The following is a 1,153,433-nucleotide window of genomic DNA, read 5'->3' as shown; positions in this document are numbered from 1 at the left end:
AATAAATAGAAATTAGAGCCAGGAAATGAAAAAGTCGTGACCTTATTCATTCTGAGGTGACATGAGTTTTAAGATAACTGAAATTAGAGTTTAATAGAGCATTGTGTGTGGAGAAAGGCCTGCATGTTGCTGTGTTGGTGGAGGGACCTCAAAATTAAACACTAAAAAATATTCTTGCCTGTACAGCTATATTCTTTAAGCTAAATTAAGTGAGTCAACCACACTTCCCTTTAAGCAATGTTGATTTATGAGGAGGGTACATTTTGTTTTTAAGATTTTTATTGAAACTACAGTATGTTTGACGATGGTTGAGTCCTTAAAATCACTGAACTATTAAACTTAACATTCAACTTGCACAATGGCATGTAGTAAGTCTCCAGCCAACCCCATAGATAGTTAGAAGTGTTCAGGTTTCTCTGTGCTTTAATAATAAACTGTGACTGCAGCGACTATGTTAGAAGGTTTGTTTTTGTGATTCGTTCGATTTAATTTTTCCTATAATTTTGTTATAGATAAAATGGTATTCCCACTAGTTTTTTGTGCCAGCAGTAAATAGGCAAATGTTAACATAGCAAAATTTACATTCATGGTTAATGCTATGTTTATTTATCTCATTTATTAATGGGGTTGTTTTCTATTTATTTCTTTGTGAGCCAATTCCCTCTGGCACAAAAATGGAAATAATAATAAAAACAACATTTACATGCAAACAGTGGCACTGACAAATTAATAAATGACACAGAGCTAACTGAGAGTTAGCTTGGCATAACACTGACAGTTGTAAAATTCAAAGGCTTGCACTGTGAATCACCACAAGCTTGCATCTGTGAAATGCTAACATTGTATAGCATGCCATAGGATTGCATTTAAGCAACACAATAATGTAAATATAGTCAGATCTTCTTGTGCTTGAATGGCAGGGTTGTGAGATTGATAAGGCTGTTAAGTGACACAGGTAGCATCTTTTCCCAGCTTTTCACCCTGGCTTTAAATCAATTTCATATGTATATTTTCCTTCAGAGAATTACTAACAACTTAATGTACACACAACACACAACATATTCATACTTACTTTTTAATACTACATACAGCACTTTTTCCATCACACAGACTCCACCACACACACACACACACACACACACACACACACACATGCAGCTGCAACTCTGTTCTGTGGACTTGTATTTTGGACCTAACATGGCTAACAACTGTCCATGTTAACAATTTGTTATTTGCTACCAACACCATGTCTTATACATGAACCCACTAGTTTGACTTACCTAGTGGATAACCTCTTCTGTGTGCCTGCTTAGCCTGATTGCAAAGGTTAAGGTAAGAAAACCCAGATAATGAAGATATACTGTGTATGCTGAACATGCTTCATTGTAAGAACCCAGGTGATTAGGATAAGCAGCAATGGAAGTGATCTCAGGAGAAACGGGAGGTGGGGAGGTAGAACCAACAGAACCAACAACTGACTCCCCCCGCGCCAACCCCCCCCCCCCCCCCCTCCCATAAACAACAGAAAAAAATGCATGCTGGTTAAAATAAGGGCATGTTATATATACAGTATCAGATCAAATCCAGCTAAGATAATGGTGTCCTGGCCAGATAATGGCGTCTCCCTCATCTTATCAAGCCCTAATGCTGATTGCTGATTGGAGTCATCAGCACACAAACAAACAGAAGAAGAAGAACCTGAGACAGAGCGAGAGCAACAACATACCCTCACAACAACCCACAGCAGGCCTAATTAGCTAAAATAATATTAAATAATAAACATATTCAGCACAATAGAAGGAGAAAATGTTGTAATATATCCTTTGAAATTTTAAATGTTGTTACTTTTCTTTCACACTATTGGGATGGACCACAAACTGGTAAGAGATGTGTACATGTAAAAAACTGAACAAGTAAAGTGAAATGTATAACAACCAGTGATGGGAATAACGGCGTTACTAATTGTTACTTTTTTCAGTAACAATTAATCTAACTAATTACTATTTCTATTGTTACAACGTTACCGTTACTAACAAGAACATGCGGTGCGCTCGCGTTACTATTTTTCAACAAACAGACGGTTGAAGCTGTGTTCAGCTTACCACATCTTATATTAGTTGCATGGAAGTAGCTGTAAGTAATCTGGGCGCTACAGCTTTAAGCAGCTGCGCGCGCAGACGATCACTTTTTGGCACAAAACCTGGAGCTAAGGGGACAAAACAATCGCAGGAGTGCTGCTGTTGACTGAGGAACAGTCGTGGTAAGCCAATCACATGACCACTTTAAGATGACAAAGCAACAAGGTGATAAATACCAGTTTTTAAATTGTGCTGATAGGCCAGAGTCATGATAAACAATATATACGGGTGTTTTTTCCTCAATAGTTTCGTCACTATTAACGTCTAAGGACAGCGGTAGGAAGCACTCTCTGCCTATGACCAAAATGAAAAAACAATACAAAATAAAAAAAACCAGCCCTTTGGTGTTGGTGGAAAAATGTACCATGTCGACCAATCAAAAAATGAGATGGCAAAATGACATTTGGTTGTCTAGGAAAATGGGGGAGTTTTAGGAGTGATGGCGAAAGAGAGAGAGAGAGCAGAAAGAGAGAGAGAGTTTTGAGATGTGAGAGATTTGTGACGCGTGTTTGTAGTGTGTAGTTAATGTGTTGTCTTGTGTGGTTCGTGTGTAGTGTTGTGGATAGCTTTGTGTTGTGTGTCAGAACAATGGGGCGACTGCTGTCTCCAGGTAGAGAACAGGAGTGATACACCTGCTGCTGTCAGACCTGCAGGTATCAGGCTGTGAAGTTCTCCTTTATAGTGGACAGAATTGTTTTTTTTTTTTTTTTTTTTTTGGAGTGGCACAAATAATTTGTGTAGCATCTTATTGGATGCAGAACAGCTGATTGTTCCATAAATAGTTTGAAATGGTTATTTAAAAAAGGGTAAAAGTTAAATGGCTGCAAATAACTTTGTTGTTTGCAAAACTTGTGCAAATAATTTTAAAATTGACAATTTATATTTGCATTTAAAGTTATGAAATACGATTCAATAAACATGTTTGTGGTTGTTACAGTAAAAAATATAATAACCTACTCAGATTTAATGTTTTTTGTCTGATTTTAGATCAATTGTGTTATACAGTATGTAAAAATGAAAACATAACTGTAAATTCAGACATGTGAGGTTGTGCTGAAAAGAATGATACCAAACAAGGCAAAGTAAATAGTCTTTAAAGGTAAAATGTGGAGGGAAAATCAAAAGTAGTTAAAAATGGCCATTTATACCCTGGACCCCAGAGGGTTAAACATTTTCTTTAAAGTAATGCAATAGTTACTTTTCAAGTAATTAATTACTTTTAGAATTTTGTAACTCAGTTACTAACTCAATTACTTTTTTGAAGAAGTAACTAGTAACTATAATTAATTACTTTTTCAAAGTAACTTGCCCAACACTGATAACGACCAAACATTAGTATATTAGATAGTATGCTGGCTTGGCAATTGAGCTATAAGTGCTATTGATGTATTGAATACAGTTACTCAGATTTTGTATTTTAACCACTGTGTGTGCTGTGAGAAATGATCAGGTGTGCCGTGGAAGATTATCTGGTTCCACCTGATTAGTACGCTAAGCGAACCGGGCAGAAAATTACATTCTCTTCCACCAGAGGGCAGTACAACTACCTGCTCTAATGGAATGGGTTGCCAACTGCCAGTAAAACAGAAGAAGACAAAGACGAAATTACATAATAGCCATGCTGTGAGTGAGACAACGCAGCGCATGATAGCAACAGATAAATATTTGAAAAGAAAAAATAGTCAGTCTGACCTGAGTCTAGGAGAAAATTCTCACCCAGATGAAGGCCCTAGCATGAGTAGTGGTCAGAAGAAAGCAAAAAAGGTATACTGGGGACCAATTCTGCTATACCTGGTGCACGGGGAAAATGAGCAATATGCTTTTTGTGACATTTTTGTTTGGTGGTGTGCCGTGTGATTTTCTAATGTGAAATATGTGCCGTGGCTCTAGAAGGTTGGGAAACACTGATCTAAGCAAAAACAGCTTATATGATTTTTGTGCGTGTTGCAGAATTTCATGGGCATGAACAACTTTTGGTTTACTATATTTTCAAAAGGTGGACAGTTGACAGTAGCCAGTTGTAGTCTGATCTGTACTGGATCAAACTACATGGAGTAAAATTATGTTGAAACTATTTCTGTTATAGTCGCATGTTAATTGGAATTAAACCACAATTACAGTTTGGCATATGTATTCAAAATAAATGGTTAAAGTAGGGAAGCTGTAAAGGAAAATATAGAGTTATCTAACATACAGAAAGGCATTTCTCAAACACTGGGTTGGTAGCAGAGGTTAGAGCAGAGAAATCTATACACTACAGCAAATGGAACATGCACATTTCCACCACACACATTTTAATTTCCAGCTTGAAAGCAGAGGTTTAACATATTACTGCCAATTTCAGCAAACATAATTATATTTTTAGAAAAAAGACAAACAAGGACTAAATCCAAAACACCTTTCCCATAAAGCCTCCTGTGTGTAAAAAGATGCTGTTTCCTCATTTGCACTGCAGTGCCCATCCAAGAGAGATGCTTGTTCAGCAAGAAGATGAGGCAGCAATTGGAGTGCGACATGCAGACAAGCAGACAAGGTGTAATCCATAGATAAACACTGACAAGGAGCAGGCAAACAGGAAGCCTGCAGGAGTAAAAGATGGCTGAACCTACAACACACAGCGCTGGCCAGCCAAGTCAAACAAGCCAGCTGGAGATTGCTACCACGGGTCCATTTACACTACATTTTACATTCACAGTTTGACTGACATTGAAGGGCTCTGTCAAGGATAGCATACAAGCTCACTTTTTGTGAGCAGCAACTGCCTGTTTTTATACCAACAAATATGTTATTAAATATCACGTGACTAGCTCCCAGTCATGCAAAGAAAGACAGAAACAAAGAAAATGTTTTGTATTAGTGTTGTTCTTTCAATACTTTGATCGCAGTGATGTATCACTGTCTCATTGACACATCATTATAATGCCATTAACATCCCATCCAATCAAACTCAGAAAGCAGTCTCAGTGGAGCCCAGTCTGCTGTAGGTCGAGTCACAGTGGCGATGCTCTCTTCCTAAACCCGGAAACCATAGAAGATTAAATAAGAGACATTGATTGCATATTTGCAGGCTCAAATCTGCTGTGCTTTGAGAAGAGAAGCCAGGTAAAATTACTTTAGGCAATAAGGAATTAGTAATGAATTATCATTCAGTTCACATCTGTCTTACTCTCTGTCCATGAAAGCACAAAATTATTTTTTGTCAAGACTTTAAATAACAGATTTTTTTCCCAAGACGGTAGCCATTTTCATTCTGCACTAGCTGTGACTCTGACTGGATAAGCTAATCAGCTCTCGCCTCAGGGATTACATTCCTTATCATATCTCTGCCACCAGTCAGGTTAAGCATGCTGCCACATTGTAACTCTTTTTAATAAAGCTCCATTTTGTATCAAGATTTGGGTAAAGCCACCCACTCAGTTAATTGGTTTCTATTATATTAGAAGGGATTGTATGGCAGCCAACTCTGTAGGACTGGCTTGGGCTAAAGTGCATGCAGCACTGCTGACTCACACATACGGATCTCACAACTTCAATTTGCTCCATCATAGCAAAGCACTTGGAAAATACTTTAATACATGCCTGATAAGTGTGGGGACAGAGGGCTTGGCTTTTTGTGAATGTCATTACTTGGGTCAGGGTGACTATGTAAATGGATGTTATCAGCTCGGTTGCTAATATCCAGCTCAAAGGATTTCACTGCTCACGAAGGGCATTTGTGTCAAGGCTGGAACGGTTTGAATATCCAAAAAGCTGCAAGTCTGTGTTTCATGGAAGCCACACGTTTGTGAGAGAAGAGGTGCTTTAACACATGTTAGAGCCCCTTCACATTCAAATTACACTTTGCGAGTACTGGGCTGAACCTTCAGAGCTTTTTTTTGCCTTCAGAGCTGCCGTAGTTTTTGCGGCATAGATTCAAGGTTGCTGCAGATTTGCTCCTCACAGTTTCTGTGAAATTGTCAGTTGTACAGCCATGACACAAATCTCCCAGTTTTCTAGCCTTCTGCTTTTTAGTTTTGTGCAAATCGCTTCAGTTTCCTGCACGTAGCTGACAGGAATGGTCATTTGCTGCTGTAACCCACCTGCTTTAAGGTTTAACATGTTGTGCATTTAGAGATGCTTTCCCTGCATGCCTCAGTTTGGAACAAGTGGTTGAGTTTCTCTGCCTTCCTATCAGCATGAAGCAGTCTGGCCATTCTCCTTTGACCTCTGGTATCAACAAGGCATTTTCCCCCAGAAAACTGACGCTCACTGAATATTTTCCGTTTTTCTGACCATTTTCTGTAAACTCTCTAGATAGTTGTTCGGCAAAATCCCAGTAGATTAGCAATTTCTAAAAGACTCACATTTTCACTCACGTGTGGCAACAGCCATGCCATGTTCATAGTCACTTAAATACTTACCTTTCTTCCTCATTCTGATGCTCAGTTTAAACTTCGGCAGGTTATCTTGATCACGTCTACTTGCCTAAATGCACTGAGTTGCTGCCATGTGATTGGTTGATTAGATATTTGCAATAACAAACAGTTGATCAGATGTACCTAACAAAGTGGTCGGTGAGTGTACATTTCAGCATACTACTCTGAACACGAAATCAGACGTTATAAATTTGAGTTCGGGTCTTAACCTCCTAAGACCCGATCATCCATGGCATGCATTTTTAATTTTTCTTTGCTATTTGGGTTGATTGGGACCTAAAGAATGTAAAAACAAAGAATTACCAGATATTTTTTTTACCTAATTTTTGTTTTTGAGAAAAATGAGATCCATATATGAGGACATTTGTTTCACATTTTGATAGAACAGTGGCAGCATAATGTCCTTGTAAGTGCATATCAGGCCCTTGTAGAGAAAAATTAAGTATTTTGGTCTAGACGTCCCAAAATGTGATGTCCACATATGTGGACGCCAGGTCCTAGGAGGTTAAGGTTTTTGCAGATTTTTGATACAGTGATAAATAGACTTCGAAAAGCTTTTATGGCCTGTTTTGTTTTGTGATATGCTGTTCTTTAGCTGAGAACATGAAATATAGAATATTAACCTACAACAAATAAGTCTTTGTGTATCATACTAAGCATGTGTTCAACTAAACTTTGCAGAACAATAAGGCGAAAACAAAAATCCAAACAGGGGAAAAAGGTAATGTTGGTTAAGGAAAGAATAAAAGCTACATTCTAAACAATAAGCCTGATGTCACAAATATGTAAGCAGGGAGGTGTTGACAAATGAAAAACAACTGAGACAAAGGAGAAAAGCATGGATATACATACACAGAACTAATTGAGCATAAGTGAAACTCATGAGGGAAAAAATCACAGAGCCAACAGAGACACACAAGGTAAGTGAAACTTATGAAAGATGAGCAAGCCAAACAACTGGTGAACAGTCATGGCTTTTCCAAAACTCCTTTCCTGTTAGAAAACTCACTATAAAAAGCACTGTATCTTACCAGGATCAAAAAGGTAAAATTAATTTTTTCCAGTCACCTTTCTCACTCACTATGTGTTAATAGACCTTTCTGCATTGAATCATATCTGTTATTAACCTCTGTCTCTCTTCCACAGCATGTCTTTTATCCTGTCTTCCTTCTCTCACCCCAACCGGTCGCAGCAGATGGCCCCGCCCCTCCCTGAGCCTGGTTCTGCCGGAGGTTTCTTCCTGTTAAAAGGGAGTTTTTCCTTCCCACTGTCGCCAAAGTGCTTGCTCATATGATTGTTGGGTTTTTCTCTGTATCTATGAAGCGCCTTGAGGCGACTTTTGTTGTGATTTGGCGCTATATAAATAAAATTGAATTGAATTGAATTGAATTGACTGGATTTAAAAATGCTGCTCACCCCGCTGTCTACTGATATTGTCTCCTCCTACGGAAGACATTATAAAGTTCAACGTTTCATTTATTCAGTCTTTCAAAATCTGTAAATGGCGTAAAATTAAATAATGATAATCCTAAGGGCTGGCAATATCCTCAAAATGAGGGCATATCTGTAATGCGTTGAGATCATTTCAACATAGCATTGTTTTTGTTTATAGAGCACTTTTCAAAATCCACATTACAAAGTTCTAACAACAATAATTTCATAATGAGCTGATTTCACACAAGAAACATTACTTTCACATTTTGCCTGTGGGTTTAACATACAGTTGAAGGCCCAATATTAGCAAGCTATGGCATAAAATGGAAATCTCAGAAGTAATTTACCTGATGATCTGTGTCCCTTGTTAGTCATTTTTGATCATTTCTTTTCGTGAATCATTGACAGATAAAAGGTTTAATCTCCTTTCCTTTCATATGTGTATCCTACGCTACAGGAGGCAATAAAGGAAAAGCACATTTCTTCTGTATTAGGAGAATTTGATGTGCTCTCATTATGGCTACCACTCACATAACATTAAATAAGTTAGAACACACATTTTTCTTTCTTTCTTCTCAGTTTGCTGAAAACATTATAGCTGTTATGTCATGCAATCGGAGAATAGGTTTGATTCCTGAATTGTGTAAAACTAGTGTCAACTTTCAAGTTTTAAAATGAGATTTCACTGCTGCTCAGGTACACAGTGCAGTTTCACATGTTCTGGGTGCAGCTACTTGTTTCATTATGCTGTTCCTCTGAGATGTGAAGTGGGAGGAAAAATCCCAACATTAAGAAGTTCCAGCTTAAATTAAAAGAGACTTGTCACTGAATCTGATCTGGACCTGATCAATTTCCAACTGAAGAAATTAAATGTAACAAAATCTAAGAGGAAGCAAAGTAAATCTGCTGTTTCGGTACAATGCTGTTTTTTCTTCCAATAAACCCTTATTAAGGTATCATTAGGTATGAAGAGTGGATGTACTAGAGCTTGGCAGGTTTAAGGCAGCATCACTGCAGTGGGCTGAAGTGCCTTGAAGTGGTGAGGGATATTGAGCTGAGCTGATTGCTCTCAGGAAATGAGAGCTCTACCCCAATGCCTCCTACTACTGGTCACCCACACCTCTTTTCCTCGGCCCGCTCAGCATTTCTGAAGGAGATTAATTGTTTTGCCTACAGCCGTTTTACAGTATACAACCTGGCATTCACCACAACATTTAAGCTGAATATCCGCAACCTCTTCCTGTGCTGTGTTAAAATGCAGTCATATAAAAGCCACACATACCAGCCTCTGGACCATAACATGATCCATGATAATACATTACAGACTTCCTTGAGGGCCTCAGGGAAGATTTACAGTATACAGTACTAGACTGGGTTGTTGCAATAACTTCCAACTGAGGCTTCACTGTACATCTTGAAAAATGTATCAACAGAGATGAAGGATCTTGGTACGTTTGTGTGTTTCCTATAGCATGCTTTTGGCCAGCCAGTGTTTGCTGACAGCAAGGGCTGCATACACCAAGGTGAATAAGTTCATTAATATTAATATTCTGTATAATGCCACATGCAACATTAAACACTACTGTATTTACATATTCAGGGTCATAGCTACTATTTCAAATACACTTGCATTATGAGACTAAATCTTTTACATTTTTAACAAGCCAAAACAAAGTTATTTTCTTACATTTATTTTGAGCTTAACTGAGCCTTTTATGAACACATATGATTTCATTTTGATTTAAAAAAAACAGTTACTAAATCAAAATATACATACATATCAGGTTAATATACATTTTCTGCAATCATAAAACACCCTAGCCTCCCAGAAATTAAGCAATTTAATTTCTACTGCAAATATCACTGTGCTCAACGCTCTGTGTCCCAAAGTAATAAAAAATGGAAACGTAAAAGTTCCTTGATTAAATCTTATATTAAACTCGACTTTTTCAAACTAAGCCAATATCCTCTGTCAAAATCAACATTCCATACCAGATATTCTTGCTGGGAACACTAACATAGTTTCAGGCTTCCCGAATTCTCCCACACTTCTGCTCTGCATGCTTAGTTCAACTCAGTGAACAATGTGCAGTTGCAGGGGCTTGATGCATTTCATGTTGTTTATCTGGACATAGCATTTTCAGTGGGAGAAATGTTTTGTCACTCATCCAAGTGACTTCTTCAGTCTGAGCTTTCCTCCAACCTTTTAAGCAGTATGTGGGGGACAGGGTGTCCTACGTGGCTCAAATGTGGAAGGAGATGGGGGCCGTGCCGTTCAGGGTAAGTAATAAGGCAGGCAGTGTGGAACAGTCACTACGTATCGTCTAATCAGTCTCATCTTCTTATGTAGTAGCACTTTGGGACCTGAAGATGAGGAGTTTTGAGTGAGAAGAAGAGCTGTGAGCTGGTGAGAAGACATGCCACACTCACCAGGCAGAACATAGACTCACATGAAGTGAGAATTGTAAAAACAAATTCAAAGGATACCAAACTGTGCAATTACAGGCAAAGATGGTGCCCATGTGTGATGTCAGTGCGAGAGCAGGCCTACTTGTTGTTCCTAGAGTATTTAAAAGTAGAATGGGAGGCAGAGCCTTCAGTTTTCAGGCCCCTTTTCTGTGGAACCAGCTTCTGGTTTGGATTCGGGAGACAGACACTATCTCTACTTTCAAGATTAGGCTTAAAATTTTCCTTTTTGCTAAAGCATATAGTTAGGGCTGGACCAGGTGATCTTGAATCCTCCCTTAGTTATGCTGCAATAGACGTAGGCTGCCGGGGGATTCCCATGATGCATTGAGTTTTTCCTTTGCAGTCACCTTTCTCACTCACTATGTGTTAATAGACCTTTCTGCATTGAATCATATCTGTTATTAACCTCTGTCTCTCTTCCACAGCATGTCTTTTATCCTGTCTTCCTTCTCTCACCCCAACCACTCGCAGCAGATGGCCCCGCCTCTCCCTGAGCCTGGTTCTGCCGGAGGTTTCTTCCTGTTAAAAGGGAGTTTTTCCTTCCCACTGTCGCCAAAGTGCTTGCTCATAGGGGGTCATATGATTGTTGGGTTTTTCTCTGTATCTATGAAGCGCCTTGAGGCAACTTTTGTTGTGATTTGGCGCTATATAAATAAAATATAGCGCTATGGTGGTTCTTGCTTTGAAAAAAAGAAAATTTACATAATGACTGAAACTAGCACCATAATAATTCAATTCAATTTTATTTATATAGTGTCAAATCACAACAAGCTGCCTCCAGGTGCTTTTTATATTGTAAAGTAAAGACCCTACAATAACACATAGAAGGCCATAGCTATCACATGACCCCCTATGAGCAAGCACTGGGCGACAGAACTCCCTTTTGACAGAAGGAAACCTTCATCAGAACCAGGCTCAGGGAGGAGTGGCCATCTGCCACTAGCTGTTGAGGGTGAATGAAGGCATCACAGATGAACACCACATCAAAAAGGCCCTGAGTAAATGTGATTATCCCAGCTGAACATCAGGCCTAAAGAATCATCCAGGACAGTGCCAAGAGGAATGCCATGAATCATCAGGGAAACCAAACAACCTGTGACAAAGCAGATACCACTACCCAGAAGAACTAAAACTCCACAGTCTACACCTACACCTACAGGCCAGTGGCTACTCTTTCAATGATGGGAACGTACACATCCTGGACAGGGAAGAACACTGGCTATTGTCAGGACACAAGGAACCAATTTATTTGACACAAGAATGACCATCTCTGAACCAAGAAGGGGGCTTCAGAGTACACCGTTCACCCTCTTACAACCTTGTGATTGCAGTGATTGCTGTCTGGGAATGGTACTCATGCCAATTGATCAATTTTCCTGACAATTTGCATATTAATAATCATGAAACTGAGCTTGCAACCCATGTTAGACAATGGTGCTTGTTTTGGTCATTATGCAAATGTACTGTTTATAAGGTTAGTGAAAGCTGCAGGCAGCTGAGACTGAAGAACTCACTTGGATGAGTGATGAAACGATTCCCATAGGATACATCAAGATGAAAATAAACAATGTTCTGGGACAAGCTGAATGTGCTTTTATCAATGTGTGTATATCTGCACTAAGTGGAATCTGTAGGAGTGAAAAATATCTTTCAGTCAGCAAAGATGGACAACAGGACACTACTGCAGACAATAAAAGTCATTGGCCTTTAATGTCTGCCATGAAAAAGTTTGTCCCAAACGTGTTTTTATTGTTGTGCTCCTAAAGTTCAGAGAAAATAATTTAAATATCTGAACAAAAATATCTGTAACACTGGTGGCACCTCTTTGCAAAAAAAACCTTTTGGAAATAAGCAACTCCCAGCCTCAGAGGAAACACTATTGCAGTGAGATTGAGTTGTGCAGGTAAGGAAAAATAAGTGCTGGAATATGGCTTCTATTATATACAATATATAATATGAATATTATAAGCAGAAAAAGTGATCAAAAACTTTTGTAACCTAAACCCCGCTGTCAATCATATTTCATATGCTTAAATGTATTTTAAAAACTATGCCAAAAATGAACCCTTGTTTAAATATCTTTTTAAATCTCACACTTCCTCTTGTAGTAACTAACAGTAAGAGTAGTGTTCATTAGCAATGTCAACTTTTCTAAACATTTCTAAATTGTCTAGACAGTGATGTCACAAGCAAGGGAGGGTTTGGAACCAAATTAACACTGTACGATGTATTTAGTCATCATAGGACAATAATTTAAAAAACAAAATAGGTCGTTAAGGACTTAACTTTTCAAATTAGTAACTCAGACCATGACATCACCAGAAAAGTGTTTACTGGTTTCATACACCAACTGATTATTAAAATAATTGGAAAGCAATTAAAGCTGCCCTCCACTGGCCATTAGAATGAATGCAGGTTTAAGGTAATTCTAGCTACGTCCTTCTTTTATATACAGTAGTCTATTCATTTATCATACTGTCCTGCCCCAAAGTGTGCAGAAATAGTTACTAAAAGTTTAATTTAAGGAAAACTGTGTCCCATACATGAGCACACCATCTTTGACTTCCCTGTGTGATGTTTGATCTTAGGCTTTGAACTTTTAATGTCAATGTATTGTTGTTCTAGATTCCAAGAAGATGTTCAACAAAAGGAAGACAGAGAGATGTGAAAATATAATTCTTGTTAATTCATAAGATTTATAATGGGTCAGACTCACCATTTCCTTTGAATTTTTCAAATTTTTTTGGAGTGCCACTGGACCATCTGGTGGCAACATCTTGGAAAGGTGATTCATGGGAAAAGCCATCTGCCCCTTCGGCACCTTAGTCAGACAGTGTATGACTGCTATTTCTGAAATCGGTGCTAAGTATGACAGATTCCTCAGGAACATGCGAGTTTCCCACCACCTCCTCACTTAAAGTCCTGAGCTCTGCTGATGACAATTCTGACAGCCATCATGTCCACAGCAACATTACAAAGCAGCACAGAAGCCAGCACGCTATGTGTTGGATGTACAAATCTTTGTCTCAAAGACATGTATATAATGGAACAGTACTACATGATCATAAAACAAAAGTCAGCACAATTACAATTGTTAGTACCAAGGTAAGTTTGGAATTTTTTTGGGTCAGATGGATAAGACCCAGATTTGCAACAAATGTGTTTTTTTAAATTATGTTTATCATTGAAGGTAAGCAACAGTTTGTTTGTATCAATAGAAGTGCCATAGAAAAAAGTAACGGGTTAATCAAAGAAAGTATGCTGAAAGGAGACTCCTAGTGCCAGTTCCCAGTAGTGTTATGTGAATGTAAGCCATTTTCACATATGTATTTCAACCCTGAACGTCTCTGGACATACGTGAGCCTGAATTTGAGATCACATTAGTGTCATTATTCCTGTGATGCAACTGGTTAGTCAGGTCAGTATGGACCCCAAAGTAAATCTTGCGTTTGAATCATCTCTGAGGTTTGTCTGGTTTTCCTCGACTTTCCTCGACAATGTTTTGTTTATTTTGTGGGCGACCGTGGCTCAGGGGGTTGGGAAGCGCATCTGTAACCGGAAGGTTGCCGGTTCGATCTCCGGGCTCTCTGTCCTGGTCGTTGTGTCCTTGGGCAAGACAAGGACACAACGACCGCCTACTGGTGCTGGCCGATATGGCAGCCTCGCTTCTGTCAGTCTGCCCCAGGGCAGCTGTGGCTACAACTGTAGCTTGCCTCCACCAGTGTGTGTGTGTGAATGAATAGTGGCATTGTAAAGCGCTTTGGGTGCCTTGAAAAGCGCTATATAAATCCAATCCATTATTATTATTATTTTGTTTCATTCTAATCAATAAAGTGATAATTGAAAACAATTCTTGCATTATACAGAATTAACCTTTATCACATCCAGGTGTCATTGAAGAAGCACCTTGATGTGACATCAGGTCATGTCTCTGACGTTTACGCCTTTGATTTTTATGAGTGTGTGTGTGTGTGTGTGTGTGTGTGTGTGTGTGTGTGTGTGTGTGTAATATTATGTATATATATATATTTTAATTAATTAATTTGACAGGTGATTGGATCACCTGACAGGTGATTGGATTTACTCAAGTAGATTGTTTAATGTAGGACATTTACCTATTATTGGGTATTTTCCATGAGTTATGTTGGAAGATAACATATATTTTTTATTTATTTCACCCCAAGCCTTTACTTTGTGAAGCCATGGGCATTCATTTTCATGCAAACTATTTAGTTCTTCTCCAGTTTGCTGTCTCTTTGCATCTGCTCTGCAAAAATAAAAAAAAGTCATTACTTGGACTACAAAACACAGGTAAAGAATGTTGTTAGCCACATTCAATTTGAGGATGTTTACATATTTGACATTGGCTTTAAATTTATGCATAATGTGCACGTCCTTGTCCTTGCTGCTGATAGGGACATGAAGCAAACACAATGATAACAGCCCAAGTTTACAATGTCTTATTTTTGTTTTCTGTTTGCTGAGCCACTGAAAAATCTTCACGCTGCTTCCTTATCGCAGCCTTTCCTTGTTGAGAGGGAGGACATTCAGCAGAGGAACTTCGAGGCTCTGTAACCGATGCCCGGGGCGGAGGAGGAATAATGGAGCGGTAGGCCGCGTCTTCATCACAGCAACAGTCAAGGTTCTTCCTAAGTTCTTTGATGTGGGCGGCTCTGAATAAGCATGTGGGTGGACTGGAAATATGTTCATTAAACAGCACTGAAATGACTACAGCAACTACTTTGATCTGGAAAGAGTGTGAGGCAATGAAAGAGTGAGACAGTGGTACAGGATCCTCTTGATCATTAAAAAAAGGTTCACATTGTTTTTGTAGTTTTAGCCATTAATTTTATTTTTTATTTAGTTCAGTCACTTAAACATTTCCAATTCTTTAAATCTTAAACACACATCACAGTTTTATGGTGTCATCACATCCCTCTCTGCTGAAGCCTCTTTCATCCTTCCCTGTAAAAAGCTGAAGACACGTCAAAGAATAAAAAGTGACTTTGATATAAACTTGGTGGATTAGACAAGTAAATTAGATCTGAACAAAAGTGTTGTATAACAAGTATTATCTTTTCTCATGTTTTTTTTTTAGGTTTAACACACAATGAGATTCATGTCTTTCCTTGCTTCCTTACTATCACAGACTAAACTGACCATGTCTTTGACAATAATAAACTGCATAAAAAGATGTCCCACATTTATTTTTTAACTTCAGTATTATGGCCATTGCCTATTTTTCTGGATTCACAAATGTCTGTCACGGCAAAACAGGGAGGACTCAGGCGCAGACTGAAATCACAGAGAACTGAACTTTATTTACACACTCCCGGTGCACTATATACAGGTGAGGGGGAAAGGGTCCAAGGTTCCCAGGGTTCCACGGAAGAATCAGGAAAATGTCCTCTCTTGCACAGCTCCACACGAACAGCACAATTCATTCGAAAAGGTCCTTTTCTCACACATGCTACTCTCACTGCCACACTCATGAACAGGCTTGGGTGACCAAACTTCCAAACGGGGCACGAAAGATCTGTACACAGAGATCAGGAATTCACACTGAGAAATAACACGAAGAGTACTCAGATTTGGCTTAGGCTAAAGTAGCGCTGACAAGCATTACTCAACAGTCCAGCGACGAGGTGCTCTCAGTCACTGCCTCAAGTAGCACACGATTATAAGTCAGTTAGAATGGAAACTAGCAAGCTAACTTCCTGCTTTCTAGCTGCATCAAACTTCATAAATCCTGTTTTTCATGGATGCCTCGATGTTAAACTTTATTGTAACACCTGGGAGAGGAGAGCCTCCTGGTGATGGGCCTACAGAAAGGGCCAATGTCACCTCTCCAGGCTGTGTCCAACCAGGCCCCATGGGCTAAGGCCTGGCTCCAGAGTGGGGCCCGGTAACCACATCCCAAGCAGGCTGAACTAGTTCTTGATTGTTTCTTCAGTTGGGTTTTGTGAATAGCTCTTTATATGGCTCCTCACCCAGTACCACTTTCCCTTGGGAGACCCTATAAGGTGCAACAACCAAAACAAGTCTTGCCCCTGGGATCACTGGGACAAATAAATGCCTCCACTGCAGTGAAATGGAAATATATGCAGGGATGAAAATTATGACTGGTTTAAAAAAGTGAAGTAAAAAAGTGGTTGGCCCAATAAGACTCATTGTCTTATGCAAAACAGTCATTAGATATAATAAACAGCATTGCATTTCCACCATATTTTCTGCTGCTTTTGTACTGTACATTGTGTGTTCAGTTAGTATATGAGACTGCAGATGCAGCAAAGTTTGTATTGATTGTGTATGGTTGAACTGGATTTAGAATTTCATGAATCAGTGATCAAGGAAACATCCAGAATAATGTAGAAATAAATAATATATACTTTTCCATCTGGTTAACCTTCAGTAGGGAAGAACTTCCTCTAACTTTTAGGAAAAAGGAGAATCAGAAGACTTTTTTTAAGTGACTTTTAAATTCAAAGGTCAATGTCTCTATCTGTAAGAAGATATCCACCAGAGAGCCCAACAGCCTCAAAAAGAATGAAGCAAAACATTAAATAAAACTAGCAGTTAGGCCGCTGTCAGACAAAGAGAGAAGGAGATGTGACAGACTGAAAAGTGACTTTGACATGGAAAGACACAGACAGAGAGAGGGCAATGTAGTGTCTGGCAACGCCTGCATACCCTGAGCTCCAATTAGAGTAATGCAGGACAGAGGAGAGGTTCATATGTGAGTGTGTGTTTGGGGGAGATCAGGTGGAAACGAGGTCACAGTCTCCTCCCTAAGATATTTACAATCCAGCATGAATGCCCTGACTAAAAAACGGACAATGGCATTGGCCCAAAAAAAAAAAAAATGCATCATCCTGGTTTGGGGCCTGCTGACTTGACAAAATGAAAAAGTCAGTCCCTGTCCCTTTTCAATGTCAGAGAGCAGCAGAACCTGGATCTATCATCACCTGAGCAGGGGAGATAATAAGAAGCCTCATCTGCCCTTTTCCCATCCTCCAGATCATTATCATAATTCAGTATTAATCAGCACCGCCACCACTACTCAGCAGCAGCCATCTAAAACTGACCCAAAACTTTGACTTTGCCTCCTCCTGCTCCCAGAAAGGGAGATGTGAAGGTTTGGGGACGGAGTAGGTGCTGAAATATCCCAAGGATTGTGATCCCACTCCTGGTATAAAAAGGGAAGCCTTTGATGTGGCGAAGGAGTTGTGTTATAATGAGGCTTGTTACACAGCGATCTGTCCCTGCCAGACTAGAGGTGGCATCACAGAGCGGCAGCCAGGCTGCTAAAACGCTCCTGCTGTTCTCGGTTTGTTCAGCCAGGCTCCATCACAGCCAGCCCAGTGCTGTGGCTGTACATCCACAGTTTCAATTATTCAGCGGCCTTCAGCCCCTTGCAAACAGAAATGAGCTGTACATCAGCTGCCGATAGCGCTCAAAATCTCATTTTTTTACCGTTTTAAATCTACAGTGTAACCTGTTTGCAAGTGTATAATGCTTAAAAATAATAATAGTAGTGGTAAATAGTAAATAATAGTACTGTAGTTAACAAATTAAAACTACTACACAGTGTTATATTTTACCATATGCTATCCATGTACAATGTAAAATACATCTTTAGATAAAAGGAAAATGCTGTTTAGAATTTTGTTGTTTCACAGGACTTGTTAACAGCATTTATTTGGAAGGTTTGGTGTGGGAGTATAGTATTTTCTAAACTTTATAGTTCAGCTAAAGGGTTAGGATTTACTGATCAAAAATGGTTTTTATCCCCCCCAAATTGTGGTAAAAAAAAAACAAAAATACAAAATATCTGGGCCTTTAAAAGAGGTCAGTCAAACAGAAAATTTAAAAAAGCAAATGAAACAAGACATAACTCACTTAGCTGGTCTAACAAAATGAAAAACAAGGGACCATTACAAAGGCAAACAGAAAAACAGAGCTCTTACTGATGTGGTTTATAAAAAAAAAAAGGATTCAAATCCAAGATGTAATAGTTGGGTAAAAAAGAAAAAAAATAGAAGCTGTAATCGGAAGCTAGTAAAACCTTGAAGTCCCCCAAAACACACATTTCTGCACAGAAGAAATGAGAAGATATCCTTAAACAGGCATTAGAAAGAACACTAGAAAAGAACACAGGCCAGCAAACAGGTGGGTGAACAGACAGAGTGAAAAAAGGAATGTTGGGTTATAAATGCAATAAACTAATGAGAGAAAGGTGAAACAAGCAAAAGTGGGACAGATAATCTCAATCCATCAATCCATTTTTTTAACAGCTTATTCAGTTTAGGGTTGTGCAGAGCTATAGCCAAGCCAAGCTGACATAGGGCAAAAGGCGAGGAACACCGTGGACAGTTTGCCATGCCTTCACCAGGCTAACACAAAAAATTTCCTACCTTGCTTTCTAATCACCCTTCCTTCACTTTCAATGGAAATCACAAGGTCAAAGAAAGAACTGAAGCAGCACTTCTTCAGAGGAAATTATTTTCTGACTTAAGAAGCACACAAAAAAGAGGAAGACACACAGATAACAACATACAAGGAACACAAGGTGAATTTAACTTTAAAGACTAAACATGCAGAGAAATTCAAGAACTTGACTGATGCAAATGAACATATAACTGAAGGCTTGCAAGCAAAGCTGCAAAAGCAAGGAGTTTTTACCTGGTCTTACGCATCCATGGATGGCGCAGTCGAGACAAGATTTGCGCTATTACACAGAATTCTGAAAAAACAGTAAGCCAATCTCAAGATGGATTGAGGACATGTAGCTAAAATAGCACTTCATTATGGCAAGTGCATCGAATCACATTCAGTTTGTTGTATTTTTGGTAGAGCACAAGACTGAACATGGTGACATAGGCCACAAATATGTCAGGTAGATCAGCCTGGGCAAAGTACTAAATAGTGTTTGACCTGAGATCAGAAATGTAAGAGTTTTGTGAGAAAAAAGACCTGGACATGGAGCTCTCAAATGCAGAATGGAAGGCAGAGCTTACATCTGCTGTTGATGTGGCTGTCTGTTGCATTTCCATCTCAGATAGTGTAACCTGATCTTTTTTTTTTTTTTTTTTACATTGGTTCAAGCTCCAGAGAAACTAGATTTCTATTACTGTACAAGAAAAAAGAACATAAACTGCAGATTAAGTAATTAAATTACAAACACGATAACAATAGCACTTTGTATAAAGTTAAAAGAATTTTTGCAAAATCATACACATTTTGTTCAGAGCTGTTTTGGGGAAATTTTGATTAAAGAATTATAAAAGCATTGGCCTTTTCACGATGCTGGTGTCAAAACTACTCTTGACAATAGCAATTTAAAAAGAGATAAAATTCATACTGAGCAGAATTGAGTTCAACTTATTGGTGTGGTCCAAAACAGTCCCAGTTTCTCATCTACCCCTTGGAAAAATTTATTGCTCACCCCAATACTAAATAAATAAAAATGACTTGACTAGTGACTATTTGTATCTGAAGCCTTAATTATTGGACCTGCTACTGAATGTCCTTTTTTATCCAATGGTCACTTTCAACATTTTATTCAGTATTATATTTTTTATAAAGTGTCACCAGTGCAACCCTGCTGTGGGTTTCATACTACTACACTGATGACTTCCTATTTAAAAAAAAAAATTCTAAATGGCCAAAGCTTTTGCACGAAGAAATATACTGGACATGCACTTCATTTCAGTGACAAGCAGAAAAAGTAAACTTTTGCTGACAAGACAACTCAACAGGGTATTTTTAATTTTTTTCTTCTTCCAGCTGCTCTTTTCAGGAGGTGCCACAGCGGATCATCTTCCTCCATCTCAGCCTATCCCCAGTGTCCTCCTCTGTCACAGCCCTGTGCATGCCCTCCTTCATGATATGCATGAACCTTCACTGTGGTCTTCCTCTTTTCATCCTGCTTGGCAGATCCATATTCATCATACTTTGTCCAGTATGTGTCTATTTACTGTATGTCTAAACCATCTCAGCCTTGCTTCCCTAACTTTGTTTCCAAAACACTGAACCTGAGTTGTCCCTCTGAGATACTAATTGCTTTGATATATTAAGTGATTCAGGACTTAGAGTTGGGAGTTCGCCTTGTAATCGGAAGGTTGCCAGTTCGAGCCCCGGCTCCGACAGTCTCGATCGTTGTGTCCTTGGGCAAGACACTTCACCTGTTGCCTACTGGTGGTGGTCAGAGGGCCCGGTGGCGCCAGTGTCCGGCAGCCTCGCCTCTGTCAGTGCGCCCCAGGGTGGCTGTGGCTACAATGTAGCTTGCCATCACCAGTGTGTGTGAATGGGTGGATGACTGGATGTGTAAAGCGCTTTGGGGTCCTTAGGGACTAGTAAAGCGCTATACAAATACAGGCCATTTACCATTTGTGCAAATGTCATGGCTAACCAGATGTATATAGCCACACCATTCACAACATAGCAGCTTTAATGTGGAAAATAAAACTATTTATTCATGATAGAAAGACCATTGTTTGATACATAAATGTTGTTAAGATTACTCTGTAGCCTTTAACCAGTAAAGTACATTTGTTGTTAATTTTCCAATTGCATCTTGACTAATACATTTATTATAGCCTGAAAATACAACACATATCTAGTGTGAGTTAACATGATCTGATGTAAACAGGCATCTGGTGTATGGAAGTGCTCACTGACCATTCCATATAAAGTATTTAACAAACTGCCACAAACTTGGACATTGACCTGCTGTTTACCACTCTTGTTTCTTAGTTCTCAAAGTCTGCACTTTCTAATTCAGAATTGATTGGTTCTGGCTTTAAGCCTGTTTGAGTTTCCCTCCCTTATTTTCTGTTTCTTCACAGCCCCCCTGAGGTTAGTTTACAGTATTTTCAACAAGAAAAACTGTGCTAATAATACCTCATTACTCAAGTAAAAAAAACAACAACCCACTGACACTGCAGTTGGGACTCTCACTACATTAAGTTCAGCAGAAAGCCTTATCAAGCCGTCGCTAGAAATTCAGCACCCCCTGATGACATGTCAGTTGGGACCCGGGAACAGTAAATGTGTGTGATGTCTGATCCAAGGCACCAGTTGGGTCCAGAGTGTGCTGAATTATTTAGTTTACATAACACAATCCTTTGCCTCTGATTCTTGATCTAATATTTCCCAGGTCAAACATTTTCAAACACAGTAAGCTTAACTGAGAATTCTGCTGGTATGAGATAATGCACATATAATGCTTAACGATAGCAATTAATTATCCTTGCATTGCCAAATCCAGCCCATCCAGTGTTTTCTACATCCACAAGAATTTCTCCCGAAGACAAACAAGATCATCTCCAATTTTTGAAATCTTACATTTAATAATGTTGCATTTTTGTGACTGTGCCATTTTACGCTCCAAAGTAAATGCTTTTGCCAAATGCATGCATCATAAAAAGCGACTGCGTCATATTTGCTAAGTTTTCTTTTTATATCACTCTACTAGTGATTGATGGTATCAATTTTACACTCAAATAACACCCCCCCCCATCTGTTGACTAATAGATGTAGATGATTTATTATGTAAATTCCCCGTTTATGTATTAAATCTAATTATGCAACACACGATGAAACATGATATAGAGCACTGTAACATGTTCAATTAACCACATTATTAGGCTTCCAGAAAACCCACATCTGAAGTGGAGTGCAGAAATTTGTACAGCAGTTTTCTTGAAGCAAGTCCCATAGCAATATTTTCCTCTTGTGCACACCTTGGTTCAAATAAAAGTGTTCATACTTGACTAAATATACTCAGCTCTGTGTCAGTATATATCACTATCTGTCTGTGTTTGAGCTTGGCTCATTTCTACTGTTACACAGCTGACAACACAGATTTCTCAGTTCTGTGAGGCCCAATCTAATTGCCCACCAGTTTCCCCAAGCACAGAGACAACACAAGATTCAATTGACGTGTTTGATGAGAAGATACAAAATGGTTGTTGTCTACAAGAGTTTTCTGGGGTTTTGAAGACAGCATGAGTAATCAGAAAGCAGTATGTGACATCAAATATGACCTTAAATGGTTTGTGATTCATTCGCACTTGTGATGAACTCAAACCTGCCGCACATCCACATCATTAAGGAAAGCAACACCTTTTAGCATACCATCCCATCGTGTGGAAACCACTTGTGCTATATTCGTGTTGCAGGCTGTGATCCACACTGGTCACACCTCTGAGTGGGTGTAAGCCTTAGAAATGCAATGTCCAGAGTCAGATGGTTGTTGTTGACATATAGCTTAGAATTGATGCAAAACTGGTTTTTAATTTTCACTTGTGTCTCAGCCAGCAGCATCATGGATTCAACACAGCATCATAGCTGTTCTTGAAGTAGTCAAAATATTTAACCTATTGATTTGCATTCATGGACACAGAATTAGATTTTTTTTCCGTGTGCATGCACAAAAACAACACTTTTCCTCCCACAATTTCGCCCTCAATGTGTGTCTTCCTAGTCTTGTCTCTGTCTCCTCCCACTGTTCCCTGTATTTAGTCAACGTGTGTTTCCCATGTTTTCCTGTGGCTGGTCTCTGTCGGTTTCCTGTTTTATTCTGACATTCTCTTGTCCCGTGTGCATTATGTTTAGTTTTGCTTCCCCTGTCTCGTTATGTGTAATTTGTTCCTGCTGGGTTCCCATGTGTTTCCACCTCCCTTATGACCCCTCAGTGTATACAGTGTCTCTCTTCCTCTGTCTTTTGTTGTTGTTTACACACCCTGTGCCTTTCCAGGGTCCAGATCTGTCTGGTCTTCCCTGGTGTTCTCAGACTGTTAGTTTTAAAAATGATCTCTCCGAGACCTGTGCAGTGGAGCATGGGGTGCCTCAGGGCTCTGTACTTGGCCCATTGCCGTTTTCTCCATATCTGCTGCCTCCTGGTGTTCTTTTACATTATTTTAATGTAGCTTTTCATTGTTACGCTGACGACCTGCAGCAATATGTTTCATTAACCATTGGGAATTGTGCTGACGTGTCTAAATTAGAATCGTGTCTATCTGCAATTAGGGGCTGGTTATCGGATAATTTCCTGCTTCTTAATACTGATAAGACACAATTGATGGTCACTGGACCCCAAAAATTTCAATACTTGTCCCAAAATTTCATCTTGAAAATATCATAAATTGCAGCGACAAGGTTAAAAATTTGGGTGTGTGGTTCGATATGGTGATCTCTTTCGAGTCTCATGTAAAAGAGACAACAAAGACCGCCTTTTATCATTTAAGGAACATAGTCAAAATCAGACAAGTTTTATCAAGCGACACTGCAAAGGTTCTTCTCCATGCATTTGTGTCTTCACGTATCGATTATTGTATCGCTCTCCTTTCTGGGCTACCAAAGAAAAGTTTTAGAAGTTTACAGATGGTGCAAAATGCAGCTGCTCGCATTTTAACTAAAACTGGAAAATTTGAGCACATTACCCCTGTATTGAAATCTCTTCATTGGCTACCTTGTCAGGTTCGAGCAGATTTTAAGGTCCTGCTGCTCACCTACAAGGCTTTAAATCAGGGGTGTCAAACTCATTTTCACTGAGGGTCACGTGAGCGTAATGGTTGTCCTCAGAGGGCCAGATGTAACTGTAAAATAGTATAAATGTAATTCAATGCAACCAAATATAATGTAAAATAAATGTAACTACTTCATAACATATTGACAAATGTATTTATTACTCATTCAAGTTATGAATATTACTATGCATTTAAAAAGTGTTTGCTTGTTGTTCTGTTACTGTAACATACATCTAATCTAATTTGTCAAGTTAAGAAACCCACATTACTCCACTGCTCAACAATCAAACTATTTAAGTAAATAAAGAAACATATTTAAACAAGTTATGATAATAACTTATCAAAATTGTTTGGTCTCAAATGAGAGGGTCAGAATAACATACAGCTACAAAGCTACAAAGAACATGTGACAGATGTAGAATTTTACAAAAACAAAGGCTGCCCACAGCCTTCAGGAGTAAACATTTGTCTTCATAAACCTGTAAACAACAAAAACATTGTTGCACATAAAGTAGTATAATATAACTCAAAATAACAAATAAACATTGTCTCAGCTCACAACTAAGAGTTCGAAATGACATGCTGCCTGTCCTTGAACACATCAAGTGGATCCGCTCTCCACCAACCTTATCCATTGATCATGTTCTGAAAACAACAAACACAAAACAACATGTAAGTATCATTAAATTGCACTCGGTTGAAATACATTTTATTATATTTTAAATAGGTTTTTAAAATTACTTACCTATGTGTTTTCTGGCTTGATGTCTGACATCGTTTTCCTTTGGTCAGCGTGTCAATGTCTGGTTTTAGTTCTTGTGCTGTTGCAATCCGCAAAACAGCGCGTTTTGCTCTCAAATCACAGGATTCTTGCCTTTTAAAAGTTCCTAGAGCCAGAAAAAAAAATATTGGGGAGCGTGCTTTTTCTTTTCGTGCCCCATTTTTGGGGAACAACCTCCCTCAAGATATTAGGCAGGCATACTCTCTGGAGGTTTTTTTTTTTTTTTTTTTTTTTGCCTGTCCCGTTTGGTTCTTTTGCCATCAGAATTGTTGTCTAAAGGCAAAGAAAGATGCCCAACGGATTTACTTTACCAAATTGACCATCCCAGCCTTGCCGTAATGGTCCATTTGATTCACCTTTTATTGTTTATTTTATTTTCACTTACTGAATACGGGACAGACTTGACTGGGGGAAAGAAGGGGAGAAAGAAAGAGGGAAAGAGAAACAGCTGAGAAGAGGGACGGGGGAGAAGGGCAAAAGACAAAAACCAACAGAATGAGAGGGAAATTTTTTTTAAAAAAAATGCATATATCAATCACCTGGATCACCTGCTGAGAAAGAAAAAAGAAAACAAGCAGAAGAAAACAAGAGTAATAGAATAAACAACATCACAATGATATATGGGAATATGACAGTAAATACTAAATATTAAACATTATTGTGCAGCACATAAGATCAACAGAACACAGTGTGCTTTGAGGTAGGAGCCAAAAAGGGTGTAGTTTGTGGGTGTGATCGCCCGTGTGTACACCTGTGAGCATGGACGCGCTTGTTTTTTTGTTTTTTAAAAGGGTCCTTCATGTAATGATCTGCTAGAGGGTGTGGGGGGGCCACAGCCCCGTCCTCCAGGGCATGAAGCAGGTATGGAGGAGATCAAAACTCCAGACATCCAGAGGCCCCCAGAACACAAGAGACCAAGGAAGACCAACAGAGGGGCAGCCGCGCCACTGTCCCAGAAAGAGCTGAGGAGAGTCCCAGATGAGGGCTCTCTGGAGGTTTTTAAAGCTAAGTTAGCCTTTTAGGTTTTTTTTAAATTGTTATTGTTTTTAACTTTTATGTTTTTTTAACTTGTATTGCTGTGTAACACTTTTATTTATTTATCTCTTTATTTTAAAATAGCTTTATAGCACTTTGTCTGAAAGCGCTTTATAAAGTAGTTGTTGTTGTTGTTGTTGTTGTTGTTATTATTATTATATTATATTATATTATTATTATTATAAATACTGCCTTGTTGATTAGCTGATTGGACTGTGTTAATGTGTAGTTGGCCAGTGAGTGTAAATTGGCTAATAATGTGTTTAATGAATAATATGTAGGTAGGTGGAGGATGAGAATGTCAGACAACCTGGGCTCATTAGAGTCGTTTCAGCAGCTTAAATTAGAAAAGAGTTGTACACCAATGAGACTTCCACCATTATATACAAGTTATGCAAAGGTTTCAATGCCTGCCATATGCAATGTCAAACAAAAACTTTTGGAACATGTGTCACAAGGAGTGTTAGGCTAATCCATTTTATCAATGGAAATTCCTCAGCAGCATCAGAGGACTTTAATAACAGAGATTGAGTAATAACTTAATATTATTCCATGTGAAAACCAGTTAGTTAGTTTCAGCATGTTAAATGGGTAACCTAAAGTCTCCAGTTTTAAAACTCTGGGTGTCTTTGTGGTCTTATTATGCTACTAATATGTTGGAACAGAGTGGGTTAGCACTTGTTAGAAACTAATTTACCATAATCGTTCAAGAGATAGAGAAATCGCATCAGTGTAGACGTACATTAAATAAAGCCCTACAAACTGAAAGAAATTATGTTAAACTTCACACTTGAGGATCACACAGTAATTACACTGTGTTGAAAAGAAGGTTAAAATATGCTGAGGGTTCAGAATGTGCAAAAAATTCAGCTGTCGTCTCACAGTGGGAAGATTGTTGTGAGGCGACAGTGACCTGCTGGTCACTCCTGCTGGTCAGCTGGAGCCTGTTTTTGAGTTTGCATGTCCTCCCTGTGGTTATGTGGGTGCTTTGGTTTCCTCCCACAGTACAAAAACATGCATGCTAGGCTGACAGGTGATCCTAAATTAGTCATGGTTTAATTTGTGAGTATGAAGCGTCACTTGGCATAGACTCCAGCCCCTGCAGCACTGTTTCAATAACAGGTTAAAAAAAATATTTTTAAAAAAAGAGATTGTGTTTCTGATTATACACATAAGTAAATCAATCTATTTTAATGAGATTTGCTCAGAAGGCATTGTTCCATTGAGAGGTCAGTAAGACTGAGAGCAAGATAGTCTTCATTTGATTCTCCGTTGGCTGACTGAAACAGTGAGTTCTTGCCGTGTAAGGACACAGCCAGAATAAAAAATTCTTTATACTAACTGGAAAACAGTAAATGTTTTCTCCCGTGTTATCTCATTGAAGATGCCAGCATTGTTGACCAGGATGTCAATTCCCATTAGCTACTTAAATTAGCTACCTAACACCTCTAACCCATTAAAACATCTGAAGTTCCTCGCCACAGGATGTACACTGGCAGTGGTTCCCTGTTGGTGGAGATATTGGCGCCTCTGTGGATTCAGCTTGTTCAGCATCCCCTGGATACTCAATTAGTTTGGGATCTTGGAACTTTAGAGTCATCACCTTGGGATGTTTTGTTGTGTTCCGCCAGACTGACGTGCGCTTGATCTACAACAATATAGGTGGTTATGTGCTGAAGTAACATCCTTATTCATGTGAGGACCCAAGGTTTCCCAAAGGAGTGTTGCACTCTAAAGAGATGATCAATGCTTTACACTTCATTTGTCAGTGTTTTTATTGCTGGAATATATGTGACAGGATATGAAACAAAACACACATTTACCACCTTTCAGTACGGGCATGTATCAGACTACATTAGCTTATTGTGAATAGTGTCGTGAAAGCGTAATATATTCTCTAATCCTCTCCATATGTCAACAAATTATTAATGTTTTATTGGAGCACTGCTTTTAGTGCTCAGGCTCTTTGGTATCCACATATGAAACTATCAACAAGATGTTTCTTCTTTGTGAAATAACACCTTCCTAAAATAATGAATCAAGCTTGCACACTATCAAATGATTTGACCCAATTTCAGCTTGGCTTCTGCTAGATGTTTTTTACTCTTATTATTTGTTTTGTGATAAATTCACTGTCAGAGACAGTAGCATTTTGAGCCTGAAAGTGGGTCCAGCTATTTGGGTTAAAAATAGACTCACGCAAACAATGCATGTATAACAAAATAGATTAAAACACATCATACATGCAAGGTCTTTAATATATTTCATCTATGTCTACATCTTTGCACTTTCTTCCTACTATTGCAATGTGTGTGTATGGGTACACAATATACTGTGACATGTGTGTGTGTGACATTTTCTCGCTACAGATGGGGAAGTAGGAGTGATATAGTGAGGTGTGTGTATGTGTTAGAGGGGTGATAGTGGGGCTAATCATCAGCCTGCTGGTAAATTCTGCTCTGTATAACCTCTCACTTCCACCTATGTCATCACTTCTCAGCTTCCAGCTAAGCTTGTACATGTGTTTTACTGGGTACAGTATGTGTCTGATAGGTTTGAATTTATTCATACAATATGTGCACCAGGATGTCTGGGTTGCCAGGTCTGCTTTATAAAACTAGGCCAATAGCTAATCAAAACTAGCTCAAAAGCAGCCCAATACTCAGAGTTGGCATTGAGACGTAGGTGGTGAAGAGCGTAGGTTGCATGTTTATGTGTGTGTACCTGCTGATGTGGTGCAGGATGTGGGTTTAAATAATTTAATTGCAAATATGGATTTTTATTTATAGATATTCATGTAATTTTCATGCAAAAATGGGTCTACATTCAAGCATGTGGACAAAACTTTAACCCACAGCAACTCCACTCTGAAAGACAATGACATCCACCCCCTCAAACCAAACAAACACACACAACGGTGTGTTCAAAAATGTCATGTGGTGGGCAGACAAACCTGAGGCTGGTTTTACTGATAGACCAGTTATATTTTTAGTGACTTACGTTGAGTTATAATTAACAAAAGTTTGTTTCTCAAATTAGACGGTGTTATATGGATCATTATGGGCCTGGATGGCCTGTGATTTCCTTCTTGTTGAAGGCGTTGTGGGCGCTGTACCCTGAAACCTTCAGAGGTTTTCCCCATCGGAATATTATGTGGGAAACAGGTTCCTGTGTGTGTTGTGGCTAACTGTTGACGTCTCAGAAAGTCATCATTAAACGTCCTGATTAAGGCTGTTATGTTCTGAGCATCATTATCCTGAGGTTATAACACTTCATATAAGTTCAGACAAAATCAAGGTTATTGTAACATGTCATCCAACCAGAAACTTAATATGGATGGCTTACTTTTGACCAGGATATGTCCTTCAGTGTGTACATTAAACAAATACCTATGACTGCTTTCTTTCATCTGCGCAATGCTGCACAGCGACAAAAAAAGAGAGATCATATTTCCCCAATACTGGACTGTTTTTATTGGCTCCCAATTAAATCTAGAATTGAATTTAAGATCCTTCTTTTACAAACAACATCTTGAATGATCAGGCCCTATCATAGCTGAAAGATCTATATTATTCCAACTGAGCATTTTTGTCACAATCAGCGGGGCTGACTGTGTGTAGAGTGAAAGGTGGACCCAAATACAGACGAAACAAAACATGAAACGTGACTTGAATAACCAAAAACGAGCCGTTTATTGAGGCTGGCAAAATAACTGCAAACAAAAGGCAAAAGGCAAGAATAACAATAAACTACACTGGGTGAGCTAAATTAAACAAAACCTACAACAGGAACATGGACCTGATATGAGAAAACGTGACACAACCTCTTGGCCTGGAAATAAAGCAAACGATATGACAATGACACACTGAAAACAGAGGACTTAAATACACAGTAGGTGATTAGAGGAAGTGGGAACACATGGGGGAACAGCTGACTGACATAAGCCTAATGACAGGACAGGGGAAGTGAAGCTAAATACAATGAACAAAGAACACACGATTCCTTCAAAATAAAACAGGAAACACTGAAACTAGACATGACAACACAAGCTTAACAGACCTAACACGCGATGAACGATACAAGAACCCAAACACAGAAACCAAGGAAACAATAAATAATGACTGCCTTTAACCTCAACTAAAAGCTAAATAGGAATGACACATGAACTGATCACAAATCAAAAATGAGACAAATACAAAATGTACTCGGAGCACTGGGTCAGAGACCCAGCCTGTGACAATTTTGCTCTCAGACTTTAAGCTTAATTATGGTTCTTAGAGTTTCTAAAAATAGAATGGGAGGTAGAACCTCCAACTGCCAGGTCCCTTTCCTGTTGAACTAGCTCCCAGTTTGGATTTGGGAGACAGACATCCTGGAGACTTTAAAGATTAGAGTCAAAACTTTACTTTTTGATCAGTTTTATCGTTAGGGTAGATCAGATAACTCTGAATCATCCTTTAGTTATGCTGCTATAGATTAAGACTGCTCCAGGACTTCATGTGATACTCTGAGCATTCACTCACCTCTCTTCATTCCCCAGGTGTTTTAAACTTTGAATCAAACTTTGTCTTCACCCTCCCGTAGTTTGTGTTTTGTGTTGTCTCCCTGGGCTCTCCTTTTTCTTGTCTCTTTCCCCTCACCCCACAACCAGTTGGGGGCAGATGGCTGCTACTTCCCGAGGCCTGTCTGAGTTTTCTTCCTGTTAAAAGGGAGGTAAAAGTGCTTGGAGGTAGGGGTTATCTACTTGTTTGAGTTTTCTTCTGAAAACTGTCTCTCTGTTGCAGTATGAGGTTTCTTGAAGTGGCTGTTGTTGTGTTTGTTCCTATATAAATAAACCTGAATTGAATTTAACTGAATTATTAGAAGTTAAATTAACGGAATTATGTGTATAAAAGGTATACGCACGGCTTTCTTGTGTAATGCAATTTGGTTCACAAATGAAATTTTTCTTTCAATGAATGTAAATCAACAGTAAATCGTTTTTTTCCAAATCAGATTGAAATAAATTCTTCTACAAAGAATACAGTGACAGCCATTTCCTGAAAAGAAAGCGGTCTTTGTAAATTTGTTTTTCCACTTCTGAGATGCCAAAATTGTATTTACTTGCAGCAGATACACTCCTCTGTGGCAATCAATTTGAATTGACTCTGACACTGGGGACATGTCTTTGCATAGGATATTAGTAGGTAATATAGATCCTGCTGGTGACAAGTTGCAATATCTTAGGAGAAAACATTTAGCAATGCTTTTCTCTGTAGGTCTGAAGTTGGTAGTGCTAGGTGGCCTTGGCCTAAAGCTCAGGTGTGAAAAGCTCGGTAGATTTTTTAAAGCTGATATTTTGTCTTTCTTTTGAAGGTAGAAAATCTTTCTTTTTTCCCTTTTACACTTATGTAAAAGTGCTTGTCAGATTGTTGGAACTGCATCCAAATCCCCGTCCACCCACACATTTATAATGTCAGAAATCAAAGGGATTTATCAAGAGAGATCATATTTCTCCCATATCAGCCAAACAATATTTTAAATTCCTTCTTCTCACGTACATAGCACTGTGTGATCACACTCCATTATATCTTAAAGACCTCATGGCACCATATTATCCCAGTATAGTACTTTTGTCAAAGTTCAGCTTTGCTTGTGGTTTCCAGAGTTTTGTGGGTGCCATTGTTTGGCTATCAGGCTAAACTGCTGTTGAACCAGCTCCCAGTCTGGTTTTAGGACGTGTGTTTCTACTTTTAAGAATAATATTTAAAGTTTTCTTCTTTGTAAAGCTTATAATTAGAGATGGGATAGGTGACCCTGAATAACCCCTCAGTTATACTGCCATCGGCTCAGGGTACTAGGGGACTTCCCATGATGCACTAAACTCCAGTCCTCGCTTTCACTCTCCAAGAATTTTTATGCCACCATTGCATGTCATTAACTTTGTTTCTTCTCTGTTCTGTAGATAATTCTTTTTGTGCTAACCCCCTCTGCAGGTTTTCTGCAGGTATCTGGGATTCCACAGTTGCATGTTAATGATCAGCGGTTACTGTTGTCTTCGTTTTATGCCTTTCTCTCTTTGCTTTCCCCTCACCCCAACCAGTCAAGGCCACCCTTCGTGAGCCTGGTTTTTTGAAGTTTCTTCATATTTAAAAAGACTTTTTCTACAAGCTCACACCAAGTGCTTGCTTATAAGGATTGTTCAGTTTTTTCTCTTATACTGGTTCTCTTCAGTATGTACACTGTTCAAAAGAAAGAAAGAAAAAAGAAAGAAAAGAGCAGTTTGAAAATACACCAGATCTCAATGGGGGGAAAAATAATGTTGGATATCTATAATGATATGGACTGGGTAATGTGTGGAAGACAGGATCCTACATTGTTTGACAAAATTAGCAACCTATAGAGGGCTGAACTAAAAGCCAACCAAAAAATAAAGTGAAAAAATGATGTAACAGGTCAGTCCATTTGGACAAAATGTTTGTCAAAAAGTTTGTGTGGCCTCCATGTGCCTTTATGAGTGCCTGACAATGTGAGGGGATTCTCCTAATGGTGTCTTGGATCTCTTCCCACAGCTGAACCAAGGCATTACTGATCTCCTGGAAGGTCTAAGGTGTGACCTGGAGGTATTGATTGGATGGAAACGTCCCAGATTTTTGGTTTGGATTTTGGTCAGGTGGGACTGGTAAGTGGTATTTATTCCTTTATTTCTGAAGAACATATGAAGTTTGTTGGTCATGGTTTGGTCAGAGACATTCACACCAGCGACCTGCCGGAGGTCATTTTGACTGAATCAAAAGAGTAGATGTCCAGTGGTGGTCCAGTGTTCATGGGTGTTGGTGATGTCGGTCCACTGTATGTGGGCAACATAGCTATCTACCAGGAAACTTTAGAGCATGCTTTATGAAGATGCTAATTTTAGGATTTAACACCTGCCAACAGTGCCAAAACTACTACCATATTGTTTGTTGAACGTATTATCACTGTGTTTGACTGGCGAGCCAACTTACATGACCTAGTGAAAGCTGCTGAGTGAAAATGTAAAAAACTGTTCACTCAGCTACTTCCACATTTTTTGCATGTGAACAGCTGGGTTCTGCTGCTGGAAACAAGTATGAATGTCTTTACTGGTTCAACAACATTTATGAAGTGTTGTGTTTCAGCCACCTTCTGGCATACAAAAGCAGAGTGGGTGACAGACAGACGTATAATTATTACAATATAACATTATTTATTTATTGTTTGCTTGACTTAAAAAAAAAGTTGGTTATTATAGCTTTTAATGAGGGGCCTTTCAGCATTTCCCCATTATACTGAAAACACCAAGTTGAACAACTTGAACAACCTTTAAGCTTTTAACCCATTCTGAATATAGAGCTGTTCTAAACTCATAAATAATGCAGAATGTGTAAAGCAGATGCATTACGTAGAGCTCTATTGTTCAGACACTCACTTTAATGAATAGGCAGCGCTAAGAGCCATTACCTGAAAGCAAAGCCTTCCCCAATGTCTTCCCTCCCCTGTGCATTAGTTGACCAGAGTTGTTGTGTTGGGAGGCAGGGGTTCTGGCCTGGATCTGACAGTCTAATGTTCATGCTCAGTAAATTGTGTTGGAATTGCTCCCCTGGGAGACATGAATGCGACAATGGTCTGTGGGTTACTTGTTCTCAGACAACATTGTGAGTCTGCTTGCCCTTTCCCTTTGAATGAGGAATTAATTATTCATCTACCAATGGCAGATAAAGGATGCGGAGGATAGAAGAGGAGGTGTATTTGTACACATTAGATTGTGAAATCTTTTCAGGTGTCAGTAAATCTGGAATTAAGTAACCAGAATAAATGGGAATAGTGGAAACAGACAGGGGAGCATCTTTTGTCTGAATGAAATGTCCTTGTATAAGTGACTTCAGGACCCCAATCAATGCCAGCTACGGAAATTAAAAAATGATCAGTGATGGCATTCTTGCAATTTTCCCAGTCTTACTTCAAATTGGAAATAATCAGTGCCAGATTGGTTAAATTACCACTCTGTGTGGGGCACCCAGTGATGTTAATTCTCAGAGATTCTTGAGTCACATGTTAAATACGTTGACTATGAAATCATCAGAACTTATCCAACTTAGGGATATTAGGTAGATACCATAACAATCCACTTAAAGTGGGGGACAAGATACACGAGGGACATGTCATGTTGTGGAAATCAGATATAAATGAAAATACAGTCGATCATGTTGTCTTTAATGTTTTTTGACAAAGAGGGATTTTATGGCTAGAATATTTTTAGAACCAATCTATCTGTTATGGTTACAGAATATGGTGAGAACACTGTGTGACCATAAGACAATATACAGCCTTTTATTTAGAGAAATAGCATAGTCTCAAAATTTCTATTTTACAGTAAGCAGTATGTCGCATGGCTAAAGCAGAGACACAGACAACTATACACATTCTCACATCCATCAGTTCAACACAATCATCAGTTAACCTAACAAGTATGTCTTTGGACTGAGGGAGAAAACTCATGCAGGCCAAGGGAGAACATGCAAAGTCAGCATGTACATGCCTCCGCTGAACTTAACGATTGAACCAAAAACCTGACCCCTGTGTTTACTAATGATATCCTAATAATACTTAAACATTAGGTGATATTTATTGTCCACTTGGAGGCAGAAATGTGTTTGACATGTGAGTTTGACGTGCTATCTTATAATGAAGTTAAACTTACAATTGTGTCATTTATTAATTCTAGTGTGCAGTTGTAGCAGCTAAAGATTCTTTAGTGACCAATGTTCGGTGCCCTGATTACCAATAATACCTTGCTGTGATCATATTACATCTACAATATTGTGGAAATGTGGAGATTGAGAGGTGTGGACCCAGGCGCAGACAATAATGCAATAGAAAGAGTTTCAAACTGAAAATGAGCCTTTATTGTAGCTGTAAGAATTACTACAAAACCACTAACAAAAACCTAAACTGGGGACAGCTAAACATGAAACTAGAAACATAAAACTAAACAACCTGAAACATGGAAATGTAGCTGGAGAGACACTGGGGAAGATGAGCAGGATGACCAACAGGCATAATACACAGAATGATATGCAGATGCTCCGACGAAACACAGCGGAAACCACACACGCAATATACACACAAGGTAACAAGGATATGGCATACAGGAGGGAGAAACAGCTGAACCTTATTAGACAAGACAACGGGGAAGCAAAAGCCAAAACACTGAACACCGGACATGGGACTCTCCAAAGTAAAACAGGAAATACAAGACAGAAAACCACAATTCCCAGAATAAAACTCAAATCAAAAACACGAGACCAGGACCATGAAAGGAAAAGTCTAGAACCACTACTCATTTTGTTAGATTTGTATTGTTGATTGTCATTTATGCTTAGAAATATTTACTCATATATGCTTAGAAGTGTATATAATCATTGGTGGATTGAAAGGATGTTTCATCCTAAAGTAACAGCTCTGTGTAGCATGAAGGGGGAGTGCGTTCACTCCCTCTACAGAGTGTTCCGGCATAGATTACACACCTCCTAGGAAAGGCCGTATCTTCTCTTGCTGATATATGGTATAGCAAACACACGTATATCTGTTTAAGTATAAGAGCCTTTTGTTCAGATGGACCGCTAGACTCCTGGCACCAGCTTTGGGGAGTCTTCACAGGGTCACATCTGGACCTCACACACACACACACACACACACACACACACACACAGACAGTATTCTTTGTTCACATGTATACCTATGTAAGATGTCATATGTTAATGACCCTATGCATATTCATGTAACCACAATAAAAGGAGTGCTATGGGGAGCCTGGCTGAGAGTCTGACGGAGGCTAGGTGGTGGGACGACACTCGGCCCCAGCCAGATTTCCCTCATGCATGAGTAAACCAGCCTGCTTGTGTCTTGCTTTGCAGTGTAATTATATTGTCTTCAACGTTCCAGCGGATAGGTACAAGCTACAAACCTATCATTAATTGGTCCTTCGATGCCGGAGCCCTGGGATCGCATTCACCGAGGGGGGGGAGAGGCACGCTGAAAGACTGACGTCAGCCAGGAAGTTCCTGTGGATTCGCTGTCTGTCCTTTCTCCTCGATGAATGACGATCGGCGGGATTCGAGGCTACATTACACGCTAAGCAACACCGAGTAAGTTTAAGTCTTTGCCGCTGTGTGCAGCAAAGCACGCGGTCACTGTGTGAGACTGCGTTGTAAGTCTTTGCCGCTGTGTGCAGCAAAGCACGCATCCACTGTGTGAGGTTGCGTTGAAAGTCTTTATCACTGTGTGCGATAAAGCGCGTGATCACTGCTATGTAAGTCTTTGCCACTGTGTGTGGCAGAGCACGTGGTCACTGTGTGAGACTGCGTTGAGACAATAGGCCTAATTTTTGTTGGTTGTGAGTGAGGATATTTGTTGTTGTTGTTGTTGTTGTGTGAGTGTGTGCGGAGTAGAACACGTGGTCTGCGACACCGACTGTTGTTGTTATCATGGTTTCCTAAGCAGCCAGGAGTGTGTGGAAAAGGCCAGCCCACATCAGCAGCTGTGCTCTGGTGGGTGGCTTTCCCCCCACCCCTTGCTGACACAAAATGTTAACTCTTTAGCTTGCCCTGTTCGACAACAGCCTGTGTGCCAAACCATTGAGGTGGATAGTTGTTAAAAGTAACCTACATTAAGCTTGTGGTTGCTCAAATTCAGTACAATGACATGTGAGGTGAAGTGATATAGGTAAATATTTAAACTCATGAAGTGCATAGAGGCACTTGACCTGTGTGGAAGACTGTCGTCTTATTATGAGCCATTGTTGAGATATAGAGCACATCTGTGAAAACAACTAATATGCTGCAACTACTGTGTGATGTCGCGTTGCAGTTTTGTTTTTGTTTTTTGAGCTGATGAGCAAGCTACACATTATCAGCTCAAGAGCTATCTGAGAACTACTCAAAGAGAGGGGAAACAGAGAGTGTGCAGCGTTTCCATGAGCAGTTTTTCTGCACCTTGACTAGTGTGTGTGTAGCATCAGCATCATGTTTTTGTTTATTTGTTTTGTTGGATTAAAAATAATTAAATAAACTGGTGATCATGCCTATGGATCACCATGGCACATATCTCCAGCCATATGATTTATTTATGCAGATGAAAAAGTGAGTGTGAATGTGTCTGACATCACAGTGTTTTTGTGCACTGTGCAAAAGTAATTGCCTTTGATTGTGAGTGAGAGCAGTGATTTTGCGGATCACAAGCTATTGTAAAGGAAAAAAAAAAAAAAGAGTGAAAAAGAGACAAATTACATTGTAGACGAAGAAAAATAATCATAGGAAAAAGGTTTTGTGTTGATCAGCCAAAAAACAACTACAATGTCATTTTCTGCTTTAAGAAAGGATTGTTCACACAAACACGGACAGAGAGAGAGAGAGAGAGAGAGATGTGTGTTGATTAAGCAGTGATGATAATGAACATGTCTTAGTTTGTCACTTTCAGGTGAAAAGCAGACCTGTATCAATTTTCCACATGCAGCGGTCGGACGGAAGAAATTTATAGTTAAACATCATTGGAAACATGCAGGCCAAGTTCTGGCTGACTTATATACAGCGCAATGTGTTTCTCAACCTCACAAACTCACAAGCAAGCTCACTCCTCCCTGAAGAATGCAGCTCCAAAGCAATAACATGGCAGATAAAGAGACAGCATCAAGTCCTGAGCAAAAAGTCTCAGCAAGCAGCAGCAATGTGGACAAACAGCATCAGAGAAGAGCAAACCCATCATCCTGACTGATCGGATGAATGGCACTGTGTTTACAACAAGCTGCAACTTCACTATGCATGTGAAGAAAACTTTTGAGGAGAACTGAGGAGACTGTTGGAGTTTGACATTTGCCACCTGTGGAGTAAAATGGCAAGAAGAGACAGTGGAACACAGGACAAAGCTGAAGGAGAACTGCCGGCTGGGGACTGTTGCAAGTGGGAGAGGACAACAGAGTGAGATGACAACAGAGTGAGAGTAAGTGGAAACACAGAGGAATGCTGTTATTAAATGTGGGAAATCAAAATTTGGGTTAGCAAATCTGGGGAAAAGAAAACTGACTGCTTAAGTTGGAAAATTGTGAAGGAGTCTGAAACAAATAGAAACATACAAAATCACACAAACAAGCAGAACATGAATTAACTTTACTAACAATTCCAAACACAAAATGACTCATGAAGACTCATAGCACATTAGTTAAGAAATGATCAAATAATAGCAGAGAAGTGTGTAGGAAAGGCAGCTTTAAGAACATGCTCTGCTGGATATGCAGCTCCACAGACATGCATTAGACCTGTCTAATTACACAAACCTGCAATGAAAATTAGTTTGTTATCTTTCATCAGTGTTAAAATAGTGTCAATTTAGCAGACACTTGTTATCAAATACTGAATTTATCCTAAAAAAAATTGACTCTCCAAGTTGCAGGACAACAATTTAACCTTTGTGGGGAAAAAAAAAAAATCCTGGTTTGATAAATCAATGATCAGGCAATAAATTTAGTGTTAAAATGGTAAATTGGGAGAAGCTTCCTGCTTGATTGATGCAGCAAGTAATTTACTGTATGAGGGAAATTGTCTTTTGTGATACTATTTTGAACATGCTTTCCTGTTGTCCTGTCAACTTAGTGGGTTAATGGCTGATATGCAAATTAGTTGATCGGTTTTAGATTAATGAAAGGTGACTGAATTCTAGCACGAGTGGATGAGATGTGTTTGAGTGGAAACTCTAAAACACTGAGTTCCCTGCTTTGATGTGCGAGTGAATTCTGTATCTAGATATACAACTCTGAATACGTCAGAACAAACGTCTTTTGTGAAGTGCATGACAGCATGTCACATGTTTTATGATGAAGGGAAAAAGGAAAATTGAATAAAATAGATCTGTGGCCTAAATGAGTGAAGAGCACAGACCTGGTGATTAAACTCATAAGTTAATAAGACATTAGACTGTTGTGTGTTGTGCAGCTGATGGTTGGTTTGGAGTGAATCTAGCTGATGATTCTTCTCCTGTTGTGAAGTTGATGAGGAGCTTGTGTCATGACTTAACAAGGCCTTTTTATTTTGATACTTTCACAGTGCACTGAAAGTTTGGTTTGATAATTTGTTATTTTTCATTTTTTATCTTTTGAACAGGCACTGATTTTGTTTGTTTATTTCTTTTCTTTAAGCAGATCTGCACGTCGGGAATTGAAAGTGCTATACGACCGATCGAGAAAGCCACTTATTTGGGACAATTATGTCCCAGCCTAAAAAAAAAAAGGATTCAGCGAGCATTACAGTTCTTCATGTGGTTTGCTCACATGATTTATGCCAGGACACCTGGTTGATGTTTTTCCTACTACAGGATTTTTGGGTTTATGTGTGAGGAAAACTGTGTTTACAGGTTATGAGTGGTGATGCTGTTACACTGTGTTTTGGGAAAATGTGACGTTACTTTGATGGTTGATTTTATGGTGTTTTTATGGCACCTCTGGAACCTGTTGACCTGTGTCTGACCTCCATCTGACCACAGTCAATGTGTATTGCTAATGTTTGTTTCTTTGAGAATGCTGTGGAAGATTCAGCTGAAACGGACAAGTGACATGAGTAAAACAAATAAGAGATTACGGTATTTATGGAATAGTTTATTATGGGCTCTTTGCTGGCCACTTTGAGCCCATAATAATAATAATATGTGAGTGGAGTGACTTTGCTTAAGAGAAGTCACCGATTACATTAATGTTAACTGAGCACATGGGATGATCCATGTTTGAGGCGAATTATGGTAACAATAGTGATTTAATGATTTGAGAAAACCTGCACATGACACTTGTCTTGCCCGTGCTGAATGCTTATTACTCTTTTGATATAATTGTTTATACGTGTGAAGTTTGATTTTATTTCCAGATCTTATGTATGCAGGCTCCTGGTGGAGCCAGTTTTTAAGACAGGGATCCAGGTTTGGTGAGTTGACGCATGAGAGTGTCCATGCGTCAAGAGGTGGGGTCCAGAATTAACATTAAACAATGTTTACTATTATTGTTGCAGTGATTTGTGTGATTAGCCGTTTATTTACAAGTATTAAACCTATGCAAGTGGTGCATCCATGTTCAGATGAGGCTTTGATGGCCTATAAGTGAAGTTCACTGAACTAAAGAATGTGGTTTGATGATTGTTGACATGCTCTCCAAATAGAAGTTTTTCTGAAATACAGGTGCAGCAGTGAGAAGCAAGAAACATTCCAGGCATAGCCCAGGCAGTGGTTGAGGTCAAAGGTCAAGCTGGTTGGGGCCCATCATGAGATCAGACCTTGGAGCCACTGCAAAGAGGTCGAGGTCCCAGGAAACCCCAGCACCCCCAAGACAGCACAATAGAGAAATCTCACACTTGGTTGTTTCAGTGGTGAGGGGGGAGTGCTGATTGAGCCCCCGTAGGGTAAGCTCGCACTTCAACCTCCAGCCTCTGATCAACTCTAAGGCAACCAAGTGCGAGGCGTGACGGCTGAATCAGCTGAACCAGGAGGAAGGCGGAGAAGCTGAGTGTTTTGAGACAGATCCAGCAGGCCCAAAATCAGGACTATGCGTGACGAAAAGGAGTGCCTGAGAGGATCGTCCACAAGATGGGAGCTGAGGCCAGGAGAGAGGCTTCAGGAGGATCAGAGATCATCTTCAGCACAGCAGACATGACACAGAGAGCTGTGCTACTGAGCTTCCAGGAGATTTTAAATAAAATGAAAGATTCAATATTGACGCTGAGGAAGACAACTAAGGTGTACGACGTGCTCTGCCTTAAACCTTCAGCAGCGTTGGAACATGAAAACTCGAGGGATGAGGAGCGTGCCAAGCTCCATCGACAGCGCAGAAGGAGGTCGAGGATGACATCATGATTCTGTGAAAGCACAGGAACCAGAAGCTATGGTGGTGATGACAGCAATTTCCTATGAACATCACCTAATGCGGTGCCACTATACTGTACATACGATGACACTCTGAAGGCTGCTGGGATCATAACAGCAGTAAGACAACTGAACCCTGCACCCTTTCCACAGAGGTGTTTCTCTGCAGAGCGTGGACAATGAAGGAGTCATAAATATCCCCCTCACAGGACGAAGGCCTGAAGTGAGGTAATGGGAGGCCATAAAACTAGAGTGCTGAGAGGTCTGCAGCTCTGGAAATAGCTGAGACCCATGTTGACAAACAACAAAACCAACTGGTATGTTTGAATGTTTATTCTACATACATTTGGACTCTGGTCCTATGGACAATGATGGAAACATCTGGAAGAGACATTCATGACGCCCTGCAGAGCTCAAACCACCCTGCAGAGAGACATGTGATTTGCACACCCGCAGGAAGCATCACCAAGCTGAGATGTTTTTGAAAATGTTACTTTCTTATTTTCACTATTAAATTAACAATTTCTTTGTTTGCTTGTAGGATGCAGTTTGCCATGAGATGAGATCAATGAGGAATGAGATAACTGCTAATACATTTGTTAAACTGTGTATTTTTTCAGTAATTTAGGGTGGTTTGACATATGCTGAATATAACAATGTTTGCATTGAAACTGTCAGACATGAGGTATTCATAACTGGGAACTTTTCAAGCATAAAGGTCAAAAAGGGGGGAAATGTTAGATTTGTATTGTTGATTGTCATTTATGCTTAGAAATATTTACTCATATATGCTTAGAAGTGTATATAATCATTGGTGGATTGAAAGGATGTTTCATCCTAAAGTAACAGCTCTGTGTAGCATGAAGGGGGAGTGCGTTCACTCCCTCTACAGAGTGTTCCGGCATAGATTACACACCTCCTAGGAAAGGCCGTATCTTCTCTTGCTGATATATGGTATAGCAAACACACGTATATCTGTTTAAGTATAAGAGCCTTTTGTTCAGATGGACCGCTAGACTCCTGGCACCAGCTTTGGGGAGTCTTCACAGGGTCACATCTGGACCTCACACACACACACACACACACACACACACACACACACACACACACACACACACACACACACACACACACACACACACACACACACACACAGACAGTATTCTTTGTTCACATGTATACCTATGTAAGATGTCATATGTTAATGACCCTATGCATATTCATGTAACCACAATAAAAGGAGTGCTATGGGGAGCCTGGCTGAGAGTCTGATGGAGGCTAGGTGGTGGGACGACACTTGGCTCCAGCCAGATTTCCCTCATGCATGAGTAAACCAGCCTGCTTGTGTCTTGCTTTGCAGTGTAATTATATTGTCTTCAACGTTCCAGCGGATAGGTACAAGCTACAAACCTATCACATTTCTTGGTATCTTTCATTTCCCAAGAACATGAAATAGGTGCACTGATTGGATTTATAGAGTTCTAATGAGCCTGAAAGTCAATATTTGGTATGACCACCTTTATTCTTCAACACAGCCTAAACTCTCTTATTTAACCTTTCTTTACATTTCTTTAAGTGGTCTTGAGGAATAGTTCTCCAGGCTTCTTGAAGGATATTCCAAATGTCTTTTTTTTTGGATGTTGGCTGCCTTCTGATCCATTCTCTGTGAAGATGACTCCAAATTTCTTCAGCAATTTTGGGGTCCAGGCTTTAGAGAGACCAATGACAGTGTTCCATTGTTTGTTTTCTTATTCTTGTTTTTCAAATGATATTGGATGGTGAATCAAAATCCAACTTTATTTTAACAAGATCCCAGTACCACTGACTGAAATGTAGCCCCATGACATTCACCATCTCTTAGAGGTAGCAGTAGACACTCAGTGTAGTGGCGAATTTCTGTCCCATTGGACAGAAATGGGACAGAAATTGGCTCTAACACTCAGTGTTGTACCTCTCTCCTGATGACAAAGAAGACCTGTTGCCACTGATTTTCATTCCAGGTTAATTAAATTGGCATACATCCACCTTTGTTCCCTTTTTCCCTTCCTTTAAAATGGTTTCTTGACAGGCGCCCTTCCTCGAAGATGTTTTGGGGTTTTTTTGGCGAGGGGGCTCAGAGAAGAAAGGTTATATGTAATTCTGAAACAGCATTACCCCCACCCCTTTGTTTGTGTGTGTGTCTATATCAAGGGTCGGCAACCCTGGGCATGCGTGCCACAGCTGGCACGTGTGCCCACAGCTGGCACGTGAAGGGTTAACTGATGGCACGACCATAACTGGGCTGGCCATTTGGCATACTGGGCATGTGCCCAATGGCCGATGGTGATTTTTCGTTTTCATGGGCCGATGATTTTTTTTTTTTTTACTAACGGTATAAACAGTGAAAGATGGTGAATTGGCCAGGTGCTGGAAGATGTGTAAAAATAACTCTGGCGGTGGCTATGGCTGAGCTTCCACAGAGGCCAGCAGGTGGATGAGGGAAAGGGGAGACAGGAGGAGACCCGAGGCGGCCGCCGGTCCAAGTGTCAGGTGAAGAGGTTCAGGTAAGAAGTTATAACCTACAGTCTATCTGGGTCAGATATAAACCAAGTTTAGGTGTAGCTTATTGTGGGGGAAATCTGTGAGTTTGTGCCCATGACCGTTATATCCACACCTCTAAAGGGCCAACAAAGTACACCATGATAAGACCCGGAAACCAAACATTCAAGGAAAGGTGAATACAGATAACACCAGGCAGTGTGGTAAATTGACTGATTCTTATATAGTGCTTTTCTACTCTGCTGGAGCACTCAAAGCTCTTTATACAAGATGCCACATTGACCCATTCACTGTTTTCTATGCCTTTCAGTGCCTTCTAACTATAATTTTGGGATATTTGGCATGCAGACTGAGGAGCCAGGGAACAAACCACCAACCTTCCACTCAGCAGATGACTTGCCCAACCTCCTGAGCTACAGCCACCCCAAGAAAAAGTGTGATAAATTGTGCTGTGGGAACACCTCCACAAAGAGAGCTGATGAGGTGATGATGAGATGTGGTGATGAGAACCCTGGAGCCCAGAATCACCAGTTGGTTGCAACCAATGGGAAAAACCAAGAAGCCAAGGACACCGGGATGCTGTGTGAGAAACATTCATGAAAGCCTGCACCAATGTCCAGAGCTCAAATGGAGATCTAGTATAAGTCAACCAGTGGCCTCACCGACATAGCAAGGACACCAAGAGAGAAGGACCCATGATATCGCAGAAGACGAAGGACAGCGAACAGACACAAAATCCAAGTGGGACATCAGCCAACACTGACCTTTGCTGATGGTGCTTCAGCTAAAGGTAGATTGATGAAATGAAGGGCCAAATGCATCTCTCAGTTCCTATGTCAGGTTTTTGCTGTATTTTTTCCTATTTATTAAGGACATGCCTTTCAGAGACTGTAATGTAGGTGGTTTTCTTAGGCCTGTCACTTCTTTTGGCCTCCACTCATCCAGCTTCCTTAACTTTTAAAGGAGATAGCACACACCATGTCAAGGTATTCCAAATTTGGCTAAAGATACAATCTAAACTTGTTTTTTGACTAAGTTGTCTGTTATGTGTAGACACTATACATGAATCCCATAAGTTATGTGCCTTTTTATGCTCGAATGAGTCATAGGTCAGTGTTAAGTCGCTTTACAAACAAGCAAACAAATAAACAAACAAACAAAAACTATTTTTTTCTGAAAATGGTCTGGTAAAAGATTTCAATGTCAAAAGATAGGTAGATGTAGACTGTAAGGCCAGAAAGAGTATCCACTGCTGTGAGTACAAGGTCAAATCTCGCCAAGCAGTCCCCAAACCAGAGTTGTAATCAAGCTGAGGGTTTGCAGACCCAACCAAGCAGTCTGAATAAATTTTCAACAGGAAAGAAATGCAGAGATTTACAGGGTTGTGACGTGATAATATATTGCCCATACCTAACTGTTTAAGACTTCATGTTTCTGTAAAGTGATTCTTGGGCTGGTCTTTACCTTGGCTTTTGTTACTTGAATAGTTCAATAGCTGAACAGTTCAAGTAAAATCTAATAGGACAGGGATTTCTGTTATGTTTTAAGACTTGGTATTATTTTGTTATTCGGCAGCTGCTTGACCATACATTTCAGGTGATCTTGCAGGAGTAGAACTATAAGAAATTAAATTTTTCATGGGGTAAATATGTAATTCATTAGGTTATTCTAAAAATAGTGAGCAATGTGTGATATATTACTTTTTTTGAGCAAGAACTCAATGCTGCTACTGCAAGTAGCCATTTGTTGCACAGCAGGATGTATGCATTGGGTTTTCCAGAGCATTTTTCAACAAAAAGACCGCTGTGGTGGCCTGCAGCAAGAAACCGAAGGAAGCAATGCGACTGTGTTAAAACAGAAAAGCTGCAAGCTAAGGGCAGGTTCTGAAATAATTGTCGTTTCAGGGATTTGCAACTATGAGTAACCCTTTCTACATGTTTTGTAGGCTAATATAGGGATTATTATTGTACATATATTTATGTGCAATGCTTAAGTTGTCCAATTAAGCCCTCTTCTCCAAGAGAAATTGAAATTACTCCTTTAAGCAGTAATTTCAATTTCTGTTTAAAGGAGACAGTTATGATTGTGCCAGATATTAGGGTATTATGTACAGCTGTGGAGTTGTGAGTCTTTTGTGAACCCCAAGAGAGCAAAGCTGAGTGTAGGGTACTTCTGTTTTGGTGGTAATTAAAGAACACTACACAAAGAAAAACTGTAGCCGACTTATTACTCACTGGAGAATGTTGACCCCCTATGAATAAAGGTTACATTAGAATAAAATATTAAATAGAGCAGCTAATTACCATAACAGCCAGCTAGTGGTGAGATCTAACTAATCACTTATTAATAAGCCATTAATAAAATAAGTAATTATATCTGTCTTGGGCACAAATTTGCCTCAGCGCTTAACACAATCTTGAATTGTTTGATCTTCAGTTTGCTTCTCTACTCCTGAGCTCCCCAGGCGACACTTAGTCCACCAGCAGGTCATTTCTTGCACTGTCAGGAAGTGGCTAGTCACCAACAGTGCCGTCCTGGAACCAGCTGCAGGAAGGCAAAGGGGCCGCTGGGTATGTGGGTGGCAAGATATCAGATGTAGGGTCACTGAAACCAGGGGAGGTAAAGAAGGGTAGAGAAGACGTCGCTGGAGAAGGGTGGGGGGAGGAGGTGGTGCTGTGTCCATGTGACGCTGGCGGTAGGATGTCAGAGAAATTGCACAGTGAGGTGCAAGAGAGGACTATAAATACAAACCTGCTGCCAGCACGGTGGGCAACCTCCAGCCAGATTGGAGTCGTTTCCATAGCAGTAAATGCCATTTATCTAATGTATTGGCCTATTACAACCTCTCCTTTATGTGTTCCCACTGAGGGATCCCCTGCAGTCTCACAGCAGGGCCACCGACGCACAATTGATTGGGGAGTCGTTCTATTTCTGCAAGCAGACCCCCACTCATGCTTCTGCCTCTTCCTCTTCCTTTATCGCAACCCCCTCCTCCCATCTGCCTATTCTTCTCCTTCCCTCCCTCTATCTATCTGTCTTCCTGTGCCTGGTTCTCTTTATCTCACTCGCTCTCTGCCACCCTCCATCCCTTGGCCTTTTTCTGCTTCTGTCTCTTCACTCTCTGTGGACTGCCTAAAGGCGCATTGTCATTCCGCTCTTGCGAAAATCAATAATATCATTCTAATTCAAACTGATATCAAAAGGCAAAGGGCCAGCAAGCCATTTCTCTGTAGACTTATCATGAGCCCATGTTTTTCCACGCCATTTATTTTCAGCCGTTTGGTCCCTTCGATCTTCTCTTTAGAGGACTCCTCTGGGTTTCAGTTGCCCGGCATGTCTGAGCAGAGTTTAGATGTTACATTTGACGCTGACAAATTTGGCAGAGTAGCCGTGTGTCCACGAGCACCCGTTTCAGACATATCGAGACTCTGTGATAAGTACCTCAGATATTGGCACACAAAAGTACTTCTGCTACAACATGGGGAGAAGCATGCCTTAAACGTAATTTTAATCTTTCATAAGCTAAGCCAAGAATAAAACAAGTAATTACAAATTCTCAGAAGCACAATTTCTTAAGAACAATGCAGATGGGATGAGGAATATAATGCAGGGGTACATTAAGCACTCATGTTTATTCCATTTTAAACCAGTTTCACTCACGTTCTTAATGTAGTTATTGCAAAATACCGCTTCCCCTCCCTACTTCTGGCTATATGAAACCACTAATGTTATTCTACACTCCTTCCCAAAACTGCATGTCAGCATGTTTTGCTCAATCACAGAGTCATTTGTGAAGCTAAAATGGTGTACAGGCATATGAGGAGATGTTCAAGGCCTCGAGGTGCTGTTACAGTTCAATATTAATGAGATCATTTGAGCAAGGTAACTGAAGTGCAGACATTTTGTGGTTGGATAACTCACAGTCCATATGGCTTGTAGTTGGTTTACCAGAAACTTTTTGCAAATGCAGTAAGCTGTTAGTAAGTAATGGACAAACAAAGCAAGAGAGCACTCTAAACAGTTTATGCTTGTGTTACATCCACAATATTTTATCTTCTAAATAGATTTAGGAGACAATTTGAGACAATTTTGTGTGAACCTGATAACAAGATTATCTACAGTTAACTGCCTAGTTTCTGTTATCCAATGAATAGCTCTAAAGTCCATAGGAACGTCATACGTAGTATATGACATGGCTGCATTAAGAGTGTGCCACCTACATGTCATGATTTATATGCAATAAGACACCCCAACAGTGGGTCTGTACCAGTTTGTCACACTGAGAAAAAGTAAGGCTTAAAAGACAGTTTAATCAGGAGGAACTAGTCTGCTTGTAGAAAGTGTTACTGATAAAAGGAAGATTGGATTTTGGCACAGACTCCTTGTGGGGATAATGACCAGTTTGTGAGGCGAGCAACAAAACACCTACTTTAATTTGAGATAGTCTCAATTCTAGTGGTTGTGTAGAAGTTTGCACACTTGTAGATAATAATTTATAAAGGGCACTGCAAATTAATGAGTGGTTGCTACCTTTATTAGATAAACCATCAATCCAAACTGAACTTGGATTTTTAATATAAGGGTGTGGGGTAAACACAAAAAGGTTACTTAAGGCCTTAATACAGGAAATGTGGCTATTTAAAAAAAAAAACCCAAAAAAAACATGTTTAGATAATTAATTTACATTTAGCTGGTGAGTAATGAGATTTTTTCACTATCCTTTTACATTTTGAAACCAATGCAGTCTTTTTCAGTGTATTAATCATGATATAAATCTGAGGGTATTTGCTGGACAGTTCAGTGAGAGGACAGACTGTGTAGTGGCAGTTTTCCTTACGCTTGACATGAATTCTGATTGTATCCATTTTCTCAAGCCAAAGCAAATAGCTGATTTTGATGTATTTAATTTCAGTTGTTGACCAGTGTTCAAGTGATTATTTTTGAAGAAAGTCTGCTATGAATGATCAACATTTAATTCCTATTACAAGTGTGCAAGTGAAAACTAGCTCTGCTAACTTGGGTTTTCTACTATGTAAATGTCTATCCCTTTAAAAACTGTCTTTAACTCAATTGATACTATTTTTAAGATTACGCACTTCTATTGAGTTTCAATCGTCTTTCATACTGACAATTATACATCATAACACTTCTTTGATTTATAATTTATACATAGCCTTTCTTAAGAATAAGAAAGAAGAAGAATTATTCAGTGGCAAGTGCAAAGCTTAATGGTACTAACAGTATTTCGATTCTAATCCTTAAATTAATAGTGTCATCAAGCTCATCATTATCTCTCTTATGTTGTTTTAGATTTAGATTTTTGTGACTGTGTTAAGTAGTTTTCATTGTGGGTGTGTATAAAGGTTTAGCTGCCTTTATACTAAGAGTCCTGAAATGACGAATGACCTTTTATCAGTTTGTATTGTAAACCATCTCTTTGTCCACTCATTCACCACTCAACTTTCCTGACATCCCCCCCTTCAGAAGACATAAGGTTCAAATTGCAAACCTGTCGATGTTTTAATGATTAAAAGGTACATATTATGCTTTTCTGTTGCATTTATGGGGCATACACTCATATCAGCATGGCTAAAATTTTGAATTATGTGTAAGTACTGTAGTATCTGTGAGACTTCAAACTGCTCTACAGGTTCAGATTCTGGGGTGTTGTTTTGTTTTTTTCTTTGTTATGATTCCTTACAGGACTGATATCCTATTATGGTCATCTCAGGGACACAACTGTTGGTCAAACCTTTCTTTCTGAGGGACCTCCTTAAAAAGAGACGCAGTAAAACAAGTTGCCTGTTTGTCTGTCTCACCCGGTAGTTGAGTTGGACTGAGAAAAGATTAGATTTTCATCATTTGTTTGGAACCAGACTGAGACAACCTCCTACAGTTTAGGGTGTAGCTGGTTTGGTCTCAGTTTGACTACCAGATATATATATATCTGCTCAACTGAACCATCTCGGCCCCAGTATTAAACTACTTAGTTTGGTAACTAATCATCTTTTTTTAACTTTAGAACCCATCAACTAAGCTAAAATAGTAAACTTGGTAACTATCATATTTCAGTCTTAGGAGTCTAAATGTTAACGCCAGCATGCTAACATGCTCAAACAATGTTAGCATGCCAGTATTAGCATTTAGCTTGTTTAGCTTAGACACCAAACATAGACAATACTTACCCATAATGCATCAGTGTGCAGAGACAAAAACCATGATATGGCAGGAAGAAGACACCAAAAACAAAACAAACTCAGGCCGAGAGAACATCTGAGATGATACATCCACAACAGGAAGTTACTCATTAATATGCTGCTGGATCATTTAGATTTCTCACTGTGAAGAAATCCTGATCCTAAACTTAATGAACACATATTCAACCAGAGAGCGATTCTTTTCTGATGTGTTCAAATATTTGTATTGGACACCACAAGCCCACCGACTATAGTGTATATTGTTTTCCTTTAAATTAAGCTTAAAGATATGCCGTTCATGAATAGTGCCAGTAAAAAGTAAGAGACGCTGTGAATGCTGATTATTTTGAGGAGGCTCATATCTATTGAATAAAACTACAAAGAATTACAACACATTAAAATGATAACAACCTCAACACTCAAAACAGATGCTTGGACCAATAAATAGGGTTGGTTAGTCATGACTTAACAAGTGGATTTCCTTTAGCATACATTAAAACTACCTTTAATCAATGTAGAATCAATCAATTTGAGACTGATTATTTACACTGTTTGTGATTCAGGGACAGCATATTTAAAACCTCATGAAGTACAGTGTATCCCAGTGAATAATATTATAGACCACAGCAAGGTTTCTACGTGCCCAGTAATTTTATTTAAATAAGCCTAAATGCAGTCCATTCTATTACATTCAATTCCTCTAATGAGCACTCAGCGGTAAAAGGTTAAATAAGAGGTGAGGGAGCATTTACTCAGTAGTAAACAAGTAATTAATCATCCACCTCCCTACAGGTCCTCATATCTGTATAAACTGCAGGAAAAGATGCCCATTTTCGTTATTTTCCAGTGTTGAGAACATCGCCCACGCACCACATGAGATTTTATAGTATTGGGTCTAATTCAACCAATCATCCTTCATCTGAGCTTCCCAGCTGGTAAGACCAATGGGAAAACAGCATCCCCTGCTTTTACCATGCAAGCCAAGTTTCTAAACAGACACCTACTCTAGTATAGTTTTGATGAAGAAAAAAATGGTTGTTGCATTGCTCCACATAGATTAGTAAATTGACTGTTTTTCAGAGAGGTTGTCTAGAATGAGAGCAGTCAGACTAAAATAAACCATAACCCAAGAACCTGCCTATTTCTCAGATGAGCCCCAGAGAGACTTGAGGCAAATTAAAAACAGGTTGTCAATTATATTGGAATATGAAAAGAAAATATCAAATAAAAAAAGTTGGGAAACGAAGTAAAAGACTGGATAAACAAGTTGTCAGACTTTAGTCCACTCATCACCAGCATGAAAATTGGTTGCTTATGTGGGTCATTTTCACTTCAGTCCTGATGAATATTATTTTCAGCCAAAGTAATAGAATAGACAGGTGTTTGAGAAAAATCAGGACCATCTTTAATACACAAATTTACTTTGCTGACTGTCAGGACTAATTAAGAGTGGCTACATTTTAGGCTTAAAATGTTTCTGAAACAATCAGTATTTCTTTGATGCATCAATGTGAAGCCAGAGCCACACTGACAGAGTGGACCAATGAATCAGTATTCACAGCAGCTCAGTCACACAAGGTGAAGCTGAAAATAAATGCATTATTTTGAAATAAAAAATGTATTTACTTGGTATGATACTTTTAACTTTTGCATTTATTTGTTTTTATCTTAAGGGTATTCCATTAAGACAGAAATTTTGTAAACAATACATTTGCCAGTACCATGAAGCAGAAGACATAGATGAGACTATACAAAACAGTAAGAGCAGGAGTCCCAATGCTAGGAGTGAATATAGTAACTTAAATCGACTATAGAAAGTTGTTATCCATCCATTTTCTTCCACTTATTGAATTCAAGGTCACGGGGGCACTGGAGCCTATCTAACTTGTTATAGGGTGGGAGGTGTAGTACACGCTGGACAGGTCGCCAAAAGTAAAAACGGGGTAAAACTTTTCCCTAAAGGGAATTACACCTATGTCTCTCCAAGATGTCACACAAGATGTCTGGACTGATAACTGGCAAGTCAGAGATTCCAGTGTCATTTCACAGAACTAAAAAGTCCACACCGGCTAGGAGAACAAAATGTATTTGGTGTTTCGGCACAAAGAACTGTTTGGCTAAAGTCAGGAAAAGTGGTTTATGATCATATGCCTCTTCACAACTGCAACACCACATGTAAAAAAAAAAAAAAAAGACAACTTGCATAGGAAAGACCTATGCCACTAATGCCATAACAACCTGTGTCATACTCCAAAGGCTACCTTGCATGTGACTAAGATGCCAGCAACTCTGACTTCTGCTTCTTCTTTTCACAGCTCCTTTTAAATGAGTCATCTATACTAGTGGGTCATCTGCCTCCATCTCACATCCTCAGCATTCTTCTCTGTCACACCCACCCCGTGTGTGTCCTCCTTCACTAAATCCATGCTCTGTAAGCAAACTGGTGGGGGTTGAGGGAGGGGGGTAGACAGTCTCTGGTGTGCTACAGATGTGATAGCTGCTGGTCTGTAGTCACTGAGGCTGTCTATACCAGTCTTTTTGAAAATGGGGATGATGGTGTAGGCCTGACAGAATGTCACTACTTTCACTCTTGAGAAAGCTCCATAAAATCTTTTTTTGCAAGTTTCTGTATAGTTCAACAACACTCCTAACACTGAGTTATAATGATTAAATTAAATCAATGAGTACAATTAAGGGAATCATATAGCTAAAGGCGTGATTACTTCAGAAATTTAACTCTGTCTTGCCTGTCTGTCCCAAGGATTTCTATTGGGCTTGCTCAGCTTATTCAACACCCCTCACCGAAGGTGGCTAACAGGTGCACGAGGAGTATGACTCTAGTAGCTGAAGCAAAAACTCAGGTGGACGATGACTTCCATGAAGCCACTGAACAAGACTTTCCCATCAGAAGAGCTGAAGGAAGTGGCTGGGGAGACAGAGGTCTGGGCTTCTCCGCCTACACTGCTGCCCCCAGAAGTAGTAGTAGTTGATGGATGGATGGATGGATGGATGGATAGATACATTAAGTGGAGGAACCTCTATATCAAGTACAAGGTTTAAGGGAAAAAAAAAACCAAGATGACTTTCAGCTGGACACCTGATGCAATGCAGCTTGTATCAAAGGCAGACCGTTCCATCCAGATGGATTTCCACAAAATCAAACCACTTCAGATTTAGGTTCAGAGAGCCAAGTTTAATATTTCAAGCTGCAGCCAGGGATCCTAAATGTAAACATTTAGTCATTTGTCTGACCAGTTTGGGGTGTTGAGGAGGCATGTGTGTGAAAAAAATGATGCCAACACACATGCCCTGAACTCCTCATCCATCTTCAGGGGGTCTGTTGGATTATCTCTGCTTGCAGCCGCCTCAAATCGCAAGTTAAGAAAATACATATTTCTTTCAAGCAATTCTCTTCCATTTCATGAATGACAGCATAAGTTTGTCAACATTTTGATGCTCTCTTCAGGCCGGGATTAAACCAAGGGATTAGATATTACATTCACTTGCTGTGACTTTAACTTCATCTTACCTTAAGGTTAAAATGAAGAGCTTCATCATGTTTTGGACTAGAAACAAGTTTCACATTACCACCTGTGCTATCAAGTGCGCACTGACATGAGAATGTATGTTTACGTGATATTTTAGGCAATTACAAGAAAGACGAATTTTAGGGTTGTTGCACAGCATCTAAAAAAAAGTGCCCTGAAATGTTTCATTCGTTTACATTTTTTAATCCAGAGCGGGATGTTACAAGAAGTAGTTTGAGATATTTGAGTTTAATGTTACAAAATTTAATTCAGCCTGCAAAATCTGATAAAAAGCAGACTGCAGTGACGGATGTTTGTCTCTACCCTGCCATCCCTATCAGGAATATTAAGAGCATTAACATGATGAAAGACTCCCATCTGCACAACAAAGTGTGCTCACAATATTGTGAGGTACACATACACACACATTTGATCAAAGATGCCAAACTGAAATAGATTTAGCCCATGTGAGGAAGGTTTTTCTGTTATTTAGTACTGATTTATTAATCATGTTTCTTAAAAATCCTTTCTAGATCAACCACACATGTTCTGAAAGAAACTAAAGGTGGTGCTTTGGGCCACTGGGCTCAGCCGTTGCCATCTGTTTGGTTTCTTTTTAACCTCCCTGCAATTTATTCAATGAAATAAGTCTGTGGCCTTTACAGTGACAGTGTAATATCTGTCCGTGTAAAGCTCTGTTCATACTTACAGATTAACACAGATGGCCTAGAGCTGTAAACAAAAAAGAACACTGAGTGAAAAAAGCATGCTGCTTTGAAAACCATCTGCCTGATTTAGAGGCCAGTGGCATTGACTAACCACTATTTATGACCACTAGTTACCCATCAGTGTTGAACTGATTGCTTAACTGAGATCAGGCTTGTCAATGAAAACCTGGCAGACAAATAAAGTGAGGCAGACGTTTAGATTCTTTACTGTTCATTTATTGTGAGCAGCTTTTAAATTGGTGTGATCATAGCCCCCCCCAAAAAAAGAAAACAGCCTGCAGATTATAGCCATCCTAATGGGCACAAATGTTTGAGGCTACTGTCCATTCCTACAAGCTGTATCATCTGTACAAGCGAGAGAACGGGTATGAGCCTGTACTGTATGTGCTGTAGATGAGCTTCCTTTATTTGTTTCAGTGCGGTGGTTCATCTATCATCCACAGCCCTGCTTCAAAGCCCTGACAGGCTCCAGAGTGAGGTTGCTGTTTAACCTGCAGACCTGCTGTTTAAAACTACCAGTGGATGTAATTAGCAGGCCCGACCCCCTCCTCTTCATCTACTTCACCTTTCTTCCTGTTCCGTTTATTCCCAAACCTTCCTTTTCTTAAACCACTGTTAAGTATAACGCTGAAGTGCTCTGTCCTTTTTAAAGGACTGTGTATTCACTACTCAAAATTTTATATAACAATATGTATTTGACACCTAGTAGTTTGTTCTACAGAGCACGAGATAGAGGTTTTACGACTCTCTTAGGATTCAAAATAACTGAATGTACTGTACATCGCATGGACATTTTCTACTTTTACTTTTTAAATTTTTTCACTAGAAATTTGGGCGGTCATTAACGTGCTTTAATAACACACAAACTTGGTCAGTTTTGCAAATAAAACAATTTTGTGTAAGTCCATTTCTCCATGTTTTAAAGATTTCCTGTTCTACTTGCAGCTCGTAGTCCCCAGCCTATTTGTTCCTGCTAAACAAATAAGCTGGGGACTCTTTAAACTCTTTAAAATCTGCTCACATATCTATATTCATTTAAAACAAAATACTAAAAACACTCGGGAATTGCAGGTTTTAGACAACAGAACTAAAATGTGTATTAGTTATTGTTATAAAGAAAAACAAATATGAAAATACTATCTCACATATTTTGTGAGGTAGTATTTCTCCCATAGTCCCTCAAAACTGAAGATAATATTTTGCACTCTTTGTTATGGAGCCGATGTTAATTGGATAAACTGACACTTTCCCTGTCTATGTACACTTAGTTACCATAATGAATCCAAACATGTTTTTCCCCTAAATTTAGTTTCAGAATTGCTGTCCTGAGTTCTCTAAAGATATTCTATCTGGATTAAGTCTTAGCTTTTTCTTGAGAAGCCACACCGCTGTTGTCTCATCTGCGTTTTGTATGCAAGGCTATTGTCGTGCATATGTGTCACTCTGGAATGAAGTGAGTCAGAAAGGGCTCACTCCAAAGTGTCACTCTGTAACTCTAAAGTGAGCCCTTTCTGATTTTGCCTTTATCTTTCCCTTAATTCTGACCAGTCTTCCTGTTCCTGTCACGATCTTGATGCTGCCACTGTCATGTTTTACTGCAAAGATGTAATCCAGACTGTGTTCAACAGACGTAGTGCTTGGAGTTTTGCCAAAATCTGTCAACTTTTGTTTCATCTTTTTCCTCATGCTCAGTGTTTTTAAATGCCATTTGGCGGACTCCATGCAGGCTGTCATATGCCTTTACCTTTACCTTACTCAGAGTGGCTTCTGTCCAGATGCATAAGGGTGTGACTCATGAAGTACTACTGCAATGGTCATTCTTCTGGCAGGTTCTCCCTGGAGAGAACTTCATTTAGACTGACTGATGTGTTCTTGGGCCATCATCATATTCAAGGAGTCCTGGTTCCTCCAAACATTCTTTTCAAAATTATTTAGACTTCTGTGCTCTTGGAAACACAAAGCAATGAAATGTGTAGCTTGTCTAATCTCTGTTGAGCTACATTTATTTGTTTCTTTTTCTCTGACAAAAGTTTGGACTTCCTCTCTTGGAATATGAATTGCAGCTTTAGACCTCACATATATACACTGGCGCATGTCTTTCTAAACTATGCCCAGTTCATTCAGTTTGCCACAGGCAGACTCCAGTCAAGCTTTAGACACATTTCAAGGTAAATTAACAGAAATGGGATACACCTACAAAGGTTCTGAATTCTTTTACTAGGCAATACATATTTTATAATATTTATTTAAAAAATCTAAAAGCTTGTATTCACTTTTCTATTGTGTTATTGAGTTGTTGGGTGAAGATAACGACCAAAAATGTAATTTATATGCATTCAAAATTAAATGCACTAAAGTTGTAAAACATGAAGTGGTCTGAATATTTCCTGTTATAAATTCCAATTTATAGCAACTTGGTTTTGATAGCAGTGCTTGTATCTATAGTTTGGTCTTTCCATGGTATTTATTTAACAGATATAGAGAATAAAATGCTATCCCCAACATGTGAAACCACACAAAAAAATAGCAAATGAGGAGATTGTCCAACATTTTCAACCACGTCTACTCTTCTTCACTACCAGTCATAGTGACACAGTAACAATAGTGTCACCTGCAGAAGTCGGTCCAAGCAAAATCCACTAATAGGCCTCACAATACAACCCACACTGCTCATTTGATTTTTGATCTCTGGGATATGTCAGATTATACTGCTGAGTGTAACATTCCAATAAAACAGAAGGAAGCAGGAAAAAGAACAGCTCTTAAATTGAATCGTGCATAAAAAGTAGAGCCGAGTGCAAAGATTCAAATTAGCAATTTGGTTTAAAACAATTAAACCAATTAATTAAAACTTGTCCTCTGGGCTGCACTTCTTACTGTTATCATGTAGCTCATACAATCAATTAATTTGATCTAATACTACTGTTTGTCACTTTTGTTATCCATTAACACTACTTCACTGTCACTGCATTGGGATCATGAACCTGACCACCTTACTATCGCTTGCTTGGAATTATAGAGACAATTTTTTCAGCTGACGTACTGTTGCTCGGGTTAAGAGATGTAGCTGAATATTTTACATGTGAATGTAAAAATGAAGGAACACAGCAAAGCGCTGGCTCACAGGGGATGAAACAAGCAACATGCTCAGTGGATTTTAAGGCAAGCCACAATTTAGTGTGCATGTAATTGCTGTGATTATGTGGTGATTGCATTATGTAGATTACACACCTGTTATGCACCCCGCCACCCCCAACCCCTCTTCCCCAAAGGCAATTTGTATTTGACTTTAATTCAGGTTTAGTGAAACTTTTGTTACACACTTTCGGATAAGCAGTTAGAGCCTTCAGGGTAATTGAAAACTACATAAATAAAACCGAAAGAGGAGGGCTTAGTCTTCTCCCGATTTCGCCTCACTTGTCTGAAAGTCTTACTGCTAGAGCCGTGAGTTTGTGTTTGGGAATTATGCATTTAGCCCTTATTGAATTACAATGAGTACAAAACAGAATAAGTTTCAAAGTTAAAATCAACAAATGTTACAAGTAGTAAGAAATGCAGCACATTAGTGGTCTGACAATACTTTCTGTGACAGATGTTCTATAAATACATAAAGAAACAGAGTAATAGAGAAAGGTAGTTAGGCTATTTCTTCAGCGAGTTAGAACAAGGAGGAAGATGTGGGTGGGGGGATGAGATGCGCTGTAGTGATTCACTGGTTTGCTGACCCAGTTTGGAAGAACTTCAGCATGTGTTTCAACAATTCACCCTGACAGCCCACAATATGACCAGCTCCAAAATGGTCATACTTTAGAGCTGGTTGTCAGGATTGTGAGAATAATAACGTTCTGTGTCTCTGGGATATGATGGATGGCGCAAAGCACACAAAAAGTATATACACATCCTCACACACGCTTTTATTAGCAGTCATTAAACAGTCAATCGGGAAAATCTGAAAGTCCAGTTTTTTGTTAGTAACACTCTTGTCAGTCCAATAAGAATTGACTTTTCTGTCACGCTGCGTTTGCTGTAGCAAAAATCCAGCAAGGGAGCAGAATGTTGTTATCAACTGCTTGACTGTGTATTAGTGAATCCCACTGCTTAGAGTTTTAAGTCTGCTAATCTAAACAATAAAAGTTGTTAGTTTCTACCTTCTGAATATACAGATCAGGTTGATAATTTGTTGGACAAAGATGGATTTTTTTGCAGTTTTGCTCCTGTACACAACTGCAGGGAATTTTTAAATGAAACAATCAATATGTAATTGTGAAGTGCAGACTTTCATCTTCATGACAAGGGATTTTGTTTTAAAAATCTTATTAACTGTTTGACTATTACAGTGATTGCTATACATAAGCCCCATTTTTCTGAGGTACTAGGACTAACTAACATAAATATAATGGTTTAATACTTTTAGCAAAATCTTTTGACCTCAATGACTGCGTGAAATCTAGAAACCATGGACATCACCTAAATGGGTTAGCACTTTCTACATTCAGGTTTGTATTTAATAACTAAAAATGATGTTCTATTGGGCTGAGATGAGGTGAATGATTTGGTCATTGAAGAAAATCCCCTCTTTGCCTTTGATTGCTTGTGCAGTATGCTTTGGGTCATTATTAATTTGCACTGTGAAGCTCAATCAGATCCGTTTTGCAGCATTTATATGACTCTAAGCAGAAAGCCTTCACAATTCATCTTGCTGCTTCTATCAGCAGTCATGTCATCAATAAACACTAGTGACTCGGTTCTTTTGGCAGTCATACATAATACTGCCACCATCATGTTTAACAAATGATGCACTATGCTTCAGATCATGAGCTGTTTCTCTTCTTCCCCATACATATTCTCGTTTTTGTCATTCCGGTACAAGTTAAACTTGGTTTCATCTTCCTAAAGATTTTCTTTTAGAATGTGTGTCACGGATCTGTCTCTCTAATAGGTTTATTTTGTTTTTGTTTGTTCATTTTTTGTTATTTTGTTTTGTTTTTTCAGCCTAATAAGGCATTCAGTGCATGCTTGTCCATGATTGGCAGTTGTTACCATATGAATTCAGTTCAGTTAAATTTTATTTATATTATATTTATTAACAACAGTCAAGGCACTTTGTATTGTAAGGTAAACCCTACAATAATACATACAGAGAAAACTCAACAAAGGAAAAACTCCCTTCTAACAAGCCAGAGATTAATAACCAGTATAATTCAGTGCAGAGAGGTCTGTTAACACATAGCGAGTGTAAAAGGTGAATCAAGAAGAAATACTCAATGCATCATGGGAATCCCCCAGCAGCCCACATCTATTGCAGCATGGAGAGGATTCAGGGTCACCATGCTTTAGCAAAAAGTAAAGTTTTACCCTGAAAGGTCATCAGTGTCTCAGTCAGAGTTCTCAGTTGAGTTATGAACCATCCTTACACTTATTTGCTTATTTCCGTTTGACCAGTGAAAATGTTTACCAAATTGTTGTGCACCAACAGAAATATGTGGAACAAGAGCAAAACATATTCTAATTGAAATACATTTTTTAAAATAAGGTTTTTGTTCATTTATCTGAACAAATGGATAAAATTTTGTCATGATTTTAAAAATTGTCACAGGGCAAACTGTTCTGCAGCACACAGTAGATCTACAGTAAAAGGATTATAAATATGCACACATCAGCCCTAATTCTAATTTTTAGGAGGTTGTTTTTGCAAATGATGAGCAGTTAAAGGAGGCTTAAGTTTGCTAAATTATTCCCAGAAAATCAAAAACTATCAGAAGACTGTCTTCCCCTTAAAATTGTAAAAAGTGGGATGTTTTCTCAAAGTGTCCTTGTTTTAAATGCTGGTGTCACTACTCCAGCCTTCACTTTGTAAATGTTCCAGCTGTTGAAATACACTGCATGCAGATCTACAGGATCTATGAAGGTGTAGTAAAAGGAAATTAAAAAGATGAGCTTCTAATTGAAAGAAAAATGTAAAAGTAAAAGTAAATTAGACAACTTAAAGTTAATATGGCTTAAAAATAGAGCATTATTTTTAAGCAACGAAGCAAGTAAGAGTTTTTGTTTATAGATATATCTGTTAGATTGAAGATCCATGTCTTTTGTTACTTAAAGGGTAACTTATCTGATATTCAGATCAAGAAATATATGTAAAGGATGTTTAAGCTGGAGTCATTGATATAGCAGATAAACAGACTATTAGATTTTAAACGCCCTGATTTCAACCACAAAGAAAAAGGAAAGAAACAAAGCAACATAAGGAGAGAAATATTAGATGAGACCAAATGGGACAAAATACAGATATGCGAATATAGAAAAAGAAACAGAGATTGAGCATTGAAGTTCTGGGGAATTGCAGGGTGCTGTTTATTCTCTCTGCCGTAAGGGTATGATAAAATATTGAAATATTGAACCAGATATTTTGCATAGCCGAAAGGCTTTTAACTGGTGCAAAATCTGTTCCCTGTAATGAGGCAAGAACTAGTTCTCCTATGGAGAGATGAAGACAGGAACACAAGACATATGGAGCTACACTGATTATAGGAGAGTTCTGTATTGTAAGCTAGCTGCTCCTGCTCTTTGCAGGTGTTCATCTTCACTAACTCTTGTGCTGTGTTGCTGAAACTCTCTGTAGTGTTCTGAAATAGTGTCCACTAATTCAGGTTGAATTTTGTTCCATTATAGCAACAGTTCTTATCATTATTATTTCATGATTGTGATCAAATCGATTCATTAGCTTAAATCCTTCAGTTAACCTTTACACACCACAACCAAACTTGAAGCTACTCTGACGTGGACGTCTTTGGATATACTACACCTGTCCGCCCCATGCCCTGACCCTGTCCCACTAGGTCTGAATATGATAATGGTCATTGTGAATTTATTTGCTGAGGCAGCCTTTGCAGGCAACAGTGCATAATCATGTCTGATTATAGGCAGAGAGCAGTGAGGTCTGCTAGCCAGGGGATTGCACATTTGCATAATGTCCCAGAGCGTGTAGCACAGGTGAAGAAGCCAGTCATTTAAAATGGACAGAGTAGCAGTTCGTTCCTTTGGATGCCATGGTTCCAGGCTGCATAGCATGAACGATAGATGAAGCTTCATTAAGAGCTCAGCTTTTATATGCCAGCTACCATAATAAATAAACCATTTTCCTGTCATAACACAAACAAAAGTACTTGGGCCCAATAATTCCCCCACAGCCATTCCCTTTCTTTCAGTGTTGGCTTGAGTTAATGGAGTACATTTTACATACAGTATATGTGTATAAATTCAAAGAACTCAAAAGGGTGTCTTTTGGCTTGGAAACGCATGGATGGATTTGAAAAACTGTCATTTTCTGTCAAGAACAAGAAATTGTGTTACTTCACAGGTTTACAGTTTGGCAGGCTTTCTGTGAGCACCCAAACAAATCTAAAGAAAGTGGTCGTTTAGGCAGGGGTTATTATAGGATTCTGACCTAAAATGGCTTATTTTAACTACAGGATACATGAAAGCATTTATAAGTATTTGTTTTAACTGTGAGAATCATGCAAAGCTACTACAGGGGAATACTAGAATGAAAGTATAGAACTGAAACTAAACATAATAGGTTCCCATTAAGATAACAACGAAACTATTTATGAAATAATACTTAGCAGGGCAGAAGAAATAATAAAATGTAATTTTATATACAGAGTGTAACTTCACAACAACAGTTAGAGGGACACTGTGAAATAACCTGGTTTTTAAAGTAATACTAGGTCTAAAGATGTCAGCAGCCAAAGAAAGACTGAAAACAAGAATAAGCTTATTGGAATCGTCATTTTATACAAACTAATTTCTAGCACTAACAAGATCAAATAAAAGTATGGATAAATGACTCCAAAGACATTATTTCATCAATACCTCCAGATGCAGAAAATAAGGCTGAACAATCGTGTTTACTTGAAAGAGGAGCTGATATGTGTATTTTCTTTTTATCACAAGGACACTTTTGTTGAGACACTATGGTGTTAAAAGACGGTTTGTTCCATTTCTTGTTTTTTGTATGCTTGCTTACTTGTCCACTGCAAAGAAGATGATGATATGTTTACAAATGTTGCTGCCACAGGAAGTCTGTTATGCAGTACAGAAAGAAATGGGGTCATGAATTGTTTCTTAGGGAATTGCTTTTAGAAAGTAAAGATGAAGAAGCATTTTCTAAAGCTAAAGAAAAAGTTATTTTTGCAAGGTAAGAATGAAAAAGTACTTTCGGTGTTATGTGGAATGACGAGGTTTTAAAACCTAGGCTACCTAAAACCCCCTTTTCGGGAAATTTTCCCCAAAGCTTTGATTTAAAATGTGAAGAATTGACTTTCAATTGATGTGATCAAGGAAGTATTTAAATTTGAACAAGAGTGCAGGGATGTTAATAATGGTACAGTATTACTAGCTGTAACAGCATGGTTGGCACCATTTTCACCATGTTAAATCTTTGTGTGTGTCATCATGACAAAATATAGTCCCAGTGACACAGAAGCTATTTCAAAAATGGTTTTTAAGTATAATAAAATATGTTTATGTCTGTCTGCACAGATTTCATCAGTGCAATCATTTCAATACAATATAAGACAAATACACAAAGCTTTACAGGTACAGATTTGGAGATAAAAAGGTTGAGCTCTAAGGTGTGATCCAATGCAGGAACACTAAGTAAAGCTGAGTAAACAGTTTACAGTAATCCTTGTGATATCATGAGATTGCTTCAAGTCCCGACCAGATCCAAGCTCGCCAAGGCTGGGGAACAGAACAAGGTCTCCTCCAACCAGCTGCTGTCCAGCAGGATGGAGTTGAAACCCACAGTCAGAACAAAATACTCGCTGGAAAGGAAGCTGAACAACACAGAGGAAAACTAGAACACTGACCTAGCCTGTGAGCAGATAGGGAAACAGAACATCAAATGGGTTGGAGCTCATTAGCAGAGACGTAACGTTCAAAACAAATACTGTCATAGCACTTTTAAAGTAATGAAACAAATCAAAGAGCATTACTGTTTGACTTCTGGCAACTCACAAAAAAAGAAGAAAATCACTAGTCATAAAAGAAAGTGAACTTCAACACAAATATCGAGCTAGAGCTGGTAAAAGAAGCGACATAGGCTCTAAATGATCATTATGGGAGTCCGTGACTATTAATCAGACCAGCTTGACCTCACATAAGCAAAGATGTTCTTCGATACCAATACTAATACAATAACCTCATTTCTAAAGGTTTAGTAGACATTTTAGACTCATTTGAACCAGGTTCCATTCCATCAGGTTCTTCATCTCATCAGGAATGTGCTATAAGAGAACTGTGCCATCTGCATCACTTGCATCTTTGACCAGTTTGAAAGGTAAAACAAAGGGCAGTGCTGCAAGATGGGAGCATTTGGCAAAAAGCCTTAATGCACTTAAATCCATGACTAGAGTCAGGGGACTAATTACGCTTGGCTTTTGGGGTTAACAGTTCAGGCAATGGAGCAGCAACAGCTGAGACTTCCTAACTAAGAGATTCAGGACTTATCTGCCATCACCAGAAGGATATAAAGCTCACATGAATAGGTAGATAAGGAAACAATAGAGTTATCTCAGCTTTGATTTAACTGTGATTTACTGCCAAATGTGCTCATCCAAAGGGCTTGACTAAACAGTTTTTACACACCAAAATCCCAACCAGATCTGTTTGCTAACTTTGAAATGTAGCAGGTACATTACAAAAAGGAAAGATGGTTTATAGCAGAACTGCAATGGGAGTCAGTGGGAAATGTCAGTAACCTTTTAGAAGGTCCAATTTTCCATAAATCCAGCACAATTACTCTTACTAGAAAGAGCTATCGTGTATCATCGTTTGACAGGAAAACAAAGCCAATGGTTTAGGTAGGGATTGTAATTTTTTTTTTTTTTAAATAGATACGATCAGGTTGATGATCAGAGATCTGACAAATGCACAAAGTCAAAGTCAATATGGAGCAGCAGTATACCTGCTGGGGAGCTAATGACGTGAGTAGGAAAAGGTGAGACAAAATATACCAAAATGTTTTGTTAAATATAAAATGTGATGCACTAAACACTCTGTTATATTACTCAAGCATTGTGCCTACAGCAGCTGATCCTTTTGGTGAGACAGAGCAGCACATTTAATTCCACCCACATTGGAGTAGAAAATAATTAATTGCTCTCTTTCACTCTGTGTTGCATGAAGACACATCTATATCATTTCTATCTACCAGCAAAAACACTATCAATACCTAAAAAAACTGCAATGTAATGGGATGCACCAAGAGGGCAAAATCCAGAGCTAAGTTCAGTAAGGACCACTATCGTTGAAAAGAAGACTGGTTCATCTACACTCCCTGGATATTTTTTTCGGTCAACTACTCATTAATGCAAATAGGTAATCAGTCAATCACATGGCAGAAACAATTAATTCAGGCATGTAGACATGATCAAAATGATGAGCAGAAATTCAAACAGAGCATCTGAATGGCACAAAGAGGTGATTTAAGTGACTTTGAACATGGCATAGTTATTGCTGCCAGACAACCTGTTGTGAGTATTTCAGAAAGTGATGATCTACTAGGATTTTCCCACAAAACCATCTCTAGGGTTTATAGACAGTTCTCTGAGCAAAAATGCCTTGTTGATGTCACAGGTCAGGTTGACCAGACTGCCTCAAACTGATAGGAAGGTAACAGTAACCCAAATAATGACTTATACTCCCAGTAATAATAGCTGGGGAGTATATTTCCAAATTTTATTTGGCAGTATGACTCTGTTCTGATCTGTTCTGCTTGTAAGTGTAAAACCAAAGGCAGAGAAGGCAGCAGATAGACCACCAGCACAGAAACGAACAGGTCTCAATGACAATAGATAAGAATATCGGTTAATTTAGATACACCATGAAAGGAGGTGCTGGGGTAGAAACAGCTTGTAAAGCATCTTACACATGCGCACAGGATGTGAGCTGGCTAAAGCAGATTAAATAGCATAACTATGGACCAGCTGAACTACTAGGATTCCAGCTGAGCTTGCCTAAATCAGTGGTCTGCTAGACCTTTTTAAACTGGTCTTCATAAGCACAATAAGTACCAACAAACTGAGCCTTACAGAAGACAAAAGCGGAACCAGACAAGACAAAACTACACCTCAAAGCTTGTTGCATACACACTGTTGCACACAGTTTCAAGCAACCCATTCAGCCTAGAAACCATTGTCAAATGGTGCACACTATTTTTACATTGAACATTCCTCATGTGATCTGACTGCCAGGAATGCGGGGCAGGTGAGAGTGCCAAGACAGGAAAGATAACTGAAGAAAAACAGGCAGAGCAGAGAGAATGCATAAAAATTGTGCCACTGCCCTGGGGTCTTTTTTTAAATCAAACCCTACTGACTAGTGATGTACATTTAGTCACAGTTTAGTAGGTGACTAAACTATGACTAAACATGACTAAAAAAAGCTGTATGGCATACCAAATCAATTTACTGATACGTAGAGAGTGAATTTAGAAGTAAAGTTCAGATTTTTTATTCAACTTGAAAGGCCTGCCTAGAATGCAGTGTCAGCCAAATGTCAAAATAGGGAAATAAAAGAAAAAACAAGTTAAATGATATTGGGAAAGGAGTGGTTTAATAGTGCAGCACAATGATTGATGGTTCGATATATCAAATGAAACAAAAAACCACAAGCATCATGGGGCCATTAGTATACAATCTTCCCCTATGTTCCTCAGCCCTGTGGCACTAACAACTTTCAGGATTTGTGAGTGCAATAAAGAGACCATAGATTCAAGGTAATTTGCTCCACAATGAGGTGAGACCCAGAGTGCTCGCAGAAGGCTTGCTACAATGCCGGAACAGTTAACCTATTCATCGGTCAAAACAAACAAGCCTCACCGTCAGCTTTTATCAGCCCTTTATTTCATAACCTTGACACAGAAATGAGAGCCTCTCTGAGCGGTTTATAGGGAGAACGTGTTGAACGCTAGTAGATGGTAGGCCGCCTGAGCAGCGGTCGCTCTGATCTACAGCAATCTATTGATCCGCCGAGCTTGTCCAATCAATACAAAAGAAGAGAAACGGGGAAACAACATTAGAGGAGAAAATAGCCTATTTAAGGAACCTGAAGAGTGGGAAAGGGGGGCTGCATGCACATTTTCATAGAATAGTAACTGTATGTGAAGTCTACACGCACAACATGTGCGCGCACACACACTCACACTGGGCTAGATGAAAGGAAATGCATTTTTCCACGGAGACCAATAGTAAAGCTCTGTATTATTTCCTTGGGAGTGCCAGGAATGTAATGAGAAAACTAGCAGAGGGAGGAAAAAAAGCAGTGGAAGGGCTGGTTGGGATGAGATATGAGATGAGGCAATGAAGCAGAGCCGGCATGCTGCGATTGAGTCGTCTGAGTTAGGTGGACATTCCCAAATACGTTACTGCACCGGAAAGTTTAAAAAAAGTGCTCTGTCAGTTCTGCACACTGATATCTTCATTTTGGCTAAAGGATGACCAAATGGATATAATTGTGATATCACAGGTCTGACCAGCAGCCAGTGTTTCTGTAAACAGACATGTGCTATGTTTATGGAACCCTAGGCAAGAAACAAATCCCCTTCTTGTCTCTCCACTCTCATTCCTCTGGGAAGAAATGTTGGACCATGGCTAAACTGTAACTGACAGATGCTGAAGATGGATGAGATATTACGCCAAGAAATAAGTGGCGAAATAAGAGGATTTTCATGCATCTGGAGGTGGGCAAATCAGATACATACATACATTATATGAATGGTGCACAGCATGAGAAAAAAAATGGAGAATGTATGCTGATGTAACCTCAAAAAAATAAACTCTGGCAATAGTAAATACTCATTGGACATGAAAAAGATGGGAAAAGCAACAATTGTTTGGGATCCACAATAGCCTTTTAACATATGAGTATTCAAGTGATTTGAAAGGGCTAAGCTACTGCAACTAATCTGGGCTCTGTTTTTAGGCTTTAAAAGTCTAAATTCTCACAGGAGACTTCTAATCTCCAATCTTTTCAGGGCACATTAGGTGAGTAGTATGAAAGTAGGAATGCAACAATCAAACATATCCAGAGTGGAGTGGACATGAGACAAGTAAAGTGAAAATAAAAACCTTGCTTGTGTTAAGTTGGCTCAGACAGCATCATTATCAGTACTTTTCAGTCTTTCCAAAGATTTTGATCACAGTCAGGTTAACTCAGAAACTACTGCAAACGTGCAAAAAAACAAACAAACCCAAAACCCAAAAATAAGCAGTTGGAGGCGCAGGTGTGAAATACCTGCAACCTGCTGACTCTTTGCTGTTGCGCTCACCATGCCATGTTTTCTGTACCACTACTGACTGATGCATCACTGCTGACCTGTAGTGTTCTAAACATAGTAGAACATAGAATAATATTGACAGCCTGGCTTCACTGACAGCCAGTCTAATTTAGTGAGTGACTATTGGACCCATATCGAATCCGAAAAACAGTTCAGGAATCATTAGTATGAAGTAATATAGACCATGGAAAAGTATTGTAATGAAGTAAAAAGATTTGACCATTCTTTCAGAAGAGCATTTGTGAGGTCAGAAACTGACGTTAGACGAGAAGTCCTAGCTCGGAGTCTCCGCTCTCATTGCTCCCAAAGGTGTTTTTTGGGTTGAGTTCAGAACTTGACTGTGTGCCAGTCAAGTTCTTCCACTCAGTCATGTCTTTATGGACCTTCCATTGTGCACTGGTGCATAGTCAGGAAGAGGCCATCCCTTCAATGTTTTCAGAAAGTTGGGATTATGAAATTGTCTAAAACAATGTCTTGGCTGAACTTCATTCAACCATGGCCTGCAATGACTTTGCCAAATTATTCGCAGAAAAAATCCAAAAGATCAGACAAGCAATTGGTACATCAACAGCAGATCCAGACTATGTACTGTGTCCACTGAAAAACTGTTTAAACACCATGAAACAGTTTCACCCTATTAACAGCAAAGACCTGGAGGACATCTTAGGTCAACTGAACTCCTCCTCTTGCTGTTTAGATGTCCTGCCAACAAGTTTTTTCAAAAAGGTCTCAAAGACTTTAGAGTCAGACCTGTTACAGATCGTCAACTTTTCTTTAATGTCAGGTGTGTTTCCGGAACCACTAAAAACTGCTGTAATAAAACCTGTACTGAAAAAGGACAATCTTGACAAGACACAAATGAACAACGACAGGCCGATCTCAAATCTCCCATTTTTAAGTAAGATCATTGAAAAAGCAGTTTCTCAACAGCTCAATTACTTCTTAAAACAGAATAACTGCTATGATACCTTCCAGTCAGGTTTTAGACAGAACCACAGCACTGAAACCGCTCTGACCAAAGTGTTTAATGACATATGTCTGAACACAGACAGTGGAAAAATGTCAGTCTTAGTTTTACTGGATCTCAGTGCAGCATTTGATACAGTTGACCACAACATATTACTGAAACGACTGGAGAACTGGACAGGTCTTTCAGGAACTGTACTAAACTGGTTCAAAACATACTTAGAAAACAGGAAATACTTTGTATCAATAGGTAACTTCACATCTGAGCAGACAAGTATCACATGTGGAGTTCCCCAAGGTTCCATCTTGGGACCCTTTCTGTTTAACATTTACATGCTCCCACTGGCACAGATTATAAAGAACAACAAAATAAACTACCACAGCTATGCAGATGACACACAAATATATATCACAATGTCACCAGGAGACCGAGGCCCTGTACAGGCTCTTGGTAAATGCATTGAGGAAATTAATGACTGGTTGTGCCACAATTTTCTCCAGCTAAACAAAAACAAAACTGAGGTAATAGTCTTTGGCGCCAAAGAAAAACGATTACAGGTCACCAGAGAACTTCAATCTATACACCTAAAAACCACAAACCAGGCGAGAAATTTGGGTGTAGTGATGGATGCAGACCTAAACTTAGAAAAACACATTAGGACAATAACAAAATCAGCTTACTACCACCTCAAGAATATATCAAGGATAAAAGATCTGATGTCTCAACAGGACCTGGAAAAACTAGTCCATGCATTCATCTTTAGTAGGCTTGATTACTGTAACAGCATCTTTACAGGTCTACCTAAAAAAATCAGTCAGACAACTACAGCTCATTCAGAACTCTGCTGCTCGAGTCCTCACTAAGACCAAAAAAGTGGACCACATCAGTCCAGCTCTGAGGTCTTTACACTGGCTGGCTGTCCATCAGAGGATAGATTTTAAAGTTCTGATGCTGGTCTATAAAGCTCTGAATGGTTTAGGACCAAAATACATCAGTGACCTCCTGACCCAGTATGAACCTTCCAGATCCCTCAGGTCATCTGGATCCGGTCTTTTATCAGTTCCCAGAGTCAGAACCAGACACGGAGAAGCTGCATTCAGCTTTTATGCTCCTTATATCTGGAACAAACTCCAAGAAAGCCTCAGATCAGCTGAAACACTCAGTTTATTTAAATCCAGGTTGAAGACTCACCTGTTCTCAGCTGCATTTGAATAAAGCACCAAATCCACACTTTTAAGCTTAAATTTCAAAACTAACATTTTAACTACTGATTTTATCTATTGTTCTGATTTTATCTGTTTTGATTTTATATACTGTTTTGTTTGTTTGTTTGTTTGTTAATTAGTTAGTTTGTTTTAATCAATTTTAAATCATGCTTTTTATTTGTTTTTGTTTCTAATGTCTCTGTAAAGCACTTTGAATCACCTTGTTGTTGAATTGTGCTATACAAATAAACTTGCCTTGCCTTGGTATGTTGAAGCATTGAGAGTTCTTCTCACTGGAACTGAGGAGCCAGGTCCAACTCCTGAGAAAAAACCCACACGATAAAAACCCACACGATAAAAACCCCTCCACCAAACTTTATACTTGGCACAATGCAATCAGAAAAGTACTGTTTTTCTTTCTTGGAAACCATCAAACCCACACTTGTCCATCAGATTACATTTTACACCATTACATCTGGCACTTTGCTTTGCACTTGGTAATATAAGGCTTGGATGCATCTGCTTGGCCATGGAAGCCTATTCCATGAACTTCTCTACACACTGTTCTTGAGCTTATCTGAAGGACACATGAAGTCTGCAGATCTGCAGCAACTAAGCATGCAAAATGTTGGTCATCTCTGCGCACTATGCACCTATTGATCCGGCTCTGATTTTATATGGCCTACCACTTCATGGCTTACTTTTATAAAGTGTTATACTTTGTTGTATTGACACTAACAGTTGTTTATTTATATTTAGTAATGAGGAAATTTAATGACTGGACTTGTTGCATAGTTGGGCATCCAATTACGGTACCACGCTGGAGCTGTGCTCTTTGAACTCTTTATGTGTGAGGTCTTCTTTCACAAATGTATGCAGAAGCAATCTGCATGCCAAAGTGTTTGATTTTATACACCTGTGGCCATGGATCAAACACCTAAATTCAAAGATTTGCGTGGATGAGTGAATACTTTTTACAGAACAGTTTATATGAAGCTCGTGTTGTGTTTTATTTTTCCTTTTCTAGATTTCTTGAAGTCCATTCTATAATTAACAGTATGTGGAAATATCAATATTGTCAGTACAGACCTAAAGCAGATTAGATTTCTTCTCTAGACCATGCAGTGCTTTCAAACTGTTGGTGTTCAGCTTCATTCTGACAGCAGTTTAAAATACCCCAAGACCTAATTTTGCTAATAATGTCTTGGGGGTTTCCAATGATGTCGTATCTATTTGTTTTAAAGGGAAACTTTTTTCTATTACCCTGACACTCATGTCATTATAATTTCTCCTTGTAGAATTGTCACAATTTAGGTGAACAAAGAAATTGTTTAAGGTTCAAAAGTGTAAAAAGGCATCTACTTATTTTAATCTTGTTGGGAGCACTAAAGCATTTGCAGGTTCAGTCCTAGGCCTAAGATAAGGTCAGACTGACCTTTTCATTTCAATTTACACTGACCTCACTCTAAGCTATATAAAGTAGAAAGTTATTACTACCATGACGCTTCCAGCCAGTAATACCCAATGCTTCCCAGATTACTTATTTTCAAAGTAAATGTGCTAAACATTCATGTCAAGTAAAAATGTATTTTTGCCAAATGGTGTGATGTGTTGACCTGCTTTATGTGTGAACCACTGATGTAGCAGACCTTTTTAGGAAGAGAGTCAAAGTGATACAACTTCAGTGGTATTGAAATGGGCATAGCTTTACGATGCCATGGAGTCAACCTCAGCCACTGATCCGGGCAGATACTGATGCTCTTTTGTGTATTCTATTGACAAATTGCATACAGGGCACACTACTGAAGCTGATTCAACCTTCTCGCAGTTACTTCCTCCTCTGTAAGCTGTGTTTCATACCCACACCATTTCCTTTGTGCTATTAGTTCATTTCTGCCATGACATCACTGTGATGTCAGTAGTCACTGATACATGCTCTAATCAGTGCTCTGTGTAAAATGTTAACATAGCAAACTGAGAACACTTCATGCTTTCTGGCTAATGACTTGTGACTGACAAGTTGTTAGCTAACCATAATTTCTAAAATGCACTTTGTGTTTTATGGAATATGAAATGAAAGTAGCAATCAAGCCCAAACACTGAAGTGTTTGCTTTGACAGAGAGCAAAGGAGCTAAGGGCCATTTTCAAATGAATTTCCATACAACAGGAAGAATTTTTGTGATCAAAATAACAGAGAAGGGAATCAAGAACTGGTTCTTGTGGAGAAACCAGTTCGTAGTAGTTCAATTCCCTCGAATTTCTAGTCTTCTTGCCTATCGATTCTGCTTATTGGCTCTATGTGGATTTGCGCAACAGACAACTGATTTCAGTTTGTGTGCTGGAGGAAGTGAAAAGCGATGCGGTCGAAACCACGGAGATTACTTTCATTTTTATTGCACAAAACCAGAAGAGCGGGAAGGTGGGAAGGTGTGGAATAGAGCCAGAAATTAATAATAACTATTGATTAATACAAAATCGTTTATAAACACATAGCGAGTGAAAAAGTGCGAGTGAAGAAGAAACACTGCGTATCATGGGACGCTGCCAGCATCCTAGGCCTATTGCAGTGTAACTATAAGGGAGGATTCAGGGTCAACTGATGCAGCCCCAAATATATGCTTTGTCAAAAAAGAAAGTTAGAGTCTTAAAAGTAGAGAGGGTGTCTGTCTCCCAACAAGGAGCACGTTCCACAGAAGAGAGGCTGGAAAGTTGAAAGCTCTACTTCTACTTTTAAATATTCTAGGAACAACAACTAAGCCAGGAGTCTGAGATTAAAGTGCTCTATTGGGGTGATATCTTTCCACTCCCTGTCAACAAGCAGTCAGCAACCTGATGAGATTTTGGATCAACTGAAGGTTTTCAGGGAATTTTTAGGAGAAATGTCCAAAGCACATTGTTCCAGAAGTCTTGTTTTTTTTCAGATCCAATTTCGCTAACTGAAGCTGTGCTTCTATGTTCTTTTTAGCTAGAAGAGGCTTTCTTCTGGCAACCCTTCCAAAACAAGTTGTACAGGGTTTTTTTTCTGACTGTGTTGCAATGAACTTGCTTGAACATCCTAAATGAGGCTGGTGGTATCTGGAATGAAGTTCTTGGGTTTTTTGTTTTGTTTTGTTTTTTGTGCAGATTCTCTAAGCACCGCACAGCCTGACCTTGGGGTGAATTTACTTGGACACCCACTCTTGGAAAACCTTTTTTTCCCCACATGTGACTGAGTCTTGCTGCTTACCTTTGCCTGTGGCCACTTATTGCAATGACAAAACATCTATATTCCTAGACATCTACAAAACATTTGTCAGGACACCAACAGCTAATGGCAAATGGCTTGCTCGCTTCTAACCTGAACCAGAAGTGAAGTGTAGTCATTAACTGTCACCGGGTTACACCCTACAGCCAATATCCCCTCAAACTTTAAAGAAGGGTTAAACATTAGGCACTGCACTAAAAGAGTTGTTCAACCATATCATTGTATTTGATCCCTGTACTATTATGCAGTAGTTCTTTTCTTTACAGTGGCTATTTTCTCATCATTTCCCAGATATAAATGTGTTTTTTGCAGTCCTGCAGCTCAGTACCAAGAAGTTTAAAAAGTTACGAGGCGTTACGAGCTTAAATAATTGAAATTGCTATATAATTAAAAAAAACTATGCTGAAAATCTTAACAGAGAATACTTACTACATGTCACACCAGTGCTGCTGAGCCAGGAATCTGTGGGACTAGCGCACTAAGGCAATATACTATGAAATCATAAGCAGCATGTTTTCTGTCAGGAGGCCGTTGTCACTTTCAATTTTCCCATATTCCTCTCTCTGTGGCAAGCAGCAGCGTGTGCAAGAGACCACATTTTCTCTATCTGCATCACATAAAGGAGTCTTTTCTACCAGCAAGTCTCTGAGTTAGATTACATAGAGTTCAGGGTTGAAAAGGTATTTCAAATTGAGGTTTGTCAGACAAAAGAACAGATTTCTGCTTCACTTCAGCTCATTTTAAATGCACTGGATATGACAGCAGTATTTCTAAATCTTGTTTGTATTTGTCTTTGCATGGTAGAATTTAAACATGCATTTATGGATGCAACTGCAAACTGTGTTGAATGACAATGCTTTTCAGAAGTGTCTGTGGTCCTGTGCAGTGATTGTGACTGTGTCTTTTATCATTCTATGCCACCTCAGGGCTCAAAGATCACTGGTTTTTATTTTTGGGTTTCAGTCTATTGTAGACGAAAATTTCTTTTTGACATTATGCACTGCAGATGGATATATTTCTATATATTTTTTTAGTCTTTCTTAATTCTTTAAGAACTATTATTGAGTTGTTTCACCACATTCAGTCACAGAAATGTGAAGGGTTTTCAACCCTTAGGTTTGCCAATTTTGAAAAGCCATGTGGCCTAATCATCTTGGAGCAGTTGAAAAATGTAATCTTTAAGTTTATTATCACACATGTCAACAATCAAAAAGTAAAAACTGCTGCTGAAGCTTTGACAGATGACTATATGTCGACACATAAGTATGATTTGGGGGAATTTTTGTACCCGTAGTCAGTGTTGGTCAAGTCACTTGAAAAAAGTAATCAGTAACTAATTACTGATTACTCCCCCCAAAAAGTAATCCCATTACTTTACTGATTACTTATTTTCAAAAGTAATTAATTACTTAGTTACTTAGTTACTTTTTAAAAACACGATTTACAACCTGATGTCACGGTTCTGGGTCCGTTGGACCCAGTATTTTGAGTTTATTATGTTTTGGTTCACTTTTGCATCATGGATTATTCTTTGTTTCTCTGGTACTTGGTGTTTCAGTTATCTTGGTGTTTTGGATTGTTTCTCATTCTCTTGTTGTGATGTTTATTATTATTATTATTATCATTATTAGAGTTTCATGTTTCTATTATCCATGTTTTAGGAATGGTGGTTTCATGTATAGTTCAGTTCCATGTTTCATTTTCTGTCTCTGTGTTGAGTCCATGTCTCTGAGTTGTGATTCATGTTTCCTGTTTTATTGTGAAAGACTTTGTCTTATGTTAGTGTGTGCAGCTTTGTTCCCCATGTCTCGTTAGCCCTGATCTCTCCCAGCTGTGTCTCCCTTCTGTGGCCCATTTCCTCATTACTACCCTGTGTATTTAAGCCCTGTGTTTTCCCATGCCCAGTGTCGCGTCGTACCCTCAGAATTATGCCTGTGTGTCCTTGGTCTCAGTGTTCCATCCTCACTCCATGTTTGTTTTTCTGCCAGCAATAAAGCTGAGGTTTTTTGAGTTTCAATTCTGTGTTCGAGTCCTGCATTTGGATCCTCATCTCTGCCTGCCCGCACACAGAGCCCTGACACCTGAAGAGGTGATAAAGCTTTCAGCCCAATTCTACTTTTTCTACATAATCCATCATACAAAATGTAATCAAATGGGAAAAGTCCCTTTTTTTTTTTTTTGTTAACTTGTTTTATCAGTTTTAATCTTTTAACTTTATGCATCAAGCAAAAATTTAATTATATGCAACATTCTCTGACTTGAATAAATTAGTTTAACATTTAAACCTATTTTCTACACATTCCAGCTCATAAAATAAAATAAATTTGTTTACACTCACTCTTTCAAATAGATGCAAGTAAAACACAGCAGAAAATAAATAAAGTCAAAGACTCAGCAGTCCTGTTGCTCTATTTTCACCTGTAAAGCAGGACTAGGGGTAGGCGGAGGTTTACCCTGGTGCAGGTGTGCTGCGGTCAGTTGAAGAATCCGCGAGTTTCTCTGAGTTTCCCATTACGTCGTTGCGCACTCGGTGCTTGCTTGGAAGTTTAGGGGTTTTTTCGCTGTAAAAAGAAGTTTTCTTCCCACGCACAACGGACACTAATGTGCACGCTCATACTCTCTCCCACAATCAATATGTGATCCATTGTTGATCTGCACACAGCTGTTGTCACCAACGGCGCACTTGCTTACGTCACTGTCATGAGACATTCTCGCAAAAAAATCACGGTTTTAGTAAGGCAGTAACGCAGCATTCCTACGGGAAAGTAACGGTAATCTAATTACCGATTTTGCAATAGTAATCCCTTACTTTACTCGTTACTTGAAAAAGTAATCAGATTACAGTAACGCGTTACAAGTAACGCGTTACTGCCCATCTCTGCCCGTAGTACATTGGGGATACTGGAATGTTAAAAACAAAACAAACTTGTGATCAGATTCTGCATATTTTTTTCTGGCCACAGTTGAAAAAGAATAATGTTGTTTATATTAAGACATATCACATGTGCCAACTCACTCATAAGTCTAAACAGAACCTCAGAAGTTCTCCGTACATAGCTTGTACTCACTACAGCCTGTACATACTTATAGTTATAGAATATTCACAACATACTTCATACCGTGTACATTATAACATACCATACAGGGCTCTAGAGTGCGACCAATTTGGTCGCAAATGCGACCAAATTTTTCAGTGGTGCGACTAAAAATAAATATTTGGTCGCACAGGTGCGACCAACTGTTCCGGTAACAAAAAAAAAATCTCTGTAACTCTCCGTGTGGTCAACAACAGACACACATTATGCCCCTATCGTGGACTAAACCAATCAGAGATAGTCAGGGGCGGGACCTCTCTGATTGGCCGTGGCCCAGTTGAAAGTGCAGGTGGAAGAGAGAGGTGAGTAGCTTGAATAAAGCGATATCAATTCATTAACGGATTCCACACAAAGACCTAAACACGGAGCGGACCCAACACATCAGAATCAGCTTCGTCTTTCTCGGCTTTCTCACCCGACGGCCTGAACACGGACACGCTGTCGGAGCTTAGCGATTCTTCGGGTCCGCGCTGTGTTTACGTCTTTTTGCGCTGATTCTGAGCTGCAGGTTTTGCCTCTCTCCAACCAAAATTCACCGAGCCTGCAGCAAAAGAAGCAGCAAACTGCGCTTCACATTTGATCAATGTCGTCATGAATTCCCTCTGACTTTTGCTGTTTTGCTTCCACCACGATAAAAATCACACTTCCTGCACAGCTCTCTCTCTCTCTGTACTTCAGGAACAGTTTCCCGTCTCAAATCTGTTTTCTGCATTATTCATTCGCTTATTACCCACCAGTCTAGCGTTGTTTACAGCGCTTTTTCTTTTTTCACTTAAATGACCTCGGACAAGAAAGCCTAATTTCTGCTGTTCAATACTGAAGAAATTTAAATTTCTTAAAATTATGCAAAATTGCAGAATATTTTTAAGGTTATCTGCTATAAAAAGCCAGACCAGGAAAATCTCCTTCATGTTTTCCTGTGTTTTATTCTCAGTTACTTTCACACAAAGGCATCTGCTGTGATTTTCACAATTCTGATGAAGTCTCATGTGTATCAGTACTGATAAATGATCAGAATTATAATATTTCTGACTGTCTGAGGCTAAATTGAATCAAATCAGGACTTTGAGAACCGGAATTGAATGGATTATAGAAATCAGTGATGATACTCAGCCCTAGTGAGCAGCCTAGGCCTGAGAGAAGTGGATGTACTGTAGCTGTGGGTAATAAGAAAAGATGAAAAGAACTATTGATAACTTTTTTGTTAAGTTAAGGCCTGATCTGTCTGAAATTCATAGCCAGTGCTCTGACACGGTGCCATCAATATTTGAATGCTGAAAAAGCACAGTGTATCCAGAAAACACATTATATGCTGCAGTAAATGCACTGCCCAAGTGTCCCCTCTCCCCACGGCCTTTCAGCAGCAGACAGCAGCAAACAGGTCGTCAGAGGAGGCCAAGATGATGATTAAGTTTTTAACATTTTCTACAATATTGACAAAGCACTTTAAGCACAAGTTTGTTAGTTAATAATTTAGAAATTAATATTGTCTGTATGGACTTCCCCCCCCCAAAGAAAGTGCACATGTAAAACTGCGGTGTTAAGCGATGCGGTTGAAAAATTTGAGTGCGCCTAACTTTTGTGCCGGTACGCCTAACTTTAAAAAGTTAGGCGTACCGGTGCGCCCATGTCAAAAAGTTAGTCTAGAGCCCTGCCATAATAGACCCATTTCTGTAATATACTTACATATCTATATTATTGCTAATATATATTGTAATATATCTATATCACTAAAGCACTTCTGGATGGATGCAAACTGCATTTCGTTGCCCTGTACCTGTGCATGTGCAATGACAACAAAGTTTAATTCTATTCTATTCTATTCTATTGGTTTCCCATATCATCGAGTAGTGTTAGCCTTTTGAACAGCTGATAATTGATTGTATAGGTCTGGTGCTACTTATCTCCTCAGAGTACGGGTTTTCCAGCTGCGTACCTGTTGCACACAGTAACTGCTAGATCTATCATGTCTGGTCCTACACAGTTCATTTCCATTTTTTTAGTAAAAGTCCTGAAATCATCTAGATTGACCAAGGTTCAAACTTTCTTCTGATCTGATTTCAATTAAACAACTTCACGTCCAGCAATACACGGCTTCAGGCTGTTATGCTCAGGGGGCTTAGGAGCATTTCCATCAAACACAGAAGTCCTATGCTTATTGCACTCAAATCGAGGGAGACTGGGGGGAGGGTTTGCTGTGGTTGATGCTGGCTGCTGGGGAGGTCAAAGAGGAGAGAGCTATATTCGTTCCTAATGAGTTAGGGTTTGGGCATACAATGCGTAGGCCACTGAGCAGTTGAAAGGACCGGAATCTCATAAAAACCTTATTCAATAGCTTTAAGTATAGACTGTTTGCAGCCTGGGAAATGGTGAAGGAAAACTTATCTTCTGCTAGAGTAAGATGGATAGGCTGTTTGATCAACATGCTCAGTACTAAAATATTTACTGCTCGAGACCAAATCTTACCATTACTGCCAGCAAAGTTTCAGAGGCTCATGACTAAAGTACTGGGGATCTGGAGTGATATATATAGTCTATGTAGATAATGATGTGGTTTATTCAAGTCCCTGATCCACACATTTAGAGCATATCCATGTTGATATCAGTTATCTGGTGGATGCACATCTCACAGTTCCATACCTGGGTTAGGTGGTTTGGAAAGGTACAGTTTCTCCAATGTAAGAAAAGTTGAAATTATAGAACACTGCCCTAAAAAAGGAGCTCATGCAGTTCCTAGTTTTAGTGGCACCACCACTAACTGATTGTTAACTAAAAAGAAAGATGACTTTTGTCTCCTGCTTGTTAGCAAGCTTTTGAAAGAAGCTGTTGTGCACTATTATAGTATTGGCAGCCCCACAGTTTGATCGACCCTTTGGGAGCAGGAGATATCCTTGAGTAAGCTCATGACATTTGTGTTGATAGACCAGTATGCTTCTTCTCCAAAATAATTAGCACTTAACACTTAAATTATTGAAGCAAATAAAAAGAAGTGCTGGCATTGATATTGAGCCTAAGACATTTTGATGTTTATATAAGTGCGGGTATTGCATCTGCCATGGTCTACACGATCCACAATTTTTTAATTTTCTAAACTCTCTGCATTGTCAGAACGCAATGACCATCTTACCAAACTCTGGTAAGATGGTCATTGTAGTTGTATTGATAATGGATAAATCAAAGGTTCACATCTATTGTCTAGCACTCCTAATCAGTAATGGTGCCAAACGTTTATGCGCGTTACCTATTTGGTTCCAGCTTTGTCTCATTTTCCCTCTTAATTTGATTCTTTTACTTCCAGGTTACTCAAGGGGTGGAGGCAAAGCAGCAATGGAGGTGGGTAACAGAATATATTGTGTTTGCAAATAATTTCCCAGTTGAGCAAGGTATTTTTGCAATGAATATAGTAACATTTCAATGTCTATTATACTTATACAACCTACTGTATTTAAGATCGCTGATTTGTGGTTAGAACTCTGTTTTTTGGAAGGAAGTGTGAGCAGCAAGCACCACATACCTCTTTTCAAACTCTTTTCTATTGACTACCAGCAGCCTTGTTACCACCTGCAAAATGCACACTTTTACTTAGCAACTGGTTTCCAAGAGTCATTGATCCATCTCTAGACCTGCAGCAACCGCTTGCCAACTGGTTGGTATCAAATCGCTTTTCCTTGAAACTACTGGTTGCCATTTGGTCACGAACCACTGTCTAGTTCTGTGTGACTACATCCTAAGGCTTACTGTACAGTTAAAAAAGTAAAACCAAAAAGAAAACACTTAAGAATAAACACTAAAGCAACTCAAAACACTGAGACCAGACCACGGGCCATGACAGCAGGTTTTAAATTTTTCATTACATTGCTGTAGAAGATACAGGACGGACCACGTTTCACCACTTTTCAGCATTTTTATTTCTGGTTGTCATCTTAAAACACAGGTTTTCAGCAGTGTCCTGCACATAACAACAACCACAACAACAGTACCCTGTACAGACTTTTGTGCCGTGGAGGCGTGATGAGCTGATGCTGCTCAGGTGTGTCCACCTCCCCCCACAGCCGGGCCATAGACCACGCCCTACCACAGTTGCATTTCATTTTTGTAATATGCACATTTAGCAAAGAAAATTGTTTTTTGGTAAAGCATACAGAAAAATAAATGTGTTTTACTGTAAAAAGTAAAACTCCAGCTGTACCAGACACAGGGTCTAGTAAAAAGAAAAAAAATCCCATTAGCAACTTGAAATGTCAGTGAGCATGTTGGGTGGTAGCAATTTGCTCAATGACACATTGCTGTCAAGTGATTTGCATTATACCTCAAAGGGGACTTTATTTTTTTTTTGTTTCTTTGGTGCCAAAGCTTATTTTACATGCCATCCACTGTAAAACTTATAGTAATGCTCCAGTTTCACCCTGCCCCCCTTTTTTAAATAATTTATTAAATGTTCTAAAAGCACTCTATTTTTGACATTTTTACCTTGTTAGACAAAATAATACAGAGCCTGAAAATGTCTCACATAAAAGCTTAAAATATTACATATAAATCTACAGCAATTAGCTCTAATTTTGTGATGAGGGCCTCCATATTTAACATAGACCTGGACAGTTGAGATGCAAAGCAGGCCATTGTATGAGGATCTCATTACGCTACTAAGAGTTTCTCTCCATCTAAATCATTCCACTGACGCGCCTAATAGGGTCCAAATAAAGTCAGCTCATTTATGAAGTAGTTAATGTTCAGCAGAACTCCAGTAGAAGGCCTGTGTTTATAGCCATTATGCTGTTCAAGACAATGTTTCTCATTTTTCAACATGCTACAGGGAAAATCTTCTTCACTCCACTTTGCGGGAGTCTATGGAGCAAAGTGGATATCTGAGCACAGCTCAACATGAGTTGGGAAAAATATTGGTGGCAACTATTTATTTGGAGGATAGGGCATTAAATGCATTTGCATAATCTGAGCAGTGCTGCAGATGGCCCGCAATGGTATCAACTCATACGGCCCTAATTTCACTCTCATCATTTTCTTTACTAACAGAGGAGCAGCAGCAAAAATCAGCTATTCGTCTCTTTCACATTTATTAGCATGACTGAGTCTCTCAGCTGTCACTGTTCATTTGGACAAAGTGTCTTCTGGGAGAGATATCATATGTTGTTTTATGAGTGCGTTAAAAAGAAGCAACCGTGAAAATACACAGACATATACTGTAGAGGTTTCCATTTAGATAAGGTGAGACAGGGCCCTCACGAGTGCTTGTGTTTTTACAGACGCGTCTTATCTTTCAGAGACACATTAACACAAGGTATACACAAGGAAAAAAGGAAGTGATCTCGATGACCTAAGGCAGTTATTTTGTGTGTAAAGATCTGTGTATATGCTGGCATTTGGAAATGCAGATGCAATAAAAGTACAGATGGTAAATAATCTACACTTGTGTAGTGCCTTTTAATCTACTAATCGTTTTGCAATGTGTTTTTTCGCACACCTGTCATCAGCAGCTCCTGTGTGCATTTTTTTTGATCTGTTCTTTGTATTCTTTAATTGATTAATGTGCACAAAAATGCACATTTGATGCACATTTGACACCAGTAATTGGTGTTAACTCAATATAGTCATCTGCATGGCACGTTATTTATTTATTTTACTTATATGGTGTGTAAGGGCAGAGTAACATCATAGCAAGAAGGTGCTGTTTCAGATTGGTTGGTTTGGGGCTTTCTCTGTGGAGTCTGCATGTTTTCCTGGATGTTTGTGTTTGCATAGATTTTCTCTGGCTTCTTCCCACTGTCCAAAAACATGTGTGCTAGGTTTACTTGTGATTCTGAATTGGCTGTAGGTGTGATTCTGAGTGTGAATGGTTGGCTGTCTCTCTATAATAAACTGGAAACCCATCCAGGGTTGTCCAGAGCGAGAGGCAGGGTACACCTCTGCCTCTTGCTCCCAAACAGTTGGGATAGGCTCCAGCACCTCCGTGACCCTTGGATAAGTGGAAGAAAATGGATAGATGTGTGTTAGTAAGAGAATGAATAACTTAGAAATTAATAATGCAGAAATATACAGAAATAAATCTTCATTTTTAAGCGTCTAAAATCAGAAAGAAAACTATCCTCATCAGTCAAGACCCTGTTTATAAAAAGTTAGTGCTGCCAGCAATGTAATATGCACATCTGCCACTCTCTTAATGGTGCCCATATCTACTTTCAGAACTGAGAGCTCCTTCAGCTGTTTATGACACTTCAATGCATATCTCAAGAATATCATGACTGACAAAGAACTAAGGGATGAATATCTATCCTGACATTGGAAATAATGTCGAGGCCATTTTACTAGTTTGACAATGGGGAGAGCAGAATGAAATTCAAATTGGTATGAATGCTATTTCACTTTTTTTCTCATCTCCCTGATTTTGTATTATAGAAGCTCGGTTTGGTCTTGCTGTTGCATTTAGTTGATACTGTCTTTGTGCCTACTTGATTTTTATGATGCATGCCTTTGCTAAATGAGGTTATGTGCGTACTGTTATTTATCCTGCCAGCACCACTGCGGGATGTAGAGGCTTAGGGGAGTGAACTGTCAACTCTGCGTTTAGTGGGCTATCTGGATAAGGTAAGGCAGAGATTTATTATACATCCACTGATATTTGGAAATGCAGATGGGTCATTCCTACTTCTCGGTCCCATTAACATCGTTGTTAACAAAAAATTAACAATGTTTTTACTCCCCTTAGCTTGGCAAAGCCACCTCCCTATTTAAAGCAAGCTAATGGCTCAGTCTTACATGAGCAAAAATTCAGTTCGATTTCAATTCAGCTTTATGTACAGTGTGAAACCATAACAGCAGTCACCTCAAGGCACTGTATATTGTAAGGTAGAGACCCTACAGTAATAGATAGTTCCTCTTCACTGTGGTGGCAAACTGAATTGATGAAGGTAACAGTGGAGAAATTATATCCTTAAATTTAATTATAGCATAAATGTAAAAGTTATAGCAATCTCAGAAAGACATCTACTGTAATGAAATGTATTTTTCACTGCTGTCTAATCCATTATTGTAAATTTAACCCTGTAAGACCCAACCCATCAAAAAATAACCAGAAAATTCAGATTTTTTGGGGAACTGAGATGTTTATTAACCCTTATTAAAAAAAACAAACACCATTTTGTCTGTTTGTTTGTTTTTTGTTATATCATGTTGTGTATGATATATTTTTATCATATATTTATTATATAGTTTTTGTATCACATTTGATACATTAGGTGTTTTTGGCAACTTTTTGTTAACAACGATGTTAATTATAGACAAAAGAGTTTTGTCCATAACATTTTGAAATGATAGCAAGTATTGATCATGTTGATGAGATAGAGGTCTCAGAAACTCATGTATCAAATATAATGCAAAGGGCATTAAAGGGTTAAATAGGGCAGCAATTTCCTCAAAACATTGCTTAATACATATGTGATTTGAGGATTTATCACAGTTATTTGCTGCATTATCAGAAACAGATCCCATGTAATTGCCAACTTTCCTCCATTCAACTGCTGACTAATATCAGACTGACTTCATCTTATGATGACATTAATGGCAGCCTTTAGTGATGGTGTTGGTATGTTTCACAATCTCATTTGGCAGCAAAAACAATTGAAGTGAGAACATTTTATCTTATTGGATATAACTGACATTGACAAAGTCTAACTTTGAAGACACAATTTGAAGATGAAGATGGAGAAAATTTGCAATGTGTTATTGCAATAGTCAGAATTTCGCAAAACCTTATAAAAATTGCAATAGTGTTGTACTTTGGGTGAAATATTGTGATAATATCATATCATCAGGTATCTGGTGATTCCCACCTGTACCTGATTAAGAAAATTATAATCTTGTAAAAATTAAAGAAAATTGAAACTATGAAATCAAAAGAATAGCTATTTTAGAAAATAGATGTATATTTTGAGAGGTTTTTAATATCATTCAGTTCATGAAGTGACATTTCCTGCAGCAGTACCACATGACTTTTGTAACTGAGAGGACACAGTAAAAAATGCAAACACACACAATTTTGAAATGAAATAAAGTTTTTTTTTATGATAAGCTAACATTTTTCCTAGTTTTACAGTTATTTTACTACTGGACATGGAAAGTATGGAACTCGAATGGCACTAAATATTAGGAAAGACCCCAGATATAATAAAAGAGAAGGTGGTAAATGTCACCATTTAATTATAACTAGGTTCTACAAATGGCTTTACTATCTGTTCTTCCTTTTACCTTGCGCACACCTAGAGTGTTGGAGTTGCCATGCAAGATGCTGACCCGGCTTTGTGAGGACATTTGGGGCTCCCTGTGTTCTCTAAAACACCTATGCATGTAAGTTGTCTTGTCTCCAGGAAAAACTAAAACTAAACCAAAATGAATGTGCTCCTGCAGGGTATAGAAAATAAAGCTATTACCTTTTAGAACTGGCTTTGCCTACCTCCTACACACAAACAGGAAAACAAAGGAAGGAACAAACATACAGAGAGGAAGGGGTCAGCACAATATTGGACAACGCCCCACAATGCAACAGTTCAGCCTGAGATTCTGGTGTGATTTGCTCCTTGTTGCTGAAATAGTATTGAGTCACTTGCACTGACCAGAGACAAGCAATAAATGACCTCATCCACTTTTGCCAGACTGGTTGTCCTGCCCTTGCTATAGTAAACATCTTCTGATCCAAGTCGCAGAGCTCATATTCCTCCCAATAAATGAGGCGTGTTCAGCTTTTACTCACAGGTTTCAGTTTGAAATGGTGGAACTGTTTGTAGTAATGCAGCCTGGATAAATCCTCGGATCCATTAGAGCTGTCTGGATGGGTTTATTAAGATAAGACTGTCGTTAAGCACAAAATTAAATTTCAGTGTTACAATTGTTATGAGACTAGAGTTTTTCGTGGCAAGAGAGAATGGAAATCCCAGAGGAACATCCAAGCAACAGTGCTAAGAACTGAGCCGCTGTGGGTTTCCTTAACTAGGAGATTGATTATTTGAAAGAACCAAAGCAGTAAACTATAAAGCTGAATTTGTGTTTTAAAGACTAAATCAATTAGGAAGTTGATGTTAATATTATAGTTAGCAAAGCCTGGGAATAAAAACAATTTAAAAGGCAAATAATTTTGCTAACTTATGTAAAAAATACTACGCATACAGAAAGCTTACATGACAGACCTGGGGCAACTTAGAGGATGTTGTCACATTTGGGCCATTTCTGCACACACCCTGGTTAAAAATCAGCTCACAAGCCACAGGTCTGGTTATACAAGTCCACAGTTATGACAGTAATATTGTTGGCCTCTTCAATTTGAACCATCAATGATGGACTATTTTCTGTTGTTGGTATATCTACAGGGAGTGCAGAATTATTAGGCAAATGAGTATTTTGTCCACATCATCCTCTTCATGCATGTTGTCCTACTCCAAGCTGTATAGGCTCGAAAGCCTACTACCAATTAAGCATATTAGGTGATGTGCATCTCTGTAATGAGAAGGGGTGTGGTCTAATGACATCAACACCCTATATCAGGTGTGCATAATTATTAGGCAACGTCCTTTCCTTTGGCAAAATGGGTCAAAAGAAGGACTTGACAGGCTCAGAAAAGTCAAAAATAGGCAAGGCAAGTTTATTTGTATAGCACAATTCAACAACAAGGTGATTCAAAGTGCTTTACAGAGACATTAGAAACAAGAACAAATAAAAAGCATGATTTAAAATTGATTAACACAAGCAAATAAACTAACTAACTAATTAACAAACAAACAAACAACAGTATATAAAATCAAAACAGATAAAATCAGGACAGTAGATAAAATCAGTAGTTAAATGTAAGTTTTGAAATTTAAGCTTAAAGTGTGGATTTGGTGCTTTATTCAAATGCAGCTGAGAACAGGTGAGTCTTCAACCTGGATTTAAATAAACTGAGTGTTTCAGCTGATCTGAGGCTTTCTGGGAGTTTGTTCCAGATATAAGGAGCATAAAAGCTGAATGCAGCTTCTCCGTGTCTGGTTCTGACTCTGGGAACTGATAAAAGACCGGATCCAGATGACCTGAGGGATCTGGATGGTTCATGCTGGGTCAGGAGGTCACTGATGTATTTTGGTCCTAAACCATTCAGAGCTTTATAGGCCAGCATCAGAACTTTAAAGTCTATCCTCTGACGGACAGGCAGCCAGTGTAAAGACCTCAGAGCTGGACTGATGTGGTCCACTTTTTTGGTCTTAGTGAGGACTCGAGCAGCAGAATTCTGAATGAGCTGTAGTTGTCTGACTGATTTTTTAGGTAGACCTGTAAAGATGCTGTTACAGTAATCAAGCCTACTAAAGATGAATGCATGGACTAGTTTTTCCAGGTCCTGTTGAGACATCAGATCTTTTATCCTTGATATATTCTTGAGGTGGTAGTAAGCTGACTTTGTTATTGTCTTAATGTGTTTTTCTAAGTTTAGGTCTGCATCCATCACTACACCCAAACTTCTCGCCTGGTTTGTGGTTTTTAGGTGTATAGATTGAAGTTCTCTGGTGACCTGTAATCGTTTTTCTTTGGCGCCAAAGACTATTACCTCAGTTTTGTTTTTGTTTAGCTGGAGAAAATTGTGGCACAACCAGTCATTGATTTCCTCAATGCATTTACCAAGAGCCTGTACAGGGCCTCGGTCTCCTGGTGACATTGTGATATATATTTGTGTGTCATCTGCATAGCTGTGATAGTTTATTTTGTTGTTGTTTATAATCTGTGCCAGTGGGAGCATGTAGATGTTAAACAGAAGGGGTCCCAAGATGGAACCTTGGGGAACTCCACATGTGATACTTGTCTGCTCAGATGTGAAGTTACCTATTGATACAAAGTATTTCCTGTTTTCTACGTATGTTTTGAACCAGTTTAGTACAGTTCCTGAAAGACCTGTCCAGTTCTCCAGTCGTTTGAGTAATATGTTGTGGTCAACTGTATCAAATGCTGCACTGAGATCCAGTAAAACTAGGACTGACAATAGTGAGATATCTTGCAGAGGGATGCAGCAGTCTCAAAATTGCAAAGCTTCTGAAGCGTGATCATCAAACAATCAAGCGTTTCATTCAAGATAGCCAACAGGGTCGCAAGAAGCGTGTGGAAAAACCAAGGTGCAAAATAACTGCCCATGAACTGAGAAAAGTCAAGCGTGCAGCTGCCAAGATGCCACTTGCCACCAGTTTGGCCATATTTCAGAGCTGCAACATCACTGGAGTGCCCAAAAGCACAAGGTGTGCAATACTCAGAGACATGGCCAAGGTAAGAAAGGCTGAAAGACGACCACCACTGAACAAGACACACAAGCTGAAACGTCAAGACTGGGCCAAGAAATATCTCAAGACTGATTTTTCTAAGGTTTTATGGACTGATGAAATGAGAGTGAGTCTTGATGGGCCAGATGGATGGGCCCGTGGCTGGATTGGTAAAGGGCAGAGAGCTCCAGTCCGACTCAGACGCCAGCAAGGTGGAGGTGGAGTACTGGTTTGGGCTGGTATCATCAAAGATGAGCTTGTGGGGCCTTTTCGGGTTGAGGATGGAGTCAAGCTCAACTCCCAGTCCTACTGCCAGTTTCTGGAAGACACCTTCTTCAAGCAGTGGTACAGGAAGAAGTCTGCATCCTTCAAGAAAAACATGATTTTCATGCAGGACAGTGCTCCATCACACGCGTCCAAGTACTCCACAGCATGGCTGGCAAGAAAGGGTATAAAAGAAGAAAAACTAATGACATGGCCACCTTGTTCACCTGATCTGAACCCCATTGAGAACCTGTGGTCCATCATCAAATGTGAGATTTGTGTGAGGGAAAACAGTACACCTCTCTGAACAGTGTCTGGGAGGCTGTGGTTGCTGCTGCACGCAATGTTGATGGTGAACAGATCAAAACACTGACAGAATCCATGGATGGCAGGCTTTTGAGTGTCCTTGCAAAGAAAGGTGGCTATATTGGTCGCTGATTTCTTTTTGTTTTGTTTTTGAATGTCAGAAATGTATATTTGTGAATGTGGAGATGTTATATTGGTGTCACTGGTAAAAATAAATAATTGAAATGGATATATTTGTTTTTTGTTAAGTTGCCTAATAATTATGCACAGTAATAGTCACCTGCACACACAGATATCCCCCTAAAACAGCTAAAACTAAAAACAAACTTAAAAACTACTTCCAAAAACATTCAGCTTTGATATTAATGAGTTTTTTGGGTTCATTGAGAACATGGTTGTTGTTCAATAATAAAATTATTCCTCAAAAATACGACTCGCCTAATAATTCTGCACTCCCTGTATGGTATACACTGCATTATTCTATGATCAGCCAACATAATGCAATGTTGTCCTAAAAAACCATGGGAACTGGCTTTTGCTTTTAACGAAACGGAGGACGTGGAAAGGAATACGTCCTCCTTTCCACGTCCTCCGTTTCGTTAAAAGCAAAAACCAGGCCAGGCTAAAGAAAAATCCTTTCTATTAAAAATGCGCACACTTTGTCCTGGATCTCCGGGGCTCTCGTGCTTCACCGAGGTCCTACTAAAAACAACAACAACACTTCCTGCTTCCTCTCCCCTTTATAAAGAGGAACTCCAATCAGCCGCTCCCTGTATTCAACTCCGCCTCACTGGCAGCTGGGCTAGAGTAAAATCTCCCCTCCCACACAGGTGCAACAACCGTAAATAAACACAAAAACATGCAATTAATCCAAAACAAACTCAAAAACAAAACCAACAAAACTTAGGGGGGGGGGGTTTCTCTCCGTCCTTTCCCACCATGCTATACTCCGTAACACCCACCCCAACTTTTTCCTAGCCCGTCCTCGGGCACTCTACTAAGTATATCGAGGTGGGGGCTTCCCGAGATTTTCACGGGCAGATCTCCTTAAACCCTCCTGAGTTGCAGGGGCGGACTTGTTGGAGGACGGATAGTGACCTGGCCCTGGCATCTGCTGTGCCATACTCCATAGAAGTAACCACTGGTCTGAGGCTGTCGCTATATCATGCGCAGCTGCCGTTACTGGTTCTAAGGCGCCACCTCCTGTTTTATCATTGACGGAAGGCAAGAAAGTACATATGCGCAGGCGATTACGATGGACCACTCTAACAGGCCCATCTTTACCTTCTGGCCGAACTCTGTAGACTGGGTTCATAGGGTTTGGCTGGCCAACTACAATTTGGATCTCTTCCTCCCAGTGTGCTGCCAGTTTACCCTGTCCGTCCCTTCTTGTCGTATGGACTAGAACCCTTTCCCCCGGGAGCAATGGTGCTGCCCTAGCCCCAACATCATACCTGTCCTTCATCCGGCCTGCAGCCTTCTGGCTGCTCTTTTCCACCATCTGGTATGCCAGCCTCAAGCGCTCATGATGTCTCCTCACCCACTCCTGCGTCGTGGTTGACTCCATGGGTCTCTTCGTCCCCATAAACAGCTCGCCTGGCAGACGAGCATTCCATCCAAACATCAGGTAATGGGGGGTGTAACCTTTTCAGGCTTTAACTTTGTTCGAGGCTGGGTCTCCACATTACCTCCCGGCAGTTAAACTTCCCCGAGCTGGTCCAGTTCTTCTTATCGGGGCGCAGGAGGTCTCCAGTCTAGTGCTCGTTTTCCTCTTTTCCAACACGTCCCTTTTTTTTCCAGCACGTCCTCTCTTTTCCAGCACGTCCTCTCACAGCTCCATAGGAATACGTCCTCCTTTCCACGTCCTCCGTTTCGTTAAAAGCAAAAACCAGGCCAGGCTAAAAAAAAATCCTTTCTATTAAAAATGCGCACACTTTGTCCTGGATCTCCGGGGCTCTCCTGCTTCACCGAGGTCCTACTAAAAACAACAACAACACTTCCTGCTTCCTCTCCCCTTTATAAAGAGGAACTCCAATCAGCCGCTCCCTGTATTCAACTCCGCCTCACTGGCAGCTGGGCTAGAGTAAAATCTCCCCTCCCACACAGGTGCAACAACCGTAAATAAACACAAAAACATGCAATTAATCCAAAACAAACTCAAAAACAAAACCAACAAAACTTAGGGGGGGGGGGGGGGTTTCTCTCCGTCCTTTCCCACCATGCTATACTCCGTAACAGTCACACCTTCAAACTTGCTCAGAAACAGCTCATTTACTGAGGATTTTACCCAGTCTCCCCTGATCCTAGTGCAGCTGAGCGTTTGTGAGATACAGTGATCCACAGAGGCCCCAACCTTCTTCCATCCAACAGGACCCAAAGGATCTACTGTCAACATACTGGTGCCAGACACCACACCCATAGGTTCTATGTCTGGTTCAAAGCTATTTCAGTGGCACAGGAACTCCCAGAGGAAGTATTAGGGATGTACTCTTTATGTTGTGTGTATTTATTAAGTATTCTTTTCACATTTCTGAATTTAGTTGGTTGTTTTGTTCTCTTGAGCACAGTATATTTTCTCTCTCTCGCTCTCTGATATTAAAAGTCAAACTTGGAACGGCCTTCAACCATTCATATTAAAGGCACCAAAGTGCTGTGTCACAGCTGGTGGTGGACTTCTACACTGGTTACTACTGTGCTGCACCTTTATCCTCTTTTTTCTCATCCTAGTTAGAGACAGCCTTGTTATGTAAACTTTCCATCTCCTACTGTCTCCTCTCATTTGAGTTTTTTTTCTCCCTCAAACAAGTGAAATAAACTTGACATAGTGGATTTTTTTTTCATTGTAGCACTGCTGCTAATATCACACTCTGAGGCATTTTTCAATTATTTTGACAAATCTGATTTTCAAGGCTTACAATAAGATTCAATTTGTTCTTTAGTAACTTCTCCCTGGGTTCCTTCTTCTGCTCACTTCTATCTCCATGCTGCTTCACACTCCATAGAGTCCTAGCCTTTAGGGCCCAGTGCTCCATCCTCATTCATCATCCTGAAGGGGGAAAAAGGCGATTCACGTTTCCTTAGGGTGGGAGCCATAGCCGGGACTGTCAGCCTGTGTTGATTGATGGTCGGGGTTATGACAGGGCACCTGGGCCAGTGCACACGCCTCGTCCAGGGAGCGCATGTTGGCTCCTCAGTGCCAGCTGGGCACTGCTATTCCCTCCGCAGTATCGGCAGTATAGAGCAGAATACGTAGCAAGGTGGTCGGGCGCCTATACGTACGAACTGCTGGGGGTGAAAATTGTCTGCCAGCAGACTGATTCTTGTTAACAGCTGTAAAGTTTCAAAGCAGCAGACCTGGCGGAAGCAGTGGGAGAGTCGTGCAGACACCCACCACTGGGAGGATGACACATACAAACACAGACACTGGTGCTGCTGTTGCAATACAGTAACTTAGCAACAGGAAACCTCACACACTGACCACTGACACCACATCGTGATAGAAATATGGGTTAGCATCGCACTCTCTCTCTTTTTCCTTTTCCTGTCTCTTCCTCTCCCCTATTTTTTCTGTCAGACGTGACTCTATTCCAGACTCAAATACAGCTGAATGAGCTTCCTCTGCAGCACTCTTCCTCCACCTACTCCTGCTCTGCAACACTATTATACATCTCCTCCTTTCTTCTGTATTCTGTACCTCCCTCTCCCTTATTCTCTCTAGTATTGTACACACTATCCTCTTTCTCTGCAGACACTTACACCTTCTTTTGAACTGATTTTCCTTTGTTTCCACGGCATTCTGCTCTCCTCCATTTTGCACCTCCTGCTTTAAAGCACCTTCTGTGATGCATCCTTCACCACCTAGTCTTCCTTTGGCCTTTGCAACTCCTTGTCCTCCTCCTCTAGAGTGCAGCACACCTTCTCGTCCATCTTAATAGTATTCACCTTCTCCCTCACCTCTACCTCTGAGGCTCATGTCAGTACAGCAGACAGGTGTGCATTTCACACGCTATTTGTTCCCTTGTTTTGTCATTCTACCAAGCTCCAGCGGTCATCATTAATAACCCTAGTCCCTCTTGCTGCCTGTGTTCTGTGTCTCTAAGCTGATGTTTCCTCCAGTCTTCTGGCAGTGCTGCCAGGCTCAGGCTCCAGTACGCAGAGAGAGTGAGGACTTGGCTCAGCCCAGACACACAGGTAGCCGAATTCAGACAGAAAACTGCACAATGCAACACATCATGTATGTTCTGAGATTACTGAAGAAGACGATAAAGATCAGACAGAAAGCACACATGTAAGTAACAGTTTTACATTATGTTATGGTTTTTAAACAATAAAAAAAAAAAAAATTGGTATCAACTACCAAAAGGCAGTAAATACATGACCTGAATGAGACACTTTTCAAGTGTCTCATTAGAAATCAAACACTGCCTGTCACTATTAATAGAAAGACAGTATCTGCTCTTCCTGTTGTTTTCATCATTGGTTTAAACTTGTTGTCAATTACTATATGTTGCCACTGAATAGTTCAGGCAAAACTCCATTAGTTATACTGCAGTTTTATGAAACGAGCTGTAGGCGAGGGATCCACAAAATAATTTGCTATGAATCATAAATTTGTAATGTGCTGTTAAAAAGTCCATATATCCAGTTGCAGACCATTTATACTAATACATCATACATATGGTCCCCGTTACTCCGTCCTTTATTATCTCTAGGTCAATAGAAACGCTGATATTATTATGACAGCTTTTATGGTGGTAAACATTTTTTGACCAATGCAAATAAAAAAAACAAAAACAAAAAGTCTAGAAGGCAAGTAAGGGCACACGAGACAAAATAAGCTCAAACAGAATCAAAACAGATAAACCCTGTTGGGGCTAGCACACATGGAAAGGAAACACAGGTGGAAACAATAACACACAGGTAAAACTGATGAGGGTGGAAAATACAGGAAGTAAGACATGAGCCAAAACTAACTTTTAATGTAAAATAGAAGGTAACAAAAAGACAAATAACTAGCTAAAGACTAACAACAAACATGATCTTCTTGTTCTTCTTTCAGTTTCTCACCACACCAGATAGTCACCATCCCACCCTATCTCTAGCATTTCCCTCCTCCGTCACACAAACCCTCTGCATGACCTCCTTCTAAATGAATCTCCTCTGTGGTCATTCTTCGTTCCTCCTGCCTGGCAGCACCCTCTTTGACATCCTTTGTGCAATATATTCACTATCCCCAAACATAATAATAGAAACAAACAAATGTTGCTGACCAAAATACAGCAAATACACAAAAGTATTGTGTCGCACCTTTTAATCTTTGAATTCAGGTGTTTTCAGGTTCAATTCCACACATTTATACCTATGCAGTCTGGTTTTCCATTTGTGAAAGAATGGGTTGTTCTAAAGAGCTCACTGAATTTACAGGTGCTATTGTAACACAATGCAACAAGTCAGACATTCTTTAGCATTAACACCAGCATAAAAGCTGTGCACAAGGAGCTTCATGGCATGAGTTTCCACAGCTGAGCAGCACAGTCACACATTTGTGTCATTGTCACCTGGTATCTCTGTGCTGGTCTGCCTTTCCCTCTCTCTCTATCATGTGCTCTCTCTTTCTCCCTCTACTCTGTCTATATGCATGTGTGTGTGTTCCAAAGTTGGGCCTTCTTTTTGTTGCGCTGCCCTTCTGATGAGACATACCTGGGAGCTGTTAACTGATTAACTCACCTGTGATTCATACCGCAATCACCTGCTGCTATGGCTTAAGAAATCCCTCAGTCACTGCCGGATCATTGCGTCAAGAGCCCTTGTGTCCAGCGAGTGTCCTTATGTCAAACAGAAAAACGTGAAAAGTTCAATATATCAAAGTCTTAATGTAACACAATAAAAGGTAAAATATAACAAATAAATGCAGGTTTTATGATATCCTTGTGGAGCAGAGCTGAAACCAAAATTTCACAAAGTCTTCCACCTATCTTATTGTCCAAGGACCTCACATTCCCCATGATGATGACTGGAATACACAGTGAACACTTTTTTTCTTTTCACCCTGCTCTTTGCTCCAGGTCTGCAACACTGAAATCTCTGTAGCTCCTCTAAGATTACTTCACTCTGGGCTGTAAAACTGCAAGCTGTAGATCAGTTTGGGAAGATTCTCTGGTGCCAAGAGTGTAATGCAAAGAAAAGGAGAGGAGAAGACTTCAAGATTTGACTTGAACAAACAAGACTTGGAAAAACAAAAGCAACTTTGCATACAACACAGGGAGCAAGGAAAATCATCTTTATTGGTTCAACAGAAGCTGCCACTCAGCACACCACCAGGAAGTGTATGAGGGAGCCCTTGAAAAGGTTTCCCCGGCCCCCTCAAAGTTTTGACAATATCTGATTGTGACTATATTACCATGTAAAACAAATACATAAATCCTGATAGTGAGTGTAAACTTGATTGCTAGTGGGCTGTCTTCAACTGTATGCACGGACTGGGTTGGTTTAAGCATCTTTATCTTTGTGTGCTTTTCCCATTTGTCTTATTTTCCTTTGAGTCTCTTTTGCTGTACACACTGGGGCTCTGAGTGTGATGACTATTTTCATTGTTGGATTTTTGTATCCCTTTCTCAGCTGCCAAACAGTCGGAAATTTTTAAAAACCACAGTTTGTCATGGCAGACCCAGCACTGTGAGTCCATCCAAGATGATCTTCCTTCATTGTGTCCCCTTTACTTGCTACCTATTAAAAAGGGATCTTATTTAGTCAGGAAGGGCAACTGATGTAAAACTCCCATGGCTACCTATACTACCCACTGTGGGGACCCCTTGTGACAAGGTAGCAGCCAAAAGTATCTTTTATATTATTTATATTTATTAGCTGGTTGGCAATCAGTCAGGGAACCTATTGGCTATTGTCTGCTGGTATGGCAGATAGTATTTCAGACCTGTGTCTGGGCAATTTCTGGGACTCCGTTAACTGTTATGGTTATTTCAATGTTTTAAGACATCAACCTCATACATGTGAATCAGAAGCAAATACTGGACAAACACTGGCGCTGACTACCTGAATTTGGGTTGCAGTTATAGCAAAGTACATTAATTTGTTGAGCACTGTAGCAGAACTGTAGTGCCATCTAAACCAATAACAGCTGATTACACTTCATCGAGTTTGAGTTATTGGCTCTTTAGTTGCTTGCAAATTCTGAATTAATTGGATTCAATAAGTGATTGGACTTCAAATTTGATCTACTCAAATACCAGCTCCATGGTGGACAGTGAAATTTAAATATGCATGGATTTATCTCTGTTAGCTTCATAAAGGACTGACAGGTCATCACAGCTTCTTTTATTTCCTCTAAACAATGTGCAGTCAGCAGTCAATAGTGTGGGCTAACACTGTGATTTGTTGCCAACCTTTGATTGTTTTTTTTCCTCCTAATATCATTTCCTGTGCTGGGCAACTGTTCCCCTATGGCCACAAAAACAAATACAATCAACAGCCGTAAGTAGTTTATTTAAGGTACCCAACAGTATATTCACTTGTGGCAATTCTGCACACAAGGATGTTAGCTTCCTTTCAAGAGAAGCATTTGTGATGCTCTGGATGATTACATCATACAATTTTCTAAGTATCAAAGGAAGAAAAGTACTTATCTGATTGGTCATGACTGATGCCAGACCCACAGATAATGTGTTTCTCTAAATCCAAACCAATTTCCGGCTATACTGTTTGCCTCTGGCCTCAAAATTACCAAAATCACTCGCCACTCCCTGTACATTCACTGATTCACCGAAACAGAACCCACAGTCAGACACTAAGGAAATATTGTTCCTTTTTTTATTATCTATTTTTGACAGCAGCCTTTCTTCACAGTTAAGCTGCACTAAAACAGGGTCACATCTTTATTTTTCCATTTCATGAAACCCTCCTCATTTCCTTCTGCTTCTTTCACTTCCTCTATCTTTCCAATACTTCCCTACAGGCCTGCTTCCCTCCATCTTTTTGAGTTTTCATTCTTCACACCTTCTCTCTTTTTATACATTTGTTCCTTCTTTTCCTTCCCCCTATAACCTAACACTCTGGTTCAGTGAGGTCATGGAGGGATCTGTGTCCCTTGGCCTCTGTGAAGCAGTGTCCAGTTGGTGTAATTATGATGGATGGAGTAATTTCCAGAGGCGCCTTTCGCCAAGAGGGTTGAGCCCACCATGCTTTCTCTCAGCTTTAATGACTTTTTAATAGAGCTCACTCCCAAACCAACATCACGGTGTGCCTGTGAGAGTCACCGACAAATCACTGCTGTTAAAGCAGGTAATGGCACAGCAGGACATGGGTGGCCCGGCCTCTTTAAAAGCAACTGCCCCCCTTAGGTAGCAGCAGCTCTCTGCACATGGGATTTGGGCTATCTGCTATTCTCTGCTGCTGGGTCCACAACCAGTTGGTCTCCTTTAAAACAACCAACCCGAGGAGCTTTTTTTGTATTAAGTCTTTTTAAATTAAAGTGAAAGCAGTCTGAATTATCACATGAAACCTGAGCCAATGTGTTTTTTAAGTACTGCATTTTACAGTCCTCAGGCTAACTAGGGATGGGATCTTCAAAAATCAATAAAGATTTCTGGAGAAGAACTTTATAAAAAAAAAAATACACTGATAATGATGAACTCTTGTCAAAGAAAGGGGGTGGCAAGGCTTCTCCTAAGCACTGGTCCTTTTTTCTATGAATATATCCAAAATAAATGAAGGTCCAGGTGGCAGATATGAGCTAGAGTGAAGACCGCTGCATGTCAGTGATGTGCCTTTTCTTGGATATGGGCACGCAGGTTTTGTCTCTCCAAATTATTCCATGATTTTTTACTGGATTATTACCCCATAACCACATAGTATGGATATCTTTCTCATGCAAAGCACAGATCTGCAGTAGATATCAGTAAAATTGAGTTTGGCGACTCTGAAAAATCAACCTTGGCATTTCGTCAACATTCAAAAAACTGTCATTTCCACCGGAAAGGTTTCTTGAGAAGATAATAATGTGAATATATATGTAAGAAATGAAATGGGCTGGCATTGAAACTCAACCTTATGCCTCCATTTATATTTCAGGCATTGAGAGTGGTCGTGTTCACATACAGTAATAAATACATTGGCTGTTCAACAACAGCTGCAAGAGTCAACGGGATGGTTTACAAGATGTACGATTTAGAGACGGTAGCACTAACAAACAGGAGGCAAGGCTACAGGTAGCGAAGATGAAGATGCTAAGATTTTTCATGGAAGTGAACAGGATGCACAAGATTAAACCACTCAGGATGAGTCATACAAGGCTTGTATGGTTTAGATGTGCAGAGGAAGGAGAGTGGATATACTGGACAAACAATGTTGAATATGAATCTCCCAGGCAGGAGGAAAAGAGGAACTGAATGTTCATGGATGTAATGGTGTAGGACGTGTAGAGGATTGATGTGAGAGAAGAGGATGCTAAGGACTGGGTGAGATGGAGGTAGAAGTTCCACTGTGTTGACATCTAAAGGGAGAAGTCAAAAGAAGAAGAAGACAACGTTAACTGTGTGTTTGAAGGTGTTTGTTTTTGTCTATGTTGAAATATTCTAATAAAATTTCTCTACAGTTCCACACTTTACTTATACATTCAGTCAACTCTAGTCACACAAATAACTACTTACTATTTTGAAATAAGGAACATTAAAATGCAGCAAGACATTCAAGTTGAAGTAAACTTGTTCACGTACGAGAAACAAAATTAAATAATTTATTTACACAGTCACTTGCAGTGTTGAAAACTCAGTAGAATAAAAAAAAGTAACTTAATGTCCCAAAGTAACTTTTGAATTTATTCACTACTTTACTTTAATGTGCCGCACTCACACACACTCACACGCAGGCCTGGATTGCTGTTTGTGATTGCTAAAAAAAAAAAAAGGCGCCTCTCTTCTATGGAGAAGCCTGGTCAAGTGCAAGAGGAGTCCTTCTCTGCCCCATCGAACTGTCAAGAGCAGCAAGTATACTCCAACGGAGCTGCAATCTAACTGGCCAAGTCTCCAGCCTCGCCAGTCCTATGCAGTCCTTGCTAAAATCCGTGAAGTTCGCAGCCGGAACTAACTCTGATTGCTTAGTTAGCTAGCCGGTAACTGGTTTTCTAGGCAGAGATGTAATGACTAGTCTGAGCTGCACTAACCCACACTGGATGTCTTATCCAAGCAGTCCCTTACCAATGTCCTGGTTAATGCTAGCCACATCCAACCACATGCTCTTCCATCTCCATCCTTTCCCTTGTGCCTCAGCTTTCTCCTTCCTCCCTCGCTTGACCTCTCCCTCCAAAATAAATAAGCACTTTTGCAAATAACCTTTATCTCCACTAATATGGATATACAGAGAATAAGTAAACAGAGCCATTCATCTATACATGTACACTGGAAATAAAATTCAGCCCCTAAATATCTCTGGGCTACACCATGCATTAATATGTGACACCAGGGGGTCCTAGCCAACTGTCTGTTTTTAACAACTTGATAATTCGACTATTGTGTGTAAGAGCACATGTGCCTGACATGTTAAGTGGATTTAAAATTTAGAAATTTTACTGGCACAGTTTGTGTTAGATATGGTTTTTGGCATAAAATCTGTGCCAAATCCAACATGAGATCTATCTACAGTGGCAATCCCTTGCCGTGTTAACATGCAAATTGGAATATTTAGAGCTAATAAGCCCAGTCTGATTAAACAAAAAAACAAAATCATTAGTTTGCTTTGTTTTTTTAGGATTCATCCTATCTATACTACAAACACACCCAAATTTCATGACAATTTGTCTAGTACTTGTTAAAATATTCAGCTTGTCAAACTGATGATCACACGAGAGAAAAACAGACCAGAAAATAATAAAATCAGTTAACAACAAAAATAGTTGACAGTGCATCAAGTATATGGAAGTGTGCTAGTGAACATACTCTACGTAATCGAAATCTGAAAGAATATCTCAAAAGATAAATCTCAGTTTTAACTCAGAAGTTGAAATGAGTCAAAGTGTCCTATGACAAGTGCATTTACATCCACACTGACTGTTTATTGCCTACCAGAGATTAATGATCATCACCACCAATGTGTGAGTAGGCAGCATCAATAAGCTCAGCTAAAACAAATCTACACAAGGATATTTGTCATGCAGTACAGGTGTAATGTATTTTGTCAAGTAAAGATGATTTTTATTCTTACATATTCAAAATGTTCACGCAATAGCATAAAATGAAATTGAGACACGATTAGAGCTTGTCACCAACACTTTTTCATTACCAGTAGGAGACAGCAGGGCAGTGAATAAAGTGACACCGAGATTTGAGTATCTGTGAACTCATTTTCAGTCCCTGTGAGAGCCAATACGTCTCTCAGTAAACTGTTCCAGTGCAGTCTCAACCTTGTCACTCTTGATATTTTTCTTCAGTAGAAAAATAAAAATGTCGATTGCCTGCATTGCTGACTAAGGTTTCTATTGCAGCAGCCTTTGAAAATCTGTAATTGTATAGAGTGAATTAGGCTGAGACTACAACATCAGCTATTTTTCCAAATGTGCAAAAAAAAACTTTTCACAAAAACTCCATATAAAATGTACTTTGCACAATATGTTTTTCATTGTGTTTTATTTGATTCTCTATTAAACAGAACAACTCGGAGTATGTGGCAGGGACTAAACACGATCACAGACTTTAGAGGGAAAACCAGCACACCGCAGACCACGGCCTCTCTGTGTGAGGATCTAAACGTATTCTACGCTAGATTCGACACAGCGAACACCATGAGACCGGACAGTGTGCGCACCGCGGATGACGTCAGTGCGCACACTGTGTCTGAGGAGGATGTGCGGAAGTGCTTCAGGAAGGTGAACGCACGCAAAGCTACTGGTCCGGACGGGATTCCCGGCCGCGTCCTCAAGTCATGCGCGGCTCAGCTGGCTGGAGTGTTCACACACATCTTCAACCTTTCCCTCTCTCTGTCTGTAGTCCCAGCCTGCTTCAAAATGGCCACCATCGTCCCTGTACCCAAATCCTCCACCATCTCCTCATTGAACGACTGGCGACCTGTAGCCCTGACCCCCATCGTAAGCAAATGCTTCGAGAAGCTGGTCAGGGACTTCATCTGCTCTGCACTACCCGACTCACTGGACCCTCTACAGTTTGCATACCGCCACAACAGGTCCACTGATGATGCCATAGCCCTGACACTACACACTGCCCTGTCACACCTGGAGAAGAGAGACATGTATGTGAGAATGCTGTTTGTAGATTACAGCTCAGCATTCAATACCATCGTTCCCTCGAAGCTGGACAGGAAACTGCAGGATCTAGGACTGAGCAGCTCCCTCTGCAGCTGGATCCTTAGCTTCCTGTCTGACAGACGCCAGGTGGTCAGACTGGGCAGCATCACCTCATCCCCCATCACACTGAACACTGGTGCTCCACAGGGGTGTGTACTGAGCCCTCTCCTGTACTCACTCTACACCTACGACTGCACAGCCACTAACAGCTCCAACATCATTGTGAAGTTTGCGGACGACACTACAGTGGTGGGTCTTATCACCAACGGTGATGAGACGGCTTACAGGGAGGAGGTCAGCGCCCTGACCCACTGGTGTCAAGACAACCATCTCACCCTCAACGTCGCAAAGACAAAGGAGTTGATAGTGGACTTCCGGAGGTGCAGAGAAGTACACACCCCCATCACCATCAACGGCGCTGCTGTGGAGAGAGGGAGCAGCTTCCGGTTCCTTGGAGTACATCTGGCTGAGGATCTTACGTGGTCAGTACACACAAACAAAACAGTGAAGAAGGCGCAGCAGCGCCTCTTCTTTCTCAGGAGACTGAAAAGATTCGGCATGAGCCCCCGCATCCTCAGGACCTTCTATCGCTGTGCCATTGAGAGCATCCTCACTGGATGCATCACCACCTGGTATGGCAACAGCACCGCCTACAACTGCAAAGCTCTCCAGCGAGTAGTGCGGTGCTCTGAACGGATAATTGGAGGTGAGCTTCCCTCCCTCCAAGACATCTACAGGAAGCGGTGCCTGAGGAAAGCGGGGAGGATCATCAAGGACTCCAGTCACCCCAGCCATAAACTGTTCAGACTGCTTCCATCAGGAAGGAGGTTCTGCAGCATCCGGTCCCGAACCAGCAGACTGAGAGACAGCTTCTTCCATCAGGCCATCAGACTGCTGAACACGTCATAGACACCTCAGCTTCACTACTGGAACTTCAACATTATGCACTCCACACTGTATATAAATGCCACTTGTTTTGCACATATTCAACTCTGTATATTTTATATATTTTATTATTATTATTATTATTTTTTTTTTTTTTTTTTTTTTTTTTTTTTTTTTTACTATTTAATTTGTAAAAATGTGTGTATACACACACACACACACACACACACACACACACACACACACACACACACACACACAGGAAAATATTTAGTATACACATCCAGAAATGCATACACTATTATATATTGTACATATATTTATTAGTTTCAGGTTGGCCATTCTTGTATTTTGCTCGTTTGTGTTGTTGTGTTTGCACATTTCTGTTGCTTGTGGGGCTCGCACACAAGAATTTCACTCGCATGTGCTGTGCCAGTGTGCCTGCACATGTGATGTGACAATAAAAAGTGATTTGATTTGATTTGAACTCAACACAAGCTGTACTGCAGATGGTGTTGTCTGATTAAATTATAGAAAGAAAAAGGCTGTTAGAGAAACTTGGTTCATAGCTGTGTTGAGGGTCCATCTGAGTGTTGTAAACACAATGTGTTGCACCAAAAGCCATTCAGGCACAGACAGGTACAAAATATGTGGGCATTTAGCTGGAGATTACAGATAACTGTTGCAATGCATGATTGTGATTTTTAAACTTTTGAACGGCTATTAAAAGATATTTTAAAATGGAACAGTTTGCGTGAGTGCTTCTTGTCTTCAAGTATTAATTCTCTCTCATTTTCAACTGCACATTTAACTGTTTGGCAATTGTCATTCACAAGAATTGATTAAGAGCACCTAACTCCTAGGCATCGAATAGCTAAAATTTGTTTGGTAGTTGGACACTGAAATTAAATGCTAGCATAAACCAAAGAGCCAAAGACTAAGCCAAAAACTACTGAATCCATTTCAAAGATCTGAGTTGAACAGCAGTAGTTTTCAGTTAATATCAAAATTTATTTTTTTGCATCAATTTTTTTTTTGCATCAAGCAAAAATCATTTTTACAGACATCATCCTTATCAGAAAATACCCCTGCATATTTAGCAGTGGGATCTTGAGCGAGCTAGTGCAAAAATTATATAAGTAGGAACAGACAGCCAAACTTAGCATATGCCAGTAATGACTGCACTGGGCACAGTGTGTCACTCCACTGATCATTTGGGATGGAAGCTCCCAAGTCATGCACCCCACAGAATTTAGAGGTATAGTGCAGGCTGAATTTAGTTTACCACAAATAAGCATTAGCACTTGCTCTCTGATGTAAAAATCAAAATGAAACCTTTGTTAGTTTTGGAATTAAAAGAACAGAAGAGGAGACAGCAATAAGGCAAATAATCAAAAAGAAAGTAAGTAATAAATAGACTCTAAAACAGAACCTGCAAGACCAAACCAAGTTCAAATTGCTTTTATTTTGATAGGGTTCAAAGGGAAGGAGACAGGTAGGTTTAACTCGGGTAAATTGCTTGTGAAATATTTGACTTGAATCTTTACTTTTGTTTCCTTTATGATTTTGAAAGTGGGGGAGGTAAGAGAAGGTTCCAGAAGGCAGTGTTAGTGGAAAATTGGCAGGCAGGTGAGTAATGGCAAGAGATGGCTAGCTTTGATTTGCAGGTCAGTCTTTCCTTTACAGGTGAACAACAAACGAAATCTTTCAAGTTGCAGATAACTTGAAACAAACCAAGGCATGTGCTACAAGACAGCTATAAGTGGAGACAAGACATTGAGATCAGGGTCAGGTAACAGAAGGCACAGGCTGAGAGCCTTATTTCCACCATAAAGGTAACTACAATTTGGCAAAGAGTGGAGGTTTCAGCTGGCCTTTTATTCCTGGGAAGTAATGAGCTAGTGGCAAACCAGTGTGTTGGCTGGATCAAAGGCAAGGAAGTACCACCCAAAGGCGGGGCGAGGCACCAACCCTGTCCAAATCCACCTGAGAGCAGACAGAAAGTGAGAGAAGGAGGGAGGTAGAAAGGAGAAGGCCTGCTGGGATCGTGATATTTAGGAATGGTTTTCCGATTTAGTCTCTATGTAAACGTATGTGTAGTTTCACTAGACGAAAACCTAAACTTAATAGCAATAATGATTCTCAGCTTGGTTGTTGGAGATTTTCAAGGCTTCTGTGGAACGTGGGAACAAATGCAATGACTCTGAAAAAAATATTCAAGCTTAAAGTAGATATTAGCTTGTAGTTGACCCCGTACAGAAATTTGGGGATGTTCAGACAGGTAATGGTGTGAATCTGAAAGCCTGAAACCTGTGCCCCTGTGTAGAAGCATTTAGAATAATTGTGTTTCTCCCCCGCATTTATTCAAATTTTTCATTTGATTTTTCACCTGTTTCTATGTTAGGCTTTTAAACGTTTTCTATTTGGATAAAAAGATCCTTCAGCATTTATTTGATCAAAAACTCTGCCAATTGATGCATTGTATATGATGCTGTTTCTTGCGGTTAGTGGTTTAAAATAAGTGTAGGGGACTGTGCAGTGACTGATCTCCTGTTCAGTGTGCTTAGTGTTGAAACAGTTCAATTCTGATTGAATCCTATGAGGTGAGGATGCCTTGTTTAGCCTCCATATTTTCGGTGACTGCTCTTGTTTTGCTGGCCTCTGTGTTATCTGAGCTGATGTATTGTGTCTTAAATTGTGGATCGCCCCTTGTTGCAACACCAAGAGGGCTGTGCTTTCGCGGGTCACAGCATCGAGATATGCTGTGACTGATGTCTTTGTTATTTTGTTTGTTTGTTTTGTGTGTGTGTGTGCGTGTGTTGTACACAACAGGAGTCTGTGTTTTAAAGAGATTTGCTCTGGCTTGAGGTTAGTACACACCACTTAGGTCTGATTCACCAGACAGAGAACAGTGAACTCCAGCCATAGATTCAAGGGCTCTTGTCAACACTGACTGAGGTGGCCTTGTGTTGTGTTTATGTTGTCCTTTTGATGAGTGTCCCACCTAGTTGGTGATCTGCCACGTGCGTGAGAAGGAGCATGTGAAGTTCTTCCTGAGCTTCAGCCAGATCTGTCTTCTCTTTCTAGGAAAAAGGCAAACATTTTTAAAACAAAAACTATTGTCATCCTTTTATCTTTGCATGTTCCTTGAAAAAGAGAGTTCAGTAAAAATACAAAATAACATTAAGTCAAAATTATTAAAATGAAAATAATTTGGAGATTACACTTTAAATGGCATTTAATATGCCCACTGAACTGTACTTAGTTTTTAAAGACTGCACTGTTTCCTTGTTATAGATTTGATTATTGTTTCTCCACATTTGGTAAACAGGCAATTAAACAGTAAAACGGGAAACAAATTACCAGCTGTGGAGTTTGGCCACTTCCTAAAGCACTGAACTTGGGTTCAGTTGTTTAGTTAAGTGTTCTTCATAGTATTTGTAGAACTGTCAACTACACTGCAGACTAATGTGTCGAGACCCAGCCGCGGGATGTCAGTGCCTCAGTCAGGCCTTGGGCAACAACCTCGCCTATGTGGCCTTGAAGGTAGCTGGAGGCATTTATTCTGAGACAAGTGGATGCTAAGGGTCAGGTTTTTCCTCAGATTTGACAAGGTGCTTATGTAATTGGCTTTTTCATTAATGTCTGTATATGTATATGTGTATATGTATATATATATGTGTGTGTGTGTCTATGTATATATGTGCATATATATGTATATATATTACACTATTGCATTGCATATATTGCATTATATGTTTTTTTTCTGTTGGACGGCCTCATTAGGATACAGAATTCTGACTCAGAAGGGTTTAGTTTTTTTTCTAAGCCTTGATTTGTTTGTACCCAACTATGAGCTTCCTCCATAACCTTCTTCACAAAATGCCCTTCTCTTCCCGATGTTTCTCACCCTCCTCTCATACTCCACAGGTACAGGTTGAATACTGTGCGACAGACTGAGGCTTTCCCTCACATTAACTCATTCTTCTACCTGTTGGCCTTGTCAAGATGCTCCTTAAACCACCTCAAACCTCAGTGTGGTCAAGATGTGAAAGGCGACCCGAGACATAGAAGTGACTGGTCAGCAAACTGACTCAACCCCCCCACCTCGCTGTCTCCTCCTCACCACATTGCTGAGCTGTGGACTTGTGGCCTGTAAAGAGGTTTAGGTGCAAACAAACAGCCCATTTAGTAGCATCTCTCCTCCATTTAGGCCGTCATTATGGCCCTCAAGGCCCTGGCTCAGCACTGAATTATGAATTAAGTTGTCAGGAGAGCCTCTGCTTATGAGCTGAGGGGGTCATTTAAATTTAATTTGAAAAGGGATTCTGTTAGGAATGTAAGCTCAGCAACCTCCTGTGGAACTTCTCCATCAGAGTAAGAAGGAGTAAGTACTGACAAGACTAAATGAAATAAAAATGACTGGAGAAGTATTGACTAGGTATAATAATGCACAGAGCATGATAGGATGGAAGCTAAAAGACACTGACATCACCACAAAGGGGATTTGAAACCCTTATCAAAGTGTAAAGTTGATGTCTTGAGTTGGTCCAGGCTGTTTTTCCTGGCAGAGGTGTTGCAAAAGGTGTTGCTTCACCTCAGAGCATTTAAAGTTCTGCGAAGCCGAGAAACACGTATTAATCCCTTCAGGATCTCACAAAGGAGTTTCGTGATGATGCCCAGAGTGAGGGAATTTATAGCATTTTTTTTGGTTATAAAATACTATCATAATATTTAAAAACTGTAATGCCAGGCAAACAATTATAGATCTTAGAAGACTATTATCTAGTATTATTATAACTAACTGTATTGTATTATGGTTAGCTCAAATATGTGGAACTTGGTCTCTAAGGTAACTTTGTAATTTCATGCCGTGCAATTTTACAAATAATGTGAATAAAGATGGTTAGTTTAGATATTAAATTAGAACTGGTTAACTTGTCATCACTTGAAATTAAGTCAACTGAGATACATAGCTTGCGGGCAAAAAAAGAAAAATCTCAATCTTTTCCACACCAGTTCAAAAATCATTTGATTTGTGCTTGATTTTTATTTGGCTTTAGCTGCTGAAATGCTTTCGATTTTCTGTGATGTAACAATCCAATTAAACATTTATATCCCGAGTTTAATGGCCTACATTTTAAGAAAACATGCCAATAGACAAAACGCTTGTGAATGGCAAGTCTCCACTGGTTACACTAATAGAAAGTAAATTAAAAACTAAAGAAAAATTGAGGCATGTATTCACTAAATTAAACCATCCATCGATCCATTTTCTGCTACTTATCTCGATCAGGGTCATGGAGACAGCATCTAAGACAGTCTAAGACAGCAGTGTTCTTCACACTAAAGAAGTCACTTTGATGAGTGACAAAACGTTCTTCCCACTGAAAATCCGATGTCCAGATGAACAGAACCTTCAATTTGATTCTGAATTTAACAGGGAGTCAATAAAGAGAACCAAATATGATCTCTCCTTTTAGTCCCTGTCCAATGTGAAGATTAAGCAATGTTAACTGTCATAATTCCATTATAAATGCTACAAAAGGCACCTGCATCACAAACAAAAGGTGGACAGGTTCTGCTCAGTGCTCAATGACTCCAGTTACCTAAGGTGAAGCTCAGAGGCTTGCATTAGACCACTCAAATCATAATATGAGTTAATGTTATGTTTGTTTTTGAACTCCTGAAGTTCCCACTTCAGCTATTACTGAAGAAATGATGTTGTTCTATTTTAAGTTAGTTCTATGCATGACCTGCAGCATTTTACTCATTGCATTTCTGTCGCTGTGTAAGTGTTCTCAAAGCTCTGTTCTACATGTAGTTGTATTTGAACTACCAGCTTGTGTGTTTGCTTATTGTCTCACACTTTATGTTTGATTTGAAAAATTGCAGTATTTTGTAGAAATGGAAAGATTCAGGCAGATATTGTGAGGACAAGCTGGATTAGCATGCATCCTAATCAAAACTCCTCAAGGGACTGAATCACAATCAGAGACTGTGCTTCTCTCAACGATCAAGTGTATCATAAAAGTCCTCTTTCATGCCATCACAGGTTTTGTTCACAACAAATCACGCCTTTCTTCTTGTAACTGTGATGAGTCTCACGTGACCTAATTGACTCGGAAAGGATCTGAAAGGCATAGATGCCTTACTGAAGTTAAAACATATGAATAGTACATAACTGTTCTTCCTCATTACCTGATTACTCTTGGGAAAGAAACTGAGAAACGGTATTGTAGCTCAAGTGCAGCAGACAGACAGACAGTTTAAAAAATGGGTCTTATACACCGGCTGCCACTATGCATGCACTATGCAATGCAGTCCAACATTGTCCCTCAGGCCTTCCTATCAAATCTGCTGTGTCTTTCATCATTGCAGAAATGTTCAACAGCACTTTGAAGGAAAGATGCAGATGACTCCTCCGTCTGGGGAGTAGTGCGCCTTGCTGTTTGCAGTCTATGTTAACAATGACAGCTCCATTTTACATGATCCGCAGTGCCACCAACTCTCCTAACAACCTTTGGGACAAGGCTTTGACTTTCCTACCTTTCTCTGCCAGATGTTTGGCCCTGCTGCAACAGCTGTTGTCCCCCCAATCTCAAGGGACTTGGGATGGTTGCTGCTGCCAAATAAGATTGGCTCAGAAATTCCTCAGGGACCATTGATCGTCATCAGAAAGGTCTTTAGAAGGGGACTCGCCCCTTCACAGGCCACTGCCAGCAAAATACCCACACAAATCAATGAACATAGTGCATGTCGGTGTATGTGTGAAAACCTTCAGATATGCAATACACATATTAATATTTAAACTGTAAACCACTTATCTGATTGGGTTTCATTTGATTTTGTTTTGGCAGTTGTTCTACATTTGTAGCATTTTGATCAACTGCCGTCTCCTCCTCTCGTTATACACTATTATACAGCACCGAACCCATGAACTTGTTCCAGCCTTCTTTCCATATGCTACCAGTGACCTGGGTGTGAGATGACACTCATCCAGCTGGTGGGTGGTAGTGAACCACTAACCCGACCAGCCAATCAAAGGGCCTGCAGGCTGGAAAAGGGGAGGAGGACATGTGCTGTGAGCGGATGATGTGATGGAGGAAGTCAGCGAAAGGGGTCATCCTCCCTGACACGATGCCATCTTTACCGAACAGCAGGATGTGACCTTAAACCTCCTGCTGTCCATTCACACTCTCTTTTTCCTCACCCCGCCTCCAAACCCAACACCCCATTTGTCATCCGTCCATCCATCCTCTACTGCCACCCCCACACTACCAAAACTACTCTACAGTCTGTTTTGGAGTGACAGCTCCCAGGAAGAAGGGGAAGGATCTGGGCAATACGAAGGAGGCGGCAGATCCAGACAGTCGGAAGAGGGGAGGAGGACTCGCCCTGCGGGCCGGAGGTCTGCCTGCCAGACACAGTTTGAACGGATCTCTGTGTATGTGTATAGGGGATGAGGCAGAGAGGGATAAGAGGGAAGAAATGAATAAGGAATCACAGAAGAAAAAAATGGAAAGTGGAAAAGATGCTAATATTTTAGCAAATATGTATCCATTTTACAGTGACAGTTGTTCAGATGCATGAATGGCAACATATACATGAAAGGACAAATGACATGACATGTGCAGGGTTAACAAAGTCACGTCAGAGGAGACAATATTTGTATTGCAAATAAGGGACAAAAACACAGCTTCAGATGAAGGCATGGGAAGAGGGAGGGTGAGAAGGAAAGAGAGACGAAGGTGTAGAGGACTAAAGCTTCCTCCTGCAGAGTGGAGACTGGGACAGGAGGAAGCAGGAGGAGCGTCTGCCGTCTCCAACTGTTCCATTCCGACAATCTCTCACTCTTTCCTGATACATGCAGACTCACTCGAGCTGGACTTATACAAAGCAGGAACAGCCAAAAGTGAAATATGAAACATTTAATCTGATGATTTAATGCATTGCTTCAACTAGAGGAAAGGCATCACAGTACACTAACTCTGTGGCATTTAAATCGGTTCTCATAAATTTATGTTCGCACATTTGCATTTTTCAACATTAAGCTCACCTCATTTAAAAAAACAAGCACTTTATAGCTTAAGAAATATGGTCTGGAAGAAAACCTAATTTATGCTTATTTTTGATCCTCATATGATCTATGATTATAGAGACTGAACCGGAACCACATTAAAACCAGTGACAGTTAAGGTGAACAACACTGGGCACCTAGTTGCAGTGTTGCAATGTTCTTCTGAGAAACAAAGATTTTACATTGACATTTACCACCCACCCAAACATCGTTGGCAATGACACAGACTAAAGTAGCATCCAACACCCTGCAAAAACTGCTCAGAACTGGCTTGAGGAAGACAACAAACACCTACAACAAAGTGATTTAGCCTCCAAACTCTGTGAATCCCAAATCATTCAAGCATCTGATGCAGCAGAACAACCCCTGTCCACAGAGGTCCCACCTGCTGAGCTCTTCCTTTTTTGGACCCTTAGGCATAAAACAAACCTCTTTACTGTTTCCTACATCGAATGCTGAGATGTGCCTGCTGAACCCTAGGAAGGCTGAGTTGGTGTTAATTATTTCTGAGGCCCCTAATTCTGATTAACTTCTGAAACTCTTGGTCTTCCTTTCCTGCGGCGGTTTCATCACATAGTTTTACTTTTTTTGCAACTACACTTGAAGAAACTTCAAATGTAGAGCTAAAGTTATTGAATATTTTCAACTGGCTTTTCATTTTACTCAGCTGAGCACCACTATTATGTCTTATTACAGCATCGGGGTGTTTTTGCTCCATGCCAACAATACCTCGGCACACTTCCAGCTGTGTACTTTCGACTAGAGTGTGCAAAGCTGTCGTAAAGGCACACAGTGGCTACTTTGCCAAATTTAAAATATAAAACATACTTTGTCTTTTCCCGAAACATATTTCTACTTAAGCTGTTTCATAGTTCTAGTGTCCTCTGTACTTTTTTACAATGAAGAACATAACTGCAGCCAGATTCTGTTTACTATCAACATAATGATACGTGTAAATACACAGATACTGATTCAGCAGTGATCACTAACAATTATGTTTTCTTGCAAAACTGTAATGACCTCAGTATTACCTTGATTGTTATTGTCTAAGCCAAACCGTAAAAAGAACTATGGCTGCAAACACCAGCCTCTGGTGTGAGAATCATTGTGTTCTTACACCCACCATCCAATCCGCCTCCTGTTGACTCAGATGCCTCTCATAAATGTAGCTTTTCATTCATTTATTCTTTATTTTTTCCAACAATTTTCCTTACACCTGGAAAAGCAACTGTTCCTATTGCGAAAGATACAGCTGTATCATGGTACCTGTGTAATTTGTGTTTTCTGTGTCCACCTGTATATTTTTCATAAAGCTGGCTTAGTAAGCTGAACAAATAATGATGCAGAAGGGACGCGCATATTCGTAATCTTGTACATGCCCATCTATTAATGTCACTGCATGCATTCAGACTTGCATTGTGCTGAAAGTGATATGTAATTGTTGCTTGGTCTGACCTGGGGAGATTTTCCACTGCGAAAAGTAACAAAGGTGCACGTTCAGGCGCAAACCTGACAGGATCAGATGCTGTCACATTAACAAAAGGTGTGCATGTATGAAAAGGGATTTTGTTAGCTTTCAGGAATTTGTAGGGTGAGCTGCCATTTCTTTTTAATTTTATGCAGAGAGACAAGTTGTATTTTTCATGATTTTGGTTGGGGTTATATTTGCTCTGCTTCTTAGGGGAGGCGGGTTACTTTCATGTTGAATCTCAGCCACTCTAGGAAGAGGCATAAGAGTTACAAATGAATGAAATCTCTGTGCGGTTGCATTGATTAATGTCAGTTACACACTATCTAGCTAACATTATTAAACATAAATGGTGCACATGTTAGCAAAAACCTGTTTTTTGGTTTGGATGCATGATCCTTTCCAGTCCCTGATCTGGAATCTGATATTATAAAATATGAAAATATAAATCTCTTTTCGTAGGAAGATTATGTTGTCCCAGTATCAAACAGTTCATTTTATTGAATACTATTCTAAAATGCATTTGCTTTGTACTATTGCAAAATGGGGATATAATTTACACAGAACAAAGAAGATAGGGCTTCAGTGTGTTATTCAAATATACATCAAACCCTGTAAAGGTCTATTTCAGGGATGAAAGCTGTGACAAGCCGCAGAATCACTTATGCCACACTGAAGAACACCACGACTTTTCATCCAGGAAAGCATACTCTACTTTGACGGCATGTGTGTGATTGGAGATGAAGATGCTTTCCCAGCCACTGGATGGAGAGAAATCACATCTCTGCGTCAGGACAGACCGTAGAGAGAGCAATGGGTCGCCGCACAATACATTTCTTTGTTTATCTCTGTTTGCTTGCCCTTGTTGGTGTCTCTCTGGCTCTGATGGATGGTAGACTAAAGGTTCAGATGGCTCACATCACCTCCCGCTCGCTCACAGATTCTAGCCATCACAGTCTACAACACCCCGCCCCACCTCTTCCTCCTCCTCCCCCAGTCTGCCATCCTGGCAGTTAAAAAAGTACAGTGCTTACTGCATTCGTTTCATATTGTCTAAATCGAGCTGCAGTCGGTAGCTGAGTCTGACAGCTGAAGTACAAACACCTGACAAAAATGACCGTTTAAAATGGGAAAAAAAGAGGAAATTAAAGCATGCCATCTCATAATTTTCATGACACAAGTGCTTTAAAGTATTTGTCTTTTATCAAGGTTGTCTAAACCTTTAGTCCAGATTTATGGTGTTCCTACATACTCTCTTAATCAACTTCATACTGTAAGCTATGACATGACATTTTCTGCCAAAGTTAGACCAGCTTCACTTCTTTCACAGGAAAGATTTAAGCCTTCACTCACTGGTTTGAAGTGGATGGATTACAGGTAGAAGAACAGAGATGTCACGTAATCCCAAAGTCACTGTCAATCAAGTCTGATCAAACTATACCTGCAAGTGTTTTTCTTTTATTAACAAATAGATGAATTCATTTTAATTTGTAAAGGGTTGGAATATGCAATGTGATCAAAGAAAAATAGGGTCCTCAAAGTGTGACCTGGAGGCCAGTGAAGGCCCCTAGAAACATGTTGTGGCCTGCAAACACAACAAGGGAAAAAAGTGTTCAACCAATTTTTTCATTTATCAACAGTTTATGAGCAGCATGATAACAGGATAAGAGGAGCAATTCTCTTCAATTCCATGTCTTTTGTTCTGGTTAGAACAGCTTATTAAACCTTTCCAACACTGATAAATATTGCTGCTGCTAGAAATCTGCACTGTGTAAATACGCCAACCTCTGATCAGACACATTACAAGCACAGACTAAAACTGCTTGATTCATGCTGCCCTAAATCATACGCCAGCTTGCTAAACTGGTTCTGCATCATCAAAACTTTGAAACCCAGTCTCCTTTTTACCATCCTTCTTTTAGTGCAGCTCCATGAATTTTCATTCATGGATTTTCACCTCATTTGAAATGAGGTGATGAGAGGATCCACATGCAGGACAAAGAGGCAGGCAAAGTAAATTTAAAAAATGAGCTTTTACTGGCCTGTAGCAAAAAAACAAAATAAAATAAAATTCCACAAACAGGTAAACAAACAGGGAATAAGGAAGCAATGTACTAGTATGCCTGTACTACGAAGCAGGATTTCATCTTGTCCAGGTAACTTCAGGGTTAACCCTGGGTTTTCAGGATGACGAAGTTGAATCACTTTTTACCAGCGTAGATCGCCATGGTAACTGCTCCAGAGCAGGTTATGTTCACGGCATAAGTTACCATGGCATTTTTTTAATAACATTTTCTAATAACATCTAATGTCTTTGTGTTTCCCCAGTGAGCAACAGTAATATATATAGATTCTTAAATGTACCTTTATTTCGGTTGGCTGCAAACAAGTTTCACAAGGGTTGTAATTACCCCAAGGCAGGACACCTTTTTGAACTTGTGGACTTCAAATTAGCATGTAGCTTAGTCCAAGGCTATGTTTTGAGTTTGTTTTTAAGTTTCTTCTCTACTCTGAGATCATTAAACATTACTGAGGTTAAAGCTGAAGGAATAAATGTTTAAAACTGTCTTTTAAACATTTATTTAATGACATTCTTGTTTAAATTATCTTCCAGTCTCTCCTTTGTCTGAATGGGAAAGCTGTGATATTGACAAGTCTGTCAACTTACAGTCAGCATTTTTGCTGGCTTTTCTTGCTAGCTTCAAATACACTGAACTATTAATATGGTGGCTTGTCTCTTATCTTACTGACTAAAACATTTCAAGCTCAAGCTTTTATAAAGCGTTTTTAATGCACACTCCTTTGTTTGTAGTGTTGCTGCTTTGTTGCTTTTAGTCTGTGTGTTTAACTTGTTCATATTTCTGTAATATTATAGTTATTGTATCTTTGAAAAATTAGCTGCAGTATTTTCATTAATGCCTGTGATTGGTTAGATGCTGTTAACACCACCCCTTTAATGGGAACACACAGGGAAAACCCTGGGTTGACTTATCAAGTTGATATCCAATGTTAAGATTATCACAGATAATGAAAAGATACCCAGGGTATGTTGAATTTGTTTCATAGTACAGGGCTCTGGAATCCAGATCCCACATAGGGAGAATAAACAGACATCTTGACAAAGTAGAAGACAGAACTATTATAACAGAAAGGACTGATAACAGGAGGGGAGACAGGCATGAACGGGGCCCAGTTGGATACAATTAATGCAGGAAAAGCAATCACAAAGGAGAGGAGATAAAGACAGAGTGCACAGGAAGTGCAGGAAGATGAAAACACATAAACAACACAGAGAGTAGAATCGGAGGATGCTGGAAGCACAAGAAGGAATAAGAATAAAATCAAAACAGGAACCAGAACTTCACAAACCCTAAACAAGAAGCTGGGACCTTGACACTTGTTAGTTTCAAGGTCAGATATTGTTTTACCCTGACCACGTTTCATACTGGCTTCAAGAAATGTTATCAGGTCATTTTTCTCTCCACCTGGAAGGTTTTTTAGTTCAAGTTTTAGTGTATTTCTTTAAATTACACATTATCGCACTTGTTCATAGTGGATTGTTCTCAGGGCAGTAAGTGGCCTGGCTGGCTCCAGTGGAGGACTAATGCATAAGTTCAATCAGTTTATTTATCTTTATATGTTTCTATGCTTGCACCACTCAATAAGATGCTTAGGTAAGCAGTGGTGAGTGAATGCACTTTAATGGTGGTTAACAAAAAGGAAAAACTCCCTCAGCAGACGCCTGATTCACTGTTTGCAGCTGCATAAAGGCAAAGCAGGATGGGGCTAGAAGTGTGTGCTTAGCTGACTGTCACTTAATGATTAAGGGTAAGAAATACAGTGCAGTGCTGGTAGAGGTGCATGCTGGGAGAGTGGAATGAAGGAGGGTGGTGGTTAAGGCGCTTAAGGTGGTCCATCTCAGATCCAGAAGCCCTGCTCAGGGCAACACTCCTTTACCTTCATGTTTCTGTGCCTTTATTGTGTGTTAAATAAAGAGTCTTAATAAGCTTCTTTATCAAATGTTTTGGTAAGCTGCTGTGAATGACTGGTCTGCTTACATCCCACTCAGTCACAAGAGATTTGCATAAAATAGAAAAAAGGCAGCAGTGTGTAAACACAGCTGAGGGTTGCTGTTATTCTATTTGAGTGGAGATGTGAAGCTGCCCTTTATCCTCACTAAGTCAGGTTGACTCCAGAGCTGCTCTGTTTTCCGCAGATGGCTGCTGTCTTCTGGAGCCAGGCATTGTTTATAACTAGAGATGACACTGACGAGTCAGAGTGGAGAAGTTTGACTGTGTGCTATTTGCTGTGAGCACATTTTTACTGCCCTGCCAAACTGCTGGCAGTTTATCTGCACATGTTTTTTTTTTTCCACAGTTATTTAAATAAGTATTGTTTTGCAACACGTAAGCATAATGTCACATCCAATCTGCCACGGGTGTCACTGAAGATGAAGATGAAGTATGCCATTTTGTGGAGGCTTTTACCCCTGATAGTGCCTGAAAGTGCCACAAGTGAGTGTACTATTATTAGACCAGGTCACCCCAATGGATCTGAGCCCCTCAGCCTGGCAGTGCTTCGCTCTGTGCATTGAACTTCAAAGGACCAAAAGAATAAGGTTAAAAAATTCAGTGGCTGCTTTGGAATCAGTTTGAAATCCCCAGTCAGAACGAGGCCAGTGTGAATATAACAGTGTAGCGGCAGTAGTAACATCTCCTGCTCTGTGTGCAGCAGTTTCAAAACCTGCAGCAGGGGTTGAAAAGCTGCCATCGGCCACCTCTGAGATACGAACCTCACCCGCTACATTTTCTGCTTCTCTTTTTCCGTTTCCAGTGGTGAAAAACTGCAAGACCTTTTCTTTGATTTTTGTTATCCCAGTGCTATCTTTGTGTCTGGATGAAGAGCAAGACTGTTGACTCGCCTCTGGCAAGATGAGGAAGTGAGACTCTTTAGTGGAGGAAAGTTATGATCCTCCACCTCTGCCTCTCCAGGTGTTCTGACGTTTGCATGTCTCATACGATACAAGACAATTAACTAATGTGGAAACTACTACACTCACTTCCTTAGAAAGCAGTTATATAATGTCTCTTTTCTGTCTGGAGGAATATTTAAGTGATGCTGGTGATCAGGATTGTAAAATTTGTTTTAAAGATTACAAATTAGAACAAGTAACCTACGAACTGAGGTGTGGCAGGTGAGAAAAATGGTTATTAACCAGGCAAGGAAAATGTGCAAGTGGGAATATAAAAGTTTTGGGAAACCTAATGTACTGTTAAAAATCATTTTCTTCATTGTTTATCAGTTTGAAATCTGGTGACATGAATAACATTGGTCATCAGTATTCATGTGGATCTGATCTATCAGTTAAACATTTTTCATCAACCACACATACACACGGCAGCTTTCTCCTCGAGCTGGACAACGTGCCATTCACCCTTCAAAGACTAATCAGGAATGGCTCAAGAAACCTGACTACAGCCAAAAATGTTGAGTGACCCTCGACACCCCAGTTCTTAGTTCATCCCCATCTGCTTGATGCACCAGGTGGACCCACAGAGGGCCCACATCATAACCTGCAGGCCCCAAAGTATCCACTACCAACTTAACAGTGTTACAAATTTATATGATAGCCTCAGAGGGTCAGTGTCCATAGCATGACAGGGCTCAACACAATACTGGCAGCTTCAATGTTACATATTGGAGTACCCTTTTAATAATACCTGTGAGAGGTTGGAAGATGTATTATTAATCATTCCTTTTATTTATTAATTATTGATCAATATTCAAATCCTTTTCCTGAAGCTCCCAAGCTTTTTTATGCTTCCATAAAGATTCTGCGAGGTGGAAATTCTTTTATTTGTACACTTTAAATAATGCACCTCTGTTCTACATTTCAGTTAGATCCTCCCAGACCCTCCTAATTCAGCAATCACCCTAATTCCAGTGATTGCTCCAGTAACATGGAAGACATCGTGCAGCTGTTTTCACTGTGCTCAGTAGCACTTTGCAAACTCAGGCTAGTGTAAAATAAAAGAAGTGCCCCCTAGAAGTGTTCTTCTACATCTCCATACAGCTGGGGATCTCTAAAATTGAAGGAGAAGGCACATCCTGGTTTTCTGTCCTACGGTTACGGTTACAAACCGATGGGCTGGCCCTTTATTCCCAACTTGTTTTGAATTCAGAGTTCATCCATGTCCCAGACTGCCTCAACAGCAAGTGGTAGTTTACTGCTTTAGTCTGGGGGCACCTTGACATTGTTTGGGGAACAAAAATGACTCATAAGTGATTAAAAGATTTCTATGGTTACTAGCAATGCTTTGATGGTTTCTGGATTCAGACTGGCAATTTCTGATTCCCAAGTCAGCTTTTCCTGATCTCTAAGGGCTTTTCAATACAAAAAGCATAACGATCTTTCATGTGACTCCCCTTAGAGATTAAAGCATCCACTGTTTCTCTTTTTGTGCCTGTGATTGATATGACTACAACTGGGCTGAGGGTAGCAGTGGGCTAATGTCAGTCCTTCAGAACACTAAGGTTCTGTGTGCAAACTGAATTGTCCAACAGTTAGAAACGGCCTTGTTTAGCGTGCCCTGACCTTCGCATCCCTCATCTCGACTGTCAGAGCGGGTTCACATAGCACTCAGGCACTCTCACAAACAGCTCAGGCTGCTGACTTTCAACAAATCCTGAAAATAAAGATGGAAAAATCTAATGGCAATGTCTACAACATTAATAACATCCCGTCCTAGTAGACACAAATAGACAGAACAGGCTGGTTGCAGGCAGTGAATGGGTCGGGAACATCAGAATGCTCTTACCTAAGACGAATTGTTCTAGCTATTCCAAAGGAACATTAGCCTGATATGATGGATATTTTCAGTATGTGTTAGAGGAAGCCAAACTGATCAGAAAAACTCTGCAGTCCCCCTCTGAGGTCACCACACAGGCCTAATTACACTGCTTCTCACAGTCATCTCAGAGGCTGATGTGCAAATACTGCCATCTACTGCTAGACAGAACAGCCTGGTTGCATCTGAAGCTCATCAGTTTATCTCCAGCGGGCCTTTCAGACCCACACAGTTCAGCATCAAGAGTGCACTCAACACTGCAGCAACACAAATCAGTGCTCAATTTTCAAGGACCCGTTTTTAAGCATTTATGAAACATATGAGTGAATTTCTGAATGATGGCTGGGCCTGACAAAAAAAGGTCTAAAAAATACTGTGAACGCAGCAGGACTAAATTATGAATCATACCCTGTAATTAAGTAATGTTTCTGTGCTCAATTCAACTTGCAATGAAACAGCTCTTCAAGTCAGACCCCAATAATTAAAGGCCAATTTGATGCATCTGCACTTTTTCAAAAAGCAGACAACATCCACATGCAAAACATGAACTTTTGCTAAGCTTTATAGGAATACTGCATATCTGAAACAAATATGGTGCTTGCAGTGTGTTACAGCCTCTTAGAGCTATTATATAATCTCTTCTGTTTTGTTGATGCATAAAATCTACTGATGTAGCTCGACTAATATTAAGCTGCTCGCAGTTAATTTTTTTTTTTTTTTTTTGCATTTTTTCATCTGGCATAATTAGCGATGAAAAGCTTTGAGCTCAAAATTTGGCATGTCTAACTTTGGAATTTGGGACCTCTGAGTTGAATTGAACACAGCATGAGTCAGCCAGTAGCAGGTCTTTAGTGTGTCATGTCAAACCCTTTTTTAAAAATAGGTGCCACGAATGCAGTAAAAGTGAACATTAGAACAAATTACTGATGTGAGTGGGCACTGGGTTGTATTTAAACTGTTGTGTCATGGCTTTTTTGTGTTGTGTGGGTGTTTTGATCATATCTTTCCAAAACATTTTGTCTTTGTTGGGAAATGTGTGTCCACCTCTGCAAAACGGCCAACTGCAAGTCATTCCCACCAGCTTTTACACTTATTTTTACAACTTAGAATGTGGAATCCTTAAGGGACTTAGAACCTGATGTGATATTGCTCCAGTAGCTTCCTAACAAAGTTAGGATACCCAGCTGAGAGAGAAGCTACTCACAGTTCAATAATATGGGATTGGCACCAAAACCCCAGCCTAATCAAATTACGCTCACTGGCCACTTTCTTAAGTGGAGACATCGTGGAGATGACCTGTTAAAGTTCAAACTGAGTATCAAAAATGGGGAAGAAAGGTGATTTAAGTGACTTTGAACATGGCATGGTTGATGGTGCCATAAAGACTGGTCTGAGTATTTCAGGACCTGCTGATCTGTGGGATTTCCCACATAACCATCTCTATAGTTTACAGAGAACGGCAAAAAAAAAAAGAAAAGAAAAAGAAAAGAGAGACAAAATACCTAGGGATAGGCACTTCTCTATGCTCTCATTGCTTTGTTGATGTCAGAGGTCAAAAGAGAATCCCCAAACTGCTTCAAGCTGAAAGGGTTACAATGAAGGCATGCAGAACAGCACTGAACCTTGAAGCAGATGGGCTGCAGCAATAGAAGGCCAAACCTGATTGTCACTCTTTTCACCTAAAGACCAAAAACCAAGGCTACAGTTTGCACAGGCTTTTTAAAAAATGGATAAGAGAAGATTGTAAAAAAAAGTTGCTCTTTCTGATCAGTTTAATTTCTGTTGCAACATTCAGATTGTAGAGTTAGAATTTGACATAAACAACAAGAAAGCATGGATCCACCCTGCTTTGTATCAATGGTTCAGGTTGCTGGTGGGGACATAATAGTGTGGGGGGACATTTTCTTGACACACTTTGGGCCCCACAGAACCAATTAAACATAATTTTTTATTGGCCATGCCCATCCTTTCCTGACAACAGTGTGCACATCTTCTGATGGCTATTTGAAGATGACAGTTCCCTGTACTTATAAGGCACCACCTTTTGGGTGTAGTGAAGGAGACACTAATGCAGCAACTGTGTGACGCTATCATGTCAATAAGGATCAAAATCACTGAGGAGTGTTTCCAGAATCTTGTTGAGTCAATGCCATGAAGAATTAAAGCCATTCTGAAGGCAAAACTTTATTTATATGGCGCCAAATCTGTGACAAAGACAGGACAAAAGAACGCTGTGGGACACTGAGGGCCTCAAGTGCCAAAATTAATCAATCAGTGCAGACACGACCAAAAAGACAACTATGTAATTATTAGTTTGAATGGGATTGCAACAATACATCATCCCTAGAACACAAAGACACAGGAACCAAGTACAGACAAATGAGGAATTAAAGGAAAGAGCAGCATAAAGTGTCCTAATAAGGTTTTGGACCTCCATGTGCTACATAAGTAAGTTTTGGCACTGATTCTCCAAGACGATTCTTCCCAAACATATTCCCTCATGTGGTGTTTTCATGATGATGATGATGATGATGGTGAAGAGTGCTGTCTATAATATCAATCCAAAATTTCTTGATGTTCAGCTGAGTTGAGATCTAGTGACTTTGAAGAACAAAGCATGTGCTTTTATCGTGTTTATATTCATCAGTGGATCTATGACTGAGCGTATGGTTGTCCTGGAAACCACTCGCAGCAGGATAGAAATGCTTCATTATAAGATAAAGGTAATCAGTCTGAACCACTTTGTATTGATTTGCAGCCCCTTTCCCTTTCCTCTCAGGGGATGGGTGAACCAAAACCATGACAGCATAACAGAGCCCCCTCACAGAGTTTAGGTTTTCCCTTTTAATGTCATTTTAACTAGTCATTGTCTATTATCAACATTCAAGATTACATTACAGATATCTGGAGAAATGTTTCGTTTTTGATATATGAAGTAAAATGTCAAGTGGAACTTTGTAGATATCTGAAATGAGAGTTGTTCCCATTAATGATGAGTCAGAATGAACATTCTGGATATCAAAAATGAAATTATGGATATCTGAAATTGAAAGCTGAACACACGTGAATGACAAAGTGTCAGGTTTTGTACAAGGAAGATTTCTTTGTGGCTATCTTGAATGTTTGTCTTGCCCATTTGAAGGAGGAAGGAATTGAATTACAGTCAACTGTGACTACTAAATGTTGAAAATAGCACTTGTACAGTTAAGGGGTTTGGGGCATCTTAAATTTAGGTTTGACCATTAAAACTAAACTCATGCGTAACCTAAAATAAAACTAGATGCAATGCAAAAAATGTCATGATTTGAATATTGTCCTATATCAGTGTTCAATATCAGTATGCTTATATACAGAATAAGTTATGATACGCACTGGGTAAAGTTGATTAAAGTCAAACTTTAAGTGAGTATGTATAATGTATATATGAATATGTATATATAATATATGAAATATTAAAATTATGTTTTAAATGGTTTTACATGTTATAATCAAAGGCTGAATCTTAGCTATAGCACTGCCCAGATTGATGGAAGTTGGTGAGTAGTAAAATTCACAATTGGAAAATAACAATGAGTCTAAATATTTTAATACTGTAGTCTGTATAAAAACAAATGGAAAAAGAATTCATAGACTACTTGGACTACGACGACATTCTCAATGAAAGGAAAGTTTTCACTTGGAAGAGTTGGCTTAGGTTTCTTTTTAAACATTAGGTGGAAACATAAGTGGAGCGCCTGAGAAACCTTCTGCAAGGAAATTCATTTCAGTTTGTGCATCCTGGTAAATTTTGTGGTGCAAACGTTATCATTTATGTAAAGCAGGCATGTCCAACTCCAGTCCTCGAGAGCTACTGTCCTGCAGCTTTTAGATGCATCCCTGTTCCGACACACCTGAATCAAATGAACTGCTTGTTACAAGGCCTTTACCAGATGGCATGCTGAAGAAGTAATCCAGTCATTTGATTCAGCTGTGTTGGAGTAGGGATGCATCTAAAATCTGCAGGACAGTAGCTCTCGAGGACTGGAGTTACACACCCCTGTTGTAAAGGAATATATTAAAGAAAAGCTCCTGTTTTGCTCTCTTTTTCAAATATTTGTTCTCTTGCTGATTAAAAAAAATCTCATTTAATACTCTCACTAATGAGTCAACACACATGCATGCATGATTTAATCTTCTGTCCTCTTTTGTGTCTTTTGTCTAGAGAAGTCACCTCTTTAAATATGCATGGGGCACATGTTCACACTATTGATAAATTAATTTTAATTAATTTATAACCCTCTGGACTTAAATAGCTCAGATGTGTTTCAGCATTACTTCTGCTCTCACGTTCAAAACTTTCTGCACAAGACTGAATCCCACGAGTGTGTTTTGGGATGAATTTTGAAAGAAAAAAAATCCAAACTGTGTTATTGAGAAAGCTCTAAACTAGAAAAAGAGGCAAGCTTGCATTGAAAGGATTTAGCAACCAAGCAAACAACACTTCTAAAGTTGAAAATTTCACCCAATGGTTGGAAGAAATTATTGGTTTGAGACTGTTTGAGATAAATGTCCTTCTTGAACTCCATTTATTTTTTTCCACACACCTGTCTACATTTGCACAGCACTATGTGTGCATGCATGTCTGTGTATTTGTAGCGGGGATAATTACATTTGCCCCAAAAGATTTAGTGGTTGTATGAAATCGTATTTTATATTCAAGTTTAAAAATAATAAACACATTGCTGAAAAAAAGGAATGGGCCCCATGTGAGATTTTCTTGCTTCTTTGACAAACTTTGTGGCAGTGTGAAAATTAAATACTTTCTACCAAGTCTTCTACTGCATTCATGCTTATTTATTAGACAAATGTTTGGGCTCTAAATATTCCCTGCAGCACCCACGAAATCCGTGTCTATCCTCTTCTTCATATTGAATGACGGGCAATCTTAATTAGGACCGTCTGTAGCTGTGTAGGCTATCAAGCTGTGATAAATGATATGACACATCATCTCTGGAGGCCTACTATTGGCTGATATAGTACTTGAGGGAGGACACTGTGGGTAGATCATAGCCCTCATTTTAATACTTGCATCAGCATTGAAGAATTGCACTTTGTTTTGAAAGTTGCTTTCAGGTGTTACTTTCAAGCTTTTTTTTTTATTGTTTTTTTCCCCTAAGTTTCATTTTTGCCTTGATTTCATAGTATTACTTAGAGGGATGGTTAGAGGGTTGTGATCTGTAGGGCAGGAATCAAACCAAGAAAAGGATATCTTCATCTCATTGGTCTATGTTTAGGTCCGTTCTTAAGAGCATTTCTTTGTGCACAAAATGAGCCAATCCAGGACATCTCACCATGTTCTGCCAGAAAACACGTTCAGATTTGTCTGGGGCATACATGATTTACTTTTATGAGAATGACCAGTACAAGGAAAAAAACATTGTTGGTGATGGCATGATGTGTAGGCACAGATGATGCTAGTGTGCAGCGAGGTGGAACCTTGAAGACAGCCAATATCACACACTTAGCGTCCGTTTCCATGCTTGTAAATTTACATTACTTTTTCAGTAAATTGCCACTTAGCACCTCCATTCCCATGACATACCTGATCAGGTAGTATATCTAGTGAAAATTAACTTAAGTAACATCTACCCTAAACCTTTTGAAACTTGTCCCAGGCAGATACTCCTAACAGACAAAAATATCACATAGTCTCAGGACAACATTACAATCAAGTAGATATTACTTTGGTTCAAGTGTGAAAAAACACTTTATTTGTAGAATGAAATATACAGACATGTCACAAGATATTCTGAGATACAAGATGACAGATAAGCAATAAAGGTAACTTTCTGGGGCTCATAAATGTAAGTCAATGTCCCTGTATAACTTTAAGTGTCACAAGTCTAGGATGAAGCGTTCGACCTTCATCATGTACGCTGGTTTGAGGTATTTCTGCAGTTCACTCTTCTTCACCCACAGAAAAGGAGCTTTTTTGGTTTTGGGAGGGGCACCATCTGCCAGGATGGCTTTGAAGAAGAATACTTTTGTCCCGATTGAGTTCTCTGTCCGAATGGCTTTGGGCAGTTTGTACTTGTACACTCCGCAGGGGGCATTGCCAAGGAAAGTCGCCTTGAAACCAGCTGCTGCAGGTAGGAAAACAGGCTGTGAGTTCATGCAGATGGAAACAAAAGTGCAGATGTTGCTAACCTTTATGCAGCTTTTAACACTTTCTAATGGTGCCGCTTTATGTTGTCGCATTCCTGTGGATCATCAGTGTTTGACTCCTCTAATTAAAGTGTTACATCACCCTCATATTCTGTTTCTCTTCTGTGCTGCGACAACAACCCACTTTTTAATCTAATGTCATGTCGTGTAAATCCCCACGGTCGCTGCTGGCTCAATGTGCAGAGTGAGGCACAACACGGCCATGTTAGATTCTCACCGAGTCCAGCTATATTAAAAATGGATCAACTTCTGCTCCTCTAAGACACCTTAAATAAAACCCTCTACCAAATGTTATTGTCAGGGGAATGGCTTAGGAAGTGATTGATGGAGCTGACACATTAATAGCTTGAGAAATGTTGTGAAATGGTTTAGTACAGTCAGTCTGTGGACTCTTATTTAAATGCTTTAAAGCTTGGATACATGTTGAGAATCAGACAGTTAATATATTTAATGTGAGGGATCATTACTGGGTGACTGGGAATATTTCTGCCATTAGTCATCAGCTTCACCTCTCACCCTTAACTTTGGTCAAATCGTCTGCTTATTATTTCTGAAACAGACTCTAATCTACGGCTGAGATCAGTGGACGTCTTAGCGGAGATGACAGCTCGGGGCCAAGCACTGCTCTATGAGGTGTATGCAAATGAGTTTTCAGAGGGGATTTACAGTAAACCTCTTGTTGTGGATAATGAATTTATGAATGATCACATCAGACTTTAAAGATCCTTAGGATAAAGCTGGATCATTATAACAAAAGAGATCAGGATGCTAATACAGTAAGAATGCAGCAAATGAAGCATGTGGACAATAATTTTGGATATTAACAGTACCTCAAATCCTGCCCTTAACACTTATTTTAAAATGTGCTTAAATATCCAACACACACTTGCACTTTGGGGTACTTGTTTAAATGTGGGAAGTTCTTAACTGATAAAAACATATTTAACAAATATCAGCAGATTAATTTGTTTTTGCTTCACCTGCTACATAAGGCTGTCCAAAGACTGGATCCGTCTTAATACCCATGTACAATGCTATGAAAAAGTATTTGCCTCCTTCCTGACAAAGTCATCAGTCTATAAAATCTTACAAACCCATTTCAGAGATGTTAGGACTGCAGTGAACCACTGTGAGTGCCATTATCCACAAATGGAGAAACCCTAAAACAATGGTGAACCTTCCCAGGATTCATCCAGGGGATCAGTTTATGCCATGAAGCTCAACCCCACTTGGATTATGTAGCAGCACAGTGATTGGGAACACTTCAGCAGGTCCACCTCTAAATGCCTCAAAAAAAATAAAGGTTTTAGAGCAGTCCAGTCAAAGTCCAGAGTAAAAACAGACTGAGATGCTTTGGCATAATTAAGGCTTTGACCTTGAAATCAGAAATGGGGCAAAGCCTTGTTCACAGCATTTTTTGAATAAAATATGATTTAAAAAATTCTTTTCATCCTTCTTGACATGAGAATACTACTAAAGAGACAAATGTTTCAAATCCCAGAAAACTGAACAAGGAATAATGAATTAGACAGGATGTGGGTACTGGGACATGCTCTATGTATAATTAGTGTAGTTTTATTGGGCTGTACAAAATCTGAAAATATTTGGGGTTTAAAATAAATATGTTCAGATATTTAGATTTTACAATTCATTTCATATTAAAGTGGGCTGCAATTAGCCAAAATATGAAGGCTTTCCAAAAATCATGAAAATAAAGTATTTTCCATCATAAAGCATCAAATATGAAGGGAATTAACTGCAATTTACATCCCCGTTTATTAATGGGAGGTTTATCTACTAACACTGTGTTCGTAGTGCTGATGCCTTAGTAATTCTCTGATTTAAACCAGCACTAATTACAGTTTAGAGAAAAATGATTTAATCAGGAAAATAAGGGCAGATTAATCAAAAAAAAAGTAGTCACAGACCCATTCAAGTTTGAAGTACACCTGAATTAATGTATAAAATCCATAAGAAGCTGTTAGGAAACTAAATTTGTTAAATAATTCTGGTGCTTAGCAGCCTGAAAACTTAAGTTACCTGGCAGGGAGGTGAGAGCTCTCTCAGCCGTCTGTCGCAGCGTTTCCCCCTCCTGCCACCGAGTCTGAGGCAGCAGCCAGAGCTTCTCATCACCCACTTCCTGCTCAGCCAGAAGAACCAGGGAGTCGGCCAAGCAGCGCTCTGCTGAGGTCAAGTCTTTATCTACATCAGCTAAACCAGAGACAGGAGGCAGTCAGCAGCTTCACAACAGCTCTGTCGTTGTCTGCAAAACTCACACTAACTTTTCAAATGTCACAGGGAGCAAAATGCTAATTTAGAATTCCAGAGCAAATAGATTTTCTGAATATCAAAAAATACATTAAAGGCTATTCGCTCTCTGGTAATTTCATTTAAATCCAGCTCTGTGAGACTCCTTCAGATAATCTAATTTTCATTCTCATTCTGTTTTACTTGATTAATGATTGGAGCACCACTAAAGGCTGAATACTACAATACATCACATTAAATTACAGACATTTCATCAGGCACATTTGCAGTGCTTGAGTATGTTTTCATACTGTGTGCATGCTGGTCTACTCCTTTACTGATCATACACTGCCTAAACTGACCTCTGACCCTTAGCGCTGGTTGAAAGTTCTTCATTTTCTGCTCCCAGATGTCTTCCAAGTCCTGAGCCATCATTATCTCCTTGTCCCCGTGGCTGTCCTCTTCATCTGAATCGTAGTCGTCCGCCTGCTTACGACTCATCTTCTCTGCATCTTCCAGCAGGCGCAGCTCGTGGTCCGACAGAACGCTCTTTTCCAGCTCGATCTGAAAGAATCCAGAAGAGGCCTGTGTCTCAAAAGGACATCTTTCAGTCTGGGCATTGCTGCCGAGTCTCATGTTGTCACTGTGTCAGCTAACAACATCAAACTGAAGCTACAATTTGTACATGCTCACCAAAATTGCCTGGTCTTCAAAAATGCAACATTCGGATTGCAGGGTCAAAATTTGGCAAACACAACATCAAATATGGATCCATGCAGCTTTGAATCAGCAGTTCAGGGTCATAGTCGTGGTGCAATAGTGTGGGAGCATTGTTTTTGAGCATTGCTGCTGACTACATCCATCCCATTATAACAACAATATAGCCATCTTCTGATGGCTGCTTCCAGCAGGATAACACATCATCACAAAGCTCAAATCATCTCAACCTTGTTTCTTGAACTTCACAATGAATTTTCTTTACTCAAATGAGCTGCACAGTCACCAGACATCAATCCAATACAGCACCTCAGGGATGTAGAGGAATTTTGGAATAAGGCACCTTTGTTGCCACAAAGAATTTAAGCAGCTCTGAAGGGGGAAAAAAAAAAAGAGTACCAGTAAAGTAAACTGCCTGGTGCGTGTATATAATATTACAAAGCTGAAGGTTCACATCAAATTTGGCCAAAGTTTGAAATAATAAAGTAAATCTGAGTTGAAATAATCTCAGCAGCCCAAAGGTTAGCCCAAAGGAGTTAGACTACTCTGAACATTTTTTCCAACATTTCTTTATAAAACCATCTGTTATTCAGGCAGCACACAACACCACACAGTAAACCTCCATCTGCATCTCTGCTTTATCGTGCATTTGATAGCAAACAAAGTGAGAAGAATTTTGAGGTCAGGACTTCTTGAGTTGGTTTGAACTGATTAACCACTGATCGACAAGTTACATTACTTCTGCTTAAAACTTTGTCATTGCCTCTGTTTTAATTCTATACTTGACACATAACTTTGTTTTTAAATGAGAGCTGTGCAGCTCTTTGATTTGTCTAGATATAATTTGGCCTCCAACTATTATTACAGCAAGATAATAGAGATAAAAATGAATACCACCATGTTCTGCAATAATTTTCTTGCTTTGTGCATACATTTCAAGTAATTCACACAACTGTGGCAGATCTGAATATTAGTTATCAGTTAAAATTCCAGAAAGGACACTTAAATAAACATACATTATATATATATACACATACATATATATATATATATATATATATATATATATATATACACATATATATATATATACACATATATATATATACACATATATATATATATATACATGCAGCATCATTAGAAGACATAGCATACATTTTCACTGCTATGCAGATGACACCCAGCTCTGTCTGTCCATGAAGCCAGATAACACACACCAATTAGTTAAACTGCAGGAATGTCTTAAAGACATAAAGACCTGGATGGCCAAGCGTACAGTTTGGGCGATTATGGTGTGGGGCTTGGCTTCAGCATACCAAGATATTTGGGGCAATTTCACACTCCCAACTTTGTAACAACAGTTTGGGGATGCCCACTTACTGTTCCAACATGACTGTGCACCAGTGCACAAAGCAAGGTCCATAAAGACATAGAATATGGCTGGTGTGGAAAAACTTGACTGGCCTGCACAGAGTCCAGATATAAAATGAAAACTTCAGGCTTTTACCTTTAATAGTTTTTGAGATACTCATGTTCAAATATTGCCTCGGATTTCAAAATGCCAAATAACATGTGAGTGAGTGGCCTGACCATTTTTCAGATTTTTATATCCATACATCCATTTTATTTTCCTCATCCAATTTATCCAATATTTTTATTTTGTTCTTTCAGCTGCTGCCTTCAGGGGTTGCCACAATGGATCATCAGCTCCCATCTCACCCAATCCCTTGCAGCCTCCTCTGTCACACCAGCCATCTATATGTCTGTCCTCTTTCACTACATTCATGAACCTCCTCTGAGTTCTTCCTCTTTCCCTCCTGCCTGCCAGCTCCGTCGTCAAAATCCTTTACCCATAATACCCACTATTCCTCCTCTGAAAATGGCTAAACCATCCCCACCTTACCTTTCTATCTTTTGCCTCCAAACTCCTCAGCCTGAGCTGTCCCTCTGATGTATTCATTTCTAATCTTGTCCATCCTGTTCAATCCCAATGAAAATCCACCACCTCCAAAACATACATCATATCAGGTCTCACCTTCCCTTTCACTCTTGCTGCTAACTTATTATAAATCACCCCCTGACACTCGTCTCCATCCAATCCACCCTGCCTGCACTCTCTTCTCCAAACACTTATTTTCTGATATCCACAAACATATTTATATAAATCTTTTGTTGGGACATCCCAGTTTTCATCTTGGAGGACTGTCTTGCACCGCATCGTGTATCACAAAATCACTGGACTCTATATTCTAACTGTTAGCCTTGATATAGTGATAGCTGTGAAATATAAATTGTAACATCCCCCAAGCGTCATATATTTCTGCCTAGAACCAACATGTGTGTTTTCTTTTCAAATGACCGCATGTACTTTGTGAACGCTAAGAAAAACAAAACAAAAACAGTTTATTCTTTTCACTCATAGTCTTCAGCCCTTCCATGATACGGAGACTCACCTGGTGAAGCATCTGTTTGAACTGTTGCTCGATAGGACTGCAGTCCGCTGAGATGACCGGCAGCCTTTGCAGACACACCGCTGCCATCAGAGTCCACGGAGAATTCGCTCTTTCCGCCGCTTCATTGATCTGAAAAGCCGCACGGCAAACAGTAGCGCTGGAAAACTGACGGAAGCCCGTGTTTCCGACGGGAGATCTGCTGAAACGAGACAGAAACTGCAGGAGAGGCCGACTTGCCATTCTTCCACAGGGCGCAGCCATCTTTTTCTGTTGCATTCAATGTACAAGCAAAAAAAATAAAATAAATCCTAACATTAGAAAATGCTAAATAAAACAAAATGGAAGTAAGATTCTTTACATAATTTCTCTGCGGATAGTAGTTTATAGAGTAATTATATTATTTATTGTGTTTTAAGTAAAACGCTACAATGTTTGGTTGACGAAGATACGTTTTTATTAAACACAAAATGGCATAATGTCGAGGGGTTTTTTAAGTACTTGAAAGCACCATTTCCGTTCTCGACCCACAATTCTATGCGGGAAAACGGACAATCTATTTAACCATAACCGTGGGTGTGAAATGAAATTAATATATTTAAAAAACAATAATACGCCACTTATACACCCATACTAAATATTATCATTATATTTTAATTAAATGAAAACGGATTATAAGCAATGTATAAGTGAAGCTTCTACATATATTATTTTTTGAACGTGACGCCACCCCCGCACACCTCCGGGGGTATTACTGGTCTGGTCTGGTCTGGATCGCTTCCTCAATGTCACGTTTGTTGTGTGTAAAATTATTTAACGTCTGGCTGCAAGATTGTGTATAAGTGTGTGGAACATGAATAAATTTAGCTGTATATTGTTTAGCTCACTGAGTACCGTATGTCGACAGCTGTCTGCCCCTCTGAACGGAAATACGGCCTCTCTGTAAGTGCTTTATGGCTATGTTTTCTTAGCATTTATGTTAGCTGGCGGCTAGTTCTAGGCTGTAGCATTTGGATAACAAATAGTATTTTAGATGACACCTTTATAATTATGATTACAATATCAACAGAAGATTATGTTTAATATGACAGGTTCATAAAGTTGTTGCTAATTAAATTGCGTGTGTACAGATGTGGAAGCAGAGCGTTGCAGCGGACAATATGCAGCAGTGCTATCAGGCATCAGGAGAAAGAAGCATCCTCCAGCGCAGAGACTGCGAAGGACTTCAGGTCAGGCACAAATGTACATGCAAATGAAATGAAACAACATAAAGCAAGGTGTGCCAAAATGTACAGCTCAAACCGCCCCAACGCGGTTCTTGAACTCTTCTGGAGGGATGCACCATCATTTTCCAGAAAGATATTGCACAATTAGTTTATTTGAGAGCAACGAAGAACGCCCGAAAAGTTCACAGGCGTCTGGGTTGACTGCAAAATATATTGTGGATGGGGCATTTTGACATCCTGGAAGAAACTGGTTCCATTAGGATGGAAAGAAGCTTATATACTGATTTGCAGTAACTCTGTCTCCAGGTGGCCCATCCAGGTAGCCCTCAGGGGTACCCCTGAGCAAGGTACCGGTCCTACACACTGCTCCACGGGCGCCCAATGGCTGCCCACTGCTTCACAGAGTGAATGGGTTAAATGCACAGAGGAATTTCCCCACGAGGATCAATACATTAAATAACTGACCACAATATTATTTTCTGAAATTTTTGGTATTGAACCCATTTGTATGTATGTATGTATGAGAGTATCTATCTATCTATCTATCTATCTATCTATCTATCTATCTATACACTGCACACACATATACATCTGTTCTTCTACCACGGTCAGCTCATTGTGTCTGTACTGCATTGTGCTATGGCCTCTGGGTCTCCAATTGAATTGATGGAATGCACTCTTGGTCTCGCTATATACATAAAACATTTTTAAATGTAACTGGTAGCAAATAGCACAGTGGTCACACTTACTCCTTTCCCCCTATGCTGCTGAGGCTTTTAGGCTCTCCCAAATTCAGCTGGGTATCCTTGCTAAAGTACTTCCAAAATGAAGTAAACAAATGGAAGTTTGCTTAGCAAATGGTACATTCAGCTGCTCCCTTATTTCCCAAGGAGTCGCTACGGCAGATGGATCCACAAATTTGATTTGGCACAGATTTCTATGCTGGATGCCCTTTATGACACAACCCTGCCATTTATGCAAACTTTTGGTCTCCTGAAGCACAACATGCGTCTCCTCATGGAGTTGAACCGGGGAGCTTTCACGTGTAAGGTGAATGTGTTAATGGAATGGGGCCAGTTGGAAATTGGTTTGGCAAATGAAAGAGGAAAAAATGAGAGGGAGACATTCCTCACCTGTCACTTAATGGAAACTGCCATCTGAAAGTTATTTTGTTAGTTGGTTATAAAATATAAAATCAGTTTCGATTACCTTTTTTTATTTTTTGTGTCACACTGTTTTCCGGGGTCTGTAATTTGACAATCTGAGCAAAAGGAGAGTTAAATCAAATCGTGATAATATAACAAAGCCCCCCTGGATGTCCTCACTGTTCAGCAGTCAGCAGTTCAGGTTTTATCTTTAATTTGAATTTATTTATTTAAAAGGGACAGTGCAGTTTAACATAGTTCAAGTGCAAGACATGAAACTGATGTACTGCACATAGGTTTATAGCTACTGCTAATTTTCAACAATTGTCCCTTGTTGGGCTTACAATCTAAATAGATACATTTTACAATAAAACATACATTTTCATAAAACCAAATTACATCATAAATACAATTACAATTAATAGACAATTTAAAATAAAATTTAAATCATTAGTTAAAATGACCACAACTTTGATTTCCCTTTAACCTTCAATGTAAAGGATCTAATGTCTGTAATCAATTTGATATCGGTTGGAAGTGTGTTCCACAGATGACAAGCCTTTATAGAAAAAGCTGACTGACCGAATGTAGATCTGCAATATAATATCTTGCAGTTGCCGTTCACCTTACTCCTAGTAATACGATTACTATCTTGTCTCTGGATGTATCTATTGAGACACTCTGTGGCCATCCTATTTATACATTTAAAAACGAATTTAAGAAAACACAAACGATTAAAACTCTTAAAACTAAGTAGATTATATTTCTTTAAAATGTGACAGTGATGCCACCGAACAGATTTTTTTATCCATTATTTTTAAAGATTGGTTATATAAGGATACCACAGGCTGAATTGTAGATGGTGCTGCTTGGGTCCAAACTGTCATACAATATGAAAAATGAGAAAATATAGAATGCATAAATATCTGAGCTGCTGAAGTGGGTATATAGTGCAAAATTAACTTAAAACAATTCAGATTAGCCTTGACCATCTTAGAAATCTTCTTTACATGCTTGTCAAATTTAAGATGTGAATCTAAGATTATTCCTAAAAACTTAAAATCTTTGACCTCCTTTATTTCTTCGTTCCCTAGGTTGATTTTAAAATCATCAGATGAACTTGAAAGTTGGCAGTTAGCTTTTAATATCCCAGTGTCACAAAATAGATTGTGACTAGTAAAATATCACAATCTATTTTGAATACTCAGTAATATATTATGGATATATGTAATCATTTTTCAGTTTGAATATTTGACATCAAAATAAGAACTTGTAAAATCCTAAACTTACTGCTAATGGGGTATGGATGAATGGGCACAAACCATGTATAGCGGGGGGTGGAGGGGGCACAGCTGTAAGAGGCTGATGGGGTGTTGTTTGTGAATGTCATCATTCAAAAAGAAAGTCACCTAGGAATTTCAACCTGATACCATAAGGCATAGCTGCTAAGGTCCAAATCTCCATGACCTTGAACTCAAGGTCAAAGGTCAAGTTTTCTGAAAATCTTATGAACACAATAAATTGAGAAGGATGTTACCTAGGATTTTCATAGCTGCATCTATTAGGAGGTTCAGTGGTATGTTTTTGTTTTATTTTTTTAATGCATTCACTACTTTATTTCCTGCAGCACTAAAAAATATCAGCTGCTTGTTCTTGCTAATGTGGCCTGTATTGACATTTTCAGTCACATAAAAAAAGTTGTCTTAATTTTTTTCCCTTTCTCATTGCTATTCCTAACACATGTGCACCACAGTCATCAAATCTGCGCCCTGTCAACCACAATTTCCACCACTGTTTACTGATGGCTTTCATGTAGATTTAAATGTTCATTGTCTGCTTGAGCAGTCTTTCTGACTAAAGCTTCAGTGATGTGTACTTAATCTTTTCCTTCCACCATCTTAATACAAACCCCGAATTAACAGGGTTTTCATACATGTCCCACAGCATGACTGTATTGCTTACCTTTATCATGTGGTGCATTGATGTGAAAGGATGCTTGTCTTCATTCATTTATTCATGTTTTCTCTTTAATTTAACACCTGCCAGCATCATGTTTCACTGTCTACTGTCAGCAGACTAAGCTCCATTAAATAGAAGCACAGCCTGCTGCAGTATTATCATTAATGGCTAATCTTTGTTTCAATCCTACAGCTATTTACCTCCACTGCCTGGACATGACAGCACACTGAGATGGGGTGGGAAGAAGTTTGAAGACTTACCAATTGTTCACATTAAAGCCACATACAACAAGTAAGTGAAAGCAAACTCTTACATTTGTACTTACAATGTAAGTGTCAGAAAATATCTCTTAAAGAATATTCAAGATTCAGTCAGCACTTTCATTATTTTAGTCTTTCCTCTTTGTAATTTCAGACCCATTTGCCGTAGTGTTCTGATTTTATTAAGTAACCATGAAACCTGCTTTCAGAGGGAAAATTGCTGCTTGGATCTGTTATCATAATTCAGTGAAATCAGATGTTCTGCTGTGATTTAAATTTCCTATTAACAGTCATGGTGGCCATTGCTAAAAGCCACATATTAGTTAGAGTTCACGACTGCTGATTTGTCCTCACTGTAAAAATGCCCGGCAGTTTGCGACCCAGTAACTCGCTGTTCTCTCTACCAGCACTCACATCCAGCTGACAGACAGCGCAGGGCAGTCCGTGGTGAGGACATCCTGCGGAACAGAAGGTTTCAAAAATATCAAGAAGTCGACGCCGATCGCTGCTCAGACTGCGGGCATCTCTGCTGCTGCGGTGAGTTCGATACAACACAACGCTGGGCCACCTCATTATCCCTGCAGAAGATTGTTCCAATTAAATTAAAATTAGAGACTACAGCATCTGCTGCTTCTCCACTTTGTGCAGCAACACTTAATTCATGAATATTAAATGTTTGCTGTAAACAAACTGGCTTCTCTGAGGATTTTATAAAGGCTGCAGGCTAACAAAGTTATGGTCAGACAGATTTTCTTTTTCATTTGTTGTAATCAGCATAGTTGATAAATTAAGTTTTATTATAATGCTGCCATATTCAGTAGAGTTAAATTATACTTTCCTCTTATCAGTTTTTAAATGTTTTTGCTACAATTGAAAATTAAAAGTAGCTGTACACTTTTATTATCAGAATCAGAATCAGAATACTTTATTGATCCCTGGGGGAAATTATTTTTTGTTACAGTGCTCCATTTTAAACCAACATTAAGACAAGACAGACAATACACTAACTAAGAATAGTACAATATATACATATATATACATACATACATACATACATAAGTCACTTATAAATAAATAGTTGGAAAAGAAACATGTGTAGCTGTAGCAGCAAACAGTGTGTTAAGTGGATGGTTTGTACAGGGAGATGGCCACAGGCAGGAATGATTTCCTGTGTCGTTCAGTGGTGCTTTTCGGTAATCTCAGTCTCTCACTGAACGAGCTCCTGTGACTGACCAGCATGTCATGGAGTGGGTGGGAGGTGTTATCCAACATTGTCTTTATCTTGGACAGCATCCGCCTCTCCGACACCACCTTGAGGGAGTCCAGCTCCATCCCCACAACATTACTGGCCTTACGGATTAGTTTATTAAGTCTGTTGGCATCTGCGACCCTCAGCCTGCTCCCCCAGCATGCAACAGCATAGAGGATCGCACTGGCCACCACAGACTCATAGAAAATCCTCAGCATTTTCTGGCAGATGTTGAAGGACCTCAGTCGCCTCAAAAAATAGAGACGACTCTGGCCCTTCCTGTAAAGTGCTGTGGTGTTTTTAGCCCAGTCCAGTTTATTGTCAATGTGTACTCCAAGGTATTTATAGTCCTCCACAATGTCAACACTGACCCCCTGGATTGAAACAGGGGTCAAGTGTTTCCTGGTCTTCCTGAAGTCCACGATCAGTTCCTTGGTCTTTGCCACGTTGAGCTGCAGATGATTCTGCTCACACCACGTGACAAAGGAGTCGACCACAGCCCGGTACTCTGTCTCATCATCCCTGCTGATGCATCCAACCACCGCAGAGTCATCAGAAAACTTCTGAAGATGGCAGGTCTCTGTGCAGTGGCTGAAGTCTGTGGTGTAGAGGGTGAAGAGGAAGGGGGAGAGGACAGTCCCCTGTGGTGCCCCTGTGTTGCTAATCACCTTGTCAGACACACACTGTGGGAGACGTACATATTGTGGTCTTCCTGTCAGGTAATCAACAATCCAGGACACCAGAGAAGCATCCACCTGCATCGCTGCTAACTTATCACCCAGGAGGGTCGGCCTGATGGTGTTGAAAGCACTGGAAAAGTCAAAAAACATGACCCTCACAGTGCTCGCCGGCTGGTCCAGATGGGTGTAGACACGATTGAGCAGGTAGATGATGGCGTCCTCTGTTCCGAGACGAGGCTGATAAGCGAACTGAAGGGGATCCAGATGTGGTCTTACTATGGGTCGCAGCTGGTCCAGGATGAGCCTTTCCAGGGTCTTCATGATGTGGGAGGTCAGTGCCACGGGCCTGTAATCCTGGGGGCCACTGGGACGAGGCGTCTTTGGTACAGGGACGAGGCATGATGTCTTCCACATCACCGGGACCCTCTGCAGACTCAGACTCAGCATAAACAGTTTATGAAAGACTCCACACAGCTGGGGGGCACAGGCCTTGAGGACAAGGGGACTCACTCCGTCTGGTCCAGCAGACTTGCCTGAGTGAAGTCTCCTCATTTGCATCTCAACCTGGTATTGAGTGAAGGTGATGGGTGGGGGAGGGGTGTCAGGAATCTCACAGGAGGCAACATGTGAAGAGAGAGGCTGGCACAGTGGTGTGGCTCTGGATTCCAGGCTGACTGCAGGTGAGGTTGTGGGGGTGGGAGCAGACACTGTGGTGTCGAATCTATTGAAAAACAGATTCAACTCGTCGGCTCTATTCTCACCTCCCTCAGCTCCCCTGCTGTTGGTTGGCCTGAATCCAGTGATGGTCTTCATGCCCCTCCACACCTCTCTCATGCTGTTCTGCTGGAGTTTCCACTCCAGCTTCCTCCTGTAATTGTCCTTAGCCTCTCTGATCTTGTCCTTTAGTAACACCTGGACCTTCCTCACCTCCTCTTTGTTGCCCCCTCTGAAAGCCCTCTTCTTGTTGTTGAGGAGGGCTTTGATGTCCTTAGTCACCCACGGCTTGTTATTTGGGTAACAATGAACAGTCTGAGCTGGAACAATGGAGTCGGTGCAGAAAGTTATGTAGCCTGTGATACACTCAGTAAGCCCATTGATGTCCTCGGCGTGAGGCTCACAGAGTGTTTCCCAGTCGGTCACCTCGAAACAGCCCTGTAGTTCCGCTATTGCCTCCTCTGACCACCTCCTAACAGTCCTGGTGGTCACAGGTTCCCTCCTCACAATTGGCACATAGCGGGGGGTGAGGTGAATCAGGTTATGATCTGACCTACCAAGTGGGGGGAGGGAGGAGGAGCTGTATGCATCCTTGACGTTAGCATACAGTAAGTCTAAAGTTTTCTCTCCCCTGGTGGGACAGTCCACATATTGTTTGAATGTTGGTAGTGTATTGTCCAGTGATACATGGTTGAAGTCACCCGAGATCACAATAAAGGCACTCGGGTGCTGAGTCTGTAGCCGAGCTATGGCAGAGTGGATAGTGTCACATGCAGCTGTGGGGTTAGCAGAGGGGGGAACATAAACAGCCACCAAGATGACGTGAGAGAATTCCCTGGGTAAATAATACGGCCTGAGTCCAACAGCACACAGTTCAGTGTCCGGGCAACAAATCCTTTCTTTGATTGTTATGTTGGCAGGGTTACACCACCGGTTGTTAACTAAAACAGCAAGCCCACCTCCTTTCCGCTTACCGCTAGCGATGCTGTCCCTGTCCGCCCGAACAGTGTGGAAGCCTTCCACGGAAGCATTCTCATCGGGAATGTCCTGGTGCAGCCATGATTCGGTGAAACACATCAGGCTACACTCTCGGTATTCCCTCTGACTCCGTACCAGTGCTGAGAGCTCGTCGATTTTAATTGCCAACGATCGCACATTTCCCATCACAATAGACGGCAGACACGGTTTAAACCTCCTCCTCGCTTCGAGCCTCCGCTGTCTCACCGTCACCTTTTTTCTTCTCTTCTGTCCTTGACCTCTGCATCCCCGATGTGTTTTCCTCCAAATTTCAGCTGGTACTTCTGCGGGCCTGGCCAGCGAGCCGGCCGGCATCAGGGCGATCAGCTGATCTCTGGAGTAAACAGTCCGTGCGTGTAGGAGATGTGCCGCGGTCCCGTTCCTTCATAAAAGTAACAGTTCCACGGCCACCAGAAGAACAAAAACTCTCTCAATCCACATGATTGAGTAAGAGATAGAAAACGGAGGAAAATACAAGTCAGAAAAAAAAAAAATTTATTTAATTAATTAATTAATTAATTAAAATTAAGAGTCTTTTCTACTGGTTTTGAGGGGTGGAAATCTTAAAGAATAATTCTTGTTTACCTCTTTGTCAATTAAGCCTCTTTGTATACATACCTAAAACTAACAGTTGAATACCTCTGGTTACTTTCTCTTGTAATGGCTGCTAAGCCGCGAAACTGTCACAAAGTAATGAAAGCTGCAGTTACTGTTTGTTGAAGTCGATCTTAAGACTCTAGTGAATGACATTAATTGGAGACCTGCTTATTCTGAACATGTTAGAAGTGGCAAAGCAGAGAAAAAGCCATAGACTCAGAGCAATGGTGTGTCTAAAGCTCCTCAACTGTGTTTTTAGTCAAGATTACTAATCACATCTATTAGCCTCAGAACCAGGAGAGGATTTCATTTGTTGGCTTTATTGGACTTTTCTGAACACCGGAGTCAAAGGGATGCTGCTCATCTCAGATTTTTCTTCTGTCCTTCTGCACAGAAAGCTACAGCCAAAGGAGTTAGCTTTGTGCGTGTTGTGGTCAAAGGTCTTGGTCCTGGGCGTTTGGTGAGTAGTTTCTATAAAGAAATCTTTAAAGCTATTCCAGATAAAACTACGATTTATTTTTAATTAGTGTTATTATTTTTGTATCTTGTTGTTTGGTCTGTCTTCAGACTGAAGACAGTTAACAGGGATGGAAGCCTCATTAAAACAGCCTATTAAAAGAATTGTTTTGGCTTAGTAGATGATAAACTTGTACTCGTACTTTTATTTGGTATCGAAATTTGTCATATTTCTGTTAAAGGCAAGCATACAGTCATAACCCAATAAGACAACCAATGAAAAGCGTTGGCTTATTTTCAGACGACTGGACAGGCAAACATGTGAAACTGAAACTTCTTAATATTATATGTAATTTTACCAACATACTGTTACAACATTACATAGATCCTTAACCTCTGAAGCAAATTCTCTGATGGCTGTACTCTGGGAAAACATTGATTGTTTGGTCAGTATGCTCCCATCTGTCTTTCTCATTGGGGTGAGAAATTGCTGATGTTATTTTCACAAGTAGAAAAATGCTACACTGACAGCTCACCAGGACCCATCTATTGTTTTTTGCAATCGGAGGAGCAGCCTTTAGTACAGCAGCCTTCAAAGACATCATGTTAAAGTTATTGGTACGAGTGCATTTTGCTTAAATGTGCACAAGATTGACTTTTTCCTTTTGATTAATCTCATTTTAAAATAAAATGTATTTTATTTGTGTTACCTGTTTATTATGTTACCCTATCTGCACTGTTTGAAGAAGGATTAAAAAAAAAAAAAATCTAAAAAAAAAAATCAAGGAACCATTTGTATGAAGAAGGAAAATTTACTGCAGGATAACAGGATGAAAATGAAACTAGTTTTGTTCCGCTGACCCTGCTCTGTGCCGATATGCAAGTGGGCGGGCAATACCAGCAAACCTGTCACAGCATGAAGAAGTGGTCCTCTAATTATTTCCAGACTTGTCATAATGAGGATAATTTAAGGAGCGGCAGACATGTTGATCTGTTCCCATTAGCTTTCTTAATGAATGAATGCATTTTTCTCTGCTCTGCAGTCTGCAATCAAAGGTCTGACAATGGGAGGTCTGGAGGTGGTATCTATCACTGACAACACCCCCGTGCCACACAATGGATGCCGCCCACGGAAAGCCAGAAGGACGTGATCTTTGTGTGCCAGAATGCACTGCAACAGGAGGAAGCTTTTGTGTTGAATTATGCTAATAAAGAGTTTTGTTGTGTAGCTTTTCTGGCTCTGAGCTGACCTTACAAAAAGCGTTTTGGGGAAATAATTGCAGATGGGTGTTATTAATGAGCAGAGAACAGGCTTCTCAGTCCTCTGCTGCTACTGTTGGCAGATGAATAAACCTTCATTCTCACTGCAGGCGCTTTTATGTTCATTAGTAGACTGATGTTTGTACACAGCACAGAAACGGCTCTGCGTGGGAACCACTAGTAGCCACAGGAACCCTTGATCCTGACTATGCTACACAGCTGAACCTACAGGACTGCAGATTGATGCAAGATTGCCCAAGTTTAACCTTCTTGTGTGCCTTTTTATATTTTCAACTTTCAGCACATTAGACAGCCACACATCTATTTAACATGATATCAGTACAAAAGTCTCCTCTCTTCCCCCCCTCCATTCTTCTTTTCTTTACATTTTGATAGGAAAATGGGAAAGAAATGCATGGATTTTTTTTTTTTAAACATGCAAGTATACATGTGAATGTAGGATTTAAGGCACAAACAGTTTCTATCATTCTAATGAGCTTGAAAGTCAATATTTGATATGACGACCTTTATTCTTCAACCTAACCTGAACTCCAAGCAAACCTTGTCATTTCTTTAAACAGCCGTCAGGAACAGTTCCCCAGGCATCTTGAATGACAGCCAACATTTTTCCTTTGATGATGGCTGCCTTTTGTTTCCTTCTCTGTCAAGACGATCCCACATTGCTTGAACAGCGTTGAGACCCAGGCTCTGGGAGGCCAGTCCATGACTCATAGTTCTCTACTGTGTTTTTTCCATGCATGTATGGCGTTTACTGGCAGTGTGTTTGAGGTCATTATCATTCTGCAAAAATGGAGCCGTTGCCAGTCAGATGCTTTCCAGATGGCTTAAATGCTGGATAGAAATCTAACCGTAGCATTCTGCATACATGCTGACAGTGATTTGAACCAAAAATTTCAAATTTATTTTGGTCATTCCATAAGACCTGCTGTCAGTCCAGTTCTTGTGTATTTTGGCATACCTCTGCCTTTTTGTATCTGTTTCCATTTCCTTTAGAATGGCTCTGTAACATCCACACGCTCACTGAGACCATGATGAGACTTCAGCGAACAGTAGATGGATCAATTCGAGGCCAGATACACGTCTTTGGTCCTGTGTCAGGTCTTTGCTGAACTTTGTCGTATTTCTTAAGGGATTCACTTTCAGATCTGTTCATTTGCTCTACATCAGAGGTAGGCAACCCCAGGCCTCAAGTGCCGGTGTCCTGGAGGTTTTAGATGTGTCCATGACCCATCACAGCTGATTTAAAGGACTAAATGACTCCTCAGCATTTCTTGAAGTTCTCCAGAGGTCTGGTAATGAACTAATCATTTGATTCAGGTGTGTTAACCCAGGGTGGGATCTAAAACCTGCAGGACACCGGCACTCGAGGCCTGGAGTTGCCTACCCCTGCTCTACATAGTATTTTAACTCCTCCCACTTCATCTTTAGTCCAGTTCATCTTAAAGTACAAATATTATTTTTACTCCTGTTAAACAGTCTTTGGCATTTTTTTGTAGATTTTGATAAATAAATGGGAACAAATTATGTTTTTGCAACAAGCTGCTAGCAACAAAGTGCCTAAATATGCAATTAATTTCTTTTTCTGAGTTATGCTTAGATAGAACACTGGTTCACCCTTGAATTAGGTGCATTTTTATGCTTGAATTATTCATAGATCAGTGTTAGGTGCCTTAACAAAATAAAAAATTGATCTGAAAATGTTCAAATACAAGGACTGGACTTAAAATGAATGAAAAGGCACCCAATGTTCAAAGAAAATTCTTTAGAGCAGGGGTAGGCAGCTCCAGGCCTCGAGTGCCGGTGTCCTGCAGGTTTTAGATCCCACCCTGGGTTAACACACCTGAATCAAATGATTAGTTCATTACCAGACCTTGAAAGATCAATCCTGAGTGGGGAAATGTGGAAATGGAAGCAAGTATATACCAAGTACCATCAATTTTATTGTGTTTCAACATCTCTTCAAGATTTTCTTTGACCCTTTCTGGATATTTTTAACATTTGAGACACCCAGAAAATTTTTTACACCTTAACAGGTGCAAATGTTTTTAACCTAGTCAGTTAGTCAGTTTTACCATATAAGTGCACATCTAGTCAGTGCACGGTTTGGACAAAAATAGATTGCAACAGATGAAATGACTTACAGGGTCATGTGTTTGTGGGTTTCCAGTCTAAATGCTTCAGAGCTTTTTAAAAGCCTCACTGATACAGTGGTGATGAAAAAAAATACAGTATCACAAATAAAATACACGAAGACTAATCTGATGCTTTTGACCTACAAATATTGTATTTCATTAAAAGAACGACTACTATAACATGTGGCTTCCTGCCTGTTATGCCACCTCTGACCCCTGGTGACCCTGAATTGGGTACGTATTTAAGAAAATAGATGGATGAAGAAAAGTAGTTTTACCAACAATCTCCCGCTCTGCCTCAGGTTAAAAGCCTCATCGCTGCATATTTCAAACAACACAATGGGAGCCATTTTGTAAAATGTGGAACAGAACTGAGACTTATTGTCCTGCTGTTAATACAGACTCCACTGAGAGGTCTCATAAAATGCCATCTGCAAGCTAAATATTTTATTCATCTGCGTTCACATGGTATTTCATACACGCTAGAGGTGTTACCAAACTGATAAAACATGACTTTCTAGATTATTCTTTTATAAAGAGAGCAGCTGCAGTATCCAAACTGGAACGTACTGCAAGAGCCCCCAACTGTATTACACTGCATGTATTTTAGAACGCATAAATGAATAAATCTTGTAATTAGGCTGATCTTCCAAAAACAACACATTACCAAATCTATTAATAAAATTAGGGATACATATGCTTGTTATCGCACATTTTCTAATTTGATTAAAATAATTTTGTGACACAAAGGAAAGAAAGGAAAATTTGAGTCCAGCAGTGGATTTTGTCTCTACGGGCTCCGCTTGCATGACCTCGGATTTTAGCTCTGCTGAATACCAGAAACAACAGTGTAAATTTTTTATTCTATTCATCTTTATTTATGACACCAAATCATAACATTTGCCTCGAAGTGTTTTTTCCTCAAGGCATCACCTGACCTACCCCTGACTATATGCTTTTTTAAAAGTAGAGTAGAGAGGTTGTCTGCCTCCTGAATCCAAACTGGGAGCTGGTTCCAGTGAAGAGGGGCCTGAAAGCTAAAGGCTCTGCCTCCCATTCTACTTTTAAACCACAAGCTCTCTATTGGGGTGATACAGAACTATGAGTTCTTTAACTCATTCACTGCCATTGACGTCTATAGACGTCAATTACGTTTCCAATGGGAGGGGCTAGAATACAACCTCGGGCAGCTTGTCAGTGAACATCAGACTGCTTGAAATGTATTTTTCACAAAAAGCTCGTTTTCTCCCTTTTTGTGGTCAAAACAGGCATTTTTGGTGGAACCCACCTCTCTTCTACAGCTGATTACTAAAGAATGGCAAATGGTAGAAACAAGCTTTTTTTTTTGGATGGAAGAAGAGAGTCTGTTCTTCATTTTGGTAGGTTCAGCGTTTATATGATCATAACACACAGTTTTCTGTGGCTCTTCAAAAATGAGTAAAAATGCTCAAAAACCCTGGCAGTGAATGAGTTAAGATAAAATGAGGCCTGATTATTCAAGACTTTGTATGCGATCAAATAAAAAGTTTAAAAAGGTTGTATTCACCATGATGTCATCAGTTGATTAACAAAGTTTTGAGCCTATGAGCTGTTGCTCATAGGCTCAAAACCCCAAGCTGTTGAAAATAGAGATGGGAATTTTGACTGAGAAACAAAGGACACTGGATGCTCACACAGCAATGACGTGTCAGTTAGGCCCACTCTAAAGCATACCCTACCTTACTTTCTGTTTTACCCTACAAGAGACAATAATTTACATAATGAATGCCATGCTGTACTAAAGGTGAGTCCATAAATGCTTTGCTTTCCTTTTTACAATCAACACTGCAGGGAGTGCAGAATTATTAGGCAAATGAGTATTTTGTCCACATCATCCTCTTCATGCATGTTGTCTTACTCCAAGCTGGCTCGAAAGCCTACTACCAATTAAGCATATTAGGTGATGTGCATCTCTGTAATGAGAAGGGGTGTGGTCTAATGACATCAACACCCTATATCAGGTGTGCATAATTATTAGGCAACGTCCTTTCCTTTGGCAAAATGGGTCAAAAGAAGGACTTGACAGGCTCAGAAAAGTCAAAAATAGTGAGATATCTTGCAGAGGGATGCAGCAGTCTCAAAATTGCAAAGCTTCTGAAGCGTGATCATCGACCAATCAAGCGTTTCATTCAAGATAGCCAACAGGGTCACAAGAAGCGTGTGGAAAAACCAAGGAGCAAAATAACTGCCCATGAACTGAGAAAAGTCAAGCGTGCAGCTGCCAAGATGCCACTTGCCACCAGTTTGGCCATATTTCAGAGCTGCAACATCACTGGAGTGCCCAAAAGCACAAAGTATGCAGAGAGCTCCAGTCCGACTCAGACGCCAGCAAGGTGGAGGTGGAGTACTGGTTTGGGCTGGTATCATCAAAGATGAGCTTGTGGGGCCTTTTCGGGTTGAGGATGGAGTCAAGCTCAACTCCCAGTCCTACTGCCAGTTTCTGGAAGACACCTTCTTCAAGCAGTGGTACAGGAAGAAGTCTGCATCCTTCAAGAAAAACATGATTTTCATGCAGGACAATGCTCCATCACACGCGTCCAAGTACTCCACAGCGTGGCTGGCAAGAAAGGGTATAAAAGAAGAAAAACTAATGACATGGCCTCCTTGTTCACCTGATCTGAACCCCATTGAGAACCTGTGGTCCATCATCAAATGTGAGATTTACAAGGAGGGAAAACAGTACACCTCTCTGAACAGTGTCTGGGAGGCTGTGGTTGCTGCTGCACGCAATGTTGATGGTGAACAGATCAAAACACTGACAGAATCCATGGATGGCAGGCTTTTGAGTGTCCTTGCAAAGAAAGGTGGCTATATTGGTCGCTGATTTGTTTTTGAACGTCAGAAACGTATATTTGTGAATGTGGAGATGTTATATTGGTGTCACTGGTAAAAAAATAATTGAAATGGGGATATATTTGTTTTTTGTTAAGTTGCCTAATAATTATGCACAGTAATAGTCACCTGCACACACAGATATCCCCCTAAAATAGCTAAAACTAAAAACAAACTAAAAACTACTTCCAACAACATTCAGCTTTGATATTAATGAGTTTTTTGGGTTCATTGAGAACATGGTTGTTGTTCAATAATAAAATTATTCCCTAATTCTGCACTCCCTGTACAGGTGAAGTATCACTGAACTAAATCCCTATTAGCCCTGGACCTGGTGCTTTATAGTTCTGAGTAACGAAAGAAAGAAATACGGTTTTGGAAAAACATCTGAAATTATGTCTCAGAAGGTCAGATTTAGAAATCAAATATTTAATTATAAATCATATTTTTAAAAAGCATGACTGAAAATAGAGATTTTGTACACACTAGTTATACAAAAATACAATTTATTTTGAGTCGCAGTTTCTTTACACAAACATCTAAACTCTGAACCAGGCAAAAGTCAAACCACAAATGTAAGATATTAGATATTGTAGACTCCAGTCACAGAGTTCCTGTCCCATCTTGGCTTCTCTCACCAGCCACACATTCAGCAAAACATCAACAAAACAAAGCATAAACATCGAGTGCAACAATGCTTCATAACGACAGAACATAAATAACAAATTGAAAGTACATTACAACAGGTTCCACACACACCGCAAAATAAGCTCACAACTGACAATGACACTTTCAAGGGAAATGATGGAATTCTGGGAAATCCTGGGAATCCTTTTAACAGGAGTGGAAGTTTAGTAATGGGCAAAAGACTAATGATTATCCCAGGATTTTTTATGCTTCCCAGGGCTTTCCTCTATTCAGGAAAATACCATTTCCTTCATCATCAGGTGTAATGCTGACAAAGTTGTAAAGTGTCTGAATTAAGCCACTCTTTACATCACATCACTCATATCTTTACAGCAGCAAATATATGGTTTGTAAAATGACAATAGAGTCAACAACTACATGGACTGTAGCCATCTGCAGAGTGGGAAGTTTACAACAGTACTGGAGAAGATTGTCAGTCAAATCCCTTCTGGATAGGTTACAGAGAACAAATTGGAAAAAGTCTTCAGCATCTTCTGCTGATGTTGCCTTAACAAAGGCACTTAACCAGAGAGTGTCTCAGACAGCCATGAGACTGTGTTTAAGAGTGAAGCTGGGCAGGGCTGAGAAACAACGGCAGAATTTGATGAGACAAGAGCTTTGTATTTAATGCAGCAAAAGCATCTGGAGCGTATTAAATATTGCACTTTGAAAGAGGGAGATGCAACAAGGAGATTAAATATTAGAGTTACGAGGAGTGATTGTGCATAAAGCCCTCTCATTAGGAGACATAAAAGGAAAGAAAGGTTGGCACTGCAAGGTAAGAGCAGGAGTGGATTTGGTGGAGGAGTGTCACGGGAAAGTTTTGCGTTACTCTGCATCACTTCCCCTGCAGGTTGCTGAGCTCAATGTCATCCTTGCGGCGCTTTTGTTGGGTGAAGAGGGAGCTGAACGGGTAGAGCTTGGCTTTGGCCGGATAGCGCTGACCAGCAATGTCCACCTCGTAGTCCCCGCGGTTGATGAAGTCAGGAGTGATGGCTGTAGGGAGCCCCTCAGGGCCAAGGGGTGGAGACACAAAGCCCAGGCAAACATGGCGCTCCAGGGTGTAGCTGTAGGCGCTGCTGGTGGTTGTCCCCGCTAGTTGATCATTACGATAGACGGGCTCACCCCACCACGGCCACAAGTCGAGCTCGGTGTCATGGTCCTCCAGAACCAGCATGACAAACCGTCGTGTCACACCGTCCTGACGCTGCTGAAGCAATGCCTCACGGCCGATGAAATCTGTGTCCTGATGGAGAGAAAAAGGCAGGGGGTGTGAAGAAGATGACGATAAATAGAGGAAATTAGGCCCTAAGAACCTTCACTAAGTTAGTGAAGATCAACTTGAGTAAACAACACAATGGCCCTGCTATGTGCAGCTCTGCTGGAGTAGCATAAGACCACCATGTTTTAAAGTCACCCACCTTTTTTTTAACAACACCATAAAACTTAAAACAGTCTGTGAAACCAGCGTTAAACTGTAGATGCCTTTAATCAGCACCGCGCTGACACTGCTCTAAGCAGCAGACAGCTCACCTGATGTTCCACCCTTTCAAAATGAGACAGACAGTAAACTTTACACCTGCTACTTTAAAGTGCCACCTGTTGTGCCTGCGGGTGCAGCCCGGTGACAAATTCCCTGCTGCATCATGACAAAGACTGCACCAAGATGTTGAGTGCTTTAATTATTCTACTCTTCATCTCTCATCTTTCAACCATTTTAAAGCAAAAGAGGGAAAGTTTGAAACTTAATAAGTAGAGTCAAATAAAGCATCTTATGCATTTCTATCATATTGGCAAAGTAAAAATGTAGCTGACTAACTGATCAGTCTATTAGGATGAGGCAGTTCGATGTACAAAGAAAAACAGTCTCCAATATGGGTAGGATCAGATATTATATGTTTAAAACTGTCAACAGACCTTGTCAAACTTGACCCTGAACTCTCGTCCACACTCCAGCGGGGTCGTGAAGGCGTCGAGGTCTTGACCCCAGAAGGCGAAGAATTTCTCTATGCGTAGACTTCGCAATGCGTAGTACCCTGCGTTACGGATCCCGTACTTCTGACCCACTGACATCACCTCGTTGTACACGTGCAGTGCGTACTGTGGAGAGCAGAGGAACGGGTGTCTTATACTCTATATGGCATTTCCGGTACACTGAAATGTGAGAGTGTTTTTTGTTTTTTTAAACACCATCATACATGCCAGGTTCTCAGTAATCAGACAGAATAAGCCATGCAAAAATCATATCACTTTTAACCATTAACAATAAAAACACAACAACACATGTGTGACACTGAATTATCACAATTTTAAGTCCTAGAGTCCTGGTGACTCTTTCCTACATTTGCTACAAGAAACTGGATATTTTCTAGGATTTTCCTCTGGAAGTTTGTCTTGTGAAGATACTTGTATTTTATAACAACAGAGTCAAGGCAGCTAAGGACACTTTGATTCTCTTGGGACCTTAATTGGACATAATTTGACAGTATAATTGTGTAATAAATGTTTTATCCATCCTTACACCATTTTCTGCTTTTAAATGATCGTTGTAGTATAAAAAAATAAAAAAAAACCTCCTCTTTCAGCCATTCCTGAACTTCACACTGCAATCATCCATTTTGAAATTTGAAAATCTTCTCTGGTCCACCAAAACCTTCAACCACAACTCTGATCCTCATAAAAGGACAAGTTAAACCCTTGATTGTTTGTGTTTTTCACTCATTCATCCTTATCTTCTCACAGTCTCAGGTTGATTCCTTATTAATACACTTTTACTTCTACCACCTAATAAAGCTTTTTTTCAGTTCTTTCCCAGTAACGATGAATTACAAGAAAAAGATCAGAATCAAAAGATATTGTCAGAAATTTTTGAATAATGTTTCATTTTTTTAATCCTATGGCTATGCTTAACTCATTCACTGCCATTGACGTCTATAGACGTCAATTACGTTTTTCAATGGGAGGGGCTAGAATACAACCTCGGGCAGCTTGTCAGTGAATTTTATTTTTTCATATATTTGTAAATAAATTGTTTTGATAAAACATAACCTTTCTCAGTGTTATTTCTGTTTTATAGAAGTGAAAAACTATTTTATATGTTAGAGGTGTCACAGGCACTTTTCTGCTTGAAATGTATTTTTCACAAAAAGCTCGTTTTCTCCCTTTTTTTGGTCAAAACAGGCATTTTTGGTGGAACCCACCTCTCTTCTACAGCTGATTACTAAAGAATGGAAAATGGTAGAAACAAGCTTTTTTTTTTGGATGAAAGAAGAGAGTCTGTTCTTCATTTTGGTAGGTTCAGCGTTTATATGATCATAACACACAGTTTTCTGTGGCTCTTCAAAAATGAGTAAAAATGCTCAAAAACCCTGGCAGTGGGGAGTTACCTGATTTGAAAATGGCTGGCAGTGAATGAGTTAATTAATTTCCTGTGAAAGTAAAAAACAAAACAAGAAGTGTTGTTTTTTTGTAAATGACTTGTTGTCACCCACACTTTGGAAAACAACAATAGAAAAACAATACTTATTTCCATCTTTGGCATTTCAAGATAAAACCCAAGTTATAGAAAAACTAAATGTTGAAGAATAACGGGGAGTTGTGTGATTAACTGTAAAAAAAAAAAAAAAAAAAAATTATATATATATAAAAAAATAACAACTCATGTAACATACTCATGGGTTGATGTCACTTTATCAACCATCCTGTGACGAGGTATCTATTAAATATCTGTGTGTGTGTAGGACTGCACCTCAATGGGGATGTAGAGCATGAAACCTGGTTCCCCAGTGTGAGTCATGCTCATGACTCTGATCCCGTTGGCATAGCCCACACTCATCTCCTGTAAACACACATGCACATAAACATGGTCAGTTTACTCCTCTTGGCAGGGTGAAGAGACAGACTGATGAAACAGTCATTTAAAAAAAACAAGCCATCAGCTTTGCTGTATCTAGCTTTCCCTACCTTACAGAACATGGAGGGGAAATGGTCAGGTGTCATGGAAACATATGACAGTTCAGCAAGAACATCCATAGCTCGAGGTCCAATCAGATTTAAAGCTGAGAAGAATAAGAGTTATAAACACTTAACAGACTTTCTGGTTAACAAAGCCCACATCTGATGTTATATTACACATGCAAAAACAGAATCTGGTACAACTGTTGCTCACATTTTACACAATTAAGATGACTGCATTAAAAATACACAAGATCTACTTTCAGACATGTAATTAATGCCATCCCTCCACAGACTTCATCCCTCTGGTGTCTGATTTTTAAGGTTATTTAAATAACTGGGTTGCAAGTCGACAGTGGATTGTTTTGACTTTTTGCATTGTTTCTCCTTTTAAATGTTATATGAGCACTAGATGGCGATATCAGAGCAGAAACCCCAGTTGCTGCATGCGTACCAGTGTACTTCCAGCTGACATCCTCTAGGTGGAGGTGTGGGTCATTAGGCATGTGCTTCTTTATCCAGGACCAACAGTGGACCTGCTGGTCCGTTGGAGAGATGATGAAGAAGCTGGACAGCAAATGAGAAAGTAAGCAATTTTTAAAAAATCTGTCATGTACTAGTATCTACAGTGCCACTGCACAGATGTTTCAAACCTGTTCTTGCTGAGGCGGACCACACTGCAGTCGTTCTCATAGCCACCTCTCTCATTCAGCATGCCGGTGTGGACAATGTGTCCAACGGGAACATCCAGGTCATTGGCACAGAGATGTTGCAGCAGTTCCAAGGCTTGGTCACCTGTTGACTGAGCCATCAGGACAGAGCAGAGGATTTAACCTGAATACTTTTAAAGCTACAGTGGGGCAAAAAAGTATTTGTGCAAGTTCCCCCACCTAAAATGATGACAGAGGTCAGTAATTTGCACCAGAGGTACACTTCAACTGTGAGAGACAGAATGTGAAAAAAAAATCCATGAATCCACATGGTAGGATTTGTAAAGAATTTATTCGTAAATCAGGGTGGAAAATAAGTATTTGGTCAATAACAAAAATACAACTCAATACTTTGTAACATAACCTTTGTTGGCAATAACAGAGGTCAAACGTTTACTATAGGTCTTTACCAGGTTTGCACACACAGTAGCTGGTATTTTGGCCCATTCCTCCATGCAGATCTTCTCGAGAGCAGTGATGTTTTGGGGCTGTCGCCGAGCAACACGGACTTTCAACTCCCGCCACAGATTTTCTATGGGGTTGAGGTCTGGAGACTGGCTAGGCCACTCCAGGACTTTCAAATGCTTCTTACAGAGCCACTCCTTTGTTGCCCGGGCGGTGTGTTTTGGATCATTGTCATGTTGGAAGACCCAGCCTCGTTTCATCTTCAAAGTTCTCACTGATGGAAGGAGGTTTTGGCTCAAAATCTCACGATACATGGCCCCATTCATTCTGTCCTTAACACGGATCAGTCGTCCTGTCCCCTTGGCAGAAAAACAGCCCCATAGCATGATGTTTCCACCCCCATGCTTCACAGTAGGTATGGTGTTCTTGGGATGCAACTCAGTATTCTTCTTCCTCCAAACACGACGAGTTGAGTTTATACCAAAAAGTTCTACTTTGGTTTCATCTGACCACATGACATTCTCCCAATCCTCTGCTGTATCATCCATGTGCTCTCTGGCAAACTTCAGACGGGCCTGGACATGCACTGGCTTCAGCAGCGGAACACGTCTGGCACTGTGGGATTTGATTCCCTGCCGTTGTAGTGTGTTACTGATGGTGACCTTTGTTACTTTGGTCCCAGCTCTCTGCAGGTCATTCACCAGGTCCCCCCGTGTGGTTCTGGGATCTTTGCTCACCGTTCTCATGATCATTTTGACCCCACGGGATGAGATCTTGCGTGGAGCCCCAGATCGAGGGAGATTATCAGTGGTCTTGTATGTCTTCCATTTTCTGATGATTGCTCCCACAGTTGATTTTTTCACACCAAGCTGCTTGCCTATTGTAGATTCACTCTTCCCAGTCTGGTGCAGGTCTACAATACTTTTCCTGGTGTCCTTCGAAAGCTCTTTGGTCTTGGCCATGGCGGAGTTTGGAGTCTGACTGTTTGAGGCTGTGGACAGGTGTCTTTTATACAGACGATGAGTTCAAACAGGTGCCATTCATACAGGTAACGAGTGGGGGACAGAAAAGCTTCTTACAGAAGACGTTACAGGTCTGTGAGAGCCAGAGATTTTCCTTGTTTGAGGTGACCAAATACTTATTTTCCACCCTGATTTACGAATAAATTCTTTACAAATCCTACCATGTGGATTCATGGATTTTTTTTTTTCACATTCTGTCTCTCACAGTTGAAGTGTACCTCTGGTGCAAATTACTGACCTCTGTCATCATTTTAAGTGGGGGAACTTGCACAATCGGTGGCTGACTAAATACTTTTTTGCCCCACTGTAAATGCATTAATTAAAATTGCCTGCATAATTTAAAGAGAAAAAAAACCCCCAACAACAACAAAAATTTTTTTGAGTAGCTAGTACAAACATACATACATAACACTGATAAATATCATATGCTAGCTGGGTATGACCACATAGACAACAGTAGGTAGCACAGCAGCAGTTTTTCCCCTCTCTGCAACCCAGTTCTAATTCTAAGTTTTCCAAAGTGATTCATGACTCACAGTGAGTTCGAATTTGGTGAAGGAGGACATGTCGATGACACAGACGGCCTCTTTGCAGCATTTCACTTCTGCTCCAACTATGTCAAACCAGTCTGGCTTATAAAAAGTCTTACTCTGGTCCAGGGACAGCAGATCTACAGAGAGAAACAGTCCAATTCAACCAAGTAATTTAATTCATTAGACAAAACTGCCTTAAAATCCGTCAAAATCATTTGCAGTCCAAGACTTTGACTAAAGTATTTTTGTACCACTGCTTCTCACTGAGACAAACCTTTTCCTGGAGGAACAAAGTACTTGGGCCTTTCAAAGCCATGTTTCTCCATCCACCGAGCCCCCTGAGTGTCCAGGCGGTCGTACAGAGGACTGGTCCTCAGCTGGCGTCCGGTCTGGAAGTCCCACCGGGGAACCTTCAGCTCATACAGCAGGGCTGAACATTGACACACAAATATTAGAAGGAGAGATAGCAGAGCAAGAATTAGAATATACTGCACATTATAATAAATATCCAACACCTATAGGATTTATAATAATTTAGCTAAAGCAACAGCAGAAATTAATTATTTAAACAGTACACCAAGGTTCAGATGACTATACAGCCTTTGTCTACTTAAAAGCATGAACCAAACACCCAACAAGGCTCACTACTCACGCATGACTTCCATCACTCTGTGTCTCAGGAAGGTTCGGCTGCTCTGCAGGTTGCCAAAGCGTTTGATGTCCAGTGGCCAGACATTGGCGGTGGGGTAGCCATAGGTCATCCACTCTGCCAGGTACCTGGATACCAAACCACACAACAGGCCATTTATCCCTTCTTGTAATGCAAAAAAGGCACGTCCACAACACAGTCTTGATCGCTGCAACTGATAAACCATGGCTGAATTATTTCAGGTGACCCAGTATTGATCACGTGCTTACGTCTAGTCTTAACAGATACAATATATATATATATATATATATATATATTTGTTCTTACTTTCCAGCCCCTCCAGCAAAGGCCAGGCCTGAGGAGTTCATCCCTGCCAGCACATAGTACCCAGACACACCTGGGGTCTCACCCATCAGACAGCGCATATCAGGTGTGAAGGACTCCGGACAGTTGACCAGCTGATGGATCTCAGCTGACTCGAGACTGGGCATTCTCCTCAGCAGGGCACTGAGCATCGGCTCTGAAGGCGGAAAACAAAAAGTGCTCTAAAATGTAGCAAATGCAGATGATAATTTAATACAGTTCACTCTAATTAACTTAAACAACCAACCACACCATAACCAAGAAATATTAGTGCTGCTTCTTGTTCTTTTGCTCACCTCTATTGTTGTACAATTACTGAAAAACCCTGAACCACCTCTCACCATAAATCATCTAAGAGTCTAAAGGTTCCAGCTGCAACCTTAACCCATGTTGTTCCATCAACAGTCCAACATGTTATTCCAAAATAAATGCTGAAAATGAAAATTAAAAAAAAAAAAAAAAATCTAAACCTAAAGACATCCAGGTTAGTATCACATAAGAAAAAAGAAGGCAGCAAATCTTCATATATTCGAGAATCCATAACCAAGGTGTTTTTGCCCATTAAGATGACATATTTTTAAAAATTTAATAATGGATTAACAAAATAATCAAATGAATTGCAGTTCTAACAATATCTATTACAATACATTAATATAATATACATTCATAAAATACAGTACATTCTAACATTATATATTGTGATGGATTCTTTCAACAACCTTTTCAACCCCTACACTTATAAGATAAAATAAATGGAAAAATAACGGCTTCAGAGCGGTCGATCACAGACTGGTTTGGTGATGTGTGCTGCTATAATAAACTCTTGTTTTTATGGCAGCCTGGTATGAGAAATATCACATTACTGGTTTAAGGCCAAGGCAAACAGTCAGGTGTATTTTTACATGTGTACAGAGAGGTGGGTCAAAATCATTTAAGGTAGCCTTAAACAGAGGTGGATAAAAATAGATATGCCCAGTCTTGCTTGCTTCCTCAGTCTTCTGTAGCTGTTAAATGAAACCAATGAAGGTCTGACTTTGTGTTGTTATTTGAGAGGCAAACCTCATATATAATTTTCAACATTTTAAGACGCAGTCTACAACTGTGGCTATTTTACAGCTAAGAAAAACTAAACACACCTTGCCTTTGTGCTACATTAATGACAGGAGAGTTGATCAAGTGTTCTTCCTATTCAGTTACTCCAGCCATTAACATTATACAATTCAGTGCTGCGGGCAAGACTATTTCAGCTGTCACTGGGCAAGCAGCAGAGTATTGTAAAGTGCCCGACTAGTATTGTAAGGTTAAAGTCCTGCAATATTAGACAGAAAACACCAACAATCTAGTAACTCAATTTGCGCAAGTATTCAGTAAAGATTGGTAGGAAAACGTCCAATTGACAGGCTGAGACCCCCAGCAGAGCCAGGCTCATAGTGGGTCAGCAATCTACATGAAAGTGGTAGATACAGCTGTTACTAGAACCTGACATTCAACATAGGTCGATAAACCATGTTCCTAAAGCTGGGGTTATTTATTTGGAACAATTTTTAATGAATAAAAATACAACATTAATACTTTTTTTTTTTTTTTTACCAAAGTGATCCCAGTCCTCCTGCATGTTCTGGATCTCCAGCTGGTTGCGACCCTCAGTGAAGATGGGTTTGGGGTTTTTCTCAAAGCCTCCTGACAGAAGGCCTCCCTGCCACGGCCGTGCATATATCCTGCCATCCATATCAATCACCACTAGCAAAGAGACACATAGTTAGAAACATCTCCTGGCTGGACTTGTTTTTAGCCTTTCAGCAGGCATTACCATATTGCATATTGCTAAGCACATTATTTGGCTAAGTAAAAAGGTACAGCCTGTGCCCTAGTTTTTTCTTTTTACTATGGGACTAAAAAAAAAGGACTAGACATAATTGTCGATCTGATATAAATTGCAATTCGTTAATTAATTTGCCAAAAAACAGGAAAAAAAAAATCATGAAGTGAATGTTCTTTAATACAGACACGATTTCAGCTGGCTACACAAATTGGACTTTAAAATTCAATAGTGTCTACTGCAAAGGTTACTTCCTAGCTTTTTAATATGTGAGACCTGGTGTCTTGGGTGGAAGTGGCTCCTGGAGAGGTTTGGTGAGGAGGTAGAAGTGTTCACATCCATGGAGGGGAACTGACACCTTCGTCTCACTAGCCTGGCCCAGCTCATAAGCCCACTGGAGCAGAAACAGTCAGAGCAACCAAATACAATCAGAACAATGTGTAGAAACAAGATACTTATAGTCACCATAGGAAACAACTGCTTCAACTAGTTTCAGAGGGAAAAAAGATTATGAAATAGAATTAAATTATTATTATTATTATTATTATGATGAAGGAGAAGGAAAAAATTGCTGCCTGTCCTGCTTACATATTTTTGACCAAGCATGACACTGAATTTCCACAGAAACAAAAGTAATTCCAAAATGTTTACAGAGGGGTTTTTCTTTTTTGTCACAGATTCCATTTCTCATAGTTTCAGTCTTATTAATGCATCTCCCATAGAGCAATCTACCTGTCCAGCACAGCTGACAAAATATTCACATTTAATGGAACCACGGTCAGTCTCTACAGCTGTTACACATCCCTTCTCTACCAGAACCTGCTGAACACTGGTTCGCTCCATGATCTGAACCCCTGAAGGAGAAGAAAGAGGAAACAAAGGACAAAAGAGGAGGTTACAATTATAGGGTGGGCCAGCAACAGCAGAATACACGATTTATGGTCTACCAAACCAAACTGCAAGTTTGTGTTACCTTGTCCAGCTGAAGCCACAGCAAGGGCATGGTTAACATCTGGTGGAGACACGACAGCATCTTCAGGAAGGTGGAGTGCGCCTACCAGGTCATGAATGTTAACAAGGGGGTGGAGTTTGGCCACCTCTTTAGGTTTAATAATATTACAATTGATCCCCATTACCCTGTGAATGAAGTGAAAGGGTCAAAAGTCATTTATGTTTTTAAATCAGTGAAAGGGGACAATCAGCTGACACTATTATTATTTTAAACAAAAACTTTTGAGTCCCCAAAAGCTTGTCCTCACAAAGCCACTAGAGCTTTACAGCTTAATCCACATAGCTGTGGTCTAAAAACTAACTACAGGACTTACTTCAGCCTTGATGCGAGGCGCTTAAGAGAAATGAAGCGATCCTGATTTTGAGCCAGACACAAAGACCCTGTCTTCACATAACCTGCAACACATACCACACACCACATATGACTCAGTCTATAATTAGTATTCTAGCTTTGCAGCTTGTTTATTGCTGGTGCACATCAAATGATATCTCGGACTTCAACAAATCTGAAATGTTTCTAAATGCATTGAGACAGAAGGCAGTATGTCACAATTTGCTCCCTTGTCTGTTTTATGCTTTAGAAGCTATAATCTGGGAAGATACAAATGCAAACTGTTCTATAATCTAAATTAATAATTAACATTTTAAAAAATATGTGGTGATGTGCATGTGGGAACTGTTAACTATCAGCACCAATAGTAAAATGGTGAAAAAGCAAACCCTTCTAAGAATAAAATAGTTTTAAAAAATTAAAAAAGTTAAATATGACAAAAGCCAAATTCTGTAAATCATCCCACCTGTTTTAACCCCCGTCTCCTCCTCCAGCTGCTGGTAAAGACTACTGGAGTAGTTGGCCATTTGACACTCGATGGAAATGGGCTTGGCCACGCTGACAATACCAGCACATAGTCTTGTTGTTCCTGCACCAAGTCTGGTTAGGATAATAATGGCCAAGAAAGTATTAACACAACAATATCAAATCTAACATTTCTTTCCACTATCACCTCCTAATGTTAAAGCTATCCCTACTCTCATATAATATCAGTGGTCTGAGTCAATAACATAAAGAACATCTCTCTCTTCGTGCTAATTTTAAGACAACAAACACAATGGCTTATCTGTAATTTGTTGAGCTGAAACACTCACCTGCCCTGCTCAAGTAGTACAATATCAGTCCAGCCCAGTCTAGCCAGGTGGTAGGCCACTGATGTTCCCACAATACCTCCTCCACAGATGACAACCCGGGCCTGCCTGGGCAATGGAAGCAGCTGGGAGTCTCCACTGACAGTCAAACACCGAGGGGAAGTCCAGAGACCCCTGCCTACCAATCTATACCCCGTCTGGTGAAGCAGCCGCAGCCGGGGGAGCATAACAGGGGACAGAGCCCTGTAGCTCCGCACACAGCTGGACATAGCTGTGCTTTCTGCAATAAGAGACACGGGATCTAAAGTTACTCTATAACCTTAAATAGAGGACAGTACCACAGTGAATACAGCAACAATGACCCTAACTTTACAAATATCATGATATAATTTTAGTAACATATGATCCGTTTTCTACAGTTTGCAGGGTGTGATATAGACCTCTTGTATTATTTTAAGTTGCTGTATTTTTTTTAATCTGAAATAATTTGATATTTGCTGTAGATAGGGTTGTGTCAATGTCACAGTTTCATTTTAATTTGGCTAGGTAGATACTAATAAAATTATTACTACACCACAATCTATACATCTCTGACAGTACTGCTGACCTTTTCTGCTAACAGCATGGATTAGTTTGCGTTCTAAAGTTGCTATGTCAGGGCCTTTGAAAGTGTCTACTATAAACCAGATTAAATTGTCAACACTGGAAGTCGCTAGTTTCCATAAGGTTACAAAGATGCACTGCTGTTCCTAAACTTAAGTTGCTACATTTAGCTTAACCAGACATAATCGAAAGTAAATACAACATTAAACACTTTGAATAGGGCCTGGGAAATCAGCAAGGTGAATTTACAACAGTCCTTCAAATGTCTTGCTTGTATTATAAAGACTGCTGTTAGCCTTGAAGCACTGCTTTAGCTTTACTTGTATTCTTAGCAGCACAGCTAGCTTTAGCTAACAGCATGTCGGTATCTTTGTGATTTTTTGTGATATTTAGATTAGTGGTAGATACCTAGCAGACGTGTAGATGACCAAAGTCACGCACAAAGTTCCTAACATTTGGGGGGTATGTGTTGGTACTACTAAAGTTAGCACTACTGATAATGTTAGTCACATAGCACAGCTTAGGCTATCGAAAAGCTAGCCAATGTTTATTATTTTTGCTAACACGACGGCTAAACCAGGCAGAAAATCTTCTCTAATCATAACACTTATTTTTCACAACTACATTAAACTTACCGATTTAGTTAAGTCCAGTGATTATGATATTTCAACAGAAGGATAGTCACTAAGGTGTAACTGAAAGCCAAATTCAGAGACTCCCGTTAGTTAAGTGGTACCTCTTCCGGTATAACCCTTCAAAATAAATTACGTCTGCGTCTTTTTAGAATGGCTTCAGTAGCGGTGGAGCGGTTATCAGCGAAAACATTGAACTCATCCAACTCAAATGCTTAGGGTATATCTAGAAAGTTGCAAACCTACTTATTGTTAATCTAATTATTTTTTCTAAAAATTTTATTTTTTTTCTATTTTTATTGTTTGTTTGTTTTTTTATTGTTTGTTTGTTTTGTTTTGTTTATCTCGAATTTACCTTTTCTTCCTGCCCCTTGTGCTGCTGTAACAAATTAATTTCCCCAATATGAGATTAATACTAAATTTCGCAGTGTGACTTTTAAAATATGTTAGGTTGCTGAATTGTTGCTGCAATGGACTACTTGCACTAGGGCATGTGACGTATTTCCGTTTCCAAATACTACCGCTTGGGTATTTCCGGTATGTTTGTTTATCTATCGTTTGCTATGCTAATGTCGCTTCAGAATGAGTATAAAAAGGAAAGTATTTAAAACAGAATATTTTCAAAAACAAGAGAAGAAATACTCCGAGCATTGCTGTGTCCCACTTTGTTCGGCTTCAGCCAAATTTAACGGCATACTAAGTTTTCATGGCTTTCCGACCCTTTCCGACTTGAGAAGACAATGGCTGGTAAACATACGACGGGATCATTTCACGATTACCTCTCACACCAGGGTCTGCTGCAGACACTTTGCCAGTGATCAACTCATAGAGCCAACAACCCTCGGTGGTCGAAGGCGGCTTATTAAAGGTGCTGTACCAACACTTTTTGAGTGGAATGGCTATAAAGTTGAACCACCGCGGCCTGGTGTTTGGGAGAGAACGGAGCGACGCCCAGAACTAGTTCCTCCTGACGATCAAGAAGACCACAGTCTTACAAGAGATCATGACTACTGCTCAGTCCCTGAGCCGTCTGCATTGGACATATCTGCATCAGCTGCAGAAGACCTGTCCAAAGACGTGGAGACTCTGAGGAAGGAAATACAGGAGTTACGTGTCCAGCGAGAATTTGGGTTACAGCGTTTTGCTGGCTCCGACACTGACATCCGATTCTATACCAGGTACACCTAAGTTCTATCCAAGCTAACTGTTTAAAATATACCAAGGTCACCATCAGTTAAATTTAGAAAGTTTTTCCAGTCTTAATGAAAACAAAATAGATATTTACTTTTTCTCTGCTGACTGTATGTTTCATCTAGATGCTTTAGTATTTAAACGATATTCTAATGCTACAGATAAAATACAACACCAAATACTCTTAATCAAACTATTTTATACAGCATGTCATTAGCATATTTGTCACAGTTTACATTATTTTTATGTCAGTGTGTAATGTTAATTAATGATTGACACGATGTATGTCTCTCTCGTGAATAGATTTCCAAGCTATGATCATTTGATGGCATTTTGGTTTTTGATTGAGCCTTGTATCTATAAAATGATCCGGGTTTCAAGAGCCAAGTCAGCTGCCAATCGGAACGAAGAAGTGTTGACACCTGCACGCACATCAACGGTAGGTTATGGGTTTGTTGGTAGTTAGAACTAGAGGTGTAATGTTATTGTATTTATGTACAATAACATTACATTATGTACAATAGCGCTAGACTCAGTATCCTACATACATACACCTGTGTACTACAGCACCTCATTGTTTACCCCATGGTACAGTGTAGTATGCATAACCATTACAAAACATTTAGCCAAGAAAAGCATAATTTTACTAGTTCATAGCTTAAGGAGTAACATTTTCCCTTTTGTTTTCACCTTCCAGAGGCAGCTGCTACAGCCAATTGACGAGTTTTTTCTTTTCCTGGTTTTCCTGTCAGTTGGTTTGAAGGAGAGGGACCTGGCACACCGATTTACCATACACCAGTCCACAGTGAGCCGCATTATTGCAAAATGGACAAATTTTCTTGCCACTGTACTGGGGTCTCAATGCATTTGGCTTACACGTGAAGAAGTGCAAGCTTACCTCCCTGAGGAATTCAAAGATTTCTCAGACACCCAGATGATCCTTGACTGTACAGAGCTGAGGTGTCAGACACCATCCTCACCACTTCTCCAAAGTGAAATGTACTCTTCGTACAAATCCCACTGTACGATGAAAGCCCTGGTTGGCATAGCTCCACATGGTCCAGTGACATTCATCTCTAATCTGTATGCTGGTTCGGTTAGTGACAAGGAACTATTCAAACAATCAGGCATTGCTGAGAAGTTGACTGAAGACATGGCAGTGATGGTAGATAAGGGCTTCCTAATCACCGATTGTTGTAAATGCAAAGTGTACTGCCCACCTTTTCTATCTAAGCAGAAGCAGATGCCAGCATACCAGGTTAAGGAGACGCAGGCCATAGCCAGACTCAGGGTACATGTGGAGCGAGTCATTATGAGGATAAAACAGAACAAACTTTTTGATAGCATCATTACCATGTCACATGTTTACAATATCAACCAACTGTTTGCAGTAGCATGTATGCTGTCAAATTACCAGAACACAGCATTAGTTAAAAAAATGGGTTAAGTGAGACAAGATGGTTTTTTCCCAAGACACCGGTGCCAGTACAAGTAACTTATGGAAAATGACCTGCAGCTGAGGCCACTACAGTTGCATTTCTTCCTTCTCAGCTGACAATACTTGATTACAGAAATAGTACTTGAGTGCTGATAGTTGAGTTTCAGTTATTAATAATTCAAATTCATTGCAAATGTTGAATGTTAATAATACTGTTTAATTATACTACTATATTACTATTCAGATTCAACAAAATTGTTTATCAAAATTATAAAGTAAATCACTAAATCGTTTTAAAATCATCATACCATTTGTCATTTTCTTCATTCAGTTGTGTTATTGTCTAAATGTATATCAGTATGCTAGGCATGGAGTTTTAAATACTTACCATGTAAGTAAGTATTTAATCTTTTAATGTGTGTTTTTAAAAAATGAAATTGATGCCATTGCTTAAATAACTGTTTATTGATTTCACATAAAAGTAACATGTAACAACAAAAGAATTCATGAAATATATTGCAAATAAAACCTCAGTTATTTTGTTCCAGCCAGCCTGAAGGATCTGTTTTCCTTTTTGCTATGTTTTCACTGTTCATTTTTCCCCAAACACGGGTATCTTGGCATATATATGTGAAAAAATAAGTAGTCAGCCTTTTCTCTGATTGCATTGTGCACATCTGTATCCATGTATATTCTTTGCACTAGGTAGTCCTCTTGTGCTCACACAACAAAGTCACACCACTGCATCCCACTGATGAGCAGTTGTCCTTGCACTTGCCAATAATATGCGTGGCTCTTTTTTAGTTTAGGGGTACCACATTCCATTTGCACATATTTGCAGTCAAAGTTTTGCACATTGGGACATTTGCATTTGACGAGGCCAAACTGGGGGTATTCATTGGGGTCAAAAACAACACCATCAGGAGATGCAGCAAGCCAGGGGGCAATGGGGTGAATGACCAGACCACAGGGTGAGTAGTTAACATTCATTAGCCTACTATACTCTGCTGCTATTGCAAGCTCCATCTCAATTCCCCTCCTCATGTCTGCTGTCTGCCTTGTTCCCTTCAATATACGCTCTGCTAGTGACTGCAGAGCTCTGGCCTCTGACGTGACACACCTCCCGAAACCTAGAGGCAGTCACTCTGGGCCTGCAGAGCTGATGCCACTCAGACGAAGAGCTTTGCTCACGTGTAGCTTCCTCTATTTTGTGAGCCATTTCCAGAGTTACAGACAAGCTTTTCAGATGCAGAAGCTCTTCTTCTGAGCACACAAACACACAATCTGATGGCAAGATGTCATACCCCTCCAGAGGCAAGTGCGGTGTTGGTGGTGCATCACGGTGTAGTGTGATGTACCGGGTTGTCAAAACCAGCTGCTGATATGACAGAACACTGCCCTCCTGCACCAGCCCAAAGGCACTTTCCACAAGGGGCTTGTCAGGTCTCATGTTCATTGTGGTCACAAGTGGCCTGTCCTCAATATTAAATTTTGCATATGCCTCCGTTATTCTGAACAAGCAGGGATCTGGTAACGGACCCACCATGCCTCTGTAGAAGCCACTCCTAAAGAAAACATCAATGACAATAATGTAAGAAAGAAGGTTATTATACTGAACAACAACTAAACTAAAAAGGTGTAAAACAGTGGTGCATAAGTTAGAGACTGGGATGTATATGTACATGACTGAGTTAGCAGTCTTCAGAAAGTGTAATGTTGTATGTAAATTAATACCTATTCTGACACATGTATGTATGAACAAATAGCAACATACATTTGTAACACATGAAACCAAATTTTACAAATCTAATTACCGTACTCCAGTCTGGGCCACCCTATTTGGTACCGGCTTAGTGAAGATCATGGAGTTGATGGGTCCTGGCTTCACACCCTAACAGAAGACACATTTACTATGGATGGTGTTGCTGTTCATATGTAAACATGGACTAATTCAAAAACTTTAACCTCATTTAAATTACCACTGTCCGTGGCTTGTGCCATTGCTGTTCAGATTCCATGCAGCTATGCACAGGGGGGACAACTGGCACTCTGAGTTGTGAGTAGTGTGCTGTTTGGAAGAGCAATGCCACTGTGTGATTGCACATAACAGCGCCTGCCACACAGGAGCACTCGCTATGTGTCAGTACCACCGGCGATGAATCCAGAAGCTTAATCTAAGAAGAAAGAACGAAAATTAAAAATGTAACATCTTCATGGAAGAGCCGAACAGGAACATAGTTCAGTGTTATGGTTACTACAGGCTTACCCTCTTGAATGCTTAGTGTTTCTTTCTCTCCCTATTAAAACAACTTAGCCATCCTTGATAACTGTAATAACTTAGATTGTGTATATTTGCAGTATTAATTTGGTGTCAAATGTTTCTGATCACCCACACACGTTGAGTAAACTATCCGACTAGTCAAATTAGGAGTGATAAAGCAGGGAGACAAGGAAAACATTCAAGTTGATGGGCCTTTAGGAATGAACTTAACTAATGCTTAAATAAACTGAACCCCACTGAACGGGGATTAACAACTTTACACAGCTTCCTGCCTGTGTGGTGCCTCACTCTTCCTCATTGACTTGTAGCACAGGGCTCTCACACCGACCTCCCCTGACAACCTGTCTTTATTGGACACTGAATAAAGATACAAGTACCATTAGCATTATTTCTGTATTACTCATGTCAGCACGTCTTAAACATATATACTTTACACTTAGCAAGAGTAGCATTAGGTAGTTAACTACCTCCTTAGTTAGCCAACTACATAACGCTATTATAACAGTGTCTAACAACAAAAGTGACATTAGTTAAGAAAACCTCAACTATAGTTTCGGACGACATAAAACACCGTTTAAGAAAACATGTAATGTAGAGAACTGACATCAAATGAAGGACATAGCGGAGTAACGTAGTGTTTGCATTTGACGTTAGCTAGCGTTTCTTTGTCGGTTAATTTACGTTTTCTTACCTTCGTAGTTGTGTATATATGATGCAGCATATAACTTAAATCCTTTATCTAATTGCTGGCCGGGGTAGTCGTCAATCTGCAAATCCGATGAACATCAGTGATGTTCAATTTTGGGAGCTCTTGTAGGCAGCGAGTGTGGAACGTCGCCATGGTTTAACCACACCGGAAGCACTGGGGCAGGACTACATAGAACGCGGAAGTGATTGTGCAAGTTATTCTTCTCTTAAAAATATCAGCTAGGTTTGCACATCTGGAATATTTAAACATGTCTTTGGTTACATGGGGCTATGTACCTCATTATCGAAGTTTTTTTCTTTCTTTCAACTTCTCAAAGTCAGATTTATCAACACAACTGTCTATGCATACTTACAGTGTTAGGTATTCTGTACAGGGTTGGACACTCCTTTGCCTTGAAAACAACCTTAAATTATCTTATTATTGGTTTAATAAGGTGCTGGAAACATTCCTCAGAGATTTTGGTCCATTTTGACATGATGGCATCACGTAGTTGCTGTAGCTCTGTCAGCTGCACATTCTTGATCTAAATCTTCAGTTCCACCACATCCCAAAGGTGCTCTATTGCATTGAGATCTGAGACTGTGTGGAGGCTATTTGAGTAAAGTGAACTCACTCCAACAGGTAATACACTAGATGTTTCTTAAATGTGATGTTCAAGAAACATCAAGTGCATTAACTTTTTGAAGCCGCCTCTACTCTAAAGGAATATGAACATGGCCACCAGCAATACGCAGAAAGGCTGTAGGGTTTAAACAATGCTCAGGTGTTAAGGGGTCCAAACTGTGCAAAGAAAATACCCCCAATATGATTACACCAGCAGCAGCAGCCTGAACTGTTACAAGACAAGGTAGGTTCATGCTTTCATGTTGTTTAAGCCTAACAGAATGTTGCACTTCTATATTCATTGGACCAAGGCAGTTTTTCTAGTCTTCTATTGTCAAATGTTTCTGAGCCCATGTGAATTGTAGCCTCAGCTTCCTGTTCTTCGCTGACAGGAGTGGCACCCAGTGTGGTCTTATGCTAGTGTAGTTCTGCTTCAAGAGTTGACTTGTGTGCCCAGAATGGCCAGAGGTCGACCATTCTTCTCCGACTTCTGATATCAACAATAAGCATTCTAGAGATGGTTGCGTGGGAACATCTCAGTAGATCAACAGTTTCTAAAATGTTCAGACTAGCCTGCCCGGCACTAATGACCATGCCAAATTCAAAGTCACGTAAATCACTTTTCTGACACATTCTGATGCTTAGTTTGAACTTCAGCAGGTCATCTTGACCGTGTCTGCATGCTTAAATGGATGACTGAGTTGCTGCCATGTGATTGGCTAATTACACATTTGTGTTGATAAGCAGTTGAATTGGGAAACTTAAGAAGGGGCTGGCAAGTGTGTATTGCAATAGCATAGAGCTGGGCCTGCACAGAGGTAACCACTGAGGGGAGCCAAAAACCTTCTGTATAGGATTTGTAAGTATTGTCTGCATGCTTCTGTGGCTGCAGTGTTCTAGTAAAACAAAGGGTACTAAATATGCGTTCCAGTCTATTTCTAGTTCTAATTAATATTCATGTTCACAAAAGGTAGAAATATAACTTACTCTCAGGAAGCGCTCCCTCATGTTAGTGAAATTAACTCCCAGAGGGTTAGTAACCCTGTTACTACTGCTACCCTATTTTCAAGAAGGTCAAAATGCAATATTATAATGCAATTAAGAATATTCTATAAGTAATTCAACTTTTTCAGCAGGTTTAATTTTACTGTTAATTTTGTTTTTACCTTAAATTGTCTGTACAATAGTCCAGCCTTCTCATTCAGTTTCACATTTTTTCACACAAACAAGGGAGAGAAAAATTAAATACATAGCAACAAAGTTCTTTTGAGATTTCACACGTAATCAGGTTAAACTGGGATTTGTAAAGAGGTGAACCCATGTCCACTGTGTATGGGGGTCACACAGAATAATCATTCTTGTAATCAGCTTTTCTAAATGTATTTTTAACATGTTGCACTGCAAAGTAAAATAAGTACGCAAATTTTATTTGTGTACTTATCTTTTAAATTTTAAAAGGAAGGAACCTTTTTTGAGTTTTTAGTGGAAAATAACTGACTACATTACTCCCATTAATTGTTAATAGTATATTTACATGTAATCTTTTCTTCATAAAACACATTCATGCTTATCTCTGTGTGTTTCCTTGTTTTTAATTCACTTAATAATTAGATAAGTTGCATATTTTAAATACTACTTAGTTTAAGTAGCAAAACTTTGTGTAATAATCCATTTAATATGCTAGGGGGAAAGTGCCGTGATTGACCGAGGAGAGAATCAAAAAACTGTTCCTAAAAATAAAAATGTAGCAATAGCAGATTCATCCTGAATATGGGGCTTTTATTCCAGTTTGATTTTATGAAAAGCTCACAATGAAACTCTGGAAGGTCTAAATCATTTCCGTCCATCTATATTGTTTACAGCTCCTCTCTCATTGGATCAGTATAAAGATTCTATTATTAAAGCTTATGGGTTAAAGCCATGGGCTACCACTAGATTACTTACATGTATGCCTACTTGATAATTTAATAGAGAGACCAAATAATTTTTTCTGCTCTTCCAAAAAAAATGTCGTTTCAAATAGTCATCTGTCTTATAAAAACAAAGGAAAAAACACTTCAAGACACAGAATCAGTTGCTCCATGACAAGCCACGAAGGAAATATTAAACTATATTTATTGACATGTTTAAATCCAGCTATTTACAAGTTATAATAATGAGCAAGAAAAATATTCCACACTAGCACAGTTCAAGAACCCAACACTTTTTGTACACACTGGCGCTTCAAGAGCCAGTTATGTATGTTGCTCACTTGTACATGAAATAGCAATAGCCCTGTCTCAGGTGTATTTTGGCACAGTGATAAATCAACAGATTTGAGCTGATTTTTTTTTCCATTTATTTTCCACAAGTTACATACAGATTACTTTACATTACTGCTGACATTACCCAAACCATAAATTAAAAGAAAAATGATGTTGTCATTTTAAAGAGACTGACTTTTGCATTCTGCTCCAAGATAGTGGTATATTTAAGAGAGAGGAACTTACACATATTCAACATTAAGGATGCATGTACGCGTTTTAAGCATTACTGAAATAATACTAAAATTATTGGTTAAAATAATCATATAATACCTGGTAGCAGAACAGCAAGGATTATGCTACCTTTGTTGGTAATCTGACTGCCAGATTGTATAAAACAGTAAAATAAATCTACATTTTACTGTAAATCATTGCAGGACTACTATGGATTTTAAAAGTAAAAGCTTCCTTCAAAAGTAAAATGCCAATCAAATGAAACTGTTACATTTGATCAAGGGAACAGAATGGGAAGTCTGAAAAATGAAGAGTTTCAAGAGGTGGGAAACATGCCAGGTTATATGCAGTTTCAAAGGGCCTAAAACCTCCACTGGAGCATCAAACTATATGAGTGTTCAAAGGAGAGTTTGATAACATAAATACAAGGAATGGGAAAATAGAATCAGCACTTCAAATATCTCAGAACATCAAGGAACTCCAACAGAAGTCTCCGATTATGGGCTTCATTTTGGTTACTTAGATTTAATAGGTTTGATGATGTCAGACAAACATTGACATGTTAGTGACCGGACTACAAAACAGATCAATGAAAAGACTTCAGACCTCATTCTGTTGAGTGAGGTCTTCTGACACACTGTTGAACTCAGTGGCCCGAGTGCTCATCCCCAGATACTGCTTCAGGAACTCACTGAAACGTTTTTGGTTGTTCCACTTGCGGGCTGACTTCCGAATACCAACAAAGCCCCCATACCTCTTCTGGTAGGATCTTCCTGGAGACATGAGTCTCCTGTGGCCGTGCCTCCCTTTTACAAAGCCACCAAACCTTTTGGAGATTAGCGCTGCATCTCCCTGCCCTGCTGCCACATCAGGGTCTCCTCCTTCCTGACCTTCCTCCTCCTCTGCATACTCATCCTCCAGGGACATCGCATTCTGGGAATTATAGGCAGTGTTGAGGTGATTTCCCTTCCCACCCAGATCCCTCTCCTCTGCATCAAGTCCATGGGTCACATGATCAACCCTCTGTAGTGCAATAGGAAGAAACAAATGTCCATTCATCTGCTCGTCCTCCCCAGGAAACAGAGCCTCCACCTCCTCCTGAGATCGTTTCCACACTGAACCACTTGGGGACAAGATTGGTGACAGCAGTGCTTCACGACAGAGGTCCCATGAGGAGGATGGGGAAACGCTGCTTTCGCACTCAATGAAACACACCTGACAAAGACAAAGACAGGAGATAATCTTATTTCCCAGCTCCCAACAGAGGAGATCTTTGTAACAGACAAAAGTTTGCACATAAGGTAATCTCTCAGATAAAAACACCAAAATAAATAATGCTGCTGCATTTAAAAAAAATGATAAATAGAAGCATGCACATCACTAAATTCGTATTTGTTTTGATGGTAATGTAATATCAACCAAAGATGAATTACAGTGAAGACTGAAGGCATTCTCACAGTATTCTTGGCTGACAGTCACACACTTACATCATTTTACCAGTTTCCACTTGATATCTGAGTTTACTGATGCTGATTCCCAGACATACAACTGACAACACAGCTGAAGTCCACAAAATGAAAGGACAAGGTTTATGACCAGATCTGTTTATTTTTGGCAGAGCTGTTTATATCATCTCTTAACAAATATTAAAATGAATCATAGTCATTGGTTTGCGCCATACAAAACCATACACCTACTCATGCTGACACGCTAATGACACTGACTAACATAGACTATTTGATTACTAAATTGATACATTTTGGATGAAGCTGTGTCTCTCCCATTATGGCTCCTGAGAAATCCATGACACACAAAATTAGGAAATATAACTATTACATACAACTGAGAAACTGGAAAATGCAATCATTGTTAGATGATTGGGTAATCTGAGTCCTGAACACGTCTATGCATTAAAAGCGTAGACATTTACACATGTGCTGCAGTATTAAAGCACCTGATCTGCTAGGGCTGCTTGAGTGGAAAGTCCTTAACTTGAAAAATGCCAAAATCAATAAGACAAAAGGACATTGATTAGATTTCTGCCCTTGTTATCACCTCTTTCTTCCACTTCAGCTGTTCAGTGGGCATTTGTGATATGTCTACATGTCTGCCTGCCTGCCTGCCTGCCTGCCTGCCTGCCTGCCTGCCTGCCTGGGTGTCTGTCTCTCAAAGAACACTGACATACACTAATTTCGAAGATACTACATGTCAACTACTACATGTCAAGCACTAATGCTAACCTCAGCCCAAACCCTAAGCCTTAAATCACATCTTCACCGTTAAATAGGGAACCTGTTTTTCATCACCGAAGATGACATGTGTTGATGCAGTATGGATGCGGATCCATTCTGTAACTGGTATGGTGGTTTGTGTTACTGGACTGCATCTGTCAAAATAAGATTGAGGATTCGAACATGTAATGCATGAAATACTGAGGTGCTTGGAGGGCTGCAAGATTTCCAAGTGAAATTGAAAGAAATTGAACATTTAAATTAGCAAAGGAGTAAAAGGTGGTCAGCATAGCTTTAAATAACAATTTGTCTTTAAGCACTAGGCTCACTTGAGGTCCCTTTAAATACCACACCTGAGCTAAGTACCTAACACTAACAGTTTAAAAGGTTATGTTTTAAGCCATGTGGACTTGAATGTCTTCTAGTGTGCTCCCTGCCAAAATTGACTTAGAAGCAGACATGCCATTAAGTAGAGAAAAACAACCACCAGGCATAAACACGAAGAGAAACATACATCTATCCCCAGGAATCAATTAGCCACAACAAATTAAAACTCAAATGCCAAAAGGGTAGTTTGTTGAGTCAGTCAGTGAGGGAGCTGTTGAGAGGATGAGATAAATACAGGGAGGTGGAGTGAGGAGTTTCCACTTTATATTCACTAAATGAAAATAATACAAGTGAAGAGATTTATTTAGCGCTATATGTTAGCTGATTTATTAATGTGAGAGAAGACCAGTTTTGCCTTCATGACATATCTGCTGTGCATTATTATGTTATTAATATTTCATAGCTGATGTGTAGCAAAACTGAGCTTCATAGTAGTTTCATAATAAGATATTGTTGAAAAATTATTATGCATAATACCATCAACTACTGATTATATGGTTGATGGCAAATAATTAATAATTATTGATGTGAAAGTGAAGAATAGCAGCTACCTTTTAACTGCTCCCAGTTGACTCTTCTGTTGCCTTCACCTTTGTGACTATGGGTCACTCTCATAACCACAAGCGTGTGTGTGTGTTGATGTGTGTTGATGTGTGTTGAGCCCTTACCATGGTGTTAAAACTGAGCTGTTTGGGCAGGATGTTGTTGCAAGACAAGCAGTCAGCCTGGCAGTCACTCTGTCCAGGATCACAGAGACAGAGCAGAAGCAGAGCCACCACAGTCTTCATGGTCCCACCTTCTGTTGCACAACAGGACAGAGGAAAGGCAAGTGTTCAGTCCAACACTTTGATACTGAACTAACTACATCTCGGGTAACTTACATTCTGTAGTGTTTGGTGAGTGTGTAATTTTCAAACACTATCTGTCTTTGCAGAATAGCAGAGTAATATACTTCTATGTAATATAATATCAAATTGCTATGAAAAGTAGTTTCAGCTAAATGTGCAGTGATTAAGTCCGTATCTTCTGATATGTCATGGTTTGCCTTATTTTCTTGACACCAATAATAATTTCTGCGAGCCAAATAAAAATTGAAGAAAGGGACAAGGAAACAAATCCCTGCTGAAATCATAACTGTATGTCTATCAACGAAGTTTTGTTTATTTGTGGTGTCCTGCTACATTACCTATCAGGGTATCCAAAATCAAGCATGCAGTGTAGTCTTTAAAAAGCACTTTGTGCTTGTTAAGCCCACAATGTCATTTTCAATTAGCAGCATATTGTGTAGGCAGTATGAACACATGTTTTAAGCTAATGTGACAAGCTTGTTACAGAGTCCTTACTGTAACAGTTAGGGAGCAACATTGTCATAAATTTGGACTCGTGTTTCTGGCCACGAGGCAAATGTAATTGTAATATTCTGTCTCATTTAGCTCTGTTTTTTGTTTCAATAGTAGTTTTTTTTTTCTTACAAAGTCCTTGGGGAAATATAGCTCTGAAATTTCCCTCTAACTTCAGGTGCTAACTGTGTCTCTCTGACGCAGATATTGTACAAAGTATCCAACACATTTTTACAGGGTTTTCTATGGAAATATCTGCTATAGTTGATAATAGTATAATAAGAGAAGTTAGCATGAGACAAAGCTGTTTATTACTGTCATATTTATCAATTAGATTGAGTTTTAGGTTGGGTTTTTTTTACTTTCAAATATATTTTTGATGAGACCTTGGACTGAGCTTGCCAAGCTCATTATTCTAAATTCAGCTAAATACATTGACAAAAACCTCAGTAGGCAGTTGATGAGGGATGAGGGAGCACTGACTGCATCCCTCAGTCAATCTGCCTTCACCTCTGCCCATCCCCGAAAAAGTACAGGAGAAGTGGTTTTGTTTAGTTGAACAAGTTAGCCTGCCTCACTGACTCACTGACTCTTTAAGTTAGGATGTGTAGTTCCCATCATAGCTCTAAAATACCAGTCAATATAAAGCAATAGAGCTGAAGTAGCAGACAGATTTATGCACCTTTTCTTGCAGTCCCACACATTTCACTTGGTCTGTTCTATATTACAATCTGTGTTCTTTCTAATAGTGACACTTCTTTCTATGTATTATATCAATAATAATGTTGGTATTTCTTCTCAGTTTGGCATTATGGTAATGACAGTATTGATTTTTGAGCTGGAACTGATCATATTTGGATGAGAGGATAGTTATCTCCTGTAAGGACTGAAAGGTGCATTCACAGACTGCATGGATGCATTACATTTGACAATTAGTTTTAAAATAAACATTCAAGAATGTTCTGCATGTTCTCCCTGTGTTTGCGTGGGTTCACCCCAGGCACTCCAGTTAGTTAGCAGTTAGTGGGGTTGGGTTAATTGGAAATAGGGGTGAATGTGAGCACAATTACTTGTCTTTGTCTATGTGTTAGCCCTGCGACAGACTGGCGACCTGTCCAGGGTGTACCCTGCCTCTCGCCCTAAGCCAGCTGGGATAGGCTCCAGCACCCCCGGGACCCCGAAAAAGGATAAGCGAATGGATGGCTGTTTTAAACTTTTACTAGCTTCTCATCAATGTGTGATTTGCACTAAATACTGTGTAGGGCAGACAAGAGTTTAAGAGGAAAAACAGCACATCCACATGGAAAAAAAAGAAATACTGAATGAGTGTAAGCGATAAATGAAACAGCATACAGACAGGGACAAAAACAAAATAAAACAGTTTGACCTTATTTTGGTAGGAAGAGTCTGGCAAGTCTGACGTCAGAAACACAATTACGGTTTTCGTCTCATTAAACAAACTCGTTAACTCCTTTAATTGATGCCTCAATAATGCCTCCGGCAACAAACTGAGTCATTGTTTCTTGATGACAAACAAATTTGAACTCATATGCACAAAACAGTGGAACACACACACTTACACGGCACACAAGCATATGTCCACACTGTATCTGTACTTCAATACATTAAAACAGACAGTACTAAAATGCAACTTTAACGGCTGGTTTAAATTATCTATTAAAACAGCTTAAAAAATTTTTAGAACTAATTTGTCTTCAGTGAAAAACTTTTTTAATATCTTAGAAATCTGGAATTTATTCAGGGTAATTAAAAAACGATAGAAATGTAATTGCAGTACAGTTCAGTCCAGTCTCTGACAACTCATGAAAAACAATAGCTCTGCAAAATTAATCAGCCTTCTCGTGTGCAAACAATAAAAGTGTGTGTCAAGTCTTTAATCTGATGGGAAAGAGGGTGGGTTTGCCAGTGAAGGACAAAAGAACATCACAGCTGTTTTAGGCAGGAATGTAAGACAGATGGCACTGGATTTAGACAAACAGCTTGTGCGCATTCATGTGGCCACAATACATCTCGTTCTCCATCCTCCTGTCATTGAATCTGTCCCTGCTTGTTTTCCAAGAGCAAGAGGATAATGTGCAAAGATGGCCACATTTCTCTACTGAGATGTGGTCAGAAGAGGAAAACACAGGTGAGCCACATATCCTTAATTTAGCAGTGAGTGAAGATAATTAAAGACGTACTCTTTGTTAGATAAACTGGTTTTATCTAATTACTTGGTTTTATCTCAGTTATCTCATTTATTCAGCCATTTGCATGGCAGCAACTCAGTGCATTTAGGCATGTAGACATGATCGGTGCAACCCGTTGAAGTTCAAACTGATCATCAGAAAGGGAAAGTAAAGTGATCTTGAACGTGGCATGGTTGTTGGTTTATTTCCCAAGTGTTTGATCTACTGACATTTGACACAGCTATCTCTGGGGTTTACAGAGAATGGTCAGGAAAGAAAACCTATCCAGTGAGCAGCGGTTCTCTGGACAAAAAGGCTTTGTTGATGCCAGAGGCCAGTGCAAGAACATCTCAGAGTGTGTCCAACTTGAAGCAGATGAGCTACAGCAGAAGACCACACAGAACTGGCATCCTATCATATAGGAACAAGAAACTGTGGCTGCAAGTGACATGACCTCACCAAATCTGTACAATAGAAAATTCTTAAAAGGTTCTGATGAGTCTCGATTTCTGTTGTGGTATTCAGATGGCAGGGTCATAGTTTTGTATAAACAACATGAAGGTATGGATACATCCTGCCAACTGCTGGCGGTGGTGTAACGGTGTGGCGGATATGTTCTTACCTCAAACAGGTAAAAAGCTTTCTTCATCTTTCAACATCTAGCCTCTGTTTTAGGAATACAAATGCATGTCCCTCTGTATGCTGGATTTTAAATTATGTTTTATTTGCTTGTAAAATGGTTGCATTCAGACAAATCCATCTTCTCTACCACACAGATTAATGTTACGAGATGGAATAATTTAAATAAGAAAACAGTGAGCTTTTACCTTTAAACAAATCACATCTGGTTAAATCATGTTCATCAGGGTGAAATCATGCTGCTGCTTTTTGAGCTGAGCCTTTACTATCTCAGTTTTAATATTTTAGTATACTATACCGCTATACTACTACTAAAGTAGTTATGCTTGCACCAAATGACTGCATTGCTTTTCAAGCCAATTTTCCATGTTTTAATTAAGGATTAATATTACTGTAATTTTATTTTATTTATGAATCACAACTTTCTGATTTTGTTAAATTGAAAGTCAGAGGGTGAGCTTCCAGCCGTCCATGCCTCAGTCTATTTTATTCCACCTTACCGTATTCTAGGTTGGGCAATGGTGGTAACAGGCTAAGTAAATATCCTTCAACCAGAAGGACCTAGAAACCATTTTCCAGGTCCTTCTGGATGATTCTCACACATTCAGTCTAGATTAGATACATAATCCCTCCAGTGAGTTTTTGGCCTGCCCCGGTGCCTCTTCTGGGCTCTAGATAGACAAGATTTTTTTCAGTTTGACGTGCCTGGAAAACTTCCAAAGGCATTCAAAAGGCATTCTGATGAGAAGCCTGAATCAGATCAATTGGATCCTTAGCAGCAGCTTTACTTTAGGCTCTAGATGTCTCAGCTCCTCACCATACTGTATCTCTCAGGCTGAGTCAAGTCACACTAAAGGAAACTCCTTTTGCCCATTTAAATCTGCCACTTCATTCGTTTGGTCACTTCTTAGAGCCTATGACCACAGTTGAGGGTTTAAACATAGATCGATCAATTTAATGTTTTTATCACAATTTCCAGTTACTGGTAGAATATTTCACTTTAGACTGACTGACCAACAGAACAGTCGCAGAGTTATACATCTATACATTACTACTTCAACTAAGTCAAATGTTTTGGAAAGGTCTAAAAGCTTTTTGTTCAGATGATTCCCTCTTTCACAAGTTTCAGACAAAATAAGGCAACTGGCTAACCCTGTCAGAATAATATGATAAGTATTCTTAATTTTGTAAAAATTCAAATATGCTTGGGCAGCTGTCATTGGAGATGTAACGAGCAACCAGTGCTACACTTTAGGGAACAGATGACTATCCTATCTGGGCTAACTCTCTCACTGGCAAAGAACTAAGGCCCGATTTGCTATCCAGAATATACCAGAAGAGAACGAATACAGCCTGATAGCACTCACTGAGGATATTGGAGTACAGATATGTGTGCAAACAGAGGAGCCCTGAAGGTAGTGTTTATCTATATTTGACGTCTTTTCTAAATTGTTCAAAGCTCTGTAAAAATGAAGCACAGTGTGGATTTATTCTCAAGTCTGCCATGTTCTCTTGAGTGCCTGTAAGACTCAATTATTCTGCTTTTAATTAACTGATTAACCACTAAATAAACCAGTTAATTAAGTCATTACTGTGTGGCACTGTGCTGAGGCGCTACTGATGGATGTCTGCAGTCAAAATGAATAAGTCCAGCCCCCCGATGAAAGGAAATGCATTTCTCATTAGTGTCCAAACCAGTTATTTCTCACTGATTCTCAAATTGTGGGTCATAAAGTCAATGAAGGTTGGGGTGTGGCGAGCTAGGAGTAATATGAAGTGAAGCTAAAACATTTTTAAGAGGAAATAAACACTGAATGGTTGTTTCAGCAACCTCTATGTGATTAAAAATGTAATGGTATGCATTTTCTTTCATTTTCTATAATAAAAAAATATATTTTGACACAGGAACATAAGTTTGTACTTTGAAAATATGTGTGTACATTTATTTAACTCTATAATCTTCAGAATCTTCTAAATTACATCAAGGAAACTAGAAATAAGTGCTGTTAAGGTTAAAGAAGGTTAAAGAAAGGCTTATATTCCAGTCTAATTTCTGGTCTTGTCATCCAGCCACATACACCTCACTATAAGGACAGCCCTCAGAAATTCTCAAACTATCTCACATCGTATTATCGACTGTTTCCACCAGTGTTTCTCCCCATTATTGCCATTTTCTCATCAAGAATAGGAAATAAAAACTAAATTACTCCCAGCCTGAAGTACGGCTTAAAGCCGGATTATTTACGCGTGGCTGATCGGGGAGCAATGTGCATCCGTCTTGGAGTGCATCTTTTTTTAAAAGCAAAGCTGCAGATTATCGGGTAACTTATGTAAAGACCACAGTATTGCCAAATTTGCGTCAGTGCACCACGTCAGGGTCTCCGCTCGGCTGTAACTTTCCTCACTTTTTGTTTCCTCTGTGATGCCAGACACACTGTAGATGTGCATATGCACAAATGGCATTACAAGGCTGTGTGAGTTTAACTGTTGTCTGCCAAATGATGATGCAATGCTGATGATATGATTGCAATGACTCTGTTGTGTGGTAATGACTGGCTCTGAGTCTCTACTACAGACAATGCTCACTTTATGAACTGATGTGACAACCGCCACTTGATTTTAAACGTGAAAATTTGACTTGAGGAAGATGATGGACCATAAGTATAAAGGGGCAGCAAAATTGTATGAGTATAAAACAGATTACTATCCTCAGTGCATAGAGAGTTCGTGCAAATCCAAGTGTCACAAGCTACCTCTCTAATATAATTTTCTTAGCCTGCCTTGAATTTCCCCGTCTTATCTTTCTTTAACTTACTCTGCTACTTCACCGGCTGCTTTTATTGTAAGAAAAAAAAAAGGAAAAAAAAGCGCACAGGCGCAAAACAAAGTGGTAGTGAATAGTTTCATCATGTTTTATTATTTCATTCTACATATGTACATTTATTATATTTATGTTTATAAACAGTGTTGGTCAAGTTACTTGAAAAAAGTAATCAGTAACTAATTACTGATTACTTCCTCCAAAAAGTAATCCTGTTACTTTACTGATTACTTATTTTCAAAAGTAATTAATTACTTAGTTACTTAGTTACTTTTTAAAAACACGATTTACAACCTGAATAGGTGATAAAGCGATAGATCTTTCAGCCCAATTCTACTTTTTCTACATAATCCATCATACAAAATGTAATCAAATGGAAAAGTCCCTTTTTAAAACTTGTTTTATTAGTTTTAATCTTTTAACTTTATGCATCAAGCAAAAAATTAATTATATGCACCATTCTCTGACTGGAAGAAATTTGTTTAATATTTAAACCTATTTTCTGCACATTCCAGCACATAAAATATTGTTTTTGTGTGCGTTTACACTCACTCTTTCAAATAGATGCAAGTAAAACACAGCAGAAAATAAATAAAATCAAAGACTAGCGGTCCTTTTGCTCTATTTTCACCTGTAAAGCAGGAGTCGGGTAGGCGGAGGTTTACCCTGGTGCAGGTGTGCCGCAGCGGTCAGTGGAAGAATCCGCGAGTTTCTCTTTGAATTTCCCATTACGTTGTAGCGCACTCGGTGCTTGCTTGGAAGTTTAGGGGGGTTTTTTCGCTGTAAAAAGAAGTTTTCTTCCCACGCACAACGGACACTAATGTTTTTGTCACTTTTTATGGAATCAAACTCAAAGTAAGGTCAGTACTTCCACGCTTTAAACGCCGCACGCTCATACTCTCTCCTGCACTCGATATATTATCCATTGTTGATCTGCACACAGCTGTTTTCACGAACGTCGCACTCGCTTACGTCACTGTTATGAGACATTCTCGCAAAAAAATCACAGTTTTAGTAACGCAGTAACGCAGCGTTCCTACGGGAAAGTAACGGTAATCTAATTGCCGTTTTTGCAATAGTAATCCCTTACTTTACTCGTTACTTGAAAAAAGTAATCTGATTACAGTAACGCGTTACTGCCCATCTCTGTTTATAAATATATGAATCTTAGGCATGTAGACATAGTGAAAATAACCTGATGAATTTTAAGCTCTTGTTAAGAATGAGGAAAAAGGATTATTCTGTATGTGCTGAACTTAGAACTGCTGATCTACTGAGAAAATGGTGTGAAAAGGCAAAACTGTCCAGTGAGCAGCAATTCTCTGGGTGAAATTGCATTGATGATGTCAGAGGAGAATGGCCAGACTGCTTTGAGCTGAGATGAAGGCAATACAAACTCAAATAACTTGCCATTACAACCAAGCACAAGAGCAAAAGAGCATCTCTAAGCCCACAACACATCAAGCTTTGAAGCTGAGAGCAACAGAAGACCACAGCAGGTACCATTACTGTCAGCTGAGAAGAGGCAACTGAGGCTACAGTTCATACAGGCAAAGCTGGAGAACAGAAGACTGGAAGAATGTTAGCTGGGCTGATAAATCTCAAACTCTGCTGCAACATTTGGATTGTACGGTCAGAATTTGGAGTAAGCGTGGAACCATCCTGCCTTGTATCAGGTTCATCCCTTTACAGCCACAGTGTACCCATCTTCTGATGGCTGCTTCCAGCAGGATAACGTGCCATGTCACGAGGCTTAATTCATGGATGGATGGCTTATCACATCATCGATGTGAAGCTGACGAATCTACAGCAACTGTGTGACACTATTATGTCAATATAGACCAAAATCTCAGAGGAATGTTGAATTTCTCCTAAGGGACAATAAAGTATATTTTAAAAATAGTAACTGGTGTAATATGTCACGTAAAATTTTAATGCAACGCGTGCTTAAAGCATTTTTTTTTACACTCTTCTGAATCCTTAGTTATGTACAGATTATTTTATGGGCTAATTCAGCTCAGACAACTTCTTCATAAGGAGTAAAATCCTTCCAACTCTTGCAGGAGTGAGGACGAGCAATTTTAAAGAAATATTAAATAACTGGAGTGAAATCACGATGTTGGTTTTATAAGCTGATGAGTCGATTTGACAGGTAATTAAATGTTATTTAGTCTTCTGCCTGCAGCCAGAGTACATTTTCTGTCAGAAAAGAGACTGTGAGTGACAACCTGTCCCAGGCCCACTCAAAATACATTGTGCTCTTTGTTGTAATATTGATGTCTAACTGGCAAAATGGCAGTGTGGTCATTGACGTGACACGTTTCAGGAGAGCAAATAAATCTTGGACATCAATACATGATTCTTCCTTATGCCTACGAGCACTCTTATACTCCCCTGTTATCAACTCTTCTTTTCTTTTAAGACGCCGTTTCAGTGTCTTTTGTTCTTTTCACACTTTATGCTGCTATTTTTTTTCACTTGCACTGTTTTGTTTCCCACCAAAACAAGATAACATTTCTACTACAACCTCTACTTTTTCTGCATGTATGTCTCAGTATCAATGTTCCAAAAGCTATAACTCATCTGTGTGAAAAACAAGGTTTAACACTAAGTTATTTCTTTAAACTTTCTCTTTCGTGGTCAGAGGTCATGTCAGTTGCACCATTACTCATATAGTTTTGTGATTGATGCATCTGTGATTCGATAAATCTCAGATTTGAGGAAACATTTAGAAAAAGACCTCAAGTTTTGTTTTATTTGGTTTCTGGGGGGGAGGGGGTCATGTTCCCTGTCAGTCAGACTGAGTGTGACGTAGCAGCTAAAGCCATTAACAGCAGACACGCTAAGCTAAATCAATTTCCTTTCTCAATGCATCTAATCACCTGAAGTCAATTGACGTTGTAGAGGTGACTGACACATACTTACACAGAGGTCACACCAGACTGGTTTCCCAATGGTTTTTCTTGTTATTATTGCACTTTTTTCAAGTTATTACAGAGATTCACTGACAGATGACTGAAATGAACAGGTCAAGTTGTGGCTCAGACTGCACGCCCTATCACCAAATTTCCTCAGTAAATTACTAACTCCTGATTTGGAACATGGATATGCCAGACATAATTTCCCTTGAACTTAATTTACACTTTGATCTGTAAAGTCAAAGCTGTAGATCAAGTTCCTTCAAAACCAGATTTTTTCCCTCTTTCACTGCCTACCGATTTACTACAGCATGATGTCTTTCACAGTAATTTGTAGTAGTAGTTTGAAAAGTTTTAAAAATCTAAATGTTAAAATGATTTGTTAATAAGTTTAACAAATGTTTATCATTTGTTAATAATAAAAAAAATTACTGTATAGTGTTTACCTGTTCATTTATTCATTTTTAATCTTTTCTTGTTCTATATTATTATGACTATGTTAATTTAATTACAAGATTAATTAAAATCTGACAGATTCAAAAGGTATAACAGGCTGCAGGAGGTGATTGAGGTGGATATGAGACATACAAAGCACTCAGCTTTCTTGTAAAAAAACATTTTTCACATCCTGCCTCCCATCACTGGCTAGTATTAGGCAACAAATATAAAAATAAATAATTTTGCCTGAGGCTTGTACGTCATGCATAATAGCATAGAAACGTATCATGTTTCAAATCTTCCCCATATCAAAATGTAGCAGCAACAGATGTAGCAGGAACTACAAGTAAATATTGCAATGCAAGATTGAATAGTAAATATATTAACAATTATTTGTTGCTTGCCAAATGCACTAATGATCAAAGCTTTGTCGTTGCCGTAATAGATATAAAAAAAAATCTAATTGCATTTATGTCTTTCTGCTCTTGCAATTTAGTTTGAGGAAGCATGCAATTTCAAGGGAGTAGGCTCATCATTTGCCACTAAGAAGGTCACATCCAGGTCTTTTAATATATCCACGTGTTAAGACAGAGGGAAAGTATGGAGACTGTATCTAGACAGCAATAATCATGACTTCTAGTTTTTTTCTTGAGTAGATATCGAAGAAATTAAGTAACCTTAAGTAGGGTTTTCTTCCTCAACAGACTGTATCTGACATGAATCATTTCTATTTGGTGTTGAAACAGAGGGGAAAAGTGGAACACAGCAAGACGATAAGGAGAGGGGTCTGTGAAAGGATAGATAAGCATAAAAGGATGGCTGGAGATCCTGCTGTGTTAGGAACATTGCATCTTTGGATTAAGTCCACACGTTCACAGGCAGTTCAATGCTGCTGTCAGAGATGTGTACCCCGCCACTATGCCGTGTGACCTGTGATCCAGCAATCATTTCCTCATTCCATTTTCCCCTTCTACCCTAAATGAGAATGTTTTGTGAGTGTTAACGACGTGTATCCATATAGAATAGAATAGAATAGAATAGAATAGAATAGAATAGAATAGAATAGAAAAGAAAAGAATTAGAAAATAACATGTACAACAAAATTGTAGGTTCTTCACACAAACTGTGCTGGAATAAAATATATATATCTCACTATATAAAATAATGATATTGTGGAATGTATTTAGTGATAGGAAGAGAACTGTGGATTAGAAGGGATTTACAAGCCAGGAGAAGCATTATATTTGATGCATTTGGCTGAAGGCGTGAGTTGAAAATATTTCCAATAGGGATAAGAAATGTAAGAAATTTTCTTGTCTGAATAAAAACTGAGAAATTAAACTTGCAAGACAAGCTATGTCATGAACAAAAAAGCTCAGAGCTCCGTGAGTGAGCCTTCTTTTGTCTCTTTGGATTGATTCTACAATGTTTAAGATAGCTGTCTTAGATATTTCAAACATTTTGTTTGCAATTACAGTTTGTTTTGAAATCCCATCTCTCTCACTATCTCTCATTGTCACTTTGGCAGTGTTTGTCAGGTTGTCTGCAGGTACACAATGAAATCGCCCACAAAATGAAAGGATGTTCATCACTACAAGATTATGTGTTTCACAATGGTACAACTGAGCTACAATATAAACCTCATTTTGCATACATCAGTATCTCTGAATACAAAAGCGTGTTTACCTAAAACCACCCACACCAAATCCTCAACTTCTTTTCAAAGTATTCCTCAAAATGTAAGCATTACATTTTTATAGTGTTATTTAGTGTTCATGCAGCCTCACCAAAGACATTCCTTATCTGGTTTTATTCAGTCAACGCAAAAAACCTGCAACGAGACAGCTATAGGAACATCTTCTACCCTGATCTGTTGTACCCACAGGAAATTTTGCTGTGAAGTGTAAGAAAGCAGACGCTTCTTTATTATTATTTTTATTCTTTTTAATAGCACTGTCTGTAAACATATTCCTGAAGATGAATATAAACTGACACAAGACCAAGGATTAACAGTTGTTAAAAAGGTCTTTAAACAAAAGTTTACTACAGAAAATTCAATCATCAGTGTTGCCTTTGTTTAAACAATTTCTTTGAAGGTCAAAGGAAAAGTGTGCCCCAGGCTAAATATAACCTTAGGCTAATTATTAATATGAAAAAAGATATATTCAAATTTGTTATTGACTTTATAAAGATTTTTTTTAAGAGATTGAATAAATGCAGCTCTTAGTAATCAGTTTATTAAATGCCTAAAGGCACAGGAAGAATAATATTAATAAACTATGTAAGAAGGAGGCTGCTGCTATTTTAGTACTACTAATGCAAATAAATGACAGAAAAATAAGATTCATGTTTAAAATTGATTGATTAATAATTAGTTACAATGATTAATAGTAAATTAATTATTACATTTGTTAGTTAGACAACATGATTCATTAATTAAAGAAAATTAAAAACTATAATGGATGATGTATGTGTCATCAAATTGTCATTTGATAAATCTGATAAAAGATCCAACCATTTTAATCAATCCTATTAGCTTGATTCATTACTCCAGCTCTTGAACGGGGTAATAAAGAGCATTGAAGTCTGGAGCAAAACGATGGGCCAGATGTGTCCAGGTGCCTTAGATGTCAATAAAATCTATTTATATTACTTAATTGAACCTTTTAGTCTCTATATTTTATAAAGGGAGCTGAACAGCTGGTTCTGAATGACAACAACAAAACAAGCTTGAGACTTATTCACAGTTGTTGTCAGTAAAACCCTTGATTTCTGAGCCGCTACCTTTTAAAGTAGCAATGTTCATTCCAAATTACACCAGTGACTCAAAATAAGCTGAGAGCAGTCTATAAGTACTACATGAGAGCTCATACTGGTTAATGTTCATGTAATTGTTTTGGTCATAATTAACCCAAAGTATTTTTACTTTAATGAAGAATGTGGCAGAAGCTGTCATTAAAAACAACATAACCTTCAGGCAACTGCGTCAAAAAAAATCGAAAAATATTCCTCTGATGAAGGGAGTTCTGCAAAATCTTACCCTCATTAGGCAACATGAGCTCATCCAAATTACCTTTCATTACTTCAGATGAACCCAAACAACATATCCCTGCAAAGAGTCCCCTTTCATTCCTGGATCCTATCAGCTGTGAATCAGAGCTTGATGATTAATGACAAATCATGACCAGCAATTTATGACCTTTCTATCTGCTACCTGCCAATGTGCTTACAAATTAAAATGCATGTGTACTCCTCAGATGCAGCCTCTTCACGTCATGCTCTGTGTTCTGTACATAACTTTCTGCTTTTTAATCAACACTAATAGCTAACTTCTTAATCATACATATTAAGGAACATTGAGGTCTGTAGCTGCTCTTTAAGAGCAGATGCATTGACTCTATTGAACACAAAGTGTTTAACCTGAGGTACTGTGTTAACTCACACTGTCACTTACAGTTTGAGATATTTTTTATATTTTTTTTTTCAGTGAGATTAAGCTCAAATGTCAGAAGGTAACGACCCAGAAGTAATTATTACTCAGTAATTATTAAAGTAATTATCCTGGGAGACTCCAGCAGGTGTGGGTGACAGAGTAGCAATGAAGACACGTACTGACTGGGATAATAAAGCTTTACTCTTAAAAAGGACTCACTGGTTTCTTCTTTCTCCTGTTTATCTTGTATTTTCTGCTAAATTTAGATTTCATTGTTATCTTTTGGGCTGTCTAAACAGGGCTTGCAATGCAACATCACTCACCCTTAAAGGAACTAAGACGAGTCAAATGAATGTAAATGTATAGTTTCTATGGGGTTTCTTCAACAATACACACAACAAACGGTTAGTGCATGACAATACTGAGAAAACTACAAAGGAAAAAATTCTTTATATAAAGGTCAGAGGTCAAGCAGTTTCTTTTCCTCCTGTACTACTCCCTCCTGCTCGCCAAGGATTCCTTACCTGTTCTGGGGCTGCCAATAGGAGGTCCCTTGGGTGAATGCAGTTTGTCAGCGTATGATTCCTTTCTTCTGTCTCAGTGTGGTGTTTCTGGCTACGTGGAGGCTGGAGGCAGCTGCTCTTATAGGGACCCACCCCTCCACTTCAACCTCCTCCTTCTGCTGTCTCTCTTTCTCTCTCACTCTCTTTCTTTCAAAAATCCCTCTTTCATTACTTAGAGAGAGAGAGGGATGGACAAGGGAGGAGGAGGCAGAAGATGGGGGAGCAAGGAGGAGTCAGGAGGTAGAAGCAGGGCTGCAAGGAGAAGACGAAGATAGACGAGAGATGGTAGATTAAAAAAAAACAAATGGACAACGTGTGTGGAAAGATGGAGAGGCAAATAAAGCTGAGAAGAAGGGAGAAAGACGTAAAGAGGAAGGACGGAAGACATATGTCTGCTGTGTTGTCATTTTCAGAAAATTGACGTCAATACATTTAAATACTAATAAAACAGAAAATACTAATACATTTAACTCAAAGATTAAAAAGATATAATATTCTTCTTTCAAAAGGTATTCTACAGTTATTTGATACTATAATTACAACTACTACTGCTTCATTAAAAAAATACATAAATAAAAAGTTAATTTCAAAAGTTTAATTGCTGGATGCTTGAGGCATCTTGTGTGACAGAGGGCTCATCCTTGGTATATGTAAACGTGACCCTTCCCATGCCTGCATCACACTTCTGCAAGATGAATTCCATAAATGGTGACTTCAGATAAAAAATCTTTTTTACATACTCTATGTATATTTAGCTCTTAAACAAATGAAATAATGTGGACACAGCCCCCAAGTCTCTTATTCTGATGTCTTTGCACATACGTATTCAGCTGGTTCAGATTATTTTAGTCATTTTGTGTTTCTTTTAGGACACAGATGCCGATCACACTGTGCAACAGGTTGCACTTCATCCTCCGATATAGTTGTTACTATTAACTGATTCTCGTATTAAACATAGTCACAGTTTCAAATAACATATGTAAAAGTAATCTCTGTGAACCAACAGCTCAGGCTGCTTTAAACACTGTGTTTCAAACGTTTTTTTCTCCATAGACTTGGATCTATCTGATATTAATTAACCAATTAGATCTATTTTAACCCAGCTACAACAGCTGCAGGGATCAGAGGTCTCATTTTCTGACTAACAAGCTATCTCATTTCAATGCTGCAAAGATCACAGTAGGTTCCTAACACACTGCTTGACAGACGAATGAATGAGTCTAATCAGCGTCATCACCCTAAATTTATATTGCTGTTTGCTACCGCTGAGTAACCTAAAGTGAACACCACAGTCCAGGATAGTGCATCACTGTTCTCTCCCAGATCCATCTTAACCTCTGTCCATATCCCACAATATTCCTGGTGTTTATTTTAATACATGGTAAAAATATATAGCACTATAATTACTTTGGCTTAAATATAATATTTAAGCCAAAGACAAAAATCTGTAACATGTTACTATTTCTGTAACATAAAATACAAAGAAAGTAATTCACAGGGAAATAGTGATCCAAACAGTCTTGCTTAATATTTCATTTGAGCTGTTTGTTGTTTATTATCATTATATGAATGAACTCCACCACCTAAGTACTCTTATTTTCTTATAAAAAGAGATAAAACGTCATATTTAATGTGCAGAGTTGCTTTGAGGAGAGGTTGGAGGACATGTGACTGTCACTCCTCCACTATGTTGTGGGAGTGACAGTCAGATGTCCTCCAACCTCTCTTCAGGCAGTGGCAGGACTGCATTACTGTCACTCTGCTGAAAAAAAGAAAAAAATATTCTGGGCTGAAAACAAAAGAATCACGACAAGCGTGTATTTGAGAGCTACTTATTATGTGTCTGTCCGGCCTTCATTATGGGGAGGATGTGTCCTGTTTCTCTCTGATTAGGGCTGCTCTGCTTTGGCCATGCGTTCGCCTGTCGATGGAGGATGGAACACAATGAAACACAGTATCGCAATAAAGAAATAAACAAGTGAGGAAACAAGATACTGTTAGGGTTACTGTTCTGAAAGGACCAATCAAATGCAGGACACGGAAAGAGGCAGGTTGCAGTACCGAAGCTGTGCTTTACCTTTAAGCTAATATGAAATCAAAATCTTACATTAGCATAGGGAGTGAGGATGTACATTAACACAGGAAGCCAAATTAGAGGAAATTAGAAATGTCAATTTAAGACCTAAAAAAATGTAGTAAAAAGCACTTTGAGAAAATTGCTATATGAGTTCAGATCTAATTACCAAAGCACATTTTACTTTAGGCTGGGCCTATCTTGTGACTGATAGGCTGCTACAGTATGGGCTGTCCCTAACATTTTAGCGAGTTGGCGCTCTAAGAATCCTGAATATTAACCCACTGAGGGTATTGTGTGTCGCCCCTCAAAGAGACCAGCAGCAGCTAATTTGTGAAAAACCTGAGCCGGTTGTGTGTTGTGCGGTAGAGGTTAATGATTATTTTCAACATACTCATCATTTTAGTAAAGATGTAGGTAATTGTACTTACAGCTGTAAAGTGAATTAGCATTGTCCAGTGTACTGCTGGGCCAAGCCCAGGGCTGGACATGCTGATCATCAAGTATAACTTTACAGGTGAAAAACGTTTCGTTTTCAACCATATTTTTCAGGGAAAAGCAATTTTTTTAAGTAGTTTTATCAGAATGGACTGGACCATCTACATTACGTGCAGAAATTAAAATGTGGCTCTCTGTCATCATCCCTGGGTTTTGTACCCAGGACTTTTTATGGGTTCATGATTCCTATTTGATTTTGATTTGTATTTTTGTATTTGTATATAAGTTTTGTTCCTTGTTTCTCTTGTAATAACTTGTAATGAATAACTGGATGAGGCAGTCGTCCCTTGAAGAACTTTAGACGACACACAGACGCACACAAATATACTGTGGACGTTTGAGTTTCTTCGCCCTGATAGGGATTTTCCTATAAGATTGTGGTTGTGTGTGAACCAAAAGCCTGTGAAATACTTATATACCTTAACACAGCCCTAGTGTTCCCTCTAATGTGAGGTGGTTCATGGACCTTTTCTTCCTTTGAGACACTACCACACAGCCTCTTCTTTTCTCAGTACTCGAAGTCTTGTGTTCTTAATTTATCAAATTCTGTACCTGTGATGAAGCTGCTTTTCTATCTCTGAGAGAACAAAGCTTGACGTATTGATCTTCCAGTAGTGTGTTACTTTTGCACTGCCTGATCGTGCTTTGGATGCAACTGATCCAGTTTCTGCAAAGCATTTTAGTGTGCCATGCGCTGCCCTGTAGGAAACCTTTAATCTAGCCAATATTTGATGCTGAGAAAGCATCTCCTTACTTACAATAAAACTTTTACTTCTTTCACTTTCTCTGATGCCTGGTTTCCCAATATCACAGTGTTACTTAGTCAGCAATGTTCTGCTGGAAACCTCAGGTACAGAAATAATTTTAAGTAATAATAATAATTCTTTAAGTAAACACACCCTTAAAGCCTACAACAATACAGGAGATAAAACCAATTAAAACTGCCAAAAATCTTACAGAGTCCCAATAGTAAATAGAGCTTTTGGATAAATAAAAAAGGGCCTTTCTCAAAATGTAGGCTATCAAGAACATGTAGTGCTGTGGCTTTCACTGTCATGATACATTGTAGATTTTCATGGATTCCACGCTGGACATGCTTCCACGGCACACTTAATTCTGCCAGATGCTTGGAAAAACATCTATGTGGCTTCCAAGACATTTCTTCTGGTTCAACCTCTTTTATTGTCCTCCAAACTACATTTGCTTTTCACAATCTCTTTTCACTTGTGGTTAAAAAAGCATATTAGTCTACCACCAAATATAATGTGTATGCCAGTGTTGCCCTAAATTAACAATCTAGGTAGTTTAAAAACTCATTTTTCATGCTTCTGTAATGGTTGCTCTACCAGCATGAACACGCTCTTTAATCAAAATGGTATTTTTAAATCTAAAATAAAATTATTGTTGTTATTCATGAATTTTGAATAAAAAAAAATCAGAAATAATAGTGCTGCACATTTGTATTTTTTAATTAAAATTACCATAATTTATTTGAATTCTTGTTTAAAAAACAATGTTTTTTGAATGATGTGTTTGAATTATTTCTTACATTTCAGACAAGTCCAGTGTGCTGGCTTAAATTTGGATATAATTTTTTTATTATTATTATAATGTTTTTCAAATAATTTTAAATTATAAACAAGATTTTGATAGATTCCAAAATATTTGTGTTTTTTTTGTTTTTATAACAGGCAATCTAACAAATGTGGACAGGTAAATGTCTTCTATGCTAATGGTCCTAGCCTAAGGGAAGCTTTCCTTGATTGGCTGGAAATCACATTATGTTGTGGGACTGAACCAAGCAGATGTAAAGTGTCACGAGTAGGAAGTAAAGCAATATCAAAACAAGAAATTTGTACAATAAAGGAATGCATGGAATACATTCATTAATATCATGCAAAATATAAAATATTTAACCAAAAAGCAAATGATAATAATAAATATGCCAAACATAAAATACAGTATAACTGCTTCCACTGGATGACAATTACAAATGCAAAACCAGCATCGGGAAAAAGAAAAGCTGCATGCTTCAAATATTTCGAGTTTAAAAAATACGCAATTTACCAGAAACCAACAAAAAGCAGACAGCAGCCATCAAAAATACACTCTTTATGATCAGCATGATTACAGGAAGAACAGAACAGAACTGGTATCACACCCCTGCTGATTCAATTACACTGACTCTCTGAACTGCAACAAATTAACTTTAAATTATCATTAACATTTAAGGCTCTTCTTTGTGCTACATATCTCCCTGACCTCCTCCAGACTTACCTTCCCTCCTGCTCCCTGCAGTCTGTATCGATAGATCAAGTGGCAGCCTCAGAGCTATGAGTGCTAGGACCTTCTTCTGTGATGTATTGACACTCTCATTCACACACTGGACTCCTTAACAGAAAAAAACTGCCTTATAATCCTGTCTTTTTAAACTATCTTAATCCCTTTTCTGTTTGACTTTTTTAATTAACAATACTACTTTTAACTCAGTGCTGAGCCATGCTCACTATTATTGTTATTAATAAAAATAAGGATTTCAAATAAGGTATTTTTTCTAAGTTGCCACAAAAGCTTAAAGAGCAGACAATTAAGGTCCTTTCCAAATTTTTAGTTGAGTTTCAACAATATGTGTACTTTCAAGTACCATAAAGCATATGCCTACCGGTCCTTTTAAGGGGTCATGAAAGGATACAGTGTACTCCATCTAACACTGGACAAAAGCTGGGGTCAATCATGGAACTGAATAGGAGCTCAGGTCAATTTGGGTGGAAGCAACTTAAATAGGTTTTGTCAAGTGATCATTTCTTATGAGGATCCATGTCAACCTAGTGAGTTGGTTTACTGTTTCTGGAACGTTTCCTGCCTCCGGTCCATCGTGTTTGGTTTCCTTGAGTCAACAAATGCCCTGTGAGATGGAATCTAAAAGCTGCAGCAGGGTGTGTTTCGTCAATCCTTGTATGCATCCAGACTTTGCAGCACACAATCTCCGCTTTTCTGATGGATAGACATTTCTGTTTGTTATTAAAGGGACAGCTTAAAAGGCAGAAAATACCCTTCAATTCATTCATTTTTGAGTTTAGCTTAGCATAAAGAATGATGAAACAGCCAAGCCAAATCTGCCCAAATGCAAAAAAGTCTTTAAGTACAGCTAAAACTCAACAATAAACATACTATAGCATCTCATTTATTTATTAATATGAATGGCAAGGCATTATACCATAAAATGCAGATTTTCTGGAGGCTCAAAAAGAAACAGTCTGAGGTGAAAAAAAGGTTTATACGGATTAAGTAGATGTGGTCTAATGTATTGGTCAAAGTTGCCAGAGAGATAACTGAGTCTTGGATCCAGCTTCCGTCTCTAATTAACTAGTTTTCATCCCCAATTGTGACATTTCATCAGAAGCTACAGGCGTCACGCAGGCATGCACTGATGCACCAGCTGACACAATGTTGGACAGCAACAGCAGCTACAAAGTACGCGTAAAGGGTGAATCACAAGTTTAGGAGGCTTCTATTTTGCATTTTGTTTTCACTCAGGGATCACTTTAACTTTCACGCACTGCTTAATTATGTTCCTTCAAGGAGCTGGTTGTTAACGCCACATTTTAAAAGGCTTAATTCATTTGACAGTGGGATCACTTGGGAATGACGCTGTTTCGCTACTGCTAGGCTGATGCAAGAATCCCAGCTCTGTGGCATGAAGTCAAAACTCTGAGTACCAACAAACCAACAGACAGACAGAGGTTGTTGTGGGAGTAAATGCAGTCTTCTGGAGGTCAATAGGCCATTATTGTGTTTGTCTCTTCTACTCAAAGGTTCATTAGTAGATAGCCATCAGAGGAGAGAGAGCAGCTTGGTCAAAGACTTTTCTCTTATCAAAACACAAATTACAGTGCCAACTCCCCTAATGTTTCCATCCACTGTACTGCATTGTATCATGACACACTTGAAAGTGCCAAATAACCATTTTTATTTCTGTAATATTATTTTTCTTCTTTCATTCATATAAATCGTGATCATCTAAAGTTCACTGTAGATTACTGACATGACTTCACTGCAAAATACTGCACTTTTTAATGCCTTGTCATTACCTGCATAATTACTTTTTGAAGTAATCACAGAGAAGGGAATGAAATTTTCCCCAGATGGTCTTAAAAAACTGACAGAGTGGTAATTAGTGCTGACGCAGGCTGCGGTGCTAGCTATGTTGTCAGAAAAATGCCAGAAAGAATGACATAATTTCACTTGATTCAACTCGGCCAAGCTTAGCTCAAATCAAATCAATACTGAATCAGCTCACACACAAATCACATTAACAGAGGGCAGAGAGCATGTAATAATGAGAGCAGACAGAGTCAACAGATACATATCTCCTTCACTTCAAAGTCACACTCTTGTCCATCTTCGTTTAACCTAAATGGAGGAAATAAACCTCTGCGACACAGTGATGGTCTACATTGCCGACTTATTTGCCCACCCTTGATTACACACTCTGGCATTCTGACAATCTGAAAGGTGACACAAAACGCTAAATGAGCAATTGGATTGGTTTGCGGAGCCAAGTTCCTCTAGTTGACCGCTAATTAAACCAAACCGGATGAAAGGTAACAAATGAATCTGTGCGGAAGAAATCTGAGAGATTTAAAGAAAGGTAGTATTGTCAAACACAAGGTGGCAAATGAAGACAACGACTGAGAAACAATTAAAGTCACTATTGTGTCTGATCTCAGTGTCCAATTCATGAAGCACATTTTCCTCCACCAAATGAATCAATGTCATTAATTAAATACTCGTTAAGACTTTTCCTGAGGGAAATGGCTGATAGCTAAACAGTAAATTAGACAGAACCACAACAGATGCTTATTTTAGCCTACTACAAAACAACAAGAGGGAAGGAATCATTTAAAGTACAACAGTCACTTACATTAGCATGTCTTGCTGTGACTGAAATGAAATGATTATTTATTGACCAGTTCCTGTGCTAAGCTCACTTGCATTTCTTCGACAGGACGTGTGAGGTCATATAGAGCATACCTAATAGGCTAATCACCTGTAAGCATGCCCGCAGTAACACATAATTATTTGTAAAAAAAAAACAAAACCTTGTGTGCCTCACCTGTCTATGTTATAGGATTTTATGAAAATTTAAATAATGTATTTATCTACTGGAGATAGTGATTTTTTATTTTAATGCCGCAAATAAACAGATTTAAATCTAGATCAATACAGTGTGTTAGTAGTATCAAGTTTGGTATTTTATCTTTTTATTACTTCTATGTTAGATAATAGACCAATTGCTTCCCCCACCATTGCCCTTCCAAAGAAAATCAATGCATGTGATGTTTTCTGCCATGTAAGTAATGATACGTGTCCACAGGTGTGTTTTGCACTCTATGGACTGTACTGCTTCCCTCCATTGGAGAGGCTTATGATAGGTGATTGACAGACGGCTTCTCCGTCGCATTGTTGCACTTGGACAAATGCCTCTCATAGGCTTTCTGCTCCTGGATTTCAGATCAACTCCAAGATAGAAGCTTCTTTCTAAACTTTGTCTTACATTAAGTCCCGCTATTCAAACTCCAACCTCCTTCTGAAAACAAAAGGTGAGGCTAGATGAACTGTGCAACTGCTAAATCTGTTTTCATTCTGTTTTCACAGGCTTCAAGTCACACCTGATAACTCTGATTTGCCTAAAACTCCACTTTATGCAAGCAAACCACTTAAGTAGGCAACTAGACTATCCAGTTCTCAAAATAAAATACAACAGTACTAGAATGCACTGCAAGGCTAGTTACATCATCAGCAAAAAAGAATGGCATTGACACATCAAGGAGAACCTGCAGTGTTGGTATGACAGAGAAAAATGCTTGGGATAAATTATTAAATGTCCATTTTTGGAATGAATTTTCTGACCTCTTGCAGGAAGTGGCAACAGGAAGTCTTGGTAACAACGTTGTCTGCATTCTTGTTCACTTATACTGAGTAGGCCACTAAAAAGCACAATCTTAACTTCAGCCAGTGGAGCTCTCATAAGACCGGGAGCTTTTTAATATTAAGACCATTATTAACTACATCTCTGTTGATTTTGTCTTCCATCTCTTTTATTCACTTTCCCCCATCTACCTGTCCACTCATGGGGAGGACAGAGAGAGGTTGCAGAAAGAGATAACGGGTCTTATCTTCTCCCCGCCAGACGCTCAGAGACCCAATCCAATCAAGACCTGGTTAAAACAATTCATCGACTTTTACGCAAAAAGCCTCAGTGGGAAATAGGTTCATGAGGGAGGGGAGACATTCTTTTGTTAAAAATTTGTGTCTTGAAGGAACAATGCATCGATTAGGTGAAGGGTGAACAGGGCATCAGCGTATAGAATGAGCAAAGTTTTAAATCTATTTAAAAGAGATTAAAACCAACCAAATGAAAACAACACGTGTGCGCATGTTCTTTTAGGCCCCACATATTAGCCATAAAATGACACTTTACTGATTTTTCCTGGCAACGCAGCTCAGTTTCAGTTTGTGCTGCGCTAGGGAATTGGTTAGCATGTTGTTCATCAATAGGAAAATGTTTAGCTAAGACAGTAGCTAAGTAGCTACTTGAATACCATTTCATAACACCAGGCTGCACATGGATTTTATGCTCCCAAACCAGGTAAAGTAGCAAAAAGTAAAATATGTTGCTGTTGTGTTTTAGGAGGTTAAAAACAATCTTAAAATTTTTCTTCTTTTCTTTTCCGAGCCATGATTTTGTTTGGTTGCCGCTCTGGGGGCGTTTCACAGCACATGTAAAAACCTCTCTGTGGACCAAATGTCACAGAGGTGATTCATTCTGCAAGACGTCAGACCATGTCATTTTCCTACCCTCCAATGTGTCAGAAAGGTTACCGAGACTGCCCCTTTCCTGTCCACTGCAGACCACAGTTATTCTTTCATGTCTAATTTAGACACTTTCTATTAGGCCTAATGGTCCTCTTGCCACTACCAGCATTACACCTGATCAAGTGTTCACTGCAAAAACCTCTGGTGTACATAATTTATTAAATAACTCTTAGTAGAAAACAACCATTGCTTAGCTAAAATAATTCCAGTGTCATGATCGTTTTTTGTCTGGATTTGTATTTTTTTGAAAGGAGGAGATCATCGTGTCTGAATGTTATTTTTTAGGTTATCATGAGTTTTGTGATTGAGCCTCACTCATCTGTTAATGTTCTTTATGGCTGGTTTCTCTGAGTGTTCTCTCCGCTTCATTTCTTTGTCTCTCCAGTCTGTCGTTTGTCTCCATGTCTCTATATCCCTGTGTACGCCCTGTCTTACTTTCATAGTCTCTCGTCCTGTGCACGTTGTGTTCAGTTTTCTCATCAGTCAGACTAGTTTCAGACCTGTGGTCTGTTCCCTCATATCCTCTGTGTATTTATGTTGTCAGTCTCCCTCTGCTCATTGTCTTGTCGTCCACTCACGCTGTGTGTTTTCTAGTGTGAGTTCTGCCTAACCTGCCACATAGCCAAATCGTGGCATCTAGACTTATTTCAGCTGCTTTCAGTGAAATTTTGCAAATTTCTGAGTAATTCTGAACTAAAAGGATGCTCTGACAGTGCCTCTGCTAGTGAGCTCCGCCTCTCTACTAACTTTCACCAACCGTGTCGTGGTAATTTTGCCTGACAGACAGATAAAAAAAACAAACAGACAAGCGGACAAATGATAATGAAAACTCCACCTACAGCTTTGGTGACTGGCTTTTATTTAGCAGAAGATATTAGGGTTGGGGCCAATTAGAGTTCAATTTCACTTCTCTGCAATGGCTGATTTATCAGCCTTTAAAAGCCACACCGTAATGGCCACATCGGGTTGAACTCACGAGCAGATGGTTGAATAAATATATTTCTCCATCATTGTCTTGTGATGGCCCATTGCATCTAAGAAATTAAAGATGACTGAGAGCTGTGATAGCGCTGTAAACAAAATGCAAGACCCATAATTCATTGCAAAAAGTCATCTGCTGGTCAATGGTCAGAGTGTCAATTATCTAGCCAGAGGTTGTTCATTTAAGGAGTAATGCAGAAAATAAGGTGAATAAAAGGAGGAAGCTTAGTCAGAGAAAGAGAAGGAATTTAACACACACCTCAGTTCCGAGATAAATCGGCTTGAGGGACCCAACCGGGAAATTTACGTCAAATGGTTTGATTTGCTCCCTCCCCGGCCAAAGAGCTCCTTATCTGGATGGAGACAGATCAGTGATAGAGCTGAAGGTCTCTATTAATAGGCTGAGGTGGAAGTTTGAGGTGGCATGCTTACCAGCAACAGTTCTCAACCCAGGAGGCAAGTCTAAGCAAGAGAGTGAGGAAATAACTAAATAATATGTCCTCTTAAACAACTGGAAATGATTCATTTTAGTTTATTTGGTCATATTTACTAATTTCACCATAAATATAAATGTAAAAAGGAGAAGAAAGAAGAAAACATGATTTCTGTACATGAATGCACAATTTGGAAGGAATAAAAGATACGTTTTTTTAAAAATTGACTTCTTTTTTTTTTTATGGTAAAAGTTACAGTACAGCACTTTGCATTCTTAATATATGATACAAAAAGTGAAATGAAGTATCCATTGACAGAAGCAGTAGTTGTTTTTCAATGAACTACAAAAATTCTCAGGTTTGATCTTTTCATTTTATGCATTTTCAGATCAGGATGTATAGCAAGTCATTTACTGAGGCAATTCATTACCCATCAGTTCTTGGATCCTTTCACACTTATGTTTTGGTTCATGTTCCCACAGTCATTGATTGGGTCAGAGCTTTGGGGAGCATGTTTCTCTCTCTCTGGTCTGATTTCACTGAGCCCTTCACACATTCAAAACAGTCTTTCGAGCTACCTCCATAGTATTTCATGTTGAGGGCAATGTTCCTTTCTTTGAAAGCTGTCTCCCAGAAGCATTGTGACTTGTCAAGATGCATTTCAGCAAACTCCAGTCAGGCTTTGTCATGTGTGTCTCTCAAAAATGGGGTCTTCTCGAGTCCAGTTTCTCCACAGTGCCCAATTTTGTTCAGAAAGCAAAAATCCTACCATGATCCACTGTTATTCCTCCATTTTTTGCCACTTTGGATCAGTTTCTGGCTTTTGGCCATACACAGAGACGTTAGGAAGGGTACCATGAAGATAAGATAAGATAAGATAAGATAACCTTTATTAGTCCCACACGTGGGAAATTTGTTTTGTCACAGCAGGAAGTGGACAGTGCAAAAGTTATGACGCAAAAATTAGAATACAATAAGAATAAATACAGTACACAGCTGTACAGAATAGAATAAAATAATATACTATATACAGTAGAATAAAATAGAATAAAAATATACAATAAGATAAAAATAGAATACGAATGCTATATACAACTGAGTAAAAATACAACGATGCCAGAAAAGATTATTGCACTTAGTGTTATTGCACATGTATGGATGTGTGTGTTTGTTCAGTTAAAGTCTTTGTTGTGGAGTCTGACAGCAGTGGGGAGGAAAGACCTGCGAAATCTCTCCGTCCCACACCGTGGGTGCCGCAGTCTCCCACTGAAGGAGCTGCTCAGTGCTGTCACAGTCTGCTGCATGGGGTGGGAGACGTTGTCCAACAGGGATGACAGCTTAGCCGCCGTTCTCCTGTCACTCACCACCTCCACTGGGTCCAGAGGGCATCCTAGAACAGAGCTGGCCCTTCGGATCACCCTGTTCAGTCTCTTCCTGTCCCCAGCAGAGATGCTGCCGCCCCAGCAGACCACACCATAAAAGATAGCAGAAACCACCACAGAGTCATAGAAGGTCTTCAGGAGTGGGCCCTCCACCCCAAACGACCTGAGTCTCCGCAGCAGGTACAGCCTGCTCTGCCCTTTCCTGTAGAGGGCGTCTGAGTTATGAGTCCAGTCCAGTCTGTTGTTCAGATGAACACCAAGGTACCTGTAGCTGTCCACAGCCTCAATGTCCATACCCTGGATGTTCAGTGGTTGCAGTGGAGAATGCTTGTGCCTGCGGAAGTCTACCACCAGCTCCTTGGTTTTACTGGCGTTGATCTGGAGGTAGTTCAGCTGGCACCAGTCCACAAAGTCTTGAGTCAGTCCTCTGTACTCCTTGTCGTCCCCATCAGTGATGAGGCCGACTATTGCAGAGTCATCAGAGAACTTCTGCAGGAAGCACTGGGTGGAATTGTGGGAGAAGTCTGCAGTGTAGATGGTGAAGAGGAACGGAGCCAGAACCGTTCCCTGTGGGGCCCCCGTACTGCAGACGACCCTGTCCGACACACAGCCCTGAGTCCTCACATACTGTGGTCGGTCGGTGAGGTAGTCCAAAATCCAGGTAGTGAGGTGATGGTCCACTCCAGAGTTCACCAGCTTGTCCTTCAGAACCGAGGGAAGAATAGTGTTGAAGGCACTGGAGAAATCAAAGAACATGATTCTCACAGTGCTTCCAGCGGTCTCCAGGTGAGCGAGGGAACGATGTAGGAGGTGAATGACGGCATCATCCGCTCCAATGCCAGGCTGGTAGGCAAACTGAAGTGGGTCCAGTGATGAGCTTGTTAGGCGCCGAAGCTGAGCCAGGACCAACCGCTCCAGGGTCTTCATCAGGTGGGATGTCAGAGCCACCGGCCTGTAGCTGTTGAGGTCCTTGGGGCGTGAAGTCTTTGGCACTGGTACAACACAGGAGGTTTTCCAGAGCTGTGGGACTCTTCCCAACCTCAGGCTCAGGTTGAAGAGGTGCTCCATCACCCCACACAGTTGGTCCGCGCAGGACCTGACGACCCTCGAGCTGATGCCATCTGGGCCCGCTGCCTTCTTGCCATTAATCCTCCTCAGTTCCCTCCTAACCTGAGTGGTTGAGAGAGACAGGCTGGAGCCTTGTGTTGAGTGTGTATTGGATGCTGTTGTTGGGGGTGGGGAGGAGTGAGCAGGGTGAATAGAGGAGGTGTGAAGTGTCTGAGGTGTCAGAGGTGGAACAGCAGCAGTGGGGGTGGGTGAGTCTGCAGCCGATGTTGTAGACTGTCTCATGGTTGAATCAAATCTGTTGAAGAAATGATTCAGTTCATTTGCCCATCTCACATCCCTCCCAGGCAGAGAACCCTGCAGAATTGGCAATAGGGACTTGAGGCTGTTTCAGAGTGATCTTGTAGTCATTTCCTTGACCATATCTACAAATTACTTTTTTCCTCTCTTCTAGTTTTCTTTTTCTCTTTCACACCAAACAGTATAATGTTCAAGTTTAGATATGTTAACTGATAGAACTGGGGAAGATTTGGGTTCAGTAAATTAATCAAATCAATTTTAATCATAACAGTAAGGCTTCTAATTGACCTCTGTCTTTCTGTTAAAAACATGCTCTTACATGAATTATTTGCCAGGAGGAACAATTCTAGAGTCTTACACATTATTCTTTCTATTATTCCCAGCCATTATCATAATATTATATAAGTATTGTAAATTATTTTTCCTACTAGATGACATCTTGTGGACTTTACAGCTTTACAGATACAGCTAAAGAAAGTAAAAGCGTATTTCTTGTAGCAACATCATGATATGCTGCAATCTTTTAAGTTATATCTACAAAATCTTATGTGCCATTTGTCACCTCACTGTTGTGTCATAAGCTCTCGATGCTGTGTTGATGTTGGCAAAATGAGGTTCAGGAGGAGCAGATAGCTGAAAAGAAAGTGTTCGTTCAAGAAGCAGGAAGAGCCGGGAACAGAACAGGAGGAGAGCGAAACGTGAAGAAGGACGGAAGAGGTGAGTCTGTGAGGAAAAGGGGCACTAATAGAGGTCATAACCATTAGCTAAGAAATCTGGATGTGGACAGAAGGCCAAAGCATCAGGGACTTAGAGATACACAACCTAGTGGTTTGCAGGGTTTTACTTCTACCTGAGGGTCAATCCAAATAAAAATGAGAAAAGTGACTCAAGGACAGCTGGTTCAGCAATACTTTAGAAATATTTAATACTTTTAAAATAGTAAATGCTTCTTTGTCACACAGCCCTTCATGGAGTTATAAGCGCACACACACACATTCACACATTCTCCAGTCTGTTTTCATTCCTCTGGGTTTTATCTGAAAGGGAAAGTGATTGGTATTCAGTAGAGCGGAGAACAGAAACACTCTGTTATCTACCAGTGTTCCCTGGAAGCTTCACTTCTGTCATGTCTCTGCTGTCTAACACACTCACGCACGCAAAACACTCACTGACTTGCAATCATGCACAGATTCAAGTACGCACACTCCCACATGCACGCACACATAGCGGCCACAGCCTGAGTTTGGTAAGCGGCACTGAGCACCTAATCTACAGTTAAAGCCTCTTTAAAGCATGAAAACAGTCTAAAAATGAAAAACTGACTTGGATTTTAAAGCTCAAACAATGTCTTCAAGTAATTGTAGTAAAAATCATTAATTTGGACAATAGTGCAACGGTTAGCACCTTTTCTTCACAGCAGAAATATTCTGGGTTTAAAAGTCTGCGTCAGAATTTGTTTTTTGCACATTACATTGGTGATCATGAGGGTTTACTCCAGTTTTGTACCAAAACAAACCTGCAAAAACATTCATCTTGGGATAATTGGAGGTTCGAAATTGGTGGTGGGTGTGGATGACTGAGGATAAAGCTAGTCCATTTGTGTCTCTGTGTCTATTTCCAAGGTGTGCCCATTCTCTTTCCCTGTGACAGCTCATCAAGGCGCCATCCCCCGCAACCCAAAGTTAGATACACAATCAAGAAAACTGACAAAAAATCTCTGTGTTTTTAGCCAGCTGTAACTGCCTCATTATAGAAAATGTTGTATGAGATGTTGTGGCTTTCCAACTTCTCACTAGAGTATAAAAGTGAAATTTAGCAAGTAATACATGAAGACAACATTATCGATAAATTATTAATGACTACTGCCCTTAAACTAACAGTGACAAATCAGTCAAATTACTATAAACGTTACAACAGTACTGTAAACACCTTTGCTTATGCTGTTCAAACTCACGCAGCCTTCAAATATTGCGCATATGTTCCACAATATGAAGTTACTGCTAAAATATTTATAAATTTACATGTGACAGCAAGTCAAGTATATGAAAGATTAATGTAGACAACATGGTATCACCCACTGGTTCATGGACTCGTTTTAAAGCCTCAGTGTTAGCGTTTTAGCCATCAGCATGTTCATTTTTTTTCTTTCAAAAGTGACTATTTGACTATTTGAATTGCAAAGTAGAATCCATGAGCTGCATGCACATGCACATAATTTGTGGGAAATAGAATGCAAAAAAAGTGAAACTGTAAATGCTAGAAATAGGATGCACAGTGATGTAGAGGTTAGCACTTTTCACTCACAGCTTTAAGGTCACTGATTTAAATTCATCAACCAGCTGGGGGCTTTGTTCCGTGCATGTTTGGTTTACTTCTACAGTCCAAAGACGTGTGTTTTTTAACTACAAATTAAACAAATGTCTAAATGTGACTGTGAACGCTGTCTTTCTTTTTGTGTGTTAATCTTTTATTGTCATTTGTGATTCCTCTTGGATGTGAGTGGCATAAATTTCATCATTACATGAGGGCAAATATCTGTGCAGATGTTTGCATGTCTGGCTGTTTTTGTGAAGATACAGACACATCATCTAGGCAATGGGCTTAAAAGAAACTTCAAATAAGTATAAGGGGAAAGACTACTTAATCTCCACGTCTCGCTGTTTGTGTCCATGTCCACAACAGAGTAGGATCGAAGCTTTATACTGGTGACCTGCCGATGGTGTACCCTACCTCTTGACCTATGACCACTGGTATGGGTTTCAGCTCCCTATGACCCTGAACTGTATAAAGCAGACTTTTTTGGATGGACTGCTAGTGAAATTAACCTCACAGCAGTCTTAATAGTTTGTCACATAACTCCAGGTAAAAGCTATAAACACAACAAACACAAGTGAGAGGTCCGGCTCAGTCGTGATTGTGCTGAGGTGAAGTTTGATAGACAATCACCACAGCCATCATTCACAGCTGACATCCCCCTAATGATTTATAACTTTAAGCTCTGAAAAAAGGTAACTGACTCAAAAAAACCCCAAACAAACGTCATCCTTATTGAGCTTTTTTTGTATATGGTTGCAAAAAGGTTTTGTTTGTTTTCTTGCTTGTTTTTTGGCTCTAAAGTTAATAATTTTAACATGGAAGTGGTGATGGACTCGATTCCAGAACTAGCCTCTTGTCAGGGACCCTGGGTCTGAGCGACCCAGGGTCCCTGAGCAGTTATGGACATGTGTGTTTTTGGAGTGCTGTCCCTCGTTCTCCCTGCTTGCAAGTATGTGTGTGTGTGTGTGTGTGTGTGTGTGTGTGTGTGTGTGTGTGTGTGTGTGTGTGTGTGTGTGTGTGTGTGGATGCCGGTGTTTCTGAGAGCACCTGGTCTACAACTTAAGAGTGCGGTGGAGCTCTCTCCAACGCTGGATCATTGCGTGACTTCACTTTAGTCTCTTGGCCATTCAGTACGGTTAGTCTGCCGCATTGTGTGTGTCTTACGGCTGCCTGTTTGTTATCTCCCACAGGAGAAGCGTGGAGACGAGAGGTCAGCGAGCACGGGGTGCTCAGACACTGAGGAGCGGGGACAAGAAACACTGACACTGGGAAGAGGACACGTCACGGGAGTCGGAAACGCAGTGAGGATTTATTGTTATTTTCCATTTCACTGTAAATAAACGCATTGCTAAGCACACAGAGTCCAGCATTTGGGTCCTCCTTCCTCACATCCCCACGGTTGGCCAGCGTCAACCGTGACACCTCTTGCCACCATTCAATCAACTGTAGTTTTTGATACTGATGCATTAGCACAATTTGTCAAGCCGCCACTTTGTATTTCTATGGCATCAGCTGGAAAGAACAACAGGCTGCAGCCTAAGAAACAACAGAACATTCTGCCAATTACATTTATTAATTACTTTTTAATGCAAGTTGCCAAAGCGCTAAATGACCCACTTTATGTGGTTCTAGATTAAATCAGTTGCTGTGACGCTCTGCTCCTACCCTGACCACCACATGCCTGTTCCGTAACTTCTAGACCACTGTGTACCATCAAACCGTGGGTTTAAAATAACCCTGTCAGTGGTTGATGTGTGAGATGAACCAAACAAACTCCTGCAGCTCCCTATTGAACACTGCAGACCCAGGAAGCATCGGCCTGATGAGTCAATGCAGGAAGAGCTGATCATGATACTGCTGCTGTTTTTCATCACTGTCTGCCTGCCTGTTCATGGGCATCTACGCAAAACACATCCACTCACAATTATAGACATGTATACATCCAAAAGGTCCGCAAAGCCAGTGCATATAAACCAATTTTTTATTTTTTTTTTTGAATTGTCTAAAATGCAAATTGAATCAAATTTATATTTAGACGGTACTCCAGAGACACTCTTAACTGAAATAATTGTAAAATATATAAAAAAAATGTAATACTTGGGTGAAAATCATTTACAGTTAAAGGTACCTGAAGCCCAGGGCTCAGCAACACCACCAAATGCTGTACTGATGCTTTTTACTGTGGCCACCTTCAGTTGCTGCTTCTTTGTGGGTCTCCAGTAACTCATGAGCATCTTTTGTTGGTTAGAGATCAGGTGACTGACTTGGCTGTTGACCAATGTCGTATTTCTTTGCCTTGATTGTAGACTTTGGCAATGCCGTACTTACCTCATTAACAGCTTTTTTCATTTTGCAAGATGAACCAAAGAAAGAAATTCCTTTCAGGTCTTTCTGTGTTGCAGAGCTGGCCAGTGCATTCAGTTTTAAGGCGGTACCAGACTGCTGATTTGGGAACTCCTAGAGGATTTACTATTTCTCATATTTATTTATTCATTTATTTATGTTTTCCAGCTAAATGACGGCCTCCTTCACTTGCATTGACATTCCCTTGGAACTTTAAGATTCCCAGCGAACAACAACAAAACACAAATTGTAACAGTTGCTATCGTAATGCAGTGTATCACCACATGGCGGCGCCTCCTGTCTCACGACTGGTGTCACCCCCTTTTTGTTCTTCTTCGCACTCCTCCTGTAATGGATGCTCCCGTGTGTACGCGGACTAGTGTGCTCTTCAGTAATGTGTGGTAGAGGTAGCACTTATTTTTGATATTGTAAATAAATGAGTACTTTTTGGAAAGTCAGAAGCTGTTGCTCATTCGCTATCCACCTGCACACCTCCGCGGCTGGCTTCATCTCCACCGCACGTTACAAAATTCAACATTTGAAATCAATTGGAGATCTTTTATCTGCTTAATTTGTGGTGGAATAATGAGCAAACAGCCCTCCCCTGAACATGAAACTGCATATCTAATAACTTTTGAGCCTCAGAAAATGTCCTAAACAATGTCCCCAAACAGTTAATGCAATACATTTATTAAATCCCTTTAATTTAATCTATATTCTGGTCTCCCATCACATCCGCTGTAATGGACAACAGAGGAAAAATGGTTTTATTGTCCAAATACTTACTGACCTCAGTGTATTGGAATAAAACTATTGGGTAGCTTAATCTGGTTCTGAGTTGATCAAAATTAGAATGCAGGTATCAAAGATATTATAAAGCCTCATACAAGTACAATGCAGTACAGGATGTACAGTGGGGCAAAAAAGTATTTAGTCAGCCACCGATTGTGCAAGTTCCTCCAGCTAAAATGATGACAGAGGTCAGTAATTTGCACCAGAGGTACACTTCAACTGTGAGAGACAGAATGTGAAAAAAAAATCCATGAATCCACATGGTAGGATTTGTAAAGAATTTATTGGTAAATCAGGGTGGAAAATAAGTATTTGGTCAATAACAAAAATACAACTCAATACTTTGTAACATAACCTTTGTTGGCAATAACAGAGGTCAAACGTTTACTATAGGTCTTTACCAGGTTTGCACACACAGTAGCTGGTATTTTGGCCCATTCCTCCATGCAGATCTTCTCGAGAGCAGTGATGTTTTGGGGCTGTCGCCGAGCAACACGGACTTTCAACTCCCGCCACAGATTTTCTATGGGGTTGAGGTCTGGAGACTGGCTAGGCCACTCCAGGACTTACAAATGCTTCTTACGGAGCCACTCCTTTGTTGCCCGGGCGGTGTGTTGTGGATCATTGTCATGTTGGAAGACCCAGCCTCGTTTCATCTTCAAAGTTCTCACTGATGGAAGGAGGTTTTGGCTCAAAATCTCACGATACATGGCCCCATTCATTCTGTCCTTAACACGGATCAGTCGTCCTGTCCCCTTGGCAGAAAAACAGCCCCATAGCATGATGTTTCCACCCCCATGCTTTACAGTAGGTATGGTGTTCTTGGGATGCAACTCAGTATTCTTCTTCCTCCAAACACGACGAGTTGAGTTTATACCAAAAAGTTCTACTTTGGTTTCATCTGACCACATGACATTCTCCCAATCCTCTGCTGTATCATCCATGTGCTCTCTGGCAAACTTCAGACGGGCCTGGACATGCACTGGCTTCAGCAGCGGAACACGTCTGGCACTGCGGGATTTGATTCCCTGCCGTTGTAGTGTGTTACTGATGGTGACCTTTGTTACTTTGGTCCCAGCTCTCTGCAGGTCATTCACCAGGTCCCCCCGTGTGGTTCTGGGATCTTTGCTCACCGTTCTCATGATCATTTTGACCCCACGGGATGAGATCTTGCGTGGAGCCCCAGATCGAGGGAGATTATCAGTGGTCTTGTATGTCTTCCATTTTCTGATGATTGCTCCCACAGTTGATTTTTTCACACCAAGCTGCTTGCCTATTGTAGATTCACTCTTCCCAGTCTGGTGCAGGTCTACAATACTTTTCCTGGTGTCCTTCGAAAGCTCTTTGGTCTTGGCCATGGCGGAGTTTGGAGTCTGACTGTTTGAGGCTGTGGACAGGTGTCTTTCATACAGATGATGAGTTCAAACAGGTGCCATTCATACAGGTAACGAGTGGGGGACAGAAAAGCTTCTTACAGAAGACGTTACAGGTCTGTGAGAGCCAGAGATTTTCCTTGTTTGAGGTGACCAAATACTTATTTTCCACCCTAATTTACGAATAAATTCTTTACAAATCCTACCATGTGAATTCATGGATTTTTTTTTCACATTCTGTCTCTCACAGTTGAAGTGTACCTCTGGTGCAAATTACTGACCTCTGTCATCATTTTAGGTGGGGGAACTTGCACAATCGGTGGCTGACTAAATACTTTTTTGCCCCACTGTATGTATGAATGTACAGGTGAATCAACTTAATTATGGCTAGAGCTACAACACAGAAACCACAATATCTCCCAGGCTGTACAGGGAACACCCTCGGGTCCATTTTTACCCACAAACCAGTTTGCTATGTCCATGGTCATTGGTGCGGCTGATGATTAGATTGGCCTGTCTAAGTAATGAGCTCATGCCCATAAAACCGCTAAAGTCATTAACCTAATAGAGCTCACTGTAATGGACGGCCATCTTCTGCCATGGATCCCCGCCACCAAGGCCATAAAGTGCAATCTCTGATGTCTCCTGCCAGAACTCGGCTTTTAGCTTCATACCTCTACCCACCCCACCCATTAGGTCACATCCAGCAATAACTGCATCCCTACCATCCACCGTGGCTTCCACAGAGGCAATAAAGACAATTATATTAAGCGACCATTGAGATCCTATTAAGTTTTGGTTGGTTAGAGTCTTTTGGTGTGGGTTTGCAAAGTGTGGGAGGCTCTGATGCACTGCCACGTGTAACTGACATCACATCTCTCAGGTCGTGACTGTCTGCAGATGGACATACTCCAGGTCAGGTCGTGTCCGGATGTTAAACGTCACTGAATGCTCTTCCTGAGCTTCCTGAGCTTGGGAGTGACAGCCAAAACTGGTTTGTGTCAGAATAATGTGGACTTAAAGCCCTTTATGTAAGGACGTCTGAGACCATCCACTCGTTCACTCTCTATATGCTATATTCTCTATATAATCCACTCTCACTAGTTCACTGAATGGAGTTAACCAAAATGTCAGATGATTCAGACATTTATCAACACTGACCACATAGTGTACATAGCTATATCCAAAATTATTCCTTTTCATCTATTCTTACTTTCTTTATAACAACACTAAACAGTCTTCTAGCAAATTTATCATTCATTATCACTGAAAGTTGGTGCTGTCATTTTTGAGGACCGTATAACATTCACAGAAAGTAGGACATGACGTGATTTTTAATAGTTTAATTTTTAAGGCATTATATAGCGGATGACTGACACATAAATGATCCAGACACTGAAATAAAATCGATAAACGCAGTGCACTTTAACGAGGGAGTGGTTTTTGACGCAGCAAGAGTCTCACACAGCCTTTATTTCGGCCTTAATTGAGTGAGTCTAGAGATCGCCTCGGGGCTAAAAAGTACAAACAGTTTTCAATGTGAAACATCATTTAACAAAAGCTCTGAAGAGAGTGCGTGCTCATGTGTGTGGTTCACTGCTGGAGGGTAGCACCACTCAATGATGTCTCTATCCCGCCTGGACTTCCCGGATTCTTTTGGGAATTCAACCCAGCAGCACTCCAATCACCAGCTGGCTCCTGTAACCTGCTGCGAGTGCTAGATGTCTGCTGCAGACAGCCCAGGAAACAAGGATTACTGGTTAATGTCCAGAGTATGTGAACCATTTAATACATCACATTATCACACCCTGCACAGGGAGAAAGAATGTGTAATGCCCTCCTGATTTTTAGTAACAACTATCACCATGCCCATGAGCAACCTAAGCAACCGACTAAAATCTAAAAACATTTAAAACAGGGTGTCTCTCTATGGGAGCTGTAGGCCAGAGCAGTGCATCTAAATGAAGACAACAACCCCACCAGTGTTATATTAGGTACAATCCTATATACACCGATGTGCAGGGTTGAACCTTCAATTGCTTTCAGACCTGCCTTATTTATTTGTGGCATAGATGCAATAAGATGCTTGAAACATTCTTCAGATATTTTGATCCATATTAACATGATTGCTGCTGACTTGTTGACTCCACATTTATGATGCAAAACTCCCGTTCCACCTCATCCAAAAGTTCCTCTATGAGAATTTGTGACTGTGAGAGGCCATTTGAGGACACTGGGTTCACTGTCATGTTTAACAAACGAGTTTGAGATGATTTGTACTTTTTGACATGGCAGGTTATCCTGCAGCCATCAGAAGATGGGTGCACTGAGGTCATCAGAGGATGGGCTTGATCACCAACAATACTCGGGCTACTCAGGTAGGCTGTGATATTTAAATGATCAGTTGGTACTAAGAAGCCCAGTTTGTGCCAAGAAAATATCTCCGTAAATGCACTGGGTTCCTGACATGTGATTGGCTGCTTAAATATTTGTGTTAACAAACAACAGAACAGGTGTACCTAACAAAGTGGCTGGTAACTGTATGTTCCCAAGCAGTAAAAGGCACATCAGGTGAACTGTTTCTTCTTGAGTCTGAGGTGCTATATCAGAACACTACACTCAAAAAATAACTTTTGAATGAACATTAAAAAAAATCATGGAACGGATTTCCATACAATTAAATTGCTTAATTTTAGCATTATGCAGCTCTGTTATTTCAACTTAATGTATTTGAGTTGGAGCTGATCCAACTCATGCAAATTACGTTAGTCCAATAAAAATACTTAATGCTAATAGAAAGCCATTTGTTAATGTGGAAATCCTTTCCATTATTATTTTAAGTTCATTTAAAGAGTTCTTTTTTTTTGAGTTTTCAATAAAGTCTGGTTAACATAAAACTTTAATAGATTTATAACAACTTTCACATAGTTGTCACTCCAACCATCCTCTTGTCTTTATCAAGGTTTATCAAGGTTGTTTGTGGTTTAACCTCATCTTTGGCAGGTTAAACCATAATAAATAGCAATAGTATACACATGTGTATGCTTTTCTGCCTCTTATATCCCCAGTGATTCTGCTGTGGTTTGAAATCTCACGTGATCTTGGACTCTCACGAGTCCAGGCAACCACTCTAACCACTCTTGCTACATTGTATCATGTAATCTCAACAAGAATAAATAAAGATAAGTTGTTTAATTTCATGCAGATCCTACATGATTTAATTACGTTCACCATAGAAACATGAAATTATTTTTGTTCAAATTACTTGTTAAGAGTCTTGTAAATGTAACAACCACCCATTTTTTGGAGTGTAGGCCAAGCACACTTGGACTAATTCATGAACCATTTGAAAAAAATTTTAACGTTAAAAAACAAAAAAAGGAGCTTTTTTAAAACATAAATAAAAGAACAGTTTTCACCACAATTCAGCGCTACTGCCAATAAGGTACAAAGCATAAGAATAAAAATACCTGATATTGGTGTACCCTTAAATGTACAAAAACTACTTTATTTATTATTATTGCACAATTGGAAATCATGACCCAATCAGGTTCCTCGAATACCTATTGTGTACGCCAAAATACAACAGGTATGCTTGTGAGAATCTCCAACACCCATCTCTCAACTAATCATCACGCACAATGAAAACACACACAAAGCAGGAACATACAAACAAACACACACACAAACCATCTCCTGCACTGGCCTGATTAGTGGCCGGAACAATTACTGCAATCATGTCATCTTAACAAAGGAACAGATAAGGAGTCAGTCCTTCCCCCTCCACCCTCCTCTCTTATCACTCAAATCACCACGCTCATGTTTACCCAGGCACACACACACACAAAGCCAAAGAAACACTGGTGAAAGCATCATTTCCTACAGATGTCCATCATCCTTTTCAGGTTGCTTTGGACATTTCAAGCGATTTCACCTAAAGCTGGGAGAAGAAACAATGAAACAGTTTGACAAAATCTACCTCACACAGTGAATTAATGCAGGACACAAATGTGTCAATCTAATATCTGTAGTCCCAAGATGATATTGTACTTCCTGTTGATGATAGGCGGCTGACTTCTTCTGTAGCATTTGTTTTTGGTGATATATGACAGACTGGTGTGAAAGTAAGTTGAGACATTCATATCGTTCTCAGCAATAAAAGAAACAAGATTACTGTGAAAAAGCTTGCGTTTAGGTTAAAACAGGAGTGTGACTGTGTAGCCTACAGTTTCAGAGTTGATAACATGGCATCTTGGATGTTATAGTTAACATTTTGCCCTTAATAACTCTGTCAATTTGTACCGGGTTTACAGAAAAAGGTTATAACTACAGTAAATGCTAAAAGAAGTGAGACAACACAAAACACAAAGGAAGCTTATAAGTAAATTTCAAGGGAGACAGGAAAGCTCAAAAACTACATACAGTATGCTGCCATAATTTCTGCTGTGAACTTTGACTAGCTTGCCTTAAGAGCCTTTTCTTTATTGAAGAACCAGCAGTAGAAATAACCAAACAAACCTCTGAAAACTCAGTTATAAAATGTGAATTATTTTTCTCTGTGGTCTCTTCCCAGCTGACAGGAAGTCAGCTGACCCCTGACCTTTCATTCCTCATTGCCCTAAATGGAAGGTGTTGATTTGAACTGAAAAATGTACACAGTAGGAGTGTTTTAATATTCTTTAAAACTCCTGCCCTTTGCCTAAGAAAACCCCTTAGTGGTCTTAATCATTCTTGGCCCTCCTAGTTTCTTTCTGTAAAATAAGTAAGTAAATAAGTAAACAGACGGGTAGGACATTAAGTAGGGTCCTTGTCCTTGTCCATCCTTGTCTCCTCTTCTCCTCTGACTCCCACCTCTTCTGTTTCTTGTGTCTGCTATTTCCAGTTCTCCTACGTATAAGAGGAGGGGTTTGTTTCGGTAATCATTTGACATCTACTCAGTCACTCCTGCTTAGCATTTACGTAGACACATACGTCATATGAGTGGCAAAGTGAACGGATGGAATAGTGGAGCAGAGTGCTAAAAATGAAACATACGCACGCCTTTTAACTGAGAATAATAAACAATAAGTCCTGTGTTTTCTTATACTTATTTATCAATTGATTTTCTATTATACATCACAATTATAAAAGGTCACAATGAATTCTGTGTAACGCATGCTTCCTGGGCTAGCATGTTATTGGAGAGTCAATTAAATGATGACAGAGGGATTCAGAAAAACTGCAGAGAGATACAAAATGATGAGACAGTGAAGCAAAACAATTACAAATGGACATAAAGAGACCACCATAACATTAACAATTACAAAGAAGCGCAAAACAACTACAAAAGATTAGACAATGATGAGACACAAGAAAAGGAAAAAAGAAACACAAAATTGCCAAAGACAATAAAAAAAAAAATTAAAAAGAGACACAAAATTACCACAGTGATAAAAACACAACAAATAAAGCCGAATAATCAAACAACTAGCAATTAAGATGGTTATGCAGACAAAATATGACTTGAGAAAAACAGAGAAGAGACACAAAAATACCAAAGCCATACAAAAATCAATAACAGACAAAAAATAGGATAAAAAAAAAAAAAAAAAAAAAAAAAAAAAAAGCAAAACAACCTTTTCGTATCATTTTGTGTTCATTGTTGTGTTAGCATTCATATGATTTATAAAACATAATGAAACCTCAGGCAGCTAATGAGAAAGAGGGGAGAGAGGAGATCATCATCAGAAGGTCATATAAATGCCCTTCAGCAAGTTTCCCATTTTACCAGTCTGATCACGCAACTTTGGCTTTGCTGAGTTTTATGGTAAAATAGTTGGTGTAATAAAATGTTTCCTGTACATCTGATTTATTTCATTATGATTAAAGTGTTACAAGTGTCAAAATGATCATAGTGGTTGTCAATCAATATAACATTTCAGCCTCATGGCCTTCATCAGAGCATAAGACAAGTTGGAGGTCCTGTCACTTCCATGCACTTACTTACATTTGACAGGTAGTTGGCTGAAAGAGTCACCTGGTAATTCACAATCTTTGAGAACTCAGCATTGGAGTTACATAATCTCCATTTAGTACAGCATCTTTTTCACAGATTTCATTTCTAAATGTCATTTTTAGCGATGCTTTAGGTGTGTGTTTCCTTCAGCACCATGGTACATGTATTCTATGAGGCATTAACAACAAGGAAAAAAGAAAAGTCTTTGAGATGCTAGTAACGACAACAGATGATGGTCGTCCTAGTAAAAATTGTCAGTATTGCTACTTACAATTTTGCATTTACTCTGACCTTCTGATAGCTGCAGACCAACAGATCTTGTTAGCTTATTCTGATTGTGAAGGTCATATAATTTAAAAATTTTCTCATACAAAGTTAGAGTTAGTAGAGACAAAAGAAACCATAAAATCAGCTCAGCAAGGTCTTGTCTGTTCTCCAGTGCCTCACCTTTAGTGCTGCCACATCTTGAGGCAGGGCATCCTCTAGTGGTCTGAACCACACACCACTGATTTATGTTGAACGACCATAAACAAGAAATGAAACCCCAGACTTCACTTTTTATTGTTGTTTTTTTGTTGTTGTTTTCTTGTTTGATTTTGTCATTAAAAGGCATGAAGCCTGAGCCATCTTAAGCTACTTTTAAAATATATTATAAGGCAGACACATTGTGAGAAATTTGGTTGGAAGAACATATGAAGATACAGCTTTCTTTCCAAAAAGTAAAATGATTGTTCTTAGGAAGGCTCAAATCCAGAATTGTATTTAAAAGTCTTTTACAGTCCTCACTATAGCCGGTGTCCTTTATCTCATTTTGCAAACTTTAGCTCCACCTAGATTCAACTCCAGAAACTTCCTAGCAGCCACAGTGGAAGCAGATCAACCAAATTTCTTTGTATAAACACATCTCACCCTTTGGCAGCCATGTTCAAATGACCATTCTGTAATAGTGTGATCCCAAACAGAATGGGGACACACAATCACCCCCACTATTTCTACCACTATCTTTGCTGTTCCACATTTCTCCCTCAGATTCAGTATTAATTTAAGTGCCTTATGATGTCTCTGGATCAAAGGTTTCAACTTTATCCTTTCAGTTTCACAGACCGAATGTAAAAATGAAATTATTCACTTACAGGATGATGTAATATAGTGTCATATTATGCATATCATTGTACAGTAATTAAACTATGGTGTCATGAATAAACAAATAGCTGTTGTTAATATAAGTTTGACTTTTTAAAAATTGATAATAATAATTTGACACAGATTATTATTACCAACAGTTCAGGCGTCCTTTTTTTGCTTGCAGCTCCACCTGTGGCCACTAGGTGTCAGGAATCTTCCAGCACGTTCAAAATCAAAACTGACAGTCCTTTGTTCATTTATGGATGTGAACTGACTTCCGTTATAAGTTTTTAAAATTAATAGTCAATCAACCTCGTTTTTTTGTTTTTTCTTTTTTGCAGATTTTTTTCTTGAGGCATTACACACTAATAATATGCATAGGCCTTTCTGTATATCTAATATAAACTATTCACGTTGATGAAATTTGTTACTTGTTACTGGTTCTGCCTGTTCAGTATTTTCCACGGACGTACTCAGATAATTACCACCGAATTATTTCTCATTAAGGTTATTAATTATGAAGTGCTGTTTGCTCAGTGTTTGGACAGGCCATCTATTGAGCAGGTTCTTACAGAAAAGCTGATCGCTACACTGATATTTGGGTACAACTGTAAAATTATTAACTGTACTGCATAGCTAATATTTGAAGACATTGCTTTCTGTGTTAGCTCTTAAATGTTAACTGTATTTATTGATTTTGCTTTGTTCATTTGTCGCGCCTGAATTTAGAATTTGATTTTGTAACGTTATGTTATGATGTGACTTAGGAACATGACCCGAAATTGCAATGAGTGTCAAAAGGAGTTGTCGTGTTATATTTTGGAAGAAAAAAAATCGGAAGTATTCCGTATGCTGCGTTTAACTTGACGGTGACCACCGGAAGTGTCGCGTGACTGACTGAGTGGCCGGGGTATTGAACCGTTTTGGTAAAAAGTACTTTTTTTTGTCAACAATTTATCCAAAAGATTGTGGCATTTGCTGGTATCTGCTGTATTCACGCTGGTTATAGTTTAAAGTCACAAGTTAGTATCTTAAGAAGGGAGCTTGTTGTGTGGCTAGCGTGCTGTTAACGGACCCGGCTGGGCGTTTTGATGACGTACTCATGGCTGAGCGAGGAATGAACTTTAAATGATGAATAAAATTAAATTGAAGCCCACTGATGAATTTGTTAAAATCCGGCGCAACTAAAATGAGTTTGTAAAGTTTATACGTAAAGGTAATTGGCATAAAATCATGAAAGCAGGCGTAAACTGAAGCAGCTGAAATTTAGTTGTCAATGTGTTTGGTATTTTTCCTTATTTGACCTTTACTGTCAGTTCGTTATTTTAAGATAATTCAGTGTACTTAGTCGATGTTTGATAGCGGCGGGATAGAACAACACTTCGGGGCTTTTATTATGAAGGGAAAATAATTAAGCGGAAGGGCGGATGCTGCTCGGTGTTTGCAACTCGACGCAAAGGGAGGACAGCGGATTCCGTTGGGAAGCTGCATATCATCGGCAGGCAGTTCTCATCGGATCATTTCGCTTTAACTGACAGGTTAACGGTGTCACATCTGGGATGAATTCCATTAGGTGTGTAGCTCGTAGACTGGGTGTTGTTTTGGCATGTTATGGAGTAAAATGGTAGGAAAGATTCAAAACTTGCTCTTTTCCTGCCGCTGCTCCCCTTCAGTTTGCCTGGCAAATTAGCTGGTTAGCCCCCCTTTTTCTGGCTTTGGAGATAGCATATGTTTGCTCAGTCACAAACCCCAGCTACTGTAATATCTTGCTTGATTTACATTTCTCCTTCCTCTTCCAGCCTCCACGCCCCGGCGGATTTAAATTAGCCTGGAATATGAACAGAAGAAGAAAATAAGCAGCAGCGGCGGTGGTGGTAGTGGAGGTGGCTGTCTTCCTGCAGGATTTCACCCAGGCTTTTTGTTTTTTCCCGTGGACATGCCTGGTCTGTGGAGCAAAGCTGAGAGAGGCTAGCCGGCCCAGAGTCCGGCTAGCGGAGCATTTCCCGAGTTTTGGATGATTGTTCAGCTGAAAGGCGGATTTATTTTGGACAAGCGCTGCTTTCCCTCCCCGGGTAAAGAGACAGCATGGGGGAGCCGAGCCTGGACGACTCCAATGTCAAGGTGGCTGTTCGTGTACGGCCCATGAACAGGAGAGGTGAGAGGGTGGCTTCAGTCTGCTATGACTGGGGTTGATATCCATACAAAAAACTTTTATTTCATTTCTCACATTGTTGTCCATCCCAGAGATATAATCAGTTGCTCCAGTGTTTCTAGAAAGAGTGGGTAGAATCAGTTGGCTGACACATCAATTTCAAACATTTGGTGTGCACTTGTGTCTTTGAGGCTTCATCAGAATCTTGAATGCATCTCTGTGTGCCACCTGAGTCTTTTTCAGCTGCAACACATGTTCTCTAAAAGGAGGGCTTTTGACATCTCTGTACACATACAGCATGATTGCTTGTGCAGAGAAATTAAAACACTGACACTGCACATGATTCCTAGTTCTTCTTGACATACAGTAATGTCATGTTGGCAGTCTCACACTTTTATGCTGTATGGATTATTCACAGGAACCTGGGCTGACTTAACTGTTCCCCTTTTTCTGTTTTTTTTTTTTTTTTTTTTTTTTTTTTTTTTTTTTTCCCCTTAGGAGTAGGATGGCAGTCAGAGATTAGCACCCATTAGTGAAATGAGCTGGATGGCACATGTTTGTACAGTGCTGCCATAGGGCTTCCCTGATGGCTGCCTGCCATCCAGCCAGATTTAAAGCTGAGCTGCTGTGTGAAGATCTACTGTTTGGAAGTCTAGACGCTTTGTCTCCTTTACTGGCTGATACAGATGTCCGTAGCTTTTTGGCTTCAACTGTCATATGCTGAGGAGGCATGTTTTTGGTTCATTTAATGTAAATAACCCAAGAAGGCTGACCTAATGATGTTGGAGCAGAAATTTAGGCTTTTGTCTTTGCATCTCTCACTGTCTCTCCTGGGCTGCTAACATCTTAACATCTACATCTTGTTACATCTCTAATTTTAGAAAAGCCCAGATAACAAAAGCACAGTATTGCACAAATCTTTTGTGCATGCTCGAATGCGCCGGTCAAATGCATTCCAGATTTTTTTTTTTTCCCTGCACTGCAGGAAGGAAGACACAGATGACATTTCCTGGTCAATTTCCAATTTGTGTTTGTGCCGTGGGATACCATGTGTCCCATAAAAGGAGGAGAAAGAGGAAAGCTGCTGAGGTAGAGTGGTTGACCAACAACCGGCAAAATGAATCACGTGTGTCCTCCCCCTCATTTGAACTGGAGATGTCGGTCACAAGATCAAGGCAGTGGATCACCACACTGATCTCACTGTGAACTCTGATGTAGAGTAAACTCTGCAGGGAGAAAGATGATTTTTTTTTTTTTTCTTCACTGATGGCTCTCTGTAAAATTAGAAGTAAGTTTTCCACTTTAAAAAGTCCAGTTTTTCACCAACAGCTGCAAGGTAGTTGACAGGGAGTGAGGGGAATTTACTTGAAGTTCATTTGTCCTGTTTTGTCTTAGATTTCTTCAGTTTGTCCTCATTCAAGTTATCCCTTTTCAGTGTGATATCTGACCTAACGGGTACAGCTGATATCTATGAGGGGATTTTATTGATACTTGGAGCACATTCTTTAATGCTCTTATTATTGATTCCATAAATAATAAAGGCTTGTGCAGCATTTTGCTGAGAATGGAGAAAGGCTTACATGTGAGTCAGGTGTGGAAAAAACATAGTTTCTAAAGTCACAGTTACTTTACATGATTGCTTGTAGACTTGTGAATTTGTTACACTTAACAAAGTGAATTTTAATTCAGTGGATTTCCTGAACTTTGACAACATGCCCATCAGCCACAGCCACTTTAGATACACCTGTTCAGTTGGTGGTTAACATAAATAACTAATTAGCCAGCCAAGACAGCAGAAGATTGGAAAAAGATTCCCTGGTCTGATGAGACTTGATGTTTGTGGTGACATTTGCATGGTAGGCTCATAATTTGGCATACACAACATAAACATGGAAGCATGGCTCCATCCCGAGTCATGTTAATGGTTCAGACTGGTGGTTGTGGCTGCTTCCAGCTGGATAATGTAATATGCCAGGTCATAAAGCTTAAATGATCTCAAATTAGTTTCTTGACTATACTCAAATGGGCTTATATTTTCAAACCACTAAAAGCAACTTTCAGAAGCAGATTTAAAACTAGATCAAAGCCAGCATCCAGGTCTAGTAGTTAGTTAATGTTGTACATAAACCAGTTCCTGTATGCATCCTCTATCTTCCAGCAAGTTGAACCAATTATTATTTTGGCAAAAAAAGGAACAGGCAGGAAAATTGAGAGTTTGCTAAATGCAGTGGGAATAGGTTTGGAACTGGCAGTGCCACGTTTCCATAAGGGCCTTTTTGATGGTTTCTCTGTCTGAATGGAGTTTCTGTCCACATCTACCAGCATTCAAGTAGTATTTTTTTGATTTCATAAAAAGCAGTGGGCAAGAGTCACTCCAGGAGAAGTGCACTCACAAATCCTCTCAGATCTCAGAAAAATTGCTCTGTGTGGTTTTCCAGTTCACACATTCGCACCTTTGATCTGTTCAGCCACAGCTCTTACTCTGTTCTCCACCATCACACAGCTGTTTCTGGAAACAGTCATGGTAGTTAAGGGAGAGCACTTTCCTCTCAGCTTTCCCTAGCTGGTGTGGTGATTCAGAGTCTGAAATAATAAGCAGGCCCCTTTAACCCAAGGCCACTGTCCCCATGTATCCCAGGTTGAGGAGGAGAGGTGCTGTAGCTGCCTAGCTGGACAAAGGCAGGAAGGGAGTGAGTCTGAATGAGTATTTGCTAACGTTGCATAATCCTCCATGTTCCCATGGCTGTGGACTTCGAAGAACAGAGCAACCTCAGGCGTAGCAACGGCAACACCGCGGCCAATCAGCTTCCTGGCTGATGTCAGTGCTGTGGTGCCAAACCTCAGCACCGGTAGCCCAGGGAAGGCCAGTGGAAAGTGGGAGCTGGTTATGGAGCAACGAGAGGCAGATAACAATGGGTACATTTATCCTCTCAACCATGCTACATCACACTTTCCTCTCTGCTGAGCAGAAAGTACAGCTGCTGCACATGGGGCACATGGGTAATGTAGGCTGCAGTAACAGAAGGAAAAAGTAGAACAGAAAGTTTGCATTCTAAAAGCTGTATGTCTGTGTCAGCCCCCTTGTTTAACGTTTGCTCTTTCTGTCTGTTATGGGCTCTCTGTTGAATCAACCTGCCGTTTTTTCTTGCTTTCCTTTTTTTTGCTTTGTACTGCCCTTGACAGCAGAAGAATTGGAGCGTGATTCAGGTTCTCTGACCTTTGACATTAAGTTTCCATGGCTCTACCCTCATGCCTGAAACAGTAGTGCAAGCTCCACAAAGCAGACAGTTCAGCTTAAAATACATAATATTTCTAATTTGAATGACCACACTTGGCCTCCCCATCGGACGTCAGTTTTTCCAGCATACAGTAAACTTTGGTGCCGACCAGACAAGTTTTGCCCTTCCACCCACGGAAAATCACAAGACCTTTGATTTTGAACATCTTTGTAAGTTAGACTGATTTTGCTCAAGCATAAAGTACACGTTATTTGTCAAATTAACAAAAAATTCTGTAAAATGCGCTGACTTCTTTTAAGTCGAGCAATACAGCCTTCTTGTGCCTATGTGCCTTGGACCACAACTGTATGTGGTCCAATCATGCTCGCATCCATAACCCTGTCCGCTTAAGCCAGAAAAGCCTGGAGATGTACAACTACACACATTGGGATTCCCATTTGTATTGTATGTAAGAAATTGTACCAGCTAGATGAAGTGACTATTTGCATCTTGTTTGTTAGGCAAAGGCAGCTATGCTAATAATTCAGCATGTAAAACCACATACAACCTATTCACCAGCTACACAGCAATTGGAAATGCCCTTTGCTAAAGCGTGTTTTATTGCTTTATTTAACAATAAAGCTAACTTTTCATACTTTGTCACCAAACCATGAGAAAGGCTACTAATGTCTTCTGTGCACTAGGGTTATAAATATTCTCAAACTGTCTTACCCTCCCAGCTTTTAATTCTGTGAAATTAATTAATGTTTAAAGGCCATTCAGGTACCAATTTACCTAGAAATGGATTAGAATAAGCAAGTTTATTGCTTTGTGATCCAATCAAGTGGATTAATTGTGCAACTGTGGTTCAAAAATTATTTTATGGAATTTGGGAGATATTGTTGCACTCCTCTCATAGTGATATTGAATTGTTGGTTGTGAAGCTATGATTTGGCACATGGTGAGCGAGTGTATGCGTCACCCTGACTTGTTGATTATACCAGCAGTCATGACTTGGTTACAAAAAAAAAAGAAACGACTGAAGAAACAGCACTTCTGTAACGCTACTTTAGACAGTTCTTGTTGCAGAAAGGAATTGAAACCACAAACTGTTTTTCCTGTCCTAACACATTTGCTGATGATCGAAACATCCCTACATGTTCTTGCAAGCCTACTGCACAGTTGAGAGGTTATTGACAGTCGTCTATTTCATATACTGTTTGTTTAATAAAAAGTCTAACAGCCCATATCTAAAGATTTGGCTGAAGTATTTACTGAATATGGTGGTAATTTGCACAGCAACAATGTAATAAAACTGCTACTCATGCATATGTACACATGGCCTGAACAAGGTCATATGGTGGTGGTGGAAGGATGGTATTTATTATCAATAAAAATGACCTTGAGCAAATACTGATTTGCATTTTAAGGAACCCCATTGTGACCTCTGATCACAGGGTAATTTTATGATACTTTAAAGAGGCTATCGTTACCAGGGAGAACACAATTCCCAGCCATATATTTATGGTCTTAACAAATATGCTTCCCGCTGACACAGAAAGACATCCTATTGATGTGGTATGTAGCTGTGTTATTATTATGATTAAACATTAATTTATAACAAACTGACTAATTATGTTTATTCAGTATTTTGTGGCATGTAACCACAGTCTTAACTATAGTAATAATGTATAATTGTACACACTTGTGATTTTTTTTTTTTAATTCCAGTGACTCTAATGTTATATTCTCCTATGAGTACATGTTTTTTTTTTTAATTCAAATAAACAAGCAGTTCTGTCAGATGTTGGAAGCCCAGGATATGCTGGCAGCACCTACCATGCGAGTATGCAGACAACTATTATTAGGTCTCCTAAGGACGGCAGATGAATGGAGAGACATACCAGTCTCAATTATTTATTGTTATTTTCCAGTTTGGTTACTTTTACAGCTAGCTTTTTTCTTTTTTATAAATGAAAAAGGCATCAAGATCAGTCCTTATGCATGCTTTTAATTTAATCTATATAGTGTCAAATCATAACAAGTCCCCTCAAGTTGTTTTATATTATAAAGTTATGGATCTTACAGTAATAGCGAGACAATCAAACGCCAAGAATCGACCCACTTTTACTATAGTGTGTCATCTGATCTAGATTTAAGTATAGCCTTTATCAAACATGTCTAATCTTAAAAATAGAGAGAGTGTCTGTCTCCCGACAGACATGCTGAGTTGGAAGTGGGCAGTGGGTGGTCTGAAGGCCAAGTGTTACGTCACTGCACGAACAGGCCACGGTCAGAATGGAACGTCCTTAGTTCTGTATGTGTTTGTGTGCCCAAAATAACCAGGGTATTGATTAGCCAAATGCTTACTCTAAAGTAAAAGGTCATTTTTTTCTGAGTCTGTGATTGCTTTTCTGCACACACAATTGTTTAAACATAACGTTTGTTCCACAGGAAATTACGGCTAATATCTAATGCAGTTTAACTCCTGCTTGTTATGCAGGGAGGACGTGGCTATCAGAGCAGTGTTAATAAAAGTTACTTGGTGTCAGCCATGTATATAACACTAAGGATTCTGGGTCCAAATATTATGTTTGCTTGTGAATGGTTGCATTGACTGGGATGTGTGAGGTTTTGAGCTTCAGTCGTTTAGTAATAACACTTTGTGTTTTCTGATCCACAGAAAAGGAATTAAACACTAAATGTGTTGTGGAAATGGTGAAAAACCAGACGATCCTCCATCCTGCAGGAGGTAACCTTGGAAAAGGAGACTCTAGGTAAGTCTGTTTAGAGTGTGACTCATGTCAACAGCTGATGTATTTTCTTCACTGGCACCTAATTCCTCCCCCCCCCCCCCCCTTTTTTTTTTTTTTTCTTTCTCAATGAGGGCTGCAATGCATGTCTTGTGCAGCAGTGAATGAAAACAGTCATTTTGCATTGTTATGTGTTGACACAATTCAAGAGGATGTGGGTGGAACAGACTTGAGAAATTCTCAGAAAATGTTCTGAGGACATTACCTACTATGACCATTACAGATGTACATCCATAAATGATTTTAGTAATCAATGGAAAAAAGTTGGCTCTTACAACTCTAGAACCTGCTTGAGAATACCCCTATTTGACTTTTATTTTGACAAAACTATCCAGGGGTATTTAAAAGAAAGGAGCAATTTTTAGCCTGGGTTTTTACCAGGAAGTGAAAGTTTTTTGAGTGTCCTAGGCCAAAATAGGCAGCATGTTTTTTTTTGGTTTTTTTTTGGTATTGTGGCAGAGAGTGGAACTCCCAAAGAAATCCCGTACAGGCATAATGTTAACTCCACTCCAGTGGTGTCACACATGTGACCTAGTCATTACCTACTGTAAATTCATCAGTTAAAGTGCAGTATCATGCCTTTTGTGGTGATGTCAGCCTTACTAAATATGTTTAGATCTAGAAAAGTTTAAATCATTAACACTTAAAAACTATTGGTGTTTAGGGTATAGGTTTCAGCACTCACACCAGGGACCCAAGTTCAAGTCATACACTTTATTTGTCATTTTAGAAGGTTTCAAGCTCTGCTGTCTTGACTGCAACAGCTACCTGTCCACACTTTGTCCATTCTAAACAAAATACATGTTGCGGACATGAAAATTAAATACCTCCGTTACAAAGTTGCACGAACTGTAATGTAATTTTGTGTTTTTTCACTTGAACAGATTGTTGTTTTGTGATATTTATTTTCTCTCTTCTTTATAAGTGAGTTAACTCTACACAGAAGGGTCCTGCCTGTATTTGAACCTTTAGCTATGAGGCAACATTGATAACCACTGAGACACCATGCTGATACGGGCTGAATAGACATACTTTTAATGGTTAAGCCAAATTGTAAGAAAATAAAGGATAAAATAATATTGATGTGCTTTCAGTGTCTTACTTTTAACGGCCTTAATAGTCACACATCTCATGAGCTGCCAGTAGCCCTCTTTTATTGCCCTCATACAGATTTATAGTTGGCTTTTTTTCTTATTCTTTTTTTTGCCCTTTTGTCTTCTGAGAGGTTTGCAGTGCTTTGGGAATTTTCTTATATCCTCCCTCTAATTGCTGTTTCTCAAGAGGTCTTGTCTCAGATTTGTCTGGAATGTCCTCATGATGTAGTTTTTGGCAGGAAGCAGACCAGCCACCTGTTGGGCCTCTTCAAGGCAGGTGGATTTTAACTCACGCCACTTGTCTCTTGTTTTCCACTCTTGGCTTTCCCTCCCATCTTGTTAACCAGCTGCTGTTGGTGGTAATGGCATAACTGTGCTCGGGGTGTCTGAGTTCCTGTACTGAAGGAATTAAGATGTGTTAGATTTGGTTGTAAAACACAGAACAGGATTGTGTGTGTGCTGTTAATTTGTGTCCAAGTTGTTCCAGACTAATGGTGAGATCGCTCAAACTGCGTCTCAAATTGATGGGAAGTAAGCGATTTTAATTAACCTTTTTTTCGTCTAGTCTGATGGTTTGAGATCATCTATTAATCATTCTTGACTACGGATTCTGACTACTGACCATATTGGTGGAAGCCAGCTGTGTCAGAAGAAAGACCTCCTTGTGACTGCTGAAGCCGACTGCAGACTGCCAGATCAGACGCGGTGAATAATGGCTTCAGGCTGACGTTCATGAGCAGACAGCAGCACTGTGTGTGTGTGTGTGTGTGTGTGTGTGTGTGAGATATGCCTAGAAGAAAGACTTCACCATCGAGATGCACGGAGACAGAGAGAGTTGTATATATAAAAAGACAGACTTGACTCCTGCTCAACTCCTTGTGCCTGGGCTTCCTCCCTTTTTCTCAACTCTTCTGTTTCCTTAGCAACGCACGAGGAGGTTAACTCTGGGTCACTGCCAGTGACCGTAAAGCCCCTTCCTTGATTGAGGAGAAGATGGAAGAGGGGGGGAAAGCCTCATTTACACGAGCATCTGTCGCCCATAAACTTCCTAGAGGTGACTTTTATGGTGGCCTGAACAAGAGCAGCGCTGCCGCTTCTCCCACTGTCTGTCAGTGACAAAGGACTAACGAAGTGACAGAAGGATGGGCTGAGTGTTGTTTGCAGATGCTGTTTTTATTTTGTTTGCTTGGGTCCAGGTTTCATTGACATGGTGTTTACATTTGAGGATTATCTTTTACTCACCAAGTTTCCTGGTTGTTAAGGTTTCGAAAGACTGGAGTGGGTGCAATAAAGGTTAGGGTGTTGCAGGTGCACACTATTTGTTTAAGTTACTGAGTTATAAAGGTCCTCTGTTTAAAGCTGGGCAGAAGATAACGTCATCTTTACTGATAGCTTTATCTGCACAAACTAGCTTTATTATTATTATTATTATTAGACTCTCATTTAAATTTATTTACTTTAATTGGCATTAAGTAGAGTCTTATTACTGCACTTGTTAATATAATTCAAACAATAATAACAATGTTAAACAAATCACTACAGACTGTCAGAACTGTGGCTTACACTGTGTAAAGGCACTTAGTGTGGAACAATAGGCAGCTTGAAAATTGGACAGGACATTTGCTATACAAATGAGCTCAAGGAAGGAAGTTTTAAGTCAGAGGTCATGTGACATGTGGCCTTCACAAAAGGATTGGGATCATTTTGCTGGGCATCTACAGAGCAGTGACAGGTTTATTTAACTTTAGGGTAGCTCAATATGCATTTATATACAGCCCACTAGTACAATATATAATCAGCATAGTGTTGGTGGGCTGAAGGATGAAGGCTGGTGTATAAGATAAGATAAGATACCTTTATTAGTCCCATGAGTGGGAAATTTCATGTTAAGGCTGCTGACCTATTGCACGCTATGGCGGCGCCATCTTACCCTCCGACCATACATACATTACACAAAAACATCACATGGGGAAGACAGGTCAGACAGGTCTAACAATGCAAAATGCACCACATGAGGAAAGATAAGGAGAAAAAAAAAAAACTCCCCCCCCCAGACTGAGCTTCAATAGGGAGATCAGTTTGAGAACAGAAACACCTCTGCACATAGCACATGAAAAAACTCTTAATACATCAAAGAAACACATGACAAGCAACAGGGATGGGTAAAGGGTGAGAGACAGCCAATGTAGACAGTACATCCGGGCCTGCAGCAGCGCTGGTCTCCTTGATCCACCATCGGCATGGAAGGGAATAAGCGTCGAAGGCGTTTGGAGGGGGAGGGGGGATGTGTGTGTGTGTGTGTGTGTGTGTGTGTGTGTCCAGAGTTATTCTCAGTTTCCTTAACCTAAGGTTGCTTTCTGACATACCGTTAGCTGTGCAAGAAAACACACTGCCTTGTTATTAATTAAAAAAGAAGCTGAAAACTTCACCTGTGGAAATGTTCACCTTCTAATGTAGTAGACCCCTAATCTCTGCCGTGAGATAGTTTTCAGTAATGTCTCCAGAAGTGTTTTTGTTGGGGGTTGTTGCCGAAACTCAGGATTAGTTCTGTTTAAATACAAATGAAGGATTTTCTTCTCTTAGGTTGTCAGGACCTGTGTTTCTAACCAGGCAGATAGGGGAAAGTCATGGCCACTGATCTGATTACTTGATCTGATATCTAATGGTAGCTTGGGAGCACAACTTTCATTTAAAAGGTATCTGCTCTCAAGCTTACTCCTGATTAGTAAATGCATGCATCCAGATGGACTTGGTGCTGAATGCCTTACAGCTGATGCACAAGCACCTGTCGGTTGTTTCAGTTTAGACATATACCTCCAGTTTAATGTGGGTCAAAACAGAGGACACTTTTTTTTTTTTTTCAAGGCTAAATGACGATTACTTTTTGAAGACTTGTAGCTTATTGTGTAAACCGATACAGACATCAGCATATAGAAATATAAGGATTAGGACTTTTCCAAATGTAACTTATGTTCTCATTCCTGACTGTCTTGTTCAATGTGGAAGGAAAGAAAGGCAGCCAGCAGACGAGGTTGTGTACAGGATGGGTGAATAATAATAATAATAATAATAATAATAATGGATTGCATTTATATAGCGCTTTTCGAGACCCTCAAAGCGCTTTACAATTCCACTATTCATTCACTCTCACATTCACACACTGGTGGAGGCAAGCTACAGTTGTAGCCACAGCTGCCCTGGGGCAGACTGACAGAAGCGAGGCTGCCATATCGCGCCATCGGCCCCTCTGGCCATCACCAGTAGGCGGTAGGTGAAGTGTCTTGCCCAAGAACACAACAACCGAGACTGTCCAAGCCGGGGTTCGAACCGGCAACCTTCCGATTACAAGACGAACTGCAAACTCTTGAGCCACGATCGCCCTAAACCTGAAACAAAATTAACACAACAGAGCTTGTCCTTTCTATTTAGGCTTACTTGCAGCCTCTTTACGACAGCCTGTACTACAATAAAATTATTAAATAATAAAATTATTAAAGCACAAGTTTTCTCTGCTAGCCGTTTTTCAACATTGGACTGAAAAGATGCACCTCAGCACTAAGACGGTTCATTTACAGGGTGTTCACTTGCCCGTTAATGACTGTGTATTGTATTATTATTGTAATTATATTTTAAGTTAAAAATATTTTATTACACTACTGGTGATTTTCTTTCTCCCCTGGGTAAAACCTTTGAGGGAGGAAACAAAAACAACTAACAAAAATAACCAAAAAACAACTTTGCAGTGCGGATACCAACTACAAGTATTTGAAAGGACTCAGCAGGCATTTCCTTATTTTTTCCCTTTCAGTTGTGTGTCCTGTGTGTGGGTCTGATTCAGTTCTTCCTGGGCAGACCACTTTAGTTGTTCAGGGGACCACTCTATGACTCATATGTCTGTGAAGGTTCTCAGTCATCCAGGTCATCGTAGTCAAAGGAGCTTGCAAAGAAAAGCGTCTGGACTTCTTTAAGTTGCTTGAAGACGTTTCTCGGATGAGAGGTGAAACGTCTTCAAGCCAACTTAAAGAAGTCCAGACGCTTTTCTTTGCAAGCTCCTTTGACTCTATGACTCACTATAATGGTGATACATTTTTGATTGAAGTTGGAAATTTCTTGACCATCAAAGATACATTAATGATGTAATTATCTACCTCCCTATTCACTCTGTCAACCAAGGTTAATGAGTTTTTTGTGGGGGATTTTTTTGGTCTTTTTTTCGTCTTATATTAAATCTCTCATTAAACTTAGTATCCTTGGTGTTTTTCCATGTGTCCTTTCTCACCAGAGATGTCCTTACCTCCAGGATCTGCATTGCTTTGCCAGGGTACTTTGCACTTGTGTGTCTGATAAGCAGGCAGCTAACTTCCCTACAGCCACGTCATCAGTCGCTGCAGTTTGCATGATGACCTGAGGCTGTTTGCTTTGGACTCGTGAAGCTGAATGTTGACACACTCTGACAAAGATCTGTCTCCCATCAGATGTCAACGAGGCAAATACAGGCGGCTTGGTTTCCAAGGCGATACACAAAAGTGGCTATGTGGCCCCTTATCTTGAATTGATGCTGGATGAGGTGTGTGTAACACCATATGTCTGAGGGCAGTATACATTGTGCTTGTAAGAGTGGTTTTATTGTGCTCACTAAGATTTGTGTTGGGAGTGAATGCTCTACAGTGTTTGTGTTAATGTCGAAAAGATGGCACTTGAATGTAAAGTAAGGGCGGGTGCTTAACTTGTTCAGTGTGAACCAACCATGTGTTGGGGGTCCACTAATAAAATGTCTGCATTAGAATCAAGATGGAAAAGACTGACACACTGGCTTATGACTCCACATTATTCCTGCTCTTGCAAGTAGAGGTGATACTGATGCATTGGCTTTGTGAATTGGAAGGAAAATGTTATATAGTGTTCATTTTCTTTTTCCAAATAACAATCTAAAAAGTCTGGTGTATTCAACCCCCTTTACTCAGACAACCCTAAATAAAATCCAGTGCAACCGGTTGCCTTCAGAAGTCACCTGATTAGTAAATAGTCCACCTGTCATACTTGAATCTCAGTATAAATACAGCTGTTCTGTGACAGCCTCAAAGGCTTGTTTGAGAATTCAGAATTGATTCAGTTTTTCATTTATATAGCACCAAATCACAACAACAGTTGCCTCAAGGCTCTTTATTTTATAAAGAAGCCAACAATCTGATGATCCCCTATGAGCGAGCACCTGGCAACAGTGGGAAGGAAAAACTCCCTTTTAACAGAAGGAAGCCTCTGACAGAACCAGACTCAGGAAGGGGCAGCCATCTGCTGCAACTGGACGAGGGTGATGTGTGGAAGGCTGGACAAAAGGCATGCTGTGGGGGAACCCCCCCAAAAAAAGATTAATAATAACTAATGATTAATAGCAAATGGCATCATGAAGACCAAGTAACACACCACACAGTTCAGGGATGAAGTTGTGGAGGTTTTAAAAACGTATTCCAAGCTTTGAAAATCTCGCAGAGCATTGTGCAGTCCATTAAAGCAAACCTACCAAGATATGGTCATCCACCTAAACTGACAGTCCAGGCAAGGAGCACAAAGTAGAATTTCCAGTAGTACAACCACACCAAGCCTACAGTCAGAACTACAATGTTGCATATTACAAGCATATTTGTGTTAGAATGGCCCAAAGTCCAATAAATCCTATTGAGAATCTGTGGCAAGACTTGAAAATGGCTTTTCACAGACGCTGTCCCTCCAATCTGACTGCACTAGAGCTATTTTCACAAAGAGAATTTGGGGTGGAGCTTGTGTTGTCGTTGTTGTTATTTTGTTTTTGTTTTTTTGTTTTTATAGGAGGGACAATGTACATTAATAAACATTGCTGTAAATGTATCAGATTTAGCCATATGCTAATTTTTATCTATAGTCACTGCCCAAATCTTAAAAGTAGATACTTAGCAGTTGAGAACTACCCCCAAAAGACTTGTAATTGCCAAAAATTAAAGGTTCAAAAAAGAATTGGCTGAGGAGGGCTAAATACAAAAATTTTATTTTCTTTCCACTTCACAGTTATGGGCTACTTTGTGTCTATCACATAAAATACATCCGTTTGTGGATGTAACAAGAGAAAATGTTGAAATGTTCATCATCATCACTTTATTTCCAAAGCGCTTTAAAAACAACATAACAACTGACCAAAGTGTCAATGTAACAATTAATCAGCTATAACTTAATTCATAGAAGATGGCCAAACATTTGAAATGGTAACGGTACATACTAAGGGTAAAAATTTAAGATGGATAACAACTTACTCTTGGTTGAAAGCCAAGGAGAAAAGATGTGTTTTTCAATAAGTTTTAAAAGCAGCAAGAGATGGAACCTGTCTGACCTCCAATGGCAGGGCATTCCATATCTTAGGAGCCAAAACTGCAAAGACTGTCTCCTCTGGATGTATAAAATATCTTTGGGACAGTCAAAAGCATCTAGTTAGCTGAACTAAGAGCATGGGATGGTGTGCAAGGGTGAAGCAACTCAGAGAAATAACAAGGGGCAAGACTATTAAGAGATTTAAAAAAAATAAATAAATAAAATTGAGGTCAAAGCTTCATCTCATTGGAGATTTACATTCCTATCAGATCATTTTAGTCATCTTTTGCAGTTAAATGAAAACCTTTACCAAACACACAAACAAAAGGTGTTGGTAAAGGTGGTGTTAAATACCTCCAAACTGTTTCTTCTTCACTGTTAGCTTCCTACATTAGCTCTCCTGCTAGCTCCTGTTGTCACATGTAATATAAAAACAGAATACATCAGTGCAAAAATAAGTACGTTGTGACCAGTATTCCATCAGCTTTTGAATTTGGGTCGAGCTGATCTTTTATCCGAATGTCAGATAGGATTTAACCAATAACAGCGAAGTCCAAGCTAACACGTTCATTTGCTTTTAGCTTTAATATTTGAGAAGAGAATACAGAGTTGGGTCCACAGCAATCTTTAATCCATAAGTTTTGTTGTCTGAAAGTGACAGCCATAAAAACTAAAATTAAAATGTGTGAGAAATTGAATTGTTTTGGTGTACTGTGAGCAGTCGATTGAATATTTGACTTTTCCATGAACATCTTGGAGATAAATGGACTTTGTTTGGCCTGTAGTGCAGCGATAAGAAGAGAGCTTAAATGTAAGCACATCAATAAATTGAGCATACTTTACCTGCTTAGCACCAGAGGGAAGCAGGAGAGCACTGGCTGATCGCACAAATATATAAATAGGCTGCGATAGTCACTGCCACCTTTACTATATCCTCTCCCAGCTGTGGATTTTAGTAGTAGTGGTAAACTAACCCTGAGTGTATGAGATGGTGGAACTTAAAAAAAAAAAAAATCTGCAGCCTTAATTTCAGTGTTCATATCAAAGCCAAGCCGCATAAACAGCTTGGTCTGTCTTATTTGTGTACAAATTGCTCTACTGTTCAGTTGCCTGATAATACAAATGATGCAATCTATTTATATTTTGTAGGTCAAGTTTTCTGTCATATTGCTGCAAAGGGTTGAATGCAGGCAGGGAAAGTAACCATCCAGAACTCCGCTGAAAGTGCATCACAGGGATTGAGAAACTGAACTAGATTTACTTGGGCTTCAATTTGGTTTGGGGCTTAATGTCAGCAGTACTTACATGATCACTGCAGACACACTTAAACTACAGTGAGTCTTGATTTTTTCTGGCTTTATTTTTTTTGGGGGGGGGGGGGGGGACTTGATACATCTAACTGGTTAATTAATTACTCATTCAGAACATCGAGCAGTAAGAACTAGGACAGAAAAAGCAGACTCTCTATATTATTTGACTTTTGCTCATCGGAAGAATAGCAGGTTGCTGTTGCACATATACAGTGAATGTGCAGAGGTTTAAAATGTGCTATGTATAAAACATTGTATGCTGTCTGGAGAGTACAGTTTGTTAATATAGGAGGATAAATTCAGGTCATTTAATCATTTACACACCATGTGAGGGCCAATTGTTCTATAACATACCAACCTGTGTAAACTGTACTAAAACTGTTGTCATGTGCCATCAGTATGTGCCGTGTTGCTCTTATGCTCTTTGTGCTTCAGCTTAACATTCCAGTCTCAGACTCAGGCTCTTTCCTCCTTAAACCCCTTGGCTACCTTCAGCCTTCTTTCCATCATCCACTCCTGTTCCTCCCTACATCGCCATGGATGGTACAGTCCGAGAGAGAGAGAGATAGTGAGAGAGAGAGAGAGAGAGAAAGCAGGAATGCAAGAACAGAAGAGAGAGAGAGAGAGAGGAGGGGGGGAAAGCAGCCATGCATTAAGTTATTTTTTTAAATGACGGCGATCAGAGCAGAGGAGTAGGCCGAAGCAGGGAGGGACTAATAGAAGTGCACGAGGCGGGTTCACAGCTCTCCTGACCGTCTCATTCTCCTCGCTCATTGGTCAGGGGGGGTCCCTAGCTTCATATCACGCAAAACATGGGTGACCCTTTTTGCCAGCAGCCTTTGAAGCAATTGTGACAGCTGTCATCACTGTGTATGTCAAAACCTGTCAAGTTAGCTTCATCCTTGAATTGGAGATGCATCTGCAGGGAGACTTCTGAAAAGCCCCCAAGAATAGGATTTAAAAAAAATAAAAATCTGAAAATAAGGGTGTGGATGACAACTATAGTGTATAAAATTACTCCTACCTCATCCCCTTTTTTGTGCTTTAAGAGAGTAAATGTTATTAATGAATTTTAACTTGGGAACTTAAATAAACTTCACTTTTTAGCACTGACAAAACCCTCTAAAACATTTGTAGGAAGTCCTGATTGGATACTTATTGAAGAATAGCTACTGGTATCAATTACACAGCAGATAGGAATCGGTCTGCGTGCATCTGCTCTCTGAATGCAACACATCAGCAGTGGAACGTCTGTGAAATATGAAGTGTTACAGATTGCTGGCTGGTTTGTGCAAGAACTGCAGCTATAGTGGTTTATAAAGAATGTGCATGGGTAAAAGGAAACAGGTGTGAGGATGTCTTTGTGCAAGTGTGTTTTCTCGTGATGCCATCTTTATGAGGGCCTAAATGTGTTTCAGATATTTAGACAAAGGATTAATGCTAATGGGAACAGTTCGGTTAAGCAAGGTTTTCATTGCCGAATGTTAAGCTGTACAGTAATGTGTTTTAGAAGGAAGCCGGTGAAAGGTTGTAGGCCTTGGTGGCAGAAGTATTTCTGAGTGTGGGTTTTTAAACCGCTAGAAATCTCTTTCCTCAAGCCATCGAGTCAGATGATGATCTGACTTGATGCAGCTCTTTGGCTGACAGCTGCCCTCACCCTTTGGGCAGCACCACCACTGCACTAATGGAGGAAGAAGGTGACAGGAGAGGAGAGTTAGGATGAATAGAATAAAGGACAACAGACAAAACCTTATTGCATTTGAAGTGAATATGAACTATGGTAGAAGGAGTCACAGGCACTGCCAGAGACTCCCTCTCTCAGGGAACACCAATCTAATCAGTGCTTGTGGCTTCACACTGAACAATCTTGATCTTGAAAAGAATCTGCAGGCCTGGGTCACACTAGTATGCTTTGAGAGTTCGGCCTGACCCTAACCACAGATTGGTAGTCCTGTGTAGCACTGTGAGAGGTTCAGGGTAGGACATTTTAATAGATAAATCCTGGGACAAAATTCAGACAGTGTCAAATTTAGGATGACTGTCTCATGCTGTGAGCCCTGGTTTGACCCGTGTCGACTAACAAACCAATAGGAATGCAGCGTGAAGTGCAATGCTGATCAAAAGAGATTGGCACTTAGAACGGGTGTGAGTAAACCATATAAAACAAAATGATTGCAAAATCCAGTTGAGTTGCTGCAGTAGAATGTTTTGTGTATGGCCTCCAGCTCTTTTTCTTTCTCACTAAGTAATAACGGCGTCTTGGCACCAATTCAGCAAATGCGTCAAATGCGATCGCTTGCCTAAGTTTAAATGATCCATCTTGTAAAATGTGGCCTGAAGTGAACTTGCATAATTATTGTGCTTAAGCACCTTAGGAGATTTGACAGTTAAGCTGGCTGCTAGTAACCTTACACCAGGCTTGATTTACCAGTATTCAGTCATACTTCATATTGTAATGACAATTCTAAAATGGTTGGTTTTCTCTGCACACTCAGATTCACACATTTTGTTGTGTTTTTTGTGGGAAGTAAGAATTATTGAATTGATTGAACAGTCCACTTTTACTCCAAGATGTGGAAACTGGAATCACATATGTGTCTGCACATATTTACAGACACATACTCATTTACTTCATGCATATAATAATGTAAAACCATGCTCTAATTTATGTATTTCTTATAATCTGTGGAGCAGGTTGATGTCAAATGTTTATGCTTCTGTAACTTAGTTATTGATTTGCCAGCTTAAGAGCTTATAATTCATTTTCAGCACATACTATTTAAAATTAGGTTAGCCTGTACTGACATTTCCTCATATGCAGAGAAAACCAGATGGAGTTCCCGTCTGTTTACTGGAGGAAACCATTTTGAAGGACATAGCTGTTGGCTAAAAGCTCATGATGTCTGTCGTGTGTATGACTGAGGCTGCTTGTGTATATATTTCCTTAGTTTTTCTGTAAAAGCTTGCACAGATATACAGAGCTGTTCCACTTCTTTTTAAAGGTTAACACACTGCCAGCTTCAGTACCCCTCTATCTCACACATCTAGTGCTATTCTCACACACGCATTCCTGAAACGATTTACTACGCCCTCAGAGATGAATGCAGCGCCCACCCTAACACCCAGATACACACCCAAATCCCCCGAGAGGCTGTTTTTGACATGTGACACAGAAGCTGTAAACAACTACAACAATGGCTATGTTTTAAAGTAAATGTTAAAACAAGGAAAGCCTAAAGCAAATGACATTAATCCAGTCTGCCTGTCTGTCCACCCACATATAAATTTCTTTCTCTTTTTATCTCTGCATGCTACACATTAGGGTCAAAATTAGCCTTGAAAGCCCATCCTACTGCATCCTTTTAATTTGCACTAAATGCCGTCTTTCTGTCTTTCCACATGTTCCCGTTGACCTCGATCCTCCCAACATCATCAGGAGTCAGTCCAAGGTAACGGCACACAAATACACACACAGACATTTTCAACACTAATTCCATGGTTGTGAATCATCTGTTTTAAACAAAGGCACCGCTGTACTACTTCAGCTCAGTTTCTGAGCTGTGTGCAACCATACAGGCAGCGATATAAAGTAATGATTTGTAAAACCATTATTGCCAAAATGGTTTGTTTAATTTATGAACCTTTATTTTAATCCTGAGGCAATACTTGTTCCCTAGAAACTGAATGTTTTTTCCCACTGGTTCTCTTTGCTGTGTGTGATTATTTTTATCGTCGTTTGAGACTTGATGGTCGCTATGATTACACATTTTGAGCATTTGAGCATTTAAAAACACAATATACACCTTTTTTTTTACTGTGGTGGCTTGTGCGACTACATATTCCAGTATAACATGTCATGGTGGTGCTGTTTTGTCTGTGTGTTTACAGGTTTTTGCCTATGATTATTGTTTCTGGTCCATGGATGAGACAGATAAGGAAAAATTTGCAGGTATGTAAATTTTTATTTTAATCATTCAAAAAGAAATTGCATTAAAATATCACTAGCAGATGTGTTAACTAAATATATACTTCAGTTATACAGACTATGTCTGTTTGTGCCACTTAACTGCAGGTCAGGAGGTGGTGTTCCAGTGCCTTGGGGAAAGTCTTCTCCACAATGCCTTCCAGGGCTACAATGCCTGTATATTTGCCTATGGACAAACTGGTAATTTACACTTGGACAACTCACATATTTATGGTGAATCTTATTTTATGACAGAGCGTCTAACTTAACAAGATAAGATAAGATAAGATAAGATAAGATAAGATAAGATAGAACTTTATTAATCCCTCGGGTGGGTTCCTCTGGGAAATTCGACTTCCAAAAAGCACAGCAACGACCGAAGTTACAGTTACAGAATTGTTATTTATATATATATATATATATATATATATATATATATATATATATAAAAATAAATACAGAGACAAATATAAATAAAATATACAAAGGGGATAAATAGAATAAATAGGAATAAAAAATAAAAATACAAGTGAATTGCACATTTCAAGTATTGAGTCTCAGGGGTTGGTTACAGTATGTGGCAGATTTCTATCTATATTTTATTGCCTTAAAGCTTTTTTAGGAGTGTCTTTGTGGACTACTACTTGTACCGACTTGCATTTCTTCAGTACAAATAAGACACAGAAGTTAAAATACATGCACATGTTTCAGATATCTCATGTCCCATAATGTGTAGAGCGCTTATCATACTCTTACTTTACATATAATCTTGACCCTGCGACAGCAAGTTGGAGCTCATAAATTGATCCACTGTCTACACATGAGTCATAATGAGTCGAACCTTTTACTTGTTTGTCAGGTGAAATCATTCTTTAATAATTTCACAATCGTACCATCATTACTTTGTGTGTTAGTGGCAGTGTTTTGTATCAGCTGCCACAAAGACAAGAAATTATTTTACATTTAACTATACCTGCTGCAGTCAGTCTCCTGAAACTGGAGTATTTGTCTCCGTGTTTGCAGGCTCGGGAAAGTCGTACACTATGATGGGCTCAGTGGATCAGCCAGGGCTGATACCTCGACTGTGCAGTGCTTTGTTTGAACGGACACAGAAGGAACAGCGGGAGGAGGAGAGTTTCACTGTTGAGGTCTCCTACATGGAGATCTACAATGAGAAGGTCCGAGATCTGCTCGATCCCAAAGGGTATGATTTCATTCCTCAATCAGCCCTTTTACAAATGTGTGGGTGGTTTCGTTTTTCATTTGAAAGGTGTGGCAGCTCTGATAAATCCTAAACAATTCAGTAGTTGCCTTTGGTTGAGTTCCCTTCCACGAGCCAAATTTAAATCAATAGAGTATTAGATTTACAGAACGTTTGTCTTTCGTCTCATATCCTTATAATGCAGATTCTGCCTTTCTAATATTAGTATCCTATTAAACTAGATTCAGCATCTTAGAGCTGACTCACTGTAAAACCCACAAAGGTTGTAACAGCACCAGCAGGTGTAGAATTACATCAGTCTTCGGTGTATTTTCAAATGCAAACTCATTTTTACATATTTAAAAGACTGTAAACACAGGCACTGAAGAATAAGAACACATTTAAATTTATTGTTCAGTTTATTAATAAGTTGATTCTTAGAAAATGCATGTGAAACTGTTTTGAAAGTGTAGAATTGTTCAAGGCATTCTTCAAGCAAAAATGATTGAAGATATTCTGCATTTGACTTTATTGTATATTGAATATCTGGAGAGTTTGACCTGCATGTCAGGCACAACCCCTGAAATTGTTCTTGGAGAAACATTGATAGAAAATGTTTTATATTTCTAATATTTTAGACGCTAAATGTTTTATTTCCAAATAATTTGAAAAAAAAAATGCACATTAATAATGATAATGACAATTCCAATAAACTAAAATACATCTGCTGTAAGTCTACTTTTCTGGTTAATGACCAGCTTGCAGCTCTGCTCTAACATAAACTCAGATTAGCTGATAAATCAGTGAAAGTCTGTCATTTGTTCTGGATCCACCAGCTGCTGTGGTCAGTGCATAAAAAGATTAGCATTCTGCCCTGCAGTCACTGTTTTTGTCCGGTTCGTGTCCAGCAGGTCAGCTGTAAATCAGGACCCCAGGCCTGTGCCTGCTGTCCCAGACACTATAACCTTTGACCTTCACTCACTGCATGACTTTTAACCTCAATAAAACGGACCAAAGACTAGCAGACCATCTGACTGCCATATGCGCTCTGCTGTGGGTCAGATAATGATGAAGTTCTTAGATCTGCGGCAAGTTAGAATTGGGGTCAGAGAGCCAAGTGCTCACAAAGTGTGAACTGTGCACTGTGGACTTCTATTGGTTACCAGAGCAAGCCTAGCCTCTACTGCCTCCCCTGCTTGGACATCATTGTTCAAGCATTGGATGCAATTAGTCACGAGTGACCATGTTGCGTGTCTTTGTTTTAAACCTCATTTTCTTCTATGCCCAGGGGTAGGCAAACACTGCGGGTGAGAGAACATAAAGTTTTGGGTCCATACGTGGATGGCCTGTCTCGACTAGCAGTGGCCAGCTACAAGGTAAAAACAATTCACTGAACAAAAAAACCTTTCATGCATTTATGTCACCTACTACCCCAAACATCCACCATGCAGCACTGCACCACACATCCTGTCTGATCAGTTCTTCAGATTTTCTGTGACACCTGAACAGAGTTTCTTGCTGCCATTTCTTCTCACCGTCCTCTTTGAGTATTTATATCACTTGAAGTACCAAATGTTAGTAGTCTCACCAACCAAATCAAAAATGGTGATAACATTTTGTTTTTTTATATTGTGATTTTTCAGGCGATTCAACCACACTAGTTATAAATTATAATCATTATAAAATATAAAAATAGGCGAAGAATGTGCCGTGTAATTTATGGCCATGTTGACAACTATTCTTTGGAGTGAGGTAAAGCACGTTCAAATAAAAGTGAAACAAACAATTTTATAATTTACAGCTAAATGTCATGGTTACAGTATCTCTGCATCCATCCATCCTCACTCATGAACTTGTCGCTGCATAAGTATTAAAGGTTGGAGTTTGAGCTTTGTAATGATGCTTGTCACATTTTCTCTTTTATGTGACAAAATAGTGGTTTTTAAGAAGGCATGGCAAAATATTTTAGCATTTTCTTTTTTTAGTAAAATACTGTCATGTAATCTGTTTTTGAAATTAAAGCAAAATGGGAAACTATGAAAATGATTGTATTGTTTGTTTATTGTGTCTTCTTCCTTCAGGACATCGAGTCTCTAATGTCAGAGGGCAATAAGTCACGCACTGTCGCTGCTACCAACATGAATGAGGAGAGCAGTCGATCGCATGCAGTCTTCAACATTATTCTCACACACACACTCAAAGATTTAAAGTCTGGGGTAAGATATAACAACACAAACACACACATGCTCACACAAGACTGGTCTGTTATTTATAAAGATGACTAGTTAACATCTGTTCCAACTTGGATTCAAACCATGTTCCCTCAGTCCCCATGCCATAATCTCATCCCTGCACCATCAAGCTGCTGCATCATCCACCCACTTCTAAGCTCTCAAATATGCTCTACACTGTCTAGCCACATCAATCACACATAGATTTTCTTCAAAAGGCCTGCAAGGATTTGCTGGGCACGAGAAATCTAAAGCTTTAGAAATGATTGAGACTTTACTTTTTAATCATTATGATTGCTGAACTTTTTTGGGGTGCGATAATGTTTCTGCTATTTTTAATAATATCTAAACCACAAGAAAAAAGAAAGCTACCAAAAGGGATGATGTCAGCTCCGCCATGTGACCAGGCACTCTTAAGAAAAGACTTAAATGACTAATTCTCCGTCCTGACTGACCCACTTAGTCTCTCCTGATCCTTGCTCTTATTTCCAGCTAGAGTTGCTACCAGCAAGTCCTGTTAATAATTCACAGACATGACTGTGAGTTTGTCAGTTGATACAGCCTGCTCTCCTTTCAAGTCACGCCCAGAGTCAGTCACTGAGTTGGCCAGACAATTCGCCGGTAGGTTCATCAAGCTGAACAAAGTCTAACAGACAGCAAACGCATAAACTGTGTAGTCAGTGAGTGAATCACTTAGCTGACACATCCTTCTGCTACTTTTAACACTATAGTTTATTTTATTATCCCGTCATAAGTGAACATCAGATTAAAAATCTCTACTGGTTTGTGTTATTCCAAAGAACACAATTTTGACCATTCAGTGCAATTTGAGTAATTTTATTTCTGTTTTTGCCGTGGTGACTGCAATATTTAGGTTGCTTTGTGATCCTCTGACTAGCAGAGCATTAGTCATTAGGGAGTTGGACTCGTTTCATGGCACTGAAACCCTGTTAGGCAGTGGTAAGCAGTATTTCTGAGACCCTGAGAACACCATTTAAGGTAGTCAACTTCAATATTCAACACGTATTTAAGCTTCCAAGTTTCTTCAATCTAAATATATAATCTGTCCCCAGTTTTAAAGAAATAGTGACCGTTGATCTTTGAATTGGAGCTCATCTCCGCCCTCAAATGACGCAGCCTGTGTTGGGGGCAGGTTAATAAGAGGCAACCTTTGACAAGTAGCAGAATCACCTGTTGCTGGATGAGTCATTCTGACACTCAGAATCTTGTCACTGGTTTTCCTTTCAGTATCCTGTCCTGTTTGGACTTTTCAGCCACGCTTTCAACTCAAAGGTCAAATTTGTTTGCGCTTTGGCCATGTGTACCTATCTATATCTCAATGGTTTCCTGATGTTTCTCTGTGTCATAAAACACTTTGCAGGCTGTGTAGTATAATGCAGAGTTTTTAAAATGTATTCCAGCAGTTGTTTTCTGCACTGCAGAGTTGACCCTATTTCTTACCATGTGTATCTGTGTGTTGATGCCCCGACACTCGTTTTATGAGCAGACACATTACAGCATTACATTTGTTACTGACTCGAGTATCAACTCCCCTGCTTTAATAATAAAGTATTTTCCTCTTTTTACTATTCGAATAGCTAGTTAGATGTTAAGACTCGAACAAGACAAAAGTGTCAGGGTACTGTAGACTTTTGTGTTTATCTCCAAGTCTTATATTTCCGGGCTACAGATCCTATCGTTGATGATGTAGTAAGGAGCTAAAATTACTGAATTACAAAAGGTTGTGGCTTCTCATGTGGTAGTGCTATTCAGTCATCAGCTTTGCCTCCCCGCTCTCTGTAGCTGTCTAACATGACTTCTCAGTTCAGGGCATTATTTAAAAAAGGTCTAGTTTTCTGTTACGGATAAACATCTCTTGTTTGTTTTAACAATTTGCTCAGTCCTGGGGGATCTACACTTGTGCTGGTGTGAGGCTGATCTGTATCACTTGTCCCTGAGGGTGAGCTTTATCTCATAAGCGAGTCTTTTCAGAATTCAAGTTTGAGTTTACTTTACCTGAGATTTCAAGGTGACAATGCAATGCAGCTGTTTAAGATTGAACTTATCCGCTTCTCAAGATAAGGTTGCTTTGCTTTCCAAGCACAATGAAAACCCCTTTAACAAATGTTTATTTTATAGTAACACATACACATTCTCACAACTACAAACAAACTGCTGCGAAATGTAGTGTAGAAAAAATGTAGAAAAGCTTTTCTGTATGTAATAAAAGAAAAACATGTAACAGAACACATGGCTAAAGTTAGCTTATTATGATTTTCCTTATTTTCTTTCATTTATATATCCTGATAAAATAGGTTACAATAGTGTATTCTCATATTAGTCATGGTTGTATTTCTAACCATGACATCACCTTATATGCTCGAAATCCTTCTTAGCCGAGATTTCAGATTGCCCTAAACTCTGTTTCAGAGGGTTTTTTCCTGCTCAGGTGCAGCTTGGCCAGTGAGCATAGCAGCCCCTACGGCAGGGGTGGGCAACTCCAGGCCTCAAGGGCTGGTGTCCTGCAGGTTTTGGATGTCATTGATCCAACACAGCTGATTTGAATGGCTTGAAGTTCTCCAGACGCCTGGTAATGAACTAATCATTTGATTCAGGTGTGTTGACCCAGGGTGAGATCTAAAACCTGCAGGACACTGGCCCTTGAGGTCTGGAGTTGCCCACCCCTTAACTATGGCCTGTTGTTCAGACTTTGGTTGTTTTTTGTTCTTGGTTTTTCTTTTGTTTTTTGGGGGGGGAAGGGGGGGGTGTGGGGTTTTTTTTTTGTTTTTTTTTTTTTGTTTTTTTTTTTTTTGCTTTTTGTTTTTTTGAGAGTCAGCCATTCAGAAAAGACAGAAACACAAATAACAATATTGGTAATACTGTCAGATATATAGAGCATCAGTTTTTTTGTTTTTCAGCTTCTAAGTTGCTTCTAATGGCTTAAAGCAACGGTCCCCAACCCCCAGGCCACGGACCGGTACTGGTCCGTGAGTCGTTTGGTACCGGGCCGCGAGAGTTGAGGCTTGGGTGTGAAATTTATGGTTTTCAAGGTTGCTATTGTTTTTTAGCATTATTTTTTTTTAAATCTTTTTTTATCATTCTGTTAACCCTGGGTCTTTTCCTCTATGTTATGAATAAATCTTCTGTTTTTTTTGGCACCAGTACTGGTTTTAGTTTGTTGTATTTATCCGCGACACCTTAAAGACTGGTCTGTGAAAATATTGTCGGATATAAAGCGGTCCGTGGTGTAAAGAAGGTTGGGGACCGCTGGCTTAAAGGATGCTAAAGTCGCTTGTTTCAGACAGTAGGCGAACCAGATTCAATAAATCTCCAAGAATAAAAGCTAAAAATCCTCATAGTAGGTCAGCTTTAAGTCTCAATAGTCAAGCTTGTTGAAATGTTGAACAACTTGTAAAGATTTTGATGAAAGTTTAGAATCAGAAAAATGATGAATATACACTAAAAAGAAAGAGCTTGTTTTTGTTTTAATTAAAACCAGTGATGTCAAAGAATAGTTAGGATGGTGTTTGCTGAAATGTTTCTTTGCAGTCCAGAAGAGCCTAAAGGTCACAACACTGAAACTAAAGCAGTAGAAGGTTAAGTATATTCGGCTTCACCCGTAGCACAGTGTGAATCATGTAATGAATTTGGCGTTTTGTGTACTGGGGTTACTCTTCTGGTAAGGGAGCAGGTAGTCTCATCTTGTGAAGTTGGCTTGTTGAGTCTGCAAGGCTGCAACTGAAGTGGAGCAGTGTGGACTTGATAGAGATTTATGGAGTTATGTGGGAGTGGGAGTGAACCAGTTCTTTTACAAGAACACCATTATCATTGTATCTGTGTGCACATTCAGCCAAAACCTTTTGGAGGCTCGACATAAGAACACCTGGTAAAGTTCAGACATGTCACACCACAGATCATCAGCCGCTTAGCTGATCAGTAATTGCATGACATTGTATGCGACTTTGTTAAAACATTGATGTGTGCAGAAAAGCAAGGTGGCTTGACAAGTGCACAGTTGACACACACGGAGGACTGCATCTGCTGATATTTAGCTGATGGGCTGCTTTGGCTTGTCAGCAGGTGTTGATCAGGTGTTAGATTCAGCCTTGTCAGCTGCTGACCTGTCACAATCAGGAGTGGATGTGGCATACAGATAGAGATGTGATATCCACCTCTTCAACAGCCCTTGGGAAGACACAGAGGGAAACTGTCATCAAGACACTGAAAGATAACGGTGTGCTCTGGTTGGTAGAATTACAAGAATCAGAAGTATAGAAGACAAGAATGGATATTGCTCAGTTAAACTTCAAAGCATACAGAAATGTGTTCAGGTAGTAGCTGCTTAAAAATCAGCCTCCTTAAGGGTTATTAGAGATTTGTCAGACCCCTTGTGGGTCAGTGTTACAGCTTTCTGAAGTAAGTGAAGTTAATTCAGATGTGCCTAATCATCTTTACTGCAACCCCTGGATATGTTTTAAACCAGCCTAGGAACACCGTGGCTTTTTGTTCCATTGCTTGTTACACTGGGGAAAAAAACATCAGTGGAAAGTCAGAGAAAGGAGGGAAAAAAATACATTTACAAATACATTTTACAGTGGACAGAAACACCAACGCAGGTTGCAGGACCCTGCTAGAGCATCTCTAGTGCATAAGGCATCATGGATGCAGCAACAAATGGGACAGTAATCAGACTTTATTTTCCTTTTTGCTCTTTCTGTATCTCTGTAGACGAGTGGGGAAAAGGTGAGTCGGCTGAGCCTAGTAGACTTGGCTGGAAGTGAGCGAGCAGCAAAGACTGGAGCAGCAGGAGAGCGCCTGAAGGAAGGAAGCAACATCAACAAGTAATGAAGCAATTAAAACATGGATACAGAGAAACAGTACATAAACAGTTTTTTAAATGTTTTCCCAATAAAGGTTATATTTCTTCCAAGGTCATTCAAGCCTGACGTTAAAGTATCTCAACACACAAGCAGACAGAGCTACATGATTGCTATCAGTCCATCAGCTGGTCTCTTCTCTTTGTGTTTGCAAGGTCCCTCACTACTCTGGGTCTAGTGATCTCAGCTCTGGCTGAACAAGGAACTGCCAAGAACAAGACCAAGTTTGTTCCTTACAGAGACTCTGTTTTGACATGGTTACTGAAGGTATGATAAACATAAACGACCACCTGAGCAAAAAACATTTTATAGCATTTTTTCCTCTATATTTTACTTTTTTCTTTTTTTTCCCCCCTTATGAATTCTCCAGGACTGCCTGGGAGGTAACAGTCGGACAGCAATGGTTGCTACTGTGAGTCCAGCGGCAGACAACTACGAGGAGACGCTGTCGACACTACGTTATGCCGACCGAGCAAAGAACATAGTTAACCATGCTGTTGTTAATGAAGATCCCAACGCTCGCATCATCAGGGAGCTCCGAGAGGAAGTCGAAAAACTACGAGTGCAACTGACACAGGCAGAGGTGAGAGATCTTCACAATCTAAGCAATCACCGTGTTGAAGTATTTGCCTCACCTGCTTGTCATGTGCTTTATTATCGCCAGTCTTTGAAAGCTCCAGAGCTCAAAGACCGTCTGGAGGAGTCCGAAAAGTTGATTCAAGAGATGACGGTCACGTGGGAGGAGAAGCTTCGCAAAACTGAGGAGATTGCACAGGTGAGACGCACAAGAAACATCAAATGTAATTGATTTTGTTTTTATTCAGTGTAATAATTACAGTGCACAGTGTCTTTATTTTCTCAAACTGCATCATTCAGATACTTTAAAAGCTGAAAGTCTGATGTTTTTTGTGTGTGTGCGTGCGCAGGAGCGTCAGAAGCAGCTGGAGAGTCTGGGTATTTCTCTTCAGTCTTCAGGGATTAAAGTTGGAGACGATAAGAGTTTTCTTGTCAACCTTAATGCTGATCCTGCACTCAATGAACTGCTTGTGTACTACCTGAAGGTTTGCATGAACACACAGACACATACAGAGTCCCCATCATGCTTTACCTAATGCCTTCTAAAGTATTATTCCTGACTTTTTTTTTTTTTTTTAAACCAGAGTTGTGTAACTGCAGCTTAATGAGCGATCAGTCTTTGTCCTCTAAAAACTAAATTTGATCAGATGTGTAAGAGATTTTTTTTTTTTTTTTTTACACAGTTTGAATCATAGAAACTGAAGTTTCATTTTTCTTAATAGCAAGCTGAAGAAGAACCAGTTGTCATGTGACTTGCACTGGGTTTTGAAAACGCTTAAGAGGAAATTTCATTCATTTATACGAAACCTGAAAGGCAACCAGCTGTTATGGAAACATAATAATGTTGCTGTTTGATGGGCTCGATTAGAACAGATAAAGTTTAAGGAGTAAAATTTAGATCAGTTGTGATTGTAATTATAACTGGAACATCCCATAGATTTGTGATGTGTTCCTCTAGACAGGCTCTTTATTCCCCTTTTGTTTGGGTCAGCTGATTGTAACATGTTGAACATCTCAGGAACACACAAAAGTGGGCTCAGCAGACTCCCAGGACATTCAGCTGTGCGGGATGGGTATCCAGGCAGAGCACTGTGTCATTGACATCACAGCAGAGGCAGCTGTGATTCTCGCCCCCTACCGCAACGCTAGGTAAGGAACGCAAACGTAACACAAACAAAGTTCAGAGAATTACACTGCAAGGTTTTAATTGGGTAACTTTGGATTAAAATTAGGGTTTTTAAAGTTCTAAAGGTGGTTTATTTCTCAGCAGGTTATATTCAAGATAAGAGATCAGCACACACAAAACCACTGCCCACTGGCCAGCTGGCTTCTCTCACCAGCCTCAGTGCACAGAGAGAGAGTCAGTAGCTTTCAGCAATCATTCTAAACCTTGTATTTTTCCCTTATTAACTTGTGACCAGTGGAGTGAAATTTATATCCTGATTCTTTTTTCCCCCCTTCCTGCTGGCTACAGAAACACATAGTCCTTTTTCTGGTTGACCTTTATGTGGAATTTACAGGTCAGCCTACTTACCTGTTGCTCTCAAATAGTTTGGCACCATCAGTTGAGAAAAGGTGCTAAAAGAGTTCTAAATTGCATAAGGATATCTTTATGCTACACAAACCTATATACATACTTTTTTTCTCCTGTCTCACACTGACTGCTTTATATCTAGTAAGACTGCAGCAAATATGTTGCTAAACTGCTTGTAATATGCATTTGGCTTCTTTTTATTTTACTAAAGTTATAGCTGTCTTTTCTAAAATATACAATTTGTCACCCTTGTGCAAAAATGCCTAGTTTATGTGAACACACTTGTAACTACACTGGGAAACATTAGGTTGACTTATTTAGTTAATAAACGCCTTCGTGTGAGCGTTGCTTATGTTAGAGTAGTTAAGTTTAGTTTTACTCTGTATTTGTCAGGGACCGTTCACAAAAACATTCTCATGAGAGAAACAATCCCTTGTGCTAGATTTAGCTACTACCTAATTGTATGTGCAGTTCCTGGCTGGTACATCGGTGTTAAATAAGCTATAAAATACAAATACACGTCCAACATGTAAGATTACAAAGTAAAGCCAGATAAGAAAAAGATGTCCTGGTTATTTGGAACTTGCTACATTATACAGGCCCTATGCTGATGAGGCTAAACATAGTGTAGTTAACCCCACCAGGGTTAAAGTCCTCTTACCAAAAGAGATGTTTTCTTCAGTCGGTTGCTTCAGCTTCTGTTTGAGGTTCTTTAAAAATATAAATGCAACTCCCAACTATTGTCACCATTTTTTTTTAAACAGGACGTGTGTTAATGGCTCTCCAGTAACCAGTGCTCTGCAACTCCACCATGGGGACCGAATCCTCTGGGGAAACAACCACTTCTTTAGGTAACCGCTGTTCTTTCTATTTAATTTATATTTTAAGTCTTTAAAAAACCTCCCATCAATCGGTTTGGGCTATTTGTTAAAGTTACATAAAATATTTTTGAGTCATGGATGAATGCATTTAACTCACTTTCAGGATCAACCTGCCTAAGCGGCGCTCTCGGGCTGCTGATGATGAAGAGGGTGAAGGTGGCGTGATGAAGAACAGTGGTAGCAGTGAACAGCTGGATGCAGATGGTGATACAGCCAGTGAAGTGTCCAGTGAAGTCAGCTTCTCGTATGAGTTTGCCCAGACAGAGGTCATGATGAAAGCCCTGGGCAGCAATGGTAAGATGTGTTAGGACACTATTATGGAAAACAGCATGTCTTTTTCACTTCCTGTCTGACTTCTCAACGTTGTGTCAATTCAGACCCCATGCAGGCAGTCCTCCAGTCTCTGGAGAGGCAGCACGAAGAGGAGAAGCGGTCTGCTTTGGAGCGACAGAGGCAGATGTACGAGCAGGAGCTCCAGCAGTTGCGTAAGAAGCTCAACCCAGAACGCCTGTCCACAGGTCAGTCTGGAGGGCCAACAATTGGGCAGCAAGGTCCAGGACAGCAATCTCACTATCGCAGCATGGAGAGGCTCAGTATAGGAGGGATGAGCCATTCAAGCAGTGCTCAGAGCAGACTGAGGCAGTGGAGTGAGGACAGGTGAGTTTCTTTGAATTTTAGGAATATGCATAATGTGCTGATTAATACCAACTTGGTTTTCCTAATCCATCCGTTCGCCTGTCTCCCTTCATGTTGTTTTCCACCTGTTGTCCTTCTGCAGGGAGGCTGTGTTGGTGAGGAGTCTTCGGAGATTGAGGGAGCAGATAGTCAGGGCGAACCTCCTGGTACAAGAAGCCTGTTTCATTGCAGATGAGCTGGAACGTCACACAGAGTACCGAGTCACTCTGCAGATCCCATCAGACAACCTTAATGCAAACCGCAAGGTCGTAAACACAAACATGAAGACCTTACATGTGGGTGACCTGTCCTCTGGTGTTCCCAAAAGCTTATAAGTATGTCTGTGTGTAGAGGGATGCAGTGCTCAGTGAACCAGCGATCCAGGTTCGAAGACGGGGTCGGGGCAAACAGATCTGGAGTTTGGAGAAGATGGAGAACCGTCTGGTTGACATGAGAGAGCTGTACCAGGAATGGCAGGACTACCACTTAAATAATCCAGACGACCAGGTGAGTTAACAGCCATTTGCCACCATGATAGCTTCATTGTAAACTTATTGGGAATCTTATGAAGTCACACATAATAAGCACATCTCTAACATCTACCTATTAAAATTTTCCTTGTCCAGGCAATGTGTCCATATTTACGCCGAGCGGACCCGTTTTTTGATGAGCAAGAAAACCACAGTCTGATCGGCGTCGCCAACGTCTTCCTTTCCTGTCTTTTCTATGACGTCAAACTGCAGTACGCTGTTCCCATCATCAACCAGAAAGGAGAGGTAGAACACAATTTGTCACCAGTTTAATTCCTTAATTTCTTCTTATAGAAGTAGCCCTGACTTACAGAAACAGTCTCTAGACTTGGTATGGTATTACGCTTTTCACTGTGACTCAGGAAGAGTTTCACTGAGATCAGAATTTAAAAGTAAAAGTTTGCATGATATTCAGGGAATTGTGTTGGTAAAATGTTAAAAGATTGATAGCAAAAATTGACTCCAGGAAGCTGATGTAAACTTTCAGCTGATTTTCATGATTGCATTTGAAATCTGAGTGGTGAATGAGCAGCTATAGAATAGAACAGCCAGAGATACAGGAAGTCTTTGGGGACAAGGAACAAATTCTGGGAAAAATTGACATGCTTTTCTCATTTTCAAGTCTGTACTTTTATTCATGAAGTCTATTAAAACAGCTTTGCATCTTTCCCCGTTAAAAAAAAAGTATTTTTCTTATACTAAAGGCTAAAGGATGTTTTCTTGCTGTGTTTAGGTTGCAGGTCGCCTGCATGTGGAGGTGGTAAGAGTTGGAGGGGGCTTAGAGGATAACATGGCTGGAGGAGATGAGCCTGACAACAACCAGGACATTGAAGTTCAGGATCGCAAACTGGTCTGCATGGTAAGACTCATAGCTCATCAGAAAATTTAGTGCATTCAGACCATCTGAATCTTCCCAATACTTCCTGGACTATTAGGTATGTTTAGTTGGCATCTCATTTTTCCCGTTTGTCATCCACAGATTAAAATCCTGCAGGCTACTGGTCTTCCTCAGTACCTGTCCAACTTCGTCTTCTGTCAGTATTCTTTCTGGGACCAGCCTGAGCCTATCATCGTGGCTCCCGAAGTTGACACGTCATCCTCATCACCCAGCAACAAGGACCCACACTGCATGGTGGTGTTTGACAGCTGCAAGGTAAACATGGGAGGGAAGACGAGAATTTCAAGTCTTGCAACAAATCAAGAAGCTTTCCTGAGCGGTGTCTATTTTGATTTCTAGTTGTGTGAAAATGTGTTGTGGATTGGTCTGAATGGCACTTGTTTTTTGGGGGCTTATGTAGGAGCTGGCTGTGTCCGTAACTGAGGAATTTATCGAGCACCTTACAGAAGGGGCAGTCGCCATTGAGGTGTACGGACACAGACAGGCTGATGCTGGAAGAAACCCCGCACTGTGGGACCTCAGCATCATCCAAGCTAAGACACGCACATTACGAGACAGGTAGATATAACAGAAAGAGTACATATAGATTCTTGTTCTGCAAGGAGCACAGGTGTGCAAACAGTGTCTGATTTTGTAGATGGAGTGAGGTAACACGTAAGCTCGAGCTGTGGATTCAAATCCTGGAGATAAACGAGAATGGAGACTTTGTTCCAGTGGAAGTGGTACCTGCCAGAGATGTGCGGACCGGAGGAATCTTCCAGCTTCGGCAGGTGAGGATGACACATCACAACAAAAACAGTCAACCTGTTTGAATCAGAAAACTGGAAAAGCGGGCTTCTAAATATTCTAACTAGTGTCTTGTCTTCTTAATCCTCCTCAACCTTCTCCTCATGCTCCTTTAGGGTCAGTCGAGAAGAATCCAGGTGGACGTGCGCTCAGTTCAGGATTCTGGCACTATGCCCCTGATCGCAGAGATTGTGCTCGCTGTATCAGTGGGCTGTGTGGAGATCAGAAACACCACAGCAAACCAGGAAGCAGATGAGATGGACAGTTATCAGGTAGACCACTCTGTCTACAGTGTGATTTACACTTTCATTGAGTCATAAATTACCTTTGAAGTAGCTGACTTGAAGAAGAAGATGGAGTGATTAACTGAGTTGTTTGGTGGACAGGAAAGAGACCTGGAACGGTTACGGCGGCAGTGGTTAGGTGCTCTCACCAAGAGACAGGAATACCTTGATCAGCACCTACAGAGCCTGGTTAGCAAAGCAGGTAAAAATACGTAGATTAGTATGCAAAATATTGATGTGCACAGGTATTTAACAACTGTTTCTGATCCTAATTCACAGTTACAGCAATTTACACTTTGCAAGTGGAGTAAGGTGAATGAAATGTTTAATGCATGCATGTTTTGTACAGAAAAAACAGAAGATGACATGGAGAGAGAGGCGCAGCTCCTTGAATGGCGTTTGACTCTAACTGAGGAGAGAAATGCTGTAATGGTGCCCTCTGCTGGCAGCGGCATTCCTGGAGCACCTGCTGAATGGTACAGCCCATTAAATGATGTTCTTATTGAAAACAGCTGAAGCCCCTGTGAGCCTAAAGCTGCAGCTTCAGACTGCTTTAAACGCTCTGTATCAAACCGCTTTAAAATTTTAAACGGCTCTTTGTGATGTCAGTGAGCGCAGATATCCCTAATATGGTCATATAAGGCACACACTCTGGTTTAAACACAGAAGTCTCATCAAACCTTCTGTTTGCAGTTTGTAATAACTTGGCTTGAATGGAGCTAAAGTATCTTGTTTGAACTGAGGAGGTGCATGTAGGCCAATTGCAAAGGATTACTGTCTGAGAACAGAAATATTGAGCTGGAAATTAGCATTCATTATAACATTTTAAGACACAGAGGTTTAAGCAACATTTTTTTTTTTTTTTTTATAAAAAGGGTTCCTCTGCCTGGCATGGAGACTCACATCCCCGTCCTCTTCCTCAATCTCAAACGTAAGTCAGTCATTTGCAAAATTGTGCAGAATCTCACAAAGTGTTTATCTTTTTATATAAGTTAATTTGAAATATCTTTGATTCCCCAGCTGATGACCTCAGCTCTCAAGACCAGTTTGAAGTTCCAGAGGCTGGAGGCTGGGATGCTATCTTGAATGGAGAGGATGAGGATGACTTTTTTGATCTACAGATTGTCAGACACTACGATGGAGAGGTGAGGATAAACCTGTAATTCTCATAAAGGAGGCCTTTTCATTAGAAACCCTTGTAGTAACTGAGCTGTTCACTCCACAGGTTAAAGCAGAGGCATCCTGGGACTCCACTGTCCATGAGTGTCCTCAGCTCAGTCGAGGGGGATCATATCCTGAGCAGCGTGTCTATCTGACCATACGGGTGGTGGTCCAGCTCAGTCACCCTGCTGACATGCAGCTGGTGCTGAGAAAAAGGATCTGCGTCAATGTTAACCCGGGCCGCCAGGGATTTGCCCACAACTTTCTCAGAAGGATGTCAACCCGCAGCACCGTACCTGGCTGTGGGGTCACCTTTGAGGTGGTTTCCAACATACCTGGGGTAAGGCCAATGGGAAGAAGCATTGTTTTGCCAAGCATATTATTAAACATGTTGTTAATCTTTATGATGCTTTGTCTCCTTAGGATGCTCCTGGTTCAGAGGACAGGGAGATGCTGGCCCGACTCGCTGCAAGCGCACACAACAGCCAGTCAGGCGATGATGAAGCTGCCATTGAGAAATACCTCCGGAGTGTCCTGAGTCTGGAGAACATTCTGACACTGGATAGACTCAGACAGGTAGGTGGAGATAAATAATAGAGCTGTAGATTGAATTTAAACCCACATTATGAATAGGCAAGCATTCATCCAGTCACACAGCTTTTTTTTTTTTTTTAATTGATGATCTTCTAATATTTTCTTCTAATATATACATTAAAATACTGTGTTTTAGGAAGTGGCCGTGAAGGAGCAGTTGACTAGCAGAGGGAAGAGTAACAGACGGAGCATAAGCTCTCCTTCTGTTAACAGGGTAAAGCATGAAATATAGTGGCAGACCATCATAGCACAGATGGCATTACATTTTATTGCAATAAGATGTGATGTTTCTCAATATATATATATATTTTCTTGGCTGTCCCTTCTGTCAGCTGTCTGGAAGTAGACAAGACCTGTCCACAACCTGCCTGCTGGACGATAAGGTAATACCCACTGTTCAACAGCACAAAATCATGTGTTTCTGTTTGTGTAACTGCTGGAGTGTTGCCTGTGCAACGTTGGAAGCTCTCTTCATTAGCGTGCATAAAGAGAGCTAGGAGAGCTGTGTTATTATTGCATGAAATCAAAAACTTTACCTCTTTGTATTTAACACTGCATTCAGTTATTAAATAGACCCGATAATTATGTGGTCATTTAATTTACTTAGTTTAATTAATAAAAGAAGAACTTTTTTCTAGTTAAATGTATCTACTAGGGGTGCAACGATATTCGTATCGATATTGAACCGTTCATACAGTGCTTTCGGTTCAGTACGCATATGTATCAAACAATACAAAATTTGTAATTTATTTTATCAACTTTCCTTCTGACAATGCTGTCTGTGTTGAGCGCTCAGTGAATCTGCGTTTGACTACTCCGCCTAGGCTGCACTGTCGAGCGCAGATCCACTGAGCGTTCAACACAGACAGCATTGCCAGAAGGAAGAGCGCAGGGGAGACAGAAGTTAAGCTCTCCTTGCAACATGGCAAATTGAACCTCCCCCACCCTCATTCAGATCTTGCGTTTGGAATTATTTTGGTTTTCATGTGACGTATGACCCTGAAGGTAAGCACGTCATGGACTAAAGTGAAACAGTATGTTGGATGTGCCACGCAATGCTCAATTACATGGGTGGGAACTAGTGTGTTAGCGCAGTTAGCTCGTTAACGTGTTGGCCGTCTAGCCCCACGCACGGGCGATCAGGGGTAGCTCGTTAACGGAGATTTGCCGTGTTGTGGCCTTAACATCATTTCAACGAGATTAACGCTAACAGCACTAGTGGGAACACAACGAATATGACTGTGCATTTGACATCATCCTAGTGCAAAGACAAGTGGAAGCAGACAAAAACAACAAGCATGCATGCTACAAACTTTACCCGAGTCATTTAGACAGCCGTTAGCACATGATTCTCCTTATGGGGACCTGATATGTTTAATATTGTGGCGAGCTCAGACAAGGAGGAGACGGAGGTGTCGTTTGGTCTTGCTTCCCGTGAGCTAGCCAGGGAGCACAGCCGTTTATTGACATCTGCAGAAGAACACTGCCGCTAGCTAACTGCTCAGCGCGGCAACCGCACAGCAACAACAACAACAACACACAGGGCGCCCTCTGACCCCGGAAGGACACACCGTCGCAGCGAGAGGGCGTCACCCGTCACTATGGCAACATAAACAAAACATAACTGTACAAACAGAACCCCGACCAAGCCCTGACCCCTACATAGCCCCCACCTAAGGGGTCAGTCGTCCCCGACGACCCCATTACCCCACACAAAGTCCTGCAAATGTCCAAGTGCCTTCTTTTGGCGCACCAGCCGGTCACGACCGGCGGGGGAAAAGTCACTTGGGTCAGAACATGGGGTGCCACCATCATCCCACTTCTGACACCAATGTGGCGAGCTCAGACAAGGAGGAGACGGAGGTGTCGTTTGGTCTTGCTTCCCGTGAGCTAGCCAGGGAGCACAGCCGTTTATTGACATCTGCAGAAGAACACTGCCGCTAGCTAACTGCTCAGCGCGGCAACCGCACAGCAACAACTACAACACACAGGGCGCCCTCTGACCCCGGAAGGACACACCGTCGCAGCGAGAGGGCGTCACCCGTCACTATGGCAACATAAACAAAACATAACTGTACAAACAGAACCCCGAACAGCCCTGACCCGCTACAATATGCTGCTGAGAATATAGCCCAGAAGAAGTGTATAGTATTGCTTTTATTTTGGAAAGAGCCATTTCTCTGTAATAAACTCTCTTTTCCAATGATGAGTGATTCCTCAATCAGATACAGGGCTTACAAAATCGGTAGCCCGACGTCCCGGGGCTAGCGATTTTTCCAGTCGGGCTACCAAAATCTATCTCTGCCCTGCCCGTCGGGCTATTGTAGGAAGAAAAATATATTGTAGCATCCCTGGCTGAATGATGGTCTTTTATACTGATGCTTCACAGAGGTTTTATTGGAAATGTTTTTATTGAAACATTCAGTGAAGACACCGTAAGAGCTAGGAGCAAAACAAAACCAGCAATATTAATACCATAAGATCAAAGGAAACAAATTTCTCCTGCTCACATATAGCATATACATCAAATTTACATCACTCAATTCATTATATCACCTCACTAACTTACAACTACACATAAAGGTCAAGGTTAACAACATAAACTCTATTAAATGACATTTTGATTGCATGTAACTTATTCCGTTAAAGGAAACATTAACAAACCTTGTGCCACTGTCAGCCAGGTACTAATTGGCAAAGTAAACGTACATATTTTTCACTTTAAGGCACACTATTTTACCATATCCTAAAAGAAACGTTACTAACAGCCCTTTAACGGTTTTGTGCCAGTTTCCTGTTTCAAAATAAAAGCATTGATTTCAAAATAAAACCGAAGTGCCTTTCAAACAAACGTAAAAATATTTACCAAATTTAAAGGTCATTTACATATATGTCAATGCTTTTCTCATTCTTTCGGAAATGTAGCTGGGTAATTATGTCATTGGCATCGGTGAGCCACTGTCAATATGTGACATATTGAAATCGCGTTTGAATTTGCGCTTGTTTTTTGCTTTCACTTTGCAATCGCGCGAACTGTGTATAGAGAGCGACAGTACTGATTGGTGAGTGATGATAATTTGCGCACCAATTCCTCTGACATTGTCTTATCAATCGTTAGCTTACTATGCAAACATGACAAGTGAAATCTCCCGCAGCAAGCTTAAACATGTAAGAGGTTGATCGTGCAGAGAATCGCTGTGTGTGTGTGTGTGTGTGTGTGTGTGTGTGTGTATGTGTGTAAAAGTAGCAGGATATATATTTTAGTTCTGCTGAGCCAAATAAGACGGGTCAGGGTGAAGAAGTGACAGCCAAAGAAAAGTTTACCACAAAACGGAAAAGTTATGACAAATCAGACTATAAGGCAAAAAGAAAGTGCAGCTTTATGGTTTCATGGACAAAAGAATTTCTGTGGCTGCAATATGAGCTATATAACCGGGGCTGCACATAAGTGGTCCGCAGGTGCGCATTCGCTGTCAAAATAAAGAAAAAAAAAACGCGCACAAGATATGAAGTTGCAACGCGTGTTTGCATACATAAGATTTTCTGGAGGAGGACAGACATTTGTTTAGAACTCTTAAAGATGTCGAAGAAGCTCCTTTAAGCAATTACTTTGGTCTTCCTCCACCTCCAAGTCCGAACCACAAAAGAAGCACGTATTCTCGGAAAAGTGTTTGCAGGAGGTGAGCTGGCTTCAAACAAATGATGAACGCACAGAGATGTGGTGCGGAATGTGCCGTGAAAATCCCACTTTAACGGACAAAAACAGTGCCTTTTATATGGACGCAAACGCGCGTTGCAACTTCTTATCTGGTGGGCGTCTTTTATTTTGACAGCGAATGCGGACCACTTATGTGCACCCGTGTAAATAACATAATGTTCTGCCGGGTGTGTTGTTGGTTTTCTCTCGATTTCTGAGTCGACAAGCGCCTTTGTTACTGGGACCAGTCATTTTAAGAAAGGCCCCCATTAGAACCCATGAGAAATGCAAGAAATGCATTATTGCTCAGTCTGCAATATCTTTCCCAGAACAAACACCAATTGCAAATAACATACTAAAATAAACCTGAAAAAATCTGTTTAGAACAGCGTACTATGTTGCAAAGAGTGAACTACCACTGGCAAAATTTAGCAGTCTTTGCAAACTTCAAAAAGCAAATGGCCTAGATCTTGGTTCCACTTGTCTCTTACCCGTTGACTTCAGTGGAAATTTCAAATTCAGGATCTGACACAGACTGATTCATGTCCTACACAGTTCTTACAAGTTCATAGAAATTTCTGTTCAATTAGAACCAAGTATTTGAGTTGATGATTGTAATTTTTATACAATGTTGTAATTTGTTTTTCAACAGTTTTTTGATTTATGTTTTTTTGTTTCCTTTACAATATTATACTTTAATGTATAATATTGTAAAGGAAACAAAACATCAATCAAAAAATTGCTCTCTTTTTTATTTGGGCTACTTAAATTTATTTTGGGCTACCAAAAACTGAAGAGTCTACCAGGGATTTTGAAATTTTGAGAGCCCAGAGATATATTTATTTTTTTAATTACTTTTGTTTCAGCAACATTAAATTTAAAAACTGTACTTTTGAGTTAAAATATATATTTATAAGTTTAATAAATGACAAATTAAAAAGGCATGAACATTTTTTTGTATCGAAAAAATATCGAACCGTGACACCAAAGTATCGAACCGAACCGTGAATTTTGTGTATCGTTGCACCCCTAGTTATCTACGTAATACTAGTCAGATTAATCTCAGCACCAAACACTATAGAGTTCAGCACTGAACCAAAGTAACCAACCTTAATCATTTAAATAAGTTTATAATTGAAATAAGTTTATAATTGAAATAAGTTTATAATTTATTGACAGTGAGTTTTGAGAAAGTGACACAATTTTTCTTTTTCTTAGTCTGCTTATGCTTTATGCTTCAGCCAACATGCTTCAAAAGGCCCAACTTTAATGTCATATTGTAAGGTGCATTAGCACACTGGAACACAAACCATGTTGAAAGACCAAAAAACAATATTTCGAAAGGTTTAGGAACCCTGTTTGAAGTTTTTCAGTTTAAATCAACAGAAAGACCTGTTTGCTTTTACCCTATATTTGCATAAAAAATTTATGATTTGTTTACATATGGGTTACCATGTATATCTGAAAAAGGGGTATTTTCCTGTTGTTGTTTTTTTGGGGTTTTTTTTTCTTGTTTTTGCTGTTGTTGTTTTTTTTTTTTTTTAAGTTAATATGCTTATTTATTATTTAAAAATAATGTGCATTAGCACAGGTAGTACATTGAAAGTAGAAACTAACCAACTTGCATCTTTTAGTTGACAAGAACAGCTATACATAAATTATACTTTGTGCTTGGAGCAGTAATTTGTGTGCTTTTACTTGTGGATGCTGTACGACTCAGATATTTCATCCTTTTAAATCCAACATTATCTCTGTCTGCTCCCTCAGGGTCGATGGGAGAGTCAGCAGGATATCTACATGCCCTCTCAGTTTCCTCGCACCCTGCCCCGCCCAGCCTCCTCCCCTTCCACCTACTCTACCTCCCCGTCTTCATCAACTACTCCCTTCGGCACTCCTCCTCCACAGAACCAGGAACCAGAGCAAGGTAAACCCCTCCTTCTTTTCCCATCTCCTTTCTCTCTTCAATAAAACACTTTGGGCTCTGCTCATTGCTCCATCTTACTCCCCCAGCCATTCTTTTCTCCTCCTTTTTCTTCTGCCTGGATTCATCCACTTGAGCTGCTCACAGATTTCACCTTACTTTCTCTTCCACCTTGTCCTCTTTTGTCTGATGTTCCAAAGATATTTAACCACACCATCTGATGTTTCATTGTTCACATTATTAAATGCTAGATCCTCCATGTCCAGTGTGTTATCACACTATCTACCTGCTCTCTTTGTATTCATTTCTAGTGTAAAGGTCTCCATTCTCTCCTCATCTCCTTGAACAGAGCTTTTTTGTTTTTTAATATCTGCTGTGATTAATCTGAATATTGTCTGTCAGTTAGTTGATTCATAGTGATTTCATGTTAATGTCAGTTTGAATCATTGTCACTGTGATGTCCTTCAGCGTAATTCTGTTTTGAAAATAAACAGAATTAATGATGTTTAAATAATTTCTCTTTCACAGTCCAGTAATTTAGAGTGTTTATGAAATCATATCCTAATGGCTGAAATCATCTTTGTGTTAGTTTTTTTGTTTAGTTTTTTTTTTTTTTTTTGCCAGCTTCCTCTGTTAGTCTATCCCAGTATTGGGGTTTTTGCCATTTTCTGGACTCACTTTCAACTTCCAATCTTAATCTTTCATGCCTCCTCTACCTCCCGGACCTCCTCTTGCTTCCTTCTCTCTCTTCTGCCTCCTCCCTTCTCGCCTCGTCTTCCTCCTTCTCGCCTTCTTCCCTTCTTCCCCCCCTCCAGGTCGTTCAGGACTTGCTGCCTCTTATCTTTCAGTTAAGGCGCTGGTTCCCCAGATGCCCAAACTGCTCAAGTCTCTGTTTCCAGTGCGAGATGAGAAGAAGGAGCTGAGACCTTCGCCGCAAAACCAGCAGGTCAGCAGATGGTCCAGTGCAATTCCCTGGAAGCCTTGTATTGAGTTTGTTACATATCTGTAATAGATATAATATCACTTTTTTATTTTTCAACTTTTATTTTTAAATATTTGAACCATTATTCTAGGATCCTTACCTTACAATATAAAGCGCCTTGAGGTGACTGTTGTTATTTGGCAATTTCAATAAAACTGAAATGACCTGAACTAAATTGTAGACGGGTTAATCAGAATTGATTTCTACTCTTTCTGCCCATTGAAATAGTTTATTGATTGCAGGTGACATTTTTCACTCCATGTTATGAGTTCACACATAACCATACAGATGGTTACGTGTGGTTACACCACTAAGCAGTTTTTACCTGCGTTCCACACACTCACGCTGCAATCGGTGCATCGGTAGCAATTTGGGGTTCAACATCTTGCCCAGGACATTTCAGCATGCGTTAATAAGCTGTAATGCTGTAGCTGCACTCATGACCAGAGGTTTTCGCAGGCACAAGTTTGTTTTTTTTATTCTTTCTTCAGGGTTTCAGGGTTTCATGGTTTCAGTAAAATATTGATGAATTATAATTGACAAATTAATGACTAAAAGAAAGTGTGCATTGTGCTGTTCTGTGTGGCATGCTGGCTATCAACTTATTGGTCAGATTTAGACTACTGGTGATCGATTCCTGCCATATCAGTGGTCCTAGCTGATCAGTTTGAGGATTTCTACTTACCCCCCACTTTTTAGAACTTCAAGTTATGAAAAGGAAGGCTCGAAAATGTAAATACTGACTCTTCATGTGCCAGTAGAAGTCGTTGTTTTTCACTATATCATAGAAACATCCATCCATTTTCTTCCACTTATTGGCTGCTTTCCAAGTCCCACAGTCTAACCAAGCCTGATAGGACTGCTCCTTCAGGCTGGGAGTTGAAGATTTCGTGGACGGTAGCCTCTGTCATACATTCCCAGTGCAACCTCACAGGTCCAACTCGCCACCAGCTGGTGATCAGTTGACAGCTCAGCACCTCTCTTCACCCGAGTGTCCAGAATGTATGGCTGGAGGAGCTAACCCCTAACCCCATTATGACACAATTACAAAATTGATCATCGAGCTGCCTGGGATGTCCTGGTGCCCTTATGGACACCCTTATGTTCAAACATGGTTTTCTGTGGACAAACTGTGGTTTGTACAGAAGTCCAGTAGTAGAACACCACTCAGGTGTGGCAGGCCAGTCACACCCCTCCAGGTCTCACTGACAGAATCCCCAGGTGGAGCACTGCCAAAGATAACTCCAGAGCTGTGTGTTGAGTTGAGCCTCACTATCTCTATCCAGTACTTCTCAACCTTACACATTAGCTCAGGCTCCTTCCCCACTGCTAGCCTTGGTAGCCAGGAATCGGCCCAGCACACACTGCATCCAGCCCTTCCTGTGGGTGGTGGACTTACGAAAGGGTGGGCCCATGGACTAAGGCCAGGCCACCAGGTGCTCGCCCTATGGCACACTTCCGGGGCAGGAAAATGAAGGAACAAAGTGTATGAAATACACATTTTAGCAGTCTGAAAACTTTTGGCCATGACTGTAGTAAACGATCCTAATAATCATAATGTTGCATATGCAGCATGACATGATGTTAAATACATAGCATTGATTCAGTGCCATTAGCCTGCCACAGCCTGTTTATTTGCATTTCTTTTTTCTCTGTTGTGTCCTTGTCACTCAGCAGCACGTGCCTCGTATAGTGACCTCATCAGGAGGGGACGACAACAAAGGCAAGACCGAGACGGTGAGATTAAATCTCGTCTTATCCTTTACATGCTGTTTGGTTTATCGGTAACTTAATTTTAATCAGGTTTTTTAAGATTTTGTTTGAGATCAAAATAACATGAATACTTTTGATTAGTAATTTTTATTTGTAGTTTAATCCACTTGGTTCTTTGAGGAAAAACGGCATTAGGTAACCACAGTCTCTGTTTGTTTTCAGTTTGCAGCATTAGAGGATGATTTCACTTTTTTTCCCAAGTGTATTGCAAAAAACAAAAGTTGCCTCCATTAATCCCTGCTGTCCAATTTATCAACTAACAAGGGTCATTGCAACAGTCTGATAATGCACTTTTATAAATTCAGGGATACTAAAAGCAACTGAAGATCTAGTACCCAAATCACGCAGTCCCATAATACAGTTCTGTAGTTCTGTTTATTCTCTTCTTTCTCTGTAAGATGCATCCTTACTAGATTCCAATTCCACATCGGTTCTTAATGTGGTCCCATTGTAAGTTTTAATGAATTGCTCTTTATGTGCAGTTTAAGACCTTTTCAGCGATTCACTCATTAGCGTAATTGCATTGTGCTTGATTTATAGAACTGCACTAAATCTGTGCCGTAGCTCACCCTGTACACAGTAACGTATGCTTTAGCCTGATATGCACCTTGGGGCTCTATAGGGAGTCAACGCAGTCAAAAGATGAGATTCGCAGACCCTAGACTTCTTCCTGTCAAGTTTTATTTTGAAGGTTGATTACTGTTGTTGATTACTCTTTTGTTTTGCCTTGTCTGCATGCTCTTATCTGTCCCCCCGGTTTCCTGTAGACTGCTATTCTACGGCCCCCAGCCAAAGACAGACGGGCGGAGCTCCCAGAAGTCTCTCCTCTTCCTGTGCATGACCCGCATGACACCACCCCTCTCAGCCCCCTCAGCCAGTCGTCAAGCGGCTACTTCTCTGCTAGTGTTTCTACAGCTACCCTGTGTGACGTTCTCCAACCCTCCTCCTCATCCTCCTCCCTCCTGGCTGTCGAGACCACGTTACCCACAAACCCCCAGCAGCAGGGCGCTGACAGGAACGATATTGTGACCTCTCCTTCTCAGTTTGGTGCCAAGGTGTCAGTCGTCGCTTCGCCTGCTTCTCACAACTCAGCCAATCACAATAGCATCACGTCCGACGTCTCCTCCGAACAGAAGCTGATAAACTCCGGAGGAAATGAAGGCTTTGAGAGACTAGAGATCTTTGTGGATGATGATGAGCGAGGTGGTGAAGACGTGCTGCCTGATTGGCTGACAGAAGGAGCATATGTTACAGTAGGGAACAATAAGGCGGGGACGGTGCGCTACATTGGGGTGACACAGTTTGCTGAAGGAGTTTGGGTGGGGGTGGAGCTGGACACTCCTGTAGGTATGTATCCAGTTAAAAGGATCAGCGCAGTCCACCATAGTCCTAAATGTCTGTCGATTGATGGAGATGACCTTATGTTTGCAGGTAAGAACGACGGCTCCGTCGGAGGTCAGCGGTATTTCCACTGTAAGCCGGGTTACGGGGTGCTGGTCCGCCCAAACCGGCTGTCCTCCCGCGAGCGGACCAATCGGCAGACAGGGGAGTTTACCCCTTCTGCCCACGTCCCCATCCTGCGAGGAGAGGCCATTGTTGCACGCCGAGGGGAGAATCGCAAATCCTGGAGCAGCTGAGACATGAAAACTAGGAGCCCACAATCGTCGTCGTCCTCCTCTCAGCTATGCAACAGGCTCATACTCTACAACTGACCTACTGCCTAACCTCCTACAGTTAGATTCTACACTCACTGCATCCATTCATAGAGTCTGGATGGATATAGAATAAACACGGTAAAGAGAACTTTCAAGAACAATTCAAGTAAGATAATGAAAGACTATGCAGGATATTTGGAAGTACGTGGGAGGACCAGTTGTCATGCGGGAAGATGATTAGCAGTCAGTGGGAAGACTGCTGAGACTGAATGAAAAGCAGAACTATTTGGACCAGGAGTGAGGACTGAACCCCGCAGGCTGGATGATGCTTTCTTAGCTGATATACAGGGATGCAAACATGTGGCTTTTTTGTGGTCACACTGGGGTAATTTGGTTGGGAGCAAGGTATTTTTACAGTGGGATGGAAGACTTTCAAAGGACGAGGCTAATGGATTTACTGGCCCCATCTTATTTTATTTTTTTTTGTTGTCGTTCATCTTTCACGATTAATTGTCAGCCTATAATAGTTGTTAAAAGAAGTCAAATGATCCTATTTGACCATAAAGATTTTATAAAGCTGACTATTAGGCAGTGAAGATTGGCGTCACTTTTCTTTGACATTTTATTTATTTATCTCAGTTCCTGAGTACCACAAACCTCAAATCATATTGTGGCAGTAGATATTTGCTGCGTTTTCACACTTGACATGTTTGTATCCCTGCATATGATGCCTCTACTTGATAGTCCAGAATTTAACGCTACGGTTGCCACCTTCCTGAACTCTCCAGGTCCAATTTGCAGACTGACACTTTGACTCTCCCTCTCGGACTCCTTTTTTTCCCATTTTCTTTTGAAGATTGATCCTCCCAGAATGTGCCTTCACCATGGCTTGGTTTGCATTTGTCTGTATATTTAACTCCTTGTAGCCGTGTTTGTGTTGAAGAGAATGCCTTGTGCTAAGTGTGAGGTGATCTCAGGGACTGCAGAGGGGAAAGCACAGTGTGCGTGTGTGTGTAAATGTTGTACAGTGTTGCTCTGTGTGTACGTTAATGTTGTAGTCGTGATGGTGTTAAAGATTAGCTTCGTACAGCAGGAATAGTCGTGACAAAGCCACTATGAAACTGGGAGGCTTTAAAAGTTGATTTTTGCACTGGAGACGTTGGATAAGGAGCTTCTGTACGTGAACAGAACATGTCTGTGGTTATGATGCAGCGACCAGATAAGGTAACGAGAACAGGTTGGCTTTCTTTGGTGTCGTCTTTGTTTTGTTTGTTTTATTCTTTTGTTTGTTTGGATTTTTAATCCCAGTCAGGATATTCCCATGTCCCTGAAAGTGACTGATGATATCCGGACACCAGGAGGCGCTGTTTGGGCAGCACCTTAGTGCTGTGGAGGTGGAAATGGGCAGAGTATGTGCTGAGGAAAAGAAAGTGACTTAAGCTTGAGAGAAGGGTGAATTTGCTTCTATGCATTTGATCTTTTTAAAAGTAAGTTTTTAGTCCTTGTTTCTTTATACTGACACAAATGGGAGAACGAGCTATGAGTACATTTTGGGAAAGTGTTAAACCCAGAGGCAGTCCTGACTGATCTGTGGAAGAAAATTTAAAAGATATCGTAGACATGTGGATTATTACTTTTTTTAAATTAGGTTTTATGAAACATTCCAGAGGGATGATGACATTTTTACACTGAATTTTATTCTTGTGATTTAATGTGATTTAAATTGTTTCAGTGCACCAAAGCACTATTAGGAGTGAAGATGGTATATGTGTTTGCAGTGCTTTTACAAGTTAAAGGACATCTATTATGCTTTTACTCATTTCCTGTACTGTATGTACTTTTACAGTGGTGAACGATCATATCTAAAATAAATGTTTGCACAAGTAATCCCTATAAGCCAAAATCTAAGGCTTTAAGCTTCTCAAAATGCTCTGTTTCAGACAGTTTTTATATTCTTGGCTCTATATGACCTAATCATCTCAGGTTAATCTCAGGAGCCAATCAGGAAAGGCATCCTGAAGCGAGGGGAATGGAGCTAAAATAGCTTATTTCATTCTATGAATTGAGGGGCTCCACTGAGTCCAACTATAATATAAATATGGGTTATTTTGAGTAAGTTGTCATTTAATCTGTTACATGATGGAAGTCCAAGGAGAAAGGCAAAAATTTGAAACATGTTAAATCTGTTTAAAGAGTTAAAGTGTCAGCCTTTCTTTTTAATTGTGACTCTCCCCCGAGTTTATGCAGCTTTCACAAGAGGCCTGACAAAAGGATGATATTCCAACATAAGTGATACAAAGCAAACTGTATTCAGTCACATGGGAAAGAATGAAAATCCTGGAAATGAGCATAATAGGTCTTCTTTAAAGGGCCAATCCAGTTCAGTTCACATTGAAAATTTTACTGCCTGTGAAAATGTCCTGTAGCTCTGAGGAGGAGCTCTGTACACCTGAGCAAATGACACTTTTCTATAAATTTATACCATGAAGCCACAGATGCATTAATCTCGTGGTGAGACTCTAATAAAAGCTGCTACTGAGTTGCATAATGGGAGATGTTTTTTGGAGGGTTCTGGAGTTTTGTTGGATTTTCCTTTTTAAATTCGGCGGTCCTTTTTGAAAAGGCAACACTAAATCTCTGGAGTAATGTCGAGACTGAGGTGAGGAAGTGTTCGGTTTGTCTCAGAGAGGGAGGATGAAGCACGGCCAGATGGCTTTAAAGGTGGAAAATAATTAATTTTGAACGTTCTTGGGGTATTTTAGCTCTATGGTTCCTTTAAAAGAGCCTCCCAATGAACTGAATAAGTTTTATTGAAGGATGAGGCAGGTTTTTGGTGTCTGTAATGGTTTTCAGGTTCCTGATGTTGATGATGGAACGGTTATCTGGATTACTGTGTGCTTATACTGTAAACACACTATGTCTGAACACTATCGTCTTTATGGATCCATCAGTGAAGTTACTATTTATGCTTAAATGCTTGTGTGCACGCAGTGATCGCACACAAGCTGGTAAAGCCTTTTTATTTGAATAAATAAATGTTGCACAAATGATTTAATTAAAATCGCTGCTATTAGCGTTGTAAATTTACCTGTAAATGAATCAGTTGATTACTCGTGTCTCATACTGTATGATAGATTGGATCTCAGTAGTAGTGTTTAATTCCCGAATTGACAAACAAAACTAAAGTCCGTGCTCCTGGTTCAGTGGCCCATATATTTTTATGACTTAGTAAAATTCTTCTGAATGAGGCACTTTGTCGTATGAGCCTTGAAGAAGCGATGGGCAGGATATTTTCTGGGTGAAGAATCACTTCTGTACAGGAAACTGATTGAAATATAAGATGAGGCTCCACAGTCTATTTTATTATCTGTGTATTTATTGTCTGGCCATAAAGTCCAGACCTCTGGAGTCCTCTTATTGGCTAGTTTCTGCCTGTTGTGTCATTAGTTAGCAGGTTGTGAAGTGCTCTGTCGGTTAGTTTTCAATAATGTGGTCTGTAACGGTTCGGTGGTAATAAAGGAAGTGTTCCTGTGTGCGTTTGTGTGTGTGGGTGAGTGTCGAGTGCACCTGTCTCTGATTCAGTTGTGTCTTTGAGTCGTTGCCAAGATGGGAAAATAACCGTCAGCGGCCGTTTCACGTACATTTCCTGGGACTTCAGCATAGAGCGGCAAGCCTTCGCCCTCGCTGCTCTACTGGCAAAAAATACTAATTCCCGTCCTGGTGTCTGCTCTGCTTTGTGTGTTTGAGATCACTTCAGGCTTCTGGATGTTCTTTTATGTTGTTGTGCCTCAGAAACCATGTGACCATGTATCTTTCACACACTTTTTTCATATCAACGCTTCAATTCATTTGCACAAACGCCTCCAGATGGAATTGAAGACTTAATTTCTGGAATTATTGTACATGTAAGAAGAAAAATACAAACTGTTTTTTTGTTTGTTTGCTTTTTAGAGATGAAGTGGGTTTTTTCTTGTTTCAGATTACCTGTTTTTCTTCTCCTTCTCCTAGTATGATTATTTAAGATTACTCACTGTTTTCCTCCCAGAAGTTAAACTGTAAAATGTAGAGCTAAGCTCCAATGTAGATGGACTTCTCTTCCAGCACAATCTCCTGTTTAGCTCCCCATAGCAGTGGATCAAGTGTGATGAGGGCATAAAGCAGATAAGAATATAGCTCTGTAGACTGCATGCTCAAGATCCACACGTCAACAAGGGTCGATTTATTTTTCTTTTTTTTTTAAAGAAGAACTGAACAAAAGGAAGTGTAGCGTTAGTAATTGCTGTTTGGATGAGTTTAATATTCTAGCTTCAATTCAATAGGCTCCATCTCTGCTGCAGTAGTTATAAAGATTAGAGGTAGAGATTGTTTCCATGACACTACCATCAGGACCACATTTAATTCTACTTGTATTCCTGTGATATGGATCCAAGCGTATGTCGGTCTGGACGAATCTTTTGTCCCTCGCAGTTTCTTTTTTTTAAGGTTTTTTGCTTTTATTTTGCTCATTTTCAATCCCATGTCTTTGCATCGTCTGTCGTACTGCCTGCAGCTGCATGCTGAGTATAGGATCACTGGTTTTGAGCAAACCCCCGCCTGCCTTAATGTGGCCTTCAACCTGGAGCCAGACTAGTTTCAGCAGCAACAATTTCAGCTCTGCTCTGTACTAAACTCAGCAGTATTCAAAAGGGTCATTCCAAAACCACAGAAAGCCAGTCTGGTTAAATTTTTAATGGTTTGGTCCACAGGAGCTGTCAGGTTTATTACTCTCTTCCAGTTAAAGGAAGGCTAATGTGTCGCCCCCTAGTGGGTACCATGCCTGACTTCCTCACAGGGAATTTTCTATATAGCTAGACAGTGAAATCTAACCTACCACTGCCCTGCAGCAGCAACCTAACAGCTACTTGGGATGAAATCTTATCTCCGAAATTGTATTTTCTTGGATTTGTGTTGGACAAAAGCATATTTTCCTGCCTGGGTAGTTAGTTTTCACCTTGAAACTACCTCTGGCCTTGCTTATGCCACCTCCTGCTCCGTGGCCCTTTTATAGTTTTTTTTTTTTTTTTTTTTTTTTTTTTTACAGCCTTTCACTGCTGGCAGCAAGTTCCTGTTTTCTGTGCTAGTATAAACTGCACAAATGAGCAATATGAGGGCATCGGGTGATGCATTGCCACCTTGTTGCATGTGCATCATTTAAGATACAATGTCTGCTGGTGTATTTTAAAGGCTGTTATCAATATTCCTCTGAGGTACCAGCTGCCATATTTTTACCGAGCTGAGCGATTGGTGCTTGCCGAGTCAGAGAGTTTACTCCTCTTGTTACTCCTGCAAAAAACGACAACAAAAAAATATTTTCAGTCGTGTATCTTTTAACCCATTCAGCTGAAAATATTTAAATATTCAAGTGTTTGTTTATTGGGCTTCAGCCTGGTCAGCAGTATTAATAAAGCCCATCTATCATCTTAACTAGTCATTATCAGTCACTGCTACTATTGATCCCTTAGGGCAGGTTTGTCCTGATGTGTCATTTGTATGTGTGAGTGCACCATCCAAGTGCTTGTTCGATGTATGTATGTGTGTGTATATATATGCTCATATTAAGAATTATAAAAGAAAAAATCTGAGCACAAGTTTGGGTTTTGATTAATTTAATTGTTTTATGTAATTATATGCTGCAATCCAAAGAATAAACATGTATTATAATAAGTTTTTTCTTTTTTTAAAACCATCTGAAGGGTAATCTGATAAGATTAAATAAAATTTAAAAAAAGAGGAATATTAACAGAGTATTTGTTTGTGCCTAGAAGATCTGATGCTTGAAGTTTTTAGAAATAACTGCATTTTGTTTGTTTCATTTGTTATCTCAAAACACAGCTGGCACCACTGGAACTTTTTTCCATTTTCTGGAACTTTACCTGTAATTTTACAGATTTCCTGTTGTGTTTCTTTCATGTGGAGAAACGGGTGTAATGTTGAAACAGCACTTATATAGTATACATAAATTCTTAATACTGGAAGACACCACAACTTTTTTGGGGGGTTGATTATGGACTTGTTTTACTGGTCAGCCCATTTAAGTTCAAATAAGGTCAAATGAATTGAAGTGAGTCAGTCTTGCTGCCAAGTTTTCATTAGACTGTGTAATTTGCTCAGATTATAGCACAGAATTAATCGTGCGTCCTCCGACGAACACTCCTCTGATTTAAAAATGTCACAGCTGAAAACTCAAATATACAAGTTAAGGCGGGATTGTTTACACCACTCAAGGCCAAGACAAAAAGTTATTAGGTACTTTAAAATCACTTTAATTCCAGTCAGATTCATTACAAAACTCATTTAAAGGATACCTCAGCCTTCAACTTGGTGTATTAATTGATGTGGCTCAAACTGCTTTAACTACAACTAAGTCGAGTTTAAAACAGATTTATTTCTTCATGTAGAAAATATCTATTTTCTTAAGACTTCAGAGCTTCTGCTTTTTCCAAATTGGTAACTGAGCCACATTAACAGGAAATACAGAAGCTTAAACTGGAATTATTTTGTTAATACTGTGGAACATATATTCCTTTAACCCAATACACGTCTCTGCATTTAATATCTGGCTTTCTTCCTCTTCATGGCTTTTGTCTCGTCTCCTTCATCAATCCAACCAGTAGCTGCAGATGGCTGCTCCATCCTGAGCCTAGAGGTTTCTTCCTGTTAAAAGAGTGTTTGTCTTTCCCACTGTCACCAAATCTCTTGCTCATATGGGGTGTGATTGTTAGGGTTTCTCAGTATTTTAGGGTTTTACCTTAACCTCCTAGGACCTGGTGTCCACATATGTGGACATCACATTTTGGGTTATTTACTCAAGTTTGCTCTACAAGGGCCTGATATCCACTTACGAGGACATTATACTGCTACTGTTCTACCAAAATTTTAAACGAATATCCTCATATGTGGCCCTGATTTTTCATAAAAACAAAAATAAGGTAAAAAAAAAAAATCTGGTAATTCTTTGTTTTTACATTCATCGGGCCCCAATCAGCCCAAATATCAAAGAAATTAAAAATGCATGCCGTGGAAGAGTTTGGGTCTTAGGAGGTTAAAGTACAACATGCTTTGAGACCATTGCTGTTGTGATTTGGAGCTATAAAGAAATTCAACTGAACTCCGAATTATTTATTTATTATTAAAGCAGTAAGACTACAGAACTGAACAGTTTGCATATTTCGTGTCACTGGGCAGGGCTCAAGTGGGAAAACACATACTTCAAGAGTAAAATGCTTAAATCATAATGGTATGAGTGTTTCACGCTAGTTTCATTGAACTGGGAAAAGGGAAAAAGCTTATGGACAAACAAGTTTTCCTATTTTCTGGTTTCTTTTCTTGTTGTCCAGCCCACTGCACATACTCATTAGTTTTCTCCCATGGTTCCAGGCACAGATCACACTGTACGCATAATGCAATTGCGCAAAGCTGTTTTACAGATCTTTTATATCGGTGGGGTTATTTCTTTTTCCCCAGTTCCAGTACCACAAATGACTACTTTGGAAATTAGGCAGAAATCTAATCACAACCTCTTGGCCCTCAGGAAGCAGATGACCTTATTTGGATGTCAAATTCTTTTACTTGTGCTGGTTTTATTTTCAGACTGTATAGTGACAAGAGCAGGCACTCAGGTCAAACCTGATGACTTGAACGCATTTATATCTTAGTTTGCTCACTAGTTACCGGAGATTTCATCCAAAGTCTCAAATGCCTTAAATATTCTGTAGTGAGATGTGCAGGTAAAGAAAGCACAGCAGCACACTGATGGAGTCTGATCAGTTTTTATTCCCTTGTAAATAGAATATCAATAAAAACACACCTTAAATATAACATAAGGTTTATCCAACAGATGAAAAAGTAACAAAAGGCCTATGTAGAGTTTCTACATAGCGATTACAGAACAGTCTACTGTCCAAAAAAGGCACTAAATCCTGAAATAGAAAAGAAGCAAATAAACAAAGAAAAATCAATTTAAACTGATACAACAAAGATCCTGCTGAGGTTTGATATTTTTCATTTTACAGAGATTTATTGAAGAGCTTATTGCCACAGTGAAATGGCAACCACTGCTTGTTTTCCTCCTGGCTGATTACATGAGAACATCAACACCGGAGCGTCTCCATTTCACGTTGACCACATGGATGATAGATGTGTTTTTCACCTTAATTTAAAAAAAAAAAAACCCAAAAAACAGATTTATTTTTTTTTAACTCTTTAAACGTGAAACTGCATATCACAACACTGAGCAATGAAGGAGGAATGAAAGCACCTCACATGAGAGGCATCAGTCTCAACCTTAACATGCACCCTGATTTTGTTAAAGGAAGCATCGCACATCCAAACTTTCCTGTTGAATAAAGTATTTGCTGTACTATGTGGACCACCGGCCAAAGTGACGGCGGGATATGGCACAGGTAAAGACGAGTCAAGGTGTAGTCAGTGCCAAACATATGCACAGGTAGATGTTCCAAAAAACAAACAAACAAAGAAAAACAGTTCAACAAGGCAACAGAGGACTGAAGGCAGATGGAAACACGCAGCACGAGCAAAGGCTTTTCTGTTTCTGTCCTACTGCTTTTTATTTTATGAGAACTTTAACTGTATTAGGCAGTTTCTGGCACAAAAAGAGTCCATTTAGATCAAAACAGACAAACAAAAGCACAGTAAACACCAGAAAAGACTGAGGTTTCTGTTATTAGAAGCAAATATGGGTTCTTTATGTAAGAAGGTTTAGCTTATTTCTTAACGTTTAAATCAGTGTTTACTCTCACTTTTGTAAGGTCTCCTGGTGGTGCTTAACAAATTATTGACACAGATCCACCTCAGATTTATCTATCCAATCGTTTTAATAGACCGCGATGGGTAATCAAACTAAGACTGTGACCTTGCCTTTATTTTTCATTTGCAGTTTTCTTTCCCTTTTTCTTATGTACAAAATAGCTAAAATGACACAAACTCACACTAACTGGCTGCTTCAGACCTCCAAAATGCAATGTCATGAGAAGACCATGAAGGCAAAAAAGAATAATCTCAAAATAGCACAATGGCCTAAATGAATCCATAGATTCATTTCAGAAAGGCTTCTGCTTAGCAGATTAAAAAGAAAAAAACTAAATAAAAAACGATCTGTAACCCTTTGATGGGTTTGTAAATTTTGGTGTAAATCATTAAATGACAGAAAGCTACATAACTGACTAATAAAGTCTCAAATGCTTAAAGCAAAGACACCCAGGACAGCTCTGCTGCCGCACAATTAAAGAAATCCTCCACCATGCAACAAAGTTTCTCAGACATTTAGCCCGAAACACTGAAATCCACCAGAATGACAGAGAGACTATTTCGTATTTTATGGACCCTGGTGGACGTTGGAGCTCATAAATGAGTAAATTCCCTTTAAACGTGATATTTACTGGCTCTAGTTTGAGGAGAAATTTCCCTTTTGAAAAGCCGCTGACGCTTCTGTTGTCAGCCAGCGTGAATCATCTTTATGGCCTTGTCACAGTTTGATCCAGACGGGACTGACACAAATCAGCTCGACAGTTAGTTTGAAGCTTTGATTCACATTGAAGCAGCTGTGAACAAACCTGCGGGGAGTAGCTTATAGCTGAATGGGAGGGAGCGAGGTATATATGTTGAGTTTTTAAACTCTGAACTAGTAGCTTAGCCTGTAAAGCACCTGGTGACGATGAACCGGTTTGAATGAAGCCGCTTTAGTGTAACAGAACATCATGTTATTAACTCGCCTGCATTAGTACGGTTAAAAATGTACAGCCATTGTAGAAGTCTTCTTCATGCACTGATCCTCTGTTAGTGCGCTGAGAAAAATGAGGCACTTAAGCATGAAGCTGAGGTGTGCTGCACCTTCATAAGCATTTAGGTTTCTATCAAGTGTTACACTGCACTGTAGTATTATTAATGTTTTAGCCTTTGAGAAGGTTTTAGTGTCAGCTGTAAAAGGTAAGCAAATGTAAGAGCTGGACTGATAGTGTTGAATGATAGTGTCAGCAGTGATCCCCCACTGAGCTGCACTCACTTTTTTTTATTTTGTTTTAAAGGTTAGTAAGTGTCTGTCTGTGTGCGTGTTGCTCATACTGGAGACTGCAGTCATCCTTACTTTTTTTTTAGCGTGTTTTAACCCATTGTTTTGCTTTTCTCGCCTACAAACTTGAGCTCATTTTCAGCCAAAGCCAGAGTCAAAATTTTGTCAAAATCTTCAGTTAAAATCCTGGATCCTTCAGACATACTTGTGACCGTATATCTTTCAATTATCTTAATGTTCATCAGCGGAACATTAAGCAGCTGAGGAGCCATGTCTCCTCCTTGACTCTGGTGGAACAGGACGTACGTACAAAGCTTGGATCACTATGACATTTCTGTTAGTGTAGTTGAAACGCTCCGAGCACGGTGCTTAGTGTGCAGAACATTTTGGGAGTGCATGACTAGGACGGCGTTTAAACCAAAAGCCCCAGAGCCCTTACTCACTTTTGACCGGTGGATGATTTTGTATTCACTACAAAACTGATCTGGAAATTATTTTAGGGTTCTGGAGCTTTAACAATATGAACCACGAGCAGTTTAGTAAAGACGGCATCGCTGTGACGTCACCCACATCTGGACTTCTTCGCCATTATTGTCTTGGGTGTTTTGAACCCACATGTGAAGACCAAGGAGTGTATCTGACTTAGACAGTTAAATTATGGCTTATTAGACGCTTCCATGCCTTCAGCTTTTAAAAATACTTCTACAATGGCTGTACTAACCTTAAATATCCTCAATTTTACCTCAAATATTTACTTGGTTTTTTAATTATTAAAGGAGATTTCTTCTTATGGTGATTTCAAAAGAAATAACCTCCTCTGGCCTGTCAGTCAGTCTTAGTGACTAGTGAAATATATCAACAAGGACTCAAAGCACCATAAACAAATTAAGTGTCATTCAAAATGAAAATACAGCTTAAAAGTGACAGTGTGTGTTTTGAACACATGGCATATCGAGCACAAACACAGATATACCTGAAAAAGAATATAAAAATGATGCATTTGCTTGAAATAGTTTTTAACACATCTGATGCGTCTTTGATTAGCATATCTCAAACACACAGTTTCATCCATGATTATCATACACTCAGAAAATACACAAAATTTTAAAACTTAATACTTTGGCTAATGTTTCACTCGTCTTTCACCAACATGATAAGACTCATACTGATAGTTTCTCTCATTTGAAGCTAATATGTCTATATAGTGTACAAAGAAATGGATTTGGATAGATATACTGTATTTAAGTATAGTCTGTGTGTCTACGCACACACACACACATATTAGAAAGATGGGTAACAAATTAAAGGAAAAACCCAATGTCGTGTCAAGGTGTTGGCCCTTCATGCACTGGAAATTCAGTGATTCTCCAAATTTCTAAAACTCTACTACAGGGATGAACAGCATTCCTCCAGAACATATTCCCTCATTTGGTGTTTTCAGTCCTCTCTAACTAGCCCACATTCTCCCATAGGTGCCCAAGTGAGTGTAATTCTGGTGACAGTCTGGTGACTTCACAGCTTACAAGAGTCTGCTTTCTGTTTTCAAAAGTTGTTTTCTTGGCTCATTTTTTTCTGTTCATCGGCTCACACAAAATAAGCACAACCCAACACTGCCAAACTGGTGAACGTTAAATAGACCTGTATTCATATAGTGCTTGCATACTATGGGCCTTTAAGAATATGGTGCAAACACTCGCGCTCTGATAGATACATCGGGGGCAATGATATTAGCCACTTACCGATCTATTGCATCAGCACTTACAACAGCAAACACGTTTCAAATGTCTACGTTTGGTACAATGCAAACACAAAAACCAGAGTGTAAACAAGTAAATAAATAGCTACACAACAAATGTTAGAGAAAGAAAAAACATATGGGCCAATATAGTCGGAATATCAGGTTTTTTACATTACTAACTATCATATCAGCACCCGTATTGAACATCTCAAATGTGTTAATATGGGGTTCAGCATCTTGCCCAAGGACAATTCAACGTGCAAACTGAACCACTAATCTTCCAATCAGTTTATGAATGGCTCTCTCAGCCACAGCTGCTTTCCAAGCACCAAATGTTTACCAATCAATGGCCTCCAGCCAGTGACATTAACACCAAACATACTTGCTTTTTCACCTCAAAAGATAACCATTTAAAAAAAAAATGAAAATCAAAAGATAGACCATGTTTAGAAAAACTTAAAGCACGTCTGAAAGCTATATGCAGACTGCATGCCTAAAGATACAATGCACTGCCAGCCTGGAAGAGAACGCCCTTATTAGGAAAGTAGAGTTATTGTGACCTTTCCCTCTACAGGGACAAACAGGCCCAAACTGGATCCTAACACTGTAGGTTCAGTTTCAGTTAAGTGGTTCAGTTTCCTTTAATTTATCACCCATCTGTATTTATTCACTTTACATTTTAATCTTTAGTATTTAAACAGCTTTTTGACACTACTGACTTCCTCTCAGCTGAATGATATGTGTTGATTATTAATTATATAATCCAGCAGGTAACTGGGTACGAATGAATAAATGTCACCCGGTCACAAGGACGCCCAGGTTTCTAGTTTTCATACAACTCTCTCAAAACAAAACAAAAAAATGAAAAAAAAACAAAAAAACAAACTTGTTATTGATTTGGAAGCAAAGTAAAGCCATACAGGATTTAAATTCTCACTGGAAACTGAGGCCCTAATTAGTTTAAACGCTACTAAATTCACAGTATTTAAATATTTATAAAGGGTAATTTCACTATTGTAAATAGAAATAAATCACATTTAAGTCCAAATTAGTGCCTGAAAACCTTAGGCGGCTGAATTTTCAATATAAACTTGCAGCATATAAGTAACCACACGAATACAAGTAAAATCTGAATACAAGTAAAAACAATAAATTCTGAAAGATTTAGTAATGATAAAATTGCATTATCGGTGTTTCAATCATTATGGCCTTTGCTGCTTCTACACATTGAGTTGATCTTATCAGGCAGGGGAGGCTCATACTGTTTTTCTCTCTTTTTTTTCTTAAACATTTTTCAGACATTTTGGGCCCAGAGACAGATTACTTATATGCTGTTACCCTAAGATTAAATATAAAATTTTAAATATAAAGAACTGTGATGAAATGTGCTGCAACACTTTATAACTATCAGTTAATATAAACTAAAATGAACGCATTTATCTTTTGAGGCTGTTAAGTTGTGTTGTGATCACAGTGCAAGACCCTGAAATGTTTGGAATTCCATGTCAAATACAGTGTTGTCCTGCTGTGAAAAAAAAAAGCAGTTTTCCAAGAAAATCTGCACAATGCATGAAAGTCCTGTTTATCAGCCTTCTATGGAAGATTTAAAATGCCTCAACATAAACAATCAACAAAGAAAACGGACAGCTACAGCATGTGTTCCCTTATAGGTGCGTCCTATTTCACTTTCTTTGCTGAATTTGTTTTTAGGTACATTTTAAATTTTCCACAGGTTGCTGGGGAACACTAACAAATAAAAGCTTATTGTTAATATTATAATTATAATACAATAATAATGCCTATACGAGCGTAGCAGAGCAGGTTGGTGGTTGGAGGTAGGGTTGGGAGGTATCTCAGGGTTGGACTTTACACGACTTTTGGTCATTTTTTTTCCACTTATTATTACATTCCTATAAAATCTGCTTGCATATAATGACACCTGTTTATCGCTCTGACAGCTGTGATATCTGCCCCTCCTTTCAGTCGTCCTCCAGAGTCTCCGTCTTGATGTCATTCCCCACGCTGCACCCTGCGCCATCCCCCTGATTGGTTACCACCGGGCTGCTGTCACTCACTGCCGCCGCCTTCTCCAAACTGACTGGATCCTGGGCCTCGGACAGGGCACTGTGAACTGTGGGCTCGTCCTGGAGAGATGGGGAAGGAGGGGACCAGGAAACACCTGTTAGTCTGGAACCTTCCATCTGAGGAACCGCGCCTGATATTAGGGAGCGACCAATAAGAGATGCGGCCCTCTGTCCAGACACGCCCCCTCTACCCAGGGCAGAAAACCAGCTCGGAAGCAGTGTGGGAACCTGAGTGAGGGGATAAGAAAAAAGAAGGTTGAGTGGATCTGTAGCTCCGTGTGGAATCGCTGATAAATGTAAGGCGGGTGTAGATGTGCTCCAGCTGTACCTGGGTTGGAGAGGACAGGTCAGCTCGACTGAAACTGAACTGCCTTGCTGAAGGTCTCTTATCAAATAAGGACACCTCACAGCCCTGTGAAAAACCAGCAAACAAGTTATACAAGGCAGAGGCAAGTTATCGGTGTCACCATATATTCCTGTGATTTTGATCATTCACACACTGGGGCCAAACATTAATTTTTATTAAACATACAAGCACTATGAACAAATTCCCACGCTAAGTCGACTTATCGGAGAGATTTCTCCTCATATTGGAGCAATACGAGCGAGTTACATTTGTGTTTTGCTATTTTTTCATGTGTCAAACACTTTTTATTCCCTAAGTATTGACCGACTGTAAATAAAGAAGATCGTCAACACTCTGTTGTCTCTAACAATCTGTGGAGTGATTTCTGTTCGAAGGACTGTGACAAACATTTCAGTTTTCAAGACCAAATCCGACCCTGAACTTTCTTTCTTCTGCAAATACTTGCTAAATGTAGTGTCCCTGTAGCACTGATTACATGCAATTGGTTTCATGTGGGAGAACACTGCCTTGAAAGGATCAGGTAGACCATTTGATCCAAAGGCTTTGGGCTGATCAAGTAATTTGCTAACGTTACAAACTAATCATCCACAGATTTACAGAGCAAAGACGCAGAACTGCTACATGCTTTCTACATAAATAGTCAACATTGTGACAGTTGTCATTGTAGTGATACAGAGTTGTTGAAGGCACAAGATATATGGTACATACAACAGTCCAACACAAGTGTTGAGAAGCAAAAATCTAGCACAAACACAAGCTGTGCACAAGTGAGCAACATAATCACAACAGCAACAGCTGTGGGTGTCATTAATAACAATGGCTTATTGAGGTTATGCCGAGCCCCTTGAAAAACAATTATGGAGACCAGGACAGTTCTCATGGGGAAAATCAGAGAGGCAATTAACTTTAAAAATACAGAGTTCCTGCTTTGTTCTTTTTAGGGGGTTTGTGTTTCTATGTTCAGACATTAAGATGTAGGAATTCACGTATATAGTTTACCTGGTCAGGGAAGTCGTTGCCATCCACGTCGTCGCTGTTGGACTGACCTCCTGGACTCTGAACCTCGATGCCATGACTCTCCAAGATGGCTGCTTCTTCAAAAACACAAACGTCATCATAGCATATCGACTCAGCTACAAAACAGCAACACACTCAAAATAAGGACAACAGTGATTCAACTATTCAGAAGCTGCTCTTCTCGGAAAGAAAACAACATCCTGTTTCCTCTTCAGGTGTGCGAGAAATTTAACACTGTCTATTGTGATGACCAGCAATACTAGTGTGAACTGGGTGACACAGAAAAAGAACCTCACACAATTAGGATTTCTGTTAAAGTGAAACACAAGCTCTTGTGCGTGCTACTTGCACATAATGCTCTTAAGCACATAGATACAGCACAAGTGATTTCCTGTGGGTTCTTTATTTATTTACACCAAACCATAGTGTAGTATACAACATCTAATGTGTATCTCTCTTTCACTCCCACACACACACACACACACACACACAAATACAGACGTAGACATTACCAATATTAGCACGCCTCTTGATATCTTTGCGGCGGTTCGCAAACCAGTTGTAGACCTTCAGGGATGTTACCCTCTCCAAATCAGACAGCTTCTTTCCTGTAAAACACACACACACACACAGTCTAGGACATAACTAGCTTTACAATGCAGTTAGAAAAATTAAGTTTGGGATCCTGCAGTTCTTCTAATTAATAAATACATATTAAGCCAAAGAAGTAGTTAACATATTTATACTAAATAGCAAATCTAATAATTTGTTTCCCCAATCACTAATACTTAATTTGGGATGCAATTCACAACCTTTCGCCAGTAAGACTGTACCTGGTTTCTGTATGACAGCATTGCAGGCAGTGGCAATCTCCTCTCTCTTGGCTTCATCGGGATACTGGTTATCATTGAAATAGCTGCAGATACACATTGCACTTTGTTACTTTCAATTCTTCTTACATCAGTTCTACAATTCTACATCAGTACCCCTCCTCATCCTTACCCCTCCATGACAGCCAGACACTCCTTCCTCCAGGTAAATCTGCTCCCTCGTCGCAGACGGAAGCCCCCGGTGGCCGAACCAAATGTAGGAGGAGCTTGATTCCAGTCCATCACCTCCTCCAGTGGTATGGGGGTGGCTCGCATTGCCAGAGTAGCACCTGGAGCATCAAACATGACAAAAGATCAATGAGATTTACTAGGTTCTGTAAATTAGTAGGTTCTGGAAGTCAGTTTCGTGCCATTGGAAGCATTTACTGTACATTACCACAGCAATCCTTGTCTAAATCAAACTTTTGTCTCTGTATAAATCTTTAGACACATAATACACTGATTAATGATCACTAACTTATATGTCATAGTTGGTCACATTGATAGAAAAATGTCAGTCAGAGGTGGTGATGATGTGAATAACTAATTTCTAACTTAGACGAGGCTGAAAGGACTTTAACATTCTGAACTAAATATATTTTAAAGCATTTATTTTTCAATATGCAGCTGCAGAGAGGAACATGGATTCAAGCCGCTCCAGGATCTGTATCCAATTTAGATCCAGTCATCTGATCTGTTTGAAATATCTAAAATCTAGCTGATTAGCATGTAGATAGCTCTATAAAACTTACACATTTCTTTTAATATGTTTACATTAATGTTAACATATGTTATAACTTGAAACAGCTACTATCGCTTAACACTTAGTAATTGTAACTCCTTACAAAGATCTCTGCTATGGTTGTAAGAGTGCCCAAATTATAAATGTTTATACTGAAAAACATTAAAGAAGACTTTTTGTAAATCTTATTAGGCATTTCTTACCCAGTAATGGCAGAAATAATGAACTCCACCATAAAACATAACTTTGTTTCAGCCCACTGCTGGTCAGAAACTATTCAAAAAACATTTTTTCATTCAATAAAAACTTCCTTTTGACAGCGGAAATGTGCCAGAGTCTGTTGTTTTACTGTGTAACTAATAGCACAGGCAAATAAGTAACCTGTGTCCATTTTCCCAGAATTTTATCTCCAGTTTCTGTCACAGACATTTTATCCCTGTCAGGTTACACCTGATTAGATTAGGTAAGAAAAACTTGATATAAAAGTCAAATGTAAAATTCCAGTTTCATCCAATGAAAATTCAAGTTGGGTGATGATGACCAGAAACCGTTTAAACAAAATGTATATTGTGGGCCAAACTAATTAAAATGTTTCCTTTCTCCTGTCTTGTATTTATAAAGATAAACATCATGGCCCACACTGAAACATAATCATATTCCTCCACCGGATTAAAATGAAAGCTCCGCTCTGTATTTACCCGTTGCCATGGTGAATCCTGGTATTGGCACATTGATGATGGCTTACTGTCTCTACTCACGCACACGCTTAACTGACGGTGGACAGGCTCAGAGTTACTTACTGTGATCAGCCTTTCTGGAATGGGAAACTGAGTTGATGACAGAGTTTGTTGAACCTGCTTTCAGGGACAGGTCAACTACATTCTTAATTCTTAAGTTGTATTTTTTTTCAGACCGACTGGGAATCAGTACTTTATAGAGTAACAAGCTAATAAGGCAGATAAGAGTCATAATATCTGGAAGAAGCACCACGACAGTTTGTTTTCCCTATAGGGAGGTCACGTGCTAACTAGAAGTAGACTCCACTGTTTTTCCATTCTGTACATTCCAATATGCTGATCCCATGTTTAACACAATGTAGCCATTGTTTATTCCACACTTTGTTTCCATAACTGTAGCCTTCTCAAGATTCCTAAAATGTAAAAAAACAACAAAAAAAAAACAAGTTTTCTTTTCTTACAAAAGAATTTACACGGATACTATCTATCAATGCAAGTCCCACAAGCTGTCTGAGCTTGGCAGAACTCTTCTATGCTTAGACCACCTGGAATTCATTACAATGCTCCCTTTAGAGTGAATGCTTTAGTAATTGTTCAATTTAAATTTGTCGTCTTCTGTCTTTACCAGTTTTGTCTCTCAATTAATTGTATTTGTCAATTTTTTTGTTTTTGCTGTGAACCTTTTAATCCAAAGTCTTATTATTTATTATTGATCTATTACAGGCTGTAAGCTTCTTTTGTAATTTTAAATATTCAATATTAGTTGTTGACTCGTGTCTAAACATCTCTGATTCTGATTAAGCCTAAAAAAAAAAAAAAAATCTTTCGCTCTTGCTATAAAAAAAATAAAAAAAAAGACAACACAGTGAGTCACACACTCAAAGCAGCACACTAGTTATTAAAAAACTCCCTCCTACTGTTTTATTTTACAGTATTTTTTCCACAGGTGGAAAAGTTACAGAAAAGTTTTATGAGAAATGTGGAGCTGTTGGAGAAATTAGCTGTTACCAGGATTGGTCTTCTCCAGCTGGTACCAGCGGAAGAACGCTCGCTTCTTCTGCTCGCTGAGGTCCGATCCCTGCTGTAGGAGCCAGTGGGAGATCCGGCTCTGACTGATCCCTGGAGGAGCGGGACCAGAGTCACACTTGTGGGGGTCTGGTGCTTGTTCACACACCAACATTTCTGCTTGTGTTTTACCAAACAGATTCAATTTATACTCACCTGTTACCTGAGCAACCACAGCCTGGGATATACGTCGGTTCGCCAGGAAGGATTTAATCTCTTCCTTGATCACAGCACTGTCCCTCCTACAAGAAGGGAGAAGAAAAAGGTACAACACATTTAAATTTTCAACATTACAAGCCTGATATTAATTAACACACGGCAACACAACAATCACTATTCTTATACCAGATATAACTGTCTGCAGTTCAAATATACATTACAGGCTGTTGTACCTGAATGTGTGCTGCTGTAATATTCCTTGCTCTCCTTCTCCTTTGATTTCATTTTCACACATCTTCAAATCAATACTGCTGATTGCTGCCGTCTGGCTGCAGACTACAGATGAGAGGCACTAGACTGGATGTGTGTACTTGTGTTCATTTTGTATGTGTGAGTATTTGTTTGGCAGCAATCATCGCATCATATTCATATTCAGAGTGAGCTACAAGCAGCCTTGTCAGGAATCAGGACCCTCTGTATTAACACATACCCTCTGCTGCTGCAAATTACTGTACATGTGTCTTTAAAAGCAACATGCACCTATCTGAATTCCAAATTATTATTGTTTTTGCAGTAAACTAAAGAAAATAGTGTTATAATCTTTGTAGCACTAAATGCAGTTGGTTGGCAAGAGTCCCTTTTCCGTCACTCATTACCAGGGCTGACTATCAAAATATCATACATGCAGGTTCCTCCTATGCTGACTTTTCCAATTGAGTGTACATGCAAGTATTACATGTATGTATTTCAAAAATACCGGTAAAACTATTTTATAAAAAAAAAAAAATTTCTAGGTGTTATATTATTGAATCAAGGGAAGGCTGGTCTACTGGCATTTACGGCATGGAGTACCAGACTAAAACACTTGACAAAGCACTTGTCTGCTGTGCTTTATGATTGCTAGATGTAGATCTGGCAAACTAGCCAGTTTCTCCTCAGCCTTGAAGTCTTTCATTCAAACTAACCCTTCCAATAAACCAGAAATATCACCTTTGTGAGTCCTGTAAAGGGAAATAAAATCATTGCTGTCTCTTGTAGTCAACATTTAATACAAATTAAAACAATAAAAAAAAGCTGTTTCCTAATCTTGTTGTCTGAATGCACACCCTGAAAAACAACCTCCAAAATAACTTTCTAGAACATCTAATCTGCTCTTAGCTGGTGTGCCCTCGTTTTACCTGCCATTTAAAGGGCTGTTCTTACCTCATCAAGTCCTCCACCTTTTCATCAACGTCTATGTCCTCTTCACTAGCTTCAAACGCATACCCTGGTGTGGTTACAGTAGCGCTAACCACCCCAAGAGGAAACCGGGGTGGTGAAAGCTTCCCATTGGTAACGGCAACCAAACCGTTTGGCACTACTGCTGTTATGGTATTAGGTGAGGCTACCGGAACAGGCAGAGGTGGGGAGGTGGTGTCAAAGTTGTTATTAGGGGACAATGAGAGGCGGTTGTTGGGAAAACTTGTCTGAGTGGCGGTAGAAGTCATAGAAGAAGAGGCGGCGACAGTGCTGGAAGACGAAGGTGGCATATAGGAAGGTTTATGGGTCAACTTGTGCCCATGCTGCCGATCCAGGTGATCCAGGGTGTCCAGAGCATGGAGAACCTCTGCCTGGGTGATGCCCGTCCTCCGTAGCCTCTGGAGGAGGTCAATTTGCTCGATGGTGAAGCGAGGCTCCTCACACTGCTGGAACATCCTGTACGAGATTATTTTAAAACTGTTTAGTAGAGTTGTCTGAGCTAACACTGGTATAAATTTTAACATAATATAAAAGTGTCATATTGCAATACCTTTGCTATAGCAACGCCATGCATTTACAGTCCCTTATTTCAACAACCTCCAACAAAAGCAAGAAAACTGTTTCAGCTGAAGGTGAAAACAACAAACAAACAACCAGTCTAGGAAGGAGAGATGCTGGTAGTCCGTGATGTGCAATCCAAATGTAAACAAATGAATTAACCAAGCATTGCCAGTTGAACTCCATATGACGGGAAGAGCAAATGGCAGATGGAAATAACTGATGCAGTTCTGGTTAAACTAAAGTGTTAAGCATTTAGTTTATATTTAAAATCTCCAGAGAAAACACTAAAAAAGAAAAGAAAAAACACTGGCTTACATTTGACTTATGCCATGTCACTGCATATAATGCTGTGTCATCACTATTGCACTATAATGCCCTGCTGCTGCTGGTAGCTTGCTTCAATAGATTCACACTTTGGATTAGGTAGTGTGTCATCAGTGATAGCAGCTCACTGGATAAGAGAGATTGAAAACGCCCTTTATTTGGGTACACTTCTATATGCTGTTGCCAGCAAGCTACAAGCATCAACAAAACACTGTTCAGTATTTTTTAACATGATGAAAAACACCATTATTGCACATTTTCACGAAATATTGTGACATAATTTTGAGGCTATATCGCCCACCTCTAGCTGACAGTAATCAGTGCCCACTGCACAGTAACACTATCCTCATGACTGCTGTGAAGTGTTTGCAATGCAGGCATGCGTAGTGCTTCTATGTACTGACAACAGAACTAAACACTTTAGAGGTGTTTAAAAAATGCATACCTTGAAATGACTAGTCAGAAAAATAAATGCTTTCCATAAATAGTGCAAGTTTTATGAAACAAAATGAAAATCACTAGTTTTTAGCTCATTGCAGACTTTTTTCTGCACAATGAGCTTCACATCTGAAAGAATCACAGAAAAAAAATGCCAGTATAGTCACATCTGGTAACTTCCTGCCTGCAGATTTACAACACACACACACACACACACACACACACACACACACACACACACACACTAAGACGTCACCACTCAGCAGCTGCTGTCCAGATATGAAGCGCATTCCTACACATTTAATAAGCATTTTATTACAGCTGATGAGCTTTTGGTTCCTCTAATCATTTTAAAGTTACACAAATATGTTATTCACCCAATTCACTGTGTGCTATTGTATGATTTTTAAATCAAATGCATTCCCCCCTCAATGCAGCCCTGGCGCATTAAATTTTAATTCTTATCTATAACTGCACAGTGAATTTGTCACTTCTGAAAAAAACTGTCATAACAGTCACAAGGCTGAACCGAGGGAGGAAAGCGGGAGAGCAAGCGAGGAAGATAAACAGAGAAATAAGAGATAAAACATCTGTCTCAGTGCTTTTCTTTCTGGCGCAGAGAAGAAAAACAGGCCACAGCAGAAAATCAAAGTCAGCAGGCATATCAACACGTACAGATATAAGAGAGGGAGGTTGCGGGTGAGTGTGTGTTTGCATCTTGGGAAGAATGCCAAGAAAAATTTACATTTCAGGCAGCAAAGCTTCATACTTTCCCTCCCTGCTGCAGAGGATGACTCATACTGAAGTTAGACTGATACACAAGATCAATAAAGAAAACGTTACCACAAAAATGATTATCTAAACTATTTATATACTTCATTTAATTTGATAATCACTGATCGCGATCACCTGTGCAACATTTTGTTATGCGTATTCAAAAATCAAACATATCTTCAGTTGTTTCACAGTCTGTTTGCTTTACTTGGCTGTTTTTTTTTTATTTATTTTTTTACTTCTAACACAAATTCAACACAAAAGGAAACATCTGTATTCTTTACAATATGCCTTAACACCAAGTACCACTGGTAAATCAGTTGATCTTTGTGCATACTAAAAATAGATGTTTATTTTGAGGGGAACTGTCTTTCACACATTCACTGCAGCGCTGCACTTGTTCTCCTCATTACTCAGCGGAGCTGTAAGTGAGAACGTAAATGTCCGACTCAATCAAATTGAGCATTAAAAACTCTTTAACTTGCCAGCTCCCTAGTGCAAAGTCCTTGCGACATCCCATTGCGCCTGTATGAGAAATTAAAAAGAGTAATTGTCTGGAGAATTTGGAGAGAGCGAGTGGGCGCCCTCCTACACGCTCCACCCAGGCATCACCTGAACCAGGACTGCCAGTAGTGACAACGCTTCTGGAGCAACTATATAGTGCCACGTGCCCCATGTGAGAAAGGACAATTAAGGACAGATAAAGTCCAGCATTTAAGAGTGAAAAATTTTTAGGTGTAATATCACTAATCCACATGAAACTGGAGGAGACGTGGGGTCCAACCGAGGAAGACATGCTGACTAAAACAGCTTTAAAAGAAAAAGGTTGAAGAAGCTTCTAACTAAAAACATCTGAACCTTCACATTCTGGAGATTCAACCTCAGTTTGTAACCTAAGATTAACATTAACAATGGAAGATTACCAAAAAAATGAAGCCAAGGACTGACTTTAGATTTTTATATTTATTCCACTTTTAAACAAAGAAAGATCCAGTCAAGGCATTTTCAAAGATTTCATGTACTGTAAGTGCAAACTAGAAGAACTCATCAAAGTCTGGCTTTAAAGTCTCAAACTGAACCTCTCTTAACATCCAGCGGGTCAACAGTGAACTGCTCAGGTGCAGCACCAGGGTTGGCATTGCATTTTAGTTACATAACAAAGAAGCATAATTTCAGGAAGAATAGAAGACTCTTGCATTGACTATAGCTTTTCTTTTCTAATTAAAGTTACAAAATGCAAAGAGCAGCTCTGAATCTAACCCTAACCTGATCACTGGTTGCCAGCGGGACTTTAAGAGGTTTAAAAAAAAAAAAAAGAAACCTCACAAAAAGTTTTAGCTAACACAGATTTTTTTCTACTTGTTGTATTACTTCTCTGCAAAGTCAGGAACAGACAGACAGAATTTTAAACATGTGACAACATGTGATGAGGAGGCAAATGAGAAAGTAATCAGATAGAGGTCAATTAACAATGCCTAGCAGACATGAGTGAATGCCACCAAAAATCCACCTTTCCTTTCAGCAGAGAACACTAACAGTAAACCATATTAAGGCAGGAAACCAACATTTATTCGCTGTATTTGAAACTGTAGCTTCCATATCAGGTTTTCATCCAGCCAGCTGAGGTTTGCCATTAAAATGTTAACACCGTCTGGCAACCACACTAACTTTGGTAAAAGGATAACACAGATAAAGCACAGACAGACAAGGTACCTTGTTAAAGCAGTCCAAATGTAATCTTCAACAGTTGTAATCATTGTTAAAATAAGGAAATAGCAGATGTATCCAGTAAATGTACACTAGCACTTTACTGAAGTGGATTTTAATGTACTTGTACTTTAAGTATTTTTTGCGCTTCTACTCAATATGATGCTCTTTGCCACATTTTGTACTCCATACAATTTATTTTAAAGCTGCATTACTTAATATTCTGGAGCTTTTAAAAATATAAATTACGTGATATTATGCTGTATTATTATCGATAAAGCTACTCAGTGGCATATAAAGTATTTAAAAGCATCTCCAGCTAAAGCATTAAAATTATATACACATCAAAGAATCAATAATTGTAATGTGATAATATAGCGTCTACGATTCTGCCGGTATATTTTGATGGTAAACCTTTAATACCTTTGTGTTACTTAAATAATACTCATAACCCTACTTAAATAAAGGGTCGGTTTAATACAAAACAACGCCCATTGAAACACTGAAAAATCTTTCCCAGTGTTTTCTGCACCAAGTTCCCGCACTGTATTTACTTTTTATCAAATATTCTGATTTTCTGTGGGCCCCTCCTGCCTTGTTCTTCTTTTGTGCCACCCCATTTAAACAAAATCAGAGAAACGCCCTTCATAAGATGCCACAATGTCAGTAAAATAATATCCCTCTGTCTAGCTTTTAAATGGATGTGTGTAGCTTTGATAGTCTTTGTCACAAAACCAGCAGATAAATAACAGGATATGTGTGCAAGCACAGACAGATTTACCGATAATTGAATAGTATTTGGCACTGGCTCATGCCTGCTAAGCACTGTATGGAGTACATGAAAACACACATATGCACACACTTCCTTTTTGAGGTGCAGACAAGAACAGTGCCTAATATGATTGATTCATGCTGTATGTAAAAAAACAAAAAAAAAGGAAATCAACGGTTGCTCTTTTTAAGGAAGTTCCTCGTTTTCATCATCTATAATTTGCCACTCTCCTTGTGTTAAAAACAGAAGCAAGCGTGGCAAATCTGTCAAGGTGTGCTCCAAGATTGCTGGTGTCACCCTTAGTGACCTTCAGCATCTGGAACAAATGTTACGGACCATTTTGAACCCTTAGCATCCTTTGAGTTGCAAATGCTACCTCCAAGGTGAAGGTTTGCTCTCTCTCTCCAAACTTAGCTTCAGAGAATGAATTCATATTCTTACTGATTCCATCTGCTATTTCTTAAAAAAAAAATTGAACGTTTCCCTCTTGAGACTGTAGGATACCTGTCTCTTTGGGGCATTAAAGTTTTACTCTACAGATCTTTTTAACTAATAATCAGTCAAAAATAAATAAATAAATCCAGCTGTCTCCCTGAAAAAAACCAAAAACAAAACTTCACACTGTGGGTTATGACTTTTCTTTCTTCAAGTAGAGCAAATAAAGTCAAAGACATTAGGAAAGCTATTACCATTCCTGAACCCAGTGACCTACTTAAAGTCCTATCCAGACGTGGCATGAACTGGTAGCAGACATGTGCCAGCTGTGCACATGCACAAAGTCCTTAAATTACAGTAGGAAACTTTTTAACTGGACTCTAAACCTGAAACGCAAGACAAACTAGTCGACTGTTGTCACCAGATGTTATACTGTAACAGCCAATCTTAAGGTAAATCCGATGCAGAGGTCCGTCTTTAGATCGTCAACTTCAACGCCGAATCGCGTTAAAGAAAACTGGATTTTATTTTCCTCCTGCTTCGAGGAAAACACTGACTTCTCGATAGAAAATGTCCTAATACGTTTTACATATAATGGATAACAATACATGAATTCGGCATACATCTTATAAACTAACTCCTAGTAAACACAGTAGAATAGGGCAATTATTATGACTTTCATTATTCAGCGTAATTACGACGCTCTGCTGGAATACATAGTGCACCGCATTAGCGAGCATTGTACAGCAACTGGAAAAGTTGACATTATTTTTTATTAAGTGACTCTTGGAGAACTACACACCCGCCGAATGAGAGCCCGAGTCGTTATTTTTCAGACAAAACCGCTAATATCAGTTTTGATAGTGTGAAACTTAACCGCCGCGGGAAAACACCGCTGCGGTGGCACTGGGGATTTTTTAAGGAGTTTGCAGTTATCAGACAGAAAAAAGGAAATGCATCGGGCTCCTGGCAGGACCGTTTGAAGACAGCAGTAGTTGGAGCTGGAGGACTTAACTTACCTTATTATTCCAGTCCAAGAGCCTCCGCGGATGTTTGTTTTACCATATATCTATCGCCTCGGGGCGCAGGGACACACAGACACTGACAGTTTTCCCAAAATGTCTCCTCTGCTTCTAATTGGGCTTCAATCCGCCGTCAGACAGATTCGCCTTTTGTCCGGCAGACAGGCGCCATGTTGACACACCGACGCAAAGAACGACGGGAGTCGCAGTTTACTGAACGTACAGTAAATAGAGTTGCCAGTTTATTAGAGACACCTGGCTGCAGTTATGATTCAGTACAGTGGCAGAGGGCTGTTGCTTGGAAGCAGTGCTGTGGGATGTTTCTAATAATTTGGTCTGACATATATTTTTGGTTATACTTCTAAACAGGTTCAGAGCCAGTTTACCCATTTGTTCTACTTTTTTTATGCTCACTAAATGTATTAATTTTCATTGCAGTTTGTGTAGTTTTAGATTCCTTTTTTCTCACACTGCATTTCTTTGCTTTCCCTCCCTCCCCTTTCCCTTCCCATTGCAGTATGTCTCACACCTTATTTAAGAACTGCACTCACATTTGTTCTTGTTCACCTTCACACGGGTGAGAAGTTATGCTATATTTCCCCCTATGTTATGTAGTTTAACCAGTACCTTTTTTAATCTTTCTAAACATAAAACCAAGCAACACAAAGCAACAGATAATCCACAAGATGGGTGAAGAAGAGAGTGCAGGCAGGGTGGAGTGGGTGTGACAGAAGAATAACAGCAAGAGTGAAAGGGAAGGTTTACAAGTTGGTAATGAGAGCTGCTATGATGTATGGTTTGGAGACAGTACCACTAACAAAAGACAGGAGGTGGCAGGAGTTGAAGATGCTAAGGTTTTCCCTTGGCGTGATCGGGAGGGACAAAATTAGAAATGAGTATGTCAGACTGACAGGTTGAGCTGCTTGGAGACAAAGTTAAAGAGGCAAGGCTGAGATGCCTTGAACATGCGCAGAGCAGGAAGAGTGAATAAACTGGTTATAAGAGATGTTGAAGGTGGAGCTGCCAGGCAGCAGGAGAAAGAAAAGAGGATGACTAGAGGGCAGGTTCATGGATGTAGTAAAGGATGTAGTCTGATGTGACAGAGGAGAATGCTACGGATAGGGTGGAGGTAGCTGATCCACTGTGGCGACCCCTAAAGGAAGCAGACAAAAAATGAAGAAGAAATTTGAAACCCAGTAGAAGCTGAAAGTATAATCTTGCTTCTTGTTCTGTTTACACACTAGGGAGTACATCCCAATGTTTACATTCCCAATTGCAATTATTTCTAAGCTGTAAAATAACTTTTTATACACCGAATCCTAATTTAACTCCTAATTCAGACCAGATGCTCATTGTGTGAATTTACAGGTGTAGCGTACGCATTAACTCGTTTAGGAAACTACAAATATAACAAATATAAAGAACATGGATCTACAGACTAAGCAGAAAGATTGAATTGGAAAGGATGTGCAGCCTAATAGAGATGGAAATGTACTAACAAATGGAGAGCGCGTCTTGAGAAGATGGAAGGAGTACTCTGAGGAGCTTATGAATGAAGAAATCGAGAAAGAGAAGCCTGGACAAAGGATCGGGAATTATAGAGAATTAGAAAGAAGGGCAGATATTAAGAGGATGAAGAGTAGAAAGGCACTTGGTCCAGGTGACATACCTGTGGAGGTATTGAGATGTCTTGAAGAGAGAGCAGACATCTTTGACTAGATCACTTAACGCAATCTTGGAGCATGAGGAGATGCCTTACTCCCCAAGACACTTCTTCCCCAGGAATGGAGAGGAAGCGTCCGATGCTGGAGAAGATGTGCAAAGCTGTAGTATTTACTGTGGGATGAAGATGATGAGACGATGTTGGAAAGAGCTGTTGAAGCTAGATTAAGAAAAAAAAAAAGGGTATTCAGACAGCAATGGACAGTTGCTTTTTAATGCACCCTGGGTTTTTAAAGATCTAGGGAAAAAACATACTGTATTTGTATAGGTGCTAATTTGAGGTTTCTGGTAAATATGTTTAATTCTAACCAGTGTAAATATGTAGTGAGCTAACATTAAAACACGTAAAAAAAAAAGCCATCTTGCTGAGATGAACTTACCCAAGTTAAAGAGAGAAAACGTGGTTGTGGCTCTTTCAAACTGCTTAATCAGTAATGAATTTACCCCAAGGGGTACATATACGGATATAATCATTAACCTGATAGTAAAAAAAAAAACAAAGTGCTGTAAATCCCAACCACCAAAAATAGGAATGCGTGCAGATCGGCGATTAAAAACAAAAAAATGAGCCATTAATGTTCTCCCCAAATCCTATACAAGCTTTATCCTTTATGATATTAAGAAGCAAACAAGCTTATATCGTGAACATTTATGAATCTGTGCAACAGGTTTCACTTAAAAGGGATGTTTCATACAGAGCTGTCACTTTAAATTAAGTAAATTTACACAGAACCTCCCCCATTATGCCAAAATAAGACCACATCAGACCTCTCCTGGGATTCTAAATTGGAATTACATATGAAGATTTATAACTCAAGCTATTTGAGTGCAACCTCTTATGTTTAAATCTTATTCTAATGCTGAAAAACAACAACTGACATTGCAAATACACAAATCTAACAATATTTTATTTATTGGTAGAAATCATATGAGTATATGGTACAGTATAAAAGTATTCAGAAAAATGTTAATACCACTAACAACTAAACACAGTAACTAACAGGTACAGACAGCAGACTTTCAAATGAGACGTGTGTGCGTGTGATCAGGAGGGAACCCAGATGTTGCCGTGTGTGTCGGGAGCCTGGCTGTAAGGAATGTTCCAGATCCAAGGCTGATCTGAGAGCAAAGAAGGAAAAGAGTGAAGTAAAATTCAAAGTGTTGATACTTTGATTTACCAGATAAAAAGGAACATTATGCAGGACATAGAGTCAGGACTGGTGGGTGCTAGATCCACACTGATAGGGTTTTCAGAAACTATTAATGTGGATGAAAACACGCAAAAACCTCTAGGACTAAAAAAAAAAAAAAAAAGTCAACGTTGAAGTATTGAAAACTACAGTTCCTGGAGTCTAGTTCCAAAGCAAGAAAACACCCAATACCTTTAGTAGTGTAGGATGTAGGGGGGAGATCGAACGGCACTGGGAAACCCGAGAAGGACGCAGAGACCGGAAATGGATTTTTGTCAACAGAGAATGTCTTCATGCCCTGTAGGGAGACATCCATCATGTAACTACACATCGGGTCTTTTATAATAATGATAAAAGGTAATAGAAATTTTTTTCTTCACAATTAAATTGTATGTTGCTCTTACAAAGGCGGACGGCAGATAGAGGACTCCCAGCTCATATGAACGCACCATCATCTGAGTGTTGTTCTTCTCTAGCGCACCCCATGCTGCCTTGGAGAGATTCGCACTGAAACCCACCAAAGAGACAAAGTGAAATTTTTTATTACAGCTCAGGCGACCAGGAAATGATCAGACTAATGGCAAATACAATGATACAACACAAGATGCAACCATTACACAAGAATATGCTATCACTGATTATAGAAAACAGAACAACTAATTTTATCAACCACATCGTTGTATTACTATTTATATAAACACAGGAAAAGATAACTATAAACGCATACAACTCTTAATTCTGCAACCCACAAGAAAAGCGTATTTCTAGTCTAGCATGAAAATGTAATTCTGCCTGTTTTAGCAGTAAATGCTATATGAGAAATAAAAGAACAGATGCAAAGACACACACTAACACAAACCTTGTGACAAGGAACCAGGCAAGCTGAGAGTAATCTTGAGATGCCCTCATGTATGTCTTGATATGTGGCATGGCGTGACTCCTCCCCGTTGCTTCTGCCTTCCAGCGGCTAAAAACAACCACACACAAGAATCCGCGGATCACTTAAAAGATGTGTGCAAACTGTACCAAACTTTTTTGGGTGCAGGAACTGGTTTTATTTTGTTGTATATATCCATATTGTTGGACATAAACTGGTTTGTGGCACAAAAAAGGTTGGGGACTGCTGTTCCAAAACATACAGAGAACGCAAAAAGCAAAAGTCAAGGCCTAGTTACGGCCCACCTCATGCATGGAATAACTCGGACACCTGGATGTCAAATATAACCCAGAAGATAACAGAGCAAACCATATGTGGCCATCAGTTCAATGTTTTTCCTGTTTTTGGGAATGTTACGTTATGGCTAATCTAAATACATTTTCTCATATCTCAATAATTGCCTCAATAGGCAAATCCCAGTGTTTCTGCTAGACCTGAAAAACCATTATAACTCTGGTCATTTAGCTGTGTTAGCTGATCACTGCTCTTAAAGTACAGCTGCTCAGCAGCAGCTCTGAAACTTCCAGACTTCAGGCTTTCCACCTCATTAAAATCTCAACTAAAAAACTTTTCCACTACCAAATTTCAGACTAGCCCCAACTTCGAGATTATGATTTATGTGCAGTATTGACCACCTCTTCAGATCAAATATTGGGTTTAAATGTTTCTCATTTGTTTAAAGCGTTTAGTAATGTTACATTATTAAAACTGTTTTTAAGCACCTCAGTCAGTTCATCTGTTTTAATTTCTCCCCGATGTTCTTCAACACTTTAGTTGCCATCTGTTGTGTTTGTGCTACAGTAATAAATTGTGGTCCCATATGCACACTGAAATTAGATACAAGCTAATAATCTTAGATAATTCAATAGTCCAACTCAACTGTTTATTTAAACTGGTATGTGCAGTGAGTTATTTGGAATCAGCCGCACTATTTGCTTTCCTTCTGGTGCTCCTGAACTTCTCTGATTCTTCTGAGCTGAGTTTGTTTTTTTGCTTTTATTTACTGATTTGTTCTGATTTGTGATCAACCTGAAAGATTCTGTGTTAAAAACAGATGTGACAATAAACAAAAAAAAAAAAAGGGCTGGAGACTGCAATCATACTTGCACACTAGAAGTGACTGATTACTGCTGCGCCCTAACAGCAGGACTGAATTTTGCTTTGGTAGAACTTACTGAAAGTAAGAATGGAGCCAAAGTTGTTTCTGAGCTGTCTGGATACTGTAGGGAAGAGAGCCTCCAGCTGGAGGACAAAAATGTTTAGATTACAAGTAAATTCACAATAATAAAAACAGAAATATTTAAAAGCGCAAATTGAAAATACTAAAATTAAAAGTATTCTGAAGAAGTTTAGTTTTTATATGAGTTATACTGTATTTGAAATGTGAGTAAAAAGAATATTTACCTGGATATCCCTCTAAACTTGTCCTCACATTTTCTACTGATGGATAAAGCTGCAAAAGAAGGTCCCATTAAAAACTTGTTTTAGAAATATAGAGCTTTGTAACTTTTAATAAACTGTGGTCAAACATAGCAATTGCCTAGTAATTATTAATGCTAAAGAACACAAAAGTCATAAAATGAGCTAAGTGGCTCAATAATGCAAGCTGGAGAAATATCTTCTCAAAGTTTTCTAACAAAAGGAATGACCGGAAGTAAGAGTGGAACAACAAAACCCTGACTATATACGAAGTGGGCAACTGCTTGATTGATTATTTAGTGCTAAAGTTTTCAAATATATAAGAAAAAAAAAGTCTGAAAACCTGAGTGAAAAAGTTTCCTGTCTTAATAAACTCAGTGACTACAGCAGACAGTTCTTTTAAATCTGATCATGCAGCAAACAGCATTATCTTTGCTGTAGTTGGACAGACCAAGTGCATAGGAGGGTCTGGGCGAAGAGAGGATTTTCCTAGTGTGGTCAGGGTGCGCTGAAATTCCCCCGCCAACCACTTAGATTTATCCAATCCCATAGAGCCGATGCTGGAAAACTGGCCAATCACTGGCCACCTTTCCTCGCCAGGAATAGGATTTGTATGCTCGTACAACAGCTTAAAAACAAACAAACAAAAAAACAGAACAAGGGAAAATCCAGTCATATGTTTTGCATATTATAGCCATTTTCCTTCTAATCACTTGCATTTTGCAGAAAATTATCTATTCTATAAACATTATAACCCAACTTTTTAAGAGCAACACCTCAGTGGTGATATAGTTACACAGTAAAGTTGAAGGGAAATCGTTACCTTCCTCAGCCTCAGGTGGCCCCAGCGCTCCATATCTGAACCTACATATCTTCCTGGGGTTGAGCCAACTAAATATACCCTGATAACAGAAGACAAAGGTAGAACAAACTGTAATCTGGGCATTATTGCACTGATTATATTGTTCTGTCTCTTTGCATCTCAAAAAATAAGATAATAGGATATAAGATAAGATTGGATACATTGTCAGAGCTGGGAAGCTTCTTCGTTACAGAAACCAAAACTTAAACTACTTATAATAAAAGTTAGACTTATACTCTAAGCCACTTCATTTCATTTATTTCACAAACTGCTGCTCTACTGGGATTTTCCCTCACAGCCATATCTTTCAGCTTTATAGAGAATGATCCAAAAATGAAAAAAAAAATCCAGTGACTGGCAGTTTGAAAAAAAAAAAAAAAAGAAAAAAAAAAGCCTTGTTGGTGCTAGAGGTCAGAGCAGAAAGACCCCAGACTGCTTTGAGTTGGTAAAAAGGCATCAGTAACTCAAATAGCCACTTGTTACAACCACGAAATACAGAAGAGCATCTTGTGTATACCTGGTCTCTGACAGGTCATGCTCTTTGATTCTCTGGATCCACTCTTCAAGTTCTGGAGCGCGGTACGATGCCAGATACTCCAGCAGGTCCCTCTTAAAGAAGGTGGGCGACTCACCAGCGCTTGCACTGCTTTCCTTTGGTAACCGAGGGAACAGAGGGCTCATCCACATCCTAGGTTGGGAAAAACTGATTTGAGGACATTTTCACAACCAAGCGACACATTTAATCACAATATGATTATTATTTATAAGTCTCTATACTTTTAAAGTGGCTCATAAGAAGTAGGGCTAGTAGTCCAACTTGCAGACTCCAAACCCTTCTTGAACTAGAAGGGCTCTTTTTCTCTGGTGATAAACCACATTGCTACCAAGCGGCATCAAATTTGGCTTGGTAGTCTTCCCATGTCCTTGATAACAGACAAATAAACCACAACAACAACAACAATAAATAAAGAATAGACGTACCCTTGTGTTTTCTGGTACCAGTCAGCTCTGATGAGATTAGAGGTCAAAATGATGACTCTGAAGCCTTCCTCATACCACAGCAACATCATTTTCCTGATGACACACAGCAATACAATACAACAAAGAGCAAGCTAAAAGGCCTATAATATCTGCAATGTGGATCATATAAACGTAAACATATTTTCAATGGACTGTTTGCAGTCTTGTGAAAAGTCACGCCCTGATTAAGTAGCTTGTAAAACCACTTCCAGTAGCAATGACTTAAAGCATTTTTTTTCTGTATGACTTTATCGGTCTTTCACATCATCATATCTCACACCATCTTTACTATAGTGTTTATCGAAGAGCTTTTAATGCCACATAGAATAGAATTTAATACAATTTCTGACAAGAAAACAGCCAAAATGACAACAATGATGCAAAGCCTGATATGGTTACATAACAGTCGTGCTAGTTTGTAGTCAATAAATTTAGATTGACTTTTTATGCTCATTTACATCTGTATTTTTATGCTTTTTTTTTTTTATTATTCTTCTGGGGTAGCTTTGCATGACCAGGGTAGCTTTGCATGACTCACATTCACTTTGTGTATGAAACAAACAGTTTTAGCTCTTTCCTCTTTAAAACAACTTTCTTCTTATTGATTTTTCCTCACAAACAAAAGCACAGCAGGTGTGTTGGGCTTCTGTGCTTACAACCTGGATCTGTACAATGTCATAGACATTGGAAAAAAACAGTCTAAAATGGAGTTGATATGTGAACCAAAGCCTAAGGCTTTAGATTGCTCTCAGCACCCCTTTTAGACATCAACAATGCTTACGTATGGTGAGTTCCAAAAGCAATGTCCAGCTTGGCCTGCAAAAATTAAAAAATGATTACAAATAAAAACATTAGCTCAACCTAAACGGCAATCCAAAGTGGAAATAATATCAACCATTTCCCTTTGATAAACAGCTGTTTCCTGTGTGGGCCAGCCTGTACCTGGCAGAAGCGCACATGTGGAAAGGGCTGAGCCTGCTGGATGAGTCGAGCTTTGGCCTCCCTCTTATCACCATGTACGATCAGAACTGGGCGATCCCTGAAAACATAAACACAGAGTTTAGCTTTCCCTGCACCATTACCTTCCTCCACCCCAGTGTACTTTTCACCGCTCAATGGTCTGACTCATTTCTCTCATTTTACTGTAATTTTTAATTTAATAACGTTTTTTTTATATGAATATCATCAGACCTGAGATCTGGGAGTTATAGTACAGTGACAGGAAAGAAGAAGCAGAACTTACCTAAACTCTGATGGGTACTGCTTCACCATCCAGGCAATATCAAAGCAATAGTTAAACTATAAAGAAAGAGAGTGGAGTTTATAGCCATACTTTTACTTCTTTGCAATGTCCCAAGTTTTTCACCTGACACATGAAAAGTAAAGTCATCAAATTCATCCTTAGGGATCTGTCGCATGTTTCATTGTAACCCATCCAACAGCTGCTGTTTACCACATATTTCCGCATATTACCGCATACACAGTATGGAGACCAGGGCTGTGGTTGGCTAATCGGGTTTGTTTAGGAAGGATCCTAACTGAGTTATACATCTGAAGGCATTAAGAGCCAGTTGCATTTTCTAAGAGCTTAAGAAATGTGTGTCAACACCACCTTTATCAGCTCCTTAGGCAAAGAACACACTGGACCATCGCTTATGAAAGGATTGAGGATAGAGGATAATAAGGTCATTTCACAATTTACCATCAGTCACCAGCGTGACTGATAAGTTATGTTGGTGACCTAGATAGAAATTAATAGTGTGTTTTCAGTTTTGTTCATAAACTGCTGATATATTTTAAGCCTTTAACGGCAGCCTGTTAAACCCACAGGTGAGCTATGAACATTAAGCTGCTGTAATAAAATCTGCTTCTCAAGAAGTTATGATCTTGCGTCAAGAGCGTAGATTTTTATATATAATAATAAGATATTTTCTATTATATTTAAAGTGCATTAGTTCTGCCCTCAGCTAAGGCAGTGCAGTATTTTGACTTCAGACTTCAGTCACAGGAAGCTTTAATAAAAACAGGAGCTACACTGGAACCATTCCACTGGGATGTGAAAACATGAGTGGACAGGATGAGCAAATAATCTCAACGTGGCAAACATTTCATTTCACTTTATAGCCTGTTTCTTCCACAACACCTACTGTCATATTATTAAGCAGGTTTTTGTAAGCACAGTTGGATTCTCTGATCACCACAGTTGTTTTTCCCCCCAACTCCTTATGAATTCTCCTCCACACATCTTCCCTGGACTTCATTTTCCACTGAGGTCAAGGAAAAGTGATTTGGAAAATACACAGGGGTAAATTTTTTCAGAAGCCCAGTAATCGCTGTTTCGGTCTGAACACAGTGGATGAGAGAAACGATTTCCAACCTTTCACTAGAAAGAATAACATATGTACAGAAAGGTAAACATTTTTTTTTAATGTTTTGGGGCTTTTTTGGAGTTTTGTAGGAGATGTGACTTTAACAGGAAGTCAAGCAGACATGCATTTTTTTGATTTGCTGCCCTTTTTTCTGAGTGGACTTTTTCTTTTGAGAAAGTGGATTGCCATGTGTGAACTATCAGGGATAGATGGTTGTTGCTTTTTGATTGTTTGTTTTATCACTGTTGTTTAAAATGAAAACATCTGTGGAAAGAAAAAGAAGGCATAATTATTTTTACTCACCTGAACCGATTCTTTCAAGGTGCCAAATAATGGGGAAAGAATGTCTAAATAAAAGGAAAAAAAAGTTTGGATTATGAGTTAAAGCCAAACCATTAAGCCTGAGGAGTTTGCAGCAGAGACATGTCCAAGGGGAAATCACAAAAACAGCGGAAGTGAAACTAAAACCAAGATTTCAAGAGCTGAGCCGCAAATGGCAAATATAACTGCCAGTTTCCCTTTTTTGTTGTTTTTCTTTGCTCGTCGCATTGTTCGCTGTGCCTTTGACAAAGAATTTGTCACTTAGCAGATGGCTGCTCTCTTGGGTCTGCCAGATGTTGCTTCCTTTGATGTTTTATCTCCCTGATGTCTGCAAATGACTGCTGAAATGGGATAACTAAACTTCTCGCTACATTACTCTAAGGTCTTCACCACAAAGGATAAAGGGCTTTAAAATGGTCATTTTTGTGAACTGGTACAATGGTTGTACCATTGTACCAATTCACAAAAATGGAGACAATGGTTTTTAACTTTTCCTATTTCCATTTGATATGTATATGAAAAAAATGCCATCTCACCATGGTAAAGAAAGGTTCAAAAAGTTATCGCATCCACTCCTAAACTTTTTCAAATAAATCCATAACTGTGAGTAAACCTGCTAACAAACAGAGAGGAAAAACAAACCAATCACATAAGCTCTTTGGTGAAGGTAATAAAATGAAATAAAAAAAAACTTTCCCTGCTAGTTTGAAAGCTCTAACCGGTAACCTGTCTCTTCACCAGTGTCTGAAGCTTTGTTCTCTCTAAACTCACCCCGGATATGCAGAGCGCCATTGTTGTACTTCTTTTCCAGTCCTGTGACTTTGTTGAGGTAAAACCTGTAGGTGTCATTTAGTGGAGGAAGACGGGATTCAAAGAAGTCATCGGGCTCATCGATGTAGTAAAGTCGGCCGTGAGGACTTGGAGGACGCTCGCTCTCCACCTTTGGCTTCTTTGTTTTGGGGTTTGGAGGCGCCTTCTTTGGCAAGTCACTCAAACTCTTTCCCTTCACCTCTCCATCATCTTCATCACTATCAGAGAGAGCCCAGCCCGTGCTATCTGACGCCACTTTCTTGCGTTTTCCAGCCAGTGAAGGGCTGGTTTCATACTTCACTTGGTTTAACTGGTTCTTAGCGGCTGACTGCCTGGCTTCTGAGCCAACAGCGAGAGAGGACACCGGTGGTTTGGCTGGCTCTGGTTTCACCTCCACGGGTGGTGATGGAGTAGCAGATCGGTAGGAACTGTGACTGGACTCAGTGGGTTGACGGGAACCAGATGTTGCAGTCCCTGAAGGAGGAAGAGCCTCATCGTCATCATCATCACTGCTGGAGATGGTCCACTTGCCGTGCTGACTGTCCTGAGACATGCCTGAATCATAAAAACAGAGAAGCCAAGTCTATGTCACACACAGAGACACAAATAGCTGAAACATCCACTTTGAGCTTCCATTATAAACATATAATCTATGAAATTGGCAGTAAATATACAATTTCAAGTGAAGCTTAAAGAATTTTAGAAATCTAGTGGGAATCATTACTGACAATGAGAATGGTTTGCAACTGAGCAAAAGTCTTTATTTTGCCTTATCTACACTACTGGGCAAAATTCTTGAGCCAGCCCTCATTTCTTTATATTTTGCTTCCAGTGGAGCCAAACTCCCTTGTAATTCTTTTACAAATTGAGCAATACTTCTCCAGACTCTCTAAAGGTGTTTTAAAGTTTTTCTTTTTCACTCTTCTTCATCCAGTCTTTGTACCTGACCATGTTTAGAGGAATGGTTAAGCCACTGATCCATGAGTCACTTAATCACATAAGAGCACATAATTTAAGGAATTACAAACAACTTAGCAGTAGAACAAATATTAAACTGTATCTTTCAGCACTTTGTTACTGACACCTATTCACAAAAACACAGAATTTACTCCCATTTCTTTAGTTTCATCTATAAAAAATGCCAAAGATAGCAGCTTGACAGGGATGAAATAGTATTATTTCATGAACAAGAACTATTCCAAAGAACTATTACCCAAAAACCTGGGAAATCTCAGCATAGTGTGCAGTGTTCTTAAAGAAAAATGAGGAAACTGGACAAGGGGAGGATAAAAGAAGAAGTAGCAGGTCTATAATTCTATTTGCAGTAGACGAACATTATCTAAAAATAAATCCCTTAAAAAAAACAGAAAAAGGCCAGACACAGGCCCCGAGAAATGTATCTGGACCCTCGGGTGATCCATCTATTCACTGTGTTCACTCAAGCCTCATCATAAATGGTCTCAGCCTAAGGGTGGCTGTCAGGAAGCCATTCTTGAGGAAGGGAAATGGGAATAAAATAAAAATACACAGGAACTGTAGTGAAAATCAGTGGCAACAGGTCTGTGTAGAGAAGTCAGTGAGTATCTACAGCCATCTGTAAAACACAGTGGAGGCTCTGCAGTGGTTTGAGGCAGCATTTCAGTAGTGTCGGGTATCTTGTCAACACGGATGGAATTATGAATGGAGAAAAATACCATCAGATTTCGATCCAGCATGCAATACCATCTGGAAATCATCTGATTGACATCAGCTTCTTTTTGTTCTGCGTGACAATGATCCTAAACACTGTCAGTATACTAGAGTAAAGGTATACCTGGATATGAAAACACACAATAAAGGACATTAATTGGCCTTCCTAGAGCCTGGACCTCAACATTATTGAAGCAGTGTGGGATCAATTTGAGAGAAAATAGGACAAAATGCAGCCAACATCAAAAGAAGAGCTTTGAGTGTTTGTTTCTGAAGACTGCTTAAAGAAAAGACAAGAACGCTTCCCGAAAGAGTTCAGGGTGTGCTGAAGAATTAAGATAGAAGAATAAAAAATATTGACTTTCACGCTCATTAGATTTTACAAACTCCACCGTTGCCTTATACGCTGCATTTACATCCAGCTGTTTCAATTAATCGCTCTACCTATTTCCCATTTCACTAGCAACATATATAAATAATATTAATAATAATGAAGATAAAAAAAACAAGGGGTGGGTCCAAAATTGATATACAGTACTGTAAATAAAGACAAATTTAAAAAACAAAACAAAAATAAATAACAGTACAGAGAGCGCATTTCCTGTGATCACACTGTTGTATTAAAAACAGGTAAAAGCAGGCCTCATGCAGTCGTGCAAAACACCACGATCAGACTACATATTTGGCTGGCATAAGAATGAATAAGTGCATAAATTCACACAGCAGAGAAAGCAAGACGGCATTTATGAATCAACAGTGCAGAGGTGTGCAGACTGTGGCTGAAAGCGGCACTGCTGTACTGAACGAATGCACTCTTTGTTTTACCGGATCAGATCAATGCGCAGTGGCGCGGGTTGTTTCTGCTGGAAGAACAGACTCTTATCAATCCACCGCTACCAAACTTTACACAAAACATTCATAAAGAGAAACCACGGTGCAGGAGAATCACAAGCAGTGCGAGTCCGTGTGGGAACTTGCGCTCTGTCATTTAGTTCCGCTATAACGACACCGGATCCAGATGCAAAAGAGTTACAGGTAATGCATGTTGTAGGCACCAAAGATTGTATGAGGTTCATTAATCTTTCTTAGTTAACAATAAAAACCTGTCTGAATACGTTTCTCACCTGTGACTGTGTATAGATGGTTCTGTTTTGTTTGAAGTGGCAAAATTACTGTTACTGCTATCCAGAAATCCAAAAGTCACTTATGCCTATTATATGCCTATTAAGTGCAGATAAAACACGACAGAAATACACTAATATTTCAGTGAGATATAAAGTTAAAGCTAAATGATCAAGGATTAGCCAGTTAATGCAATCTTGAAGCACTGTTTAAGTATTGTAATTATTCTTTGACAACATCGTTAGTCGGCATGTTAGAAAAGACAGACCCTACACAGGCCTAGAGCTGAAAGATGAAACAGAAAAACATTGTATTGAACAGAAACTATTATACATATTAACATCAATATAACATTAAAATAATTTTATGGGTCATATTTCCTGCAAAAATACCAATTTTCTTTATCTTCTTGACCTTATAGTTATTAATGAAAGCCAAGAGAATCGCAAAAGGGTTGATAAGATACAAACTGTAAAGGTGCGACTTTTGACTCTTGGTAAATCTTCATAGATTTTAACTAATCTAAGTTGGTAAAAATGGAATTATGTGAAATAATTTGATTTGAACAACTGCATAGCAGACGATTGACCATTACAACCAGAAGAGGGCAGTAGTGTAACTCAAAGGGATGTCAGCTGCCGTAAATCGCAAAGAAAGGCGAAGAAGAACGACTCGGCTCGTTCTCTCTCCTGTGTCTGGAGTAGTGTTTTCTGTGCTGTGGACCTCTTGTACATGCCAGTTAACTTCAGCTGGGTCTCGTAACCACCTGTGTGGAAGCCGGATTTTGCAGTATGGCGTTAAATCTCACCATCAACACAAGCAATCCTCCTCTCGGTGAGTTACACCCTGAGATCCCCAAATAACGTGACTTTCTGCTATTAGCCGTGTGTGTGCATGAAAGGTTGCGAGTGACATCAGCTTTCTTACACCTGTGTGTCATACTAAACTGGAAAATATATAATTATAATATCAAAAATCAGTCGTTGTGATGAATCTTGTTAAGACAGACATGAAGATGTGAAAAAAATAAGTTGGAGTTTTATTTTGTAATTAAAACGACTTATATTTGATCATTGTACACGACCCGAATTTAATAGCAGATGATATAAAGTGTTAAAATATCGTGAAATGAGTAGTAGCTCTTGTTTCAAATAAAATATGAAGTTAAGAGTGTGACTTCATCCATAAATCAATGGAGATTGGTGATCTGTAGATGCATACAAATACTAGCTAAGGCTAGCTAGCCAGTAGGCACTTCTGAAACCAAAACCACAACACGTGAACAGTTCACGAAATGTTCTTTTTGTTCAAAACAGCGGTTCTAACTCTTATCCACCTGCTTCCACTGTAACATCTACATATCATGAGTACACTACACATAAAAAGTCTTTTTGAACTTGGAAATGAAACACGTTGGTTGACACGTTGACATTAGCTAAAGACCGGCCGGTTAGCTCAGCTGGGCAGCTTTCGGTTTTTATAAGCTGCTGAAACTGAATGCATTGTGGCAGACCACTCTGACACGTTCAATCAACTGTGGAAAATAATTTATAGGGATTATTTTTGTGAAGTTATTTCCAAAAGCAAGCTAATGAAATGAATAGCGTTCATAATTGCTGAACAGCGCCCCTGTGTAGCTATTTTTTTTACTGAGCACAGCAGGCTGATGCAAGCCTCCTGAAACGTAGTAGAACTGGATGGGGATGATCACTCCTGCACTGTGTTCTTTCGGTTTTTTAGAAATGCAGGTGCTTGGAATGTATGCGAGGGCACAACAAATTCAGAGAGAAGCTTTCCTTTATAATGGTGATATGCCGGAATGCACCTGTAAACATACAGTTACAGCTGTACATACATGCATATTTATACAGAGCATGTATACACCAGCTGTAGACAGGCCAATATATGACTATATAAACCTTACAATAAAATCTGTAGGTATTTAGATACTTTCTTTACAGCTTTGCCTCTGTACATGAAAAAAATCAAGATTGTGATTGAAGTTCAGACTTTCAGCTTTAGTTCAGGAGGTTTAACAAAAGCACTGGTTTGGGTTTATTGCTGTTTTTATACATAGTCCTCCATTTCTCAAAATTAGTTGGACAGGCACTTTTCATGGCCAGGTGAGGTCTGCTCTTTCATTATTCTATGACAAAGATAAGTACACAGTAAGTATCACTTATTTGTACTTCAAGAAGTTGGACTCTGTTGCCTTATCTAAAATCTGGAGGAAAGGGAGTACTATTTATATTTTACTGTATATACAGCGGACAATTAAGCTCTAAACCCTGCTCTTCTTTTGGTCTTTACAACTTACATCATTTTTAAGGACTTGTGTTCCACAGTATGAGCAGACACCCACCACACAGCTTTAGATTTTCTATGAATGTTAAGCCATTTTCCAAGGGAACCATGACTTTACAATATTCTACGAAACGGCGAGGGTCCGCTTTCTGAATCACTCCGGTCAAACTGGCAGTAGGAATTGTATGTTGCAGTCACTAGTGAAGTGTGGTAAAAATCCTTAGAAAATATTCACGGTAGCTCTATGAATGTTTGGCATGCTCATCAAAAGATTACATCAGTTATTCAAAGGAACGTCACCTCTGTGTATGAAATGTTCAGCAACTCTGTCTCATGGGCTTGTTCAGTGTAGCAGATTACAGAATTTTGGGGGTTATCTATTTGAGTTCTTTACCAAGGCTTGTTATGAGCTCAGAAATAAAAATGAATTTTTATTGGCCTCCTAGATTAACTGTGGCATACTGTTACAATATTAATGTGAAATTGTGAGACCTGTAACACAACTAATAATGTAATTTTGTCTGTATGTGAGCTTATGCCATTGTTCGGTTTGTTTAGTTTGAAAACAAATGAAAAGAAATAAGCAGATAAAAGGTCTGGAGTTGAATGTGGATTCAGTACAAAAAGCGTTTGAAGCAGACTGAACTTAAGGTAGGTGTTGTGCAGAGTTACGGGAAAGATTGCAGCTTGCGTGCTTTGTGTCACTGGACCAGTTCACCTGGTTGTCAGATTTCATATCTGTTTGAGTGTGCAGGTATGCAGTGATCAAATTTGACTGTTTTTTGGAGCTGTGCTTTGGAGTGTGAGAGTAAAAACACTAAAAACACTGTGTTGTCTTGTCTGTCTTGCAGGGGCACTTCTGACAGCTGAACATGTGAAGAGCAGTGTGCAGGTATCAGTGGAGGAAGGCAAAGACACGCGGCTTCACATCTCAGAGTAGGTGCCACAATTATCGAGCTGCAGGTCGAGTTTAATTTACATGCTGTACAAAATAAGAGATGTGGAGTTTACATTAGTTTATCTCAACTGTCTCTTCTCATTTTCCTTCTCTCAGTTCAGTCCAGTTCAGCGATGACAACTCTATCTGTCGCTACTTGGCTCGGGTTGCTCCTGCTCTTGGCCTGTATGGATCCAACATGATGGAGCAGACTGAGGTGTGTATGTTTGTGCATATCTGTGATGTTTTGCAATTGTTCTGAATGCTCATTTAATTTTTTCTTCATGATGTCTTCAGGTTGACCACTGGCTGGAGTTTAGTGCTCGCAGTCTGTGTAATCAGCCAGATTTGACTGTGGCACTGGCTGAACTGGACAAGGCTCTCTCACTGCGGACCTTCCTGGTTGGGCATGCCCTCACCCTGGCTGATCTGTCTGTCTGGGCTGCTCTCAAAGGTCAGTAACATCCAGGATATAACAGCTTTTTTCTCTGACTGATTTTAGTGTGAAATATATGTAACTAAACATTTTAAAATCAGCACTACAGATTGTGACTCTTTATCCACAGATCATGGGGAATGGCCAAAGCAGGGCAAATCCTTTTCCCATGTCAGCCGCTGGTTCTTCTTCCTGAGCTCACAAGTTCCTTTCACTGCTGTAGGCAACAAGTACACCAGTAAGAAGGCTTCAATGAACAAAAACAAAGTAAGTGTTATTTTGTCAGTGTTCATTGTGGCAAACTATGATTGTAAAACTGGGTGAGCATGACCCGAATCCTTAACCTGAAGATGCAAAGAAAAAAGAATAGATGTTAATGTTTATAAAGCCACCAAACATGTTGTTTTTATCTCTTTAAACTAAACTGGTACATTAAACTTTGATGTTTGAATGTTTAATGCTTGATTATTATGTTTGTGACCCATGTAAGATTAAGATATAAATGCACTTTTTAATTCCATTCTTGACTGATTGGGTCATTTTCACAGTTGGAAGGGAAAAAGGCAGATGTCGGGAAGTTTGTGGAATTGCCAGGAGCTGAGATGGGCAAGGTGGTGGTTCGGTTCCCTCCTGAGGCCAGCGGGTACGACTTGAATCTGGAGTTTAGAAGAAACGTTTGTTAATTTACTAGCTTCCCTAACTTTTTCTCTGCCTCCCTTGGACAGATACCTGCACATCGGACATGCCAAGGCTGCCCTGCTCAACCAGCACTACCAGGTCACATTTAAAGGCAAGCTCATCATGCGCTTCGATGACACCAACCCTGAGAAGGAGAAGGAGGACTTTGAGAAGGTAAGATATTATTTATTTATTTATTTTGTTGTTACTTGGATAAATAAATATAATAACAAAAAAAACCATGAAGTGTAAGTTTTGTGTTCACATTTCTTTGCTGTGCTGCTCTTTAGGTGATCCTGGAAGATGTTGCCATGCTCCAGATCCGTCCAGACCAGTTCACTTACACCAGTGACCACTTTCCCACTATAATGAAGTTTGCAGAGAAGCTGCTTGCTGAGGGCAAAGCTTACATCGACAACACCCCACCTGAGCAGATGAAGCAGGAGAGGGAGCAGCGTGTTGAGTCCACCTGCAGAAACAATTGTACGGCTTAGGACGGGACGATGATGATGACCTGTCAGTGAATGCTGAAGCCTAGCAACATGTGATTTTTCTATACAACTCCTCTCTGTGTCTCTCTCTTGCAGCCGTGGAGCAGAACATGAAGATGTGGTCGGAGATGAAAGCGGGAACAGAGTACGGTCAGACATGCTGCATGAGGGCAAAGATTGACATGAACTCCAACAATGGCTGCATGAGAGACCCCACCCTCTACCGCTGCAAGAACGCAGCCCACCCTCGCACAGGAAACACCTACAAGTATGTGGCTTTATTCTATTATTAGTCTGAATTGTAGCATTTATATACACAGAATAAAAAGAAAAGCGTAGAAAGCAGAAATTAGCATTAACACGAACAGAGGAAGTCATGTTATTCAAAAACTGCTCTGGTATTAATAACAATTTTTATTTATTCCAGTAATCAAAATCCTAAAATTGATGAGGAATTAATCTCTAGTTTCTGTGGCATCCAAAATGTTGACTATAATTTGCACTTTTTCAGTTTGTATTAAAGAAAATGTGTGTTGCATACTTGTCCTGTGATTTTGCATATTGTGTTGTAGGTTTATTTTAGTTGGTCAAATTGATCACTTTTGTTCTTTTTTTTTTCATTTTGCATTAACAAAAGAGAACAGCATGAAACCAAGGTTGTTGTTTTTTGTTTTTTTTGTTTGTTTGTTTTTTTTTAATTTAAATACGTGGAAATTTCTGAGCTTTATTCACAGCCTTTGTAGTGGCTCTTCACATTTATCACTTATCTCATGAGGTCTGTCTAGATGTTAACTGTCCACCTGGTAAAAATGGAGACGCATGTTTTTTTTTTTGTTTGTTTGTTTTTTAGATGCATGCTAAAGTAACCAGCAATGCGCACTGACAAAAAACAAGCAATCATATAGAACTTGGCAATAAACGTAATCCATGCAGGGGTTTAACCCTTTTCATGCATGAATTCTGACAACCTCAATCAGGATTTTTTTTCTTAAGTATTTTTATTCATCTTTAGGCATGAAACAAAGATTTTTGAACTTCATTTTTTAAACATGTACTTTTCAAAGAGTTTTTTTTTACATATCCACTTAGGTGGATAACTGATGTGTATGGAGTGACACATCAGTGTCCAATGCAATGGTTTATGTGCAAGTATACCATCAACACTGACACAAATACAAGGAAAAAGCCTTTGAATAGCTGTCCACTGTAGTGACCGCTATGCGTGAAAAGGTTAAAATGTTTTCTAAAGTTGACTGGACCACTCAAGTTGAGTTAACGGGTTGGTCATTACAGCAGCAGTCGGTCAGTGAAGGCTTTATTGTTGAGCATAACAGAAGTCACTCTGAATTTGCTGTGTTTTTGTGTACCTTGGAACAAATCACGGCGTGTGTGTGTGGTAAAAATTGAGCACATTCAGATAATTAAGTTTGATAATACATCTCATCTTCTTTGCTTTCAGCATCTACCCAACATATGACTTTGCCTGCCCCATTGTGGACAGCTTAGAGGGCGTTACCCATGCTCTCAGGACCACTGAGTATCATGATCGTGATGAGCAGTTCTACTGGATAATCAATGCTCTGGGCCTCAGGAAGCCCTACGTCTGGGAGTACGCCAGACTCAACCTCAACAACACGGTGCTCTCCAAGAGGAAGCTCACCTGGTTTGTTGATCAGGGATATGTTGATGGATGGTGAGTTTGGCTTAGTTTGTTTTGCTTTTTATCTCTCTCTCCCTTTAAGTGCTCTTTTGACTTTTTTGGGGGTCTTGTCCTTCAGGGATGATCCTCGGTTCCCCACTGTCAGAGGAGTGCTGAGAAGAGGAATGACTGTGGAGGGTCTGAAGCAGTTCATAGCAGCCCAGGTGCATTTTAAAGAAGATGCAATAATCTGTGCTAAGTGAAAACCACAATGTTGATGCAAATGAGTACATTCTTAAATAAAAATGTGCTTTTTTTTTTCTATTTATTAATCCCTGTTTTTTTCCCTAGGGTGGATCAAGGTCTGTGGTTAACATGGAGTGGGACAAGATCTGGGCCTTCAATAAGAAGGTACATTTAAAATTTTGTTATATTTCATCTGTGTCGAAATTTTTGTCAGTAGAACATTTAAAATGTTTCTGATCATGAATTTTAATCAGTTGTTGTTAAAGCCTGTTTAGCTTTGCTGCAGCAACACAAATAAATGTATTTATTGGGCTTATATGAGCACAGTGAACATAAGTTTGATATATTAAATTGCACACAAAATAACTTTATTTCCTGCTTTGTGAATTAGTTTTGGATTTTTCTTCAGTCAAAACCTGACTTATATGTTAGAGATGTCACGTGTGAGCATAGAGGTATAAGTGTAAATCTACCAGCGTTCAAGTATATGTAATGAATCTGTAGTAAAAAAACAGGCTCTGCAAATTCACTGCTGGCATGGCTTTGCTCTTTTCATTCTCTTAAATGCTTTCATTTGCCACCTCCTCTTCTGCCTCATTACCCCCAATCTCAGCCTGCTTATTAACCCCAATAACACAGAAAACCTGAAAAACCAAACTAGTTGCTTCATTTCACGTCCCACATATGTTGGTATTCATGATTTGATGTCCTCATTTTCAACTGTGGACGTCAGTGTTGCTTCCTCTGTGTGGTCTTCCTTGCTGGCACTTGCTGCTTCATCCCAGAGTCAGGAAGAAGGTGTGAACCATCAGTTTAAATGTAAAGAAAGTGAAAGCAGTTTTTTTTCTCTCAAAAAATAAACAAAAAACAAAGTCTGTTTTAAACGTATGACCTATACAAGGATTTATATTCAAGGGTGGTTAAATTCAACAGCTACCAATTGGCAGTGATCATGTCGCAGTGAGGTCGATTTAAAGACAGCTGTCTCTGTTTTTGCAAAGGTCTCATGTGCATGTTCAACTAACCAGCTGCTCCTTGCAGTTGTCAGATAGTTACATTATTCTCATAAACTTTCTTCATGCTAGCAAGGGGATGTTTTAAGGTGGCTGTTTTTTTTTGTTGTTTTTTTTTGTTTTTTTTAACAGGTATTTAAGAGATGAGTTTTGTCTAATTCTATTCTGCTAATCAAGACTTTGTAACTGTGAGCAGCTGTCTGCTTTTAAGTCACCTTTTATTTTCCTTTTATTATATAAATCTTCAAATATGGAGCTTTTTAACAGACAGTTTACTCACCAGTGCCTCGTACTGTTCCTACCATTCCATCCTAGTGTCTTTGCAGGCATTTGGGTTTGAAAGCATTTGATTTAGCTTTACTTATTTACTTATGTTTTAAGCTCAACCAAAATCAAGTTAGAAATAGGGCATTAATGGCCAACACAATAATGAGTTGTAATGATAATGATAATAGTAATAATAATAATTGTTACCTGTTACATATTTGTTAATGATCACTTTCATTTTTGTTTTGGACCACATGAATCTCAGTGAATGTGATTCCACTGTGTGCTTTAGTCTTATGTGCCAGAACAGGTTAGGTCAGTTTTTAGGAACTTTACACTGTTGGTCTGTTTGACAAGGCTAAAATATTTTCCTGTTGTTGAAGTAATATACCTGCCATTTTTAGGCGTTTTTGAATAGTAGCCATTTTTCCACATTGTGTAAAATCAAAACATGACTTCAAAGCTGATTTCTAGGTGTGTATTGTATCTTTGGACTGTACTGCAGTGGTTTTAAAGGGTTAATAATCCAATATAATCCTTATTCATCTTAAACTCGACCATTATGTAGCTAATCAATTCACCCACGGTAGCTCTTGACCCTCCATTAAATAAGCTTTATTCTGATTTCTGTTAATAAGGGCAGCCAGAATTTAACAGCATGTGGGAGGAGCTTTTATGCTGACAGCAAACTGATGACCATATTAGCAATATCCACAATTACTGACATCATAGAGACACATGCTTAATGGCTCATGCACCACTGGTAGATAAAACAAGGCAGAATAAGTCTTCTTTTATTGAATGTAATGGATAATTACACCAAGCTTAGTGAAATAAAGTAGGCTCCATATTAGTTTATTCTTTAGTTGCTTAATTACTCTCATCACTCAGCTTTCACTTCCTCTTCTGCTTCCCCTGTTTTGATTTCCCTGTCGTCCATTTGAAAAAATTATAATTCACTATTTTATTCATACATGCATTTGTGGTCAGGGCGTTGGACGTTGACATAAGACACAAACCAAATCAGGAGAGTGTAACAAAGCAGCAAGGATAAGTTCTGTGAATGGATCATTCTGTGTAAATGTGTCTGTCTCTTCCTCTCTCTCTTCCTCTATCGTATCTGACATTAAACAGCATCTCACTCTTCTGTTTCCAAGCTGCCCGTTAGCTGTCTGAAGGTACTCCTCCACCTCCTGCTCCTCCTGCTCTTCCTCATTGTCACTCTCCCTGCTTCCATCATGTGCTGGTTAATCTGAAAGCCCGCCAATGGCTTGCGCTATTTTACCAGCCCAAACAATAGGATTCCAAACAATAGGTTGGCACAATGCAACAGACAATTTTAAGTCAATACAAAATAAGGTTTTTAAAATAGTGGTTATTTAGGGTCACGTGACTGTTGGCTTCCCTTCCCAAACATTCTGAGTAAAGTAAATATGGTTGTTTTTATTCTATACATGTTTACACAGATTGAACAAATGTCAAATCTAAAGCATATTCACTGAAGATACAGGAAATGCTTCAATATATTCCATATTAACTGCCCTGAAAGGCAGTTTGTCTTTATCTTCCTATGAATCTGTTGTCTCTTTTTCATCCTTTACGCCACTTCAGTTTTATTTATGTATTTTTTGTGATGAAGAAGTTGCCCTTTCATATAGTTAATCATGCATTACTGAGTGAGAACACCCAAGTCTTTAATTTGTGAACAGGTCACAGGTCTTCCAGTGGCAGATTCATAAAATGGTACATATTGGTAAGACAATTTGTAAAGGGCTTCATACAGAATGTGTATGAGATCTTAATTTTTATGAAAATAATATGTGAATTGTTACCCTGACAACTTTCAAAACCATGTTTTGTTTTGGTTTTTTTTGCTTTTTTCTCCCCATTTTAAGATTACATTCAAGCCCACAAGGGCTGATATTCTAATCAACCAAAGTTGTTGATCTTTAACATAGTAAACTTGCATCAGAGAAACCCGTGTGCCACTGAAGCACATCAGTGATGGTTGCAACTTTTCTGAATGTTTTTGTTATATTAAAAAAGATTTTTTTAAATAGACAAAATGACTTGAAACTTTTTAGCAGTAGTATCTGTGAGAAATGGTGACTTTTATGACTAGATCTTCAATAAATAACTTTGTGGAACAACATGAAAAGTGTGTGTACGATACGTTATAATCAGTTATGAAAACGTTTTTTCAAATCCTTCAGTTGTCATTTACATCCAGGCTGGCTGGTAAAATAGTGGAAGCGGATAGCGACTAAGTAAGCAGCTGAATAAAAGCTTGTTTCCCAACTTGCATACAGTCATTATTCACTCTTGAAATCATCTTTTTTTTTCCTCCTCTGGCTTAGTTTTATTTATCGCTTACTGAGCTGAAGCGTCTCTGTCCAGATTTTTGTTTCTTTTTGGAGAAGCCTTCAAAGTTGCATCATATTTTGCTTTTTTCTTGCATTACTCAGCTTTTTGTATGTGAAGTGCAGATTTTTCTTTTACTGACCTCTGCGTGTGTGTATGTGTCTCTCTCTGTTGGTGTTTTAGGTTATAGACCCGGTAGCTCCCAGGTACACAGCTCTATCCAGCTCCTATGTGGTGCCAGTGTCTGTCCCAGAGGCTACAGAGGAGATGAAGGAAATTGCCAAACATCCCAAGGTTTGAGGGGATTTTTTTGTTTTGTTTTTAACAGCTTGCCGCCAATTTTGATTACTTACATATTTTTGTCCAGTTTGTCCCATCAAAACAGCTGTCATTTAAATCTCATTGTAACTGATTTTTAGGGGTGCAACGATATTCGTATCGATATTGAACCGTTCGATACAGTGCTTTCGGTTCAGTACGGCTATGTATCGAACAATACAACATTTGTAATTTATTTTATCAACTTTCCTTCCGACGATGCTGTCTGTGTTGAGCGCTCAGTGAATCTGCGTTAGACTACTCCGCCTAGGCTGCACTGTCCAGCGCAGATCCACTGAGCGCTCAACACAGACAGCATAGTCAGAAGGAAGAGCGCAGGGCAAGCTAGCAAGACACATGGACCTCCCCCACCCTCATTCAGATCTGGCGTTTGGAATTATTTTGGTTTTCATGTGTATGACCCTGAAGGTAAGCGAGTCATGGACTAAAGTAAAACAGTATGTTGGATGTGCCATGCAATGCTCAATTACATGGGTGGGAACTAGTGTGTTAGCGCAGTTAGCTCGTTAACGTGTTGGCCGTCTAGCCCCACACACGGGGCGATCGGCGGTAGCTCGTTAACGGAGATTTGCCGTGTTGTGGCTTAAGGTAATTTCAACGAGATTAACCTGAAAGCACTAGTGGGAACACAACGAATATGACTGCACATTTACGCAGACATCATCCTAGTGCAAAGACAAAAACAACAAGCATGCTACTAACTTTAGCCGAGTCATTTAGACAGCTGTTAGCACATGATTCTCCTTATGCTGCTGAGAATATAGCCCAGAAGAAGCGGATAGTATAGCTTTTATTTTGGAAAGAGCCATTTCTCTGTAATAAACTCTCTTTTCCAAAGATGAGTGATTCCTCAATCAGATACAGGGCTTGCAATATCGCTAGCCCGACGTCCTGGAGCTAGCGATTTTTTTCAGTCGGGCTACCAAAATCTATCTCTGCCCTGCCCGTCGGGCTATTGTAGGAAGGAAAAATATATGTCAATGCTTTTGCATTCTTTCAGAAATGTAGCTGGGTAATTATGTCATTGGCATCTGTGAGCCACTGTCAATATGTGACATATTGAAATCGCGTTTGAATTTGCGCTTGTTTTTTTGCTTTCACTTTGCAATCGCGCGACAGTACTGATTGGTGAGTGATGATAATTTGTGCACCAATTCCTCTGACATCGTCTTATTAATCGTTAGCTTACTATGCAAACATGACAAGTGAAATCTCCTGCAGCTTAAACATGTGAGAGGTTGATCGCGCAGAGAATCGCTGAGCTTATGTGAGTCCGTGTGTAAAAGCATTTCAGTTCTGCTGAGCCAAATAAGACAGGTCAGGGCAGGGCCGGCCCGTGGCATAGGCAGTATAGGCAAATGCTAAGGGCGCCGTCCATCAGGGGGCGCCACGCCAGTGCCACAAATGTTGAAAAAAAAAAAAAGTTGGTACTATTATTTCTAAATACAAAAAATAATCCCACGTTAATTAAAATGCAAAGTAAAGCTTATTTAATAGAAATATTATTTGTTACAACATTACACTACACTGCTGATGTAGGGGGGCGCCACCTAAAATCTTGCCTAGGGCGCCAGATTGGTTAGGGCCGTTTCTGGGTCAGGGTGAAGAAGTGACAGCCAAAGAAAAGCTTACCACAAAACGGAGAAGTTATGACAAATCAGACTATAAGGCAAAAAGAAAGTGCAGCTTTATGGTTTCATGGACAAAAGAATTTCTGTGGCTGCAATATGACGAGCTATATAACCAGGGCTGCACATAAGTGGTCCGCAGGTGTGCATTCGCTGTCAAAATAAAAAACACGCACAAGGGTTAGGGTTAAATTTAAAAACTGTACTTTTGAGTTAAAATATATATTTATAATTTTAATAAATGACAAATTAAAAAGGCATGAACATTTTTTTTGTATCGAAAAAATATCGAACCGTGACACCAAAGTATCGAACCGAACCGAACCGTGAATTTTGTGTATCGTTGCACCCGTACTGATTTTATTCCTAAAAATCTTTTTAGCTCTAACATGTCTTGTGTTACTCTCTTTTGGGAAGAGCACCTTGGTTTTTAGCTGAAACATCTCCGTTAATAGCATTCAGCATCTTTTGCTATAAGGACTGACTCTCCCTTACTTGAAAACCAGCCACTCCAGGAACTGCAGTTTATGTCACTTGACTATAGCATGAGTCAGTTCACTGATGCATACTTACCAATGTAGCTTTGCTGCAGTGCTACTGAGCTGATGCCATTTCTGTGCCTATCTAGAATGCCGAGGTTGGGATGAAGGAGGTTTGGTATGGTCCTAGAGTTCTGATTGAAGGAGCCGATGCTGAGACTTTCACAGAGGGAGAGACGGTTACTTTTATCAACTGGGGCAACCTCATCATCACCAAGATCAACAAGTATGACCATCGTTTAGATGATCTGTATTTCTTTTAAGAATCAGAATTCCCTCTGATCTGTTCATGCTGTCGCCCTTTCTTATCACTTAGAGGGGCTGATGGAAAGGTTTTGTCCATGAAGGCAAGCTTGAATCTGGACAACAAAGACTACAAGAAGACAACAAAGATCACTTGGCTGGCTGAAACAAACAATTCCCTCCCGGTGCCAGCCATCTGCGTCAACTATCAACCACTCATCTCCAAAGCTGTCATCACCAAAGACGACAACTTCAAGGACTACATTAATAAACATAGCAAGGTCAGTTATTTGCTCTGTGTGTGCATTATACTGCATGGATGTGGTTATTTTATTATCTGTTTTTGATCTCAGTTGGAAGAAAAGATGCTTGGTGACCCCTGTTTGAAGAACCTGAAGAAAGGTGACATCATCCAGCTCCAGAGGCGGGGCTTCTACATCTGTGACCAGCCTTATGAGCCACTCAGGTAAAGAAGTGGAAACCCGAATCTGCTCAGTACCAAAACACCTTTTGGGCATGTATCCATTTTTTTGTATTACTGTTTTATTAACTGGGGTTGTGTCTGCAGTCCCAACAGCTGTAAGGAGAGTCCTTGTGTGCTCATCTACATTCCAGATGGCCACACTAAGGAGATGCCAACAGCTGGATCCAAGGAAAAGAGCAAGACTCAGGCTTCTGACAACACAGTGAGTATTCAGTAAGGGGTTTGCAATTATACGCCTAATGGTCCTGTATGAAAGACATAAAGTCATCTGAATTACTTAAAGTTTGCTCTGATGTTTGCGTTGGATGTACTAAGACGGAAACAAAAAGCACAGTACAATTAGTGGCAGTAGCAGGAACCTACCCTGTGAATCCTAACTGGTTTAACCAGTAAAGCAAATGCTAGACTAATAATAGGTGAAAACTAAACAAGGTTCAGGCCCAGTTTGAAAGCTACCAGTCGGCCTTTTATATTATTATTTGTTATTGCCTGAAAACCGACAGCTTCTAGCTTAAAAGTTGAATATTAGTGAAAAGCTAGCCTCCTTCTATTATACTTGTTGGTCACACAGCGTGTGAAGGATTTTATTCTGGGAATTTTATGTGGATTTTATTCATTCCTACTTTTGAAGAGAATGTATTGTGTGTGTGTGTTTATGTCCTAGTGTGTATATACACCAAAGGAAAGTCAAACCTACCTGTCTTAATTATTATGGATAAAAGATAAATGGATGGTTATCTGCTAAAACTATTAAGTCATAATACTTTTCTGGTTCTTTACTTCTTCAGAGTTTTATCACGTGTTCTTTTTTTATTGTTAGCAACAGTAGGCTAACGATATTTATGTTTGTAGCGTCTTTCTAAAAATAAAAGTAAATAAATAAAATTCCCTGGCATCTAGGGCCTTCAGGGCATCAGCTTAGCATGCAAGCTTGGAATAAAATGGGATAAAAATGTGAGACATCTTGGATAAACTGGTAACTGACAGTTTCTTCATCTTCATCTCTGTTGTATAAGCCTGCCAGCCCTGCCAAGGCTCCTAAAACCTCTGTGCCAGCCCCAGCAGCTGACCTGTTCTCAAGCATTGTAGCACAGGGCGAAGCTGTCCGCCTGCTCAAAGCTGCCAAAGCTCCCAAGGATGAAGTGGACAAGGCTGTTAAGCAGCTGCTTTCTCTAAAGGTATGCTGGCTTTAAATAAAAGTATTATAAAGATAAAGACATGTGCTGAAGTGATCCTTCTGGCAAATATTAAATCCAAATTCTCTTGAAATTGTCAGGAGTTGATGTTCAAAAAGGGCTTTGCTTGAAAAAAAAAATACTGACAGTCTCATCTGTTCTTTATCTGCAGGAGCAGTTTAAGCAGCAAACCGGTGTGGAATACAAGCCAGGCATGGCTCCTCCAGCCTCAACGCCAGCCCCATCTACCTCTTCCTCAGACTCAACGTCCTGTCCATACAGTCGTGTTGTCCAGCAGGGTGAGCTGGTCAGGAAATTGAAAGCAGAGCAAGCACCAAAGGTAAAGGGCATTTTCCAATCCATAGTCACATCCTCATCTGTTTGTCAGATCTTCGTTTTATGCCCCACGTTGTTTGTCCGCTCGTTTTTTGTGTCCCATCTCATATCCGCTGAATTCATGCGTCAAAAATCACTTGTCTGGTCCTTCCCTTGTGATGTCCCACAACATTTGTCCAGTGACCGTTCCACCTCCTCGTGCCATTTGCATGACAGTCAAGCTTATTCTGAAATACCCATTACTATAAGATCACTTTTAATGGTACCAGGACCAGATTGACGCTGCAGTAAAGCAGCTCCTCGCTCTCAAGGCAGAGTTTAAAAAGCTCACCGGTCAGGATTATAAACCAGGGATGGCCACACCCGCCCCCTCTGCTTCATCTCCCGTGACTGCCACCTCTTCTTCCTCGCCACCTTCTTCTTCTTCGGGCCTGTATGAACATGTTGCACAGCAAGGAGAAGTAGTGAGGAAACTGAAGTCGGAAAAAGCCCCCAAGGTATTCAAATGCATGATGAATACAGACAGTAGAAAAATTCCTGCCTTATTCATATGCCACATTCCGGTCACCTCGGAAATCGGATGTCAGAAATTTGGAGTTACTTAGTCTGAAACCACTAATACTTATTAATGTTACTCAGACACACACACAAGTGTTAAAATAAACAATCCATCCTATCATGGCTTCAGTGCCGAACCAGTTAGATTTATTCTTGGAAACATTACGTGGTTCCTGGTAACAGGGCTGGTACAGATAATTGTACGTTTGATTATTTCTTATTTTGGCATGAATTATGTGTCACCACTTAAAAAAAGAAAGAAAGAAAGAAAGAAAGAAAGAAAAAAATTACTTCTCTGACTCTTCTTACAAATACCCTAGTTGAAAGTGCTTTGTCTTTATTTGCACACATTTTCTGCACTACTTTAACTTTGTTTTAGGGTTTTAAATTAATTTTGCAGTAAATGTTCCGTATCGGCATGTGCTTAACATACTTGTTTCACACAATTATAACAGTGCTTATATTAAAAATGTGTGTGTATTTGCTTTATTACTATTACCAAATTATCTATTTTCTCTAACTGCTGTCTGCGAGAGGGTAATCCAGAGGGATTGTACTGATCAGAGTGATAGCTGAACACAAGGCTATAGGCAAAAACTGCTAAATGTCTGAATTAACATCAAAAATGCATGACCAATCTTAGGTAATACAATGATCTGACACCTGATAGGAAAAAAAAAAACTGATTGCTGTCGCCAGCATGTAAATTGTGGGAAAACAATATTCACCATGCACTGGAATGGGAATATTTTTACCCACAAAAATCCTAAACATCGTAATAAATTGGGTTACAGTTTCCTTGTTTCATCTTCTTCAGGACCAGCTTGATGCAGCAGTGAAACAGCTGCTTGCTTTGAAGGAAGAGTACAAACGTATCACAGGCCAGGAGTATAAGCCTGGAGCGGCCCCACCTCAGAAAGCACCCGCTCCAGTCCAGAATGGCTCCACCAATGACCTCTATGAGAAGGTCGCTGAACAAGGAGAACTGGTCAGAAAACTGAAGGCTGAAAAAGCTCCTAAGGTGAGATTTTACCATTTGCCTAAATTTTTGAGGCTCTGTAGCTTTCAGTAGTCCTTGAGGTGTTGACTTTGACTTGATGTTTCTCCTTCCATTGGTTCTTTTTCAGGATCAAGTAGATGCTGCAGTGAAGCAGTTGCTGGCTCTGAAGGCAGAGTACAAACAGAATACTGGAAAAGATTACAAACCGGGATTACAAGCCCCAGCTACCCCTGCCCAGACCCAAACCCAGGCCAGCTCAGCCTCCACTCAGTCTAACTCCTCTCTTCAGGCTCAGGAGCTGTTCTCACAGGTGTCCCAGCAGGGAGACCTGGTGAGGAAGCTAAAGTCTGAGAAGGCCCCCAAGGTAAGAACTTACAGAGTGGTATTAAATACAACTAAAATTGCACAGACATAAACATAAACAATCACATCTCCTTTTTAGGACCAGGTGGACGAAGCTGTGAAGACTCTACTGGACCTGAAGAGCAAGTACAAGACTCTCACTGGACAAGACTACAAACCAGTGGCTGCTGCTGGTGGTACAGGAGGAGAGGACAAAAACCGCAAGGAGAAGGAGAACAAGTCTGAGAAACAGGGTGGAGGAGGAGGAGGGAAGAAGGGTAAAGGAGACAAAGGAGGCCAGAGCAAGGAGTCCTCCGGAGGAGCAGGAGGTGCAGGAGAGGGTCAAGGACCCAAGAAACAGACACGGTGAGAGACTGGAAGTACTCCTTCACCCATCTCTCTTCACATATTTCCAAATGCAGATGAACTAGCTCGGGCTTAAATTTAGATTTCAATTTTCAGCTAACACAGTTTTTGGTTTAAAATGGGTCTCCATAACAACAACTCTGATATGATTTCAGCTAAAATGATAATCCTTTTTACATGCAATACCATGAACATTGAATATTGAGGAACATAGTAGTATTTTACTGTTTGCATTGCATACAAGTTATTGTTTGTCTTTGGGTTTTCAACACATTAAAATGTGTTCTTTGGGTACATCTGACTGTGATGAATGGGGGAAACATTTATTGGGGAAGAAAGCAGATTATTGTAAAAGAAATAGCACAGCTGTCTGTAGTTGGTTGTCCTTGAATTTGCTGAAAATTGACAATAAATGGAGAGTTAAATTAAAGCATTTACACCTGGTCACATTCTCATACATCTGATTTGAGCTCATTAGAATATGCACGGTTTGGTAAACATATATTTGAATGTTTAACATGAAACCCCCAGCAGGTGATGGAGGTTGTACTCCAATGAGTAGTACATTTTAAGCAGGACTGTTGTTGGTATGAACACCACCAGCTTCCTGTCAGGTGTCTTGTCTTAGAACAATAAACACACACACACACACTCACACACACTCACAGGTATTTGGGTGTGTTGATTTGGAAACCGAAGATGGTTGAAGCACAAGCCTATGCTGCTGTTTCTTACCGACTGAGGAGGGTTTTTGAAATCAGATTTGGTGAGTCTGACGTGGTTGCTTTTTCCTGCATATTCAGTGCCTGTTGTGTGCTAAAATTACTGGCTTTAAGATGGTGCTACATTACTAATTTTTTTAATATTCATGATTTAGCCGTTTGTCAAGAGAGGGCACTGTTGCCATGGTTGGTCCAGATTGAAATATCTGTTTTCTATGATCACCACAGCATCAAGAGGTTGATATTTTTGGCTTTTAGTGAATCATCTTGACAACTACCGGATGTATAGTGATGGAATTTGTTGTAATAATATAATAATTATAGGTTCTGTCTGAATTTGCGCCTTGTTTACTGTATAATACACTACATTTAATGTGCCTAAAAGTTATCCAATAAAACAAATGGTACATGTCTAAATATAGGGAGTGGTAAATAAGGGGCTAGGGCAGGGGTCTGCAACCTTTTACACCCAAAGAGCCACTTGGACCCGGTTTCCACGCAAAAGAAAACACTGGGAGCCGCAAATACTTTTTGAAATCTAAAGTGAAGATAACGCTGTATATATTGTTTTGGTTTTTTTTGTCCTTTATGCTTTGTGTGAACAACTAAAGTAAGTAAAGTTTATTTATTAAGCGCTTTTCACAGACAGGCAGTCACAAAGCGCTGTACACAAATATTAAAATAAACAATACAATCAATAGGCATTATACACAATGTAAAAGATCAAATGTACATAATGTAAAGAATATAAAATACGTAGATCAACAAAAGGCTTGTATGAACAGAAAAGTTTTTAACTGCTTTTTAAAAGAATCCACAGAGCAACTAAGGTGTGTTGCTTATGAAATTCATGAAGTGCTACAGAGAAAATTACATTTATTTATGTAATTAACACATTTTGAACTCTTAAAGAAAGATAACAAAAGGAAAGATGCCCAGCTGAACTAAAATGATCCATGTAGGAAACAAACTGTTGTGAGCCGCCACCCTTATATCGCCTTTGGGCTTTTGGAGCCTTGACCTGACTTTTAAAAAGTAATTGGGGAAAAAAAGCACTATGCTGCTAAAAAAAAATTAGATATTTGCAAAATTCTGCCTAAATATGTATTTTACCTGGTTAATGTGTGTGGCGGGGCGTGGTCTGCAGCGCCGCTGCAGGGGAGGCGGACGCACCTGAGCGGCACCCGCAATCGCGCCTCACTGCCTTAAAGTCTGTGCTCTCTCTGCTGTTGTGTTGGTGTGTGTCGGGCTGTGAGCTGAAAAGCTACAGCCGGCTGTATGCGTACAGCAGCCGTGTGTGAAAAGTGGTCAATAAAGAGATGCTGAAAAGCGTGTTCATGCAAACATCGTCGGGTCTGCGTGATATGTTTACAATAAGACTTCTGGTCCCGAACCTCTGCGCACAGCGTCTGCTGTCATCTGTGAGGCGTGAGCGGTGTTTGTTTTTAACGTAGTTCACGGTGAAGAACAACATAATGTGGATCCGAAGATCCATAACTGGCCTACTTGGTGTTGAAAGTCTCGATAAATGCACAGCGTTTTGGCGGGTATATCGGCTTCCGCGAGTGTGACGCTTATTTTGAGCGATGAAAAAATAATAAGATATAATTTTATTTTTATATTTCAAAATCACAATAATCTTCCAATTTAGAACTACAAGTTAAAAAAAGAACTAAACACAAATAAAATACACTTCAGCTAAATACTTCTAATTTATTTTCCCAAACCACCCGGAGCCGCAGGTTGCCGACCCCTGGGCTAGGGGGAGAGTTAACTCCTTAACGCCTGGTGCATCATTTTTGATGCACCCAAACAATACATATTTACAATACATATTACTTAAAAATGTAATAAATGGCAAACATGATACAAATAAAAATGTTTAAAATTCTCCTGTATGTAAAATATTGTCTTTTTTTTTTTTTAATTGCCATATGGTTCAATAAAAGCTACATTTTTAAATAAGTTGCATTTTCTAGCAATTGTTTCCTGACAGTCGCTCTGACACTCCCCTCAGCCTGAGCAGTGTTTTGTGTTTAGGATTACTAAATGCTAACCCACTGAATTAATGCTTACCATGTTGGCATGCTAAAGTTCTAGACTGTGAGTACAAAGCCTTGATACTAACATGGTTTTAGACTCGTAGTCTTGTTTTTGGCACTTTTGTTTTTGCACACTTGAAGCTGTCAGTTGGAGACCTGCTGGGAGAGAAAAGGGTTTATATACGTCTATATGGATATATAGAAAGTAGATTTTGTTCCTCAGGCAGTAAAAGTGTCATTGTGCCAAAAAAAAAGGATTATCATTTTGCCCTCATGCTCCAGCTCTGTTTTGTCAGTTAGCTTTAGAAATACAGTTTGCTTTAAGCAGCATGATGGACTTGACTTGAAATTGCAGTCATTACTCTTGTGTTTGTGCACTCAGGAGCAGTGATCACTAACCAAGAATTACCCGATTGTTGTGTTCGTGTTTCTCTGTCAGTGCTTCATCACCGCTTTCTCAAATTTGTGAAGAAAATAAATGAAATTCTGTCGAAGAAACACATGATTAACAATAAATTGTGCTTAAAAGACCTATGAAATGTTTCTATAACTCTTACTCATTTGTATATCTCCTGTCAGGTTGGGTCTGGAAGCCAAAAAAGAGGAGAACCTGGCTGACTGGTACTCTCAGGTGAGTATCACCCTTTACTCCAACAGCACAATTTGCTATGTCAGTCAAAATCTTCTGTTAATATTCCTCTCTTGTCCTCCTCAGGTCATCACTAAAGCTGAGATGATTGAGTACTATGACGTCAGCGGTTGCTATGTGCTGCGACCCTGGGCTTTCTCAATCTGGGAGTCTATTAAAGACTTCTTTGACAAGGAAATTAAGAAACTGGGTGTGGAGAACTGCTACTTCCCTATGTTTGTCTCTCAGGCAGCTTTGGAGAAGGAGAAGTCCCACATTGCAGACTTTGCTCCAGAGGTAAATGAGACTTTGCACGGACATCTTCTGATGTTTACAAAAAGCAAACTGGGTAACATAAATTAAAGAAATAGGCAACTACAAGAAATCATAATGATATGCTCGCGCATGCATTTATGGATCAAGCACAGTCTTGATCCATAAATGGGACTCTGCCATTATTTTTATGGTCTTCCGTCATTTATATCCTAGTGATGTCAGGAGGTTAATTGAAAGGTTCAAGTCCTAACATTTAAGGTGGCTGTCGTAAAAATTCTCTCAGCAGGTCAAAACAGTCAGTCCTAGCTGCCCAAACAGACGAGTGCTCTTTACAGAAAGAGCGTGTATGAGATAATCATACAAATAAAACTAGTAGTAAAAATATAGAACTGTAAATGTGCAATATCCTGTTATTACAGTTTTGGTTTCCCCTTTTTTAAGGTTGCTTGGGTAACTCGGTCAGGAAAGACTGAGCTTGCAGAGCCCATCGCTGTCAGACCCACCAGTGAAACAGGTCTGAACCACAGCTCTTTGGCTAACATAAAGCTATGCAGACTCACATTCAGCATATCAATTTGAAAACATTTAACATTGTTCCTAACCCCATTTATCTCTCTTTATTCACCTCAGTGATGTATCCAGCCTATGCAAAGTGGGTCCAGTCTCACAGAGACCTGCCAATCAAACTCAACCAGTGGTGTAACGTTGTGGTCAGTGTTCCCTTCTTTTCTTTAGTTAATGGTTGCAAGATTGCTCATGGAAGAGCACCCAGTTTAGTGTGCATCTCTTCTCCATTGTATAGAGATGGGAGTTCAAACATCCCCAGCCTTTCCTGAGGACAAGAGAGTTCCTGTGGCAAGAGGGACACACAGCATTTGCCACAAAGGAGGAGGCAGCTGAGGAGGTAATATACATGACAGAATGTAAAACAGTCGTACCTAGGCAGACATGTTCGAGTACAGTTTTTCTGGAAGGCTGTTTATGCGTCATCTGTATGCAGGTTCTGCAAATCCTGGATCTATATGCCAGGGTGTATGAGGAGCTAATGGCCATCCCTGTGGTAAAAGGGAGGAAGACTGAGAAGGAGAAATTTGCAGGAGGAGATTACACAACAACCGTGGAGGCATTCATCTCTGCCAGCGGCCGAGCCATTCAGGTAACACACTGGCTTTATTCTCTCAATCCTCTTACTCAAGTAAGCAAGTAAACATTGCATTGAAGCAAGAGTCCCCTTTTCCTCAGGGTGCTACGTCCCACCATCTGGGCCAGAACTTCTCCAAGATGTTTGAGATTGTGTTTGAGGACCCCAAGAGGCCGGGCGAGAAGCAGCTGGCTTTCCAGAACTCGTGGGGAATCACAACCAGGACCATCGGTGTTCTCGCCATGGTCCACGGAGATAACATGGGACTCGTGCTGCCACCCAGAGTGGCTTGCCTCCAGGTGAACACTCAGTCACATGTACACATGGGATTTTATTTTTGTAACAGATGAAGATGTTAAGGTCCTTTTTTAAATTCTATTATATTGATGTAAATGATGCTGCAACAGCCAGTCTAAGATTTCTCTTTCCTTTCCCAGGTTGTCATCATTCCTTGTGGGATCACCGCAACCTTGCCAGAGCAGGAGAAGGAGGTGCTGTTGGCTCAGTGCACCAAATACCTGAAAAGGCTGCAGGAGGCTGGTATCAGGGTGAAGTCTGACCTCCGAGACAATTACTCACCTGGCTGGAAGTTCAACCACTGGGAACTCAAGGTCATTAACAACATGATCATAATCCTTATTATAGTTTTAACCTGATGCAGAGGATATTAATTGGAAAAAAACAGATGTCAGTTTGGTTTCTGACTCCTTGTTCTGTATGCTGGGGTCTCTCATCCAGGGAGTGCCTATCCGACTGGAAGTGGGCCCTAAAGACATGCAGCAGAAGCAGTGTGTCGCAGCGAGGAGAGACTCAGGAGCAAAGGTGACAATACCAGAGGCTGAAGTGGAGAAGAATCTGCTCAACATGCTGGAGGACATCCAGAACAGCCTGTTCAAAAAGTATGTTATACTTACTACACTGAGGTTTTGTTACAAATGGACACATCCCCAGTCGAGGACAGTTCTACCACAGGGCTTTTTGTTAGAGGATTTAATAATTGATACAAGTGTCAAAGTTAAAATATAAATAAGTGTACACAGATTCTGTGAGATTACATGGTGTCTGTAAACACTTGGTTAATGTCTATTTGTCAGAGCTTCAGATGATCTGAAGAGTCACATGGTGGCTGCAGACACAATGGAGCAGTTCCAGAAAGAGTTGGACCAGGGCAAGGTGAGTAACACAAACAAGCCACAACAGCTCAGACATCTCACCGTCTTTCCTCATCAGAATAAATAATTGATCTCATATATTTTCCTTTGCTTGATAGATTGTCCAGATCCCATTCTGTGGAGGAATTGAATGCGAGGACTGGATCAAGAAAATCACTGCTAAGTAAGTCTGACATATTGGTATTGTATACATAATGTTTCCTGTGATTTCCCCCACAGTTTGCTTGTTGTGCTCAGAGTGCTTAATTTCCACCACTGAAGGACTATTTGCTTGATCTTTTTTTTAGGGACCAGGACCTGGAGCCTGGTGCTCCGTCCATGGGAGCCAAGAGTCTCTGTATCCCATTCACTCCTCTGAAGACCCTCCAACCTGGACAAAAGTGTGTCAGCGGCAAGGAGCCGGCCCAGTACTACACTCTGTTTGGACGTAGTTACTGAGCACCTGCTCTTCTGGGGCAAGAGAATAAGCATCTTAGTAGAAAAGGGCTTTCCCACCTTCTCTGTAACTGTTTTTCCTTCTTGGTGTTTAACTTAAGTGAGGTGACTAAACTTTGGGATTCAGGAAGGGAACATGCTCTCTTTGTTTTGTTTTGGGTTTTTAAAAAAAAACAAAAACATGTCATCATTGTTACAACACTTTGGAAATGGAGCGGAGACAAGAGATGTTTACTCTTATAGCCGTTAATATCTAAATTGTTGATTATCCTCTAAAGGGCCTGTCAGAAAGAGACTCGCTGTCCAGAGGGGGACACAAGAATGGAAATGGCCAGGAGTTAGGCAGGTGTGTCAGCATCAAACATCTGATGAGTGAAAGCAGCAATTGTACTTTAAAACCACTTTCTTGAATACTTTTCAAACTCCATACCTAAAATGCAAGATTTTCTGTACTTGAAAATTGATGAATTAAGGATGTTTGGCCTTTTTGTAAAACTCTCAAAGGAGAATGTTACTGATGGGGAGGGGAAATCCTGAGAACTACAATGTCTCTTTGCCTGGCAACAGCCCCATCTCCCTCACAGCCAGACTATCTCAGGAACTCTGCAAGCACTCTTGCGGTTTTGCAGTTTTGTCAGCCCTGCTCTGTCTGTATGGTTACAGTATGTGGCTTTATATTTAACGGCTTAAAAAAAATCTCTTATCCCCCTGAGCCAAATGGTGCAGCTGTGATGAACCATGTGTATTGTCAATATCGCCTTCTGTCTCTTCTCTCACATGAAAGATCTCTGCTGCCTGTCTAAAATAAAGTAATTTCCATGGCAAACTATCCAGTGTATGTGTGTGGTTATGTTTTGTTATTGTTTTTTTAAGCCTGGGTAAAATAGGGGGAGATAATCAAGTCCAAGATGATCTTTTTCTATTTTTGGAAAGCTGCATGGGAAAATAATAGTAACTAAAAACAAAACCCAGAAATATTACATCGGTGCCAGTTTTATGCATATCAAAGCTTGCAATCTAAATGTGCTGGAGAAGTACTTCAACAAACATGCCATCAATAAACTACAATCAAACAGAACTGAGTAAACTTGCATAATATTTACACTGGGTTTTAAATTATTGTGCGTGAGCTGTTTACAGAGCATAAGGAAGTATGTAAGGTAATTACAATATTCACATGATACTCACATATCTATATTATTGCTAATATATATTGTAATATATCTATATCACTAAAGCACTTCTGGATGGATGCAAACTGCATTTCGTTGCCCTGTACCTGTGCATGTGCAATGACAATAAAGTTGAATTCTATTCTATTCTATTCTATGATAAACCTTATCTGTTACGTAACGAGGAACTTCAGTCAAGATTAAAAGATTACACTAATTGTCTGTTTTCAGAATAAAAGTGTGTTATATGTTCACTTACAGTTATTTGAGTAATTATACTTCATACTGTGAGCTTGCTTTTCTTGCACATTCTGTGTTATTTAATAATTAAGAAATCCTTTGAGTTTGCAGAGATATTTTTCCTGCAAAAAAGCAGAGAATAAATCGCTGAATCAAAACGAAAGGGAAAATGGTTGCCACTCTTGTCTTTGTGTAATTTTGGCAGAAATTACTTGGCTTTTCCTTAGTTTCTAGCATATACACCATTAAAGTGGTGGATGATGATGTGAAATGTCTCTAAAGTTTAAAATCATAAACACATCTTTATGAACAAAAACAACAGCCTGAAAATCCCACTCACGGTTTTAGGTATGGGTAAATATTCTGTTTTTAATCGGGACCACATTTAAAAATTCCTGGAAGCACTCCTGGTGCTGGGTTTCAGTCAGTCAGTCAAATATCTACAAGTATCTTTAATATGGCCATCTTAGAAACACACTTCTGGTCCCACCCACTTTCCATTCACATCTTCTTTTTGTCAGTGGAAGCCAGTCGGAAAAACCACTAAGAAGCACCGAGTCACGGTTTAAAGATGAGTAAAGTATATTTTGAGCTGTGAATCCTGCAAAGCTTTAAGAAAAAGACTGTGGAGCAGGAAACGAGCGATCCTCTGCATTTTCCTCTCGGTTACTGTGCCTTTTATGTTGAAATCTTGTGCCGGAAGTATATTTTTCTGGAACTCCCTCTGCTTAGTCCCTTTCCCTGCCAGTCAGTCTCTGCCGAACTGCACTCCAGCTTCTTGTAGCAAAAATGAGCAATAAAGGTTTGTCAGACGAGGCTGTGGCAGCAGTGTGTAAAGATGGAGACCCGATCACTAAGGTAAGACCATCGTAGCCCCTCATGGAGGTGATCTAAATTTACATATTGGCAATAATTCAAACCCAACAGGATAGCAGCTCCCAAACAGGTTAACCCGCTTTTAATGCTACGTCCATTATCGGACACATTCCTCCACAAAATTCGCGGTGGTTTTGCTCTCGTTTAGGGGGGATTCGTTTCTCTTCCACACGGTTTAAGTTGCTTTAGTTAATGATGTACCAAAAAAAAGAAAGAAAGAAAAAAACCAAAACCCCATGTGGTTTCATGGCAGGCGGATGTGAGTTCACCTTTCTAGGTGAACCTTCCAGTGGCTGCTGCCGTATGAACATAAAACTCGTCATCCAAGGCGTGCGTAAAACAAGTCTGTGCGTAATGGGAGAGCCGCCTGTACTGTTTAGAAAAGCTGCTATTTAGGTGCGGTGAGACCAGAATATACTCCGCATCCTGTTGCGAAAGGTCGGCAGGAATGGAAATACCTAACGTGGTCAGCATGTATCGCAAGATATGGAAGTTGTCCAACAAGTAGGCTCACCAGGCGTCCCACTCATGTTTCGTAGTTCCACGTTTAGATTTTGGTTGTAAATCACAGAAATGACACACATTTGAGTCTTAAAAAGAGCTCCACTGTTGAGCCTGTGGTTCCCAAACAGCGTGCATTTATAAGGAGTAGGTGTGAGGTGGAATTGAGGAGTGGTTTGAGGTGTGGCTTGGGGTTTTATGTCAACCACATATTATTACTATAGCTGTACAAAAAGCAGTGAATGAAGTTTACAATGTAAGTACACGTAAAAGGCTCTGATTTGTAGTGAGGAAAAAAAAAACCCTGTTTGCTTTCTCATGAAGAGAAAACCTCTTAAAGAAAAACTGTTAGGAGAAACTGCAAACTAAGTTACCTGTATTAAGGTTTCAGCCAGGCTAGAGATTTCAGCAGCCTTCAGCCACAGTGCATCTTTGGTTGGCAAGAGTGAAATAATGCCAGCATGGTGCCATGCAAGTTTAATCGGCACCTGGAAACCAGAGAAAAGTTACAGACTTAGAGAAGCGTAAAGATGGTTAACAGACAGAACAGCATAGGAAATAATATATAAATAGTTAATGATAAGCTCTTGATAGTTAAGGGCTTATTATTAACATAATGACAATAGTCTTGATTGAGTCCAAAGGCCGTCAAATGAACTTTATGTTGAATCTATGCATATAAGAAGTAGCAAAAAATGCATTCAGTTGAACACAGCTTATTCATCCTTCACAGGTTTCATTCCCAGACCTTTGTGAGGGTCATCATTCGTATGTTTATTCTTTAAGATGCTTTAAGATTTATAAAAATGTGCCTTTCAGCAGTAGCAATGCATCCCACATTGCCCTGCATTTCATTTATTGAGTTCTTAGTAACTTACTGTTCATGTTATTCACTGGATAGATGCTGTTTGCTCCACTCAGTCTGTTTTTGAAGTCACTACGTTAACGTGCTGCAGCCCACTTACCTTCCTGTTTGTATGGCTTCAAGTGCCAGTAAATACACCTACAAACAGAAACAAACCTAATTGTGTAGCGGAACTAAGTGGTTCCCTCTATTTTTCTTTAGCTGTTTCTGACTTTTTTGCTCTGGCTGGCACTCACATGCTTTGAAATTGAAGTTTAGGGTTTGCTCCCACGTGTAAAATATGAGGTTTGACCTGAGAAATAAAAGGCACTTTCATTTTTCAGGGGCTTTCCACTTTTGCTTTGTTGGTTTAATGTGTGCTGTATGAGTGATGAACTACTAGTCGGAAATATGAATGCAGCTGTGATGCTATCTGGGGAAATATATTGCAGCTGCGGTGTTTGTAGAGTTTCTATAGATATGAAACATTAACACAGAAGGAGGAAGGGCACAGGAAGGACAACGCACAGAGATAGGACTTAACTGTGAAATGCAGTCAAAGAGCAAAGTTTGGTTTTCATACACTTCAAACACAGAAATACGGAGGGTAAAAACCAGACGCCCACTTTACCACATTTTTCTTTTCTTATATTAACTCTGATAATTTCACTAATCAGGTGGCACACGATTGTTTGAACCACTGCATATCCATATGTTAAACACCTGCAGCCTGATGTCCCATTTGGAACTGAAAATGTGTAACACATAGTGGCAGTTTGTTTGACTGATAGGCGAGGCTGCCATATCGCACCATCGGCCCCTCTGGCCATCACCAGTAGGTGAAGTGTCTTGCCCAAGGACAAAACGACCGAGACTGTCCGAGCCAGGGCTCGAACCGGCAACCTTCCGATTACAAGACGAACACCCAACTCTTGAGCCACGATCGACTACTGTCACTGTCTAAATCTAACTGAACACAGGCAAATCTGGCACGTTCAGCCCTATGATGCTGACCGCCTGTGTTTGTGCGCTCAGTAACACAGAGGTACAGTTCGACTGAAGGTGTTTTTCGCCGCTTAGTGCCAGGATACAAATTTTTCTCAGTCACGTTGCTAAACGGAGCCAGAGGTGAGGCTGACTGTCTCACACAAGAATGAAATGTACAGTGCTTAACATCATAAAGAAATATAAAATGATTGTCTTGTACTCTGCTCACTGAAGTCCCGCCACTCTTGAGCAACTAAATGTAACGTGACAATTTGTGTTTGTTTTTTTGTTGAATGAATCTGAATTCCTCTGCAGTTTAAGGAAACATTAATTTTCATCCCTGTCATATTTGTAATTTAGTTATACTGTTACTTACCTCGAAGACTTGTCCTTAATCTATTATTATGTTTTTGTGTTAGGATTTCATGATGCAGCAGACGATGCTGAGGGTTAAAGATCCAAATAAATCCTTAGATTTCTACACCAGAATCCTCGGAATGACGTGAGTATCCGTGCGGGCTTCGGTTTACTCAGCTCTTGAACCGAGTTATATTTGTTTACATCTTTTTATTTGTCACTGCAAAGAGAGACATAAAATCGTTAAATGTGTTTTCAAAGTTTGTGTGGACGTTTCCTGACTATGTAAAATGTTTTCTCTGCGATTGATATTTTGCAGGCTCCTGCAAAAGTTTGACTTTCCCTCGATGCGTTTCTCTCTCTTCTTCTTGGGCTATGAGGACAAGAAGGAGATCCCTGCAGATGTGAAGGAAAAAACGGCCTGGACTTTCTCAAGAAGAGCCACCCTCGAGCTGACACAGTAAGGGTGGATGTTAGATACTACCAGGAACAAATTCATTTTATTGCATTGTGTGCATCTTCTTCAACTGTTATCTCCCTCATCCAGTAAAAAATGATCCTCTGTTGTTAAAATGTAGTCAAAAACCTAAAGTTAGTGTTGTAAGCAATCAAAAAGCAAACCAAGCTCAAGTTGGAATATTTACTTGAATCTGTTCTTCCAGTAACTGGGGTTCTGAGTCCGATGACAGTCAGACTTATCACAATGGAAACTCGGATCCACGTGGCTTTGGTAAAACTGCTTTCTTGTTGTGTTGAGTTGATAATGTATGTTTGTGTTGGGTCTGCTGCTTTTTGTGGATACTTGTGTGTCTGTCTGAGCACTGTCTCCGTTACTCTTGACAGGACACATCGGAATTGCAGTTCCTGATGTCTATGCAGCCTGCAAATTGTTTGAGGAGCAAGGAGTCACTTTTGTTAAAAAGCCTGATGATGGTAAGATGTGACATATTTGTTCAGGGTTATGATACTTTAATCATAGTTATTTATGTAGTAAATCAATATTTTTTCCACATAATAATTCCTAAAGTAGCTACATCTTCCGCACAGGGTTACTTTAATTACTTTTAATTTAATGACATGTTGATAGCCGGTTTCTGTAAACCTTTAATAGCTAATATTTAATATTTGTACTAATATGAAATTGAATTATCTTGTATTCAGCCTGTCTTTGTTGCACATGTCTTTTTTTTTTTTTCTTTTCTTTTTTCTTTGTTCTCTTTAAGCAAAAATGCTTATTGTTGCACAAAAACCACTTATTGCTGCAACAGAGACCAAGCAACACAGCAACATGGCTGTAACACAAGCACCATGCACTGTCACATTTTTCATTAAAATTCGCTAACATCCAATCCACCTTGAATATGCAAATTCAAATATTTTCCTATTAACACATTCAGAGTTGCTAGGTAGATAAACACATTAACTATGGAATTTTTTAAAAAATAGAAACAGAAACATACTTTTAAATGATGTAAATAACAAAACTGTGCAGTTTTACTCGCTACATGTGTTTCACATGTTTAGCATATAAAGCTTAAGGTTAAAGTCGACCTATTGTGCTCATTACCAGCTTTATTTCAAACTCTTCTAGAGTAGCTCCACATGTTTCATGGTTCAAAACAACCCTCATTCATTTCAAACTAGGCCTTGGTGCAGCCACATTGGTCACCCTCTGTTTGAAGCAGCTCCTCCCTTTTTAACACCTTCCTCCCTTTAAGAAAACTTTCTAATGCTTAACTCATCCTTGCAAGAAGAAGATTTGAAAAGCAGGTGGGAGCTGGTGTGCTCACTACCAGAGCAGTGTATTTCCTTCCTATGACATCATACAGATCTAATAGCAGAGCAGTTTAGAGAGCTCTGCTTACATGTACATATGGTGACCTCGGTATTTGAAACCATGACCATGTACCGAGGCAAAAAGTAAAGCATAGTAGGTCCACTTTAATTTCACACATAACATATACTATAAGGTATATAAAGTGTATTAAAAAAAGAGTCAGGTAAGAAAAATTATCACAACATGTGAAATGAATAATCCTGTTATTCATGTCATAACAGCACAGCAGTCAGATATGTTACAGTCGGTAACGTATCGCTTAGTTCTGTGAAGAAAAATCTTTGTGAAAAAAAGAAGATTTAGCCCATTTCGAGAATACACAACAAAAAGTTGCACATGTCTGAATCTGAAGTTGAACTTTTATCCACTCAGTACTTACAGTTTATATTCACCCTCTCGTTCTCTGTTATGTTTTCCCCCCCTGCAGGCAAAATGAAAGGCTTAGCCTTCATTCAGGACCCCGATGGTTATTGGATTGAGATCCTAAGTCCCAACAATATGGTGTCCATCACCTCCTAAAAATGAACCCATGCAACCTTCTTCAGTGTGAAAGCTCAGGCTTGCTGTGGGTTCAGGGGTTCAGTGGGAGAAGAAAAGATTTTTTGGGGGGAGTGGGGGGAATGAAGAATTTATCAACATCTGCCGGAGCACTCAAGAGCATACGGAGTGGGATTACTTGCACAATGGCACAAAATGGACTGTTCTCACACAGCTGATCAGCATTTTGGTTACCTTTGTTACCCCAGCAACTATTTTCCTGACTTTGTCATGTCATCATATTCTATTTTTTCAAAAAGTGATGTGCAAGAAAAACGGTAATACTTTGCAATAAACATGAAAGTCACATTTGATACGGATTTCTGATTATTTTTCTTTCTAAAGGTGAAGTAATGAGTAATTTTTCATAACCAATTTACATTTAGGTCAGTCACACTCACGATTTCACCAAGGAGCAACAAGATAATCTGGGTATTTTATCCATACTTATCAAAGTTAAAAAAGGATGTTTTTTCATGCAGCAATTGTTTTCTTGAGAAAATTAAAATGACGTCTTAAGGGGACTAAGGCTGCTGTTACTAAATAATGATTGGTGGAAGCATTTTTTGTAATTTTGTTTTTAATTTATATTACTATTATTAATGCCGTAGTGTGGTTGAGGAATGGTGGGCCTCTTGCACCCTCCGTTGTCCAGCCATATTTTTTATGTTCTGTTTCTATTTGTTATTTTTTTAACCACATGGTTTCATTAGATTGTATTCTTCACAAATTGTCAGATATCGACGGCTGTTGGATCTATGATGGGTTAGATTCCCCCTGTGACACCTTTATATTCTTCATTTTATTTAACCAGTTGGAAGAGATCTGAAGAGAGTGATAACCTGGAGGTCATCACCTACAAACAACCTTTTCACGCTTGGAGTTTTTCTTGGGAAAAGGTAGTGTTATCCTAAAACTGAGGGCTAATAGATAAGTCACAAAATGAACCTTTCCTTATTTATTTGAATATGGCCTCCTTTACTTATTTTAAAACTCCATTAACCTTTGCGAAAATTTTCCAATCAATACCATATTCTAAGATTTATCTCATAAAAAGTGAATATCAAGAGAAAAATATATATTTTGTATGGTTTCTGGGTTTCTTCATTATTTACCCTTAAATCATATGTATGTGAACTAGGGTGAGTACGTCCTAAAACATGATGTTGAGATGGAAGGTGATGATTTGTTATGACAAAGGGACCAACAAGAAGAAGAGTAAGAAAAAGGTTTTGTTGCAAACTATAGAAGTAAATATTTATGTTTTTGTAAATTGCTTTTCCCAACAAAGCAGGGAAAAGCTGTGGAGAAGGAAAATTTGGATCCTACCTGTGGTTGTACAATTTAATCTCTCATATCATAATCCATAATTTTAATCCAGTAGTGTTTATGGGGGGGATCTGTCTACGCACTTCTTTTTATTTTCCTCTTTGACTTTCATAGTGTGGAATTTGGAATCCATCAGTAGGGGGAGTCAACACTAGCCATGTATAATGTAGGTGTGCTTTAGGTTCAAGGAAGGCCCTGTTTGAGCTTGTGTGCCACTAGAGGGTGTTCTAGTACTAAATTAATTGGACATTCAACCTCCTACTGTGCTTTAGAGAAATCTAATACTCTTGAATATATCCTAATTTTTACATATCATTTTAAGATCTTCATTTACATAAATGTGCCTCCCTGGTTTGCTTAAATATGCAAAACTAAACATTTTTTTTGTCAATGTAATTTCAGGCACATTACAGTGAATAGCTATTCTTCAAGAGTCAGAGCCTCAGAGCTTCCTCTGCACATCTTGTGTTTTTAACATTATATGAAGAATTTGTTATTGAAAATGGTCAGAATCTACACTGTGATTGTAAGTATAAAAACATTTAGAATGTTTTTAAAAATGTCAGTTACAAGGACAATACCGTTTACAATACAGGACATCTTAAACTCAAAGAATCATCTTCTCTGACAGGCATGTCAAACTTAAATTAAAAGGAACGATAAGTTCTGCGGCTAAGTAATCTTAATTGGAGATGTAAAAAAAATAAAATAAAATAAAAAATCTTTACGGACAACATCTCACATCCTCTGCACAGTGTTGTGGTTACCCGGCAGAATGCTCTAAGCCTGAAACTAAATGATTGGTTCAATGCCACAAGTGGTCCATCCTTCTTTATTGCATCTATATGAATCAACTTTCTGCTAAGTTGTATAATTTCAGAACTTCCACAAAAACGAATTCAAAGCAATTTTGTTCTTATTTTGAAATTAATATTGCATTATAGGAACCATCTTAACCAGAGACTGACTCAAATTAGGATGCAGATGTAAAGGTGCTAAAATTTCCTGACTGCATGTCAGGATAAAAACCAAACCGTAAAATCAAAGAACGTCTCGGAAGCCCCAAGTAGCAATCATGCAGTAAGACACTGATCAAACATAAGTTAAAAAAAAATCACCTCCAAAGCTTTGTTTCAAGGCTTTATGGAGGTTTTTTAACCACAAGAAGACCTCCACATTGTTTCCCTGCTTTTTCAGTAGCCACCTGTTTGTGCATTTATGCAGTGATTTGGGTGGGGTCTCTGTTATTCTGGCTCTTGGCTCCACTCATCCTGCACAGTTGCTTGCAGTTAGCTCATTATCTCCTCATCCTGCTCACCTGCCTCTCAGCTCATCGCTATGCAGTGCTCCTACTCCTCAACTGTTCTCTGGTAGATTGTTGTTTGTTAGACTGACTAAAACTTTTTTTTCTCCTAGTAATTTAGCTTTTGATGTTTTCCAGTGTTTATCTTCCTTTAATTTCATCACCTATTTGCTTTCTCTCTGCTCAGCTTCATGACTGTTTGTTTACAACCTCACTGTGCTGTGCCGATCCCTCGTTCCACACACAGTCCGACCTCCAGTGCCGTCCTTCCTAGCAGCTACTTTGCCATCTGAGGCTGTTGTGCTCCTGGGAATACTCAGAGTGAGAGATTCAAGTGCAAGCTACAAACACAGCAGAGAAAACTTTAATTGAAGAGTTAATAAGGTGGAGAGTCCAAACCGGGGGAGTAAGAAAGCCAAGATTTGAAACCAATTGTTCTCTTCTGAGAGCTGGCTGTCTCTCTAAAGTCTAAACTGAGCAGCCAGACTTTTTTCTGAATTTAAAAAAAACTTTTTTAAATGAATTATTATGTCCATTTTTGATATGTTTTTTGGACAACAGATGGAAATTAGCCTTTGGCTATAATCTGGTATGTTTACATTCATGTAATTTCTTTTTTTTACATGTATGTTCATCAACATGCACCATCCCAAATAAAGAGAAAAGGACCCCAGACAAAAACAACCTTGGTTGAGGAGGTTGGGTAGAGCTAAAAACCAGTGACTGAGTTCTGTAGCAATTTGCAAAGCACTCAGCAAAGACTAGAGAACCTGCTAGATGCATTAGCCAGAGGCATTTTCAGGATTTTTTTTTAAAAGGTGACGTGTGGCAAGAGGTGGAATAAGCAAAGCTGATTGAACAGGTCTTTGTGGACTTTAACTAAAGAATGAAATTGTAAAAGTAAAAATGAAAAGTAAAAGTAATTTTAAAAAGATCAAGATTTTCTGATGAGAGAAGTTAACATTTTTATTAACTTGCTTCTTCTCTTGCTATCGGATATTTTTATAGTTTAAAAAAATGAATGAAAACAATTCTAGCTGAACTTAACTGACAACAACAAACATTATATGCTGTGCCACAGTTATTTACTCTTCCCTGCCCTCTTTACTGAACCTAGACCATCCCTGTGTCATATCAAAGTTGACTTGAACTTCTTGAGCGTTTTATGACCAAACAACACGATGACGAAGTGAGTCAGTGCTCCAAATCCTGTGACTCAGCTCAACACATGAGACATCCAGCTCAGCTATTTCTGTGTTGTCTGTTAAGATGTGATAACTCACCTGTTTTTTCAGTGTCCTCTCAGGGTGCTTGGGGAAATGTTTCCCAGGGGGGTTGTGACAAAGTGGATGAGCAGTTGTAATGCTCTCCATTTGTCCCAGATGTGTTGACCTTTTCTTTTGCACATTATTCTGTCTCTGTATTTATTTGCTATGATTTTCCATTTGTCAAAGTAACATTGCTGCACTAACTATCCCGGGTTTGTTTATGTAAGCATTCTGTTGCCGGCAAATCAAACATTCTGCAAATTAAGGCAAATACTCAGTTACATGTTTCTTTATATTTTATTATGTTACAGATTAAGCCATTTGTTCATGCTTACTTTGTTCTTTCTTTTCAGTCTTCATGTAGGTCAGGTGTGGGGAAAGGCCCGCCTAGCATTTCCTAATTTTAAAGTGCTGATGACATCACACATGACATCAGCAGGTTGAACCGAGAGGAGGGGTTTCTTTTACCATAGAAATGCTTCCTTTTGTTTGTTTCCAGGTCCGAAGGGATTTGTTGAATCTTTTTTTTTTTTTTTTTGTCAATACAGCCATTTAGTTGTGTAAATGTGCTAATTAGAAGTGTGAGAATGTTTTTGTCATTTTTAGTCAACTATGTAGAGTTTTAGATCTCTCAGCTCAAATGAGTGGTACTGGCTGGAATAATTGAAGGGAGATTGATGGCCCTATATATAGTCAGTCTCTGCCAGACTCTGATGAGAGAGGAGAGGTGAGCTGTGTTACCAACCCAATGTATGGCTGAGTTTTGCTAATTACGTTACTTTGGGGGGTTGTTAAGTTTCGTGCAGGATGGGGTCCACTGTAAATAAATTGCTCACCTCTGAAAACCCAAAATGTCTGCAGAGTCTGCTTCCCTACCACCTTCCTTGACATTTGAATCTGACCACTTCACAGAGGTCCAGACACCATTTAAAGGTTCCAGGAGAGGCCAGTTGTTAAGGGAGTGTGGGGAATTGTTGTGCATGGGGTTTGGGGCATTTTTATAATGATTATTGAGCTTTAAGGGTAAAATATTTAATCATGTGAAAATGGTAAAATGTTGGTGGAAAGTTAAAATTTGAAAAACCCAACTGACAGTAAAATAATGGTTTAGTCCTTAACAGATGAGAGTATTTAAGGCAGCTAATTGTCATTAGACAGGAGAGTGATTGTTTGTGCTGTGAGAAGGCTTGACATGCCAGTGATTGTCATGGCCTTAGAGCTATATGTTGAAATAAATGCCTCTTGCTTCCACTGTACTGTCTTAGTCTTCTTCACTGTAAATCCAGCTGCTAAATATCGCCCTGTTACAGGTGATCAACTTCAGAAGGAAGAGGACAGCTACACAGCCTGTATCTGTCATGGGATAATACACTATATTAATGTGGCGGAGGGGTAGAAGTACCTGGGTGTTCACATTGACAGTCTACAGAGGCTGTACACATAAATGGGATGAGCAACAAACATTTCTTAAGTAAGTTGAGATTTTTGTTTTTACATGTGCAGCAAAATAATGGAGAGTTTCTATCACTCAGCAGCAGCAAGTTCAGTTTACTTTAGCGATATTACAGTCACTTCAAAGATCAGTAACAGCCTGATTCTACTTTACTGCTCTCTCTTTCATACCACATGTAGAAACTATTTATATTACTACTTCAGCTGCTGTAACAAAAGAACTCCCCAAATATGGGATAAAATATCTCTTATTATTAAATAGCCCACTCCTGAATGCTTTTAAGTGAACCAGAGATTATATTAATTTAGTAACAAGTAGTTAAATGAGATTTGTGATGTCGTTTATTTATAGCCTGAAGTTAACGATTTACTTTTAGCAACAATATCTTGCTGAACATAAACATTTGGAGATTATTTTCTACAACAATAAAAGAAAAAGGTAATGCTAACTTAATAAAATAAAACCAGGGCTGTGACGGCACCACATGACATCAACATGTGACTGGCTCTGCCACCGATTGCCTAGCAACAGGGAGGAGAAAATGGAACCACTCCTCATTCACTGCACTCACTCAGGCCACAGCAATACACCTGCCAGGTTTAAATGTAGATCACATGAATGATTGTTCAGACGAGATGAACCAGCAGATAGTGGTTTTTATATGTTTCCCCTCTTTGCTTTAAGTGTTACAAATGTCCACATTGCAAACACTGTGATGTTCACAATCACTCTACCCCCCCTCAAATGTGGCAGCAGAGTGCACTTCTTGCCATCATCTTAGATTAATTTTGACTTTGCCAACCTCACATGATTCTTGCTCAGCTTGATTGAAACACAACTTTCTGGACCTGCTGCTGCCAGCAGAAAAAAGCCACACTCCAGACAATATTCCATATTCCTGAGGATTTTTTACATAATGTCCACTGAGGTCTGTAGACCACAGCTTATGTTCAAACGGACATGTTAATTATTTTCTGTCATTGTACATCTGAGTGGTAATTGGAATGGATGGCATAAAGCTTTCTCCCTGGCTTGGAGATAATATGATATGGACAGCATATGTGAGCTATGAAGGTGGGCTAGTTGAAGCATGTCATTTAAATTAGGTTAAATAGAACAGCTTAAACTGCAGTTTGTTAAATAATCAGAAACACGGCTGAAATAAAATTACTGAATAAAGATAAGGAGGATATTTAAATAAGGTCACAGAGTGAGGAGGCATAAAATAGATGCAAATTTACATTGCATCTCGGTTATGTTGTAATGCAGGACAACATCTCTGAAAGCCACTCATGCTATTATTCTGTTCTGTTTAAGACTTCTTACTGAAACATACATATCCTGCAGGGGTTGTCCTGGGGTTTGGTAAAACAGCCCTGCAGAAATGGTCTGATATTTAATAGGGGAAAAGTAGACAACCGTACAAAATCTTATATATTTTATTCATTTTTTTTATCTGGAATTTTTATTTCTGTTGGTAAATTTTGAATTCAAGAGTGATTAGTTAGCACGACAGCTACTTAAATTAATATTACCAAAGCATTTAAATACTTGTATAATAAAATTGAAGAGCAGGACTATAAAAGGAGAGTTTACTCAGTGTGCAGTGACAGACCAAGACAATTTTATAGAGGTGGCCAGGCTGAGAGCATTAAGTACACTGGAGGACGAAGGATAGGCTCCACCTTGTGCTTCTAACTTGATTAACTGGTTAACGAAATTAATTGGTGCTACTTGAGTTTTAATGAGAATGTTGTTAGCTTTGTATTGGACTTTACAAATGGTTATGTTGGGTGAACAAAAGGATAATCAGTCTGTAGTTTGTAGTGTTCGGCCCTTGGCTCCTCTTCTGCTGCTATACCCACCATCCTTTACATTTAGCTAGCATAGGAAATCAAATATTTGTTTGTTGATTGTTTTGTTCAGTTCAGTTCAGTTCAAAGAAGCTATTCTGTAGGTACTACTGTATTTTGTTAATTTATTCATTAAATGCTAACTGGTTGGTTTTAGTACCATCACTTCAAAGATCAAAGATCCTGCATCACAAACAACAAAGCCACATTTTTACATTTTACATATCTGTAACTTTTACTGTCAGGAGTTTTGTTAAGGTTCTTTTAGCCCATTGGTTGTTTGTTTCCACCACAGTTTAAAGACCTTCATGGTAAACACTCCTTGCACTGATTAAGTCTTTTCATGCTTCCACTTGTCTTGAGAGACCATTAACTTGAAAGTTACTCCCCTAGACCCTGTAGACCCAGGTCTCTGGGGCTCAAGCACAGCTTTCTTTTATACTTTTGTGGGAGAAATGGAAATTATGCACTATTCTCTTGAGAACCTTAAAGAAAGGGACCTCAGATCTGAGGGACCCAAGAATGTCATCCTATTGGTTTGGAGTATAATACTGCATACATGTACTAGTATCATACTTTCAGTTGAACATAAACATTGATTATAAATAACATTTTCCCATCTATTTCCTTCATTTATCTGAGTCTGATTGCTCCTCCTCAGCTAATACCACCTTAAACACAATCAGATTATGTTTTTGTTATTTGGTATAGTTTATATCTGATTATTGTACTGGCACTGGCATGGTTAGAACATTTTTCTGCTATTTCCTGCCATTTGTTAAATAATTTGATTATCCATTTTGTCTTATGGATAATATGTGGATTATCTAGAAGTCTCAGAGGTAACACTGCAACACTTGTTTCCCCATCATTACATTATGAATACAAGAATAATCTAAAGCTACTGTAAATCACTGGCTTCATAACACATAGTAGTAAAATGTCAGCTGAGCTACGAACTAAAGACCGTCTCTAATTAGTGTACGTTACGATGGGCTGTGAAGCTGCAGTTTCACTTAGTTGGCTGTCTTCTCCTGGCAAGCCTTATCTTCAATGTGATTACTCTGCAGTGTGAAGAAAATCTTTTTACATGGTGTATGCTGCCAACTCAGCACTTAATCAAGGCTCATGCCTATTCTTCAAGTTAACTACATCACTCAATAAAACCGTTTGATTTAGGTGACCTTCAGGTAAAGAAAATGATGGTACTGAAGGAAAGATGCTCATATGCCGATGTTTATTTTTTGTATCATTTTAGTATCTTATTTTATAGCAGCAGTAGATTACTGGAAAAAAAAATCCTATGTTTGGCAATTCTGAGGGTAGAAAAAATTAAATTGCTGATGAGAGCGGTCAAAAGACTACAGCTGGCCTTGTTTGCACTGACAGAGAAGCTATGATAAGTCAGGTAACTGGTCTTCACAGCTGTGATAAGTAGGAAAACAAAGTCTCAGTGTATCAGAAAGCACAACACGTCTGACCTTGAGGGGGGATGGGCAACAACAGCAGAAAACGATGTCGCATTGCACTCCTGTCAGCTCAGAACAGAAATCTGAGGCTGACATGGTTGGCTTTGTATTTGGTGTGAATATTTGGTGTGAACAGCTTTAATGCATGAAGCCAGCCTGTCTTATGTTATGTCCAGGTTGCCAACCGTGATGTAATTCTGTGGAGCGTGTTTTCTTTTCGCTTTGGGTGCCTAAATGCCATTTTATAAAGATTTTAAAGCCAAATCCTCCTTGAGAATTGTTCTTGCATGTGTGTCCCCTTATGGCCACAGTTTTCAGCATCCTCTAGTGGCTACTTACCATGAAAATGAACCACATCAAAGCAAAAATCTTCTCAAGCTAGTTTCATAAACATGAAAATGAGTTTTCATGTTTTACATCAGTGGATTTCAGTGACCTCCCCAGTTGAGAGATCGGAATCCAATAAAATACCTTTGGGATGTGGGATAATGGTGCTTGAAAGTTTATTTAGCAGAAAGTTTGATTTTTCAAGTAGTGAAGTTTTTGAGTATGCACACCTGTTTAAGGAGAGTTGTCTCAGGGTTGTGAAAGCAGCAGGTGCAATTACATGTTGTGGATTGCTGAAGTGGAAGGATTCATAATGAAGCAATGAATGATCTCTTTTTTTAAAAAATGCCCAGGATTCACCTGTTATCCATTCATCCCATTCTTTATATTCTGGCTGAATCTGACTCTTCCATTGACAAACTTTAATTCTGACCACAATTATGAAGCCGATCAGTGTAAGACCTCAGTTTTCTCTCTATATTTCTGGAGATGACACCTATCTGTGTCACAGCAGACATAGTCATGGAGATACAGAAAAGTTTTACCAAGCAAAACCGTTTTTACCAGCCAAGATTTCAATGACTTCTTTCCAAAAAGGACTTAATCTAACTTGTGATAATACTTGAGTTCAGGACAAGCACAAAGGTCACTGTGGATTAAAGTGAAAATGAGTTTAATTTCTGTGGAGCTGAAAAGATTGTGGCTTGTTTGGACAGTAGCCCAGAGTGTGTCAACATAAGCCAACAGCAAGCACCAATCAGCTTCTCCGTTGCTTTGAAAAATGGATAATCCTCCGCTGCAAATTATTAGAAAGTCAGGGATATCATGACATTAAGTCTTTCTTTTCCTGTGCCTTTTTGTTCAAAACAGCACCAATAATTAAAATGCATCATCCAGCCTTTCGGTAATTATTTGATTTCCCCTGCATGAACAGACATGCTTCTAATTGAATCTTTTATTTGACTTTCTCTCTGGTAGAAGACAGAACAGCTGGTGTTTTCATAAAAGTTTTTTATAGGAAAACTATGTTCCTTTCTGGCGCTTAGTAAAGCTGCAGCAAATAATTCAGACTTCATGTCTTCATATATAAATTAACATCTGCTTCTACAGGTCTTTACAACTGAAGTGCATCTTATTATAGCTCACATTTTCTGCTCAGGTGCAACTCGTAAGGGGATAAATAGATGCTTTTCTCTCCTCTGGTAAAACCAGATGCCTTATCGCATTGTTAAAACAATCGTCGCAAAGTGGAAAAAATGAAAACAGGCTTAAACAGCTTTCCCACAATTTCATTCTGTCTCATCATCATTTCCATCACTTTTTGCTCAATGCAAAGGAGTCAGATATTTTTACATGCAACGCTTTTGGTTAAATTGCAGATTTTCAATTTTGCAAAGCCATTCTGCTGCTAAATCTTCAAGCAGTATCGAAAAGAAGGCACTTCCCCCCAAGATTTGACACTGAATGTATTCTTGAGTGCTTTTATTACTTCATAAAAAGAGCAGAAATTAAGGCCTTTTTCATAGTAGCTATAATTAACCTCCTAAGACCCGAACTCTTCCACAGCATGCATTTTTTTATTTCTCTTTGATATTTGGGCATATTGGGGCCCGATGAATGTAAAAACAAAGAATGACCAGATTTTTTTTTCTTTCCCTTATTTTGTTTTTAAGAAAAATAAGAGCCACATATGAGGATATTGGTTTAGAATTTTGATAGAACAGTAGCAGTATAATGTCCTTGTAAGTGGATATCAGGCCCATGTAGAGCAAAATTGAGTATTTTAGTCTAAATAACCCAAAATGTGATGTCCACATATGTGGACGCCAGGTCCTGGGAGGTTAAAATAAAGAAAAAAAGAAAAGACATATACATTTTGCAAGACTGCGGGATGTGTTTGTTCTCACATTAATGTGCTGAGAAACTGTCGTGCGAGGAAGAAGCCAGCTATGAGTGAGGCAAAAAAGACTTCTAGCTAGAGGGTTTATGTAGTAAATAGATGTATACTATATAGTATTTTTGTCATCTCTCTGCAGTGGAAACACTACACCGACAGGCTGACATTTCTATTAAAAATGGATCAGCATTTTGGGAAATATGTGTATTGATGTTTTTGCTGATACTGAGGAGAACTTTACTCAACTTTTTTGTAAAAATGAAGGTGCTTTCTAATGCTAATGACAGGGCTAAAGGCAGTTACTGCTCTCAATCTAGAAATAGTCACAACACCTTTTGCACTCTAAATATGTCAGTTTACCCGATCGCTGGTTGTTGGTTACTGTGAGCAAGAATTTGCTGACAGTGTGAAGGAAAAACTCCCTTTTAACAGGAAGAAATGCCCAGAAAATCCAGCCTCAAGGAAATCCATCTGCCATGATGACCTTTTGGAGACGAAAGAACTGACACAAGACAAAAGACACACTAATGGAGCAGAGTTTAATGATAACATTGATTAAATGCAAAATGGTGTATTCACACATAGAGAGCGAAAAGAGATGAATGACGAAGAATAATTTAGGGCACCGTGGGAAACTGAGCAACCTAAGCCTAATGCAGTGTTACTGAGAAAGGGTTCAGGGTCTGAACTATATGCTTAATGGTAATATGCAGTTTTGAAGATAAGATTGTGCCTGATTATTCAAGACCTTGAAAGTGAGGAAAAGGATTTTAAATTTCCTTCTTGATTTAATAGTGAGCCAAAGAATAGAAGCCTATATGAGAGAAATGTGGTCTCACTGTCAGTTCTCTCACTGCAGCATTTTCAGGAATTTCTGATTTGTTTCCTTCTTTTTTTAGAAGAGCCAAAGTATGCAGGGTCGTGCACAGTGAGGATATCACACTATTAACAAGATATTCGACCTCTGTTGGAGCAGAGTTTAAGTAACTGCTCTGCACAGTGTTGCCACATGCCACTGAAAAAATAACAGTGGAAGATTTACACATTTTTAGTGTAGCTAAGTTAACTAGCTGGGACCACATCCTCATTTTAACTTTGACAGCATTTCTAGTAGATGTGTATGTATGGAGGTGTGGACCCGCTCCTGAAATTCAGATAAATTAATTTTAATCACAGCACTTTCAGATAGACATCTACTGTAGTGAAATTTATTCCCCACTGCCATATAATCCGTTATTATAAATTTAAATGTTATTTACAAACAGGAGGCATTGTGCATTAGTAACATTCATGTGGAATCTTATCTTCAGTTTTCTTTTAGTGTCCGTTTAGTCTTAGCCCTAGCTTTTTGGTCAAACAGCATACAACATGCATCTTGCAGCGTAGAAGTCTGTGGATTTATTTATATGTAAGTGCACCGAGGCCTATTCCAGGAAGAAGGTTTAGCAAATAACTCTGAGTTTGTTGACCCTAAAATGAGAGAAACTCATTTCCAGTGTTTGCTTGCAGGTTTTCTTCAATCATTATTTTGTGCCTTGTTCAAAATAACTCAAACTACAAAAAATTATACTCAACTGTCTAAACTCTAGCTGACCACCATAACTCTACAAAAGCTTGGACCATGTGTAGATTATGGAATTTAGGAAAATGAAACCCAGTTTTGAGTTAGCTTTACTTGTGGAAATAGATTAAACCATATAATAAATTATTTAAGGTAATTTTTTTAAAATTTAACTCTTGAGTCATTTGGGTGAGAAATACCCTCTGATTAGTACATAAGTTAAAGCAACTTTTTAGCTACAAAACATTGCTGAGTGGGTGTGCTTTACATCAGCACAAATGCTTTGATGAAAACGGTATCTAAAAGCTAATTTATATGTATTTTAACAGTCTGAATTGGGCTACAGTAGGCCTGCTGCATCCAGGAGCAAGATGCTGAAATCAACCTCATGAGTAAGGTGTTTGCCTTCAGCTCAACACTGAAGTTTTATTTTTTAGTATTTTCCAGTTTCGTAATTAGTAATCGACTAATTACGTAATACTAGAATAGATTTGTGGGCTTCTTACCTGACAGGGAACATTAAAAAAAAACAACAAAACAAAAAGAAAACAAAAGGAAACAAACAAATAAACCTGTGTAGGCCATCAAAAGAGACAATTGCTTTATGGAAGTTAATCAGTAAACATTAAGCTTTAGGGGGATGAAACAATAAAGCTTCACCAGCTCAACAAGAAAACATTATGCTTGTTATAGTAACAATCTCACGTCGTTAACAAGAGCTGGTTTGGGATGCTGTGGATAATAGCGATGCTAATAGGGGCTGTAGTGCCTCATTGAATTAATTCAGCCAGAGATAAAATTAGAAACTTCGCCGGAGCTCGGGCTTCATTGAAACTGACGCCCCTGGATCAGATGCGGGGACCCTGGTGTAGCCGCGCCCACAGAGCGGCTGACGCGCTCACCGGAGGGAGTAATAAAAACCGAGATGAGCTCCTCAGAAGGGGTACGGAGATAAAACTGTGAGGGAACATTTGAGATTCTTCAGTTATTATTCAGAAGCTCAGCACTGCACTGTGCCTGCTGCAGGGACATGGAGCCGCACCGGAATCTCGGACTTCCATAAAACGAGTGGGCTTCGATTTGGTCACCGTCTGGAAAGTACAGTGATCTGCAACACCAAAATGTGAGGGTTTATTTTATTTTATTTTATTGTACTTTAGTACTTATAAATGTATTTTTAATTGTTTTTGTTTTCAGGCACAGTGCTGTTTTTGACGCTGACTACGACTTCTAATTGTTGATTTACATTTTAAATGACACACATATTATTAGACGCATAAAAGCCACAGCTAAGTTGCATTTTTTTTCACAAGTGAGAGATGCTAAACTTTGTCTCATAAATATAATAAACTTAGTATTAGTATTATAGTAAGTATTTTTGACTCATAAAATTGATGCCATTGGGGTGTAATTATCTTGACTGGTTGTTGTTGATGCTGCTTCTATTCAGAGAAGATGGGTTGTTAGAAGAAGTCAGCGTCTTTCCACCTCAGTGAGCACATCCGAGAGATGTGCTCTATGCAGCAGACTGCTCCCTCTCTGTCACCGACTGTATTAATCACAGAACTAATATTTTTTAGTCCTATTATGCAAATCAATGCAGATAAATCTTGTGCATCAACTTCATGCGTAAGCTCATGTATATTATATTTATGCTTGATCTCACTTTAGCAACTGCAGCCTCCACATGTAGCTGAGCAAAATGCTGGGTTCTTGGTGAGGGTCAGAAAATGAACGGCTCCTCCTGCTGTGATCCTGCAGCTGTCATGTACCAGCAGAGATCAGGACTTGACCTCAACGCCAGCTGTGAATGGCCAGATCCTCACTGTAACTGGACATCAGTGGACGGTGCTCTGCAGCTGCCTACTTTTTCCACTGCAGCGAAGATCAGAGTGATTGTTACCTTTATCCTGTGTGGCATATCCACTTTTTGCAATTTGGCTGTGCTTTGGGCTGCCAATGGGCACAAGCGTAAGTCCCATGTTAGAGTTCTGATAATCAACTTGACTGCAGCTGATCTCTTGGTTACCTTCATCGTGATGCCTGTAGATGCAGTGTGGAATATCACAGTTCAATGGCTGGCCGGCGACCTGGCCTGCAGATTCCTCATGTTCCTCAAGCTTCAGGCCATGTACTCCTGTGCCTTTGTCACAGTGGTGATTAGTCTGGACAGACAGTCGGCTATCCTCAACCCTCTGGGCATCGCTATGGTCCGGAAAAGGAACAGGGTCATGCTAATGGTGGCTTGGATCATGAGCGCCTTGCTCTCAATCCCACAGGTGAGACCAGAAGCCAAGACACATGATTATAGTTTGACAGACCATTTTTTAAGTAATTCAGAGAAGGTCTGAGTCATAGTAGTTACTTTAGTGCTGACCTTTTCTTCTGCAGATTCCTCATGCACTTCCTGTGCAAGTGCAACCTTCCTTGAGTGATCCATAATCTATCGCAGTGGGCTGGCTATAGATCAGCTTTATAACTGGCTTTAGATGAAGATGAATATTGTGTCTCAGTCTTATAAAACTGTAAAACTGTGGGCAAACAAATGTAAGAGAACATGAGATTGTGTTTTTACATTATTAATACATGATTAATCATTCTGTGTCCCAGGGTGTATTTACATCAGATGTGGTATTTTCTAGACACTGATGCATGAACTTCTGCTGTGGGCTTTAGGGGGACATAAACCTTGGGGATTAATAGCTCTATCATTCAGATTTCTAAAAGATCAGGACCTGTTACCCTGGCTGTATGGCTTTTACCCTGTAAACAGCGTGGTAGTGAGTGCAGCCTGTAACACTTTTTCATTGTGGTGTAATGATAAACACAAATATAGCCCATCTTCTCTTCAAGCATGCTAGATGATTCTGCACAGGATTGCAAACATTTTGAAATGTGCAAGAATTCCTAAATTAAATAATAATTAATTGTAGAAAAGAAAGGATTACTTGCTTTATTGATTAGTTATTTTCCCAAACATTTACTGCTCACATGTTCTTAAACATGGACAGCTTTTCTTTCTCATATATGAATATAAGTGCAATATCTTTCGGTTTTGGGGCTTAAAGTAAGCTATGAAAATATTGTATTGTGTTGTCTGGAATGATATAGTTGGATATTTCACATTTTTAACTGATAGCGTTGGAACAAAAATGAGTAATTTTCAAAAATGAAATGATTAATTATCTGTAGACTTCAACTTCAAAGGGGCAATAATTATCATTTAGGTATTCTTAATGTAAATTCAACCCCTGTAAAAGTCTCAAGTAATTTTTGAAACTGTGACAAAGAGAGGTAGACGAAAGCAGTCTTCCCATTTATAGCAAGCAACTGTTTATTTTGCCACCAGATATGAAAACTGCTGCTATCAGACTTTACAAGCTGGTGGATAAAATAACATGTTGCTGACTTTACACTCCAAGCTGACCCATTTTAAAACATCTCTGCATAGGCACTTAAATGTGCTCTTGATAACTCATATAATGCTTTAAAAGTGTATCAGGCGTCTGTGTTTTTAGGCAGAGAAGTACTAGTACGCCTTACTAGCTAATGATCAATGTGCAGCTGTAAAATACTTTGAAATAAAAATACCTAGTTTTTATAGGGATGTGTAGGTTGAATTTACACACTGTTTCCCATATTTTCAGAATAGCTTTTTGCTTTTATTGATATAAGAGAAACTACTTTTAGGTTGAGGACTGTGTGGTAAATCTTACATTCTTGTAATGTCTTTAAAGTAAATCGTTGTTTAGCTTCTACACAGGGTTAAAGTACTTAACACTGGGTGTTAAGTACTTTAACCCTGTGCAGTATTTTTAAATATTAAAGTAATAATAACCACTGCTTGGGTTTTCTGAACTTTTAAACTGATTCACATTTCAATCCTCTCCCCAAACCTAAAAATCTCTGGTACACTACTAATTGTCATTTCACGCTTACTGACTGAGGCATACTGGTCCATTTGGTCTAATCATTTGGATAATATTTTAATCTTCAAGCCAACGTTCAAATAAAAAAATATGTTGGGTGACAGCTACTGCCTGCAAAATTCTAATTTTGTTTTGAATTTTTAATCCAACAGATGTTCATTTTCCATAATGTGACCATTACCTATCCAGCAAACTTCACTCAGTGCACCACCAGGGGAAGCTTCGTTACGCACTGGCAAGAAACTGCTTACAACATGTTTACCTTCTGTTGTCTCTTCCTGCTGCCGCTGGTTATTATGATTATTTGCTACACCAGGATCTTTATTCAGATCTCCAAACAGATGACAAAAAAGAACAGTAAGTGTCCAAGTAAATGGTAGTTGATCCAAACACAGGCAAAACTACAAGAACTAAAAAATATGTTCAAGCTAAAAGGTGCTCGCAACATTTAACTTCAGTATCACCAACTTCTGTTCAGGTTATGTTTTTCTTGTTTCATCGTATTCTTGTCATTTTGACCCATCAGCACACTCTCCCACCTTTTCTCGCTTGACCATTCCTACTTGCCATGCAGTCACCTTAACATCTCCGCCACCAGCAAAGATTATCTTTCTACTACCAGAGTAAATGTGAGAAAACACTGAAAATTTGACAAATGTGCATGTGAGAATGCAAATGTCCAATGTAGTGGAGCAGACGTTGGCTGGTCTCCCCAGTACAAAGTCTGTGTGATGTTAGTTGTGCTGGATAGACTGATGTATAAACGGTTGCAGTTAAAGAAAGAACGTGATTCACAGCAGAAACGTATAAATGAAATGATAAAAGTGTGTTCTAAATGTACTTCTTCAAAGAAATGCTCGATGTATTTATTTGACATCAAATGTGTTCCTTTCTCTCCTATAGTGCCCTCCAGTGAGCCACATCTCCGCTGCTCAAAGAACAACATCCCAAAAGCAAGAATGAGAACTCTGAAAATGAGCATTGTTATTGTGATCTGCTTCATTGTGTGCTGGACTCCGTACTACCTGTTGGGTCTATGGTACTGGTTCTTCCCAGATGACCTGGAGGGAAAAGTCTCTCACTCTCTGACCCACATCCTATTCATCTTTGGTCTTTTTAATGCCTGCCTGGACCCCATCATATATGGCCTGTTCACCATACGCTTCCAGAAGGGGCTGAGAAACTGCTATCGCAAAGCCGCTGTAATGTCCAGCTTGGAGACTAATGCAGTAATAATGGAGTCCTTGAAATGTACTGGATCTGTCTTACCATCTAAAAGAGGCATGACCAGTGGTGAAAAGGACTTCAGCTCTGAACAGGCTGAGGCAAAATCCACTGACAACAGCGTCTGATAGTGTTTAGTCGCAGGGAGAGGGGCAACATTGGCATTTCATTGTTTGGGCTGTTTGTTTACTGAACTTATTGGTTTTTACAATTACAACATGCATGTGTAGAATAAGTCTAAAGACACAATCTATCTATCACTTGTAGACAAATTATGTCCATGTGTCTGTGTAGCCTGTGTGATGCTTGAGGTTGTCCATATTAATTTAAGGTTACATATCTTCATTACCCAGTAAAACACGTTTACCGCTACATGATATGTTTAACTGGTTTTGAGCCTGCTATGTGAGCTATACATTCACCAAGATGTGCTAAAGGATACAACATTGAATAAATGATAGAAGATGCTGATTGGTTACTGAAGAGTGCTTCCTGAGTTCTGATGTAAAGGGTTTGTCGGAGCTTAAAAGTAATCGGAAGAGTCCTTCATGTGCAGATACAACTAAAGAAAGAGCTACAGATGCATACCAAATGTCAGTCGTGGTCTGAAATACGATGATTTCATTATGTATGTCACATGACATTTTCGCTTGTCATTATAAGTAACACGCATGATAGCTATGACAGACTTTTAATATCAGATGCCTGAAACTTACCAGAAAGCACTATTATAGGACTATTTTAAAACAATTAGGTTTTGTCTCTTTATTTTTCTGCTAGAATTATTTTCACATCATATATTTAGGACATCATGTATAATGGTATCGTTGTGTAGTGGTTTTCACATTTGCCTAATGAGCAAAATATTCAGAGTTGATTCTGGGCGGCATCAGAAAGGGGATCCAGTGCAAAACTCAGACATGTGGAGCTACTCACTGCGGTGACCCATTGTGAATAAGGGAGCAGCTGAAACTAGTTTTCTATGCAGGACTATTACATGCACTTTTAATGAAGATTGTTAGGTTCCTTTGCATGAATAAGTTGGCTCAATTGGCTGGACTACGAAAAAGTTGATGAAACGGATCAACTGTTTCAACTTAAAGTTGTCAGAAATTGGCAGGAAAAATTTTTTTTCCTTGTCTGTGGGTCCAAGAAATGTTTCAAAATGACTGCTTATCAAATATGTCAAGATATTTTTAAAAAAAAAGGAAAAATCAGTTTAGAAAGAAATCTGTCACTGAAAATGTTTACTGAACATTAGCATTTTGTTTCATTAGACAAAAATATATTTGATTGACTTTCCTAACAAGCCTCCATTTCATAAAGGCAATAATTAAAATGCAATGGATCTAATGATTAGCATACAGTTTTTTCTGCTAATTATATAATTAATAAACTTATTCAAATTATTCTATGTTGTGTAATCACTAAGATTATTTCATGTAGCATCAGGTGGCTTCAACAGCTCAAACCCCGTCTCATAATATTCTGTTAAATGAGCCCTGAATACCAAACACAGTAGAGACAAAGCATTTTGACCATGCAATAGACAGGGCCACAAATCACAGCATGTTATTTTCCCCCTGCACAACAGAATGAGTGTCTCAAAAAATTGAATATGACACAACCTTCACACAAAATGTGATACTGTAGGACTGGCTAACAATTACGTTAAAGCAAGACAATAAATCTAAGCTAGGCTCCTAGTAAATCTTCTGAGTTACACTTCAGAAAGGGCAGTGGGGTTTTCACCCATTCATTGATTCTTCTTTTCATGTCTTTATGATCGCAGGGAACACAGTGGTGACCATAGAAGCGTTAGTATTTTGCCTAACTTCTGGGACTCACTGGCCTCTGAGAACGTCAGCGGCAAGGAGTGTGAGCCATGAGTATGGGACAGTGAATAAAAACATGAGATGGTGTATTCAGACAGTCAACATGATGTGTCACAGAAGATTAGTGAAAAGCTTCTTAATTAAAAAAACAAAAAAACAAATGTCTATCGGTTCTGGTGCAGATGAAGGAGACCACCTGGATACCTTCCTGTGGGCAGAACAGAAGCTACCAGTGAAGGTAATCTAAGTAGACATGTCAAAGACTGCCGCTCCAGCTGGCAAGGGAGAATTTAGAATATGCAAAGCATGATGAATAGATACAATGTAAGTGTATGTAACTACATTATGTGAAATTTAAATTCACTTTGTCAGAAAAGGACTAGAAAAACCAACCCTAGAGTTGCCTATGTGGGAAAATACCAGTAAGATCAGTAGCTGGTCTGAAATATTCAGCTGGTCTGAAATATTCAGACCAGCTACATTTGAACAGGAACAACTAATGAATATTGCTTTTGTAGACAATTTAAAAGGTGGACAGAGCTACTGACACATCTCACAGTTTTCTGAAGTCCCTTTTTGAAATCTTAAGATACGCGAATCAGCTGTCACCATCTTGGTTGCAAAAACTATATGTGATGAGGAGGTCTGCACACTCATTGGCTAAAGACTTGTGGTTAACTAATTAGCCTACAATTTTGAAACATGATGTGACCAATTTATACAAAAGAACCTTAATTTTATATATTAGGACCCAAAACAAATGGCTGAGCCCATAAACTTGGCAGGATAGAATGTAAATTGTTAGACATTGAGACAGTGATCCACGCCTTTGTTAGCACTCGGCTGGATTACTGTAATGCACTTTATATTGGGGTCAGCACATCATGTATTACTCATCTACAGAGGGTGCAAAATGCCGCAGCTCATCTTTTAACTGGCACTCGAAAGTTTGAGCACATTTCCCCTATTTTAGCTTCACTTCACTGGCTGCCCATTTCTTTTAGGATTCATTTTAAAATTCTCTTATTTGCTTTTAAAGCTCTCCATGGCTTTAAAAGCAAACCATATCCCCATCTTATCTCTCTGGACTGCTACAGCCTTATACACCCACCCGCTCTCTTAGGTCAGCTGATCAGCTGCTCCTGAAGATATCCAGGACTGGGCGTAAACTTAGAGGAGATTGTGCTTTTGCTGTAGCAGCTCCAAAACTGTGGAACGAGCTTCCTTTAGAGATTAGACAGGCCACTTCTTTACCTGTTTTTAAGTCACTCTTGAAAACCCACCTCTTTACCCTGGCCTTTGACACCACTTGAGATGTTGGTTTTTATTTTTATTTTTTATTTTTATTTTGTATTTTAGTTGTTTTTAGTTGATTCGATGCTGTTTTATCTTGTTTTTGTTTTTCTTTTAATATAGGGCTGTTTATTATGAATTATATTTTTATTTATTTTTATTTTTGCTGTTTTCTGTTATTCTATTGTTTTTAACTTATTTTCTGTACAGCACTTTGTTCCTGTGCTGGGTATTTTAAAGTGCTTTATAAATAAAATTGGATTGGATTGGACATTCCACACTGGCTTCATATTTCCAACCAAGTATGTCCGTGTTTTAAACAATCCATGATTACATCTGAAATATTTGTATTCTTAAAATGGTCAAACTATTCCTTTAACCTGCTTCTATATTTCTGGTAGTACATTACAATACAAATATGTCAGAGCCTCTATTTGTGATACGTGTTATGTGTTTTGATTTCTTTCTCTCTTTTCTTTTTTTGGGATCTAACACTCTTTTTCCAGCTTTGCTTTTAGTGGCTTCCACTATCCAAAGTCTCTGTCAGTGATGTAGTAATTTTCCAACCAGTCTCACTAAAGCCTCTGGATACCATAAAGCCATGTCCCTACTTCCATGCAAGTCAGCAAATCTGGTCAAGGACAAACTAAATGACTGAACTGCCACTGGCTTAATGAAAAGGGGAAAAAGCAGCACACACAGCTCTAGTGACCCATATGTGTGCTGATATTTTAATCTGGTTAGTCTTGCAATGACTGACAGATACTGTGTGTTTGAGGACTCTTTCTTGTTGTGGCGGAACCAGTTAGTACATCATTTTGGACTTGGACCAGGTTATTCTCTCATATCTTGCAGGCTGGAGAGTGCCAACTCATTCATTGCTCACTGATCTTTCCCAGGCCTGTCCACCTCTATTAGATTTCATCTAGTGTGAGAGGGGCACATCACGTGCTGAACACATCAGTACATAGGCTTCATTGTGCCACTCAGAAAACAGATGCACATACCTGTAGTTCAACAGCTGCTGCAGTCCTTGAATATTTTATATTTAAAATCTACCAAGATCTGCCTTTGTTTATGTCGTCATGCCACATATAGATTTAATCTAAACTTATGTTATTCAAAGCAGTAAGTCAGCCAGCTGCTCTGCTCATCTCACTCTTCCTGTGAACTTACAGTTCAATGACCTTCCTCACATTATGGCATCTGGGTAAGATAGAAACATCAGCCTGAATACATTCTCTGGCTTACTGTAGCAGCTGTAAGCCTCAATGGTGTTTGTGGACAGTAGCTAAATTTAGCTGCCGTCCAAGCTAAATTTATGGCTAGTTGAAGAGTTTATTTTTTTAAACAAAGATACTTAAATGGCTTGGTGTGCCTGGTGGTTGTTAATCCAGCATGGCAGACAGTGGACAACAGGGAGAGAGCAATTTTGACTGACTTTTCAAATGTTGAATTACAAGTTTAAAATATCATATTTGTGTTGATATCCTTCTACATATTTGTGATTGTTTTTTGTATGACTGTAAATTTAAAAAGCAGAAGTGTGTAGAACACAAGTGAAAATTTCAAAATTCAAATTATTTTTTTCCTACACACATATTTTTCAAGTTCTCATATTTCACAACACACACACACACACACAGACAGGTTGAAAATGATGCAGAACATATGAGGATAGTCACATAATGGTTATGTCACAGAACACGGAGTGTTCAAGTAACAGGACCCCAAAAGCAGACTCAGCACACCGCAGCTCAGAACTATGTACAAGTTTTATTTAACTGAGGAATCTTTTAACAAAGCTAAGGAAACGTGGCTCATGCCACGGGGGGAAACGAGGAGCGTGGAGCCCAGGAGCGCCGTAATCGGGACCGTGGGGAAACTGAAACAGAAAGGGGAGACACAGTTAACAGTAGGCAGGTTGTCAAGAAACGAACAGCTAGACTTCATAAGTTGCCGAGGCTTACAGGTAGAGCAGGACCGTGGAGCTTGGAGGGGAGAGGTGCCCGTGAAGGGAATCCTAGGGAGGGAGGGAGGGAGGCAGGCAGGCAGTCAGTCAGTCAGGCAGGCAGGCAGGCAGGCAGGCAGGCAGGCAGGCAGGCAGACCACAGGCTTCCACGCCAAATGCTGGTCACACTGGGAGGAGACTTACGGACTGGCGAGGAGAAGCCGTCAGAGCTGGCTGAGGTAGTCCTCCGGTGATTGCCTCAGATGAGACGCAGGTGGTTTGGAGGCGGCCCAGCCCGAGGGTGTGGCCACCGCAGCCTCCCACGGCTCCCTGGATGCCGAGCCACGGGCCGTGACAGGTTAAGTGTGTCGAAGGATTGACAGAAAGGTTCAAGGTGGGGGGGACATTACACCAAGAATTAGATCTGAGCCCTTCCTTGTTCTCAGTGGTGATGGACAGGCTGACAGATGAGGTCTGGACTCTCTGTGGACTATAATGTTGGCAGATTACATTGTGATCTGCACTGAGAGTAGTGAGCAGGTGGAAGAGAGCCTGGAGAGGTGGATGTATGCTCTGCAAAAGAGAAATGAAAGACAAATGAGATGGAAGCTGATGCTCTGCCATGGCGACCCTTAGGGGGTCTAGCTTTAAAAAAGATTTACCTTCATATAAATCTGCTTTCCTGGTTGTCACAGCAACACATAAATTCAGGTAATACTGATTAAGACAGGGACAAATGAGTACATTCAGGACTCTGGCCTGAATTAAAGGATAGGGAGCACGACTATCTGGCTAGTTTGGTGGGAATGGCTACACAGCACTAAAGAGCAGGGCAGGCTGGTGCCAATCGGGGCTGAGAGATGCTCCCTGAGTTTAGTTGTAAAAGACACGAAGGAGATCAGAGGCAACCGATGAGGAGTGGAGAAGCCAGGGAAGATATCCAACTAGGTTTGAAGAGTGAATGGACATCAGGTGACAGGTTGATTGGCACTGGGAGTGAGAACAGAGCACCTGGCCTTGACACACATGTGCAAGCACACTCATACATACACACAAGCACAAGGTAGGGGGAGGAATACAAGGAATGAGGGAGGAGAAATGCTGCCAGGTTCATGAAAGTTTGATTGATTCTGAATCCTGCGGGCATCAAAGAAGGTTGAAAAGATAAGGTGAAGATTGTCCATGAAGAGACCTTCTGTTTACTTTCAATAACACATGGCTTAAAGCTTAAAGTGAATCATTAAAATGTAATTATCATGTGTTTTGTATTCACTATATTTTCACAAGATTGCATGAGCTTAAACCAATTACATATTTACATTATAGATTAACAAGAATCCTGTTCAAAAGAGGACTCATTGATATAACAACACAGCTGGATGCATTGCTTGAATATCATTTTATGTAATCGAGCACAGAAATATGACTTTATTCTCTTTACATCAGTTGAAGTTCTGTTAAAACTGTTGATTTATTCACATTTGTTGTCTCTTTAATGAAGAATCTGACAGCTAGTGTTAAGCCTTTGTATTTGCTTACCAAACACAGAAGCATGATCAATGAGATTGTCAGACAGAAGCAGTAACTGCAAATCTTGCAGTATATTCAGGGAGGCATATAAAGTGATTATTTATTTATGGGGTTTATTCTTCTGCCCTGAAGATCTGTTTTTTTGTTGTTGCAATTATCAGTATAACACAGAAGGAGGACATGAGGTTGCTGACCATGCCCCTTTTAAAACAGCATATATTCTCAAAGGTTGTTGGATATTACACTGTTTTGCTCAGCCAACTTGCTGCATTAGCAGAACATGAGAAAATGAAAAGGCTTGCTCATATTTTGACTTAAGAAAAGCTCTTTGTGCTTCTCCTGCCGACAACCCCCACTGAAGATTTAAATATCTCAAGAAAAGATCCAAGAGCCGGTGGAAGTTTCACTTGATGTCTTAAGTTGCCATTCTTTACCAAACAAAAAATGAAGACAGATGTTAGTTTTCCTACGGTGGAAATAATATTTCAGGAGTTACAACTAATATAAAAGTGCATAAGTACAAAGTTAAGAAATATTGACTATGGAAATACTTGATGAGAGATCATCCTATTATGAAGATTATCCCTCACAGAATGGTAAATGACCTGTATTTATATAGCGCTTTACTAGTCCCTAAGGACCCCAAAGCGCTTTACATATCCAGTCATCCACACATTCACACACTGGTGATGGCAGCTACATTGTAGCCACAGCCACCCTGGGGCGCACTGACAGAGGCGAGGCTGCCGGACACTGGCGCCACCGGGCCCTCTGACCACCACCAGTAGGCAACGGGTGAAGTGTCTTGCCCAAGGACACAACGACCGAGACTGTCCAAGCCGGGGCTCGAACTGGCAACCTTCCGATTACAAGGCGAACTCCCAACTCTTGAGCCACGATCGCCACAGAAGGCTGCACTGAGCTTATATCAGCTCCCATATTACACAACAATCAGCCAGGTTCTTGAGACAACTTGAGGCCTCCACAGACAAACCAGCCTGGCCATACAACCTGCATGGAAAAGAAAACTTATACTTGTTCACAGCATAGCAACCCCAGACCATCACACTACCAGCAGCACATATGTGAGATGAGCCTTTCCGTTCTTTTTGGTCAGCAGTCAGTTTCTCCTTGGAAATCCCGCATGGATGCCATTTTTGCCCAGTCCATTTCTCATTGTTTAACCATGATTGCTGATCTTAAGTGAGCTTTTTAGCTGTTGTCCTGGGTTTCTTTCTCCTTGTGGATGAGTTGTCAGTGCATTCTTGGGGTAATTTTGTTATTCCTGCCAGTCCTAACAAGATACACCTGTGTTACAAATGATCTCATTTATGTATAATACTTCTCACTATTACTTGTTGGAGTCCAGGAGTCTTAGAAATGGCTTTATAACACTTTCTAGACTAATAGAAGCAGGTTTGGATAGCTTTTTCCCTTAATAAATGAAATCATCATTTAAAAACTGCATTTTCTATTTACTTAGGTTATATTAGATATTAAAAATTATTTGAACTGAAACATGTGTGACAAATATACAGAAAAAAAGAACAGTTACAATATGTAAATATCTGGTGTTGGAATTTTGCTTCAGTTTTAATTTATGTGAACAAATGTCAATGAGCTGGTGTTTGAAATTTACTTCAGTCTCATGCATTTTTGTCCAAAACAAACTAAAAGGTAACCACATTCCATGTCACGGAGCCTGACGCTTTAATACTTTCAGTCTTTAATAGATGGACCCTCAGAAATCTCTCTGAAAAGAAACATGAGCCTCAGTTATCTATTAGCCACTTTGAAATCACAGTCTGCAAAATCTCATTTGATATGTCAGCAAATGTAGTGTGTTTTTATCCAAAAAGGGAAGATGACATTTTGGACTCAAGTCTCATTTCTTTTTAAAGGTTAGTTTCATTTAATGGCAGATTTGATGCATTAAAGACTCTGCATTCTAGCTGGTGTTCAACCACTTTGTCATACAGCCTAATGCAATTTCTGTGTCAGAGCTGAGCGTCATTAAGAGCAAACTAGACACTCAGCCCACATTTTCTAGATTCAGAGAGCTGTGATCATTGGTAAATAGTTTTGTCATTTCAAGGTGCTAAACATTAGTGATCTTTTCAAATATGCCGACGCTGTCAGGAAGTTGACTGTACTTTGAAAGCTTCAGCAAATTTAACCTGGAAACACTCAGATCCCCCATAATTAACATCAGTTCCGCATTTTAACGCATTTGCGTATTTTTTCTCTTTATAGTAAATATAAATAATTAAACTAATTATGAATATTTTAGCAGTATATGACTTTATTTCAGCTCTTCTTCGGCTTCTTTATTTGGTAATTTGAGAATTTCCTTGAAGTGTCTTTTATCCTTTAATGTTCCTGCTCATCTTACCTCAGAAAGGCCACAACTTGTCTGGACTTCATCCTCCTCTCAACACAAGGACCAGATAAAGTGTTGTTTTTCTCTTTTAATCTGACCTGTTTCTTTACATTGCCCAGCACATCAGCAATAGGGGCTTGTTTAGTAACTCAAGCCTTTACGAGGTTTGTCTTAACCTACTCTGGAAGTGGTTGACACTTAAATGATCCTGCTGATAACCTCCTGGTGGACACCTTCTGAGGTAACCTTCCAGCTTTCCCCTTAGCCACCAGAGGTCCAGATGAATGATGTTAACTCACTAAACACATACATCCCTACGGTTGTTTATACTTTGTGAATTTTCCAAATCACATATTGTATGTGACTGTGGTAAATGACACAAATGTTTTCCATAGCTCTTCTGTCTACAGATAACATAAGAAACTTGACAATATCATTAGGCAAGGCAAGGCAAGTTTATTTGTATAGCACAATTCAACAACAAGGTGATTCAAAGTGCTTTACAGAGACATTAGAAACAAGAACAAATAAAAAGCATGATTTAAAATTGATTAAAACAAACTAACTAACTAATTAACAAACAAACAAACAAAACAGTATATAAAATCAAAACAGATAAAATCAGAACAGTAGATAAAATCAGTAGTTAAAATGTTAGTTTTGAAATTTAAGCTTAAAAGTGTGGATTTGGTGCTTTATTCAAATGCAGCTGAGAACAGGTGAGTCTTCAACCTGGATTTAAATAAACTGAGTGTTTCAGCTGATCTGAGGCTTTCTGGGAGTTTGTTCCAGATATAAGGAGCATAAAAGCTGAATGCAGCTTCTCCGTGTCTGGTTCTGACTCTGGGAACTGATAAAAGACCGGATCCAGATGACCTGAGGGATCTGGATGGTTCATACTGGGTCAGGAGGTCATTGATGTATTTTGGTCCTAAACCATTCAGAGCTTTATAGGCCAGCATCAGAACTTTAAAGTCTATCCTCTGACGGACAGGCAGCCAGTGTAAGGACCTCAGAGCTGGACTGATGTGGTCCACTTTTTTGGTCTTAGTGAGGACTCGAGCAGCAGAGTTCTGAATGAGCTGTAGTTGTCTGACTGATTTTTTAGGTAGACCTGTAAAGATGCTGTTACAGTAATCAAGCCTACTAAAGATGAATGCATGGACTAGTTTTTCCAGGTCCTGTTGAGACATCAGATCTTTTATCCTTGAAATATTCTTGAGGTGATAGTAAGCTGACTTTGTTATTGTCTTAATGTGTTTTTCTAAGTTTAGGTCTGCATCCATCACTACACCCAAATTTCTCGCCTGGTTTGTGGTTTTTAGATGTATAGATTGAAGTTCTCTGGTGACCTGTAATCGTTTTTCTTTGGCGCCAAAGACTATTACCTCAGTTTTGTTTTTGTTTAGCTGGAGAAAATTGTGGCACAACCAGTCATTGATTTCCTCAATGCATTTACCAAGAGCCTGTACAGGGCCTCGGTCTCCTGGTGACATTGTGATATATATTTGTGTGTCATCTGCATAGCTGTGATAGTTTATTTTGTTGTTGTTTATAATCTGTGCCAGTGGGAGCATGTAGATGTTAAACAGAAGGGGTCCCAAGATGGAACCTTGGGGAACTCCACATGTGATACTTGTCTGCTCAGATGTGAAGTTACCTATTGATACAAAGTATTTCCTGTTTTCTACGTATGTTTTGAACCAGTTTAGTACAGTTCCTGAAAGACCTGTCCAGTTCTCCAGTCATTTGAGTAATATGTTGTGGTCAACTGTATCAAATGCTGCACTGAGATCCAGTAAAACTAGGACTGACATTTTTCCACTGTCTGTATTCAGACATATGTCATTAAACACTTTGGTCAGAGCGGTTTCAGTGCTGTGGTTCTGTCTAAAACCTGACTGGAAGGCATCGTAGCAATTATTCTGTTTTAAGAAGTAACTGAGCTGTTGAGAAACTGCTTTTTCAATGATCTTACTTAAAAACGGGAGATTTGAGATCGGCCTGTAGTTGTTCATTTGTGTCTTGTCAAGATTGTCCTTTTTCAGTATAGGTTTGATTACAGCAGTTTTTAGTGATTCTGGAAACACACCTGATAATAAAGAAAAGTTGACGATCTGTAACAGGTCTGACTCTAAAGTCTTTGAGACCTTTTTGAAAAAACTTGTTGGCAGGACATCTAAACAGCAGGAGGAGGAGTTCAGTTGACCTAAGATGTCCTCCAGGTCTTTGCTGTTAATAGGTTGAAACTGTTTCATGGTGTTTAAACAGTTTTTTGGTGGACACAGTACATATCCTGGATCTGCTGTTGATGTACCAATTGCTTGTCTAATTTTTTGGATTTTTTCAGTGAAGAATTTGGCAAAGTCATTGCAGGCCATGGTCGAATGAAGTTCAGCTGCCACTGACACAGGGGGGTTTGTTAGCCTGTCAACTGTAGAAAATAAGACCCGAGCATTATGGCTGTTTTTAGTGATGATGTCAGAGAAGTAGGACCTCCTTGCACTCCTCAGTTGTAAATTATAATTGTGAAGTTTCTCTTTATAGATGTCATAATGAACCTGGAGGTTTGTTTTTCTCCATCTGCGCTCAGCTTTCCTACACTCTCTTTTTTCATTTTTCACCAGTGTGGAGTTTCTCCATGGAGACTTTTTCCTTCCAGAGATAACCTTCACCTTAATGGGAGCAAGAGTGTCCATTACATTTAACATGTTAGCATTGAAGCTATTGACGAGCTCATTGACTGACCCTCTGGACAGGTCAGGTGTTAATGGGAAGACCTGGTTAAAAATTGCACTACTGTGTTCAGTTATACACCGTTTTGTGATCACTGTTGTTGATATATTTGTGTGGGCTGAGATTTTACTTTCAAAGAAAACACAGTAATGATCAGACAGGCCCACATCAGACACAGTAACCTTTGAAATGCTCAGGCCTTTGGAGATCAGTAGGTCAAGAGTGTGTCCTCTATTATGTGTGGCCTCTGTTACATGCTGAGTCAGCCCAAAGTTGCCCAGAGTGTTACTCAGGTCTTTAGTCCCTTTGTCCTGAGGGTTGTCCACATGAATGTTAAAATCCCCAGCAATAATTACACAGTCAAAATCAACACAGATCACAGACAGCAGTTCACTGAGGTCATTAAAAAAGTCTGTGCAGTATTTGGGAGGCCTGTAAACATTAAGAAACACAACTTTGGATGGGGCCTTCAGCTGTAAAGCCACATATTCAAAAGACTGAAAACTTCCAGGAGATAGCTGCTTACATTGAAATGATTCATTAAATAAGACAGCAACCCCTCCTCCTCTCCTGCTCGCCCTGACCTCACTGATAAAACTGTAGTTAGGAGGGGTCGTCTCGATGAGAACAGCTCCACTGTTACTTTGGTCCAACCAAGTTTCAGTTAAAAACATAAAATCAAGGCTGTGCTCAGTGATTAAATCATTAATTAAAAATGTTTTCCCAGCTAGAGATCTAATATTTAATAAAGCCAACTTAAGTGTTTTAGAGGTATTACTTGTCCCCTCGTGTTTGGGAGCAGTCTGTGGCACACAAGGTATGTTTACTATGTTTAAAGATCTTTTAGAGTGCAGCTCTCTGTGTTTTGACCAGGCCACATGTCTCCTTCTGTCACCTAAAAGTACAGAGATTTTAAAACCTTCTAGTAAACAGGGTCCCAGCTTCTCCTGGGAAAAGTCACCACTGCCATAATCCTCACAGCCCGGACCCTTCACACATCACGCATCAGACTGCGGAGACAGGGCATGAAGAGGAACTAAGGGGGGCGAGGCTGGGCAATGTGACTTCGATTGCTCTGTTGAGGGTGGGGCTCGATGGCGAACCTTTGGCCGCTCTGGTGGGGGGTTTATGGGGGACAAAAAGGGATTGGGACGGGGGGTAGATCTGAGCCCAGCATTGACCCGCTCCATCATCTCCTCAGTGAATTTCAGGTGTGGGGAGGAGGGAGAAAGGGAGGGGGAGGAGGGTGATGGCCTGTCAGGGGTTTGGGGGACTGGGGAAGGTCGTGGTCCCTTGTCCTGGTCGTTGGTGTTGTTGAGAGAGTTGGAGGCAAATAGGGACCCCTCTTCTTGCCTTAGATGTCTCTCCTTTCTGAGGCTCTTCCTCAGATGCCAAATTGCGCGATCCTGGTTAAACGACTGTGCATAAAAGCTAAACATACTCATTGTGATGTCACATATTGATTTGTTAAGTTCACCATTTTGTTGACATGTTGAGGTGAACATTTTGCTGCTTTAAAACTAGATGCTCTGAGAAACTGGGGAATGCTGTACCCTCATGGTGTCTTGTTAACTACGATGTGACCTCTATTTTAAATGCACCCAACATTATCGCTCCTTTTGAATCCAATGGGTGTCATAATGTACAAAATAAATATCATATTGTTTTCATTTGGTCTAATGATTCCTAATGATCCTGCCCAGAAAACACACCATGAAATTGAATGCTGAGGCCATAGATTACGCATGGCATACACTATGGGCGCTTGACAACTGGACTTGTCTGAGCGCCATTTTCCACTGGCTACAAGTTACATAACTCAAAGCTAAATGCATGTTTTAAACACTTTAATAATAAATATTTTGACCCATTTGGTTACAATAAACACTCCAAGCAGTGTTGATCACGTGCTCTCTGGTTGGTCAGTTGACACATTGTACTAGAATGTAAACACTTGTACAAAACCCACGTGTAAAATAACAATAGCAAATATAGCAACCTTCCTTAACTGGTGACCAGTCTGTATCCTGGTAGCCACTAAAAATGTGGGCTGAAATCACCGAACAGTTTTAGTGAGTTTTTCTTAGCATTTACTTGTGAATGCACAAAAGAAATTCAAAGGCTGGTAGTGTGCTTTAGATGCTGATGCATCACAGAAGTGTAGGAAGGGATATACATATAATATTCTTTAGTGCAGCTTAGCTGAATCAGTGTGTTTTTTGCATACTTGCAGAAATCTTAGTACCTCAGAAAAAAAAACCCAGCTTGAATTTGGAGATCATGCTGGTGCATATAAAGAAATCATTTCCATATTATCTGATGATGTTGTTCAGTGGCTTCAGTTTAGACTTTCCATGTTTAAACCAGTTAAACTGTTATACTGAATATAAGCAGTAAGTACACTAAAAATAACAGGTTAAGAGAGGCATGTTTATTTTTCAGCTTTAGTGGCAATGTTATTGATATTATCAATAAAGTGAATGTGCATCACCAGATGTGAGGTGACCTGAAGCAGAATAAAAGGGAAAATCGATTTATTTCCAGTAAGGGTTTTCGTGTTATTGTTTGTCAGGTCTAATTAACCAATAACAATAAACATGATAAAGGTCTCTCCTTAGCACCAGATTGATTTTTTTGTTTATCCAGATCCTGTCTTAGCACACACCTGAATCCAGACAAAAAAGGGACACAGTATGACTTCAGTGCTTCACTCATGGTCAATTTCCCACGAGGATTGTGTTTGTCTGCTCGAACACTTGATGTAAACATTCGGATCAATTACTCACGTGGAGTATTTTGCTGCACGACAACAACAAAATGAATGCAGTATTTCAGAAAGTAGAAAATGTTTTCTTCTTTTAAATATGATAAATACACATATAATATTTGAGATTGCTCACTTGAACTAAAAACAAAACCCCAAACAAAAAAGAAACAAGGAGGCTTTTTTTTAGTTAAGACAACTTCAAGCACTTATTTGGAATTTTGGGAAATATCCCTGATCTCCTTCTTTTTGAAGGATGGGAAGAAAGAAAGCCACTTTCATTTATTGACACAACAGCAAAGTTTTAGGAAAAATGCTGGAAACAAGATAACAACATAACTCCCACTGACACCTCAAAAGATTGCTAAATATGTTTTATAAGAGCCATGATGTAATTTTGTTTGGTAAAATCTGCCATCACTAGGGAGAGGAGAGCTGCTGCCAATTACACCACAGCAATTAAATCAATCGCCTGACATCATGTGAGCTATTCAGGACAGACTGGACTCTCAGTTTTGTGTTTTGGATTATTATTGGATTATTAAGCATCTTTTTAAATAATAATTATTATTAAGTTTAGTCATTTAGGATAGGAACAATAGGAGAAATATTTGCTATTTTATGTTCATGTATTCTTTTGGTTCTGCCTTTGTTTATTTTATGATCTATAATTTTGATTAGTATTCCAGGGGTTTTGAATTCCTTCATATTTCATGTCTTTAATTTTTTCCGGTTCTTTATTGCTTTGTCTTTAATGTTTAGAAATGTCAATTTTTCTGCAATTTTGTATTTTGATGTCTCTTAATATTTAAAGTTGTTAGTTATATTTGGTACTTTGTTAAAATAAAAAAATATGATTTCAGTATCTCCTTTACGAGGCAGTAGATACATAATAGTGCAATGTTAGGATAGAGCCACAGGGCAATCCAGGGATGTTTTGAATATGAGCCCCTTAAGTGATGCCACATTATAATAATGATGTAAACTTTCCTGTGGTGATATTCTAAACAGTATGTCTATAAACCATAGTATTGCAATATAATCCAGTAAAATATATGCTAAAGGATGAAAGGGATGAGTTTATAATTTCCTTCCCCCCAGTCCTAAATCTACCTTAGAAGCTATGGCCTCCTGTGATCTCTAGACCAGGATATGACAAAACGAAATTAAAGTTTAATGATCTCGGTGGGGGCATCGTGCCATTACAGAGACAGATAACAACAGACAGGAGAGAAAAATGTATGGAGTGCATACAAATGGCAACAAGCAACAGCTGAAGGCAGGTTCAGCAGGGAATCCACGGACAGCTTGTTAGGAACTACTGCCATCTAGTGGCATTAGGTCCACAAACACATACACATCGAGCAAAACAAGGACCAGTGTCAGCACTACTGCATTACTGATGGCTCTATTCTCTCTACATTCTCTCTACATGCAGTGACAGTATAAAAGCATCCACAGTACTGAGGACCTGAGCAAAGCAGCAATCGATAATTTTATTAACTACAACCTTTAATTTGCCATTTGCACCAGTTTGGTTACATTTGATGGTTTACTGGTGCACCATGTTTTGAGTAAATTTCTGGCATTTTCAGGAATAATCACAGATTTGGACATACCTATTTATTTAAGGGTTTTTATTTACATTGATTATTTTCTATAATAAATAGTATAGTGGTTTACACAGACAAAAGACCTGCGTTGATCCTACGGGGAGACACAAATCCCTGAAGGGTTGTGTGTAGTATAAAAGTCTGCGAAATTAAATACGCACAGCTAAGAAGAAAACAAACAAAATTAAAACAGGTTAAAACCCCAGTATGAATGCTTTCTAGCACAGGAATGTATATTTCCTACAGGATTTCTATTTACTATTACTATTTACTGAGGAAGTAGTTCATTAGATTAACCAGCTGATGGATGGCACCTCAGATTAATGGTTTAAAATAAAGAGGGTCTCTTCTTCATTGTTGCTACTGTAATCGTACTGGATCACTAAGACAAGTGATGAAGTTCTCCATCACGTTACCTGGACTCCACAAACATTTGATGAAGCCCTTTTATTTGTCACTTGCAGTTGCCTGCAGCGAATTTGGACAAACATTTGACGCAAACCTGAGTTGGCCTGGAGACAGGCGCATTTCAAGTTGTCCTATTACAAATTTATGTTAAAACTGGTGCTGCACAGGACTTTAAACATGATGTGTTATCATTTTGCAAGGTGGGGGAAAAACTGTTTAAACATTTTTTTTTACTTATGTAAAAATCTGTATATAATATAGTGCATGTACTAATTGTAAAATCAAAGTACCTAAAGTAAATATACTCACAGAATGACGCTTTCAGAATGATATACATTATGCTACTTAATTGGATGCCATCATGAATATTATTTGATTGATGTGTATACCATATACATTTTGCAGTTGTTCATATATACTGATGATATACAGTACTTACCTGATGGGTAACTTAATCCATAATAATGCAATTTATCTGAAAAATAATAAGTAGCTAAAGTGTTAAAATAAATTTAATGAGTACTAATTACAATATTTGCATAACAAATATTGTGGAGTAGAAGCAGAAAGTATCATAACATAGAAATCCTAGTCTTTGAGTGAACGTTACATTCCTAATAGTAGGATCTATGCTGTTATCCTGTTGTGTTGAGAACTTATAGTACTCTAGTCCAATAGCATACACATACAAGACATGGTTTCATGCACTGATCACGTCAGAGAATTGGATCAAATTTCCACTGACATCAACTGCAATGGCCTCTAGATGGCACTACAGAACGCTATAAAATCTGAACTCACTGACTTTTATATTGAACACACTTCTCAACAGACTAAAATATGACGGCAGTGATAGACCGTGCAATTCGATATTTGATATAATTTTTTGTAATAATTAATAACAGAGAAGGTCTGCTTCATTTTGGGTATTTCAGTACATCAGGCAGTAGAAAAAAGTAAATAATACAGTAAATCCAATTTAACTCGCCTATTTTGCCATCAAACACTGAGTAATCCCACAAAGTGCATGGTGTTAAGAATAAAAACAAAGCTCTTGTGCTTGACATTTTATTTTGACCTATATCTGTAATGGCACAAAACTGTTGTTTTACAGATAATTTTCTGTAAAGAGCATTATATTGCTGTTCAGCAGAGCTAGAGGCAGCTTTTGGCTTATATATTGTATGTTAGAAGAGGGCTCTCCATATGCATTGCAAAGCCTGTCGGAAACATCCCCACTTCATGGCAGAAATGGTTGGCAGGCAGGCAGCCGAGATGAGAGATACCACAGGAAGACGAAAACAGATGGGACGAATATGCAAACGGCTCCTCTCACTGTGGAAAAGGGCCAAAAAAAAAGTGTTACAACAGCAAAGCTCATCCATGATCCTTAAAACAAAGAAAAACTATAATGGTCAATAATACTCGTGTTATTATTAAGAGAATAGCTCACAGTTTGTATCCATTATCTATACAGCTGACATTTACTGTCCCATATTTTCAAACAGCAGATGAAGCCCCCCCACTTTCTCCCACCCACTCAAATCACACCCCTACTGGGCTATAGGATCTGAACACCTGTTTCATTGTGGAGCTAAACGAGGGCTGGTTATTCAGATGTCGCGCTGAGAGACGTGTGTTCCTCTTTGCAGCCACTTCCACCAAGAGACACAGTGACAGGAGCCAGTTTTGCTTTCTTGTGACAAACTTCTTCGATTTGCTAATGTGTGTGAATGTGTGGTTTTTTACAAGCATGTACGGAAATGGGTAAAATGTGTAGTGGTAGTTTACTTTTGGACACAAAAGTACTGATGAAAAGCCAGTAACGAAAATGTAATTTAAAATCGTAACCAAACTCTGTGAGGAAATCCACTAGTTATTTTAGCTCTTCAATCATTATAGACTGTGGGAAAAGTCTGTAGATCAATTTACACTTCCTCCCTCTGGCTGAAGTGGTCACAGAAGTTCCGGATGTAGGGTGATGAGTCCTATTTGTAGTGATGGAGAATGTTACTCTTCCATAGTGTGCGATGGAGCAGTCATCTCTCCAGAGTATTACCATGCAAACGTTAGCTATAAACAAAAAATAGAGCTGAACCTTTGGCAGCCACTTGGTCAGAAACCAAAAATTTAAACAAAGTCAGTGGATCACTAAGGTAACTGTTATTCAAACACACTGTGGAAATGAAAAGGTCAGGGTACTTCATGGTCATTGAGGTCATTTTTATAATGCATTATAAGGATATTTATGAGTCACTATATCACATTTATGATGCTATTTAAAAATCGTTCTGCATTGTATAGTCCATTGGTGGGCAACTCCAGGCCTTGAGGGCTGGTGTCCTGCAGGTTTTAGATGTGTCCTTGATCCAACACAGCTGATTTAAATGGCTAAATGACCTCCTCAACATGTCTTGAAGTTCTCCAGGCGCCTGGTAATGAACTAATTATTTGATTCAGGTGTGTTGGGCCAGGTTGAGATCTAAAACCTGCAGGACACCAGCCCTCGAGACCTGGAGTTGCCCACCCCTGGTATAGTCATGTGATAACCTGATGTAAGGTTTATCAAGTATTATAAAGGTAAGTTATAATGTTTCATTGCTTTCATACTGCTTTAGCTCAACACCAATGTGATATTTTATTTATTTATTTTTAATTTTGGTATGTTCTTAGCTTTAAAAAGCAAGTAAAATACACAAGTGCAGATTCAAAATGATTTTTTTTCTCTTGGTCTCTTGAAATACAAGTAGATGTTTCTTTAGAGCCACTCTACAAAAATATTCAATATTCGCTGAGAATCCAAACAACAGCAAGGACAAATATGTAACAGATATAATGCCAAAATAAAATACCTGAGTGAAGCCAGATTCTTCAAAGGGCATCAAGAGAACACATCTCTGTTCAGGCGACGTGTTTGTTTGCCACTGGATAAATGCATAAAATCATTCTTTCAGCGGACCTTGTGATTAAGATGCGTCCTGAAATAATGCCTTCAGTGGTCATGCACCGCATCAGCAGGCACTGTGGTTGATCTTAAATCACCCCGGGTGCTCAGGGTGACTCCATGAGAAATGGATGTTCTCCCTGCTGAGTCCACATTTCGCCTGATGGATTGCGCTCCTTCAGATGCTATTGAATTGGTCCTGATAGAGCATCCGAACTGTCCGAGGAATATTGCGAGCCAAAAGCTGAGGGGAGCGTGGTAAGTGACATTGGCACTCACTCCTTTTTTATTTTAGAGTTATAATAGAAGAACCTTTTAGAGCTGTCTCTGTGCTGCTGTGTCCTGCCAGTCTCTTTTCATTTCTTCTGCTTAAAAATGTCAGAATGAATAAGTCATCAGTCAAATCCCTGCAGCCAGACAGTGATTTGATTTAGAGTAAAACATGCTTCATGATGTTTGGTTTTTCATTGAAGAAAAAGAAAACAAGTAGCTGGCTTCAGTTCTCAATGGAAATGATTGAACATGATACACTGTGTCTGAGCTAGGTACGTTAAGGATGGCAATATAATACATTTTTGTGACCACCAGATATATTTTGGTCTATTCAAACAGTGGTTGTAGATAATATAACCCTTTGTGAGGAGAACAGCCGAACAGCTGGTGAGCTGTCCGGGGTATAGCCAGTATATATACACCTGGATGGGCTTCATCCTGAACAGGATCAGCATTAAAGAAAATTTATGGATGCACTATATTCAGGTTTTTGCAATCTGTGTTATTTTATTGCACTTTTTCTTTTTACCTTACGGTGCAATCTTGCTTTGCTGTGTTTTATTTTGAGCTATTCTACATTATTTAAGCTATTTTTTGCTCTAAATTGATTATAATATTTTGGCTCCTACAACACAGGGCTTTCCCAACTTTTGGATGTAAGAAGTATATCTTGTACCTAAAAGCACTAAGGGAGAAAGATGTGACTGTACCTCTCACAAAAAATCAATAAGATGCTATACCCAGGGATTTGAACTACTCTTCTGATTGTGCGAGGTACAAAGCTATAAGACAGGATATGATAAGATAGCCTTTATTAGTCCCAGAGATGGGAAATTCACATGACAGGGCATAAATAGATGCCGCATACCTAACAATAATATTATGCAAATATAGAAGAAAACACACACTATACAGTGCAGATGAAGATTAGCTAAACTATTACCCCACACAAATGAAAATTCACAAAATAAACTTTAATGCTTCAGATAGTGTCTGTACTTGGTTCAGTTCTGGTACAGATAATATAATTTTTTGGTTAATGTAAAGATTTCTTCTGCGCTATTTGAATAGGAGAAATTGTTTTAGTATGGACAGCTAGTTCACAAATTATTCAAGATCTAAGCAATGCCGACACAAATTATTTAATTATAATAATTTCAGCTTTGAACAGGAGCCCACAAGAACAATTATACAAGCATATGCTGCTGTGTAGATTTTTTTTGTTCCTATTGTGAACCTTGACAATGATGGCACTCATTGTGACACAAAAGTCTGGGACGGTCCCAACCTTCAGGATATAAAAAATTGTAAAAACAAAAGAGAAGACACTGTCCACCTTCTCAATCTTAAAAAACTTAAAGTGAATAAAACAAAGTAAATTAAAGCTAAAAACGCTTAAATCATCAAACAATCATGGTGTACACTCACTAGCCTCTTAGATAGTGCTTTTACCGCTACCGCTTTTGCCTTAAGAATTGTCTGAATTCTTCATGGCATAGATTCAACAAGGTGCTGGAAACATTCCTGAGACTTTTTTGTCCACACTGACATGATAGCATCACACAGTTGCTGCATAGTTGTTAGCTGCACATCTGGGATGTGAATCTTCTGTTCCACCACATCCCAAAGGCGCTCTATTGGCTTGGTTGGTATCATTTGAGCACAGTGACCTCATTGTTCAAGAACCCAGATTGAGACAATTTGCAATTTGTGACATGGTTCCTTATCTGGGTGGAAGCAGCCATCAGAAGATGGTTATAAAGCCATGAACATGGTCAACAACAATACTCCAATAGGCTGTGGTGTTTAAAAAAGCTCAGCTGGCACTAAAGGACTCAAAGTCTGCCAAGAATATATCCCCCATGCCATTACACCACCACTGCCTTGAAAGCTGATACAAGGGAGGATGGGTCCTTGCTTTCATGTTGTCTACTTAAAATCTGTTACTCTACTATGCAAATGTCATAGATTAGAACCAGACAAAACATAATTTTTCCAATTCCCTGACCAATTCTGATTAAAACCGCATGCTCAGGCTCCTGCTATTAGCTTGTAAGCCAGCAAACTTACAAGCTTGTAAGCTAGAACCTGAACACCCAGTGTGATTCTGCCTCTGTAGCCACCTGCTTCAAGGTCCAATGTGTTGCATTCTGGGCATTGTCCTCTGACATCTTGCATCAAAAAGGCATTTTTCCCTATAGAACTGCTGTTAACTTTATGTTTTCACTTTTTCCGGCCCAAATCTGTAAATCGTAGAGAGGCTTGTGCAGGAAAATCCTATTTTTTCTGAAACATTCAGACTGGCCAATTTGGCACTAACAATCACGCTATGGTTAAAGTCACGTAAATAATTTTTTTTCTCTGTTATGAAGCTTGGTTTGAATTTCAGGCAGTCATCTTGACCATGTCTTCATGCCTCACATGTGATTGGCTGATTAGATATTTGTAATTACTAATCAGCAACAAGTGTGTATAGGTGTATTAAGTGTCCTGTGAGGTTATATGTGTATAGTGTATATATTCCCACAATAAACTTTCTTGCTGCCAGGATCTTTTTTGAAGAGTGCATCATTATAACACTGTCCTGTTCATCCACCGTTTCTTTATTTGTTATCATCCATAGTTTGTCACAGTGACGCAGCTTAGGACCTAAAATCTAACTTAACACATCTAAATATCAGCTACTCTATACAGCGACTCGCCAGAAGTTGTTGAGGAGTCAGAGATCTTCTCAGAATGGAATATAATGCGAATAGTTGAATTAATCTGCAATGCAAGGATGAAAATTACCAGCGAAGTGCAGAGAAAACGCCATGATGAAGTTACGGGAATGCTTTATCGAAGCTTACTGATGCAGTGTTCTGTGGAAATGATTCAATCTGTAATGGATGATGCGTATATCGAAAAAGAAAGGGAGGAACTGGGAGGAGAGATGGGGTTGGCAGTGAGGTAAGAGCGCTGTGGTCCATGGATGGGAGGAGCATCATAACATTGCTTACGGGACGCAGAGCTGCGTCTCGGAACCGGACTGGGAAACCAGAACCAGTCGGCTTGGGGAAATTTTGAGTAAAAAAACAAAAAACAAAACCCGGATGTGGGGAAGCAGAGCGTACTGTAGTTCTACGCTTAAGCCGTCATATATAACACTAGCGTAAGTTACGTATTTAAATGTGATGTAGCCGATAGGCACTGACTGGACAGGCGGTGAAGAGAGGTCGCTGACGGACTGTGCGCACTGCTGAGTGGACAGCAGGGTTTCTTGCTGTATATTTAAGCTTGGACGGGCTCCTGACAGCAGGTTCGCACTTCTTCTGCAGTGCAGCTCGTCATCACCATCATAACCAGATGCCCTCCGCCGGACCGGACCCGTTCAGTTTCATGCCGTCCAACCTGACCGGAGCTTGAGCCGAAGGATGCAGGTTAAAAACCAGATCTGCACAGAGCGGAGCAGCAACGACGACCCGGAGCAAGATGACAATCAGAAGAAGACTTCGTGTTTTTCCAACATTAAGATATTCCTGGTGTCGGAATGTGCTCTCATGTTGGCACAGGGCACCGTGGGCGCCTATCTGGTGAGTTTGGGGGACACAGTGTTGGTCTGAAGGAACGTCATGTTTCTCAGGTAACATGGGGTTAACGCAGCGCCCTTCAGACCGGCGCGGGCAGACAGTGAAAAAACGCTGCGCTGCTTCGGGTGCTCAGCTGCTGCGTTTAATAGCCATATTATTTTGATCACATTACTAAAATTACATCCTCCAGGAGCCACTGACTGATGACTTGCTGCGTATTATCCATCAGGCCTATGCGCCATCTGCATGTCACAAAGCGCGTCACAGCGGCAGTAGACTCTACGATATATGGAAAATTTTACTTGCTCATATGGATGGTCTGTTAGAGAGCAGCTTACGAAACACTGGTCAGGAGGTCCATACTGCTACACGCTCTGCACCCATATGTCTCAATAATGCAGGAGGCCTTTGACACCGGAGGATATAGGCCTAGGAGATGACGTGATCTCCACAACACAGGAGACAGCAGCTTTTTTTCTCCCCCTCATTAACCAGACTGCATTTCCTGTGACAGCTTGATCAGAGTTATAAGCTGTTACTGCACTGTTATGATTAGATGTATGTCAACATAAGAGATCAAGTTTATGTTGCAAGAGCACGGGAGAAAAATGTGTTTCTGACTCAATAAATAAAGATTTCATCAGCCATCGCTAATGCAGGAGTGAAATGAATGACAAAGCCTTGAACTCAGCATTTAGAATAACTGTCAGCACTGGTTTTGGCTCAGCCACTTACTGGAAATCAGTTTTTTTTGTTTTGTTTTTTAAGAACAAATACGCTATTGTAATCAGCATTATTTTATTTATTTTTATCAAAGCCAATTCCTTGATAAATGTCAGCACAGTCTTGATACCATAAATAACTTTGTAACAGGAAGGGAATGGAAGTTATTTTTAATGAGCTTAGGAAGACAGGATCTTTTTTACCTGTCTGCTAAACACACTCTGAAAGGTGCAGATGATTAGAAGCACTTCTTTGATATTAGTCAAAACAGCAAGGTTAATTTAAAAATGGTGAGTTCAAACATTTCATTAGAGCCAACTTTTTGGTTTAGCTTTTGTCCTTGAAGCCTGTTGTGGAGCTTTCTCTTTTAAACATCCCAAACCAAAGATGCACCTTTAGCAAATATCTGCAAATAAAAGCATCACAGAACCAACATCTCTCCTGTCCTATGAAATAGTTTGCTATCACTATTTAATACTGTTTTATTGATTCACAGTGGGCTGCTAAATGTACTACAACAGACTTGTCTCAACCTTGTCATCCAAATCTTGGAATGTTATTGAATGGAATTGTTTAATAAGTTGAGCATTCGGTGAATTTAAACAAATCTGAATAATAATCAGATGCATATGGTAGCAGATCTTGTTACTTAGTTTGCCACAGTTGAAATACATCAGTGTTTGACTCAGATCTTTTCATGTTAGTAGTCAGACAGCGACTGTACACTTTTTATGGAAGGGTGACTGTTTTCTAGCCTTCTCCAAGGACAACACCAGTACAGCATGACTAGGCTGAGGTCTTGGTACATGGATCCATCAGCAGATATATGATCCAGTTTTTGACTCTGCAGTGGAGCTCTGTGTGACAGGATAAACAATACAGCACAGGATGAAAAGCCGTTATGCATAATTCACCTGAGCTCACTTCTGTTGTGGGAATGAACATGATTCATTCGCTTTTTTTATTCGGACCTGCTCTGGGCTTATTCTTTAGTTTTGCTGTGGATGAAGGATTACTAAAATAACTTCTAGCTAGCTGTTTACCTTCAGTCTTGTAGATGATCCAATACATTTGATGCAAGGAGCCACTTTAACACTTAGGCACCTTGAACACAGCTGGCACATGTTTGTGTCCATTTAATTAGAACAGCTACGTGAAGCTTCTTGCCTTGAGCCACACATATGCACATATTCCCTTTTCCCAGGTTTGTATCAGGTTAAGCCTTGGGGACCTTCTTGGCAGCTATATAGCAGGAGGATGGAGATAGGCACATTTGCAGCTTGTGTGTTATCAACAGGTTGATATGAGCTCTGAGGTAGTGACAGATGGCTGATAGCACCTGAAGCTAAATACTCGTATTATTGTAAACAGATTTAAAATGGAAAATATATAAACTTTATACTCCCATAACTTTAATTGCAGCAATTTATAGCACAGAAACTAAACTCAAGTATATAAACTCACTTTAAACGAGTTGCTGTGATACCATTGGCTGCTAGTTGTAGCACTTGTCCTTCATCTCTCTTCCTTTTCTCTCTTTTTCTGCCAGGTAAGTGTTCTGACCACTCTGGAGAGACGCTTCAACCTCCAGAGTGCAGATGTGGGTGTCATTGCCAGCAGCTTTGAAATCGGCAACCTGGCCCTCATCCTCTTTGTCAGCTACTTTGGCGCCAAGGCTCACCGGCCCCGGCTGATTGGCTGCGGTGGCATTGTCATGGCGTTGGGGGCCTTGCTGTCAGCCCTGCCAGAGTTCCTGACTCATCAGTATGAGTACGAGGCCGGTGACTCGTGGCATGCCGAGGATGGCAGGGATGTCTGCTCCAACATCTCCAGGTCAGAGAACAGAGACTCTGGGTTTAAATGCGGTAATCGAGCCAACACCAACATGATGTACCTTCTGCTCATCGGAGCCCAGGTCCTGCTGGGCATCGGGGCAACACCTGTTCAGCCCTTAGGAGTGTCCTACATTGATGACCATGTCCACAGAAAAGACTCCTCACTGTATATAGGTGAGTCAATGCAGAGGTAAAACACAGAACATGACTATCAAGTGTGTATTTTTTTATAGCTATAATTTTTATTCAGTACATGAACAATGTAACTGTGGATTCTCAGGCTAATTACTGCTAGTGGCCAGATGAAGAGCTCTTTTCACTGATGCTTTGATCACAAACACCACCTCTCAGCTTCAAGCAGTCTGCTTTTTGTCCTCAGACCTCTCAAGGTGTTTTCATGCATCTCGCTTGTTGTTGTTTTTTGTTTTGCTTTTCATACCATGTTTCTAATGCTTGATGTGAACAAAGATTGATGCTCCCAGCCGGTATCTGCTGTACATGCAAAAGTTTCACGTGACAGACTCATTGCATAGTTGCATTAAAAAAATGTGTACAAGCTCATTTGCAATCCAAGGGTGTCAAATGCTGACATTTTTATCAGAGTCAGTGGCATCTCACAGATATACATGGTGTCCTTTGGCACCTTGGCACGAAGCATCTGAGTTATGCAATAGTAAGACGGGGCTGTCACTCCAAATTTTTGTTGAACTGTTTTAACCCAAACCGCATTATTTTCCTCAACTGAACCAAGTCATATTTGTGCCTAAACCTCAATAGCGAGGCAAGGAAAATAAGGCCACACACGAGGTTTCAAAGAGGACATGAACCTCCTCTTCAATGACAAACTTGCAGCTTAATGGTGGATGGGATAAAAAATGGATGCAGCCAGCGTGAAGTCTCCCACAGGTTTTGGACTCTGCATTTTCATGCCTCAGTGTTAGTGATTTGGCTTCTACCATGCTGTTTTATTTTTAAGCCAGAATTTAATCAGTGTAGTTGGATGAAATGCTGACTTATAAAATTAACAATAACAACATTGTTTGGTAAACAGTATCGTTACAGTGTATAAAGAAAATACTAGAATTTCACTCACCAGAATAGATGGACAAACTTGGATGGGCTGTTCCACACAGTAAACCATATAATATAGTTCCATTAAAAATGCCAATAGTACAAACACAGTGGAGAGATCTAGTTCAGTGACTCAACTTTGCAGAGGAGAGGGCTGGCAGACAAGATTCAGCTGCCTGTGTCAGGACAGCTGTCAGTCAAAACAGACACACCCCTAACTCCAGTATCCTAACGAATGAGGAACAAAAAAATTCATGCCCTGAGTCCAGTACCATTTCCTTCTACCAGTCTGTAAACATATTTTTAATGCTATTAGTTAGGCATTTTAACATTAGCGTCTATGGGGACTAATTCAAGTGGCTATAAGAAGAACTGCAGATTTCGGCACTTTTTTTTTTTTTTTTTTTGCCCTGAGGGTTTTTGCTTGGTCTTAATCTGCTGTTATCCCTTGAGTCACGTAATGTGGACTGTGTAGCACTTTACAACAAGGCATTTATCTCACAGCATCCAAAATTGCTATGGCTCCAAAGAACAACGCCAAAGGAGACCTTGTACGCAGTTCCGTGACACTGGCACGATTTGATTTTCTGAGATGAGAATGCTGCTAGTAAATTTTATTAATTAAATGCTCAGTAATGGTACATTGCACTGTTGCTAAGTGTGAATTGGGCATTTGCAAAAATAGATGAGGAATATTGATTTTTTTTAGATTAAATTCTGGGTCTGATGTTGCCCTCTTTCATATCTGCAGGGGTTCTTTGGCAAAGCACGCGTTCCCAACTTTAGTAAGCATTTGAAGGTCAGCAGCAAAAGGCTGTGGTTTTAGTTACAGCAGCAACCGAGAGGTCGAAATAACCCTGTGTGCCAAAGTTGCCAAGGCAACAGTTCAAAGGCAGTGACTGAAGCTATGTGCCATCTGTGTGACCTGCTAGCAGCAGAGCTCTATCTGGGCAGATGGAGAGAAAGAGAACTTAAGAAACATACATATCACTTGCTACAAAATTTAGAAATATATATGTAAAGGGCAATTTTGGTGTTTTTTTCCCCCCAGTTTTTTTCCTCTGTTTAGAGCCCACAGTCAAGTTTAATACAACTTTTATTTTGAAAGCTATGTCTTTTCATAATCTGGAGTCAAAACCATGCCACAGACACCTTTAAGCTGGTCGGAGTAAGCTGGTCAGCTTTCCACTCTTGTGGGTAACAGGGGCCCTTATAATTATATCAGAGAGATTCAGCAGGCACATGCCACCTAACTGGACTCTCAGCATCTTTTTATGTAGTAAGTTTAAATTGCTTCCATCAACGCTGAGGTTCTATCGCTAGACAGATCTGTCCTGTTATTAGCTGTGGTTGTTTGCTGATATAGTGATGGCATTAGGGTTGTTAACCTGTATATTAATGTATGCACATATTGCATAGGTACATTTAACATTTTGTTAAATGTATGTGATATACCTGGTGTCTGCAAGCAAGACTCCCCCTTGGTGATATTCAAACTACTCTGCTTAAATAGGTAGGTGGGCAAAACTGCCAATGTAGTGTATATAGCCATCATACGTGGGGGCTATCCAGGCATTTAAATTATTTTCTTATATTGATCTTAATCACTTTCCTCATGTACAAATTAGAGCTCTTATAGGTTAACCACACTTCATTTCAGGAACCTGTAACAACAGTAGGTAAATATAATAGCTAGTATTTAAAAATACAAGTTATTATCAGTTGATATCAGTTAATATATATTGTTATCGTTTTATATTTGGCATTAGTGTATCAAGAAGTATTGAAAAATTACAACTTTTTTCAGCTAGATGTGGTGTTTAGTCTGATGCAGGCATCACCAACACATTAAAGCTTTGTGATTCAATAAGGCAAAGCCGGCGGCATATGGGTTTGTTGCTTTAATGGAAACAAAGGTACTGAGAAATAAACATATGCTGTTCAGTTTTCATTTCCCTGAAGCTACAGTAGTTGCTCCTCCTCACAAGCTCCTTGGTTTGTTGCATTTTTTTTCTGCTTACATCTCAGCACAGACCTCTTTGCAGGATGAGTAGGCCTGCGGATTCTGTGCCTGCTTTGATCTGCACAGTCTCTGCCAGCAGACCTCGGTGTAGGGGAGGGAGGTAAGGATGGACAGAGGGTGGAGGAAAGGAAGAGAGAACGCAGCATCAAGTAATCCACCCTTGAGTTACCCTCCTGCTTGGTCAGAGGCCTATTCATACCAGATACCTGATGTTTTTCAGTGTAAATGTAATTTATTAGCCAGATAATATCCCACTATGAACACATGATCCATGTGAACAATCACAGTCATATTTAACATCTGTGAAATATTGTAATACCCCCTGTAAAGAAACTATAGCAATTACCAAACATTTTAGATACATTATATGTATTAACTGGACAGCACAAATCAGTATTGTCTCACAATGCTTCATGGTTACTATTCTTGTTTATTTAAATTTCTTTTAATTTGACAAAATGATGAATTTGCACACATTCATATTAAAGACGAACAAAAATGCTGTTAGCCCAATACTAATGCCAACATAATAACATTTTGATGTTTAACAGGGCTGATATAATAAACACCACCTTAGTTTATCATGTTATATGGCTAACATTTACTAATTAGCGTTAAACACAAAGGACAGCAATGGCTGGCAATGAGCCAAAGTATTTCATCTGTTGATGGCACAGTTCATGGTGAAAGAAATTGTTGAGACATTTGGTCAAAACCACAAATGTCTGCCTCAGGGTGTTGCTAGAGAAAACGTCAAGAGGTTACTAAAGCCATTCATAATCATCGTTTTTATTATAACCATTTCTTGCAATCAATCCAGTCATGACTAAGTGCCAAAACTGGTCCAATTTGCTAGCTCAGACTTTGGACGTCACGCTAAACTCATTGATTTGTGAAATCTATGGCTTGACTTTTTCACTGTCATCTTTGCAAATTTTGAAAGACAATAAACTGGATAAGTGACTTTACATTGTAGTGGTTTACAGATTTACAAAACAAGTTTGAGCTTCCTGGTTTGATTCCAGGAGATAAAAATCCCTTGGGCATCAGGAAAGGCATCTAGTCTAAAAATCTGCCAATTGAAATATGCGGAGGTACCTGCTGTGGCGACCCCTTCTAACTGAAGGAGCAGCCAACAATAGGTTTAGACAATAAACTAAAGGCACCCAATTTTTTTGGCTTTAAGCTTTACTGTATGTTTTAAGTCTGCAATTTCTAAAAGTGAAACAGAAAATTCTATTGGAAATACACCATTGAATTTTGATGCCACCAACGGTCCCCCTCTTTGGAAATATCTCGATCGTTAGATGAGAGCTATGGCTAAATATCATTTTTGGAAAATAACGGATAATAATTAGTCCCGAGATATAATGAAAAATGCATTATTATTATTGTTTATTTTATTGGTTGCTTACAGAAAGCATTTGAATTACTGCTAATTTGGACATCACTTGGCATAGCAGTGGTTTAAGCTTAGATTTCTCCTGAATGGGGTTAGCTCTAATAAATCGCACTGCAGACTAAAATTGAGCCTGATTTGGTATGAAGTCTACTTTTATGTGCCCCAGCCTTTTCTCTTTCATAACATCCCCCAAGCTTCTTCCTTTGACACTTACAGATAGTACTCTTATATTAGTCTTTTCTATCCACCACCCCCTCTCTGTTCTGTCTCTGTTCTCCATTTTTTGACAATCCAGGCATGTTGATTGCCATGGTTACCTCCTACAATGTGACTGCTGTTGTGTTATTGGTATTTACACAGTACGTATGTGTTCTGTGCTCCTTTGTATTTCCTTCTTCTAGTCTCAGGGCGGTGGTGTTGTTTGACAAGACTGACGTGTGAAGGCACATTTAGACTGTAAGAAAACCTCCTGAATAATGCAGTGTGACAGAGAAGCAGTTAGGTGTAGTTTAGCAAACATCTAACCAAATGATTAAATATTAAAGCGGCAGCTCTCCACAGGCTTGCTAACAAAGCAGAGGATTGAAGGAGAGGCTGCTCTTTTGTGGCCACATCTTCACCCTAAATAGATCAATACTGCCTGGAAGAGAAGGGCACGAAAGAATACTCAAGTGTAATGCAGGAAACATTAAACACTTGTCATAGGATATATCTGCTCCATGTGCCTGTTCTTCTTCAAATGTTATGTGGCCTTTCTCTTGTGTGTGTCTTGTACTTCACTCTGTTTGTTTTCCTCTATGAGTGTGCCTGTCCTAATCATTGTGAGCAACAGTTCAGGCAGCAGGCAGCTAAAAAAAATCAGAGACTGCTGCTAACTGTTCAGTTAGTTGCCCATCAGACCACAATGATCAGACCATCAAATCATTGTGCTTTCTGGCAGTTTATGGGGGGGGGGGGATGGCGGCAATGCAGCCATGATGACCTGCAGTAGTAGAGTGAGATCTGTGTGATGAAAAGTGTTTCTGTGAGGCAGCACTCTGGCACTAGCAATGCTTTGAACTAAGTGCCAAAGCCTGCGTGCCAACATTAGCACAATGTATAATGTTTGGAGTTGTTGCCGTCATGATCTATGATGGCTGAAGGAAAAAAGAACAGATATGGCTGATGGGAAAGTTTGACTAACAGTGAGGCAAATGAAATGCCAATCACATGGCAGTGCTTTATTATAAAATAGATTAGGATTCATCTTGTGGTACCCATGAATATCTGTATCCATCCAGCAGTTGTTAAGATTGATTTGGCTGTAAAAATTTGCTCTTTTCTGCCGGCACTGCTTTCAGTGCACCACCATCGCTGGTAACACTTCATAGCAGTTTAGCCATTAATTATCATACAGACGTATTGGTGAGCTTACAACTCACTGAAGCTGTTGTATATGCATAATATTTTGCGTGCGTGTGTGCGTACTATAGCTATAACTCACATTAAAGTCTTGAACTGTATTAGAGAAGCTTTTCATGATTCACAGGTCAGTATAATCCTCATTTATCTTTTACTGGGCCTTAGTGCAGCATTTTTGCTCCCTTCCTTCTTCCTATGAGCCAACTTTCTTCTGATCATAAGATCTGAAAAGCTAAAGTTTTGAAAAGTTGGACAGAACTGTGCGCGTACGATTGTCTTATTAAGTATAACCCTTACCACTGACATCACACTGAGCCAAGAGTAGAAAAAGAGCAGAGCCACAAGGAATCTGAAACAGTCTGAAGAGTTTTTGTCTCACAGCGATCTTTGTATATACACGGGCCTTTTTATCTGAAACTTTGACCATGTTTAAAATAGTTATCCGCCACTGTTACAGAATAAATGTGATAAAGCACAAAATATATTCCCTTCAATGTCAAACTATTATTTAAAGTTTGGATGTGTGTGGGCAGCTGTGAAAGATTCCTCAAAAAAGGAGAAAATGGCTTCTTTCAGAAAGACCAGCCTGCTGCTCAGCGCTGTGGACTGTGAGTCCAAGCCAGATTGTAATTGTATAATTGATTGCTGTCAGCTGCTTGACAGATACCCCATGTGAAGGCAGCTAACCCTCCTATCAATTGTATCCACCACAGAGGGTCTTAGAGTAAAGCAGCTATTCAGTTAGAAGCCTTCATGCTGTGTGCATTTTTTAACAAGTATGTAGCATCAAATCGCTTCTGCACTACATCTTAACACGATGCAGTAAATGTTTCTGCGTCCATAATGAAATCTTTAAAAAAAAAACACTGTGAGTTACAAAGCTAGCCAAAGACCCTCCTGCTTTATTTAGTTTCTATGCATTCGCATTTTATTTTTCAAGTTAAAATTCAATGCTATGACCATTATTACTCATTTTAGGCCACAGTAGAAGGATGGAGTTAGCTTACCACTTTAGATCCACACTGAAATACTGTATCTCTGAAGACTTACTATGAAGTTTTGTACAAATGTTCCCAGAGAAAAAATATTCTACTGATTTTGGTGATCCTCTGACTTTTTTGAGTCATGCCATTTGTGAGTTTTAATAAAATGTCTGAGCAAAATTCGGATTTGGAGCATTTATTCATCTGGACCTCAGGATAAATTGTGATAATCCCGTACTTTAGCCAGCACACTTAGGTCAAAATGTTACTTTGTGCAGCATTGTGGTTTATGACTCAATTGTTCTACAACTCACTACATTATCATCAGTCCCAGCTGTAGGTTTGTACAACTGAACTAGTATTATCCACATAACAGGACGGTATATATAAGATGATCATAGTGACCTTGATACTACTATTTTGTGAACTAACCATTTAAGTACTTGGCTGTTGATTGTAAGCCCTCAGCGCACTTGATCCATGATGATCATCATGGATTTCTTAACATCAGGTCAAGAGAAGATTGCAAATATTCAGACAAACCAACAATCTTGATTACGCTTTCTGAATATCAAGCGAATGTACAAGCAACTCAGAGTAAGCTGGACTACAGGAATATTACAAGCATGCAGCAGAGAATTGCATTGGTTGTATTGGTGACAAAAATACAACAAATTACAGCACATTGCTTTAAAGCACCGTACAGAACAATAAATGAAAGTACAGTAAAAGAGCAGCCTAGGAGGAGCATGGAGTCCAGTTCTATAGCTGCAGGGTCAGCTTCTCTTATCTTAGCCTCTATTCATCGCTTTAATGTGTGTAATGAAGCAGTGTGAGGCTGCAAGTTTAGAGTCCACTGCAGCAAAAATGTTTTTATTCCACTGGAGTTATTACTCCTCCACTGTAGGACAGCAGAGGAAGGGAATGGGCGCTGACTCAGCACACACTGTCCGCTCAGATCGGCACAGGTTGTTTTATATGAGCACCTTTTAAGAGCACCTTGGCCAAGATACAAAGTGCCAGTGATTGAACTGTGCCATAATGTGAGCCTGAGTGTGAAATTATTCATGCGCTGGCAGTGTGACCAGGTAGAAGAGCCTTGTCTAACACAGTATGACCTTGCATCTGCTGCATTCATTACTGCTAGGCACAAAAGGCACAATATGGAGCTAGACCTACCATGAGGTTGAGTATAATTTTTTATCACTTTTTTCTTTGTTTTTTGCACAAGGGTTACAGGATTAAAAAAGAACTATAATCTGTATTTACTTACATTACTGTCCCCCCAAAAAGCTACATATCTATATTTAAATCGGTTTAGTACTGCTTTTACTGCTGCTTCCATCTACATGCATCAGCTACTTGTGCCATATGTTGTCATATCCATGGTTACGTGCTTATTGATCAATCTCACCCCAGTAGATTGCAGTTTTTTAATGTAACTGATCACTGACTAAATTACACAAATAACAAAATGTGAAAAATAAAAAGGACTGATATGGCGTGTGTCAAAATAATATGGAGATCTGGACTCGATTGTCTGGTGAAAACCTAAACTGTGGCAAATATGAAACCTGCTCTGTTTAAGAATTGTGATACTTTTAAGGCTGTTATAGTCCACTTAAGGCTATTATATCTGTGTGTAATGGATTCAATTAATTTTAAACATCAAAATTCTACACACAATATCCCATGATGACAATGTAAATAGAGTTTGCTTGAAATTCTTGCAAATTTCTTTAAAAAAATAAAACTCTAGAGTCCATCTGTGGTAAATATAGTTGATTAATATGTGTTGGAAAGGCACACAGTTGTCTGTATAAGGTCCCATAGTTAACAGTGCATGTGGTTGTTTTTAAAGAACAACTGAAAGAAAAACGTACCTAATTTGGTATATGTATACAATATAGTTATACTAATTGAATAATTTACTATTAATTCTAATATTTATCTCAATATTTTAAACACAAACCTGTGTTCAGTGGTGCCATATTGCAGACTTGTGATAAATGAAAATGGTACCTCTTGCTGAGTATTCATGGTCTCCACTAAGGAGGTTGTTGTTCTGCAAAAGCTTGACTTAAGTGGAGTGCCTCTATTGCCAGGATGGTCATCTTCATTTATGTGACACAAAGTTACAGCTCTATGTAAAATAAATAAGTGTACTGTAGATAATAAATTGACATTCTGTTAGTATTGGCCATCAGGTTTGTATTACCTTTAGCTTCACGTCTAGCTCATCTCAGCAGGTGGTGTTCAGAAGGAAGGAACAACAGCTTTACGTCAAACAATAGAAGTAAATTAAGGTTGTCACCATAGGACACTGTAGCCAGTGTAAATTAGAAGGGACTGAGACATTTTAGTGTAAGGTTATATTTATTATTTGTGTGGGCTATATTTGGAAAGGAATCCCTGACAAATATTCTGTTTTAAGTGTATGAAAACACTATAATATATATACATATATTAGTATGATTGCTCTCAAAGAGCCCCACTTTATAGTGGCGACAGTCTTCCTGTACCTCACTTTCCGCTCCCGTTCCAAAGCTATCAGTGCTTTGATGCTTGCAGGTACACTGCAGATACTAAGAGCATCTTCCATCCCTCTACAATTACTGCAAAGTCAATAAGTCATGAAAGATTTACATTCCATCTATAATGAGCAATCAGAACTTATACCAATCCTGTGAAAGTTAATCTACTGTATGTCAGAAGAATAATTATTTTTAAGAGCGTAGTTAAAAATGTGTGCACATCATCAATATCTGCGGAGGAACATAAGTCTGGCAACTGCTGATTTTTCTAGTAGTTCACATATTGCATTGCAGCAACTCAGTGTAAATTACAAGGGGGAAAAACCATGTCGGATCAGCTGGTTTAAGATTGGGTTTGAAACATGAATTGTGCAATGCTGCTCTACTAGTCTAAAAGTACAAAATAAATTGCAATATATATGCATATATTTGTTATATAAATGTAAAATCCCACAAATGATTCCACATAAAGATCATTTAGTCTTTCTGTAGTAAAGTCCACTTGCTATCGGATGTGAGTCAAATAAATAACATGGGAATAGAGCAGATGACTAAACAGTAGTGAATGATATACTGTAAGGTAAAGGTTGCTATGTTTATTATTGCTTCAGTACTACTCCTCATTCTTTCACTGGGTTTTCAGTCATGTCTCCATGGATATGGTCTCGGAAGTACCAACTGTTGAGTTCAGACAGCAGACTGGCATCACACATCTCTGTCTTCATGCTTATTGCTGCTATTGTCATCAGCACTTTCACTTTGACGACCACTCTCCGGCTCTTTGTCTCATGTAACTGGAAACACTGAGGTTTTTGTACCCACACTAGTTTTCAAAGTATTGAGCGTTGGTGTACTGTAGATCAGATTGGCAGGGGCCCAATATTTTCTGCTGGTTCACTGCCATGTTTGTGTGTGTTTGCCAGCCTCACTACATCACATACATTATAGATTAATTGCCCTTTGTGTGTCTGTGATTGGAACCCAGAGGAAGGCAGAAGAGGATATCGGAGGTCATTATTTGGTTGCTTGTTGAGCTGGCCCTGCTCTTACCCCTGACCTCCTCTATTACCTGACTTAAGCCCCGGCGGTATCAATGGCTCTGGTCAAATAAAAATAGCACACAGGGAAAGTTAGAGCTGGCAAGACTGACTCCTCGCCAGAATCAGTAAGCACACGATAGCCTGTCTCTCTTCATAAACAATTATGCAAAGATAAAAACAAAATTTATATTTGAAATTGTCTTTTTGACATTAGTGGGCAGGGAGACATTTGATTTTCTTTGAAACAGTGCCAAAAGTTTCAAGAATGATTGAACTGTTTTACAAATGGAGCTGAACAACACCACAAGGGGAAAAAAAGTGAAATTACAGTGTGTAAAAGTGTCGTAGAAAAAGTAAATTGAGTTAAAAGAAGGCCTCAGATCCTAGTATTGCACCTCTTAAAACTGAAGCTGTGTTTGCATACCTTTGCACAATTCTCTGAAATCGGCTTTGTGAACTCTCATTTCTTATAAAATTCAGTTCAATTATTTATATAGTGCCAAATCACAGCAACAGTAACCTCCAGGTGCTTTATTTATAATGAAATTCCTTCACTGCAAGATGTTTGTGGTTTTTCAAGGGTGTTCTCTTGAGATTCAGATTTGGGCCTTTGTTTTGGTAGATTTGTTACTGCACTTGGCGTCATTATCCTGGCTCGGCCTGGTTCAGGCTAGTTCAGACTCATGGCTTCACCGTTAAGAAATCTCCAGAATTCAGATTAATCAGTGATTGCATTTAATCACCAAGCTGTCTTTGTTCTGCAACAAGCATACTGCTTTTGTAGCCATTTGACTGGTCTGTGCAGAGCACATAATTCCAGAGAGCCCAGTCCTTACCTTGATGTCCAACGCTGGCAAACTAGTTTCCAAACTATGGACAGAACAGACTTTCTTTAGTATGCCTGCTACGTGGGTTAAATTTGTGCTCTTTCTGATTACAGGTGCATGCACTTTAATGACAACAGTTGCAAGACTTTTTGCAGGTCCCGTGAGGAAAGTTTGATGTAGTATCTTGCCAGACTAATAAGCATCCACAACCTTTACTCTGAAGGCCTGAATTTACATCTTAGCATGACGATAACATTATACACTTCATAAGCAAAGGAAATACCAGACCCTAGTTTGATCTGGAACCTCTGATCCCAATCTTATAGACTTGAAACTGTAATAAATGCTTTCTTATTTTCTTGTGATTGATCTATATTTTTTATTATTTGCACTTATACCTCTAAATATGAGCCTATAATACTACTCTGTTCTCACAAACAATAACTGGTGATGTCCAGAGGAGTAATCATTAAATCGCCTACAGAGAAATTGACTGGCCCTCTCATCCTGTCAGGAGTGAGCAGCGCTTCCTCTGCTTTGGGATCCATTATTAGCAGTCAGGCTACTGGAACTCACTCCTATTGTTCCACTTACCACCAGCATGGGTAACAGATTAAGTGCCACACACACAGACACACACAAACAGTCCAGCACAGTGTGATGCTTTATAGAGAGCTCTCAGCCTCTGTGCCAAAAGCGGGCCGCTTTTTACATTCAGGGGAATGTCAATCAGAAAGTGCATCAGTCACTCCCCACTGCTCTTACAGTAAGAACCCATTTCCTGCTTGATTATTTATGATGCTGCTGGATAATCTAGCCTTGGATCAATTACACTGTGCAACCTATGGGCTGCATATTACAGTGATGGTGAATAAATCTGTCGCTGGAAGACTTCGGATGAAATTATAAAATCTCTTGGCATGGATTTCATACTTAATCTTTAATCTTTAAACAACATACCTTTGATTCCTAATCACAAAGTGCAATTAACAAGTATACTTTATAATAGGAAGCATCATATCTAATAGAATAGAAGGTGCTGGTAATAAACAGCTTGATGCAAGGCTGCCCTCTGCTGAACAATGAAGTGAAATGCATGTGTCCTCTTGGCTTGGGTCATTTTATGGTGCAAACACTGAAATGTGTTGGTGTTTTTTGTTTTTTGGGGTTTTGCTGCATACTGTCATTTTCTGACAGACTTGTTGTTCTATACCTTTGTTTTGTCTTGCAGGTATCCTATTTTCAACTTTAGTGTTCGGCCCAGCTTGTGGCTTCATCTTAGGATCTGTCTGTACCAAAGTTTATGTTGATGCTGTTTTCATTGATACCAGTAAGTTGGGAAATAAATGGTTAAAAATATTGCAAAATTATACCACACTGAAACAGAGGTAATTTTATTGTGACCTCTACTAGTACACCAATACTCATCCTTCCCTCTATGACTGCTGTGAATTTTCTTACCCTCCAACCAAGGTAAGCTGGACATCACCCCAGATGACCCTCGCTGGATCGGGGCGTGGTGGGGCGGCTTCCTCCTGTGTGGTGCCTTACTCTTCCTGTCCGCCCTCTTCATGTTCGGTTTCCCCCAGGCGCTGGATGAGCAGGACATGGACAGTGGAGCTGAGAGTGAGCAGGCCATGCTGCCTTCTTCCCTGAGCCTGGAGTTCCAGGGCTCTAAACCCAATGGAGCCATTCATGGCTTTGATATAAACAGCGGACTCTCAGTCTGTCAGCATCTGAGAGGTGAGGAAGTCAAGAGAAGAGTGGAGGGGGTTTAATAAGTGACAAGATTGTTTAATAGAATATTTAAATTCATACGCATGCTTCTGCTCTTTTCTCTCAATCCTTCTTCATCCTTTCTACTTTTTACTTAATTTTCTTCTCCTTTGACCCAGTGATCCCCCGGGTTACCAGGCACCTTCTCTCCAATCCAGTGTTCAGCTGCATCACGCTGGCAGCCTGCATGGAGATCGCTGTGGTTGCTGGCTTTGCTGCCTTTCTGGGCAAATACTTAGAGCAGCAATTCAACCTTACAACATCCTCAGCTAATCAGCTGCTAGGTAGGCAGTAGGGATGGATATTGATAAGAATTTATTGATACCAGGGCCATTATCGGTTCTGCTTACAGCTCACATTCGTAGATTCCATCACAATTTCTTGTGTGGGAGAAAGAGTACACCCAAGAGGTTTTAAGCATCAACACAGCTACATAATTATCACTGAGTGGGAACATATTGTAAAGCAGAGGAAAAAGGCTTGTAAAGCTGTGCTGCCAAGAGTTTGACTTTATTGTTTTGCAATAGGCTGATGTCAGAAAACCTTGCCAGGATTGATGAGCGGGGTAAACTGAGAATTTTAAATAACTTTTTAATATCTCTTTAAACAAAACTCAGGACTAAACTTGCGAGTAGTAACATAACCAAAAGTAAAAATGTGTCGTAACTAAAGATAATAATATGGTGGATTTATGCTTCGAAAACTGGAAAACAATAGATAACTAAAGTGTTAAAATAAGTGAAGTAAAAGTAGAAAGTAGCATAAGACAATAACACTTAACTCCATTAAAACTGTATTGAAATAAAGTACTTAAATGAAGATATTCATTTACATTCTCTCATCTCAATGATATTGGGCTCTGTAGCATTAACAGTACTCTAGCAAAATACTTACCATCATGGTTACCATGGTGAGGCAGGTTTCCTTTCTCTCCTAGAGGGGTCCCACTCTTATCTCAATAAAAGGAAATTATTTATGTTTTTTTTTTACTGTCAAATCATGAGGAATGTTGCTCTATAAATATAGAATTTACTTGTTTTTCCCTCTCCAGGTATGACGGCCATCCCCTGTGCCTGTCTGGGAATCTTCCTCGGGGGACTCCTGGTTAAGAAATTGAACCTGTCAGCTCTGGGTGCTGTCCGCATGGCCATGCTGGTCAACCTGGTGTCCACTGCCTGCTATGTCTCTTTTCTCTTCCTAGGCTGTGACACTGGACCTGTCGCTGGGGTCACAGTGGCCTACGGCAATGAGTAAGAGTGATGACTTACTGATGTGAATGAAGAGTCTTTCCAGGAACTTTTAGTTCTGTATAGTACTTTTCCCCACAGGGATATACTGTAGGTCCATGCAAACAAAAAATTAAACAAATCCCAGAATTAAAAAAATCCTTCAGAAAAATTGCATTAGATTTTCAAATTGTACATATGCAGCATTATCCCTAACGTGACCTTTGACTTCCTCTATAGGACGTTGCAGTCTTGGCAGCAGCCTGAGTCAGCATGCATTAGTAACTGTAACTGTTACACTGCATCGGTGAGCCCTGTCTGTGGCTCCAATGGAGTCACCTACCTCTCAGCCTGTTTCGCTGGCTGTACCAAACCAGTGAGTTGGGACATTACTGCTGATAATCATTGCTCCCCGGTGCCTGAAGGGCTCACAATAAATATAAATACTGCAGATTTACTTGATATATCATTATTACATTATCACCTCATTTCTTTTTGTTTGTCAGAACCTGACCAACTGTGCGTGTATACCCAGCAACAGCGAAGAAGCAGTGGCTTTACCAGGAAAGTGTCCCAGCCCAGGCTGTCAGCAAGCCTTCCTCACCTTCCTGTGTGTTATATGTGTGTGCAGCATGATTGGAGCTATGGCCCAGACACCCTCTGTCATCATCCTTATCAGGTATGAGCACGTCCCCCCCCCCCACTTGCTATTCATCAACTGCTCACAAGAGGGAGCTGGCGACATTTCAAAATACCGGTGGTTCTTCAATGGAAAGGATTGATTTATCAAGCTGACAGTGATACGGACAAATACAGACACACGCAAGTGTATATTAACTCATATATAATGACAAATAACACTAAAGGCATTATATGCACATTGTGTGTGTGTGTGTGTATACATCATGCTTGTAATCTAGATAGGTAAGATAGAGAGATATGTACAAAATAATGTAATTTAAAACTCAATAGGTCTACCAATTAAAACAGTTTTCCACCACAGTACTTAAAGGGTTGAAGTATTCTCTTAATTTTCAGAACTGTCAGTCCAGAGCTTAAATCCTACGCCCTTGGTGTTCTGTTCCTGCTTCTAAGATTAATAGGTAAGAAACACTTCACTACTATTGGCACTCTGTATTGTGTTTGTGCAACAGCTGTTGGTCTGTAGTTTTACTCTGTGACTTAAACGTCAGGGCAATTTTTCACCTTGCTTGAAATGAACTTCATCAGTCTGTCTGCCTGGATACATTAGGAACATGAACTCAAACTGGTGTTCTTCTTGACCTTGTGACCTGCTGTCTCTCCGCAATCCCCACCTGCTCCAGGCTTCATCCCTCCCCCTCTGATCTTCGGCATGGGCATCGACTCCACCTGTCTGTTCTGGAGCTCCGTCTGCGGCGAGAAGGGAGCCTGCATGCTGTACGACAATGTGGCCTACAGGCATTTGTATGTCAGCATCGCCATCGTTCTCAAGTCATCAGCTTTCCTCCTGTACACCACCACATGGCAGTGTCTGAGAAAGAACTACAGGAAATACATCAAAAACAACGAGGGGTACCTCACGCCAACCGAACTCTTCGCCTCCAACGTGACTCTGGACAATTTGGGAAAAGATATCACGCAGAACCCAACCAACAGGACAAAATTCATATACAACCTGGAGGACCGTGAGACATGTGACAACATGGAGTCTGTTTTATAGTGCTGGTCTGCACTGGGGCTGCAAACCGGAGCCATTAATGTGCAACAGACCTGAAGCGTGATGTTTCTGAGTTCAGAGAAATGTCCTCAGTAAAGTTCCAGTCTTCTTATCATCCAAAACATGACACATATTGAAAAAGAGAAGATTCCCCAAATTTGCCACGCCCACGTTTTTGTCAGCTGAAATTAAGCTGGCTTTAAGAAAATTGCTTTTATGTTTTCTTTGCAAAGTTGGAATAGAAAGTGACGAGGAAAGAGGGGAAAAATCACATGCAATAGATTACTGCTGACGAAAGTTTAGTTCAAAGTTTTGGATTTACTATACCAGAGTTTATGAAATGGTTTATTTTCCTTTAGTATTTCTCAGGTATGGTATATCAGAAAATGCAAAAAGGGTGACAGTAATCAATTTTCAGTCCATCTGCAGTGCATCTGGGGATCCCTACAGGAGACTTCTTAACACATTTGTTGTAAAGCCTTTATTAGGTTTCGACTCCATCCAAAACCAGTTATCAAGCCCTTTTCACTGCAGTCATTTTGATATTGAGCATGCACAATACCAGAGCCTCTGCCCATGTATACGTATGGAACAGAGCCACTATTGTTGTGATTAATCACATCCGTGTTTACCCTGCAATAACATTTCAGTGTGGCTGCTATGAAAAGGGCCCATTTCAAAGCCAGTATACAATTACTGTACGTTTCTTCAACCTTAACCCCCGGCAGTGACTCAAACAGACATACAACAAGCAATGAAAAAGGAATCAAATGGTTCAAAAGGTGCAGAAGTTTACAGCAATATAGAAAACTGATTTATTTATTTAGCTCCTGCCACCAATTATTGCAGGTCACATTTTCCACAAAACATGGATTATCCCACTTTGAAATGGTTAAAATGTGGAAGAGGTTTCTAACATTTTTCAGAGAATTAAGAAACAAATTCTTTCATCATAGCTTTCAGTGTTTACTTTAGTCGAGAAAGTTGTTGGAAATATGTGAAGTTTTGGCACTGATACTCGACCAAAGTCTGAGATTATATTTTAGTTTTGGAGCCACAAAACGTTTCAGTTTTTTGTTTTTTTTACTTGACATTTATGAAAATTAGATGCAGCTTCTGACAGGTAATCAGAATAAAAGCTTAACTGTTAAAGTTTAAATAATAGCCTGACTCAAAGGAACAGAGTAAGATGGCTTTTTCATTAATGTTTAGACGAGATGCACATGATCAGATTCAGTAAATGAACCTGTAACCTTTCCTAAATCACTGATTCAACAATGCTCATGCCAACTGCAAACAGATGCAGAATAAGAGTTTGTAATGTAATTTCACTCTTGGGGACATCGTTTACAGCATTGATGCATGAAATACAAAGCAACAAATATAACAAGCAGGAGACACTGCAAATAAGACACTCCAGGTACATTATTTAGGAGGGCCATAGCAGGTGGCAGCTGTGGGGAAGGAAGCTTTTACCAAGAGCACCAGTATGACTAGTGAGCTCACACTGGGTGAAAGTGAGAGTGTGAAGGCCTTTATGTGGAATACCAAGTCATTGTATTGAGACTGTTGATTGTAGTGGCTAGCTGTCAACAGACACAGCATAGCATGACGCACAGTGTCCAGCCAGAATGAGTTCATTAAAAAGCATGCTGGTAATGCATGCACATAAAAATAAAATATGTTCAGAATGATGTCACTATATTGCACAGACTCTGTGGTTTGTTGGCCATTGTAATGGTTAAATATACATTTAACTCGAATGGCCTCCAAATTCTATTTTTGACCATGGAACAGCTTTATAATGCATACTGCATTGTGATGATGACTTTTTTTCTTCTTCTTTTAAATCAAACCTCAGCTGTCACAATCACTCACACTGAAGTGATTGTCTACATGCAGATACAATACAGCTTTTTGTTAAAGAATTCAGCTGGATTCAGATTTTTGACATATCCACTTTATATATAGTGTTTTTCTTCTGGCTTACTCTGTAAGTATTTAATATGTTTTGCATCAAAAATCCAGAGAGCAATCATCACAATACGTTTCATTTTTAAAATGCATATACCCTTTGAGGCTTTGGGAAATACGCTTTTGGGAAATTCTTTTCCTAGCCAGAGTTAGAAAGACAGGGTTGATAATACTCTGGCCAGCTGTACAGTAAGTACAAAGGTAGAGCTAGCTGTCAGTTAGCTTGGCTTTTTTATAAAACTGAGTACCAGGCTCAGTCCAAACATCGAAACAATCAGTCTATTCAAGTCATCTTATTATACTAACATGTTAGACCTACATTGTCTTTGTATACTTTGTATACAGAAACTGAAATGTCAAAATTGGGGTTTATTTTCTCAGGTTTGGGCCTGGAAATCAACCAAAAAAATGCCCATGAAATTAGAACTTGTTAGTTTTATGCCTTAGTTGTTGCATATATGAAACAAAAATGTTAATAGGTTATCTTTAAAGGTGCTGGTCAGTAGATTATGTCATCATAGCCCAGTTAGCTGCTCTGCTTTATCTGTTTGTGCTAAATTAAGCTAACTACTGGTTATAGATTCACATAAGAAAATCTGTATGTTTAGCTTGTTTCCCAAAATTTCAAACTGTTCCTTTAAGCTAGCTTTGAAAAGGTTCACAAATTCTTTTTGCCACCACCAGTGTCTCAAGAGTCATTTATTAAGAGTAAATACATGCACATTACTTGTAGGTCTACAGCATTTTAAGTTTCATATGCAATGAACCAAAAGAACAAGATTTAAACTCTACATATAAACTCTACACTAATAAATACTTTTATTTTGGATGCGCATTACTTGTAGGTCTGCAATATATTGAGTTTCATAAATAATTAACCAAAAGAATAAGATTTAAACTCTACATTGATGCTGCTATAGCTTCAAAAATCCTAAAATCACAGTGGGAAAATAAAACAACAGATCAGTGCTTTATGAACCTATGTTGACCACAGAGACACGCTAAACCACATCACATCATTGTCTTTGTGGATTTTCTTAGAATAGACTATAAACAAGTTGAGATTTTTTTATATATATATAGTGAGAGAACTTTTCGGCACTGATTAGTCAGTGCCTGTTTTCAAGCTCAAAATCTAACGACGATGGAAATATTGGCTCCAAACGGGATATTTGGGATAATGCTGAGCTGTACAAATAATTCAAAAGAAACAGGGTGGGGCACCTTCTGGCCACCATCTCCTCATCAGCAATCCCAAACAGGTGGCGCTGTCTTTGATATTTATAGCACCCCAGTGTGTCTAGTGTTGACTCCTCTGTACATAATAGTGCCATAAAAGTGCCGAAGTGACACCATAGAAGTGTTCTGTGACGTCCTGCAGAGAACTTTGTCTGAACACGCTGGAGCTCAAAGCAGATCCTCCGGTTGTATGTAGCCTTTTTGTGATATCCCTCAACTTACTTTCACCACATCATCCTAAAGTGTCCCAAAAATATATTGCCTATAGAATATTGTACATTGGTCTAGAAAACAGTAACACTTAGGATGTAATAACTGTTAATATGTAGAAGTTTTCTACTAGTGAAGGTATTGTCGAATTTAGATTGAATTCTCTTTCCATCAGTGACAAAGCTGATACTGTTGCTTTGGTACAATTGAAAACAATACTTTGCTTGAACGTATTGTTTTTATTACTGTGGCACCGATGTTGAGCTGTAGTCTGAATTTGTACAGTAGATGAGGCTGACTGTAGAAGATCAGCCAAACTTCACTGATAGCGGTCCTGCAACTGTGCCTGGATGCGAAGCTCTACTCTAAGACTTTATGATCGGAGCTCATGTTGTGCCATATCAACCTGTGCACTGTAACATTCAACACTTGCAAAGAAGAAAACAACATATTTTAGATCTGTCCGACAAGTGCAAGGGCAGCAGCATTTGCTTGACCTTGCATTGACCTGTGGCAACAGGACTGTTTTCTTTTAGCACCTCAATGTGCTCAAGACGTTTTGCCTTGTGATGGAAAATAACTTTAAAGCTTAAATGTTTTTTTTCATCCTATTATTTTCATTCATCTCTTTTGATGGCCTTGCCGTGTGGTAACAACAGTTTGACTTTTATAAAGGACTTTTAGTGGCAGGAGTATTGACCTATGAAGAGTTCACTACCAAAATATGACATCTGCAAAGAAAAATTATTATTATCTATGGTGGTTAAAGACACATTTCGCCAACAATAAATAGGTTTCCTGTTTAAAAAAAAGAAGATATAATTTGTTTAAAATTTTTGTTGCTATTATGTATTTTGGAATTTTTTTTTTGACATTTTGGAAGACAACTCTTCATATACGGATTGATAATCCTTTGTTTTGAGCCTTTAGGCAGCATGTTGCCTTTGATTTGAGAGAAACATTATGCTAACAGTGACGGCTTTAAAATGACATGTCTGCTTATGCTGTTGGTGGTAGTCAAAATGAGAATTGTAGGATTCTTTGTAAGGGACCTTTGCAAAAGAAAAGGGTAATGAAATAAGAATATATCACCTATATTTTCAAAGATTTTTTAGATATGCTCTGTTGCTTCTTGGTATTTGTTTTCAATTTTTTTCTGATAAATTTATATTTAAAAGCTTTAGTTCTGTATATTTCTTGGAAATTACATGATTGTATGTTTATTGTAAATACATTAAATATACTATTTTTGTTTGTAATACGAACTTGTCTGATGAGTTAGCAAAGGATTATTAATTAATAACACTTACAGCTAATTTAGAATCAACAATTGCCTAGCATGAATGTTTTCGGACTGTATGAGGAAACACTGGCAGGCACAGGGAGAGCATGCAAACTCCACACATAAGGGCTACAGAACGGTATGAGCTGTTAACTTTCTTATTCAGTGTGAGAGTGGTGGTGCACCAGCATGCCGCCACTTAATCCAGCCAGAGATATTGCACTTATTAAAAGATGCCTTGACTGAGAATTCACTACAGCAATGCTAGCAGCTCTTTTAGACTTCAAGGTTTTCTTTAAGATGTCAACCCTGCAGAAATGGTGTCTTTATTTTAAGCACAAATAATGATCTTCTGTGCAGACATTCCATAAGTAGAATTTTTTTCTTTTTTGTTATTTGAAAGAAAAGAAAAGAAACGTCTGAAGGCATATTTTCCCCACTGGCTGATGGAAACGTTGTATTCTTCAGGTCATGTGGTCTTTGAACAGATATTGTTCAGGGGTGAACTGATAAAAGAAAACTTCATGGAAATACATCTAATAGTTGTTGAGGAATTCCTTTTGAACAAAAGCAGTGGTAGATTTATCCATGTGTAAACTAAATATGGTTACTGAAACAGAAAGAGCCACATTGCTATGATGCTACAGCAGTGGTCTAAAGATTGAGCATTGTTGTGGTGCTGGTTTCCAGCCTGGCCCATGATAAATCTAATTTATCATATTATGATTAAAAACATAGAAGTGATTTTTTTTTAGCACTGTTAATTGGATGAAAAATAAGCAATGCTCTATAAACATGCAGCCTGTGAAGAGAACACGTTTGTATTGTTTAAATGTCACAAATAGAATGTTGCTAAAGGCAGCACTAGATAATGATGCAGCATACAAGATATGTATTTTTTTATTCACTCTTCTCACACGCAGACAAAATGATGTAGTTTGTTACATTGCATGTAACGCTATTCTTGTGATAAAGGGCTATTCACTCGGTCAGTGCTTGATCAGCCGGGGTTAAAGGTTACATTTTCTTTTCCCATCTAAATGCACTGACGGAAGAAGATAAATCCTGACATCAGTTTAATCGAAATGTGCTGGTGCTTTGCCATGATCTAATTTCCTTTCATCCAAGCCCTCTGGTTATCCACAGGCATCTCGCCGCGCTACAGCAGCCAGTGGAGATAATAGCCGGGGTTATGGATTGACCGGTGAATCATCTTGTACTGCTGCTGTGAGCGAGCCAGGTACGTGTTCGGGGCCAGGTTGCTGCGTTGCTTTTATGCGAGAGCCTGGGCTGAGAGCTCTCCTGTTTCTCGAGTGCAGACGAGGTCTCGCCAGGGCCACGGTGCAGTGAAATGGAAAGCATGCCATTCCCTGTTCCGCTTGATGCCGTGTGACTGTGAGAGGTTGTGTCATGTTCCTTGGCTATTGACTCAATGACTTGGGACTTCACGACAAAAGCCTGAACCCGTGCGGGCTCTCTGCGTGCTGACAGAGAAATGTGTCTTCCACTTGTCTTCACATTGACCTGCGGACTCTGCAAGACTGACGTGTCCACGTCCCCAAAGTCTCACCTCCTGAACCTAAAAAATAACCTTTCCACGACCTCGCCTGTCTCTCATGCTCTTAGCCTTGGGTCTGGCTGCCATCGAAACAATTCAGTGAACTGGTGTTTTTTTCCCTGATACAGCTATGGATTACCTGTCTGCGGCAGCTTCCGCTACATGGATGACATGGTTGAGAATTCACCCTTATGTGAATCATATTATTCTCTGTCACAGTGGGTTGAAAAGTCAAAGCACAGAGTAAGCATAAGCCATTAGCTGGTACTCAAATGACAGCACACAGAGCCAGACCTTCAAGGCTGCCTCTGCCCTGGGGTTCATCCAAGAGACAAAAATCACCATATGTCCTTCGTTTGTTGGAAGAATTAGGAGATGTGGGCTTGCAACTGTGCTCGTAAATGATGATGAATTCTTTTTACATTGTATGCAAAGAGAACATTCTGCATATCTGACTAATGCCTTGTCCAGTGACGTGGCTCAGACAGCTGACCTGATTTATTGCAAGGTTTCCTGCATTGTTAAAAAACAATCTCTGACTCAATGACAGAGGCCCAATTAGGGCCATTCCTTTGATGCAGAAAAGGTCCATATACAAAAGAGACTCTGAATTGCAAATCCAGTTGTAGCCCGTCCTTGCTTTCCCCTAATCTAATAATGTGATCCATCATTTCTACGGCGACAGCTCTACAGCCCAGGCATAGGACAGAATCCCACAGAGGATTAGTAAGATGTTTGAATATCCATATATTTAGCCCTATTTAGAGAGAAAAAATGCATATTTAGAATAATGCACTGGGCTATTCTTTTACATTTCACCCAATTATACCTCACGAGATACTTCAATTTCATTTTTCCAGATTTAACTGTTACTGGTTGTTGGTAACCTTCTAAAAAGCACTTGACATCCATATACCTTCAAGACTCAAGGTTTTTTTTTGTCGACTAAAAAAAGAGGCCCGTTTCCTGCTCAGTGGTGGCGCTGTTGTTTGAGGGATGGCTCTGTTGCAGAATCATCCATTACCCTGATGAGCTCGCAGCCCCAGAGCTATGACAGCACAGCCACACGATGAGCGAGACAGCCGACTGCCACTATTTGTTCCACTAAAGCATTCATCACACTAATTACCCATGGTGCCAAACAGCTCCAGCAGCCCAGTGAAGCTTTGGCTGCTCGTTTGGAGACGAGGTGAGGTAGGGAAACCTCAGATGAGTCTAAACAGGAGGCTGTCCTCTTTTTTCTGGCTTTCCTGCACATAATTAACTTGGCACACCAGCAACTTGACAAATTGGAATGATGAATCTGGCCTCTATGAATAGATACAAATACATGATCAATCAAAATACCGGACAGTGTTCTCAGTCTGAGGAAATGTGGTGCTGTGAAGGACAAAAGAAATGTCTTTGCTGTGAATGACATTTGGTCTTCTGGTAGAAAAGTGAGAGGGAGGGTTTGTGTCTGGTGTGTTTGAGCTGCGAAAATGTAGAAGCAAGTCAGTGCTAAGTGGGTGGTGGAGAAAAAAGTGGTTGCAAAATCTCACCATTTCACAATTCAAGTGCCAATTTAAAAAAAAAAAAAACATTATACTTTATCCAATTTTCAATACATAATGCCTTTTTTCTAAAGGACTACACTTTCAGCCTGCTTTCGATAACTTTTCCTTCGATGCAGACAGATGCAAAAGCACAGTCTCTCTGAATTATAGTCATGTATGCCACCTGACCTTGGAAAGTACCAAGAAAGACTCTTTGGTTTCTTTAAATTTCTGTCTCATTCACACTTAGCCCCCAACTGTCCATCTCCCTTCTGGCCTTCACACTGCCGTCTGAACTAATGTAGCATCCAGTACATCAAAACATCCCAGCATTACCTCCCCGCAGTGGCCACAGATCAACTGATCAAGCACAAAGAAACTTCCTAGAGACAGCAAATCCTCCCAGCCTGCCTCACAGCTGCATTTTAAGAATATTACTGCATCTCACTAACTAGGGCAAGAAAAACCACCAGCATAAATGACACATGGCCAGCCACATGACAGCTGTTAAAACACTCAACTAATTCTTTGATGCCATGTTGAAAAAAAAAAAGCCTGTCATGAAAAGTGAGTGTGTTTGAAACTCTTCATTTCCTGATAAATAATAATAATAATAATAATAATAATAAAATCACACCTGTAATATTTTTTGCATTGTTTGTTATGTTAATCATAAATATTGCTCTCTATATATTTGTATTCTTAACTTCACTATTTATTGTTAGTTACTGTGATTCAGCTTCTTGTACATTACAGTTAAAAACTATAGTAATGTACTATAGTAATGCACAAAAAAATCACACTTAAGTATATTATCTTAAAGTAAAGTTTGAATTATGTCTTTATCCTCTTCCATTCCACTTAATTAACCACTTAGTGCCTCCACCCGGACGGTAAGGTGTGCACAGCGCCCCCCTGGGAATTTATTTGGCCTTAACACCTGAAAAACAAAACACAACAATGTAAGAAACTCATCATGTTATTGCCCTCATTATCCATGACTTTAGAGACTGGACAATAAAAATATTTTGTAATGGCATAAACAAACCTGTCAAACTAATTATGCGATCCTTTCATTCGAAAGACCTCTATCAGCATCAACTGAAAGGCTACCAGCAAATATGCCTCAAATTTTGCACTTAAATATTAAAATACTGCAAAATGTTACAATAATAATACAGTCATCTTTAGTTCTCTTATGCATAAACAGGTCAGAAATGTGTGCAGTCCACATTAAAAGGTTTGACTAAAGCATATGTCTTGTTTAAAATGTTATCTTATTTGATCAGTTTCAAAACTGTTTACAGTTCAAAGCTGAGTTGAGTTGATTCTATCATTTACAAAGCAATGTGGGTTAATCTCATACGAGATAATGAGTGCTAGTCTGAGTGAGGTCAAAGGTTAAGTAGGATTTTGTACAATTCCTAATGAGGATCCCAACATTTCGCCAGGATGAATCTGTTCATGAGTGAGACGAGCGTTAGCGGTGCGTTATAACTGCACACTGACCTGTAGCACAAAGTGTCTCTCAAGCGTGAAATCCACCTCATGAAGAATTCTGCAGTTGGCCTGAAGGAGTCAGAGGTCAGCTGTCTGGGGTTAATAAAAGGTGAGAGATGGTTCAGCGGTCACAGGTGAAGCAAAAGCTGTGCCGTGTTAATCTAACTCACTAACTATTGTTGCTCTCTGACCAGGATGTGAACCGGCTAAAGAGCCGGCTAAAGAGCCTAAGAGGTACCAGCTTTGTTTCAGTGGCTGCCAAGGTTCACAGCAGGGTGACAATCTACAGGCTCTCTTTACTGTCCAGCATCTATTACCAGAGACATAAACATGAAAAGGTTTTAGTCACTAGTTACTGTAAAAATTACAATTGCTATAAATGATAATGTAAGATACTGATTTTAATATTAATTGTTGCTCCGGTTCAACAATCTGTAGCAGAAACTTCCTTGTTCTTTAACTGTAAAATGCATGAAAATCAACTTTTGCTCATTTTTTAAATGTCTTGTTTTAATAAGTAAAACTTTGTTGTTAACACTTCTTATTATAGTTTAATTTAACATGTAAAATTCAGTAAATGTCTAGTGTACATCTGCTTATTCACAGAAACTTGATTCCCACTGTATTCAGGTTAAAAACTCTAGAAATTTTATTCAAGATGAAGTTGTTCTGTGTGTCAGAAAAGTTGGATGTATTCTCAAAAATAAAATTTAAAGCAAACTAATTGTGACAGGCTTGCACTTTAGACACTTCCCACACAATTGCAGTCAGAAGAGTCACGGGGATCATATTCTCTGTATTCTCCGGAGCTTACTGTGATTTTTTGGTGTTAATTGTTTTTTTTAACAAAAGCACATTGAGCTTATTTTGCAAGATTGTAAGTAAGTTATCAGATATAAAATTCTAGGTTGTTGATAAGTTTGATAAATATAAGGTTGAAACTTGTGTAACTGGATTAGGTTTCTTTTCAGAAAAATCTGGTTAGACACAAACTGTGATTAATTCTTCATTAGTATTTAAACAATCGAAATATCACAGGGATATAGGGACTATCCTTTGAAATAAAAGTGGATGCACATTTATTCCACATAATTAAATAACTGGTAGAAGCTAGATGTAATAATTAATTTGCTTTCCGCTCACAAAATGGCAAATGTTTCTTTCTTTTCCAGAAATCATGCTAATGCTCATGTATATTTCACTTTTGAACTTAGGACTGGTTATATGCTGACCATAACCTTTTCTCCACATGCACAATCCCTTTGTTTTTATTTTATTCTGATTATTTTTTTAAAATATTGATGTATTTTGCCTCGCCCAACCACATCCAGACACTACATATTTCACTTTGCTGTGGGTACAGTTCAGATATTGAGTTGTTATTTTGCAGGTAAATTGGACAATTTGATTTGCAATGGTTTGTTTCTACATCATGGCCTCTGGGTCAGGTCATGACATTTCGGAATCTGCACACTTACACACAGTCACTGCTAAAACACAAACAGAAGACATCCACTGCAGGATCTGAAAGGCTACCGTGCACTTTTAGCTCACAACCATTAATCTTGTTACCGTAATGACTTTACACCACACCCATTCACTGCCAAAGCTGAGAATACTACCGGATATTCCTAGAAGACTATAATGTGTGCTTTTCTAAAAGCTCTTTTGGTCAAGTAATTCCTTGACAATACGCTTCATCATATTACCTGTTGAACGTAGTTTTCTCATGTCATATAAACTCATCAACCACCTTCACACTATATTTTTTTCAGATTTTAGCTTGACCAATGTTTGTCATGTTCAGAATTATAAGAGCAAATTTTCAGTAAAGTGACATCAAGCTTGCATTAGAAACATTCTGCAGATTTCTGAGCAGGAAGCCAGAGCTGCCTCCCACTGCACTGCAAACAGTCATATCCTGGTGGTTTTGCCCACACAGCAGGTCTCTCCTGGCCAAACTCTCCCTCATTTTGTTTCCAATTAGCTCGCTTTCAGCTCCCCCACTGGTGATAAGTCATAAAGGGCACCAGATCACCAAAAACAGGAGGGATTTATCATCTGTAAACTCCTAAATCTGTGATTAATATTAACCGGACCCATCATGAGGGAGAGCGGGGGAGGGGAGAGGTCAGTGAAATAAACAGTGTGAAGGAATGCATCATCCACATTCAGTGTGGTAAACACTTTAGCCTTGACCTTCCACTGCTGATTGGTATTGGACATCAGCCGTGTGTTTTGTTAGCAGGCGGGGCAAGGCTTGTTTTGTGTGCGAGCAGTCGCTGGATGACTGCAGCTCTGGCCGTCTGGAAGAACGTGACAGCACACTCAGCCTCAGGACTCATGGAGCATGAGTCAACAGTGAAATGGCCATACAGACATTTTTACATGGCACTGACTTGCCATCAAAGACATCCATGGACATCAGACTGATTCCATTTGAGAAATCCACAACAAATGAAAAGAATGGTTGTGCTACACGTAAATACACCAAAATCAAACAATGCAACTGTATGGAGACACACAGCAACACTGAGTTTAATACCATAATCAAAGTCACCAAATCTACTCTGAAAAATGCAGTAGCTTTATGGATATCAAGTAGCGTATGCGCCAATGCAGCTGCTCTGAGTGAAATTCAATAGATCATGAACATGAGAGACAGAAAGGGCAGAGGCGCATGTGAAGGTGTCATCTCTTCAGCTAGACATGTAGCCACTGGTTTTCTTGTATATATTTAATTCCCATATATCTTTGTATTATTGCTATTTGAGGAGGGATAACATCAGTTTATTTATTCGGTTTGTTTAATTTATATTTAGAATAGATTTTACAGCCTGTGCTAAAATAATAATTTTTGTGTGTTTATACTGAGCATTTCACAACAATCTTTTTACAGTAAATCTGCACTGGAAGTGAGGATGTTTGGCAAGTTTACTGATGAAAGCTAAAAGTCCAATATGTATCTCATCTAACTTGTAAACGTTCTCTCTCAAGAAAGAAAGAAAGAAAAAAAGAAAAGGTTTTAGTAATTTCTAAAAATGTCTTCTTATCTGATTAGTCATTTGGTGTGAGTGGATGATTACGTGATTACAAAGTCCACAAAGTGACTGCAGCTAAGACAGGGCAGAGGAGAGGTGCATTAAATGTATTGTTTATAAAAGAAATGTATAAAATCTATCTCTTTTTGTGAGTGAAGTGGATCTAAAAAAGGGAATTTTTCTGCGTAATTTACTGACGACACTAGGTGGCATCAAATAACTGCATTTAGAATCTGAATTGGCCCCTTCGGGGTCTTCGCGGTCTGCCCGCGAAGACCCCGAAGGTCATGTTATACTGTTATACTGGTACATAAAGCAGTCTCTTTATGTACCAGTATAACATGAGTACTCATAATATACATTATGGGTGATATGATGCAAACTGTGGTTTGACTGATTCACGGCAAGTAAGTAGTCATAGTGCAAAAAACAAAATAAAAAAAACAAACAGAAAAAACCCGTTCGTGTGCGCACACATGAGAGAGAGAGAGAGAGAGAGAGAGAGAGAGAGAGAGAGAGAGAGAGAGAGAGAGCGAGCGATTGGACAGGGAGGGAAAGCAGAAAACATAACAGGGAGGATGTGAACTCTTACCCTCTTTAAAGTCAGCTGAACCCCCGCACTGCTGCTCCGAGACCAGCTTCTCCACGCGTTAACTCCGCCCCAAACCCGCGTCACCGATTCACAGCCGGTGACGTGCGGGCGCATCACTCTCCTCCTCCGTCCCGGAGCAAAGCATCGTCAAAATCAACATCCATCACTCCCCCTCTTTGACTCTCTCTCTCTCTCTCTCTCTCTCTCTCTCTCTCTCCCTGATGTCTTTTTAATGTAACTTCTTACTGATCGGGAGAGCAGGGAGCGTCTGGAAAGCCTGGTCGCGTGACTCCATCCCTAATGAAGGATCTGCTCGCACGGCATTCTGTTTAAAGCTGGACACACAGAACAGAAAGGATCAGATTGTATATTTTGGGGATAACGTTTCCTCCCTGTGTGGATGGCTCCGTCTTTATTTCCCCCCCTCTGTGGATGCTATAGCGCACTATGACGGTTTGAATGAAGCTGTCTTTTTGGATTTTGTCCGCGCCAGCAGCTGCTTCTGGGTGACTGCTCAATCTTCACTTGTGAACTCGTTTTAATTTTCTGCCGTTATCCTATGAGCTCGCTTTTATTTATTTTATTTGAAATTGTATTTCGTTTCGTCAAACAATGCCGCAGTTTCCCATGACTGTGTATTAGCTATTGATGCCGACAGTACGTGTGAGTTAATTATCGCGTAAAAACGAAGTTGGGCGCAAAAAAAGTTTTGGAGAAAGTCGAAATGGCGATGGTAGCGTGGAGAAACACCGAGGCGGTCGGGGACTCTCAGGGGACTCTTTCCTCCCCGGTGTCTCAGGTTGCACCTCTGTCTCTGCCCGGAGAGCTGACGGGACACATGAACCCGGCGCCTTCTCTGGAAATACCCCAAACAGCAGCTGCACCTCAGGGAGCACCGCCGTCCAATCCGTCCGGCAACACCGTCGCGACCACCACCAACAATAACAACAGCACCTCCTCTTCCTCCTCCTCCTCCTTGTCCATGGACAAACAGCAGAGCCAGCAGATCGAGTGCATCGTGTGCGGGGATAAATCCAGCGGGAAGCACTATGGACAGTTCACATGCGAAGGATGTAAGAGCTTCTTTAAACGCAGCGTCAGGAGAAACCTGACCTACACCTGCAGGGCCAACAGGAACTGTCCCATAGACCAGCACCACCGCAACCAGTGCCAGTACTGTCGCCTCAAGAAATGCCTCAAAGTCGGCATGAGGAGAGAAGGTACGCGCTGGCATCAAACTGTTATTACTGGTACTATCACATCCATAACACTTTCACATGCAGCACTCTTTTATGTTTGAACGCATATCTGCCCCATATCTAGTTGTGTGGATGCTACATATGTGTAGCCTAGCTTATGTTTACATATTTCTTTGTGGACCCAGGAGCCTTACCATCGCCACATGTTGCCTTTGTTTGACACTAGGGATATTTTATTCATTTAATAATGTCTATATTTTTTTTTTTAAAATACGCGGTGTATAATTATTTATTTTGTCTCGGGTACTATAGCTTTATATTGTGTAGACCTCAGTGTGTAATATTACACATTATTACAGATGTTCCCGCTAGCATCCTGTAGCATGTTAGGTGCACTATTGTTGCTCCCCTTCCGCTTTATGTCCATCATCCCCGGTGAGTGTGAGTCTGCAGAAGCTTTAAATGTCAGGAGTTCACATTCGGCAGTAGATATATTTAACTTTAGTTTCAGTGCCTTTTTTTCGTTTAAATTGTAGCCATAAAAATGTAAAATACATTTTTAAATGATGTGCTCGTGCGGACCATGTGTGTCTGCTCTTATTCATTATGCATGCTTTTCATATACAGCACTAGGCCCAGACCGCAGCCTACACTAGTCTACTAAGAGTCTGCTTTGTTGTCTAAATGTGAAAGTTTATTAAAGTTTAGGCTATTAGAGATTTCACAGCCAAAAAATAAATAATTAAGTTACAATAAGCCTACTCACTTGATGATATTAGAGAGCATTAACTGAAAACGGAATCTGGGCTGTGAACTGGAGCAATTATACATTTGAAACAAAAAAAATGCAACGCTACTGAATACCCAGAAACACGCTGAGAAAAAGAAAAGAGGGGGGGAAAGGAAAAAAAATCTCACACGCCATTATCTGCAGGTTGTGCTCTAGATCTCCCAACACCGAGCTGAATGTGACATTTCTTTCCAGGAGCTGTCCACAACACTTATCCATGTCCACTTCTGAAGAGCCAGCCAACCATAAGCTAGCTCACTACTGACATTAGAAAGGAATCCCAGCCTAATCTGACTAAAATAAGCGCGAGGTTTTAATTCACATATGCTGTTGTAAATGACGTCCCGTGCGTGATGTCTAGTTTTAGGGTTCTTTAAATGTCATCTTCGTTGTTTTAATCGCCTTCTAGCGTGATGTGGCATTTCTGCCGTTTCTTTCTTCCAGCTGTCCAGAGAGGCAGAATACCAACCCAGTCATATCACGGCCAGTTTGCTCTGACAAACGGGGATCCTCTGCAGTGTCACTCCTATCTGTCGGGGTACATCTCTCTGCTGCTGCGGGCCGAACCCTACCCGACCTCCAGGTTTGGCTCTCAGTGCCTGCAGAACAACAACATCCTGGGCATTGAGAACATCTGCGAGCTGGCGGCTCGGATGCTCTTCAGCGCTGTGGAGTGGGCCCGCAACATCCCTTTTTTCCCGGACCTGCAGGTGCCGGACCAGGTGGCCCTTCTTCGCCTCACCTGGAGCGAACTGTTCGTCCTGAACGCCGCCCAGTGCTCCATGCCCGTCCACGCCGCCCCGCTACTGGCCGCTGCTGGTCTCCACGCATCCCCAATGTCTGCTGACCGGGTGGTGGCCTTCATGGACCACATCCGGGTCTTCCAGGAGCAGGTGGAGAAGCTGAAGGTGCTGCACGTGGATTCGGCGGAGTACAGCTGCATTAAGGCCATCGTGCTGTTCACCACAGGTAAACTTTACCTTTTCACCCCCACACACGCTGTGGCTGACATTTTAGCGAAATCACGCAAGCTTAAAATCTAAGGAGAATTGTGCCGCCACCATCACGAAGAAAACAACCGCTATCAAAATTAAAATCCTAATTTAATTAAATAAATTATTTTCCAAATGTAGCGAAAACAAAATTAATGCGAGCGGACGAGAACGTTACTTAAAAATCGCCCGAAAAACGTAGGAATAAATATTTCCAAAAAAAACGACAGAAAATCTTATAAAAATAATTTTACAGATTTTTTTTTATTGCTCGTGGCATAATAGTTTGCATAACACTCGGTAACTGTGCGTTCGGGGTTGGGGAGGGGGGCTAAAAAGAAAAATCAATAATTTGTATTAAAAGCAAAATCTATATAAAATAATTCTTTTGCAGATTTTAGTATGATCATAAGTCTGATGATCCTCTGATATCGTTATAAACGGTCATTAAAAAAGGAATACAAATCATATATGTTGGATTTGCTCTAGAAAAGTACTCCCTTTAAACCTGAGCCAGCTGCTTTACCTCTGATAGAATTCATAGTGAACTTAAGTGACCTCATACAGTTGTCAGATCTTGAAGCAACAGTTTATCTGCATTAAAATAATACTGAAGAGGAAGTGTGAGTGAGTGAGTTTGATGGTCTTAAAACGGCATCAAATCCTTACAGCCCTTAAAATATGAAATACTCTGCCTGAATAGGTTATGCAAATGGGTTTGAGTTAAACATTTGACAGCATCTATATTCCACTGCTGCTTCACATAAAAGGTGCCTCAGCAGAGTGATTTATTACATACATACATATATATATATATATATATATATATATATATATATATATATATATAATTTCAAGTGAAAAAAACTTGTTTTCAGGCTTAAAATTTAGAGGTTTTTTTTTTATTTTAAAAAGAAAATTTTTATATTTAAATCTTGCCACTGTTTTAAAAACGATCATAGCATGTAAATGTAACTGCATAATACATTTTATTCTTTACATCTTTAAATTTGAAAATATCTTCATAAAGAAGCTTTTTTTGTACTGTTCATAAAGCAATGGGAACTATTAGTTGACTTTGCAATGCAAAATGTATGCCAGTTTCTTCACAGCCTTTTAGATGACAGAGGGATGTTTGGTTGTTAGATTGTGAGTGGGTTCAAAAGGACAAGTAGCAGCAGAGTAAAAAAATAAACAAAGAAGGTTTCCTATTGGTCTATTTTAGTCCCCGTGAGCATGTGAGCACATGTGAGCACGTGCCTTTTAAACTGGGACAGTCCTGCTTTAACCCCTGTTTCCAGCCGGCCTGCAGTTTTACAGTACAGACAGAAGAGTCTGGTGTGCGTTGAAATGCAAATGACTCAGAGCAATCAATGCTCTTGCCGTGCTTCCTTCCTTTTGTCTGGGCCCTGAGTATTCTTTTTTTTTGATTGGATGAGAGCAGTGGCACCATTGTTGATCCCAGATGGCATCAGATTGACAAACCTCAACTATTTGCCTATATGTTTTATTTTCAACCTGCCACTGCGCTCTTACAGTATCCAATTTTACATTTTTAAACCTCTACATTTACCCAACCATGTCTGACTAACTAGTTTATTGGGTGTTCTGTGTTTATGGTTGATGGTTCTGATACCATCTTAGTGAGGTTCACTCAAATCTGTTTACAAAGTAATAAAATATTTAAATGCATCCACTAATATTTGGCATTCTGCTGCCCTGACCTCTTCTTTAATGTCTTACCCAGGGATTTAAATAATATCTGTAAATAGTAATACCTACAGATTTTTGTTTTTTCTGGTGCTTTTTTGACTTTCGATCACTGTAACTTTTCATCTAACTCCACATTCAGACTGTACCATCGCGAGTTTTGGTGATTTTGTATTAACACTGAATAAACGTGAAACTGAAGTATTTTTCAGATGCCCAGTTGAACCACTGGTCCTGACCTCTTCTCTTCTGCCTATTTGTTTCTGTGTTACATTCTCTCTGTAGATGCTTGTGGTCTATCAGATGTGGCCCATGTGGAGGGTCTCCAGGAGAAATCGCAGTGTGCTTTAGAAGAGTATGTGAGGAGCCAGTATCCCAACCAGCCTAACAGGTTTGGGAAGCTGCTGCTTCGCTTGCCTTCCCTCCGCAGCGTCTCTTCTTCTGTCATAGAGCAGCTTTTCTTCGTCCGTCTGGTGGGGAAAACACCCATAGAAACTCTGATAAGGGACATGCTGCTTTCTGGTAGCAGCTTCAACTGGCCTTACATGGCTATTCAATAGAGAATAAAAGCTGCTGTGGTGCTACTAAGGTCAGGAAGGGTCCCACTTTTCAAATCAAGTCATTTCAAATAGTAAAATCTCTGTTGATTTAAACAAGAGAAAAAACTGCCAGTGGAATTAAATTCTCTAAAGTATCTTAAGGGTAAAAATGTAATTTAATTTGCTTTTTTCATCATACCGGAGGTATTAGCTGCCTTATTTTCCATTATGCCACTTTTAGAGGGGTCCATAAAATACAGGAAATCTACCAATGACGAAATGATCTGACCGCACTGGCAGAAATTTTCACTTGTTTAAAGGGAACTAATGTCAGTAAACGAAATGACTGGTTAAGATGGACATCTTTTTGCAGTGTGGTGACCTCTCACAGTCTATGGTTTTTGGGATAACAAACAATATTTATTGGACCTGTGTGTATATTTATCGTGCTTGTAAATTATGTTTTGGATCCTTTTTGTTTTCTTTTTTTTCCCTTTTTCTTTTTTTTTATGTTTTACATATTTTTACCCCAGCTAGTGAGAAAACTGCAGGGATCGTCTTGTGTTGATCTGTTTTTTGTTGTTGTTGTTGTTGTTGTTTTCATACCTTCCAGACATAGCACTTTGGACTAAAGGAACATTTCAGAAAGATTTAATATGATTGTTTGAAACCCGACTTCTTCTGACTTCAACCTTTTTGCTCGGTTGCATAGAGACAGAAAGGTGAGATTGATGCTTTGTTTTAGTTACTTTGTTTTCTTATTCTGGTTTTCTTATTGACATGCAAAGAATGAGAACAGCAAAAACATTTCAGAACTGCACTTCTCATGCTCAGTGTTCGGTTGCGCCAAGCGTTAGTCATTTCTTCGTTATACTTCTTGGCTAATACGATTATTTCCCTTTTGCCATAATGTTCCAGTTAAACTCTTTAAAATCCTATTTCAAAGCAATTTGTCTCTCCCGGATTTTTGTCACACTTCAACTTTTCTGTTTTTTTCCTCATCTGAACTGAGAGGCTAATCATGGCGGTGAGCTGACTGTTGGATAGCTTAATCCAATGTTTTTTATATTTAGAGGGGTTAAAGTCCAAATCATATTCCTGTGACAGGTAAGAAGAACACGAATGACACTACGAGATTAAGGACAAATGCATTACCAAATACTTCTAATGAATTTATGTTTCCTGGACTTTTACACTGACTTCCTCAGAGATTTTAAGAGCACTGGGTCTATAATAACTACAATCTCTTAATTTCCCAGGCCAAGAAACAAATTTATTTCAGTATAACTCATGCATTAATGAGCCCAGGCCACTTAATGGCACAACAGACCACTGCAGGGTATTGCTGAATTTAGAGTGTATGTGCATGTGTGTGTGTGTGGGTGTGGGTGTGAGTGTATTTGTGTTTACTTCTTTTTGACAACCACTCTGATGTACTGTGAAAGCATATTGGTTAACATATTGGTACCGTATTAAATTATAACTCAAGATTTATAAATAAAGTGTATTTGCTTTATTTCGTCATTTCAGCTCAACAGTGTTCATGTTTGTCACCTTCCAACAGGAATCAAGTGTGTTTACACAAGGGAGCGCATCCGTTATAATTTTGATTTTTTTGTACTGCAATGGAGTAAGGAAACGTAAGCCAAGTGGAGTCTGTCTGGTGTTCTGGAGCCCATTTCTTACTATAATATTGTCACTAATTGGGCGTTTTAATCAAACTAATTGCTTCCACTGACAGTGAAAGCTTTATGTGAATGTCAGGTTGTATTTACATTTGCCTTATTTAACAACCTGCAGGAAAACAGTTAACTTTTCTCCTGCACTTATCTTATATTGGGCTTGATCACTCAGTTTTAACATCTTTACAACTTAAGAAAACACCTAAAGGGAGGGAACAAAGAGTGTCACGTTACATCCTTTTCTTGTAGCTTGCAGCTTGTAGCCTGTAGCTGTGCTTTTTTTTTTTTTTTTATAACTTATTAATAGTTTTAAATTAACTATTAAGACAAAACCTAGTATGATCTTGTAGTATGGCTGTATCAGTACATCCACACATGCAAAAGAAAACTGTATGATATAAAAACATTTTCTTTTTAGAATACTACAATAAAAGTCTGTCTTCAAATAAGGTAAAGCTGCTTTTCCAACTTGTCAGTAGCACCCGCTGACAGCTCTTTTTGCTATTAAATCTTCTATTAGTTAAAAAAAAAAAAGCTGGTTAAACTCTTCATAAGAGAATGAAAATGGAGTTAAAACCGTGACTGTGGTGCCAGATTGAGGAGGACAGAGAAGATTAAATCAGCTTCTTTGCTTCTAATGAACACAGAGCTAATGAGGGGGCCCTGCGTGCTCTGTCACTACAGTTTACCCTGAGGAGGCCGAAGCTGGGTGCCCGTCGGCCCCTGGGTGTTCTGGGCCCAAGGGCCAACATAAAACAATGGAGCATTTTCCCACACACGTACAGCTCCAAAGAGACGATAATGAGAAAAGAGTGTCCAGGCTTTATGTGGTGGTGGAAAAAAGAGTTCAGCCTGAGATCAATACGCGACACTACTCAAATGGACTTTCCTTCGCGGCCACGTTTTTGCCTTTTTTCTTGACCGGAGTAATAAATAAGGGGGGAAACATCTCTCTGCTGTTTTCTACGAGCACAGGAGCTGGATCAGTTATCAAGCAGCGTGGTTTGTACCTAGCCAATCAGCTTTCGAGGATGAAAGCGTGCAGCCAGTCATATCGCTTGAGATCTTTTTTTTTTTTAAATATTAATATTCATCGTCAAGTGAGAAGTAGTGAACCATGATGCTCAAGCCCTCAGGAAGCATTACTGTCGGAGTGTTTATAGCTTTTTAAGAAATGCAGCGCAAATGCTTATAAATAGTTTACTGAACAAATGAAATAACACTGACCTACCTGTTGTCCGGGTTCCTGCGCGGTGCTGTGATTAATGTAGTTCACGAAGCTTTTGCGCAGTTCTTCTCGAATAGAAACCTCCTGAAATGCTTGATTTAAAAAAAAAAAAAAATCAAGATGTGGACGCTGTTAGAAAGTTCTGAAACTGAGTTTATATATATATATATATATATATATATATATATATATATATATATATATATATATATATATATATATATATATATAAATATATATGTATATATATATGTGTGTTAAAAACATGTTTCCAGAAAAATAAGATTTAAGAAGCGAAGCGAAGAAAAATAAATTGCATAACATCTCATGTATTTCCCGTTTGTTGGAATGATCGATAATTCCACATACACGTACATACTGTTTCTTATATGGTACATTTAAACACGCGGTAACTCAATGTGCATAAAATATAAAAAGATTAAAAAACTGTATTGTTGCAAGTTTTCCACCCGCTCTGTGTTATTTAAAGAAAAGACCAAGACTGACTTTTTTTCCTCTCACATTTTATTTATTTATTTATTTATTTATTTTTAGAACGCCTGGTGGACAAAACGGTTGATTTAATAAAAGTACAAAACACAACTCTTGAGAAATTCAGTTGAGTTGCTGGAACGTTGCGCCTTTATTTTCTAAATAAAAGCGCTTTAAATTAATTATCTTTCTAATCAACTATGATTTTGAAGGGATTCTTATTTTAAATTTCACTTTCAAAGCTACCATGTTGTTTTGAATTTTATAAGTTAAACATTTAAATGTATCTCTTAACTTTTATATAATATCGATATATTATTAACATTATAGAAATCCAGAAAATATTTGAAATATTATTTCTTTTAAAGAAAATTTGTCACCTGTGTTTTCTCGCCAGAAACAAACAATTAATATATTCAGTTTTGTATTTTTTCCTCTTCTTCTTTGGTGGCAATGCACCTTTAAAGTGGTTTTACTTTGAAAAACGGAAAGCTGTCAATATATTATGGAATGCGCCTTTCTGTTGGATCCCTAATATTTTTCTTTTATGTCTCTCTGCGTTGGTTGAATTGAACCGCTTACTGTGGGACTTCAGTGGGTTCTTACGCCGAACGGGAAGAAACTGCGACACTTAAATTAACTATTGGAATGATTTGATAATTCAAATATTTCTTGAAACGGAGCCCAGTTAATAACTGTTATCTCTGTGCATTTAAACATTTTACAGGTGAATGTGTTGACAAGTTTTACAGCACACTTTATATTATATATTTCCTCTACATATTTATGTTAAAATTTCACATCAAAACCTTCAGTTCTCAAATCAACTTCCACCGACTTTTTTAGCCACATAAAAACAAAACAATTTTGACCATTCCTTAAATTTTATTTTAATAATAATGTGAAAATAAAATACAAGACTTTTGAACGTGTCTGCTTAAAATTCTCTTTTGGAAAAATATCCTAATAAAAAAAATTTATTGTGTATTTGTGATAACGCTGTAAACAACAAAGCAAAATACTAGATGAAACGAAAAAGGGAGCAGAAGAAGTTTCAGAGCAGGAAAACAACAAGAAAAATAAAGAAACAAATGCTCCCACAGTGAGGCAGGGTTTATGTGCGAGTAAAGGAAGCTTGGTCTTTTAATCGATCTTTCGATCTTTACTGTATATTTACTTCAGTCGTTCATTTTATTTATTTATGGGCGCCTGAACTTTTTATCTTATTTTCTGTAAGAGATATATCCATTTTCCCCCTAATATTTAGTGTAACTTTGTGCTTTTATTGTGAAGCATTTTAAAGAACTGCAGCCTTGAACTTTGTCCCGTTGAGGAAAGAGTTGTTTTCAGCGTACATACAGTGGCTGCATTTGATACCGCCAAAGAGACTCAGAGTGAAGGTAAACAGTTCCTCTTCTCTGAGGACATTTTTATATTCTACTGAGAGCAAGGTGTTTAATTCTAAATACAAACGTCTTCCCATACAGTGGGCTAACAGAACATAAATGATTGTACAAGTCAGTAAAGAGTCCATTGGCTTGGTACAGAGATTAAGTGTGATCGGAAGACTTAAAAGCACGTTTGTTTCCGAAATGGGGCTCCATCTGTCTGGAAACTGGCATTAAAGGGACCTGAAACATCTGAGAACAAGTTTCACATTTTGCGCGGAAAAGCTGTTCAAAAGCGAAGTTTCTGGGACACATTTAACACGGAAGCCCCGTCGGATCAAAGAAACATATTTTTAAATCTTTTGCAAGTGATCAAAAGCAGCAGTTTAGAATTGCTGCTACTTTTGTTTGTAATAAAGTCCCAGAAATACGTTATACTGTGAAAAACGCCTTGTTTCAGATATGTTTGTTCCCTCTGGTCAGTAAATTAGGTCAAACTAAAGCACAGTTTTGTCATCATTTTGTGCTTCTACACATGGAAATGGGTGAACTTTGCTTACTGTACTCATTTGTTTATCTGTGGGCAAACCTAAGCTGTGGGAAGAAGGGGCCAAGTTCTGGCTTTCCTTCTTATTTCCTTTCCTTGTCCCCGAATTGCCCTACTAATCCTGTTCAGACTGACATCATGCCACTCCAGCTCCCTGCTTAGATGCCTTGAAGCTGATGGCAAGATTCAAGAGGTTCCCCTGGATCCATTCAATGACCTTTGACCCCGGTCTGCCCTTTCACCTTATACCAGCTAAAGAGAAGGCAGACATGACAACATCAAACCACCAAACTTTAGCCGTGCAGCCATATCATTTAACACCGTTTGCCAAAACTTATGCCGGCAAAGGTTATTAAGATTCACAGCACAATCATCATTAAAGGAGCATTGGTCTCAAATGCTCACTGAAAAAATTCAATTTCTGTCTTTTTTTTTCACCCTCACTTGAGAAATGCAAATGTAAACCCGTGGAGGTGAAGATACAGCAAGCGCCACGCCTCAGCGAGCCCATCTGACGCTCATGGAAACAAAATCTTAAAAGCACTGAATATGCGAGGAAGCCTGTCTGCTGAGGAGCCCCCCTCGCAAAACATTTCAGCGACCAAGGAGGGAAAAAAAATACACACACACACACACCAATCAACTCAAGGACTGTACAAAGAGCGGTCTGTCGTTGCTAAGAGACAGATGCAGAATAACCTCCATGAGAAACCTGACCATGACCCTTCCGCCTCCTCCTCCTCCCAAACAGTCTCTCCCTCTCCCACCCAATTACTACCAAACATTAAAGCCCACCTCTGTCACATTAAAGCTGAAAAGCAGGGATGTTGAGGGAGGGGCGGGATTCATGGGGTTTGTTTTAATAAGAAGCTGCATAGAAGATTTTGGATTATTCCTTAAAGCAAAAAGAAACCAATTTTCTTTATTTTTACACATGAGACTGAATGTTGTTTGGGAGCAGCAGGCATGGAGGATTGGTGTTGGTGTGTTTTATACAGGCAGGCGGATGGGCGGAGTTTGCGTTGGATAAGAAGAGGATGGGGGTGGGCAGAGGGAAGTCATCAGACGAATGAGATGATGAAGATTTGACAGAGAGGTGACAGAGAGTTCAGCTTATAGGAAGCCTGTCGATTAGTGCCTGTGTGGCTGACAGGTGGAATCCCAGGGGCGCGTCTGTCACCGCAGTCTGCTGCCAGGCCCAGCCCCAGCACCTCCGCCACCACAGGAAACACCCATGTGCGGGGATATTCTGCAGACACGGCAGCGTCTCATTGGCCCAACCGGCAGCCCTGCCTCACAAGCAGAGCCTAGATTAAAGCTTTATTGTGCACAGAAACCAGGGTGAAAGTCATGTTAATCCTCCACTAATACATTGCTATCAGTGATCTCTTTTTACAACCCGATCCAAACAAGCTTCCTGGAATGGGTTTTAATCTGACTGAGGGCAGAAGAAATTTTAGGGCCATGTGAAATACTACTTTTTTGTTTGTTTTTATTATGTACTGTTGCAGCAGAGCATGGGAAACTGAAAAGCACAGTGCTGAGAGGGCCTCTGCTGTTGCTAAGATCCATTAACATGCAAATCTTCCTTTTAAAAAGTTTTTTTTTCCTTTTTACTGGAAAGGCAACAGGGGCAAAAGAAAAAATCATACTGGGATGAAGAAAGCAGATATTATGGCACAAAGACGAAGCCAAACACAAATGAAAGTCTTAGAGGATTTACATAGGATCAGGAAACTTCAAATATCTCAATTTTGTTTTGTCTCTCAGATTTTTCAGTCTGCATAGTTCAGTCTTGCAAGGTTGTACAGAAGAGATGAAATAAAGATAAAGACGAACTGTTTTACGTCGAGAGTGATGAAGGAAATATTCAGCTACAGCAGTTTTAATTAATAGTGTAAAAAAATGTATGTCAGTGTAAAAATAGTTGCATTAAGCAGATCCTCTGAGCTTTACAAAGCTTTAGTGAGATCATTGGTTTGCTGGCTGGGCTGCAACTTCACTATTTTGGTTAATTGCTTTCTTAGCATCATTTTCAGCTGTTTTCACTGAGGGAGTACAGTGTCTTAGTAAAAATAACCAAGTAAAGTAAATGCACTTCACGTGTACTTTGTTTAAAAAAAAACTGGTTTCTTTGAACTAGAACTGCATAAACAAAATACATGCCACACTGCTGAACGCACAGTCCAATCTGTAAAATATAGATCTATATCTGTGATAATGGCATTACAGAATCAAGAATAATCATAAAGCTAGGTCTCAAAAAGGACAGACATATCATATAGTATGAATGACAGATCTGAGCAATTACATAACATGCCTACATACTGCCTACGCTAACAAGAAAGTACCTACTGTTTTTCTGTTTTATTGAAAATTGTTTACATACCCATAAACACACACATTTAAAGCATCGGATATATCTAAAATATCCTATTTATCTGGCATCTCAAGCACACATCAGGCATGTTGGCATTTTGACAAAAAGAGCATTTTTTCATTAATCCAGATTCCATTAAAATTGCGCTGGTACATGCAGAAGGTTGGTGTGGCCGAGGAGGATGCTAGGGATAGGATAAGATGCAGGTAGATGGTCCACTATAGCGATTATTGTTTGAAAATTGTGAAAATTCAAAACAAAGCTGAGAACACTTTTACAGCACTGCACATTTTAGACATATCTACAAGTTGGTCATAGAGGTTTCGATCATTCCTATGGTGATGAGTCAAAAGTGCTTTAACAACTCGCTACTGCTCACACTGTGCACAGTACAGTACCATCAACAATAAGGCACCTGAGTATAAATTCCCCAGTCATCTCAATGTTCTACATTTGTATGTCATTCAGCATTCTTTAAATGTTATGTACTTCACATATAGCGCTTTGCTGAAAGCTTCAGAAAAAAGTACAACAAATAGAAGTCCATAGATTTTGAGACAAGGCGCTGCCTGATGATTAACTTCTCTATTTTTAACACCTGTCCTAAACGCATTTGCTTCCCCAAGAGGAGTCTAATAATCTTATTATTTCAGTTATTTATTTTTATTTTATTATTCATATTATTATCTGTGTGCCTGACAACTCACTAGCTACATAAAGCTGCGTAATTAAACATTGATAATTTGTTAAATACTACTATACATCCCTCCCATGCTTTTCCTTCTGCCTATTTGTTGTATGGCTGTTAACAAAGATAAGAGGACTTTGATTTCTCTCTTAGCACTTCTTAATCATCATTCACAGGTCACTGGAATATTGTCCGTGTGCTGTGACCTTTGACCTCTTGATCTCCTGACTGCTGTTTGTTTGTAATCTGCTGATCTAGGAAATTGGATGACAGCGGATTATGAAATCATTGGAATTCCTAAAATTTTGCTTGTTTTAATACAAATGTTTTTGCACCCTGCCATGTTCTGTATCCATTGCTCATAAGATTATATGAAGTCTTTATCCAGTTTCAGTTCAATGAAATGTAGACAAAATGTTTTACCACTGGTTTATCATTCACAATTTTGGAAGACAAAACTGTCTGATTGTTGCTGGATTTGTTCCCTATGTTACAGTTATATAACTCAAAAAAGTTATCCATTATTTCAAAGGGTACGAGTCTATAGTGTGTATTAGACATGTCCATATGGGGGATGGGTAGAGAGAAAAAACTTGTAAATGTTAATGTTACAGTACGATTTTCTCATGAAAGTGGCCTCTTGACATAATTATTGGTTTGAATAAACATTGTTTAAACATGGCTTTTTGAGAAACGTGAAAGTAGCTGGTTTCACGAGTAAACACATTAGAGTTGTACACGCACTTGCAGTGTAAGAGAACCCAGAGGGGATAATGGTCACTTGAGTGAGACAGATTAGCTCAAGACTCACATGTTGCATCTTTGCAATGCCAGTTGATGCATTAGTCCTCTGAGCTGAGCTGTGTAATTCCATTACATAGTTAACGTACATTACATTAGCTTGGTATAGGTCTTATTTAATGTGCTATCAGGGTTACTTTAACAACAGTATGCGTTATAGTTAAAACATGACACATAAAGAGTTTAAGTTTAAAAATGTGAAAATGAAAAAAGTTTTTAAAAAGTCAGAAAACTGTAGATTTATTTTGTGTTTGCAAAGTCTTCATTGATCGTTTGTGTTTAAAGTACATTTAGAGATTTAGAGTCCCATAGGTAACTTTTCATTTACAGTGGTTTTCTAGGTATTGCCAACAAAGTCTTAATGTCAAACACACACACAATTTAAATTAATGAATTAAATCTTAATCAATAAACTATCATCAGTTTTGCATGTGACTGCATGCAAAGAGGGTTCTTGCATTTTAGATGTGTTATGCAATGGGGATTGGGGGGGTTATAATCTGTTATATAACAATAGAGAAAGTGAAATGTAACACTCTTAAATTGGAAGATTCCAGCATTTGATTTTTACCTCTGACAGAATTCTTGTTCTTTCCAACATCTGTAAGATTTTGAATATTTAAAACTTGAAATATTGCTTAAATATCGTTAACCTTTGCGCTTGGAATGTGGTTTATACCTAAAGCAAAGGGTGTAGTGGGAATCACTGGGATTGATTGTGCTGGATTTTGATCCATCTCTTTGTTGAAGGAAGGTCTTGTAGAGAAAACAAACTTAAATGTTGGGTTTTTGCAGTCAGGGAATTTAGTCTTGGGATGATTACATTTAAGAAAAAACTGCACTAAATTTTTCCTTCATCATAATGTATAAGCATTTATTACAGACACTTAAAAAGCTAGAGTCGAACCTACTTTGAGAGCTCAATAATTTGATGGAAACATATTTGAAGGGGAAATTTTCTATTTTTTTTAAGTTTGATACTGACAATTATTGATTAACCTGCTGAATTTTTCCTCTTATTTTATAAACCATATACTCAAAAAATTCCTTTAAAACGGCTGATTATATTCCAAAAGTAACATCATGAAACTTCTTGTTCTGTTTAACCAAAAGTCTATAAAAAGCAAAGATATTCAGTTGATTGTAGAAGCTGGACGAAGGCAGCTGCAAGCCCCAAATATGTTAGAATTTTCAAATTAAAAAGGCCTCAAGCTATAGTTCAGTGTTTAGAAATAAACATAACTGGACATAACTATAGCAAACTTTCATGATGTAATACAAACAATATGAAGCTGTTCTAAATGTAAATATAAGCGTGAACAGTTTTACAAAACAGCTCGACACAACGAAGCGAGCTGACAAGATGATGATCATTATATTCAAGCAAAAAAAAAAAAAAAGGAGAAGAGTGGCGAAAGATTCAGAAGGTCCCATACAGCAGATCTGTCAACTCCATTCAAGCAGCAGAACACAAAACAGCATTTCTATCTTACCTGTATGTTGCCCCTATTATGACATTTTGACTTTATCGTCAAGGGAAACGTTTTGAATAAATATTTCTTTTCACCCTGATTGACTGAGGAGTCGTTTCATCTTCATCAGACTGACTCACACTCTGTCATGAATGGTTTGAACTGTTTGGTACACTCTTGATTTCTCGCAGTGGAGGATATTTTTGGCACTCTGCTGTGGCAAACAGAGTGATGCACAGAGAGAGAAAAGAGAGAGAGGCTCACAGGACTCTCTCGGTAGGCAGTGTGTGAGATCTGGGGCCCTGGGGCCCTTTGGATGGCTCACGCTGAATGGGTGCCCTGGAGAGGTGACCAAGCTCATTGAGAACAGGTTACGAGGGGAAGGGAATGCTTTTGCTCTGCGTTTGGCCCCCTGACCCACTGTCCAACGTCTGCCTTGGCAGCTTTGAAACCCAACATATTTATTTGCAACGCTCTGAAGAGAGAGGGTGGAGCAGCTGTCAGAATAAAGTCATCGTCCTGCTGACAGCTTCATCTGCTGTTGAAGGGCAGCTATGACAGGCGCACAATGTCGCTGCGTCGGCCAGCCGTGGGTAAAGGCCTGTCATATGTGGACATGCTGGGAACCTCCCCTCCTTCCCCTCTCTCAAGCTCCCTTGATATGCCAGAATTATTTCTTTGGCCCAGTTAGAGACATTTTTCATCTCAGAGTATAGTACAAAGATGTCAGCTGCGTAACATGTGGGAACACTCCACGTTTATGCTTTACTGAGCCTCGGTTATCATTATGAGACATAAAGCATCAAAGAGGAATAAATCTGTAATGCCTGTCCAGATATACAATGTCATGATATTGCAGAATCATCAGTTTCACTTTTAAGTACTCTAAAGATTGATAAAGAATGTAAATTAAATCATTATACTGACCAATTTTTTATTTGTAACTTATTTATTTGGTGACATATAACATATTACACCTTGCTTTTGTCTTAGATTATATGCAGTCGATGTCTATTTTAAAAATTTGGTGGGGGGTGGGGGAGATCTAACCATACCACCATAACACTGCATGACACAATTTTATAGAAACAGATAATAACATCAAAGCTACCTTCGTATGCAGACCATCCACAGGTAATTACATTAGCAATGCTCTGGGTGATGAAAGCAGCAGCAGCAGCACCGCGACCAGCTGGCGTCATGCTAATATGCACAGGGCACCCAGCATCCTTTCCTATCAATAAGTCATTATCTAAGCCATTCCACTGATGGGCGTCCAGCAGCCCTCTCTGCAGTTCCGACAAAGAGGGTGGAGAGGGCACAAGCAGGTTTGAGTGCTGGAATGCTGCCCGTGTATGAGGAGTCATTCATGCCAAAGAAAAGCAGCAAGCAGCACCACTGCAGCCATAAGAGAGCTTGTCAGACTAAAATTAGCACTCCATTTAAAAATGGAATGTGTTGGTGTGTTCTTGCACGCTCTGGTCTGAAGAGGAAGCACGATCCAAGACAAAGGTATAATTTCTAACAGGGATGGGGGACAGGTCCCTCTCATTTTCAAAAGCCTACTTTTGTGCCTTTGCCCACTTTTAAAGCTTCAGTTTTGTTTGCTCAGCCAGATCTCTCTAAACACTGTGACTATAATCAAGAGAAGCTCTGAGTTTATGAAAATGTTGACACACTCGTCTGAGTCACTTTTGGTTATTACTGACAATAAACCTTTATGAGCAGCAGCAAGTGGCTTCTTTCTTTTTCAAAATGAGCTCTCATGCACATGAATGCTCTCTCAGCTTCTTGGTGGAGACTGTTGGCTATATGCACAAGGTAGATATGCAATGTTAAATTTATATCTGGAGATGAGATGCAGTCTGCTGGTTTTTGTATATTTTTATAAAGCGTCTTTAATACAAGGTGTCGTGTGAATTTAAGTTTCTGGCAGATTTGCAGTTTTGGACTTTGTGAGTGCATAATTTTGGACCAGATCCAACAGGAACCTGTACAAATTCAATAAAAGGAGAAAATAAAGTACAAGCAATCTGGGGAGGGCCTGAACACATCTAAAGAGAAGACACACACAGACTGGAAGCATTGTGATGCACATCAGTTAAGATTTTAGTTAATTGTTCTTTCCCACCATGGCATCTTGAACAGCACTGAAGTAACCGGACCTAAAACAATTAGTTTAAAATTAGTATATTAAATTTATAAAATTTGCATTAAAAAAATAAGAAAAATGTAATAATTTTTTAAAATAACCTTCTGAACTAACACAAGGTAATATGAAAGAAGTATGCTCTGGTCTATCCTGATCAACTCGAGTATCGGACATACTGGCAAAATGACCCCAGACCTGCTGCAATTAACGGAGATGCTACTCCACATGGGGCAATTAGTTTTCCCAAGGGGCCACATGAAAAACTAGGACTGTTGTAGAGGGCCACATTAATACATTTATAGAGATAAAAATTAAGTGAGTTTAGCTAATTGGTAATGCCCCTCACAGCAATCCCAGGTTCACATGTGCCTAACTGAGCTGGATGAAATGGACTTTACATGATCTGCTAGAGAAAAGTTGGTCTTGGGATTACTGGGATTCCAAATGTACACTAAGGAGGTTCTTGCCTAATAAATCAGCAGGCAAACCCAACAGTTGACCAGCTTTGTTCACTCAAGTTACTGAGTTATTGTTTATTAGGCATTTGTCAATTTTCACAATTCACTTTATTCAAATCTGAAAACAAAGCCTGATATAGATGGATGAGCACAGCACGCGACCCACAGAGGTCCTGGTTTAAATTGATTGTGCTGTGTGCTGTGGGTCTTCCCCTGGTCTCTCTGAGCTTTCCTGTATTCTCAACTGTCCTGTTATAGCAAGGGCTAAAAAAGGCCCCAAAATATTTTGAAAAATCTGACAATATTATCTTCTAACTGAATGTTTTTAATAATGTCCCAGCTGACCGTCCAATTAGATGAACCACAAATATGAATTTTATTGAATATAGTTATGCTACAAAGTATCTCTCTTGTTACAAATTTACCAAGGAAGAACTAAGTGCATGATTCCAGAGGTCAAAGCAGTGTGTGGACCTTAGATAACTGTGGTTATCTACATGGTGCACTGCCTCCAAAAACAGCCAAGACAGGAAGAAAAAAACACTGAGGAATGTTTCTGAGCTCCACATGCTGCCACAAACTAGCTGAACAAAAGATGGACTTTGTTGCGGCACTAATTGCCCCCCATACACCCACAACATCAGCACTAAATCACTCAGCACTGTCTCCACCATCAGCTCAAATTACCATCCACCTCTAATTGATATGAACAATAACAGAAGAAAGCTTGTTAATGGTGAACATAATTGTCCTAGACAAAAAGGCCAAACACCACAAATCACACTTTACAGCAGGAGCGAGCAGAAGGCGACGTCTGGGCTGCAGCCAGTGAGCCGGGAGAGATATTTCACTATAGATATCCATCTACCACCTGAATCACATTTCATTACTGGGTCACCCACTGACGCCAGAAGCTCCACTTAAACCTAATACACAACATGGCATTGTAAGTAGATTTAACGTTTATGAGTGGATATGACATAGGTAACAACTTGACTGTTCGTGTGCATATTGAAAGGGCAACAGTGTGTGTATAACTAAGCGTATAAGTATGCTCTGTAAAATGTATTTGCAGAATATATTTAATTCATAGATAAGTAAGAAATCCATGTTCATTATTTTTAAGGATCGCCTAAGGACTTTCCATTAGTGCGCGTACTTTTGCTTTTATTACATTTGGCACAACAGTAAATAAGTGCAGTCTGTTGGAGATGTTAAATGAGGTAGACAAGGCTTAAATCCTTCACTGTGCTGATAACTGGCACACTACCCTTTCTCTTTCTAACACACTGCTGAGAGGAGGCGGGTTAACCATCAGCTATGATGTGTAACTGAAGATCCAACCCCCCGGCTTTACTCCTCACACCCTCCCAACCCCCCCGTCACTGCCGCCACCACTACACCCACCTCCCCCATATCCCAGCCCTCCTCTCCCCTCCCCTCCTAGCTTCCCCTGCTGCTGTTGTTGGGGTGGTCTCTGCTTCTACTGTCACCAAGCTGCTGGTCTTTCAGCTGTCCCGATCGCTTCCCTCCCGGCTTTTTTTTTTGCCGCTCTCTTGCGCGTCACAAGATTACTGAAGCAGTGCTGACATCTCTATCAACCTGACCTAATACTCTGCCCTTTTCCCTCTCCTCCTCCTCCTCCTCCTCCTCCAGCACTCCAGAATCCATCACACACTGGCTTGAGCCAAACATAAAAAAATGAACAATGAGCAGAAAATTAAAAAAGAAAATATATTGCAGAAAACCAGACATTGTATAAACATTTTACTTCCTCCAGCCTTTAAAAGTAATTTAGATAAAACTGCTCTATCACATCTCTGAAAGGCATTTCCAGGAGGTAGGTAGTGGTTTGACTGGCTAAGGTATTATCTACTGTGTAGCCATGATTTTTAAAATTAAATACGTTCATTCTCACTAATCCATCCTTTTTTTTTTCTTTTTTTTTTTTTGTTTCGGCTGTATAGCAAAGCAGCTTTTTGTTCCACTACATTGATTTGAGAACTATGCGATGACACAAATGTATCAGAATTAATCAATAGTATGTACTGGGTGCTTCTGATTTGGAGATTTTAAGATTGCCAAGTGATACTTGATCTTTCTGTGATTACTGGAGTAAAATATTGTATTACTTCTCACTTCTGCAGAGAGGCATTTTCCCCTTGTTTAACACAGGAATCATTAATTCAACAAGATGCAGCGCAGGTCCAAATACAGATATGCTACAGTTCTATGGCTTGAAATTATACCCTACTTTCATAACCTGTGTAAAATACGTGAAAGAAATGAAGGAGAGATACAGTATAAAGAAAGACAATGTTCCTGTGTTTTTAATGCCAAGGATAAAAACACTGATATATCCTGGGCATTGCTTGTAACCACAGACATTACCGAGGGTAATGAGTAAAGCACTCTGCTTATACAGGGAGTGCAGAATTATTAGGCAAATGAGTATTTTGTCCACTTCATCCTCTTCATGTATGTTGTCTTACTCCAAGCTGTATAGGCTCGAAAGCCTACTACCAATTAAGCATATTAGGTGATGTGCATCTCTGTAATGAGAAGGGGTGTGGTCTAATGACATCAACACCCTATATCAGGTGTGCATAATTATTAGGCAACGTCCTTTCCTTTGGCAAAATGGGTCAAAAGAAGGACTTGACAGGCTCAGAAAAGTCAAAAATAGTGAGATATCTTGCAGAGGGATGCAGCAGTCTCAAAATTGCAAAGCTTCTGAAGCGTGATCATCGAACAATCAAGCGTTTCATTCAAAATAGTCAACAGGGTCTCAAGAAGCGTGTGGAAAAACCAAGGCACAAAATAACTGCCCATGAACTGAGAAAAGTCAAGCGTGCAGCTGCCAGGATGCCACTTGCCACCAGTTTGGCCATATTTCAGAGCTGCAACATCACTGGAGTGCCCAAAAGCACAAGGTGTGCAATACTCAGAGACATGGCCAAGGTAAGAAAGGCTGAAAGACGACCACCACTGAACAAGACACACAAGCTGAAACGTCAAGACTGGGCCAAGAAATATCTCAAGACTGGTTTTTCTAAGGTTTTATGGACTGATGAAATGAGAGTGAGTCTTGATGGGCCAGATGGATGGGCCCGTGGCTGGATTGGTAAAGGGCAGAGAGCTCCAGTCCGACTCAGATGCCAGCAAGGTGGAGGTGGAGTACTGGTTTGGGCTGGTATCATCAAAGATGAGCTTGTGGGGCCTTTTCGGGTTGAGGATGGAGTCAAGCTCAACTCCCAGTCCTACTGCCAGTTTCTGGAAGACACCTTCTTCAAGCAGTGGCACAAGAAGAAGTCTGCATCCTTCAAGAAAACATGATTTCCATGCAGGACAATGCTCCATCACACGTGTTCAAGTACTCCACAGCGTGGCTGGCAAGAAAGGGTATAAAAGAAGAAAAACTAATGACATGGCCACCTTGTTCACCTGATCTGAACCCCATTGAGAACCTGTGGTCCATCATCAAATGTGAGATTTACAAGGAGGGAAAACAGTACACCTCTCTGAACAGTGTCTGGGAGGCTGTGGTTGCTGCTGCACGCAATGTTGATGGTGAACAGATCAAAACACTGACAGAATCCATGGATGGCAGGCTTTTGAGTGTCCTTGCAAAGAAAGGTGGCTATATTGGTCGCTGATTTGTTTTTGTTTTGTTTTTGAATGTCAGAAATGTATATTTGTGAATGTGGAGATGTTACATTGGTTTCACTGGTAAAAAATAAATAATTGAAATGAATATATTTGTTTTTTGTTAAGTTGCCTAATAATTATGCACAGTAATAGTCACCTGCACACACAGATATCCCCCTAAAATAGCTAAAACTAAAAACTACTTCCAAAAACATTCAGCTTTGATATTAATGAGTTTTTTGGGTTCATTGAGAACATGGTTGTTGTTCAATAATAAAATTATTCCTCAAAAATACAACTTGCCTAATAATTCTGCACTCCCTGTACATACTGACATCGACTGGAAAAGTTTGAATGTGCCCGGGGTTGTTTTGGCTACAAATTTGCCCTTCAGATTTAATATAAGTCCCTTTCACCTCACCGCCGCTGAGTGTTAATGATAAGCAGTCTGAAAATCAAACCAAGGACAACTATGTCCACACCTTTGTTAGGATTAGGCAGGACCACTGTGAAAGTGTACTGCCTGTAAAACAAAATCAATATGAAATGTGGACAAGTGTATGAATTGTATTATGTGCAAGTACGTTTAATTGAAATAAAGGTACTCATGTCTCTATTACGCCACTACATCAGCTAACAGAGCGAGGACAGTCATTATAGTGTATCTACAACGTATTCAACTAGTGCCAAAAACAACATCACAAGATCAGTGTAGATACAGGGTGCTATGCATAGTCTTTCATGGCTGAAGTCTAGTATTGTCCTGCATCTTCTTTCTTAGCATGTCTGACACAATTATCACCTGTCTGTATCTCTCTGCTATGGATAAAAAAGGAGTGCCTGTAATTTTAATGTTCTGCTGAATGAAGAGATTCCAATTCTGTTCTCTTTTCACAAGTTATATTGAATTTAATCCACTGAATGCCGTCTTTGCTTGCTGGCTTCATTCATCCAATCACCCCCCCAGTGTTAGCTTTTGAGATTTGAGAGGGGAATGATTTTCATCTGCAAACAAACTGCAGTTCTCGATAGAATTCCTCTGTCGGTCAAAACTGAGTGTTGTTATTAAGCAACTTAAAATGACACAGTCTGCAGAGGGGCCTGCCAGTGGAAAGATGCTGTCCATTAGCTGTCAACAATGACCACTGGGTCTACCCTCCCATGGGACTGGCAAGCAAGGCATCGTCTCATCCTGAGTCTGGCTGAGAGATCACACAGGCTCCATTGTCTCAAGCAGCCTGGGGTCTTATTGTAGCAGCGCCTCTGGGAAAGGACGAGCCTTCACGTACGTGGTCTGTTAAAGAATGGGCTTTCTCCAGGCTAAGGCCATGAAAACTGTAAGGGATGAATTTAGGGGAACACAGAGAGGCTACGGAGTAGATTTGGAATAGGGGCACCCCTCCTTAGAGGAGTTTGGAGTCCCCTTCCAGACCTCCCTCTCCCTCTCCCGGTGCTGACCTCTCTTCTCCACCTCAGTTTAATAATGCCTGGGCCTTGGTCATTATTTTGGGCAGATGGAGACGGGGGCAGGCAGTGAAAGGAGTTGGTGTCACTCCTGAGGAGAGGATGGTAGGGATGACAGAGAAGAAAAAGCGAATCAGAGAAAAGATCAAAAGCAGAAGCTCGCCTTTCACTCGCCTGAAAGCGCTAAAGAGGATAAGGAACGATCAGGCCTGGGGTCTCCTGTCCTCTCTGGCAATTAGACTCAGCTGATGGAGAGAAAGGCGTGAATGGCAGGGTTCAAGGCCCTCTCTAGGACTCACACAACGGGAAGGAGTTTTTTCCCCAACGCCTCCTTTATCTTCCTCTCCTTTCAGAGTGTCAGAAATGCAGCTGAAATATCTCTCCAAAAAGACAGCACAATCCCCAATGCCAAACCTTAATCACGGTGGCTGATGAGATTGAGGGGGGGAGCATTTGAGAGAAAACACACATTCTTTTCACAATTCATCTTTACACTTTATATGAGACCAGGATTCAAGGGCAGTATAGTAGGTTTTTATGCGATAATTAAATAGAACAAATAAGGGTACACATTTTTATGACAAGAAGAGGACATATTAACTACCAATAAATCACGAGATCTGATTATGTTTAAAAAGTTTCTTAAGGGCTGGAGATGTGGACAAAAACTGGACCAAAATCCATTTATTCCACATTCATTTTCAAGCAAAAAATGGATTACTTAAAAAATAGAAAACCTAAATGTTTAAACCATGATGCAACCATAAAAGAAAGTGAACTCAGTGAGAAAGCTTAACAAATTAGTATTCATGCATCAGTAAATAAATGTAACTTGAGGGGCAGGAATGAAGGGTTTGTACAATGACTTGGTCTGTTTCATACAATTTAGTATTCATTTTTTGACTAGAGAGCTGTCTTGGGCACGGGCACGGCAACATTTCCCACAGGAACCTATTACCATCTTCTACATATGCAAGAGTTTCAATAAGCCGTCTATCATCCTCACAGAGGGACACGCAGCTTTTCCTACAACTTTAACAGCTTGTCATAAAAGGCGCACAGGGGATTTCAATTACTCAGGTCATCAGAGAGTGAAGAAACAGTATTTGGGTCACATGTATTGTATCTGAGCATATACTTTTTGGTAACGGTTCTGAAAAATCCATTTGTAAAACAAGGAAAAATGAAATGGCTAAGGTTAGTGTAGTTAAACAGCACGAAACAAAAAGAAAACATTTGGGGGATTAGATGCTTTTAAAAAGTAGCTTTTTCTTGGGCTCATTCTTTCAGAAGGGTATTTTGGCCTTGCAGTCCAGACCCCAGATCTCTGTAGATACACCTGCAGCGGAGAATAGAAAGGCTCTGGACAGAACTGAGTCAGACATCAATTTTCAGTATGGCCTGCAGACAGAAGATGACTCCCCCTGCCAGTCTGCTGCTCCTACTTGGCCTCTCATAGGCAAATCCTCCCTGGGAGGAAAGCTGAGAAGAGTCCCACACACCATTAGCATCACCGGCAGCATTTCTGTACACCAACAACAGCTCCTGTGAGAATCTGCTTGAAAGAGACCAGCTGCAGTGACTTGGAGGTCATAGAACTGCCTGTGCAGGAAAGCATTCCACAGCTGAACCTGGATTTGCTAGGTCTCTGTCAGAACAGAACAGAGTCAGATGTTTCTTATGCTCTGGGCAGCGAGGGAGGCAGACGGATGCTCCCTCTCAAAGCAGTCAGGGCTGTAGTTCCACTTGCAATCATCCAACATTTTCAGCAAAGGCAGACTGGGAGTGACCCTGTCTACTGCCAGGATCAACTGGACGCACACTGACCCACAGATGGCCTACAACTTCAAACAGGCTAATAACAACCTGAGCACTCCTACGATTAATCCTCCATCATGCATTATGGAAAAGTAGTCTCATTCTTCCAGTACAGAAAGGACTCTATCAATTCCACATCTGACCCCAGTGGCCAGAACAGCCAGATGCAAGACCTAACATGATAATTCTCAACATGCTTTGCACCTGCTTCAAACAATACTTATCATGAGCACTATCAATAATTAACTTTCTGATTCACCAGCCAAAGGAACATATTCATCTGCCAAGTATGATTTTACTAGATAAAATAATGCACTTTGTGTCCCAAACACTTCTTTCAATAACCTGCTCTGATGCAGCAGTTGCTATGGATCCTGTTTGCTTCTTTGCCTAGTTTTCCTTTGCATTTATGCCAGAGGGACATCAAAACAACTTGTGTCTCTTTCTACCATCACCAGATACAAATTATCCAACAACCTACCTGTGTGATGACCTGCTGGAAGCTGCATAATCTCTGCCTGTTGTGGCACAAATTAGGCTTCTAGTCCTTGGTTACACCTGATGCCCATGGCCCCGGGCCTGTGGGAGGTGATGATCTAAGCAGTGTGCCAGGAAGCGTAAGTTCTGCAAAAAGAGTATTGTTAGGCTAAAACACACACCCTGGCCATCTTTCCCTTTAATATAGAGAGTTTGAGCCATTGTTGCATTTTTTAAAATAACTGACTGTGTCAGAAAATACACTCTCCTAGCAGTGCCACATTTTCCTCCTCTCATTTTAGACTGAGCAAAGACTAGGAATAACAGTGACTCATTATTCCATCCTGAGGGTCAAAGTGCCATTACATGGGATATAAGCAAGTGTTAGTATGCAAATGTTAGCACCTATATATTGTAGGTGGTAATTTAGGGTTAGGGTTCATGTTTTTGTCAATTTTTATTTATTAATTCCTTTAAAACAATTCTATATTTTGTTTTGATGAAAATAAAACCTCTAATCTCACAAGATTTAAATCTATAAGATAAATCTGATGATTACAGATTACAGAATTATTATAATCAATAAATTGTGTAAATGCCTTAGACTGGCTTCAGTGAGCACTGACCTATAGCTCACACTCGGTTAGCTTGAAGCTCAGTTTGAGGCGGTGGAAGGTATGATTATCAGCCACAAAATTTGGGGTTGGGGAGGAGATATTGCTCCAAGAGATGGAGGTAACTTGTGGCTTTATTCACAGGTTGGGTGAGGGTGGAGTGGGAGACTGACAACATTTACTGGTGGTGACAAAACAATAAGACTGAGAATACAAGAGGCAGACATTAGCTTTCTCTCAAGGCTGCCTCCGTCCGTCCTTAGATGGGGTGCGGAGCTCAGTCATTCAGGACATATTCAGAATAGAGCCACTTCTCCTTCATATTTAAAGGAGCAAGTTGAGGTGTTTTGTGCATCATCTGGAATGCTTCCCGGACATCTCAAAGGAGACATGTAACAGGCATGTCCAAAAACAAAACCTTGGGACAAAACTGCGACACATCGATGGACAGAAACGATATCTCTTGACTGTTTTGTTAATGACTCGGTATCCTCTTAAGCTGAAGAAGTGGTGGGGGAGAGATAGGGGAGATTATGGCATCTCTGCTTAGTCCACAACCCCCCCACAACCTGGACAAGCAAGAGAAAATGGATTGATTGATGTTAAATTGTAACCTTTAACATATAAGAGTTGATTACTTTGAAATTAGGGTTTCATTGTTTAAACCCTTTGAACAGTGTACCAGTGCAGTCGGGTGGGTTCCTCTGGGAAATTCAGCTGACCTTAAGGAGCAGTGGGCAGGCAGCATGCAATACCTGGAGACCAAATCTCCAGTGCTAAAAATCCTTAATCTTAAAAGAGACTTAGGCTGCAGTTAAACGTTTTTTAAAAAAAACTAAAAAGAAAACTACAGGATAACTATTCTAGTATTACAGGGAATTTATGACATACTGAGCAACAACTTAGACATCTGAAGGAAATCTGGAAATAATTTGTACTTCAAATATCATTAACCACTGGGAACATCTTCTGTTATTAAAAGGTACAGCATGGGCATACAACTAGCCAAAAATAGCTTCCAGGAAGATGGTTGATGACTTCTGCTTCACATACAAGTTGTAATGTGATTTTAGTTGCCCATTTGTTGTTCATTTTCAAACTTGGTTGTTTCTTTTAAATTTTAGGCTTCTTAAATAATTATGTCGGTCAACAATGTTGGCCTCAGCTGTTGTTCACCTCACCAACTATGCTGCATGTGGGGGAAATAATTATTTGATCCACTGCTGAATTTATAAGTTTGCTCACTTACAAAGAAATGAACATTCTCTATTTTTTATGGCTAGTTTCATTTTAATGGTGAGAGACAATTCAATTCAATTGTATTTATACAACACCAAATCATAACATCAATCGACTCAAGGCGACAGAAGAGAGAATATCAAACAAATTTTTTAAAAAAAGTTATAAATTGATTTGATTTGAAATGTTTACAGAAATTCCTTTTTTGGCTACTGCTTGGCAACTTAAAGCATCAACTCTTTTCATGGATTTCCTATAGTCTGGAGACTGGGGTATACATGTGACTTCTTGAGCATGGGGGACCTCACGGTTTTGCAAGACTTCAGTTCATTACAGCAGTGTGTTACAAGTAGTGTTCTTTGTGACTGTGGTCCCAACAGCCCAAAACTCCACAGATCGTCCTGTCTAGTTTTGGGCCGATCCACCACCTTTCTCATAATCTTGCCTCACTCTAGGATATCTGTGTCCTAGATGGCTTCTACAACAATAAGGATAAGAAAAATGAATATGACTGAGCAGAAATCAGGATTTGATTACGAAGACTGATTCTCATCCCAGACTTTGCAAAACTGTTGTAAAAGGAAAGAAATGAGGTTGCAATAGCTTACTAAATGTAATTTCTAAACAATTGCAATGCCTCAAAAGAAAGGATAAATTGCTGAAATGGACAAACTGTTAAACGTAATGGCTAAATAAGTGAAATGCCATGCTTCAGCCACAATCAAATGGAACATTGACAGTACTTTTATAGTCACTTGCTGCTGGGAGCCATAGATCTTAGGTTGGCCACTTTAAAGATAATACTAGAAAACATTTTATATGAACTGATTCAAATGGTTGCAAGAGGTTTTCCAACTTTGAAACATAACTAAAGATCTTAATAACAGGCTGCACAAACAACCAATGGGGTCCTTGTTTGGGGAGGTCAGAAACAGGTACTTAAGTGCTGCATCACATGACCAAATGAGTGTTTATCCACATCTAAAAATTGCCTTTAATAAATAAACAATATAGCACAATATAGTTTGAGTGCTGACTACTAAAAATGCCAGTGTCCAGCTATTTCAAGAAATTATTTATTGGTTTAAAATTTAACATCCTCAGAAGGAACAAATGCATTTTGCGCCAGGAAAGTCCACAAATACTAAAAGACATTTTTTGGTTTTTATTTGAGATTTGTTTATGACACAAAATATCTTCCCCAACCTTTAATCTTTAAGATAAAACAACAGAAATCTTAACGTCTTACTGAGAGTTTAGCATTTCTGAAAGTTTATTTTTATGGCTAAAAAAAAATTCAAATACAAATGTGTTTTGATGTAATTACTTTAAATAATTGCACAATGGAATAGGTGCATCACACACACATCCCAAACATCAATGGATCCTCCCAGTTGAAAAGGAGCAAAAGCTATAGACAAAAATAAACACTTCAGATTTAAATATGGCAACAAAGACAAAAACGCCTCCAAGTGCTTCAATTGAATTCAAATGTTTTGGAGGCCACAACAAGGTCTACTGTCTTGCACAGAACTTTTCTCTGTGGGTCAATACGTACTGTGTATCTTACCTGACAGTGCTGATTTTAACAGAATTTTAGGGGGGAAATCTGTAGTATATTTAGGGAGTATCTTATGCAAAACAACAACAAACACAGACAAAAGGCCAACATAACATCACTGTGTCGTTCTCACAAAAACTATTTTGCATCTCCTCTGTCAATCAGAGCTCTGAGCTGTTCATTGCCCCAGGCTCATTTGGATCAAGGTCTTTGATGTTGGCCTGCTCCGGGACATCACAGTCGAGCCACAGCCTGTGGGCAGCAGCACAGCTAGTGCACACTGCGCCTGTGATTTACCTGGACCCAGACTCCCTGTGGGATTGTAGAAACTACAGGGGGTGGTAGAAGAAGTGTGGTGTGTCCGCATGGTCAAACTCATGCTCATTAATACATACAACTAATGAATGTTGATTGACAAAGGAAAAGAATTGTGAGAAGTAAAAAAAACAAAAAAAAACTTGCCAAGGTGTTTCTATAAAATGACATTTATATCGAAATGCTTCCTAGTGCTGTAGTACTAACAACACACGTCTTTTTGTGCATTTCTTTGGATGTTCAAAGAGGTTCAGGCTTAACTAACACTTGTCATAAAGAATAGCCTTAAAAAGGCTGAAACCTGCTGGTTATTATAATAAAGCTGTTCCCTATTCTGCAAGTGCTGCTGTATCTTCAACCTCTTGTTCTTCTCCATGCACCTTGGAAGTGGGTGAAGTTGTTCTAGAAACCCCCATTCTGTTTCTCTAGATGGCCTCATTGTCTGAGTTGCGAAGCAGTTCTTTGGACATGTACTGAGTACTGATTTAAAAAAAATCTGTTGAATTAAAAACAAAAGTGCAGACAAATCACTTTAAATGCAAAATCAATGCACATATGTCTTACTATTTGACTGATATAGCATACAGCAGGAAAGAAAATTGACTTTTTTTATTTTGGCTGTTTGTTCGTAGTCTTACCCTTTGGTAATTATTTCTTGTTGTGTTCAGCCACTCACAGATATTTCCGACTTGCTAGATGCTTCATCTCTCCGTGACATTTGAGATTTGTTGCCAGTGTGCCTGACATTCTGAATTTTTGATTCAGACCTTGTGGGCAGAATATGCTTTAAAATGTTAGATTCCTTCTAACGGAGTCTACAGTAATTCACCTTAAAGCTCCTTAAAGTCTTCCAGTATTGGGTTTGCTTCAACAGTGCTACAGATAGCTGTATCTAAACTGCTATCTGAACTAGATTTCCCAAAAATCTAGTGTTTGAACACACAGTTCAAACACTAGAACAAAAACCCATTTTTTGTGGTGCCATTCAAAATCATATTTAACTGTCTAATGCAAGTATTCAGTCACCCAAATATATGGCAGCAATGCAGTGTAGACATGGTCAAGATGATCTGCTGAAGTTCAAGTAGTGTTGCTGACCATGCCCACTCCTTTATGACCACAGTGTACCCATTTTCTGATGACAGCTTCCAGCAGGATAACTTGTTACAAATAGGATATAACGTCACAAAGCTAAGATCTTCACAAACTGGTTTCTTGAACATGCCAATAAATTCATTGCACCCAAATGTCCTCCACAGTCATCAGATCTCAGTCCAATGGAGCAACTTTGGGGTGCGGTCGAGAGTAAGCTTCACATCATGGACATACAGCTGACTGTGTGATGCTATCATACCAAAATCTCAGGAATGCTTCCAGCACCTTGTTGAATCTGTGCCACAAAGAATTAAGGCAGTTCTGAAGGTAAAATTGGTTCCAGCACAGTATTGGTAAGTTGTAGCTGATAAAGTGTCCCATGAGTGTAGACCCTCCTGAGAACTAGCCTATTCATTTCTGTCCTCTGTAATAGACATTGGTTTTTGGTCAATATCTTTTAACTTATTTGAGCTACTAAATAGAGGACATCCTAAGCTTTCCACTGATATCTCAATAATAATAATCATGTGTTCGGGTGGCCTCTTTTAGCTCCAAAGAGGAAGTAAATCACAAAAAAGTTCAAGGGGAAGATTCTCTTTTCCTTGGTTCTCAGAATATGAAAACTTCAATTTTACTTGGAGTAACACTGTAAAGCATTGTGTAGCCTTCCATTCATGTCTTCTATGACACGACTTTTGTCTATTACAGTTAAAATAATTGAGCTTAAACTTGGAAATTAATAGATTTTTACAATACTGGCGGTATATTGAAAAAAATAAAACACTGAAATGATACGAAACGTACCCCTAATTACATTACAAATTTTACAAGACATGCTTCAAAAGGCACCATCTCAACAAACACAGTAGAAAAGCTCTATAACTAACTCGAGGTTTGGAAGACTTGCTTTAGAAGTCAGCCTCAAGTTGCAACTCATGGTACTGCCAGAAGGGTTGTTTTTTTAACCTCACAAAGACCAGTTTGTTTGACAATTGTGATCACAGTGTACTTTGCCAGGGTCTGGTTAAGCATCCCATGACCTGGCCCTCTCAAGGAGGTGGGATGAGGCATGATTCAGTTGAACTTTGGCACATTAGGCATGTAGTGTGATAAATATATCAGGTATGTTAGAAGGCAGAGTGCCACTACTTCCAAAAATTGCCTCAATTAATGGAATCAAAGCACTTTAGTGATGCAATATAGCAGACCTACATCAGGCGTATTCTGGAGCAACGGCTGAGTGTGAATGAATGCGTTTGTGGGTCAGTTGGCGAGGTTCCCCTGACAGAGCTCTTTGGTGTATTAGATAAATGCAAGTCCCTGGTCTTTTTGTGCTTGCTTTTTATAAGACTTTTATAACTTTTGACCAAATGTCATATTCGATGACAGCGGTAAAGAGACATTTCTAGAGCATAGGTGCAAACTATCAATTTAGAGCCATATTAATAATAATAGCCAAATACTTCCAAGAAAAAAAAAAATAAAAATAAATAAATAAATAAATAAATAAATAATAATAATAATAATAATAATAATAATAATAATAATAATAGCCAAATAAATGGGAAATATACCAGGCTTTAAAAAAAAGAAACATTTTTACGTTAACAAAGTGTCTAAAAATCCCTTGAAACTACAAAATCCCAAGATGGTGCTTTGTTTTCTTTGACAATGTGACACACTGTCTGGAGACTGTTATCCAACTGAAATTGATAAGTTTCAACGTGCTGATCTGATTCCCAGCCAGCCTACTTTATCAAAACATATTAGCTGATTAACAGTTGCTGAGAAGAGGTCAACAGCAATGATGGTAACGATAATTATTCTCATCATCAGAACAATTTTGTGATAATTATACATCTCTTGTGATGAGAGGTAATATTTGGAAACAGGAAGACACAGCTGAAAAAATGAACAGATGTGATCACACTATTTTACAAGTAGCTGACTACATGCATTGATCTGAGCTGTGTTTTTATTGGAACCAATAAGATCTCTGCGCAGAGGTAAACATGTTCAACATACTTAAAAAAAACAAACAAACAAAAAACAAACATAGTCATACATATTACTAAAGTTTTGACAGGCAGCCAGAAGTTAAAATAAAATGTCATATGACTTGACATAGGAATTGAGACACAAGCCAAGCAGTCGAGCTTGCTGTGAGTGAAGGTGCAAACAGCTTCCTGCTAAGCAAACGGTCTTGTGCAGTGATGGGAATCATTTAAGTGCCCATTAGATCGTTTCCCACCTACACACACTCACACTCACACACACACACACACACACACATGCACACAGAGTTCATACTGAATTTAGTTATTAATGACTTAATAAAAACTGTTAAGGATAATATTGCACATCCACAGCTTCACATGCAGCGCGCCTCTCTGCACACATCCAAACACAGGCACAGCTGAATGTTCTCTGGTCCGATATTGAGTTATGACAAGTCTTTCGAGACCTACTGGCCACAGTATATGTGGTTCATCATAATGCAGGTGCCACGTCACATTAGTCTCCACGTGTGAACCATGATTTTACTTGGTAATTCTGAAGCCTTTCGCTGCCTATACATATTCATGCTGAGCCTATAAGTGTCAAATTGAAATGTCCTTCCAGTGTCCTTGACAGCAGGTTATTAATATTGAATACCCAAATCAACATTATAACTAGATGAAGAGATATGCAGGTCATCACCTGCCACAGTCTCCACACCTTCTGTCCTCAGACAGTTGGACAAATCATCAAATTATTGCATATATTGTGTAGCACCGTCCAGGGTATTATATGCATATCGCATTGAGCAGCTATTTGTCAACAGGAAGTTAATAAAACAATACAATGTTAACAAGACTCAATTATACTCAAATGCGATATCTAATGAGGTCAATCCTCAAATAGATTTGTAAAAAAATGTATACAAAAACATTGTTCTTGTATTACTTGAAACCAGGTTTCCTCTAATTTTCCTCATTTCTCATTTAAGAGGCAGCTAACTGAGAGCCCACGCGCTCTGACTTAAAAGCCATAAAACCCAGGGTATTACTCGGAACAGCAACATCTTAACTATTCCAATTCTCCAATCCTTAAATTAGTGAGGCTGTTGTTGCTTGTGGCTGGTTTTAAAATCCACCTCCTGAGCCGTGTGCAGCCCAGTACCAGAGGATTGTCTGGCTGCTGTGCTTGATAGGATGCTGGCTGCAGGCATCTCGTCACAGCAGCTGAGAGGTCAGGCAGGTCCTCCTGCTTGTGGCGACGCCCAAGGGCCATCAACGCAGCGGGGAGCCCGGGCGCCGGTGAGGTCTCGCACGGCTTTGCCTTGCTTCATGAAAGCCTAATGAAGAGAGGGGGCTCTGAAACGGTGCTGTTAGACGCCCACAATCCTGCAGCAAGGGAGCAGGGAGAGGATAGATGATGCTTGCAGATGAATTCAAAGAGATGCAGCACAGAGCTGAGAGAGTAGAGGCAGATAACATACCGCCAAGTGTTTGTGTGCAGATTTATTGCTGTTAGAAATGAAGGACACAAAGTCTTCTTCAGTGATTGCCAATAATAAATAAAGTGTGTACAGAAGTGGCCCCACCCCACTAACAAGCAAAGAGTAAAAACAACAGAGTACAGTCCTCTGTATAGAATGTATGAAAGCAATCTAAAAACTTAATGTAGGCACATATCCTTGCATGTAAAAATAGGCCCATATATCATGCAAAAATAAAATTAGTCACCATTTTATGAGCATATCACTTTATCTATGCTTAAAGATAAAGGAATATGATGCATAATTTGTGGCCAACTTTACATTATCCATTTATATAAACATATAAAAAGGTGCAAGTTAAAATAATTGCGCCTGTAAATCATCACTAACATTTAAAACCAGAGACCTTGCACTTCCAGAAAAATATACCTTTTTTAAGTAACATGTTTAATTCGAAATTTACTGTAAAGATTATTTCTCTTAAATTGCATAAAAGATTGTAAGTATGTTACGTAAATTAAAATATGTACAGGACAAACATGTATAATCATATTACAAACCAATATTACAGTTGAGTTCCAGATGGCACAGCCCGAGGCGAAGAATATAAATTAAAGCAGCTTCTAATTATCAATCTTTAAGAGTAAACTGTACATAGAATGCACAGACATTAGTAAATATTTAAAGTAATCTGTGAAAAGTCCTCAGTAAGGACATCTTTGGCTGAAAGCTGTTTAGGTGCTGGTTGAATGAGGCAGTGAATGAGGATTCGTGCCGGCTGAACAACCTGAAACCAACTCCAAGTGAGAGACCGCAGCGCTCAGACAGTTCCTCCATCCTCCTGAAAGTGTTTTTAGGTGGGAATCCCACACACAGCAGCATCGGGTCCAGTATTCATACAGTCTTCCATCCACAGTGCATTCTACAAGACTTTCTTCTTCCTGCTCCCTCTCAGCTCACTGTACTGAACCTGGAAATCATCACATTTTATAAATTTAAAATATCAAACAAAAGTACCTTAGACAACAACAGACATCACTCAACAGAAGCAAGCAGTTTAAATTCTTCCCATTTATGAAGTGAAAAGCAGCGAGTTCTTAAGGTTCATTACAGGGTGCGTACTTTGATATTCTGATAATGGAACGGTATATTATTTTGTACACAGTGGTCAAAAAAAGATTAGTTTAAAAGTTTAGGATACTTTCATCATTAAGTAAAATTAAAATGTGTTTTCTTCACTTGTAATATTTTTTTGCAAATGAGAAGAAGAAAGTTCTGTCACTACCAGCACTGAGAGGGAGACCCATAGTCATCGTTCATACACAACAACAACAAAACAGAGATACTGGAAAGTCACCGTTACGCAACCCAGTGGCCCAAGGGCATTGTAGAAGGAGAAGAGACAAACGGGGTCAAACAGCTTAGAGAGACAGGGACTGTGAGGAGCAGAGACGACGGCGGGTAAAAAGAGAGAAGACAGAAAGGAGAGTGCGAAGAAAGAGAGGAGAGGTCAGCACAGAGATCATGTGCAAGAGGAGGAATGAAAAAGAAACTTGTGAATAGTACTCACTTAAAAAACAATGTTTATATAGCTTATAGGTGCAAGGTAACCATTTTGAATCTTACTGAATGTAAGATTCAGTAGGACCCCATAACACTCACGACAGCTTTTGAAGCTGAAGTGTTGGTAAGTACGAACAGGAGACACCAGCAGCAGCAGCAGCAGCAGCAGCGTCTCCCGTCTCAGCCTGGGAACAGCCTGCGTTACAAAGCTGCTAAGCAGCAGACCTCCACCAGGGATGTATCGGGACCAAAACACAACCAAAATTATACAGGGCTACATAATTATACAGATGGAGCTAATTATACAGACAAGAGTAAAGAATGCCTGGGAGTTGTTGTAGTAAGATGCAAAGCTAGCTGGCTCTGGGATTTTGGGCTTCCTGGCCGGCTGATCCAGCGGAGCTTACCTTCTGCACATCTGAAGGCACCCTCGACAGGAAATCAAGCACTTCATTGTTGTCAATGCTGTACGGGTTCCGTAATTTCTTGGTGAATTTATTGATACCTAAAACAAAAGTTCACACCAACATATCATTAACACTAGTCTCCTGTGGCTGTGCTCTTTGTTTCCATACAAACAAATACTTGCAGGGGAGACTCATGCTGTCCAAGAAATATTGCTTTGAGTATCCCCAGTATGTGCCTTTTTTGTTGTGTTATTGTCACTTTTTATAGCTGGAAGACTTACACCACTTTACACTCCAGTCATTCAGCCAATAAATTTATCCAGTAAAAGTCTTAACAATAGGATATACATCATAGTCAACATCACTAACATAATAAGTTGCAAATGTTAAAAAGACACAGCCGGAAACATATGGAGCAAATACTCCTTCGGCCTTACATAGCTGCTGGATAATAGAAAGATTCAAACAAAAGAGATAAAAATAAAAGTAGAGGAGGGGCTTTTTTCTACGACAAACACTTACAATAGTGGAAAAAGATTTTTGTCATCAACACAAAACAATGAACACAAAAGAAATGAAATAATTACCACATCTACAACTCACCCCATATTAAAACTATGTAGCGTATAGGGATGAAGTATGTGATAATTGCTGCAGTGATGAACACCAACAAAGCCAAGGCTGACAGGAACGGCATGGTCCAGTTGAACATGCTGACAAATAAGAAAACATCAGTCAGAGTCAAGGAAGGATTTTCTTTCTGCATTAATTCAGTGAAAATAAACAAAGTACAGTACTTATTAGAGCAATATTAAAACATAGAACAACAAAAATAAATGATGCATAATTATTAACACATTTCAGGAAAATGACAAAATTAAAGTCAGTCATAAACATGTCTGATTCTTGAATTGGAAAAATCAAATGGATACAGCTCTGAAATTACAATACATTGTTATCTCTTACTTTTTAATCCTCTCCCCTAAACAAGCGATCCCGTCGAGAAGGTTTTGAACGGTGAGGATGATGTCTTGGACCATGTGGATTTTCTCTATGAGCCCTTTCCTCTCGGACTCCTAAAGCAGCAAGAAAAAAAAAAGACAAAGAAAAATCTGCTTTGGAAAACACTCAAAGGCAACACAGTGGTCATGAAAAAACTGCAAAAACCCTCAAAAACAACAACAACAACAACAAAAAAAAAGATAAATACAAAGCATCTTCAGTTTTTGCCTAATATGGCCAATTTTATTTGGAGCAAAAATATTTTTAGCAAAAAGAATAAAGCTCAAAGATGTGAATTTAAAAAAGGTAATGAACAGTAATAGTGTAAACTGTGTTGTTTTAAGTGCTAATTAAAAATGAAGGACCGTGTCTTCATGGTTCTAATTAAAGGTTTTGCACCGGTTGACAATATTCCTGCAGTAATAGCTTGTGACAGACTGACAGACGTGCAGCTCATTAAATTACTCTTAATGCTTGCAATCAGCACCAAACAAGCTTTGGTTTTTGCTAAGAGAGTTACTTAGTAAATGTTATGGTGCAATATCCACCACTTTTTGCTCTCCCTTCTAAATATAATAATAATAAATTAAAAATAAAGGCTGAATAAAATAATCTCTTGTATATAGAGTTTGTACTGGACTTCAGTATTATTTATTACACATTTGAAATAAAGTATGGACACTTGAAAGTAGATTAAACAACAAAACTTCTGTGGGAATTTGCAGGCTCGAGTATAAACTAACCCTGCCTGTTCAGCTTTGTTTGCACAGACTGATAGCTACAACATTTCCAAAACCGCAGCTTTGATCAATACCAGGAAACCAAACCCGTAAACACACTCATTCAACTCTGATGAAGAGTGTCTGCAAAATGTGAATGCAAAAACAAAAAAAGAAGGAGAAAAAAAAGCAAGTTAAGATGTGAAAGGACTGGACATCGCATTATGAAAGAGACAGAGTATCGTTCTCAGGCTGCTCCAGATCCCAGGAGGAAAAATGACTTTTAAGTAAACAGAGGAGGCCAGATCCTCTCGAAGATCTCTGGAGTGAGCGCCAGACTTCAGACAGAGACATGGCCACATGTCCACATCAAATGCGTTGAGACTAAAAAAGGGTTATAGGTCCAAAGAGAGGATCTGCAGTATGTGTGGATGGTGGGGGGGCAGCGTTAGTTATTGGGGGACAGGGCAAAAGGATATTCCAGATGCACAGTGACTCAATGTGAAAAACCACATGTGAAGCAAATCTCGCTTCACCTCAGTGAAGTATCCATCACTGCACTAAACCACTTCAGCCATTTAAGGGTCACATTCCCACTGGAACCAGTATGAGAACCACTTTAAATCAGGCCAATGCCGGCCATTCAAAATGTCCACAATAAACTCCTGTCACCCTGAAGAAATATTTCATTGCCTGAAAGCATTTTAACACTTTCAAGATAAACTTTCAAAATGAGCTCTGAAAAAGCATGTCTAAGTGCCGTCATTAGTTCCATATTGATGGTATTATATGGTGTGTTAAGCTGAGGGACTTTCCAAATGCAGCAGAACCCTTTTCCCCACCCCTCTATTTGCATATGAATGTGTTTTGACAAGTGGAAACGGGTTGGTGAGGTCTTCATTAAGCTCAAATGTCTTTTGGTAAGCACAAGTTTACAAAAAAATACAACTGGTGCTTGACAGGAATCAAAATGCATCAGAAGATTTAGTACTGAATAAAAAGCTTAGCAACACAGACCCATAGATCAGAGGGAGATACCTTTTGTCAACATGAACAAAATGAAGCTAAATTCTTTTTTTATTGAGCAGCATACAAAAGTCAGCAAACACCTGGCAGAGGCGCATACCTTCTCATCGTCTTCATCCTCATCCGCCAAATCCAAGTTGGTCTGAAAGAAACAATTGCAACGGAGAGGTGAAATTATGAGAATTTCATTATCAGACTTAATAAAGCTCGTCTCACTGGGACTGTGAGATGACGCTGAGATCAGTCTCCTGAAACACTTTGCAGAAAATCTGACCAACACAGGACACAGTGGACTTTTCAGGAACTAATAGCTAATTAATACCTTTCCATCAGCACCGGATCACAATTGCTTGTATGCGAGAGAAATAGCTCAACAGGTCAAGCCCACTTAGAATGACCCCACTTAGCGGTGCTGTGTGTTTTAGCATGATTCAGCTCATTGTTTTTGTTTCTCCGCTCTTATCTTTACTGTTTTGGTTTCGCACCCCGATCATCTCATCTTAGCCTACTACCTAAAATGAGCATCTAGCTAGTGCAGCATTAAGAAGTCAAACCCCCAGCAGTTGCCTGGCTATTTTCAGGCTACAATGAGCATAAACATGCACATTTTTCCAACTCAAGAAAAAACGCTTCTTGCTATATATCAGTGTTATGTCTAAACCTTGCTTCTGCTGCCCACAACATGGCAAAAAAAAAAAAAAAAAAAAATCTTTACTCCAACATTGATCATTTGTTCTGATCTGTAACAGGATGCTGCACTTAAAAAAAATCCATGTAGGTTATTTCACATGATAAATTTGTCAAATTTGTGTGGTTTGAAATGGACATGATATCAGATATAGTTAAACCCAAATATGCTCAGAGTTTGTATATGATGAGTTTTTGAATGTTTTCTTGTTTATTGACCAAACTTTAACTTTTATTGTTTCATAGTTAGGAATAAAAACTTTAAATCAGTTGCAGAGGGCGTTGCATTGATTTCCAAAGTAAATTCTATAAATCTTTACCCTATGCTTCCTTGTGACAAATGAATCTGTGTGCATGATCTGATCAACATGCAGATCTGGTTCTTTGAGGACATATACACTGTATACTTACATATATAGAGCCAATAATGTTTTCTGCAAAACATTTGCCCACTATTTTTAATGTTCTAAATTGTTACTTATTTTGATAATCAACCGATCATTTGACTTATGTATGATTGCATATGCTCTAGTCAAATTAAAAATAATAATAATAATAATAATAATGTTTTACAATTTTCTTACACAGATCACCTGAAAAGTTAATTAATTGGGAACAAAATAGTCAACACATTAACTGAATGTGTATTGTTGTGTGAGCAGAGCTTGGTGTATAAAATTTGCTACCATGTATTCTGTGTTGAACCACCATTAATGCATTCTCTAAACAGACCTTGTGTTTCACATTCAATACTTCTTCAGAGTGTTACATTGGGGGGAAAAAAAAGCAGGGAGCATTGTGACCTTGTGACATTGTAAGAGATAAAAACTTTTTTTCTAATCTGACCAGTCACAACAAGAACAGGGCAGCAGGCCAATTACAGTGAAGCCGAGGACAAAAACTAGAGGAGGAACGGGAAAAAAGAAAACTGCGTTAGTAAAGGACAAGCGCTGTAAATTAGCTTAGGCTATAATGGTCTGTTACATTAGTCTATTCAGTGAGTTTTCAATGCTTATGTATTATGTGTTATTTTATTATTATGTATTATGTAGCCATGTGCGACGGGTTGCTATGGAAACATACCAGCCTTTAATTATGAGAACAAAATGTGGCTTAAGAGGCTGTTTTTCTACAAAATAAAGAAATAAGAAGCGTGAATAAGAGCCAGCAGGTCATTTGGCAGAAAGAGGAGAAGATGGATAAGGCTGACAAAGCTGCTCTCAACTCACCACATCCTGGCTGACCCGTCCAGATTGGATCTGCAGGTAGTTCCACGAGATGAGCAGAACAAAGGAGAGGGGCAGCATATAAAACTCCCAGTACCATACTGTCACCAAAAACACCTGCGGGCAGAGGGTCCAGAAATCAGACATCAATGAAGGCAAAAGGGGAAGCGTTACATTTTAGATCAACCAAACAGGAATTCGATCTGTTATTAAATTGATTGTAAGATAATTGGTCAAGCTAATGAAGGCTGCCCTACCATTATACAAACTCTGCACACTAATTGCAGTTAGACTGCATATGCTGTGCAGGTATAGATGGTATATAAATGGCTAGAGGCTCTAGGTCTAAAAAGTGATGCCAATCTGCTGTTAAAGGGGAAGACTCCTTTGGTTGAAAAATCAAGTTCAATTCCATAAAAAGCTATGACAGAATGACCCAACTTCTTGAATTCAAACCTCAATAAACACTTTGCTGATGAGTTAATAGTCTCAGCCACATGTTAATGCTCTTTGACATGATATCTAACAGAAAATGATCTCCATCAGGTCCTGAATTAGAGTATAATTGATTAGAAGATAAATGGAGAATAAGCATGGCTACCTTGAGATTGGCAAGTAGTTACCCTGTGAGTGTGCAGTGTCCTTGGTTTCTCAGTCAGACCTACTGCTTGTTTTTCATATCCAGTTAAAAACAAAAAAAACCAAACAAACAAAAACGCACCCAAGACGGTGACTGCCAAAAAAACTCAGCTTTAGGATTCAAAAGAGGACTATGCAAACCAACTGGTGACATCATGAGGTCACATCCATCCTGTATATACAGCAAAAGAAAACCATTCTGCTCAGTAGGACTTACACTTACTCCTGACTATGCATTGACATTAACCACATAGCTCTAATTGCTCCATCCCTTTCATCTTCTGTACATTAAAGCTGACCGATTCACTACAGCCTCAGGGAGCTTCTGTGTGAATGTGCAATTAACATCCATAATGGCACTTATGATGCACATTCCACCTGTGTGGCTAAGGTAAAAAGGATAAAGAAACATAGCCTGTGATATCTCAATTGCATGGCTAAATGGAACTATAAAATAATCCTATCAGAGAGGTAGTACAAGCCAAAACGGCAGCGGGCCAAAAGCATTGGGAAGGGTTTACAGGTTTTTATATGCTAATAAAAATAGAAGAGAACATCTGGTGAAGACATCACTCTCCTCTGAGGCACCAACTGACATAAAAGATGGCAGATCAGTGCCGCCCCTCCCACCACCAGCACCACCACCTCCGCCAATATCACCACCACCATCAGCTTTAATGTGCAAAAAGCCAAGCACGCTCTTGCCTGTGTTATCACAAGCCAAAATAGGGCCTGGGAGAGGAGATGAAACCAGTTCCTCACTGGAAGGGTTATGTTTTATTAGTGAGGACTTTGTAATGACTGGGAGAGCGAGGGTAAGGGGAAAGCCAAGTCACGCTTTAGTGGAAATGTATACTCAGCCCATAAAGATTGTGATAATTGTAGCCCATTTCAGCTTGAGAAGCATTACACAGTCTTCAACAGCAAAAGGGGACTTTGGGAATACAATCCACATCACAGGGGGAAAAAAAAAAAAGAAAAAGGATATGTTATGCTGGGACAGCTACTGAACTGGAGGCTGGCACATTTATAGAAAGCAGCAGGATTTCCACACTCATGTTTGGGGGAAGGGTTTGCATGGCACAAAAACCGCTTTGGACCATTCATTGTTTTTTTAGTGCGAACATGTGAGTGAAGAGCACACCTAGTGCACCCACAAGTAACAATTATGGCATAATACTAACAGTTAAAATGTAGTCTAACAGTGGTATAAGTGGAAAAGAGTCATACAGTCGCAAAACTGAACACACACCCAAAATTTAAAACGATTCCCTAACATTAAACATCATAAGCTAATGGCTATGCCAGAATAAGTAAGGATATAGCAGTCAAACCTTGAAGTCTAAGCACAGGTTTTTGGTCTACATATTCATGTGTTATAAACTGAAGAATGAGTGAGAATAAATCTTGTAACACTGAGCGTGTTACCCACTCCCTAAAATACCGCCCAGTGATTAACCATTATAAGAACTGTTACAAATTTAACTTGGCTTTATCTCCAATTATTTCAGCACTTAAAAAGTCACTAGACTGACAGTCACTTACATGGTTTAAAGGATTATGTAGCCTGCTGTAAAGGGGTGAGGAGGGTTAGAGCAATACTGTAAATGCACTGTGGACACGCTCCAAAATCAATCAGTTTTGGATGAACAGACACAATTTATCTTGCCAATGTTAGTGTGTAGTTTATATTGCAAATCTAGTTCAAAACTATATAAATTTCATGTATATATTTTAAAAGGCATTAATGCGACTTAAAAATTATTTAGAGGCACTGTAAGATGCCTGTAGAGCCTCCTTTTAAGAAATAGTTGATACAAAGTTGCCAGAAAATAACACAGAAATCAAAAAGAGGATGAGGTGGATGCACATGTGACCACACTCTTTTCAACATTGTTGCTGCATTTTTTTGTGGGGTGACAGATAAGAATATGAAAAAAAAAAAAAAAGAGTGCTATTTGGAAACAGGCTCAGTGTTTTTTTCCCCCTTGACTCAGAGCACCGACAAGAAATGGTAACCCATAAAAAGAAAAGCTAAACACCAAGTGCTATTTCAGAAATAAAGTAAAGGAGAGGAACAGCGTGTGATCTATTATAGTTCAGTGGTTAGGACAAGACTAACACCTTTGGGATTGGGGCTTCTCACTGAGATAACCACTACCTAACAAGGCACATCTAAAGCATACTGTACTGACGAAAGCTCTTTGTCTAACTGACAATCGGCAGATGGTGCAGGTAGCTCGTCACTGTATCCTGTCATGAGGAGTGAAGCTCTGATTCATTACGCTTATGTGGTGGTATTAAGCAGCCATTTATTTCTTCTCGCTGAGGCTTGAAAAGGCAGCGAGCATTAGTGTGAAAACATGAGTACAGATGGTACTGTCTTTCAAACACCGAGATGCAGTGGGAGGATGTGTGTGTACATTGTGCACTTGTTCCTGCTTGTATGATGTCGCCGTCAGCGTATGTGTGTCTCAGCTGTCAGGTAAAATAATAATATCATTGCTTATAATCAACACAGTATGCGCGCAACATTCTTCATAATTATGTAAATAAGAATCTTCTTATATTGTAATAAAGACCAAATATTGCAAACAGTTTCTTATTAAAGTACGCTGACCCCGACTTCATCCGGGGCGGCACAGCTTAGATCAATGTAATCCCAAGCTGAAAAATGAAATGCACGACTCAGAGCTAAAACACAGAGTGGCTGCTGCTCAGATAACAGCTCTGTGCTGCAGCTCCCATTTTTCACGGCAAATTGAACAAACTGTACCACTGGCTGGCTTACAGTATCTCTTTTAGTCTGTTAAGAAAGTCTAAACGCTTGACATAACTTTATTGCCACCTACAGGCCATGAGCTGCAAAAACAAAAGGAACTTTAGGTGACCTTGATTGCTTGCATAGTTAATGAACAACTTGCTGTATGCCATTTTTATCACGCCAGATCTCTGAAAGAATAATTCCAAAAAGATCAGCACCCACTTTATTTTGTAGTTTAAAGACAGAGGCTGAAAGGCTACTCCCATGTTTCTGTCTTCACATTTGCTTTAACACTTGTCTTCAACAATGACAGGACGGAGAATCAGCCTTATCTCTGAAGAGCCTTTTAATTGAACTTCTGTCTGCATAATGGGGTCTAAATCACACCGAGCACAGACCGGACAGAGGGTTAATGAGTTGTCAGGGAAGCAGAACAAAAATAGACTATCTCGACTCCGGTGGGACTCTACTCTCTCCAGCTGAGGCTTAACTCTACATCCAGGAGACATGCAACACTGAAAGCGTCCACTCCAACACAGAGCCAGGGCCAAGCCTGTGTTTCTGCGGAGCCCAGTGCTGCATTGATTAAGATTCTCTCTAGGAGAGTTCAAGTAGGGGTTGGCCAGACTGCGGTTGTCTTCCGCAGCCTTGGAGGGAAAACAGAGGGAAATGCAGATAGTGTGTTGATAAGCAGTTAAAGCACTTCACCAGGAAGGCTAGCAGGCTCCTCTGAAAACTCTCCCACTGGAAGCAGCTTTTGATGTACTGCAGAGTCGACATGATTGCCCTGTACAATGTCTGAACACGCATCACGTTCCTGGCCAGAGCCTGAAAGACAAACACACAAAGCAGTTAAATACTGCAGTAGCTGTGTTGAAAAAATGGTCATAGTTGATACTGATTTCAGGGTATTTGGATTTAATTCTGTAAGGAGTTCCACCCATACCACACTTCAAAAAAAAAAAAAGAAAAAAAGCATCCAGTCAGCTCGAGGAATAGCGAGAGGAGCTGGTATGCCTTGGCATGAGCCACTGTGGTCAGGGGGCAAAAAATGTCAGTAATCTGACCTGATTTCATCAAACAGGTCTTTCAATATTAAAACAGACTGAAAACCTGCACGTTACAAACCAAGTCCACGGTGTGTGTAAGCCAATTTTGGCGTTAGTGAGCAATGTATTGTCTGACAACAATGAGTCTTTGTGGGAAGTACAGACAGTCAGGCACCCTGTCTCGCACCCTGTCTTGCACACTGTATATCAAACTAATGTAGCAGAACAGTGAACAAGAATTCAGTCAAAGTTGGCCTCAATTAAAGCCCAATTCAACTAATTCAAGCAAAGGAAGGTCTGCTTTTGGAGTCATTTTGCTTTCCAGAGAAAAGAAAAGGAAAAAAAAAAAGTACTTAATTTTTTTATGTCCATTTCTTAAAGAGCTAATTGGTAAAAACATGTTAACATTTGTTCAATTTGTCATGTCTTTTTTTAGTTTCCAAAAAATTTTTTGGGTTGAAGTTGCAGATATTTCAGCATCACAAAAATATCACATTTCTTAAAATCATTTTTATTTTACTTTTTTAACATCTAGCACATTTGTTTAAAAACACATTTTCAACCAGAAAAAACTGAAAGTGGGACTTTTTGCTCACAAAATAATTTTAATTGATTATCAATATAATTGTAGACTCATTTTCTGCCCATTTAAAAAAAATGTTCCAGCTGAGTTTCAGAAGACTTAACCAGTGAAAAAAATAAATAAACAAGCAACTTGAAATTTTAATTTGATGTTATGGAAAGTAAATTTATTTGTTTACTTTTTCCCCCATTCATAAATATACTTTGTTAACTATGAATTGTGAATAAATGTAAAAAGATGTATCAAACCTTTTTGGAAAACTTGGGATTGTCCTCCATAAAATATCTCTCCTTCGGCTGGAAGGTTCTAATACTTGCTCTGACCTGATTAAAAAAAAAAAAAAAAAAAAAAAAAAAAGTGATAAAGTAATAAGAAGACGACAGAATGAGGCCTGCCTTTCAAAGCCATCGTGTCCTCATTGCAGGGTGAACCTTTACTTACAGGGTTAAAAATAACCTCCAGCTCCAGAGTGATGCTCCCCTTCGACAGCTCGCCTAAGTCCTCTTTCTTCAGCGGGAAGGCAATCTGTTGTCCCCTGCGGATCTGCAGGACAGAAAGGGCATCAGGTGCTGAACTCAGCCATGAACCTGACCATCAGTCACGCTGGATTACATCTTAGCAAGTCTTCAGCCTGCTGGAGTGTTATCGCCCTCTTCACTTTAATTTAGACAGAGTGCAAATAGATTATTGTCTACGTCACAGACTCTTAGTGAGGTTGTACGTACCAAAAGCAGAGGAATGGCAACTTTTCCAAGGAAGTCTGGCGCCTTGTCTCCATCCTCATCAAAGATAGTCACCACCAGAACATCATGAATGTCTTTGACAGGGCTGCAGAGACATAGAACGAGGTCAGATGCCTACAAATCAGCACACCGTATAGCAATATGTCAGGATATTTCAATTTATTTGTAAAACAGTAAAATTGTTCAGTAATGTAAGAAAAGTAATGTTCAATAATATGTTTCAGTTTAAATAACAAAAAGGGTGTGGAAACAGAAACCCAAACTGACAATGTAAAGACTGTATTCCATTCTGGGTTTAGGCTTTTGTAGACCGTGTGGGTTTGTAGTCTGTCGTTCCCCAGTTCCAGCACACAGAAAGGGTCACTCTTGCCTGCAGAACACATCACTCAAAACTTTATAGCAGGGCTCTTGTGTTTCATTTAAATTTGTCATTAAGACGAATCTAAATGCATGAAATACCATTTAAATCAGCAGCCATCAGCTCAGTAGCCTTAATAACTTTGACTTGAAGGAAACCAACGTCACGGAGATTTGTCAGGGACCTTTTTAAACTCTGGAGAGACAGTAAGCAGACAAGAAAAATTAGGTTTGGCAAACCTGCAAAGCATAAATAGAGTGTTTAATTCAGCAGAGAATGCACAAAAATAAGAAATCCTTCAATCTAAAACCAGATTTATGTGACAGCATAAGATGTTACTTCAGGTTCTCCGCAATACTCTTAACCATAAAACCTTTTGAGCCTTACACCTTAAACCTTTTGACGATGCTAGTTGAGGGAGGCATCAACTAAATTTATTTATATTGCAAAACAAAAATTTTCTTTGCAAGTTTTAGGCATCAGCATTTTCCACTAAACCTTAAATACACTATCAAGGCACGTGCTCAAAACAGTCCATACTTGTAACTGGGCTGCCACACAATTGCAAATGAATGCTTACCAAAGTACGTTACACATCACAAACAAGCATCAAGTCACTGCAAGTATTTTCATACTTTTCTGGAATGAAAAGAAACCAGTGGCTGCAAATCTAACATCTATGAACTAGCATAGCACTTAAAGTGAAAGCTTTTGATAACAGCGTTTGCAGACTGCAATGGGGTGGTGTCTCCAAAACAATCTACTATAGGTAGTTATTCCTCTCTGTACATGATCAAGTACAGTTTACCAAATGGCTAAAATCTGGACTTGTTTTCCCTTCTTGGGCTAAATTTATTTCTGTCACGGCATCTCTTTTCATTGCTAGTCTAGCTGCATGATCAGGTTGCATTTCCAGACCTTAAATTTCTTAGATGTACACAGACACATCTGCCTAAAAGTAACTTGTCACGAAAGAATGCCATTTGCTTAACACAGACCTAGCAGTAACCCATTACCAGGCACATACTGCCATCTCTTGGCCCTTAACACAGAGCGCAGAAAGGGCTGTAGGTTTTCAGGATGACTTTGACTTAAATATTTACACTTCAGTTCTTCAAACTTGTATTTTAAGCCCAATTATTAGTTTAGTAAATGCGTGTTTTCAGCCTATGTTAGGGTTAGATGTGATGTTTGCTCTACAGACTGACACAATAAAACAGTTTTTCTTGGCATGTTTACTAGCTTTAATAAACAGAATACAGCCACTCTGAGTTAGCTCACTTAGCTGAAGATTTGCTCTTTTAAAGTCGTGCCAAGGGCGTATTTTCTGAGTTACTGTCGAAGCTAAAGGATGGAGTTGTGGAGGACAAAAAAAAAAAAAAAAAAAAAAAAAATAGAACAAAACCCCAAAACATGGATGTCAAAATGTTTTGTTGTTGTTGTTGTTATTGTTGTTTGTTAATGCACTGGATTATTTAAAAACAAGCTTAATGACAAACATGGTTTACTATACGGAACGTATTCGCAGCATCCCTCTAGACGCTATTAAAATGGTAAATGGCCTGCATTTGTATAGCGCTTTATTCAGTCCCTAAGGACCCCAAAGCGCTTCACACTACATTCAGTCATCCACCCGTTCACACACACACATTCACACACTGGCGATGGCAAGCTACATTGTAGCCACAGCTGCCCTGGGGTGCACTGAGGCGAGGCTGCCGGACACTGGCGCCACCGGGCCCTCTCACCACCACCAGTAGGCAAACATGGGGTTAGTATCTTGCCCAAGGACATTTGGCATGTAGCCAGGAGGCAGCCTGGGATCGAACCACTGACCTCCTGATTAGTGGTTGACCTGCTCTGCCACCTGAGCTACAGCCAGCTATTAGCTAATCATTCAGCAAGTATGGCATAAAATGCACCAAAATATTAGAATCAAATGTACATACTAGCCTAAATGTAAACTGTGGCATTAATACTTTTGTTTTAATTTGCTTCTGTATTACTTTACCTATATTAGTATCATTCCCCCAATGTAAAGACTTTTCCTATTTTAATATTTACATTATAATTTAGACATTTAAAAAAATGTAAACATATACAGTTACACTTGTGTATTATTTTCCACCTGTTTTCAAAATGTGTTGTTGGGCACTGAGCTCAGCTCTCTTAAAGAAATGTTATAAGAAAATATAGAAATAAATAGAAGGGGATAAGATGAAATGTATTCATAAATAAGTGATTCAATTACTTTTAAAACTGACAAAATTAAAAAGTAGCAGGTTTTTGCATGACATATGAATGCTGGAACTTTTTTTATGAAATGATTTAAATTAAATCATTAATTATGTGTGTTTAACAGCACACCATTATATTTATTTTGTTACTAATGTATCAATATTTGATTTTTGTAGTTTCAGCACACTTTTACAATCACGTAGCAGCAGTACCAGCGTTCAGTCCTTCAGATAGATAAATATACACCTCAGGCAATTCAGGTCGGAGAAAAACAGCCAGATAGTTTTAAGGTGGCAAAAAGACAATACACAAACAACATCTTGTGGAGTTGATGCCAATGACAACGAATGATATTCTGAGAGCAGAGAATAGGCTTGTTCAAAGTGAAAATGCATTTTAAAGTGTTTATATATTTAAACATGTTGGTGGTAGAGTGCAGTATAAATAGAAGTTAAACGGCAAAAATACTGACATAGTTGTCCAGCTGGTTCTGAAGTTCACGGGGTTCACTGAGTGGTGCGGCACAAAGGTCGGAGATGGAGACGCCACTGCACGTGGTCAGCGTAAGGAGGCAACACACGTGTCCTCCCCCATATTCCATTTCTAGCAATTGCCTTTGATCCAAAGGGATTTTTGACATGTTCACGCAACGCCTGTACACACACAAGTTCCACACATTTGGGCCAGATCAAACACACACACATAAAAAATATGCAAAGAGCTTTCATTTAAATCAATCAATCAATCCAGAAACCACTTTTTATTTTAATTAAAGGGCAAGCACACACAAATAAATACTGTAATAGCTGAACACACTCACTTCCCCAGGGATTCCGCAGCCTTTCGTCCTTCCTTGGATCGGAGCTCCACCTCCAGATATTCTGGACTGTTGAAAAACTGTTTGAAGGTGAACCTCTCTCTCCACTGAGGATTTGGCACTTTGCAGTGATCCTGAATCAAAAAGAAAAAGAAAACTGTTTAAAAGTTGTTTTTAAAAATTCACAACAATTAACAATGACACTGAAATTCACTTTAAAGTGTGAAGAAACATCTTATATAAGTCAGCGTATTTGCAAAGTCTTCAAAACACAGACTTGACTGACGTGTTTGTAGATTTCCAGCTGGCCTTTATTTAAAATTCAGAAAAGTATCTGCATCATGTCCAGATGTTAACTTTAATTGTTTTTCTTTTCTAAACAGACTAGTTTTGGGGTTTAGCAGCTTCTGATAGACACATCAGAAATTTCCATCTCACATTAGGAGATGGACAGGAGAACAGATAATTACCGTCACTTTGCACCTGGATATAAGACAAGGAAAAGAAAATGAGCAATGCTGCTCGTTATCACGCTGCTTTGATGTGTAATGCATGATGTTGCACGATCGCGAAATAACCATCAATGACAGTACGCAGCCAACAGCGCATAAAAGTGAGCATCAGCGCCAGACATCATCCAGCTGCCGGGAGAGCTGGATGATGCAGCAGACACTGGCCATGTCATATTACACGCTGCAAAACCATTTTAGATCCCTTCTAGGCCCGTTTCTTTTTTCATGGCTTTGTGGTTTTTTCCCCCATGTGATCTATGGTCACATGAAAGATTATAGGGTTAGGCTTAACATTTGCACTACCAAAGGCATCTTTGTATTGCCTATTTTCCCCATTTTCCTTCGGGATTAATCAAGTATTCTGATTCAGATTCTGATAAACCCAGTATCAGTTAACGGAAACCAAAAATGCTCAATGAAATACTAAGTTTTACAAAGTGAGGTTACTTTGAACAATAATTATTTATTAGTTACCCTCATTTGCGTAAAGTGCAGCAAACAAAAGAAATGTAGACTGTCTCATTTGTTTTTTCCATGTACAATAATCCCAGACGACTGTGAGATCAGGGGGCACACCATCTGTTTCAGGACTCCATGTTTTTGTGGCTGAAGATAATTCTGACTCTGGCTGCATATTTGCGCTCATAGTCACGCTGCACAACAAATTCTGGACCAATCAAAAGTCTCCTTGATGGTATTCAGTCATGGATAAAATTCTGTCTGTACTTGCTAGGACTGAGGAGACCACTATTAATAACCAAGTCCTCAGACCCATCTGTGGAAAATCAAACCTATAAGAACCTCTGCCATGCATCTCTATTGCCTGCAGACACCTAGAGCCATCGCTGACCTTTCTCCAAAGGCAACTCCCTCCCAAATGCTCCAGGTTTGGAACATTTGTTACCTTCTTTTCTCCCCGGTCCTTGTTTTTCTGTACATTCCCAATTTGCTAGCCTTTGCTCATACATTGAACCAAGGAAAGTTTTCCATCAACACTTACTTCTGACAAGTACTTTCTAGTCTGCAAATGGGTTTAACAAGACCCCCCTGATCATTTTTTTGCTCTTTTCCTGGCACTGCTGGAAACTAGCCCTCAGTATTGCCTGGGTCTTTTTGCTTCTGCATAACAGCAGATATTTGAAATAACTTTGAAATATGTTAATGGCAGAAGATAACTGACCTGTCACTTGGATTTTGCACTAAAGCAAATGTGTGATGTTTTTAGATTCTAGCAATGTCATCTTTTTAGCTGTGCTGTCCCTCACCCTGTTTTACCCTGCCTCTGCAGATAATGACTTTAGTTAATCCCACATTTACGCTGCTATTCATAAGAATCGCCTTTAGGTGATTGTTTAATAATGCAGTGGGATTTATGTGTACAAATGTTTCTAGATTTTATAAGTGAAAACTAGTCTGCCAGCATTTTATTTAACAGGAATGTTGGGAAAATTAAAATGTGATAATTCTGTTCATCACTAGACACACAAGATATAAAATAACACTAAGACAAATGCTTTTTTGTTAAAGAGCCTAAGACCTTTGAAAAATATAAAATCTTCTGGAATATGCACCATAAACTATAAATCAATTTGAAATGCAAATCTGTTTACCGATTCAGCTATTACATCAATATTTGGATTTTTTTATGACTTTTGAAAGTCTATTTTCAGTGCAATGGCATTAACCTCATGTGGCCTTTCTGCAAATGTATATTTTAATAAAAGCACTTTAAAGTGATTTGGGCCTAATAATCCTATAGATTGAAGATACATTTTAAGCTGACATGAAAACAAGAACAAAGAATAACCAACCCCATGCATCTTTCAGAAAAAGATTACTAAGGCTTAACATCCACATCTAGTCATATTTTAAATGATTATTTGAGCAAATGATGTCCTTAAGTTGAAAACAGAATAGACTTTAATTTAAGTACACATAATGCAGCTTGTTAGCATCATTTAGCTTGAAAATTCACTTTTCAAATTTCATTTGATTTTGTGGGTTTTAAATTAAGAAATAAGAAAGTGTCCAAGCCAAAGTAACTCATGTCATCATCAGGGGGCATTTTATCCAGAGCAAAGAGCAATATATAACAGTTGGAGTGTTACCTGAAACTAACATCAGATTGATTTATTTTCTTTTAGTTCTACGGGCACACCTATCGAGAATGACGTGGAATACTCACCCCCCCAAAAAAAGAGCAAAATGAAGAGAACAACAACTAAATAAATGAATAAATACAATATAAGTCACTGTGAATACTGGAAATCAGCTGAGGTTAGGCTAACATAAAAAATCTACACACTTTAAATTACAAAAGGGAAAAAGGAACAGGGTTAGGAATCACAAAGACACATTAGGAAGAGGAAAAAATTAAGAGCAACAGTCTTCTGTTGAGATATACCTTGCTTTTGTATCGCTGCTCTCCCAGTTTGAAGAGAACGGAGAACTGCCCTGCCTGACTGTCCACCGGCAGCTTCTTACCCTCAACCAGAGTCACCAACAAAACAGTTGTCCACAGCTGACTCTTCTTCAGCTCTTCTGACAAACTAATAGGCTGAGAATGCTTTCCAGCCTGCAAAAGTAGGGATACAAAAATAATAATAATAATAATAATAATAATAATAATAATAATAATAATAATAATAATAATAATGAGAGGTAATGCTTTAAATTAAAAAAATATAAATCAATACATTCAATTTCAGCTTTTTTTAAAGGATACAAAAAAAATATTATATTAAAAAAAAAAAAAAAAAAAGAAAATCCAAATTCAGTTTCCTGCAGTTCCACCACCACCATGTTTGAGACATTATAACAATTGCCCATGGAAGACAGGTAAATGAAACATTCTCAGAGATTAGGTAAAGCTTTCATGTATAATTGGAAGCCATGTTTTAAGATAATTAGTTGAGTTTATATAGAGACACAGTGTACCCCTGAGATAACTTTAAGCCAGATTCAATCACTGCAGATCAAGCCAACTTTGTAATGACACATGCAGAAAACGCTTTTTTAATTAACAGCTGCACAGCATGCAGTTGGCAGACTACAAGAAGAATTTGAAGCACATGCACACAGTAGGTACATCTGTTCAACAATGAAAACAACTTCAAACTTATAGGCATGCAGACAGTCAAAAGCTTTTCTAACTAATCCTGCGAATGTGCAATGTTGCCACGTGTATAGCTGTCTAATCTTGCGTAGCATCGCTTCATGCAGTACATAGAATGGACCTGCAGACAATAGCGTGGCAGACAAAAAGAAGCATGCATTCCCCAACTAAACTCTGTGAGTCAAATACCTCATCAGTGAGCAGGCAGAACAACAGCCGGACTTGTTACTGGGAAATGCTGGTAAGCATCTGTGCTTTTTTATGATAATGGTCAAAGGTGATCACAGGATTTTATTTTTATTTTCTTGGAACAATCCTATGGTTATCATCATAGGATAATAAGGTGCCATAATAAGTGTGACCTTGTTATGGGACTTCCACTATAGCCTGTCAGGTCTGGGCTAAAAATAAGAATTTAGGTTTATTTAATTTTTAATGCATATGTTGTAGTCATTGAGTGAAAGCGACAACGTACAAACTCTATATTCGTTTTAGCTGGTCTGCTGCTATCAAGTTAACTGGGATCAGGAATCTTCTGTATTTGGGATCCTTTTATAATTATCACTGAAAATATTGAAACACTTAATTTACCCTGATTTGTATATAGGTTAGTACCAAATAGGAATATGTCCAGTCAGTTAATTAAGGAAACACTGACTAACAACTACTGAAAGAGTTTAGTCTTCAAACCACTGAGTACATCTGTTAAATTTCTTCAAGATACTGCGCCCTGATTTGTGAAATAAAATGATTTGCTGCCCTCTTGTGGAATCAACTGAAGCACAGATAACTGCCAAAACTAAAGGAACTACTGTCAGAATTTTTGTTACATTACCTTTTGTTACCAATTTGAGCTGAATTAGAAAAATCGTGAAACCTGAACATGGTGTGAAAAAAAAATTCACCAGACCAATGGGCCTCATTTGTTTTTCTCCTTTTTATATTTGGCAGATATCTGTATAATACTGATTAGAATGAAGGGTCCATGAAGTCTTTCCTATGTGTTCCAGCCACCATGCCTTACCCTACTACTTCGTGTTCGTTTTTGGTGCCATTTCTGCCGCCAGGAGCATGCATTTTAGGTGCAAAACAAAATGACACTAGTTAGTAGGCTTTACACAGAAACAGAGACACAAACACAGACATACGATAAATGCAATGCACGACAAGTCTGCCTTCTGCTTGAAAGCATGGAGCAAATACATGAGGGAGCTTGATATACATTGCTTCTTTTGCTGTCTCCATTTCTGAGTGACAGACTCAAGTCCACCAATACGACGCCCATGTCCTCCTCCAGGCTGTTTGGATCATCCAGGCGCAAAGACATCTCATTGACCCTGAAAACAAAGCGGGTTTTTGATGAGAGATGGGCAGTCATGTGCCATCGAGCATGCCTTTGAATTTATTCAGAACAAGCACCACAGGATGTAAAAATATAAGCATCAGATCACTGAGGAGATGAACTAGAGAAAATGTATTCTATGCAATAATTGTCAAAAAGTATGTTTAAAAGATATGCAGAGCAAAACTGCATTAAATACTAAGGCTTAGAGCAATATGATACCACAGCAATGCAATTAATTTTACTTCTTCATATTTAAATTGCTGACAAAGGACAAGAGAGGTGTTTAATTAACACTGGGGTAATGCAAAGGTCTCAGGTCAAATTAACACTTGTACTGGCAAGCCGAGCTACACGAGGGCACAGACTGAACTCACTGCAGCTTTGTCTTAGATGCACCTGGACTCAGTTACTCACTGTAAGGCCATAAACATAAGTGGGAGTGGTTGTGTGTGCACAAACTGGTATAGAACTGAGCTAGATAGAATAACGAGGCATTTGATAACTTGGTGACAATTTCTTGGAGGTTACTTTCATTAAGGTAATTTATTTCAGGTTCAAAGAGGAGTGTAGAAATGTGGAAAAGCACCCACACTATAATCCCAAACTGTTCCCACATTACAGACACACTACACATTCTAAAAATAAATTCTACAGTAAAAGCAGCCACTGCAATGTTAATAATTAATGGGCAAATGCTTTGAAAGTAAAGTTCAACACTCATAAGCTAAATGCAGCTGCGTTGCCAAACCCATAAATGGGTTGAGCCAATGCAGTGCCTGGAAATAGTTTATTTCACATATTGAAGTAAAGCAAGTATTGAACACGTCACCAATTTTATAAGTAGGTATATATAAAGGTGCTATTGAAATGAAATTCTCAACAGATTCTCAATAACCTGAAATTTATTTAAGACTTTAAACAAAAGCCTTTGTTGGTGACGACAGCTTTAAGAAGCCTCCTGTATGGAGAAACTAGTTACATCCATCCTCAGATGTGATTTTGGCTCATTCATCCACACAAACAGCCTTCAAATCCTGAAGGTTCCCTGGGCCCCTTCTGTAAACTTTGAGCTTCAGTTCTTTCAACAAATTTTCAGTTAGATTCAGGTCAGGAGACTGGCAGGGCCATTCTAGCAGCTGTATTTTCTTTCTCTGAAACCAACTGAAAGTTTCCATGTCTGTGTGTTTGGGATCATTGTCTTGCTGAAACATTCACCCTCGTTTCTTCTTCATCTTCCTGGTAGATTTTACAGATTTGTAATTAAGAATGTTTCTGTACAATTTTCCATTCATCCTTCCTTCAATTACATGAAGCGTTCCAGTGCCGTATGCTGAAAACAGCCCCACACCATGATGTTCTCACCTTCAAATTTTACTGCTGGTATGTTCACAGCCTTGTCTAAATGTTGATCAGTAAACTTTAAACATGCTTCAACATATGTTTTCTTCAGAAATGGAGGTAATGAGCGTGCATACAGGTCAAGGTTGCAAAGGTTTTTGAGCCTCCTTCAGGTGTTCAATACTTTTTCCCTGTGTCATTTCTCATTAGAAACACATCTTTTATGGACATCTATGGTTTGATTTCTTTGCTTGTGTGGATTAGATGCATTTTTGCCAACATCTAGTGAGAATTTCATTGCATAGTACCTTTAGAAATATATTCATTGAGAAAACTGGTGATTTGTTCAATATTATTTTTCCAATTTTATTATTCCAGGATCACTATAATTCACATGCTACACCCCAACAGAGCTCTGTCCAGCTGCTTCAAGCACTTCCACATCACCATACTCACTTGTCCATCTCCAGACCACTCAGAAGGACACTTGCAGCACCCATAAAGTCATCAGTTGTAAGATCACGGTCATACACCTGTATATCAAACATCAACAGTCCTTTAACACAAGACAGTTCATGTAAGGAGAACTGTGCTGACTGTCCTACTGCAGTATCCTTGAAAACTCATACAGAGTGATAACAGCCGTTTTGTTGGATTTATGAAGGTGCACAGACACTAATCATACATTGATTTTCATAACACTTTGACAAAAAAATGTCACCCTAACTACATAACGAAGGATAGAAAACATGCACTGACATGTACATTTCCACAACAGACTATGACTCTCAGTGTTAAAGCTGCTCATTAAAACTTTCACATTCATTATTTCCCACACTGTTGACATGACCTTTATTAAACTGACCATTAAAAAAAAAAAAAAGTTACCTTGATGTAAAGCTTCTGATTCAGATCCTTAATGGGCAAAGAGAAGGACTCATTCCACACAGGGTTGAGGTTTTTATAAAGCACTTTACTTTTGTAGAATGTTTTTCCATCCAATTTGAATTTGACGTAGGGGTCGCTGGTACCTGAGAATGAATATTGCAAACCAGTAAATAGAAAACAAACAAACAAATAAACAAACAAACATACTTTTTGGAATGACATCATCAGGGCCCTGTAATATGAAGCAAGATAAATATAAGTAGGGTATTTATTCATTATCTTGATTCACTAAAATCAGCCATCGCTTTTAACAACACACCAAATGAACCCAGGGTTTCCCAGTCAGGCTATGAGAACATTCACACAAAGGGGTGGAATCATGCACTGTTAGCAGAGTGGCTGATTTTACAAAGGAGCACAAAATTATGACCCCAGACATATACGGAGATCTTAAACACATAATACAGACTGAAAGCAACACGTGCTGCAGAGAAATCTGCAATGTGAGAGCAAAAGCACTCTATAGTAATTTAGTATTAGAATCTCTGTATAAGTATGCGAGAACTGTGTGAGTACTTTAAAGATTTTGGTCAATAAGACTGAAAAATGCCAACCAAATCTATAAAGTTTAACCTATTTGAAGGCAGGAAGAAAAGCAAGCAAAAAATGCTGACTGTGGAAGTTAACAGACTTATGACTATTACAAAACTATAATTCATCTAAAATTCTCTTTATTAATAATCCTCACAAAAGGAAAGATAAAGAAAAAAAAAGACCCTCCTGATATCTGCACAGACGAGCCTGACGGATTTTCCAGGAATGGTGACACTATTTTCAGAGAACTGGTCAGTAACTGGGGATTTTTTTCCCTTAATGATCTTTAATCTTGAACCCAACCTGCTCCGTGTATGTTAGGTCTGCAGCCTAGGTTAGCATGGCAACACACCTAAATAAGAAGTTACCTAGATAAACCCAAATCCTGCTGTGTAGCCCCAGAATATAAAATTATTTTTTATTTCTGAGTGAAATAAAGTCTATAATGTTTAATAAATTAAAATGACATGATCCTACTTAGTAACATGACATAACATGACATAACTACTTAGTAACTACTTAGCACACAAGAATTTCACTCGCATGTGCTGTGCCAGTGTGCCTGCACATGTGATGTGACAATAAAAAGTGATTTGATTTGATTTGATTTAACATTATAATATTCATCATGAGTTGTAGGACATGTTATTTCAGAACACAAAGCATGATTATTGCAACTTCTCTTTTCCATCTTTCAAAAGCAGCGTTGTCATCATGACTGTCTTTAATAAATACTTGACAACTTGACATTTACTTCTAAATAACACTGACTCCATTGTTTTTCAACTTCTATGTAAATGTACCAATTTGCACTATTACGTAGAAGGTCTGACCTGCTCTGTGTGATCTCTCATTTTTGTATGGAGGATGTGGTCCCAACCGATGTAACCACAACTTCCTGAAACAATAGCCAATCACATTTCAGCTTCCTGTGTGAAAACTAACTGCAACTGAAAACATCACTTTTGCAGGTTTTGTGCGAGTTTCTTTTAAACACTAACATATATAGGCAGGCCCAAAGATTAACACTACAAATTCCACATTGAGTCACTTTTGAAACTTCTAAATCTCACTTTCTGTTGCTGTTCTGTATCATTTTCACTTCAGAGTAAAGGAAGTAGGAGGTGTATCTTTTGAATTGTCTCTCAATCAACCAGGTGAGGGCAGCAGTCTACCAAACACAGCTGTGATCATAGCTTAAACTTCATGAGGAGCTTAGACTGTTCTGTTTCGTTACATTACATGAGCTTGCCCGGTTCTTTGTGGTGTTGCTATTAGAATAGGCTTTATAGACCCTTCACACAAGAAGTCATTAGCAAAACAGCTGCCACCGCATGCTGCGACTGCTGAATGTATAATCTGATCAAAACCAAAAAAATAAAAGCTTGTTCATGCTTTTAAACCACCATGTGGTCTTAACAATGTGGTGAAACCAAATCCGCTTGCCTCTTGTCATCCTCTTTATTTTCCATCTTATCTTTACCTACAGTCTGGTTGTGTCAACATGCAGGCACACTCAAGAGGAAAATATAATCCAAGAGTGAAAGGCTTTCTGTACTGACTGCTGGTCTGGGTGTGGCTCAGACAGGTTCTAAACTGCTGCAAGGAATCCTGCTCGTGTTGCTACAAGAGCTTCACAGCTAACCTGACACTCAGCTGTCTTTTGTGTCCCTGGAGTTAATAACACTGCGTGTAATCAAAACAGACATTCCTGGTTGTCCTTATCAAGTCAAGGCCAAACACACGAGTCAACACTGACACATACAGGGGGGGAAAAAGCGACTATGAGGAATGGCGGAGGGTTTCGTTTTTGGTTTTTTTCCCCTTTGTAGGCCCAAGCATCTGTCCACGTTTACGGGAATTATAATTCATAAAGTTTAAGAGATTTAGCAAGTCAACTCAGATACGTTTCTCAGTATGAGAAGATAACAAAGCAATAACAATAGTAACACTTACTCATTGCCACAGGCATACACAAGAAAATACGTGATGCATGTCATTGTAAGATCTAGTCAGAATTAAGCCACAGCTTCAGAAAAAAAAAAAGAAGTAGGCGTGTAGCTCTAAGGTATAAACATACACCAACAGGTAACTGCATCTTTGCTTTTACAGCACACTGAACTTTCAAGTAAGGTAATCATATGCAGAGGAAAATTTGGGGAAGTTAAAATGATGAAGCTCTAGTCAGACAATGATCCTCGGGTGGGAGGGTAAAGGCATTTTGTTTCATCAGTTGAATAGGATTCCACTGCCACACTTCTCATTTTCCACTGTGCTGAAGTATTACTTGCTTCTGCACTGATCCTGTTTCCTGGATGATAATCAGCATCACAGCGGTGCCTGTTGATCTTCTGTTTTTCTCAGACTGTGTATTTTAATGCTAGTGTTGCTGTACATCACAATAATCTGGAACAAAAAGCTGAGTTGTAGTAGTGCCGATATGAGCTCCTTACCACAGCGGTCCCTGATGACCAAGTTGTGTCCTTCCTTTAAGTTAACGGTGAGCAGGTAGGACCTCTGGGAATCTCTGGCACTCTCAGACATGTTCACAGCCTCATTGTCCATCTCATACTGAATAGAAAAACAAGATTATTACTTTACTACTAGTAGTATTACCAAAGTGCCCCATCTACTTCCGCACAAACTGGGCAGCTTTTTAATCAGGAAGTATCTGATCAGAAAACAGTTTTTTGCCTTTATTATGGGTCACTGCACCATTAATATTTAAACTTCAAATTTATTACCAGTAATGCTATTAACCACAGTATAATAGCTCCACCTCTATTTATGTGAAGAATAACTTTTTAATCTTTAACAACAAAATTATCACAGGACTTCTTTCATTTTACTTTCATGCACTGATTTCAAGTCAGACTGTTGTTCACGTGCAGGAATTTGACGAGACTCTAATACAGCTTTCCTAATTCTTTACTGTTTGGGTTGTATTATTTTTGTCACATTTATACAACTTTAATTAAAAAAAACTAAACAAAGTATACTCACTTACAGGTTTTAAAAGATTGTATTCTGTGCAGTTTTATGCTTCTCGTCTAGGCAGTGGATTATTTAATCACTATTAAGCCTTTCCAGCAAGCCATGAATCTTTCACCCAATAAACCCCAGTACCCTGGAATCACCCCAGCTCAGCTTCCTAACCCTGACCGGCTACAAAAGATGGACAACACACACTGGATGCTGAACCACAAATAGCCTACTGTTCTATCTCATTCTAAACAGAGCACAATAATCTGGAATTAAACTTTGATATAACCACGCGTCGGCCAAAGACCCACACTGCTGTTGGCATGGCATAATGCTGAAAACCACCAGCATAGAGACATGAAAGGGACAATCCGTTGCAAAATTCTACAACCACAAAGATGCAACTTAGGATAAAACTGTCAGACGCAACCCTTTTCTCCTGTCGTGCCTAAAGCTGATTTGCATATTAACCAGTCAACAACAAAAATCATCTTACAAACTACAAATTAGACAGTAGCACTTACATTTTGGTGGTCCCCTTCCTTTATGTGACTGCTGTAATCGTTATCATACTGCAGAGACAAAGATGAATATTTTTTTAAACCATGTGACACATGACAAAGACTTCAAAACATGTAAAATTCCTGTTGATGAAAAAGCTTCACTCAGCTAAAGCTAAAGGCTCAGAACTGCCCTCTCCTTGGTATTTCTACCACCAGCACAAATCCTCTGAGCATTTATTAAAAATTCCTGTGTCCTGGGGACTGAACAGAGGTAACCCAAAAAACATCTACTAGGCAATTTCCACTTTTTTCCCCTAATTTGCTTCTCTTCTTTGGGTTTCAGAGTAACTGCAAACACTGTAACTGTTTACCTAACATAAGGTATTTTGCCATACATACCACTCCTTTCTTTATGAATTCAAATATAGATTGCTGTATTCAGATGTATTCATTATAGTTTCTATACAATTAAAGATAATCTCCCAGAGTTTTTTTTGTAAGTCTATGGACTATTTATACAGCTATGAGGAAGTGTTCAGTTGACAACAACAGTTGCACAATGGGACATGACAAGAATTAAAATAAAAAGCACTTTACTATTCTTGATATTCTTTGATGTGGTTTTAAAACCACCCTGGGGGCCCTGAGAAAACAAACGGTTAGTTTTCACACTGTGCATTGTTGCTTTCACCAAATTCAAAACAGTTTTTTTGACTGATCTGAAACCTCAGTGATGACGGAAAATAAGATGACTAAGAAAGACAGCGGGTCTCTCATTTCTTCTATTTTTCTTATATCAGTTTTCTTACATCAGATCCTGATCCAGATACAGGTAGACCTTAGCTGTTGATCATATCCAGGCAAAACCCACCTCTGGTAAAACTTAATGCAAATCCATTTATAACCAGCAGACATAGAAATAAATGTGCTAGTTGAAATATGGGCTTTGTAATATGCTAATATCAGCATGTATCAGCTTGCGCTTAATCAGCATTCAAGGCTGCATTAGCCTTGAATGCTTAATAGCAATCAAAATGTAAAGCCAGTTGAGGTTTAAACACAAAAGCACAGATTTCTTAATGTTTCTTATGTGCTGTTATTCATTTACGCTTACACCTGACTCAGATCTCAATCAGCTAGTTGTTTTGTTGTGGTGTATCAACCAGGTGTTGCAAAAAGGGAAGTTGCAGAGCACCCTCTGATGGACAAACTATGCAACAGCCACTCTCATAATGTAGTTGAAGGGTGTTTCTTCCATTTCAATTAATTCCATCTTGAATTAATCAGTTAATAATCAGTTCTTATATTTTCCTCACACAACAGACCACCAAATGGCTAATATCAGCAGATAATATCTGCCTGCTGAGAAAATGGTCAGGTTCTAAAGATCAGCATCCTGTGCTGCAAACTACAAAGCGTAAAGATTCGAAATCAAAATCCCACTGGCGGAAACTACAAATATCACCTCAGTCAATCAGATAAATATAAAGAGCATCTATAAAAAACAAAAAACAAAACAAAACACTGATATGTTACTACAACACCAACAGGAAGATGAAACATTTTACTGGGTGATGATTTTTTAGGTCATTTCCTGTTACTTACTTAAAAGTTTCACAACATGTTGATGGTAACGCATTATTCAAAGATTACCATACCAAACTGCAACTTCTTTTTATCAACCCCCCCCCCCCCCACACACACACACACACACACACGTTTAGGCATGTTTGTGAGAACAGAAAATTAGCATGCCTCTATATTTGTGAGGACCAACAGTCACTTATGGGGACAAAATGCCCGTCCATACGAGTCTGAAGGGATTTCTGAGGCTCAAAACGTGGTTTTAAATGTCAGGGTTACGATTAGGTTATGGTTTTGTTTAGGATAAGGGGTGTGTGTGTGTGTGTGTGTGTGTGTGTGTGTGTGTGTGTGTGTGTGTGTGTGTGTGTGTGTGTAAAACTGTCAGCCAACATGTTATACACCTGTCCTGCTGCCCTCTCTAACCACACTCGTCTAAACCACTGATAGTGAAACCAGGAAGAAAGTATAGCTTAGTGGAAAGAAGTCAAAATGAACATGATTCACAATTAATTTTTACTTTATTTGTTGCTTAAACCATTGAATAAAAAGGTATTTAGTAGCCTATGAACTTCTACAAGAGTAATTCATTTAGCCTGTGTAGCAAACAAGCCTGTCAAAGCTGTAAAAAGAGGCTATGACTTCCTAGTTGTCTGGGTCGTCCTCTGCATGTCAACAAGAACTACAGCATTAATCTGCTTGCACATTCATTGGTGTCCACTTTGCATGAAAAAGAAAATAAAGCCAAGGCTACGCCCAATGTTATTGTTCAAATGAAAATTAAACATTCGGAATTTCAAGTCAGCTTGCATTTGTGCGTCATGTCATGTAAAGCATGCAATCTACACAAAACCTGTTGAAAGTCATTCTAACCATGATCTGACAAACAAAGCCTGCCCTTGATTACGAGAAGAATGCAAAGCCTGACATGTTCATAATTTCCCCCAGGGATCAATAAAGTATTCTGATTCTGATTCTGATGATTTGCTGTAAAGGGTTATCTTCAATACATACAATGTTATTTACTAGGGCTGCACGATTTTTTGGCTTAGAATTGAGATCACGATTCTCTCACGATTTTCTTTTCCAGTATAAATATTTATTGCACTTATTAACTGCACATCAACTTCGTAACAGTTGAGACTGAACATAAAAACAATAAATAAACATAAAAACAACAAATGTCTCACGTTTTGTTGTTGCCGCAAAATGTTGTACTGCTTGAAATTCCGTCTCCACCGTTGCTCGACACTGCGTGAATAGAGCAGGTAGTGCAACAATAGAAAAATAGTTGCGGGACGGCATTGTGTAGCGTTTGTCTAGGGTGTTGATCATTTTCCTAAATCCCTCGTTTTGCACAGTGTTGATGGGAGCCATATCTTTGGTCAGGTGATAAGTAATAGCCTCCGTAATTTCTTTGTGCCTGCGGGAGTTCGACGGGTATAGGGAAGCGCTGTATAAGGTTCCCGTTATTAATGTTTGGGTGGTTGACCGGGACGGATTTTCTCCTGTCACTTTCTCGTCATCCCTGACGTGCTCTCCGTTGTTTTTTACCTGCTAATTTTAGCATCACACGGCACAGCTTCTGTATCACGTGGTATAAGGCTCCGCCCTTGTTATTTGTTGAGCAGGAAGAGTGAGCGCTTGTTTTCATGCAGATTACGTCCCGGATCAAAATGAGGTACAATCGTCGTCTCTCTTTTTCTTTTTTTTTTTTTAAATCGTTGTCATTTGGAAATGAGATCGCACATAAGTATGAATCGAGATCGCGATTTTCTAACGATTAATCGTGCAGCCCTATTATTTACACATCACTGTTATGCTAGAAATGCGAGTAGCAGCTGTACTTGAGAGACGTAGATCAAAAATCCACCTCCGGGTCATTTTAACAGAGAATGGAATGAGGAAGGAGATGAGGTTTACAACTGATTCTATCTGACACCAGGTGCCAGATGACATTTTTAATTGGCAATAAAAACAGCCAATAGTCTCCTTCTGTAGTGTTTATCCTGATTATAATTACACATCTGAGATAAAACACAAAATAAAGCCACAGTAATATATATGAACTAATATCAATCCAGATCCTTAAAATCATTCACTTCAGTTGGTGGTATTATGACAAAGTGGAAGTGCCTGGGAACGACAGCATTTCAGCCACAAACTGGTACAGTACATAAAATCTCAGAGCCAGATCAGCAAATGTTGAGGAACACAGTGTGCCAACTTTCTGCAGAGTCCATCGCTACAGACCTCCAAACCTCATGTGGCCTTCAGATTAGCTCAAGAACACTGCACAGAGAGCTTTATGGAATACGTTTCCATGGCCAAGCAGCTGCATCCACACCTTACATCAAGAAATGCAATGCAAAGCACTGGATGCTGTGGAGCAAAGACTCAGTGCAGAAGTGTTCTGTAGCGTGACAAATTACATGTTTGTCCCGTGTTTGGCGGTTGCCAGTACAACAGTACTTGACTGCAATGTGCCAGGTGTAAAGGTTGGTGGAGGGGGTATCCAGTCTTTAGGTCTGACGTCATTAGCTGCGTTTGGGCCCAAACTATGCTGCAGGTCCCCAAGTCAAATGATCACTGCGGCATCACTGAGAGTTGAAAAACTGTCTAAATTCTTTCATCTGTAATAAAATGATCAGTGTTGCTGCTCTACCAGGTGTGAAAATTAAGTTTAACATCCAGGCATCCATGAAAACAGAATTTATGAAATTTAACAGAGTTAGAAGTTAGCTCGCTAGTTTCCATCTAATATAATATAGCATGTTCTGACTGAGGGATCTCTGAAATAAATTAAGACGTACAGCTCTGTTACTACTTCTGACATAAATTAAGCCAGGAAAGTAAACAGCAGTGAGGTTTTATAGGGTTACTGAAGTTTGGCTAGCTGGTATATAATGTGATTACTAGTAACACAGCTAGTTTTGCTATGTTAGCAAAATATAAACAGTGAAGCAGGAGGATGAACGCTAACATTTTTCCACTTGATAAAAGTTAACGTGAGGGTTCCCGATGGTTAGGAACAAATGCAATCGCATGGCAGGATGCAAACGGACCAAACTACAGTCAGGAGAACAACTGAGATAATCCATCCACAATATGAGGTTAGTCATTAATATACTGCCTGGGCTGTAGTTACAGCGTAAGGTTTTAAAAACTGAGCTTTAAAATGATTAGCGGTAATAAAACCCAGAGGCCAACAGTTATCACTGACTGTTTTTAGGGGATTGTTGAGATTTAATAGAACAAGATGCAAAGCATTAAAACATGTTAAAAACACAACAGCCTTCTTAAACGCAGAGTAGTTTGGGCCCGGAAGCAGGATTCATCACATCATCACAAGACCGGATTATGGTGTATGTTTGTTTTGAGTAGTTAGGTGATTCTCACAAGAAGGCAACAGCAAGGAGAACTTCAGGGTTTCCAATGCTTTCATATATATTTCAGGATGTCAGTTTGAGGTCTTGTTGGTAGAGTTAAGACCACATCTGAGGAGGCACAAAAGTCATTGCGAGGAGACCACTGAACCAGAGTTTAGCTGGGATAAAATTGTGTATTCGGTACTGGTGTGCCAGTTTTGCCCTGTGAAACTACACGGTTGGTGTAAATGAGTCAAAGTTCAAAAAATATTTTAAAATGAACACAAAATATTCGCTTAAATTTTACGCAGTGTGTAAAGGCCTCAGTCTGAGAAAGATTTATAACTTGAACAAATGTAACTTCTATCAATTAGGGCAAATCTCTTTTAATATGAAATCATTGGAGCAATAAACAGGAATGTGTAGCAAGATGGATAGTTCATACCATAAAATACACTTATTTACACTTGTCCCAAAAAGCAAGCAAACAAAAACGTTTAATGTGGAAGACAATTTATAAAATAATTGGTTAAATCTAATCGATCTTGTCTCTTAACTTCAAGAAAGAAAGAAAAAACAAAACAACAAACAATAGTTTTAAATGTGACTCTGTTTGGCACTCACAGCCTACATCCTTGTCTTTTTAACAAAGACGTGAATCCACCAGAAGCAGTGTTTGCACAGTTCTACTGTAGACTATTGATTTAGGATGGACCTCGATTTGCAACCATATCCAGCTCTTCCAAGTTAAACTTTGCAAGTCAAGTGTAAATACACCTGATACCTCAACCCCGCCAATGTACAACATGTTTTTTTTACTGTGTGTTGCAGGGGGGAAAAAAATGCTGACTTGTCAGTTAATTTTGGTGTCAAAGTATTAGATATAACAGGAACTACAAAGTCAAAATATGAGTGAATATTTAAAATAAAAATGCAAGTCGTCAGTGCTAGTGTCCCAGAAGGTTCAATCCTTATGTGAAACATTATATGAATATTCCGTATGTGGAGATGCCCAATCTGCTAGGTTATTTCAAAAGTATTTTCTTTACCTGTGAGCTGTCCAGGGAATCATCCACAGCTGCACTGTCTGGAGTGTAAACAGTCATCATCTCTGGTAGTGCAAGTTCCTCGGGCTCCATGCCTCGTCCAGGTTGGTGTGTCTCCCGGGAAGATGTCTCTTCTCCACAAAGACTGTTAAATGATTCCTGGGAAGAAGAACGGTTTGTGCAGTTTGTAGGCACGCTCAGTCTGTTTTCACTCCTCCCTATTCTTCCACTACCTGCTCTAAGGTTTACACTCCTCCCACCTCCTACAGGACCCGTAGGAGGCCTGTCAAGCGGTGTGGAAGGATCGCTATAACTGGGACTATTGTACTGCTGAAAAGGCACTCTGGAGGAGACGTGGGGGTAATCCTGCTTCACGTTCCTTACGTCAGGAACGGAGGAGCTCATCCGATTGTGGTCAAGCTGGACAGCCAACTTGTTTAAGGGATCCTTGCCCCGCTTGAAATGTGGCAGCATCTTCTGCCGGAGATGCTGCATCATGCCTGGCTTCTTCTCCATGATGGATGCAAGGTTTAGTCTGTGTCTAAGATTTGGACATCACTGGCACCTATTGTGAAAAAAAGAGAATGAGAGGAGTCAGTCATTGAAGCATATCTGTAGCTAAGCTCAAACTGCATTTAGTACATTTCATCAACTACAGGAACAAATAATCACAAGGATTAAAACACATTAAAGAACAAAATGCACAGTGAATTACTGTAATCATTTCTATAAAGATTTGGTGGCGATCTTTAATGTCAAATATTCAAATATACAGCTTTAAGCTTACAGCATCTTGTCTTTAAAATAAAGACAAGATGATAGTTTATTAAATTTTAATGACATTTGCAGATTGTTTCGGTGAAGTTTAATAAACTCCTTGCTATCTAAAATATAACAGGACACCGGAGTATATTCTCGAGCATCTCACACTTCTGATAATCAGCTGTCTGCTTGACGTTTATTCAGCTGTGTAAAAACTAGAACTTTAATCTCAGCCAAACCGATTTACTCAGGAACAAATAAAATACTACAAAAAAAAGCCAAACAATAACATTTTTAAGTTATCTAAGTGACTTATATATATTTAACCTGAGTAGCGAAAGACAGCGGTGGGTTTGAAAACAATTTGCGGGGAGTCCGGTGTTCTCACGGGTTCTAGTGAGCCTGGCCCCCGGCTAGCTATCGAGCTAGTGACTAACAGACCTCTTCGAAAACGTCGGAGCGCTTTTGAAAATATGTGGTGTCTTGATAAACTGAGCAGATATTTCAGGTTTACACAGCTACATTCTCGCCTGAAAATATGTTAAACGTTTATTTTGTGACCCAGAAAGAATAATAAGAGTAATATTAAAACTAACTAGCTGCCGCCATTGTTGACAACTGAGCTGGGCTGCGCTATGAATTCTGGGACAAAGCTCCTTCTTCTTTGGGGTTTAACGGCAGCTGGCATCCTTGTACATGCAGTGCTGCCATCTTCTGTTTCAGTCTGTTATTACACTCTTAAATCCTACTACTTATTCCTGCGTCTTTTGTGATCTTACAAAGCTTCAAACGACGCGTCGACGATTTTGATAGTCGACGTAATCGTGACTAGTCGACTAATCGTGGCAGCCCTAATACACACATTATCTATCAGAGGCCTTTAGTGCCATAAAATATGCTTATAATGGTGACCCAGAAATTAAACAACCTGCAGCAATTATATAACAGAAGAGGAAGCTGGAACAACTGCAATTAATAATGCAAACTCACGTGTGCACTCCAATATAATGTTGACAAAGAGGGGCTTTTTAACACAGAAATTTAGTCTACTCAAATGCTGTGAGTTACAAATAATGTTAATATGTTTTCTTTTGTTCATGGGTGCAGAGACAAGGCACTGCATCTAACAAAAACACATGCAAATAGACACAATACACTGTAGTAACAATACCTTTATAACTTGTGTTCATTTTGCTTACTTCTTTCTTTAATTACTTCATTCATGCATTTATCTGTTCATCGTTTCATTTATTGTGTTGATTTAATTTCCATACTCTCTTGGCTCCCCATTCTAACAATACATTATGAGCAGGTGCACAGAAACAAAGTTGGGCACAGGCACACACACACACACACTTACTTGTTTGCCTCATCTTTGTCTACATGTCATATTCCATGTGACTTAATGACTTATTTTTTCAGATATCTGTGTCTGTTATTTCATTTAAGGGAAATTATAACATTATATTATAATAATGCATTAGGGAAGAAAGAAAGAAGAAAAAAAAAAAAGAAGAAATCATCAAATCATGCAAAGTCAGTTTTGCCAGTAAAATGATTGTTATGAGCTCACTTCCACTGACCAGGTCTCTCTGCTATCAGGAAGAAATCTCTTGGGAAATTAAAAGGTCAAAGGACAATACCTTAACAATACACAAGTCTTTGAACAGAAAGCAGGCATACTTTTTGTGGTGTGCATTTACCGGTAAATTTAGAATTTTGCCACTCCTTTTTTCAGCCTCATGAAAACAATCTAGTCATTAGATTCACTGCAGAAAAAAAAAGTAGAAAAAACAGTTTACAGATGTAGGTTAATATTGCACGTCAAGATTTTTTAAATGCTTCTCGGAATAAAAGGAAGTAGACAAAAATAATTTCAACTATAAATAAAGCCCCATCTATCATAGTCACACCTCTAACTGAAGACGACAACTATTCTCACCCGGAAGGAGACTATTCTGACAGCTTTACATTACAGCTCGGCTGTATATCTTTTGGAGGGCCGACTTCAGCTACTACATAGTTTTTTTAATAGCTTGTTCCTGTATGTGTGTGTGTGTCTCATCTGTCATTCATTTACAGGTTAGCCACTGCAAACTTACAGCTTTTTTGAAGAAACAAAGACAGGGAAGACAAAGCACAGAATGCATACTGTGATGTGTCATTCATGCTTAAGCTCTAAATGATCAATTAAATATATAAAAAAAAAGAAACATTACCAGCCCTTTGCTTCTGACAAAACCTGATAATCCTCTTAGCAGCTTCTCACTTTGTATTGTCATCAACTGCGGCCAACGACCTGTCATGCTATCAGCAGGTAAAGGGAAGTGTAGGGTGAGAGGCGGAGATGGCAGACGTCATATTATTATGGAGGATGTAATCTCAGGCATCGACAGCAAAGCAAAACATATTCATGGAACATGAATAGAAGATGTTAAATATCATAAGAGGTTATCATTTCCACAAGAATGTTTCCTACTGGTTAGCTGAAGTTGTTTCTCCAGGTATTAGACTACAACAACTCATTTTTATTGTTTGTCACCTGCCTGGCTATGAGAAAATTGAACCAGAAAAGCATGAGTCCTTGATGGCAGCTTGACAGCAGCTGGGACGTATATCTCCCACAGGTAGTAAGCAGAGCGTGATCATAATGGAGGTATGTTTTTGTAGGCCAAAAATATGCATTATGTTTTTGACTTTTACTTTCACCTCTCCCCTTTTCAAACCACACACAAGAGGAAGAAAGCCAACAGACTATTTAAGGAAATGCTCTATAGTTTGTGTAGGGATTCCAAACTTGCTGCTCTTATCAATATACACTAGATCTAACAAAGAACCAAAATATTATGTTTAGAGTTGAAACAGTTGTTCGCACTTACATTCCATATCGCAATCACTCAACACCATAACATCATGTTATCAAAAAGCTTAGCTTCAGATTATTTATGATCATCTAATCTCTAGAATTAAGTCATGCAATTGAAACACTGAGACTGGAACTGCCCAGTCAGTGACTCTTATCCAATTTGTTCTAGACATGTGTGAAATCTGGTTTCTTCCTCCAACTTCAGAAATAACATATTGTGTTTGTGATACGTTCAATAGTTCTACTCCTTGCATTTATAAAAATCAACACAGTATGTTAAAAGGTCTCATGCCATCTTACTTTCCTCTAGCAAATTTGCATGTGTGCGTCTCAATTGTCGGTCAAAAGTCTGCCAGAGGCATCCCCTTGCCTTATGTTCAGCAACACGTATATCACTGAGTGTGCATCTGTTTACTCAACACCAGTGGGCGTATGTTCTCCTCAACTTAGATTATCAGTTTTATTTCCTTCAGTGCAGGAAATAATTATGGGATCCCCTGCTGAATTTAGTTTATGTTCACTTGCAAAGAATTAAACATGCACGACCGTGGGTGACCATGGCTCAGGGGATTGGGAAGCTCATCTGTAACCGGAAGGTTGCCAGTTCGATCCCCCTGTTCTTTCTGTTCTGGTCGTTGTGTCCTTGGGCAAGACAAGGCCAACAGAGGGCCTTGTCAGAGGGGCCGATGGCGCGATATGGCAGCCTCGCTTCTGTCAGTCTACCCCAGGGCAGCTGTGGCTACAACTGTAACTGCCTCCACCAGTGTGTGAATGTGAGAGTGAATGAATAGTGGAATTGTAAAGCGCTTTGGGTGCCTAGAAAAGCGCTATATAAATGCAATCCATTATTATTATTATTACTCGTTTTTATGGTAGTTTAAAATTTAGAAAGAGAGATAATCAACTAAAAATACTTCTCCCAAAAAAAACACATTACATAAAAGTTGATTTGCATGTCACTGATAATGACTAAGTATTAGATCCCCAAGCAAAACATGGCTTAGTACTTAGTGGAAAAGCCCTTGTTGGCAAGCACAGCGGTAAGACTGCTCTCGATGCTGGTCACCAGGTTTCCACCCATCTCAGGAAAGATATAACCACTCCTCTTTACAAAAACTCTCAATCTTTAAGGTTTCTTGTCTGCCACTTAGCAACTCTCTCCACAGATTTCCACAGCTACTAGGCCACTGCAGTGACCTTAATTTTCTTCTTTAGCCTCTCCTTTATTGCCATGGTATGTTTTGGGTCATCGTCAAGCTGGAAGACCCACAATAGAGCTTCAGTATTCTGGCTGAATCCAATATTTTACAGTACATGACCCAGTCCATTTGCCCCTCAATGCAGTTAAAGTTGTCATGTAGCCTTAGTAGAAAATTAGGCCGAAAGCATAACATTCTTTGGGTCTTTGATCTTGCCCATTGTGCTGGATAAGTTGGAATGGAAGAAATTGATTCTGTAGACACATAACTAAATGCTATCAGGAGTATTTGGAACTACAGTAACTGACTGATTAATTGTAATCTGTGTCTCACGTGGGCACACACTAGCAAGCACCTGAAGGGACCATATAATGTAAGATTATACCCTACTTTATATTGCACAATGGGAAATCCAAAGTTCAAACAAAGCAGTAAATGAGAAGTGTTTGAAATACATAAAACTGTATTTATCTAATGATAGTCACAGCAAGTTTCATGACGTTGAAGCAAGGTGGTTTTTCATTTGATTAATTTATACACCTAAAGGCGCTGTCACTGTTGACTGTAGTTTGAAGTCTTTGCTTTAGCTACAGATAAACTTAGCTGTGAGCGACAGAAACGCACTGTGAACTAACTCAGTCATTTCAATCTTTTAAGAAGAAAATACACAATATGTCAGTTCGTGTTTACAGCTCGTTTCCACTGCCCTCAGGGACCAAAGTTGGGATTATCAGGTCTGATTATCGCCCAAATTTTTGGCCACAGAATGGCACGTAGCAGGAAACAGTCCATTTCAGACACGGCATTACTAGTAGAAATACTCCATTTGGTGAGTGTGCTGCCTGTACAGAATATGAGGAAGGTAGATCACATTATGGCCACTCACTGTGGTAACTTTCCAGTAAATTCACATCATATGGACTTTTCAATCCACTTTTTCAATTCAATTGACATTTTGAATTCACTACATGTATGAAGATTTTTTTAAAATCATAACTTTAAATACTAAATATTCCAGATGGTCCTCTTTCAAAAAACAGGAACCTGGAATGATATATGTCGCATTACTGCTTTATTGGTCATCACAGACCAACCGATTAACGTGCATGACTGCCAACAGGGCTGATAGCCTGCATCACTTTCACGTCACTGCATTTTATTGGCAGGATGTTTCACTACAAAGCCTAAGTTAGAATATCAGCTAATTTCAGGATCAAACTTCATCTCGAGCAAAATTATTAATGGAATCAAAGGAGATTTCAAGAGCGTGATGGGCTTAAAAGAGTAATGGGAGAAAAAGACCATGTGTGCAGAACATTGCAATGTAGGGCATTGATCATGTGATTTGACTCGAAAATGGTGTTAGTGTAACTTAGGGCATGAATTAAGTATAGTTTCAAAAACACAACAACTGCAATGATTTACACAAACCCACTTTTTTCCAAATACACAACAGAATACAACATGTCAAATTTTTAAACAGTAAAAATGCAGGAAGAGAAGAAAAAGAAATTATACTTGAGTTTGGCAGCTAACAATCTCCAGAAAGTTTGGAGTTCCCTCTGTAAACATCTTTTTTGTTATACTTGTCCCAACTTTTTTTGAGGTTATATATTGTTGCCATTAAATTCAAAATCACCTTAGTTTGAATAAAAACAGTATATTTTCTCAGGTTTTTCTCAGGTGTAATAAATTTCAGTGTCCCATCTTTTTGGAATTGGGGCTGTAAAGAAGCCCCCAAAAAGCTATAATCATGCTCAACAGAGCAGGATACGACATAGCTTTCAACTGACAGTCCAGCCACTGTTACCACTGGAAAACAGCAAATCATTAGAAATTTTTAAAAAAAAAGATGAGGCCCACTTCTTCATTTGGCAAGAATAGACTCTGATGAAAGGCAAGATGCTTCATCAGAATAGGGGGGATTTTTGTACTATGAAAAGTTTCTCAGAAGACTATTGAAGAATTTTTCTTACATTTCACAGCCACCCTGCAGGATCCAGAAGGCTGGTTGGTTGTATGGGCTAAAATACATGTATGTATAACTAAAGTAAGGCTAACCGCATGATGCAAAAAACTAAGGCTCGGTCCTGAATCAATATGCCCTTCCTAAATAAATAAATATATAAATAAATAAAAAGATATTGGATAATGTACTGTACTTTACAGTTCCTAATTTGTGCAGTATAAAGTTCCAACAAAGTAATAAATGAGAAGTGGCTGAAATACATAAACCATTATTTACCTCATGACAGTCATGGTAAGTATCATGACCTTTGAAGTAAGGTGGTTTTGTTATTTGATTCATTTATACAGTATGGGCACTGTCACCGTTGACTGTAGTTTGAAGACCTGATGTCTCATTGATAATTAGCTGCAGATCAGCTCAGCTGTGAGCTCTAAAAGCCAACTTGGGAGGAGGGGGGGGGGGTTCCTGTTTCCCCACCATCAGAAACATACTGGTCAAGTCTGCAGTCATTGTGCCCTTGATTAATGCTCTGGCAAATCACTAATCCTTCTTTACACATTAGATGGAGCTTACAAAAAGGAGATTTATTTATTTATTAAAAAAATAAATCTAATCAGAGGATTGGAAATTAATTGGAGGACACACCTGCATGAATTAAAAAAAAAAAAAAAAGTCTAGCAAGCACTTTAAGGCACCATATAGTTATACTGCACAAATAAGGAACTCCAAAGTTCAAGCAAAGTAGTACATGTGAAGTGGCTGAAATACATAAACCATTATTTACCTTATGATAGTCACAGTGAGGTGTCATTTCTTTAATTTCACTAGATTTTTATGCTTAAACATGCAAATTCAGTAGTTATTGTATATTCATCTGCATGAATTTCCAACAGACAAAGTATAGCAAATTAAACGCCTAAATGCACATTTTGAACATTTTCTTTTCACTATCCTAAAATGTTACGGAGCAAGTACATGGGGAAAAAAAAATCCACTCTTTCTGCCTGCCATGTCTCACCAAGTTAAAGCTTGTATTGCCTATCCTTGTACAACACATCATTAGAGCCAGAACAGTCAGGGTCCACATGAAGGCTTTTGCACGAAGCCAGCTCAGTTCAAGGACATGCTGAGGCCAACTGTCCATCATACAGATAAACATGTCCCAAAACCTTCCTCACCAGCCTCCTTTTAAGTCACTTTTTTGACTATATTAGATAGCGAGACATTCAGCAAGATTGCTTAAAAAACTGTTCTAGATCGCAATAAACAGGAAATAAACAGGCAATGGTTTAAGGTCGCATTGTTAAACAAACCTGAAAGTGGGTACATGTACGTGAAAGCACTTTTACTGTCCATGAAAAAACCCTTTGCAATATGACTAATGCCAAGGTGTGTATGAAAATCATCCTTTGATACTAGTACGTACTAGAAAGGCATCCTGTCTGATTGGCATGATTTCTTATACAAAAGGGATCACTCAGTGTTAGTACAAAAGCTAAAGCAAGCTCACACATGCATCAGTGGTTGCAAGAAAAGCATGCACAACTGCACACAGTGCATTCTGTCTCCCATTTCAAAATGAGGACGCCGCTGTTTGAAGGAAAAAAAAACAGATTTTATGAAAAGCCCGACAGTACACAAATAACTGATGATGTTGTTTTATAATGATCCCGGGTTAATCCGTTGTTAAACATTAAAGTACTCTGGCTGAATGGGTCTTCTAAATATTAGAGATGTAGAGATCTGACCAGGCAATGATTTACTGAAGCAGATAAACAACAAAGGCTTCTGTCAATTTTGAAATGTTCTGCATACAAGTTCTTATCCTGAAAGCAAGCTCCTTAGAAATTACAGGAAATTGTGCTCTCATTTTTAAAATATTTATCATGTACAGACCTCTGACAAAATAAAGGAAATAATCTGTTACGCTGTAGGGGTAATTTTTTGGCAAGGTTTTGATCCACCTCTCCCATAAGAGCTGAAGCCTAAACACAAACCAAATTTCTGACTAATTAACATTATCCTGAGGAAATAATTCAATTCCCCCACTCCACGACACAACTCAATGAATGGTTTGGAGAGTATGACATGAGGAAATCAGATCGTCAGATCTCAATCCATTTTAGCACCTGTGGGAGATTTTGTACTAAAATGACAGTGAAGACACTGTATTGACAGTGTTAATCACAAATACTAGATATACTTTAGAAGAAAGTTGCTCAGTCTTTAAAGCAGAGATCCAGAGACTTGGAACACAAAACCTGCACTAAACCTCTTCCTGCAGAATGTGGTGCCCCTTAGCAAGACACTTTCAGTTTCCCTTAATTTACCACCCCCATTCCCTCTGTGTGTATACGTTCTAAAGTACTGATGCAAGTTACAAAAGGTCACATCCATCAATGCTCTTTGAAGCCTCTAATGCTTTTTTCTTCCCTTCAGCTGATGTGTTGTGTTGAGTAACTGCATCACGGACGTCTCTTGCTGAACAGGACAAGCTATTTCCTGAAACGAGTCTATTTCACAGTTTGTGGTTCCTATGCTTTAATATGAGGCAAGACAGTGACTGCAGAAAATACAGACAAAACGACAAAAAAAACATTTACAGATTCAGTAGACTACATTTCAGACATATAATAGTCAACATAAAAGCTGAAAGCTTAAGTATTGTTACTATGTATACTAACCATAAAGATGTATGTCGGTCTACAGCAGTTAAGCCGGTATGAACCTAGTAAGTTTTCGAAATTCAATCAGCGTTGGTAAAATGTCATCAACAACAGTATTCTTCATATAGTGCATTTTATATGCAAGCCTTTACCATGTAGCTCCATGCAAGACACTATGTAACCATCCGTGTCACCCTGACAACATGAGGCTTGTCCAGCAGCGTCTTGCAGGAGCACTGGGAGGTGACCATGATTCATTAAAAGTACCACTGAAACCATTTCTTCCTTGATATCAATGCCGAACTGATGAAAATGTTATCTCTCTATTAAAAATCATTTAAAATGAAATGTAACAACATGTTTCAATTCGTGAGAAAGAACAAACATTTACCGTAATTGTCAGATGCTTGAAAGGAGTTCTCTGTTACCCTTCTTTAAAGACTCATAAACTAAAGATTCCCACGTGGCAAACTGACAGCTCGAAGGTGACTTCTCATCTGACCACCAGGAGTAATGTTGCCGGACAGGAAGAAGGCTCACCTGACTAGCCGCACCTCGAAGACCCCAGCAGGTAACTTTCTGCTTCTCGCCAGGAAAAGAGAATAAAAGGAAAAACAGAAAGTCATATTTACCTGTTTTTCCCCGCCCGCTGCTGGAAACCTCCAAGATATTTATCCTTATTCAACTCATTTCAGTGTAGCTGGAATTACAAAACAGCAACAGTTGTGCACATCGATTGCAATTTCTGGCTCTGACACACTTCCTCCTCCTCCTCTCCCTTTTAGCATCAAATATCAGCTATGACACAACAAAGCGGCTTATGGGCTCTTCAAAATAAAAGCTCTTCCGAGGACCGCGTGCACTGTCCATCTGCACATTAAAGGAGAATAAAATACATAACCTGAAAAAAATACATGGGTATTTTGAAACATATTTTTACAGAGGTTATCTGCATTTCTGTAAGTTTTAAAGTATTTGTCTTCAGCAGTGAAACATATTGAATGTCATTTTACATTCGTTTTGTTCGTGTCACACACCCCGAAATCACTCAAATAAAATGTGGTTATGGCTGTGGTTAAGTGTGTCAAAACATTTGTTGAAATGCCTTCAGATAACAGCAAAATGTATGTGCAGATATGCTCAGATGAAGATGCATTCATCTTACCGATACAGTAGGCTATAGCCACCATTAAAATTAAAATAATAATTTTTTTTGGCTAGGCTCATTGGCTAGGCAGCTTTTTGTGGATCTTAAACTAATCCTTCCCTCAAACATCTGTTTGCTCTCATAATTCTCATTAACCTTGGCACATTTAATCCGTCCCTCGTCCACCCCCGAGTAACTGACGTCGTTGCCCATTGTGGATTTCTCTGAGCTAAAAAGAAAAAAAGCTGCACACTTCTCATATGACTACTCTGTTCATTTACTCGTTTCATATTAACTGAATCGTTTTACCTTTTTAAAATCACAGTCATAACAGTCTCACTTTCAACTGCTATTTAATTGGCATAATGTAGTTATTCAACAAAGACGAAATATTAACATTAAGTGGGGGCGATCGTGGCTCAAGAGTTGGCAGTTCGTCTTGTGATCGAAGGTTGCCGGTTCGAGCCCCGGCTCGGACAGTTTCGGTCGTTGTGTTCTTGGGCAAGATCTACTGGTGATGGCCAGAGAGGCCGATGGCGCGATATGGCAGTCTGCCCCAGGGCAGCTGTGGCTACAACTGTAGCTTGCCTCCACCAGTGTGTTAGAGCGAATGAATAGTGGAATTGTATAAGCGCTTTGAGGGTTTCGAAAAGCGCTATATAAATGTAATCCATTATTATTAAGTACTTTACTGCTAATGTTTATGATTTTGCTATGTCTCTTGCTGCCAGCCCTAAATGCTTTTGAGCTGTTTCTTTTTTCTGTATTTTCTGTTTTCACGTCGCTGCTGCATTCCCATCAGCATCACAGCTTCTTTCACAATTGTAATTTACAATTCATTGGCCACGTGAAGCCAGGTACCAGACACATATCGGGGTGGCTGTAGCTCAGGTGGTAGAGCATGTCATCTACTGATCGGAAGGTTGGTGGTTCGACTGGCTTCCCCTAGTCTGTATGCCAAATATCCTTGGGCAAGATACTAACCAAATTGCTCTCCGATACATCCATCGCAGTATGAATGTGTGTGAATGTTAGCTATGATGCACTAAGAAAAATGTGCTTGTGCGAATGGGTATGCATGGGTGAATGCACAAGTTGTGTAAAGCGCTTTGAGTGCTCAGATGAGTAGAAAAGCGCTATATAAGAACCAGTCCATGTAGCTATTTTATTGCTGGTGTCAAAGAAACATAGAAATAGTATCCTGTTCTAAAACCCTGCATCGTGTTTCAAAACTTTCACTTTGCTCTTTTTTTGTATCCGTCTTTCATTGCAGAGTCAAAGCTGTTACATTTTCCAGCCATGCTCTCATTCAGTGGAAGCACTGTGGTTAGTCTTTTGCAGCTTTTGCTTCTCACCACATGCGCTACCTTGTACTTACCCACATGTTGCATTTTCTCAGGTTTAATCATCTTCTGCTCAGTCATAAAGTCATTCAGTAAATTCCCATCTCTCTGGAGGTAAGATTTCTCTCAGTACAAGAATTCAATGTGTCTCTTATTGTATGGATTCAGTGCCATTAAAGTAATATTTATATTAACTGTCTTCATCCATGGTTATCTCAGATATATACAACGTATATTTTAAAAAAAAAATCTTAATCTCACAAAGACACATGGCCTTAAGTGTGTAACCATCATTAGGCACAAGTTACTTATTTAATAAAGACCAAAACAGATAAATACTCTATCAAAAGACACTGGTATGGGAGTCAAAGGTACATATATACGATAACAGATTTAAGAACAAATTCCTCTAAAGAGTTCCGCTTTGTTTTCTGATCTATGACATTGTGTTTTATCACCTAACACCATCAGCCAAGCAGGAGTTGATGTGCTGTTCAGCAGCTTTTTAAAAAGTTTCAGCAGTTTTATCTTTCTTTATAATGCATCCATTTTCCTAAATCTTTTTTACAGGGATATATATATATATATATATATATATATATATATATATATATATATATATATATATATATATATATATATATATATATTAACTAATCAATAAACCTTTTCTAGAGAGGAGTTGTCTTCTTCTCACATTTATTTTGGGGGGTTTTGGGCTTTATTTGATAGTTTAACAGTGATGAGTAGACAGGAAAGAGGGGGAGAGGGTGCAAAGGTCTCCAGAGATCCGACTCGAACCCAGGCCACTGCATTTCAGCTGTAAGGCAAACAGACGCCTCCTCGACCAGTAACCTTTTTTTTTTTAAGAATTGTTTCCTAAGCTTTCTTAACAAAGCCAGTTTATCTATTTATCTAAGAAAGGATACAAATGGTTCTGTAGTGTAGGCTTTAACAACTTTGCTTGGCAAGCAAAAGGTTGCTGGTTAAATTCCAGCCAGAGACACAAATCCCCCTTGGGTTTGTACCAGGAAGGGCATCTGGCATAACACTGCCAAGTCAAATATGCAGACCTACCTGCTTTGGCGACCCCTTGTAACAAAGGAGCAGCTGAAAGTAGCTTTATCTAAGAAATTATGGGAGTTTCAGGAGACAAAGTGTGAAGGCAGGCAGATAAAACACACTGACAAAACGCTATAGTTACACCAAAAGTGATATATATTAAAGATACTATGTACAAACAATAGTGACATGTTTTGGTAGTACATATACAAGTGTCCATGGCTTTCGATTTCAAATCTGAATGAAATATTGTATAATTTTGTGCACAATATAAAAACACACACAACATAGAAAACAGTATACTGCTTTGGCTGATATAAATACGTGTTTTTATAAAGAGGAGTAACAGAAATGATGATGTGGAGGGAGTATTGCTTTCACGATGGACTCATTTAATGGTTTTAAACCCTGAGAAGATTAGAAATGAATTGGTTGACACCAAGTAACTTTACCCACTCATGAACTTTGATTTTATGCTTTGTCTCTCTTCCATCCAGCGCCACAGTGCACTGCAAATGGAAATAACTGTACTCTACTGTAACTGTACTGCATTTGGACCCAGATATTTAATCTCCAAAGCTTTAATTGTTTGTAAAAGAAGAAAATAAGATTAAATGAAGTACCACTGTAATTTCAGCTTTATCCAATCAAGAATGCTCAGACGAATGTTGCTCAACCCTTCTCAAGCAATTCCGAGTAACCAAAACAACAGCAAAAAAAAAAAAAATTAAAGAAAATTCAACAGAACACATCAATAAAAACCACATTTCATTTGCACAACAGTGTCCTTCCTGTTTTTTGCCCTGGTGCAGCTTCTCGATGTAGCTCCAGGCTCTATGTCACCCAGCTGTCCATTCGGATCCGCTTGACTGTCGGACTCTCCCTGCCCTCTGACCGACTCGCAGGGAGCAAGTGGAAGTCAGGTCGCTGCTGCTCTTCCCGGTCACTGCTGCCCTCGTGAGAGCTGCAGGAGGAGCCAACGCTGTCAGAAGGGGATCGCCCCATCTCTGCTCGAGCTGATGAGGAGGCAGAGGAGTGAAGATGAGGGTGAACATGTGGATGGGTCATGTACCCAGACTGGCTGAGGTGGTCGCGGGGTGGAGAGATTGGCTCAGCTTTGATGTTGATGTTATGATTGGTGCTGATGGAGAGAGTGGAGCTTCCTGACCTACAGACAGAGGAAGAGAAAATTTGAGGCTGTGACTCTGGAGTGAAGATGCCATCTGGTGGTGACATGGCTGTAATCGGCCTGTAAACAGAAACGTTTTCTCTGAAAACTGTGGCTATTGAGTACATTTAATAATAATAATGTATTTAAAGTAAAAAGCGGAGATAACTGCATTTCTGTTTAAAGCTCTTTTAAACATCTACGTTACCACAGATTAAGAGGCCAGTATTGTACTTACAATTTGATTGATTTCATAGCTAGGGTAAAATGTGTCTAATAGACGTAACATATAGCAGATATGTTGATTTATAAAATAGCTTTTTATTACATACATCACCCAAAAGTACATAACTTCATGGTCTTACACAAAAGCAAAAATGTGTGATGTTTGAACCAGAATTATTATTTATTACATATTTTAGGGCAATTATCTATGTCATGGAATCTGTTATCATATATATTATATCTATGTATATATTTATACATATTTGCATTTCTCCAACTCTGTGCACGCTACTTCAGTTTACTGCACACTGTATGATCAGGTAATTTTTAACTTTATGTCAACAACACAGTATGTCTGCACAAAAAAAAAAAACAGTGTAAAGAAATGGTTAAACATTTAATCTGTAAATCATGAAGGGAGACAGTTTAACTGTGTCAGGCTCTTACCCCATGGAGCTCAGCTGCTGTTGCTCCCATGCTGCCATTGAGCTCAGAGAGGGCCCTGCAGCAGAGTTAAAGCCTGATAACTCTCCACTGTTCAGGGAGTAATCTGACAAAGACAGAAGGAGAGAGACTAATAATAATAATAATAATAATAATAATAATGAACTGCATTTATATAGCGTTTTTCGGGACCCCTCAAAGCGCTTTACAATACCACTATTCATTCACTCTCACATTCATACACTACATGCACATCATGCCGATCAAAAAGCATTACACTTCTATAAAAAGTCAAACATTACCTTTTTTAACAACACTTGAATACAGTATAAACGCTGCACCACAACTTCTCTTACATTCTTGTTATGAGCTGCTAAGCTACCTGAAACTATTTCACTTTTAGTAATGTGCTGAAAATTTGTAAAAGTGAAACCAGAACTCACCCACTAGAGCCCTGTATTTGCCCACATGCACGGAGGCCTCTATACTCAGTTTTGTGACACAAGGTAGCTGAGAGGCTTTGAAAGTTGGTATTTTGTTGATGACTGGATTAAATCATTGTGTTTGAAAATACTTATAGTACACAACAACACAGAGAACTCTGTTGTGTAGCATTAGAAAAATATTTCAATACTACATCATTTGGCAACGATCACAGTGTTTTTAGTTAGTTAACTAACTTTAATTAGCTATTTCAGGGTGTTTTTTTATTAATATAACTGAATACAGACTGGATAGAGTGCTTTGAAAAAAATTTAAATGTTAAAGAAAATTTCAGGCCAGAAAAAAAGTAATTTCCAACTAACAGTGGGATTTCATCTGCCTTGCTAGAAGGCAGGGCTGTTATGTGCTTGGTTGTCTTAAGGGGAATCTTTACACAGTCTGCACCTGGGGCCTTGTCTGGTGTGGTAGACCACAGCATCTATGGATCTTGTATTTAGAGCTTGTTCCTGTGCTGCCATGATTAGTGCCTCTGTGATGTCTTTCAATCCAGCTTTGTCCAGACACTGGTAGGATTTCTGAATGTAAGCCACTCCTTCTATCTGCTGCAAACCGTGCACGGGCCTATCCTCCCATGATGGTTTGTCTCCTTGCACCTCTTCTTTCTCGGGTTTCTGCTGCCTAAGGTATTAACTAAGCACACGGTCAGTTGTGGCCATGTTGTTGTTGATGTTTGTTGTCTCATCCTGGACAGTGGTTTGGTTTATTTCAGAGAGATAGAAGGCAGGAGAATAAACCAGCTATACTCAGTTGAAGGAGATATGGGAGAAAGACACAGCCCATAACGGCAGTGCTCAGTGGCTGACCTTTTGCACTCATGTTGCCATGGATTAGCACACTCACACATCCATGATTCACAGTTACCACTGTGCAGCCAGTGTAGTAGTCCTGGCCAGGTCAATATAAAAAAAAGCAAAAACAAAAAAACAACACACACACACACACACACACACACACACACACACACACACACACACACACACACTGTATAAAATCTGATCTAGACTAAAATGGTTTTATTTAACCAGAGAATGTCCTGCCAGTGTTCATAAGACTTCTTTTCATTTTCCTTGGCAAGGTTTAAGGTTGTAGTTTTGTTCCACTTGACCACAATGAGCAAAAACGCCCCATGTGAAACAATTACCCATCTCTTGTTTGATAGAAGTTGATGCTAACTGCAATTTGTGGATACTCGCGGAGACTTTTGTTGTTGTTAGTAAGGCTTTTCCTTTACATCCAAACACCTGAGTCATTTTCATTTTACCTATATTCGCAGCCTTTACTCTTGTATTCCATCCCATATCGTTATGAAATCTCACAGCTCCAGTTTGTTATTTTTTCAGGGAATTCCTTACAATCAAGAACTATTAGAAACAATTCAGGCTAAAACTAAAACAAAAAAGTTATTATTTTTCAAGCTGCTTAATAAGCTTGAAAACCTTCCAGTGTGACTGAACTAAAGCATTTCTGGATAGAAGAGGGGGTCAAATTGCCACCATGAATGCCAGGCACTGATCTCTAGATATCAAAAGTATGTGGTTGCAGCTACTGCTGCTAAAGCTGGCAGTTTGGCAAGCTATTAGGCCCAGGGAGCAATTCATTTTTTCACATTCACCTTTTCACTTCCATCCAAGTAGCATTTAAATCTAGCATTTTGTATTTTTTCAGGCTGCTGTTGCTTTATGTTATTTTTATTTTAAAGATCTAACAGTGTTTATGTTAAATGAATGGAATACACACAAAAATAGAGGAAATTCTTTTAAAAATTGCCCTGATACAGTTGGTCATACCATTATAAACTGTCTAAAAGAGCTGAAATTTAACACCACCTAATTACTTCAGCAATTCCATTAACCAATTAAAACAAACCGCAATGTACACTGTTTTCTTATTTGATTTTTTGGGGGGCATACTGTAAAATATTGAGGTCAGCAGGGCTAAGGTAACTACAGAAACACAGCACGAATAGTAAAAAGAACTTGTACCGTTGTAGGCCGAGCCGATGCCAGCATAAACCAGACTCTGATGGGGTAGACTGGGTGTGGTGATAGAGACAACTGGTGTGGAAAGAGGCTGACTGGACTGACTGCTACTCATCCTTTGGTTATTCTGAAAACAAATAATAAACAAAGACATAAAGTCACTAAGTTCACTCATGAAATGTTACTCTTCTCTTAGTTTGTTGCTTTTTGTGCTTAGATCGCAATTATAGTGTTCGCTAGAACTAGACTTGTAATGCTGTGGCAGCTGTGGCTACAACCGTAGCTTGCCTCCACCAGTGTATGAATGTGAGAGTGAATGAATAGTGGCATTGTAAAGCGCTTTGGGTGCCTTGAAAAGCGCTATATAAATCCAATCCATTATTATTATTATTAATGCCCCATTTCAACCACCAGATGTCAGTATAAGCTCACATCCCCTGTTTTAAAAACAAAACAAACAAAAAAACATTAATCAGTTCAAAATATATAGTTTTGAATTTCCTACACTTCCCATAGTGCTAGCAGAAGTTGCACATGAATTGAACAAGGATTTGCATTCTTCTCAACAAAACTGAATGTTTTGTAAAGACAGAAGTCTAACAGAAATCCACTAACTATTCAGAAACTGCATTTAGTTTAAAAAATGTACTTTTTGAATGTTTATGTTTAACCCAAGACTTGATAGTCTAATTTATCAGTCAGTTTCCTTTAATGACATGAAATCCTCTTCTTTTCCAAAAAGCGATATCAGTGCAATTTATTCGGCTGTCTGCTTTTAGAAAACACACAACTGAAATATCAACTGAATAGCAGCAGGTAATTCATTCTTAATTATTCATTGTCCTAAAATAGCCTATCGGTTCAGAACAGGTGGCTCATGAACTCAACTTATCACACTGAATTTAGGAGTTGTTTTTCGTTCATCTTTCAATCACGTCACCCTGAACCAGGTCATTCATTGCTCAGCAAACATAAAAACAATGGGTTAACCAACCCATACATGTCTCATTCCCTGTGTTTTCTATGGTGTCCTTGCATTTGTGGACTACAGATAATGCACTACAGAATCCAAGTTAAAGCTATCATGGTAGTGAGTAGTAGACACAGACATCCTGTTAAGAAATGCAGACCTCCTCAGTTGTTTTTGCTTTGTTGTTTTCGCCTGTTTGTGCAAAACACACTAAACAAAGCATGCCGCTTACACTAACATGTGCACAGGAGGAAGTGAAAGGCAGTTTCAAAATGATCACACTGAGGAGGAGTTGTGAGACCACAACACAACATCTTTTGCTGGAGTGAATGAAAAGCAGAAAGAAAAATATGAGTGGCTTCTTCTGTTGGTTTAAACAGGGTGGAGGCATTAGCCGTATCATGGTTCGGATTTTATAAGTGTTCCAGCTTCAAACGACTGCAAACCCATTCAGCACAGTTCCTGAAAACTAGACTCTGCCAGATTCTGTTTCCTGCAAACATGACAACAGCAAATTATTTGTCACCCAGTCACCGATAATTGACAAACAGATAAGATCAACAGAATGATGAGGAATTATGATTACTTAATGTGGAATGAATGGCTGCTGATTCATCACTTCTCCAAAAGAAATTTAGTCACTCTGAATTTCAGTGACATTAAACATCGCTATTAAAACTTTAAAAGCTACCTCTAATGTGCTCTGAATTTGTAATCTAAATTATATTTAATATAGATTTATTTTACTATTCATTTCTAAATAGTCTGGATATTCTTTTCTTATATCGCACATATGTGAAACTCTTCCTTTTTCTATGAAAAGACCTCGACATTAATTTCTAGAACACCAGAAAATAGAAACTCATATCCTTCTGCAATATGTAAAAATCCCCTGGAAACCACAACCAGTAGAATAATGGAGCTGGTCGGTCACCATAAAAGGAAAAATACAAAGAAAAGAGTGTCCGTTTCCATTGTTTACTAATTGTTACATCATGTCTGAGCACAGTGTGGGAGGCAAGGGCAACAGTAGGAGAGTTAAGGGCAAATCAATAACTTCAGCGACCCGGCACAGCTGCAGAATGTGGAATCTTAAGAAAGGAAAACAGACTCCTTCTACAGTCTTCCAAGTCATCTTACACAACCATGAACTGGTGCTCTGATGTCATGTATATAAGAACCGTAACTGTGTGTACCAGGCAGCTTTTAAAGCACTTTTTTATGCCCAATTTTTCGCACTTGATATTATTTCTGCATTTCTGTTCTACTGGTACTGAGTCTAAACAAGACTTGAGCTTCCATAAAGAATTTGCACTGCCCTCACAAAGAGACATATGACTTGGAAACTTAGTCGAACTGTCGGACTTTTCAGATGAACAGGCTGTTGTTTTCCAAAACTTTTGGGCAAAACTTGAACTAATAAGCTTTTACATTCTTTTTTGTGTTAGTTTAAGCTGCTATTTAGTGTGAATGCCAATTTGGGTCATAGATTTTATGATGAGATATATATGCATTTAGTCAAATGTGTGACAAACTTCAGTCTGGAAACCCTTCAGGCTAGTCTGTTGACTCAGCCTCTGAGTATAATGGCCAATCTTTCACAGCTTCTGGCGTAGCCAGTGGGCTTTCTAAGGTGGCACTCCCCTTTTACTCTCCACACAGACGTTTTACCTAAAGCCTACTGCTACTGGTTAAATCCTAGCGTTTCCAAAAAAAAAAATCTGACTAGAAGTGGACCACAAACAGAACTTTGCACCTTGCCTATAGATTCTGCACATCCACGTGTGTTTTAAAGAGATTACGGGAACCTTAAATGTAATCAAAAGAGTGTTAGTTCACAATAAGACTGAATCTTGTTGAGTCTACTGGAAGGGACTATAAAGAAGTAGCAGTGAAGTCGGTCAAATGAGGCATGCAAGCTTTTGCCAGTATTGTCCATTCTTCAAAGGAACTATGATTTCATCTGTAAAACCACCAACCATCTGCCCCAAATAGTGTCAAACCAATTGTTCTCAAAAGTTGTTGGCCCACTCTGTGGTAATCTGTGTCATATATTTACCCTGTTCATGCCTGACTCCAGGATCCCACAGGCTTAGAAAACACAATGTACTGTTCTGATTCTTAATAAAATCCAGATCAGGAATCAAAGGTTCATGGTTTTATAGAGCTGTCAGCAGCTAGAGGACTCTTCCTAGTTCCAGTCAAAACTAAAACTACATCACATGTTACAAGCTTGATTGCTGTTCTGTATTGGACCTAAATAAATACATAAAGCTTACCAGTGTTTGCATCATTCCTTTGGAGTGGGGGATGAGGACCCGGAGGTCTGTCTTGCGGCTGGTAGGGACCATGCTGTTCCCATGAGGTGGAGGAGGAGGCGGAGATTTTGATGGTATGATCTTTCCAAATCCATTCACTAAATACAGACGTGTGGAGGATGTTAAGAAGTGATGGTAATTCAATTCCAACTTTCACTTAAGTGCTGATTCTAGCTACTTTTTGTAAGAATTTTGCAAAGGATATTTTTTTGTTAATGGAAAGCATCATGCATATAGCACAAGTTTTAAATATTTAGAGCTTTGGAATGCACTTGAAAATGGAGTGGAGTATTACAGTCTCATGTATTAGATCCATTAAATCAACACGTCCACAGCCAAGTTCTGCATGCGGACTGGAGAAAGTACAGCTATATATTATACAGGAGATAATCATGAATAATTCATATTTTCTCTCTCTTGGCATTACATAATGGCAGTGTTCCTGAGAAGGAGAGCACGGCCATGGCAGGAGGGGAATTATGCAAAGACAGTTTGTAGAAAGGGTTGTGGACCAAAGCATAAGGGCAGAAGAGCAGCAACAAAAACCAGGAGGGATGAAACTGAGGTGCAGCCAGGCTCCTGGAAGAACACATCCCATATCCACTGGCCTTAGCTGACCAATAGCAAATCCATCACCATCTTACATCAACTCCCACTATTTTAAGAAGCGCTAACAGAACCTCAGAGGAGCCATGAACTAATTATCAGATTATTTCTGTGGAACCTCTTTCTTATATTTCATTCTTTCGTAATTTATTGGCTAATTTTAATCCCTTAAGGCCTCTAGAAAAAAAAAATCAAGAAAACAAATAACTATTTGTTCAAACAGATCACACACAGTTAACACATGCAGCTGCTCACATGGGATCACAAGCAAAACAAGCTTGCAAAGACTGCTCCATATGCAGGGAGTTGTGTTTGTGCGTATGCAGTATACATGTCAGAGCATGTTTGTTAAACTCCTGTTGGATACATACCAGTCGGTCCAGATCCATTTTGCAGAGCCAGCTCGGAACTGCCCTGCAGGCCACCTGAGGATAAACACAACACACTCGTTAGGATTCGTTATTACGTTTTTCTCGCATTTAATGTTCTGCAATCACTAAGAACCACTCTGCATGCATCCATCTTTTTATCTTATTAATAAGATTTTAAATAAGACTGCAGCTTTAAGTAAGATTGCTTTAGATCGTTCACTTTCTATCTGCTCGAATGTATTTTCCCCAGCAGGGCCTTTTTCTGTACAATAACAGTCAAACTGTTGTTTTTATCAGATGCGCTGTCTTCAAATCAATGTTAAGAAATAAATAAATACAATGGAAATCAGTAATTCCTCCTGCGCAGAATGTTTGCATGGCTCATCTCCTGCAACTCCATTAAAAACTACTATACTGTCTAATTAAAATACATAGTTTTCTACATAGTCTCTCTTCTACTCATAATTCTAAGGCTTATCTGGACATCCTTGCACACATTCATTTTCATGTCTCCTCTGAGTTATTGTCATCGGCTCAGTGTGCAGTTTAACAGTAAGTTTAGTTACCAAAGAACAACACAAAGTTCATATTACTCACTTCCAGCACTCGGGGGTCTTTGTGAAGAGTTTATGTTTCTGTGGAGGTGCGAGTGAGGTGAGGTGAGGATACCACCGTCAGCCAAAGCTGCTGTGGCTGCAGCTAGTGCCTGGGAAGTTGCCCCTCCTCCTCCACTGTGACTGTAGGCCATGCTGCCTGGTGCTACATGCATGAAGTGCTGTTGATGCTGCTGCTGCTGGCCTGTGGACTAAGAAGGCAGCAAGAGACAAAAAGAGCCAATCAGCATTAAAATGAAATACATGAACTGGTAAAATGCAATTGTCTTTTATCAGTTGTATTGTCTTCATCTTTGTGTCTGTGAGCATGACCAGACATATTATCACCACAGACTGTGGATGGAGGATAAATGACTGGAAGGTTCTTAATTAATGACCCTACAGAGAAAATGGGGGTGGGAACAGTCACTAAACAAAATGTTGAAAACCAACAAAAAAAACAAACAACGCAACTTACAATTTTATGAGTCTTCATCATGTTGTCAAACTCTTCATTAATCTTCTTGTATTTTTCTTCAGTATTAGGAGTGAGGACATAGGATGCGTCAGCATCAGGGCTGTCGCAGCCTCTGTGTTCCTTCTTGTTAAGGGCCTGTAGGTGACATAGTTATAAAGGAGTAGCATTAAAAAAACAAAAGGGAAAAACAGGTAAGCATTGGTTAAAAAAACAAACAAACAAAAGCCTTTCACCACCAGTTCTTTAGTAAAAGGTTAAAATTAGTAAAAACATGCAGTTTAATGAGCATTTCCCCTGATAATCTGATTGTTGAGAGTAGAGACAGAAGAGAAAGAGTATGCATAGTCAGTACATGAATTGATTGTGGAACATTAAAATTGAGGTACTACCAAAAACAGGATGTGTATGGATCTGGTTGCTCCCTGTGTGCAATATGGTTGAAATCAGGAAGGGTAACTGACCACTGAGAACACTAGAAATCAGATTCAAGTCTCGTAACGCTCACTGTACATAGCTGCTTCTCAGACACTGAGAACACATTTGCAAATTTACAGGTTTATAGTCAAAACCTTTTTTTCCCGATGCACCTTTGAGTATGCATAGATAGTGATATTTCTATACAGACTTCTCAGGCAAGGTGTTAGTCGCAGAGGTGGCAAAAGTGCAGACATTCTGTAACTAAGTATAGATATTAGTGTTAAAAATGTTTTCAGTTTTACTTAAGTAAAGAAGTACGGGCTCTGGGTTAATGAGGCAAGTTGTGTAAAGCGCTTTGAGTGTTCAGATAACGTCGGAAAGCGCTGTATAGGAACCAGTCCATTTACTTCACACTAGGCTTTTTTTTAATGTGTTTCACCTTTTGTACACAGTTTCTTACTCAGTCTACACACATAAAAATAAACCTCATCTCTGAGCTGCACCAATAAAGGTACTTAATCTGCACAATCACTGACAAACAAGATGAAACTGTAAAGTGGTCTTAAGCAAGATATTTAAGCACGTCCCTGATTATTTACTGGAAGACACTGATGTGACACTGAACCTCATCAACACCTATTTCAGCTTCAGTTTCTAAGGTGAGAAAATTTTAATGTCTCAGTATCTCAGCTCTGGAGCAGTATAGCACCTTGTGGAGACAAATATTATCTGCCTCCATATTTACTGTGAAGACTTTGTGACTTTTGAAGCCGCTGCTCTGTGTAGTTTGCACTTTATGGGTTTTCTTCCTCTAAAGAGAGACTGCTCCATAAAGCAGACTTGCTGATCTTCTGTAGCAACCTTTTAAACATAATGAACCAGAGCACACACATATGTTTTTTAGAGCATGCTAGAAACAACTTTAAATGTAGTTCGATGGTTTTAGTTATGTATGGCAGACAGACAGGGAAATAAAAGGCAAAGAGTTGACTGTTAATGGATCCCTGATCGTCACTGAGAGTGAGCCATCTAATTAGATTCACAACTCCTGTGTCTGTGGAAGGTTATATTACTACTGGCAGTGTAGCTTAGACAAAGCTCTACAGTGCTGTCAAAGGCAGTGCTGGTAAAGAAAATTGTACTTTGGAATAGGAACTAAATCTTGGGTTGGAATTCCATTCATGGTAAAGGCTAGAGCCCAAGACGAGTATCACAAATCATCAACATTCTTCAATTATTATAGTTATTAAACACTCACTTGCCACTCTTTTAGTTACAAAAGTCATTAAAACAAATATCTGACACTAACAACTAACAACTCACTGCATGTAGTCATGTTAACATCGTCAAAATGACGTGCCAGAGGTCAAAGTAAACATCAGAATGGGGAAGACTGATGACTCAGGTGTCTCTGAACATGGTGCCAGATAGGCTGGTCAGAGTATTGCAAAAACTGATGATCTACTGGGGTTTTTCCAACACAACCATCTCTACATTAAAAAGAGAATGGTCTGAAAAACACAAACTGTTCATTGAGCAGCAGTTCTCTGGAGCTGCTCTCATATTAGTACTTTGATCTCTGCCATGTACTTAAGGACAAACAGTATCTGAATATTCTGTTCACTATGCAGCCCTGTTCATCTTTTTTGATGCTAACTTGTTTAACAAGTACTTCAGACATTTTTTTTTCTGGGAAGACCCGTCTGCTACAGCCTGGGATAAAATAAGACTGACAAACCCTGTAACAACAAAACAATGAGCTAAAAGATGCTGTAATTCTCCAGTGGATTATAGGCCTCCGTAAGCACATTAATAAGTGATGGTACATTTCAAATATTTAACATCAACATGTGTCATGCATTAAAATAGAAGAAGATACGTAATTCCCACTGTACATAAAATCAAGTGAAGCATGGCATTTGCACTGCAAGCTGGTTTTGAATGATTAGGTTTAGATGACTAGTTTGAAATGCAGACCGAGTAACTGATATTTGGTCATTTTCAGCACCTGGCCTTTGGCAGATGAGTCACTCTAATAAATAAATAAACAAAAATCATGCCAATATCATGCAAGCCTGTACAATTACATAATTTCCCTGGTATCCATCACCTCATCTCTGCTCATCTCACGTCATAGCGTGAAATGAAAGGACCATCAGGGCAACACACCACCCAGCTGACTGTTGGCCCAACACATGTGCTTTGCATTCCCAGACACTAGTACTTACTTAAAGCTTTAAAAACACACACAAATCTATTTCCACAACCGCTGACCGCTTAAACAGTCACTCACTCAGTTCCTGTACAATCTGGCTGCTGCATTTCAGTTCTAGTAAATTCAAGCTAAACAGAATAACAAAGGATGCACATATTTCTGTCCATTCAGTTCAACACAAGCTTTAACTAATCCTGTCTGACTGCTTGTTTGTTGGATGCTATTGTTTGACAACTATGTTGTTTTGTCTAATTATGGGAAGAGATATCACGGTATATTATGTGGGTTACCAATTACTTGTAATTATTCAAAGTGACAGCTTTCAAACACAGTAACCATCAGGGATTTAAAAATGCTGTAAATTACAGAAGGAAAAAGGATGCAAAATGCATCCAAATTTGCAGATCTGCTGCAAAACCCTTTGACTATCCACCATCATGCTGTGCATTTTTTCAGGAAACAAATGATGTCCAATACAAAGAGTCTGGTGCAGACATTTGCAAATACATTTGCAAATATTATACATCTGTCTTCTGGCAAGACTACCAAAGGAAAACACTGTGACACATAACCTATATTGAGATAAAGGCATTGGAACGTGTCTCTGTAAACAAGAAGGCCAGGAATGTTGTTTAAAAATTCATCTGTGCTTTCAAAGACTAATGTCTGTCGTGTGAAAGTAAGCTCTGGCACAAAGCCTTGACTTAGCTGCTGATTAAGATCAAATGATCACACTAATATCTATTCTGGTCCAAGTGTCACATTAACAACAGACAAAAAAAGATGCAGGAAAAGCCCCTATCTGCCTGCTTTAAAGCTTTAAAATTCTGGCATTCTAATGTATACGCACTGTAAGTCTTCACAGTACCTTGTAAATATATGTGACACAATACCAGAGCAAAATGTACCATTCCAGCAATGAGATTAAGCATATAATGAATGTGTAATTATTATTAATGATGTGAGGAGACACGAGCTTGACATGAGCTCTTTTAGTTGCTCCGCTCAGAAGTTTATTAGTCTGCAATCATTCTCTGATTCAGGTGAGCCCTGTGCTTGACCTTGCAACAGCTGCTATCAATTATCTAAACACACACTTTCTTTGAATATTACATACTAATTTTAAAGAATTAAACAAACAGCTTTCATTAGAGATGTGACAGTGGATACAGTACCCCACAGTATGTATCTCCACAGATGCTGGTTCACAGCACTACATCATGTCTGGGCACTATCTTAAAGTGGCTGTTAGAGGATATGACAGTGTGTATGTGTGTCCTTATCATCTCAAATGTCAAAGTCGGCTTTAGTAGATCTCCAAAGGCATCTGGATCACTGCCACCATGAGGCACGAGCTACACCACTAAGCATCTTGACATGTGAGGGTGACGTCTTGTTGCTCTCGGGGCAACATCACAGATAAAATAAGACCCCCTCTTTCTCTGGAGCGAGTCTTTTCCAGTCGGGTGATTGCCCTACAGGCTAAGAATAGGCCAGGCATGGGAGTGCTTGAGGAGTGATCCAATGCATCTCTGGCAGAGAGAAAACGCACAGCTCGCATACTTTGAAAGGCACACTTACATTTCACAGATTGCTTTCACATGAAGCATCCTGTCACACAGAACTAAACCAAATCAGCTGTTGTGCGTTTTGCCACAGTGCCAGGTTTCACTGTGTTGTAGCGTTCTCTTTCTGTTATGCTTTTCATTCATCTCTGGGCTCTGCAGGCTGACAGGGCTGCACTGCTGCATACCTTGGACAACTGTTCTGTTGTTGTTGAAACTCAAGTCTGCTGGACACAAACTTGTCTCAATTATTATGACAAAAGTAATCTGTTAGTGATAGTAGCTGAACAGTGAGGACTTTGTAGCTGTTTTAGCTGGCAGGCCGTTATCATTACAGGTTTGCTTGCTTCCACCTCCATTTATGGTTGACATTACATTTTCATCTACACACATGGAGACATTTCAAAAGCCTAGTGCTTGTAACAGTGTATGCTAGTCTATCGCAAACACATTGTTAGGCATGGAGTATAGGGTTTGCAGAATTACTCTGGTTGTGGAATGAACACAATCCATGGAAAAGAAAGTTTCTTTGAAACACCATCAGAACCAAGTACATGGAGAGAAGGCCTTTCCACGGGAATATTTGTACAGTTGTTTTTGTAATTTCAGTGAACTGGTCCTTTAAATAGCTTACAGGAGCCACTTTTTACTTGAATGTGAAGAAATTGTACTTTCATGAAGTATACAGTTAGTAATCCAAGTGATTAATTAGGATTTATGAGCAGAAAACGACCCCTTGTTCTGCTGCCAAAACTGTTTTATTAGTTTAAAATTTCCTGATTTCCTGAACACTAAATTATAACCATGTGTAAGAATTTATCCAACCACAGAAACTTTGGAGATTATAAAATATGCTCTCATTTATACCAGGTTATCTGCTGCCATATTTGACATTTTTACTTTTTAGATGTCAGCCCTGTGTCAAATAATTACTAGTTATTAACGGTTAAGGAAGTTGCTGCTGTTGTGCCATATGGATATATGCACCCAACCCTTGCATACTCTGTGACATTTATGAATCACTGCTGGTGCTTGAATGTGCTTAAAAGTCAAATTTATCCTACGTGCAAAGAAAAAACTGTTTTTTGTAAGGCAGGGACTTCATGGCTTCCTGTTTATTGTGTCGTGAGCTTTACTGACACCATGAGAGTTGGCAAAAAAAAAAAAACACAAACAAAGATTGGGTTTTGTATGGTAAAAAGTTACCATACAAAAGTATGAATGATATCACTCTTAATTTAATTCAAACACGAAAGGGACTAATACCGTTTCTCTAAATGTTCATCTATTCTTTTAAAGCACTAATAATGGAAGGCTGACTTTATGGTATTGTTGAAAAGGGGAAGTTTATTAATACCCTTAGGTATGATGTTTCCACTTTATGCTTAGTAACGCAACAAGATAATGAAGCCGATAATGCAGCTTGTCAGTTAGTTCATCCAAATCAATGCCATGGATACCCTTTACAAAAAAAAAATAATGAAAGAGAAATATCTGAAGTATTGCTAAGATTGATCACATACTGAGAAATATTCAAACTTTATATCAAAACATTTACCTACACTTTCTGTTAAACAATGTAAAGGAAGACAAAGTATGCTGGTATTATAGCAGCATCGCTCATGTGCAGATTTCCTGTGTGTGTCAAAACCAGCCGAGCTATTTGTGTGTTGAAGAGATAGACATCAGCAAGCATAATACTCCATCAAACAACGACAATGAATCCAAAGAAGCTTTCCGCTTCTCCTTCCAAACATGGGAAGACTGTTGTAGCCAGTGGGGTACTACTTTACACATAGTCAAATTTCATGCCTAAATGTTGCAAATAGACTGACCGATATGTAAAAGAACACCTCTCACTTTCTAAGCTTTGTTTTAACCAGCTTGTCTGTATGCGTGACATTTGCGGGAATAAACAAATAAAGGCTCAAAGCAGGCAAATCAAGGCCTATTGGCCTAGAGAGCAGTCACAGGTGTCTGCTTGTGGTTAACAGCAGAATAGACAGGGTCATAGTCCTTAGAATCATTATGGGCAACATCAATGATGCATATTAACTGCCTCCACCACCACCACTGTCACCACATCGAAAATTAATTCAGTGTTCGGTGATTGTAGAGTTTGACGAGACTTTCCAGGTCAACAAGCACGTTTCTATTCTGCACTGGCTTATGGTTTTATTTTTCTTTTCAGCACAGTGCCTGTAGTTACCCTTGAAAAACAATGTCACATTTCCCGGGGAAGGTGAAACATTTGAAATAACAGTAAATTTAGAGCACACTGGAAAAAAGACTTGGCCAGACTCTACTGAAACAAACTTAAAAACCAAAGCTCCTCTTTTCCAGTAAGTGGAGCCATTTTGGAAGTAAATACATTCGTTTGGGAAGCTTGAGTTCCTTACAATTAACATTTGGTACAGCACTGCCAAGCGTGTACACGTGGAACCATCTTTATGAGATCACATAAGAGTGATGAAACTGAAGACAGTTTGGTTGCTCTTCAGTTTGATACAGTTCTTTCCTTAAGATTGCAAGTTGAAGACTTGATTAAGGTTCTGGGAAGTCTAACTAAAGTTAGGTTAGGATGACAGTGGTTATGGTTTGAATTAGTGTAAGACCAAAGAAAATGAAAATTAATCCTCTGAAAGGATGGAAACAATACTGAGCGTGTGAGGAAAGAGTGTGGGAGCAGTAAATTCAGGCTTCCGGAGAGAAAAACACGCATTAGAAGCTTACATAAGCAGTTACAAAATGAGTCACAATGACCATTCATTTTTAATGGCAGGGACACCGACTAAATGCCATGAAAACAGAACAGAGCTGCTCAGGGACCAGTCTCAACAGCATCACCACACTGATGACGCTGTGGGACCAAGCAGAACGGTGGACAGCTGGGTCTTATCACTGTGAACAGTCTCAATTGAGCTTTTCTGAGGACCAGCCTATGTTTCATCATTTTTTTTGTATTTCCTTTTTCACTGTGTGACAAAGTGGGTGAGAGTACCACTTGTCTATATTCTTAGTTAACATTCTTGTTTTGATTTAACCATATTTCACATGTGATCTGCAATAGGCAAACGTCTACTATCTTGTAGTTTTGCACTTTTACAGATTATATAATATAACATCTTGGTTTAAATCAACTCCTATAAGTTTGTTAAATTGACATGTTCTTTATTTCAACTGTTAATTTGTATTGTTTAGAACTTACCTTACCTACCTGTCTTCCAGAAACAAAAGGAGGAAATGTAGTTTTACTTCCTGCTTTATAGCTTCTGGGTTCTTCTGAGGTCACAGGAAGAGACCAAGTGCGGGAGGGGAAGAACTCTTGTAATTTAATAAAGTTGATTTTAGAGGGTTTATGAAGAAATAGATTTATTGTTGTAATACGTATTGATTACACCACAGAGTTTATGTTGCCAGTAAAGAGTAGCAGTAGAGGTTTGAATATAAATATGTTCATCTTACCTACCGAATGGAATAGTCCAGAGGAGAAATCTTAAGTGAACTATTTAAGCAGAAGAACTCAGGTGTTTGAGAAGAAAGGTTCAGGTCAGTGTAGCTGTGTGCAGTTTGACCTTAATTTCCATTGATTTAAGTTCAGTTATGTTTATTTGAACTGAGTTAATTATAGAGTTGAGTTTCCTATTTGTTTCTTTGTAAATATTGTTTGGGTCACAAAATGGTGAATAAATCACTTGCTACACTGGACAGCATCAGTCTCCTGCACTTCTTTGACCGCTTAATTCAAGTCTTACCACACACTGACACTGAAAAGAAATGGTAAGTAGACTAGTATACTAAGTAGATAAGCATAGTAAGGCATTTGTTCTGCTATGTGAAGTGGTTTAGAGTCAGGTGTATATTGAAATGTATTGCTATAGACAGAATTTGTAATCAGAACTCTTTACCTTACGCTCATTCACCACTTTCCACTACTCTTTCCTAATCAGAAGGTTCCAGGTTCAATCCCTGGCTTTTCAGTCTGAGAGCTATTCTTCAAAACCCCAAGTTGCCCCTGATGTATCCGCCGTCTATGAATGTGTATGAATGGCAGTGTATGAATGTGTGAATCATAGGTTAAAAGGACTTAGGCATAGAAAAAGGTGCTTGTATTAATGGGTGACTGTGATAGTAATAAAATGCTTTGAGATTAGGAAAGTGCCAGTCCAATTACCACTTTAATGCCACAGTAAACACAGTAACCAGTAGACATTAACATACGGTTAAACGAATATTCTCAATGACAGGCTACATTCATCATCAGCAGAGTTTACAAAGGTGGAATTTATGGCTGCGCAGTTATTTGGATTGAGTTACATGTTACACATGTACCAGTACTTCCTGATGCTCACCAAACAAGTTTTTTAAATTCCCTATATTGAACATTTGGACCAGTTTAGAGACTTTCTTAAATGACCTCTTTAGTTATTTTATTGCCTTCTTTCATAGTGGAACTCAGCCAGTTTTATTTTACCACTTTAAATCTTAATAACCTTTAGAGTTCCTATTATGCAGTAACTGTAGTACTGTACTGTAATCAGCATGAAATGAGCACACTGCTTGAGCACTTTTATTCGTCTAGCATCAACCTACATGAATTCTTCTTTTATTTTTGCCTGATCAGTAGGACTATTCTCATTTTTACTTGTGTCGGATGGGGGACAGTTTCCTCACAGAATGCACCAGTGTAAACTAGTAGAAGGAAACAGCTGCATGCCTGTCTGTCTCTCCTGAACCTCAAGTGTTACTCAACCCTTACATCTGGCCTTTACTTTATAAAGATCAGCACTAATGTGTTCAATGAAATAACACATCATAAGCAACGGAAAATCTATTTCTCAATATTTCATAAAGAGGAAGACAATACTGAAGGCAGCACCTAAATCCTCTGGAGTTACACTTTCTAGGAATTCATCTTTCTAAAACACAACTGCAGGCATTTGTTTCCCTAATCTGCTGAATGGATGCTGCAAGAGTCGATCAATGCACTTGCGTGCACAATGAAATAATAACTCAGCATTATATTCTTGCTAAAATTAAATTCGTGTTAATTCAAAATCAGCTGCAGCATGCGATGTGTATTTGCATACTACAGTCATTAGTGCTGAGTGATGCAACCTAACAGGTTTCAAGAAATGACCCACCAAAAGACGTCTCTACAAACAGACTATCCAAAGGTCAAAGCAGTGACATGAGTAAAAGGTTAAGAACAGCATCCTACCACGTACCTCGACGATGTCAGAGTTGGTTCTGCTCTCGTGGGGTTCGTTGTATTCTGTGTACTTCAGCAGGACTTTATCCATGTCGGTACTGGCGTACTGAAACAGCTTGTTGGAGCCATTGAAGATGATGAGGGCAATTTCACAGTCACACAGAACACTTAACTCGTAGGCCTTCTTCATCAGGCCAAACTTTCTCTTCATGAAAGTCACCTGGAAGAACAAAAGCCAGAGATCAGCCTAGAATAGCTAACCTACAACAGGTCAAATAAAGGGTCATACCTGTTGGTTCTTTCTAGATTTTCACAAGCAAGTCAGAGTATTTATAAAATTAAGGCTACACGGCATCCAAAAATATTTTTGAATGTGTTCTGTCTGAAGTAATAAATCACCGTTTGCTTTGTACTCTGTGCTGTGTGTTGAAAATGTTATAAATCTTTCAAAAACAAAAACCCTTTTTACAGTAACAATTAAATGTTTTTGTCTTCATAACCCAATAATATTAAAAAAAATGTCTTTTAAAGCAGTGAAATCTAAATAGTCCATCTAATGGCTTCTGAACAGGTAATCCGCAGTGCTTTGCCCCGTGGCCTCTGATGTGAATGTATGGTGCAATGATAGCAATAGTAATACAAATCTGCACTAACATAAATGTTTCATTTTAGGTGTTTAAACAACTCTTCCAAAACAAGCGATACATTTGTCAGCTCATCCTACCGCCGTGTTCACTGGCTGATAGTTTTCAGACAAAAGAGAAGAGAATTAAAATGTGTGTGTAAGTGTCAAACAGGAAGAGACAAGGGGTGGGGGATCTCTAGTTCTCTAGTTCTGCACTTCTGAAAGAACGCAGTAATAATCTGGAAATACTAATTCAGTAACACTGCAGTTTCTAGTGGAATGTTACTGAATGAGTGGAGTGGATGGGAAAGGTAGGTGGGGAAAGAAACTATGTAATGTTTCACCTCCCTTAATGATTACCATCAAGGTGTTCAACTTTATTAGTAAGACAGAGGGCTGTGCATAAACATTTTCGGCAGAAATACAGTCAAACCCCCCTTTAAGCTCATACTGTAGTGTTATATTGCACTATGGCTTATAAAGTAGAACAGTCATTCTTGACACCTCCATATTCCTCCAGACCATAAAGCTAAAACATATTGTTTGGAGTGGACCATTTACAGCTCAGTGTAAACCCACAGGTCACACATGGATCATGCTCTTATCCCTTTATGGTGTGTAGCTCACTCCCTGCAATGAATCATCTGTATTTATCTGGGTATGTCTTACTTCTGTCATAGCTTCTGGGATCCTGACTCATATCTTTTCAGTTCCAGAAGCTTCTGCAGACTCACATCTCAAAGCTTTCTGGCAATGTTGAGTGTCAGGTATATTTCTTTTTACATGGTTATTTCTGTAGTTCAGTTCTTTACACTTTCCTTTACACTTATTGTTCTGAGCACTTTTACAGATCTTACCATACCGCTGTCATGACACTCAAGCATCATTATGGCCAAGAATTATAACAGGAAGTGTCTTGATTATTACCTCTGTAAAATATAATTGGGACTAGAGACAGATTTACAACTTTCAAAACAGCCCAGTTGTACGAAACTGTATACCGACACAGGACACATTATTATTAGAGCTAAATCTAAACTATTCACAGTCAAATAACAAAAATCTTTTTCTCTATTTTTAGCTTTTAGTTGCTTTTCTGCCAAACGATTTATTTAATTGATGGGAATTCTAAATAATACCACTTGAGTGATGGCTTAGTGGTGTTTCAAGAAACTGTGTGCACAGTACCTGTTTAGTAGAAAATATCCACTCCTCTGACATTCTTTTTTACTTTTCCTGTTTTATGCATTCCCGAAGTGAGGAAACCATTTTATATCCTGGTATTATATACAGTATGTCATTGCTTTACATACTACAGTTATAAAGCAGAAATAAGACAGACTAACTTTGATCTAACTGCAAGTCCTAAAAAATTCATATCTTTACTGTTACCAAAGTATTTAACTGTATTTGCAGTAAAATAACGTTGTTTTCTTTCATTTATCGACAGCTGACATTGTAAAGCTAGTTTGACTATAGTCTACATGGTAAACCCTCAGATGGGTAAATATGTGGTCTCTGGTTTAAGCCTCATTTGAAGAATTTTACTCAATGCACTGTAGATTGACTTTTCTTTTTTATAGTATAGAACACCAAATATACATTGACTGGGACTGAATTATTTGCACACAAACATTCATAAACATTTTTATTTTCTTCCCATCCGGGCTGCTATAATGTAATGTGTGCCTAGTCGCAATATTTTGTATAGTAATTCTCGCAGAATCGTTTTTGCAAACATGTTACAGTAACAAGATTAAATGATAGTGGTGAACTGAATGACAGTCTTACAGTTTGGGAAATAAACACGTCCTGAATTCGTAAGTGCGCTCCCTTGTAAAAAAAAACAAAACTGTACAGCTTCAGACAGAACTGAAAAACAAAAAAAAAACAAAAAATAAAAACACATGACATAAAAGTTATGAATTGATTAGCATGTCATTGAGTACAATAAGTATTTGATTCCCTTACTTAGTACTTGAGTACTTAGTACTTCGTAGAGACAACCTTGTTGGCAAGCACAGCGGTAAGATGTTTCTTGTTGGTCACCAGATCAGCACACATCTCAGGAGGGAATTTGGCCCACACCTCTTCACAGAAACTCTATAAATTATTTTAGCTTTCTTGGCTCCTGCTTGGCAACTCATTGATGTACTTCTTCTTCAGCCACTCCTTTGTTGCTTTGGCAGTTATTTTGGATCATTGACAGGCTGAAAGGCCCATCCAGGACCGATTTTCAATGTTCAGGTTGAGGGAAGGAGGGTTTTTTTTTATACATGGGTCTGTCCATTGGCCCCTCACTGCAGTGAAGCCATCCTGTACCCTTAGCAGAAAAACAGCCCCCAAACAGAACGTTTCCACTTCCATGCTTGATTGTGGGGATGATGTTCTTTGGGTTATACTCAGTGTTTCCACAAACACAGCAAATGAATGTTATGCAAAACTTTCATCTAACCACAGTTTTTTTCTCCCAAACCTTCTCTTAATCATTTAGATGTTCACTGATAAACTTAAGATAGGCCTGTACACATGCCTTCTCAAGCGAGGGGCTGTTGGGATCATCAATCCATTACAGCATATTGTGTTACTAATGAAGTGCTTGGTGACTGGGATACCAACTGCCTTGAGATCAGTTACAACCTTGTCATGTGTAGTTCTCGCCTAAACCACCAACTTTCTCATTTTTATTCTCACCCCATGAGGCAAGATCTTGCATAGAGCTCAGACTGTGGGTGACTGATGGTCACTTTGTTTTCCATTTTTTAATAATCTTAGCAGAAGTTCACCTTCTCACCAAGCTTTTTGCTGATGGTCTTGTAGCCATTCCAGCAGTCCACAGTCTTGTCCCTGACGTCCTTTGACAACTCTTTGGTCTTGCCCACGGTGGTAGATAGGTGGAAATGGAAGAAACTGATTCTGTATATAAGTGTGTTATATCCACATAATGAGATGAAATCAGGAGCACCTGTAACTGACTGATTGATTGATTGGCTGTGTGCCCATGTGGAACAGGAATTACAATCTATGGGAGCCAGAATTCTGTCTGTAGAGAATCAAATACTTACTTCACCCAATGGATGCAAATCAATGTATAACTATTATTTAATGTTTTCTCTCTGGATCATTGGTTCATATTCTGCCCCTCTCCATTAAAATGAAACCATGAAAATTACAAACTGTTCATTTCTTTGTAAGTGAGCAAACGTGCAAATTCAGCAACATTAAACAATCAGTTTCCAAAGGCATAAGGTCAGTTAACTTGTAAACTGTTGTCTCTGAAAACAAGTTTCAAGTGATACTATTTCTTGAGCATAACTTGCAAATACACGTGAAAAGAGATTACCAAAAACTACACTGTTCCTCTATTAGAGTGTGTGGCTGCATAAACACCATCTATCACTAGTGCATCTTTCCACTAAAGCCAAGTCATTGCTGTATATTGTGCATGATGTGTGATAGTCTGATACATTAAAAAGAGGAAAAACTGCTGAAAACACTTCATGCACTTGACAGATTAAAAAAAAAAAACACAAACCAACTTCCCAAAATAGAGTACAAGAACCTAAATATACGGCAGACTCAAGTGATAGTGCACGCCACACAACTGAAGCAGTGTCTATCTAAAAATGCTTCAGCCAAGACAACCAAACATCAAATATAAACATTATCCCAGATATTTATTTTCCAGCCACATCCCTATTTCCAGAGTCTGTGCCTTCCTTCCAGACAGGCTGGTATTTGTTGTGCTGTTGGGGGTGATATATATAGAGGAGACAGACAGAGAGGGATTCCAGTGGGCAGCAATGTGGCTGCGTAAGGAGACGGTGAGGAGAGAAGGCCACTGTGTGTCCCTAACACTGACCCACCCTGCTAATGACAGGGTGCTGTCCGGACCCAGCTAACCCCAAATTACTGCCCTCGCCACCAGCTGTGACCACTACACTCTCAAAAGTGAAACAGCTTAAAGAAACCTCTGGGAGCTTCTTAGATTTAAACAAAAGTGTACCAGCAAAAGGTTGGGTGCAGGATGCTTTTACAAAGTGTTAATGAACCTATCAGTACGTGCTCATGTACATAATATGTGTCTTTTTATTAGAAACGGGTACCTGACTAAAATGGCACTTCTACTTTTATGCGGCTCTTTGGGATCGTGGAATCAGCACAGTGAACGTCACATTTTTAGAGTGTGCTCTGAGCAGGAGCGCCACATGGGCCACACATCGACACATGAGATATCACGAAAACGAAACATAACAATGAAATAAATGCTAAAACTAGAAGGTGTTCTCAACAGTTAAAGTACACAGCAGATTTCAGCACTGACATAAAACAACAACGCAAAGATATTTTGCGCAAAAACTAAAGACATTTAAGAAGACAAAGGAAGAAGACACTCACCTGTCGGTTCCTCTCATCAACGATACGGGTGATTTGAATCTTCTTCCTTCCCATTGCTAAAGCAACGTCCACCAACAACCAAAGATGAATATCAGAGGGCTCCAAGTATATAAAAATTTAAAAGACAATCCTCAACACATAGTCCCCCTGTCAGCTCCTGTTAGTCCATCAGCTTAGCATGGCTTTCTGAAAGAGAGCAACAATCAGCGTTAACTTAATCATTGTTTATTTACTGTGTACGAGCAGTCACAGAAACAGTTCTATTCAGCAAAGATATTCAAATACTTGGACAAATCATAGAGTGCAAAGGGTCACACACTGCTTACACTGAAAATGCCAGTTATGCAAGGAAAGAAGGAACAGAAAGAAGAATGAATAATAAACATACATTAGTCAGGGACACAAAATCCATTTCTACCATTTTGAAATTTTCCTCTGCAGTTTGGCATTTCACATTTTGCTGTCACTGTTGATTGCAGTTTTGTAGAAAGAAGGAGGACATCTTTTCAAAACACCATAAAGAGAGCCATTAAGAGGACACGAAGCGAGACTGACTAAACACGTGCTGGTCCAACAACAAGGATATGATCCCTCACCAGCTTCTCAACTACTACTGCTGGAACACACAATTGAGCCAAAGACTGAACTTTCTGTTTGTTCTACAGAGCGTTCCTTTCACTCCGGAGCTGAATCTATAATTATAAAGAGACACATGAGCACAGACACTGTAATACATAGAGAATAAGCGTCATACTGTATGTACCATACTTCATCACACGCCTCTGTATACTGTAGCTTGCACCAACCTCTTCTTTATCTGCACCAACCAGGCCAGCTGTCTTTAGTGGATTCACCTCTGCTTTCTGGCTTTCTCCTCTTGCAGGAGTGACCACCTGCCTTGATGCGTCCCTCCTTTCTTCAACCTCAGTGTTTCTGAGCCCTGCCTTCCCGCAGAGCTCCTTAGCTCTTACCTAATCTCATCTGATCTGGGAGGAGGCAGAGAGTGAGACGAAGCCAGGCTTTATCCTAACCCTCCCTGGATTATTGCAGCATGTGGAGCCCAGCGCTGAGCCACCAAAACCCCCACAGCAGACCCAGTTCACAGGGTTGAGAGATAGAACAAATGCATTTGTCTTTCACCAGAGAAAATGTATTGGTTATTTTTATAGATTTAAATGTAGTGCACATATCTTAAATGGTAATATAGTTAAATACCACTAAAAAAAAAACCCCACACACACTTAAATTTTCCAAAATACCATTTTAATTCCAAATGTATCTTAGCCCACTTTGTTCTTGTTCCATTTAAATGATTATTTGAAACCCTACATTTTCTGTTTTTGTTTTAACATTTAAAGCAAAGTTATATTTAAACACAATTAATTTGCAAGAAAAGGCACGCTATCACTCTAATGCTTCCTGTTCACCATCGCCGAGATTCCAACTGACCCTTCGGAAGTCACGACAGAATATAAACTGTAACAGACAAAGACTCCTTGTATGTTTGGGATTTAAAGGTCACACGGATTTATCGGTTTTACAATCTGGATGATTTGATGGGAAGACACAAATATTTTAAAAAGAGAAAGAAAATCCTTTCCATGATACTCATCCCTGCAAACATCATCATCATGCAGATATTTATTTCAGCCTGTGCTTTTGAGTGTTGAATATTTGCAGTGTTCTAAGTTTCAATCAGATAAACCCTGGTATTGCTCTGGTATTATTAGGATAACAGACTGGACTTTGTACTATCTTAGTCACAGCATTCTGTTGTTAAAACATGATGATCTGCTTAAATCTGCTAAATTTTAACACTTCAGGTCACATTAAGTAAAGTCATAACCATAACTAGCCTCTTAGCCGGCCTATCTGAATAAATGGGACTGCCCCGTTAGTTGCTAGTGCCAGAAATTACTTTAGTTTGGTGTAAAATGATTTTAGAAGATCTTAAATGTTAAGAAGGGAAATGTTTATTCTTCCAATTTGGAAGCCTGTTGAATTAGAAACAGCTGAATGTGTTCATTGTTTGCTATTATATATTTATATCAGTATAAATGTGTTCAGTATAAATGCATCTTATGTAATAACATTGAAAACTTACCTGAGATGGTGCTTTTTCATTTTGTAGCAGATTTAAAGTTTGACATTATTGCAAAAATCTTTCAAGAATCTGCTGCTTCACTGGTCATTAATGACCTCTAATCATCTATCCATTTTCATAACAGGCTGGAGTCTGTCCCAGCTGTCACAGGGCAAGAGGCCGAGTATACTCTGGATAGACCACCAGTCTACCATAGAGACAGACAGACAACTATTCATGCTCGCATCCACACCCACGACCAGTTTATAATCACCAATTAATCCAACATGGCTTTGGACTGTGGGAGGGAGCTGGATAACAAGGAAACTTTCGTGTTGTGACAGTGCCGCTGCACCACCATGCTGCCTATGATATGAAAAATATGGTGGCTAAAATCAGTACAATAATTACTTTGAACCAAGCTGCCAACTTGCCAAATTAATAGAAGTGTTGTTGTGGAAGCAATTTGCATCCATATATAACTCAGATTATGTAAGATTTACATTAGAAACCACTAACTACTCCAACACTTTGTACTGAAATTGAGCACTCAAAGTGCTTCTATGCTACAAGCTGCATTTATCCTTCCTATTTCAAGTAAACTCTGATTGATGCATCGGAGGCAGCAGGATTCAGCTTCTTGTCTAAGGAAACTTTGACATGCGGACTGGAGAAGCCAGGAATTGAACCACTGACCCTCCTACTAGGGGACAGCTTGCTGTTTCTCTTACCACAAAATGCATTCTGTGGGAATATTTCCTATCACTTTATTTGCTTCAAAAAGAAAATGTGGAAAAATGTACCAAAAAAAGACAAATGTTAGGTCTGTTTGTCTTTTTTGAATTGCACTAATGCTAACCTTTTTAATGGGATATTTTTATAATTAAAGACAAATTAAAGTTTGTTTTTAAGACCCCTTTACTTATTACACACTAGTGTTAGATTCTGGACTGGATAGTGGACCAGTGCTCTTTTCTAATATATTTAGCAACTCACACATTAAGTGCTTAATAGTAGGAGGACACAGCACAGGACTCTGGGTTCACCTTCTCTTGTGTTTTGTCATTTTTTGGCTACATCAGGGGAAGATTGTGGTTTCCCTGAAATATTAATACATGTAACATATCGAGTACTTTATCATTAGTTAGCCATCGCTTTGACTTTTTCCCCAAAAAAGGTCCGTCAAGGGCCTAAATATAGTCATAGAAAGGTGAATAATTTGTAGCTGCCATGTGTTAGTATTGTAAGCTAGAAAATCGATGTCAGTGAATAATTTGCAAATAGGTAAATGATGGTAAATATTAAAGATGTGGTTAAGATTTGTTGTTCATGCTGGCAGTTAGGGCTGCCATGATTAGTCGACTAGTCACGATTACGTCGACGACTAATTTAATAGTCGAAGCGTCGTTTGAAGCTTTGTAAGATCCCAAAAGGCGCAGGAATAAGTAGTAGGATTTAAGAGTGTAATAACGGACTGAAACAGAAGATGGCAGCACTGCATGTACAAGGATGCCAGAAGAAGGAGCTTTGTCCCAGAATTCATAGCGCAGCCCAGCTCAGTTGTCAACAATGGCGGCAGCTAGTTAGTTTTAATATTACTCTTATTATTCTTTTTGGGTCACAAAATAAACGTTTAACATATTTGCAGGTGAGAATGTAGCTGTGTAAACCTCAAATATCGGCTCAGTTTATCAGGACACCACATATTTTCAAAAGCGCTCCGACATTTTCGGAAACGTCTGTTATCCACCAGCTCGATAGCTAGCCAGGGGCAAGGCTCACTAGAGCCGTGAGAACACCGGACTCCCGGCAAATCGTTTTCAAATCCACCGCCGTCTTTCGCTACTCAGGTTAAACGTGATATATGAGTCACTTAGATAACTTAAAATTGATACTGTTTGGCTTTTTCTAGTATTTTATTTGTTCCTGAGTAAATCGGTTTGGCTGAGATTAAAGTTATAGTTTCTACACAGCTGAATAAACGTCAAAGAGACAACTGATTATCAGAAGTGTGAGATGCTCGAGAATATACTCCGGTGTCCTGTTATATTTTAGATAGAGCAGACGGCAGAGTTTATTAAACTCCACCGAAACAATCTGCAAATGTCATTAAAATTTAATAAACTATCATCTTGTCTTTATTTTTAGTTAGCACATACCTTAAACACTTAAAGCTGTAAGCTAATGATAGTTATATAAGAGCAGATGCATGCTGGTGCAATAAGCTGTACGTTTACATCCAATGGATGCATGCTCTGATTAGTCGACTAATTGCAAAAATAATCGTTTGTGGCAGCCCTACTGGCAGTAAATGTCTAGTCTCCATGTTTTTCTCTGAATGCTTTATTGCTGACATTTTAAAAAGAATGAAAGATGATGCAACCTTGGATCCAGAAACAATGGAATACTACTGAAACACAAAATTGCCAAATGCTTATGGACACTTTTTCCTCTCTGTAGTAGCAACAATTGCTTTGTTTCAGGCTGCCCATGCTTCAGTGGAGTCTGTTTTACACCGTTCATTCACATGTTTCCCAGACAAGCTGTCCTGATCAATGTTACTATGGCAGAAACTGTCTGGCTGATATGAAAATTAATACAAACAGAGATGACCCAACAGACAACCAGCACTCACAAACACACAAATCATCCATGTACTGTCATATTATTACACCCAAACAAAAAGTCCCATCTATTCTAAAACATTGAGTAACCAGATCACTTTAACAGTTTGCTTTTTTCCATTCTGAGAATTCAAACTAAACAAGAACATCAGCATCTACTATTTGTGCTCCCAATATCTGCAACATACTACCACAAAACCTGACGTCTGCTCCAAATCTTAGTTCTTTTAATTTTAAGTACATTTTTAAATTTGTTTTAAGTTTGATCTTAAAACTGTTTTATTCGCTACTGCTTTGAATTAAGATGAAGCGATGTTCTTTTTCCTTTTGAATATACGTTCTTGGGTATGTACACTAGTGAATGTGATGATGGCTATTGTGGGGATGGTGGTGACGATGGTGGCGGTGATGATGGCAATGATGATGTATGTCTGTGTCATAGGTAACTCACTGTATGCATCCTGTTGACAGTTTCTCGTTATTTTATTTTGTTTTATTTTATATTTGTAATTTCCTTTGCTTTTTTATGTAATGCTCTTGATGTTTGTGTAAAGCACTGAGCACTGCCATGTCTCTATAAATAAACCTGTCTTCCCTTGCCTAAAAGAAAATTACAGTAATTTAGGATGTGTTTCATACACTGGTAACAAATGTGATATTGCTGTGGAATTTCTCCTTTTGTGGTGAAGTAACACACAAATATCAGATCATAATAAAGTGTTAATTATACGGATAAACACCAACATAAAAAATGGGGAAACATCAATTTAAAAAATACATTTGATTTCATCATTTAAACTTGCTCTGACCCTTTCAGCACCTCTCTAACGTTAGAAAATGCTCTCCTCTTGATACATCCTTAAACAGGGAGCGCTAAACCCTAGAGTGAACCTCACAGTCAAAAACCCTCCGCCTTATCTCGCCCATGAAATCCAATTCCTGTGGATATTCGGAAGCGTGACAATGCTTTGTCAGGGTGTGAAACACACTTTTCCAAGGTTGGATTGTGCTGGATTTTAATTTATCTCGTATGTCTCTTCAATGGCAGAATCTCACTTCTTGTTGATTTGGTAAATAAGAGTCAAAGAGCTTCCACCTAACATTGTTTTACAGATAAAGTATGGTGAGTGCCACACAAGAGTACATATGAATGGGGAGTACACACATTGTAACCTCTTTGCAAAAAAAATAGCTGACAGCCAAATACATTTGCTAAAACTTCACATAGTTCTAAGTTGTTAGACAAAGTGACAAAATCTTTGAATAATCACATGGACGTAAAGCAGAAGTAAAGAATATTGAGCTCAGCCAAAGACAAAACTGTGGTCTGTAAAATAAAAAGGAACGCCAAAGAAAGTTTTACCTTTAATAATTATTCTCTGTGCTTTTGTTTGTCAGTTTAAATTTGAATCAAGTTTTAAAAAAATGCAAGTTGTTATTTTTATGATTCAAACAAATGATGTTGCTTAGTGAATGTTAGTGTGGGCGAATGTAGCTGTAGCAGTACTTATTTTTGGAGTTGTTAATAACCAGCACCAAGCTAGTGCTGGGTGACTGAACACTATGGGGCATGAATATATGGGCTGCTTAGGTTTGGCAGAGCCCAGCAGAAGAGCACATCTCTGACTGTTTTTTATTTATTTATGGCTGATTTTGTTTAGATGTTTCAAGAAGTCTTTAAAGCGGAATTGCTGAGTAGTGCCATCCTAAGGCACTAAGCTAGGATGAAGAGTTTTGCACAAACACTGAAACTGCTGTGACAGAGATTCTTATCATGTATTGTAAGCAAATGTAGTGCTGTGGACCATACGGCTGGCTGTTTAGCTGCTGCATAAACATGACAATGATATCATTAATCTTAGTAAGAAAGTAAAGTATATACCCCAAAATGTTAAACTGTTCCTTTAAAATACTTCCCGGTTGTATACAATTTATAAATATACTAAGCAATAACCTATATCCACTATGAAGAGCTCACTTAAATTTAAGCTCACTTAAAGCTACATTTTCTGACAGTGAAACATCATGACCCATGACTCTACTGAGCAATTCTTATGAATAGTGAAGTGTAGTGTGGGAGTTTGAAACATTGTGTCACCCACGTAGTTCATCAGCAACAGTGTTTCAAACTCATGGCCACTGAAATGTTCCAAGATTAAATGCAGGTTAAGTCATCTAATATTCATCAGTCATTTAAAAATGATTTGGAACTATTACTAGCATTTATTTGTGTGCGTCTCAAAACTTCAACTAAGTCTATATTTAAAAGTATGAAAAAATTATTTACTACCACAGTGATGACAAAAAGGCTGGACATAACTAAACTAGAGTGAAGTAAAACCCCTGCAAGCTGCCAGCTTCCTGTTAGCTCTGTCAACTACAGTACTTCCTGTTTTATGATCAGTCTGTCTGGCAAGGAAGGAGCTTTGAGTAAACCACCCTTCAAAACACTACAAACACACAAACCACCATTAACATTTTCTTATTCCATTGAGCACAAATTTATTGCTACATCCAAAGCCAGAAGTCAGGCCAAAAGGTCAAATAGATCAAATTATTTTATGCTAAACTTTATTATAAGTTATTTATCAACAATAAAGTTATTTATCAGTCTGTCTCTGAATTTAAAAAATATATACACACAAACAAACACCAAACAAATTTCTAAGGGCAAAGCGCGTGATCCATACTAGTGGTTGGAGCTGGTTTCCACTGTTCCGAAGGGCCAGTGTCAGGAAAATTAAACCCTATAATTTCCTTCTTCCATATCTGTTACACAAGGGTAAAAACTTCACTCCCCTGGTTTTTCTATTTAAATTACTCATTGTGGTTTAGAAGAAAGCGCTGTCTAGATAGTGGAAAAAGGAAACATTCCACTTATTCCATTTGAATTTACTTGCCATGTTCTCACATCAGTCAACACCACATGGAGAGAGATGGCATGTTAAAGGGCATTCAATGTCCAACTTGTGTTCTCACATGCACCTTTGTTAGATAATTTCTCAAGAAGTTCATGGTTGCAATTCATGTGTGAAAATAGTTAACATTAATTTTGAAAAATACATATCACACTGTCACATATCATAATCACATTACAACAATTATTGTGATGTCTATGAGCCAATAAGGCAAAAAGCAAGCCTTTGGTCAAAATGAAATATAAAATTGACGACAATTTTTGGTAAGAATTTGTTTTCAAGGACTTTCAACACAGCTACACCCACATGGAACCACGTGGCATTTTTGCAGGGGTGTTGGGGGTGTTGTACAGATTAGCCGAACAAGATCAAATTAGTTACTTAGCTGCTGGTAAGCTGATTGTTTGGGGAGAGACATGATAGCCGTTCCCTCTGTTTCCAAATGTTCTATAGGCACAGCTAACGTAAAGGCTATAAGTTAATATACTGCCTATTGCTTCATAGATGTAATATATAATATAATATAATGCATCTTTGACAATAGCAACACCTGGTCCATTCAATGCCAATAAGAGTCTCTGAGGAACAAAATCGCCTAGTGTTCTTAGACATCAGTAGAGGTGATCGATGTCAGCCGTCAGGAAGATCATAAAGTCTAGTTTTCATGCAGTGAAAAAAACACTGTATCCGTGATGGAATGCACTTCTGCGTTTACTGCACTGCAAAAAGAAAAAGATTAAAATCCACAACAGATGTGCAGCTTTTTTCCTGAAACACTGACTCTCTCTCTCTCAGAATAAAGAAGCTGACAAAGTTGAACTTTTGTGTAGTTGGTCAGCAAGACTGTTTTTGAGCGGAAGGCAAAAAAAGATGATACCTTTTTCTTCAATCGATAGCAACCTTTGCTACACAAGATTTTTTTGCACAGTATAGTTCATACCACAACTATGTGTCAAATAAATGTTGCTCAAAGTGTATGCAATTGTACATATTTAAAAATTGTAATAGAGTGCACATAGTACCATGCATTTCCTCTTTCAGTATTTACCTTTGACATAAACATGATGGGCCCCATCTAACACTGGACTGTTGACCTCAATATGTCTTACTAAAGGGGCTTTGTAAAAATAGAAAGTTCTACACAGTAGTTCTAACATTATGAGCACTAATTAATGTCCCCTTCACCAGCTCCTCATGTAAAGAATGAGCAGAAGTTAGAGCTGTGGAAGGTTAATCATGCTCTTTCTTAACAGGTTGTTTTCAGTACAAACTGGCAGAGTAATTGGGAACCCTTTCATCACTTCTCCTCATTAAAGAGCATGGGTCCAACTCTAATTGTGTTGACCCCACTGTGACCTCTGCTTCAGTCACTCCAACATTAAATCAATAAGGTTTCAAGCTGTTACTACGCAGCAGGCACCACTTGATAGCCCCCCCAATCTTCTGCTGCCAGCCGAATAAAGAAATCACTGTCTCCGAATATCATTTTGTTCCAGTAGATTATGGAGCTGATCCTAGTAGTCAGTGCAGAAACAACCATGGTGAGATCTGTGGTGATTTGCTAATAGATGAAAGAGTTTCTCTTTCATTACTGTTTGCTAAAGTGTTAAGAACTGATGACAGAGATTGCTTTATTCGTATCTTTACCTTCCCTGCAGCTTTGCTTGTCTCCTTGCTCTCTCCTACTTCGCATTTTGCTCAGTGTCGTCCTTCTTCCTTCTAGCAGCTTATTTGCATGGTATCCACCAGCAAGAGAAGAGAGGATCTTTTGCTCAAGGCAAAATAAGGCAGAAGATTCTCTTTCCCCAGCAAGCCTGGACATTCTTTGAAGTTCTAATAAATGAAGTTTTTTATAAAGGTTCTAGGGGAACAAATGCATCATAAACATTCTATATGGTGGACCTGGTCCCTGAGGGTGCAGGACTTAGATCGGGCTTATTTACTAGCTGAAGTGTTTAACAGTTCCCCGTCTATATTACCACTATCCACACAAGCCCAGATGTGCACATACTTCTTTGATGTAAAGAAAGTGAATGTCAATTTATATTATAAAATCATGAGACTGAATTAACATTTTGTTATGCAAATCATGCTCTGGCACAATGCACAGTTTTTGAATAAGAATGATAATTTGCATATTACTACCAGCAACAACAGCTGCAAATGAGATTCCTTGTAAACGTGGCCAATGACAAAACCTGACATTCAGTAGAGTCAAAGTCCTCTGAATGTTCCACTTTAGCTTCTCTCCTGTGGCTTAGTGAGACAGGAACACGTCTTTTATAGTGAGTCAGGAGAAAGGAAACCAAATGATGCTGTAGTCTGTTGCCAGGCATGACAGGAACATGCACTGTGATTAATTCATCACCCACAGTCAGACAAGCTAGCCTCTGGTATCAAGCAGCCAGAGTATCGACACTGGCCTATGCTGTTTTGCAGGTCACGAAGCTAATGGGTTTTTTCTTGAAATGTAATAATTAAACTGATCTCCATGCACCAGCAGCAAGGCCATTTGAGCTAGGCTGAAGGCCAGGCAGATTAGTTGGCTTAAACTGTCATCTGCCGTACCACCAGACTCCCCAGTTAGCATGTGAAGAAGCTGTGTTATTCTGTTAAGTATGATTCTCTTTAAGGAGGCAAGAATACATAAAAGGCCATGTCAGTGTGTGTATCAAACCATAAGAATAATGCAATAAAAATGTAATAATACTTTTGTGAATTATACATTAAAAAAGCCCGTAGCTTGGAGGCTTCATTTACTGACACCCCATTCTCCTACGCGCCACAATGTTACTCTCAATCTCCCAGCCTTGTAAAAACTCCAAGACAGCAGTCTGCTCGTTTAATTACTGGCACACTGTGATGTCATTTCATTATTGTGTTGCTTTTATGGCAGTGGCAGTGGGCTAAGATTTTCCTGTCTCAACACAGAGACACTGATGTCATGCCTGCAACAAAGATTGAAACACAAGCTGCCTTGTAAAATACGGCCACACTTCCATACCCTCTGTTCCTTTCATTAAAAAGAAAACAAAAAAATGTTAATTGCACTCCAAATTAAGTTTGAATCCTGACAAAATATGTTCTTTTTTTCTGTCTGCCAGTTTCATGTTTTCTTAAAAGGCTGTCAGCTGAGGTTGCGAGGTGAGATGAGCCTGGGCTGTGTTTAAGGGTCATTATGTTGGTTATGTGTCTGCTTGAGTTTCCAAATTGTAATCGTACAGTGTAAAATTTCTAACAAGAAAAACAGGCTGAAGGTCTGCTGAGCCAATAACATTTACAAATTACAATCTGAGCTGCTCCCACACAGTTCAGTGTCAAGAATCCCCAATCATATTTTCTATATGGAAACACTACTGCTACAACTTTGAAGCTCATTTAGTATTTGCCTCAAAAACGTCTCACAGAGACACAAATCTACAAATGCTTGTGGGTTATGGAGAGCTGACGAAAATAAAAATTACATTTCTCTGCAGAAATGAATATAGAAAAAGAAGGACTAGAAACTCTAGTCTTCGCTCAATCAGTACTAACCATTTGGCCAAAAGAACAGACTCTCATTCAGTTACTGATGTATAAACTGAAGTGATGCAACTGACTTTATGAGAGAGTTTTGCAAGCCTTACAACCATATAAGTGCTTAGTGTTTAATGTGGATTTATTGGTCCCTTTTTTCAGGCCAATACAAAACAGCAACATTCAGCACACTTTTGAGTAGAAGTAAAACAAGAAGACCACCAAAGTTAGCTGTTACAGCTTCATTTATGAGTTGATCTGAGAAAGGCAATTTTTGCTTATAACTTTTTGAAAAGCAATAGCTGCTGATTTTGTACAGTAAAGCTGGAGAGAGGGGTGATGGGATCGTGCCTTAAAGTATGCCAAATAAGTGATCCACGATTTTACAGTTTTTAAGGTTAAACTGACACGCAACTATTAGCAGTCAGGCAACCAACATAGAAGTTGCATCAATTGTAGTTTGACTGATCAGTTTCCACTCTAAAAAGTCATCACCAACAAGTTATGTGACTGCATGAGTTTCTCACTCAGTCATGATTGAGAGGTAGCCTATCCGAGTGTCTTGTTCATGCACTTATCGACTAGTCACTTTTGGGCTCTGGCGTGGGCTGTGGGAATTGAACATGAGTCTAAAGTTCCCGAAAGGGACGCATTTGGAAAGTTTGCGAACATCACACCATGAATTAGTGCATGTGAGTTTGCCGAGCCACATAGCTCCAAAAATGAGAAATATCTGTAGCCTCAGCCCAATCTTTTGATCTATTAAATGATATTATAATGAATTCTTTAACATTTTGTTTGTTCCTGCTCTCATTGAAATTCTGCGCTTTCAGCAAAGTAATAACTTCCTTTTTATCTTGTGAAGTAATGGTAAGAAGATCTGAGGCCTCCATCTTGAGGTTCCTTTAGGCAATCTCCTATCCCCTACCCAAAACCCCTGCTTACATATACACACATATATTTCACCATTAGCATTTCTGGCTCTTTGAAAATACTGGTTAAACAGTGAGCTCTTTTTTTAGGTTAGCATATGTACTGGACGAGTAGAATGCCTCCACACAAACTGAATTTGTATCGATCTTGCAAAAGTGCCACATAGAGGTAATAGAAAACTATAAAAAGGTGAGTCTCTAAAGCTTTTCAGATCATTAGATTAGTGAGTGTAAATAATAAAACAAAGTCAGACTAAAAAAAGCTGTACACTGAAAAACTGTCTCCTGTTGAATGGAAAGATAAGACGTGGGTGCTTTGAACACAAGAAAATAAGTGCTCAGAAAACGCTGTGCAAACAGATGGACGGTGTAGAGCTGCAGGATGAGTTTATAAGTTTATGCAGATGCTGAAAACTGGCTAGTATTTCAACACATGTTGTAACTGGCCTGATTTCCAAACCTACAGTTTTGCAGTGTTTGAATGAAGGCACTTTGCCTATTTTAATCAGTCTTTCTAATTATAGACATCTAATTACGTGTCAACTCAATATTCTGGATGATAAAACAATAGTAAACCACTTTTTCTTCATGGCATCTTTGTGTGTTTTAGAATTTTTAAGCAGCTGATTCACCCTCAGACCATATGGGTGCCTATGCTAACATTACTTATAATCAGCCTCTAGGTTTACTGTGATTATGAGAAATAATTGCTCAAATCCATGATCCTGGCTTCTCTTAATACCAGCTTCAGTGCTTCAAGCAATGTTATTAACAAACTAGTTTCTTCTTTTTGTTTCCTACATTTTGAATAGCTACTTGCCTAAGCCTACTAAAAAATAAATAAATAACTGAACACAGTATAAGTGAAGTGCATGACCCAAGCCGAGTAATGAAAAGAACCACAACAACCAATCACAGCTAACTGCCTAACCGGCCAAATGATATCACATATAATACAAAACATTTATTTCCTTTAAAAAAAAGATAGTAAGTCGGGCTAATAAAACTAACAGTGACTTGTCACTTGTACCTCATGCCTGAACACTCTGGCTACACTGCACGCAGTGGGTTAGAAATACTGGGAGGTGCACAACAAGCTAAAAGCGTGCCATACAAGCAGTTGAGAGCTCACTGTCTTTTTGCACAGCCATGCAATGAAAACAAAAAACATAAACTCCCTGTTAGTCAGACCAAGCCATGCTAAGAACAGCTGTGAGATGAAGCTGTCCTTGCTAACACCCCAAGAAAGATGGTAAAGCAGTTTATCTGAACAGATTTGCTAACTGCATAACAAACACACCATGCCTTCTTTATTACTTCACAAAAAACTCATGCAAGTTCACCAGAGGAAAACTTTTAGTGCAAAGCAGCAACAGCAGTAATGGTTCAGTCCACTACTATACCAACAGCTACTTTGCAAAACCCTGGCGTGGATGATGCTAATGTAAAGTTAGGTTGATATCTAAATGTAAAAAGAGCAACACAAGAGAAGCTTCAGTCACTTATCCCCTGTTTTTTAAGGCCACAGTACAAATGCACAGCACGACTGCTTGACATACTATAGCACAGTATGGAAAAAACAATCCTACACATATTAGCAGAAAACTCTAAAAGCCAGACACTCGCAATAAAGAATTCTCTTGAACAGTGTGGAAGCTGCTGGTATAACCTAGTCTTCAACTCAGCATGGAGTGACAGTGTCTTCATGTACAGCCAGTATTAATCAAGTGTTGGCACCATTAAGAACAGTGTCAGGACACTGAGCAGACCCAAACCACTCTCTGGTCTGGCTCTCATCCCTACAAATCAACAGTGAGTTTAATTAAGCCAAGCCATGCTGCTATTGATTCAACATTACTGTTTAACCTGGCAGCTCCGCGGGAAATCTATTTACTGTGAGCGACAAAGGCAGACTTATATGATTGCAGGAAAGTAAATTGCAAGGCTAATATTTGGAAATTGTTTTATTTGATTTCTATATTTATTGAGCGTAATTTCTTAGCTCCTCTGCAGCATATTTAGCATCAAACGTGCGGGTGTGTGGGCCTGTGGTCAGACGGCAGGCAGCCAGAGGTTTGGCTGGCTAGGAAGAGTTGGCTCAAACCCGATTACTGGGGTGACCCCGCAGGAAGAGTTCTCAAGTCCAACAGATTAGGAGCTTTTCCAAAAGCCACAGCAAGAGGAAAGCAGAGAAGAGTGGAGTAGGGTAGAGTTGAAGAGAGACGAGATCACTCAAAGCCTTCACTGCTAGAAAGTATTGCTCAACACAATAAACATGATTTCAATATTACCTCCATATATAAATACGCCTAAAACACATTTGATATTTCCCTTGACCCTTCAGCGCTGCCGGAAAGTAATTTGAATCAGGACAAGCAGAGATACATAATCAAATAAGTATTTTAATGTGCTCACCTGTCACAAGCCAGGCTCACTGTAGTTCATTTTAATTAACTAATATCACCATTTCAAACCCTCAACGCCCAAATACATCTTCATAATCATCAGTCACTGCAATACAAGCAAATGAACTGACAGAACCTTTCTGTCAGTTCATTGTTTTAATCAATTTTAAATCATGCTTTTTATTTGTTCTTGTTTCTAATGTCTCTGTAAAGCACTTTGAATCACCTTGTTGTTGAATTGTGCTATACAAATAAACTTGCCTTGCCTTGCCTTTCAGTTGCTCAAATGAACAACAGCATCACTAACCTCAAAACATGTGACACAGCCCTCTGATGGCCAAAGTAATTATGACAGGAGCAAACTTAGGAAGCCAGGTCATACGGCAGTGTGGAGGGTGGATGGGTGGATCAACAAAATGTTTCTCAATTGGCGTTTCAAACAGTCAAAGACAAAGAATATTTTTTAGTTTTTTTGTCATCATCCTTACACGACACTACAAGAGTGGCTAGAGTGAATTCTTTGATTTAAGTCTAAAGTGTCAGATAGAAACTAGAAGTGTTTGGTATGGCAAGTGAAAGGAGAAGGAATGGATACAGAGAAGGTGGCACAGTCAAAAGATTTAGAAAGGTTAGGTTTGTGTCACTTTTTTGTTACAATAAGTATTCAATTCATGAACTTCAGAGCTCTACAATGAAATAAGATGTTAGCAGACTAGTAAACGAAGATGTGGAGAGGTCAATAGATGGTGCATTGAAGCTCAAAGTATATTGATTGGATGACAGGAGCTGAAGTGCTGCAATGTGGCACTGCCTTTACTTTGTGTATGGTGCCTCCAATAATAGTGATGCACCTCTTGGTAAAACTGCTGATAGTGACTGTTCAGTTATTGGCTATTACCGGTGTGCTAAATCTAAATAACTACACATATCAATTAATTTATGAAACCATTACTTACATTTTTTTTCTGAATGAATGTCTGCATGCTCAAGTGTCGTTTTGCAAGATACTGAACCTTAAAACTAACCCCAATGTGACAGTGTGTGAATATAATAGGAAAAAATGCTAAATGTGTAGTATAGAAAGCATTGTGCAAATGGGCGAGCTTGGTTTGTAGTGTAAAGTGCTTATTAAAGCTAGACGAGTGCTTTGTAAATGCAGTCCAGTCAGTTTGTTCTGGAGAGGAAATCTTGAGAGCACTTCTCTCATTTAGACTGTTTTTTTTGCTGAAATGGGTCATAACTCTCTGAGAGTTATGAAGTCAATCTGCTGAATGCTTCTACGGCAAGAATTATCAACTAGAGCTTTCATCTTTTCTTCTTTGCGTGATACAAAATGCATAACGTTTAGGGAGTCGTCATCAAGCTCATCAGGTTCAACGCATTTATCCACATTAAAGCTACGTGATTTAGCTTGGATTCACTAAAGCAAGTCATCTAATTGACTAGGAAAGAAAAACTCAAATCAGTCAGTCACGGATAACTTAAAATAGCTTTTCAATAAAACACACACACACACACACACACACACACACACACACACACACACACACATACAAATGCATACAGTGCAGCCTCTATTTCTTCAGCATGTGGTGCAAAAAGAGAAGCCTGTCCCTCAGAAGTGTTGCTATTTCTGTTTACCACAAGGCCCCAAATATTCTATCATTAGAGAAACTAGGAGGGGAAGGAAATACCACTTGGGAACACATGGACTCGGTGCAGCCACACAAAGAAACCTAACTGACAGAGTGGATACAAGATTAAAGATTGTCATGTTATTGCTAACAGGTTTTATATCCACATCTTCATTTACATCAAAATGTCAAAAAAGGATATTTCCTCACTTCTCATGAGAAATCACAGGTTTGTTTAACATTATACTATTAAATGATTTACCCAACGTGTTATACAACCAATATTGGTTTTGTATGCTTCCTGTTGCAAAACTGATTTATAATTCTTCAATTCTTTGGTGTTTTAATCTGATAGAATAGTAAAGGTCGATAGTTTTAAAATGAAATTTAAAGTTTACCTTCAACTGAGAAAGATTTACACCAAAAAAAAATAAATAAAATAAACACAGCATGGTCTAGGGCAGGGGTGGGAAACTCCAGGCCTCAAGGGCCGGTGTCCTGCAGGTTTTAGATATCACCCTTGGTCAACACACCTGAATCAAATGATTAGTTCATTAACAAACCTCTGGAGAACTTCAAGACATGTCAAGGAGGTAATTCAGCCATTTAAATCAGCTGTGTTGGATCAAGGACACAACTAAAATCTGCAAATCTGCAGGACACCGGAGTTCCCCAACCCTGGTCTGTGGTGAGTCACACTGAATACTAGACAATGTGCATGAATGGCCAAGACCTAGCCTGGGAATAATATGAATGTGAAAAGTCACTGTTCCAAGCCTGGTTGGCATTGAGACAACTGTTAATCCAACAAGGGGCGGGTTTGATGAAAATGACATTTTTCCATCCATTAGCAATACATCCCATTTTTTTGCTCTGATTGGTTGTAATCGTCCAATTGTTTCCAGAGGTGCTTTGGTCTGTGCCAAGTGATAATGTGTCTTAGAAATCACATGTTATAAACTAATTACATTTGTATAGCAATGCAAGGCTAGCAAATACCATCATGACAGCTGAGTCAAGCAGCATCGTGGTACTGTAGCTAAAAAGTACTTGAAGCTGGAGTACCAGTGATGACAGCTGCATGCCTTTAGATGTAGCTTACATATAACTGTATTTAAAAGCTCTCCCCTCCAAATATTTGAAAACACACATTGTCAGATAAATTAATTTATTTTCTGGGAAATTATGTTTTATATTTTTATCATTGGTTACATACTTACCCTGGGTAGCTCAATGATGAATGTAAAATCAGCAAAATCTGGGACTGTGCCCTGCAAGTGTCACACAGGCTGTATGCACATATTGAATAATATCTAAGTAAATAAATGACTGTTAGGCTTGAACAGTCTTTTGTATTAGGTGTAAATTTATAGAAGCATTGGTATAAATCAAGAAAATACGATGGTGCTGAATTTCTTCTGCATGTACTGGACACACCCTAGTAACATCTTCAGCACCAACCCTTGCATCATTCTTTATAAAACACTTAGATATTTTGGGGGGGTGGGTTCCCATTTTATTTTGGCAGACACAGTAATAATGTCTATCATTTCTGCTAGGATATCCACATGTTCATAGTCTGTTTAATGGGTTTTAGAAGCAGCACTGTGGGCTGCATTAAAGCAAATTTTAAGTTAAACAATGATGAAAGGCAGGGTCCATGTTCTCCAAATGGGCTGACATAAGTATCAAAGGATATTACAGTATATTCTTTTAAACATAAGCACTAGCAACATGTATTTTAATCAGATTTAAAATAATCAGATCAGGATGTGCATGAAACCACTATGCAATGCAACTGGGTGATGAGAACATTCCCGTGTGAAACCCATCATAACATATGATGTGTTTTTAAGAATGCACTACTTCCCATCAAGTCCCAATACACTGCTTTACTTTAAACCCTGGATAACAGCTATTAAGCCATTCAGATAACTTGAACCTGTGCAAAAAAAAACAGGGAGCAACTTTAAACTCATGTGGCTGATGTTAAACATTAAGGGTAACTTGGAGTCAAGAAACTGAGGGACACCACATTTTTTGGTCTCTAAGATTTTTTTCAGCTATGATATGATCACCAGCTTCCATCTGGTGTTTAGCAAGTCCTGTACAGTATGCCTTGAAAGCTCTTTGCGGAAAACTGAACGAAACTCTTAGAAGAACCCAAAAAACATTTCAATGCTGAAGAACCATCAGGTAGAGATCTTTTCATGTTCTCTAGTCATCATGGGAAAAGGATTTTGGGTCCCTTCTTTGCAGTCATCTAATCTATCTTTCTCACTTTTTAAAGAAATTGTCTGACTCAACGTCTATGCTACATGGATACAACACTGACATTTGTTCGCTTATGGTCTTTTATTTTTTTGGTATTCTAACATGACTAGTTTTGACCAGGGAGATGCCATCAGAGTTTCAACCATGTTTAATGGAAAGAAAATATATACACTATGTGATACTGCACCAAAATGATGCCAGACAGTATTCGGGTTATATACACTATCAATATCTAGCCTTAACTGACTGAAGATGGTAGAGTTCTTTCATCCCATTTGCTCCCCGTGGTCTCAGCAGTCTGACAGGGTGACAGTGTAACCATGACCTGATTACCTGTCCCCTGAAGCCTGTAATCACTAAAGCCAGCAGACAGGCCCTGCCGGTCCGCTGACAGGGAGGATAATTGAAGCTGATGGTACATGCTGCTCGCCCTGCTAATGAAATATGAAAACAAAGAGCAGGAATGAGGCAGCAGGGACAAGCATGAATGCCTGAACTACAGAGCCAATAACTTCTGTCTATTAACAATCAATGTGTAAAAAATGTGGATTGGTCTTTCTTATGAGCCAACACATTTAAAAAGTTTTTAGGTGTTTCCCACAGACATTATATTATGTCGCTGTTTTTCCCTTCTCATGTTTATCAAAGGAAAAGTGCTGTATTACGAGTTTAGCAATTAAATGCTGACACGCTCCACAGTGCTCCTTATAGTGCCACAGTTAGACTATCAAAGAAATGATTAACCCAGCATCAGTGACACCACCCTTAACAAAATCATTCTTTTACCAAGTAGTATTGAACTAAAAACACACCACACTTCAAGTTTAGGTTAGTAAATTAAATAATCTTCATATATCCTTTAAATACAACTTTACAACAAAGTGAGGGAAACAATGTTTTTAAACTTTATGAGTTAGTCAGTACTTATCCCTTATCTCAGCGATAAGCACTGATTTGATGAGCTAACTGTTTTATTAAGTAACAGACACCAATAAAATAACCACAGCCTGTTTAATAGAAATCACACAACTGGAGACTGAACTCTGTCATTCTCTGTCTTCTTGGAGAGACTGATTTAAGTGACATGCTGCTTTCTAAATAGCAGACTGTTTTCTAAAAACCGAAGAAGATTGACTTTGCTTTTGTGCAAATGTGTGATGCCTACAGTAAAAATAATTTTTAAAAAAGAGGTTTATTTAAAATATATGAAAATACATATAAAAATGAAAAGTAAGTAAAGTATGTATTAATTCGATTAACTTATATAGTGCCAAATCACAACAACAGTTGTCCCAAGGCACTTTATATTGTAAGGGAAAGACCCTACAATAATACAAAGAAAACAAAGAAAACACCAACAATCATATGACCCCCTTTGAGCTTTGAGTGCTTTTAAATGCTTTAGTGACAGTGGGAAGGAAAAACTTTTTAACAGGAAGAAACCTCATGCAGAACCAGGCTCAGGGGGGGGGTCGGCTATCTACTGCAACTGGTTGGGGTGAGAGGAAGAGGACAGGAAATTACTGCCTTGCTAATAAATTCCTCCTAGTGGATAATGTCGGTATATTGTTTGTTTCCAGAGAGAGAGAGAGAGAGAGAGAGAGAGAGAGAGAGAGAGAGAGAGAGAGAGAGAGAGAGAGAGAGAGAGCTTTTTAAATATTTTAACCCCGCTAAGATCAGACTAACATCTAAAATCTGACAGGCTACAGTCTCACATGACAACACAAATGCATTAGTTTATTTTATTTTTCAAAATTATGATCCGTTTCACTGAATTCTTAGCCATTATTTCACATTGTTGCTTTATTTCCTACATGACATATCTCTAGTTGAAATGATTGCCACACTTCTTCGTTTTTTCAGCTCTGATGAGTTACTCTTGGAATGAATGAAGTAAGACGGAGGTGTTCTAGCACTAGGGTTGTAATAACAGATATATTATTAATAAACCTACTAAGCAACGTAATTTTTCGGTTTTGACTGAAAGCGACAACTTCTCAAATCTGGCAATATGAGAAGGGTCAACATGAGCATGTGCAGTAAAATAAGGATTAAAGCAGCATTTCCCCTTTAGGTAAAATACTTAAGCGTAATGTGTCAGGTTCAGAGAGTCGAAAACCTTTTTGAAAAACTTAATGTTAAATTTTCTATTTTATTGACATACATCTATGATTTTTGATTGTTGTTCCCCAGCTATGTGTACTGGTCGTCACAGGATCTCCAGCAGGGTGTACTTTGAAATCTTCCAGCAGATATTTTGTGATGAGTTGTAATAACTCTTCAATCATGCCACTGCTTCAACTAGTTTTTAAACAAATTATGGTTTGGACTTCTTCTTCTTTCTTCTTCTTCTTTTTTTTGCTTTAGACTACTGGATAGTTTGGCTTAAAACTATTTAAACTTGTATAATTCACTCCTATTCGATCAGTGATCATGTACACTGATGGGGACTTCCAACATGACTGCTTTGCTGAACCATTGTAAAGGCTAATTTATGGTTATAGTTTTGGGTGTTGTGTACCTGTAGGAAATAACACACGTTGTTCAGGACACCTCAGGTTTTGCGATATTCGAAGCGAGATACGCAGAAAAGGCAACGCTTGGTCAAAGATAGTCCAATCCAATCAAAGTTTTATGCAGCTCTCACTCAGACCACTTATCACAACATGTACAGTAGCCTCCGCGTACAGTATTCACAGTAAGCGACACTCAGGCATGAGATCACAACAAGCACGAACCGTTACCAAATATAGCCTAGACAGAGATGAAGCAGTGCAGAAGCAACATTTAAGGCAGTTTTGGAAGAAATTCAAACACTGAAAGAAGATCGCAGCACTTCAAGAAGGGTCGTGGTTCCCCTCCCTTTCAGTCTCCAAAGCACAGAACACAGTCAGCACACTTTCACATACAAAGACACATGTTTGCTCCACTTACCCCCGCTGGCCTCCCGGTGCTTCTGTAAATACGGGCTTTTTATCAAAGTGTCTCCGGCTGAAAGACACGGACAGATCCTGTCCGCTATATTTAGGAAACTGACAAACTCGGAGCTGCGAGAGGTTTGGCTCCTCCCACTGGAGTGTGTGTATAGCAGCGTCTGTACGTGTGTGCTTGGATCTTCCAACACACTCACACTGACAGGCATACACGATTTGTACTGCAGTGTGTACGTGTCTGAAACAGGGCTGTAAATATGAGTTCACATTTATACTTTAAACGTGTCAGTGTAAGTAGCTCGCTAACGAATAAAACAACGCTTCAGAAAACAATCTAGATATTCTTTGGTGGATAAGGGGCACAAAGGGTTAGCTGACCTTCAACTCTGAGACACACTACACCCCACCCAAAAAAACAACAACATTCAAATAAATAAAAAAGACAAAAAATAAAGAGATGATTACTTAAAAATGACAACAACAAAAAAAAGAAAACACACACACACAAATTGGTACACACCTAAAGCAATCACAAACAGAAACAAAATGGCCACTGTAATGTGAAAAAACACACAAATAACTCCAACAATAAGAGACAAACTATTGCTTTATTACATTAAAGGGCAAAACAACCAAAAGCAGCAACAAATTGGCCACTAAAAATGACAAAAATAACAGCAAAAAAAGATACAGAGGAGATGCAAAATGACTCCAAATGAAGCAAAACTACAGAAATATGGCACAAACTTACAATAAAGGCACAACTACACTAGATATGGCTGCAAAAAGACCAACTCAGTATACAAGACCACACAACCCATGCAAAATATACAAATACTAAAGAAGTATGAAACATCTGCAAAAACATGCAAAACATTCTGTCATCACTTTTTGTCTTCTTCTGTAATTTTGTATGTGTTTTCATTTCAGTGACTCTTCACTGTGGGAGAGCTGGGTGTTCATGTTGGTGCCCAGGCCCCAATATTTCATCTGTACATGGGTGTATTCAATCTAGTACTTTATTAGTTTAAATCACAGATGCAATCTTTCAAAAACAGGAGATCAAGACTTTTTAGGCGGAAAACACAGCATGTGAGTCGGCACTCACCCAAACACAGACCCAGTATAATAATTGATCCATTGATATTTTAATTTAGCCTGTGCCTCAAGGAGGGGTGAGAAAGCTTGTGACTGTGAGGTCACTGGTTTAAATTTCTAAGGCAGCTGAGAAGATCTGCTCGAAGCAGAACATTCAGTGTTACATTCCTCCTTCAACAACACTGCTGGTGAAGTTTTTAGCACCCAGCTGAAATCTTTAGATGCTGCCTGAAGACCACTGGAGATTTCTCTGCATGGAAATTTTTAATTGTTAAGAAACATAAACCAAATCATTCAAACTCCAAGACAGACCTGACTTGCATAAGGGTAAATAAACTGTGAGCATGTCATGCTTCTCTCTTCTATTGTTATATGTTACAAGTTCAGTTTAGTTACATTAAAGCAGCACACAGAAGTCACGCCTGAGGACACACAGCAGGCCTTGTGCTGACTGAGCTGCCACCAGTATATTTTTTCCTTCAGTGCCTTCTGTGCAATTCAACCTTCAGTTTATTCTGCACAAATGTAAAGATAAAAAATTCTTTACATTTGTAGAATACTTTTCTGAAGTACAATACTTGTCCGTATACCTCAAATACTATTTCATTGCTAATCTGATGTTTCAGTTTCTCTCATGCAAGTCGTGATTCTTTACTAGTAAAAGACTGAAGCAAGCTTTACATATGATCAGATAAGACAAGATCCTGGATGCTGCAAACAAAACAAAAGACGATAACAAAAAGAGTTTTGCTGTATAATTTTTATTTATAAACAATTATAATTGACTTCAGATGAATCTAAATACCTGTAGTATTAGAAATAATGACTGTAGAAAACTTTAGAAGAATTCTATACAATCACTGATTAGAAAAAGAAAACCTCTCCTAGTTTCAATAAAATGGCATATTTTCCCATGTAGCTTGGGAAAACCAAATTATTTTTTAAACCAATATTAATGCAACAACTTGCAATGAATTATTAAGCCCAGTCTAATCTGTTCAGCAGGTGTGGATATTTACAATTAAGTGATGTAAAAAGACTCGTACTGTTTAACTGAACCATACATTATTATATATTTAGAGGCTTGTAGTTTCTCTTCAGAGAGATGAGTTATTTTTAAAGTTCAGTGGGTAAAAGGTAACCTCACAGAGCATTTCTTTGAGAACATGTGTCTGTGCCAAGGGAGGATCGGTCATATTAAAAATGAAACCCAGTCCTTCAAGGATACGAGTATAGAAGCCTGTAGTGCCCTCGTGTGTCCTTACCCCACATGACAGCTGAAGTGCACTTGACTCGAGCTTCTTTCACTGAAGTTTTACTTCTTTATAACCATCTGACCTCTGCTTAATTGAAAGACAAGTTTTGATGACTTTTTATTAATTATAATTTCATTTTTCATACATTTTCCAACAACATACAACTCAAAGTTCCAAATAACCCTCTATTAAAATGAATGATTTTTAAGCTCTTCAATTTTAAGAAAAGGCATCTATTAATATGTGTGGCAGTAAACATTTTGCCCTAGTTTACAGCAGTTTCACCTGCTACACATCCTCTTAATGTGGGTCAGTTTGTGGCACTTTTTAACCAGTTAACAGCTGAAATTTATTTAAAATAAGAAAAAAAAAATTTTATGCACCCATCAAAAGGTTCTTTTAAGGTTCTTGTGAGCTTGTCTGCTACTACATCAACTAATTATGTTTTTAAATTAAACCTAAAAACCTACGTAACTATTAGGTTAGCCCTCACCATGTTTTTTTTTTTTAAGTGAGTTGTCCCTACTTACACAATAGATTTAAAACTTACATTAAAAAAAACTCGTGTTCACTTCTATTTAAAGCCATGAAACATTTAACATGCAATTAAGTAAAAAGTAAAATGCACTATTTATAAAAACTTCGAGGTTGAAAAACAAAAACACATCCTGCTTATCTAAATAGAGAAATAATAAAATACTGATAAGTGAATGTTCATCATTTCTCGCCATTGTGTACCCTCCTCTGCCTTCTTGTCATTTAAAATAGGGCAGCATCATCAGTAGTTATTGGTAATAAACAGAGCAATATTATTTCAGAGACATCAGACAACTGTGTACAGTGCATGTGAATACTAATGGGAAATGCTGTGATGTTTTATACTGTGAAAGTACATTTTAACCTAAACCTGAACCTAATGGTTAGCTTGATGATCAAGCTTAAAAAAGCTTTGCTGCTTAAACCTAATAAAACAGAGAACTAAACAAGCAAAAACTAAATAGCAGCCAAGTGTGAGGGACAGGTCGACATACTCCAATATGTTTGTGACTGATCAAAATTATAAAAAGGTTACACTGCCTTTTCATTAACATTAAAATATGTTGTGTAAATGTATTACATTACAGGGATTACTGTGCTTATTTGATATCACAGCTTTACACCAGTTCATCTCTTCATTGTTTTAGAAGCAGCCAGGAGAGAAGAGAACAGAGACTCTGGCCTTTGGTTCAGGACATCTGGGTGGTCCAATTCTGCCACCTGTCAAAGAGAACACTTGGTAAGTTGAGGCTGAAGATCATATACGGATTAGTTTTGTCTAACCGTCTTTGTTACCTGTCCATTGTTCATGACTAGAATACGATCTGCATTCATCACTGTGTTGATGCGATGTGCTAGGTGAGCACAGTGCTGTCTTGAAAGGCCTCTTTGACTGTCTTTTGGATCAGAGCATCTGTTTCTGGATCTGTGGAGGCTGTGGCTTCATCCAAAAGAATGATCTATCAGACAATATGAGCCTCTGTTACTGCAGGAAAGTACTGATTTAAGGAGGAGCACATGGAAAGAAACAACTTCTCTCCAGATCTCCTCATCAGTGTACTTATTGAACGGATCCAATTTTTGGGGTATACAGTTGTATCTCTAGAGAGTTGATAAAGATAGATATATGGTCAGATTATAGATATTTTAGAGATTATAAAAACAATCAATGAACACTATACTCGGACAGCACAACTTTTTAAGCTCTTCAGTTTCACCCGATATCTCTCTTCCAATATGAACATAAACCTGCACAAAATGCAGTTATTTTCTAAGTTCTAAGACATCAATAAAAGTTAAAGTAGCTAACAGAGTCATATCATGACAGCTAGATTGAAGGCACAGACACTGTCACACATGGACTTTGAGAAATGTGCCACAATGGTGCACCTGTCCCATAACATCTCTGTTATTCCAAACATTTCTTACATGTGTCTTCATAGTTCACCATGAATTAAATAGTGCATTACAAATCATATAATAATAATAATAATAATAATAATAATAATAATAATAATAATAATTTCATGCTCATGTTTTTTATACCGTTGTTCATCATTCCAACATCTTCACCAGGTCTGAGCTCAGATTCATTCAAGTTGGCAGGATCCAGGGACATCACTTCATCTTCCATCTGCTTCTGAAAAGAGAACAATAACAGTTTCACAGTTAGGTCTGCATACTTAACATAATAAAGCTTACAGAACTCAGTGAATTCAAAGCAACAAAGAACTGATACTAAGGCTTTTGAGCTAACTGAACAGTAAGAGTAACAGAGCTACAAACATTTGTACTGCAGTTTGTGTGAAATCCTTACTTTAGACTCTTCCATCTGGTAGTTGCTGATGAGTTGAGCATAGCGCCCATTTGCATTCATCAGGGCTTGATGGTTTCCAGCCTCCTGAACCTCACCATCCTCCAGAACCAAGATGCCATCACAGAACTCCAAATACTAAAAGACACAAGTTAAGACAGCTGTGAGAAATGCCCCCCCCCCCAAACACTCTTGTTGCATCTGAAGTGGAGTGACTTACCAAAATGGTTCACAATTTGTGATTAAAACAATACCATTAAGTTTAAGTTTCAACAATCACAGCACAGTGATTTATTTAGATTATATACCAGGTGTGACCAAGAAGTTCCAAGACTGCCTATAAAAGCAAAGCTAAAACCTAAACAGGTTTATATTTCTATATTTCTTGAAGGTGGCCTTTTCAGGGAAGACTGCACTGCTTCAAGTATGACTGCTTTTAGATTAGTCCCTAGAAGCCCTGCTCTGGCCACCTGAAATTCCCTTTCAGCAGACTCTTTCAATTCCTGATGAAAGCCAATGCACACTATACTTTGCTCATAGGGAACAACCTTCAGTGGACTCTGAAGACTGCTGATGAACAAAGTGTGAGAACAGTTGATCCAGGGAGGGGGACAAAGCAGTCAAAATGTGCAGAATAAATTAAAGTTGAAGGTGAGCGAGAGTGCACTTTTTATATATTACTCCATATGATTTCTGGGAGGTCAAAGTCAACATTGTTTAACCAATATAGTTACTCAAGTCCCCAAAGGTGTAGTGTATTTTTATGAAGCTTTGAAGACAGTCCATAAAAAATTCTGGGTAATATAAAGTTTTTACCAATTTTAACAGTAGGTGTGAGCAACCTTGACCCAATTATCACCAAAATTAAATATGCTTAAGCTCTTATTAAGATCTAACATCACACAAAATTTGAAAACGATAAATGTAAAACTGCTAGACTGCTAAGTAACTGACAAACAGAACCCATACACACGCCCTCCCTCTGGGAGGAGGAAAAGCAAGCCTTTACAGTATATCTACCCTTAATCATTTTAGTGACACTCCAGCTTCAATTATCCACTTCACAGACATAAACATAAGAGCAATGCAGTAACTCATGAAGATGAAGATGGCAAAAGTGGTAAAGGCCTGGAAATAAAGAAAAATACAGGAAAATTTCAATTTGTGGTAAACCACATTTAAAATTTGTCATTACTGCTGTACTTCTGTGGTACTCACACTAGCTGCACAAAGTGGCAAGCCTATCACGGGGTGTATAAAGAGGGTCAGAACGGTGGCAAAGGTGGCAGAGATTAGGGTAGTGGTACAATTAGTAGCCTGGATGTAACCCACCAACTTTAGTTGTTCCTTTTTCTTTTTTCTAAATCCTGTGAGAGAAAAAGTTTGCCAGTTCTCTTTACCTTCAATAATATTTTTTGCTCTGACCAATTCTGCTAGAGTTGAACATTCATGTTAAAAATTACAGACAAATAAAGGCATAGTTCCTTATAATGTTTAAAGATGGGGAAAACAATCACACTGAATGCTCTTATGCATGCTTATATACACATAACATAATTCTGTTGGCCAACATACAGCTACTTAACTTACCCTTAATACCAAAGCAGTTGAAAGTGATGAATAACCCCCTCTGCTACTTAACTGACTAGATAAATATCCCAGAGCTTTATCCTAGTTGGCGTTATACTCTAATTATAAAATTCTCCTTCATTTTTTGGAGCAGTGTATTATATATTGTAAGACAGATAACTCACAGGCCCAAGAAATAATGACAATGCCACAAAGACGGAAACAGCAGTCGACCGAATCAGCCTGGTTCTCAGAAAGCGCAGGGCCACACGAACTAGCGAGGCCTTCTCCGGGCCTCTCTTTGCCACTTCTTCCTTCCAGAGTCTCTGAAACCTGTCAGACACTCACACTCAGTGGTCTCATTTAAACAACAAATCAAGTCTTTTTCCATGATTAAAACATCCTACATTTGATGTGGACAGTATAGTCTAATTTTTGATGAATCTTTGGCTCAAATACAAATTTCATAAACTAGGTCTATTATGCATTAGTAATACAGTATATGATAAATGAGTGTAAAGAAATGGGAATCAGAGACCTTTGCGTACCAACGTCAGCAACATCTGAAGGAGATAGTGTGAGGGTCGATATAGTAACTACAGCACAAGTCTTTTAGTGAAAGTAGGCTTTTTTGAATATGTTTAACTCAACTTGCAAGTCTACGCCAGTCATAAGAATCAAGTTTGACATACTGGGTGCATCTTTTTATTGTGTGGCTTCACTTATCCCAATACGAACACGAGACGCTGGTTATTATAGGTGTTACATCCCCCAGGAGGATGTCTCTTCTCCCTACTAACCCTTTGTTTTGTCTAGGCTCCACCTCCTCTGTCCTGATTGGATGCTGCGCAGAGTCTGGCTAATTGGTAATCAGCAAAGCACTACTTAATGCCTGTGGAGCTGTGCTTCTGTGCCCTCTGGCCATTTTGGTTGCCATACCCGTGCAGGCTTGCATGCCTTTGTAACTTGTATGAACATTGTTGTTTTTTCATGTTCAGACTGCTTGTAGGGGAGAGCTGCCTTTTGTTTTGACACTCTGTTTTCTCCTGTTTATGTGTTGTTAGGTAGGTTATGGTTATAGGTTGTATATTTTGTTTCTTTGGAGTTAGGTAAGTTTCTTTTATTTCTACATCAGGGATGTTTTGTTTGTTATGTTGGCCATGGCTCTCCCTGACGTTATACCTCAGTCTGAACCCAAATCTCATCACCAGCATTAAATAGACCTTCTACACTTACCATCTTGGCTCCTCCTTCTCTATCCACCTTTATGTTCGTCCCTTCAACCCCCTAGACTAGCCAGGGGACGTAACAACAGGTTTTTTCCAATCGAGGATGACTGTCAAACGGGGACAGATCCAGAGCTGCATATTTACTGGGAATAACAAGTAAATATGACTTTGGGGTAAATGCCTAATCAGTGACACTGTTATTTCACTTAGGCACGGGAGGAAGTCTCTTGTGCTCTTTTATGATTTTTTTAATGGTCTAGAGCAGGGGTGCCCAATCCCGGTCCTCGAGAGCTACCGTCCTGCAGCTTTTAGATGCATCCCTACTCCAACACAGCTGATTCAAATGGTTTGATTACCTCTTCAGCATGCCATCGTGTTTGGCAAAGGCCTGATAACAAGCCATTCATTTGATTCAGCTGTGTTGGAGTAGGGATGCATCTAAAAGCTGCAGGACGGTAGCTCTCGAGGACCGGGATTGGGCACCCCTGGTCTAGAGCAAATTAAACTACTTTAAAAATAGTATTTTACTTAGACCTAAATAAAGGAAAAAGTTCTCTCTTCTGATTCGGAATTTTCTCTACTAATCACGCAAATCGTCAGTTTTAGACAGTTTGTTAAAAAGAGATACCTTCTTACCATCTCCACACAGCGGTCCTCGGATTATCTGCTAACGCCATCTTTCCTGAGAAATGATTGGTCAGTAGGTGGCGTTTTCAAAGTTTGGGGTATTTATCAGGAACTTGACCTGCTCCCTGAAAAAACAAAAACTCTAGAGAAAATACGCCTATAGAGCCCAGGAGGTGATTAGGAAGAATGAGAAAAGGAAAACTGCTTGACACTAGATGGATGTAGGTAGGTATCACGGGAAGAACATGTTCAAGCTGTCAGGTTAATATTTTCCTTACTTACCACAGGTAGCCAAATTTCACTGCGCAAATATTTCGACATCTGGTTTGCCTGAGACCTTATCAGAGAGGTTGGTCTGTCCTGTGACCCTTATGCCTCAGGACTGGACATCACAGGTGGGTTCAGATGAGGATTTCCTCAAACCAGCCTCCAGTTTTAGAAGCACAGTCAGTGCAGGGGGTGCATGTTTGGAGTTGTGTGTGTCCTAAATATTACGGTAAGAGAACTTAAGGCCCAATTTCAAAATAAAGGTGAAAGTGAAATTCTGGAATAGTCAGTTTATTCGCATTCTCAATTTATACAAAAGCTAGTAAACGACATTTCAAATGGCTATTATTTAAAAAAATCCAAACTAACGCGATATTGAGAACTAATTCTGTGAGCCAGGTCTGGACTAGCTATCTGGCGTACGCCTGTGGGCCTGCCCAGGGCTATCATAATTTACCCCAAAAAGTATATTATAATTTCTTTTGCGACCGCGACGTACCATTGGTTGATTTTCTTGAAAGACATTGGGCTTATCGAACGAAATCTCTCAGCCCTCCTCGGTCTGTCCCTCCCTCCCCTTTTTAACCTAGGTTATCCATTTGGGACGATCTGGCCGGAGTTGGAGAGGAGTGGCATTTGGACAAATGGACAAATTTAAAAAAAAAAAAAACAACAACAACAAAATAAAACGCAATGGGGGTGCAGAAAATTCCGAGAAAAAAAGGGGGGAAAGCCTTCGAGTGAACGCAGCAAAATGTGCAAAACTTACTGATATGTTTGTCACCACAAGTTCTGCTGCCGCAGCTCGTGCGGGCCGGAGGAGGAGGTAGAATTAGCGATTCAGGGATATACGTCGGATGTGGAAGAGGCCAGGTTAGCCGAAATGTTAAAGAAGAGGGACGTTTCATGTAGGGAGTGCAAAGGGATGGTGTGTGTGTGTGTGTGTGAGAGAGCCCTTCTGAGAACAGGGGGGGGGGGTTGCCTACACGTAAGCTTGCAACAGTCGGAGTTAACAACGAAAATGTTTTGGAATGTGTGAAATAATAATAATAGTGAATTAAAACATAAAACGTAAAAAGGAAACACGTTAGAAGAACTAGAATTTATACAATTTTAGAATGATAAAAACTGATTAGAGACACGTCTTCACTGAATAGTAGCTTGGCCAAAAGTATGCAAATGCTCAACATAGAAAAGTATTACAAGACTTGTTTTATTCAGTCAGACTTAAAACATTCATATATTATTCGTCTAGAGAGTTATGTGTGTGTATGAGAGAGAGAATTGCTTTTACAGCCTTCATTTTTAAATAACGCTATGAGTAGATTTGGTGTCCAACTTACTGATATTTTAGCTTGCCATAAAATTACAGTTTGCAGGTGTTACAGCTTACAGTGAATATTGTCATGTAATATTAGTAAAATTTTGTTCTGGTGAAATGGATGATTTATCATTGGTAGGTTAACCAGAGAATTGTGACACTGTGGCCATCTGTCCAAACATGAATCCCTGAGTAGTGAAAGAGCATATCAATTTTTTAGCATGGTTACTCTCTTCCTTGTAGGCTGCTGCACTTTATTTTAATTTTTGAAATCACACAATGTGCACATATATCCTCTGGTATGTGATGTGCTTTCGCATATGGTATAAATAATCGTAGTGGGCCGCCATTGATGTTTTTAAGGAACCCCTTTTATTGCATGTAATGCACAGACACGGCAACAGAGGGCAGTAATATCCCTTCAACATACATTGTAAAATTACTATTACAACAATCCCACTTAATTTTACCATGGAGTTCACTTACTTGACTGCCATTGCTTATTTCTTTAAAAAAAAAATGCACCTATATCACAGTGTTACTAGAAAATAAACATTTTCTCTTTTGTTTTGAACTCACACAAAAAAGTACTGTGTTAATCTTAGACAAAACTATTATTCTTCATTACAGTTAAATGCTCGCCATCTTAACATAAGCATAGTATAGGCATGTTAAGTATATGATAACCCTTTTAAACTGAACACAGTCCAATCTTCCCTCTGAGATACTCAAACTTTTGTCTAGGCAGTGGTTTGGTTACCAAACTCCTTCTTGTGCAGCTTGGCTCAAAGCAATATACTCAGCCTCTGCAGTTGAAAGTGCAACTGTTGCTTGTTTCTTGCTAAGCCAACTAACTGCACCTCCTGCAAGTAGAAAGATGTTTCCAGTTGTAGAACGTCGATCATCCTGATCACCTGCCCAATCAGCATCTGAATACCCAACCAAGGTTCCTGTTTCTGTTCTTTGATATTTGAGTCCCAGGTTTAGAGTTCCTTTCAAATATCTCAGGATTCTTTTCACAGCTGTAAGGTGTGTAGTGTTTGGGTTTGCATTGAATCTTGACAACACACTCACTGCTTGCGCTATATCTGGTCGTGTGGCTATGGCAGAATACAATAAACTTCCAACCATTGACTGATACATGCTTGGGTTTGCAGGTTTACTGACATCATCACTCTTTCTTAATTTGACATTTGTGTCAGCTGGAGTTGCTACTGGATTGGCACTGTCCACTCCATACTTTTGTAGTATGTTTTCAATATACTGTCTCTGATGAAGCACAACATGGTTTTTGGCCTTGTCTTGGACCACTGAGATGCCCAGAATGTAGGATAGCTCACCCATGTCCTTCATTTTGTAGTGTTTCTTCAGAGTGTCCTTTAAGTTCTTCATGCTCTCTGCTGATTCTGTAATCAAAATCAGATCATCAATAGCCAATATTTCCAACTCCTGACCTGTTCTAACAAACACACACTGATCTGAAGTACTCTGTGTAAAACCAATGCTTTTCATGAACTCTGTAAAAGCTTTGCTCCAGCAACGTGGAGACTGCTTCAGTCCATATATTGACTTGTTTAGTTTGCACACTTGATGTTCCTGCCCAGGTTTGATGTAACCCTCTGGCTTCTCCATGTAGATTTCCTCTTCCAGGTGTCCATTCAAGAATGCAGTCACGACATCCATTTGATGCGCATTTAGATTGTTTTGCACAGCAAATGATAACAATGTACGAATTGAACCAAATCGTACAACTGGAGAGAATGTTTCATCATAGTCTGCACCATAAATCTGTGAATAGCCTTTGGCAACAAGTCTGCACTTGTATCTTTCCACTTGTCCATCACTGTGATGCTTAACTTTAAAGACCCATTTTGATCCAACTGCTTTGCGATCCTTTGGTAGCTCCACTAAATCCCATGTGCCATTTTCCAGCAGTGACTCATATTCCAAATCAGCTGCTTCTTTCCACTCCTTTGCATTTGGACTTGACATAGCCTCTTCCAGTGAATTTGGTTCTGTGACACAACAGATGTTCGCATAATGATTGTTGGAGCCAAGTCCAGGCCAATATTTTACTCAGTTACATCATGCCATAGTTAAGTATTTGTCATGATCTTTAAGTTTCTATTATAATCTTGATCATTTTATGTTATAATGTAATAGGCTGTGCTCCATAAATTAATCCTGCTTTGTTAGTCTGTTGTTGTTGTAAAGTGTTGATAGATGTCGTAAAGGGGGTGTATATTTGGCCCGCATGCGGAGGGGTGTGGGTAAAAGGTTAGGTAAGCAAGCAGGACATGGAGCAACAGTTTTCTGACCATCGCCGTTTTAATGTTATTTTTTGTTGTAACATAAAGGGAATGTAAACGGAGCTCCCACCAGAGGCATTTGTTTTGTACCTTTCGATTTGTATGGAGAATAAATGTTTTGCCCCTTTTTTCCTTCGCCTCGTTTTTGCTACCGGAAGGCATCCAAGCGACTTAACAAGAGCACGAGTCAGAAACTTTACGTCCTGCAGAAGCGGCAAAGAAGGACCGAAGGTTGCCGCTACAAGGATCAACTGTAGCTACATCAACAAACTCCTCTAATCCACATCTCTTTGGAGGTCTTCTGATCCGCTGATCTCCTTTTACAGCCTCACTGGTGACAGCCTCCTCAGTACTTGTTTGTCTTTCACCCGTGTGTAGTGTCACCTCATTCCCCAAACAGAGATCATTTTCACTTTGTTTACATTTAAACTCTGTTTCATTGAAGACCACATCTCGTCGAATCAGTATTTTTCCTTTTTCTTCATCCCACAGTCGGTAGCCTTTTGCATTGGTTGCATATCCCAGGAAACGAACTTTCACTGCCTTTTTTCCAGCTTCTTTCTCTCTGTGTCTAGAACATGAGCATAAGCAACACAACCAAATACTTTCATATGGCTAATGTCTGATTTTTTCCATACCATCTCTGATAGGGTGTTTCATTCTTTAAAGCACATGTTGGGAGCCTATTCTGTATGTAAGCTGCAGTAGCAACAGCTTCTGCCCAGAATGTGTTTGGCAACTTTGCATGTGACAGCATACTTCTAGCTGATTCCACTAGAGTTGTTTTTTCTCTCTGCAACACCATTTTGCAGTTTAATTAATCTACACTTGATTAATAACTACGGAAGAGGATTAGGGCCACTGGGGGAAAAAAGTCTTTCTTTTCTTCTTTTCCTGAATTCTGAGAAAAAAGTCAGAATTCTGGCTTTTTTCTCCGATTTTTTTTTTCCAGTGGCCCTAATCCTCTTCCGTAAATAACAAACAATAAAGTCAGTGCTAAACAATTTAAGAACTATTTTCTTCAAACTATTTTCATGAATGATATTATGCTATCATGACAGCCACCAACACAGCAGTTACCAGTGAGATTTATGAAGGTTGTACTGAATAATTAATGTCTTCACCTTTTCCGTATCCTGGCATGAAATGGTCTCTTTACTTTAATGTGGAGTCGGAAAGCACAGTATAAATATTTAACCTCTTAACATCAACTGTGTTCTCATCTATCTATTAATATCAAATGTTAATTTGCTTGACAAATCCAAACGGAAACTGTAATGAGCCACTCAGTTAAATGTGTGGCATTTGGAAGTGCTTGCTCACAGGGTGTCATTGGTTCCCTATCTGATATATTATGATTTTTCCCTCATATGTAAAAACATGTTGAGATGACTTAGATAAGTCCACTTTATTGGAAGAAGAGGTATCTTGAATTTTATACCCACTCAACTGAATACCTTGATTTTACAATTTGTAGACTAACTAAACGCTAATATCCTTCAAACATGACACAGTTCCTCCAGCTGTATGAGGCTCCTCCCATGCAAATACATTAATTTTGACATGTAAAACTGATGCAATTCCCCTTTAATCCCACCACATGGCACAGTCAGGAATGTAATATGAAACAACTGGTGGCTGTTTGAGAAGGCACAGAATTTACTGTCCTATCTACCTGCAGATAAATGTTAGTAGTGGTATTATTAGCAAATGATATTTTCTTCTTTTCTTTTCTTCTTTTAGACATCACCAGTCCACACAGAGTCATCAGAAAGAGGGATACCTTGACATAAAAGGTTACCACTGAGCGTGGTTTGTATGTTCACATGGCCGTTTGTTTTGTGAGATTTATCAGAATAGTTGCATGCTTTCCCCAATACATTAAGTTAGAAGACAGAAAAACCTAAAATCTAGATTTTATTTGTTTAATTCTTCAGTGTAAGTTTGAGCTTGCTCGTAAGAATGGGTGAATGAGTCAAGTTTTATAAAGCGCTTTGAGTGCTCAGGTAGAATAGAAGAGCACTACATAAGAACCAGTTCAATCCCCAGATATAAATATTTATTCTCCATTCACAGTCACATGTATAACATCTTCATGGTATCATTTAAAAAGTTTAAGAAAGTGATTAACAAAGTATTTAAATGCGCGCACACACACACACACACACACACACACACACACACGCACACACACACACACACACAGAGATAATTAAAATGAGTGATGTAAACATAGTCCACTTGAGGTTTGCAGAATACTAAAACATTGGTAGGATGAGAGTCTAAGTCTGTAAGAGGAGTTTAAGAGAGAATGAGTAGTTGGGTAACTGGGTAATATAACGTTTAAGGTTTGTCATTTAAAATAAAATATGAATAAGGTCATGATAAAACATTAGTGAGGATTACTGGGATGTTTGAAAGTTCTTTAGTTCATTCCTGAGGTTCAGTGTTGCTCTGGTTTGTGTTAGTGAGCTTTTAGTGAGATGAGTCAGCATCCAGTCAGGTTCAATTCCAGAGTGCTCCTGAATTAGAAAGAACGGTGTCTGGTGAACACGGCTGAAATAAAAGAAGTATTGGATGGTCTCCTCCTCCTCATTCAGTCAAATTCAATAAAAACTCAGAATGGCACATCATACATCAATTGATGCATCAATTGATGTATAATTTTGAATGCATATGTGCAGTAGACATAATCAGGTGACCTCAATAAGTCACATGGTGAGCTATGGAGATGACATCAAAAGTTCACATGATGACCTATCGAGGTCACCTCACCCAATAACCTCTGCTGATAATGACCCATGCCTTTTTTCACACCTTGCTCCATGATGAGACATCACATGTATATCTGTATTGATACAGACTAAGGAGGAATAATGCTTTATAAATGAATTAAGCACTTACTAATACTTTACTAATGCCCAATAGCGTGTCATTATTATTAAGTGTTACCACTGATTTTAAATGATTTGTCATTGTGACTAAGCTGTCCAGTTAGAACGAAGAATGGCAGTCACCTCTAAACAGGCTAACCTTTGATCTCCATAAAGGTTATGCAAGGCAGAGTAAAATGCTGCTTCACTCACTGTCAGTGTTGACTAGCGGCAGTGTGTCTCCCTTGTTCTCCACACAGAGGTATTGTTCAGATTTTTTTTAGATTAATTTAATTCATTCATTCAGACAGGAAAAGTTTCACTGTGTTTACTGTAAATTAGTTTAGCTCAGTTTTGATCTTTTTAGTTTGTGCTTGTATTTTATGATTGTCAGTTTTCATTGATTGTGTTTTATAGTTAACTTCATTTTTAAGAAATCATTACCAAAATAAATTACAGTTACTATTAATATTCTTAATGTTTATTTATTAATAATTTAGTTAGGAATAGTTAGTGGTTTTTTTTTTATATGTTATTAGTTAGATGTTTCAAAAACAGCGCTGTAATCTGCATGTGCAGTCTTTAAGTTGATAAGATTTTAAGCTTAAACATATCTAAATGGTATAAATGAACTGATTCAACAACATGCCTCATTCACCCATTCACACACCTATTATGTATTTAAGTACTTTCTATCTAACATTCACACACATTCATACTCTGATGGATGCATCACAAAGCAACTTGGGGTTAGTATCTTCCCCAAGGATATTTGGCATGCAGACTGGAAAAGCCTTGGATCGAACTAATAACCATCTGATTAGTAGAGGACCTGTTGTATTCTGTGCAGATGATTTAGCTGAGAGGCAGGTATGAGGACACTGTTCATTCATTAACACTTTATATTCAGGTGTTAGTTATGGATGAACAGAATTCTTTATTCAGAAAAAAAAACTTGTTTTCTTCAGATTCAATATCGGTCCAAAATTTGGACATACTAACTAGCAGTTAACCATTCATATGACTGGTTAACCATTCATTAACTAAACCTTCAAATGAATGGTTAATTGGTACTGTACAAAACCTTTTAAAATTATGCTTTTTCCAGACCTCACCTCATGTTCTGATGAGTCAGTTTAAGTTTTAAGCAAGATTTAGTTTAACTATATTTAAAATGGGAAATTCTTGAAATGTGTCATCCATTAAAATAGATGTTAATAATTGATGAACTTGTCTTTAGCTGTCTGCTTCTACTGTTCACACATTGTTAGCTCCCCTGAGCCATGTGAGGGATTTTTGAATTTCTTTGTGGAAAAGGTGAATAATGCCAGGGCTCAGATGACACCACCTACTCTTTACCATTCAGCCCTTGTTCTTTGCTCTGTTGCTTTCTACCAGTTTGAGCCTGTAACTTTCTCTCTGTTTGCCATCTGAAGCCCTCAGGTTTCCCTATTGATGTTGCTCCACCTCAATTATTAGAGGTCATTTCTACTCTTGGTCTATCTGTTCTAGCTATTATTAATACCAGTTTTTTATCTGGTACTTTTCCTAAAACCTTTAAGCATGCTACAGCTCAACCTCTGCTTCAGAAAAATAGCCCGCCATTTTATCAAATTTTAGGCCTATTTGCAAGCTTACTCTTTTCTGTAAAATTCTGGAGAAAATTGCTTGTCAGTTGAAAACTTTTTAAATTTAAAAATAATGTCTTTGAGATTGCTTTTAAATCTCTGCATAGCACAGAATCTGCGTTGCATAGGGTTGTTAATGACATCCTCCTGGCTACAGATTCAGGATCATGTGATCTTGGTTCACCTAGACTTAACTGCTGCCTTTGACACAGTCTTTGGCAATATTTTACTATCTCGAATGGAACACTGGATAGGCATTTGTGGTACTGCTCTGCAGTGGTTAGAGAACCTTTGTTTAGACACGTAAGCAGCGAATTACAATAATCCAAGCGTGGCGAAATAAATGCATGTATATCTCAAGTTCAGAGCGAGATAAAATCGGGCTTAGCCTAGCCACATTTCTTAAATTATAAAAACAAGACCGAACCAGAGATTTCACATGCCCATCCAATGTGAGACTCGAGTCAAAGGTGACACCTAAATTCCTGATAGAGGATTTAACATAAAGTGAGAGAGGACCAAGGGCTTTCACTATCTGCGATAGAAACCTATCAGGGGCGCATACGGGGACTTCGGTTTTCCCCTCGTTGAGTTGGAGGAAATTTGCAGCCATCCAACGTTTGATCAAATCTAAGCAATCATTCAGACGCTGAAGCTTAGATAAATCCTCGGGCATAAAAGAAACATACAACTGAATATCAGCATAACAATGATAAGAAATGTCCTCAAAAGAGCCCATTATATGCTGGAGGGGGAGAAGATAAATTAAAAACAATAAAGGCCCCAAGACTGACCCTTGAGGGACACCATAAGTAAGGGAGGTAGAGGATGACCTAAAATCGGAGACTGCCACAGAAAAGGATCGGTGATGGAGATAAGAGGAGAACCACTCTAATGCACTTCCAAATACACCAACCCATTTTTTCAGCCTTTCAATGATTCTTAAAAGGACATTCTAGCTTCATGGAGGATTTCAGCTGCTTACCAGTTCACAGCCTTTTTTGTTTTATTTTTGTTTCACAACACATTAAATGTTTTGAGTGAGTAACAGGTCTGGACTTAAGGCAGGGCAGTTTAAAACCAGCATTACATGTGTGATGTATTACAGCCTCCTGTTTCTGATTCTGGTAAATAATGCTCTTAAATTAGACATTTCTACTTGAATTATCATGTTGGTTAGTATCATTTCAACTTTGTGGTTTGGTCTCTTTTAACATAGAACAAAATGAAGAAAAAATATTCTCTGGAGGAGAATGGCACTCGAAGACTCTCCTTTGTAAGTACTAAACAAACAGCAAATTTACATGTTGCTTTTACTTCCTGACATCTTTTCCATCATCCACATCCTGCTTTCCTTTTAGATGCTTAGCTAATTTCAGACATTTAGCTATTGACTAAGGCACAACCTCAGTCTTTCATCCACTCTGCTTTTTTTACTGGTTGTCTTATACTTTCTTTTTGCTTTTTTGACTGTTTAGGCAGATGATGGTGTCCAGTGGCGAACTGGATCTGAGATCATCAATCCAGATGATCCTTGTGTGCACAGCTGTGAAAGGGATCACCCTTCCTCATTTAGAAAATATCAGCAGAGCTTGCAGATGCTCAAGCCCTTGCGTTTTTCCTCACCACAGTCAGTGTCAATATCAAACTTGATCGTTTAGATGAACTTAGATAATATTTGATGGCTAGTTATTTGTTTCCATATAAATACTTTATACTTGGAAATCTATTAATGCCCTCCTTTCACACAACATTTTATGTCTGCTTTATATTTAGGCCCCACCCTGTGGACAATGCAGGTTTCCTGTCCTTCATGACTTTTGCCTGGATGACCCCCTTGATGTGGTCCATTTTTAGGAATAAGCTGGACATCTCCGAGCTAAAGTTGTCTCCTTTTGATATTGCTGACACCAGTGCACAAAGGTCTTTTCTCTTCATATTATATTCAGATTTAAACACAACATATCCAAAAATCAGTCAGGGGGATCACAGTCAAAATCCAAAGACATAGTGACAGTTGGAAAAGTACTTGAAATTTACTAAGTACCTATAATATTTAACAGAAAAACAGACTGCTGGGTGAGTAGGTCCTGATTGTAAGTGTCTGGCAGGTTTCAGAGACTCTGGGATGAAGAAGTGGCAAAGAGGGGTCTGGAAAAAGCCTCACTGGTTCGTGTGGCCTTTCACTTTCAACGAACCAGGCTGATTGTTTCTGTCATTATTGGTATTCTTGCCATGGTTTCAGCATTTTTGGGCCCGGTGAGTCATCATCTCTGTGTTTCATGTTCTTAGATATTAGAACATGAACAATCCCAGCTGTATACAGTGGAAACCAGTTTTGTCCAAAGGCATTTCTGCCATTTCTAAATGTCGCATCTGAGTAATTTAGAGAGGAACCATCTCATCAAGTCATCTGAAGGTGCGCATAAGTAAAAAAAAAACAAAGAAACAATGATTTTAATCTCAGATCTTGTGATGAAAGCACATTTTGTTCTGAAAAGTAGTACCTGAAAGTGTAGCAATATATAATAACTAATATGTACATCTGTGGTGAAGTTTACATACACTCATCAAGGGGATGAATGTCACGGTAATTCTGTGCCTCTTTTATTTTCTTTGAACTATTTCATTTTTCAGGGTGGAACTATTGTACAGCACACATCATTAATGACTTTAAAAATTGGGTGCGTAAGTTTGAAAACATTTCAGATTTTTTCAAATCCCCACAGGGTTAAAAGTATACCTACAAGCCTAAAAATATACTTACACTCATTTTTTGTTAAATTTCCCGAGCAATTTGCACCTCAGCTAGATGCTTTTGGTAGCCATCATCAAACTTCAATACTTTTCTTCACAGAACTAGTACAGTTAATTTAAATTGGTTGATTTTCTGGCACAGACCCAGATCATTGTCCTGTTGAAAAAAACAACTTTGTCCAAGTTTTTACCATGTATCTGTTAAGATGAAGTTGAAAAATTTGGAGATAGTCTGTACATTGTGCAGGGAAACAGCTTCATAGCATTATGCCTCCATTGCCTTGCTTGACAGCTGGTACAGTGTTCTTAGCTTTGAGAGTTTCTGCTTTACTCCTCTAAATGTATCTCTTGTTATTGTGGCCAAATAGCTCAGTCTTGCTCTTGTCTGACCGTGTAATTTGTTCATGGATGGCATTCGACTTGTCCATGTGGGCAGCTGCAAATTTCAGTCGAACCCGAATGTGTCGATTTTGCAGCAGGGTCTTCGTTCTTTCTCTGCACCCTCTCAGTCCATGGTGATATAAAATATGTAATTTGATCTTAAAGATTCATGTTATTTAAGTGTCACTAACCATTTTCTCCCTGTTCTTTCAGGCTGTACTGATCAGCATGATCTTAAATTATATTGAAAACCCAGAGGAGTCCGTGTCCAACACAGTGTCCTATGGTGTTGGTTTGTCCATTGGTCTGTTCACCACAGAATGTTGCAAAGCTCTCCTAATATCCTTGCTGTGGTCAATAAACCTGCGCACAGCAGTGAGACTGAAAGGGGCTTTCTCTACAGTGGCTTTTCAGAAAATCATATCGCTGCGGGTATACAGCGGTGTTTCAATGGGAGAGGTAAAGACTAGTTCTCACTTCTATGGCAAATGCAATATAGCCACATTTGTCTGAGAAAGTTTTAATGCTCTTGTAATTGATTCTAAAGTAATTTTATCCACTTGTACAATATTCTTACAGCTGATAGCCTACAGAGGCCAGTGTAACAAAAATATGCTAATGTCTTTTTTAGCAAAGATTTCATTTTTGCTTTAAAAAAACTTTGACATTGCTTTCACCCACGCTGTAGTGGAACAAACTTGGATGTGGGGTGCTGTTTGTGTCCATGGTAGACTTTTTTTTTTTTTTTTTTATTTATTTTTTTATAAATGACATCAGAAACAGCAGTATGCGACATTACGTGATGGCAGAGCTTCAGTTCATCCTTTGTCATTTTTTTTTTTTTTTTTTTTAATAAATAGGACAGGGGGAATGAATGAGAGAAAGAGGGGGAGAGAAAGAAAGAAAACCAAAGGGGAGAAGAGACGGTGAGAAGGGGGGGGGAAGAGAGAGAAGAAAAAAAAAAAGAACTCCTGGGTCACCTGTATGGAGAAAAAAAAAAAACAAACAAAAAAAACAAACAGAGGAGACAGCAAACAACAAAGAGCAACATAATAATAGAGAAAACAAAGCACCATCACAATAAACTAGCTAGTCATAGATATCAATATTTACTAAATAATAAACGATATTGTGCAGCACGCAAGATAGACAGCGCACAGTGTGCTTTGAGGCAGCAGCCAAGAAAGCTTTAGTCCGCGTCTGTGAATACCCATGTGTGCATACCTGTGTGGATCAGCATGCTTGCATTCCAAAGGTTTCTCCATGTAATGATCTGCTAGGGAGTGTGGGGGGGCCACAGCCCCGTCCTCCAGGGTGTGAAGTGGGTATGGAGGAGATCAAAACTCCAGACATCCAGAGGCCCCCAGAATACAAGAGACCATGGAAGACCAACAGAGGGGCAGCCGCGCCACTGTTCCAGTAAGAGCTGAGGAGAGTCCCAGATGAGGGCTCGCCCAGCAGCCGCGGAGCAGAAGTCAGGGGGAGTTGCAGTGACGCGCCCGTGAGCTCCGCCGGCCCCCAGCTGTGCCTGAGTGACCGAGCCCCAGGCCGAGAGGCCGGGGGCACCCCACCTCCAAAGGGGCCCGAGCGAGCCCCAGGCCCCAGGCCCCGACAAGCGGCCGCCAAGGAGTGAGCCGGTGTGTACCCGGACGCCCACCCCCAGATACAAAGAACCACCAACACACCGACACCTGAGAGAGTCCGCCACCGGCAGGGGAAGTGGTGGTGGGTGGAGATAGGCCTCCAAACCTTGGAGGGCCTGAGGTGTCCCCAGAGAGGTGGCGTCTGATACCCAACCTGACATATAGACACAGACATACGGGCACACACAGACACAAACATCCATTCCCACCCTCATGCTCTCATATGCACTCACTCGACACTCAACCAACGTGGAGACAGACATAAAGAGACGCTGTACACACGATCACACTCCCCAAGCGTACTCTACAAACCGGGTCTAGGTACCCTTGCCCCTGGAGGGGGGAATTGCACCCAGACCCAGGTGGTGTTACCCTTTTCCCTGCGGTGGGGAGAGGCAGACCACCCCGACTCCGCAGCAGCAGGGAGGCCCCACACCCCAGACCGCAGTCGGACGGCCAACTCCTCCTACTAGCCCTCCCGCTCCAGCAGGCCGCAGAGAATGGGGGTGGGAGAAGACTCCAAACCTCCCTCCACCCGCTCATTGTAGTGTTGATGCATATGTGTTCTAAGGTGCAATTAAAACCCAGGAGGGCATGGAGCTACCTGCCAAGGAGCAGCAGGTAAGCGCATAGTCCCTCCTGCTAGCCCTCAATGACTAAGTGTATTTAAAATTGAGAGGTGGGCAACGACGTCAGGGGTGAGGTATACACCCTGATGGTAATTTGGACTCCGTGATTGTGCCCACCCCCAAGATCCTATATGTATGTGTAATGAGAGTGTGAATAATGTGAATGTCTAAGTTGTGGGATAAAATTGAGGCAGAGGCAGCCAGAAGGGGACGGGGGGGGGTAGCCTCCTCTGCACCCTGGTGACATACCCCCACTCCAAGGCCCTGCATGTGTGAGTGGTTGTGGAGGAGCGGGAAGAGGGAGGCAGCTGGAGATGGGGAGGGAAGGAAGGGAGGGGCAGGTAACCCCTCCCTGGGGCCAGCTCCCCCGCTGACCCCAGTAGGCACTCCCACCCTTCGCGACCCGCCAGGGAAGGGGGGCCCAGGCCCATCAGACCGGGGCCCAGTGCAGTAGCGCCCTCCGGCTCCACAGAGCCCTGGACAGTCCACCCAACCCCACCACAGAGAAAACTGCACCCACCCCACCATCCACACATCTTCCAGACTACATAAGACGGTAAACGCCCAGGCTGAGATCTTCCTCCACCTCTCCTGTATCTCCCCCTCCTGCAGAGAGTTCCTGAAGAGAAGAAAGCTCCTGCAAGATGTGACCATCCCCCCCACCAGTTGAAGAGCCCCCCAGGCGGCTCGACGCACCGGCGGCACCCTGCTCCAGGGCCGGGCCCCCATGCACCCACCCGCCCACAACCCCGGCAACACACCAACCAGGACCCAAGCCCCCGAGGCCCGGCCCGGGCCCCAGCCCAGAGACGGAGCGCCCCCAGAACCTCACGCCCATCCCGGACCCACCCAGGGGCAGCCAGGTTGCCAGGTCAGTAACCCACGTCCGTCAGCACAGACCCTCCCCTAGCCCCGCTGCACGCAGCCGCGAGGAAACAGTCACCTGAGAGCCAACAGAGCCCCCAACCGGACGTGACTGCTACCCCGGGTTGAGCCCCCCAAGGAAGATGCCCCGACACCCTAAGCCTGTCCCTACCCCCTCACCAATCACAACAGTGAAGGCGGGACCAAACTATGACCCCCCACCCCCACTAGGTGATGGAGCTGATAAAAGGGGCCCAGAGCAATTGATGTAATGTGGTGGCAGAGGCTGTGTCAAGACTAATGTAATCTAATAGATAATTTCTATATTGGTTAGAATTAAGATTATTTTTATTTTTCCAGTTCATGAGGACTGTTTTCTTGGCTATGCATAGGGCGGTGAAGATCATATGGGCTATATTCTTTTCTGAAGTGACATTATCTAAGCTGCCCAGTAGACACACTAAGGGGGAAGTTGGAATGTTACATTTCAGACACTTCGATAAGTCTTCACATATCTCGCGCCAAAACTTTTGCACTGGTGGACAGAACCAAAGAGCGTGGATGTAATTGTCTGGTGTATTGCCTTGACAGTGTGAGCAGTTGTTGGAAGATGTAAAGCCCATCTTGAACATCCGATGACCTGTATAGTGCACTCTATGAAGTATTTTGTATTGTATTAATTGCAGACTGGGATTTTTAATTAATTTAAAAGTTTTTAAGCAAATCTGAGACCAGAAGTTTTGGTCTAGGTTGACTGATAAATCTGCTTCCCACTTTGCAGTAGGAAGGGATATTGATTCATCTAATTTAGAAAGTGTTCTGTATATTTTAGATAATAATTTGGGGGATTTAAGAGTAAGAAAATGTGCCGCACTTAGTGGTGTTTGTAATTCAACTTGACTGAGGTTAAATTTCTTTTTTACTATGGATTTAATTTGTTGATATTCTAAAAACCTTGTCTTGTTGATCCCATATTGTTCAACTAGTCTGTCAAATGGAATAAATTCTGTTCCCTCTAATATATGTTCTAAGTATTTAATTCCTTTACAACTCCATTCTGGGAAATTAATCATATTATTGTTTTGTAATATGTCAGGGTTATTCCAGATAGGTGTACGTTTGCATGGGATTAATGAAGACTCCGTTATTTTTAGAAACTCCCACCATGCTGTTAGAGAAAAGCTGATGTTGATACTTTTAAAGCATTCATGTCTTTTGATGTTTGAGCTAATAAATGGTAGGTCTGAAATCTCTAGATCCTTGCATAGTGCCTGTTCAACATCTAGCCAGGGCTCAACTAAGAAGGTATGTTTTAACCATTCTGAGATGAACTGAAGCCTGTTGGCTAAGAAGTATTGGTGAAAATTAGGCAGATCTAATCCTCCTCTATCCTTGGTTCTTTGTAGCGTTTTTAAGCTAATACGCGGGGGTTTATCTTTCCAAAGGAATTTGGAAATATATGAATCCAGAGATCTGAACCAATCTTGTGATGGTTTGTTAGGGATCATCAAAAATAAGTAATTTATTTTTGGCAAGATCATCATTTTTATAGTGGCGACCCTTCCCATGAGTGATATGGGTAAAGATTTCCATCTAGTCAGATCGCCTTCTACTTTCTTTAGAAGTGGGATGTGGTTTAGTTTAGTTAAGTCTGAAAGCTTAGGAGAGACATTAATACCTAAATATTTAATATTTCCGGATTGCAGTGGGGCAGAGGAAGAATTATGGAAGGAGCAGTTAATGGGGAGAACTGTAGATTTTGGCCAGTTAATTGAATAATCTGAAACTCTTGAAAACCAGTTTATTAAAGTAATTACCTCAGAGAGGTTGGTTTGTGTGTTTTGCAGAAAAAGCAACACATCATCCGCATAGAGACTGATTTTATGTTCTATGTTCTTACATTTTATGCCCTTAATTGTTGTAGCCTGTCTAAATGCTGCTGCTAGAGGTTCGATAAAAATTGCAAAAAGTGAAGGGGAGAGTGGGCATCCCTGTCTGGTGCCCCTCAGGAGACAGAAGCTGGAGGATGTCTGGTCATTTGTTCTGATACGAGCTGTTGGGGAATTGTATAATATTCTTATCCAGTTTATGAAAGAGTTTCCAAAACCAAATTTGTGTAAAGTTGCGAATAAAAATTTCCAATTAACTCTGTCAAATGCTTTTTCTGCATCTAGAGATAATATTATGGTTTCGATGTTTTTATCGTATGAGTAGTCTATTAAATTAAGTAATCTACGAGTGTTTGTTGAGGAGTGCCGACCTTTTATGAAACCAGTTTGGTCAGGATGAATTAAGAGGGGGGTCATTTTCTCTAATCTCTTTGAGAGAGCTTTGCAGATTATTTTAAGGTCTACATTTAAAAGAGAAATTGGACGATAGCTTGAGGGAAATAAAGGGTCTTTGCCTGGTTTTAGCAGGAGACTAATGTTGGCAGAATTCATATTTGGTGGTAGTCTGCCCTTTTCCTCGATTTCCTGCAACATGCTGTGGAATACTGGTGCCAAAATTGTCCAGAATTCTTTGTAGAATTCTGCAGGGAAGCCGTCTGGACCTGGAGCCTTATTATTGGGCATACTTATCAGGGCTTCCTGGAGTTCACTTGGCGTCAGTGGCGAATCCAGTTCCATTGCTTGACTGTCTAGTAATTTTGGAAGAGTTACATTGTCAAGAAACAGATCAATTTCATTTTTAGATGGGTTTATTTGTGGTGAGTATAAAGTTTCATAGAAGTCCCTAAAAATGTTGTTTATTCTTCCAGGATCATATATTGTGTTCCCCGATAAATCTTTAGCAGCACATATAGTTATTTTTTCTTTATTTATTTTTAGCTGGTTAGCTAGAAATCGACCTGATTTGTTACTGTGTTCAAAATTCTGCAAGCGAAGTCTTTGTATAAGGAATTGTGTTTTTTTATTAATAGTTTCATTTAATTCTAGTTTTGTTTTGCATATTTTGTTCAATGTTTCCTGATCTTGGTGGGACGCGTAGGCTTCTTCTAGTGATTTGATGTTTTTTTCTAATTCCTGAATATTTTTGTTTTCTTCTTTCTTTTTGTGTGATGAGAAAGAAATTATTTTACCTCTCATCACAGCTTTCCCTGCTTCCCATAGAACAGAAGCAGATATTCCGGGAGTGTCATTAAAGTCTAAATATGAAGTCCATTCCTTTTTAAAGTATTTAATAAAGTCTTCATCTTTAAGTAGTGATATATTAAATCTCCAGTTTTTACTTGGCGTAGTATTATTCTTGTGCATTAGTGTTAAAGATACAGGAGCATGATCGCTGACAGCTATAGGATGAATCTCAGTGTCTGAAATGTCACACAGCAGTGAGCTGCTGACCAAAAAATAATCCAGACGAGAGTAAGAGTGATGAACATGCGAGAAAAAAGTATATTCCTTACTGGTGGGGTGAAGAGAGCGCCATGCATCGCAAAGACCAAAGTCGTTCATATACTGTTTGATTATATTTGTGGACTGCCAATTACGCTGAGTTCCTGTTGTGTTGAGCCTATCCATTTCTTCATTTAGTCCAAGGTTGAGGTCACCGCCAAGAATGAGTGTGCAATCAAGGTGTTCAGAGAGTGCACTAAAAAAACCGTGGAAGAATGATGGTTCATCAACATTTGGACCATATATACTAACAATACATAGTTTTTTGTTCAATATTGATAGTTTAATAATTAGAAATCTACCCTCTGGATCTATAACTGTATCGAGTACTGTAAAATTAACATTTTTATGTATTGAAATTGCTACTCCCCGTTGTCTAGAATTATAACCGGCTGCAAACACATTAGGAAAGTCAAGTCAAGTCAAGTCAACTTTATTTGTCAATTCTGCCACATGTACAGGACATACACAGAATAGAAATTGCGTTACTCTCAAACCCTAGTGATTAGAAAAATGCAAATAAAATAATTAAAAAGTAAAAATTTAAATAAATTTAAATAAATACAATACAATTTTACGTATAACAAAAAAAAGCTATGCAATATACAATATACAATATTCAAGTAAGAAGGCATAGTGGTGCAAAATAGGCAAATAGTGCAAATGGGGATTTAGTAGTGTACGGTAAGAGATAGTGTAACAACAAAGGCTTATGAGGTCCAATGCTTAAGCAGTCCAATGCTCCACAAAGTGACTGGAGCAGGCCAGTGAGTGCGTCAGAGAGTGAGTGTGTGTGTGTGTGTGACAGAGTTCAGTGAGACCGTGGTGGAGAAGAGGGGAGAGGGGGGCAGAATCGGGAGGGAGTTTAGCTTCCTGACAGCCTGATGGATGAAGCTGTCCTTCAGTCTGCTGGTCCTGGCCTGGAGACTCCGCAGTCTCCTCCCTGACGGCAGCAGCTTGAAGAAGCTTTGCATTGGGTGCGTGGGATCAGCCGCTATGCAAAGGGCTTTTTTAGTGAGACGGGTGCTGTAAATGTCCTGGAGGGAGGGGAGAGAGACACCAATGATCCTCTCTGCAGCTCTCACTATGCGTTGGAGGGTTCTATGGCAGGACGCATTGCAGGCTCCAAACCACACAGTGATGCAGCTCGACAGGATGCTCTCGATGGTGCCTCTGTAGAAAGTGTGCATGATGGGGGCTGGAGCTCCTGCTCTTCTTAGTTTGCGGAGAAAGAAGAAAGAAGAGACGCTGCTGTGATTTCTTGGCCAGTGCTGTGGTGTTGTACGTCCAGGAGAGATCCTCTGTGATGTGCACACCCAAGAACTTGGTGCTGCTCACTCTCTCCACAGACGCTCCGTCAATGGTCAGAGGAGCATGTTGGGTGTGCATTCTCCTGAAGTCCACAACAATCTCCTTCGTCTTCTCCACATTCAGAGAGAGATTGTTGTCAGCACACCACGTGGCCAGGCGTCTCACCTCACTTCTGTAGTCGGTCTCATCCCTGTTGCTAATGAGACCCACCACCGTTGTGTCGTCCGCAAACTTGATGAAGAGGTTGGAGCTGTGTGATGGAGTGCAGTCATGGGTCAGCAGAGTGAAGAGGAGGGGGCTCAGCACACATCCCTGCGGGGCCCCCGTGTTTAAAATGATGGTGCTGGATGTATTACTGCCGACCCGTACTGCTTGAGGTCTTCCGGTGAGGAAATCCAACAGCCAGTTGCACAGTGAGGTGTTGAGCCCCAGCTGGACCAGTTTTTGAGTGAGCTGTTGGGGGATTATAGTGTTGAATGCTGAACTGAAGTCTATGAACAGCATTCGAACATATGAATCTTTTTTGTCCAGGTGTGTGAGTGCTGAGTGGAGTGCAGTGGAGATGGCATCATCGGTTGAGCGATTGGGCCGATACGCAAACTGGAAGGGATCCAGGGAGGGGGGCAGGACAGTCTTGATGTGCTGCATGACTAGTCGTTCGAAGCACTTCATCAGGATGGGAGTAAGTGCAACAGGACGGTAGTCATTAAAGCAGGAGGGAGATGACTTTTTTGGAACCGGAATGATTGTGGTGGCTTTAAAACATGTGGGGACGACAGCCTGGATGAGTGATATGTTGAAGATGTCAGTGAAGACATCAGTGAGTTCCACTGCACAGTCTCTCAGTGCACGACCAGGAATGTTGTCAGGACCCGGAGCTTTACGTGCATTGATCCTGCTGAGGGATCTCCTCACGCTGTCCGGGGACAGAGTCATCACCTGGTCACCAGGAGGGGGTGGGGTCTTCTGTGCAGTGGTGCTGTTTCGGACTTCAAAGCGAGCAAAGAAAGTGTTCAGCTCGTTCAGCAGGGGGATAGTACTGTCACAAGTCTGTGGTGGGGGCTTGTAATCTGTGATGGTCTGAGTCTCTGCTGTCTTTGAAGTGATGGGATATTTTCTTGGAGTACTGTCTCTTAGCCTCTCTGATGCCACGGGAAAGGTTGGCCCTAGCTGTCCTCAGGCTTGCCTCGTCTCCATCTCTGAAGGCAACATTCCGAGCTTTCAGCAGCCTGTAGACCTCTCCTGTCATCCATGGTTTTTGATTGGCCCGGACAGTTATGGTTTTCATGACTGTTACATCCTCAATGCACTTGTTGATGTAGGCTGTAACAGTCTCTGCGTACTCCTGGAGGTCAGTGGTGTTGTTGTAGGTGGCAGCCTGCTTAAACATGTTCCAGTCTGTGGTGTTAAAGCAGTCCTGTAAAGCCTCTGAAGACCCTTCTGGCCACACTTGTATCTGCTTACGAACCGGTTTGGTGGCTTTAACGAGCGGTCTGTAAGCAGGCATTAGCATGACAGTGATGTGGTTTGAGGCGCCGAGGTGGGGGAGGGGAAAAGCTTTGTAAGCTCCTCTCTGGGTGGTGTAAACAAAGTCCTCAGGTGTTTTAAGTTCATTTAAACCTGTGACAGGTTTGTGAGTTTCTTGTAATAAAACAACATCTGCCTGTAGTTTTTTAAGCTGGTTAAATATTTTTAACCTCTTTCCTCTGGTGCCAGCTCCATTTACATTCCATGTGACAAACCTCAGCATGCCCTTAATTGTGCGTGTATGTCTAATGATGTATGCTGGGTGTTTCGTTTAGACAGGTGGAGAGAATATGGAAACATCCCTTGTTTGTAAATAGAAAGAGAAAAAGAAGTGTGGTGAGAGACTCCATAAGTCTGACTATGTGTGTGAATATTCACTAATATGAACAAGCGTGGCTTGCTTATGTGTCCTGCAAGTCTGTGCGTGCTGTGAGGCTGTTGTGAATGTGCTGCCGTTGAGCTGATGTGTTTGCGTGATCGTGTTGTGAAAATATGGAGAAATAGAGGTTGTTGTTTGTAGGTGAGTGGGGAAGTAGGTGACCACAGCAGTGAAAGACAAGAGAAAGAAAGAAACCACATGAACTGTGAGCGACAACAAAAAAAAAGAAACGAAACGGAAACATTCCAATTAAAGCAATGACGGAGGGTGACGGTGTTATATCTGCTATGACATCATATTGATATTACTAGCTTAAACTCATGTTAAAGGAGAGAGTGTGAATGAATAAGAAAAGAGTGTAGCGGGTTCTTATCTGGAGTGCAGTTAATATAACCACGGTGTGGTGCCGAGGTCGCGGTAAAGCTGTCCGTCCACGTAGAGCCGGTCCACGGCGATGACAGCACGGGAGCCTTTCTGGATGAAGCTACGTCGAACTGGGAACAGGATCTTGCGTCGTTCCAGGATCTCTTTGGGGAACTGGTCGTTCACGCTGAAGTCCGTTCCTTTCAGCTCTCTGCCGCGACTCTTCACCTGTTCCTTCTGTTTGAATTGACTGAATTTGGCCACAATAGGCCGTGGTCTCCCGGTCCGCGACCGCGCGCCCCCCAAGCGATGTACTCTATCGAAGTCGATGTTCTTTACGGTGTCCTCCGGCAGCTTCAGGTGGATTTTAATGAAGTTTTTCACCGTTGCCTCTGCGTCCTCTCCGGCAGTTTCTGGAATACCAGAAAACACAAGATTATCTCTCATGCTACGGGCTTGTAGATCGATAACGGACTCTTTTATTTTTTTATTTTCAATGTTTAGCTGGGTCACGTTATCGGTGAGAGATTTAACCGACTCCCGTAGCGTGGCATTTTCAGCGGCAAGCGTTTCCACCTGCCGCTGGCTGAATTCCAGGGATTCTCTCAGAGATTTAAATTCCCGGTGTAAAATCTCCACCAGGGACAGCCTCGCATCGAAACTGGACAATCGCTTGTCGATTGACTCCAGGATTTCTGCGATGTCTTTGCCGGTGTTGTGCCAAAAAGTGATTGTCTGCCAAAAACTGATTTCCGGTATTTGCCAAAAACTGATTGCTCGTATTTAAACTGCTATAAGTAACTTGATGGCCTATAATATGTGAAACATATGTCAAATGCATCCCTCATGGATGACACAAAGTCATATTGAGCCACAAACAACATTCGTGTAACAAGGTAGAAGCCGCAATCAGTTTTTGGCAGCGACTTTTATAGAACCTTTATTTATGCAGTTAAAAAAATCTCATTAACATTAAAAATGTCTTTTGTAAGAGTAAGACAGCAGAAATGGCAGCAAATATTACAATAGTTCAGTAAAAATATTGTAAGTGGGGGAAAAGGACCGGATTGGTTATAATGTGAGTACAATAACACAGAGTTATAAAGATACTTGAAAAAACAGATAATCTTTTAATTCTATATATAACCCCTTTGTAAACGCTGTTCACCGAAGTCTATTTACCAACATACGTAAAGATATTACACATAAAAAATACACGGAAACATTGGAAATCACTTTTTGGCAGGCAATCACTTTTTGGCACAACACCGGGGCAGGCGATGTTGTACCGGGGGAGTCTGCCTGGCGACTTCTCTTCGATGACGGCGTCTCGATTTTGGCCAGGGAAGATGCACTCTGGGCCTTATGCATTACTAAATCTTGAAAACAGCGGTCGATGTAATCTTGGAGAGCATCTAAACTCTCCCCGTTGTCCTCCAGGGTGTTAGAGATGATAAAACAGATGTTGTTAGTTATATGACAATTGATTAGTATATTTGGTAATACTGAAGCTTGGAAAACCTTTGTTAAACTCTATGCTACCATTTGCTTTTTCTCCGCCAAAATCTCCGGCGTCTGACGTCACCTACAACATCACTTCCGTCACTTACCGTCCATGGTAGACATTAGTGGACCAGATGTAATGTCTGCTATCTGTGAACATGAAAAGCAACCCTTGTTTGTCTTTGTTGCTATATTCTATCTTGAATGAGCATGCTTTATATTTTGACGTGTATACATATGTTTTACATGTTTTTAATATCTCATGTATTCTTCTTTCTATCCCTCCATAATGTATTATAAATTATCTTGTGAGTCAATAGTGCTACAAATAATTTGAACTTGTTTTGACATAAAAGAAATTTGTTTTGATGCAATTCCTAATTAACTTTTCTTCATATCTTTCTGCTGTCTAGATGATTAACATTTTGACCAGTGATGGCCAGAGAATGTTCGAGGCTGTAGTGTTTGGGAGCTTTCTGCTGTCTAGCACAGTGCTCTATGTTTTGTGTATTGTCTACATATGCTACATCCTGGGCTACACCGCACTGACTGGAATCTTCACATACCTGATTTTTGTCCCTGTACAGGTCTGTGTATATTTCACATAAATCTGACATATCTTTACATTAGAAGCTGTGAAAATAAAGTTGGTTCTTATTTTAACTGAAAATAGTGGAAAGTTAGCAAATCCAAATTTTGGAAATTGTATGCTTATATGCTATATTTTCAAATTTGATGTTAGCAACAGAAATGATTTTAACCTTAATGTTGTAAAGAATTTGTATATTCCTGGGAGCTGTTTTGCTCAGGACAATATGTTCTTGTAGAATTTCCCACTACAATTCTGACCCAGGAAAAGGGAAAAACAAGGGCTCAATTAAAAGTCCTAATGTACTGCCTAGGGGAAAGCTTTTGCACCTTGTGCATAGTGATAGTGTAGACAGGCAAAATTACATAAATTACATCATTGTTCAAAAATGTTTGGCCTATTTTGTGGCTAGGGTCCTGGAAGAGGTTCCCTGTGGAGACTCCATAGTTCTTTAGGAAGCTTGATCAGGGGGGAGGTGTTTGCGAGAATGCAAATAGTTTGTTTTTATGCCAGCAACTCTTTTTTGCTAGCATAAAATTCTTAATATCTAAAACTTAATACTGACCAATAATGAAATATAAGTATGTGTTTAATATGAGCTAATGAAAAATAATGGCAAATACTAATGTTGCAAAAACCAGACAAACAAAAATAATCAAAAAAAACAAAACAAAACAAAAAAACTGCACAAATGAGGTTTGTAACAATAATATAATAATAACAATAAGAATAAGAATAAGAACAATAAGAACAAAATATTATATCACAAAAAATTGAGGCATATAGAACGGTATGTTTTACCTTTCTATAAACTCATTTCCTTGTTTAGTAAGCTGCTAAGATAGCAAAACTGATTTTTCTGTGTTTTTCTTATATTATCCCAAATATATTACTTTGCTTCTTATTAACTTTAGTCACTTACAATGTATTTTTCTTGATTTTTGTAGATTTTCTTGGCCAAGCTCATAAATAAATTCAGATGGAAGTCCTTATTGATAACTGACAGCAGAGTTCGCACGATGAATGAGATTCTCAACAGTATAAAGCTAATCAAGATGTACGCGTGGGAAGATTCTTTTGAGAAGACGATTACAGGTATGTCAAGCTGTTTCATGTTGATATTTTTTAAATCAGTATGTCAAATATCAAGGAAATATTCATACACACCAATTTGTTTAAAAACAAAATCAGCAAACATATAGTCACAATGGTATGTATGGGCATCCTTATGTACAGTTGTGATCAGAAGTCCAGATGCTTTTGGTCACCATCATCAAGCCTAGCCGCAAGAGGGTTGAGGTTAGGGCTTTAAGCTTCTGGACTGGTCTTCTAAATGTTAGTCTAATTTATCCATTGCAAAACCAATTTTGTGCCAAAGTGGAAGAATTTGGAGGTACCACTGGCCACAAAATAACCCCAGGCAACGATGCTTTACAGCTCGTACTATTATCTTAGGTTTGAAAGCCTCATCTTTACTTCTCTAAGCGTATCTCTTATCACCATGGACAAATAACTCAATCTTTGTCTTGTCTGACCATAAAACCTTTTTTCCAGAGGGCATTTGGCTTTTCCATGTGCAAATTTCAGTCAAGTCTGAAGGTGTCGATTTTGAAGCAGGGGCTTCTTTCTTGGTTGGCAGCCTCTCAGTCCATGAAGCTATAACTCACTTCACTGTGAAAACTGATGTCGATGTTCTTGTACTTAGAATTGTTTGAAATGATGATCTTGGAATCTGCATCTTGTGTAAATCAATACTTCTCTTTCTGAGATCTTCACTGAGTTCTTTCTCTTCCCCATTGTTCTGAGTATTGGTCCGTCCAATGATTGTTGTTAATGAAATCCTTTTTATGCTGGCAAAAAGAACCTAAAAGTTGCCATTAATCATTATCACTAACGAGATAATAATAGGTTTTGGTCCAGTCAAGTGAAAACACATTGTAGAACCATCAACACCGTCATTACATCCCAAAGACAGAACTGTTTAAAGAAATAGTTAAAGCCCTAAATTACAATGACATTCATGAGTGTATGTGAACTTCTGACCGCAACTACAGATCTATAATGAGTAAGGTGACTTCATGTCTAACTAATCCATACACTTTTATGTACCTCTCACAAGTATATCTATTTGTTAGACTCCCTTCATTACAAGTTGAAGCAGTCATCTGCCTCTAAAACATGCAGTTGTTTGTGAGAACATCTTGAACTCTCACTTACTTTCAATTTACCTTGAACTTTTATGGACATTCATTGGCTTGCTGCCAAATCTGGGGCACGTGTTCTCATTTTCCTATGACAAGTAAAGTGCATGTGGGAATATGATATGCTTTAGTATCTTATGATCTTGTTAACTTTCTTATCAACACTGTGAGGTCTAGGTCTTCAGTCTGTACTCTTGGTAGTTTCTTGTTTAAAAAATGATCATAATGTAGTCATCTGAATGCCTTATTGCTCATTACTAAGGTGCTCACTAAAGAACTACAGTAAAGAAAAAAGGTAAGTCACTAAAGATAAAGTTAACTAATGAAAAACTTTTAATTCTTACAGGCTTAAGGAAAAATGAAAAGAAACAACTACAGAAGGTCAGTTATGTCCAGACTATTAATATAAGCATCGCCAACATCCTACCCTCCATTGCCACTATCCTCACCTTTCTGGTTCACACTTTGTTGGGGTTACCTCTCAGCACTTCTGATGTGAGTACTACAGCAGTATACTAAAACTGTACAGGCGGAAAAACACCTTTAACTAACATGTCAACTTAAAGTAACAAGTCTGAGATTCTGCAGTTCTGAAACTCAGACTGTTTGGATATGAGTCATAAGATAATGAAATAAAGGTTTATTGCATTCCTTTAATTGCGATTGTGCTAAACCAGATTGCTGTGGCCCATTTAATATCAACATGATTTTCTTGCATTCCATAATCATATATAGTGTCTTAACATAATTCTTTGTTTTTACTAGGCTTTTACCACAATTGGCATCTTCAACTGCATGAGGTTCTCCCTCATTGTCCTGCCCCCGTCTGTGAAGGCCACAGCTGAGGCTGTTGTAGCACTAAAACGATTAAGGGTAAATTATTTGTTTTGTGCCCTCTGTAACTGTTAACAATTCATGTAGTGACTCTATTGTGCTTTTTGTGTCTTTTGTCATATATATTCTTACACTGATGCATGCTCATATGAACACACTTTCAAATAATGAAGTCAGCATATGTACAAGCGAGCCAAAACCTCACAATTCAGACGTTTCTAAAATCACAGTTTTATTTTTTTTGTACTGCTGGCTGCCAGTGGCAGATGCTATGCATGATAAGGTCATCTCAGGTACACATCTTTTAAATATAAGATATATTGTCAACCTGCATCACAAATCTGGTTTAACGCTGCTTTGATTCCTGTCTTACTTTAACCCTTGCTTTTGTCACACCTTGTATCTGACTTTCATTCAGAAATATCAACAGAAAAACACAGATAAGCTTGTAAATGCTGTTTGTTGTTATTTCAGAAAATTTTGCTGATCCAGAATCCTGAGCCCTACCTGATGAAAAAGGTAGATAATGACTCGGCTATAGTGATGAAAAATGCTACATTTTCCTGGACCAGACCTGAAAGCCAGTCTTCCCCCCCACCCAGCACAGCCAACGGAGTGTCAGAACACAAGACAGCTGAGACTGAATCCTCATCAGCATTGAAAAACATCTCCTTCACACTGCCTAAGGTGTGATTCAATTCTGATAATGATATCTCAGGTTATCTGCATTCTATTAAAAGTAAACTGATTGTCTCTGGTATTTCCCGAAGGGGAACCTGCTCGGTGTCTGTGGGAATGTGGGAAGTGGAAAGACATCACTGATTTCCAGCATTTTGGAACAGGTTGCTTTCTCTTTTGTGTTTTTGTCCTTTTCTGTTATTTTGTATCGTTTCTTTATAGTTTTATTTATTTTTGTTCACTCTTTCGTTATTTGCATGCGTTGAGAAGATAGAACGAGGACCTTGAGGATTCAGTGAATGTAGACAGTGAGCGAAACAGGAGGACTGTTGGAGGAAAGTTTGTGAATCAGGAAGTGCAGGGGATTAATAAGAAGGTGAGGGCAGCTATGAAGAGGATGAAGACTTGAAAGGCATTTATGACCAGGGCAAGGGTGATGTGCAAAAGTGTAATAACCTTTTTCTTCTTTTTGTTTTGTTAGCTTGAAGACACGTTATTAGGCAAAACTTGTGCTAATGCTACTAGGATTCAGCTAATGTCTGTTATTTAAATGTAGTCGATTAAATAAGTCCTACTACTGGAGTTCATTTGCGAGGTTTATTCTTGCATGAAGGAATTCAGTCAGTACAAGGCATGCAGGATTGAAGTGAGGAATTCTCTGGAACAGGGGAAGCAGACCCCACCTGTATAGGTTGTTACCCTGTTGCAAGACAGAAAACTAGTCACCCTACACAGGTCAAACATAGTTCAACAGGATATATGTAGCAGATAAGCTAAACAAGTCTTATCAATCCAGAGACTAGAAGCAGGGCACTGTCTGAGTTGGGGAAATTCTGCATGCTTGCACTTCTTCTTCATGCAGGGGTCAAGCTGTATCTTAGTATATAACAAAACAATCTTCTACATATCTTATCTGCATAACACTTGTGTAGAAGGAAGCTGTTACAGTTTGTTTGCAAACATAGTAGTAATCTCCAACTTTATCTTCAGAATTATGTAGATGACAGAGAGTGATAAAGTTTTTGAGTCATACCATAAAGCTACAGGAAAAAATTGTTGAAGGTAGGTTAGTAAGAAAGGTGACGATCAGTGAGCAGAACGATGGCTTCATGCCAGGAAAGAGCATTATAGATTTGATGTTTGCTTTGAGATTGTTGACCGAGAAGTAGAGAGAAGGTAAGAAGAAGTTGCACTGTGTCTTTGTGTGAATCTAGAAAAGGTTTATGGTATGGTGTCACAAGACAAACTGTGGTGCTGCTGCACTTCTCTCAGTAGCAGAGAAATATGTTAGGGTGGTGCAAGACATGTACGAGGACAACGAGACAGTTGTGAGGTTTGTGGTAGGAGTGAAAATGGGATTATATCAATGAGTGGCTCTGAGCCTCTTCTTCTTTGCAGTGGTGATGGATATGCTGATAGAAAAGGTCAGGCAGAAGTCTCTGTGAACTAGGATGTATGCAGATGATACTGTGATCTTTATTAAGAGTGTGGAGCAGGTGGAAAAGAGCCTGGAGAGGTGGAAGTACACACTGGAGAGAAAAGGGATGAAAGTCAATACATATATATGAATAGGGCATACGATCAGCCTTGATAAGGTCTAACAAGAGACGAAGGAGGAGAAAGAAGAAGTTTTTACTATTTCTAACCGTACATAAAATGTCCAGTAAATATAGCTTTTCTGTCTCCTTGATTTTATCTTTTAGATGCACCTTCTTCGGGGCTCCATCACAGCCGATGGGACATTTGCTTACGTCTCCCAGCAGGCCTGGATTTTCCACGGAACTGTTCAAGAAAATATCCTCATGGGGGAACCTTTTGACCAAACCAAGTAATTGATAATTTAACATAAATCAGCGCTTGTCACTATTTTTGAGTAGCTAAGACTTGAATATGAAAAGAACAGGTATTATTATAAAATAAGGAGATTTCATTTGGGGCAATATGATTTTAGTTACTGCACCAACCAAGACTATGAAAATGAGGGCAAGCGTTTTAGATTTGACTATATATTCCCTGTGACTTTACCTTACATGAAAAATGTTTAACTAGGAGAAAGTTCATCTTATCTTTGTGAATTTGCATCTGATAAGAATGTAATAAAGGTGGAGGTCATCTTCATTATCTGACAGGGTTACAATAGGAAGTAGGGATGCACCGATACCACTTTTTTGGAAAACGAGTACGAGTACTTGCATTTCAGTACTCGCCGATACCGATACCAAGTACTTACTCATTGACAAATGCCAGCCATTTGACTTTCTGGTAGTAATAAGGGAAATGTATTTCATATTATATATATTGCATACATTTGTATTTGTGTATTTTAGTTACAAATATATAATATTTCAGATGTAAAATAATCTTACATTTAGTACTGTAGTTTATCATTGAATACCTATAGCACACAGACTTTACCTTGGGTCAAGTATGGTGGAGATGAAGTACAGTGGGTTGGTCTCGACGTCACTGAAGCGCTTCTTGACAGCTGCCTGTAAGGTTGCTTTCATTGCCTTGACGCCGTGGTCCTCATCTGTTTCTCTGTTTAGAAGTCTCACTAGCACAGTCACAGCTGGGATGACATCAGAGGCTAGTGCGTCATAGCTGCTCACTTTTTTAGTTAGTTCCTCAAAGGGGGCGAGGATGGCAACAGTCGTCTCCATAAGAGCCCATTGGTGAGCGGTGAGATAGTCAGGGAGTTCGTGCTCGGACACATACACCTCCAGCACTCGCTTTTGCTCAATGAGGGACTGGAGCATGTAATACGTGCTGTTCCAGCGCGTCTGTAGGTCCTGCTGCAGTCTCTTTATTGGCTGGTTGAGCTGTCCCTGAATGTCCTCGAGGCAGGAGTAGGCTAAGGCGGAATGTTTAAAATGCCCAACTAGTTTCCGTCCCACTGCTATAGCATCAGCTATGCTCCTCTGTGCTAATAAGCATGGGTAAATAAGCGTGGGTAAACTCTTTGTACTTGTTGTCGTGTTGGGGTTTTAGGTGCTTGATTAAATTACTTGTGTTAAATGCGCTACCTTTTGAGCCTCCTCTGGACAATTTCGCTGAGCACAATTTGCAGTCCGCCTTTGTTTTCACGTCTTCGTTCACTTTGAAATAGTTCCACACAGCTGACATGTCTCGCCTTGCCTTCTCCCCGCTCTGAACTGCAGCCGGGGCCTGGGGGCAGGCACTTGGCGCTTGTGATTAACCCCTTACATGCCGCTCAAACATAGACAGGTCTCAGACCGTGGTATCGGTTCCCGGTATCGGGGGACTTTTAATGAGTACGAGTACTTTAGAAAATGTGGTATCGAGGCCGATACCAGATACCGGTATCGGTGCATCCCTAATAGGAAGTTCAATTTAGTGATGGTGAGAAGGGAAACTTGCTGACCTCTGTAGTGTTGACTTAACAGAAAGTGAAAGGGCCCTTTCATAACCTCTCATAAACCACCAGGCACCATATGTCTGAGCAAATTAAAGGAATTCTTTTTCAAAGAAAAGTTTTCCAGAGACCAGTGCTTATCCTGATTACATATGTTATTGGACTCATTGGATTTTTAGAATTATTTAAATGGTTCTGTTCGATACACTATATTTCTCTCAATCAGGGCACTATCTTACATTGTCACTCCACAGATATGACAGGGTTGTGGATGTCTGTAGCCTCAGAGCTGACCTGAAGATTCTGCCATTCGGTGACCAAACTGAGGTAGGTGCTCTCTCTTTAACCTCCTAGGACCTGGCGTCCACATATGTGGACATCACATTTTGGGTTATTTAGACCAAAATAGGGCAGCATGGTGGCACAGTGGTTAGCACTGTTGCCGCACAGCAAGAAGGTCCTGAGTTCAATTCCACCATCAGGCCGGGGTCTTTCTGTGTGGGGTTTGCATGTTCTCCCCGTGTTTGCGTGGGTTCCCTCTGGGTACTCCGGCTTCCTCCCACTGCCCAAGCTAGACATGCAGCTTGTGGGGATAGGTTAATTGGATAATCCAAATTGCCACTAGGTGTGAATGGTTGTCTGTCTCTGTGTGTTAGCCCTGCGACAGATTGGCGACCTGTCCAGGGTAGGGATGGGTACCGGTATCGGTTCTGACATAAACGGTAGTAACCAGACCGAAAAGCAGCGCACATTTCGGTGCTTTATTTCGGTGCTTTTCTTTCCTGAGCTGTGATACACTTTAGATTCTAGCCAATCATTTTACGTTTCCGAGGATAGTAGGCGGGTCCAGGTACTTTAGAGCAGAGCAACAGATTAAAAATGCCCAAGGCAAAGCGGTCAAAAGTCTGGCTGTATTTCACAGCAAAAGATGCAAACTCAGCAGCCTGCAACAAATGCTTTAAGGTGATACTGTGCAAAGGAGCTAACACCTCGAATCTGATGAAACACCTGGCGACGCATAGCGTTTTTTTTAAAAAGCAAAGAAATGCACCGTATTTAATGGCAGCAGCAGCCGTTCTTCTCTGCGTGAGTAGCTTAATGTTGCTCGTGTGTAATTTACCTTTAGTAGGCTAACCACGTTATTACATTAATGCATGTAAGGTGAACTAGCAAACATCATCATAGCTACATGCGGCTGTCTTCTTGTTTGATGGCAGATACTCCCTTCACCCTGGCCAAAAAGGCTAAAATGACCAAAGAAAAAGTGGAAAACAGTTACTGTAAACATGAGAGGTTTTTGGACAAAGTTTGTGTTTTTTCCATTGTTTAAGCACTGCTTCCAGCCAAGAGCAATACCATATATGCCCCATAGCTGCAGAAAAGGCTAACATTGCTATCTTTTTACAAAAAAACAGCTGAACATGAGAGGTTTTTGGACCAATTTTGTGTTCTCCATTCTTTAAGCACCGGTTTGAGCACCGGTTTGAGCACCGTTTAAGCACCGGCACCGTTTCAAAAGTACCGGTTTGGTACTGGTATCGGATAAAACCTAAACGATACTCATCCCTAGTCCAGGGTGTACCCCGCCTTTCGCCCTATGACAGCTGGGATAGGCTCCAGCGCCCACCGCGACCCTGAAAACGGATAAGCGGAAGCGAATGGATGGATGGATAGACCAAAATACTCAATTTTGCTCTACATGGGCCTGATATCCACTTACGAGGACATTATAATGCTACTGTTCTATCAAAATTTTAAACAAATATCCTCATTTGTGGCTCTTATCTTTCTTAAAAACAAAAATAAGGTAAAAAAAAAAAAAAAAATCTGGTAATTCTTTGTTTTTACATTCATCGGGTCCCAATCAGCCCAAATATCAAAGAGAAATTAAAAATGCATGTCGTGAAAGAGTTCAGGTCTTAGGAGGTTAAACTGTCAAAGAAATTCATTGAAAGTCCTTATCTGCATAAACAAGTATCTGCTAGATAAGTAGAAAAAAAAGCCTTGTGTCATGTGTCCTAGTCGTTTAAACATACAATTCAACAAAGTCCAAAATAAATAATGAGCTATTTGTCAGTCTGCCCCAGGGCAGCTGTGGCTACAACTGTAGCTGCCTCCACCAGTGTGTGAATGTGTGTGTGAATGGGTGGATGACTGGGTGTGTAAAGCGCTTTGGGGTCCCTAGGGGGGACTAGTAAAAGCGCTATACAAATACAGGCCATTTACCATTTGAAGTTAAACAAACTGTAACAATCATATCTCCCCTCCAGCAACTACTATGTGAAGATAAAGGAGGGTATATTGAGACTAGGGCTGCTCAATTAATCGAATTTTAATCACGATTACGATCTGGGCTTTCAACAATCATTAAAAATGACTGAGCCGATTATTAGCCCCTCCCTCATTTTTCCGCGACACGTTAAAGGCCGGTCCGTGAAAATATTGTCGGGCATAAACCGGTCCATGGCGCAAAAAAGGGTGGAGACCGCTGATTAAGAGGACCCGAGGGAAGCTCGGAAAGCTAAGCAGAAGTTATTTGGAGAGGAGAGTGACTGCCGTTGGTTGAAAAGAGAGGTAAAAAAAACTTCAGTGGTGTTGCACACTATTTTATATTATTTTTTAAAGTCATTATTCAATACGTTGTTATTGTTAACCCTTTAAAGCCGGTCCGAGCTGCACGCTCTGTTTTGTGTAACTATTTTTAAATTCCTGAAGAACCTGAACCGTGTAAGCTAGCGCAATAATTTTTTTTGCATCTGAAACCAGAGGAGTTGTACTTGACATCAGCTTGTCCTCGGTCACGGTTTCGTTCCACATATAGCTTTGCAAAAATTGCATAAAAAGCGCTTGCAGGAACAAAAACATAATATTCCAGAAACACGCTTTGCCGATCCAATCAGCTGTTCGTAACACTTCCCACAGTGAAACAGATGTCAGCGCGAACTATCGCATGTCCGCCATTTCCTGCCCGAAACCGGAAGTGACGTCATTTTCGCGGAAAATTTAGTTTTTTACTTGTAGGCCTTAAAAGCCTATACTGGTGTTTTTATAAGTCATGTTTGACTTTTCTGAATAGTTTCTGTGATGCTTAGAACTCGAATTGCACTGCTGGAAATAGTTTATTTTGATGCACCTGCTGTTTTCTTTGCAAATTTGCATCATAGGATTGTTTTTTCGTTTTTCCTGCAGTATATAAAAATTGGTGTATCTCCAAAATAAAACTATGAAGACACTCAAAATAAATTTCCTGTTGTTGTAAACTATTTTTTGCAACTTTTTTGTATTTAAAGTTTTGAGGGATAAACCTCTTAAATTTCTCCAAGTAGAAATATATGTAAAAAACAAAACAAAAATGATTTTCAATTTTTTTGTAGTTTATTGCACTTTTTTGCAATTAATGTAGTTACTATGGACTTAATGCATACATATTATTAAAATATGGGCTATAACAGTTGTATAGCAACTTGAAATGCTCCCACAAATGGCACTACAACATGTAAAAAAATAATATAAGCTCTGGCGGACTTGGTTCTATAGTAGGTCGTAAGGGTTAAATAAATATCGTCAAATAATCGAGATCTCAATTTCAGTGAAAATAATCGTGATTATCATTTTTGCCATAATCGAGCAGCCCTAATTGAGACAGAATAATGCCATAGTGTTGTATGGAATAAATGCACTAGTATAATGTAATGAATTACAATATTTAAAATATAATACCATCTCTTCTATAAAGATTGAGTAAATTTCTGGATTATATTAAGTCTTACTGACATTTTTTCAGATTGGGGAGCGGGGGCTTAATCTGTCAGGGGGACAGAAGCAGAGGATCAGCCTGGCCAGAGCAGTCTACTCCAACAAGGACATCTTCCTCCTTGACGATCCTCTATCTGCTGTTGACGCTCATGTGGGGAAACATATTTTTGAAGAATGCATAAAGAAGGAACTCCAAGGAAAATCTGTCATACTGGTTACACACCAGCTCCAGGTAAGAACACGGTTTCATTCTTTAGTGCTTTCACTAAAGAATAACACTAAATGACAAGAACAACTGATGTAAGCAGTTAAAAGAAGACTTTCCTGACCATATATATTGTAATTTTACAGTCAGAGGCCATGTCTTACCATGACAGGAAGAATAGAAAAACATCCGTTAATGTTTTATAAAAATCACTATATTCCATTTTGTTAATCTGTATAAAAACCAAAGTGAAAAATTAACCAGGTTACTTGATGGATCATAGCTTGGTCTGAGACTCTGAAATCTGGAAATCAGATTTCATGAATATGAATATACATATTCATGAAATTAATATGCATATTGTCTAAAATTGTATTTTTAAATATGACATTTTGGACCATGTCCCTATTGCCAGTCTTGGCAGCCGGGGGTCAGTCCGCCAGGGCCTCCGCTCCTGGCCGCCACCCGGTACACAATGCACCCGACCCCTATGGCGCCTCCTGCGGGTGGTGGGCCTGCGGGAGGATGGGCCCATGTCTCCTCTTCGGGCTGTGCCCGGCCGGGCCCCATGGACTAAGGCCCGGCCACCAGACGCTCGCCCTCGGGCACCCTCCCCGGGCCTGGCTCCAGGGCGGGGCCCCGGTAACCCTATCCCGGGCAGGGTAAACTGTTCCCTCGCTGTCCTTTTCATAAGGGTCTTCAGAATCGCTCTTTGTCTGGTCCCTCACCCAGGGCCAATTTGCCATGGGAGACCCTACCAGGGGGCAAAAGCCCCCAGACAACATAGCCCCTGGGATCCCTGGGACACACAAACCCCTCCACCACGATAAGGTAGCGATTCAAGGAGGGGCCGGAGATCGACAGACGGATTGGGGCTGCAGCTGCAGTAATGCGGACGCTGCACCGGTCCGTCGTGGTGAAGAGGGAGCTGAGTGTAAAAGCGAAGCTCTCAATTTACCGGTCGATCTACGTCCCTACCCTCACCTATGGCCACGAGCTGTGGGTAGTGACCGAAAGAACGAGATCGCGGATACAAGCGGCAGAAATGAGCTTCCTCCGAAGGGTGGCTGGCCTCTCCCTTAGAGATAGGGTGAGAAGTTCGGCCATCCGGGAGGGGCTCAGAGTAGAGCAGCTGCTGCTCCACATCGAAAGGAGCGAGCTGAGGTGGTTCGGGCATCTGACAAGGATGCCCCCTGGGCGCCTCCTGGGTGAGGTGTTCCAGGCATGTCCCACCGGGAGGAGGCCCCGGGGCAGACCCAGGACACGCTGGAGAGATTATATCTCTCGGCTGGCCTGGGAACGCCTTGGTATTCCCCCGGATAAGCTGGAGGAGGTGGCTGGGGAGAGGGAGGTCTGGGCCTCTTTGCTTAGGCTGCTGCCCCCGCGACCCGGCCCCGGATAAAGCGGATGAAGATGGATGGATGGACATTTTGGACCAATTCAGTCAAATCTGAAAAAACCTAGAAGGCATTCTTGGCTAATAGTTTACCTACTAATCATAAGTCACTAATCTGAGGAAGAGTATTTGACTGGTGCTCTTACCCGTGAGTTCTAAGCCATTTCGTAAGTCACGCTACTGGAGATAAGAACATCTGTCAAATGACATAAATATGTACGTACATGTGATTATAGTTTTGAACAGGTCTGTAGATTTTGTTGCCACAGTTGTTCTCACTTATGCTTGCTAGTATTTGGAGTTCTGTGATGACATCCTGGTTCTGGATGACGGGGAGATCAGGGAGGCTGGAAACCACCAAACCTTGATGAACGCCAGCGGACGCTATGCTCAGCTCATCACCAATTACCAGATGGAACAGTCCAAAGTAAGTATACCCTAAATTAAAAGCATGCATCTTGTACCTCTTCTATTTTTATCTTTGATTCTTATTATTATGTTCCTGCTAACCACCTCACCTGTTCTTTATTGTTTTATTATGTCAAAAACAATAAACTTAATGATCAGTTGTAAAACAAGGTACAAATCATTCCATTTGTGGTTATACGTTTGTACGGGCTGTGCTGTAATGCTGTGTTCCTGATATTCTTGCTTGTCAGACTCAGAATGAGGAGGGAGAGGAAGAGGAGGATTTATCATCCCAAGATGCCCCTGAGTTGAAAGAGGTTGAGCTCAGATATCGTACAGACAGTGGGATGGCAAACCCTGGTAAAAAAAACTAGGAAGAAAATCATTTTAATAATTTGAACTTTTTGGGTGTTTTTGAATTCATGACAGACTTTACATGTTTTAGTAGTGATTTGATTTGATTTGATTTAGTTGTGCTTTTTTGAATACGGTGGGATTTTTGTTTTTTCACTGTCCAGAGACCAGTGTTCAGGGGGATGACGCTGACACTTTCTAAATGTTGCTGTGCCAATGCACGTGCAGTGTTGACACATCAGTACTTTTGATTGTTAAAGAGCAACTGTATAACCAGGGACAGGTCAAAGTTTTGTAAAGCAAAAACAAGGCCTTGTAAAGTAATAACAGACAGGGCAGCAAACTTGTTGACCTGGCTGTTTTTGCTATATACCCATATTATAAGTTCTTGTGACTTCGTACCAAAAACATGACCTGTGAAGGTCATGACATAACATTACTATCATATTTATATGCATCATTGACCCATCTTCATTGGCCCATCTTCATTGGCCCATCTGTAACCGGAAGGTCGCCGGTTCGATCCCCGGGCTCTCTGTCCTGGTCGTTGTGTCCTTGGGCAAGACACTTTACCCTACCGCCTACTGGTGTTGGCCAGAGAGGCCGATGGCGCGATATGGCAGCCTCGCTTCTGTCAGTCTGCCCCAGGGCAGCTGTGGCTACAACTGTAGCTTGCCTCCACCAGTGTGTGAATGCAAGAGTGAATGAATAGTGGCATTGTAAAGCGCTTTATAAATCCAATCCATTATTATTATTTAAAGTGACTCTTCCCTCTATGGATACAATGTATACAAGTGATCAGTTTCCAGATTTCCTTGCTGTAGGGGTCTGTGGTTCAACTCTTTGCAGTTATGTCTTACAATATGTGGACAATGATAATTTAAGTCAATTTTTGTGATTAGTAGAATGATAAAATTACTTCTATTCTTCCTTTCAGCATTTGACATGTCAGATGAAAAGGATCATGAAACAACAGCTGAGCAAAAGCGTAAGTCTTTAAAGTTCACTTAATTCTGAGTGTCATCCCACCATTTGTCAGCTGTTTCACTATTACATATTTAGTTGTTATGTGATCCCCTTTTTTACACCAAGCAATACTTTAGATTTTTTAAATATTTTTTATAATGGAAATGCACATGTGATGCATGTCAATGCAAATGGAAGTCACTAATCCTGTTACGACTCTATTAAAATATTTTCCCTGTTTTAAGCTCCTGTCAAGTCTGATGACCAGCTGGTCCATCAAGAGTCCTCCACAGAGGGTGCTGTCTCCTTAAGAACCTACCACCGGTACTGTCAAGCAGCTGGAGGTCTGATATAACACACACATGCATTTACATGATTTTAAGCAATAATGTACCAATATGTACTTAATAGTTGTGCTGCAACTCTTTGCTACAGGCTACATTCTCGTCTTTCTCACTGTCCTGAACATTGTCCTGATGATTGGATCCACAGCCTTCAGCAACTGGTGGCTCAGCTTCTGGCTTGGAAAGGGTAATGGGGTGAGAATCCTCTCTCTCTAGCATTCACACAAAAATAATCTCATCATGCATAAACAGCTTGGGTGAAATGACTCTCAGTCACTGTGTAGCCTAACACAAGTGAATCCAATAAAGATGATTACAAGCACCAGAAGGTACATTGTTTCAAGTAAGATTGCCCGTGTTAGCCAGTCTCTTTAAAATTAGAGGGTTACAATGGACTTAAGGTCAAACCTTGAATTTTTGGCTTTTTCCAGGCTATCTCAGCTTTTAAGTAACCCACAAATACTTACTAGTGATGAGTTCAGGTGGTGGTCAAGTGAGGTCTGTGAGAGTTAGTGCTCTTTGGCCTTGAGCAGTTCTTATTAAGATCAGATTATTGGATGTGCTCATTATACTGCTGCAGTGTGAATCTTTTACAGGGTCCAGCATACCTGTAAAGAACAGAGTGCTAACTGAATGGTCTGGGCAGAACCAATGTGATGAAGAACATAATATTCCAGCTAGCACATTTCTTAGTGGTACACTCTCGTATTATTCCAGCCTATCAGTACACAGAATACTGGCACATCTTAGTCTACTCATTACGCTTGTTTAGCTTGAGCCTAACCCTAACCATGCTCCAACACCATTACTGCTAAAAATTGTTCTTTAACAGTACTTTTGCATGCTGGAGTGTTATGTTCTTTATTTAGCAAATTCTGGATCTGGAAAGAAATTAGTTTCCATGCACTGCTGTATTAGAAAACTGCTCTCTAGCTGTGTCTTGTCACTCAAGATGACAGTTCAAGAAAGACCCACTGAAACGATAGACACGCCAAGTCCACTCTCTCTCCACTAACAAAAGATATTTTGTCTGTTTTATCGAAGTCATCGACTAACCCAGGTTCAGATCCAGGTGACATCTCAAAAAATCCAGACCTGCACTATTACCAAACGATTTATGGTGTGATGATGCTCATCATGGTGGTACTTGCCCTCATCAAATGCTTCTTTTATACTTACGTCACCTTGAGGGCCTCCTGCAAACTCCACAACACAATGTTCAAGAAGGTACCAAGAAATAATCCCCAGTGTTTACCATCCAACATGACCAATTGAAACACAGATTAACTGCTCAATGATTCAAAGAATGATTATTTTTGTTGTTTGTATTTTCCTCTCACAGATTTTTGGCAGTCCAATGAGTTTCTTCGACACAACTCCAACAGGCCGAATTCTAAACCGTTTCTCTAAAGATCAAGAGGAGGTGGACACTATGCTTCCTCTTGTCATGGATTCTTTCCTGCAGTATTGTCTTCTCATCACATTCACAATTATCATCATCGCATCCGTTTTTCCATACATGCTTGTGGCTGTAGTCATCATGGGAGCTTTGTTTACCCTCATTCTGTTGTGAGTTAAGTTTTAAAAATTGTCTTAGTGCGAGAGCAGATAGTTGTTTAAGGTACAGTTTGCTCAACATTTGTTTGAATTTATCTGCAGCCTATTCCAAAGGGGTATTCGTCTTATGAAGAAGATGGAAAATATCAGCCGTTCTCCCTGTATCTCACTAACGACTTCTACACTGCAGGGCCTCAGCACCATCCATGCTTACAACACAAGAAACAGTCACATAGAAATGTAAGACACCAGAACTCTTTCACAGAAACAAATAAAAGTCTCTCTATTACTGGTCGTAATAGTAAATAATGTGTTCTTCTGTAAATATCTGTAAATGATGTGGTCTTTGATCGGTGCTCTCAACTCTCATCACGTCGTTGTGTCATATTGTAGGTTCAAGTCCCTGAATGACATCAACTCCAATCACTTTTTATTGTTTCATTCTGGCACCCGGTGGCTTTCTTTCTGGCTGGACTTCATGGCTGCTATTATGACCTTGTTGGTGTCTCTGTTTGTAGTGCTTAGCAGTAATGACTTTATCGCTCCATCCTTGAAAGGCCTGGCCATAACCTATACCATACAGGTAAATAAGGAGAGCAGAGTTATACGTCTAAGTCATGTTGAAATGTGTGTTTGTGTTTTGTTAGAACTTTTGCGTATTGTCCAGTTGACAGGCATGCTTCAATATGTAGTAAGACTGTCAACGGAAGTGGAAGCAAGGTTCAACTCAGTGGAGCGACTGCAGGAATACATCATGGTCAGATTTCTCTCCGGAAACGATCCATCTTTCATTGTTTTGCCAAGACCAAACCCCAAATTCCCTCTGTTTGCCTCACTCAAAAAATAAACTTTTTTATTTGCAGGATTGTAAATCTGAGGCCCCCAGGCATGTTAAAGAGGCTCAGATCCCACAGGACTGGCCTAGCAATGGGGGCGTCTCCTTCAAAGACTATAAGATGAGGTACAGAGAGAATACACCAATCGTCCTAAATGGCCTTGATTTCCACATTCAACCTGGAGAGAAGCTGGGGATCGTGGGAAGGACTGGCTCTGGTAAGGCTCTGGGTTCAGTAGCTGTTTCTCTTGTTGATTTCATCTAGTCTTTGGGTGATGATGATTTACAACAATACACCCTAGAAATGATGATAAATACATGAACTCGTTTTTCAACATCACTCTGAGACAGACAATTTAATCTTAGAGCAGTGGTTCTTAACCTGGGTTCGATCGAACCCTAAATATGTGTTTTGTTAGAACTTTTGCGTTCGGTGAGTCGGTCTCAGGGGTTCGGCAGAGCCTCCGCCATGACATGCATGGCTCATTTTGCACAGTTTCCTTTTTTTGGGAAACAGGGTTGTAATTATTATAGCAGTGAATTCCTAATTATTCCATAGTGCAGATTACAATTTTAATCAGCTCTTCTCAACAGCTATAGTGTAATATTCAGCTACTCTGCTCTGTGCTTTGTGTCTGTAGGGAAATCCTCTTTAGGAGTAGCTCTATTCAGACTAGTAGAGCCTGCAGCAGGAACCATAAAGATAGACGGAGTTGATATTATGTCCATTGGCCTGCAGGATTTGCGCAGCAAGTTGTCCATCATCCCTCAGGACCCTGTGCTGTTCATCGGTACAGTAAGGTAGTGAACCAGAAGTACAGAATCACACACTGATTTTACTCCTGCATGTCAGTCACTAAAGAGCTGTTTTTCCTACAGGTACAACCTAGACCCGTTTAATAACTACACTGATGAGGAGATTTGGGCAGCACTGGAGAAGACCTATATAAAGGACTCAGTATGTTATCAGTATTGTATAGTCTTATTGTTTGTTTTGCCACTTGCTTTTATCCAAGATTTTGCTTTGACAAAAACTAAAACCCACAACGCGTAAGACTGCAGTCTCTGTGACACGTCTGATATAGCCCTAAAAGAAAATGGAATAGCCCTAGAGCCAAACATATATTTTATGTTCATTTTTTTGACACATCCTATGTTCATGTTGTTCATGACGTTTATTTAGTTTTACTTCTGTTCTTTGTTTCCTTTAATTAGCTATCAGTTATTAGATTTTTAACAATTTTTCTGCCACTGGCCAGTATTGTTTACTCTCTGACGAGTTCTGCATATTTACTTTATCTTTGCATTGAAAATTTGGAATTTGGACTTTTTCCTCCAGTGCCCTACATTTAGTTCACCTTCCTCTGTGTACAATTATAGTACCATCTGTCCAGGCACATGTTTTTCCGCAGAGGAAAACAACTCTCTAGCAGTTATTAATGGCACCACTAATGCTGACTAATGTTGCGCTCATGCCGTGAACCTGGAAGTAATAAACCCTAAAGATTTTTATTACAACAAGTTTGATAAGGTTCTGGCATGTCTAAATGTTTATCACAGAATACACTCAGGAACAGTGTTGGTCAAGTTACTTGAAATAAGTAATCAGTAACTAATTACTGATTACTTCCCCCAAAAGTAATCCCGTTACTTTATTGATTACTTATTTTCAAAAGTTATTAATTACTTAGCTACTTTTTAAAAAACACTATTTACAACCTGAATAGGTAATAAAGCAATAGCTCTTTCAGCCCAAATCTAATTTCTGCATAATCCATCATACAAAATGTAATCAAATGGAAAAGTAAATTTTTTAAACTTGTTTTATCAGTTTTAATCTTTTAACTTTATGCATCAAGCGAAAATTTTATTATATGCACCATTCTCTGACTGGAAGAAATTAGTTTAACATTTAAACCTATTTTCTGCACATTCCAGCACATAAAATAAAATATTTTTTTGTGTTAACACTCACTCTTTCAAATAGATGCAAGTAAAACACAGCAGAAAATAAATAAAGTCAAAGACTAGCAGTCCTTCTGCTCTATTTTCACCTGTAAAGCAGGAGTGGCGTAGGCGGAGGTTTGCCCTGGTGCAGGTGTGCCGCACCAGTCAGTTGAAGAATCCGCGAGTTTCTCTGTGAATTTCCCATTACGTCATAGCGCACTCGGTGCTTGCTTGGAAGTTTAGGGTTTTTTTTTCGCTGAACACGCACAACAGACACTAAGGGCCCGGTGGCGCCAGTGTCCGGCAGCCTCGCCTCTGTCAGTGCGCCCCAGGGCAGCTGTGGCTACAATGTAGCTTGCCATTGCCAGTGTGTGAATGTGTGTGTGAATGGGTGAATGACTGAATGTAGTGTAAAGCGCTTTGGGGTCCTTAGGGACTAGTAAAGCGCTATACAAATGCAGGCCATTTACCATTTAATGTTTTTGTCACTTTTTATGGAATCAAACTTAAAGGTCAGTGCTTCCACGCTTTAAACGCTGCACGCTCATACTCTCTCCCGCACTCGATATATGATCCATTGTTGATCTGCACACAGCTGTTGTCACGAACGTCGCACTCGCTTACGTCACTGTCATGAGACATTCTCGCCAAAAAAAAAAAAATCAAAAAAAAAAATCAGGGGTTTAGTAACAAGGTAACGCAGCGTTTCTACGGGAAAGTAACGGTAATCTAATTACCAAGTAACGCGTTACTGCCCATCTCTGCTCAGGAATTCCTTTCTGGCAAAAATGAACTGTAGTAGTCCTTAATCCAAGACTAGCATGGGGGTTGCAAGCCAATCTCACTGGCTCTCCAGCCCGAGGCACCGTCCCAGAATCCTTATGCTGCTCCTGTTTAACTGCAGATAGTCTTTCCATACAAGAGTTCAAACTTTTGATTGCCTTGCCTTAGGCAAGGATTATACGACTTTGTAGTTTATTTTGTGGGCTTTTTTGCTGCGAATATCCTCTTTCTGTTAGCCTGAGGGGTATGAATGGCAGTACCAAAATATGATTTTGTTCCATCAGATCTCCAAGCTGGAAGAAAGGCTACAGGCACCAGTGTTGGAAAATGGAGAGAACTTCTCTGTTGGTGAGAGACAACTGATGTGTATGGCTAGGGCTCTACTCCGTAACTCCAAGGTGTGTACACACATAACACCTTCTTGATGATACTAAATTTAATTTGCAAATACAGTTTATTGGCTGGGATACTGCTGCCACATTAGCTTGTGATGCCTCTACCAATATTTCCATTAATTATTTACCATTGCGTGCATTCAAAGTGTATAATAACATAAGCACTGTAAACATTTTTGTATTTTATGACACTTTTGCCATCCACCGCTTTCTTCTTTCTAACCACCATTACGCTGGTTATTTTTTGGCAGATTATTCTTTTAGACGAAGCCACAGCATCCATCGATTCAGAAACAGATGCTCTCATTCAAAACACCATCAAAGAGGCCTTTAAAGACTGCACCATGCTCACCATAGCGCATCGCATCAACACTGTTATGCATGCAGATCGTATTCTGGTCATGGACAATGGACAGGTACCCAAACCCCCCCCCCAAAAAACAAAACAAAAAAAAAAACCAACCCACAAATGAACACAAATCAAAGATGATTACACAATCTTTAACTTAAACTCACTAAGTGTTCTGTTCGACAGGTGGCAGAATTAGACCATCCAGATGTGCTGAAGCAACGGCCAGACTCTCTGTTCTCATCACTCCTGACAGCTGCTAATACAGTAAACTCCTGAACAGAAGGACAACCAAAAAACTGCTGCATAGTAGTCACTGGGCATGTTCATAACAGTTATCCATATACACAGCCATATCGAAGTCTGTACTGTGATACTACACTCTTTTCTGGTGTGCTTGTATGAGATGTAACTGAGCAGCAGAGATGGAAACTGATAACAGTGCAGGAAAGACAACATAACTATTTACAAAGTTCAAAAACTATGCATTTATCTCTCCTGTCTGCTGATACTAAACAATGAGCACTGTACTTTACTGGGTTTCTCTTCATATTTCGAATGAGATGACTTCTTATGCACGTTATAGTTTAATTATGTTATGTATTTGCCAAGTCTTTCTTTGCTGCTATTAAATGTAATTTAAATCCTGTTTTTTTGTGTGACATTTAAAAAAATAAAAAAAACCATGGTAAATTTCATAGTGTAGGTATATACAGATGACCCTGATAAGATCTGTGCTAATAAATTACTTAAATTTGTGTTTCAGTATTAATTGGTATTTTAAAAAAAGAAATTATATATACAGCGAGATTACCTTTATTTTAAACAGGTTGTGGGGCTACGAGGGCACCAGCAACCCTATGCTGGATATGCAGTTAACAAACGTATGGATGAATTGGGGTTACAAGTGTATCTATATGCTGCCACCTGCTGGCTGCATCCTGCTGCATGTCACCAAAGCTGCTGCCCAAAACTCAGCAAATGTAACTAAATAAATTGTAGTTTTGTTTCATGAGTGACAGTTGGTGACACAGGACAGTTAAATAATAAAGCCAACAAATCTCTTATCAGCAGTGTATTTCCAAAGCAGCTGGAAAGAATATATTCTAGGAAGAAATCACGGCTTTCACTGGAGATTTTACAGCATTAACACCACCTGTAGGTGCTGTGAGGAGAGCTAGCATGCTTAACCTTTCAATGTAAATCTATGCCAAATATCTTTATATTAAAAACAAAACAACAATTTCAGATGTTTTACTCCAACTAGTAAATCTAATGTTAGCGATTTTGTTCTTTTTTAACTTCTAAGGCTCGGGATTAAAAGGTGAGGTGGTGGAGGAGACAACACATATACAGGGCACATGACAAAAGAAAAGCAAGCAATTTATCATTGTTAGTGGTTTACAAAACAAATGAAAAACTCAAAGATGTCACAACAAATAAAAATCTGCTAGCGCTAGCATAAATAAAACTCAGTTATTGGCTGAGTGACAGGTCCCGACCTCTTAGTTCCGCCCTTCACACCATCTGATCCTATTGGCTGAGTTCTGAGTCCTATAGCCAATGGATGCACTCCAGGGCATATATAAGCTGACTTTGTAATTGGTTTTAAGAATGTTGGGTGCTTTTGTGTATGCTGCTCTTCTTAGTTTGATCCCTCCCCCCCAATACAATGATTGTCATTCACGAATCCTCATATTTACTTAATAAATACTTTGTGTGTGTTTCAATAAGGAACCCAAATGACAGTTATTTACTTGCATTTCTGAACAGAAAAATAAAAATGTTTTAGTGGTCAAATTTTATGCTTGACTCATTTCAGACTTCTCAAACAAGTCCAGTCTGCCAGCCCACATTTTGGTAAACAAATCTTTTTAGCCGCCACCGCGTCACTGAATGTTTACATTTGATTTAGTGCAATTGTCCATTGACTGGTGGAATAAATTAAGATGCTATGCAATAACAGATGCATGCAAAAACAAGCAATAGGCTAAAAGCTAATAAGATGGGGATGTGTTTAACTCTTAAATTATGAATAATTTAACTCAACATTTTGTCAGCAACATTAGAATATAACTGCAGTAAGTTGGCAAAACATGGTTTTACAGTTTGTTACAACATTTTATTTACTGTAGATTTTTTAAAAACACAACACATTATAGATACACAATTATAGATTTAAACTTTAAAGACAAAGACAATAAAATAATTAACATTTTTAAATATACAGAATAGTCATTAAAATAGTAATCTAAATACATGTGCCTACTCCACAGATGTTCTTTGGTTTCAAGATTTACTTTGTTTCACAAATTTACAGTGTTTGAAGCAGTCAGCAGTAATGAGAACATAGAGAATGGCTTTTGCTTCAGTGTATTTGGATCATCCAACTCTGCTACCTGTCATATGGAGCAATTAGTAAGCATAAGATGACACAACATTAATCTGTGCATATTTGGGGTTGTTACCTGTCCATTGTCCATGACCAGAATACGATCTGCTTGCATCACAGTGCTGAGCCGATGAGCTATTGTGAGCATAGTGCTATTACGTAAGGCTTCTTGGATGGTGTTTTGGATCAGAGCATCTGTCTCTGCATCTATGGAGGCAGTGGCTTCATCCAAAAGAATGATCTGCTCAAGAAGAGGACAGACCATTAGTATAAGCAAAAACAGTTTTAAAGGAGGACAGCATGTCACAATACATAAAACGCCCATACTTTCTAAATACAAATGTGGCGATTAGCAATCTCATACAAATGAGACATTATAGAATAGTTTGAAGAACAGGTCCATAATAATCATAACCCTTAACCAATTTCAATTTGGCCTCTCATTCATTCACGGTCATGGGGCCCCATGAATTCGCGCCCTGGCTCAGACAGTCTCGGTCATCATGTCCTTGGGCAAGACACTTCACCCGTTGCCTACTGGCGGTGGTCAGAGGGCCCGGGGGCGGCAGTGTCCGGCAGCCTCGCCTCTGTCAGTGCGCCCCAGGGCAGCTATGGCTACAGTGTAGCTTGCCATCACCAGTGTGTGAATGGGTGGATGACTGAATGTGGTGTAAAGCGCTTTGGGGTCCTTAGGGACTAAGTAAAGCGCTATACAAATACAGGCCATTTACCATTCTCATTCACCTCTGGGCCATTTTGAGCATGGCTGCTAATTTTGGATTTCTGAAAAGTGCCATGATAAATCGGAGAAGTCCGTAAAAATAATTTTCCTTTGTCTTAAGTTATTTTTTTGTATTTTTTCCAAAGGAAGTTGGCCACAGGGTGGCAGACCTCTCCAACAGATACCGAGTGAAGATTATGTTGCAGTGGCCATGTAAAGAGGAAAAAACAGAAAGAAAATACTGGTGACTGCCAGTGGTGCCACTCAGCCTCCTAGCAGACACACCTATGTACAAATTTCAAAATCTTACATCACCTTGTTCTCAAGTTTTTATATTTATTTTTAGAAATTTGAGATTCAACTCCGTCTGAGATTTTTAGTAAATATGTCTATGGTCTCAATTTGACGCTCCTACGTCACCTCAATCTCAAGTAGCATTCAAACTTAGGTGTACATCCTGTCCATCTGCCCTGCGGAGTGACAACAATACCCTACCAGGCTTTTAAGGCTTAGGGGTACTTCTGAAGAGGAATCTAAACATTGTACTGATGACCTCAAGGGGAAAAAATTTAAATCAGGACAGATTTGCGATGTTTAAGGACAGTGCAGAGCATATTGACAGAGAGTCACAGGAAATTGCTTTGACTGGCATCAGTGAATGCAGTATGTGACAGCATTGTCCCAGCCAGGTGACAAATCATCAAGCCCACCCCCCCCCCCAAAAAAGTGCACTCTGACCTTGGAGTTACGGAGTAAAGCTCTAGCCATACAGATCAGCTGTCTCTGGCCTACAGAGAAGTTTTCTCCATTCTCCATAACATGTGCTTCAAGCTTCCCCTCCAGCTTTGAGATCTGAGGAAACAAATCACATTACAGCTCCACTCCACTATCCTAATTCATAATGTATACAAACAAAGAGCAGAGAGAAAAAAAAAAAAAAAAAAAGGGGCTGTATAGGAATTTTAAATGTACCAACTTTTACGTTGCACTCAAAACATACCGAGTCCTTCATGTAGCTCTTCTCGAGCGCTGCCCAGATCTCCTCATCAGTGTATTTATTAAAGGGGTCCAAGTTGTACCTGCAGGGATGGGGGTCATTAGCCAGTTACTGATCCACAGTGGTCAGACCAATGTGAGATTTATGGGTTGGCCAAGGTTACCTGACTGTACCAACAAATAGCACAGGGTCCTGAGGAATCACAGACAATTTGCTACGCAGGTCTTGCAGGCCAATTGACATGATGTCCACCCCATCTATCAGTATGGTTCCTGCTGCAGGCTCCACAAGTCTAAATAGAGCTACTCCTAAAGACGATTTTCCTACAGATGCAAACCGCAGATTAGAGTAGCTGAATTAACCTAAAACTGTTAAAATTTACATTAAAATGTGCTACATAAAATATCATTTGAAATCAGGAATATGGGAGGATTTAGAGTCAATCACTAAACTTTCAGCACAACCAGGTGTAGGCAGGGGTGCCATCTATCTTAGAGGGTTGGGGTGGGGGAATAATAGCAACAATAACAATTAAAAAAGAAAAAGCCCTCCTACCATTAACTAATCTTCTTTATTAACCAATCTTCATCTTAATTATAATCAGCTTATCTTTATTAACAAGTTATTTACCACGGGCCTTTAATGTGGCAGTAATTAAACCATTATTTAAAAGCCATCACTTGACCCAGCTATCTTAGAGACTGGCCTATAATTGGCTAACTTTATCTCAAAAATTCTTCAAAGTAAAACAGCAGTTTCAGTCAACTTTCAGAGCTCACAGTACAGAAATGGAACAAGTGAAGGTGGCAAATGGTTTTCTTCTGGCCTCTTACAGTCAACTCTTTGTTCTTGACTTGTTAGACCTCAGCATTTGATGCTGATACAGTTCCACAGAGTTCTGTGTTGGGACCATTTCTGTTTACATTATAAGAGTTTCCCTTAGGCAGTGTTATTATAAATAGCATACATTTTCATTGCCTGATGATACCCAGACTTATGAAGCCTGTTGACACACACCAAGTAATTAAACTACAGGAATCTCTTAAAGAAATTAAAACCTGGATCACCTCTAATTCCCTCTAAATGCTTCTAAATTCAGAAAAAACTGAGGTTGTTGTGCACTGCCTTATCTTAGAAACATGGCCAGATACCCTGGATGACATTACCTTGGCCTCCAGTAACATTGAGGATATTAAACAAACTATGTAGGACTGCCTTCCTATATTTGCACACTCTAAGATTAAATTGTCTGTCTCAGAGTGATGTTGAAAAACGAGTTCATGTATTTATCATCATTTCTAGGGTGTATTGTTGTAAATCATCATCACCCAAAGACTAGATGAAATCAACAAGAGAAACAGCTACTGAACCCAGAGCCTTACCAGAGCCAGTCCTTCCCACGATCCCCAGCTTCTCTCCAGGTTGAATGTGGAAATCAATGCCGTTCAGGACAATTGGTGCATTCTCTCTGTACCTCATCTTATAGTCTACGAAGGTGATGCCCCCACTGCTAGGCCAGTCCTGTGGGATCTGAGTCTCCTTAACATGCCTGGGAGCCTCAGACCTACAATCCTGCAAACACAATTAAAAGTTTACAGGGATCAAGCAGATGGGTGTGTAGCATGTTTAATGAACTCTGGCCTTGGTCTCAGCAAAACAATGACAGGTGAATGATTTCAGGACATGAGTCTGACCGTGACATATTCCTGGAGCCGTTTCGCTGAGTCGAATCTTGCTTCCACTTCTATCGAGAGTCTGGCTACATATTGAAGCATGCCTGTCAACTGAAAATAAGTTTAAAAATTATGTAAATCCATGTCTGAAAAGCAAAATGAACATGGCTTCATGTGGTGTCCAAATGTACCTGCAAGGAATAGGATATCGCGAGGCCTTTCAAGGATGGACTGATTAAGTCATTACTGCTGAGCACTACAAAGAGAGCCACAAACAGCGTCGTAGTAGCAGCCATTAATTCCAGGCAGAAGGCGAATGCACGTGTGGCAGCATTAAACATGAAAAGGTATTTGGAGTTGATATCAGTCAAGATATTGAACCTGTAATATAAAACAGGAGTTTTTGAACATCCCACTGTCCACAGTCACCCCGCCCCAAAGAAACATACAATTTACAATGTGTTGTATCAAAAACATTGCAAAAGCAAGAGGTGATAGCCTAGTAACAAATTTCAGAAACTTACTGTTCTATAAGGCTGTCTCTTCTACTATAGGCATGGATGGTGCTGAGGCCATGCAAAGTTGAGGTGGTTAGAGAAAACCATGGAGAGCGACTGATGTTTTCTAGATTCTTCATATGACGTATACTCCTCTGGAATACACTGCAGAGAAGGCACAGATATATAGTACCTTAGAGGACCTGTTACTTTCAGTAACTGTGTTTTATAGATTTAACCAGCATAAACTCACAAGACAGTGAAGGCAAGAAAAGCTGCCATAATAACTCCAACTACAAGCATGGCGGGGAAAATAACTGAGATGACAACAACTGTGGATGCGACGAGTAGAGAACACTGTAAGAAAGAGTCCATGACAAGAGGAAGGACAGTTTCCACTTCGTCTTGATCTTTAGAGAAACGATTTAGAAGTCGGCCCGTTGGAGTTGTGTCAAAGAAACTCATTGGACTATCAATAATCTGCAATAGGAAAACAAACAGTTCATCTGTAGCTAGTAAACGTTCCCAGTTTTGGATTCAATACATTTGTGATAAGTAAACCCTTATCCATATTTAAAATGACCATGTGTAATGGTGACTAGCAGAGATTTCTATGGTGCTGAGAATTCACAGTACCTTTTTGAACAGCATGTCATGGAATTTGCAGGAGGCCTTCAAGGTGAAATAAGTGTAGATTATGGATTTCACAATGGAAAGTACAACAATGACAACCACTGTTGCAGCATAAATAACCTGGTAGAAGTGAAGGTGTGGATTTTGAGAGATTTCTCCCTGGACTGCAGTTGTGTTACTGGATGACTTGGAAATAAAAACATAAATTAATTAAAAAAAAGAAAAGTTAGTGAGGTCAGACAAAGTCATTGTATACATAAACGAATGATTAAATATCATTTCCTAAAACTAGAAATAAGCAGAATTTGAGGAGTCCGAAACAGTTTTTCGCTTGCTACATCTGCCAGGCTTGGTCTATAATGTGTGGCTCTCTGGATTTTAAATCATGATACTTCTCACTCAAGTTCTTGACACTCAGACATACAAAGTTACCACAGGATTTCATCTCCTGCTTTGTGAGCATCAAATACTTTTCCTCAAGATTTCCTCAAACTGATTTCTTATGGTTCAGGGATGACGCTTACTCAAGTGACAGCTAAAACCCTTGCTGAAATTTTTATACTGTCTTCAAGCTGAAAGATGACCCTCAGGCATTCCAAGTATTTTAAGGGGCAAGTGCATGGAAACTAGAGTGAGTGTGTAATGACCAAAACTAAGTGACAAAACCAACAGAAGATCAAAACATCAAGTTGTTTCAATGAGAAATGCTTGGACTAGGCCAAAATAAACATTTTCAAAAATAACTGGCAATTAGAAAAAAACTTGATTGCTGATGAAGCCAACCTTGAGATATTGGCAGTAGGCGGAGCGTGTAAGTGTGGACCAGCAGGAGAGCTAGAAGACCAATGAGTGATGATGTAACATTAACTCAGCTTTACGTAGCAAAATGTAAATACAGAAAGAGTTTATCTTGCACAACAGCCACAAAAAAGGCATGACTTCTTACCCTCTTGTGAGTTGAAGGCTCACAGAGAACTATTTCAACGTGTGTGACAGTGATAAGGAATGAAATAATTCTCACCCCATCACCACTTGCCATCCAGAAGCTAAACCACCAATTGCTGAAGACTGTGGATCCTGCCAACAGGAACATATTCAGGAGGATAATGAAAGAAACTGTGTAGCCTGTAACAACAATGAGCAGTTTATGCATCACAAGTTTGGCTGTGCATTATTGCTCATAATAATGTATCCACAAGCATATGCAGCATTGGGAAACAGGAGTTAGAGGAAGAATTTACAGTGTACTCAGTGGTAGTTATATGGGGGGGAAAACAAATGAAAGCTACTGATCAATATGTTATGTTGACTTGAATTGTAATATCTGACAGATTCTCTTGTTTGCTCTAAACAACCAAAGTCTGGAGTAGTTCTTGGTCTTACAAATCTATTCTTGTGAAGCGTTGTAGTGGTTTATCTTCTTTGAGACTACAATTCTTGACTTTGCCAAGTTGTTAACAAGTGTCTTGGCAGTTGTGAGGGGATGTTTAGAACCCAGTATATATAGCCAAGCTTGTTTGACACCAGTAAAAAGGCTAATATCGAATCCTTTATTTTAAAGTTAAAAATAAATTAAAAACTGACATGCAATAACTTTCTGTGCATTGATAAAAAAATTTATAAACAAAAAAACATTTAAAATGAAAATATGCAATTTAATTTCATACATAACCCCAACATTCCATGTGTGAATAACAGACCTCCAAGTGCCTGGGAGTATGTGCAGTATGTTCTCCAGGAGATGGCACCTTTGTAGAGGACTCCTGACTCACTAGCTGATTACCAGCTGGGACAGCGGCTTAAAAAACAAAAACAAACAAACAAACGTATCATTATAGAATGAAAAAGAAAAATACATTTTTATTAGCTGACATCTAATATCTGAATTAATTTTTTTTTTTTTTTTTTAAACTTGCTCTTCAGGGAAAATATGTCAGTTTAAATCAAATGTTTTTCTTCCATGTTTTCACACCAGGATTCTCAGTGCCAGTGCTTGCACAATGTCTGAGGTCAATCTCTTCCAACTGGCCATCAATAAATGATGCTAGTGCCATGTCCCCAGCTTTCTTTTTCTTGGCCTGACAGAAGAAAAATAAAAATAAATAAATATATATCAAGGACAGTCTTACAGCTCAGTCTGGATAAGCTTAAAACATTGACACTTATGGAACGCACACTTTGTTTTACAGTCAATTTTGTTTCAATAATAAGGACAGTAATAGAACCATGATACATGACACCCTTACTTTGGACTCTTCCATCTGGTAGGTACTGATGAGCTGAGTATAGCGTCCATTGGCTCTCATCAGATCCCTGTGGTTTCCAGACTCCCATACTGTTCCATTGTCCAGAACCAGGATCTCATCACAGAACTCCAAATACTAAAAGCCACAAGGAAGAACAAATTATCAAAACCAGCTCAACTCTGGTTAGAGCTCTAAACAGTTGTGTGCGCGTTACTGGCATGTGACAAATCCTTATTCTTTGGAAAAATTGCACCTTACAACTCATGAGCAAAATATGTAGGTTTTCCATACGTACTCAGGTATGTTTCTTTAAACCAGAGCTTCCCAAAGTGTGGGGCCCGCCCAATATGAAAAGGGGGGGGGGGAGAAGAAGAAGAAAAGAACGTTTGGACGCTGCTAGCATAATGGACAGGTTTTTTGACGGGGCTCTCACACAAACGCAAAGCAGGAGATGAAGCATCGCTGAATATGTTTCCAAACCAACTTCATTCTAAGCCAAAGACTAGAAAATATGGTGAAGCATATCTGCCATTTGGTTTCACCTGCACAAGTGCCGAGGTAGCTCTCCCCTGCAGAATTGGTTTTCCCTGCGTCGGGAGGATGCGCTGGGCTCTCCAAATCAGTATCCCACATTCTTGATTTTTTAGTTCACAAACGCTTGCTGTAATGACTAACTACTCCTGACATTTTGGAGATGTTAGCTCTTTATACAGTAAAGTTACAGCGGGATACAAATAATATCAGGTCGTTCCTGCCACGATTTGTTCTCTCGGTTCAAATCACAGACAAACAGTATCCCACAGTTGTTTATGTTTTTGAACCCATTTTGCACAAAGAGGCATCTTTTGAAAAATGTATTGATAGCAATGTTGAATATTATTACACAGGAAACGGAAACAAGTAAAATAATTACACCGTGACGCCTCTGCCTTTCTAAATGGAGGGACATGTAACTGCAGTAACCTGCAGATAGAGACAAAATACTCTTAATCTGACTATCTTCCATTCTGCAATTCATCTCATGTAAACAATAACGTGGCGCACAGCGTGACGTGAAAAAAGGCACACACCTTTGACGTTGTGTGACAAACTCCGTATTCCTCGTTCACATGTAAACGCAAAAAAGGAGTTTAAAAAAAAAAAATCGCAGTTTTCAGTGATTCGAAACCCCGTTTACGTGTGGACAAAAGGCCCAAACGTCCAGAAACAGCTGTGTTTTCAAAAATACCCATGTAGGTGTGGACGTACGGGTACAAGAGTTCGTAGTTTATTTCATTGCTACCTGTAATTTATTGCAGATTACTTGCATTTGCTTAATTGTTTACTAAATGTTTGAGGTGTGAAATAAACCGCAATGAGTTTGGAAACAAAATATGAGTGTGTGTGTGGTTGGAGGATACTATAGCGAAGTATATTTTAATAGGATGGGAGCTAGTCATTTATTCAGCCAATTATAACTTGTGGGTGACTGCGGCTCAGTTAGCAGAACAAGAGGTCACTGAATTTAACCCGAGTTCCTCGACATACTGAACCCCCAGTTGCCCTTGATGCATCCATCAAAGGGTGAGTGAGTGTCTAAGAATGTTATAAATGAAGAATGTTAAACACTGTATAAATGTGTATGTGATTGGATGTGTGCAAGAACAAAATGCTTTGTGTGCTCACCTGAATAGAAAGGTGTTACAGAAGTTCCAGTCCAATTTACCAATTGCTGACAGTAAAGCATGACCAAAATCATTTAACAAGAAAAAGGATTTCATGCAAAATGTTGCATTAAATGTATCAATTCAGTTATGCTATTTTGACATATTTTAAAGGACTGCTATTAATTTATTCCTAAACCGTTTTCCCCTCAGCAGCAGTTTATGGAAATCTGATTTTGAAACAAAGTGAATTGATAAAGTTTACAGCAAACACTGGTTCCTAGCCAAGCTTTTTACCATCTCTGGCAGTAGAGGTGATACTGTCAGAAAACCAAGAGGACCTCATTTTGGTTGACTATGAACCTTCCACCAACATTTCAGAATGTCAAAATAAAAACCGTTAGAAGTTCCATGGAAGGTATCCAACTTGATTTTTTTGTGCCTCCCAGGGCAGATTGGGGACATGCAGTTCGAAAGGGCCTCGATTAACTATACAGACAAAGTGGTGGTTGACAAGGAGGAGATGGCAGCCATAAATGCAAGAAGATGGATTTAACTTACCTGGCCTGATCAAAAGGTTCCCCCATGAGAATATTTTCTCGAACAGTTCCATGAAAAATCCAGGCCTGCTGGCAAACGTACGCAAATGTCCCATCAGCTGTGATGGAGCCCTGAAGAAGGTACATCTAAAAGGAAAGTGAGCAGGCCAAAAAACTAATGTCACTGTAATGTAAAGTTAGAAATAGTAAAAACATAATGTGAATAAATGCAGACAGATACAAAACAATAGAGCATACAAAATAAACAAACCTGCTCCAAAATGCTGCAAATCAGTGACGTCTTTCCGCTACCCACATTCCCGCAAACACCAAGCAGTTTTCCCTTCAGGAAATATCACAGAGATAATCATTTCATATCCAGCAGAGTCTTGATAACTTCAGTTATTATTTGATCACACCTTGGGTAGTGTAAAAGAGATGTTTCTGAGGGTTGGTAAGGTCTCAACATTTTCATTCGGAGAAGGCACGTCCATATTGTGTTCCGTCACCTCATTAGCTGCTCTGGGCGGTGACTCTGACTGGCTGCGTTTGGTCCATGAAAGTGTAGCATTTCTCATCACTACAGCAGAATTACTGCCTGCTATCTGCGTCAGGTAAGGCTCAGGATTCTGGATGAGTAAGATTTTCTGAAACAGTCACAGTGCATTTACATCATTCAGGTTTTTACCAATTTTGCTTTTCAGATTTCTAAGATCCATGGCAGTAACAACTTTAACAAAACTAAAAAGATTATGAATTAAAATACTGTACTGCAAGTCCTAAAAGCATCATGATTAATACAAATCCAGCTTGTGATTAGCAGCATGGCCTTTTTCACTGGTTTGTAGAGGACAAGATTTGGAGAGGTTCACATGAGTGTGTGGTGAGTGTGAGACTACTCCTTTACATTTAGTCTGGCATCAATGCAAAAGGAATAATGAAATTCAAAAAGGACACATAATAACTATGACTCTACCTAAAGTCTGTGGCACAGGTATGGTAGGGAAACAAGTCAAAGTGTGGCCACAGGGTAGGTCTGCAGGGCAAACTTAGCTAGGTCAGCAGTTATCTTATCCTATAGACAGGCATTCTACTCTTTTTTACAATGGTAAGCAACATTTTGATGTTTAGTGGTATTGTACCATCCCCTGATCTGACTGGATGAGCTCCATCAGGTCATCTTGACTGTGTCTACATGTCTAAATGAGTTGCTGCCTTGCAAAACCAATTATTTTCCATAGAAATACTTCACAAGTAAGCAATGCTTAAATTGTACTTATATTACAATAGTGATAAAAGTGTGTCTGAAGGTTCTCAGTCATCGTAGTCTAAGGAGCTTGGAAAGAAAAGTGTCTGGACTTCTTTAAGTTGCTTGAACGCGTTTCACCTCTCATCCGAGAAGCTTCTGGGCCAGGATGTAAAGGACAAAGGTCACTCTTTCAAGGATGCCAATGTTCACATTTTGGAAATAGAGGACAGATGTTTGAAAGAGGAGTGAAAGAAGCCATCTATGTCCACTGTGCCCACTCACATCCTGGGCTATTTGACCTCAGGAAATCCCATGATAGGGTGGGGCTAGGTTTCACAATGAGCTCACCCGAAACCTTGGCTGATTGTGACCCACGCCCGCTTTCACACCTTGGTTCGTGTGATTAGGTAGAGGATCATTAGGGGGTCTCCAAAAGTTGATTCTGTTCATCTGGACGTAGCGTTTAGTGGTAGAAACATGTCTGTGAAGGTTCTCAGTCATCCAGGTCATCGTAGTCAAAGGAGCTTGCAAAGAAAAGCGTCTGGACTTCTTTAAGTTCTTTAAGTGGTAGAAACGTTTCGTCACTCATCCAAGTGACTTCTTCAGTCTCAGCTGACTGCAGGTTTCCCCAAGTTTATAAACAGTACATTTGCATAATGACTGAAACCAGCCCACTGAAGGAACAATGGGCTGGGAGGTCAGTTCCTTAATCTTAATTATGCAAATTCTCATGACCATTGATCATTTGGGGGTTTCATTATCCCTCTTGGGGGGGACACTCCCACAGGGCTTAAATCTGGGACTCTCCACCATTTGACCCTAGAACTGAAGAAGCTTCTCAGATGAGAGGTGAAACGTGTTCAAGAAGTCCAGACACTTTTCTTTCCAAGCTCCTTAGACAGTGATAAAAGTGTATTAAAGAAAACTTAATAATGAACAGAAAGACCATAACAAGTGGAAACGCTACTACTACTACTACTACTACTACTACTACTACTACTACCACTACTACTACCAAAAAGAAGAGCTTACCCTAAGTTGTTTTAGTGACACAAAAGCATCAGTGAGGGCCTTCACAGCAATCGGCATGAGAGCAAAGGTGAACCTCATGGAGGTGAAGATGGCAACAACAGTAAAAGCCTGGGAAGAAAATATTGCACTATAATCTCACAACACAACAATCCTCAATTTATATGTTAGACCTTTTCTGTCAGTAGACCAAGCCTTCTTACAAAATTCTCGCAGTTTTCTTCTCAGTTCATCTCTACTCACAACTTCTCCAAATCACCGAGTGGAAATGCTAACAGAGGCTGTGTTACTGCATAATATTGTTACAGAGCTGTGCTACTACTTACATCAGATGTTTTCAGTGGTAACCCCAACAAAGTGTGGATGAGAAAGGTGAAAACAGTGGCAATGGTGCTGATGGCCATGGTCAAGCTGCCATTAATAATCTGGATTTCAAGGATCTTCTGTACCAGTTTCTTTTCAAGTTTCCTCAACTCTGTAAGAAAGAAAGTTTGTTTGCCTAGTCTGTTACTTTCATCATTCTTTGTAGACGCACCCTAACACACATCCATAGCACTCAAACATTTCACATCATCTCTTTTGCATCTAGTAACAAGATTACATGCCTGATTTTGTATCTAAACAAATGGGAGTCTATAAATAATGCGTGTGATATGCGATATTACTAGATAAATGGAAAGTGCTGCCAAATGGGAAACAGCTGCTCGATTTACCTGCAATTTTCATCTCAAAAGATTCTTGCCAGGCGTACATCTTGATTAGCTTAATGCTGTTGAGAATCTCAGTCATTGTATGAACACGTTTGTCTTTTATTACCATTGCTTTTGTCTTGAATACATTTGTGAGATATGCCAAGATACTAGAAAAGAAGAAGAAAAAAATGATTAGTCCCCTGATTGCCAAGATTCCAAAAGTAGAAGGTAAGGGTATTCCTCAATGATGACTTAGACCTCACAGCACAGGTTTCAGCATATTAAACTACATGCCCAATATTACGTTTGAGCAAATTCTTTCATAGTTTATCTACATTACAACTTTACATTACAACATTGACTGTAATGCTTACCTCAATCAGAGCCCTTTTTGTATTTATCTATCTCACTTTATTAACTTCATGTACATACCTCAATGGGAATACAGATGACGTAGATGAGGACTCCAATAATTGCAGTGTAGCCCAGAATGTTCCAGGCATAACAAATGCCCGCAACAAAGAGTACAGGGGTGGACATCACAAAGCTCCCATTCACAACTGCCTCAAAAACATTGTGTCCAACATTTGTCAAAATATTAAGAATCTAGATGAAAGAAAAATGAGAAAACGAAACCTTATATTTCACCTGTTTTTCATAATACACCAAATGTGAGAAGATTTACTGAAAAAGTATCTTATTGTCTCATGCATTGCTTTAGGATGAAACAAATCTTAATATTAGACAAAAATTACCAAAATAAATACAAAGTGTTTAAATTGTGCTTTAATTTATGAAGGTGAAGTTCTCCAAATGTACCTGTCCATACATGAAAAAGTGATAGGTGGTTATGCCACCCTTGAGAGGAAGAACCGCAATCAAACATTTGTAATAATGGGAATGAGTCCCGAAGGAATTTTGGCCCACTCTTCTCAACAGAATTGTTGTAATTCAGCCACATTGGAGGATTTTCAAGCATGAAAGACTTACTGATGCCAACACATCTCAGTTAGATTCAAGTCTAGACTTTGACTAGGCCACTTTTCACAGCAGTGCAGGTAAAGTGAATTCTCTGTGTGTGTAAACCAGTCTTTACCTCTCCGTTTGACATGTCGCCAAGTACTCGCAGAGATGTGACTTTCTGGAAGCCCAAAGAGCATAAGGCACCTTTCAGTCTGATGGCCGTACGCAGTGTTAATGCCCACTGCAAGGATATCATGGAAGTTTTGAGAAACTCTGTGGTGAACAAAGCAAAGGCCAAACCAACACCACTGGTTTCTCCTGGGTCGCAAACGTAGTCTAAGATCTTATAAACGACGACCGCCTGAAGGGACAGACAAAATGCTTGATACACTTCAGAGAGTAGAAATTCTAAAAAAGCGATTAGAAACTGTTTACAGAGTATGAACCACTATTTCTTGAAGTCAAATTTGATTTATAATAAATAAAACATTTAGGCAAACATCAGAACGTCACAAAGTCTGAAAATACAGATGACGACAACTCACCGGCCCCAAAAAGGCCGCCACCATGGCAAGAATGGAAACGAGGGCGGACAGAATCAGTCTAGTTCTTTGAAAACGAAGAGTCACCCGAATCAGTGAGGCATTCTCCAAGCCTCTCCTTGCCACTTCTTCATTCCATAGCCTCTGGAGCCTGCAAAACACTCACAATCAAATCATGTACACTAAAAATTGTCTAGCATTTAATTTTGACAAGTCAGCCTCATTCCTTTGACTTATCTTCAAGGTGCAAATTTCAGCAGCTACATTAATGGTGCGTCATGTCCCAAGCAGACCTACTTTGGGTTTCTGTCTATTCCTCTTAATATTTCTAATAAAGCCCTTTCTTTGTTCCTCGTTGTGCATCATCTCTTTCGTCTGAGGTTTCTTTCCCACATGCTTGTTTACCCCCTTTGTAAACAAAATGCATCATCCATTGAAATGTTAGATTCTGCGAATGCCTTAAACAACAACCGAAAAATGTGAATCTAGAAAGAGAGACCTTTTTGCGCTAATGTCTGCTACATCAAAAGGAGACAGGTGTAGGTCGGATGTATCCAGCCCATTCTTGAACATGGCCCACATTTTGGGGATCATCCACAGAAAGACTGAAGATGATATTAAACCTGCATTATCTACAGCGTGGGACCTGGACAAGACAAAAAAAGCAAAAGCAAATGAGTACTGTACAAGGAAGACATTCTATATCAAAGAAAGTAACTTATTTGGCAGACAGGTTACATTTAGCAATTTCTCTTTCATCAATGAAACTGACTCTGGTGAGGAACAGCGGAAGGGTATAAGGGTCTCCAAGCTCCATCGGTATTTTCCAAATGGGCAAGGATGGGGTATTTCCCTGTTGTCATTATCTGTATCTTCTGAGGCAAGAGACACAGGTCCCAATTCTTCTCCCTAAAGAGGCAGAAAAACAAAGACAGACAGAAAGGTGTATAAGCTCAGTCCAAGTAACAAATCTGGAAACAAAATGAAAAAAAAGACATCTAAACTAACTAACAATTAATTGTACTTCCTAATTACAATTTTAGTAGATATGGAAACATGATCAGAAAACATAAAACTAACTACCTCGTCATGTCCTAAACAACCAAAATTAATCAAACTGACACAAGTGAAATTATTTAAACATTTTCCAAGCAGAGAAAAAAGTGAACACCTATTTTTATTTATACTACATGCAAATCAAACAGCTCTTCATCGTGTTATTACGCCATGCTCTCCTTTTCTTTGATTTAATTTTTGTCCCTTTATTTATTTATTCATTTCTTTATTTATTTAAATGCAAGCAGCCCTTCCCCGGCGACGTAAGCAAAACCCAGAGAACTGGGCTGCTCAGGTCGATGACACGTATCCCATACGGAAGCAGCCACTTACTGACTAACACTGCACAACAGAATTGTTAAAGTATTAATTTTAATTTCAATTCAGGTTAGATTTTTTTTGTGCGCAACGCAGATTTTCTGTGCGCAGAGACCGTGCCAGCAGTGCGCAATTGCGCAGCTTAGAGGGAACATTACTGGTGTTTAGTTTTTGGTTTGTGTGAGTATGGCCCCATCTACATCGCTCAGCTCGGTGTTGTGCCAAAACACCGGGCCTGTTCTAAAAACAAAGCTCAGCGCTCCCAAAGCGTCTTGTCATTACGCGGCTTCACTAAAACCACCAACTTTCAGGAAGCTGGTTCACGACTAGGGATGGGTATCGTTTAGGTTTTATCCGATACCGGTGCCAAATCGGTACTTTTGAAACGGTGCCGGTGCTTAAACGGTGCTCGAACCGGTGCTTAAAGAATGGAGAACACAAACTTTGTCCAAAAACCTCTCATGTTCAGCTGGTTTTTTTTGTAAAAATATAACAATGTTAGCCTTTTCTGCAGCTATGTGGCATATATGTAGGGTTGCCAACTCCCTGAAAAATAAATAAGGGACACCTCGTGGCCAGAGCCGGGCAACCCAGTTGTCTTCACCCTTCCCAGTGTGGTAGCTCTTTTTTTTGTGTGTGAAATTATTTTTTTAACCATTTGACTTGAATTTGATTTAAGCAGATGCATATTCTTTGTGATATGACCATATGGGAAACAAATGATCATTTAGCCATTTATTTTTAGCTCAAAATGACAACATTAACACAGTAAAACAGGTCTCTTTCTTAAACAGAAGCCTGTCATGCTTAACTTTTGAGAATATAAGTAAATCTTTCTTTAAAAGAACTCTGCCCTGCTTAACTTAAAATTATATAAATTAATAGAAAGCAATACAACAAAAATATTCTTGTAACAGTGCACATATAGTGCATTTAGTACAATTGGCTTCAGTTGAGGTATTATTTCAGCTTTTCTAATGCTAATCAGCTGCTCCTGTTTGTAAACCCGCTTGTTCCCATGATTACGCATCATAACTCATCATCATTATTAATCTATGTATTACTTTTATGTATTAGTGATCTATTTGTTGTAATCATCTATCCTTGCAGTTGTTTATTACACAAAATAAATTATATTATCACACTTCTGGCCACATAGCGCTGATATTCACTGCACATGCCCATATTAACCTTAACCAGAGGGTTTAAAAAATAAACCAGTGTTTACATACCATATCTGCTTCTGCCGTGGCCTGGTGGACAAAAAAATGGTTGAGGGTTCCCCGAGCTTTCACGCCCCTCATGTTCTTCATGTGCCCACCACTAGAAGCATGCCTATGGAAAAAGTGCGCCGGCACACAGTGCAGTGCGCTTTATAGGTGTTATCGTGCATGTTCCCAGCCCAGTGGTTTCCTTTTCCCATTCCTCCCTGTATTTATTCTTATTGTATTCTAATTTTTGCGTCATAACTTTTGCACTGTCCACTTCCTGCTGTGACAAAACAAATTTCCCACGTGTGGGACTAATAAAGGTTATCTTATCTTACGCAGCCTTTTTTTCTTTCTCTGGGCGAACAAACATTGCTGCTCTAATGCTGGGCTTACACTGTGCGATTTTTGGCCCATTTTGAGACGATTTATGAGTCGTGCGACCGATTTGGTGATCGGCCTTCATCGTGCATCGTGTAGTATACGTGGGGTAACGAGAAGCGATTAACACCTCGAGCAGCTCCCGATCATCAATCGCTCGTGAGCCGCTCACACTGCTCACGCGCAAACAGGTAAACGTCGGTGAAAAAGACGGTGCAGCTCGGCTGTGCAGCGTGTGATCTGGACACAAGCGATGGAGGCACAACTTGTAGAACTTTGGAAAGCTCATCCGAGCCTTTTCGATGTGGCATCACAAAATTATCACGACCACAACAACCGTGAAAATAGTTGGATTTACACTGCTGCTTAATCACAGCTGCCTGATCAATGTTTTTCATTAGCAATTTAGCAAAGTTGATGGTGGTGGTGTGTCTGTGTGAGTGAAAGACAGAGAGGGAGAGGGAGCGACAGATTTTCTGTTATAACCTTCATTTTATGGAGGCACAGTGTGAGCACTCAGGTCGCATCAGAGCATCGGGTGGTATAGTGTGAGACCCTGCATCGTGACCTACCAACTTCTAACCCCTGCGAGTCAATCGTGCAGTTTGAGCAGGAGCTGAATAACATCACTGAAAAAATCGCACAGTGTCTGCCCAGCTTTAGGTGTACTGTCGTCCGAGACTTGCACCGCAGTGTCGGCGTTTGTTTCCCTGTTGGCCATGCTTCTTGTTGTGGTCATCTGTTGTCTTCCGGTATTTTCTCCGTAAGCGACCTTTCCTCGACCAATGAGATGAGCGGTAATCTGAATTGTCATACTCGAATTGTCATAAGTGTGCTGTCAGCTCATTGGTCACAAAGCAGGAGAGGGGCTGGGAATTATGTTTTCAAACAAAGTGTTAATTCCATAAACATTTATAGACTACTTTTGATTCTCACTGGATTACGGGACAAAGTGCGTCCCTTATTAGCTCAATACGGGACGTGTACTTTTGTTTCTAAATACGGGACGATTCCGTTTTTTAAGGGACGGTTGGCAACCCTAATTAAATGTAACTTTATTAATCCCTCGGGAGGGGTCCTCTGGGGTTTTCACAAAGCTGAATAAACGTCAAACAGAAAACTGATTAAACAAAGTGTGAGACGGTGGAGAATTGACGCCAGCGCCCGGTTATATTTTAGACAGCAAGGAGCAGACGCAGTTTCACTCCACCGAGGGAGCTCGTGACGTACTACGCGGCTTTCTTTAGACCGCGAAGGCGGGTCCTCAGGTGGAAGCAGCCTCTGAATTTGGACACCCCCGCTGTTTCCGGCCAGCCAATAATAACGGTGACATTTAACGTATTTTGTCGAATAAATAAACACTGTAAAATATATTTGCCCCCCCCCCCCCCCCCCAACAGCCCTTTGAATGTTGGCAAGTATGAGCCGTCTGCTCGGTGTTTCCTAAAACGTTAAAGCACGTTTGGCTTCACACTGACAAACAGACCCAGCTTCGGCACAAACCTAAACTAACTAACCGACCAAAGAGCCGCGTTAAGTGGCGATATCACTAACGTCACGTAACTTAGCCGAAGGCTAGCTAAATTTGACTTTGTAGGACTTTTTCATTATGCTAACATTTGTGATATGACTGCACTATGCTGTTGTTGTTGACTCCACCTAATTCTACAATTCTTTCATTATGCTAACATGTGTCCTGGTGTATATATGAAGTGGGATAAAAACCCAGAACTAACTTTTAAGAGTTTATTTCTTCTCCGCTTCGACAGTCGGCCATTTCCCCAAAACGTCCTCCAACCTATGATTCCAATGAATCCTGGTGGGTCAGGAACTGCTTATAAGCATCTTGTAATCGTCGTTCCAACACAGCGTGTTTGTTTTGATTCGTAGACCCCGAAAATGGTGCCGGGCTCCCACAATGCATTGCGGCGTGCCGTCAACTCCAAAGTAGTGATGGGTCGTTCGCGAACGAAATGGCTCTTAGAGCCGGCTCTTTGACGTGAACGACGCGAGCCGGCTCCTTATCGCGAGCCGTCACGTGGGTTTTTTTTTTTTTCTTTCTCTCAGCCTCTCTCTCGCACTTTTTTTCCGCTTCACTCTGCACGCGAGCCTTGTGCTTTACGCTGGGCAGAGGGGGAGGGGCGGTAGTTACACTCAGTAGCACAGGAACAGAGCCAGAGAGAGAGAAAGAGAGGCAGGGACAACAACATTAGAAAGGTATAGTAATCATCCACAACTATTTTCGGTTGCAGATGATAAAGGATTGAGAAAGTTTATTCATGCAGGTCCATATGACAGAGAATATGCATGTTCTTTTAGTTTTCATATTATAATTTATATTTAATTGTGTTGTGGTTTGCAGTGTTTTGTGTTCTTTTCACTTTAAATTTGTGAAAGGAAAAAGCTGAAAATTTAAATAGTTAAAACTTGAAATGTGAATAGTTGATTTTTGTATTATATGATTTATTTATTACATTTTATGTGGAGTGAATAAATAAAAGTATATTTACGGTGGCCCCTAGAGACAAAGCACATACAAACTTCAAATCACGTACGAACTCTGAAGCATGTACAAACTCCAAAACACGTAAAAACACGTACAAACTCCAAAACACGTAAAAACTCCAAAACACGTAAAAACACGTACAAACTCCAAAACACGTAAAAACTCCAAAACACGTAAAAACACGTACAAACTCCAAAACACGTAAAAACGCCAAAACACGTAAAAACACGTACAAACTCCGAAGCACGTAAAAACTCAGAAGCATATAAAAACTCAGAAGCACATAAAAACTCAAAACACGTACAAAAGACAACAGAAGTGCTCCAGGATGCTGGGCGCAGTGTTGAGCCTTTGTTATCTTGTGGCTACACAAGCCAGCAAGTACCAACGACCGGATTTGGTGTGTGGTAATAACAGGTAAATGAACTTTTTTTTAAATTATTTGAATATATATATGAGTGCCTGTGTATAAATACACAAACAATACACACATGCTTTCAATTGTGTAATTTAAGTGATCTAGTAGCTCTGCTTTGGAAGTTCAGTTCATGCTAGAAATGTGTTTTGGAGTTTGTACGTGTTTTGTCTCTAGGGGCCACCGCATATATTTATATATAAACATATATAAATAAAACCACTTTTTACGTTAGTAATTCCTTTTGTGCATAATTTTATATTATTGTTAATAATAAATTAATTAAAGCAACAAAACAACCTGAAGAGCCGGTTCGGAGCCGAAAGAGCCGGCTCTTTTTAGTGAGCCGAACCGAAAGAGCCGGATCTCTAAAAAGATCCGGAAATCCCATCACTACTCCAAAGCGTCATTCAAATCTGTGAGAGCGCGCAAGGAACGCCGCCTCTCCGCGTGCGTTTCTTGTGACGTCACTGGCAGATCAAAGGCGTTCGCGCTGGTCTGTCAGTAACGTCACAGACAACCGAGCCTATAAATAACGGCTCTCAGACAGAAAAATCAGAACTCGATGCTCATCTGTTTGCAAAACGTTCAGCAGTCGGCGCTCTGTAATACAAGAAAATTCTCACACGCTCAAACGGAGAAAATCTAATTTGTGACACAACAATGGAAACCATCAACGAAAATTCAATCGTGGTCACACCAGACCAGATTATCCCGCCAATCAACAGGTGCTTTGAAAGGCTCTCTGAAGTTCAGTGGAGCATTATAGAAAATGGAAAATGCGACTCCAGCATCCATGCCGTGCTCGCTGATATGATTTCTGAAATCATTCAGATCGCCTCTGCCAGCATCCTGGAAATAGCCCTTCCTGTTATTCAGGAACCCATGATAAGGGAAGAGTTTATGGATGAGGGGAAAATAAGGGTGTCCCTCGGAGACTCGATCTCAGCTGCCATCGCCGGCGCTCTTAATGTCTCAAAACAGCAAGATAAGAGCGCTGACAAGCTGACGCTGATGGTTGAGGAAGAGATCTCAGAAAAGGTCAGCTCAACCATTGCACTGATTGAAAAAAGCCCCGATTTCCCAGTAGACCCTGCCGTTTATGTTAGCGGCAAATTTAGTAGTATTAAGAAACTACACCGCATGGTTTGTTGCGCTGCCTCATGCCTGAAAAGGTATGCAGCATGTAAGCTGCGCTGCCAGTGTGGGACAAATGGGTCTCATTCCAGTACAGAACGTACTGGTTCAAAAATATCAGTGCAATCAGCAATCGCAGAGATTTCTGTTATTCTGTCAACAAGGAGCTCAGATGGAGAGATGACAGGAAAAGATAAAGATGAGCTCCCAGAAGAATCAGCTCTAACAGCACAAAGCAAAATAAAACCCACTGCAGAAACACAAAGTATCCAGGCTCCAACCCCAGTAGAAATGGTTGCAGCTGACATCGTAGGTGAGATACTTGCTAACATGGATTCAAGCAGTGAAGAGCTCTGTGAGAAATGTAACTTACCCAAACCTGCCTTTAATGCAGGCTTAATTATCCACAAGGTGAGACACTTCTTCTCCAAATGTGTGCCATCCACCTCACACGCCAGGCTCAAAGCACGCAAACACAACTTTTCCATGTTTGCAAAAAAACAATTTGAAAAAATGAAAACAGAGCTGAAAAAAAGAATAAAGGCAAACAGGAAACATTTTGTTTGTCTACAAAACATTTGCAGCCACCCCAAGAAGGAAACTGCGCCCTCCAATGAAAGTATAGTTTTCATTCTCCCAGGGTCAGTACCTGAAACGGCTGCTCCCCAGAGTACAGAGGCTCATCGCTCCCCTTCTCCACATACGGCAAGCCTGGGAACCGCAATTAAACGTTCTTCTTCAGTCGACTTTAACGTCATTAGATCAGACGTTAATCAGTTATTTGACAAATTAACAAAGAAAGAAGAACTCTTCCTCATCGATAAGACCTTGGGGGACTTTAAAAATAGTGGGCATATCAGGAATTTTACGGAGGACTTAGTGGCAAACCTGTTTGATCTACTTACGGTGGATCGAGGCTATCAAATCCCCATACCTCTAATGGGTAGGTCCCTCTCAGACACGGTCATCTCCAGGACTCCGAAATCAGTACAGGGCTCAAAGCGTCGCATTTCTGCTGAAGTCCTCTATGTCCTCATAGATGACACAGTAGAAAGGTTTTTGCAGAAGCTTTTACTCTTCTGCAATGAAGAGAAAGATCAAATGATTCAAATGGACAAGATTTCTGGGGCCCTGGAAGACATCCACAACTTTATTAAAAGAACACAGACCACAACACAGGAAAAAAGCCCTGATTCAGATGGCAGAGGAAAAGAATCTGGTGCATCACTTCCAACACCAAAACCTGGGAGCATTTCTCCAGATAAATGCTCTGTGGCATCTGACAAGTCACCTCAAATGCCACAACCTGGGAGCATTTCTCCAGATAAATCATCTGGAGCCTTGAGCCTGAAACACTCTCTCAAAGATTCCTCCAAAATATCAGAGATGGATTCTGTGTCAGGTTCATCTTCTGATGTTGAGAAAATTTACAATGACCTTGCGTTGCTCCTTATCATGAGAGTCATCTATAAATCTAAACCTGAGACCCAAAAGTTTGCTGCTCGGATCGCAACTACTACAAAAGAAATAGACACGGTCATCAATCGTCTGAGCAATCTAATGCAGCCTGAACTCAGCAGCACAGCGTCTGCCACAAGTCTGACAAATGACAAGACAAAGTTCATCAAGAAAATAGCCAAACGCCTCATCAAGGAGTTTGGCTCCCCAGACAATGTCTTAAAGGCTTTGATGGCAAATGATTCATCTTTTGATGAGGCTCTGATTAGACATCTAAAAATCACTCTCGGAGTCATCCCGGGTCCCCCAAAGACGTCCAAAATATCCAGGTTTTTTTCTGCGGTGGGAAAAACATTGCTAAAACCCTTCAGGTGGTTCACTAAAGCCAGAGATCATTAAAATGACCATTTTGGCTTTTCCCACTGCCCTGCTTCTTTTAAAATCTTGAAGCAGACTTTTAGCACCAAATCCTTTTTTTAAAAGCATCACCATAAAATTTTGGGATCAGCCCTCAAATCCAAATTTTAGAACTGTAGTTCACGCCATCTCGTCTCCTTTTGATTTCCATCCCCCCAACCGGTCGCAGCGGATGGCCGTCCCTTCTGAGCCCGGTTCCGTTGGAAGTTTCTTCCTGTTAAAGGGAGTTTTTCTTCCCCACAGTCGCCTCGTGCTTGCTCAGAGGGGGATCATTTGATTGTTGGGGTTCTCTGTAGTACAGTAGGGCTTTGACCTTACAGTACAAACAGGGAGGAGACTTTGGCTTGATTTTTAAAATATCTAATTCGGCATGAAATAAAAAAAATCCAAATTAAAAATGCATTCCAAGTTTGTTTGTGTTTTTCTTCTGTTGTCAAATATGTAGAAAGTGTTACACGTGTGATTTTAGTCATTTTGCATCAGTTTGTAGCCGACGTGTCTGTTTGTGATCATCCTGCATCTGTTTTTGTCTGATTTGTGTCTTAGTTTGGTCAATTTACATCACTTTTGTGGCCCAATTTAGTTGTTTTGCATGTATTTGTGGCAAAATGTGTGGACGCTGTTTGACGTTACTATGTTTTGTCTTAATGCTTCACTTTGGTTGTTTATGTATGTGCTCATTTTGATTCTAGATGTAGACCTGACATCTGAAAATTAGCACCTAGTCCACTTCGAACATTTTTTTTAGTCCAAATAAAAAAATTTGGACTAATAAAAGTCCAAATAAAAAAATGTTAATACATTTTTTTTTATTTCGCCAACCTTGTAGAGCAGTGGTTCCCAAACCTTTTTTGCTAGGCCCCCCTTTGTTTTACAAGAAAAATGTTCGCTAAAAAATATTATTAGCCAAAGCTTTCACTGGAAGTCAGTTACTGGTGTCAGGCCAGCTCCCACTTCTTCTTTTGTGTTACTTCTGCATATAAGTATACACAAAGAGACATTGAGACCTGAATCACAAATAAAAGCCACCTTCAAGATTAACAAACACTGTTTAAAGAGCTCCGTATAAACTTCTGTGTGCAACAAGGCCTCTGTAGCATCCAGACCACACTGATCTAGGTCTTCTTGGTAGAAGAAGGTGTTTCCTTTTTCCAGATGTTTAAATGCCAGCCTCCCCAGATTCAGAAGAAATTTCCTTTCAGCCATCTCACTTGTTTCATGTCCCCCCACATGTTTGTTCCCCTTCTTCATCTGAACCAACAAGAAGTGTGAGTACATGTCAGTCAGGGTCTTGGGCAGCTCTCCTCTCTGCTCTGTAGTCAACATGTGCTCCAGAACTGTAGCAGTGATCCAGCAGAAGACTGGGATTCTACACATGATGTGGAGGCTCCTGGATGTCTTCATGTGGGAGATGATTCTGGACAGCTCTTCATCACTGAATCTCCTCCTGAAGTACTCCTCCTTCTGGGCATCAGTGAAGCCTCGTACTTCTGTTACCCTGTCAACACGTCTAGGAGGGATCTGATTGGCTGCTGCAGGTCGGGGAGTTATCCAGACGAGAGCCGAGGGAAGCAGATTCCCCTGGATGAGGTTTGTCAGCAGCTGGCTGACTGATGACTTCTCTGTGACATCAGACAGCAGCTTCCCGTTGGTGAAATCCAATGATCCAAGTCTGCTTTCATCCAGGCCGTCAAAGATGAACAAAAGTTTACAGACAGCGAGCTTCTCTGCTGTGACCTTCTGTAATGTTGGATGGAAAACATGGAGCAGCTCCAGAAGACTGTACTGCTCGTCTCTGATCAGCGACGCTGTTGGTCAGAACCACTCTGATGGGTCTCTGTTGGTCAGGTAAGGCTTTAAAGGTGTCGTGACACCTGACTGTAATGTCATCAAGAGCCTCCATCTTGGAAGCTGTCTCCAGCTGCATCACCTCATGTTGGTTATGAACGTCTTCATTCTGTCCCTCTGTGATGTAGAGCTCAGTGTAGATCCTGTTCGGGAGGGTTCCACTTCCTGTATTATCAGTTTCTTCAGTCACACTTTCAAACCTCCTCCTCAGACTGGTCTTATATTCTTCTAAAACCTCTTCCAGACTCGCATCTGCTGATTGACAACAAGAAACCAAAAAGAATGAAATGTCTTTAGTGTGTGAAACTGCATGAAAAACAGACTTTTATCTTTTGACGGGAGGGATGGGAATGGTGTTAAGCATTGTAAATTGTAAATAAGCTTCAGAAAATAGTAAATCGTGTAACATGACATTTTCGGCATTAAGTTATAACCAGTGTGTGACTTATTTAAAACATTTTGATTCATAATCAGAACCTTTTTTTTGTCACAGCAGAGACAAGAAGCAACTGTTAAAAATGTTCCTAATGAGACATTTTAAGAGGAGGGAAAATCCCCCTCATACTGGCTTCACATCATTGGCTCCCTGTTAAATCCAGAGCTGAATTCAAAATGCTTCTCACATAAAAAGGGCCATAATAAAACAGCCCCATCTTATCTGAGAGGCCTCACAGTATCATATCAGATAGATGGAGCACTTTGCTCTCAGCCTGCAGGTTTTATCCTGCCCTCCTCCCCTCATTCCAACCAGTCGTGGTGGATGGCGGCCCGTCACTGAACCTGGTTCCGTCTCAGTTTTCGACTGTACAAAGAGAGAGTTCTTCTTTCTTAATGTCTCCAAGTCGTTGCTCGTAGGGAGTTGTCTGAGGCTTTATTACTGAGGCTTTACCTAACACTATAAAGTGCCTTAAGGTGGCTGTTGTGACTTGGTGCTATATGAATAAAATTTAAGCGATAGCAGAAAAGCAACAAAAACTGTTAACCCAAGAAAATAATGGAAGGAAATAGTTCTGAATATGCTTAATACGCGAATCCTCATCTTATATAGTTCATGTAATCTGCTACATGTAATTTCATTCAGTGTGATGTTATATGTAATCTGTGTGGGAAAAACGAGTTATTGTCGTCTTAGTGAGCTCTGTGGGTCAGACGTTTCTGGCTCTGTACGAAGAGAGGGCTCGTGAGCGCGCTCCATTTGTTCTCCATGTGATCCTTTACTCTCTCTGTGCTACTGCGTCTCTTTGCCTGCTGTGCTACACCCTGGGATTACTGTTGCTGTTGTTTGGCCATTTACATGATTCTGTTCTTGTTGTACAGTAGCTGCTTAATAAAGTGTGTACATGAACTCTGCTCTTCTTTAGATGATCTTTTGTTGAGTGTTTTTTTTGTTTTTTATTTCATCTAAAAATCTACAAATGACCAGCTAAACTTTTGGCCCAGCAGCACACGCAGCCATACAAACTATTTCATTTTGAGCTGCTGCTATGAAATCAGAGCCAAATGGAAAAGCCTGCTGCAGCGTTTTTTACTCTGATTTTCTGTTTGTATTTGGATTCAGCCAGTATCCAGTATTTTGATCATTTATTTCCAACAAACAATTGAATCCTTTCGTTTCTAACACATCACCCAGTTTGCATCAGTATTGATCTCCAGCATGTTTTTCTCCGCGCGAGAGCCATTATGTTTTCAGTGTGTTCCTCTGATTGTTTTGAGTAGTATATATTGAGGATTGCCTGATATTGTGAGCAGGTGGGGAACATGACAGCTGAACTTTAGCAAACCAGGTGAAAAATAATTAAGACAGGAAGTAAAACTAACGTGAGACATGAAAGGAAACAACATTCAAAGTAAAACAGGAAAAAAACCTATACCATAAAAAATCGAATGAAATCTTTTTCATGCACCTACAAAACAAGAAGTCAAGTTTTCAAAAATGTGTTCATCAGCACACGGATACCGACTCTTACTTTGGACAGAGATGCCACAACTGGTAGCGACTGAATCCTCTGAGACATCTTGACCCAAAGCACAGCAGGACAACTGCTCCTCCTCCTCCACACCAACATCACTGTTCTCTCTGAGGACACAAAGGGAAAATTATTATTACCAGTGCAACTGTCAAAGTGACCAAAGTGACTCACACGCAGGTGTTTACAGTGCATTCATCTGTAGTGAATAGTGAAGCACAGTTCAAAAAGACAACAGGACGAGTTGATGCAGGAACTTGCCTTAGTTAAAGGTACAGCTGCACAAACTAAGTTCAAACCTGATCCTTTTCTATGCAGAGCTCTTCTCTAAGGTCAAAAGTGTTCTCCTCAAGGTTTCCCACCCAATGACTGCTTTCAGTTTGTCACGTTAGGTGCAGTGTGGAAGATTATTCCACGATCAATGGTCTTTGATCAATGATTGTTGATCAATGGTCATGACAATTTGCATATTCATGATCAAGGAACTGACGTCACAGCCAGTGGGCTGGTTTCAGTCATTGTACAAATGTACTGTTTATAAGACTGGAAAGCTGCAGTCAGCTGTGTGTGACCACCCAACAATTTATCGTTGATGGAGTTCATCTTGTTCCAGAACAAGGAAGGGAAAATGCAGCTTTTTCCCTTCTGCTGTCTTTCTCGAACTGAGCAAAACTATGACGTGGGAGAAGTGGAACTGCTAGCTGGCGGGAGGGAGCAGAACACCTGCTCATTGTTCATCATTTGACTGACCACAAGCATCTTGCATATCTCACAGCAGCCACTCAAGACAAACCAGGTGGGCCCTCGCCTTTGCTTGGTTCAACTGTGTTATGATCTATAGACCCGGCAACCCAAAACGAGAAACCCAACACTTTGTCCCGTCAATTCTCAACTTCTGATGCCACGGCAGAGGAGACCATTATTTTCCCGCCCTCCTGCATTGTTTGTTTGCTGTACTAAGAGATTGAGTCATTTTCTGCAATGCATAGCGGGACACATGTCCCAGATGTTGAACTTCACATCATATCATGCTTTGTAGATACTTGCAAATCTCTATAATATTAAAGCTTGGCATTCTACACAAAAAAGCTATGAAACCCTGAAAAAGAACCAGCTGTTTTTCTGTGTTCTTTAAATTAATATATTGACCATTATTAGCTGCAAAGGCCTTTGAAACGGATTTGCACAGGGCAGATGTATTCAGGTGAAAATGTATGACTATATTATGCCAAGCTTTTGAGGATCTTAATGTCTTTTTCCTTTTTGGCAGTTTTGTTCGCTGACTGTGGCAGATCAATACTGAACTACAGGTTAAAAGTCTTCATATAACAGGAAAGTTTTTCAGCTGCATTATTCACTTGGAAACTCAATCTCTGATTTTCAGAATCCATTTGTTCCATTCCAATCATATTACCAAATCATACACTTTTGTTGTTGTTATAAATGTTATTTTGGTTTTAGCGACAGCAATTCTTCGCTTCTTTTTGACTTTTTAAAGATGCATCTTGTGGGCTTCAAGTATTTGGAGTTTCCATCCAAACTTCTACATTCTGAAGCCTCTACAGCTCTGAAGATATTCAGAGATGCTGAACCAAACAACCAACCGTGTCTTCTAAGCCTACATTTTATTTCTTTTTAGTTTGATGACAAAAAGTAGCCCCTCACTCAGCCGTACATCTCTGGGCTCAACTCTAAAGTCCAACCTCCTCCTTAGGTTTGTCCTTAAGGCTAAACGTCCAAATTCTTGAGACGTAACAAAATTCAGTTAAAATGAAGTCTTCATTTTAAACTAATCTTACAAACCAATACCAACTAAAAATTGGCAACTAATATTACCAAAGTCACTTTGACTATTCTCATAAACTGATCGGACTGCATTCATTTTATATATAAAGCTCCAGTCACCTCAAAGTGTTACTTGGCACTGCGCTGGTATGGAATGACTGATAAACGTCTGTACAGGTGTTTTTGAAGTAATAATCATCATAATCTCAAACTTCCAGGAGTAAACTCCACTGACACCAAGTCCACCTGTTTGTCCACATTCTTTTAAAGATTTCAAAGTGAAACTTTTTGCACGGATACTGTGGAATTTTCTCTTCTTAGTATTTAGTATTTATTTATTTATTGTCATTGTCAAGAACAATGAAATTGCGTTTGGGGCTTCCATACAACCCAAAAAAAAGAAGAAAATAATAAATAAATACCCCTTAAAACCCAAGTGTACATATTTAACCCAGTGTGACTCCAATGCAATAAGACAATCCTTAGCAATAATGTTCGTAGAAATTCAGACAAAGACCTGAGAAACATGACAAAATACAACAATGCAACCCATTCAATATTATTGTACTGTGAGATATGATATCAGATATGATAGTTATCTATTTAAGAAAGAGGGGGGGGGGGGGGGGCAGGAGGGGGAAGAGAATAAAGATATGATGCACCAATGCAGACCAGTTCATTGCTATTAAGAAGTTGGATATGGTTATTGTCCGTGAGAGGGGGGCAGAGAGTTCAGGAGCCTCACAGCCTGTTAAACCAGTCCTCTCCCACTCAATCTTACTTGTCCTTTTAAACTTGTAATTGTTTCTACATACTGATTTCACCTATGTTCTCTATTTCCTTCGTGTACATTAGAGACAGTATCTTACTTTGTGTCTGTCACAGACAGACGGCTGGATCCTGGAGACTCCAGATCACTCATCTTCAGTCAGTCTGAGAGAGAAACCAGCAGTACTGACTGTGAAAGGAGAACCAGAATCATGGTGAATCTCTTTTCAGGAGTCACATCCAAGACTGACAGAACAAAAAATGAAACACACTCATGGTCTCGTAAAAAGTGACTGTGAGGAGAAGGAGGCAGGCCTTCATCAACACAAATCAAACAATTATTAATTAATTCGATTTTTGATGGAAACGGAAACAAGCAAAATACGCACTTACTTTGACAGTTAATGATAATTATACTACTGTTTAACACCGCGTGTTTCCGTTTGAGTTAATCTAATTATGGTTCTGTGAAATAACACTCAGTGATTTTCAGAGTTCAGTCAGACTGATCTCAGAGTTATGTCCGTGATCACCACTGTATGAAAGCTTTAGTCAGATTTAAGGGCAATATCACCAAAATACAGTAAAAGATCTCCTTGAATGTTTCAGATAAAATGGAAAACAGACTCATGCAGTAAATATTCTTTTATTGGAGAGAAAACTGTGCAGTATAATTTACTCTAGATGTTGAAGATATGAGAGCATTAAACAGGCTGATGTTTGGAAGAGGCTCTGACAGGAGAGAGATGATACAGAAACATGGCATCCTTATAAAATACTGACACACTTTATGAACGGACAACTTTTCACAGGAGGACTTCTCCATCTACTGTCTCTCTCATTAGTGGTTTAAACAGGGTGAGAGCTCTTTTACGGACAAACTTCAGCACTGCATGGTTGAGTCTGTGTCCTCACCACAGTTCGCGGGCCACATATTTGGTGAACCGTCTCATACATGCCAACCCTCCCGAATTTCAGTGCCCCTCCTGAAAATCTCCCGGAGCCACCATTCTCCCGAATTTCTCCCGATTTTCAACCCAGACAACAAAATTGAAAAAACATATGGCAGAATTCATAGCGCGTGAATAAACTTTTAAACTATTTTCAGGCGAGAATGTAGCTGTGTAAACTTCAAATCTCTGAGACGGCGAGAACACCGGACTCCCGGCACATCGTTTTCAACCCCCCGCGGTCTTTCGCTACTCGGGTTAAACAGGATATATAAGTCACTTCGATAACTTCAAAATGTTCTTGTTTGGCTTTTCCAGTGTTTTACTTGTTCGTGAGTAAATCGTTTTGGCTGAGATTAAAGTTACTCGATTCGATTAAATGTAGGGTTGCCAACTCCCTGAAAAATAAATAAGGGACACCTCGTGGCCAGGGCCGGGCAACCCAGTTGTCTTCACCCTTCCCAGTGTGGTAGCTCTTTTTTTTGTGTGTGAAATTATTTTTTTAACCATTTGACTTGAATTTGATTTAAGCAGATGCATATTCTTTGTGATATGACCATATGGGAAACAAATGATCATTTAGCCATTTATTTTTAGCTCAAAATGACAACATTAACACAGTAAAACAGGTCTCTTTCTTAAACAGAAGCCTGTCATGCTTAACTTTTGAGAATATAAGTAAATCTTTCTTTAAAAGAACTCTGCCCTGCTTAACTTAAAATTATATAAATTAATAGAAAGCAATACAACAAAAATATTCTTGTAACAGTGCACATATAGTGCATTTAGTACAATTGGCTTCAGTTGAGGTATTATTTCAGCTTTTCTAATGCTAATCAGCTGCTCCTGTTTGTAAACCCGCTTGTTCCCATGATTACGCATCATAACTCATCATCATTATTAATCTATGTATTACTTTTATGTATTAGTGATCTATTTGTTGTAATCATCTATCCTTGCAGTTGTTTATTACACAAAATAAATTATATTATCACACTTCTGGCCACATAGCGCTGATATTCACTGCACATGCCCATATTAACCTTAACCAGAGGGTTTAAAAAATAAACCAGTGTTTACATACCATATCTGCTTCTGCCGTGGCCTGGTGGACAAAAAAATGGTTGAGGGTTCCCCGAGCTTTCACGCCCCTCATGTTCTTCATGTGCCCACCACTAGAAGCATGCCTATGGAAAAAGTGCGCCGGCACACAGTGCAGTGCGCTTTATAGGTGTTATCGTGCATGTTCCCAGCCCAGTGGTTTCCTTTTCCCATTCCTCCCTGTATTTATTCTTATTGTATTCTAATTTTTGCGTCATAACTTTTGCACTGTCCACTTCCTGCTGTGACAAAACAAATTTCCCACGTGTGGGACTAATAAAGGTTATCTTATCTTACGCAGCCTTTTTTTCTTTCTCTGGGCGAACAAACATTGCTGCTCTAATGCTGGGCTTACACTGTGCGATTTTTGGCCCATTTTGAGACGATTTATGAGTCGTGCGACCGATTTGGTGATCGGCCCGATTTTGGCCTTCATCGTGCATCGTGTAGTATACGTGGGGTAACGAGAAGCGATTAACACCTCGAGCAGCTCCCGATCATCAATCGCTCGTGAGCCGCTCACACTGCTCACGCGCAAACAGGTAAACGTCGGTGAAAAAGACGGTGCAGCTCGGCTGTGCAGCGTGTGATCTGGACACAAGCGATGGAGGCACAACTTGTAGAACTTTGGAAAGCTCATCCGAGCCTTTTCCATGTGGCCTCACAAAATGATCACGACCACAACAACCGTGAAAATAGTTGGATTTACACTGCTGCTTAATCACAGCTGCCTGATCAATGTTTTTCATTAGCAATTTAGCAAAGTTGATGGTGGTGTGCGTGTCTGTGTGAGTGAAAGACAGAGGGAGAGCGAGCGACAGATTTTCTGTTATAACCTTCATTTTATGGAGGCACAGTGTGAGCACTCAGGTCGCATCAGAGCATCGGGTGGTATAGTGTGAGACCCTGCATCGTGACCTACCAACTTCTAACCCCTGCGAGTCAATCGTGCAGTTTGAGCAGGAGCTGAATAACGTGACTGAAAAAATCGCACAGTGTCTGCCCAGCTTTAGGTGTACTGTCGTCCGAGACTTGCACCGCAGTGTCGGCGTTTGTTTCCCTGTTGGCCATGCTTCTTGTTGTGGTCATCTGTTGTCTTCCGGTATTTTCTCCGTAAGCGACCTTTCCTCGACCAATGAGATGAGCGGTAATCTGAATTGTCATACTCGAATTGTCATAAGTGTGCTGTCAGCTCATTGGTCACAAAGCAGGAGAGGGGCTGGGAATTGTGTTTTCAAACAAAGCGTTAATTCCATTAAAAGTTATAGACTACTTTTGATTCTCACTGGATTACGGGACAAAGTGCGTCCCTTATTAGCTCAATACGGGACGTGTACTTTTGTTTCTAAATACGGGACGATTCCGTTTTTTAAGGGACGGTTGGCAACCCTACATATATGGCATCACTCTTGGCTGGAAGCAGTGCTTAAACAATGGAAAAAACACAAACTTTGTCCAAAAACCTCTCATGTTTAACTGTTTCCCACTTTTTCTTTGGTCATTTTAGCCTTTTTGGCCAGGGTGAAGGGAGTATCTGCCATCAAACAAGAAGACAGCCGCATGTAGCTATGATGATGTTTGCTAGTTCACCTTACATGCATTAATGTAATAACGTGGTTAGCCTACTCAACGTAAATTACACACGAACAACATTAAGCTACTCATGCAGAGAAGAACGGCTGCTGCTGCATCATCATCCTCATCATTTCTGCTACACTGGCAGGGCTAGGGGCCAGGACTCTATTCTTCGGGTTTTTGGGGGATGTTGCTCCGGGTCCGATAACTGGCAACCCACCCAACGTGCACGGTGTGAGGTCTCGCAGCAAGCTATCAAATACAGCGCATTTCTCGGCTTTTAAAAAAAAACGCGATGCGTCGCCAGCTGTTTAATCGGATTCTTGGTGTTACCTCCTTTGACAGTATCACAGTATCAGCTTAAAGCACTTGTTGCAGGCTGCTGAGTTTGCATATTTTGCTGTGAAGTACAGCCAGACTTCTGACCGCTTCGCCTTGGACATTTTTAATCTGTAGCTCTGCTCTAACAGAACGTACGTACCTGGCCCCGCCTACTATCCTCGGAAACGTAAAATGATTGGCTAGAAGTGTATCACAGCTCAGGGAAAAAAAGCACTGAAATAAAGCACCGAAATGTGCGCTGCTTTTCGGTCTGGTTACTACCGTTTATGTCAGGACACCGGTACCCATCCCTATTCACGACTCAGCAAATCAACGGTTGGTTTTCCCAATTTAGCCACGAACACGTTCACACAAAGGGGGGTCGCTGCTGGCAGGATATAACCAATCACGAACAGGGACAGGATCAGAGAACTTTCAGAAAATTAGAATTGCAGGCCCGCAGATTAAAAGCACTAGTTGCTGCAAAAAAAAAAACAAAAAAAACAACAACAAAACTATTTCGACATAGTCACATAAGAAATAAATCAGAGTACACCCCGATCATGCACATTCCCAGCGATTTTAAATACCATTAAGGAGCTTCTCGAAGCCGCTGTCCTGGCAATAAAGCACTAGTAAGTGTAATTACAGGAACAACTCCATTATTTATATTTATTCTTGCAATTTTTCCTTATGCAATGGATGTTTAGTTTCAATATTCCAACAAAGAAATTCTTCAAACTGCGGCCTTTCTGTTGTAAACAACAGGTTGTCTACAAGACTTCAGTGCGCTTTTAGGGTCATGCTCGTGCAAACATCAAAGGGATAACACGGTCTCTCAAGACCTCTTACCCCCCACACAACCAAATCCGCAGGATGCTCCACACGTGCCGACGCCATCTTCCGTGTAGTGATGGGTCGTTCGCGAACGAAATGGCTCTTAGAGCCGGTTCTTTGACGTGAACGACGCGAGCCGGCTCCTTATCGCGAGCCGTCACGTGGGGTTTTTTTTTTTCTTTCTCTCAGCCTCTCTCTCGCACTTTTTTTCCGCTTCACTCTGCACGCGAGCCTGGGCAGAGGGGGGAGGGGCGGTAGTTACACTCAGTAGCACAGGAACAGAGCCAGAGAGAGAGAAAGAGAGGCAGGGACAACAACATTAGAAAGGTATAGTAATCATCCACAACTATTTTCGGTTGCAGATGATAAAGGATTGAGAAAGTTTATTCATGCAGGTCCATATGACAGAGAATATGCATGTTCTTTTAGTTTTCATATTATAATTTATATTTAATTGTGTTGTGGTTTGCAGTGTTTTGTGTTCTTTTCACTTTAAATTTGTGAAAGGAAAAAGCTGAAAATTTAAATAGTTAAAACTTGAAATGTGAATAGTTGATTTTTGTATTATATGATTTATTTATTACATTTTATGTGGAGTGAATAAATAAAAGTATATTTACGGTGGCCCCTAGAGACAAAGCACATACAAACTTCAAATCACGTACGAACTCTGAAGCATGTACAAACTCCAAAACACGTAAAAACTCCAAAACACGTAAAAACACGTACAAACTCCGAAGCACGTAAAAACTCAGAAGCATATAAAAACTCAGAAGCACATAAAAACTCAAAACACGTACAAAAGACAACAGAAGTGCTCCAGGATGCTGGGCACAGTGTTGAGCCTTTGTTATCTTGTGGCTACACAAGCCAGCAAGTACCAACGACCGGATTTGGTGTGTGGTAATAACAGGTAAATGAACTTTTTTTTAAATTATTTGAATATATATATGAGTGCCTGTGTATAAATACACAAACAATACACACATGCTTTCAATTGTGTGATTTAAGTGATCTAGTAGCTCTGCTTTGGAAGTTCAGTTCATGCTAGAAATGTGTTTTGGAGTTTATACGTGTTTTGTCTCTAGGGGCCACCGCATATATTTATATATAAACATATATAAATAAAACCACTTGTTTTTACGTTAGTAATTCCTTTTGTGCATAATTTTATATTATTGTTAATAATAAATTAATTAAAGCAACAAAACAACCTGAAGAGCCGGTTCGGAGCCGAAAGAGCCGGCTCTTTTTAGTGAGCCGAACCGAAAGAGCCGGATCTCTCAAAAGAGCCGGAAATCCCATCACTACTTCCGTGAGAGGTGATTGGTCTGTAGGCGGCGCTTTTATACTAATCGATCGATCTGCAGAGGAGGTTTGGTAATAAGGCTACCTTATCTGTGAGCTACATGGTCTTTAAAGCTATGTAGTCTTTTGCAACAGACAAGTGACTTTGGGAGGGATGTATCATCAGCTTGTTATATTTGCCAGTTTTGTTGATATTAGGCAGGAGAATCGTCAGATTTTTAAAACATAGTAACTAGTAAGGAAAAAGGATTATTCTAAGTTTGGATTGACTGATCAGGATAGAATAATCCCTGAGGACTGCTCATGGATGGATGCCATCAAATGAAACATAGATGTGAGACGACAAGTGCGGCTTACCATGACTCAAGTCCAGCCATAAAGAAAAGAAATAACTTCTTTATTATTAACATGGTATCTGAAGGGTCAGTACATTGCTGTTTGTGTAATGAAAATACAACTGCAAGTCCAAAACAAGGTCTGTAAAAAGTCTGTAAATAACCGCGTATATATGCACAATTCTACATGAAAAAAAATTGTGCCCTTTTGTCGTTTTAATTTTGTGGGATTCAAACAGTGTCAGGAAAGCGTTTCTCATTCATTGTATAAAATGTAGACCCGCAAATACATGACAGTAAAAAATGCTGTTACTACATTTGTCCAGCAGATGGCAACCTTCGCTTAGCAACAAAAAAAGTAATAACCACAGAGTGCCACTTGCAACTCTTCACTATCCTGTATGGCACTATACTTTGCATGTTTTATAAAACCCTGAGAATAATAATTTAAAAAATACAAATATATGCTAAAATATACAAAAGTCATTCACTTCTAGAAATAAAAGTTATCCAAGATGCTTTTCTTTCCATCACTAGTGCCCAAGCCAAGTCTTCCTCACCAGCTTGACTGTGTTAAGTGAATACTGTTTCTGTCCATGTATTGCAAATATTTCCATCCACCAGACAGATTTCAGGTATCACTCAGATAGAACAACAAACTGACACAAAGGCAAGCTGCTGGATGTCTGCAGGCTGACATGATGACTATAACAAGTTGACAGTTATCTGAGCAGTCTATTTTGAGCAGACAGGCACACCTGCAGGTTATTGCTCTAGGTATTTCAGCAATAGAAATCCAGCCCATGCTTGTGCTGCTGCTGCTGGGAGGATGTAGTGATCTCATCTGGAGCATGAGCAGGCCAACTGTGGAGGTCCCCAGTGAGTTTGGAATCCAAAAGAGTCTCCCTCATCTGTTGGTTCTCCCTTGTTGCTGCCTCCCACACCACCTCCAGCTCTTCCTCTATCTCCCTGCAGGTGCGAAGAGAGGAGACAAGAAAATGAGTCAGACGATCCATTTGTCCATCATTCTACATATTTGATAAGTTACAGTATTGTGAAATAGCAATAAAGTTACACAATACCAACTGGACCTGTGTAAACTGAATTTACACCCCTTGGCAGCTAAAGTGGGCACACAGGTCTGATCACTCCCACCCCTGCTCAATCAAATCATCACCATTTTTAGAAACATGGATTTGGTTTACATTTGTCAGGAGCAGGAGGAATCTGAATTTTGTCAGAACACACCTAGATGATCTTCAGATTTTCATAGTTGAACTGTTTGGATGACAATGGTCAGGATTTTCTATGAGTCGTGTTGTGGCGAGTGCCGTACTTTATGCTGTTTCATGCTGGGGCAGCAGGTTGAGGATCGCAGATGCCAACAGACTCAATAAACCGATCAGTTACTGGCCAGTAACACTGTGGGGGTGGAGCTGGCGTCAGAGAAGCGGATGTTGTCCTTGATAAGGACAATGCTGGACAATACCTCCAACCCACTCCATGACGTACTGGCCAGTCACAGGAGCACAGTCAGTGAGAGACTGAGATTAGTCAAATGCACCACTGAATGACACAGGAAATCATTCCTGCCTGAGGTCATCTCTCTGTACAGTTCCTCTATCTAAAGCCCAAGTACACACTGCAATCGTTGCACACCATTAATATCGCATCCTCTACAGCAATAATAAAAAGTCAAAATGATAAGAGGGGCACCTCAGTGTCAACTGTATACATTTAATTTTAGTATAATAGCATATAATAGTATAGTAGTGTAATATACTGGGAGATTTGTAATTAGAGCTTTTTTGCTATATTTTGTATTATTTTATTTAACTTAGTTAGGTACTGTTCTTAGTGTCATGGAGCGACTGTGACAACATAATGTCCTCCGGGATTAATAAAATATTCTGATTTTGAATGTTGGGCTGCTTTGCTCCTTTTGCTATGACTTTCCGTAACTTTAAGGCACGAAAAGAAAAAGCACGCTCTCCAATTGTCTTTTTTCTGTCTCTAGGAACCTTTAGAAGGCCAGAGTGCTGAGATCGTAGAGCACGGGATGGAACGCAAAGGTGTAAAAGGTCGGAGAGGTATGAAGGTGCCAATCCATTTGAAGCCTTGTAGGTGAGCAGCAGGACCTTAAAATCTGCTCGAACCTGACAAGGTAGCCAATGAAGAGATCTCAGTACAGGGGTAATGTATTTCCCGGTTCTTGTTATAATGCGAGCAGCTGCATTTTGCACCATCTGTAGACCTCTAAAATTTTCTTTGGTAGCCCAGAAAGAAGAGCATTCATGGACAAGAACCTCTGCAGTGTCGCTTGACAAAACCTGTCTGATTTTGGCTATGTTCCTCAAATCATAAAAGGTGGTCTTTGTTATCTCTTTTACATGAGACTTGAAGGAGAGCACCACGTCAACCCACACGCCCAAGTTTTTTACCTTGTCCCTGCAATTTATGACATTGTCTCAATTTTCAAGATGAAATTTTGCAACAAGTGCTGAAATTTTTGTGGTCATTGAAGGCCATTGATGGTCACTCTTTTTTCTTCGTGTTAAAACTCTGGTAGCGACATTTTGAATGACATGCATTCTGTGTATGCTAAAGCCTGAATAAAGTCCACTATGGTAATCAAGTCTGAAACAAATAAGAGGATGGATGACCTATTCTAAATCGGACTGTGACAGGAATGGCTGAATTTTTTACATGTGTCTAAGAAGAATTAAACAGAAATGCATGATATTAGATGCCTGTATATTAAACAAGAGCTCAGAGTCTTTTCGGTTTTGAGCCTCTTTGCAAACACAAAGCTCAGACTAGAAGAGAGTTCAATACTATTTCTGTTGGAGGAAGGTGTAATTATGATTATTTCAGTTCTGGAGTCATTCAGCTTAAAAAAACAACAACCAGATTCAGAAAGAACTTTGAATCTCTGTGAGATCAGCACGAAATAAAGTCAAAAAGCATAAAAAACAGAAAGAATGTCAAACAGTTTTTCAGTTTTGCAGCATCAGTTTTCAATAAAATAATGGCTAATCAAGTGAAGTGGAGTTGGCATTAAAGCAAGAAACTGAAGAATGAAGGAAAATGTTTAAATACAGTGAATAATGGCACGTTTGTATATAATAATAAGCGAGGAAGGGGCTTTTCTTTTCGAAAACACTATCCAAAACAGACTGTAGGTTTCTACCGTAAACCTGTCATCACCATCGCAGATAATGGGGATGCAATGGCTGCGGCAACAGTCCTCTGCTGTCCTTACATCACTCTGGGTTGCTGGGAAGTGCATGCTTCATCTTCTTTCTCAATTATATCTAAAGCAGCACCAGAGGCATTGTATATTATGATTGAAAAAGAGAAGCACACATAGCACCCCATCAGAATGTAATAGAACAGAAATGTAGTTGTTGGTTTGGGTGAATTTCACAGTGCAGGCACTCCAAAATGAAGAGTATACTGTGCAAATAGGAGTATGCATTAAGATAGATTGAGAATGTGTGGAAAATCAGTGCTTTGTAATAGAAAGGTTAGCTAAAAAGGTATTGTTATAAATAAACATAAAGCAATACAAACTGCAGCTACTGAAAAGCTCATTAAGTTAAATGGACACCTCTCCATATTAGATAGAAAATGAAACATTACGATCTCTATAAACACAAGATTCACTGTGGGGCTTTTAGTCAAGAACTAATTGAAAAAATCCATCAGTCGTGTGTTTATGCATGTGTGTGTGAATGTATAAGCCTGAAGGTTAATGCCAGCAGTCATATCAGCAAGGGTTTAACATTCAGCTGATCACAACATTAACTGCTTACAATCCAAACAAACATGGGTATAATCTGAGGACTAAATGTCTTCCTGATCCATTAATGACAGCAACTGCAATCGATTGCACTGACAGTTTAAATAAGACTTTGATCCTTTTTAAAAATATATATTCTACACACGAATGCCCAATTATTTATTCATGTGAGTCTAGCCTGCCATCTGATGTGCATTCTTAATGTCAGCAACAAGCCAGCAGTCAAATTAGAAACGTTACACAAACAACAGGTGATGTATTTGGTATATTGAGAGTGATCCTGGATCTTTTCTAATGGAAAGAACTTATAGCAGGAAAAGAAAACCTGAGTTAAAAGATAACAAGATGTGAATCAAATTTTCTGAACATGTAACAGATATTTTTTTTAAAACCCATAAAAACAAAAAAATACTAGTTGCTGACCAGATGCATTTTTCTGTTGCTATACAAATATACATTAACTAGAGCAAACGCTTTTTAAAGGCTCAATACTGCAGTGACTGAGCATCAGGCTTTACGGCACTATAACTCTCTTCCTTCTGCGATTCAGTAGCAAAAGTTTATAACCAGATTGACCTATGATGTGTTTAATAAACAGCCTCTGGTTGAACAGTCAGTTAATTAGACTGTGCTGATAATCAGGGGCTTTCGACAAACAAGCACGAGTGTTATAAACTTCATCACTTTCTGTGGCATCTGGCCGGACTTGGATTAGACATCACAAATCTCACAAGCACACAGAGAGCTACCTTCCTCAATTAGAGATTATAAATAAAACATAAAGCTTTTAAAATCAGTCTCCCTGAAGGCTTTAAATCGCATTGACCACAACACTTACCTCCATGTCAGTAGGGATTTTTTTTTTTTTTTTTAGTTGGAGCAGACGAGCACTTCCTCATGAAATTAACTCACCAGGCACAATGCAGGAAAAAGTGGAGTGTTTCTAAATAAAGCAGCAATCACTCTGCTCGGCCAGGGTGTTATATTGCATTTAGATGATATGGGAATAACTGTCAGAGGGAGATGATTGTTGGCGGCTCAGATGTGGCAACATTCACGCATTCAACACCGAAACAAAACCATAAAATTTGACTTTTCTGAAGTATTTTTCCAACTTTTAAACACTCAAAGTGAAGATGACTTGTTTGCCTCATTAGCTCAGTGTGAGATGTGGTGACATTTGAGTTTGGTCACAGCACGGGTACAAAATGAGCAGTGTCAGTCCAAAAATGTAGATGTGGTCTGCCTGTAGTGAGGGAAAAAACCCCATCTGAGTTCATTTCCCACTAACTGAGTTTGTTTTCTGTGCCCAGGGAAGTTACTCGGTTCAGCCTTTCATATGTAGCTGTCAGGCTTCTTAGAAGAACCTACTCTAAATTGTTCTGCCTAACCATGATGTGAACAACAAAAATAAATAACCTCAATATTTCTTTAGCTGTTGGTTTGCTCTACCAAGCAGGACAGCTGTTTATGATTTGATTGATTTAAGATAAGATACCTTTATTAGTCCCACAAGGGGAAATTTCATGTTAATGTTGCCGACCTATTGCACGCAATGGCGGCGCCATCTTACCCTCCGACCATACATACATTACACAAAAACATCACATGGGGAAGACAGGTCAGAGAGGTATAACAATGCAAAATGTACCACATGAGGAAAGATAAGGAGAAAAAAAAATAACTCCCCCCAGACTGAGCTTCAATAGGGAGATCAGTTTGAGAACAGAAAAAAAAACACCTCTGCACATAGCACATGAAAAAACTCTTAATACACCAAAGAAACACATGACAAGCAACAGGGATGGGTAAAGGGTGAGAGACAGCCAATGTAGACAGTACATCCGGGCCTGCAGCATCGGAGGGGAATAAGCGTTGAAGGCGTTTGGAGGGGTGAGTGTACATCTGCATGTGTATATATATATATGTCTGTGTGCGTGTGTGTGTGTGTGTGTGTGTGTATGTGTCCAGATTTGATACAACATTTATTAAAGAAAATAAATACTGTCTTTATGAACCTTTACTTTCTTTAGATTTTGTTCATGTTATGCGATATTGTTGAAAATATGCACTTTAGATGCACCGATTAGACTCCTTTGTGCATTAGCTGTATTATGTTTAGATCTCTGTTTGAGCTTTAGGCAGGACTGTGGGGAAGTACTTTAACCTTAGCAAATGATCATAATTTGAAAAAAAAAGTCAAACTAATACAAAGCAACTCAAGGTCTGCATCAGCAAATGAGTCAGTGTGTCTGGTTAAAAGTTGTAAAGCAGGTGTGTATGGTCTCACGTTGTTTGTATCTTTTGCACTCTGACACTTTTCCAGTTGATGCTGTGTCTGACTATACTGTGCACATGATGACAGTCTGACAACCTTAATTTGCTTGTGAGGACCATATAAGATGCAGCAAAGCTTCAGAAATAAGCCTAAGTAGAAGTTACTACTGGTACTCTGGGTTAGCTCCAAGTGTACATCAGAACCTCTCTCTGAAGTCCACCACTGAAGTCTGGTTGCCTTATGTTTACCTGTAAAAGACAGATCAATCTTTTGTCATTGTAACTGTTTTATCTAAGGAGCTTGTAGAGAAAAGTGTTTGGACTTCTATTCTAAGAAGTCCAGATGCTTTTCTTTACAAGCTCCTTAGACTACGATGACCTGGATGACTGACAACCTTCACAGACATAACTGTTTTATCATATAGTTTCCGTTCCAGCTCTCACTAGAGTGTCTTTGCATAATTAACACCTCAAGGATCTTATCTTATATCTGGTCTCATATTAGGCCTTTGATTAGCAACTCAATCAATTTTCTGCCTGAAACAAGCTCATTTAGCTATTCTCCCTTGAAGGCCACCCTCCCTTTAAGCCTGCTTTTTTCTGATAGGCTGCTCCTGACCAAAAAGAAGGTTTGAACTGTAAGTGGGTGGGGTTTCTGTGTTTCTGGGACATGGATATCTCTTTCACTGACAGACAAGAGTAGACCAAAACTGCTGAAACAGCACAACAGTTATAAAGTTATCTGCCTGTCTGATTGTGAGTGATGGAAAATTAAAAAAAGAAAGAAAGAAAGAAAAGAAAGTGCAATAGATCCCTTTAAATCTTGTTTCAGGCTTCTTCTTCTTTTTTTAAATTCCCAGCTGTGTGAGTTTCCTACTGATTGGTGACTTCTTACTTCTAGATGACTACAGTTCTGGACAAATCTATGATCCTGGCGGTTCATCAAAAGCCTATATATTATAAAAGGCACACATAAAATTTTTATAATGACCAATTTTCCCTGCAATTTTAAAGGCAGGAAAAAAAACCCCTCCAGACTGTAAATTTATCTTGAGAACATTAACTTGACTGTGAAGAAAAAAAATGATCTCATTCCTAATTAACAATGTTCCTCGGAGTGAATGACTTTTGCTAAAAAACACTTTGTCCTTTGCCTTCGGTGAGTAAAGACTCACACGTCTGCTAATTACCTCCAACCCAAACAGTTACCTGGGGCAACAGCTCTCACCGCTGCTTCCTATGAGGCTACTCACTACTCACACAGAATACAAAGATTAATCTTGGTGCTACAACAGATGGAAAATTCAATAGGAGTGTGTATGTTTGGTGGGATAGCTGCAGGAGCCAAAAGCCACACAGATGCAGTCTGACCTATTGTATTTAGCAAGGCTTAGCAGTAGCTCTGCCATCCCAGAAAACCTCCATTACAATAATAGCTTCAGTAAGCTGTCGCTATATCAGGATTTGGTCTGTTGCTCTGCAGCAGAACATCTCACTCCTTACCTCCCCCATCCTGTCTCAGTCAGCGAAGACACTAACATCATTCTGAGTTATTCTGAGCTGTTGGGGATCATAAGGCAAATAAGGCAGAAAGACAGCTACAGGGAAAAACACTAGCATCTCTCCTTAATTATGACTTTAAGCAAGTATTTTGTCCTTAACTAAAGAGAAGTTAGTCACAGCAATACAAATACATATTTACAAAATTTTACTCATCCAGATAGATATAAGTTTTAATTTTTCATTGATCATTAAAAATAAAATCAACCTATTATAACAAACACTGCAAACCAATTTAAAATTTACATTATTTTGTAACTGAAAACCAAAAAAACCCCTGAAGAAATGGCATCTTGGTGTTGAGTTGGGTTGGGTTGAGGTCTACAAAAGGTTATGGATTTTCTATGTCAGCTACATGTACAGTTTGGACTACAAAAGTATCACTGCTGTGTGTCATTAACAGTCCTCTTTCACTTCATGCTTTAGGCTGGAAAACAAATTGCAAGGAAAAGAAACTAGATTTAACATAGGTTCCACCATAACAGCGGTCTCGAACTCCAGGCCTCGAGGGCCGGTGTCCTGCAGGTTTTAGATGTGTCCTTGATCCAACACAGCTGATTTAAATGGCTAATTTACCTCCTCAACATGTCTTGAAGTTCTCCAGAGGCCTGGTAATGAACTAATCATTTGAATCAGGTGTGTTGACCCAGGGTGAGATCTAAAATCTGCAGGACACCGGCCCTCGAGGCCTGCAGTTCAAGACCCCTGCTCTATAACGTTCAACCACCTGATGAGCCACTAAAAGCATAAACATCTTGGTCACTACATGATCCTCCTGAAATACACCACACCTTTGTGCCCAGAACCATGTAACTCAAGAGGAACAGAGAACCAGCTATTATCCCCTCTGGTCCTTTACTCTGCTGGATAAAGCAGATTCAGAACCACTCGTGAACCTGATAATTAACTACTGCTAAAAAATATGTTTATCCACATTCTTGGACATAGGCATTAATTATGCATGAGTCTCCAAGTGTGCACAACATTAACATAAAATAATGTCAGCAATTTACACTTCTCATTTTCCCACGAGTGAAAACAGGAGAGATTAATGCTGCATCAGACAAAAAGTCGAACCGACTTTAGATTAGCTGTTGTAGTTCACCTGAACCTAAAGCTAAAACGATGCTTAAACTCAATTCAAAACGGAATCTATGGCTATTTTACAACATAGCATATGACAACAAACTCAGTGTAAACCCATTCTCAGGCAGTTCTTAATCTATTGCATCATTTCCAAACAATTATTCATCACTGAGCTCAAATCCACCCACTCAAAATCCTGAAAAACATGCTAAAAATATGTTTTATCAACAAACACCAAACAGTGAGAGCAGATTATGCATTCAGGTCTTAGCTAGAAGGCTGCAGAAAGAAATCAAACAAAAGCTGAAATGTTTGTTGGGAGGAAGCTAGCTCTATAAGGACTGCTCTTCTATGTTCTGCTTTTTTGTGGCTGGATATGGCGAAGACAGGACTGCATTTAGAGGGGAAAAAAGTGATCTGAAGACTCAAACCCCTCCTGAGCTCCTGGAAGTCTCAGGCAATGCAGCTTCCCTGGAGGCTACGCAGAACTCAGCATGCAGGCAGTAATCACAACTTATCAGCATCTCTGCTGCTGTATCATGGGCAGAATACAAAGCAGTGGATCAGAGAGAAACGAATGAAGCAGAGATAGATTTTCTTCTGTTCAGTTCTGAGAAGTTTGTCTTCACCCTAGTCAATTCTCATTTAAATCGTCTCGTAACGCTCAAATGGAGAAGAAGGTACTTCTGGTTTTTTAAATCACCAAGATTTTACTCACCATCAGCTATTGCCACAATAACACATTTTATTCTGTGCCACCATTTGGAGGTCAGTCATAGATTCATTCACATGCACTCTGATGACTGGGTAAAGCTGACTCAAGGGTATCTGCAGTTACTCAAAGGCAGTGGTGCAGCGGTTTGTGGTGTGGTAAAGCCAGTAGGTTAGTAATGTCTGTGTTAATGTGTACAATTTGTCATTAAGATGCCCTCAGGGCAGACCAGGACAGGATCTTCTAACAATCTGATTAGCTTGCTTTCATTTGATAGCAGCAGGCAGCTGGCTCAGAGACTGAGCTAAAAACAGACTAACAGGGGAATAAAGGGGAAGCGGTAGAGCATCAGAGTACAAAGACTCAGTGTTCACTGGGTGTCGTACTACAATAGTCTAAAAAGAACCAAGAATATACGATCAACTACTGTATACACGAAATATTTACTAAATACATAACGTAAAGTATGTGCTGACATGTTCTCAATCAAATAATATCATATTTACTGAAAATATATTGCTTCAGGCAGTATTCATGTGAATCCTGTTAAGAATCAGGTGCAGTTTTTCCACCCTAAGCAGTCCAGCGTCTGTGAGCACTGTGTACAACTGTGGGGTTGGTGGTAACGTTGGAAGAAATTGCTCATCCTGGGGAGGGAGGGAGGGCTAACTCATTTTATGTGAAGGGAGGATTTTAGAACAGAGCTGTGTGATCTGCTGTTTCCACCACTTTACAGAATGTCAGCATGTATGTCCTGAACCCAGTGATGAAAGAGAAAAATGCACTGTACACATACATACACTGGACAGAACACACAGATATACAATGACATAGGACACTGACGAGATGTTTTAAAAAAGTGATATTTAAAACCTTTTTTGGCTGCTTGTGTTTACAGCTTGCTGTGAAGTTGATACTATTTACTCTAGGTAGGGTAGGAGCGTGAGCAATTATCTTAGCAAAGAGATACAAACATCAGCAAAGGTATCAGCTTTAAATGGTCATATCAACAAAATCACTGTAATGTAAACATTTACTGTCTTACTTTATCTTCTGAGGGGAATAGTTTTGGCTCTAAATGCTTCATTATACTTGCAAGAAAGCTAATAATGGTGTCTGAGGGCCATGTGGCACTGAGCAGGCATCATAACGCGGGTCCACATGTTCTTAAACTACTGAGACCAAACTAAAATTAAAGACATATGGGGTCCAGAGAGTAATGGTAAATGGCCTTTATTTGTATAGCGCTTTTACTAGTCCCCCCTAGGGACCCCAAAGCGCTTTACACACCCAGTCATCCACCCATTCACACACTGGTGGAGGCAAGCTACAGTTGTAGCCACAGCTGCCGTGGGGCAGACTGACAGAAGCGAGGCTGCCATATCGCGCCTGGTGTTGGCCAGAATATGGCCAACACCAGTAGGCGAAGTGTCTTGCCCAAGGACACAACGACCGAGACTGTCCGAGCTGGGGCTCGAACCGGCAACCTTCCGATTACAAGGCAAACTCCCAACTCTTGAACCACGATCGCCCAAGATGTGGCTGTAGGAATTGCCCAATGTGGATCTGTGGACAAGGAATGTCTCAGTTATGGGTAATGACTTTTTTTTTTTTGAATGGAATACTTTTAATTGTGGACAGACCTACTGTCTGCACAAACATGCATGAGGAGACATGGCTGGCCCATAAAATTATGGCTACATTATGGAAGCAGAAGAGTCAACAGTGAGGTAATGAACCTAGCAGAATGAAGCCTGGTTACAACCGTTTATTGTCTTGAGTGGAAGAAGCACAGACAATTGAGTAATATAACTGGGTGTTCAATGCAGCGTCACCTATTCACATTGTAACATTATGTACACACCCCCAGAACAAAAAGCTATACAATAAATCAGTATTGCACTAAACAGTGTTTGCATCTTGTTCCATTTCCACACGTCAGTGTTTTTTCAGTGTACTGATAAGCCCTATTGCGACTTAAGAAATGATATTGCTTCTTTTCTTCAAATTTTCATGTGAATATTGTGTATGTCTGTGCTGTTATTCAGTGTTATTCAATAAACGATTAAGATGTTTGATCTCGCACGACTGAGCGAATACAGATTTTGACTCGATTAATAACAGGGACACAGGGCCCGATGGGCGTCGTCACCACCTCACACACACACCGTCACTGCCTCTGCTCTTCGTGTTGCTGCCATTTCACAGATCGGGAGGGCTGACACACACACACACACACACACACACACACCATGAAACTTTACCAAAAAAAGAAAATAAAGTGGTCTCTGACAACTCTATCAACATATAAAAAGAAATATTCTAAATACTTTTGGCATCTTCAGTTTAATAATTTAGGACTGAGTTAGGAGGAATATGTATTGGACAAAGAATTTCACAGTTGAGGAATAAACCTGTTGATGTAACTGCTAAATAAACTCAAAGAAAACCTTTCACATTTCTGTATGGCAATTCCTTCTTTTTTATAGCCTAGGCTACGTGAATACTTGAAAAACTTAAAAGTGATCTGTTTGCCTACACACGTCTTCTCCTTCTGCCTATACGAGCACCTGCACACACACTTATGCCTCTCCCTGTCTTCACTCTTTTTTCCAAACCACGGATACACACAAATCATCTTTTCCTCCTCCTCGTCCTCCTCCTTCTCCTCCCATTCATGCCTTCTCTCCCTTTCCTCCTCCCTTTTCCTGCCCTTTTGCCTTCTAACATTTCTCCTCCTCCTCCCCCCCCTCTCCCTTCTCCTCACACCCCTCCTACCGTTTGGACTGCAGCAGTTTCTCCTCTGCCTCCTGTCTTTCTCTCAGCAGCGTCTGCAGGTGAAGGATCTCCGTCTGGTAAGACACTGTCCTCCCCTCCACCGCCTCCTCCAACGCTGCCAGTCTGGTTGACGCCTGGCTCCGGTACACCTGCACATACACATTAGCAGCACACAGACACGGAGGAATGAGATGTGGAGTGTTGCTATGAGAGGGGTGGATTTACATGAAGGACAGCGCAGCAGAAACAAGTGGAGTGGAGGAGGGGGAGTCTCACACACTGGGACAAGGTGAGAAACAACAACAACAGCACACAAACACAAACATGCACACACACAGATCAGTAGATTTTGTGGAAAGGATGGTGTGAATCCCTCTGTATTTCTTCTGCATGTGGTGTTTATTTGTCTGGTGGGCGTGTACTTGTCTTTGTGTCTGTGTATGTCTGTGTCCAGGAAATAGCAGTTTGTTATAAAGTTATACTTCAGTCATTGTGTCTACAGATGAGCAGCTGTTAGGCTGCTGACAGTTCATAACAACTGCTCGTAGTGCAGCACACACACTTCTACAAGTGGAAACAGGTGAGGGTTTTTTTGTTTTTTTTTTACTGTGCCCTGCTTTACTTCTGATAAAGTCAAGTAACAATCTACAAAAACTAGACTATAAGAAAAACTGTGTGGCAGAGAAAAATACAGATGCACAAAAAGACACAATGACAGTAGCTATAACACATGCTGCTGTTCTGGGCACTGCAGTCAGAGACAACTTAGAACTGAGGAAAACAAGGTCTGAATAAGGACAGATAGTGTGTGTGTGGGGGTAGTAGCCATCTCTCAGCCTGTGTATTTGTGTGCGTGTGCAGTGGGAAAATTACAATGTCTGCCTCGGAAAGAGTAAAACGAACATGCTTTTTTTTACTCTTTTACTTTACGGATTAATTGCTTACTAAATAACTGGCTTCCCTGTATTTTATTATACGACATTCTTCACAGAGGCAGCTAGGCAAACTGCTTAATGTTTGAATACTGACGATGAATTTGATGCTCGTTTTTCTATCCACAAGGCTATGTCCCACCGTTTCCTTTCAAATCTAGCAATTACGATACCCGATTAGAAGACTGTTGGGTTATAATTATCCAAACATGAGGCATTCACCCAAATTATGTTTTGACCCTAACTGCTCCTGGTTATTGTAGACTGAGGCAGAAGTGAAAACTCCTTCAAATAAAGCCTCTCTTCAAATATTTTCAGAGAAGCAACACCAGATGTTAAATGCTTTTTCCTTAGGCTAACTGTGGTCTTGTCACAGCAAAAGTATGAATGAACCACCTGTTAAATAAGTGTTGGAATTACATGGACAGCTTTGCTTCCTCTGTGACCTCAAAGCAATAATTTCTATAATTTTATATGCATGTGGCATACAGTTTTATCATTTCCAAGAAATTTAAATTGAGAAACGATTTTTTGCTCCAGCTAAAAAATGTCCTGACAGATAAATAGGTGAAGCAATGTGATTCTTTTTTATTAAATGTGACTAATAATCCCACTATTTATTTTAACCAATTATGAGTTCATACTACATTATGACCAGAGCTTAAATCTGTGACAAAACAAACAAGAAATTAAAATAAAATTAACAGAAATCAACAGCTTGCTGTGACATGATTATTGGCCGTGTTAATTATGTACCTATAACACATATGTGAACTAGTACTATACCTTATCATACTGCCTGTGATAATTCCAATATTGATTTTTATTTGGCATATAGCGTCATATCACAACATCAGTGATAAAGTGATGCTATGCATTTCCATTTGCTAGCATATACAACAACGATTCAAGCCCAGACATGTCTGAGAACGAGGGCAGCGTGTCAGCCTCCAGTTACCACCAACAAAGCACAGTACTTTGCAAAATATGCAAGAAAACTATTTTCTCTAAAAGTGGAAATAAAAAACATGTTTCACTGTTTATTGATGTGGTTACACGGTGTGAAAGTAGAGCTTTAAGCAGCTGGTTAAATGCTTGAACCAACAAGATACAGCATTGTGAGCACAAGATAGGATTCAATTTCAAGATTCAATTTCATTTTTTTTTTATATGACACAGTGGTGCAGGCTCTTTCAAAGCAAATCACTACCTAGGCTACCTTGTGCTTACATTTGACTTGCACTCTGTTAGATGTCAAATGTGTAATATTATGCCGCCACTATTTCACTATAATTCCGGGTGGAAATAAATTCAGACTTTGAATTAAGTAGTCTGCCATTAGTGACAGACTACTACTACGGAAAACGAAGCCCTTTGTTTTGTTTGCACTAAGAAACGCTGCTGCCTGTGAGCTGCACATATTGTTCAGTATTTATTTTTTCATTTATTTATGATATTATCATCGATAATATTGGGACATAATTTCAAGGCTATATTGTCTACTCCTAAAGTGCCCATTATAGCAGTTGCATGCCAACAGTAACATCACCATAGCTCTGTACCATTTGTACCAGCAACATACAAGAAAATGAAAACCTTCAATAGCATATTATATGTATAGAAAAATGTATACATATATAACATTATCTTGAACATGAACTGAAATAATTCCCTGCATCAGAGTTAACATGACATATACATATATTTTTCATGTTTACAAAAAAGATTATCCAGCATTCTACACTGAAATGTGTCCATTTCTACACATTTCTAGAAATGGACATTCTATTTAGTTTTATGGATGTACACTGGCAACATTAAACCAAATATAAGCTTTTATATTTTCTCTGATCATACAGTTGACACAATTCTCATCAGAAGTCTGTCATACTATACTGCTAGTAGAACCAAAATATATATCTTTTGATTTACAACTTGAATCTTAGGACAAATCATGACTTATTGAATTGAAGACATTTTTGCCTTACCAAGATAAACATGTTATAATCCATCCATCCAGCCAGCCGTTTTCTTCAGCGATTCCAATTCAGGGTTGTTATAAAACCAAATCTAAATCATTTTGGTTTTCTTATTAAGATTGGTTCACTATGATAAGTCAGCCATAATTACACTGTGACAACAATAATCATTTATTGTGGGATACCAGCCTTGGTGTTTCAATGCGAGACAGTTATGTTCAGATGACAGCAACTCTTGCACATTAAATATTTGCACTTTTGGGTTCATTTTTCTCTTTGGCATGCACACAATGGTAGTTTTAAGGAATACATATATTTAGTGCATTATCTGCAGAGCAACTCTAAAGATTCACAGGTGTTTTTCACTCAAACAGCTTCAATGTATCTGTTAGCCTTGCTATCTGCAAGATGCACTGAAAAGGCTGCTCTGATTCTATAAAGGTGTGTATACAAGAGGCCACAGATTGCAAATAGCGTGATAGCAAGACAGAGAACATGCTGCAAGAAATGTATCTGACTGATTAAACGTAGGACCAGTTTTATTTACTAACACCTTATAAGCAAAGAGAGTGAGTTTTAAGTGCAGTCTATGTGTGTGGCTGTGATTGTGTTTTTTGTAATAGCAAGAGAAAGAAAAAGAACAATGTAAGAATGACTAACAGTGCTATGGAATATACAACCACAGAGATGAAGCATAATTAATAATAACAATCTAAATGTAGCTAAAACAAAATAAATGAAGATTATTACATATGTGTAGCCTGTCTGTTCAATTTTACACAGGCTTCATCTGTAATATAACCATAGGCCACATCTCCCACTTAATCCAACAAAGGTGACTGCTCTCTGGAGGAGAGCATCTATGTGGTTATTAGGGGGTAGCATATGTCACCATCCGCCACCCTGTAGTTGTGTGATGTATTTAATGCTCTGACAAAGGGACAGCCTGTTTTGCTTTACTTCTCATGGACCAGGAATGACAAATTCTAAAAAAAAAAAAAAAAAATAGGATTCTCCTTACAAAAATACTCATAAAAAACAATTCTTCTCTTAATGTCTTGAAAACCACACAGAACCTAATTAAACCCCAATGAAAAACAACCAATAAACGAGCTGACTTAAGATGCATTGACTAAAACTGTCATTATGTCCTAAGACAACCAAAATAAATAACATAACACCATTTTTAATGCATTCTTGTATTGGTCTTAGTTTATAAAAGAAAATAGAAAAACAAAGGAGTGGAGTCCATGGGGTATAATAGTGCACACTCAGAGAGAAGTCAAACACATGCAAACATGTTTGATAAAAAGCAGAACATGCCAGAAATATTCAAGATGTATTTAACAAATGTTGAAAGCACAAAAGCAGCAGGGCACCGACCTTCACTCAGCAGGGTGGCTCCAAAGCCCCACCTGACAAGCAGAATCTAAATATTAATCTGAAACTTATCTGACGCCTGTCTTGCCTCCTCACATGCTGGCCGCTTAACCATTTAGGAGTCTCAACCTTGAATATGGCCTCTGTCTCTGCCCAGCTGGCATGCTAATTCCCAGCTGAGCTCAGTGATGAATGGAATCGGTATTATATGTTGTCAAATCAAAATGTCTCCAACTCTCCAGGGAGTCAGCCATCAGCCCAGCTGAACTGGTGACATTTAGCCCTCACAACAAGCTGAGCTGAGCAACACAAAGCCAATATAGCCCCCATTCTAGCTGCATCCCAGGGGCTGCTGACCTTCTCCACACAGTAACAACAAAAATACAAAATAAATCCAGTATATTTTCTTCGCATAAGTATAATTTAAGACAGATTAGAGTTGGAGTAAGGGTGGTTTGGGCTAGCAAATGATTTATTTTATTACCATTCTGACATTGAGAAAGAAATGGATTAACTCCTGAAAATCTCAAAAGAATGTATTAATTGAAGGTATGGTATAAAGAGCTCTACTCTGCAGAAGGACTTTTGCATAACAATACTTTAACCCCACATTAAATTACAACAAACAGCCCCAACATGAATATGAATTACATCAACTGTTATTGTAACTTGGTGTGTAAGATCAGATCACTGAGTGTCCACTTTAATCAGTCTAATAACATGTTGTCGGGTCAATGTGGTCAGGTGTTCTTCCATTTTGAAATAACCTATTTTGCTGCTGAGTCAGGAGCGCATCCCATATAGCTGGATACTGCTGATCAGCATGACCAATGGACAGTCAGACATTTCCCGCAGGAGATGGTCACAGAGGGGTTGAAGGAATAGCACAATGATCATGGAGCACATTGTGCAGAATGCAGAGAACGAGATTCGATTTGCTATCACTCTGAGCCTTGTTTGCAAGCTAGACTACTTTGTTTCTGTAAGAAGAGGACAGAAGCTGCTGTTAAATGGTGTGCTTAGCGATCATGCTTGAAATTACTAAATATACTTTTCAGCTCAGGTTAAACAACTTTTCATGTGAGTTTGAAAACATTAACTTCCAGCTTGAGCAGCCAAGGCTATGTACAGATTCTCTAGAATGCCCATCACTAGTTGTTTTGTTTGTACCCATTAAAAACTAGCTAAAGTTCATCCTTTTAGTCTTACCACCTGCTCAAAGCCAACCATGTATCTGCGCTGCCATATTTCCATGTGTGCACAGGGAAATGTGGGAAGGTCTCAGGAAAGAACCATACTGCCAAATATATTTTAATATACATAAACGTTGATGGAAATAGTTTTCCTTTGACTATAGTGGTCTTGACTGAACTATATTGACAGTACAGGCCTCATTGTATGAACTTTTTTCAGTCGCTCTTTGCTGGAGGGATGGTGCTGCTCTATGTAATGCAAGAAAACCTTCTCTTTAAAATACCCCAAAGGATTTTTGCACTGGATTAGTAGGGAAACATCTAGACTATATTTGTCTTTAGACATTCTTGTGCAATAGTGCTTTGGATTGTTATCCCTCTTCAGTCAGATTTCTGTAGACTGGTAGCATTTAATTATATTTACAGGCCTCCATGGTGTGAAAAGCCCCAACACCTTTGGTATTGCAGCTCTAAATCATCGCACTATGCTGCCTTGGTACATAACATTCACCATCACAACAAACATGCTGGACCCCATCTGAGCCAAGCAAATTTATGCTGGTCTCATCTGACCATAGAATCATTTTGCAATGTTCATCAGATTCAGAGCAAGGTTTATTCCTGGGATGCCAGCCATAAAGGGTGACCTTACACAATGTCCTTGCACTGCTTTAACCTCCACAGAAACTCAGATTACCATTGATAACCACTTTGTGAAGTAGTTCCAGTGAACCACAGAGCACTGGATAAATAACTATATAAACATAAATATATAAAAATACAAATATACAAACATATAGTTGTTAGGAGCTTTATAGTTTTTAAAATTTCTTTACAACTACACTGATTGTTTTTCATTTGTGGATTTAAAATTCTGATGGTAAATACCAATTGCCACATCAAACCTACATGAAAACAGGATGAATACGCAAACACCACATGTAAACGTAAACTTGCCCAGGTAAAACCTAGGCCATCACCTTAAAATGAATATTATTGAATAGTTTCTACTTTTTGGCAACTATGGCTGACTCGGAAACTGGACTACAGGACAGAATGACAAACCCTAGGAGTCAAAATGTTGTCATGTGCAGCAGATTACAACCCAAATACAAGGCATACCGAGACAAAGTTCAAAAACAAAAACAGAGTGAGAAGTTTATTTGGTTTAGGGTTAAATGCAAAAAAAAGAGGGGGGGGGGGGGGGGGAGGAAATCTAAAAAAATTCAAGAAGCCCAGAAAGAACACACAACAACACTGACTACAGATGTGAAACGTGACTGACTACACACAGACATAAGACCCTAACATCCGTAAACTCTATGAAGAAAGACACAGGTGTAAAGCCTAGGAAAAGGAACACATTGAGTTATACTAACCAGGATACTAAAGCAAAAAAACAACAACAAAAAAAGATATAAAGGAAGATGAAACTCAAATATGAACACTAAACAAACTAAGAACCAAATGGAACATCAAACAATAAACGGGAATTAAAAGTAGGTCAAGGACCGAGGACCAGACACTGTGCTGACTTCTTCCAGTGAAATGTATTTGTTGTCACAAAGGTTGTGTCCAAATGCTGCGCTATGATAAAATGCTATTGGGGCTAAACTTCCCTGGACGGCTAAATTATTTTTACTTTCCCTTTTAAAAATCGTATAATAGCATGAACCAGAGGCCAGAGGCCAGAATCAGTTGCTTGACTTCATTCTGAAGCATAAATCCCGTTTTTCTCTCTTCAGTAACTGTGAGAGATGCCACATGTGTGATATGTTTAAATGTGCCACCATGCAGTTTCCTGTAGTTTCATACATACAGCATACAACTTGTTTAGTAACTTCAGTTTTTTGAAAACTTTGTAACCAGCTTCCCTGTGTTTTGTTAAATCCCTGTTTACTCATTTTTGTTAGTACTATCTGAGGTACAGATTATAGCATAAGTGGGTGTTCTTCTCTACAGTTACACTCTCCTGTGTAACTGCACAAGATGGCAGTGAGCTTGGAGACTTAAGCCACATTCCCATCCATACATAATTGCTGCTTATGATGAAATACACTTTGACAACTGTTCCTAACAGAATACTGTTTGTGCCAGATGTCTTATTTAAAAGACACAATTTTGTCATTGCCTCAGCTGCATATAAAAGAAAATGCCTGAATGCCAGTTTAAATAACTTTAAATAACTTTAAATAAATAGCTGTAAAACGTTATGTAAAATGGTTTGTAGTAGTGCTACTATGTTTGTCTGGTTGCATAATTGTTTCTGTATTCATTAGACTCAATCAGGTATTTATATGGTGGTTGCTGATTTAATGGTTGAACAAATGCCTAAATATTGTGCATTTTCAAATGTGTCATATAGGAGTACAACATATGTGACTAAATGAACATGCAGTTAAATATGTGCCCAATATTGACACCAAGCACACAAGCAGTAATGATAATTTATCAGTATTTAAGAACTCCCAAGAAGAGAAAATCTTCAAAAGTACCTTATTAGAATTGACTAGAATCACTAGACTATATTGTATGTATAAAGCTGTGGTACAATTTATTACCACAGGCACACATAGAACTGTTAATGCTTTTAATGTTTTTTAAACAATCTAGTTTTTAAAAAAATCAAAGAAAGTTTGCCTTTCTTTGTTTTTCACACCTAATTGTTATAAACAAGCATGAAAGCTCTGGCAGCAGCATGGCCATAATCCTTTGGATCAATGGCATAATTCAGACAAGCATCACCAAGCGGATATTCTGACAACAAAGGTCAAAGCTATCATCAACAATCCACAGTGAAATGAAGAAGGTAGGGGACAGGAGAATAATGACACAGGAAGGTGAGGGCAAATGGTCCACTTGCTGTAAACTAAGGGAGTATCAGAAGCCACTGGACAAAATTTCTGTGTCCAGCAGCAGACTTTAGGAAAGCAACATACATTAAGGTCTTTTTCGCACGATATCTTACACATCCTGCAAGTCTGTCTATGAAAAACTTGCTAAGTCTTTTACAGAATGTTTGGAATATGGCAAGAAACCTAAGGTAAAATCTGATGTCTTCAATGACATTGGACAAAGTCAGACTGTACATTAATTAAAACCCGAACTGGTAACCAAGAAGTACCTGCCAGTGAAAAACAAATGCAAATGGTGTTCTTAGTACAATTACATTTTTAATATGGTTGTCATATTCAAAATTTTTATATGCTTTTTATTTTCTATTTTAAATATAACATGGCTTTTCAAGATTTACAAAACAATTGCAGTATGTTTAATATACAATTACAACTTTTTTTTTTTTGGAACACTAGTGCTATAAATGCAGGTAAACCGCGTTTGATCTGGTTTTGTCAGGATCTATACAAAGTATTGACCTGCATAACTCTGGGTGTGAAGGCGCAGGTCAAAGCGTCTGGAGCTCAGTATTTCAAAGATGTCTGTAGCTGTGATAACACAGCTTAGACTTTGCTTTTATCTTGCTGATTAAAGTCTTTTCCATTATGTCATGAAACGTGTTCCTCAAAGCATTTTTTTTGCTATTAAAAAGATGGACTTGTTACTGGCTTGAAATCCCAGGATGAGCCACTAAACACCATGAATGCAGGATACAAAGGCAGGCGTGTTTATCAAGGTTATAAGAACACTTTGTTCGGCAAATGGGAGACAGAAAGTGGTCCAGTGTTTTAAAACCCAGTGTAATACTGAAAAAAACCATCTCTTCTCTGCACAAACAAAAAGACAAAAGAGGCTATAGTGTGCGTGTTGTTATGGGTCTCATGCTGAAATGACTGATTCTAGCATTTTTCTTGGTAAACCAAAATGGCTGTAATTTCTAGTGTGAAATTACCATCTGACTCAATAAGGGCCTAATTATTCAGTAAAAATGCGCCAGAACGGTAGACTGGCTCACACACAGTAACTAGTCCAACAGATGCTTAAATGTGAAGTCGACTTCAGTGTTAAGAAACCCAGTGCCTGCTGCTGTACATGTGAAGGCTAAAGACTTTTTGCTAGTAGCATAAAAGTCTGTCATTTTCATTTCTACTATTAACTAATAGTTCCCTTAACTTGAATAATGCTTTTGTTGCTCATTCACTATCCTTTTGTTTCTATTATCAATTGCATCTTTTAACCAGTGTGTATTAAAGGCTTTCTCTTTAGTTAAATGAATTCTAAGGGTTATAGGGCAGGCATACCCATTCAACAGTCTATAACAGTAAAAGGAACCCCATCAATGCTTGAAACCTGTATGAGTACATTTGTTTACTTTGGGCAACATATAAGGTTTTCAATGACAGTCATAATGTGCAAAAACATATCAAAAGTACCTGGGATTATATTCAATGTGTATCTTAGAATTTAATGTTTCCACTTTCTCTCACATGTTACGCTACCTCTTGAACTACACATTAAATAACATATGTTTATGAAGTGGTTAGTAACCTGGTCTACAACAACCTTTCTCAGGGACATATCAAAGCATGTTTCTGGGTAAACAGTAGCCTCCCTAATTATTACAAGACTATTTACAGTATCTCAAAATTCAGATATAAAGAGAGTGACTCTCCACAGTAAAGTGCAATTAGATCCCAGTGAATTAACTACTCAGTCACAATGACTAAGGTGTGATTTTTCTATATTTAGTCATGAAATTTAACTACTACAGTAGGCAAGAGTGGTTGATTTATTTTAGAGTGACACTATGGCTAAAAAGAAACTCTTTCTTTATTTTTGGAATCTCTTCAATATGGGCACTAATTTGTCCTGCTATCTAACCTCAAGTAACTAATCTTATCCAAAGGGTACCTTTTATTATTATTTTTTTTTTACCATCACTCTGTTCACAGTGACTATTAACAACTAATAACGTCACCTGCTTGATAATTTTGCAACAGCATCCACATTATGAAGCAGTTTCTCATTAGGAGAGAGATCACAGTAGCATTTTCAACACGTGAAGCTGACTTTAGCCGGCAGTGTTTCTGTATTTGCAGCATGTATCAGAAGACATGCTTTCTGCATGGACTACAAAAAAATCTATGTCCTGTTTCTGTAAAAACTGAGACAAGTCTAATATCACCAGCTAAGCTCATAATTTATCTTTAATTGAATGCAATAACACATGCATACCCTGTCTTCTATTAGTTGAAAACAATACACTTGAAAAAAAGAGAATCTGACAGCACGTACAGAAAGAAAAAAAACCTGGCAGGTCTTGGACCAGAATAGATCAATGCAAATGTGTGTTGCTCCAGATGACAGCACCGCTGGATGGCTCTGGACAATTCATCTGGTTGGACTGCAAAGTGATGAGATATGCAATATTGCAAAGTGCAAGATGGTGATGAAGGCTGTGGTGATTAATAGCTTAGCACGTAAAGTAGGGATATTCTCCTTACAGACCAGGAACCTGACAACAACACACTCAGCAAATTCTTTCAATTAAACCACAGCTCAACCAACAAAAGCAATTTTTCCCCCCAGAAATGTTTAATATACATATTATGGTGGCTGTAAGTTCATATGGTAGATTTGAAAGTGTGGCATAAAGTATATCTCCAAAGTGGATACAAATTTCTGGCAGTAAACGGCCAGTTAATGCATAATGACAGGGAGTAGTGATAAAAAAGTACTAAGGTAGTACAATGATTGCAAAAGAAGAAAACACTGATGTGAATAATATCATTAATGTTTCAAGCATTGCAAAAGGTTAATGACTGTTAATGGTCTGTTAGGTCTTAGTAATACAGGCTTTGTGGGGAAAACAAATGAAAGTTTGTTTACAATGTAAGCTCTCTGGGATACTTAAAAAAATTATAACCCCAACTCTCAAATTCCTTTTGCAAACTGGGCTCTTTCATGAGTTATGAGCATCGATCCCCCTCTTTACAACCTTTTTTTTTTTTGGGGGGGGGGGGGGGGGGGGGACTTTTGTGGAAAATCAGGCAGTTCTGCTTACATGATTGATCTAGCAAGAACATCTCCGTCTTTCTGACATCTTTCAGAAGGCTTTTTAACTCAACAGACAGGCTTAAATATTTAACAGTCAGTAAGTCACAGAGAGTACTATTGGGCAATTGCCAGTGCAAAATCCACCTATTCAATCTATATTTCATGGTCATGAATGAGTGAAAGACTGGCCATTCTTTATATAACACTTTCATGATGGGAGGGGGACTTGCTAATGTCCATATACAGAAGTAAAGTAAGCCGTATCAAGAGGAATGAACTGTGCCATGGCTCTCAAAAGCAATTTCTGAGGTTTTACTAAACCTTTCGTAACCTTTCTAAACCTCACTGATTTAATTTGAATTGAACTAAATAAACTTAGAGCTGAACAAAGACTGGACTACCATCTCCAGACACTGCTGTTTCCTATGCTAACTGCCACATTTAGAGAGAGCTACACATCTTTCATTCTGAATGATGGTGAAACAGTACTGATTAAACTGATTATATCCCATTGACTAGTTGGTATCTAATCAATTTTCACACACGCACTTTTGCAGGATATTGAGGTTAGAGTATTTTCCACAGTTATTCTTACAGTACATGTAAGAGGCAGCATGTTAAGTAACCAGCTTTACCTTGTCTTTCAGTTTACACATGTCACTACACAGAAAAAGTGTATTAAAATTCATCATATGAACCAACTATCTTTAGGGAAATGTAGCCATAATATAGGCTCCAAGAAGATGCTGCGCAAAAAATACAATACGCAGGAAGTACAGCGTGATCTGTGGTATTTTCAGGTGAGGGCACTACCTGTAATGGAGGGGCCCTCAAGGACAAATACCTATCAGAAGTAATGTCCCAGAGGACAATCTCAAGCACTTTTCTAAAAAGGACGAAAAATGTCAATGTGTTACTACACCTTATACAGCAACTGTGTCTGGCCTCAACATGCCATTTAAGTTGCGTGGCCGTAGCGCAAATCCTAGTGCCAAGAATTCAAGACTAAAAAACGATGATTTTGTAAGAGAATGGATGTGTTTTCCACACAAGTAGCCTCATCGGAACCACTTTACTTTTGTATGCTAGAGGCAAGAGAAATATTCCCAAAACGTTAAATCTACTAGCTGAGCACTATGTGTCATAGCCTATAGCTAACTAAGAACAACATCTTTACATATTATTTGACATAACACAATGGGTGCATGAGTTTATGCACAGTATTAAGTATTAGGTCTGTTGATTTGGCTGCAGAGACAGTAGCTGCTCATTTGCTCCTTTGCTGTCAGTTGCTCTTGGCACAACTGACAGCAAAACAAACCTAAACTGTGGACTTCTGTGCACACACGCACACACACACAAGCAGTGCCATGCAGGCATATCCAAATACGACAGGAAAATTGAAAAAATTGAAAATTAGACGGTTAAAAGAGCTACTGATTATTTCTTCACCTGAAGAAAACTGAGTTTCATATTTCATTTTTTTCTCAAGGCTAAATTTCAAGAGAACAGAGCATAAAAGAATAATGCTGTTCTAAATCTGCAGAAGCAAGGGAAACCTATAAAAAAATCCCATGTCTGATATTGAGAATTTTCTACCTTATCCAGTTTTAATAAACAGAACATATACACAGTATGGATAAAATGATTTTGATATTTATTTGCTTCAGAAATGACAGACCTCCTGCTAAGTATTTAGTCTCTTTTGTATGATCGCACATATTTCTCAGCCCTCAGGTACATTCAAAGAAATCCACAGTGTGGTAGTTTTGCTAAAAAGAAGAAGTGTTTCAGGCTGTAGACGAGTTACCAGAAACCTCATCACGACTCGAATGTGTTTTGTAATATGCAAAAACAAATGTGACAGTAACAACTGGAGCTGATGTTCAGTAGTTTTTGTATCACAGCTCAATGTCTGTGGAATTAGATTACAACAGTCCTTCGGTATCATTTCCAGTTGCATCAGTATATGCTGAATTAACAACCAGAGCAATTGTCAGTAAGTTCCTTATCATGTCATGTTTGCATTGTTTTCAGGGCTTACAACCCATTTCCAAAAAAGGTTTGAATGGTGTGTATAATGTAAACAAGAGCAAAAGTCTCTGTTCTGGAAATCATTAAAGGCTCCCCAAATTATGAGTATATATATATATATATATTTTTTTTTTTTTAAATCTAAGCTTCAGTATTGGTCATCTTAATATTATAAAGAATTAAATACAGGGTCTGACTGATTTGCAAATCAGGGCATTATTTTTTTACCTACATTTTACACAATGTTACAACCCTTTTTTTCTTCGGAAAGGAGGGCCGTATGGCTTGATGGATGGTTAAAAACAAGCTATCAATTTTGTTGGACACACACAGATTTAAATTTAAAATTAAAATTGTTTACAAATATGAACCATGAATCAGGAATATCTTGAAACATGATCAGGAACAGCAACAATGGAGTATGCAGCTACAAAGAGGGGTCCTCCTAAATGAAGGTCTGGAGCAAAGTCCATGTAGTGTGGGGTCTGAAGCCTTCCTCATATGTCTTCAGAGGGAATTTTTGTAGGTACATGACAATTATGACTAATATAGCTAGGTGTTGCTGTTAAATTTTTGTGGGGATGGAAATTGTAAGACTGTAAAACTTCTGTCTAGTATGACAGTAATGAAGCACCTTTAGGTAACTGCAAACATCCTGACATATAGGTAGACTGGTCAAAAATTTCAGCATATCCTAGCCAATAATGGCCATCATGTTCAGTAAACTAATAAATTCAAGTAATGATTAACTTGCTGGTTTTTGAATGTTCATGGTTGGCTGGGCCTTTCTGCCTGTTTTCCATGTGCCTTTGTGGGTTTCCTCTGCGTGATCTAGTTTTCTCCCACAGTCTAAAGACATGTATGTTAGGTGTCTTTGGTGATTCTAAACTGGATGTGAGGGTGATTGTGTGATTGTCTGTCTCTCTCTGGAAGCACTGTGATGAACTGATGACCTGGGTGTACCCTATACCCCTCCCTATGACAGCTGTGATAGGCATTATCCCCACCATGACCCTGCGCTCAATAAACGGTTACGAAAACGAATGCCCTGATGACTAACTCAGCAAACACATTTAATGCCCAATAAAAGAAATCAGTTTGTTCAGGGAGAACAATGAGAGTCTTTCAATGAATGACAATGCTCTACTATCCAATGCCCTAACTGAATAAATTAAATGCCAAGAAGGACTTTATATAATCCAATGGATAATGAATAAATACATTAAAAAATAATTTAAGTAACAATCAAACCTTTGGTTCAAGGGCTGGTCATTTATTTTAAGAACTGCATCAACACTAATGAATCAATGAAAAATGTTCAGGGAGCAGCTCCCTGTACCATCTCTCCCTGATTATCAATAGCACTATTGGCTCTTACTTTGCCACAAAAGGGCACTAGTATAATACCCTGATTCAACTCCCAAATCATAAATCTTTCATCACCAGAAGGTACACAAAGTCAAAGCAGTCAGAGAGGAGCTTTGACCTTTTCCTGCTGGGCAGAGAGATGCAAGACACTGTAGTGACAAACATGCTCTGGTTTTTTGTTCCTTCCTTCTTCCTTCTTCTTTTATTACTTCCTTTGCATACTAGTTAAAGTCACATGTGATGTTCTGTTTTTATTTCACCCTGTCTCTATATGTTTCCCTAGAACATGACTTGAAGATGAGCTGTCCTCAGACTGAGTTTGAGGAGAAGGAAAGTCCTCCTCCGGAGGAGTTAGAGTGTAAAATCTGTTATCAGCGTTACAATGTCCACCACCGGAAGCCTAAAATCCTGGACTGCCTTCACCGGGTCTGTGCCCGTTGTCTCGTTAAAATCCTGGATATTGCTGACAGTGCAGGCTGCATCTCCTGCCCCTTTTGCCGACACCAAACTGAGATCACTGAGCAGGAGATTTCAGCCCTGCCTGATGATGTTAACATCATGTCCCACTTGGTGATGCGAGACAAATCCTGGAATTCCGACCAAAACAGGGAGGTGGTCTTGACTCCAAAGAGTTTCTCCTCCTCCAGTCCATCTCGTGACTCATCCAACTGCCTGGTAATCACTATAATGGAGGTGCAGAGGGACTCACAACACTCTCCAAGCCAAAATGGCAGCTCAGATGTTTATGCTGAGCAAAGCCTGGACTCAGTATCTATAGGCTCTAATGGGCCAGCAGATCAGGATGCCTTGTCCAAGTTCTGTAATCATGTCCCACGCATCCTGGTCTGGCTTCTGGGTTTCTTATACTTTGGCTCACTTCCTCTTGGAATCTACTTGCTGGTGATTCAGAGAGTGACTCTGGGTATTGTATGCGTTAGCTTAGTACCATCAAGCCTGACAGTTTGCCTGGTCTATGGATTCTGCCAGTGCCTTTGTCAAGGCATGTGTGACTGCTCTTCCAGAGGATGATGGGATCCTGAAAACCGGTTGTCCTAGGATAGGAAAGAGTCAGCCTGTGGGAGTACAGGCCTCCAGGTAAAGATGATATCCTCTCCTGCACAGGCATAACAAGCTGAGCAGTCAGTCACCTTCATGCAAATAAAAGGCCAGTGAGACAAAATAAGTCAGTTTTCAGTGATGTGCTGTGCTTTTGTTAGACGTACTGCTTCAACGGAGATACCAGCTTGGTCAAGAGAAACAGAGCCAATGGCATGGTCTGTCAGCAGCCTATACCGACTTTTCTGTGATGCATTTTTGTGACCTTTATTTGTTATGTGTTGTGTGTTGACCTAGTCTAACATAGCATTTGACAACAAACCTTTAATCCTCGACTTGCATAAAAACAACACTGACAGGAGTCCTGTGCCCTCAATTATCAACATTGTTTCTGTACAAAAATCCGGGATGCAAACCTTTTTAAATTAAATTTGGGATTGTGTGAACTGACATGAATGTGAATACAGTTTTCAAAGCATTATAATGGTTTACAAGAAAGGTCTGTTTACTTACTCGTTTTTCAAACTCGTTTTAATTACTGCAATTGACAGCTGCCAACAACAAAAAGAAAAATAATTGGGTGTGATTTAGGTCAGTGGTTATCTATGGTTTATTATGAACTAGGCTGCTGATGAGCCTGCTGATCGTGCATTTTTGTTACAACAGTTTAATATCCTACTTGAAACACCGTTCCTCAAAGTGAGTGTGAAGGACAGGTCATAATGTGAGAACTGCAAACACAGTGACTTGACATTTTGTATGTTATCCATCTGGCTCGATTTTTCAGCCTTCCTCACTTTTGAAAAAAACTGTCTGCATGCAAAGCATGTTTTTTTGCCATGACAAAATACAAAACACCAATAAAAACCTGTGACATGGCCATAATTTAATTGTTACACAAGTAGCACACAGGCAGAGGTGTGACGAGGTTCTTGCTGTTAGTGAATATGCATTTCTGCACCTCTAGCTCTCACGTCATTCGGGCTACTGTGCAAGGAAACAGTGCATGTGAGGCATAAACTAGGCTCATACCTCAGGGTTTTTGATACTTCCTGTCAAACAACACATCCTCCATTCAGTTTGTCCTTTGGCTTTAGCAACTCTGCTATTCTTGATTTTTTGGTACAGGTAACGTGCTTGTTTTGCTCAAAGATACTAATGAGTGTCGTGGTAGAAGCCAAATTTGCACATGTGTTGCAACAGCTGTCTTAATTGTCTGCTGCATGTTTAAAAAAAAGGCTCTTCTTACATGTACCACCAGGAAATACTGACTCAACAAATTGTGTTTTAATTCGGTTTTATAAAAATGAAAGAAAGAAAGAAAGTCCAGAATTTTAAATGCTATTTTTGATCAAGTCTTTTCCTTTGTGTTGCAGAAAGAAATTGCCCTTAAAGCTTTGTTTTGTTGTAGCAGAAATTTCTCTTCTGTGACACGTTTAATTGTATCCAGCAGTGCCTGACATTTCCAGAACCAGTTAAAATAGTTTTACCATTTAACTGCTTTATAGGGGCATTTCATTCTGTAAATCAAACTAAATCAAACAAAGTTCATGAGCAGGAGAGTATAGTATGACCTTTGTTGAATTTAAAAGTAGGCTTTATTTTAGTCTTCGGAGAACATTTAGAGTCTTTTCTGTTAAAATGTTGATAACTGAGGGGCCTAGAACTACTATTTTTCATATATCCAGTGACTGAAGTCGGGTAATGGTACATTTCATCAAATGCAGATGTAGCATTTACAATTCATTTGAGTGATAAACTTTTTCTCTGTTCTGTATGTCCTGATGATTTTCTGTCATTTGTGCTCTATATTTTTATTTCTTGGATTTCCTTTGTCAACTGCTCTATCTGTTGCTGTACATTTTATCTTTTATGATTTCCTGTATTTCTGCTTATGATACAGTGACTGCAGCTTAGCACTATGCTACCGAGTACAGACGCTACTAGGCAATTAAATAAATTGAACTATTTTCTTCTATAGGTTGCTCGTGTGCATACTTTCCCTCCTGCTACCTCCTGTCTGATTTTTGTGAAATTTTTCATAGGTAGTGTTTTTAAGCTTAGAGATACAAGATGCTGTCAAACCAATAAAATCATAAAGGCAAGAGATTATATGTGATATCACAAAACACCGCTGTGTTCGTAGAAGTGGGATTTTTAATCTTTAGAAGATTTCTAGAGACTCTAAACTCAATTTTTGACATGATTATCTCCAAACCTTCCAAAGCTTGATGAGACTCAATATTACTGCCAGGTGTGAGGATAAGAAAAAAGGATAACAATTTAATTCTCTTTTGAATAATGGCAACTGAGAATTATTACTTTGACAAAGATCTTTCATTTTTTAGTGGCATACTATTGTGCAATATTATTTTCACCAAAGATACACAGTAAATATGCCACAATGAGCTTAGACTTGATGAGGAAAAATGATCTGAACAGACATAAGAAGAAGAAGCGATTCTTAGAAGAGATATTAGTTATGACAGATATCAGCAGCAGGTCAGAAAAGAGGAACAGAGTTATTATTTTTGCTCTATTTGGTAAGATCTGTTACAAAGACTTCGTGTCAGTCAAGTGTTTGTCCTGCTTGTTGTACAATACAACATCTAAAGGACCCTGCCTTTCATCTTCCTGAGTTGAGTGACAGCTTCCATTAAAAAAAAACCCCAGTCTCCCTCCTTACATCTGAAAAGACAAATATGAAATTGGTCCACATATAGGACAGCCTTGAGTATGACAAACCTCTGTGTGGGTAATTCAATGAGCTCACTGTCATTATTTTCCTTAGCAACCGTTTCTCTTGCTTTGAAAATGGTACTAATTAGCATAGTCTGTGGTTTATGGTTTTCAGCTGTCAAACACAATTAGCCAAATTGACTCACTCAGGCCATTCTTGAACAGTAGGCACAAAGAAGGAGGGTCAAAGGTCAGCACACCAGGAGGGTAGAACAAATAAATATCCTATGTGATCCTATTATTTAGAGTAATAACTTCTGTAAATGTTCATATAAATGCGATGATGGGGGGGAAAGTGGAGGAGAATATTATAGAGTGGAGGAGAAAATTAAAGCGGAAAAAAGTCATCCCACACTGACGTCAAGCAGCAGAATGGGTCAAACCTGTGACCTGGCTATATTTATACATGCACTCACTAAAATATTTAACATTTTCAGGTGTATCCAGGAGATGGAGGAGCATGAATTTTAATTACATATGAATAATGTAGTCACAATCTGTTTCTCTTTATAGCACACACTTAATGCACAATCCCTATTTTTTCAACTCATTAGGTGGCAACACATATTACAATCACCGCAGGCTGACAGTAATCACCAAGAGCAAGAGCTGTTCATTAAAAAGAAAGCAACTGTTAGTACCTGCTAGTATTTCACGTTTGTATTAAAACGGAACCTGTGATAGAAAACCTCTGATCTCAATCAGTTATCATCTATTTAAGTAACTGAGCTTTTAGAGCAAGTCCACATAAGCTGCAATGAGAGAAAGAACAAAAAGGACTTTAGCAGGTGTGAAGATAAGGGGACAAGAATAACCTTCACAATTCCATTTTGATGCTTTTCATTGAGTTGCCTGGGTTGAGGTCGGGTACTAAAGGTTCCTGCCTGGTAATTCAACACTCAAGTCTAATCTTTCCTGAGGATAAAATTCATTCATTCATTCATTCTCACAAAGAGTGAAAAAGCTTACTTCCCTATTGCTGTTATTGTATACTTTTCTGCTGTTACAAATGTTTGCCTTGATTTGCCCTCGATGTTTTCCAGTTCTAAAAACTTGTGACTTGTTTATGTTTATGTGCACCAAATCCTGTTATCATGTGGCCTAGACAACTTCAAAGATTGGTTTATCTGGTCATTTTAACATTAGTGGGTTTTTACCCCTTTGATGGCTTTGAAATTTCTTCATCACAACTATCAGGAATTTATCAGACTATCATTTACTATTCCATTTACTCATTTTTGTTTTTTAATTAACAAAAATAAAAACATTTTGCTATTTAAATTGAAATTGAAGCCGAAATATGAGTGGGGTATAAACTAGCATTTAAGTCTTTTTTCATGCTTTTCATATGTGGATGCTTTTTTTCTTTCAGAAATAACAGTCATAAATGTTCATAGCTCTTTGAAGAATACGAAGTCTGCAGACCACTGACATGACAAAAGCTTTACTATCATCTTTGGGCTTCAAATCAGCAGGTTTCAGCTGATCTTTGTTACTGGGGATTTCTTCCTTCAATCTTCTTTTCATCTAGAAAAAAAAAGGCTCAACAGGCTTTAAATCTGGTGACTGGCTTGGCTGTCACTGATAAAGCGTTGGCTGCACAGGCAATGTGCTTAATGCCACTGTATTTTTGGAAGGCCTGTTAAATGAGACAGGGGAATTGCTTCATGCATAGACAAACTAAATGTTTGTGTATACTTTTGAAATGATTCTATTATAGCAGGGATGGACAATTAATTTTCCCAAGGGTCCACAGGAGAAACTGGGACTGTCGTGGAGGACTTCACCAACAAGCTTATAAAGAGATCAAATTAATACTAAGCAGAACTGAGTTCAGCTTGTTAAAATCAATTGCCCATCCCTGTTTTACTGCCACACAGAACATGCCCATAACATTTTATTAGCTCCTTCATATTTGATGAGGTTTGAATCACATGTATTCTTCAGTCTTTCTTTCACTTTCACTTTGAGAAATTTTGGTTTCATTAGTTCATTAAACATTTGCTCCAAACATGCATAATTCCAATCTAGTGGTATGCCATAAGAGGTATGAATCTCTGTTATTCCCTACAGTAAGTTTTCTTTGAACTGCAGATTGTGATGCTATCCACTCTCAAACTGTTGGTGATATCAGTGATGGTTAAGGGTTGTTGTTTGTTTTTTTTACAGCTCTCCAGATTTTTCTGTTATCAGCTGCAGTTTTTCTCCGTAGAGGGACCTGCCCTGTGTTCACTTGTTTTGTTTTGTTTTCTATAAAATTGTCCACAATGCTGTGCTAAATAGATCAATTTCCTCTGCTATCATTCCCAGTGACTGTTATTCCTCCTTATCAAAGAGGTGTCTTTTTTTGTCCTAGTCAGTTTTCCAGGTCTTTATGTCTAAGCCCTATAGAGCCACTAAATCCATTTTCAACTGAAGAAAAGCCTGAGAAAAAAAGACTGGATAGCCACTACACTTCTGTGCACTACAAACAAAGAAAATGCAAAAAATGAAACATCTCACAATCATTACTGGCATAACTTAACTAACTTAACTAACTAATAACTAACTGCTGTACAACTGAAAGTGGAGCAATGAATGCACTTTTTTCTGTGAAACAGTAAAGTACACAAACGAATTATCATAGTTGCTGTTTTTATCCAAATATTTCAGTTAAAATATAACAGAAGCATAATATTTTTCTTAACATACTTTTAGAGTATGTATTTCCCTTCCACCCTCCTTTCGTGGTATTTTATATTGTGAAACTGGGTTACTGGCTATTTGTGATAATGCATTATTTACTGTAACAGGCTAAGCCACACTAATTATTTCCATTATTTAATTTCTCCACAATTGAGGCTTTTGAAAAAGAATGATGTAAGTAGTGCAGTACAGACAAGAACAATAACATGTATGCAGTCCTGTTATAAATAGAAATGAGTAAAAACAGCAACCACTGATATTAACCTACCATTGCATCATATTTGCTTAAGTAAACTCTAAATACTTTAAACACTGATTAGGTGAGAAATAAAAAAGACAACACAGGGATATTTATCTGCTCTAGCTGGTGTGAATGTCCTCAAAAATGTGAACTGGGATACACCAGTCTGAAATGGGTTTGTATATTTTTTCCTGTACAATCCAGGTGTTTGGTACAGAAGGGAGCAGGTTACAGAAAGGCAACATAGCTGTGACTCACAGAGCAAATAAGAGAATGTAAACACTCAGTGACTTGTTTAATTAATCTATGAACTCATCTTAATTAAATTATGTGTATGGTTTCTTTATATAATACAATGTGATGACGCAAATGCCGACCATATTACGTTATGGTTGGCTTACAACAACGTGATGTGTGACAAATACAAGGTAAAAACCAAGACTCTTTAACCCTACACTAAAAGGGATCAAAACATTTTGGAGGAATAATGTTCCATCCATCCAGCAGAGTTTCAGAGACTTTCAGAATCAGTGCCAATGTGTGTTCGGGCTATTCTTGCAGCAGGCAGTGGTCAAACAATAAGTGCTGATACTCTATCAGGACTTCAATTTGGTTCTTATTTCATTTTAAAATTGTGTTGAAGACAATTCCTAAGCCATAATGCTTTTGTGAAACCACTACAAACCTTAAAGTCCACCTTTATGTCAGATTTTTTTTTGTGTTACTATTAGGAAAAGAGGGGAAAATGTTTTTTACCACAACATTTACAGCTCTCCTTTTTTCATGGTCTGATCACCAACTATGAGATTTGCATTCACACACGTACACACACATACACTTCTCTCTCTCTCTCTCTCTCTCTCTCTCTCCCTATGAGCTGTTGCTATAGAGACCCTAATAAAATTGTTAAACCCACTGAGATGTTTTTCCTTGCTCTGGTTTGAGTGACAAGAGCTACTGACAGAACACACATACCACTGGCCGCTGAGCAAGGCACTATAGCTAGTGTCATGTTTTTTTCATCATAATAAACAATTACAAAAGAAGAATGCACAACTGTACAGTAGCTGATGGTGTACAACAACTGTCAACCACAGTGGAAAGATTCATATCAGCAGAAAAGGCTACCATGGTGATTTACTATAATAGGCTTCATTTTATTTCTGTGGGAATGGTGGGATCAATGTGGTCTTGCCAAAGAATGAACAAGGAAGAAAGAGGCTCTGTGTTCTAATCTACAATTACCTATGCTCATGCATGTGTCTGGTACTGACAACTACATGCAAGTGCAATACTGTACACGAGGGATGAGATTTCATGGCATAATAGTTTAATTTAAACTCTAATTAATTTGAATTCATGTATAATTATAAGTCAACTGAAAACAAAATTAAATGAAAGTAATCTAAAACTGAACTAAAGAACCCATGGCCTGGTGGGGATTGAATCAGGATTTTTAGAAAGGGACAAACATAAAGGAAAAGTGCTGACAGGCAAAGTGAGAAAATGCATGTAAAATAGCACATAACAGCAGTATGTTCTCTATGACCACAGTCATAGAGCACAAACGGCACCCCTTTATAACCTCTGATCATTATCATTATACTGGTGCTTTCTTTACATGAAACATGCTTACAATGTATGGTCCTAATTGCATGAGCTCTTAAAAATGAGAAGATTATCTAAGATACTTGACTTGACCCACTCAAGTCAGCATAAGAGAAAGCAATCTGCAAGACACAAGTGTTCATCAATTTATTCGTTGCGAGTAGTGGAGGCTGACAAGCAGATGGTTTATCAATTCCAGTAGAGTGGGCTGATCAATAGACACCAGACATGAGGACTGAAACTGGAACGTTATGTTTCAGCCTGATCAGTTGAGGCACCAGATGAACCAAATGTGTTGTTCAAAAGCTTGCCAAGCATCAGAGGTTAAGATCAAATTAACCTGCCTGCCACGTAGCAGTGCAGCTTCTGGGAATACATTAAGAGAGTTCTGGCTCCTTAATCATATGTGCAGACATTATTAAGACAAACCAAACCCACTGTAGCCAGTGAGCCAGATTTGACTTTTTAAAACCACTGATGTATGATTCTTGTGTGAAAAAAAAAGTGTTTACAGGGGAGGTGACTGTATTCTGAAAGTGATGTTTTAATAAACAAACTTACTTTGACTTCTTCTTGTAGTTTTCCAAATCGAACTGTGCCACTGAGAATCCTGCTGATGAATCTCTGCTTTTCCTGCTGAAGAGATGATGCCTAGGGAGGCAGACAGGGAAGATGGCGGGTTACTGAGCTAAAAAAGGAACACAGAGGGAGGGTTAAACACACAATTGGATAAAGGAAGTGAGGGATTATGGGAGAATTGGATAAAGGAAATGAATGAAAGACGTCAAACTGTTGCCAATTTACAGAAATCCTGTGCAGCCAAATGGGTGAGGCACAAAAGCTGTCTAACTTCAGGACAGTATAACCAATCTGCAGACTTGTACTAGGTTGGATAAGGATGGATAAGAAAATACTCACTCATTATTACCTACTAAGTAACTGTGTGAATCAAGATTTCATAAAAAGTCAAAGTCAGCTAAGGCTCCCCCATGCCAGTCATTCTCAGATTACTGGTCATGACTCTTTAGAACTCCAAAAACACAAAAAGTAACCGTGAGTCTTCTTTAACTCTGCAATAATCATAGTGCTTTATAGGCAACTATGTATAAATTTAAAAAAAAATAAAATGTTCTCAGCATTTAAAACATTTCTACTGCTTACATAACATACATAATCACAATGCTTTAAAAAAACCCAGATAATATATACCCAGTTATATAATGCCAGAGGTGGAAAATCAGACAGTTCGGTTCCTGTACGCCTTACACACTTTTTGGTCTGATTTATACAATTGCTTTGACTGAAAAAACCTTTACGTTATCTTCTCTGTGCGTGTACCTTGTCTGAATAATGAAAGTATACAACAGAGATATACACAGAGATATGCATACATGTGAGGATCATTTGTGAGGATCATTTTAACAATAGAAGACTGGAAAACTGCTGCCTGTCTGTGGGGTCACAATTTTGGGTAAAAAATATGGAAACATGGATCCATCCTGTCTTGTATCAAAAACAAGGTGCCAGTGGTGGAGGTGCTATAATGGTATGGGGGATATTTTCTTGACACACTTTGGGTTCCTCAGTACATCACTGGGCATAATTTAAATTCCGCACCCTGCACAAGTATTGTCGCTGACCATGTTCATCATCTCTCATCACCACACTGTACCCAGCTTCTCATGGCTGCTTCTAGCAAAATAATGCATCATGTCACAAAGTTCCAATAATCTCAAACTGTTTTTTTAACATGACACTGAATCAAATGCACACTTTTGTCACCTATCCTCAGGGGCACCTCCTCCAAAAAAATTTCTTAGGGGTGGCTATATGGGAGCCACTAAAAATACTGGGCTGGCACTCCAAAAACAGAATTTCCAGTTTTATTACACTGTTATCAAATACTACTTGAAAAATATGGCAAAAAAGAGAGAAAGAATAGTATTATATGGCTAGTTAATTTTCTGCTATTAAATTATTAAATTTGCTATCTCTGAAAACAGGTGCATGTGAAAACCAAATAAGATTTTGGAATCATTAATAATTCAGTTTTAATTGATCAGTTGACTGATTATCTGGAAGTCCTAACCATCAATTTAATGATTCTCAGCAGAGCTGAGGAGAAGGAGCTTAAGATTCTTTCTCCTAGAATGGAGTTAATTTTAAGAGCAAACTTGTTCAGGAAATACAAATAAGCATTAGATAATGTCAGTGAATGTGAGTGTGAGTGGTTGCCTGTCTATGTTGGCCCTGAGATGTACCAGTAATCTATCCAGGGACTGGTCCCAGGTTTTCTGCAACCTTATGACATTATTACCAACAAATTTTGAGGGGTAGCCAGTCTGATTTGCATCTGCCAGCAGTTTTTGGGTGCCTATTAGTTTTTCTGTGACTATTTTTAAAATCCAAAATCCTACCTGCCTCCAGACCTGTTGCAACCCTTATGAAATACCTTTACACCTTAACTACTGAATTTTGTTGTCATTTCAGATCAATTGTCTGTAAACAGCAACCAAAGCTGGCATTACTACAAACAGCTTAATTAGTAAGTGAATGAATTGATACTTAATATTCAGTATATTTAGACCTTTTTTTTTATCAAAGGAAAGTTTCAAGACCCTCATGTTTGTGCATCTATTCAGTGTCACATGTGGTACAAAATCTTTTTACAGTAGCATCAGTAGTACCATATGTAATAGTTGGTCTCTCTCCTGGGAAATGTGTTCTGCCACAGAAATGACAGCTCCCAGGTAGTGCCGTGTCTTTTCCTCCTTTAACACACACTCTTCCTTTTGTTGCTTCAACATACTCATTCTTCTTTCAGCCTTCCTAATTGATGGAAAGATAGGCGAGTGAGGAAGGGAATTGATTAAAGAGTATTAAAAGAGGACCAAAAACACAGAAAAGAGAGAAAGAGAAAGTATGGGGGCACGAGAATGGAGTGCGAAAGGGAGGTTTGGTGAAAACATGGTAAAGAAAAATAAGCAGGGGTTAAGAAAAGGGAAAGCAGCAGATAGAAGGGTTGAATAAGAAGAAGGACAATAGGTTAGCTGGATGATACTTGAGATCATGCCATCTGCACAAGGTGGGGGGAAATGTTGGTTATTAAACACCTTTTGACAGACTTCACACTTCATATTGAAAGAGTTCACATTAATCTCAGCACAAATCTACTGGGAAACGAAGGCTCCAGACCAGAACATATTTAAGTACAGCTGCAATCCCTTGCAATCCCTACAGTTAATTAATTATAATTATACTAGGTGTCAAAACATTAGACAAACAGGACAAAAGAATGAATCACCAGCTACAATGTTGGACAGAAATCTAGAAAAGAAAAAAATAAATTAATAATAATTAAATTAATAAAGTGATTATATAAAAATAGAAAGTTCTCCTGTCTCCCATCAGACGAGCTTGTTGGCACTGATCCTCACATAGGATATGAACCACATTTTCCCACATGAAAGTCATGTGCATAACACTTACTAAGTGGACTTCTTCCATATTACTTTATATAGGTTGGATTTTTTTTATTTAAAAAAACCTTAACACAGAGCTCAGTGGATGTGCAGGAGTCTAGCACATTATCAGACTGCTTCAATTTCAAGTTATCATGAGTGTTTGTTTTTTTAAAAGCAAGCTGTCCCAATTATAAACAATAAATAGTTTACACTGATTTTACTCTTGTTAAACATCCATGTACCAGTTTTTATGGCAGTTTGTTTCTCAACATATCCAGATGCTGCATATTCTTTGCACAAAAGTATTTTAATATATTGAAAATGGAATTGGTTCCACATGCTGTTATAGTAATCATAACATTCTTTTGTTTTAATGGCTCAAGCAATGCTGAAAACCTTCCAAGAACTGTGTCTCACTGCTGTATACCAGGTTTCATGTATGTGATAACAGCAAACAAAGAACACTAAATATTTACTACCTGTTGGATTGCCTGGAGAGCTCCAGCTCAGCCTCCATTGCCCTTGTTTTTGCAGTTAGCTGGGCTTTGTCCAGAGCTAGAATCCTGTTCTCCTCCTGGAGGTTAGATACTCTCAGAAGCAGTTTGTCAATTTCACCCTTACTTCTGCTCTCATGCTGCTCCAGTTGTCTGAGAGTGAAGAGAAGAGTTCATAGAATTATGTCACAGCACGTGTCACAATCTGCAATTAAAACTCCAAAATATAGCCTACTGATATTTGTTTTAAATGTAATAGTCCTGTTATTTCATGCTTATGCAATTTATTTTTGATCCATTTGTGTAAACATGAGTTGTATTTTAAATCCCAGGGGCTATGACAATACCTGACCACGTACATTTATTCATTAAATCCCATTTGACTTTTCTGTTGCACTTAAAACTGCAGTGCTTCAGGTGCTACTCTTGTTGTAGTTCTTGTTTTGTCTACTTATCTGTGCTACAAATCAACTGAAATAATAATAAACAAAGCTTTCTCAACACCCTTACCCAACATAGAGCAAGAATGGTCAAGGCTTGTGAAGATAAATTGTTCAGTCTACAGTTTCTTGTTTTCTCTTTGAAATAACAGAGCAGCTTTAATACTTAAGTATTCAGTTTTGTTTAATAACGTGAGATTAGAAGGGTACCTTCTCAGTTTTCCAGCAATGCTGCAGTGTTCGTCCCAGGTGACTGCATCCTTTAGGCGGGCCTGCAGAACTTGAAGCTCCTTCTTATTTTTCTGCACCTCCCTCCTGCTTTCTTCCAGGTCCCCTTCCAAACGCTGGTTTTCCACTTCTAATAACATCAGTTTCTTAGACACTTTTGCCACTAAAGAAACAAGAAAGAGATAAGAAAAAAAGAGAGTATTAAACAGAAGAAAATGAATAAAAAGGAAAATAATAATAAATCACATCCATATTAGACTGAGACACATGACGAGATGTATATTCTTAGGGCGGGGCTCATTCTGGCAACGATTTGTTACATTGTTAATGTTGTGAAAGGCTCTTTTAAACAAGCTGTTGCTTTTTTTAAGCTTTTCCTATGTCTAACAATGCATCTTTGTGTTAGCTAGGTCAAAGAGCCAACAAAAATGAAAGTTTGCATTATATACCTGAATCCAAAAAGAAACATCTACTGCGTTAACGTTCGAATCTACGACCTTCAAAGGGACACGGCCAACACCAAAAGTAGACATTTAGACTTTTTCTGCGTATTCTGTGTTATATTCTGTATTTCCTCATTTATCCCTATCAAAAAAGACCTAAAAACATTTTTTTAAACAAAAAAAACAGACGTAATTCTTAAATGCATGCATCATTTTAAAGATTTTAGTGTAAATGCTTGTGGAAGAATTTATTTCATCTTTTTAATTTTTTTTTAGGTCTTTCAGTGTTTCAGAAAATACCTTCAGTGTTATGTCTGCTGTGAGTGGCCTTGGCCTCAGCATGCTGCTCCTCGAGTTGATTGATGAGATCCTGGTTCTCCTGCAAAACCAGAACGGCCTGTTGTTGAATTTGATAACTGCAGAAAGAAAGAAAGCAGGAGAGTGAGATATTATCAATGCTAAATCAGCACATCACAAAACTTGCTAATTTAACAAACAGACACAAAAATACTATAAATAGCTTTGCTACATGCTACATTAGCCTTTACAGAGATTAAGCTATCTTTCCAAGAAACAAATCTTACATAAATTCTGTAATCCTTGTAAGATAACATATACTTTTCTACTCCTGCAAGTTAGTCTTTCTAAGAAGAAACATATTAACAACTTGATGAGTCTACTGAATACAAATAAATGAGTTAATATGATTGCCTACAAGTGTTGGCCTTTGAATGAATTGGACATCTAGTATCATGAAGTATTTATACTTTTCACAAGAGCACTTGAAATAAAGACTAAGTCTATACATATACAAATGTACTGAGCATCAACATGTATTCCTAGTACTTAAGTAATCCCTTATATATTAGATTGAGATACATGAAGAGGTTAACAACTCTAAAATCCCTGATAGTTTACATAAAGGCAGTGCAATTATCTAACTTCTCAGAGTTAGTTTCAGTCAGTGTCAGCAGCATTCTATGCTAGAATGATTATGAAAGACAGAATACCAGCAGCAGGGGTGTACCAAAGGAAACAAAGGTTTAGCTTCTTTCATTTTCTTAATTGCATCTATCATCTAGCAATGGATAAAGAAAAAAGACATTTAATTTTCATTACAAGATCAGATGAATGAATGATGACGGCAAATCAAGTTCATACAGTGTTGAAATAACCCACATACACAAAGCCGTGCATTTTTTCTTACCAGTCTTTCTGATTGACCGCTCCGGTCTTGGTAATTTCATCATGGAGTTTCTCATTTTCTTTAATGACTTCCTCTAATTGAAAATGCAACTTTTTCATGTTTTCCTGTAGCAGACAAATACACAAAAACTAATGATTTCAAGGCCATAAAGAAAAACACAAAATAAATGCATCTTCTGCTCTACTACCACCTCTAAGCCAAGGCTTAAAGGTCCCCCTGGGGAGATACCATCCTTCACTGAGACTGCCTGAGCACACCAGCTGTCCTGTTAGTGTTATACCCACTAAGTCTGGTCTCACCTCCCCCTGTGAAACTGTTCCAAGTCCTTTTATGCTGGAACTGGATCGCCTCAGGACACAGAAACCTGCTCAATCGCAACCTTTTGCAGCATATTAAACAGAATGTTTTTACTTTTTACTTGTTTATTAATTCCAAAGGAAGGATGTATTATATAGCTACCTTTAAAAGACCCAAATATTTATTAAAAAGACAATAATTACCACTAGAACAAAATATGATTTTATTTTGACTTCTGTTGTTTGCATGACTAAATGTTTACCTCATCTAATAAGATCCTGGGAGCACCTTGACTAATGCATTCTATCTACTGAGTGTACTGCAGGTTTTCAACCCATGAACCACATAAATACAAGTTGGCACATCAAATAGTACTTAACAACCCCCACCTCTGAAATAACCTCACCAATTCTCCAAAAAGAAAATATGAAAGATGATTCATTAAAACTCACACAAATTTCACCACTTTACCTCAGTGGTTTGCAGAATGGCATCTTTCTCATTCATTCTGTCTTCATAAGCCAGCAGTAGAGGAGATAAATACTTCATGTCGACCTACATAAAAGGGACAAAGAGAAATAGTTTAAACTAGACATAACATGAGTGCCATGAATCTTTTGCCTTGCTAGAGATTACGCCACACAGGAAAAGTTTGTTTTCAATCAGACAGTGACAGTAATAATACCTGGTGCAAATGGGCTTTATGATCTTGTTAGGGTGGACAGATACTGGACAATGTGGCATTCAGATATACTCATTTAAAAGAAAATGCCCAGTCTCTTACCTGTGCAAATTTTAGTGAGCTTTGGTTGTGATTAACCGTGCTACCAGACCAACTGTCAGCAGACTGAAAATCTGCAATTTCACATTTTTCTTCAATTTCATGGGATACTGAAAAAATCAACCATAGTAATCGATTGACCAGTCAATTTATTTTACGAAATGACTTGCCTATTAGATTAGCCAGCGACACTATATGTATTGATTAGTGACATCAGATTATTAACTTGCTAAAAGGTCAGCCTACAGTCAAGCCAGAAATGTACTGTAGTGTTATATATTTATACTTACCAGCCATGGAGGAGGAGACCCCGTGTTTGGTAAGCCACTGACTTTGGAGTGCTAGATGAGTAAGGAGTGACATAGAAAGAAAGAAAATGAAGTTGGGCTTTTATCCCATCACTACAGTTTAGTCCTTTACATGGATAAGTTGAATATATCAAAATGGGCCAATAGAGTGTTGGAATCTAGTGTAGCATCAATAACTACACAAGAGTAGTTACTCTGACTAAGAGCTAAGCTGCTCCAATAGAGGAATGGAACACCATTCTTCCAAAGATGTCCCTTTATTTGGTGTTTTAAAGATGGACCTGTTTCCATGACACTCTAAAATTTAATTTAGGTGTTCATTTGGCTCATACACATCAAATCATTGAGTGTTACCTCATGCCCTTTGAATGGTGGCAATGTCTTGCTGGAAGAACACTCATCAGTTAGGACATGTTATAGGATAAAGATAATCAATCAGAGCAACTTTGTATTGATCTGTACTGATCCTATGAACTTCTAACTTACCAGCAAAATGCCTCCTACAGCAAAAAAGAGGAGACCCACTCAAGGTTTGCTATAGATAATTTAATATGGAAGCAGATCCTTTTAACTGAACCAATTAAACTGATTATGACTCATCCAATCTCTTATAACTGTGTTACTTCACTGTAAAATGCATTTTCCTTTATCTCTTTCTTTCCAGCCACACTTCACTTGTTAGTAATGAGCCTTTGCAGAGACATGCAGCCACAGAGGCAGTGATGAGAGCAGGAGATCCCCTGGTGTGAAAACACAGCATGAGGTAGTCATGATTAAAACCAAAGGCTGGCTTTCTCCTGCAGCGCTAAACCTACAATAATCTGGACAGACTGTACCAGAGAGACCGCCACAGACAGTAACAAAAAACTCTTTTGGTTCAACAAATCAGAGGGAAGGACTGACAAAAATAAAACCTTACTTCACTCAGCAGGGTTTTGGATCAAAGGTGGATGTGTATCTTAAAAGCTCAGTTATGAAGCTTTGAAAATAAGGAGATGTACTGCCATTAGATTTTCTACAGAATCTAAGAAAATAAGTCTAAGAGTAAATGAAGATAATACAGGAGAACACTGTTAGAGTGAATTGTTAAATGTTGTCATTTTTATGCTTACCATCTCTACATTGTTTTAACTCTGTTAAGAAAGGAATTCTTTTATCCCCCTCCCCAACCTCTCGAGGTTCTGGGGGGGATGTAGTGTTTTTTTGCAGATACATCCTATCTGGAAGATCTGTTTCTTGTGATGTTGCTTCCTGCTTTTATGACCCTTTTGGTCAGCAGGAGGCCACACACACACACATTCTCACATGCATACAGATGTTTACACATACACACGCATAGTGCCTTGTCGTTGTAACCATTTGGGGGTTTTACGTGGGTGGTGCTTTTGCTGTGATGTGTATTATATGAACTGTTTTCCCAATAAAAGGGGTCATTTTGTGGCAGATAACAATGAGGCCTCCCTTGAAAGTAAATCGATCGATCGCTGACTGTCTTGTTTTCTTCATGATGAATAAGTCTCTAAACCAGCGGGGCTTGTGGAAACACAGACCCAACAAACACATATACCTGATTTAAGTTAAATTTGGTAAGGTAGGAGTGAGACAGACTGAATTTTTTTCTCTGTACAACTCCCTAATAGGAACAGCTGTTCGTAACTGAGCTGATTGGTAATATTCACAATACAATTTCTCAAATTTCTTTCAAGCAAACCCTGAGGTTGCATTGCATCTTATTCATGAAAAGTTTAAACTGACCCATATATATATTTTTTTTAGAAATACCTATAGTTCATTAATTCTCAATTAGCCCCTTATCCTTCACTGAAGTAGTCTCTTGTCATATTCATGTCTTGAGCTTGTTATACCTCTTCTTTGGACAGTGGTCTGAACCGCGCCTGGTAGTGGCTCAGCTCCACATTCAGACGGTGAACTGTCAGTTTGAGGGCATCGTTTTCATCAACCAGCTCCTGAGCATGTTGCCTCAAATTCTGCAGCTCTGCTTGGCTGCCTGCAAACAAAGCATATCAGGTTACAAATAATTTTCCAGATTAATAAGTAGTTTTAAGCCAGTTTCCACATGCCAAAGCATTGAATTAAAGCAAAAAATGTGAAATGTGAGGGCTTGTGATTTTTACAAAATCAGGACAATAATTTGTATCTTTCAGGAGTGTGCAACTATGCAACACTACAATGCAACACAGCCCATTCAGGTCATTCCTCAACATGGGTTTTGACTCTACAGTACATGTGGTCTGCCTAAAGATCAGCAAAGTGCTTTCATGTTTCTTTTCATTACTCCCTCTTCTTCTCTTCATGCTGAGGACATGCTGTGGAGTCCAACGATCAGTGCCATTTCTACCCTTAGCACTATCTCCAGCTCCCTCTTTTGACACTTGTAAATTCCTCCATCCGCTGTAACTCTCTGCTTACTTTTCCTTTCTGCCTCATTTGCATCTGTTTTACTTCCACTGTTACTTCTATATACTTTCCCTACTTCCCTTCATTCAATTTCTCCACATTGTTCCTCTGTACAGTATCTCTCCAGCGGTTCCTCTACTCTACCTGCAGAGGACCTCTGGTTTGAGAAGGCTTTGCTGTCACTAATCTCCCGTTCCAGGCGCTGTAGTCTCTCCTCTAGTAGCTTTTCTTTGTCTACCATCCTTGTGTTCTTTTCCCGACGGTCCCTCACTACCTTCTTCCGCAGTTCACTGTATGTATTGCTGGGTTCTGGAGGAAGCTCACGGAGGTCTTTGGGGCTTTTGGCTTGGCTTGCTTGCCTGGGGTGACCAGCAGTGAAAATGGTCGGTGTTGCTGAAACAGGCAACAAAAATACTTTTCAAAAATAGAATAAAATGTATAAATGAACAGAAAGTATGTACTGTATTGAAAATACAAATTTAGTGCTGCTTTTTGTTACAGCAGAGATAGAAAACATGGACACAAACAGAAAAAAATCCTAAAACTGTAACATAACTATATGAGTTATGTTACTATCATTTATCTAGTAACATATCTAGGCATCTAGGCAGCAGGCAGCCTGCTATAACCATTTCAAAATACATTTCTCGTTTGAGGTGGGAACTCTTGTTACATGAATAAAAAAAACAACAAAACAGCAATGTCATGGAGAGAATGATGTAGAGAAGAAATAGTACTTTTACATGGCATGTTGCATTTCACATCGAGTTCTGCTAAAGCCATTTATCAGAACACAATGTGCACTGATGACCACAAATATCATTATAGAACATTATCTACAATACTATGTTAAATATACATACATAAAATGCATGCAACTTAAAATATTTCATTGTTAACATGTTTATTTCACCTGACCAATTGAATGGTTTGTTTTTACTCTGATATTTTTTTTTACAGTTAATATTAACATTAACATGTTAACTTACAGATATTGGAATGCCTTCACCCTTTATTGGGTAGATTACAGGACATGAAGAGAAAGGCAAACAGTGGGGTGACCCTTTAATGCTTAATATACATACATTTATTAATTTTTAAATTAAAAATCTATATGTAAAAATGCCAAGCAGACACACACAGGCTACTTTAGTATTTACACCTACTTGGAACATCATCTTTCCAATTTTCAAGAGTCTTCCTCACAGACATTTTTTTCTCTTTGGGTTCTGGGGATTGGCCACTGGTCTCCTCAGTGAAATCTGTGTGATGTGAACAAATTCATTGAATGAATTCAAAACCGAGAGGAGCGCTGATTTCTAAGGGTTTTATTATAGTAAAATCCCTTTTTACCACAATCAGCTAATGGTTATGTAAAAATGTAATTTCTGCAAAGCCTGAAAGTGTTACCTTGCGAATCAGACAGATATTATGTCTGCACTTTAGTTATTAAGGTAGGAGCATTTTAGGAACAGACAGAACATTTTAATTTACCACCACCAAAAGCCTGAGGGTAGCACTGCTAATAACAATTCTAACGAGGCTTTCCATTTAGCTCTAATGATATGAGGTTACCTTATGGCTGTTATGAAACTAAATGTCAGTTGAATAAGAGCTGTACTTTTCTAACATAGAGTCAAGAGTGTGGTGTACCGGTAATTTGGCTATGTGATGGAGAAGATTTTAATATCAGGTTGCATGGCTTTAATTGTTTTACTAGTGCTTTTCATAGAAAAGACTCCAAAAGCCAATAGTCTTGAATTTCTATTACACGTTGTTTTGGAAGAGCACCAACAATACACAAAAGCAATAACAGAACTTTATGTTTAGTTACATGTTGTTGGAGAGATTTTCAGATTTGCTGTTCATAATTAGAGTCATTCCAATTACTCGATAGACCTATTACTGTCAATGTTACCACCTGTCTTTCACATCAGTGATCACAACCAGCTGTTTTATATCAGCTAAAATGTTTGAAATTTGTGGGCATGTGCGTTTGCTATTTGCTACCTATATACAAAAATCTGTTTATAAAAATACACACAGTTTTATTTTCAAGCATTTATGTGTTGGATGTGTGAAAATGTACTAGAAGAAAGCTAACTGGAAATCAGTGCTGATTTCTGATCTTTTTCAGTGGGCTCTACAATATACAGGCCATATTTTAAATACATAGGTCAATTTTTACCACAGATCAATTCTTTCATGAGCATTGTCCTTCGTATTATCATTATCATTATTACTACTACTACGATGTTCTTCTCCTTATGAAATATGTTAACCCATCTGTCATTATTGTAAAATCAGTACCTGGTGAAGACTCTCTTCTGCCAGAAGTCTGAGTTGGCAGGGGTGTAGAGGACTTGAAGACAGACTGTCAAAATAAATAAAGAGGGAGTCAGTATAGTAAGTCTTTTCAAACAAATATATAAATCCCTGCAGCCTGGAGGAGTTTATTTATGGTCTTTGCCAAAACGTATCCGATAATATCTTATCAGTGTATTTATTAAATTGTACCGTTTGAAAGAGCCTACAAAACAACATGAATGAATTACATTTGTCAGTTCAGTGTAGAGAAGACATATAGCTGAAACAGAATTATGAGGAAAAATTGGAAGACAATTTATTTTTAACACCTCAACCATGATAAAAATTCAATAAATTCCACAATTGTTGATGGAAAAAAATATACTGCATTTCTATATTTAGAAACAAGCACAATGTCCTCACAGTGACCTTTACTCTCACCCTGAGTCATAAAAAAAGCAGAAAGTGAAGACCATCCTGTAGATTTATGTGGGTTCGGGCTGATGTTTTTTTGGACCTAGAGGTGGTACACCATTGTGCAAAACTACTATATCATATGAGTCACCATACTAGGTCTGTTGGCCTTAGATTATGACACAATAGATCCATGATGTCCTATATCACTTTGACTTGTGGCTGTCATAACTGAGAGATTCAGACACTGCCATAGCCTGGAAAGATAGTTGACAGGGAGAGACCATTGGGACCTTTACAGGTTAGCTATCCAAGTAGAAGAACAACAACATAATATAACATTTTCTCAGGGATCTATAAAAGGAGACATTTGGCATAGTGCCACGGACCGAATTAGGAAGAGAACTCACAAGGCAATTTTACAGATAAACTGTACACCACAGAATAGAATTAACTGTGTGCAGATAAAGCAAGACTGTGAAAAACTTCCCATTACTAATGTACTGTGATCAGTGACTACCATAAATCACAATAACAGCTTTTTAAGGCAATTTTCAGGCAATTTGCAGAAGTGCAAGAACTCACCACCTGGATTGTAAGAGCACCACAGACAAACACGGTAACATTTTGTAGTGGAGAAAAAAGGGGGGATTCAGGATTTAACCATGTAGATACATAAATTAAATGCCAAATGTACAACAGAGAAAACTGTTTGATAGAAGGAAACAAAAACAAAAAAACCACCAACATTTACTAAGAAAAACTGAAAGGATATCTGCAGATGCTATAAGCCAAGTCCGTATATATGGCTACTGAGCTGAATCACAGCTGATAGTTTTAGTGACAACCATAGCACAGCATTAAAAAGAAACAAAGTATCGATTCTGAGTACAACTGTGCCTCCTACTGGATCAGACTGGGATTACAATACCAAAATACCACAGACTCAAGGAAAACCTATTTAGGAGTAGTAACACTCATTAAATACATGCCAACACTCCAACCTCCCATTAAATAAACCTCATGGGCTGACCCTTTAGATGCACAAAATAATAAGTAATTACCAGTCAACTGTTACATGGTGACCAGCCAAGACTGAAAATTGCTGTCATAATTGGCATCATGTTGGAGATTTATAAATGTCTCAGTGAGAATGACTGTAGTGATCCTGAAGGTGAACTAAATGGAGTTTAAAGTGAGGTTTTGGATACATTTTGAAGATTGTTTAAATGTGTTTTGACAACACTTAATGTTGAAATATTTAAACATTTCCAAATTACAGAGCTGGGAAAATTGGGCAAAATTTGCATGTAAAAAATAAATAAATAAATAAATAAATCCAATCTAAGAACTCTTATTCAGCTGTTACAGATTAAGACAGACGTCAGATAACTGATGAATAAATATATCGAAATAATTATTGTAATATATGTAGAGATATCGGCTGGATTTTAGTTTGATCATCTTTAGAAAAATATGAATGAGTAATCAACAAAATAACCAAAATAATAAATAAAAATAAAGCTTACTTATTTCTTTCATCACTCACCATTTAAAGATAAATGTCATATTTTGCATTGGCACACATATTCATAACTACTCTGCGTTAAAATGGAGGCTCTGCTCTATTTAACCTGTTGCCATAGTGAATCATGACATCTGATGATGGCTTTTTTTTTTATTACACAGACATATTTAGCTCTGCAAATATTCTCAGCGGTGGCTGAACTTATTCTGATTAGATGCTCTGGAACCGAGAAGTTTCCCATTTTAGGATGAATCAAGATTAAAGTTATTCTGAGAGTTCTTGTCGTCTGGAAGAGACACCTGGAACTGCCTCACCTAAATGTAACACATGCCACTATTAGGGTTACACCTAATAAATACACAGCCACCCATTTAGCCTCTAGTCTTATAACCACTAATCACCTCTTACAGGTATTTTATGCGATCTGTATTAGAAGCATGGAACAATCTACTGAGAAACCTTCATGCACATAATACAAGCTCTTTCTGCAGCTCCTCACCTTAGTTTTTAGTGGCAGAGCATAGACAGATTCGGTGAGTGAAGAATTCTGCCTTCGGTCCAGAGTGTGGTAGACATGTTCCTCCCCATCCTCTTCATCCACCACTTCCTGTTCCTTGTCTTCCAACTCCCCCTCTGACTGGTCAGGAGAGGACAGACGTGGCCGGCTAACCAAATCTTCTGACCATCTGTCTCTGAGGAAGTTAAGCATGTAAGATAACAGCAGAAGACAATTAGATGTATCTTAGTAGAGGCACAAACTAATACAGCCACTTTTATAAACAGTTTTTTTCTCTTAAAACTCCTGCCAGAGAAAATGAATTTTATTTTTCTGACACACTGGTGATGACACAAATCTTGACATAATACTGTTGCCTTTCCCATATGATGGCTACCTTGTGTAAAGTGCTGTGCTGATGTTTGGCTCAGATGTGAAGGATTCTGATTGACCACTCTCGGATAAAGACATCAGCCGGGCAGGAGGTATGGCCCATGTCTGTCCAGTGAGTGAGGATGATAAAATGGCTGCTGCTAAAGCTGACCTGTAGATAGAAACACATACTTTATGAGACACTATGTGTAACAGAAAAGTAAATGAAATGCATGGAAAGCATCGCATGCAAATTTGAAGTCACTCTACAATTTTTGACTTTATTTATAGAGTTTGGATGATGACAATTATCAATAAATGCATCATTTATGACAACAACAACGGCACAAGCAGAGCAGATCATTAACCAAAGCCAGTGCTCTAGTTTTCAATTTAATTAAAATGACTTGGACCTGCACTAAAATTTAATGTTTTTTTCTTTACACATGATCTATTGCTACACAAAGTCTCATGATATTTTGCTTGTTAACGTTCTTTGTAATAACAGATAGAAAAACAAATAAAGCCCAGCTTGCGGAAGGACAGAACATAACCTCAAATACGGTGGAAATAATCAACATTTCGATAAATAGCCTCTAACAAGCTCATAGCAAACATGAAAGTGTGGATTAAATGACAGTTTAGTAGAAACATGAAACATGAAAGGCTGTTGGAGGTTATGGGCGATAAACAGAAAGTGTTAGGTACCTGGGTCTCTCAGGTGAAGGGTTTGGGCTGCGAGGGGGAGGGGTACGAGGTACGGCTGGTTTGGGAGCAATGGAGGCAGCAGGGATCAAACCATGAGCTATATGCTTCTACGCAACACAGAGAGAAGAGTTAGAGGGACATACAGACACAACGCTTCAGGAGGGTTTATATAAGATGACACCAAATTGAGGGGGGGGACAAACAAAAACAAAACAACACAGATGTTGTGCAGGGTGAACAGCAGGGGAAGGGTAAAGGGATTTATTACAGAATCACAGTATGACCACCTGACGACCAGTGATGAGCGTAATGAAGGCACAACAGCACCAATATTTATCCTCAAATTTTACTAAGTAATGCTAGAGCAATCGCTAGTGCACAAAAAACCCTCAATTCACCATTTATACAAACTCTAGCTTAAAAAATAGGCAATACCACCAATTAAATACTCATTACCAAGAGTTAGCGGCAGTATTTTTGAAAACAAAGAACGCCTACTATTATTAATTAACCATAAGTAAAGCCTTAAAAAACACAAAAATAATAAGACAAACTACAAAAGGTTAATATCTATCATAAAAGAATGGAAACTTACAAACTCCTTGTCTTTCTCCCTCCTAAAGCTAAATCTTAACATACTGGAAATACGTTTTACAGTTGCCGTCTACTATATAGGTTAATGTTATTTAATGCTTTTGCGAAGTATTCTTTCAATAAAACAGTTTTACAATTAAATCAGAAATTATAATTCGCCGAGAAAGGAAAATGCGTAAGCTAACTAAATTCAACAAGGATGGCTGCTTGCAGTTTCCTTGTATCTAGACGCTTCACAACAAGAAGGAACCGTGCTCCAAACGTAACGCTGATTGGCTAAGTTTGAAGGCAAAAGCCAATCAGAGACTGCTTTGATCCACCTAGCAACGACTTGCTTACCAACTCGCAGCCTGGCCAACAGGGGACGATGTTGGCCCATTTAAATAACACCGTTTGTCCCCGAAAAAACTTTTCTTTTTCTTCTTTCACTGCTGGTGACTTTTAATTTGAAGAACAGGGCCCTATTTCAGGAAGCCGGTTTAGAAAACTCAGAGTGAAAAACGATACTCAGGGTTGAGTAACCCCGAACTGTCCAACTCGGAATATTCGGTTTCAGAAAGGCTGATAACAATTAGTTCAGTCAACGCGGAGTTGCTTTAACCCCAAGTTAAACGCGCACACGAGGATACATAAAGCCCTGATTAGTGGAGCACAGATTAAGCGAGTCACCATGGAGACGGAGGGAAAGAAGGCGCGGTCAATGTATTTTACAGCGCTTGAGGCCGAAATTCTGATGGCAGCATATGCCGATAACATGCAAATTCCGCGGAAAAAAAGTAACACAGCCACAGCTGCAAAAGAAGGGAGCATGCATGGCAAAACATAGCCGACAGAGTCAATGCCTGAGTGTTAATTTAAACATTGATCTAGGGATTTCCACCCATTTAACACGTTATTTTATTACATTTTATTTTATTTTTTATTTCATACATTTTATTTTGTGATGTGATGTGAGCGCAGGTGCAACCCAACAGGCCCCAAACGTTCCTGGCAGCAAGTAAAAATGAAATATAAAAATATAGTCCAAACAGGTAAGGTGTAATTGTATTATGAGCCATAGTGCTTGGTCTGTTTGTAAACCAATTGCAGTTAGAGGCTACATTAATTTCCCCTCTGTAAGCACTTATTGAAATTATCTGAGCACATTACAAGTACATATTTGCTTACTCTGTGTGCTCAAATGTGACCCGTTATAGCCAATAGAAAAAAAAGCGGAGGCCCGAAAAACAGGTGGAGGTCGTCCACCACCACCACTCACAGAGGCTGAGCAGTTGGCTTCCACATTTGTGATAATGTTGGCAGCATCACATATGATCTTCACAGTGCAGAGAACACAAATTAGCATCCATTACTATAATGAAATAATTTGTTAGTTTGAAATGCTACAGGGAACTATGTACCTGCACATTAATGCTGTGGAAAGACTTCCTGTTCACATAGTCTCCTTCATTTACTGAAGGAGCAATGATTGGAATGTGAGTGCCATCTATACAGCCAATCACGCCTGGGAACCGTGAGAATAAATGTAAAATTTAAGTAGTAGTTCAAATATCACCACATCATGAATTAAGTTTTGTTCATCCTGATACCTGCAATTTTGTGGCATCCCTCTTTGATAAATCGTGTGGGTCTATGACCGGGGAACACCACAAACGAGTACACGAGACGTTTCAGTGCAACTGTAACATTCCTGACTGCCCGACAGACGGTAGCCTTGGAAACGTGCTCAGCGTCACCAATATTATACAGAAAGCTCCCGTTTGCAAAAAACCGAAGTGCAATACAAATAATATGTACAGAACTGAGAGAATGTCCGCGATGTGTCACATGAGCAATATTAGGCCTGAGGATGTTATTCAAATAAATTATAGATTGTGCTGAAAAACGGTAACGTTCACACAGGAAATCATCAGGAAATGATAAAATGTCCGAACGCGCTCTAATCACTCTCTCCCGGCGGAGAGCTCTGCGGAGAATTTGGGCTTCAACATCTACTGGCTCTTCAAGGAAGGAGCACGCCATGTCTGACACTTCCTACAGTCAGGTTTCCGACAAAGAGGCGGAGAAAGTCAGGGTTAGTTGAAGTAAACCTGCTAGGGGGCAGGTTAGCTTCACGGAGTGTGTCGTCATAGTAACTCACTCAGGATTAATCTAAACTCGCTTTGTGAAACCGAAAACCCAGAGTTTTCGGTAACTCAGGGTATACTTACTCAAAGTTTGCACTAAACCGGCTTCCTGAAATAGGGCCCAGGGCTTTTTTCAAGTAGGAATAAGTAGATAAAACGTCATTCTCCCACCTGTATTAGCCGCCTATCTGAAGGCCTGCTGTGTTTGTTCTGTCTAAATTCCCAAACTATTTATCTACTATATTATAACAGTGGCTACGTTTATAGGTATCCCAATTGCAATCTTTACAGTTCCTCACCAATAGGAAATACGTCAAACTATAAAATCCACCCAATCAACACAAAACCAAATACAGAAGACAACCATAAAGCCATTAAATAACTGAGACGTTCCTCAATAAAATACAGCTATGTGTGAGTCAGATCTTTAGCCTGTTTTTTGTCATTTGAAGCATAAAGGAACAGCTTTAGAAAAGCATTGTATAAGTATAATTTTAACCTTTTTATTACTTTCCAACATGAAAAACAGAGTTATTGTAATAAATGGGGAAAAAGTGTAATCTTTGTTTTGTTCTGCTTCTTAGTTTAAAAAAAGCAAACAAAACAACTTTGCCTTAGGAAATGTAGACAAATAGTGACTAAAGTCAACACATTGGTTCCTGCAATATCTACTTTTCTGATTAACATAAAGCTGGAGAGAATTTTATCTTTCCAGGGCTATGTTGGAACTAAAATCACAGAGATGAAGAAAATCTGTGAATAAAATTTAACCACATGGTATTTCTTTTCAGTTTCTGTGGATTAGGATGTCATATGATCCTGGGCTAGACGTTCAATAGTTAAAAGCACGAGTCTTGACTTGGCGTGTATGTGGTCAAGACTCATTCCACGCATTCCCGACCTGATTGGTAACTGGAACCACAGACAGAATTAAAGAATTTTATCTTTCCATGTGTTTTATTCCTTTTTATTGTCATTTGAACTCATACAAAGACTTATCAACACAGAGCTATGCAGGACCAAGCACAGAAAGGAACAAAGGCAACCTGAAAGCTTTAGAAAAACCAGGTACCATAAACCTCTGCAGATACACTAAGGCATTTAGAATTATTAGGCACTGTAACATGAACACAAAGATGTAAAAAAGATGATCCTCTGCATCTGTTAGTACACTTAACAAAATATGAAGCATTCACTGCACAGACTTGTTACACACTCGGTGAGGCATTTTCCTTCATGATTTAGCATAAATGGCACTTAAAAGAAAGTAACAGGTAAACAGTAAAGAATGTTACGTCTTCTCAGTGAAACTGCTTAAAAACATTTAGAATTTAAAACATTGAAATGCAGCAATATATAAGTTCGCTAATGGATTAAGCAAGGCTAGTAAAATACATTCATTCAAGAAACAAACCAAGGACTCTCGCGTGCAAAACAACATTCACAACTTGACCATTCACAAAGTAGCTCTACAACCTACAGCTTACAGGTAAATATATATTTGTGTTTTTTATTACATAAATAATTTGATTATCAAATGTGTATAAGAATCTACTTTGTAGATAAAGAGAAAGTCCAACACGGCAAAGTGTCAGTAAAATAGGGACTGTGACTAAGATAAAGACAGGTAGATAAAGAGTAGAAACCCAAATGTGGGATTTGATCAGAGTCACTGTAGGGTGACTGGCTGTCCAAGTGATGCAGGAAAGTCATCAGTCTGCCCACATTCTTCCCTTCTACAGACATAATAAACTTTAACTACATCAAAATTCACATCAATAAAACACAGGTCATGCTCTTCTTAGGGAAGCGGGTAGGATGAATCACAAGGGTAAATGATACATCCTTGTATTTCTGGAACTTGGAGGCATATTGGTCTGTGGCATAACTGGTACATTAAGCAAATTTAAAATACCAATATTTGTGCATTTAAAACTGTGTCCCAGGAACGGCACTCAGCAGAAACAACAGTCCTCAAAGACTGTCTCACAAATACAAATGACAGTAATACATAGCCATGGTACACATGATTTTTTTTTAGCAGCTTATAGAATATTGCATTCATCACACCCCTCTTCCCAGACATAAAAAAAACCTCCACTATACAATTAGCATTCCCTCAATCACTGTTTAACATACTGCAACATAGTTTATTAAATTTACATCCATAAAATCCATGAATTTTAAATCCCGAAACTGATCAGCAGCCACTGATTTCTACAAAACTGTGGCAATAAGAGGATTCCTTCCCACATACAGTACGCACAGCTATGCTCACTGTGTACAGCTCTGTACACAGGGAGTGCTTAACCCACAATCAAATCACTGCCTTTCAGTCAAGCAGAAACTGGGGCTGGGTGTGTTTGCACCACTTTGTTTTCTTCTTCGATTCGTCTGGAGCATGTTTTTCAGAAAAAACAAAAACAAAACACTGAAATCGCAGCTTAACTAAGAAGCCAGTCTCAGTGATCTGTGCGTGTGTGTGTGTGCGTGTGTATACGTTTTAGTTTTTCCCGACAGTGCAGTTTTACTGTGCTGTACATATACTGGAATGGCACTAAATGCTTTTTTATTGTGTCTGACGTACAGTGCAACTTGCATCAGATACAGAACTGTGCTGGGAAAGCACCCACATACCATCACGTCCACCAATATACAGTATTTGGCACAGCCACTTTCCAAAGCAACATACTACATACACTGCTGCTTAGTATTCCAGTGGAAACACCAAAGGTCACTGATAGTACACAAAACAGGTCCAGTATAGGTACAGCACAGTACTGTATACTGGGCTCAATATGCGTACTGCAGACAGTAACAGCTGCAGTTAGCTCAGTAGAGGCCACTGTCATTGTTGTAGGAGCTGGAGCTGGGGAAGGTGGGACAAGGTTTATTCCAGGGCAGAGCGCCGGCCTTGTCTGCTGTGGGAAGGCTGAGGGTACTGGCACTCTTCATCTTGTTCTTTAAACCCCAGCTGAGGAATGATGACTTCTTGGCTACTTTGCGAGACTTGGAGTTCTTGTCATCTTCATTATAGGCCAGACAAATCATGGAGTAGGTCTTAGGCAAGTTTCCACAGAAGGTTGCACTCTTGGTAGGCTATGGTACAGACAATGAAAATGACATTTAGTAAAAAAAAAAAAAATACCAAACAGTCCTAATTATTTCATCAGTCAATGAGTTATTGATCAGTTGTTAATATCCGAAATCATGAAAAAAAAAAACTATTGCGAATAGTTATGAGGGGTTGCAAAACAAGTACAGAATAAATACATAACCTAATGAAGTTTACCACCTTTTAAATACTTGTAGAAGTGCATTACTTTTTAACATACTTTCATATAGTTTCTTAATTTCACTGAGGCACTGTTTCTTTCCAAATCATGCCACACTGTGGATGAGTTTAAACCTCAATGATTTTAGCTCTTTGTCCACATGTTTAGGCTACTTGGCTGGTGAACTCACACAGCAGTAATTTGTTTTAAACACACACGTAGGTCATAGTCAAGGTCCTGTTTCTCATGGGAAATGATATAAACCATTTACACTGATACCTCCAAGGAGAAATCTAAAACTCTGGACCGAGCAATCACTTTGCACAAAGACCAATTCTGCCGTCACCATTTGTTAATCAAACAAACCTGCTGATAACCTTTCCCTAAACACATTGGACAAAACGAGGGCCTTGCATACCATGGCAGTGCTGTTGTCCATCATGCTGACCACCTGGATATCAATCCCCTCCTCATCCATGTCCTTCAGAAGTCGCATCATGTCACTCACGCTCATCCACTTGCACTCTGTGTCACCCACAGCAACAATGTAGTCACCTTCTTTGAGGCCATCAGCCTGGGAAAAAACATGACAAAGAAAATTGAGTTACAGGGTGAAATGTCCTGATATTGTAGAAGAGTAAACATTTACAAGTCATGTTGAACTACTTTCCTTCGACTCCCTTGAGGCAGCTACAATCAGCCGAAAAACAACTGAAGTTTAGTCTAAAGTGGGGGTTATTTGGGGGGGTGGGGTTTTTACGCCTTATTTTTTTCAGAAGGCATAACTCATCATTAGCGTGCTGCAGAGCACTCCACTAACATGATTTCACATGTGTCTACCTTATAATGTGATCCATGTCCACCTAAGATAGGTCAAACACTAATGACCCAGCAAGTTCTAAATAAAAATCCTATTTAATGCAGTATTTAAAGTTATGAATAGTCTGACCTAGTTATCTTATGCAAGACTACTAATCTGTTTCTCTACATAGCTTGCAGGGCCTAATAAAAGTCTGCTCTTTGTCAGCACCTCTTAATGAGCTGTCAGACTGCTGGCTTGTAGAGAGTAAATACTCCCTGATTCTTAATTAAATTAGTAGTCAGAGTAGCTGACAAACAGGAGGAGGGGAAGGCCTCCAAACATTCTTTGAGGCTGAAATCCTGTTTAGGCTTCCAAGAGTGACTTTATTTAATCAAAGGCTCATTGAGTAGATAAGATCGAAACGTATTTGATATTCTGCATGGAAGCACAACTGAAAATTCAAGCTGTTAGATTTTCCACAGCAAACAAAGCTACGTCATGATTGTAATTAATATCGAGAAACCTATGCATCTGATTTTTAATCAAATCTGCCAAGAGCACCAAAAGTGGCCAAAAGATATCTCTCCTGTGCTCTAAAAAAACAATGTACCTTGTAAAATTAAGATGAGAACAGATATGCCAACCAGTGCGTGATCATAATTTAACAGAGTAATTTCAAAAAAGGAACTTCCAAAGGACTAATGCATTAATTATGAATTACATAGAAAGTTAATAAACCATGTAATGTTGATTGTTACATAGGACCACACTGACAGTCACCTAAAATCCTGTATATCTACTCCTGTTCATTCAGTGGTAGGAAATAGAGTTTAACTCACAGCAGCTGCACAGAGAGGGTCCAGTGAAACCACCTGAACCGGTGAGTCTCCTTTCAGTGTGAAACCCAGGTCTCTGTCATCTGAGCGAACCCGTATTGTCCGTGGGGCAGTCCACCGCTGCTTGGCCGAGAAGACTGACTGCGGGCCCTGTGCGGAGACAGAATGTGGATGCTGGGATTAATAAGGCTACAGGTATTCTTGACTTAAGAAGATAATATCCTGTTGAGTTTGATTTCAGTGAATGCTGCGGGGGAAACTGAAAATCCAATATAATGTCTTGGCTTGAGCCCTTAATACTCACATATTTGAGCTATATTACTGTAGCAGTAAATGCCAGGTAAAGGGCCAGAACGGTGGCTACAGTCTTGTGTATTACCACTTCAATTCAGAGGAGCTGGAAGTCATATGACTGAAGAATTAATGGTACCTTTCACACAACTGAAATTTTTTTAGCAAGGATGTCATTTTTCTGTATGATTAGGCAAAAAAGGCAGTGAATCCTTTGAACAAACTGACACTCATGGAAAACCTTCTCAAAATGCTGTAGGTGTTATGCATCCATCCTTGAAAGTTGATATTTCCAATAATACTTTCCATTTAGGCTGCCTGTCTCTAACACACTTGTTATCTGCTGGGAAAATCTCTCCTCCATTGAATCCTGACACTCAGTTGTACCTAGTACCAAGACGACTCTTATCGCACTGGCTTTAGTAATCACCAGATTGATTGTTCAGCGAGATGGTGCCAGATTAAGCTTTTCAGTCCCACATTCCTCTTCATATCTCTGGGAATATGTTCTTGCTGCTGTGACTGCTTTTGTAACTGGCACCAGACAGGTACTTATTCACCTACTACTGGAAATGTCAGCTGTGACCCAGGCCCCCCTTATGAATGATTTCAGCTTTTTTAAACATCCCTTTCAAACAAAGTGAACAGAAGATTCCAGGGTTAGAGAGAGAAAATTTGTTAGTCACCCATCCCCCCTACCTCTCACCACCACCATTTATGAAAGGTACAGGAACATTACTCAATGCATTTAGCATGAAAGACTCCGCACTTGGAATGCGAAAAGTTTGGGAGTTACAGGAAAATGAAGTCAACCTTCAATCTCAAGGTAAATTCACCAACTTCAGTAGAGATTTTTCCTTCAACAGAAGCAGTGAACTGTAAAAAGTTCTATTTTCTCATCTCCCTTTAAAATACCACATTAACCATGAGCAGACTTAAAGCAAGGACCAGCACCTTTGTCCATGTTTAGTGTTAGTTTTGCATGAGTCCAGAAAGGTTTGGACACATCAGAGGAGTTTTCATGTGCCAAAGCTTCCAGAAGACTCATCCTTGGTTGGGTGTATTCAGAAACAACAAAAAATACACTCTGGGTGTTAAAATAAAATAAATAAATGAAACTTTTTAGGACAAAACACAAATCCAGAGGCATTTAATGTCCTTTAATGAATAGACCAGACCAACAACCATGTATGAAATGTGCGAGTAAATCGTTAGTAACCCACGTACCAGCCTCTGGAAAAAGTCGATGACTTTCACCTTTGCAGCTGCGGGAAATTCCATCTCTGCTTTGTGTTCTGTTTTAGCTATAAAAAGAGAGTAACAAAAATAAATTTATCACTCTATAATGTTTACCGTCACAACCACATTTCAACTGTTAAGAGAGATGGACAGGGAGTTGGCAGTATAAACATTACATCATCTCTACTTGGAAATAAATGCCACTTATCAAAGCTAACTGCAGCAGGTGTGGCAGACAATGCAGCTCCCTTTTTATGAGCAGTTTCCTGAGAGACAGTCCTCCCAAATCAACAGTGTTTTTGCTTCGCTTTAGTGCCTTTTGTTAGTGTTAAGTGTTAGCTGTGGTGACACTAAGGTGACTGTTCGGTTTCTGTGATTACCAGAGGATGAATAGCTTTCACCTCAGTGACATTTATTGGAGACTCAAATGAACTTTAAAATCATTGACAAACTTATGTTTCCTTGCATATATTTTAACTCTTATTATTATAAATTATTTAAAAACTAAACAAAAACAACTCACAGATGATTTTTGGGGCCTCCAAATAATCAGTGAACTCTTCTTCATTTTCATTTTCACTCTGCTTGTTGACTGAGCGCTGGTGACTGGCTTTTAAAATTTCCTGCAGGACCTCCAAGTTGTTGGTATTCTTACACAATCCATAAATCCTCAAAGCCTCCTCATGACCGAAGATGGCACGACGGATGTGAGCTTTACCTGCAGAGGAGGAGAAAAATTCATCAAGAAAAGTGAAGAAGACAATAAAAAGGAAAGGAGGGACTGAGATGAATAGGCAGAGCTATTTTGTTCCACTTTGTGCTTATTTTACCAATCCGCTGACGTTCATCTTTGTTCTTTAAGATGTCCAGAGCAGTGCATCCCTCAGGAAGGCTATCATACACCTGTGACAAGGTCTTCTCCTGCTTGTCCTCATCATCGCCCGGACCCACTGAACACACAGAGAGCAAAAGAAAAAAAGAAAAAAATTAAGCAACTGGAAAACTGTTTTATATCTCTCGTTTTAAAGCATAAAATACAAGCAGAACTATTGATAATGCTTTTGATTATTATGTGGGGTCTGCATGCTCTCTATCAGTACTCCAGCTTTGTTCCACAGTCCAAAGATCAAAGTCAAAAGTTGACAGTAGGTGTGAATGTGAGTGTGAATGGTTATCGTTCTCTATGTGTTAATCCTGTGAAAGACTGGTGACCTGTCCAAGGTATATTCTGCCTCTCACCCTATGACAGCTTAGATAGGTTCCCTGCCCCCAATCCTGAATTGGACAAGCAAATGAATGTTTTAAAAGAAGTTTTGAAATGCAATCTTTGTTCATATATTCCATAATTCAATCTTCCTTTTCTGGTTCACTGGATTTTAAAGTTTTAATTAAATCTATTAAACCAAAAGCATCCGGAAATATCTTTTAGCTTCCTGAGTTTTCTGCTTAGCAGAGACAGTATAGAGAATTTATTTGGAATCGTTTGTGATTAATCTGTTTACTACAGCAATCTCAATTCAGCCCTGCTCTGTAGTCAAGGCCTCTCTACAGTCCAGTGGTTAATTGCTCTATTCTCCGTGTTCACACAGGAATCTGTTAATGAGCTGCCAAACCCAAAGCTGCTTCGTTTCGTTGTTTCCTTTATTCAGTCTCGTCCCACTCTCAGAACCATAGCCACCCACTCTGCTCTATTTTGTTTTTGATTTATTCATTTCCAAATGTACATGTAAAGTACAAAAGGAAAAGAATAAAAACATACAGCGAAACAGTGCACATCAGTAGAAAATTGCATTATGGAGTTGACATAAAGCTGGAGATAAGAAAATCACCTTTCCTTTCCCTCACACTCTCTCACTTGGTCCCATCTATTTATGTAAAGAGCAGTAAGAGTCTACATAACTGTTAATCCTGCAGAAGTATACAGCACTTACACTCAGTTGGGGTTTTTTTGTTTGTTTTTTTTATTTTTAAATCACCTCAGCTGTCTTTCTTTCCCTTCTCATCATGACCTCTTTTGCTGTCTTTTTTGGGACTCTTTACAATCGTGTGTATCTCTGTGCATGTGCATGTATGTGTGTGTGTTTGCAAGCATGGATCTCTTTGTGTGTCAGACAATTTGTGAGTATCCCCAAAGAGGCATTATATAAAAGCATCCAAGATGGCTGTGGTACAGGGACGTAATCTGACATGACCAACCCAATGGCCCATACAGCACTTTAAGAGATCAGATATTCCAGAGAGCTCAAGAGGCAGCCCAAATCCTGTTACATCCAGCCTTGAACTGCTGTACACATTAACAACCAAGAGCCAAATATCTACTACACACAACCCGCATGAAAACTTACTAAAGGAGAAATGTATTAACAGTCTTTTAACATAAACAGTTTTTTCAGGTAAAGAATACATTTGTGTTGTCTAAGCAGAACAACACAACAGCATTTTTTTTTATATGTATCTATGAAGAAATAAAAACTTCCTCCCAAATCCCACTGAATCAAAAATTTGAATCTCTTCTTACACTGGTGGTCCAGCAGTGCTGAAGCTACAAAGTAGTGTGCCATGGAGCGGTAGTGGTTGGTTTTAATTTGTGACATGGTGGACCAGAAAAATGGCACATTGTCTTTTACTGGTGTCTGGATCATGCACTGATGGACTTGATCGTAGATTTCTGAGACCTGGCAGGAAGAGGATGATAGAGTTACATTTAAAAGTGCATTAAAAGCACCAAGACAGGTACAAAAAATAAAAAGAACTGTGGCGACATTATCACTTTACATTCACTTTAAGTACAGTAGATCTTTGTAAGTCTGGAGCAAGAACAAGAGTATTACTTGTATATAATGTGAGGACTATGTGTGGCTTTTCTGAAGTTTACCTTTGCAGCCTCTTGTGCAACTTTCATCAGAGAGTAAAACTGGTTTCGGATGCCAGGCAGTGCAATCTTCTCAAACAAGCACTCCTGAGCCTGAGCAAGCATCAGCCGAATCAGCATACTGAGCATGGCTGGACTCATGTCGTAGCTGGGAGTGTGGGTGAAAGTCTCCTTAAGGTTATTCAAGACACCTGGACAGGAAAGAGCAGTCGGCACAAGTCGAAATCTAATTAGTCCAAGGAAACTACAATTAGTGCTAGTTATTTAAATCATCAGAGACTTAACTGAGAAAATAAGAAGAAGAAAGAAAAAAAAAAAAAAACTAAATTACTCCTACACTACATGGAAAATTTCCAGTTTTGGGTTCTATTTTGAAGCCTGCAGGGAGAAAGCCTGCTTTCTCTTTTCCAGCCTCAAGTCTGGGTCAGCTACATAACAAAAGCCACTTTCATGTAATCTAAGTCGTCATGTAATTCCAAGGCTATAATGGTAATTTCAGAATAGAACCTCTCGTTTGGGATTTGGTTGACATGAGCTATATCTGGAACATGAGTATTTATGTATCATGGCTAGCCCACATTTGACTTCTACTGTCAAAAATTTACTGTCAAAGTTTGATATTATAGTTAATAGATTGGGCATCTGCCATCTCTCTCTCTTTTTTTATCAATTACTTAATTAAAAGAAAGCATATATTTTGCTAGTCCACAAAACAACAGATGTGGTTCTGCTGGTACTTTAACCCCAAGTACTGACACCCTTTTAGACAGATGTTTTAAAAGGTGCACAGGTAGACCAGTGCCTTTTTGCTGTTAATATTATTTCAGCAAGATTAACTATATCTGTGTCTGTCTGTTAAACACTGAGCAAAGAAATAAACATTAAATTAATTCAATTCAGTTTTATTTATATAGCGCCAAATCACAACAACAGTCACCTCAAGGCGCTTTACACTGTACAGTAGATCGTACAATAATAGATACAAGTTACTTTGGAAGAAATAAGGCCATGTCCACTCCAGCTAAGAATTTATGCCTACTGTTTGCCAGATAAAAACCTGGCAACAGTGAGTTGCAGACAGCTTAATAACAGAGCAATGCCTCAGTACAATTCGCATAAAGACTTGGCAACTCCTACAGTAGCTGGCTTCTCTCATTCACATCACCTTTTGCATCCTTGGCTAAAGAGCCCTGCAGCAGTTGCGCTACACCTAGCTTTCCTGCCTGTAAACTCCCAGCTTGGATTACTACAGGTTCTTGGTCACAATGTTCTTCATAATAACATAATTGTTTTCCTTCACACAAGCCTAAATTAAAGCCATCAAAGCAACATAGTTGAAGCAATATCCAGAGCTATAATTATAGAGCAATACTGCCGACACTGCAAAGTCATAAATCTATCACGAAACATTCTGAAACCTTTGAGGGTTGGACAGTCTCTTCATGTTTTTGGTGCTTCCTGGAGCTCAGCCACATGACAAGAAACATCTACATTCATTCTCCGTCACGGAACAGAAGTCAGGGTGGAAGCTGGCCAATATTCTAAAAACAAAAATGTACTGCAGTGGTAATACTTTTCTGAGAACTGTGTTATCAGAGAAGCACTGCACGAGGGTGAAAAAAAAAAGTCTTTAGCTTTGAATGAAACCCTGTGCCTGGCGCTTTTTCAGCAGTTAAAAGAAGTTCTTGCTGTCACTATTTATTTATTTTTTCATCTTGGCTTTCTTTTCTTTTCTTTTTTTATATCTGCTCCTTTTACTCAAAGATTCAGCTTTCGGTAGCAGTGTTTCAGACTATAGAGGAACAAAGATAAACATAACTTTAAGAAACAAAAGTCTGACTGTTGGCCTTAACACAGGCTGAAAAAGAGAGAATTAATATGACTGCAGATCATCAGTTCATCACGTCTCTGCATACCTGCAGCTTTCTGGAAGGAAGAAACAGCCTCCTCCAGGCCAGTTAGTGTCTGTCGATTAGCACGGGTACCGAACTGAGAGTAGAGGGCGGCCATGTTGAAAAGGATACTGGCCTTCTCTAGTGACAGGTTTTGTTGACATAGTGGCACTCCTGTGAAGGAGTCATACCTAAAGGAAAGTAAACACAACATTAATGTGTTAAAAAAAAAAAAAAAAAAAAAAACTCATGAAGATAAACAGTCCAAAGAATATGAAGTGAAAAATATTTTTAGCAGCAATATAACAGCCTTTATGTCACACTTTGTGTGTTGTTACATTTTAATGTAACAGCATGTATATCATATTCTTGTCTATATCACTTGTTTGAAATGCTTCAAATTTGCTTCACAGCTAAAGCTCTTTAAAGTCTTTGAGCTCTTTATCTGTGCATTTATCTTTGCTAGAATTTTCAATTTAATTCAGTAGCAATGACTAACATAAGTAGCATGACTAACACGCAATAAAACCTCTCTGAAAAGAATGCTTGCACTTCATTGAGACTCCTTTGTGACTCTTGAGTGTGGAATTCTTATAAAATCCAAGACAGGATTTGTCATCTGATATCACTGATAAGTTAATATGTCTCTCAAGCCGTCTACTGTTTTGCTTTCTAAACAGGATTTCTCTTCCAGGCTTGATACATGACGAAAAAGCAGCAGGAGGGGGAAAAAAACCCCAAAAACTGCTGTCAAATGTTTCCTTTTTATTTATTTCATAAGGAAGTTTCCAGTCGAGTCACACCAGCTGACATGGTTTCAGGAAAGCACAGGTGTTCATGGCACCTCTTTGCTTACTTTGAAGTCACTGGATATAGTCTCACCTGTTTCCTTTCTGTCAGAGGTTAGAAAGACAAGGTGACATTTGCACTGCTTGCTTTGTCCGTTTTGCTAATTAGGAAATGACTGCAGTGTACCATGTGAAGAAGATGCCCGTCTGTCTGGTTGGGGAGAAGAATCGGCTCTCTATCAGAGGAAGATGGCTGTAGTATTTTGCAAGCAGCTCCACCCCGGCCTCACTTCGACTTGGTGTTCTGCATGCCTAGGATATGTAAGACAAAAGCACATGTTCACAAGTGGTGAACGAACACAAAAGACCATCTGTTTTCTGTGCTACTCAATCATTATCATCTCCAGTGTATTTGGTAGGTGGCAGAAATGTCAAGAATGATCTCTCACTCTACCTGTAAACTAAAATGAAGTGAACTCCGCAGCTAACTGCACAGGAAATATGTTTTTGTAGTTGACCCAGCCCATAAAAGTTCAAGTCAAAGGATTTCATGGTTTTTTCCGTGACAGACATGAATAATGGGTATATTAAACACACCTGTCGCAGGTCCATGAAGTCAGCAATCTCATCTTCAAAAGTCTTCCCGTCTTCACTATAGTGCTCCAAGATAAAGTCCTATAAAAGACAGAAAGACAAAAAAAAAAAAAAAAAAAAAAAAAATCAGCATGTAAATACAAGTTCTTTTTAGCATTTAGGAGCTTAAGTTAAGCATTCAATCTGTTGGTTACACAGTGGTTTTTCTCATACCATCACTAAATAGTACAAAGAAGACAACCCTGTGTTGTGTATGCTGGAGAGAATTTCTTTTCTCTCTGAGCCAGCCACATGTAGGAGAGGCTCCATCAAATGTAAAGCCATATTGTGAATACCCCCATTAAGGAGGATTAACTGGAAAATGTTTATATGGATGAATAACCTTTATCTTTACTGGAATACACCCTTTACTGTCAGGAGAACTTAGGTTTCTTAGAATTTATTCATGAGAGCAACTCTTTGTACTTGGAAGCTTTTTGAATAAGGCCGCAGGTCATGAAAACTGAGGCACGATTTCAGTCAAGAAGTAGAGCAGAATTAACGTGCTCGGAGATCTTTGTCAGAAAACGTCTCACATGCCCGTCAACAATCCGAAACAGGATGCGACACAACATAAACGTGCCAACTATGACATTTACAAGCGGGCTTACCCCGTTTACGAGAGTTCAACTTGTCTTTATAACTAGTGACCCACTTTTAGCTTTTTCCTGATCAGGTGATGTCCTGGTCCTAAATGAACATTCAGTGACATGACATAGTAACGTAACACATACATGCGACAGACAATATGACTGAAATACGTAATTCAAGGATACTTAGTTTCAAGGATATATATGTAAACATGCAAACTGAAAATACTGCCTACAAATATCAGTTTTTTTTTTATTATTATTATTTGTAGCTCCATACCTATATTCCTGTTTTGACAGAAATTATAATACAATTTTGTTTAACTGATGATCAAAAGTGGTGTTTTGCATGTACTCAAGTATGCATTTCTGAAAGCACAACACAGTTTAAGAATGCCAAGTCGAAACTTTTGAGGTTTCTTTTGTACCTTGAATGGAGTAGAGAAGTCAACTTCTTTTGTTTCCTTCAGGCCCAAAGCAATGAGGGGAATGTTGGCAGAATCTCTGAAGGCAACAAAGACAAATATGTAGCTGATCTGTGTAATCCATATGATATAAATTCCCAACAAAGCAAACACATGATAGCAGGACAGCAGGACCTTTCATTTTTTTAAAAAAGGGACAAAATATTCAATACAAGTAAGGACAAATAGAAAATATACCAGTGCAACAGATTGATGGTTAAAAAGACGTCTCTATGGTTTGTGTGAATATATATATCCAGGAAACACCCTTTGAAAGCACACCAAGCCTTAGTGGGTATATGAGGTCAACACAGTTAGATTAGTAAATATTAAATCACACTAGTCCCATTAGTGACAGCTTTGTTGTTGAGAAAGTTTAGTTTCATAGGAGGTACTGTACAAAAGGATTAGGCAGATGGTGTTGTGAAAAATCTGTTAGGATTTAAAGGTGAATGAGGCCTCCCATGTCCCTCACTGTTGATTAATTATTCAGGAGTTGCAGCTTTGCTTCAGTCTGTCTTTCTTCTAGCTACTAGCAGGTTTTAACCTCCGATTATTGCAGCCTGGCAAATAGTAAACAGAGGCTGCCATAAAATACACTGTTTTGATGTCAGCTACAACCTTAATGGTTTGGAAATTTTCTGGTTTTATGGGGGTCCTTGTTAGTGACAGATGGAAAGCAAGTTCAGCTTGTTATCAGCGCTGAGGGACTATAACCTGACAGAAACCTGCTGCTAATCACAGAGGCATCATTAAAAACAAAAAACTAAACTCTCTCTTTTCCTCAAAGCAAAATAATGAGCTGTTATTAAAAATTGTATTTAAAAAAAAAACAACAACAAAAAACACCCGCTTCTGGAATTGCCTGATACAAACTTCAGGCTCAAAACCAATTATATGTTTAAAAGGATTAATTAACAATCTCAGACCTCATAAGAGACATGATTTTCTCTAAATTCACATCAAAAGGAGTGGAGGTGAACTACTGTGCACTGTTATTGCAAAATACTGTTCTTTACACGAGATGTTCAACACTCAGTGATAAGACAGCATTCCTCTGGCATGCTGACGTGCCAGAGGAAAACCTCATTCATCAGTAACACTGGCAGAGAGAGAGAGAGGCTGCAGTGTAATCCATTAGTCCTTGTAGATGAGATCACTCTGGACTTTTCTCTGGCTTGGCAGAGATGGGTCCATGGGGGTTGAGTGCATCTGTTTCACAGGGAATCTGGAGGGAAAATTTTACAAGCCTCTCAGAGACTCGCTCCTCACACACACGTGGGAAACGGACAACAAGTAGTCAAGGGAAGCTGTGGGTTTAGCTACACAGAGCCAAGCACTTCTTAAACCGTTTAAAGCAAAAGGTTTCAGGCTGTTGCAATCTGTTCTGACTTCTTAGTATACACCGACTAAGAAGACCTCTTAACCCGTTTAACTAGAACATGTCAATGAGGCTAAGAAGTCAGTGTGTACTCAGTTTGGATATGTTGTTAGCAACCGGATGATGTTAATGAATACTAATCTTCCCTTAAGGAGGGACAGATGAAAACGTATATTAAAATAATGTTATAAAACTAAAAACGTGTGATTTTATGTGTTCAGAAGTGTTAACTTCATAAAATGATGTTATTAATATTAGCTAAATTTATCTGAAGTTCTAAAACTCTGATGATATTTATTACTGAATTATTAAAGTATTCGCAATTGGTGTCAGAGGTCACAGCTGAGCTGAGCATCTGATATCTTTGTGTATTCTGGACAATAGACAAGAGCAAATTAGTCTCTCTTACTCAGCAAAAATGAATACGGTGACCTGCAATGCTGACATATTATCTTACTGTTTTCATTAGTAATCATTTTAATTCTGCTGATTCAGAAATGTTCTAGGAAAGTTCATGAACTTTGCACAAAGGAACTGGACAAATCAGCAACACTTTGGTAGTGTGACGAATCATTTACACTCATACATTGAAATAATGAGCAGTGCTAGTGAGTCCGTTTCATTTTTACTTCATAATCTATCAGTGATGAGCCAGATTTTTTTTTTTTCCCTCAATAGGGCAATTCAGAGAACAGAACAAACAAATGTACATTACATGTACTGCCATCAGGCCACAGACTGTATGGCACTTTGTGTTATGCATTGCCTCATGCCACAAAGGAGCTGAATCTAAGAAATAACCACAGAAAGACACTATACAAAGGACAGTGGACTAGTGGGAAAGACTGTTGGAGACAGGTGTTGTGTTTCTGTACTTAAGAGTGAGGTTGTATTTCAGGCTGAGAGGAGGAGGCTAACTCTCCATTGTGGCTGTACAGCGTCATCCCTATGAGACACCTGCTAGGCAATGACACGAAAGGACTTTCTCAACATATCTAATATTCTCCAGTTTAGGCTTCCCACACACCTGTGCATAAGGCGCTTGTTGACGATGAGAACACTATGGACCTAAATGGGTTTTATTTTAAGCAGACCCACAATGACAGTTTCAGAGGTTTCCTATTGTGTGTGCCGTGAGCAGGTGCTTCTCTAATAGTCTGATAAGGAGACTGAAGAGAGGCTGTTTGTTCCAGCACTAATGAATCTGATCCCATGAGACTGATCACGCTGGGACTAACAATTATACTGAGAGGCAGCTGGTGAATTTGGAGGATCTAAATAATCTTAGTGGCTGATGCGTGAGGTTTTCTTGATGTTCACAAAGAGAAGGTTTTTTTTTTTGCATTTAAGCAAGATACAAACTACCACAAGCAACACAAGTGTAAAACACATAATACACTCAATATTTGCCTCCCTAGATTCCTAAGAGCAAAGTTCATTGTCCTCCCTGCCTGGTACCCTGCAGACAGGAAACCAAATTTATTACAACCAGGTTGAAGGCTCCTGGTGCTTACAGCACTGAGACTCTGCAGACCAAACAAACTAATCTGGGCTTACTGTGGAGCCAATATGAGTTGGCATTTTAGGTTTTATAAGGTCATCTGCAGATGTCAGAAATTACAACACTGCCCTAACTAGGTCTTTAGCTCAACAAATCGCTACAACAGTTTTTAGAATAGGAAATACACAGTTGGATATTAGAAGCATTACACCTTGTCACCTCAACAACCCTGTTAATTTGCTCAGTATTTTGTTGGGCAAGGATGGAAGGACATAGAGCTAACCCTAATAACAAATCATATGTAGCATAGACTACTCTACCTCTACTGGGTGTGCATTCTTTTCTTATTTTATTTTATTTTAGTTATGTTTTTTTTGTTTGTTGTTTTGTTTGTTTGTTTGTTTGGGGGGTTGTTGTTTTTACACACAGAGTTGTGTACCATGAATTTACCTCCAGGCACTGACAGTAACGTCTTGAGAGATCCTAATAAGACACCCAAATATTCTGATACCATCAACCCTACCAGCCACACTGTTCTTTGAGAATGAGCATGTATCACTGATCACCACACGTAAGTGGTCAGAATGGAGTGGGCAAGGTACTGGGTGAGCTAAAAACAATGCCACCGAAGCTTCCGATGGAACAAACTCATCAGTCAAAATTAAATCAGTTATGTGTTTTTGTTTTTTAATAATGATTACACTTCATATTTTCAAAATGGAAGACTCCACAGTTGTTTAATTTCTTTCTGGAATAAAACCTACCCCATGATTACTTTCAGTCACCCAATTAATATTCTTTACCCACAACTGGCTTAAACTTGTTTGGTTACTTCGTAGCCACGAGGAAGTGTACTATTTGCAGCACAAACAGATGCATCTTCAAATAAAAATCTGTCACCACTTCCTCATCAAGTCCTTTGTGTCTTGCCAAAGTTTCATTTACACGTGAGTGAGAGAATGATAACATGCATCAACTTCTTTTATCCAAACCTTATAAATATGGCAGGTGCATTTGGAAAGAAAATACTAGAATCTTTCACTGTCACACACCCATACAACACACACCTGACCGTCACACTGAGTGAGAGAATGCTTTTTGCCAGATGATCATCTTGGCTTGCATACAAATTCAACTCAGTGTTTCCTTGTTGTTCTGTGCATTGTGCAAAACCTGATATTCCAGTTTAACAACAATACCACTGTCACCACTTTTCCTCCTCTGTCATCAAGAGGCTTTCGTTTGAAAGCGTGCCAGAGCCATCTGTCTCTTGTAGGTTGTGAATGTGTGTCTGTTGTCTTACATCTCTATTTTAATAGTAATTCATAATTTTTCTTCGCGAGGTTGGATCAGTGGTCACCTCACCACAAGAAAACTGGGACCAAAATCCTTTGCGTTGAGCTCCTGGAGATGTGTGGACATTTTAGCATGATATCTATTTCACAGCCTCCTTACATGCACTTAATGTAAAACTACAATTATTCTGAAAATTGTAAGCAATTATAGCCTATTGCCAGCAGCTGAATTGCTACTCACAAGAATACTACCATCTAATGTGAGGTCATAAGAATAATAAGGTCATAAGTTCACAATTCCTTCATTCTAAAACCCTTGAACTGGAGCAGTAGAAAAGAGAGGAGAAACATTTGTACTTACTGGTTGTTCTGGTAAACCTCCACAGAGCTGTTGAGACCTTCCAACTCGCTCATCAGAAGCTGAAGGTTTGAGTTAACGTAGCTCAACTCCAAGAGAACCATTTCTTTCACCTTGCTATTGGATGTAGCCCTGCAAACAGGTGATTGTAGAGAGAGAAAGATTGAAGGGGAAAATGGAGAAGGAAAAAAAAAACAGATCAGCCTTGTTATTATCCATTCTGGCTCAGCCAAACCTCACTGCAGCTGATTATTAAAACAAGCGTGTCTCTTCTGGTATTCTGGACCACAGATCTGCGTCACTGCGGCCCACTGTACACTTGCTCTACTCTTCGGCACGCATGCTTGACAGATGTCTCAGACTATGTACATGTCACTACTGTAATAGGACTGCACAGAGGTCACCTAGGATCTGGTCAAGGACACGTGTGTGTAAACGTTAGTCTCAGATTTCCCTGCTTTTAAAGCCTAACCATTCTGAATGAAATACGCCTAGAAAGGAGACCCCTTTTGAATCCCACTAGTCATCAACTTCCATGTCACCATCTGCTTCTGCAACAATTATCATTACTTACACACATTTAAATGTTTAAAATGTAGTTCGCATTTTTTTAAGTTAGAAGGATCAGTGCACTAAATGTTCCATTTGCATACAGCTTTGTATACGTGTGTTCATGCAGGAAGTCTGGAACAAACAAATGGATAAGGTGTGAGCATTTGCTGCATAGCAGAGATAACCCTGCACCAATACCGCTGCATGTTTGTTAATGCTAATATGCATGCACAGAGTGGATGGAACCTTTGTTATGTAGAATTTATGTTACGTTGTCAGTATGTGAAAACAACCTGCAATTAACGTGCATTCATGGAGACACAAGATAACACACACACACATACACTATGTTTATCTACGTTTTACAGTGGATCCTAACGAGTTACCCGTCAGTCATAATTAATGGGACACTCACACATACCCATCGTCACCTACAACCTGTCAGTCTCGAGACTGTTTAGAACGTATCTGTCACCTGATCTCCTTCTACCCTGTAATTACAGAGGATTGCATTTTTTAGACATGAAAGGTCACAAGTAATGAAGTCCTACAAGGCAGGGGTTGGAGGGGGAAAAAAAACCTGCTTAACCTAAGGGTAAAAAAGCAGGTACAAAATAACCACCCACCAGAATTAACCACAGTCAGGTTCAGTGGATTCCCTTTGTATGACATGAAGCTAATAATATCCAGCAGTCTGGATTTTGTTCAGGCACATTGTAAAAAGGTCACCACATGCTGGATTTTAAATCCACACTTTATACTCTACCACAGCCTGCATCACTTCCTGTTGGCCTGCTGAAGGGCTTCTGAGGAGTTTGGTCTGGGGAACAGATCATGGTAGTGGAGGAAGAGATCCTATGGTTTGGACAGAACAGATGTCTGCTAGCCCAGAGGCTATTATTAATATGTCATTTAAATATCTAATATCATCCTGCAGTGTGTGGGAATCCAACTGTATGCCAGCATCTGTGGTTGTCTCTATCCACTTCTTTGGAAAAGCTTTTTTACACTTTTGGCAGATTGGCAGTGTGCTGTATTTTAACCTTAGGGGCAGCTAGCTGGTGGAGTTTTATAACTAAACGCTTTAAAGGGCGACTCCACCAATTTTACATATACATTTTCATTTTAGTACAATAAGGGCTGCTATGATTGCCATCTGCAACTATAAAGCAAATGTGAAAACACTTTCAAATAAAAAAAATAACCTTAAACCCCTTGTTCCAAGTGGCCTGTATAGCAGGTTAATATACCTTTATCCTGCTAGTTTACAGTTGCTTCATTCAGTACTGACCAGGCAGGATGGTCTGTAAAGTTCCAATATTGGAAATTTAGATTTTTTTTTTTTTATCTTGTCTTGGTCTCTGCTGTTTTAATTTTGAGAAGAGAAGAGAGACAAGAATAGAAGAAAACCAGTCTGACCAGACTGACTTTTGCTGAAAGGGAGGAATGCAGAGCAAAGCAGAAGAAAAGAAAGCAGGCAGAGCATATAATGGGTGTCCTAGTGGGATAAGATTGCCAGGATATGCACACTCTCACACACTGAGATGGAAGAGCAGAGGTAGACCTTGGGTTAGATTGCATATGATTTAAGATCTTTAAAAAAAAATAGAGCAGAGAGAATACCTATAACTCAGAAGTAAATCCATGCCGTTCTCTGGGCTGCAGGTGGGTTGGCAGAGGGAGACACACATACAGACACACACATTTTCCTCCGACCTTGCCTGGTCAGAATATGTCAAGTACTAAAGGAATGTGCAGACTTCAGAGGCTGACGGCAGGCTTAGACAGACCTAAAGACCATGCAATAACTGTGGTATCCATGTACAGCAGTATTATCAGACAAAAGGAAAGAGATCTCTTATCTTGTGCCATCACAGTCATGAGCACAGTGATGAAAGACAATGATTCACTCTTCTAGAGAAAAGCAACCTTTCATCACAAGGTGCTTTCTGACATTCATACCACTAAACAACATCCTGGCTGTCAGAGTTGTAAACTCAGCTGGGGAAAGTTTTAGGCTTAATTTCTCACATCTTGCTCTCTTGATTTCTTATAATCACTATAATAAAATGGATAAAAGTAAAGCATAAAGTAAAGAGTTCAGTAGACCCTCCTTAATCACATGTCACTGAAGCTCTTTGTTTTCAGATTACAAGGAATGCTCCTCTGCGAGATTGTTATCTCTGACTACCATTTACCCTGTGTCATTTCAATTCTTACCAGTATAAATTCACAACAGCTCATGACAGAAAGACAAAAGTGAGGCCAGACATATCAACAGCAACAGTTCCCTGCAATGCAGTGACAAAGGCTAGCTACAATGATGTAACATATGCAAAACTACATGTGTGCTTGGATTCTTAAACCCATCATAGACTTTGCTCTCCTCTTTAAATATTTCCACTTTAGAATGAATCAACTATTACTTAAAAAAACATATCTACTTCAAGCACACACACACATGCACACAGTAAACCCATATATTAAGTTGGATGCATGTATCACTTTGCTCTTACTTGAGCAGATTCTCAGCTCCAGCCCTCATCCTCATCTGTTTGATAATCTGCTGGTTAAGACTGGCTCGTGTGTTCTGCAGTTTGCTTCGTCCAGTCTGTGCGAATGGGTTGCAACCCTGAAACACAGGAAGGAAAAATGAGTCAGCAAGAAAAAAAAACCCCAACAAAAAACCCATCTTCTAAAAATGTAACAAACAGAAAAACATAATGCAACAATAGAACAGTTTTACATATTAGAGAGAAACATTGTTGGATGCTAAACAGTAGCTTCCCTCTTTGCTCTTCTGTAAAAATTGGACAACTACAAAGCTTCTGATACCAAAACATTTGTGCCTTCCCAGCAGATTCTGCACGTTCAAAACTTCAGCTTCAATTTACTATAAAAGATCTATTATATTATTACTTATTCAATGTGATAAAATACTTGACACTCTTAAGGTTTCAACATTTTTCTTTCTGTTAAAATTTTAGGGCTTTTACATCATTTTTAGTTTTTGACGTAAGAAAAAAAGCTTCACCTTATTATGTAATTACGTGTATCAATTAAGGTACCTGATGTAATTTTCCATGACTACACATAATGGACCCACATGAACTATAGCGGTACTACGTATCCTTGACTTTATCACAAACTTACCAATCTAAATAAGTTAAAAGGTTGTCATTCACAGCAGCTCACATAAACTGGCACCAGGAATTCATTCTCACTGACTCACTGAAGAGCAGAGGTGTGGTCTGTGGTTTATTTTGGTTAGTGAAAACAACGTGATGTGAAGAGACCAGTCAGCACAGTAAAACTAGTTAGATTACAGTGATCAGCATGGGACATCTAAGCTGAAATGATCTGACTCACTCTGAGGTCAGCAAAAGAATGAGCTTTAGTTTCTTTTGTAATAAGTAATAAATGGATAATATGTTTAATTTCTCTGTCCCGTTTTAAATGTCAACAATGAGGCACAAGTTTCGATTATTTATTTTTTTTCCATAACAGGGAGGATTCCCACAATCATGGTCAGCAGGGGAGAAAACAGTCTGAGTAAATTTTACCAAAAATTTCAGAGTAATGTTTAAATTACTGTTACACTGTACAATACAAATGAACATATCTACATAACAGCTGAAGATGATCTGTGCCCTGTACCTCTGATTAAGGTTTTGAATCTAACAGCCAAACTCCTCAAAAAACTAAATTAGTTACAACTGAGATGTGTAGTATCACCATAGCAACAACAGCATAATACCAAAGTTAAAATGTTAATATAAACTTAGGAGTAAAAATACTTTTTGTAATGTAGTAAAGCTTTGAATGCAGTTACCATCTCTTCACTGATAATGTGACAGTCTCTCACTGCCTTCCCACTACCTAAACTGACTTAATTCACCTTATAAGATGTTGAGCAAAAGTTATATTTTGTAACAAAAACAGAACCCACACTTTGTTAACACTTTAATTAGTTCACAAGACTGTCCGGAAATTAGATGTTTTGTTATGTCTGCCACAAAAACAGCTTAAATATTCTTATTCATTACAGTTTCTCCAAGTAAGGCTATAGATGTACGTGCTTCTCTGTCACACCTGCCAGATATTTTACAGATAACAGTCTCACGTCAATGTTGATCTCAGAGACTTCCTGTAAAATGAGTAAGCAAAGGTATTTGTCTTGAGAACAAATTTCAGCACTGCAGGTCAAGTGGCTTCAACAATAGTCACATTTAGCATAATATTTTAGTCACAGTATAATGTACTCTCGAAACCAGCCTGCCATAGTTATTTGGTTCATCCTGTTCAAACAGTTGAACCACCTGAGGGCGTAATGATTAACCAAGTCATGTTAACTACACAATAGAAGAGTACTGAAACTATCAAGGGTGTGGCAAAACACAACAGATAATTGTAGAATGACGGCAGGCTGAAGACGTTTTGTCCGGTCACGTCAATCGTGACATCACCAGCAGCAGTATGTACCAGGACAAAGGAGTGGCTCAAGTATGATAGCAACCATAGCAGGACATTTTTCTATGTATACTTTGTTACTATGCTACAAAACTTTTTGACATCCTATTAAGTGACACATGGAACTAAACCACTTGGCTGCTTATGCTGCTGCTGCCCTTACTAACCCACTGATCCGCACACTGAAGTGAGCCCCTCCTACCCACTGGCACACTTGAACAGAACAGTCTTTCTCTACAAGTGTTCAAAACACTTCATTAGAGCAAAACACAAAGGCAGCGCAGTCCATTACCATATCCATCAAACAGCAAATCAATCTGGTATTATATAACTGATTCTTCATAAAGAACATGTGGAGCATTAATTCATGGGATAGTTGGTTTATACAAGTGCTGATTAGGACTGGCAACGAGCCAGGGAGAGGCTTCAGCCATGACCCAGTTCTGGTAGCAACAGACTCACAGCTCCTGCTCGGTATCATTTAATGATGACATGAATAATGACAAGTTGAAAACTTGTATTTTCCCTAAATGACTCTTCACTCTGAATCCATTCCAAGTGTGCATACTGCTGTCAAACAGTGTGTTCTTGCATTTATTTCAGGGGAACTACTGCATGAGTAAATATTTGTTTATGGCTTGATCTCATTTGTCGTTTTCCAATACAAAAGTCTACTGAGGAAATCTAAGTGTGCCTCCAAGTCAGCTGAGCTTGTCTGGTTTGTGAACCAGGACACATGTTGTCAATTTGTGTCTGTGGTCTGGCTGAAGGACACCCTCAGGCCAGATGCTACGTCAATCCTCTCACTGGCCAAGGAGGATAAGGAGAAGAAACATGCCTATTCGGCTTTTTGTTCTGCCATCTTTCCATTCTGCAGCCCAAATAGTCGGACACCAGCCAGCTGGAGGTGAAACGGTGGAAGGCTAGGACGGAAGCCCCGAACCACAACAGCTCCCTGGAGCATCCACTGGAGCCGGTGAGGCCTTGTAAATCATTACACTCATTTTCACTCAAGAGTGAGAGAGAAGCTCAAAAATGGAGGCAAAGATCGACTCGACTTCACTTAGTTAAAATTTGACCCAAAGTTTCCAAATTGCAAATCTCTTCAGCGTGACAAAATGAGGGCACAGAACTCATTGTGTGGTTTTAGCAAATGTGCAAGCATTTTTATGGCAAGGCCATGAAAGTAAAACACATGAATGTTCAATACAGAAATACACCGAACTAAAAGAAAGAACTTAAAATGAAAAAAATAGGTGCTTGTAATATCTGAAATGCCTTATAATAATAATAATAATAATAATAATAATAATAATAATAATAATAATAATAATAATAATAATATTTTGGAGGCTCTATAGTCTCCCATCATGTCTTGTGGCAGTGCCAGACCCCAGCTCCCACTGACCTTTTTATAGACAGAGGAAGTGCAACACAGAGCCTAAATCCAGACAGCGTTCAGAAGGGGATTTGGTGGGATTGAAAGAAACAAAGGCTGTGTTCAGATGTCCATCTAAACAAGCTTTTTCTATAAAAACACATTTCAGTTGTGGATACCAGTGTAAATGTAGAAGAATGAGACACAGACCACAGCATGGCAGTCAGGCAAGCCAATAAAAACACATTAGATAATCACTCTCTCACTGCCAGCTGCCTTTCTCATGACCTCAAACTGGACAGACTAGGCGCTCTGGAAAATGCTACAACCCCAGGTACTTGAAAAGGTGAAACCAGTTGGAGAGGTTTCTCTGCTGGTCCTCATGCAGGGTTTGTCAATTATTGTGCCATGACAATTCACAAGCCTATTTACAGCATGAAACTATCTCAGTTACACTACAAGGGGTGCATTTTTAACCAAGTCCAATTTAAATATGTATCTTTTACATCACTCTGCTGATGAGGTTATTCAGATTACCTCCCAGGAACTGTGAGATACAATCATTAAAAAGATCAAAGGTTTGCGCTTTACTTGGCTATCAATTTCTCTTAAATACAATGATCTTCTTTTTTTTTTCTTCTTCAAACAAACCCAACCTGTTTCATGCCTCGGCAGTAAGGCTAAACTGACCAAAGTCCACCAGGAATGTCAACAAATTCTTTTAACTATCAATCATCCTCACACCTCCCTAACAACAAACAGGGAGTTGATTATGTTGATTGTGGGATATTTGGCCGCGGCTCCCAGTATCAACAAGTGCACGAAGTACAGCTATTCTGGGTGTAACACACACACACACACACACACACACACACCCACCCACGGACACTTGAAGCTGACAATGCTGTGGTTTCTGCTGCGGCTGTTGGTGACAGATAAGGAGCAGCTTTTTGTACTCGAAAGACTGAAATCAAGCATCAACCTATCGATTTTTATTACATCTAATACACCAAAGAATAATTTACCATGATTAGTTGGTTTCTTTGGAAAAAATTAAAATGGAAGAAAAATAAAATAGCAACTAATTGCTCTTTAAATGGGAAGCGGAAACAATAAGTTGGATATAAAAAGGGGAGTTCATTGGGAAATGTTAATTGTCTTTAACATTAGCACAGGCCTTATTAAACGTTCGGTTTAATAAGTTAAAACAGTAGCACGTCAACAACAAGCCTAACCTTAAGTCACCATTTTTCCAGGTTAAACTTAACAGTATACGCTGGATACATTACTGTGGGGATACGTGTCCTGCTTTTGTTCTCAAAGTGGAAGGACGAGAGACAAAAACTCACCTTTTTGAAATAATTTTTGTCTCCGCCGCCGTCGTTGATGCCATTTGGTAAAAGAGCGTCCGTCATCCTGAAGGCACGCACTCCGAGAACCTCAAGAGGAGAAAAAAATGTTTTCTTTTTTTCTTTTTTTAATTAACAGCTTTTAACAACAGGTGAGAACCTCTCTACACCACCAATATGCCTGCTGTTCTAACTTCTCTTCACTCAGTCAGAGATTTTTCCAGTAGGAAACCAGAAGCTCCGCCCACACAAACAGAATGGGTGGTGCTTTCACGGCCCAAAAGAAGCTCAGCGGAAGACACCTGTTTAGTTCAGGCTCTACGGAGTGCGTTATGTGAGACGGCTAGATATAAGATGAAATGCTGTTATGTAAGCGTGTAATAGTGAAAAGAAAAAAAAGAAAATATATCGGTCTTTTAACTCTTGTATTGATCTCAAAGTCATATTTATATTCTATTAATACCTGTGCCACCCTCATCTAAATTTCCCAGATCTGTCTGACCAAAGAAAATCAAATGTTGAGCTAATACAAAAGTATTACATTAACACATTAAGTATTAAAGTACTGTAACACTGTAAAATACTAGCAGTAGTAGTTCAACATAACAGTCGTTCGTTTTTCAGTTTCTATTTTTATTCTAAACCAATGGTTTGCAAAGTGACAGTTATCTATGTAAAACTATGCAAAATAGTTCCTTCAACATAAACCAATACGGAAATGTGACTTTGGCAACAGATCTGTTGTTCAAAATGTCCTACACACCAACACCGGACAAGGATATAATAATGTGTGAGAAAACACGTAAACAAAAAAACTAACAAACCTGAACCCCTGCGTACTACAGTGAGGACATCCCATGGTTATGCTATGTTTTGTTGAGCCATATGAGTTATTTATCCTCATAGAGGGAATGATTACTAAAAATTACAAAGCTGCTGTCATTCATGAGCTTTATTCTAGAATAAAACTTTTTTTTTCTTTTTTTCTTTTTCTTTTTTAAACAGAACATGAGATGATGTGGCTAACAGCCTACTAGGCCACCTGGTGGTGTTGTTTCATTTTATTTTTCCACATGCTGATACAGGCTGTATGTCTTTAAGTCTAAGATGTAATACTTGGAAGAAATCAGTGTCTGACACATATTTCATTACATCACTATTATCACATGAATGATTGCCACAGTTGTGTCTCTTTCTTTAAGATTCTTTCTTTGAAAGAGAACAATGTTACCCCTGGGCTTTTCTGTTTTAGAATTCCCGAACTGTATGAATTTGAATATGCAATATAGCGCCATATTATATCACAGCTTTCAAAAGTATATTACTTGAAGTTTATCTGTTTTTTAAATGCTAAAATAAAATAGTGAACGCAGTTTCCTTTACTGACATGTAGGCTGGCAGAAAGGGGGCATTCAGGGAAACAAGATGATGTGAAATACAAAAACAGACGTTACAATAAGTAGTGTGTGATTATGTGTGTGTCCTAAAACTCAGTCCCTGTGTTAACTTTAATTTTTGCCTGTGTCTTGTTTAAAGTTACCTCAGCAAGATTTATTGTAGTGTTGCTGTCAGTAGCTGTCAGATGGCACATGTATGCAATACTAACAGAAGCCAGGGGCTTGTTTTACCAGTTCTGCATCTGAAACCCAGCCAACAGCTTACAAGGAACTTTCTATTTATATCTTCGGGGGTTTTTTTTTTAAACTGCAGACAGATTTTATAGTTAAGGGATTTGTATGAAGACAAACCAGACATTTGTATTGATGTTGGCTTGCATTAATTTACTCCAAGCTGTTGTTACTGTGTATTTGTTATTGTTTGTTTTTGTGTAGTTTACTTTCTCTAAATCCTCTGAAAGAAACCAGCACCCCACAGTTTCTTATGTTGTAAACATTTGTTGTTTCCAGCTTTGTTCATATGTAACAATTCCTTGTTCTGTAATTGTTGTTAGTGGTGATTGTTGCACTTTACAGCCCTGTGATAGATCTGTCCAGAGTACCTATGATAAGTCTGATAGCCTCCAGTCCAACTGTGGCCCTGACCTGGATAAGAGAAAGAGAATGGATGGATGGATGGATGGATGGGAGGAAATTAAAGGGTGGATGGGTCTTGTACCTAAGAATACAGTCCACTAGATGGAGATATTGTTTTTTCTTTCATCAACAACTATGTCTATTTTATGCAATATGTTTTTTTAATCTTATAGTTTTCCGTAGTTGTTTATACGCCATGGTGTTTGTTCTGAGTCATGAGGTTATCTCAGTTTACTATATTATCAATACATACATTAGAAAAACTTTGAGAAAAATGACTTTAAGGTGCTTTTCCAAAGATCTTTTTATTTAGTTATTAAATTTTTTTTATCTATTTTTATATTTTCTGTCTCATTTTTCTTTATGTTTTGTTTTTTGTTTGTTTGTTGTTGTTGTTGTTGTTGTTGTTGTTTTCAGGCTGTTACTATGACTCTGAAGGAGCACTGCTTCATTTCAAACAACTCAGCAAAAACAGGTGTGGCAGGTGTGACTAACAACAAGGACCTGTAATGGTCATATTTCACTAAACACATATCCAAAGGTTATCATTAACTGCCAAGTGTCTCTTGTTGCAAAGCGAAATGAAAAAGTCAGGGAAAATGTAGCTAAAATATTTTTAAACGACGTAAAGGGGATTTTGACCACCAGAAAATTTCTTTTTTTAATAAGCGAGCTCTGTTTTGTTTCTAAATTATCTCTAAGGGGATGCAGAGTTATGGGTTTGTAGATGTCAATCCATAATTTTACAGGCTAAATATCAACATCAAATTTGGAGCACATGTGGGCACTTATTGGGGCGTGGTCTTTGTGGGCAGCTCTTTGGGGCCCCTGTAGGAGTTTTTTTCTTATGGGCAATACTGATGTGAAATGTGGGGCCCATCTGTGCAACCTGGGTGGAGCCCCATCTAGCTGTGGGCTGCCCACAGACCCAGGTTCATGGGTCTCACTTTGGGTATCTGCTTAGTGTGGGCTGCCCACAGTCAGCATACACTATGGGCTGCCCCGTTTGAGACTGTGTGGGTTTGTCCACAGTGGCCTCATACAGGCCCCAAAGTAACATGTTTGCAGGGTTGCAACATGAAGCATGTGCTAGCTAATTCTACATTCTACATGTATTACATAAATAATACTGACTGGAATTATTTTACAAATATTACACTTTTTTACTGCTATAATTATTTACAGTGATATTGCTTAATAGAAAATACCCTTATTAGCAAAGAAATGACACTTTTGAGAGTAAGACAAAGTAAATACATAAAAATGTGGCTATCTGCAGTAATTACATTTCTGGTCAGAAATGTTGTCTTCTTAAGTTACATAGTTAACAGTGTTTGGTGCTGTCTTGCTGACACATTTGACCACTGTGTCACTAGTTTCTATCAGTATTTCAAGTAAATAGCTTGAGCTGCTTATGTGAGTTGACCCACATAAGCAGCTGAGTTGTATTTGCTTTTGAACCACTTAAAGCCTTTTGGCTGTAATCACAGAAGTCTGCAGAGTGGTAAAAAACAGAGCTGCATTTTTCACTCACAACATTTTTTTACTGCTGAAAATGGACAATCCACGCCATTTACCAACACTGTCACACAATCTTAAATGTATTACATTACATTACTTAGCCCTGAGCACCATCTCTCTGAAAATCTTAATGTCAGCCCTCAGAAATGTATATTATCATATAGAGGGTCCCTTGTTTGATTTAGCTTGCAGTGAACTGAGGGTGCTTTGCCTTTCCGCTCATTTCTCTTCTCCTCACTATGAAGCACAAAGCCGATTGTAAGTCAACTACTTCCCGGCTGCTTTTCTAAAGGCAGAGGGGGTACGGCAGTGAACAACGGGCACCGGCGTTCAACCCCCGGCCCAACAGGAAGTGCTGAAGGGTTGCTATGCAGCCCTGCTCCCCAACTGCAAGAACTCTGGGTTCCCTGTTAACAAATGATCTGTGATTTGGGCAGTATGGCGAACTATTGGAGCAGGCACTCCAGAAGCTCTACAGTAAGAATAGATCAAGGCTTGGATGAAAGAAAGAATGAGGGAGAGTGATAGTTTGTCCTCGGCACTAAAGTGTTGTTGGGTCTGTGGCCTCTTCTCCTCCCTTTTTCCTCTGGTGCCTCTTGCTTCATCCCTCTTGTTTTGTTTCTCTCCACTTCTCCTCCCTCTCTACCTGTCTCCTCCCTCTGCATCTCTGTCCTTGGTTTATCCTCTACTTGTAGTTTACTAGCCTTACTATTACATTCAAATCTTGTACAAGAGTTGAGTCAACCAAGTACAAAAAGTAAAATAAATAAATAAAGCAAAATAAAAATACATGTGTATTATTTTCACTCCCAATGCACTGCACTCTATGTACATATAGAAAGAAAATCTTGGTGTATTTTTACTGTGTATATTAATCATGTGTACATAGTATAGTATTTTGGGTTAGCTCTAGTTTTTCTAATATATCTTTTTCTAATATAATTCCCGTTTTCTTCCTGTCCCTTGTGCTGCTGTAACAAGTGAATTTCCCCAGAGTTGGATTAAATAAAGTCTATGTGTGTCTAAATGTTTGTTTTTGGAATGAACATTTCATTGTAATCCAACTGAAGACAGTTGACAAAAATGCAATTTTTTAAAATTAATCCTTTATTTTTCCAGGTAAAAATCTCATTTCCAAAAGAGACCTGGCATCAGGGCAGCTAAAGTCAAAACACATACAACACATAACAACATAGCAATTAAAAACAAACACAATATTTCATACAAACAAGTGAAAAATATAATTTACATTCAGAGTGGGGACTACCGATTGAGGTCATATTAGTCACTACTGAGGAAACTAAACCATATCTTGATGCACACTCTAAAACCCAGTTAAGGAAATCCAAAAAAGTTGATTCTTTTTATCTGCATGTAGCGTTTTCAGTGAAAGAAATGTTTGATTGTTACGTTAATTTACATTTGAAATGTAAAATCACAGTCTATTTATGTAAATTTAATGGTATTCTAGAAGAACAGTACAAAACTGTAAAATACACAATAAAATACTTTTATATTACAATTTTTTTTACAGTGTGATTTTTTTTTGAGGTGTGCTATAAAAATAAAATTTTACTTTACTTTAATTTTACTTTACCCAGACCTACCTACTGTGGACCTACATGGGCATGTTTGCTGGCACATTATCCATTATTTATAATAAGGAAACACCATATAGGGAAATGTGACTGTAGTGGAGAAGATGAAACCACCGAAATGTTTTATTGAACTGTCAGAAATATAAAGGCTGAGACAATTTGGCTGATTCAATACCCCGGTAAAATGTAAGTTTAACTGGGTCTTATTGATGTACTGCAAAAGAATTTAGAAAATGTTATCCGAAGCCATCGGGTCATATTTCTAACAATGACTAATGTTTTTTATATATATTATTTAATTTATGGCTCTACCTGCTGTGTCAAACCTTAAACATTAATCCATATGGGTTTGTTTACAGTGCACATCGCTGAGCAACTGTCGCTGAACCGAGGAGGGGGCTAAGATTATATCAGTCACAATCATGTAATGGCGTGACTGCAGCCATTCCCCAACTCTGCTCAGCTGTCATGACAATTTGCATATAAACAAAATGATATGAGGCTGTGACTCATTGTTATGAAGCTGGTACTGGTTGTTATACAACTGTAATGTTTTTAAGGTTGGTGAAGCCTGCAGTCAGCTGAGACTGAAGAACTGGCTCAGATGAATAATGAAACATTTCTCACACTGAAAACGTTACATCCAGATGAACAGAATGAACTTTATGAGATGTAAATTGTATTGTTTAATTCAACCATAAGCCAAGTATAGCGTAAATATTTCAGACAAATATGTCAGTGGGTCGTGATATGTGAACCTAAAGTACATTAATCGTCTTATTATGGGGTGGCTGTAGCTCAGGCGGTAGAGCATGTCATCTACTGGGATGCCGTGATGTATTTGTTTGCAACACAGCTCCTCCCTTATGCCACTGCAGTACTTTGGCTGTTTTCCCCTCCATCTCCTCTTCCTCATCCCCTCCTGCCATCACACTGCAGCCAGTGTTTCTGCCTGCCTTCCTGTAGCCAACAAAGCATCTCCTCTCTTTGTTTGGGCCCTCCTTTTGGAGAGGGAGGCCGGCCTCCAAATTAATTTTGAATTCGTTAGCATTCGCCTGCCGCAGCTTAATGACTTAACTCCTTAAACTGTAGAAGAAGTGATGTGTATTTGGTTTTTTTGTGCTTATTTAGCCATTTCTATTTTAGGCTGTAGTACGAATCTCTATTGTAAGCTGTGTATTTATTGGATCAGTAAATCCACCTGAAACATTGTCAATACTTTCATTAAAAACAAATAAACTCAAACGCCTAAAGAGGTTTGATTTCTTGCATCAAACTTTTCAATTCCTGATGCAACAGCATAAATCTATTTGTAAATATGTCTTTCTTCAGATAAAAAAGTTAAGAATATTATTAATGCCGCGGGTTTTCCCTGCTCAAAAAACAGTTAGATATATGCTTAATTTTAAGACCCTGACCCTTTTATGACCCTGGTGACTCCTTGGAGGTGTAGATGGATAGTAACATCCATACCTCTGTTACTGCTCCCATAGATATGGTCGGAGTATTCCTCTGCCTCCTAGTTCAGCCATCATTACCATTTCTTTCACCTGTGTCCTTCAGTGGACTGGTAGGCATATTATAGACATTAGTATAGATTTAACACTCACACATACATAATTAGTTATTTTGCATACACCAGGGATCTTAATGGATGATACACATCTTCTATTAGTTTGTTTAATTCATCTTTAATTTAATGAGTTGACAAGAGCCAATGTAAGTGACCAAAACAGTGAAGAAGGTGTTAAAATCCTTCGCTGGTATCATTTATCATATTAGTATATATACTGTTTAAGTTGAGCATGTAAGCATGTAGTTATTGGTGTATGTTTACATACAGAAATAGCTGCATGCTTACAAGTGATAAGTGTTAGCTGTCACCAACCATAATTCATCTACTGCTCCCCCCTGCATGTATATGCGACCACTGACTCTTGTCTACTCTTTACTGCAGTTTGTGGTCCTTTCCAGCAGTCATGGTAGATGGGTGCCCCTCCGTGACCTGAGGTTTACCTGCGCTCTCTTACTGTTAAAAGAGTTTATCCACCCACTCTTATCAAGTGCTTGTTCACAGAGGATTGCCAAATCCCTCTCTAATATTGCACAATATAAAGTCATATCAGATGACTATTGTTGTGAACTTCCATCCATCCATCCATCCATCTTCTTCCGCTTTATCCGGGGCCGGGTCGCAGGGGCAGCAACCTAAGCAGAGAAGCCCAGACCTCCCAGCCACCTCCTCCAGCTTATCCGGGGGAACACCAAGGCGTTCCCAGGCCAGCCGAGAGATATAATCTCTCCACCGTGTCCTGGGTCTGCCCCGGGGCCTCCTCCCGGTGGGACATGCCCAGAACACCTAACCCAGGAGGTGCCCAGGAGGCATCCTTGTCAGATGCCCGAACCACCTCAGCTGGCTCCTTTTGATGTGGAGGAGCAGCGGCTCTACTCTGAGCCCCTCCCGGATGGCTGAGCTTCTCACCCTATCTCTAAGGGAGAGGCCAGCCACCCTTCGGAGGAAGCTCATTTCCACCGCTGCTGTGAATTTGCATTACTTAAATATAATGTTTTAGAATTGTAAAAAAGAAAAAATAGTGAAGAACTGTAAAGTAAAGACTTCAGTCTGCTGGCTAGGCTCCATGGAAATACAAAGGATCAGAAAAGTAACTGATAATAATCCACCCAATACCTAAGAGAGTGATTTCAGTCTGAACCATGAGGTGGACTATTCCTTGAGTCATATTTTTCTTGCATCTCAAGGCACTGAATATAATCACTTGTAAATGTGCACAAGAGCTGCTGTTGACACTTGTGGTGTATTGTTTTCATCATACAACTTTCTTTTCTACTTGGATTCTCTTGCATGTGCAGTTAGCGCCCTTAAAATGGTGTGATGACATCCTCAGAAAGCCTGGCATACACACCTTGGTGGCAAAATGTATGTACTGAGACCCAGTGAACCGAGCAAGCATCTAGTTGCTTTGTAGGAGATTTAGTTTTTTATTTTTTATCTACAACAAACCCTGCTTCTGACCGTAAGCTGTAAAACTGTTAGGGACAGAGGTCTTTACTTAAATGGCTAAACCTCACACTGGCAGCAGAGAAGACCAACTGTAGTTAAGTTTGCTAGGTAGTTAAACACCAGAGGAAAGGTGCAGAGGAACTGGATGAAACAGGATAGGGCCAGACTGTAGCGGACAATGGACAATCAGGTCTGTAAAGAGGATCATTGTTGGTATTCATCCAGAACCTGTACAGGTTCAAGGTTAGGAAACAGGCAGAAAACATCGCTACAGATCCCTCACATCCCAGACATAAACTGTTCAAACTGCAGCCTTCAAGCAAGCGCTAAAGAGCAGTGTTTACAAAAACCAGCCGCTACAGAGACAGTTTCTTCCCCCAGGCTGTCACTCTAATGAACACTGTGAAATAACCCACTGTTATATCATTTAGATCATTTGCTGAAGTCAAATTGAAAATGTCGCATTTTGCAAGGGAATCTTACGATTCCACTTGATGTCTCACAATTACATGACAAAAATCCTCAAATTATGCAAGTTTTGAACTCCTAAAATACAGCAATAATGTGTCTGTTTATGTCTCTTAGTTTCCAGCTGCCTGCTTTGTAAAAATAACTCAAAGGTCTTTGTTTTTGTGGTGGAGGAAAATTCAAGCTTGCACCAGAAAATAATCTTTGATTACCAGCAATAAACAATCTCATATAAACAAGTCAATAAAATATGCTGAAAGACTGGCTGCTGAAAAGTCAAGCCAAGCAACGTGTCAAACTAATACATTTTTATCAAAGTATATTAAGTGCCAATAATAATACTTCAACATTTAACAAGACTTAGTATGATATGGCATGTTCTTTGCCAACACATCAGAGGTCACCTAATAATGGGTTTCCAATAATCTAAAAGTGACAATGACACAAAATGTATCAAATAAATTACATTTTATTTAATTTTAAAGATTAAATCAAGTTTTTACAAGTTAATGACTTTATTGGTGTGATCCAAACATACAAACCGGGGACAATACACAAGTAAAGAGTCCTTAGAAATGTGAAACATAGAAACTCAGATGGAAACACTCAAGGGACAGAGCTGCTTAATCACTCGCCCCGATTGTCGTGGAGCAAAACACTAAAACCCAAATTGTGTCTGAATGCAAGCCACACTGTACATGACAGTCACAAATTCAGGAGTGTGTGTGTGTATGTGTGTGTGTATGTGTGTGTGTGAGTGTGAACAGGTGAATGAGAAAGTGCCTTAAAGTAAGTATAGCACATGCACTATCCCCTGGATTTGGATGCTCTTGTACATATGTGTACATTAATAACATTTATAGCAGGTATCAGTAATGCTTGAGGTCACATGAGTAGAAAGTCTTCTTTTTAGTGTAATTAGGAAGAGAGTGAGGAAGATCTAAGAAGGAATCCAGTCACCCAATCACCAAAAACATCTGTTTGGGTAAGGACTTTTATTTCCTTTGCATATAACAGCTGTAAGCACTAATTCTGCAGATGTGAACCACTAGAATGAGCCTTGTATGGTCTTTCAAGTTAACCTTAAAAAATGATTTGGGTGAAATCCTAACCAAAAAATGTGATTTACACCAATGCTAAATTCACAGTCTGACTGAAGATGGATTTCTTAACCCCACGACCCAGATGATGACGTGACGTTACTGAGTTTTGATTTTTCTGCTGTCACAAGCATTGCCTTTAAATTTTCTTTTCTTTTTTTGGAATTACTTTTCATTGTGTATCTTCTGTGATTTGATGCATTTCTTTCTTCCTTGTTTGTTTCCCCTGCCTGCCTTCCCTCCTTTTTGATTGTCTACTCTGTCTTCATCGTTTTTCACTTGTGGTCTATTGCTCCATTGTGCCTGTGCCTTGTTTTCCATATATCCTCTTGCCTATTGTGAGCTCCTCTTGTTGCCTTCCATGTGTCCTGTCATTCTGTTTGCTCTGGATTTCTGCTTTGTGTTCCCTTTCTTAATTTTTTTTTCTGTGTTTGGACTTTTGCCAGTAAAAGTCTTTACATTTTTTAATGTTAATTGCTGATTTTAGTACACAACACGTGTGTAAGTTAGCGTTGTACCACAGGGCATGAAGAAAGCAAAATGTCAAATAATCTAATCTCAATAGCTAGTGTTTGATCAGGGATATTCTAAAGTTCAATACCTACTGACTGATGTGATATGTGGTGACCTTTCTATACACAAAGGGAATGAGCAGAGGATCAAATTACAATAGTCTGTAGGGAAAGGGATTTCACCTAATTGACTCTGATGGGACTAATAAGGTTGCTTGCACTGGACTATTTTTACCAAAGTAGGACAGGCTTTCATTTAAAGTATTCACCTCATGAGTACAGTCTAGCACAAAAGTGCTAAACCATTTCTTTATATATTTCAATAAACATACTAACAATAATATAATAACAAATTTATTGGGAAAAAATAGTTTGTGGAATATTAATGAGCTTAAAGGTCCATGTTTGATATGATCACCTTTATTTTTCAATAGAGCCTGAGCTCCCTGTGAAAGTGTTCTTGTCATTTCTTTCAATAATCTTCAGGAATAGATCTCCGGGCTTCTTGAAGGACATTCCAGAGCTCTTCCTTGGATGTTGGCTGCCTTTTGTTCAGTTCTCTGTCAAGATGATCACATATAGGAATGTCATTAATGACAGATAGTGCTCAACTATATGCTTTTCTATCCAGGTTGATTTTTACTGCATTTACTGCATATGTTTGGGGACCATTGTTTTGATTCATGCTCAATCATCGAGGTAGGGAAATCCCAAAAAGTTGATTCTGTTCATCTGGACGTAGCGTTTTCACTCATCCAAGCGACTTCTTCAGTCTCAAGACTAGTCAAAAAATGTCCAACAAAACTTTTTGTTTTGTTTTTTTAAAGACTTCCAGAAAGCCTGGAGAACTATTGCGAAACTAAAATATTTGACCCCTTCGAAGCAAAATATATGTAAAGAAAAAAGTAAAGTATGTGCTTGTCCAGATTCACAAATCTAACCACAATATTCTACAAACACATTCATCGAACAATTTTATTTAAAGTGGACTGGTTCCCTATTGCCTACGCCAGCACTCACTTACCTGAGTCAAGGTTGGGGTTTGAGAGGTGGATCGCATTGTACGCATGCGCATTTCCTGCTTCATCTGTGGGATGTTATAAGGGCAGCCCGTAAAGCGGAGCTTGGTTCAGTCGGAAGCATCTGGACCGGACCGAGGCTACCAGGAAGCCCATTTGCAAGGCGGAGGAGATGGAGGACAAAAAGAAAAGAAAGAAGAATGAAGACTCCTCCAATAGCGACAGAGTCACCCTGAAAAAAGAAATTGGACTTCTGAGCGCTTGCGCTATTATCATCGGTGAGTGTGTGACAGCTTTTGTTATACGTGCTCAACTCACGGAGAGTGTTTCGAAGTGATGAATTCTGCGATAAGGAAAAAACTGACGAGGAAACGTGACCGAACGGAAAGCTTATAACGTGGCTGATGTACAGTTACTCTTTCTCTGTCAAGGTTAGAGTATAATTACACACAGTGTGAGTCACTCACTGTACGTATGAGCTTTTATTCTAGTCCGTTCTTTTATTCTACGTATTATATTTGCTGTACGGACACTATAAAGACTAAGATGTGACTTTTCTTTTAGACGTGGTTCGTGACTGTCTGACTCTAAGAATGAATAGCTGGAAAGTCGCCGTTACGCACGCACGCTCTGATGTATGAATGCAGGGTTCTGAGCTTTGTGTGGAAACTGTTGCATCAGTCTGAGTGGTCTGAATATGAGCGTGCATACGTGGCTGGATGATCTAAAGCTGAACTTGACAGACACGCAGAACCGGCACATCTCCCACGTGCTTCAGTGGGAGAGTTTACTGTTACCATTGTAGCATTGTCCTCGGATAGTCTACTGACTAAACCAAGGCATTAATATCGTTAATTTCAGTAACCTTATCATACCAGTTACATCATAAAATACGCTTATACTGCAGACAATGAATTTTACTTTACACGTGCATCTGCAAAAATTGGATAACTGTCAAAATACAGGAAGTTGCAGTGCTGTTTGTAGTTTCCTCCAAAATCTGATGTTGCATTTTACATATCCCTTACAGTAAGTGTACATAAGGAAATGGTCGGTAAATTTAACATATACTCTTTTTATAGACTTCTACACTATTCTAGTGTTCAATTCAATCTGCAATGAATCCTGTCACGAAAATATTTTATTGTATTTCAGAACCACATGTTGCAGGGTAGGGTTTTGGCAGTGGCAATCAGTGGCTTCAATAACAGTTCCTCATTTTTGTACATTTGTTGTGGTAAATATAAAAATTAGTCTTAATGAGTGGAAAAAAATTACTAACCAACAAATAAAAAGGGAAATGTTTATCACTGGGACAAATGGTTTTTGCAGTTCAGTGAAAGGTGGAATTCTGCGACAGTCAAGAGGCTACAAAGGAACCAGTTAATAGTTTGCCTTTTAAAAATATTTTCAGTTCAACAGTTCATCTTCATAGCCATGCTCACATCTAATGTGCTCTGATAGAAATGAGATGTAATTGCAGTTAATGTTATTTCTGCAAATTTTGCGTTTGACTCACTTTTTTTCCTTCAGTATAATGCTTTATTTAGTCCATATTTGTGAAATTATTTTGTTATCAGAGTTGAAGTAATATTAAAGTATTATAAAGATTTAATGTATTTGGTGTGAAAGACTTCCTGTATCTGGCAGTGCAGCTGAATGAGTGTATGAGAAAAAGAGCTCCGCTGCCTGCCTAGTGAGTGGTGCATCGGGTGGGCAACAACTCAAGTGGTCATTTGGCATGAAGTAAAGTCCTTTGCCAAGTTCAAAATAAACTAGCAGGTGAGCACAGCAGATCACCACTCTTACACCCACATCACAGAGGGGTGTAAGAGTGTCCTGGGTTCAAACCTGGGTATGGAACTGACCGCTAGAGCTTCTTTCTCCCAGAGCTCTAGTTTCTCCTGGTACTGAGAAACACTTTCTGGATTCATGTTGCTCATATAAGGCAAGGACACTCACACAAATAAGAAGACATAACCAGTCATCCCTGTCATCCCATTTCAGAGAGTGTGGGATTTTTGGTCTAAGGAAATCTAGAGTCACCACTCTTCCACTTTCCACCACGATCAGTAATGAGAGAGCCTTTTGCATCTCTCTGAAATTTGATCACAGGCTCTTTACAGACTGGTGCTGATCAACAAGTGTTGTGTCATAACCTATCAAAAACACAGAAATGTGGTCCACAAAGATAATGCATTGTAAGTGGTAAGCCTGTAAGTGCTCCGGGCTGGAAAAGAGATGGAGACACAGTGCATACTCTGCAGCCCTGCTTATCCTGGATGTTTGCTGGTAAGCGTTTAAGCTGATCAGATTGGGAAGGCGTTTACATACTGCACACACACAAAGATTTTCATAATTACATGTTAATGTGGCAGGTCTGTAATCATTTAAGAAACTGGTGTTGGATTTCTTCAGGTAATATGACGATTGACTGCTCATTTTTCTTCTACATTAATATTTTAAGATTAAAATAAACGCTCAGATCAGCTTAGCATAATGCTGAACTCTTGCCACAAGCACAGATGGAGGAAAGCCTGTACAGCCAGTACACACAGGCAACTTGAGTCATGCTACTACCCACCAGATACAGCCTACTCACATTGCATTTCATATGCCTTGTTCTAGTAATATAGACTGCTGAAGCTGTCAGCAGGGAAGCCTTCAGGTAGCTACTGATTACCACTGGTTACACTTACAGTTAGACAATACTCCACAACTATCAAATGTCCTGTATTATTAATCTCTAACCACACTGAATATACTTTTCTGCAATTGCTCACTTGCTATTAGTCGTGACATTAATCACTATTTTCATGCCACCAGCTTCATCATCGCTCACCGCTTTATCGTAGTAGTACAAGTTCCCCTCCGTTAGAAGGTATTATACATGCAGCATTACAAAAAAACCCACATAATATGAGACATTCTTCATTTTCCCTTTTGCACAGGAGATTTGGAGTATTTGCTTGTATAAAATGGTGAGCAATGTGAGGTCATTTTGAGAAAATTTCTCAGAGATGGTGCTGGGATATGATGCAGAGAGGGTCAGTAGGCCTGTGACTAACAGTTTCAGCTGTAGTGCCAAACTTTATGACATAACAAACACAACACTTGCATTATGTAACAGCTCTGCATCTCACAGTGGCCTCCACAATCAGATCAGACAATGAAAAATGCGTTCCTCAGATCTCATTGCTGGATCTGCATCATTAGGGAGCATTTGGGGCCATAGTGTGCCTCTGGGTTTTAATAGTTTCTAAAAGATTTACAGTTGACAGGGTCATATTTTATTGTGAGGACTCAATTCTTCTCACACTTTTCCAAAGAGGACAAAGACTTGAAGGACAGTACAAACAATGTTTTGCTGTGACAGCTGCTGTTTGGTTACTTTGTTATGTGTGCTAGCTTTTGTTTTGTCGTTTTTTTGGTAGGGGTGAGGGCATGTAAATGTCAGACTGAGTCTGAACTTGCTTATTAGTATGTGCCTGAGCCAACCAAGCTGTCAGAGAACCTTTATTTGTTCTTGTTAGGGAGTCAGCTGAGCCTGATTTTTAATGAGTCACATTTTAATGAGCCTGGACTAAATTACTTTATTATCTTATTAAATATACTAGTTATTTGTATAAATGAAATTGCAGCTTTATGGATGGTTTCACCTGTATTATCACCAGTATTAAAATATCCTACCGATATTGTGTTGGTCTCTCATGTTCTGCTGAAAGATCTGAACAATCAGGGCATAGACAGAACACCTTTTGCATGTTCAGTGATGTTTAACACTGAAATGTTAGCATCAGATCTGTTGGGTCCACTTGGTTCCATGGATCCATGAATCAGATTTTGTTCATCCTACAGATTTTCATCTGAGTGGGATCTTGAAATTAGAGGCCTGGCTGTTCCTTGGGCCATCCCTAAACAGTTTCTGCATTGTGGTGGGGTACATTGTTCTTCTGCAGGACACTACTACCTTTGAGGAGTGCTGCTTCCTCCGGGGAGTTGTGCAGGATAGGCTCCATCCTCTACACAACCCTGAACTGGATCAACAGTTAAGAAAATGGATGGCTGAAAAATAGAAGAATGCCTGTAGCCACTGTGGCAGAACACTGTACAAACAGCAGCTTTAAATCACTGAGATTAGGCTGTGCATACCATGCAGTCATATGTCAAAGCATTACTATATATAGCTACATTAATCACTAAGTGAAAGCAATAGTCACATGCCTTACTGCAGAAAGAAAATAGTTTTTTCTTTACTTCCCATCATGGCTGTGCTAGTCTTTCCTCTTCACTTTCTCCTTCTCTTTAACTACAGATGTGTGTTGTCCAACTTTAGCAAAAATAGCTTGGAGAGCTACTGTTAGAGTATTGTGACCTTCAAGCCAAAGTTTTAATAAGACTTTTGGAATCGCTTTGATTCTACTTTGTGTTCTTTATTCTGTTACTTTTCTTTTTACCTGAATGTATAAACATCTGACCAAATCATCACCAAACTACAGATAAATGGTAAATGCCATTTGTTCTAAATGTCTGGAGTTTTAAATTGAAGTGTGACAGCTTTGGGAGCACAAACCAATAAAAGCAAATCTTGTGTTACACACAAAAAGAAGTCTTTGATGAATATTTATGTATAAATAATCACTGTAATATTTTCTCCTAAGGGAACATCATTGGCTCTGGGATTTTCATCTCACCTAAAGGAGTGTTGGAGCATGCAGGTTCAGTGGGACTGTCACTCATCGTGTGGGTTTGTGGAGGGGGCATCTGCACCCTTGGGTCCATGTGCTACGCTGAATTGGGTGTCACCATCCCAAAGTCTGGAGGTGACTATTCATATGTGACAGAAATCTTTGGGGGCCTAGTAGGGTAAGTACTGTCGTTGTCATTTTTCTAGATGCATTTTTTAAAATACAGATGTTCCTAAACTGCAGTAGCAGCTTGTTGCGTCTTTCCCCCTGAATTATTTTTCCTCATATGAATTATATTGCAACAGTCCAATGGGCGTGTTGGCTTTGAACCAATCATCTGTGAGCGTCTTATGACTTTCAGAGGTCATGTGGTGTGTCAGCTGATCATAGAGCGGCATTCTAAGTCTGAGAAGGTCAAACTTGTTATATACTGTGCCAGCCTTCAGAAGCATTTCTGTGAAAGTAGTTCAGTCTGACTTTCTCTGTTCGGTTATTTTGCAACTATGAATGAAGCAAGTACCACAAAGGATTAAACACAGGAGCAGCAGCAAACGACTCAAAAATGTTAAAAACAGCAGAAAGTAAGAACTAGTGTAGGAGTTTTTGAATTACAGTTGAATACCAACACAGAAAGAATAAGAAGGGAACAAGCAACAAAAAGCACTCACTCTGGAGGTGGAATTAAAGTTTTCATTATGTTTTCAACTTCCAACGCACCAATAGTAAAATTCTGGAGTTACTTGAGTTTGAAAAAAACTCCCCCAAAGCCTTACATGTCCAAAGTATGTGCTTAATGGCTTTGGTCCTCTGACGTTTTTAATTTAATAAAATCATCAGGTCAATGCTTCCTTGATGATAACCAAGTATGGCTTGCATTTAGTAAGTGCTTTATGCATGCAAGTACATCCTTTTTTTTCTAAGTTACAACAGTGGTTGTAAAATCTGCTTTAAATGCTGTCAAAAAACGAGTGTCAAACACTGAGTGTTTGCCTGAGCACATCCTCTGCAGCTACAGATGGAACGCTGAAGCTCCTGCTAATGTGCTAGAGCAAAATTTAGTGTTGTGGTCTAGACAACCCAAAATGTGATGTCCACATATGTGGGCGCCAGGTCGTAGGAGGTTAAGTAAAGACCCAACTTCTACAGTGATGTTGTTTTGCTGACAGGTTTAAGTATAGGTGTGACTGTAAAGCTGGGATGGAATCAAAGACAGTATAAAAGACTGACCTAACATCCAGGTCTGAAAAGTGAAACCACCAACCTTTCTGCAACCTCTGTGGTTGCAGAAAGACTTAATGGTCTTCAACTGTCTTGTTCTGTGCCAGAGTAAACCGTTTCCTGATCACTTTCTGGGTCTAGTTTCTGGTTTCAGGTCATAATTAAACAATAAGTTATTTTTTTAATGTTTTTTTTTACAGTCAGCAAGGAGGATTATCCAGGGTACCATCACTGGGTAACAAATCAATCACCAGCTGTTCACCAGTGAGTTGGGTGCAAATGCTCAGCTCAAGTTGTTTAAAAAGCATCACCAATATGACATCATGGCAGCTATGTCTATTTTTTATACAGTTTATTGAATATGGAATAATGTTATAAGAGCAGTGAAAGTCCCTTCCTTGTCAAAATAACTGCCCACAAGTGACAGCCCCCCCCCTCTCCACTTAGTCTCAAGTTATTACACTGAACTTTATTCTAAATTGAAATCCCGTTCTGTCTCTTCATCCTTTAGATTCCTGTTGTTATGGAGCGCTGTCCTCATCATGTACCCAACCACGTTGGCCGTCATTGCGCTCACCTTCTCCAATTACGTCTTGCAGCCGGCCTTTCAGCACTGTTTTCCTCCGTTCATCGCCACCAAACTTCTCGCAACAATTTGTGTCTGTGAGTCACCAGCAGCCTTAGAAACTCTATTTATCTATTCCATGATAGTTTAAGTAAATGTTTATTCTAGTTTAGTGTTGTCCTTTACGTCTTATCTCTCTTTGATTTTCCACTGAACAGTTTTTAGAACTGTCCTGCCAGGGTAAACATTGTTGCTAATGCTAAGCACATGGTTCTTGATTCCAAACAAACTGAAGCATCCAGTGCAGTAAAAGATCTTTTTTTTTTCAAGAACAAGATAAGGAGACATTCTTTGCTTTTTATTAAATATAAAGTCACACACTCTGCCACAGAGGAATTCTTCAGGTCAGCATTTCAAATGCAAGACCTTGGCAGTATTTCTTTCCTGTTTTGCTTCTGAAATACAGTCAGTCATCTTGTTCTACAGCAGCAGGCCACAACTTGCTGTAAAATTGCTAATTATGTATTTAAGAATACAGTTGTTGCCCTCAGGTTTTTGAGAGCAAAATAGCTTTGACATTCATACAGCTTGCAATACACCATGGGAACTGGGAGTGCTTAACATTCCACCTCAGGAACGCAACATTTTCTGAGTTTACTTCAACTCTGATAAGCCTGAATTTTGACTGTCCATTTATGATTAATGATTAATAATGGATAAATGCTTTCCTTAGCATTTCCATAGTGGCAAGCTGATTGGTTGCTGGCCAGATTTTTCAGGTGGCATGGAATAAACAGATGAGTGGTTGACAGATTTGTTGCTCTTCTGCGTGACTGCATGTGTGTGGCCTATGCCTGTGTCATCATGACAAACTAGTTCACAGTATCACACTTCAGACCTGCTGTTGTCTTCAACATGCAAGTCATCTGACTGAATGAGCCAGAGTGACTCCCAGTGAGGTAAACATCAGACCAAGCATCTGCTTCCAAAGCAACATAAAAAGCAACTGATCTTAAAGAAAAATATCTATTTTAACTTGCACTTGTACATATATTTCCAAAATACTGTTGCTCCTATATACGATGTTCCTATAAATGACTGTTTGGAAGACAAATAATAACAAGGAAAAAGGTACTTCCATCTTAGGCAAGTTTGTGCATTTACCAAAGTAAACCAGACTAATCAAACCAAATCAAATCCATTTCCTGCGGTGGCTTAAAGAAATGTGATTCTGTGACACTTCAGTGTGCTCAGGGCTGTCATTGTCATTTGATAATTCCACAAGAAATGTTATGCTCTATCTCCAGCCTCTAATCTGATCAGTTGGGGTATCTGTATTTAAATAGCCAGTGGCCCAAGCAGACCTTGCATGTATCCGATCCACAAACCAGCCAGTTTGGTCCTGTCAGAACCGGATGGAGAAGGGGAAACGGGATAGACGGGGAGTGGGATGGTTGGCTTCGTATGTGGGTGTGTGCGCACGTCAGGCTTAGCATTTGCTGAGTACCCTCTACTATTTATGGCAACAGAATCCTACAACTGCTGCCTACTTTGGGCAAGGGACACTGTGCGAGTGGGTTTTTGTGTTGTATTCTAGAGTGTGGTGTGTGTGTGTGTGTGTGTGTGTGTGTGTGTGTGTGTGTGTGTGTGTGTGTGTGTGTGTGTCTCAGTATCAGTGTCAGAATACATAATGGTGCCAGTCTTTGTGGACACTGCTAATGAGAGGGTGTGTCTACACTATTGTGCATTGTTACTGTCACAGGGCACCATGGAAATAGGAAAAGCGCAGAATACCTTTCACATCAATAATGATGGAAGTCCCCATTGGCCAGCCAGACATTCGAGTCAGATGTTTGATGTTTCTATTGGCTAGCTGGTTCGACCCCTGTCCTCCAATCTGGTCTATGGCATCACACTTGAGACTTAAAGTCACAGAAAGATTGTAGTCACCCGTCTGTGATCAGCAGTTATGCAAGCTTCATATCTTATGAAACTCAATCAGTCTGTGAGGAGAGAAAGTGTCAGACGTCTGATGACAGATGGAAAACATATTATTCTGAACCCTAAAAGAATCATCTATGTACAGTTGAAGCCCTTTCATTGTAGTTCCATCCACCTTAAAAACCAAAGACAGGTGCATGTAAATGAGCAGCATCATATCAGGCAATTGGCAACACAGGTAGTCGATAGGAAGGGATAAGAAAAGAAAAAGTTCAAGTTACCTGTGAAGGATAAAGTAAATATTTCATCACTTTCCAGCACCAGAATTAATGTGTTATATTTTCTTGCTGTGCTGAGTCTTCGTGAGGGTGCTCTTAAGTTCACTGAACTTTTCTTAGTTGAGGGTTTATGAATGTGAGTCAGCCTAGTTATGTTTCCCCCCTCCTTCCTATCCTGCTGAGCATACTGCTCTAGAGTCACAGGGTGACCCAGGCGTGTGTGTGTTGGTGAAAACCAGACAGGTCCAGTTGTAAGCTGGCTGTGTTCTTCTAAGAATAGGCACACTCGACAGCCCACAGCAGCACAGCCATGCACGCTCATTTATCCTGCAGTTTAGTTTGTCATCTGCTGATCAGTTTCACTAAAAAGAAAGAAAAATTCATTTTCCAGCAGTCAACACTGTTTTATATTCTTTATGGTCAGTATTTGCATAGCGCTTTACTTGATCCTAAGGACCCCAAAGCGCTTTACACTATACACAATCATCCACCCATTCGCACACTGGTAATGGCAAGCTACAGTGTAGCCACAGCCGCCCTGGGGCGCACTGACAGAGGCAAGGCTGCCGGACACTGGCGCCACCGGACCCTCTGACCATCACCAGTAGGCAACGGGTGAAGTGTCTTGCCCAAGGACACAACGACCGAGACTGTCAGAGCCGGGGCTCGAACCGGCAACCTTCCGATTACAAGACGAACGCCCAACTCTTGAGCCACGATCGCCCCGTATTCTTTAAATATTTCTTTAAATTGTAAAACACTGTAACTTGTCTTATGGAGCCATCATCATTAATTTTATACTCAATCCCACAAAACAGTCACTATAAATGTGATGTTTTTATTTCAAAGGCCAAGAGAATATTCCAGCAAGAAGTCTGTGTTAGTCCATTATTGTGTTGGTACAGTAGGGAGAAGTTTCACGTTATGTCTCAATCACTGGTTCAGATCATTGACTTCAATTTATTTCAAAAAAGAAGACTGTAAAATTGTTTTCAGTAAAAGTGGAAATACCATTTCTATTTATTTTACTATGTGTACTACAATCTGAACTACTGCTCTAAACGTTCGTGTATCAACTGTGTATTAATTCTTTCTCATTATTTGGAAAATGGAGCCCCCCATAGAGTCAGAACAACTATGAGCATAACGTAGACACAAATTAAGAAAGCACACAAGTATGTTAGCTCAGAATAAAAATGTCATGCACAAATTCTATTTTAGTGTGGCTGAGCGAGTTTAGTTCAGGCTTCCTCTGAACCCTTGAACACACTGGATGTTTTATTGAATGCTGCACAAAACTCATTTAAAATTCGATTGAGGGCTCATGGTGAATCATCAGACTAGCGGCTGCCCTAAAGACAGAACAAACCAGAGTGGCTCAGAAGAACAAAATGTCACTATCGTTGTAGGGGATGGAAAAACTGTCACACGTTGGACAAATGACATGATTCTTCCAGTGTATGGTAGGCATCAAACGCCAAGAAGAATGTCATGTTTACACAGAGCTCTGTAATGGCCTTAGAGGAATTTTGGATTTAATTTTATTATGTTGCTAATTCTCCAGCTGAAAACAAAATCACAAATGTTTTATAGCTAGAAAAACTATTAAGCCAACAGTTCCACAAGTGTACCATGGCACAAGAATTGGGGTACGGTATTGTGGATGCTTGCATAGTCATTTTGTTCTTGGTTTCAGAATTGTTTTACCCCTATTCATTATTCATTTAGAATTTTTCCTCAAAGCCCATTTAATCTCCTCCATATAACATATGTAATTACATTCTTTCCTCTCTATCTGTAACTTTCAGCATCCTTTTTTAGATCTCATAGGTCTCCTCGTTGAAGATTTTGTTATCAGATATTTTGTGATGTATAGACAGGACTGGGGAGTTTTTGCCAGTGTGGTGACTCCTGAGTCCAGATCCTGGACCAGGAGGAGGCGTTCCTGAGGTTAAAGCCTGCTGATAAATCTGCAGTGAGTTGGGGTCAGAATCCATTAAGACTTAAAGTGGTAATTAGTTAGTATTCTAGAGCTGAGGCAGCCTTCAATAGAAGCAGTGACAGCAGGACACAGATTTACCTGCACTGTCACATTCAAAGCCACTGGCACCTCCTTCCTGTCAGGGTTAGAATAGAGGAAAGTTGGGGGAGGTCGTAGTGGGGGTTCATGCAGGAACACAGAAACGGAAATTCATGTAACACTCCAAGGGTAATTGACTATAAAACACAGCAGTGTTGTAGGGGAGAGAAAGCTCTGCCCGGTGCCTCCAAAACCTCTTGCCAAAAATTCACACGTGTGTGTATATACGTCTGTGCCTCTGCCAGCGGAAGCAGCTTGTTCAGATTTCTGTGGTGGGAGGAAAACTCTAGCCCTAGTGATGGATGACATGGTCACTGCTAGGTCACTAGAGTGGGTGTTAGTGGGTAAAAGAGAGAAGGAAAGAAGTGTCAGAAGAGAGAAGGTGAAATATGAGCCAAAAAAAGAATAGGTCCCAAAAAAAAAAGAATGAAATGAATGAATAACTAGATTATCTTCCTTTAATACACCCCGAGGGCTCAACTGTTTCCTAATCTCCATGTTCTCATTTTAAGACACCTGCAATTCTGAGGGCATGTGAAACACAAGCAACAGATAAGTGGACTATAGAGACGCTGTGAAGATAACTGGAGTTGACAAAAAAGTGGACATACCCTGGCTGGGAAGCTTTTCCTGCCTGACAACTCTCATCCTGCTTGTAAAGTTATCACTGATTTCCACCCAATAAACCCATCACTAATATTTTTATGTGATTTATTTGGATGTCACTATTATTTATGTTGTGCATAGCTCTGGGCAAACGACTTTAAAGTATCAGAAATGTTTGGAAGTCATAAGCATGTTATAGCCTGGCTCAAAGAGTGTGACATGAAATTAGAGACAACACAAGAAGTAACTAAGAAAATGGGGATTTAATCAAACAAGGATCTTTGTCATTTGGAAGATAATGAATTTGTTGAGCCAGTAGTGTTAAGTATGTAAGGAGAGGTGGGATTGAATTCGGAGAGCAAAACAAATCTAAAGAGTATTTGGAAGAATGAAGGAAAGAGCCTGGAAGACGAGGATGCCAGAGTAAAAGAATGAGCACACTGTGCAGGTGTAGCTCGTGCATCTGATCTGCACCCGCAGTAGAGCACTTGAAGTGCTTTCAGAACAGCACAAAAAAGAAGACAGAAAATACCTAGTCCCTGAGTAGCCTAGGAGTTTAGAGGAACAATAACAGTATTGTTTGACGTATTTGTAGGTCTCCGTTTTCTTTCTTTTGCTTGTAAGCGCAACTGAGAGACATTTGTGCTTGGCTGATTTGGCTCTCTTGGAATTGGGCCATTCGATACTATGTTGGCTTTCACAAAAATACCCTCAAAACTTAGTGATAATGTCAAGGTCAGCAGCCTAGAGGAGAGCAGGGCCACACATGTGCAGTTTACACAAGCAGGAAATAGAAAGTAGGGATTGAGAGAGAGTAATTTGCAAATTTAAATGTGTTGTTGACGTGATGCTTTGCATGAAATACACAAATACCTGTGAATAAACCTTTAACTTTTTTTACGTAAAACTTTAATGATTTTTCTGCTGTGTGTGTTTGTGTGTATATGTGCAGTATTCCTGACCTGGGTGAACTGCTCCAGTGTGCGTTGGGCGACAAGGATCCAGGACATTTTCACTATAGGAAAACTTCTCGCGCTAGTTCTCATTATAATAGTAGGACTTGTCCAAATTTGTAGAGGTAAACACACAGACATGTGCACACATGCATAAAAAATGTTTTTCAGTAATTGGTAACAGTAATTTCTGTGCTCTGGACATGTTTCATCTGCTCTCTGGTTTTATTGCATTAAAATGATTAGTGATGAACCAACAATTATTTTACGGTTTTTATTTGCTCGTTCTATATTTCTCATCTTTCATCCAGGTCATTACGATGCCCTGCAGCCCAGTGCGGCCTTTGAATTCAGTCAGGACCCCTCAGTGGGACAGATAGCGCTGGCCTTCCTCCAGGCCTCCTTTGCCTACAGCGGCTGGAATTTCCTCAACTACGTCACAGAGGAGGTCGTAGAGCCGCGCAAGTACGATATGCATAAGCAAAGCTAGCAGACACACCACAAGTTTTTCTTAAGTTCTGCCCCATATCATTAATATTTTTCCTGTCATCAGGAACCTGCCCCGTGCCATCTACATTTCCATCCCACTGGTGACCCTTGTCTACACTATGACCAACATTGCCTACTTCTCCTCCATGACCCCAGAGGAGCTCCTCAGCTCTAATGCTGTGGCAGTGGTGAGCAGCTCTCCAGCGCCATGACTGGATATTTTACAAACCCAGTTCTGAAAAAGCTGAGACACTGTGGAAAATGTAAAACAGAATGCAATAACTGAACCCATGAATCCATATTTTATTCAAAGCAGCACATAGAAAACATAGCAACGGGTTTTAGGACGGGTGGCTCCCAACAAACTAAAAATGAGCCAGTATTTTTCTTAAAATGGGACATTTTCTCAGTTTGAACATTTGAGTCGTTTTCTATGTTCTACTGTGAAAATGTTGTTTTATTAGATTTGCAAATCATAAAACTACTTTTGTTTACAGTGCACACAGTGGCCTCATTTTTGGAATTCAGGCTGTATATTCAAACCTGTTTCAGCTCATATACTGCTAAAGTCAACAGACATTCCAGGCTCCAGTTGTGTATTTGCAATCCTGTCACATGTCGAGCAGCGGTCACTTCAGTCACTGCTTACGCACGCAGTTTTATTTTGCATCATTAATGGTTATTTTAGTTTGGCAAGTAGCAGGTTGCTGGTTTGATTCCAGCCTGAGACATTAATCCCCTTTGGGATTGCATCAGGAATTGCATCCAGCATAAACGTCTGCCAAATCAAACATGTGGAGCCACCTGTTGTGGAGCCCCTTGTAGAGAGGGAGCAACTGAAAGTTGTTGTTTTTTCATCGGTTGTTATTACAAGTCATTGGATTTCAATGACATACCAAGGATCGAGACTGTTATTTCTCGATCTTGAGTTCACGCCTGAAAAACATTGAAAATATACTGTAAAAAATTATATCTCGTACCTACATCGTACCTACATGCATATATAACCGTAGTCTTATAGTGGTATGCAGGCAGGCTGTTAAAAAGGCTATTTAATCTTTCAGTGAATCAATCAATTAGTGCAGTAATCGAGGGGACTGATGAATTAATAAATAATTAATTTAGTCAACATGTCGGTCATCTGGACAATCACGTTTTGTGTTTTTTCAGACATTTGGGGAGAAACTGCTGGGAATGTTTTCCTGGGTGATGCCAATCTCTGTAGCTTTGTCCACCTTTGGAGGAATTAATGGATATTTGTTTACCTCCTCCAGGTACAGCACAAACGCTTTGTCTTGCATTGTACAACACACCAAACCCTAATTTTTACTTATTTTTACTGATGCCCGCTGTTTCCACAAAATAACGTGTATAACATGTGTAAATATGTCTCTCGGTAGATTGTGTTTCTCTGGCGCCAGAGAGGGTCACCTTCCTTATCTGCTGGCAATGATCCACCTAAAAAACTGCACACCAATTCCTGCCCTGCTGCTCTGTGTACGTTTCACACTAACAGGTTTATCCAGCTGTGTAGCTTCAAAACAGAGATTCAGTGCTTTAATTTTCTCTTGTTTGAACCTGTTCTGTCCTACAGTGCTTTGCCACAGTTGTCATCCTGTGTATTGGGGAGACACACAACCTGATCAACTATGTGTCCTTTATCAACTATTTGTCCTATGGGGTAACCATTGCCGGCCTTCTCTACCTCCGCAAGAAAAGGCCCAACCTGGCTAGACCTATAAAGGTATGGCACTTGTTTTATCTGGAGGTATAACTTAACCACAATAAAAGCAGATTATAGTGAGGAATTTAAAAAATGAAAATATTAAAATTATGTAAGGCAGAAAGAAAAAAATAGAAATTTGAAATAAGCTTAAAAAGCTGACAGATTCAAATAAAAGTATTTAATTTTGAATTAAATTATAATAATTAGATTTTTTTTAAACAAAGGCAAATCAATTATAAAATTAAGCTTCCCATTACATCAAATCAATAATTTTTAAAAACTTTTATTCAAAGGCTCTGAACAGTGTGTCAATTTTAATGCATTTAAAACAAAGAAGACAGTGTAATGTATAGACTGGTGATGTAGACATACACGCTAATTTTCATATAGTAGTATATAAAGTAGTCTGCAATGAATGTGTCACAGTAATCTGTGCATTTAGCATAGGAAACTGAGAGCTCCCAGCAGTCTGATTTGTGTACCACTAGATTTTGCCATTTAACAATGAGTTAGCATGCATATTGTTTTGGCGCCCCCTGGTGTCACAAATGGCAGTTACATGACATTAGTTAGTGCACAAATAACATCCACTATTTCCTGTTTTCTGTTTACGTTCATTCTCCTGTATGCCATTCCCTCCAATCGCTCTCTGTTTTTACTTTTATTGTCAAATAAAAGCTGAAAATTAAAATAAAAAGTAAAAACAAACAAATAAGTATTACATTGCAATACATTAAAGCATTAAATTAAATGTCAAAAATTAGTTTTTGATAATATCCCAGACAAATATATGTACATGTTTATATATTTGGATGCTACATGTAGAGACAGTATGGGTTTACAAATGTAAAAAGAAAAAAAAGGTAAGGAAAAAGATAATTATGTTCATTGCAGATAAATCAACATATTTACAGTGGCAAGGGTTTTTGTACAAATGTGTTTTTGTTCTGTGTAGGTGAACCTGTTGATCCCGATCAGCTACCTGATCTTCTGGGCTGTGCTGCTGGGCTTCAGCCTGTACTCTGAACCAGTGGTTTGTGGCCTGGGTATGGTTATCATGTTGACTGGAGTCCCTGTATACTTTGTGGGTGTGCAGTGGAAGGAGAAACCCAAATGGCTCTATAGATTAGTTGGTGAGTTGGTTTTTTCCAGCGTACAGAACATATTAACTATTTATGTCAGCAGTAATTCCATCTGAGTCTGACTGCTCATGATGTCTTTTCTATTGCAGAAAAACTCACGTACAAGGGCCAGAAGGTGTGTTATGTGGTGTTTCCTCAGGATGACCCCTCAGAAACTGAGCCCCTCACTGCCAAAGCTACTGACTGAGGAGTGAAGTCAAACCAGGACTTCCCCTTTTGCATCAACGTCAATACTTCCCGTTTTCGTCTTAAACGTGTTCTTGTTTGGTCAGTGAAGCACGAGGAGAAAGTGTCATATATTTTTGCACAGGTGTGGACTGGATTGGGCTGGCATGGAGCCCATTTTACCCAGTGCATGTGTTTTTAACTTTTTGGTTTTGCTGTCCATCCATTGTCATCACCAGCATGCAAAGTTTTATTTTTCATACAGATCCTTATCCTTTCCCTTCTTACTCAAAGAATCTCCATTCTGTTCCAAGTCTTTTTCTGCTTCACTTCCAGGATGCTTCCAGCATGCTAATGTGCCTTATGAAATATAGACGTGTGTATAGTGTGTTGGTTGTGCGGGTATTTGGAGTGTGTAATGTCTTATATGGAATAAGATAAATATGCAAGCAGTTTCTGCACTTAGCAATACTTCTCTATAACTGCTGCTACTTTGCACTTTGCTTTACTAATTACTCACATGATGCTCACTGTTGATCTGTTGTGGATGAGTAATTTGTTCTGTCTATATCTCTGCCTGGCTACAGAATCTGGCTGTTCTATTTTCTTTCCACCGACTTTTTAAAAAGAATTATGATTATATCACTTTTCCCTCATGAGAGATGCTGTTGCTGCCTTAATGTTTTTATTAGAGACACTCATCTCTTCCAGTTATTTTTAAAAGACGGGCAAGACCATGACTGGTTCTTGCAGGATTTTGTTGCTTCAGCAGTGATTTCATCTCTGGGTTCCCACTGTGAAACCTCTCAAGGTGCTCGACCAGCCAAAACAGTTATTACACTCTTGACCTGTTGTGATACAGTATTTGAGCACTAATGTGTTGTTGCATAACTCTAACAGAATCTGTAATGATTGACAGACGGCTGGCAGTGGATGTTTACTTGAGCTCTCACTTCCCCAAAAGCCACTACAATGACCGTTAACTCAATATCGCTTATCCACTGATCAGCTGACTTAACATGACACTGCTGACATCACAGAGTTGGATTAACATCCTTTTTGTATCCCATGACCTCTTGGACTTCCTGTATTAGTCAACATTGTTGATGTATTATGGCCCAGACCTGGTCAAACTTGCAACCTCAGTAATTTTGCATTTACTGTGGTCCAGGAGATATTGTTGTTGTTGTTGCTACCTTATCGTATTTGAATATTCTCTTAATATCTCTTTTATGTTGTACATATAACAAACAAATGAAGGTTGGGGCCTTTGGCCTTTTAAAATGAAAAGTAAACCAGCAGCTTTGAACTTTATTGAACGTGCAGTCCCTTTCTCAGCCCGTAGCTGCTGGGAACTCCATGAAAAGAGACTCGTGTCTGTCCTGCCATGTCCCGGTGCTTTTAGCTCTGAGAGCTGTAAATACTGTGTGACAAAAATAAACTTTTAAAAACGCACCAGGGGCTTCTACAAAGATGACATTCCTCAAACATGTTGTGGTACATTTGTATACTGTATAATGGGTGTACCTTTGTTTTGTAAAAGACAGAAGTTGTAAATTAATAACAATGTAATTGATCATTAAATATAGCGACTTCGAAGAAACTCAGTGTGTCGTCTCCTCTGTGGGACCCTTTTTAGCACCATCAGGTCAAAAATGGGGATTTCTGTGCTAATTAAGTAAGTCGTTGGTTTTCAAGCTTTTTCTGGCATGACCCACTTCGGAAGCTTGGCAGCTGCTATAATAGGTTTTAGCAAGTTTTCAGCAATTTTTTTTTTCTTAACATATTTTAATGGTTTTGTTTTTCCTCTGGTTGTTCATGGCCCACCTGCAGTGGCTCTGCACCTCACAGTTTGAAGTAAGATCAGTCAAAGGTAACTACTGTGCAAAATAAACTATGTACCAGTAGTACGTTGGTGGTTGCACTTTGAGTAGTTTGATGCCAACAACAGTTTACTATAGTACATTTTACTATGAAAAACCAGAATGCGAGTGACGTAGTAGCTCATCCAGGTACAATCCACCACAGTTTACAGGTTATTGTATCATTTAAAGCACAGAAAAGCAAATTATATGTTTTGTTTTCATTGCACAATCTAATGAGGATAGTTTGTGTGCACATTACGCTCACACATCACATTAACTCACTGGTCTTTTGGCGACGAGTTAAAAAAAAAACATTTTAAAAAAAGAAGAGAAAAAAAACCCCCAGAAAATAAATTTTGAAGTTTATTTATTGCAGGCACAGGAAAATTATGATAAGCAGAAGATTAAACAGAATTTTGGATCTGCAAACCCAACAATGCCATGGCAGCATTTCTCTTGCAGCACAAAATATACAAACATAATTCTCAAAACGTGAGAAACAAACATCATCTTCAGCCTGTGAAGGGAACAAAGCTTCAAACTCAAGTCTCTAATGATGATATTATCAGACAGAAGCTTTCAGCAGAACTTTACTTTCCAGTGGCCACAATCCAGTGTGCTTACCTGTGCACAAAACTATACAAACGTACAGCTATTACTAAAGCATACTGAAGACATTTTGCTAAAGCATAAACGCTGAAATTCAGGGAACAGAAAAGACACACTTATCTAAACTGGCAGATCATAATCATCAACCTAACCACATTAGCAGTCAGTGTAACACAATTTCACTAAAGATTGTACCAAATTACCATGACTCTCCTGAAGCTGATGACTACATCCTGAATAAATCACTACTTAAATACAATGGAAGAAGACCTGAAAGGTTCCCTTTCTCTTACTCTTCGCTGTAATAATCCCAGAGCTGAGATTTCTGACATATTAGTGCACTGTACCTCCAGATCAGTCATATTTAACAATCACATGACATGTATAAAAGAGTGTTGTCTAGACAAAGACAAATCTAATCTCTTCAAACAGGTAAACCACAGAGTTGATTCATAAACCCTCCTTGACCATTGCAACAACAGGGAAACCCCCATTAAGGCGTTTTTAATGCATGTCTCTAAATCACAAAGCAAGATACGCATTTTTTTTCCAGACAGCAGCTAAACGATTTCACTTTAAGCTAAATGAGGACGGATGTTTTTTAAATAGACGTACAAGAGAACACAAGTAAAACATCTGTAAAACTATAAATAAATATAATTAGCTTATTTTTTGATATTTCAAAGAAAGAACTGGAGATGAGAACAGATTATGAGGCAGAAATTAGTTGGAAGGACTATGGAGATATCTCTAATGGCACATAACATATAGCAGCTGTTCTTGGCAAAACTTGTAGGGTAGCATGGCACATTCAGCTCATTTTAAAGAAAAAAAAACAGTAGGAACGATCTAGTTTTTCCACACGAAATGGCATTCTGGTCAATTCTCTTTTGCTCCAAACCCACACTACTTATTGGCTTCTTATTCTTCTAGTATAAATATCCTGCAGCACAAGTGGGAGGGGGGAATCACTGATATTTATAACAAAAGAAGACTGGTACATTCTTTAAAGGTCCAACAGTGATTAGCAAAATGTTACCAGTGTCAAAAAGCAGCCCAGAAACAGGCAATAACTTCAAGGCAGAAAGAGAAACGTAAAGCAAAACTTTGTACAGGTCTCCACTGAAGACTTGAAAATAGAGGTCTTTGCTTAAGCGTCCAGTATTAGAAAATTCCACAGCATAGATTTGAATTTCCACCAGAATAAACCAGCAGTCCAGACATCCACGGTGACCCAGTCATCGACTGGGATGAACAGTGAACAAACAGTATTTCCATGTGAAGCTCCTCTTTCCAAAGTTTCTTGGGCATTCACATACAGTCAGTGCACTGAATGGAGGTCAATGCAAACACTCATATACATATGTATATATGTATATATATATATATATATATATATATATAAAGTCGGGTTCATTTAAAAGGATGGACTTTGTTTAACAGGACAGGTTTGGTTTATTATGAAAAGGATGAGAGGCTTATATTAAACTGATCATACATGAAGATAAAAACTAAAGCTACAATTGATAAAAGTGAATAAATAAGTTCTTGATGTTTCTTAAAAGTGGTCAAAATGATGTCTGATGAATCAATACTGACACTGCACAAGTGTTAAAGGAAAAGTTGATATTTTTTCTGGGAGATAAGCTTCCAAATTCTCAATTATAAATATATACTATAGCTTGCACCTACTTAGCTTAGCACAAGGTTATAAAACAGAGGGGAAAACTAGCTTTAATGACTGCCTTCAGACAGAAACTATCCTAGCCTGCACTAGGGTAACCTAGACTACCAGGTGTGCTATTTTCATCAAACTCTCCACAGGAAAATATAAAAACCTATTAAAAAAAAAATCAAACCTTTTTCTGACACGGTTCAAAGCTGTATTTCAAGACATTTCTTACTGTCAACAAAACGCACAACAAGACCAAAATCAACCAGTGATATCTGTAATGGTCTGTTATTATGTAACCATGAAGAACAAATCCCTGAACAATCCCTGAATATTGAATATTGACTCTTCATGGAAATGTAGAGTCAATATTCAGCTCAATATTCCATCTATTTATCATCATATTTATCAATGTGTAAAATAAGATCTTATAAGGAAATTACAAAAATGTGTTAAATAATGAATAAATACATAAGAGTTTCAAACTCCTGCTTCCACGAGTGCACCTCGTGTGTTATTCTGTTCGATGTCCACGGCTTTGTCTGATTTCTCTCCTTACTGCTGTTATGTCTTTAAGAAGGTTGATGTGGACAAATCACAGGATTTGTTGCCAATATTTAAAAAAAAAAATTTAAAATTTCAGCAACAACATCCTTAATTGATGCACTCAGCTGTGACATATTAATGATGTCATAAAACAATAACAACTAACATAAACAATAAAAGGGAACAAGAATAGAGGATCGATCAGATCAATTTGTGTGTTCACTCATTAGGCTGTTATGGCTCACAGTATGTAGCGGTGCATAATGGCTTTGGGTAAAGACATAAAGGCTGTTTTGGCATTTCAGATACATTTTGCCAGTAGTGGGTTGTATTAGTACTTGTGGCCAAAACTGGATTTAATCTTTTGGAACAAATTCAGGGTAAATATCATAACGGGCTAATTGGGGCTATCTGTTTGCATTTAAATGAAGTAGTTAAGCTCTGGCATGAGCTTTAGAAAGCAATTTACAGGAAGAACGACTAATGCTGGTTTTACTCGTCTTAGGATAAGACTGCATGTGCATAATTGTTTGCAACTGCACATTTTATGCATTCAAATAATGAAATGGAGTGATATTTATTGAGTTTCATATTGTACCCCCTCCAAACAAAAGGCTGAAGTACAGGTTCTCACCTCTGACTCTGGTGGAGTCACATCTCAAGGACACTTTATCAGAACTGATATTGCAATTGCCAGCTCTCGACAGTGAGGAGAGCGTCATCCTAAACTTTTCAGCACAGCGTCTCCCTTCCTAAATCTCCTCCCTCTTCACTGATGCTTCTGCCGAACCTGCATAGGCTGCTTCTTGCCTCTGGTTTCATCTCATCCCTGCTTGGCACGTTCACAGTAAACTGGCTGTCACTGTCCTCTGGTTTCACAGAGGAAAATAAGGGCTCGGTGGGTGAAGTCACCTCTGAACCCTGTGGTTGAGGTTGAGTTGATGGTGTCTGGGAACTGCTGGGAAACACAGGGGGTGAAATAGGGGACAAAGGTCCTAAGGGGGAGTAACGTCTTAAGGAAACCCCCTTCAGGTTAACTGCAAGCTCCAGAACCAATTTTCTAGATGCCCGGGGTGGGCACAGGGGTACAGAGGCTTCCTGGGGGGAGAGAGGAAGTCCACTTTGTACTGAGGAGTCACTCTGGCAAGGAGTGGGAGGTGAAGACTCTGCAGCCCTGCTGCCATCTCTGCTGACAGGTGACAGGTCCTCTTCCTCCTCTGGACTGTCTACTGAATGAAAGGAGAGAGGCGATGCAGGGCTCTCCGGCAGGTCCACACCCACTACGTCAGACCCACCTGCAGACATGGCCCTGTTCTGAGGTCCCTGCTCCCCGACAGTCCGGTAGCTGTGAAGCCCTAGTGTGATCTGCGTGGGTCCAGGGGGATCCAGGAGTGGGGCGTGGCCTCTGCCTCGTCCTCCACTACGGAACAAGCGATTCCAAAGATGGCCTAGACGTCGTCTGGAAGAGGAGGAAGTGGAGCGGCGAGTTGAGTGACGCCTTATCTGCCTGCGCATTGCCAACCGAAGATTCTGTAACACTGAAGCCTGGATGACGGGGGATTAAAACAGAAACACGCTGAAGTTCATTTCTCTCTAAATGCAGCGTCGCCAGTGTCTGTTAGTGTGCGCGAATTTGTTACCTGGGTGGGATTGTATACAGGAAAATCTTCCACCGGAGGGATAAGACCCTGGGCTATTAACTGACCATATGAAGGAGGAGCCTCTCTCTGGACAAAGTCGGCCTCCATGCGAGTCATCTGCGTCTCAAAAGCTCTGTAAAGGAGTGAGGAAGGAAAAAACAGAGCAGGATTAGGGAAAAATCAGGAAAACTATTTGAAAACCCACAAAAATACTTTCACTTCTACAGTTTCTGGCAGCTGCAACAATCAACACCATCCCAGCGTTCCTCTGACTTAACATTCATTTAGTGGCAGAATGAGGGCCCACCTGTACTCTCGGTTCCTGAGGGAGTGCAGTTTAAGGGCACAGCCAAGAGCAATAACCAACAGGAGACTGCAGACCAGACTGCCGATCAGGGCAGCTGTGATCACTTTCCTGGGCACTGCTGCCAAGCAGTCCCTCTCATCGCTTCCATCTAAACAGTCCTCCTGGCCGTCACAGCGCCACGTCTCAAAGATACACAGGTTAGTCCCACAGTGGAAGTTTCCAGGTTGGCAATCGTAGCAGTTCTTCTCGTCCGACCCATCTGGACACCTCTTCTGGTTGTTGCAGCGTTCAGAGGCTGGGTAACACATTCCTGTACCACCCTCGCAGGGGAACTCTCCATCTGGACACATCGGACAGCCCTCCTCATCTCGACCAGATGGGCAGTGCCAGTAGCCGTCACAGCGCTGGCGTTCAGAGTAACAGCCCTGATCACTGCCGCAGGGACGCTCGCCAGGAAAACAGTAACCTTTCACCTGGTAGGATGGAGGAGAAATGCATCACTGTCTAGACACAGAAGGGACAACTTGTACTATACTTAACTGACTGTGTTTTCTGAACAAAAAGAGCAGTTACTGTTTCTAAATCAGTTACTTTGGATTAAAAAAGAAAAACACTGTAACTTTTGACAAATTAAAAGTTTTAAACAACTTTAAAAAAAGAGGTTGAAAGAATTTCAAAGGATAGATGAGAATAAACGATGAATGAAATGAACATTAGCCAACCTCAGTACCTGATATGTAGCATTGAAACCATGCCCCGGACTGTGAGGCTGGGCCATGTACAAAACGCTCATCTGTCCCCGGCTCGACTCCAACAGGGCGGGCCGCCTGTTGTTGTGATATGACAACACCTGTAACAGATGCTCCGCTCGCTGCAGCAGGCCGTCATAGACATGCAGCAAATCTCCAGGCCCCAGCTGCAGGTCCAGCTGCAGAACAATGGGCTTAGGGTCCTGAGTGTCCAACAACCAGGAGCATCTCAGCTCAGTGTCGCCGCTACGGTTCGCACGGAAAAAATCGGGAGAGGCAAACGAGCCATAAAAGTTCCCCAGACGTTTGCCACAAGTAGTGTCAGGGCAACCCAGTTCGTCACTTCCATCGTGGCAGTCCCGGGCTCCGTTGCAGCGCAGGCCCGCGGGCAGGCATCGGGTGGACTGGGCCTCGGTGCACGGCAGAGAGCCAAAGGGGCAGAGGCCCGGCTGCGCCTCAGTGGGAGTCGGCAAGCAGCTGCGTTCATCCGAGGCATCCCCACATTCATCCTGACCGTTGCACTTCCAGGAGCGAGGAAGACACTTCCCATTCCCACAGAGGAATTCATCTGACTGACAGCTGCTCTGACCTAGGTGACCTAAAAAAGAATATGTCTGGTTAGCTGCTAAAACATCACTTTTACCCCCCAAGAGATAGTTGCCAGTCTCATCTGTCTGCCATGTCCAACTGCAATCAATATCACAGGTTTTAGGCTTTTCTCAGCTTTTTAAAAAAAGACAAACCATAACAAAAAAAATGCATTAGTATTGTGGATGATCATATCAAAACAAACCAAGCAGTAACCCTGTGTAAACATACAAAACAGCTCTATTAATTCAACCCTCACAAAACTTTATTATGGCTTTATTAAATCTCTGTTTTAATGCTGCATCTTGACCTCTATGTTGTTATAACTGCTGTTACTGATGCATGCTCTGGTCTGCACAGAGATTCTGCTGCTACTTTACCCACCTCGTGTTTTCCACATATGCGCATAGAAGCATGGGGAGGTCCCAGAACAGATGCTTATGTTCAAATATAAAATACTGCAGGTGGCCCTGACGTAAATGTTATAAACATGATAATTCATTTTATTTTATTTTTTTTATTTATTTATTATTTTATTTCATTTTATTTAATAATGAGTTTGCAGTGGGTGTTGCTAATGGATTAAACTGTAGAGGTATTTCTAATATTTTCACGCACTCTGGTATGTTTATGGAGTGGATAAGCAATATGCAAATATTCTCCAGCTTACCTCTGATGTAAGAGAGTCGGAAGCCCTGGGCTTGCCCAGAGCTGTTGGCTTGAGAGTGGAAGAAGAGCCAAACACGCCCCCTGGTGGAGATGAAGGGCTGCGGCAGCACCGAGCCACATAGCCTGGATTCTCTCTTCCACGTAGGTGTCAGCAGGAGCCAGTCTCCCATGCATTTTCCTGACTCCGCCAGGTCGAAGTTACGGAAACTGGAGCATGGAACATGAGTTTAGGTGACTCGGTTATAGAAATATCATATGTATGCAGCGTATGTTTCAGGGACTCTACCTGATGGTAATAACTTCTCCTTGACCCCCCTGAATATGCCAGCTGCAGTTGACCCCAGCTGGGTAGTTTAAAGGCCAGGAAGGGCTGTAGATCACACCCCTCCGCTCTGTATGGATCTCCACCTGCTCGCTGCAGCCTGTCTCAAAAAAGACAGGGGGGATGGCAGCATACATATTAGGGAGGTCGGTCTGAATGCTCCTTGTGCACATCAGAACTAAGAACACGAACACTTGGCAGACATCGAGCATTACCAAAATGTTGGCTTCCACACTCTATAAACCGTTTTATCCTCATTCTTTTATTTGTGACCGCTACAAAAAACACTAAACGATTCACTGACAAGACAAATGACCTTAGTGCCATTGTGGGGAAGCTCCACGCTGATCAGATGGAGCTTTAAACAGAAGCAGCAGCCAAACTGGCAGCCAAGGCAACAGCATCTCCTGCTGCCATCACACCATTACTCCAGGGAGCAACACAAATGTGTGAGCAGGCCAGGAAAAGCTCCAGGACTAACACGCAAACCTCTGTGTGGTGTGCAGGCACTGAATCCTGTTGTTTTTCTAAGTAAAGGCGCAGCGATCAAGTTACCGGCATCATAATCTGCAACATAAATGTGGAATGGGAAGTATCTCATTTCATTCTTGTGCTGAAAGCAATAATATAGAGCAGGCGCATTAATCATCGCATTACTGCTTAATGCCACAGAAAGAATGAAACACATGCAAGGAAACGCTGTCTAACAAGCCTCTTAATTAACCAAAACCACAGAGACAGAACATTAGCTCAACTATGATCCAGCGCTGACACACAGCAGGGAGTCTGCTGCTTAGTGCTGTTTGTTTCTGGCTTACTTGATGAATCAGTAAAGTCAGCAGAGTGAAGCAGGGTGGCGGAGGGAGGAATCGTTTAAGTGCGGATATCGACTATCCACACTAACTTAGCACACACATAAATACCTACACATACTGGGCTGGACCAAGCTGCTACACAATGCTGTTGTTTGGTACAATGAATAAGAGAACTGAAGCACATTTTGACTGTTGTGTTTGTGTTTCATCTACTTTCAAACTCAGATGCTGGAAAAATCTGATCACAGAGAGAAAGAGAGAGAGAAAGAAAATTCACATTAACTCACTATTTTTGGTTTACCAACAGATGTAAAAAAATAAGATTTAGCTGCTGTTTTATGCTTAAACTACAGAACATGAACAGTTCACCAACAATAGTTGCTCAGGGAGCAAACCTTTTCTCTATGACATCCAGAGACTCCAAAATGCACTGCAGCCAAGAACAACTCCAGCTCAGACGCCAATAGAGTCATCAAAATATTAAAATAGTGTTTTATCAGTGAAAGGTGAATACACAAAACGTAACAACACAAGACACACTAATAGATAGTGGTGGGAAAACTACATCTATAGGTTTTGACGCTGCATTCACATTTAATGAAGATCAGCTGTAAAATGTTCCTTAAAGGAGATTATTATGTCGATCCCGTGGCTGATTATTAGCATCACGCTGGAATTATTAGATGTGAAAAAACTTCCCGTAGTTTTTTTTAGGAGCTACCTTGGGTTAGGTGATGTAAACCTCAGTGGTGCTGATAATATTTGTGTGTTTTTTAGCTTAACATATATCAAACCTGTAGTTTAATAGCTTTCAAACAAATGTAATGGAGTAAACCATGCCAAACTTTCACTGAAATGTGTATAAAGGGATATTAAGTTTTGTTTGTTTTTTTACAAAAACATTTGAAATTGCATTTATAGCTTTTAAGGCATGTAAATGTCCCTTTTTAATTTCCTGCTCTGATTACAGTGAAGCGTACCTGAGAGAAACAAGTGGATTAAGGTTGCACTTCAGCATTAAGCCCTTCAGTTTTTAATCTGCATTGTTCTCAAAAACCACACATAATCATGAGCTCAGGTAAAATGTGGAGATACTGAATGCAGTTGCAGCTTGTGTGTGTATTTGTGCATGCAACTTCAATCACCCTAGAACTTTATGTGTGAAAACATCAATTCTTTTTTTGACTTTTTGCTTTTTAAACCGCTTATCCGACTAGACTCGTGGACATCCTGGACAGGTTGCCAGCACAGGGGAACAGACAGCAACACAGGCTGGAGCACCAGGCATAAGGCTGGTGCTCCAGGCATAAGGCTGATGTGTCCAGTGTGCACACTGGACACATCAGCCAACCTCAAAGCTTGAAGGTTCCTGAGTTGGGATGGTGTGTTCCCCTTTAATCGTGCAAATCTCTTCTCTCCTCAGTCTCACATCACCCTGACTTAACATTCATGATCTTACCCTAACTACAACTTGTCTAACCCAAAAACCTAACCTGAACATATCCCTTTATCTTAATTTTTGAAGACCTGAATTATCTGGACTGGCTTTCTGTCCCCATAATGAAGACACAGTCCAGAACCCTCGACCCCACACAATGTTAACACCTGGATCACACACACACCTCCAAACTCTCACTCTGTGTCCCTTTAGCAGCCTTCCTCTTTATTTAAATGCCAATTAAGTGCAGTGTATGACAATGGAGGGGGGAGGAGGGGACCGTGGGGTTGACTGGCTGCAGAGAAGCAGTGATGTAATGCCGATAGCAGCAGTATCACATTTGCGAAAGCGCGTCCATGTTTCCACACTAACCGTGATCATTTACCCACCACAGATCAATAATCCCGCAGGTTTCTGCACAACGATAGCCTCTGTGCTCTCCCTCCATCCAATCAAAACAATGAAAACAAACCGTCTTCATCTATCAGATCACTTAATCAGAGACACACAGTAGTAGACAAAATAACACCCACTGCTGCTGCTCGGGTGTGAACACAGAGACGCTCCGCTCTGATAGTCACTGATGTAATCATAGTAGGAGCTTTGTAAATTACCGGATCTCCCGTAAAGATGCGAACACGGATCAAGAAATAGAAAAGCATGGCCACTTACATTTCACCGGGCAATGCGGATCACTTGTGCATGCCATCATGTGTTCGTGAACATCACAGGCAGAGCTTTCTAAACTAATTAGAACAAGCCTCCGTCTAAAACATCACAGCGGTGTAGAGACGCATTGTTGTTTCTCACCTGCACAGAGCAGAGCACAGCGGAGCCACAGCAGCCCGAGAAGAGGCAGCAGCAGGGGCAGTACCGTCAGTCCCATGGTCCGGCGGGGACCTCTGCTATTATCTCCCACACGCGTTTCGCTGTTCGCTCCACATCTGTGCGATCCACACTAGCTCCGGCATCTGCGTCCAGCCTGGACACAGCTAGAGCTCCTCCTTGCCGTGAAAAGGCATTGTGTCCTTCTTTTGCAGCGGTAGCCAAGACGCTACGATCAAGTTAGCTCCAACTAGCGATGCGGCTTCTTGTTACTCCCTTCAAAATAAAGGCTTCGTGGCAAACGTTAAGTTTTGCAGCATTATAAAACTAAACGTCTTATAGACTATAGTCTTAGATATAAAAATCAAGATTATATAGGGTTTGGATTTGTAGTTTAAAATTACAGTTGAGATGCAAAGCTAGAAATTTTTTGTTTTCTTGAAGACTACTTCCGCTCTAACTTTGGCTGACTCTACTCAGCTTTCCACATCTTAAATGAAAAAAAGTGGCTCACATAATTCTTAAGCCTTGTCCCCTCTTTCTCCAGATGAAACTTTATATATTGAACTGAAATACAGAATTACGTAGACGGCTTCTGGTAGGAAAGATACATAACAATCTTCTCCCTCTCGCCCGCTTGTGCTCTGATTCTTTTATGAGTATGCCCTTTCACTTTCGCCCTCGTGTGGTTAAACTCTTGTACTGCAAGTTGGACTTTAAAATAAATTATACAGTCCCTTTTAATTTAATAACGTATTTTGAGTTTCACATACACCTGGAAAAGTGTTTTGCTGAGAGAAAAGTACTATGTAAATGTAAAGTTATGACAAATGGTGCACACTGAACAACAAAAGAAACAACTGAAAAGAAAGAAATAAAAGGCACCGCTGGGATTCGAACCCAGGATCTCCTGTTTACTAGACAGGCGCTTTAACCAACTAAGCCACGGCGCCGCTGACGGAAACTGTCGAAAAGGGCATTTATGAATAGTGAAATACATGGGTCCAATGACGTCACTGCTATGTTCAGTGTATTACATGTATTCTCCTGTGAATGCGACGTGATATATAAAGTTGTCCCCTTTTATTTTTTTTATCTTATTTTTTAGGTACTAGAAAATACGAAGGGCTAAAATGTTATAATTAGCAGTACACCGTTAAGTTACATTTATCCAAATCAATCAACTAAAAGGAGAGATTAACGTGGCTTAGTCAAACGGAAGCATAAATATGAGATGACACTAAAGCATAACTTTAAAGTGTAAGAAACAGTGCAGTGCAGCAGTGTCTTCGGTGTGGATTCAGTATTGTAAGAGTACAGGGTTGAAATACACAGCACACTTAAGCGAAAAAGATGATAGTGTGTATTACAATTCCCTGTAGATTATTTCAAATTTAAGCAAAAATATTACGCTTTTGATTCCCATCAATAAGATTTTGCATAGAATGTCACGTATTTACTATTAACTAGTACATTTAGAACTAGAAAATGCATTTTCTGAAGAAACTGCAGTGTAAATGCTGATAGCTGAATGTTTTGAGCTGAAATGGCTGCTGAATGTTGTTAAAAATGTTGAATGAGCTGAAATAGGACGAAACATTCACCTGAAGGCTGAAGTGTTGAACTGTTGAAAGCTAAAGTTCACACAGATGAAGAAGTTTCAAAGTTGGAAAGTAGCTGAAGATGTTTAAAATGTAGATGAGAAAAAAACTGAATATTTGCGCTGTGTGTGTGCGCGCACATGTATGTGTGTGTTTCTGTGTGAGTGTATGTCTCTGTGTGTCTGTATTTCCTTGTGTGTTTGTCTGTCTCTCTCTCCCTGTGTGAGTGTATGTCTCTGTGTGTCTGTATTTCAGGGGTTTTGAAGCTGGCAAGTAGCCGAGCATGTTTAAAATGTACATTAGAAAATAAAGCATGAAACTTAAACTGGAACTGAATAAAAAAGTATAAAAGATATTGAAAAGATAAATACAAGCTGAATAGCTTGACTTCGTTTTAAAGTTTAAATGGTATCTGTGGGTCAACATATGTGGAAGTAGTTAGAGTTGAAAGACGAATAAGTTGAATGAGGATTTGAAGGGTCTCCCGATTGAAATACATTGTAAATTTTTGTTGAATAAAGTTGAATAATTAAAAAATATATATATAAAAGATACAGAGAAATGATCAAGAAAGACAAGAAGTTGACCCCAGCTGTCTTCCATGGGATGAACCCCTAGACCCTTACCTCAGCTCTCTTCCTTGGGGTGAACACGTACAACTAGAGGAGAAGCGCTTTGAAGAAATGCAGAATGAAAATCTCATGAACAGAGAAAAGATTATGTCCCTGAGGCAAGAAAATGAGTGAAAGAGTGCTGAATGAAAAAAAAAACAGTCCTACCAGCTTCAAGAAAAAGAAGGTATTATTGAGGAGAAACAATGGGCTCTGCAAGACAAAAAGAATCAGGAGCTCCAAGAAAAGCTTGATCAAGCTCTGGAAAAAAATAATGAAATCTTCCAAGAGAAAAAAAAAACAGGACATAGAGTTCAAAGAAAGAAATGGACAGCAAGCTTGAAGACATGAAGGAAAAATCCAGAGTGCTCCAAATAAAGCTCAATAAAACACTGCACAGACATAAAGTTTCTTCAAGAAAAGAACAACAGGACACACAACAGAAAGAAATGGATTGCAAACCTCAAGAGAAAGAGGAAAAATATAAAATGCACCAAATAACTCTTAGTGAAACTGCTGAAAAATCAAGAGATGCTTCAAGAGAAGAAGCAACAGGACATGAAACAGAAAGAAACGGATTGCAAGCTTCAGAACACAGAGAAACACAACGAAGGCTTGCAAGTAAAGCTTGATGAAGCTCTGGAAAAAATAAAGAAATCCACCAAGAGAAGAAACAACAGGACATCGAGCAGAGAGACATGCAGTCCAAACTCCAAGGCTGCAGGTAAAGCATAACAAAACATTGCACAAAAATCAACAGCTGCTCCAAGAGAGAAACCAACAAGAGATAAAACAGAAAGGAATGGACACCAAGCTTGAAGACATGGGGGAAAAAATCCAGAGTGCTTTAATTAAGGCTCGACAAAACACTGCACAGAAATAAAGATTTTCTTCGAGAAAAAGAACAACAGGACACACAACAGAAAGAAATGGATTGCAAACTTGAAGAGATGAGAAAAATACAAGGTGCTCCAAATAACTCTTGATGAAACACTGCTCAAAAATCAAGAAATACTTCAAGAGAAGGAGCATGAAACAGAAAGAAGAAAAACTTGTTCTTCAGAGGAAAAAACAAAACAAAAAGGAAGTACAAAACAACTGAACTGGAGGGAGAAAAGAAAAAGCCGGAAAAACAATGCTCAGAGATGCAGAGTAGCATCAATGAAATGCTGAGAAAAAACACAGAACTTCAGGAACTTTCTAACTACTTGAAGAACAAGAACACTAAAATCCAGGTGCAAAAGCAACAACAGAAAACACATGAAGCAGAATTAGAAGATGTGGAGAAAAGATGCAAGAAACTTGAGAAAGAAAATGCAGAAATAATCCATGAGTTGACAAACCTTATCCTTGAGAAAAAAAGTGCTCATGGAACAGTGCCTAAAAAAGAAGAAAAAATACTTTCACTTGTTCTGGAGGAGGGACACTGCTGCTCCTCACATGATGTAACATCGTCTTCCTCCACCTCTGTTCCATCTTAATTTTCACCGCTCCTCCCAGTTAACCTATATTAGTTCTTTTCAGAATATTCTAAGTTTTTTTAGTTGTTGTTCTAACTCTCTTATAAGTATGAGTCCACTCAATTCTATCAATTTAGTTTAGCCTGATGCAGTCCACCCAATGCTTTGACTCACTGCACAAAGTGACTGATTGTGAATGCCCAGTAACACTTCAAAGAGTTACCAATTTGTCAGGGTTTATTGCTATATTTCTTTTCTTAGGTATGTTGAAGCTTTCTTAAGTTCTTGTTGTAGCTGTTATTAGTTTGGGTCTAAGTTTCCTTGTATTTTGTTATTCATTGTTTAAGTCCATCTAGTCAATGGACGTTGATTTAAGCTAGCTGGACCAGTGAAACTGATCTTTCTAGTACAAAGAAGTTTACTACATGTTTAATGCTATAATATAACAAAAACAAGTGCAATGTCAACAGTATGAAGAAAGAAATCTGTCAGTCTGACATTTCGGGGGTTAAATTGTCATTATAAAACCAAGAGTGTAGTATAGTATAGTAAGTATAGTAGATGGTGAAATAAAATAAAAAAAGATTCTGTCTAATACATTGGTAAATAAGTATGAAAGGCCATGGGGCGGTCCTTATAAATAGGAAAAGGGGTAGGCTCAAATTTATGAAAATGCACCTATCCAAAGCAATCAACTGGATGCATTTTGAGTCTTTGACGGCCGTTTACACCCCCCGGGCCTTATGTTCGGCACCCTTTTACTAAGCACTTTAGGGTTTGCTTCTACAGTGAAGTAGCTAACTTCATCTTTGCCATAAATTAAAACTGACTTAGCACTAAAGAAAATTCCATCCTTTCCATAATGAAAAGTCAATGTGAAAATGCTGTCTAAGCTTGTCTTTAAACTTACATGATAACCATAAATAATAACGATTGTTTTTCACACTGACACAGCAAAATTGGAAATAAAATGATTTTGTTATTACTTATGTACTTGTTAAAATTAAAATAAAAGACTTTTACTAGATTGTCATTTTAACTTTCTTACATTTCCTACATACTCCACTATCCCCAAATTTGGGAAAACTGTAAAACAGATTTTTGTTTTCTGTTAATCTGCACCACACTGCAACACAAAACCCTTGCCTCCTTCGCTAGCATTACTACTATGACCACCAAAAAAAGAACTGTTTAAGGGCCCCCCGCTAATGGGTCAACAAGTGACTTCTTCAATATTATCACTATTTTGCATTGTTCCATATTTGTTTGATGGCTCATAACTTACTGCATTTTCCAATAGAATACAAATGTCAGGAGCCCTCTAAAACAAGCACTGATGAAGGAAATTCCTCAGTGACCTATCAGATACCAGCATTTACACAGGTTTTTCTGAACTCTAATAAAAGTTTGATGATTACAAAGAAGACGTAGCTGAGATTTGTTAAACACAAGGGTCATTGGCACAGGTAGGACATGATCCACACTAATTAAATAGCTTGGTTTTAGCTGTTTCACTCTTTAAATGACACTGAAAGGGCCGATAGATGCCCGATGTTCAGGTCACTAAGGGTTCCTCACATTGAAGTCAATAAACCACATCACAGGACACTTAAATGGCAACACTACTTAAATCAGCACCACTAACCAAAGCTACCAGCATGACCAGTTGAAATGTATATGCATGTATATATGCGTGCTTCTCAACCCATTCAACAGTTTACACTGTACACAAAAACTAATGGAAGAAGCAGTGATCAGCTGCCTCTTCAAGAACTACAGAGGTCACAGCATTGTAGTTTCATTGGCATGTCTTTCCACTCAGACTGCTTTTAGGACAGTGTGCGATCCCGTTCACTGATGACAGCTGAGGATGGAAATGTTTTTTGATTTAGTCATACAGTACCTCCAGAGAATAGTTGGCAGGATCCTTGGATTAGTTCTCGTCATTGACACATTGTGTATAGAAAGAACAACTTTTTTCCCTTAGTGAGCCATTTCAAAACTCTGATGGCTTCAACTTATTTCTAGCCTACTACTTCTGGTGGCAAAAAGAAAAACATTGCAAAAATCAATGTAACACACTACGAATGATATTTCAACAGTTTATTCAACAACTTCATAGACATTTCTTGAGAAGTGTGCTGCTTTATTGGATGTTTGACAAGTGCGGGAACCAAAGCTTTGTACATGCACATGGTCTCAGCACAGGTACAGACTATAGGTTTTTATTTATTTATTTATTTTTAAATCACACAGCCTTGAAATACAGCAGCTGATGAAGCTTACCAACAACCACTTCAGTGATATACACACTTAATGAAATTTCTGTTCGAATTAAAAAGTAAAGACAGGGGAAAAAAAACAAAAAAAAAAAAAAAACAAAAAAAAACAACAACAACACGTAAAAACCTAGAAAGAAACTAAAGCTGTAAAAATCAGAAAACAAATCCTACAAATGGCGCCGAGTCGACAAGTCCATGAATGCATAAGTCCGAGGATCTGCATGTCACGTTGCTCAGCTGCTTTGTCTTTGCACATTGGTTAGTCTTTTAAATTAATGTAAATACTATGAAAACAGAACCCATGTCACAAAGAAACATTCCTTATTACTGATCTTGAGCTCCAATTAGCAGGACACTGGACTATCAGCCATGACAGAGGAAGAGAAAGGTGGGTGGGTGAAGTCTGTATGAACAGAAGATCGTCATCCTAACATGGTGTTCACTGAGGCGACCACTTGTTTCATTACATCTTAAATATTTTATATGAATTTTTACCTAAAGTTGCTGTTTAAAGTGTCTAGATCTGTCTCTGGCTGCACCAGTGTTAGTTCCTCAGACAAAAATCAAAATGATTCAAGGGCACAATATTTCAAACAATCAACAACTTGTGCACGAGTCAGTGTGATTGTGATCTGTGTCTGAGGAGCTACTGAGCCTGACCTGCCTTTGTTTAGTCTGCAACTCATACATTTTCTCCCATCTAGCTCATGGGTTGTGTGTGTCTGTATGTGTATATGTCAGAGTGGGAAAGCGCATGAGATTACTGGTGGGCACACTGTACTCCCGAGCCGTGGTGGCTGCCCTCTTCGTCCGAGCTGTCATTGTAAGCCTCCCTGCGGTTACCAGATGACGAGCTCTGGCTGACGTCATAATCTTGCAGGTCGACCTCCTCCGTGTCTCCACTGATGATGGGTGGCTCTGACCGTGAGGGCAGCATGTCTTCCAGCTCCTTCACAGGGAAAACAATTTTCAAAATACAGCTTTAACAGGCAGCTTCATTGGGATTTCTAACCATTCTCTGGTGTCAGAAGGTTGTGGGGTCATGAGTGCACTGCTACAAGGAGAGAGAGAGCGAGAAGGGGTGCTGTCTCAGGAAGAAATTCACTTCCAGCCTCAGCCAGAAAGACAAGCGTGACAGAATTTAAGTACTTTCACATTCATCACAAGAAGGAATCAAATCGCTGAATGGAAGTCTGAATGAAATTAATATCTTCCCCCCCCTCTTTAAAACAACGACAACAAACAAACAGGTCATACTTTCTCTTCAGACCAAAACCAGATTATGTGACGGACTCTGAAGACATAGTAGAAAAAATCATTTGAGAAAACATGCACCTTGGGTTTCTCCCCACTAACCGTACACATATAAATTGCTTTCCACCCAAGAAAAACAGCAGTCCTACATGTGAACATGTTACAGGTCAGACAGCTAACTCACTGCTGAGCTGTCTGAAAATCATGTATATTTTTCAAGTTAAAGCAGCTGTTGTTCAAAGTAAGGTGTGCTGTGGCCTTTCTCCATCAACACTGCTGCCAATATTTCCCTTTTTCCTTGCTTGTTTCAAAGCTGCTAATAAAAGAGCAAATCTATTTACTGCCTCCGTGTGCTGCCATCACTGATGCCCCCTCAGAGGCCTGATGGGCAAGTCTGATTTAAATAATATATTTGAACTCAACTGTAAATGACTCGCTGACTTAAGTCTGTTTGGAATATAGTTTTAATGTCTTAATCTAATTATATGGAGGAAAAAAAATTGCCTATGAAGGACAGTTTTGTAATTACTTCTAAGTACGAAGAATGAGCTTTGGTCTTTGTCTATAATGAGACAAATCAAAATTAGAAGATTAAAGACAGTAAATTAAAAGCACAAATCTGTCATACCCCAAGTTTCTCAGGGCTGATCCAATTGTTGTCAGGAAACTGGACATCAAACTTGATATAAAGATCTCCTTTCTCGAAAGGGTTTCGGTACTGTGGCATGCCTTCTCCCCGCACCATCCTGACAGAGCCTAGAAAAGAGTGCCGTTTGTTTAAAATTAGACTTAATCACATTTTTCTAAACAGTATTTCCAGCACTGGGGATTTAGGGTAAACCCACCCCCCAGTGTTAGTGTGAAGAACATCTTTACAATGATAGAAACTCTCTGCCAATAAAGCCCAAAGCTGGACACCTGCTAGGCTAATACACTTATCTGGCAACCACGTCAGAGCTTTGAATAATGATGCAGTCTGTTCCTGACAAATTCAGTAAGAAAAGCAATGTTAAAAATGGATGTTTACCTGGTTCAATGACTTTGCCAGCAGGGTACTTAACAACAATTTGTCTTCCATCTAAATGTTTCAACATAAACTGGAAACCACACAGCGCCTCCACCAGCCCAATCTTGTGGTTCATGAAGAGGTCATTGCCATCTCGTCTATATGTCTGAAAATAGAGAGAGATTGTTAGTAATATCTGTTAATAGATGAAATCGTCACAGTTCTAACAGATTTAAAAACAAACAAACAAAGCATCATTTCCTGATATACCAAATATGACAGTGTGGGAAAGCATGTCACTGTATATCATTACCTTTGAATAAAGCTGGGGCTAAAGCAGAAGTTAGTCAATTTTAGGGGGAAAAAAAAAAGTTTTTTTTATTCCAATAATCCAAAGAGTTCTCATCGCTGAAGCCTATTCTCTCATAAAAACCACATTAAACACGGTAACAGATAATTGTCAGAACAAATTGCTTTTGTCTGTGACTGATAGCCTTTTAAAGTGGTCAGAATCATTTTCTCTGACAGTGTCTTTTGAGCTCGTCATCTGTGACAGCTATAATTGACTGTGTGACAATGCTTCTTCATGGTGTAATTTGGCAGTCAAGACATTGGGGGAGGCTATGAACTTGGAGTTTTGTAACATTTCTTTCTTATGTTGCAGTAAAATGCGTTACACAACAGCTTTAAGAACTCCTGCACACTAAACTGACAGGCAAATAAATATCTTATCAAAAGGCTAGAATTAACAAGACAAACATCAACCCATAATGGAACACTCAGTAGAGGCCTTGTACTTTAAATTCACTGTTCCACAAGCTAGCTTTTTTGGCACTGTAATGCTTTGTCAATTTTAATTATTTTTTATTAATTATTAGAAAACAATTAAGTTCGCACCATCACATTTTTGTAAACTGTATTGTATCCGAACACTAAACACCTCTGCCTTAGAGCATTTGTTAGAAATCAATAGTACAAACAAGTATAGCACAAAAAAGTTACTAATTTACTCAATAGGATGCTGTCAGAATGTATTCCTGTATACACAGACAAGTAGTTTTTTAATGCCTCTTAAATACTTTTTATTGTACTACTTCAAATGATTTTCAGACCTTTTGATATAGTGCCATTTCATAAAGAGTACTGATGTTCCATGATCAGTGTTTTATGTGTTGTTGCTGCTGGCTGTACCAACTCATTATGCTACAGATGTCTATGAATGACATATTTTGACATTAAAGATAGACATCCTGTGGGAGAAGGAGCCAGAGGCACTCCTGAAGCTCTGGGTGGTGTTCTAGTTAAGCCAAAACCATCCACAACCCATTTCCTTTAACATTTACCAGGGTCTTTATTTACCTCAGCCGAGTAAGGTAAGTGGCTTGCATATTTCTGAATTTGGCACCATTACGACAAATAAGCTTCATTACGATTTGTCTGTTTTATTAAAATTACAACATTTAGTTGAATTGCTCTTGAAAAAAAGATCAGCATCACAAGATTGATTAGCCTATCAATCCACCACTCATGATGTCAATATAACTTTATTTCATGAGAGGACACCCATCACTTTTTGGCATCCAGCTACAAGCGTTGTTAATGCAAACCAGGAACTCAACACTTCAACCATGTAGAATCATAAGCGCTGATTTTTCAGTGAACAGAAACACTCCTTTTCTTCATTTCCAGGAACACTGTGTTCAGCTACTACACAAAATCCTTTTTCCTTTGGTCCACTGTGTGGCTGCAATCACAGCATTGTAAGATGCCGAAAGATGAACCCTTAGGCTGGGGAGCCCACGGCACACCCATCTTTCGCCATCTTACAATGCTGTAATTGCAGCCATTCCCCAACTCTCTGTGAATGGTACTCATGGCCATTGATCAGTGGTCTTTGATCAGTGGTAATGAGAATTTGCATCCTTCAGTGGGCTGGTTTCAGTCATTATGCAAATGTACGGTTTATAAGATTGGGGAAACCTGCAGTCAGCTGAGACTGAAGAAGTCACTTGGATGAGTGACGAAACATTTCTCCCACAAAACGCTACGTCCAGATGAACAGAATCAACTTTTTGGAGATTTACTTTCCTGGATGATTGAGAATGCATCAAGACGTTTTGCTACCAAAGAAATTCAACATTAAGGCATAATACGATTTAATTATAAAAACTCAATAATGTATAATGTTTTCCTTCTTATATGCACTGAAATACAGACTTTTTTTCCCTGTTAGAATTTTCCGTGATACAATTTAAGATTTTCTTACTTTATTTCTTGAATTATTGCAAACAGAGGGGGTGTTTTAAATCAGTAGCTTACTCATGAATCATAAACTCACGAACAACAGCTGTATATATTCCACAGCAGGTGCACCATTTAGCCCACAATCAAACACTATATAACACATGACTTAGGCTTTTGAGTGCTCAAAGTGCTAAAACAATTATTTAAATCTCGTATTGCATAAGGAGGGGTGCCTCAACACATAAGAAATTATTTGACATGATATCTGATCAAGACAATTGCAGCTTTTATGAGAGATAAAATTAATTAAAAACTATCAACCTTAGTAATGTTGCATTTTAGGCTCTGACAGCTCACAAAACTATGACTGATACAGAAATCATATTTTTCTAATCTGTATCAGTTTCACCCATATTCTATCGCGATATTTCATTTTCTTATCGTTGCCCGACATTATACCGGTATTACCGTGAACGGTATGATATGGCCCAGCCCTACCTAAGACCCATAAAATTATTATCCATCAGCGCTGCAGGAGGTTGGCATGTTAGTATGAAAGTTAGGTGAAGCATAATGCCATAGACAGAGAAACAATGACCAGGTCGTCCATCTACTACACTAAGTGAATTTACTAGAGCAAACTGAAAATGCTATAGATTGCCCCCCAAATGCCTTCCAAACTGTATGCAACGCTCCAAGTTACCACAATGCTCACAGATGTACCCAGGTTGTATGCAAAAAGTGCATTGTTAAACCACATCAGGTGGGATGGGAGGGGGTAAAAACCCAAGCATCATAATTAAAAATGAAATCATGAAACGTTACCTACAACGTTATGTTGTAGGGAAAAAAAAATAAAAAAAAAAATAATAGGGTCCTGGTTATGACGTAAGGTACGACACAGATCTAACACAGAAGCATAATTCACCTGTTAGAATGACTTATTCACCTTACGTGTCTGTCTGGACTGTGGGAGGAAGCTTGAGTTCCCACAGGCAGAACATGCCAACTCCATGCAGAAACACCCCAGGGAATGATAATACTAACCTCTACACCAGCCTGACACTCTGCTGCTATAACACTCATTCCAAAATGTTAAAATCTGCTCCTAGATAAATATCCTCTGTGTTAAAATAATTAAAGATTAAAACTAAACATTTATAAACACGCCAAAACTAACCAAATTTATTTAAAAAACACCCTGAAATCAAAACAAAAATCAAAATGTAATTAAAACTTATTTAAAAAAAATTGAAATATACAAATTCTGCATGACTAACTCCAACGTCTCTGAGATTTTATTTCCACTTCTTTGATGCTTATTTAAGTTGTGCGTAAATTCGTCACCTCTGCACACCCACACATGTACTGTGTTATACTGTGTTATACATACATTTTACGAACCAGCTGAGACTATGAGATTTTGGCCATTAGTGAAAACAGAATCAACAGTTTGACATCAAAAGAATACAACAGGAAGCTTTGGTCAGGTGTGAGGAGCTGGATTAGAAGAAGTTCACCTTTTTATGGGAGTGAAGTAATTAGCAACTGACATACAAAAAACACAAAAGGAGAATAGACTGCTCAAAATAATGTTAAAACCATCACCTCCTATTACAGAGTATGCATGGGTTACGAGGGAAAGGATAACATGAATCAGACTCCCCCCATGTACCTCGTGCTCTTTTTCTTGCAGGACAAGAACTATATCCCCAGGTTCAACGCCAGGTGCCTGGTCAGCTTCTCCTCCAAAGGTAATTTTCTGGCCATGCTTCATGCCTTTGTCCACATGCACCTCCAGAATCTTCACCTCCTTCACGACTTTCTTGCCCTCGCATTTTTTACAGCGGTCTTTCTCACTGATCACCTCACCTGGGGCAGATTAAATAAAACACAGGATCAGAGATCTGTGCAGATCAATAAAACACGCAAGTGCTTAGTCATGGTTTACATCACTGTGGCACTTACCCTCTCCATTACAATCAGTACACACTGACTGCATCTGTTGGACCATACCCGGGGCCAGCTGTCTGATCATGATGCGCATGCCACGCCCCCTACACGCCGTACACTTTTGTACAGCACCCGTCTTGCCTCCCTGCCTGTATGCACACAAAGCCACAGATGGATTTGTTGTAATAACCAACAAATATCCCAGGATTAAAACTGTTAATATCTAAACTATCAAGCAGAAATAACAGCAAGATGTTGGTTATACTACTCACCCATTGCAAGTGCTACAGAGTACATTCTTGCTAAGTTGTAGTTTAGTTGTTTTTCCATTGTAAAGGTCCTCCAGTGAAACCCTACAGAAAAAAAACATGATATCAACTGATGCAAGATAAAATAGTTGTGCTGCACATCAAGAGCAATTTTAATTAATTGCAAACACAAAAACATTAAATCAATTTAATGTAGTACATCTGAGTTTCCAAGCTAGGTCTTACTTGAGTGGATGGACCATGTCTTCTCCTCTCCTCCGACCTCCATTCCTGGATCGACTGCTCTGTCCACCCATGAAGCCAAAGAGTCCACCTCCAAAGATGTGGGAGAAGATATCGTCCATCCCTGGGCCACCCCCGCCACCTTCCCGCAAGCCTTGTTCTCCATAGCGATCATAAAGTTCTTTCTTTTCAGGGTTAGTTAGCACCTCATAGGCAAAGCTGATTTCTTTGAACTACATTTTGAGAAGACCAGAAACGGAGACAAGACAAAAAATAAAATAAAATTAACTGGACGAAGGGAACGGCCTGTTTCAAAATGGCTTTTGGGATTTGACAAAACAATTAACTGACCCACTTAGATCCAGCCACACATACAGTCTGGGGTTCATTTTAGAACCATTAAATAAAAATGTGTCTTAAGCTTATGGAAAGCAGACACCAATCAACTAAACTGGTGAAAAATAAATAACACTTGGGATTTTCCTTTGGCTCCATCTAAAACACCCGAGGGGGACAGAAGTCTTGGGTACAATTTCAGCTCTCCAAAACATAAGACTTCAGAGCAAATTGATTACCTGTCAAAACAGTAACTCAAAGTTTCAACTGACCTATACAAACTTTACCAACACTCTTAGGTCTCCAATAAAAAAAAAAATTAGAAAGAAAACTAATAGTTAAAAAGAACAACATCTAGCTTCCATTTGCTTTGAAGATAAAATGTGACGTTCAGCATGAGTTACAAGTTAATCTCACAGCCAGTGTAAAGGATATTCTCGGTAGGACACACCATTTCCAAAACTCAAATGCTTTCATTATTATGAACACTGCCTCCAGGCTTAAGACTCTAAAGTTGCCATTTTCCTGTTGGCAACAATTTCCTGCTGAGAAAATCTCTCACTGCCATATTGGGGATGATGAAAGAGAGGCTTGTAATTCTCCCCCCCCCCCCACACCTTTCAATAAACATTCCAAAATCTACATTAGAAACTAATGCGAATGTTAAGCACAGCTGTGGAAAGGGCTCTTCCAACTTCAGCTCAATGTTCAATAACAATTTAAACCCTTAATGAAATGTAAAGGCTTAAAGCGAAATCACCACAAAGCAAAAGTAAAACGGGAAGTAACTCCTGTCATAACAGGACTGAAAGATACATTAAAGCTTCAGATACACAAAATACTAGGCACATCTCTATGAGAGAACATGTTCTCTATGTTTAAAATGTTTTACTTAAACATTTTAAACTATTTTTCTTCTTTAGTTATACATAACACTGATAGCAACACATTGCACTTTATCCAAAGGACTAATTTTAATAAACATCCAAAAAACAAAAGAAAGAAAATCTGCAAATCAATAAACGAAACAGAGTAATTAAGTACACATACATTAGAATTTGGTGCATAAAATGAAAACAGACTTTTTAGCTTTTTATTGTTTTCCCAATCACGTTTTTTAATTTCAAACATAATTAAAACAAACATAATCGCATAACTCATCTGGACATATGATGACCAGCTCCACTGTAAACCAGGTGGAGGCTGCCACGGAGGAGTTACCTTATCTCCAGAATTAGGGTTCTTGTCGGGATGATATTCTTTTGCGAGTTTCCGGTATGCCTAGACAATAACAAAAAACAGAGATAACTCCATTAGCTAGCAAGTTTTACATTGGGCATGCGTTGTTTACGGGAAACTTGCGTCGACATGACTCCAACACACATGAAGGAAGCTTATCTACGGTTTACGCAATCACACGTGCCTCCCTCCCCGAACAAACCTGGCCGGCCACGCACTTTCTGTCTCGGCTTTAAAAAAATCATTTTCTCCCAACAATAATCCATAACTGGTTTAGTAGCGACGACTGCTATTCACCATTTCCACGCACCCATCCCCGGGAATTACCCTTTAGTGAAAAAAGGCAACTCAAAATGTCTGACAATTTCAGTGCTAACGCTTCTAAGCTAATTAGCATATCTTCTCGCCAAGCACGGACGGGGTAACGATAACGTTTAAGATGAAAATATGACAGCGTAATAAAGTTATCCGATAATGTGCTAATAAACAAGAGGTCGGTGAACATCAATTTAGTCTAGTCTAGCATGGCCAGTTAAAAAAAAAACATCACACGCCGGTTGGGAGAAAAAAAACCCAACCAAATTTAAATAAAAAAACAAAACCGCTGAATAAATATCAAACTTGGATTCTTCGGCTCATTTTGATCACTACGTGTTAGGAATCTATTTCCACCGTTTGTCAAACACAAAATCAAGGACTAGTTTGGCTGGTTTCGCGACAAACACTTAAGCTAAAGCTAGCGTGAGGTCAATCGTTTGACGCGTACGAGCTAGCCTTGGTTTCGGTTGACCTTTTTCACATTAACAAATTGAAAAACATACGTTTTCCTAGTCGATCGTAGCTAAACTGTGAAAGAAAAATAAAACATTTATTGAACTCATAAACGACACAGCCCGACTGTCACATGAATATCCAGGCCGGTCAGCCTGATTCACTGCTAATGTTAGTTAGCTTCGCATAGCAACGCATTTCCTGATTGAGGCACTTTTAAGACTTTGAAGCTTAAACGCAATATATAATCCCGCAAATTATCTCCCGTGTATTTACCTTTTTCAGCTCATTTTCAGTTGCAGACGGAGACACTCCGAGGATGTCGTACAATTTCGTGTCGACAACATTCGACATGGTGTTGCTGTTGATGTTGCTTCGACAGGAGCTGGATGGACAAAGAGAGAAGGAGCCGGTGGAAAATGTTTGGCTCGCCTCGTGTCTCCATTTCCGGAAAGTCAGACCCGCCGCGTGTCCGCTGGTGCCCCCTGGCGTGGATGTGCTTGATGACTGATGAGCTTACACACGAGAGTAAACACTCGATTTCCTTTTCATTTTTCTTCTTCTCTTATTTATTCATTCATTCATTTATTTATTTTAGCAAATATTAATCATTTAATTAAAGTTAATTTAGACAAAGCTTGAACAATTTCTTGCCATTTTATAACTGGCCCTATAGTTACACCTTCACATATAAAAGTTTAAACTCAGTTTATGAGCTCAAACTGCCATCCTGTTTTTACAGTCTGTTAATGAAAAGCGAACTTTCTGTTTCTCTTTATGCTCACTGAATCTTCTTCTTTTGGCCGCTCCCTTTAGGGATCACCACAGCAGATCATCTGCCCCCATGTCACCCTCTTCATAGCATCCTCCTCTGTCACATCAGTCTTCCGTATGTCATCCTCCACTATATCCATAAACGTTATCTGTTTTCATCCCGCCTGGCAGCTCCATCTTTAACATCCTTTGTCCAGTATATCCACTATCCTTCCTCTGCACATGTCCAAAATATCTCAGCCTTGGTTCTCTAATTTGTCTCGAAAGCATTGGACTTGAGGTCCCTCTGATATACTCATTTATAAATAAATCTGAGAATCTTTCAATTCTGCCACTTCAGCTCGATCTCCTGTTTTTTGTCAGTGACACCATCTCCAAGCAATCCATCATAGCAGGTTTTACTTTGTAAACCTTCCATTTCCCTCTTGCTAATATCCTTCTGTCACACCTCATACTCATCTCCACCCACTCCACCCTGCCTGCAGTCTCTTCTTCAGCTCTCTGTTGCTTTGGATGGTTGATCCCAGGTATTTATCCACCTTGACTACCTCCACTCCTTGCAGACAAATTATGGTTGATTTATTATTGGGCCCTTTTATTTATTATGGAATACATTGTTTTTGAATGGTTGCATCTTAGTACAATCCAAACCATGTGATTATCGCACACTCACAACATGGGAATATAATCTTGTACTTGACCACATTAGCACTGCAGATATTTGCAATTTATTTTAATTCGTTTTAAACCCGATGCTAATTTAAGATGTCGGTCACGATTTAGAGTGGCATTGAGTTTGTTATGCCTGCACAGAAATTCAATTTTGAAGTCAGTTAATGAATTCAACCTAATAGCGAGTGTCTCAATAATTAAGATCTCTCCACGTCTAACTTGTCTTCATTTTTCATGTCAAAGATCCATTACTGTTGTGGCATATTATAACCTCAGATGTCTCATCCAGCATTAGGACCGGAGGGGGATATGAGAGCTTGTCCGTGCAAATTGTCTTGGGTGTCAGTAGATCTCCTCTGTAAGTGTCACAGAAATGGCTTATGTATAAAGAAGTTTAATAGATGGTTCCAGCAGTTAAAATGTTCTTGCTTGTACGTTTCTGTGGCCAATATTGTAAGGGTGTGTTTATCTTGTCAGAAAGAACAAGTTTTGTTACACCGCTATTATCGCGAGGTTTGGGCGTGATAGTATAGGCTGTGAGCCCACGTTTAATAATCACGCTAAGGAGTCCAGCGAGCTATCTGCAAAGGCCTGGTTAGTCTACCAGCGGTACAAGAATGCACAAGACTGTAAAGCTATTCTTCTAGGACCTCCGAAGTGGCAGGCGGCCACGAGTTTTCACGGCGTTCAATAAATGCAGCGAAGCGCCCGTCTTGAAGAAGCCGTGCCTGTGTTGTCATTTCGGAGTTACAGTGAAAACTCGCCCTAGCCAGCGCCGGTGAGAAGCTAATTACGAAGACGGCAGCTGCAGAGAGCGACGGTGAACTGGAGCGACACAAGAGGGCGCCATTGCATAAGCTCACCGTTCTCAAGCAGCCAAGCACAGCGGCAACAACGTTGTACAACTGGAGTAAGGTGGAAATTAATAAGGGACAGTGTTAAATGTAGAATAATAGGGGTTTAAGTCAAGTTTAAAGAGCCACAATAAGTTTCTATAATACATTTGTCAAAGTTTATTTATTTCTACTGTACTTCAAGGTGATGCTTTGTAGTTTGGTGAATAGTTCTGTGTGCTTGCTTAAGGTCAAAGTTTGAGTGAAGTTTACAAGGTCCTTTAAGAAAAGGTGCACTTAAAGTATACAGTATTTGAAATCTGAACACAGTGCGCTTAATGACATTTAACTAGACTCCCGAGATGGTTGACAAAGATCTCGAAGAGCACCATGCTGTATCACTTACCGAAGTGGAAGAAAATGATGATGAACAAATTACAGAACTACAGACTGTTCGTAAAAGTGAAAGAGTAAGAACACTAACAGAAAAGGGTAAAGAGCTTCAAGAGAAGAAACTCAAAGGCCTCCAACACAGATATGCTGTTGTTTTTGAAAAATGGAGATATGAAGCAAGATTGAGCAAAGTAATATTAAGAAATGAAGTTTCCGAGAGTGAATTGAATGAGCTCATCAACAATGTAAATGTTGCCTGCAAAGATGTACAAACCATTTATGAACAAATACGGCAAACACAAACTCCTGATGCAGATGAAAGACGCAAAGTGGATGCATGTACGTCACTTTCCTTGTTCATTGTCAGAAGAGCTGAAAAACACTTACAAGGAGACCTTGCAGATGGTGATGAAGAGCCATGGCCAGACGTTGGATCATGCTTAGGATCTGAAAGTACTAAATCAAGGTCAAAATCACGAAGGTCTAAAAGTGGTTCAAGCCAGTCATACTCACAAACAATTAAAAGAATAGAAGCAGAGGCTGAGGCAGCTGCGTGTCAGGAAATATTAGCAGTAATGGAGGATCAAGAAAGGGAAGCAGCTGAACTAAAAAGGTTGGAACTTGAAAACTTGGAAAGGCAACAAACAATGGAGGAGCAGCGCAGAAAGATTGAACGCTTGGAAGAGGTTAAAAAATTTAATGCTGCAAGAGCTAAAGTAAAGGTTTATGCAGAAGCTGAAAGTATTTCAGAAAGTCGTAGTTTAGTGCGCAGTATCAAAACTGAGAGCGAAACCTCAGCAATCCCTGCTCCACCACAAGTTCCCTCTCAAGCTCCAAATACAATCCAAGCCCATAATGCCACAAACCCTGCATTTGTTCCACATACTCCCACAGTCATAAACCAAGCCCAACAAAACCCTGGTGTGCAACCTAAGGGCACCACAGGCCAAGCAGGAAACGCATCAAGTCCGCCATTTATCCCTAAAGCAACACAAGCTGCCGCTTCAGCAACTCATCCACAGCCAAACTTGGATCTAGTCGGCATACTAGCAGACGCAATAAGTGCTAATCGTCTTCCAACTCCGGAACCTGCACTGTTCACTGGTGACCCTTTAAAGTTCAAGGACTGGCAGTTGTCATTTGAGACCTTGATTGAAAGAAAAAACATTCCAAAGAACGAAAGACTCTATTATCTCAGGAAGTACCTTGGTGGACCCGCAAAGAGAGTGGTTGAAGGATTTCTCCTAGTGGGCACAGATGAAGCGTATGATGCAGCTTGGGAAGTGCTGGAAAGGCGCTTTGGAGATCTGTTCACTATAGGAAAATGCTTCAGAGACAAACTTCACAGTTGGCCTAAAATAAGCTCCAAGGATGGAAGTGAGTTGAGAGAGTTTGCTGACTTCCTTAGAAGTTGTGAAGCTGCGATGCCACACATAAAGACATTAGAGGTTCTCAATGACTGTATGGAAATTCAGAAACTTTTGCTGAAACTTCCAGACTGGTTGACAACAAGATGGAATCGCGCAGCGATGAAAATAAGAAAAACCCTTAATGGAGAATATCCATCATTTCACATGTTTACGGACTTTGTATCCACTGAAGCAGACCTAGCATGTGACCCCATAGCTTCAATGCAAGCACTCAAGGGTTTGGAAATCAGTAAACCCAAACACTCACGCAGCCAAGTCGTTCAAGCTAAAACATTAACCGCAACTTCAAGTCACTTAACCACCTCAAGTCACATAAATCCCATGACCTGCCTTTACTGCAAAAGAAATGGTCACACACTGGATAAATGCTTCAAATTCATAGAAAAATCAGTCCAGGATCGTATCAAGTTTGTACAAGCAGAAAGGCTGTGTTTTGGATGTTTGAAGGGGGGACATCATTCTAAAAAGTGTGATAAAAGGAATACGTGTGAGAAATGCCAGAAGAAGCATCCCACGTGTCTACATGATGACAAGTTTGTGGAGCGTAAAAGGATAATGCCTGCACCGAATGATAACTCTCGAGACAAGGACGAAGGAGATGAACCAGCAACCGCAATCTCTAATAGAGTAACTCAAGTAACTTCGAGCACACTGACATCCTCCATTCTACCTGTCTGGGTTTCATCAAAAAATCACCCAGACAGAGAAGTTCTAGTGTATGCCCTCCTCGATTCTCAGAGCGATACATCCTTTATCTTGGATGAAGTAGCCCAGGGTCTCGACACAGATAAGAGTAAGGCTCATCTAAGACTATCGACCATGTCCGCCAAGTCAACAGTCATACCATGTGAGAAACTGGGAAATCTTCAAGTTAGAGGCTACAAGCAGGAAAAGAGAATTACATTGCCACCGGTCTATACAAGAGAATTCATCCCTGTGAACAGATCACACATCCCGACGTCTGAAACTGCTTTGAATTGGCCTCACCTCGAAAGGCTGGCAGATAGGTTACCTCCAATGCTTGAATGCGAAGTTGGTCTGCTTCTCGGCTATAACTGTCAGCAAGCCCTTCTTCCACGGGAAGTCATTGCAGGTGAGGAGAATCAGCCTTACGCACAGCTAACTGATCTCGGCTGGAGCATAGTTGGTTGTACGTCTCAAGTTCAAAATCACAATGATGATATTGGCATAAGCCACAGAATCATTGTTCGAGAAGTTACTCCTGCAGTACAACAAGCAGTTGAACTCAGGCAAGAAGTGCATTTTGTATGCAGAACTCAAGTGAAGGAAGTGGGTCCAGCTGATGTAATAAAGGCTTTGGGATCTGATTTCTCTGAGCATGAAACAGATGACAATCCAGTCTCTCAGGAAGACATTTTGTTCATGTCAAAGGTGACTAAAGGCATAAGGCAAAAGGAAAACGGTCACTATGAACTCCCATTGCCACTCAAAACCGACGACCCGAATCTTCCAAACAACAAACAATGTGCTGAGCATAGACTGTCGTCGTTGGAACGTCGGCTCAGAAGAGATGAGAAATACTATGAGGATTACGTCAAGTTCATGGACGACATCATAACCCGTGGAGACGCAGAGAAGGTCCCAGAGCAAGAACTGGATAAGGAGGCAGCATGGTATATACCACACCATGGAGTATACCACCCCCACAAACCTGAGAAGATACGTGTGGTTTTTGATTGTTCGGCCCGTTTCCAGGGGACATCTCTTAACGATCACCTTCTGACTGGACCAGATCTTACCAACGCACTGATTGGAGTGTTATGTCGATTCAGAAAGGGCCCCATCGCCATCATGTGTGACGTGGAGAGGATGTTCCACCAATTCCACGTCATCAAGGAGCATCAAGACTATTTGAGGTTTCTTTGGTGGGACAAAGGCGATTTAAACTCTGAGCCTTCAGTGTACAGGATGAGAGTGCATCTTTTTGGAGCAGCTTCATCTCCCGGATGCTGCAATTTCGGACTCAAACATATTGCTTCTCAAGGTAGAAACAGATTCAGCGAAAAGACTATTGAGTTCATCCAAAGAGGTTTTTACGTCGATGACGGACTCGCTAGTGTGACATCAACAGTCGAAGCCATACAGTTGGTAAACGAGTCAAGGGCACTTTGTAAAACAGGCAACCTACATCTGCATAAGTTTGTGTCAAACGACAAAGAAGTGCTTGCAGCTATTCCCCAAGAGGAACAAGCTAAAGCCAAAGACCAGGACATGGCTCTTGGTGAACTCCACATTGAACGTGCACTTGGAGTGCAATGGTGCATAGAGGCAGATGAATTCCAATTCAGAGTCCAAGTTAAAGACAACCCATTGACAAGGAGAGGGGTGCTCTCGATTGTTGCTTCAGTCTTTGACCCCCTTGGGTTCGTTGCCCCATTCATATTAATTGGAAAGCAGATACTCCAAACGTTGTGCAAGGACAAAGTTAATTGGGACGAGGATCTCCCAGATCACATTCTACCACAATGGGAAGCATGGTTGCGAGACCTGCCCAAGTTGGCAGCTCTGAAGATCCCACGAAGCTACTCGCAAGATGCGGACATTGTGCAGTACGAATTGCACAGTTTCTCGGATGCGAGCCTCAGTGGTTATGGCGCATGTTCATATCTCAGAGCAAAAGGTAGAGAAGGACAGGTCAGTTGTGCACTCGTCATGGGTAAGGCAAGAGTAACGCCCATTAAGCAAACAACCATCCCAAGGCTCGAACTGTCATCGGCCGTGACTTCAGTTCGCATTGCAGATGTGATCAAACGAGAACTAGACATCCAAAATCTACAGGAATATTATTGGACAGATTCACAAGTCGTATTAGCATACATAAATAATGATGCTAAAAGATTTCACACATTTGTCGCCAATCGAATTCAACGAATAAGACAAAGCACAAGTCCTGGGAAATGGCAGCACGTCAGCTCAGAGGAAAATCCAGCTGATCAGGCCTCAAGAGGTTTAAATGCTACTCAGCTGAAAGATTCAAACTGGTTGAAAGGTCCCGATTTTCTTTGGAAACAAGAGCTTCCAGTCAAAGAGGAAATGGTGGGAGAGGTTGAAGAAATGGATCCTGAAGTCCGTAAAGGCTATACGCACACTGTACATTCGAAGGAAGCAAACCCAGTGCTAGAGCGTTTAAAGAAGTTCTCCAGTTGGTCGAGAGCTATCAAGGCCATTGCCAGGCTCAGGCGATTCATCAAAGAGTACAAGGGTGTTCAACGAAGAACGAACAAAGTGACAGATCTTGAAGAAAGAAAAGACACAGAATTATTCATCATCAAGCTAGTGCAAAGAGACATCTTTACTGAGGAAATACAGAAGATCAGATCTCAAGGAGAAAATTCTCTGCACAAGCGCAGCAGACTAAGGCAGTTGAATGCCTTTTTGGACAAGTCGGATGTTCTCAGGGTAGGAGGAAGATTATCTCAATCAACTTTACACTATGATGTAAAACATCCTGCAATTCTCCCCAAGGAGTCCCATGTGTCAGCCCTCCTCGTCAAACACTACCATGAAGGTGTACATCACCAGGGAAGAGGGATGACAATAAATGAATTGCGGGCAAATGGGATATGGATTTTAGGATGTGGGAGTGTTGTTTCTTCACACATTTACCATTGTGTTAAGTGCAGAAGATACAGAAAGGCTACAAATGTCCAACAGATGTCAGATTTGCCAGAAGTGAGAACAGAAACAGCACCTCCTTTCACGTATTGTGGCGTCGACTGTTTCGGGCCATTCATGGTAAAGGAAGGAAGAAAGGAAGTCAAAAGGTATGGACTACTGTTCACGTGTTTATGTTCACGAGCTGTGCACATTGAAACACTAGATGACTTATCGACAGATGCCTTCATGAACGCTCTTCGAGTTCTGATAGCCATAAGAGGTCCTGTCCGGCAATTAAGATGCGACCAAGGGACAAACTTTATGGGCGCCAAAAGAGAACTTTTGGAGTTAATGAAGGATATGGATCAAGGACCACAAAGAGCTATGGGTTGTGAATTTGTGGTGAACGTTCCGGCAGCTAGCCACATGGGGGGCGTCTGGGAACGTCAAATTCGGACAGTACGAAGTGTACTGACAGCGATGCTGGACAAGTTCTCAAACAGACTCGATACAGCTAGTCTAAGAACACTGCTTTACGAGACAATGGCCATCATTAACAGCAGACCTTTAAGTGTTGAGTATCTCAATGATCCCTTGGGACCAGAGCCACTAACTCCCAATCACATATTAACGATGAAATCTTCGGTTATTCTTCCACCTCCAGGAGAGTTTTGCAGAGAGGATTTGTACTTGAATAAAAGATGGAAAAGAGTACAATTTCTGGCAAATGAGTTTTGGCAAAGGTGGAGGCGAGAGTATCTGTTAAATCTCCAGCGGCGACAGAAGTGGCAGAACGTCTCACGAAACCTGCGAGTAAATGACATTGTGATACTGCAGGATGATAATGCTCCAAGATGTAAATGGAAACTTGCTCTAATAGTAGAGGCTATAGAGAGCTCAGATGGCAAGGTTCGAAAGGTGAAGCTCAAGACCAGTGAAACTACTTTTGACAGGGGGAAACCACGGACAAGGCTGATATATCTGGAAAGACCTGTTCACAAGTTAGTGACTTTACTGGAGACTGACGTGCAAAGTGAAACAGACTCTAATGTTGACACTCATTAGAAAATCACATTGCAAACAATGAGTGATTTTGGTGGGAGTGTAAGTGTCACAGAAATGGCTTATGTATAAAGAAGTTTAATAGATGGTTCCAGCAGTTAAAATGTTCTTGCTTGTACGTTTCTGTGGCCAATATTGTAAGGGTGTGTTTATCTTGTCAGAAAGAACAAGTTTTGTTACACCGCTATTATCGCGAGGTTTGGGCGTGATAGTATAGGCTGTGAGCCCACGTTTAATAATCACGCTAAGGAGTCCAGCGAGCTATCTGCAAAGGCCTGGTTAGTCTACCAGCGGTACAAGAATGCACAAGACTGTAAAGCTATTCTTCTAGGACCTCCGAAGTGGCAGGCGGCCACGAGTTTTCACGGCGTTCAATAAATGCAGCGAAGCGCCCGTCTTGAAGAAGCCGTGCCTGTGTTGTCATTTCGGAGTTACATCCTCGTCCCGTCTCACTCCTCTTCTGAGAGGCCATGAACAGTGCAATAATACTTTGACAACAAACTCATCCAATCAGTCACACCCTGTTAATTATAAATGCTTATTACGTCATTCATTGCATGTACTTATACACGTGTTGTATACTCTTCTGTGTGTACTACGTAGCAAAAGGATAAACTAGAACAATTACTGTCTAAACAGGTTTATTACCACAGTCACAGAGCATTACTCCAATCCCAGAGAGGACATCTCAGCTTTTCAATTTCATTTCATTGGTTCTCTTCCAGATCATACGAGTGGACATTGATCCGATGTTACAATGATTTCTAACTGATTTTATTTGCCATTTAATTCACCCGCAATCTGTCATATGTCTTAGTTTATATGCGTATAAAACACTTCTTGATGTCCAGATTTGTGTCTTTAGCTCGAATCTTATCAATCTAATAAAAACGCATGCTGAATGCAGTGTGTCTGCAGGTGGCGCTGCTTTTTTATTATTGCATGCGTTTCTCAGTGATGTTAATGGTGACCTTTGGCACTTATTATTGTAAAAATACAAACAGATAGTATTTTGTTTTCACATGAAACACAATTTGTAATGGAATTTCCCACTATGTTATGCTGTGTTATAGAAATTCTACTACTCTATGCAGTACTGTGGAAAAAAGTAACAGCCATGTGCTGTTAATTAAATGCACTTGGTTAAATGTTCATCAGCAATAGTGACCACCTAAAAGCAGAGGTTTTGGCAGATCCCTGCAAAAGAATGGCTGAACGTGAAAAGAAACAACATGTTGCAGTGGCTCAAAGTCCAGACCTCAACCTGATTGAAATGCTGTGGCGAGACTGCAAGAAAGCTGCGTATAGAAACGAATACCTGCAGACCTCAATGAACTCAAACAAAGAATAGTGGAACAAAATTCCTTCACAAAGATTTTAGACTCATAATGTTCAGAAAATGATTACTTGCTGCAGGCTGTACTTAGTTTTTCACAGTACTGCATACTTTGGCTGACTGTTATTTGTAGTGAGCTGTGAGACTTTGTGAAATCTGCTCTACTGTATCTCTATTGTAGGGCCTGCCTTACGATATAAAGCGCCTTGAGGTGACTGTTGTTGTGGTTTGGCGCTATATAAATAAAATTGAATTGAATTGTTCAAGAGTGATTTCAGCATAATGTATTGATTAATATCATTAGATTGAATCCCGAGACAGCACGTGTAGGTGTCACTGTGTAGGTGACCAGCCCAATGCATAAAGGAATTAGCATCAATAACGGCCAAATACTTTAAGACTGTGTCATAAGCTTTTAACAAGGCAAACACATCATGACAGCAAAGCAAATAAGAGAGCAAGTGAGAGACAGAGTGAGAGGCAAAGAGAAAATAATAATCTGTAAATATTAATTAAGCTTAATTGGTCTTTGGTGGTCAGGAAGCAATGCATTATGCATTCTACTCAAAAAGTCTTTTAAGCACAACAGATGATGGAAGTGGAATTTGTCAGCTTTTGATTATTTGTGTTCAACTTAAACTCAATCTTAAGGTTCGCACAACTCAGGGAATAAAGTATCCCCACAGCCCCTTTTGCATCAAAGCAAACCAAAACACTTTGCATAGGCTGTGTCTGTTCTGCCTGCATGTCACAAAGTGAATCTTGTCCTGACATCTCCAGCCTGAGCAGAGTTACTTTTATGTTTTTTTTGGTTACAGCGAACAGAAACACTCACACGGTGAGGTGAATAAGCTCTCATTTAATTCAACAAAATGAAATTATACAACTAGTGGTTAAAATCATAATTGAGTCCCAAGTAGGCTACATGTCTGTCACTGTAAGGAAACAGGTTGTGCTTGTTTTACACACTCGATTCATGGGGACACAGAGGAATTACATTTTCTCCTTTTAAGGGTAGGGGTTTGGAGAGGCATGGCAGAGAGAGGCTATCTTGATTCAAGCCAGGGCTCACATCCAAATATTTATATCTGATAAATGATCACTCAAAGTCTGAATCCTCTTATGCTATAAAACTCACAGAGCAGAAATAGTCTTTTTCTGTATTTTTTAGCAAAATAAGACAGTCTCTTCATGTGCTCTTCCTGAGGAGAGACTGAATGAAGTGTACCTTCTGTATATGTGAGGTAACCATGAAAAATACATAATTATTATAGTAATATCACATAATTATCATCGCCATCTTCATATTTAGTTGATCATTATTGATAACAACAACTTCTTCATCTTCCACCTCATCATCAACACAACATGTCATGGATGAGTCACCTTCATAAAATCGTCTGAGCAACAAATAAAAAAGATCAAAGAGTTAAAAGCCAAGCATCATCGTGAGGCTGGATACATACTGGTCTTAACGGTACAGTACACTGACAAAAATAAAGACTCAAATAAATTATTAGAAGACACACTATCGATCATATATCATATATCTGTGCATGGCAGGTGAATAAATGCAAAAAGTCAGTCTACAACATCTCTCCAGGTTTCTCTCTTTCTGTGTTTGAGTGGTAACCCAACAGAGAGAAGTCTGGGTCTACATGCGAGAACATTCTCCTAGAAGTCTCTGATGGAAGGAGATGTTTATTGAGTATAAGACTGCAGAGACCAGATGTCTCCACACTTTGTGCACTCCGAATCATTCAGTATCCTGAAGAACAGAACCAGTAGTTATGTCAGATTTTTTCCCCACTTCCTTTTAGTTCTTTTGATCCATTCTTCCCAAACCTACACATGAGAATGAGAGGAGTCCTCGAGATTTAACCCACAATACCAGTGCTTGAAGACCAATGGCAGAAGAGCACGCAGGAGTAATCAGTTTGGAATTATAGTCCTCCTGTCTTGCATTCTTTAGATGATCGACCTGCAAGATCTGTTTCCATTTCTTTTCTTCCATCTAAAAGTCCATGGACATCGAGCGCTGTTGTGGATCAACTATGGTGGTACTGTTACGAGCACTGTTGCCACGAACACTGAGGGTTCCACAGGCTCCTCCCATCCCACCAATACCTCCAGCGATGCCACTAGGCCCTGCCATGCTCATGGCTCCTGCCATACTCATTCCACCACCCATCCCACCACCCATTGCCACTCCTCCCGTTATACCCACCGCTCCACCAATTGCTCCTCCTGCAATCCCTGATGCTCCTCCTCCTCCCATTGCTCCTCCACCTGCGGCTCCTCCACCCACTCCTGTTGCACCGCGCCCATAAATCTCACATGTGGTCTCCTCTGTGACTCGGTCCTCAATGACCTGCTGGTCGCAGTCGTGAGTCTGTGAGTGCTGCTTGTAGCCATAGCAGCTCTTCTTATAGCTGGCTGTGGAGTTGAAAGTCTTCATGGGTGGCGGCTTGGAGAAGTCGTTGTGGTAGGACAGCTCCATCGAGCTCAGAGTGGTGCGGCTGTGTTTCATACTGCCACCGCCAGTAGCCACAGAGCCTTGTGAACCACAGTGGTGCTCGTGGACGCAGCGGGACATAGTGGAGGAGCGCCGCATCTTGTGGAAGCTGTCCAGCTCCTCAGAAAGGTCAGCTAAGTCAGAGGACATCTCTTTGTCACGCAAAGAGAAGAGCTCGTAGTGGGGAGGGTCGAAGACCTCCTGGAATCCAGCCTTATTGAAAACACCAGGACGTCGAGCTACAACCTTGAAAAGAAAAAGATCCATTCAGACGATACACTTAAGTGATTACCAGGCCACTGGTTGTCCACTGTGATGCAGCATGAGCATATATCAAGACAATAGAAGGAATAACCATTTTAAGTCTTAAAACTGTCAAAAAAAATGTAATAAATGTGCTGCTTGAAGCACTCTGAAAACTAAATCTCTCCTTTTCCTATATGAGTGATTTGGTCCAATGTGGACAGAGATTTAATTATTTTCCCCTTTTCATCAGGACCTCTCCAACATTAGACACTTCAAAACCTTGGGTTTTAAATCAGAATGAATTTGTACTTTTATGTGTCTCATTTCTTACTCAAATCATCTCATTTTATGCTTCTTTTTCTTTAATTTTATCATGTCTTCCTATGTTTTTATCTCTTTTGATTATCTGAAATGTACAGCACCTTGGTTGACAGTTGTTGTTTTAAATGTGCTATATAAATAAATTTGACTTTGACTAATTTATCACATGAGACATTTATGTATGTTTTCTTTTTTGTGCTGATTAACTGGATGGGTGTCAGCTGGGAAATGCCAGTTAAATGTTAAATCTGAAACACCTAACTCTGAATCTTCTCTAACTTTCTCCACTTAAACAGTCATGTTTCTAAAATGGTAAAACAAGTACTTAAGCACTTGTTTTAGTAAGTACCTTTTGTGCCATAAACATGAATGAATAATTTAACTCAATGCACATTATTTGCTTGCTTTTTAATATATATATTTTATATCCATTTAAAGCATGAGTCAAAAGGAGAGTACTCCTTTTTAGGGTCTCCACTTTGAAAAATGTTCAGCACTCACTCAGGGAGAAATCCATTATGGGAGAGTCAGACTCCAATACTTCTGGCCACCTCAAGACAGCCATAAAGTAATGCTTACTGAGTAAGTAATGGGTTCTGGGAGTTATGAGGCATCATAGAGTGATGTAAAAATAGATGGAAAAGGAAGCTTAAGAGAAAATGGTGTAACATAAGAAGATATTACAATGCGACTATACATTTCCTATCTCATGTACTGGATTATTTATGACATGTGGTGAAATCTAAGCATAAGCTTTTTTTGTTTTCTGTCTTTAGAGCTACATTCGTTTCCAACTTGTAAGTAATTCCATTGCTTTTAATATTGTATCATCTTTTTAGGCTCCGACATCTCTTAGTTGAATGAAAGTCATGAAAGTCCAACCACCGTCTTTGGACCTAATAGATCATAGAGATGACGCAAATCCCCCTGGGTCTGCCTTGAGTTGATCCCCGGTTAGGCCCTCCTGACTCGATTTCCTGAATGCTGCAGTTTTATCGTGGGAGATGTTGATTCCTGTGCATGAGAGTTTCTATAGATAGGTGTAAATATGGGCTGTTTTGATACACAATGTGATGAGGTTGAGAGCCATACAGGGGTAAAGGGGTGGGGGGATGATGGGAGGGGTTCACATGGTGTGTTTTCTGTCTTGCTCACTTTTTTCTTTTTTTTTTCCTTCTTTTTTTTGAGTTATTTGTTTTTGTTTTTTTTTTGTTTGCTTTAAAAAAAATCTGTAATTATTAATGTTGCTATGCTGTTATTATTATTGTTGTTATTATTATTATTATTATTATTATTATTATTATTATTATTATTATGCTTGTATTTTCTGTGTTTGGTTTTCAGATGTCTGAGGTTAACCTTGAAAGGCATAGATACAAGTTGTGAGTTTTCTGTTTGTTTTTTTGCTTTGTTTGTTTGTTTGTTTTTATTTGTTTTCCAATTTAAAAATGAAAATAAAGCTTGGGGAAAAAAAAAGAAAAGTCAAAAAAAAAATAATGAAAGTCCAACTACAACCAATGGCAAAACAAAGACTGTATTACCTTTTTTCTTGGCTGTTTCATTTGGACCAGGATGGAGATGATAAGAAGAACAAGAACTATGCCTGATGAGACGCCGATAACGGTGCCATGGGTCTTAGTGATCTGATGAAAAAGCCCCTTAGATCGCTTCTCTGTAGCAAAAAGGTTAACGAGAGGGAAAAAAGCAATGAAAACTGGGAAATTTAAAAGCAAATCCAAACTCTACAAACATGCCATGTAAATCTTAATCAGCTAGCTGGAAGAAAGAAGATAATCACCTTTGCAGTGGTTTTCATCCCATGGGTAGACACAGTTCTGAACGCCATTGCAGACCAGGGAGTTGTTAATACACATGTTGCTGTGACAGAAGAAAGTATTGTCGTTGCAAGGAGCTGCAGGCAAAAGACAATACACCGAGATAATGGAATTTAGAAAAAAAGAAAACATCTGTCTAACAGTGCTGAGTAAAAGATGACTACACTGTGAAAAGGACCAGAAGCTATTTTGATGATAACAATAAAACAATAACAATAAAAGAACAATCATTTGGCTGTGGAAATCTGTAGAGGCCCGTAATAAAAGATGAAATGTTCTATTATTTTCTGAAACACTGGAGGTCTAATGGAGACACAGTACACATAAGGCCATGCATCATCATTTCCTGCACACATAACATCGGAGTGACGAGGGGAGGAGATGACGGCTTCACTAAACTGCAGCCATCACGTCAAGAGACTCTAACAGAGGGGAGACAGAGAGCAGGTGGAGAGGGGGAATAGGGAAAAGATGAAAAGAAAGGCAGAGGTGGGGATGTGGGGGCAGAAATGGCTTCGGTTCATCATGGGGGTGCAGGTGGTTAGGCAGGTGCCGCGAGACACAGCACATTAAAGCAACTTTCAGCGTATGAAGACTGTGATGGCAGAGACAGAGATGGCTGGTAATTGAGGCTGGCTGCTGGGCTCAGGAGACCGATGCACTTCCAGTCAGCAGGAAGACATGCAAGGCTGAAAGAAGATGCAGATGACTGCATACTCGTATAGACAAGTTTGGAGCTGCAGCAAAAGCCAATTCTTATCTGCCAAGTGGAACTAGAGATGGGTGATGTGGAAACTGGGTTTAGGTTACTTAAGGATATTTATAGAGTATTTTGTTTATTAGTCCAGAGGAATTGTTTAGCAGACAGAATATTTTAACACTAATAGTTGGTTAATATTTCACAAAGTCCTCTATATAACAAATGGAAAATTCATGTCGGGTTGTAAAGAAACAGGAGTGTGCAACTAAAACTTCTTATTGAGTCTAATACAAAATAAGGGAAATTAGAAAACCTGATCTTTGTGAGAGCAGCCCTATATTATAAACACTTTTAACGCCAAGTGTGTCATATTCGATACATGAGTTTCTGTGTGGTTCAGTGTGTTTTCCCCCCAAAAAATCTGATCATATGAATCATCGGACACATGCATTGCCACTGTAAAAAACTGCACAGAAATACCAGGAGCAAAACTAAAACTAAACTACTACTAAAACTAATACATGCAAATTATTATTTTATTTTTCTTTAATTTGTCAGAAGGTTCAATAAACACTCTAGTTTCTAAAAATTTGAATTTTATGGTAATTATTTCATGGTTCAAGCTTTACAGGGTTAAAACAGCTGATGAGTAGTATGCTTTCATTTAATTTGTTTCCATTTCAGTTGCCAACAATAACAGAAAATGATGTCTACAGGATATTTTCTTCATCTAATTTCAAGTCGGTTTTACACTAAATCCATTAGTATCCAATTATTTGTATAAGACGTGTCGTATATCCTGGACAGGATGGCGCAGGCACAGAAACAGCCATTCACGCTCACATACACGACAAACAGGAATCACTGAGTAACAAATGGGAGTTCAGAGAGGGAAAACATGCCAAGTCCACACTGAGAGATTCAAAGCCAGAACAGTGCTAAGCACACTGTCCAATCCTAAAGCTCATAACTTGTGCAAAATATGACCCAATCAGATTTGTCCTGTTCAGTTGAGTAAAGGATGTAACAGAGAATAGATTGGAATAAAGTAATGATAACATAAAAAACAAAAACAATTATGATTAATGTATGCCTCATATTTATACTTCTTTGTTCAATTCAATTCAATTCAATTCAATTTTATTTATATAGCGCCAAATCACAACAAAAGTCGCCTCAAGGCGCTTCATAGATACAGAGAAAAACCCAACAATCATATGACCCCCTATGAGCAAGCACTTTGGCGACAGTGGGAAGGAAAAACTCCCTTTTAACAGGAAGAAACCTCCGGCAGAACCAGGCTCAGGGAGGGGCGGCCATCTGCTGCGACCGGTTGGGGTGAGAGAAGGAAGACAGGATAAAGACATGCTGTGGAAGAGAGACAGAGGTTAAAAACAGATATGATTCAATGCAGAGAGGTCTATTAATACATAGTGAGTGAGAAAGGTGACTGGAAAGGAAAAACTCAATGCATCATGGGAATCCCCCGGCAGCCTACATCTATTGCAGCATAACAAAGGGAGGATTCAGGGTCACCTGGTCCAGCCCTAACTATATGCTTTAGAAAAAAGGAAAGTTTTAAGCCTAATCTTAAAAGTAGAGATAGTGTCTGTCTCCCGAATCCAAACTGGAAGCTGGTTCCACAGAAGAGGGGCCTGAAAACTGAAGGCTCTCCCTCCCATTCTACTTTTAAATACTCTAGGAACAACAAGTAGGCCTGCAGAGCGAGAGCGGAGCGCTCTAATAGGGTGATATGGTACTACAAGGTCATTAAGATAAGATGGGGCCTGATTATTTAAGACCTTGTATGTGAGGAGCAGGATTTTGAATTCAATTCTGGATTTAACAGGAAGCCAATGAAGGGAAGCCAAAACAGGAGAAATATGCTCTCTCTTTCTAGTCCCTGTCAGGACTCTTGCTGCAGCATTTTGGATTAGCTGAAGGCTTTTCAGTGAGTTTTTTGGACATCCTGATAATAATGAATTACAGTAGTCCAGCCTGGAAGTAATAAATGCATGAACTAGTTTTTCAGCGTCACTCTGAGACAGGATATTTCTAATTTTAGAGATGTTGCGCAAATGGAAGAAAGCAGTCTTACATATTTGTTTAATATGTGCGTTGAAGGACATGTCCTGGTCAAAAATGACTCCAAGGTTCCTCACCGCGTTACTGGAGGCCAAGGTAATGCCATCCAGAGTAAGAATCTGATTAGATACCATATTTCTAAGATTTTCAGGGCCGAGTACAATAACCTCAGTTTTATCTGAATTAAGAAGCAGAAAGTTAGCGGCCATCCAGGTCTTTATGTCTTTAAGACATTCCTGCAGTTTAACTAATTGGTGTGTGTTATCTGGCTTCATGGACAGATAGAGCTGGGTGTCATCTGCATAGCAGTGAAAATGTATGCTATGTCTTCTAATGATACTGCCTAAGGGAAGCATGTATAATGTAAACAGAATTGGTCCTAGCACTGAACCCTGTGGAACTCCATAATTAACCTCAGTGTGTGAAGAGGACTCTCCATTTACATGCACGAATTGGAGTCTATTAGATAGATATGATACAAACCACTGCAGCGCAGTACTTGTAATACCTACAGCATGTTCTAATCGCTCTAATAGGATATTATGGTCGACAGTATCGAATGCTGCACTGAGGTCTAGCAGGACAAGCACAGAGATGAGTCCACTGTCAGAGGCCATAAGAAGATCATTTGTAACCTTCACTAAAGCTGTTTCTGTGCTGTGCTGAGCTCTGAAACCTGACTGAAACTCTTCAAATAAACCATTCCTCTGCAGATGATCTGTTAGCTGTTTGACAACTACTCTTTCAAGGATTTTTGATATGAAAGGAAGGTTGGAGATTGGCCTATAATTAGCTAAGACTGCTGGGTCTAGAGATGGCTTTTTGAGTAAAGGTTTAACTACAGCCAGCTTGAAGGCCTGTGGTACATAGCCGATTATTAGAGATAGGTTGATCATATTTAAGATCGAAGAATTAATTAATGGCAGGACTTCTTTGAGCAGTTTTGTAGGAATGGGGTCTAAAAGACACGTTGATGGTTTGGAGGAAGTAATTATTGAAGTTAACTCAGAAAGATCAATTGGAGAAAAAGAGTCTAACTTAACATCAATGGTACTAAGAGTAGCTGTAGATAATATTACATCTGTGGGATGATTATTGGTAATTTTTTCTCTAATGATAAAAATTTTATTTGTGAAGAAGTTCATGAAGTCATTACTAGTTAACGTTAAAGGGATGGTTGGCTCAAAAGAGCTCTGACTTTTTGTCAGCCTGGCTACAGTGCTGAAGAGAAACCTAGGGTTGTTCTTATTTTCTTCAATCAGTGATGAATAGTAAGATGTTCTGGCTTTGCGGAGGGCTTTCTTATAAAGCAGCAAACTATTTCTCCAGGCTAAATGATGATCCTCTAGATTTGTGACACGCCATTTCCTCTCCAGATTACGAGTCATCTGCTTTAGGGTACGTGTTTCAGAATTATACCACGGAGTCAGGTACTTCTGATTTGAGGCCTTAGTTTTCACAGGAGCTACAGTATCCAGAGTCGTACGTAGTGAGGAGGTGAAATTATTAACAAGATAATCGACCTCTGTTGGGGTAGCGTTCAGATAGCTGCTTTGCTCTGTGTTGGTACAGGGCATTGGAGATGATAACAGTGGGTGGATTATATTCTTAAACTTAGTTACAGTGCTTTCAGAAAGACATCTACTTTGATAAAGTCTACTCTTCACCGCTGTGTAATCAATTATTGTAAAAGTAAATGTTATCAGGAAATGATCAGACAGGAGAGGGTTTTCAGGAAACACTGTTAAATGTTCAGGTTCGATGCCATATGTTAAAACAAGATCTAGAGTGTGATTAAAGTGGTGGGTGGGTTCTTTTACATTTTGAGAGAAACCAATTGAGTCTAATAACAGATTAAATGCCATGTTGAGGCTGTCATTTTTAGCATCTACATGGATGTTAAAATCACCCACAATAATTATTTTATCTGAGCTCAGAACTAAATTAGATATAAAGTCTGAGAAATCAGACAGAAACTCTGTGTAAGGCCCAGGTGGACGATTTGTTGAGCCCAAAGGATGAGCATGCTTTTAAAATGGTGTTCACAAAGATAAATATTGTTCCTCTTCGCATGCAGTACAAAGCAAAATCTGTCTCTTATGGCTTGTTCGCTTCTCCAAACTGTCCCTTCCAAGCTCCCCTGAGTAAATCATTCCACCCCTTTTTCCTCTCTCTTTTTTTAAACACACAAGCTTAGCGGCTGTGTGCACACACACTCTCTGAGTCTTTATCACAGCTGAAACAGACTCTAGTTTGCTCTACTAGTTTCAACCCTCTTCCAAGGTCCATTGTGATGAGGGCTTTGTGCCTCCACTTGCTTCCTCTGCCTCAGGGTTAAATAACTTTGACAGCGGGACATGCATATGGGCATGTATGTGAGGTTGTGCATGACAGAGTATGTGTGCGCTGGAGTGTGCTCTCCTTCTATTTCCCAGTGAGAAAGTAGACAGGGTCGCTCCCCTGACACCGCCATCACTTCCAAACCGATTATGTGTCTCTCGCCTTCAAAATGTAGTTTCTAGGAAGGTGTCAACAGCACTTCACCCTCACAGCCTCTCTCCTCACACAAGGACATAACTCATCTGAGTGTGTGCATTGTGTGGCCGTGTGTTTATATAATAAGGCTTTCATGTGCCTGGTTTACATTTCATAGGGGATTCTGCTGGAAGATTAAAGCACATGACGGAGTGCAAAAGGCACAACTCATCTTGTACTAAGTGACAAAGATTAATTGTTCCCTCTGACCTCCAAGCAAACTTTAAGCCAGTCGCTGACTCTGACCAAATAAAGTTTAGGAGTTCTTCAGGCGTCTTCAGACTACTCTGAGATGAACTGTGTGTTACTCAAAGTCAGAATTAATGAGGATCCAAATGATCTTAAGGACTCTTCAAGTAAAAAAACAAAAAGAAAAGCACTCTTGCTGAATCTAAAAGCCTTCAAGTTGCGACTGCAATTGCTATGGGTTTGCTGATGAAAACAACATTAGCATTCACACAGGGCTTGGGAAGTGTGCAGGAGAATGTAGCAATTAATATTTCAGTCCATTCAGGCATTTAATGAAAATATTACAGTGTGCTAACAGAAAACTGTTTTCTGCCTGGCAATTTCTTTCTACTTTATACGCAACCTTTGGCAGCATTTGTCTGAAAATCTCTTGTACTTCAAAAGTGATGAAGCCCAAACTGAAATTACTTCCATTAACCCCATGCAGCATTTCCTTTTACCAAAACAGAGAAATAAATTTCTAGTTTCCTTTTGTAAGTGACCTATAATAAACACAGTATGATGCGGTGACATGCATATCAAGAAACTATTTGATACTTTCAGTTACTTAAAAATGCTGGAGTTAATAATTGGTTTTCTCATATCTGCGGTCTAAACATGGCGCAGCGTAATTAGCTTTCCTTGCTGAAATGCCACTTCAGTGTCTGCTGCTGACTGCTGATGCAAATAGAACACAGGACCTCATAAATCAACTGTTTTTACGACTGCTCGTGTGTGTGGGGTTGATAATTTAGGGCCTGGAAGATCCTGAAAGTATCAACATGTATTTTCTCTTTACGGATGGGAATTGAGAACTGGTTCCAGTTGAGAAGAGGCACCAGATTCTCCAAAGTTTCCGTTTCTTTTATTAGTATGAACACATTTTTATGAAACTTGCTGAATCTAAAACACAAGGCAGCAGAACTTTTTGCATGCCCGAGTCACATGTAAGCGTTTTTCTTCTGTTTATTGAATGTGTTTGGACTCAAATAGTAAATCAGCCATGCTAATGCTGAAAACCTGTGAAGGCTTTTTTTCCTTTTTCCTAAACAGGAAAATGACAAAGACTCATTAGGGAAGTGTTAATGAATCACCAAACCAACAAGCAGAATTGATGATGGCAACAAAATCTTATCTATATAAATCCCTACGGCTTACCCGTTCTTAACAGAGAACTATTCAGCCAAAGAGGGCAAAGAAAACTACAAATCACACTCCTAATAAACAAATAATAACACAAAACTGTTATATTTTATCTTATTTGTCAGCTTAAAAAAAAGCTAGAGATGGTTAAATCCCTTTAATTAGTCAATATCTACAGAGATGCATAAAGTGCTGTTCAACAGCAGCGTTAAACCCGCAGCAGAATGCCGGGTTTGATGCCGTAAAAATTGTCTAGCTCACAGTTTTTATACGTGTGGTCAGACTGAGCCCGTTCTGTGTATTCCAGATGGCATCCAGAAACTGATGTCTTATGCTTGTTTTGTTTTTTTAACAGCATAACAAATGGCTCTAGGCCAAATACTCAACCATGTGGAAGTTCACATGAGGAAACAAGATGTTAAAATGCTGGGTCCAGGCTGAATTAGTATTGTCAGGAAGACTGGCACTCACGATCAATAAATGATGTGAACAGCATGCGGAAGCGACTGAGTCGGCTCTTCTCGTCGGCCCACATTCGTACGACTCCCATGTCGTTGTTAAGCATCACATCGTTAGCCACGGTGCTGCAGAACTTGGCCTTGAGGTTTTCAATGGCACTGCTGCCATCGTACACAGCCACGAAGTTCTTCTTACACTCATTGGAATGCTCCATCTGGTAGTCTATGAAGCGCAGGTAGATCTGGGGATGCACAGGAGATGCAAATCAAATGAAATTCACAGCGATACATCACTTCGCTTCACTGCTGTCTAACCATGACAGCAGACTAACTTTACTTTTTATGTCAGCAAAGTGTGAAAAATATTCATTAAATCAGAAAACCCAATATAGCAGACACGGAAGATGTTCAGACACTCGTAATAAACAAAACACAGATAAGAGAAGAACCCCGTGAACCTGTGAATTGTTATAAAGCCCTTCCTTAGAGCATGTAGGTATGGAGGAAGGATAAAGAGTTTAACAGATGGAAAGAACATAGATTTACTTCAACAAAGTAAATCTAATTCATCCAGGTTGTGATACATATAGCAATGTATAGCAATGTGTAAAAGTAAATCTGAGAATATGGAGCAGCGTGCTCTGTGTTCCTCACACACTGTTTTTTTCATGGTTCTCTTCAGAGAATGCCGCAGGGAGGAAAGACTAGTGAGCTGAAGCTGCAGCTCTCCTGGCATTGAAAGTCTGGGCTCAGAATGAAATACTAATGGTGTGTTCACCTGGTCAGAAAGTCAGAAAATTTCAGCTTTCCAGAAATTGCAGTCAAACACAAGTATCAAAACACCTTGTATTTATCATGTTGTACTGACCCAAAATTTAATGGGATTTTTAAAAACCTGACTGAAATGCACTAGTTTGTCCTTGAACATCGCATTGATTCTCAGCCTATAACAGTTTCACCTGGTTATAGCATGAAGCACAAAGAAGCAAGTCATAAAGAATAAGCCAGTTACAAAACAGATTTAATAAAAGCTACTTTCAGCTGCTCCCTTAGTCACAAGGGGTCACGCTAGAAGGTAGTTCTACATGTTTGATCTGCCACATTTTAACACCAGACACTCTTGCTGACACAACCCCATTGAGATATGTGGGTCTCCTTACTGGACTGAAACAGGACCTTTGACTTGTTAGAGAAACGTGTAAAAATGCTAGACTATGCAGCCAGTAGAAAGCATCCTCAATACAGTTTCTTTATTCATATAATTTTGTTACTACACCTGTGCTTTTTCTACAATAACACTACTACTGAGATACAACTTCACTTTGAGCCTGTGCCCTGTTTATGAATGTCTTTCTTACAAACTGGACATAAAGGAAGGTGATGACATGTAAACCTGCATTTTTGTCTAATTACCACTAGGGGGTGACTCCCTATTATAAAGCAGCCTATGAGAAAATACATAGCTATTGCAAACCAATTAATGACCTCAATCAGTAGTTTTACATCAGTTAATTTTCATTATGCTAACATGGATCCATGCTGAGTAAAATAAACAACAAAGCAGGTTATGCTTTAGGATGTGGCTACCTTGACACTATATGAGGGTGCAACACTTTCCATTTCTCAGTCAGAGCCACCTCTTGCACCCAATGTGTGTTTCCAAAAAAATTGGTGACGGTTAAAATGCCAGCCAAGCTTCAAAATTAATTTCACAAACCAGTGGGTTTTGTCACAGTAGCAATGTCCATCTTATCTTTACAGTCTATGTAGCCAGCACAGCATAGTTTGCTTATTATTAAGCCCAAGTATATAACTGTGTTTCATTTCAGCTCCCACTGTGAGTAACTGCATAGCACGAGTCAACAAATTATTCTGCGCACAAGGAATAATGACATGATAAAATCATGACCATGGCTCAGATTAAATTTCAGCACATTTAGCTCGCAGACACCGGTGAGCAGGCAGCAGTTAAATAGCTGCTGAGCCTGTTGCTCTTTTCCTTTTGCGTCATTGAGCTAATGTCTGGCCACTAAACTCTGTCCTTCTACTAAATTCAGATCATCTTCACTTCTGCTTCACACTGCACGTGATGAATCAGTGAAGCGATTGTGGAGGCTACTTTCTATGCAAGTAAGAAAAGAATGCGTGTCCATGCAAATCGTGTATGAATAAAATATTACTTTCCTATATACATATCAGTATTTAATGTGCATAGGTAATTACTTGTACTGTGTGAATGGATACTGTGTAATTTGTGACTGAATGCATCTGCCACTTTATACTTAATAGGATGTGCATGAATTTGTGTGCATTAGTGTATTGAGCCCAGTGAGCAGCCCAGGAGTGTGTGGATGACTCATTTAGTCACTAGGGAGAAGCAGAGCAGCAATGAATTAAGGCTAGCCAGGTTGCGGTTGTAATTCCAATGAGATTTTTGATATCTAGTCATAAATATCAGAACTTATCACTGGGTTTTCACTCTTGGCCTGAAAATATTGCCTACTCGTGAATCTCCAGGGCCACACTAAATAAAATTCGCCTGCACTGCTTTTTCCCATGCTGCTTATCTGTGTATTTGCAATGCTCACACCTATTATGTTTTAAATTACAGCCACAGTACAGACAAGACTGCCAGAAGTGTTGTTCTCAATGAAAGGAGCGCACAATGCTACTGTATGTATTACCGTTACATATTTAAATGTAAATAATTTATAGACTCACTCAGATTTATATCCACCGATCAGCCACAACACTAAAACCCCTGGAAGGTAAAGTTAATCAGCGGTCATTGTGCTACAATGCAACCTGCCTAGGCATTCATGTGGATGTTACTTTTTTACATGCTAGCCATTCAAATGTGACAAAACTGGCTCAAAAATGTGGCAAAAAACACGTCTATACAAGAGGTTTACTTAAATAGGTGAGGGGTGCCATAGCTGTAACAGACTGAGTACACTCCAAGGAAATAACACTCTCAACACCAACTGCACCGCTACGTTGTAAAAACTGCTCAGCAGCAGCTCAAGGAACATGATTAAAAAAAAGAAAAAAAAAGTATTGAGTTGACTCTGCGTGAATTGGCACAAACCTGATCTACCGACACCCACAAACCACCTCCTAGGCGTCCCCCTTCAGTGGTAAACAGTAAACAGGTGGTTTGTCGGGTTGTGGTTTTACATCTTCTTGGCTGCATGTTTACTTATTTACTTGATATTCTTACAGAGAATATCAAAAATAGTTTCCCAGTGACACAAAAATAGATAAAAGAAATGTGTAATAGCATCACAATAGTAATAGGTGAATGTGCAAAGAATTAATGGTGCAAAGACAGAGAACAGTAGGAAGGTGAAGCAATGGAAAGTGGGGCACACTGAACAGACTGGCAGTATACAAGATGATTTCAGAGTTTACTTCATGACTGTTTAGATATTCTGAGTCGTTCCTATTCTTGTTTGTACTCCAAGGATCCCCCCCACACACACACTCGCTTCAACTCCTTTCAAGTCCTCATGGTAAAATTCAAAATTACTTCTCCTCAGATTTCTTTTCATGGATGACTATTCATATCTATTCTGGGATTAACTGCATTTGTTGCAATGAGATTTTTGTATCATTTTCATGCGATCTTGGACAGGATTCATGCAGGTTTTTGTCATTTCCACAGTTCCATTAGTGGCCAAAATAAATATTCTGAGCTGGGGTGTGAACAGAGCCCCTGTGCTCTTACAATTCACTGAGAAAGATGTGTAACCTCAATTTTCAGTGACGCTGAGAGGCGTGAAATGATTAAACACAACTGAGAGAAACATTACTGATGCTTTAGATGTAAAATTTCTGTCTTTCTGTGGCGCTAACTCAGTATGTTGCCAGTGTAACAAATATCCCCAAGAGAGATGAATAAAAACCCTTTAATGTTATTCCACTTTATTTTGTAGTGAGAATGGAGGATGTTTAGAGATTTTATTTATTCAAGGTGTGCATTTGTCTGGCATAATGAAATGGGTTTGAACATGACTCATTCAAGCAGAAAGATAGACACCAGCTAGATTTTAGTGTTTAGAAAGCACAACAATGGAGCTCGAGCAGGATAGAAAAAATGTGTTAAGGATTGTACCTGGTTACTGACTAAAATTAGTCAGTTTATTTGCTTGTTTTATTCAATTTTAAATCATGCTTTTTATTTGTTCTTGTTTCTAATGTCTCTGTAAAGCACTTTGAATCACCTTGTTGTTGAATTGTGCTATACAAATAAACTTGCCTTGCCTTGCCTTGCCTTACTGTACTGACCTTGGACTGAGAAGGAGCCTTGATTGTCCAGATACAGTCCAGGGCATCACCAGGCTTCACTCGTTTTTCTTCCTCCACCTGACTGGAGCGGATAATCCCGTCCCATCCACCAACATTAAACTGGCATTCTGCAGAGAGACAAAAGAAATGTGGAGGAGAAACATTAAAAAAAGAAAAAAAATGAAAGGAGAGAAGGGTGTAAAATAAAAAAGTCAAGAATGGGGTCACATGGATGTACATAAAAGAACCAAATAGAAAAAAAAAGAGCAGAGGATAACAAGAAAAATGGTTATTATGAAAAGAAACACATGACAAACAGAGGGACAGATAATGGATTTTATTGAGGAAAGAAAAGGATTTAAGGCTGAACTGAAGTCAGCAGCATTAGGAAAAAGGACAATAAGAAGACAGAGAAACAAAGAGAGAAAGGCAGGGAGGGAAGAGCAAGATAAAAGAGGTGTGTGTTCATTCTTTCGTGTTCTTTAATTTGTACATGTGTGCTCATGTACGTCCTTTCAATTCATATACAGTCGTATGCCTGTCAAGGTACATTTACGCATTCAGCATTAACGCCAGTGCCTGAGATAGCCTCCGGTAAGCTTCTGAGCACAGAGGAGCTCTTCAAAAAGGATCGAACGCAAACCTGCAAAATACTGAAGAGCTTACCTGGGATGGGGTTTAGCAGTCCACCCACGTGCAGATGAAAATCAGGGTCTGAAATGATAAGATTTGGATGGCACATTACTCTCAATCCACATAGCAGAAACAGGTAAGAAGAGAACACAAGATAAGATCACATTAACGCATCCTAGATAAAGCAGAAAGGAGGTCTGTTTGGAGCTAATATCTGTCACCTGATGGGAGGCACTGATTTCTGGGCATACTGGGTTTAGATTTAGAAGGCTCTGATGTTGGACTTGTCTCTATTGAATCTATGAGAGAACTGTGGATGTCCATTCTGTCTTTTTTCATCATCTTTCACTGGTAATGAACACAAACAAGATGGGAAAGGGGGGAAGATAAGTATTCCTTTTGATATATGGAGATCAGATTCTCCTTTATGTTTTGGGATAAAAGCAAACTAATCAGATCCTGTTCTTCACACATCTTGCTCAAAACCTTTGATGTGTACAAAAACGTGCTTTCACACTCTGTGCCATTACATTCAGTGCAAATGTGCCGTTCGGTTGCTTGTACCTGCAATAAAGGTGTACTCGATTCGGAATCCAAGGCCTTCCAGCTCCTCGTCGCTGGTGAACTTAACCCACATAAAACGTCCTGTGGATGTGACAATCTCTGGATTCTTTCCCCCACAGAAGCGATCAATAAGTGGAGAGAAACCAAATGGCCCATCACGTATTTCGATGTGATCGAAGCGACACTCAAACGATGGCTCTATGTAGTAGTTCTTATCAAAAGACAGCTGAATCCTTTGTCTAGGAAGGGCTTTGGCAAACAAGGGAGCAGAGAGAGAAAAGAAACAAAGGGAGAAAATCTGTGAAAAGAATACAATTAAGTCTTTCCTTTAGAGGACGCAGATAATCTGGGTGGTGACATGAACTTTTTAGAAGTTGGCTCAGAGCAAGGTGCAGATTATAAAGTCTTGTAAATCCTGTTCCACATTGCTGACTGTTAATTTCTGATACTTAGCCATGCTAAATGTTTACTGTATGTAAATGTTTCTTAAGGTTGTATTCAGGCATGATATTCTATTTCTAGAGAGAACCAAAATGATCAAGGAAAATGTGACAAGTGGCCCACAAGAAAGTGGTTTGACTACTGAAAAGTAGCACTGAATTAAAAATGATCAATCCAAACGAAAGTGTTTCCTGTCTCTGTACAGGCTGCATTACTGAGGACTTTCAGAGTAATTTCTGCTATTCAAACTATGAATAATGACCAATATTAGCACATGTGGTGTTCACCCCCGAATATGATGGTCTAACTCAAAATCCATCCATCCATCCATCCATCCATCCATTCATCCATCCATCCATCCATCCATCCATCCATCCATCCATCGCAGACAAGTTTTAGCTTAGATTTTATACTTTCAAGTTATGCTACTCAGTCTGTTTACAGTGCATTCCCTGTGTGCATACATCACTCAGAAGAATACATATACAGACAGGTGACAAATTAAAGGAAAACCTACAATGAGAAAGTAAGTAAATAAGTCAAATTTATTTATATCTTTTCACAGATAAAAATCACAAAGTGCTTCACAATACAGAAGGCGATTTTGTTTGCTGGGGAAATATTTGGCATGTATAGTTTGAGCCCACTTCTCGCCTCAGAAGAGGTTCACTTCAAATCAGTACAAAGTTGCTCTGAGCATTTCTGAGTCTTCAGTGTATGATGACACATTTCTGTCTGGACTGGAGCGGTCTCTTCAAGGACGAAAATGCTCTATCCATAAGGTATAAGGGTGCACTGAATGAGTATAAAAATTATGTGAGTCACATTTGATTGCCTTTGCATTACCCAATCTTAACCCAGCTGAACGCCTACGACAGACTTCGGACGGAGATGTCAAGCAGTGCTCTCCAACCATCATCAAAGCACCAAATGAGAGAATATATCTTGTGACAAAGTTGTTCATCCTTCCAGTGGGTTACAGAAACTTGTATGATCAATGTCATTTTCTGACAGGTGTGCAATGGCCCAACACTAAAATATTCTATTCTGCACTTTTCCTTTAATGTGTCACCCATGTGTATGTGGACACACATGACCACAGCATCCACAAATGGAGCCACTGTGGGATATGTCAGCACTGCTGTCACTGATTTTGTGAATACACAACACTGCAGTCACAGCATGAACTCTAGTTCACAAGTTCATCTGTCATGCAGATCCAGATGAATGTACTGAATGTTTGTTGCACTTTAATACCATGCCTTCCCTCCCCGCATACACACACACACACATAGTCGGTTGCAAGGGCAATTCATGCCTTCAGAGATGAATCATACTAAAAAGAGATGTTGAGGGTGAGGGCGTGGGGCTCTCAATCATGCCAAGCTTGCAGAAGCAAAATGCACCCAGGAAAAGAGAAAAAAGAGCAAGGTCAAGGGTGGTACATGTGTATGGCACAGAGAACAAGTGAACTAAAATAACCAAAGTGATTCTCTTTTCCCTGTGTGAGTTTTTGCTTCTGTTCTTGCCTTTGAATTTGAACCTTTCTGCTTGAATGAGCAGCCTGTATGCCTGCACTTCCTGCTATGAGTGCATTCACTCCCTGATGTGTTGAGTCTCATTTTCTCTATAAATTTCCATCTCCTTCTCTCTCTCTCTCTCACACACACACACACACACACACACACACACACACACACACACACACACACACACACACACACAAACACACATGTAAATGACACAGCTTGATACGTAAAGAGCAGAATGTATAATCACTGAGCTGATGAACTCTGGGACATGACAATCAATGAGGCTCACTAACCACAGTTTATGATTACAAAGCGATCTGATTAGCTCTTCTACCAAACGTGAGCATCCATCTCGCTGCGATTCAGACTGAAAGGCTGAACACTGGAGCCTGAATATGAATATGACTAAGGCCATTCAGGACTAAATAATAGTAAATGATAGGTTCCATCTGTGGTGTCCCAGGCCTGCTGCGAGGTACTACTGCACACATCAGTAGGCTTATTCACCAACAATAGGTCTGAGCTTGCTTTGTCCACAGGGGGAGCACTTGAGCCATATGAAAAATCTATTCTCCACCACAGAAGGTAAAAGCACGCATCTCATCAGCATGAGAGCCTGTACTTTAACTTCATGGATAAACAGTTCATCAGTTTAGAAAACACATCAAGCAGCATCCCAGACCGCATCTCCTATAGCTACTAATGATGCTTTCCGTTATGTTTCCCGTGCGGCAGGAAACCAAATTACTGATGGGTGTGATATTTCTGGTGAACACTAAAGCTGACAAGAATGCCTACAATTCAGTGATATGCCATCAGAGCTCAGTTGTGTAGCAGATGTTCATCTCTTTTATATTTTACTTCAATAACCGAATCTTTTGCCAATAAAGATGAGCACACTGTAGCACTGCTCTGATGAGACCAGAAGTCAGGCGCTACCCACAATACGCCACTCTCCATCATTCTCAAAGGGTATCTGTGTGCTGAAACAAACTCCGGATGGCTCATTTGGAAAAATGTCAGGCTGATTGCCCGCTAGCAAAAGAACAGAAAATCAGATAGGAGCGAGGTTATATAAAACAATACCAGTCAGGCTAATGACATTCACTGAAGGAGGCAACACGCTGAAAGGCGGGAAACTGTGTCAGCTGTTCTGGCGCTATGGAGCAGAAGATGAAACATTAGTGATCTGGCTTTACCTTCCAGGATGTAAACACACTCCTTATTGGGTGGATAGGGGTTTGGGTAGTTTGGGGAGGTGAAACTCCCGCCGTTGATGTTGCGGATCCACGTGCCACAGTCGTTCTGGTTGGGCCTCTGGCCGCCATAATCGCTCGGGGATTCTGAAATCAGAAAGACAGCGGGAAAAGAGAGAGCGACAGACAGATGGGGTATTGAGTCAAGGGATGAATGGGGGGATGATTGGAAGGCAAGGAGAGTATACGGAGGATTGGTGCAAGAAAAGGAACAAGCAGGCAGAGGCTATAAAGGGACGAGAGGCCTGAAGGAATTAATGTGATAAAAGTAGAGATAATGCCTCCTCATTTCACACTGGTTCGATATGGATGAAACAACATTAAGAGAAAATAGGAGTACCTGAGCTTACCTTTAGTTCTCTGTGCCAGAGCGAAACCCTCTTCTATTAGAAAGAAGAGTACCCACGCTGTGAAACAGAGATATTACACATTAGTCACAGGTGACTTAAATTCTGTATTCATATCCTCGAGTTCATCAGCAGTAAAGCCACTGAACAGACACCGAATGTGATCGGCTGTGGTATTGATTTCCCCTGTGTCTGATGAAAGTGAAATATAGATCAATATCATTTTTAAGTACGTCTGTGATTGAATTAGTAAATTTTTTAAAAAAAGGTATGGCTGGAAAAGGAAGAGGAGAGCTGAGAGAGAAAAGTTAATGCAATAAGGGTATATCAAGAATGAGAAATGAGGAAGAATGAGGGAAAAAAACAGTCCATTATCAATACAAATTATTCATGGAAGGACAAATAGTGCACAGGCATCCTGGAAATAACACAAATCTAAGATGGAAAGTGAGAACTAGACATGAGGTCACCATTTCATTCATTGCTTTTCAGTGACTGGGTGTTGTGATATATCTGTGTTAATGATAGCCATATTGTCTCAATAAGAAATACTGATATCATGTTCATGTTTTTAAAGATTCATACAGTCATGGTTACAGACTTTTTCTCCAACCCCCATTTACAGTGTCATTTATTTACCGAAAACAGAAGCAAAAAGACACAATTAAGAAAGCTGTACAAAAATTAATTGGACCAGGAGATTTATTTTCATCAGCTTTTCCATAAATAGCAGTATTACATTTATTATGAGTCTGTTTGGCCACAATAGTGACACTCTACTACACACTATTATGACAGTACTTGTCATTCCGCGGCACAATAAACAAGGGCTACTGTGATTCTTTTCTCTAATTACACTGCATATTATTTCCATGTTAACTGATAAATTGTTGGTCTATAAAATGTCAAATAAATATTAATCTAAAAGATTGTTTACCTTGTCCTATAAGTACATTTTCACATATGACTATCAAAATGGTTTCAGTTGTTCAGGAATTCCACAGATGCTTAGCGAAACACGAAACGTGGAAGCAAAAGAATATCAATAGCAATAATAGTTTTATCTGCAACACTAAAGTGCAGTGCTAGTAGGCATTTTGGCTTCAGAAATATGTTGCTAATGACAACACTTAATGGAGATAAAGTTCAGTGTGAGATAAAGGCATACATGAAGAAATAATACAGCTAAGATTATATATAGATATGAATGGTGGGAATACTTGAATTAGTCACAGCTTTAAATGTACCTATACAGTGTGAACAGACTTGCAATGATACTTGTAGAGTTATTTAAAGGTAATTTGAATCTACCAACTCCACCTACTAATCTGCAGCCTCTGGGCACCAGAAAGATAAAGCATTCGCACAAAAAAATGGATACCGGGCCTCTGGGCCCACAGCGTTGATGAGAAGACAGGCATCTGGGCAGCGCATGGACACGGCCAATACATGGAATATGTTGTAGTACAATGATATCTGCGCTGAGAGCACGCATGTTACAGCTTCTGACACTGTCTTGCTCTGATAAGCCGCTGTAGACCTGATCCCCACTGAGTTCATAATAGGTTGGCCCGCTCACATCGAATAGGAGAGCAAGTGTGAGCGTGGCACATTGCATAATGGCACCCAGGAAGGACGGATGGAAGACTGACAGAAAGAGAGAGAAAAAGAAAAGAAGCGGGTATCTAATGAAGAACAATCCACATTTAACATGAGCAATGAACACAAACGTACCAGTGAGCCTAGATGCTTAGACTCATTTTGAAATGCACACATACAGAAACCCTCCCTCCCAGCTTCAGGATCTCATTACCTCTGTCTCCATTATCTTGCAGTGAAGTAGGTGGGAGTACGAACTACCACAGGCAATTTTGGAGAGCAGACCACCCAAATAACAGAGAGATGCTGCAAGCTCACACTGAGGCTTTTTCACTGAATAAGCCAGAATCTAAATTCTGAAGATATCTGAAACAATGCTGCCCTCCACAAAGCTAAAGTGTGCACAGTGGGAATCTCACCACACTCCGAAGGCCTTTTGTCAGAAGTTTTAAAACACAGACTTTGTAAGAAGAGTGCTTTTATCTGTAAAGACAGAGGGCTGCAGTGACTTAAATGTGTTTCAAGTCTATAAAAATGTAAACTCACTTAAATGGCAAAGGTTGCATAATTTATTCTGGTAGTTGTAACATATTTTGAAACAATATAAATAAATCAGCAGCTAAACAGGATTTCAGTCTTTGTCACTTCAACATCAAGAGAACAACTTGCAAATGTGTATAAAAACGGGTGGAGTGTGGAGATTATGAACATAGACACAACTTGTAAAAAAAATGAGTTAATGGGCTAACATCTTATGAAATAAAGCACTCTTTTAAAAATGTAGGTTGGGTCATCTCATCTCATTGACCTCTGGTCATTTTAAAGCACAAGAGGAAACGTTACCGCCGGTTTCAACCCTGCTATTCTAGGTCATGTCACTTCATCTTTACATCACTTCTCACTCTGGCGTCCAAACCAAGCAGAAGCTGGGCACAAACTGAGGTCACCGCAGCTTTCTGAACTGAAACAGAATCAGCAGCACTGCTGTACCCTACGGAGACACCCCCTGTTACACGGGTGGGAGAAATATCATTGCAGGCCCATGAGATACTATTGCCTGCCAATGATTTAGAGTGGCTTCAAGATGAATAACTTATGGGCACGAGTTAGAAGTGCCTGGGAATTAGATAATTCCCTTGTGGCTACAAGTACAAAGCAAAGGGACATAGAAACTAAACTGTCTTTATATTAGGGGGAGATGCAGAATTCTTTGTTTAATGGCCACACCAGGCAGAAATATCCTGCAGTTCATCATGGCTGTTGCCAAACAGTTGATAAGATATGAAAGTCTCTAAAAAGGCTTCAGTTTTACTCACACTGTAACCTGTGTAGTGAAATAGTGAGGTACATTCACCCAGAGAGGGTGCTGAAAGCATCAGAAAATCAACAGCGCTGGAACACACCGGACTATGCTGGCTATTAGACTCACCGCAAGCAGGATTGGTTTTCATGTATTAATCTGAGCATTTACAAACACACCTCAAAGTCAGCAAAGGCAGTTCCCTAGAAACAGCAGGTTAGTGACTTAATATGGACAGTAATGCTTGAAGCAGCTTTTATTTTGAAGTGCAAGGAACTCTAGCCTGTTCAGTAGTTTTTACTACTTAAAAATATTTTTCTTTAAGGTTTCTTTGTAAAGCTGAACTTAAAACACTATGTATCTTCTGGTCACTTATTATTAAGACGTGGTCAGGATAGAGTTACATGCCCAGAACTTGTTTTTTCATCCCCGTGTATTGAGCAAACCTCTTGCGGCCAAGCTACTTTCTGGCAGTGACGCTCTCCTCACCTTTGTTAGCGGTGGTTCGCTTTGCTGTTAAATCGTTTTCATGGCCTAAACCTCAGCGCCTCAGCGATGCAGTGAACTGCCCACACATGCAGACCCTTTTACAGGTTCGATGCACTTAATCGGCGTTGCAGCCTTGTGCTCCGGCGCGTGCCTCCTGTGCCAACGGCACGATCCTGTGGCTGCAGCGGGAGTCGCTCCGGCGGCAGCACGCGCGTGTGCGGGACGTCTGTGACTGGCTCTTAAACTTCGTCGTTTCCACCGCAGCAGAGAAGGAACTGGCCATGGTAGCACCCATTGACACCCCTAGCTGTAACCCGTGCATTACAAAGTAATATGAGAGTATATATTTTTAGGTTATTGATAACATATATTAAAACATATAATAGCTTTAAGTTTCCTTTTCTGGACAGATTTACGCTAGGCTACACTGTTTGTGACGAGTTGTTTTTATTACGCCTTATTGGAAGCAGTCAATGCGCGCTGACGGCTCGTATCGTTGCTGTGCGTTTTTTTAAAAAAAAATTGTATCTGACCTTTGCTGTCCACTATGATCATAAATCTGTTCCCACTGTTTACTGATTGTAAACTGAGTGCCGCACAGATTCTGTTTTTTTTTCTTGCACCACTGGACCATTACAATATAATAAAACCACAAAACTATTTTTATCGATTAAATGCTCAAAATACCAGATGATTAATGGTGTTCGCTTTTATTTATTTATTAAGTCTTTCTAATTAGCAGCGAATGTGCTCCGGTCGACTAAAGCCAATCAGACCTAACCAAACCCTGGAGGACCTGCGTGGTTTGAGCAGCAGAAGCTTGAACCAAGATCTGTCACAAGAGGGCAAGTAGATGCAAATAAAGGAAGAATGGAAATAGGTGTGACAGAAAGCAGGAAAAAAACCCGTTGAAAACTGTCTGTAAATTGCATCAGATTAAGCGAAAAACATTAAATTAACGAGGCGCATTTTAATATTCTAAAGCGCATCCATGGTTAATAGGCTATTTGAATTTCATGGCACCTTCATTCTGATGGGATCAAACCCCACAACCTGCAGTTAAACTGTCAGCTGCGCTAAAAAGAGAGGATTAAACGTTAAACATTATATCCAAGGTTGAAATGTGCTGTCGTCCGTGTCGTGGCCAAGGAATCAGACCTTGACGCGCACCTCGGATGACCGAGGGGCTCCTGTACAACTCACCTCTGTGCATTTCCTCTGACGATGTGATTCCTAACCCAAAAGCACCTTTTCTAAAAACGCCCTCCTTTTCTGACCATTGTAGGGGTCCACGAGGCTCTTCACAAAATCCAACTTTGCTTGGACAAAAGTAAATCCATTACGCAGAGCCGCGCTCCACCGAGCTCTTCTTCGGCGTTCCCTTTGCTGCAAGAAAAACCCCGCTGCGAGCCTTTCAGCCAGGCATTATTACAGCAAAAGCAGCCTGCAGTTGGACCACGGTGGAGAAGACATGTGGAGGATGGACTGATCCAGCTGGGCTGACGCGCTGTAAGGAGAGGAAGGTAGGTATCCAAAAGACGCAGACGGATGGATGATGGATGGAGAGTGACAGAGAGATGGAGACTGGGGAAGAGTATGGAGGAGGACAGCAGGAGGTGGTGGAGAAGAAGAAGAGTCCGTCTCTGCCAGCTCTCCGCCCGTGTCTGAACTAAGAAACGCTCCTGAACGAGGCTCATTTAAGCCGTGGGCGCTGCTTACATCAATGAGAGGCTTGTCAGAAACACGGTCAAGTTACAGACAACGCACACGGAGCTTTTCCGGTGAGGTATTTCAAAAATAAAGTTTCACTCGCGAACTTGTTGCGATTTTTAAAGAGAAAAGAGCATAAAAAATATCTGTTTATCTATCTATGGGGATAACACTGATTCAGCTATCCCGAATAATACAGTCATGGATAACTAATGTGCTAAATATTGCACATGTGGACACTGCTCTCATTAAGAAAGGGAATGACACGTTTTCCCCACGTTCAACTTTTGCTTGTTTCACTGGATGCTTTTATTTTTAAGGAAATATCATATTTCCGGTTCTGTAACGCTTTATTTGCTGCCTAGTCTAACACAGCGTGCAGCGCACCACCTACTGCTTTGAGTCCCCTTGTCTTCCTCACTGTATCTCTCCGTCAAACATTGTCTCTCTCACTCACACACACACACACACACACCGACGGCTGGCAATTGTCTATCAATACTGTAGTGTTTTTAATCAGTTGCAATCTGCTTGAAGGCTACATTGTTACTCTCATTTTCCATGCAGGGGAGGTTTACCCTCTTCATGCATTATTTAGTAGGGCGGCCCTGTAGAGGGGTGCAGGCCCAGAGGGGTGCTCCAAGGGACCTTCAAGGGTCTCATGTAAAATTAAAGGCTGTTTAATTTAACCGTGCAACAAATTCAGATAATGAGAGCATAAAAAGAGGATTATTTTGAGTGGAAATTTGCCACTAGCTTCTCAGCAAGAAAATAAACAAAAAAATGTTCTTGGAAAGGAGCTCCAGTGGGAAATTCCTAAAAGTGATCAAGTATGACTTTGGGGTCATAATTTTATGAACCGCTTTAAGAGGAGTGGAACAGGGAAAGAAACATGTGACTTAAGCAGAAGAAACCTTTATTCTCAACTTTAGTAAGTAAACACATTTAGTAGGTTGAACATTCATTTGCAAGCCAAATAAATTACATACACCCACAGTTAATCATTTGTTAAAAAAAAGTGCAAACCACATGGAAAACCATGAGCTCATTCTTGGAATATAAATAAAACACACCGGAGCCACCCAGCTCTACAGAAATTAAAACATGAAACTAGCGAACTGTACTTTATTCAGCAGGACAACCAGGCGTCGGATGATTTGCAGGACTTTGATGCAGCAGAATTAGACATTTACAGACTCCAGGCTCTTTATTTTGGCACTCCCATGATGCAGCGTTTTAGGACAGACTCAAAAGAGACAAACTTGCACTCAGCAGACATGAAGGCCATTCATTATTTTTAGTGGGATCGGAAGCATAAAAATGTTCTGCAGCATCATTATATCACATTATGTTCACTTTTCACCAATTGCTGTCTGTAGCTGTGAGGCTGAATCAATATAATACAATCAGTTCAGTTTAATTTCACAGGAAAAAACCCAAGAGGTTCATCAGCTGTGCAAAGACAATGGACAGAAACACGTGTGTGGCTTTGAAGTAACGATGCACATTTATATACACACAATGTTAAAGGTGCTTCCTTCCCAGTGAACAAACAAAAAGAAACTGCTTTTATCATTGGAGCTACTTGTTGGGCATTTCAAAAGGATCCAAATACACTAATAACACCACTGACGATCACACTCCTAACGACAGTCGGTCCAAAGAAATCACTGCTTTAAACTTGAGAGTGATTCCCATTAGGATTTCGTTGTCTGTCTCTATGGCCTTGTTGCAGCTCCTGTACTTCTAAAACTGGAATGAATAAATGAAATGGAGCATAAATATTTAACATCTGACTCAAGGACTGAAAAATATCAAAAAGAAACGTTTTGGGGTATACGAGAATCCATTTATTGGCCCTTGAAATGAGTCTGAGTGAAAACATGTGAAGAGGAAAGGGTGGTCAGGTGAGAGGCATGCGCGGGAGGATGGGAGAGGATGGTCTCCCATGATGCAGCTTTGTTTCTTCACATGGCATCAAAATGGAAACGGTGGGCTTCCTGGCGCTTCTCTCGGTCATCTGCTTTCTGCACAACACACACACACAGAGAAACACACAAAGCCAGGTTTTTAAGGTCAAAGGAAAACAGTCATTTATCTTGCACTGGAGTCATAAATACAAGAGGACACATCATCAGATTTTGTAGCGTATACAAAACAAACAATGACGACCTTCACTTATTTCTCTAAAGAAAGTTTAGGTTCTCCATCATCTGTTGAAATGGATTTTTCACTGTCATGTACAAAAATTAATTTCTAAGGAGGGACAGAGCTTGTGCTGGAGGGGAAGAGGGACCAGAAAGGCAAATCACTACCGTGTATTTTGGGAATGCCCGTGGGGTTTTCAATTACTGGCTAACAATCAGAGATGGTAGGGAAAATTTAAAAAAAAAGAAAGAAAATCGGCTTGATTATTTCAAATCTTGGGGAATGTGCCATCAGAACTTAAAGGCATTTAGAATAATGCTATTTGAAAGTTAAAAACACTCATCACATGGTTGAGTGAGAAAACACCGATGTTAGTTGACAGTTCTAACGTGACGCAGGATTTTATTGATTTAAGACTTCAGAGGGACAGATCTGATGAAAGCTGTAAAGGATGGATTGAGTTTATTAATATCATGCAGGCAAATGAGTGAGAGTTGTAGTTTAACAACCTCATAATTGTGTTACTTACAGCTTTCTGGTTTCAGTATTCAGGGTTTTGTTTTGTATTACTCCGTCTCTCTTTTATTTTAAACCCCTGTTTGCTCTTGAATCAAATGTTTGGATTTGTATGCTCTAACAGAGTTCGCATAATGTCGTATGATTTATACTACTGTACACTATGTAAGTGCTTCCACCTACACATAACACAGGAGCTGCTCAGCCATGGAAATCACTGCAGGTTTTGTGCTGATGTTAATACCAGTGGAGGTTTGGAACTGTTGTTAGCAGAGCTTTGGCGATTTTTACTCACTATGTTCCTCAACTTCTTTCTTAGAGTTTTTTTTTCTGGCAACTGGCTGCTTTTTCAATCATCTTGAGTCCTGTACCTGACCATTTTCAGAGGAATTTTCTTTTCTTTTTTTTTTGTTAAGACACTTTAACACTGATCTACAAATCATTTTGGCACCAACTTACAAACCTGTGTTGTGTCCACACACAAAAGACAACTCAGTTAAGATTGTGTTTTTAGGTATTTTGTTACCAGCAGTCACACAATTTGTTGCAAATGTTATTAGAAGTGACAAAAACAACAGTTTGACAAACATATAATAGTAGTTTTGCAACCACATGATTTTTCCCACTGAGATAATATTGAAAACCTCGGTATACCTCCGAATGTGCAGGGGGTCCTTGAAACATCTGAGGAAACTGGACAAGTGAAGGACAGAAGTGGCAGGCTTAAGAAAACCATCTATAGCAAATGAACAGTACCTGAAAGTCATGTCCTTAAGAAATGGGAAAGAAATTGACGAAATACCTGACACCCGAGAGCTGAATTGGACCTTTAGTTGACATTTGAAGAAATTACAAGAAAGCTTGCGAAGAATAAAAGTGGAGGGTAGCTCAAGACTTTTGCATAGTACTGTGCTTCAACCTTTCCAGAGAAACAGATATTTCTGGAGGCTTTTTTTAAGTACAGGTTACTATGCAATGTTTTTACTGATTTGGCTAATGGAGGGTGGCCCATGAGCCAAATAAATACAAGACCCCTGCCTTAAATTGTACTTTATAACATCTCTAATAACCAAGGAAAAACAGAACAACAGGAACACAGAGTTTTCTGAAGAACTACTGGATTTGCCGTGGAGAATAATTTAGACATCACCTGCTATTATTTCTGCAAAGCCAAGTTACACGGGCACAGTATGTGGGAACCACTGAATACTCCACTACAAACAGGTAAACAGTGCCTGTTCCCCTAACCTCACAATAAACACGAACAACATGTGCAATCACAGAAGCTGTACATATCATTTTTTTTTTTTTTTTTTGTTGTGCATCTGCACCTTTTTTTGTTGTGCATCTGCACCTTATTGTTGTCAATGTCTACGCATGGGACAGTGTGAAACGTAATTTCAATTCCTTTGTATGGCAAGTACATTTGAAGAAATTGACAAATAAAAGTATTCTATTCTATTCTATATCAAAGCTTGACAGCTGCAGCCTGAGCATGCTGTTCGTTAGCCAAATTAAAACTGATGGCAGTGAGATGACTAATGTGTGACTAAAACGGAAGTACATTTTCTTAAAAGCCAAAAGCTCTGTGCATCTGTGTGCTTGTTGAATGTGAGGACACTGTATTACTTCTAAACCAGAAACAGCTAAAATCTTGATTTGCAATCTGCAGTGCATCGGTCAGAGAACCTGAACCAAGCCCAACTGAACGCACTCAGATCTGAAAGCAGTGCTGAATAGGACGAACCTACTACCATTTATTCTTGGACAGATTGCTTAACTGGAAAATTTGTACTTTATTTACATTTACCAGTTGATTAGTTAAAAATGTGTTAGGAGAAAATGATCAAACTAAAACATTCTGGTTAACTTTGTGGTCTAATGTCTTGATGCATGCTCAATCACCCCAGTAAGTAAATCTCCAAAAGTAAATTCTGTTCATCTGGAGGTAACGTTTTCAGTGGTTTTCCCACTGAAAACGTTACCTCCAGATGAACAGAATCAACTTTTGGAGGTTTGTGGTCTAATGTTCAAATCTGTTAATAAGTGATGCACAAATTAGACTTTTTGTTAGGAGGTTAATATTCAATTACATCACAACAGGTAAAAATGTAATGTTTGCTCCAATGATTAATCAAATTCAAACATCGCACAAACACACAGAGTTTCTGTCCTCCCGTCAATGTGAAAAGGCTTTTAAGGATAATATGTGTGCATTCATAGCCAACAGTCTATTATCATCATCTGGGCAGTGGGACAGACAGGCAGGTGTGATGGCTGCAGGCAGTGGTGTACGAACTAAGCTGTGAACAAGCTGACAGACGTGCAGCAGCAAAGTCCACCACCCTCTCCCAACAACACCTCCTCCCTGAGGGCCCCGCTCAAGTCACCTGCTTCTACTCTAATACTCCTGGTGTGCTGATGAAAAAAACAACAACAAAATTTCAGCCAACAGCAGCAATTTCTCATGTTTTCTGTTTACTTCTTTGAACCGGCACCTAACATCGTCTCAAACAGAACAAGAACATGTTATGATGTGAGAGCCCATGAAAGCAATTTTGTAATTTCAACATGTCCAGACTGTGTTCATCCCCGCAGTGCAGGAGTAGGGATAATGTACAGTTCTTTTTGAAGACAAGAAGGAGGAGGCCATGGGGATGTGTGAACATTTGCAACTGTGGTATCAAAAGTCACAGCTGAAGTGATACTCCACCCTACATCTCTCTTTCAGGTGTCAAACTCAACCCCCTGTAGACTTCAAAGGAAAGTGTAAAACGTTTTTCGCCAAAATAAAACTAAAGACACTTTTTCCACCCTTACTGTTGAATTTGTAAGTGTGTCAGAACCACTTTGTCCCAACTTAATGACTGTTCACTACCAACAACCTGAAAAGACCGCGATTTCTTCTCAAATGCTAAATTTAATGAAGAAGTAGTTCCTGCGTACTTGTAATACATGCAATTCTATCTTTCTTAAAAAGGACTGTGAGGGTATTAACTAAATTATTTATAAGCTGCACCTTCCAGAATACACCAAGTTGATGCTTTCCTCACCAGGTGGACGTTGCAGGTTAAAACAACCATTATGCAGAGTGAGCTCTTGCAGCCGTGTGAAAAATGACATGCAAAATGTCTGAGCTTAACAGAAAGGATCTGGGGTCGACCCTGCCGTTTAAGCCGTTTTCACACATAGATAACAGCTTTTAAATTTTTGAGACATCACCTGGAAGAAGTGCAGGTGTGAACGCAGATGTGAGACAAAGTCAGATTGGACATTAGCTGGTCTTTAAAACATTTAGCTCCCTCATTAAAAAGTCTGTATGATGTCAGACAGCGTGGTCTTCTGCAAGCTCTACCCAGACAGCTTCGGTGACTAAAACCACACAGAGTATTTCCAGTAGTGCAAATGTGTGTGAAACTACTGTAAAATGATTATTCACATGTGAAAATGGCCACGGATGAGTTAGAATCCATTATTCTATTGATCAAGGCCATAACAGTAACAAGTGTCTGATATTCCGGGGTTTATTTGAACAAAATCAGTGATTTGTTCAATCACCTAAACATACATTTTTGGTCCCTATAATCAAACCAAGAACCTACAAATAAAATAATATTGAAGTAAAAAAAGCTATACTCAGGACACAACCCTAATCTCCTTGTTTAAAATTTGCAGACTAATTCCCAACATCAGTCCTCAACCCTCCTTATGTAAAACTAGTCTCTGTACAGAACAGTCAAATCTATAAATGAACCATTTATGTCACTTTGGGAGCCATTTGAAATCAAAGTATTCTTTTGTTTAGATGTTTTATATCGGTGTAATTGTTGGTGTAATCATTCCTGCCATTCCTACTGGCCATGTTTCTCCCAACACAAAGCCAGTGTAAGTAATCAGGAATAAAAAACCTGATCAAGTGGGTATTTTTTAAGTACAAGATTTTCATTTCTGCGGGCATTTCCTAGCTGAGCTGCAGTGAAGGGACAGTCGCACAAAGGGAGGAAATTTTGTGCTAAAAATATGCAGAAGATCCTCATCGATGTGGACAACCTCACACTGCTGAAGCCTCGTGTAAGCTTTGGCTCAACTATGTATTTATGCACAGAATGAGGATTTCCCTTACATCTCTGGAAACAGTACGGGGTCTGTTGATTACCAAGAGAAATAACTGCTGCGACAAACAGCTTACATATGTCTTATCTGCTTTAAGCCACACTTGTAAATGTGTCATAAATCCATGATCCAGTTCTTTAAATGTCGTGTTGGCCCAAGTGGACCTAATTATACCTACTCTATGCTTTTTAGTTGAATCTGAAGGGGACAAGGTCAAAGTTTTAAATAATGAGGTCAGTGCTTGTAACAAGTAAACCCTGTGAGTCAACAGCTGAGGTGACAGACTGATCTAATCACCCAGTTTCAGGAATTCTTTTCTATTTTTGTCTGTATGATGTCAGTGACATCATTCAAACTGAAGAAAATTGCATTAAAAGAAGGGTGGCCTTAAGGAAGAGGAGCCAAAACAGCTGGTGTCAGAGATGGTAAACTAATGGGTAGAACCAACAAGATATACAGTGGTGTAAAAAAGTGTTTGCCCCCTCCTGATTTCCTATTTTTTGTACTTTTGTCACACTGAATGTTTCAGATCATCAAAAAATTTAATATTAGACAAAGATAACGCAAGTAAAAACAAAATGCAGTTTCTAAATTATCTATTATCAAGGGGGAAAAAATCCAAACCTACATGGCCCTGTGTGAAAAAGTGATTGTTTGCTATCACATCTTTGGAAAGCTCAATGTGGCTAGAGTTCAATTTCTCTAGCCACACCCAAGTCTAATTACCGCCACACCTGTTCTCAATCAAGAAATCACTTAAGTAGAATCTGACTGACAAAGTTTGTCCCATTACATCTGGTGTAAAAGTAACGCAGCATTTTTAGAAAGGGAACATCATCCCATCTGTAAAATATGGTGGTAGTAGTGTGATTGTCTGGGGCTGTTGTGCTGCCTCAGGATCAGAAAGACTTGCTGTGGTAAATGGAACCCTGAATTCTGCTGTCTACCAAAATATCCTGAAGGACAATGTGAGCTTAAGCTAACGCGCACTTGGGTTCTGCAGCAGGACAATGATCCAAAAGACACCAGCAAGTCCACCTCTGAATGGTTTAACAAAAAAAAAGAAAAGAAAAAAAGAAGGATTTGGAGTGGCCTAGTCAAAGAACTGACCTGAATCCGATTGAGATGCTGTGGCATGACTTTAAAAAGGCAGTTCATGCTTGAAAACCTTTTAATATGGTTGAAAAACAATTTTGCAAAGATGAATGGGATAAAACTCCTCCACAGTGCTGTAAAGACTCGTTGTCAGTTATTGAAAACGCTTGATTGCAGTTGCTGCTGCTAAGGGTGGCCCAACCAGTTATTAGGTTTAGGGGGGAAATCACTTTTTCACACATTACCATATAGGTTTGGATTTTTTTCCACTTAATATTAAACAGCTCAATTTAGAAACTGATTACTTGTGTCATCTTTATCTAATATTTGAATTTGTTTGATGATCTGAAACATTTAAGTGTAACAAACATGCAAAAAATAGGAAACCAGGAAGGAGGGAAACACCACTGTAAAATACAGAAGGATTATTTTGAATCATACAAAGCTACTCTGGTAGTGTCCATATTATTATCTCATTTATCACTCTAAGAGTAAAGGTTTTGGTCTGTTTTTATAATCAAGACGTGATGAGGCACAGGTTTAAAGGGGTGAAATGTACATCTTTAAAGTTTGTGATTTGGCACAGTTGAAGACAAATGAATAACAACAATTCTATGTTATGTGGACTGCTGATTGTGTAGTCAGTCAATGACTTTGTTCTGTGGGTGAACAGGCAACAAGTTAAAATACTGTCAGATCTTTTTTTCCCTTTCCAAACATTTAAACGTTGCTTAAATGTTACGGCAGAGCCGTTCATGTTTTAGCATAACAAAACGACTAAACCCAGTCACTACATTAGAAAGATTTTTTGAGACGCATGTCCTCTTTTGTGGGTAAGCCAGTGCGTCCCTGATGTTGACTAATTTGCTTCATCCAAAAGACGAGCAGAAACACATTTATTCAATCTTTTTTTTTTAATCCTGTCAGTTTTGGTTTGTAATAAAGCCTTCATCTATCTTCAAAGACTGCAGCATCTCATATTGATTGATGCTGTGTTCTTTTTTTTACTCTTTTTAAAAAAAAAAAAGCAACATGTTTTTAAGGAGCAGATTGATTTGATGTTCTTTCCTTTGGATAACCAATCCACTGGGCTGTGCTGCTGTCCAGGCCTGGTTTAATTGACTGTCCTGGGGATACTACCAATAGTCATCCTGAGGCTTGAATCATCATTAAGCAGCAGAGCATTGATTTGTGTCCATCTAAAGGGTTTTCTGACACAGTGGGCTGGTCTGTGTCCCAAACCAGGTGGAAAACTACAGTGATGCATACTGAAGTCTCACAGGGCTTTAATGTCAGCTAATTAAGTCTGGCCTGCATGATGATGAGATTGATTAAATTCTGCTTCATTGGTTTTTTCTTTCCCACAATTTGTTTAAAGGGGACCTTTCCTCAACTTGTGTCATTTATATACTGTTGCAAAGGTTGATTCTTGCATTAAACATGGCCGAAGTTTCAAATAATGAGGTCAGTGTATGTGAACCTAATCCCTGGGAGACGAACACTCAAAAAGCTCTGTTTCAGGCAGTTGCTCTACTCTTAGCTCTGTGCATGAGATAGGATATCACTAATAAGGTAATCTCAAACACATAGCTCGCTGGCTTTGTGCACAAAAGACTTACCAATCTGGTCAGAAAATCTTCTGCTTGCTACGGGCAGCCAATTGCAATAAAATTGGCTTTAAAGGAAGAGGACAGCTATTTCAGACAAACCAATAGGCTGAACCATAGTGAGATACCATATATGTAAGATGAGACATACCTCCCATATTTGAGCCACACGAGCTGTGAATCATGCAGATCGACTCTAACAAAGTCCAAGAATAAAAATATGGGGTTCAAAATGGTTTAACAGGTGCCTTTAAATACTTGTTTCTTCTACTTTCTGGAATATAGTCATATGGACTTCTTCATATCCCTAGCTAATATTGCATTGAACAGAAGTTCACAGAATTTGTGTAAAAGCCCTGTTAGCTGGTTAGGCTGGGCAACGTGTCTTTGCCCTTATGCTTCTGCCCTCTGCCTGACTTTGTTATTAGAAGAGCAAATACCAGAGGCGGCGGTGCAAACACACAGAAATGCCAAATGTCAATCAGCCGTCTCGCCTTGACCTTAGCGGATGCCCCGCATAAAGGAGATGGGAGAAGATGAGATATAAGAAAGAATGTTAGCAGCTTTTATATGTGATTTACCTTCAGTGTTAATTCTCTGGGTGGTGAAGGAGGTTACACCACATTAGCCAGTCAGTTCAGCTGTGTGTCTTCAAGTTATCAAGGCCAGACATATAGTCCAATTCAAATCAAATTTATCTTTAAATTGTGTCAACCTGAACAACCTGAAGGGTATATACCGACAAGACACTGGAGATCGTCCTCAGATAGAGTCAATGCTGTTTAGCTTTAGGGACAGAAGAACGCTGTGGGTTTAAAACACTGTTCACCAGTTAAATTAGAGACAGCTGCAGTTTGATTTATGGCAGGAAACTGTTATGTGCAGATGTATGTAAAAATAAATGTTGCAAAGTGAAAAGTGTTATTTTCTTTCTAGAAGTAAAAAAACAAATCCATGTTTTCAATGGTATAAATGACAACTGTAAAAGTGTAGCTAAACAAAGATAAGTCATATTAAAAATCTTGTGCAAGTTAAAAATTACCCACTCATGTCTGTGTTTAGAGTGGCACATTTGAACTGGGTAGATCTGAGTTTTATTGGAATCCACTGATATTACTCTCATATAATGGCAAATATTGATTAGAAGGCATCTGGCTGCTTGCTACAGACCTAATGTTAACTTACTACTAATAGCCTGCTACATTTTAAAGAAAGATGGTGAAATGTTCCTTAAGCATGCTGCCCTGCATGTCAACCATTTCATTATACTTTGGGATTTTGCTCTTTAGATAGATTTAAGTTGCCCTTTCTGTGAATTTGTCTCTAAGCTGTACAGACACTCTAGCCTCCTGAATTTGCACCCAAAATGTTTCTAAACACAACCTTCATAATTCTTGGGCGGTACAGAGGTAACAGAAAAGTAAAAAGAAAACAAACAACTGCAAAGGATAATTTTTTCACAGCACTTTTGTATTTGGTGTAACATGGTAGATAATTGGAATTTCTACTTTTCAAATTGCAGCCTTGGCAGATTTGCATGGGATAAACATCACAGACTACCTCTGCAAATATTCCAACTGCACAGAGTTCCCCAGGTAGTACTAGTCAAGTGCAAACACGGCTTAATTCAACTGTGACTCCCAAGGAGCATTTCAATAAGAACTTCAATCACTGAACCTGAAGTTCTGCTGCATGCACAGTGGAAGCTCAGGATTATGCACAGTGGAAACCTGATAATGCACTTAGTAATCTGAATCAAATGAGTTTTCATATGCATTGTGAATGTTGGATGCCTCACCAATGTGGTGCAGTGTTTTGTTCTGAATTGAAATGATGATGAGTGCGATGTTACATATTTCGGTGCATTTGAATAATATATTCCTGTGCTGCTTCTAATCTATCTAATCAAAGCCTATCATGAGTTTGCAAGTACTATATGATATACCACCATATTATTAAACCATTAAGAAAATGTTACTGAACTGCATGCTGCGGAAATGAGAACTCTGAAACGAGTAGTCAAAAAGGCCAAAAACCTTTCTGGAACTAGTAACTATTACTCTTATTAGGGGTACAGTGGGGGGTAGTGAGACATTTTTGATTACTGTGACTAGTCAGCCTATGGACACCACAGTGTTCAAAGCCAAATATATTGTTGGTTTATGACTGACAACCGCTTCCTTCCTTCTTTCTGTGAGAACAAGACAGAACTGAGTTGAATCTGTGGGCTACTCAACAACAGTACACACTGGGACTGAACATAACAGAACTGAAGTGAAATGTGTGTAAAAGTGTCCAACGTAGCCACTGTCTGAGCTTTTCATGCTGTTCTTTTATCTTTGATGTTTGGTAAATGGACGGGTACTCATATAGCCTTTCTACTCAGTTGAGCACTCAAAGCGGTTTCTTACTACAAGTCTCATCCACACAAACATTCATATGCTTTTATCTACGCCTAAGTGCTTTCTGGCATTGACACAGTCTGATGGATGCATCAGGGGCAACTTGGAGTTCAGTACCGTGTCCAAGGATACGTCAGCATGTGAACTGAAGGAGTTCGATTGGTACCAGATGTAGACATGGTTAACATCTAGCTTTACTGGGTGTATGTGCTAACTGGGATTCAAACTCCAACCTGTTGTTCCAAAAACTAATGTCAATACTATACTGTCCAACTTTCAACCAATCAGCATTTGACGTATGTACAGTACGATTCATGTTGAGCTAAGCATTTCTGCTTTTTTTTTGAAGGGCTGCACCCAAGCACGTTTAAGTAGCTTGTGTATAAACAGAATCGTAAATAACCTTTAAGAGTGAAATAACCGTTTTCTTAATTGCATTCCCCATTTCCTGCTCTTGCAACATAGCTTTCATCCACACACTCATCACTCCTCCCATCCACCTGAGCCTGCTAGATGTATCTTGTGTACGTAGTTTGGGCACCAGCCATGCTTATTTATTTATTTTTATCTTTTTGAATTTCGCATCAGCTCAGATGAAGCTGATGCACACACACCCACGTTTCTAAAAAAGAGGGCAATTAGAGCCCTTCTGTGTGTGTAACCATGCTGCATGTCAACCTGAGTGAAGACGCGCACACACACACAAACACACACACAGGAACACATTAAGTGCACATGGTCTCACGGCAGATGGTTTGGAGAAGATGCCAACAACTTACTGCACTGCTCAGCCCAGCAGACTGTGTGTGTGTGTGTGTGTGTGTGTGTGTGTGGATGAAAAAGGAAACAATCCAGAAAAAAAGAGAACATTTGCGATAATTTGTGTTTGTGTCTGAGTGTCATCAACCCTGCTATGATGGGATACATTTTTCTGAGACTGTGATGTGTGTGTGTGTGCCTCCATTAAAAAAAAAAGAAAAAGAAAACAGTTTTTTTTCTTCACCGGAGGTGGTGAAGAAAAAAAACAAAACATGAAAACATGCATCGACTCCCTGGAGAGCACATTTATGGCGGTAATGAACAGCAGATCTGCCGTGCTGAAAGGACAGAAGAAGGCAATTACAGCTGAACGTCCTTCCAGGTTGTGACCCCGAGAACGAGAGAGAGAGAGGTAGAGCGAGAGAAAGAGTGTGTATGTGTGTCTTGGTGGGAGGCGAGAGGACTACAGGACAGGGACAGTGAGACCCATCTGCTGCTGGTTGTGACCAATCTGCTCTCTCTCTCTCTGTCTCACACACACATACACACACTCACACTCTGAAGCAGTAAATCACCAGGAAGAGGCCAACATTAACTACAACACGCTACTCTGTGTCTGTGTGTGTGTGTGTGTGTGTTCTGACCTTCTCTTGCCAATGAAGGATCCCAATAATAACAAGGATGAAGACACACACGCCGATCAGTGCGATGGCCGTCAGCAACACGCTGTTGCTGGGAGTAAGGTACAATTTAGCGCTCCAACTAAGAAGAGGGAGAGAGAGGGAGGAAGAGAGACAAAGAAAGATTGCCATATGCTGTTTTATGTTTTGCCATAGTTTTATCTGACAGAAAAACAATGCAATTACCAAAATGCTGGACATTAGCAGAGACTGTGTTATGTTAAAATAAATAAACGAACAACTCTTTCACTTTCTGGTCATACAGCTGAACAGAATGAAAGACTGCGCTCTCTCTAGTTTCTAAGAACTTTTATGTATTTCCAGAAATCCAGCCACTTTGATGTATTAACTTTATCTTCATCATGATACATCTTGCAATCTGTTAGCTTGTACTTTGTGTGAAAAGACTACCAAGGCGCCTGTTTTCATATAAACAGTCAGTTAGTCTGATTTCACTCGTGGTGTATATGTAGGTATGTGTGCGTTGGCAAACATGCAAGTGTTATGAGCCTATCGAGGAAAGTGCATGTGTGTCATTGTTTGTCTGCGATGACTAGCCATCTGGAGCTCCTCCTGGGTTTTCAGCTACATGTGAATAGCGTCATGATAACATGAGGACACATGCTGCGAGGTAATAGCGTGTGTGCGTGAGCATGTTTTCTCACTTCTGGGTATTGTTTTGTGAAGATATACCACAGAGACGCTGTCTGGAGCGATCTGAGGGTAACATTAACTCGAATATGCCAGCAAATGACATCAGGCGAGGCGGTTAAAAGTGTTGAATAGTGTCCATAGTAACAAATGTTAACAGGTTCTCTGAGCAAATTATATGACTGTGAACAAGGAAAGCAGCCATTTGTGACCCGTCTATATTGTATTATATCTAGAGGTGTAAGCGTTTATGTACCTGCGGGGTGTATCATGTGGGAAAGGCATGACAATAAGTTGAGAGTTGGGAATGATGGCCGTCCACTCCTTGTTCCTTATCTCCTGAAAAGAGAAGAAAAACACATTAACTGATTATCTTTATTCACAGTAATACATTATAGCAACCATATGTGCAATACAAGCAGACTGCTTTAAGATATGCACACACCGACACAATATGTATGTTAAGCCCTTCGAGGCAGAGTAATGGGTCTCATTCTTAGCTACTGTGGACTTGCTATTTTAAGCCGTGTGTTTCAGACATAGATAACCTACTACTTGAAATAAATTACCCAGGCTATGGTGAATAAAACCCTTTTTTTTCTTTATTGTGAGTGTGGTACATATGGCCGGGTGTATTTGCATGTATGATAAAGGATTTCTGTGGCAGTTTGTGTGCGAGCGCAGCCTTCTGGAGAAGTCAGTCTCCGTCTTGATGAAATTCACATGGTCTTTTCATCATGTAACGCATCACATCGCAGCAGCAGAAAGGTCTGCTTTGAAGACTGGATTTATGGGAGTTGAAAGTTAGAACACACATTAAAAGTACATACAAAATTCTAACTGAAGTCAATTATTTTGACAAAAATCTCCAGTCCAGTAATGACTCACTACATCACATCTGAAGACTGCAGCTTGAAAATTTACAAGTTAGAGATTCAGAATTACTATTAAGTAAGATAAGTAGTGTTTTTGAATATTACCACTTCAATTTAGCAAATTCTGGAAAAACAAAAGTATTTTATGTTAATGATGTCTTGTCTCCTGTGTTTCATTTACAACTTGAATGCTCATGTTTACTGGTTTCTTTGTTTGGTATTATATCAACAGTGATTATATTAACACTGAGTGTCCACAGTGGCAGGGATACTGCTTTTAAATTATGATACATTCCTAGTTTACCCAAATAAGAGTTTTGCTTTATATTTCCTGATTAGATCTCGACTCATTTCTGTGTAGGCGAGGGAAAGACAGTGTTTGACAGACAGATCCCTCAGGCTCATCTTAAAGCTTATTTTAGTTTGAGATGTTTTAGTGTCAAAAGCTCTTGTTTGCAGGAACACTCTGAATATACTAAAGTACTTTTGTTGTGTAGAAGCTGCTCAGTGCAACCACAATCTGACCTGCTGGTCACTGAACAGCTTCCCTGTACAGGTAGGGGTACAGGTCTTACAAAAGGACACCACAGTGGCGATAATGAGGACAAATGGGACATACTGTCCAATTCTTTTTTTTTTTTTTAGCCTTTTTTCTGCCTACATTTGTAGACTGGAGCAGATAACTTACACTTTACTATGATTTTAAAGCATTTAGCCACATTGCCTGATTCAAAATTTAAATGCAAAAATGAAAGCCTGAAAGGTTAAGCAGGGCCGTTACATGCAGGTATCATGAAAATAAGCAAAAGTTAAAACAGTATGATGAATATATTGAACCTCATAGTTATGCATGAAAGCAGATTAGATTTCTTTTTTTAATTAAGACAACGGTAATGAGACATATGTACAAGAAAAAAACCCAACAAATTTACAAAGAAAAAATGATTTTGCTTTTACAGCAAGAAACCATATTGTATATTTGATTGTATACTAAAAAGGTGGCAAAACCTCATCACGCCACAAACATCCCTAATTACTAAATACTGCAATCATTTTTACCTTGTTAGCTCAAAGAGTAGGAGAAAGGAAGCCTGGTTTTAGCCTAGAAACATCAGGCTATGACTTGGATTTGAACGAGGAAATCGCTTCTCTAAAAGATCTGCAATTACAGAGTGCCTTTTAACTTTCTGCAAACCACTTTCCACTGTGTCCTTGCCAGAACAAGTTCAGTGTCTTGCACATGAATACTTTGGCACGAGAAGGGGCAACCCGTTTACCACACGAGTTAATTATGCCTTGCAAAGTGAATAAATGAGGCTACTTTGCAAGAGGAAAAAAAAGAAATCTTTTATATTGGGGAATATCTAAAGTTCTGAGACGGTTAAGACAGACTTAACATAACTGCAGAGTTTACAAACACTTGCTTGGAGAACTGTTTGACAGCAGCTTGACTCTGCATAAGTTTCAGTTTCATTTTTAGTTGTTTGCTGCCTTAGGGCTCAGCAACTAGTGGTGACATCTGACATGAGACTGACACAGGCCGTATTTAGCATCTTTATAAAACAGGGCTTAGGTTTCTGGAAAAGCCCAGTGTAGTCGTCTGTGTCTGCTAGCGTTCTTATCCATATTATTCTGCTTTAAGAGCCTGCTCAGGCAACTGGGGTTGTTCTCTGGCTCATAATGGGTTAAGAGCGCAGTGGTATAAATAGGAGAAGGGGGCAATATATTAATGATTTAAAGGCTGTAACTATACTCGCAGTTCAGAGGAAAGAATTCCAGTTCTACGTTTGGCAGAATCTGTAAGTGCCACTGCTCTTTAATTGTGACTCCTTTCTTCATCAATTGGAAGGAACTACATCTTGCTATTTTGAATAAGCGTACAGCAACGGCATTGCTTTTTACATAACAAGCACATTCTAGCCGCCAGCCATTGTTGCTTAGCTCTTGGAAAGCACTGCCGTTGGTGCGGCAACTGGCGGGGGAGCAGAGCTGGAGACGAGTCAGCCTCCACTACCGCTGCCTGGGAGCAGATCCGATCTGGCTGTTTGGAAGAGAAAAGTGTTCCTAAGTCTTCAGAGAGAACGAGAGATACTCTGGTTCAAAGCCAGGAAAACTGGCACACTATGGAGAGTGAGAGAGACAGATACAGAGTTAGAGGATGAGGAAGACAGAGAGAGAGTGAGAGTGACAAGTAGGGGACTGATTAGTGAAGTAAACCACTTTGAACAGCAAAGGGAATCCCCTGGGTGGAAGATAAGTGAACAGGAGGACTGAGACTCACAGAGAAAGATGAGGAGGGGTGAATAAATGAGAGGACTGATTGGACAGAGGGAAGAAGATATCCACTAAGATTCTACAAAACATCGCCTTCTGCGAACCAGCGGGCAGAAACTCTCTTTGTGCTGGAGAAAGTGTAAAGGGCACAGCAGGGGATCTCCTCCATACCCGCTTCACACCCTGGAGGACGGGGCTGTGGCCCCCCCACACTCCCTAGCAGATCATTACATGGAGAAACCTTTGGAATGCAAGCATGCTGATCCACACAGGTATGCACACATGGGTATTCACAGACGCGGACTAAAGCTTTCTTGGCTGCTGCCTCAAAGCACACTGTGCGCTGTCTATCTTGCGTGCTGCACAATATCGTTTATTATTTAGTAAATATTGATATCTATGACTAGCTAGTTTATTGTGATGGTGCTTTGTTTTCTCTATTATTATGTTGCTCTTTGTTGTTTGCTGTCTCCTCTGTTTGTTTTTTTTGTTTGTTTTTTTTTTTTTTTTTCTCCATACAGGTGACCCAGGAGTTCTTTTTTTTTTCTCTCTCTTCCCCCCCCCTTCTCACCATCTCTTCTCCCCTTTGGTTTTCTTTCTTTCTCTCCCCCTCTTTCTCTCATTCATTCCCCATGTCCTATTTATTAAAAAAAAAAAAAAAAAAAAAAATGACAAAGGATGAACTGAAGCTCTGCCATCACGTAATGTCGCATACTGCTGTTTCTGATGTCATTTAAAAAAAAAAAAAAAAAAAAAGTGAAGTAAACCACTTTGAACAGCAAAGGGAATCCCCTGGGTGGAAGATAAGTGAACAGGAGGACTGAGACTCACAGAGAAAGATGAGGAGGGGTGAATAAATGAGAGGACTGATTGGACAGAGGGAAGAGGATATCCACTAAGATTCTACAAAACATCGCCTTCTGCGAACCAGCGGGCAGAAACTCTCTTTGTGCTGGAGAAAGTGTAAAGGGCACAGCAGGGGAGACAGGAAGAAAACAGGACAGAAATAAAGATTGAAACAAAACAAAAATGAGAGACAAGCAGATCAAGAGAGCTGGCAAACAGAAAGAGCTAAATAAGCCGACTGTGCAGGGTGGCGTAACGATCAGATTTCTAAACCTTCGCCTCTTTTCTCATTACAGGTAGATTCAATGGAGGTACTCCACTCCCCAGTCCCTCTGGACACCAAAGAAAAAACTACTCTGCATAATAGCGCACATCTTTAGGCATTAATTAATTCACACTGTAAAAGGGACAAGAGAGGAGGAAAAATGAGGGGAAAAGGATTGCATTCCTTTGCATGGGAAAAAGGAGGGTGTGGAAAGAGGACAATAACGCAGTTTGTTTGTGATGAGTGTTCCCGGTGCCCTATGCTGTCTGACTAGCGGACTGAGCCATCTGCAATTCTAATCAGCTGTTCAACGAAAACCTTGGTACCACACAGGAGGGAAAAGGGGCCCTGTCGTGCCTAATATTCAGAGTGACAGTGCTACGTTACAGAGAGAAAAAGAGAGACGGAGACGAAGGCGGAGAGAGCTGAACTGAAGAGAGATGAGATTAGAGGTAGTGAAGAGTAGAAATATAGACAACGAATAGATAAAAACCATAAAATAAAACCAATTTTTTATTATTACTATACTGATCTGTTGCCGTATGACAGGAATCACATATGTGGTTGATTCAGAGTCATTCATAAACAGTCATTTAGCTGGTTGCTCAGCAAAGATGTGTAGAAGTAGTAAAAAAGGAAGCCATTAGCATTTCTATTTCAGTGGGAAGCTCGCTACACCTTTATTAATTCCTCTGTTGATGTCATCAATCATCCCATACATTAAAAAGGAGCTGTGTAATCTAGCTTCCGTAAAGCATCAATCTGTGTCACATAATTCTCTCAACCTTTATTTACTTTTTAGTCATTAAATGGGCAGGGAAATCTGATTTTCTTTCACCTAGATTCTACTGCGCAATCACGCCTCTAGTGAGATGTGGGTGGCAAAATATGCTTTTTCAAGTCAAATCATTGTTTATGACACCGGAGAAAATATTGTCCTCATTAAGCAGGAGAAGCAGAGGTAAATAAAATGTGAAAATCCCTACAAAAATAAAACTGCTGGCCTGTGTTTAGGTGAATTATACATAAATCAAACCAAAGACTTCCAGTAAAACTTGGAGAGAAAAAAAGTAGTAACTGTGAGATTGTGAAGATGTCATAGTTTTTTTTTTAAAGCTAAGATGCATGATAATTCTTTTTTATATTTTATTTTTATATTTCAAGCATAAAAGCTATAAAATGTACAGACTAACGTCTCTCTTTCTATATTTATGAACTAACGTCAACAGCAAGCAAACAGTTGTGTTTATGTCATTTGGCAAACAAGGTATAAAATAGTTCCTTGCATAAACTACTGCTTTAATTAAAGAAAAATCTCAACCAAGCATTAAATGCCTTTGCAAGATTAGGGAGATACTGTAGTCTCTGTTTACCTCACTTTCTAATTTGATAAGAAAGTATGTGGAGGGAAATCCCTCTACTGAACCTTCATGAAACACCTTTCAAACTAATCTCACAATCCCTGGAAGAAATGTGCTACATCAAGCATCATCATGAAAAATGCTGGAGCAGTTGGAGAAAAACAACTTTTTTGCTCTCCGCTTATGACTTACAAAAAGTGCTTCAATTGCTCCCTCCATTAATTCATCCATCATTTGATATTTTCTTGGAAGATTTTCTTGTTTTTAAAACCACGATTCCGAGGCTCATTACAGAGACATTCAATGTCTTAGTCAGGCATGCCGTACACTGTTAAATTCAGGACACGTTAAGCTGCTCAGAAATGACTTAATCTGGAATTTGACTACAAGTGTTGTATTTTAAATCACTTTGCACCTGGGGTTGTAAAAGGCTCATTTTTTTGCACAACTTTCCTTCCTTTTGCTATTTGCTGTGACATAAGCTCTGTAAAGGAATCTTCCTCAGACATTCTGTGAGACCATGAACCCTGCAGCAGAAGTACTGGCAGTTATCTCGGTAAAATTTCCTCACCGTCTCTCCAGGCTGCCGGGGGATGCCGACGAAAAGGTGATCCAGGAAGTTGGCGCTGCGTCCGAGCCCCAGTACAGTGTAGGGCAGCTGGAGGGAGAAATAAGCTGACTGGCTTAGCTGACCAGCTACAGGAGGGAAGACAAAGAAAAGACAAGTTTGCCATCAATGAGGTATTCTTTTCAGCAAACACTAAAACCAAGTCAGAATATACATTAAAATATGCATGTATTGCCCTTGAATGTACAAGCAAGCATGTGCGGTCTCCAGATGCTGAATCATTATGACTCTACTGCCACCACAGTTAACATTTTTGCATTAATTAATTCTTTGGAAAGCACTCGAGAGAATGAAATTTGGTACACTTGCCAGTACAACTTTGTACTTCTGGCTGGTCAAGTCTGAAATTTATCATGAAAATACTTGGGGGAAAAAAGCTATATCATAATTCAGTAATCTATGAGATTCAACAATGTGCAAAAAGAGTGCAGCAAAAAGTCTTTAAAGAGCATTATTATAAGCAACTATAAGCAGTGCAGAAAATATAAACAGAAATTAGTGAACATTCTTGATACAAAGGAATCTTCTGTTGGGCTTTTTAAGTCTTAGGCTTTGGAATTCATGTACTTTAGAAGTTACTTTCAAACACGCCATCCATCTTAATACTGCCAGACCACAAGCCCCTCCCTTCCAGTGACACTGCCCAAATGTTAGCAGCATCCCTAAGAAGGACACTGCACCTTAAAACACCACAAAAACTGTGCAGGAATGACAAGAGGCAAGACAAAGGAGTTGATTCGGCCTCCAAACTCCCCAAATTTAAGCGTACAAGTACCAGAACAAGCCCGATCGACTCGCGACACCAAAAGGTTCCATTTCCGCCAACATCTTGGTGTCTGACAAAGTAGGAAACCTCAAAACGATTCTGTATCCAAGATCATTACAAGGTGTTGGTCTGGGATGGGTGGGAATGAGACACAGTGTAACATCTGAAGTCAAGTCAAATTTGTTTTTCGTATATTTAGAAACAACAAAGTGCTGTAGATTCCAGGAACGATATAAAGAACATTAAATCAACAACTTAGACTTCATCACTGGGCTCATATAATGTAAAACCATGTGCTCCAACCAAACCTATCCTGAGCACGACTGTTGATGACAACATGAAAACGTACGAGTAACCATAATAAGAGGAATGAGAAGGAAATACACAACCAGAGCGACTGAGCCAGAGGGACTGCAGCATGAGACCTTGTGTTCTGACATGAAGCAGCGTCATAAAAGATACAAATCAGAGAGACACCTGAGGCCAGTGCAACACCTCTCTCTGTCTCTTCACCCAACCTCCCTCCTGTAATCTCTCCCCACTCACTTAATATTCTCATCCAATCCTCACTATTGTGTTTCCTCCTTTCTGCTCATCTCTCCATTCCTCTCTCTTGATACATCACTCTGATTTGGCCTTTTGCTTCCCCTTTCTCTCTCTCTCTCTCTCTCTCTCTCCCCTTCAGCTGCTGTATCTCGCCCACGCCACCCAACTCTGCCAAGTGCAGCCGACATAAATCAACCTCTATGTGGTAAACAAAGAGAGGGAAGGGGAGAGAGAGAAAGATGGAAGAAGAGAAAGAGAAAGCCTTGAGGCAGCCAGTGATCAGAACTAATGTGGATGGACTGCGTATTGCAGGCCAAGAGAAGCACAACAGCTATGCTTCTCTCTTTATTTTCTTTAATCTATGCCCAACCTCAGTTTGTCCGGTTCATTTTGGCCACCTGCAGTAAGGTCCTGTCAGTCCACCTGACTGCAGCTAAATATTTCTCTTCTTAAAAGCTGTTCCTTGCTGCACAAATAAAGCTGGCTTTTTACCTCAGGAACACTGCAGGGGTACAAATTGACCAGCCAGCGGGTGAAAGTATCTAGTAGCTACTATATGGTTTTAGTGCAATGAAAGCCTGTCCTTGATGCTCTAATGTCCACTCTGTGGCTCCAGTTAGCATGGAAGCTCAATGAACACCATTGACTTTTGCCATCTTCAATCAAAGAAAGCTTTTCAGCCGTGTCTATTTATGCCTAAATTTCTCTCGCTTGTTATTGGTCTATGCATTTTATTTTCACAGCTTTTTAGCACCGGGATGCGGTTTTCTGAAGAGGCAGTGTAATTGCCTTAATCACACACTGCACATGGAGAGAGACAGACGATGGATGGTCAAAAATATTGGCTGTTTCCAGGAGGAGCTGGACACTTACCTGAAGTACAAAGACAGAGCTTTTATGAGACATTGAAGCTGAATCCTGGGGTGTCTGACATTTACTGAGGTGTGCGCGCATGTGCGTGCATTTGTGTGTGTGTTAGGGGAATTCACCAGATCAGTAGAGTGGAAAGCTGTGTACTTCTGCAATAAAATTTGATTTATAAATGCTTTTTACACATAGCAACATCATCATACCAGGGATAAAAATGTTTTTCAATGGGTCATTCAGTTGACCACTTGATCCAGCCTGAAATAGCTCAAAAACCATCAAACAGACTGGCAAAAATTGACTATAATATACTACAGACTGTAAGACAATGGATCATGACTATGTTGGCGATTCTGAGACTTTTCATCCTACCCCAGCTGGTTAAATTTACATGTGCATTACATTTAAAACATGTGGACAAACACAAAATCCAAGTTTACCAAAAGTAGTTTTTCTGGCAACTACAAAGAAAAGTTGAGGATGTAAAAGGAGAAATAAATAGCAACGACGCTTATAGCGACCCCAAGTCCTGATTGATCAAAATCAGAATGATGGTGTTTCAAGATAGAGTACCTTTGTTGATATCTACAGAAACTGGGGCAACAAAAACCTCAACAACAACAGAAACGGCATCTCTGAGTAAGAATCAGAATGATTTGAATTAAAAAAAATAGATAAAAATTCTTGTCAATTGCTACTTTTGTACCCACACATAAATGTGTGGGAACAAAACTGGTGAATGTGGGACAAGGGTGTGAGGATAACACAGTGGGGGGATTAACCAAGTAAACTTAGAGTTTTTGCTGCTTAACTTGACAGGTCGGAACTCTTGTTAACCACTTCTGTCTTTAATCTAAACAATTAAATAGCCTTTAGGGTTATTTTTTTTTAATAGTTGACAACCAATAATTTATTGGCAGACTAATTCTTCTCTGTTCTCTATCCTGCAGTTGTGAAAAAACCCCCACTTCATTGCTTCACACAGAACCTCAGAGCCATGGTGCTGAACAAAAGGGGATTTTTGAGGGGATTGAACCTTTAGGCCAGGTTTGGTTTGATGGTTTTGACAGAAGGCTTCTCCTCGTTTGTGGGCAAGAGGTGGATAGCTTGCAGCCCGCCACTCAGCAGGGTAGAGTGGGTGAGAGAGAGTGTGTGTGTGTGTGTGTGTGTGTGTGTGTGTGTGTGTGTGTGTGTGTGTGATGGAGGATCAAGCAGGGTTATATTGCAGGCAGGGAGCCTGGCTTAACGTCTGCTGAGTACTGTGCGAGTGCGTGTCTGAGTAGACCGGCTAACAAACACTGCCACGGCTGGAGCAAAGCCATTTCACAACACGGGGAGGCTGGCAAAGGGTATTATGCAGAGCAGTGTATCGGAGTGTCTGCATTTTGTGTGCGCTTGTGCATATGCGAGCAAGCGCATTTCTGTCCTATCTTCCAATAGCAGAGCCAGCGGAGGTCTTGGCAGGGGATTCCACCCTGCACACATGACTGACAGCCTACAATCCATCTCTTAGAAGACAAAGGGGATTCAAAGTAGCACAAGCAGTCACCCTTGGTGTGTGTACATCTGTGCGGACTTCTCATTTTCTCAAGTTTTAAACACAGACACACTTGTGGGCAGCATGATGTGCTTCGATTCAACAAGTTATTGCTCCAAAGCCAAACACATCGACAAGCAAACGCTCAAGACCACACGCCCACGAAAGAAAGTACACAGATATCCACAGGGTCCAACCCAATTTGTGCCAAAAGAAAGAGAAAAGAAAAATATAATAGAATGAAAAGAAAAAGTTGCTCTTCATTGAAGAATTACATTTCATTTTACTGATTATATAAAACAAAGTATAGTATAAAAAAGTCTTAGAAATCTTGCTTAAGTCCTTAGAACTGAACTTGATCATCCACCTTGTTACTCCAAACATGGATTGGTAGAATACAAAACACGTTAATGTCTATTTTATTATTTTGTGTTTATATTATTTTGAGACAAAGGAAAGTAAAATAAAAGATTTGGAAATGCCACCGACTGTACACCTACTAAAGTAAACTGAGATGAGGTGGTTGCTGCTGTGATTTGATGCCATACAAGTAAAGCTGAACTGAACCTGAGCCCATGGACATCACCAAATTCTTTGTTTCCTCCCTTGAGATGCCCATCCAGGGCTTTACTACAGCCATCATCACGTTTAGCTTGTTTCTACATTCAGTATTGTATTTAATAACTAAAGAACATGCTATATCAGATTCAAATCAGGTGACTGACATGGTCACTGAAGTGCTGTTTGATCAGTTATGCAGGATTCTGCTGAATCTGAGCAGAGAGTATAGTGCTAAACACTTCAAAACTCATCCTGCTACTTCTACCAACAGTCTCATCATCAGTAAACACTACTGGCCCATGTACCACTGGCAGTGATATGGCATGTTTTGGATCATGAGCCGTTCCTTTCCTTCTACCTACTTTTATCTCTCTAATCTTGGTTTCTTCTTTCTAAACTATGCACGCTTTAAAAAATATTTTCTGCAAGTCAAATCCTGACTTCCTGTTCTTGAGTATAACCAGTGGTTTGCACCTAAATCTTCTGTACTTTCTTTCATAAAGACCTCTCCTGATTATAGAACTTGACAGGCCTCACCTGGCTATAAAACCGCTTGTCGATTCATTTTAAACCTCTGAAAATGCACAAGTTTTGTAAAACCAGTTGAATTAAAGCTGAAAGATTTAAAATCAACTGTAGGGGTGTATAAAAATTGTGTCTTTGTCTAACAAATTATGGAAATTATTATTTTTTACTCTTCTAAATCATCATTATTAGTACAGCACTTTTGTGTTATTTTATGTTTTATGTTTTCATTCTTGAATGAGCACCCTCCTGTGCAAAGTCTAGCTGTGGTAACTCTGACAGTCTTTCATTCTGTTTTGACTCACTGACAGTTTTGGCATATGATACACAACTGGGTGTATTCTTTGACACCTGTATGCTAGTCACAGTACCTGAGATAACACTCTAGGCTGAAACTAATTCGGAACACTGAAAATTAAATGACTTCGATGTACCTGAGTGGAATCTCATTTTACTTTATGTTAATTGCATTTTACTCTACTGTGGGTTGAAGAGCAAGTGCTTTTCTTAGTTTATAAAATGTATTTCACTTCCTCTCACACCATCATACCTTGTTTTCCTCACAACAGAATGCAAGCTAGGACCTTGATAAGGCTTTTGGGATACAAGCCCGCCCCCATGATATTTAAGCTGACACATTTTAACTCCATGTGGGCATGAGAAAGCAAAAAAAAAAAAGCAAAAAAAAAGAAAAGAAGAGTGAGACAAAGATGAGAGAGAAAGTCGGACAGAGAGAGGACATGGATGCCTCTGAGGGAGCTTCAACACGTTTGTGTGTGTCCATCTGCCGAGATCTTATGACACATCCTGTCTCTGGGCTCTACCACCTCTGGCCAGGCACATGCAGAATAACAATGTCATGTCTATCAGTCTGAAACAGAGTCAAATTTGTGTACGGGCACAAGATGGCAATAAGTGATGTAAAAAAAAATCAAGAATAAATAAGGAATCTGAACATCAGACGTGTAAAACACAACTGTTAAAAGCAACAGCACACCATCTGCAAATCCTTCCACGGGAAAATGAAAAATGCACCAATATCATGATCCCAGTAAATTCATACAGGAAAGAAATACGGTCATAAACATAATTGGCTTGCAGTGCCGACACACTTACACACACACACTCTCTCTCTCACTCCTTGGGGTTTCAAAAACGAAACATTTTTTTTTGAGAACTTCCTGGTGCCCGTCGCTATAGAAACCATTTGGTCCCCTGATGGCGATAAAAGGAGCAAATTGCCGAGATGTAGGGTGGAGCCATAAGGGACAGAAGCGCATATGCACGCGCGCACGCACGCACGCACACACACACACACACACACACACACTACACCTGGCCTGAAGAGCCCCCTTCAGAGCCCTACAATGGTGTCAAGATCTGAACATTGATTTGTGTTTTACCACACGTGTGGCAATGGGCTCTATAGTTGTTCTGTCTTTATCACCATCTAGATTTGCGCTCTCTCTCAAATGATACAGCAATAAAACATGTTGACATCTGCATCCAGATGATGAATGAAATGGAAGCATGGTTGCATGTGTGAAGCAACAGACCTAAAGACAGTGTGCATCACTCTTGCTTGCTCGCCTTTACTAAAAAAATACAGTGTAGCTCCACGACATGTAAAATTTCTTAAATTTTATGTATTCACTTCAGTTTTCCCAGCCATGTCAGCTGTAGAAAGAAATGAAATAAAGCTACAAAACACCTGAAGAAAATGTGATTCAAATGAGAAGAAAAGTATTCAGCCTGAATCAAAAATAAACTCTATTTTTTTTAAGTTAAGAAGCCTGAAAACATTTAAGAGTTGGGAGTTTTACTGATGAACCAAAAGAGCATACAGTTATGAATAATGTTCTTGGATGGACGACCTCCTTATTATACATTCTCTCAAAATGGAAGCATTCATCAATTCTCTTGTTATGAGAAACTTTGGAAACCAGACCAAGATGAATTAAGTCAATAGTACTACCCAGCAAAACAAGTGAGTAGTCAGTGTGCTTTGTCTGGAATGATAAATGTGCACTTCAAGACTGGCAGAAGGAGGAGAAACCTGAGAGTTGGCAAAAAGTTTTGTCAGCCAGTGCTGAGTGCATTTAAAAATACAGGTCTGCTTCTTAGGATTGACAAACTTCCATCATGTGGGGAAAAAGTTTAACGTCGTCATTAAGTTACAGTACATGTCAACATTAGATACTTAAATGGAGCTTTGTTATAATCAATGCAGATGATTGGCAGGTGTGTTCAAATTACAGCAATCCCCCTCAACTGCACACTTAAGAAAAACAATTTAACTGCTTGCATAGTGGCTTGCTTTTTCTGATATTATGAAAATGATCCAGTGAGATCTGATTTTGAAATCATTAGAATAGAGAAATAAACCACGCAGTTGTGAATAAGTCTCGACTTAGATCAATGTCAACATTTCTCACATCGCACTGTAGCGCTGTGCGATATGACCAAAATCTCATATCCAGATATAAGAATTCTATCGTCCCGATAACGATATAAATCACAAAAATGTAACATTTTCTGTAATTTCTGTGAATCTCGGGGAGCTCGTCTTGCGTGAAGTGTTTCCAGCTGCGCGTCATGTAGCTGGAGTCGAGTGTTTTAACCGATGTATGAAACGATACATTTTTAGACATAAGTTGTAATGGCCGCCGTTTTCTTGGTGAGTATTTATTACACGGCGTGCTGCGGGGAAAAGCCTGTTCTAACGTTTGAGTCGAAGGTTTATTTTTTAGCACTTGGCAGCTCTTTTTTAATTCTCATCCGTAAATAATCTGCTCTTTCACGTGATTCAGTTTATTTTGAAAAGTCTCAACAGGATCTTGAGCTTTATTGTGAAAGGTTTATGTGGAACATAAACAAGCGGACACGCGATGCTGTTACCGTCTTTGTTGCTAACCACACCGCATAAAAACAGGCGCTTGTCCAGAAAGGGAGAACTTTAAGAAATGAATATAGCCACTACAGTGACCATCAAAACGATGAAAAAATATTGCCGTAAACAGTTTATTTTGCGAAACGATAGACGTTTTTATATCGTCATCCGATATATATCGTTATATTGAACAGCCCTATTGCACTGGACACCCTTGATTTGAAGACAGCAGCCAAAACCTCAACTTCTAACTTCTTCTAGAAATGCACCATTTGGGATATCACAGGGCTGTAGGCAGAGTCCGAAAAACAGTTGTGTTTTGGGGTTGAGGGATTTTAAGTTCTTGGCACACAGAGAAGAAATGAGATACAGACTTTTACATTTGACCTAACAACAGTGTATAGTTTGGATAACAGAGGTGATTTCTTCAAATTAAGAACATTTCCTGCAGCATGAAATACATGTCTATAATATGAAATTCTTCCTGTACCAGGTTACTTACACTACAACAGATTAAAATACTGCTCTGTTTGCAGAATAATATTCTACCAGCAGTTCACACGCATGCTGCTTGGTGCAGCGCTGTAGGTCTGTTTACAGATATTATTGCTGATGATGCAAGACACAGTGGACTCTTAATAACAAATCTGAATTGAATTAAATGTGCACTTGTCTCCATGGATAAGTTCTTAAGCTGATCATTTCCAAATCCATTTATATTTAGCCACTGCCTTTTCTATTATGACAGAAAACATAAGTCTTTGCAATTTTCTGTACCACTGCACAAATCTTTGCTGACACATGATATTGGCAAAAACAACTGACACCAGAGCCTCTATGATGGAGTACCTAAGTGGAGCTTTGTTATAAATGATAAGGCTAGTATGGCAGGTAAAATGTTTATCATGTTCCCACCCATCTCAGTTTAGTCTACTAATAATTATTAACTCCCACTAAACACAAAGAATATGATGGTTTTATTAACTGTACAGGCATTTACCTCAGCAGGAAGTTACATTTTTGATCCAATGAGGACACGTTTACAATCATTACAGTCATATTGCTTGAACCATATCATTGCTTTAGGTAAGTTACTTTCTTCAGCCAACAAACTGAGAAAATCTCAGAACAAAAACACTAAAGGACACACTGTAGCTTCCTGAGATTAGTTTTACTCTCTGTGAAAAAGTTCATGATCCATTTCGATGCATACTGTATGAGCACTTGCTTCACGGAAACCAAAGGATGTTTAGCAACACACAGGACAACAGACAGGTAGGCAATAGAAGCATATTATAAGTTAAACAGTCTTGACAATACATGGTACCAATAAACTAGCTGCAGAAAAGAGAGATTAATGGGTGAGAAGAGGAAAGAGACAAAGGGAGATAGGTGAAGGAGTGAAAAACATAGACGAGAAAAAATATGCTAAGCCTGATCAATAGTAATTCACCATATCTCGGTGTTGGGCTACCTCTCTTCTTTTCACACCAATATTTCCTTCTCCTCTCTCCCTCTCTCATCTTCGGTTCTGATCTCTCGCCACTTGCATCTCTTATCTTTGTCTTTTGTTCCACCCTCATTTTCACTCCTATCCTTTTCTCTCTGCGGCTCTGTCCTCTGCACCCTCTCATTTTCTCCCTTTTTAACCCTTTTCATTTCTCCCATCCACCTACTCCCCTATCTTTCTCCCAGTATTATGAATTCTCACTGTGTGTTTAAAGTCTATCCTCAATATACCATGCAATAAATTTTCGGAGAAAAGGTTTGCACTATTGACCTGACGAGGTCTCTGAGAACAGGGGTACACTTGCCCATAGATCAGTATGACGTCAAGTGAAATGGGCTGGCTTTTAGGATTCTGCTTGAGGAATCAGAGTGATGCAGCAAAAAGCAACATAACTGGTTCCAAGTGGACAGGTCAGCACTCCCATAATTTTCTCTCTGAGGTCTCTTCTTAATTTCTTTGGATTTTTTTTTTTTTTAACAAACATTTAAAAGGTTAAGATCAATATGTTTTTGGATGAATTGCTGCAGGTGAACATGTGTTTTTTAAAGGTTAAGTATGAAAGTGTGTGTGTGTGTAATTGCTAATCCCGTGGACTCATTAATCTAATTGGACAGTCTATCGAGAGCTCCACATTGATGCGGGCGTGCTACGATTCTTCTCCCTATGAGCACTCCTTCCTTACACTTTCTTTGCCTTTCCTGTTACTTTGCTCTCAAATGTCCCTTTCTTTCTTTGTCCGTGGTGAACATAAAGGAAATAGTCTTTGACACTATAGACACAACTGCACTGTCTGGACAATGTGAAGAACTCTTGAGCTTTCCTTATTCCCTGTTAGCATAATAACATTATTCTTTCTACTTCAATTTCCAGCTTGGTGAGACTAAAGGCCAAAATATGTCTGGCAGAAACAACCTAATGTAATGAAGAGTTATGGGCATGGACTATAGCTAGTTTTCCATCAAATTTATTTATGAGAGTGATGGTATTTTCTTAGTTTATTTCCCAAAATAAGAAGAATCTTTCAAGCTCCCAAGATAATTTGGATTAGAGTATAAGCACTGTTTTATCTCACTGTATCTCAGCTGAGAAATTCACAGGTGGCTTTCAAGACATTGACAAGCTGTTTAAAAAATAACCGTCCTCCACCACGTCCCAGAGAAAGTGCGGACTCCTGATTGCTGTTGGGATACTAAGGCCATTAAACCCTTAATTTAAATTATAAACTAATAAATTTGCTTGACCACAGAAGACACAAAAGAAATTATACTTGCAGAGTGGTTTACTACCATCAAAGCAGCTGATGCGCCCGTTTACCGAAAACACACAGTACATATACTTCAAAATTGAATTTGGTAAGAGTGGCAAAATAAACCAAAAACAAACACAAAAAAAGAATAGTTTGTTTTGTGTGTTGCAGCCTGGAATTGCTTGCAAGCTAATGGCGTGGAGATCAGTATTAAGTAAATGATGTTATCCCAAGGCCCGTTTACACCCGCACCCACAGATTTTTTTCCCCTCTTCTCATTGTTGGGATGCATTCATGCTGAAGTTGTCAATAACGTTGTTGTTGTGGAACCTCAGCATCTAGCTGAGGGCTCTGGCTAGTGCTACAGAAGACGAGCAAAGTGATTTTTAGAATTGGCAGGTAAATGAAAATGTTTTAAACAGCTTAACAAATCACCAGACACAAACTTTGCAGTTTGGATCACAGTACATGGATGGTAAATGGTAAATGGATTGATCGTGGCTCAAGAGTTGGGCGTTCGCCTTGTAATCGGAAGGTTGCCGGTTCGAGCCCCGGCTCGGACAGTCTCGGTCATTGTGTCCTTGGACAAGACACTTCACCTACTGCCTACTGGTGTTGGCCAGAAGGGCCGATGGCGTGATATGGCAGCCTCGCTTCTGTCAGTCTGCCCCAGGGCAGCTGTGGCTACAACTGTAGCTGCCTCCACCAGTGTGTGAATGGGTGGATGACTGGGTGTGTAAAGCGCTTTGGGGTCCCTAGGGGGGACTAGTAAAAGCGCTATACAAATACAGGCCATTTACCATTCTTATATAGCATTTTTCTCCCGGAGAACTCAAAGCACCGTATACAACATGCCTCATTCACAAGTGCAAACTAATCTACATTCACACACAGTCACACTCTGATGAACGCATCGGAGGGCAATTTGGGGTTAGTACCTTGCCCAAGGACACTTGACATGCAGACTGGGGAAGCCTAAGATCCAACCACCAACCTTCCGATCAGTAGCTGATCTTCTCTACCACCTAAGCCACAGCCACCCTACATCTGTGAGATAAAGGCAGATGGGCTGTACTTTCTTAGGGAGAAAAAAATGTTCATTTTCGATAGATTCATAAGAGATGCCGAAGTAAAGGTAAGGACTGCTCAATGAAATTCAGTCAACTATCAATTTAAAGCTTGGGTACGGTTCCAAATTATGCTAGATTTTTTAATCATTTATAGGATCTATATATGGTGTTGTGCCGAAGATTTTTCATAAAACAATTCAAGCATAGTAATTTGAAATTGTTTAAGATTGTATGAAAATACTACACAGTTTAGTATAGTTCATTGAAGACTAAATTGGTTAGTCTACTGTACTGTTGACAGAAGTTGACAATGGTGCACTATGCTGCACTGGTGCAGAGCAGGCTGTGGTGTTCATGCTCACTGTTAGGTCACATCAAGAGTTAAACTGATCAGTCTGCTTCTGTTGTTGCAGTCAATGAAATCCACAAAAAAAGCAGTAAAACTCAGAGCAGCAGCACCAGGAGCAGGTGAACTGACCCCAGCTTGCATGTAAAGACAACAAATTTACTGGAGCTCACAATAAAAATGTTTACATGTGTTCTAAGCATGTTTTTCCTGACACTGCAGTTTTGATCATGCTAATAGAGGCACATTATATTCAAACTCTGTCCCCTGATTGTCTAAAGTTGGGACCCTGAGAGGAACACAATGCAGTGTCCAGAGTGGAGGAGAAAAAGGATTAAAAAGGTTGTTAATGAATAACTTCAACTATTCATCTCCACCCCCTCACTCCCTCTGTGTCTCAGCAGGAGTTAGTTGATAATGAGGTGTGGTGTTGTCAGAATCACAGCCCATGCTCATCTATCCAACCTGCTTAGTAAGGGGCATGGCGCACCACTGTCTGGTACAATATACATACAAGGTCACAATGAGACAGATGTTAGGGTATGCATGCATGCACATGCTGCTACCCAGACAGAACACATATAGAAATACAGTATGCACACACTGCAGAATGTATAAAAGATAAATACATGAACACATACTTATTATACTGCAGTGCAATCTAATCAGATTAGAGGGTGATATGATCATTATATCGTTTTTGAGTATATACGATGTTCCCCTCAGCTCTGGTACAGGGAAGTTAAACTCATTTTAAGTCACAGTTCACATACAGTATAGCCCAGTTTGATTTCAAGTGGGCTGGACCAATTAATCCAGTGAAACCATTAAATAATCGATAAAGAAAAAAAACTGTATGATTACATTTTTGAAAATGTTCACATTAAATGAATCAACCTGACACCCTGAAATATCTTTGGAAAAATAAGTGCAATTTCAATAACTGCACTTAAAAACTGCTTTTCCAGATTCAGTCAGTTTATTGTTATTGGAAAGAGGAACTATTTCTGTAACTTACAAGAACAAATCCACATGACATCTTTCTTCATTGTGTTAAAACTGATGATTTAGACCTCTGTCGTGGAAGAAATTAACAGTTTGAAAATCACATCTACTGATGTGGTCCATTCAAAGCTACTTGCAAAACAATGCTCTGTGATGCAAAATACTATGAAAAGTCCAAAAATAATTATTCACACAAAGCAGTCCCATGTGCTTGATTGAACTTGCCATATACATCTACCATCCCTGCTTTTATTCCTCTCCCATCTTCATCCAAACGGCCTCCTTTTCTGATTAGATCTTAGTATTTCTTTCTTATAAGTAACTGCTTCCCCTCTTTCTGTCCTTTTATTCCTTTTTCCTATTTTCTACTGGAATTTCAATCCCCTATTGAGCCTCCTCAGTCCTTTCTCCATCTCTTAGCATTTTATAATCTCTCCTTTCCTCTCTGCTCTCTTTCCCTTTCAGGAGGGTGAAGGGTAAGTGAAGATCGTTGGGCCCCGGTGGAGAGCCCCAGACATCGTGGGTGTGTGTATGTGTGTGTTTGTGTGCACCCCATCATTGCTCATCTCTGGCAGCCTCGCTGGCTGTTCCCCGAGCTACAAGCTACAGAATAAATACACTTTAAATCACCACACACACACACACACACTCACTCACACATGCACACACGCCTGCTCCCTGGCAGCACTTTGCTGCTGTTAAATGAGGCGTCTGGGGAGTTGTGCCGGCAAAGCCTTTGGCTACTTGTGCTCTCCTCCTCCTCTCTCTCTGTACACTCCAAGCTAACACACACTGAAAGAATAAGCTGGAGTTATGATGGACAGGCTATAATACTGCCAGGATATTCTAAATACATGGGAGTCTGTTTTATGAACATCCCAAACCAGGAGCACTGTCTGGGGATCCAGAGACTTCTTACTGACAAAGATGTACTGGCTGAGTGAACAAAATGTCACCATGTTCTTACGAACTAGAAGGACCACATGGACCAACATGAAAGCAAGGAGCTATTCATTATGATTATTTTATTCTGTTCTGTATGTGTCTTATTTAGAATTTTTGGCTTTAAAAAACAAGAAATACAGATGACTTGCAGCAAAACTCCCTGAGGGGTGGGGGTCACAGGAGATTCACAGTTACATGGTATTAGCACTCACTGCTGCATTTCTCTTTGTATAAGTGCTGAGAAACATTTTCACATTTATCTGACGAAAATTGCTTTGATTTCCTTCCCCAGTTCCACATCAGCCATGAAAGAGTTTGGGTTTATTACCATATCTGTAGCATGAATTATGATCAACTATGGTACACTTACTGTATGCATCATCCCTTGCACTAGAATAAGAATCTATAAAAACTCAACAGTATTTAAAAATAGCTTAATCTTAAATTCGAAGCGGTAAACACGTGATAGTCTTCTTCAGACCTCTAGGAGTTACAAAACATTTGTTTTTGTCACAAACAATTCCTGAGGAAGATATCTGGCTCTTTGATTGCTAAATGTTGCACTATGTCCATCTAGGGGGCAGGGATAGCTCAGTAGGTAAAGTGGTCGCCCCATGATCGGAAGGTCGGCGGTTCGAATCCACTTAACGGCTACCCTGAGGTACCCCTGAGCAAGGTACCGTCCCTACACACTGCTCCCCGGGCGCCTGCTTAGTGGGCTGCCCACTGCTTCACTGAGTGAATGGGTCAAATGCAGAGAAAAACAAGTAATTTCCCCATGGGGATCAATAAAGTATCCATTATTATTATTAGTCTCTAACTGTTTGTGTCTAGTGATTTATGCTGAAAAGAACTCAAGTGGGTTTGCCTCAGCTGCCTGCTGCAGCTGAAAATGACTTACTGAAAGTGGTGTGAAGAAATCAAAACAGGACAGTTGTTGCAGTGAGCTTAGGCTATGAAGGTCTTTGATAATTCTCCCTTTGGTTCATTACTACAACTAGTCACTTCACAACACGGTTTTCACATTACGTGGAACATGACAAAGTACCTAAATGCAAGCTGAGGTTTATGAAGAAAAAGAAAAAGAAAAAAGGCATGCTGGATTTCTAGGTTTGGTGGGAAGAACATAGATCCTTGACCCGGACCACATTTAAAACCTTAGGGATCAAAACCTTGGGGCTCTATATTAATACTCAAAGATTTTCACTTGGAGCAGAGATAAACGTAATGTTTAAGAGTCACCACACTTCACAGCTGAGAAAGACCTTTAAAGAATCAGAAGCAGTAAGTAAAAGCCACATTGCTTTATGACATCAGTTTCACCATTTTCCTGCTGTCTGTATTCTTGGTCATACTCATGTTAAGCAGTTGCACAGTGTGTTTTAATGCTGTTTGCTAAACATAATATAAAAACGTAACCACATATACATTTCTAAAACCTTTGTACAATCTAAGCTTAGTGTGCATCCACATTAAGTGGGAGTCTGTATCACGCTCTTCTCTGTATCTTCTCTGCAGTGGGTATGAGAGCAGGTGGTGCTCCTCTCTCCCCCACACTGCTCCCTCTTCACTGTTGCTCTCTACGCCCATTTAACTGCATATTTTAAAGCAGTGGGATGTGTGGAGAGGGAACGAAACAGCCAAATACAGCAGAGTTCATGTGATTTTTTGTCCACTCTGTGTTTTGGGGCTGGGACAGAGAGCACCAAACTAAAAACTCTGCAGCTATTAGAAGATTCGCTTGAGCACAGTTTCATAGACAGGAGCTTATAGCTGTCTAATAGTGGTGAAATAATGATGATGTGAGACTGTGAAATGACCGCTCTTTCTTTAAATATGTATATTCTCCAACTGTGCCAACAGACAAATGAAACAATGAAACCTGACAAAATTGAATTATGTTGCACAGAGGAATCCACACAGACTATATATATCCCTGACCCCAGGCTGTCAGTGCGTCGTGTCCTCTTCCACTTCTCTGTCCTTCCCACAATGTAACATCAACTATGTTAACTGTAGCTAATACAGCACAGCATTGCTGTCCTCAGTGTCTCCCCTTATCTTTCTATGCATCACTCTCTTTTTCCTCACTTCTACCCTTATTAGTCTTGAGCAGTAGAGTAGCATAGAGTTCGTTACCTCATGGGCTGCTAAATATAACATGACCCAGTGATCCTACTAGCTTTAGCAATATAATCAAAACGGCTGGAGTCAAAAGTTTTCAACTGACATTAATAAAATACCACCCACCCTAAGGTATGTAAGATTTGGATAAGGACAGAATTTTTGTAATTTTTTTTCCTCTTTGCAACACCACAATGGATTTTACATCAAACAATCAAGATATGATTGAAGTGCAGACATTCAGCTTTAATTCAAAAGAATTGCATTAACTGTTTAAAGAGTAATTTGTTTGCATAACGGAGGCCAACATTAGGCTGAAAAAACAAAATAAACCTGTAAGAGAAACAGTAAAACGTGAGTGACTGAAGACTGTCTGATGTGGTCTTGAATGTCAAGACACTCAATGTCAAAGTCTATAATCGAGAGACACCTTCATTAATGGAAATACAGGCATAACAAGTTTTAAACTACTATTTACACTCAAGAACAAGAAAGCTAGACTACACTTTGCTAGAAAACATCTGAAAGATCTGGCACAGTACTGAAAACACTGTGGGAAGAACAAACCAATGTGTTCAAGAATGATGGGAAGAGAAAAGCATGAAGAAGCAGAGAAACAGCTCGTGATTGAAGCACACTGTATCATTTGTCAAACATGGTGAAGGCAGTGTTATGCCATGGGTTTGTATGGCTGCCAGGTGGACTGGGTCACTAGTGTTTATTGATAATGTAAGTGCTGGTAGAAGTACAAGTTTTTAAGTGTAAACTATCTGCTTTGATTAAACCAACTGCTGCAAAACTGCAACACGTTCTCACTCTCAAAGAGTAACATTTTACGCTAGGTGACAAATCGTTGGTATATTGCGGTGCCGGGCACCCACCACGTCCCTATATTGAGAAACATGAGAACCGTTAGGAATCGTTAATTTTACTTAAATCGCTTTGGAAAACACTATCTAACGTCATTAAAGTCGTGGTTAAGGTTAGGGATAAGGTTATGGTTGGGGCTGGAACGTGTATTACCACTGGAGCGTCATTCTACTGGATTTAATCCATAACCTGGCGTGTAGCATAAGAATGCAAAAGGTCATCTTTCGCGTTCCTCCTGCCACAGGACGTGACAAATCGTTGGTATATTACGCCTCAGGAGTGAGAACGGGTTCAAAACTCATTGGACAGCGGTTGACAAAAACAAAGCATAGTGCAAAAGCATCTGTAGCTGTCACGGCTGGCGGAGGGAGCCGTGTGGTGTGGAGGAAAAGGAGGACCCAAGATGCAGCAAACTGATGATACGAGTGATGTTTTATTTACAAAGGTGGTGGTGACAAAAACAGGCAACGAGGTATGAGTACTTTACAAACGGAAACCTAAACTGGGAGAAACTAAATAGCAAACCTGAGACCGTACAAAGGGGGTGCGGGGCAGAGGGACGCAGAGACAGGACACCATGGAATGCAGAGATACGCAGAAATACACGGATGAGTGCAGACGAGCCGACAACAGGCAGGAGAACACACAGGGCTTAAATACACACCAGTAATCAGGGGATGAGGGACAGGAGGGCAACACAGCTGGGAGAAATCAGAACTGACGGGACAGGGGAAATGTAAACTGAACACTCACATCAGACAGACCTTCACAATAAAACAGGAAACTCAGACACGGGGAACCAAACAAGACACAGATCTAAACAGACAGCTTCACAAACAGATGGGGTGACACCATAGACAGACAGATCCAGACGCAGACTCAGAGGCAGACCGAATATAACACAGAACTAAAACAATCATCATCATGAAAATGATAACAAACTAAAAGCGCTGGGTCACCGACCCAGGACCATGACAGTAGCTGTACTATGGAAAGAATAGTCCTTTGACCATACAAGAAGAGCTGTTTTTCAACAGGAAACAGAAATTTAATTCAGCTCTCCTAACAAAGCCAAAATAATGGATATTTTTCAAAGACAAAGCCAGTCACCTGATCTCAAACCAGTAGAGCAGCTTTTCAGTTAATAAATACAAAACTGAATGGAGAGAGACCCACGAACAAGCAGAACCTTAAGCAGCTACTGAAACAGCATTTGGCAGTCACTGACTACAAATGATTTGCTTCCAAGTAAACGTCATCCCAATATTTACATTTTTCTTAATTTGTTCAATTGCTGTTAAGCATTAACAGCTCAAACTACAGTTAACAGAATATTTTGTAAAACCCCTTGAATTATAATCCACGGGGTGGTGGACAGAGGCAAAATTACAAAAACTGTGTCACTGTCCAAGTAATTATGGACATGACTTTCAAGAGGAATTTATTTAATAGAGTGAAATGTGCAAGGAACAGTCCTTCGAGCTTACATGAAGTGGAGCTGTTTGTCAGTAGGCGACATATTTTCAGTTCAGTTCTCCTAACCAGTTCCATCCATAACAAACAGTCACTATGGCCTCATACGATCATGAACGTATTCTTCACGAATTATAAGGAGGGTGGCAGGTGATGCAGCATGACAAAATAAACAGCAACAAGAAAACAGCTGTCGTGTGATGCTGGCACTTTCTAGAAAGACAAGTAACTTGGACTTAAATCCAAAGGAAAAAAAGAATCAAAAAAGGAAAAAAAAAAAACAGAGGAAGCTACAGCTTTCTGAGTGTTGCTTCAGCAAGGAAAGCACTTCAGAGGAGAAACAGAGCCCCGAGTGTTTTGCAAGCTTTCACAGTATTTTTCTACGATAGTCTTCCACAAAATATAAGAAATCTGTATCCCACAGGCAGACCCAATGCAGTAACTCCAGGTTTCATATTTAAGTCATAATACTTGTAAACATGGACTAACACTTTAAAACTGCATTACGACAGGTCAGATGAGACAGATCTGACACATCAAACTCATTTGTTTTCTTTTCCTTTATAGCACCTTTGTGAAGCACTATATTTTCCATTATTTCAGCTGCCCTTTCTATTTCAGCCTTTTTAGTCTTTGAGACTAAAAAGCTTAAAGGCTATTTTCACTTATAAAAGGAGAAAACAAGAAAATAAAAATCAATATGCCCCTCTTCTTCAAAGTCTCTACTTTCTCCAATATCCTCCGAAACACACCTGTGGAGTTCAGCCAGACAAAGGACAGCCGTCACTGTCAGAAGGTTAAGTTATTAATAGGTATTAGGTATAATTGTTGCTGGTGTGCTAAAGCTGAGGTGGTAACATATCAAAGAAATGAACGCTTATTTTGGCTATTCTACATCATTACAGAGTTATTTAGAATTATCAGGAAAAGATCAGCCCACCCCACCCAAAAAATAAAAAAGGTCTTACCTGATGCATTTTTCAGGTAACCATTAGAATCCACTGTGGTGTACTTGACATAGGGGCCTGGCTGGTTCACACCAAAAGGCTGACAAAAAAACACATGTAGACACATAAATAAGACATCGAACAACAGCTAATATTTTGCAATCTCTTTTCACTTCAGTTATCTGTCAGTGAAGGTGAAAAAGAGGACAGAGAGAAACAATCAGGGTGCGGTGGAAGTGATACAGGCACAAGTGACCTTGAGTCATTCTTCAGTTTTATTTCCACTAGTAGGTAACACGCAAAAGTCGGACTGAGCTGATTTGACTGAGCATAAATGAGTGTGACGGTTGCATGTTTACGTGCCTGTGTGGGTGGATACTCATCTCTCATATTATCTCTTCATTATGAAGGGATGGCAACTAATGAAGAGATCTGTCGCGCCATCCTTCGCTTTACATCAACTAATCATGAGCCTGTTATACACACATACACGCTGCAAGGGAGACTTGGGCCTTTATGCTGTGACACTCAGCAGTTGGGTGAGAGAGGAATAGAAATGAGGTAAAAAAAAAAGAAAAAAAGGAAAGAGTGCAATGAGGAGCAGACTAGTGGGCTGAAAGAAAGAAAGACAGCAGAAGAGAGGTGTGACTAAGAAGAAGAGGAGTGGGAGAGTGAAATGAAAGGGGTTTGATGGATGGGAGACGAGAGGAGTAGAAACAGCCACGAGCTCCACTCGTCTACAGCATTCATCATACCTTTCAGTTAGACAACAAACGGGCGGGAGAGTAGACAGACAGAAAACAAAAACAACTCTAACACCAGCAGCCTGTGCTGATGCCAAAGTTAACGTGTTTTGCAAAGGGCTTTCCACTGGTAAGAGACAATACAAGTAGTGGATGTTACTGGCTGCTTTGTTTCAGTCTTTTTTCTGTTTATTTCTTTGTCCACCTACATGCGATGAGTAGCCATATGTGCTTAAAGGGCATTTAAAGCAATCTACGCAAGACACCAGACACCACTGAAGAGCCCTTGACACAACCACGGTTAGGTCCCATTCACACAGCCCTAGAGGACGGCTGGCAACCGCCACGCACGAGGGAAAAATGTTTATTTCTCAGTCAGTTGTGAATGGTTACTGGTAGTCACTGTGCACTGACTGCTAACTGTCACCCCTGGTACCCATCCCTAGGGAAAAGTGTGTTTTCTGCGACTGGTCAGTGAGTGGTTGCGGGCTGTCACTAGTGTAAAATTGGTTGCAAAGTGGTATATTGCGCTGCACTAAAAAAAAAAAAAACCTCCTTCTGATTGCTTTGGTTGCTAGTATATAATATTAGCGATACAACTAGTTAATATGGAAAATGCCAACTACTCACTAAATAACTGTGAGAAGTGTTTCACAATTCCAAATGGGAACTTTAAACTCAAATGTGACTGTTGCAGTAGTAAGGCAAAACTTTTACTTTGACAGAGTGTGTTCTGTTTCCGGTTTGTGTCGCACATTTTTCACATTTTGAAATTTCACTGCAACTTGCCCAATACATGGTTAGTGTTTGCAGACAAGCCAGTGTTTTCCAATCTGCTAGTGACCAAAGTAATCCTAAAGAGGTATTTGGTCCTGCACTGCAACCCTCACCCCACCACCACACCACAACCACCACCCCACACACACACACACACACACACACACACACACACACACACACACACACACACACACAAAGAAAACTGACAAAGCAGGAGAGGGACAAAAGGAAAAACAGGGAGAAGTGAACATGAAACTGAACTTCCACCTATTTTGATGCAAGCCAGCGCAATTCTTGTGATAACCAATGAAAGGTACAAGCTATAATGGAGAATGGAGTCTCTGTTATAGTAACAGAAGCGGTAACGGAAGCTACAAGAGCTATCATTCTGCAATGCAATTCATATTAGCAGCCATCAGATAATGCAGAGCTTTCCCAAAAGGACCTACACAAAAAGCTCAACCCCACTCGACTTGCCTCAATGCAACCTCATCTGGTAATGTGCAGTGTAGTCCAGTGATGGGTACAGGGGACATTATCAGCACTTAGTAGAATACCTTGTACTGGGAATACCAAACAGACTTTCTAGGACTGCACTACATCTTCTCGTCAGTATCTAAAGCAAGAAGCCCATCAACAGTTTTATGCAAAGCTCTTATCAGTCTGAGCAGCTGGTAAGTTTCTGTAACTGCTTTATCACATCAGGATTTCAAAAGCCTTTATTTGCTATTACACAATGTCCAACAAATGAGAAACAAAAATCCCTTATTGTTACCTTTTTCTTTCTTTCTTTTTTTTTTTTTACATCACATTTTTGGTCTCATCACATCGATGCAAACATGAAGCCTTGGATACGTCAGAAAGTTACATAATGTCGTCAGGGAGTTAACCAAGTATTGATATCTGTTATAAATTTATTATGAAGGTCTGTAACTTCTCTCCATTATGAAAAAGCAAATATAAACAGCACATTTCTGGTACTGCTACTGAATGAAACCAAAACGTATCATTTCATTTTTTTCCCACATTCTCAAGCTGCATTAAATGATAGGTACTTTACTTATAAAGAAGAGCTCATGCTGCTCTAAAGCTTAAATGCACATCACCCATTCAGATCCTCCTTGCTAATTTCCTAAATATAAAGTTGATGCTCTGCACTGATGTAAAGTTTGGCCAGCAGCTGTACCATCTCTCTTCCTGCTATAGAATACTGGAAGACTGCAACCTCTGGAGGACGATGATGTACACAGATAAGTGCAATGGATAGACAGATATATCTGTGGTCAGACATATAAGAACATAACACCTTTTCTATGTCATCATTAGAAAAGTGAAAAAACAAAGCACAATATCTTACCTTAACACCTTCAGGGCAGTCATTGGAGCAGAGGCCACTGAGTACTGTAGAAGAAGAGATGGCAAGAGTTAGACATGATACTCAGCACGTGTTACAGGTGCAGCACAATAATACAGCACTGTAAAACAAGTACCTGAAGTGCTGCTGTATCAGTTCGCCAACAGTCACTATATATATATATATATATATATATATATATATATATATATATATATATATATATATATATATATATATATATATATACACTGAACAAAAATATAAACGCAACACTTTTGTTTTTGCTCCCATTCCCCATGGGATGGACGTAGAGACCTAAAATTCATTCCAGATACACAATATAACCATCCCTCCCAAACAGTGGTCACAAATCAGTCCAAATGTGTGGTAGTGGGCACATCTGCTATATTGAGATAATCCATCCCACCTCACAGGTGTGCCACATCAGGATGCTGATCTGACATCATGAGTAGTGCACAGGTGTACCTCAGACTGCCCACAACAAAAGGCCACCCTGGAATGTGCAGTTTTGTCTCACAGCAAAATGCCACAGATGCCACAAGCAATGAGGGAGCGTGCAATTGGCATGCTGACAGCAGGAATGTCAACCAGATCTGTCGCCCGTGCATTGAATGTTCATTTCTCAACCATAAGCCGTCTCCACAGGCGTTTCAGAGAATATGGCAGCACATCCAACCGGCCTCACAACCGCAGACCTCGTGTAACCACACCAGCCCAGGACCTCCACATCCAGCAGGTTCACCTCCAAGATCGTCTGAGACCAGCCACCCAGACAGCTGCTGGAACAATTGGTTTGCACAACCAAACAATTTCTGCACAAACTGTCTGAAACCGTCTCAGGGACGCTCAACTGCATGCCCGTCGTCCTCATCGGGGTCTTGACCTGACTCCAGCTCTTTGCCGTAACAGACTTGTGTGGGCAAATGCTCACATTCGATGGCATCTGGCATGTTGGAGAGGTGTGCGCTTCACGGATGAATCATGGTTCACATTGTTCAGGGCAGATGGCAGCTGAGAATGTCCCAGTTCTTGCATGGCCAGCATACTCACCGGACATGTCACCCATTGAGCATGTTCGGGATGTGCTTGATCGGCGTATACGACAGCGTGTACCAGTTCCCACGAATATCCAACAACCTCGCACAGCCATTGAAGTGGAGTGGACCAACATTCCACAGGCCACAATTGACAATCTGATAGACTCCATGCGACGATGTGTTGCACTGCATGAGGCAAATGGTGGTCACACCAGATACTGACCGGTTCTGGGTCCCCAGACCCCCAATAGCGCAAAAAACTGCACATTCCAGGGTGGCCTTTTGTTGTGGGCAGTCTGAGGTACACCTGTGCACTACTCATGATGTCAGATCAGCATCCTGATGTGGCACACCTGTGAGGTGGGATGGATTATCTCAATATGGCAGATGTGCCCACTACCACACATTTGGACTGATTTGTGACCACTGTTTGGGAGGGATGGTTATATTGTGTATCTGGAATGAATTTTAGATAAGATAAGATAAGATAAGATAAGATAGAACTTTATTAATCCCTCGGGTGGGTTCCTCTGGGAAATTCGACTTCCAAAAAGCACAGCAACGACCGAAGTTACAGTTACAGAATTGTTATATATATATATATATATATATATATATATATATATATATATATATATATATATATATATATATATATATACACGCACACACACACACACATATATAAATACAGAGACAAATATAAATAAAATATACAAAGGGGATAAATAGAATAAATAGGAATAAAAAATAAAAATACAAGTGAATTGCACATTTCAAGTATTGAGTCTATTGCACTGTTGACTATTTACAAAAAGTATTGCACAAGGTATTGCACAGTGAGGTGAAGAGGCACTACAGCTTAGTTGTTCCCTCCTCCTTTGTCCTCCTGTTTCCCCTCCCTCTCCCCTCCAGAGAGGAGTTAAACAGTTTGATGGCGTGTGGGACAAAGGAGTTTTTAAGTCTGTTAGTTCTTGTCTTGGGGAGAAGCAACCTGTCACTGAACAGACTCTTCTGGTTGTTTATGGCCGTGTGCAGAGGATGTCTGGCATTGTTCATAATGTCCAGCAGTTTCTTTAATGTCCTTTTCTCTGCCACTGTCACCAGAGTGTCCAGCTTCATGCCGACCACAGAGCTAGCCTTCCTGATCAGTTTCTCCAGCCTGGATGAGTCCTTCTTTGCTGTGCTGCTCCCCCAGCACACCACAGCATAGAAAAGTACTCCAGCAACCACCGACTGGTAAAACATCCTCAGGAGCTTCCTGCAGATGTTAAAAGACCTCAGCCTCCTGAGGAAATACAGTCGGCTTTGGGCTTTTTTATACAGGTGCTCTGTGTTGCATGACCAGTCCAGTTTATTGTCCACCCACAGCCCGAGGTACTTGTACTTGTTGACCACCTCCACCTCCTCCCCCTCTATCTGAACCGGCAGTGGACCTTCTCTGGACCTCCCGAAGTCCACAACCAGTTCCTTAGTCTTTGAGGTGTTGAGTTGCAGGTGGTTTGTGTGACTCCATGCGACAAAGTTCCTCACCAGACTTCTGTACTCCTCTTCCTGATCATCCCAGATACACCCCATGATGGCCGTGTCATCTGCAAACTTCTGAATATGGCATAATTCAGAGTTGTAGCAGAAGTCAGAGGTGTACAGGGTGAAGAGAAGAGGGGACAGCACAGTTCCCTGTGGTGCTCCTGTGCTGCTGACCACAGTGTCAGACGTGATGTCCTTCAGCCTGACGTACTGTGGTCTGTCGGTGAGGTAGTCGGAGATCCAAGCCACCAGGCAGGGGTCCACCTCCATCCTGTTCAGTTTTTCCTGAAGCATACAGGGCCGGATGGTATTAAAGGCACTGGAAAAGTCAAGAAACAGTATCCTGACCGTGCCTTTTCCCCCATCCAGGTGTGAGTGGGCTCTGTGTAGGAGGTACAGGATGGCATCCTCCACTCCGACACCCGCCTTGTATGCAAACTGTAGTGGGTCCTGGGCATGTTGTACCTGTGGTCGGAGGAGGTTGAGGAAGAGCCGCTCTAGAGTCTTCATAAGATGTGACGTCAGTGCCACCGGTCGGAAGTCATTCAGCTCATTGGGCCGGTTCTTTTTGGGGACCGGGACGATGCAGGATGTCTTCCATAGGGCGGGCACTCTCCCCAGTCGCAGACTGAGGTTGAAGACTCGTTGTAGCGGCTCCCCAAGTTCAGCAGCACACGCCTTAAGCATCCTAGGACACACCTTGTCTGGGCCTGCTGCCTTTCTGGGGCGAAGCTTCCTCAGTTGCCTCCTGACCTGATCCACTGTGACACTGGGAGATGTTTGGGAGGAGGGGAGGGGGGGAGATGTCTTGCTGCTGAGAGAGGGATTGGAGGAGGGGGGTGTCATGGTGTCAGGAAGGGGGGGAAGCGAGGGAGGCAGGAGAGTGGGGAGAGGACTCTGTAGTGAAGGTGAGGGTGAGGGTGGGGGGGTTGTGGGCTGGTCAAACCTGTTGAAGAAGTTGTTGAGTTCGTTTGCCTTCTCCACAGTCCCCCCCACTGTGCTTTTCTAGGTCTCTACGTCCATCCCATGGGGAATGGGAGCAAAAACAAAAGTGTTGCGTTTATATTTTTGTTCAGTGTATATCTATATATCTATATATCTATCTATCTATATATATATATATATATATATATATATATCAAACACCAATCAGGCAGATAAAAGAATTTGTTCAAAATGAATCAGATGCTGAAAGTGAAATCCAAATAATACACTATTAACCATGCTTAAGCATTCCTCATATTTACATTGCATTTTAACAACTTATTAATCAGTTCTTTGCACTAGGTGGACCTGGACAATACAGGGAGAGAGGGGAGGTTATAAAATAATTGCTAGCATTGAAAAACATGAAAAATAAATGTGCAAACTATTAGCACTGCATGCGTTTGTGGACGTGCATGCTAAGAAAGTATTTCCCTCATTTGTGTGTACTAGCAGAGCAAAGACAAAATCCACTGAATTGCTAAGCAGTCATTAGAGAAGTGACTTTATTAGCATACTAATAGGGTCCTGGGTGTAGGTTGTCTTGATTTGCCTGATGAAGTCACGCTGAAGCCCGATTTTGTGTTAATAAGGTCAACACCCAGCAATGTACTAAACAAAAGCCAAACTCAAAGGGAATATCCCAGTGCCCTTGGTAAAATCATATAGTCAGTGGATGGATAAAGCCTTAAATTTCAAATGTTCATAAATAACTACAAACAGTTTTAGTGTATGCATAGCCTCGATAACATCTGAACAAAAATCAGTGCTGCAATTATTTTGTGAAGTTTCTTAGCTATGTAAAAGCCCTTGAAACCAGGGAGCTGTACTCTAATGTAGAAACAGCAGGCGATCTGTGAATTTTGGACCACTCCACATTACATGATCTCCATTCATCCATTCATGGACTCTTTTTTTCTCTCCTCCCTCAATTAAACATTCACTTATCAGCATGCCTCTTTTATTCATTCTCTGACATGTTTAGAATATTTATAGAACTAAGCATTAGCAAGTGGTAGGTAAAATCAGTAGGTATTAAGGGCAGTCCATACAGACAAAGATGTTGTTCATCAGTCTCTGTGTTAGGATATCTACAACCATAAAAGATATAGTTCTGCATTTACATCTTCTACTATGACATAGAACACCAATTGCACATTATATATATATATACTTCACATGTAGTAAATTGCCATCTATCCATCTTCTTAAAATTTTTACATGACTACTACTTATCTACTATGTGACAAATAGTAATAGTAATCAGTTTTAAGCCAATTTTTTCAACCAATCCAATTCCAGAGTGAATATTTACAACACCACCCTTTTTACGTGGAGCAATGATGTCATTTTGTTATGACTCGTTGATACGCTAGCCAAACAAAGTGTGACCAATTATGCCTATGTCATATGCAAATGCACCAGAGATGAAGGACTGCATTGCACCATTTTCTTATACGTTGGTCACTCTATGTGGTAACCTGTCTGACACCACTATGTGAATAAACAAGGATTTTTTTTTCCTTTTAAAACTTTGATTTAAAAACAAATGGCGTACACGGGGCAAAGGCAAATTTGGTGCTTTGAAGTTCACAAGCCTATTAAGTATATGCCTGCGGCAGAATTCAGATGGAGCTCCCATCAAAGAAAAGCATGTGTTCCTTGACCTTAACTGACCACACTGCATATCAGCTTCTACTTAACATCTTTGGTACACAGGTCTGACTGAGAAATTGAATTTTATCAGGAAAAATGCTTTCATTGCTCACTGGGACCCTTGCTTTGTTCTCATTAAACATGCCTTTCAAAGCACATTTAGTAATCACATAGGTACAGTTTCTATGATACTGTCAATATTTGTTTGCCAAAAATGAACTACAAATGTTTTCATGTTGGGGTATGAAATCTGGCCAGCAGTGATCACAGGCCATTCATCACATGGGAGAAGGAAATCTGACAAGGGTTGTAGTTTGTTTTTTCCAATTCCCAAGGCTGTTTCTTACTTTTTCTAAGGCCCTAGAATGTCGAATAAAGTTAGATAAAGCTGAATGACACTAGAAAACACGAGGTCATTTGGCTCTAAAAAGATCAAAGTTTTTGGGAGTACAAGTGGAAATCTGGCCTAATGCAGCAACATGGTCAAAAACAGTGCAGCGTATAATTATACTGCAGCATCAACTCTGAGTGAACGCCACATCAACACTTTATAGGCTTCTCACCAAAGTCATCTATGAAGGACACAAATGATCAATAGATCCAAGGGATCCGATTATTTATGGTGTGTTTGAAATTCAGGCTCTTTTGAGTCAGAGTACTTCTGTCATTGTCACTGACCCTGTAAAGATACAACACCGAGGGCTCAGATTGCCACTTGTTTGAACTAAGTTCCACTTGGGATTATCAAGAAAAGGGACATAGGACATAACAGAAACAGTCTAGAGAGACTGAAAGCTACAATGCACACACTCCGTGATCCCCTCTGCTACATACAGTATATGGAATTTTTTCTGAGATCCATTTTGCACCACTGAAAACGCATTCACACATTATTAGAGAACACCCATTTTCACTCCAGCAGCATGTCTGTGTGGTTAACAGGTCGATTAGGAAACCCGAAGTGTAAGAACACCATTTCCAGTGGAGTCTGTGCATCTCTGTGGGCTGCAGCACAAACTGTGAACTTGTTTCATTTTTTAGCGTCAATCTAGCAGTAACCTTTAAAATGCATCCCGAGTAACACTATATGTGAAATGTATCCTGAATGATCAAAACAGCAGAGCAAAACAGACAGATGTCAGTGCATTAAAGGGTCGACGGGTGTAAACAACACAATGCAGCTGGAATACAAATAGCATCTGTTGCATGTCTGAAATTGAATGCTTACAGCAAAAATAAAGGTACTGATAAGGTACTGAGCAAAAGTCTTGGTTCACTCCTGATTCGTTAATATTTGCTTCTAAGATGTCCTTGAGCAATATTTCTCCAGGCTTTCTGAAGGTATTTTCAAGTGTTTATTTGGTCTTTGGTTGCTTTTTCACTCATTTTCAGTCTAGTCCTTGTACCTGACAATGTTCCCAGGAATTTTTTCTTTGTTTGTTAAGCCACTTAACACTGACCTATGAATCATTCAAGCAAAAGAAAGGCTATTAACTCAAATCATTAACTAGTGTTGTGTCTACACATAGCAGACAACTTAGTAAAGAACCAAAACATTTTTAACTGTATCTCTTTGGTACTTTGTTACTAGCAGCTTGTCACAAAAACACATAACTTGGTCTCATTTCTTTAGCTGAATCAGTTTGATGAGCATAACATTGTATTGTTGCAACAATGGGGTGAGAAAGCTATCAGCTATTTGGGACTCACCGGAGCACCCGGGCATATCTCTGCATGTTGTGCAGTGTGTCCTTTGACGTATCTGAGGAAACTGGAGAAGTGAAGGGCAAAAGAAAAGGATGTGGGCCTACAGAAAATGAACATTATATAAAAGCCATGTTCTTAAGCAATAGGAAAACCCCTGAAAAGATCTAACATAGGACCTGAGAGATTTATCTAACCCTTTAGTTCATCCATCTACTGTTTACCAAAAGCTCATCAGGAATGGTGCTAATCGATGGGTGTTAAGAAATGGAAACAAGGAGTAAATGCTGAGATATTCTGAATTACAGAAGAACGAGAATGAATGACACACGCACAAAATGCTCATTTTTGATGCAAATGATCAATTTGTACAGACCCCGACACTGAGAGAGGCACAGTGAGTGTCTACAGCCATTTGTAAAACACGGTGGAGGCTCTGTCATGTTTTGGAGCTGCATTTGACCCAGTGGTACTGGAGCTCTTGCCAAAATAACAAACAATGGAACACTATTAGTGATGGAGTGGCCTCCCCAGGGTCTGGACCACAGCGTTGTTAGTGTGGGATGATCTTGACAGAGAACAGAACAAAAGGCCAACATCCGAAGAAGAGCTTTAAATGTCTTTCAAGAAGCCTGGAGAACTATTCCTGAAGACAACTTTAAGAAATTACAGGAAAGCTTGCCTAAAAGAATTTTGGCTGTGTTGAAAAATCAATGTTATCATACCAAATATTGACTTTCAAACTCATTCAAATTGTACAAACTCTTTTTTTTCCTTACATGCTGTATCTGTTTCTATGCATATTTGCTCATTTCAGTAGATTCTTGCATCCGTTTTCCATTTTCAGAGTAAGCTGCATACTGAAGTAAAACTAATATACATGGCAATTTCTGTTTTTTGTCATATAAGAGAAAACGATTTGATGTGTTCATTTCATGTGTAGATAAAACTCAGTCAAAATTGGCACCTCTCTGAAATAACTGTCAGAGTGACCTTGTCTGTGTGAAGCTTTACTTTCCCTTTTCTTTCCTGTTAAATTTAAAGCCAAAAAAAGTAAAATAAAAAACTAATAACTAGACCGATCCGATATTACGTATCGGTATCGGTCTGATACTGACCTAAATTACTGGATCGGATATTGGAGAGAAATAAAAAATGTAATCCGATCCGTTAAATATCAAAAAAGCACCTCACAAAATTTGGGACACGCTGTAACTCGCCTCATAACCTTAGCATCTCGGAGCAGTATGCATCACGTGATAGAGCGGCTGTGGCATGCGAGACCTGTCAGTGGTCTGGTTGAGCATTTCGCTACCAAACCGGCATTTCATCTCCGACAAAGTTATCCCGAGAGAAGTAAAGCAAGTGTGTAAGTTCATCTCTGAATGTTTGTAAAGCATTCCCGCGGTAAGCTTAACAACCGATATATGGAGCGACTGCCTCTTCCTCCCTCTCCTGCTGCTACTTCAATCATGAAACTGATCAATGATCAGCTGATCGGTTTGTGAGTCCGTCTCTCTTGTTTGTTTTTGGCCCACTTCGCGCCAGAAAGAGGAAACCAGCGGCTGAACAACAGCAGCACGTTTAAGCTTGATAAGCTGTTGTTAGAATTTATTTAATATTACTTTTTACACCAGGATCTTTTTCTACTTAGCTGACGGCTGGTAACTGTGCAGGGGCGGGTCTAGCAAAGTTTAGCCAGGTGGGGCCTATAAGGCATGAACAGGGAGAAGGGGGCACAAAGACATACTTTTCTTTCTTATTCTCATTTAAAATGTGTAGCTTTTAATAATTATCCGAATCTTACACCCAAAGTTTTAATCGGATGAAAAATGTATAGAAGTCCATTACTGTATATAGTAACTATTAAGTCTAATATACCCTAGGTAAGCTATAGTACTTTTTCCATCTGTGCAGTCTGCAATTCTGTTGAAGAAAGATGCTGAATCTATTTAATTATTCTTGAAAAATAATTGACTTCTGTGGATTTTTTCCCCCACACTGCATCAAATTAAAGTTGATTACGTCGATTAAGCATCATGAGGTGGAGGGTGGGTGGTTCCCTATGTTTTTGGGGTTTTTTTGCTGGGAGTTTTAGAACCCTATTAGTTAGGTTGCTTACTCTTTAAAATACCAGAATAGGGAGGATGGAGTAGGTTTAAGTTTATTAGATTGATCAATATTGCTGAACTATGAAATATTTTGGGTGCAGTATATTTTTTACATACAGGTATAACAGAATAGCTTTAGTGTTTGTTTTTTTGTAACTTGAGTATGAACTTATACAAAAAGCAGCAAGATATTAAAAAAACATTTTTATTGATTAAAAAAACACTATCGGATTCATATCAGTATCGGCAGATATCCAAATTTATGATATCGGTATTGGACATAAAAACGTGGTATCATTCCATCTCTACTAATAACAAGGCAGTTTTGTTCATAGGTCTTTTTAAATACACTGAGGGCTCTTGACGAATACAATATGTTCGACAACAGAAAAAGTAGAAACTTCAATCAGTGAAAGGGGGCAAAAATTTGCTACATTACAAATTTTGTGGCACAAAGTCACTCATGTATAAAGAGAAAAAGATAGACAAACAGCATCAATGCAGAAGTCCTTCACAACTCAGTGGGCACGCCATTGCTTCAGGAGATAAAATGAGTCTGTGTTTGTGTGTGTGTGTGTGTGTGTTCTGTGAGGCTTCTTTTGTTCCACATACTTCAATCCTTAGTTAATATGAAACAACTACATAGCAGCTTCACAATAGACAAAACAAGATCCTAAGAATAATTCTCGAGCATCCTATGCTGCCAATATAGTCTCAGTGTCTCACCCTCTCTCACGCAGTACAGCCTATCCAGCTCAGACTGAGCTTGCCTATTTTCTCGTGTAACATTAAGACTGATGGCATCTCCTCTGCAGGGCTAACTTAATCAAGTGGAGGATGAACTGGCCTCTGTACTCTGTGTTGGTCATTGTGCGTGTTTTCATCATAGTGATAGTGAGCTAAGCAGAGACGGTAAGCACCGTTTTATGAATAGGGCTTGTGTGTGCGTTTCTTTGTACAGTATAGTTTCATGTACACTGTTGAAAAGGCTCTGCAACCAAAATAGTCCATTTGTCTAACTGTCAAAAATAGTAAAATCAAATAAGGATTTGCTTGTTTATGTCTATGTGTACACACAATCAGAAGAAACAGAAAAGCAAAGGCACTTTTCCCACCCTTCAGATTAATCAGAAAACCTATCATCTGCAGTAAAGATTGGGGTTTTGAATTAATGTAGAGATTAAAATTAGTACACAATGTATATTTTATACTATGCAAGTAGATTCCCATGGGCTCTGTCCCAATTTTCCCAGTTCACATTAGTCACTTGTGAGCAGGTTTTCAAACACTGCCGAATGCTAAGACCTCTTGCTGAGAGATTTATTTTTTCTAATCTAGCAAAATGTTAAAAATTATGCCCTGGCCAGTCACAAATTGCTGGGCAGAACACTTGGTTTCCCCCAAAAAACAAAAACAAACTAATGACCAAGATGTTTGAGCATCTTGTGAGGTAATTATATTTAGTGAGGTGGGTGCTCTGGCTTTTAATAACACGGTGAATGCTTCTTCCCAGAAACCAGTGAAGAAGAATTCTAATATATGTGGAAGCACAGCTCACTGTGTAGGCTTATGGCTAAATTAATGATAAGTAAAAGACGGGTGCCATGCTTGGATTTGCTATACTCATCAATATGTTATGTCCAGTTTCAGTGACAGCTTGCCAAGAGCTGCCAGTTAGCCATTATTCAGATTTAACCGATGAGGTGCACTGACTGATTTGGACAAAAGTACACCGTTCTAATAAATCCTAGCCTGATATTATTGAAGGTACGTAAGGGGCACTGTGTTTTAACCCATACTGCCAGTCTTTGTTCTGTGATATGAGAAGACAGTTTGTTTCTCACCACTAAGTGTAAACCAAGTGTATTTCTTATATATAATCTATCACAGATGATCCTTTATTAGATTCATAAAATCAGACAAGCTATTTCATAGACTGTACAAAAACACCCGCTTATTAAACCTTAGCCTAGTTTTGAAACATTTATTCATATATAAGGTGTTGACATTTAATATTAATAAATTAACACCTGTAACACCTGTTTGACCAACAATTTCATCTGGCTTTCCACATAATGTTTGGGAAACTTTAACCTGAATTAAGTTTCTTCTTTTGATATCTGGGTTGTAAAAACAAACTAAACTCACTACTTAAAAAGGTGACAAAAAAATCACTGGTTACATAGAAAATACAAAAATGATATAATACTAAATTTTAAATGTAACAAAAAGGAAGAAAATCAATGTTTGTGCTCAGCTTTGATTCCCAAATATGTGGCAGAAAGCATTTCATATGCTGATACACAAGAAAACTAATCACTATTTGAAGCCCTTTTTATGTTTGCTACAAACACTGCACTGAGACCTGTTGTGACATTATAGTTTGCAAGAGAAAAAGCTCTCAGAGTGTATTTTTCACACCAGAAAAATCACAGTAATACAGGCTTCACAGTGCAGAGGGGTAATTTCATGGGAAATGAATTTCTGTAACTACACTTACAAACACACAATTCGGCACGCAAGTCTTATAAAGCTGAAATTAGATTTTCAACACGATATTGCTATGATATGTTCATGCATGTCTCACTCTATTGTAGTAGCCACCTACGAGCTGGAAAGGGAGATGAATTATCTTTGGCTAAGCTCTAACACAAATGGCTGAACAATTTGAGAAATGTCTGGTGTGTGGCAGAGAGCATGCCTCCTCAAGCAAGACTCTCACCTTTAACTGCCTCCTTGCTGGCAGTCTTGGAGTCATGGTAACCACATGCAAACTTCACAACAGTGTTCTTAGCTGAAGTCATGTATGAAAGTGAAATGCACACAGTGACACACATAAAGAGTAAAATGTGATGAGCAGACTTTGATAAGGAAACATGCCACATCAGCGCTAGCAGCTACCAGTGTGAGTCAACGAGACCCATGCAGACACACACACACTGTACGCAAACACACTGACACACAAACACAGCAAACAGACAGCTGAGCTGCATTTGCTCTGAGACGCACATCACTTCCCATTGTCCTCAGGCTGGTTTTGCTGACTGCAAGGGGCTGCTTACAGATACGCGTGGACACCACACATGCCCAGACAACAAGGAACACACATTGTGACTGGCAGTGAAATGACCTCCTGCTCATGGCTTTGTGATCCACGTTACAGGGATGACATATATATTGTTACAGAACATTCACTGACTTTGTGTACTGTTTATGTCCACTGTAATACACATGTCCTAGCCAGTGCTCCCATCAGACACTTTAAAGGTTATTGTCTCGTCTGGTCCTACTGTAAGTAAGACTGGGCACAGCACAGCCGTGAGGATTCAAATCTCACGGGGAGGCTTCGTTATTCAGTCTCCACTTTGGGCAACATCATTATAAGTATGTATGCTCACTGTCGCTGAACAGCTGGTAGTGGCCTGTAGTTTGTTACAGGTTCTGATAAAAATTACGTGACCACAATGTTAATATTCCCTATCAATTAAAATAAAGTCAAACGTGGTCACAAAGGCTAAACGTCTAAAGAAATCATGTTCTCCTTATCCAAACAAATTACAGTAATTTTACAGCAAAAATTGGTCGTGGCAGCTATTTTAGCGCCAGTAAAATGATAAAACCAAGGGACCTGCGAACTGTTCTCTGTTACATATTTATCGTATACTAAATATATAAAATAAACAGAGCAAAAGGTGTGACATAAAAACCCCCACCTCCAACATCTAGATAAAAACGGCACATATACCCTTAGTGTGATAACCAGTGTTGGTCAAGTTACTTGAAAAAAGTAATCAGTAACTAATTACCGATTACTTCCCCAAAAAAGTAATCCCTTTACTTTACTGATTACTTATTTTCAAAAGTAATTAATTACTTAGTTACTTTTTAAAAACACTATTTACAACCTGAAGAGGTGATAAAGCGATAGATCTTTCAGCCCAATTCTACTTTTTCTACATAATCCATCATACAAAATGTAATCAAATGGAAAAGTCTCTTTTTTTTAACTTGTTTTATCAGTTTTAATCTTTTAACTTTATGCATCAAGCAAAAATTTAATTATATGCAACATTCTCTGACTTGAATAAATTAGTTTAACATTTAAACCTATTTTCTGCACATTCCAGCACATAAAATAAAATAATTTTTGTGTTTACACTCACTCTTTCAAATAGATGCAAGTAAAACACAGCAGAAAATAAATAAAGTCAAAGACTCAGCGGTCCTGTTGCTCTATTTTCACCTGTAAAGCAGGACTGCGGTAGGCGGAGGTTTACCCTGGTGCAGGTGTGCTGCGGTCAGTTGAAGAATCCGCGAGTTTCTCTGTGAGTTTCCCATTACGTTGTAGCGCACTCGGTGCTTGTTTGGAAGTTTAGGGGTTTTTTTCGCTGTAAAAAGTTTTCTTCCCACGCACGATGGACGCTAATGTTTTAATGTGCTAATATGGAATCAAACTCAAAGTAAGGTCAGTACTTCCACGCTTTAAACGCTGCACGCTCATACTCTCTCCCACAATCGATATGTGATCCATTGTTGATCTGCACACAGCTGTTGTCACTAACGTCGCACTGGCTTACGTCACTGTCGTGAGACATTCTCACAAAAAAAAAATCACGGTTTTAGTAACGCAGTAACGCAGCGTTACTACGGGAAAGTAATGGTAATCTAATTACCGTTTTTGCAATAGTAATCCCTTACTTTACTCGTTACTTGAAAAAAGTAATCGCGTTACAAGTAACGCGTTACTGCCTATCTCTGGTGATAACTAACAATTTTTTAATGTCTTTAAAGCTGACTGACAGTTTCTTTGTTCATACAGACAATTATAAACCTTATAAAGACAATGCACAACCCAAGACTGTCAATAGCCACTGAGAAAAAATAATTTTCAGGGAACTGGATTAGTCTTCATGACTTCATGAATCAAACATCCCCCAAGTCCAATTTAAAATGAGGTACTGCTTGTTATTATTATTTTTTCCATTATCTAAACCACTTCCCATAATGTGATAATTGGTCTGTCTTTCATCTACCTTCATTCTCAACAGACATTGTTCACATGAAATTGATTTATGCTTCTTTTTCTGAAGCTGATTTCCCCACTGCTGCTGGTCATTTGGTTGTAGAGGTCCAATGTTATTCTTTTTGAAATGAACAAAGACAGCTAAAATTATTGGCACACCGTTACACCAAAATACAACACCCACTGGGTGTTTTATGTAATTTCATTTGTTCTACAATAGCTTCTATTAAACATTGTAGACAGATGATAAATATAAATAAATTAACTTTAATATGTAGTATTGTTTCACTTGCTTAAAAGCTTAATTTACGGTCAGAGTCACTGAGACTTCAACTGAGCTGGTAGGGGGTGATTTAAAGAAAAATTGGACCAGGACTTCCACACTCTCTGTGTGGCGACAGGGAGAGAGAAAAAGTAGTCACACCACTCTGGAAATACTGCCTCCAGTCAAATACTACTCTGGATGACACAGTTACATTTAAAGACTTCATGTAAATCTCCTCATTGCCATTTAAATGGAATGAAAAGAAGGAATAAAAGACAGTTCTGACTGACAGGATGAGAAGAGTGGAGAGGAAACTGGAGGACCGTAAAAGAGACATTTGCAGAAGAGAAACAAGAGTGCTGACAGAGTGAGGGCAGAAGGTGAGACTATGAAAACAGAGGCTGGAGAGGGGTTAGAAGGAGGAAATGAATGGGAAAAAATGGGTGGATAAACAGAAAAAAGAGAAAGGAGAAAATATGGAAAGTGGAGAAAAGAGGTCTGAATTTCACACAGAAATGATGAAAGAGGATGTGAAGAGTGAGGAGAGAATGAGGAACATGTTAGCCTGAGAAAAGCTCCCAGATGTTTCTCAATGCAGCTAATCTGCATCCTAATAAGTGAGCAGGAAACTAATCAACTCATACAGTTCTGCCTGTCAGTCTCTCTCTTCATGTCTTTTCCATACACATAGACACACACTGACATGAACACACACTTTGAGATGCTCATGTTGAGATACCCGCCTCCTTCCCATCACCCACGATTTTATCCTTCTTTCTAATTTTGGAGTTTATGATTTCTCCCATTTCCTCCCTCCTCAGCAGTAATCATCCATCCATCTGTCCACCAAGCAACCACTTTGCATACGCGGTTTTTTCACAGCTTAATGTGGATCCACTTTGCTCTGCATACGATTTAACAGTCATGCACGTCCTTACTATGTTTTGTAATAAGTGCAAATTTAAAAAAAAATCCTTTTACACTGTTGGGGGTAAAAATGCTAAAATTTCTCCTAAATTATTAAATCTGAACACATGCACAGGTATTTTCAGTCATGTTGTTACAGGTCTATAAAATCAAGCCTCCAGCTACGCAGTCTGCCTTAACAAGCCTCTGTGAAAGAATTGGTCATTCTAAAGAGCTCACTGAAGAGTGTCGTATTCTAATAGGATGCCATCTTCGCAGCATGTTCCCTCCTAAATATTCCCAGATATTCAGCTGTAAGTGGCAATATTGCAAGTGTGAGTGTTTAGGAACCACAGCAACTCAGCCATGAAGTGGCAGACCAAATAAAGTTAGGGATGTGGGAAGTGCTGGGGTACATAGTAGGTAAAAGTTGCCCACGCTCCATTGAATCATTAACTGCAAACTGTGTTCCAAACCTCCTTTGGTATTAATGTCATCACAAACACTGTGTGCTGGGAGCTTCATGCCATTGGTTTCCATGGTCCAAACAGCTTCTGTAGGTGTAATGTGTAGGTGGCACAATACTTTTAACCACAGACTGCTGAAGCTAATGAATGGGTTCAATTATAACAAACTGGCTGAAATTGAATCGAAACTGCTGCTACACATTCTGTGGTTGGCTTCATTGTTGGTGTCTGAGAAATCTGTACCATGCTGTGACTGCAAATATAATCAATGTCAGATCCATTCTTGTTTGCTTTCACCCTCAATAAAATCTCCAGAAAGACCTGGAGGAAAATATCAGTTACAGAGCAGCTGAAAAAGAGTTGCAACATTTCTGTTTTTCCTCTGTAATTCTCAATTAACGAGGATCCATTGGAGGGCAAGTCTGGTGCCAGCAGCCGCGGTAATTGCAGATCCAATAGCGTATCTTAACAAACTTCATTTTAACTTGAAAACATGCATTCTACCACTAAAGGTAATAATGCAATGCCTGATCACAGCAAATAAAGCACCTTCCAGGATCCACCTGGCTCACAAAAGTACCGACACAACCTTGAGATGCATAACTACACATATAATTGTAGCAGAGATTGTGAGACAGGTGTCATATAGTAATTTTTCTATTCATTGCTTGCCAAATGTGGATCTTCAGGTGGTTATTATGTCTATATTAATATATTTCTCTCTAAAGCACAAAACACAAACATCAGAACTAACCATCATCTTTGTGTTATACTGAAAACCTTTAATTTCATCTTGCATGTGCGAACCTGTTTTTACTGAAATTAAAACACCAACTTTGTCTCCAAGCAGCTCAACCTGAAATGTCCCTCTGATATAATCATTTCTGGAGAGAGAGGGGATCACTGGAGATTTCTCTCTGGTGGAAGTGTGCATGCATGAAGTATGCATTAGAGAATTAAAGATGATATACTTTAAATAAGACTATCATGCACTTTAAATATAATTTTGAATATCCTGCCTGTTGGTATCTAATCAAGACAGCAGACCTGTGAATGATTTAGTGTGTACTGCAGTTAGGTAAAAAAAAATTATTTATCTAGAAAATGATTAATCACTTTACAATTTATATTCTCATTCATATTCATTTATATTCTTTCTGAATAAAAAATACAAATAGTTCTTGACTCTTGGTAACTACAGTCTCAACATACAACAATCTGTCAGCCAAAAATGTCATTTTTGCAGTGTAGCCACATTCAAAAATTAACCTTCATTTCTATTCTTGGCCATCCTGGTGACTTCCATTGAAAATCTTCACATCTAGAAACTGTCACATCCAACTCAGACCCTGTCTTTTTGTTAGTGTTGTCATCTTCAGGCCATATTATGTCTCATTACCATCTTATATTTGAATTTATATTATATATATATATATACACACACACACACACACACACACACATACATAGCCGGTTACCAAGATTACGTGAAGTACCCTCAGAAGGTCTGCTAGATGATGTTAATGCAGCACTACGGGCAATACCTACAACCACGATTACCGACACTAACAAGCTGATCTACAATACGGCAGCAGTGATCAGTGAGATGCTTGGCTACAAGTTGAACAGTGACAAGGGGCAGTACCCTCCATGGAGAAGGAGGCTAGAGGGCAAGATCAAAGTAGCACGGAGGGAGGTTAGCCAACTAACGGAGTTGCAGCAAGGTGCGACAAATAAGGTGCCTAAGAAATACAGCAAGCTGTCCATACCTGAGGCCTTGGAAACTGCCAAGCAAGGACTCACGGCCTTGGCCAGCCGCTTGAGGAGGTACACCAGAGAGATAGAAGGCAGGAGAATAAACCAGCTGTTCTCCACAGAACCAGCAAAGGTGTACTCTCAGTGGCAAGGGAACAATAAGAGAACAGCACCACCAAGGCTGGAGACGGAGCAATACTGGAAGAGCATATGGGAGAAGGATGCAACCCATAACGGCAATGCTCAGTGGCTAGAGGATCTGAGGGCAGACCACAGCGACCTCCCTGAACAGGGTCCAGTAACCATCACAGTGGCAGATATCCAAGAAAGGGTCTCCAGTATGAAGAGTTGGACAGCACCGACATGGTTCACGCCTACTGGCTGAAGAAGCTGACTGCACTCCACGAGCGTCTGGCAGCACAAATGAACCAGCTGCTAGTTAACGAGAGACACCCGGAATGGCTAACTGAAGGCCGGACGGTCCTGATCCCCAAGGACCCCAAGAAGGGACCGGTCCCCTCCAACTACCGACCAATAACCTGCCTCAGTACTACATGGAAGCTCCTGTCAGGCATCATATCGGCTAAGATGAACAGGCACATGGGTCAATACATGAGCGGGACACAGAAAGGAACTGGCAAGAATACCAGAGGCGCAAAACACCAGCTACTGGTAGACAGAACAATCAGCCGAGACTGCAAGACCAGACTGACCAACCTGTGCACTGCCTGGATTGATTACAAGAAGGCCTATGACTCAATGCCCCACAGCTGGATACTGGAATGCCTAGAATTGTACAAGATCAATGGGACCCTAAGAGCCTTCTTCAGGAACTCAATGGGGATGTGGCGTACAACACTAGAGGCCAACTCCAAGCCCATAGCACAAGTCACCATCAAGTGCGGGATCTACCAAGGAGATGCTCTGTCCCCACTGCTGTTCTGCATAGGCCTGAACCCCCTCAGTGAGATCATTAACAAGACTGGCTACGGATACCGACTACGGAACGGAGCAGTTGTCAGCCACCTCCTGTACATGGATGACATCAAGCTGTATGCCAAGAGTGAACGAGACATCGATTCACTGATCCACACTACCAGGCTATACAGCAATGACATTGGAATGTCGTTCGGACTGGAGAAGTGTAGTCGGATGGTATCAAAGAGAGGGAAGGTAGTCAGAACTGAGGGGATTGAACTACCAGAAGGCAACATTGCAGACATAGAGGACAGTTACAAGTACCTGGGGATCCCGCAGGCAAATGGGAACCATGAAGAGGCCGCTAGAAAGGCTGCAACCACCAAGTACCTGCAGAGGGTCAGGCAAGTCCTGAGGAGTCAGCTGAATGGTAAGAACAAGATCCGGGCCATCAACACGTACGCCCTGCCTGTGATCAGGTACCCTGCTGGGGTAATAGGCTGGCCAAAGGAGGAGATAGAAGCCACTGACATAAAGACAAGAAAGCTCCTTACCATGCATGGAGGGTTTCACCCCAAGTCCAGCACCCTGAGGCTGTACGCTAAGCGGAAGGAAGGGGGCCGGGGACTGGTGAGTGTCAGCACCACAGTCCAGGATGAGACAAGGAACATCCAAGAATACATTGGGAAGATGGCCCCAACTGACCGAGTGCTCAGTGAATACCTCAGGCAGCAGAAACCCAAGAAAGAGGAGGGAAACGAGGAACCATCATGGAAGGACAGGCCCCTGCACGGTATGTACCACCGGCAGATAGAGGAGGTGGCTGATATCCAGAAATCCTACCAGTGGCTGGACAAAGCTGGACTGAAAGACAGCACAGAGGCACTAATCATGGCAGCACAAGAACAAGCTCTGAGTACAAGATCCATAGAGGCTGGGGTCTATCACACCAGGCAAGACCCCAGGTGCAGGCTGTGTAAAGATGCCCCAGAGACAATCCAGCACATAACAGCAGGGTGCAAGATGCTAGCAGGCAAGGCATACATGGAACGCCATAACCAAGTGGCCGGCATAGTGTACAGGAACATCTGTGCCGAGTATAACCTGGAAGTCCCGAGGTCAAAATGGGAGATGCCCCCAAGGGTGGTGGAGAATGACCGAGCTAAGATCCTGTGGGACTTCCAGATACAGACGGACAAAATGGTGGTGGCTAACCAACCGGACATAGTGGTGGTAGACAAACAGAAGAAGACGGCCGTAGTGATCGATGTAGCGGTTCCGAATGACAGCAATATCAGGAAGAAGGAACACGAGAAGCTGGAGAAATACCAAGGGCTCAGAGAAGAGCTCGAGAGGATGTGGAGGGTGAAGGTAACGGTGGTCCCCGTGGTAATCGGAGCACTAGGTGCGGTGACTCCCAAGCTAGGCGAGTGGCTCCAGCAGATCCCGGGAATAACATCGGAGATCTCTGTCCAGAAGAGCGCAGTCCTGGGAACAGCTAAGATACTCCGCAGGACCCTCAAGCTCCCAGGCCTCTGGTAGAGGACCCGAGCTTGAAGGATAAACCGCCCGCAGGGGCGTGCTGGGTGTTTTTTTAATATATATAATATCCTTATATAATTTTTTTTTTTTTTTAAATTTTGTATTGTACTTTAGCTTGGTTTTTGCAAACTAACACTGCATGTGCGGTGTGTGTTTCTGGCACTCCAGCATTAGGCACTCCATATGGCTGGGTTAAATAAAAGCTATTACCAACAATTCACCTTCATATTAACTAAAATACTCAGGGTCTAAATCTGAAAAGCAACTTTAGAGCATACCAAATTCAACTGACTATACAAAAGAAACCTTCCTTGAAATACTGTCAAAACAACAAGACACATAGAACCGATATGATTTTTACCCTCTGCTTTCAATTTTATTTTATTTATTACAGAATGGCGTCCTTACTGCTAACTTTTTCACTGCTCTGTGGCTCTACTCACAAAGTTATAGCATGCTTGTAAATAATAAATGGTTCGATAGCAACAGAGGTACAGGTCTTGATGGAAAGCACTACTGAGGGGACTATTCTATGTCAGGAGCTTGGAAGCATAAGATGTCAAACCAGTACAGGTTCAGGTCATCTCAGTGTGAACATGCCTGCAAGAGTCCAGGATTCTGGCAGGCAGAAAGGCAAGGTTGCTGTCTAAGGTGTGTGTGATGGAAATTGTGATGGATTTAGCCTGGAAAGTCAAAGTACTTCATGGTATCTGAGCTTTCACTCAGAAACTGCGCACACATGCAAGTGTATACCAGGCTGGACACAAAGTAAATCCTACAGTGGGTGTTGTTCAATAATGCGCATGGGAGGGTTGAGGGATGTCATCTTGAGAAAATGGGATTTCATCTTACAGAACAGAGGACTGTATCAGGCTGTCTACAAAGACACACAACTAACTGACAAAGTGTCAAGGCTGAATATGAAGTGCACGCTTTAGGCCTCACTTACTACAGTGTAATACTATTAGCTGTGCTATCAGAGATGCCTGAATAGAATGGTAAATAAACAGTTCTATCCTCATGGGGATTCACAGGATGTGCAAGGCTATTAAGCTGAATTTGAGCTCACACTCACAAGGGAGAGGAATGAAATGTTGACAAGGTGTGAACACTTGACAGATACATTTTTATTTTGGTTGCTTGTTGCTCTCTCATCTGTACTCTGCTAGATGGAGTGAAAATGCAACACAGTGAACATGTATGAAATATTTACAACCAGAAATGTAATAAGTGAAGCTGAATGAAGAGGAGACACGGGAAAGCTGACAGTGGGGAGGAAAAAAAACATGAATTTTGGCGTGGGTGTATCTTTTTGTGTGTTGTTTGAAGTGCTGCAGTGAGACAAGACATGGATAACGATAAGGACGGCAGAGTTTAAAGAGGCGGCACGAAAGGAATTCCTGTTACGGCACGAGGAAAGGGGACGTGTCAAGGTCACACACGTACAAGCATACACACAAAAGCTGTTAGAAAACTAAAAACAAATGACTCTCTTTCACTTTTTTGGCATATATAAACCACCTAATATATAATAGTTTTAGTATTTTGCTATATTTCTTCCTAATGTAGTGGTCTTTCAGATTCCCAATTTGTACAACCATGTTTATTGATGTTGAGCCGACTATGCCTGGAGAGAATCTAGATTACAATGTGCCTCCTCTGATGCACACAAAGTCACCAGCTGCTTCTTTCCTATTAGCTGTAAGGGGTTTCATTGACAGGAGGGAATCCATGCAGAGGTTCATGCCATTTCCTTGCCTCCCTTCTCATTCTAATTACCCAGAACCCCTGCGAACCAGCTTCTTAAAATGTTGCAGAAGAGCATGTAAACAACAAGTTCGAAAGAAAGAATATCAGAAAAGCAGCAGTTCCTCTCTGACTAGAATACAAACTGAAATATGTGCACTTTATGTGGGAACAAAATTTCATCTTGTGTTGGAGCCCAGGGATTTCTGGTAAGCAGAGTCTACAACCAACCAATATATTATAGCCCACTGAATTTGGAAAATGGGTTCTGTGCATCTAGGGATAAAGATTTGATGAATATACTTAATTTCATTGGGATTTTTGTAAACAGTATTGCGACAATGATTTCAGGAATTGTTACTGTCTATAAATTAAATACCTTGCATTATTACAGCACAGCCACGTATTTTTGGCAGTCTGTTTACAGACTGGCGGCTATCTTGTTGCACTTTTAATTTTTTTAAATATTGGATAAAGGAATCATGTCATTTCCTACACAACCCAGCATTAATAAGAGAAATCGCTAATAAAAGCCACTTGCTTGTAATCAGTGGCAAACTACTGTGTAAAGGTTGAGTGTGCGTGTCAATGTGTCAGCATTTTTGCTTGTACAGAATCTAAAGATGTTTTAAAATGTCCATCAACTTCAGGAGATTGTGACACTTTCTTTTTCTACATCAATAACCAAAACAGCTCAAGATCAAGGTTTTCTGAGGAAATCAGAGCAAGTTTGTTGAGGTGATGATATGAAGATCCCCAATCAGAAGCTTTCCTAGGGACTGCTAACTGAGCAGCATCTTAACTGTGCATGTCAATGCATCACTTACCTACTGTAACCTACTGTCATTATTTAGCTCATGTGTGACAGCACTGGAATCCTATTGCCATAACCGTCTGTCTTCTCTCTTTTATAGTTTCTTCTTTGTCCTCTTTGTTTTTCTCTCTGTACTTTTTTGCAGGCATTTCTAGCTCAGAAACAGCATTTTTCTCAGCCCCAACAACCAGAGAGTTTATTTTTATATTGGTTGCAGTTTATTGTCTTTTTGTGCTCTTCTCTCTCCTTCCCATTACTCCCTAACTGGCAGCAGATGGCTGTCCAATCTTGAGCCTACTTCTGATGGAGATTTCTCCCTGTTAAAAGGTCGCCAAGTGCTAGCTCAGAGAGGATCACTGGGAGTTTGTCTACTGAAAGTGTGTATGCATGAAGTATGCATTATAGGGTTATAGATGATAGGCTTTAAACAACACTATCATGCACTTGAAATATAAATGTTAAATTTCTGGCTACTGGTAACTAATCAAGCAGGTGTTAGCCATAGTAATGAGACGGCTTGTGAATGATATAGTGTGAGCAGCAGTTAGCTGGAAAAATTATTTATTTAGAAAATGATTCACCACTTTACAGTCTATATTTTGGAACATCATAATGAAACAAAATGTTTTCTTTCTGAATAAAAATATTTGTTAAATCTTGTCTTGACAGTCTCAACATATAATAATCTGTCTGCCAAAAATGTCATTTTTGCAGTGTGGTCACCTTCAAAAATTAATATTAATATCAGCAGCAGATTACATCTGCAGATGCCAATTTGCAAAATTGGGACTTGGTGAATAATTACTTCCCTTTTTACAGCAATTTAAAGACATTGTTGGTAATATGTGTTGGTGAGTCATTACAACTGCTCCTCTTGAAAATTCTAAATTTCACTTTTTATTTCAGAAACGATTAATAATTCAACCCTATGTAATGAAAACATTAGTGCTTGTCCATATCAAGTCCACGCAGACTTCTTGTGGGTACCTAGGAACCACTTGCACCTTCAGTAGGACAACCTTTCAGCTTAAACACATGTCTCACAAATGCAAAATGGAAGCAAAGACACAAGACACCTGGGTCAAATCTTAGCGCTACAACTTGATATCCAGGTCACTGCTTCTACTTCAACTAACCTTGACATGACATGTCACAGAACACACCTTGCCATTACCAGGTTGCCAAGTTCCCAGAAACAACAGTATTGCTACCAACTGAACCAAATAGAGGGTTTTAGTGTCAGTTGTAACAGGTCGGTGCAATGGAACTAACCTTCTTCTGCCTCTCACATCCTATTATTCCATGAAAGTATGGCACTGCTCTGCCACTCCTCCTTCTGACTACTGTGTCATTCAAGTGGTGGAGAGAGCAGTGATTGGTTTGCTGGCTCAATTCAAAGATGTGTATTAAGACATTTAACTGTCTAACTGAACGGGCTAACAAGTGAAGGGTACTTGCACTATACCACTGTGGTGGATACCAACATACTAAATTCCTAAATCCAAACTATAATTTTATTTCATTTAGTCTTATGACTCAAATCACTTGATCCACTATTGTGAACTTGATGTAATTTGAGCATTTGTTACCACCACAAACAATTTGTTTGAGTGGAATGAGGTCTCAAATGCCTTTATTGTTGATCTGCTGTGTCAACAGTATAATGTCTTCATTGAATCAATGACAAGTGAAAGGCATCATTGGTATACAGTGCACCTCAGGAGAGGTTAACTTGTTTTGTATGTAATCCCTTTAAAACAATATTGATTCTGAGGCATAATTTAAGTGTTAGTAAGTGCTAGTACCACTGTGTGTCGTTTTTTGTGTGTGATTCAGAAAGCAGAAGAGGAGGTGTAGTCCCTCCCCTCCCAATAGACAAAACAACAACTGTTCACCAACTGTGCAGAAACAGAAAGGGATGAGCAGCGCTCCTTTTCGTGCTAATGAGCAGAGCAGAGTGACAGATTAAATTGTGCACAGGCCCACCCCAGAGTGGAACTATTTTTACTTTTCTCAAATGTCACCAGGTACTAATGCTGTACAAACATTTTGACTTCAAAAGAACACATCTTGATTTTTACTCAAACACTGCTGCAATAAAAAAATGAAAGAAATAAAATCTATTAACTTAAAAAAAAAAAAAAAGTGAGCCAAAAATACATGAAACTATTTCTGAACAGATACTGAAGCCAAAGCTGCTTGTAGTGAGACATTTGAATACAAGTTTTACAGCACTCTTGGACAAAAAGTGTGTGCCGTTTCTTCAGACTTAGTGAACATTTAATTGTCTTCCTTGCATAAAAGAATAGAAGGTATTTTTTCGAGGATCTCTGACAGCTTTGCCTGACTATCAAAAGTGGAAAATGACAGGATAATTGGGTAATGAAAAAGTAGAAAAAGACAAGCAATAACTGTATCAGGCTATTGACTCCCTAAAACAATACACTACACCCATACCCATTGCTTTAACTTTGGGTTAATAACTTTACCTGATGATACTAAATTTTGGTGGTAAATCAGTTCATTTACAACCTGAATCACACATTCTTGGCTTGATTTTTAAATCTTTGCTGTAAAAAAGAAACAAATGCACAGTAAATAGAAAAAAAATGTAATTTACTGCATAATTATTGCATACAATTGGAAATATGGCATGAAAGCAAATCAGCCTCTTCAACCTCTTCATTAAAATTCTCTCTGACTGAGAAGGTCATGCTGACTATTAAAAGAGGTGATGCTTTAAAGAAGCTGGCCTGGAGAGAAATCTTTATGATATACACCCTCAACACCATGGGAATAAATAGAACTGATGATTATTTAAATATTAAATGCCTTTTGATTTATGTGACAGTTGATAATTTGGGGGTTTGTCTTGAAGTAAACAGGAACCTGATAATGACTTTTCTAATGGATAAAAGATGGCCAGTGGCTTTGGTATATGAGGTTTTATGCATGTATGATGGATAATGTACTAGCTCTGTCCTTGTGTATATAACTTAATTCATTTTGTGTACCTCACACACTTTAATGAAGTCTTTGTGTTGAAATATCTACGTGTACTTCCACTGAAATGTGACCCAACAGACAAGTCAAACTCACTCTACTGTACAAAAAAATATCAGGTATAATATATGCTTCGGCCGGCAAAATCCAATCACCAGTTTGTCGCATCTTATAGACATGCCAGCCAGAAACTTCTACCAAAAGAAGCCAGCTCATCTACGATTCGGAACAATCGACATTGGAACTCTGACTGGATGCAGCCGAGAGCTGGCCCAGGTACTCAAGAAGAGGAACATCGACATAGCCTGTGTTCAAGAATGCAAATGGACCGGAAGCAAAGCGGCGGAGAATGGAGAGGGATATAAGCTCTTCTACTGCGGAGAGAGAGCCACTAAGAATGGAGTGGCCATCGCACTCAGCAAACACCTGCTCCAATCCCCGTATAAGATTGAGCGAACATCTGATTGATTAATGTCTATCAGAATCGAACTAGGAACAGCTGACGTTAATGTTGTGACCTGCTATGCACCACAGACTGGATGCAGCGATGAAACAAAAAATTAATTTTGGGACACGTTGGACAGGATCATACAGCGCATCCACAACATTGCGGAGGACACCGTTGGTTCAACAAAACCGGGTGAAAAATACATTGAGAAACAGGTCTGGTGGTGGAATGAGGAGGTACAAAAAGCAATAAAAGTGAAGAAGCTGGCCTATAAGACTTGGTGGCGATCGCGAGCGCATGAAGATCTCACCCGATACCGCTCGCTGAAATCAGCAACAAAGAGGGCAGTGGCCTCCGCGAAAAGACGACACTACCAAGATTTTTATGACCAGCTCCAAACCCCAGAAGTGACCAATAACATCTACCGACTTGCCAAAGCCCGCCACCGCGTGAAGTAGGACTTTGATACAAACCATGTTGTCTAAATCAAAGGAGCCAATGGGCAGGTTCTGCGAGACCCCCGAGACATCCTTCAGCACTGGTCAGATTACTTCGCTGGAATCAGCAATGAAGAATTTACACATCCGCCTATCCCGCCCGCAGACCCAGTCGCAGGGCCTGTCACACCAATCACCACTGCCGACGTCCAAAACGCGTTGAAGAAAATGAAAAACGGAAAAGCCACAGGACCGGACGACATCCCAGCTGAAATTTGGAAGATGATGGGCAACTGCGGTACAACATTCCTTGCAGCACTCTTCAACCATATCACGGTCGAAGACAAAGCCCCCCGAGCTTGGACATAGAGCATCACAGTGCCCAACTGGAAGGGCAAGGGAGACGTCACAGAGTGCACCAACTATCGACCAATTTGTCTACTCTGCCATGCAATGAAGATCTTCGAACGTGTCCTGGAAAATCTGATCCGTCAACTGGTCACAATCACCCCGAATCAATGCGGCTTTGTTAAGGGCTGTGGATCTATTGATGCCATACACGCCCGTTTGCTGATGGAAAAGCACCGGGAAAAGAACAAGACGGTGCACATGGTCTTTCTGGATCTGGAAAAGGCATTCGATAGGGTCCCCCACAAGCTGATTTGGCGATCATTACGAACTCATGGTGCCCCGGAAGCCTATGTGAAATGGACTCAGCTGCTCTACCGTAACGTCACAAGCGAGGTCCGATGTTCAGCGGGAACATCACCAGCCTTCCCGATTACCGTTGGCATCCACCAGGGCTCGGCCCTCTCGCCCCTGCTGTTCACTCTCTGTATGGACACCGCAACGGCTGATCTGCAATCACCACATCCATGGAGCCTCCTGTATGCAGATGATGTGTGCCTATCAGAAACAGAAAACTGCCTAGCCCTGCAAACCCAAACACAAGCATGGAAAGACTGGCTCTTCGAAAACGGCATGCGCCTGAACATCAAGAAGACTGAGTACCTTGAATGCAGCCCCCAGACCAACAGCACCATCACTATCGACGGCGAGCCGCTGACTAAAGTTGCCCAATTCAAGTACCTCGGGTCCCTTGTCATCTCGGACTGCGAAAGTCTACCAGACGCCAGACTCCGTGTCAACACAGCGTGGAGGAAGTGGCATCAGGTGAGTGGAGTCTTATGTGACAAGAGAATGCCAATCTATCCTAAGGTCAATTGTGCGCCCAGTGGCACTCTACGGGTCAGAGTGCTGGCCAGCGACGACCAAACATGAACAAGCTCTTCACACCATGGAGATGAAGATGCTGAGGTGGCTTCTGGGTCTAGGCCACAAGGAAGACCAAAAAAAGTGCTGGATGGACCGAATCAAGGATGATATGAAGGCTGTGAATATTACACCAGAAGACGCCCTTGATAGAAAGAAGTGGAGGAAGGCATGCAAGATAGCAGACCCTGTGTCGCGGGATATAAACCGCTAGGAAGAAGAAGAATATATGTTTCACAAAAAAACCAATTACTCCTCTTCCTCTCATCTCAACTGCCATTGATTCATTAATGGCACCAACATAGACTAGGAGAAGTGTGGTTTTATGTTTTGAGAGGCAATAGAGTGCAATAGAGTGCCTTATGTGCTGTACAAGGAGACTAGATTCGAAATGGCCTTTTGGGAGAAGGTGCATTTACTACAGCAGATCTTTTTGTGCGGACAGTGGCCAGTTTAATTTAAGATGAAATTGAACAAAAAGCTCAGAGAGATCCCTTTTTCACCACCAACTGAGTAGCTCCAGGCTAGAAATCAAAATATGACAGATAATAGTCATGACCATCTGCTTTCGAGGTTGGGGAAAAGACTTGCTCATGTTTAATGTTCCTAATTGGTCTAGGAGGGGCTGTTACAGAAAGAAAACAAGAAAAAAAGGACTAAATGATAATATATTCAAATTTCAGTATGTGTATGTTATCTGGTGAGGACAGCTTGGGAATGGAAATAAATGTTCTTCCTTCATGTTGCCCCTTCAAGGGACTGGTTTCAGCATGGGGAGAGTAGTGAGAAAGGGAGCATACTTGGCAAATCAGTCCCTTACCCATCACTTTAACGAAGTAGGCATCGGCTTCGAAATTGTTCTTCAAAGCGTGAATTCTCAAGTCCTGTTTGCCCTCTGCCTTGCTCTGAACCAGCATGTCTAAAATACCCTGCAAATGAAGACAGACACATAGATAAGGGACAATGAGAGCATGGCATGGTGCTTCTTCTGATGTACATTTTTATCCCTCTGACATACTGGATGTCTCATCCAGAATTATCGCATCATCTCTATTCCGCTGTCTTTCTCCTTTCCTCACTAAGTCTCTCTTTCTCTCGGTCTCATTTATAAATTCTCTCTCAGGGGCGAGTGAGAGAGCCAAGCACTGAAAGCGGGAGAGTTGAATTTAATAGACAGGCCACATTAGCAGTAGTAATTAATTCTGATAAGACAAGAACATACAGTAGATCGCAATACAGCTTCTGTACTATATGTAGTCTCTCATTAAGAGACTGGGGGTGAGTGCTGGAATCAAAGTCTATGACACACACAAAGAAGGATTTTGACAAAAGTAGTGTGTAAGAGAGTATGTGTAGATGTTTTCTAGCAAGGCCCATTTGCAGCATTAATTAAATGCTTAATATCACAGAGCAACACACTTAACACACTTAATGAGAGCAAAACCTAACAAATCATTTCCCAACGTTTGGGAAAATTAAAGTATAGCTCATCTTGTTTTATCTACTCTTCCTCTATAGTGGTGTATTGCCAGGTCCTGCATCTATTGCACCCACTCCCACAATGAATCAAATTCCAAAATAAAAATGCACAAAGTGAAGAATAACACTGCAACAATGAGGGAGAGCAAAAAAACCAAAAACACACAGAGCACTCATGCGCGCGCACACACACACGCACACACAAATAAATACAGTAGCTCAGAAAAAAAGGGGGGAAAAAAAAAGCACACTCATGCACACGCTACCCCATGTGCTTATAAATATTTTAATAACAACAATGAAGCACTGAACCAAATACTCATATTCTCAGTCTAAATCAGGAGTTATTGCTTCAGAATATAAAAGAAAACCGATTAATGTAAACAATTCTGTTAATGCGCGTGTCAAAAAAGCTTTACACATAATCCACTTTTCTGCATTAGAGATATCCTAGTTTGCACACTCTCTGATATGCATTCCTCTGCTCCATTTGGCAAGGATTTCTTTACGTAGGATTTTTCACAAAATGATTTCAGTTTATTGGTATATCTAACAAAATAAGACAAAAGTGGAAAGACTGTGAGCGGAGACAAATGACCCAGAGCTGTATTCTGAGGGTCAGCTGGATGACTGCATAGTTGACTTGTGACAGTTGTTAATGCTGCATTCATAAAGAAAAAAGTACTATACTAATAGCCTACCAGTATGAAGTAATTAATTAATTAATTAATATGAGTTCAGAAAGAGCAATATTGTTTTTGACAGCAGGGAAATCTGACTAGTTAATGCTTTGACTCTAACAATCTAACAGAGAATGGTAGGTCTAACTAATCTAATGTTGACATTTATTCACTTGATGTCAGCTCTTAAACTAGGAGAGGTGATGAGTGTGGGTGCTTTTTGCTAAAAAAGATATGAGCCTAACTTGTCTGATATTCTCAGAGTTTGCATGTAAGAGTTCAGGTAAGATTAACTTGTCAGGAGCATTGGATCTACTTACACAAAGGTGGATGACGCTTCCCTCATCATAAAAGCAAATCTAATATTGCAGTGGGAGTTGTTATAGTTGTTATTATAGTTAAATTTTCAAAAGTACAAATATTGCAAGCTGCATACAAGGCTCCTGTGAGTCTCCTAATGTATAAATAACAACAAAATAAAATAACAAGGTTAAATGATTAAATATGCTGCACATGGCTTTTTATGTATATTTAAAATAGGCTATATTTAAAAGAAAATCAGCTGGCTAAAGAACTGTAGTTCCACTAGACCAAGATAATCTTTGGCTATGGAAATGTAGTCAAAACACAAAAAAATTATTAAGAATAGTATCCATAGAAATGAGTTTTTAAAAAGGCGTAAGAAATGGTACAGAGAATGATTTATGAAATACTACTGGACAGAACTGAAAATCAACACAAAATTTAACTACTCACGTCCTCATAGATGTCAAAGAAAGTTGCCCTGACGGCATTTTGAATGGCTCCTAAATCTGACTGGTCCCAGTGGATGTGGAACATTCGTCCAACACTGTGGCAAGTGTTGCTGTTACAGGGCACGTTCTCCAATAGGAAGGCCTGCTGGCCACTGGGGGGCAAAGAGAGAGAAGGGGAAAAAAACATTGTAAGTGCATGTTACCATTTACATTTAGACAGTGACAGAGAGCCCTGGTGATGTCAAATGTAAGTAATGTTCATGTCATCAGCTGATCAGTACTTTGCTTGTGTCGAGTTTGTTATCTGGCAACAATAACACCACGATGAGTCTTAGCTGGAAGTTTGATGCTTAGAATCATTTGGAGCTACAGGCTTTTACAACAACATGACATTTGTTATGCACTTGGAATTGACAAATTAAAATGCTACAACATATTAATTTAGGGTTGATTTTCTCTTTTTAAGATGATGAGAGCTGCCTTAGGCTGCTGCCCTGAGGAAATTTTGTGCTTTTTAAAAAAACTTTAATAATTTTCTGCATGACTGGATATAGTCCAAACCTTACATTGCACTGTGTCATAGTGTATATATTGAAGGGTGACAAATTATAGGAAAAATGATGAGCCCTTAACTAACATTGGAAACGATTCAGCTGTTTTGTAAGCTTTGAGTTCATTTTTATTATAGTGCAAGGTCATCGAATGCATTATACTATAATTTGGTCCCTAAGATTTGGGACATGAAAGTTTTGGGGGGAGGTTCAAATTTTTCCTCTGTAAACCACCAGAGTGGAGTTTGAGTCAAATAACTAAGATGTGACAGAAATTACTTTAATTAAAGTATAACATTAACTGTTTAGGAAATACAGCCATTTTTGTGTAAAGTTGCAAATAGAAATTTCCAGTTAACTCTGTCAAATGCTTTTTCTGCATCTAAAGAAAATATTGTAGTTTCAAGGTTTTTACTGTATGAGTAGTCTATCAAATTAAGTAATCTACGTGTATTTGTTGATGAGTGCCTACCTTTTATGAAACCAGTTTGGTCAGGATGAATTAAGAGGGGGGTTATTTTCTCCAGTCTCTTTGAGAGAGCTTTGCAGAATATTTTTAAGGTCTACATTTATAAGGGATATTGGACGATAGCTTGCGGGATATACAGGGTCTTTGTCTGATTTTAGCAGGAGATTAATGTTTGCAGAATTCATATTTGATGGAAGTCTGCCCTTTTCTTTGATTTCCAACAACGTTCTGTAAAATCTGGTGCTAGAATCGTCCAGAATTCTTTGTAGAATTGTGCAGGAAAGCCGTCTGGACCTGGAGTCTTATTATTGGGCATACTTATCAGGGCTTCCTGGAGTTCACCTGATGTCAGTGGCGAATCCAGTGCCATTGCTTGAGTGTCTAATAATTTTGGAAGAGTTATGTTGTCTAAAAACTGATCAATTTCCTTTTTAGACGGGTTTATTTGTGGTGAATACAATCTTTTATAGAAATCCCTGAAAATGTTGTTTATTTGTTTCGGGTCATATATTGTGTTCCCAGATGAATCTTGAACAGCACATATAGTTGTGTTTTCTTTATTTATTTTTAGCTGGTTTGCTAGAAATTGACCGGATTTATTACCATGTTCATAATTTTGTAAGCATAGTCTTTGTACTAAGAATTTTATTTTTTTTATCAATTATCTCATTTAACTCTAGTTTTGTTTTGCGTATTTTGTTCAATGTTTCCTGATCTTGGTGGGACGCATAGGCTTCTTCAAGTGATTTAATGGTTTTTTCTAATTCCTGAATATCTTTGTTTTCTTCTTTCTTTTTATGTGATGAGAAAAATTATTTTACCTCTCATCACAGCTTTCTCTGCTTCCCATAGAACAGATGCTGAAGTTCCGGGAGTGTCATTGTAGTCTAAATATGAAGTCCACTCTTTTTTAAAATATTTAATAAAGTCTTCATCTTTAAGCAGTGATGTATTAAATCTCCAGTTTTTACTTGGCGTAGTATTATTCTTGTGCATTAGTGTTAAAGATACAGGAGCATGATCGCTGACAGCTATAGGGTGAATCTGAATCTATAGGGTGTCTGAAATGCCATTTTTATTATAGTGCAAGGTCATTGAATGCATTATACTATAATTTGGTCCCAAAGATTTGGGACAATTTTTCCTCTGTAAACCACCAGAGTGGAGTTTGAGTCAAATAACTAAGATGTGATAGAAATTACTTTAATTAAAGTATAACATTAACTGTTTAGGAAATGCAGCCATTATTAATAATATCCAATCCTCAGTATAAAATACTTATGGACCTCAACTTACTTTGATCTCTTTTATCCCATGATAAAACATTTCTACCCTGATAAGCCCCTATCTGTACAGAAAAAAGGGGTCAGTGAACTGTTTCAGGAGTATGAAAATGATGTGAATCTGACACTATGGCTTTTAAAGTGGCAGAATATTAACTAAAATGAACACAGATGGAAAATTCTAGACAGATATATCACAAAGAACCCTCCACCACCATCATCTTCATACCAAAGGAGAATATCTTTTGGAAGAATGGTGCCCCATTCCTTCATTGAGTTACAAAGATAAGTTGAGGTCTAAATACTGAAGCTTACTGTGGTATTTCCTGCACCTTGTATTTGGCATTTCTTTACAAATGCAAGCAAATAAGTATACTTGATCATATACTTGAGTTGAGGCAAAACCCAACCCCTTTCCTCTATTTTCCACCCATCTCTGTACTTGCACTTTTTCTGTGCAGTCTTTGTCACATCTTAATTCACTGGCGAGACTAAATTCAATCTTTATCACTGGAGATAGCTATCTGTACCTGTTCTTAGATCTCAGTGGGATTGCTGAGCTTTAAAAAAAGAAAAGCTGTTGGTTTAAAAATAGAATAATTGTGAAAGCCCTCAGTCAATCAGGATTGTAAACACCCATCCCCACCATCACCACTACCCACAAAGCTAGTACAAGCCTCTGGGGACTAGAAGATAGACCGCAAGCGGGGACATCTTTCATCAAGGCTATTTTAGAAAGACTGTGTGATCTTTTCAGCAGCAGGAAAACATTCTATCCTCATGCTTCCAGAAAATGGTGAACAGAAAAGATAAAATACTGTAATGTATAGAGTGTGTTGCTTGATAAAACCATGATTGATGGAGACGTGTCAATACGATTATCTTATCCTCCTTGGAATTGTGTTTGACTTTGCTTAGCATGCGATCTTGTAGAGAATATAAAAAGGGGGCACATCATATGGAGTCAGATGGAGTCAAGAGAAGTACCACACTACGACACGATGCACCAACACAAGTTACTATTGTGTCACCCACAAAGGGAGGAAGACACGGCAACAAAAGAATCATTGTAAAGTTTATGTAGTGATTATGAAGTGTATGCTCTATTTAAAGTATCAGCTGTGTGCAGTTGTTACATTATGGCACCATAGTACATTATAGTTGCAACACATATCTGATAAATGGTGATGTTACATAACAGCAAGCTTCAGAAAGTGGAAACCTACTGGTCAAATTGGTACTTGAAATATGCTTGTAAGCCTCTCCACTGCTGTTAGCTGTGTGATAGGAAAAAACGGAGCTTGTGGAACCAGGAGTAAGAGAAAGCAGATGAACAACTTTTGTAATATTGTATTTTATCCCTGTAGTCCTTTTCATAAAGCATCTAATTGAAATTTTGATTGTTGCTTTTCACAAAAAAACACAAACTCCTGTAATCAGCAGCAAACAGTTCAAAGTTTTGCTAAACTGGATCGTCTGACATAAGACTTACTAACTTCCAAACACAGAGGTGGAGAAGCTACAGAGCTTGGAAACCTTAATTGTCACGTAAAATGTTGACATATATTTGGATGGAATTAACACGTGAAATGCAATGAGCAGGTTGCCTCTGCAATATTCAGGACCTGTCATGGTCCTGTCACATCAACACCCTGGTTAAGAAAGCCCGTCAGCGTCTCTTCTTCCTCAGAAGACTTAGAGACTTCCATCTGCCACTGAAGGTGCTCAAGAACTTCTACTCCTGCACCATCGAGAGCGTCCTGACGTCAAACATCTGCACCTGGTTTGGGAACAGCACCAAGCAGGACAGACGAGATCTGCAAAGGGTGGTGCGCTCGGCAGAACGCATCATTCAATCAGAGCTCCCTGACCTGCTGTCCATCTACACCAAGCGGTGCAAGTCCAAAGCTAGGAAGATTATGATGGACCTCTCCCATCCCAACAATGGACTCTTCTCACTGTTGAGGTCTGGGAAGCGCTTCCGCTCCCTTAAGGCCAAAACAGAGAGAATGAAGAGGAGCTTCTTCCCCCAGGCTATTCGGGGCCTGAACCAGGTGTAAGACTGGACTCTCACACACGTCACCACACGCACCACCACACATTTCCTATAATCCTATAATTCCTATAATTTATAATCCTTATCTTTATAATCTCTTCTGCTATTTGCACATTCTTTACTGTAAATTCCTAAGTTAATTTGTAAATTTTTGTAGTAAATTGTAAATATTGTAAAACTTTTCTTCTGTCATTTAATGGTCGGGCATTGTACAGCTACAAGCATTACACCCCCATGTCATACTGTGTATGGTTGTGTGTGTGTGACAAATAAAATTTGAATTTGAATTTGAATATTCGGGTTAACTGAAAGTAATAAATGTGCATTTAGCTGTTAATTCCTAGATTCAATAAGGACAAGAATCTATATATAAAACACTTCAAAGAGCAGGGAAGAGCAGGAATTTAATTAATTCCTATAGCAGGGACGTAACGCTTCAGGCTCAGTGTCAGCTGAGATGGTGTGCTGCTGTTTCAGAATAGCTATATCTCTGTGTGGGGTGAGTGGGGTTGAAGAGTGGGGCTGCGGGAACCTCTGTAGGATTAACTGACTTTGGCTGTAATTACAGCTGGAGGTTTGTTTAAGGTCATTCTGTGTAACCCATGCGTACTGACAATGAACTAGTCCTCCCCTCCTCATTAGGCTTAATGCAAACAACACTGTATCCAGAATATGATCGGCTCTCATTAGGACCTGCAACTGCAGCACCTACTGGACAAGACCCAGTGTAAATGGTGAGCACTGATTGGCTCACCAGTAGATAATCATGCCTGTAGCCAGATAGATTTGTTGACATTCAGGGAGAGTATCTCTGTTTGTGCATGTGTGTGTTTGAGTGTGTGTAAAAAGAAAGTAACGCTATCAAAGTTTCAGGCTGAACTTTAGAAGGTATATGATTGTTATTCGCCAATATGTGTGTGTCCTTTCTGAGATTTTCGTACTTCAAAAGAACCTCTTTTCCAGCACTGCAGGGGTGGTTATGGTAGGGATGAACTCAAGGTCATAGTGTGGATCAGACTCAGACTTACACACAGGTACATGTGCTCTCAATATATACACACATACACACACAAACACACACAACTTTGTTCTCGGCATCGGTTTTATGTTTACAGCAGCAGGTAGAGGTGCAAACCTGATATCTATTCATATTATACACATGCACTCGTGGAGATGACTACTCTGAACCCACAATTTCGCATGCTGGTGTTAATTTTGATTTGAGCATCACAAATTTCTTTTTGTGTAATATAGTATTATGATTCAATATGTATTCCTTGTTTTTTGTGTTTTTTTGTTAGTAAACATCTACTTCATGTCCTCTATGATGTCTTCCCTGTCCACATTTCTTTTAAAACAATGTTAAGACATGCAACTCTTAAGTGTTTAGCATACCAAGTCAGATACATGGCGACACTGTGTTTTATATGGCAGTCAACTCCATGGCAGTGTAATACAGTATTTCATTTAATCAATGTAATATAAATGTTTTGGTGCATTCCATTTGAAATTGGAAGACCTTTTCAACTCTAACGCCTTGTTAAGTTGGACTTTGAACTTGAATGGTTGAGCACCCTCACCAACTCCAACTTCACCTTCAAAGATAGTGGCAGTGCATGTAAACTTTAGTGACTGGTTGTGACAGGCTAAATAACCCATACAGGGACCAAGTTCTATCCATTTGCAAAAGAACAAGCACAGTGTTGTACTGTAGCTATACTCTGTGACTGGTGTTGTTTAAAGTACTGCCACAATTGTTCTATGCTGGATTTATTCAGCTAAAAAAAGTAAAAAGGATTTGCAGATTTGTGGGGGAGTCTTGTGTATCTGTAATCTGTATCTCACATATTCTCAAAGTGAAGGGAGCGGAATTTGTCTCCACCACTAAAAGGATTCTTCTGTTAGAGCCCAGCTCAAGAGATCACAGTGAAAATGGTGTGCGCTGTCCATGGTCCTGAAGTTACACCAGTTTGATTTTATATTTTAATTTGAATGCAATAAACTTTATTAAAGAAAGATTGTTTTCATTAAATGCATTGATCATAACAAAAAATAGCACCTTCAAACCATCAGTACTATTCAAAAAATTAAAATGAAAAATGTGAAAAATGTGACTTTCAATGTCTAATGTCCAAGGGGTAATTATTTTAAGGATAGGGTCCAAAATCAACACTTTCTTCCTTCTTTATTTCTATCTTTCAGACATTTAGCATTGATTTTGCTTTTTCAACCTCACTACACAGGCTGTTAAATTCTTGCCACATTAGTTGAAAAGAACACAACAACAAAATATTGAAGAGTAGTAACAGGTTTTTCTGTGATGTTCCTGTGAGGTTAAAATATATAGTTTTACTGAAATGAGATTAGTTTTAATGGGGTTACTCAATACCAGGAGAGAAATGTCCATTCTTCTTATTTCATGGCATCAGATTCTTCTGCAGACAATTATGCACCAATGAGTGAAGTCAGTTATTATTATTATTGCTTTTTTTTTCTTTTTTTTTAGCTTTTCTTTAAACAGGAAGTGAATACAAACCACACCCATCCTGCTAGTTAACAACTGAGTCATCATGCTGTTTAATTTGTAATAATGTCATATTGATCACAGCTTCTTCATCCTATATTGGTAATAAAACGTTTAAATAAAAACTGACAGTTAACAAAAACATGACATTAAATGCATGGCAAGACTTATTTTATAAATACCCTAATTGCATATTATAAGGTCTTTACCTTATGATATAAAACATTTGAGTCACCTGTTGCTGTGATTTGGCGCTTTAGAAATAAAACTGAACTCAAAAAATTTCAATTGAATTGAATATTGAGCCTGTACCGACACTAATATGTGTGTGTATCTGAGGTAGTGTGCTTGAGAGATTCCATTATTGTATGAACCCAGTGTCAGCTCTGTTTTCTTGTGTGTGTATGTGCTTGTGGGGAGTCTTACACTATTTCAGGCTCTATCCACCTTCTCTCTAATTGGCCTCCAGAGGGGTGGTGAGTTGGCAGGAGGCTGACCAACTGATCACACCAATGACCCTTCTCTCCCTCAACCTCAAAAGCTCAGAGGCACCACTGTTACCTATCCACCTTTGTCCCTTTCCTCTGTCCATCCACTCATTCTTCCATCTACTCAATTCCCTAAAGCTGAATGACTAAGCTAACCTGGCCAACTTCTTCTTCATCTCTCTCTTTTTTTCCTTTTCTGTTCATTTCATTTAATCTTATCGGCCCTTCTGCTTCTCCCTCCACCTCAGTCCAACCAATCATACGCTTTTGTTCCACATTTCTGCCTTTCATAACTCCAAGGACTAACACATGGCTACAAGACATTTTAACAGTGTGTGTGGGTGCATTTCAAATTTCTCTTTTTGTTTTGATAATAACGACATTACAGTGCCAAGGAAAGACTCCCTTCTTCTTTCTTTGGTGAAATGACCTACTGTCCCTTTATTTATAGGGTATAATTTACCTAACTATTTATTTCATTATAACTTTAAAAAACAAAACACAAAAAACCAAAAGATTAAAAAAAAAACTTTAAAATAATAAGGATAGACAATTTAATTTCCATATTTTAGGTCAGTATTAGTCTTATCTCATATTTATATGATTATAAATCCACTCTCAAATGTGTTTTTACAACAGGGTAATTGTACCGTACAATTTTGTTGTATGCAGACAATCTCACCTAGTACATTGCAGACTGTAACCACGTAGCTATATGTAGTCTCTCTTTCATAGTCTATCAACCCTAAAACATTTTGTGTTGTTTTGTGTGAAGAAACCTTACCATTTAATCTGCTTTCACACCATCTAAATCACTCGCTAATCAAATTGATCCAATCATAAAAAATTCGTTGTTTATGCTACTTTTCACCCATATTAGAATACATGATTTCAGCAGCTGGTCTATCTTCTAACCCATCATACATTCATCCTCCAAATTCACACCTTGCCTAACATGTTTTTGTGCCTAATCCAGAGCATGTTGTCTTTTTGAGTAGACCTGCTGCAGATTAGAATGTCTACTAGCCAAAAATATAGATATTTTTTATTGATGAAGAGTGAAGATAAATCAGTATACTGTTGAACTGTAAAACCTTCATAAAATCTAGACTTAGATTAGGATGGTTCTTTTAATCCTAAATATTATGTAACTACTTATGATCTGGTTTACCTATTTGCAATTAATTTTATTATTATTTTTTAAATCCTGTGTTTATGATTATGCATTCTGCTTTTGTGTGTCTGATTTCTATATAGTAAAAATATATAACAAATAAAGAACTCTTTCACAGACAAGTTTTAATGAGGGCAAATAGTACTGGTACTAGTAGAGTTCTCTGTAGCCTTTGAAAACAATTATATAATACTATTAACCCACTCTGAAGGAAGGAAATAACCCTGTTGATGCAATCACTGTGGGAATCTCCAGTTGCAATGATTCAGATGTAGCAGTCCTCCAACTTATTGACCAGCTGACAATAAGAGAGACTGAAAGACTGACAGCAACAGGAAAAACCCCCGAAAGACACGGACGAAAGGTGAACGAAGGGAACGAGTGGGCAGGTCCACGTAGACGAAGTGACAGTGAGACAGCGATATGTTGTCATGGCCCCGAGGGGCTGTGATTTCTCATTCTGCTAGCCACTGTGGTGATGAACACAGGCAGTAACTCACAACGACACAATCAAAGTCAAAGTACATCCTTTGGTAGTGTCACTCCTCTACATGGTCTGCCTGCTGTCACTCACTCTTTCATCCTCACTGTCTGTGTCTGGCTGCATCTTTGTCCTCACACACTTTACAAAGTCAGCTTTCTTCTGAGTCTTGCCTTATTTGACTTTTTCTTCACAAGCTTATCAAATAACAACCACCAAATTGTTTTGTTCACCAATATGTCAAACAAGGTTTTCATTACAAAAGAAAATCACAATCTGTGAAGCAAAATTCACGTATCCATTTCAGGGTTGCAGACGGGCTGGAGCTTACCCTAGCTGTGATAGATTGAGGGGGAAATTACACCCTGTCAGGTCAGAGAAGTTTGATAGCTAAAGTTAATTTTTGTAGAGATAATAATAATAATAATAATAATGGATACTTTATTGATCCCCATGGGGAAATTACTTGTTTTTCTCTGCATTTGACCCATTCACTCAGTGAAGCAGTGGGCAGCCCACTAAGCAGGCGCCCGGGGAGCAGTGTGTTGGGACGGTACCTTGCTCAGGGGTACCTCAGGGTAGCCGTTAAGTGGATTCGAACCGCCGACCTTCCGATCATGGGGCGACCACTTTACCTACTGAGCTATCCCTGCCCTGGGTATCAAATGGGTGCCATAGTGTCACCATGGTCTAATTGACTTAAAAATAACAAAACTGAAATACTTTACCCAAATTACTGATGAACTTATGATACAAAAATAGCAAATAAATATTATATGCAACCAATCACTGGACTTGTTCAATAATTTTGTTTATTTAAAAAAAATTGTAAAACTAGTGGCTTGTAAATCAGCTTTAGCTGTGACATCTATGACAGAGGGTAGAAATTATACTGGATAAAAATCTACTCGTTAACATCTTGATGCTTGCACTATAATAATAAAGTAATTTGGATTTACTGAGTTACTAGACTTCTGGTTTATTGTGCTTTTCACAAATCAGTTAAACTAAACTGATCACCTACATTTTTATGCCTATGACTGTGTGCTAAGTACAGCCAAATAGAAATCGGATTACACGTGATCTTTACAGACAAATACTAAATGAAGAATAGACAAAAAAGTTAAAAAAAAAAAGTGAAAAAGTATACAGCAATGGAGTTTACTCAAGACTGTCCAATCAAAAACTGGATTTTGAGGACAGTAAATGTGAAACATTATAACCTGGGAATAGCCTCATTTCTACTGTGTTGTTTTAACCGACAGAAAACAGCAATAACACCATTGTGCTGTGACAATATGTGGTAAGAAATACTAGAATGTGGTACAATGACAACTTTTGACACTAATCATCAAAATGACAAACACCCTCAGTCATTACATTACTTAGCAATTTCCAAGAAAGCTGCATAATTTACTTCATTTAGGGTGTCATTTGAGTTCAAACCAGCCTCCTGCAAACAAAGCAAAACTTAGCAAAGAAAATACTGTGCAGGACTAACAAGCCAAAAGTCTCATGCTACTACAGTTTCCACTCTGGTATTAACAACAAAAACCGAGAGACAAATGCAGCTACCCTGCTTCCAACATACAGAGTAAGATGGATTTTAAATGGCATTGCCTAGCAACAGCCTGCTAAGCTCTTGGCAGCTGCTTAGTCGTGGTGCATACTGATAGATAGAAACAGAGAGCCTAACGCGCGCGCGCGCGCGCACACACACACACACACACACACACACACACGTATATACAGACAGCAACAGTAAAACTTAATGTGATGGAACTCATCAAGGCATCAACAAGGTGAAGAGCAGTGAGCTTTGTATAAGCAAAAGGATTAATTGCTGCTCTGCTTTATGTGAGTGGGCAAATGAATGCGATGCTATACTGACTTGAACTTTAAGTTTAACATATTTAATTAAAATTCAGCACGGACACTAAAAATACATTATTTACATTTAATTGCAAAAAAAATATTAAGAATCAAATTTTTATTTGGCCATGCTTAGTGATGCAATAAAGTACTCATAAAACTGTGCAAACATTGGTTTAAGTGTTGAGTGTGACTCTGACCAGTTTGCAGGTACATGATGCCCCATAACTACAAGTAGAAAGTTTTTTCACATCAAGAAGAGAAAAACAAGCTGACAGCAAGCCAAGATAAACAAATGTCTGGGAGCTCGGCTCATTATAATTAAAGTAACTGAAATGATGACTTTGCAAAGGGAGAATCTTTCAACCAGCATTGTAAGTTTTTGTTTGAAAAAGTCATTCTGTCATTTTCAAAAACAATCATTTATCTCTGACTGTTGGATATACATTAGCTTGGCAATAGGAAATGCCAGACTCTGCATTAATCTACAGTTATCTAGACATAGGAAGCATATGCTAAAAAACAAAATATGCAGGCTGAACCATTATTAATTGAATGAGAAAAGGCTTTGCTAGGGAAAAAAATAGCTAAAGGACAGTGAAGCATTTGACACTACGGAAAGAGTAAGCACAGAAACGAGACAGAAGCAATTCCAAAAACTTTACAGAGAGACAGGTATGTGTTAGACAGATGTGTGGTTAAAGCTTTTCTACAGAAGCACAAAGAAATAAACAAGATTGAGAGGCCTTAAAAAGAAAGGATGAAAGACTGACACAGCCGTCAACAACTTGCACAAGAGTAGTCAGAAGTGGTTTTAATGAAAGACTTTCACCCAAAGAGCCTTTTCTCTTTCTCCCTTTCTCTGTGCAAAAAAACTCATGACATAGAAATGCACAGAAAAAAGAAGTGGGGTGTGAAAAATGGCAGCAGGTGCTTTGAACTGACAAGTCAAAATCTGAAACATCTGCCCTCACAGAAGACGGTTTATATGCTAAGGTGCCTACAAGACAGAGTGTCTGCAGGCAATGCTGAAGGATCAGACTCGTTTCTGGCAAGTTTGGGACTTTAATTCTGAAAAACTTTATTGAGGATTTTGTCAGAATGAAGAGACTCACAAATGTTCAGAAGAACATTTGGAAGTCATTTTCCACCAGGATGAGGACCCCAAGCATAACGGTAATAGAAGCCATCTTCAACAAAAAGTGCTGTGGCCACAAGATATTGTGATAACATGAATCCAGGGAATAAATGTTAGGAATAAACTCTGTGTCAAGGACCCTGAAAAGTTTTACAAGCTGTGCAAGTGCACCTGGTATTGGTGGTGTTTTAAAAGCAATGAGTGATTTATCTTTGATTTATCTTTTTTCTGTTGAAGTTAACTGATAAAGAGAAACTAAACTAAAAGACTGCACAAAAGACAAATTATCCCACTTAGCAACTACCACTGTACTTAATATCTTGGCATGTAATTGAAGATAATTTAATCGGTGTAATCTATAAATGGCTAGCAGATTTTATTTGGAAACTGTCAGTTTAAAGTCCTTCACTCTGCCCTGAATGTGAAGGATTCAGGCTGTGAAGCACCTCTTGCTGACAGCCTGTGAAGCTAAAGTTAGTTCAAGTAGCTTGAGTATAGAGTTGTCAACACTTTTACACTGGCTTTGTATATTTTGCAAGAATCTAGTATTAATATCAGAAGAGGACATTTCCTTCTAATATAAAGAAAGACTTGCAATTCATTACAATTAGCTAGAAATTAACAGAGATGGTAAATTTTATAATGAAAAAAAGAAAACAGCCAATTTATCTGATTCTTGTCATGTAGAAACAAGATAATTATATTTCATAATTGTTGCTGAATCAAGAATGTACTTATAATTTGTTTATTTGTTTTTTCTTCTCTCATAAAACACGTGTTTATTGCAGAGTGAGACAGAATTGATAACACAATAAGGTATTTTGTGACTGTAGTTAGGAACAACCTCAAGCAGAGGTTAACTACATTATTCTATTACACTCATTGACCTATAGCCTGAAGAGGTTTACACACATGTGTGTCTGAGTGTGTGTCTTGCAGATTTGCTACACATCCTCAAGGCTTATCCTTTCCCATTGTTGATTTCCTCAGCTTTGCAAAGATTATTATGACATCTGAACGTGCATCTTCATAGACAATATCAGTTTTAAATAAAACTATCTGCAATCAGCAGTAACAAGTAGTAAGGTGGTGTGTAGGACACTGTGAAGTGCTCTCATATAGTGTTTGAGGTACAACAGAAATCACTTAAGTTTAGCTGCCTCTGTCTGTGACCTCATTTCATATTCCAGAAATAGCTCCCTCTCACCTCACACTGCTACATCGCATGGGTACATGGGACATGTACACACAGACACAGACAGACACTCACACACACACAGCTATGTAATGCAGCCCAGTGGAAGGTGCAGTGTGACATGCAACAGGGGGGGCTCTTATAAAACCGAGGAGGAACATTTTAACATCAAACACTCGAGGCCAGCAGGACGCAGCGTCTCGTTGAGGGTCGCAAATCGAGGGTCGAATGGAGATCATATGTGCGTCTTCCTGTGAATGCGAAGCCTACCTGAGTACAGAGAGGCAGTGGGGTACTGGTTGATCTGCTTCACTATTGTTGTGTCTATGAAAGTAGCGTGGTCTAACGAAAAGCGGCACTATCTGATTCAAGGAATCAGCATTTTAGCTCCAGTTGTCACAGTAAAAGGTTGTAAAAATGTGCAGGATGTCTGCTCTTCACTGGCATCATTGCATTACTTGCTAAATTTAAGTATGGGGAATGGAAGTTATACAGATTTTGTGTTGATATGGTAAGGGATCTTTCTGCTTTGTTTGTCTAATGTTAAGTTTCAGTAGCTTCATGCCATGCTTCATCAATAATGTCCTAAAAGCTTTTGTACACAACCGAAAATGAATCTATATTTTTCCTGAGCAAAGTGGAGAGCAAGATGCTTCAAGGTAAAATTAGTTAACTGAGGCAAATGGCTTAATAAAACAAATTAAACGCTGGAAACTGCTGTCCAGTTTGGGGTTTAAGCAGCTGCCTGGATGATTAGAGGCAAGAAAAAAAAACACCTACACAAGCAGTTCTTTTTCCCGCAGTAAATTATGACCAACTGGATAGAAACATATAATTTGTGTGAAAGTGAAAATATTTTTCAAGTTATACCCTACTATCAAATGGTGAAAAGGCAATTAGGAAAGAAAGCAACAAAGAAATATTATTCCCAACTTTCTATTTGAATTCTATAGTTTAGAGCAGAAAGGATTTTCACAAGCTGCCACTGATATATTCTGATGACTGCTTTCCCTAAGCAACATCTGTACAGGCTGACAACTGACTGCAATCACTGAGGTGGAGTTATTACTCATGTAGGAAGCTCTCATTCCTGCCTTCCTTTCTTTATACAGCATCTTCCACAGACTTTACAATCTTTCTCATCGAGTTGGCAAAACAAATACACATTTTTTTCCTACATCTCTGTCTCTCCATGGTACACAAACACTGCACATACACATTCGTACTCATGCTCAATCCCTGAGAGGGCCCTAAAGCCTTAATAAGGAAGATTTAATTAGTTTTCAAAGTATATGGGTGAGCAAAGAAGGGGCTATTATCTTTATGCTTAACAGCAGCAGTTGTGTGTTCCCATGGAGAGAGCATCTCTGGTGGCATTCAGTAAAACACTATGGCTTTGATGTACAAAATGAGGAAAAGAGAAAAAAGCCCAAAGGAACGTGTAAAGGCTGATTGCTCTCCTGTGTCTGTGTATGAGAGAGCAGGCATATGGTCATTAATTTGCTTTGACTCATCAAATGCATAAATTACCTGCATAAAAATAGGAATTTATCACAGCAATCAGCACATTACTGACTTTGTATACAAGCTATACTCAGTGTATAAATTCTTACACTAACTTGCCATTTAAGAACGTCCCACGATTTCATCTGGAAAAAGGTACCAGGAAACATGAGTGTACTGTAAAGAGAAGCTGGTTTTTGAAAGATGGCATCCTATTCTGTGTTTTAGAGATGCCCAAAAAACCAAATAACTGTGGACCCATCTGTGGGTAGCACAAAGAAGACAATGTAGTTTGTTATCCTTTAGTCATTCCTTCATAAGACAAGAGAAAAAAGAAATGATGTTTTTTCTTTGTCAGGATGATGTGGGAAATCCAAGAGGCATACAATATGCACACAACCCCATCACAAGATGTTGTTAGACTCATTGTGTTGCTTGTTAGTCTATATTTTTCTCGCTCTCACGAATACATGGAAAATCGTTTTCAGGACAGTAAATATTCCATTTACTGGTAGAAAATTACCTACAATTAAACAGCAAAAGTTCCCTTTCACAGTAGTGGTTCTTAACTTTTTAACATTCAACTTGCTGACAGCGCTATGGCATCATCCTGCCCTCTGTCCTCTACCCTCTGCAGCTGATGGGGAGAAACAGTACAACAACTGGAAGAAAAGTGGAGAACAGCTCGGTCTCAACCCCAAAACTATAATTTCCCAACTAATTATACCAAACGATTATATACAATTAAAGCTTTGTTAAGTTTGTTTAGAATGAGCCCATAACAATGACAATATTAATAGATGCAAAAAAGTGAACTGTGTCATCTGAGTGGACCAAGTTAAGTTGAGTTGGTAGCAAATCTGCGTGCGACATGAAGTATGGTTATGAGAGCCATCACCATTTAACTGCCTGTATTGGTTCACTAATGTTACTCGTTTTGTGGAGATGTATGTGCAACAGCAGCTCAGAACACCGCAGCGGGCTGGAGAGAAAACCAAGAACCATTTTTTAAAGGTCATGTGTTGTAGAAGTTACCTTTTTCCCATGGTGGGAACTTCATGCAGTGCAAATTCAGAAATTGTTCTTCCGTAAGAGCACCGACTTCACTTCGGTGAAGTTGTATGTCTATAGTACGGTACAGACCAGCTCTTTACCCTCTTGAGGATACTTCATGTGGCATGGGAGTGTGCCCAACTAGTTTACGTGTGTTTTGTGGACTTGGAGACTGCGTCCCTCAGAGTGATGGGTGCTCACGGAGTATAGGGTGTCTGGCCCGTTGCTACATGCCATTCTATCCTTATACAACCGTTGCAAGAACTAGGTCTGTATAGCCGGCAATAAGTCTGATTCATTCTCAGTGGATGCTGGACTCAGCCGGGGCTGTCCTTTGTCACCAATTCTGGTCATAATTGTCATAGACAGAATTTCTTGGCATAGCCAAGTGACGGAAGGCTTCCACTTGGACAGTGTGTGAATCTCGTCTCTGTTTTACGCAAATGATGTGGCTCTGATGCCTTTATCAGTTGAGGTGTTTCGGGTATCTGACCAAGATGCCTCCTGTGCGAGGTCTACCAGGCATGTCCCACCAGGAGGATGCCTTGGTGTTTTACCAGACAAGCTGGAGGAGGTGGCCAGCAGGAGGGAGTTCTGGGCTTCTCTGCTTAGGCTGCTGCCCCCAAGACCAGGCTCCAGATAAACAGAAGAAAATGGATGGAATTAATTTTGGAAAAATTTGGATTTTTTTTTAAAGAATTGTGGCTTGATGCTAGGACCAGTGCTTCACAGCACGAGGGACCTGAGTTTCAACCCAGACAGGGCTCTTGTGTGTGAAATTTCACCTGGGAGCTGCTGACATTGAAGGACATTCTAGGTTATGCTTTTAGCCCCCCATGGCACACACTCAACAGAGACTGCATGAAAACTTAGTGCACTATTAAACGTAACGGCTTTGGCCTGAAGTTTCTCTCATTTAGGTTGTATTCTGGTTCCAGCTCTCCTGAGACCCTGAACTAGATAAGCTGTTAGGATAATAAATGGGTGGAGGATTGCGCATTAACACTCTCATGTGAACCTCCTGATACCTTCACATTTAGAACAGTAGGACTAGACTGATTTATTTGCAAAGTATAGGGAGAAATCTACAACAAATTCAATTTTCGCAATTAAAAGTGGTCTTATCGACTTCATAGAATTCACTTTTGGACAAACCAAAAACTAATTTATTAATGGGGCCACCTTTTCCAAAAGCAGTCACAGTGTTTCTGTGTGCAAAAGATAGCATTTAGCTCAAAAAGCCTTCTGCTGGTTTTAGACGTCTGATGAGTCGTTTTTTTGTTGTTGTTTTTTTTTATACTCCGGCAGCTGGTCAGAGCTAAAAGATCAGAAGGAGACAGTTAGTGCTGCTAACTGCTGCCCACGCCACACTCTGCTCTCTAATAGAAACATCAAACAAAAACACTCCACATAGTTCATTATCAGAGAAGAGTTTAGCCCTTTTTCAAAAGCACACTATAGTGGGAGATCTGACTGGTATTAACATGTCTACACATTAATGTCCTCTAAATGTTGACACAGGCAAACAAAAGCTAAATTCAGAGAGATCAGCAGATGTTTGGAGATTCTGTTTATCTAAAAAACATTTCTGACTCCAATTTGGGGGAAAAACAATTAATGTTATTCTAAACAGAAGGCTGATTAGACATTTAAAATAATGACCATATTTTCTTGGGAGTAAATAACAGTTGGCAAAACAAAAGCAAAAAAAATAAAATAAAAATCTCTCTACTGAGTCAAAAATGGTATATACCTTTATTATTGGCAAACCATGCCCTGAATCTCAAAAAGTATGTGGGTAAGGAAAAACTATGCCCGACTAAATGAAACCACCAACCACCAGCAGTTTATATATTGCTAAGTAAAGAAACTGTGAAAGGGATTCATAATATTTTTGTTTCTAGCTCAGTGGCAGTAAAAAGACAACCCAGAATCAAGAAAACACAATAAGGTACCCTCCAAAAATTATATATATTACTAATTATTAATATGCTATCTGGTTGATTTATAGTCAATAGGAAGCAATACATACTAATTTCTAGGTCCTCGGAATAAATCAATTTCTGCATTGGGACCCATCTCTGAAGTCTCCGAGGAAGGGTGGGAGCTTGTCACTGCTGTGGCGTGTTAGTGCTCGCTGACTCATACACCTTGAAAATGGTTGTTCTGAACATTTTATATGAGTGACAGGGGTGGAAAGGCTGGAATATTGCTTAGAAGCATGCTGATACAGCCCAAGGCACAACACAGAGAAATATTCATGCTGGAGAGATAAAATAGAGAAAATAGTCATACTGCAAATATCGTATTCGCTTTGTAGCATTTATTTTTTATCTGAGAAGGTAAACAGTGGACAGCACTTGGACTTAATGGGTATTAAATTATTATCTCTGTGTATATGAGAGTGCAATGATGATGTAGGCCCATTTTAATCCATTGGTCTGATTTCACTTGCAGTTATCCGCTGAAGTTAAAGGTTATGGTGACGGAGGTTTGGGAAAGCCTCAGAATTGCAGGAGCAAAGATCTGACTGAAAGTGAGGTTTCATCTAGAAGGTCATCTGGCTGTTTTCAATTACTTGAGACGCACATGCTGATGTGCACGCTGGAGACACACTTGTAATTATCTCCAAGTTGCTTCAGGCAGATTACACTTTAAAGCTGACCTTTGCACATTTTATTCAGTCTATGAATGTGATACAGTTGAGGGTGGGTGATTACAGCTACGGATAATCCCAGTCTGTGAGGGCTGTGGCTGACACAAACAGTCTTACACTCTGCATACAAAAGCAGTTTAAGAGTGGTTCATATTTTGTGTTATACCTAGAAAGTAAAGCCATTTACTGGTTTATCTAACTGCACTCTGTAGCAGCTTGTGGCAAATTCTCTTTAAGTAGGCATCTTCTGAAGCTTTGACACTTTCAAAGTCACACTAATGATGGTAGTACAATATACTAAGTTTGTTCTTAGTATATTGTACTACTGTACTATGTGTCCAATTTACTTGCATAACAACTTATCACAACTTTGGGTGATCAGGACCTACATTGGTTTTTAGAGAAACAGTAGAGCTTTCAAAATAATTCAAAATAAAACAAAACAATACCTTTATTACTATCTTAATAAAATTAGATTAACTGCTGCATAAAGTGAATGTTCCCAACCCACATGCAGGGTTTATATCTGTAAACATGTAAAAGGTTCATAAATCATTATGCTTTTGTCAACGTGACATCTCTAACACTACTTAGTCTATGAATGGTGAACCTCAAATGACTAAAGTGCAATTAATAACTGCTTTTTTTATTTTATTATTTTTTATTCGAAGCCGTAACAGAAAATGGGCCATGTAAGTTTGTGAATAAATCATACAGCTCTACAAGCTGCTTCATGCCTGGAAACAAGAAGAAGAATCTGCTACATGTAAACTGCACAGTAACATACTCTGTCATCTATGCCAGAAAAGGAGATATTTTATCATGAGGATTCCGGTAGAAAGTTTCTTGCATGTGTAAAAGGCAACACAGGGAAAAGGTCATGTCTTTTACTTTCACACTACGTTTCTTTCACTGAGACCGCATTGCTCTCTCTCTCGGTCTTGCTTCCCATCTCAGTCGGCATCCCAAACTTTCTGGCAATCACTGAAATGCCTATAAAATTTCTTTTCAGCAGGAAGCAACAGCCTTGTACTCTTTGTTGTGATGTTCATCTGTGTGAGCATGTAACAGTGTGCACGAGACAGAGCAAGAGTGACAGAGAGAAAGAGTCTGGAGGGACCATCTGTCCTGTGACCTGGACATAACGTAGACCAGGAGGAGTGCAGCTCTGGGAACTGCCGATAGACATTAAACTGCACAAAGATAAAAACCTAAACACGTGGCACAGATATGAAGACACAAACACACACAGTGACAGTGTCTTGGAATTCATAATGCATCCATCTCTTTCGCTTATCCAGTTCAGGATGGTGGTGGTGGGTGGCTGTAGATGAGAGGTGGGGTACACCAAGCTGCCATTCTATTGCTGGGCTAACACAGAAAAACAGACAACCATTCACACTCACATTCACACCTATGGCTGATTTAGAATACCAGTTAACCTAACATGCATGCATTTGGACTCTGGTAGAAGCTGGCTAACCTATGAACATGCAAACTATACACAGAAAGGCTCCAGCTGGCTGGGGAATAGAACTCATAATGACTGCTTCGCAAAGAAATCTGTAATTATTATTAGTAATAGTATTGAGAAAAAGTATTACTAGAGGATAATTCTAGTTTTATGCTGATATAAAGTTTCTTACCCTGAAATGGTAGGTGATGCAACTGATGCCTTTGACAGCAGTGACAACAGCTTTTTAAAGTGAAAAGGCTGGATAGTAGGTTACCTACATTGCTTACAACCTAAAATTTAAATTAAGCATACAAAAAATTAATTTAAAAGTGACTCCTCCTTGAGATTTATTGGGTTTGCCAACTTTCTGCTGAGCAAAATCTATTCTTAATATCTTCAGCTATTACACATAGAGAAACATAAATTCTAATTCATAGAACTGTAGTGTCATGAATGACTTGAAATGTCTAAGAGCTTAGCAGTCTGAATGACATCAAGAGCAAACAAACTCTGAAATCATCTTAGGGTCAATCCTACAGCCATCACAAACAGTAGAACTACATGGTACTTAAGTATATTGTCACACTGGCTTTCAAGATCATTCATTTCCCAAAATTCCCTATTAGCAGGTCTGAGGTCTTAAAATAGGAGGAAAAAAGAACAGCGGAATCAATAATTAAGCATTAATAAGATAAGAAACATATCATTCTAAAGCAGTATAAACAACTTGGTTTTTTTTAAGCTTGAGTAGTAAGAGAAAATGGCCTCATTCATACTAAATGACCTTCCAACTCTCAATTTATTCCTTCTGCTGCCTCCATCTGCTCATTGTTCCATTCATTTCACTCATCTCACACCCTCTCTTCTTTTGTTCTCCTATTTTGAACACTTAAATCAACATTCATTTTCCTGCGAGGAGGAGTGACGCGGACTGGCAGGACTTTCATCTGAAAAGCTGCTATAAATACCCAGTTGAACGAGAAGAGATGGAGAGATGAGAGAGAAAAGAGAGAGGCGGAGGGGGAGTGGGACTTGAAATAGACTAGTTGTGGGCATTACAAATATTTGGTTAGATGAGAGCATCTGAGTGGAAAGAATTTACAGAGACAGCAACGCCCGATGCAGGTTGGACTTCAGAGCGCTGCTGAATCCAAAGCAGACGAGGAGGTTGGTGGTATTTCATAAAGTATGTGAACAAAAACAGCTACATCTGATCTGTCAAGGCTATCCTCTGAAACCTCGTACCTTTTACTCAAAAGAAGTAATTCAGACCAGAGTTGTGGGAGAATGGTTGTGTATAGGCCTATAGTCTAAGCATGATATAGAATTTACTAATCAAGCCACTGGCACTGTTATGCTAATCTTCTAAGGTTTGTGGTAGCTGAAAGAGATCTAAAAAAATCTAAAAAGGCATCTAAAAAATTCTCTAACCTTTTTTTTCTCTCTTTATCCTGCTCCGTTTTCATTAGTTTATAACGTCATTTGAAAAGTTAGCTGGAGCAGACTATACTATATTGGTAAAGTGTACTGCAATAATGTCCCTGACCCAGTAGAGGATTACAAAGTTCAGGCTTCAGATGAGAGCGAAATGGAAAAAGGACGAGAGGACGGGAGACACCATTGCTTTTTGTGATTAGAGCTTTTGAGAAATAAGCCATTTGTAGATGAGGGTGAATGCAAAGAGTTAAGCCCAGCAGAACTTACTGATAATTATACAGAAAAATAGAGTTCAAATGTGTCTTTTGAAGCTCTTACCCAACGTCTTACTACTTCTGACAAACACAGCAATCAGTATGCATAGATAATCGCAGCCTTGACCTCTTCAGCTATCTTATCATCATCTCTGAGGCAAGATAATCCACAACAAACATGTCCTTCAATAAACACATACTCCTTACTCCCAGTGGTTGTGGTGCTTGCATTTTAACGCATGCAGCAATGATTTTTAAAGACTAGGCTTATCAGTCACAACGTCCATAAGCTGAAGAACAAACTCACTTTAGTCGCCTTCCTTCCAGCCTGTGCTCAGTAACACTTCTTCATTAAATTATGATGTCATACATTCTTTCAATATTAAATAGATTTGGTTAATGCTACAGTCACACCAGGGGGGGGAAATGCAGAATAACATAGGTGCCTGCATTTTATATATGAATATAACCAGAATACATCCAACAGCACGGCCCCGAGATTGAGCGTGCAACACTGTCAACCTCTGGATGACCAGTTTGCCATTGCACCACCTGAAATTGGTCACCATATGTGAATGCATTGAACATGTTAGAAGTGACCGTGCTTGAGGAAGAGAGCTGTTCTGGAAGTCTACTGTGAACAGGATTGCAGGTCTATTTCTGAATACCTTGTACACTGCAAATATATAGTTTTCTGCCTTTGAGCACTAGGATGAAAATGTGTTGCCCAAATTAACTGCCTTTGTGAAAATGTAAATTAATAAGAAATAAATGCTGCTATATTATCCCTCCTGTCCCTTGTGGGTGACTGTTGCTTTTGTAAAAAAAAAATTTTTTTAAATGTCATAATGGATAGTGCTATACTGTCAGGCATATACCCCCACCCCCACCATGAGAATGCGTCATTTGCAAGTACACTAATTTCACAGTAAATTAATGAGTAAATTCATCCACCATGTGGCGTCTTTAAGAAAAGAAAGAAAAATACATTTATAGTTTTGAAAGCTAAACAAATTTGCATAAGCCATTTAATTATGCATCTTGAGTTATTAGTTTCCAATCAATTCAAATTTATGGTGCTGCTGGAATACTATAGTTAGTATAATCTCATCAAATGTAGGATGCTACACAACAAATTCAAATGTGGTTAATAAATGAAGCAAACTCAGAGGTTTCCATGAAATCTGAGAGTCTCATGATATTAATGTCAAGAAACTAGAGTAATCACTATGCAAACAAGGTTTGTACGTAGCTGCACTACATGCTGTAGGCTCCTCCTGGACCTGTGCATACTGACAGTTTATTCCTCTGCACTGATGGCTCATGAAGTGAATGATGGGAGTCAAACATTAGCTGGATTGGAGTTCGGGGACCTACTTGACAAATTTCCAAGGACCCTCTGCCAAGTGAGGATTAGCTTCATTCTCACATGAAATTATTTTTTTCAAGACACGATCTTATACAAGGATCTTGGAGGAACTTGAAAATTATATCTACATATCTCACCCTCGCACAAGTAGGTTTATTACAGAACAAAACCTGCAAATATGCACACATATGAGGAGTTATTAAATGGAGCTCAGGTGTGCTTTGTTCCTACCTTCCACTTTTGTTTTGGAGGACTACCAGGGCATCAGGGAACCCATCCAGGTTGTAGTCCCCAAGGTGAAGGGCTGGGGGTTGACTCGAGTTATCTGGCACAAAGCCCCAGACAGTTTCTTTCCGCTTGAAATCTGAGAGAACTGGTATCCACTGCAAAAACAAGTCCCCCAACAGTTAGTCATCAATCACAGTCATACCAGTGATACGTTACTGGAACCTTTAACAATCAAGAACAACAAGAATACAAAGAGAAAGGTAAACAAATGAGCCTGGTAGAGAAAAAACGTTTGTGTATATTTATCTTTCTCAAAGAAAACCGGAGATTATAACTCTTGAACAGTGTTCAGAAATCTGATATATATTAAATAAATACAGTAATAAAATCATGAATATTTAAAGTTGAATTTACATGAAAGAAACAAATTTTACATATTCTGTTAATCATAAATGACTTGGTTAAATTACCTGTCTGGAGTGGTTGTTATATGAGTTTAACCTAATTTCTTGTGGAATCTTTTATTTGCATTTCAGGTATTATTTGTACTTTAACTGCATCACAAGTTACAGATCCCTTTGCCCACACAGTGTATACACCTACACATTCATACGGTACGTATGCCAATGTAATGGAATTTTGACAGCAGTAACAAGGAAGGAAGGAAGGAAGGAAGGAAGGAAGGAAGGAAGGAAGGAAGGAAGGAAGGAAGGAAGGAAGGAAGGAAGGAAGGAAGGAAGGAAGGAAGGAAGGAAGGAAGGAAGGAAGGAAGGAAGGAAGGAAGGAAGGAAAGAAAGAAAGAAAGAAAGAAAGAAAGAAAGAAAGAAAGAAAGAAAGAAAGAAAGAAAGAAAGAAAGAAAGAAAGAAAGAAAGAAAGAAAGAAAGAAAGAAAGAAAGAAAGAAAGAAAGAAAGAAAGAAAGAAAGAAAGAAAGAAAGAAAGAAAGAAAGAAAGAAAGCTCAAGCTAATGACAAATGATTGCCTATTTTCAAATGCTTTTATCTCATCCAAATCAGCAGACTAAGAGCAATGGTTCAGGCAACTGACATTAATAGCAATTTTTCTTTTTTTTTTCTTAGTGCGATTAGAGCACTCCAATAATACTCAAACCTGATGGTCCAACAGTGGCTAGCTTTAAGAGCATAACAACATTAAGTGTTTCAAAAATGAGTTTCTTTGAAACTTTCAGCAGTAAAGTAGAAAAAAAAAAAAAAAAAAAAAAAAAAAAACATGACTTAAGTTTAATCCTAAATCTTCTCACCATGTAATAAATCATTCTCTTTCTCCTGCAGGATCTTGAATAAAAACTAAGGCTGCAAAAATACTTGACAAACACTAAGTATTAGAGATGTGAAAAGGAACTTATACATCTCTAACTGGTAGCACTGGAATTTTTGCAACTCTGTAATGTTCAGTGTATTTTCCCAAACGATTTTTTGAATGAACAATGTGACTGAATAAAACAAAATATACAGAAATCAGCCTACATTTCACTTACATACTACATTGAAAACAAAACTGTCACCTATAGGGGAGTTTTAGAATCAGATGTTGTGCATGTGCTCACAGCCCGCAGTCTCGTTTCGATGCAATTTTCTTTACACGTTAAGAGAATAATGAAAGTAGGCCCCCCACCTTAGCAGCATCATTTTTGCAGTTCGAAAACTGACTTACATGACATGTTTGTCCTATTACTGTTCTCCAGTTGCCTACAATGGGAAAAAAATGCTATTGCTTTCCATGTTGCAACAGAAAGGTTTTATTGTCCAAATATTCCTAAACAATTAATTTCAGCAAAGTTGTTACCATGATGGCCGTAATGATCTCTCTGCTGTGATTAGTGCCATTACAATGAGCTGTTACACAATAGACTCCTGTGAATTACTTACAATTAAAGAGAATGAAGTGTTACACAAAGAAAAGGGGGAGACTATTATCAGCCCAAATTTTCACTTTTATAAACAGAGGTTTATGAGTAACATGTGTTATCAATCAGTGCATGTATTTGACATCAGATGGTCTACAGTTAGCATTAAACTTGGATTTGAGATACTTTGAGATGCCTCGTCCTGATCCCCGATAGGTATAATAAGGCACACCCAACAACCCACAGAGCAGCCATCAATCCATTCATCAATCCTTTTACTGTAAGTTGCTGTAGTTTTACAGATATAAAGGGAGGGGGGGAAAAAACCTTTTAAAAACTGCACTAAACGGGCAGTTTGTATTAATTACATGTGCAGTTTCTAGAGAGGCATAAGAGGGGATGCTAGAGGTTTAAACTATTCATGAATGTTAAACATACACCAGGTGCAGGGGAGAGACACCAGAGATACATTCACCACGACTGCCACTAATGGCTCCTAATACAACCAGTATGTCTCGGAAAAGAAAACCATAGCCTATTTCCAATTAGTTTGAAATCCATCATGAAAATCGTAATCCACGTTTTCTCCAAACCAGCTGTGCACACTACATGATATAGAGGTGACACACGATTGCCTATTCGTAGGCGGGGTAGTGGGCTTAGGTCACGTTAATGATGTGACGCCTCAGTGGCTAAATGCAAAATGAGCATCAGCAATTTGCTTAGAGGGTCCCAGGTTGAAATATCATTTCTTTACTCTTCATTTTCAAAAACAAAGAAAATAAAGAATAGTCATTGGCCAAGTAAAGCCCCCCCCCCGCTTCAAGATGCTAACAGAAATCCCAGACAGCATTTAGAAACATGACTAAAACACAGTTATTGGCTTCTCAATTCATACTAAAAAGCCAAAGTGCAGAGCTTGTCTTATTCCCTTTGCTTAATTACTTTTGGTTTGACTCAGCAAATGTAAAGACACAAACTGCCATAACTAAGTACCACAAAATATCTGCATAATTTCAACCAATTGCATTTGGTTAAAATTGGTCGCTTTGCCCCAATAAATGCTTAAATATTATTTAAATCATCATTTTGTTTTATTTGGAAGCCAATTAAAGATACTTAACCACTTTAGCTTTTATCATGCAGAATATTTTTATCGTGAAGGTAGTTGCTTTTAATATCACGTTCAAGTTCTAATTTAGTGAAACATTACAGTTGTTTTCATAAATCATGCAAATAATGTGCTTTAATTCCTTAAGCGTACAAGCAGTAACTTGAACTGACTAAATGTAGGCAGAAGATTGTTGAGGTGACAGTAATTATTACTCTTCTACATTCAGATGGAGCATTAAAAGCGAGAGCGTAAAAAAAGAAACTAAAATCTACGTTTCATCTTTTTCTGAAGATAACACCGAACTTGGAGCTTTAATGCAATGGTGCCCAAGTAAGCTATCATTAAATGACTGTTAAGTGATGTTGCGATCCAGCTTAAGAGGCTGACTGCCTGCCATATGGGCGTAAAGCTTGGCCATGATTACTGCCATCCAGAGTGGATGGAAGTGCCAGAGATTGCGGCAGTGCAGCGACTGGCAGAGAGAAGCGAACAGAGAGTAAGACCCACAGAGGCTGCTGCCAGCCTATTTGCGGCCAGTAAACACAATGCTAGACATGGATGGACATAATAGTACACTGTCCCACAAAATCATTCTCATTCGGACACATCCAGAGAGGTGGAACAATTATTCCCCTGTTAACGTAATGCCGGGGGCAAACATGTTAATTTCAGTTATTTACAGTTTTTTACTCAGGGAAGTCACCAATAAGACATCAGGTGGAAAGAAAAGAAATGGGAGAGAAACAAATGAGAAAGAAAGGAGTGAAGATGACAGGCGTGCATATACTTTAGTTTGGATGAATACATGTAGGCCTTGATCTAAAATGACAGACTGTGCTTTAGATAATGACATATTACTGAAACTGGCACTGCTTTATAAATCCAAATGATATTTATTTTCAATCCAAAATCTCTCTCTCCCTCATTTATTGAATTTTTTAAAAAGCTATAAGATGTGGTGGTTAGAATTGTGTACAAGTTTTCCAGACTGATTGGGTTACTAGATTTTCTGATTACATCTTCAATCTTTGCCCTGTAGTCTGCCAGCCGAATTAATTCACAGGTGAATTCTTTCCTCTTGAGTCCTTTGGTCCCTTCTGTGCTCAGTTCTGCTATGACATTCTCTCTCAGGACAGAGCAAGGCCTTTGCTGGCCGCCAGCCTTATCAGCACACCACTGTGCTGCTATAGGCCCTGAAGCAATCATTGTACTGTCTGTTGCTCCTTTCTGACGCTGATTAGAGGAAGTATGAGGAAAAGCATGGAGAATACAAACAGCTTCTACACAACACTGAAGAAAATGCAGACGTGTATTGTGCACTGGGTTAAAGAGTTTAATCTAAGCATTATCGTTATGTGACAGTTGTTGATGGAACTGGCAAAGAAAATTATTTAAAAAATAAAATAAAATAAAGTCAAATAAAGTCTCATAAACAAAAGACACAAAAGTGTTACGATTAAAAACCTGCACTTACTTGCGTGTACACATACAAGAACTTGAATATGGTTCGACTGAGACGGCGCACTTAGAGACCACCGTTACCCAGTTTATTACTGGCTAATATGCAGTCTCTGGAGAACAAGCTGTGCGAGCTTCGGGCACGGATCTCATTCCAGCGAGAGATGCGGGACTGCTGCGTGATCTGCCTCACAGAAACCTGGCTATCGGACAAAGTACCGGACTCCGCAATACAACTGCCGGGGTTCTCTGTGCACCGCGCGGACAGGTCACAGGATCTTACTGGGAAAAGCAGAGGCGGTGGTGTGTGTTTCATGATCAACAACAGCTGGTGTGATTATGCGAACGTGCACCCGGTCAAATCCTTCTGCTCACCGGACCTGGAGTACCTGATGATTAAGTGCCGGCCATTCTGGCTACCGAGGGAATTTACAGCAGTGATTATTACGGCTGTTTACATTCCCCCACAAGCCGACACTGACCGTGCACTCAGGGAACTGTACAGCGCGATCAGCAGCGAGGAAACCGCACACCCAGAGGCAGCGTTTATCACAGCCGGAGACTTTAATAAGGGAAACCTGAAGAAAGTCTCACCAAAACTCCATCAACACATCCTTTTCAACACACGTGGAAACCGGCAACTCGACCACTGTTACACCTCTTTCCGGGATGCGTACAAAGCCCTCCCCCGCGCCCCATTCGGCCAATCAGATCACTGCTCCATCCTGCTCCTGCCCGCCTACAGGCAGAAGCTGAAACAGGAAGCTCCAACCCGGAGGGCGGTGCACTGTTGGACGGACCAATCGGAGTCTGCCCTGCGGGACTGTTTTGATCACGCGGACTGGGAAATGTTTCACGTGGCCGCCAGAGACATTGATGAATACACAGACTCAGTCTGTGGATTTATCAGGAAATGCGTGGAAGATGTCGTCCCATCCAGAACAGTCAAATCCTTCCCAAATCAAAAACCCTGGATTAACGGAGATGTTCGCGCGGCACTGGCGGCACGGAACACCGCCTTTGCCTCCACGAACACATCGGACTACAAACACGCACATTACCAACTCCGGAAGACGATCAAAGCAGCCAAACGTGAGTACAGGGACAGGGTGGAACAACAGTTTGACAACCCTCGGAGTATGTGGCAGGGACTAAACACGATCACAGACTTTAGAGGGAAAACCAGCACACCGCAGACCACGGCCTCTCTGTGTGAGGATCTAAACGTATTCTACGCTAGATTCGACACAGCGAACACCATGAGACCGGACAGTGTGCGCACCGCGGATGACGTCAGTGCGCACACTGTGTCTGAGGAGGATGTGCGGAAGTGCTTCAGGAAGGTGAACGCACGCAAAGCTACTGGTCCGGACGGGATTCCCGGCCGCGTCCTCAGGTCATGCGCGGCTCAGCTGGCTGGAGTGTTCACGCACATCTTCAACCTTTCCCTCTCTCTGTCTGTAGTCCCAGCCTGCTTCAAAATGGCCACCATCGTCCCTGTACCCAAATCCTCCACCATCTCCTCATTGAACGACTGGCGACCTGTAGCCCTGACCCCCATCGTAAGCAAATGCTTCGAGAAGCTGGTCAGGGACTTCATCTGCTCTGCACTACCCGACTCACTGGACCCTCTACAGTTTGCATACCGCCACAACAGGTCCACTGATGATGCCATAGCCCTGACACTACACACTGCCCTGTCACACCTGGAGAAGAGAGACACGTATGTGAGGATGCTGTTTGTAGATTACAGCTCAGCATTCAATACCATCGTTCCCTCGAAGCTGGACAGGAAACTGCAGGATCTAGGACTGAGCAGCTCCCTCTGCAGCTGGATCCTTAGCTTCCTGTCTGACAGACGCCAGGTGGTCAGACTGGGCAGCATCACCTCATCCCCCATCACACTGAACACTGGTGCTCCACAGGGGTGTGTACTGAGCCCTCTCCTGTACTCACTCTACACCTACGACTGCACAGCCACTAACAGCTCCAACATCATTGTGAAGTTTGCGGACGACACTACAGTGGTGGGTCTTATCACCAACGGTGATGAGACGGCTTACAGGGAGGAGGTCAGCGCCCTGACCCACTGGTGTCAAGACAACCATCTCACCCTCAACGTCGCAAAGACAAAGGAGTTGATAGTGGACTTCCGGAGGTGCAGAGAAGTACACACCCCCATCACCATCAACGGCGCTGCTGTGGAGAGAGTGAGCAGCTTCCGGTTCCTTGGCGTACATCTGGCTGAGGATCTTACGTGGTCAGTACACACAAACAAAACAGTGAAGAAGGCCCAGCAGCGCCTCTTCTTTCTCAGGAGACTGAAAAGATTCGGCATGAGCCCCCGCATCCTCAGGACCTTCTATCACTGTGCCATTGAGAGCATCCTCACTGGATGCATCACCACCTGGTATGGCAACAGCACCGCCTACAACTGCAAAGCTCTCCAGCGAGTAGTGCGGTGCTCTGAACGGATAATTGGAGGTGAGCTTCCCTCCCTCCAAGACATCTACAGGAAGCGGTGCCTGAGGAAAGCGGGGAGGATCATCAAGGACTCCAGTCACCCCAGCCATAAACTGTTCAGACTGCTTCCACCAGGAAGGAGGTTCTGCAGCATCCGGTCCCGTACCAGCAGACTGAGAGACAGCTTTTTCCATCAGGCCATCAGACTGCTGAACACGTCATAGACACCTCAGCTTCACTACTGGAACTTCAACATTATGCACTCCACACTGTATATAAATGCCACTTGTTTTGCACATATTCAACTCTGTATATTTTATATATTTTATTATTATTATTATTATTTTATTTTTTTACTATTTAATTTGTAAAAATGTGTATACACACACACACACACACACACACACACACACACACACACACACACACACACACACACACACACACGTAGGAAAATATTTAGTATACACATCCAGAAATGCATACACTATTATATATTGTACATATATTTATTAGTTTCAGGTTGGCCATTCTTGTATTTTGCTCGTTTGTGTTGTTGTGTTTGCACATCTCTGTTGCTTGTGGGGCTCGCACACAAGAATTTCACTCGCATGTGCTGTGCCAGTGTGCCTGCACATGTGATGTGACAATAAAAAGTGATTTGATTTGATTTGATTTGATTTAAAAAGATGCTTAATGAAACAGGGGACCAAAATGAAGCCTATCATATTAGTAATTTATTTAGCTGAGTGAAATCAAATGCAAGAAATACATTATCATTATGGTCTCTTATTACATCATTTCCTAAATAGAAAGATAATTTGTGTCTCTCAAACATTACCTAATGACACAGACACGTAATGATCACATTGTGTGAACATATGGCAGAACAAAAGCAGATGATGAAAGACTTAATTGTGGTAAACTGGCAAATGAAGTCATAAAGCAAAAGTGGAAGTCATAAGTTAACTATTTTCCAAGCAAAAACACCAATTCATGGTGTTTGGACACGGCAAAAAGAGGCCGCATTTTCACTCTGTTTTGGTTTCATTGGCCAGCAGTACTGTGTAGGGAATCATGCAAGGCTCAGTGAGGATATTAAAGGTTTCTAGTCTACTTAAATAATTTTTATTTCAGAAGCTGGATGAACAGCCAAACTGACAGAGCAGCTTTTTGAATAAATCATGAAGCAGTTACTCCTTCCTTGTGGCTGCAGAAGTTTTGACATTTAATCACTAAATATAGCAGAGTATTTTAATAATGTCAAGTGTGTGTCTTTATAGATTAATCAGTGGCTCTACAGTGTCCAGTTAAACAGAGAGATACTAAGTCTAAATAACTTGAGCTCGGTTCAAATGTCGACATATTAACATTAAATTGAGTGTGAGACTTTGTGTGTGTGTCTGCATGCAAATGTGTTAAAGCACAAATCCAAATGACCAAGTTAATGGAGATAGAGACGATGATGGGATTTGTGTGTGAGAGGTAATCTGATACCTTTAATGGTAGTGAAGGGAAGGATCCCGCATACAAATGGCTTTTTTATGAAACAGTGAGAAAACACCATGTTAAGACAGCTTATTATGGTGTTGTGCATGCACACACATGCACATTTACATGCAAAATGTGCATGTATGCAGAAAAGAATAAGAACTAGGAAGGGCACAAACACAGACCCAGACGCAAATTCGCTCTCCTGGCTTTGCTGATGACTAAAGTGAAAAAGCCGCGGCATGCTTGCAGACTCCCATTGATTCAACTTGGCGGAGAGAGCTCCCGCTTCATTAGGCCAAGAAATTAAAATGTGGGCGGCCTGCAGTGGAGGAGGGAGGTGGTGCGGGTTTATGGGGTGATGTGGGGAGGTGCAGTAATACTGACAGACAACAAGGCTGTCCAAGACAAGAAAAAAAAAGGAAACAAAAATCACAAAACAAAAACAAAAAAAAGTATAGTAAAGCAGTGACTTTTATGCAGCTACTGATATAATGACTATAATGCTCAGCACACTAGAACTGGCATTAAAAGACGGCGTGGGACTGAACAGTACAGAAAAAAATTAAATGTAATCGTGTATTAATGGCTTTGATTATGAGTCTACATGTATGTTATAGCAGTGTTCTAGTAAATGACTCTGTTTAATTTATTAGCACAGAATGGTATTTTGAAAGAAAGCAATAATGTCTATTTTTGGACATTTTAAATAAAAGTTTGGTTTTCCTAGAAACCATAACATCAAAGAAAATACAACAGATGCTATATACAGAACATCCTGTAGTCTCAGATTAGTTACGCATTACAGCTAGAGAGGTTTTCTACTACTAAGTGTAGCGGAAATCAGAAAGGGACACTATTTCTGTAGATGACATCTACATTGCCTGCCTACACAGTAGAACACCTTACACTGATACATCCCTTTTCAGTTTTTAAGGTTTTCTACCCCTTTTTTCTTGTCCGGAAAAAGGCAGTCAGAGTCAGAGCCAGTAACAGAGTGAGACCATATGTCTTTGTGTCAGCTGAGCAGGGTGGGGACCCTGGTACCTGCTGTCAGTGTCACCTCTTTGACCACTAACTGACCGGCTGACTGGGAAGACTGGAAGGAGGCTGTCTGACTCACACTGGCATCCCTTGCAATGCCTGGGCAGCAACAGTAGGCAGCTGGCTTGGCTTTTATGGTGGCGCTTTGTATGTTTTGGGTGTGTTGAAAGATGACAGATGACAGAATCCACAAAACACCATCAGTCACAACACTAATAGCACTGACAGGTGAAGTCACATTGCTGTAACAGCGTGAGGCATACACTGTCATTGTTGTAGCAACATTGTTAGTACAATGCTCTGATAGGAAACTTTAGATTCTGACTTTCATCAGGAATGTTCCTTCAACACATATCTCCCACCTAACCACCATCTGGCATGTAATACTCTTCAGATCACATCACAATCAAATTGCTCATCCATGTAGATACAGTAGAACAAACTCAATCTAGAAAGTGCAACCCTGAAACCACAGGATACACCAGAAGTCCAATGTGCATTCCTCAGTGGGTTACAACTGTTTGTTGGTATGAAGGAGACCTCTATTATGCAAGTGTATTTAGAATTAGCTGACTTGTTTCAAAGAGAAAGAAGTTTGCTGATGGATTAAAAACAATAAAGTACAAGATGAAAACAATTTAAGCTTTGTACAGGACAAATAAAGTATGTACAGTCTATGTGACAACTTATTATAGAAGACTATTTATAGTTTTGCAAAAAAACTCAAAAATAAACATCAGAGACAGGTATTGGTAATAATTATTTCTTCATGGAATTGTTTAAATTGTACTGCATACCCATTTATTCAATTATTATCTGTACTTTTTGGAGCATACTAAAGGAAGCCAGTATGACCCCTTAGACCTCTATAAAATCTCTCACTTTTAAAGAAAAACATAGCCCATGTTGTGTGACTTTAGATATTAAAAAACACCATAATTTAAAAAAGAATATCTTAAGTACAAGAATGTCAATAACAGTCACTGTAAAACATCTGTTATTTTTGAAACGATTGCTCGTCTAAGTTAATATTATGATTACAAAAATCAATCTGTAAAGTAATTTCATCAATGCTTAAGCTATTTAGAACTAACCCTACACTATATGTCAACTCTGCCATTCATATTTTTTACTTTACCCAACTGGAAATGAGGCATGGTATTAAATGCTTACAGAAGCAGTACCACTGCCTAGGAAGTGCTCCCTCATGGTGCAGATTTCCTCTGACATTCAGGAGGCTGTTTTGTCATTTTGTGGTTTGGTTTGTGTTGCTACAATTCGTTTGATAGGTGTGGTACAAAATGAACCAGTTCTCTTTAGTAATAACCTATTGTGTTAAAGAATTTGGTAGGATTAAAGAGGGAAGGTCCAAAGTGAAATAGATGCAGTCAGTATGTGTGTCTGTAAAGACAGGGAATGAAGCAAAGAGAGTGTTGGAAGCCCCCTACGGTTTCTTTCAATATGGTAAACGAAATGCCTGGAGCTGCTGCAGAGGTAGAGACAAAGCTGTGGTGGAGACTGCAGGAAGGAACACAAAAACTGCTGTTTGGAGATGAACCGTTGATACACACTAGTTTTACTCAGTGGGTTTCATCCCATCTCCTCTTTGCCAGTGTACATATCACTCATTTTCTCCATCATTATCGCCCCTCCAGTATCTCACTAAATGGGCCGTTTCCCCTCAAGGTGACAATAACAGGACAACAAAAATCTCTCTTTTACACTTTCTCTTTTTCTTTCAGCTCGCTTTTCTTTACTTTATCTTTCCCACATAACCACAAAACCAACTCTTTTCTTTGATTTCCTTCTATGTTAATCCCTCCTGTAAGGTTTTACGAATCCTTTTCCTTATTTCTAAACTTTTCTTCCTTCATCTCTTCAACCATTTTCCCAGGAGAGGCATCTGCTGACTGTGTGCTTAAAATGGCTGGGAAGCCACTCTAAAGGAGCAACCAGCCACACACATAATGTAGGATCAGGCATAATTATAGCTGGCAGAGCATTTGCACAGCAAATAATGATGAACTGATAAAAATCAACAGAGTCGTGTAGATAAAAATACAAAATGTGTGTTGGCCTCTGTTAAAATACGATATTATGTAGACTGCACATTACTACAGTTCCTTGAAAGCATACAGTTGCAAAGGTTTGGGCACCCATGGGCAAATTCTATATTTACTTAATCTGGAAAGTAAAAAGGATCAAGTACAACCCCTGAAGTGAATGCATATTAAATATCAAGGTTTTCTTCATATGTTAATGCACTGTTCCCTTGTAGTAGATTATTTTTTTAAACAAATGGTAACTATTAATACCCGTCTGCAGTACTTTTGCCCAAAGTAATTCAAAAATGTTGTCAAGATGTTGCTATGTATACTTCATATGTTGATGTATCTGATGAGGTTGATCAGATTTCCTTCTGATTACTTTTCTTTATTTGCACATTATTGTTGTGCAGTAAAACAGTGCAATCATAGCAAGGTATTGCTTTCCTGTTTTGCTGTCCTTTCACATCTTGATTTGACTTCAGCAGCTCCCCTTAACTACCATTTTATTTTGACATGGCACAATTCCGAATTTTAAGTATCTTTTTATAGTCTTCCAATGCAATGTTGGCTTTGTAGGCATCAGATACCCATGAGATACAGTTACTTTGTGTTCCAGCTGTGACATACTGCCATAGAAGTGCACGGCAACTCTAAACAACGCTTGTGATTCCATGGAGTTCGCCACAGACTTTCAGAAGGATCCCAGAAACAGCTCCTCTGTGCTATGACAAAACCTATGTACCCAATCTATTTTTGAGCAGAGTAAGACAGCAGGAAGTCAGTAACATAAGTTTCATAGAGCATCCAGTCGATCTTCGAAATAAAACACCCTGGCCAGGTCCTGATGGTAATAAGCAAAAAGCAGAAAAAAGGTTTGCTACACAAGACTTGTTGTGGTTGGTGGTTGTGGTTGTGTTTCATAGAGATGTCCGAGTTGCTTACTGGTGATACTAGGAGAGTTCTGATGTTAGTTAAATCAGCAGCCTTTTACACAATTTTGGAATATTAATTATATTGATGTTTCAGGAAAGACTCATTTTACAATCTGCTTACTGTAGGGAGTGTATTTGTTTCTTTCGCCTTTAAAACTCAACAAAAAAAGTAATTTCTCAGTGTTAATTAAACGTTTACTTATATGTATGAAAGCTTAAAGATATACTCGTTTTCCTGTCACTCCGCTAAACCACTGCCACTCAAAGGAAGAATCCTTTGCCTGTCTCTTTTTTGACAGTGATTACTGTCTCTCAAGCAAATAGCAACACAGAAAACAACATGTGTTCACTTCATCCATCAGTGCAGATAAGTCCTTCTCACGCTACCTTCCCTCCTCTTTCTTCAACACTCCTTCTTTCACTTCCTCCTTCAATCTTTTTTTCCCCCCTTGTGGCTGACAGGCAAACAAAAGACGTCCATGTCCACAGGGAATGCGCATCAGTGTGTATCTGCATGTGTGTCTTTTGTGTGCACATGTGTTTGTGGGGGTGGACACGCAAATAAGCCTGTAATATTTCTATTTTGGACTGGAAATGAAAGTGGAAGCTTGTTCTCTGGTGGCAGAGGAAGGAAGAAAAAGGAGTGAGGCCTCATGCCAAATGGTAGGATGCAACTGAAAAGAATAATTCAAGATGGTACGTAGGTGGTGTTGTGTGTTCATATGAGTGCAAAAACATGTCTGTGCACATATAATAATTTCTGCATGGGTACATTTAATTGGATGGGACAGCATGTTTATGTGCATATCTTTTACTTCGATCTTGTATGGCTCCATAAACACAGTGACATGCAGTCCTTATGTCTTTCTAAGCAAGAGAGCCTCCTGCAGAGAGCCACGTGGGTAATGCATTCCTGAAATAGACTACCATTGTACGGGTAAACACTGCTCTACTTTGCAGCGGAGTGATTGGTGAGGTGAACTTCACTCAGCGTTGCTCATATGTAAAAACACTTCAAATAATCTTTTTAAAAGCAACCTCTTTGGGTTATTACCTTAAGTAGTGTTACACAGATATTCAAGATGTCAGGGGGGGTTAGAGTGAATTTTTGTTTCACTCTAGATGACAATTAAGTGATTATCTAACAGTTACATTTTTAACTAATTAACTAATTGGTTGATTGAGTAATATTTTCCAGTTAAATGGTATCAGAAATATAAATCACTTTAAAACTACAGAGTACTATTTTTTTAATGTTATGCATTCAACAAAGTTAATGCTTATTTTCTCTAGTTTAATAAATTACTTTTGATTTTATTTAAATTTCACTTGAGGTCATATACAATATTTGCAAATGTTTTGGGCACCTCATAAATATATATTTTTTTTAAATCAATCATGCAGTATCATCATGGTGGGGTCGGATCTGCCCCCCCAATTCATTTTGGAACAATTATTTTTTTAATGACATCAAAATTGTACTCATGAAAGATAAGCTGCAAGAACAAATTGAAAGTGTCTAAATCCACAGAAGAAAGGTGGTAGGCTATCCGGCATGTGCTGGCTGGGCAATAAAATCTTAAAATTGCAAAAATTATATTTCTGGTGATATATAAAAAAACAAAAAAAATTAGTTTAACATTTTTAGGACTAAGTAAATTAGCGCCTTTAATCATCCCACTTTTTGTATGTGTTATCAGTGAGCAGCAGTCACTGATAACACACAAAAGATTATCTATCAAAACAAGGGATCAGCAGCATTATATTGGATTAGCATTAACCCAGAATTATATCCAGTTAAATGTGAGCACCATAGTAGCCTAGGAAATTTTAACCTCCTAGGACCTGGCGTCCACATATGTGGACATCACATTTTGGGTTATTTAGAATAAAATACTCAATTTTGCTCTACATGGGCCTGATATCCACTTACGAGGACATTATACTGCTTCTGTTGTATCAAACTTTTAAACAAATATCCTCATATGTGGCTCTTATTTTTCTTAAAAATAAGGTTAAAAAAAAAATCTGGTAATTCTTTGTTTTTTACATTCATCGGGCCCCAATATGCCCAAATATCAAAGAGAAATTAAAAATGCATGTCGTGAAAGAATTCGGGTCTTAGGAGGTTAAGTACCATAAGTGCTTAACACTTACCAATACCAATCACTAAAGAAAATCACCCAGTAAAGCTGCAGAATATTGTGGCATAATAACACTGAAAAATATATTTTTATCCCAGGATGTTACCTAGGATCGACCTTTCTAACCCGCCCCAAGGACTCTAACTAGGAGTTCTCCAGTGATGCTTGGTTGAGTCCTGTTTACTCTTGGGCTGCACACTGGCAGCCGCTAGCAACTCCTTCGCATGTGCTACCATAGCCTGGTTATGCTCAGTGTATTTTCGCCTTAAGTGGAAAACAAGTTTGTCGTTTCCACCTGTAGTGGGAACATCTTTCTTTCATATTTTGCAAAGTATTGTGCTTTGTTGGAGGTTGTTGAAGTAACTCGCTTTTTAGGTACTAAGTCGTCATTGAAGACTTCTTGCAGCTCTTGATCTTAGACTTGCCTGTGCTAGTCTCGCTGCTTGCACTTAGGGATGTAAATGCATGGCAAAATATTGCTATATGACATTTTTATATCTGGTATTATCATGGGCAACATGATATAGCACAATTATACAATGAGAAACCTCGTAACCAACCCTTTAAAGTACCCTAAGAAGCCTGTGCATAAATTTACTTTGGAGAGTTGGTGCCATTATAAAGGACAGACAGTATGTAAAAATATACATATTACTGCATTACTGCAAGTATTGTGTCATACCACCTTCACTGTATTATCACATTTCCTGAAAAGACACTGTTCAAACATTCTGTAAAGGTAGTTGTTGTATATCTGTCACTTTTTAAATGTCTCTCTAAAAGGTTGTTCCATACATCTTTAAGAAATCATCTAAGTTGTTGTTATGGCTAAATGTTTTGTCAGATCTCCACGTCTGAACAGTACGTGTCTTTGTCTGCTTGCATTTACATTTTCAGTGTGAAATGAGAGTGAGGAAAAAGATAATAACATACCAAACAAGATATGCTACAGTTTAGAGTATACTAAAACACACAACAGGCAAAACTGCTTTTTGTTGTGCTACTCACTATACTAACAGTAAAAGTCATTTACATAGAAATGACAACAATCCTTTTCATCCACATGAGATCCAATCTATCTTTATTTTGGGAGTGTAATAAAATTCAAATTTAGAAAAGAGGACAGTCAAGCAAAGAAGTGAGGAAAACAAATGTAACAAACATTTGTTGTAACAAAGAATGAAGAGTTTAACAAGGATAAAAGCAAACTAATACATTTGAATGACTTCAAACGCATCAAAATATGGTCAGGTGCGTACCTTTGAGTCTCTTGAGCCTGACTTGGCTAGGTAGATGGTACTTCTTTGACAGCTTTTATCCAAACATGCAGGAAGGAGATGGTCCTGGTAGCCATCGCCATCTGCCAGAAACATACACAAAACGTTAAATCACAAAGCAACAAATTCTGATTGAACACAGGGTTATTGTGATGCTTTACTTTCTAAAGCTGTGCTATTTTCATATTTTTATTCCATTACAATGTCTCACTTTTTTTTCTCATGTAGAAGATGGATCACAGGAGCACCTGCTTGTTTTTCACAAGCAAACACAAATCAAAGCAGCACTTGTCTCTTTGATGCCTTTTAACAATGTCAGTAGAGTTGAGTATCATTTTCTCAACTGATTTTCATTGCTATTAATTATTCTAATCATGATGCCATGCAGGGTTCTGATGTACAAACAAGGACAGAGCCTCCAAAATCTAAACAACAGTTTTTCAAAGCACAAAACACTTGAGTGCACCAGGTATGGCTTTGCCGCACAAACTAAGTTAAAATAGCCCAAAAAAAACCCTTATTAAACCATGCTGACTGAATCTTAAATGTTTCAACACATTTGCATCAGCAAGGATAGACAAAACTATGGGCACTAATAGAACTTCTTATAATGTTTTTGTTGCTTTTGTTATAAGTCGTCTGTCATTTGTTGAGTAACATGAGACTGTTACTCAAAATCTGTTAGCAACAAATACTGAGAGGATTTCATTGATTGATGACACCATGGCCATTATTAGCTGTGCTTTTAAATTTGATTCTTCATCAGTTCTCTCATTGATTCTTGATCAATTTACTATGTGAAAAAAAAAGGCCAAAGTGCCAAAGCAGCTTTTTGGCGTCAATGAAAACAGCATAGAAGATGACTAGCAAAAAGCCTCCATATGACTCAGGTGTGAAATGACTCGAATAAGTTTGATTTCATTGCTGCTCAATGCGGCATCTATCAAGGGAAATGGTAAGCTTGTATGTATTGAATTTTGATGAACTGGAAAATATCCTGTTCCTCAAATTCTAATATGAGTTTGTAAAAAAATGACACAGAATTGTGTTATTGTCCAGTTCCTTACAAATATCGAAGTAAAGTCACATTCCTTTGACTTGCACGAGTTTAGGACCTTTTCTCCTATTGCGGATATTTTGACTTGCCAAAGCACAGGGATCACAGGTGCGCTCAATAAAAATAATCAGCACTGAATTCCAATTGAGTATTAAATCTTCAGAGCCTTGCAATGATACAGGCATGCTTGCTGAATTATTAAGAGGAGATTTAGTAAATTAAGTGAAGCCATCATCACCTTCGCTACTTACACCTGTGTTCTTCTTGTTGTAACAAGAAATCTTCCATAACTAAACAATTTACTTTGGCTTAAAAGCACACATCAAAACACTAGAAAGACACAAATAACAAAAGGTTTGAATATCAAGTAAATGGTTTGTTGCACAGCTTCTAACATTTTGCTGGGCCAGTTCATAAAAACACACCACTTGCTCTGTGTTCATGGGTTGGCATGTATTGACACCAGACATAAAGTGGTGAAACTGCTTCCAGTCTTCTCATCGCATGGTTTATCTGAATTTGTTTCAACAGGACAGAGCAACACTCCCAGACAGATGCTGTGCCATGTGGAAGGAGAAAACTGAATGACATTGATGATGAATGACAGTACAAAGCAGGGGAGGAGAAGAAGCTGAACATGTCTGTCAGGGGCAACTGAGCAAGTGACAGAGAGGGGGGAAAAATGAGTCAGATAATTAGATGCACTACAAAACAGAACAAGTCTAAAGGTCATTAAAGCCAAGTTTTCTTTAAATAATGCACAAAATATCAAAACATTTCCTGCTGTGATGCAAACACACACTCAATTTTATTTATATAGCGCCAAACCACAACAGCAGTTGTATCAAAGTGCTTTAAATTGTGAATAGTAAAGGTAGATGTATTTATTTCTTATAATTTTTAATACTGATGGCTGATAAAATTTCAACAAAATAAACATTAAAAAAGGTGGAGTTTTTTACACTTTTAAAATATAGCTTATTTCCAGATTTTAAAATTGGCTTCTGAGTAGGCAATGATACATTTCTTTTCTTTTCTGTCTTATTTAAGCTTTAATATTCATGAAATATTACAGTTTCAGACTACCAGAGGCTTAAGTATCATCATCTTTTGCAGCCTTGGTGAGAATGTTTGCTTATGTTTACTTCTCCCATCGCAGCCAACACACTCAGGACCTTCTGTTGACGTAAGACCGTGGTACCATGTGACAGAGAGATACAGGAAAGTATTCTTTAATGCATAATCCCAGTTCCATGCAGTCTCTGGAGAAGATGTGGAGTTGGAGAGGTGTAGGCATTTGAAAGACGGGCAGGTCCTATCACATAGAATGAATTGTAGGAGGCCAGTATTTTGGGAACGTGACCGCTATTTGTTAATAAATGTCGGTATATGCTAGTCATTACTGCATCCCCCAATGTTGGAGAACACAATTCCAGCAACTCTAGCTCAGTTAGCACACAACCAAGCAGAAGCTGCAAATATTGACATAAAAATAATACAATGTATTATTAGTTGGAAAGCAAAAACATGGTTTTAGGTGTGGGCAATGCTTCTGATTTATGTCATCACTGTGGGTGTAATAGAAACAAAGTGAAATGCAGAAAATGAACGCATTTGGACATTTCTGCAGTGTGGGATGTCGAGAGGCTGTAGGGAAAGAAACAGGAAAAAAAGAGACTGTGAGAGAAAATGAGTGCAAATTTAGTCCTACAGAGGATGTCACTCGCCACTCTGCCTCTGATGCTTACTGTCAGTTCTGCTATACACACAAACACACCCCAACATTAGCTCCCTCTGTCCCACCTGCCCTCTCCTCATTGAATACCTTCTTTCATCTATCTACCCATCTGTCTCTTTTATTTATGTTATGCTCTCCTTCACCCGTCCCCTCTTGCCCTCCTCCTCTTCTAGCTCACATGATATTCCTTCCTCAGTCTCAAAAGTTTCTTTTCCTCAGTCTGTCTTTCCTCTTTATTCAACCTCATTCTCTCCTTCACTCTTCCCTACCTACCTCCCTCCCTCCCGCTTTTCATCTCCCGCTACCACTGATGATGCATGTTGTGATGTAGATTGGATGAGAGAGTCGCAGAGGGAGGAAACTGCAGGTATGGATTGAAATGGAGAAGGCAGTGAGGAGAGGGGAAGTCTGGAAAGGGTTGGTCAGAGAAGGAGGCGAAACAGAGCTAAATAGCTAGAGAGAAAGAGAAAAAGGAGAGGATATACAAAGACTGATGGTATCCACTGTGACCTGATAGGATTCATAGCACACACACACACAAAACAGCAGCAATAACTATGCAAATCATAATATGCATCTGCACAATAATTCAACAAGAGTCCTTGAGTCATTGTCCTGTGTATATGTTTGGCAAGTATCTGCATGCTATGCTGTATATGCTAGGAGTCTATAGGAAAATGGCCCTAGGCTTCCTTGCTTTATGACCTCAACAAATTTTTGGGCTCAATCACTAGTCATAAAGCACAGGTGTCGAACTCCAGGCCTCAAGGGCCGGTGTCCTGCAGGTTTTAGATGTGTCCTTGATCAAACACAGCTGATTAAAATGTCTAAATGACCTCCCCAACATGTCTTGAAGTTCTCCAGATGCCTGGTAATGAACTAATCATTTGATTCAGGTGTGTTGACCAAGGGTAATATCTAAAACCTGCAGGACACCGGCCCTTGAGGCCTGGAGTTCGACACCTCTGTCATAAAGAATACCGAATTCAATTCCCTCATTAGGTTAGAAAGGTAGACGAACCAGAGTATATTAGATTAGGTATTGGATGACTGGATAACAGCTTGTGACTAACAAGTTATCAGTCAATGAGAAGCAGTGTCAGTTTCAGTGTGATTCCCCTGCATTCATGATGGATGGCTTTAAAATCTAAGACACCAATAGCATAAGTGCCCAGCTTGAGGCATCGGGATTTCAGTCTTTGATCATGACATGCACGCATCGTGATAAAACAGGGCCATATAAGATGAAAATTATATCTGACAGGTCTATAGAGATCTCCCAAACAAGATAAATGTAAACTGTGACTTATCTTTTCTTATTATTGTGTGATTCACTTTGACTGAGGGATAATCACGCTGTAAGCTTTGAAGCTATTGTTTTGATATTTTAGTTGCTTTAGGGAACTGATGCCAAATGTTGCCAACTGACATCTTGACTGGCTAATACCAGTCCCTGTCTGCCATTTACCCATGGATCTATATACAATCATCATTAAACCCATTGAAAATAGTGAGGGAGAAAACAAAACAGAACAAAACACATCTTCAGGAGGTTCTGAAGCTACCTGTGTTTGTTTTATTATTATTTTAATAAATCAGCACTGCTACTTTTTACCTCATGACTCATGTAGTAAGTCTGTGTTATGTCTATTACTGTGGATATAAGGGGGGAAAAACTAACTAAACTCTTATACAGAAAGCACATACACAACACTAAGAACATGTGCAACACAATCTAAAATTAATTCAAAAATTAAGTGCTAATTAGTGTGTAGATTGTTGTGGGTGAGTTCTTCTAATTGAGAGTGCCACTTTTTCATAATTACTGTGCAGCAGACACTGGAATAAGAAAGAAGAACTCTTGGGCTTCTACCTTCAATGAAGGACACTTTTGTGAGATATACTTTGTAATTTGCATCAAATTGCATATTAAAATGTGCAAATGAATATCTGAACTTGGAAACCGTAAACCCAGGAGAATAAATCTTTTGCATTTGCATTGGAATATCTCTAAATGCAAGGGATGTCACTAAATGGTGCCTGATTAGGAGATTTTATTTTTCCAATTGCCACATTTTCACTTCATTAACATGGTCTGGAGGGATGTCTTTCACATAAACATAGATGCATAATGTTAAGCAATATTGCTTATACAACCCACTCTGATCCTGACTAGCCCAGCAGCACTTCACTACCTCTGTTTTACAGGTATATCCACTTCTCCTGGAGTCTGAGACAAAAGGAAAGTGATGGAGAATTTGAGACTGAAAAAGCAAAGCGAGTGCGATGGCAGAGTAGACTGGCTGAAAACAAGACAAGACTGCCAGTAAAAGAAAGAAAAAACACACAGACACAAAAAGGGGGGGGGGGGGACTGTGAAAGGTATGCAGTGGTTGAAGAGAGAATGAGGCAGAAAAGAGGGAGCAGGCCAGAGGTTGGATGTAGCACAATATAATAAGATGCGTGGAGAAGAAAATGCCTGGGGGGAGAGCGGAGAGAAATAGGCTGTTAACATACCGACTTACCTGCACGCACACACACACACATACACGTTGTTGAGCACACGCATGCACACACAGCATGATGACAGCTTTTCCAATTTTAAATATCACTTCCAAACACATTCCCGTCTCGCTGTCTGAAATATCTCCTATCCTAGTGAGCTGCTGGTCGCTGAGCCGCCTCCCTACATCCTACCTGCGCTGACGCGAGCTGACACACTCGGTTGTGGGACTTCGTTGTGCTTTACCTAATGATGAATTATGCATTGGCCGCTGTCACTTTGAAAAATGCAATTACCTCAGTGATAAGGCAGATGGGCCTGTTTTGTCTGGCATATGCTGTGCATCTATTAAGAGTGTACTGCTGGAAAATGAACTGCAAGCACACAAACATGGATGTGTGAACAGATTCCCGTACGCTTTCATGAACAATCACATACACATGCACATAAACAAGTGCACGCACGATTCAAGTTTAGCCAATGTATGCTGTCTGGGCATGCTGCTCAGACACTTGGATTCAAATTTTTCGCTCCTGTTTGGTATTTACAAGTGTGCATCATTTTGCCCGTGTGAGTTGAGTGGTTGAAGGCAGTGCCGTTTCTGATGGGACAAAGACGTATTATTTGGTTCCAGTTTCTTTCACTTTTAAATTACTGACACACGTATTTTCACAAGACTATTACTTAACCTTAAATCTCTGCCCACACCCAGAGGTGATGGTGTAGGCCAGAAAGGTTCCAGTCAATAAAGCGAAGATTTGTGACTTTTGAAAGTAAAAAAATGTGTTCTGGTCAGAAGCCAAACTCTAAAGCAAGGGAAAGAACCTTAAGCACAAAGCTGAGTTTTGCTAGAGTGAGCTGAAGAAAATAAACTTTAAATCAAATTAAAAAGCCAAAATTGGGGCATTTCTAAACAAATCTCAGACTCAGATTTTTTGGATGCATGTACTATAGATAAGGGAAAATGACTTGAATGTGCAAAGAGGGAAATTATGAGCCATTGTATTTTTTTCCTTATGCATTTTCAGTCACAGCGGACACTTAACCCTTCGGTGATGATCCTTTGGTGACAAGACACTAGAATAATTTGCCATTTGAGAACAGGTTACCTCATGACAAAGATGCAGTAAAGCACGTACTCACCAGTAACAGAACTTTCCAGCCACCAAACACAATGCAGTAATGATAAGAATTAACTGTCTTTTCTTTTTCTTTTTTTATTACTGTTGCTATTGTTATGATAAAATATTTAATATTTTTAATAAAAAAAGAAATTTTAAGAAACAGAAAATGACAGAAACATGTAGAGAACAGACAGGACAGCAGACACAGATGTAAATCTATGGGGGAAAATCTGGTGGAAGACAGAAAACCAGAGGTAGAAGGGTAGAGTGAGAATTGACATTGTGATGTGTGATGGAAATAATTCCCACTCCAAATCACAGAGGGATGCAATGCTGCTCTATTTCATTCTCTCCTCTCTCCTATTGCTTTTATTATCCTCCCTGCCATCTTTCCTCCTCCGTCTGCAGATCATCTACCTTGGCTCTTTTTCTATATATTTCACCCTTTTTTCCACCTCACTTCATGCCACCTTTGAAATGTGCCATTTGCCCTCACTCTTTCCTTTTCCACTTTCTCATGCATTTAAGTTTTTAAGGTAAATTCACAAGGTGCTCATTAATTAACCTAAGCGGAAGCTGGTCAGAGAGACTCACAGGAGGGCCGCACACAGAGAAACAAACGCTGCAAAATAAGATTGACAAAGTGAGACTGGATGGCAGAAACAGACTGGATCAGGTACGTAAATCTCAGCAGGTAGATAAAGAAAAACCATTGGAGCACACACAAAAATGGGACTTACATGACTTTGGCAATTTGTATAAATAACAAAGATGAAGTAGAAGAGGATTTATGTCAATACTGTCATCACTCAAGCTGCATCTATTTGTAGAATTTACAGGTAAGAACTATGTTTTCTTCAAGCTGAAATAAATCAATTTTGGACATTTGGCACTAAAATATAATACGTCTTCTTTCAGGTTTGTGGTTATTTTTGTCAAATACAATCTCCTCTGAATTATACTGCGTTCACTCTCAGTGGCACAGAGCATCTCTCTTTGTATCAGTGTCTTTTGCATCTCAGAGCCCAGAGACAAAACCATAGGTTATAATGAGGAATGCCTTTTGAGCTAACATCACCTTATACAGCATGACTGATGGAACCTGAACTAAATGTAACAATTTATTCAGTTATTTCTTTTAAACACCATTGCTTCATATATTGTAAAACTAATCATAACCACTAAAGTAAAATGAACAGAGTAAAGTGATGCTTATAAGAACACTCAACAAAATAACTAAACGGATTAAAAGACAGAAAAAGGGTGATAGCTGGTCTTCCACTAGTGTAACAATCTGTGACACCCAAAGCTGTTTAGATGAAGAACAGACGGCGATGTAAGAAAACAAGAGCAGAAAATTAGTAAGCCGTAGATAGGAGATACGGAGTAGATCAAGAGAAATAAAGAAAGACATTGACAGCTGAAGAGGGGCTAAGTGAAGCAAGACAAACCAGGACAATTAAAAAAAATCCCTCTGTATTCTGAAGGCATCTTTTTGCCTGGACTTGGCAGATTATTAGAAGCGTGACCCTTAAAGGCTTCTCTCCACCAGTTAACAAGAACAAGATGTGGAAGTGTGCATTTCCAAACTGAAGGAGAAATTATGATTTTTTTTAAAAAAGGAAAAAAAATTATGTCAAGATAAGCTATTAAAAAAAACTTCTGAGATAATAAATTCAACACGCGCGCAGATTCCCTCAACACAAAGACACCCACATGCAGCCACAGCATATAGGTCATTTTCCCTTTGGCTCATACAATATTGCCAATTTTGGCACAGGGAGTTTGTTCACTAAATATTTGATGGACACCCTTTTGCTGCAGTGAGATTAACACATTAATCTTGCCAATAAGGATGTGTTTATCAGTGTGAAGCCCTTCGTGCATGTGTTTGTGTTCATGTGCATGAGTACCGCACAAGCCCAAAAGTTAATTAAAAATGCATTGAACATTACACAGCTAATAGCAGAACATAACTCAAACTAAGTGATAAGGTTACATAGATTTAAAAAAAAAAAGATAAACAGAAAAACAAAACTAAAGCTAAAAGCCAAAGAGCCACAAACTAAGAGATACTACATGCGTGAGATTTTAAATGTACTCTTTAGCATACTTGTAATTTAATTTTCATACAAATATCTATAGCGCTATCCTGCCAACTTACTTAATATTCACTGCCTGGCTCACAGAAGAGGGTGCATTTGATTGTTTTGAATAAATACAGCAGAAGAAATGTGTTGTCAGCATGAAGCAGCAGACATAAAATCTAAGGAAGAAGAGACCTTACATGAATGAGCACACTGCATCGTTTGCCCTGAAGACATCAAGTGGCCCCCATCTTGAAGCTCCTCAATTACGAGGGATGCGTTTGATTTCTTCCTCTCTTATGCATAATCTAACTCGCCTTTCTCAAAGACCACTACAGCAAGAAAGAATGTGATGATGGATGCGTAGTGATCTCTGAGAAGTGCAGTTCCCATGATTGGGAAAAAACACGAAGAAGAAAAAGTCTGAACTGAAGCCAGAGTATGCTACGGGGATAGCATCTAACAATACAAGATGATTCTAATATAAAAGGGGAAAAAAGATTTAGTAGAGGTGGTTCAGCATCTTCTCAGGATGCCTCCTGGGCATCTCCCTTTGGAGATTTTTTGGGTATGCCCAGTGGGGAGAGACCGCAGGCTAAACTTGCTGGAGAGATTATAATCCTCATCTGATCTGGGAATGCCTCAGGATCCCCCAGAAGGAGCTCGGAAAGTTGCTCGGGAGAATGATATCTGGACTACCATGCTTAGTTTGCTGCCACCATGACTTTGTGGAATCAGAAGGTTACAGATGGATGGAGAAAAACCAAACCCTACATATACATGAAAAAATAATATCTCTCTACTGCCTCTGACAAAACCCTCTTGAACTTTTGGCTGAAATTTCATAAAGTTCTGCAATGTATTTATTAGCTGGTCTCAGGTCGTGTAGGTTATTCTATCCACTCCTGTTATGCATCTTACAATAAAGAAACACAACCTTCTCTTTAAACTCTTACACTGAAATGAATTCACTTTTTTTTTAATCCAGTAAAACCAGCTTCCTGGTCATTTTTTTATTTTAATGGTTTACAATTTGCAGTAAAAATATGTAAGTTCAGCTATGGAATTTCTTGCAGAGGTTAAACCAGCAACATTTTCAACTGTGGCGTCAATTTTACATAAGCCACAAACCACTCTGTTCAAACAGATACTATGTCAATAGCGTCTTACAGTTCCTATATGCTTATCCTTTTCATTGCTAATGAAACTATCACAACTAATTATTGTTAGTGTGAGCAGTAAACTGGTCAGTTAGCCAATTTTCTGAAAACATTCTGCAACCATAGTAGTTTCATGGTAATTTAAGTTATTTTAACAAGTATAATAATGAGAATAATAATAACAAGAAGAAGAATCATAAAAAAAAAATAACTACATGGCATCTGTCAAAAACAAAGTGACTTAGAGATGTAAGCAACAGAAAGAGAGAAAGAAAATAATTATTGCATTATATAAAGTAGTATAATCTCATATAAAAGTAAGCGCAATCCTGAAATACTCACTTGTAAAGTTAAAATAAAAATCAGTCTAGAGCAGGCATGGGCAAACTACGGCCCGGGGGCCACATGCGGCCCGTTAAACATTTTGATCCGGCCCGCCAAACTTGAAAAAAAATTAATAAATTAACCTTGTTAATGTTTTATTTCCCCTGCAATTCTGATGTTTCCTCACTAGATGGCGCACTCTAGATATATTGCCTTTTTTGAGGTGAAGCGTAGGCCTATTACTCCACGTTTGCACTTTACCCTGTGACCCACCGCCCCTCTATGAAGATGAGCGGACCCAAGAAAATGAAAGTGGACAGAGAATGTCGAGTGTTCAAAAAGGAGTGGACAGCTAAATATTTTTTCACTGAATATCGATCATCTGCTGTTTGCTTGATATGCCAAGAAACTGTGGCGGTTTTTAAAGAGTATAATATTAGCCGTCACTTTGCCACAAAGCACGCTAATTATGCTAGCAAGCTCTCAACAAAAGAACGGGAAGCTGCTGCTGAGAAGTTGGCAGCTAATTTGAAGGCTCAGCAAAGTTTTTTTCACCGTCAAACTGCCATTCAAGAGTCAAGTACCAAGGCCAGTTTTATGCTTTCATTCAAAATAGCAAAGGCCAGCAAACCACTGTCAGAGGGCGAGTTTTTAAAAGAATGTATGGTAGAGACAGGAGGTATTTTGTGCCCGGAGACCAAAGACAAATTTGAGAAAATCAGTTTATCACGGTGGACAGTGACTTGCCAAACTAATAGATGAAGATATCACCAGCATATTAAACAAAAAGTCATTCACTTTTTATTCTTTAGCACTGGATGAAAGCAACGATGTCAAAGACACTACTCAGCTCCTTATTTTTATCCGAGGAATCAACGAAACCTTTGAAATAACGGAGGAGTTTTTGACAATGGAGTCTCTGAAAGGACAAACACGGGGAGAGGACTTGTTTGAACGGGTGTCTGCAGCCATCGAAAATATGAAGCTTCCCTGGAGTAAGCTTGTTAACGTCACCACAGATGGATCTCCGAATTTAACGGGAAAAAACGTTGGCCTGCTGAGGAGAATCCAGAATAAAGTCAAAGATGAAAACCCTGACCAGGATGTCATTTTCCTCCACTGCATCCTCCACCAGGAATCTCTATGTAAATCGGTGTTACAGCTGAATCATGTTGTGAATCCTGTGGTGAAACTTGTCAACTTCATACGCGCAGGGGGACTTCAGCACCGTCAGTTCATTGCATTCCTGGAGGAAACTGATGCGGATCACCAGGACCTGCTTTATCACTCCCGTGTCCGCTGGTTGAGTTTGGGCAAAGTGTTTCAACGAATGTGGGAGCTCAAAGAGGAGATTGGCGTGGTTTTTGGAACAGCAGGGGAAGACTGAGGAATTTCCTGAGCTGAGCAACAAGAGCTGGATGTGTGACTTTGCGTTTGCTACGGACGTATTTTCACACTTGAATGAGCTCAACGTGAAACTGCAGGGGAAGGAGCAGTTTGTGCATGACATGCACACAAACGTGAAAGCCTTCAAATCCAAGCTGGCTTTATTCTCCAGGCAGATTTTAAACAAGTCATTCACTCATTTTCCTACACTAGCCACGCTGAAAGAGGCCGGAGCAAAAGTAAAGAAATACAGTGAGTCACTGGATGCACTGCACGGAGAATTCTGCCGTCGGTTTTTGGATTTCGATAAAATTGACAAGTCACTGGCCTTTCCTCTGTTACAAGACCCCGAAACAGCTCCAGAGGAGCTTCAGCTCGAACTCATCGACCCTGCCTTAAAAGAGAAGTTCAGCTCTCTGAAACTAAATGACTTCTATGCTTCACTCAATGATGCCGCGTTTCCAAATCTAAGGCGAAAAGCGCAGATGATGTTGGCTTTACATTCAGCGTCATGAACATCAACAAAGCCAGCCACAGATCCAAGTTAACAGACCTACACCTCAGATCCATCCTGAGAATCGCCACAACAAAACTAACTCCAGACTTTGATGCGCTGGCTAAAAAAGGAGACCAACAACACTGCTCCCATTAAAATGTGTGTGTCTCCGTGATACGCACGTTGTTAAAATGAACAGTGAGCGCAGATCAAATATAACGCTTCACAGACTGACTTGCTGCAACTGTTTTGTTCTTGCACTGGTCGTTGTTGACTTTTGGCACCGGGTAAACAAATTGAATAAAAGGAACAGGACAAGTACATCTGCATCTCCTACCGTTTTTGGGGGAAAAAAAAAAAAAAAAAAGAGTCAGGAGGAGAGTGATGTGATATCCTGAAGGATAACAGAACTTTCAGTGCTTTAAAATAAAATGTTCATTTATTTGATTTTCAGTCTTTAAAGACTCATTTCGAAGTCAGAGATTTTATTGTAATGCTTTTCTTCATTTTCATTGGAAATTAAAGCACATGTTTTCTCCATATCCCAAGATGTGTATTTTTCCCCCAATGAGGTGATGTTTTCAAAGCATGCCCTCTATCTGCTCCGGTTCCGGCCCCTTTGTCAAATGTTAGAACTCAATGTGGCCCACGAATCAAAAAGTTTGCCCACCCCTGGTCTAGAGTCTTTTTTCATAATGGAGTCCAGAGGATCAGTCTACCATGGTTTCAGTTCAAGAAATTATTAACAGAGTTGTGTAGGAGGATCTCCTGCTGCTTGCAGGTTCAAAATAGATTGGCACATTGGAGTGAGTGAGTTAGTGTTATTGGAGTCAAATCAAAATCAATTTGAGATTCATCCAAACAAAACTCCATGCTTCAAGAGAATCTGACATTGAGACAGAGTATATAATGAGCCAAGGACCGAAACACTTCACAAGTGTTAAATTACAGTTACTGGTGCTCAAATAATCCCACACTAATGTTAAGACTAAACAATATTTAAGATGTTCAGTTCGATCAGATGTTTCTATATCAGTTTTGTAGTATTGCTTCCAAATGAGCCAGCTTGATAACTTTGACTCTTCTCTATTTGAGCAATCATTCACATACTGTAATACTCAGACTACAGAGCGCACCTGATTAATTTGCTCTAATTTTAGAAAGAAAATCAATTTTGTACTTGTACAGGCCGCACCGGATTTTAAGCCGTATGCATTTCACTTGTAATCTGAGATATTTACACAGAAATATTACACGTGAGGATTTTTAACGTTTAATTTAATCCGTAAGGTAACATAAACATGGTAACATAAACATACAAAAATACATACTGCAAATGCTTTTTTTCCGCAAACAGCGCCTGTAACACGGCTACCTTTAAATATACGTATGTATCAGTAACACACAAATTACGTTGCTTATGTTTTTTTTACGGAACAGTGCACAAACAACATTACAATGTCTCTTAACAACCGGTAAAAATATATACCGTATATATACTACTTATCAATTTTATTGGTCTACTGTTACCAGGCAAAATGTTTTTGGCCGCATGAAAAAAAAAATGCATTAGCTGCACGTCAGTATAAGCCGCAGTGTTCAGTGTGGGAAAAAAGTAGCGGCTTATGACCCGAAAACTACGGTGCTTTCCCTTTCATTTTACTTTGTACATCATCAGACTGGTAAATGAAACGGTTACTTACTTTTAAAAACAAGCACAAGAAGGCACCAAAAGACAATGCTGCCCTAACTGAGGTGACAGCACTGTCAAGATGACCAGCCAACTTTGTGGCATGCAGGCTGCAGCCTGGAGATTAGCGAGCCAGCAGAGATTTGCAGCGGATAAATGTAAAGCTCATCTGAACAATGAATAGCGCTGGCCAAGATTGTTTGAAGGGATAAGATGTCCACAAAAATCTGGCTATGGGATTATGAGTGTGTATAATAGAGTTTTATATTGTAGTGTGTGCCTGCCACTGTGCATGGATGAGATTAGCCTGCCAGTTAAGGAATGAGCATATCTGGGCTGTAAGTATTTGGAAACAGACAGTGAAACTGTCAAACCTCAAAACACAACATAGTCCTGTTTGATAGCCTTTGAAGCATCAATGCAGAAAGAGCTTTCAGGACTTCAGGAGGAAAGGAAGGGATGTAACAGACACACACCAGGACAAATTTCAGTACAATCCAGCCTCGTCCACACAGTGACTAAATGTTGGGAACTTTTATGCACCTTGACTGCACATATTGTCATTACACATTGTCTTCTTCGATTTTTGTTTTGCTCCATTTTGGCTCTGTTCATATGGCCCTGCTACTGAAAGTATATCCCAGTGCTAGGTTTCAAACCGATAACTGTATCACATTTACACAAAAACACAGCAAACAAGCAAATGAAAAATCTTTATAATTCTCACCAAAGTCCACAAAGGAAGACTGCCCAATAATTGTGGTTTCGTTTGGCTTTGACATGACGTCAGTCTTGGTGAAGTTCCCGTCCTGATAGATGACAAATGGACAGAAAAAACATAAAGAACAACTCAAATGTTTAGTCAGAGATCCAGCAATAAAAGACAAGTCCAGTTTACCCCTCGCGTGTACCATAAAAAGCTGTAATGTTTCTGGAAAGCAAAAAGTAAAAAGCTTGCTCTTGTTCATGCACTCAGTAAAATTTCAAAATATATGCATAACGCTTATCAAGCAAAAACTTCGTTTTAATCTTATTAGAAATGTTTGATTAAATGAAACAAAAACAAGATAAAAACACGATTGGTTTATAAATTCTTGAATTACAGGCCAAAATATGCTTCGTGGAATAACTGAAAATTTTTCAATAGTTAGCATTCACAACCAGTGTTTTTGTAAGATTTTATTATTATTATTATTATTATTTATTTATGTATTTATTTTTAAATCATTGCATTTAGCAGAAAAGAAGACAAACCACATTCATGATGAGTTCAACTAATATACGGTAAAGCAACCGGCAATTGTCTCCATTCTGGATTATTTAATATTTATGTATTACATTTTAATTTTAAATGCAAAATGCCACTTTTTATATTAATATTTCATCCGTTGAAGATAAGCCCCCCACCCCGGAGAGTAATTGTTCATTTTAATATGACACTGCACCTTATTGCATTTTACATTGCTGGTTTGTGGATTTAGAGAAAACAGTGGCTGTGAGAGTTCTGAAATTTAGCAAACCTATTGGGTAAGTGGTGCCCTTTACATAGGGCAAGGAAAAAAGGCAAGGGTTTAAGTATATCAGTGGGGGGAAAAAAAGATTTGTATGTGTGGGTGCCTTTGCCTAAGAACACATGTGAGTCTGTGAGCCTGCCGATAACAACATTACTGATTTATGAGAAAGTGACAGAGTAAGAAAGATAGGAAGAGAAGGTGAGGGAGGTACAATAGTTGAGTCAGAGAACACAATCTATACATTATTATATATAAGTATATAATGTGTGGGTGTGTATATGTGTGGTCAAATGTTGTTCTATGCACAAGCCAATAATTGTTGAAATGAATAAACTATGACATGAGGGGTGTGTTATACATGTATAAATTATTGTGTTTTACTAAAGCTGAGTGATAATAGACTCAATAACAATGAGAGGACAAAGGAATCAGACAAATGGCAAACCACAAATTAGCAACTGCACAACAGTAATTTAATAGTTATAATGATGTGAAAACTATTATAACAACACGACTAGAATCAAAATATAAATTTCACTTAATGGTGCTGGGCATGAGATGTAGCAAAACAAGTGGGTAAACTATCAAGACAAAGCTACGGTGAAGGAAACCAAAGGTTAATGCAACACTATTACTGCAAATTATTAACTATAAACTCCAAAATGTCATTTAAATAAAACTGTGTAACAACACTTGCAGCACATTTTCTACCTACATTGCAATCCAGTACACTCTGTATGATATTGATTTCTATGTAGATAGAAATTCCACTACACCACAAGATTGCTTGAATATTTCATGCAGACGGAAGCACCGGTTTGAACAAAATCTTTTCCAAAGAAAACTCACGGCTGTGAAATATTTAAGGCTTTCTAATTAGAACGCACAGACGGACATAAAATTACTGTATTCTTTTCTACTGTCAGCTGTTTGCAGAATGGTCATAAAATAGCATTAACTGATTAAATTCCAGTTCCAAGCATATTTGGCAAGAACACTAGCAGTGCCTATTCAAAAGTTACTGTGGTCCAAAGTGAAAGCAGTGTAATTGAACTTCCAGGGTGTAATCTGAAAATCCCAGCTGTAATGAAAATGGTCCAGGAATGCAGGAGAAGATTACCTTGAAGTTGATTTTGAGCAAATTTACATGATTTTTTCCTCCTAAAGTTTTTGGCTGTTTTGGTTATCCCAATATATGCAAATAGAAAACATATCTGATTTTTTAAAGTGGAATCTACTGCCAAGAGAGCCGAGATCAAGTTGGCCAGTTAAAAAATAACAAGAAAGATATCAATGGGAAAGGTGAAAAATAATCAGATCCTCGAAATGATTATTGCCCAAAGCCTCCTGGAAAAGCCGAGACAAAGATCCCAGTGTACAATCTCCTGGTCTGTTTTAACAGTTGGAATTCTACATCAGCAGCTGCAGACAACACAAGCAGCCAGAAAGCTGCACTCCAGGGAAAAGCATCCGTCTACTGACAGCATCATCGCTGCCAGGCTCATCCCAAGGTTTGTTAGTTTGCTGGCATAGTCTGACTGCCCCTCCATCCATTTTCAGGCAGCTTAGGCCCTGAATAACATCGCCATAGGTACCGTGGACCAGACAGCTGCTGCAAAGCAAGCCTTCATAAGCCCGGTGAATTCACCACATCTGAAAATTTATATCATGATATTTGTGCCCTGGTAACAGCAAAGGTAATGGATCCAGCTATGAGTATAATGGGGGACTCGAAAATTGCTCTACGTGTAAAAGTAGATAGGTTTGGGAAAGAGGAAAGTCATGACTCAGACTCAGTGAGTTCTTTATTTATTTATTTTTTTATTGCTGGACTATAAAACACCTTTCTTCTGTTATACTCAAGTGTCCCAAAAAGCCATGACATTGTGACAGTGTGCCAGAATGAACAATAGGTCCCTGAAAATGAGGCAGTTAGATGAAACTAATTAATCATTAACTTCCTAATTTTCTCCTGACACATGTAAGACGACTTTTTGTGAGAAGGCAACCTATTTAATTGTGGTGATACAGTTCAGTTTGTGCAGGTCCTGGAGAGATAGAGTAGGCAGTGCTAAAAAAGTATTTTTTTCTTCCTGAGAGAGGGCATTTCTGAAATGCCAAAGACTGTTTTTTATCTCGGGGAATTGTCATGGGTTTAATGCTTCCAGAAAAGTATGATAGAAAGTACCTACTTGATCAACTTAATGGCAGCTTCATAGCCATGGTCCCCCACTCCACTCTGAGACATTAAGATTAGGAGACTAATGAGTAGTGCTGCCAACATGATTGCTTAGTAAGACTTATGACTGTTCAGTCTGAAGTTCCCTTTAGGTTAGTTAGTACTTCAATATTTTGACATCTAAATGGGGCTTTTGCATGACTTGATTGCGTCATAAAGAAGTGGAACATAACAGTCTGACAGAGTTGGCTAGTTGAGCCCTAAAGGTCCAACTCAAATTCCAATTATCGGTTTCATTTTTACTGGGTAAAGAAATCACTTCGTTTTGAGTTAATAACCTCAGTAGTTAGATAACATATACTAATATTTGTCTTTTAAAACTAAAATATAAAAACTTGTAAAATTAATAATTACTTCAGGAAGTTTTTGTTCTGCATTTAAATATATACACGTCTTGCCAGATTTGCTTTTAAAGCAAACTGAAAGATTATTTCTTGAAGCAATGTGGGATTCATTTGTTTGGTTTTCTCCCTTTGCTAATCATGCATTTCTTAAATACTGCTGACTGCAAGTGAAACCCTAAAAATGATAATGTTATTGCAATATTTATTTCCAGTAGGGTTACAGAGCCTTCAAGTCAACACTTACTCACCCAATGCTGCAATGAAAAACATGCAGGTATGTTGTTCTGTGCTATTTTAGGGTATTTTGGTGCAATAAGCCTTCAGTAAAAGGCCAATATTAGATTCAATTTAAATTATTTACGATACATAAATTGTGCACTGAAGGGTTAATTCTTTGCATCATGTTTGATGCTTTCAGTCCTGACAAGGCACAAATGTAGAAGTACTTAGCCTGGTGATTTAAATGCACCAAGAGGTACTTTGGCAAAAAGGTTTAAACTATCACTAACAGTAGAAAGTGCAGATTCATGCGTTTCCCAAACCTATTTGTTTCCATTTGAAAGAATTACTACTTTTGTAACTACTGTGTACTGACTGTACAAACAAATCTTCTAGGGAAAGACTGCAAAGCACAAGTGCACTTTGAAGTGTTTTTCTATGATTTATAAGAAGTTACAGGGAACAAAAAAAAAAAATTCTGTCATGCTGACATTTGAAAATGTACAAAGTAATTGATATTTAAACTCATTCAACTTGAATATTCTGTCAATTTGCTTACAAAATTAGAATCAATCCACAATTAGGAATGTGGAAGTGGTCCGTTAACTCTCTAGGCATTGACATGAAACATTTTAATAGTGTGACTGACTAGTATTGATTTTGCATTCATGTGTGTGTAAACCAGGGGCGGAGCGTGGGGGTGGCTTACGGGGCTTAAGCCCGGGTTGTTTTGTCAGAAGCCCGGGGTATTTTGGAGTGTAATTTTTTCATAGTTAGATGCCTGGCTGACAACTGTATAAAACAAAAAGTACACACAATATTCGAAGCACATAATGCACACTGTGGGAATTTACGACTGTGCGTGAATCCCCCCCTGATATTGGTATGATCCAAGCTCAGGCACTAAGCGACTGAGCGAGGGGGCGGGGGGAGCTGCTGCCGGTGAGTGCGCTGTTGGAGAGACGGAGCCAGCCATACTAAGGAGAGCTTAAGTTTGAGCAGGTACCAAAGCAAATCATTCGTACCGTACAAATAATGTAAATATGACGGTGCATCACGAAAGATTGATATGAAACTGATCACTTGACCAATATTATTTTACTTGCTCTTCAAGTGAATCAACAAATGGCGAAATGAAAAGCCGAACAAATGCTATTTTTTAGAGAGTCTTAGCTTACGTGTGTTTATTTCATATTTTCAGTTCTTACCCTCCCCGACTAATTCGGTTTCAGTTATGTACTGAAATATAAGAATGGACATTAGAGGCTTCTTTCAAAGAAAAAACTCAGGTAAATGTTATTTTATATATTATGCTTTGTATGTTGTTCAGTATATTTCTATGCAAAACAAGAGGGATTTCAGTACACAGCAGGATATTCACATTTGTAACCAGATATTTACATACACTTTAGGGAGAAAACATAAAACATTTTTACTGTACAACATCAATTTAGAGTAAACTTTTGTTTTAGATAAATATTGAAATATATTTTGAATTAGTTAAATGTCAGAATAAAGAGAGACAGAGCTGTCTATTTTTTATCACTTTCATTAAATTTAGGAGTACATGTACACTAAGTTTATTGTTAATTAATAAGAAAACTCCAGACGATTCCATTCTGAGCTGAAGAAGCTTCTGATTGGTTAGTAGAGTCCATGTGAGTAAATTGGTGGCACAGCTGTGGATGCATATAAGGCAAAACACAGAGCCTGTTTCTGTGACATGGGAAAATCAAGAGATGTCAACCAAAACACCAGGAAAAGAATCGTGGAGCTCCATAAGTGTGGCTCAATTTGAATACAATTTGGTGCCATTTGCAATTAAAAAACACAGACAGTTTCTCTCTTTACTCTTAAAGTTAACAAATATGTTTTTATATTTATCAATCTAAAAAAAATAAACATTTAGTCTGATTTGATGTTACAATTAAAAAAGTGTTTGTGTTTTGATCTGAAGAGTTTGTAAATATCTGGTTTCAACTGTATATTTGATGATTGTCAGCACAAAGAGGGAGAGAGAGGAGCAGAGATTGAGATGGAGAATGAGGACAGAACAGAGATGAACAAGAGCAGGTGAGACACACATGTTAGTCAAATGGTTGCTTACTAAAAGTATCACTGTATCATAGGTACTCATGTATCTCGTACCTAGTGTTTCTTTTTAGGTTTGCTATTTTTCAAATTCTATATTTATTAAGTTCTGCAGGCTTGTTTGCACAACAAGGCTAAATAATTATATAAACTTTTCTCAATCTAAATAGTGTACTTTGGTAGAATTAAATAAATAAGTGTAGTGCAGGTCTATGATGATTTTTAGTGCTACTATCATCTAGTTCTGATTGTGGTTATGTCTTGGTTAAGTCCTCAGTAATCCTGCTTTTGAACTGTTGTAGTCCTGTTTTAATTCTGGATCAGTTCTGGGTCTGGTTGAATTGGGGTTTAGTCCCTGTGTCTTGATACAGCCCCGACTTCGTTCTGTCTTGCTGCTCAATTAAAAAACTAGTTTAAGGTGTCCTGCATGTGTGATATATATATTTCCCTATATGAAGTCATTCTTTTTTGAACAAAACTCAAAACAGAGCCTATTAATCTTTCAGTCATTTCTACACCCCCCCCTCAAAAAAAAAAAAAAAAAATCCCACATGCATACTACCCTTTAGGGCTAAGCCCCGGGTGTTTCAAATGTCTGGCTCCTCCTCTGGTGTAAACTGACTGATTTGTGAAGATAAAAGGATAAATTTTTGTTATTGTTCCTTATTTCTGTTGACATTACCTTCAACACGTTTCTGTCACTCACACCCACTCATAGGCAAACAGCACAATCACATATGCCCAGCTAATGCACTAAGAGATGCTGTGCTATGCAAAAAAACAAAAAACAAAACAACAAAAAAGAAAATAACAGAAGGGAACAGGGACCAAGTCTATCTTAGAAAACTAAGGGAGATGGGTCAAAGTGTCTAAAAACACCACTTAACCAGTATTGTGTATAAGTAACTCAAATGCTAATGGAAAAGATGTGTATGCATGAAGTGTTACTGTGCTGGTGCTTTTTGAGCTAAAAACAAGGGAGGCCTGGATCAGCTTGTGCAAGGTATCATCAAGTTCCAAAATCCCAGCAACTAGTGATGCAGGAATCCAGATTTATACAGCTCTTTTACAATACTGATACAGAGTATGAATCCAATTAGGGCTGGGCCATATTATACCGTTCACGGTAATACCGGTACAATGTTAGGCAACGATAAGAAAATGAAATATCGCGATAATATATGGGTAAAACGCGCATGCGCAGTGCCTTTGTTTTCATACGCACATGGCCAAAAAAGCATGGCGGTAACGGAGAACGAGAAGGGAGAAAGCGGATCGTTGAGTGAAACGCATGAACCAGAATTGGTTTGTAAAAATGGTGCCACTTCAGTGATGTGGAACTGGTTTGGTGTTTGTCCGTCAGATACCCTACAAAGCTCTTTTTTTTTTTATAGAACATGGAAGCCGGCCGTCGTTATTACCGTATTTGTCGGACTGTTACGAACTTGTATGTCCGTGTGTTTGTTTGTGCAAGTGCTGTGTTTTTGTCTATGTTAATTTAGCTGTGCCAGGTCCCTGTTCCGATTGGTGCGTGGACTTACTGCCCCGGCGTGATTGGATCCAGCTGGAGGACCCGCCCAATAAAAGGAGGCTGGAGTGCTACAGCGGGAGAGGTCCTCGCATTTCTCCTCATCACCCAGCAGTAGTCCTGTGGTAGCCGCTGGCTGCAGTATACGTGCGAAAATTGTGGAAGTGGAGTGGGTAGGGGTGAGCTGCCGTTTATTTTGATCACCCGTTTTCTCCTGTTTTGAGTTGGTTAAGGAGGTCAGACTCTGTCTTTATTTTGACTTTATTTTGGTGAGGTCAGGGGTGCGGGATTTGTGTAGGTTTGTTTTGTTTATTGTTTTGGCCTTGGCTCACCCTGAAGTGTTGACACTCCCGTTTTGGTTCTCTTTATTCACCTTGTAAATAAATCACTTCACATCTAACGGATTTGTTGCGTGTGACTGCTTGGGTCTTGGGGAGGGAAGCGAGTGCCTCGCTCATGTTATGGCCTGGCCCTAGACGGGTCGTAACACGGACTAAGGTGCTTGTAAATCTGGGAGTAATCTGGGTCCTAAACTCCGTTCTCTTCAGGTCCCAAAGTCAAACGAACACTGCAGCATCACTGAGAGTTAAAAACGGTCTAAATTCTTTCATCTTTAATAAAACGATCAGCATTGCTGCTTTATCAGGTGTAACTATGAAGTTTAACATCCAGGCATCCATGAAATTTATTACATTTAACGGAGTTAGAAGTTAGCAGGAAGTTAGCTCGCTAGTTTTGCTAGTTACCTAAGCATGATATAGCATGTTCTGACTGAGAGATTTCTGAAAAAATTCAAACGTACAGCTCTGCTATCACTTCCAACATAAATGAAGACAGGAAACTAAACAGCAGTGACGTGTGTAAGGTTACTGAAGTTGGGCTAGGTGGTATATAATGATGAGCTACGTGATCGCTAGCAACACAGCTATGTTAGCATAACACAGCGGTCCCCAACCTTTTTTGCACCACGGACCGGTTTATGCCCAACAATATTTTCACGGACCGGCCTTTAAGGTGTCGCGGATAAATACAACAAAATAAAACTAGTACCGGTACCGATAAAAAGAAGATTTATTCATAACACACGTGAAAAGACCCAGGAAAACCAAGTTAACGATAAAAACGATGACAAAATAACGATAAAAACCCTGAAAACCATACATTTCACACCTGAGCCTCAACTCTCGCGGCCCGGTACCAAACGACTCCAAGGCCTGGGGGTTGGGGACCGCTGGCATAACAAACAGTGAAGCTGGAGGATGAACGCTAACACTTTCCCACTCGATAAAAGTTAACGTGAAGGTTCCTGATGGTTAGAGACAAATGCAATCACATGGCAGGATGCTGTAAATGGACCAAATTTCAGTCAGAAGGACAACTGAGATAATCCATCCACAATAGAAGGTTAGTCATTAATATAGTGCAACAACATGGGAATAGAGCAGCTGTGATAGAATATAGCATTAATGAGTCAATGGTACAGACGTGGAGGAAGCAAGAATGAGTTGAATAAAGTTTGATTTATCTGACTGCTTTGTTTCGCTTAATGTGCCTTATAATCCCGTGCACCTTATGGTCCGAAAAATACGTATTTGACTTTAACTTATTAAATGTTGCTTTTGTAACTTGTAATCTGTAAGGCTTAAAAAACAATTTTACTGGTATTTATAGTAAAATTACAGCCAAGGATACAAGATATTATACCAATACCAGGGCCAAATTATTGAGTCAGGATCAAACTGATCTCAATCCAAATATTGGATCAGTGCATCCCTACCATGAGTAAACTCGTGGTAGTAAACTCAAAATCACAAAAGCCCCTTAAGGCCATCTTCTAGTGGGTCTTTATATAGCTTCCAGTTAATTCTTGCTCACTCACCTCAGAAATGTACCAGTTATTTCGCCATATCTGTAATGTGACAACATAACCTTTTAACATGATTGTGATTTTCCTGAAAAAGATGAGTTGCAGGGAGGCAAATCTGAAGAATAGGGCAGGTGGTGAGCAAAGCGATATTGGTTTGGCCAAATACTGTTTCCAATGTGCTCTGTGCTCATGACGACGTGCCATTGTTAACTTCTCTCTCCGATCCCCTGTTGTCAATATGAAGTCTGGGGATGAATTTACAGGACAAATTCAAGCTGTTGACTTCTCTACTAAAATTGCTATAACCTATTCTGTCCTAGACAGAAATCCACCTTCCATTACCAGTCATGAGCCTCCATACAAAAGTCAGGTCAGTTTGTTAGAGAACTTGCTTTGCCCTCTGTGCCAGTTTGAGAAATGCATGCGAAACTGTGGATATAGAACACTGTCTGGGGATGCAGTAGGGGAGATCGATCAAATTTAAATCACATGTGTTTGTTTTTATTCATTTATTTTATTGTAATGGGATTATTCCAGGAAGCTTTTGATCACAACTTGTTTGTGTGTAAGACTGCAGCAAATCTAATTCTAATCTATACAGCACAAAACCACAACAACAGTTGCCTCAAGGTGATTTTATATTGTAAGGTAAAGACCCTACAATAATACAAAGAAAACAGAGAAAATCCCATCAATTATATGATCCCCAACATTAATACGAGCAAGCGTTTTTGGCGACAGTGGGAAGGAAAACTCCCTTTTAACAGGAAGAAACCTCCAGCAGGACCAGGCTCAGGGAGGGGCTGGGCCATCTGCTGTGACCGGTTGGGGTGAGAGAAGGAAGACAGGATAAAAGACGTGCTGTGGAAGAGAGCCAAAGAAATCTAATACTACTTATTTGGAATGATGATACACATATGGGGGAGACTTTAAAAAAAATGGATGTCGTGAATAGCCAATAAATCTCATCAAATGGGTCCACATTTGACTTCTTCTGTTGCTCAAAGGACCAAATTTCAAGCAGAACTCTTCGAAATGACATTCATTTTCTTCTTATTATAAAGAATTTTTCATTTTGCCTACCTTTCTGATATCCTGGTGAAAAGCAAGCAAGCTGATCTGAAAGGTGTTTACCATTAAAAACTGAAAGCGCAAGCCTCAATATAAAAACACTGACTTGCTTTGATGGCAAGCAGTAGTTTATTTATATGCATGTGCTAATCTGTGTAAGTGTGTGACTGGGGATAAAAACAGCTTCTCACTGACCAGTGAACTAAATTATTATATCAGCCGTTAAAGAACTGACCTTTTAAAGCACTTGGCTCTATTTGGCAGCCAATGAAAACACCTCTCTTCACTCATCTCTTTGGAGCTTGTTGATTTTATTTCCCCCTCTGTGACTGCCTTCTCTTGTGTAATCACACAAAAACAGGGGAAAGAGGAAAGATGGAAGGAGACTTAGGGGAAGAGAAAACATAGAAAAGTAATTAAAACAGAGTGCTGGAGAAAGGGGAGCGTGCTGGCCTATGACCGATAGATGCAGCCGCATTGAACCGAAAACCACGATGGGATTAACAGAGGTCTAATGCTCTAAGGATGCTGGGAAATGGCTTGGTCTTCTGTGTTTGTGTAGATTTGCACAAGTGTGTGTGTGTGTGTGTGTGTGTGTGTGTGTGTGTGTGTGTGTGTGTGTGTGTGTGTGTGTGTGTCTGTGTCCATGGAATGCTTCCGAAGAAACCTTTTTTGTTTTAGAAATTATTCAAGAGTGTGGATGTACAGACTTGTTTGTCAGTGTGACTGAAAAAAATGATACACTGCTAAGGAAAACAGGAAAAGCACTATAAGTAACACCTCATGTCTGTATCGCTCAACTGAGCTAAATTAGGGTGTACTCACACAAGGCACGGTGCCCCCCCAACAATGCACTTACACCGCCTGAATATCTGGGCCTGAATACGCTTAATTTTGTCTTTAGGATTTCACACTCTTTCTTGGCTGGTCTTACCCTCTCCCTTCCCCTCCACACACACACACACACACACACACACACACACACACACACACACACACACACACACACACACACACACACACACACACACACACACACACACACACACACACGAAAAGCACTCTTGTAGAGCATAAGGGGGTTCATGATTTTATGCATTATGTGGCTTAACTGTGGAAGCAATAACACACACTGGCCTCTCACATACTAGCTAATTAATTAACAAAAGTGATTTCATGATGTCCATTACAATCACACTATATTTATACTGTGCCCACATCCAACTCAACTGTGCCTGGGCCTGCTTCTTGCAGGAGCCCAGAGCACAACACTTAGTAGTGATCACACTTAGCCAAACAAAGTGGACACTTGGGGGTCAAGAGTGCTCTGACATGGAAGTGTGAGTACACCCTTTCACTGGAAATTCATGTGTACATAAAAACATAAGAAAGAGGCAGGACATATACACTGGTTGTTTTAAATAACTGGAGTCACAGAGAAGTTGATCTTTTGCATATAAAATGTCACTTTGCCATTATTTGTACACAATCATAATTAGCAAATAAATTATAATAAATGATAAGGTACGGCTAAAAACATATTATTTGAGTTCACAGCTGAACTTCACCTTTGACCACTAAATACTGCTCAGTTCAGCTCAGTTCAAGTGAATAAACTCAACCAAAATTTGAAGAAATTCCATCATAGTGTGGCTGAAAAGCTGCAGCCAGTGGATGCAAAATAAAATTCATAAATAGAAAAAGAAAAATTGAAAAAGCATTGCTAATAAATGAGAAAGAAGAAAAAAAGACAAAGAAAAGGATTTAACTTCTTCATAGAGTAGCTAAGAAGTAGATCAAGAGATCCATAATCTGAGACTGCAGAGACACTGACAAGGTTCACTTTGTCTTGCTCCCAAATCCTTTCCACTATACCTAGAGATGCTTGTAAGACATGCTTTTTGCAGAACTACTTATGACTTGATTGGCAGGAAGCAAAGTATGCAAAATTACAAAATAAATGCCAAGATCAACATTAAATAGAATTATAAAATACTAAAACTGTTTTGGTGTGAGTGTCAATTACTTATTGATTCACTAAAAATTCTTCAGTTCTTAACATTGATAATACTATGTACTTCACATTTTTTTTTATTTCTTCATGGCTAAAAATTAATCCTTGAAAAGTGTAAGTCATAGATTCATCTGTTTTATGGTTTATAGTCTACGTATGTATCCATGTATACACCGAACAGAAAAAGGATAAACGTATATTAAAAAGTGCTTCAATGAAACAATTCCACAAGCAAAACTGAGCTGAAAACAGTATCTTTAAAATGTGGTAGCTGATCTTTGGTCATTGTAAATTCCAGTTATTGATCAGGGTTAAAAACAGATGTGATGTGATATACTGGATTTTCTTGAAAAATGATTGCATTGTGCCTGTTAGCACTTTTGTCTTAAAGGAAATTATACTTTGCATATTACTGTGTTTAGTGATATTATGGAAGTTCTTTTGTAGAAGGATAAAATAGTTGAGGTCAATGCACTCAGTGTCCTATTGTTTTAAAACTAGAATTAAAAATTTCTGTTAAACTCAATTATTCATTTTTCATTCATTTCATTTTCTCATTTTCTCATGTATGTTTTGCATTTGGATGTAGGCCCTGGCATCTATTTAGATTCTATTTCATATTTTTCATTGTAATAACTGCAGTGAAATGGTTCAGTCTGTTGAAGATTCACAACTGAATAAAAAGCTAATATATTTTTAAGATATTGTTTATGAAATAGACAAAAACAACAACAACAAAAAACCCTTCATTTGCAGAGTTTTATAAAAATCATTTGGAACTACCTCAAAAGTTTAAAGTGATCTTTCTCTGAAATTCATTTGCTTCATCCTCTCCGATTAGCATTCTTGCCACCCATCGCACATCCAACTGGTATTTGGGTATGGCAGTTTATTTGCACAGTTTTGCTCCTGCTTGGTCTCTCTCCCCTCAGACACATTCTGTCTCTTCCACATCCTTCAATCTCTCTCCGTTTCCCCTCTTCTTCCTTACCTCCTCCCCGTCCTTTCTCCTATTCCCCTTCTCTGTGATAAGATAGACTACTGTTCGGCTTGTGCCTCGACCTGCTGAATTTCAAATAGGCCCCTTTGACAAAAACCCAGAGCCATGGTCTCCCCTCCTTGCTCTCCCAGAATATTAACTAGTTCTGCAGCAGTGCCAACAATCCTAGACTCCTAAGCCCACCAAAGCACTACAGATCCATTTGTTGCATTAAGGAAATGAACACTGAAGCAGAGGAGGGGATCATCACTGTCAATACCTGTAGTTATACTTCAGGACGTGAGACTGCAACTGAGGCCATACTGTACATTCTTAGTTTATAACTGAATGCCTTTGAGACTGAACACAAATCTTAGCAATAAATAAATGAATAAATGTTGTGTAACAATAAATTAAATAGCTGTTGTATAGTGATCACCAATCTCTTTATTCTTTTCAAGAAGTAGGACAGACTACAGCAAAACCTCTGTTCTAATTTGATTGTCACAGTTAGCTATGCTGTTCTTCATAAAAACTCAAACTATACATTTAAGTTCTACTCGGAAGAGACCTGCTGCCCTCTTTCGGAACTCAACCTATCAGTCAAGACCCACTGAACCAGATCGCTGACAGTTTACCATATGACTGATTTTTAGGGGTTATTGAGTTTAACTCGTTTAAAGCTCCAAACATAGATGAACACAATATGAATATTTTACTCTAGTGCACTGTAATGAAAACGAATAAAGTTATTAAGCTCCTGGAAAATAAAGTGCAAAAATATTAACTGCTTTACTGAGATTGTGTAAACGTCTGTGGCATCATCAATGTCAGTGTATAAGCTGTCGGACATTAAATTTTGAATTTTTTTTTTTAACAGAATATAATATAAAAAAGAATGTTTGGGGTAATTTAGATATGGGGTCATCTCAGAGTTTGCTCTGGAGAGCAGTCCTGGCTTTCTTGTTTGTAATACTCTGCAGTGTTTGTAATACATATAGCTGAATCATAGCTGAGCAGATGGTTTTGTATACTCAAGCAGTGTCTTCACGGTAAGTTGCCAACTAGTTTACACTGCCAGAAGCTTAAACAATTCTACCATTGTTTTCCTTTTCCAGCATAACTGAAAAAAAACCCCAAAAAACAAAAAGATGATAAGATGTGATATGTATAGCCAGCCAGTTGTAATTTGTCAAATAAATTCATTACAATTGCGTCATTGCCTGCTGTAGCTGTAGTGGTTAAGGTGGATGGAATCAGTTGATTGCCGACTTGAGGCAACATTTCAGGTCACTGTGCTTATCCTACTTGTTACATTACAAATGGCTAACCACATAAGACAGACATTATATAAATGCCAATATGGTTTTAGGCTATTAGCAGCACCATGCATGCAATACAAGCTGGGCTCTACTTTACTCTGGAGGACTGTAATGCTTCACTAATGTCAATTTTGATCATTATAGAAGAGTCTGAGTTGTAAAAAGTCACTAATGATAGGCAAGAGACTCAAAGACACTCAAATAAGTTCAAAAAGCTTATTACCTTGTTGATCCAGGTCTCAAACATTCGGTCGTTTTTCATTGTCAGGAATAAATCTGAGAGGAAGAAAAAGACAGAAGAAGGGAGGGTGCAAGTCATTAAGTGATACATTAATTTGTTTGGCAATTATAATCAAGTATGGAGCAGACGCGCTGATCAAATGTGCTGATCTACAACACAGAGAATCACATAACTGGAAATGTACACTATACTCTTGCAATAAGGCTTTTAACAGATATGGACAATGTTAACAAATCCTGAAAAAATTGAGAAGACCTCTATTGTAGCCAAAAAAAAGTTCTCTTTTTCATTTTGTCTCTCAGCAGCTAAAATTGAAAACATGAAATTAAATCTACTCTTCAACACAATATATGACGCACAGGACTCAATACATGTTTATGCTCAACTTAATTAATTAAACCAAAATATACAGAAGAAGAAAAGTCTAAATATTTTAACATTCAACAGTTGACACAGAGGAATGATTAATATCTTTATTCATTTTTGTATATTTTTGACATTTCTTCCTCCAACTCTGATATAGAGAGGCACTGCTTGTTCAATATGCAGTTTAAGTAGGTTTCCTAAAGCAACAAAGATAAATTGGCTTCTTAAAACAGTACAAGTAAAAACAAGTAAGGAGAAGGAAAAGGGATAGTGGTGGAATCTCCTGCTCAAAGCAGATGGATTTTGCTCAGCTTCTGGAGTCTTCACCCCTGGTAGTGCCTGTAGCTTGCTCTATTGGAATCCTATAACCTGCACTTGTACTCATATTACTTGCTCTTGAAGCTCAGGCTGCAGGCTGCACTTATAATGCAGTTTCTGCGTGCTTCTCTTTGAGAGGACGTTTACTTTCATTCCTGTGTGCTCTGGTTCTGCCCCAATAATTGGACATGAAATAAATATTGCCATTGATCTGCTTTGGGCCCTGCTATGTGTTGCTGTGCCCTGCATGGGCATATACAAATGGTACTGAAATAAGGGGAAAATTAATAAAGGAAAAACTGGAACAACAGGACAAACGGAGGTTGTGTGTGTAATGATAGAAAGCACTATAGAAATCCTATATCCATACACAGAAGAATTATCTAGTAATGTCATGGTCATCAAAGCCAACAAGTTCAAGATGCTACAATGTCACTCAATATGCATGACTATACATGACATTAAAAATACTGTTTTGAAAGAGATTTTCAGTCAAAGCTTTTTGACTGAAAAGTGATCCTCTGATACCATACCGATTAAAAAAGTCTTGTAACAAATACACATGGAAATGTAGTCCTAGATTTCATCTGTAGTCATTTCACAAGTGACAAGTAACTTTCTCTGGATGAGCTCAACTTCCCAAATACATTCTAGGAGCTCATGTGAGAAAGGATTTAGTTGGCTAGCATTCTTAAAATCTAGGTTTTAGTGCATATATGTATGTTTTGTGCTTTACACATGCTTCCCACTGTGGCAGGTGCTCCTAATTTGGTGGATTTGAATTTCCTGGCCCTCCTTCAAAATAATTCATCAGCTTCTTATGTCAGAGAGATACCAACTATTAACTATCAAGTTACCAACTATTAACATATAGAGAATATACTACGCCATCTGTGCTAAACACACATGGATTCATGGTTTTAATAGAACCTACGGTGTACTACAAATTATAGTCATATAACATTACATATCCAAAAATGTATCTGAGGCTCTGGTGCCTTTGTGTTTAATCACAGGGATGGTGGGCCACAGATGGTGGTTATTTATCTAAAACCAGCTACAGCTGTTGCAAAGTAATGCCACATTTAAGGTGCTCAAGCTGGTAAAACAGTTCAACTACAACTTTTAATCCTTGTGGACTTGCAGAAATGCTGCCCACGCGGACTCCAAACTTTTTAACAAATGCAAAGTACATAACAAATGTATGCATAGATTATGCATATGTGCAGACGCACAAACAAACACACAGCACTTTGCAGAGCGTGTTTATGCAGGTTTTCGTGTTACTATGTGTGTTTGGAGCCACACCGGGTGGTGTGTTGATGAGCTTGGTTAATCAGCCAATCAGGCCTCTTAAACAGAACCCAGCCGTGATTGGCTGATTAGATGCGATGGCGTTGTGTCAGTGAGAGAGGAATAGAGCAGCAGAGAGATGTTCATCTTGTAAACACTTAACATTCTCGCTGTGGGGGTTCTTCCTCTTTTTGCTCATCTTATTGCTTTTCTTTTTTTCACCCATGTTCACCACTAACAGACTCATCTCCATTATTTTCTCTTGCTTTAGACTTTTACTAAATTCAGCCCAACTTAGAAGGTCACTGCACTTATTTTGGTTAGTCTGGTCTTCACCACTTTCATGCAGCATCTTGAGGGTGTAAACTGACAATTTAAACGTGGAAAGACCACTTGAGCACTCTTGAAACTTCACTCTGTTTCCTCCCTGGACACTACACTACAGGTGGCTCTGTTCTCAGATCTGTCCTAAGAAGGAAAGCAGTTTCACAGTCTGTCAAGGGGAATACAGACAGACTGAAAACAAAGTTCTGGTTTGTAAACTATGCAATATTGTAATCGCAATGTGATTCCTTTAAAATGATCTTTTTAAAAGTATTGTACTTCTCTGTTCCCCCTTCTCTAACTCACTTTCTTTGCAATAAAGTATTCCACAAATTCTCCAGAGAGAAGAGCTCCAAATAGCAATAGAAACATAAGTGCTGCCACCATCACTCACTTTAACATAGTTTTGCTGTTACAGGGACTTATAACTGGGCTTCTAAGGGTCTTTAATATAAAGATATAAAGAGGACTCCAACAAAAAAGAGGAACATAAACAAAAAACAGAACAGAACAGAAGAGTGGATCCTATGGGAAATTCCTCCGGGTATGGTATTTCATGTTTTGACCACTTATCACAATTTAATTTTGTTCTGAAATAATGTTTTTTCAAAGCATATCTTTATCATTCTTTTCTAGTTCACTGGATACTTTTTCAGTCATATTGAAAATTTAAACCACTGCCTATAAAAGCATTCCTTTTGATAATTTAAGTTAAACAAGAAGTATGTATTTACTGCCCTTGATCATTTATCATTTCCTTTGATACCTCTGATACCTTAATGATGACCATGAGTCCAAACTACTTTAGCGAAGGATAACATGTATGCAGTAAAGTATGTATGAGTAAGAATTTATATATCAGTTTAAAAAGGTTCATAAATTTTAAACCAAAACACCATCCCATTGAATTAACCCAGTCATTTTTTGCTAGAATATAAACAGTTAAATTATTAAAAACTGAGGAAAGTCTTGTCAGTTTTCCAAAATGCAGAATCTTTGGACAGACAGCAGGGATCAAAAGGGATATGACTCAATAGGTCAAGTCTACTCCATTGTTTTAACATAAAAATCTGTTTTCCTTCCTATATTCAATATGAGAAAGACTTGCCGAAAATCTTTTTAGCTTCATTTTAGCAACGTTAGTAGGGCTAGAACGTGTGAAGGAAAAAGAAACGAAAGAAAACAAGCAAGGCAGTTTAAATGTAATACTAGTGTAAGGACCAAAAATGACAAAAAAAGTATGGATCAAATAAGGATGTCGTTGGTTCTGCTGCTTTAATTTAATCTTTTTAATTTTAGAAAATGCCCACTGTGAATTTGACAGTGTTGTATGATAGCAATGGTAAATCAGCGTGACACCAGTTTAATGATACAAAGAAATCACTGAAGCAGCCGGCTTTATGGACTGTTTGATAGTCTTTTAGGAATAAGCATTAGTTATCTGATCACCAATCTCTTGTTGGGGGGTGGGCTCCTGCTCAGCACTAAATTCAAGCCACCCATGTTTGAAGTAGAGATTAAACAGCTGGATGAAATTTTTTACATTTTCAAATTTTTTCAACGTCAAGCAATGCTATGACAGGCAGATGTTCTCAATGAAGATGACACAAAACATTGAAACATTGACTGGGAGTTCACGGGCACTGTGGTTGTCCCAGTATCACGACAAGCCACCAGTAATCCTGTCAGTCCTGTGCATTTGGTGGTGACCAGTACATCCATCAAAGCCAGAGAATCCCATCAATCCACGGCCCAGTAGAAAAAGAAAATCAGGACAGCTGCTGTGTACTTGTAAGCCATCAGTAATGCCTCAGCTATAAGGAATGTGTAGCCTTCTGCTTAATATTAGGACTATACAAACAAAGTGATTAGCAAATGTTTCTGCATGTTGAGTTTAAATTGTAGTGAGGTGTATGTCGGTGTGACCTGCACTATTATATCGCTGAATCCCCAGGCAGAACCTCTTTTGATCAGTGCATAAACTAACCATATAATCTGTAAACACAATCTTCTTCATCAGATAGATGTTAGAAGACGTAATCTTACTCAGTTTTCTTTGTTCTCAAATACCCAGTACAATTTACCACGTTCTGTACAAAAGTATTCTCCCTGTTTTTTCCTTCTTTTCTCAATTACAGTTGATTTGTCTTCTCTTATGTTTTGCTATGTTTTCTATACTGAGGGTAACTGTTTTTTAGGACTTTATTGTGCATAATGCTCTATTCTTTTCATCCCATACAACTATAGACAAAAACAAACAAATACAAAAGAAACTAATCATGCGTCTGAGGCTGGAAATACCGACTGCTACATCACTTCATCCTTTAGCTCATTTTATTTGCTGAGTCACATTTAACAAACTAGAGGCACCAAATCCAACTTCAACAACATTATCTAGCTCCTTGCAGTATGAGCACATACACTCAATTAAAGCATAGGCTAATGGAGCTGTCATCCTCCACCACTTGGGAAAGATGCATAATTGAGGTATATAAATGTGTTTGTGTGTAGGAGGGTGGGATTGCGTAACAACAATAGGGATTCAGAGCTCTAACTGGTATGTCATGTTGTCGGATAATTAAAGACATGCTAACTGTGATAGCTGACGCGATGGATATACAAGGCATCAAAAACACTGGGCAGAGGGAGACAAAGCAAAACAGAAAGAAACTGATACCAAATGGTAAGGCCATCCTGTGCTTGAGATGCATCTGAAAAAGATGTTTACTTAATTAATTAGTACAGAGCAAAAGCAAGCTAGTCCTTTAATTTGCAAAAGATGCTTTCCATCTTCAGTAACTTCACCATTTCTTCCATGTTACTCTGCTTTCTCTTTCAGGCTTTTCAGTGTTGTTAAATTCTTCCTTCCCTAGAAATGGCACTGCAAAAGGCATGCACGTCATACCCATATGAGTGGGTACATGATGAGCAGCCTGCATAAACACATGCACACCCACCCCCACACCGCATGGCTGATTTCAGCACATTATTTAAATATCTGAGCGTGCATCTGTGAATTTCTTTGTCATCAGTTTGTGATCCAGCCAATCATCTACAATCAGCTGGGCCTTTCACACTAACAGAATAATTGCAAGTGTCTCTTGCTAATAACATGGTTTTTAAAACAACAAGCAAAACAGCTCAAGTACCACAGAACAACCAGCATGGTAAACTGTGGCACACAACACCATGTTGCACAATGCTGAGGCTGTGTGGGTATTGTACGTCTTTGAGCTGTTATTTTTGGGACAAATAACAGCATGTAGCACAAAGGCTGGATGGCTGATGCAGTTCCTATTACTACATAGATGATTTGAACTGCTTAGGACAGGTGTTTGCTGTTTAACACATGCTGGCAACAAAACATGCAATGTGCCTCATGTGGATTTACAATATCCTCAATCACATAAGAGTTAGTAACTGTCTTTTTTTTGTTTAGGGTACTTGGAGAAAAAGATTTTTACTCTTCCTCTCTGGAAGTTATTCTTTTCCGCATTTAGGATCTGAAGCTTGACGTACAATTTTGATCCTAATTTTATGTATTACCACATGACTAGTTCAAGTGGCTGTTGCTGTAGCTCATCCCAGGCTGCCCCAGTTCCTCACGCAAGACTGTGGACTCCTCTGATGTATCTATTGGCATATGAATGTGTGCATGATAGCTTATAGGCAAACAACAAATTGCTGCACAAGTGTGTTCAAATGGTTGAAAGTGACTTTGTAGTAAAAAGCACTTTCAGTATTCAGTAAGAGCAGAAAAGCACTTTATAAGTGCCAGTCAATCCATTTACCAAGAGGTTCTAGAGAAGTAATGGAAAGTAAATAACCAAAAAACAGTGGCTGTTATGTTTTGGTTCCATTTAAAGAGAAGAAGGAAAAAACAGAACATATATAGTTTTTCACCTAAAACATCAAAACCCCAACCTACCAGCTGATGAATTTTTACCTTCTATGATGTGATTTTTTGCCACATCATTAATATATTTTCACCAAAAGTGAGTTGGGTCGCAAACTATACTTAGCAAAATGGTGGGGATGCATATTAGTGGAATTTCTTTTATAAATATATTCTCTTCCTCAAAATTTCCTCTCAAAGCAGGGATTTATTCCAGTCCAGTCCGGACCATTTGTTTCACCGCTTTTTCATGACAACAGTAGAGATAATAATTCTCTGGCTTAGACAAGTCGTACATCTCAGGCTCTGATTTGACTCACCACTGTAACCTGCTTTTACTAATTTATAGCACACCTCCTGCTCTAAATTCAAACTAGGCTGCATCTTTCATGTAGAAAAAGTTCAAATGTATTGTAATATTACTTTACTTTTTTAAACTTCAATATCATATAAACCTTTTCCCCTTGTTAGTACTGAGTGCTTCTTGCTTAATAAACCCTGACAATGAAGATGAAAACATCAGAGCTGAATATTTTAGACATTCTTGTAACCACATTTCATTGGATTGTTTCAGTCGATTTACATGACGCAGGAGAAAGAGAGCATAAAAGAAGAAACTCCAAGGGTGGTCTCTATCAAACTGATGTCGCTTGAACAAGTCATCTGGAGACTGGACTATATTCTATCTGGTCTGTATTCATTCATAGAGAAAATGTACATTTCTGAAGAAACTGTTTGCAGCAAGTGTGATTTAAATTAAGATCTCCAAACTGGAAGGTAAGCACAAGAAGACATATCCTAATTAATAAAAGTAAGAGTAAAAGTAAGTTCCGTTGCTGGTTAAGTACGGCTAATCTGAGAAGAGAAGAGAAGAGAAGAGAAGAGAAGAGAAGAGAAGAGAAGAGAAGAGAAGAGAAGAGAAGAGAAGAGAAGAGAAGAGAAGAGAAGCCCTTGAGTTATTCATAGCCTCTCCATCAGATTTGTTAAGGGGATTGGAAGCAATTTAAAGGCCTCTACTGACTGTTTGACTCGAGCAGCATTATGTCTTTCTATTCCATTATGTTGAGCTGCAGTGTGGGGATAAAGACCAGGCTTCCTATTAGCCTCTGTATAAACAGATAGGGTGATGCTAGGTGGGTGCTAAGCCTCTCGCAGAGAAGGAGAACTCTGACATTGAGGAGAATAGACAGCTACAGGCAGGGGCCTATACTATCTATTGCTTTGTCTCACTATCACCTTCGCTCTATCTTTTTCTCTCTGCACACACAAAGTCTTTTATCTGCGCTACTACAGGGTAGCATCATTGCCGCGGATCAAAAGGTGTTATGACTCCCAAGAACAGTAAGCTGAAACATTAACTGGTTTGTATAAATGAATGAGCACATCAAAAGGCAAAATTTCTGGCCAAAGGGGAAACCCAGTTGTAAATGATTAAGCAAACTGTTAAGGGCTAAAATGCCTTATCACAGCAGTCTCTCAACACTCTCTCTATAGAGCTAGTCCTGTACTGCCATTCCCTGCATTCTCCTAATAATTCATGTTCCAGAGTGAAGCAAAAAATGGCAAAAAAAAAAAAAAAAATTCTCCTGCCCCAAAAGTGAACGACAAACACCACCTGCATTTAAAGGGCAAGAGTGGAACCTGTCGGCAGACCATCACTTAGCGCCCATTCTACTGTCTTGAGGACCAAACAGCCCCCCCACCCCCACCCCCATCCCCCCACCCCGTACTGCCAACCCCGCTTTTTTTATTTTTTTGGGGAGAGCTTAAACTAATTAAAAGGCCCTGGTACTGGATGCTGTCTAGCTATTATGGCTTAGTGTGATATCTTATGGAACTGAATCAGTAAAAAAAAAAAAAAAAAAATCTTCTGTGCTATGCTTTTACTGAAATAACAGTTGCTTTTCCATGCAATAAAAAAAACGATCTGTAGGCATTAACCTGGCCTCTAAAAATATCCAGACACAATTATAAAAAGGACCTTGGATGGTCCAGTAGTGCAGCACTATCAAAATATAGTGGAAAGAGCCTCTCGTTTCATCCCACATTTCATGAAGAAAATTAAATTCAAAGACATGCATGCTAGGAAAATTTGTGAAATTAAAGTGGCCATAGGAGTGGATGTTATATGCAAGTGTTTAATGTGAAGTGAATAAAGTGTAGTGTGAATTTAGCTTTGAGTGGTTAGTAAGACTAGAAAAGTGCAATACAAGCACCAGTAAACTTCCATTTAATGGTGCAAAAGCGAAGTCTATATATAGAGCTGAAGCTAATTGCCCTGTTAACACCAGTTGTATTACTTTCATGTCTGCCACAGTATTAACATACAAATACACACACACACACACACTACACTGGAATACTCTGAACACATCTGCAGGTCTCTTTGTCTTTCAGCACCGTGGAAACCACATACTTAAAAAAAAGAAAAACAAAAACAAAAAAAACGCATTCATTTGCTTGTGACTCTTTGTGCTTGCAAGTTCACAATTAGCAGCTTGTTAAAAGGCTAGTGCACTTTTATGGGTGGGTTTTTGTGCGTGCACTGATTGACAAGTAAAGTTGGGTCACTGTGTACAAGATTTACATAGTATGCCTTGTACATAGAGTTTTTGAAAACGCTACGTCCAGATGAACAGAATCAACTTTTGTACATAGTATAAGATAACATAATACAGTCACTCCGTCCACTCTTGATATACTCAAAGGTTTTAGAACCCAGACTTCTTGATTCGTATATACTTTGTCTTTTTCCATCCATCCATCCATCCATCCATCCATCCGTCCATCCATCCATACATACACATATATACACTACCAGCAGACATTTCCAAGTCCAATTCTCAATTTTAGAGACCATTGCAGCTGCTATCGGCAGTGGAAAGTGGTTAAATTGGACACTTCCTGTGGACTGATTTCTAAGGCTGTATGCTCTGACTTCTTTTTCATGACAGCCATCGAATGTTTTCAGCAACTGATACTGTAATAGGTAAAGTCAGAAACAATACTGTTCTTTTTTTAAGTAGGTCCAACTTCAACAACTGACATACTAGCCTAAAATATTAAAGGCAGCAAAAAATTCACTTAATTTGTTTGAGCTTTATTTAACAAAGAAGTATGACTCTTAAAAATAAGAAAATCTATTTTAAAAATGCTCAAGGTTGCTGTATTACCTGGCTTATTTTTCCAATGGCAGGGATGCCTGGAGAAAACCTGAGTGGTCACAGGGAGAATCTCCACAGAGGAGACTTTAAACCAAGTCTCTCTGTCTGTGAGGCATCAATACTAACCACTAAGCCACCACGCTGCCTGTGTTGTAAAAATCAATTTTGAGGAGCTACAAACTAACAGTAATTATTTTACTGTCCATTCAAATAGAGCAAGTCAATGCCATTTATTACTTAAACTTAGGATTTAAATAAATACGTACATCAATAAATAAATAAATAAAAATGATGGAGACTAATTACAATATAAGAAATAAATTAATACATATAAACAAACACCTTTCACACTTCAATATATAGGTTCTGTGTAAGCTTTCTTTAGTCTTCAAGGGTAATTTGAGGCCAACAACAGCAAAATAACAGCCCCCTGCTTATACCTGTAAAAGGCTTGCAGCAGCAGTAGCTGCGGTTTATCCAGGCTGCAGTGCAGAGTGGATCTGACAGCCAGCAACACGAATGCTGCATTAGTGTCTGATGTGCTGAGTGTTTTTCTGCACGTGTGCTGTCACATCACTCACCACCACAACACTTCAAGCCATTTGGGTTATATAAATGTTTTTAGTGCTACAATTATATATGACTAAAGTAAAAAGGCAGTGCAGTCAAAATAGGATAAAGGGTCAGTAAAACCTTGAGAATGGCAGCAAAAGAGAAACAGAGACACAGTATGAAAGTAATAGTGAGAGAGAGAAAGTGCCAGTCCTTGGTTTCCTTCTTGTCCTGCTGCCCCTAAGCAGGTTATTTGTTAGCCAGTTACTCAGCAAACAAGCTGTGACTCTCATCCCCCCATTGGCTGTCAAATATGAACGCAGGAGCACAGACACACATGTGAAGATGCACAGCTGTGTATAAGGGTTTATCCTATCAGGGTTGCCATGAAGATAGGCTCAAGGAAGGCTATCATTTCCAACTGATCACATTGTTTTATTTATGGAGGCTAGAGGACAAATGTCCACTTCATGGGTCTTTAATTATAGTGTGTGGGTCCATGTGTGTGCATGACAGAGTTTGGATTATATTGACAGTAATGAAGTAAAATGAGGATAAAACGGAGGATAAATGCAGAGTGTACATATGTGCACTTTCTTGTTTTTGTGTATTTCGGATATATTTGTCTACAGGCCTGCTATAAGCCATTCTGCAGCCTATCAGTCAGGCCCTCTGTGTTTGTTTGCATCGATCTGTTCCTTCTGTCTTTAACCCTCGGACTGATCCACAGCTCAGCTGGACAGAGAGAGAGCTTTTGGCATTCTGAAGGAAATGTCACAGCTGTCACCAGTGAAACAGATACTTTACCTCACTCACTTACAGCGAGGAGGGAGCAGAGACGCAAGGAGACAAGGTTGGTCTGAAAATATGTTGACATTTGAGCCCAAAAGGCTAATAACTGGTGCCTGTTTCAATGCTGGAAGAAGAAAATTGTACTAACTAACGCACTAACTGGCACCACACTGATAATCTTCTGTTCCCCCAAACCTTTTATACTTTTCCTGACCAGCCCTGTGAAAGATTTGCATCTTGGCACCAACTCTGATATCCACAGTTCTTGTCAATGAGGATTTTTTTTCCTCTTTTTGTTTTTCCTTTTTTTCTTTATAAAATTGTTTGTCCACCACTTGTAATCATTTGGTAATTTCTCATCTGTAATACTTCAGCAGCCTTTAAATATTTTTACTTGTGAATATAAACTTATTGTTTGGCGTCGTTTATTGGATTGGATGATTGAAGTCTGAAGAAACAATTTTTGCAATATCGGCAATTTAAGAATGTATTCATTAATAAACAGGGGTCTTAATACCCTGGCACCCCCCTTGTACAGCCAGTGCGGCTGTGTTGGTCACTCTGACACAAACAGCACCCCCCAGCTGATGCTACCAGTTTCAGTGAGGTTGAGATCAGAATTGCAAGTAGGCAATTCCATCCTCTCCACTCCCAAACTCTGGAGGTAGTCTCTGATAATGAGGGGGCAAGTGTTATATTCTTGGAGGACAGCATTCAGTACCAGACTGTGGAGATATAGGATTGCCACTGGTTGCAGAATCTCATCTTGATAGCACTCGGCGTTGAGATTGCCTCCAATGATGATAAGCCTTGTTTTATGATGGAGGGAGAAGCCGCCCCTCACCATCACACTGCCTCCACCAAAAGCTATTACTGTATCAGTGTGATCTAACTGCCATAGGCCAAATCTGGACTCCTCGCTGAATAATGCTAATCAGCTGCCAATCAGGCACCTGCTTGTCAACACTCGGGGTACCACAAACTAAAAACAAGAGCCTTTAGCAGAATAGGCTATTTAGCATTGGCATAGACGATTTGACAAGTTTTTCATGGGCACAACCCACATACTCAACTATGCTGTGGAAACATTTAAGGAAAAATAAACAAACTTTCCAATGATATAAGATTTAATGCCAAGAAGCACTTTTACAACAAAGAAATAATCGACCAGACACAAATTTCTTTACTCTTCGAGCTAAGTTTTATATTTGTAGTGAAGAGCTTTCAATTTAATAAAAAAAAAAAAAGAAGTAAAAAAACAAGGAGAAAATGTAAAAATGTTCCCAGTGTAAACACACCTGACAAACAACAGATGCACAGAATATGAATGAGTGCATATAGTGAGTGGTTGCAAATAGACAGGCTGTTATGTCTGTGATTGTGCATTACAGAATAATGGTCTGTATTTTATGCAGAGTATGTATGCTTATGAAAAACAACATAGTTGCAGACATCTGCCATCTATTTGATTATGTGAGATCAAAAAGGTCATCCTAAGGAAACGGATGCCTGACACTTGCTCACCTTTAGCCCTTCACAGTTATAGCACACTGAGGTGTCTGCTCAAGAATTCTGGCTCTAAAGAATATCATATCAAGGAATTCACACACAAAAAAACCAACTTACAGGGCACCAATCACAGTAAACTAAAAATAATCCTAAAATATTTAAGATGATTCTGAAATTAAAAGAACCAAACAGTTTGAATCCAGTGTGATGGTGAATGTAATGTCCCTTCACATTGGAAAAACTTTACAATCTTGCAATGTCAGAGTGTCCCTTTAAGAGGTGCAGGGCAGTGGGTAGTGTGCAAGTTTGGTGGCAAATATTCTCTGGCCACCTTCACTGATATGTGGCCCTGTCTCTCTGCTAGCAAGAAACCAGTGGACTGTGAAACGAGCTTTTCCAAACTTGCCCAAAGCCCACAAAGACGATTTACTATAGCGTTGAAAGATAGAGCAGACGCAAACCTTTAAAAAAACATTTGCACTGCTACTATATCACCTACACTTCACTTGTTAATGCAGTGAAAAATGACAGTAACTTTTTCCTCTCTATTAAAATGTCTGAAACAGACCAAGAGGGTTGAAAGAGCTGCTTCAAAGATGCTCTTCTCTATCAGTGTTTTTCCCCAGAGGCTGCAACATGGCTGACTTGGTAAATTAGTCAAAACACTTTTAATAAAGAATGAATGCCGTCAATCAACGTCAAAGCAGCTGCACAGGTTTTACACAAGTACACACACTACAAGCATCCATACAAATGTACACCGTTACTTACACACAATTCTCAGCTCCTACGCAAGTACATGCACCAACTCTCACACATACAGGACCATCAATAAACTGTCTCAACATCATGATGCTAGTTCTGATATTCACAGTATACATCCACAACCTTCCCTTACAAAACTACCCCACACACGCCCAGATAAAATGCAAAATCCGGGCCAGGAACAAAGTATAAAGCTCTGCTGAATAAATCCGTCTCTAAGCCAATATGTAGGCCTACTCCACACTGTGTGACTCTGACCCCGATCCATCAAAATGCCTCATTCACAAACATGGCAAAACACACAAACGCAGAATGGAGCCACGCTATTCCCAGAAAAAATAATCTCCTAAAACCATTACAGGGAACAACGTAGGTGCAGTAGCTATGGGGACTTTCACACAGACTTTCAATCCTATTTTGTTCACAACATTTTTTATGCTAAATGTGTATCTGTCTGTGAGTATGTGCAACAAGCTATAAAAGCTCATTACACAGAGTGGAACCAAGTGTGTGCGTGTGTGTGTGTGTGTGTGTGTGTGTGTGTGTGTGTGTGTGTGTGTGTGTGTGTGTGTGTGTGTGTGTGTGCGTGTGCATACAGTACATCAGTGGAGTGTCCCAACATTAAGAGCAATGAGCAGTGTACTTGCAATAAATACACTGTTGGGTGTGTCTATTCCAGGTTAAGCAATAACATTTGCAAGGGGCACATTACATATTAAGATTGATAAACACACACAAAATATGCAAACCTAAAGTGTCACAAACAAGGTTGGCAGGACTTGTCAAAACCAACCATGTTTGTGAATTTGGTTAAAACGTGAAAATTTTTTTTTTTTTTTTTTTTAAATCTCAACAACCTTCCACGGCTGAAATCCAACCTGGGACCTTTCATACACATCGTCAAACAATCGGTCACCCAATACATGCTTTAAAGAGTGTTCTTTGAAAGCAAGTACAAAAATGCCCCTCTTTTCGTCGGCCATTTAGCATTCCACACTAATGAAAGCAATACTGCCTATCAGTGACACTGCAAAATATGCATGTCCACAGCTCCTGTTCAATTAAAGAAACAAAGAATCAACGTGTTTCATGCTGGGAACTTCATTCATATGTTAATTGGTCAGCAAAGTATTTCACTAGGGATTTGGGAAAATCAAGTGATTCACATTTCTTCCCACTGACAATCTGAGTGAATCACTCTGTACCTAAAGAGTTAAGTAGGTTATCTGTCATATTATACAAAAAATTTCCATCTAGAGTTCAAATGACTAATACTGGAATATCGGAATATTTAAGCAACTGGTGGTGCTGAAAGACACATCAAAGGATCCCCAAATTTATTAAGATTCATGCTCTGGCTAAAATGGATATATGCAGCAAATGTCATGGGTACTCATCCAATAATAGCTAACACGTTTCTCCAAAAGACAAAAATGTCAATTTTCTAAAGGTTAAAAAATGGATCTTGGAGGTCAGTAAGAATTATTCTTAGATACTTTCTTCAATATTTTACTTTTCTTCTAAAGTTTGCAATATATAATATATATAAAAGAGGTAATGTATATTCACAGGCTACGGTCATGGACGTGAATGCCACAACACACCACTACCACACTTCAATTTACAACACAACTATTCAAAAAGACTGGGCATTTATTCTCAGTTTATCAAGTTACTGCAAATATGGCAGACATAGTACTCCCACAAACCAGACCCGCCAACAGTTTTTGTGGTCTCTTTTTTGGGTCTGTAAAGTTAAACTATCTGTTTAGTTAAGCTTAGATGAATATCAGTGACGTTGATCTTTTCGTTTGTAAGACACCTATGAGAATTTCAAATCCCTTCATACTAAATGCACTTTGGGCACAGGTATTCTCCAAAATGCATGACCTTCAGTGTACAGAAAAATAAAGAAGGGATCCATCCTGTCATTTTCTTCCAATTTCTTTAAAATTAGGGTTAAGGTTGGGGGTTGAGCCTATTCCAGCTGTCACAAGGTGAGAGGTGGGATACACTCTGGACAGGCTTCTACTGGCTAACACAGAGAAAGAGACAACTATTAACACCTACGGCCAACTTAGAATCACCAATTAACCCAAGGTGAATGTCTCTGGACCCTGGGAGGAAGCAGGAGTAGAAGGACAACACAAAACTACACACAGAAGGAGTCCAGCCAGCCAGGGGATTCAAACTCAGAAGATTCTTGTTGTGAGGTAAGTGCTAATCACCACATCACTGTGCTACCCATAAAAATAAGGAATACTTTATCCCATATTTAAGAAATACCTTAACATGACTATCACTCATTCTTTTAGGTTTTCACGTCTGAAATATTCCTTCTCGGAAACTATTTGATAAAACAGGGAAATATACTGGGAAAAAAATACTTTTCACATAACAAAAAGACACAGCAGCAATAACATGTTGCATTGGTTGGTTGTTAAAGCTTAAAATTTCTGTAATATCCTTCCTCACTTAGTGAATGTCTCTCTCTTGCTTTCTCTGTGCAAGTGTCCTGATTCTAAAATGGCTATTAAAAATGCCTCACCAAATGTAAACTTAATCCCTGTATAATCAATTCTTCTTCTTGGCCACTCTTGTTAGGTGGCAAATCTGTTCTCTCCCCCCACCACCACATTATTAGTCACACAATCAACAAGCCACTTCAACACAGAGGTAGTTTAATTGGATGCTGCACAGAGCATTACCATGTCCGTTGCCTAGCAATGGAGCCTTATGCTGGTATTGCCGTCTTTGTGCATGTTTTTCCCCTAAAATGGCATCTAAAATTACCTTGCAATTACTACCTTTCCCTCAGACAAGTTCTTATCATGCTCCTGATACTTCCTTCCAGGCGGTGCTCTTTTTGAAATGAAGTGATGTGGCCCCTGGAGGTTACTGTGATCCTCTACGGGAGACAGATCTTATGAGTGTGAATACTCCCACAGAACATCATTCAAAAGATAAGGACATCTCCTGTAGCCATTTTTGCTATGATGACTACGGAAGCTTTGATGACCACTGAAGCACCTGCTCACATTGGCTGTCTATTTTCTAAAGCTGGACCTCCTGGCTGTCCTGTAAGAGCGGTTTACCTGTTAATTAGGTGTCACTGTGGTGACAAGTAATCAGAAGAGAACATCTACACCTACAATGAAGTGCTTAATGACAGGCTTTCTTTTGTCATTCAAAAAATAAAACAGAGAAATATACTGTACTTTTGTTTTGTGGCATCACCCCTTTTAAGTGCTAACAAATAGTAGCCTGAGGACCATTATTTTGACAAAATGGTCTAAAAATATATCTGGTATATCTACATAATTACATTTTAATACACAAAGTTTACACAATGAACTCTGTTGGAGAAACTAAATGACAAAAAATGTCACTTTGTTAAAACAGGCGTCAGCTTCCCAAATGTTTTACGAAAGAGATAAATTTACTGCAAAACAAATGAGCATGAAGCTGTTACGAATGTGTTGCAGTTAGAGACAGAGGCTGGGGGAGGATGATGGCAACAAAAGAGATGATGAGCCATTTGCAATGTGTCACCACCAGGTTGGTTGGCTGAAGTGCCCAATAAGCAAGCTAAATGAGGCCTTGACACTGCCCAAGTAACTATTTCTGACTTCCCCCAGCCCTTTGCTGGCAGTGCTAATGTAGGGAGGTCACCCAATACACTACTATAGTGCTGTTTACAGGGACACTGGACTTAGATTGGGGTCATGACACAGCCCTGCAACAGCCTCAATCCTCCTTGAACGACACTAACAAAATACCTCACTGTAAAATAAGATGCTGAAGAAAGCATCCTTTAAACAGCAGCGCTGACACAAAGTTAAAAACAGAGTAAATATACTGGGTGACCAGTTTATTGGGGTTTCTTAGTTAGATTTATTGCGAAATACAGTAATATAATGTAATATAATCAATGTCTGTTACCTTTAAAAAACAAAAAACCCCCACATCTTTCAATCATCTGCTTGACATGTTGATTGACATGTTGATATGCTGCTATTAGTAGCTTAAGTAAAGACAGGTGCTTTAACTGAGCTACAGTATATGAAAAAAAAAACTGCAACCTGGAGTTTATTTTTGGCTTCATGAATTCTTTGTTCTTCCATTTTACCTACAAAGAGTGTGCTGAGCAGAAGTGGGAAGTAACAAAGTATAACTACTTAGGTGTCTGTACTTTACTTGAGCATTTATTTTTCTGACAACTTTTTATTTTCACTCTCTACATTTTTATACAAATATCTGTATCTTCTACTTCTTACATTTCCAAATTGAATTTGTTATTTTGGGTTTCCACAAATTTGAGGGAAGTTTTTATTTCTTAGCACTGTTCGCCTTCCAAATAAAGCGAACAATGATGCATAAAAGACAATGCTACTTGTGCATCCAGTGCAATTTATAATTTCTGCATAATCTGTAGCAGATGTTCATAAGGCATGGTCTTGGTACTTTAGCATCAAACTAGCATTACCAAAGAGGAGCGAGTATAAAGGGAATAATGTTTTTTTTTGTGGCAAGTAATTCAAAATGCAATTTTTCTATCAGCTCACCAAATATCGGCAACCACATAAGGTACAGTTGCTAGGTTTATCAAAACAGATGCCAAGCGTCTTGTCTGGAGGAAACTAAGCAACAGTCGTCACTTGGGCAATGCCATACCTACAGTAAAGCATGGTGGTGGTAGCATTATGTGTGGGGGCATTTTTCAGCAGTAAGAACTGTGAGATCAGTTCCAGAGAGCTCTAGAGAGCCTGTATCTCAAACCAAGGCAAAAGGTTTATCTTCCAACAGAACAGTGACACTAAGCACACAGCGAAGTTCATAAAGAGATGGCTTTGGGACCACTCTGAATGTCCTTGAGTGGCCCAGCCAGAGCCCAAATTTAACCTAAGTGAACATCTCTGGACAGATCTGAAAATGGCTGCACATCAATGCTCCCCAACCCACCTGATGGAGCCTAAACTTCCCAGAAATAGGTGTATATAAATAATGATGATGATGATGTATATATATAGGCGCAAAAAGACTTGAGGCTACAGTAACTGCCTAAGGTGCTTGACTATAAATAATGAATTATGACAAACATATTAATATCATAATAGAATATGAATACGTAAAAGCATCAATGTCACTTTAAAGACAAATTTATTTTAAACTGGCTAACTAACAGGATCCAGATTGTCTTCAAAACTCATTCTCTCCCTGCTTAAGCCGCACTGTTATACTCCAGCCGGTACCGCTTAGAGGAGCAGGTGGTCGCAGCAGACAGCGAGCTGAGCCATTCTCAAGACTCACCCACTGCGTTGCTCACCCCTCCTCCCACCCTTCCTCTGCCCTTTATCTTTCCAGGCATCCTTTTATTTCAAACCATCCATCCTTTCCGGCTCAGCTTTATCACTCCATCACTTCCTGCCTACTTTTCTCTCCTCTCTCTTCCTCCATCTGCATGCCCCCACAGATAGCAGCAGCCAAAGAGTCTGACATCGACCAGATGTACAGCAAGTGTCCCCACCCCCCACAGGTTCTTCTCTCTAAGCTGTTTCCTTGCATTCACCACAGCAAGTGATTGTAGTTGAATGTACTTGACAAGTCATAAGAATTTACTATAATGATCACTGTCCTTGTGTGTTTTCTGTGATTGCACATATGCACTGCAAGATATGACTACCTAAAGCAGAGAACCTAAAAAAAAAGTAAAAGACAGGCTGACGTGTAGGCCATCACTCTGACAGACAAGCTGCAGCACACTTGATAAAGAAACACATTCTAATTTGTATTAAAACAACCCCCAAAAAACAAAGATTTTTTTCTTCAATTCTGCAACAAAAAGGGGAAATTTATTGACTTTCTCCTAATCCCTAAACAGATTAAATATGAATTAAAATCTTCTCTGGTTAAATTGTGACAGCCTTGGGAAAAACCTCATAGCTCAAAAAGATACCTGCAGTGAGTATGACATGACTAAATCCTTTCTGATTACCTTAAACACAAGGATTAGCTTCCAGAGGAAAAACAAAAATCCTCCCATAAGTATAAGTGACAGCGCTACACTTAGTGGGCAGAAGGACAGGAGTGAGATGCTGTAAAACAAGAATGAGGTGATTTCTCCATTCACTGGTGAAGAAAATGACTGTTCCATTTTCCCCTAGTCAAGCTGAACTTGTGGCATTAAATATATTTTGGTCTTTTTTTCCCAGTTCCTCAAGTTCTCTCTAGAAAAAGAATAAAATAAAAAATACATCTTTGCAGAATGAACTTTATGAAACAATTCAGCTACACCACATCTGCATCGTATGGAGATTTTTGGAGAAAAATGCACCAGTTCTTTTTTTTTTTTTATGAACACTAAATTTATTCAGGAGATTATATGGATTTTATGTCTCCAAACACCAAAAGGTTATGTTTGCAGCTGTAAGAAGACAGTGATTACTGTGGTTTACAGTAGGCAGGGTCTCTGTGCTGCACTGACTGATACAAATAAATAGAAAAAAATGGCATTATGGACAAAGTCACTATAAATAAGTAAAAACTAACAAATGATACATTTTAACAGCAAAAGGATCCAGATTTTTCTTTTTTTGGGTGGCAGGGTGGGGGGGAATGCTTACTTTTCAATCAATTCATAAGCTTTACTAAATAAAAGACTATAAAAGACTCAGTCTCAGAAGTCATGCTTTAAAATAGGTGATAACAGGTATCAACCTTTACACCAAAACAGTACAAGGACACCAGCAGAGGAATGAGCCACAAAACAAAACAGTGTTGAAGAGATTTAGGTCTCAGCTGAAACTGATCATAGGCCAACAGAAATGGAGCAATATGCTAGCAAGAAGGTTAAGTGGAAGGCAACACTGCACTTTTAGAGTGAGGTGACCATAGGCAGTGTTTTCAAAGCCAGGCTTTATGTAAACATTATTCACGCTTGGGGTCTTGTATGTTCTGGCTGTAGGAACCAGGCCCTGTAGGAGGTTTTCTAGAGTTGTTTTTATGGGAGAAAAAAAACCTACCAATTCCAGGCCACGTCTTAGTGTGCCATGAACCTATGCCCAAAGAGCTTGGTTAAACTGCTGCAATCAGTGGTGGTGGAAACCTATTCCATCCTCCCTTGGGTCACAATGGAAACAATGTCTAAAAGGCTTGATTAGTGGGGAGTTTCTGTGAACTCCCAACCTCACACATGCGCCAGCTACAGCATTGGAAAGGTTCCTCCTGGATTTTTTTCCACCTTTTTTTCCTCTTAGTAGCTGTACTCAATTCCACGTTCAAGGTTATCAAACACCCGTAGTGCAAACATGCAGTGACACAAAATGTCTCAAAATTATAGAAAATGAGATCCTTGTAGCACCTTACTGTACAGTGTAAGCTCACTTTATCGACCTGCTGAACGATTTGAAACAACAAATGATTTGGGTATATTTTGGGCAAATCAGGAGGTGATTAGGGGTAAGAAATTTGTGCAGTTAAACAAAGCAATGCATTTGCAGTGATGGTGAATTATGCCGGGAGATCACAAATCATAAATTGAGGGAAAACATTTCTATATCGTTATGCAGGAAATATTATTCCACTACAGAAACAAAAGAAAAGTCCCAACATGAAGCCAAAGATGACCAAAAAAGGAATAAAATAATACTCATTTAGTTTAATTTTAGTTTTTTTAAATTTATGTGCATGATACATCAGTAAAGTATCATAGGCACTTTTGCAATATGCAGTCATTTATGATCGAAGTTTCTCTGATAATTTCCCTTAAGTCAATGTAACCTTTGTACAAGGTTGTGACAGTTTTGAAAACATGCAAAGCTGAAAGACTTGATACAATTGACAACATAAGTTGTACTAAGAACACCAAAGCATTTTACAGTTGTTATTCATGCTTAGGCAATGCTTAAACATCAGACTTACCAGCAGTGAAGTCCTTGTTGAGGTCAATGAAAGCATTGGAGTGAGGCATACGCATGGCGCCAGTTAAACTCAGTGCTTTGCTGCACACTTCAGTCCTAAGAGAAGCCAAAGTTATAAAACAACCAAAGAATTTAGACACACCACAGAATTGAACTTCAGGTGTAACAGCACTAGAAATAAAGATAGAAAACTCTTAGTTTGGAAACTTTTCCATTACCTTTTGGTGAGATAGCAGACTACACTGGAGGAAGAGCTGATGACTCCAAAAACATCTGGAATCATGTCCCCATTAAAACTGAAAAGATTGTTTTTCTTTTAATGAAAACAAGACTTCAGGAGAGACGGAGATCACCAAAGTAGTCATTTTGAAGGACTTCAATGATGAGGGAGGTAAAACATGAGGTAATGGTTGCTAATATATTGGAAAAGTTAGATAAGATTTATTATTGAAAACTAAGACAAAAAAAACTCTGTAAAAACCAAGTTTGACTAAAAATGCACAAATGGAGCCAAAAATCGAAATCAAGCAAATTATTTAAAATTCAAAGCAATTCATGTAAATTTACACTGATACTTACTCCATGACAAGAGGTTGATCACTAAAGGTGTGATTCAGCTTAATCCCCCCTCCAATATCTATACAAAATGAAGAAGGTAAAAAGGCCTTGAGTATTAATGGTTTGACAAGAACACAGAACAGAAATCAGTGGTTTTGCTTAACTGAAGTCAACAGCTACAAATTGCTAAAAATAGCTAAAGCTTGAAATATTCATTATGCAATGGTTTTTCTTGTATATATATTCTGCCTGTAGTTCAATAAAAAAGGAATCCCTAAACAGAAAATATACACATAAAAAAGAAACTAAAAAAGAAACAAATCTGAATAATCAGGTGATGAGCTTCTACTGGCATTGTATATTAAGCAAAAGTTGGTAACATGTGGAAAATGAGGTATCATTTTTATTGATCTAGTTAATGTTTATTGTTTTGGACTGAATGGTGATAGCCTATAAAAGAAAAAAGGACAGCAGTTGCTAATAAAATTAACAATGTGTCTTTTAAATTACGGTTTCCCAGTGAGTCATGATATTGTGGCAGTGACCCTCCAAAAGGTCCTAAAAGTGAAACATCTATGCTTTCTTCACTGTAAATTACTGCAATACCAACTCTAAAACAGCAAATGGAAAGTTTGGCGGGCAATGTACACATTTTGTGATTTATGTTACATCATGTGTTGCAGCAATGATTGATTCACTAAGAATTACTGCATTGCAATAATATGCCTCCATCAACTTGTAATATAAGCAGTAAAATCTGTGGGGAAATTAATATGTGTGGATACAAAGTTTAGTATCACCAATGACAAATCTGAGCAAATGCATAATCTTGACAATGTTTTGCTTCTGTTGTAACAAGTGGATAGAGAGGCCAAGACTTTCTGTTCTCTCTACCAACCATTGTTTACAAATGCAATTTAAAAAAAATTAAAGTATCATCAGAGAGTAGAAACGGTTTTTGAGTTTCCATTTCAGCAAGCATTGATGGTTGTCGATCTCTATGTGTTAGTCCTGGGAGAGACTCGCGACTTGTCCAGGGTATGGCTTTTTCCTGTGACGGCAGGGCAGCATTTGTAAATAAATCACTATTAGAGCTGTACCTAATGTCTGGTTGTGCCCCCAAAAGATGAAAACTTCTGTTTCCTGGCCATTCTTAGCTGTGAGAAGGACATCCATCTGAGAGTCTCCATCATAATCTCCGGGAACCACGCTGGTGATGTTTCTGAAACAGCAAGAAAAGTACTGAGTAAACATAATGCTGAAATGCGAGTAAGTTCAGTTTGTCAGCACTGAACATACTTACAATCATAAATTAAGACCAGTGCCATAATAAAGCTAATGGAGTGAAATAACAAACACATATGCATACTTTCCCAAAATGTTTTTGGCTTGAACTTTGGGCTTGAAGTAAGGTGGTTTGGAGTCAGCCAAGAATATGACCAAATCAGTCTCTGAAACAAAAAGAAGACAATATAAAGACTTTAAAAAAATTTAAGTTTACTTACTTTTTATTTAAGTATATATTTTTCACAAGTCATTCTGAAATGTCATTGCAGAGAAAACACAGGTGCATTTAATAAAAATACAGCAAGACCAGGCTAATTGTCGTCCAGAGGTGGACTTCCCCCCCCCCCTCTGGCTGCTATGAGACGTTTAAACTTCGGTTTTAAAAATAAAGAAGCAAACCAAAGCTACATTGTAGCTCAATGTGTAGGTAAAAACGCATTTTATATACATTACTACATGTCAAATTACATTTTATATTAAATTGATTACATTTAGTGTTTTAACTCAATATACATAATTTGTGCAAACTGTTAATAAGAAGCCTTACTGACTGTTTGCTGTGTGAAGTGTGGATGAGTAAACCTACGTTCTTTGATCGTGAAGATGTCTGTCTGTTTATCCGAATTAAAATCTCCGAAAGCTGCCACCGTCCCATAATTCCCGGGACCGAAAAGGTCGGCCGTTACATCTTGAAGAGCAAATGTGTTATACTGTCCCCCCAAAAGTAACAAAAACGCTAAAGTAATTAATTTAAGCGTCCAAATCATCTTCCTGTCAGTGTAGCTCCCAACAACAACACTGACTGTAATACGGCGCACTGCTTTACAGCAGAAGGAAATGGTAGCTGCTTTTTAAGTAATTACACATAACATTTAACGGCGTTAAGCATATGTCGTACTTTTTTATTTCTAGTGGGAAAAGCTGCAAGTAACGTTTAGAAATAAAGATAAATAATATGACATTAGAATTTCCTTATTTACGTCAGTGTCGTGCTCCCCGAGCTATTTCACAGCTATCAAGTCACTGAGAGTTACTTAGAAACAAACCGGAAACGGAAAGAAATTGTGTTCTTAATAAATATGAGACACATATTAACTATCGAAATGAGTGCGTTAATAAAAATAAATTCAATATCTTAACACGCAGAAGATAATTTGTGGAAACACTCGGGCTTTATTTACCGGTAAGCCACGGCAGAATTTAGCCTTATGATTTCTTACCCTATGCTGAGAAGCCCGATTCGCGTTTTATTTTGAAAGAAGCTACCGGATACACCTTAGCTTTGTAGCTATTTTAACATTTTCATAAACATGGCGAGCTTAGCAGATGTCGGGTGGAAGCTCTTGGAATTTAAAGCCCGATCAAAGCGATCAGGTCTGACATAACTTTGCATGATCTTCTGCATTGTGACACGCCCGCTTTTTCTGTTGTGCTTGCAGTGCCTCTGTACGTAGTGCCTCTGTTCTGCCCGTTTTAATGTGTCTACTGCACTGTTGGTAGAAGCATGAAAGGTCAGAGGTGTAAATGTGAAGCACTCAAGAGCTATTTTAAGAGCTTCTCATCAGGTCGCTGTGAGATCTCGCCCATAGTAAAACTGTGCTGCTGTATATTACTGTGTTAAACTGTGTTCCTGAAGGACTGTGCGGGCCTGTGAAAGCTGACACATTATGCTACTCTTGCGCTGGGGGAATGTGTCGGATATTGCACAAACGTTACCTAAACTCTTAACTGTCGCCAGCTGTAAGAAGCCAACCATTTTAAGAACTGCTGATAACCATCTACTTTAAAAGAGATCTTGGTGTGAAATTATGATTTAACAAGAGGTGTATCCCAGTGTAGCCTAATAACGCAGCATTCTGAAAGCATACCATTTATGTTATGAAGAATAAAGTGCAGTAATTAGTCAAATTATGTCCTAATATAGTGATGTAGTCATTTAAACCATGTATTGTCATCTTTCATTATAACTCTACTCTTCATCACTCATTTCTAAAGAAATACAATGGATTGTAATTTCTTGCATGTTCTTGATTATTGTCGTCATCCCAGGATGTAATTCGTTGTTGATTCATGCATGTCTAAAATTGTAACTCTCTGCTACTAACTCATTTACTGTGAATTGCTGTAGATTTGTGATTTAGCTGAGAGTCGCTTGGCCTTAAATTCACCTTTTGAGAATGGCCGGTTCGGCTGCGATTACCAAGCTCCACCGGACAGTTTACAGACTCGGTAAGTAGTGACAGCAGATCTGAGGGAAACAGCTGAAGGGGACATAGGTGACGATATCTGGACTCTAGACCATATACTTATTTCACGATTACAGGAAAACATATGTTGTGAATGTGATCATCCTATTCCTTCAAACAGCAACCCAGAAAAGTTCAGGTCAGAACATTTTTTTCCGTGTTTACAAGAAAAGAAAACCATCTCATGCTTGGACTGTTGGGAATTCTGACGTGCAAAGTAGAGTATTACCCATAATCTTCTGTAATTTCACACTGTTGATACAGTGTGGCTTATGTGGATTAAACTCAGAAGAATTATATTGCTCCTCCACAGTAAGCATGAAAGATCCTGATATGGCACAAAATGAATTTACAGTATTAATGAAGTCACTGAAGTTAGTCAGGGGATTGTTTAAAACCAAGCAAACAGTGACAGCTTACATTTGTCTGATCTCATGTTAGAAATTAAAATTGGAACATTGTACTTCCTCCATGCCTGTTTAAAGTGTTATCTTTAAAAAGAGATGGATTGGCTTTGTCCCCAGCAACTTTTATGCTGATGGAAATTATGCTAATTTCAGTAAGAATGTGAATTTTTCAGTACCTGTGGTACTGACCCAAGGTCAAACCTATTAAAATGCAAATCTCAGCAAAGTGAAAAGTGTCTGAAAATAGAGAAAGTCTAACAAATTGGGGCTTCCCTCAAACTGCTACTCTCTCTCAGTTCAGAGGAAAATGTCTGCTCACGAGTCGCAGCTACTTTCTGAATGTTTAGCTCAGGGCTTGAATATCATTTTGTGTGCTGAGACTTTTGTGAGTCTCAGCACAGATGTGTTGCAGTGAAAAACAGAATGTACTGATAGCATGTGTGTATTGTTTCTGTGTTTTGTCTGCTGCCTGTTCTTGTGTCCCAAGCTGACAAAAGCCGTGGCCAGAGCATTATCCATTCAGGTTGTCTTTGTGTACATACAAAGGTTTGTCCAATAGATATGACAAGTCATAATCTCTCTAAAGATAAACAGAGTTTGGTGGCCAAAGGTCAAACTCACTTTGACCACTCAAGATATGCCTCAAGACATTATGTGCTAATTCTTACAGTCAGATAGAAAATGTCAACACTTCTTTATTCTATCCAAAAGTTCAAAGGTCAGCTTTACTGTGATATCACAATGTTTGCAAAAACACTTTTTGTCCATTGTGCCGTAACATGGAAAAAGACATGGGGATTTTGGCGTTATTTCATAATTCGGTCTCTACCTTTTTAATTTCTGCATAAATTAATGGCTGTCAGAAGTCTCTTCCTGTTAAAATGGAGTTTTTCCTTCCCACCATCGCAAAATGCCACTTATAGGATGTTGTTTGATTGTCGGGGTTTTCTCCAGAATACTGTAGGGTCTTTATCTTATATTAAAAAGTCCTTTGAAACAACTGTTGTTGTTATTTTTGGCTATAGAAATAAACTTGAATTGAATTGAGATGAAATCTATATTACTGTATAGATCAATGTAAACATCAGCTTTAGTTTGATGGATACATACAACCGCAAGCCTACAATTTTAGTCTTCTTTTTTAACTGGAAACATCCAACAAAAAATAAATGTATTCTGAAACTGTTGCTAAACTTAAACCTCTAAAGAACATCAGTTTTGGGAATGCTATTGAAGGACTGTGTTTGCAAGTGTTTGTGTTTAATATGTATATTCTTCTTCAGGCTCCATCTATGAACCTCTGAAGCTGTCAAATCTCCAGCGGGAAGATGAACCCCTCTGGGAGAAGCTGGACCGCTACTACAGTGCAGGTAAATACATTTGCTCACTCTTTGGAAGCTGCGGATTAATAATGTAAAGATGTGTAGAAGAAATGGCAATCAGAGGAGTTTGCAGGCATTTTGGTACTTTTATGGAGGAGTCTGATCATTCACGTGTAATATTTTTCCCCTGATGTAATTGTATTAATTTCCACTCAATTTCTGCCATGTCATTAAACATAAGAGAAACTAGTCCCTGTTATTCCGTATTACAGGAACATTAGATCGCTAATTTCCCATAGTAATTCCAACATCATCAAGTTTATGAGTCTTTGACACCCACATAATCTACACAGTATCTCAGTGGTTTGACTTCATCTTTTATGTTCTCTCACTGTATAACTGCAGTGCACAGTGCACAGCTTTTAATATTTTAAAACTGCGCAGAAAAAGTTTCTACATTGTCTTAGATCAGAGGTTCCCAAAGTGTGGGACCCGCCCATTGCAGGGGGGGCGCAGTATGAAAAGAAAAAAAAAAAGGAACGCTTTGGACACTGCTAGCATAATGGACAGGTTTTTAACGGGGCTCCCACACAAACGCAAAGCAGGAGATGAAGCATCGCCAAATATGCTTCCTAACATATTTGAAGCATATCTGCCCTTTAGCTTCACCTGCACCAGTGCCGAGGTAGCTCTCCCCTGCAGAATTGGTTTTCCCTGCGTCGGGAGGATCCGCTGGGCTCTCCAAATCACGGACAAACAGTATCCTACATTCTTGATTTTTAGTTCACAAACACTTGCTGTAATGACTAACTACTCCTGACATTTTGGAGATGTTAGCTCTTTATACAGTAAAGTTACAGCGGGATACAAATAACATCAGCCTGATCCTGCCATGATTTGTTCCCCGGTTCAAATCACAGACAAACAGTGTCCCACAGTTTTTTGTGTTTTTGAACCCATTTTGCACAAAGAGGCATTTTTTGAAAAAATGTTTTGATAGCAATGTTGAATATTATTACACAGGAAACAACAGAAACAACAAGTAAAATAATCACACCGTGACGCCTCTGCCTTTCTAAATAGAGGGACAGTAACTGCGTGGGTATATGTAAGTGTGTAAAACCTGCAGATAGTCAGATTAACAGTAACAGTATTTTGTCTCTATCTGCCATTCTGCAATTCATCTCATGTAAACAATTACATGGCGCACAGCGTGACGTGAAAAAAGGCACATACCTTTGACGTTGCGTGATGAACTCTGTATTCCTCGTCCACACGTAAACGCAGAAAAGGAGTTTTAACAAATCTCAGTTTTCTGTGATTCGATTACATGTGGAGGAAAGGCCCAAATGCATAGAAACAGCTGCGTTTTCAAAAATACCCATGTAGGTGTGGACACAGCGTAACAGAGTTAGTAGTGGATTTTACTACTACCTGTAATTTATTGCAGTTTACTTGTATTTGCTTAATTGTTTACTAAATGTTTGAGGTGTGAAATAAAGCGCAATGGAGTTTGGAAACAATATGGGTGTGTGTGGTTGGAGGATGTGTTTGTGCGAGGGGGTGGGGGGTTAGGTGATGGGGGGGCGCAAACATTTTTCTTGTAAAACAAAGAGGGCCCAGCAAAAAAAAAAAAAAAGTTTGGGGACCACTGTCTTAGATAATGCCTTTCACTGTTTCTGTAATCTCAACAGAGCATCAGGTTGCATGTGTTAAGGCATGATCATGATGGAATTTAAACATAATCTCTCTAACCTCAGCTTTAACAGTCTCCAACCAACAACAGTGCTTTCAGTGTGTAGCTCCCCTGTTAAATGTCACAGAAGATGATGTAGAAAGTTCCAAAATACCTGGAAAGAAAGGTTTTATAGCCTAGGCATTCTTTTTATATATTATCCAAAATGTGTTCTCATCTCTGTCTTGTGTACCTGTTTCAAACTATATTTTCCTAATTTACAAGGTGTCATTATATATTCGTCTGAGTTTTATTTTAAGGTTTATTCAGTTTAAATGCTGGTTTTACTGTGATGTTGGACTGGAAGAACCTACAGTGTTCTATAACTGGATATCCTTTCCTCTCCATAAACCTGTGGCCCACTGGCAACACTGCTGAGCTATTGTATACGGCAGTAAAGGCTGCATTTGTTTTGTCATTGCCAATATTCTTAAATTGCAGCCTTGGGTATAGTGATTACATCTTGCAGACATACATTATTGTTTGGAGAGAGACTCAGCTGGCAGGATAAAGGCCAGACATGGGAGTTCACCGATGTTAAAGATGCAGGAGCATTTACCGCAGCATGCATTGAGCTGCAGTGGTGAGAACAGTGTTTGGATCTGTTACTTAAGTAAAAGCAGCAAGAGCGGTTTGAAATAATGTGCAACAAGTAACGATCCCACTTTAGCAAATCTCAATATTGGACAGAGCTAAGAAGAAGTACTGGCACCAAAATGCAATTATAGCACCAGAAGTAAAAGTACTCATTAAGAAAAAAGCCTATAGTGCAGTGTTCTTTACATACTCTGTGACAATACTATATACCAGCGTTCCCCAACCCCCGGGCCACGGACCGGTACCAGCCCATGAGTCTTTTGGTACTGGGCTACGAGAGGTGAGGCTTGGGTGTGAAATTTATGGTTTTCAGGGTTTTCATTGCTTTTTATGGTTAACTCGGTTTCCCTGGGTCTTTCCCTGTGTGTTATGAATAAATCTTCTGTTTTTAGGTACCGGTACTGATTTTATTTTGTTGTTTTTATCTGCGACCCCTTAAAGGCCAGTCTGTGAAAATATTGTTGGACATAAACCGGTCCGTGGCCCAAAAAAGGTTGGGGACCGCTGCTATATACTATAGCCTCTTAGAATATAATAGTCATATTAAAATCAAAATAATCCAAAAGCTAATAAACAAATCCTGGTAACTAATACCTGAAGCTGCAGAGTACATTTTATAAATGTTAGATACTCATCACTCGGTTGGTATTATCTGAGTAAGGACAATTAAATGACTTTCCAGTGTGTATTACTGCTTCAGAGCCTTTTAGGGTTTGGGCAGTACAGATACTGAAACATGAGCACATTTCACCGCTGATGTCAAGTTCTTTTGACCTGTGTGATTGCAGTGTACCATGCCCTGGTACTGATCTGGTATGATTGAAAAAGAAAAGCACAGAACTCCAACCCTTCCTTGCAGACAACTGCCTCTGGTGAATAATTTTCAGCCGAGCTTCACAATCTATAAGGCGTGTGAGAGGGCAGTGTCTCTGTGCTTTCAAAAAAAAAAAAAACAGCCACAAAATACATAAAATCATGAACCTCATTGTGGTCTGCGAGAGCGTTTGTCTTCAAAAGGATGCGTGTGCATGAGAGAGCGAGCGGGCGAGAGGATTGAAAGGCCTTTAAGTTCAGAATAAAGAAAAGACAGAGTAATGGGGTAAAATTTACACAGAAAAAGAGAATAACTGAAATGTACTCAGACCTGGAACATTAAACGGTAGCCAGCGGGTGAGGGGGGGGTGAGTGGTGGTTGGGAAAGGAAATCATGCCTAGCATATGTATGTGCTAAACTTATTGGCGAAAGCTGTTAACATCTTAGGAAGTCGAAGATGTTAATAGATAAAATCCCAACATATTGAACATATATGCAAAATCATGCCTACATTAGCAGAAGCTTGTCTCATTAGTTTGAAACTAACTGTGAGCTACAGACACACAAATTTGGTTATGGATAGCCTGTGTGGCTTGGTCCAGGTGATAATTCTAGAATGTGTAATCAATAAGGAGGCACCAGCCTCACTGCAGGAGAGATAAATACGCATTAGTGCTGATTACAGAATTACCTGCAGCTGTTAGTGCAGCACTGTGGCTGCCAGCCTTACCTCCCAGTCCACACAGGCACCTCCCCACAATGCCACACAGCTTTAGCATCCTCAATTTCAGAATTCATTCAGATCACCCGTTTGTATGTATTCTAGCCCGCTGTTCTATAAAAGTTAAGATTAGACTTTTTATTGCTTTCATTTATTGGTTTCATAAATGTTTGTGTGACAGGGACAATAAGCTGGCAGAAGGCTAAACAGCAAATTGCAGTCAAATGTGGGACTGTAAAGCTGCTGTGCTCCTCACAAATGGATATCGGTGTGTCTGGCGATAACCTTTTTCCTGACACAGCTTTTGGCTTATTTAATAAATTGCTGAGGTGTAACTAATAGCATTAATGTTGGTTCTGCTCTACTTAGATGTGCCTGTGAATATTACTTCTGAGCCATTGTACACTATTGCAGAGTTCAGGCACTGCAACACTTAGACTGAATGCATCTGTTATTAATCTCGTAGACTGTCAGAATGTCTGCCGTGAGACTGTTCTGTGTTTGGCGGCCTTAATGAGAATGTGAAGACAGTTAAACAAAATGGGTAATAAGGTGGCAATTTGCCGTTATTAGCTGGTCAACACGTATTGTAGTAATCTAAGCGAAATATGAAACAACAGAAAACTGTCTCTTTATGTTTGTTTTGCCTTCTGATGATAAACTGGATTCGCCTTTCTTTTTATTTTACAGTAAAATCAATACAAGTAGAGCCAGAGAGCCAAACACACTGCTTCATCTGAGCAGAAAGAGGTGGGTGCAGGAGGCAGCATCGTGTGTTGCCTCTGGCTGTGTAAGGCTATTGGATTCTGGTAATGCAGCTCAGGATGCTGTCCCTAAGGATCAGTGCTGATGCTGCCACTGTTGAAACATGGTGGACTTTTCTCCGTTGCTCTTTTGAAAATAACAAAAACCTAATGTACAGCAGCTAAATGGACACGTCATCTCAGAAGGAATGTCAGTGCAGTTGGTGTTTTTCATATTTTTATTCTGTTGGTTTGTTTTGCAGAGTGCAACCAGGCAACTTCGACTGGCTGTGCGCAGATTTCCTGGGTAGAAGTAGAAATACTGATGTTGTGTAAATGATGTCGGTGCTCCTCTGCTCATGACATTTAAGGGATTACAGAATATACAAAAATTGTGGCCTTCTCCTGGCAGTGACCGTGAACAAAGATCTAAAAACAGGGTGACCTACATTAGCATTTCTTTCTTTTCTTTTCTTTTTTTCACCTGGAATTGCAAAAAGTGAAAACTAGGCTACAGGATCTCCTGCAGGATTTTTCTAGTGGAAGCCTCTCCTAAAAATAAGGAGCACATCTGCAAATGCCAGAAGACAGTATTACACTTTAATGAAATATATACACTGATCAGTCTGCATATTAAACCCACCTGCCTTATATTGTGTAGGCATGCCTTGGGCTGCCAAAACCGCTCTTGACTCATCAGGGCAAGCTGTCGTGTCTGGCACCAGGACATTAGCAGTGGATTCTTTGGGGCCTGTAGCTTATAGGCGTGGAGTCTCTGGCAACTGGGCTTGTATAAGTGCATCCCTCAGATATTCACACTGGGATCTAGAGACTTTGCACTGTTTCTCAAGTTGTTCTTGAGCACTGCTGCCAGTTTTGCTTAATATCACTTAAAATAATTTTCTTTGTCCATTAGGACCTTTTTTTGAGTAAAGTGCACTTGCACTTGCAGACTGTATGACATCTCTGATGGGTCTGAGTTCAGCCCAGTGAATTTCAAACCACACTTGTGATGTCAAGTCAGGTCAAAGGTAATACATGCTAATTATTAAAAAGCTGCAAACTCCTGCCTTTCCTCCTAGCCTTGAGTCATTGTTTATGATTTTGAATAGCTTGTCTCATGGATTCATGCTGTTTGCATCAATAACTGCGATCATACACAGCTCTAAATTAAAGAAGAGCTCAGCTTCTCCCCATGGACCCAAGCATCACAGTGCAGCAAAACAAAGAGGCAATTTTCACACCTTGTTATAATGCATGATTGAAAGGTATAACAAGCGTTCATTCTTTTTCTCTGTAGTTCCAGCCTCGCCTACAAATCTCCCCAAACCTTTTGTGCATTGTTTGCAGCTACACAACCTTGACTTCATTAGTTTCCTCTGCTGCCTCTTGTTTACTCCAGCTTGCATTGACTGGACTGGTTGCAACCGATTTCTTGATATTAAACAGTTGCACAGCTGACAACTACAAACAAGTTGTTAAATGAATCTAAATTAAGTCAAGTCACTCACAGACAAGCTCAGCGCTACTAAGCATGTGGAAGTGGATCAGATGTTGGCAACAGGTTGGTGTTTACTACAGGTACTTAACTCAAAGGTAGCACAACAAACATTTCTGTGTTTTATAGTATTTTAAACACACAGTAAAATGACATATGTGTCATTTACATTTAGATGATCACATTGTAAATGTTAAATAATACCAAAGTTAAAGGGCAAAGAAGAATAGCCGTAAAAAATGCGAACATTTACTGAGGCAAATCACAGCTTTGGGTGAGGATTTAGCTCAGGCGTCGGATTTATTTAAGGCTTTAGAAACTGCAGCTTTTGAAGTAAGCTAATGCATTTTTATTTGTCTCGTTGTTTCATTCCACAGTTGAAAAACAAGGAAAAGGAAAGGTAACTGCCCCTGAACCAGGTGCTGATTGTTAATATGTCTTGTGTGAAAGCATCTGTTAAAGGCTGGGTGCACCATTTTCTCACATGAACAAACTCGTGGCAGATATGACACAGCCCATTGGTCAGCCCTGATGAAGACGGGGCAGCTTCTGTGTGCATGTGTGTGCTCCTGTGGCAGTTTGCGTGCGCATTAATGTGCCCTTGGTGGCTTTTCATTAGGCGGCATGTTTATGTGTGTTTGGAAAATGACTGAAGACAATAAACGGTGCTTAGTGTGCAACAGGTGTAGCTCTCAGTTGGAACCGATTTGCTGCTATCAGCTAAGGCAGTAGTGCCTCCAGCATCAGCTTCTTTTGAGACCCCATAGATTTACAGAAAAAAGCCCCTGCCAGATAGCGGTATGTCGAAAACGCAGCGCTGAACATTGAGCTTGTTTAATTGTTGTGTTGGGGGCCGATTGGAAGCGCTTGTCCAATTCTAGCAGGGAACAAAGCCAACATTGTTATCGCCTGTACCCAGACCCGCTTGCCAATATACCTGCTTTCTTTCAGTTTTAGGGAGGAAAAGGGGTGGAGAGGGGTGAGGCTGGGGTGACAATGACAAACAAACCAGTTACATTTTTCCTTCCTTCTCTTTGTTTGTTTGTTGTTTTGTTGCCACCCCTAGCTCAGTCAAAGGCAGCAGTATTAAGCTTACGCTGCTGTGATTGGGGGCTTGTTTTCGCGTTATCAAGAAAAGAATACCAGGGAAGGTTTACCTCCATCTCTCATGGTTCATCACTCAATCTCCTCTCTCCCTCCACTTTTTTTTTTTTTTTTTTAAATTTGGAACCGCTCTATGGTTTCTTGTTTATGTGGCATTGAGCACACACTTCACTGATTCAGCCAGTTCCCTGATAAAACAGGAAGCAGAAGGTATGGCTACTATCGCTCTGCCTTCTGCCTCATACTGATTACAGAAGAGAGAATAAGAATACGCCTCTTTTTTTTCAATTATTGCAGTCTTTTATCTTCACTTTGACTACAAATTTAGATTGTCTTGCTCTCTTATATCTTGCTTTTCCAATTATGTTATCTGTCTTTGTCATCTGCCTTATTTCTTTCATTCTCTTGGCAAGAAAAAGGCTTTCAGGATTTAACAAAATCTGCGTTAAAAATGATCAGCATCCCATATTCAGTATTTCATTGTTCACTATTTATGACAAATTAACACATATCTCATTGGTTGATCCGTACAGGGTTTGTGTTACATGCTGTAATTCTTTATTTGGGGATCCAATGGAGCTCTTCCCTCATGCCTCTTGAATTTATGGTTAGGTCACCTCATGAATTTATCATCCTACAAGTATCATTGATATCAGTCTACCTTTCCCATCTCACGCTTCAATAAAATTTATAGGAAAAGAATGTGAAGCCTTTTTCTAAACTTCTACATAAATGTAACCTAAAACACAATTTAGTTCATAATTGTTTCTTGTATTTCTGTACTGAATGTAATGTAGAACTATAGAACATTCCAAGAGTTTATACAATCCTTTCTTACAACTGTATATTTACTACATATTTTATAAAAGGTATTGTACATTATAGAAGTGCTGTTAACTGTGGTTACTCTGTTAGCATTGAGATGCAAGCAGGTCCTTTTGTGGCTTTGTGTGTGCATTTGTTTTTCATCCAACAGCTCGTGTCACAGATGTGGAATTGCAGCAACCATTATCTCAGCGTCAGCAGGAGTAGAGAAGTTATTGTTAAGACTGGTATGAATGATGAATATCAACGTTTGTGTATTTTCTCTTGTAGCATCTGCTGTGGAACTATTCGGATACCATCTGACTTCTTCCATCTTTTTGCTCTTGTTTTTTTTTTGCTTTTCAATCTATTGCTGTTTTTTTTTCCTTTCTCATCATCTTCTCTCATTTTCTCCACACTGTCGGTGCAGTGAAATGGCCCATTGTAAAAGAGCAGACTGTGTGCGTCTGAGACATTAGCTGCTGATTTAGTGGGACATTAGCTTGATGGATGGCTAGGCAGAAAACTCCTAACAACAGTTGATTTGCATCCAGAGAAACTTGCAGCTTGAGACTGAACAATGTTAAGCTCTCTCTTAGTATTTAGTATTTAGTATTTATTTATTTATTGTCATTGTCAAGAACAATGAAATTGCGTTTGGGGCTTCCATTGTTTATGTTCTACATCTATTGAGGACTTCCACTGCACCGTTTCACAGCAGAGGAAACTCGAGACCTTACCAGTTTCAAATTGAGCAATAGCAAAGCATCTCCACTCGTTTTATCCTGCTTGACTTTATGATTGTTTGATGCAGTTGAAGTCGATTCTTTAACAGATGTATTATAAAACATTGTTTCTATCCATTGTTTAAAAGGTCAAAAAGATCTGGTTTTCCTTCATCTGTGTCTCCTTCCGTCTCTCTCGATATCACTCTCCTTCCTGTCCGTCTCTCTTTTGCTCTGAAACAAACGACAGTGCAGAATGGATGTCCCCTTCATTTGCGTCGGCGTAATGTTCTGATGAAAAATGAAGTGAAAGCATCTCCACTCGTTTTATCCTGCTTGACTTTATGATTGTTTGATGCAGTTGAAGTTGATTCTTTAACAGATGTATTATAAAACATTGTTTCTATCCATTGTTTAAAAGGTCAAAAAGGAGGGAAAGGAAAGGTGATGCACAAAGTTGCTTTGTCCATCACCCATGAAGTCCTGTTTTTTTAAGCTAGACTTGAGCTTTTTGCCTGTTGCCCTGAAGCATGTGTGTTTCTTATTGCCTGTTTTACTCTTAATAGGTCCACAACTCACAAAAACCCCCATCATGTTATAGTGAAATGAGCAGTAGTGTCTCTGTTTATCAGAGACTTTTTTTACTACAACTGCACATGTTCTTGCAATTAAAGGTTTTGCCCTTTGCTGGCCATTAGAAAATATATTGGATTACAGCACCTTGACATTGGCTTCTCTCTTCTTTTCTGCGCCAGGGACTTTGTGTATTTTCTAATATGCAGACTGTGGGCAGGTGAATGAAACCCAGTGTTGTCTGTTTGGTTTACTGTCTGCAAGGTTGCGCTAAAACGCTTGGCTGAATATCATCAAACCTGATGGAAGGGTGGAGCGCAAGCAAAGAAGTAGCCCTATGAATTTAGTACACCCGTTTCACTTTTTAAAAAATTGTTACCTACAGTATTGGCCTTGGCAAAAGACGGCATCCTCTGAATGTCCTTCTGTTTAATGCTAATTCACCCCATCAGCCTCTTTATCTGACTGCCAATGTGACTTCCATTTTCAGTTGACTGAACACATATGCATGCACACACACAGATGACATTCCCACCCTCTCGTCCCGCTTTCAGTAGCCTTCACTTTTTATTCATACACACATATATTTTTTTCTCCTTCACACAGACACATCTCTTCTTGATCTGGTTTTCCTTCATCTGTGTCTCCTTCCGTCTCTCTCGATATCACTCTCCTTCCTGTCCGTCTCTCTTTTGCTCTGAAACAAACGACAGTGCAGAATGGATGTCCCCTTCATTTGCGTCGGCATAATGTTCTGATGAAAAATGAAGTGATCCCTCCAGACAGATTAGTCATCAGCGAGGGGACCTCTGCAGGAGAGGTGTGTGGGCATGTGCGTGTGTGTGAGAGACATAAATTACTCTCCCGGAGCCCTTCTGTTTGACTATGCAATATTTCAGCATATATTATTGGAGAGCTACGATCTGTTTTTGTATTAAGATCTTTGAACCGTTGTTCAGTCCTCAATAACTAATGCTGAGCATGAACCTTGATGAACTTGAACCATCCTAGTTTATCTTTGCTCATCCATGTAGTGCAGACAGACTTTCACAGTCAGGACTCCAGCTGAAAAATGTCCCTTTTTTCCTTATGAAATGACCTTGGTCATTACCTGCTGTAGTACATCCCACTCTGGTGACACCAAAGCAATTAATAGATGGGGGCACTCTCTCTTTATACTAGCTCATCCTGGCACTGTAGAGTCGGAATTCAAGGGATTTTTGTTTCTCTTACACCAACATCACAGTAAGTGTTGCTTATTAATATGTTTAGAAAATGCCTACTGCTGGATTCAATTCTGTTGCAAACATGCTTTTAGTTGTCTGGGTTATATCATAACATGTATAGCCTTTATGGCAATCATTTGGGAAGCCTGGTTTTTATCCCATATATCTAAAAATCCTGTGAAAATTAGTTGCAGACATTTTCTAACTGGAAAAATGAAAAAAGTTTCAATTGTAAATCAGGAACCAAGTGTTAGACATTTAATTCTGTTTTTGCAATTTTAAAAGACTCTATATAATTAAAAGAAAAGAAGGGGGCAAGCAGAGTAAACATCTAAATTATTAACAAGACTGAAAGTCCACAGTACTGCCAACAGCTTTGTTAGGCTGTACTTAGGCACAGTGGTGTTTTTGAGCTAAATGGTAAATGTGTGCTGGCGTGCTTGCAGTGACAGCGGTATTCAGTCTTAATAGTTATACAGGTGTTTGGTCATAAATCAATGGAAAAGTAAAACCTTGGATCTGATTACACAAATTAAATGTCAGAGGATGATTAAAGTTATTAAAATTCACCCAAAGGGGGTCATGAATGTCTGTACCAATTTTTGGGATCTGAGTGAAATATGAAATGTGAATCTCATGATAGCGCTAGAGGAGATCGACATGCTGTAAACAAGAATCCTGGTTTCTGTAATGGGAGATGGGGGATTAGATAAATCTTACATCTTACTGGTGTCTTTGCTGTGCATACCATAAGTGGCTTTCTAATCTGCTTTTTGTAAGAATTTATGTACACGATAAAGACTTCACACTGGTGCAGTTACAGCAGAGCAGGTGAATGAATTAAAAAAGTACAAAGAGTGATGTGTCGTATTTAAAAAGAATCGGCTTTGCTGATTTAGACACGCAGTCGGGATCACATTTTCGATTCCTACAGTCAAAACTAGAAGAGCTTGTGGCGTTTCAAGGCTGATGGTGCATTTTGCATTTAAAAAAAACAATTCAAGTGTTTCAGGAAGAATAAATTCACATGTGAATTTAATATGTCATACCCAGATAACCTGTGTGATGGGATTTATATGTAGTATGTATTCGTATGTAGTATTGTTCACAAACACTTTTCTGGACACAGTACACACTACAACTTTTAAGGACAGAAATTGGGACTTCTGTGGTTGCAAAGGCATACATCTATAGGCATTTTTTGGTTTTGTTTTTTTATTTCCAAGTCTAATATTGATAAAGCAATGCTTGCTTTTCTTAAATTACTTTCAAAAATCAATAAGTTGGGTTACTTTTTGTTTGTTTGTTTGTTTGTTGAGCCAAAAATGTGCAATTAATTATTTCCTGGAGTGTTTCCTTTTTCATAGCATCTTGATTCTAATGTGGCTGCAAAAGAGGTTAAAAATACTTAATTCATGAAATTATATAGTTTATAATTGCTTTAGCAATATATGAGAACATGTCAGATTGTAGTCTGAGGTTATGGAACAAGGGTGAGAGGACCAGAGGCGACGGGCAGTCAACCCCGCTAGAGGCCAGCCACCATGGTACAAGTCGACAACAAGGTCACAGGGCTAGGGGGCACCTAGCAGAGGCCCCCTGACAAGGAGGAGGTCCAAGCTACCCTGAGCCAAAGTGGCCAATGAACACACCAGAACATCCAGTCACATAAACAAGCAACCACATCCCAGGGAGGGGTAGGAGCAGGGAGTGGTGACCATGTTCCACAGGGTCAAGGCTCAACAAGCCCCAGACCCAAGCCCAGCCACGCACACACACACCCACATACAGACCATTCACTCACTCACTCACTCTCACCCACTTTTTTCCCCAGCTCACTCAAGCAGTGTAGAATTTTACTGTGCTAAAGAAAACCTAAATTAAAATGATGACCAAGTTTCCTTACCCTCATAGAAAACATGGTTAAGTCTGTAAAGTATTTAAACATGAGCAAGCTGACACTCTCAAGCAATGTGCCCTATAAAACATTAACATAAACTGGCTCTTGTCACCTTATGCAGCAAAATGCCTTTTTTTTTTTGTTTGAATGAAAAGGAAAAAAAACAAACATCTTTAGTCAAAGTCATATTCCTCCAGGACCGGTTGCTTTTTCTAAACTGTTGCCAAGAAGCCATCTGTTGTCACTCTGCCTAAAACTAAAAGAGGAGTGTGCCAAGTAAGTTTATTAGATCAGTTTTTGTCATCTTTGATCAAAGAAGAAAAAAAATGCATGTCAAATATCTTTGCCCAATCTTCTTCTAAATGGAATTTAACATAATCTAATGTTACCCGAGTGAATTTATGCCTGAATTTGCATACAAACAGATCCAGAGAAATGGATGAGGCAGTGACACAGCTGCACACCCTGAGGACTTTTACAGGTCAACCATTACAGCACAAGAGAGGTGTAACCTTGCTCTAGAGCTAGTTAAATATATTTCACATGTCACAAATGAGGACTAGCTTGTGAACCCTAAAGCAGAGAAAGTATGTGCTGACAGTGCATTACTGGATAGCTTGTGTCTGACTCTGGCTCCCAGTTTACATAGCGATATAGAACGAAATGGCGAGGAGGGTGTCACTGTGTTACCGAATGCATTAGTTAAAATACACAAGCTAAAGTTATGTATGCATGTGGGTCAAATGAATAACTGAACTGTTTGTTACCAATATTTATCATATCTGGTACATTTCATGTTGTTCATGCTGTCTGTTTTTAGTTTTTTATATATATATATTAGGGGTGCAACGATACACAAAATTCACGGTTCGGTTCGATACTTTGGTGTCACGGTTCAATATTTTTTCGATACAAAAAAATGTTCATACCTTTTTAATTTATCATTTATTAAACTTATAAATATATATTTTAACTCAAAAGTACAGTTTTTAAATTTAATGTTGCTGAAACAAAAGTAATTTAAAAAATAAATATATCTCTGGGCTCTCAAAATTTCAAAATCCCTGGTAGCCCTTCGGGCAGGGACTCTTCAGTTTTTGGTAGCCCAAAATAAATTTAAGTAGCCCAAATAAAAAAGAGAGCAATTTTTTGATTGATGTTTTGTTTCCTTTACAATATTATACATTAAAGTATAATATTGTAAAGGAAACAAAACATTAATCAAAAAATTGTTGAAAAACAAATTACAACATTGTATAAAAATTACAATCATCAACTCAAATACTTGGTTCTAATTGAACAGAAATTTCTATGAACTTGTAAGAACTGTGTAGGACATGAATCAGTCTGTGTCAGATCCTGAATTTGAAATTTCCACTGAAGTCACGGGTAAGAGACAAGTGGAACCAAGATCTAGGCCATTTGCTTTTTGAAGTTTGCAAAGACTGCTAAATTTTGCCAGTGGTAGTTCACTCCTTACAACATAGTACGCTGTTCTAAACAGATTTTTTCAGGTTTATTTTAGTATGTTATTTGCAATTGGTGTTTGTTCTGGGAAAGATATTGCAGACTGAGCAATAATGCATTTCTTGCATTTCTCATGGGTTCTAATGGGGGCCTTTCTTAAAATGACTGGTCCCAGTAACAAAGGCGCTTGTCGACTCAGAAATCGAGAGAAAACCAACAACACACCCAGCAGAACATTATGTTATTTATTTACACGGGTGCACATAAGTGGTCCGCATGTGCGCATTCGCTGTCAAAATAAAAGACGCGCACCAGATAAGAAGTTGCAACGCGCATTTGCGTCCATATAAAAAGCACTGTTTTTGTCCGCTAGAGTGGGATTTTCACGGCACATTCCGCACTACATCTCTGTGCGTTCATCATTTGTTTGAAGCCAGCTCACCTCCTGCAACCACTTTTCCGAGAATAAGTGCTTCTTTTGTGGTTCGGACTCCTTCTGACATTTGTTTGGAGGTGGAGGAACACCAAAATAATTGCTTAAAGGAGCTTGCTTCTTCGACATCTTTAAGAGTTCTAAACAAATGTCTGTCCTCCTCCAGAAAATCTTATGTATGCAAACACGCGTTGCAACTTCATATCTTGTGTGCGTTTTTTTTTATTTTATTTTGACAGCGAATGCGCACCTGCGGACCACTTATGTGCAGCCCCGGTTATATAGCTTGTCTTGCAGCCACAGAAATTCTTTTGTCCATGAAACCATAAAGCTGCACTTTCTTTTTGCCTTATAGTCTGATTTGTCATAACTTTTCCGTTTTGTGGTAAACTTTTCTTTGGCGGTCACTTCTTCACCCTGACCCGTCTTATTTGGCTCAGCAGAACTAAAATATATATCCTGCTACTTTTACACACACACACACACACACACACACACACACACACACACACATACATACATACATAACGGTCAGCGATTCTCTGCCTGATCAACCTCTCACATGTTTAAGCTTGCTGCGGGAGATTTCACTTGTCATGTTTGCATAGTAAGCCAACGATTGATAAAACGATGTCAGAGGAATTGGTGCGCAAATTATCATCACTCACCAATCAGTACTGTCGCTCTCTATACACAGTTTGCGCGATTGCAAAGTGAAAGCAAACAACAAGCGCAAATTCAAACGCGATTTCAACATGTCACATATTGACAGTGGCTCATCGATGCCAATGACATAATTATCCAGCTACATTTCCGAAAGAATGCAAAAGCATTGACATATATTTTTCCTTCCTACAATCCGGTTGTTCAGTGATGACGCAACGAATCCTACTTCCGGGCCTAAAGTAGTCTGCGTTTAATATGGCTTTTGTGTTGTTAACATGTTTAATGTTATGTATTTTCTTCTATTTGATCTCAAAAAGCTCCTAAAACAGTCAGTGATCACTGTTGACCTCCCTCGGCTTTTATTACCACTAATCATTTATTTAAGCTCAGTTTTTAAAACCTTAGGATGTAGCTACAGCTAGGGCTGCTCAATTAATCGAATTTTAATCACGATTACGATCTGGGCTTTCAACGATCATTAAAAATGACTGAGCCGATTATTAGCCCCTCCCTCATTTATCCGCGACACCTTAAAGGCCGGTCCGTGAAAATATTGTCGGGCATAAACCGGTCCGTGGCGCAAAAAAGGTTGGAGACCGCTGATTAAGAGGACCCGAGGGAAGCTCGGAAAGCTAAGCAGAAGTTATTTGGAGAGTGACTGCCGTTGGTTGAAAAGAGAGTTTAAAAAAAAAAAACTTCAGTGGTGTTGCACACTATTTTATATTATTTTTTAAAGTCATTGTTAACCCTTTAAAGCCGGTCAGAGCAGCACGCTCCGTTTTGCGTAACTATTTTTAAATCCCTGTAGAACCTGAACTGTGTAAGCTAGCGCAATAATTTGTTTTGCATATGAAACCGGAGGAGTTGTACTTACATCTGATGCCATCAGCTTGTCCTCGGTCATGGTTTCGTTCCACATATAGCTTTGCAAAAATTGCATAAAAAGCGCTTGCAGGAACAAAAACATAATATTCCAGAAACACGCTTTGCCGATCCATCAGCTGTTCGTAACACTTCCCACAGTGAAATGATGCACCTGCTGTTTTCTTTGCAAATTTGCATCATAGGATTGTTTTTTGTTTTTCCTGCAATATATAAAAATTGCTGTATCTCCAAAATAAAACTATGAAGACACTCAAAATAAATTTCCTGTGGTGGGAAACTATTTTTTGCAACTTTATTGTATTTAAAGTTTTGAGGGATAAACCTCTTAAATTTCTCCAAGTAGAAATATATGTAAACAAAACAAAAGCGATTTTCAATTTTTTTTTGTAGTTTATTGCACTTTTTTGCAATTTATGTAATTACTATGGACTTAATGCATACATATTATTAAAATATGGGCTATAACAGTTGTATTGATGTATAGCAACTTGAAATGCTCCCACAAATGGCACTACAGCATGTAAAAAAAATAATATGAGCTCTGGTGGACTTGGTTCTATAGTAGGTCTTAAAGGGTTAAATAAATATCGTCAAATAATCGTGATCTCAATTTCAGTGAAAATAATCGTGATTATCATTTTTGCCATAATCGAGCAGCCCTAGCTACAGCCCAGCCCATGCAGCAGTATATGAATGACTAACCTCGTATTGTGGATGGATTATCTCAGTTGTTCTCCTGGCTGAAGTTTGGTCCTTTTACAGCATCCTGCCATGCGATTACATTTGTTCCTGACCACCGAGAACACTCACGTTAACTTTTATCGAGTGGAAAAAAAGTTAGCTTGTTTATATTATGCTAACATAGCTGTCTCTCTAGCGGTCACGTAGCACATCATTATATACCAGCTAGCCCAACTTCAGTAACCCTACAAACGCCACTGTTTAGTTTTCTGTCTTCATTTATGCTGGAAGTGATAGCAGAGCTGTATGTTTTAATTTGTTTCCAAAACCCTGTAGTCAGGACATGCTATATTGTATTTAGATAGAAGCTAGCGAGCTAACTCCCTGCTAACTTCTAACTCCGTTAAATGTCATAAATTCGGTTTTCATGGATGCCTGGATGTTAAACTCAATTGTTACACCTGGTAGAGCAGAACGCTGATCATTTTATTAAAGATGAAAGACTTTAGACAGTTTTTCAACTCTCAGTAATGCCATAGTGATCGTTTGATATATGGACCTGCAGCAGAGTTTAGGTCCAGACACGGCTAGTGACGTCAGACTGAACAATCGGATAGCCCGACGCAGGGCAGAGATAGATTTTGGTAGCCCGACTGGAAAAATCGCTAGCCCCGGGACGTCGGGCTAGTGATATTGCAAGCCCTGTATCTGGATTGAGGAATCACTCATCTTTGGAAAAGAGAGTTTATTACAGAGAAATGGCTCTTTCCCAAATAAAAGCTATACTATACGCTTCTTCTGGGCTATATTCTCAGCAGCATATTGTAGCGGGTCAGGGCTGTTCTGTTTGTACAGTTATGTTTTGTTTATGTTGCCATAGTGACGGGTGACGCCCTCTCGCTGCAACGGTGTGTCCTTCCTGGGTCAGAGGGCGCCCTGTGTGTTGTTGTTGTTGCTGTGTGGTTGCCGTGCTGAGCAGTTAGCTAGCGGCAGTGTTCTTCTGCAGATGTCAATAAACGGCTGTGCTCCCTGGCTAGCTCACGGGAAGCAAGACCAAACGACACCTCCGTCTCCTCCTTGTCTGAGCTCGCCACAATATTAAACATATCAGGTCCCCATAAGGAGAATCATGTGCTAACGGCTGTCTAAATGACTCGGGTAAAGTTTGTAGCATGCATGTGTAACAGTGTTTATGTGGTATTATTCCACTTGCCACAAATATCAGTGTAATGGGGAAACAGCGCCCCCCCCCCCCCCCCCCCCCCCCCCCCCCCCGTGTGGCTGGTTAGGTGAGGCTGGCTGCAGTAATCGCTGCCAGTCTGCCGTAGCCATATGAGAGGTGAGTTGTATTGTTCCGCACACAATATAGCTAAGTAGTACAGACACATAAAACATGTTTGATTAGCTGACGAGCACCGAGTGTAATAAGTGCTTAGTGGACACATGTCCAACACCAGTTTTATGTACTTTTGTCTTATGTACTAAAGCGGAATGCTAATGAGATGTTCTGCCGTAGTGTGCTGTGCGGAGTGGTGTATGGCGAGCCTGTGTACTGATAATACACCGTTGTTTCCATTCAGGTACATCATTTGTTGTTGCTGTTATTTTATTGTATATTAGAAATTGTAATATTGCTGCAGTAATCGCTGCCAGTCTGCCGTAGCCAAACGAGAGTGTGCTGTGCGGAGTGGTGTGTGGCGAGCCTGTGCACTGATAATACACTGTTGTTTCCATTCAGGAAATAAAGTGGTAACGATCGATCAGAGACTCCTTGTCTTTTTAAAAACACTACACAACGCAGAGTCGAGGAGTCTGTTTGGGCCGAACTGTTGCAGCGGGATGAAGCAGAAACCGGTTACACATGCTTGTTGTTTTTGTCTGCTTCCACTTGTCTTTGAACCAGGATGATGTCGGCGTAAATGTGCAGTCATATTCGTTGTGTTCCCACTAGTGCTGTCAGCGTTAATCTCGTTGAAATGACGTTAACGCCACAACACGGCAAATGTCCGTTAACGAGCTACCCCTGATCACCCCGTGCATGAGGCTAGACGGCCAACACGTTAACGAGCTAACTGCGCTAACACACTAGTTCCCACCCATGTAATTGAGCATTGCGTGGCACATCCAATGACGTCTTATCAATCGCTAACTGCTCAGCGCGGCAACCGTACAGCAACAACAACACACAGGGCGCCCTCTGACCCCGGAAGGACACACCGTGGCAGCGAGAGGGCGTCACCCGTCACTATGGCAACATAAACAAAACATAACTGTACAAACAGAACCCCGAACAGCCCTGACCCGCTATACATAGCCCCCAACTAAGGGGTCAGTCGTCCCCGACGACCCCATTACCCCACACAAAGTCCTGCAAATGCCCAGGTGCCTTCATGAGTGCAACGATCGATATTGAACAGTGCTTTTTACGTTCGGTATGCACATGTATGAACAATACAAAATTTGTAATTTATTTTATCAACTTTCCTTCTGACGATGCTGTCTGTGTTGAGCGCTCAGTGAATCTGCGTTCGACTACTCCGCCTAGGCTGCACTGTCGATCGCAGATCCACTGAGCGCTCAACACAGACAGCATCAAGAAGGAAGAGCGCAGGGCAAGCTAGCAAGACAGAAGTTAAGCTCTCCTTGCAACATGGAAAATTTAACCTCCCCCACCCTCATTCAGATCTGGCGTTTGGAATTATTTTGGTTTTCATGTGACGTATGACCCTGAAGGTAAGCGAGTCATGGACTAAAGTAAAACAGTATGTTGGATGTGCCACGCAATGCTCAATTACATGGGTGGGAGCTAGTGTGTTAGCACAGTTAGCTCGTTAACGTGTTGGCCGTCTAGCCCCACGCACTGGGTGATCAGGGGTAGCTCGTTAACGGACATTTGCCATGTTGTGGCGTTAACGTCATTTCAACGAGATTAACGCTGACAGCACTAGTGGGAACACAACGAATATGACTGCACATTTATGCCGACATCATCCTAGTACAAAGACAAGTGGAAGCAGACAAAAACAACAAGCATGCATGCTACAAACTTTACCCGAGTCATTTAGACAGCCATTAGCACATGATTCTCCTTATGGGGACCTGATATGTTTAATATTGTGGCGAGCTCAGACAAGGAGGAGACGGAGGTGTTGTTTGGTCTTGCTTCCCGTGAGCTAGCCAGGGAGCACAGCCGTTTATTGACATTGCAGAAGAACACTGCCGCTAGCTAACTGCTCAGCGCAGCAACCGCACAGCAGCAACAACAACACACAGGGCGCCCTCTGACCCAGGAAGGACACACCGTTGCAGCGAGAGGGCGTCACCCGTCACTATGGCAACATAAACAAAACATAACTGTACAAACAGAACAGCCCTGACCCGCTACAATATGCTGCTGAGAATATAGCCCAGAAGAAGCATATAGTATAGCTTTTATTTGGGAAAGAGCCATTTCTCTGTAATAAACTCTCTTTTCCAAAGATGAGTGATTCCTCAATCCAGATACAGGGCTTGCAATATCACTAGCCCGACGTCCCGGGGCTAGCGATTTTTCCAGTCAGGCTACCAAAATCTATCTCTGCCCTGCATCGGGCTATCCGATTGTTCAGTCTGACGTCACTAGCCGTGTCTGGACCTAAACTCTGCTGCAGGTCCATATATCAAACGATCACTATGGCATTACTGAGAGTTGAAAAACTGTCTAAAGTCTTTCATCTTTAATAAAATGATCAGCGTTCTGCTCTACCAGGTGTAACAATTGAGTTTAACATCCAGGCATCCATGAAAACGGAATTTATGACGTTTAACGGAGTTAGAAGTTAGCAGGGAGTTAGCTCGCTAGCTTCTATCTAAATACAATATAGCATGTCCTGACTACAGGGTTTTGGAAACAAATTAAAACATACAGCTCTGCTATCACTTCCAGCATAAATGAAGACAGAAAACTAAACAGTGACGTTTGTAGGGTTACTGAAGTTTGGCTAGCTGGTATTTAATGATGTGCTACATGACCGCTAGGGAGACGGCTATGTTAGCATAATATAAACAAGCTAACTTTTTTCCCACTCGATAAAAGTTAACGTGAGTGTTCTCGGTGGTCAGGAACAAATGTAATCGCATGGCAGGATGCTGTAAAAGGACCAAACTTCAGCCAGGAGAACAACTGAGATAATCCATCCACAATACGAGGTTAGTCATTCATATACTGCTGCATGGGCTGGGCTGTAGCTACATCCTAAGGTTTTAAAAACTGAGCTTAAATAAATGATTAGTGGTAATAAAAGCCGAGGGAGGTCAACAGTGATCACTGACTGTTTTAGGAGCTTTTTGAGATCAAATAGAAGAAAATACATAACATTAAACATGTTAACAACACAAAAGCCATATTGCAGACTACTTTAGACCCGGAAGTGGGATTCGTTGCGTCATCACTGAACAACCGGATTGTAGGAAGGAAAAATATATGTCAATGCTTTTGCATTCTTTCGGAAATGTAGCTGGATAATTATGTCATTGGCATCGATGAGCCACTGTCAATATGTGACATGTTGAAATCGCGTTTGAATTTGCGCTTGTTGTTTGCTTTCACTTTGCAATCGCGCAAACTGTGTATAGAGAGCGACAGTACTGATTGGTGAGTGATGATAATTTGCGCACCAATTCCTCTGACATCGTTTTATCGTTGGCTTACTATGCAAACATGACAAGTGAAATCTCCCGCAGCAAGCTTAAACATGTGAGAGGTTGATCGCGCAGAGAATCGCTTACCGTTGTGTGTGTGTGTGTGTGTGTGTAAAAGCAGCAGGATATATATTTTAGTTCTGCTGAGCCAAATAAGACAGGTCAGGGTGAAGAAGTGACAGCCAAAGAAAAGTTTACCACAAAACAGAAAAGTTATGACAAATCAGACTATAAGGCAAAAAGAAAGTGCAGCTTTATGGTTTCATGGACAAATGACTTTCTGGTGGCTGCAGATAGGGGTGATTGCTCAGTTCTTGTTCTGTTTAACCTTAGTTCAGCCTTCAGTACCGTTGATAATCAAATCTTAATCCACCGCTTAAATCACATGATAGGGATGTCTAGCTCCATCTTGGGGTTGTTCAGTTCATTTCTGCGAGTAGAACACTTTTGATGTCAGTGGGAAACTTTTGGTCAGCTGTAGCTAGATTATCATGCAGCGTTCCGCAAGGCTCTATCTTAAGTCCCTTGTTGTTTAACTGGTATATTGTGCCACAAGGCCATATTATAATTAGTTTGAAATCCATTTCCTATCATCTGTATGCAGATGATATTCAACTGTACCATTATTCCAAACCTTATAGTTAGATAAACTATCCATTCTAATGGAACTTCTTAAGGAAATTAATGGTTGGATGAGTGTTAAATTTTTGCTCCAGAGAGCATTAAGCCCCAGACTAGACATCATTTGGGATCTTTCTCATCCACTGTAAAAGCTACAGCTTCAAATTTTGGGTTAATTTTTAATCAATTTTTGACTTTTCATGTTTACATCAAGTCTATGACCTTCTATTGCTTTCTTTACTTAAGAAATATCGCTAAACTCAGGACTGTTGTCTCTAAAGGTAAATTGGAGATGCTTTTTTATGCCTTCATTGCCTCATGATTATAATATTGAAGGCTTCTTTAAATTGCCTTCAAGCTGTCCAAAATGCTGCTGCAAGGCTTTTAACTCACACTCACAAATTCTCACATATCACCCCATTGTTAAAGAGTCTGCGCCAGCTTCCATTTAGTTTCAGATCTCAATTTAAAATCTTGACTCTTACTTTCATGGCCTGATGTGGAGAGGCCCCCACTTACATCATCTTCTACATCATGCTTCTTCCTTCGATCTGCTGATAGTGGTCTTCTGGTGATTCCACGTACCGATCTAAAAAATAAATGGGATTTTGCCTTTCAAACATTTGTGCCAAAACTATGGAGCAGTTTACCTCTCTCTCTTTGCACCCTTGACTCTGTGTCTTCTTTTAAAAAAAACAAAAACAAAAAACAGCTGAAAATGCATCTATCCAGATCTATCAGGCATTTGAATAATATTTTTGTGTATTATAGTTTTTTTTTATTCAGTTGTATTTTAATATTGTAAGAATCTATTGAAGTGCATTACAATCTTAAAAAGTACTTATTCCTTAACAGTAAAACATATGAAAAGTGTCACAGTCATTGGTAACGTGGTGATTCTCTGCAACAATTGCTCACAAGTGCAGAATTTCTTTAAGTTGTAAAACTCTGGTTGCCCACTCTCCTTAGATTGCTGCAGCTATTTTGGATTTTTTTATATATAAATTTATAGCCTTTTTTTAAGGCTTGCTGCTGGGTTTGCTCTGGGCTCCTCTATATGACGCTGAAGCTGGGAGGTCCACTATTCCCCCGCCCCTGACATTGAAGCTGTGAGGCGCATAGTGCTCTCTCTCTCATCTTATACTTATTTATTACATTTATCTGATTTGTTTATTGCGCTTTAAACAGAATCTTATGGGGGGGGGGGGGTTGTTTTTGTTTTTTTAAATTTCATTTTTGTATTTTCCAACTGGTAATTTTACTCTGTTGATTCTTGATTTACCACCTAATTCATCAGTTAGAACGAGATGCTTTTGATATTCGTAACAAAGAGCTGCAGGAGAATACTTTACAGCCTAGAAAACAGGCGCTTTCTTCACTGGCCTTTCAACTACTTAGCTGTGAGCAGATGACATTTCCAGTTTTGCAACTATTAACCCACCACTTCTTCTGTCTGTCTCTATCTTTTTTGTGTCTTTTTAGTCAAGACAACTATTTTGAACTACCAGAGTCCCACCACTGGTCTGTTCCCAGTAAAAACATGCTCTACCTGCAAAGAGGCAAAGGTCCGGGACTCTCTGTACTGTGCTGCCAGTGCCTGGGCCTTGGCAATGGCATATCGGTTAGTATGCAAAATGCACACGCATGCAAAATAAACTGTGTAATATATGTTTGTTTATAAGTATGCAATATGTCTTTTTCCAAAATTTGTGTGGACTTAGGAAGCTGGCACCTTAGCTGTGTGCTAAAGATAGTGCTTTTTACCTAAAATTGAGTTACAAAACTCATAGAAAGCTCAACTTGACCAAAGCTGTTTGGCAGATTACCAACATGTACGTGTTTGTGGGTGAGTGTGGCTCCAAGATAAGCCCAGTTGTACTAACAAGTGCACACAATCCTTGAAATTATTTGAAAATATGTCTTTTCACACACCCAACCCAACAAGCTAGAGGTTGCAGGGTCTGTAATTGGTGCAATCATAGAATATGGGTAAACAGCTAGTGATCTGTACAAGTTAAAAACTTAGAACTCATGTTTATGTTCAGTTAGACTTTTTAAAGAACTCTTCGATTACTGTTGTGAGAGTATCTCAGACTGAAATCTAAATTCATGGTGAGTAGTGGAGGCGGAGGTCATAAACACAGATGGTTATTGCAGTGAGTCCAGTTTCTTGTGGGCAGAGGTCTTTCTTGCTGTTATATAGTGATAGATGGTTGCAGCATGTTGTGCTTCTGAATATGCCACTGACCCATAAACTCAGGAGTAGCTGAAAAACCAGTCCTATGTATTGCCTTTTTTCAGCATCACAGCAACGCTGGTGTAAAAGAAATACTAAAATAGATGGACAGCTCAGTTTGTTGGGCATTATATGAAAGCTGACCAAAAAGCCCCAGTTAGTTTCACAGGTTTTTTTCCCTGCTCTCTTCGTTTTCATGCTTACTGATCCTCATCTTTAATCTGCCTCTGTCATTTGGAGGCTTTGCTTTTTAACCACATAGGGGTTATTACTTCTAGAAGAACATTTCAAAATTTCACTGGGGCCACCAAACCCCTTTATCAATGTTCCCCTGTGTTGATGCCCAAATTCCTCTTAAGGAAAGAGCACTTCCACAAAATGAGCTTGTAACAGGGCACAGAAGAAGGGTGGGGGCAAAAAGATAAAGAGGAAGGAGGCAGAATTGGAAAGGGGAGGTATACGAGAAGAAAGAGTGAAAGTGGAGATGCGGGAGTGGTAGAGGGGAGATTTAAGCTGGTCAGGGTTCGCAATAGAGAAGAAGAAGTGGAAGATGGCGAGAGAGGCAGAGAGGAAACTAGATGGAGGGGGAAGACGGAGGAAAGAGCGGGGTAAAAATAGAGTGTACTGCAGTGATGTGACCAGAGGCAGATCCCAGTCATCAGTCATGGCTGCCTCCTATTAGAATTGTCACTGGGATTTAATTAAGATGATTCTCATCTGACAGGCTTGGATAGTGCCATTACTTACTTCACACCCAGATGCTGTGTGTGTTTGAGTATGTGTGTGTGAGATTCAATGACAAGACTGGCAGTTGGAGTTACCACAAACTTCTATTTTAAGGAAACATGATAGCTTTTATCTGCAGCTTTGCCTACTCACTTTTCTATTTGTTATATACATTTTCTTGTTAATGACACTGGGTAGCTCTAGTGAAAATTTCCTCTCACTAACAAGTCCATGCAGTCAGTTTTGATGCACGGGGTCATGTCTTGAAGGCAGTCATTAATGCATTGTGTACCTTGTAAATTTTAAACAAGTATAACATCAGTGGCTTAGCTTTCCTTTGTTGTTAGCCAGAGTCATTACTAGCTTGACCTTTGTCAAACACATCTGACATCTGCCAGCCTCAGAAAGAATGAGCTGATTCGCACTGTGGTCGCTGCAACCAAGGAACAAAGTGGCATTTTACTACCAGTATTCATTTCAGGACTTTCAAAACTTTTCTTTTCTATACCTAACAGATTTAATTTAAAGCTGATTTGTTTCCCCACAATTTGAATGCATTTTTCTATAGTGCATTCATTCATGTTTTTGTTAATTTGCATTCACTATTAAATGTAAATTGTGTAAATTGTTAAGAGCTTCTGTTGGTTTATCAGCACTGATGACTAATATACTTCAAAGTCAGTACTACGTGTGGGAAAGTCTAAAGAGCAAAAAAAAATCGCAGTATGATCATTATTTCATAGCTATGGGTGACTGAAACAGCCAGAGAACCATTGTATTTAGTCTTGGGTTAAGCAGTTTGATCTTCACAGCAGTCCTGGCCAACTGACAGCTTTAACGGAACAAATGATTGACCATTACTACTCTTCCAGTCCTCATCAGATCAGGATTTGTGTTGTCCATGTCAAAATCACATGGTAGTTCTCTGTATCACAATAATATTTAGGATGGATCCACAATCCTATTGATGAAATATGGGCTAGGCAAACATTTCTAGCTTTATGAATGCAAAAGTTTGGCTTGATCTGGGTTATGTCAACCTAAACCTGATTCATTTTTTTATTTTTTATCTTTCTTACCCCAAAAAGGGTTCAGCAGGTTATTTATTATTTGTTATTTGCTTAAACCTGGGAACAAAATGGCTTGACCAAAAGGTAGTAAGGAATTAAAGACTTAATATTTAGCATTATTTATTTATTATTTATTAAGCTGGTTCTGATGTTCTGCTTCTCTTTCACTCATATTTTATTTGAATAAAATAACAGTTCAGACAGTTCTACAATGTGTCTAATCTTCTGACTACTTGGACTTTTTTTTTCCTCGGAAAACTTGTCCTTCATATTAAGTTGTGAGATCTCTGCTGTTATTTTCGGACATTTAAGGAGTAAGAATACTGACCAAAAGACCAACTGTGACTCCAGTTAGTAATATTTGCCATTTTTAAAACAAAAGGAGTTGCTGTAGGTGACAGTTTGTCTTCATGTGTTCGGCCTTTGTTCCTTGCCCTTCAGACGCATTGATGATGACATGGGACGAACTCACGAGTTGGAGCATTCTGCCATCAAGTGCATGAGAGGAATTCTCTACTGTTACATGAGACAGGCCGATAAGGTGAGTGTTTCATCCTGGCTCAGTACAGCTTCTGCATGTTTGCATAAAAACACCCCCGAAATTACACACTGCGTTGCAGATCAAAGGTATATTCCTGCTCATCAAAGCCTCTTAGTGCTACAGCCTTGGACACATCTGGTTCCTCTTTCATATCACAACAAATAACAAAAGGAGCCAGTTGATATAGTCCTGAGGGCTTAATAACCAGCAGTCTCCTAATTTCCAATGACTTTTGCTCCGAAGGAGGAAAATTTCACGCCACCTCTACTGAAAACTGATGAATGTGTAGAGTAGGCTGTGAATGAGGAAAAAAATGGCAAACCATGTTATGTATTCAAAGAAAAGCCAGATATGTCTCCTGAATATTTTTTTTTTCCCTCGTTGAGCATATTTTTTTAATAGAGCAGCCTGCTGCGTCCCTGTGTATCTGCACGTATATGGTGTGCACCGTTGAAAGGCATCCTCTTTCATCTTGCCTCGACCTTGACGATCCAATTTAGGGGAGAGAGTTTCTCTGTCTTAATTACAAAGCTGCGTTTACACAGTTAATTACACAGAACAGCTTTTGTTATGGCCCCGTCACCAACGCTTACGAAGTACATGGCATTTTTTATGGAAACTGTGACATGGGGGCACTGCAGGGCAAATATCACAGAGCAAATACAGCAGCTGTGCCCCACTGATTAGATAAGATAGTGTATGAGGAAGAAAGGATATCTTTTATTTAACAATTACACTTTTCTTAAAGGAAAAGATTCTACTTTTGCCATTGATAAACAAATGAGGTGGCTGTTTATGTTTATTTAAAGCAGCTCTGTTCGTACTGAATACAAAGGTATACCGAAACATTTAGAGATTACTGATGATAACAATGATAATAAAAATATTAATGCTTAAAATACATTGTTTAAAATTTCACCAGATCTTTTCTCTTCCTTCAAATAATCAATTCCTGTATCTTTAAACAATGTCCTGAGGTGCTTAAACTTAATTATAACAAATAAATAAATATAATACTTGTGTGTTTTCCTCAAGGAATTGGACAATACTGCAGGAGAAACTCATGAAACAGAGCTAGTGAACAACAGATACAACATGCTATATAGATGCTCTGCTTTTATGCTGATTTGCATTGAAATTCAGGCAGCGTTATCATCCAGAACAATATTTGTTAATACAAATTTTTATATATGCAACAGAGGAACTCACTGTCCGGGCTTATTAAGGCTGCAAACAACACTCTTTTCCATTTCTATAGTTAACTAACACCGGCCTTCTTGTGTTACTGTGACATCCCTATCCTTAATACATACATACAGTGGTGTAAATGAAGTTCTTTATGATTAAGAAATAAAAAACTCTAGATGGCCCTGTGTGGAAAAAGTGATTGCCCCCTAAACCTGATGACTGGTTGGGCCACCCTTAGCAGCAGCAACAACAGCTATTCAAGGATTTGCAATAACTGTCAATGCTGTGGAGGAATTTTGGCCCACTTACCATTATTGCTAATCCAACATCTATTTCTTTAGCATATTTTAAGTCATTTTTTGTCAGTTCAGGACTCTGCAACTTTACTTTTGTTTTTTGTAATTTTTTTTTTTACTGTGCTCCAAATGCTAATTATGTGCCAGTGGCTGCTGGAACACTAAATAGGCCAATAAGTCAGTGTTTTTGTATACGGCTTGTTACACTGCCTGAAGAGACCAAAACATTGATCAATTCAGGGATATGGTCACAGATCTAAGCGTAAAAACGTGAGCTGATCATTTAGTCGTGATGATCTAAACAGTTATTGAGCTCACTGTATCCCTTTAACATAACTTTGTTTTGAAAATGAAAGTCATTTCCTTTTCAGTGAGAAATGATAAGGAATTGCAGTTAATTGACTTGATGAGATGCAAGAGTTTTGTGCGTAGCTAAAGATGGAAAATAAGTGCATGAAAGTGGACTGTTAAAACAGCAGGCGTTGAAGTAGTCTGCTAAATTGAAGCCCATATTGGCGCATTGCAGCACTTGAAACAATAAGCAAGATCAGGGGCCTCTTCAAATATCCCAAGAGTGGAGCCACTTGACACTGTGGCTCTGCAGGGGCAAGAATCAGGGAGACCACTACACAAAAGCAAGTTTTATAGAAACATAAACAACAGCGTTAGCTGCTGACAGAGGTACCCCTCTTATTCTGTACACATACGCACATAAGCATTACTCACTATGGGATGGCAAGAAATGGAGCAGTTTCAGTGAAAGTGGGACAGCGGGTCTCCACTATGACCTGACTATATAGCAAAATAGGTGTGAGGGGGGACGACGACAAAAGAACCCAAATAAAAGAGCTCATAGCGTAAAGTACAGGAGATAGAGAGCTAGAAGTAAGAAAGAAGGTAGGAAGTAGGAAAAACAATGGAGACAACAACGAGGGATTTAATGATAGAGAGAGCAGTGAGAGAAGTAGAGAAAAGAAACGAAGGAGGTGAAAATGGGACAAAGGGCCAATTATTTATAACTGTGCGACAGGACAGGCGGCCCATCTGTGATTTGGTGTGTAGTGTAGTCGATGAAGCAAACACATGCGAAGCCATCAACAAACCACCGAGGATAAAGCACAACTAAAATGTTGTACATGTCTTGTTTTAAACAGTGTTATCATTTTGGTTGCCATAATCTGGCCCTTATGTGGTCCCGAGCAGAGATGTTTGTACTGTAACGTGTAGCGTGTGGTGTTGTTCCCTGATTAAACTCTTCACTCTTTATCAGGTTATTTTATTAAAAACCAAAACAAAAGAACAGATTATGTGCAGCATGTATGATTGTAGTGGGGATGAACTCTTGCAGCCAGGATTGTAAACATTTAATTTTTTTGAAACGGCTTAAAAATGTTAAAGAAATGTTAGTTCCTTTTAAACCTTTTGAATCATATTTGTATGGGTATAATAGATTGAAAAAACAGTGCAGGCAGATGGTGGTTAAGATTTAAGTAGCTGATTAAATTTAAGCAGCAAGACTAACTGAAGTGAAAAAGCTGCAAAGAAAGCTAGAATAAGCTGAAGTGGCAATTGAAATGGAGGAGCCAAAAAGGCAAACAAACAAAGACAAACATTTAAATGGCCTAAGACAAAGGAGCCAGATGTGGAAATCCACTGACTTCTGTTAAGTAAGACCCAAGTTTTTGCCTTAACTATATTCAGACCAATTATGCTTACATTCTGATCACCCTTCACCCCAGCCTTTGGAGCCAGGAAAAAACTCTGGACGTTGATGGGTCAGCAAAAGTGAATGCAGTAAAAGAAGTTCAGTTTGACAGTTTAAATATAAAAAACAAACAGCTTTAGCTCAAGAGAACATGCTGAAAGGAAGTGAAGTGTAATTTAATTTTTTTTCCATTCACAGCAGTTATCTCAAGTTGCCTGAGAAAATTATAGAAAAGAAATCCCGGGGATGTGGGAATCTGTCGTGACAAGTTGACATGGGGGAAAGAGAAGAATGGACAGAGGAGGATAGAGAAACAAGAAGCAGCATTGAATTTGATTCGTTAGAATTGACATATATAGAATTAGAGCAGAGGTGCCATCTCTGCCTTAAGCAGTGCAACCATAAGAGACATGACAGACATTACAGTGTGTAAAGAAAGTTCATCACCATGTTTGACTCAATACAAAAGGTTTCGGTTGATATGTTTTTGAATTTGTTGAAGGCTACTCTAGTATAGCTAGTTTCTTCTAGTAACCTCTGTGGGGCCATGGATGTCTCTCCCTTTGATTTTCTCTCTCCCTCCCTTTACCCTGGACCTTTTTTTTCCTCCTTTCATCTCTCTCTCTTTCTCTCTCTCTGTGCATCTCTGTTAGGTGGAGGAGTTTAAACAGGATCCTAGCCCCTCAAAGTGTCTGCACTCTGTATTCCATGTGGACACCGGAGATGAGGTTTACTTGCACGGCGACTACCACCACCTGCAGGTCAGCCAGCAAGCAGACAAGTGAAAAAATGGGGCAACTACCAAATGAAAAAAGAGCGTTTAAATTGAATTCTTCGTGCATACACCTGTGTGTTTGATGTGTGTGTGTTACCTAGGGGTTTTACTGTATATTGTAAAAAATGTAGAGTAAAATTTGCCACCCTGGTATTTTATTTTGTGTCACATATTTAATATAACTTTAGGAAAAAATGAGGTCAGAGAAGAAGGTCTGTAGTAAGTGAACCTTGCTAAAGATGAATGAACAACAGGATGAATAAAATAGACAATCAATCTCTTTGTGACAGGTTTTGTTTCAAGTGTTTTGAGTGGGGGGGGGGATTCCATTAAAATGTCTCATTTCCTCAGCCCCTCTGCCTGGCATGCATAGACGCTCAGAAAAATGACTTTCTCCGAGAAGTGCTTGTGCACTAAATTGGCACTAAAACGGCTTGTTCCTTTGTCAGTGGTATTAACAGAGGTCAGTTTGGTGTGTAGCATTTGAATGGAGAATGCATTTCTAGTGAAGGGTGGCCAATACATCAAGAGAGCTAGAGAGAGAGAGAGAAATCGAAATAAAGCTGCAAGGTTTGTTGCCTGTGAGGGGAGAAAAAGACATTCAAAAATGTAAAAGAGGTAACTTATTTATTGATTATTCTATTTTTTCCAGCAACTTCACCATTGTTGATGATTTCCAATGTCAAAAGTTTAATAGCTACTGTAAAGTCTGTCTCATTCTCTGCACTGTGTGAGAAATTGAAGACTAATTTATAAGTATGAAGTTATTATACGGTGTATGTGCAAATGATAGTAATTGCTTTGATGGCATCTTATCCACCCTACTTCCCTCTGTCACCTCTACAGATCGATGCCGTTTCTTTATTCCTGCTGTACTTGGTGGAGATGATCTGCTCTGGTCTGCAGATCATTTTCAACACCGACGAGGTAAACAAGGCGTTAAAATGACTGCGGTTTTCAATATTAGGATGTAAATGTCGGCCTGTTTATCGCTACATTTTCTAAACTGTGAAGCAGAGGCAAATAGTGTCAATCTCTGGTCTCACTTACTGTCAAGGTTAAATGTACTGATATGATTATAAACTGCATGAAAAATAACTACGGAGTTGTTACATTTTATCACTTTGTGGATTTTCCATGGTGCTGTGCATTTATGGCAATGTTGTATTTTAAAACATCTCACAGCTTCTCTAATCTTTGGAATTTTTTTTTTGTGAAATTCTGTATTTATTCTAAAATACACCACGATATAGTTTAAATGATCTAAGTAATCTGATGCTACCTTCTGAAGGTTGAGCTAGCTGCTGTAAAGTAAGACCAAAGGGTCTCTAAAGCCAGTTAGATATATCCTAAATCCCCTACAGATATCCTAGAGCTGACACAAATGCAGGATCAGGGGACAGTATCTCACTTTTATAGCTTGGCTCACATTTATGCTCTTGCTGAGCCGCTCAGTTGACTTTCAGCAGAGAAACGTTTAGATGATTTCATTGTGGAAGCTTAAATAGCCTCCTGAGAATCGAACCGGTAACGTTGTGTTTGGCAACACACCAGCCCTCTATTACTGTAAAGTTGAACGGTCTCTTGTAGTTTGATTTATCTGTTGGTGTCATTTTTTTTGCCTTTTTTATGTTTGGCTCTAAATAAAACAAGAAGGCAACTTGGCTGTTAAGTTTACACACTGTGCTGTTTATTATGTGGCCCGCAGGAGTATTTGGAACGTCATTAATTCTGTTAGTTTTTACAGCCTGCTCAGCTTTACTTACCGCCACAGAGCAGTGAAATTTGTGCCCCTGGTAAAGGAATCCATTTGTTTACTAAACTGAGCTTATCTTAAGAAAGTAAGGACATGGTGAAACGTTATACCACTAACCAATTAGTGAGCGTACACACACCTCCCAACCCAGTCATCTCTCATTTTTCTCCATTTCTTACTCTGAACAAAGCAAATTGACAATGTAACTTTTTTATGAGGGCAGTCCTGTTTGTGCAGCAACCTTAATTTGCATGGTTAAACAGTGCTTATTAGGTTGTGTAATACAAACCGAAGCACGCCTCCCCCAATCTCACATTAACAAACATCAGATGCACTGAGCATAAGGGTTTGAGATTAGCTTTCTCACTGAACACTGTTTGAAATGTGTTTCATTTGGACTAATCACATTATTAGAGTGTTTATTAGTTTGTTGTTGGCTGTCACTACTTGTGAAGTCCATCGGTGTCCACTTGACTGAGCTGGAAGCTGCATTGCAGTATATATATTTTTTCTTAGAGTGGCATAGAAAGGCTGATGCATGTCCTCTGAGAAGATACACTATCGACCTCCTCCCAGATGCCATTTTCAGTTTCATGCAGCATGAAATGGAGCGACTCATTAGCCAGTTTGTATGTCTGGGGTGCTTTTTTTTCACACAGGAGTATACGTGAGAGCTGCTGGCACATGGTAAAAGCAGAAGCACATGTAGTGTGCTTTTGCCAATGTGCCCACGTTCCCAAATAGTCAGCCCCCCGCCCCCGACAAAAAAAGGGAAAAAAAAAGCAGAACTGGCCTGGATGGTTTTCTAGCAGCAGGGAGGGGAGACAGAGGGACTCATTTGGCCGACGGGCAGTAACATTCATTAAGATACCATTAAGATACTAAAAAGTTCCCCTCGTTAATCACTCTGCTCATAAAACCCCCCAATAAGAGACCCGGCAAACACCTTTCCCTCTTTCCCAGCCTCATCTGCTTTGCCCCCTCTTTCTCTGCCCATCCTCACTGCCTGGCCTATTTAAGACCTGCACAGGTTCTGTCTTTCTCTTTCAGCTGTTTTACTCTCATCTCTCAATTCCCCTCCACCACTTTGTCATTTTAGATTAAATCTACCATCACTCAAGCACATACACCAGTGTGCTGGCACATTATATGTTTCACTTTTTAGTTAATTTTTTCCTATATGTATACTGTATAATTTTGCAGGAATCTGCGTGGGCCAGATGCTAGTTATAAGAAACATTTGAAATCGGCTAACTGCAATTTTAAACATTTCGATGCCGCTGTAATGTTTGGTGGAATCAACAACACTACTGATGAGTTTTTAGAGCATCTAAAGGGTGGCATTTGTTTTAGCTGGAATTTGTAAAGTGTGTTGATTTAGTGTCTTTATAGTTATGGGTAGCTGACAAGGCAATGAAGCTCTAGCTTCACGTACTGGTGCTCTATTCTTTTTAATTACAGTCTAGCCATAGGGTCAGTTTCACCTTGAGCATGGATTAGAAATCAGCTTTCTTTTTCACCGTAGTAACCTTTGTAATGAGAGAGTTATACTCATCACCCCAGATCAGTATCAAAGGTCATCTATCAATGGATCCAGACGTTCGTGTGTGTGTGTGTGTGTGTGTGTGTGTGTGTGTGTGTGTGTGTGTGTGCGTGCAGCTGCATTTTACGTTATGTACTGCGATTCCACTTTCTTTTTGGACACATCTTCTGTCTCTAGCCCCGTTTATGCATACATGGGCGTGTGTGTGTGTCAGTTGTCAGTATACTCTGTGTATGCAGGTTGCATAAACACAGTATGTTGCATTTTTTCCGAGTGTCCCATGTATGTTTGTTTTCTACATGCAGGTTTCCTTCATCCAGAACCTGGTTTTCTGTGTGGAAAGAGCATATAGGGTACCTGACTTTGGCATGTGGGAGAGAGGCAGCAAGTACAATAATGGCAGCACTGAACTGCATTCCAGGTCAGTAAAAAGAAAACACACAAAAACATTCTCTCCACACTCTCGTTTTTTTTTTTTTTTTTTAAACCTTACTTTTGCTTTTCTCTATACTTTTACCACTTTTGTAGTACTGGCCAGAATATGTCCTGTATGCAGGGTGCTGCAAAAGTCCTAAAACTCTTAAGTTACATACCTGAAATAAGGTCTGTGGGAAAGTTGTAACACCAGAAAAAAGATGTGAGAATGTATCAAAGATTCAAAATAAATGTTTTTAGAGCAAACCCATACTTCATGGGTTTGCAAACCCACTATATTTTACATGGTTAGCATGGTTGTCTCACAGCAAGAAGGTCCCGAGTTCACTTCCACCATCAGGCCGGGGTCTTTCTGAGTGGAGTTTGCATGTTCTCCCTGTGTTGCGTGGGTTCTCTCCAGGTACTTCACCGTCCTCCAACAGTCCGAAGACATGCAGTTTGTGGGGTTAGGTTAACTGGTGATTCTAAATTGCCCTTCGGTGTGAATTGTTGTCTGTCTCTATGTGTTAGCCCTGCGACAGTCTGGCAACTTGTCCAGGTTCTACCCTGGATCTCGCTTAAGACGGCTGGGATAGGCTCCAGCGCCACCTGCAGCCCTGAAATGGACAAAGGGAAGAGAATGGATGGATATATTTTACATATATTTAATATGCTAAATGTGTCACTTAAGAGTTGCCATTTTACACATCCACTCGTCTAATGCATTAGGATGCATTTGGAGTCATTTTTGTATGTATCTGATGAGTAGACCAATATCGAGTCACCTTCCACCACCTTGTCCACCCACACCTGAGGGAAATGCGTCACTCTTTAGCTGGTAAATTCTTCACTGTGCTCACCTTAGCTGCTCATGTTTTTTTTCTTTCCCCCCTTTTTTTTTTTTTTTTTAAATCTTAGCAGCTGTTGCTTTAAATTGGGGATTGAGCAGTGGGTGTAGCAGTAAACTGAGGTGCCTACTGATGAGTCACAAGAGAGAAACAATTGTTTTTTAAAAATGCAACAGTGCTTAAATGCTCCATGGGCCAAGAGAAACTATACCTTGATACTCTTCTAGTTTTATAAATACACCCGTTAAAACAGATCTTTTAGTTTTACTAAAGTATTACTTTGGTTTTCTTCTTACGCAACTGCAAATCATATTTGCCTGGGCCCATATTTGTTTCTGTCTCACTGTCGGTGAGTGCAGCACTTGGAAAAACAACAATGATGTAGAGTGTTCCATCTTCTTGAAATTAACTACAAAACCCCTAATTATTTCAGATTTTTAGTAATAGGGCTCTGAGTTTAGTTTATTTGTAATATCTATGTATTTTAATTCACTAGATTGTGAAATTCTAATGGTTTTTGCCAATGACTGTAGAAAACAGTCATTGGTTTTTGCTTATAGAGAAAACAACAGTAACTATAGCAAGAAGGACTCTTATCTATTCAATCTTCTTTTTCTTTCCTGTCCATATAAATAGATCAGCGCCAAACAATAAATGTAAAAACACTGTATTTCCTGCAGGAAGCAGCAGAAATGTGGGAACATGTAATGCTTTTCTTTATAATCAAGTCTATTTGATCTAGTGAGGTGTTTGTCGGGTCAGTGTGTACTGATGGAAATGTCAAATCAGCACAAGTTGGTAGCTAAAAAAAAATGTCAGTCAGCAAGTAAATAACCTATATTAAAAGAAAATGTAATGGACCAGCCATCTGAATGGTTAACCACCATGCAGATAAGGATTTGGAACAACCTGTTCAAACACCAGCACTGTTCTTAGCCCGTGTTGACTTTTTGTTACGTTTTCCCTAACTGATTTATCATCCAAGGTCAAACCGGCCTTCCTCTCCTCGCTCGGTTTCTTGATAAAGATCCTCAATTTCTGCTATTGCTTATCTCTGAAAAGCATGTCTTTCTTTCTTTCTCCAACAATCCAGAGCTATTGGCACCAGCCTGTCAAGATGTCCTCAAGAAAAGATAACAAATTCAGTGCATTGAGGAGTGCTGTGTCTTTTCGTGTTTCTATCTCTCCATGCCATGCTTTTGGATTCCCCCAGTTAATGAGTTGGCTTATATATGTACTTTTGTATTAATTACCATGGCGTATCCAAAAACGAAACAATTCAGAATGGCTCCATGGAAACACGATCTGTATAATAATCAAACTCCATATTAGAACCATTCCTCATCTGTCACGTCCGGCTTCGAAACACGAATATGGCTCTAAGCTCACAGGATTCACAATGGATCATTCCTGAGCAGTCGGTGGTTCTGTCAACTGCAGAATCACAATCACAATGAGTTTGTCCATTTTTAATCAAGTAAAGAAAAGTTGGTGTGTGTGGATCAATACTGAACCACTGTATGTAAACACACCTACTCTCAGAGTAGCAGAAGACTGTTGTACAGTCTGCAGCAATATTTTCATCATGCGAATCCTTATCTCCACCTGTCAACCGACATGGTTGCATCATCATTTTACTCTGGTCCTGATTCCAAGCATCACTTTTTTTAACACCCTGGGTTTCCACAAAGCTTTAAAGCATTCTATGTACATGTGAGGTACTGTCAGGATTTCTGACCACTGCTGTCAGTTTGCGCGTGTTTGTGTATCTCTGTGTGTTACACAAAACTACTTTCAGCAGAACTCTTTTAGAGGCTAAATTAGCCTCCCATCATCTGTACTAATGCTTTTTAATATGTCAGCACATCTACCACCAGTCAGTGGCAAGTTTCCTGCATTTTTTCCCTTTCTCCTCTCTGTTCTTTTCTAGGGAAATCTTGGTAGGGTAGAAAGGGAAACAAAATGACAGTAAAATTGATTCACATTTAGGCTGCATTGCAATCACAGTAGCCAGCCACTGTGAAATGCACTATGTTTTTTTTTTCTCTCCTCTCCATCATCCATTATCGAAAGTAGACCACAATCTCAGGAGCCTTCAGCTTTATTGAATCCTAACAGATAGCCATTTAAGATTCAAATGTGATTCAGAAGGCTTTCTGGTGAACTTTGGGGACTTTTGACATTTTCAAAACACATTTGGTTCACGTTGCATCATTTTTTCTGCTTTCTTAAGAATGAAAAATAATATATTCTTAAACTGATCAATGTTAGATTGAATTATACTTGCTTATTGTATGTTTTGGTGAAAGTTTGCAGTTTCTTTTCTTTTCAGCTCTGTGGGCCTTGCTAAAGCTGCACTGGAGGCCATCAATGGATTCAACCTGTTTGGAAACCAGGTATTTGATTCCCTGACTTCTTATACTTTGCCACCTCTTCCGAACTCACATTGATTTGTCTCCTGTTTAACTGTGCCACCAGGTAGTAGACTGCATTATAGCCCATTCAAATCTCCTCTGTACATCAAGAAGGTATCCTAGCTGGGTGCAATGTCACCCCGATGACCAGCCTGAATAGTAGAAAACTGCAGTTTATTTACAGGTAGACAGCATCAGTGTAATTAGTGCCGCTGTCACTGTAGCAAGATTGCTTCTCTGAGTGGACGATTGATCAGGAAAGTATGTTTGTGCATGTTTGTGTTTGTCTCAGCAAATTGTTTGTGCTTCTACAGACTGTGATCGATGGCCACAGTTGAATCAGGTTTCCCTCCAAATTTCAGAGGCTGTTTTTCTGTGTGCAAAGTCCATTAGTGGATATGTTTCTTATTTATTTATTTAATTTTTTTAGGAGAAGAAAACAGAGACATTCATTATACCTGCTAATGGATTGGAAAATGAAGCCTTCCACTTAGCAAGCTTCCTCTCTTATTATCTTTTCTTCTTATTTTCTTCACTCGGGTATTTGCCCAGAATGGTTTGTGTGGCAGTTCTCTCCATTTAAGCTTAGACTCTTTATCTTCTCATCGTATGGCTGTCGGGTATGACCGTAAAGTTGCTGTTTGTGTTTCTCTTCTGAACATCTGCAAAATAAAGGATTTAACTGTGCCTGAAAATGGATTTTGTCATTGAGCTCAAGCTTGTTGAAAGAATCAATTTATAGAGGTGGCTGCTTTATGGTCCATGCTGTATGGGGCTTCTGTACATGTGAGAGAATGAGTGTGCCTGTCTCTGCCGGTCTTGTGCCCCTTTGTGGGAATGCTACAAGCTTTCCAGTTGCTTATTAATGATCTCTATCAATCTTGATGTCCCAGCTGACGCTCAAGCACCAAATGTAGCTCCTTCCCCTCGATGCCCTAAACCGGAACATTCAGTACACTCTTAACTCTTCTATCATACTTTTGCACACTCTTGTGGCTGTATATCACAGTTAGCCTTTGTATTACATGGACAGACACGCATCCTTCAGTTTTGAAAAAGTCACACCCGACCCCTCACCACAGCCCCCTCAAAGTCACACTGAACGCATGATAGAAGCCTCTCGGTGTGACAAATTGAACTGGACGGATAAAATTGATCTCACATGAGGAGGATCCTTCAACTTTAAAGCCGGTCTTTAAATTCACAGTGCTGTTTACACACGGCTCTACAATCAAATCCCAACACATTCTAGTTTCTCTCAAGGGACTGTCACCTAATTCACACCGTGTCAAGAGCAGGGATAAAGCAGAGCCAAGCACATGCCTAACAAAGTCCAGTTTAATATATTTCTGTAAATTAAATGTATTTCATACATATATCAGTGCATAGAAAGTGGTGCCAAGTTAAAGTTCAAAGTAAATCATTATAGTGTCTTTAAAAAATGGGCTTTAAATAATTGACATTCAATCAATGTTCATAGCAGACCATAAAAAAACCCAATGACATCAGTGGTTTTTTTGAGAGGCGTGAGCCAAATCCTCACAGTAGGTGGAAGGATGGTTGTATTGAGAAAAACCTGAAAATAATTTATATTGACAGATATTTGCCTTCAAAGACTATCAAAGACTGCAGGTTATAGTCAACTTTTTTCTTTTTTTTTTTACTTCAGATCACTCATGAGGATGCATAGTGATAGATGCACAAGGAACAAGCAGTTCTTAGTTTTCTAAAATCAAAGTTGGTTTGAAGAAAACCTTAAAACAGCATCCACTGCTCAAAAAGGGTTGAGCTGTTGCACTGAAAGTATTCTACAGATTATGTCTTATCTTAACTCATTGCCTAGTTTTTTTTTTGTTTTTTTTTTATTGCTTAGTTCTGTTGGAAGAGATATTATGCTACAAATATACAGTGCATATTCAAACTTATTTTTTATTTTTTGTAAAAGAGGTAAATAGAAAAATGTAGTAGTTAAATCATGATAAGCTGGTTGGACTGTCTGCTTCTGCTTAAAAAATGTGACTAAATAAAAGAAGACAAAATGGCTCAAATCTAAAAGGCAAAAACACTCATTTTACATGCTTGCTTTGTGGGTTAGTGTTTTTATACGTTGCTTTTCTAACACTCTTGTTTTCTTATGTGGGTTTTTTCACTAACTTGCCACACAGCTGTCTACACTGGTGGCTAGCAATTCACTATGTATGCACTATGTAAATTTCTAGAGGAAAGCTTGCTGATTTGACTAAAAGCCTTGGCCAGATGTTTTTTTTTCTTTCTTTTTTTTTTTTTTTTTTTTTTTTTAGAAATAAAAAACGCGACATTGGCAATATTCATACATAATGCATCTGACTTGCGTTAGAAACTGCTTAGCAGTTTGGGGGAATTGCCCACTTGGTTTCATATAAGCACTGCTGATGGATGGATGGATGAAGTGCAGTGGACTGTTTTTTTTTTTCCTGAAAAATGGTTTGATTGCTTCCCTTACTGAGTAAAAAGCACAAAATGTTCCCCCCCTTCCTCTCGTGGAAGTGTTTAAGTGCTCTGGATGGACAAACTGCATCGTGGTAGTAGTGCTTCATTTTTGTACAGGGAGACTTTTAAAGTGATCGGATGACTAGCTGTTGTTTAAGCACTCCCACACTGCACTTCAATAACATGAGCAATCCAAATATATCTGCCTGGTTTTACAGCAAAACAGTGTTTTGATGTGTGGAGGTGTAATACCGGAGGCTTTGAAGCCAAATAATTTTAAGCATTTCCATATTTATGTATTTATTTTTATTTCTTTGGACAAATGGAGGACTTTGTGTATGTTTGTCGTTTTGCACGTATAGAGCTATATGTTACTGTGAAGCACAAATTGTTTAGCTGTAAATTGAATGCTTTTCTTTTATGCTGCAGGGCTGCTCATGGTCTGTGATATTTGTGGATCTGGATGCTCACAACAGGAACAGGCAAACCCTTTGCTCTCTACTACCCAGAGAGTCTCGCTCCCATGTGAGTACATCAATCAATTTATTGACTGTGTACATCTTCTAAATAATTTTAATAAAACAAAGAAAAGCATACAGATTTTACAAGTAACAAAAGGCAGAAACGACACAAAGCAATATGTGCAATAGAGCACTTCTAAAATTTGCAAAATATTATCAGCTTCATATCTTAAACATCTTGTAGAGCCATTCACTCTCAGAGTGCAGGCTTTTCCGTGGTTCCTAGAGTTTCCAAACGTAGAATGAACTTAAGTCAGTGCTTTCAACTATCAATCCCCGCTTCTGTGGAACCAGCTCACAGTTTGGAGTTGAGATACTGGCACCCTCATACTTCTACAATTAGGCTTAAAACATTTCTGTTTGATAAAGCTTGGGGTTGTAGTCAGGACTCTCTCTGGTAACCATTTCTTCTTCATTAAGCATTTTATTATATTTTTCTCTTCTCTTTTACCTCACCCCTAAACCCTTACCCTGGTTCTGCTGGAAGTCTCTTCCAGAGAAAGAGGGGGGTTCTTTCTTCCCACCATTGCTTGCTTCATAGGGGATCGTCTGATTGTTGTAGTTCTCACTCTAATTAGTTTTTACCTTACAATATGAAGTGCTCTGAGGTGTCTGTTCTTGCAAATTGAATCAAACTCAGTAAACTGAATTTCACTGAAGGCTTATGACAAATTGGTACATGGTCTTGGGATGACAATGTCAGTCCAGCACAGTGAGCACTTTGCATTTGCTCAATTTTTAAAATATTTAAACTATTAACTATTGTAGAGAAATGTTGAACCAGCATACAGGAATGTGCAGTCAGAGCAAAAAAACTCCCACAGTATTTTTATGATATCCGCCTTGCAGTGATCGTTAAAACAGTGATCAAGTAACCTTTCGTTTTGCTCTAAAATGCAACAATCTTTTAAAATAGTTTATTCAAAAATCAAGAATCTTATTTTTATTTCCTTTTTGTTATTTTGTCTAAATTGATCATATTAGAACTAGAATAAATATTAAAATATTGTTTAAATGTTGCATTTTGTCTGTGAGCTGATCTCTTTGTTCTTAGAAAAATATCCACAGTTTCACAGCATGACGCAAACGTTTCCCCCAACGCTCTTTTACGGTGTAGAGAAGCAGCTGTATGCATAGTCTCTACAAAATAGTAGCCTGTCACGCATATGTCAGATAAGGTTAATTACACACATCAAACAGACCACGCACTCATGTCAGTGTGTCAGTAGATATCAATTCAACAATGTATGTTCCTCACGGTGCAGTCATTACACTGCCCGTACCTGAGCTCTTGATCGTACACCACTGACAAGAAATGGCAAAAGTAAGAGCTGGATATAGAGATGCAGGGAGGTAAAGCTCAAAGAAGAAAGCGTGAGGAAAATCTTTCCTACTCGCCAACACTCGCAGGCACTTAAATCATTACAGCTGTGTGTGCGTGTGTGTGTGTCGAACTTGTAAGCCAGAATTGTCTAGTCACCAACAGCCTGGGAGGAAATTAGTGTAATTAGACGATCAGCAATGGCATTATAGACATAGGAGACTGACATTAAGAAGTCTGAAGGAGTGCAGGAGACGCCAACAATTGTCAGGATTGTGTCAAGATATGCAAAACATCAATATATTATCACTATGTCATGTAATATGTCAAAAGATTGAAATCCAGTATTCAATTCTAGACACATTCAATACCTGCACAGAGTGTGTTGCAAGCTGATATGATTTCTCAGCTGTAGCTGCTGAGGATGTTACCATGTAGATTAGGGTTGTAACAAGAAGTTGAAGAATATAAATGAATAGGACTAGAAAGAGCTACACCTGGCTCCTCTGTGAGCTGCAGAGATATGTGCAAAGTATAAAAAAGAAACGCGCTACAAAGGAGAGCAGCAGAAATCAAAACAGAACAGAAATCTGGTCCTTAAGCGTTCATAGCCACGTCCATGTCAGAGCGCTTGTCCCTGCAGTTATTTTATAGATTCCAGTGCTCAGACAGGATATGGAAAGGCTTTGATTTTTGGAATCTGCCGTCTATTAATAAACTTTAAATATTCATAGCTGTTTGCAGTGAAGCTATGCCCTGATAGATTTCATTTCCCTTGCTTAATAGAGTAAACCAAACAATAAAATGGGACTATTAGATGCTCAGTCACAGTGGTTTGTCAAGCCTGATAACAAGATTCATTCCTAACCATAGCCTGTATGTAAATGTAGTCAGTGCTGTAGTGTTTTATTTATAAACCGACACTTTCACTCTTAAACCGCTTATGGGCATTCACGCATGTTTAATAATTCTTTCTGTAGAATATATAGATGTACAATAAATTATCTTATTGGCTTCCCTCATTTTATACTCAGAAATTATGCAAAGTGACTGTGAGATGCAGTCATTGGGAAAAGTTTTGGTCCTTGTGGAATTTTCAAAATATTTCTCTGACCTAAAATGCCAGTGGATTTTTACACAAACACTAAATGTAGCTAAAAAAAAAAAAATATTTTAAAAAAAGAAGTAAAAATATCAGCCTGGAAATATATATTATATATAGCAAATGTGGCAAAAACATTTCACGTAGTTCATAATTGTTGTAAATCTTTTTGTTTGTCTCCGGCAGAACACAGATGCAGCTTTACTTCCAACCATCAGCTATCCTGCGTTTGCTGTTGATGATGATGCTCTTTACACTCAGACACTTGACAAGATTGTCCGCAAGCTCCGTGGCAAATATGGCTTCAAACGTTTCCTCCGTGACGGCTACCGCACCGCAAACGAAGACAAGAATCGCCGCTACTACAAACCTGCTGAAATGAAGGTTTGTACTCGTGTTTTTTCTCTATATTCTGTTCTTCTTTGGATTAAAGCCACAGTTTTTGTTTCATTTTAAATAGCTCGTTTGTATTTTGCCAATGCAAAGAAGAAATTATGGGGTATATTCCTAACGAAGATAATGTGATCCAAAATGTTTCTTGTTGTTCCAGGTTTTAATAAGATGGTCATTAGCGTAGCAGTTGAAATAAAAATTATATCTGTGAATAATATGCTTCAAATCTAGTAAATGGATTTTAAAAAAATTAACCCGACTTTCCATTAAAGAAAATGATCAGTTAGAGATTTACGAGCAGTGACATTTTAGAATTTTTAGACATCGAATAAATATATTGTGGTCCAGTGTGCTGACAGCTACACTTCTAGTCCTTTTGTCATGGTTTGTGATTCTTGTTGAGTATTTTCTTTAGCAATTTTCTCTTTTGTTATTCCTAATCTGTTTTTGCTTTTTCTTTTTTCATTTTACCTCCTTTCTATTATTTTTATCTCTTTTAAAATTGTCTGCGCTGTTCTTATCACCTCTGTTTAATCTGCCTCACATGTTCCATAGCAGCTAATTATTCACAGAATTAAAGGATGATACTTTGCTGCTTCAGAACTATCTTACCTCTTTGTTGGTAAAGTGCTGGAAACATCTTGGTGAGCCAGTCCAGTTTGAATTGAACCTTAAGGTGCATACCTTGACTATAACAAACAATTGAGTTACTGTTGTCTTATTGTTAGCTCTAATTAGTTTGGTCATTCACCTCAGACTTCATTCACCACCCCCCCCCCCCCCCCCCCCCCAAGAGAACTGATGTATATGCAATATTTCTTCTCTTTTTGGAACACTCTTTGTAAGTCATGGAGATGTAGATCAGCAGTTTCTGAAAGTCTTAGGCCAGCCCATCTGGCACCAAAAACCATGCCATGTTCAGAATCACTTAAATCACCATTCTTCCCCATACAGATGCTCAGTTTGAGCTGCAGGATGCCTAAGTGTGTTGCATTACTGCCATGTGATTGGCTGATTAGCTATTTTCATTAGTGAGCAATTTAGCAGCTGAACAAAATGACGAGTGTATGTGTGCGTGCGTGTAAAATATAGGTTTTCTATAACTGAGTTGAACTCAATTGCCAGTAACCACAAGCACAGCTAGCAATGCATAACATGTGGAAAAGTTCAGCTTGAAAGTGCTTGACATTTCAAAAGTTTTCGAAATTCATAATCCTCCAAAGGTTTCATCCTTTTATGATAATGCTAAGAGATCTGCCTGCGACTTAGCCTCTCCCATTCCACGCATCCTAATCCCCCAGGTATTTCACCCTAAATCTTAGCGTGCATGTGTGTGGGTGCGCTGGGTATGCAGCTGAGTTGTTCCTTATCAGTGTGTATGCTCATGCATATACACCTATGTGAATGACCGGGCATTCATTGTCCTTTAGTGAATCGCCTGTGATCCTGGCCAAATGACAGTGCAGTCACTTTAGAAGCATACCATGAGTGAATCGCAGGCTGGACTCTTAATACTAAACAAATCATTACTTTACCTGGAGAGCTAGCCTGCTAGAATTAATGAGCTCAGAGAGGCGTTAGGTAAGAAAGCAGAGATCTGTGAGTTTAGACAGATGCTGGAGTTTCTGTTAGGCAGTGAAACACTAACAGACTGTTTCAAAAGGCCTAATCAGTTGTACCTAGTAGGGATGTATGTAATCAAAGAGTCACCTGACAGTAATTTGATTCCTTAATTACATTCATGATTCATTAAAAAGGATAGTCATCACTTTGTAGTGACAAAAGGTGACTTTTCTGTCTGAAAGGTGAGGCTGAGAAAAAAAGATTTAAAAAGGCACTGATGATGGAAGTGCTTGCTTGATATGTCAGAGTGGGCACTCATGGGGCTCCAACTCTGAACCACTTTGAAATGAGCTTTGTTTAATCCTGCGGCTAATAGGATACAAAGACTAAGAATTATCAAACAATATTTAATGCCTCAGTTCCTTCAGGCTCCGTCCTGCCCTTAGTTCGACCAGCAGGCAGTCAGATTTGTTGTGGAAGACACTCTGGCCAGTTAACGTTTCATAATGTAAAAACCCAATTAATTTTTTCATTCATTAATTTTTTTTATTAATGAATTAAAAAAAGTGATTTGCCAGTTTCAGAATCCTCGCTGATTAATAGTGTTACAAATATAGTCGAAAAGCAATACCGTGAGTAAAATGTTACCTCTTTTGAGTCATAAGCCACCTCACAACAAAATGAAATGCTTTGAGTGTGTCTGACACAGTTTGCGTTTTATCTGGAGGAAAGAAATCACAGGTAGGCCGGGTTCCCCTGCAGAAGACATTGACTAAAGTTGTTGTTGGTGTTTAAGAGAGAATTCACAGCAGGGCAGGCGTCTGTGCTCCCTGTCTGTTTACCATTGACAGAGAGCAGCGGCAGCAGCCTGTGTGATAGACAGTTTTACCAATCAGTCGAGCTGCTCAAGCACAAAACACCAGGGATCCCTGTCTGTTTACAGCCTCAACGGGCCAAAAGGCACAGGCCTCACTGGGTGACTGCCTCAGCTCTCCTGTTCTCTCGTACTCTCTCCCCCCCGCCACCAAATACACCCCTCCCCTGCTTCTCTATCTCTTTATGCACTTGCCTTTCTTTTTTCCTTCCTCTCTATAACCCACCTGATAGCTGCTATTGCTTCCCGTCTTTGGTGAAATATACACCTCGAGACCTGCAGATCTACATAATCACAGAGTGCCGACATTTAAAGAAGCACATTAATACAGACATGAGTATCCGCTCAGTGAAAAGCACCTTCTAAGTGTGTTTGTACGAGCATGTGTGCCAGCTCAGCCAGGCATTTGTTATTGCATTAGGATGTCTCTGTTATCTTCCATCAGCGCAGAGATTATTGAAAAAGATAAGGTACAAAGATAGTCAGAACTAATTACTTTTATAGATAGAGGGACTAAAATGCAGACACACACGGACATATGCACACATGCATTTTGTATCGATGGATTTTTTTAAAGAGGCTAATAAAATTCTGCAGACTATTTGATCTTTTTACAAACTGACCTTTATTATTTTTAGTGTTTTTCCAAATTCGGTAACTAAAGGTGGGTTATTGTGTAGGGACAGTGTTTTGAGTTGATCCTCTTTAATTAAGCACTGAATTACTAAAGTGAATAATTGTCTGCTTAGCTTTATTGTCTATTGTAAATGTGACTTGTAATTGAATGGCTTAAGATTTTTGTTCGTTTGTTTGTGCATGGGTGCTTGTGTAAGATACAGTGCAAATACAGTAGATGAAGTGTGCAAGATTCAGAGAAAAATCCAGGAAGTGATGGTGTGAATTCAAGTGTTTATTTAGGGAACTTTTGTCTAGCTGCTGCCACTTGGTGCTTTTGATTTATTCACATTCATTTGACAGCAATGTGTTTATGAGCTGACAGGTTTAATTAAATAAATAAAATAAAAAACTGAATAAATTGGCCAAATAAGAGGAAGCAAGGAGGGAAAAACACTGAATGGTTTGACAAGTATAAAAAATGATAGAAATCATATGCCATGGCCTACAAAGTCACTAGTTCTTACTTGTGGGAAGAGGCATGGGTTACATTTTGCAGTGGATTTGTCAAAACAGCAACTGAGTTAATCTTTTAGAAAAAATTATGTTCATCTTAAATTAGACAAATGTGTGCCGAGGGTTTTGAAGTTGTTTTGGAGGCTAAAGGAAGCCGAACATCTTACTGAAATGACTTGGGTTGGTCTGTTCCAGGCAACATGAGAGCTGTCAATCAAACTTTGTTGCACACTAAACAGCTGGACCACAACCAAGCAATCTGCTGCATGTCTGGCGTGAGAAAGTGAATCAGTCAAAGGATTCTGATTTGTGATTTAGTATGAATACACAAGCAGAACTATCTACTATAAAATTCATGTATTTAATGTGAGCCAAAGCTCCCATATTTATAAATAGTTTGAATTAAAAGAAATTATAGGATTAGAGGCAAAACCCTTAACACTCGGTCAACTATTGTGGTGGGATCAGGTGGCTCAGTTATGCTATGGTGACATTGTGCTGATGCATTTTGGCTTCACTTGACCTTTTAGAGGGAAGGGTCACTGCAAAATCACCTTTCTTCTGTGATGGAGCGGTTCTGTCATGATGGGAGTGGTCATTGAACTACAATGAATTTGAGTATCACGCGTTATGGCCTTCACAGTCACCAGATCAGTCTCCACCACCATCATTAAAACATCCAAAAACAAAAATGTTTTGGAAGAACATGCCTCTAACAAGCTTTCAGAAACTTGAATAAAAACCTTAAAGGGTATATTGAAGCTTATTTGTGGCCTGACTAAATATGTATGATAGCTTGCAGTCCCATTTGTAACACATGGTATAGTTTATTGATTGGATTTTTGTTTGGACTTTATACTTTCAACTTTAGGTTATATAAAACTCCTGTGAACCTCACATTCTAAAATGTCAAGAAGAACTCGACCAGAACTAAAAGGCAACATCCATCCATCCTCATCCGCTTTATCCGAGGCCGGGTCGCGGGGGCAGCAGCCTAAGCAAACAATGTCTTTTTTTTTTAACTTAAGCACACAGCGAGTAGGTATTTATATTGTTAAACATACATTGTAATTCTCTTGTCTTTGTTATACTGAGTGAAATCTGACAAATCTTTGATATTGAAGGTCTGAGTTCACAGGCAACATGGCAGTGTTTTTTGCCACAGTGTCATTTTCTGAGCGCTGCTCTTAAGTGTTTGTTGTTGCTAGGTTACAAATAATACCTTATTTCATGTTAGGTTGTAAAAGACTGAAAGCCAAGATTTTGATTATTCAGTGATAGAGAAGTGACACTGAGTCCTCAGTAAAACTAAACTCCGACTTTCTCTGTGTTTTTCCATCTATGTGTCTGTCTATTGTAAACATACTAAACTTTCACACCTCTAGATGTCCTCCTCAAAACAAACAGCCAAGTTTTTGAATTAGAAAAAAAATGACCTTGTAAAGGATCAGTAATATTTCTCTCTATACTGACAGGTTTCATTCAGAATGTCACATCCTTTATATTTTTTCTCTGTGCCATACTGTTCCATATTCAGTGCTGCTCAAATTCAGCTTTAAAGCTCCTGCGCCTCTCTTCTCTTTGTGAAATGAAAAAAGCAATAATTCCTCCCCTCTCTTCCTCTCTCTGTCTTTCTCCAGCTTTTTGATGGGATCGAGTGCGAGTTTCCCATATTTTTCATCTACATGATGATTGACGGTAAGCCTTGTTCTATCCATTGCTGCTGTTATGGTGCCTCAAGTGGGTCATTGCCATGGTATAAGACAGACTTATAGCGCTTTACAGGAAATTACATTTTTCTCTGGTTTTAGAGGACATGGATACACACTTTTTTTTCTTTTTTTTAAATTTGTTAGTGACCCAAAGTAAATGGTCAGAAATAAATGAAAGACTCTAGTTTTTCCTAAGCATTTCTTTCTTCCTTTTTAAAAAAAAAAAAAAAAAAAAAATCTAATAGCCCCTTTGCCTCTCTATATGCCACAGATTTTTCTTAAGACTAACAGACAACCTGCAGGGCCTGTTGCTCTATATGAAGCTATTCATCTTTATTGGCTCTGCTCAAAAGAAAAAAGGCAGTTAAACTGATCCAGATGGATACATCAATAACCAACAAGCCTCTACAATGAAATGCTCTTAAAAAAATCTTGTATACCTAGGAAGATTTTTATTGACAGTGCTTCACCATTTTTCAGTATTGTAAAACTATTTTATTAGGGTAACTTTGCCTGACTGATGCAGTTAACAGTTAGATGTGAAAAAGCATTTTCAATGTTTTATAGTGTGTGTGTGTGTGTGTGTGTGTGTGTGTGTGTGTGTGTGTGTGTGTGTGTGTGTGTGTGTGTGTGTGTGTGTGTGTGTGTGTGTGTTTGTTGTAGGGGTCTTCAGAGGAAATAAGGCCCAGGTCAAAGAATACCAGGAACTCCTTGAACCCATCATCTTTCAGTCGTATGAGGGTGAGTAACCACATAAAAGCCAACATGCACCCACACACATGCAGTGACCGCTGAATGAGGAAAACCGTGAACTCCTGAACACAAACATATATGATATTATCTCATCTGGCCTGTCAATATAGTTCTTTTTAATACTTTTGATTCTGTTCTCTCCCCTTCCGGCAGCGACAAACTTTCTCTTATTAAATCAGTTTTACATATTCATACACCACATACCAAGGTTCACAAGAGTGATGCATCCAAGTGAACTCAACCTTCCCTGTGAGCTAAACAGCCTGGCTCATGCATTCACCGGTACACATTGATGTGAGAGGACACAGTTAAATGATGAGGATGTCAAGAGCTGGGTGTTTCTATTCATCTATTCATAAAAGAAATTGAAATAATTGGAGTGCAGAAAGGATAATGATGTGAAACAGAGCTGACTTAAGTTACCCTGAATGTCTCTGCAGAGCTCTTTGTACTGGTTCTGTATAAATTAACAAAACTCCTGAAGTTAATTGGCTGGGTTTTAGAGGAGAACACAAAGGGAGTGTTTTCTGTTTTACTGTTAAATACTTATTAAAAGTGTAAATCCACCAATGGATTTTGTACTGTCAGAAGCTGCTATTGTATCTTCTTTTGCTGGTTTGCCTGACCTCCCAGGAGTCAGGGGCTCCTATTGTTTTGATAATACATAAAGCACATGCAGGGTTCAGCTATTGAAGACATGCTAATATATTGTGATGAGTGAGTGAGGACGGTGGTGGGGTCCTCAACTACAGTTGTGCTAGCCTTGAAGTAAGCATTTATATTATTTATTTAGTATTAGTATTTATATTATACACTGCAGGTCTTAATGCTCAATTCTGATTTTTTTTGATCAAATCTGATTTTTTTTGTCTGATTGTTCACACTACAAATAAAATGTGACAGCAAACGTGCTCTAGTGTGAACCCTCAAAGCGGCCCGCATGCGCAAAAGAAGACGTCACACACAACGCGCTCTGTTTAGACCCAGACCAGACAGTATTGTTTGACTGATGGCCGTTAATATAAAGACTTGTTTCGGACTTTACGTTTCCCAATTTTGCTTTAAGTTATAAAGTTATTTTGTTATTTAGATATGGCCTAATAATGATCCTTATTGCTGTTTTAGAGAGGAGCAGTGCTATAAAGGATAGTTGCAGATTTCTGTCAGAATCTGCAGATTATACAGTACAAATAAAATGTTCACGTTTCTCCAACGCTGTCTTCCCAACAGTTTCACTAACATCTACACTGGATGACCAGGAAGCATTCACGATGTCTTCTCCGGCGCTGATAATTGGCGTCTGTCTTGTGTCAGTGACGTAAAAGACGGATTTAATGCGACATGACCATTCAAACAGCAGTCGCTTTCTAAAACATCAGATATGTATCGGATTCAGGACCACATACTAGAGTGACCCAGGTCGGATTTGAAAATATCGGATTTGTGCCGTTCACACTGTCATACCATGATCGGATATGGGCCGCATAGGGTCAGAAAAGTCGGATTTGATACGCTTTCACCTGCAGTGTGAACGTAGCCTAAGAGTGGGCACAAAAAGATTTAGTGTTCTTATCTGTAGGTCCAGTTACAACCACTATGTGTGAAATATCCTGCTAAAGTGCTAAACTTAGATGGTTAACATGGTAAGCCCCATACTGCTAAAGAGAATTTTTAGTAGCATTAGCCAAGTTTTTGAATTAAGCTAAAAGTACAGGGGTGTCTCACGTAGCCATTTATAATTATCTGATTTTATTTATTTATTTATTTGTTTTTTAATAATAACAAAATAAAATAAAACTTAGTTTGGGAACAAATTGAAAAATACGCTTTAAAGTTATTTGCCTATATCGCAGCTGTGCCTCAGGAGTTACTGGTTGTCCACCAGTTGGAAGGTTGGTAGTTTAAATCCAGGCTCCTCCAGTCTGCAAAGTGTCCACAGGGAAGATAATGAACCCCAAATTGTTTCTAGTCCATCTAAATTCAAATACCAGGTTTTTTTTTATTAAAGTCCAGGTACACACAAAGGCTTCAGTAGAAACTGCATAAGAGTCATGTGTTTAAACATGCTAAGATGTAAAGGTGATCTTAAGTACAGCAGTGGTTCAAAGGTTAAACTCAGCATCTGTACTGCTGTATGATTTGTTGCTATTATCCCTGTGTGCCACCAGTGCAAAGTTACTGAAGTACATAGTTTTTGTACTATGTAAGAAGTAAAGATTATTTTTGCTTAGTCTTATGCACATAGAGCTTACACTTCTCGTTTCTCGTGCCAGGCCACGCTATAATCCCCAAGTACTACTATGTACCGGCTGACTTTGTGGAGGCGGAGCAGAACAAGCATGGGAGCCAGAAGCGTTTCCCTAGCAACTCTGGCCGTGATGGGAAAGTCTTCCTGTGGGGTCAGGCCCTGTACAACATTGCCAAGCTACTGGGTATGTCTGTGCGTCTGTGTGCTTAGTATGTCGACTTGAATTGATGCATTCATTCACTGTACTCTGACATTAATCTGCAAGTTCACGATTAACTTAAAACTAATATGTTTTCAATAGTTTTTCATTATGAATTATTTTTTGTAACTGTAGCTTAATACGTGTCTCACAATAATCCAAGGACCAAGTGTTTATGTGGGGTTTGTTTTCATTAAGTCTTTATGCGTTTACACTTAGTTACTTGTCAATAGTCGTGCGTCAGTATCCCACAGTATTCCCTACATTTTAATGGTATTCATATCTACCTTTTGTGGTATGTTTGTGTACATTCACTTTTCAGTGGATGAGCTGATCAGTCCCAAAGATATTGATCCAATTCATCGCTATGTGCCACGACAGGACCAGCGCAATGTCAGTATGCGGTACTCCAACCAGGTAAGCTCTGATGTAACTCTATCTGACGATCATCTGTCATCTACAGGCGTTTATTATCAGTACAACATCGGATGCAAGTGCTGAAGTGTTGTAAACTTATACTACCCCCCTGTAAATATGGCTGAAATCAAAGCATTTAAGAGCTTTTAGCCTATGAAGTAATTGCATCTTACACATGATGACAATCCTAATTGTTAGTTTATTCTAGATGTCAAGTAGCTGTAAGTGGAATTTTGCTGTAGATGCAGAAAGTGGGCAGCAAGTGGATTGCTCACTCTGCATTTAAAAAAAAGAAAGAAAGAAAAGGACTTCTATATTTGTAATTTCTATCAACTGGGAGGGGAGTAAAAGGAGTGGAAATGTTAGCAGTTGTAATGAAAAATCAAAAGCTGATTGCTGATTGGAATACACTATATATAATAATAAGAATGTCTCCAGTGGTGATGGTGTTCTCTGCTAGCAGCTTCTCCTCTTGTTTAAAAGTCTACATTTATTCAAATTTAAAACAGATATTTCGATTTTATGATTCTTATCAGGCTTATATCTGGATTCTTTATATAAGCTGCTCCAGGGTTATTCCTGGCATTTTAGATCAACAAACACCTGCATCAGAGGTACATAAACAAAAAGGTGGTAGGTGGGTGGAGGTGGTATTTAAAAAGGCGAGGTCCTCACTAAAGCCACTCTTGTTCCATGCCCACGTATTCACTTTTCAAATCTGGCTGGATTTATATATATTTTTTCCAGAACAATGACAATTGATGATACTGAACAAAACTATTGAGTGTAACTCAGACTAGCTAGAAACACAGTTCTTCACCGCACAGTGTTTAGAGTCTTTTTTTTTTTACATGGTTTCAAAATGCAGATATACTGTTTGTGCTCTGGAGTTTGCCTAGTCACATGTGTTACTGAAAACGAGATATCTAAACTGAGCCACACTGTTTCAGTATCAGCGATCTTAGAAATAACCAGGAAATTGTGGGAGAACCATAACTTATCAGAGTTCTACAGATCTTCACTTGCTGATGTTAAGTTTCATATTTCAGGAGGATTACATAAGCTATGACCTCACCTATTGTGCAGTTGCATGTGTCAGCCTCAAAGATGTACAGTAACCTCTCAATGCCAACTATACACCCACCCTTACTCCCGCAAGGCAATTCCCGCATCCTACCTTAAACCATTCACACTACTCAGTCCTGCTTACCACTGTTTGTTATTCATGTGTGGTAAGGTTTTAATTACTATTCATCCATCAACATCTAAACAAGCAGAAACTCTCATCTTATTTTACCTTGCCAAAGGCCAGGCTTGCAGACGAGGATTAAACCCAGTCAATTTTCTCCACAAACTACCTCCCTGAATAGCAATCATGTCTGAGGTTTAATTCTGTATCTGAGATGGCCGGCAGCTCTGTGGATCACACAGATGAAGGGTAGAGATACATACACACTGGAATGATTTTCATTTTCTTTGTTGTACAGCATCCTATTCTGTTGCTGTATGATGAATTGTGTTTTTGAAGCTAGGTCTATAAGACAGTACTAGAACAAGGCACACAAGAGAGGACATATCCTCAGAGGTATGATGAACACTAGACGGGATCAAATAGGTTGCCTGGAAAAAGATCAGCAGACAGAACAGACAGAGAGAAACAAACAGCGAGCCAGAAATGGAAAAGATCATGTCAGAAAAAATCAGCAGAAAATCATTTGTGAAGTGAGAAAATTTTAGAGAGAAATATTTGGTTCTGAGACGAACACGTATATTTTTAACTTTGTGAGGCTCACAAACATTCTTCAACTCAAGGAGGGCCACACTTACTGAAAGTTTTGGACATTTGCAAGCTCTGTGAAGACGTAACTCATCTCTCTGAAGTCTGGGCTTCTCAGCCCTGAACCCACAACCCAAACTCAGGTACTGCTTTTAGCAGGTATCCAAAAAATTAGGCAGTGGTATGATAGCAAGCATTGGCTTTAGCAATTAGGATCAAGTCGAATCAGTTTCACCAGCTATTATATCAGGAGCCCAAAAGGCGTTCTCCCAATGGAATTCAGGCATTAGTTCCAGCACAGGGCATTCAAGTACTGTGGGTGACAACACAGGTGTATAAAATGTATGTTATTTTCACTCTTTTCAAACACACCTTCAAGCAACAGCATAGCTACTCGGAGTCATTGATCTAAGTCTTGAGCGTTGCTGAACGACTGAAAGCAGATTACTTACTAAGCTCTCTATGATCTTTGCATTTTGGAACAACCGTTGATTTTTAGCTGGGATCAAACAGAGGATTTTAAATATGTGTGTTTGTATTTGTTAATAGGATATCTACATATCAGCATCTTGGATGCAGAGGGATCGTTCTCAAAAGGAAATCAGTATGAGTATGTTTAGCTGGCAGCACTGCTTTTATGAATTCAGTGTTTAAAGAAGTGTGCCTTGTGTGCTAGACTCCTGTTAGGAGTAGGAGTAATGCTCAGAAATGTTCTAACAATAATACTCTTGAAAGTTGATTTGTAGGCAGTGTGAAAGCTTGCTGTGAACCTGGCCTCTGATGGTAGCAGGCACGGCTCTGTGTGAAACCCATCAACAAAAGCCTATCGTATTGAGTTTGATGTTTTCAGTCTCACGCAGTCCAAATAAATGTGTGAATGGTCTTACTTCAACTTTAGTTCTGAGAAACCTGAAGGAAATTCTGGTGTTTTGTGACAATGATGACACACTCATTAAATCCTTTTATGGTTGAAAGAGAGGTTCGAGTTTTGCACAGTAAGGTCATTCAATAGCTGACAGCTTCCTACCTTAACGTAACCGTTTAATTCAATGTGCTAATTTTCATCATAGAACTGCTTCCATAGGTGAGAAATACATGACCTCACCTGTGAGTAGTCACATAGGAATTTATAAAAGGTAATATAATAATAGACAATATTGCAGTGTCATCATACAGCAATCGTCATAAAATGATGATTGCTGTCTGTACATCTGTATCTGAAGGTCAAATAGGAACTCTTTCTTTAGATCATGTAAATTTTCAAGAAGAATTAGCTTTTAAAAAGGCTATAGCATGGGTATAGTCTCCAGGTGTCATAGTTTCCATTTCCCTGTGTGTGCTTGCGTCGACCTGGATCCAACTGATGGAAGTGGTGGAATATGGACATTTCCGAAAGCTGTGAGTGCCTTTCTAACAGTAGCTATTTAACACACAACTAGTTACACAGAGTACTTCATCACTCCTTGGACATTAATGTTTTTCATCTGATATTTTTTATGGTTTTGCTGTCGTTATCATCAAAAATACCTCGTCTTATCTGGTCTAAAGTAGCCATAAGTTGTGATATATACATTTCAAAGACAGATATAATGGACTCTTGAAGGCTGGCTTGTGATGAATATTAAAACTAATTTTGCTTAAAACGTGAAATAATGATATTAATGTTTATACTTGGCCCATTGGGGGTTATGAAAGGAAGCATGACTGACATATAATCACTGTTACAGCCCAAGCAGGCTGTGTGGGTTATCCAGCACTCTCTCTAAGTCGTGTGCCAGCCCTTGTTTCCTGTGGAGCCAATTTCCACTTAGTAATCAGCACTGGCTTAAAACTGGTGTGAGAAGTTTGCCAGCTCAAAGTGTGGGCCAGTGTTGAGCTACCAGTGAGTGGCTTTGTCCTCTTGTAAGCAAGAAGCGTTTTTGTATTTTTCTTTTTAGAATTTTTCATTTCAAGATGTTTTTCCTTTTTGTGCTTTTGTTTTAGGCCTTTGATTGGCATAGCCTAGCTATTTCCCATTTATTAAAATTAGGGCTGCCACGATTTGTCGACTAGTCACGATTACGTCGACTATCAAAATCGTCGACGACTGATTTAATAGTCGACGCATCGTTTGAAGCTTTGTAAGATCCCAAAAGACGCAGGAATAAGTAGCAGGATTTAAGAGTGTAATAACGGACTGAAACAGAAGATGGCAGCACTGCATGTACAAGGATGCCAGCTGCCGTTAAACCCCGAAGAAGAAGAAGAAGCAGCAGCTGTGTCCCAGAATTCATAGCGCGGCCCAGCTTAGTTTCCAACAATGGCGGCAGCTAGTTAGTTTTAATATTACTCTTATTATTCTTTCTGGGTCACAAAATAAACGTTTAACATATTTTCAGGCGAGAATGTAGCTGTGTAAACCTCAAATATCTGCTCAGTTTATCAGGACACCACATATTTTCAAAAGCGCTCCGACGTTTTCAGAGACGTCTGTTACCCACTAGCTCGATAGCTAGCCGGGGGCAAGGCTCACTAGCGCGGTGAGAACACCGGACTCCCGGCAAATTGTTTTCAAACCCACCGCTGTCTTTCGCTACTCAGGTTAAATATATGAGTCACTTAGATAAATTAAAAATGTTGTTGTTTGGCTTTTTTTTTTTTTTTGTATTTTATTTGTTCCTGAGTAAATCGGTTTGTCTGAGATTAAAGTTATAGTTTTTACACAGCTGAATAAACGTCAAGCAGACAGCTGATTATCAGAAGTGTGAGATGCTGGAGAATATACTCCGTTGTCCTGTTATATTTTAGATAGCAAGGAGTTTATTAAACTTCACTGAAACAATTGCAAATTTCATTAAAATTGAATAAACTATCATCTTGTCTTTATTTTTAGTTAGCACCTTAAAAGCTTAAAGCTGTAAGCTAATGATAGTTATATAAGAGCAGATGCTGCTGGTGCAATAAGCTGTAGTTTTATGTCCAGTGGATGATGATCTGATTAGTCGACTAATCGCATAAATAATCGGTGACTAGTCGACTATCAAAATAATCGTTTGTGGCAGCCCTAATTAAAATACTGTTTTATTTGTGAATCTGCTTTGTTTGACTTTTTCTTTAGTCAGATACTTTATGATAAGTATTCCTCCCTCCCTCCTCCCCACCCTTTTGTTGAGAACATAACATTTGGGCAAATGTTTTCAGACTTAGAAATTCGCAGAATTTTTAGATTAAAAAAAAAAGTCACAGATTTAAGCTAATGTGACAAGCCTGGTAGAAAATAGTTGGTTACTTTTGCAGCTACACACTGAACATTTTAGGTGTACTTGCACTGTGAATGCCATTTACAAAGCTGTGATAAAGATTTGAAAGGAGACAGCATTTCAAACAGGGGTGTTGCAGGTGAAGCAGGTGTTTTGCTCTTCTGTCTGCATATCAGTAAATATGAGAAATCTTTTCAAGCGGTACCACCTGAAAGCTTATGTGAAGAGGATTTTATTTTCCTGTAAGACAGGAATGCCAGGGTTGTTTATTCATGCAGCTGGTGCTAAGCTTAGCGTTTCTTGGGGTCAAATGGCCACAGAATTTGTAGACTTCATCCTCTATTACCATTCATCCTCCACTGCCTCTCACCTTTACTTTTTCTTTCTTATTGCTTTGTAATAAGTCTTGCTGGATCATAATCTTGTGTTCGTTTTGCCCCCCCCCCCCCCCCCCCTTTTAAAAAATCTCTTTTTTCTTTTTTTCCGCCAACTTACCAGCTTTCTCTCACTCACACCTTTGTTTCCTCAGTATGAAGCTTAGGTATCATGTTGTGTCAGTAAAGAGGCCCAAGATGGGAAGAGGAAAAAAATATGAGTGAGGGGAGAGGAAAAGAAAGAATAAGAAATGTAGTGTATACTGTGTGTGTGTGTGTGTGTGTGTGTGTGTGTGTGTGTGTGTGTGTGTGTGTGTGTGTGTGTGTGTGTGTGTGTGTGTGTGTGTGTGTGTGAGTGAGACAGAGAGTTGTGTGTGTGTATACATGTATCAGCTGTCCAGTTGCTTCTGCATCACCAGCGTCTTGTGTTTGGTCTGCAGGCAGAAAAGACACATGGGCATGCTGAGCTTTCACATGCAGTTAAGGCCTGATTTGTGCACTCCTATTTTCTCTTCTGTGTGTATATAATTCGGTTCTCATAATGTGTCCAAAAACAGAATACCTGTTCTATGCATACATACATACACACACATATACATACATACAGCCTCTACATATGTCTTTGCATGACATCTCAGTCTCTATATGAAATGTGTGTGTTTTTCTGTGGGTGCAGTTATTTACAGGATTGTGTGTTGGCGTACGTGTGTATTATTCATCGTGCCTTTCCTGCAAATGTTACGCTAACACTTAAAGTCCCTGCATCAATTCATTTCACTGGGGAGAATGAGATGCTGCACCCATGAATAGCCTGCAATGTTGTGCTGTTGGTTCCACATATAAGCTTATGATATGAGTTACCGCAGGGCTTTTTGACATCAGCTCTGACATTCAGTAAAGGTTTAGAAAAGAAAATTATTTGCAAAAGAACTGGGTTGCACTCCCTCGTACAAAATCATATAAAAATACCTGCATGAGGAATTAATGCATCTTTTGAGTCATTTCCACCAAAATATCAGGAATAGTCAATTTTGAGAGACTCAATTTAGAAGCTATTCTAAACAGCAGGATGTTAGAAGCTACATTTAGCTCCTTTGAATTAAGTGCAGAGGGAGATATAGTTGTAATGTAATTTTAACAGTTTCCCCTGAATACAAATGAACATACTTATTTTCTTTATGAGGTTTATTGTCACAGCTTTTTAATCCAGTTCCTACAGAAACCCTGGCTTGAATCCACTACCCTGGAGGAACTTGGATGTGTTGGCGCTTACATGCCACTTGCACTTATATTCATGCATCTTGCTTCAATAGTGGGCACTACAAAGCATCTGTTTTTTTTTATCATCAACCTGAATCTAAGAAATATTATATCATAGATTCCTGTATTATGCATAGGTAAAGAATGATGCATTAAATCTGCATTATGTGTGCACCTGAGCAGGAAGTGGAACGTGGATTTCACTCCAAACAATAAGCTTTTGGATGGTGGAGCTTTGATTTTAGTTGGTGATCGGGATATTCCTATATGCAGCTTTAATGCATTGTTGATGTGCAGGAACCTTTTACTATTGTAGTAAACTAGAAGCCTGTTAAATAGCGTATGAAGCTGTAAAATCAAACTACACAGCTTAAATATGTATGTAAGCCATGTGGCAAGAGGAGAGAAATCAGCAAAAGCGCATTATTACAGTGCTGCTGGCCTCTTGGTGCGCTAATAATAGTTGCAAATAAATTACCAAGATTATTTTCTTAGCTGGAGTCAGTGGATAAGCACAGCTTCCCTTGATATGTAGCAGCTTACAAAAGTTCATCGGTCGACTGTGTGCTGATTTTTTGCATGAGAGAAAAGGCGCTCCCAGGGCTGTGGGGGTGAGTCAGATCAAGCACACCCTGGGGAGCGTGGGGTGACATCCCTCTGACAAACGTGCAATAATACGCAGCAGGCATAGCAATTTGGGGATCCAAGAAGTCATGAATGGCTGTGAAAGTGAATTAGCTGCTTATGTTGCTTGTGTCACACACTTGCTATTAATGTTGTGTCCCTAATGTGCTCAGCTACTCAGGCATCCTTACCACTGTGGCATTCTCTTAGTCTTTTTTATTCTTACTCTGTCTGTATCACTTGTTTCATCTGTCGCTCTGAATTTTGTTCAATTTGCAGTGTGTTCAACTAAACACGCAAATTACATACATTTCTTAAGCACATGCAAAAAGAGCATGTAGCCATCAAAAATAGCAGCTCTGTTATAAAACTCAGGGATCCTTTAGCTTTTGTTAGGCTTCTCTTTTGCATATAGATCCATTCACTTTTTGACACACACACACAAACACACACACACAAACAAACTCACACACACACGCTTGGCCCTATGTGAGAATGAGGTTAATGGAAAAATTGCATTTGTGGTCCACACTGTGGAGGCTGTCAGTCATCAATCAGAGATAAGGCGTGGGTCAAGAGGGGCCCCCAATTGGATACTACAGCAACAAACATGCCTCCTTAGAGGCAGAACGAAAGGAGGTAGAAAAGTAGAGAATGGGTAAGGTTAGAGGGGTCAGAGAGAGGCGAGGGAGTGAGTCTGAAAGAGGTATGGAGGTAAAAAGCAACAGAAAGATTACCTTATTTCATTCTATATATTAAGCATGAAGTTGGCTGAAAACCAACTTGTTAAATCTAATTGGAAAATCTGGGAAATGTAAATCAATAACTTCCAGGGTCCAAACATAAAGCTTCATTAACACAACACCAAGACAGACTTAAGTTGCTCTCTCTGTAGCGTAAGTCCCGCTGAGAATTAACAACCACAGTGTAGCTTGATGCAATGTGTAGCAGCTTTCAGCTCAATATATGCTGCATCTGGTGGAGGCCCAAAATTCAAGCTAACCTCTGTGATATAAAACTTTAGGCAGGTTTGTTTATAATACCAGCTGACTGAAATCTTTCCAAGGTTGCAAAAAATGATTTATATCAAAATGAAAACCTTTGGAAATGTGTCGTTTCTGGAGTTTTTTGGTAATAATTTTATAAAGCTAATAAGAATTTGCCCTCCTTTACAAAGCTGTTGGAACATAAAATATAGGGCATTAATGCACGCATTAACGATGGGATCCAAAAGTGAGATGGAGTTGGGTAATCAACTCTTAGATGAATAAGAAATACACAAGCAACCACATTTGTTTTTTGTTTTTTTTAGCATCACTTTGGTCAGATATTGTTTCCATTGATGATGTTTAGATGTTATATACACACTATTTACATGCCTGCTCTTAGATCTTACATTAAATGTATACGCATGATAGATAGGGCTATATCTATCACATAATCTGTAAACGTGACCGAATATAGTGAACTGGAATCTGAATCTATACCCATCTTAAATACAAAGAAATAAATGAGTGCCATTTAAATATTAAGACAATATATTTAATACAGCTCTGTTTAAATTCATTTTTCTTTCTACACAGTGTGCATGTAGCATTTCTATGAATAGATTTTGTGCAGATAATGAAAAATAAAAGTAGTGGAATAATAGATGACCCCCCCCCCCCCTTCCCCCCACTTTGGTATATGGTTTGTGGGACATTATAAAGTCATTCTGGTATCACAACATGATAGCCAAGAAGAACACGTAGTAAAAAAGAAAAAGAAAAATCATACTAACACAACAGGAGCGCCATATGGAGTAGATGATTTCATTAAATTTTGTAATGCCAGTCTGCATAGATTTGCATAGTAATAAGAAAACCCATATTTTCAAGAAATTGCTAACTCCTTAATACTTCAAGGCTAACAAGTTCAAAGCACCTCCAGATATGTTGAATCCAAAAGAAAAATATTGTTATGGAAAATCCAACTGGATAATGAAGTTATAGGGTAATGTAATTCTTTATAATGACTCAAGAACAATATATAGTTGAGGCATAAATAACCAATATACCATATGGAGTTGATGATTAAATACTGATTATTTTTGCATGCCTTGTTGCATACATTTGCATGCTAATGAGGTAAAACGGAATTCCTTCCATTTACTTTTTTATTTGCACTTTGGATGAGAAGATACCAGAGCAAACATTCTCTTTTGTAGTGATCATGTCAATCCAAGAGCCTCTAGTTTACAAAATAACTGGCTCTATTTGTCATTGCATAGTCACTATGCAGTTCTTTTTATTCCAGATGAAGCACACAATTTTCTTTTGAGCAAGAAATTGGCTACAGGCTGAATTATTTCAGAACAGCTGTTTTTAGTATAACAGATTTAATACAAAAAGAATAACTGAAGTATCATTCTCATTACTTCTTCATGAATCTGTGTATTTTCCATTGGAGCACAGCACAGGGTGGAGAGGAGAAAATGGCCTTATTTGTATCAGTCAGTTTGCATCAGGTGGCTGTTTTGTGTTTAAATGCATGCCTGCCTTCAAGCACACATTTTATTGAAAGCATGATGTGTATTAGTCCCTTTGCTGAGACAAAGGCTACAATATGTGGCAGTGGCATCAACTCGTGGAGCTGTAATACTCATTTCAATAGCTGTGCTGCAAGATTATAACACAGACGCCTGATGAGATCATTGAAATAGGTATGTGCCTCTAGATTCAGTGGATTCAGAGGTCAGTAGTAGGACACTGTTCAATAATCTAAAGATTGGCTCTTTCAGAGGAGCAAAGTGACACCTTAAGCAGCATGAAACAGATGGGTGTTAGAATCCTTCTGACCCAAGAGTGTACACACATCCACACACACCCAGTCACAATATTTTCCAACATGTGCATCCTTCACTTCATACTATTACACACAAACAGAATCACACATTTTTCACGCCAACATGCAAACACTTCCTTCTGTATCTTTTGCCTCACTCGCACCCTGAAACATTCACACACACAAAGACACAGATTGAAAGTGTGCTAAACCCTGCTGTTTGCCAAATGGCCTGGTAGTGGGCAGGAAATGTCGAGCTCAGTGGTCTGTGACAGTAAAAGCCCTGGAGGGATAGCTACTGACCTTAACCTGCAGGGAAATGGACATCACTCACACACACTCATGCACTTTGCATGCATTAACACTTGACACATCACCCGTACTCGGATGCGTCCTCATGCTCATGCCAATATGTGCGCTGCTTTTATGTATTCTCACAATGTGGGTGTCTCTGTGTATCTGTCTTCCTTTGACACACCTCTACTTCTTCTTCTGGGTTACAAGCCGTTCTCTGTGCCAGGGGCCCCATTAGCAATGTCTGATTGGTTTGGCCTGTCGTTTCTTTGTCTAACTGTCAGTGTTGTTGGCCAACTCTGTTGTACAGTGTCTTCGTGTTACAGGTTGCTAATAACACCAAAGAAAAAGCAGACTGGGAGGCTAAACAACCTTGGGTGGAGTAGAAGAAAAAAATCCAACTAGAGATCAAATATTTGAACCTGTGGTGCTCAGTTCATCCAAGCCCTCAATTTAACAAAAGACTGTCTCATCCCTTGTATATCAAGGTATATCAACACTTCCTGCTGCTGCTGCATTCAGAGTGTTAGGTGAGTGTGGGATTTGTGTTTGCAGCAACATGTACTCAGAAGAGGCATCTTGGCATCTATTCTCTGTTTGTTCATAGTTATTCTTGACAGTGTACAAGCCCAGGCTTTACAATAGACGCACTTTTCCCAGTACTCAAATTCTGCTTTAAACCCAAAGAATTCTGACAGCAAACAAAAGATGCCCATTTTTTTAGATTAAACAATTTGCACAACTTTTCTCATTTAAAATAAGTCTTTTGGCATTTTTTTTCTTTAAATGTCATATGCTTTGTGCACTAAAAAAATACTAATTTTTTTAGTATTTTTTTTATTACTAAAAAAAAAATACTAATTGTTAATATGTGTATGGAAACATTCTTACCCTGCATAAATTATATTAATTTACCATCAGATTTATGAAACATGCCCACTGGCCCATTTGGTTCTTACCACTGTGCATATGTCAGAATCATTCTGACTCAATAGACTAGCACAAAATGTATAGCTTCTACACTATTTGCATGCTATCTAAATATAAAGAAGCATGTTAACAATCAGGTGAGAAACCAGGACAAAATCCAAGTCTGAAGAAACTGAAACAATTGTCTCCAAAGAGAAAGCCAGGAAAGGTAAATGTTTCCACCAGAGAGACTATAAGAAAAACAAGAGAACAGCACAGTGACCTGGTGCAGCTAGTCTGTCATTCCAAGATAAGAAACTAAATACAAGTGAAAAAACAAATCCAGATTTTCCAGCATCTGTAGACTAGTGCCATGAAATTTGTAGTACTAGTAGTGAAATGCTTTAGTACAAAGTATGAGCAAATTCAGGCACTGATTTGTGCATGAAACATTTGAATGCACCAGCCACTCACCGTCTGGGGAGAATGTGTTTTGTTGGTTGCTGATGCAATCCACTCATCTATGACTTCAAGAAAACTTAAGGTCACTCATAGTTTTCTTCTGGAAAACTTTACACCTGAAGAAAACTATGTCTATCAGATAGTATAGGAACTGGTCCCTGGCACTTACTTTCCAATCATGCAGTTTATGAAAGACTGCCCACCTGCAGTGGACTGATGCCCCACAGTTTGAGAACCAATGACCTAATTTGGCACATCTGATCCGCTGCCTTTTGTAAACAGAAGGGTTGAACAGCAGGTGGGTGGTACTTCTGTGCTTATAATCAGAGCTGTGATCCGGGTAGAAAAAGGAGTAATCTGAAGCCTGAACATCTGGCTCATAGGAATCACTTACATATACGTTTACCTTATTTTACCTTATAAAATACTCTTTTGCCATCTTTAATATGAACATCCACCATTGTAAGAATATTTATAAGAAAAAGAACATTCAAAAGGTTCCTGCTGAGTTATTCATAGACCATGTTTTGTTATTTTTCCAATGTGGCTGTTGACTACAACATTCATTTTATGTATAGTATCAGTGTGCTAAAATGCAAGGTGTGAGTGAGAAAAGTGGCTCAGTAGTGGCTTTTTTCCCCCTAAAGTTTGCTATCTCGGCTTGGCAAGTGTATTTTGGCTAACACGCGTACGTCTGGAGAGAGGAACAAAAGTACAGGCAGGAGACAGAAAACGTGCTTAGGAAGTTATCTGAGCGAACAAAAATACTACCGCCAAGTCTTCCCTATCTTTTGGCTTGTCTGTCAGTCTGAAACGACCAAACAGAACTAACATAACTGATACATGCAAGACTCAGCCACCAGAGAACAGCACGAGGTCTGTAATTATATGTTGGGAAAGAAGACAAATTACTGATTAAACATAGTAATCTTTTGGACGGAAATTCCCACTGATGAAAGCCTTCCCTCTCATGTGGGCGGAGGAGAGACAGATCACCCAGGGAGCTCCCTATTTGCTCCCCAGCAATAGAAACTAGAAGTTAGAGACCGCTGTGGTCCTGGCAGTAGCATTTTCCCAGGAAGTGTAGAGAGAAAATGAAAGGGAAACAAGATTATAGTAGGAGAACAGGTACACTGTTTAATAAATACAGATAAAGAGATGCAAGCAATTAAAACACAGCCACATTGCATCTGTTGCCACTACCAGATAAACTCCTAAAAGTGTATTGAATATCCTTTGAGACCAAGAAATGTCACCTAAACAGTTCATTAGTAACACGCCTGCTGAAGAAGTTTAAACTTTAGAAGCTCAGTTTTACTTAAAATCACTGTCACATTTTTCTTTTATAATGTAGAAATATATTCAGTAAATCATCAGACTGTCTTTTATCCTAACCTGTGGGTTTCCTTTAAAAGCAATTCCCTAGAGGACACTGGTATCATAATTTTTGAAAAGCAGCATTAATTCTTTATGAATGCCTACAGACGTTGTACCAGTATAACATGATATTAGGAACGTGACTGGATGTTTACAGTTTGTCATCTGTGACAGCGGCATCCTGTGTACGCATTTGAAGGTACACAGAACACAGACTGCAGCTCCCGTAGTGACCTTGGCACTTTACCTTTGCTGGCATGCATAAGAACAGCTGTGCATGCTTTAAGATTTTTAATGATTGCAGATTCCTCTGACTTCACCTTGGCTCTCGCATATGTCTAAATGATTGGATCTAGTTTATATTTATCTTGTTTGCATTTATGCTCTGCTCATCTGGTGACAGGCACAGCAGTGTATTCTGTTTGTCAAGCATTTTAGAGCTTGTGTGTGTGTGTGTGTGTGTGTGTGTGTGTGGAAGCGATTAAAAACAGCACACATTAGAAACCAAAATGCCCATCTGTTCCCAAAGTTTGTAATTATGCGTGTACGCTGTTGTCTGTCTTTTGTGTGGACATCTGAGTGGAGCCTGGCACAGCGACTGGGAACATATTTGTGTTTCCAGGGTCATTGTCGGCCTGCGTGTGTGCATTAGAACTCATTTAGAATAACGCATGCTGGCAGGATTTGCTAGTTTGTGTTCACGTTTTGTTTTTTGCTTTCTTTTAATGACTTGCAAAGGGGATGGAAGGTTAAGGCATTATCTAGAATTGCATTCACACGAAATGGAGAAAGACAAACATTGCGCGCTTAACTCTGAGACAACGTGTCACCGACAGGAGTTTGATCTTCATATGTGGCTGCATGTATATTTCTTTATTCAATGCGGCACTCATTTCATTATGCTCCTCTGCACACGTACAGGCAGTGGTAATCAGGCCACTTATCTTCCCCAGCCTCCCTGGCTCTTCAGGCATGATATCAAACGGGGCTGCTATGACAAGCAGAGGCTCCTGTAGCTCACACCACGGCTCACCTTTAATATCAATTGATTTTTTTTCCTTCACTCATAAGGATTCCTCCGGCGGAGGATAATATTTCTGAGCTGAGGAACAATGTATCGCTTTCTCAGTCAGGGCGCCTTTGCAATTATAGTGGCCAGCAGCATGCAATTGAATTCTTCACTTGGTTCTCCTCTGTGGAGGTGACTCCACCCTCCTTCACTCCATCTGTTTTCCTCCCTCTCTCTTTTTGTCAGTCTTTCTCTCTACAGGCCTGCTGGTTTCTTTTTCCGCCACATTGTCAGACTGAAAAACATTTCCCTAAATCAAACTCTCGCCTCATCAACTCCTCTTCCTTCTCTTGTGTTCACCTCACATTCTTGTCATGGTCTCATCGTTATTACCACTAGATGACCTTTTGAAATGATCCAACTTTAAAAATGTACACAGGAGACATTTCTCTTTCCCAGACGCTGGATTGAAAATGACTTAGCATTACTTTTATGCCCCCACCCCGCCCCACATATTTCTGCTAAAACCCCTGACACTTTGAAATTCTCTCATCAAAATATGAATCTCAGAGCTGCACAGAGACCAACTTCCCGAGGACGATACAGAGCCTGGAGTCATTCGTCTGTGTAGGGGCATGAAAAGAAGGGATTATATTCCATTCAGATAGTTTTTCTTTCTTTTTTTTGGGGTGGTGGATAAATTCCATTGCTTGCTTTTTAACTTTATGGAAGCCTTTGAATGTTTTGTTCCTTTGTGATGTGATGCTCGCTTGAGGCTGCCTCCCTCGTGCTGCGCTTTGCCAGCCGACACACTGGGAGGGATCTGACCTTGAAATAGCGTCACATCATTTGGTTCAGCAGAGGTGTTTTTTTTTTTTACTCTTAAAGTTTTATATAAATTTTATATAGACTGAGGCTCGAGGAAAACATCGTGTCAATCAATAAATATCCTCATAAGTCACTGTATGTTATAGGCAAATGAAAACAGCTATAAATTCTAGGTTTACATCACCAGAACATTTTTTTTCTCTTTTCAGTCCATCTCCTGCCCACAACTAATATCTTTTGGTTTCAAATATGCCCAACCAGCGACTAAACTGTAGCCCTGTCATAATAAACTGACTCTTTTGGTCAAATTGGGCAGCCAGCTTCTCTAAGTAGGAAGAGAAATTAAAGGGAAGAATAGGAGTGGAAGTTCAGCACACAACATTAATCAGAAATAGTGATGCTTTGTGACAACCCGATTTGCAGCTGTGCAAGTAAATCTGCTACTGCTTCAAGTTATTTCCAGTGTTTGAAAGTAGCTGAGTTTTGATTGTGTTACTGACAGGAGTGTGTTGACAGAAACCTCTGAGATTTGTGAAAAGCTGTTTGTTTGTAGCCGATTCACTTCTGGCTTGTGAGACAACCTGAGTGACAGCAAGACTGAGAGAGTGAGAGGAATGAAAACCAGTAGTGAGAATGTCAGAATCCACAGAGGTGGCAGAAAAAACAAGGAACAGAAAGAAGCAGCGACAAAAAAAGTTACAATAATGAAGGAGAGAAGAAATGGTAAATGGTTATTGGTCTGTATTTGTATAGCGCTTTGCTTGGTCCTAAGGACCCCAAAGCGCTTTACACTATACACAATCATCCACCCATCCACACACACATTCACACACTGATGATGGCAGCTACATTGTAGCTGCCCTGGGGCGCACTGACAGAGGCGAGGCTGCCGGACACTGGCGCCACCGGGCCCTCTGACCACCACCAGTAGGCAACTGGTGAAGTGTCTTGCCCAAGGACACAACTACCGAGACTGTCAGAGCCGGGGCTCGAACCGGCAACCTTCCGATTACAAGGCGAACTCCCAACTCTTGTGCCACGATCACCCACGAGCCACGAATAAATGGAAGGAAGAAAAGAAAGGTCAAGGAGCCTTCCTTGACCTTTCTTTTCTTCTTTACTATCTTATTCCAAAGGAATAAGATACGGAACACTGGAAGGATGGGAAAAACAGAGCTCCAAAGAAAGGAAAAACAGATGGAGAGCAAAACATCGAGATTGAATTATGGAAGGTAAAAATCAGTGGAAATAGGAAAAAAAAAAACTAAAGAGAGGAAGAAAGATTTGAATGGAGGACGCAAAAAAAGGCAAATGGATGTAAAGACAGAAGGAAGGAAGAACAGAAGCAGAAGAAAAATACGGAAATTCAGAAAAAAAAGACTAGAAGTAAGGAAAAGTAGAATGATACAAAAAAATGAAATAAAGTAGAAATATATAAGCAGGATGAAATAAAAGACTGAAAAGTACCAAAGAAAAAATGAAAAGATGGGAAAGAAGTAAAAAAAGAAGAAGTAAAAAGTGAAAGATCTGAGATGCACTTTTCATCTTGTGTCACAACTCAGTGCTTTTAATTTTGGGGGAAAAGTCAAATGAAGCGGAGCTGAAATTCATTTCTATTCTGCGGGGACTCACAGCAGCGCTCTCTGGCAAATGGCTTTTCACTTTGTCAAATTTAGCGAGGCCGTATCTCTGAGGGGCAGCACGCAGCATCCAGGCCTGCTGCAGACTACTGCCAGTCCACCCGGCAGCTGAAGATATACTATAGCACTTAACAGCATGTTCCATTTCAGCACTTCTTTATTTTCCTTTTACCACTTCCTTGTCTGCGTGCATTGTGGTTTCATGCTGTCTTTAGCAGCCAGGTTGTGCATTTTTCTGGAATCCACCTCAGTATCGTAATCTGTAACTTTTCATCTGTATTTTATAATCACAAGTATCCAACAGCAGTGTAGGCTGTAGCCACTTTCAAGCAGCTTATGTAGAGTATTTCTGAAAATCCTTCCCATGCAGTATATGTATCTCTCCTCAGTCTTTCTAGGATTCTGTGTCTACTCTTTTGTGGAGTTATTTATTCTAATTTGTTTGGTTTGTGTGACAGATGTGTGCCATCTCTATTTACTAATGCGCCTCTTTCATTAGTGATTGTGTGTTTATCAGTCCACACACAGGTAAACAAAACTGTGTGTTCTTTCTGTCACAGCGAAGTGCCTGAGGTTGTTCTATTCATTCTATACATACATTTGAAATAGACAGTATTATTAGACAGAAACAAAACAAACAAGCTCCCTGACTGTGTCCCTCCTCTCCGGGAGTTTTTTAAGCACTTTTATATTCCAGTTCCCTGTTTGTTTTACCTTTTTTCCCCAATAGTATGCTTCCTCTGTAGAAGCAGTCCAATTTTTCTGAAGCGCGAGCATCTGCAGTTCAAATAGGTCGAGAAATTAGACTATGAATGCATTACTTCTTGTTTATCTCATTTTGGAAACCATTATTTGAAACACTACTTACTTGAGGTTTTTTGGGGTTGAAGGGAAATACACCCCGAAAACCTAAATACTAGGTTCATTTAGCTAGTGTAGCAAAAGTGTGCACTACACAGTAATTCTTGTGAGTTTAGTGATTTTTTTGATTGACTGTTTATTAAGCCTCAATAAATGCAACTCGATTAAGCCCAACCAAATTGAGCTGAGTTCTCCAAATGGGAACATTCGTTTCTATATTTAGAAGTGGTCGGCCAGTGTTTGTAATTACTGTCCAACTAGAATGCTGTAAAGTTTCTTTGGTAACAACAGACATCACTGATGGTCTAAATTGCCTTTTTTTTTAAGCACTCTGGATCCACCTCTAAGGCATCTCGAGTTAATATTGAGGACTTCACTGCATTGTTTTAGCTTTCATCTACTTAATTCATGAATAAAATAATCACATTTCCATATCAATTCAGTTGAGGAACTTGGAGGTACTCCAGCGGTATTCAAATGATTTAATTAATCATTGCTATCCAGATGCCTCCGCTGATGATATATTCTTGGTTTCCATTTCTATTTGCTCCTAAATCTTAGTCCATGACTTCTCCAGTGGTAACTCAGAGTTTTCTGCCACTGCCCACTTGCCCTCTTGTAAACAGTATTTAAGTATTCTGTGATCTGGCCTGCTGAGCTGGATTTCCCTCTGGCACAACATGTTTGACATCGTGTTGTTATGCATTTATAAGAATACAGCAATATTATAAGAGTGCTTAAATTTGGCATGGGAAACGTATACTGCTGTGAACTAGAGGGCATGTGCAGATCCTGCTGCTCTCTGCTGCTCTCTTTGTAAATAAGTTTTCATAAAGTCACAGCAGTTTATAACTTTAAAATATCTTAGTGTTTAAGAATTAATACAAGTCTACCTTTACACTGCTCTTGCATTCTTAGCAATTTGTTTATGCATCCAGTTGATAAAATGATATTAACTATTTACTTGGGGCACTGTTTGAATTTGCCTCATCAAAGTGCATTTGAACTTAACTCTCCTATTTAGATTTATTTGCCACTAGCGCGCAGCTCTTAAGCTGCTACTAGACTCAACAGCTAACATCAGCTAATAATTTTGTTGTGTGCTAATTTAAATTAATTACCCTGCCACAATAAGGACCTACCTGCATCTTAGAACCATTATGTTGAAAGTAATGATAGTGGATCAAAACATTTTGTCATCTTAATTTAAAGATTGGGAGCAATGGCAAACATCTAGCCTGGCCCTTCCTGAAGGTAATAAATTTCACCTTCTGTAACATTAGCTCTACAACTCCTCAACATTAACAACAAGGTACCCAAGCCAGTTTCTACTAAGCTTCTACTACTACGGATCTGCTGAGGTGTAAACCAACAATACCACATAAAGTAAAAAAGAACTCATAAGCAACTTGCAGGGCTTTCTACTGGGCAGTCTCCCACAAACCCTTAGCTCCATATTAAGATACTATCCATGGGAATCACAAACCAATTTGCTGAATCGCAACATCCACTGAAAATATGCTTGATTTTCCACTAAGAATAATGACAGAGCACTTAAGTGCTTAAGTTGTTTGCCCTTGCCAAACCCTACTTGAGTCAAACAAAGCAGCTGATTTTACCTTTTTTTTTTTTTTTTTTTTTTTTTTTTTTTATCGGCAAGAGATCCCTAGGCAAATTGTGGGCGCAACAACGTGTTTCTACTAACCAGTACAATCAGCACCAAAGACTGCAACCAGCACCAAAAACCTTACCACAGCTTAGAGCAACCATGAACAAAGTGAAGAGATTTTATTGGGCAGTCTGCTTCATAATCTGGAGTAGTGAGGTGCTGGAGCCTATACTAGTTAGTTTCCAATATTTTTGCTTTAAAATGAAAATATTTGTTGTAGTCATTGGTCTTTATTTTATTATAGCATATAGGCCACACTGAGTTTTTGGAAGTATAAATTTGAAGTTTCTGAGTTATCCAAACATCTCTCACTGGAGGACATGGTAGGGCAAATTGTCTTATGCATGGTAATTCTATTTTCTGGTTGCTTTGTCGGAGTAAATTTACCTCAGTTTGATTGATTATATGCAATCCTTAAGCTGTTAACAGCTGAATCCTTAATGCTGGCACAACGGAGGAGTGTCCGCTTGGATACAGTGCACTGTACTATACTCATGCTGAGTAGTTCCAGCAGTTATTTTATGTTGAAGCAATGCAGTTCACGTTTCATGTCCCCTTTCCGATTTCCAGTAGAGTTACCTGGGAGAAGCTAAGTGAACTTGTGGTATTTGTGGGTATGTAATATGTGGGTTTAATTGTGTAATTGGAGGCACTGTGGTACAAGAAAGGGTTCTTTTTTCCAATCAAGCAAAATTATATTCAAATGCGTGTCTAAAAACAATGTGAGGCTGGATTAAGGCAGCCTACCTGTTTTCATCAAATCTGCCTCAGTAAACACATTCTGAAATATCGTCTCTGAACTTCTTATTGTACTGAGTAGTTAAAGTTTGAGAATTTATTTGCTCATAGGTTTAAATGCAGCCCATTCTTTTTCTTCCGTCTTCTTTTTCCATTTATTTATCTAAAATCAAATTCCCTGAAGTATCGTAAAGGACTTTGGACTCTTAGATCTGCGCTGGTCTAACCACTGGGTATACCCACGGCCCAGTATGGTTTGTTAACTACCTTCTAGAGCCCCTGTGGAGAAACCACACGTCTTTCCCCCCCCACACTCGCCTCAGCCTTGAAAGCATTCCGGTCACACTACATTGATGTTTTCAGGGTTCCTCTGAAAGGTTGTTTAAAGAAACATTTGAAGACTCATCTCATTTTCCTCGCTGCAGTTGCATAGTCGTGTGTCGACTATGAAAGAAAGCGAGCGGGAGTACATATCTGCTGCGTCTCCATTATACATTTCAACATCGTCTCCTTTGCCAAATGAGTCCTTTGTCAGCTCAGAGAGCAGCGCTAATGAGAGAGTTGCATTGCAGCATTTTAGAACCCATTGCTCCCCTATTAATCTGGAGAGATTTGTGTTCAGGCGTATTTTTTTTTTTTTTTCTACTCAGCCGCCCCCATCTCTCCCTCTGCTCTCTGATTGACGATAACGAGGTGGTTGGCTAAAACCAGCTCTTATCGACAAAACAAAATGGCTCCCAGCCGTGTGTGTGTGTGTGTGTGTGAGAATGCCTACTTGTGTGTTGGTTTCCCTGGCTCTGCATTCTCTCCCTGACGATGATTCTGAGCATCAACACATACTGGCACGGTGCTCATGCTGCCATGTTCTGCTGCATGTGTGTATTAGTGTGTAACCGGTTTAGTGCGAGTATCATCACAATGAGAACGAGATGAAAGGCCGGTTCGTCTGTGAGTCACAAGATGCTGCCTGCTTCCTAAATGGCCCCGAATAGTCGATGTACAATAAAGATGATCAGCTCCACTTACAATTGGTTTGTGCACATCGAAATTACAATCGTGAAAATGAATTCTGCAAATAAAGAATGAAAAGATGAAAGACACTGAAGGATACACAGAGAGAGAAGCCTATATACAGATGAAGATGCATACAGTCAACTATTGGATAAAATAAAGCAATGGAGAAAAACTGATTTGCAAACATATGAATACATAGAAACCCGTCATGTGTTAAAGTACTGGAAAAGACATGTAAAGGTGAACTTTGATATGAAAGAATACTGTCACGAAGACCTGTAAATGCATAATAAATTTAAATAAAATTACTGGCAAATGCAAAGCAAAGTTACAAAAGCCTTTCAAAAGTCTCTTCTTGTGCTGTGGAAGATAATGAGTACAGATTTAAACTGTCAACATTTTTTGTGCCTTTATGCCTTTTTTGTAGTATATAAGTTCTCCACAAAAGACAATTTGTACGTCTCTTCAGTCACTTTTTTTCTTTTATTATTGTTGTTGATGTCAACATGACTGACACGTTTCTGTGTTCTGGTCAGGTTGGCAGTGTGTATCTTCATGCTGTCTATGAAAAGGATTAATATAATGGAGATGAAGAATACTACGATGCTGTTAACTTTGCTGATGAACTGATTTGTATTAGTGGTTTAGGATATGTTTTGTTTTTCTTTTATGTATATTCCCCCAAAACCCTCAGTTTGATATTTAACATAAAAATGTTTCCTAAAACAAACTTTGGATTATAGTTTTTGACAGATGTTAGTATGTATGATTCTGGTGCTGTGGATTCAGCTGTGGATTAATTCACATCTGCGTACATTAGTGAGTCTTACAGCAGGCAGTGGCACGTGGGATGGGACAAAACTTGATGGTGTTTGTGCAGTGAGAAAATCGAATGCCTCTGTTCCTCTACTGTGTCCATTTAATGTAATTTCATTTCACCATATGGGTACTTAAGCAGAGAAAACATTAGTGTAATAACATTACATTTCTCTAATCTTTACTCCCTTTTCCCCCCCATCTATGTCGCTCTCAACCTTCCTAATTACATTGCACTTTCCTCTCAGACAGGTACCCCTGTATCAGTTGTTTTCTTTTTCAGTTGAATTGTTTGAGATTAGAAGTAGCAATAACACAGGTTATTGTTTTTCTTCTATGCAACTGAGGTAAATTTCGATTATAGCCACTTTCCACTCAGTTTTCCAGTTTTCTTCTTTGTTGATTGATGTTAAATTGCAAGGCTCACCAATGCCAGAAAGTAAATTTAAAAAATATCTTAAACAGTAAAGAACAAATTTCTACTATATCATGGAAAAAAAACACAATAAAGTCCATGTTAACAGTGATTCTAAAACGTGATAAGAATCTTGATCCAGTTATTTACTGTCTGTGTAAATATTTGCCGACAATTTCCATTGTGTCACGACAGTCTTTAGTCAATTCTGAAGACCAGTTGTTGTAGTTCTAAAAGCTAAATACATATATATCTTTAAAAAAATGTGAGCGACAAACTGGATGGTCCCTGTTCTCCCTGAATTCGTATTTCATAGTTGGATTTGTCAGACAGGACATTTTTTTTCACGTTTGTGTCTGGTTATTCATTAGCAACCTGTAGGCAAAAGTAGTCTTCACGTAAATCTCTCTGTTTTTCTCTTTCACAGGGCCCCATAGAGAATGACATTGTGATTCACGTGGCCCTGATAGCTGAGAGCCAGAGGTAATTTTTGTGTGTGAGTGTGTCTGTGTGTGTATATATATATGTGTGTGTGTGTGTGTGTCTCTCTCTTAATGTGTTGCAGACCATAAAGGGAGGTTATTTTCCGCTGCTCACTCCTAGTCAACTCTGTCAGTGCCGTAATTGTGGTGAGCTCATAAAGCTGGAGCTCAGGCTGACCTTTGCCTCATCTGTCATTCTTCTCATTGTCTGTGTGTGTGTGTGTGTGTGTGTGTGTGTGTGTGTGTGTGTGTGTGTGTGTGTGTGTCTGTGTGAGTACACATGTGCCTGTGTAAGCACACTTAAATACATGTGTGGCATGTGGGTATGTGTGTTAAACAGGGTCAAGTGACTCTGTGAAGCTTGTTAACCTGTAGCTCCAATTACTGCTGCTTGCAAGTCCCCATCAGGTCTCCTGCATCATCTTCAACATGTCTCCTGTATATACTGTGTCTCAGTAAAGCTCATTAGTAACATTTCGATACATGAATAATTTGCGTCTAGTTTTATATTTACAACAGTCATTCTACATTTGTTCTAATTTAAAGAGAATGAATCTAGAGACATAATATTTATTACCATTCATTAGATTTCACTTGACTCAGCCACAGCTTTAACACCTATAAATTCACAAGGCTGTAGATTTTAAAACATCAATCTGTTGGGAAAGTTTTGCAGGTCACCAGATTTTCAACATGATTTTATAGCTGCAGAGCCGTAAAACATATTCAGCTTTTAAATTGTGTGTGTGTGTGTGTGTGTGTGTGTGTGTGTGTGAGAGAGATGCGCTTGGAGTCTGGCAACAGATTTCAATTCAATTCAATTTTATCTATATAGCGCCAAATCACAACAGCAGTCGCCTCAAGGCGCTTAATATTGTACAGTAGATTGTACAATAATAGATACAGAGAAAAACCCAACAATCAAATGACCCCCTATGAGCAAACACTTTGGCGACAGTGGGAAGGAAAAACTCCCTTTTAAAAGGAAGAAACCTCCGGCAGAACCAGGCTCAGGGAGGGGCGGGGCCATCTGCTGCGAGTGGTTGGGGTGAGAAGGAAGACAGGATAAAAGACATGCTGTGGAAGAGAGACAGAGATTAATAACAGATATGATTCAATGCAGAGAGGTCTGTTAATACATAGTGAGTGAGAAAGGTGACTGGCAAGGAAAAACTCAATGCATCATGGGAATCCCCACAGAAGAGGGGCCTGAAAACTGAAGGCTCTGCCTCCCATTCTACTTTTAAATACTCTAGGAACAAGTGTTCTAATAGGGTGATATGGTACTACAAGGTCATTAAGATAAGATGGGGCCTGATTATTTAGGACCTTGTATGTGAGGAGCAGGATTTTGAATTCAATTCTGGATTTAACAGGAAGCCAATGAAGAGAAGCCAAAACAGGAGAAATCTGCTCTCTCTTTCTAGTCCCTGTCAGGACTCTTGCTGCAGCATTTTGGATTTAAGGAAGGTTTTTTTTTTTTTTTTTTTTTTTTTTAAATGAATAATTTTACTGTCAACAAAATCATTTGTAAGCGGAATTGATTTGAAAAAGCAGCCATTTACTTGGCCAGAATTTGCTAGCCAGTATCAGACAGACCGATGCTAAAAGAAGTCTCTAAGAACCTCAAATTGGAATTGGAAATGGAATATGCAGGCTACTCTTGCAGCTGTTGGAAGTACACGTGTCAACAATCAGAAGAGAGATTGCATAAATTTGACCTGCATGTGGGTGTGCCAGGAAAAAGGGCTTCACAGTCCAAAAAAGAAAATTAGAGCAAAACAGCAGTTTTGCTGTAGACCAGACCTTTTAGAATAATTTACTTTGGCCTGAATGAAGCATAGTGAACAGTAGACACATTTGGCAGCGATTAAACACAGCTTTCTGGAGAAAACCATCATACCAGCTGTGAAGGATGGCGATGGAAATTTTTTGGTTTGAAGGAGGCAGTACATCCATGAAAAACCCCGAACCCTATGTAACAAAACCTTTGCTTGAAAAAGTGGTCAGCAATGCCAACAAGCTTGTGTCGGAGGCTGGTGGACAAACGCTTATGTAGAACAAGTCACCAAGTTACTTCTGCTAAAGGAGGTAATGCAGGCTTCTGAGACCAAGGATGTAGTTACTTGTTACTCATTTTGAGAACAAAAGACATGCAGACACGATCCCATTAATGATTAATAAATCATTCAACAGTTACCCGTGACCACACAAATTGAAGCAGGCCCATTATAGTCAGCATATCTCAGCAGCTTAGAGAGCAAGGAATATAAATGACGATGCTAGTTATGACCGTCCAACCGTTTTTTAAAAAAACTTACAGTGGTGAATTTCAGTTGAATGGCACTGTGCTAGATGGCCTCCAACAGTTTAAGTGAAGTGAGGACAGGATTAGATTACAGCATCTCTCCATCTATTCTTAAAATAAGAAAAATGATAATAATAAGGTGAATCATGGGTATAGTTTTTTTCTTCTTTTGAAGGAGAAACGAGTTCCATTTTTTTGTTTAGTCATAGTCTTTTAACCATATATTTGAATAGATATCCTGCTGTCCAGTTAGATTTCCAGCTTTTTGTGTCTCTCAGCATATCAGGGTTTTTCATATGTATTTTTCAACAAAAGGTCTGTGGGAGCTGATGGAGATGGCATGAAAATAATATTGTATGTTTTTTCTCTATGTGGTTGTAGACTGCAAGTGTTTTTGAATACCTATGGTATTCAGACCCAGACACCCCAGCAAGTGGAGCCCATCCAGATCTGGCCCCAAAAGGAACTGGTCAAGGTAAAGCTTGTTGGTCACATGTTGGTTAGAAGCGTTTTAAAATCATACACCTCTTTGACCTGTGTTTATGTTCTCCTCTTGTGTAGTTCAGAATGTTTGAGGTGTTCTCATTCCTATTAGATGTCCACTGGAAAAATGACAACAGTCAGAAAAGAGGTTTTAACAACTAATCAAGTAACAAACTGAAAACAACATACCGGTACTTGAAAATACACTTTTTCAGTGAGGCTTCCTGTTGGTTTTTTGTCTAGTTGTGTAGTGATGATGTCAGGGAAACTATTACAACTAAACTATTAGAAACCAAAAAAAGGTTCCTTAACACAAACTTGGATGTGGTATTTAATATCATGTGGTATTAGTGGTAATTCAGCACTCACATGGGGCATATGTCAGTCCAGAAGTGGGCTCTTCATAACGTGATTTGTTTTTCCCTCCTTCATTATGAGGCAGTTGGTTGAAGACAAACTAACTACTGCCCACAGAAGTAACTAATTAACTATAATCCACAATGAGTCTAAAATTCTACAGTCTAGCCATGTACATTTGCAATTCTTTATGATTAGACAGTTGCTGTTTGAGTGATGGATTTTACCAACGTTAAACTTGAAATGTAACTGATTGCAGATCCTTTGGAGGTTAGCGGTTAGCACAGTTAGCGCCAGTGACTTGTCCTTGAGTTACGGGCTTTTCCTTATCTTCAAATAAGAAAGCCCAGCCCTGTTTGCTTTGAATGATTGGAAGAAAATGTGAGGGAGGAAAACTGTGATAGACTATTGAAGCCACCCCACCACCAACACAACTACACAGATCAATCTTGCAGTGAGCCAGATTACATTTCAGCAGTCATCTATCAATACCCCAATACGTCTTGGCTCAGTCAGTCCATCTGCTTGTCAGTCCAGGATTTCCTGCTCTTAAGATTTTCCTCTCGATTGTCCCATCAGTCACAGCGGGGCTGCAGAGTAGTTGAAGTGACTTATTAGTTGAGCAGTCATTGTTCACATTGATTGATCAGCATAATGGTGTAGCTTTCACTGTGGCAAACTAGAGATGCATTGAGCAGAGCTGTCTCCAAATTTGGTTTCAGAACAGTATGTTAGATGGGTCAAAAATTTTGAATTGGTTTCACTATAAGCTGTTTCAATCTCGCATTTAAATATTTAAAGATAAACACAACCCTTAAAAAGCCTTTTCATCAGCATTATGAGACTAGGTCGAGTGATGAACGATAAAACCTCCAATAATAATAGGTCAGTTAGTGGTTCAGCTACATTTTTTTAATTATAAGCCACTAGAACTATTCCTTTCTTCGGTTTACCTCAGTGTAATTCTTATCTGATCTAAGGTACATTCTCAATGCAAAGTGATATTTTATAGAATAAAATGATAATGAATCTTTCTGTGTAAAAGGATTGTTTTAAAAAAAAAGAAGGTAACTTTGATTTCAGCAGTAATCCTGCTCTTATGAATCAAACAAGCATGTTGTGAAAATGAAAGTCCAAATCCTGTGTGATGTAAAAACTCCCTGATGTCATCTTCAGTATAAATCAGCTTTTACTACAAAAGGGGTTGAGGTTCAATGGCTTTTAATTAAATCTGAATTCACCAGTGAATCTGCTCAGCAAATCTAAATCCCTTCAAACCTTAACTTTCATAACTTTAAGCAACAAAAGTCATAAAACTCTTGCTATTTAAAGAGCAAAATTAATATACTGATTGTGAGATGGTCTAGCTTATGCTCAGTGTCTAGATTTTTTATTTATTTATATATTTTTAAACACAGAAGAAAAGCAAGTAGCAGATTGTTATTCAGAACAAGGAACTGAGCCCTTTACATGGAAATATTCCTGTAAGATAAAGATGAGATGGAAGGAAAGTGAAGCCGTTGTCACTTGCTTGAGTAGCAAGTTTAGCACAAGCTGCTATTTTCATTCCGTCCACTCTGCTCCTTTCATCTTTTGCAGATTACACTATTTGTACTGTCATATTTATGACACCAAGCACTTACCTCCCTAGCAACTTGTGCTTCAGTCCCATAATATCCATCACTCAAATCCTTGTCTCTCCACTGGATACTGTTCCTCATCTGCATGTCTGTTGTTTGAAGTCTACCAACTCTGTGTTGTCTGTCTTTCCTCTGTCATATCCATCACTCAGTCACTCCCTAGTTGCTGGTGCTCATCTGTCATGTCGGTTACTTGGCGTTTATCCTCCACGCCACATTCTGTAAACAGCCATTTTCTCCTATCATGTCATCTCTTTGAGCTCTGTAGTCATGGGCCTTTTTGCTTTCTGTCCCTCCATCACAATATTCGTCACATTTGAATCCGTAACCCGAGTCTCCACCCTAGGCCCATATCCTGCCCCGCCCCCCATTATGTCCGTTACACCAAACAACTCTCCCCTCCAGGTCTATCATCTGCCTTTGAACTGTCATACCTGTTACTTTTTCCTTCTCTCCCTTCTGCCTCATTCTGCTGCACCGCTCAGCCTCTCAGATGGATATGCAATTGTGAGTCAGAGCGGGCACTGTGCTGAATATTAAATCTGAAGCCCAGACAGACATTTCTTCCTCGACAGAATCTGTTTATCTCCGAGTCATCACCATCTCTGGTGCTGCGGGCTGCATTTGCTCACCTCACCTCGTTTCTTGCAGCCATTTGATTGTGTTGACAACAGCTGCCTGTCGATGGGAGAGTGGCAATTACATTTGAAATGTGTTATTCCCACCCATGCACCCTTAAGCTGATCCTCTTTCATGTCACTGCTTTCTCCAAAAATAGCCTTCCTTTTAGCCGTTTCATATCTGATTGTCATCGCCGATTTCACTAAGGATGGCAATTTGTTTGATGAGACTACTCTTGAATTTTTTCCAGCTTGTGAAGCCTTCCAAATAAGATCCCAATGAGGCTCTTAAAGGTCATTAAAAATACATTTTGTTGTTTTGGGGGTGGGGATGACACTTTGCGTCAAACACATGTCTCGATAGAGACCTAAAAACTAAACTGCAGTGTGCTCATGCTTGTTCAGTTTTAAAGCCTATAGAAAGCAACCTTCTTCCCACAGTTACTCCTCCTTTTACAGCATGTACGGAAATGCAGTGGAGGAAAAAAAGGCATTGAATCATAAGCTGCTGTATGCATTCCCCAGTAGCTTTGACCTGTTGTCTTTATGAAGGCTCTGTAATCTATGATCTAGAAGACCAAAACTCTCCGGCGAGTGAGTAAAATACTATTAAACAGTCATAATGGACAAAAATATAAAATCGAGAATCAGCTTGTGATAGCTTATCCATTTCTCTTTGTAAATCTACACTGAAAAAGTGTTGGTCAATGTAAAGAGGGTTTTTTTGTTTTCTTTATTGTAATTGTAATCAATTTTGTGTCATTACTTCGACCATAACTCAGTGAAAAATAATATTTCCAAGGGACTTTTGGGCAAGATGTGGAAACTACCCATGTCATCGCGGACATTATTTCGAGCTGTTCTGCAACCTGTAAGCTTAATTTAAGTCTCTCTGGTTGTCAGCAACTACAGCAAAACTAAATCTTTTGTGAGCATTGACTTCAGCAATTAAATGTACACTGTGCAGGGCACCAAACCAGCAATAGTAAAATATGCAGAAAAACTCCTGTCTGAGCACCTGTCGAAATGAGGAGTATATCTATGCCGAAGAAAAAGTTTTGTAAGCAAATAATTGCTCATCCTCACACTTACCCACAGAAGAAATGCGAAATACAGCTTTTTGTTACATTTTCCACATGTCAGTCTTGCTGTTTGCGCTTCGGTCAGTGGAAATGCGAGAGAATGAAAGGATGCTTTGATAGGCTGCCTGCGTGTTGTTGTTCGTCATTGGTATTCTGCACACAGGAAGAACTGGGTGCAGAGGTTCCTCCACCCTCCTTTGGGTTTTCTCCTCCAGGTCTTATCTTTGCCTGTTATGGCAATAGTTTGCAAAGTCAGTCAATCTTTAATTAACATTTTTCTACTTTATAAATAAGCATATATGTATGAAACTTTACTTTTTCCCTCTTTTTAACATAATGTTGTATCATTTAGTATTAAATGCCAGCGTTTCAGAGCAGTGAGGAACCACATAGGAGTGGCAGAGCACCACCTTTTGGAGGATGTTGTGTATTGCAATTAGGATGTGTTGTAATGCGGCAGGGAAAGCTTGATAGGCAGATTTCCTGCTTTGATATTTGAGTCTTTGTGTACTGATGCTGCATGATGATAGAACTCAGAACGTGTTTAAATTTCACGCTCATATGTTGTTCATACTGGTTTCATACTGAGCCACGTAAAAAAGAGAAATGTAATACTGCAAACACAGATTTCTCTCTCTCCCTCACACATAAATGATAAGTTGTGGTGACTGTGTCACACCACTGGGCTTCGATCCAGCAGCGGCAAGAAATCAATGTCCACCTTCTTTTTCTTTGCATCTTTGCATCAGTGGATTTTGTCAGCAGGCAACTCAGTGGTAAGAAGCTTTTATCTAAAACACCAAAGAAATGCTTGGGAAGCTGAAAGGCTGGGGCTCCTGTATTCTCTCTCCTGTCGTGTGTAAATGCATTTCAGAGATGGCTGAGGGGGAGGCCGTGACCTTTTTCCTCAGTTCTGTTTTGACAAACTGTAGAGCCTTTTGGATATAATAATAAGTTATTACCTGCAAACTTACTCATCCATCTTGGTTTTACTTGCTAGTTGTTTATAGATCTGGGTTTTCCAGTTCCATAATTAGTGCAAAATGCGTAATAATGCCTATGTGTATATTATATCTTCAGACTTGACTTACAAGTCTTAATCAGTTCACCAATTAAATGTGATATTTGACCTCTGCCTGTCTTCATCAGCCAAACCATGTTGGAATTGAGAATTAATATCAAGCTCTCTTCCGGCCTCTGTGCACCAGACATACTCGCACTGCTGATGTTAACATTTTTCATCTCATAAATTTGTTCTGTACTAAAGAACTGACTCAGGATTTTCACCTTGCGACTGAAGGACCAGACTGAGGCTTGAAACTTGACTTGTGACTTGATTAAAGTCAGCACAGTACTTCTTCTGTAGAGCTGGAAGAGATGGAATTACAGTGTGAAGAGATTACACATTGACCAGACAGAAAACACCTACTCTCAAAAAAAAGGACCCCTTTCATTCTCCAATCTATATCAATCTTGGATGTGAACATAGAACTGGATCATTTTATTGAGTGGAGCTGTGATGATTTACCCAAAGGGGGAAAAACATCTATCCAAGAAGAAGTTTTGAATGTCTTTTAAAAGAATAATTTTAAATATTTTCACTTTAGTTTAATTTGTAAAGAAACAAGGTCATATTTTGTAGTTCAGTGCAAAGAAAAAAAGCTGATAGATGTTTCAATTCAATCAGTGATATGTTATGGTATTTCATGAGGTGGAGAATAGTCAAAATCTAAGCAGTGAAGATACAAATTTTTCCTGTTTTATATGTTAGTCTTCAATAATGCTTAATCCTACATATCCCATAGCATAAACAAAGTGTCCATCCCATTCAAGTATTCGCCTGGTTTGTAACACAATCTTCATTCTAAGAAGTTACTGTTTTCATGGGCTAAATACAACTCTTCAAAAAGGCCTTTGTAACATTGAGCCACAACATTAAAACTAGTGATGGGTAAAATAAATAAATTATATACCCACCAACAGCACAATTCTCCTATGGCAGTGGCACTGAACTTTCTCGCAACTTCAAGAACCAAACTGCTCCCAGCAACAGGCAATATTTCCAAAGCCACATCACTCGCTAACTTAATTATTTTTTAGAAAGGCAGATTATGGCAGAGGAATCCTTCAACCAGTCGAGAGCCAGTGCTAATTAGCTAGCTATCTACAACTGATAAAATCTTTTGGTTGCTGTCATGTCAGCCAACAAATCCCAACAGTGTGAAATTGAAGACCAACTGTTATAAAAATTAATCAAAGCTTTGGATAGATCTGCCGCTGTTAACATCATAACTTGTATATGTGTCACGTAACAACAGAGCGATTGACAGGCTTTGCAACTCAGATCACCAAATACAAGAATAAATCATTTTTGGGAACTATCACACCAAAAGATGTTGTTGAGAACTCAGCGTGATGTCAGTGTCTCTTCTCGTGGGCCCCTGCACTGCATTACAACGGTGTTATCAGCTCTCGCTCCCATGGGTATACTTGGGTCCGCTAAGCATGCTGCTGATGGTGGCACGGGGACCTTTCATTATCGCCACGTCTCATAGCTTTACACAGAGCTACTATCAGTAGGTGGTTCTGCCATATGGAGGTAATTTCAGCTTATGAGTTGCAACAACAAAAAATGTCCCAGTGGGACAGACAGATATTGGACCCACGCTTTCATTTAAATGGTGAATAGAACTGTGCTGCATGACATTTTTAATCAAATGTGGTATTTTCAGTCACCAATTTGATCGCAGGGACTGCAGATAAAGATGTAGGTTGTAGCTTATGTGAAATCAGAGAGCAGGAAGATTTTTCCAGAGTTTAGTTTACTGATAAGGTGTTAGTTTATGTCTCTGTATAATGTGTGTGTGTTTGTCTTTCTGCAGGCATACCGTTTCCTTGCCTTCAATAAAAAGCTGGGGTTGAGTGGACGCCCAGAGAGGCCAGTGGGCTGCATTGGGACCTGTAAGGTATTTGAATATGCACACACGTACCCACAGTCATGTAAGTACATCTCAATACATGTGCTTACTGTACATATGTGCTCCATGAGACTTTGCACAGGTCATGGGTGACCACTAACCTAACAAACCTCCCACATATTGATCCACATAAATATTCCAGAGCTTCGCAATATGGCAAAAATTATTCAGCTCCACGAGTGCTTTCCTTCTTTATTCATACACTATGCATCAGTGAACGCTGAGGTTTTGCGTAGTCTCAGGCGTTATTGCATTTTAATGTGCTAAGTTGCTGTCCAGCAGCCTGTGTGCTTTGTCCGGGTATGTGCATGTTGTGTAGCTGTTACATATTAGCATTTCTAATGTCCATGTGTGCGTGGCGTTAATGTTTCTTGCTGGTGTTGTTTGCGGTTTCTTGCAAATGAAGAACATAGTACAACTAAATAAGTTGAGCTATAACAGCCTCCTCAAACAAAAGCATTGCCAAACAAATGAATCATGTCTCCCAACGCATTGCTAAGACAATATAATAATGGAACATTTATGGGGAAGATGGCTGACTGCCAGAGGACATTATCATTATCAGTGTGTGTGCCCCTGTGAAAATCTGTATGTGTGAAAAGGAGCTTTCTACCAGTTGTGTGAATGTGCTGCATCAGTGTGTGTTATCAAGAGTGATTGTGTAACTCCTGTGTGCCCCCTCTGTCTTAGGATTGATGGCATGTTTTATACGCTATCCAGAATAATGTATATGTGGCTTCTTGTGAGCTATCCGTCTTCTAATGCAGCTGTTTGTTTGCGTGTGTGTGTGCGCGTGTGTGTGCGCGTGCTCGTTTCCCTCTAGATTTATCGTATCCTGGGCAAGACGGTGGTGTGTTACCCAATAGTGTTTGATCTAAGTGACTTCTACTTGTCCCAAGATGTTATGCTGCTGATTGATGACATTAAGGTAAGTCAGAGTCACATTATGGAGCTTACCAATGTCACGAGTCCACAACTTACAAGATTTTATGTGCTTACACAACTTAAATAACTGAGATATATTCAGCTTGTCTGGTTTAAAGAGTCTGTTTTTTAAAAAGGCAAGAAATCTGTAATTTAATGTGATTTCTTACTGCTTTCACTTGGCCCAATAGAAAAGGCACACGCTGTCATAGACTGCTTAATGCTAGGACTGATAGTGGCTACAGTTATCACTGGCTTTTCCAGTGATAACTGTTTAGGCTTGATAATAGCTAATCTTCAATAGTTGGTGCAAAGTAGCCTCTTACCACTGAACATTTTTGAATCAGGAGATGTACAAAGTGCAGGTAGCCAAAATATTTAGCACATTCAACTGTTATCATTTGTATACTCAGATCTCTCAGCCGTGGTGGTAATTCATGGAAGGTTCAGAACTTGTTGTTCTTTTTTAATTACTTTAAAAATGTCAGACTTTCTGATTATTTCCATATTTCCATAAAAAGACTAATGATATTAATATGGTTGCATACTTTCAGGACTGCTCTATATATGCACTACATACATCAGTGTCTGACACTGATTGCCAGCTAAGAATGGCTTATCAGCATTAATTGGCACCTGCCACTGAAAAACGGTAGGAGCGTATGACTGCAGGAATTGGCATATACCAAGACTGAAATATTAATTAAAGGAAATTATCAGGCAGTCTATACCTAAGTTTCCTATGTGGTCATTAAGCCGCTGTTGTACTTTTTAATATGTAACAACTGTCAAAGAATTTAAACCCAGAGTGAACTTTAGAAATACCACAGATTCAAGCTGAAAGTTGAATCTTTGTACTGGAAGTATGAAATGGTGTCTGTGTGTTTGTGTGTGTCTGTGTGTCCAGAACACCCTGCAGTTCATCAAACAGTGCTGGAAGATGCCAGGGCGTCCTCTCTTCCTCGTTCTCATCCGTGAGGATAACATCAAGTAATATTTACACTCTATAATAGTCCTTTTGTCGTTTTTTTGTGGTCTTCCTGCTGTATGATCGCTTTCTCAAAGCACTCTCCCTTCTCCAATCTTGTCATACATCACTCACTATCTCATCTTCTGTCTAACATCCGACTCAAGCTTGCAACAAAATGTCTTGACAGAGAATTTATTTCGCTTTTTTTCCCCATCAATCATGTTTCTGTTTCTCCTCCTCCCCTCCATTTTTTCCCTTCAGTATGTACTATCTGTCTTTATAGCAGAAAGGTGCTACTGCACATTTGCTTGCTGATTGGGTGATAATGTTTCTCATTTGTATCACTATAACCTGGCTGGTGGGCTGATTACAGTAGTATTGACCGTTATCCAGGGAGCCATATGTTAAATGTGCTACAAACGTTTAAGCAGCCACGCTACAGCATCTGGAATGAGTCAGTGGGCTCTCATAGAAACAATTCAATAGTCTTTAGTTTGCTATTGATTGGGATTATGACCTGTCTAGGGGTCAACAACATACCAGATAAAGCACTGAGTATACTCATTTGATCTGAAGCTTCAGTTGCATACTATTAGTGTGTTTAATACAGATATTATGTCTGGAATAAAATCAGTGATACTTGTGATGAAAGGAGAGAGAGCTTATCACAATATTTTAACTTCTGTCTCATCAGAGGAAGCCGCTTTAACCCAGTCTTGGACATGCTGGCCTCATTCAAGAAGGGCAGCATCGGAGAAGTCAAAGTTCATGTTGACAGACTTCAGGTTTGTGGATCCGGTTAATTATGTTTTTGTTTGCAGTGCAAATGTCAAAGATATGCTTTAATCAACACTTAAACAATCAAACTGGTCAACTAAATGAAAAAACCCACACAAAAGTCGAACATGACCTGCAGCACCGAAGCTTTCTACAGTAGTTGGATCCAGTTAGATCAAACAGATTTAATCCTGGCAACTCTCATTGCAAAGCGAGGGCGATCTCTGTCTGTGCCCATTAGAGACTATAGCAGGTAACTGTCTGGTGAATTCACAGTGAGGCCAGTGGGTATCGTGTGTTCTGCATCCTGCACACACTAATCAGGTAGCTTGCTCACCTAAACCTAATGGAGTCTTTCCACTTGAAACCTGAAATGGACTATGTCCACTTGAGGCACTGTGAACAATGACCTGAAATGGTTTTCCAACATGGCCTGGATTTTATGTGTGAAACAGCAAAAGCAATGTGAGGCAAGTTTCTTTGACACTGAGATACTAGCTACTATCTCTCCATCCATCCATTTGCTTCCGCTTATCCTTTTCAGGGTCGCGGGGGTTGCTGGAGCTTATCCCAGCTGGCATAGGGCGAGGAGCGGGGTACACCCTGGACAGGTTGCCAGTCTGTCGTAGGGCTAACATAGCCCTACTATCTAGTTTAATGTAATTGCTTTGACTGCATTTTGTAGTTATTCAAAATAATTCTTGTCAAAATATGAAATGTAACAAAAATAGACAGATACAGCAGCACATCGTAAGCTGACATGATACTGAAACAGGATGGTAGATTTAGTGCTAGACACCAGTGAACATAAAAGGCTATTGCAGTTGATAGCTTGACTTTATTGTGATTTTATTTCATAGGATTATATCTGAATACTTAAGAGAGGCCACTGGGCATGTATTTGGTTAGGTTTGGTTCTTCTTATGTGTTGAACACGTTGAATATATTTCATATCATATCATATATTTCTACAACTAGAACCTCTCTTTCTTGTGTGATCATCAGAATGGGTCAATCCTACATTTAACTGATCAATCATGCTCTTAGATTCACATATTCTTACATTTCCAAGCAAGCACAGAATCAATATCACCACTACTTTTCCTCCACTTTTGATTGTTTGCTTATTGTGGGGGCTTTTATAAAAGCAGCCGTAGAGACAGAAGTATACAGGCTGCTCCCTTCTTTTAGCTCAACAGATATTACAAATAAAGGGATATATATAAAGGGATAGAAAAAAGCTGCTTTATTTTGCTGGTGCCTTGTCCATATTATATCTCAATTTGGTGCATCATGGAAATCTTCGTAGGGCTATTCCCAAATTTACAGTTAACCTTAAAGCTAACCTGTAGATCATCCTCAGTTTTAACTGCATGGTTCAAATATGTCTACATTGAATGATTTTGAACACAGTATTCATGATTTCAAAAACCCAGAAAATTAGGCCAAGGTAGAACCAGGATTATTTGCACACTGGTAACTTTGCAAAGTTTATGACAGTTTTCTAACTTAAACTTCACTTCCAGTGTGTTTGTGGTGTTCAGCAGAGACTTCCTCATATGATCCTTTCTTTTTCTTTTTTTGCTTTCAAGTTTTTCCTTCCCTTTGCCTATTTGCCATTCGCAACACAGCTAACTCCTACAGCTTTGAAACATTTGCTCTTCATCATCTCATTGTTATGGGGAGCAGGATGGCTCCTCTCCTACGCCTCTTATTTTTGTTTTGGAGTTAACTTCAGTTGGAATGGCTAATATCACATTTAGACCACAGGAGAAAGGCAAACCGAACTGCACTCCTACACAGCTATGCTTTTAAAATGCTCAAACTTTTATCATCGCATTACCGTGTAAGACACTCACTTGTCACTGCAACAGTACACATTTGTAAAAATTGTAAGCGTGAACTTATTGCACACCTTACTACTCCATTTGTTATCTGGTACAAACTGCATTATTTAAACGGTTGTTTTGTAAACCGAGTAACCCGACAAACTTCCCCTCTGGGATCTACGCAGCTCCTGAGTAGGCTTTTAGAAGTACTTTGTCAGTGCAGTACTGCAGAATCTCTTGAATGCTAAATTCACCAAAAAAAAAAAAGTCACTTGACAATTTCTTTGATGTGCACTGTCCTTATCAATCATTTAGACCCTGATATCTGGGGCATTTGTGGAGCAACTGGACTTCCTGCGTATCAACGAAGCAGAGTAAGAGTCCCTCTAGTGTTTATGCTCCCTTTGACAGATGTCAGTGTTTTTGCCATAATTACTGCATAAATCAAAGTGTCTAAGTGATACCAGCTTTATTTTCATTTACTGCTTTAAATGTGAAAGCAAAGCTGCGGATAACACAAAAAATATAATTTGTCTGTATCTGTATCTGTGTGTGTGTGAACAGGATCCCAGAGTTTAAAAGCTTTGAGGAGCTGGAGCTGCCTAAGCACTCCAAGGTGAAAAGACAAACAAGCACGCCCAACGTCTCCGACCTGGAGCAGCAGCCTGAGATTAATGTGGAGGAGTGGCAGAACAAGTCCACCAATGAGATCATTCAGAAGTTCCATGTGAGTTGTTCAAAAAGTACCCAAAAATAACACATTCTCTTAACTAAAGAGAACTGTGAATAAAATGGGCAGGGCATAAACTTTTCCTCACTGTTGTCGCTATAGCTGCTAATTAAATGGTAATCTTTTATCCGAACAGCATTACCAAGACTGGCAGAAGCCCCTCCAGCTCTTCCTTCTATGCCATGTCTGACTTAATCAGTGTCGTGCCTGTTGTCACTGATGCATGCTCAGCTTTGTTCCCCCCGGGGTCTTTGCCTCTGCTTTCCCAGAACAGAGCCCTACTGTCAAACAGAAATGATCTTGGCTGAAATGTTTAACTATACTGTTTTTGTATGGAAGGCTCATCATCCCTTTCATCTGAATGTGTATCATTGTAAAGGACTGTGACTGCTTGGCAAGTCAGGCTCAGCTTGCTAGCATCCTTCTGAGGAGAGAAGGATCGGACTTCCTTGCCAAAGATGGTAAGCACTCGCATTGTGAGCTGTACTAAAAGCTGTACTTTCACAAATTAACAGCAAATCTGTTTAAATCGAGGAATTTCCACTTCCCAGTTTTGCCTGACATCATCTAAACTGTTTTCTACCTTAAAAATTGACGCATTCATCAGTTACATCTTATTAATTTAAATACAACTCTATTTCTCTTTGAAGTTTTTTTTAACGTCTGAACGTTTTGTTGTAATTATAGAGAACATGATGGAAGAATTGGAGAGAATCTACAGAAGAGCTGGCAGCCGAAAACTTTGGTCTGATATTCTCACACACACACACACACATGCACTATTAAAATCTGTTCATAGACCTTTTTGCAGCAGTTCAGCCTTCTGTTCCTACATTTCTTTGGATTACATTATATTTGTCCTGATTTGATTTTCGGTTTTTGCCTTTGCTAACATTCTTCGTGTGTGTAATAAAAGAACTTGGAATGGAGTTTGAAAATTGAATGAGATGTGAACTATATGAGGATTTTTCTCTGTACTTTAGCGAGGGTTCTTTTAAGCAGTTGCTTGTATATAGACCTGTTGTGTAATCTTCATAAACACTTCAAAATAACTGTCATTTAATCTGGCTGAACTGTAGGCTGGCAGTGCGCCATGCTGCAGCTATTACCAAGAAGTTTGCCAGCTCTATAGCTCCTCACATCACCACAATTCTGGTGCATGGGAAACAGGTAATGTTCAGGCAGAGATGGAGTCAAGTCCGTGCATGAGTAGCACCGGTTAGTTGGCTAGCTTGCTGTCGAAAAAGCTTTCCTAGAGCTGTGTGAGGTTCAGCCCATCCACACTTTGGATTCTTCTTAGGCAGGTCATTTAGAGGTGTGAAAGAAAACATTAAACTGAATTTGGAGTTCATTCTTTTTTAAACAAGTTCAATAAATATGCATAAAACTTATACAATGCTTACAATATGTGAACATAAGCAGTGGCCACTTAATGCCCCTAGAGTTATCTAGCTATTAGAGATGTGTTTAAAAGAATAAGATTTAGCATCTTAGTGTTATTTAATTGACTAGCAGGTGTTGGAAAAACACGAATAGGCTAATATCTTAGCATATCAAGGAGATAAACGTATTCCTAGTGAAACCACTGGGGTTAGAAATATAGAACATAGCTAACTCTCACACAGTCGTCAGTTTGGATGAGGCAGCTTTGCCAAGCTAGCAGGCGCTTTGACACAGGCTGTACGGGCTTTCTCTCTCCATTAACCATCACAGTGGCTCGCCCTTCACTTCTGCTGTTTTGATATACATATATAATTTATTTTTTAGCATCACATGTTTCTCTAAGGCTGGCTGTATACTGCAAATGAAACAGAATTTGACTTGCAGCCACAGGTCCAATTTATTTGTTTGCTAGATGAAAGTGCTTCATAGCTACTGCGGGAGCTGGCAACACACATAATGTAATATTAGAACAAATGTGGTATAAAATTTGTGGAATACATAACTGAGCCAAATTGACTGCCTTTTTCTGTGTCTGTTGTTAGGTCTTGCACAACAGATGCACAGAAGGCATTCAGTAATTTTTGAAATAATATACGGGTCTTCTAAGGCAATGATATGGGTAAATGAAAACATCAAATCAGGGTACAGTGTTTTATGTTGTCAAGAAATCTCTGCATTTCTCTTTTTGATCTTTGTCTATAAAACTGCCAAAATTCCTTTTTGTTTGTGGTGTACTGCTGGCCTGTCTCACAAAAAACTGACCAAATACTACAAATGGTTGTCACAACTTGTGAGCTTTTGTTCCCCTCGGTGTTTTTATTTGATTTTGTATCCAGTTGCCTGAAATGACAACTTTTATTGTATGCTGTTTTTTGTTAATTAATAGGATTTTAGCATAAAGAAATTTGATTATGCTGTCAAGTTAAAAAAAAATTGTCTGCAGGCAGGTTTTCAGCTTGCTGGCAAATGGCATCAATACTCAGTTCAATTTACTTTCTCATTTACCTAACATGGGCCAGGAAGTGAAGCTTGAAATAGGTTCCCCAACAAAGCATCGGTGGATTGACACCACATCATGCCTTCTAAACGTTAAAGCTTTGTTACCTTTTTTATTCATTGTATTCAAGATGTGCCCTTGTATTTCTGCAGGTTTAAGCACTGAATAACTCTACAGATACACACACACGCTTTCACACAGAAACACACACAAAAAAGATATTCGCAGCATATAATAAGAGGAGGTTGTGTTTCAGCTGATTATATCCATGCCCCCCATTAATTAAGTATTCCATGTGTTCCCTGCTTCTGTGTTGTGGATGTGTGTCGATAGCAGGCTTGGTTGTGGGCTACCATGTGAAGATTTGTGAACAGTTTGTGTGCTGATTTTTTCCTCATAGGATTCCTGCAGGCCCGAGGAGGCAGTTTGAAGGTTGCGCTGAATCCTGAACAATGCAATCAGAAATTAGTGAACATTAAAATATTTTAGGAGATGACAAACTTTTAGATGTTATTTATAGGGACACATTTTCTAGTCATGTGTTTGACTTTTAGATTTAGATTGGTGATTTATGGTTGGTTTACACAGCTTGTGTATGTATGTGTAGCTGTATATATCTGTATATATATGTGTGTGTGTGTGTGTGTGTGTGTGTGTGTGTGTGTGTGTGGGTGGGTGAATTGTGTTGCTTACATTGTTGAAATATACATTGCTGTGCTTGAGAGTCACCATCTACCAGAACCAAATTCCTTGTATGTGTCTGTGCATATACATGGCCAATGAACGCGATTCTGATTCTGATTTAATACTTTAAAGAGTATTTAATCAAATATTGGAAGAATTGCAATGATTATAAATTTATTTTTTTAAACTTTAATTAAATGAGGCTGCAGTCTTAGCTGTTAGTCATTATCTGTCGTGGTGTAAAGAATGTTCTTGTGTCTTTTCGCCCACTAGGTCTGTTGTCCGTCTTGCTGCCAGTCTGTTATCTAAGCTAGTGGACAGCCTTGCCCCCAGTATTACTAGTGTTTTAGTGCATGGCAAGCAGGTAAGTGGACACACAGACTGCAGGGCCTGATTAGTGACAATCCTTTCGGCAAATTATGTCTGAAAAAATGTTGGTGGCATGTTGGGATAATAATTTTAATGTTCACTGATTAGGAAAAAAATTAAAGTTGAAATATTTGGTTTAAAGCTCCTCAAGCTGTCGTCCTGTGGGAATTGCTTAGGCCAGCTGCATGCTCATATCAATCATCACAGCTCGCCTCCATTGTGTGTCCATATAAGCTGTAGTTATAGTAGCGCTGCTGGTGTGACTACCATAGAGTCCTAATCTGCACCGTGTCTAGACACACTCCATATGCCAATTGATATATTGTGACCCGTGAATTTGCCTGATGCCACTCCCTCACGCTGGATGAGTTTCGGCGCATCATTTTCTGTCAAGTGTTATTCAGAGATTAGCCTCCTCTCAAGAGTGTCAGTTATCTTGCCTCATTTTTACCCCTCTGAGCAGTTTTAGGCATTTCATTATGCTCAAGTAGCTCAAGGTGTGAATCTGCATATAGATTGCCTACCGGAGGGAATGCTCCTCTCAACATGATTGGAAAAGCTGATTTAAAATTTGAGACGCCTGTGTTCCTCTGCTTACAATAACAGCTCAGTTGGAAAAAATAAGAGGCACCACCCCATTTAAGTCAATTCTGACTTGAGTTTTGATTAAATTTCTCGTCGTTATTGAAATCCAACAAAGCATTCCCCTTGAATTTAAACTCGGCTGTACCCAAACTTTATTTCCAGCTTGTCTTCTTTGTACTCAGTTCGAATCCATTTAGATGTATAGATGAAAGATACATCTCAGTGCTAGATTTCATCAGCTGAAGACGAGAGTAAAAGCGTGTCCTCTCATCAGTTAGACTGCTGAGGTGTAATTTTCTTGAGATGGCTTCAGAAGAAACAAATACAAAAGTGGAATCTTGAGATCTGTAATTTTTCCTACTCACTTATATGTGACTCTGAGAGAGGAGGCCAATTTTAGATTGATGGAAAAAGGATACTTGTAAGAATTACACCTTAGAGAAGTACTGCGCTCATGCTCGCCTCTGCACATACACACTTTTGCAGATTTGCCGGACTGCAAAACTTTCTAACCAACGTGATGTTTGCTGTCTGTGTGTGTCTGTGTGTACATATGTATGTGTCTGTGGTGTTTCCTGTGATTACCAGGTGACCCTTGGTCTATTTGGACACGAGGAAGAGGTGATCTCTAACCCACTGTCTCCAGGGGTGATCCAGGGCATCATCTACAGCAAATGCTCCCCTTATGGTGGGGAGCGGGAGGCTGTTCTGCAGCAAGAGATGGTCATCCACATCGGATGCATTATCTCCAACAACCCTGAGCTGTTCAGTGGCATGATCAAGATCAGAGTCGGGTAACCCAAGTGTATTTAGTGAAGCTAGATGAATTTGAGCAGGATGGGGCAGCTGTAATTCTTCCCTCCCTGCTGTTCATTCTAGTACAAACTATAGAAAGAAGCCCTCATGTTAGCTAATCAAAGCAGTAATAGCAGCACAAGGTGACACGTTTGATCAAGAAATTACTTAATATTAGTTATTTTTGGACATATCCATTCTTTCTCAGACCAAGGCTGTGACATATAAAAACTTTACAAAAACACTGGAGAGCACAAGAAGGTGGCATTGTAAATAAGTTAAGCAAGCTGTAAAAAATGGCTTCTCACAAGGGGCACAGTCAGAAATTATGCGTTGTTTTCCAGCTCATTAAAATGAAAAAGCACATGTACCTGTGGCAGATTTGACTTCATCCTTGTTTTGTTTGTTTTTTTAAACCTTTGAATTATCTGCATCCTGTGTGTGAGCATGAATAAAACCCTGTGAAGGTGTAATCCCAGCAGACTAAAAAGGCAGTTTTTTACCTGTGCACTTGACTATTGTCTGCAGTTACACTAAACAGTGATGGATTAGAACTTATTTTATCAGTTATATATGTGTGAATTTATCCCTAAGTGATCATATTGATGTGAGCTGTGCAGGGCTCAGTGCCACCATTGATAACAGCACATGTGTATTATGTGGACTTCCAGATGGATTGTCCAGGCTATGAAACATGAACTGAAGATCGTGGCAGGAGACATGCCACCCCAGGACATCTACCAGCTCTCCCCCAGCGACATCAAGCAGCTTCTGCTGGACGTGCTGCAGCCGCAGCACACTGGCAGGTATTCTCTCTCTTTCACTCACACACGAACACGCATCGCACAAACACACATTATCGCACTTTATCAAGAGCGTTATCCGTGCTTTCTCCTTATATTAACTCACAGATCTGCCTTTGAAGATGCTGTTTCTTTATCTTAATGCCTCTACTTTTTGTATAATCTTTTTGACTTTAATTATTTTATCTTCTTTCTTGTCTACATTCATATCTTATTATCTGCGGCTGCCACAACCCAATTTCCCCTTGGCAATTATGAAAATCTTATCTTATCTCATCTGATCTAATACACACCAGCTCACAGACAATTTTCCTTTGGCACAAAGGCTGGCATCCTCATATTTTGCCTGTTACTAAGATGTGTTCAGCAGTTTCTTCCTCGTTTCGCCTCAGGTCTTGGCTGAACAAGCGTCAGATCGATGGCTCTCTGAACAGGACCCCTTTGGGCTTTTATGATCGTGTGTGGCAGATCCTGGAGAGGACCCCAAATGGTATTGTGGTAGCTGGGAACCACCTACCACAGGTACCCGCCTACCCCCACTTTGCTGCTAGATAATTACTCTGACCCATGCTGATTAATGATGACACTGTGTGTTGTGTGCTGTAAAAGAATCACTTTTTTTTTTAATCTGTGTGGAAAATTTCTGTAGGCCAGAAATTCTTTTTTGGTAAATCATTAATATGTTTGCATATGCAGGCATGACTCCCATGAAGAAATACAGAATAAGTACTTGTGCATAAGCCTTTTAATGAAACCCTTAATTGACTAAACCAACTTTAACTGTTGGTAAAGTAACTACTTTTAAAGTCTCGATAATGCTCATATGACCGCCACATGGATAGTTGCTCTGCTAAAATGTGGAAACACTGGAAATGAAGATGGCTTTCTGCACAAATGTTCTGCTTGACATGTAGTAGTTAGTAGTTTTTACTCCATTTGTGAAAATGTGCCTTGCCTCCTAACAGGCTTCACTGCAGGTTATAGCCCTTTGGCTCCACTGTGGCCTGAAATCTAAAGCACGTAGACACCACCACATATGGAGTTTGCTCCCCTGAGATGCATTGACAGACATTTTATGGCAGGCATTTTATTGCAGCCACCTTTAGCTGCTGCTTGTTTGGGAGTAAAGACCTGTAAAGTCTGTACACAAGCAGAATCCATGCAGTTCGCATGCATACTTTACGAAATGTGAATTAGCACTAATATCAGTAATTATGGACTAGAACCTTCATAAATATGGTGATGTCTGGACTTCTGGAGTCATTCACCGATTTTCTGTGAAGAATTATTTATAACTGCTGGTTGTTTGGTCAGTAGATTCAGTTAGTGTGACTTGATTAGCTATTTCTGCTCACAGTGTTTTAACATTATTTAAAATACAACAGGTTCATGTTATTGTGAAGTGTTTCTAGCTTAATTTGTTGAAATACATGGAAGAGTAAAGCTTTAACAAGCAACACAAACTTTTTTGATGTCTACAGTAGGTCTCATGTATACTGTAGCACTGCAGCATGACCATATTTTGCTGGTCGCAAACATGCAAAGACATGTTCCATTACATTTTTTTTCTCCCATTAATCACATTTATCTCATCTCCTATATCCTCATCTCTTTGCAGCAACCCACGTTGTCTGACATGACCATGTATGAGATGAATTTCTCCCTGCTGGTGGAGGACACGCTGAAGAACATTGTTCTGCCCGAGTACAGACAAATCATAGTGGAGGTAAACAGGCCCGTTCATCAGCACCAACAAATAGAATCAAAGTATTGAAGGATTTTACTCATCCTGGTATCGACTGTTCCTGTGGTTTACAATGATTAGATTTCAGTAATTTTGAGACTGTCTTCATTGTTATTAATATTAACGTCTTGCCCATAGTTGCTGATGGTAGTGTCCATAGTTCTGGAGAGGAACCCGGAGTTGGAATTCAGTGAAAAGGTGGATCTGGACAATCTGGTGAAGGAAGCCTTCAGGGATTTCCAGAGAGATCGCAGCCGCTTTGAAGGAATGGAGAAACAGGTAATGTGTCTCAACCTTAGGGTGACCTGTAATATACTTTCTTTTTCCTCTTTAAACGTGACCTTAGTGTCTACCACAAAATTGTAACATCACCTTCTTAAATTGATCCTCTAAAATCTTTTATCTTCTGTTCCAGTTATATTAAGGTGGGTTCAATTTAATTAAATTGTTGAAGGGTTAACACTGACATTTTCCAATTCATTAGAGTCTTATTACATTTGTCAGATTTAATCCTGTTGATTTTTTTCCTCCTTTATTGCATCTAATTCATGAACAGCCTCTTCGTACTTGCAGCTCGTTGGTTTAGGTACTTTTTAAAGACATATTTTATCATCTGACCCTGACTTTACTTGTCCCAGGATGACATGGAGGAATTCTACAACACACCACCAGTGGGAAAGAGAGGCACCTCCAGCTACTTGACCAAGGCTGTTGTGATCCAGTTGCTGCAGGGGGATGTTAAGCCCTGCAAGGATGACCCATGCACTGTTAGTTAAATTATACCAGTTGAAAACAGTGGACTGTCCCCCATTCTTGATATGCATTATAATGCATTATATGCATAACTTCAGTCTTCAGCAGTACCACTTTAGCAAGCTATTTTTTTCAGAGATTAGCATGTCTGCAGTTTGCTCAAGGAAATAAAAATAGCTATAAAAATAAAATTGTAATCATTAGGGATAATTCTAAAGTAGATCATGTGTTCACTTTGTTTTAGCGATACAAATTTGTGTGTTACTTGTCCAGAACAGAAGTGTTTATCCAGAGATTATTTATCTTATATCTTTACATTTTACTCATAACTAGCTAATGTCACCACACAACTAGCTAGCTCTTTTTCCCTGCTATCTGAATGTTTTTGATTAGCATATCTGCACTTTGTTTTGCAATTCATATACTGTACATCCAGGAGACTTAGCTTAACTCAGCATCTACATTCTGGTCTGCAAGAGAGAAATTGTTTATCACAAAGCTTGAACTGTTTGTTGAACTATTGCTTTATGATTTTTGTTGTTGGTGCTGAGAAATTGGTTTTAAATTCTCTGCATTCTAGCTGTCAGCTATGTCAGAAATTAAACTTCAGTGAGCTGTGCTAAGTAACAGCTGTGCAATACATTGTAGGTCACCAGCAATAACTTGTAGATGTTACATAGAAGTTTCAAGGTCATACTATATCAGGAGAAAGGTGGTTCTTACACTGGTGAATTTGATTCCCTGGACATCATGTGACTTATCATGCAAAGCAGAGGGCAGTAACTTCTGTCTTTATTTCATATATGGTTCATCCAAAATGTAGCAGTCTCAATCAAAATGCAGCATGGCCTTGTTAACAGGCTGGCTCTGGCTCTTTGGCATTAGAAACACATTAGAAATGTGTGCACACATTCTAAAATGTCTTTCTTTTTAATTTAGTGAATTACATAAAATTTAGAAATGTAGAATTCAAAATACGAACAAAGTTAGGTGTTTGCTGTACTCTTAAAGGAACTCTGTGTCCTCTTATTTTTGTGCATGCAGAGAATACGCATGACAATAGGTACTGTTAGCATAACAATTGTGAGGGTTTCTCTCAGTATTACAGGTCACAAAACAGAGCTTTTGCGAGGCCTTTTTTCTCCACAATAGTCCTCTTTTTGACAATGAGTACTGCTCATCCAAAGTCCGGGGACTGAGCCTCCCTAAGAAACTGATGTTTTGTTAAACGTGGGAAACAGAAAAGATTTCTGCCATCCTTAACTAGAAATGATAAGGCTCCCTTTGACTTATTTTAAAGCGTGCCTCTTTGAATATCATCACTGTGATGAATCTGCCCAACCTCGTCATGGTCTGTTTGAGTGTGTCAGTGTGTGTTCTTTGCCTCTGTCATTCAAAAGGAGTATTTTTAACTCCAAACTGTGGTTTGAAAGAATAAAGTTATCACAAAAACTACAAACATTTTTCTCTCTGTGACTTCCTGTTGTGAATTGTGCTTGTGAATGAGTAAAGAGGCCAAATGTCACTTCCAACCCCTTTGATTCTAAATATATAATTACTTTACATGAAGCTAAAATCTCATGTTTCTTATAAAACTGCAGCAGAAATGGAGTGTAACTGATATCCCCGAGGGGGTGTGTTTGGCATTGTGCTGCATCCTACCAGTTACACCCCCTCATGTTGACTGAACCCCTTATCAATCTGCATCTCAGCACTGAGTCTGCGTGAGCTGCTGTCTTGCAACACTGACTGACAGGCAGACAGGGTGGAAAAAGCCAGAGAAGATAAATGAGCTCTGCCTCATACTCGATATATTCAAGTCGACTCTGGTGAGAAGAGCTTTTGCCTGTCTTGTTGAATGAATGTTTTCCACATCGAGGCAAATCCAAAAGGAATCCCTAAGCATTAATTTAAACAAGTAACCTCAAGAAGGCTTTTCATTTCTTCCCAATTAGTTAAACACTTTGGGATGTATGATAAAGAGCCGTGCTTTCATTGAGAAAGGAGCTCTGCTTTCAAACACCAGGGAACGCCACTCATAAATAGATTACCATTCAGGCATTATGTCCTATTTTCTCATGGCCTGAATCATAAATAAGATGATATTGAGAAAAAAAAGCCTTTCTTGTATTGAAAACTAAATCATATTAGAGAGCATTGAGATGCAGCTCAGTAATATTGTACAGATGTACCGCTGAAGTCTCAAACTGATGCACCATCGGTCCACTAGAATGCAGCAGAGTCCAAGAAATGCAATTCATATAGTTTCAGTTATATTTCAAAGGTGTAACTTTCTTACCAACTTACCAAAGTAATGTCAAAATATATTAATGATCCAAACAAGTCCATGAAGCAAGGAGCTGTTATGCAGCACTTTGTTTTACATTATATTTAATATTAATTTGTGTTTTCAAATCACATTGTGGACTCCATTAAATGTCTCCTACATAAAAACCTTTGAATCAAGGAGCTTTTGTGTTCGTTCTTTTGCTTTTGCTTTTTTTGCTTTCTGATCAAAGGGTACACATGGTGAGAGCAGTCAGAGGGCCTTTTAACTTGTCGACTAGGGGGGAAATGCAAAAAAGTGGGAACTGGCGAGTTCCCTAGTGTTTGGCTGAATGGAAACAAACAAGATGGGACATTAGCAACCAACAGTGAGCAATCCAAATATGAGGGGCTTTTCATGCCAGAACTAAAGCAAATGAAATCAAAAGAGTGTTTCAACTGATTATTAGATTAGAATAAATGAATAATTACGAACTGGTGTGAATTTGAAACACCACTTATAAATGACAGTGTGGTCATGCAGGGATTCTTTGAGGGAAAGAAGAGCGTTTTGCTGGTAGATAAATGAAGTGCATATGAGGAGGCATTTCATCATAAATATATCTCTCCAGTCATATTCATGTCATTATATCCACACACATCCCACAGAACAGCAGCCATACATTTCTCTGGAAATGTGTTGTCATCATGGTGAGCATAATCGCAGATGACAAACCCATGTGGTGTGCTCTGACTGACTGTTGAAACAGAGGAACTTCATCCCATAGCGGTGAGCACAACATTCCCACATCTATATCTCTATCACACCTCCTGCTATAATACAGCAGGATATCTGCCTGCCTTCTCCCTTGCTGCTATCTGGTTTGATATGTGAGCGAAAGCCTGACTGTAGATAAAATGCTGCTATGATGTGTTTAGTCTGCAGGCAGCCAACTACAGGAGAATTTATACAGCTGTTCCCACAGGTGGTTGTCATCCATATATAATCTACACCACATCAACAAAACTGCCTTAATATTGTGTAGGTACCCTCATGCTACCCAAACATCTCTGATCCAGTTTCCCGTGAAGTCTGGCATTGGGATGATAAAATGGATTTCTTTGGTTCCTGTAGGTGGCCCCCGCTGACCCCAGTGGGCACCACCATACCCCGCGACCCACCAGGGAGAGGGGGCCCAGGCCCATCCAGACCGGGGCCCAGCGCAGCAGCGCCTCCCGGCCCCACAGAGCCCAGGACAGTCCACCCAACCCCACCACAGAGAAAACTGCACCCACCCCACCATCCACTCTTCTTCCAGACTACATAAGACAATAAACACCCAGGCTGTGTTTATATATATCAAATATATCAACATCGTTGATATATTTCTGCATTGCCAGGCAACTGGGGTGCTCTGTGAGTTGGTTTCAGGACAGTTTAGTAATAAGAGTGAGCATCCAGTGAAAACTGCACAATGCCCTCTTGCAGATCTTCATTTGGGTCAAGCTGGAATAGGTTTCAAGGAATAACCTCTCATCTGATTTTCTGCGAGTTTGTCTAGGGTATATATGCTGTGGTATGTTGCATTTGTTCCTGTTACATCCTTTACTCTAAAAATAACTAAAGTTAAATAAACCATATGCTAACAGCATTCATCTCAAAGTCCCGGTATACCCATAAGGCCTCATGTATAAATGCATTTGTATTCTGACCGCCTGCAGTATTGTATCAAAAATCCCCTCTGGCTCAGACAGTATTTTCCAATAGAAACATTAAAGAGAATCCTACAATGGCAAGCAAGGTCAGTTTTGACTCTTTGTATTACATTTTTTTTTATCTATGCAAGGGGAAGACTTTCCCAGAGTGTAGAAAAGTGATTTTTTTTATACCTATGTGCCAAGCAACATTGTAGATAAGGTATTTGCATGAGAAATGTCAATGGACACATACAATGGGCCTTCAAGCTGATATCTAGAAAATCATTTTTAAGGCTTATGCACCAAATGAAAACATTTCATTTGAGTGAGTGGTTTGAATCCACTTTTCAGTTTGTGCAAAATTTGCCTGCCTGAGACTCTAGGGGAAAAAATGTTCGAATGGAAGAATGAAGAACCAGAAGTGGTGGAAAAGGGTAAGATGCAATGATGATTAAAATTTGGAAATACCTGCACACACTGTCAGTCAGTCTTCCCTGGGAGGCTTTCATAAAGCTGCACTTTATGGTGCAAAAAACCCCCCCACTCTGTAAAGACTATAAAAGCGAGAGCTACTGAAACTTTGCTTAGTTCCTGTACAGTAAGTGGATTTTTATATTTCTATCGCTGTTTTCAGAAAATTACAGAAATTGTCAGAAAGAATGCGCTCAATACTGGGATCAGGGAGGAGGACTGTGGATTGAGAAATTTAAAGCAGTTATATGTTGATCCCCTTTTACTTTCAGAACTGCCCTAATTCATAAAACTATAGATTCAGCAAGGTTTTAAGATTTTGGTCCATATTGACATGACAGTATCACATAGTTGCTGCAGATTTCTGTGCTGCACCTACATGATACGAATCTGTCATTTTGCCACATCCCAAAGGTGCTCAGTTGGATTGAGACCTAGTGATTGTCGAGCACAGTGAACTCAGTCATGTCCATGTTCAAGAAACCATTTTGATATTATTTGAGCATCAAGACACATCTGACCAGGCAACATGTTTCTAATCTTCTGTTGTCTAATGTTGGTGATCCTGTGACAATCAGCCTCAATTTCCTGTTTTTAGTTGACTGGAGTGTCACCTGGTGTGATCTTCTGTTGCTGTAGCACATCTGCTTCAAGGATTAATATGTTGTGCATTTGCAGATACTTTTCTGCATACCCTTGTTGTAAAGAGGGCTTTTATGGGTCTTGAAGAATTGTCTGGTCACATCGCTCTGATATCTGTCATCAGAAAGGCATTGATACTCAGTGGATAGTTGCTCTTTTCTGGACTATTCTCTTTAAGTCCTAGAGATGGCTGTGAGTGAAAATCACAGTAGATCAGCAGTTTCTGAAATACTCGGACCGACCCATCCCACACAAGAAATCATGCGCACATGTTCAAAGTCACTTAAAAGACCATTCTGATGTTTCAGATACTTCAGCGGGTCATTGTAACCATGTCTACATGACTAAATGCACAGATTTTCCTGCCATGTGATTGCTTGTTAATCTAATCTCAGCCAATTGAACAGCTATACATAATAAAGTAGGCAGTGAGTATGTTCCCCGTAAGGCAGGGGACAGCAGTGTATCAGGGTTCTTTTTCTGAAGCTGTTTGCTCGCGTTATGACACACTGATGCTGCTGCAGTCTCATAACTCAGCATCTGTCATCAATAACGCCAAGGTGACACATATCTATCAATATTTCATATTAGGGCTGGCAGCGAGCCTAGACACACACAGAGAACAGCACTGGCACTGAGAGGGACTTTTACACAAGATCTCTGCTGAACTGTAGACAAAAGATTAGAAGGTACCTTGCCCGAATGAAAGAATGATTAGAATATTTGAAATATAAAATTATTCCCAGTGAAGAAATAGCCTTAGAATTGAGGTGAGACATGCGGTTAACCTTTTCTCTTTTGTACCAAGTAAACAGAGTAAATGAGTCTGCCTTAAATTTGAATCTCCAGAAATGTTCTTTCTGCATTGTGGAAACGTTATTGCTCCAGATTTACATGTAGCCACATTTTCTTCACATTTTTCTTCATATTTTCAGCAGGTCATCGTGACTCTGTCTAGACGACCTGCTTAAAGTGGTAGTGTCTAAGCAAAGCTGAACTCATTTGGAAAGTTGGACATTCACAGGAGATCCGTCTGCACTCCTACTCCTACTGCTACATGTAGCTCAGAGATGAAAGATTGTTTCAGCATGTGTGCAGATTAGATTTTTTTTTATTCAAAGAGTACTTTGAAATGTCTCAAAAGTGAAGCAATTGTGGAAGCACTATAAACCTGTGTTTTTTGTAATGACTGGGATAGGATGACTCCTTTAATTTCAAAAACATATCAGACTGTAGGCTGTAGAAACCTTTGAGAAAATGGCTGAACTGCACATTTGATCTGTCACCTTAATAAACATTTTCCTAATGAGTCTGCTGTTTACAGTATGTTTATTTTATTACCTAGAGAGAACAAGACAGAGTATCTTTTAGGCCATCACTACAGTATTATCAGTCTCTCAGTCAGATTCAGGTGTCCACAAACCAGAGGGTGACATTGTGTTGACTCTGTCCTCCTTCATTAAGTGAAGAACATGTCTACACTGATTTCAGCAATTCAACTAATGCTAAAATCATTGTGGATACTAAACAGGCACAGTTATTATCTGGCCAAGTTTCAAATGAGTCTAACCTCGGGGAGGTTATTTGCTCTATGGAGACTCCATAATCAATTAGCACTCGTGTGGTTTTTGATCCATGACAAACATGTTTAGTGGCAATTTTGGCACCAATCCATTGCTTAATTAAAAGGAAACAAGCTCAATTTCACTGCTGAAAATAATTCACAACACACGGGTTAAGCTGTCAATGACACTATACAAATAACAGCTTGACCTATAGCAATTCAACGTGAAGGTATTTTCTCTCAAACAAGCATAGTTTCCATTGATTTTGTCTCCACAGTAATTGGACTGAATATCTCTACCAGCTTTCTGACAACAAGTAAGCTGGTAGAGATATTATTTCTTTTATATTTTATAACAATAGTAATAATAATGGTGACATTTATGATCAACATATATATTATCCTCTGCACAGGTTAATATTAATTTTTCTTTAAACATATACTTTTAAAATGACCCCCAAACGTCCTTTATGACCACCTTAAACCTACGGCTATAACCAATGGCTGCAAGTATCTGCCTCTTTTTTTGTTGTTGAAAACGTTTCTATGCTAATATGATTTGTCCATGTTAATGAAAAGTTTGTGTTCATCGCCTGAAGAATGAACTAAAATGAATTAAAATCTGAACTGCAAGTGAACATTATTGCCTGCACATGGATGTACTTATAAAAGGAATTTGATTTTCAGTGGCTCTCAGTGTATTGTTACGGCCCTAGCTGGGGACGTAACAGTATTCATGTGCAAAAGCAAATGTAAAGACAAGTTACATACGGAGATCCAGCTAATAGACTCAACAGAGACCTCAGTTAAGCTGTTTTGTGTAATCAAGAGTGTGGAAACAAAAATCTAAAGTTTCTGTACCTGTCAAAAAACAAACCAGATCTGTACTCAAATGCAGGTCTCCAGAGTAAAATTGTAATAGGTTTATTGTAAATATGCAAGTCAGAACAGTCAATAAAGCAGAAACTGAGAAATGCTTTGTCTTTCTTTCATGTGGTGTAAACAAAGGGAGCAGGTAGATAACTTCCAGATAACTTGTTTTTTTTTTCAGGTTCCTTTTTCTCCACAAATTTTTGCACTACAGAATGAAAGCAAGCAGGAAGCATCTGCACGCAAGGAGAATCAGGTGGGTCCAAAGCAAGCTTGAGCTACACTACCACTGCTGATGCAACAATCAGGCATTAGCTGAAAGGAATCTTCAGCCGTAAGTAGGAGATGAGTAATCACAGGCTTGCACACAGGTGAGTTATCACCAGATTGCTTCCAGGTGTGCTGGTCGAGAAGCAAAGAAGCCAGAGTGAACACACACCCCCACACAGACAGGAGAGAAAGATAAAGGGCAAGTTGGCAGAGGAGGACTAGTGGACTGTGACAGGGCCACATATATCCTAATTTAATCTGAAGTGGTCCAGATCAGCGAAAGCACGGTGTAACAACTTACATTTAAAAAAAATGACCATAGCCAAGATTTTATAAAAAAAATAATTAAAAAAAGCCAAAAACAGAAACGATCATTTCTTGTTGAATTATCTTTGCAGTTCATTTACTAAACAGATGGTGAACAGTCTGAGAAAATTACTAAGTACTACAGCATGTCAGCAATATAGTTTTCCCATATTCATTGAATGTGTTATTACGCATTCATTTACACATTCCAGATAGTATTTTAAATCTTTATGACTGCAGCTGATTACTTAAATTAAGACATGATTTCCAGACATTTTACTCCTCTTTAGTAGTGATAAGCATCACAGCATAATTAATAATTCAATGTCTTAGATTAAAAAAGAAGAAGAAAAGAAACCCCCCCCCCCCGAGTGGTGCGTTTTGCAGAGCTATCCATTGGACACCTTTATTTGCCCGTTCTGATGTGAAGCCATGGGTGCATCTCTGTTAGCCTGACTTGTTTATGGGTCCTGTAGCCACCAGAGGGCCCTTGGAGAACTTGAAATATGCTTTAAAATCTTTTCCTAAAGAAATAAAAGCACCTTTACCTCAAAATGTTACCTAGGTCATGGTTTTTAACAAATATATTGCCTGAGTAAGCTTTTTGTTTTAATGGAGGGTTTGTATAATGGAGGTATATTGTATGATCGACATATTCGGGGTCTTAGTTTAAAACAAGCAAATCTGTTAATCCATGCAGTTATGAATCTCTGTTTCTGTTCTGTTGTCTGTACACACTGGTTTTCACTTAAATATGTTTTAGCACGTGAAACCTGGTATTAGTATGAGAACAGTAGACAGGATACCAGTGCACTGCAACATGTGATTCCTGTCAGGATAGGACGATGTACTGCAAATATGTATTTTTTTGTAATGCATCCAATCTTAAACTCACAAGACTTAGTCTCATACTACAACTGAGGGCCATCTCATGAAATTGACTACTTTGTGTTTCTCATACTCATTTTTACTTGATTAATACCTTATCTTTTTATAGCAATTCTGCATGAGTGGCCAGTAAATTGTAGTGGACCATATGTCTTAAAACATTGTTTTACTGTATTTTCCCATATGTGTAGTTTGACTAGAAGCTTTTTATGTCAAACCTTACTACCTAATTCTGTTTGGGGAGTGTGCGAGATTAACGACAGGGTGAACTAATCCTCCCACAGACGCACTCCCTGTCTGTGTCTACAGTGAGGTAGCTGTAGGCAGATGTAGGTGAGATTAATATAAACATCCTCAGCACCATCTTTCAGTCTGGACACTTTCCAGATAAGAATTACCCTTCGTGGGAAATTTAATCCTCTCCTCTCTCCAGAACCCAACCAAAACGAGAGTTAATGCTTTCTGCTCGCTGACAGAGGAGGACAAGAGGAGGTGAGGAAGGAAAGTGGAGATGGATTGGGAGGAGGACCTGGAAGAAGGAGGAAACGCAAAAGAAGAGAGCTGAGATGCAGTGTGACAGAAGCACAACGCAGGCTGATTAGACAATTGAAAGATTAGCAGCAAGAATGAAGAAAAGGAGAAGAAAGAGAATGTGAAGGACAGTCACATCTGACCACATGTGGTGTGTTTATCTCTGCAGCAGCAGTTGGTCCAGACTGGAAATGATGGGAAACCTGTGAGGAGACTTGGGGAAGTACCACATCCCCTGACCTTGTCAGAGAGAAACTCCTCACAGCAAGAGAAAAAAGGAGTTTAGGACAGGAGAAAACAGAGCAGACAGAAGCCTGGAAATACACCTAGTCCTCTCTTCTCTGAGTCAGGGAGGATGTGGTAACATATTGAAGCACCACAGTAAATTTTAAAGTCCCATTACAATTCTTCTGTAGGTTCTGTAGCTCCTCCAGATGGCTAATTTCTGTGTTTGTTTTGGATCAGACTCAAAAGCAAACATTTAATATGATTCATGTTGAAATTGTATGTGTTCATATTGGGAAGCTGCAGGGAGAAAAACTAGTAAAAAACGTTTGCATGACCCAAGGAGGAACAACAGTCACACTAATGGGAAACATGTCAGGTTGAGACTATGGAATTATCCTTAAATTGTTACTTGACAGTGTCTCAAATGAAAATGTGGAAACATTTTACCCAAATCAGTTTTATTGGCTTTCTGTTGTTTCTATGTGGCCATAAAATTCATACAAATCTTCCATCTGCATAAAATATAGATGTTTAAAATTAGACACAGTATTTCATAAAGAAAAGGTCTTTCCTATTAGTAGTATAAAACTGACATATCAAATGCGAACAATAAACGCATAGCTTAACCTTTGCTTCCCTCGGTGGGCTTTGTGTTCTGTATAAGCTATGTTGAACTACTGCTGCAAAAGGTACACTGCAGGTGTTTTTACTTGCTGTGGAATGCAGCTGTGAAAGGGCAGCAGACCTTCCACCTTTTTCAGAGCTAAACTACTTAAACTTAGCCTCTAACCTTGGTCGTCCAACACAGGGTTGAGCATGCAGTATGCTAGGGAGTAAGAAAAACAATAGGGCAACATTGGGTCAAAGTCCCTGTGAGTTTCTACAACAGTAGTAAATATAGATTTTTTTAATTAAAGAAAATAGAGCAATGGGGCAACAAGAAAACAGGATGTTATTTCCATCGTATGATTTTCAGTTTTTTTTACATGAATAAAAGAACTTAGACTGAACTAAAATTGTTGTGTTTTTCAACAGAGTCTGGAGTGTCCTGCAGGCAGAGTCAGCTTCACTGTGCACACCAGTGTGAGTGGTGCTGAAACAAGGAACTCCAGCCTGGTAAGGCTACTCTACTGTAAGCCTACCCATAAATCAGCCATGCTGGGGCTGGATTGCTTGTCCACTAAGCTATCTGTCTTCCACAGCACTCATGCTACTTCAAATAGCGTCACATCTGCTGATGTCTTGTTGGTGCTTGACCAGTGCTGTCAGCTGATCATAGCTCTTTTACTTTCTCCTCCCTTCGCTTACATATTGTCTTTATCTCAGCCTGTTTGACTTTCTGGACCATCTTACCATCTTTCTTCTCTCCTATCTGACTCCTTTTGTTTCAGACTCATATATTTCTCTTTAAGATAAGATATTAAACATTTTACACATCTTTTTAGGGAAACGGAGACGAGCAGTGCCAAAAGAGACAGTGGCAAAAAAGGAAGAATGTAGCCAAATTCATGATTATGTAAATGATTCTTTTATGTGTTGTTCATGCTTTTGTTTCTGCTGTTATGACCTCTGATACCTTCAATAAAGGCTACCAGATATTAGGGAAGAACCAGGACAATGAAATGGTCTTGTTCTTATAAACATTCTTTCCAGTAGTACCATAGAAGCCCACAAGATGGCAATACACAGCAACAAAATAAACAAACATGGTAAGTCCTACCTTATACTGCGGAGGCTTGATGTTGGGCTGTACCTCTCAAACGATGGCATAAGTAGGAGTTAATATACTAAACAGTATAGAAAAATACATAAACATGGGGAAAAAAACCTTTCACATATAAATGACAGCCTTAAATAAGACCAGATAAGAATGGCAAAGAAGGAGGCAGTCTGGACCAAGGTCATAGGGGACAGGGTCCTCTATCCTCTTTTGTCTTCTCAGGGACATGCACTGCAGTAATTACATCATAACTTTGAGGAGACAGCTAGGACAAAAAATGCCAATTCAGCTTTCAAAACTCAAAACTCATGTGTTTAAATAAATATAAAATGTTTGATTCTGGTTGACTACGCATACACTACTGGTTCTGTTTGTCAGATGAAAGGTCTCAGCATACTGAGAGGATCATTTTAAATTGTCTTCAGATGATACTGATGACTTTTTCTATCCAAATCCTCCAAGAACGTGTGCGGGTACTTGTTTTAAGCACGCATGGTGATTTTGTCATTTTTATGCAAGAATGAACAAACTATGATATGTAAATATCCACATGTGTTACCTTATAAGAGAGAATTTCAGATTCTGTAAGCTCCACTTTCATGCAATTAACAAAGCAAACTGCAAAGCTAAATCCCTACTTGAACAGAAATCGTCCAATTTTAGAACTTTCTTCACATTTACTGTGTAGGTTTGTGGTAAGTGTAACAAAACGGTTTTTGGTTGTTGGTTTTTCTTTTTTCTTTTTAAAATACTTAAGAACTGCAGGAAATTTAAAGCTCTTCTTCTTTTACTTTTTGTTCTGTTGTCTGTGAAGGTTCTCAGTCATCCAGGTCATCGTAGTCAAAGGAGCTTGCAAAGAAAAGCGTCTGGACTTCTTTAAGTTACTTGAAGACGTTTCACCTCTCATCCGAGAAGCTTCTTCAGTTCTAAGGTGGAGAGTCCCAGATATAAACCTAGTGGGAGTAACCCCCCACAGAGGGACAAAAGGACCCCCTGATGATCTTCTAATCGCCTGAGCCAAGGTGTGAAACTGGGTGTGGGTCCCAATCAGCCAGAGTTTCGGGTGTGTTCATTGTGAACATTGCGTTTTTGTTCTGTTCACTGTTCAAGATGATCCCACACTTTTTTAGTAATGTTGAGGTCAGGCTCTGGCGAGACCAGTCCACGACTGATACTGCTTCATTGTGTGTTTTTCTACCCAAGTATGCTTTTACTGCATTGACAGTGTGTTTCGGATTATGTTGCAATAGATACATGCTGCAAAATGTATCTATTGCCACTTAATCGCTTTCCTGATGGTACTGCATCCAGCCTAAGCAGGATATTTTATATGTCCTCCCCAGCCACATCAATTTCTCATGGGGGATCATCTGGGATCAAGCCAGATGAGATATATACATTCTCTCTAACGGGTTTCATAGAGTCTCCTCCCAGTTGGGCATTCCTGGAACACCTCAAAATGGAGGTGAACCATCTCAACTATCTCTTTTTTTGGTCCCTCTGGTTGTCCAAGAGCCTCACTCTATCTCTAAGGCTGAGCCCAGCACCCTACATAGTAAACTTAATTCAGCTGCTTGTGACTGTGACCTTACTCTATTAAGCATTAAACATATTTCATGACCATAGTCGAGGGCTTGGACATAGATGGCAGAGTCCAACATACTCTGAAGATGTGCTTGACTTTGTGCCAAGGACCAGACACAGTTCCCACCTGACGGCCTGTAGCAGCAACTCTTGAACCCCATACATTCACAGTACACCCCACAGGTGTCCCAGGGGAACCTGATTATAAGAATTCACCAAGTCCACAAAACATATGTAAAGAGGATAAAGTGGATAGTCGAACTCTCACAATCTCTCCAGAAAACTTGTGGTTCACTGTTCCACAGCCTGAATCTGCATTGCTCCTACTGAATCCAAGGTTCAACCAAGACACCATTTTTGGTGAGGCTTCACCATGTATCAGCATCTCTCAGGTCCTGTGCCAGTAGTTTTGCTTTTTCCCCACGATTTCTTAAGGGCATAACTTTCAGACACCATTCATCTGTACATATTTTTTTTATTCATGCCACTTCTTCCAAAAGCACACCATACTGTACCCAACCAAACCCTACAAACCCTAAGTTGTCTGTTATGTGCTGACACAAATCTGGTTCATCTCTGTGGTTGTGTGCTATTTTACGTTTGAATGATTGAAGTGGTTCATCAAACACAGAAAAAAACATCCCTCTGAAAATGGTCACATATAAAAACCGAACTAAGAAAATTAGCAACAAAAAAGCAGCCAGTGTCCAAATTAATGAATTGAAAGACCTCTAGAAAGGCTAGAGAACCTTTGCTCAAGGCCACTCTAAATAAAAGAAATAGCAAAAGTGTGGTTCCTTGGAAGCAACATTTCACATAAAGAAATTAAAGGTAGTCCAAGGTTTTTCACAGCACTGTACTTTCAGATGTTTTTGACTAATGTTTTATTGGATATGAATAGATATGAAACGATTTGAGGTCTCAGTGCTTTTGGAATGGATGTTGACTTGGTCTCTGGAACAGTATGTGAGTAACATGCATGCAGGTAAAAATTAAATACTGGAACTCTCTGAAATCTAATACTAAGTAGATGAATCTCTAATTTTAAGGTTTAGTAAGGTGCAGAACAGGAAGCAGGGGTGGGGATGAGAGAAAGGACCTGTTCTCCATTTCAACATCAACATTAAATGCAAACCAAAGACTGTTTTTTAATACATTAAAAATGAAATGAGCCTCAGCTCTTAGTTTTGAGGAGTTATTTTACATGTTGTCCTTTTCTCCTGCAGTGGTGTATGTGTGCAATATGTTTGGAAGTGAACTTGAAAAAGAAAACAGATTTCTTTCTTTTTTTAAACTAAAGTGTGTTATCAATTATTTTTCAACCCCCACTTCCCTCTGAAGTTAATACCAGAGAGTGAGAAACAGAGCCACATTTGCATCTCGTGCTCCCCTGAAAATTTTAAATGCTTTAATTTCCTGCTTTTGTGCACCCTGAGAATAGTATGCTGCTAATTGGTTCTTTAGAGTGTATTAGAAGCATAGCTGCTGCTCTAATAACGGCTCCATTTTACACTGGATCTTTGCAGTGCAAATTCAGAGGTTTACAAAACAGTGTTTGCCAACAAAGGTTGCCTTGAGGCAGTGGGACTGCTATGAATAACTGATTAATGAATCGTGTTTACACTTGGGGTGTACAGCTGCCTAAATGATGAAGCTCCTGAATGAAACAAAAGTACAGAAACTACCAAACACCCTCACAGTGAACATCTTTTGTCTGTCCAGAGCTGACAATTAGAATCAAGTTGACCTAATTAGTCATTTATTTTTGAAAAAAATAAAAAACTTCTTTTTAAATTTACTTTTTTTCTTAAATTATGAAGTTGTTCAGTTTTAAGGTTTCACATATGGCAATTTGAAGTGAATGGACACAAAGTTACTCTATCATGTCATATCATCTCATCTCTTGTCATGTCTCTATAAGAGGACTTCAGATTTTCTGCAAAAGCTGAGCAAAGCTGCTGAGAAGATGGTTCTCTGCAGCACTTTATTAATTAGGCCTTTAGTTTAGAAAGATTATATGGAAGCTTTTTGAATAAAACCCTTGTATAAGTCGAACTACTTGGGCTGAACGTCACGTGCCATGTCTAAGAAACAACAGGTGCTGCTTATCCTATAACGGAGCATGGAGGTGGCAGCATCATACCTGAGGGGGCTTCTCAGCAGTAATAGACGACAGCCAAAAGCCCTGTTTCAGAGTGCACAGAGACTGATGCAATAGATTAGCTTTTTCCCAAAATGTTCAACCCAGGAATGGATTTAGAACAGTTCTTTGACTGCCCTTTAAAGCACAGACAGTACAGAATATCTGGGAGGAAACCTGAAGATGGCTTCTTACAGATGCTCCCCATTCAATTCAGCAAAGTTTAATAGGATCTGTGTGGCAGAATCGGAAAACTCCCCAGGGCATCCGAGGCTTGTAGAAACTTACCAAACAAAACTCAAAACCATGATCCCTGCCAGAGGGGCTCCTACAAAGGGCTCCTACAAATTATTAAATTAAGGGTCTGTTCCTCAATTGAAACACACACTTGACTAAAACATTTGACAGCTGTATGTAAATACTCCATTAAAGGCTCAAATCTAAACTGTGATTCTGACCCTGGCCACTATGACTTCACCGCACACATTCGTTACAGTTTCATATGCTGCAGCTTTGTTTGGTCTTTAGAACTTAGAGTACTATAGTACAGAATGTGTAAGTCAGATGTGCGTAACACTTTCTTTGATTTTAAAGTCTTTCCTCCCACTAATGTTTTCTCCTTTCCTCATCTGTCAGGGCATAGACAGAGTGGCATTGTGTTTTGTTGCAGTAGAGCTCTGGCTCCTCTGATTTGTAATCCAAGATGAGAACTGGCTGCCTTTTGTTTGGTTTGATTTTCCTTAAATGACTGTTCTCTAGTTTGACAGCAGGTAATTGTCCCTGTGTGTGTGTGTGTGTGTGTATGTGTGTGTGAGGGGGTGTATGGGCTCACAACATGTTTATGCAGACAGCTGTGGCAGGTGAGGGGATTTTTCTTTATTAAAGGGGACTTGAACCACTAAAGAACTTCACAGTTAAGTGTGTTGGCTCCTCAGATCACATTTCTCATAACAGTGCCTCCAGACAAGGAAACTGGAACAGCCTTCATGTATTAATGTGTACATTTGAACACATTATAAAGAACCTGTTTAATACGGTCCCTATTGTTTTCTGGAATATGTTTTTTTCTGCTTCTGTTCTGCTTTTTATATGATTTTCTGCAGCAACAGAGTACATGGCAAACTGGAAATTCTTATACTCATAAATCTGCCTGTGTGTTATAGCCAAGAAAATGTGCGTATGTCTGTATGTTTCCTTCTGAGATGATGAAAATTGGATGATTTGATGTTTGGCACTTGTGTGTGTGGGAGGATGTGAGCAAACATGTTTGCCAGAGCACCCTCAATCCACGTAACCTCTCACTGTTGGCCTCCACCTTTAGTAGAACTTTTACATAAACATATCTGCTTCTACCTTTTCAGGCCAAGAACTCTGAAAAGACCCGTATCCGCTCTTCGCTGCAGAAAATTTGTGAAAAGACCCGGGGCAAGGGATGCGAGTCTGGGCGTTGACACTCCCGCTGAACAGATTGATCATTAAAACACCACGCTGTAAAACAGAGTGTAAACAGTCATTACCTCAAGCAATGATTGAGTCATAATTTTCACAGGGATTTGAAGAGATATTAGGTGGAAGTCTGGCATATTTAAAGTCAATCCTTGGTTACAGTGAAAACAAATCTGTAAAAATTTATAAGCTCTATGCTATGCACACACAGACACACAAACTCACTACAAAACGTTCACCACCAAGACGCAACATGCCTTGATGTATACAGTAATTAAATAAGAGTTGCTGCAGGCGGGAGCTTAGTTGAAAGGAAGAGTGCTGATCTAAGAGAAAAGTCTTCATTCTGTTAAATGTACTATATTAGTGAGTTTGTGAGCTACATGTTAAACATGAAACTTGAGCTTATGATTTACACAAACACACTTTATGGCCTCTTGTAAAAACAGGTCACATCGTGTAGATGTTTAAGGATGTCATGAGATAATGGTGCATTAAATTTGCTTCATCTTTTTTTTTTTTAGCATTGACATTATACTTATTGTTTTTTGCACCTTATTGCATCTTAAAGGGTAAAAAAATATTATGACTCCTGGGGGTATTATTTGTTTATTTTGTTCTTTTCCCTCTTTTATAACCTTTTCAACCTTTATTTAAGCACTAAAGATTTAACTAAGAAATATTAAGACAACGCAGTCACTTTAGACTCCTGGGAATTTGTTTTGTGAGATCAGCTCCTTAGGATCTACTAACTTGACAAATAATTTCTAACAAAGGGTTATTCCCATCCCAGCTGTTACAAGAAGTCAAAACACCAGGAAAGGCCTTCTGCCATTAAAAGCTCTATCTAGCTGTCAGAAAACCAGACGACCCTGTTTCTCTGTATCCTTATAATCTTTTGTGCTAATGCTGCATTAACTTTCTTATATATAGAAAAAGGCTCATAGTCTGCAGGGGTGTGCAACTTGGCACGCACAAGCATCAAGCCTGAGATGATGTCACATCTCGAGCTGTAAGAGTGTGTCATTTTGCCTCCACGCTGCGAACTTTAAGTGAAAAGGAGGTGGAGAGATTCAGCTGAGCAACAGAATGACCACTCATTCACTCCAATCAGGGCGGAAAATTGCGAGACAAGAGATCCCTTCCCTCCAGGACTTCCACCTAACACACACATGCGCACACACTTGCACAGTGATGATGACTGGCTTCCTGTGGCCCTGGCAGCAGTTGAAAGCGGTCGGTACGATCAGACAGACCAAGTTAGGCCACTATTGTAACAGATGACTAGAGAAGCCATGTGACCACTCTGATTCTCCCTGCCACTGCGCTGCTGTGGGCGGGGCTTATCAAAGTATGAGCTCACATGTGTGGCAGTTGCTCTTGTTATCATTGTTCGGACGCGGCAGTAAATAATAGCATGCAGCTTTGTTGTGGACAGAAGTGCAGATCAGAAAACATTAAAAGTTGCTGTTGGAAGCTGTTCTAGTCACGTTCATCTTATCTTTTATAAGTAAGAAGCTCCTATTGTTCTCATCTTGCAGAAACACTTTTGCTGTGAATAATGAATGAAACAAATAAAATTGTTTTTAGTTCCCTGAAATGAAAAGAAATGTTGCATATTAGCTTAACGTGTATATAATTTATGTCTAATCCATACATGATATCTATTTATGACCAAAGAATACTTTGGGATGTGACAGGATTACATATTCATTGCTGCCTGCATCATTCCATGCTTGCTGTTAGATTACAACTTTCTTTCCCTGCCTGCAGTCAGGGGTTTTCTATAGCACGAGTAATAATGTGCCATTGTCACAGTGAAGGCTGTATTACTTTCATTAGTCAACCTTGTGAAGGATTATAAAGAAAAGTGGAACTGACTTAGCTGCTGTGTATGAATGAGCTTCAGTTCTCTGACTCTTTGATACAGATATTAAATCACTTTAAGCCCACACCACTGGAGACATGAAACCTCCCACTATGTAGTAAACCTGTAAATCCTTAAGATTTCAGTCCTATAGAAACTCAATGAACATCCTCTGAATTCCCAGTAAATCTAAATTAAAATGTGTCAGGTTTTATGTCGAGGTTCTTTACAGTGACAAGGGCGAGTAGTAAAGTAATGATGCGATGAAAAAGGGACAAAATGATGTTCTAACACAGTTTTTCAATATTCATGAGTCTTTTGGTGTTTTGGTGCTGGGAGTGAACTGACTGTGGAATCTTAATTGAGAACTCATCTGTTAGGTGTGCTTTTACAGCTGCCTCGGCTCAGAGCATTACTGTGATTTACACATGAGAAAAAGACACATTTCTCTTGTTCTAAGAAACGAATGAACAGAGAGACAAACTGCCTCAATAATAGACAGAATGTCTTTGCTTTGACAGTGGAAACCACTCATTGAAGATTTAGCATAATGAAAACACAGCACTTTCCCCCCCCCCCCACACAATAGCAGTTTCAGATACACAATGTAGATGTGCATTATAATTATCATCATCTTATAAAGGATCAGGCTTAGCACCCTGTGTATTTTGAGGCACTGTTTGGACAATAAAAAATCAACCGTGAAAGCTGCCTTCCGTTACAGATCCATGAGAGTGAAGGCTAACCAGTTTCCACAACACTCATGGTGGTTTAGACGATTATAAGGAAGGAGGGAAACTTTTCTGGTAAACATCCTGGCCTTGCATATGGCAAGCCACTGTATATGTATAGTATCACCAGCCAGTAATGGGGGGGATCAACCCATTTTTGATGTATGACCTTTATGTACTGTCAAGACATGTACAGCTTTTAATGTAGGGTTCAGTGACTGCATATGGTATGGCCATATGGGTTCTTATCTGTTCTTGTAGCATCATCATTACAAAATGATACATGCAGATAAGTGACAGATTAAAAGAAAAATCTCAACGCCAGCTGTTGCACTGAGGAAATCCAGAGTCTGTTGTACTGTTATGTGCATTTTTGGGTCCACTTTCCACCTTTCAAGCATAAATCACTGCAAACTAATATCTAATTTAAAAAAAAAAACTTTTCCCTGTGGTCAGATGTTTCTATCCTGAAGGGATTGGCCTTTTCCATGATTATAAAGCCTCCTCCTCTATTGGCCTAACTTCATAGTTGTTATCAGCCTGAAAATGATCATATCCCATGATCTTCACAATTACGGGATGTGAATGTGTTTGTGAAGGGTCTCAGTCATCCAGGTCATGGTAGTGTAAGGAAAAACTGAACTTCTTTATGTGCTTGTGTAGATGTTTTACCTCTTTGTTAAGAGGATGCTGTCCCAGTATTAATCATGTGCCTCATCACATGAGCCAAGGTATGAAAAAAGGCATGGGTCATGACTTAAAGAAGTACAGTCACTTTCTTTTCAACCTCCTTAGACTACCAGATCTCAGCTCACTTGAATACCCGTCTACTACCATCACACAAAAAATAAAATCATGGAAGAATGGTGCTCAATCCCCATAGAGATCTGTAAAATCAATGCCAAGACTAGCCTAATTTGAAAAGTGAATGGAGGTTGTTGGTAATCAGTAGCATGATAATCAGCTGTTCAGTGATTTGAAATTGTTAACCAATGGTAACTGGTTAATCTGTGCTTTTGTGACTTTGTTTACATGCTTGCCTGTTGAACTCAGTGGACCCAGCACTTTGAACGAGGCCTTGTGTGGGTGAAGAGTAAAAACAAAGAGAATAATTTGTTGTCACATGTTGCGCTACATTAGCCTGGAAATAAAAGTGGGTCTCGGAGATTGACGGTAAATTGAAATTCATTTTTAAGACTTCCTTACCCACCAGATTGTGTTACAGATTTCCTTAGCTCTAGTAAATAAACAGAACCATTTGTGGGGAATTTGAGCTCCATGTTCCAGAATTTATTTATTCTTATGAAAAAAGGAAAGAAAAGAAAAAAAAGTGGTCTTCATTGCTCCTTGAATATTACCCTTTTGACTATTCAACCTATTCCATAATTTATTTTAAAGGTAATAATTATTCACTACTGTTGGAAGTCAGACCCTTTTAGAATTCACTGACGTACTTTGATCCATACAAGGAAATTATCTTTGACAACTGGGAAAAGGCTTGTTCTGACAGTAGCTTATTGTTGGATTTTGCTGGCATATACTGTGTACTAGCAAGGTAGAAAAAAATGCTGAATGTTTAATGTATGATCAAAGACTTCCTAGATACTAGCTGAAACTCTGGGAATAGCCTTCTGAGGATGAAATATGGAAGTGTGTATGATGGTAAATCACTGTGGGTGCAATAATTGCAGCCAATAGTGAAAGTTAAAGTTCAATTCATTTCTTTGCAGCTCCCAAGTGGTAAAGTCAACAGAGTAATCGTTCCATCTGGATCTAGCAGAGTTACATGGAAAATATATAAAAGTATTCTTTATGTATTAGTAGATCACATTACATTAGTAGACTAACAGTTCGCACTTTGTTTTCTTGGTGTACAAGTCTTCAGTTCAGAATGTCACGTCCACGTCACGTCATGAATGATTCTTGACTAATTGTTCTCACAATGACAGTAATACCAGGTTAAAAATATTGGTCCCCTTCCACATCAAGGCCAGTATCCCTGCTTCTCTGGACTCTGGACATTAGTTTGTTTACAGAGCCTGCCAACTTGCTAGCTCATCAAAGAGATCAGTCACTCTAGATCAGTCAAGGCATCCTAACATATGTTAGGGTGCTATTTGTTCACTATAGCTCTGCCTTCAGTTTTGCTGTCCCCTGGCAGCTCACTCACAAACCATATTACCTGGATCTCAGCTTACCACAGTTTACCTGGATCCTCAGGTGGCATGACTAGAGTCCTATTTCTTCTCCACCATAACACTAAACACAAAGACGTGCGAGGCTGTGTATTGAGTTTGTATTGATTCCCTATTCCCTCTTTACTCATGATTGTCTTCCTGCATTCACCACCAATACCATCATAAAATTCACTGATGACAGTGATTAGGCTGATTTCCAACAATAATGAATCAGCCTACAGAGCGAAGGTGCAAATATGGTGAGATGATGCTCAGTGTCCCTTAACACAGGGAAGCCCAAGGAGCTTATCGTTGACTTCAGAAAATCATGTGATGAGGATTATGTTCCAGTCTTCATCAAAGAATGAAGCATGTACCAAGCATCAGGTTCCAGGGGACCAACACCTCTGAGAACTTCTCAGTGACTGCCAATTCCATGGCACTGTTGAAGAAGGCACAGCAATGACCCAAAGAGGTGCTGCTGATTTACTACTGCTGCACCACAGCTCACAATGTATCTGTGTGTTGGTATCTCAACTAATCACAAAGCTCTATAGTTGATTGTGTCAAGAGCACAGAAGATTATTGTAGTATAGCTACAAGCTGTGGAGGATGACATGTGGAGAAGTTGCCTTTGAACTTTGATGTACTGTACTAATAAAGGAATGCAATTCCTTTATTAGTCACTCTTCATAGTCACTGGATCAGTTTGCTGTCTGAGGCCATTCATGTCATGTATCAAATATGCATTAGTTGAACTTCAAAAAAAAAAAAAAAAAAAAAAAAAAAATTATATATATATATATATATATATATATATATATATATATATATATATATATATATAGGCAAAGTCTAGAGAAAATAGATACATCTTTAGATGTGAAAGCTGATGACAACATTTCTGGGATTCAAAATGATATTTTCATGTAGCAATTCTGTGAGTAAATAAAAACAAGAAGGCAGAGGGGGATTCCCTGTGCCAGGGAGGTGAAGATGAAGAACACTTACTTGAAGAACACAGTGGTGCCTTTAGCTACATGCAGATTGTGAAGAAGACACATTGCCAGTTTTTTTAGAATATTATTACTTTTATTGATTTAAACTGATTTATTTGGGGGGCAAGTCTCTGTCTACTACTTCCAGCATAATTCACTTCGAGTCATCACTGACTTTAAGAGAACCCTTAGAACTTGCTGACCCTAAAAAAACCTTACTCAGCAGGCTTGAGATCACATAGTGAAAAGACTGCACGGTGCAGCAATATCCTGCTCTCTACTGTAGGGTTGGGGACAATGAAGCTGGTGTATGGGCGTGGGGGTGTAATCCCATCTGAAATGATCTCACCTCTCTTCAGGTCACTTCATCATTGAGGCCCTACATCTTTTGTCCTTTTCTTTCACTCGCTGTATTTCCTTCTGTGTTTTTCTTTTGATTGAAAAAGCAAATACGTTTACCCTCCAACAAATACACACACACACAAACATCAGTGAGAAAAGAGGAGATAGAAAAAGTCAATAGTGCTGTACCCTTGGAGGACGGGATGTCAGAGGTTTGTCTTTGCCCATTGTCCAGCCTCTGAGGCCAGAAACAGGGCAGGGTTTACAGCTTCTGCCCCCAGACAATGGGGCCCTTGGAGGGGGCCAGGACTGACAAAGTATAACAAGCGGCTGGGTTCAGATAGAAAGGTTCAGAGAGGTCATTTAACTAGACTCAGCTATTTAACTTTTGGGTCTGGTTGTCAAAAAGCGATCCCTTGTGACTGAATTTGGTCTGAAGATGGAGATCGCAAGCTTGAATTTTGCCAAAGATGTCAGGTAAAACTAATATAGCTTTACTTTAGGTTAGAAGCTCTTGCCAATAAGGCATCATTTAGCATGAAATAAATGACCTCTGTGGTCAAGAATTCTAGTGTGCACCGTACTTCCTTCAACTTTGTGGGTGCATTTTACAAACAAGCAATACATATTTATAAATACATCAAAGGATGGCCCTTCCACCCTTGGTCTGTCAGAGAAGCCACAAATTGAGATCCATGCGCAGAAGTCCAGGGATGAGATTATCCTTAGAAAGACAAGTTCTAAATACAGCAGGCCAACGTGCCTTCCTCGTGCTGTGCCCTGGTTGCTGAACCTGCTGGTTTTTCTGCTCCTGGCTGCTCGGTGTATTTTTGCAAGAGATGTTTATCCTCAAAATGCTGGTTGAGCTGTAATTTTGGTCGTTCATTCGTCTGCGTGTCTGTCTGTTGCTCTCCAGGGAAGGAGCGAGGCTGTGGTTGCTGACCACTAGCGCAGACTGGGGCTGAACTGCTCATGCAGCTTCTCCTCTGGCTAATACAGTAACGCTCGTGTAATATGTGCCATTTCAGACGTGTTCAGGACACACCATCTAGTCAATGAGTAGTTAAAAGAAAATATGTGCTACATTTAAAGTCTTGCTTTGAAAGGCATAATTCTGAGAATGTTAGATACAGTACCAGTTTTGTACATCTACTCATCAAAGGGTTTTCATCCCTTTTCCCATTTTACAAAATGCAAACTGTCTTGATGGAGGTCACACATATGCTTAGCACTTGTTAGCTGTTTTTCCCTTCACTGTGCAGTCAAATTCAAACCAACATTAGGTGGCAATGAAGGCCAGGTCTTCTAGTAATCACTCCATATCTTTTCTTGGTGAAGTAATGTGTTTTCACTTATTGTCATAAAAATAATGAAAAAAGACAACACTGGGGAAGATGTTTTAGTTAAAGGAGTCTGGAAGATGAGTAGGCTAGTTTTGGCTAGCACTGTCTGCGTTGATGAGCACAATTCGCCTCTTTGCAGTAGGGGACTGTCTGCAGACTGGTTGTACTCTGGTTATATTTCTATATAAAAGCAAGGTTACAGGGCACTCATATGATTTTGCAGTTTAATTGCTGCAGCAATTTATTTTATTTGTGGAGGAATTTCTGAACTTCTGTTCAAAACTATGAGGTTCTGACTACTTACTGACGATGTAAGTAGTCAGTGTGATTTTCTGTTTAATGCAAATTTCTGTTTATGCAGAAGGCAAACGTTTTGCAGTTTTTATTGATTTATCACAGTTAATAATCACATTATCACAAACAGATTCCCTGTAATTGCCAACTTGACCCGATTCAATTTCAAACTAATAGCAGACCGACTCTGTTTTATTGCTGCCTTGACACACGAAAGTCACTTTGAAGATTTCAAAGGCCATTTCAAAGGCAACAGGTTGCAAGTTCATTGCGCATTATTGCATAATTCTGGTCGTGTCACAGTCTCCAACCATTGTTTTCCCTAGTGTGACAGTTGCATTACTTCTGTAGTTTGGTGGGACAATTCAGTTTATATGAACAGTGGGTTATAGATTGTTTCAAGAGCCAAGGCAAAGGTATGCGATCTCGCATTTTGTAGATACTGCACAGAACTGGCATGAGCATCGGCAGTAGCAGCGATAATGGCAGGTGAGCCACTCTCTCAGTACCTTTCTTGTTCATTTTGCTGTTTTTTTATTCTGTTTTTTTATTTTTAATTCTCTAGCCTTTCTGCCATTACAGACCAAACATACTGAATTTAATATTCTTCTTCACTACTTAATTTCACGTTTTTGCATGTTTTTAATGTCTTTGGTTGTCTTCATTATTGAAGGAAACTGTGAAAAAAAGCAGAAAAAAATACCTCAATTAGAAAGTGTATCCAAACTTTTCATCCAGAGTCTAACCCAGTAAAAATGGATGGCACATTGACCCATTGATTTGGTCCCTTGTGTGTAGACTTTTCTACACATCTGCATGTATCTCTTTTGGATGATTTGGTTCTCCCCCCACAATCCAAACACTTATCAGCATTCTGAATTAGAAACATTTTCATGTCCTACTTCATAGGGTTTTCAAATGTATTGTTGAACCCTGTCAACTATTCATTTGAGACTCTGCAAATGATTACAGTGCACATTGAAAAAACAAACTTCCAAATGTTTTGTGTGGGAAACCAATGACATATGTTGCTTTTGTTCATCCACATTAAATGTCTGACTTGAAAACTGTTAGCAATGAGCTAGAATTAGGGTGTGTAGCACCATTATTTACTCGACTATGAAACATTACATCAGTACTTATCAAATCCCAAAGTTCAAATCAGGACTTATCTAAGCCAAGACCTCAGCACCATTCATATCAGCCAGTGTGAATGGTGTCATCTTAGTAATACTACAGACCTGCACTTTCTCACGTCTCCGCATGGGGATTGGGCCAACAGGAAGAAGGCAGGATAAGGGGATAAGGGAGTATGGAAGACCCCAGGGCTCATTATGGGAAATCCCGATGCGTAGAGCAAAACAGAGGACTTGCACTGTGAGTGAGCCAACACGCAGCCATGTGATGTGAGAGATGATTTTGGGATTTTGGGATGGAAGGGGGGGCAGACAGGAAAGACACTGGCAGTTGGTGCATCCCTGACAGAGAGAGACGAGTCCTGCTAGTTGTCACGTTGTATTTGTAGCATGGTGGTGGAGCACAGAACACAGACCTCCAAGGCTGTTGCTCTTGGCCAGGCCTCATTATCCCATCAGCTCTGAAGTGACTCAGTGAGGCAGAATTTTTTCTGTAGCTCCTGTCTCCAGCCTCTCACTCGTTCTTTGTTTTAGCCGACCCAGCATCTTCACACATCATCGTCTTTGTTTGTAAATTCAAGCTTGGTATCAGACTTGTACTTTGGATTTTTAATCATTTAAAGTATTAAGCACAATTTGAAAAAAAAAATCTTACATGATGCAAAGTTTGTTACAAATATAAGTAATTTTCACTTCCCCGTGATGGGACAAATGTCTTGAAATTCTAATAAATTATTAGAATGAGTGATAATTTCTTCAAATTGACTATAAACTACTCTATATTCTTTAGATATCAAAGTTTTTGTAATTAGCAGAAACATTGTGAGTCGTTAAATAAATAGATGTCCAATAGTTTGCATTGGTTAACTGACCAATAAGGACTAGCTAAGCCTAAGTGACTACACACTTCCTAACAGCATATTCTTCCAGACTCATCAAGTCTTGTATGCTGAGAGCTGTAGGTGAAATCTGCCACGTGGTCTGGACAGATTGCGCTTGCTTAGACTCAGTGAGGGGTCATCCTAGCTTGTAACAGACACCGTGGACTCCTGATTGTCCATTTACTTGTGGAAACAACACACAGTCTCTACTTCAAATAGAGTAACTGCTTTCACCCAAACACAAAACTGGCCAACCTAACTGTAAGCTAAATTATAGTTTTACTGCATGTAACTGACAACAAATCTGGTCACTGCTGCATGAAAAAAATATCTCCTAATTTACTAATCAAGACAAAGTCGCAAAGTGTACACTTTTGTGTAAAAATCCTTTAGTGCTTGCCAATGATGCATATGTCCTATGTGAAGGAGTCCTTTGTGACTGTGACAATGCTACCATTTGCTAATTGCATTGCACCAGATGATAAAGTTGCACAAGACTGATGTAGCCCCACTTTTCACTTACAACAGCAGGTTTGATGTTGCACTGATATATCTTGAAACCTCCTGCTATCCAAATCCCAGCTGTCTATCTGTATGCTCACTATTCTGCGCATTATTTGAAGAAGAGTTTAACGAATTTACATCTCATTGAGATAAACGATGAAGCAGTGAAGCCTTTCCACACTGAAAGATTAATAAGACACTTTTTTGGACTCAGGGCAACAGCTTATATGTCTTTTCTTTTTGGTAATTGTACGTTTCCATGAGCTCAATGTTCCCGTGTGCTGGACAGTCGTATCCAGTGCTCAGGCAGGAACTGTGCTGCACTTCTAACTTGAAGGTTTCCACTGTCAGCTGTCCCTGGTGCCTCACATATCAACAGATATATTAAGAAAGGAGTATGCTCCAGAGGTCCTGAAAAGGCCTAAATATGAATGGAATAGAGCTGACTATGAGGTTTTGCCAAACATCAGCTCTTTTTATTACCTGTCATCTGACGCCTGCAATTCTTTGTCTGCATAAAGCCATTAAGCAGGTATCTGATGCCTACGGGGCACCATGTGACACAAAACAAATGCCCCTCTGTTATTCTTTACCTGTAGTTCCTGAGAGAAATAGAATGAGGTAATGCTGCTCCACTTACACACTATCTGCACAAGCAGATAGCATCATAAACCTTTACTGTCTGATGGATAAACAGAGTAGGTCAACTATCCCATGTCTACTATTACTTTCCAGGAGAAAATATTCTCACTGAATCTGAAACAGAGGCTTCCCTGCAGCTGCTTTTGCTTCCACTAAATCCATCTCCTCTTATCCCTGGCTCAGGCTTGCCCTCTTCTTTACTGGCATTAAGATATCCAAAGATTACGCCCATATTCAGCCCTGTAAATATTTTTGTCAAATGAATGTTTATTAAGAGCTTCTTATTTTCACTGGAGAGCAGATGATGGGAGAGGTTGACAGCTGCTTGGCATAGTTTATACCAGAGGTGGGACCAAGTCATTGTTTTGCAAGTCTCAAGTAAGTCTCAAGTCTTTATCCTCAAGTCTCAAGTCAAGTCTCAAGTAATGTCAGGCAAGTCAGAGTCGAGTCTCAAGTCACTGGTGTAAAAGTCCGAGTCAAGTCACAAGTCTGAAACTTTGAATTTCAAGTCCTTTCGAGTCTTTAAAAAAAAAAACAACGAAAAAATAATGTTGCAGTTATGCTAAATGTAAATATTAGACCATGTAATTTTAAATCTGTGTTTTTCTCAACACATGACAAAAGTGAACGTAGAAAATATACACAAATTGTGAAATTGCACCTCTTTAAAATGCAGCTCAATTAAACTTAGCTCCAAGAATAATTTTCACCGACAGTTCTGAGATAAGCTGCATGTTATTCTTGGATGCGGTTGTAGGACCAGCTTTAAAATCGCATGACAAAAATATCATACACATTAAAAAAAACTGCATCACCAACGTAGCCTGGACAACATTTGCTAGTTAGATGAAGTCAGCTATCTCATTGTAGCATATTTATATGCATATTTATAATCATACGGTTCTTGGAGTGAGTGCATACACTCATGAAGTTTAGTAACTTCAGGTCACTGCAACAAGCCCAGGTACAGTTTACCGACGGATGGGTGCAGGACCTTGAAATGCACCGTGTAGAACGAAAGACCATCGTACGTATCATAAGTTTACCAGTCTCACAAATCGTCTTCATAAATACACATTCGTTAACCGTTTATTAATAGGACCTTTGAGCTCAACGGTAATTAATTAGTAGTGGAAATAATTTCTGGTAGCATCACAGAAATGTAGCAGTGACAATAATACTGTATGCTGTAATCGTACTGGGCAATTAGTGATACAAAAAACCTGTTTTATCCTGTGAATAAAAGTATATGTTTTTGTCAATGTACCATAATAACAGAAGCGAAACGCAATATTGTGTCAGGATAATTTACTATTTATGCACAATAAATAAAGGAGCATAGCGCGACAATTTCTGTTCAGCGCCAGACTTGCTTGTAACCTATATCACTAATTATGTTATGAAAATGACGTATTAACTACAACAGCAGACTGACCTTCGTGGAAATGCTTGGAGCAGACTAACCTGTGAGCTGGAGGGTTCTGGGACGTTATATTTGGTCTTAGAATGGCTGCAATCCAGTCGCGTCTTTGTTACTTCGGAAACATGGCTCGAACAATTTCTCTTCAACGACGTAATCCGATAACAACCGATCTCTTTACCCGTCGGCTTCCCGTGGCTGTCATGCGACCGGCTATTGCAGTTAATGATACAACAGCTTCTTGCCATTTTTGTGTTTCTTTTTATCGCTGTGTAACTGATTTTAATTGAAAGCCTGCGTGCGCTAGTACCGCTTGCCACGAGTTCCCAGAATCCTTTGCGGTTCTACCCGTGAATGACGTCACATTTTCAATCTCTATATAATATGCATGTTAAATTTTATATTTGGGGTAAAATATCAAGTCTTTTCAAGTAAACCGGTTCAAGTCCAATTCAAGTCCCAAGTCATTGGTGTAAATGTCCAAGTCAAGTCACAAGTCTTAGAACATTTTTTCAAGTCAAGTCTAAAGTCATAAAATTAATGACTCGAGTCTGACTCGAGTCCAAGTCATGTGACTCGAGTCCACACCTCTGGTTTATACCTTTCAGCCTCACCGTCATCCCTCTTATCACAGACACAATGCTAGTCCAAATACACTATTGAGTCATCTTTTGACAGTCCTGGCCTCTGCCAAATTCCTGTTTGTGTTGACATCTGTGTCCTTGTGTGATCTAGTGAAGGAGCATGAAATTTATAAGCACGAGCTGCTATCTTATAACCAATTTCTGGAGTTATTGTAGCACTTTTGGGAATACAGTGTTCAAGTGGGAAACATTTATTTTCAGTTTTATGTTCATGTCATCCAAAAATAATAGCGTTAACTGCAACGTGTGTGTTGGGGAAGGTGGTGTGAATTAAATACAGGCAAACTAGAGTAAGTAGAATACAGATGATATTTTTGGCAAAACAACATTTCTGAAATGCTTTTCTCACTAAATGAAAACAGTGAGTCAGTCAGTGGTTTTGTGGCTGAGCAGAATCTCACAAACCTTTTAAATTTGATATATGCATTTCATACTGTATACTATATTATTGTCAACAATGGTGTAACAGGAGAACAGATTAAAGTGGTTCATAAGAAGGTATTTCTACCAAGACAGATGTGTTTTAATCCTGGGTGGATGGGTGGGCCTGAAAGTATTTAGGAGGAAAGCTCAAGCTGCATTTCAAAGCAGCCAGCATCACTTCAAGGATGAAACAAGTTTCATACCTCTGCTGTTTTGCACTGTTTCACCTGTCGATTTGACACTGTGAAACATTAAGTGAGACAATGAGCTGTAGGGGTTCAGTAGGCTTAAAACAAATTACTTCATACATTATGTTGTCTAGATGCTGTATGTCTGAATGCCATAGCGTCATTTAGCCCTGTGGCGTGAATAAGGCACGGCGGGACCACCGAGCAACGTTCAGAGCCAACTTTATTTAATTCACGTCACACCACACACCCACCCCAACCCCTGAGTCCACGTGTTTTAACACGGCGGGCGTGATTGCGGATGCCGTGCAGGTGCGTCCGCACGGCACCGCAAACCACGCCCCACCACAAGCCCGTACTCCCAAAATTTCACTTTATAATTCTGTCTTTTTTTGTGTCTAGAGACTCTCAAATAGCCCTTACAAACAAAGCTATGGGCACACATTTTGAAAGTGGTTGAACTGGAAGATGTCTGTGTTACTTATCTCGGACAGTATTCTCCTACCACTTACACTTGGGTTGAAGAGAATAGAAGAATAGCAAAAAATTGTTAATATCTGATTTACATGAAGAACAAAATTAATGTGCGTTGCAATGGCAAATACAGGAAAAAAAAACACTATAGAAAACTTAGAAAGAGCCATTTCTGCAACTGCAAATGAACCAGCTTGTCTTTCTTGCAACTTTTTTACTCTAGGGCGGGTTACTCTACAAGAAATAGTCCCTGTGTTGTAGTTTATGGAGACTTTTATGAAGAACATAGAATTGGGTTTGTTGAGGGAGGCAATAGACATTACAGTGTGTGTATGTGTGTATGGGAAGACTGGCACATACACTGGGACCCGAGGGCACCACCAGACCGTACCTAATTAGAATTAAACAGCGTATTTAAACATTGCCCAGTCATCTTTGCCCAGCCCCGCCACAACAGTTAGAACCTTCCTATGTTTGTCTGCTGAACTATTTGCACTATCAACACCATGCACTGTATAAATTCATTGACAGAAGAAGACACCAATACCTGTAGTGTGCAGAAAAAACTTTTACAAAGTGCTAGAAATGCGCAAATTTGCATGCATTCTTCTTGCAAACATCAAGTATAATTTATAAACTGTGCTGATAGAGTAAAATACAACACTACTACTTGTCTTGGACTGATGTCATGTATTTCTGCTATTTCCTCAAAGCTTGTTCAATTTTTAAACTCCAGTGCAGTGATGATTGTAAGTATATTTTATGCAGGCTTGCATAATTGGCAAGTCTGTTAATTCATTGTACAGTGACTATTCACAAATCTTTTCCTCGCAGGGTTACGTATGTTTCCAGTGAAACACAACAACACAGGCACCTGGTTACGTTTTAAAAACTGGGAGAAAACTTGGAGAGATCCTACCAATAATTTCTTTTTGGAGTGATGTCTGAGGTTTCTCCCCCAGAAAAATGACTGTAATTTAAAATAAATGTCTTACATTTTTACTCCACCTAACCTTTTGGATGAAGTCATCGTTCTGTTGCACTCATCTAGATTAATTAGATTGAGGCTGCTATGAAAACCAAGAATGTCAAGAACAGTAATTTGGTGGATCAGGACAGGAAATTACTATTAGAAAAATTGCTATTTTACATTATATTTACACAAAAAAAATGTTTTGAAAAGGGATGTTAGGGCACTATTGGTCAATCATTAACCCAGATCAAACAGTGTTAAAGGGCTGATATTCCCAAGGCCATCTTGAAGGTCCAGTTGAACTGAACTGTTTAAATAAGCAGTGAAACAGTCATGACCTCTTGCTGTTTCTGGATACAGATTTTCCACTTTTTCTGGTGTTCCTGAACATGAATTTCTCAATATTTTTTTCATGTCCCCGAACAACATTTTTCGCCTGTCTGGCCACTGTACTGATTTAAATTTATAATTTCCACTTTGAAATGTTGGAAACTTTCATACTTGGAGCCTAGACAAGTTGGTTGTTTAAATAACCCTTTCACTGCTCTCACTAGAGGACCAGGTTTGAGTCATATATGCTGCATGTTTTCATATTTCATTAGGAATTTAGGAATTTTAAGAATAGAGTCTTTTTTTCTTTGTTAAGTTTAGGCATTAAAAATACTAGATTACGTTCAGAAAGATGATTGTTTATGGTTGCTTGTTTTGTTTTTTCAAAACTGCAGCTTCTGTGTTGCCCTGATGACAAATTCCCATGAAAATATTTTAGGCTTACTTAAGTTGTGACTGTCAAAAAACATGAGAGTTCCATTAATATAAAGACAATGATATTGTTTTCTTTCTTTTTTTATGTGCCTATTTCAAGTTTTGTTTTTAGAGTAAGCTGATCTATAATATCATAAGTGTGGCTGTAATAAGTATTTAATTTAGAGTCCTTATTTCAGATCTTTAAATTATTAAACATATTTATGGGTCTCTTGGGGTCAGTCTTGATAGCTTTGGTGAGACCCACCTTATTCGCTGAAACTATTAAAATGGAAATGTGATTTTACACAATCATTTATGGTCCACAGAGGAGAAAGTGTAAAAACACTGATCTCACAATTACTGGTTTTATTTAAAAAAAAAAAAGATCTGTAAAGGTGAGATTTGTGTTTATGCATATGCTAACTTGCTACGCTACAATAGAAAAATAGAATAATTCCTAAAATAGAAAAATTCTGGGACATATATCTACATTTTAGCTTTAGCTCATTTTTAATACTTGTTCTGATCTCAATATTTAGCTGAGAATGGTGAAAGTGAACCAATACAGTAAAGGTCAGGCTTCCAAACCAAAACAGTGAGCTAAAAGACGCTAAAACATGAAAGCCCTTTAATAATACTCTTTGACGTCAGGATTCATTTAATGCTGTTTATATACAGATAGTTTGGGTCAGCTACTTGTTAATCGATGATTAAAGTAAATGTATTTGTTTCATTCAAGCCACAAATGAATGAAGTCTTCTTAGTGTGCCACCCCCCTGCCCGCCTGCCTGCATCTAATGCAGATTCACTCACTGGAAGCTAAAATGAAAATAGGCCTCCTGACTCTGAACTGAGCTAATGGTATTTTTGCACTTCCGCTACTTTGCCATTGGTTCACTCTTTATTACATTAACTTTATTTATTGAGCACTTGTCAAAACTGTCCTTCATCAGAGAATGTCCTCAGGAAGTAGAGTCTCTGCAGGGTTCTTCACCTGATGGGAGATGTTTGCGAGGTCTGCTGACTAGAAGGATTTTGAAATACCCCACCTTTTTGCGCCCTAAGCAGAGTCCTCAGTATGCCTTGGTTATCATCAATTATCATCTTGTTTGCTTTTTTCATGTTAAAGTCCAAGTTTTTATACACTAGAAGTGCCACTTAACCAAGTATTGATCCTCCTTCCTATAGGTTGTCTCAAAGTAATTGGTTATGAGTCCCACTATGGTGGCATCATCTTTGAATTTTGCGGTTAAAGTGTGTATGTGTCTATATTTCTCTTTGTGTATTATTACTAGGTGGGTGAGAGTGAATGATCTATGGTGCATGGCTGGGCCTGGGTCTGGGGCTTGCTGAGCCTTGGCCACTGTGGGACATGGTTTTGCTCCCCATTGGACGCTTCTGCCCCTCCCTGGGATGTGGGTGCCTGTTGGTTCTGAGGTACGTGGCTGGATGTTCTGGTGTGGTTGTTGGCCCACTCTCTTGGTGGCTTTCCCTGGCTTGGACCTCGTTCTTATCAGGGGAGGTTCCTCTGGTCGTCTGGGACTTTCACCTCCCTCCTTCACCTGCTGCCTTTGGCTCCTGGTGGGTGTTAGTGTGGCTTCCCACCCTTATTATCAAGCGCATTTGTGACAAAGAGACACACACTCTCTCTCTCTCTTTCTCTCTCACACACACACACTCTCTAGAAGAAGATTTATGTATCCATGTATTTTCTAGTTTATCTGTTCCAGGTGCTGTTTGTTTTTTCTTGCCTAAAATGCTGAATGTAAATAATTTGATTATGTACATTTTCATTCAAGTGTGTAAATGTTACATTTAAAGGAATCTGGCCAAATGAAATTTATTTGATATGTACAGATTCAGTTTATACCAAGCATAAATAATAATTATTTGAATAAATAAATTCAAAATGTTTGCTTCATGTTTATGAGGTCAAAGTATAATTTTGTAACCTGTGAGGATATCATATGTATGACATCCTCACAGGTACTGCTTACAGCTGCTGCTTTCTTAGGAATTGGGACAGTCATGGCTGACTAGAGGCAGGTGGAAAATGCAGCCTGCTTCAGGTTAAAGGTCTTTGCAAATGCCTCTGTTAGTTGCTTTGCAAAGGGCTTCAGTACTTGTAGCTCTGGCCCAGCTGCTTTACTTACTTTTTGCTTAGATCTGACCTCATTCTTCCCTGAATATGCAGGATATACACTGACCTCATTGTTCTGGTGGTCAAAAGCAGCAAAGAACTTAAGTGTGGCCAGCAGAGTGTTGTCACTGGAACTGGCTGTGTAGCTTTTTGTTGAAGTACTCCTCCATGAGGTATCTGTAAAAGCACTTGGCTCTTCTGATGCCTCTTTCATTAGACGAGTAACAGAAACAGGCTGAATCCACATTAGAACAGAAAACAAACAAACAAACAAAAAAAAAACCCATAAGTGATCGATAGGTATATTCCTTATGTTCTCATTTTAGTCTACCAGTCTATTTCAGTCTACCTTCTTGTATCCTGATTTTTTAGATGAACAAGTATTGATGTATGGTTTAAATAACTAAAAAAGTCTGTTCTTTGTGTTTCAAATTGTTTTTATTTTGTAGAAAAAACTGACGACACACAAAGAGGGTAAAGAGTTAAAAAGCCAGTGTGTTATATGAATATAAATGCTTTTATGCATTTTCATGAAAACATATCTACAGTCCTATGGTACCTACAGTCCTGCATATTGCTTTATAAAAACCAGCTAGGAAAACTGTGTAGTTGTATACAGATGAATCAGATGAATGTCTACATATATGACAGAGGCACAATGAATTTAAAGCATAGAAACTTATATTTAAAAACTAAAAAGATAAACTGTCCCAGTGCCACAGAGCAGCAGGCTTTCACTCTGTTTCACTACAAACTCTCATCAAACTCACACTCAGTGGGCAGTTAGCGCCTCCACTTGCACAGGCTCACTTGATGTCATCAAAGGCAGAAACCCCGGGTGCTGATTTGATAGAAACGGTCTCTTTGGCTGCTTGCGACTCAGGGCACCTGGCTGACAACTGATGACATCTCCTTTTTCATGTAATGATCCCTTTGACTTCAAAGTGAAAGTAGGGGAATCCCACCTCAGATATGCACACTGTTGCATGTAAACCATGTATTTATCTCATCCCCCCCATTGGCAAGTTGTGAGCTGAGCTGAGCTGCCATTTCCTCTTTCTGAGCATTCTTTAGCAGTTTAAAGCTGAAACACAGGGTTTTAAGAAAACACGGGATTTTGTGTGATTATAGCAAAACTCAGTCTGAGAAGCCAGAAGAAAAATCCAGAGAAATAAGAAAAAGCATGTACCAATATAAACCAATTTGATTAAGTGTAGTGTGCATTGCAAAAAAAGTATTTCAATAGCAGATATTAGATCAAAGAAACATTTTCAAACACAGTAAATGTGGCATTGTCAATTTAAGTTATGGATGTGTTTCATCTGGATATCAATGGCATTTAATCAATAAGTTTATTGACTTATTTATAAGTTTTATTACACAGGATATATCCTGTGTGATGTTACCAACTGATTTGTGTACTATGTGTACTAAACAAGTAATTTATTCTATTTTTACAGTATTTTATTCTATTTTGTATAGTATGTTATTCTGTTTAACAATTAAGGCGCTCAAAACTACAAAACGTTGCATGTACTGCACGATCCTCATGGTACTGATACACTATTATTCTGCTGCAGGCTACTATAGATTGTGGCTCTCCAGCTCTGTTGTAGAGATTCCACAACTAGAGTAAGCTCCCTTCATCTTTTCAGTTTTACTTACTCCCCAGTACCCAGCTCTTTCTCTGAAACGCTACAGTGAATGTGAAAAGTTCATCTGACCAACAGTAGAGACATTATTGGGAAATATGACGGGTTGATATTAACCTGAACTGTCCTTTAGTCATCCTACATTGAACTGGGAGAAAAACAGTAGGGAGAGAACAGACGCATTACTACATGCAATTTTTAGCATCACTTGTTGTGACGTCACAAACAAATGTGGCTTTATTACTTTAGGAAATAACGTAGGGCATGTAAACACATACGTTAATCCACTCATTGCACTTTCACTGCTGTGATTACAGTTGGTGAGGTTCCAGAAAACACACAACCCTCCAAACACTCAAGCGTGTAGACTGAGAAATCCAAAGCTTGACAGACCTGTCGTGCCTACTTAAAATGGTTAAGCTTGGAATGCAAAATCTCTGTTTGACAGAGGGGTTTAATGAACAGTCAATTATAATGATTCACAGTTTAGACATAAAAGATTCTGTAAGAGTAATGTGGAGAGACAAACAAGTCTAAAATCCTTTCCAAAAGCCTGTAATCTGAGGGCAGATATTCAGAGCAGAGCCATAAGCTGCACGGTTCTCTGCTTCCAGATGACTGATATCCCAGATGCTGCTTCCGAATTCTTAGATGGACCATCTGTGAGCTAAACTATAACATTTCACATCTTTCATTTCTGTGTGGGGTAGAGAAAAACAACAGAAGGTGGACTGCAGAAGAAGTATTCGGCAAAAAATGAGACTATCAGTGACACTGACTACTTATACTGCCAACAAACACTCTTAGAGACATACTGTGTGTGCATGGACAGGCTGCATCTGCGCTCATCATAAACTTGCATTCTAATCCGTTTTTGTGTAGACATCATCTAAACATATTTCAAATCATTGAACGTGATTTGATGACATTAGTTTCAAACTGAAACATTATCACATGTTCTGAACGTGATTAGCCCATGCTCTGTCTATTTCTGTCCACACGGAAGAAGAGTTCTTACAGGACAGGAAAGGACAAGACGCGACTGACAGGGAAAGAAATGCCTGCCACCGTGGCAACCGCTGACATGGCTTAAAATAATCCTGGAAGGACAAACAGACAGAAATTCACCCCAAAAAGTCCCGCAGATACAAGCAGGAGGGGAAATTACAAGGTCTGAAATGAGGACCAGATACTGGTGGAAAGGACCGATGAGGAGAGAAGAGGAACGTCTGGTACTGGAATTGTACGTTTTGGGGCCCGTGCTGGAAAAAGCAGTGCCTTGTGACAGGCAAAACAAACAAACAAAAAGTGAAAAGAGACGTAATCAGGGGAAAAAAGCTGACATGTTCCTGAGGTTACAGCTTGGGCCTTTTAAGGCTTCACTGAAGTGTTTGACTTTTAAGTAAATAGGTTCTACATCTGATTAGAAACAGCATGCATCTGCTTTTCTGGCCAGCTCTGCACCCATCCTAAATGGGTCTTCCCTGTGGGTAACTATATGGCACAGTATAATGAGAAAGCTTAAGCAGTGATGAATGACATCAATGCAGTGGAGCCTAAGCCCTAAACCAAAGGCTCACTTTCAAAGCACAAAGTTGTGTTGTAGAATTGAGCCACATATTGGACTTTGGTTAAACAATTCAATGTTCATTTCAATATAATTTCACAAATAAATGACAAATTAGATACCTTATTAGTGATTTTTTACTAAATTTATGTTGTGTTCCACCAACAGACTGTTTTAAAAAATTGGCCTGAAGTGCAGTGATTCCACCTACTGGGACAGAATTTCATGCTTCGACACCATCTGATGTTTACAACTGTGACTAAATGTTAACTTAGTTTTAGTGTTGGACAACAAGTAGAGAAAAAGAGACTAGATTTGCCTATATGTAGTGCACAGAAAGAGCCACTGTCTAACTATCTCCTAAGCGTCTCCTATTGGTAGAGCCCAGAGATTAAACACTTTACAGCTTTACAGCTGTGGAGCTGAGTGTTTTTTTTCCAAAAAAGATTTTGATAAAAGAAGAGGTGATGCAAAAAAAATGATAAACTACAGTTCCAGCTGGTATGAAATTAAAAATCAGAGTGGGGTTTAATTTCAGCAAATAAAACAAAATTCTGATTTTTAACAACTGACTTGTTTCCTTTTACTAGTTTTAATTAATTTAACACAGATTACAGATTCAAATTAGCCCCTTTTATGGTAGATTAGACTGAGCTCAGTGCAATTGTAGGTTCGACAGAGGATCTGGGTCATGCAGATATGGCTATTTTCACTGTGATGATGAAGAACTTTGAAAGCCACCTTTCAAATATTTGTTCTCAGGCATGTTTTGCTGCAAGTACAATTATTTCTGTGTATGATTGAGTACAATACGTCTGCTAATTCTGAGATACCATCAAATTGTCAAAGTTTCTTTACTCTGGTTCCTTCCACATCTTGTTCCCAGTACAGAAGGCTCAGAGGATAGATGTGGTCTCAATATGGTCCCCGGCAGCTGGGTTGGCCAGGAAATCTAACTGCTTATATTTCCAGCTGTAACTGGATATGTTGTATCGCTTTTGGGAAACAAACAACAGACCGGCCTGACAGACCCTGGTAACTCAACAACCCAACTGGGGCAGAGACATGATGAGAAAGGAAGAGACTGCTAAGGGCTTTAGACAGTGGGTTTAGTATGCTGTAAATAAGCACATCATCTTTCAACACAGTGGCAGAGTGCAACAAGCTGCGGTGTGCTGGGGTGTAACAGTACTCAGATTATAGATTTGAAAACATCTGTAGCCACCACCAACAATGCAAACAACATTTTAAGTGGAAGAGAAAGTGAGGCGTCCGTGTTAAGAGAAAAAGATTAACACTGAGGCAGAAATAGCGGGGAACGAAGGACGAGAACCACATCATGCCGCTCAGACCACAAATCTTTCCTCTTTCTAATTTTCTGCATTTTATATGGCTCTGGCAATGGAAACTAAGAAGTGCACTGTAGTGTCAAATGAGAAATTACATCTACAATCATTCAGAATCTTTCCTGAGAACTCAGAGAAACATTGTGGTTTTATTTCCTCAGGAACTCTGCATCAGACTGCGCGGATGACAGTGCAATTACCTGCTGAAGTGCAGTATAGTGCAGGAAATTTTCCAGCAACCTCAAATCACTGGCACTTACACTGACACTTTGGGCCACCAAAACTGCATTTTACATTGTAATGACAAACATAAGCTGTAATAAGCCAGTGAAATAACCTATATCATATAACTTAAGAGTTTATTCCCAATTTCTGTGGACACTGGGTGGAAGGTCTTGAAAGCCAAGTATATTAAAAAAAAATGCTAGGGATAGTAAGGTTTTTTAGAAGATGTTTTAGATCTTCTAATGGGATCCAACAATTCAGTCATTCCTATATTTAAGATAGCTTCAGCTTTTACTATCCTGCTTCAATAAAAAACTATTCAACTAAAATATGTTGAATTATTAATACTATTTCAAGACGCAGAAAAACAGAAACCTCACCAAGTGTAGGCTTTGGAATCTCATAACCACATCTGCTTTTCCTGTGTGTGTGTGCTTTTGTTTGTTTTAATCAGTTGAAAAAGAAATACTACAAGAAGATAATTACATGTAATCAAGGCTTGTTTCCTAACCTACCCAAGTTTGCACCATGGTGTACACTTGCTCCCACACTATCCCCACAACCCAGAATTACTTCAAGCTTCACTTTTTGTGTTAAATACATAAAAATCAACATGTTAGAGACAGAGAGACAGTTTTTGGAGTTGTACTGAAAGACAGTCAAGTGATGTAGCTCACTGTAGATAAATAACAGCTAATGAATAACTGATTATTAGCTTTATCTTTACTTCTGCCAGAATGTCCAGGATGCTCTGACAGTTTTCCTGAATACTCTGTTGTATTGTCTGTAATGCACATCCTGTTAGATGTGCTTCTATTAACAGTTTGTCTGTTACATTGATGGGACTGCGAGTCCCTTCAAATCAGAGGCTGGTTAATTTGCTACGGTAATATACCCCATATGCTTACAAGCTGGTAGTTCTGGATCACTTAAGTATAACTGATTGTTTGTCATCTTACTCTTTTTCTTCCCTCGTTTTCTTTGCTTCTACCTTCTGGAGAGCCTCCACTGCCGTAGGTTCATGAATTCTCTGTCTGGTTTGATTGTTGTTTTTTTTCTTTTTCTTGGCACAGCTGGTGTTCCAAGGTGCGGGGAAAACTGGAGGGCTGGCGTTGTCGGCTGTCAGTTGTTTCAACAAGACAAGCACAGAAGTATAGAGCACGAAGAACAACAAAATGTGCTACTGAACTTAGTGTCTGAGGTTTCTTGGGTTATATATCAGAATTGTGCAAATAGACTATAGTTTGAGTTCCATCAGTAGACAAGAAAGAATTCTATAAAAATTATTGCTGTCATAATATTATGCAGTTCTGTCCAGAAGACAAGTGTTTAAAATTTTCTTCCTAATGCAAGAAAAATGCATTAGATTTTTTTTTCTTTTAACTGGTCTTTAGTAATAGTTCTCCATCCTTCCTGAAGGTTTTTAAGTTTTTTTAATGGAAATATTTCTTTAGTCCTTGTTGTTTACCATTTTTAGAGAGATGTTTTTTCTTTTTTTTAAGCGACTTAACACTGAGATTTGTCATTCGCGCATAAAATAGCAAAGCTTAACCTCTACATGTATTAGACGACCACATAATTTGTTTCTATGCCTATGAATGTAATAAAAAGATGACAATGATGACACAGTGTGACCTTAAAAATACGAGGGAACCGGACAAGTGGAGGACAAAAGAAGAAATGGCAGGCCATAAAACTATCTACGGCAGATTAAAAACTATCTGAAAGTCATGTCCTTACGAAACATGAAAAAAAATCCAGTGAAGACCTGACACGATTCTTCATTGATTGATCTGTTATTTGTTGAAGTCTCATCAAAAATGGTCTCAATGGAAGGCTGGCGGTAAAGAAACTATTCTCATGGGAGAGAAAAGGCTGAGATATATCAAATTACACAAAAGAATCTGACTGAAAATCAGTAACAACAGGTCTCAAAGAATGATTTTAATTTTTTGGCTTAAACTTCCAATAATATGTTTGAAGAATGCCAAGAGCGAGATACAACACCGAGTGTCTAGACTAGCCATCTGTAAAAGACAGTGGAAGTTCTCTCATGGTTTGGGGTTCTGCTTATAAATGCAGAAAGGTACAGTCATTCAGTTGATCCTCTATCCAATACCTTTTGGAAAGCATCTGAATGGCTTTATTTATCAGCATGACAATGACCCTAAACACACTGCCAAAACAATAAAAGCATACCAGATGGAAAAACACACAGTGGAACTCTATCAGTGCTGGATTTGCCTCCTCAGAGCCCGGATCGCACCATTATTGAAGGAAAGCAAGTGAAGCAAGTGTAAGATGATTTGGTAGTTACTTCCTACATACTTGCAACATAAGATTAAATAGCCCACACAGTTATTTAGTACTTTTATTAAGACAATGCGATTCATAATTCAATCCACACAAGGTGGTACAAAGTGTTAATATGCTTTGTGATGTTGATATCTGTGCAGAGATCTGACAATATACTTCAGTTATGTTTCTGTTGGTGCAGCAAAATATCAAGGTGTTTGTCATCTATTCACAATAACTAATGCATTGTATTAATTGCTGCAAATTGATGCAGGCAAGTGACAACCTCCTCTTTAAATGTCAAAAGAGTTAGCAACCACTTTGCCTTATTTACTGTAATTGGATAGTCATTAACACTGCCGCAAATAGGGGGAAATCAGTAAAGCACGATTTTCCTCAAATACTGCCAGAATTATTTTGGTTCACGAGTCCACGGTTTTGAATCAATTTGTGCTAATTTGTGTGGCAATTTGGCACAAACTGCTTTTCAGCCAGTTTGCTCTTAAAACCTCTTTAATGCTTGCTTTTCTTAATCCAAGCTCTGTATTTATTTTATATCTTGTGCATTTGTCTTAACTCGGCCATTTCTTGTTTTGGCACAGGCTTTATTGACGCTTAGTACTATTTTTGTTGGAATGTTAGTATAATGTGATGAAAGCACAATGTCATTTGCAACCGCAAGATGAAACACTTTGCTGACAGTTTCACATTTGCAGATGAAATGGAACCTAATATGGTCTGACAGACTTCGGGGACCCCGGGCAGTTCTCATATCAAAGCAGAATAATGAAACCTTGAGCCTTTAGCTGCATTCAGGGAATCTTTCATATTTGTTGCCAGTTGTTTATGTACAGCCACAATAAGGAGGTTTTCTCTGATTGCCTTGGATTCTGCCGTAAATTCCTAACTTCCACACTTTTCTTTCTGCACTCCCTTTATTGTGATTTTCTTTTAAATTTATGTTTTCTTAAGTAAAACTACTTCAGTTATCGCTGTCTCTCTTTTTCTCCGTGGTCAAACAAAAACGTCAGTGGGATCTGGCTTCATCTTTGTTGGTGTATTTGAAAATAAATCTGCGTTATTGTAAGTTTAAAGTTCGTACTTACAAAGAAAATCTGCCTTTCGAAATGCCGCTCAGATCTTTGATGTTGCCAACTTTTGATTAAATATCGGCTCACACAACTTTTAAAGCTTAAATTTCCCGGCGGCCTCTGAAGGCACCAGCAGCCCAGCCGCTGTCAAGAGGAGAATCTCTTTTTCTTCTTTTATCTACGCGTGGTAAATGATGCCGCGCGCTGATTGGCTGTCGGCCGCTGACTTGTGCTCCATCCCGCAGGCCCACTCTCTCAGAGCCGAGCTGAATGCTCAGTCAGCGCTCCTCCCGGTGATCCCCGACACCGCTGGCCGCCGCTTCTCGCCACACACGCTCACACGCTTACACATACACACTCTCGTGTGTGCGCACCGCGTCTGCGCGCACCACCGGCTTCTGCAACTTTCCGACTTCACCTGAGCGAGCAAAGCAGGCGGACAGAACCACTAAACAATGCGTGCCAACTGCACTATGCGCTACCACAGGTTACTACTTTTGCGCTCATTTAGGAGGTAACGGAGGAGGTGTGAGCTTGCATGCCATCACCATGGATTGCCTTTTTCTTCTGTTATGGACTTTACCAATCCCGCTGGTCGGCTGCACCTCAGTCAAGCTACTCTCCACCCTCTTGTCCTGGAGTATTTTCAAGGCATGTTGCACTTACATACGAAAAATATATACGTGTGCACTTTTAAATTCAGCACATGCACGTGTAGTTTGCGAGAAAAAAACCAAACAAGCAGTTGTCTCTTATCAGCAAGACTAAATCAGCGACAAACTTGTCTAATCACATTCATTGCGGTGAAAAGTGATCCCAAATTAATCTCAAGTGCAACTCATATTTCAGTAGAGGAACTCGATATCCCCTTTTGGCTCCCAGTTTTCTGCTGCTTGTAACCTGTTGCTACCTGTCCATTTATGATTTTTTTCTTTCAGACGCTGCACATTTACTGCTCACAGGCCTCCCACACCGTTTCAGCCAGCTATTCTTCCAGCAACAGCCACGGATTAAATCATGGTGAGTGCTTGTCTTTTCACATCTGAGGATGTTTCTTCCAGCTGGCTGTATTCCATGTTTATAGGGAGAAAGTGAATAAAGTGAGATAAATGCCAACATTGAATCAGTTACTAGACCAGAGTGTTAAACAGTGAAGAATATTACTTGTTACACAGTGTGACATGACTACTGCTTATGTGGATGGAAATGATAGAAATGCTTGTTTACAACCAGTGAGTGCAGTACTTATTCAAAGACTCCCTTTTCTGTCCTCCGCTTTCCCGAATGTGATTTACATACTTTTGTTTACTCCCAGCACTTTTTCCAGAGGTATACTATAGAAAGGTTTGGATGCTGAAAATAACAATGATGAAAGAGAGATAGATGTTTGAATGAAAATGACACCTTGGTGACTCCACTGGCACATATAAGCAAGGAAGAAGACAGCACTCCCACTTGGTCAAATTATGCATATTCTAAATTATACTGAAAATTGTAGTTAAAACATGATGTCTTTGTGCTAAAGTATTTGACATCAGAATTTTTTGATGTAGTCTTTCTATCCCTTATCATCCCTTATCATCAGACTACGTATTTGTAACCCCTGTGGAAGTGGACTCTCAGGGAGCGTACCTGACCCATGATGTGACCAGGCGAAGCCATCGCGGCAAAAGGTCCTTGCCTCCTTCTCTGCACTATCGCCTCTCTGCCTTTGGGCATGACATGCACCTTCACCTGCATCCATCTTCTGTGGTTGGCCCTGGGTTCACTGTGCAGATGATCAGCTCAAATGGCATCACCACAGCAATGGATGATGCAAAGGTTCACAACTGCCTTTATCAGGGATTTATCCGTAACCAGTCGGCCTCCTCTGCAGCCATATCGACATGTTCTGGACTGGTAAGTGTCAGTAACCTCTGGCTGAGCTTTTGTTACATGAAAAACTGAGTCATTTTATGTTTTACCTCAATTATATGGTTTTATTCTTAAACTGATTACATGCTTCTACTTAGTTCAAGAAAGGCTGACAAAACACTTCTAAGTCAATTTAGATGATTTCACAACCCTAATGGGAATTTTTTTTTTCAGTTTCTGATAAGTTTGTGGAGCTAAAAGGCTGTCACACAGCAGATTTTGCACTCCACCCCTACCTCAAGTTCCATGCCTTTATTTGTCCTTGAATGCTTCGTGTCCTCTAGCATTCCAGTTGTTTTGATGCACCATTGTCAGACTTTGGTCATATCATGGGTGAACTGTAACATGACATCATTACCCATGAGTGTATGCATCAGTTTCGGTGCTTTGTCTGGAACTGCTTTGAACACAGGGAGGAGAGGACATAAGAGAAAGAATAAAAGGAAAAGAGCAGAAGAAGAGAGAAAAGTTACACTGCTACAGGACAGTACAGTGAAAAGGCCATAATTTAGTCAGGGATGTCATCACTTTTTCCTTGACCACTGTGTTACAGTGTAATTTTGGCCATTGCTCAGGGCAGTTTTCTTCAACCACTCGCCCAGTGGTGTACCTTGTAAGTAATGGTATAGGTCAACATTTAGGAAAAGGCATTACAGATTACAAGATAATATCAACACGGTCCTTGTGAGTTTTACTAAAGAAGATTCAGGACAGGGATAGCTCAGATAGCCTAGTTACTTTAGCACTCTGGAAAAATTTGCTTTGGAGATGCTCATATGGATCCTGCTGCTGCGTGATGCCACAGCTCTGTAATAAACTCAAGGGAGGGACTTCACAAACACAGCTGGATGCAACAATGTAAATCTTTTCATAAAGCATTAATTACCACCAAGTCAAAACAATGAAATCTGTCCATGTGCATATGCATACATCCACTAGTGGCATGCAGTGTGTGTCTTTTGTGCCTTTTGGTCATCTATAAGCTTCACTATTTTCTTTGGTTTATTAGATGTTTAAAAGATCACATTCAGTGTTTGACACATACCATACCAGCATGGACCAGATGGACATATTATACCCCCATAAATGCCATACTTACATTTATCATCTAAGCTCCATACCTCGTCTTACCTACTCCTCCTGCGCTTGCCCTCCTCTTTTGTCCTCTGTTTGCCCTCCCTCTACATCTCCTCTTGTTCACAGCAATTAAAGCCAGGGTGAAGTTTGAGCCGCCTGGCTGGCACTGCTAATCTTTGCATTGTCCCTTTCATTAGGCTAGCTCCCACTAACAATAAAACACCACTGACCCGTTCGCTTAAAAGAGCTGCGAGGACACAGTGTGATTGGGTTGTGATTGCATTTGAATGAGTTGGTACAAACACTTTGATCTATTTTTTACTCTTCTTGAACATTTGCAAGTTTTTGTTTTCCTCTTCAAGTCCGACCACTGGGCCACTGATGGATGTTTTGTTATCGTTATATTTCTAGCAGATAAACAGAGTTTTCTCCAAAATAAAATAATTAAGTAAGACACAATGACAAGTACACTGAAAAGATACTCTGGTACCAACCATTTACTCTGTCTCTTTGTAAAAATCAGTCTGTCTGTGTTAAATTGCTACGAGCTTTAGGACAATAAAGACATTTAACCCCTTCTTTTCATCTAGCCCTCTGCTTAGAAAATTTGGATTAGGTATAAATGAGGAAAGAGTCATTCAAGTGTGCTGACTGCACTGATGGGCTTGAGTAAAAGATTAAGGTGGGATTAAAGACATTGGTTGAAGGAAGAAAGGAAGAAAAAAAGAGGAAGACAAGGATACAAGAGAGAAAATGGAAAAGAGGGTAAAGTAATGAATGAAAAGTGAGCTGGGTCAGGTTGGGAGGCAGCACACGAGAGAAAGTGTTGTGCAAGAGTAATGTGAATTTATTGTCTGTGGTTCAAGCTCCCAGGGAGGCTGGATAGTCTCTTTATAGAGAGTTGGAGAGATGGGCTCTGTTTATGTCAAAGGGCTTTGGAGAAGAAATGAGGTGAGAAGAAGTGAGGTGGAGATAGGAAGAAAAACGTTTTCTCGTGCTTTGTTTCATTGTCTCCTTTCAACAGAAACAAGGAAATGGAAGAAAAGGGAAAAGACAGTGTCTGAAACAGAGCTGTGGACCTTGCGTTTTAATAAAAGCAGAGGTTTCAGCACCAGACCCCGGGCCAAATAAGGGCTGGGACATTTTCTTTTTTAAACAGATGGGAGTGGGATTCAACTGTTAAAATGAAGACCAGGGTGGTATTAAGAGCAGAGTGGGATAGCTGGATGAATGACTTGCATAGTGGGATTTTCTACTGTAAATCCTTATTAATTGAACATGGTGTTATTTGTTGGGTTTAATCACTTTCTCCATGACCTGTAAAAGCACCTTCTGTTCTTGAATGAACCAAAGTTGTCTGCCTCACTTTTGCATGAGAGATGAAAGGATGCCTCTTTAGATGTAATGCTCTCTGATTTGTAAGAGAAGTGGATGGTGTTGGGGGTTGGGGAGGGGTCTTCTCTCTTTCTTCTTTTGAAGGTTTCTCGTCTGAGGTCACTGTGCTGCTTGACCTAAATTTTCTATTCATTGGTGTATGTGGGGGTTGGTGGGACTTAACCTGAACTCTTAACAGGTCTTTACAATGTTCAAGTTCAGTGCTGCTCACCACCTGTGTGAGTCCAGAAAACAAATGATTTATAGCTCCCCTTTGTCTTTCTAGCACCTTCCCAGGATAGGAAACTCCTTACTGGGTAAGCACAGCAGATCTGAATTCTGTCCGGCCTGTACTATTCTCTGCCAACCCTTAGAAATACAACATTAACACATGATGCATCTTAAACCACAGTTAAAGTGGTTTGAAGTGGTTTAAGATGCATTGCCTTGTAGTAAATTTGCAGTACCTTGTGAAGTATATTGTGGTACATTTGTAAACATTTTCGACTTGAGCAGTGTGACTGCTCTAAATAGCATTGTTTGTGACTTGGCAGTGTTCAGAACTTAAATGTTTGAGCGTCAAATACACCCCCCATTAGGCTGGTTATATCAGATAGTGGTATAGCTGACCATGACCTTTACTACAACCTTTCCCAAGACCCAACAGGCCAGGTCAGAGTCAGCCTGAGCTCTCTGGTCTTCATTGGCTTAGGTCCAGATAAACTAATCCATTTTTTCTTCTCTAGGATTTCTATAGTTCATAAGTTGATGCAGCAAACATGCTACCCAATGACCTATTGTTTCTACTTGATAGTTAAAGCAGAAGAGGTAAAGTGTAGATGGCCATTATAGGACCATTTAGAGCTACGTCTGTCCGTTTTTTGTCAGTTTTTAAAATAAAGACCATCAGACATGTACCCCACTATTTAAAGTGATATACTTTAAATGAGGCCTGTGTCCCAGGCTAAGCTAATATGTGTCCCAGGGAAGCCTTTTGCTAACAAGTAGGTAGTCGTGAAAATATCATATACCTTCATTTCCCACAGAGTATATTTTCTGCAATAACCTGAAGTCTCATGGGAAAAGCACCTTTGGATTTTTGTCATGGAACCAAGACATTTTGTCTCTATAACCGATGCACTGTTGAATTTCTGAATGGTCAAGTACTTGGGTGAAACCACATTGCACACTGACTTGAAGAACATTCTTGGTCAGTCAATTTATGCTACTGTGGTTGTATCCATTTGTGGAGTATTTGCCTATGGACCCTATGGACAAAGGTTTTCAGCCAATACAAACATGCTCCCAAGCAGTCCTGCAAACACTTTGTAAGTTATAACTTTGCTCTTCTTTGCGGCTGGTTGATGGACAAACAACAGCACAACCATAAGTAGACCACAGACAAGTAGTACTACATATTTTTGACACTGACCCCTTTTGACAGCTGATACTTTGTAGGTGGAGAGGCAGTCCAGAGCTGCCCACAGCTGTCAATGGACTGTCCACACACTACTGAGCCGTAATTTCCTCATAACATGTCTGTTAACCTCATGAATGAGACCTCTTGGATCTTTATTAGGGTTGTAATGATCCAGCAACCCCCCAGGTACCACAATTTATAGCTTAAAGATGTGTTTGAACAATCACGTGTTTGGAGACCACAGACTGGGACACAATGAAGGCTGCTTCTAACAGCTTGGACGAGTTTACGGACACTGTCACCTCCTATATCCACTTCTGTGAGGACAGCATTGTGCCATCACGCACCAGGGTGAGTTATAACAATGACAAACCCTGGTTTACCCCTAAACTCAAAAAGCTGTGGCTGGAAAAGAGTAAGGCGTTCAGAAGCGGAGACAGGGACTGCTACAGAGAGGCCAAGTACAGGTTCACTAAGGAAGTGGACATTGCCAAACATCAGCACTCTGAGAAGATGCAGCAGCAGATCTCAGAGAATGACTCGGCCTCTGTGTGGAAAGGTTTTAGGAATATCACAAACTACAAGCCTAAAACCCCCCACTCCACTGATGACTTGCTCTTAGCCAACACCCTTAACGACTTCTACTGTTGTTTTGACGAGCCATCAGGCAGCCTTCACACCTCCAACGACCCCAACAATAGAGGCACTTTGGACACTCATTCCCCCACCTCTCCCCCCTCCATAGAGCCATCACCACCTTCAAACTGTTCACCTGCAACACCCGCCTCCTCACCCCACACAAAAGAGGATTTCACACCACCTCCTCCGACCACAACTCTTCATATTCATGAAGCAGATGTGAGGAAGCAGTTTAGGAGTCTGAATGCTCGGAAAGCTCCCGGCCCAGACGGTGTGTCTCCTGCCACCCTCAGACACTGTGCAAACGAGCTGGCCCCAGTGTTTTCTGGCATCTTCAACTCCTCACTGCAGGCATGTCATGTGCCTGCCTGCTTCAAGTCCTCTACCATAATCCCTGTCCCCAAGAAACCTAGGATCACTGGACTAAATGACTACAGACCCGTGGCTCTGACATCTGTGGTCATGAAGTCATTTGAGTGCCTAGTTCTCTCCCATCTCAAGACCCTCACGGCCCCCCTCCTGGACCCCCTGCAGTTTGCATATAGAGCCAACAGGTCTGTAGACGACGCCATCAACATGGCCCTACACTTCATCCTGCAGCATCCGGACTCCCCAGGAACCTACGCCAGGATCCTGTTTGTGGACTTCAGCTCTGCCTTCAACACCATCCTTCCAGACCATCTCCGAGGCAAGCTTTCCCAGATGAATGTGCCTGATCCCATCTGCCGGTGGATCACTGACTTCCTGACGGACAGGAAGCAGCACGTGAGGCTGGGAAAGAATGTCTCGGACTCCCGGACCATCAGCACCGGCTCCCCTCAGGGCTGTGTTCTTTCTCCTCTGCTCTTCTCCCTGTACACCAACTGCTGCACCTCCACCCACCAGTCTGTCAAGCTAATCAAGTTCGCAGATGACACCACCGTCATTGGGCTCATCTCTGACGGGGATGAGTCTGCCTACAGGAGGGAGGTTGAACGTCTGGTGTCTTGGTGCAGCCACAACAACCTGGTGCTGAATGCCCAGAAGACAGTGGAGATTATTGTGGACTTCAGGAAGCACACAGCCCCACTCCCCCCCATCATCCTGACTGACACCCCCATCACCTCTGTGGACTCATTCCGCTTCCTGGGTACCACCATCACCCAGGACCTGAAGTGGGAGCCCACCATCACCTCCGTCATCAAGAAAGCCCAGCAGAGGATGTACTTCCTGAGGCAGCTGAAGAAATTCAACCTGCCAACACGGACGATGATGCAATTCTACACTGCAATCATCGAGTCCATCCTCACCTCCTCCATCACCGTGTGGTACGCTGGAGCCACTATCAGGGACAAACAGAGACTGCAGCGTGTTGTGCGCTCTGCTGAGAAGGTGATTGGCTGCAGACTCCCATCTCTGCAGGACCTGTACACCTCCAGGACACTGCGGCGTGCAGCCCGGATCTCAGCTGACCCTTCTCACCCTGGACACAGTCTGTTTGACCTGCTCCCCTCAGGCAGGAGGCTCCGGTCCATTCGCACCAGAACCTCTCGCCACAAGAACAGTTTCTTCCCCTCTGCTGTTGGACACATGAACAATAACCACATGACTGTCCCCGCCACTAACACATGACCCTACGCTGTGTCACTGCATCATTTCATGTCTGGCACTGATCACCACCTGCACTCATGTATATATCTTTCTACGTAGCACTCATAATTCTTATTCTCATGTATATATCTCATGTATATCTCATGCACATATCTTTCTTTCTACATAGCACTTTAATTCTTATTGTCTGCACTGAAGCACCGCAGCAATTTCCTAATGTTGTAAACCTCAACATCTGGCAATAAACCCATTCTGATTCTGATTCTGAGAGTAAAAACATTAAACAAAGTGTCAATACACACCTCCTCTGTCTTTCCTCCATTCACTTTCATCCTTTCAGGAAGGTCAAACTCAGTGTTTGATAGCCATCGTTGACACAGCTCTGAGGCTTGTGGCAAGCACCGGTGACTGTTGTAAGAGGAGAGCTGAACTTACACCCTCTGTTCAACTCCACCAGGCGTGGGACTCCCTGTGGCGTGAAGAAGATGCTTGCTCTTTTCCCAGGCGTTGTTATTGATGCTGGATGTACTTTGTTGTTGTTGAACACTTCACACTGTGAATATATGAGAGGTTGAGCTTCATTTCTTTTTGTGAAAATGTGACATCGTCTCTTGCTAAATTTTTACTGACATCAAATTCCAGTCAAGAGTTGGTTGTTTTTTTTATTGAATAGTGATGATTTAAAAATTAGTCCTACCCAAAGATGTTGTGTGGGAAAATAAACCTGAAAATGACACTATTTAGCCAAACAGGACATTGAAGTGCTTGCTTGCGCTGAATATTCAACATATTGTAATCCTGTTAGACTCCTAATGGGGCTGAGACAGCATATGATTACTCATCCACAGGGTTGGAATGTAGACAATATATGATGTGTGCTGCCAATCCCTTAGGCTTTTGGAGAGTTAAAGTGACACTTGAATGACCGATTTCCGGACAACTTTTGGGCTATTTGTACCTGTCCATTATCTGTAAAGCCCAGCAAATTGGAACATCTTCCCACTACAACATACTTCCCTGGCTTGGCCATAATTCAGCGACTGGGCCGGGCCACAGAGGAGCTCAGATCTTGGCGCTACACGAGTAGAGTGGCCCGGAGCTTTTTCCCTGGTGGTCTGGATGCTGACAGTGATGTAGTGCCCGCTGTTAGATGCCAGCAGGAGAGGGGGGTCAGGCTCTCAGCATGGGTGTGGGATGGTGTGTGTGTGCGCTTGTACGTCCTTTCTATGCTGTGCAAGGTCTTTCTCACACAAGACTAATGGCCACTGTTGAAGTGCTCAAGTGGATGCTGCAACTTCTACAAACAGAGGCCATACATCAAATCTGACCTACTGTTGTCACCACTGCAGCACATTGACTGGTGCTGCTGTAAAACAGTCCAGATCTGCAGAAAACTTAGAACTGCCTCGTTAATAGAGTAATGAGCAGTAAATAAAACCCTTTTCAGATATCATCACAGATAAACCAGTTAAAGTAACATGACTCACTTTTGCATTTATGTTCCTCAAAACTTCATTAAGACTCATGACATACACCTTTAATGGAGAGAGCTATGATATAGGTGTGATATTTGTAATACCTGTGAGTTTGGATGTCAGCATGTTGTAATCTTTTGCATGCCTGTCTGGTCGTACAACTGCATGCAGTTCAAACTTGCGCTATGCTAAAAGTGATTTGTAAATGCTGTTGCTGTTGGGACTTATACAGAGTCTTTGAATCGATTTGAATTACACTCCTGCCTCATTTGCAACACAGTAGTGCTATATTAGTTAGTAAAAGTGCTAAAGCTGCACTGTAACCCACTTATAGAGAGTAATGGCACGTTGAAAGAGGACATTTCCATTTTTATGGACTGGTGTGGGAGTAGCCCTCCTGTTCCCTGCTGTGTCTACATGGGATAATTGAGCGAGCCCATGCCCAAGGGCTCCAACCGACAAAAGACTCAACCAACACCATCAGTTTCTCACTCTGTGTGTGCCCACCTCTTCTCTGTTCCATAGACATGCTCAGAGGGTGTCAGTAGGTTGTTCAAAGGCAATTAGTGTGGGTAAACAAGGGCTGCGTGACCTCAGGCTATTGACACATTGTGATTCTAATGAGCTGTACATGAAGAGAGTTATCCATATATGCTATCACTAATAAGAGTGTTTGTAAATAGTCCAGGTCCAATTCAGTGATAGTAATTTTTTTAAATAAGAAAACTCCACTGTGCTGGGAAATACAGTCATTTGAAAGTAAACATAGAGAAATTCAACCAATGTTCCGCCCTGTCATTGCTGCTTGGCTCTTTTCTTCTTTTGATCCCAGTTCCGAAATTAACATGTCTTCTTTACCCATTTCTTACCCCATTTTAAACACACATAATTCACATAAGCAGACTATAATTACTCAGATTGTGATTCTATTGAATTAGTTAGATGCCTGAGGGCTCTCCTTTGCTCCTGTGTGATTTTTTTTCCCCTCTTCGCCACACACACTGTGTTCACGTGATTCTTTGCTGAGCTGGAGTGCAGATGTGCTTTAGAGCTCAGTAATCACCGGCTTGGGGCTTCTCACCGCTCGTCCCAAGTCTTAAACAGCATGTAAGCACTTACTCATTTGCCTTATAATATCATGGTAGGGAACTTTAAAAGAGGCTGCAGTTTATACAGAGACAAGCTAAAGTTGCCGTCTACCATGACAGTTGTGCTGCTAAAGAAACAGTGCTTGTGCTTGTGCTGACTTTATCCAAGGAAATGAAGACGTTTTTCTCATGTACGAAATAGCGACTTTGCTGACTGAAGGTGACTTTGTTGAACCCGTAATCTGACTGTGACGTAATGAGAAATGTGTGAATGTGGGGTGAAAACTAAAGTGGTGTTTAGCAGAGAGTGCTCATCCCTTTAATCTAGTAAGGTCTTACAAGTGTTAATGTAGAGAGATAAGTAGAGGTCTTCTCTATCAACTTTACAGGTGGCCTTTCTGTGGTCTTTGAAGATTGTGCCTGAAAAAGAATCAGCTTATCTATCATTTCATCTGTAAATCTATAGATGAGTACAAGAGTAGTGTGCTTTTCTCAAATGGTACTGGCATTTTGAGTAATGTTATGCTTCCCTCAACACAATAAAGATGTCAGAGTGGTCAAGTCAACAAATGCTGAGGTAGTGCAACTTTTAGTCTTTATTGTGCCTGAAGAACTAGAAGAACTGGGTCAAATAATGCAAGATCAATCATAGGTTAGATTTAGTTTTTCATAGCATGTTTTTCATGCTTTATCACTTTACTGAATAAGACACTATAGCACAAGTGCTTTGGGTGGTGAGTAAGATTTGAAAGCATTACGCTCTGATTTTATGACTGTATGTGTAATCCTAGATAACTAAGCTGTTGCCATTTTCACACATCCAGAAGGGTTCAAATCTGACATTAATCGATTGATGTTACATACAAGGCAGGAAGCTTATCTTTATCTAATCTGATTAGTCTAACTTGGCCTTATGACAGCTGCAAAGGTTACATTCTTGAAATAGTCACTCTTACAACTACACGAAAAAGTAAATAAAACATGCTTGATGCATATACCTAGAATTGTTTACGGATTAAAAGATGAGAAATGCTCATGTGAGTGAAAATTGGTAACCTGGAAAATGGACCAAAAAAAGACTTTGCTTCAGTGTTATTCTGCCCACTGCTCATACACTGGCCTGCTTGTAGATTCCAACTAATCTCATAAAGTTTGCATTTTGTGATGATGTCAAGAACACCAAGCAAAAATTTTGTAGGCGTTGGCAAAGCTTTACAAATATGAAACCACTGCGGATCAAAAATTCATAATAGAAAGGGAGAAAAAAATGGCCTGTGTTACAGTTGGAGGTGTCTTTTCTTATTGTGGTCTATGGGAAAATTCTTTTTCAGCTGCAGAAGAGTTTTGGGCAGAAAAAGACAACTGGGAAAATTTTGGCAACAAAACAGACTTTCAGTGTTATATCCAGCTTTTTAATATATCCATTATTACACCAATAGAGGTTTGTGGGGTGTCAGGGGAGGTAGACTCTCCCCAGTATTACGAACTTAGCCAAACATCCGTAATTTAGCAAAACAAAGTCCTTACTCGTCCAAAGCACCATCGAACATTCTTTTCAATAAAAACCTGAGAGCTAGCAGAAAAGCAGGTTGAGCAGAGGAAAATGGGAATTTGAGTGTGAGCAAATGAGCTTTGAGCATGATCCCACCATATTAAAGCACACTCAGCTTCAGTGTGTAAACACGCAGTAATCTTCTCTGACCTCTCACCTTGTCATTGCGCTTGAAAAGCCTATTTATGCTCTGCTTACTTAGTGCTCACGCCTTGCAACATACTCCTTTGTGTATGCGGTGTTGGCAGATGTGTCCAACATTAAGAGTCCACTATAACGTCATACTTTGGTATTCACTAAAACACAAAACATGCTGACAAAAGAAAGTTCAATCTATACATTGAGATAAAAACACAAGCAGACACAGAACCATATTTTAACCATTGTTGCAGATGGAATTCGTTTCCTGTCATTATCATCACAGACTCTTCCATCTGCTATCTGCTGGAAAAGAAAGTGGAGAGCTGGCAGATTTGGTGACGCAGCTATAGAGAGAGAGAAACAGAGCACAAGCAGGGATGTGAGTTTTGCACTAATCAAGTTCAGATCTTTGTGTTTCTTTAATTTTAATGTAGGATTCTTATGGTTACAAAGTTACTTGTCATCTCATGGTGACTTTATATCATGAATTGGTTTACATTGCTTTGCATTGTAAGGTAAGGGCTTTACATTATTATAAAGAGACCTTTCATCTGTAACATTATGGCATTCTGAATGCTTCAGTGGGGGAAAATGTGAAATTATGTTTTACTCATGATTAAAGTGTTATCATTTAATTGAAGGAGAAAAAAAGATAAATAATAAATAAATAAGTGTTTCATCTTTAAAGAGGAATATTTGATTAGGTGTATGTTTTTGCAGGCCAGGTATGTGCTGAATGCCAGGCAGATGAAAAGATGGGTAAACGAGAGGCGACAGCGGTGTGTGCTGATTGGACACACCTCCTTTGACCTTCTCTAGCTCTGTTTTGAATTCCAAACTATTTTAGGAAGCCACAGTCAATTTTTGCCAAGGGCATTTTCTCTCTCTTAATTCATTTCTTTGAGTTGATATATTTTATTCATGACCCAGAGGGAAATTTTCTTTCCACAATGTGTTCGCAGTGCAACACAGCTGGAGCAAGTAGTCGTGGAGTAGCTAGCATAAGGTTTGTTTTGGCATGTATTGATATGCTGGGCTTCAAACTATTGAGATTGCAGAACAAAACTCCCAGCCACTGGACCATGTGGACATTACATATAGTCAAGATAATAAAATTTGACAGTTAGCTTCCTGTAAAACTTCACGTTGCACCAAGATTGATGGAAGACGTAGAAGATTTATGGACAGTTGGGCGATCAACTGGGAGCTGGATGGTTATAGAGATGGATGGTTCGATGGATGAATAGATGGGCTTGATGATGGCAGTCTGCCACATATCCAGGCACTGTTTTCACAACAAGAGCCTCACCATGGCTTCCCTTTTGTCCAGCCTCTGTTTATTTTGCCACCTGCTAGTCTGGGCGGAATGGGGTCAGTTCAACAGGAGCAGGGCACTGTCACTCTCTCTCTCGCTAGTTCTCTCTGTCTCTCTGTCTCACGCACACACGCACGCACGCATGCACGCACGCACGCACGCACGCACGCACACACGGTGAGTTAGATGACACACAAAAAGGCCATAGGTCACTGGGTCAGCGAGTGTATTGCAGTGAGTGTGCGCCTGATTGATTGCACAGCTATTCTGTGTACATTTGTAGAGTTGCAGAGTGAATTAGGTAGAATACCGTGGTCAGACGGAATGTTTAAGGTTCAGTAGCTTGATCTCTCGTTCTGAGGCCGGTTAAGACTACTCGATTAAAACTGCACGCCAAAACACTGCGTTGACATTATTATGGCAGGCAGGACAATTGGATTGGGTTCATAATGTGTTTCGGGAGGAACCCTGCAAACAAAGCCTGTCAAGCATCCTAACATTTTTAGTTTTTCTCCAGCCATTTCCAGCACTAAAAGATCTCTTTTTTTCTTGGATTTATTCTCTTTCTTACTTGACTTCCATTATCTTAATCAGTTCCAAAAATATTTCTTGTTAGACTTGAATTGAATGAACAATAAACTTTTGAGAAAACACACAGTACACTGGACAAATAATATATCAAAAACAAACCCAGGAAGAAATCAAATGCTGGCAGTGATATGACAATGTCAGCAAGAAGTGCTGCAATGTAGTCTGTTTTCAGTAAATTATATTTTGAAGTAAGGCTCTAACCATGAGTGATCTCATTTTAGTTGCGCACACAGTTTAGATTTTGTTGAAATCAATTAAAAACAAATCCCAGTTTTTAAAAATCCCCCCACCAGTAATTTCACGGTGTTCTGTCTTCTAATTAAATAAGACCTTTTCTCTCCTTAACATCTGTAAACTCTTAGAGTGCACATCTGCCTAATGTTAGGATAGAGTTTGGGTTCGAAGAATGAGTGAGGTTGTGGTGGGTGGATCTTGAGGTGATATGTGTGATACAGTAGAAAGGATTTCTAGAAACAGCTGCTTTAGCTACACTGAGGCTTTGACAAAGCTTGGCAGTGTGGACTCAAATACCATTGTAGAGGTGATTTGTGTGTACACTTTGTAAAATACAGTTCAAATCTGTCAAATATGTTTTGTCTTAACTCTTATTATATAGTTTATCTAGAAGAATTTTCTTGTAACCCTTTCTACTTATTGTGATCGACTTTTTTGTGTGTTTTGCAGTCAGGGTTGATCCGTGTGTCTCAGGAGGAGTATTTGATCGCCCCTCTACCCCAACATCTGGCCAGACAACACAACTACAGTGCCCCCAATGGTCATCACCCGCATGTACTGTACAAGCGCTCAGCAGAGCACATTGTCCACAGAAGATCCAGAAGCCCCTCTGACGTCAGTTCTTCTAGACCTGGCAACCCTTACCTTCATGATTATCATCAACAGCAGCAGCATCATGACAACCAGCATGGAAAGCTGCAGAGGCAACACTTCTGTGGACGCCGCAAGCAATGTATGTAAGGGAACCTTTAATTCCTTTCCTTTATTATATGTATATATCTCTCTATCTAGAGATAGAGATAGAGAGATATGGTGTGTAACATCTGGTAGACAATCATTTCTATCCTTTACATCTATTCAGCTATTCAACGTTTTCATAACACAAGTTTCATCTTACCATTAAACTGCGTGGCTTCCATATGTACAGAATATTTATGTGTTGCATGTTAAATAGGACACTTTTACAGTCTTAACTTCTTAAACATTACTGCTGTTGTATTTAAAATGTACAGTTCAAGGTGAAGGAAATATCCATTCTTTCTGCCAGCCACATACTGTCCAGTTTTGAAACTAAACAGTTAAATACAAGATGTGAACTGTCATGTAAAGAACCTGTGTCTTAATCTCCTGTTATTTATTCTGAGCTTTCATGTTACTACACACTAACTCATTGGCTCAACTAACTGATTATGTTTTATTACTATCATCTTTAATTAAACATTATGTTTGATTCTGTTCAGAGTTTACTCTGGCAGGATAAAGAAGGCTCTGATAAAACAAGTGAAACCAACATGGAATGCTAAATAATAATCTAATATAGTACCTCATTTTGAAACAAAAAACATCACCATAGAGGTTTATAACACTTTATAATAACAGGTTTTAACGCATGTGTATGTGCTGTGGGTTCAGAAAGTCTGATTCTGATATTTCTGATTCTGCTCTATTTTAAAGTCAGTAATCAAAAAGAAAAGATCAGAATTCCTGAAGTTGTATCTTTCCGCTGAAGCAGCATTTACTAAGGTGAATTTGATCTGCTCAGCAAAGGCTTGTAAGTAAATCAACCTGCAGCCGTCATTCACCTGCTATACTGAATGCTTTTTAAGTAACATTGTGAGACTGGACAACACGGCACCAGATCCATGTGAAATTGTCACAAGTCAAATTATTCCAAGCAAGGAGGTTCTTTTCCAGTGTCAAATTGTGTCTAGACTGAAGGTTTCTGAGGGGGAAGCGCATTACACTCTAAAATGCTGCGTGGAAACTGGATCAGTTGTATCTAAAACACAATCAGGCAGACCAAATGTGACTACATTAATACATCAAACATTGTTCACTGGGAGATAGAAAAGCTAAATCTAATAATAGTTGCAGAATTCGCTAAATAAAGAAAGCAAGACTGCAGTCAGCAAAAGTATTGTTCTAAGAAAAGCTGTGTAGTCGTAGTCTCAAATGATTAAAAGGGTCTCTAAAGTGCATGTCAGGATGGGAAATAAGGCCAAAGACTTGAAGTGGGCTAGAACTTTGCAGCTTTCACAATGAATGATTATAGAAGATTTAATTTTCTAATAAAGTCTGAGATTTGTGGATAAAAAAGAAATAAAGATAAAAATAAAGAAGAAATGATACTACAGTATCGACTCCACCATGAAACACAGTCTGGCAGTATATTGGCAGTATATTGTGACAAAGTTGCTGTACACCCATCATTATTCTGCTCCATAATGTAGCAGAATAATGACTTTGTTCAGACCCCAAAGCCTAAAAAAAGCCTGTGTGCATGTTATCCTAAAAGTAAGATGAAATCATACCACATCTGTAATTCAGTTTTCCAGGGATTCAGCTTTTCATTCAAATTGTTATGCTGCATTCACTGGTGTATTCAGACTTTTTGATCTTACTGTACATATATTATGATGATTTATGTCTGTATTAAATATTTGAGAACACTCAATTTCAGTGCATTATATGTTTATCAGCATGCATTTCAAGTTGTTGTGTCCAGCTAAAAGTGCAACACTAGCCTGAAGCTACTGAACCCTTAGGCTTTTTAACAATTGTTTTTTTAGTGATGATAGGAAGCAGCATGGGGAGTGAATTTCCTGTCCTTTCAACACCAGAGCACGCACTTTTAACACCTGGCACGAGCCAGGACAAAGAGTTGATTCATTTGACCCTCACTGCCAAGTTTTCTATCTCTGAGTATCATTGTCTGTCTCCTTCATGCTGTCTCCCTCTTTCTGTGTCTCTCCTCCCTTCCTTTTTGCCTCTCCCTTTTTGCCCTCCTAGACGCACCCAAGCCTCCTGCTGAGGACCGCTTTATCATGCCTGATGAGTTTGCGGTACCTGAGGTGGAAGGTCCAGGGAGGGAAAAAAGATCACCCATTTCCAACAGGGTGGGAGGTCTGAATGTGGAGACCCTGGTTGTGGCAGACAGGAAGATGCTGGAGAAACATGGCAGGGAGAATGTCACCACCTACGTCCTCACCGTTATGAATATGGTAGGGCTGAAAAAGACAAGGGAGTGGAAGTGTTGGAAAGACAAGGTGTGACAGAACATATGAGGTAGCAATCGTTCAATTACACATAGGAAATCTGTCGAAATTTTGTGTTTCTCAAAGCTCTTGTTCATTTACCTAACATAGCAGGATCTCAGCAGATCAGTATTTCCTGCGAGGCAAGACACAAGTGCTAAGCTAACTTTATAAGCATTCAAATTTGCAACGTTTCTCCAGAGAAAAGTGCAAAAACGTTGCTAACCCTTTATGTTTGTGATATTTGTTTGATTGCAACTTTGAATGCAACTTTTTGCCCTATATTTTCTGCAAAAATGTTACCAATAAGTATTTTCAACTAATCTACAGGTTTCCAGCCTTTTCAAAGATGGCACCATTGGGAATGATATCAACATTGTGGTGGTTAGCTTGTTGCTGCTGGAGCAGGACCCTGTAAGTAGATTTACACTAACTCCTTGCCTGACTGTGCTGCTTTTAACTTGACACTGATTAAAATACCCATGGCTGTGTTCTAAATCTCAATTGTTCTCTCTACAATTCCAGTTGGGCTTGACCATAAATCATCACGCTGACCAGTCCCTCAACAGTTTCTGTCAATGGCAGTCAGGCCTTGTGGGGAAAGGTGGTAAACGGCACGATCATGCTGTTCTCCTCACTGGACTGGACATTTGTTCCTGGAAGAACGAGCCCTGTGACACTCTGGGTGAGATAGGGCTTAGCTCACTTTAACAAGCCAAAGATCTTTTTTTTCTTTTTTTAAAGACGCATGTGAAAAGCAACAGTGTGACTTTGTCTGGACCACTGACAACTAAGAACCCCTTGCATTGCTAAATGTTGTCACATTTTGGTTAACAACAGCCTAGATGCGATGCTGTGGGTGCAAACATTATAACAGGGCTGACAGGTGAAGCGAAAATAGTTGTCAAGAGATAGACTGGCAGTCATTTGTCACTATGAGCAAACCCTATATTTTACTAGAGTATTAAGCCGTGCCATAAAAAACTAGTGACAGTATGAATGCAGACACATGCAGAAGGAGAAGGGGGTTGATATGCAAGAAAGTCAACAGATTGAAGTATAAGCACCAACTTGAGCTGTCACTTCAGGCAAAAACAGCTCATTAAAAATATCCTGCCAAAGCTGTCTGTAACAAAAAAAGGTAGGGTCTAACCAAAAATATTTTAACTAAATGAAAAACAAAGCTGAACCATTAATGTTAATGTTTAAAATCTGTCTCTTTTATTCTAATGGCTCAGTCATCCTGGACTAACAATAGGACAGCAACTTCCTTACAATTAGTTACAAATAGTTATGACCACCAACTGGTCACCCAGAGGTTGAGCATACTCACCTTCAACCTCAATATTTGTCCTAAATTTATGTTCCAAATCTTCAAGGTTCTCGCTGGACTCTCCTTTATTATAAGGGGTCAACATAGCAGGTAGCTTGATTCCCTTCCTGGCACAATACCAAAGGGAATTTCTGTTTAATGGGAAATTAAACAGAAATTCCCCATTTTTGAAGCAACCATTTTAAAGGCAGCTGCTCACAGTTGTAATAATTTGCATGTATCCAACCAATGTTCTCTAAACTGAGACTAACAAGCTATGTTTGACAACTAAATATTGACGTTGGTTATTATATTTTTGGGCCCATTGGAAGAAATTGCTTCCTGAAAATTAGAAACCCCAAGTAAAGATTCCTCATCAGCTTATCAGTTACAGAAAAATCTCACATCTGGGTAGTTAGTCACTGTGCTGGTACTATCTGCTACACAGTTAACAGTAGTCCTCTGTGTTGATTGCTAACAAAGTCTAAGAACTAATTTAAACTAAACTGGGCAGGACATCTGAGGTTACATTTGGCAGTTCTGTGAGATTCCCCTTCCAGGCAAGCACGTGTGTGAAGATACATGTGTGGCACATATTTGTTGTCTTTACAAACTGTCAGAACAGATTGTGCGCTCAGTGTAAGAGAACAAGAATATGATACAGATTTGGGGTTTTATCTTGCTTGTTTTTGAATTTTCAAGTAGCCCAGATTTTCAAATAACTTTTCTCTCCTTGTTGTATCTGCAGGTTTTGCCCCCATCAGTGGCATGTGCAGTAAGTACAGGAGTTGTACGATCAATGAGGATACAGGACTTGGCTTGGCTTTCACCATTGCACATGAGTCTGGACATAAGTATGTTTAGAAGAAAGAGCAGCAGACTGTCTCAGAATGTAATGTCATTTTGGAAGGGGCAGCCTAATTGCCTTTATGCTGTCTGTGGATGTAGTTTGTGTTGAAGTGACAGATGTGGTCTGATTTAAACAAACACACTCTGAAATAAGAGCATTACGTTAGACCCCTACTTCATCCACTCCATGACATTTTATGGGAGAATAATGGAAACTACCCAAGGCAGTGCAGCTCTGTGTTTATATTTATACGTTACCGGTGGGACTGGAGGCAGTTTATTTTTGATATGTGTAGATGTCATGTTGCGGTAAAACTCTTCTGTGTGCCTCATATGTTCTTAAAACAAACTATGAATTAAATGTATTCACCTGGGTAATAATATGTCAAAATATCCATACACATAAGTATCCTAAAGCTATTAATCACTGACAATTTGAAAACGGCATAAGTGTCAAACATATGACATGGTAATGAATCAAAGAAGGGAGAAAATGTTGCAATGTATGAAGCAAACTGTTACAACAAATTGAATGACATCAGCAGGGTCTTTACATAGAAATCTATCAGAATGAGTGAAATCAAGCCAATTTAAAGAATTCATGTTCATTTTCTTTAAAATCCTGTAACATTTTATAATTTGTCTCAGTATCAAAATGTGAATTATCATTATCATAAACTTCCCCTTTACTCACAAACAGCTTACAATACATGCAAGTCCATGTATTTACCGTATATCTCATTGCGACTGAAGTCTCTTATCTTCATTTTCTGTAGTTTTGGTATGATCCATGATGGGGAGGGAAACCCTTGCCGTAAGACTGAGGGTAACATTATGTCCCCTACTCTCGCTGGTAACAATGGAGTCTTTTCCTGGTCCACCTGCAGTCGGCAGTACCTTAGCCGCTTTCTTGGGTAAGCCCAGTTAATGCAGATTGTTAAAATTACCAGTCATGCATTTGGCTTTCCTCCTTACTGACACAGGTACTGTTCTGTGTTCACCAGAACAGCCCAGGCATCCTGTTTAGTGGATGAACCCAAGCAGATCGGTCAGTACAAGTATCCCGAAGAGCTTCCCGGGCAGCTTTATGGAGCAGACACACAGTGCAAATGGCAGTTTGGCTCCAAAGCCAAACTATGCAGTCTTGATTTCGTCAAGGTAAAGTAATCACCTAATTTGTCAGAATTATTCGATCTCCATTTCCTTTTTTTCCCCCAACATGTTGCAACTGCAAAAACAGTTGTAACATGCGGTGCACACGATGCTGAGTTACTGGGGGAATTAAAAAACAACAACATATTTTTTCTGGCTTTAACGATTGTGATTTATTATATCTTTCATTTGATAACAGCCCAGACCAGGAAACAAACAACAGTTCCTTACACTAAAGAAAGAAGTGTTAACCATGGTTGTATTTCTACATGGACCAACAGTCCTTAATCATTTACTTTTCACATGTTTCTTTGCCAACACTGAGAATCGCTACAGTTCCTTGTAGTGAGAAGGGGGCACCCCTGGAACATATAGGAGCTGGAATTTATCTGCTTTACAGACTTAATGATCCAGTGCTAAACTGGCACTTTATTAACTAGCACAATCTTTACATCAGCAACCTTAACCCCCCCCACACACACACATTTGACCTTCATTAAAATGCATTCCATCATTTGAATGGGTCCCTATACCACCACCCCAGTCTGCATCAAACCCTTGTTGTTTTGGTATAAGGCTTTATGCTAGGTGCATTCAGTGATGTTGATTCACATGTAAATTTTATTTAAAATGCCTCAAGCTTTTCTTCTTGCATGGCTGTAATTGCTGGGAAATTGACTTTGCCAAGTCGTATATATGGCATTAGCCCACATGACGACGCCTTGGCTGTTCACGACTTCCCCAGATTCCTCCTATGTTTCCATAATAAAAGATCAAATACTATATTTGCATTTCTTAGACCTGTGTAGGAGTTGGCAGGTGGTATATTAACCTGCATGCTGATTAACAGTGGATTTGAGGGTTCCATTCACACTTTTCACTCTTTTTTCTTGACCCTGACATTATCATGTACAAGGACTTTCAGCATGATGCCATAGCGGTCACCCACCTGCTCTATGTCAGTGAAGTAGATCTGCATAAGGTTAAGTCTTGAACACACCAGGGAGCTGTCTGTCCTGCTTCCTCACTCCCTCCTTTCTGATTCCATTCTCGTTGCCAGTTGCAGTTGGGCCAGTTGCCAGATTCTGCCGCCTGTCTCTCGACCCCAGCTCTCCCTCTGTGCTCACTCACTTGCTCTGTCTCTGTATTGTTGGGTCAGATGACACATACAATTATAGCCGGTTTCATTAAAGAAGTTCAATGATTAGTCTCGACACAGAAGCACTGTGGAGAAGTCTGTCAGAGGCAGTGGGGGCTTATCAAGCAAAGTGATGGTGGTCCTGGCAAAAATCAGGTAGAGGGAAGAGAAAAAGGAAAGGAACTCTTAACCAAAAGATGCCACGGATAATAACATCAGCAAACACCATGTTTGATGGATGTCTCATTCTTTGCGTGTCTCATTCGACAGGACATTTGCAAGTCATTGTGGTGTCATCGCACAGGGCATCGGTGTGAGACCAAGTTCATGCCTGCTGCAGAAGGTACCACTTGTGGCCCTGACATGGTGAGGAATGGTCTCCTTATTTATATGAAAGATCACAGCAGTCAGAATGTTATTAGCATCCTAATAATTAGCATTTTATTGAGTCAAACGAAATCCTTTCATCTTAGAAAAAAAATCCTAAAAGAGCTTTAAAAAGATGCAAGGATTTACTTTAAGCTCAAACTGATGACAGCTCAAACTGCATTTTTTTATTTTATTTGAATACTTCTTTGATCATAGATAATTAAATAAATCAGACAAAGTAACCATCGATGCTCCTCGTACATGCATGGGTGCACATTTTGGACACTACTCTCCCAAATGGATTGAGTTGATTTGTACACACAGAAACATGATATTTAGAAAGAGTGAAAGGCGGTGATGTGTGTGAGTGCAGGGTTTGGCTTGGATCAACCCAGGTCTGCTGCACAATAGATGTGCATGTGTATGTGTGCATTTTGGCTGTAGATAGAGAGTCTCTATGTCCAGGTGTGGTGCTGGGCATTTCTCCAGACCAGGAAACAGAGGCGAGATGCCAGGGCCAACACTCAAGTACTGATAAGAATGCTATTTCTGTTGTCGTCTTCTCTTTCATTTCCTTCCTACTCTTTTCTTCAGTGGTGTCGGAGGGGTCAGTGTGTTAAGTATGGAGAGCATGGTCCTAGAGCAGTGCACGGCCAGTGGTCAGCCTGGTCTCAGTGGTCTGACTGCTCCAGAACTTGCGGTGGAGGTGTCATGTACAGAGAGCGCTCCTGCACCAGCCCAAGGTATACATACACTTGCACACACTTGCAAAACCTAATCTAATTCATCACCTCTATTTTAATGCTTTCGATAAGATTAACTAGGCAAACAGTCGACAAAATGATTCATGTTGTCACGCAGCTGCTTCCACAGTGCAAATCTGAGGTGCAGTTTGGGCCAGAAAGTAATTCTTGAAGGCCTTGTATTCTACGTTTTTTTTGAACACCTGAAAGTGCTGGCTGCCAGGTAGCTGTCAGCACAGTTATGTACGCACATTCTGTTCGTGCACACACACACACATGTGCTGATAACTGCTCTCATCAGTCAGGCTGACAGTCCAGACGGACAGACTATCTCTCCACATGCTCCAGACAAGGAACACCTCCTGATGGCATGCTCTTTTCTCTGAAAGCTGCCAAGTCAGCAAACGTCCCCCATTGCTGCTCACTCAGACAAATATAATTCTACATAATTCTGTAGACCCAGATCCCACAGTGCATATCTCTTTGTTAGCAAAGCACTCTGTTCATGTCATTACAAGCTTGACAATTTTCCAGTGTTAATGTTGTATTTCACCACAAACACGCAATCTCTCATTAATTATCCCTCGAACACGTAAAGATTTACTAGATCTTTTAAACCTTTATTTCGCTTCCATAAAATACAGATTTACTGCCGTTGTTCTATTACTATGCTACAATCAAGCAATGTGGCAAGTGATTGACTCAGCCTGCAGACGGTTAAACACCTGCCCCCACGCTGGTTCTGTAGCATGGTTACAATGGGATACTTGCGAAGGTGATTAATTTTGTGATTATTCATTTAATCTTCTTTTCATCCTTTACAGTGTCATGTGTTTACTCCATAAATCAGAAGTGATCCCATGGTGACCATTCTTTAGCAAGTTTATCTTATGTTTAAAGAGGTTTTGCTGTTTGCTTCACACACCTCAGAGAATGGTTGACTCAATTAAAATAATAATAATAATCATCTTCATCTATTGGAGCCACAGCCAATTAGCCGACAGATTCTTAGATAACGCCTTCAGTATTTTATTTCTATTTTTTTCAAGCCATTGACTGAATCTCAAGTTTTCCTAATACTACATAAAAAGAGGAAGAACTGACAACAAAAAGAAGCAGCTTTGCAACATAGAACTGATAAGCATGCATGAGTTTCTGAGTGTTTAAGTGCAGGGAAATGTTTTTGTCATGACAGGGACACAGTTGCCCTTTTAAATACAGCTGCCTTCATATGTCTTGTAGCCATGCGAAGTGTATATGTGTGACTTGAATGTCTAAATGACTTCATAATGTCGGCTTTTTTTCTCTTGTAGCTATTCACACGATTGCCACGGTTGTCAGCCGAATGCATAAGAGCCTGGACTGAGTCACTGTCAGCCCAATTAACAGGCTGACCTGAAAAATCCAATAAAGTTTAATTTAGTCATAGACATTGACTTAATTCATGTTACAACAGCACAACATATATATATATATATATATATATATATATATTAGGGGTGCAACGATACACAAAATTCATGGTTCGGTTCGGTTCGATACTTTGGTGTCACGGTTCGATATTTTTTCGATACAAAAAAAATGTTCATGCCTTTTTAATTTGTCATTTATTAAAATTATAAATATATATTTTAACACAAAAGTACAGTTTTTAAATTTAACCCTAACCCTTGTGCGTGTTGTTTTTTAGCTCGTCATATTGCAGCCACAGAAATTCTTTTGTCCATGAAACCATAAAGCTGCACTTTCTTTTTGCCTTATAGTCTGATTTGTCATAACTTCTCCGTTTTGTGGTAAGCTTTTCTTTGGCTGTCACTTCTTCACCCTGACCTGTCTTATTTGGCTCAGCAGAACTAAAATATATATCTGTCTGTGAAGGTTCTCAGTCATCCAGGTCATCGTAGTGAAATATATATCCTGCCGCACTCACATAAGCTCAGCGATTCTCTGCGCGATCAACCTCTCACATGTTTAAGCTGCGGGAGATTTCACTTGTCATGTTTGCATAGTAAGCTAACAATTAATAAGACGATGTCAGAGGAATTGGTGCACAAATTATCATCACTCACAGATCAGTGCTGTCGCTCTCTATACACAGTTCGCGCGATTGCAAAGTGAAAGCAAAAAAACAAGCGCAAATTCAAACACGATTTCAATATGTCACATATTGACAGTGGCTCACCCAATGACATAATTACCCAGCTACATTTCTGAAAGAATGCAAAAGCATTGACATATATTTTTCCTTCCTACAATAGCCCGACAGGCAGGGGAGAGATAGCCCCGGGACGTCGGGCTAGCGATATTGCGAGCCCTGTATCTGATTGAGGAATCACTCATCTTTGGAAAAGAGAGTTTATTACAGAGAAATGTCTCTTTCCAAAATAAAAGCTATACTATCCGCTTCTTCTGGGCTATATTCTCAGCAGCATAAGGAGAATCATGTGCTAACAGCTGTCTAAATGACTCGGCTAAAGTTAGTAGCATGCTTGCTTTTTTTTGTCTGCTTCCACTTGTCTTTGCACTAGGATGATGTCGGCGTAAATGTGCAGTCATATTCGTTGTGTTCCCACTAGTGCTTTCAGGTTAATCTCGTTGAAATGACGTTAACGCCACAACACGGCAAATCTCCGTTAACGAGCTACCGCCGATCGCCCGTGCATGGGGCTAGACGGCCAACACGTTAACGAGCTAACTGCGCTAACACACTAGTTCACACCAATGTAATTGAGCATTGCATGGCACATCCAACATACTGTTTTACTTTAGTCCATGACTCGCTTACCTTCAGGGTCATACGTCACATGAAAACCAAAATAATTCCAAACGCCAGATCTGAATGAGAGTGGGGGAGGTCCATGTTAAAAGGAGAGCTTAACTTCTGTCTCGCTAGCTTGCCCTGCGCTCTTCCTTCGGACTATGCTGTCTGTGTTGAGCGCTCAGTGGATCTGCGCTGGACAGTGCAGCCTAGGCGGAGTAGTCGAACACAGATTCACTGAGCGCTCAACACAGACAGCATCGTCAGAAGGAAAATTGATAAAATAAATTACAAATGTTGTATTGTTCGATACATATGCGTACCGAACCGAAAGCACTGTATCGAACGGTTCAATATCGATACGAATATCGTTGCACCCCTAATATATATATATATATATATATATATATACACACACACACACACACACACACACAGGGGTGCACATAAGTGGTCTGCAGGTGCGCATTCGCTGTCAAAATAAAAGACGCGAAGAAGTTCGCATTCATATAAAAGGCACTGTTTTTGTCTGCCAGAGTGGGATTTTCACTGCATATTCTGCACCACATCTCTGTGCATTCATCATTTGTTTGAAGCCAGCTCACCTCCTGCAACCACTTTTCCGAGAATTTTCTGGACGCACCTGCGCACCACTTATGTGCACCTCTGTATAAGACTTGGACTATGTCACACATAGTATCACTACTTGTATTTCTTACCATAAGTCTAAGTATTTCTAACTTTTCTAACTAACTGCCCTTCCGTTGCAATATAAAACCCTTTCAAGTTACACATTTTCACCCTCTAACCAGTGCTATTACCCTTGTGTATTAGGATTCACACAACTTCAACTTCTATTTCACTTGAAAAAACAAAAACAAACCAAGTTAATATCACTGTAGCATGTGAACCTGTAATTGGAGTTAATTTGACTTACAGCAGCAACAAAAGTACTTGTTTAGGGTAAGGAAGAACTCATATTTAATGTTAAAATACAACCTTTCAACCCTTTACTTACATTACAAAGCTTAATGTTACCAGTGTGATAAGGTAGAAGAGGCCTCTATAATCAGGGTAAGGTAATATGCACCTTGTGCAGTCCTAGTGAGTAGAAAGAGGCACTTACAATTCGAATTTATAGAACTGATTACAGTTAACAATTGTGATTTAATAAGCTGATAACATTTGAAATAGGTGGTTTGGTGTCTGAAATCACACAAAGCCAGATAAATGCATTGTATTGTCTCATTCTTTTTCTCTGTACACATTAAACAGCATTAAGTTATCATGTTTTTCCAAACTTGGAAATAGAAATAATATGCAATTAGACTTTTCTAGTTGTCTGCAAGGAGAAATGGTACCTGTTTTGGTATTGTGATGCTGATGTATAATAAATAAGAATCAATGAAATGGACTGAACTTTCTGTACGGTGCTGCATGTCTCATTGTGCAGTATGATCTCCAGAGTAAACCGCAAACAGTGATTTCCACTACATTGTCACAATCAGTTTCTAGTTTAAGTTGCATTTTTGATTTTTGCAGTTCTATCAAAACGATCTGACTACATTTTTTTGCCTTCATTTTAAATGTCACAAATTTTAAGCCGAGTGTTCAAATGATTCCTTAAAAATGTATTTATTTATTTTTTTCCATTGACCCATTTCATTATATCAACTCTATTATGGAGTCCATTAAGATATTCACAGAGTTACAGTGTCTTATTTACTCATCCGGCTTCATCACTGCTTACTTAACAGCAGGCAGTCACCAATGTGTCTGTTCTGTCCATCACAGCCGACTCGTCTCCTAATCCCTGCGAGGGATCAAAGAGACAGGCTGCTTCTCATATGATACACATTATACACCATGACTGGCAGACCGAAAAGGGTCAGGTTATCTGCCAAGTTCATTTATCATTCTTGTAGAACTAAGCAAAGCATTGTAGGAGAAGCTGCTGAAAATAATGGATTGATGCTACCAACCGTTGAGTTACGGGGTCAGACAAACAGAGAGGGGATGGAAAGATGTTGAAGGCTAAACATTAAATCCATTAATGAAATGTAATGATATCATTATCAGAATAAACACAATTAGTTGTCAGAACTCCTTAAATGTAAATAGGCTGTGGTTGTCTGTATAAAGCACTGTTTCACATGCATCGCCATCCTCAGCTGAAAGAATTCAGCCATTCAGACAGACCCAAGCCTGATCCCGACAGCAGTGTGTACCCCTGAGTCACATTTTACTCCATGACTCATGATATTCAGAGTGTGTTTGTCCCCAGTAATCTCTGTGATTATTTTGGCCCCTCTGCTCTTAATCTGGGCAGAACGAGAAGGATTAGCCTGAATTGGAGTGCCTGTGTCTGTTATCATCTTTACCCCTAAACTGAACCGTCTGGATAGTCTGGGGGTGTGCTACTAAAAACTTGTGAAAATATCCCTGACACTTGTAACCTTTGCCTTGCTACAGAATCCTCAGTCAGCAGGAACAGATCCTAAAATAATTTGATTCTGCACAAACTCATTCATTTTATAAGGTAAGCACGTATGTTTTGCTCAGGCTTGTACAAGGCTTCCGATCAGCCGACTAAAGCCTTCCCTTCTAGGAGTAGCTCCAAAATGGAAAATGAATCTTCTCCCCTTGCCTCCCTCTTTTCCTCACTCCATCTCTGTCCTTGCTCTTTCATTCCCTGTAGACCACCTGCCAGATCAAAGATCCTAATCCTTAGCAAAAAGCCTGGGAGATTAGGTTCATGATCTTGACCTGGTTTTATAAGGAGCATTTTTTTGGCACACCCCATTTCAACAGGGTACACGATTAGGGAATGATGGTACTTAGACCATTGTTTGGTTGGAATCTCCCAGTGGACTTGTAAAGGGGTCACAGCAGCAGAATGTGGATCTATTTTTTATGTGAACTGCAGAAAGGGAAGTCCTGTGAGGGACAGGGAGGGAGCAGTTGACTCAGAAAGATGACAAGACTAGACATAGTGACCTCTGAACTACAGGGGTTTCGGCTTCTGTCTTTGGGCAGATTTAGTAGGCTACTGGGACATTTAAACACCCTTCAGGGTCATAAGGACCCTGCATTGGGGCTTGTTGTATCTGGTTTCTGTCTTGTTGTTAGAAGTAAATTTACAGTTGCAATGATACTGGATCATCCAGATAGGAGAGGAAAGAATGATAAAGAGAAAAGGAAGAGAGACAAAGAGTGCTGTGAAACTTAGGGGCCACTTGTACAAAGTCTATGAAGTGCATTCAACTCCCTTCTCGAGTAAACAGCCCATCTTATGTGATTCTCAGATCATGAGACCTTGACTGATGGAGTATACACCGTAAACCCCCGCTGGCCTGCCGTAAGCACATTACCATATGGGCTGCATTTGTCTGCTGCTAAGTCTTAATAAGATCAGGAGTGCAAAACCTGTGCCAAATCCCCCTCTCACCAAGGGATGCATGCTTGGCACACAGCAAATTCACACATATACACAGGCACACCTTGAATGGAGTTCCATCAGTCTTGGCAGCTAAGTCATTCTGTGATTGAGTCCAGGGCAGAACAGATATCTGCTTGTCTTGTTTGCTGACATCCATTATACACAGACATTTTCATTTGCTGCAGAAAACTCGAAAGAAATATACATCTAGTTTTTCCTGTGGTGTTTACTGTTTCTATTAGGCACTGTTTGTGTTCCATTGCCAAAGTGTTTCATTATATTGTCACACTTAGTGAACTGTTTTTATTAGACGTGTTTGATCAGCATGGTTCTCCAGTCTCTGTATGTATGTGTGTGTCTGCGTGCGCACTTCTGTAAACAGCTAAACTCAATTTTCTCTGTTGGTGGTTGTGTTGGAATGCCTGGCATGGGTTTAGAGAGCCTGGGAAGTCTGACATGGCATCTTGATGTTCACTTAATGTCAAGAGTCTGGTTGTGTTTTCTAATAAGTGGTGACTGGTTTGATCATTTTGGTGACACATTAAAGCGCCACTTCCTTTTTATCAGCTGTTGATTTTATTCATGTGGTATATAAATTGTTGATTCAGCATAGCTTGTAAGCATGTGACTTATGATGTGATGAAGTAGCGTTAAAAATCCCACTTTATTCAGTTAAATGATTCAGTACTTGGATAAATAACTTCCAAAGCTTAAAAAACGAGTTTTATGGGCTAGTATGAATTTTTGACTGTTTGCTGAGAGAGATCACTGACAAAATCTGCATGTTTTTGATGATATAAACTTGAAGCTGCAGGCAGCAGCCAGTTGGTGAAATTTACCATTTAGAATGGGTAAATATCTAGCTTGATGTTTTTCAAAGATAAATAAATGTTACACTTTTTAAAATATTTTAAATACACACATTAAAATAGACAGATATGTGTATTGTGTGATATATGTTGAGGTATATGCTGAGCAACAAAAACTTTTGCCTAATGTGCTGCTGGTCCTTCACGTCCTGCCAAACAGCTTGGATACATTTGAGTCGAGGACTCTGCAGGATTTCCGAAGGTCCATCCAGCCAACTATTTTATTAACTACTTTCCCACCCATGGTCACGGGGACTTGAGCTTATTGCAGCTGACAGTGGATGAGAGGCAGGTTTCACTGTGAGAAACCCACTGGTCTATTCCAGGGCTAAAGCAGAGAGACAGGCAACTATTCACACCTACGGCCAATTTAAAACCACATAGGGCTGTTAACAGTATCTTTATATTGTGCTATCTATTATACCAGTATACCATGTAAGGCACCCTAAATTATTCAGCTAGACCCTAATAAGACATTAATAAGAGATCCTTGAAATACTATCAGTTGCAAGTCGAAGTCACAATGTACCAGACCTGTTCCAGGACAACACCCTTTCCCTGGTTCATGGTTTGTGCCAAATACTTCCAGGAATATTCTGATGGACATCTGACGATAAGAATTTGGCCTTTGTTAAAGTAGCTAAGGTCTTTACACCTGACCATTTATCTCCCATCCAACTCCTCGACTACAAGAAATGACCATTCATTTATTGTATAGTCTTTTACTTTTAAATGTACAGACTTTTTTATGTACTCCATTTGCATGTTAATCATTATTGCTTCTGCAAGATGGCTTTTACAGCTTTCTCACAGGTGTACAGGGATTTCATTGAAAAAGTTATATGAATAGAACGAGAACTAGAAGTGTTGAAAAGAAAAAATTTGGGTGGATCTTTTCCACTGACCAGCTGTCTCTCCCGTGAACTGCTCTGGCACGTTAGTGCTGTTGATATATTGCCAAAGGTCCTGTAGCACTTAAACAAATCTACCTTCCCTGTAATTCCTCTCCCTTTTCTCTGTCTTATCTCGTCTTCTACCCAGGCCACAGAACAATGGCAAGTTTTGCTCAGGCCCCAGCCGTCTCAACCAGCTGTGTAATATTCGTCCATGCCCTCCCAATGCTGTGGATTTCCGTGCCCAACAGTGCGCTGAGTACAACAGCAAGCCCTTCAGGGGCTGGTATTATAAGTGGAAACCCTACACCAAAGTGGATGGTAGGTGGTCAGTTACTTACAATCCCCACAAGTAAATGACACAAAATACAAAATACACAGTAGATCTTGTGGATTATGAGTAAATACAGTGATTTACTGTATTCTTGGCACATTATATTCATTGGCTAAAGGCCACAGAGCTTTTAAATATACAGAGAATTGCAGATTGTTCAGGGCAGGTTTGCTTGTCTTAATTCTCTAGATCTTTTATATTCTGCACCCGCTCTGCTTCCCCAAAACTCTTTTAAAAAGAGTTTCTGTAATGCCAACCTCTATTTACTGCTGCAATGATTAGGGCCAATAAGCTGAAGGAAACTATCACTGTGTGTAATGTGCATGGAAGACATGTAGCCACCTGCACCCTCTGACACACCGAGAATAGATTTAAAAAGGAAGCCTGCGGGCCAGCTTTGTTACACAGAGCAAGGGAAAGAGAGTGCAGTGAAGGAGAGCCGTGTGTTTGGCTGTCGTCCCAGGCCTGTTTAAGCTGGAGATGAATGGGGGGTGATCTAGAGAGGAACAGATTCTGAACTGCCTTCTGGGACCTTGGGCCAAGTCACCTTCATCGTCATTTATTTTAATCAAAGACGGCTGTAGAGACTTGTCTGTGATAACTGATCTGAACTACAAAATAAACCTGTAGCTCCATATGAATACCCCTGGGTGCATTCGTAGTTGCTGTCTTTTGTGTTTCAGTCTTAGTGCATACCTGCAGAGTCAGTAGCCTCTGCAGCTGTAAACTGACCAGACAATAAAACTTGAAGAACAGTTTGTGCATTTTACAGGTGATGCCATCATTCTTAATGATACCTCTCTTCCTCTCCTCTGTGCAGATGAAGACATCTGCAAGCTGTACTGCATTGCAGAAGACTATGACTTCTTCTTTGCTATGTCCAGCAAAGTTAAAGATGGCACTTCCTGCTCTGACCACAAAGAAGATGTCTGCATTGATGGAGTGTGTGAGGTATATCAGCTCTGTGGATTCACTGTACTCCAAAAGTGAATGTTTTCTGTTGTCTAGTGGTTGTATGAGAGGCACAGTTAGTGTCAGAATCAAAAGACAGTGCAGTTGTCTGTAGATAATCAGTATGTGCAGTTGCATCAAATGCATTGAGTAAATGGAAAAAGGGTAAAAAAATCTTTTGGAGTAATTTCTTTGGCTTACTTAGCACTGGGAAGACACTTTTGCACTATTTTAATGTATTCTCTGTTTTCCTTTATTTATGAGCTCTTTATGAAAGCGTTTTAAAATTGTTGTCACCTCAGAGTAACGCTGCTTCTCTAGTCAAGGTGATATTCATCTTGTAGTCTTTCTTCTTGAGTTATCACCCTTTGATGCATAGATTTGTTGATAGTTGGAGAGTTTATTTTATTGACACATGCACTTCAAGAAACAAGCTTATCATGCTCATTTTGCTCCATTCACACTGATGGCAAACATGCATTTGTGTGTGTGTTTAGGCTGTAGGTTGTGACCAAGTTCTTAGCTCTAAGGCCTCTCTGGATGCCTGTGGAGTTTGTAAGGGAGACAACTCCACTTGCAAGTTCTTCAAAGGCCGGTACACTCTGCAACACCGGGCTAACGGTAAGATTGTGTTTGTCCTTGTTAATAGTGTGTCTGAACATGTTAGGTGGCGTACACTGAGTATTTTTACAATACAAAAGAAGACTTAACCAAAGAAACAAGGATAAAAAATTAAATCCACAGACAGACACATGTACATAATTCCACTGGATAATGGACTGACTCACCTCAGAAGAGGTTAAGCCATGGTAAAATCTGGATGATGTTAGCAGGATGAAACATGACAGGATTATAGAACAGCAATAATAGCTAATAATGATTTAGTGTTGGCTGTTGTTCTTTCTCTTTTTGAAACCAGAGTACTACTCCATGGTGACAGTTCCAGCTGGGGCTAGAAGTATTCACATTCAGGAAATGGAAGTCTCCACTAGCTACCTGGCTGTCCGCTCCCTGAAAAAGAAGTACTACTTGACTGGGGAGTGGACTGTGGACTGGCCAGGGAAGTTCCACTTTGGTGGAACCGTATTCGACTACCAGCGCTCTTTCAACAAGCCGGAGAGCCTGTATGCTGCTGGACCGACTAATGAGACGCTGGTGTTTGAAGTAAGCCGCTGCTGCTGGGTGACATCCGTCTATGGCAATTGACAGTGACAGGGGTCTTTGGCGGATCTGCTGCACCTCCTTTTTAATGCTTGGACATGATGAGGGTTAGATGAAAGAAGTTTGGTGCTATGGAGAAAAAGACTGGTTGAAGCTTCCTGCAAATCTTCTGTGAATAATTAATTGTTTTGGGTGTCTGATTATGCCAGAAATGGGTGGGTGCTTTGTAAAGAATGGACACATTTTTATCTAAGTCACAGTGAAAACGATTAAAGGGCACACATTGAACACATCTACTGTGCTCGCTAGCAGCCTACAGGGACTATTTTAGTACTAACTGATCTCTGTAATCCACTTGTATCATACACAAGAATTCAGACAGGGCACCCTATTGCCAAACTCCAGTCCAAACAAAGCCACATGTTCATATCTATTGACATATATTCACAGCTGTTAATGCAGACCCTGTGCTTTGTTGTAGCGTTGCAATTTAAGTCAAATTGAGCAAGTAAAATCCCAACATGAACGGCCCTTTAGTGGGTAGGAAGAAAAGCATAAAATCAGATGGTTACTTGGAGTGAGATATTCTGCACAGTAAAGCAGAAGATTTATTATGTGGTGGTCCATATTTCTGCTTCATGTTTGTATTCAGTGGTGTGTTAGAAACCAGAGCTTCAAGGGGAGTACGAGTCTTTACCTGTCCTAAAGTAGCAAAATGTGATGCTGGACAGAGGTATCCTCCTGAAAGCAAAACTAATATTCAACAAGTGGCCAAGTCATTCTGAGGTTTTAAGTGAATGCTGGTGGGAGGTGTAGGATGTTTTCTCACATAACTTTGTCCGCAAAAGCATTTATTTTGTTTTGACCTTTGAACTCCAGCCGTGAAAACAGAAGTGAAAACCAGGTGAAAGCCAGACAGTTTTTTTTTTTGCCATGGGGGTGGGGGTGATATTCATGTAAAATCTAGTCTCCCCTCAATGCCCTGGGCTACTGCAATACTGTGGTTAAAACAGGAATGATTGGGCTGTAAATCCAACAGGAATACCAGTGTGATATTTTCAAAGTACTTGGATTGGATGGTTACTTGTTTGGCCATCAGGAAACATCCGTGTTTATATAGCTTTTTTAGAAAGAGGCTTTGGTCTGTGGGCAGTTTAGTGGAGTCTGTGTTGTAGTTGGCATTTGAAAAGCACATTGTTGTCCTTTTGCAAGATGAACCCTTGCAGAAGTGCAGAGACATGCACACATAACGTGCATCTTAGTTTCAGTCGTGGTTGGCGACATAGCTTAAAGAATAGCAGTGCTGGATTATTTGACTGATCGGCACTTTGTGTAAGGGAGAAACATTTCAGCGGCTGTTGGGAGGTTTGTCATCAAACTTGGTACAGATAATGCTCAGAAAATACATTCCACAAACTTTAAATCAATTCCCTATTCTTTTTTTTTTTAATCAACAGGATAACAATATTTTCATATAAATTACTCACCATTTTCTAAATAGATAAGCAAATAATTTTGTACAAACATTTGTGGTTCCCAGTACTTAGACTTCACCAAGTCTAAGTACAAAAATAGGAGAAAACCCCACCTCAGCTCCACTTTATGTTTAGAGCATCCCCTGAGTGATGCCAGAGAATGGAAAACATTTTAGGTTTGTGTGCTGGGGAGGTATTTTTCCATGACCTGAGTGGCTGATAGATAAATGTTTAAAATACTGACCACTGCAAACTCTTGAAAAATCCATGTGCTTATATTTGACAATATAAGCACAAGAGCTACTGATCACAGAGACCCGAACAGATTTTCTGACAAAATCAACAAAAAAGTATGGTTTTATGAGAGCGTGAGATTAGTGACAGTGACATTATATATGACATCAGGGTTGTCAGTCAGTAACAAAGTATACAAAACTAGCTGCAAACATACCCAGTAATCTATAAACACACACAATGTCAGTAAGAATAACTGAACGATGATTGTACACGCTGGTCTGAGTGGGCTGGAATGTGAGCCATAGTTTTTTGACTATGATGACATTGCTATTGGCAGGTTAATTGCTTTGAATTGTGAGCGCAGCACAAACAGTAAAATGAATCTGTCACATATCATATCCATCACACTTTACATACTGATTTCTGTCTATAGCAATATGTACAAAGTTTTCTAATGCAGCGAAGGATCGTTACAGACGTTTTGGAAACGGTAATTTTAAGTTTTGCATGTGGATCAAGAGATTTAATAAAATGTTACGTCTAAACAGTTGTCTTTGGCTCACTATAGTGTCATATTAACCAAAAGAAATAATAGCAATAACTACACAAATGTGCCCTATCTTGAAAAAATGATAATTTAAAGAAAGTTCCTTTTTTTTAGGCTGATGGTACTCCTCTTACGTGTCTGTGTGTTCTGATCATACATCTGTCCAGCAGTGGACTCGGCGATGGCTTGCAGCTGATCTGCAGATGACATGACCATAATCTCTATAAGTATGTCCTGTAATTACAAAAAGGAGAAAGAGGTTGATAGAGGGAGAAGGATAGAAAGAGAGAGGATGCAGAGTGAGATTAAAAGATTAAGAATTCTGCAATTGAACTCTGGATGTGAGAAGTTAAGGTCAGGGCACGAGGACTTTAAGTGCAAATGAAAAGAGCCAAATGATGGAAGGAGAGCGCAGATCTCTTCATCTGTTTCACACATTCTATTTAACTGGTGCTGTCACAGAAAATCTGAGAGAGCACATGGGGGAGGATATACACACGGATCACTTGCAGACTCTCACTCAGCTTGAAGCGCTCAAAGAAAAACAAATGGTAAGGAGTGTGAAGTAAACTGTGACAAGGTGTCCACATCTGCACAGCTGCTTAGCTGGTAGGAAGGATGAGGGAAGGGGGCATAGAAATAGCTCACAGGAGGTGGTAGAAGGAACAGACACAACATATGGCTGCTTCCGGAGCTCTAAGTGAATACCAAGTAGGATTATTCCCCCTGGAATTGGCATTCTTGTGGTATGGGAAGCAGGGTCATGCCAGTCCAACACAAAACGCTGTGAGATTGATATCTGAGTCCACCACATTGCAATTCATCATCATCCCAGCTGACTTGACGAGTGCTGTGATTGTTGGGTTGTGAAACCAATACACTCTGTGGTCTGCTGTTGCACTCTAGGAAGCTAGACACACATTAGTTTCACAACTTAAATATGTTTGTAGCCACTGAAAGTCATTCAAAGACGATAATAAACATTTTCCTTTCCTAAAGCCCAAAAAAAGAGGATAACTCAAGTCAATAAAGACCATCTTGAGCTATGATTTTTATTACTTAATAATTAAATTCCATATTTGTTTCGCTATGTTTTTCCTTTTCATTTTAAAGCTTTTTAGAAAATGAAACCCTTAATTCTGCTAACCATCTGCCACAGTAACATGTCCTTGTCTGATGTATGTTTATTAGCACCAGGAAATGCAAAGAATTCCTTTGTGTCCCTGGTTCCCAAACTTATGTCTAATAATCTGATCACTGAAACAAATAGGAACAAAACTTCCCCAGGTGAGTTATCGGTGCAAAATATGAACAATATCATTAGGAAATATACTGGTTAAAAGATTTCAAGTTACACAACAATAATAATGTGAACATTTAGCAAGTGAAACACTCAAAACTTTACTGTTATGTTTGCCAAAAAAGACATATTCTTTGAGCTGCTTCGCCATAGCAGATTCACTCAAGGCTTGTTGGCAGTTTGGTGTTTAGAGGTTCCCAACATGTAAACTATATTTTAATGAGCAATGATTTCTCAGAAGTTATGTGGAAAAAAGAATTAGGGACTTTATGTTAGTTGAAACTTACAATACATCCTCATACGTAAACGACAAAACAGCTATATTGCCAGTAAGACCCAAAACACTCATGAATCTTTCCACATTTGCAATGCTAACGACACTAGTAACAAGACTAAACGTAGTATGGATGGTAATGGATGCTAAACTGCATTTGGTGGTTAAAGATGTGATGGTAGAAGGAAAATGTCTTCCGTCTGCAAAAAGCTTCTCATCTGTTGTATTTGCTAGCACAGTCACAAGCCCTGCTGGTATCATCACCAGTGCGTCTGAACAGTTTGGACATGATACATGCACTCACTAACACGTCTGTTGGAGGCCCCCTGAGTAAACCCTCTGCGTTGTGCTGTTAGTGTGTCAGTGCAGATAAGGCTCATGTAGAGTTTGGGTCAGTTTTCATGTCTTGTGACTAAATTCAGGCAATATTTTGCTGCTTCTGTAAGTTTGCTTTGACTACAAAGGAGTTCACAAGGCCAGTGTGTGTTCTGTCTATTAAATGGGAGCATGCAAGTCATTGAAATTATCGCTGGTATTGTTACTGATTGCAGAAAGTTGTTGATTTTGGCTTGAATAGTGGTAGGTAGGTGATTGTTTTTTGTTCGTATTGGTTTAGTTGTTACTGAAAGGTTGAGCTTTGGGTTTAAATGATCAAAAACTAAAGCAGCGGTGGGTAGGTTTGTCTGAAACTATTGTTTCTATTTGTCTCCTCAAATGCGAACACTGTGGTTGGTTGGGTGTTTTAAACATTGTACATTTCTTAGCAAAGAAAGATCAGTGATTTGGAAAGCTTGAACAATTCAAGGGCATCTAAGTCCTCTACTAAAGTGACTATAAAAACTCTGACCAGAGTTGTTTTTGTAGCTGCTGTTTCACATCACTGGTGGTTGTTTGGTGAAAGAGCAGAAAGTTGGTTTGCTTGGATAAGCACAATGTCCCTGTGTGGTTAGTGGTGGCAGTTTTTCAATGGCATTGGGTTTGGTTGGTGTTGGTAGCATGGACAAAGAAACTGTGGGTGTTAAAATGTGGCCAACCCTTATGTGGTTTTGTTGAGTCTGCAGTTTTTATCACTTTAGCAAGATACTAAAGTTTAGTATCTCAAACAATTAAGAATGTGTCACGGTGCTGGGTCATGTGACCCAGTGTTTGAATTTTTATGTATCTTTTGTATTCATTTGTGTTATAGTTTAACTCATCTAGTTGATTTCTAGGTTGCAGTTTAGTCCTTTGTTTCTTAGTCCCTTTTGTCATCTCTCCCTGGTCCGTGCGTCCACTTGTCATGTTTCATGTCTGTGTGGCTCCTGTTGTCAAGTTTGTGTCATGTCTATGTCTCTGTGTTTCCTGTTTTATTTTGGAAGAGTCTGTGTTTTGTTCATTGTAATTAGTGTTTCTCTCCCCTGTGTTGTCATTATGTTTCATTCTAGTCAGCTGTGTCCTCATATGTCTCCACTTCCCCTGATCATGTGTGTATTTAAGTCCTCAGTCTTCCTGTGTTTGTCGTCGTGTCATCTGTGTTACATCCCTCATGTCGTGTCAGGTTAAGTAGTTTCAGGATTCTTGTGCAGTTCATGCTTCTGTTAGTGATTCATGTATTTCATTGTTTCGTCATGCACTCTGCACAAGGTCCTGTTCATAGTCATTGCCAGTCTTCCTAGTTTGTCATAGTTAAGTCAAAGTTTTCCCAGTGTAGGTTCTAGTTTAGTTTCGCCTCTGTCCTTGCTGCTTTATGTTGCCCCTATATCAGCCATAATAAAGGCTCGCCTTTTGTTAAAGTTAGTTCTGTCTCCTCGCCTGTGTCCGCACCTGGGTCCTCCACACACTCTCCACATGGTCTGCCACTGCTGATTTGACTCGTAGGTAGTAATTAAGGTTACTTGATGGCAAAAATGCAGCCTAAAGACACTTAAACCATATAGATGTTGAGAAAGATCTTAAGTAGAAAATGTGACATCAGAACCACTTTTGCCCCAACTAAAATTAAATTGAAGTATTGATTTTAAAACACTGACTTACGGATACATTTTTCTGACATTGGGTATCTGCTTGCTCATAGATTTACATCCCTCCTTTTGTCCCCCATCTTGCAATAGCTGACTTTATGCATTGGACAGTTAACAATCAGAAGGTTATTTTTAAGTTAGTGGAAGCGTCCCAGAGCTGTTTAATGTGGATTGAACCCAGGAGGTGCTTGGCGTTGAATGGTTGATGGTAGATTCCTTTCAACTTTAGGAAATACCCCAAAGAAAATACACCTGTCAAAATCCATTATCCCAGATGCTGATAGACTGTGATGTTTCTCAAGAATCACAGGTGGACTTAATACATTTTGCCAAATGGGCTGAGGAGTAATAGTTACCCAACCTGGACTAAACCGTGGTTGGATGCAAAAGAGACAAAGCTATGCTGAATACAATCCAGTGCAGTGTTTTGAAATGGTTTAAAATAACACACTAGGAGCTGACTATGTAAATGCATGTCAAGCAAAACTTTTCACCGCAGCAGGGAATTCTTATGGGGTTGTTTTAATGATAGCCTGATGCTTCTCCTGTAATGGGCATGTCTGCATTCATTCATCCATTAGTCTCTGCCTGACTTGAATGTTCAAATAAATCTCTTGTGCAGAAAAGGTACCTCAGAATCACTGGGCTGTGTAAAGGACGTGGTTAAAAAAAAGAGACACATCACAAAAGAAAATGGAAATTGTCCCTTGCATGAGCATTATATGATCCAAATAAAAGTGTGCTCATCCAGTTCAGAGTAGAAATGGAATAAAGTGTTTTGTAGGGTTTCTAGAATCTTCTCATTAGTAGGTAGTCTGTCGAGCAGCTCGAGTAAACTTGAACGGCCTAAATAGGCTAATCACATTGGCGGTTGTCTTGCATTTAGTCTCTTACAGTGGGGTTCATAACAAATGGGTAATTTGCTTTGGTTTAGAATGCGCAAGACATAATACATGGATTACTGGAGGTCTAATAATCAGTCGACATTTGAGGGAATACGTGGGTTTGGTGCTGAAAAGACATGTAGATGAACCAGTGCTAAATATTTGCCTTACTTAGCTTCTTAAATATTTAGTGTTCCTTTCTGTTTAGTATGCAGTAATGCTATATTCTCTAAATTAAGCTACAAAGGGCGGCTTAGAGCTTTGAGGAAGGATCTAAAGGTTGCTAGTGTCACTCCCTTGAGCAGCTGGGAAACGCAGCTGTAGCCTGGTGGATGACTTACAGTTTGATAAATAAAGGTTAAAAGATAAACTTTCTCTACACAGCTGTCACCTTTTTTGACTGAATGTTTTCTTGTCTGATAGATCCTTCTGCAGGGAAAGAACCCGGGTGTGGTATGGGAGTACACTTTGCCTCGCACTGAGAGGAAGCCTGATTACAGCTGGGGTGTGGTGCGCTCGGATTGCTCTGCTCCCTGTGCCGGAGGTGAGGCAGTTTTTATTTGTATGTCCATCTGTTGATGCCTGGATAAAACTAGAGGAGTTCTGTACACAGGATAAGTAAATTAAATTAACATTTGCCAAAATCCACCACTGAACTGCAACAGTCAAATCAAGCTATTACTTTAATTGACAATGTAGCAGCAAAGACTTCAAACTTGGAATTGATGGAATTGATCATCAATTAAATAGCAAATAAACTAAGAAGACTTCTTTTAACATCTCAATTTGAAACAAAATCCCCAGCGTTTTAAAATCTGCTCAGGATTTGGAATGCATCAAATCAGCCCCTGATGAAAAGCCTGAATGGCATAGCAACAGAATCTAAGTTGCTTACAATAAAAGAGAGGCAGAAATATGTGCAGATGTACTAAAAGTGATAAGGAAAAGTTGTGTGTGTGTGTTTATAGGTCTGATTTTTCTGTGTGTGGCTGTTTTTGTGTTGTGTATAATACCCTGATGAACAGTGTTCCAGGAAATGTGCTAAGGTTAATGAAAAGCACCTTTGTCAGACTTTCTCCTGAAAGACTCACAGCTACTATCCAGCTTACTTGTTAGTGAATAGCTGTTGTGTTTAAGGTACATGTAGTTTCATTTGCCATGCCTCTAGGTGCTGCGACAGCCGGCAGACCTCTAGACATATTTTTTGTGTTGATTCATGACAGTTAGAAAATTAAAATTTGACTTTAAATGCATCCACATTGCAGGGATGAAAAATAAAGATCCTTAATTACCTGAAAGAAACACATTACGATTTCTCTGCTTCTCTCTCCCTGTCTCTCCATCAGGTCGTATCTCAACCAAGGCTATCTGTTTGCAGGACCAGAAGGCTCAGGTCAACTCCAGCATGTGTAATCCCCACACCAGGCCTGCACTGGGCTCCCATCTCTGCAATACGCAGCCTTGCCCTGCATAGTAAGTGTGTGTGGGTCAAAGAATTTCTATGTGTACAGTTGGCTGTGGGATATGTGGCATGTGTCTTTATGCTGCCAAATTTTCAGGAACCTAGGGCGCTGGTTTTTTTTTTTTTTTTTAATAGGTGCGCACACACACACACACACACACACACACACACACACACACACACACACACACACACACACACACACAAAAATACTGTGGTTGAGCTGTCTAGAGGTTGCCTGTGGTCTATTTGCTGTGGCTAGCCAGCACTCCGCTCAGCCTGTGTTCTTCTTGTCACTATCCTCGTCTTTTCTTGGCCCACTTTTTTTTTTTTTTTTTTGAGAAAACACATGAAAGCCCACTGCATCTTGTGCTCTTTTGGATAAGTCTTTGTTGCCTTGAAGTGTTTTCTCCAGCTGTGTCTCCATGTGAGTGTCAAGTGTTGGTAACTGATCTCTTGTCTACATGTATGCCCTGATGATTTTCATTCTTTCATTTAGACCATTTAGTTTAAACAATTTTAACATGGCCTTTTAACCCGTTAATGATCCTGAGACCTAAAAATGCAAAATATGAGAAAAAATGCTACATTGTTTTTGATCACTAGAAAGAAACTTTCCGAGCTCATGCTTCATCTGAGCTGAATCTACCGCTGAAGTCACAGAGGTCATGTCCATATTTCTGTCAGTGTTTGTAGTGAAATAACAAAAAGAGAGGGCTTCATTGTGGAAATGTAGTTAAAAGCAACCAACATCTTAGAATGCAAACTCTTTAGATTTTTAATATGGATTGTGACATTTTAGGCTAAATATCAAATTATGCAAATGCAAAAAAAAGAAACAAATTTTAGGCAATGATTTAACTAAAAAGGAAACATTGGGGTTGAGATGAAAAAATAAAGAAAAGCAAGGCTAAAGAGCAGGAAGAAGACATCAAAGCTGGCTCTGAACGACTGCTGATTTCTGTGCATACCCTCTCATATATACTCAGCCCAAAGCTTCCTGCATTTCTCAGTAGCAAAACCATGGCTGTGTTTTATCTCCTTGGTCTAGACACTGAGCCTAATGGCATGCATTTTTAAAGGAGACAGTGCATTTTGGGACCAATGCAGCAAGCAAAGGAGGAAAACAGGAGATAGTTCAGTGGAGTAACAAGTTGAAACAGCGCTGAATAAATGGCCCCTCTTCTACAGTATGTAGGGCTTTGGCTCGGGGAAATTGAGCTAGCTTGATTTACAGCATTGCTCCAAAGAACAGGCAAGAAACTGTGTCTTAGGTTCAGAGAGAGTACTCACTCATGCACATGCAAACACACACACAGAGAAAAGCAACATGCCAACATAGAAAGGCAGCATGCATTCTTATAGTTCCTTTTCCAAATGCATAATGCTGGAATCATGTATTTCTGGTCCAAACCGTGCTTTAAAAGTAGAAATATAAGCTGCTTCTCTGATCTTAATGATGTTGTTATTTTGTTCACTATTAGCCATGCTACAACAAGTCCAGACTGAACTTTCTCCTGTGTCAGGAGTTGAATAAGCCAGACAGCTATCAGTTACACCTCCAGCATACAGCCTCTGTTTCTTACTAAGTTTCCCACCACCCGAGAGGACATTTCCTGCTCCTAATCTTGGGCATACCATTTCTGCTATCTCGGTGAAAGCTATTAAACAGCCTTGTTGCGTGTCCCATCCGCCTCTTTTTGCTTAGCGCAGAAAATGGTATAAATAATTACTGTCCATGCAGGGAAATAAATAAGCTTGACACCCATGGATTCTATTTTCTACAGTAGCTGACAGTTTTTCTCAGATGGTTGTGAGTATGGGCCAATTTATGGATGCTACACAGGAAGCAAGTTGAGTTGAGTGAGCAGCATGAAAGCTTTAATGACTGCATTAAGACCTCCAGGATGTATGGGCACGCATTCAAGAGCCCAGCAGAGAAAAGAAAAATTGACAATGAAGTGGATGCATGTGTACTATGTGAGTGAACATCAGTGTTTGGGTGTGTGTGTGTGTGTGTGTGTGTGTGTGTGTGTGTGTGTGTGTGTGTGTGTGTGTGTGTGTGTGTGTGTGTGGAAGGAGGGGTAATGTGAAAGTGCCTGTTTATCTCTGTGACATGTATCTCGGGTGCTGACAGGCCTATCCATGTTTTATTGTGCAGAGATGGAAGGATTCCCATGGGGCCAGGCCAGTCTAGCCATGCAGAGCCAGTCAACCCCCACCCCAAGCCCAACGCTCACAGCCTCACATAAAATACACACACAGCTTCACCCGTTCACTCTTATCTACTCCCTTTCTTTTGCTTTAGACCTGTTCTCTCTCTACTTTGCGGGGATGCTGGACTGTGATGTTGCAGCAGGTTCCCATAACATGGGGACGGAAGGAGAATTTTAATAAGTCAGTTCAAACATTTGGGCTAGCTTGAAATTAGGAAGAGAATCCTCCTTTAAAGATATTTAACTCAGCATGAACATCAGTTTTGTAAGTGCCAACAAATCAGTTCAAACGATCTATGTACCAGGCATATTTACCACTTTTTAGGATCTATACTGCAAAGTTAAGAGTAAAATAACTTCAACATGAAAAGAGCACCTTTATCTTATTACTCTTTTCAACTTGCAACAGCTTCTAGAGCTCACTGAATGTTTGTGAAGAGACAAAGGACACAGTAAATGCATTTGCTAAAGGACTGGACATGTGTGGGAAATGCAAACCAGACAAGCAGCTTGTTAAAGAAGGTTGGATTGTGGTATATAATTATGCTTAGGATCTTAAGAAAACCACACGGCTCCAATATTAGAATTAGAATAGTTCCATTCACTGGTGGTACCTGGTCTGCAGCCATGCAAGTACCAGAAAATATACAGTCGAGCTTTTCAGAACCTCCTTTGCAGCAATGTGCTGTTCTTACCTCAGGTAATGAAACATTTTAGAGATACAAATTACAGCTAGGTCAGTGGTGGTTTGCAGTGAAGCGGAGTGGCTCTTCAGCCACTTTCCCCCAATGATATATTGTTATTTATAAGCCAGGAAAAACAGCAGGGGAAAAAGCAAAACAGTCCACAAGCCAAAAAATCCCAAACCATTCCTTTTGGGTCCCACTGGTTGACATCTATCCCATTTCCAAATTGTAGTTTAGTCCCGCAGCTTCATTTGCCTGTGGCATTTGAACAAAAATGAAAGCATTTTTCTTCCCCTGAAGCAGGTCGGTGGTATGGAGGAATGGTCCCTGTGGTAGCGTGTTCTCTCAGAACTGGACAGCGCCATCTGCCCATCCCTCCATCTCCCTCTTCTAAGCCTGTGGTTGTCAGACCACTCATTTGGTGAAATCTCCCCCTACAGCCCTGATGCCAAGACAGAAACTATTTTAGACATAACAGGAGGCTTTTCATCAGTGGTGAAGCAGGATTTCAAAAGGACAAAGAGCGAAGAGATTAGAAGTAAGAAGATGAGGGCAGAGTGAACAGGTGAAAGAGAAATAAATGAGCCAAACAAACCAAAGGGGAAGAAAAAGTGTTGCATGTTGTGGTTGGCCTTGAGGAACTTGAAAAAGCTGTCATTAAGAGTCAGGTATAGAAATGGTTTTCCTGTTTAGTTTCATATACAATGATAAATATGGAGATTGATCGAACTGCAGAGACATGAAGATATATTCTGTCTTTTCTTTTATTGCTGATAACCAGCTCTGAGCCAAGAATCTAACTTAATGAATTCATTTTTTTAATTTAACCAGGGTAGAAAGGGCTGTTTTACAAAGCACAACAATAAGAACTTTTCAGAGATGTTTGGTGCGATGACAGCTTGTATTTCAGTGGGTAATTGAGGTTTATTGGTAAAAAGGAAGTTTTTCTTTCCCACTCATGCACTTGGGAAAAGCACAGAGTGGGATTGTCAGTTTCTATGATATTGTAAGGTCTTGAACTTGGAATATGCAGCTCTGTGAGACAACTGTGCTGAATGGCACTAAAGTAAGATGCAATTAAATAAAACTCAATTTCTGTATTTGAGCAGTGACTGAGGCAAACCTTCCATGTTTTCTTAAATCTCCTCTGCTCTCTTGGCACAGTTGGGCACCAGGAGACTGGGGTGCTTGCAGTCGGTCATGTGGTGGCGGTCAACAAACCAGGACACTGCGCTGCATGAGGAAGGTAACCTACCAACGGGAGGAGGTGGTGGCGCACTCCTTCTGCCCTGTAATCTCTCCGGCCCAAGTCCAGCCCTGCCACACCCAGTCCTGCCCGCCAGAATGGAGCACTGGATCTTGGTCACAGGTGGGTTTGTAGCAACATTCCAAAACCACAAGAGCAGCGTAGCTTTTAACTTTGACAGTCCACGTTGACCTAGGATGAATCGCTATGAAGTTTTGTACTGACATTTACGATCCCTGCAAGTCAAATCCTAATGACTTTGGGAACCTCTACCTTTTCCTTTATTGCCACATGAGGTTTATATTCATGGTTTAAGGAAAATATTTTGGCAACTACTAAATGGATTTCTGTGACACTAGTTACTGTTATTCATGTTCCCCATAGGGTAGTCTGCAATAACTCTGCTGACCCTTCACCTAACAGTCAATCTAGTGCCATTAACAAACTCAATGTTAACACTTAGCAAATGTCCGTACGCAAACATGTTAAACTCAAGAATTAAACTGTTGTGCTCTCCATGGCATTACACTGATCACATTTAGAACACAGTAGCACTGCACAGCTTCAGAAAGCTCTTAGCAAAATATTGAACACTTTTTTCTACACACATTAAGAGCGACCGTGGCTCAGGGGGTTGGGAAGCGTATCTGTAACCGGAAGGTCGCCGGTTCGATCCCCGGGCTCTCTGGTCGTTGTGTCCTTGGGCAAGACACGTTACCCTACTGGTGTTAGCCAGAGGGGCCGATGGCGTGATATGGCAGCCTCGCTTCTGTCAGTCTGCCCCAGGGCAGCTGTGGCTACAACCGTAGCTTGCCTCCACCAGTGTGTGAATGTGAGAGTGAATGAATAGTGGCATTGTAAAGCGCTTTGGGTGCCTTGAAAAGCGCTATATAAATCAAATCCATTATTATTATACCAAGACGATCTGACATTTTATTTACTCCTGTGCATTTCCCACCATGAAAAAGGCTTTAGGTATTGTTTTATAAATTTTGGTTAAAAAATGAGTTTATTTCACTCATAGGTGTCAATACCCAGTCTTTGCCTACTCTATTGTTAAGTCATTATTTTTTTACTAAAAGGGTTAGAGGTTATGAGGGATATCTGTCATAGCTAATTTATTTTCCTTAAGTGCAAGTAAAGCATCACCAGTGTGTGGTCAATGCACACTGGTATGTCTCTGCCTGACAGAACCCTGTCTGTGTCTAGGAAGGTACATATTCACTCATACACTGAGTTTCCTTTTCAAGCTGTCAGTTGTTTCACTCAAGCTCAAACAAATGCTCTGCTGCCCTCTGTTGGATTTTTTTGCCTTTATTTAGATAGGTGGGTCCCATTAAGATTATTTTCCTATTTATAGGAAGTTCTGGATTTGTGGAACACAGTACGAGATAAATTACACAATGTAATAGTCTTTACTAGTAAAGAAAGATCACTTGTCAGGAACATTAAAGTTTTAAAAAAATTCAGATTAAAACAAATTCTTACCCTTTTCTATATTTCACCTCCTGTCAAAATTAAGTCCTTTGTGTTGTTTGACATATCTATTTAAGAACTAACTGTATCCATCTAGTAACATAGCACATGCTTAAATAACGACACAGCTACATAAGGTGGAGTCAACTCTTTTATAAGCAATGAGTAGTTATTCGCTGCACAGAACTGTTTTGTTTCTTTGCAAAGCATGGTCTTGATTACATTGTTTAATGATCTGGCTAGTTGATGGATTTGGCTGGTTCCTCTTTATCTACAGTGCATCACATAATAGACTGAGCCTTTCAGTGCTCATATCCCTGTATACAATATTAATAGCCTGGCAGCACATCTGATACTTTGTAAACTGTTCCAGGTTGTTTAGCTGATGTGACCTGTGCAGTCCGGACATTCAGCTGCCATTCAGCCATCATTCTTCGGGACACTCAAATTGTGTGTTTGCACTATTTTGTAACAGCAGCCTGAGTTCAGTTTGCGGTCAGGCAGAGACAAGGCCAGCGTCCCTGAAAAGATCAATCGGAGCTTTTAGTGACAAGAGGACAACTGGGATGTGTGTAGTTGTGAGTGTAGATGCTCAGATGTGTGTGTCTGTTCTCTAATAAATTAATGCGGTGTGTTCAGATAATCTGCCCTGATGGCTGTGCTCCTCAGTCCCAGTGGGGCAGTTCGACTCTGCTGTCCATCTCTCTGCAGTTCACATGGAGTTTACAGAACCAATGTCTGCTGTTAGTGAGGACTTTGATGAGTTGGGGTCACATTCATCCCAGAGTTATTGGTTTATTGTGTTTAATGACAGGCCATAATGTGCTGCCATCAAACCAGTGACCTTCTGTTTGCTTATCCACCATGTGGTGAATTAGGAATGCATTAACAGTGTCTGTGCCAAGGATTTAACTGCTGTTAATATGGCCTAATGTTTAAATGTGATGGAAGCTGAAGGTTAAACCAATCATAAGACTATAAGTTACAGTGTATGTGCGTACAAGTAATCTGTGTATGGCCATTAAACCTTTGCTTAGTGAATCATTAATATCCCAAGGATCATCTGTAGTTTTGACTTTTGCTCCACAATGACTTTTACTTCCTACTTGTCCGTGTTCAGTGCTCCAAGACCTGCGGCCGTGGCCTGAGGAAGCGGACCGTGTTTTGCCGCAGCACCGATCCAGGGGCCAAAGCTGTGGTGGTGCCCGACAGCATGTGCAGACAGCACCACAGACCCAAAGCCCAAGAGACCTGCGTCCTGCGGCGTTGCCCTAAGAATGAGAGGCTTCAGTGGATCCCCACTCCTTGGGGAGAGGTAAGAAAAAAGGACTCATGAAACTCAAGAAAAATGGAAGTGAACTGAATTTTGAGTTCAGATCCGCAGTGAGGCATTTCTATTTGTGGGTCAGTTTGTTGCTTATTGGTGTGTCTGTCTCAGTACAGTGCGACAGATGAAAAAGTAGTGTCCTGAAACTATATAAAACATCAGGAATAAACATTCTTTTTTTTGATGTTGGACCCTCAGAATAAAGAATACAAAGCCCTCTTTCTAGCTTGCCCATTTTTCAAAAACACTTAACAATCATACAGGGAGAAATCTATCATAGAACAGAGAAAGCAGTTTCACAGCCAGCAGCCTCAATAGACCAGAATGAAATGCAACATGTTTCATCTGGAACTATCATTACTCCTCTGCTTCATTTCCCCGCACTGCGCTTGTTGAAAATAATACTGGCACAAACAAATTGAACTGGGAGTAGAGGAGGCAGGTTGGGGGAAATAAGTAACTCTATATATTTTACAAAACTGAACATCTAACTTTTTGTGACCTGTGGAAGATGCATTTCTGCAAAGAAACTACCAACAACCAAAATCAGGGAATTAAACTAACCGTAGTGTTTATAATTCATTTCATTTCACACATTATCAGTACATACTACCAATGCGCAAATTACAGTAGGTGACCTAATTAATATTTTACGATCTGCTGTGGTGAGCGCAGCTGAAAGATGATGTTTGAATATTGAGAGATGAAGAAAACAGTACAATAATTATCTACACCTGAAGCCCTTTTTTGCATTCTTTTTACAAATAGCAACGTTAACTTAATAATTGCAGTGAAAAAAACAAACATCTGTGAAAAATCTTGGCTGTGTTAGTGAGATACTCGAGCCTCTTGCACTTCACTCTGCTTCTCTGTGGCTGTGTGAGAGGGAGCTGCCTGGGTCCCGCTCACAGCCAAATAAGCTGAGAGTGAAAGAGAGAGAAAGTGAGTGAGCGCAGAAGGACAGAAGCAGTGTGACCACAAATGACAGCAAAACGAGTCTCATTTTTCAAAACCAAAAAACTTCAAGCTCCTCTTTTGTGCACATATTCTTCTCATCTAGCTCCAACCTCTTTTTCATCCTCCCTGTTGCTCTTCAAGCCTTCAGTGTACTGAACCTTGTAGGCCCTGAACCTTTTCTAGCCATTAACAGGGTGTCTGCCTGGCATGTTCAAATTGCCCACCGTAGCCTTAGGAAGTGCAGTTTTGGAAATGTATAACATGTATAGTCAGAAATGTTATAGATTGTTTCTGCTCGACTAAACTTTGCGTGATGTGACTTTTATTTGCCCCATTGAAAGTACTTAGTTGTTAGTAAATATTTGTTTTGCTATACACTTGGAGCCATGAGTGTGAATGATAGGTGGTTAATGGGGTCCCATGCTTCTGAAATGGATAATGATTAGCAGCGGTTGCTACTTTGTGACAGATCAAATGTGTTGGCTCACTCGATACTAATACTGAGAAGTTTCACCCAGGTGAATCTGTGGAAGTCAGTTCAGATAGGATTTTTTTTCTGCATTTGTGCCAAAGATGGTCATATTTTTACCTGTTGTAGCAGAAAGTCGGGCTGATAAAACACACAGGTGACACAAACTGTCTGCTCATCATATATAATGACTGAAAAATACACAGTAAAGCATATCAGGGTTTTCTTTTTTTTTTTTTTTTGCTCCTTAACTACAACAGTAAATGAGCTTGCGGTGTCTGTAACTACAGGAACCATCCCATCACTTACAACCACTCACAGAGTTCATTTTCTAAAGCTGTCCCTCCTGCTTGCACTCTGTTTCAGTGCTCCAGGTCGTGTGGCTCAGGCATCCAGAAAAGAGAGCTTCACTGTGGGGAGAGAGACTCACAGGGAGGGTATGTGCCTTCAACTACACACTAAGACATCCCTCATACTTTAATAGATCTGCACAGATACTTGAGACCCCACTGTGCCATCTGTTTACTATCATCTGAGTCAGAATTTCAATGTTTTTCAAATGAGAAGCTCTGTAGGAATAGTCATTTTGAGCAGATAGCCTGTCCTCTCGTTGCACAGGTATGTGGCGTTTACTATACGGAGGTGCAGGAATATAGCCAAACCTTTGGTGGATCTTCAGCAAGGATGCAACCGAGGTCCATGCCCAGAGCTCCCTCGGGTGGTCCCTGGAAGAACGACCTCAAGCGTAGTGGTCTTAGGCTGGTACGCCTCTCCCTGGCAGCAGGTAGATTTTCTTGTGCTTTGGTTAAATGCTATCTACATCAAAAGATTTTACGGATACTTGTGTGTTCAAGCTGAAAATCTCACAGTTTGAAGATTTTCTACCTTATATGACACAGTATGATTACAGCTTTGATGTGTTAAAGTTACACTGCTAAAAATATAAAAAGGGACACTTCATATCCATTTGTTAAACATCGTGTCAAGAAATGTTATTTTATCTACCTTTAAAGTTTATTCAGACTGACCCATGTTGCACTACTGCCTCTATGGGTCAGCTCACATCAGCAACACATCCTGAGCCCTCGACTGTCACACAGAGTTGGTCTTAGGTCAGTTTTCACTTAAATCGGACTAAACACGGACTGCCATTGTCGGACTCTGATTGGTTATGTCATGAGGCATGTGATACTGATGTAAAAAGTGTAAGAACTGCTCAAAACCTGATTTCATTCTTTTTGAACTATTCTGTCACAGTACTTGTCACAGTAAAGATTTATAAGTTGCACACATTGTAAGTGACAGATGATTGACTAGAGCAGCCTTTTATTGTTAACAGTACCCAGCATGTTCAGTCCTTGCCATGCAAATCACTGATATCAAATGGAATGCTGCCTTGGCAGTAGGTATACTGAAATGGCTTAGTGGGCTTCAGATTGAACTTGCTTTAACTTGTGTCCACTCTAATATGAATGGGTTGGACACACCACTCTAGACTCGGGTGATATGTACACCAGCTCTAAAAATTGATTTATTTTCTATTTCACTGTCTCTGAATTGACATTTTTTCGCTTTTGTTTAAGAGACTCTCTTCAGTCTGAGTCTTTTGCATAAATCATTAATTGTTACTAATTGTCATAATACCACATTCAAGTGCCCCCCCCCCCCCAAGAAAACTAAGTGGCAGACTATACAGTGTAGGTGATGTAAGTTTACAGATGTAGCAGAGGTCTTAGCCAGAAGTGGAACTGTGGATATGTGGGATAGGCCAAAAGATGTAGAGTCTTTTGGGGTACGGTTGTGTCGACTATGTGTTACATCATCTATTATGCAAAACGTCTTAAGGGCAACCTCTTATAGTGCAGGTCTTATTCTGCTTGATCTCAAGCTTGTGATCCTTGTATGATTCCACCAGAGAAGATATCTCTTGACACCTGCTGCAGGGCAGGTACATGGTGTTAGGGTTGTTTGTTTTCTTCATCTGTTCTTTGTCTCTGCGTAGAGTTTTCTTCCATTCTTTCCCCTCCCTCCCCTTATCCCTTTATTACAGCTGCTTTTCCTCTCTCAAACTTTTTCCCCTCTTATTTGTATGACTGTGCTTCCTCTTGTATCTCTTCTTCTCATTTGTTTCTTTTCTTTTTGGCTCACTGCCTCTTCTCTCCTGCCTTTGTCTCAGTGCTCTGTGTCCTGTGGCGGAGGAGTCCAGACTCGATCCATCCAATGTCTTCGACAAGGTCGCCCCGCAGCTGGCTGCCTGCCACACCAGAGGCCTGTCACTTCTAGGGCATGCAACACGCAGTTCTGCCCGGCTGCTCCCCCGGCTCCAGCACATCGCTCTAGCAGCCGGGTCACAGCTGCTGGACCAGCACTGAAAGGTATATTTCTCCGAGGGAGCAAAGAACAAATTTATTCAGCATCATTAAATGATGACCATATAATTACAGACATGGAGGAGATTTACTATTGAGATTTCATTCAAAGACTAGCAGCCCAAGAGTTTGCAAGAGTTAGCATCATACTGTATCAAAGTAATATGGCAAACCAATTAGTTAGCATGCCAACACACTAATGTGTAGCACACTTCAGTTTGTTAGTATTTTGCATGTTAAGGAGCTGAACCATTTCTCACCTTTTCGGTGGCGATGACTCAGAGAAGAGAGCATTTGGACTATTAATTGGAAGGTTGGTGGCGCAGTCCTCATTTCCTCCAGTTTAGGCGTTCTTGAGCAAAATAGTGAACTCCAAATTGCCCCTGATGCATCCATCAGAGTATGATTGTGTGCATGATAGTTAAAAAGTGCTTAAAGGCATAGAATTAAATGCTGTACGAACGAGTGTTTGTAAATGGCTTTCAATAACAAGCACTGTATAAGTATCAGTCCATTTATATTAGCAGGCCAGTGTGTAACAGTTATTAACATCATTAAACACTGGCCTATACACAGCTTAAAACCAGCATGTTAGTATTGCCATTGGGAGCATATTAACACGCTGACATTAGCACTGTGTGTGTTGGTGTTCAACTAATTAGTCACTGAATGAACTGAAAAACAAAAAAGTTTAGCAATAATTTAGTCAAATGTTTTCTGGTTTGCTACTTTCTTTGCTTTGTTTATTCTCATATCTTCAAGTTAATGTTTATTCTTATAATATGTATAATAGCATTGCTTCTTTTTGTTTTCTCTTCAGAAGAACACTGTGTGGATCACTTCAGCTGGTGCCACTTGGTCCCTCAGCACGGCGTCTGTAACCACAAGTTCTATGGAGAGCAGTGCTGCAAGTCCTGCTCCAGCAAGAAGCCATAGAGCTCTGACACCTCTGAGTCCACAACGGCCAGCCTCGAACAAAAGTGCTGCTACGGAGACCATTCAGGGGCAAATACCCACTACACACAGGACTGTGCACAGCAATGTGTGTTTTCTTCCTGGAGTACTTGACTAATGCATTTTGTATAGAAGTGAAAGAGTACATACACAGACTTTGTTCAAGAAGGCAACGTGGCTGCTGATGCTCTTCTGCCAAAGTGGTGTCATCAGGTCAATGCTCACATTGAAACTGGAAAGACAGTGAAATCCAAACTGAAGACTTGTTGTAAAATATATGTATCTTGATATTTTGTGGAGTATTTTCCTCTTGAAACCCCTGAAACTAGAAAGCCATCAGGACAACAGGAAAGAACAATAGTGTGATTAGTTATATGTTGTGCATTTAAAGGCATCTGGTTTCGTATGTCTTTGTTTAAGTTATTATGGGTCCTAATATATGATTTTACATTTTGTGAGATTTACAGTGGATTTGGGACATGTTATTTTTGTGTTTTGTGCCAGTCACCCTTGCATTCACATGATTCAGTTTTATATGGGGCGTTAGTAATCAGGTGAACTGCACTTCTCCTTCACATGATGTCCACTTGTCCTGTTTACTACTCCTGAATCGCACCACGTCACATTCATGTCAGTGCTATTTAAACATCCGTATCTGTGTACCTAAAATATGTTATTCAACTGCGTTGTAAGTGGTTGTATTTTTTTTTTAATCTCTGCTTTATCTTTATGGTAAATAACTTCACCATCTATCTGCTTTTCTTTTCTTCACTGCATTCTCTCTATCGATTACAGCCACAATGAGGTGAATAATGAGTAAGGCTGTCTGCAAGCCTGGGGGAGAGTAGAGGAGGGTGAAGAGGGAGAGAAGAGGATGATTGCTCGGTAAGCGTGGGTGCAGTCTAGATAGCAAGGGGTTTTGGTTATTGAGAGAGAGTAGTGTAGGTGTGTTCTTCACAGAAGTCTGGTCAAAATATAGAGACGTGGCAGGTTGAGCTTGAGATAAGAGATGATGCACTCGTGTTCATTTCTGTTTTGATTGGGGCACAAAACAACATAAAAACAACATATATGCAGTAGTTTGGTTGAAGGGAATTTTAATGGCTCAAACTCTAAAAGCAGACAGTAATGTAAAATAGACTGACTGATTTATTGGCAATCCAATATTAGCTACTGGCTGGTCTCTCAATATCTACATTTATAACAACCGATAAATACAATTTCTTAAAAGAGATCAAGGAAGAAAAGCAAAAACACCCTTGAACCAATATGAAATCAAGACGTAAACAAACCAATATCTATTTCTTTAAATAAAAGAATCTGCAAACATGATTGATCAATGTATAAATAGTCTACAAACTCACCTATTATGCTATTTGATTTACCCCCTTAAGAAAACGACTAATAATTTGAGACTTCAGGTAATACTGTATTTATAGATGTATATAAATATACAGTATAAAAACGAAATTGTAGTCAGGCTAAAATTTTCTTCGTACATAAAACTGTTGCCTGTAGTGACAAACCAATGAAAAAATGTGATGCATTTTAACTTCTTGTTTTTTTTTATATTTCCCCCACATCTTTACAATTCACTTTCTCTTCTCTGATCAGTCTAAAAAAAACTTGTTATTCTCACTTTGCATAAGACCACATAAAAGAATTAGCAAGGTTAGCAACTAACTGGTAAACACAGGAGACCAGTAGAGCAGTAAAAAGCAGCATATAATATTGTCATTTTAAAACCTGTCTTAATTTATATTTAGGCAACTTGAAGTTAATGGAACAAATATGCATGCAAAGTGAAAGTAAATCAATGTGTCTTTACCTTTGGAAAAAAAAAAAGGCTCTTAAAGTGCCTGACTATTAGCTAGTTGGTAATGGTGGCTGTCAATTTAAGTACAGAGTAAGCCATGTTCAGCTTATCAGAACCATGACTGCAAACAAAAACATTAAAGCAACCCTTTGATGTCATCACAAAAGAAAACTGTTTCCACACTAAATATGCTAATTTAATCATTTTTAGTTGTGAGAAAATTGATGAAGCAACTTTAACCATCGTGGCTCAAGAGTTGGGAGTTCGCCTTGTAATCGGAAGGTTGCCGGTTCGAGCCCTGGCTTGGACAGTCTCGGTCGTTGTGTCCTTGGGCAAGACACTTCACCCGTTGCCTACTGGTGGTGGTCAGAGGGCCCGGTGGCGCCAGTGTCCGGCAGCCTCGCCTCTGTCAGTGCGCCCCAGGGTGGCTGTGGCTACAATGTAGCTTGCCATCACCAGTGTGTCAATGTGTGTGTGAATGGGTGGATGACTGGATATGTAAAGCGCTTTGGGGTCCTTAGGGACTAGTAAGGCGCTATATAAATACAGGCCATTTACCATTTACCATTTAACGTTTGGCATTAGTGTTGTCTTGCATTCTATCCCCATGAGCACTGTGATTATTGCCCAGTTGGACACTTAATGCCCATTATTTGTCTGGCCACTCAGTGGGAATCTGCTTTCACTATTATTGGCCTCTTGGCAACTTCAGACATTTGATAACTTTTTGCCCCTCTCAAAACTTTCATAACTAGAAGCATGCTGAGATTTATGCTACTAAACAATGTTTTTATTACAGTGATTATGCCACCCTTTCTCGCTCTGCGGGGTCTGCGATTGCTCTTTAATCAAACCGTCTCCATGAATCATGAAGCCTGGAGTCCTCACATCGTCTTGGCTGCATGCTGTTTACTGGCATGCTGTGAGCCAGACACCACAAGCTGGGGCACATGCACATACACACAAATATGATGGCTAACATACACACAATTAACTTGTTCACTGAGCATCAGGCTGACTGTGAAGTGTGTGGGTGAGAGCATGCTTTTGGAATTTGGGCATGCATACCCTTGTTACATGGTTTCCCAGCTGCATGCCTGCATTTGCTGCTTGGATTCATGCATTTACAAGTGTGTGCCTGTGTCTTAAAGGGTGAGTGTTTGTACAATACATATGTATGTCCCTACAAGCCAGCCTGTGATGTCTACATCGCAGTGGGGCAGCAATTTTACCGCTGAGCTGATGTGAGAATTTCTATATCTCCATCCTGCTTTCAGTTCCAGATGGGACTCAATTTCCTCTGCCCATATTGGTTCATAATGACATATTTTGATTATCTTAGCATGGGGAGCCACATCAACCCTTGGCATTACTGCCGTGGAGAAATAAAGAGATTGCGACTCAAATAAAAATGCAGAAATGGAGGAGTAGCTCTTTATTTGGCATCCTCACTTGAATTTGGATTTGTTGGGTAATGTGCTTGCAACATCAAAACTTAAAAACTTCCCCAAAATATAAACAGATAATTCATCACTTTAATCAGACAAGTTTTTCTGATGCACTCAGAGCTTAAACAAGTTAAGTGTATGCTGGATAAAAAGTGTTTGCAGAGAATTATATGACAATATTCCTAAAAATGTTCTAATATCTATCTATAGATACCAGAAGTCAGTATTAATAAGTTTGATTAATCCCATCCTATAGGGGGTTGTTGACAATGATAATTTCAGGAATTGACAATGCTCACCTGCTACATCCTGTCAATCAATGCAATGGAACCAGATGTTGGCATTTTAGCCACGGAGGACAAGTGTGCAAATTTTACACCATAAAAATACGTTTTTATTTATAGTAAACTCTGATGACAGATTGACTAAAATTTGGCAGTAGCAGTAACATCTGTTAATGAATTTAATGATCTCAGAAATATTAAATCTGGTTAACTTAAACCTGATATGCTTCCATTAATGTGGCAGTTTGACTCTAAGGGTCATGGCAACTTTGTATACTCCAGCTCTATCAGGGAAGTTAAGAAGCACAAAACAGCAACAGCCAACCTGATGGGGATATCTATTACAGCCATCGGAATGACTACATTAAAGGGAAAACAGACAAACCTTAAAAATCCATTATTAGGCAAAAACTTTAATACCACATGATTTTGACATTAAGCTGTACTTTGAGTTTAATGTTTAGCATTTTAGTATTGTTGCCTAATGCTTATAAGGATGCTGATGCTAGCATTTTGGGAGCACATCTGTGCCTTGCTAGAGCCTCAGTGAGCCACTAGCATGGCTGTGGCCTTGTTTAAAATTCATCACATCTGTTTTCATGTCTCCTGAAACAACCTGCCGCTATGAGAAACCTTGTCCAAAGAAAAAGAAGTGTACCTTTTTTGGAACCTGGTACACAATGAGCACACTGCACGAAAGTAAATGCCTGCCTTGGTCTGTCAACTCCAAAATAGGCCTGTCTCTCTTAATACTTAAGCTACCCAGGCTGAGTGATGCAGGTATTTCTTTCCTGTTTCCTGTTTTCCAGTTGGCAAAGCACCAGTTGTTGTCGGTCCAGTTGTAAGTCAGGGTCGGCTGTTATTTTCAGCTTAGACATTTCTCCGCTAGCTAAGTGTCAGGCAGGCCGGCTAAGACCGTCGTTTGTGTGCACTTGGCAGGCAGTGAACCCTGATAGGACCTCTCACAACTGACAGTCAGTCTAATCACATCTTAACAAAGTTCCATCTAAGCCTGTGTATGAGTGTCTCTGTGTGTGTATGTGTGTGTGTGGACTGAGAGAAAGTGAGAGTGATCTCTCTTTCTTGCAGGGCTTACTCTGAGGGCAGGCTTCACAGCAAGTGAAAGCTGTCATATTTCAACTCCACCTCTCCCATCAGTACCTCTGTATCAGACAGAGTTCACGAAGCACGTGCCCACACATACAAAAAGATAGCAGACACACACTCTTACCCCTTTCTTCGTCCCACCATCCCCTCTATCTCTCCCAC

The 1,153,433-nt window shown here is 39.5% G+C and overlaps 32 protein-coding genes, 4 long non-coding RNA genes, 1 other non-coding gene and 2 pseudogenes across 76 annotated transcripts; 16 read left to right on the top strand and 23 right to left on the bottom strand.

Moving 5' to 3' along the window:
* Positions 1 to 35,157: 35,157 nt before the first annotated feature.
* Positions 35,158 to 42,035, top strand: LOC146582844 (uncharacterized). The gene is made up of 2 exons (XR_014888187.1): positions 35,158 to 35,952; positions 37,283 to 42,035. It is a non-coding gene; the product is annotated as an uncharacterized LOC146582844 (long non-coding RNA).
* Positions 42,036 to 122,713: 80,678 nt separating this feature from the next.
* On the bottom strand, positions 122,714 to 128,895 carry mrpl46 (mitochondrial ribosomal protein L46). 2 transcript variants are annotated; one of them, XM_085243505.1, is made up of 4 exons: positions 128,605 to 128,895; positions 125,794 to 125,995; positions 125,225 to 125,395; positions 122,714 to 123,099 (listed from the first exon to the last, which is right to left on the bottom strand). In XM_085243505.1, exons 1-4 carry the CDS (start codon positions 128,878 to 128,880, stop codon positions 122,855 to 122,857), a joined length of 894 nt encoding a protein of 297 aa, XP_085099631.1. In that variant the 5' UTR covers positions 128,881 to 128,895; the 3' UTR covers positions 122,714 to 122,854. The 2 variants fall into 2 exon arrangements, with proteins under 2 accessions (XP_085099631.1, XP_085099549.1); XM_085243423.1 differs by having other exon boundaries at positions 122,716 to 123,102.
* A 458-nt stretch (positions 128,896 to 129,353) lies between these two features.
* Positions 129,354 to 139,132, top strand: mrps11 (mitochondrial ribosomal protein S11). Its single transcript, XM_085243294.1, has 6 exons — positions 129,354 to 129,543; positions 129,732 to 129,830; positions 133,124 to 133,222; positions 133,599 to 133,728; positions 137,843 to 137,908; positions 138,948 to 139,132. The coding sequence occupies exons 1-6, from the start codon at positions 129,455 to 129,457 to the stop codon at positions 139,053 to 139,055; spliced, it is 591 nt and encodes a 196-aa protein (XP_085099420.1). The 5' UTR covers positions 129,354 to 129,454; the 3' UTR covers positions 139,056 to 139,132.
* A 5,464-nt stretch (positions 139,133 to 144,596) lies between these two features.
* Positions 144,597 to 157,853, bottom strand: pdpr (pyruvate dehydrogenase phosphatase regulatory subunit). Its single transcript, XM_085243235.1, has 18 exons — positions 157,723 to 157,853; positions 156,488 to 156,764; positions 156,139 to 156,272; positions 155,656 to 155,737; positions 155,304 to 155,467; positions 155,063 to 155,184; positions 154,607 to 154,724; positions 154,102 to 154,251; positions 152,476 to 152,668; positions 152,152 to 152,276; positions 151,774 to 151,929; positions 151,503 to 151,636; positions 149,483 to 149,631; positions 149,284 to 149,396; positions 148,839 to 148,933; positions 148,624 to 148,713; positions 146,793 to 146,975; positions 144,597 to 146,121 (listed from the first exon to the last, which is right to left on the bottom strand). Exons 2-18 carry the CDS (start codon positions 156,751 to 156,753, stop codon positions 145,714 to 145,716), a joined length of 2,682 nt encoding a protein of 893 aa, XP_085099361.1. The 5' UTR covers positions 156,754 to 156,764; positions 157,723 to 157,853; the 3' UTR covers positions 144,597 to 145,713.
* On the top strand, positions 157,743 to 160,574 carry LOC146582840 (uncharacterized). The gene is made up of 3 exons (XM_085243263.1): positions 157,743 to 158,897; positions 159,214 to 159,349; positions 159,608 to 160,574. The coding sequence occupies exons 1-3, from the start codon at positions 158,302 to 158,304 to the stop codon at positions 160,355 to 160,357; spliced, it is 1,482 nt and encodes a 493-aa protein (XP_085099389.1). The 5' UTR covers positions 157,743 to 158,301; the 3' UTR covers positions 160,358 to 160,574.
* Positions 160,575 to 160,792: 218 nt separating this feature from the next.
* LOC146582839 (uncharacterized) lies at positions 160,793 to 163,464 on the bottom strand. The gene is made up of 4 exons (XM_085280233.1): positions 163,321 to 163,464; positions 162,328 to 162,522; positions 162,163 to 162,239; positions 160,793 to 161,913 (listed from the first exon to the last, which is right to left on the bottom strand). Exons 1-4 carry the CDS (start codon positions 163,348 to 163,350, stop codon positions 161,376 to 161,378), a joined length of 840 nt encoding a protein of 279 aa, XP_085136359.1. The 5' UTR covers positions 163,351 to 163,464; the 3' UTR covers positions 160,793 to 161,375.
* Positions 163,465 to 166,299: 2,835 nt separating this feature from the next.
* On the bottom strand, positions 166,300 to 183,433 carry pnoca (prepronociceptin a). The gene is made up of 3 exons (XM_085280222.1): positions 183,339 to 183,433; positions 169,705 to 169,835; positions 166,300 to 167,633 (listed from the first exon to the last, which is right to left on the bottom strand). The coding sequence occupies exons 2-3, from the start codon at positions 169,822 to 169,824 to the stop codon at positions 167,019 to 167,021; spliced, it is 735 nt and encodes a 244-aa protein (XP_085136348.1). The 5' UTR covers positions 169,825 to 169,835; positions 183,339 to 183,433; the 3' UTR covers positions 166,300 to 167,018.
* Positions 183,434 to 211,722: 28,289 nt separating this feature from the next.
* On the top strand, positions 211,723 to 265,180 carry kif13ba (kinesin family member 13Ba). 7 transcript variants are annotated; one of them, XM_085297355.1, is made up of 39 exons: positions 211,723 to 211,860; positions 212,734 to 213,089; positions 218,988 to 219,081; positions 231,297 to 231,309; positions 231,749 to 231,809; positions 231,933 to 232,025; positions 232,848 to 233,028; positions 234,314 to 234,401; positions 235,107 to 235,241; positions 239,985 to 240,097; positions 240,289 to 240,400; positions 240,504 to 240,716; positions 240,798 to 240,908; positions 241,060 to 241,194; positions 241,728 to 241,858; positions 243,008 to 243,094; positions 243,228 to 243,418; positions 243,502 to 243,781; positions 243,903 to 244,065; positions 244,151 to 244,306; positions 244,426 to 244,575; positions 245,063 to 245,188; positions 245,309 to 245,482; positions 245,628 to 245,785; positions 245,865 to 245,997; positions 246,130 to 246,285; positions 246,400 to 246,499; positions 246,647 to 246,773; positions 247,173 to 247,228; positions 247,318 to 247,442; positions 247,523 to 247,798; positions 247,882 to 248,034; positions 248,189 to 248,266; positions 248,385 to 248,435; positions 253,517 to 253,673; positions 254,486 to 254,616; positions 256,327 to 256,389; positions 257,193 to 257,772; positions 257,857 to 265,180. In XM_085297355.1, exons 2-39 carry the CDS (start codon positions 213,020 to 213,022, stop codon positions 258,060 to 258,062), a joined length of 5,427 nt encoding a protein of 1,808 aa, XP_085153481.1. In that variant the 5' UTR covers positions 211,723 to 211,860; positions 212,734 to 213,019; the 3' UTR covers positions 258,063 to 265,180. The 7 variants fall into 7 exon arrangements, with proteins under 7 accessions (XP_085153481.1, XP_085099121.1, XP_085153729.1 ...); XM_085242995.1 differs by lacking the exon at positions 211,723 to 211,860 and adding an exon at positions 212,388 to 212,507 and having other exon boundaries at positions 254,519 to 254,616; XM_085297603.1 differs by lacking the exon at positions 211,723 to 211,860 and adding an exon at positions 212,388 to 212,507 and having other exon boundaries at positions 256,330 to 256,389.
* On the bottom strand, positions 239,496 to 243,499 carry LOC146582837 (uncharacterized). Its single transcript, XR_014888023.1, has 3 exons — positions 243,222 to 243,499; positions 240,769 to 240,891; positions 239,496 to 240,071 (listed from the first exon to the last, which is right to left on the bottom strand). It is a non-coding gene; the product is annotated as an uncharacterized LOC146582837 (long non-coding RNA).
* Positions 265,181 to 265,872: 692 nt separating the features above from the next.
* LOC146582835 (homeobox-containing protein 1-like) lies at positions 265,873 to 286,658 on the bottom strand. 5 transcript variants are annotated; one of them, XM_085296970.1, is made up of 11 exons: positions 285,866 to 286,658; positions 278,714 to 278,760; positions 278,128 to 278,619; positions 276,922 to 277,007; positions 276,709 to 276,819; positions 274,355 to 274,511; positions 274,186 to 274,268; positions 273,865 to 273,960; positions 273,335 to 273,429; positions 272,297 to 272,380; positions 265,873 to 272,196 (listed from the first exon to the last, which is right to left on the bottom strand). In XM_085296970.1, the coding sequence occupies exons 3-11, from the start codon at positions 278,616 to 278,618 to the stop codon at positions 271,864 to 271,866; spliced, it is 1,536 nt and encodes a 511-aa protein (XP_085153096.1). In that variant the 5' UTR covers position 278,619; positions 278,714 to 278,760; positions 285,866 to 286,658; the 3' UTR covers positions 265,873 to 271,863. The 5 variants fall into 5 exon arrangements, with proteins under 5 accessions (XP_085153096.1, XP_085152924.1, XP_085153183.1 ...); XM_085296798.1 differs by lacking the exons at positions 278,714 to 278,760; positions 285,866 to 286,658 and adding an exon at positions 284,194 to 284,370; XM_085297057.1 differs by lacking the exons at positions 278,714 to 278,760; positions 285,866 to 286,658 and adding an exon at positions 284,194 to 284,370 and having other exon boundaries at positions 273,335 to 273,426.
* Positions 286,659 to 286,805: 147 nt separating this feature from the next.
* tdp1 (tyrosyl-DNA phosphodiesterase 1) lies at positions 286,806 to 297,494 on the bottom strand. The gene is made up of 16 exons (XM_085296664.1): positions 297,361 to 297,494; positions 294,808 to 295,401; positions 294,019 to 294,062; positions 292,590 to 292,645; positions 292,289 to 292,385; positions 292,128 to 292,162; positions 291,308 to 291,400; positions 290,844 to 291,014; positions 290,288 to 290,366; positions 289,916 to 290,092; positions 289,450 to 289,498; positions 289,221 to 289,287; positions 287,968 to 288,075; positions 287,513 to 287,615; positions 287,301 to 287,406; positions 286,806 to 287,037 (listed from the first exon to the last, which is right to left on the bottom strand). The coding sequence occupies exons 2-16, from the start codon at positions 295,397 to 295,399 to the stop codon at positions 286,964 to 286,966; spliced, it is 1,851 nt and encodes a 616-aa protein (XP_085152790.1). The 5' UTR covers positions 295,400 to 295,401; positions 297,361 to 297,494; the 3' UTR covers positions 286,806 to 286,963.
* Positions 297,495 to 298,320: 826 nt separating this feature from the next.
* On the top strand, positions 298,321 to 322,284 carry eprs1 (glutamyl-prolyl-tRNA synthetase 1). Of its 3 annotated transcripts, XM_085296375.1 has the most exons (36): positions 298,321 to 298,491; positions 300,813 to 300,897; positions 301,016 to 301,115; positions 301,196 to 301,352; positions 301,465 to 301,601; positions 301,883 to 301,977; positions 302,060 to 302,186; positions 302,303 to 302,495; positions 302,600 to 302,771; positions 303,963 to 304,196; positions 304,282 to 304,366; positions 304,494 to 304,553; positions 306,826 to 306,846; positions 308,213 to 308,323; positions 310,625 to 310,761; positions 310,852 to 311,059; positions 311,132 to 311,244; positions 311,347 to 311,464; positions 312,279 to 312,440; positions 312,610 to 312,777; positions 313,043 to 313,270; positions 314,149 to 314,352; positions 314,459 to 314,695; positions 314,774 to 315,039; positions 318,383 to 318,434; positions 318,519 to 318,728; positions 319,149 to 319,221; positions 319,338 to 319,417; positions 319,510 to 319,611; positions 319,708 to 319,863; positions 319,950 to 320,147; positions 320,286 to 320,459; positions 320,587 to 320,747; positions 320,943 to 321,021; positions 321,119 to 321,183; positions 321,308 to 322,284. In XM_085296375.1, the coding sequence occupies exons 1-36, from the start codon at positions 298,449 to 298,451 to the stop codon at positions 321,456 to 321,458; spliced, it is 4,962 nt and encodes a 1,653-aa protein (XP_085152501.1). In that variant the 5' UTR covers positions 298,321 to 298,448; the 3' UTR covers positions 321,459 to 322,284. The 3 variants fall into 3 exon arrangements, with proteins under 3 accessions (XP_085152501.1, XP_085152578.1, XP_085152666.1); XM_085296452.1 differs by lacking the exon at positions 306,826 to 306,846; XM_085296540.1 differs by lacking the exon at positions 313,043 to 313,270.
* A 1,285-nt stretch (positions 322,285 to 323,569) lies between these two features.
* glo1 (glyoxalase 1) lies at positions 323,570 to 329,120 on the top strand. Its single transcript, XM_085296245.1, has 6 exons — positions 323,570 to 323,725; positions 326,495 to 326,577; positions 326,752 to 326,892; positions 327,095 to 327,162; positions 327,276 to 327,365; positions 328,697 to 329,120. Exons 1-6 carry the CDS (start codon positions 323,657 to 323,659, stop codon positions 328,786 to 328,788), a joined length of 543 nt encoding a protein of 180 aa, XP_085152371.1. The 5' UTR covers positions 323,570 to 323,656; the 3' UTR covers positions 328,789 to 329,120.
* A 13,105-nt stretch (positions 329,121 to 342,225) lies between these two features.
* LOC146582831 (putative gonadotropin-releasing hormone II receptor) lies at positions 342,226 to 347,140 on the top strand. The gene is made up of 4 exons (XM_085296127.1): positions 342,226 to 342,389; positions 342,938 to 343,545; positions 345,348 to 345,552; positions 346,099 to 347,140. The coding sequence occupies exons 2-4, from the start codon at positions 342,997 to 342,999 to the stop codon at positions 346,545 to 346,547; spliced, it is 1,203 nt and encodes a 400-aa protein (XP_085152253.1). The 5' UTR covers positions 342,226 to 342,389; positions 342,938 to 342,996; the 3' UTR covers positions 346,548 to 347,140.
* Positions 347,141 to 369,129: 21,989 nt separating this feature from the next.
* On the top strand, positions 369,130 to 392,939 carry LOC146582830 (solute carrier organic anion transporter family member 3A1-like). The gene is made up of 10 exons (XM_085295997.1): positions 369,130 to 369,718; positions 371,988 to 372,447; positions 384,786 to 384,884; positions 385,028 to 385,297; positions 385,450 to 385,614; positions 386,382 to 386,580; positions 386,797 to 386,932; positions 387,063 to 387,235; positions 387,595 to 387,659; positions 387,882 to 392,939. The coding sequence occupies exons 1-10, from the start codon at positions 369,560 to 369,562 to the stop codon at positions 388,256 to 388,258; spliced, it is 2,103 nt and encodes a 700-aa protein (XP_085152123.1). The 5' UTR covers positions 369,130 to 369,559; the 3' UTR covers positions 388,259 to 392,939.
* A 3,771-nt stretch (positions 392,940 to 396,710) lies between these two features.
* On the bottom strand, positions 396,711 to 401,256 carry LOC146582829 (uncharacterized). Its single transcript, XR_014893075.1, has 3 exons — positions 401,187 to 401,256; positions 397,563 to 397,646; positions 396,711 to 396,993 (listed from the first exon to the last, which is right to left on the bottom strand). It is a non-coding gene; the product is annotated as an uncharacterized LOC146582829 (long non-coding RNA).
* Positions 401,257 to 401,333: 77 nt separating this feature from the next.
* On the top strand, positions 401,334 to 408,568 carry LOC146582828 (COUP transcription factor 2-like). Of its 2 annotated transcripts, none has more exons than XM_085295832.1 (3): positions 401,334 to 402,436; positions 403,620 to 404,144; positions 406,163 to 408,568. In XM_085295832.1, exons 1-3 carry the CDS (start codon positions 401,911 to 401,913, stop codon positions 406,435 to 406,437), a joined length of 1,326 nt encoding a protein of 441 aa, XP_085151958.1. In that variant the 5' UTR covers positions 401,334 to 401,910; the 3' UTR covers positions 406,438 to 408,568. The 2 variants fall into 2 exon arrangements, with proteins under 2 accessions (XP_085151958.1, XP_085151995.1); XM_085295869.1 differs by having other exon boundaries at positions 401,337 to 402,406.
* A 26,851-nt stretch (positions 408,569 to 435,419) lies between these two features.
* mctp2b (multiple C2 domains, transmembrane 2b) lies at positions 435,420 to 478,764 on the bottom strand. 3 transcript variants are annotated; one of them, XM_085295612.1, is made up of 23 exons: positions 478,604 to 478,763; positions 468,513 to 469,074; positions 462,536 to 462,583; positions 461,483 to 461,600; positions 458,436 to 458,578; positions 458,004 to 458,080; positions 456,087 to 456,201; positions 455,889 to 455,921; positions 454,154 to 454,324; positions 451,241 to 451,371; positions 450,893 to 451,073; positions 448,284 to 448,377; positions 448,092 to 448,194; positions 447,807 to 447,909; positions 447,523 to 447,624; positions 447,330 to 447,404; positions 446,158 to 446,277; positions 442,050 to 442,163; positions 440,234 to 440,275; positions 438,353 to 438,462; positions 437,990 to 438,099; positions 437,387 to 437,484; positions 435,420 to 436,386 (listed from the first exon to the last, which is right to left on the bottom strand). In XM_085295612.1, exons 2-23 carry the CDS (start codon positions 469,023 to 469,025, stop codon positions 436,339 to 436,341), a joined length of 2,649 nt encoding a protein of 882 aa, XP_085151738.1. In that variant the 5' UTR covers positions 469,026 to 469,074; positions 478,604 to 478,763; the 3' UTR covers positions 435,420 to 436,338. The 3 variants fall into 3 exon arrangements, with proteins under 3 accessions (XP_085151738.1, XP_085151913.1, XP_085151825.1); XM_085295787.1 differs by lacking the exon at positions 462,536 to 462,583 and having other exon boundaries at positions 478,604 to 478,764; XM_085295699.1 differs by lacking the exon at positions 455,889 to 455,921.
* Positions 478,765 to 481,145: 2,381 nt separating this feature from the next.
* On the bottom strand, positions 481,146 to 527,058 carry LOC146582826 (myocyte-specific enhancer factor 2A-like). Of its 3 annotated transcripts, none has more exons than XM_085295326.1 (10): positions 526,932 to 527,058; positions 505,612 to 505,797; positions 500,605 to 500,808; positions 491,180 to 491,314; positions 490,706 to 490,913; positions 490,109 to 490,162; positions 489,093 to 489,229; positions 485,847 to 485,970; positions 483,364 to 483,466; positions 481,146 to 482,691 (listed from the first exon to the last, which is right to left on the bottom strand). In XM_085295326.1, the coding sequence occupies exons 2-10, from the start codon at positions 505,663 to 505,665 to the stop codon at positions 482,358 to 482,360; spliced, it is 1,353 nt and encodes a 450-aa protein (XP_085151452.1). In that variant the 5' UTR covers positions 505,666 to 505,797; positions 526,932 to 527,058; the 3' UTR covers positions 481,146 to 482,357. The 3 variants fall into 3 exon arrangements, with proteins under 3 accessions (XP_085151452.1, XP_085151533.1, XP_085151612.1); XM_085295407.1 differs by lacking the exon at positions 526,932 to 527,058 and adding an exon at positions 506,418 to 506,545; XM_085295486.1 differs by lacking the exon at positions 526,932 to 527,058 and adding an exon at positions 505,938 to 506,167.
* A 1,836-nt stretch (positions 527,059 to 528,894) lies between these two features.
* Positions 528,895 to 536,823, bottom strand: LOC146582825 (uncharacterized). Its single transcript, XM_085294976.1, has 7 exons — positions 535,342 to 536,823; positions 535,069 to 535,184; positions 533,389 to 533,536; positions 531,638 to 531,772; positions 531,367 to 531,460; positions 530,617 to 530,780; positions 528,895 to 530,541 (listed from the first exon to the last, which is right to left on the bottom strand). The coding sequence occupies exons 2-6, from the start codon at positions 535,107 to 535,109 to the stop codon at positions 530,764 to 530,766; spliced, it is 435 nt and encodes a 144-aa protein (XP_085151102.1). The 5' UTR covers positions 535,110 to 535,184; positions 535,342 to 536,823; the 3' UTR covers positions 528,895 to 530,541; positions 530,617 to 530,763.
* A 207-nt stretch (positions 536,824 to 537,030) lies between these two features.
* On the bottom strand, positions 537,031 to 565,497 carry LOC146582824 (zinc finger BED domain-containing protein 4-like). The gene is made up of 2 exons (XM_085295097.1): positions 564,924 to 565,497; positions 537,031 to 538,053 (listed from the first exon to the last, which is right to left on the bottom strand). The coding sequence occupies exons 1-2, from the start codon at positions 565,262 to 565,264 to the stop codon at positions 537,984 to 537,986; spliced, it is 411 nt and encodes a 136-aa protein (XP_085151223.1). The 5' UTR covers positions 565,265 to 565,497; the 3' UTR covers positions 537,031 to 537,983.
* On the top strand, positions 538,919 to 580,960 carry abcc12 (ATP-binding cassette, sub-family C (CFTR/MRP), member 12). Of its 7 annotated transcripts, none has more exons than XM_085294326.1 (32): positions 538,919 to 539,290; positions 540,700 to 540,752; positions 544,677 to 544,733; positions 544,936 to 545,087; positions 545,234 to 545,380; positions 545,569 to 545,716; positions 546,809 to 547,054; positions 558,620 to 558,793; positions 559,743 to 559,890; positions 561,343 to 561,491; positions 561,762 to 561,869; positions 562,305 to 562,517; positions 562,601 to 562,672; positions 564,212 to 564,336; positions 566,136 to 566,208; positions 569,666 to 569,869; positions 571,531 to 571,665; positions 571,898 to 572,006; positions 572,938 to 572,988; positions 573,212 to 573,310; positions 573,402 to 573,505; positions 574,355 to 574,537; positions 574,653 to 574,879; positions 574,970 to 575,107; positions 575,261 to 575,450; positions 575,535 to 575,624; positions 575,731 to 575,920; positions 576,344 to 576,503; positions 576,582 to 576,660; positions 578,717 to 578,830; positions 579,079 to 579,243; positions 579,363 to 580,959. In XM_085294326.1, exons 3-32 carry the CDS (start codon positions 544,683 to 544,685, stop codon positions 579,453 to 579,455), a joined length of 4,137 nt encoding a protein of 1,378 aa, XP_085150452.1. In that variant the 5' UTR covers positions 538,919 to 539,290; positions 540,700 to 540,752; positions 544,677 to 544,682; the 3' UTR covers positions 579,456 to 580,959. The 7 variants fall into 7 exon arrangements, with proteins under 7 accessions (XP_085150452.1, XP_085150541.1, XP_085150796.1 ...); XM_085294415.1 differs by having other exon boundaries at positions 540,700 to 540,772; XM_085294670.1 differs by lacking the exon at positions 562,601 to 562,672 and having other exon boundaries at positions 579,363 to 580,960.
* LOC146582822 (ATP-binding cassette sub-family C member 12-like) lies at positions 577,253 to 594,707 on the bottom strand (annotated as a pseudogene). The gene is made up of 24 exons (XR_014893047.1): positions 594,584 to 594,707; positions 593,920 to 594,093; positions 593,509 to 593,654; positions 593,122 to 593,270; positions 592,799 to 592,906; positions 590,937 to 591,164; positions 590,789 to 590,860; positions 590,540 to 590,664; positions 588,444 to 588,470; positions 588,336 to 588,402; positions 588,062 to 588,167; positions 587,790 to 587,887; positions 587,111 to 587,214; positions 586,093 to 586,275; positions 585,710 to 585,936; positions 585,484 to 585,621; positions 585,151 to 585,340; positions 584,981 to 585,070; positions 584,669 to 584,858; positions 583,450 to 583,609; positions 583,290 to 583,368; positions 583,028 to 583,141; positions 581,645 to 581,809; positions 577,253 to 581,575 (listed from the first exon to the last, which is right to left on the bottom strand). The product of XR_014893047.1 is annotated as an ATP-binding cassette sub-family C member 12-like (transcript).
* A 315-nt stretch (positions 594,708 to 595,022) lies between these two features.
* On the bottom strand, positions 595,023 to 599,325 carry LOC146582821 (ATP-binding cassette sub-family C member 12-like). Its single transcript, XM_085295209.1, has 4 exons — positions 597,599 to 599,325; positions 595,765 to 595,901; positions 595,492 to 595,638; positions 595,023 to 595,400 (listed from the first exon to the last, which is right to left on the bottom strand). Exons 1-4 carry the CDS (start codon positions 597,677 to 597,679, stop codon positions 595,394 to 595,396), a joined length of 372 nt encoding a protein of 123 aa, XP_085151335.1. The 5' UTR covers positions 597,680 to 599,325; the 3' UTR covers positions 595,023 to 595,393.
* A 2,123-nt stretch (positions 599,326 to 601,448) lies between these two features.
* Positions 601,449 to 604,290, top strand: LOC146582820 (uncharacterized). The gene has a single exon (XM_085279701.1). The coding sequence runs from the start codon at positions 601,540 to 601,542 to the stop codon at positions 603,868 to 603,870; it is 2,331 nt and encodes a 776-aa protein (XP_085135827.1). The 5' UTR covers positions 601,449 to 601,539; the 3' UTR covers positions 603,871 to 604,290.
* Positions 604,291 to 605,596: 1,306 nt separating this feature from the next.
* LOC146582819 (uncharacterized) lies at positions 605,597 to 613,494 on the bottom strand. The gene is made up of 4 exons (XM_085294192.1): positions 612,291 to 613,494; positions 610,358 to 610,446; positions 607,704 to 607,813; positions 605,597 to 605,988 (listed from the first exon to the last, which is right to left on the bottom strand). The coding sequence occupies exons 2-4, from the start codon at positions 610,408 to 610,410 to the stop codon at positions 605,597 to 605,599; spliced, it is 555 nt and encodes a 184-aa protein (XP_085150318.1). The 5' UTR covers positions 610,411 to 610,446; positions 612,291 to 613,494.
* Positions 613,495 to 616,728: 3,234 nt separating this feature from the next.
* cep89 (centrosomal protein 89) lies at positions 616,729 to 671,071 on the bottom strand. 9 transcript variants are annotated; one of them, XM_085293764.1, is made up of 18 exons: positions 670,990 to 671,071; positions 667,971 to 668,077; positions 667,288 to 667,434; positions 666,894 to 667,086; positions 664,456 to 664,519; positions 663,312 to 663,407; positions 662,290 to 662,538; positions 661,593 to 661,735; positions 659,710 to 659,760; positions 659,110 to 659,193; positions 658,342 to 658,445; positions 657,435 to 657,550; positions 656,674 to 656,854; positions 656,009 to 656,176; positions 654,753 to 654,894; positions 652,627 to 652,716; positions 628,899 to 629,047; positions 616,729 to 617,652 (listed from the first exon to the last, which is right to left on the bottom strand). In XM_085293764.1, exons 3-18 carry the CDS (start codon positions 667,359 to 667,361, stop codon positions 617,466 to 617,468), a joined length of 2,091 nt encoding a protein of 696 aa, XP_085149890.1. In that variant the 5' UTR covers positions 667,362 to 667,434; positions 667,971 to 668,077; positions 670,990 to 671,071; the 3' UTR covers positions 616,729 to 617,465. The 9 variants fall into 9 exon arrangements, with proteins under 9 accessions (XP_085149890.1, XP_085149804.1, XP_085149489.1 ...); XM_085293678.1 differs by lacking the exon at positions 670,990 to 671,071 and adding an exon at positions 670,154 to 670,786; XM_085293363.1 differs by lacking the exon at positions 670,990 to 671,071 and adding an exon at positions 668,566 to 668,803 and having other exon boundaries at positions 652,627 to 652,753.
* LOC146582818 (E3 ubiquitin-protein ligase RNF182) lies at positions 628,906 to 650,087 on the top strand. The gene is made up of 2 exons (XM_085294068.1): positions 628,906 to 629,187; positions 644,020 to 650,087. The coding sequence occupies exons 1-2, from the start codon at positions 629,124 to 629,126 to the stop codon at positions 644,763 to 644,765; spliced, it is 810 nt and encodes a 269-aa protein (XP_085150194.1). The 5' UTR covers positions 628,906 to 629,123; the 3' UTR covers positions 644,766 to 650,087.
* Positions 671,072 to 671,641: 570 nt separating the features above from the next.
* Positions 671,642 to 696,875, bottom strand: rhpn2 (rhophilin, Rho GTPase binding protein 2). 2 transcript variants are annotated; one of them, XM_085293169.1, is made up of 15 exons: positions 696,657 to 696,875; positions 691,976 to 692,091; positions 688,911 to 689,039; positions 684,337 to 684,412; positions 683,283 to 683,360; positions 682,873 to 682,997; positions 681,922 to 682,088; positions 680,009 to 680,196; positions 679,652 to 679,808; positions 677,964 to 678,083; positions 677,657 to 677,851; positions 677,152 to 677,198; positions 675,607 to 675,753; positions 674,384 to 674,539; positions 671,642 to 673,789 (listed from the first exon to the last, which is right to left on the bottom strand). In XM_085293169.1, exons 1-15 carry the CDS (start codon positions 696,720 to 696,722, stop codon positions 673,523 to 673,525), a joined length of 2,034 nt encoding a protein of 677 aa, XP_085149295.1. In that variant the 5' UTR covers positions 696,723 to 696,875; the 3' UTR covers positions 671,642 to 673,522. The 2 variants fall into 2 exon arrangements, with proteins under 2 accessions (XP_085149295.1, XP_085149231.1); XM_085293105.1 differs by having other exon boundaries at positions 677,122 to 677,198; positions 696,657 to 696,874.
* A 10,376-nt stretch (positions 696,876 to 707,251) lies between these two features.
* On the bottom strand, positions 707,252 to 708,069 carry LOC146582815 (uncharacterized). The gene is made up of 2 exons (XR_014894517.1): positions 707,935 to 708,069; positions 707,252 to 707,470 (listed from the first exon to the last, which is right to left on the bottom strand). It is a non-coding gene; the product is annotated as an uncharacterized LOC146582815 (long non-coding RNA).
* Positions 708,009 to 725,383, top strand: slc7a10a (solute carrier family 7 member 10a). The gene is made up of 11 exons (XM_085293037.1): positions 708,009 to 708,207; positions 712,591 to 712,795; positions 714,347 to 714,498; positions 720,258 to 720,383; positions 720,570 to 720,723; positions 720,812 to 720,935; positions 721,918 to 722,021; positions 722,148 to 722,244; positions 722,342 to 722,491; positions 723,429 to 723,606; positions 723,705 to 725,383. Exons 1-11 carry the CDS (start codon positions 708,102 to 708,104, stop codon positions 723,800 to 723,802), a joined length of 1,494 nt encoding a protein of 497 aa, XP_085149163.1. The 5' UTR covers positions 708,009 to 708,101; the 3' UTR covers positions 723,803 to 725,383.
* Positions 725,384 to 727,666: 2,283 nt separating this feature from the next.
* lrp3 (low density lipoprotein receptor-related protein 3) lies at positions 727,667 to 736,418 on the bottom strand. Of its 2 annotated transcripts, XM_085292843.1 has the most exons (7): positions 735,811 to 736,418; positions 732,712 to 732,847; positions 732,427 to 732,632; positions 731,150 to 731,766; positions 730,420 to 730,892; positions 730,113 to 730,245; positions 727,667 to 730,017 (listed from the first exon to the last, which is right to left on the bottom strand). In XM_085292843.1, exons 1-7 carry the CDS (start codon positions 735,884 to 735,886, stop codon positions 729,205 to 729,207), a joined length of 2,454 nt encoding a protein of 817 aa, XP_085148969.1. In that variant the 5' UTR covers positions 735,887 to 736,418; the 3' UTR covers positions 727,667 to 729,204. The 2 variants fall into 2 exon arrangements, with proteins under 2 accessions (XP_085148969.1, XP_085149055.1); XM_085292929.1 differs by lacking the exons at positions 732,427 to 732,632; positions 732,712 to 732,847.
* Positions 736,419 to 736,704: 286 nt separating this feature from the next.
* On the bottom strand, positions 736,705 to 736,778 carry trnat-agu (transfer RNA threonine (anticodon AGU)). Its single transcript has one exon. It is a non-coding gene; the product is annotated as a tRNA-Thr (tRNA).
* A 4,807-nt stretch (positions 736,779 to 741,585) lies between these two features.
* On the bottom strand, positions 741,586 to 751,515 carry dnaja2a (DnaJ heat shock protein family (Hsp40) member A2a). The gene is made up of 9 exons (XM_085292734.1): positions 751,350 to 751,515; positions 750,285 to 750,344; positions 748,731 to 748,960; positions 748,509 to 748,589; positions 748,252 to 748,385; positions 747,959 to 748,155; positions 744,061 to 744,205; positions 743,662 to 743,789; positions 741,586 to 742,728 (listed from the first exon to the last, which is right to left on the bottom strand). The coding sequence occupies exons 1-9, from the start codon at positions 751,425 to 751,427 to the stop codon at positions 742,540 to 742,542; spliced, it is 1,242 nt and encodes a 413-aa protein (XP_085148860.1). The 5' UTR covers positions 751,428 to 751,515; the 3' UTR covers positions 741,586 to 742,539.
* Positions 751,516 to 762,030: 10,515 nt separating this feature from the next.
* Positions 762,031 to 787,421, bottom strand: neto2a (neuropilin (NRP) and tolloid (TLL)-like 2a). Its single transcript, XM_085292624.1, has 10 exons — positions 786,909 to 787,421; positions 782,321 to 782,377; positions 781,914 to 782,057; positions 778,742 to 778,990; positions 778,211 to 778,258; positions 777,545 to 777,672; positions 773,271 to 773,499; positions 766,072 to 766,185; positions 765,815 to 765,945; positions 762,031 to 763,952 (listed from the first exon to the last, which is right to left on the bottom strand). The coding sequence occupies exons 1-10, from the start codon at positions 786,916 to 786,918 to the stop codon at positions 763,206 to 763,208; spliced, it is 1,857 nt and encodes a 618-aa protein (XP_085148750.1). The 5' UTR covers positions 786,919 to 787,421; the 3' UTR covers positions 762,031 to 763,205.
* An 893-nt stretch (positions 787,422 to 788,314) lies between these two features.
* itfg1 (integrin alpha FG-GAP repeat containing 1) lies at positions 788,315 to 952,014 on the bottom strand. Its single transcript, XM_085292496.1, has 18 exons — positions 951,643 to 952,014; positions 951,139 to 951,220; positions 950,870 to 950,991; positions 949,791 to 949,848; positions 949,430 to 949,507; positions 949,213 to 949,307; positions 928,297 to 928,349; positions 913,613 to 913,694; positions 899,303 to 899,403; positions 883,487 to 883,638; positions 860,298 to 860,448; positions 858,203 to 858,311; positions 829,744 to 829,787; positions 826,885 to 826,963; positions 807,579 to 807,703; positions 801,643 to 801,725; positions 800,700 to 800,817; positions 788,315 to 789,442 (listed from the first exon to the last, which is right to left on the bottom strand). Exons 1-18 carry the CDS (start codon positions 951,821 to 951,823, stop codon positions 789,383 to 789,385), a joined length of 1,773 nt encoding a protein of 590 aa, XP_085148622.1. The 5' UTR covers positions 951,824 to 952,014; the 3' UTR covers positions 788,315 to 789,382.
* Positions 910,224 to 911,214, top strand: LOC146582809 (general transcription factor II-I repeat domain-containing protein 2A-like; annotated as a pseudogene).
* Positions 952,015 to 952,352: 338 nt separating the features above from the next.
* Positions 952,353 to 1,054,060, top strand: phkb (phosphorylase kinase, beta). 3 transcript variants are annotated; one of them, XM_085292369.1, is made up of 32 exons: positions 952,362 to 952,430; positions 953,185 to 953,285; positions 954,993 to 955,079; positions 978,387 to 978,525; positions 981,378 to 981,477; positions 985,320 to 985,427; positions 986,288 to 986,368; positions 989,046 to 989,161; positions 992,335 to 992,398; positions 995,315 to 995,410; positions 998,016 to 998,213; positions 1,003,431 to 1,003,488; positions 1,004,166 to 1,004,243; positions 1,006,529 to 1,006,687; positions 1,007,025 to 1,007,119; positions 1,029,676 to 1,029,731; positions 1,032,420 to 1,032,513; positions 1,039,103 to 1,039,186; positions 1,040,022 to 1,040,126; positions 1,041,030 to 1,041,112; positions 1,041,787 to 1,041,877; positions 1,044,014 to 1,044,072; positions 1,044,263 to 1,044,425; positions 1,044,808 to 1,044,889; positions 1,045,116 to 1,045,173; positions 1,047,826 to 1,047,916; positions 1,049,095 to 1,049,300; positions 1,049,973 to 1,050,107; positions 1,050,497 to 1,050,626; positions 1,051,723 to 1,051,830; positions 1,051,987 to 1,052,127; positions 1,052,487 to 1,054,060. In XM_085292369.1, exons 2-32 carry the CDS (start codon positions 953,234 to 953,236, stop codon positions 1,052,622 to 1,052,624), a joined length of 3,255 nt encoding a protein of 1,084 aa, XP_085148495.1. In that variant the 5' UTR covers positions 952,362 to 952,430; positions 953,185 to 953,233; the 3' UTR covers positions 1,052,625 to 1,054,060. The 3 variants fall into 3 exon arrangements, with proteins under 3 accessions (XP_085148323.1, XP_085148406.1, XP_085148495.1); XM_085292197.1 differs by lacking the exon at positions 953,185 to 953,285 and having other exon boundaries at positions 952,353 to 952,430; XM_085292280.1 differs by lacking the exons at positions 953,185 to 953,285; positions 1,047,826 to 1,047,916 and adding an exon at positions 1,045,508 to 1,045,598 and having other exon boundaries at positions 952,353 to 952,430.
* Positions 1,054,061 to 1,095,577: 41,517 nt separating this feature from the next.
* Positions 1,095,578 to 1,149,366, top strand: adamts18 (ADAM metallopeptidase with thrombospondin type 1 motif, 18). 3 transcript variants are annotated; one of them, XM_085291985.1, is made up of 24 exons: positions 1,095,578 to 1,095,975; positions 1,096,263 to 1,096,344; positions 1,096,910 to 1,097,223; positions 1,110,185 to 1,110,467; positions 1,112,525 to 1,112,736; positions 1,113,100 to 1,113,183; positions 1,113,295 to 1,113,454; positions 1,114,830 to 1,114,935; positions 1,115,707 to 1,115,844; positions 1,115,935 to 1,116,088; positions 1,117,491 to 1,117,586; positions 1,118,184 to 1,118,332; positions 1,126,440 to 1,126,612; positions 1,127,446 to 1,127,576; positions 1,128,074 to 1,128,197; positions 1,128,496 to 1,128,740; positions 1,135,878 to 1,135,998; positions 1,136,801 to 1,136,927; positions 1,140,983 to 1,141,187; positions 1,143,661 to 1,143,855; positions 1,145,660 to 1,145,730; positions 1,145,912 to 1,146,077; positions 1,147,470 to 1,147,668; positions 1,148,486 to 1,149,366. In XM_085291985.1, exons 1-24 carry the CDS (start codon positions 1,095,874 to 1,095,876, stop codon positions 1,148,596 to 1,148,598), a joined length of 3,750 nt encoding a protein of 1,249 aa, XP_085148111.1. In that variant the 5' UTR covers positions 1,095,578 to 1,095,873; the 3' UTR covers positions 1,148,599 to 1,149,366. The 3 variants fall into 3 exon arrangements, with proteins under 3 accessions (XP_085148111.1, XP_085148026.1, XP_085148196.1); XM_085291900.1 differs by having other exon boundaries at positions 1,148,483 to 1,149,366; XM_085292070.1 differs by lacking the exons at positions 1,095,578 to 1,095,975; positions 1,096,263 to 1,096,344 and having other exon boundaries at positions 1,097,083 to 1,097,223; positions 1,110,185 to 1,110,471; positions 1,148,483 to 1,149,366.
* Positions 1,149,367 to 1,153,433: the final 4,067 nt, after the last annotated feature.

Source organism: Mchenga conophoros, linkage group LG1 (genome assembly GCF_057382185.1).
Source record: "Mchenga conophoros isolate Kocher_MC1m ecotype Shallow Benthic linkage group LG1, M_conophoros_male_GT1.1, whole genome shotgun sequence".
Taxonomy (NCBI): domain Eukaryota; kingdom Metazoa; phylum Chordata; class Actinopteri; order Cichliformes; family Cichlidae; genus Mchenga; species Mchenga conophoros.
The sequence above is the reverse complement of the archived record's forward strand: the minus strand, read 5'-3'. Positions and strand labels throughout refer to the sequence as shown.

Excerpts from the sequence above, each read along its gene's own strand:
- LOC146582831 (XM_085296127.1), top strand. The coding sequence starts at position 342,997 with ATGAACGGCTCCTCCTGCTGTGATCCTGCAGCTGTCATGTACCAGCAG. Across the intron at positions 343,546-345,347 it reads CCTTGCTCTCAATCCCACAG|ATGTTCATTTTCCATAATGT; the intron begins GTGAGACCAGAA and ends TTAATCCAACAG. Across the intron at positions 345,553-346,098 it reads ACAGATGACAAAAAAGAACA|TGCCCTCCAGTGAGCCACAT; the intron begins GTAAGTGTCCAA and ends TCTCTCCTATAG.
- kif13ba (XM_085297355.1), top strand. The coding sequence starts at position 213,020 with ATGGGGGAGCCGAGCCTGGACGACTCCAATGTCAAGGTGGCTGTTCGT. Across the intron at positions 245,786-245,864 it reads ACACGCACATTACGAGACAG|ATGGAGTGAGGTAACACGTA; the intron begins GTAGATATAACA and ends CTGATTTTGTAG. Across the intron at positions 246,774-247,172 it reads CCTGGAGCACCTGCTGAATG|GGTTCCTCTGCCTGGCATGG; the intron begins GTACAGCCCATT and ends TTTTATAAAAAG.
- pdpr (XM_085243235.1), bottom strand. The coding sequence starts at position 156,753 with ATGTCCAGCTGTGTGCGGAGCTACAGGGCTCTGTCCCCTGTTATGCTC. Across the intron at positions 155,738-156,138 it reads GGAGACGGGGGTTAAAACAG|GTTATGTGAAGACAGGGTCT; the intron begins GTGGGATGATTT and ends TATGTGTTGCAG. Across the intron at positions 155,185-155,303 it reads TGTGGCTTCAGCTGGACAAG|GGGTTCAGATCATGGAGCGA; the intron begins GTAACACAAACT and ends CTTCTCCTTCAG.
- dnaja2a (XM_085292734.1), bottom strand. The coding sequence starts at position 751,427 with ATGTCGAATGTTGTCGACACGAAATTGTACGACATCCTCGGAGTGTCT. Across the intron at positions 748,961-750,284 it reads ACCCTAATTCTGGAGATAAG|TTCAAAGAAATCAGCTTTGC; the intron begins GTAACTCCTCCG and ends CTCAAAATGTAG. Across the intron at positions 748,590-748,730 it reads GACATGGTCCATCCACTCAA|GGTTTCACTGGAGGACCTTT; the intron begins GTAAGACCTAGC and ends TTTTTTCTGTAG.
- mrpl46 (XM_085243423.1), bottom strand. The coding sequence starts at position 128,880 with ATGCAACAGAAAAAGATGGCTGCGCCCTGTGGAAGAATGGCAAGTCGG. Across the intron at positions 125,996-128,604 it reads TCAAACAGATGCTTCACCAG|ATCGAGCTGGAAAAGAGCGT; the intron begins GTGAGTCTCCGT and ends GGATTCTTTCAG. Across the intron at positions 125,396-125,793 it reads ACCAGCGCTAAGGGTCAGAG|CTGATGTAGATAAAGACTTG; the intron begins GTCAGTTTAGGC and ends TCTCTGGTTTAG.
- LOC146582821 (XM_085295209.1), bottom strand. The coding sequence starts at position 597,679 with ATGAAGAACATGAGGGGCGTGAAAGCTCGGGGAACCCTCAACCATTTT. Across the intron at positions 595,902-597,598 it reads CCACGGCAGAAGCAGATATG|GGAGAAGAATTGGGACCTGT; the intron begins GTATGTAAACAC and ends CTGCCTCTTTAG. Across the intron at positions 595,639-595,764 it reads TTCCGCTGTTCCTCACCAGA|GTCCCACGCTGTAGATAATG; the intron begins GTCAGTTTCATT and ends TGTCTTGTCCAG.
- LOC146582830 (XM_085295997.1), top strand. The coding sequence starts at position 369,560 with ATGCAGGTTAAAAACCAGATCTGCACAGAGCGGAGCAGCAACGACGAC. Across the intron at positions 369,719-371,987 it reads GCACCGTGGGCGCCTATCTG|GTAAGTGTTCTGACCACTCT; the intron begins GTGAGTTTGGGG and ends TTTTTCTGCCAG. Across the intron at positions 387,660-387,881 it reads CCTGCTTCTAAGATTAATAG|GCTTCATCCCTCCCCCTCTG; the intron begins GTAAGAAACACT and ends CACCTGCTCCAG.
- abcc12 (XM_085294326.1), top strand. The coding sequence starts at position 544,683 with ATGAAGAAAAAATATTCTCTGGAGGAGAATGGCACTCGAAGACTCTCC. Across the intron at positions 561,492-561,761 it reads TACCTCTCAGCACTTCTGAT|GCTTTTACCACAATTGGCAT; the intron begins GTGAGTACTACA and ends TGTTTTTACTAG. Across the intron at positions 575,625-575,730 it reads GACTGCAGGAATACATCATG|GATTGTAAATCTGAGGCCCC; the intron begins GTCAGATTTCTC and ends TTTTATTTGCAG.
- neto2a (XM_085292624.1), bottom strand. Across the intron at positions 777,673-778,210 it reads ACTGCTAAACCCCATCCCAG|AATGCCAGTTTAATGTTGGT; the intron begins GTAAGCTCTTCA and ends GTCTCTCTGCAG. Across the intron at positions 766,186-773,270 it reads GTTCACATCATTTATTGATC|CTCCTTGCAACGACAATACT; the intron begins GTGAGTGCCAGT and ends TTTTGCCTGCAG.
- LOC146582820 (XM_085279701.1), top strand. The coding sequence starts at position 601,540 with ATGGAAACCATCAACGAAAATTCAATCGTGGTCACACCAGACCAGATT.
- LOC146582825 (XM_085294976.1), bottom strand. The coding sequence starts at position 535,109 with ATGGCGTTAGCAGATAATCCGAGGACCGCTGTGTGGAGATG. Across the intron at positions 533,537-535,068 it reads AGGACCGCTGTGTGGAGATG|GTTTCAGAGACTCTGGAAGG; the intron begins GTAAGAAGGTAT and ends AGTGTCTGACAG. Across the intron at positions 531,461-531,637 it reads ACCAGATGGAAGAGTCTAAA|AAGCAGATGGAAGATGAAGT; the intron begins GTAAGGATTTCA and ends TTCTCTTTTCAG.
- pnoca (XM_085280222.1), bottom strand. The coding sequence starts at position 169,824 with ATGAAGACTGTGGTGGCTCTGCTTCTGCTCTGTCTCTGTGATCCTGGA. Across the intron at positions 167,634-169,704 it reads AGCTCAGTTTTAACACCATG|GTGTGTTTCATTGAGTGCGA; the intron begins GTAAGGGCTCAA and ends TGTCTTTGTCAG.
- LOC146582818 (XM_085294068.1), top strand. The coding sequence starts at position 629,124 with ATGAAGGACAGCGCAGCAGAAACAAGTGGAGTGGAGGAGGGGGAGTCT. Across the intron at positions 629,188-644,019 it reads GTCTCACACACTGGGACAAG|AACATGACTTGAAGATGAGC; the intron begins GTGAGAAACAAC and ends ATGTTTCCCTAG.
- glo1 (XM_085296245.1), top strand. The coding sequence starts at position 323,657 with ATGAGCAATAAAGGTTTGTCAGACGAGGCTGTGGCAGCAGTGTGTAAA. Across the intron at positions 326,578-326,751 it reads ACCAGAATCCTCGGAATGAC|GCTCCTGCAAAAGTTTGACT; the intron begins GTGAGTATCCGT and ends GATATTTTGCAG. Across the intron at positions 327,366-328,696 it reads TGTTAAAAAGCCTGATGATG|GCAAAATGAAAGGCTTAGCC; the intron begins GTAAGATGTGAC and ends CCCCCCCTGCAG.
- lrp3 (XM_085292843.1), bottom strand. The coding sequence starts at position 735,886 with ATGGGACTGACGGTACTGCCCCTGCTGCTGCCTCTTCTCGGGCTGCTG. Across the intron at positions 732,633-732,711 it reads GGAGAAGTTATTACCATCAG|TTTCCGTAACTTCGACCTGG; the intron begins GTAGAGTCCCTG and ends TCCATGCTCCAG. Across the intron at positions 730,893-731,149 it reads GTTTCAATGCTACATATCAG|GTGAAAGGTTACTGTTTTCC; the intron begins GTACTGAGGTTG and ends CCATCCTACCAG.
- LOC146582819 (XM_085294192.1), bottom strand. The coding sequence starts at position 610,410 with ATGAGTGATCTGGAGTCTCCAGGATCCAGCCGTCTGTCTGTGACAGAC. Across the intron at positions 607,814-610,357 it reads CTGTCTGTGACAGACACAAA|AGAGAACAGTGATGTTGGTG; the intron begins GTAAGATACTGT and ends TTGTGTCCTCAG. Across the intron at positions 605,989-607,703 it reads TTGTGGCATCTCTGTCCAAA|ATGCGAGTCTGGAAGAGGTT; the intron begins GTAAGAGTCGGT and ends GTCAATCAGCAG.
- LOC146582839 (XM_085280233.1), bottom strand. The coding sequence starts at position 163,350 with ATGCTGCATCATATATACACAACTACGAAG. Across the intron at positions 162,240-162,327 it reads GGCACAAGCCACGGACAGTG|GGTGTGAAGCCAGGACCCAT; the intron begins GTAATTTAAATG and ends GTCTTCTGTTAG. Across the intron at positions 161,914-162,162 it reads GTGGCCCAGACTGGAGTACG|GAGTGGCTTCTACAGAGGCA; the intron begins GTAATTAGATTT and ends TGTTTTCTTTAG.
- adamts18 (XM_085291900.1), top strand. The coding sequence starts at position 1,095,874 with ATGGATTGCCTTTTTCTTCTGTTATGGACTTTACCAATCCCGCTGGTC. Across the intron at positions 1,096,345-1,096,909 it reads CAGCCACGGATTAAATCATG|ACTACGTATTTGTAACCCCT; the intron begins GTGAGTGCTTGT and ends CCTTATCATCAG. Across the intron at positions 1,113,455-1,114,829 it reads CGAGCCCTGTGACACTCTGG|GTTTTGCCCCCATCAGTGGC; the intron begins GTGAGATAGGGC and ends TTGTATCTGCAG.
- LOC146582824 (XM_085295097.1), bottom strand. The coding sequence starts at position 565,264 with ATGCTCCAGTCCCTCATTGAGCAAAAGCGAGTGCTGGAGGTGTATGTG. Across the intron at positions 538,054-564,923 it reads TCCACCATACTTGACCCAAG|AATCAGCAGAGAGCATGAAG; the intron begins GTAAAGTCTGTG and ends TTTTGATTACAG.
- eprs1 (XM_085296375.1), top strand. The coding sequence starts at position 298,449 with ATGGCGTTAAATCTCACCATCAACACAAGCAATCCTCCTCTCG. Across the intron at positions 298,492-300,812 it reads CACAAGCAATCCTCCTCTCG|GGGCACTTCTGACAGCTGAA; the intron begins GTGAGTTACACC and ends TCTGTCTTGCAG. Across the intron at positions 314,696-314,773 it reads AGTCTGAGAAGGCCCCCAAG|GACCAGGTGGACGAAGCTGT; the intron begins GTAAGAACTTAC and ends TCTCCTTTTTAG.
- LOC146582835 (XM_085296970.1), bottom strand. The coding sequence starts at position 278,618 with ATGTTCCAGCAGTGTGAGGAGCCTCGCTTCACCATCGAGCAAATTGAC. Across the intron at positions 277,008-278,127 it reads AAGGTGGAGGACTTGATGAG|GAGGGACAGTGCTGTGATCA; the intron begins GTAAGAACAGCC and ends CCCTTCTTGTAG. Across the intron at positions 272,381-273,334 it reads GCAACGACTTCCCTGACCAG|GGCTGTGAGGTGTCCTTATT; the intron begins GTAAACTATATA and ends GGTTTTTCACAG.
- LOC146582826 (XM_085295326.1), bottom strand. The coding sequence starts at position 505,665 with ATGGGAAGGAAGAAGATTCAAATCACCCGTATCGTTGATGAGAGGAAC. Across the intron at positions 490,163-490,705 it reads AAGACCCCCGAGTGCTGGAA|GTGGCCTGCAGGGCAGTTCC; the intron begins GTGAGTAATATG and ends GTTTATCCTCAG. Across the intron at positions 485,971-489,092 it reads AAGGAATGATGCAAACACTG|AATAACCAAAGGATGAGTAG; the intron begins GTAAGCTTTATG and ends ATTTGTTTTCAG.
- itfg1 (XM_085292496.1), bottom strand. The coding sequence starts at position 951,823 with ATGATTTGGACGCTTAAATTAATTACTTTAGCGTTTTTGTTACTTTTG. Across the intron at positions 826,964-829,743 it reads ACTGCCCTGAAGGTGTTAAG|CCTTTTGGTGTGAACCAGCC; the intron begins GTAAGATATTGT and ends TTTTTTTGTCAG. Across the intron at positions 800,818-801,642 it reads CCACATGATACACCCCGCAG|TTGGAGCGCTAAATTGTACC; the intron begins GTACATAAACGC and ends CCCTCTTCTTAG.
- tdp1 (XM_085296664.1), bottom strand. The coding sequence starts at position 295,399 with ATGTCTCAGGACAGTCAGCACGGCAAGTGGACCATCTCCAGCAGTGAT. Across the intron at positions 291,401-292,127 it reads GCTTTTGGAACTCACCATAC|GAAAATGATGTTGCTGTGGT; the intron begins GTAAGCATTGTT and ends GTGTGTCATCAG. Across the intron at positions 291,015-291,307 it reads TGGTACCAGAAAACACAAGG|GATGTGGATGAGCCCTCTGT; the intron begins GTACGTCTATTC and ends TTCCCAACCTAG.
- LOC146582828 (XM_085295832.1), top strand. The coding sequence starts at position 401,911 with ATGGCGATGGTAGCGTGGAGAAACACCGAGGCGGTCGGGGACTCTCAG. Across the intron at positions 402,437-403,619 it reads GCATCAAACTGTTATTACTG|CTGTCCAGAGAGGCAGAATA; the intron begins GTACTATCACAT and ends TCTTTCTTCCAG. Across the intron at positions 404,145-406,162 it reads CATCGTGCTGTTCACCACAG|ATGCTTGTGGTCTATCAGAT; the intron begins GTAAACTTTACC and ends TTCTCTCTGTAG.
- phkb (XM_085292197.1), top strand. The coding sequence starts at position 952,367 with ATGGCGAGCTTAGCAGATGTCGGGTGGAAGCTCTTGGAATTTAAAGCC. Across the intron at positions 981,478-985,319 it reads ACATGAGACAGGCCGATAAG|GTGGAGGAGTTTAAACAGGA; the intron begins GTGAGTGTTTCA and ends CATCTCTGTTAG. Across the intron at positions 1,045,174-1,047,825 it reads GCTGGCAGCCGAAAACTTTG|GTCTGTTGTCCGTCTTGCTG; the intron begins GTCTGATATTCT and ends TTCGCCCACTAG.
- LOC146582840 (XM_085243263.1), top strand. The coding sequence starts at position 158,302 with ATGAGTATAAAAAGGAAAGTATTTAAAACAGAATATTTTCAAAAACAA. Across the intron at positions 158,898-159,213 it reads GACATCCGATTCTATACCAG|ATTTCCAAGCTATGATCATT; the intron begins GTACACCTAAGT and ends TCTCGTGAATAG. Across the intron at positions 159,350-159,607 it reads CACCTGCACGCACATCAACG|AGGCAGCTGCTACAGCCAAT; the intron begins GTAGGTTATGGG and ends TTCACCTTCCAG.
- mrps11 (XM_085243294.1), top strand. The coding sequence starts at position 129,455 with ATGAATAAATTTAGCTGTATATTGTTTAGCTCACTGAGTACCGTATGT. Across the intron at positions 129,544-129,731 it reads AACGGAAATACGGCCTCTCT|ATGTGGAAGCAGAGCGTTGC; the intron begins GTAAGTGCTTTA and ends GCGTGTGTACAG. Across the intron at positions 129,831-133,123 it reads GAGACTGCGAAGGACTTCAG|CTATTTACCTCCACTGCCTG; the intron begins GTCAGGCACAAA and ends TCAATCCTACAG.
- rhpn2 (XM_085293105.1), bottom strand. The coding sequence starts at position 696,722 with ATGACGGACGCTCTTTTACCAAATGGCATCAACGACGGCGGCGGAGAC. Across the intron at positions 678,084-679,651 it reads AGCACTGCTGGACCACCAGT|TGGGTCCGGGCGATGATGAG; the intron begins GTAAGAAGAGAT and ends CTGTGTGTTCAG. Across the intron at positions 677,199-677,656 it reads GGAGGCCCCAAAAATCATCT|CTAAAACAGAACACAAAGCA; the intron begins GTGAGTTGTTTT and ends CTCTTTTTATAG.
- cep89 (XM_085293277.1), bottom strand. The coding sequence starts at position 668,607 with ATGTTAAGATTTAGCTTTAGGAGGGAGAAAGACAAGGAGTTT. Across the intron at positions 667,087-667,287 it reads AGCACAGCACTTTACACAAG|AGACAGATGGTCAGAAGATT; the intron begins GTAGCCATCATA and ends TAACTTCCTCAG. Across the intron at positions 656,855-657,434 it reads CAGCAGACATAACACTGAAG|TGGCAAAAGTGTCTAAGAAA; the intron begins GTATTTTCTGAA and ends TTGTTTCTTTAG.
- slc7a10a (XM_085293037.1), top strand. The coding sequence starts at position 708,102 with ATGGAGGACAAAAAGAAAAGAAAGAAGAATGAAGACTCCTCCAATAGC. Across the intron at positions 708,208-712,590 it reads CGCTTGCGCTATTATCATCG|GGAACATCATTGGCTCTGGG; the intron begins GTGAGTGTGTGA and ends TTTTCTCCTAAG. Across the intron at positions 722,492-723,428 it reads ACCTGGCTAGACCTATAAAG|GTGAACCTGTTGATCCCGAT; the intron begins GTATGGCACTTG and ends TGTTCTGTGTAG.
- mctp2b (XM_085295612.1), bottom strand. The coding sequence starts at position 469,025 with ATGGAGAAGAAGCCAGGCATGATGCAGCATCTCCGGCAGAAGATGCTG. Across the intron at positions 451,074-451,240 it reads GCTGCGGAATCCCTGGGGAA|GCGTTGCGTGAACATGTCAA; the intron begins GTGAGTGTGTTC and ends GTGTGTGTACAG. Across the intron at positions 437,485-437,989 it reads CTACATAGTTTTAATATGGG|GTATCAATAAATTCACCAAG; the intron begins GTGAGTTGTAGA and ends CTTTTGTTTTAG.